Below are 1153433 nucleotides of genomic sequence, written 5' to 3' on the forward strand. Positions count from 1 at the left end.
TTTTCTAAAACTATTGAAATTTTATCATGTCTGTATAAATTGTTACAAATGTTTGTCTTGCTTACACGTCAGGACAGGAAATGGTAATACGTCTTGAGGAATAGTTCCATTAGGATACAAATGATGATGACTTATTCTGCGCTGCTAATAACCAACTTCATGTGCGTGTAAATTAATTAAGACAGTTGTGCTATGAGACATTTCGTTTCAAACATGTTTTAAGTAAAAAAAATCGATCTTAATGTCTCGATGCGTACACGTCGCTAAATATCACGCTGAGATGATGTCAACATAATATTGTTGTGATGACTTAAGGTTATATGCGTCTAAGTTGAATTATAGGGTTCCGTTTCGACATTTCGCTTAATATAAGATTCTGCATATTCCTCACTTAATGCGTATTTTCCATTTAAATTTTTTTTTTATATTTCTGTAACTTTTTTCTCTGCAAGCCTTCAAACAAGCATCTTGACGTCCATTTTGATGAACTGTAAATTCAAGTCAGTCAGACTGTTTTCATATGGGAAAATTAGACCCATCGTGAAAATCACAACAAAAGCCGATAATACGTTTGGCCAGGTAAATCGGCTGCCGAGACTGTTCGCTAGTTTTCGGCCTACTCCGTATTTCAGGCCGATGTCTAACCCTTCTTCGCCAATGTACCCTTACACTAATAGTTTTGATCGTATGGATTTAGGGATATTGTTAAGTTTAATTTACAGTGATTGCAAAGATAGATTAGAAAATAGAAATCTAAATGGCTGTTGGTGGTTTAATCAGAATACCATTTATAACGGTATTCGCAACAAATACATTATTATAAAACCAAACGATGACTTTCCAAAAGTAATTTCTTCTTTCTTACAATCAGATGGAAACTCGCTTTTATAATACTTTCTTTGATGTTCATGATTATGAAATAAAGATTTTAAGTAGTTTTTATGTAATCAAATAACTGCACATTTATTATTATGTCGTGAGCGGTGTCCAACTAGCTTAGAATTTTCTGCCAGCTCAAGATCGAAATTCAACTTCCTAACTTATCGAATTTTGATCCTAAGCTACACCTGAAGATTGAAAAACGTCAAATTTCAAAATAGCTTTTAATTTTGGGCCAGCTCAATGATCGAAATTTGTAATATTCCAAAAGCCAAATTTCGATCTCGTATTGAATGAACAGCCTGTTTCAAGATTGATATTGAAATGAAAAAGTCAAATATCGAGCAAGCAGTTAGTGTCGAGCCATCTCGAAAATCTTACTTCAAATTTTGAAAAGCTGAATTTCAGTATAATACTGAAACTGCAATCTGCTCAAAGTTCAAAGATTAAAAATCGTGCAAGATCGTATATATCGAAATTCAAGTTTTTATGCCCCCGGCATGTACTGATGTGGGAGGCATATAGTGATTGTCCTGTCCGTCCGTCCGTTCGTCCGTCCATCCATCAGTACAAGGTTAACCAAATTGGACCGTTTCGTCTAGCATCAATACCCCTTAATAGAATGACTTGATACTAATGCAGATGTAACCTGTGACCATTCCTCATCTTCAGACATCACCTGGCCTCAGTTTGACCTTGACCTTGAACTTGACCTCGTTTTGAACTTAGGTTGCTTTGTATCGACAAGGATGCCACCGGGGGCATCAAGCGTTTATTGAACACAGCTCCTTGTTAAAAATCGAAATAGATTATTCTCGGTATTATATTTCAAGCATGCTCGAATTTTCAAAGCAATCGAATTTGAAACTGGTATTAAATGTTAAACTATCTTTTAAACAGCCAGCTTCCGGGAAAACCCAGTACTGGTGTCATATGAGAAGTCATGGTCGTGACCCCTCTCACGGATGCTCGAACCCACGACCCCTGGGTTGAGCGACCGACACATTATTCACTGGACGACCGCTCCCCTCAAAATATTTGAATTTCGGTCATCCTGCTGGATCTAATTTCAATTTTGCCTCGAAATTCGACGAATTCTTTTTATTTTAATTTCGATTTCCTAGTCTGTGCGAAATTCAATGTAAGCGAAATTCAACATCATCCTTTCAAAATTTGAATTTTGATTTTCTACTTCTAACTTGCCCAAAATATGCCGCCTAAAATTTCAACGTTTCTTTTTTAAATTTTGAACTTCGATCCTCAAGCTGTTTAAAATTGACTATTGGCTGTAAACAAATCATATTATAGAGCGTCCACTAATTTATAAATCCGTACATGTGTGCTGTTTAGCGGGTGAGAAGATATCAGTCTTTACCGTTAAGGAGCTTAAATTTCGTAAGAATTGACGGAAACATACGAGAATGTTCGAGTCTTTCCGATAAGGAAAAAAAACCTATACTCATCTGCAAAATGCTTAAAAAAGACCATTTTCTTCTTCACCTAGAAAACTGAAATTAGTATGAAACAATAGCTAAATGAATATAGATTACTAAGTCGTTTGCAAAGGTCTTTAAGCACACATAAGAATTTATTTATTCTTTGTTAAACAGAAGAAATTTCAGCAAATTATCCATATTTTACTATATTTCTAATTGTAGATAGACAGACATGAAGTATACGCAAAAAAGACCATTTTCTTTTAAATTCATTTTTTAAAATAAAATATTCATAAGAAAGACAATGCATTGAATATTATCACATCGTTTGCAAAGCTAAAATACCTATAGTACTTTTTCCATGAATTTAAATAAAGTAAAGGGCTCCTTCTTTGCGCTATATAAAATATTTTCACTCGTGTGAAAAATCGATGGGTCTAATTTTCCCATATGTCATAAAACGTTCTTTTCCATCAACAAGTATTTGCTTCTTACTCATCATATTTCCATATAAAAATTCTTTAAAGTGGTGAAAAATAAAAAGTTGTGGAGATCATTTTAACGTTAAAGTCGATATTTACGTTAATGTGACGTCAGAGCAACAAATATGACGTTGAGTTTTGAATAAAAAGTTTCCTTTAATCTTGTCTCACCTTAAATTAATAAGTGCAAGATAATAGTAATTTTATATCAGATATAGGATCCGATCTGATTATACATGTAATGGGGAGTAACCGTCTGATATGTTGTAATTGTTGAGCGTCGATAAATATTTCTGGTAAAATCAAGCAAATCCTCATATCATTAAATTACGCTTGAACTGCGGTTAAAGTAACTATTTTCACGAATTTTAATCGACAACGGACCGCATACTAACTTTTTACAAAACGAAGCTATTTTATATTAAACATGCTTGCTGGAATTAGGCACTCTATGTGAATTCTGTTTAAAGGTATGGTAATCATGAAAGATTCAATGAAATACATATCATTTATATTTCTTTAAACGGTGGATAGAAGTTAACGAATCTTTGCCTTTAGAATCGCCATTGAAAACCATACATTATGGGGCCAACTGAAGTACATGAAGTACATGAACTTGTTTCATTACATACCCCCATACAAGCCACTACAGTTGTTAATGTGTCTCCTAATGTTTCGAATGTAGGATACAATGTCATAACTCTGAAAGGCGTATACAAGCATCGCTGGAGAATTTAATTTTGGCTTAAGAATTCTCGTTAGACGATTGTTTATACAGGACCATAATTTGTCAAGATAATTCTCTTTTTTTAGAAATCAGAGTTGAAATTACTAATAGTAATTTGAAAGATATTGGCCTTAGAAGTGCGTTTAGGACGGGCAGGCAGATGAAGCTGGCGATAGACGGCATGACGGTCATGTTGAGGAACAACGGGGAGCTGTGATAGTTGTATTGCAAATCAAACTTTATAAAGGTTGGTTCAATAGAGATATAATGAATTGATCCCAGTCAAAAGTCAATAGACGTTTTAGTAGATCACGATTGGTGTTTTAAGAGTTACAGAGAAAATAACTTTTTGCCAAGGAGAAAGTATCGAGTTAAAACAGCTTATGTAAATGTTTCACCGTGAACTTTGTCATAAATAAAACAATGCTAATTCAAATAATTTGCCTTATTACACTTTTGGAGAAATTAAATCAGATTGATTTGAAAGTGTTGAAGATATACTTTCAAGGGTAAGAATCGTAAAATTTTCAAGAATAAATGTAGGGGCCAAGGGATTTACTTCAAAACAGTTTAAAAGTTAGAATTCAGTGATCGTGGTGGAGATTATTTTTCGCAGTTTTACAGACTAGTAGTGTTTTGCCACCGACCGTTCCAAAGCGGTACCACATCGTATTTCTTCACTTGTTGTGAAGGTTAAAGGTTACTTATTCAAATACTGAATTCTTCTTTTGGTTTGGAGTACAACCACTTTAGACCCGATTTGCATGTATTTAGAGAATATTACTTTTTCTTACACCTACTTTCCATGATGATCTATCACAAATTGAAAAAAAGTAGAAAGAACATTTGAGGTGAATAGTGCCTAGTGAAACGCTAGTCAGTGACGGTCTACTACCTTAAAAGGACATATATTGGTTTTTGTGTGCACATAGACCCCCTGTTCAGATCTACAAAACTGGCCTTCTAGATCCGATTGTTTTCCTATAAAAGGGAGACTGAAACGGTGTGTTATTTTACAGCAAAATCACTGTTGTTACAATTATTACATCATGGAAAAGAAAACCACATGAAAGAAGCAAATATTTTGTGGATGTCACCAAGGATGCAGATGAAAATCCTTGATATTATGTTAGTATCATAATAATAGTATATCTCAAACAGTGATTTTCTCCATCATGAGAGCACAGCGGCAAATCACTGTTTGAAATATATCATGTTTTAATTAAAGCACTCGTTTTACAAGAAAATACACAAACATGGATAAAATTGGACCTATTTATTTTGGACTTCTTTAACTACATCACAGATGCATATGTTTTCCTCGTTGTGTAGGTTAAACATCACTTTCATATAAACTACAACCAATTTAGACCCGAATTACGTATCTTTAGAGAATATTACTGACCTTATTCCTCTTTATATTTACCTTGCTTATGTACTGTATTGTGTGTATACATTAACCCTTAGCCTGCTGGCGTCAAGTCATTCTGTCTTTACGACCAGTGCAGACCAAGATCAGCCTGCACATCCGTGCAATATGATCATGGTCAGCACTTTTCGCCATTCAGTCAGTATCGTTTTGGTAAGCACACCTTTCAACAGTTTATGGTATTATGGACAAGTTCATTACAGAAATTTAGCAGGGTAAGTGTTAATTGAGTACACAACCTTACATTCACTTCTACAGAAGACTGCATTCTTGGAACGTGCCTTATCCTTAAGATCTTTATCATTGTTTTGTTTTGACGAGCTTTACTTTGAATATTTTGATACTTTCAATGAATCAATCCTATTTAAAGGTCACTGTTATAACATTGAAAATTGTCAGAAAAAAATACGACATGGATTTTATTACCAGTTTGAATTTGACTATTTGATATCAATAGCAAGATAGTTTCCTGCTAATGTATAACTTTAACCATCCCAGCTCATTTAGACTTAAACGACCTCATGAATTGTAAAAACAAGACAAAAACGTATTTAACTAGCTGTAATTTGTAAGGCTATTTTGAAACATTCATTCTCCTTCGTTAATTTCATAATTGTGTTTGCACATGTGCGCCTTTTTTCTGACAAATAATGTTGGTACATATGGAACTATTTTCAACTGTCTTGAGTTCCATGCATCATTATTCTTACACTGAATCATTACGTGTACACGTCTGGATGAAAATAAACTTGAAACTAAAACACTCAAGACAAATTCGTGTGGAATATTTTATAAAATACTTTTGTCATTTTATTTCCAACCAAAACATATATGAAATATATTATAATAATGGTAATAAAGTGTACAAATTTATTTTGAAAAATTGAATTTTACTTTTACAGAAATTATCCATAGTATTCATCTTTCTTATTATTTTCGAGTCTTATCCATTTAAAGCTGATCAACATATGCGATCGTCATTCAAAAATCGTCTCTCACTCTGTCTTGTAAATGTCTTAGAAAATTAATCACGCCCACAAATTTTAATCATGCACACATTCACCTTCGCCCCGTTCCATCTTCTCCATCTTCATGGCACTGTTTACATAAGCATCCCCGGACATGCAAGCCCAGGTAGCGAATCTGAAAATATCAGTAAATACATTATATATTTTAATTTATAACTAATATATTTACAAGACAAAGCCTGTCCAGATCTGTGTTCTAAATTCATTGTTTTACACATTTAAATCAGTGTGCCGAATTATTCTAATTACAATACATCGTTAAAATTGTAAGTGTTTAACTAATTCAACTTTATATGTATGTAATTCAAACCAAATTATGTTTTGGTCATTACTTTACTTTATAACCTTTACATAGCCCGCGAAAGCCCCAGTATTCAAACCGTTTGTTCAGTAAAACTATAAGCATGGAACATTTCAAATCAGAACGTTCGGTAAATTACGAGAAAAAGAATATCCCGTTATAAGCAACCGGCTAATGGCAGACAACATGGCAGCGACACATTTTTCTTTTGAACATAAAATATATTTATTTATTATTAAATCCTATTTGCCGATTAGTGAATTCATAGTATTGATTAACATAGCAGAAAGAATTATCATTTCCACCCCTTTATTGCTCTAACTGTATAATTATACGTCAAGTGCTATAATAAAAATTGTGCCTTTCTAACCATAAATTATGCATAATATTTATTTAAACAGATGTATATCAAATTTAAAGCACTGGAATGGTGCTTTGGTTCGATGTTAATACACTACTCACCTTAGGAAGATCTCTGCGTACTTTTGCGGTTCGTCCATCATCATCTTAACCGTATAATCCATTTTTTCACTTTCGCCCATTTGTTCAACCTGTTTTCCTAGGCTTGTCATCATAGCATCGTCGGTCTTCTGCAAATCAAAACGTTTAGAGGCATTGGTTGATGGGTTATTGTTTTAGTTATAGTATAAGGAGTTAAATAGCTGAAGTTCCAATCTGGCTGCAGATCATTTTTCGCGAAAGTTGTTGCGCTCAAAGCGCCGTCAGGCCATCTAAACAAGGCTATTCTTTGTAGACAATGTTAAAACATAACTCGGTGGGGGAAATATTTTAATAACATTGTTTTCCGGTTAATGCGTGTTTGCTAGTCACATCCCGGTTTAATGAACAGTTTCAATATTTTACAAGTATCTGGCCAATTCAAGGGGAAGCTTCCTCATTTCAACTTGTAATTTGTTCTTATCATACCATGTAGGGCATACATTTTATACACGGTGAAGTAACATGCTATATCTCTCTTTCTTTTAAAAGGATATGTTTTTTTTTTATTTCCAGTTTCACAAATGCAGTGTATTTTTGATAAATATACTGAGGCATTTTTCTATCACTGGATCTCTGAAGTACTTAACTTTCCGATCTATAGTTATTAATCTTTAGAAAACTTTAAAATAATTGTAATATGTCAAAATATTCATTCTTTTCTAAACCATGATCAGATCAAGCCGATAACACTTGTTGCCAGAACTATTTGTTTAACAATAATTATCGAGTTTTGTTTTCGTTTTATTTCTGTTTGATATGTGCATTCTATGTTCTCAACGTGTCACATGTCTATATATACCGTAATTTATTACAGTCTCATCCATTTACAAACAACAGTAAAACAAATGCACTGAACGACATCGATATATGCAAATGATAATTATTTTAAAGAACTACAATTGAATTAACATACATTCATCTTATTGACAATATCTATTTCAGCTAAAAAATATTTGAAATGGAATGTTGCCCTTAACTAATGAAATACATTAAAAAGCTTTATCAAACAATATTAAGATAATAATAATATGTGATGTAGCTGTTTTTTTTTTTTTTTTTTTTTTTTTTCTTTTCTTTTTTTTTTCTTTGTGACAAAACATGAAAATATGTCTGAAAAACACGAAGCAGAAAGTGGGCATCCTTTTTTACAACATGGCAATGGTACATGTTTAAGCTAGGTAACCACTGATAAAAACTGATTGCATACATGTATACAATATTGGGTGAACTACGCAACTATGCAGGAACAATGAAACAACTTACTTGATACACTTCAGATCTATTTCTCCTGTAGGCCTCGTATGTGGCATTCACCATGTAACACATGTATTCCATAGCTTCTTTAAACTCATCTTCTTTCTCCTGCAAAATAGATTAAATAATCTAAGTCTAAATATCTTTAAAATGTCATTAGACATGTAATAAAAGAAATACTTACTGCAATACATACTCAGTTGTATGTAGTCGGTACAGAACAGCTGTCAAGGACATGTCTGAACAAAATTGATAAGTATTCCATATATTTATGAGAATCAGCATAGGCAAATTTGTCTTTTGCAACACAACCAATATTGAAATCAGCAAAAAAAACAAAAACAAAAAAAAACCAAAACACTGTACATATTCTCAGTTTGTGATCTGCAGAGCATCATTATGTTTGCTTTTAGTCAAATTAATAAAACAATAGAATTACAAAGGAAATGATAAATGATAAAATATAACAAGCTTTATTATTGCTAAAAGGAAAGTAAATTTGAAACAATAAAATGTAATTAATTTGACATTTTGCAAAATGTGATGTTAAAATAAAATGTTTACATACTTTTAATGTCATAATTTTTTGGTTAAGATATATTCTCTAAAGATCCTCACTTTGAAGAGCGTAAAATTGTTGTTGAGAATGGGATTTCTTAGCAATTTGGTTCGGTGTTGTTTATACCAGTCAACTACCGTCTAGATGTGTTTAACTGACAAATGAACAGAACATAATCGATTGTTTACTACAAAAGCCATAAGAATGGAAATAATATTCAACACATGAAACCCTGTTTTATTTCACAATCCAATAAGGTATGAATAAAACAAGGAGATCTTCCTGCCTTTACCTTGTGATCCATATACATCGCCATCATCTCTGCCATTTCCATCATCATCTTCTTTTTCATCAATTTTTCAGCACCTTCCATCTCCTCTTTGTTCATCTGATCACCTTGGTTACCATGCCCGCCTTTGTTTTGTCTGAAGAGGAAATAACGGTTCTACGTTTCTGTCTCTCATATAACAATTATGTTATGTATCAATAGAGCATTAAAATACACTGCTGTAGCTTAAATTACTTTTTAATGCTAAAACTCAGTAAAACTATTCTACATTACAATGTTTGACAATGTTTTTAAAGTTCAGAATCAAAATTTAAATAATATTATCTAGTTGGTTGATAATTAATATTTGAAACTGACAAAGAACAAGTTTGCATTTCAAACTCAGCCGTAACTTTAGTTGTAAAACAATGATTTAATTGAAAATCGTTTATTTTTTCCTTACAGAAGATTTTGTAGAAGAAGAAAAGCCATTCCGCCCATCATGCCTTGCTGACCGCCCATTCCACCCCTTTGTCCTCTACCGCCCATCATGCCTTGCTGGCCGCCCATTCCACCCATGTGTCCACTACCGCCCATCTGACCACCGTTCATGTTACCTCCCATGCCGCCCATGTTACCTCCCGTGTAACCGCCATTGTTACCTCCATGGTTGCCCATGAAATAACGGAGCTAAAACGATAATAAATATACTATGGTTTAAAAGATGCATGCAATGCGGTTATAACAACGTATAATTAGAAGAGGTATAAATGTATTTCACTGAAATGCATATAACAGTAACTTATGAAAAAATAACAAAAACGAATTCTCTGCCAACATATTGTAAATATCTTAGAGTTAACTGATTCAAGTAGGGTCTCTGTTATTTGTAATTTTCATACCAGTTGACTCATGCCATTGTTGTGCATGCCCATATTTCCCATCCAATTATTGCCCCCCACTCCCATGCCGCTACTAATCATGCCCTGTCCATACATCCCATGACCAAACTGGTTATTCATGCCGCCACCCATCATATTGTTGTTGCCATGGGCGCTCACAAAGGCCAACAGGCTCACGAGAACTGCAACAGTCAGCATTCTGGATCTGAATTATCTGAAGATAAATAAACATTTGGATCAAATCCCATTGTTGACTGATAAGTGATACTAGAACCAGGTTACATGCAAAACTTAACAAAAGATTGTAAAGTTAAAATGGAACATAACTTTATACAGATGCTAAATAGAGTTATGGAACCTGCGCAATACATGTCAGATCATTCCAATTAGTGGATACTGAGACACTTAGCTTACATACAAAAATTCCAAAACCAAATTTGGATGCGGACGCCGGCGCCGACAAATGGCTGACAGAAAAAATTCAAATCATCGGGCTAATAAGTATTTATAGCTATCGGATTCTTGGCGCTAAAGCATCGGTGGATAACAGCGAAGTAAGTGTGTGCTAATTTGTTATGATCCGACGAGTGTCAAGTAAATATCCTAAATGTATACACGTATACTAGACATAATTTTCAAGAGGCAAATAACTTTCCACGGGCCAAATGTATGCGCCGGGGATTCACCGAAACGATATCAAACAAACCCATACAAATAATCTTAAAATTTTTATCAACATTAATTGAAAATAATAACAAAAATTGGAACAGAGAGTAAGCGTGTTTTTAATGATTATTATTTAGAAATTATATACATAGTTTATCACGAAACCTAATGAAAGATTGTCCTTAAATCTGTTTCCAATGTCCCCGAATAGAAATGGTGGCACACCTATATACCAGAGGAAGGCACCTTCTAACATTGATCAATACTTTGGCTGATGATTTATTAAAAAGTTTAATGAACTCAATCATTTTCCGTGTATGCTGTGATCGTCCCGTTTGTAACGAGTCAGACAATGGAATCCATCGCCTTTGGCTCGCAGATTTTGCGTTTTCCGCGTTACCACAAATATCCACCCTTGCTGGTAAACCAAGATGATTTTTTTCTTTTTTATTGAACTTTTACTGTAGAGTGCGAGAAATCGCTACGATTTCGCATGACCACGTGATAAAAACGACGGATAAACAAAAGAAGTATTTTGACAATAAATTGTCACGTGTGTACATAGAAAAATTGTAATATAAAGTAATATAAAAATATACATAGTTTATCACGAAACCTAATGAAAGATTGTCCTTAAATGTGTTTCCAATGTCCCCGAATATAAATGGTGGCACACCTATATACCAGAGGAAGGAACCTTCTAACATTGATCACTGCTTTGGCTGATGATTTATTAAAAAGTTTAATGAACTCAATCATTTTCCGTGTATGCTGTGATCGTCCCGTTTGTAACGAGTCAGACAATGGAATCCATCGCCTTTGGCTCGCAGATTTTGCGTTTTCCGCGTTACCACAAATATCCACCCTTGCTGGTAAACCAAGATGATTTTTTTCTTTTTTATTGAACTTTTACTATAGAGTGCGAGAAATCGCTACGATTTCGCATGACCACGTGATAAAAACGACGGATAAAAAAAGAAGTATTTTGACAATAAATTGTCACGTGTGTACATAGAAAAATTGTAATATAAAGTAATATAAAAATAAAGAGGGTAGGACTGATTAATTTTTCCAAAGAAATGAGTAAATGGTACATTTTACAGCAAATATACTGCGCAAATAATCAAGTGACAAAAACTGGTTCACTTTTATTGACTACCCTAGGCAATAAGAATTTTAAGTTTTTTATTTTATTTAACGGAATTGCAAAAAAGGATAAGTATTTGGCCAATGGCGATTAATAATTGTGGTTATTCCTCGTGAATAACCATATTTATTTTAGCGAAATAATATTATATTACAGTCACTTCTTGTCACTTAATTGAGTTCAATTTAAAGGGAATTCCTATAGTTTTTTATGCGCATCTTTCTGCGCAGCCGACACTTTCTATGGAAATCTGAACTGAAGTCAACATTTGTTGAAACATGTTACAGACAATCTGAAATATGAGGAATTTTGAATGAAATAACATTTTTGATAAGTTATATCAGTAATCAAATGTTGATACTGGTTTATGTTGTATTGACAAGTATCATGCCTGACAGGTATCTAGCTGTTTTTTGTGGTTGTGTTTTCACATCGCATTTAGTACAAAGACAGTGTTGTTCATATAATGAAGATAATTGACTTTAGTACTGATAAGACAATATCACCTTTCAGATTATTTAGTATTCAATTATAGAAAGAATTAAGAATTTTTAAAACTTTTTTTAGAGTTTTAGCAAACATACATGTAATCAATTTGGCCAGGTTCGCGCAATTTCCGTCCGGACAGGTGTTGATTCTAGCGGTCTTAACATAAAATTTAGCCTGGTGACCCATACATTTTTAGCCATTTTTATGCTCACAATACAATTATCTATAACACAAGAAGAAAAAGAAAAAATTCTATGAAAGAGTTTTTTCAAAATTAAAAAAATATTCTTCACTATGGATATTTTCATTGAAAAAAGTTCACTAAAAGTAAATATGAAACAATATTTTTTTTCATTTGTACCATTATTGTAAGGATAGAGTATTACAATATGACTATGATATCAAATAAGTATATAATGAAATCTGTAAAAGAAAAAACGTATTGTGCTGCCTGGATGTATATTTTGGTTGGTATCTATAAAAAAGCAGAAATTAAGAAAATGTTGAAAAATCGCTGGCAGTTTTCAGCAACAGTGGGTGTGTTCAAAACAATTTTTCACAAAAACAAGCCTGGTGACCTATTGTTTTTATATGTTCATTGTTTTCAGCACAAATTTTCCTATCATATATGTGAATTTAAAAAAATTCTATGAAAGAAAAAAAACTATAGGAATTCTCTTTAAACTGACGACTCCACATGAAAGGTCGGGTATTCTCGGTGCTAACGGAAAGTGCCGATGTTTGTTTTTCATCACATGCACGCGGAATGACGTCACAGCTGTCTCTTTCCGCAAGGTCATAAATGGCCGAACAAGAAAAATAATGGCATATCAGTGTTCTACGACCGCCACTGGTCTTCCAACGAGGCTGTCCAGCTCTTCACTGACAGTGCAGGGGGGTTCGGTTTTGGTGCCTATTTTCAGGGTCATTGGTGTAGTGGCAGGTGGCCACAGGAATGGGAACAGGAAAACATTACAAGGGATATAACTGTGTTGGAGCTATTTCCCATCCTCGTCGCACTACATATTTGGGGCGATAAGTTAACCTGTAAAAAAATTGTTTTTAACTGTGACAACGCCGCAGTTGTCCAAATCCTAAATTCCTTTTTATCAAAACCTGAACGCGTTATGACCCTTGTACGATGTATTACAATGCGCTGCTTGAAGTATAACATGCTCATAAAAGCCTCTCATGTCCCTGGCGCAAAAAATGACATATGTGACTCATTGTCTCGTTTTCAGTGGGAACGATTCCGAACTCTGGCCCCAGAAGCGAATTCCGAACAGTGTCCAATGCCAAAAAAAAAAAACAAAGAGAAATATCAAACAGGGAATGCCACGCACCAAAAGCGCAGCCTCTTCAAAACGAACCCCCCAGCCAATCCATCTTTGGGAAGTATTCAGGCAAGAGTCGCACTTTTACTAAAAGAAAGCCTCGCAAAGAACACCATTAAAACATACCAAACCGCTATTTCAGTCTTTCAAAAATTCTGTAAGCAGTACTCTTTAAGTTGCCAACTGCCATACGAAACCAAGCACGTGGCCTTATTCATTTCATATTGTTTCGAGCTCGGGTGCACGCCAGCCACTACTAAGACCTACGTTTCTGGGGTAGACTTCTTTCACAAAGTCTTCGGTTTTCACGATCCAACTAACTCATTTATAGTTGGAAAGCTGTTGGAAGGATGTCGCAGGTCAAAGGCTAACCCTGATTCGAGATCACCTATTACTCTTGGAATTCTTAAAAAAAAATTGGCAAGCATTCCGTACGTCTGTAGTACTGAATATGAAAACGTATTATTCTATACCAGTTTTGTACTTATTTTGGTTTGTTTAGGGTAGGGGAATTAGTTTATTCTACGGAAAGCTACAAACATCGTCCTTTGCGCTTGAGTGACGTCAGTTTCAGAGATTGCTATAAATCGGTAATAATAAGTGTTCGCCAGTCTAAAACAAACCAGTCTGGTCCACCAAATATCTTAATAATTCCAGCTGAAAATGGAGGTTATTGTCCAGTCCGGGCTTTACTTCGGTACAGCAAATTTCGTCCCTCTGTCGAAGGTCAACTTTTGGTGCACCAGGACGGCAAGCCCCTTACTAGATATCAATTTACCACAGTCTTGAGTAAATGCATTAGGCACGCAGGCCTGTATAGCGGTCACTATACATCGCACTCATTTCGCATAGGCAGAGCAACTCAATTAGCTGTCGATGGTGTGAAAATGGCAACAATTCAGAAGCTGGGGCGTTGGAGGTCTTACGCATACAGATCTTACATAAGAATACAATAATAAGAACAGAGATGGCAGCGTCAATAACGACTGTAATGATAATGCCGTTGTTGTTGTTATTGATGATAATAATAATAATTGGGATAATGATTAGTAAGCCAGCAATCAAATAGTCGAATCAGATTTATGCAAATATCAAATTTTGGCCTAATTTAAAATAATAATTTAATAATAATAATAATAATAATTATTATAAAACCGGTCATACAATGATCTAACTGCAGCCGAAACGGTACCTCAGTAGGTCATGTAATCTTAAGCTTGATCAGTTTGCATATATGGGCTAAATCAGTACAATACTATTTTAATTCTAAATTTATATCGTCAACAGATATATGGATCCTGTCTGATTCGATTCTTTACTGGGCCGGCAAAAGAGCAAATGATATGGGCCAGCCGAACTTGTGCTTGCCAAACAATACATCTATCGGATGGTTTGGGGTCAGGGGCCTTAAATGGATAGACTTTCACAGGCAGCTGCAATGGAGAATGTTACAAAACACAAGCCCGAGGGTAATAGTTATTCATCTCGGTGGCTTACATCGATTAGTATTTGTAGCTTAATTCGAAAAGTGTCCGAAGGTATTCGGTATTTTTCCAGACATTTCCTAACGCTGTTATTGTTTGGCTAGATATTTTCCAAAGGATTTTATGGTCCGGTGCTGAATCTGTCAAACGTGTCGAGGTTAAACGGAAACGTATAAACTACATCGGTCTTAAACTCGTAAGTGAAAATAGTCGAGGAAGACACTTCACAATAGATATAGACCACAAAAACAGCGCTTTATTTAGGCCGGATGGCGTTCACCTTTCAGACACTGGTCTTGATTTAACTCTAGAGGCATTAAAAAGCTTTCTAATACAGTTTGTTCGCTAGAATTTGGCGGAAAAAGAAAAAAAATTATGATTTCTAGAATTTGGCGGAAAAAGAAATAAAAACCTATTTTCTTTCTTTTTTGTGGCGGAAATTCTAGCTTCACACGTGCTTGTATAAAAAGTAACCCTTACTTTCTTTTCATTTTGAATATACTTGTGTATAACGTATGCTAAAGCCCCCCCCCCCCCCCCCCCCCCCCCCCCCCCCCCCCCCCGTTATTACTGCACAGCAAAAATCGAAATTTTACTAGTTCATTGTGTTGCACATGGTATAAGCGCAGTTGTGCATGGTATAAGCACAGTATGGTGTAAGCGCAGTATGGTGTTGTGCATGGTATAAGCACAGTCTGGTGTTGCGCATGGTATAAGTGCAGTTGTGCATGGTATAAGCACATTATAGTGTTGCGCACGGTATAAGAGCATTTGTGCATGGTATAAGCACAGTATGGTGTTGCGCATGGTGTAAGCGCAGTAGGGTGTTGTGCATGGTATAAGCACAGTCTGGTGTTGCGCATGATATAAGCGCAGTTTGTGCATGGTATAAGCACAGTCTGGTGTTGCGCACGGTATAAGCGCAGTTGTGCATGGTATAAGCACAGTTTGGTGTTGCGCATTGTATAAGCGCTGTTGTACATGGTATAAGTTTAGTTTATTGCTCGCGCATGGTATCTAAGCAGGTTTAGGTGTAATAATTTGTATCACTGTAGCGTCCGATCTAAGGCGCCATTTAGTCACGCGGTAATTCGGGGGAGAGCTTTTATAAATTTAATTTTCCACGGTCTAGGCATTTAACGAGGAAGCACATTTGGAGCTAGAATTTTCCAAAGAAATTTTTGGCAGCATATTAGGTTTTTCACGTAGCGGCCACATTTCTCCACTCTATAGAAACTTTCAGCTGTTCAGGACAAGCGCAAGAACTTTGCTACTTTTTTTCAATGAATGAACTGTTTTTAGGACGTTGATCAGATCGAACTGTAGCCTATATGGTACCTCAGTGGATCTGACTTTATTAAGACGATCTAACAGCAGCCTTAATGGTACCTCGGTAGATCTATATAAAAGTTTAATTATTGATGAATGGACATTGGTATAATATATGAAGTGAACTTAACATAGTGTTGTTTATTCATTTATAGCAGAATATTTTTACAGTTGGTTCAAAAGCAAAGTAGCAACCAATTATCTGTGTGATTATAAAGTAACTTGTGATCCCGCTGTGTCCGTATTTCCGAGGTAGCATCAGCAATTTGTGATCGCCCTGTGTCCGTATCTCCGCTTTTAAAATCAAATGAGTCTTAAAATAATGCGTTTGATTACATAACGTCGTTGATTTGATAACTTCAAAGTGTGATTTTGAACTCGCACGACCTTTATGAAAGTACGTTTCACAATTATTCGGAGTTCCAGTTTCTTGAGCTTATATTGTTTACTTATTATCTTATTCATATTAAACTTTTATTTACAATTGTAAATTTGTACACTAGAAGTTCTTTTTAAGAATTCGTGACTGATTACCAACAATCTTTTAACAGTTTGTTGTCCCATATTTTAAACCAGTTTTATACTCGTACATTATTATATGCAAAGAACATTTAATAATGTTAACACAATAACAGATGTACCGCATTCAAGATATATTTTATTACAACTTTCCAACAGTAACATTTGGAGTCTCATGTACCCTAAAATAAATATTTTAAACGTATTGCGATGATTCATTTCCTACTACTTAAAAAAAAATATCTCCGAAAACCGTAAAACCTAATTATACTGGCTACATTATATGATGAAATGTAAAATACAATTTATTTTTGGGTAAATTCTTTTGCGAATTCATAAGAAAATAGATTGTTATATGTCATTGCATTGAAACATATTTGCAAGGACCATATGTCATTAATGATTAGTTACTCTTCGTGTTTGGCTCACTTGATTTCCCAATCAACAAATCTGCAATCACTTAATGAACGCCTTTTTAGCCGTATCTAAAATGTCTAAGCTAAAAGCGTTTTAAAAAGGACCGATCCGACCAACGGCAACTCAGATAACAGAGCAGTATACCGCCAGTTTATAGTAAAACATTTGTGTCAAAGACCGGAGCTTATTACAAAGTCCAGTTAGGTTAAATTTTAATAAATATTCAACACTGATATTTCAAAAGTTTTCTTTTTGTCAATAATAAAATTGATTTTATTAAATGACTGAGTGTTGTCACAGAACAAAGGGGAGAAATAAGAGTGAATAATAAAATATTTGTTCAAAATATTTCAACTTAAATAAATGCGGATAATACGTGGACTTCTTTTTATAAAGTTTCATATTTATGATATGACTTATTGTGATCTGTATTTCCATCTTTGTTATATTATTCTAGTTGGCAATATTATAAATTAAAATTGCCAGCTCTGCTTCATATATACCTGTAAATAACTTAACGAAATATCACAATTTTTAGGTATACAGTTAAATTCTTTCGATTTTGTATCTTATATATATTTTAAACAACAAATAATATTAGCAAAGCATAATCTAAACGTACATCTTAGTGTTACTCAGTTTAGTTCCGAACAAAAATTAATATAGATATATTCACATAAATAATAAGAATTTCTTTTAATCACCGTTTTTTAATGAGTCAGTTTAGAAGTGCATTTAATTTCATCTTTAAACATTATAACTGTAAACGTTTTAGAAACAAGAACAATGATCCATTATAAATAGCCACGGTCAAAACACGCGGCATTTCGAGACAAAACTCTTCAGCGATGTATGTATTGTCACGAACATACATTGATAAAGTAAAACAACACAACCAGAAATAATTCCATATCTCTTTCAGTATTTATGAAACATATTATAAAGTGTATCACGAAGTTATTCAGTTTATTTTCGAATTATTTTTATTATAATATCAAATATGTCTTACCTTTGCTCCTCGCAGGATAATTTAGAAGTGCCGCACTCTGTCTCAATTATTTCTTATATAGAGCAGACGTTGGTAACTGACAACGCCTTTCCGGGGCCAAAAAAAAACTTGTTCTTTGTGGTATCAAATATCGAATCATGAATATAAATATTTGATCTTTTAACGAAATCACGAAAGTTTAAAAAACAGTCCTATGCAAATATACGGAGTCCTGTTGTGTTCATATCCTCTCATCGCACATCGTCTTTTTATCAAATCCCGATTGTATGGTAGTAGTTAGTTAACTATTTTTTTTAGCTCGATTGTGATGAAAGCTTCAAGCTTATTGGAACCTCGAGTCCGCTTCCCGGAAAGGCCAGTACTGGTGTCATATGAGAGGTCATTGTCGTGACCCCAGTGGGGCTCGAACCCATGACTCCTGGATTAAGCGGCCGACACCTTATCCACTAGACCACTGTAGGGTAGTAGGATGGAAATGATAGGATAGTAGAATATAAATAGCAGGATGGCATGATATCAATAAAAGTATGAAATCAAGAATGAAAATCCTGCTTTTAGAATACTATGATGACAATATTGATGTCCTATCACCATCAACCTACTAACGCTAATCTACACTTCTACCACGCCTTCTTGTACCATTTGGGCCGAAAGTGTGCTTTGCGTGCGCGCATATTTCAAAATGTAAGTGCACGTATAAAAATATGCGTGCACCTATATATATTCAAAATTAACGCGTAAATAAATACGTGGACGTATAATTCTATGCGTGAACGAGTAATTCTGGATGCGTGCACCTTTATATTTACAAGTGCACGCATAAATGTATACGTGGACGTATAATTTTACGCATGCATGTGTCGCGAAATTGGTCCTTTCGCGCTTTAAGTGCATTTCGGTAAATTGTATCGGTATACAGTAGTCTATGTAAAAGTCAGAGGTATGTCCGTATGCAAGTGACGTCATACGGCCATATAAATACACACTGCGCATCCAGTTTGGGCAGATCGTAGAGAAACTGGAGAAATAATTTATAATAAATAAGTCATAATTATAACTGGGACTTTGGTAATAAATAATTTAGGTGAGGCACACTCATATTTGCAGCTTAGGCTCATCCTTGCTGGGTCTTCTTGATAGCTATATTATTTTATTGGTCCGGGTCGCAGTATAAGCTGATGGTTTAAGGTTATAGTGCTGAACCTTGGTAGGTCTGAGACAAGGTTTAAAACATAGTTTGAGACAAGGGTTAAAACAGTGGTTTAGGACAAAATTGTTAGGTGTTTGAGACATTTGGGTTGAATTAGTTTTAAGGTTTGGACCTAGGTGCATGGGTTGTGGAAAGGTCAGTCCCTCATCCTTGCAGCGTATGCTCATACTTGTAGGGTTTCCAATCCATATACTCATTCTAGGTCGAGTAGTTCGAGACAAGTTGTTGAAACGTACGATTTAAAACAGCTGGTTAAAGGTCAGAAATATAGGCTGTTTGATACCAGTAAGTGAACAATAAGGACCACGGATTGAGTTGATTATCTGCTTGATTTTAGTTGATTTATGTTTCAAACAATCATTTACAAATCATTGGTCAAACTAATCAGAAGCAAGACAGCTTAAGGAAAATTCTTTATACACGTTTTATATTAATCAAAAGCAGATAGCTCGAGAAAAATTATATATTTACAGTTTAATAATTAGTACGCTCGGTACACGTGACACATGCGTAATTCTGGATGCTCGTATATATACACGTGCACTCATATATGGACGTACACGCGTAAATTTATAGGTCCACGCGTACATTTATGCGCATGCGCACATATGTGTACGTGCACGTGTAAATTTATACGTGCACGCGTGATTACAAATCCTCGTAAATAAACACGCGCGCGTACACATAAGCATGCTTTTACATATTTACGCGTGCACGTAAAACACACAGGTAAACGTATATATTTACGCATATTTTTATACGTGCACGTACATTTTGAAATGCGCGTGCACGCAAAGCAGACTTTCAACCACACCTATCTTCATATACTCAACATCCTACCAGCCTATATCTTAGCATCCAAATAGCCTAGCGTCGCTGTTTGACAACTTGACATGTCAGGATTCCGTATTAAAATGATTCACTAACGCGTGATTTCTTTTTGAAATTACAGTCAGTCCCAAATTTTAGCATTGTCTTGCTTCACTATCTCTTTTTGATTTGGTATTTTATGAGGTAGAATGCTGTTTAAAGCTTTTTGAATAAATATAGAATTTTATACACAAACGTGCATGGTTCATAAAACATATGTCTTGCAAAGTATGATTCCATTCAAAATTGTTAAAACTCATAATGCTGATACAGGTTAATACTATTATCTTAAATTTCAGGTTGTGAAACCAGAAATGTTCGATGTCGGCTCCTTCTGTTCCTGCAAATGTATTTTCGGTCCCTCACGTTTTCTTTTTACATATTTTTTCAAACATTTTTGTTTTACATATCACGCATTCTGTGACCTTTGTGTCTGATAGGGACTCAACCTTAATTAACACTTTCATGTGACTTGGAAACATCGGGGGTAGATAAGAGTGAGGTTTGTTTCCGCATAGCCGGCTTAAACTGTCCATTGGTGTTTTGTCACTATCCAATCCAAGGCAGTGCCAAACTGTCACGGTTTCCTTATTTGTTTTATTCATGTTGTCTATTTGTTTTGCTTTGTCTATGCATTTTTGTGTAAAGGACAATCATTGACACGACCATGCATACACTACTGTAGGATTTCTTTTCTGTGAGTCTGTGTTATTGGAACGTGGCGGTTCATGCTGGTTGTATGTCCATGTTTTTTACAAGATAACAAAATCGCGAGATATCAAAAAGAACACAAACGAAAATGAAGTTATATTTGAATATGCCGACTTAATTATACACGTTCTTTGTTTCACAAAACTGAATGCAGAAAAAAAACCGTTGTCTTTAAATTGTAAAACAGTTTTACATTGTTTTTCTCACAATTTGGTATAAAAGATGATATTCAGTGAAGAAAAATTGTCTGTACATTGATTGTTCGTAAGTCAGTTACTAGTAATAAGTGAAAATCGTTAATTTTATCAGAGAAAATACCGCCTTTAGATATATCATTTTCAGTACAAAAGAAATGTACGTGAATGTTATTTTATGTCGATCAAGTTAGTCGGTTAGCAAGCAAAAATAACTATAAAGTTTGATACGGATGTCAATGAATTGCCATGGTGAAAATGTGGTGAACATTTGGTTAATTTCTAATGATAACTACCAATAACGTAGTACAATGTTTAAATTGTAAGTTTCTTAATATATGAAAAAAAAAAACGAGCCATCCTTTTGCGAGGCATAATTAAATGAATGCCATTAGCCAAGTAATCATTGTTTGAGCTGCTACCCTTCAGTGCGCAAAGGTTTTCATCTGATAAATGACATTACGGAGAGAGACCTTCCACTGAAGTACATGGTATTTCAAAATACTACATTTTTACATTGAGCTTGTGTTCCATTTATCGAGATTGCAGATATATCAAATGCTTAAATGTTAAAATTCAGGACTCAATGAATTAGGCGTTTTAAAAAGGTATTATAAATTTTAACACAAATATTGAAAATATTAACACGCGTGAAGGGCATTAGGTTAACGATTCGTTGCCTAAATTAAATGTTTCGTGACTCTTAGGTTTACTGTTATTCTACATTTCCTTATTGTTAATGTATTCTGTATCTTATAATTGTATATGTCATTATTTCGATAATCTTATTAATTGGCGTCTTATCATCCTAATTGTGCTGTTTCGTGTCCGCTTTTTCTTACCCGCATGAAGGATTTTCAAAGTATTTTGCACAGATGTTTCCGTTACGACTAAAATGTTGTTTGTTTGGGGGTTGTGAGTGGGCTAAACACCCCTACCCTAGATTTGCTTCTAATTTTGTTGCAAAAGTTCATAAGTTAACAAAAAGTGAGTTTTAAAAGGGAACGAATGTAGACGCACACTTAATTAGTCAATTCTACTATTCATGTTTTTCATTTATAAAGTATAACACAACCTATGTAGCCACTGATATTTTTGATGCCCTATCCAAATAAAATAAAATATAAATAAAATACAAATAGATCTACCTCCCATCCACTTGGAGAAGTTACCGGTTAAACAAACAATTACGTTAGGCCTATCAGTAGTCGAGTTCCAGTCATAGTCGTTCGGTTAACAAAGGTCAAATAGGGGGAACTTTGTGCTCGCTTCATTGCAGGATTCACAGAAAAATAGCAGAAATGTTTGTCATGATTAAACGACATGCAGAACACACACTTCTAGCATGTAATGATGATGATGATGATGATGATGATGATGAAGGAGGAGGAGGAGGATGTGGTGGTGGTGGTGGAGGATAATAAACAATCTTTATTCAACGAAGATACCTCATTAAAATATATAACACAAAGATACGAACGAGGCTTTCAAAGACATATGTCATGATTAACAGAATAAATATATTAGTATTTTTTACCAACGAGGCTTTCAAAAACTTCTTTCATGATTAACAGAACAATTATATCAGTATTTTTAACATTCAAAGGTGTTGTCACTGATCGTTACAAGTCTGTATCCCACTACTAGATTGTGATGACCTTAAAAATACAGGATGGCCAGACGTATTTATGTTTATTTACTGTATTACCGCTAAGAGGTTGAGGAGAAAGATGGAGACATTTTTAGCAAAATTAAAAAGCTATTAATACAAGTATAGAAATTGGTATAATAAGGGTTGCTTATAAGCTTGTGAAATAGTAGCTGGTGGTTTGAAAAGAAGATGGAAGGCTGAAAACAACTTGAATGATCTTTGCTCAAGGTAAAAAAGACTTACTACCCAAACAATCTGTGAAGTACAGAGCGCAACCAATTAGCAGTAGCAGACGCAGTTTGATTGTGTTTGTCCGCGAGAGGTAATGAAATATGTAACACCTCTCACGCCCCTTAATGGGCCAGTTATATTACTAGAAATAATGTCAGAACCTTACACTAATTCCAACATATTATTGACGAGTTATAACCTGTAGTTACTTATGCAATGCAAGAAAAAAGTCCTCAAACGAATTCAAGCCAAACTATGAAAAATAACATATTATTGACGAGTTATAACCTGTAGTTACTTATGCAATGCAAGAAAAAAGTCCTCAAACGAAATTCAAGCCAAACTATGAAAATTAAGTGGTACTTAAGGGCAGTTTCCTTTAGATTTTAATAATATAAACAAATTACTGACTTTGAGATACGCATGTTTGGTAATACTCCCCTTTTAACTTCAATACCGACAAGTTTGTAATATGTATGTTTAAATGTGGTTAGAAATTTTATGTTCTGAATTTTGACATCCTAACGCGGTAAAATACTAGACGTAGCCTACTACGTACTTGCTAGAAATCTTAAGATGTCTTTCTTTTCCTGATATTCAAAGCAAACATTTATACTAAAGTATACAAGTAACAGAACCATACAGCCTATGGTCCACAGTAACGGCCACATCAAAATTATAAGACGTTCATTCAGTAGCTAAAAATGTGCGGACTTCTTTTCTTTGTTTCATTTCCATACCTACCACTTATTCCACAACAATAAGTTTATGTTGGATATATAATTCAACCCCAAAAGTTAAAACGACCAGCCTACAAGCGGAATTCAATTATATTAAAGTTATTGTATTCCATGATCCCAAAGGACCAGACACTATAACAACACGGATTCCAAATTTAGCTGCAACTGGCCCAGTAGTTTTGGAAAAGTACAAAAAGGAAGCATCGCTGATGTAAAGATAGCAGACAAAATATAAATAAAAGATTGAAAAAAAATCAGTAAGCATAATTAACTTTTTAAAATTAACTTTTACCATATACATTTGTAGATTACAAAACATTATACATTAGATTAATAATCACAGAGATTTTTTAATACGCCTGGTGGACTGTCACTAATAGATAAACCAAGTCAACAATTGCGGTACTTAAGTGTCAGTAGTCCAACCGCTTAGCTCAGTAGGTAGAGCGTTGGTCTACGGATCGCGGGGTCGTGAGTTCGATCCTCGGACGGGGTGTATGTTCTCCGTGACTATTTGATAAACCACAGTGTGTCTGAAATCATTAGTCCTCCGCCTCTGATTCATGTGGGGAAGTTGGCAGTTACTTGCGGAGAACAGGTTTGTACTCGTACAGAATTCAGGAACTGCCCGCCGTAACACGACTGAAATACTTTTGAAATCAAAGTACTGAGAGGACTGATGGGCGCAATTCTTTGCAGTTTCAAGACTTGATGTAACCCATTCATGTCAGGGAAGTGCATGCAGGCATTATGTAATGCACTTGTGTGTGGCAAGAAATGGAGTGGTCACAACTTTAACAGTGCACAACAATAAAATTTATTAACTTTGTGTTCAATACACTTCTATATTTTGTCCAAAAGGTAAAGATAAAAAAATCTAGTCTTGTTCAACAGCAGTTGTTCATCGACAAACAAAAACCTTTCATTGCCAGGTTTGATAAAATGAAAAAGAAAAAGCTATACAATGTATTTCAATTTCTTCAATACTTCTGTTTGCACTCTTTGTCCTGACATCATGTGTTCTTGACAGTCTAACAGAAACAGGTAAACTTTGTAACACTTTATGAAAGTTTGGAAAGAACGTCAAAATATTCCAATATGTGAAAGTTTAAAGGAACAGGATTTCCTTGAACTGACATTGAAAAAATCTAGACTATGTTTTCTAATGTGTACAATACTTAAAAAAGTCAGAAATGTTTTTGTTACAAATAAGCATCATTTTAATAAGGAGTCGTCATTAGTTAAACACACAAACACCTGTAAAAAATATTTTTATAGATCTACCTTTTTTCCATTCCAACTATTGCTAAAATTTAGTACCTGTTTTCTTAAAAATATACATGATATATGATGATATTATTATTCATATTGTTTGTTATGTTTGTTGATCAAAATAACATTGTCTGTTTCAATTTTAGGTTATTTAATATACACCTGTATTTCAAACTATCAATATCATAATATAAGAAATACATTAAACACTATGAAAACCGTGATTCGTCATATCAATGAACTAACCGAACTGGCGTATACAGTTAGGTTCGAGTAAATTAGGATACGAAACGCCCGTGGAAAAAGAACAAGATTTCTGGTGATTCTGCCTTCGAATATCACCATCAGAAACCATTTGCAACCTCATATAGATGAAATACATTAACCTGGTAACATAAATGTACATCTGCAGTGATGATTACCAAGAAAATGAGGTCAAAATATAACGGGCAATGCTGCACTTTTCCAGAATAAGCGCGTTTCTTATTGGCCCTATAGTGAAGTCGGATTTCAGGAAAAAGTAAAAAAAAAAATCTCTCCTGATTTGCGGTGGCGTGGTGGTTGCTATTGAAATTACTGCATGCCCGCAAGATTCTGATGCCATAACTTTTGACAACATCTCCATGGATTCAAACCTTCCCTAGATGACATGTATATTCAGGATGCTCTCTCCAATTCACAGTACATATCCATATCGACGCACTCTTTGCGAAATCTGCTATATCGGCGGTTTCTTTGCGTCGGCACCGGCTATGTTTTGCTATAAACAGTGCCCAGGTTGGTATGGGGGCGATAAATCGAGCTGCCATCCATGATATAGGTAAGCTGCTTAAAAATAAGTAGAGCACGGAACATAAGATTGTCTTTTCTATGTTTTATAGTGTTTACTTTTTAATTATCAGCGATTTTGCTCGCAACTCGATGAAATTTGTTGATAGTGTACTGACATGGAACACTAGCCCGACTTTTTCCACAGTCTTTAACCAGTTTTTGCTTTGATATCATACATATCAAGCGCACTATTTGTATTCATTTATCAAAATTATTCCAAATAATAAAGATAAATAGGCCGAAATGTAGATGGAATTTTTCAAAACCACTTACTTTCGGTTTTGTCGTGGCACCGGCGGTCTCTCTGCATACCAGTTTTTTTTAATTATTTATTTATTATTATTATTTTTTTTTTTTTTTGATGCACAGGCAGGCTCTCTGCATTACGCACAGAGAGGCTCAATGCTAATGACTATCTGGAAACATTATAGCTTAATTAATTTGGTGTGTTTATCTGACTTTTTATAACTGCCAACGTGTTTATAGCAAAGAATGGCCGGTTCCGACGCAAGAAACCGCCGATAAAGCATATTTCGCAAAGAGTCCGCCGATATGGATATGCACCGTGCAGTTGTGTACTAAATTTTAGTAACTATTTGAAATTCAATTCATTTTTATGCAACGTCTGTGGACAAGAGATTTTGATTAACGATTTACAGCTGATTTCGAGATCAAAATATATAATTATACATAAAATACAATCACGAATAAGGACGGTCCGACCAAGTACATAAATATGCCTTTAAGCTTTAAAATGTTCTTAATAGTTGGTGTAAAACAGAAGTAATCTGTTCATAGCTGATTTTATGAATTCGAACAATGAGAGAAAAAATCTACTGACAATTATTAGGTTAGATAATAATTACAAAAAATCAAACTGTCAAATTAATCCCCACCCCCCATCTCCCGCCCCGAACCAAATAAGTCATAAATTCAAATTGACGAATAAGTAGGCCTAATGAATTTTTTCTACCTATTCTACTTCAAGTAAAACACTGTTTTTATCTTATTTTTTATTATCATTATCTTTTATATAGTATTAATTTTTACAAATAACATATCTCTTGAAATATTTTCTTAGACATGCGAAAAGAATTTCATTTCAGCACTGTATTTTCTGAAATAATATTTTAGAAATAATACCTGCACAGAAAAGATATTTTAACAGATTGCGAATCGGGATCTATAGGATGTTGCCGCATATTTATAGATTCGCCTACTGATAAACGGCACTAAAACTGATAAAGTTTCTCCATAATACACATCCACAACAGTGTTGAGGCACGGCGATGAAAAAATCAATAATCTATCGGCTTATCAGTGGCGTTGCAATTCCTTAGTTGCTATTTTCACGCAGAATCATGAACACATTTTTTTTAATGTATTGAAACTAGTTATTGGATTTCAGAATAGGTCACATGATCAAAACAGGTGCCGGTTTCAGAATCGATAACGTGATCAAATCAAGCGTCTTTATTATTCTTACGCTTAAGAAGATTTATTATAATTTATATTTATAATGCAGTTTAGTTTTCTTCACATACTGTTGTTAATATAAAATGTGTAGATCTATTTAATCATATCTGGATCAAAAATATAATTGCAAAATGCAATATGAAAGTTATGTTTGATAAATACTTTGGAACTTGTTTTCAGTGTGTTGTCAGGTTGGTCATAAGCTCGACAAGAAAATTGAAAGACGGTTTGTTAAATCTGAGGGCATTGCACCCAAAAACGGCGTTAAACCCAAAACAAACAAACAAACTTATGTGTTAGTACATCAAGAGTTGCCTCCCATGTACTGAAACACATTTGTTTAAAATTTTATAGAAAGTCCGTCTTGTTTATTTCAGCACAAAAAGCTTCACTGCATTTATACATTATAATGGGAAAATTAGGCCGATAACTAACAAGTGAATTGACGAAACTGATAGGTCTCCTTATACAATTTGCAGAATTGCTGCTCTTTTCTGTCCCCGATTGTCGTAGACCAACATTGGTTGGAGTACTCAAATCTGATTGTTGTAAACAGATTGTTTACACAGAAATCCTAGACCAAAAGAAGAAAGGTTAGGGTAGATTTCTCGGAAGCACAGAGTAACCCTTAAATCAATTTATATGACATTCCTAAACTTTGAAAAGTCCATGTTAAATGCATTTGTTTTGATTATTAACACGAATTACACCTGCTATGTACATTCTGCACTGTGCCATACTCAGTGAAATCTTTGTTTCTCACTATTTCGTAACGATGTTTTATATGAAGCATTGCCATCGAAAAACTATGTTAATGTTTCAAACACTATATATAAAATGAATTTATAAATGGAACAAAACACGTTTTAAACACGCAGTTTCGATAAAAATCATTGTAAAAATGTATAGACAAAGTTAAGATAATAGATAAAAAAGATAAAAACAAGCACAAACAGATACCATCGCCTTAAAATAGCTGTGTCGAAATGCATTCCAGAATCATACACTTCTCACCCAGTCTACTCCAAAGTTACACCTTATTCAAATCATCTTCCAATACTATGCTGGGCTCCGCTGGAACATACCAGCACAGGGATGAATGATGGAAAACTCACAGTGTAGCTAAAACAGGATAAAAACGAGCTGTCTTTGTCTATATGGTGCTTCCGAATCTGTGTTATTTTTGAGCCCGAAACAATTACCGTTACTGTTATATATGCCTAGACAACAGAAATTTTTTTATAAAGTAACGTCCACACTTGATCAAAATTATCACCTGTTTTAACACAATATGTGAAGGACGTTTGTGCAAGACGGGTGGTCTAGTGAAAAGTAAACTTACGTAATACATCTGAACAGATTTTGCTCTTAAATAAAATGGAACTGTTTTATATACCTCATTATTTTGGCTAAATGACGAAATAACCTGACTAGGTCCTTCCTAGTGTGCTTCAAAATAACACAGAAAGAATTGTTACAGACTTTACAATATTTCAATATATTTCCACATTGAAGGATTTTATATAATGTTTCAAAAATGGAAACTTTCAAAGGAAACTTTCGATAATTTTTAAAATTTTAAAAAGAACTACACTTGATCTTTTCGACAGGTAATAAAAACTATGGAGAGATCCCTTGGAAGCATAGAACGCAACCAAGCAACATAATAACAGACGAAGTTTTACTGACTCTGTTTATGAGCGGTAATGAAATGTACAACACCCCTCACGCCCCCTAGCACCGGCTTAAGCGGAATACTATCATAGTGAAAATGAATGTACTCCATGGTCCGAAAGGACCACAAAATGTAACAACACTGAGTCGAATAAAAGATGCTAAGTAGTTTCCCAGTTTTCTTACTGCTATAATACCATACCAAAACTATGTATTTCCGATAAAACAGATGTCAGTGATTTTGCATACTTTCAAAAAATAGGCAAATTGCCTAAAAAGTATCTATCCTGTCAAGTCAATGACATAAACTATCATGTAATCATAAAACAGTACCAATACATCATTGGTTATTCAAATAATATTCGGCCTAGACAGTTTTCTTGGAAAGGACTTTTAAATATCAGATAAGGAAGCTAATCATACAGTTTATGACCACAAAAGATATAGACTACTAAAGAGAATAAAATGTGTTAACCCATCATCAATGTAAGACCTAGGCTTACAGCAAAGGCTGATCTCCTAGACTCAAATATTGTACTGCATTTTATACACTAATCCCTACTTGATGGAACGTTGACACGGACTTTTTTCAGGTAGATGACCCTGCAGCAAAACTTTTGATGTAGGGTTCATTCCTAGCTGTAAGCATGGTGGTTGAGAAATTTGATTCCGTTCAGTGGCCTATATCTGTTTTGTAGTCCCAAGTTCTATCATTAGCTTTTGTTTTATCTGTTTAAAGATTTTTAAAGGAAAACTGTGCATAGGTTTATACAGAAGCTTCTTGCATAGGCGTAGGAGCAGGGGGGGGGGGGGGGGGGCAGCGGGGGCCAGGCCCCCCCCCCCCCAAAGCTAGGAGAGGGGGGGCCAAAGTATAGTTTGGCCCCCTCAATATTTTGGAAAAGAGATATAAATTGCAGTCTAATATAACATTTACTTAGCATCATATAATTCTTTTCAACCTGATTTCTGATTTGCATTTGGCCTTCCCTTGTATTCTGACTTGTCTCTTTCCGTAGTGTCAGTACTGAAATCTGTACGCGCCAAGCCAAGAATTGTTTACATTTTATAAAGATAATATATCATTGAGCGCAATCACTACAGTTCCGGTTTGAGCGTCTGCAAAATCAATAACTATTAAGCCTGTTTACGCATGTAAACGTTATTTTTTTGTTTTTCGTTGTCCATTTAAGGGAAATGATATTTCCACAACTTTATACCACAATTAGACAAATGCAGTGCTAATTGATTGTATGTCCAGGGCTTCAACAGAAGAATGTAAAAAAAATGACACACTTAATTAGAACAATACATAATATGACTGATTAAGACAGTTCAGTGCCTAGTCGTATTTGTATCATCAGAATAACTCAATGATTGCTAAAACATAAATGTTTGAGGGGTCTATGGCCCAATTAATCCCTATACAAGGCTTTGAGGCTTTGTCACGAATAACGCACCGAGGAGGATACCTTGCCGCTACCCCCCCCCCCACACAACCCCCGGTCGAAAAGGTTTGCCCCCCCCCCCCCCCCCCCAAAGTTAAACTCGCTCCTACGCCCATGTCTTTATAAATATAAAACAAACGGTACAAACCTTCGAAGAGTTAAAAGAATAAAATTTCGCAAAGCATTAGATTCCATAAATACAAATACAAATACATGGCATTTATATAGTGCAAAAATTATAAAATATTCTATTGCGCTTTACAATTACATAACACACACTCAAAACATGAACTGGATTTCAAGAACCACCTTCAAGACTAACTGAGATTTTTACAGCCTGACCAAGAACCTCATATCCTCATTACTCATCGTCATAGAACCCGATTAATGGCAAATGAAGAAGATGAAAATCGTTTATTCGTTTGTTTTCGTGTTGATTTTAAGTCTATAAAATGTGCTTAAGTGATTAGAAACATTATAATCTGTCACTGGTTGTAGAAGTGGGAATTTTAATGTATCTACAATCAGTGTTATTTACTCTAGAATTTGTAAAGTAGTGTATGCAAGAAAAGCCGCATAGCCTCAGTTCCGCACAAACAACTGTCCTCGGACTGGATATTCCCATCTGCATCTTCAACTAGTGACTGATTATTATTATCCAATATAACGTATTGTCATAGAAACTGATGAAATTGGTAAAACCCTAAATAGAAAAGAAGTAAGCTAACGGGGAAAGAGATAGGATGAAAACAGAAAATAGTTTATTCTTTTGTTTTTATTTTCATTCGAGCTTATGTGTTTTGAAAAGCCGGGGGAAATGAACATCAGTCAAAGGGAATTAATCCATGCATTGGCAGTACTTTTGGTGACAAAAGTTATATATGCCAAACCGAGAACAATGAGTGCTTATACAATATAGACGTAGAAGTAGAAAGTTACAGAAGTTGGTATGTATCAGAAATCATTGAAACGTGTAGACACATATAAACATCAGTTATATAGTAATTTTGCTTCAAATCCCTGGGTAAAGCATAGCGTAAAAAACAACAAACACACCTGTGAAATAGCCCTGATTTGGGTTGCTGTGATATTTATAAAAAATAATAGGTAAGGGTAGATTTCTTACAAATGCATCGAAGCCGCCTTTAAAGAATTAAATGTCCACATGCGATTCATAAAAACAGAGACGAATTGAAGAATATCATAAGCTTGTTTAGGAATTACCTGGGGATCGCGGACGAGTTTTAACCAAAGGTTGCATTAGCAAAGAAACAATAGACCTTTTTCCAGTTTTTCAGACCGAATTTGGTAATCCGGCTAAGATTTCAATTTGTGATTTTTGGGGTCGGTTTCGGTTTACTCGCTAGACAAATTTTAAATGTCTGAAACAGAGAAAACAAAACTAGTTTTTTTATAAGTATTGTTACTATCATTATTAAATTGTTGTCGCCGTGGTGATGGTGGTGGTCGTTGTTCTTATTATCATTATGCCAGTCTTTACAGCCTGCTTATAAATGCGTCGCAAAAAATGTAAATAAATAGATATCGGTCAAATAGTTGTGATTCAGACATAAATAGTATTTTACAATTTATAAATCGCATTGGAGAAGGAAATGCAATACCAGAAAGTATGTACATTTGTATAAATAACAAGAAACCATTGAACAACATCAGAAAATAACAACCTCAACATAGTTAACCAGAGACAAATCTATTATATAACAAGGCAGTCTGAAAGACAGCTAAATCCCTCGCCACTGCTATGGATAGTGAAAGGGTAAACCTTTGACCTTCAGCTGTGACCTTGACCTTAAACTGACATGACTGACTCATGAATTCTGCACAATGTCTTGATGAGGTGATCATTTGACCCAAGTTTCATGATAATCCTTCAAGGGGTTTAGGAGATACAGAGCTCAAACCTTTGACCTTGAGTTGTGACCTTGACCTTGAGTAGACATGGCTGACTCATGAGTTCTTGATGAGGTGATCATTTGACCCAAGTTTGATGTAAATCCTTCAAGGGGTTTAGGAGATACAGAGTGGACACAAAATGGAAGGCTCAAACCTTTGATCCTAGGTTGTGACCTTGACCTTGAGCCGGCATGGCTGACTCATAAGTTCTGCAAATCGTTTTGATGAGGTAATCATTTGACCCAAGTTTTATAAAATTCCTTCAAGGGGTTTAGGAGCTATAGAGCGGACACGAAATGGAAGGCTCAAACCTTTGACCTTGAGTTGTGACCTTGACCTTGAGCCGACATGGCTGACTCATAAGTTCTGCAAATCGTCTTGATGAAGTGATCATTTGACCCGCGTTTCATATGAATCCTTCAAGGGAATTAGGGCATACAGAGCAGACACAAAATGGAAGACTCAAACATCTGACCCTCAGTTGTGACCTTGACCTTGAACCGGCATAGCTGACTCATAAGTTCTGCACATCGCCTTGATGAGGTGATCATTTGATCCAAGTTTGATGAAAATCCTTCAAGGGGTGTAGGAGATATAGAGCGGACACAAAATGGAAGGCTCAAACATTTCACCCTAAGTTCAGACCTTGACCTTGAGCCGGTATGGCTGACTCATGGGTTCTGCAGATCGTCTTAATGAGGTAATCATTTGACCCAAGTTTTATTAAATTCCTTCAAGGGGTTTAGGAGATATAGAGCGGACACAAAATGGAAGGCTCAAACCTTTGACCTTGAGTTGTGACCTTGACCTTGAAACGACAAGGCTGATTCATGGGTTTTGCACATTGTCTTGATGAGGTGATCATTTGACCCAAGTTTCATGAAAATCCTTCAAGGGGTTTAGGAGATATGGAGTGGACACGAAAGTGTTACGGACAGACGGGAGGACGGACGTTCTAACGAAACGGTATTTATGTGACACCCCCATTGTTCTCTTTATTGTTCTAACAGTCACATAAAAAGAAAAAAGGTCACATAAACAGAACGGAATGAATGACATCAAAGAGAAAGTACCGTTATGCAGTCACTTAACCATCATTTCGCGGGCACGGAATGACGGACGGAGACCATTCCCATAGCCCCCCCCCCCCCCCCCTCCACCATTTGTGGCGTGAGATTAAAAATAGGGTACAAACAGATACAATAATGTATTTTTAAAAAGAAAAATATTGTTAAACACAAAGAGAACACGATAAACAAACAAACACACAACACAACACATGACGAAAATATAAAAGGTTAAAAGGGAACCCACCCTGGAAGTGTCAGTAGCTCAGCCCGTCCGCTTTGCTCAGTAGGGAGAGTGTTGGTCTATGGATCGCGGGGTCGTGAGGTGACGATTTGATAAAAGACATTGTGTCTTCAATCATTCGTCCTCCACCTCTGTTTCATGTGGGGAAGTTGGCAGTTACTTGCGGAAAACAGGTTTGTACTGGTACAGAACCGAGGAACACTGGTTAGCTTAACTGCCTGAAATACTGTTGAAAAAAAACGGCGTTAAACCCAAAACAAACAAATAAATGTTTTGTCAGAAGTTAAAAGCTAAGAACAACAAGAAAATATTTCAAATCCACTTACCCTGTCTATAATGTAGCATTTAAGAGGAAAGAGTCATAGAGTCTCCATCACACTATCAAATAGGAAAGCGTAAATGTTTACTTTAAAAGTGTGTGTGTGTGTGTGTGTGTGTGTGTGTGTGTATGTGTGTGTGTGTGTGTGTGTGTATGTGTTCGGGTTTAACGTCTTTTTCAACAATTTTTCAGTCATATAAACGACGGTGTCTACTTGTAGCAGTGAGCACAATGCCCATCTTCATAGTGCTGCCTCACTGGAATATCACGCCGTAGACACGTGGCATGATACCCCACCCAGTCACATTATACTGACACCGGGCTGACCAGTCCTAGCACTATCCCCTTAATGCTGAGCGCCAAGCGAGGAAGCTGCTAGTACCATTTTTTACGTCTTTGTTTTGACGCGGCCGGGGATCGAACCCACGACCTCCTGCACTCTAATTACTTTAAAAGGGTCAGTCACGAGCCATGTAGCTTTAAGATGACGACACTGACATAGCCACTGATTAACAATCACATGTCACACGATTAACTTCATTAAGACACTACAAACACTATTCACTTTGTGAGCTTGCAGATGTCTCATCAGAAAAAGGGGGAAAGGAAGATTTATGGAGAAATCACATGAGAGTAGATATATATCTAATGGTTGGAATATCGATTTAAAAAATATGGTCTTCCTTACGATATTAGTTTGTTAATGCCAATTATAATTTGGTCGCAAAGCATGTTCCACCGTTAGACAAGCAGCGTAGTAGGGTAGAGTATAATGGTGCACTTATACTTCCTTGCTATTGAGCTAGCTTTTATAGCAACGTGGTAGAGAGTGTCAGATGTGAGAGGTCCCGAGTTCGGTTCCCGGCGGGACTGAAGTATTTTCAGTCTGTTACATTTTGGCAGGCGTGGAATCTGTAGCTTCTTACTTTGCTGAGGTTAAAATATACTTGAGTGAAATGTTGTCTGTATAAACTGTGAAGTGATTGTTTGTCAGATAGCCGGGATTTTTCTCTGTTCTGATCTCGACAAGCTGCAACTGGTGGACACACTGACTTTCTTCTGGTTGTTTTGAGTTTGATCAAGTACGGCACCTAATGCAACTGTCGATGCATCCTCCATGTGCAGTTCAAAAGATTTCTGGATGTCCGGATATGCTAAGATATGTGGTGTGGTAAGTCGTAATTTATGCTTCTGAAATGATGTCTCTTATTCATTTGTTCATGCTACCATTTCCACTCTTTCGCATACTGTTTGCTTTTATTATTATTTTTACTTGCTGTTTGTGGTCGTAAGTTTGATAGTGTTTTTTCTTTTTCTTTTTCTTTTTCTTTGTCTTTGAAACGTATCTTATAGCTTCTGTTTTACCCACAGAATGCAAGATATGAACGTAAAGAATCTGCATGGTCATGATCTGCATCTGGATGGTCTTGGTCAGTTAATCACCTTCTCTATTTTGTCTGGATCTGTTCCAACACCGTTCTTGCTGTCCACATGTCCTAAAAATTTCACTTTTCCTTTCATAAAGAAACACTTGTCTGGATACAATACAAAACTGCATTTTTATAATCAAGTCCGTACGATGTTAAATCTTTCTAGATGTTCTTCAAAGTTTTTGCTATTTAAATATCATCAGATCATCTAAGTAAATAATACAAATTTTCATATTTAGATCCCCGAAACACTCTTCCATCAGACGTTGGTATGTAGCAGGCGGGTTGCTGAGGCCCAAAGGTATTTTCGTAAAAGATTCTAAGGAACCTACTGTGAATGAAGGCTGTTCTTTCCTAATAAGATTCTGCAACCTCAACTTGATAATTGCCACTTTTCAAATCTATTGTTGTAAACCAGGTGTCGTGAGTTCGATCCTCACTGGGAGCACCAAAATGTAACAGACTGAAAATACTTCGGCCTTGGTCGGGAATCGAACCATGGACCTCTTACACCTAAAGACGTCGCTATAAAAGCTAACTCAATAGCAGGGAAGTATAAGTGCACGCTTATAAAGTATAAGTGCTCGCTTATGCTCTACCCTATCACATACATCCCATTTAGAATTCGTCCTCCAATTCATGGAGTTTGAATCTCTGTGGGATGTTCCAAGGTGTCCATTCATATCTACTTGTAAGTTTTTTTACGTTGATTGCCAATTGTAACAGACTGAAAATACTTCAGCCCTGGCCGGGAATCGAAACAATGATCTCTCACACCTGAGGCACCTGAGGCTGACACTCTACAATGTCGCTATAAAAGTTAGCTCAACAGCAATAAAGTATAAAAGCACTCTTATACTCTACCTTAGTACAGTTATTCCTCTCTTCAGTGTGCTATAACCTTTCTTTCACAACTTTGTGGTTTAGTGAAAAAATTTCAGAGATGACTCATCCTATGTTATGTGTTAGTATATAATTCAAGATTTCTAGAGCATTTTTCGTTTGTTTTTTTTTACCAATCATCAGGGTTAGGGTTTGCATTATTAGTGACATTTGCTGATCTAAGTGTTGTGAGTTGTGATTTTGGGTAAGCTGCGTGTTGGAATGTGGCTTCCCTCTTGGATACGTATGCATTTTTTTCTAATTGACATGCCAGAGCATAATCAGCATGTGGTCCCAACAGGTTGACTAAATTTGTGTTAATTTTACCTAAGCTATAGTCTGCCCACGAAACCGTTTTGCCATCAGCATAACTGTAAATTTCACATGATTTTACATGTGAAATGTCATTAAGTAGTTATTGAAAAGATTGGGACCTAGAATAGTGCCTTGAGGTACCCCTTTCACTATTTCCTAAAACTGACTTTTAACATGTTCAACTTTTTATACATTTTCCCATTTTTAAACCTTTTTAAAAGATGAAGAGCACTATCTGATGCACTAAAAGTTTTAAGTTTTAGAAGAAGAAGATCATGTAGCAAAAACTCGAAAGCTTTTGAAAGATCCATCAGTATAGTACATATTTATGATCATATTGGGCCTGTTTCCATTCCTCAATGACTTTTAGAATAATAACCTTGCCTAAAAGCTGATAAATAAATATCAAAATGTTTATTAAAAAGGTTTACTAACTGTGCGTTCATGGCTCTTTCAAATATTTTAGATATCATGCTCACTGGTCTATGGTTATTTTGTCAAGTGTGCTGTTCTTTTTGGTAATGGTGTAACTTTAGTTTTTATTAAGTTGTCTGAAAAAAAAACTGTTGTTCAGAATGATCAATATTCAGAATGATCTATTGATTCAAGCTGTTATAATGGTCGACAATAGAATGTTTTGCTAATTTGACAAGTTTAGATGAGAGTCCATTATGGCCAGATGCATTTTAGTACAGGGATTATCATTTTTTTTACAAACAAACTTTTCATTTACATCTGTGAAGTTTAAGTCAAGAGTGGAATTTTTGTTTTGGAGTAAACTGCTTATATCAGGGTGTATATTATCTAAGGCAACAGATTCGTCTCCAATATATTTAGCTACATTTACAAAATGATCATTGAAAACCTCGCTTACCTTTTGTTGATTATTGATTAATATTCCGGCTTCAGATAAAATCGTATCTTTTTGGCTTTATGGAATATAAATAGATAGTTAATGAAATAAGCATTGTTAATTGTAACAGCACGGTATGTGTAACTGGTCAGGAAAATATATTTTCTCAACTAAACAAAGGTTGCCAGTACAGTGGACGCAACTTGACCTCGATGGTTGACCTTTGTATTATAATAAATAATTAGGCACAACCTATTATTGAAAAGGAGGTACGTAAAACGCTTCATCAATTAAAAATATCAGTGGTATAAGCGCTTGAATTCAAGTACTTGTTTTTGTTAAGTTAAGGCGACCCTAAGCACCCCTTATTTATATAATGAAACAATCGATATGAATAATCAGCCTAAGGCCAACCATCGCGGTCAAGTTGCGACTACTATAAGTGTAAGTTATGTCTACTTTTAGTCACATGTTTACACGGTGCTCTTAATACGGTACCATACGGTACGCTACGAGGACTAGACATAAGCCTTAGTTCCGGAAAATTGGAACTCTGGGAAAATATATTCGCCATTTTGATGGAGGGAATTGGAAATTAAAAATATTGCAGTTTTAACGGTTTTGCAAGTACATTTTAATATGTCAGTAGTTAAAAAATAATCTGAACTGATCTGCATGATAATTACATCAGATAAAATGATGTTTTGAACTTGCTTTGTCAAAACGTTTGAGGAAAAGTGGAGAAGAAAATGTGACCTTTTTTAGCACCGCGTTTTTCTAACGATCTGAACAATAACATGCCTTTATTTACTTTATGTAAATCAATGTTAAGACGAGTTAAATTCTGTTTTACTGAAGTCAAAGTGATATATTCTGACATTTTTTGCTTGTAATATGCATTTCACAAGATGACTGAGTGGTAATACTGTAAAGAACGGTGTCAATATATCCAGGAAATTTTATCACATTTGTTCATGTGGTTACAATTTCTGAAGATGGAGGAAGACATTTTGTAGCATACATTGTGACTTGCAAGCACTTGTTGCTTCGCAAAAAAGTGATAATAAAAAAAACTCTTCATTCCTGAACAATAAACAACAGAACATTAGCTTTGTTGCGGTGCTATCATTTTCTTGCTCAGGATCTGTTGAAATTTGTCATTTGTGCTCAGACGAAAATTGAGTGCCTTAAACTATACTGTTAATATTTATTTTATCTACTTAAAATCATTAAATATAACAGCAGGACATATTTAGATATAAATATCATTTTAAATCATTTTGACACGGACAACAGAAACAACAAGTCAACTGACTGGTCTACAACCAATCTTTGTTGGGTGAGTGTAAAGACCAATTCAAATTTTTTATTCATGTGAAGTGAGACGGTGTATATAAATTTATTATGTTTTCATTACGGCAATTGAAAGCATGAGGACTGTTTTAGATATGCTTAATAAACACGTTATTATGATTTCCTTTTTAGGTTTTTCATAAATTATTCTTATCTAGAGCTGTTTTGTACATGTTTATCAGAAAATATCTTGAACTAATGTTTACTCGTTATATTGTATCCGACGTAAAATAAAGCTTCTTGTATTGCCAAATGTCAAGGCTTTGAGAAGGTAATAAGGTAGTCCAACTAATTGTATGCAAGTCACTATATTGTGATTATTTTTGCACAGGTCAATATCTCTCCTCCACATAGAAATTAGGAAGGACTTTTCTGTGGTGAACCTTCAGCTACGGTACTATGCGGCAATTTTTAATTCGCATTTTAACAATAAAAAAAAAATTTTTAGATGATAGCATCATGTCCCATAACTCTGACATGCATTTTTGGACTTAGAAAATCCTGGTTAAAATTTTGCATGCAACTTTCTATCTCCAAAACTAATGCTGCTACTGGATAGATATTTTAAAATTTGGGGTAATATTACTGCTTCTTGGACAACAATTTGAATTGTCAAGCATTGGCTGTCTTACGGACAGCTCTTGTTTTTTTTAAGTTTCTTACTATAGCTTTGAAACTTCATACATTTTTTGTCAACAATTAAGATAAGTAAGAATGCGAAGAACCATAACTCTTCCTACATACTGTCCACCACTGTAAATAGGAGTAGAAATCAGCTCTAGGCAAGAGGAACTTTTTTCATACATGTACCTGTCAAGTTTCCAGAATACAAAAGAGTGAGATTTGTGCGAGACATCAGGGATATAAATTAACACTCAGACCCTATTAGCCAACTGGGCTCATTACAGGCAAATTCTAGTGGCCCAGCCTAAAAGTTAGGGGCCCAGCTATTATTAGCGGGAAAATATACTAACAGCAGTTTAGATTGACATACTTAATAATAAGTCTTGTAATTTGCTTTCTGCCAAAATACATCAATTTCTTAGATATAATTACAGAACACTCGTCAAACTCGCACTGAAAAGGAAAGTTGTAATCAACCAGTGCATGACATGTTCTAAATATAGGACACAGCCTCTCAAACACAGACGCACTTAAAGTTTGAATGATTTTTGCAGCACTAGAGGATTTGGGTTGTTTATGGGCATTTTGATAGAGGCTGCATGCTTATAGACATCTGAATTCTAGTATTTTGTTACATTGTCGAGTTACAGGTCACTCGCAATTACGAAATTATTACTTGTACAAAAAGTACAAACCATGTTGCGGTCGGTGTTCTATGCAGCCGCAGTCTGTTAACAGCCCATTTTTCATTAAAAGTTCTCATTGGCCTTTGGTCTTTAAATAATCCTGATATTTCCTTTTGTCGCCGCGACCGGCCGTTCTAAGCTCTTTAACAACCTTCAATAAACCTCTACTTTCTAGTGCTGTATTTCTATGGGCGCAGCCATTGTTAGTGATGGAGTAAATGATCCGCGTATTCCGATTGGTCGTAGTATATATCGGTAATTTTGATTGGTCGATTTAAGCGACGTAGTGCATATTAATAAGACAGTCTCTGAAAAACACAGAATATTGAATAGGAGAATCCAAAGCCATTCGCCGGCTGGGCGACTATTTTGGAAAACTGACTCGACCAGCTTGAAATCTGGTCGCAGTGGGCGACTGGGCGAGTGTTAATTAATATCCCTGGTCATGAGTGGGAGTGGGTGCGGGAGTGGGTGTTTAGGGGATTCCCCCAAAGAAATTTTTTTTTTAAATATACATGAAAATATGTATTCTGGTGCTTTCTGAGGCCATTAATATGAATTTCAGGTCCACCCTAAGGGCCTTTTATGCCTTGCTTTAACACATTTATGGAAGACACATGATTTTTTTGTTTAATTTTATTTCATGATAGATCTACAAGAAAATTTAGTTTTCTAAAAAAACAAATAAAAAAAATAATGTGATTTTGTCAGTGAAACTGTTTAGAGTTTTTATTACAGCTGTGATATAAAATGTATCTATGAACCTAAATGTTTAATACAAAAACGTCTCAACGTCTCACTGATCTACATATTCTGCTTTTGATTTGAAATGTACTTTCGGCTTGAACCTGCACCGGAAAAACAGTTGTGCATACAACTTATTTCCTACATAGCTTGCAGAAAGCAAAACTAGGTCTATTGTCTGCTTTTCTAAGCCAAGGAAATTCCAGTTCCCACGCGTTGTTAAATTTTGACGAATAGTTCTTCTTTTTTCTGGCATCTTCATGTTTTTTGTGTCGGTCAAGGTCAAGTGGGCGAATGGTTCTAATACTTTTCTGACAATGCAACATCCACGAATAGCATAAATAGTAACCAGTCAGTCAATATCGATGATTTATGTAATTCGCTCGTAGTCATACAGAAATTAACGCATTAATTTGATTGGTACAATCTCTTTTGGGAAGCTTCAGTTAAAGCAAAAACTGGCCAGAACCAGTTTTGGCAGGTCCGTTACGTAATCAGTACATTGAAAATGACATCTGACGTGTTTTCTGTTTATTGTTGTCTCATCCTGTCTTAAAATAACGATGCCAGATGGCAAATTAGAGAAAATAAGTGGTCCACAAATTATTTGGTCTGATTTTTTTAGAAAGCTTGAGAAAATGCTCCAAATTCGTTTAGTCGTGATCAAACCTTGAATTCATGAGAATCACGATTCAAGCGTCAGACTTGACAGGTATGCTTTTTTTAAAAAAATATATACAGATTGGATGGAGCCTTGCAGAAGCAGATCTAAAAGATCTAAAACAGAAGTTAGTTTCTTGTTAGTAAGACTACAATCTTGTCTGTTTCAGTGCCACATTACGATTGCATTAGCTAGACACATGAAAGTCCAAAGAAAGATTCTGCTTATACCATATTAATGGACTGAAGATAGATCCTATCTGTAAAAATTGAATTGCAATAAAAGTACAGATTGAAGCAGGAAGGTTTAAAAAAATATGTGGAGCTCAGAGAATTTGTTTGAATTCTGATAAATAATATTTTCTCACATGACAGTTATTTTGCTTTGCAGCAGCCTTGCTATGGCTATGGTTTAGGATGGCCACAAACAACGCTCCTAAGCATGACTTTGCTCCGGCTTGGCTGAAGATTCCAAATTCAGAGAATTCTGTAAGTGAATTTCTGTTTATAAAGATCTATATTCTGTTATTAAAGGTCAGGACACAAAAATTAACTATAAAGATCTATCCTCTGTTTAGGTCAGCACAAAAAAATTTAAGGCTGATTACAATAAAGATCTTTTACTATGCCCCCGAAGGGAGGCATATAGTTTTTGAACCGTCTGTCGGTGTGTCCGCAATTTTCGTTTCCGTTCCATATCTTTGTCATCAATGGATGGATTTTCAAATAACTTGGCATGAATGTGTACCACAGTAAGACGACGTGTCGCGCGAAAGACCCAGGTCCGTAGCTCAAAGGTCAAGGCCACACTTAGGCGTTAAAGGTCATTTTTCATGATGTGCATTCGTGTCCGGTCTACATCTTTGTCATTGAAGGATGGATTTTCAAATAACTTGGCATGAATGTGTACCACAGTAAGACGACGTGTCGCGCGAAAGACCCAGGTCCGTAGCTCAAAGGTCAAGGTCACACTTAGACGTTAAAGGTCATTTTTCATGATGTGCATTCGTGTCCGGTCCATATCTTTGTCATCCATGGATGGATTTTCAAATAACTTGGCATGAATGTGTACCACAGTAAGATGACGTGTCGCACGCAAGACCCAGGTCCGTAGCTGAAAGGTCAAGGTCACACTTAGACGTTAAAGGTCATATTTCATGATAGTGCATTGATGGACATGTCCAGTCCATATCTTTGTCATTCATGCATGGATTTTAAAATTATTGGGCATGAATGTGTACCACAGTAAGACGACGTGTCGCGCGCAAGAAACAGGTTCGTAGGTCAAAGGTCCTAAACTCTAACATCGGCCATAACTGTTCATTCAAAGTGCCATTGGGGGCATGTGTCATCCTATGGAGACAGCTCTTGTTGGCAAAAGAATTGACCCCTGCAAGTAAAAGTTGACTATTTGACTAATGAACATTTTAAAATCATGTCATAGTTTGGCATTTGAATCTTTTTATGCCCCCGAAGGGAGGCATATAGTTTTTGAACCGTCTGTCGGTCTGTCAGTCTGTCCGCAATTTTCGTGTCAGGTCCATATCTTTGTCATCGATGGATGGATTTTCAAATAACTTGGCATGAATGTGTACCACAGTAAGACGACGTGTCGCGCGAAAGACCCAGGTCCGTAGCTCAAAGATCAAAGTCACACTTAGACGTTAAAGGTCATTTTTCATGATAGTTGGGCGTGTCCGGTCCATATCTTTGTCATCCATGGATGGATTTTCAAATAACTTGGCATGAATGTGTACCACAGTAAGACAACGTGTCGCGTGCAAGACCCAGGTCCGTAGCTCAAAGGTCAAGGTCACACTTAGACGTTAAAGGTCATTTTTCATGATAGTGCATTCGTGTCCGGTCCATATCTTTGTCATCCATGGATGGATTTTCAAATAACTTGGCATAAATGTGTACCACAGTAAGACGACGTGTCGTGCGCAAGACCCAGGTCCGTAGCTCAAAGGTCAAGGTCACACTTAGGGCCTGGTGCACAGTAAAGTGCCCAATTCAGCAAAAAATCATGTACATAGCTCCATCTTCCAAAAAATACATGGTAGAACTATGAAATAAAGTTTATAAGTAAGGTATGATACAGATGTAGATGTGGAGATGAACATTTATCATGAAAATTTAGAAATCAATTTGTGCACCAAGTTTAAGTAGGCAAAAATTAGCCATTTTTGCATGTAACAGGTTAGCATCAAAAATTTCATCATTTTTGTAAGCTGTCTCACAGAAATTCTGTTCTTTTTTACATCTTCACTATTAAATTTTATGAACGAAAAATATCTTAACTTTCATTTGATATATAACATCATGTACTTCTGTAATTCTTGTTCTGAGAATCATGGTTTGAACCAAAGTTGTATGGATGTAACGCCCTAGAAATCTGAAAAAGCTACACTTAAAAAAGTGTAGAGAAAAGTAGTATCTTTTGGTGCTAGAACATGTGAGATAGCCTTGAAAAGTTTGAATAATATGTAAGTTGAAAAAGTCAAAGTATCATTTCTGTAAATCAAGTCTATATATAAATATGGCCGAATATCTCATCAAAAGTGAGTTTGTGACTAGAAATCCGTAATGTCCGTCCCCCTACCATAAACTTCATTAAGTGTTATAAAACTAGAAATTTGCAGCATATTTTTATTACATATGATGACATGAGTAACATTTCCAAAAATTGTTGAAATCCATCAAGCAGTTTTTAGCTCACCTGTCACAAAGTGACAAGGTGAGCTTTTGTGATCGCGCGGTGTCCGTCGTCCGTCGTCCGTCCGTGCGTCCGTGCGTCCGTGCGTCCGTAAACTTTTGCTTGTGACCACTCTAGAGGTCACATTTTTCATGGGATCTTTATGAAAGTTGGTCAGAATGTTCATCTTGATGATATCTAGGTCAAGTTCGAAACTGGGTCACGTGCCATCAAAAACTAGGTCAGTAGGTCTAAAAATAGAAAAACATTGTGACCTCTCTAGAGGCCATATATTTCACAAGATCTTCATGAAAATTGGTCAGAATGTTCACCTTGATGATATCTAGGTCAAGTTCGAAACTGGGTCACGTGGGGTCAAAAACTAGGTCAGTAGATCTAAAAATAGAAAAACCTTGTGACCTCTCTAGAGGCCATATTTTTCATGAGATCTTCATGAATGTTGGTCAGAATGTTTATCTTGATGATATCTAGGTCAAGTTCGAAACTGGGTCACGTAGGGTCAAAAACTAGGTCATTAGGTCTAAAAATAGAAAAACCTTGTGACCTCTCTAGAGGCCATATTTCTCAATGCATCTTCATGAAATTGGTCAGAATGTTCATCTTGATGATATCTAGGTCAAGTTCGAAACTGGGTCACGTGGGGTTAAAAACTAGGTCAGTAGATCTAAAAATAGAAAAACCTTGTGACCTCTCTAGAGGCCATATTTTTCATGAGATCTTCATTAATATTGGTCAGAATGTTCACCTTGATGATATCTAGGTCAAGTTCGAAACTGGGTCACGTGGGGTCAAAAACTAGGTCACTAGGTCTAAAAATAGAAAAACCTTGTGACCTCTCTAGAGGCCAAATATTTCACAAGATCTTCATGAAAATTGGTCAGAATGTTCATCTTGATGATATCTAGGTCAAGTTCGAAACTGGGTCACGTAGGGTCAAAAACTAGGTCATTAGGTCTAAAAATAGAAAAACCTTGTGACCTCTCTAGAGGCCATATTTCTCAATGCATCTTCATGAAAGTTGGTCAGAATGTTCATCTTGATTATATCTAGGTGAAGTTCGAAACTGGGTCACGTGGGGTTAAAAACTAGGTCAGTAGATCTAAAAATAGAAAAACCTTGTGACCTCTCTAGAGGCCATATTTTTCATGAGATCTTCATGAATATTGGTCAGAATGTTCATCTTGATGATATCTAAGTCAGATACAAAACTGGGTCACGTGGGGTCAAAAACTAGGTCAGTAGGTCTAAAAATAGAAAAAACCTTGTGACCTCTCTAGAGGCCGTATTTCTCAATGGATCTTCATGAAAATTAGTGAGAATGTTCACCTTGATGATATCTAGGTCAGGTTCGTAACTGGGTCATGTGCGGTCAAAAACTAGGTCAGTAGGTCGAAAAATAGAAAAACCTTGTGACCTCTCTAGAGGCCATATTTTTCACGAGATCTTCATGAAAATTGGTGAGAATGTTCACCTTGATGATATCTAGGTCAAGTTTAAAAGTGGGTCACGTGCCTTCAAAAACTAGGTCATTAGGTCAAATAATAGAAAAACCTTGTGACCTCTCTAGAGGCCATGTTTTTCAATGGATCTTCATGAAAATTGGTCAGAATTTTTTATCTTGATGATATCTAGGTCACATGTGCTCAAAAACTAGGTCACTATGTCAAATAATAGAAATAAGGATGTCATACTCAGTTGAACACTGGGTCATGTGGAGATAGGTGAGCGATTCAGGACCATCATGGTCCTCTTGTTTAGATATTGACAAAAGTGTAAAAGTTATCTGTAATGTCCGTCCCCGTAATGTCCGTCCCCACTTATCATTGATTTTGAATGTTGTATATATATTATTATTTTCTATCAAATTCAATTCCTTTTCTTTCTGTTTTACCAATAAGAACTGAAATTTGAAGAAAATGCATTGAAAATCAGTAATATACATTATTTTGTGACATTTTTTCTTAAAAACACAGTGTGTGTAAAAAAAATGTCAAAATTTGTTGAAATCTTCAGCAAAATGAATCAGTTTCATACATGAATTTTACTTTCATACAAAGAATTCATGCAAAAACATGAAAAAAGACTAATGAGTATATATATATATAAAGTAAAACTTTGCCAAACATTATCTATAAGCATATTTAAAGTGTTGGGGGACGGACATTACATTTTTGGACTAAAACTACATGTTGAAAAAAGTAAGTAGAGTTTCAGTCCTCAGTCTTCTTGAAATTTATAGTCTTGTAATTTATAGGTTTTAACATCATATCCAAAAAACTCTGCCCCTCTTTTGTCCCTAATTAAAATAAACTTTTTGAAATGCTACCATAAACACTTGATCCCCCTCCCCTAGTGCCCTTATGTATATTTCTTATCTTTTATATTTTCTCTTACATTTTCATCTACAAAATAAAGGGTCATAAGATGCATCAAAATCATTCCTTAATTAAAACAACATAACTAATTAGTGACCTATTGAAATGGCAACAACATGCCATAAAACACAGGTGGCCACAGAAGATCACAAATCACACTTTCTCAACAGGGTGCCAATATACAAGGGACCATAAAACCCCTAAACTGGATCTTAATTGATCATTATGGAATCTTTACCTAAAACAACACTCTTTGATGTAAGTGTTATAATCCTGTGCATTGTATAAAATTAAAACCCCTAGTAAGGATATATTTTGCCTTTTTTGCCAAAGACTTCCCCCTTTAAAAAAAAAAAAAAAAAGGCATATAATTAAACAGTGACAAAATAAAAGACTGGTACAAGTATACAAAAAATGACAATGTGTTGAAGTGTTATATTTTTTCAATCATAGACAGAACATTATTATGTTATCATTATTTCTTTCTGTGCCATTAACACAGCACTGACAGAAAGCTAAACTGATACAGTAATATTATGGTCTTCTACATACTGGAAGTTGTTAGATATGGATTAGTTTTATGTCAATGCTTGTACCGCATGTTTTTTTTCTTTGAAACAGAACAGTACTTGTATATATTACATATTATGCAGTGAAGAATTGATTGTAAAGCTGATTTTGACAAATACTGTTAATACTAGTAGAATACTTTTTGAAAATTAGTAAAATACTTAGTAAATACTTCAATCTCGCTAGCTTTTTTAACTGCTATTTAAATGAATGTTTGAAATGTATTTCTTTTTGACATTTAGTAAAACCATTTACTATATTTATGGACATATTACCTATTGAAATGACACAAATGTTTGCTTAGTTAAGAAATTTAAATTTCAGAGTAATTTATGTTTCAAAGTAGTTACAAAAGCTGAACCAGTCATTTTATGTAATGTCCGTCCCCCATTTCCGGTACTATTTATTTATGATATTTTCTGCTTAAATGTAATATAAATAAGAGTATTAATGTTTCTACTTTGTTGTTTGTATTAATTACTTGCTTTAAAGGTGTTTTCCTGCTGTAAATGTTCCATTTTCCAAATTTTATATTAAAGTGAATTTTACGATTAACAGAAAATGATCGTAATTTCAAAGAAATTAGCTATATTTTTTTACAAAATGGAAAAGCAAAGAGTAAAGGCTTATAAATTCTTGATCTGTGACCTCAAACTATTAGAAAATACACATAAAAGAAGTGGTTTTGCATAAAACATTTACAGCAGGAATCTAATTAGAATGAAGGTGTAATGTCCGTCCCCAACCCGACATGGCAACTTGAATCCACTTTTTTGAAAAAAAGTCCCAAAAAGTTGTCTATTTGGGTACTGATCCTTGCGCACAACATGTTGAAGTGTAGAAAAAAGGTATTTTTCAGGGCAAAGTAAAAACTTTATTTTTTGACTTAGATGCTAACCCAATTGGGCACTTTACTGTGCACCAGGCCTTAGACGTTAAAGGTCATATTTCAACATAGTGCATTGATGGGCGTGTCCGGTCCATATCTTTGTCATTCATGCTTGGATTTTAAAAATATTGGGCATGGATGTGTACCACAGTAAGACGACGTGTCGCGCGCAAGACCCAGGTCCGTAGGTCAAAGGTCCTAAACTCTAACATTGGCCATAACTATTCATTCAAAGTGCCATCGGGGGCATGTGTCATCCTATGGAGACAGCTCTTGTTTCTGTACAGAGATCTGTGAAGTAAATCAACTAAGAAGTAAAAGCAGTGTTTTCCCTGACGCACAAATCCTGCGTCATAGTCACATTTTTTTTAGAAATGTCCCGTACAAATAAATTCTGTGCATCACAGTGGACGCAATTTCTTGCAAAACTAAATCTAAAAAGGTTAGAGACCACCAATTGTTTTCCCATAGACTTACATTGTAACATTATGGCGTGTACGGCCTTCCATGTATATCTTATTACAAGTTTTTCAAGAACTATCTTAGTTCTACCAAAATATCGGATGAAAAACATATGAATAGTGATACTTTATTTAAGTAATTTTCGTGTGAATGAGATGACCCCCTGTTTACATCATTGACATGGCGGGAGAACTTCGTTTGATAAAACTTTTTTTCAATACACATAAAATGTAGCAAATTTGTCAAAATGTATAATAAAATACTGTAAATGCAGTGAAAATATATCAATTTTGAAAAAATAATCACTTCCTCAGTGTGCGACATTAACGGTAGCCCGATCGCCAATGGCTACGAAAAATCGACTCGGGCGACAGAAAATTGGCAGACCGTAGCCCGTTGGGCTATGGAAAATTCTGAGGGATAACTTTACCAAAAAGATCATTGCAAACGTGGGACCAAAATAGTTTCTTTGAAGCTTCAAACTTCGCTCAAATCCAATCTCAAAGCGAATTCAAGTCGCCCGAATTTTTTTTTGGATGCGCACCCTCTAATCTTTTGACAATTTGCACCATGTCATAATGTGCGTTGAATACACATATGCACTCGCTGATAGCATAATTTAAGCTCCGCCTACTTCAGGTACTTGTGAGATTTTCGCGAGAAGTTTAAAAGCAAATCAAATTATCGGTTTCACCAGAGGCAATTGTAATAGGCCAATCAGCGCCGCTGTTACGTCTTTGACACTTAGCATTTAATTGTCAACACGTGTGAGTCCTTTTCTAAAGAAATTATCAATTGCATATGCGATTTATTGGAATTATAGACACAATTATTTGGTATCCATGGTAAAAGAACGACATGTAAAGTATTAACTTTGTAAAACTAACTTTGATGGATGAATTGATTTGAATACCGGTATGTATTTCTAGGTTTGACACAGTTTACTTTCAGTTTTATTCAATGAGAAACTGTTCACACAAGTGGTGACTCTGTATTAAAATGTGTATGGTAAAATGATGTAACTAAGAAAATGAATGGTCATTGAATCAATCCACAGCGTCGAGGTAGAAATATAAAAATTAATGGAGTCTTCCAACTTCTCCCTAAAGTCTCCCACTTCTCCTTAGATCAGTTTGAGGGATAATTGACTTCTCCCAAAAAATAATGGGCCTAGCGAGACCCCTGGTCAGTCTACTGCCAAGCTATTTCTTGTCTACAAAGCTGTTTAGATCTCTTTTCATGACTCTGTGTCTTTGACTTTCTGCACAAGTTTGTGAACACTGTTTCAGATTTTGAAATCAATTCTGAAAAACTCGTACATATTTCTGAAATATATCAGTATTCACCAACCTACAGTAGTATATTGAAAGAAATTAATTATTACAAGAATGAAAGTCTTGTTCATTCTTGAGCGAAAAATTGATGGGGCTACGGAAAATTCTGTCGGGCTACAAAAAATTGGAAGTCCGTAGCCCCATTGGCTACGGTGTTAAAAAGTTAATGTCGCACACTGCTTCCTGGGTTTGTTTACATGACTGACCAATCAGAACGCACAGACGTTACCTTATTCCCAGGTATACACTTATCTCATTCCCAGTAAGTTCCCTGTACTTTTTTGAATTGGTGGTCTCTGACCAAAAGACCAATTTTGTTTACAAAGAGCGATTTTCCGAAAATGTACTTTCAGTTTCATAATCATATGCAGACTGGCTCAACGATTTTCTAAATTTGCGTCTATTCACATTTCACAAATTTAATAACCAGTCTGATACTTTGACTAATTAACACTTTGTAAGTGTAACGGTTGTTATCGCTGCTCACTACTAGTACCAGTAGTACCAGTCTTGATCACGTGGCCAAAAGAAACCAAATAACATAAAAATAAGTACTTCAGCATCATCCGCGTAGATCTATAATTGGTATTACTTTTGTTATGCCCCCGAAGGGAGGCATATTAGTTTTCAACTGTTCGTTAGTTCGTCACAATGTTAACTTTTTGCATTAAGGCACTTTACTCGCGAACCACTGCACCCAGGACCTTCAGACTTCACATGCTGATAGTACTTACTGAGTACACGACCCCTACTGACTTTGGGGTCACCAGGTCAAAGGTCAAGGTCACAGGGGCCGATGTTAACTTTTTGCATGAAGGCACTTTACTTGCGAACCACTGCACCCAGGACCTTCAAACTTCACGTGCAGATAGTACTTATTGAGTACACGACCCCTACTTACTTTGGGGTCAAAGGTCAAGGTCACAGGGGCTAATGTTAACTTTTTGCATGAAGGCACTTGTGAACCACTGCACCCAGGACCTTCAAACTTCACATCCTAGTAGTACATATTGAGTACACAACCCCTATTGACTTTGGGGTCACCGGGTCAAAGGTCAAGGTGCTGCGGGGGCATTTGTCACATTAGTGACAGCTCTTGTTAACATTTTGTTTTCTGCTAGAAATGTTAATTATGTCTCCCCCAGGAGACATATTGTTTTTGCCCTGTCCGTCCGTCCGTACGTCACACTTCATTTCCGAGCATTAACTGGAGAACCATTTGACCTAGAACCTTCAAACTTCATAGGGTTATAGGGCTGCTGGAGTATACGACCCCTATTGTTTTTGGGGTCACTCCGTCAAAGGTCAAGGTCACAGGGGCCCGAACATTGAAAACCATTTCCGATCAATAACTAGAGAACCACTTGACGCAGAATGTTGAAACTTCATAGGATGATTGGTCATAAAGACTAGATGACCCCTATTGATTTTGGGGTCACTCCATCAAAGGTCAAGGTCACAGGGGCCTGAACATGGAAAACCATTTCCGATCAATAACTAAATAACCACTTGACCCAGAATGTTGAAACTTCATAGGATGATTGTACATGCAAAGTAGATGACCCCTATCGATTTTGGGGTCACTCCATTAAAGGTCAAGGTCACAGGGGCCCGAACATTGAAAACCATTTCCAGTCAGTAACTTGAGAACAACTTGACCCAGAATGTTGAAACTTCATAGGATGATTGGTCATGAAGAGTAGATGATCCCTATTGATTTTGGGGTCACTCTGTCAAAGGTCAAGGTCACAGGGGCCTGAACATGGAAAACCATTTCCGATCAATAACTAGAGAACCACTTAACCCAGAATGTTGAAAATTCATAGGATGATTGGTCATGAAGAGTAGATGACCCCTATTGATTTTGGGGTCACTCCATCAAAGGTCAAGGTCACAGGGGCCTGAACATGGAAAACCATTTCCGATCAATAACTAGAGAACCACTTGACCCAGAATGTTGAAACTTCATAGGATGATTGTACATGCAAAGTAGATGACCCCTATCGATTTTGGGGTCACTCCATTAAAGGTCAAGGTCACAGGGGCCTGAACATTGAAAACCATTTCCGGTCAGTAACTTGAGAACCACTTGACCCAGAATGTTGAAACTTCATAGGATGATTAGTCATGCAGAGTAGATGACCCCTAACGATTTTGGGGTCACTCTGTGAAAGGTCAAGGTCACAGGAGCTTGAACATTGAAAACCATTTCCGGTCAGTAGCTTGAGAACCACTTGACACAGAATGATGAAACTTCATAGGATGATTGGTCATGCAGAGTAGATGACCCCTAACGATTTTAGGGTCACTCTGTTAAAGGTCAAGGCCACAGGGGCCTGAACATGGAAAACCATTTCCAATCAATAACTTGAGAACCTCTCGACCCAGAATGTTGAAACTTCATAGGATGATTGGTCATAAAGAGTAAATGACCCCTATTGTTTTTGGGGTCACTCCGTTAAAGGTCAAGGTCACAAGAGCCTGAACATTGATAACCAGTTCCGATCAATAACTTGAGAACCACTTGACCCAGAATGTTGAAACTTCATAGGATGATTGAACATGCAGAGTAGAATGACCCCTATTGAATTTGGGGTCAGTCTATTAAAGGTCAAGGTCACAGTGGCCTGTTCATGTAAAATCATTTTTTGGAAATAACTTGAGAACCACTTGACCTACAATGTTGAAACTTAATAGGATGATTGGACATGCAGGGTAGATGACCCCTATTTATTTTGAGGTCACTTGATCGAAGGTCAAGGTCACAGAAGCCTGAACAGTGACTTGAGAACCACTAGGCCAAGAATGTTGAAATTTAGCGGGATGATTGGACATGCCAAGTAGATGATCCCTATTGCAGCCAACCATCAGTGTCTCTTTGACTTTCGCTCCTGACCCCTATTGCATGGGTGAAAGTTTTCCGGAATACTCCGGAAGTTCCGGATTTTCCATCTCGGCCGGGATCGTTTTTCCAAATCGTCTAAATCCGGGTCGAAATTCGGGGGGGAGGGGGGAGGGGGTGTTGGTATTGTGTCATCAATCAACAAAGCTTGAAAAATCAGTCGATCGGCGACAAACACAATCGACTCTGTTTATCACATTTGCCGTTTGCAGCGCATCTCGCATATTGTCAATATGTAACGACAATTTTGATTGGCCCGCATAGGCGCTGTACTTCAATGAAAACAACTGTTACGTTTTTCATAAATTTTACATGCGCCGAAAAGTTCCCGCGCGTCAGAATTTGCACGGACTTTTGTCTGCAGCATGCATTTCTCGATTTCTTGCATGCAATTTTATCTTCAAACACCACGGACATGTAGCTGCCTCGTATATTGCGAGTTATGTCTTATACGAGTATTGGTGGGTTAAAGTCTGGATAGGGACGAGTGGACCTCTCTGTATGCTCATCCGATCGGACGCGTGGATTTTACCTCGTAACTTTACCAAATGCAGAAATTACATCCCTAAAACTAACCTGGATTGACTGGAATTTACCCGCGAATCGTAAAGATATCAAAACGTCATACCAGTAATTTTCCATTCCACGAACACGTGCGACCTATCGTAATAATAATATCTAATTTAGGCTAGATCGCCGTTACTTTTGTTTATCGACACGTACACAAAAAACGCGCGTAGTGCATTCATTTTTTAATATAATCGCTTCAAATTTTCAAACACCGCTTGAGAAGTAATACAGTTTGAATTCTATAACGATTTTAATAAGATATCGACAGAAATGTAGGCAAAAGTCTATAAAAACGATCGAATTTTCATACATTTATTTGTAAAATTTCAAACAGCGCGATCTTAAATATTTATTTATTTCTAAAAGTAAATAAATACTACATTCTATGGTCATAAAATTCAGACTTTTGACAAGAAAGTACAAAAAACATAAATAAAAAATCTTAAATAATAAAAAAAGCGGCAGCTATTTCAATACAGGGTAAAACAATTTTTGGCAAACAGATTTCTGTGTAATGCGGCAGAATAGGTTACGTGACCTCGTGAACGTAAATAGAAATATGGTTTTAAAATAAAGCAGTATGATGTCGCTGTGGTTTTAAATAAGTTTGATAAGTAAATGAATATTTGTAGATGTATTTTTGACACGACACTATGTGAGATATTCTTCTCAAACAATAATGTAAAAAAAAATAGGGCAAATAGGTCACTTATCGTTTGACACATTTACCTGTCAGTTTATACGGGATATTGCACATTCGCTTTTAAAAAAATTAAAGAAGATACTTTTTTTACTGTTTTAAAGAACCGAGGCGGTACGATCAGACATTGATGTGTCACATGGCGCGAAAACATGACGTAATGCCATGACAATCTCGGGCAACTTTGATCTCCACTTCAGATGCCATGATACCGACACACTTCTTTTAGTTCTTTAAGGGGGTTTTAACTGATGACGAAAACAAGGCCAGTACTTATTTTATCAACAGAATATTTACCGATAATTGTTAATGTTTTTTCCGCTTTGAACAGGGTGGGTTGATGATAATTATTTTTCGGATTTTCGAATCCAAAGCAATCTAGATCAGATAGGATACAAGAAAAATAATTAACAGCTGCATACTGATAAAAGGAAGCAAGATTCCTGTTTGTTTTATATTTAATGTTCGTCCCGGCAGTGCAGGACCGAATGTCCGGCCATTTTTGGCAACTTCCGTGATGTCTGGATTTTATTATACACACCTTGTAAAGAGTTCCAATTATAAAACAAGCGTCAACCACGAAAAGTCACTGTAATAAAAAAATATTGCAGTGATGATTACTCGATCCCGTTACGTACCGAAATTTACTTCAACTGTTTGTTTTAAAACATCATTTCAGACGACCGTTTATATAACTATTCGCTCACGTTTTTCATGACTTTCACGTGCGCCTAAAAGTTGCCGCGTCAAAGTTTGCACGGACTTGCACACGCATGTCTTGATTTCTACGGTTTGCACGCTTTTTATCTCCAAAGTATCGATCTTTCCACAGGAACAGAGGAAGATCAAGATTTCTTTCGGGGATTAACACGCCGTAATTAGGGCTGCACAGGATAGTGCCTGAAAAATAATGTTTTTAACCGCCAGCGTACAATACTTAGGACTTAGAAAGCAAACATGGTAACAAATGGAGATGGGCTTGGCTATCTGAATGTGACACTGATGGTGATCGATGGGGTCTTTGGCTACGAAAACCGGATATTGCAGGGTCTGCATTTTGTGAATGTTTTGCCAGAACATTAAAATATGGTGTCATGAAAAAACAAAAATGTTGCTAGAATTTTCAGGTAGTTTCAGTCTGAATCTTACAAAAATATGTTGAGGGTATATTGTTGAAACAAGTCCTTGACTTAGAAAAGTTACTGTTAACTGAAAATCATGCATTTTGTGCAATATAATAAGTAAATTTTTGGCACACATATAAGGGTAGAATAGGGCTGTTCTAAGCGTTCAAAATCACTAATTCTCAGAAGCTTCCGGGGGCTTCGCCCCCTGGCCCCCCTACCAGGGCTTTGCCCTGGACCCACCGGGGGCCCTAGCGGCCCCCAACCCCCCAGCAAATTGTTCAGGATTTTCAATATTCCATACTTTCACCCTTGCTATTGACTTCTTGCCTATAGGACTTTGCATTGGGGGAGACATGCGCTTTTTTACAAAAGCATTTTCTAGTTGAAGTTTTATTTTTATAACAACACCAAAGCAGGGCCCACGCTAGACTGGCTCCCGTCCCTATGTTTGTTCTTATTTACGTATATCAGTTTTCTTCATTAAGAGGGAAGTAACTCCAGAAGGTTGTTTCTACATTGACTTTTTTTATTGCCCCTGGCTCCGAACATAGGTTATATGTATGGTTCAGCCATCAGATAAAACTGCTATTTTAGAGGTTTAAAAGTTTCTTATAAAATGTTTCCAATATTAATATAAAAGATAACCATGCAGCCAGGGAGCCAGGCTAGGCCCACGCTGTCGTTCACCACCGCTGGCGAAAATGGATTTTTCTACATAATGTTTGAAAATTCTAAATTGTAACCTTTTTAGAATTTTTGACAATATTAGCAGCATTGCGTTTGAGTTAGATCACCTGTTTGTCTGTGAGTTAACATTTAATTAGAAAACTTGTGTTTCTGCTATAACACTGGTCAAACCTAAAGCACATGTATAAATAAAAAGTCAAACATCAGCTGTTTTTACCCTCATTTTATTCAGTGACAAAGACAAGGAGACAGTCACTAGTATAAGTAAAACAAAGTTTTATTCAAAATACTATATTACTAAAACTATACCTGTATGACCCCCAAAATTTGAAAATGACCCCCAGAAGTGAAAAACGGGGGGGGGGGGGGGGGGGGGGGGGGGGGGTCACAATGACCCTCGTTTTCAGAAGCCAAGAGAAAACACTGTAAGAGGTCCTGTTTGTAGATTTAAAAGGCAAACGGATTTAAGAATCTTTATTGTAATTTGACCTAAAACTGTCATGCTCTGGTTTATTACTGAATCTTGCTTGTTTATGTAAGTTACAAAAACTTGCCTTTTATACTTAAGTACATGTACAAAATATCCCAAATTGGCACAGGTACTGGACCTAGGATGGGAAATATGTTAAGGAAAAAAAAAACTGTTTCATCCATGAAAAAAAGTTGTTATAACTTATATTCTATGATCTTCTTTAATTAGATATTGAGTGAAAGAAAGGCTTTTTTAATAATTTTATATCCATTTAGATCTCATAAAATATATGTTGCAAAATTTGTAGAAAGACAAACCACATGTCAGTTTAATGCACACAATAATATCTTTTGAGGCAAATGTAATGTTGACAAAATAGTGAACAATTAAGCATCTGGTGTAATCTGTACTCTGCAAAATTCCATCTTTGATACTTATACTAATTTTTGTATTTTTCAGAAGCCACCCGGCAATAAACAAGGTGAGACAAGCACAGATGATAGATTCAATCGTAGCTCTTATAGGGAAGATACTACTATATCACACAAAGGCCCATATGAATCTAGTAGGCTGTATCGGCAGTATTCATTAGAACATAATACTGATGGAAGTAAGGGCTGTGCAGCAATACTCCCGAATAGCTGCCTGGCTATTCCTACCTGTAATCACCTGGAACTGATATGTATATTCTGGTGTAGTCGTGCTGTAGTCTCATGCTGTTTGATATTGTTTGGTCTCCCTAAGTCTTCACGCTTGTGGCTCATCAGAACTCGCAATAATCACTCCAGTTCAATTCTTTTCCGATTCTTTTCCTTTAAAAGCTGGAATTATTTGAGGAGCTATTTTAACTTGAAAAGATTACAGAATGAAAATTTGAAGTTTCTTAGTTTCTCAGTCAGCTTGACATTAGTATTAGATATATTCTAAACTGATTTCTTCCCTATGTGCTGCGATTGCCATTACTATTAGTTTTGTAGACATTTCTTATATTTCATATATCTTCCAAAAGCAAAAATACATGTTTTCAGTTAGTAATTTATCTACATGTACTTCATTGTTGTACTTTTGTTGTTCTGAATTTACTATTCAAAAAGGAAAAGAAGTTTGTTAAATTCATTAGAAAATACTTACTAAATATAAATGCTGCACTGCACGATCACAGCTTTTGCTATACCAGAAGTTTCTACTTTGTAGTTAACTTCCGGCTTATATCCTCTGCAGATACACAAACTTATTTAATACCAATTTTACAATGCATATAACATCTATGTAATAATAAAGATGGTGCTGTTTTTGCGGCAGTGTTAGCCATGTCTAGCAGTTATGCAGTTTAATATGCATTTTTTGTTTGCATTTCTTGTGAACATGATGGCGTATTTATGCATTCACAACTACACGTGGTGTATTCTAGAATAGATAAACACTTGAATATCAGTAGCAGTATAAAGAGCAGTAAATCAAAGGAATACCAATGTTTAACTGATTCTTTTGATTTTTAGCTGGACTATTCGAAGACTAAGTAGAGCTATCCTACTCACCATGGCGTCGGCGTCACACCTTGGTAAAGTTTTTCGTACCAGTCCACATTTTGACAAAGTCTTTTAAGATAAAGCTTTGAAACTTTCAACGCTTGTTTACCATCACAATGTCCAGTTTTAGGCAAGAGTACATAACTCCATCAAGGATTTTGGCTAAATTATGGCCCCTTTTGACTTACAAACCTTGGTTATGTTTTTCCTACCAGTTCATATTTTGTGTAAAGTATTTGACATATGGCTTTGAAACTTTCATCACTTGTTTATTATAACAGTCTCTATTTGCAGGCAAGAGTACATAACACTGTCAGTTATTTTGGCGGAATTATGGCTCTTCCTGGACTTGGATACAAGTCTACGTTTTGTCAAAATTATTTGACATGTCGCTTTGAAACTTTGAACACTTGTTTATCATCATGATTTCCATCTGTAGGCAAGAGTACGTAACTCTGTCAACTATTTAGCTAAATAATGGCCCGTTTTACGACTTGGAAATCTGTTTAATATTTCATACCAGTCCATATTTTGCCTAACCTGTTCGTCATATGGCTTTGATACTTTGACCACTTGTTTACCATCATAGTATACATATGTAGGCAAGACTAGCTTGACTATTCGAAGATCCTGGTTAAAGTTTTGCATGCAAGTACATATGGCTATTACTTAAAGGCATATAGATTTGAAACTTATTTTTTCTTTTTCTAGATCAATTACCAACCTCACTGGGTCCAGTCCCATTACTCTGACATGTGTTTTCGGCAAATTATGCCCCCTTTTGGACTTAGAAAATTCTGGTTAAAGTTTTGTGTCTGCAAAACAAATGCAGATCTTAAACTGAAACTTCACATGTGTTTTGGGGTTATAAAACTAGATGATTGCATCAAGTCTCATAACTCTGACTTGTATTTAGGGCAAATTATGCCCCCTTTTGTACTAAGAAAACTTCTGGTCGAAGTTTTGGCTGAAACTCTATTGATATTCTAACATTAGATTAATATTCCTGCTTCTGTGACAACGATTCAAATAGTCGAGCACTGGCTGTCTAACGGACAGCTCTTGTTTGACATAGAAATTAGGTACGTTTCGCATACCATTCTATATTTTGTTAAAACTGTTTGATACATGAACACTTACCATCATGGTCACACAGCCATATAGTGTAAGAGTTATTCAGATCCACAGAACGAAACAAGTCTATCTGTATATAGAAATAGAAGCAGATTGAGCAGTTTTGCTCTAAGCCCTTGAAATACAGGTAGATTGTGCGTCTTACCTACTTTTTTGTCTTTTGTCTGAAAATCTCTGGTAATATTTTACCCCATACTTCCATCAATTATTTGAATAGTCGAGCACGCTGTCAACAGGCAGCTCTTGTTTTTGTCATATTATTTTCTTCATTACACCCCCACCAAACATGATTTGGGGGGGCTATATAGGAGTCAGTTTTGTCGCGTCACGTCCCGAAATCCATACCTCAGTTATTACTAAATGGATTTGATTCAGACTTCAGATGCCCCCGTTTACTTAGTATTTAAGGTTAATTTTGATGCATTTTCACTATATCTCTGTTATTACAAAATGGATTTGATTCAAACTTAAAATAGATGTTCCATCTTATTACCTACATCACGTGACACAAGGTGCATAACTCTGACACCAACTTTTCATGAATTATGCCCCCGTTTACTTAGTATTTAAGGTTAATTTTGATGCATTTACACTATATCTCAGTTATTACAAAATGGATTTGATTCAAACTTAAAATAGATGTTCCACCTTATCACCCACATCATGTGACACAAGGTGCATAACTCTGACACTAACTTTTCATGAATTATGGCCCGTTTACTTAGTATTTAAGGTTAATTTTGATGCATTTTCGCTATATCTCAGTTTTTACAAGATGCATTTGTTTCAAACTTGAAGTAGTTGTTCTACATCATCACCCACATCATATGACACAAGGTGCATAACTCTTGCACCAATATTTCCTGAATTATGCCCCCTTTTTGCTTAGAATTATACTTATATAGTGTTTTGATACACTTTATCTGTACCTCTCTTATTATTTGATATTTTCTAACACAGACTCCAGCTGTTGTGCAATATTCATTCACCATTGGAGTCATTAAACACTCCAGTGACAGTTCTTGACAGATTTAAATGTTTCTGGTACACAGGTGTAACATCATAAAATACAGGTAAAGTTTGACTTTGGCTACAAACCACCAATTTTATATATAGTTATGGCCCCTTTTCAACTTAAAATTTGTCAAACTCACAGTTGCCGGACAGTAACTCACAAATGGCTTGACAGATTTAGATAAATTTTGGTACACATGTGTAGTGTTATTTCTAGGGCTGAAAAAGGGCAGGATGCTACTAAAAAGGGGCAGGGGGCATCTGTACCGCGATTCGGAAAGAAGGGCATTTTCTAACATGTTGTTTGAAAGGGCTTTAGAACAATTACACCTGATTATGGTGTTGCTTCCCTTGCATTTGAGTAAAGATTTCAATCAAATACAATATTATACAGGTCATTTCTTTAATCAGTTGAATAATTTCATATCTTTTGCAAGATTAGCATTCATATAATATAATCTAGCAATTCTAACTGTGATGAAATTAGCTGTATCAATTTTGTCTTCAATATTTCAGTGAAAAGTATTCAGAATGTACTGCAAAACATCAACAGAATTATTTACATATAGTACACATAATAACAATCAAATATGTTATCATTTAACTTAACTGACTAACTTATTTGACTTGCAAATGTTTCTATTACTTTGTTTTGAAAAAGTACATGTATACAAACAGCGCTGTGATACTAAAGTGAAAACCTTAATTCAGCTAGTTCTTTAAAGTATTTAAATGTACTGCAAAACATCAAAAGAATAATTTACATATAGTACACATTATGATACAGATACAAACAAATATGTTATCATTTAACTTAACAATGTTTCTATTATCTCCCTTTAGTGACTTATTTTGAAAAATCATACAAAAACCACTGTGATACTGTGAAAACTACCAAATAATGTTGACAATATTGAGAGTAGTTTCTGGTAAAAACAGTCAATTGTCAAAACCCTTCAATTTAATAAAATTTAAAGATAGAGTGGTAAGCTAAATGTGCAAAGCTTAGAATATTCATACAAATTCACAAGCTCATAAAGTGAAAACAGTTAAATTGTCACACATTTTATCAGTATTCAAGGACAGACACAGTCATATCATGTAATTCAGCTAGTTTTCAGCAGTCTTTAACTTAAATATTAATTCTATGGGGCTTCTGCTTATGCCACAATCTGACTGTTCTTTCAATGTCAAGGTATTTGTCACCTTTGTGAACTAGCAACAGTTTGTTTGTTGTTTCAACCTTCAAACGATTCCTTATATCAGTCACTGTTCTATTCACATCTGAAAAAACCCGTTCAACTTCAGCAGTGCTGAGTGGAAGGACAGCTGCAGCTGCACATATTTTTTCAATGAAAGGGAAGATGTCACCAGCAGTGTTTTTCAAACTGCTAATTGTCTTTACTAAAGAGGAGGGACAGTCAATGTTACCATTATCAATGTCTCTGACCACATTTTTCAGCTGGTCCCACTCTAGAAGGCGCTGATCTATATCTAATCCAAAGTGATGGGCCAGTATTTCAATTTCATCATTACCAGCAAAGCATTCTGTGTTCTGCATAGTGAAGACAGCCATGCTGTCAATGATATCAATGTTCTCTAGACGCATTTCAATGTTATCAATGAGATTGTCAATGAATTTATGCTCAGCTTGTTTATCATGGTTCATTTGTTCTTCAGTCGGGGTGATGTTAAAGTCGGTCATAAGTTTCTCTGCCTTCTTCAAGCTGATTCCATCTGAAGTTTGAAGTTTTCTTAATGTACTGACGGCAGCATCCATTCGTGGTTTGATGACGGATAGGTCAACACTGTTCTTTTCAAATGTTAACGCTAACTGTGTGACAGGTCTGAGTGCATCACACAGGAAGTGAATAATATGCACAGTTTGGTAACACTTTAACTTCTTACTCAGTCCACTAGCAGATGGCCCAGAACCTATCCTTACACGATAATTTCCGGATTGTTCACAGTTTTCTAAATCCATCAGCACTGCTGGATATGTGTCCCTGAGCGAGGTTACTGCGTCAAGATGGGACAGCCATCTGGTGTGTGCCACTTGTTTGATGCATTTAGTGTCACTTTCATCTAGAATTTTCTGAAGTTTTTCCAGTGATCGTGTCCGGTTACCTGAAGATTTGTAGTACTTATACACACCAGATAGCACTTCGTCAGTGTCTCTAAATTCTTTGATGGATTCAAAGCTGTTCTTGGCTGCAAGCGCAAGTCTGTGATTGTGACAGTGTACAGTTATAAGGTCCGGTTTAATTTCCTTCAAATGGGTTGACACACCAGATTGTTTCCCGACCATTGTGTTGCATCCATCACTACCAAAGCCTACAAATGATTCAAACTTCAGATCTTCCTCAACAAGCACCTTGGTTTCACTGAAAATTGTCTCTGCCTTTCCATCATCAACCTGAACATCTTTAATAAAGTCCACATTCACATTACCTGTTTCAGAATCTACATATTTTACACAAAAGGCCAGATGTTTCCTGTTGGCAATGTCTGTTGCTTCATCTGTCATAACTGAGTATGCTGGACTAGATGTGACGCGCTTTCTTAATGTTTCCTCAATATCCTGTGACATAGCAGAAAGAAGTTCATCAGCGGTGGTCTGACTTGTATACTTCGCATTCTTGCTGTGAGACAGATTAGCAAGAACTGGGCTTTTTAGTTCCTCCACTGCAAACTTAATAAAGTCCTCATAAACTGTTGTGTATGGAATATTGTGTTTTACAAGAAAATGAACCACTTTTGTAGCACAAACTACGGCTTCAAATTCTTTTTCATTCAATGGAGTCCTATCACTGAAAGACTGTTCAATACTTAACTGACTCTCGGTCTCTAGTTTCACTGCTGACTGATGCTGGTCCGAGTTTTCATGTGTTGTAACTTTATCAAGCCTGAGACTGCGACAGCCTATTTGTGACCAAACCTCACTACCGTTGAGCCCCTTTGTTTTGTGTTTCTGGCACAGACGACAGTACATTACTTCATACGACCCATTGCTATCCGATTCGTGTTTGTTGTATAACCAAGGTCTGGTCAATGTCCATGCAGATTCAAAGCCAATCTTGTGTTTAGCTTTCAGCGTTTTCCGTTGTTTTGGTGTTGAAGTTGTTGATACTGGTGGCTGGCATTCTTCTTGACGCACAGGAGCTGGATCGAATACAGCCTCGGTAGCCTGAGTTGTCTCATCACTGAAATAATACAATTAAAACCCTGTAGTACCAAAAAAAAAAAAAAAAAAATTCCATAATAGATATCCTATGGACAACTTTAACTAAAATGATTTATCTTTAGATATTTACTTCAAATGTATAAAATCCTCATCAAATGTATCGAACTTTATTAGATTTGCTCATGAAGTTTGTATTATTTTTAACATAATGCATAGCACTGTCAATACACATAAAACTTATGTTTAGTACAAAAATAAACAATATGAAGTAATTGTGCATGTTTTTAAATATGAAATTTAGATTTAATATAGCCTACCTTTATAGAATAGAATGCATTTGAACGAATCTATTGAATGCATCTGCAAACAATAAAGTAATTTCCCTAAAAATGTTTGATCTGGTCGGTCAGTGCCTTTAATATTAAAGAATAATCTATTTATTTACCTTGCTCTAGCTCCGAAGAACGATGTCATACAATGATTATTTTTTTGCAATTTTAGCCCACTCTTTCTCTAACTGAACCAATTTTCTTTTTACAGAAGGCATGTTCACTTAAACTATGACACGGCAGTATTTTGATTCTAATCAATATTTAATTTTGCGTATTTATCACCGATCAAAGTCCTTTTATTTGTATTAATTTATACAATTAGTCGTAATCCCTTGATCCCAATTACAACTTTCAATTAAATCTCCGTACATCATTATAACGCTGACATAATTTAATCATTACACAACATGTGACCTGTAGTGTGTTCACCCTCCGTGACGTAATTATTGCCTATGTATACAACAGGCTGCTGAATCGATACGACACGCGCTTAGGTGATTATGCAAATTTGAGGCTAATGAGAAGTAACGGGGCGGAGCATAGGACCGATTTTAGGGCACTTTGACGTCAGTTGAAAAGGGCAGTAAAGGGGCGGAACATAGGACCGATTTTAGGGCAGCGTGGCGGCAGTTAAAAAGGGCGGGGCGGGGCGCCCTGCTGCGTCGCTCTAGAAATAACACTACATGTGTAACATCATAAAATACAGGTCATGTTCGATTTAAATTGCACCTTCTTGTGGCCATGTCTTTCTTATGGTTGCCATTCTTCTGTGATAAGACCGTATTGTGGGGGTATTCATCACTCCTGTGACAGTTCTAGTTAATTTTAAAGTAATATTTTTATGCCCCCGGGCATTTAGGGATTGATCTGTCTGTCTGTTTGTCCTTATGAACCAAATTGCTATAGATGACCTTGGACCTTGTATGACATTCACCTTCAAACTTAAAACCTTAAAAAACATATTTTGGTCCTACAGCCAGAAAAATGACCCAAGTTTAGTTTATACTTGCACTCATTAAACCTTGTGGCAAGACCTACGAATGGACCTAATATAAATGACCTTGACCTTCATATGACAATCACCTTCAAATGTAAAACCTAAAAAAAGACAGCATTTTTAGCTCACCTGTCACAAAGTGACAAGGTGAGCTTTTGTGATCACGCGGTGTCCGTCTTCCGTCCATAAACTTTTGCTTGTGACCACTCTATGTAAAATAATAGAAAAAACGACGTCATACTCAAAACTGGGTCATGTGGGAAGAGGTGAGCAATTCAGGACCATCATGGTCCTCTTGTTTGTTAATATACAGATTTTAGTGTTTCGCCTACAGCCCACATTAATGACCTGAGCTTGTTCATACAGTCAACAATCCTTGTGACAAGACCTACAAACTGACTTATATATAGATGACCTTGAACCTCATGACATTCAAACTTGAAACCTTTAAAAAAACAAATTTAGTTAATACTCGCACTCATTAAACCTTGTGGCAAAACTGACCAAGTATAGATGACATTGACCTTCCTTTGACCATTGTCTTCAAACTTAAAACCTCAAAAACAACATTTAACTCGATTGTACCATTTCGCCTACAGTCCACATTAATGACCCGATTTAGTTCATGCTCACACTCAAAAAATCCTTGTGGCAAGACCTAAAAACTGACATATATATATAAATGACCTTAATCCTCATAATTATGACATTCACATTCAAACTTTAAACGTTGATAAACAGTTTTTATGATCTTACAACCCACATAAATGACACAAGTTAGACGGGGGGAAAATGTGCCCAGTGGAAACCCTGTTAGTTCTTACGCGCACTCGTCAAACCTTTTGGCAAGACCTACAAACTGATTCATACATGGATGTCCTTAACCTTCATATGATCTTCACCGTAAGCTTAAAACCTCAGATAACAACATCTTTGGTCATGCATATTTGCATTTTGAAAACTCAGTTCCTTGTTAATGTAAATACCTGCTGTTAAGTATGCATTTTGCTAGCATTCATTCAGACTTAATTGAATTTAGGTAACTGGCAATATGATTTATTTTTTGTTTGCATCATTTTCTTTTTTGAAGTGTCTGCAGTGAACATAAGAATGTAGATATTCTTTGGTTTAGTAAACTTGCATCTGTATTTTTAATAAAACTACAGCTGTGACTTAAGGATTTTGTTGAAAAATTCCAGACTGGAAAGAAAAGACAGACTCCTGCAACTGATAGGATGTGATGAATGTAGGTGTGACTTATCAGAATAATGTTTCCAAGTAACATCTTTTACAAGTATTAACAAACTTTTCAGTATTTTTCTTTTGTAAGGATACAGTTGCTTAATGAACCTCAAGTTTTTCAAAGTAACACTGATTGTATTCTAGGCAAACGATTTCCACCGGGTGCCAGCAACAAGTTCCGTCACCATTCAGTAGATGATGATTACTACGCATACACATATGGACCCTATGGTTATTACAATGGATATGGTTACCATGACAAATACGGAATGCACTACAGCTCTCAGCCATCATTGCTGAGGTCAGGTGGTCAACGAGACAGCAAGTATCAACATCCTCATGCTAGATATGGAGCAGGACAGGTAACAAATACTGCTTTGTAGTGGGCACTTACCTGTAAACATGGATGAAAATAGACCCCATTGCCTATTACAGACCTGTCAATTTTTCCAGTTTTAAACTGCTGTCATTTCTGTATAATAGTTTGTAAAAACAAAGTTCATGACTGTATTTACTGTTAAATTATGAAAGGATTTTTTTCCCTTTATTCATTCTGTTCATGTTTGAGAAAATAAATACTTGCGAAAGAAATTGAAAGTGTCATTATTGTTTAGTTTCACAAGTTGGCTATATATTACAATTTATCTACAATGTTCACCAATTTCTGTTTCCAAAATAGCAGACTTGTGAAAATATGAGTTTACAATATATAAAAATGTAAAATAATGTGTAGAAAACCAAATTTGGAGAGAGAAGATATTAAGAAAGATTTCGACTGAATTAGCCTTGAGGATTGTTTGCCAGTTAGTAGCTTTATATACTGAAAAGAAACTATGCTTATTATTTCAGAGTATGAATGTAGGCTATCCACCATATTATGACTTCATACCACCATACGACTACTACGGAAATGAGCCTTACTACAACAACTACCCTCCTGGCCGAGGGGGTGCAAAACGGAATTATTACGAGAAAGACGGACGCAGCAACTCTAAAGAAGGAAAAGATAAAGATGAGAAGAAAGATAAGGAGACAGAGAAAGAGAAACCATTTAATGATGATTTTGTAAGTAGAATGCATTAAAAGAATTTAATAGGTGCTGTTACAGGTGTCTGCAGTTTTCTACTGAAGTTGACAGCAGAATGTTTATTCACTTTTACCCAAACACAAAGCTGTTTTATCCCCAAATAACATGGCCCTGCCTCTTTAAAGTTTTGTAAAATAATTCCTGAAATTTGTGTTTTGAAGAAGTGATTGTTTATCCCCCGCCACAAGTGGTGGGGGGTTATAAGAATGGTCTCCGTCCATCCTTCCGTCTTTTCGTAACAGTTTGTGTTCGCTCTGTATCTCCTAAATCCCTTGAAGGATTTTCGTGAAACTTTGGTCAAATGATAACCTCATCAAGAGGATGTGCAGAACACGTGATTCAGTCATGTCTGCTCAAGGTTAAGGTCACAACTTAAGGTCAAAGGTTTGAACTCTGTATCTCCTAAACCCCTTGAAGGATTTTCATGATACTTAGGTCAAATGATCACCTCATCAAGACGATGTGCAGAACTCATGAGTCAGCCATGTTGGCTTAAGGCCAAGGTCACAACTCGAGGTCGAACGTTTGAGCCTTCCATTTTGTGTCCGCTCTGTATCTCCTAAACCCCTTGAAGAATTTTCGAATTCATTGAAGTTGACATACATAGACTAAAATATAATTAACAACATCAGTGCTTCCACCCAGTACCTTCAACTCTTTCACTTTCCATAACAGTGGTGGGGGATATAGCTGTCTTTCAGACTGCCTTGTTATTTAACTTATTATACGCCCAAAGGGACGCATTATGTTATGACGCTGGTGTTCGTCTGTCCGTCCAGTAGCAATTTCATGTTGGCTCTGTAACTCTTGAACCCCTTGAAGGATTTCAAAGAAACTTGACACAAGTGTTTACCACACCGAGATGACATGCAGAGCGCATGTTTTGGATGTCTCGCTTCAAGGTCAAGGTCACACTTAGGAGTCAAAGTTCATATATAAATTTGCTTTGTGTTTATTGCTCTGCATTGCAGTGCTCTTATTAGCTCGACTATTCAAAGAATAGTCTAGCTATTCTACTCACCGTGGCGTCGGCGTCGGCGTCACACCTTGGTTAAGTTTTTGCATGCAAGTACATACAGCCATCAATTAAAGGCATATAGCTTTGAAACTTATTTTTTCTTTTTCTAGGTCAATTACCAACCTCTCTGGGTCAAGTCCCATAACTCTGACATGTATTTTGAGCAAATTATGCCCCCTTTTGGACTTAGAAAATTTTAGTTAAAGTTTTACATGCGAGTTACTATCGCCAAAACTAATGCAGGTATTGATTTGAAACTTCACATGTGTCTTCGGGGTTATAAAACTAGTTGATAGCAGCAGGTCCCATAACTCTGACTTTCATTTTGGCCAAATTATGCCCCCTTTTGGACTTAGAAAATTCTGGTTAAAGTTTTGCGTGCAAGTACATACAGCTATTTCTAAAAGGCATATAGATTTGAAACTTATTTTTCCTTTTTCTAGATCAATTACCAACCTCACTGGGTCAAGACCCATAACTCTGACATGTATTTTGAGCAAATTATGCCCCCTTTTAGACTTAGAAAATTTTGGTTAAAGTTTTACATGCAAGTTATTATCTCCAAAACTAATGCAGATATTGATTTGAAACTTCACATGTGTCTTCGGGGTTATAAAACTAGTTGATAGCAGCAAGTCCCATAACTCTGACCTTCATTTTGGCCAAATTATGCCCCCTTTTGGACTAACAGTGACTGGGAAAGAAATTTTGTCATGGGAAAATGGCTCTTCATGCACAATAAATTATGTGACATTTAAAAAATTTATGTGACATTCAGAAATTCTATGGGACAATTGCGACTTGTAAACTAGGAACTGGCATTGTAGTATGTACACATTTCAGATTAAAGAAGCTCTCAGTAAAAAAAACAAATATAGTAACTAAAACTGTAACAGCTTCACAACTTGTCAATAAAGAAAATTATTGAAAACTGACAAAAAATGAAAGTCTAGAATAAAATACGATGTTAAAACATGTTTTTAAACACTGGAAGCACTCTGAATCTGCACACTGAATACATTCCTTTGTGTAAGATTTGCACTATTGAATAGTTTCATCCTTTTGCATTCAATACAATTTAGCCATGTGACACAGGGCTCATCAGCACTTAAAACATATGAGACATTTTTCATTTTTATGTGACTATGGCTCATGTCTCATGGGTTTCCCAGTCACTGGACTAAGAAAATTCTGGTTAAAGTTTTGCGTGCAAGTACATACAGCTATTTCTAAAAGGCATATAGATTTGAAACTTATATTTTCTTTTCCTAGATCAATTACTAACCTCACTGGGTCAAGTTCCATAACTCTGACATGTTTTTTGAGCAAATTATGCCCCCTTTTAGACTTAGAAAATTTTGGTTAAAGTTTTACATGCAAGTTATTATCTCCAAAACTAATGCAGATATTGATTTGAAACTTCACATGTGTCTTCGGGGTTATAAAACTAGTTGATAGCAGCAAGTCCCATAACTCTGACCTTCATTTTGGGCAAATTATGCCCCCTTTTGGACTTAGTAAATTCTGGTTAAAGTTTTGCGTGCAAGTACATACAGCTATTACTAAAAGGCATATAGATTTGAAACTTATTTTTTCTTTTTCTAGATCAATTACTAACCTCACTGGATCAAGTTCCATAACTCTGGCATGTATTTTGGGCAAATTATGCCCCCTTTTAGACTTTGAAAATTCTGGTTTAAGTTTTACATGCGAGTTTCTATCTCCAAAACTAATGCAGATATTGAATTGAAACTTCACATGTGCCTTAGGGGTTATAAAACTAGTTGATATCAGCAAGTCCCATAACTGATATGCATTTTGGTCAAATTATTCCCCCTTTTGAACTTAAAACTCTTTTGATACTTAACCTTGTTATGTAATATTTTCCTGCCTCTGGGACAATATTTCGAATAGTCGAGCTTGGCTGTCTTACGGACAGCTCTTGTTTTTGTTTGGCAGATCCCTCTTTTTGTTCACTTACAATAAAAAAAAATTGAATTACTTCCCTTTTATGTTACTATCAATAGCTTATTTTGAAACTTTTTTATTATTGGCCGTAGGGGAAAACCGAGACCACTTTTCTGTGGTACAACATGGATGATACCTCCAATTTTTAGGTGTATTTTGACATACCTTTACCTGGTAAGGATTTTTTTGTGGACTTAGAGTTTTTTTGGAATTTCTTCCCTTTGTTGTTCCTGTCCTTTGGGCTTCACACTCCAAGTTCTTTAAAGTTTGCTTCCATCCTCTGATGTAACCCTTCGGACGTATAATGCCCTGCTTGGCGGAGCTCTTGTTCTTATATTAAAGACAAGCTTTCAGAAGACAGCATTGCTTCATGAATCAAAGCTTCAGTCACTACAGAAAAGTTAAAATAATGAAAACATAGACATTTATATGAAAGGGGCAACAATTTTAGTCGTAGAACTTCCACACATGATGGTTAATGAGATAACAGATTACACCAAAAATATTGCTAAGTTGAAAAAGGAACATTGTGTAAAAGCGAAAAAAGAGTTGTGGAACCTCTGCATTGCATGTCAGATCATCGCAGTGAACAAGCGTATGATGTTTCAATCCATTCCCATTAATGGATACTGAAATACCAGCTTACATATGAAACTTGACTGAAAATTGCTAAGGTAAAAAAGGACTGTAGCTTTATAAAACTGCAGAAAAGAGTTGTTGAAGCTGTGCATTGCATGTCAGATCATCAAAGTGAGTTTCAATCCATCCCACACAACTTGACCAGGAATGGGCGAATGCAATGACTTAACTATTCTTCAAATAGTTGAGCTAAAAGTGGATGTGTATTGTTAAAGCTTTAATGGTAGGTAAGACAATAATTGAGCCATGCCATCGGAAAACCAACATAGCGGCTTTGCAACCGCGCAGTCTGGTCTGGATCCATGCTGTTCGCTTTCAAAGCCTATTGCTATTAGAGAAACTGTAAGCGAACAGCATGGATCCTGACCAGACTGTGCAGATGCGCAGGCTGGTCTGGATCCATTCTGGTCGCAAAGCCACTATGTTGGTTTTCCCACGGCACGGCTCATATGATCATCCTATAGTATTAATAGTTTAATTAGTGGGTGAGACAAATGTCATTCCATTTCAATGTGGAGACAATGTTTTCATTGTACGGAAATCTAAAATGTGGTTGGTCAGCTTATCAGAAGCTTTATCTGCATGCATAATAAAAATACAACAGTTCTTGAAAGATGCCAGATAATATGAAAGTGCTCTTCAGTTTACAGACACTCCTGAAGTATTAAAGTTACCTTCATAAAGTTTGTGGTAAATCCTTAAATCTTCTTGAAAATACTTTCCAGTAATATGACTGAAGTATAGTAAAGATCACAAAAAAAAATTTTTTAGAACCTTACTTATTCTTCTGCAGCCTATTATAGGTGAAGAAAAAGCATCATCAAACAGGCGCAGACAGTGAATGGAACTGATTGGGTAATTCTCTAATGATGTTGTGAAATCCTTTATGAAAATTGTCGAATTCTATACATACATTAGTGTTATCACATATTTGTTAGATATTTCTAGCTGTCTGATTTTTGAAAAAATCTGAAGTAATGTGCGTTGGTTAAAATTTTGTTAGGTCCACCTTTTCTCAAAACTGTAAAGCCTACAGCTTTGAACTTTGCACATTGGTTATCATCATTGTGACTATGTAGCCAAGAACCTATAACAAAAATCATTTTCAAAATTATGCCTTTTGTACTTAGAAAATCTGAAACTAAACTTTTCCTTAATATTTCTGCACTTGCCACATGATGGCAACCACAGTGGAAGTCTGATTTATAATTGCAACCTTAATTAATACATTGTTGCTTGAATTGTATGATAAAACTATTCAATTCTGTATTCAGCATCCAATGAAATCTGTAGGTGCTTCCTTTCAGAAATAGTGTTCAGAGGGACTGGTGTCTTTTTCACACAAAAACTTGAAATAAAGGTTTTGTGATTCTCAGGGACATTTGGAAAGTATTCAAAATTAACAAAATGTCACAGATGTTCTCTTGATGAAATGTATTGTCTTCTTAGTTTAAGTACAGTTAATTATTCTGGATAAATTATTTGCATTTCACATAATCCACAAGGGGTAATGTAAATCCAGGGATAGTCTAAAGATACTGTCATCTAAATGTAGAGATCCAATTCTATAAATCTTGTCCCAATAGGTAAGTTATTAATATTCAGTCCATGTTGTCAATTTTAGCATGATTTTCGGGAAAATAAAGAATGCATGGCCGCGTGCATCGCCGTTGGTTAATTTTTTAGTTCAATCTGAGTTTTGAAAAATACTAGATGAGTATTGTCATCACATTGATCGTAGTCAGCGTTGCTGGTTAAGTTATGTTCTGGTCAGCTTTTCGTTAAACTAAACAAAAGCTATGCTTTAAACTTGCAACTACTTGTTCACCATCATGCTGACTCTGTACAGCAAGAAAAACCATCTGCTTTTCAAGAAATGGCCCTTTTGACTTAGAAAATCATGATTCTGGTAGTTTGTGTTGGTAAACTTTCTCCTAAAATATCAGCTATTGCTTTGAAAACTTACAACACTTGTTCAATCAAAAGCTGACTCTGTACAGCAAGAAACATAACTCCAGCCTGCTTTTTGCAAGAATTATGGCCCCTTTTGGACTTAGAAAATATCAGATTTCTTGGTTGTTTTGCATTTCTCCTTAACTGTCAAAGCTATTGTTTTAAAACTTGGAGCAGTTATTCCCTATTAAAAGCTGACACTGCACAGCAAGTACCGTAACTCTTTTTTGCAAGAATTATGGTTCCTTTAGACTTAGAAAAGTCATGGTTATGACAATATTTCTGTTATACAGGGACAAAAAAATCAGATGAGCTTCTGCACCTGCAAGGCGGTGCTCTTGTTATAAAGTCAGATATCTCTGTTACTATCGAAGCTATTGACTTGAAACTTTAAATTGTTATTTACAATTAAAGTCTGCACCAGGTGAAACAATTCCCATAACTCTGATTGAATTTTGACAGAGTTATGCCCCTTTTTAACTAAGTATTTTTAGCTCACCTGAGTGCTCAAGGTGAGCTTTTGTGATCTGTCTGTCGTCCATCCGTCTTCAACAGTCTTGACTGTTAACACTCTAGAGGTCACAATTTTTGCCCAATCTTAATGAAACTTGGTCAGAATGTTACCCTCAATAAAATCTTGGACAATTCGATATTGGGTCATCTGGGGTAAAATACTAGGTCACCAGGTCAAATCAAAGGAAACGCTTGTTAACACTCTAGAGGTCACAATTTTGACCTAAATTTAATGAAACTTGGTCAGAATGTTACCCTCAATAAAATCTTGGACGAATTCGATATTGGGTCATCTGGGGTCAAAAACTAAGTCACCAGGTCAGATCAAAGGAAAAGCTTGTTAACACTCTAGAGGTCACAATTTTGACCCAATCTTAATGAAACTTAGAATGTTACCCTCAATAAAATCTTGGACAAGTTTGATATTGGGTCATCTGGGGTCAAAAACTAGGTCACCAGGTCGAATCAAAGGAAATGCTTGTTAACACTGTAGAGGCCACATTTGTGACTGTATCTTCCTGAAACTTGGTCAGAATATTAATCTTGGCGATCTTTAGGTCCAGTTTTAATCTCGGTCATGTAGGGTCAAAAATTAGGTCACCAGGTCAAATCAAAGGAAAAGTTAGTTAACACTAGAAGCCACATTTATGGCTGTATCTTAATGAAACTTGGTCAGAATGTTAATCTTGATGATCTATATGCCAAGTTCAAATCTGGTTCAGGTGGGATCAAAAATTAGGTCATCAGGTCAAATCAGAGGAAAAGCTAGTTAACACCCTAGAGCCACATTTTTGGCAATATCTCTATGAAACTTGGTCAGAATGTTAATCTTGATGATCTTTAGGTTAAGATCAAATCTGGGTCAAGTGGGGTCAAAAACTAGGTCACCAGGTCAAAAAATCTAAGGAAAATCTTGTTTACACTCTAGAGACTACATTTATGACTGAATCTTCATGAATCTTGGTCAGAAAGTTAACCTTGGTGATCTTTAGGTCAAGTTAGAATCTGGGTCATGTGGTATCAAAAACTAGGTCACCAGGTCAAATCAAATGAAAAGCTAGTTGGTACTCTAGAGACCATATTTATGACTGTATCTTATTGAAACTTGGTCAGAATATTAATCTTTAGATCTTTAGGTCAAGTTCCAATCTGGGTCAGGTGGGGTCAAAAACTAGGTCGCCAGGTCAGATCAAAGGAAAAGCTTGTTAACACTCTGGAGATACAATTTTGGCCCAATCTTAATGAAACTTGGTCAGAATTTTACCCTCAATAAAATCTTGGAAGAGTTTGATATTGGGTCATCTGAGATCAAAAACTAGGTCACCAGGTCAAATCAAGGGAAAAGCTTGTTAGCACTGTAGAGGCCACATTCATGGCAATATCTTTTTTGAAAATTAATCAGAATGTTTGTATTGATGACTTCTAGGTCAAGTTAGAATTTGGATCATGTGGGATCAAAAACTAGGTCACCAGGTCAAAAAATCAAAGTAAAAACTAGTTAACACTCTAGAGGTCACATTTATAACTGTATCTTCATGAATCTTGGTCAAAATGTTAACCTTGATTATCTTTAAGTCAAGTTTGAATCTGGGTTATGTGGGGTCAAAACTAGGTCACCAGTTCAAATCAAAGGAAAAGCTAGTTAACTCTCTAGAGGCCACATTGATTTTATGACCGTATCTTAATGAAACTTGGTCAGAATGTTAATCTTTAACGATCTAAAGGTCACCAGGTCAAAAAATCAAAGGAAAAACTAGTTAACACTCCAGAGGTCACATTTATGACTGTATCTTCATGAATCTTGGTCAAAATGTTAACCTTGATTATCTTTAAGTCAAGTTTAAATCTGGGTCAAGTGGGGTCAAAAACTAGGTCACCAGTTCAAATCAAAGGTAAAGCTTGTTAACAATCTAGAGGCCACATTTATGATTGTATCTTCATGAAACTTGTTCAGAATGTTAATCTTTATGATCTTAAGGTCAAGGTCGAATCAGGGCCATGTGTGGTCAAAACCTAGGTCACTATGTCAAATCAATGGAAAAGCTAGTTAACACTCTAAGAGGCCACATTTATGACCATATCTTAATGCAACTTGGTCAGAATGTTAATCTTGATGATCTGATCTTTAGGTCAATAGCTCTGGTGAGCGATACAGTGCCTTTAGGGCCTTCTTGTTTGGATAAAGTTTTTGATAAAGTCAAGTCTCTGTTAATATCAAAGCTTTTGACTTGAAACTTAAAATAGCTATTTACTATCAAAGTCTACACCAGGAGAATCCCCATAAGTCTGTTTGAATTTTGATAGAGTTATGCCCCTTTTTAACTTAGAATTTTTTGGTTAAAGTTTTATTTAATGTCCAAAAATACTGCTACTTTCAAGCTATTGGCTTGAAACTTAAAATAGTTATTTACTGACAAAGGCTACACCAGAAGAAACAATCCCCATAACTCTGATTATATATTTAATTGAGATAAGCCACTTTTACAAAGCTCTAATTCAGAGTCAAGCACTGAGAAAAACCGAGCGTGCTGTCTTAGGGACAGTTCTTGTTGTTAGGGTTGTGAGTAACACTTAATTGTTGGATTTTTTATACGTCAAGAGCGGGGGGTATTATGTGAACACCCATGGCAGGCGGTGTTCAAAAGCAAGTCCGCTCTCTTATTAGAACAGTTTTCAACCGATCTTCACCAAACTTGCTGACAATATTTTTGGGTATAATTTCTCGGCCAAGTTTGATAACCACCCATATCGCCCTAGGCACTCTTGGATTATGCCTTGAATTACTAAAAACCTGCGAATTTAGCCTTGTCCGCTCTCGAAGTCAGATAGTTTTCATCCGATCTTCACCAAACTTGGTGACAATGTTTTTAGGCATAATTCTCGGCCAAGTTCGATAACCACCCAAATCGCCCCAGGCACTCTTGGATTATGGCCCTTGAATTTATGTAACTGAATATTTAGACGGGTGTATTTTGTGACAGTCTGGCACTCTTGTTTAAAGACCTGCTCTAGTCCTACGTTTTAACCTTAAATTGTCACTGAAAAAGCATGAAAATCCTGACTATGAACAGTGACGCCTGTTAAAATAGAGTCAATTTTATATCAAATTTTATATAAAATACCTGTGGTTTTGCATGCTAAAGTGTGACACGTTGCCGTTAACTGTTACCTATTGTAATCATGGAATGCATACAGACAATAGAATTTGAATAGCCATGGAGCAGGGCTTTAATGTTTACGGCCAGTCTTTTGAGTACATAAATAGTTTTCAAAAAGTAAAAGGAAAGGTTATCATCTGTGACTTGCGTATTCATACAGCTTAGCACAAAAACTTACCATAACAACACCATGTATCAAATGCAAGACTTGGACCCCTAGCTCATAGGTCAAGGTAACAGAGGTCAAAGTCAAAAATATAATGTCATATTTATGCTCCCCAAAGGGGGAGCATATAGTTGCCGCTCACAGAAACTTCACATAATCATAGAGGCCATTGAGACAAAGTGCAGTGTCAAAGAAACAAATGCATTACCTAGTTTTTGATTTTCTCCCTTTATTATACAAAATAAGGCTTGTCCGGAGCATTACTTGGAAAATTATTAATGGCATTTCATTGAAACTTAACAAAATGATAGAGGTCATTGACTGGAAGTGCAGTGTCAAATAATCATAACACTACTTTACCAAGTTTTTTAACCAGCTGAGTTATTAGATTGGGGTAGATGTTGGTCGGGCGGGCGGGCGGGCGGCGGCGTCAAACTGGTGTTTCCGGTCAATAACTTTTGTTTTGGTAAAGATATTTGAATAAAACTTGGTATGTATGTAGCTTATATCAAGACAAAGGCTGGGATTAATTTTGGGGTTTCTGGGGTCAAGGTCACTGTTACTTAAAATAGAAAAAGGGTTTCCGGTCAATAACTTAACTTAGGAATGAGCTATCATGATGAAACTTAGTTTATAGAAAACTTATATAAAGTTGTAGCTTGGGATTGATTTTGGGGTTTCTGGGATCAAGATCAAGGTCATTGTTACTAAAAATAGGGTTAGGGTTAGGTTAGGGTTAGGGTTAGCATATCTTCTACATGCATGGAGGGATTTTGATGAATGTTGGCACAATTGTTCACTATCATGAGACGGAGTGTCATGCGCAAGAACCAGGTCCCTAGGTCCAAGGTCAAGGTCACACATAGAGGTCAAAGGATACAAGAATGAAAACTTTGTCCGGAGCATATCTTCTTCATGCATAGAGGGATTTTGATGTAACTTGGCACAATTATACACCATCATGAGACGAAGTGTCTTGCGCAGTTCCCTTCTTTAGAATTACTTCCCTTTGTTGTTACTATAAATAGCTTATATTGTAACTTTTTCATTACTAGACGTAGGGAAAAATCGAGACCACTTTTCTGTAGTACAACATGCATGTTACATCCAATTTTTAGGTGTATTTTGACCAATCTCTACCTGGTAAGGATTTCTGTGTGGACTTACAATTTTTTTTTTTTTTTTTTTTAAGATAAACTTCCCTTAGTTGTTACTATAAATAACTTATATTGTAACTTTTTTATAATTGACTGTAGGGAAAAACCAAGACCACTTTTCTGTGGTACAACATAGTTGTTACTTTCTAATTTTAGGTGTATTTTAAGGTATCTCTACCTGGTAAGGAGTTTTTTTGTGGACTTAGAAAAACAAAAGAATTACAATGATTACTAAACAACCACAAAATTAAAATTACATCTGCAAATACAGGTGCTAGAGTAAAGAAATTTGCTTTGATGGGCGTATATTGTGACATTCTCGCACTCTTGTTTATCTTATGAAAAGTGTTGAAAACCTGGTTTCATGGCATTGCCGCGTTTCTTGTTAAATTATCTCCCTTTATTTTACAAATAAGGCTTGTCCGGAGCATTACAGCACATGCATCGGGGAGCATCATTCATTTTACCGATTCCTTGTTCTTGTATGTTCTGTAAGTTTTATACGCATAGAAGGATAAAATAAAAAAATTAAAGATGAAATATTTAAGGTCATTTTTATGAGTTTCCCTTGTCTGTCCAAATTTGTGTTATACATTTCTAAAAGTATTTGGACCCAGAGTCATTTAACCTCACAGGATTGCAGGATTGTCATTCAGCATGTGAAGTTGTGCACCTGCTGTTTTAATTAGGATTTCACACAACCAAACCAGAGTTATGGTTCTTGCCTTCACAGTTTAGCCATTGCCTTCAAAAATATGCTTTAAATGGTCCTAAAAGTTTGTGTTGCATTTATCGCAGTAGGTATTTGACCTAGGATTATGAAACATAGGAATATTATTCAGCATGTGAAGTTGGCACCTGGGGTGATATTACTCTGCAGGACCAGAGTTGTGGCCTTTTACTTAGTCGAAAATATGCAAGAAAAGCCTATAAATTTGTATCACATTTCTCAAAAGTATTTGGCTTGAAGCCATGAAAGTTTACAGGAATGTTGTTCAGCAATTGAAATTGTGCACCTGTAGTTTTTTATTCGGAATTATTACTCCCTTCCACACACACCTCAAAAGAATTTTTTTACTCCAGATTTTATGCACCGCAAAATGTTTTGGGGGCACTTAGGTTTGCCCTTGTTCATTTGTATGTCCGTTTGTCTGTCCAAATTTTTATTGTGCATATCTCAAATAGTATTTGAACTAGAGTTATAAAACATCACAGGTTTGTCATTCAGCATGAGAAGTTGTGCTTCTGGTGTTTTAATTGTGATTTCACACAGCGAGACAGAGTTATGGCCCTTGATTTAGTCAAAATATGCATAAAATTACAGGAGTAGGGGCTCCAGTGTCATAATGGACACATCAAGTTTTTATCCTGTGTTTCTTAGTGATGTGTTGCAGTATCCATACTCATCTCCCCTCAGTGTTCCCCTGATAAGTTTTCTTAATCTTGAATTGCCGGTCAACAAGTAACACATGACCATACAGTGGCAATAAGTGGCAGTCGAACTTCTGTAGTGAAAGGGCTTCACTCATACAACACATACTAATGTGTCCTAACATCAGATGGTGCTGGCATCCATGTCATACGAACACATTTCTAGTTTAGACATTTTAAAACAGCTGGATATGACTTGATGATCCATTTATTGTTTTATGGTGATTTTTGTTCGCAGTCAGTCTGAACCAGATTCCTAGTAGTGTATTATACTTCAGGGATATAAATTAACACTCAGACCCTATTAGCCAACTGGGCTCCTTACAGGCAAATTCTAGGGGCCCAGCCTAAAAATTTGGGGCCCAGCTATTATTAGCGGAAAAATATACTAACAGCGGTTTAGATCGACATACTTAATAATAAGTCTTGTAATTTGCTTCCTGCCAAAATACATCAATTTCTTAAATATAATTACAGAACACTCATCAAACTCACACTGTAAAGGAAAGTTGTAATCAACCAGTGCATGACATGTTCTAAATATAGGACACAGCCTCTCAAACACAGATGCACTTAAAGTTTGAATGATTTTTGCAGCACTAGATGATTTGGGTTGTTTATGGGCATTTTGATAGAGGATGAACGCTTATGGACATCTGAATTCTAGTATTTTCTTACATTGTCGAGTTACAGGACTCGCAATTACGAAATTATTACTTGTACAAAATGTACAAACCATGTTGCGGTCGGTGTTCTATGCAGCCGCGGTCTGTTAACAGCCCATTTTTCATTAAAAGTCCTCATTGGCCTTTAGGTCTTTAAATAATCCTGATAATATTTCCTTTTGTCGCCGCGACCGGCCGTTCTAAGCTCTTTAACAACCTTCAATAAACCTCTACTTTCTAGTGCTGTATTTCTATGGGCGCAGCCATTGTTAGTGACGGAGTAAATGATCCGCGTATTCCGATTGGTCATAGTATATATTGGTAATTTTGATTGGTCGATTTAAGTGACGTAGTGCATATTAAGAAGACAGTCTCAGAAAAACCCAGAATATTGACATTAATAGGAGAATCCAAAGCCATTCGCCATCTGAGCGACTATTTTGGAAAACTGACTCGACCAGCTTCAAATCTGGTCGCACTGGGCGACTGGGCGAGTGTTAATTTATATCCCTGTACTTAAACAAATTATTGACGTTGAGTTTTACTGTACATAATCTTACCCATATAAATCAATAAGAGTTTGGCTTGGGTCTAACCAAACTATAGGTAAGCTTACACAGTCCATCTCTTTTAAACTAGTGTTGTAGTGTGTATTTATTATTTTGACTGTTAGCTTTCTTGCATGTTAATGTTCCAGTATTGGAAGCATTTAGTTGCTACATTGAATTGTTTCATGTCTAACTTTTAACTCTTGATTCCAATTTCATACATATAGATAACGTCAAAAAAAGTTTCAGTTTGAAGTGCCAGTAGGTAGGAATTAGGGGTGGGTGTTTTGGAGTAACACATAATACAATGAAGTTACTTTGAAATAGTTAAATTGAAATCTTTAGAGGAAATTGAAGTAAGTAAGAAATAATGGAGCAAAATGTTGATTGTTTTTCATAGCTTGTACAAAACTGTCTGAAATTGCTCTCTATTATCAAACAGTTAGGTCAGTTTTCTGGTCTGTTCCTGGTTTGTGGTGATAAAGCTGTGAAAAAATCACCTTAGATCCTAACGTTAATGCACTGTTTTAATATGGATTCATTTGTAAGAAGATTCTCATACACAGATCATTCATGTATATCATCGAAAAATTAGATAGAAAAAACAACAGTGCAGTGAAATGATAGGTGCATGTTCTTAGTATGGAAATATTACGAGTAGTTCCCCTGTATGACAGAAATATTAAGTCTGTGATATGCTCATAATAGTGTAAAAATAAGTTTTCACAACCTAATGACATTGGTATGAGTTGACATGTATGTATGTGTTTCTAGGACGTATTTTTACCAAAGATATACGAATGCTGTTGTTTGATGTATTTAGCTGTTCTTATTTTAATTAAATATACATCCATTAATGCATGATTTGTTCATTTAAAGACCAATATCCCTAGACGACCGGCCCGAATGAATGGCAGCTACCCAAGAGAAACGGGCACATACCCAGGTCTCAAAGCAAACACACCCACAAGTAGTTCTAGCAATACAGGAGGCTCAAAAGAGGTATACATATAAAGATTTAATATATATTATCATCTCAGTGAAGTATGGCTTCTGCTTACAGCAAATGCATGCCATCTGGTCAATTAAACATTTATTCTTGACAACTTCAGCCGAGTTTGCTCAATATTATATCTGGGATTCTGTTCCAGTCTTTGTTAATAAAGAGGTCAAATGTTTGAATTGAGGCTGTCAAACCTCACAAGTCTGTCATCTTTTCCTAATTAGCTCACTAGAAACAAGAGTTCAGAAAGTCTTTGGACGCTTTTGTTTGTAACCCTGTAGACTTTAGGATGTGGAATGTTAATACTGTAATGACCTTGTGTCAGCCACTTGAGATTTCATTTTTGTAGATTGCTTGCTTCTAGTCACTTCTAGTGTATTTTGTTTTGCAGGTTTTCATTTTGTAGTATGAAGAAATATTTAACACCATGTATGCTTGTTATATCTGCCTGGATGTTTTTAATATAATGTCATTTGATACATCCAATTGAAATGGATGTATAATATTATTGCAATCTCTTTGTCAGAAGTTCCCCCCCACGCAAACACACAAAGTTGGGAGGCACTTTTGAGTTGCCCTTGTCAACCCGTCCTTCCAAATTTGTGTTGTGCTTATCTCAAAATGTATTTGACCCAGAGTCATCAAACCTCACACGATTTTATTCAGTATGTGAAGTTGTGTATAAATTTGGATCTTACACTACAAGACCAGAGTAATGTCCCTTGAATTTTTCAAGAATCTGCAAAAAAAGTTAGTGTCCATAAGACACTTCTTGTCACTGTACATGGTTTCATGACTAGATGAAATATTTTTTAAGATATATGCAACTCAAATTTTGAAGCACTTTGTGTGTATTTCTTGCTAAGTTAAGGGCCACAACTCTGGTCTAGATGAGTGAAAGCACCAGGCACACAACTTCACATGCTGTATATCAAGAGCTGTCTGTAAGACAGCCAATGCTCAACTGTTCAAATTAGTGTCCCAGAAGCAGGAATATTACCCAAATTATAAAAATATCTATAGAGTTTCAGTCCAGTATCTGCATTAGTCTTGGAGACAGTAACTTGCGTGTAAAACTTCGACCAGAAGTTTTCAAGTTCAAATGGGGAAGTAATTTTGCAAAGACATGACAGAACTATGGGACTTGATGCAATAACCTAGTTTTATAAAGCCAAAGATACATATGAAGTTTCAATTTAACATTTGCACTAGTTTTTCAGATAGTAACTTGCATGCAAAACTTTAACCAGGATTTTCCAAGTCCAGAAGGGAGCATAATTTGCTGAAATACATGTCAGAGTTATGGGACTTGATCCAGTGAGGTTGGTTTCTGACCTAGAAAAAGAAAAAATAAGTTTCAAAGCTATATGCCTTTAAGTAATAGCTATATGTACTTGCATGCAAAACTTAACCAGGATTTTCTGTGTCCAAAAGGGGGCATAATTTTCAATGCAGTCTGGAACCCTACTTCCTAATCTGGCCTTCTTCAACCTCATTTTGCATGCATTGGCTTCATTGATAGTTATATACGATATGCATGTTATCTCAAGCCAAAAACATTGAACATAACAGCTTAGTGTTCTTATTATGACAGCTTTTTCTCCAATATGAAAACTTGTGTGTGTACAGACACAGAAAACTGATTGTTCTTATAGAATATCGACATATAAGAATATTTTGACTGATAGATATCTGTTTGTGTGCATAATTATATGTAATCTGTTTATTGCTTGCTATCGAGGCTGGTGTTATTAAAATTAATAGGATAATATTGTGAGAATGATACTGTTTACATTGTTGTTTTAACTAAAAGCATTATTAGTGGTACTGCAGACTGGGTTCCCATAATTTAAACTCTGTCATTGTCATGAAAGGGCAGCATTCATGGATAGATGTATACACAAGAGTTTCAGACTTGATATTGCTATATTTCAGGGTGCTCAGCCTTCTACACCTCCAATGGACATCCTAAACACCAGATTTGTTACTCAACCAAAAACACTGTCTGATAAGAAAAGCCATTTCCTGAAAGCCTTACGACAAGAAGATGAGAAGGTAAGTTTAAATTTCAAGCATGGCATCTGTTTTCAGAGTGATGAGGTTACTGACCAAGAATTACTTGCCACATAATAATGCAGGTTCAAAGCTTGTTCCTTCAAGTAAGGAAATTTTCATCCAGCCTTTGTCTTGAATTAATGTTGGAAAGCTGTTTAAAAACCTATCTTGTATTGATTGGATCTTGTATTGATGGGACTTAAAAAAAAAAAGATGGTTTGATCATTATTTAACTGATTGTTGTAATATACATATTAAGATCTATACAGTGTTTTAATAAAAAAAAATGGAAGTTCATTTTTAGCTCATTTGATTTTTTGAAAGAAAAAAATGAGTTACTGTCATCACTTGATTGGCGTCGGCGTTGCCTGATTAAGTTTTGTGTTTAGATCAGCTTTTCTCCTAAACTATCAAAGCTATTGCTTTAAAACTTGCAACACTTGTTCACCATCAACAGCTGACTCTGTACAGCAGGAAACATAACTCCATCCTGCTTTTTGCAAGAATTATGGCCCCTTTTGAACTTAGAAAATCAGATTTCTTGGTTAAGTTTCGTGTCTAGGTCAGCTTTACTGTCATCACTTGATTGGCGTCGGCGTTGCCTGATTAAGTTTTGTGTTTAGATCAGCTTTTCTCCTAAACTATCAAAGCTTATTGCTTTAAAACTTGCAACTCATGTTTACCACCAAAAGCTGACTCTGTACAGCAAGAAACATAACTCCAGCCTGCTTTTTGCAAGAAATATGGACCCTTTAGGACTTAGAAAATATCAGATTTCTTTGTTAAATTTTGCGTTTAAGTCAACTTTTCTCCTTAAAGGTCAAAGCTATTGCTTTAAAACTTGGAGCAGTTATTGGCCATTAAAAGCTGACTCTGCACAGCAAGTAACGTAACTCTACATTACTTTTTGCAAGAATTATGGCCCCTTTTGGACTTAGAAAAGCATGGGTGGGACAATATTTATATTATACAGAGACCAAAAAATCAGATGAGCATCTGCACCCACAAGGCAGTGCTCTTGTCTCATTGTTAATATAGAGTTAACTTTCACTATTGATTTAGGTGAGGATGTTGTCAGTTGTTTGTGGAGAACAGGTTAATACAGGTTAGGTTTACGGACTCCCATAATATTACAATATTTATTGAGGAATAAACCCAACAATACAAACTTACACATTTTTAGAATGGAAAGTGCCAAGGCTTTTCTGTGTAGTCGGCTATAATGGTCAATGTTAATGATTCGAAAAATGTTCTTACTTATTGATCAAAATTTAAATAAGCTTTATATTTTGTTTGAAGCTGCGACGGTCTGGAGAGTCGGAAGATCTCGTGAATGGAGTAGGCAGTCTAGGTTTACATGAAGATGACAGTCATCTATCCAGCTCGCTTGAAGCAGAACAAAGGTATCTACCATTCTAGAAACTGTTCCATCATTAACATCGGGTCATTGTTAAATCTTCTCATAATTTATGTATATCAGTCATGTCATTGACAGTATGACATCTGTAAAGTAGACCTGGAATTCATTTTAAGATCCATTTAACTGACCTAGTTTCTGATAAATTTTTCTTCAGTCACACAAATTTAGTCCTTGTATGGAAGGTACCAACCTGTACCTAAGAGAATGCAGCGAGGAGCAACTGGGAAATTCCACCTTCCATTAAAGTTTAAAAATGGCCGTATGATCGAAAACGTTATTGTGACTTCAAACAAAAAATATAATCCAACTTTTAAAGGTCTTTGAAGAAGAAAATTTACAAACAGTTCAGTTTGACTGGCACATATAGATCAGGTTCATCTGGTCTGGGTAGTTACAGTTCAGTATTATAACAACATCTTATTGCTGCATATTAAGGTAGTTCTGCTCGTTTGATAAACCGAAGTGATGGTGTAACATCATTTATCCGGAAAATGTAGATTAAAGCAAGGATTCGGGGTACGGAAATGAAAATCATTTTATGAATTAATGGCAACATGTGAGTAAATTTATTACAATGGCACTATTACAATATTTCTAAAGTCAAAATATGATATTAAAACATGACACAAAAATGTGTTTGACCATAAGTCCTTGGTCAAGTTCGATAACTAGCCAAATTAGCCCAGGCACTTCGGAATTATGGCCCTTGAACATAATTACCAACACTACCGATACAGCATTGTAGACCGGTTACTCCAACATGTGAATACCAGTAGGCCACAAACAGTATACAATAAAGACAGACTTACTATTCAGATGATTAGGCAGTTATGGAAGACATGTGCTTTTCTCAAAAGCACCTCTAGTTTACAACTGAGAAGTTTCATCAAAATCTACATTGTAGAAAAATTTCTATTCGCGAAAATGTTATGAAAGTTATGATTTTACCATAGACTCCCATTATGAAATATTGCATGAGGTTCACATTTTTCAGATCAGTCTAACACAAATCAAGCACAAGACCCTATCTTTTTTATTTGCTGAATTTTCTAGGTATGTTCTAGAGTTCTGAAAATTCCAGAGTTTAATCAAATTCTACATTGTAGAAAAAATTTCGCTCCAAACATGTAGAACTACCTTAAGAAAACATTCTGGTTATAAGAAATTTGATATTGAAATAAAGTACATGTAAAATTATTGTTGTTCAGTTGCACTGTAGACTGACAGAGAAATGTTGGATTTCAGGTTACTGCGAGAGATGGGTTGGAATGAGGCAGATGAGGAAGAGTATGAAATAACTGAAGATGATATGAAAGAGTTTCAGAACCTCACGAAACAAGTACAACAGCGAAATGGTCCTCTAAATGGTATGGCTAAAACCATACCAAAAACATGGAGCCCGAAACATATCCCTGTGTATCTACCAAACACACATGAACTAAACGATACACTCTCTTCCTCGGATTCAGACTCTGATGATGCTGACAATTAATCAGACGTTAAACAGCTGTAAAAGTATGCTGGTTTTATGTGTTAAAACACTAGTAGGATATGTAATCAGTGAATTGTGTGCTAAAATACGCCTACACTTATATTATCTAGAAAGCATTTTATAACCAGTGTGACAATTTGCTCATTGTTCTTGTGTGGTGGAGATTGTTCTTGTGTGGTGGAGATTGTTCTAGTGCGATATTCCTTGCTTTTTTTGTCCAGTCACATACATAGCTCAGTGAAAATCATGTGAACTGAATGTTGGTGCATTGTCCAATTACTTGTATCCTTAGTGTCATGTGACTTGGAACATTACCCAATCGGATGGCTTGATGAAGTCGTGATGTGAAAAAGTGGGATGAAACATGACACTAAATAACCACACTATAGATCTATGTGCTGCCATTATGCATGATGTGTTGAAGGTACTGTCATAGTTATCTCTAGGAATCATCTGTGTCTTACTTGTGAATATACAACAAGACAATATCCTGAGGAACGGAATAAATGTGTTCGATGAAGTCATCAGGAAGTATGTATAGAACCAATCATTTTAAAAACCATTTGAAGAAAAAAGTATTATTTTTTGAAAGATAAATGTTTATATTGTTTTATTGCAATGACTAGAGATGCTGGAAGTGAAAGTTCGCAATTAGTGTAATTGATTTTTTTTTTACTTTTCTGATTTTACTCCTTTTTTGCCCTTATTTAAAATGAAACTTATCCAACCTCAAGCAGATATAACTTTCATCATTATCTTACAAAGTCTAGTGATATAGTTTGGATTTGCTCTTTTAATTTTTTGGTTTTTCAATTTTTTTTTTTTTTTTTTTTTCTTGTCAACGAAAACATTGCTAAATGGCCAATTTTTAGCTCACCTGTCACATAGTGACAAGGTGAGCTTTTGTGATCACGCAGCGTCCGTCGTCCGTCCGTCCGTAAACTTTTGCTTGTGACCACTCTAGAGGTCACATTTTTTGTGGGATCTTTATGAAAGTTGGTCAGAATGTTCATCTTGATGATATCTAGGTCAAGTTCGAAACTGGGTCACGTGCCATCAAAAACTAGGTCAGTAGGTCTAAAAATAGAAAAACCTTGTGACCTCTCTAGAGGCCATATATTTCAAAAGATCTTCATGAAAATTGGTCAGAATGTTCACCTTGATGATAGCTAGGCCAAATCGAAACTGGGTCACGTGCCGACAAAAACTAGGTCAGTAGGTCTAAAAATAGAAAAACCTTGTGACCTCTCTAGAGGCCATATATTTCACAAGTTCTTCATGAAAATGGGTCAGAACGTTCATCTTGATGATATCTAGGTCAAGTTCGAAACTGGGTCACGTGCCTTCAAAAACTAGGTCAGTAGGTCAAATAATAGAAAAACCTTGTGACCTCTCTAAAGGCCATATTTTTTCATGGGATCTGTATGAAAGTTGGTCTGAATGTTCACCTTGATGATATCTAGGTCAAGTTTGAAACTGGGTCATGTGCGGTCAAAAATTAGGTCAGTAGGTCTAAAAATAGAAAAACCTTGTGACCTCCCTAGAGGCCATATATTTCATGAGATCTTCATGAAAATTGGTCAGAATGTTCACCTTGATGATATCTAGGTCAAGTTCGAAAGTGGGTCACGTGCCTTCAAAAACTAGGTCAGTAGGTCAAATAATAGAAAAACCTTGTGACCTCTCTTGAGGCCATATTTTTCATGGGATCTGTATGAAAGTTGGTCTGAATGTTCCTCTTGATGATATTTAGGTCAAGTTCGAAAGTGGGTCACCTGCCATTAAAAACTATGTCAGTAGGTCAAATAATAGAAAAACTTCGTGACCTCTCTAAAGGCCATATTTTTCATGGGATCTGTATGAAAATTGGTCTGAATGTTCATCTTGATGATATCTAGGTCAAGTTCGAAACAGGGTGATGTGTGGTCAAAAACTAGGTCAGTAGGTCTAAAAATAGAAAAACCTTGTGACCTCTCTAGAGGCCACACTTATGAATGGATCTCCATAAAAATTGGTCAGAATGTTCACCTTGATGATATCTAGGACAAGTTTGAAACTGGGTCATGTGCCTTAAAAAACTAGGTCAGTAGGTCAAATAATAAAAAAACCTTGTGACCTCTCTAGAGGCCATACTTTTCATGGGATCTGTATGAAAGTTGGTCTGAATGTTCATCTTGATGATATCTAGGTCAAGTTTGAAACTGGGTCAACATCGGTCAAAAACTAGGTCAGTAGGTCTAAAATTATTAAAATCTTTTGACCTCTCTAGAGGCCATATCTTTCAATGGATCTTCATGAAAATTGATCTGAATGTTCACCTTGATGATATCTAGGTCAGTTTCGAAACTGGGTCACGTGCGGTCAAAAACTAGGCCAGTAGGTATAAAAATAGAAAAACCTTGTGACCTCTCTAGGTGCCATATTTTTCATGAGATTTATGAAAATTAGTGAGAGTGTTCACCTTGATGATATCTAGGTAAAGTTCAAAACAGGGTCATGTACCTTCGAAAACTAGGTCAATAGGTCAAATAATAGAAAAACCTTGTGACCTCTCTAGAGACCATATTTTTCAATGGATCTTCATGAAAATTGGTCAGAATTTTTATCTTGATAATATCTAGGTCAAGTTCAAAACTGGGTCACATGAGCTCAAAAACTAGGTCACTATGTCAAATAATAGAAAAAACGACATCATACTCAAAACTGGGTCATGTGGGAAGAGGTGAGCGATTCAGGACCATCATGGTCCTCTTGTTTATTAATTACTGTTGCAATATTTATTAGATAATAATTGTTCATGTGTAAAAAGGGATTTTTCATGTACATAAAATAAATTTATTTTTTTAGATATTGTCATTGAAAAGACGAGTTGGACTTTTACAAACACATGCCATAAATCCCTGTTACTGTTTGTTCGAAAATTAAACAACTTGCTTTTAGTATTTTTTTGAAAGTCTAATGGAGAAGTTCTGTTAGAAGGTTTGTGCTATATAACTGTTTATTTGTAAGAAATGATCTGTAGTTTTCTTTAAGTATGGGCAGGTAGAGGTATATCTGTATATAAAATGTCTCTTCAAAACCATTGTGATCTTTGGTCCATGTGTGATAAACATTTCTATTACATTGTGTTATTTTGTGTATTTTTGTTCATTTACTTATACTCTTGACCAAAACAAGTATATTTTGTTTTGAAGCTGGCACTGCAATACAGTTGGTGAAAAAGTAACTTTTAGTACTAGCAACTGGTTAGATTTAGAGATGGGTTAATTGTGTAAAAGAAAGTTACCTATGTTTGTATAAGCTATAAAAATAAAAGTTTTCTTGTTTAACAATGGTTGTGTGAAGGGCTTGCATCAAGCCAAGAATTTACTAGTATAGCAGGTATAGAAGTAAAACTAAGTCACACTAGCATGTGCGTCCTCATTTATCCCCAGTTTGTGTTATGACGAATGTGAATTGTGCCACAATCTTTGTTTTCTCTTCGTTTCAGTCTGTAATAGCATCAACCGCGATCCTTTTTTTTTTATTCACATTTTTAGCAAAATTGTATTTTATTTGTCCTTGAGGAATATATATAAGTCTCCATGAATGTTAGTTTTGATATTTTACTGGAAATAGAAGTGAAACAAGGCATAATATTGTGTCTCATTAGCTTGTATCAACCACTAACATTTATCTGTATGATTTAGGTAAATTGGATGTTAACCCAAAATAGAATACAATTTCACAAAGTATATTTCTACCAGAAACTTGAGAAAACTTAAAATTATACTAATGAGTAATCATCTATAATAACAACTGTGTGATATGAGATGATTTTCTATTTCCTGGGGCTGTCATTCGAAATTTTGAATCTGTGTCAACTGACAAATATGGACAGTACGTAAATTTAATATATTTGTAAGGCAAGAACATACAAGTTATTGCAGGTAGAGGTAGATCGATCCAAGTTAATTTCAAGATGAGATAACCTTTTTTTTTGCCCACAAAATTAAAGAATTTGTGACAAAACAAAGCAAACATAGATGATTTACACTTTTCTTTTTAATTTTCAAAGGACATTATTTTATTGAAGTTATTCATCTCTGTTGTAACAGTGTTCCAAAATTCTGTACTGGTATATCATAGACGTTGCCATATTTTCAGTACATCAGTATGGCAGTGAACAGCAACAGCTGTACTATTTCCCTTCCCTCAGACATACATTTCTTAGCACTGCTGTTCCCCACTTTACTCCATCATAAATGAGTTTTGTAGCATTTCATTAATTTTTTTATAGGAAAAAGGCTTGTTAAAAACTTCTTTAAAGCATTTTATATTTCATTTCATTTGACTTTGTATTTATGCTTATTTGTTGCTAGTATTTGCATTAATTTTGATCTCATTTGATCTACAGTTGTCTAAATAAACTGGAAAACTGTTGAAATTGACTGTGTAAATATTACTGTATTAATTAATAACAAGTTTGAACTTTTATTTTGAAATTAGCTTAAACAGAGAAACAGAAAATAGGGTTATTTAAAACATTTCTATTAAATCCAAGACAAAAAATGCTGCATTCAACAGATTTTGGGTGTTTTTTTCTCCTTTCATTTTGCTAGCCATGGAGAAATGTAAATGAGAAATAATCTGTACATAGTTATCATGATTTTGTTTCAAGAGTCCTAAAATTATATGGTGATATACTATAACATTTGCAGAATTAAAGAAAGATATATGTACTGAAATTATCAATTTATCATTATGTAATACTAACAGTTGTAGAATCCTACCAATTAGCACAAAGAAAATATTTTTGTAGATGTCCGTCCAGGCAGTTGTGAGTAGATAAAGCTACGTTGATCAGTAGTTAATGAGAGAAATGCACTAACCTCCCATTTCAGTTACAGGTTATTGCAGCTTGTTCATCTTGAACATAACAATCAAATCAATTTACTATGCATAGGTCCTGTATATAGAATTCACATTCATGTTTATACATTTTCATGCTGATGCTTGTTGGATTTAGAGATATTATCACACAATGTGGTGACAGCCATGGCTCCATTTCCAGTCAGTATTTATAGATTGCCCTTGCCCTGTAAACAGTCCAATCTTTGAAATCTTTGTATTTCTGTTTTATTATTTAAATAAGTATTTAAGTTTGTGAATAAGTTTTCCAGGTATGAAATATATTGAGATAGGTCTTGCATTGTGAGCAACTAAGACTGTTGAAATCTATGAATGACACAATTATGGAGTAAGATTTGTGGTTTATGAAATATTTATGGTTTTTACATTTATTTAATATAAGGAATCCAGAGATGTTAAAATTATTTGCCATCTACAGTTGATATTCAGTGCTGATGTGTATGTTACAACTACAAGTTCATGATAATTGCCCGGTGTTCTATAGAAGCGTTGTATTTTCAATATATATGGGAGACAACTTTTTCATCCACTCTGTTTAATATAAAACACATTGTTTGTGTAGACTAAACAAAATGGCAACTGTGAAATATATATTTTTTAATGCAACTTAGTTAACACAACATAAAGACACATACATACTTATCATGTATATGAAAAAAGGACTATTGGTATGCTGCTCTTTACATATTAACTGGTCAAAACAACACACTGGCTGTTATTACTAGATAAAAAGTTTACTCACATATGAAAGTATACAGGTAGCCTTGACCTGTGATGGAAAAATTGAATATATATATTTCATTTACAGTTACATATATTGATAATACAGCTGACATGCACAATGACTTTCTCAACACAACTTTTGGAAACATTTCATTTTATTTTGTAATAAAGGTTGTTTATATATATTGAACACAGTTTAGACTTGTCTATTCCTCACACCACTTGTGCAATGAGTACATTACAGATATTCATCGTGTAACTACCACCCACTGATACATAAATATAGTTTTATTTGGCATTTTCAACATGTAGTTTATGTAATTAACATATATTTATAAATAGAAGTTACTGCTTGAGGAGTTATATTATTCGCATGTTTTTTGACACAGGTCCTTCATGGTTACATACATTATTGTAAAAAATAGAGGGGTTTCACTATCTGTTAAATTGAGCAAATTTTTAAATTATTTTCAATTGTGAATTTAACAGCATTGTTATATATTTGTAGTTTTTTTGGAAAAATAGAACATCTTTGCTTCATTTGTAATTGTTTCCTTTAAAAATTTGGAGCATAGAATATGTTTGACCCAGGGTAATTATACAACAGTGGGGCATATATTTACCTGAATAAGTCAGATTTTCCTATTAAATGAAAATTTTGGCATTGAAAGAAAAACATCACAAGATACCATTGACCTCTCAGTGGGGCCTCTAGGAAAATGTATGGTTTAAATTTGTGTCATTTAATTAAGGGAAAAAATTCAAATGATGTCACAGAATATGTGAAACAAACAATAGAAGACTGTTTGTATTGTTACTCAGTGATTTTTATCATGCCTATGTATGACAGGGATTCATATTTATTTGACATTGTTGTTTAAGGACCTGCACAGACCGTTTCCCTGCCCACCATTTACATTTTACACAGTACTTTGCTATGAATGCTCCCTATCTGTCATCTGCAATAAGGAATAACAAATATCATAAAATGCATATTCACTGATCAGTCTTGGCTCCTTCTAAAGTTTGTATTTACAAACTGATTAAAAACATAGGATACATCAATGGGGGGGGGGGGGGGGGAATGTTTTTGTAAAGTCATATGTCTAATAACATTCTTATAAATGATAAAATTGAAAACATTTTTGTTGATGAAATTTTTAAGGAGCAGCACATTTTATGATATTTGAAAAACATTTAGAAAAAATATTGACATCAGAGGTTCCATTATAACCTAACAGAATTTAAAAATGAGTATATTATAAATACTGATATAAATTAAGCTGTTTCAGATTCTTTTATTTATTTATTTTGATGCCTATTTTCATTTGTAATGCGAATAATGCAAGGACAATCCTAGTGCAACTTTTTGCTTGTTTCTCTGCAGCCGTTAATATTCATTTCATTTATATCATAAAACAAGTTTTAACAAAGCCTGTCTGTGTCACAGGTAACGAACTGTGCAGGTCTTGGAAATTCATATTGATACTCGCATCCAATCACTTGCTTCGTGGTCTTATTTAATAAAAAATGCCTGTCGAAAAATTGTATGAGTCATATTTTGTTTTTAGCTCGACTATTCATAGAATAGTGAGCTATTGCACTCGCCCATGCGTCCGCGTCCGCGTCCGCGTCCGCGTCCCGATTTTGGTTAAGGTTTTGTATGTAAGCTGGTATCTCAGTAACCACTTGTGGGAATGGATTGAAACTTCACACACTTATTGACTGTGACAAACTGACTTACATTGCACAGGTTCCATAACTCTATTTTGCTTTTTTACAAAATTATGCCCCTTTTTCGACTTAGAAATTTTTGGTTAAGGTTTTGTATGTAAGCTGGTAACTCAGTAACCACTTGTGGGAATGGATTGAAACTTCACACACTTATTCACTGTGATGAACTGATCTACATTGCACAGGTTCCATAACTCTATTTTGCTTTTTTACAAAATTATGCCCCTTTTTCGACTTAGAAATTTTTGGTTAAGGTTTTGTATGTAAGCTGGTATCTCAGTAGTTACTAATGGGAATGGATTGAAACTTCACATACTTGTTCACTATCATGATTTGACATGCACTAAGCAAGTCCCATAACTCTACTCTCTTTTTTTTCAAAATTATGCCCCTTTTTCGACTTAGCAGTTTTGGTTAAATTTTTGTATGTAATCTGATATCTCAGTATCCACTAATTGGAATGGATTGAAACTTCACACACTTGTTCACTGTCATGATCTAACATGCACTGTGAAGGTCCCATAACTCTACTTGGCATTTTTACAAAATTATGCCCCTTTGACTTAGCACTTTTTTGTTAAGTTTTTGTATGTAAGCTGGTATCTCAGTATCCACAAATTGGAAAGGATTGAAACTTCACACACTTGTTCACTGTCATGATATGACATGCAGTACAGAGGTTCAATACCTCTACTTTGCATTTTACAAAATTATGCCCTTTTTCAACTTGTATTCATTCAATTGACAAGGCTGTTGAATAGTCGAGCGTTGCTGTCCTCCGACAGCTCTTGTTATATATATAGTTTGCATACTTTGACCCTGCTTGGCACCGTATTGTCTCCAGCAAGGACGGCACCTCCTAGTCTCTAGTAAGGACTTCTTAAAAGTCCAAAGAGGCGAGTAATTTCTCTTCTTTTTTTTTCATGTTCAATTTTTGTTTGCTATTTGCATTGTGAAGAATTAAGCTTTCAACAACATTTAAGCAAAATGTATTTTTCCTTGTTTCTGCATTCAGGGCATTTAAAAACATCTGATTACTTCTCAGATAATTGGAAATTGGTTGGAAAGAATTATTGTTTTGATCTGTTTTACAGGGGGATACAGAGATTGCTGGAATTGATGCTATAATTTTATCATTTTACCAGGTTCATTAAAGAAACATGAAAAGATAATTCATCAAACAAAAGCTTACTTCAAAATGTTTTAAGATGTTACGCCATAGTGTGAAAAATATGTAACAATTTGTCGGATTTAAAAAATGACTCCGAAAAGTGAATTGACTGATTAAGTTATTGATAAAGATAATGTAAACCTGCTATTGTGAATAGAAGAAAAAACATGCACTTCAAACATTGCAGTTATATACAGACACAATAATAACAATGTTAAATCCCAAATGAAATAAAAAAATTCTGTGTGTAGAAAAAATCAAGGTTGAGATTTGTGCCATGTTCTGACATTAATTGTATAAGTCAGGTGAGCTCTATGTTTGTTAAATTTCTCAGTATAGTTGGAATTCTTTTTAAAAAAGCTCCGTAAATGTAGTTTAAATATTTATTTCTATCATTGACCATTACCTTAATCTACAACCATTTCATAGAAAAACATCGTAACAAAACCATAAAAGAAGATTCACATGTCAAGAAAATAATTATTCCAGTTACAGAAATGTAAGTTATAAATAGTAAGGAATTTACAGTTTTGGTAACTTGTATCTCCCGTTCATATTCTGGTGTTAGGTTTTGGTTTATACTTATTTTGTATCATTTTGCAGATACATACTGGTATTTCATTTATATGAAAACATATGCCATACAGGTGTTATTTTGTCATGTTTTGAATGATAATTATAATTGTTAATTACATTGTGAAACCACTAGACTAATGTTACAGAGTGCATCAGTATCAAGATGACCATTTGAAATGGTGAATTTATTATTACCTTGACATTAATCTCTAATTTTATGTACCTCCACAATACTTAAAAAGTAGCTTCTTCAGTTTGATAAAAAATCTATTGCAATATAAAGCCTTACTAAAATGTTAACATTTATAGATATACACATGTATGTATTGATATGTATATACAATAATATGGAAAATCAGGAAGCTGTAGTGGATACATGCCAGAGTTTAACATCACATTAATTACAGGAAACTAAAGCAGTCTTACTTATACTGAGCATGTATAGTGAAAACTCAGTAATATGGTTTTATTGACAACAACTGCCAGTATCATAGTGATGAAAAATATTCATACCAGTGAAAGTGATCTTACCTCAGTGTTTATATACAATACTTACAAAGAACATTGTAAAATGATTTTATCATAACAGTACAATCACTGTTATTCGAGTATAAAAGCAAACTATTGTGTTTCAGTTATACCCATGTTGATACGAAGATTAATTCAAAATAATAACACATTTTTGAAGTTGCTCACTTGATTTCTAGTAATGAAGAGTTCATGGTCTGGACAGGGAATTTTCTTCATACATTGTTGATAACTGAAATTTGTTAAATTGGTAAAAGCCACAAATGGTTCTTGATCAAGAATGTGTAGTCAGTATTAGTGAATTGCCGGGTAAAACCTTCCATACTTTATACCATCAATACCAAACCCTTAGAATCTTTTAAACTCTGCTTCTGTTATCAACAATGAGTCGTCTGCAAGTATTTGTACCCCCCGACAACAAAGTTGTAAGGGGGGGGTATACTGGTTTCAGGTTGTCTGTCTGTCTGTCTGTCCGTAGACGCAATCTTTTGCGCACCATCTCTCCTTATCCCCTTGACAGAATTTAATGAAACTTCACACAGGTGATCAGTACCAACAGTAGTTGTGCATGGGGCATGTTAGGTTCTTTTAGAAAAAAAATTTGCAGAGTTATGGGACTTTGTTTTTTTGTTACTATACTATATACATAGACACAATCTTGTGCGCACCATCTCTCCTCATCCCCTTGACACAATTTAATGAAACTTCACACAAGTGATCAGTACCAACATTAGTTGTGCATGGGGCATGTTAGGTTCTTTTAGAAAAAAAAATTGCAGAGTTATGGGACTTTGTTTTTTTGTTACTATACTGTATACTAGAACAATCTTGTGCGCACCATCTCTCCTCATCCCCTTGACACAATTTAATGAAACTTCACACAAGTGATCAGTACCAACAGTAGTTGTGCATGGGGCATGTTAGGTTCTTTTAGAAAAAAAATTTGCAGAGTTATGGGACTTTGTTTTTTTGTTACTATGCTATATACATAGACACAATCTTGTGCACACCATCTCTCCTCATCCCCTTGACACAATTTAATGAAACTTCACACAAGTGATCAGTAACAACAGTAGTTGTGCATGGGGCATGTTAGGTTCTTTCAGAAAAAAAATTTGCAGAGTTATGGGACTTTGTTTTTTTTTGTTACTATACTATATACATAGACACAATCTTGTGCGCACCATATCTCCTCATCCCCTTGACACAATTTAATGAAACTTCACACAAGTGATCAGTACCAACCCTAGTTGTGCATGGTGCATGTTACATTCTTTTAGATAAATATTCTGCATAGTTATGGGACTTTGTTTTTTGTTACTATACTGTATACATACATTCTATATACATACAGTCCACATAATTATGCAATCTTGGGTGCATCAAATTGCAATGTACTGTGTCAGTGCATGTGGGGGGTACATTCATCACCTTTAGTGATAGCTCTAGTTTCAACAGCGAAGAAAATTCTAAAGCATTGATTCAGTTTGGTTATATATGATAAATTTGTGGACAGCATTTTTATCGGTTAATGAAATGTTTAAATATTCAGATGCTTACCCTTTGATTGATACTGACTGCACTGAATGTTACCGGGAATAATCATGAATGCTCCCATTATGCAGATTATGAAAACATAGAATTGTTATTACATTTTAAGAAGTTGTATCTTCATATTTTGCAGAACAGATCTTTATTTCTTGAATGATAATAAAATGCATTTTGCAAGTATGACTTTTTTTGTCCTATATCAATTCCAGATTCACTTGACAGTTTATTGCCATGTAATCACTTTAGGAAAGAGGTGCTGTTACACAGTTTTCATTTGGATATGAAATGCATTGGGCATCCATTACACTGTAAAAGTCTACAGCTACTAACAGTAGTAAAGTGAATATTACTGGTTACATCTGTAAAATGATATTTAGTTTAACTAAATGGAACTTTTGGCCTACTGCATGATTCTCCTCTCCACCCCATCATGCTATTCAGTTGCTGTCCATCACGTGATGCTATTCAGTTGCCCTCTCCACTCCTTCATGCTGTTCAGTCATCCTCTCCACTCCATCATGCTATTCAGTTGCTCTCTCCACTCTGTGATGCTATTCAGTTGCTCTCCACCACATGATGCTATTCAGTTGCCCTCTCCACCCCATCATGCTATTCAGTCACCCTCTCCACTCCATCATGCTATTCAGTTGCTCTCCACCACATGATGCTATTCAGTTGCCCTCTCCACCCCATCATGCTATTCAGTCACCCTCTCCACTCCATCATGCTATTCAGTTGCTCTCCACCACATGATGCTATTCAGTCACCCTCTCCACTCCATCATGCTATTCAGTTGCCCTCTCCACTCCATCATGCTATTCAGTTGCTCTCCACCCCATCATGCTATTCATTTGCTCTCCACCACATGATGCTATTCAGTTGCTCTCCACCACATCATGCTATTCAGTCACCCTCTCCACTCCATCATGCTATTCAGTTGCTCTCCACCACATGATGCTATTCAGTTGCCCTCTCCACTCCATCATGCTATTCAGTTGCTCTCCACCCAATCATGCTATTCATTTGCTCTCCACCACATAATGCTATTCAGTTGCCCTCTCCACTCCATGATGCTATTCAGTTGCTCTCCACCCCATCATGCTATTCAGTTGCCCTCTCCACTCCATCATGCTATTCAGTTGCTCTCCACCACATGATGCTATTCAGTCACCCTCTCCACTCCATCATGCTATTCAGTTGCTCTCCACCACATGATGCTATTCAGTCACCCTCTCCACTCCATGATGCTATTCAGTTGCTCTCCACCAAATGATGCTATTCAGTTGCCCTCTCCATCCCATCATGCTATTCAGCCACCCTCTCCACTCCATCATGCTATTCAGTTGCCCTCTCCAACACATGATGCTATTCAGTTGCCCTCTCCACCACATGATGCTTTTCAGTTGCCGTCTCCACTCCATGATGCTATTCAGTTGCCCTCTCCACTCTGTGATACTATTCAGTTGCCCTTTCCACCACATGATGTTTTTCAGTTGTCCTCTCCACCATATGATGCTATTAAGTTGCTCTCTCCACCACATGATACTATTCAGTTGCCCATTCCACCACATGATGCTATTCAGTTGCCCTCTCCACCACATGATGCTTTTCAGTTGCCCTCTCCACCCCATGAAGCTTTTCAGTCGCCCTCTCCACCACATAATGCTTTTCAGTCGTCCTCTCCTCTCCATGGTGCTATTCAGTTGCCCTCTCCACCACATGATGCTATTCAGTTGCCCTCTCCACCACATGTTGCTATTCAGTTGCCCTCTCCACCACATAATGCTTTTCAGGCGCCCTCTCCACTCCATGATGGTTTTTGAGTCTGCTAAAGGCTGAAAGCCTTTTGACGAGTCCTTGCTATCGAACGATTCTCTAAATGGACCAAATAACACAGTGAAGGGATGTAGTTCCATTAGATTCTCAACTTCAACAGTTCACTGCTGATGCGTTAAGTTGTGTCAGTTCCCTTGCTATGACCAATATACGATGTAATCTGTCATATTTATGACTGTAATGTGCAATACTTGAATGTAACTCTTAAGCATAAATGTGCATTTTGAGAATTGCGCATTACAAAGCTTGGGTAACATCAGCGAAAGACAAAAATAGTTCCACAGGGCTCAGATAAGATGCGTATTAGCGAAATTACGTATAGAAATAATGCAATACGCATGTCTAATAATTTCTAAGCGTATAAAACGTTTATAAATTACAGAAAAACACAATGCTTTTTTAAAACAAAATCTGATCTTCTGGATGCGTTAGGTAACATAGCCGATCAGCCTTAATTCTCCCACATTGAACGTAAACACGCATTGTATGATTTCTATAAACTTCGCGTGGGTTGAATTTTGCAGTCAGTAAACGGATAAACTATCGGAAGAAGAAGCTCTTACTGGTTTGTTTAGTTACTACTGATATTAAAAATGATTTAAATTCTTATTTTTCGAGAATAAACAATCGGTGAAACATTAAATTGTCTTTTCTTGTAGTTTTTGAAATCGAAAGTAGTCGTCTATGTTTGGCTGCTTTCACGAAACGAAACAACTTTTTATGAAAAAATTAATAAGAGGTAATTTAACCGTAAACTTCATGTCAGATACTGCCAATTGCTGCTAAATGTCTTCGTATCATCACAATTTGTAAAATATATTGTTCAAACTGGAGAAAAGTATAATCGTATCCGGATATAATATTTTGGGTAAATATCGAGCTGCATTATGAAATTTTAAGAAAAAAACTAAAAACAAACTGAAACTGGTAGACTATACTGTCAGTACATCAATCAATAGCCGACTCAGGCCGTTCAGGCCTTTGATTAGCTCACCTGTCACGTGAGAAGGTGTCCGTCCATCCACAATTTCTTGTGAACAAGTTAGAGACCTCATTTTGCAATTGATTTTCATCAAACTTGCACACAACTTGTATTGGCATAATATCTCGGTTCCTTTCGAAAACTGGCCAGATCCTATCGTCCGTATCAGAGATATAACCCCTGAAAGTGCCAAAATCTGCTTTTTTGGCTTGTTAACATGGTAGAGACCACATTTTGCAATAGATTTTAATCAGAATTGCACACAACTTGTATTGGTATAATATCTCTGTTCCTTTCGAAAACTGGGTAGATCTCATAATGGGTTGTAGAGTTATGGCCCCTTAAAAGTAAAAAAAAATTGCAGCCATATAGAGACTTCATTTATGGTTTGATTTGATACAAACTTGCAAAATATCTTTAACAACAATAGATCTTGGATGCTAAGATGAATCCATCAGACCCAATCACAGGTTTTGGAGTTACGGCCCCTGATTGACCCCTGAAAGAGCCAAAATTTGTTAATTTTTACCTTGTGAACACGATAGAAGTGACATTTTACATTCAATTTTAGCCTCACTTACAGACAATTGAAGTCGAAATAAGATTTCAGTTCCTTCCAAAAACCGGCTAGATTCCATCATGGATTCTAGAGATACTGCTCCTGAAAGGGGCAAAATTTTCTATTCTGGCCCTTTCAGCCGTAAAGAGGTTTCATTAATGCTTTGATTTGATACAAACTCGCACAGAATGTTTATCTTGATGATCTCTGGACCAAGTTTGAAACTGTGTCATGTGGGGTAAAAAACTAGGTCAAATCAAAGGAAAAGCTGTTAACACTCTAGAGGCCACATTTATGAGCATATCTTCATGAAATCTGGTCAGAATGTTTATCTTGATGATTCCTAGGCCAAGTTCAAAACTGGGTCATCTAAGGTCAAAATCTAGGTCACCTGCTCAAATCAAAGGAAAAGCTTGTTAACACTCTTGAGGCCACATCTTCATGAAACTTGGTAAGAGTGTTTATCTTGATGATTCCTAGGTGAAGTTCGAAACTGGTTCATGTGGGGTCAAAAACTAGGTCACCACTCAAATCAAAGGAGAAGCTTGTTAAAACTGTAGAGGCCACATTTATGACCCTATTTTCTTGAAACTTGGTCAGAATGTTTATCTTGATGATTCCAAGGCCAAGTTTAGCAGGTGAGTGATACAGGGTCATCATGACCCTCTTGTCAGTTGCCCTCTCCACCACATGATGCTTTTCAGTCCCTCTCCACACCATGATGCTCTTCAGTCCCTCCCCACTCCTCGATGCTTTTCAGTCCCTCTCCATAATATGATACTCTTCAGTCATCCTGTCCTCTCTGATGCTCTTTAGTCACCCTCTACTCCTTGATTAGGTCACCCTCTCAACTCCGTGGTACTCTTCAGTCGCATTGTCCAGTCTGATGCTTTTCAGTCGCCTTCTCCACTCCATGTTATTCTTCAGTCATCCTCTTCGCACTATGTTCATCAATCTCCCTCTACCCTCTGTGATACATTCCAGTTGCCCTCTCCACTCTATGATGTTCTTCAGTTACACTCTCTACTCTTTGATGCCCTTCAGTCAACCTCACAACTCTGTTCTTCAGTCGCCATCTCCACTATTTGATGTTCTTCAGTCACCCTCTCCACTCTATGATGTTCTTTAATTGCCCTCTCCACTCTGTGATGCTCTTCAGACGCCTTTAACTCTCTGTGATGCTCCTCAGTCACCTGTTCTTCAGTCGCCCTCTCCTCTCTGTGATGTTCTTCAGTCATCCTCTTCACACTGATGTTCATCAATCTTCCTCTCCCCTCTGTGATACTCTTCAGTTGCCCTCTCTACTCTGTGTTCTTAAGTCATGTTCCTCAGTACCTCTCCACTCTATGATGCTCTTCAGTCACACTCTCCACTCTCTGATGCCCTTCAGTCAAGCTCACAACTCTGATGTTCTTCAGTCGCCCTCTCCACTCCACTCCTTGATGTTCTTCATTCTCCATCTCAACTCTAATTTTCTTCAGTCGTCCTCTCCACTCTTTGATGCTCACAACTCTGGCGTTCTTCAGTCACCCTCTCCACTCTTTGATGTTCTTTAATTGCCCTCTCCATTCTGTGATGCTCTTCAGTCGCCCTCAACTCTCGGTGATGCTCCTCAGTCACCCTGTCCACTCAATGATATTCTTCAGTTGCCCTCTACACGTTGTGATGCTCTTCAGTCACCCTGTCCTCTCTGTGATTATCTTTAGTTGCCCACTACTTTGTGATGCTCTTCAGTCGCCATGTCCCTGTGATGCTCTTCAGTCGCCCTCTCAACTTTGTGATGCTCTTCAGTCGCCCTTACCTCTCTTTGTGTTGGGTTTAACGCCGTTTTCAACAGTATTTCAGTTATGTAATGGCGGGCAGTTAACCTAACCAGTGTTCCTGGATTCTGTACCAGTACAAACATGTTCTCCGCAAGTAACTGCCAACTTCCCCACATGAATCAGAGGTGGAGGATGAATGATTTCAGACACAATGTCTTTTATCAAATCGTCACAGAGAACATCCGCCCCGCCCGGGGATCGAACTCACGACCACGCGATCCATAGATCTGCGCTTTCCCTATTGAGCTAAGCGGGCGGGTGCCCTGTCCTCTCTGTGATGCTCTTCAGTCGCCCTTTCCACTCTGTGATGCTCTTCAGTCACCCTGTCCTCTCTGTGATGCTTTTCAGTCGCCATTTCCACTCTTGTGATGCTCTTCAGTCGCCTTGTCCTTTCTGTGATGCTTTTCAGCCGCCCTTTCCACTCTGTGATGCTCTTCAGTCGCCTTGTCATCTCTGTAATGTTCTTCAGTCGCCCTGTCATCTCTGGGATGCTCTTCAGTCGCCCTGTCCACTCTGTGAAGTTCCTCAGTTGCCCTGACCTCTCTGCGATGTTCTACAGTCGCCCTTTCCACTTTGTGATGCTCTTCAGTCACCCTGTCCTCTCTGTGATGCTCTTCAGTCGCCCTTTCCACTCTGTGGTGCTCTTCAGTTACCCTGTCCTCTCCGTGATGCTCTTAAGTCGCCCCTTCCACTCTGTGATGCTCTTCAGTTGCCCTGTCCCCTCTGATGCTCTTCAGTCGCCCTGTCCTCCCTGTGATGTTCTTCAGTCACCCTGTCCTCTCTCTGATGCTCTTCAGTCGCCCTTTCCACTCTGTGATGCTCTTCAGTCGCCCTTTCCACTCTGTGATGTTCTTCAGTCACCCTGTCCTCTCTGTGATGTTCTTCAGTCACCCTGTCCTCTCTGTGATGCTCTTCAGTTGCCCTCTCTACTTTGTGATGCTCATCAGTCGCCATGTCCTCTCTGTGATGCTCTTCAGTCGCCCTTTCCACTCTGTGATGCTCTTCAGTCGCCCTGTCCTCTCTGTGATGTTCTTCAGTCACCCTGTCCTCTCTGTGATGCTCTTCAGTCGCCCCCTCTACTTTGTGATGCTCACCAGTCACCATGTCCTCTCTGTGATGCTCTTCAGTTGCCCTTTCCTCTCTGTGATGCTCTTCACTTGCCCTGTCCTCTCTGTGATGTTCTTCAGTCATCCTGTCCTCTCTGTGATGCTCTTCAGTCGCCCGCCCCACTCTGTGGTGCTCTTCAGTCGCCCTGTCCACTCTGTGTTGCTCTTCAGACGCTCTGTCCTCTCTGTGATGCTCTTCAGTTGCCCTTTCCACTCTGTGATGCTCTTCAGTTGCACTGTACTCTCTGTGATGCTCTTCAGTCGCCCACTCTACTTTCTGATGATCTTCAGTCGCCCTGTCCTCTCTGTGATGATCTTCAGTTACCTTCATCACTCTGCGATGCTCTTTATATCGCTCTCGCAACTTTGATGTTCTTCAGCCGCCCTCTCGTTGATGCCCTTCAGTTGCCCTCTCCACTCTGATGTTCTTCAGACGAATCACTCCAACTCCACTCCGTGATGCTCCTCAGTTGCTTTCTCCACTCTGTGATGTTTTTTCAGTCATTAGGGAAAATGTTATATGGTATTAACGGAAGCATACCTTTGGGTCTCTATGAACTCTGTTTTCAATACTACTTTGTTCAAACTTGGTCTTCTTCTAACAGATTTTTATGCCCCCCCCCCCCCACCCCTCCGAAGAAGGAAGGGTATATTGTTTTGCAGATGTCTGTTTGTCGGTCGGTATGTAGACCAATCGGTTTCCGCATGGTAACTTAAGAACGCTTGGGTCTAAGATCATAAAAGTTGATAGGGAGGTTGGTCATAACCAGCAGATGACCCTATTGATTTTGAGATCAGTAGGTCAAAGGTCAAGGTCAGGAACAGTTAAACAGTTTCAGGATGATAACTCAAGAATGCTTGGGCCTAGGATCATGAATATTGATAGGGAGGTTGGTCATGACCAGCAGATGGCCCCTATTGATTTTGAGACCAGTAGGTCAAAGGTCAAGGTCACAATGACCAAGAACAGTTAAACGGTTTCTGGAGGATAACTCAAGAATGCTTAGACCTAGGGTCACGAAACTTAATAAAGATATTGATCATGACCAGCAGACGAACCCTTTTGATTTTGAGGTCAGTAGGTCAAAGGTCAAGGTCACATTGACCCAGAACAGGTCTACGGTTTCTAGATGATAAATCAAGAATGCTTGGGCCTAGGATCATGAAAGTTGATAGGGAGGTTGGTCATGACCAGCAGATGACCCCTATTGATTTTGAGATCAGTAGGTCAAAGGTCAAGGTCACAGTGACCCGGAACAGTTAAACAGTTTCCAGACGATAACTTGAGAAAATTTGGGCCTAGGATCACAAAACCTGACAGGGAGGTTGATCATGACCAGCAGATGACCCTTATTGAATTTGAGATCAGTAGGTCAAAGGTCAAGGTCACAGTGATCCGGAACAGTTCAACCGTTTTTGGATGATAACTTGAGAACGCTTGGGCCTAGGATCACGAAACTTAATAGGGAGGTTGATCACGACCATCAGATGACCCCTATTGACTTTGAAGTCAATAGGTCAAAGGTTAAGGTCACATTGACCTAGAACAGTAGAACCTTTTTTGCCAAATATCTAGAGAATGCTTTGGTCTAAGATCACATCTGATACGGAGATCACTTATGACTGGTAAATGACCCATAATTATTGATTTAAGGTCGGTACGTCAGACAGCCAGTGCACATTGACCAAATAATTTCTGTTCCTTTTGCAGTTACTGATTATACCAAAGGAGGCATTTCGTGTTCTACTAACTCTTGTATTGGTAAGATACAATGACTGTGTTTAAATCGGGAATTAATAACTCTACATATTGTCTAATACAACTTGGGTATTTCACTGTTCAACTTCTTGAGGAAGTTGTTAACTCATTCCATTAATTTGTATTTCACTTAAATTCAAATTCATTGAACCTTATTTCAAGGGCCTGGTTAGCAAAAAGCAAACAGGAGATTTTGTTTTTCATTGTATTCTTTACTGTTTCTGCATAAATAAACGTAACACATGTGTATTTTCGTCTATTGGTACATCAATAACATCATGTAAAATATTCACTGAAATCCATACATTCCAATGTACAAAATGTATAAACTGAAAGCATTCTTGAAAAGATACAGGAGTACAACACACTTTCTATTTAACAAAAGATGTTACAATGCAGCTTATATTCCAAGTTTTGGTCCATTTTCTTTTGGCAACAACAATATAAAGCTATTTTATGAGCCAGTACATTTTAAATAGGACCAAGCCTCGCTCTTCTTTTGCAGTTAAAGCTAGTTTTCATCATTTGAACTCCCGCAAGTTTGGTAGTTTCTTTAAAATGGGGCTAATTTGTGGCTTGCATGCTTTAAAAATAACATGACCTTAAGAACGTATGTAAAAGTATGCGCACACAATGAAAGACTGGTGACTACAAACAGCATACGGTGAAGAAGCATAGTTTAATAACACAGATCTCATATTACTTTGTTAGTGCAAATACTGGAAAATAGAATGCAAAGACATTTCAATCAGATCCTTTCTAAACTCATGGAATGGTTTATTCAGACAGAACAATCGTTAAGGACAACAGATATCCTTATTTATCTCCAACAACCATGTACATGTAATGTTGTAAAAAATAAGTATATTATGAAAAATGCAAACCTACCAAAATTGATACTCGAGTCATACTATGTTTTCTAGTACTGACATGCACATTTCACCTTAACAATGTGTGCCCACTTTTTCACGTCCCAAACACTTGATGCATCTATCAGGCCAATCCCATTCAGCTTCCAGATAGGTACATTTCACAGTTCAAGTGTTTTAGTGGCAACTAGGAGCAAATTTCACATAATATTTTTGAAACTTCATGTGTCTATTGTTGCACAAAACCCTTTATGTCTCGTTTCCGTCTCTGACTTGAGCTTTGCAAAAACCTCCTGAATTTTGTCTGTAACATACTTCCTTACCTCTTCCTGTAGCAAGAGAATCACACAAAAGTCTTATTTCTTGCATAATTTTCAAAAGAAATAAGTAAAACTATTGGTTACCCATACAGATATAAAGTTCTTCAAATACTGCAAATTTCTTCAAAATGTTTACCTTGTTTTAACAAAATAAAGATATGAACGGTTCGTAGAAATGTAGGAACATGCCAAAATTCCTGAAAGTTTGGTTGATCACAGAACCAATTCATGTAATCTTTGAACCCATTTCAATCTCTATAACAAAAAGCATTCATTGATAACGGATTATAAAATATATGTTACTTTACTACCTCTGTCTTCTTTTGTTCTCGTAACTGTCTCAAATCTTCTTCGAAGTCAATAGGTTCGCCAAAAACAACTGTGATTTTCTGAAATATTACATGTTCACAATTAATAGATATATAACACACCAATATTCGCAAATATACTATGGATGTCCGGAGAATGTGGTTGTTCCACGTTTATCATAAACTTCAAACTTGCAAAGTACAAGTATATTAAGTAAGAATATCAAATAGAATTGAAACTTACATTTCCTACTCGAGGGTAGTAAGGTTTCTTTGTAGGAAACATGTTCTCCATACCCAGATGCCAGTAAGGTAATACAAGAGGCGATACCTTGCTATCTGCAATAAGTCGCCCTACACCTGGAATTAATTAGACAATATAAAAATAATTCACGCAGACCCCATTATATGGTGAAAACTTTTTCATATGAACTTAAAATCATGTTTGAAACAATAACTCCTTTTTGGTTTACAGAAAAATAGCTAACCAATAAAGACAATCAAAATGAGCAGATTTGATGCAAGGAAATATTCCCTGGTCGGACAAATATAGAATGCTTGTAAAGCACTTCGAGTGTAAAGGAAACAGTGAATTAATGTCTTTTTGACTGGCCTCCTTATTTTATTTACGAAAATCAAAGAATGCTAAACATTTGGTCTAAACTGATAAAGTTATGAACATAAAAATATTTTATCAAAAAAAAAAAAGGCAGACACTTTGTTTCGATTGCAAAGTAAAACAAAACTGAGGATTTTATTTATTTTCAAATATTTATTTGAACTGTATTTCCTCTAATCTGTAAAATAATATTACTAATTTTTCCAACCAGAACGAAAGAAATTTACACGCTTTACATCTAAAACACGAGAAACTTTAGAAATTAACCTATTTTAATTGGTATAAGCTAAAGATCAATCCAGCAGTGTGTAAACGACGTCAAAAACAGTCATTTCTGAAATTTCAAACTGTCATATCTTTTTCGACAGTTTCGAAAGGCCTGAGATAACTTATTTATAGGTCCATTTGCATCGTGTTCCGTTTGGACAAATCCTGAATTTATATTGAATCCATCCTAAACAGAACTGCACGATGGTATGATGATGGAAACACAATGGCGCGATGGCACGATGATGAAACAACGAAGGTGAGAACGTGATGGTACGATGATGAAAATGCGATGGCACGATGGTGTAATGTCCATGTAATATTGCGTTTTCATAATCGTACCATTGCGTTTTCACCATAGTACCATCGTGCCATCGCATTTTCACCATCGTACCATCACGTTCTCACCATCGTGCCATCGCGTTATGACCATCGTACCATCGCGTTTTACTATCGTACCATCGCGTTTTCACCACCTTACTATCGTTGTTTCATCATCGTGCCATTGCGCCATCGCGTTTTCATCATCGTACCATCGTCCATCGCTTTTAGGTCAGTAAAAAAGTCACAATTGTCCAAACGAAACACCGTATATTTGAGAATGCTTTTGTAAGATAATTTAGTAGTAAAAACTGCTGTTATACGAGATCAATTTTATGTAACAATAGGTTAACTTACCCCATTTAAGCCTCATAAAATCTTTGGTCGTGTTCACCTTTCCCTCCGGATATATGTGTACCCATTCGCCCTCGTCAAGCCTGCTAGCACAGAAGTCCATTCCGTGCTGATATACACCATCGCCTCGCACGACAGGAATCACTCGACCTAGCTGGAAGAACAATGAAGTTGGTTTTGTACGACAACAAACGTCCTTGGCCCCTGGTAACCAACGTATTGATGGCCGATTTCTCAGTTGTTTCCATGGCAACATATCTAAAATAAACGCAAATAAATCTGTTTATTTGTGTCAAGATTTACATGTGTATTTAAATCTTAACCTAGTCATTAAAAAATAGGTATCATTTTGTTTAAATATTTCGAAATGTGGAAAATTGTACTTACACGAGACAAGAAAATCGTCTATCATGCTGTAGTGGTTGCTCACAGTTATCAAAGGCTTACTTTGTGGTCGCTTGGCAACACATCTGTTAAAAGCTTCCTTGCGGTACACAGACGGTTTGTTAAGACCTGAAATTGAAGAAATGTCTCATATTGCAAGAGAATACTCTGATTTTAAAAAAATTCATAATACACCACTCGCAGCTAGTGAAAATCCAATCAGCTTATTTTTACGACTTACCAAAAATAACTTTACTGCAGACGGACACCAAAAGTAAGACTGCAGAACTCGAAAATCTCCATAATCTCGATTCTTTGAAAGGTGTTGGCGTCATCCATACATCCGACACTGTCATGACTACAGCAGGCGAACCTTTCAGCTGCAAAAGAAACCATATAAATACTAATGTAGCATAAACCTCTTGACCTCGTCTGGGAAGTAAAAAAAAATGTTCCAGGAAATATATTTATTCCTGCTAAATGTTTGTGAAGATGTAGAGTTAATGAGTAATAGGGTACTTGCCCCATGTACACTTTCCGGACTAAACGGTAGAAGTAGAATGTTTTGTCCAGTCCGAAAAGTTCTGTTAGAAGTGAAACCGTCTTAAGTAAAGAAAAAAAAATCTTCAGTATGCAGATACATTTGCTTAAAAGGATTGGGTGCTTCTCCGATTCGAAACGGTCAAAATAGTCTATCATTTGTCTATAGAAGATATGACGAAATCATGCTTTCTTCTCCAGATGAAATGCTTCAAAGACATGGGTCGTCGTCTTTCAAGTCATTTTGCGTTTCTTACCAAAACAAATCGGAAAACTATATATTGTCATTAGGTCTAAGCGAGGAATCATACATAGTCCGAGTTTCTATTCGTTGAAAAACGCGCGGGATACCAATGTGACGGCGCGTTAGTTTCTAATAAAATAAATGATAATTCTGTGAAAGCCTTAAACTTGTCTTTCTCATTAAGATATTCTTATTGATAAAAGTTTCTTGTGATGAAAACTTAGACAAGCATTTTTGTTTTTAGATATCTTACCTCGCGATATAAATCCTGTTTCCGTTTCAAATACATACATGGATACTCCGCACAATAAATGGTGACTGTGCAAGGTTAGCTCGAAGGCACAACGCGGTTACTTCCGTTTTCCTGTCATCATCATTACGTGAAAAAATTCAATTATTTTACATAATGCCGTGTTACAATATTCTTTATTTGATGTTTACGCTTAACCCATCTTGCAAACTCTGATGTTCAACTGCAGTCAAACTTTTCGTTAAAGCTTCATGTTAATATAAGAGTATTATCACTTCATATAAAATACAAATATGGCATTCAGAAATACCTAAATATCTGAAAACAGTACGAATTGAATTGTAAAATGATACACAATGTTGATTCATTAAAATGTCAAGTTAATTGTTAAAGCATCCAGTTTAAGTAATTTCAAAAGTAGACGATCGAGTCACCATTTTTTAACATTGTTGTGGTACTTTACATGCATATTTTCGGGAAAAAGGTATACGTTAATAAATAAGCCTATATTCAAAATGATTTCCAACTTGTTTTGGTAGCCTTGATTTTTACTGTAGAACTTACGTAGGAAATATACAACCCTCAGGTTCCATGAACACTCAATTAGGCCTAAATTGATCTCACAGTTTCTTCGCGTTTTTCCTCCTACTATTGTGTCTCCCTCTCTTAATCCATATTTTATGTACGAACGTCATGTAGTAAAAATATACCATAACTAAGCAAAACAACAACCAACTATCTGTTTCATGAAATTCAATCTTTAATACCATCAGATGACTTTTTGGTACCGACCATAAAAATATGAAAGTCGAACTAGCTTTTTTATTCATTTTTTCACTGTATAATAGAGTTTTTACTCTATTTCGCTTTAAACAGTAATGATTTACATCATTCTAAAAAGATCCTATCCGTCCAATGACGTCAACAGGAACTTTTCAAATTTTTAAGGGCCTCTATGACCGAGTGGTTAAGGTCGCCGACTTTACATCACTTACCCCTCGCCGATGTGGTTTCCAGCCTTACTAGGGGCGTTGAATTCTTCATGTAAGGAAGCCATCCAGCTGGCTTACGGATAGCCTAACTCATTTTGGCTTATCGGGATGACTTATTTAATGATCTGTTATTTTATAGTTGTCATCCCTCTGGAAAGAGACAGTCAAAAGTTATCAGTGACTTATTATCACGCTGTCCTGAAACGTCCTATTATTTGGACTAGCTTACGGAAGGTCGGTGGCCGCCCGTGATGAAATAATACACGGAGGGGTACCGGGAGTCTGCTGGAAAGTCGCCATATTACCTATGACTGTGTCTATTCGAGTAAATCAGTCCAGATAATCTGGAAAAAGGACAGGTTAAAATTGTGCAGCCTGGTTCGGGATCTGTAGTTGATAAGCATATTCAAATTGGCGACCTACTAGCAGCAACCATGTTATTTAAAGACATTCCATTCTGCGACTTTTTTTTCGTGAAGGCCATTCAAGACTACTAGTATACAGTACAGTATAGAAATTTTGGCGAGTTGTTATTAACTAAATAATTGTTTGATGTCTTGGTGTCTAAAACGAGCCCTCTTTCTTTCATAGGCGTAATTTTCTTTAGCCACTGTAAGCTCGTGCCTACATCAAAATGAATAATGTATAATTCACAAAAAACTATAGATCTAGATCTAATAAAAATTGAAAGTTTTGAGCTAATGGTACATGTTGAGTGGTGTTTAAAAGGCTAAGCGTCATAAATTTGCTTTCCTGGTTATGTTACTGATACACAAAAATTTGTCAAAATGATTTCAAATTTTAACAGACACTTGCTGTTAGCTGTTCGTAGTCCAAAATATTAGAGGTGTACATGTTCATTTTACCTTCAACATTCATTATTTTATTATTTTACATCATATTTTCAATTTGCATTATAACAATCTGACACAATCGATAGACGTCAAAATGTAATAAATATGTTAGATTATCAGATTACTGTATGTCAGGTCTTATAGGACTAGTTCGGTGCCAAGAAAGGGATGTTTCCAGGATACGGATTTGTACTTGTGATAATAGGATTTGACATTTATAATCTATTCATGATGATGTGTTGGACCATTCGACCACAGTGTTAAAGTCTTTATACGACTGTGTTTCGTCCAAATAGTAGTGACCGTTACATGCAGCCGGAGATCCTACTCCTAGACTAGTCATTTTTACAAAGTACAAAGGTTGTCAAAGCTATCGTACGAAACGATTTACATTGCGGCTGAAAAGTAGGTTGTTTCAAATACGTCTAAACGTTTTTAATTTAACGAATTTTATTCACTTTACATAACATGGAGACCTACCCTTCAAATGTTTATCCATAACCACGCATATCCGATATAATAGTGTATATATATCCTTGACATTAACCTTGCATTTGTCCTTAACCTTGAGTGAATCGGAGGCCCTGCTAGGGAGTTTTCCCCCAAAATACATTGGAATAATATAGTTGTGTCAGGACTTCGTCTAGAACAGTCCTCCTACATCGGAATTAGAAGCATCATCCCACCCCTATTCCACTGAGTCTACGTCGGAAGGTCCAAGCTGCGGCTACAGCTTTTGAAAATTGTTACATTCTAGAGTCACAGTTCGTAATAGTTATAGTATGTGTGAGAGTGTGTTACCAGGATATGTCAGAGCTAGGGGTACATCGAGGGTATTTTTCTCTGCACATATCGTCGAGGCCGGTAGGCCGGTAGGCCTCGACGATATGTGCAGAGAAAAATACCGAGATGTACACCTAGCTCTGGTATATCCTCGTAACACACGAGCATTACATATTATAACTGTTTTATCGCATAGTGCGGCAATTTTCCTTTGATCTTTGCAGTATGTTAAACATGGTAACACACATTAATACTACAAAATCTGTGCTGATATTTTACAAAACTGTTACGATATATATCAACACAGAAATCTCTATAGAGTTTCATTCGAAAAAAACTGTTGTGATATATTTCAGCACAGTAAAACTGTTCCGATATATATCGCAACACTTTTTCTCTATCGAGGTCCTATCGAGGGAGTATAATTTTTTCCTTTCAAAGAAAAGATGATTTTAGCTCCAATTTACAGCTCACAGAGAAAGAATTATCACAAACACCTACATTTATTAAGTAAAAGAATAAATAAACTAGAATATTTCAAAAACTCGATAGTTATCACCAAATTCAGAAATACGTAATAGTTATTGTATGTGTGAGAGTGTGTTACCAGGATATATCAGAGCTAGGGGTACATCGAGGGTATTTTTCTCTGCACATATCGTCGAGGCCGGTAGGCCGAGACAGATATGTGAAGAGAAAAATAACGAGATGTACCCCTAGCTCTGATATATCCTGGTAACACACGAGCACTACATATTATAACTGTTTTATCGCATAGTTTATCATTAAAATTTATATATCATTTTCATTTAAATTTGTTTATTATTATTTTTACTATTTTGATTCCCTTTCTGCGCCTCGCTGACTGTAACACTAAAACTTCTGTTTTAGAAAATGTGTTCCCCAGATAAAAGTACCCAACAAATTTCTGCATTGGTTTTAAATCTTTGCATTTCATTGGCCAGACATATTGTAAAACTTGTTGTTTTGTTTGTAAAAAAAAATCAAAGAAAAAGAAACATTTGAGAAATCTCAGAATTTCATATCATGTATTTCTGAATTTGGCAATAACTATCAAGTTTTTGAAATATTCTAGTTTATTTATTCTTTTACTTTATAAATGTAGGTGTTTGTGACAATTCTTTCTCTGTGAACTGCACATGTAAATTGGAGCTAAAATCATCTTTTCTTTGAAAGGAAAAACTTATACTCCCTTGATAGGGCCTCAATAGAGAAAAAGTGTTCCGATATATATCGGAACAGTTTTACTGTGCTGAATATATCGGAATACTTTTTTTCTTATGAAACTCCATAGAGATTTCCGTGTTGATATATATCGCAACAGTTTTGTAAGATATCAGCACAGTTTTGTAGTAATAATGTGTGTTACTATGTATAACATGCTGCAAAGATCAAAGGAAAATTGCCGCACTATGAGATAAATGAAATATATGAAATTCTGAGATTTCTCAAATGTTTCTTTTTCTTTTTTTTTCTTTTTTTACAAACAAAACAACAAGTTTTACAATATGTTTGGCCAATGAAATGCAAAGATTTAAAACCAATGCAAAAATCTGTTGGATACTTTTATCTGGGAAACACATTTTCTAAAACAGAAGTTTTAGTGTTTCAGTCAGCGAGGCGCAGAAAGGGAATCAAAGGAGTAAAAATAATAATAAACAAATTTAAATGAAAATAATATATAAATTTTAATGATAAAACTATGCGATAATTATAGGTTAGAACCATGGTAAAGGCCTACCACGCACCCTAGACAATTTTTCATAGGTATCGAATTGTTTGGCAGGACCATATGAGTGAAAATAACAAAAAAATGTTCCCATGAATATTTTTTAATTATATGTGATTTCATTGTTTCCATGGCAACTGTTCATTTTTGAAATGACAACAATTGCATTGAGCTTTTATTCACAGTATTTCCTTTCAAAGAACTAATTTGTATAGTCATGAATATTAATGAGAATGTTGCAAATTGACAAACCTTTGTTTAAAAAAAATATTTACTAAGATTTAAATCAATTTAGATTTATCAAACGGTTTTAATTTAGTCTTAAAAAATATTTTCCTAAGTATAGTATTTTGTTACCCCGAAGGTAGATAATTTACTCTACACTATGTATTTTTTAGCTAATTTACATAAAATGAACCAGTGCCACAACCAACATCTCAGGAAACTAAAATAAAATTATATAATTACATGTAATTGGTATCAATAAAATTATGATCATGTGAAATATATTGTATGAAAATATGGTGTAAACACTTCATTGGCGGAGGAACCAGTATCTAACATACTCTACGTGTGTTACTTTACCATTTCAATAAGCTTATTTTATTTTATTGTGTCAATTTTTGTTCATGTTCATGTAAATTTTGTACATGGGCGTAGGAGCGAGTTTAACTTTGGGGGGCCAAACCTTTTCGACCGGCGGTTTGTGGGGGGGGGGGGGGGGGGGGGGGGGGTTAGCGGCAAGGTATCCTCAGTGCATTATTCGTGACAAAGCCTCAAAGTCTTGTACAGGGATTAATTGGGCCATAGGCCCCTCAAACCTTTATGTTTTAGCAATCATTGAGTTATTCTGAAGATACACAGTCACATACGACTAGGCACTGAACTGTCATAATCAGTCATATTATGTATTGTTTCAATTAAGTGTGCCATTTTTTTACATTCTTCTGTTGAAGCCCTGGACATACAATCAATTAGCACTGCATTTGTCTAATTGTGGTGTAAAGTTGTGGAAATATCATTTCCCTTGAATGGACAATAAAAAAACAAAAAATACATAACGTTTACATGCGTAAACAGGCTTAATAGTTAGGCCTACATTGATTTTGCAGACGCTCAAACCGGAACTGTAGTGATTGCGCTCAATGATATATTATTTTTATAAAATGTAAACGATTCTTGGCGTGGCGCGTACAGATTTCAGTACTCACACTACGGAAAGAGACATTTTTAGTCAGAATACAAGGGAAGGCCAAATGCAAATCAGAAATCAGGTTGAAAAGAATTATATGATGCTAAGTAAATGTTATATTAGACTGCAATTTATATCTCTTTTCCAAAATATTCGGGGGGCCAAACTATACTTTGCCCCCCCCCCCCTCTCCTAGCTTTGGCGGGGGGGGTGGGGGCTGGCCCCCGCTGGCCCCCCTGCTCCTACGCCTATGTTGTACTCTTATAGAATAAAGAATATTTCTTTACTTGTCACTTAGTGAGATATTTTCCGTGACACAAATTTTAAAATGCATTACCATTACAGTCGGTTCTCTTATAAAAAGTATTGAAGCCTCAATTATCAGCAGTAGATTTTAAGAAGTTTTTTCTGTTAACTGGGACGAGCATCTGAAACCTACATTACAATTCTACGTTCTTGTGTCATTTTAAATTGATGTATGAATTCTTGCAGATGAAATATCAATAAAACACAATACTATCAATCTACAAAGTCATATGATCATAAAGCTCGCGTATGCAGTTATTTACTTTAGTACTCGACCTATTATAGCTATAATTCTCAGCCTTTAATACATTACATAATTATAATATACAACAATTGTAAAATACTTTGTAAAGCATTAAAATTCGTATTTAAAAAGATTTGTCTCGAGAAAGTCAAAATTTTCCAAGTCTGTGACTTTTTGGAGTTCTTCTAAATACTTTACAGAATACATCTTTAAAAAACTGACAACCACAAATTTGATTACCTGTTTATAATTTTCATTTACAATTACTAACACTTGAAAGTTCTTTCTACATTTCGAAACATTTTGACTAAATTTTGAGGTGTGTTCCTTACATACAAAACAATACATAAGGATATTACAGTGAAACTCTATATAACCCTAAACTGTTTGGCCCACTGGTTTCTCGCCACTAAAAAGAATCATGTATTACTTCCATAAAATCGAATTAGATCTACTAGAAATGCTTAGGTACAGTCCTGTGTGTGATTTCATCTATATTTGGCAGGTCATATAGCCAGAAAAGTTTCTTAATCTCAATGAACCAGCTATTACTTTTCATGGATTTAGCACACAGTTGTCTTCTAGCAATGGCTTTTTTAACTGACTGGTCATTTTGTAAACAAATGTTATTAAACAGAAGCAATGCTTTCTTATGCATTTGTGCTTTGACCGGAAAAAATCCTGACAGAATATAGACAGCTGAATCAGCAGTATTGGTTGGTATGGATAAAATGTGTTTCAGAAGACTCTTTTGATACTATTCCAACCGTTCCTTGCCCGGAAGTCTGTTTGGAAGTATCACCTCAAAACCATAGGTTAATACTGGAACAACATATAACTGTATCAGCTAGATGTAACATCGAGTAAAGGTCCATGCCACTATGACCGTGTAATCCAGACGGCATAAAACTGCACATTGTCCTACTAGCCTTTGAAATGTTTTTATCAACATTGTCACTACTGGTTGCACTAACTGTTGTTGACCTCTTGATCCCCAGATGCGTAGAAGACGTTACACTCTTAATCTCATTATCATAAACAGTGTAAGTTCCAGTTAAAAGATTGTTCAAGAACTCAGATTTACGGGGGTGTACCCTTAAGGCTTCAGTTTTCTTTGGTTGAAGAGTGTACCTTTCCATGTTTGAAAATTCTTCAGCTATGCTGATTAAAACTTGTGTATGAGCAGTTAAACTTGAATTTAAAGTGATGTCATCAGCGCATGCGCTTCAACTTCAACGACGTTCTCTCCAACGTCTCTGTGGACATCGACTGGAGAGGGTTAAAAACTGCACATGGCAGAGTGAGAAACGCATCTTCAACGTTCGTGTTGTTAAAACGACTTATGCCAAACGTACATCTCACAGTTCCAATGTATGATCCAATTTCTGTTGCTGCTAAAGTTTTCAACAAGGGGTTTACATAAACTTTATATAAATCTGCACTTAAGGAGGTAGGTTACCTTGTTACCAGGGTATATTCAAATTAGTTGAACCGCAGCAATTTTTTGTATTTCGTGTAATTTTATGTTTTAACTGCTACAATCTCAAGTCCGTTTATCTCTAATGTAGCTTTAAAACATCTCATTTCTAACGTAAGTGATATTTTCGTGTTATTTGCATTTATTTAAACAAATTTTACAGCTTCAAATACTTACAGCAGTACCCCTCGTGTGACAATATTATGGAAAAAATCGTTCTGCATGCTGCTATTATTCTGATGGATATTGTTGAAATGCAAATAAAAAGCCGAAGCTGTGTTCCTGATATAGACCAGTGTCAACGCTTTTGGATTTTACATTTAGATATATAGGTCATGGGCTTCGTTTCCATGGTAACATCAATTCAAGAAACCTCAATTTTATACTGAAATTTGAACAATTTTAAAGCTTAGTTTTAGTAAATAAGTAACAAATTATCAACGTCGGCGACTTTTCGCAAATGTTACAAACAAATAACACCATTAAACGTTGATAATATTCGAATGCAAGTAAAGAACCCCAAAACATTTTGTTCTTGACTCTTCATTGAACACTATCGATTGGTTAACAAAAGTTCATACGAAGTCGTCTGCTGCAACATGGTTGTCCGTTCTAAAGAAAAAAAACGTATTGAACCACAAAAAAAAACCTTTATACAAAACTGCAAGAACCTCTTGTTTACACAAAAGACAATACTTTCATGCTGAAAATGCATCTGAGGCTTTCTCTAGCCTTCTGTTTTTCAAAGTTTTCTTGGGGGAGATCCCCCAAACACCCACCTCCCACACTGTCCCCCTGCTCGACGCTTCCCGACTCGCAAGTGCCCTTTCTCGTTTGATTCCTGGCTATTCCCATTGCGGTATGTCCTTGGGCAAAGCACTTTCAGTCGACCCAGCTGTAAATGGATACCAGCAAATTGCTAGGGTAAAGTATAATTGTTTTTAAACTGTTCTTGAAATAGGGTCGCTAAAAAGCCAAGCCAAAAGCTTTACAGAGCTTATGTACATTGTATTGATTCACAAAAGGACGGTAAAAGAAATAAATTTGCATTTCGACAAGCGGCATGACGGGCCTCCGAGTAACGTCCCTTGTTTCCTCTTCATTTGTATACAACATGGCGGAGATACGAGTCTTTTCTCGTTTATTTTCTTGTTTTTGTTGTGTACTTTGTTTTATTTGCTTGACAAGAGGTAAAATTAATTTCCTTTCACTGTCCATTTGTAAACATGTTTGATATATAAAGAGTTTAATAATAAAAGTAGTTTATATGCTAAACAGTTTCAACCGTTTTTATGTTGGAAGTTTGTCCCCCAGTCAACTCGTCCCTGATTTGGTCATTTCGTCCCGGTCATTTCGTCCCCCTCGGCGATTTCGAATTGGTCATTTCGTCCCCCTTTTTTTAAACGTATTCTTGAAATAAATCAAAATATGATAAATTAACAGGTCTAGGAAAGTGGTATATTTACAGATTATCTTAGTCCTAAATATAAGACCTAACATAACTCATATCACTTTATAAGTGCATTTTAATTGATATTTTACATTTTTTACTTTCTATGTTATGTCGAAAAAGGCTTTGATAGTAAAATGTAAAATGTCAGAATATTGATTGTTAAACGTCAAATGACAACTTTTTCACGTCTAATTATTTGGACTAAGATTATCTGTATTTTTTGATGGGTAAATTTACAGAGTGTGTGTATGAAAACAGATGAAATTACATTTATTCAAAAAACCACAGCTTGAAATTGATTGGTTTATTTACAGTATGCATAAATCAACGTCATTTGTGAGTTTCAGCCATTTTTATTGACGGAGTTTTTGGCATTTTTAAAAAATCTAACATCAACAGAAATGACTGAAAGTTACAATTGACCTTTATTTATGTGTACTGGTTGGGAACATTTTCCAGACAGGACCAGTTTCCGGACACATGTAATATACGCTTTATTTCGTTGTTATTCAAGTAATTGTTTCATCTACATAATTTAGATATTTGTTCTTCATGTCTACAACAAATCACTATTTTATAAGGCTATAAAACGTTTGGGTTTTTGATGATAACTCACCTGCGTTCACAAAACAACTTTCTGACTTAACGGGGCATGAATATAGCATTGCACATGCGCAGTAGTTCACACAAGCCGAGGTATCAAGTGGGGAAGAAATACTCAGACTACATAATGATTGTCTGCTGATAACATGTTCTACTTTTAATTTCACGGTAAAAGTTACATAAGTGCAGGGCTGTAGATTTTTGCACTAATTTTATTCTATATCTATTGGAATCATCAGGAATTCTTATAAGACGAAATTCGAGTTTTTTATAGTCAACCTCGGATTGCTTTCGTAGCTGGTATTGAACGTCGGGTTATGTTTCATGTGCAATTTTGAAGAGATGAATGATTAAGAAATGTGTAGAAATAGTTAAATTACTTATTTTGATATCAAATTAACAACAAAACACCGTCAAAATATTTGTCCGGATACTGGTTTACCTGACGGAAAAAATAACTTATTTTAGTAACCCCATTTGAGGCCCCATGGAACCCATATTTTACGTCACAACGCGATTCTGATTACAACATCAGATGTGGAAGGAGCTGAAGTTTGTGCAGTGTGGGCTTCATTTATGTAAAATATTTTTTCAGGGAATAATGGAGCCGAAATAAGAAAATGTGTCCGGAAAATGGTTCCCAACCAGTACCATAAATAAATCAATTAATTTCAAGCTGCGATTTTGAGTCCAAATATGATTTTAGCAGTTTTCAAACATTTAATCTGTAAATTTATAGATCAAAAAATCTGTAAACTGTAAATATACCACTTTCCTAGACCTGATTAAGTCGGGGTTTTTTTTTTTCAAATAAGTATATATTTAATGCTAAAAATATGCATAAGTTTTCGTTTGTTGTAAGAACTTTTTTGCTTCAAAAATGATCGATTTTTGTAAGTCTGCTACAACATGATTGCTTTTTTAATGTTCGTAGCCTATTTGTTGCTGCTTATTTCCAAACTCTTGAATAAGATTAAACTTTTTTATTACAAATAATTTCCTCAATCCAATCAACTATTAACACATTTCTTTAGTCAATCAACAATTTCTCATGCAATTAAATACCATAAACACCTCCCAATCAGCCCAATCAATGACTTTTAATGTGATTAAATAACCTTTAACACCTTTCGTATATATAGGTATATATAGTCTATATACCAATAAAAGAAATTGTTCTTTGTTTCATATAAAATTCAGCTACTTCAGACCAATTGTGTTACAGTTTCTAGATTTTCACTACGTCGTAGACCTATTTTCCACAAGATATCCATACATTTGCGTCAAGAAAATAAAAAGAAAAAGGGGTGTTGAATAGTATGCAGTGAAATGCAAGTCAACTGAAGTCAGGTACCCTCATATTGCCGCATTTCAGAAAGCGGTCCGCAGAATAAACACCCTACTTTCGTTTTCAAGTAAACAACTCAAAAACATGCGAGTATTAGCATGAAATGTGTCCTATTTTATGTAAAATTCATTCCACGAGTGAAAAAATGCCCATTTGACCCCCGATTTACACGCAAATGCGCGAAAAATGGAAAAATTAGGATCTATTTATTAAGGACTTCTTTCGACTACACCACGGAAGCACATTTTGGACCGAATTACTGCATTATAACCTATAGGCTTATTAGTCCCCTACTGGTTGAAAACCAGTTTCGGGGACTATAGGAATGCGTTTTTCCCTTCTGTCATTTCGTCCTTCCGTCCGTCCACAATTTCGTGTCCGGTCCATAACTTTGTCATTCGTTAAGGGATTTTAATATTACTTGGCACAAATGTTCCCCATGATGAGACGACGTGTCATGCGCAAAACCCTGACCCCTAGCTCAAAGGTCAAGGTCACAATTGAAGGTCAAAGGTCAACAGGGCTTTTCTCCTGTCTGGTCCATAACTCTCCCATCCATGAAGGGATTTTAATATCACTTAGCACAAATGTTCCTCATAATAAGACAATGTGTCATGCACAACTTTCAGAACCCTAGCTTAAAGGTCAAGGTCACACTGAGCAATCAAATATTAACATGGCATGAACAGGGTCTGTTTCGTGTCCGGTCCATAACTCTGTCATTCATTAAGGGATTTTAATATCACTTGGCACAAATGTTTCCCATGATGAGACGACGTGTCATGCGCAAATCCCGGATCCCTTGCTCAAAGATCAAGGTCACAATTGGGGGTCAAATGTCAACAGGGCTTTTTTCCTGTCCGGTGCATAACTCTGCCATCCATGAAGGGATTTTGATATTATTTGGCACAAATGTTTCCCATGATAAGACAACATGTCATGCACAAAACCCGGACCCCTAGCTCAAAGGTCATGGTCACAATTGGAGGTCAAAGGTCAATTGGGTTTTTTTCCTGTCCGGTCCAGATCTATGTCGTCCACCAAGGGATTACAATATTGCTTGGCATAAATGTTCCCATTGATCAGACGACATGTCTTGCGTAACACCTAGAACCCTAGCTTAAAGGTCAAGGTCACACTTTGAGATCAAAGGTCAGTAGGATTTTTTTCCTGTCCAGTCTATAACTTTGTCATGCAAAACAGGATTTGAATATCAGTTGGCACAAATATTCCCCTTGAGGAGACAATGTGTTGTGCGCAAGACCCGAGCCCTTAGTTGCAAGGTCAAGGTCACACTTGGAAGTCAAAGGCCAAACGAGATTTTTTCCTGTCCGGTCTGTAACTCAACAATGCTTAAAGGGATATTAATAATACTTGGCACAAATATTCATCACCATAAGATGGAGTGTCATGCACAAGAACCTGGTCTCAAGATCTAAGGTCAAGGTCACACATAGAGGCCAAAGGTCAAATACAAGAATGACTTTGTTCGGAGCATTTCTTCTTCATGCATGGAGGGATTTTGATGTAACTTGGCAGAAATGTTCACCACGGTGAGGCACCCTTGTTTTTAAGCTCACCTGTCACAAAGTGACAAGGCGAGCTTTTGTGATCGCGCGGTGTCCGTCGTCAGTCCGTGCGTCCATGCGTAAACTTTTGCTTGTGACCACTCTAGAGGTCACATTTTTCATGGGATCTTTATGAAAGTTGGTCAGAATGTTCATCTTGATGATATCTAGGTCAAGTTCGAAACTGGGTCACTTGCCCTAAAAAACTAGGTCAGTAGGTCTAAAAATAGAAAAACCTTGTGACCTCTCTAGAGGCCATATATTTCACAAGATCTTCATGAAAATTGGTCAGAATGTTCATCTTGATGATATCTAGGTCAAGTTCGAAACTGGGTCAGGTGCCGTCAAAAACTAGGTCAGTAGGTCTAAAAATAGAAAAACCTTGTGACCTCTCTAGAGGCCATATATTTCACAAGATCTTCATGAAAATTGGTCAGAATGTTCACCTTGATGATATCTAGGTCAAGTTCGAAACTGGGTCACGTGCCGTCAAAAACTAGGTCAGTAGGTCTAAAAATAGGAAAACCTTGTAACCTCTCTAGAGGCCATATATTTCATAAGATCTTCATGAAAATTAGTCAGATCGTTCACCTTGATGATATCTAGGTCAGTCTAGAAAGTGGGTCACATGCCATCAAAAACTAGGTCAGTAGGTCAAATAATAGAAAAACCTTGTGACCTCTCTAGAGGCCATATTTTTCATGGGATCTGTATGAAAGTTGGTCTGAACGTTCATCTTGATGATATCTAGGTCAAGTTTGAAACTGGGTCACGTGTGGTCAAAAACTAGGTCATCAGGTCTAAAAATAGAAAAACCTTGTGACCTCTCTAGAGGCCATATATTTCATGAGATCTTCATGAAAATTGGTCAGAATGTTCACCTTGATGATATCTAGGTCAGTTTCGAAAATGGGTCACATGCCTTCAAAAACTAGGTCAGTAGGTCAAATAATGGAAAAACCTTGTGACCTCTCTAGAGGCCATATTTTTCATGGGATCTGTATGAAAGTTGGTCTGAATGTTCATCTTGATGATATCTAGGTCAAATTTGAAAGTGGGTCACGTGCCTTCGAAAACTAGGTCAGTAGGTCAAATAATAGAAAAACCTTGTGACCTCTCTAAAGGCCAAATTTTTCAATGGATCTGTATGAAAATTGGTCTGAATGTTCATCTTGATGATATCTAGGTGAAGTTCGAAACAGGGTCATGTGCGGTCAAAAACTAGGTCAGTGGGTCTAAAAATCGAAAAACCTTGTGACCTCTCTAGAGGCCATACTTGTGAATGGATCTCCATAAAAATTGGTCAGAATGTTCACCTTGATGATATCTAGGTCAAGTTCGAAACTGGGTCACATGCCATAAAAAACTAGGTCAGTAGGTCAAATAATAAAAAAAACTTGTGACCTCTCTTGAGGCCATACTTTTCATGGGATCTGTATGAAAGTTGGTCTGAATGTTCGTCTTGATGATATCTAGGTCAAGTTAGAAACTGGGTCAACTGCGGTCAAAAACTAGGTCAGTAGGTCTAAAATTATTAAAATCTTTTGACCTCTCTAGAGGCCATATTTTTCAATGGATCTTCATGAAAATTGATCTGAATGATCACATTGATGATATCTAGGTCAGTTTTGAAACTGGGTCACGTGCGGTCAAAAACTAGGCCAGTAGGTATAAAAATAGAAAAACCTTGTGACCTCTCTAGAGGCCATATTTTTCATGAGATCTTCATGAAAATTAGTGAGAATGTTCACCTTGATGATATCTAGGTAAAGTTCAAAACAGGGTCACATACTTTCGAAAACTAGGTCAATAGGTCAAATAATAGAAAAACCTTGTGACCTCTCTAGAGACCATATTTTTCAATGGATTTTCATGAAAATTGGTCAAAAATTTTATCTTGATAATATCTAGGTCAGGTTCAAAACTGGGTCACATGAGCTCAAAAACTAGGTCACTATGTCAAATAATAGAAAAAACGACGTCATACTCAAAACTGGGTCATGTGGGAAGAGGTGAGCGATTCAGGACCATCATGGTCCTCTTGTTAGAATTATGTCCCTTTGTTATTACTATAAATAGATCATTTTGTAACTTATTTATTACTGTTTGTAGGGAAAAATCGAGACCAGTTTTCTGTGGTACAACATGCATGTTACATCCAATTTTTAGGAGCATTTTGACCTATCTCTACCTGGTAAAGAGTTTCTTGTGTATATATATATATATTTTTTCCCCCTTTGTTGTTACTATAAATAACTTATGACACCTTTTTTGATAATCGGGCAAAAAAATGCCATATGAAAACAACAGTTACTGTAGGGTTTTATATATATAAATTTTAATCCAAGTGTTTTGTTATAACATATTGTATATATAGTACAATATCGTTTATACATCATTGACAGATATCAGTCCATTATGTTGTACTGCAGTAGAGGAAATTAGGTGCCTTCCAGTAGGGGACTTTGTATTGCATGGCAATACTTCATTCACTTGTTTTATCCAACCTTATTATCTAAGGTTAACCATTTCCAATATAACTCCTTCAAAACCCACAATGATTTTAAATACCAATTTTCAAAGTCAAAGATATGATAAAAAAGCAAAAACACCTCATATAATTAGGGGGACAAAATCACCAAAAGGGGGATGAATTGACCAAATTTTATCATGAGGGGGACGAAATGGCCAGTTTTAGGGGACAGAATGACCAAATCGGGGACAAGTTGACTGGGGGACGAGTTGACTTGATACCGAAGTGTCTAGCCATCCGGTTACCTCAGGGGATTTCCTAGCCATCCGGTAATTGATTTCTTAATAAATAAGTAATGATTTTTATATAGTTTTAACTGTACAGTACAGTAATACAAATATATTCTTTATTGTGCTTTTTGTCACATTGACGTTGGCGTCCAAACGGATGTGACATCATTTGTATTGTACGTTGTTATTTCTGACGAAGACATAAAAGTGAAACTAGTAAGAATGTGTTGTCTTGGTAATTTTAAATCCTTTTGGTTTTTGCAAATTTAAAAGATGTCAGTATGTCACATTTTCATTCTCAATGTTTGTCAAACATATGGTTGATTGCACCGTTTTAGGTATATTTTCCAAGATGCCATTCCTCCAGTCCCCCTCAAAATTTTGTGCCCCACAAAAACCAAAATCCTGGATCCACCACTGGAAAGATACATGTGTATTATTTCTTTGATTCAGATTGAATTGGAATTGCTTAATCAAAATTCTGTTCAACTTTATAACAGTAAAGAATTTATGTTCAGTTAAAACAGAACAACTAGAAAATCTTATTAATAACGCCAGGTTTATCTGCAGAAAAGTTTAACATAGTTACCCCTCTTATATCGTTAGCCACCATTTGCTTAGGTAAGAAGTAAGGAAGATATGAAAAATCAAGATAATTAATGTGAAATAAGAAAATATAAATGTCATGTCTGTTGTCGAGTTTTAATCTGTCCTAAATGCTCGACTGCTGTCCCTTACAGAAGCAAGCCTCTGTGGCGTACATGCTGCGTATTTGCTGTGTATATGCCGCGAACACAGTAGTACGCCAGAGGAGTACATTTTACATACACCGCATGCCACGTACATGCCGCATACTATTTCGACGAGTACACAGCATGTACGCAGGAGATCACTAGTACACTTCAAGTACGCAGCACAGACTCTGAAAATTTAAGGAGTAAACTGCATGTACGCAGGAGGGACTTGTACAAGAAAATAGTACACTGCATGTACACCGCAGATACTTTGAAATTTGTGCAGTACACTTCATATACGCGGGAAAGACTTGTACAATTTCTTTTGGCATTTATACTTAGTTTTTTTTTTTATAAGTTAAAGTCTGAAGTAAACTTCATATATGCGGGAGGGACTTGTTCATTTTCTTTTGGTGTTTATACTTTGAATTTTTTTAGGTAAAAGTCTGAAGTACACTTCATTTTGAATTAATCCTGGAGCTTTCTAACTTGGATAATTGAAAAGCCTTATTTGAACTTCGTTGCATTACATTTTGTAATACATGAAATAATTACCAAGATAATGCCTCAACAGCGCCCAAACGAGAAGAATTAATAGCTCTCACTGTTATTTGAATACTCTTAAGCAAAATACCATCCTATCATGTTTTATAAAGGCTTTAATGCTCATTATGTTAACTCATTAAGGCCTCACCAAATTAAAAAGTTGTTCATCGGATTTGCCGCTCGTATATTTTCAGAACATCCAAAATTTTTTGGTGCGCTACTTTTTACGGACGTAAAAGTGTATAAATGCTTATATAATTCCAGTCCTAGATTGTTCTCAGATGGATTTTAATCAAAATAAATACATACTACGCACACATCGTCTATAATAAATCATAACACTTATATTTAGTTGCATTAAAGTTGTTTCCCCTTGATGCAGTTACGCCATTTTCTTCAAATGTTTACCAAATTACATGCTACAAAAATTGATTTATTTCATTGAAAAGTGGATGAAGAAAAGCATACTAATTTATTTGATAACATCAATCTACATTATTTTGGTAAGGGTAAATACTTATTAATGCATGTCACTTATCTTTTTTCTGTTTTTTTCTGTCCAAATGATCAGCATTTGCATACAAAAGTTGGTGGGGTAAGGAATTTACATTATCACAGCAGTTTCGCCACAAGAGTACACAGCATGTATGCAGCAGGAGTACACAGCATGTACGTCGCAGGACTCGGGCCAGGAGTACACAGCATGTACGCCGCAGGGGTAGTACACCGCAGGCTCATTTGCATGTGAAAAGTGTATGTGCCGCGTACATGCTGCGTACTATGTAGTGCACAGCATGTATGCAGCAAGTAGTACGCGGCAGAGCTCATTTGCATGTCAAAAGTGTACTACAAACATACTATCGGTGTATGTGCGGTGTATATCCTGCGTACTATTTAAAGCCCTTGATTTCAGTACACATCATGTACGCATCATATACGCTGTATGTACACAGCAAGAGTACGCAGCAGGCCTTTTTCTTCTGTAAGGGGTGTTGCCCTGGTGAGTGGAGTGTAATTGTGTTCCTTGCAGTGGTTTTGTTGAAGTTGGATTGAGATAAAAATAAAAATATTGGCTTCAACACCACTGAGTCAAAAGATCTCAAACTGGTTGGAAATAAGATAACTAAACGAAAAAAAAATTTTTTTATTGTAAAAGTAAAGAATTGGTAACAGAAAGGTTTATGCTAGCTTTTGTGATTGAAACAGTTATTTTTTACTTATTTCTGGGGGGAAAAATAGATTCTTATTGTTATTCAAAATAATTGATCTGAAAACCCTTCTGATTGTTTTGATTGATCAGTTGTGAACTAAACTTGCAGTTCCTATCACTAGTGAATGGGGTCTAACTTTTAAACTTCAATGCTCTTGATTGCCCGTTTAGTTTGTGACACCTGGACCTGGATGTATGAATTGTACAAGTTTTTTTTTTCATTTTCCGCATGATATATAAGTTATGTAGAATTTGTTTTATTCTTTCAGCATATAATGCCTTACTACCAGAATTTCCAACTCATGTTTTCCAGAGACATATCAAGGTGTCTCGACATCAGCCATTCTGTGTGGTCTTCAGGAACGCAAGTAAGTTGCTTCAAATAAAATAAGAATTTAGACTCGTGCAACTGTATTGTAATTACCTGAGTAGATTTATAGATAGTGGCTATACCATTAATTAATTAAGAAATAATTTATAGCAAAACTGTGTTTTAACACTAATTTTACGTGATGGGTGCATATAGGTTGAGTGTAATAATTTCATGAGGGCATGGCCAGAGTGAAATTCTTTCGTACAATGTATAACAGCCAGAGTGTATAAATAGTGTTCAAACACGGTTTTGCTATAAATTATTTCGTTTCTTACATGTCTTTTATGAAAAAATTTAGATCAAATATGATGGAACTGTTCCTTCGCGCATATGTGGCACCATACGGTAGGTCATCATGCTCCTTTCTTTATACACGCATGGACCATATATGGTTGGGTAAGTGTTACACTGTTATATACACAGGAAAAAGTATGTTGGGAATACAGTGTATTTGTATTTTTCTCAGTTTATTATTTAAAACTAAATTATATGGTATTAAAGTGTTAAATTCACACAGAGCAGCTGATTTATCAAATGTTCATTTCATTTCTTTTGTTATGTCTGTGGAATAGTTCCATTAGAGCACAAATGATGTCGAATTACTCTGCACTGTGAATAACCAACTCAGTGTGTGTGTAAAATCAATCAAGACAGTTGTGCTATGTGACATTTCGTTTTAAACATGTTTTAAGTAAAATATTTGATCAAATTTGAAAGCGCTATTTCTTGATGCATATATGGCACTAAATATCATGTCGATGTGACGTCAACATGATATCTTTGTGATGATTTAAGCATTGCTAGTCATATTATAATAGATTAGTTAGTAATTTTTTTTTTGTACCAAGCCTATGAAATTATTCCTACCAGGGGTAAATGTGTCTGGTACTAAGGCGATGAAACAATGTTTACAGAGCAGACTCAGAATCTAACCTTACCATTTGTTAATATAAAAGACTGCACTTAGAAACAACCAGTAAACTGTTGGAGTTCCAGATTTCAGTTTTATATAAATATGTTACAAGAATCATTTATGTAATACTTTTTCAAATATAGTTTTTTTACATTTTTAACTAACTGAAGTTCATTTCTGTCTTGTAGTTTTGTTTTTAATGATATAATATGTTACAGGCACTGGTTCGAAGCTAGAGAAAGTTGCCTATAACCTCTGGTATATAAAACCTGCTGGGGAGAATTTTACAACATGGCAGTTTGGAGCCTTCAGTCCAGCCACAGTAATGCAGTTATACTCTTGATATGTATATTTACAAGCAAGCTTTGACTATTATGACCTTGTTATTCTATGTGCAAAAATTATGATAGATAAAGCCTTGTTATTTCAATTATAGTCAAACCTGTCTACAAGAATCATTCTAGGGAGAGACCAAAAGTAGTATTTGTTTCAAGGTTGTCTTTATTCTAAGGTGAAAATGTTTAAACAGAGATCAGATCATTGGTCACCAGAGTCAGATGGTCTCTGTTCACAGGTAGTGTTTAACATGTGTTTGACTGTACTTAACTAACAAATCCAAAGTTATCTATAATAACTGTGTAACCTGTAAATTATAATGATAGAACAAATGTTGCAGATGTAGATCTGTGTGAACATTTTGTGTATTATAATATGTGTTTAATTGATTTATTTGAAAGAAGCTGTTGGCTACAGTGAAAACAGGATAATTTGGAGCCGAGGGTTTTTTTGTTGATTGATAGCCTGCATGATCATATAGACTATTGATTGTCAACAAAATCAAATTACCAAGTTTGTTCTATACTACATGAACTTTTACAAAAACAAAAAATAGATGATTTCCAGATATGTACATATTGGCAGTTGATACTTAAGCCTTATATGATGAAACCAGAATTATTTTTATGAGACTAAGAAATATGTTTATTTGATTTAAAGGCTCGGATGCCACCAAACAATGTAGAACCAAGAAAGTTACCATCAATGCGATGTTACCTTGGAGAATCATCAAGTTATCAGTATGGTGGTAAAGTTAGAAAAACAGATCTCAGAAACTGGCTTACCAAGTTGGTATGTGACTTCTGTTCCTTGTTTGTCATTTAGACAAGTAGCAACTATAGGGTGACTCATACTGGAAGCATTAGCAGTGTTGTAAAAACATTACTGTAAATGATATGTTGAATATCAACTTTACTTGTACTTAAAAATACGTAACTCTAATATTGATTCCACTATTTTGTAAACATAAAAAGTAGAATAAACCTCACATTACAAGTATAAGATCGTCTTCTGAAAAGGTTTCTGCTACTTTCAGTCATCATTGTATGCGGAACAAAGTGCAGAGGTGACAGAAGAACGTATAAAGGAGGCCCAGAAAATGTACCAAGTACTTTTGTTGGCGTTCCCAGATGGTCCAAGACATCATGAAGTAGAAGATATGATCTATGGTGTATGCACTTTGTTTCCTCTTCAAAATACTTAGTTTATTTTAGCTCTTTTAATTAATGTAAAGAAATCTTGAAGCCTGCTTGATTCAATCTTGAATACACTTCCTAGAAAACTTTAGGATAGTTGCAGTGTTAAACCTATGACCTAGTTGACAGATCACCTTTTCCAGTTTACTGCAGAATGTAAAGTGTGTGTTTACTTGTTTTATCATTTTCATAAGAAAGGAAGTATGTTTTCTAGATGGCAAATGAAATGGATTCCTGTAAAGCAATGGCAGTACATCTGAACTCGGCCCAGGTTGGGTAAGTGTTACACTGTTATATACACAGGAAAAAGTATGTTGGGAATACAGTGTATTTGTATTTTTCTCAGTTTATTATTTAAAACTAAATTATATGGTATTAAAGAGTTAAATTCACACAGAGCAGCTGATTTATCAAATGTTCATTTCATTTCTTTTGTTATGTCTGTGGATTATTTATGCAAATGAAATAAATTTAAAATGTTGTACATACGTATTTCATACAGTGGTGTATTATAGTTGGATATGTGAATGCAGGAGAAAGTTTGATGGAGTAATTTAACTAGAGATGTATGTTTGCAGAATGACATCATTATGTATTAAAGAATTTATACATAGGTCATCATTTGCATTTTTACCCATGTATCTCATTGAAAAGAAATGTTAGCACCTAAAAGATTATTGCACCTTAACTTGTATGTAACATTTATATTTCAAGGTTACTGAGACAGAGGTTTGTTGTAAACAAGTATCCATCAGTGGTTGTGATACACAATAAAGGTAACAGTAACTCTTGTATTGTCATTACAATGAAGGTTTCCTAGCGACTAGCTACTGACATTCTATATATATATATATATGATACAATTTTAAATTTAATACCTTTGGTGCTCCTTGCACCCACTGGATAGGAGTTTGAAGGATATGTTATATAGGTACAGATAAAAATCAGACTAGACATTATTGTTCATATCTTACTCATAGGCAGATCTAAAATATCATGGATGTTATTCTGTTTTATGGATATATGTATATGTGTGAGTTATTTTCATGTCAATGTGCTACAGCTAGGATGTATCCTGATAAATGCTGTGGATTAAAATGTTACCATCTTCTGTTTCAATTCTTCTCATTTTTAGAGTCTTTCGTTTTTTTAAATTTTAACAAGATGTAACACTATTTCAGTGCACTCACATTATGTCTGATAGTGACTGTTATGACAAAGGTTTTTTTTTCTCCATTAAAGTTAGTCTGTTGTCAGTTGACTGAGTTGAATGACAAAACTAAAGCAGGAAAAAATCGCTAAATTTGTGATTTGTCTGTCTGTCTATGTTATATTGTTCACAGATTACTAAGTGCTTATTGAATGTGTATTTTGGCTTTTATAGCAAAAATTATAAGTTTTTTTATATCCAGTGTGTGCACTACATGGAACAGAGTAAAGCATTAATGATAAACAGTGTTTTTATCTAGCATATGTGAGGATTTTGGCCTATACCTAGGGAAGTTTTGTAATTTGGATGATGGATTGATGAAACAATTAGTTTTGAAGTAATGGTATTTTTTTTAAAATGTCATTATAGTAATTATTTGATTTTTATGAAAAATGAGCAGGTGTGTGGAATTTTAGACTCTGCACTAACAAATGCACAAAACAATTCAGATATATAATGGACAAAACATTAGGTATTTTGTCATTATATGTTGATATCTTGACAGATATGTGAGGTTATTAAAACAATTTCCTAGTTCATAATTACAAATACCACAATTTACATACCAGTTGTGTTTTTCAGTAAATGTCAAAATTACAAATTTACAATACCTTCTACAGATGAAATCCCATCTTAAAAGTTCATTTTGTTTACAAACAAATAATGGATTTAAGTGTACAATATAACGCTTGTTTGTCCTAAAGTGCATTCCATACAGCAGTAACATTTAAGAATTGTTTGTTCACTGTTACTTGATGCAATTTTTGGTCCAGAATGCAGTTGTGATAAAACACGAGTTTAAAGAAAAACAAATTTTTGTATTTAGAAAATTATATGAAAAAAATATAAGTCAAATTTAAGTAGTCCTTCGATATTTTTTCAACAAATTTATCGGTGTTGATAAAACAGTTTGCAATAAAAAGCAATTTTACCATTTTAAGTGTAACATAGATATTTCTAGAAATGATGGTGTGTCATATCCGCTGTCTAGAGAATTGCTTCCTGTATTTGTTGTTTACCTGTAAAATTTCAGAGGTAGTGAAGTAGTTCTTGTACAACTAGTACTGACTGTAATATGTATCAATACATCACTGCAAAAACTGCTTAAATGGAAGGAGTTAAAAACTGTTTGCACTGATGCAAAGATAATTTTTATTATCCCCCGCCGATGAAATCGGGAGGGGGGTATTGAAATGGCGTTGTCCGTCCGTCCGTCAGTCCGTCAGTCCGTCCGTCCGTCCGTCCGCAGCCATTTCTCAGTAACTACTTGGTAGAATTTCATGAAACTTGAAATAAACATGAACCAACATACTGCGATGATGCCCGTCAAGTTTTTTTTTTGATTGGTCAATTTCCCTCAGAGTTATTGCCCTTGATTTAATAAAAAATGTCCGTCTGCAGCTATTTCTCAGTAACTAACAGGTAGAATTTCATCAAATTTGAAGTAGACATGAACAAGATACTGTGCTGATGCCCGTCAAGTTTTTTTTTTGATAGGTCAATTTCCGTCAGAGTTATTGCCTTGATTTAATGAAAAATGTCCGTCTGCAGCCATTTCTCAGTAACTAGCAGGTAGAATTTCATCAAACTTGAAACAGACATGAACCAAGATACTGCGACGATGCCCTTCAAGGTTTTTTTCGATTGGTCAATTTTCCGTATAGTTATTGCCCTTTAATTGTTTAAAAATCCACAGATCTGTACATAACAAACCAACCAATTGGAAGAATTTCATTAAACTTCTTTCATTCTTTTCCATGAACATTTATTATAAACATGTGATGTTGTGTACCTACACCTGGTCACCACCTTACCTTGGTCCCCACCCCCCCCCCCCCCCCCCCCCCCCCCCCTCTTTTTTTTTTTTTTTTTTTTTTTTTTTTTCTTTTTTCATTTTCTATCAATATTTATAATCAACCTGTAAACCAACTGCCCCCCCCCCCCCCCCCCCCCCCCCCCCCCCAGCCCCACCCAAACAAACCATTCATTTTCTTTTAATTTGATTTTGACTAATGAAATTATTTGCTTCTTGGTAACATTCTTAACTTTTTGCTGGATATATTTTTTTGCCGTTCCTCAACTCTGACCCTTTCGGCGGGGGATTCCAATTCATCGAATTTGCTTGTTTCATTCAATTTACCAATGATTTTATACAAAAACACCATTTCAGAATGTTGACATTGTTCAAGCTTTATGTATCTATTGTTAAATCAATGAAAATTTCCACATTTTTCTCATCATCCAGTATGTGACTGTAATATTTCCATTAAATATCTGATGCATATAAATGTTGCAAATAAGTTGTTAAAGTTTGTTTTTTGAAAAGTTCACATTATTATATTTCAAAATTATTTTTAAAAATTTATAAAATTTAAGTAAAAGACAAAAACAAAATTGGAAATTGGTTTTGTATACAGAAGGACAACTGTACCACTAGAAATATGAAACAGAAGAGCATTTTTAATTATGTCTCCCCCAGGAGACATATTGTTTTTGCCCTGTCTGTCCGTCCTTCCGTCCATCCGTACGTCACACTTCATTTCCGAGCAATAACTGGAGAACCATTTTACCTAGAACCTTCAAACTTCATAGGGTTGTAGGGCTGCTGGAGTAGACGACCCCTATTGTTTTTGGGGTCACTCCGTCAAAGGTCAAGGTCACAGGGGCCTGAACATTGAAAACCATTTCCGATCAATAACTAGAGAACCACTTGACCCCGAATGTTGAAACTTCATAGGATGATTGGTCATGAAGAGTAGATGACCTCTATTGATTTTGGGGTCACTCCGTCAAAGGTCAAGGTCACAGGGGCCTGAACATGGAAAACCATTTCCAATCAATAACTAGAGAACCACTTGACCCAGAATGTTGAAACTTCATAGGATGATTGGTCATAAAGAGTAATTGACCCCTATTGATTTTGGGGTCACTCCATCAAAGGTCAAGGTCACAGGGGCCTGAACATGGAAAACCATTTCCGATCAATAACTAGAGAACCACTTGACCCAGAATGTTGAAACTTCATAGGAAGATTGTACATGCAAAGTAGATGACCCCTATCGATTTTGGGGTCACTCCATTAAAGGTCAAGGTCACAGGGGCCTGAACATTGAAAACCATTTCCGGTCAATAACTTCAGAACCACTTGACCCAGAATGTTGAAACTTAATAGGATGATTGGTCATGCAGAGTAGATGACCCCTAACGATTTTGAGGTCACTCTGTGAAAGGTCAAGGTCACAGGGGCCCGAACATTGAAAACCATTTCCGGTCAGTAACTTGAGAACCACTTGACCCAGAATGATGAAACTTCATAGGATGATTGGTCATGCAGAGTAGATGACCCCTAACCATTTTAGGGTCACTCTGTTAAAGGTCAAGGCCACAGGGGCCTGAACATAGAAAACCATTTCCAATCAATAACTTGAGAACCTCTCGACCCAGAATGTTGAAACTTCATAGGATGATTGTTCATGCAGAGTAAATGACCCCTATTGTTTTTGGGGCCACTCCGTTAAAGGTCAAGGTCACAGGGTCCTGAACAATGATAACCAGTTCTGATCAATAACTTGAGAACCACTTGACCCAGAATGTTGAAACTTCATAGGATGATCGAACATGCAGAGTAGATGACCCCTATTGACTTTGGGGTCAGTCTGTTAAAGGTCAAGGTCACAGTGGCCTGTTCATGTAAAATCATTTTTTGGAAATAACTTGAGAACCACTTGACCTACAATGTTGAAACTTAATAGGATGATTGGACGTGCAGAGTAGATGACCCCTATTTATTTTGAGGTCACTTGATCAAAGGTCAAGGTCACAGGAGCCTGAACAGTGACTTGAGAACCACTAGGCAAAGAGTGTTGAAATTTAGCGGGATGACTGGACATGCCAAGTAGATGATCCCTATTGCAGCCAACCATCAGTGTCTCTTTGATTTTTGCTCCTGACCCCTATTGACTTCTTGCCTATAGGACTTTGCATTGGGGGAGACATGCGCTTTTTTACAAAAGCATTTTCTAGTTCAATCTTAATTTTCATGTATTCTCCTTAACTGACTTAACCCTATCGAATAAAACACTTGTCTCTTATTAATATTCAATAAAGAAATTGTCAGTATAGTTTTGATATCTCTGTTGTTAGAAGAACAATAAAATTCATAGAAACTCATTTTAGTAAGATACTAAGCTTCTTTTAAAAAAAAAAGCAACGATTTCAAGATGTCATATCAGCATTTTTGCAAGCGTTAAATTTTACAAATTTTGTTATGTGACAGATATTACTCTTTCTCCCACATGACCATGTAAATAAAGGAAAGTTTATCAATTGCGGATATTGTTTATTTCTTGATTTTATAGCAAAAAAAAAAAACACGGGTTTCTAGCGTTATACAGTATTTCACATATAAATGACCTCATCAGTGACGCCACAACTAGAAACTCTAATAACGTTATTTTCACTTTGACGTTCAAACACTTGTTTATAGATTACAATGTATCTGTCAAAATATTTTATTAAATGTTTTAGAATTTTGAACATTGTTTAGGCATTTTTATGCAGAAAACCGAGAAATTTACAACATTCCTAATTTTAATCCGCATATTTTGATTTAGAAAATGAAAATGTGAAATAGCTTCCTTTTTGCACTAAGCGCTTTATATATCCTCAATATACACATAAGTCTAACAACTTGAACAAGTAAAACAGTTTTGAGATGACCCCTCAAGTTTGGTTTAAGTACAGTGTACATGTCGAGGGGTGAATGCGACAAAGTGCTAAGTGCATTTCATGAAATTTTACAGGAGAAGGAAAAAACATTCCAGTTGCTTCATAATTCTGACAGCTGTTGTAATATTTTTAAATCTGATTAAAAACAACTTTATTTTTTTAAACCTAATGGAATTTTTAAAGAAATGTCTGACAGAAAAGAAATTTTAATTAAAATGTCACTTAGAACTTTTTCGCACTCCAAATAGATACAAATTTGCAAAAAGGTAAGTGCGACAAAATTCTAAGTGATTTTATATTTTATTATTAAAGGGACATAAAATTATCTTTTTGTACCCAGTTTTTTGTAGTGGTTGAGATCATTGAATAAAATGAACCTTACTAAAACCATGTCACTTAAAACTTTTTCGCAGTCATTTTTGTTTACTATTATAAAACTTTGTGACTTCGAAAACAGTCTAAGTGACATTATAAGTAAGCCTTTACAATGTATAGGTCATCCAAAGTTTTTGCTTTTGAGCTTATTTTTCTTAAAAAGGAAATATTTTTCATGTATCTATTAAAACAACATGGTGTTTGATGGCTGGACACAAGAAGTGGGCCCTTTAATTTCTTTCACAGTAATCAAAAGTGTTCACTGTACAGAGCATAGCATAACGAATGAAACTGCTTTATCTGCTGATAATCATTTCAATAATACATGAAAATATTTATCACACTAAGAAACAACACATAATTGTTTTCCATTTTATTTATTTAAAGCTTTTAAACTTAGTAATCTCTCAGACTCACAATTACACTGAACAAAAATGGCTAGCCAATCACAATGTATCTTTATAAATTATATTCTTTGGCTTAGTTAGTGTATCAGTTTTAAGAGAATTATAAAAACTGTATTTCAGACATGATATTTTCCTCGGAGTTAAAAATTCATGCATTCTAATATGACTAGCAATGCATTATTCATCACAATGTTATTATGTTAACATCATGTCAACATGATATTTAGCACCATTTAGTGCTTTCAAATTTGATTCAGTATTTTACCTAATAGCATTTTTAAAATGAAATGTAACACTGCACAACTGTCTAGATTAATTTACGCACATACTAATCTGGTATATTCGCTTTACAGAATAATTTGCCATCATTTTCGCCCAAATTGAATTCTTCCGCAAGACGTATTACCATTTCCAGTCCTGGTGTGTATAAACAAAGTAGCGTGATGACACGCCATGCATACACTGTGTATGTAACACAAGGAAACAGTTCCATAATACTGATCTAAATTTTACAATGACATATTAGAAAGGAAATTTTCTATGGCAAAATTATTTATACAATCTGGCAGTAATATTCGTTCGAAATAATTTCACTCGAGCTGCGCCCTTGTGAAATTATTACACCTGATGTATAACCACCTATCATGCATAAATAATGTTAAAACACTGCTTTGGTGTAAATTATTTTTTAATTACTGTATCACTAGAATTAAATATTTCTAGAAATATTTACAAATTTTGGACAGCTGGTATTGTTCAGTATAATGCTTTGATTCAGTAAAACAGTTCTCTTTCAATAGCAAAATGTTTTTTTTTCTGTAAAAAAAACTGTTTACAATAAATAAAGTTGAAATCATCATGCATTTTCCTATTCTGTACTTAGATTAATGTTGAGTACAGAAAACAGTGTTTCAATTTATTTTTTGCCCAATGAAGCTTCAATACTTAAATTATTGAGAAATATACATACAAGTTGGAAAGCTTGTTTCAAGATCTAGCCTCTCAAAACAGTATAATTAAATAACTTAACCTGACTAAATAATCTATTATAAGAGTTAGTCTCAGTTACACTACACTGTATAGCGTTAACGGCCGTTTAACGTATAACAAAATTTCCAATCCGTTCGTGTCCATTCACATGCGTTTCTTTTCCGTTTCTCATGCGGCACCTGCACTCCTTGTTCTGCGAAATTCGTTCCATCCAGTGGAAGGTTTTGAGCATGTTCAAAATTTAGAACATACACCACCGGACAAAGTTGTCCGTTAGATGTACGGTAGCAATACGCTGATATGCGTTTTGTTCGTTACTCGTGCGTTCCCTATTCTGATCTTGACCGGTTCGCATCCGTTCTTGTCAGGTTTACATTCGTTCTTGTCCGGTGGACCTGATTCACGGCTGTACCACTGCCGAATGATGCAACGGATGTAACGTATGTTCAACGGACGTAAACTGACAAGAACGTTTTGTCAGTTTCTCATGCGTTGCGCTTTTGTTTTACACGGTACAAGTCTGTTATTAGTAAGGTGATATCCGTTAATTGAACATTGTTCGTCCTGTATATATGCGTAAATCTTGCGGTCATTGTGTGTTTTATGAGCCCAGAACACCGATATCGAGAGCATCGAGCAGCAGCGGGGAATGCCTTTCGTCACCGGATAACTTTCTGTCACAGTTTTTATATACATTTGGCGTCCGTTAACGCTATACGGTGTAGTGTGACTTACACATAAGGAGTTAATGTCAATCTACTTCACATTGCCATTTCTGTGCAGTGCAGGACATGCATACTAATAACATACATTACAAATCAGACTGTCATTGTGTAACATAGATTCCACTAGATGTTTCTTCAAGATATATTAATGATTTTGAGTTTTTATTTGGTTACAAATATGAAACAGTTTCCAGAGAAATGGCTTCATTTTCAGTGTGGAATTGTCAATCAAATTCCCTGTGGCATGCTGGCATTAATCAACAGTCACTTTAGGTGACACTGAACCTTTTCAAGATCATTAAACTTTGATTCCAAAGATTTCATTACATGTTCTATGAAATTCTCCAGATATCACTATAATTATACACGGCAGTTAACCAACAATAAGATAAGATACATGTGTTCCTAATAATTTTCTGAAAGCCATGGTCATGCAGTCATTTCAGTTTCATCATTATAGCAGTTACTGTAATGGCTGTGTTAAATGTCATTGAACACTACTGATGTAAAAGTTGTATTATACTGTACTGTTTGTAATCTAAAAACTCATAACACTATATGAGTAAATTTATGAATACTTAAAAAGTACACAGATTTTCCTAAAAAACCTATGTTTTTCTTATCCAGAACAGTAATCACCAGAAGCTCCGATATATGCATTCATTCACTGTTACTGGAGACATACAGAAAATGTGGTTAAGAAATTTCAAAAGACACCTGACAAGGTTTAAGTTAACTGTGAAATGACAAAAAGATGAGCAATCAATCTAAATTCCAGGCCAAGATGAACTTATTCGTATATTCTTGTGATTCAGTCATATACATTGAAAATGCTACAGTACAACTGTATATACTGTGATTCACATTAAACAAGAACTGTACAACTGTACAAACAGTCATAACTTGCCGATCGGTCACACATTAAACCGGAATCCACCTAAAAACCGGAATACACTTTCCATAACTGGAATACACCTGTATCTTTTTAATTAGAGGTATTTCTGAATTTTTTTTTATAATTCAATCATATATATCATAAATAATTAACATATGAAAGTAAAATAAAACACGTCCACTCAAAACGATAACCGTGCGGGAAATTATCATAACCGAAATACACCCGTATTTTATGAATAAATGGTACTTTTGTAGGGTTTATTGCAGAACTCATTTGTATATAATATAAATAATTAATTTACAAAAGGAAAATAAAATATGATGATTTGTCAGTTTCCGCATATTAGTTGTGTGCTAAATTACACAATTGTTCTTAGTATTCATATATTACTATGTAGTTAAGTACTTTTTGTTTTGTGTAATAGCAGCACATAAAACACATGACATGCTACTGAAATAAGAATACGGTCATTGTATTTGGCAGGCATCGTGGGATCAGATTCTCCCTTAGCTGTTGCAACCGAGTATACTGCTTGGATCAGGGGTAGTTAATTCCACTTGTACACCTGACCCAAGAGGCAAGATTTACAACACGTTAGTCAGAACTAGTGCAGTTGTACATATAGAAATACTTTTTTAGTTCAAATAAGTATATTTCACTAATGTATACTTTTCCCTGTCCTCATTTAGATCAAAAATCTTGAGACAAATGTTTGAAATAAAAAAAAATCAGACAATTTCATCTGAAGAACTTTAAATGCATTCTGTCACTTAGCACTTTTTCACAGTAAACAATACTTGGTTTACAGCCACATGTTTACTGTGAAAAGTACTAAGTGAAAAAAAGAAGAAGAAAAATCAACTGTTCGTCAAAAAAACAAAATAATCCTTTATACCAGATACTGATAATGATATCATACTTAAAGAAAAAACAACTAAATGGCACAATTATTGAAAAATATTTGTCACTTGGTACATATACTGGGTGCAAACTTGATATAGTTCGGTGCGAAAAAGCGCCAAGTGACGTAAGGCACTTAGCACTGTGTCGCATTCAAATGGTATATCATTTTCACTTAGCACTTTTTGACCATTTTGTTATAAATTCATTTAATGACTTGCTATAATCTTGATATTTTTACAGGACATGGGCAAGGTCACAAACACTTGATATATGAAAAAAAGTGATTTTTTCAAAAAATGTCACTTAGCACTGTGTCGCATTCACCCCTCGATGTACGTTTACATGTTCGTGTCCGTGATAAAGGACTATTAGACCTTTATAACGGACACGGACAATGTAATCGTACTATGTACTCTGATCAAAGTCTGGGGAATTTCTCAAAACACAAAAATTGAAACACGTAACCACAGGGATTCGTTTCATTTTTAAAAATATTAAGTTTTTCCCCAATTTTTCAAGGCACAACATATCTTTATTATTCTTGGCAATGTTATCTACTGCTGCGAATAAATCTTGTCTCAAAGGAGAACACAGAAGAAGACTTTATATCAACGTATACACTTGATGAAAAAATACCATGTTCAGTTTAATAAAACGTCACATACCTGTAACTTACTGTCTGCCATTTGATAAAATACCTTTTTTAATTTTGTAAATTCATGAGAATTATTTTGCCAGTCTATCAGCAAGCAGCGCAATTAAAACAAATTTCATCGTAGTGGCAGAAAATACATTCTGAACTAAAGTCATTGGACGGTAGCTGTTTCTTTGTATAGGTAAAACAATTCTGATCTCAGCTCAAATAGCCCATGGCTAGGTCTCTTCACTCAAATATGTATAGTTTATAGCAGCACATTATCCATTAATTTAGAAACAGCGACTTTGACCCAAACAGCTGTAATGCAATCGCAAGATGATTTCTTTATAACCATGTTATTTCTCAAGTTTGGTGACAAAATGTCATTCCAAACTTTAGTTATTGACCGAAAACCTTTGTTTCTATTTTCAGTAACAAACAAGTTGAAATTAGCTACCTGTAAACAAAGTTTCGTCGTAACATCTCTTTGTTAATAACAGTAATTGAGCTCAATCAATTTAAGCGAATAAATATGGCTATATTGTACTCACGCCGGCTTCGGTGTCGATGTTGCTCATAGCTCTCGGATCGAAGTTGGCCACCTTCTAAATTTTAAAATTTCTCTTTCGATAACCTCATATTTTGTAATAATGTTGGTTAAATGTTTAGGTCAACCTCCTCAATGCCTTCTTAAGTACAGTCCCTAGGGTAAACTTCTCATATGCTCCAACTCTTTATGCCTGTACAAGCGGCAATGGCTTCATCTCGTATCTAAAAAGTGTAAATTAACCTCCTCAATGCCTTCTTAACTACAGGTCCTATAATAAAAAAGAAAAGATTGATCTTGTTAAAGGGTAAACTTCTCATATGTTCAAAATCTTTATGCCTGTACAAGCGGCAATGGCTTCATCTCGTATCTAAAAAGTGTAAATTAACCTCCTCAATGCCTTCTTAACTACAGGTCCTATAATAAAAAAGAAAAGATTGATCTTGTTAAAGGGTAAACTTCTCATATGTTCAAACTCTTTATGCCTGTACAAGCGGCAATGGCTTCATCTCGTATCTAAAAAGTGTAAATTAACCTCCTCAATGCCTTCTTAACTACAGGTCCTATAATAAAAAAGAAAAGATTGATCTTGTTAAAGGGTAAACTTCTCATATGCTCCAACTCTTGATGCCTGTGCAAGTGGCAATGGCTTCATCTCGTATCTCAAAAGTGTGAGTAGGCAAGTAAGAACAAACAGTAAACCACATTATTTATTTTGTAATAAAGTAAGCTTCTTAAATAAATAGGTACTATTTTTGTGAAATACTAATGTTGTACAAACCGGAGCGGAATATATTGCAAAACTTAACTTTCGTTTTGAACAGACTCTGTATCACTACTCTCCAAAGTGATAACGTAAAACAGTAAATCTCTGAAAATCGATATTCATAAATGCAAGTTACAGTCATTTATGTTCTTCTGATATATTAGTATTCTCCCAAACACACCCAGACCCTTAAACCTCCCTTTTACACTCATACACCAACCGTCAGTTATTTTTGTAATCTCTGTTCATATTCCTTTCTTTTTCAATTCCTTGTGTATCTTTTAATTATTTTAGAACACCCCACCCTTTCCTAATCAATTACAAATACGTCAAAGATCAGGATTTTTTTTTGTAAGCATATACAGCATGCAAATTTGAAGGGTTACAATTTAAAATAAAATGCGCTCTAATTATGAATTTACAGATTCTCAATACACACCAAGTACAACAAGTTACCATGGTTCCTAAAACATGTTTGAGAAAAACCCCCAAATTTGACCGAAGTACAGAGTACATTTACATTTACATTTCCATGTCCGTATCCGTGATAAAGGTCTGTTAGGACACGTTTGAAGAAAAAAGAAAAAACCATACTGTATCCATTACACATGTATTAAAATAATCGTGTGTTTATAGCGGTATCGGTACAATAATCTATACATGGACAAACTAACATGGGATTACGTCACAACCGTGTTTTAATTGACATATAATCTGATGCACATCTGTATTTAGTGCCATATGCTATTTAAGTTTTAACAACCAGCAGACAACACAGAAATACACGCAGATTATTATTTCAAAGTGACAATTTTTAATAAAAGAAAAAGTTCCAATATTGTTGTTGCCTTATAAAATCCCTATATATATACTCATAGAAAGAAGTCCTATATGTAAAACATTTCCTATAATAATTATTTGCAAAAGAGTAGAATATTGGAATATCAGTAGTCAGTAGTTATTATACACTAGTCAGACGTAGGCCGTAGCATATTTACTAATACATCACCTGTTTACACTCTTTACCTGTCCTCTATTATTATGTAAATTAGTTACAGGTCTTTGGTGTACGCCGATTGGCTATTGATAATAGACAATCGCCATTACATCTGAGAACTGCTATATCTATGAATTATACATTCATATATATTATTGAATATTAAAGTCTGTTTATTTACAAATTACAGTGTTACATCATTAAACCGACAAGCCCCTTATAGAACCCATAATACCCCAAGCACTGAGAAAGCCAAACGGCGACACTTCATTTATAGTAACTCTGTTTAGTTCTTGATGGAAAGTTATAGCATCAAAGGCTGATAAGTTTTATATACGTGAAATTAGTTTAAACATATTTATTCCCAGCAATACATGTACAATTTAAACACATACATCATAGTTAGAAAGGATAAAAATGAAAGACTCCTTTGTGGACAAAATAATTTGTGCAAATACTTGAGCTCTTAGTTGTACCGGGATAATGAATATAGTCTAAAACAACAATTTAATTGAATATCATTGTAAAGACAATTGTGATGGATAATTTAGAATTCATGTGAATTCACAAGACAAAAAGTAGAAGAAAGGATAGAAAGAAGGACTAAGAAGATGTCTCGGTGAGCTGTCTTATAAAACTAAAGGAATCTCTTGCTATCAGATATGTAGATTAGTACATGTGATACTTTTATATACAAATCATGTGATCTGACAATAAGATAAAAAGTAGAAGAAAGGATAGGAAATTACAAATACGATATTGATCTACTTTGGTGATACAGGAAAATACAGGTAAAAGTTTTATTTATAGTCTTCAAGCGGAAAATACATTTTCTAGAAAACTTGTTTTGATACTGTAAATGCGTACAAAAATGTGATAAATTTCATCATATTCCTAATGAAATCTTATATATTTCAGAACAAAAATAGAAAACAAGCACTCAGTTTTGATTGTTTCATACCATATTTAAAATCAGGATAAAACTTGAAAAAGAAATTTAAAAAAAAAGCCAAAATAAACATAACATTAAATGGTCTTGTTTTGGGGTATGAGCTTGGGGTATGAGTATGAATTTGGTGCTGCAGGTTGTAAGAGGTGTTTGTTTTCGGCGTAGCTGTCTAAGGCAACTTTTGACCTACTTAAAGAACCAATAAAAGTTGTAAACTTACAATTCTTCAACCAATAAAAACAGCGGGACTGGACAGAAATGAATGCATGCCTACTTTAAATTGGTGAAATTAAAATACTGTTTTACAAAAAAAGTTTCGTTACATTTCAACGGAGTATTACATACTTGCAATAGATACTGCCTCTAATGACATTTGTTGGAGAAACACATAGGATTACTGTAGACAGGAGTTATTTATACACGTTATATTGGAGTTTTACATGAATGATGATTGGTTTTTAGTACGTGTACGAATCTTGGAACTCCAGATTTATGTAACTATTTATGTATAGTGTAGTTGACGGTCGTGGTGAGCTCGGCTATCTCCGTAAATTCTGTTATGTACTTGCGGATTGATTTCTACCGCTTGATTTAACTAATAGGTATCAGGATATAAGCCTCAAACGATCCAATATGTAAAATACTGGACTGTCTTTACTTAAAACACTGTTTTTATGACATGACCAATAAAGAAGTACGTATAAACAATTGACGTAAAATATTCATAAATTAATTCGGTTTTATTTACTTTATCGCATTTAATAACAGCAATCTGACTAAAGTACTTGATCTTCTAAACGAAGATCTGAGAATGACCCATTCACATTCGTCTTCTGTATATTTTGGATTTCCAATATTGCTATTTTTATTTTCGCAAATCTATCTTTATTTTAATCAATCAGACGACATGTTCGAATGTCAAAGAGTAAGAAAAATATGCAGTCAATCCAGGGCTCGAACCCGGGACCCCTCGCTTACAGAGCAAGTGGCCTACTGACTGAGCTAATTACACATTACGACATAAATAGTAAATATCAAAAATCAAGGCTAACTATAGATTTGCAAAATGTTGTAAGTTCAGCTCTGGTTGGCTAGCGAAAGGGTCGTCAGAACGAGGCTATCAGTAGCTCGTTCTCAGATCCTAAGCGTAGCGAAGTAGGAGATGTACTTTAGTCAGATTGTTAATAACAGTTAATGTTTGATTATAAAATACATATGATAAAGACTCATGCAAGGTTTCATCAATTTATATCAAATACTTTTTGAGCTAGGCGCGTCACGAACTTCGGACGGACGGACGAATGCAGGAGTGCACGGACAAGACAAACTCTATATGCCCCCACCACTCATGGGGGGTGGGGGGGGGGCACACTAACTGAATATAGTAATGTGAATAAATAGAACCACTTCAGTTCTATGTACAAGACCCGTACAGCTGTTTTGTAGTGTCAATGGGTACACTTGAAGTTGAACATTGGACTGGTTTCATACCGACTCTTATTTCTTCTGTTGCCTTCATGCTTCCGATCTGTACTATAATGTTATTAATCAAGCAATTTCATATTAGCCTTGTTATTTGTCCAAGGGTTGTCATTTGAACTGTAATAAAAACTGCTTTAAAAGTAATTTCCTTTTAGGGTGTAAGCAACGAGACACAAAAGTGTACACATATGTGTTAATCAAGATAATACAACCAGCCAAGCACAGAGTATACACCCCCATGCCTCGTTTAATTCTTATCCGAAATTGTTTGCAGTTTACAACTGACACTCTTGTTCGCCAGTCTATCCATCCATTTTTCAGCATGTGAATCGCTATTTATCATTGCACAAATAGTCCGTACTATCAAAATGTCTGTTAAACATAAGTCTCATCCTTTTAATTAATCCGAGTTTCGCATATTTTCTCATTATTTTCCCTGAAAATTGCCAGAATTTCTGGCAGAAAACACTGTTTGTACGCAATACCGAATAAGGGAAGGTATCGTTGTAATCTATAAAGACATACATCGACACTGAACGTTTGCTCAGTCATTACATGAACATTTTAGATGACTTTTTTGTGTCAAAAATGTTAAAAATATTGTAATCTATAACTCTGATGTAAAACAAAATGGCATCATTTAAAAATCTAACGAAAGAGACTTCTCCGTATCGGCCCTCTCTTTTGAACCAACCGAAATGCTTGGATTCGTATTGGCCCTGTTTTCTCGTATTGGCCCTGCTTTTATCATATTGGCTCAGTTATATTTTGTATTAGCTCCATCTGTTTTATATGATGTTCGCAGTTGGTCTAATACAGTGTTTAATATTGTAAAGTTGAATAATAATTTAATTTCTTCATCGTTTATATGCATAATTCCTCATATATTCACCTCTGCGAACTTTACCCTTTCGTTTTAGTTTTCTGGCTTCATATGAAAACTGTTCCTTCCTTCTGGTTAAATCAAGGTGAGCTGTTGTGACTTGTCATTTGTCCGGCGTCCGTCGTGGCGTCCGTCGTGTGTCGTCCGTCGTCAGTTCTGCGTCGTCCGTCAACATTTGCCTTGTGAACATTTGTGACCCAATCTTTATGAAACTTGGTCAGAATTTTAGTCTTGATGCTTTCTAGGTCAAGTTTGAAACTGGGTTATGTGGGGTGAAAAACTGGTTCAGTAGGTCAGATCAAAGGAAAAGCTTTTGAACACTCTAGAGAGCATTTTTGACTCAATCTTCATGAAACTTGGTATGAATGTTAGTCTTTATGATCTCTAGGTGAATTTTGAAACTGAGTTATGTGAGGTCAAAAACTAGGTCAGTAAGTCAGATGAAAGGAAAAAATTGTTAACACTCTAGAGACCACATTTATGACCCAATCTTTATGAAACTTGGTCAGAATGTTAGTCTTGATGATTTCTAGGTTAAATTTGAATCTGGGTTATGTTGGGTCAAAAACTAGGCCATTAGATCAGATCAAAGGACAAGCTTGCGAACATTCAGGAGACCACATTTGTGACCCAATCTTTATGAAACATGGTTAGAATTTTAGTCTTGATAATATCTAGGTCAAGTTTGAAACTGGTTTATGTGGGGTCAAAAGCTAGGTCAATAGATCAGATCAAAGGAATAGCTTGTGAACACTCTAGAGACCACATTTGTGACCCAATCTTTATGAAACTTGATCAAAATGTTAGTCTTGATGATTTCTAGGTCAAATTTGAAACTGGGTTATGGTGGGTCAAAAACTAGGTCAGTAGGTCAGATCAAATGAAAAGCTTGCGAACACTCTAGAGACCATATTTGTGAACCAATATTTATGAAATTTAGTCAGAATGTTTGTCTTGATGATTTCTAAGTCAAGTTCGAAACTGGGTCATGTGAGATCAAAAACTAGGTCACCTTGTCATATCAAAGGTAAAGCTTGTGAACACTTTAGAGGCCACAGTTGTAACTCAGTCTTTATGAAACTGGTTCAGAATGTTTGTCTTAATCATTTTTATGTCAAGTTTGAAACTGGGTCATGTGAAAAACTAGGTCACTAGGCCAGATCAAAAGAAAATCTTTTCAACACTCTAGAGACCACAATTTAAGTTTGAAACTCATGAGAATTAGTCACAATGTTTGTTTTGATAATCTATAGGTCAAATTCAAATCTGGGTCATGTGGGGTCAAAAACTAGGTCACCCGGACAAACCAAAGGAAAAGCTTAACACCCTAGAGGCCACAGTTGTAACCAAATCTTTATGAAATTTAGTCAGAACGTTTGTCTTGATGATCTTTAGGTCAAGTTCGACTCTCGGTCATGTTGGATCAAAAGCTAGGCCAGTTAGTAAGGCGAGATCAACTCTGGTGAGCGGTATATAGGGCCATCATGGCCTTCTTGTTAAATAAATCGTCTATTTACCACTTCACTTTTCCAATTTCCAAGTCTGTGTGCATTGGCTATGTCACTTGCTGATCATTCAATACCGGCTTCATTAGCATAACTCAAGAGTGTGCTCTCTTCGTCCTCATTCATATCTCCCGTGTCAGCTGGAACGCCAGAAATGTCCAGCATCATGTGTCGGCCATTTTGTTCCAGTTAATTGCCATTGTTGGCCGTTTTCACACAATAACTTAATGGATTAACTTTAAGCTCGACTATTTATAGAATAGTAGAGCTATTAGACTCGCCCATGCGTCGGCGTCGGCGTCCGCATCCCGATTTGGTTAAGGTTTTGTATGTAAGCTGGTATCTCAGTAACCACTTGTGGAAATGGATTGAAACTTCACACACCACTTGTTCACTGTGATAAACTGACTTACATTGCACAGGTTCCATAACTCTAATTTGCTTTTTTTACAAAATTATGCCCCTTTTTCAACTTAGAAATTTTTAGTTAAGGTTTTGTGTGTAAGCTGGTATCTCAGTAATCACTTGTAGGGATGGATTGAAACTTCACACACTTACGTACTGTGATAAACGAACATACACTGCACAGGTTCTATAATTCTATTTTGCTTTTTTACAAAAGTATGCCCCCTTTTTGACTTAAAATTTTTTGGTTAAGGTTTTGTATGTAGCTGATATCTCAGTACTCACTAATGGGAATGAATTAAAACTTCACACACTTGTTCACTGTCATGATCTGACATGCACAAAGCAGGTCCAATAACTCTACTTTGTGTTTTTTTTTGTGTTTTTTTTTTCAAAATTATGCTCCTTTTTCGACTTAGCAGTTTCTGTTTAAGTTTTTGTATGTAAGCTGGTATCTCAGTATTCACTAATAGGAAAGGATTGAAACTTCAAACACTTGTTCACTGTCATGATATGACATACAGTGCATAGGTTCAATAACTCTACTTCGCATTTTACAACATTACGCCCCTTTTCCAACTTAGCAGTTTTTGGTTAAATTCTTATATGTAAGCTGGTATCTCCGTACACACTAGTGGGAAAGGATTGAAACATCACACACTTGGTCACTGTTATGAGCTGATAAGCACTATGCAGGTTCCATAACCCTGTTTTGCATTTTTACTAAATTATGCCCCTTTTTTCGACTTTTGTAATCATTCAAATTGACAAGGCTGTTGAATAGTCGAGCGCTGCTGTCCTCCGGCAGCTCTTGTTTTTCTCGTAGTTGCGATACCTCTTCTTGTAATTCTTGTGTTCTGGCTTCTTCTATAAGCTCAACTGCAGCTTTAAGGTCATGTATTTGATCAGTTTTGAGCCTGGCCGCAACTTGTTCCAAATCTTGTTAAGAACACACTGTCAGAATAATTTGTATATCTGATATATTGATAACGTAACACATAAGCACAGATAGTGATTGACTCCCTTTTTTATGTTGCTATAGTTATTGTTGAATTGCTGTAATTAATAGAATTTGGGTCATTTGTGGCTGATTTGGGTTCATTATGTGAATGACTGGGTCCCAGCTTCGCACATTATGCCATATACAAAAATTAAAGGGAACCAGATATTTGATAGAGCAGGTACTCGTTGTAAGACACAATGTATAAATTTGGACCAATCAGAAACAAGTTCTAAAAATAGCACGTCTGCTGGGGTATAAATAGGTAGATGAATGATAGAGAGCTCATTCGGTATCCAGCGGTTGAAGAAGACACATCGAGGATTCAACTAATAATTTATCCCAGTACCTTGAGAAGGAGACTATTGCAGTCACCCTGTCAGGGCGGATAAATTATTAAAAAGAAGACTTTGGAAGTTCTTAGACTAAAGAAGAGTAGCAGAATTTCGATAAGGTTTCGAGCTATAGGGCCAGCGCATAAGAGTTTTACCTTAAAGGTAATTGAATGCTATAGACCATAGCATATATAGGCTGAGCATCGGGAAGCTGAGACAGAGACCCAGAGTTTGGTAATCTACTGAGATAGTAGGAGGGTTCCAGCTTATAGACGATTCAGCATTATTGGCGAAGTACAGCCAAGGCATCGGGGATAATACCTATATGGTAGTTGAATGCTACATATGATAGCATATAGACGCTGAGCATCCAGGAGTCAGGGCAATCTTATAGAGTTTGAGAGGACAGAGGCCGAACATCTATGCGATAGGACTCGTATGTTGTTGATTCAAAGACATTGTCTGACGGGAACTTCAACAAAAAGACCAGTCAAGTATAGAGTCTCCAGCCTATAGGGGTTTGAGTTAATTGAAAATTGTTAGTTTGAAACTTTTAGTGATTTGCCTGATCCCTGAAATTGTATAGCTCATAATAAGAAATCATTTACGAATCATTGGTACACGAATCATTTAGGCAAGGTAGCCAGAGGAAAATTCTGTATCTGAGATATTTGGTCTCACCAGCTTTACGTTTTAACAAAGGACATTCTACATCGTTTGTCAGCTAGTCTAAGACATAGTCACCTTAGCGATTGGACCCAAACCATTGTTCAAGATACTAAAGGCGTAGGCACTTCCCTGGGTCATATAACCAGTATCCTGACACACACACTGGTACCGTGAGTTTACTTTCGGTTTAAGATTCTGAGTCTGATATTTCAGTGGCGGGCGGTGTATAAAGTATATAATTACAAGCTTCGCTTTCTGACTCGAAGTTTGGTTGGGTTTAATGTCCCTTTTAGATTATACTATGGGAATGATTTGGTGAATATGCATATATCGACCATATACTAGTACATGTATTTATCCGTTTTACGGTCAGGGTGGGAATGGCGCGGATCAGTTGTCTATTTTGTATTTTTCCATTTACACCTACCCAACAAGAATCCGGTTGAAAAATAAGATTGTTACTGCACTTATCCCGAAACTTTCCGAACACCCCTCGTACAATGTATCAAATATTTTACAGTTAACAATCAAAAGGTTAACATCCATTTAGTGAAATAAGCTCGGATATTTGGATGCTTCATTGCATAAATGTGAGTGTAGCTTTATTTATATGTTAATTGTATGAAATATTGATACTGAATGTCTTTTCTTTCATAAAGTGACAGAAGTTTAGGGTTTTCCAACGTAAATACCGTTTTTTTTTTTTCTTCCTTTTTAACGTTGAATTTATCGCTATGTTACAACATCTACTTCAGTTAAAGAAGATTTTTATGGAATTTCAGCTGTGTGGTATTGATATATAGAGGATATTACATTAGTGTCTTTTCATATTGGATTTATTAAACGAGTTGAATAAAATAACAAAATGCGAGGCTTTGCCGGGCATTTTATCAATTTTAATCGACGCGTTTAATAAATTAAATGTGGAGAGTCACAAATGTAATTTTTTTTCACATGTAAGCTTTCTTTGTCGGGACATCAAACATTCTACTTTCTTTTCCTGTATAAATAAGTCAATTTGACCGACGTATCCTACTGCTTTATTACACTAGTGTATTATCAATTTTAAATAATAGGGGATACTTTTTGTTTGGAGTGAATATGGAATATATCTCACTGAGAAGTGAGAACATTTCAAATAATGTGAAAATTTTCTCACTTTAAGGTGAGTGAGATATTCTATATTCACGAAAAACAAACAAATTTTCTTTTTATTTTATGCTTAATTACGTTGAGATTATGCATTTTGCAACAAATTTTAATCTCAGCGCGGGAAACAGACGCGCATAAGCGGGCATGACGTCAGACATGTTGTGATGTTAGAAAGACGCACACGACATAAAGTTCAATTTTATTTTATTTTTTGCTGCATAACGTTATAAGTTCAATTTTATTTTATTTTTTGCTGCATAACGTTATGAAATACTCATTAAGTAAAATCATTTGAATCGAGAAATATACTATAAAGAACAAAGTGCGACTACAATTGTCATCCTGTTTAAATAAACAAATAATTTAAAATTTATACACAATGTACAAATAGATCTAGATCGGCATTTACGGTGAGTGATATGCAGTGAGTGATTACTGATAAAATACAGTATTTCATTAGTTAGCATAAAATAAATGGTTTTATTGAAATGTATACTGTTTGTAACTTTAATGATAGAGGATAATTCCTTTGAAAAACATATACAGTTTAGCTATAAACATAATTAGTATGATAAGAAAACTGCCGGATGCTGTTCACAAATGTTGATAAAACATGTAGAATATAAAATAATATCTTTAAGAAGATCATTTTGCAACCAAGCAAAACAATGAAAGACAGACTGTTCAATAGAGAGGTAATGGAAATGTGCAACACCCCTCACGCCCTCTATGACCGGCTTGAGCGAAATTCTATTATAATAAACTTGATTGTTCTCCATGATAACAAAAGGACAGGAAAATATAACAACATTGAATTCAAGGACGGGGAAACTTTAAATATAATAAATGTTTGCGTGAAATATGTGTTTAACGATAAAAATGAGCAAAACATACCAGATGTTAACAGACTAATACATACAGCTACTAATATTACATTATGTACATAGTAAACCCTATGTCGGCTAAATTACGATCATCACATTCAAGGGCAAATATTAACTTTGCAACTGACACACGGGGTTCCTTGGAAGAGTCATTGTGATAAACTCTTTATAAGTGTGTTTAATCTAGTTTAATTAATTTATCTACGATTTCTTTGTTTATTCTGTAATAAACCCGAACGAATATTTTTATCCTTTTGATGCCCCCATTAAGGGGTGACCCCGTTTTTTCCCGCCATAGGCAATTTAGGGGTTGAGGCGCACCCCTATTTGTCTTACAAATATAAGACATTTCTATCTTACATTCTCTGTTTTTATATATATCATAAGACCAATTTAGAAAACTCATTCGAAATTCATAGCTTATGTTTTTACTTTACGCAATGAAGCTTTTGAATAGAATGGTTTTCCGTGATGTATGACACAATTTTTATAATAATGTAAGTTTTAGATTTCACTGATAAAAGTGTAAAAGCGACATCATCCAGTTATGCCTGAATTTTCTGTCTACTGAAAAACAAACATTTACGAAAGAAGAACATGGAACAATATGAGCCGCGCCATGAGAAAACCAACATAGTGGCTTTGCGACCAGCATGGATCCAGACCAGCCCGCGCAGTCTGGTCAGGATCCATGCTGTTCGCTTTCAAACCTTATTGCAATTAGAGAAACCGTTAGCGAACAGCATGGATCCTGACCAGACTGCGCGGATGCGCAGGCTGGTCTGGATCCATGCTGGTCGCAAAGCCACTATGTTGGTTTTCTCATGGCGTGGCTCATATATTTATGGCATTATAGTTCCTAGTTCAAGTGCAATTGAGATTAACCTTGCTCAAATAAAAATAAATAAATAAATTATTTATCCACTTATAAAGTAATTCAGAAACAAGTAACAACAACAGTAATATAAGATTTGGCAATGGCATTGCTATTTCAAAAGTGTGTACATACCCCAGGTCGAAATTCAACTTTTTGAAAATTTGAATTTCGATCTTCGAGCTGGCTCGAAATTCAACCCTAGCTCGAAATTCAACTTTTTGAAAATTTGAATTTGAATGACTTTTTTTGGTGCTCACGAGTGAAATAAAATTGATATTTCACTGACACAAACAAATTCTCTTTTTATTTCATGTGTAAAACTCTACTTTTGTCGCGTAATTTATAAAATATCGAAAATCGCGCGAAAGATCAACAGAAAGCATAACGCAAATGACGTCATTTTAACGGCGTCATCGTCATTATGGTCCCCGGTATTCACAACACTCGGTATACAATTTGACTTCAATCGCGACGGAGGAACGGAACTAGTTCGGCAAAAACAGTGAAAATAAAAATGATAATCTACTGTTTCAAAACTGTGGATTATCACTTTTATTTCATTGAGAAAACTCTATAATTCACTGGAAAACATAAAATAAAGTAAGGTACGTCTTCAAAAACTGAAAACCATCCCTTCATTAAAATCAAGTCATCATAAAAGTTTGAAGCAAATAATGTTATAAATGTAATTCGATTACTTCCTTTAAAAACGCACGAAATAAAGTGTAAACTTGATACGTACAAGCATAAGGCTACATAAAATACCTTCCTGGTTTCTCTGTATACTTCAACTTAACTCCTGTCAACAAAAATAATTGTACATAAAATAACTTCAACTTTCGTAAAATTAATATTAAAATAAAGCATTCTCATTAATCGTCGGCATATTGATACCATGTTTAGAAATAAGAAAACTTATCACAGTGAAAAATACGTATTTTGAAATTTTTGTCGTATGAAAACAAAGATAAGGTGTCTCTACGCCTACAAATGCACAGAATGGCAGAATATAAGGATGAATTCCGCTGTTAGATATACTTAGTAAAGTTCCACGCAGTTTTACGTCAGCGTCAAACATAAGTTATTTCGTGCTAAGGTACGTGTCTGTGTTGATGCTCATGTTAACATTACATCTGTACTTCTGATATCCGATTACTTCCAAATACCCACTGGCACCAGATCAGAAAGAAAATTCCTCCGTACGTGTTATACCCTACCCCTAGGTATTCTATAAGAACCATGGTCATGAACGGGAAAATATACTAACCCGTTTCAATCGCGCATTTCATATCTAAAACACGCAGTGCGGTAAATGTTTACTATGGATATCAAGCAAGTGGTAATTTATCTTGCATTGTGTACCGGTCACATGTTTTCAATACATCTTATCTTAGAAAAACAACGCGTAGTTTATAGTTATTTCAACGTTACACAAAAAACTTGCTTGAACTTCCCTGGTGAAGTTCCGTTCTAGATTACAAAACCATTCTGATTAGCTGTTGTGAAAATGTATGTCAATCGTCATTTTACTACATGTGTTCGCTAAAATGTGAAAATGCAGCATAAATGTGCAAAATGAATAAAATAAACAGAACAGATGCAGACCAATGTACGATTTCAAATTAAAGATCATATACAAGATGAATTTCATTCATCATTTCGAGTTTTAGTGTAAAATTGTGATTTTATTTAATTCTGTTTTTGTTTGTTTACGTTTCGCCAAACATGTGCACACTGCCGTGACCTCTAGACCGGATGTTCATTAGGGAAGGTCAAGCAAGTTTTTTCAGTAACGTTGACGAAAGCATAAATATGTTGATAATCTCAGCAATATGGAATATTGAGACAATATGACTGGTGCAAGATGGAAGATAAATTATCGCTTGTTCAATATACTAGGTACCCATTCACCGAACTGCGCGTTTAAGTTGAGAAATTTACGATTGAAACGGGTTAGTGCACTTTCCCGTTCATGACCATGGTTCTTATAGAATACCTAGGGGTAGGGTATAACACGTACGGAGGCATTTTCTTTCTGATCTGGTGCCAGTGCAAATACCCACTGTTTGCGGTTAATATTTCCTTGTTATTGTCATTAAACACGATCATAATTGTATTCATACCGCCATTTCCGGGAGTAACTGTGACATTTTATATCAAGCACGATTTTAAGACCTGCTTGCAAAAATGATACAAGAACCATACCGTCAGCTTCGGTAGTTGATTGTAAATGCAGGTACCACAAATGCTTGTCTGTAATTCACGTATACGTTTTTCTGTAAACAGTAAATATAGCAAAGGTGAATTCTTCCCTCCTTGTAGCATAACTTGTTGAAAGGTAAACCAGTCTGAGTCAAATTGTCTCTATCGCGTCTTGTCATACTAGAATGCAACTGGCGGAAGACTAAAGATTTTGTGGGACCGATGTTATAGCTTGATGCCATACGCTATTAAACGCCTGTCTGGTGTCCAGAAAACAAACTGAAAGTTTACTGGAATATTCCTTATTGTATAGAATAGTTTCTTTTTACTATATAAAAGATATCATTAGGCACCCCAGTTGTTCTTGAAAGCCTCATTGTTGACTGTTTAATGTTGTAATAATAGTTGTTTTCGATCTGTCTAATAGAACCTATTTATACAATTTCAATACAATATGACGTTAGTGTAATGGCGCGGTATTAATGAGTCCGCGCTTCATATCAGTTGGTATTTATGCATTACGCAACATCCATGTAAACAATTTTGCCAGAGTGTTTAGACTAATTGAACCGCTGCCCTTTATATGTTTGTAGCAGACAGTATCAAAGCCTGGGGCTTTTCTAAGTGGACAAGATTTTAACACAGTGCTTAGCTCATCGGGAGTTATGGAAGTGCTCGAATCTGCACCGCAGGTGTCTCTGGAGTCTCGGTCAGTGTCTTCAGCATGTCGTTTCTAATTCTCATCATATTTATTATAGGACTGGTCAGCCCGGTGTAAGTATAATGTGACTGGGTGGGGTATCATGTGTCTACGGCGTGATATTCCAGTGAGGCAGCACTATAAAGTTAGGCATTGTGCTCACTGCAACAAGTAGACACCGTCGTTTATATGACTGAAACTTTGTTGAAAAAGACGTTAAACCCGAACACACACACATATTTATTATCCATCAGTGTATACAGATCTTTAAAATAACGACCTCTTTTTGTGTTATTACTTCCTGACCCCCCATAAACAACATCGTTGAATTTGAAAGACGAGTCTTGTCTACTATTTGAGCTCTCACGTCCTTTATTCAACATTTTCCAAAATAGCATGGAATCTACTTCTGCAGTTTGCTCAATTTCTTGGTTTAATCTGGAACAACTGGATACGGGGACTGGAATGCGGCATTTATCTTATCTTATGCTGTCGTCCAATCGAAGCGTATGCCGTAGGTTATTCTGTTATTACCCACACACTTACGCCTTACAGTTTAACTCGTCCTTTCAGTGAAAGTCTGGGGAAGCATTTGTTGAATTTTTTGTTGAAAACAAAAGTTCTGCCATGAAATTATTGCCTGCATATGTTTTTAAATGGAAAATATTTACATTAATGTTACATTTCGCCTTGTGAAAATGGCTAAATCTAGGTTTGTCTTACCCAGAGAGAAAGATGTCGTTTTTTGCATGATATTTGCCTTGTTGATTCAGAGTATTTAGAACAATAAAATTAGGACATATTTTGATGGAATTAGCAAGTCGAAGCTGTAAACTGTTGCCTGAAAATATTTGTTTATGATATTGCTTTGTTCTTCACCATTTAAATGCAAGTTAAACCTAGAGATTTTTTCTGCAGTTTTATCTAAAAGTTCAGAATACTAAATGTAAATTCGTTGTCGGCTTTTTTTTTTCTTAAAAAAAAATCATTGTTATTTTAACTTAAATAGATCGTATTTTTCACACATCGGATTTAAGATTAAATTAATTTTTGGAGTTTAAAAAATAATCTCGTTTGAGTCATTCTCTGAGTGCAAAAAGAATGTTTCTGTATGTAGAAATCTGACATTATAAACAATAATTATAATTATGGCTCTACAATATTAAGAAAAGTGTCAGCTTCCTGTTGACATTTTATTTATTCAAATCAAACAAAAAAATCGGTCCTTTGATAAAGGGTGCAATATTTATACAAGGAAGTGAGCTCGAGTTAATTCATAATAATTAAGCATATCACCACATGCCGTCGCATGCTGTTTTTCCTTCAGAATCCCTTTAGATCAATCTCTGTCTGATCATCTAATTATCGCCACTTAACATGTGACTGGTAAACCCTTTGAACAACAAGTGTTATAGCTCCATGATTAACATTAGGGAATATGCTAATTACACGCTAATCGATATATATATATAGTTTATTTACGTCTCATCCAATATACATGTTACAATTTTCACAATTGTCATAATAAAAAGTGAATGTATCTAACATGTTATTGGTCATTCAATAAATGAATTATAAGAGAAACAAAAACAGATTACATTCATATACTAATTACATTGCATAAAATTCAGATTACCTCCGCTAACCTTTATATTTAAAAAACTGCCATAAATTAAGTACTATTAAGAAACTGAAATTTGAAAACCGTGGCACTATATGCGCATTATAAAAAATGCCTTAAAAAAGCAGATATCATCCATGATCAGATCAAGGGTGAACTGGTTAGCAGTGGTAATCTGAACTACGATAAAAACTTTCACTTAAATATATCTGTAAAAGAGGTAGTTTACATCTTTATACACTAAAATTCATATGAACTTAAAAGAAGGGTAAGAATATACCATCTGAAACAACAAGTATACCAACATTGTAGTTGTATTTGTTCCTTAGAGTCATACCGTATGTAAATTTATTAAGGAATACATGTAATACAATTGAACAGTTTACTCCAAAGATACACAATGATGTATTAATCATTTGCTATTGAATCTTTCCAAGCTAAACAGAAGCTTGTGCGACGTAAGGGCCACCACCATCAACACAGTTGCCTCCCCTATACCACAAAGCCCCTATAATCAATTTCTGCTTAATTTAGACAGATCCAACACCATGATTATTGACAGTGATACAAACATTTTTTTCTATAATTTAATATATAGGAAGTAGCAGGATTTTGCAGCGGTCTTGGCCATATCGATAGTGGCGAAAACAAAATATCGATCGCTAACGACTGGTCGATATTTACAGGTATGGACGACAGCATAGTACAGATAAATGTGTTGATTTATACGGACTGTCTACTCCCCGTATTAGAGCTTCCTGGTTTAATGTTAACAAATATTACTAGCCTAGTGATAGAGCCTCCGCTTCGAGTGTGGGAGGTCGTGGGTTAGATCCCCGGCCGCGTCATACCAAAGACGTAAAAAATGGTACTAGCAGCTTCCTCGCTTGGCGCTCAGCATTAAGGGGATAGTGCTAGGACTGGTCAGCCCGGTGTCAGTATAATGTGACTGGGTGGGGTATCATGCCACGTATCTACGGCGTGATATTCCAGTGAGGCAGCACTATAAAGTTGGGCATTGTGGTCACTGCTACAAGTAGACACCGTCGTTTATATGCTGAAAAAATGTTGAAAAAGACGTTAAACCCGAACACACACACACACACACACGCACACACACACACACACAAAATATCTATGATATTGTCTAAATTCACGCTTTGATTCTTTTTATATCACATGGCACTGAGTGTTTATATCACGAGGTCTTCCGTTATTCAACGATATCTTTCTTTTGTCTGACATGCTGTTATGGAGTTCAGATAATGCAAAATTCATTCTATTACTGCATAAAATTATAGATTATATTGGTAAGATGTAATACAATTGAAAATGGAAGAACAACTTCAAACTGGTTTTTAATTTATTTCCAACTAGTTTCGGCTTTCAATGCCTTCATCAGGGGTATAATGTTTACAAGCAATAACGTTGATGACGTAACATGACGTCATAACAACGACGTCAAAACGTGTGCAACAGCATGGCGTAATTTAACATTCAAAAACATTATACATATTGGTAAAATGTACAATATCTATCATAGGGCTTACATTTTCATGGGTGATTTTAGCGCTAACCATATGCACAATTTCGGACATGTTTTGAGGGAGAAGTTATCATTGGACTTCTTTAATAACTGCTACCTTTTGCTAATAAATACATTAGATAGTTGTAGAGGTATTATGTCTTCATATGTTTCATATGAAAAAAAAAATGAGTTCACATGTCGTCACCTTAGCGCAAAAAGTGAATAAGTCCTTCTTTAAGTCAATGCAGTTATCCACTTCTTGCATTGAGGTGACGATGTTTTCCAACTGAAATGCACGATTGTTTAGTATTTTGTCAAATATTGGATGGCCATTGTTTCAATGTTTCAAGGCGATGCCATTTATTGTTAAAAGCTTTGATTTTAGTAATGTTAATTGAAAAAAGTTAGCGATAGACACATTGTTAATTTTCAAAACCTGTTTAAAGATGATTTCCAAGTAGTTTAAAACCAACATATGAGTAATGGGGATATAAATAAATAACTTATAATATCTCCTAGTAGTCACGTTGATAAATGCAGAAGAAAAATCGTTTCCTAAAAAACAATTCAAACAATATTTGAAACCAAACTGGAAGAGATACAAAATTATTTTGTTGAGGTGCAGCTTTTAACTGTACGCCAACAATTCTGTCATCATTAACTGTCAATGGTGTTATATAGCTGTCTAATTATCTGTTCCGTAACAACGCTACAACACTTTTTTCCTAGTTTTCTATAACCAGGAAAATTAAGGTCTGAGTTCGAAACAGCGTGATAATTGTATTCATTCTAGCATAAAACTGCTGTTATTGTCACTTTTCGGGGATGTTTTAACAGGAGAGAAAACGTGTGTTAATTCTCGCGCTCGCGTGCTGTTATAACACCTTTTTATATATGCGCGTTCCGTGGCAAAGCGTAAACGCCATTCGGCCCCAAAACGGATAATTCAAAACGAAATGACGTCAACGTAAAAAACAACTCAGACATTCCCGCGCATTTCGTGGAAATTTAATGACGTTGAGTGACATTCTAGCATAAAACTGCTGTTATTGTCACTTTTTGGGGGTGTTTTAACAGAAGAAAAACGTGTGTTAACAGAGAGATTCTCGCGCTCACGTGCTGTTATAACACCTTTTTATATATGCGCGTTCCGTGGCAAAGCGTAAACGTATTACGGTCACAAAACGGATAATTCAAAAAAAGAAAAATCCACAGCCGATTGCATATTTTTACTGCATTCGGTTATAATTAGAACGTTATCACAAAGTAAAACACTTTACTCAGCCCTTGTCGATTTTGAAAAATGCTTTGATAAATTAGAACGTTCTTATATGTAAAACTATACTTCGCAGACGACGCAGTTCCTTTTGTCCACACACCAGAAACTTTGCAATCCATGCTCAATGAGCTTTATCGATACAGTTCAAACTGAGGTATGAAAATCAAAACAATATAATAAAAAAAAAATTATTTGAACAAAGAGGCATTCTGCTTTTAACTTCAAATTAAATAATGATACATTAGAAAGTGTGACACAATTCAGATACTAAGGAGTTCTGTTACCCGAGAATGTACACTGGCATCGCACGCAAAAATATCTCGCGCAACATTTGCTTTATGTTCTTCATAATCTTTATACATGCACCTGTATTGTATTCAATCAGTTAGAATTAAAGGCTGAAGATAGATGTAAACTGTTTGATAGTCTTGTTGGTTCGGTACTAGACTATGGCGCAGACGTTTTTGGATATGACATAGCAAAACATGATAAAATGTATTGAATTAATCCATTGAAAATTTTTACGGAAAGTACTCAATGTTAGAAAATCTACAAATTTAGACGGTTTGTACGGAGAGGTTAGCAGACATCCAATGAAAATACAATGGAAAATCGTACTCCTTAAATACCGGCTGAAAATAATAAAACTTGACGAAAATAACTTACTACGGAAAAAACGTATACTATCCTTAATTATATAAAAATGACGCTAACGATGGAAATTCATACAGAAGAAAAATAGTCTTATCACATCAAATGTATGTAATAGAAAACGAGTTTCATTTTCTTTTTAGTATGTCCAAAATATTATGATTTACGAAAACAATATTTTAAACCATACTTCTGCAGATGGCCAACGTTTAAAAATGTGAAACACTAATGACACGCAGAATTTCAAAAGAATTAGACAATTTAGTATGTATATTTCACATTTCAAAATAGGGAGCAATCAGATATCTAAATGGCTTCGCTTTATTATTGTTTAACAGCTTTTTCTGTAGGATGTTAAATACTGTTACATGTTTTCACCTTTTTCACATGTTTGGTAATTGTATCTGTATATGTCTATTCATGCACTATGCAATTTTTTATGTTGTTATGTTACGTTACGTTATGTTATGTCACGTTAATTACGTTACGTACAGTACAGTACATCACGTCACCTCACGTCATGACCATGTCATGTCATGGTATGTTTTATACTTCATGCATGGGATGATTTACCGAGTGCATGATAATGTTAGTTTTCCCCTACTTGGATTCTGTGTTGTTAAATAATCTTTATAGGGAATCGATCAAACTGATTTATGTCGCGAATAAGATATACTATCGAATGAAATATGTGGTCTTCCAGCAGTGCATAGAGCGTCTGACTTCGGATTTTTTGGAAGAATACGCTTTTTCTTTTTGCGCGGTAAGCGTCCACATAACTTGTCCGAACCGCAACGTCTTGAACTTCAGTACAAATATGGACAGTATTGTTTTTTTATTCCAAAATCTACCTTTACATTGATACAAACGAATATTTCTGGGCAAGCTGATCCGGGACTGTAACTCTTCCCGATTAAGGCATTGCCTTATTTCATATTATTGTATGATTCCGTTAATCTTTACAAATATTTCAATTCCATCTTTATTACAGGTTTTCGAAATCGGTCAATGGCTTAAATTGTTTAGTTAAAATAAAATCTCATTAAACGTTGCACTGTCCGATATAGAATATAATGATTTGATGTATATAATACCCAAATATTCTAAACGATCACGTTGAGAAATTGTTAATCGCTGATTGGAGGAGAAAATGAACTTGAATAACATTTTAATCAATAAATTGCTCGTCAAAATCCGTTTTAGATACAAAAATCTAATTATTTTGTTTTCAGACCTGAACTTGTATTTCGTCACGTTTCTGACGATATCAAGTATGAATGCAAGAAAGGGCGTTATAAAATAGACATTTATTAAGCAGTTAATATCAGAATCTAATTATTTTGTTTTCAGATCAGTATCCGGTTTTTGCCATAATTCGAAAGAAAACAAATCGTCGTCTATGTAGTAACAGTATGGCGTTCAGGAAACATAATATGTTAAAATACCTAATGTTTGTTTTCGTTGGTGCATTATTTCTTGTAAAGTACAAGCCTTTATGGACACATGTCGAGCACCCTGATCTGGATGAGTATTCTTATTACGAAGATATAAAGAATCTTAAGTACCCAGTTAAAGTACAACCGAACTTAATTCGCATCGTAAATCCGTCAATTCCAAAGTTCCCTATTACCAGTTACGCTCCATACCTGATTGAGAACCCATACCTCTGCAGCTCCGTTTACAATTTGACAGTACTTGTAGTTGTGAATACTGCGGCAGATCACTTTGAACGCAGACAAACAATCCGAGAAACATGGACAAATAGCACATATTATTCTCATCTAGCCACAGTAAGGGTGCTGTTTCTACTTGGTAGAACTGAAAACCGTATTGTTCAATCTGGCATTCAAATGGAGTTTGAAGAACATAAAGATATTTTGCAAGGTGATTTCATAGATTCCTACTTCAATCTGACACATAAAGGTGTAATGGGCTTAAAATGGGTCACAGAAAGGTGTCGTAATGCAGAGATGGTTCTTAAAGTGGACGACGACATTCTTGTGAATATGTTTCTTTATTTGTATAAACTTAGACATGATAAAACTCTAGAAGCGGTGAATGTCTACTGTGATTACGAGTCTGAAGAAGTTATCAGAGATAAAACTAATAAATGGAATGCCGGTGAAGACCACTTTAAAGGGATAAAATGGTATCTAAAATTTTGCAAAGGCAAATTTGTGAGTATGACTAATGACATAATGCCGTCGTTATACCTGTCTGCTTCAAAAACACCATTTTTTCACCTTGACGATGTACTGCTTTTTGGATATGCGATGCACAAAATCCCTGGCCTGAGATATCAAGCACTTGCAGAAGAAGAAATGCAAGAAAATAGTTTAAAAGCAGAGCAGTGTTTAGAAATTCAACGAGAAAAGTGCAAGTATCTTCTCATTCACGCAAATAGTAAAAGTGACATGATAGATGTTTGGTCTTCGGTCAGGAATCATTACAGATCTATTAATTTATGATAAATAAGATTAAAACGAGCAGTAAAATGGACAAAATGGATATTTGGTTTGTAGTCATGAATCATTTATAAACTTTACATATTAAGAATGTCAATCAAGTGAGTGGTGAAGTGATCATGACAAATATTTGGTACTGAAATATTTTATGAAATGTATTTGTTTTCTTTTGAACTGGATTTTAAATCTCTTAATTAGTTCTACAAGTAGATGATAAAGTGTAACTGTTTCGAGATTTGTAACTTTTCTAAAATGGACTGGTCCATCATTCAATTTAGCCACTACCACTTATTATTCAAAGGGGCGTTCACTGAAAATATATTAACTGGATAGCGAACAGTGCAGACCACGGTTGTGCAGGCTGACCTTGGTCTGCACTGGTCGCAAAGGCAGGATCATTTGCCACCAGCAGGCTGAAGGTTAAATAAACGTTGCTATATTGTTTAACAGTATTACACGACTGTAGAACAATCTGTTTTTAATATTGTTGATGAACTAGAATTAAATTGTTAAGTGTCTATTTGTTATCTAATAAACATTAAATAGTTGATGAAATATATAGAGGCTATGTAAGATCGGAATATATATCACCTAGCGAACACCATATGCAATATTTTCACGAGTGGCACAGCCACAAATGAAAATGTGAATTATGGTATTCCGGGGTGAAATATGTTTTGATCTTGCAGAGAAACAAACATATTTTCTTTTTTTATTTTGTATTTTCAATGGTTTTAAACAAATCCATTTACGTGCGCAACGTCATAATGTCGTAACGTCATGATATATATGTAGAAAAACTGTCAAATAGTTCTATGACATTTTCTGGTTTCTTTTAGGTTTATTACGACAAAGGGTATTTTTTATGGTCCTGTAAGTATTTACGTACAGCTATATCTTTACTTTAGGGATAATACACGTTTTGTTTGTGTATTAACGTCTGCAGAAGCCCACGAGACCGAAGGTCGAGTCACAAACATATCCCATGGGCTTCTGGAGATGTTAATACACAAAACAAACGTGTATTGTCACTATTTTTGTATGAAAAACATGAAATGACGACTAAATTTATTGTTTCCATCAAAGAAGTATAAAATACACTGAATGGCAACTGGCTGTAATCTCGCGTGAGCTCGTGTCAGAGCGTGATTCGGCGTTATCTTACTAAAAACAAACATCGGCGAGCATGGAGTTACAATTTGTACCTTTAACACTACATTTAAAATACATGTTAGCTTCTAAAACAAAATTAGTTTAATGTGAAATGGTCTTAAGACACGAAGTACACGTTGTTTTTTTTGCCATCGAAAGAAGCGTGGTCATACGGTGATAATTATTTTACCGATGAATAATTGCTTTCGCATACAAAATGGTGCGTGGAGAAAGCGCCACTTCCGGTAAACGAGATCTCGTTTTTTTTGTCACGGGAGGTTGGCGAGATTTGCTCTATATGCCTTTCAAGTTGCCAATCTATTTATTTTTATAGCTCTTTGTTTCCATATGAGATGACTTTACTATTCGGTACAATATAATTACCATTCTGTTATTCTTGAAACATGTTTTAAATATCCATAACCGGGCCCCACAAATCAAGAACACTACTAAAAGCATGTATTTAATGTTTTTTATTTCTCGTTATAACAAACACGACACAACCAATAATTCGGTAAACAGGAATACTATTTCATGAATAAAGATTTTACATTCGGATTATTTTGGTTACAAACGTTTTCATCGTGTTGACATGCTTCTATTTATTTATTTTTGTTGGGTTTAACGTCGTACGATTTAATAATACCGTGATATTAATTAAGAACGTACTGACTTACTCTTCCAAAAATCGTTGATACGATTACTAAAGTAAACAATCTCATAAGTTACATGCGACCATTCAATACATTAACGATTATCGACGAACTATTTCCTAACGTCCGGTTCGAAGGAATGTAAAAAATAATCTCCGACCCTGACACAACATTTAACAAGGCAGTCTGAAAGACAGCTAAATCCCCCGCCACTGCTATGGATAGTGAAAGGGTAAACCTTTGATTTTAGCTGTGACCTTGACCTTGAACTAACATGGCTGACTCATGAATTCTGCACAACGTCTTGATGAAGTGATTATTTGACCCAAGTTTCATGAAAATCCTTCAAGGGGTTTAGGAGATACAGAGCTGAAACCTTTGACCTTCAGTTGTGACCTTGACCTTGAGTTGACATGGCTGACTAATGAGTTCTTGATGAGGTGATCATTTGACACAAGTTTGATGAAAATCCTTCAAGGGGTTTAGGAGATACAGAGTGAACACAAAATGGAAGGCTCAAACCTTCGACCCTTAGTTTTGACCTTGACCTTGAGCTGGCATGGTTGACTCATAATGTCTGCACATCGTTTTGATGAGATTATAATTTTACCCAAGTTTTATAAAATTCCTTCAAGGGGTTTAGAAGATATAGAGCGGACACGAAATGGAAGGCTCAAACCTTTGACCTTCAGTTGTGACCTTGACCTTGAGCCGACATGGCTGACTCATAAGTTCTGCACATCGCCTTGATGAGGTGATCGTTTGACCCAAGTTTGATGAAAATCCTTCAAGGAGTTTAGGAGATATAGAGCGGACACAAAATGGAAGGCTCAAACCTTTGACCCTAAGTTGTGACCTTGACCTTGAGCCGGCATGTCTGACTCATGGGTTCTGCACATCGTCTTGATGAGGTGATCGTTTGACCCAAGTTTCATGAAAATCCTTCAAGGAGTTAAGAAGATATAGAGCGGACACAAAATGGAAAGCTCAAAACCTTTGACCCTAAGTTGTGACCTTGACCTTGAGCTGGCATGGCTGAATCATGGGTTCTGCACATCGTCTTGATGAGGTGATCATTTGACCCAAGTTTTATAAAATTCATTCAAAGGGTTTATGAGATATAGAGCGGACACAAAATGGCAGGCTCAAACCTTTGACCTTGAGTTGTGACCTTGACCTTGAACTGACAAGGCTGACTCATGGGTTATGCACATCGTCTTGATGAGGTGATCATTTGACCCAAGTTTCATGAAAATCCTTCAAGGGGTTTAGGAGATATGGGCCGGACACGATTTTGTTACGGACGGAAAGACGGAAGGACGGACGGAAGGACGGACGGACGCAGACCATTCCTATAATCCCTCCGCCACGGCGGGGGATTAAAAAAAAGAAATCATGTGAATTGCCTTGTTTATACGGGAATACTCTAACATGGACTGAAAAGTACTTTTCATGCAAGAATGTTCAAGTATATTTTGCAAGGAATTTTCGATTATTTGTAATTCATATTCTTTCGCATTCAACAGTGAAAAAAAAGATATTTTCACTGTTTGAAACTGACTGAATGGCGAACAGTGCAAGTCTCATCAGTGCAGTCTGATCATGATCTGCACTGGTCGCAAAGGAAGAATCAATCGTATCCAGCATGATAAGGGGGAAATAAGTGAATTAAGCAGTTTTTACATACATTTACAGCCTCGTATATAAAATTGAGTATTCGTTTTATTTATGCGTCCATTAGGGTAGTCAACATCAAACAGTTTTGACAGGCTTCAATGCTCTACCATATTTTAGTATATCTTTAAAAAAATTTGCATTATATCGTAATTGTATTGTAGAAATAATAATGCGTTCACAATTTATTTTTCTCTTTGCATAGAAAATAGCACTAGTGTGCAAATTATTTAGACATGTTACAGGGACATACTAAGTTAATGCAGCTGTTCTGTCGGGTAATTACACTGGTTGGACAGATTATACTTTAAAACGTCGGTAAGAGCCGGGGGTTCTGATTATTTTGTGTTCATTATGTTTGTATGTTCTTTCTTTAACTTCCATAATCAGCATTTTTAGCATATAAAAAATATTGTTGATATGTCAACTTTAGTAATGGGTTATTCTTTGTATGTACATGATGCTGTTACAATTGTTTATTATAAGAATTAACAATTTGTATTATTTCTATGCTTGCCTTGCATGAAAATTCTTTACTGTATTTTATTCAAACTGTACTGTGTACACATATAACCTTGTCAATGATACTAGTAGAAATCCGCTTAATAGATTACTTGTTTTAAATATGCTTAAAATATTATTTTGTCTTCCATTTTAGCTGCTTTATCATTGTTAATCTCTGTTATATATATTTGTCGGAAAAATGGCTCATGATAAAATGTTAACTCGTTATATAGCATCCGACGTAAAATAAAACTTCTTGTATCTTTTCTCTTGTATCTAAACCCGGGTTGAGGTGTGAGGCAGTGGTGGGTCGGGTTGGCCTAAAATCGTGCCAGCAGTTAATAGGAGGTCCCTATGGTATCTTGAGTTTGGGTTGAGACCGGATGGCCGTTGTAGAGGGTGACGGTCTATGGAGGGCCAGCATAGTGGCTATTCCGGGAAAACTCTTGTTTGCTCGTGAGCGGGTCTCAAAATTGGTTTTAGGTCATTTTCGAAATTTTTCATTATTTTTTTAATTTGGGCGCCCCAGCTCCGCCCCAGACCTTGAGTTTTGGATCGGACCGGGTGGCCGTTGTAGAGAGGGTTGCCGCCCATCAGGCACGGGTGGCCGTCATTCCAGTAAAACTATTGTTTTGGAGAAAGCCTGGAATAAATACTGTTTGTGTTGGGGTTTTACGCCCGTTTTCGTGAACATTTTATTTTTTACAAGCACTAAACTCTTTTTCAACAGTAACTTACAACTGTCGTACTGAAAAGCTTCAATCACGTATAGAGTGACCGTACCTGACACCAAACCTATGATTGCTCGATTGACAGACGAACGCCCCAACCAGTATGTCATTCGGTCCGATATGATGGGTGGGGAAATTTTTTTACTGGATATTTAGACAAAAATGCATTTCCTTAGCTTTTTTGTTCCTTGGATCACTTGTATCTGGAGTTTCAAAACTGGAAGTGCATATATTTGTTACCCATGGTTTAAAATGTTCATTCAAGAAGGTGAAAGTTAACATTATGGGAAATGTTGAAATAATTTGTAACCCGACCCAATTGTTGTTGTTTCTTTGCGGTTTTTTTCTGTTCTTAGTTTATATGATATGCTTGTATCTTATTTATGTTAGGAGCAATCAAATATATTTAAAAGAAAAAAACTGAAGTAAGCAGTTAATTTTTTTGAAAACGCGGAAATTAATTGTTATCACTTCTCTCTCGTTTATTCATATATTTTTTATGTGTTTTATTTTATTTTTACTAAAGTTTTTATTTATTTATTTATTTATGATAGTGCTGTTTTAAAACAGATCCTAAGCGATCATGTTTCGGGGGACCCGGGTTCTAAATTTTTGCGTAAAAGTGTAGACACGGCACCGATCTTTCATAATTTATACTTCGGTTCATCATTGCGTTCATTCTAGCTTTGATGGAAAATAATATATCAGAAAAGATATTTAAAGTGGACTGTAGTTATATCTACTCCTTTTATGAACTACAAGTAAATATTTAATTGATTTAATTGTTTAAAAATGATGAAAACTGGATGCGAAATGAAATCTTTAGCACACAAGGTGTTTGCCGTCAACGCTTAGAACGCAAAGACGAGGTGTCGTCAAGCGTAATGTTTGACGTTCCATTAGATGCCGCTGTATTACGCCTTCTTGACCTTGATTTGACATTAATAAAACCTAATAAATTCCTTATTCAAGAAATGTTAATATAATATGGAAAACAGATGAAACTGCACTGAGTGAAATATCTAACTACTAGTATACAAATAAATGAGAAGGCAGTAACATCTACAGGAAACTGATAAACTGTTTTTAGTGACACAATTTCTGCTGGCAGTATTGCATGTAGGACACGGATATACCAAATACCTGATGCCAGTAACATCAAACTGGTATAACAGCATTTTGAAGCGCTCTAATTGCTGGTTGTAGTAGCAGTTAACTGCTAGTAGTATATGCAATTTTCTGCTGTAACTGTTGGCGATTAAATGCTATAAGCACTGGCAGTAGTACCATTTAACTGCTGTAACTAGCAGCATTTAACTGTCCCTACTGCAGCTACTGCTGCTGCTGTGTAGGACCACACTCGTAACAGATCGCATTTGTAACAGGTGTTACAAATGCGATCGCATATGTAACAGGTGTTACGAATGCGATCGCATATGTAACAGAAATCAAGCACATTTGTAACAATTTTTGAGACAAATGTGATCGATGCCGATTTTTGATGTGACATCTGATCACATTTGTCACATGTCATTTTCAATCGGAAAAATGAATAAAAAAGTGCATTTTTACATCTGAAACACATTTGTAACATGTTTTAGCTCACTTGTACGAAGTGACAAAGTAAACTGTTGTGATCATCTTTTGTACGTCGTCCGTCGTCCGACCGTCCGTCCGTTCACATTTTTCTTGTGAATACGATAGAGACAACATTTATTATTTGATTTTGACAAAACTTGCACAAACTTATATATACCTATGATATCTCGGTTCCTTTCAAAAACCAACCATATCACCTTATTCGTCTTAGAGCTATAGTCCCAGAGATGGCAATAATTACTGATTTTAGCCTTGTGAACGCGATAGAGACCATATTTGTTGTTTATTTTGACTAAACTTGCACACAACTTATATATCTATAAGATCTCGGTTCCTTTCAAAAACAACCGCATTGCATCATTTGACTTGGAAATACGGCCCCTGAATTGGCAAAACAATACTGTTTTTATCCTTGTCAACACGATGGAGACTACATTTGTTATTTAATTTTTATTAAACTTATGAACGATCTCACTTCCTTTAATAACGGCCATATCGCGCCATTCGTCTCGGAGTTATGGCTGAAATGGCAAAATTTGCTTATTTTAGTTTTGTGAAGACAATAGAGAGAGACCATATTTATTATTTCATTTTGACCAAACTTGTATAGAAGTTATATATCTATAACATCTCGGTTCCTTGCGAAAACCAGCTATATAGCACCATTTGTCCTGGAGTTATGGCCCTTAAAATGACAAATTTGCTGACTTTAGCATTGTAAACATGACAGAGATCACATTTGTTATTTGATTTTGACCAAACTTGCATTGAAATATTATATCATTAAAATCTTGCTTTTTTTCCTCGAAGAGTAGCCACATCACACTATTTGTCTTAGAGTTAGGGCCCCTGAAATGGCAAATATCGCAGATTTAATAACATGTATAATGTAGTATTACTCATGTGAGCGATAGTGGGTCATGACGACCCTCTTGTTGATTAGAGGGATATTTCCGGTCAGGTTAATATCTTGGTACAGGTTTGTTATCTGGCAATTAAACTTGGCAAGAATACAGTTATCATGACTGGTCTGTTCATAGTACCATGGTACTACATGTACATATCACTTATAAATTTCCCATATCGGTTTTGGTTTGTAAGATTTCATTTTTACTAAATGCATATGAATATGTATGATTAAAGGGGAAGATGCACACCACATGCAATCCCTGTTCAACTTTTATAATCGGTAAATCGCTGGTTGTATCGCTTCAGCAACAAATAAAATGCACTAAAATCAAGATCAAGGCATTCTCAGCTAACATAGAAGTCTTGTAAAAGCTTGTTTCCGTAGAACACCGGGTATATATACATTTATGTATACTTTAAAATAGTGACTAGCTTGACTATTCTTAGACTGCTCATGGCTATTGTTCTGATCCTGATGTCGTCGGCGTCCGCGGGTTCGCTGCAAGATAGGTTTTTCGTTTTCGTTTTGTTTATCTTTGTCAAGTCGCATTGCTTTAAACATAAAAAAAAACAAAAAAAACTTAAATGACGACAATTGATACATCAAATGAAATATGTCCCATTTAAAACCGTGACGTGAACTCTATTGGATTATATTTAATAAGAGAGTTTTCTTGCCAGGCCTGGTGTCTGCATTCGGGCCGGAATTTCCAGAGATATTGTGTTTCTCATCCACCCAGTTAAGACTTTACGTGTATCGGTGCGTTTTACCAGACCCGTAAACGAACGTACGAGTGTAAACTCGTTTATGAGCCAGGGTATAATTTTAATTGAAATTAATGGGAAGAACTAACCATCGGCTAGAGTGTCAAGGGACGAACGTTCGAGACCGGGTGAAAGCTACTCGTATCTGTTGCGATTTTCGCCTATCGGTGCTGTTTCAAGCTGGGAAGTTGTCTGTTACTAACAAAGATACTGTTGTACTGATTTTAATATTATTAACATTTTTATTATCATTATCATCATCATCATCTTCATAATCATCATCATCATCTTGGACTGGTCCGTTGTAGGATCAATGGTAAGATTATAACTGCCCTAAACTGTATTACCTAAATACTGTTGAAAACAGGCGCTCTGAATCCAACAAACAAACATAATATTCATCAAAACCATTCTACAGGGTGCCAAACTTTGAGACGTTTGCAATAATAAGTGTAATATGATCACTACAGATTGTCACTAAATGGTGGTTATTTGTACCAAAGTATTTGGAAATCTGACTAAAGCGAGTTATGATCTGGACACAAACGTATATATTACAACAAAATAACAAAACAAATCTTAGTTCAAAGCTGTGACCTTGATCTTGGATATAGCAAAATGGATCATGATCGCAACAAACCTTCTATCCATGCTGATCATTTGTACCAAATAATCTGAAATCTAATTATGCATGGGCAAGTTATACCAAGGACAAGAACCTATATATAACTGCACGAACGCACAAACTCCGCTATTTCACGGCGGGATTATAATAAAAGAAGGTCTATTACCTCTGAGGCGGGCTCAGTGGGGTGAGGGTAATAAAAAATAAAGTGTAATTTCTTAAAATCTCATAGACATTAGTCCGCAGCACAAGATCGGCCCCTAGACTTAAGGCTAACGACTCCGTCCATGACAAGTTATATATAATTTGTCCCACGACATAGCAACTTCCTGTTTGTCACCCAACTTGAAACAGCTCTGGATAACGAAAGATAGCTACACATGTTGACGCCACTGGGTTCGAACCAGTGACCTGAGCCTGTAGGTCTACATTTCAGCTAGTCAAGGTAACAGTAGAAGTAGCTGAAGTTGTAATCATATTACAGTGGTAGTGGCAGTGGATGCAGAAATGATAATAAGAATTGAGCCACGTCACGGGAAAATTGGCATTCGGACATTTTCGTGAATTTCCGGAAAGTCTATATTCAGGCTGACCTGTGCATTTAGCATCTGAATTAGGTCAGAAAATTCCATATTCAGGTAGAATAAGCCTTCTTTGAAATAACAGCGAACGGGTGTTCCCGTGATCAGACTGCGTGGATGTGCAGCTGATCTGGGCCTGATTTGGACCCACAATGGTTGCAAAGCCTCGAAGATTCCTGAAGGCCCATTTTCTCATGATGCGGCTCAAATAATTTATGACGTCGATGACGACGAACTTGTGATGGTGCTTATGGCAGTCATTTAATGATGTTGCGATGGCAACCGACTGATTGAACATTTGCAGTATAAAACTCAACATGATACATATGTGCTTCTCATGTCAACCCCCATGTTGGACAAACACATTCGTAACACATTTTACCTGTTACGAATGCGATCGCATACGTACGAAATCTGTTACAAATGTGATCTGTTACGAATGTGGTCCTACACTGCTGTACTGCCAGCCTCACGCCGATAACAAATTCTTGTGTATATTACAAAATGTTATTTCACGTAATTAACGTGAATCTTCAATGACAAAATAATTTGGTGTTAGCTTAAAGCCCGACGGAAGTCATACTCATACATTCTTGTATATTTTTTTTCCAGGGAAGAAGTATTATCATGTTTATGGTGTACAAATAATTATCTTAGGGCGCTTTTGTTTGCAAAAATCCGGTTTGGGTTTTAGGTTTCGGTTTGGATAATAATTAACGATAAACTAAAACCGGTTTCATGTAAAAGAAGTGCTTTAACAAACGGGCGGTTTGTATAAACAAAATGGCGGAGGTAGAAATGATTGGGGCTTTGCTCGAACTTTCAACTGCTTCAACTACTTCTGAAGATCATATTGCTACAATTGACCTAATTCTTTCGAGAGCGAAATCCAAAACATTTTTAATAAACAGTATAGCATCCGCTAGTAGCATGATGCGTGAACAGAAATTTAGAGTTATGGACTACGTAGATGTTGTTTTGCCATGCTACAGTATTGATGATTTCAAGGACAGGTTCCGCATAAGCAGAGAGACATTTGACAAACTAGTAATGTATATGAATCCGCATATGATCAGGATTTGCCCGCATCAGAAAATCAGCACTGAAAAAAAATTGCTCGTATTCATTAAGTATGTTGCGACACAGTTGTACTATCAAGCTATTGCGGATATGTTTGGTATTTGTGAAACTACTGTGCATAACATTGTGCATGACGTGTCGAAACTGATTTCATCTCATTTACTGAATACGTTAGTGAAATGGCCTTCAGGACGATCGCTTAAAAATATTGAAAATGGATTTAAGGAGATGCAAGGTTTTCCAGGTGTCATCGGAGCTATAGATGCAAGCCATATTCCAATAAGGACACCCATTGAATATCCAGAAAATTATTTCAATAGGAAAAGTTTTCCGTCGGTAATTTTACAAGCAGTATGCGACAACAATATGATGTTCACCGACGTCTACTGTGGATGGCCTGGCTCTGTGCATGATGCACGGGTGTTAAGAAATTCGTCCCTCTTCGAAAAAGCAGAAGTCAATGCTGACGATACATTTCCACATGACACACATCTCATTGGTGATGCTGCATATCCGATAGCATCGTGGTTGTTGGTGCCCTTTAAAGACCATGGGAACTTGAATAAAGCCCAAAAGGTATATAATTTTAAACACAGTTCGACACGAATGGTCATTGAACGCGCATTTGGGGCTTTAAAGGGACGTTTTCGGCGCTTGAAATATGTCGAGATATACGACCTTCAAACTTGCGTTCATATTATACTGAGCTGTTGTGCCATCCATCAGCTTTGTTTAGCAACTTTCGAGGACCTTCAGGAGTATATTGAGGAAGGAATGGCAGAGATGGAAGACGTTAATTGTTGGGAGGATATAACGCGTAAATCCAAAAGTGGACTTAACAAAAGAAATGCTATTGTAGACCTGTTTCAGTGAAAACTAAAATGTCAAAACAGGAGAGACCACGGTGATGTGAGAACATAAGCCACTTAATTAAAAAAACGAAAAAAACAAACAAACAAAAACAACAGAAAACATTTGGAAATGAAGAACTACCGGGGGTATATTGTTGTATTAAAATATAAACTTTCTTATTCTCCAGATTTTGGATTTTTTCCATTAATAATTTTAAAAGCACATGCACTGCATATGAACTCTTAAGTAGAATATAGTAGAGAAACCTCCATATGTGTAATGTATGTTTTATGAAAGCAAATTTTGGTTGTTTTGCATTTAAATGTGTTAAATTAACGATAATGCCGCATAAGTATTTCAAGTTGGTGCTTTAGAAATAAAGGAATCGACTAATAAAATAATACTTCTTTGCTTCAATCTTGTATGCAGTGATCTCTCTTACCTATAGGTAGAGATTTTTGTAGTTGAAGGGAAGCAACAGCATGCAGACTTTTCTTAAAAAGACTGCCCCAGTAAAAATAAGAAGTCAATTTGGAAATTTATTATTTCGTACTGGTAACAGGAACAGTTTTGTATATTGGGTTAAAAGCTATAATTTCCTTCGCCCTTTTTACTCACACATCTACTTCAGCTGGATGTTTACTTTAAAAATGCGCATAATTCCACTTGATCAAAGTGATCAGAAAGTCATTATCACCTTGACCTTTCACCTACGATCCATCAACCTGTATACAAGTATAGTCAGGACAAAAAGATAACCCCCTGGAAGCAAAGAATACAGAAACAATAAACATTGCAGTGCAGATTTTATTTCAATTTAATGGAAAGAAATTTCATATCTGCCAAACTGAATAGTATATGTAGCTATATGTTCTTGTTACCTGGCTTTGAACCTCTCAGTATTTCAGTTATCATGCTATTAAATACATCTTCTTGAAACATCTAACCATTTCACCTTCATCAGATCTTTCACTGGCAGGTTTAAAACATAACTATTTCACCAATATGGGACAGTGCAGAAATCAATGCACAAATAACCACCTTGTTCTTTTTTTTTTTAAGTATGGAATGAAAACAAGACAGTATAAGACTTTTTTCGTTTTTATTTGTAACTTGCAAAGCCTTTCTCTCATACAACTTAGGATTTCAAAGTCAGTGAGAAAATAAAACTAACGACTTGTAGCATTGAAAACTACCTTTGCTTGTATTCCTTTCAAAAGTCATCACAAACTTGGCAAAGTTTATCTATATGATGCAAATTGATATGTAATGTCATGTAAATGATATAAAAATAAAAGCACAAAATCATAAGTATAACTAAGAGGGCCATAATGGCCCCATGTACCCCACCTGTGTATCACTGCACTTAAGGAACAGAAAGATCAAAGGTCATAATCATGGTCATTCAAAAGAACCTTGGAAATAATTCTGCAGATGCTCAAAATGTCAATGCTTTAGCTTAAAGAAAAATTCATCCAATGTTCAAGTTGAAATGTACATGCAAAACGGTACACTAGTACAAAATCAGAATTTCATATAGATGTAGCTTTAACAAGGAAGTATGTCAGTACTGCTGGTTTAAGGCCAAAAGATTTTTACTGTTATTCCTGTACAAGTGTATGTATAGAAATGTTTGTCAATAAAGGAGTAATAAGTCTTGGACATATGGGTAAAATTTTGCCCATGATGACCAAGAACTTCTGGTGAAAATACATTTTGTATAAATATCATTTGGGTTGGAGAAGAAATAGAAACGCTACAGGGGTGAAAAGGGTGAATTATAGCAATTCTGTAATTCAAGGGCACACAACTCATGTAAACATGACATATAAATCCAATCTAGCCCATTATAAGCTTTGACCAAGATTTTCTGGTCAAATTCATTCTGTATACAGATTATTCAGATTCAAAACATAATCAAACTTGGCCGAGTTCTTGCGGCCATAAGCATTTTCTCCAAGTTTGAATACCATTGCTTCAGAAATGTGGATGCTGTAATGGTAAGAAACTAATTGTGAATGTACGACTGACATCTAACCACCCTAAAAGCTGACCATGGCCACTTTTTGGTCAGGTGAGTTAACAAGAGGGCCATGATGGCCCTATATCGCTGACCTGTTATCATTGCACTTGAGGACAAAAAGGTCTTCAGAAAAAATATCTAAGTCTATAGGACAGGAACAACAAAGAAAAGAAATTTAACCAAAAAGAAAAAAAAAATTCTTACAAGGTACAGATATGTCAAAATACACCTAAAAAATGGAGGTACCATCCATGTTGTACCACAGAAAAGTGGTCTTGATTTTTCCCTAGGCCAATAATAAAAAAGTTACTAAAATAAGCTATTTATAGTAACGTAAAAGGAAAGTAATTATAAAAAAAAATTATTATTAGTGAACAAAAGAAGGATCTGCCAAATAAATCTGTTGACATAAATGAAATTTCAGATCAGTATTTTCATTACTTACGAAGATATACCCATTTCAATTTAAAAAATAAATGGAGATAATTTATCATAAAATCAGTCCATAGTCAACTACTCTGATTGGCTCAGTCCAACTAATGACAATAATCAAATTTCAAATAAGTCCTATAAGTACTTACTGATATTAATCCATTTTGACTACAATCAGGGGAGGTAATCAGATATAAAATAACTCTGGAACCTACGAATGGATCTAATTTGTCATGGAATCCCAAGATTTATTGTTGTTGAAGATATTTTGGAAGTTTGTATGAAATAAAACCATAAATGAAGTCTCTATATGGCTGCAAAAACCAAAATAACCAATTTTGGACCTTTAAGGGGCCATAACTCTGGAACCCATGATGGAATCTCGCCAGTTTAAGAAGGGAACCAAGATCTTGTGGTGATACAAGTTGTGTGCAAGTTTGGTTAAAATCAGATCATAAATGAAATTGCTATTGTGCAGACAAGGTCAAAATAGCTAATTTTGGCCCTTTCAGGGGCCATAACTCGGGAACTCATTACGGGATCTGGCCAGTTCAAGAAAGGAAGCAACATCTTATGGTGATACAAGTTGTGTGCAAGTTTGGTTAAATTAAAATCATAAATGAAATTGCTATTGTGCAGACAAGGTCAAAATACCTAATTTTGGCCCTTTCAGGGGCCATAACTCTAGAACCCATAATGGGATCTGTCCAGTTCAAAAAAGGAACCGAGATCTTATGGTGATACAAGTTGTGTGCAAGTTTGGTTAAAATAAAATCATAAATGAAGCTGTTATTGTGCAGACAAGGTCAAAATAGCTAATTCTGGTCCTTTCAGGGGCCGTAACTCTGGAACTCATAATGGGATCTGGCCAGTTCAAGAAAGGAATCAAGATCTTATGGTGATACAAGTTGTGTGCCAGTTTGGTAAAAATCAAATCATAAATAAAGCTGCTATTGTGCAGACAAGGTCAAAATAGCTGATTTTGGCCCTTTCAGGGGCTATAACTCTGGGACCCATAATGGGATCTGACCAGTTCAAGAAAGGAACAAGATGTTATGGTGATACAAGTTGTGTGCCAGTTTGGTAAAAATGAAATCATCAATAAAGCTGCTATTGAGCAGACAAGGTCAAAATAGCTGATTTAACCATAACTCTGGAACCCATATTGGGATCTGGCCAGTTCAAGAAAGGAACCGAGATCTTATGGTGATACAAGTTGTGTGCAAGTTTGGTTAAAATCTAATCATAAATGAAGCTGCTATTGTGCAGACAAGGTTAAAATAGCTAGTTCTGGCCCTTTCAGGGGCCATAACTGTGGAACTCATAATGGGATCTGGCCAGTTCAAGAAAGGAACCGAGATCTTATGGTGACACAAGTTTTGTGCAAGTTTGATTAAATTCAAATCATAAATGAAACCACTATCGTGCAGACAAGAAATTGTTGACGGCAGGACGCACGGACTGATGACGGGTGATCACAAAAGCTCACCTTGTCACTATGTGACAGGTGAGCTAATAAAAGTAACAGTAGTTATCTGACTAGATATAGTGGCTAATACAGTAATACTTTTGTGAAACTAGACCTGGTTTTGAGAAAAGCGCATGTCTCCCACAACATCCTAATCATCTAAATAGTACTTCAGTATATTTATTGTTTACTCGCTACAATTGACATTTAAGAGTAAAAAGGCCGATTTTGGGTAATTCACCGCCAAAATTCCTAAGTGCCTCGATTGATTTGGCTAGTTAATGAAAATGACTGAAGAATTATGGTAAAAAATGTTTTGTTCAAGTTTGGTGAAGTTCGGATGAGAACTGTGGACAATATTTTTGGTAATTCATGGGCCATTATTCCAAAGTGTCTGGGCCGATCTGACTAGTTATCAAACTTAGCCAAGAAATAATTTATTTATTTATTTGGGTTTTACAGCGCACCAACACAGTATAGGTTATATGGCGCCAAACAGGATTTTGGTTCCACAGCTCATTTACATCGAAATAAAAACACAACGTATGGAATCAAAATTTGAGTACCTGCTTGAATCACAGAGTTACTGCAAAACCAAATGTTAAGATCCTATTAGTCGCCTCTTACAATCATGCAAGGGTAAGGCAGTGGTTCCAGTTCTTTTAATACACAGATCGACCCAGAACCACATGGGAATTATGGTCTAACATATTTTGTTCAACTTTCTTGAAAATTGGATTAGAAATGTTTGACTTGTTTCAAAATAATATCAGTATTCGTGTAAAAGTAAAAGGTTAGTGATCAGTTCATGTGAAAACTGGCACTATGATGCAAAAAAATTTGGTGAAGTTTTATTTAAATGAATGAAAAAGTTACAGAAATACTGAAGGACATGTCAATTTTATGAAATTTTCTATGTTAAAATGGGGAATAATTCTGTCGTATTAAAAAATATTTTAAGGTCATCGAGTTCTTTTAATGAAGATGAATACAAACAAAATTTCAACTGAGGATAAAAAAAAAAGAAGTTCAGTTCAATAAACGCTTGATGCCCCCGGTGGCAACCTTGTCAATACAAAGCAACCTAAGTCCAAAAGGAGGTAAAGTTCAAGGTGAAACTGAGGCCAGGTGATGTGTGAAGATGAGGAATGGTCACAGGTTACATCTGCATTAGTATCAAGTCATTCCAGTAAGGGGTATTGATGGTAGATGAAACGGTCCCATTTGCTTTGTCCATGGGATTTAGATGCCCCCACTACATGACAAAGGACATAAATTTTTTCCTAGGTCAGGAGCCAGAACTCCTACAATATTTAATGAATCTGACCGAGAAACCCCTAAGGTGCACAACTGCACATGCGGACAAACATTCCTGTAAACTGTGGTGACTGTAGGGCGACACAACATTTCAATGACCAATTGTTAACTAAGTCAGGGGCCATAAGTCCTACATAACTGAATGAATCTGAATGCAAAAGCCCAGGTGCACAACTGCACATGGTGACCAACATTCCTGTAAACTTTGGTGACTCTAGGTCAAATACTTCTGGAGCTACACACGACACAACATTAAAATTACCAATTTTTAACCAAGTCAGGGGCCATAACTCCTACATGACTGAATGAATCCGGACACGAAACCGCATGTGCATAACTGCACATGCTGACCAACATTCCTGTAAATTTTGGTGACTCTAGCTCAAATACTTTGGGAACTACGCGTGACACAACATTAGAATGACCAATTTTTTACTAAGTCTGGGGCCATAACTCCTACACGACTGAAAGAATTCGGACGCGAAACCCCAGGTGCACAACTACACATGCTGACCAACATTCCTGTAAGGTTTCGTGACTCTATGTCAAATAACTTTGGAGTTAGGCACGACACAACACGAAAATTAACAATTTTTACAAAGTCAGGGGCAATAACTCCTACAGTACTGAATGAATCTTGACGTGAAACTCCAGGTGCACAACTACACATGCTGAACAACAGTCCTGTAAAGTTTTATGACTCTATGTCATATACTTTTGGAGCTAGGCACGAAACAACATTCTCAGACGGACAAACGGACGGACAGGACAATCACTATATGCCTCCCGCATCAGTAGATGCCGAGGGCATAAAAACAGGTTCGAAGTCAAGAAATTAAGAAGTACCATAAGTAAAGAAATGAGGCGGTATTTTGCACAACATGTTGGTGCCAACAGATCTACTGACATGATGACTCCTTTATATGCTATTTCACTTCCATTGAAAAGTTAATAATCTATTTATCTATTTGGGTTTTACGGCTCATGAACACAATATAGGTTATATGGCACCAAAGAGGACTACAAATTTTGGTTCCACATCTCACTTACATCGAAATAAAAACATGAAGTATGGAATCAAAATTTGCGTACCTACTGGAATCACAGAGTTACTGCAAAACCAAGTGTTAAGACCCTATTAGTCGGCAGTTACTATCATTCAAGGGTAAGGCAGTGGTCCAATTCTTTTCATATACAGATTGTCCCAGAACCACATGGAGCGAAAAGTTATTAAAATGCAAAATGTGATGTTTCCTACAGAGTCACAATTTCATACACAAATGAACTGTCTGCCTGAAATACAAGACTTACAAACAAAGACTGTAAGATCATTGAACTAAAAGTATAACAAGTATATATGAATTTAAGATTAGTTTCCTGACTAAATTTCTTAACAGAACAAGAGCTGTCACTAATGGTGCCAAATAAAACAAGTGAATGAAGTATTGCCATGCAATACAAAGTCCGCTACTGGAAGGCACCTTATTGTTTCTACTGCAGTGTGACCTTGACCTTAAGACTTAGGGCCCGGGTTTTGCACATGACATGTTGTCTCATCCAGGGAAATATTTGTGCCAACAGATATTTAACAGATATTTAAATCCTGCATTGCATGACAAAGTTATAGACCGGACAGGAAAAAATTCTCAAAGTGTGACCTTGACCTTTAAGCCAGGGTTCTGGGTGTTGCGCATGACACATCATCTCATCATGGGGAACATTTGTGCCAAGTAATATTAAAATTCTTTCATGCAGAGTTATGGACAGGACAAGAAAAAAGCCCTGTTGACATTTGACCTCCAATTGTAACCTTCACTTTTGAGCTAGGGGTCTGGGTCTTGCACATGACACGGCGTCTCCTCATGGGGAACATTTGTGCCAAGTGATATTAAAATCCCTTAATGAATGACAGAGTTATGGACAAGACATGAAGCACACCCTGTTCATGCCATGCTTACATTATCTGTCTGCCAAGTGTGACCTTGACCTTTGAGCTATGGGTCTGAAAGGTGGGCATGACACATCGTGTTATTATGAGGTACATTTCTGCCAAGTAATATTAAAATCCCTTCATGGATATGGGAGTTGGGAGTGGACTGGAGAAAAGCCCTGTTGAAATTTGACCTCCAATTGTGACCTTGACCTTTGAGCTAGGGATCCGGGTCTTGCGCATGACATGTCGTCTCCTCATGGGGAACATTTGTGCCAAGTGATATCAAAGTCCCATAATGAATGACAGAATTACACACCGGACACGAAGCAGACCGTGTTCATGCCATACTAACATTTGAATGCTAAGTGTGACCTTGACCTTTGAGCTAGGGGTGGGCATGACACATCATCTTATTATGAGGTACATTTGTGCCAAGTAATATTAAAATCCCTTCTTGGATGGGAGAGTTATGGACCGGACAGGAGAAAAGCCCTGTTGACCTTTGACCTCCAATTTTGACCTTGACCTTTGAGGTAGGGTCAAGGTCTTGCGCACGACACATTGTCTCATCATGGGGAACATTTGTGCCAAGTAATATTAAAATCCCTTCATGTATGAGTTATGGACCGGACAAGAAATTGCGGACGGACGGAATGACGGAAAAGCGCATTTCCTATAGTCCCCGAAACTGGTTTTCAACCAGTAGGGGACTAACAAGTGTACAAAGCTATTCTATAATCCCACATTCAAGGAAGAAGTGACTGTCCAGACAAGGTCAATTATAGCCGTATTTGACCTTTAAACTCCAAGTGTTACCTTGACCTTTAAGATATTGACGCTGGTGTTACACGTAACACACCTTCTCATGGTGGTAAACAATTGTACAAAGTTATTTCATAATCCCACATTCAATGACAAAGTTACTGTCTAGACAAGGTCAATTATAGCCATATTTGACCTTTAAACTGTAAGTGTGTCTTCGCTCCCTTACGGACTCGACAAAAAACATTAGTTTCCTAACTACATGTCTTAACAAAAAACAAACAAACAAGGTGTTACTGCCTAGTGTGGCAATATCTAAACCTATTTAAATTGTCGATCAAAAAGACAATTTAATGACTCAACAATTTCAGGATTACAAATTTTGGTTCCACACCTCATTTACATCAAAATAACAAGAGCGCCGCCAAGCGGGGCAATATACGCCCGAAGGGTTACATCAGAGGATGGGAGCAAAACTGAAACAACTTGACCGTTGAAGCCCAAAGGACAGGAACAACAAAAAGAATAAATTCCAAACAAAATTCTAAGTCCACAAAAAAATTCTTACCAGGTAAAGTTATGTCAAAATACATCTTAAAATTGGACGTACCATCCATGTTGTACCACAGAAAAATGGTCTTGGGTTTTCCCTATGGCCAAGAATAAAGAAGTTTCAAAATAAGCTATTTATAGTAACAAAAATGGGAAGTAATACAAAAAAATATTTTAGACAACAAAAAAGGGATCAGCAAAATAAAAACAAGAGCACAGCAATGCAGAGCAATATACACAAAGCAAAGTCATATTTGACCTTTGACCCCCAAGAGTGACCTTCACCTTGAAGTGAGTCATCGAAAACATGCGCTCTGCAAGTTGCCTCAGTCTGGTGAACATTTGTGCCAAGTTTCTTTGAAATCCTTCCAGCAGTTCAAGTGTTACAGAGCGGACACGAAACACACTCATATGATCTTTAACCCCTGAAGTGTGACCTTGAACTTAAAGCTAGTCATCTGAAACAAGCGCTCTGCACATCGTCTCCGTGTGGTGAACATTCGTGTCAAGTTTCTTTGAAATCCTTCAAGGGGTTCAAAAGTTACAGAGCGGACACGAAACTGCTAACGGACCAACGGACGGATGTCCAACTGAAATAAAAGAGAGTGCTGTTTCTTTTGTTTAAATAGGTGGCCATGGCCCTTTAATGTATTGGTAACGAACAGACGGACACTGGCGTCATAACATAATACGTCCCTTTGGGCATATAAAAACATGAGGCACGGAATCAAAACTTGCATACCTGCTGGAGTGACAGAGTTACTGCAAAACCAAGTGTTAAGACCCTATTAGTCGCCTCTTACGATCATGCAAGGGTAAGGCAGTGGTTCCAATTCTTTTCATACACAGATCGTCCCAGAACCACATGGGGCAATGACTTAACAAATAGTAGAATATCAAAGCATGAATGAAACATTAGTTTCCTGACTAGATGTATTAACAAAACAAGAGGGTCATGATGACCCTGATTCGCTCACCCGAGTAATATGAGCCACATATTTCAAATGGCAAACTGATGCTAAAATATTAGAATGTAGGTCAGTAGGTCATATTCATGGTCAGTGAAAGTCAGTTTTAAGACAGATATGCAAAACTGTACATGTTATCCAAATTTCAAGGCTGTATCTTAAAAAAAACAGAAAGTAGGTGAAGGTCACAGTCAGGGGATCACTAATAACTTGGGGTCATCAGGTAATTATAATTAAACAGTCTTAGAAAGATGATCTGATAATTGTTGAAGTATTTATTCCTATATAAGTCATATAAAAAGTGACCCCCAGGGCTGGGTCTCTTTTCACTCCAGGTGAATAATTTCAACAATCTTGTTAAAAAAGATTTTTAAAGTTTTTCCTTCCACATAAACCAGAGTCTTAATGGAATTCAATTGTTTGAACAATTTTGAAAGGGGACTATCCAAGGATCATTCCTGTGAAGTTTGATGCAATTCTGTCCAAAAAATTTCTAGAACATTTTTCTAGAAAATGTCGACGGACAGACGACTGACAACGAGTGGTCACAAAAGCTTACTATAAGCCTTTGGCTCAGGTGAGCCAAACAGCAAGGTACTGGCAATATCAAAACATATTTAAATTCAGTATCAAAGGACAATTTAATGATTCAGCAAAGAATCAGAAATCATCATGACAAGTATGAATGAAACTAAAACGTGTCTGTAGGACACAGGTGTGCCTCCCCCCCTCCACCCACTGTAACATTTGTCACAAATAAGGGGAAATAATTCAAATGTTTGCAGTCTTAATGGGGTATAGCCTCAGCAAACATTTTATGAAAAGGATTCATTATTCAAAAGGCCATATACTTTTTCAGCTATGAGCATCACAAACAAAAAATCCACTATTTTGGCTATTTCAAGAGCTATAACTCTGTAATAAGCACTAAGCTTGTCACGAAGAATGCCAAGTGTGCAAGGTCACATAATGATAAAGACTCAAGCAAGGTTTCATGAATTTACACAAAATACTTTTTGACCTAGGCACATATATAGGTTAAAATGTGCATTTTTTACTATTTCAGGGGCCATAACTTTAAAAACAGGGAATGGAGCCAGCAAAACAACAAGAGGTGTGCAAGTTTATGTCATGATAAAGACTCATGCAAGTTATCATCCATTTATATTATACACTTTTTGAGGTAGGCACGTTACAAGGTGTGAATGTGCATTTTTGCCTATTTTCAGGGGCACTAACTCTGAAAATAAGGGGTGGAGGCAGACAAAACAAGAGCTGTCCATAAGACAGCCAAGCTCGACTATTCAAAATATTGTCACAGAAGCAGGAAATTATTACCCAAAATGTTAAATATCAAAAGAGTTTTAACTTCGAAAGGGGACATAATTTGACCAAAATGCATATCAGAGTTATGGGACTTGATGCTATCAACTAGTTTTATAACCCCGAAGAAACATGTTAAGTTTCAATTCAATATCTGCATTAGTTTTGGAGACAGTAACTTGCATGTAAAACTTTAACCAGAATTTTCTAAGTCCAAAAGTGGGCATAATTTGCTCAAAATACATGTTAAAGAGTTATGGAACTTGACCCAGTGAGGTTGGTAATTGACCTAGAAAAAGAATAAATAAGTTTCAAAGCTATATGCCTTTTGGTAATAGCTGTATGTACTTGCACACAAATCTTTCACCAGGATTTTCTAAGTCCAAAAGTGGGGAATATTTTGCCCAAAATACATGTCAGAGTTATGGAACTTGACCCAGTGAGGTTGGTAATTGACCTAGAAAAAGAATAAAAAAGTTTCAAAGCTATATGCCTTTTGGTAATAGCTGTATGTACTTGCACGCAAATCTTTAACCAGGATTTTCTAAGCCCAAAAGGGGGCATAATTTGGCAAAAATGAAGGTCAGAGTTATGGGACTTGGTGCTATCAACTGGTTTTATAACCCTGAAGACACATGTGAAGTTTCAATTCAATGTCTGCATTAGTTTTGGAGATAGTAACTTGCATGCAAAACTTTAACCCGAATTTTCTAAGTCCAAAAGGGGGCATAATTTGCTCAAAATACATGTTAGAGTTATGGAACTTGACCCAGTGAGGTTGGTAATTGACCTAAAAAAAGAATAAATAAGTTTCAAAGCTATATACCTTTAAATGATAGCTGTATGTACTTGCATGAAAAAACTTAACCAAGGTGTGACGCCGACGCCAGGGTGAGTAGAAAAGCTAGACTATTCTTCGAATAGTCGTGCTAAAATGAAGAGGTGCCAAACTTCATATCACAATAAAGACTCGTGCAAGGTTTAATCAATAAATATGTAATACTTTGTGAGTTAGGCGCGTCACAAGGTAAAAATGTGCATTTTTTACTATTTCTGGGGCCATAACTCTGGAAATAGGGGACAGAGCCAGATGTAAAATAGAAGGTGCAGAAGTTAATATCATGATAAAGACTCATCCAAGGTTTAATCAATTCATATGTAACACTTTTTGTGGTAGGCGCGTCACAAGTTGAAAATGAGCATTTTTTACTATTTCAGGGGCCATAACTCTAGTAATAGGGGCATTTTTTACCCAGATGAAAAATAGAAGGTGCCCAAGTTCATATCATGATTAAGACTGTTGCAAGGTTTCATGAATCTACACCAAATACGTTTTGAGGTAGGCGTGTCACAAGGTGTACAAGTTCACAATTGAGCCACACCATGAGAAAACCAACATAGTGGGTTTATGACCAGCATGGATCCAGACCAGCCTGCGCATCTGCACAGTCTGGTCAGGATCCATGCTGTTCGCTTTCAAAGCCTATTGCATTTAGAAAAACCGTTAGCGAACAGCATGGATCCTGCACAGATGCGCAGGCTGGTCTGGATCCATGCTGGCCGCAAACACACTATGTTGGTTTTCTAATGGCATGGCTCAAATTATCATGATAAAGACTCATGCAAGGTTCCATCAATTAATATTAAATACTTTTTCACTATTTCAGCGGCAATAACTCTGGAAATAGAAGGCGGAGCCAGATGAAAAATTTGAGATATACGTGCAAGTCCATATCATGAGTAAGACGCATGCAAGGTTTCATGAATGTATATATAAAAAATTTCTGAACTAGGCGTGTCATAAGGTGAAATTTTTTGACTATTTCAGGGGCCATAACTCTGGAAATATGGGGCGGAGCCAAACAAAAGATAGGAGGTGCACAAGTTCATGACACGATAAAGACTCATGCAAGGTGACAAACTTCGGACGGACAAGACCAAATCTATATGCCCCTAACACTCATTGGGGGGGGGGGGGGGGGGGGGGGGGGGGGGCAAGCACGAACATTAGTTTTTCTAGAAATCTCAACAAAAAGCAAACTTGGTGTTAAAGCCTAGACTGACAATATAGTCACACACATATTTAAATTGTCTATCTAACAGTGTGCCCAATCACGCGATAGCGCACGTCATTTTGACCTCGGAAGTGAAAGTGGAAAGGTAAACAAAAGTTTTAAATCAGGGCATAACTTTTTTACTTAATATATTGTGTTAATACCATGCACACAATGACAAACCTATTTGAAAGTGCTACCCCCAATACTACAATTTCCCCACCAAAACTTTCTCGTTTTAATGTACTCCTGTCCAATTGACTTGCACAATGAGCGCACAATGTCAAAAGTGGAATGGCGTAAAAACAAGGATTTGGTGGGGAAATCGAAGTACCGGGGGTAGTACTTTCAAATAGGTGTAGAATCATGTGCATGATATCAACACAATATATTGAATAAAAAACTTACGCTGCGGTTTATAATTTTTGTTTACTTTTCCACTTTCACTTTGAAGCTCAAAATGACGTAGAGCAATCACGTGATTGGACACACTGTCTAAAACTAAATTACAATTTTAAGACTGTCAGCAGGTATATTAGCTCCAACACAAAAATTATAACAAAAATGTTAAAAGTTAATTGTACTGAACATTTGACTGAAGTTATTAAGAAATTGTAAGATGCATGAGGCAGCTATTTCTTAACTGCCTTCACAAGCTGGGCAATTAGTTCTAATTTTTTATCCTCATTTTTCATTCTAGCTTCATGTTGCCTGTTTAGTGTCTCTAGTAACATTTCCTGTTCTCGAACCATGTCTGTTTTCATTTCCTTCAAGAATTCGACAATAACATCAGTCTTATTTTGCCTTTTCATTTTTTTGGCCTTTTTTATATTGTTACCCTCTTCTGAGCTTCCTTCAGTGTCTTCCACTGTACTACGCTCTGATGAATTTGATGAAGCATTGAAACTTTCACTACAGCCTGCAGTCCCAGTAAAGACTGGCTTTACATTCGGTCTGTATCCATATACTTCCTGTAATTCTTCAAAATATGGACAGTGCTTGGGTGCACTTCCACTTTTATTGTTGTGGTCAATTGTGTCCCTGAAATTTTTTGTCAGATTTTTCCATTTTTGTTCTGCTTTTTCTATTGTAACGTTAAATGTATCAGAACAGAGCTTAGCTGCAATAAGGGCCCACACATGTTTCTTTTTTATAGATGGTTTAGAAAACATTTGTTCATACTGAGCATGTAGGTCAATCAATTTCAGAACCTTTTCCTTTGGCCATTTGGTTTGAACTGTGCCTGAAAGCAACAAACACTTGATACAGTACATGCAGGTGTGAAAAAGTATAAATTGCCAATTTGAAAATTAAAGTCAATACAACTTTATAACAAGAGGGTCATGATGACCCTGGATCGCTCACCTGAGTCATATCAGGTACATGTTTCAAATGTCAAACTGATGCTAAAATATTAAGAAAGTAGATCAGTAGGTCACATTCACTGTCACTGAAAGTCAGTTTTAAGATTGGTGTGCAAAACTGCATATGTCATCCAAATTTTAAGGCTATATCTTAAACAACAGGGCCATGATGGCCCTATATTGCTCACCTGTTATCATTCCACTTAAGGACAAGAAGGTCAAAAAATCATAATCAACACCGACGAAAAGAACATTAAAAATAAATCTAAGTCCTCAGAAAAAATATCTAAGTCCAAAGGCCAGGAACAAGAAAGGGAAGAAATTTAAGCAAAAAGAAAAAATTCTTACAAGGTACAGATAATGAAATGCTCTAAAAAATTTTACCTCTTATTTATCCATCGTTCTTTCACTCGGGTTGTTTACTTTCGTTTTGCAGCTTTTGCTGGCGACAACACATGATGCTGGCTCTTGTCTTAGGTCTTATTCACAAGACAACAACCAGACATTAAGTCTTGTACCAGCATTTTGATCTATCCTTCACTTTTGAAGCCGTTTTCCATGACAGAACTTTGTCATAGTTTGTATGTGTATCCAGTTTTCACAACTTATGTCAGCAATTCCTTATTCCTTCATTATAATTTCTAGATGTTAAATTCCAATTTCATTTGGTGTAGCAACCTTTATAAAGTAATTCTGCCAAGTAAATCCATGTATCTTGATGTATAATAATGTAATTTTGACTTTTAATCTAGGACGGATTACACCAAACCGGAAGTGACTACTCAGTGTTACATGTGAAGTAGTGCAAAATGTAGATCCATGCTTTAGATGAAATCTGGTATAATGAGTGACATGAGGAGGTGACAGTTAAATATTTGGCTTATTTTTATTGCTTATTTTATTGACCAAGATACCAAGATCTACACCATTTTCATTGTGAATTTCCGGGAATAAGTTTTATTCTTTGTGAAAAATGTCTACCTATGCGTAATTGCTAAACGGCTGTTTTTATGGAGGCATTTTTAGCGGGTGATATTTCTCAGAACAGATTATTTTTCTTATATACCACATAACATGTCAATATTTTTCTATTTTTTATAAGATCACATGCCATACTAAATGACTATATATGGTTTTCATATCATTGAAATGCTTTAAAGTGCTAAAAATGAGGTCTGAATATTTTATTGTTAATATGAAATAAATAAGCATGATAAATACCGTGATTGTCTCAGTCCAACTAATAACAACAATGAAATTTCAAATAAGTCCTATAAGTACTTACTGATATAAATCCATTTTGATTACAATCAGGGGAGGTAATCAGATATAAAATAACTCTGGAACGTATGATTGGATCTGATTTGTCATGGAATCCAAGATTTCTTGTTGTTGAAGATATTTTGGAAGTTTGTATCTAATAAAACCATAAATGAAGTCTCTATATGGCTGCAAAAGCCAAAATAGCCAATTTTGGACCTTTAAGGGGCCATAACTCTGGAACCCATGAAAAAATCTGGCCAGTTCAAGAAAGGAACCGAGATCTTGTGGTGATACAAGTTGTGTGCCAGTTTGGTTAAAATCAAATCATAAATGAAGCTGCTATTGTGCAGACAAGGTCAAAATAGCTAATTTTGGCCCTTTCAGGGACCATAACTCTGGAACCCATAATGAGATCTGGCCAGTTCAAAAAAGGAACCAAGATCTTATGGTGATGCAAGTTAGAGTGCAACTTTGGTTAGAATAAAATCATAAATGAAACCTTTATCGTGCAGACAAGAAATTTTTTACGGACGGATGGACGACAGACAAAATGTGACCACAAAGGCTCACCTCATCACTAAGTAGGTCAAGGTCACAGTCAAATGACCCATACTTTTGGTCATCAGGTAATTATAATTAAACAGTGTACGAAATATGATCAGATAATTTTTGAAGTATTTTTTTCCTATATAACACATATAACAAGTGACCCCAGATGGGGCCTGTTTTCACCTCAGGGGCTTAATTTAAAAATATTGGTAGAGGAGCACTAGGCAATGCTACAAACCAAATATCAAAGGTCTAAGTGTTGTGGTTTCAGACAAGAAGATTTTTACATTTCTTTTCCTATATAAGTCTATGTAAAACTTGGGACCCCCAGAGATGGGCCATTTTGACTGTAGAGGGATAATTTGAAAAATCTTGGTAGAGGACCACTAGATGATGCTACATACCAAACATCAAAGCCCTAGGCCGTGTGGTTTTGTACAAGAATTTCAAAGTTTTCCCTATATAAGTCTATATAAACCATGTGACCCCCTGGGCGGGGCCATATTTGACCCTAGGGGGATAATTTGAACAACTTAGGTAGAGGACCACTAGATGATGCAACACACCAGATATGAAAGCCCTAGGCCCTGTGGTCTTGGACAGGAAGATTTTTAAAGTTTTTCCTTTCAGTTGCCATGGCAACCCGAGTTCTGCATGGAATTCAATTCTTTGAACAATTTTGAAACACCACCCAAGGATCATTCCTGCGAAGTTTGGTGTGATTCTGCCAAGTGGTTTTCAAGTAGATTTTTTACAAAATGTTGACGGACACAGGACGGACGATGGACATTGAGCGGTCAGAAAAGCTCACCATGAGCCTTTCGCTCTGGTGAGCTAAAAAGAGAAAGTGTAAAAAAATGTTAACAAATGCGGAGACGCGGAAAGACGCTGATGCCGGGTTGAGTAGGATAGCTCTCCTTATACTTTGTACAGTCGAGCTAAAAATGTGCAGCCCGATACAGGCATTGAACCTACGACCTTACAAGTCATTATTTCAGATGTTCTATCAACTGAGCTAATCAGACAATGAATATCATACACTAATCATATACATTTTATACACACTGCTGCAAGAGTAACAACCTTGTTGCACTGAAGTTACAAAGTACTTCTGGTAGAAGTATTTTTTATGTTACAAAATAAAATCTCTGAATATGCGACTTAGTAATACATGTACCATCTGACGATGAGGAAGACTGACAAATTGCACCATCACATTCCTGCAAATTCACCAAGCATGGATCCTGTACATTTGGCTGACAGATAGACTGGCCTGTGTTCTGCTTCACTGTCTCTAAGTTAGTCGGACTGATAGACTGGTCTTTATTCACCTTTACTGTCCTGAAGTTAGATTGACTGATAAACTGGCCTGTGTTCTCCTTTACTGTCTTTATGTTAGATTGACTGATAAACTGGCCTGTGTTCTCCTTTACTGTCTTAAAGTTAGATTGACTGATAAACTGGCCTGTGTTCTCCTTTACTGTCTTTATATTAGATTGACTGATAAACTGGCCTGTGTTCTCCTTTACTGTCTTTATGTTAGATTGACTGATAAACTGGCCTGTGTTCTCCTTTACTGTCTTTAAGTTAGATTGACAGATAAACTGGCCTGTGTTCTCCTTTACTGTCTTTAAGTTAGATTGACTGATAAACTGGCCTGTGTTCTCCTTTTCAGTCTTCATCTCAGTCTCTTCTCTGTAAAGAAAGAATACGTAAGACCATTGACATAAAAGAATAGAAGTGGCCATTGCGATTTGTGTACATCCAGTCTGGTTACTTTAAACTGTGTGCTAGACCATAAAACTTTCTACCAGTACATGTTTCAAAACTGATCCAATTATTATAATTAGAGCCTTTTAATTTTTCACTTTAGATGAATGCTGTTTCTGTGCATCACATTAATATATGATTTTCTACTTCAAAGTTTTGCAAGGATATTTCTGTGCGAGTTGAAGATTTTCCTGTTAAAATGTTACGTTCTCCATTTTTTTCACAGAATTTCTACCCAATATTGGGTAAGAAAAAACTTGGATATATGTTTTTTGTCCACTTATAATATTCTGACAATTTTAGGTGTTGCTTTTGCACTTGCGTATAAGACAAGTTGGAAATTAAAGATAAACAAGAGGGCCATAATGGCCTTATATCGCTCACTTGTTATCATTACACGAAAGGACAAGAATGCCAAAGTAGAAATTGCTTTTGTAAAAAAGCGCATGTCTCCCCCAATGCAAAGTCCTATAGGCAAGAAGTCAATAGGGGCCAGGAGCGAAAGTCGAAGAGACACTGATGGTTGGCTGCAATAGGGATCATCCCATTAAATTTCAACACTCTTGGCCTAGTGGTTCTCAAGTCACTGTTCAGGTTCCTATGACCTTCACCTTTGATCAAGTGACCTCAAAATAAATAGGGGTCATCTACTCTGCATGTCCAACCATCCTAATAAGTTTCAACATTCTAGGTCAAGTGGTTCTCAAGTTATTTTCCAGAAATGATTTTATATGACCAGGCCCTTGTGACCTTGACCTTTTATAGACTGCATGTTCAATTATCCTATGAAGTTTCAACATTCTGGGTCAAGTGGTTCTCAAGTCATTGGAAATTGTTTTCCATGTTCAGGCTCCTGAGACCTTGACCTCTAACAGAGTGACCCCAAAATCAATAGGGGTCATCTACTCTGCATGTTCAATCATCCTATGAAGTTTCAATATTCTGGATCAAGAGGTTCTCAAGTTATTGATCGGAAATGGTTATCAATGTTCAGGCCCCTGTCACCTTGACCTTTAATGGAGTGACCCCAAAAACAATAGGGGTCATCTACTCTGCATGAACAATCATCCTATGAAGTTTCAACATTCTGGGTCGAGAGGTTCTCAAGTTATTTATTGGAAATGGTTTTCCATGTTCAGGCCCCTGTGACCTTGACCTTTAACAGAGTCACCCCAAAATCATTAGGGGTCATCTACTCTGCATGACCAATCATCGTATTAAGTTTCAATATTCTGGGTCAAGTGGTTCTCAAGTTACTGACCGGAAATGGTTTTCAATGTTCAGGCTCCTGTGACTTTGACATTTAATGGAATGACCTCAAAATCGACAGGGGTCATCTACTTTGCATGTACAATCATCCTATGAAGTTTCAACATTCTGGGTGAAGTGGTACTCAAGTTACCGTGTGGAAATGGTTTTCAATGTTCAGGCCCCGGTGACCTTCACATTTAACGGAGTGACCCCAAAATCCATAGGGGCCATCTACTTTGCATGTATAATCATCCTATGAAGTTTCAACATTCTGGGTCAAGTGGTACTCAAGTTATTGATCGGAAATGGTTTTCATATGGGAAAATGAGCCCCTACCCAGGGAGGCCACTTTTTCAATTAATCCAAATTATTTGAAGGAATTTGGTAGAGGGTCACCCAAGAAATATTTGTGTAAAATTATTTTGAAAACGGACCAGCAGTTTCTGACAAAAAGATTTTCAAAGTTCTATATAAGCATATAGGGAAAATAAGCAGGCCATGTTTTTCGATGAATCAAAATTATTTGAAGGAATATAATAGTGGGTCACCCAGTGAATACTAGTCTTGTGTAAAATTGTTTTCAAATCAGTTTTCTATATAGCCGTATAGGGAAAACAAGCCCCACACCCCTTTCTTTCTGGGGCCATAACTATAGAACCCATGCTGCGATTTTCCTACTTCAAATTGGACATCTCATAGTTATACAAGTTCTGTGAAAGTTTGGTTCAATTCAAATCATAAATGAAACTGCTATTGAGCAGACAAGGCTGAAATAGCTATTTCTGGCCTTTTCTGGGGCTATAACTCTGAAACACATAATGGGATCTGTCAGGTTCAAAAAAGGAACCAAGACCTTAAGGTTATACAACTTATGTTCAAGTTTGATTATATTATTAAATTGTAAATGAAACTGCTATTGTACAGACAAGGTCAAAATAGCTAATTTTGGCCCTTTCAGGGGCCATAACTCTGGAATCAATAATGGTATCTGGCCATTAAAAAACGGGGGAACCGAGTTCTTATGGTGATACAAGATTTGTGCAAGTTTGGTTAAAATCTAATCATAAATGAAGCTGCTATTGTGCAGACAAGGTCAACATAGATAATTTTGGCCCTTTCAAGAGCCGTAACTCTGAAACCTATCATGGGATCTTGCCGCTTCAAGAAATGAATCAAGATCTTGCGGTGACACAAGTTTTGTGGAAGTTTGATTAAATTCAAATCCTAAATGAAGGTGCTATTGTGAAGACGAGGTCAAAATAGTTAATTCTGGCCCTATCAGGGGCCATAAGTCTGGAACCCATAATGGAAACTGGCCACTTCAAGAAAGGAACCAAGATTTTATGGTGACATAAGTTTTGTGCAAGTTTGATTAAATTCAAATCATAAATAAAGCTGCTAGTGTGCAGACAAGGTGAAAATAGCTAATTTTTGCCCTTTCAGGGGCCATACCTCTGGAACCCATGATGCGATCTGGCCAGTTCAAGAAAGGAACCAAGATCTTATGGTGATACAAGTTGTGTTGAAGTTTGGTTAAAATAAAATCATAGATGAAACCACTATCGTGCAGACAAGAAATTGTTAACGCACAGACTGACGACGGACGAAGTGTGATCACAAAAGCTCACCTTGTCACTATGTGACAGTTCCGCTAAAAAGTAAGCCTCAATAGGTTGTCTTGTAAGCGCAGACGGATGATAGACAATTTCAAGTGAACAGTACTGGGATGTGCATGCTGACCTGCATCTACATTGGTCATAATAGTAATTTAAGAACAAGTTTGAAGTTCTTGCATCATGAAAAAAATGCTCGTACATCCTTAATGCACAAATGTTCATTAACTGATAACAGCTGAATTAATGTCTAACCCACTGTTTGCTGAAGCCTAAAGTATACCTGATAGGTGGTAGTTTACAGGGTGCAGCTGTTCCTGACTCTATGTTGTTGCACTCCAAGTTGTTGTCTGAAAAGAAAAGACTTGTGTACCTCAAATTTCTACATCAAGTGGTTAATGTTTCATGCAAATACAGGTACTACTACATCAAAGAAATGGAACAAAATCATGTAAAGGCAAAACATTTACTAACAATAGGTGTTGGAGGGCAGCAACGCTAGACTATTTAACAGCCTTAACAACTGAATAAATACAAGTTGAACAAGCAAATTCGATGAATTGGTATCCCCCGCCGAAAGGGTTTGTGGAGAGGAATGGGAAAAAAATATATCCGGCAAAAAGTTAAGGATGTTAATAAGAAGCAAATAATTTCATTAGTCAAAATCAATTTTAACAGAAAACAAATGTTTAATTAAAGAGTACATAATAAATGTATGATACTTTGATCCTGACTAAAGAATTTATTTTGAATAGGATATGCTTACTGTAATAAGCTTAGCTTTTAACATTAAATGCAGTTAACTGAAATGTGAGGTTGAAGTTTAACTGGAACGAAATATTGTCTTTGAGTGGTTTGGCACCAGATGTTGCTGTTTAACATTTGAACTTAAAAGAATAAATGTCCTTAAGAGAACACAGGTAAGATATCTTGAACATGACTGAGGGCAAGATTTGTGCAGTCACAACTTAACAGGTTGAAGGTTTGAACATTGTAAAAAAAAATAAACAAGACCTGTCTCCATAGAATGACACATGCCCCCTATGGCACTTTGAATGAATAGTTATGGTCGATGTTAGAGTTTAGGACCTTTGACCTACGGTCCTCGGTCTTGCGAGCGACACGTCGTCTTACTGTGGTACACATTCATGCCCAATAATTTTATAATCCATGCATGAATGACAAAGATATGGACCGGACACGCCCATCAATGCACTATCATGAAATATGACCTTTAACGTCTAAGTGTGACCTTGACCTATGAGCTACGGACCTGGGCCTTCGCACGACACGTCGTCTTACTTTGGTACACATTCATGCCAAGTTACTTGAAAATCCATCCATGGATGACAAAGATATGGACCGGACACGAATGCACTATCCTGAAAAATTACCTTTAACGTCTAAGTGTGACCTTGACCTTTGAGCTACGGACTTGGCTCTTGCGCGTGACATGTCGTCTTACTGTGGTACACATTCATGCCAAGTTATTTGAAAATCCATCCATGGATGAGAAAGATATGGACCGGACACGAATGCACTATCATGAAAAATGACCTTTAACGTCAAGTGTGACCTTGACCTTTGAGCTACAGACTTGGCTCTTGCGCGCGACATGTCGTCTTACTGTGGTACACATTCATGCCAAATTATTTGAAAATCCATCCATGGATGACAAAGATATGGACCGGACACGAATGCACTATCATGAAAAATTACTTTTAACGTCTAATTGTGACCTTGACCTTTGAGCTTCGGACCTGACTCTTGCGCGCGACACATCGTCTTACTGTGGTACACATTCATGCCAAGTTATTTGAAAATCCATCCATGGATGACAAAGATACGGATCGGACACGAATGCACTATCATGAAAAATGACCTTGATCTTTGAGCTACGGACCTGGGTCTTGCATGTGACACATCGTCTTACTGTGGTACACATTCATGCCAAGTTATTTGAAAATCCATCCATGGATGACAAAGATATGGACCGGACACGAAAATTGCGGACAGACCGACAGACTGACAGACGGTTCAAAAACTATATGCCTCCCTTCAGGGGCATAAAAAGGAATGGAAATAGATATATGTATATAATATATAGATATATGGTAAAATTAAATTAATACAATTAAAGGGCAATAACTGTTACAAATAAATCCGAACGAAATTTTGTGTACACAACCACATAATGGTGATCTAAATTCTGTTTAAGTTTCATAGTTGTAGGTCAAATATATCAAAAGTTATGATGCAGAAATTGCCATATTTATAGTACCCTATATAGTAAACACTACAAACTTCTAAGGGCCATAACTGTGGTGTTACTTGGGCAATCTGACTGAAACTTGACGGGCCGCAAGAACTCATAGTAGTGAACACATGAAGTTTTAAATAAATATTCCCAACCATATCCTAGATATGGCTCCACACAGAGGGACGGACGGACAACGCCAAAACTATATCCCTCCGACTTTCATCGGGGGATAAAAAGGAGCATAATTTTGTAAAAATGCAAAACAGGGTTATGGAACCTGCAAAGTGTTTACCAGCTTATGACAGTGGACAACACTCACAAAGCTTTAACAAAAATGCCAAGTTGAAAAAGGGCCATGATATTGTAAAATGCAAAGTACAGTTGGGACTGCCTTAACGACCCCCTGAATTTAGCGACTCCCTGTCATATGCGACCCTATTTTATGCTCCGGACGCAATTTACTATTACAAGAGTCTGAATTAAGCAACCCCCTGCCTTACGCGACAAGCGACTGAAATTAGACTCTCGAATCGATTATTAGACTGTTTTAGACTTCGAGATGCTCCCTTGCAAGGTTTTACACAACAGAGTTACCGTTCGTTATCTCGCGTGAAGTTGTTTGAGGCGAGAACTTATTTGTTTACAAAAAATGGCCGATGAAAAACATAAAAAAGAACTTTTTTGACATTAGAACAGCGTGTTAAGGCACTTGAATTGCTCGATTGAGGAAAACCAGCGTATAATGTCGCTGAAGAATTCGAAGTCGGTGCATAAATTAACAGTGTTTCTAGTGAAACAAAAAGATGGCGGTATTTATTTTAACAGGAAAAGACGAAACGACGAAGTAAACACGGTTTAAAGATGCAGTCATTAAACGAATAAATGTCAATGAACCATTAATACACAAAGATATTTATATCATAAACCTGACCTATTCACCTGAAGATCATCAAGATTAACATTCTGACCAAGTTTCATTAACATATGGTCATAAATGTTGCCTCTAAAGTGTTAACAACCTTTTTCTTTTGATTTGACCCTGCGACCTAATTTTTGACCTGACATGACCCAGATTCGAAGTTGACCTAAGGATCATAAAGTTTAAAATTCTGACTAAGTTTCATGAAGATACAGTCATAAATATGACCTCTAGTGTTAACAAGCTTTTCCTTTGATTTGACCTAGTGACCAAGTTTTTGACCCCACCTGACCCAGATTTAAATCTGACCATTAGTTCATCAACATTAACATTTTGACCAAGTTTCATTAAGATATGGTCATTAATGAGGCCTCTACAGTGTAAACTAGCTTTTCCTTTGATTTGACCCAGTGACCTAGTTTTTGATCCTATATGACCTAGATTCAAACTGGACCTTCAGATCATCAAGATTAACATTCTGACCAAGATACAGTCATAAATGTGGCCTTTACAGTGTTAACAAGCTTTTCATTTGATTTGATCTGGTGACCTACTTTTTGACCCCAGATGACCCAATATCGAACTCGTTCAAGATTTTATCAAGGGTAACATTCTGACCAAATTTTATTGAGATTGGGCCAAAAATGTGACCTCTAGAGTGTTAACAAGCTGTTCCTTTTATGACCTTGACCTAGTTTCTGACCCCAGGTGAGCCAATATTGAACTCACCAAAGATTTTATTGAGGGTAACATTCTGACCAAGTTTCATTAAGATTGGGCCAAAATTGTGACCTCTAAAATGTTAACAGTCAAATTGTTGACGATGGACTGACAGACGGACAGACACAGGGCGATCACAAAAGCTCACCTTGCGCACTTCGTGCTCAGGTGAGCTAAAAATGCTAAAAATTCAAACTGAACATGATCTCAATATAAACTGATTGACATGTGTGAAGTTTTAATTATCACTAGTACTTACAGAGATATGAACTTTCACACAAAATTTGAAAACATGAATTTTTGAAGTACAAGAATGGGCATAATCTTTTTGAAAATGCGAGTCAGTTATCTAGCTCTGTGACCTTACTTAGTAACAGGTATTAACCCCAAAAACTAGTCGGTTTCAATCATTATCCCTAGTACTTTCAGATACGAAATTGCTTGCAACGTTCAATATGAATTTTCCTAAGTACAAAAAGGGCATAGGTAATCCAATGAAAGCTGTTAAATGTATTATTAATTTCAAGTTATTATGTTAAAGGTAACTGAAAAACACACATGATGATGAGATAAAATACTTTAAACATTTGCTGCACCTTCCAAACGTGAAGTAGTATGACTTTATAAAACTTGTCCAAGTTTATCAAAGCACAAAATAATTAAAACAGCAAATTACCTTTTATGCAGATCTTATCATCAAAGTTGTCCCAGTCAACAAGTGTATTTATGATCCATGGGTGGACCTCCATTATCACCTGCTTGCCCAGGTCATTCAGACTGTTCTGTATGCGTGGGTATAGCTGTTCGTCAAACTTTTTTGTAATGATTGGAATATCTGCAGGTTGTACATTTTTCTCCAGTTCATATGAGTACTTTAAATCCTGGGAAAGGTATGACTTCAGGATATCTCTAGACAAGTATTTGTGATAAGTCTGCGGTATCACTGTGCACAGGGGTCCAACAGCCATTATACTGAAAAATGCATATGTCAGACAGTATTATTATCAATGGTAAATTCACATATTTACTAAGAGACAGCACCCATGCTGTTTCTGTATTAAAAGACACTAACAGTAACTACAATGTGTCTGTAGGACACAGGGTGTGCCCCCACTGGTACATTAGTCACAAATAAAGGGCAATAATTCAAATGTTTGCAGTCTTAATGGGGTAAATCTTAATGGGGTATTATAGCCTCAAGAAACATTTTATGAAAAGGATTCATTATTATAGGCCATACACTTTTTGAACTATGACCATCACAAACAAAAAATTATTTTGTCTACATCAAGGGTAATAAGCGCTAAGATTCTCAAGAAAATGCCAAATTTGCAAGGTGACATCATGATAAAGACTCAAGCAAGGTTTAATAAATTTACATCAAATACTTTTTGAGCTAGGCACATTTATAATTAGGTGAAAATGTGCATTTTCTTACTTTTTCAGGGACCATAACTTTAAAAATAGGTCTGTACATCTGTATTAGTATCAATTCATTCTTGTAAGGGGTATTGATGCTAGACGGAACGGTCCCATTTTGTTAACCAAGAGATGGCCCATATAAAGCAACCTACGACCAAAATGAGGTCAAGGTCAAACTGAGGTCAGGTAATATCTGAAGATAAGGAATGGTCACATCTGCATTAGTATCAAGTCATTCTAGTAAGGGGTATTGATGCTAGACGAAACAGTCCCATTTGGTTAACCAAGAGATGGCCCATATAAAGCAACGCAAGTCCAAAATGAGGTCAAGGTCAAACTGAGATCAGGTGATGTCTGAAGATCAGTAATGGTCACACGTTACACCTGCATTAGTATCAAGTCATTCTAGTAAGGGGTATTGATGCTAGACGAAACGGTCCCATTTGGTTAACCAAGAGATGGCCCATATAAAGCAACCTAGGACCAAAATGAGGTCAAGGTCAAACTGAGGTCAGGTGATGTTTAAACATGAGGAACGGTCGCAGGTCACACCTGCATTAGTATCAAGTCATTCTAGTAAGGGTATTGATGCTAGACGAAACGGTCCAATTTGGTTAACCTTGTACGGACTGACGGACAAACGAACGAACGAACAAACAGGACAATCACTATATGCCTCCCGCATAAGTACATGCTGGGGGCAGAAAAATATAGGTGGTGTGCAAGTTCATATCATGATTAAGACTCATGCAAGGCAGGGCACTCGTTTAGCCATTTTTGGGGCCGAATATGGGTACCATTCCCCTCCTAAAATAATAAGTTTTTTCCCCCTTTCTCAGAAGAAAATTCTCTTCATGATAGGTTGTTTGACACTTGAGTTTTGTACACATAACAAGTATCTATGTTATTTTCTAAATATTTATTTCTGATTTTCATTATGAACCAATATTAGATTAAGCTTTATGACCAGATACACAAATTGGCGCATCATTGCGATATACAAATCTGTGCATCAGATACATAAAGCCAGTAAATCCTTATAATGTGAAGAATGTGAAACATCTGGCAATTGTGATATACGTGTACAATTTTGTGTATCAGATACATGAAACCAGGAAATCTGTGTATAAATGTAAAATATGCGCATTTTAAACATCACACAAATAAATCCTAACCAAATACCTGTTTCAGTACAGGTATCATTTGTTTTATACTATGCTTTCTTGCTTGCACATATAGATGCTTCACTTCCAGCCTCAGCATCAGGATGTTACGGCACAGACACATGGGGACTGGTCCCAGGTGAGTGTGTCAGGTCCAAATGTGGTCTCTTGTCTGTTTGGTATTTTAGCATGTCAGACATCTTGTATCATAATCTAACAACACTGCAGTTCATGAACTGTTTTTAAGTAATCACTTTCACCAAGGTCTAACACTAGTCACAGCTTCTTTTCCGTCTGAAGCCTAGTAGGGATAGCCAAATCCGAATCTCTATCATCTATGTATAGATCTAGATCTTACACATGATAACAACGTCCATGCCATAAGACACCGACCCTAGTCCAACAAATTTGGGGACCAAAACAGGTCTACGTTTCGGGATGATAATCAAGAAGTTGGGCCTGGACTTAAATTGTATGAGGTGGCCAGACCAGCATGACCCCTATGATTTGAGATCAATAGGTCAAAGGTCAAGTCACAGTGACCCGGGAACAGTTAAACGGTTTCCAGACGATAATTTGGAACTTTTGGGGGCCTAGGATCACACAACTTAAATAGGGAGGTTGATCATGACCACAGATGACCCTTTTTGATTTTGAGATCATTAGGTCAAAGGTCAAGGTCACAGTGATCCGGAACAGTTCAAACGTTTCCGGATGATAACTTGAGAACGCTTGGGCCTAGGATCACGAAACTTAATAGGGAGGTTGATCATGACCATCAGATGAACCCTATTAACTTTGAAGTCAATAGGCCCAAAGGGTTTAAAGGTCACATTGACCTAAACAGTAGAACCTTTTTTGCCAAATATTCAGAGAATGTTTTGGTCTAAGACACATCTGATACGGAGATCACTTATGACGGGGAAATGACCCATAATTATTGTTTTAAAGGGTTGGTACGCCCAAACATCCAGTCACATTGCCAAATAATTTCGGTTCCTGTGCAGTTACTGATTACCAAAGGGGGCTTTTTCGTGTTCTACTAACCCCTTGTATTGGTAAGATACAATGACTGTGTTTAAATCGGGAATTAATAACTCTACATATTGTCTAATAAAACTTGGTATTTCACTGTTCAACTTCCTGAGGAAGTTGTTAACCATTCCATTAATTTGTATTCACTTAAATTCAAATTCTTTGGGAACCTTATTTCAAGGGCCGGGTTTAGCAAAAAGCAAACAGGATTTTTTGGGTTTTTCATTGTATTCTTTACTGTTTTTTTGCTTAAATAAACGTAACACATGTATATTTTCGCTATTGGTACATCAATAACATCATGTAAAATATTCACTGAAATCCATACATTCCAATGTAAAAAATGTATAAACTAAAAGCATTCTTGAAAAATACAGGGGGGTACACACTTTCTATTTAACAAAAGATGTTACAATGCAGCTTATATTCCCAAAGTTTTTGTCCATTTCTTTTGGCAACAACAATATAAAGCTATTTTATGAGCCATTTACATTTTAAAATAGGCCCCAAGCCTCGCTCTTCTTTGCAGTTAAAGCTAGTTTTCATCATTGAACTCCCGCAAGTTTGGTAGTTTCTTTAAAAGGGGGCTAATTTGTGGCTTGCATGCTTAAAAATAACATGACCCAAAGAACGTATGTAAAAGTATGTGCACACAATGAAGACTGGTGACTACAACAGAAATACGGTGAAGAAGCATGGGTTTAATAACACAGATCTCAATTACTTTGTTAGTGCAAATACTGGAAAATAGAATCAAAGACATTTCAATCAGATCCTTCTAAACTCATGGAAGGTTTATTCAGACAGCACAATCGTTAAGGACAACAATATCCTTATATTATCTCCAACAACCATGTAAATGTTAATGTTGTAAAAATAAGTATATTATGAAAAATGCAAACCTACCAAATTGATACTCGAGTCATACTATGTTTTTTTGTACGACATGCACATTTCAACTAACAATGTGTACCCACTTTTTCACGTCCCAAACATTTGATGCATCTATCAGGCCAATCCCATTCAGCTTCCAATGGTACATTTCACAGTCAAGGGGTTTTAGTGGCAACTAGGAGCAAATTTCACTAATTTTTGAAACTTCATGTGTCTATTGTGCACAAAACCCTTTATGTCTCTTTTCCGTCTCTGACTTGAGCTTTGCAAAACCTCCTGAATTTTGTCTGAACATACTTCCTTACCTCTTCCTGTAGCAAGAGAATCACACAAAAGTCTTATTTCTTGCATAATTTTAAAAAAGAATAATAAAACTTTTGGGTTACCCATACAATAAAAATTTCTTCAAATACTGCAAATTTCTTCAAAATGTTTCCTTGTTTAAACAAAATAAAGATATGAACGGTTCGTAGAAATGTAGGAACATCCCAAAAATTTCCTGAAAGTTTGGTTGATCACAGAACCAATTCATGTAATCTTTGAACCCATTTCAATCTCTATAACAAAAAGCATTCATTGATAACGGATTATAAAATATATGTTACTTTACTACCCTCTGTCTTCTTTTGTTCTCGTAACTGTCTCAAATCTTCTTCGAAGTCAATAGGTTCGCCAAAAACAACTGGGATTTTCTGAAATATTACATGTTCACAATTAATAGATATATAACACACCAATATTCGCAAATATACATGGATGGTCCGGAGAATGTGGTTGTTCTTACGTTTTCATAAACTTAAACTTGAAAAGGGTACAAGTATATAAGAAAGAATACAAATAGAATTGAAACTTACTTTTTCCCCTACTCGAGGTAGTAAGGTTTCTTTGTAGGAAACATTTCTCCATACCTAGATCCAGTAAGGTAATACAACAGGCGATCCCTTGGCTATCTGCAATAATTTCGCCCTACACCTGGAATTAATTAGACAAATAAAAAAAATTCACGCAGACCCCATTAATGGTGAAAACTTTTCATAGAATTTAAATCATGTTGAAACAATAACTCCTTTTGGTTTTTCAGAAAAATAGTTATCCAATAAAGACAATCAAAATGAGCAGATTTGATGCAAGGAAATATTCCCTGGTCGGACAAATATAGAATGCTGTAAAGCACTTCGAGTGTAAAGGAAACAGAATTAATGCCTTTTTTGACCGGCCTCCTTATTTTTTTTACGAAAATCAAAGAATGCTAAACATTTGGTCTAAACTGATAAAGTTATGAACATTAAAATATTATCAAAAAAAAAAGGCAGACACTTTGTTCGATTGCAAAGTAAAACAAACTGAGGTTTTTAAATTTTTTTTTCAATATTTATTTGAACTGTATTTCCTCTAATCTGTAAAAAAATATTACAAAATTTCCAACTAGAACGAAAGAAATTTACACGCTTTACATCTAAAACACGAGAAACTTTAGAAATTTAACCATTTTAATTGGTAAAGCTAAAGATCAATCCAGCAGTGTGTAAACGACGTCAAAAAAAAGTCATTTCTGAATTTCAAACTGTCATATCTTTTTCGACGTTTCGAAAGGCCTGAGAAACTTATTTATAGGCCCATTTGCACCAGTTCCGTTTGGACAAATCCTGATTTTATATTGAATCCTCCTAAACAGAACGTACGATGGTATGATGAGGGAAACACAATGGCGCGATGGCACATGATGAAACAACGAAGGTGAGAACGTGATGGACATGATAAAATGCGATGGCACGATGGTGAAATGTCCATGTTTTATTGCGTTTTCATAATCGTACCATTGCGTTTTCACCATAGTACCATCGTGCCATCGCATTTTCACCATCGTACCATCACTTTTCTCACCATCGTGCCATCGCGTTATGACCATCGTACCATCGGTTTACTATCGTACCATCGCGTTTCACCACCTTACATCGTTGGTTCATCATCGTGCCATTGCGCAATCGCGTTTTCATCATCGTATCCATCGTCTATCGCTTTTTAGGTCAGTAAAAAAAGTCACAATTGTCCAAACGAACCCGTATATTTGGGAATGCTTTTGTAAGATAATTTAGTAGTAAAAACTGCTGTTATACGAGATCAATTTTATGTAACAATAGGTTAACTTACCCCATTTAAGCCTCATAAAATCTTTGGTCGTGTTCCACCTCCCTCCGGATATATGTGGTACCATTCGCCCTCGTCAAGCCTGCTAGCACAGAAGTCCATTCCGTGCTGATATACACCATCGCCCCGCACGACAGGAATCACTCGCCCCTAGCGGGAAGAACAATGAAGTTGGTTTTGTACGACAAAACGCCTTGGCCCCGGGTAACCAACGTATTGATGGCCGATTTCTCATTGTTCCATGGCAACATATCTAAAATAACGAAAATAAATCTGTTTAATTTGTGTCAAGATTTACATGTGTATTAAATCTTAACCTAGTCATTAAAAATTAGGTTATCATTTTGTTTAAATATTTCGAAATGGGAAAATTGTACTTACACGAGACAAGAAAATCGTCTATCATGCTGTAGTGGTTGCTCACGGGTTATCAAAGGCTTATTTTGTGGTCGCTTGGCAACACATCGGGTTAAAAGCTTCCTTGCGGTACACAGACGTTTGTTAAGACCTGAAATTGAAGAAATGTCCATATTGCAAGAGAATACTCTGATTTTAAAAAATTTCATAATCAAACCACTGCAGCTAGGAAAAAACCCCAAACAGCTTATTTTTAACGACTTACCAAAAAAACTTTACTGCAGACGGACAAAACCAAAAGTAAGACTGCAGAACTCGAAAATCTCCATAATCTCGATTTCTTTGAAAGGGTTGGCGGGCATCCCAAAATCCGACACTGTCATGACTACAGCAGGCGAACCTTTCAGCTGCAAAAGAAACCATATAAATACTAAAAGTAGCATAAACCTCATGACCTCGTCTGGGAAGTAAAAGAATGTTCCCAGGGAAATATATTTATTCCCGCTAAATGTTGTGAAGATGTAGAGTTAATGAGTAATAGGGGACTTGCCCCATGTACACTTTCCGGACTAAACGGTAGAAGTAGAATGTTTGTCCAGACCCCCAAAAGTTCTTTAGAAGTGAAAACCGTCTTAAGTAAAGAAAAAAAAATCTTCAGTATGCAGAAAACATTTGCTTAAAAGGATTGGGTGTTCTCCGATCGAAACGGTCAAAATAGTCTATCATTGTCTATAGAAATATGACGAAATCATGCTTTTTTCTCCAGATGAAATGCTTCAAAGACATGGGTCGTCGGCTTCAAGTCATTTTGGGGTTTCTTTCCAAAACAAATCGGAAAACTATTATTTTCATTAGGTCTAAGCGAGGAAACATACATAGTCCCCAGTTTCATTCGTTGAAAAACGCGCGGGGTACTAATGTAACGGCGCGTTAGTTTCTAATAAAATAAAAGATAATTCTGTGAAAGCCTTAAAATTGTCTTCTCATTAAGATATTCTTACGATAAAGTTTCTTGTGATGAAAACTAGACAAGCATTTTTGTTTTTAGATATCTTACCTCGCGATTTTAAATCCTGTTTCCGTTTCAAATACATACAGGATACTCCGCACAATAAATGGTGACTGTGCAAGGTTAGCTCGAAGGGACAACGCGGTTCTTCCGTTTTCCTGTCATCATCATTACGGAAAAAATTCAAATTTTTTTACATATATCCGTGTTACAAAAATCTTTTTTTGATGTTTACGCTTAACCCATCTTGCAAACTCGATGTTCAACTGCAGTCAAACTTTCGTTAAGCTTCATTAATATAAAGTATTATCACTTCATATAAAATACAAATATGGCATTCAGAAATACCTAATATCTGAAAACAGTACGAAATGAATTGTAAAATGATACACAATGTTGATTCATTAAAATGTCAAGTTAATTGTTTAAAGCATCCAGTTTAAGTAATTTCAAAAGTAGACGATCAAGTCACCATTTTTTAACTTGTTGTGGGGACTTTACATGCATATTTTTGGGAAAAAGGTATACGTTAATAAATAAGCCATATTCAAATGATTTCCAACTTGTTGGTAGCCTTGATTTTTACTGTAGAACTTTACGTAGGAATAAACACCCTCAGGTTCCATGAACACCAATTAGGCCTAAATTGATTTTCCCCAGTTTTTTTCGCGTTTTTCCTCCTACTATTGTGTCTCCCCCTCTTAATCCAAAATTTTTATGTACGAACGTCAGTAGTAAAATATACCATAACTAAGCAAAACAACAATCAAACTATCTTTTCATGAAATTTAATCTTTAATACCATCAATGACTTTTTGGTACCGACCATAAAAATATGAAAGTCGAGCTAGCTTTTTTATTCGTTTTTCACTGTATAATAGAGTTTTACTCTATTTCGCTTTAAAAAAGTAATGTTTACATCATTCTAAAAAGATTTCCCATCCGTCCAATGACGTCAACGGAACTTATCAATTTTTTAAGGGCCTCTATGACCGAGTGGTTAAGGTCGGGCCGACTTCAAATACTTTCCCCCTCGCCGGGTGGGGTTCCAGCCTTACTAGGGGCGTTGAATTTTTCATGTAAGGAAGCCAAACCAGCGGCTTACGGATAGCCTTACTCATCTGGCTTATCGGGATGACTTATTTAATGATCTGTTATTTTATAGTTGTCATCCCTCTGGAAAGCGACAGTCAAACGTTATCACGCTGTCCTGAAACGTCCTATTATTTGGACTAACTTACGGAAGATCGGTGGCCCCCCCGTGATGAAATAATGCGCGGGGGGTAGGCCCTACCTGGAGTCTGCTGGAAGTCGCTATATTACCATGATTGGTCTATTCGGTAAACCAGTCCACTTCCAGAGGCAAGATTTTCGGGAAATATACAGATAATCTGGATAAAGGACAAAGGGTTTAAAAATTGGGGCAGCCTGGGGTTTGGGATCTGTAGTTGATAAACTTTTATATTCAAATTGGGGACCTACTAGCAGCAACTATGTATTTAAAGACATTCCATTCTGCGACTTTTTTTTCGTGAAGGCCATTCAAGACTATACAGTACAGTATAGAAATTTTGGAGAGTTTTTATTAACTAAATAATTGCTTGATGTCTTGGTGTCTAAAACGAGCCCTCTTTCTTTCATAGGGGTAATTTTCTTTAGCCATTGTAAGCTCGTGCCTACACCAAAATGAAAAAAAAAACTATAGATCTAGATCTAATAAAAATTGAAAGTTTTGAGCTAATGGTACATGTTGAGTGGTGTTTAAAAGGTTAAGCGTCATAAATTTGCTTTCCTGGTTATGTTACTGATACACAAAAATTTTGTCAAATTGATTTCAAATTTTAACAGACACTTGGTGTTAGCTGTTCGTAGTCCAAAATTTGTACTTGTGAGAATAGGATTTGACATTTATAATCTATTCATGATGATGTGTTGGACCATTCGACCGCGGTGTTAAAGTCTTTATACGACTGTGTTTCGTCCAAATAGTAGTGACCGTTACATGCAGCCGGAGATCCTACTCCTAGACTATATCGTACGAAACGATTTACATTGCGGTTGAAAGGGAAGGTGTTTCAAATACGTTGACACGTTTTTAATTTACCGAATTTTATTCAGTTTATATAACATGGAGACCTACCCTTCAAATGTTTATCCATAACCACGCATATCCGATATAATAGTGCATATATATCCTTGACATTAACCTTGCATTTGTCCTTAACCTTGAGTGAATCGGAGGCCCTGCCAGGAGTTTTCCCCCAAAATACATTGGGGAAATATAGTTGTGTCAGGACTTCGTCTAGAACAGTCCTCCTACATCGGAATTAGAAGCATCATCCCACCCCTCTTCCACTGAGTCTACGTCGAAAGGTCCTAGCTGCGGCTACAGCTTTTGAAAATTGTTACATTTTAGAGTCACAGTTTTTATAGGTTAGAACCATGGTAAAGGCCTACCACGCACCCTAGGCAATTTTTCATAGGTATCGAATTGTTTGGCAGGACCATATGAGTGAAAATAACAAAAAATGTTCCGATAAATATTTTTTTAACTATATGTGATTTCATTGTTTCCATGGCAATTGTTCATTTTTGAAATGACAACAATATAGATAATAAGTCCATCATATCTTTGTCAGTTTTGGTGATAAAACGATAAAAATTGTACCAAAATGGAGCTAAGGCATTGAGCTTTTATTCACAGTATTTCCTTACAATGATCTAATTTGTATAGTCATGAATATTAATGAGAATGTTGCAAACTGACAAACCTTTGTTTAAAAATAACATTTACTAAGATTTAAATCAATTTAGATTTATCAAACGGTTTTAATTTAGTCTTAAGAACTATTTTCTTAAGTATAGTATTTTGTTACCCCGAAGGTAGATAATTTACTCTACACTATGTATGTTTAGCTAATTTACATAAAATGAACCAGTGCAACAACCAACATCTCAGGAAACTAAAATAAAATTATATAATTACATGTAATTGGTATCAATAAAATTATGAGTATGTGAAATATATTGTATGAAAATATGGTGTAAACACTTCATTGACGGAGGAGCCAGTATCTAACATACTCTACATGTGTTACTTTACCATTTCAATAAGCTTAATTATTTTATTTTATTGTGTCAATTTTTGTCGATGTTCATGTACATTTTGTACTCTTATAGAATAAAGTATATTTCTTTACTTGTCACTTAGTGAGATATTTTCCGTGACACAAATTTTAAAATGCATTTCCATTACAGTCGGTTCTCTTATAAAAAGTATTGAAGCCTCAATTATCAGCAGTAGATTTTAAGAATTTTTTTTCTATTAACTGGGAGATCATCTGAAACCTACATTACAATTCTACGTTTTTTGTGTCATTTTAAATTGATGTAACAATTCTTGTAGATGAAATATCAATAAAACACAATACTATCAATCTACGAAGTCATATGATCGTAAAGCTCGCGTATGCAGTTATTTACTTTAGTACTCGACCTATTATAGATATAATTCTCAGCCTTTAATACATTACATAATTATAATATACAACAATTGTAAAATACTTTGTAAAGCATTAAAATTCGTATTTAAAAAGATTTGTCTCGAGAAAGTCAAAATTTTCCAAGTCTGTGACTTTTTGGAGTTCTTCTAAATACTTTACAGAATATATCTTTAAAAAAACTGACAACCACAAATTTGATTACCTGTTTATAATTTTCATTTACAATTACTAACACTTGAAAGTTCTTTCTACATTTCGAAACATTTTGACTAAATTTTGAGGTGTGTTCCTTACATACAAAACAATACATAAGGATATTACAGTGAAACTCTATATAACCCTCAACTGTTTGGCCCACTGGTTTCTCGCCACTAAAAAGAATCATGTATTACTTCCATAAAATCGAATTAGATCTACTAGAAATGCTTAGGTACAGTCCTGTGTGTGATTTCATCTATATTTGGCAGGTCATATAGCCAGAAAAGTTTCTTAATCTCAATGTACCAGCTATTACTTTTCATGGATTTAGCACACAGTTGTCTTCTAGCAATGCCTTTTTTAACTGACTGGTCATTTTGTAAACAAATGTTATTAAACAGAAGCAATGCTTTCTTATGCATTTGTGCTTCGACCGGAAGAAATCCTGACAGAATATAGACAGCTGAATCAGCAGTATTGGTTGGTATGGATAAAATGTGTTTCAGAAGACTCTTTTGATACTATTCCAACCGTTCCTTGCCCGGAAGTCTGTTTGGAAGTATCACCTCAAAACCATAGGTTAATACTGGAACAACATATAACTGTATCAGCTAGATGTAACATCGAGTAAAGGTACATGCCACTATGACCGTGTAATCCAGACGGCATAAAACTGCACATTGTCCTACTAGCCTTTGAAATGTTTTTATCAACATTGTCACTACTGGTTGCACTAACTGTTGTTGACCTCTTGATCCCCAGATGCGTAGAAGACGTTACACTCTTAATCTCATTATCATAAACAGTGTAAGTTCCAGTTAAAAGATTGTTCAAGAACTCAGATTTACGGGGGTGTACACTTAAGGCTTCAGTTTTCTTTGGTTGAAGAGTGTACCTTTCCATGTTTTAAAATTCTTCAGCTATGCTGATTAAAACTTCTGTATGAGCAGTTAAACTTTAATTTAAAGTGATGTCATCAGCGCATGCGCTTCAACTTCAACGACGTTCTCTCCAACGTCTCTGTGGACATCGACTGGAGAGGGTTAAAAACTGCACATGGCAGAGTGCGAAACGCATCTTCAACGTTCGTGTTGTTAAAACGACTTATGCCAAACGTACATCTCACAGTTCCAATGTTTGATCCAATTTCTGTTGCTGCTAAAGTTTTCAACAAGGGGTTTACATAAACTTTATATAAATCTGCACTTAAGGAGGTAGGTTACCTTGTTACCAGGGTAAATTCAAATTAGTTGAACCGCAGCAATTTTTTGTATTTCGTGTAATTTTATGTTTTAACTGCTACAATCTCAAGTCCGTTTATCTCTAATGTAGCTTTAAAACATCTCATTTCTAACGTAAGTGATATTTTCGTGTTATTTGCATTTATTTAAACAAATTTTACAGCTTCAAATACTTACAGCAGTACCCCTCGTGTGACAATATTATGGAAAAAATCGTTCTGCATGCTGCTATTATTCTGATGGATATTGTTGAAATGCAAATAAAAAGCCGAAGCTGTGTTCCTGATATAGACCAGCGTCAACGCTTTTGAATTTTACATTTAGATATATAGGTCATGGGCTTTGTTTCCATGGTAACATCAATTTAATTCAAGAAACCTCAATTTTCTACTGAAATTTGAACAATTTTAAAGCTTAGTTTTAGTAAATAAGTAACAAATTATCAACGTCGGCGACTTTTCGCAAATGTTACAAACAAATAACATCATTAAACGTTGATAATATTCGAATGCATGTAAAGAACCCCAAAACATTTTGTTCTTGACTCTTCATTGAACACTATCGATTGGTTAACAAAAGTTCATACGAAGTCGTCTGCTGCAACATGGTTGTCCGTTCGAAAGAAAAAAAAACGTATTGAACCACAGAAAAAAAAACCTATATACAAAACTGCAAGAACCTCTTGTTTAACATCTGATGATACTTTTGGTCAATTTGAAATGAGATCGATTGTGCAAATACTTAATGGACACGTTATTATAATTTTGGCGGGAAAGAAGCACGTGCGTTTCATGACGGATATTGTGTTTGCGGAAGGGCTACTCCAGTCTCTTTTCAGGTCGATATAAATCAAAAGAGAATTTACAGCGGGAACTAATATTTCCTGTCCATTTCTGGTCATGAGAAGGATAACCTGTCTTTTTCATTCGATACACCTCTCCCGATTAAACTCGTAGGCACTGCCACCGAAAACGTTATGGATGCCGCCATTTTTATTCGATGTCGCGCAAAATTCATCAATTTATCGGATGTTAATATGAAAATAGCTAAGAATCTAACGTTTCACGACTTGAAATACAGACGGTAAACAAAAATCCTGAACTCTGAGCACTAAAATGAATTTATTGCTGATGCACTCTGTATTATATTTTGGCGGGAAAATAATACACGTGCGTTTCATGTCGTAAGTTTTCTGTTGTTGAATAATTCATTATTAAATGTGTGCATATTTTCCTCGTAACATATGCGAATAGATTTCAACATTTAAAGGCTTATGTAGATTACTTTCAGTAAAGTTTCAGAAATGTAGATTGTCTTTGCACACAGTATTTACGGAAGGAAAGTTTTAGATCGACGTCCGGAGATTGGGAGTATGACTTTTTTCGGTGAATCCTTTTAAACCACATTACCATGGATCTGTAGCCTAATAAGATATCACTCTCTCCCCGTACATTAAGTTCGTCTGTTAAAAAACCCAATGAACAAAATTAAATTATCAAAAAGAACTAAACCCTACGGAATTGAAATACGTTTTACACCACCACACATCCTACCCAGACTGAGGTCCACCTCTCCGACATAAAATGATAACAACAATTTAGAATTTTAGTCATTGTTGTAGAAGAGCAGAAAGATGTTTAATTGTATCATTTAAAATTTATCTTAATCGACAAGCGGCATGACGGGCCTCCGAGTAACGTCCCTTGTTTCCTCTTCATTTGTATACAACATGGCGGAGATACGAGTCTTTTCTCGTTTATTTTCTTGTTTTTGTTGTGTACTTTGTTTTATTTGCTTGACAAGAGGTAAAATTAATTTCCTTTCACTGTCCATTTGTAAACATGTTTGATATATAAAGAGTTTAATAATAAAAGTAGTTTACTGGTTCGAGTCGTAAATTCGGCCAGGTCGTAAATATTCGGCCACCCAGTTTAAAGCTTTTTTTTGAGCCAGATGCTTGAGAACGCATCTCTGTCATCACAAGCAACAAAGTCGGCAAAAAATAACAAGTTGAGGTGAGTAGAAAAAAAGTTGTCCTTCCCTAAAGTTGTGCACTGGCGCCAGATCAGAAAGAAAATGCCTCTGCACATGTTATATATCCTACCCCTAGGTATTCTATAAGAACCATGGTCGTGAACGGGAAAATATACTAACCCGTTTCAATCGCGCATTTCATACCTAAAACACGCAGTGGGGTAAATGTGTACTATGGATATCAAACAAGTGGTATTTTATGTTCCATTGTGTACCGGTCACATTTTCAATACATCTTATCTTAGAAAACAACGCGTAGTTTATAGTAATTTCAACATTACACAAAAAACTTGCTTGAACTTCCCTGGTGAAGTTCCGTTCTAGATTACAAAACCATTCTGATTGGCTGTTGTAAAAATGTATGTCAATCGTCATTTTACTACACGTGTTCGCTAAAATGTGAAAATGCAGCAAAATGTGCAAAATGAATAAAATATACAGAACAGATGCAGGCCAATGTACGATTTCAAATTAAATATCATATAAAAGATGAATTTCATTCATCATTTCGAGTTTTAGTGTAAAATTGTGATTTTTTTAAAATCTGTTTTTGTTTGTTTACGTTTCGCCAAACATGTGCGCACTGCCGTGACCTCTAGACCGGATGTTCATTAGGGAAGTTCAAGCAAGTTTTTTCTGTAACGTTGACGAAAGCATAAAATATGTTGATAATCTCAGTAATATGGAATATTGAGACAATATAACTGGTGCACGATGGAAGATAAATTATCGCTTGTTCAATATACTAGGTACCCATTCACCGAACTGCGCGTTTAAGTTGAGAAATGTACGATTGAAACGGGTTAGTGCACTTTTCCGTTCATGACCATGGTTCTTATAGAATACCTAGGGGTAGGGTATAACATGTACAGAGGCATTTTCTTTCTGATCTGGCGCCAGTGAAGTTGTGTACTCTAAATTGCAAATACTTTGTCTCGCGGGTTGCATAACGTCATCGCATGCGCTTGTTTATGCTGAGGCCCGGCAAGGATTAATTTAAATCTAAACTTTATAACTTGAAAAGAACATGCGCTAACTAGCATAAAACATGTTAAAACCAAGTAAATTTTATATACTGTCCCCCGCCCCCCACCCCAACGTCATTGTATTTCCATGTCTACGTTGTTTATTCACGTCTACGTCATTTCATTTTGAATTATCCGTTTTGGGGCCGTAATACGTTTATGCTTTGCCACGGAACGCGCATGTATAAAAAGGTGTTATAACAGCACGTGAGCGCGCGAATCTCTCTTTTAATACACGTTTACTCTCCTGTTAAAACACCCCCGAAAACTGACAAGAACTGCAGTTTTATGCTAGATTGTGTAACAAACAGAGACGTAAAAATTAAACTACGTTATGCTGGTGTGAGAAGGATGACAGGCGCTTTTTAAATCTGTGTTGGCAAATATTTCCCACGAGGTATGCTATTGAAAATTGATTGCAGTTTGTTGAAAAAGAAATGATATTGGCTGTAGCATCGATTTATTTCCAAGACAATCTTGAAACATAACCAGATTTATGTTTAAAAAGTGGCCGAATATTTACAACCTCTAGAAGGTAAAATATGGAGTCTAAACCTGTCCGTTATTTTAAGCGCGGTTTTATTGTTTCCCATACTCAAAACGGCCGTTAATGATAACAATGAATGTTGTTTGTATTAAAGCACATATGGTAGAAATTTTGTACAAATCAATTGTATAAAGAAAGAAATATTTATGAAAAACCGCAAAAAGTGGCCGAATTTACGACTCGAACCAGTATATGCTAAACAGTTTCAACCGTTTTTTTGTTGGAAGTTTGTCGTCCCCCAGTCAAATCGTCCCTGATTTGGTCATTTCGTCCCCCTCGGCGATTTCGAATTGGTCATTTCGTCCCCTTTTTTTTAAACGTATTCTTGAAATAAATCAAAATATGATAAATTAACAGGTCTAGGAAAGTGGTATATTTACAGATCTGTATGTTGAGCGCAAATAACCAATCTGCGCTATTTACCAAACGCGCAGCGCATATAACAAATTTTTGTACGTTGGTTATATGCGCAACGATTTACCAATCGTTGCGCAGGATAAATTTACCTGCCCGATTTACCAAATGCGCAGCGCAAATAACAAATGTAACTTTATATATCAGAAATTTGCATTTCGTGTTTGATAAATCATGCAGTTGGTCAATTTATTAATAAATATAGATGTCAAATGCTGAATATCTCGGTACTTAAATTAGGTGTCATAAATTTGTTTCTACATCAGTAAATTCACGGCAGTCGGTCACCAGGTTCCAATACCTCCAATCTTATACAAGATGCAATAAAACCCAAACATGCGTGAAGGTGTGATTTGCTCCAGCTTGCACACGTCGTCCCCTGGTATGTTTTAGGCTATTTTTATAATTTTCTACTTCACCCGAGCACACACTTAGCAAAATATCGTTTTTATTATATTGAAAATATCGTTTTTATTATATTGAAATATCTTGAAATTTCCCAAGAATATTCTTTCTACCAACGGGAGCATATCTCTCAACATGTCTAAGATAAAAGATGAAATAAAAAAGTCACAGGATTAAAAGAAAATTCTTACAGATCTTATCTATATTATTATTATTATTATTATTATTATTTTATAGTACAAAATCGATTGAATAAAGAGTAGGCCTTTGATTACAGACTAAAACTATAGAGTTTTTTTTTACAAATCTAAATGGATCTATAATGTTACACCTGTAACTTACGTGGGAGGTCGGTCCTGCGCTAATAGCAAAGTTTGAAATTACACTGTATTTCAGATATATTTCATTCATAAAACATACTATTTATGTAACTTTCAAATGAATACTGTAGAAAAATGAATAGAAAAAGAGTGATTTCTGTCATAACGAGAACGAAATATTACAATTTTTATCCGCGCAAGATGTGTGTCTGCGCTAATAATAAATCTGGAAATTACTCTGATAACTTGAATATCTTTTATAAATCATATTAACTTTTACTTTGATTTACGATTACAGACTAAAACTATAGGGTTTTTTTACAAATCAAAATGGATCTATAATGTTACACCTGTAACTTGCTTGGCAGGTCGGTACTGCGCTAATAGCAAAGTTTGAAATTACACTGTATTTCAGATATATTTCATTCATAAAACATACTATTTATGTAACTTTCAAATGAATACTGTAGAAAAATGAATAGAAAAAGAGTGATTTCTGTCATAACAAGAACGAAATATTACATTTTATCCGCGCAAGATGTGTGTCTGCGCTAATAATAAATCTGGAAATTACTCTGATAACTTGAATATCTTTTATAAATCATATTAACTTTTACTTTGATTTACGATTACAGACTAAAACTATAGGGTCTTTTTTACAAATCAAAATGGATCTATAATGTTACACCTGTAACTTGCGTGGCAGGTCGGTACTGCGCTAATAGCAAAGTTTGAAATTACACTGTATTTCAGATATATTTCATTCATAAAACATACTATTTATGTAACTTTCAAATGAATACTGTAGAAAAATGAATAGAATAAGAGTGATTTCTGTCATAACGGGAACGAAATATTACATTTTTTATCTGCGCAAGATGTGTGTCTGCGCTAATAATAAATCTGGAAATTACTCTGATAACTTGAATATCTTTTATTAATCATATTAACTTTTACTTTGATTTACGATTACAGACTAAAACTATCTATAGGGTTTTTTACAAATCAAAATGGATCTATAATGTTACACCTGTAACTTGCTTGGCAGGTCGATCCTGCGCTAATAGCAAAGTTTGAAATTACACTGTATTTCAGATATATTTCATTCATAAAACATACTGTTTTTGTAACTTTCAAATGAATACTGTAGAAAAATAAATGATAAAAGAGCGATTTCTGTCATAACGAGAACGAAAAATTACATTTTTTATCTGCGCAAGATGTGTGTCTACGCTAATAATAAATCTGGAAATTACTCTGATAACTTGAATATCTTTTATAAATCATATTAACTTTTACTTTGATTTACGATTACAGACTAAAACTATAGGGTTTTTTTACAAATCAAAATGGATCTATAATGTTACACCTGTAACTTGCGTGGCAGGTCGGTCCTGCGCTAATAGCAAAGTTTGAAATTACACTGTATTTCAGATATATTTCATTCATAAAACATACTATTTATGTAACTTTCAAATGAATACTGTAGAAAAATGAATAGAAAAAGAGTGATTTCTGTCATAACGAGAACGAAATATTACATTTTTTATCTGCGCAAGATGTGTGTCTGCGCTAATAATAAATCTGGAAATTACTCTGATAACTTGAATATCTTTTATTAATCATATTAACTTTTACTTTGATTTACGATTACAGACTAAAACTATAGGGTTTTTTACAAATCAAAATGGATCTATAATGTTACACCTGTTACTTGCGTGGCAGGTCGGTACTACGCTAATAGCAAAGTTTGAAATTACACTGTATTTCAGATATATTTCATTCATAAAACATACTATTTATGTAACTTTCAAATGAATACTGTAGAAAAATGAATAGAATAAGAGTGATTTCTGTCATAACGGGAACGAAATATTACATTTTTATCTGCGCAAGATGTGTGTCTGCGCTAATAATAAATCTGGAAATTACTCTGATAACTTGAATATCTTTTATAAATCATATTAGCTTTTACTTTGATTTACGATTACAGACTAAAACTATAGGGTTTTTTACAAATCAAAATGGATCTATAATGTTACACCTGTAACGTGCGGGGCAGGTCGGTCCTGCGCTAATAGCAAAGTTTGAAATTACACTGTATTTCAGACATATTTCATTCATAAAACATACTATTTATGTAACTTTCAAATGAATACTGTAGAAAAATGAATAGAAAAGTGATGTCTGTCATAACGAGAACGAAATATTACATTTTTTATCCGCGCAAGATGTGTGTCTGCGCTAATAACAAATCTGGAAATTACTCAGATAACCTGAATGTTTCTCATAAACTATGTTAACTTAAACTCTTGCGCAGATAACAAATGTAATATTTCGTTCTTGTTATGACGAAAATCCCTTTTCTTTCTAATTATTTTCTACTCTGAAATCATTTTTTAAGAAGTTACATATTTAAATGGTATCTTTTAGAATTGAAATATGTGTGAAATATCGACGTCATTTCAGGATTTGCTATTAGCGCAGGACCGACATCCCGAGCAGGATACAGATGTAACAAAATATTCATTTGGCAAAAGCTACAATTTCAGCCTGTAATCATAAAACAATGATAAAGTTAGCATGGTTTATGAAAGATATCATAGTTATCAGGATTATTTCCAGATTTTTTTATTAGCGCAGGGCAAACACATCTTGCACAGATAACAAATGTAATATTTCGTTCTCGTTATGACGGAAATCACGCTTCTTTCTATTTATTTTTTCTACTCCGAAAACATTTTTATGAAGTTACATAAATAGCATCTTTTAGAATTGAAATATGTTTGAAATATCAACGTCAGTTCAGAAATTGCTATTAGCGCAGGAACAACATCCCGCGCAGGCTACGGATGAAACATTATATTCAGATTTTCAAAAGCTACATTTTTAGATTGTAATCGAAAAACGAAGTAAAAGTTAAAATGGTTTATAAAAGATATTCAAGTTATTGGAGTAATTTTCAGACTTCTATTAGCGCAGGAGACACATCTTGCACACCTACAAAATGTAAAATTTCGTTCACATTTTGAGGAATTTTATTAGTTATTCATTCTATTTATCTCACTATAAAACATTAAACAATTATATAAGTATAGAAGATCTGTAAGTTCGTCTTTCAATTCTGCTTATTTTTGTTTTATTTTTAATCTTGGCCATGTCAAGAGATATGCTTACGTCGGTAAAAAGAATTGCGCTTTTTCAATATGATAAAAAGAAAAGCGATATGGTGAAATGTGGTAAGTGTGTGGCAATTCAGTCTGTTATGTAAGTCTCCTTTATGTTCTATATTCGGTATAAAATGACTGCGTGTGATCGAATGAAGTAAAATACTTTAGTTATAAAAAGAATAGAGAGGACGATGTGGCTATCCGAAGGAAATCACACCTTCACGCATGTTTGAGTTTTATTGCATATTGTATCATATTGCAGGTATTGAAACCAGGTGACCGACTCCCATGAATTTAATGATGTTGAAATAAATTTATGACACATTTTTAAAACCAAGATTTGCAATATCAGTCTGTAATTGTTAAACAATGTAAAAGTTAGCATGGTTAATGGCAGATATGCATATTATCAGAGTAATTTCCAGATTTTCTATTAGCGCAGGATTGGCATCCCGCACAGGCTACGGCGTTTAAAAGTTAAAAAAAGTATAAAAATAAATAAAAAAAATAATTGTGTTATTAAATATACTTGGGATATTTTGTATCATTTTAACGTTTTTTTAACACCTATGACAAATGACTCTTAATACCGTCGTCAACAGAAATTTATAGGCCATAAACTACCAGGGACGTGAGAATCTCATTGAAATTACCGCATAAATACGCTCATTTACTTTTAAAAATGTTTTTCTTTTTCTTTACAAATTCACACCTTTACGCGTGCCTGATCACCGTCAGTTTTACAATTTTATGTAGGCCTACAAGTCTAACACTCTAATGATATTCAATTTTATCGGGAGATATCATCCATATGTTAAAAGCGCAGACTCATTTACCAAACGCGCAAGACAGTTGCCCTGCGCATATAAGAAATATATAAGGTTGCCCGATTTACAAGTCGTTGCGCAGATAACAAATTGGTTATTTGCGCTGCGCGATTTACCAAATGCGCAGATTGGCTATACGCGCGTAACATGTATAATTTTTTGATGGGTAAATCACAGGAGTCTGAAATTCTATCAATAAGACCATAGAAGTCTATCTTTACAAGAAATACCCCCTATATATATAAAATAAACACCAGGAATGAAACGTCAAAAACCTAGGGTCTCCTGAAAATACAAACGGAACACAGGGTGATTGGAATTTAGCGAGCGTGGTGGAGAAATAACACTAAAATACACCTACCACTCTCGACAGTGTTCAAATCTGATACACTTTACAACAGTAATCCGACATTTTCTGAGGTTTTCTGAGATTTTCAGCTGTCGCCGAAGCCATTCGCTGACTTCACAACAATAACAACAATTACAGCGCCGGGATGAAAACAAGAAAGTAGCAATTCCCATACTGTCTTACCTTCAAATTACATAACAGACATTTTCATATTGATCTATTCATATAAAAAAGTCATTGTACACCAAGTATCAAATTTTACTACTGAAATTTAGATATTCCGTTGCATCGGAAAATGGATTCTCCCAAGAGTAGCCTCCCTTTACGGGTTTTCCCAGTCAAATTTTGTAAATTATCTTTTGATTGCAAAAGGAATCTAGGGGATATTATATACTGATATAAACAGATAAATATTCTAATACTTATTCGATGTACAAATTTTAAAGGATAAAATAAGTATTTTATTTTCATCCCGGCGCTGTAAATGTTGTTATTGTTGTGACGTCAGCGAATGGCTTCGGCGACAGCTGAAAATCTCAGAAAACCTCAGAAAATGTCGGATTACTCTTGTAAAGTGTATCAGATTTGAACAATGTCGAGTGTGGTATGTGTATTTAAGTGTTATTTCTTCACCACGCTCGCTAAATTCCAATCACCATGTGTTCTGTTCGTATTTTCAGGAGACCCTCGGTTTTTGACGTTTCATTCCTGGTGTTTATTTTATATATATAGGGGGTATTTCTTGTAAAGATAGAATTCTATGGTCTTATTGATAGAATTTCAGACTCCTATGGGTAAATTTACTGATTGTGTGTATGAAAACAGATGAAATTACATTTATTCCAAAAACCGCAGCTTGAAATTGATTGGTTTATTTACAGTATGCATAAATCAACGTCATTTGTGAGTTTCAGCCATTTTTATTGACTTTGAGTTTTTGGCATTTTTAAAAAAATCAAAGTCAACAGAAATGACTGAAAGTTACAATTGACCTTTATTTATGTGTACCATAAATAAATCAATTAATTTCAAGCTGCGATTTTGAGTCCAAATATGATTTTAGCAGTTTTCAAACATTTAATCTGTAAATTTATAGATCGAAAAATCTGTAAACTGTAAATATACCACTTTCCTAGACCTGATTAAGTCGTCTTTTTTTTTTTCAAATAAGTATATTTAATGCTAAAAATATGCATAAGTTTTCGTTTATTGTAAGAACTTTTTTGCTTCAAAAATGATTGATTTTTGTAAGTCTGCTACAACATGATTGCTTTTTTAATGTTCGTAGCCTATTTGTTGCTGCTTATTTCCAAACTCTTGAATAAGATTAAACTTTTTTATTACAAATAATTTCCTCAATCCAATCAACTATTAACACATTCCTTTAGTCAATCAACAATTTCTCATGCAATTAAATACCATAAACACCTTCCAATCAGCCCAGTCAATGACTTTTAATGTGATTAAATAACCTTTAACACCTTTCGTATTAAATAACCTTTAACACCTTTCATATATATAGGTATAGGCTATATACCAATAAAAGAAATTGTTCTTTATTTCATATAAAATTCAGCTACTTCAGACCAAATTTGTTACAGTTTCTAGATTTTCACTACGTCGTAGACCTATTTTCCACAAGATATCCAAACATTTGCTTCAAGAAAATGAAAAGAAAAAGGGGTGTTGAATAGTATGCAGTGAAATGAAAGTCAACTGAAGTCAGGTACCCTCATATTGCCGCATTTCAGAAAGCGGTCCACAGAATAAACACCCTACTTTCGTTTTCAAGTAAACAACTCGAAACATGCGAGTATTAGCATGAAACATGTCCTATTTTATGTAAAATTCATTCCACGATTGAAAAAATGCCCATTTGACCCCCGATTTACGTGCAAATGCGTAAAAAATGGAAAAATTAGGATCTATTTATTAGGGACTTCTTTCAACTACACCACGGAAGCACATTTTGGACCGAATTACTGCATTATAACCTATAAGAGATATCTTTTTATCAAATTTCATAACATTTTCATCTTTTTTTTCAAGAAAGATGTAATACCGAACATGTTAACAAGTTTCATTGTGAAAATTCGAGATTTTAGAGAAATATAGACATTTAAGTGAGGCCACCCCCTACCCATTTTCTGGGCTAAATTTAGGCTCTATGGTCGCTTCATTGTAAATTTTGGTAAAAGTTTCACCTGTATGCATTATTTTTCACTTTGATTCTGAAATATCATTCATTCCGTCATGAATATGACTCAAATGGATGCATTTTGTGCATTTTCACACATTCTAGAGACAAAATATTGGCCTTTCTATTGCAGAAATTGCTGCCGAAATAGGCGCATCTACTCAAAATATGGTCAAAAAACCAAAATTTTTCAAATTTAATGATTATTTTGCATTGGAAACATCATTTTATAACATAAACAATCGACTTATGACTATGAAGACTAATTGTGATGTGTTTCGAGAAAAGTCTTATTTCAGCTCTTATAGGCTATATACCAATAAAAGAAATTGTTCTTTGTTTCATATAAAATTCAGCTACTTCAGACCAATTTTGTTACAGTTTTTAGATTTTCACTACGTCGTAGACCTATTTTCCACAAGATATCCATACATTTGCTTCAAGAAAACGAAAAGAAAAAGGGGTGTTGAATAGTATGCAGTGAAATGCAAGTCAACTGAAGTCAGGTACCCTCATATTGCTGCATTTCAGAAAGCGGTCCGCAGAATAAGCACCCTACTTTCGTTTTCAAGTAAACAACTCGAAACATGCGAGTATTAGCATGAAACATGTCCTATTTTATGTAAAATTCATTCCACGATTGAAAAAATGCCCATTTGGCCCCCAGTTTACGCGCAAATGCGCGAAAAATGGAAAAATTAGGATCTATTTATTAGGGACTTCTTTCGACTACAGCACGGAAGCACATTTTGGACCGAATTACTGCATTATAACCTATAGGCTTATTAGTCCCCTACTGGTTGAAAACCAATTTCGGGGACTATAGGAATGCGCTTTTCCGTCCGTCCGTCATTCTGTCATTCCGTCCTTCCGTCCGTCCACAATTTCGTGTCCGGTCCATAACTTTGTCATTCGTTAAGGGATTTTAATATTACTTGGCACAAATGTTCCCCATGATGAGATGACGTGTCATGTGCAAAACCCGGACCCCTAGCTCAAAGGTCAAGGTCACAATTGAAGGTCAAAGGTCAACAGGGCTTTTTTCCTGTCCGGTCCATAACTCTCCCATCCTTGAAGGGATTTTAATATCACTTGGCACAAATGTTCCTCATAATAAGACGATGTGTCATGCACAACTTTCAGAACCCTAGCTCAAAGGTCAAGGTCACACTTAGCAATCAAATATTAACATGGCATGAACAGGGTCTGTTTCGTGTCCGGTCCATAACTCTGTCATTCATTAAGGGATTTTAATATTACTTGGCACAAATGTTTCCCATGATGAGACAACGTGTCATGCGCAAATCCCGGATCCCTTGCTCAAAGGTCAAGGTCACAATTGGGGGTCAAATGTCAACAGGGCTTTTTTCCTGTCCGGTCCATAACTCTGCCATCCATGAAGGGATTTTGATATTATTTGGTACAAATGTTTCCCATGATAAGACAACATGTCATGCACAAAACCTGGACCCCTAGCTCAAAGGTCATGGTCACAATTGGAGGTCAAAGGTCAATTGGGTTTTTTTCCTGTCCTGTCAAGATCTATGTCGTCCACCAAGGGATTACAATATTACTTGGCATAAATGTTCCCATTGATGAGACGACATGTCTTGCATAACACCAAGAACCCTAGCTCAAAGGTCAAGGTCACACTTTGAGATCAAAGGTCAGTAGGATTTTTTCCTGTCCAGTCTATAACTTTGTCATGCAAAACAGGATTTGAATATCAGTTGGCACAAATATTTCCCTTGATGAGACAATGTGTTGTGCGCAAGACCCGAGCCCTTAGTTGCAAGGTCAAGGTCACACTTGGAAGTCAAAGGCCAAAAGGGATTTTTTCCTGTCCGGTCTGTAACTCAACAATGCTTAAAGGGATTTTAATAATACTTGGCACAAATATTCATCACCATAAGATGGAGTGTCATGCACAAGAACCTGGTCCCAAGGTCTAAGGTCAAGGTCACACATAGAGGCCAAAGGTCAAATACAAGAATGACTTTGTTCGGAGCATTTCTTCTTCATGCATGGAGGGATTTTGATGTAACTTGGCAGAAATGTTCACCACGGTGAGGCACCCTTGTTTTTTAGAATTATGTCCCTTTGTTATTACTATAAATAGATTATATTGTAACTTATTTATTACTGTTTGTAGGGAAAAATCGAGACCAGTTTTCTTTGGAACAACATGCATGTTACATCCAATTTTTAGGAGTATTTTGACCTATCTCTACCTGGTAAAGAGTTTCTTGTGTATATATATATATTTTTTCCCCCTTTGTTGTTACTATATATAACTTATGACACCTTTTTTGATAATCGGGCAAAAAAAATGCCATATGAAAACAACAGTTACTGTAGGGTTTTATATATATAAATTTTAATCCAAGTGTTTTGTTATAACATATTGTATATATAGTACAATATCGTTTATACATCATTGACAGATATCAGTCCATTATGTTATACTGCAGTAGAGGAAATTAGGTGCCTTCCAGTAGGGGACTTTGTATTGCATGGCAATACTTCATTCACTTGTTTTATCCAACCTTATTATCTAAGGTTAACCATTTCCAATATAACTCCTTCAAAACCCACAATGATTTTAAATACCAATTTTCAAAGTCAAAGATATGATAAAAAAGCAAAAATACCTCATATAATTAGGGGACAAAATCACCAAAAGGGGGACGAATTGACCAAATTTTATTATGAGGGGGATGAAATGGCCAGTTTTAGGGGACAAATGACCAAATCGGGGACAAGTTGACTGGGGGACGAGTTGACTTGATACCGAAGTGTCTAGCCATCCGGTTACCTCAGGGGATTTCCTAGCCATCCGGTAATTGATTTCTTAATAAATAAGTAATGATTTTTATATAGTTTTAACTGTACAGTACAGTAATACAAATATATTCTTTATTGTGCTTTTTGTCACATTGACGTTGGCGTCCAAACGGATGTGACATCATTTGTATTGTACGTTGTTATTTCTGAAGAAGACATAAAAGTCGAAACTAGTAAGAATGTGTTGTCTTGGTAATTTTAAATCCTTTTGTTTTTTTTTAGCAAATTTAAAAGATGTCAGTATGTCACATTTTCATTCTCAGTGTTTGTCAAACATATGGTTGATTGCACCGTTTTAGGTATATTTTCCAAGATGCCATGCCTCCAGTCCCCCTCGAAATTTTGTGCCCGACAAAAACCAGAATCCTGGATCCACCACTGGAAAGATACATGTGTATTATTTCTTTGATTCAGATTGAATTGGAATTGCTTAATCAAAATTCTATTCAACTTTATAACAGTAAAGAATTTATTTTCAGTTAAAACAGAACAACTAGAAAATCTTATTAATAATGCCAGGTTTATCTGCAGAAAAGTTTAATATAGTTACCCCTCTTATATCGTTAGCCACCATTTGCTTGGGACAGAAGTAAGGAAGATATGAAAAATCAAGATAATTAATGTGAAATAAGAAAACTTAAATGTCATGTCTGTTGTCGAGTTTTAATCTGTCCTAAATGTTCGACTGCTGTGTTGCCCTGGTGAGTGGGGTGTAATTGTGTTCCTTGTAGTGGTTTTGTTGAATTTGGACTGAGATAAAAAAAAAAAAAATAGTGGCTTCAACACCACCCTTACAGAAGAAAAAGGCCTGCTGCGTACTCTTGCTGTGTACATACAGCGTATATGATGCGTACATGATGTGTACTGAAATCAAGGGCTTTAAATAGTACGCAGGATATACACCGCACATACACCAATAGTACGTTTGTAGTACACTTTTGACATGCAAATGAGCTCTGCTGCGTACATGCTGTGGACTACATAGTACACAGGATGTACGCTGGAGGAATTAAGTATGCGGGAAATAGTACGCAGCATGTACGCGGCACATACACTTTTCACATGCAGATAAGCCTGCGTTGTACTACCCCTGCGGCGTACATGCTGTGTACTCCCGGGCGTACATACTGTGTACTCCTGCGGCGTACATTCTGTGTACTCCTGTGGCGTACATGCTGTGTACTCCTGCTGCATACATGCTGTGTACTCTTGTGGCGAAACTGCTGCTGTGATAATGTAAATTCCTTACCCCACCAACTTTCGTATGCAAATGCTGATCATTTGGACAGAAAAAAAAACGAAAAAAGATAAGTGACATGCATCAATAAGTATTTACCCTTGCCAAAATAATGTAGATTGATGTTATCAAATAAATTAGTATGCTTTTCTTCATCCACTTTTCAATGAAATAAATCAATTTTTGTAGCATGTAATTTGGTAAACATTTGAAGAAAATGGCGTAACTGCATCAAGGGGAAACAACTTTAATGCAACTAAATATAAGTGTTATGATTTATTATAGACGATGTGTGCGTAGTATGTATTTATTTTGATTAAAATCCATCTGAGAACAATCTAGGACTGGAATTATATAAGCATTTATACACTTTTACGTCCGTAAAAAGTAGCGCACTAAAACATTTGATTTTTTCCAATGGGGCGAGCGCAGTTAGCCAAAAACGTTCTGAAAATATACGAGCGGCAAATCCGATGAACAACTTTTTAATTTGGTGAGGCCTTAATGAGTTAACATAATGAGCATTAAAGCCTTTATAAAACATGATAGAATGGTGTTTTGCTTAAGAGTATTCAAATAACAGTGAGAGCTTATTAATTCTTCTCATTCGGGCGCTGTTGAGGCATTATCTTGATAATTATTTCATGTATTACAAAATGTAATGCAACGAAGTTCAAATAAGGCTTTTCAATTATCCAAGTTAGAAAGCTGCAGGATTAATTCAAAATGAAAAAGAATATATTTTTACACTGCATGCAAGGTGCAGCTCAGAAATCACTAAGATGTAAGCTTCACAAATGAACATTGCAAATAGTTTGGCAAATTTTCATTGTTCAGAATACTGGTAATCTGAACTATTCATGCTTTTTAAGATAAAAGTTACTCGGAAACCCAAGTTTTTTGCTTCCAAAAAAAAAAAAGCCCAAATCCTTCCTGCATGAAGTGTACTTCGTTTTTTACCGAAAAAATTCAAAGTAAAAAACCCCAAAAAAGAAAATGAACAAGCCCCTCCCGCAAAAAGAATTTATTTCGACTTTAACAAAAAAAAAAAAAAAAAGGGAAAGCCAAAAAAATTGTACAAGTCTTTCCCGGTATATAAAAGGTACTGCACAAATTTCAAAGTATTGCGTGTACTGCAGTGTACATTTTTGTACAAGCCCCCCGCGACATGCATTTACTCCTTAAATTTTCAGAGTCTTCGCTCTTATAAAGTGTACAGGCCCCCCTCGTACATGTGGTACCGTCGAAAAGTAAGCGCTGACGGGGCAGCGGTGTAGTAAAATGACTCCCTGGGACTACGTGTTCGCGGCTATCACAGCAAAATACGCAGCAGTACCCACAGAGGCTGCTTCGTAGGGCATGATAAAAAGATCCCAACTGGTGGAATAAGAAACAAACAAAAATTTTTTTTTTTATTGAAAAGTAAAGAATTGGTAACAGAAAGGTTTATGTAGCTTTTGTGTTTGAAAACGATTTTTAGTCCCTGAGAATGCTCAGGTGAGTTTTTTGACGCTCGATGCCGGCGCCCCGGTTGTTCTGTTCCGTGTCTGTAAAACATTAGCTTTGTATCGATAGAGGTTTTTTTTCATTAATTTTAAGAATATGGTCAGAAGAAAAACCTTGATGAAACAGCCGAGTTCGAAAATGGGTTTCTGGGTAAAAAAATAGGTCCGGTAAAATAAAGAAAAACCTTGTTATGCGATAGAGCTGTTTTTTTCATTTACTTCATGAATATTGGTCAGAATGATAACTTTGAAAAAAACTAGGCCGAGTTCGAAAAGGGTCATCTGGGTCAAAACTGGGTCACTAGGTAAAATAAAAGAAAAATTTGTTGCGATAGAGGTGGTATTTTCAATAAATCTTATAAAATTTTGGTCAAATGAAAACCCTTTTGATAAAATCAACCCGATTTAAAAAAGGGTCATCTGGGGTCAAAAACTAGGTTTCAAAAGGGTCAAATCAAAAAAAAACCCTGTGTAGCGATAGAGGCTGTATTTTTAATTTTTTCATAAAATTTTGGGTCAAAGAAATTTGAAAAAAACGGGGCCGATTTCGAAAATGGGTCTCTCGGGTCAAAAAAACTAGGTCACTAGGCAAATCAAAAAAAACCTTGTGATGAAATAGGGCTGTATTTTTCAATTGACTTCATGAATTTTGTAGAATGATTCCCTTTGTAAAATCTAGGCCGATTTTCAAAAGGGTCTTTGGGGTCAAAAACTGGTATAGGCAAATCAAAGAAAAACTTGTGTAGCGATGAGGCTGTTTTTTTCAATTGATCTTCTAATTTTGGTCAGAAGATTGCGATAAAATTTAGCCCAAAGTTCAAAAAAGGGGTCTCTGGGTAAAAAAACAGGTCACTAGGTCAAATCAAAAAAAAACCTTGTGTTAAATGGGCTGTTTTTTCAATGATCTTCATGAAAATTTAGCCAAAATGATTCCCTTGATAAAATCTAGGTGTTTTCGAAAAGGGGTCTTGGGGTAAAAAACTGGTCTTAGGTAAAATCGAAAAAAAAAATTTTGTATGCAATAGGGATGTATTTTTCAATGTTTATGAAATTTAGTCAAGTGATTGCCTTGTGAAAACTGGTGGGTTTTTGAATATGGATTATCTGAGGTCAAAAAACTGGGGCACAGGTAAATTAAAGAAAATTTTGTGTATGCGAAGAGACTGTTTTTTTCAGTTGATTTTTTGAAATTTGGTCGGTTGTTTCCCTTAATGAAATCTAGGCGAATTTGAAATGGGCATCTGAGGTAAAAAAAAGGGGTTTTGGTAAAATCAAAGAAAAAACTTCTGATGTGATAGGGCTGTATTTTTTAGTTGATCTTCATGAATTTTGGTCAGAAGATTGCTTGATAAAATCTGGGAGTTTGAACGGGCTCTGGGCAAAAACTAGGCATTTTAAAGAAAATGTTTTTTTACGCAAAAACCCAAATTTTTTTGGTCCAATTTAATAAAAAGGGTCAAAATATTTGTTTCCATGAAATCAAGGTCAAACTTTTTTTACACTTTTAGGGAGGTTTCGGGTGAGCGCCCTAGGGCCATCTGGCCCTTTGTTTACTTTTTCTGGGGGGAAAGTAGATTTTTATTGTTTTTCAAAATAAAAATTGAAAACCCTTGATTTTTTTGATTGATCGTTTGAACAAAATTGCAGTTCCTATCACTAGTAAAGGGGGTCAATTTTAAAAACTTCAATCCCTTTTGATTGCCCGTTTGTTTGTGACCCGGGCCCGGAAAGTATAAATTGTAAAAGTTTTTTTTTTCAATTTCCGCTTGATAAAAAAAGTTATGTAAATTTGTTTTATCTTTCAGCATAAATCCTTACTCCCAAAATTTTCCCAACTCATTTTTTCCAGAACATTAAAGGGTGTTCGACATCACCATTCGTGGGGGTCTTTCAAAAAGCAAGTAAGTTGCTTCAAAAAAAATAGAATTTAGCTCGGCAATGTATTGTAATACCTGAGAGTTTTAAAGATATGGATACCTTTAAAAATTAAAAAAAATTTTATACAAAACGGTGTTTTAACATAATTTTACGGAGGGGCATATAGGTTGATGTAAAATTTTCATGGGGGCATGGCCAGAGTGAAATTTTTTCGACAATGAAACAGCCAGAGTGAAAAATAGTGTTCAAACCGGTTTTGATAAATTATTTCGTTTTAATATGTCTTTTAGAAAAAATTTAGATCAAAAGAGGGAAAATTTCCTTCGCGCAATGGGGCACCTAGGTAGGTAATCATGCTCCTTTTCTTATACAGCGGCCATAATTTGGGTAATTTTTCATGTTATATACACGGAAAAAAGTATTTTGGGAATACGGTATTTGTATTTTTCTCAGTTAAATTTAAAAATAAATTATATGGTTTAAAGGGTTTTTAAATTTCACACAGAGCATGATTTACAAATTTATTTCATTTTTTTTTTAGTTGGGGAAATTTAAAATTTAGAGCACAAATGATGTCGAATTATCTCACTGGAAATAAAAAACTCAGTGTGTGTGAAAATCAATCAAGACGTTGGCTATGTGACATTTCGTTTAAACATTTTTAAGTAAAATTTGATAAAATTTGAAAGGATTTTTTGATGCATATGGCACTAAATTCATGTCGATTGACGTAAAACATGATATCTTTTGATGTTTTAAGCATTGCTAGTCATATTAAATAGTTTATTTAGAAATTTTTTTTTTTGTACCAACCCCTATGAAATTATTCCCCCGGGGGGTAAATGTGTCTGGTACTAAGGGATGAAAAAATGTTTACAGAGCAGCCCAAAATCTAACCTTACCTTTTGTTAATATAAAAGATGCATTTAGAAACAACCGAAAAAATGTTGGAGTTCCAGTTTCAGTTTATATAAATAGGACAAGGTTCTTATGAAAATACTTTTTCAAAATAGTTTTTTACATTTTTAAACTAACTGAAGTTCATTTTGTTTGTGTTTTTTTTTAATGAAAAATTTGTTCGGCACGGTTTCAAAGAGGGGAAATTTTGCCTATAACCTTGGATAAAAAACCGCGGGGGAGAATTTTAAAACATGGCTTTTGGACCCTTTCAGTCCACCCACAGTAATGCATTTATACCTTAATATTTTTTTCAAGCAGCTTTGCATTAGCCCTTTGTTATTTATGTGCAAAAATTTTGGTAGATAAAGCCTTTATTTTAAATTTTAGTCAAACCTGTCACAAAAAACCTTTAGGAGAGACCAAAAGTTGTTTTTTTTCAAAGGTTTTTCTTTTTTCAAGGGGAAAATGTTTAAACAGGGGCCAGATCATTGGCACCAAGTCAGATGGTCCGTTCACAGGTATGTAACCTGTTTTACTGACTAAATACAAAACCAAATTTCTATAATAAGTGAACCTTAAATTAAATGATAGAAAAAATGTTTTCAGTGTAGATTGTGGAAAATTTTTGTGTATTTTAAATGTGTTTTTTTGATTTTGAAAGAAATGTTGGGGGTACAGGGAAAAAGGAAATTTTTTAGCCCAGGGTTTTTTTTTTGATTTATAGCCTCATAACCCTATAGATATGATTTTCAACAAAATCAAATTACCAAGTTTTTTTCATACTTCATGAACTTTTTCAAAAAACAAAAAATGATATTTCCAGATATGTACAAATTTGGGAGTTTATAATTAAGCCTTATTTGATGAAAAACCCGAATTATTTTTTTGAGACTAAGAAATATGTTTTTTGATTTAAAGGCCGGATGCCCCCAAAAAGTGAAAAAGAAAGTTTCCCTCAATGCGATGTTTCCTTTGGAAAAATCATCAAGTTATCGTAAGGTGGTAAAAATTTTGAAAAACAGATCTCGAAACTGGCTTACCAAGTTGGTATGTGACTTTTGTTCCGTTTTTCATTGAGGGAAGTAGCAACTATGGGTGACTCATACTGGAAGCATTAGAGTGTTGTAAAAAAAAATTACTGTAAATGATAGTTGAATATCAACTTTTCTTGAGTTAAAAATAGTAATCTAATATTGATTCCCCTATTTTTTAAACATAAAAAAGTAGAATAAACCTCCATTACAAATATAAGATGTTTCTGAAAAGGTTTCGAAATTTCAGTATCATTGTTGCGGAAAAAAAGTGGAGGGGACAAAAAAGAAGTTAAAGGAGGCCCCAAAAAGACCAAGTACTTTTTTTGGGTTCCCAAAGGTCCCAAAACTCATGAATAGAAGATATATCTAGGTGTAGCATTTTTTTCCTTTCAAAATACTTGTTTATTTTTGCTCTTTTTAATTTAAAGTAAAGAAAACTTGAAGCCGCTTGATTAATCTTTAATACACTTCCTAAAAAACTTTAGGATAGTTGCAGGTTTAACCTAGACCTAGGGAAATACCTTTTCCAGTTTCTCTGATGTAAAAATGTGGTTTACGTTTTATCATTTTCTTAAGAAAGGGGGTTGTTTTTTAGATGGAAATGAAATGGATTTTTAAAGCAATGCAGTACACTGAACTCGGCCCCGGTTTGGGGAAGTGTTACACTGTTTAAACACAGGAAAAGTATGTTGGAATACAGTGTATTTGATTTTTCTCAGTTTTTTTTTAAAAATAAATTATATGGTATTAAAAAGTTAAATTCACACAGAGCACGATTTATCAAAAAGTTCATTTCATTTCTTTTTTTATTTTTTGGATTATTTTCAAATGAAATAAATTTTAAAAAGTTTTTACAAGTATTTCTACATGGTGTATTTTTTGGAATTTGAATGCAGGAGAAAATTTAAGGAGTAATTTTAAAATAGAGATGTAGTTTGAGATGACCATTTTGTATTAAAGAATTTTTACAAGGCATTATTTGATTTTTCCCATGACTCATTTAAAAAAAATTTAGCACCTTAAAGATCTTCCCTTAATTGAGAACATTTATATTTCAAGGTTACTGAGACAGGGTTTTTGTAAACAAGTATCCATCATGGTTTTGATACACAATAAAGGTAACAGTAACCCTTTTATTGCTACAATGAAAGGTTTTTTGCATACTCTGACATCTATATTAAAAATATATATGAACAATTTTAAATTTAAACCTTTTGGGCCCCTTTCACCCCCTGGTGGAGTTTGAAGGATGGTTATATAGGACAGATAAAAAACAGATAGACATTATTTTTCATTCTTACCATAGGAGATTAAAATATCATGGAGTATTTGTTTATGGATATATGTATAGTGTGAGTTATTTTCATGAAGGCTAACTGGATGTTGTGATAAATGCGTGGATTACATCTTCGTTTCAATTTTCTCATTTTTAGAGTTTTGTTTTTTAAATTTTAACAAGAGTAACAATAGGCACCACATTATGTCTGAAGTGACTGTTTATGACAAAGGGTTTTTTTTTTTCCATTAAAATTGTTGTTGTCGTTGCTTTAGTTGACGAGGTTGAATGACAAAAATAAAGCAGGAAAAAATCGCTAAATTTTTTTTTGTTGCTGTTAGTTATATTGTTCCAGTTACTAAGTGCTTTTTGAATGTGTATTTTTGGGTTTTATAGCAAAAAAATTAAAGTTTTTTTATATCCCGTGTGTGCACTACATGGAACAGAGAAAGCTTAAAGATAAACAGTGTTTTTTCTAGCATAGTGAGGGTTTTTTGGGCCTATACCAGGGAATTTTTTAATTTTGGGTGATGGATGATGAAACAATTTGTTTTTAAGTAATGGATTTTTTTAAAAAGCTTAAGTAATTTTTTGATTTTTTTAAAAAAGGCAGGTTTTTGTGGAATTTTTTGACTCTGACTAACAAATGCACAAAAAAATTTCGATATAAATGGCAAAACATTAGGATTTTGAAATTTTTGTTGATATCTTGACAGATATGTGGGTTATTAAAAAAATTCCCGTTTATTTACAAATACCCCAAATTTTCTACAGTTTTGTTTTTTTTTAGAAATGTCAAAAATTTCAAATTTACAATACCTTTACAGATGAAAAACCCCTCTTAAAAATTCATTTTGTTTACAAACAAAATTTGATTTAAATGTACAAAATAACGCTTGTTTTGTCCAAAAAAGCATTCCATACAGCCATAAAATTTTAAAAATTGTTTGTTTTCCCGTTTCTTGATGCAATTTTTTGGGCCAGAATGAGTTGTGAAAAACCGAGTTAAAAAAAACAAAATTTTTTTATTTAGAAAATTTTAATGAAAAAAAAAAATCAAATTTTTGTAGTCCTTCGATATTTTTTCAACAAATTTTTCGGGTTGATAAAAAAGTTTCAATAAAAAGCAATTTTACCCTTTTTAAATGTAACATGATTTCAGAAAGTGGTGTGTCATATCCGGTCTAGAGAATTGCTTCCCGTATTTGTTGTTTACCTGTAAAATTTTAGGTAGTGAAGTAGTTTGACATAGATGACTGTAATTTATCAATAATCACGCAAAAATTTTAAAGGAAGGGGTTTTAAAAATGTTTCACTGATGCAAAGATAATTTTTATTTTATTCAATTTACCAATGATTTTAATACAAAAAACACCATTTCAGAATGTTGACATTGTTCACGCTTTATGTATCTATTGTTAAATCAATGAAAAATTTCACATTTTTCCATATCCCGTATGTGCTGTTAATATTTCCATTTAATATCTGAGGCATATATATGTTGCAAATAAGTTGTTAAAGTTTGTTTTTTGAAAAAGTTCACATTATAATATTTCAAACTTATTTTTAAAAAATTTATAAAAAATTTAAGTAAAAGACAAAAAAACAAAAATTGGAAATTGGTTTTGTATACAGAAGGACAACTGTACACTAGAAATATGAAACAGAAGAGCATTTTTAATTATGTCTCCCCCAGGAGACATTATTGTTTTTGCCCTGTCTGTCCGTCCTTCCGTCCATAGTACGTAACTTCATTTCCGAGCAATAACTGGGAGAACCATTTTACCTAGATCCTTCAAACTTCATAGGGTTGTAGGGCTGCTGGAGTAGAGACCCCTATTGTTTTTTGGGTCCACTCCGTCAAAGGTCAAGGTAACAGGGGCCTTGAATTGAAAACATTTTGAACAATAACTAGAAGAACCACTTGACCCCGAATGTTGAAACTTCATAGGATGATGGACATGAATGTGTAGATGACCTCTATTGATTTTGGGGGTCACGCCGTCAAGGTCAAGGTCACAGGGGCCTGAACATGGGAAAACCCATTTCCAATCAATAAATAGAGAACCACTTGGGACCACAGATTGTTGAACCTTCATAGGATGATTGGTCATAAGAGTAATTGACCCCTATTGATTTTTGGGTCATCCTTCCAAAGGTCAAGGTCACCACAGGGGCCTGAACATGGAAACCATTTCGAACAATAATAGAGAACCACTTGGACCCAGAATGTTGAAACTTCATAGGTGATTGTACATGCCAAAGTAGAACTGACCTATCGATTTTGGGTCACTCCATTAAAGGTCAAGGTCACAGGGGCCTGAACATTGAAACATTTTGGTCAATACTTCAGAAACCACTTGACCCAGAATGTTTGAAACTTAATAGGATGATTGGTCATGCAGAGATAGATGACCCTAACGATTTTGAGGTCACTCTGTGAAAAGGTCAAGGTCACAGGGGCCCGACAAACATGAAAACCATTACCGGTCAGTAACTTGAAGAACACTTGACCCAGAATGATGAACTTCATAGGATGATTGGTCATGCAGTGTAGATGGACCACCTACCATTTTAGGGTACGCTGTTAAAGTCAAGGCCACAGGGGCCTGGAACTTAGAAAACCAATTTCCATATCAATAACTGAAGAACTCTCGACCCAGAATTTGAAAAACTTTCATAGGATGATTGTTCATGCAAGAGTGATGACCCCTAATTGTTTTTTGGGGGCCACTCCCGTCGTTAAAGGTCCAAGGTCACAGGGCCTGAACAATGATAACCAGTTCTGATCAATAACTTGAGTACCACTTGACCAGAAATGTTTGAAACTTCATAGGATGATTGAACATGCAGAGTAGATGACCCTATTGACTTTGGGAGGGTCAGTCTGTTGTTAAAGCGTCAAAGGTCACAGATGGCCTGTTCATGTAAAATCATTTTTTGGAAATAACCTTGAGAACCACTGACCTACAAAGTTGAAATTATAGGATTGAGTGGACGTGCAGAGTTAGATGACCCCTATTTATTTTGAGGTTCACTTGATCAAAGGTCAAGGTCACAGGAGCCTGAACAGATGGATGAGAACCACTAGGCCAAGAGTGTTGAAATTTAGCGGGATGACTGGACATGCCAAGTAGATGATCCAATTGCAGCCAACCATCTGTGTCTCTTTGATTTTTGCTCCTGACCCTATTGACTTATTGCTATAGGACTTTGCATTGGGGGAGACATGCGCTTTTTTTCAAAGCATTTTCTAGTTCAATCTTAATTATCAATGTATTTCTTAATGGACTTCTTAACCAGTTTAGCAATATGATGAAAATATACAATACCAAGCATCCACCCTAGGTGTAAGAAATAACTTACCGGGGGGGGCGGGAGGGATTTTGGGGGGATTTTGGTCTAAATAAAGTGAATTTAAGAATGTTGCCCTTAATTATCGGGAATTAAAGTTTTTGTCTCATTTTTAAAGAAAATTACAGTAACAAATTGCTTGTATCATGGTACAGAGATATTATTTTATAGTTTCAGTTTATAGTCATAGATCAGTATCAACACATATTAATGTAATTTCACACACTTTATATTGACAGTTATCAATGGGACTGTGCAAGAAGATTTCCAGGTATTTTCTGGTCATGATGTGAAACCACATGTGATGAAAGTGTACTTGACAGCATATAGTGTCACTGCTCCCTTGCTAACTCTGGTAAGTTTGAAAGTGTACATGACAGCATATAGTGTCACTACTCCCTTGCTAACTCAGGTAAGTTTGAAAGTGTACATGACAGCATATAGTGTCACTACTCCCTTGCTAACTCCGGTAAGTTTGAAAGTGTACATGACAGCATATAGTGTCACTACTCCCTTGCTAACTCTGGTAAGTTTGAAAGTGTACATGACAGCATATAGTGTCACTACTCCCTTGCTAACTCTGGTATATTTGAAAGTGTACATGACAGCATATAGTGTCACTACTTCCTTGCTCACTCTGGTATATTTGAAAGTGTACATGACAGCATATAGTGTCACTTCTTCCTTGCTCACTCTGGTATATTTGAAAGTGTACATGATAGCAGACAGTTTCACTGCTCTCTTGCTTAGTCAGGTAAGTTTGAAAGTGAGAACAATTTGATATATAGCTATGTTAAGTAAAATAGTATATTTTTGGATGTTACAGTACAGGAAATAAAGTACATTTGTAAATTTTCATTGAAAGAAAACTAGCAGATCTACAAAATAAAAAGTAGCTTGAAATTTAGCACTCATTTCATGATGATTACATTGGGTCTGTAGGTATAACATAATTGAAACAAATGGCACTATCAGTCTTCTCTAGAACACTGCTTTCTTTCTACAGTTGCTTCTTTTTTCAGGTGGTGAATTTATTTTGTATTTACCTATGTAATTCAGGATACTTTTGAATATTTGCTCCATGGTAACAAGAGTGATACAGATTGGGAATTCCAACCATTGTTGGTATGCTTCTATTCTCACTGGGCAAGTGATGTGTTTGGTTACCTGTACGCCTACAACGTGACTGTTCAGCAGTACCAGCAGGACCTTGTCAAGCTGAAGTACGGACTTGTTGACCTAACAAAAGATACTTCAAAAATATGTAAGCCTTCTTCTTGTATTATAGAAACTTGAAGTACTTCCAGATTATTACTGAATACCAATATTTCTGTTCCTTACTACAGATCAACTTGTGCTTTTGGGAGGGTTTTTTTTATATTGAGAACTGTAATATCTTCAGCTACCCCCACTGGCACCCCACCCTGAGCTAATACGATATTTCACTTTGTCTTGCATTAACAACCAGAAACATACAACCATACAATGACCAAAAGTGGGGGCATTTAACTAATTTCTTGATAAATCCAATTTTCAATAATAGTTTTCTCATATATTTGTCAAAAGTTTGAAAATTAGTTAACATAGATGAAAGCATTATAAATTATCATTGTTTTCGAATACCTCTCTTTGTGGCTTAAACTGTATCTGTTCATGTGCTATATTGAAATTAAGAGATTTTTTAATTTTGAAATTATGCATAAGATGTGTTTGGACAGTTGCTGTATCAGTTTTTAACATAATAATAAAAGCCTTATAGATTGTGTTACTTTTGATAAAAGTTCCTGTACACCTTTCACAAACTTACTTACTAGTCGAATATTTACTAAGATCTTAGATGTTTTGAGTTGAAAGATAAAAACACACATTGAGGGAAATGATGCTTTTGAAAACCTCATTTAGTAAAAAGCAAGAAATTAAACGGAATTTACAAAGCACTTATCCAATGGTTATTTGTTATAGGTATGGATACCTTTATATGATTAAATGTAACACATATTGTATAAATATATTGTTAAATTACAGTAATAAGGAGACACATAAGATCTGGAGCCATGAAGCAGATACCATTTTTAGCTTTATTTTACAAAGGTAGGGGTATATATTGTAATTTTTTCTTGCATTTTTAAGTAAAGAAGATTAATGTATCAATTCTTGTTATGTATGAGAAATGCATATTTTCTTAGAACATCACAGCAAGTGATTACTTCGCTTTAAATGTTCACTGGAAATTCCAGTATGCTGATTTAATGGTAATTAAGGCAATCTTGTGATTCATAAGAATAATGGTTGATAGATATTTTGGAACTTCTCGTAATGGCTGTATGTAGAGAGAATTTCAGTCAAGCTTGTGTTGTTTTACCAATACTCAAATGTCTGGGAATTCATTGTTCCATATGAGCCACGCCATGAGAAAATCAGCATAGTGGGTATGCAACCAGCATGGATCCAGACCAGCCTGCGCATCCGCGCAGTCTGGTCAGGCTCCATACTGTGCGTTTTAATGCCTATTGGAAATTGGAGAAGAAACTATTAGCGAACAGCTTTGGATCCTGACCAGACTGCGCGGATGTTCGCATGTGGTTGGATTCCATGCTGCGTCGCATACCTTTGTTGGTTTTCTATGGCAGGCTCATATGCTATCATATGTTATACACGAACAACCTATATATAAACTCTGTTGATACGGTAACATTTGAAATTAATACACCAAGAAAGATTTGTGACATCATTTTAATTAGTCAGTTATGGCAAGGTTTAAGTGTTTTTATCTCGTGATTTTGAAAGATATATTTAAACTAAATGACAGCTAAATTATTTTGGCCAGTAATATGTCACAACAACCATAATTTCAAGGTCAGTAGTTTTCAGATTCAGGTGGGTCCTTGAAATCAACATATTTACATATTGGACGACCCTACCCCTGGGTGATGTATGAACCAATCAAAAATCTAGGTGAAGGTCTGGTGGAGCTTTTTGGTATTGAGGAGTACTCGGATCCATGGGGAACTTTACCATATGATCAGGTTTGACTTCTTAGTTACAACAAAGTTATTTATGTAACATCTTTATTTCATGTCTAGAAAATACCAGTTGTTTGGGAGGAATAACTTAAGTTTCTTTGTAAAACTGCAAAACCATGATGGTCTGAAATATTACTGGGATAATTATGCTTGGTTTATAAGAGTGTCATACGGGCACTGAGGCAGCTGCCTTTGTAGTTTTTGCACAGTATCTAATAAAAACTTGCTATTTCATTATTTTTTTGCTAAAATACACAAGACTGGGGCAGAAATATAATGTATAAAAAATAACCAAAGGTGATTATTTGAAGTTAATTATGTCAGTATTTAATGGGAAGATATATGAATGAATTTTAGAAAATAATGTTGACTCATTAACTTTAGTGTGTATATAAGTTCCATTTTCCTCCTTCCTCCCAAACAATCATACCTTGGTGGGTTTTTTTCAGGTCTTGTTATAGCACTGTATAAAATGATACAGTTGTCTATGTGGTTGTATTGATATAGGATGAACATTCAAGTATTTCTCTGTATTGGTTTTTGCAGTATTCAAGCATACAGGAAGGACCACATGGGAGGTTATGTACAGCTTGGGCTCACAATATGACAGATAACACACCAGTAATTAGAAAACCTGTTGTCAAAAAGAAAAGAATTATAAAGAAACCTGTAATAATAGTCAAACAAGCAGATCCAGTGAAGAAATCTGTGCATGATGTAGTAAGTCCGATTCCGTAGATTTTAACTGTTTTTGAACATTATTAGTCCCCTACTGGTTGAAAACCAGTTTCGGGGACTATAGGAATGCGCTTCTTTCCGTCATTCTGTCAATTCCATCCGTCTGCATTTCGTTGTCCCGGTCCATAACTTTTATCTGAACGGGATTTATTTTACTTGGCACAAAATGTTTTCCCCATGATGGGACGACATGTCATAGTGCAAAACCCGGACCTTACTTAAAGGTCAAGGGTCACAATTGGAGGGCAAAGGTCAAACAGGGCCTTTTTTCCTGTCGGCCATAACACTCCATCCTGAAGGATTTTAATATTACTTGAGCACAATTGTACCTCATATAAGACGATTGTGTCATGCAAATTTCAGACCCCTCGCTCAAAGGGCAAGGTCACACTTGGCAGTCAAATGTTAACTGGCATGAACAGGGTCTGTTTCGTGTCCGAAGTCCATAACTCTTTATCCATGAAGGGATGTTAATATTACCTTGGACACAAATGTTCCATGATGATGACGACATGTCATGTGGCAAGACCTGCACCCATAACTCAAGTTCAAGGTCACAATTGGAGGTCAATAGTTCAAAGGGCTTTTTTCTGTTGGTCTTTAACTCTCTCATTCATGAAGGGATTTTAATATCAATTGAACAAAATTGTATGTCACAATAAGGACGATTTTGTCCATGCACAACTTTTCAGGACCCTAGCTCATAGGTCAAGGTCACATTTAGTAGTCATAGTTACATGGCATGAACAGGGCTGTTTCATGCCGGTCATAACTCTGTCATTCATTAAGGGATTTCAATAATACTTGGCCACAGGTGTTCTCATGCTCGAAAGTGTCATGCGCAAAATCCGGGAAAAGCCCTTGCTCAAAGGTCAAGGTCATCTTAGAGGTCAAAGGTCTAATTCAAGAAGGACTTTGTCTGGAGCATTTCTTCCTTATGATGGGAGGGATTTTAATGTAACTTAGCACAAATGTTCACCACCATAAAGCAAAGTGATCTTGCGCCAGACCAGAACCAACTGTCGTTAGGTCTAAGGTCACTAAAGTCATATTAGAGGTCAAAGGCCAAATTCAAAGATGACTTTGTCCTGACGCAATTTCTTCTTCATGCATGGAGCGGAGATTTTGATGTACTTGGCACAATGTTCACCACCATGAGGATACTTTTTAGAAATTAGTGCGGCTTTGTTGTTACTATAATAGAATACATTGTAACTTTTTTTTACTGGCTGTAGGGGGAAAACTCAAGGACCAGTTTTCTGTGGTACAACATGCATGTTACATCCAATATTTAGGTGTTTTTGATCTATCTCTAACCTGGTAAAGATTTTATTGTGGACTTACATTTTATAGATTTTTTTTTTTTTTTTTTTTTTTTTAGGATTAATTTCACTTGTTGGTAATATAAATAACTTTTATGATAATTATTGTTTAAATCGGCACAAAAAACAATTCCAAATGAAAAACAACTGTACGTTTTTATATATGCAAATTTTAATCCAAGTGCTTTGTTATATTATATTGTAAATATAGAACAATATAGTTTATTACATCATGGCAAATACCATGTTCATTATGTTATACGCCGTAGAGAAAATTAGGTGCCTTCCAGTAAGGGACTTTGTATTGCATGGCAATACTTCATTCACTTGTTTCCATTATATTTATCAATTAGACATATGTTGTCCTAGACTCCTTTCCAAAATGTTTTCCACCAGTAAATGACAACTGTCTCACATGGAGTCAGAACTGGAGGAGGAATGACTTTAAACATGCTTGTTTTAGCTCACCAGAGCATGAAGTAGTCTGGGTGAGCTATTGTGGTCACTCACTGTCCACCATACCTCTGTCGTCCATCTGTCTAGACTTTTATTTAAATTTTAAACAACATCTGCTCAGAAACCTTTTGGTGGAAATCGATGAATCTTGGCCTTGATGTTCCTTTGGTGGTCTTGTCCCTAAATTGTTCAAATTGTTTGGCTTGGTTGCACATAGGGATTGCCAGAGGTAAAAATATAAAAACCTTCAAATGTCATTTCCAAAACTGGTTGTCCGATTTTGAAATGATTTCACACAAATGCTCCTTTGGTGACCCTCCACCAAGATTATACAAATTATTCTGATTGATCAAAAAATATGCTTGCCAAAGGACATGGTCACTTTCCTTATATGTATATGGTGGAAATCTTTCAAAAACAGCTGGCCCAATTTGAAATAATTTCACATTAATGATTCTTGGATGACTCTTTACCAAAGTTCAAATTATTAGCTCACCTGTCACAAAGTGACAAGGTGAGCTTTTGTGATCGCGCAGTGTCCGTCGTCCGTCGTCCGTCCGTGCGTCCGTGCGTCCGTAAACTTTTTGCTTGTGACCACTCTAGAGGTCACATTTTTCATGGGATCTTTATGAAAATTGGTCAGAATGTTCATCTTGATGATATCTAGGTCAAGTTCGAAACTGGGTCACGTGCGGTCAAAAACTAGGTCAGTAGGTCTAAAAATAGAAAAACCTTGTGACCACTCTAGAGGTCACATTTTTCATGTGATCTTCATGAAAATTGGTCAGAATGTTCATCTTGATGATATCTAGGTCAAGTTCGAAACTGGGTCACGTGCAGTCAAAAACTAGGTCAGTAGGTCTAAAAATAGAAAAACCTTGTGACCACTCTAGAGGTCACATTTTTCATGGGATCTTCATGAAAGTTGGTCAGAATGTTCATCTTGATGATATCTAGGTCAAGTTCGAAACTGGGTCACGTGCAGTCAAAAACTAGGTCAGTAGGTCTAAAAATAGAAAAACCTTGTGACCACTCTAGAGGTCACATTTTTCATGGGATCTTCATGAAAGTTGGTCAGAATGTTCATCTTGATGATATCTAGGTCAAGTTCGAAACTGGGTCACGTGCGTTCAAAAACTAGGTCAGTAGGTCTAAAAATAGAAAAACCTTGTGACCACTCTAGAGGTCACATTTTTCATGGGATCTTCATGAAAGTTGGTCAGATTGTTCATCTTGATGATATCTAGGTCAGGTTCGAAACTGGGTCACGTGTGGTCAAAAACTAGGTCAGTAGGTCTAAAAATAGAAAAACCTTGTGACCAACCTAGAGGTCACATTTTCATGGGATCTTCATGAAAGTTGGTCAGAATGTTCATCTTGATGATATCTAGGTCAAGTTCGAAACTGGGTCACGTGGAGTCAAAACTAGGTCAGTAGGTCTAAAAATAGAAAAAACCTTGTGACCACTCTAGAGGTCACATTTTTCATGGGATCTTCATGAAAGTTGGTCAGAATGTTCATCTTGATGATATCTAGGTCAAATTCGAAACTGGGTCACGTGCCTTCAGAAACTAGGTCAGTAGGTCTAAAAATACAAAAACCTTGTGACCACTCTAGAGGTCACATTTTTCATGGGATCTTCATGAAAGTTGGTCAGAATGTTCATCTTGATGATATCTAGGTCAAGTTCGAAACTGGGTCACGTGCGGTCAAAAACTAGGTCAGTAGGTCTAAAAATAGAAAAACCTTGTGACCACTCTAGAGGTCACATTTTTCATGGGATCTTCATGAAAAATGGTCAGAATGTTCATCTTGATGATATCTAGGTCAAGTTCGAAACTGGGTGACGTGCGGTCAAAAACTAGGTCAGTAGGTCTAAAAATAGAAAAACCTTGTGACCACTCTAGAGGTCACATTTTTCATGGGATCTTCATGAAAAATGGTCAGAATGTTCATCTTGAATATATCTAGGTCAAGTGCGAAACTGGGTTACGTGCCTTCAAAAACTAGGTCAGTAGGTCTAAAAATAGAAAAACCTTGTGACCACTCTAGAGGTCACATTTTTCTTGGGATCTTCATGAAAGTTGGTCAGAATGTTCATCTTGATGATTTCTAGGTCAAGTTCGAAACTGGGTCACGTGCGGTCAAAAACTAGGTCAGTAGGTCTAAAAATAGAAAAACCTTGTGACCACTCTAGAGGTCACATTTTTCATGGGATCTTTATGAAAGTTGGTCAGAATGTTCATCTTGATGATATCTAGGTCAAGTTCGAAACTGGGTCACGTGCCTTCAAAAACTAGGTCAGTAGGTCTAAAAATAGAAAAACCTTGTGACCACTCTAGAGGTCACATTTTTCATGGGATCTTCATGAAAGCTGGTCAAAAACGATGTCATACTCAAAACTGGGTCATGTGGGAAGAGGTGAGCGATTCAGGACCATCATGGTCCTCTTGTTTTTATTTGTCAAAAACCCTTTACTAAGATTGCTCAAATTATTCCATTTCGTCAAAAACCATTGCCGCCTTACTAGAAGCCTTATTTGTTTCCTACTCAGTATAATATTATAAGAACTTGAGTTTCCTCTAGGACTGAAATTTTACTTCACTGTTTTGAAGTTTTTCTGAATGTTGCAAAGTTGTGGTTTTAAGCTTACTTGTTAGCAGTATCTTATCAAGAAAGCATGTTTCTTTGTTTGAATTAATGTTTATTGATAAATACAGTTTGATACGGACACACTGGAGAGGAAGTTGTCTGTCTATGAGAATATTCCACTGTTAACACGTGATACATGGACAGATATAGTGGAGAAATCACATGCTCCTAGACATATCTTCTACAAATCTGGCAAGTGGGCGGGGGAAGTCACTAAAGTGTCTCTGGTTGGTATTTTTTAATTTCCACCCTTTCAACAGTTTAAAATGAAGACAATGATGATGATGATGATGTTGATGATGATTATCTAGATAACTGCAGTCTATCTTGCAGACCCTTTATTATTATTTCCATTTAAAAAAAATACCAGAATTTATTTCCTTTTTAAAGCAAGGGTATCAGGAGTCATAGAATTTCATTAGATGAGCCAGGTCATACAGTAAAGCTAAGTTGCTGAATATATGAGAAAATTAAATTTTTAAATAAGAATTGAGGAGACTTGTTCTGGGTAAGAGAACAAATTTGAGTAGATATTCTTTAAACTTCATGTTTTAATAACATGCTTCTGTCACTGATTTTCCTCCCTTACTCCATTGAAGTTAAGTAACTAAAACAACTGATGAAATGAAGACATTTTTAGCTCATCTGATTTTTTTGAAAAAAAATGATGAGTTATTGTCATCACTTGAGCGGTTGTCGGCGTCGGCGTCTGCGTCGGCGTTGCCTGGTTAAGTTTTATGTTTAGGTCAGCTTTTCTCCTAAACTATCAAAGCTATTGCTTTGAAACTTGGAAGACTTGTTCACCATCATAAGCTGACCCTGTATAGCAAGAAACATAACTCCATCTTGCTTTTTGCAAGATTTATGGCCCCTTTTGTACTTAGAAAATATCAGATTTCTTGGTTAAGTTTTATGTTTAGGTCAACTTTTCTCCTAAACTATCAAAGCTATTGCTTTGAAACTTGGAATACTTGTTCACCATCATAAGCAGACCCTGTACATCAAGAAACATAACTCCATCTTGCTTTTTGCAAGAATTATTGCCCCTTTTGGACTTAGAAAATCAGTTTTCTTGGTTAAGTTTTATGTTTAGGTCAGCTTTTATCCTAAACTATCAAAGCTATTGCTTTGAAACTTGCAACACTTGTTCACCATCATAAGCTGACCCTGTACAGCAAAAAACATAACTCCATCCTGCTTTTTGCAAGATTTATGGCCCCTTTTGGACTTAGAAAATATCAGATTTCTTGGTTAAGTTTTATGTTTAGGTCAACTTTTTCTCTTAAACTATCAAAGCTATTGCTTTGAAACTTGCAACACTTGTTCACCATCATAAGCTGACCCTGTACAGCAAGCAACATAACTCCAACCTGCTTTTTGCAATAATTATTGCCCCTTTTGGACTTAGAAAATCATTTTCTTGGTTGAGTATTATGTTTAAGGCAACTTTTCTCATAAACTATCAAAGCTATTGCTTTAAAACTTGCAACAGTTTTTCACAATCATAAGTGGACTCTGTACATCAAGAAACATAACTCTATCCTGCTTTTTGCAAGAATGATGGCCCTTTTTAGACTTAGAAAATCATGGGTAGGACAATATTTCTATTATACAAAAAAAATCAGATGAGCGTCAGCACCCGCAAGGCGGTGCTCTTGTTATACATTTATGATTTCCAGTTTCACATGTTTCACCAAATGTTGTATAACTGTAAACTTTATAAAACTGTTAGGTTGTATTTATAATGGCCGACTGTGGGAACTGTAGGAGAAACAATCAGACATTCAGAGATATTCAGCAGGCTGTTACACATATAGGTAGGGCATTGTCTTATTCTACAAAAAGCTTACTTAGTCTTTTTAATCATGTTTGTGAGGGCACTCCAACTTCTTGTGAAGTTGTTACGGGATTCCTTCCAAATTCATAAAAATAGATGATGTATCTTTACTATGAAATCATTGTATCCTCAGATACAAAGTATATGGGGGGTCTGTGTTGGAGTCAAGCATGTTTGTGGGTCCGTTTGTTAATTCTTCATGTCTGCTTTATATCTTTTTAAGTTTTGGGAAGATTTTCATAAAACTTATATAAAATATTAATGTCATCAAGACAACATGCAAGGGGACCTCTGTGGCCGAGTGGTTAAGGTCGCTGACTTCCAATCACTTGCCCCTAATCGATGTCAGTTCGAGCTTTACTCAGGGCGTTGAATTCTTCATGTGGGGAAGCCATCCAACTGGCTTATGGAAGGTCGGTGGTTCTACCCAGGTGCCCGCTCAGGATGAAATAATGCACAGAGGGGCACCTGGGGTCTTCCTCCACCATCAAAGCTGGAAAGTCACCATATGACCTATAATTGTGTCAGTGCAACATTAAACTTAACCAAAAAAAAGACAACATGCACCCAACCCAAGTCACTAGGTTGAAGGCCAAGGTCACACTTGGCAGTCAAAGGTCAAATAGCTTAACCTCTTGTCTACTGCATTATCTTCTTAACCATTTGTAAAATTATCATATAACTAGGGTCAAATGTTTACCTTATCCAGTGCAAAAAGCACAACCAAAATTACCAGGTCCAAGGTCAATTTCACTCTTAGAAGTCATACTTTGGGACTCTAAGTCCAAGTTCACGGTCACACTTTAAGTTCAAAGGTAAAATAGCTTACATATATGTCCTTTTACATGTCTTCTAAACCACTAGAATGAATTTGGTAAAGTTACAATAATTTGTTCAGGGTTCACAACCCAGGTCACTAGGTTCAAGATCAAGGTCACACTTGAAGGTCAAAGGTCACAGTAATAAAATTTTACTTCCTCTTTATCAAAGCAGCATATTTAATTTCATGGATTGACTCAAACAGGATATCTGTGAAAATTTGTGTCCCATGAATATTTCTGATTTTACAATATTTGTAATTAAGTTTTTCTTTCTTACATTGCCTTATAGAACCCTTTTTGTTAGGGAAAAACAAATTCTAGTTAATAGTTGTTATAAAATCAAACTTCAAACTCATATGAATGTGAAATGAAGCTCAGGAGTATTTTTTCCTGGTTTAATATGGTATAGTAAACAGAACAATTTTGCCTTCAGATGGTGGATCAATGTACTATGTGAACTGCACAGCAGAACCTCTTTTATGTCGCAGCCATAATGTCAGGGGCTTTCCAACTGTAGTGGCATATAGAGGTCTGGGTTGGATGGACACCACTAAATGTTTGACAAAAAATAGTCAGAAAATGTTCAAGAAATATGTACGCATGGATTATCATGGTGTCATAAGGGTAAGTACACAAGTTGTTTAATAAAAACTTAGACTTTTCATTAGTCAAATTTAACAAATACGATGCTTTTGGGTATATTTTTGTTGTTTAGAAATTAAAACTGTATTTACTGAAATTAAAATGAAGTCACTTGTCACTTAGAAAAAAAGGCAATAACTTCAAGAAGTACTTCAAATATTGCTATGTGTAAGGTCATTCTATGTGACATCTTGAATAAGATATTGAAACAATTTTAAATTTGACATTTTTTTACAATATACTAAATTCTTCTCGTGTAATATTTTTTGTTAAGAGTCAACATTCTCTGAAATTGTTTGTCTGTTTTACTGGAGACACATTGTAATCAATTCCGCTAGTATAAAAATAGATTTAAAGATGAATATTTTTGTTGTAAACAATGTTATGAATGGGGTTATTAATTATGAATATTTTGCCGGCGTTGAAGATGGGAAGAATAAATAGATTTCCCCTTTTCTGTCTGTGTACTGGACTCTCTCCATGTGTAAATTTATTTCCATGGTGTAAAAATCATGTGTATGAAAACTCTTCATGTGGCATTGGTTTTGTTGGAATTGCATTAGATGAATACCCATTTTGTGAAGATGTATATTCATAAAGACATTTTCAGTAATTCTTGATTTTTTTATATTTCTTGGGGCCACTTTCCAATTAATATGCAGCAAAAAGTTGACTGATTATGTTACTGTTACAGGCAGAGCCAGTGTTGGAGTGGTTTTCTAGAGTAGCAGACAACTCTGTGATAAACGTTCACAGTGATCACTTACCCACATCCTTCCTGGTATGTTGTAAGTTTATACTAATTTATTTTAGGTCAGTTGCAAAGCAAGTTCTACAACATTAATCACTCTTGACCCCTCATTTCTGATTGAATCCGTTGCCAAGAGGTATGTTGTAGTTATATACCATGGGTCATAATTATTATGGACTTTAATAGATAATGTGAAAATACATATCTTAGTAAATTATATGTATTGTAGCTATATTTCTAGATTAGTTCTTAGATTATATATAAAGCAGTTCATTCACACTTCCCTGGAAAAAGTAAAACCCATTCATACTTTATCAAAATGGCTTTTTATGACAGTGAATTTGATGAGAGTATTGAAAAATGAATGCTTTCCATTTTGTTTCCTCTGCACCACAGAAGTTTTGCAAGGATGCATGTTTCTCAAAATCTAGATGGCATAACGTTTTCATGCTTCATGCATGCCTTTTTCAATGTTAGATGACCTCACAGGACAAGCTACATGATTCTAGCCATAAATTATTCAAAATGATGTCTCATTTTAACTTAGAAATTTGGTTAAAGTTTTGCAATTAAGAATGTTTCTCAGAAATGCCAAATGCTTTCAAACTTCAGACATATATTCAGCATCATGAGGTGTACTCTGTCTGAGGTGACCACATGTGTCAGATTTTGTGACTCTAGCTTACAAATTATTCCCTTTTTTCACTTTCCTCAGGAACTGTTGCACTGCATGCTTTCAAATTCTTCAGAACCAGTTTCCATAGCGTAAATGAAGATAATTCAGGTTTAGTAGCCCAGCTGTGGACAAGAAGTTTTATAAGAAAAAGGACATGAAACATTTCCTACTTTCCTTTTCTAGAAAATTAGAACTTATTTTCTTACAGGACAAAGATGTATGGTTGATAGCCAGTGTGAGTCCTGCCACAGGAGATGAGACTTTCTGGAGTTACCCCTGCCTGAGACTGTTGTGTGAACGACTCTACAGCGTGCTTGACTGCTTCTCTATCAGTGTTGGTGCGTTGCCAGAAAATGCGGATGTTGTTGTGACAAAGGTAAAAAAGATGCCTTAACAAGTTAGTGAGTGTTGTAATAGAACCTATTATTACCAGAAATGTTTGTGATTGTTATTTCTCCAGATACAAAGTAAATTTGGGAGCTGTTTTGGAATCCATCTCCACATGTCCATCAGTCAGAAATCCTTTAATAGAGGCATATCTCTGAAACCATTAATTGTTTTTTCAAGTAACAACGCATAAATGTTCACCATCATAATGCAACCAGATATAAGCACTGGCAAGGTCAGGAGGTCACACGTGCGAGGACAGAGATTCATGTTCAATCCGTATCTTCTAAATTATTTGAATGATTTTCATCAAAGTAGCATCAGTTGTACACCTCCTTCAGACAACATTCAGAGTGCATGACCAAGGTCATTGGATCAAACTTCCTTCCCTGTCTCAAAGTGGCTTCTGTAACAGAAATATTTTGTAAATTGAACGTGTTCTTGTACCTATAAAAGTAGAGTAATAAAAGGATTCTAAGCACACTGTCTAGTTTCTAAATGTTGAGTAAACAGTACAAGGAATTTATGATAATCGTTTCTTCATTTTGAAATTTTAAATTAATGGCATATTCTGATAGTGATTTTAGAATTGAAGTATGGTTTTAACAATGATCATCAAAGTTACTGCAAAAGATTAAGTTAGGACTCAAATTGCATCTAACTTTCTTTTATGAAACAAGCCCAGTTTTTTAAGTGGCCGTCTCTATCAGCTGATTTTGGCATGCTGTCCTAAAGTATTTTTTAAGATTTGTACAGTGTAGTGTTATTACCTGTAGATGATTATTTCAGTTGACGCTGGAAAGACGAGACAATGTGAAGGCAGTTGTCATGGAACATGGAGTACCGTTACTGGACACCATGGAAAACCCTGAAAATGAGTTACTTCATAGGTTCCATAAACCTCACAGGTAATGTGACATTATAACATCCATAACATTTCCTTTGATACAGTAATTGCAGCACAGTTTTCAATAAAATATTTCCACCTTCTATGTTTGGTACATGTAATGCTTGATACATACACCACTAAATATGTTTCATGACATCTGGTCCTGCAAGTGCACTGTAATAGATATTGTCTTATAAAATATGTGTGTTTTGATTGCTTATATATAAATATATGTCTAAATGATTTAAACTAAGTAACTATGAATATAAGTAATGCAGCATGGTTTGGAAATTTTCATTTGAATATGCTACATATTTTGTGCATTTGAAGTAAGTGTTGAGGCTTGAGGCAAATTTAATCAGTCACAAGCAAAAATTTGTGACTGTTAGTTAATGCTTAAGTACACAGTTAGCAATTTATATCGTTGTTACCTCCCTTTATTCATTCAAGTCATATTTGACACCGGTTCACTTCAATGTTGACTGCCTGTGGTTAGTAGATGACATTTAATGCTTTGGGGTCAGTAGGTCATAGGTCAAGGTCACATTGACCTTACTGATGAATAAATGATGAATGTTTGGACCTGCAGTGATCAATTTTTAATCAGTTTTTAAAAAGGCATAGAAAAATGAAGATGATTTGAAAGAAAGTAATGATATTTGGTCCAATGACAATTCCAGGCCCCTTGTTCACAAAAGGTTTTCAGTCTCAGCTGATTTTGATAATGAAACTTTATTTGTCATTTATATGTAAATAGCATGTTTAAAACAAAAATTTAAGTTAATAACTATTTTCAAGTGGCTATTCAGTATTGATGATCAGTCTCAGTTAGAATTTAGCCTTGAAGTTTTAGTAAAATTGATATTAAAATTTCAAACTCAAACTCAGCTGAGACCGAAAAATGTTTTGTGAACATGGAGCCTGGTGCACATCAGTAGACAGCATTTTATCACAGTTTACACAACATGCAATTTCTTTTAAAACACTATTTTGGAAATAGCTGATAAAGTTATTGGGACTAAAATTTCAAAATGTGGTTTCAAGAAATCCTGACCTTGAAAAAGTAGACAAGTAATGAAAAGTACTGGAATTTTGACTTGGTTGCTCTGTACCAACCCTGTGATTATTGCCTGACCAAGGTCAATGAAGGTTTTTATCAATAGCTGAAGAATGCTTGAGTCTACAGCAATGTAGCTTTATAGCATTTTGGGGGTCATGAGAAAAGGTTATCATGAGGTACAGCAAACCTTCTACTTAAATATTACACTTCGCAGTTTCCTCTGACATGCTGTCTTGATAGGCATATATGTTTTACAAACAGCTTTTGTTTATTTCAGCTATACTATAAATGCGAGTCAGACATGTGAGGAAGATGTTGCGACGTGTACTGATGTTGTGACAGAGTTTATACTGGACCATAGCAGAATGCCAGTAACACCGCTCACTTCAGATATGTTCCATACATCTACAAGGTTAGTTCTTGATATAAATGTAGCGGTAATGTACAGTTAAATATATGCATGTTCGTGCAAATATTAAATAAAAAATCCACGATTACCTTACCAGAACATACCTAAACAAACAAACAAACCAGTTGAGAGCTGGGTATATTACTATTTTACATGTATTTGTTAAAATACATTGTATCTGTACTAAGTTGCTATCCGGAATTGGTTCTAAACTACATATAACTGCCCTAACTGTACATATGTGTACCTTCAGTTGATGTAATTTTAAAGATAAGCAGCTTAGAATTTGTTGGTTTGAAATTCACCAATGACAGTTGCTCCTGGCAGGACACTAAAATTGGCTTGTTTCCTGGAAGCAGACTTTGATAGGCTATAATAAGTTTTCATCATAATGCAGCTATAATGAATGAAAATGAAACTCCACTGAATTGCCACATCAGATTGATTGATTAATGTACCTAAAGTGTTATAGAATGTGTATATTTTCAGTGTGCTGAAGGAGGAGGGATTACCAATCCTTATTGCTATGGCCAATACAGATAATCTTACAGAATCTGCAACTTTCCTTAAGGTTAGCATTCATCTTTACATCTAACTTTTACGTATGTTAAGTTAAAAATATTCTCATTTAAAGGTGTAGTTATACTCCCACAAAACAAAGTTTCAGTGAGCTTGTCTGTCGCTCGGTCAGTCGCTCAGTCGGTCTGTCAGTCCATTGGTTTTCATGGTTACAATAACTCATGAAAGCTTGACAGATTTAAATAATTTTTGATACACATGTGTAACATCATAAAATACAGGTCAAGTTCGACTTTGAGGTCAGTAGGTCAAAGGTCAAGGTCACAGTGATCCGACACAGGTAAACGGTTTCCGGATGATAACTTGAAAATGCTTGGGCCTAAGATCATAAATTTTGGTACACAGGTGTAACATAATAAAATACAGGTTAAGTTCGACTTTGAGGTCAGTAGGTCAAGGGTCAAGGACACAATGACCTGGAACAGTTAAACAGTTTCCAGATGATAACTTGAGAACACATGGCCCTAGGATCATGAAAGTTGATAGGGAGGTTGGTTATGACCAGCAGATAACACCTATTGATTTGGAGGTCAATCGGTCAAAGGTCAAGGTCACAGTGACCCGGAACAGTTAAATCATTTCCGGACGATAACTTGAGAACGCATGGGCCTTGGATCACGAAACTTAATAGGGTGCTTGATCGTGACCAGCAGATGACCCCTATTGATTTTGAGGTTCGACTTTGACATTGGCTTACTTCTGTGATTTTGATGAAGCTTCTCACAGTTGTAAATTAATGTGTTGTCTACTGTTTGGTTAAATAAATTATATAGGTCTATATGCTTATTTTTAATCTTTGAGATATTTGCCTATGATTAAAGGGATCTGCTAATTTCAGTCTGATTTTATAACCTTTTGTTTTTCATGTGTCAGTTTTGGTGATCTGTTTCATCTTAAGAAAGATTTAACTGTTAGGGTTTTATTGAGTAACCTGTAGCTATTTCTATGTGGTTTTATTTACAATTTTGTAAGCTGGATCTGGGCATCTTTGTTTAATAGATAAATGATTTTACGTCATCACTTCCAGTTCTTGAAACATGCAGAACTACCTTCACTCCTCTTTCATAAGTTTAAAGGAAAATCACCAAGAAATGCGAATGAATTTGAACTGTAAATATGATTACACTGGTTATAAGATGATGTATATTTTCAGGACCTGACTTCTGTGGCCTATGATCTATATAATGATATTATAGTGATGACATTGGATGCAGAGAAATACCCAAAATGGGCCTCAAAGTTTGTACCTGCTCTGTACAGTCATACCAGAATGTGTAAGTATAATCAGTATGTTCCAGTCAATAACATTGAGACAGTTTCATTGATCTCTTGATTTCTTATGCAGCAAAAAATCTATGAGGCAGTTTAGGTGGAAGCATGTAGGATCATACTTCAGTAGCTATATAGCACGAAGTAATTGTTAGAATTTTTAGCTCACCTGTCACAAAGTGACAAGGTGAGCTTTTGTGATCGCGCGGTGTCCGTCGTCCGTGCGTCCGTGCGTGCGTCCGTAAACTTTTCCATGTGACATCTCTAGAGGTCACATTTTTCATGGGATCTTTATGAAAATGGGTCAGAATGTTCATCTTGGTAAATTCTAGGTCAAGTTCGAAACTGGGTCATGTGCCGTCAAAAACTAGGTCAGTAGGTCTAAAAATAGAAAAACCTTGTGACATCTCTAGAGGCCATAATTTTCAATGGATCTTCATGAAAATTGGTCAGAATGTTCACCTTGATGATATCTAGGTCAAGTTCGAAACTGGGTCACGTGCGGTCAAAAACTAGGTCATTAGGTCTAAAAATAGAAAAACCTTGTGACCTCTCTAGAGGCCATAATTTTCAATGGATCTTCATGAAAATTGGTCAGAATGTTCACCTTGATGATATCTAGGTCAAGTTTGAAACTGGGTCACGTGGGGTCAAAAACTAGGTCATTAGTTCTAAAAATAGAAAAACCTTGTGGCCTCTCTAGAGGCCATATTTCTCAATGGATCTTCATGAAAATTGGTCAGAATGTTCACCTTGATGATATCTAGGTCAAGTTCGAAACTGGGTCACGTGGGGTTAAAAACTAGGTCAGTAGATCTAAAAATAGAAAAACCTTGTGACCTCTCTAGAGGCCATATTTTTCATGAGATCTTCATGAATATTGGTCAGAATGTTCACCTTGATGATATCTAGGTCAAGTTTGAAACTGGGTCATGTAGGGTCAAAAACTAGGTCAGTAGGTCTAATAATAGAAAAACCTTGTGACCTCTCTAGAGGCCATATTTCTCAATGGATCTTCATGAAAATTGGTCAGAATGTTCACCTTGATGATATCTAGGTAAAGTTCGAAACTGGGTCACGTGCGGTCAAAAACTAGGTCAGTAGGTCTAAAAATAGAAAAACCTTGTGACCTCTCTAGAGGCCATATTTTTCAATGGATCTTCATGAAAATTAGTCAGAATGTTTACCTTGATGATATCTAAGTCAAGTTCGAAACTGGATCACATGGGGTTAAAAACTAGGTCAGTAGATCTAAAAATAGAAAAACCTTGTGACCTCTCTAGAGGCCATATTTTTCATGAGATCTTCATGAATATTGGTCAGAATGTTCACCTTGATGATATCTAGGTCAAGTTTGAAACTGGGTCAGGTGGGGTCAAAAACTAGGTCAGTAGGTCTAAAAATAGAAAAACATTGTGACCTCTCTAGAGGCCATATTTCTCAATGGATCTTCATGAAAATTGGTGAGAATGTTCAGCTTGATGATATCTAGGTCAGGTTCATAACTGGGTCACGTGCGGTCAAAAAATAGGTCAGTAGGTCGAAAAATAGAAAACCTTGTGACCTCTCTAGAGGCCATATTTTTCACGAGATCTTCATGAAAATTGGTGAGAATGTTGACCTTGATGATATCTAGGTCAAGTTTAAAAGTGGGTCACTTGCCTTCAAAAACTAGGTCATTAGGTCAAATAATAGAAAAACCTTGTGACCTCTCTAGAGGCCATATTTTTCAATGGATCTTCAAGAAAATTGGTCAGAATTTTTTATCTTGATGATATCTAGATCACATGTGCTCAAAAACTAGGTCACTATGTCAAATAATAGAAATAACGACGTCATACTCAGTTCAACACTGGGTCATGTGGGGATAGGTGAGCAATTCAGGACCATCATGGTCCTCTTGTTTATGATTCTAAGCAAGGGCTCGTGCTAATTGAACATTACATTGCTGTTATCACCTTCAACTTGAAAAGTTTCGTCTGTAACTCTAGATTTTCACCTTGGATTCTTCTGTCCAGGCCATTTCAGAAATATCAAAGCCATTGATCATAGGATTGTCAGCCATAGTTCTGTTAAGTATTTATTGTGCAGGTCACATAATACTGCAAAGCTGAAAGTCCAAACAATTTTATTACATGAAGCATAAATATTTAAATTCTGTATGACCAGTCATACCTGCTATTTTTAGTTACTGTTAAACATGCAGTTTCAGTATCATTTAACGTTATATTTCCACTTTGACCAGCTTGTCTGGCAACTTTTTGTAGCCTTTTGAAGCACCTGCAGTGTTATTATGATCAGTGTGATATCTAACAGTTCACAATATTGCAAGCATTTCTCCATTTTATGCATCACTTATCATAGTTTTATTTGAATTATGCATGTTCATTTCCTCAAATTTAGGTAATTAAAGAAGCCTGTGTATAAATCTAAACCTGTAGTTATACTTCTATATTTAGCATTTATTATAGACTTTGTAGCATTTAACATTTTGAGAATGCAAAAATTAATCATGACGTTGTTACATTTCTGTCTGATAGTCAAATGATAATTTTGAAACATATACTAACTACAGTAAAAATGCAAGATTTGATGGCAAGATCAAATTTAGATATGGTTACTTGGTTTAGTTGACAATCTGGAGGATAGGAATAAATTTACTTCAAGTCGACCAACCCACTCATTATACCTCTAAGGAGGTTATATAGGACTCACTTGGTCCAAACCCATCTGTCCATGTCCTATCCTATCCCATATATTGTACCAATAAAGTTCTCATTTTGAAATTTACATTGTTTTTGTATGATCATAAGACATGTTCACATACCAGGTCCCATAGCTCGGACTTTTGTTTTGATAAAATTATCTCCCTTTTTCTCTTGGAAAATTTCTCAAAATTGACATTTCCTGAAACTGTTCATGTTTTTGATCAAATTTCACACAAACATTTTAGATCATAACGTTAATTTACTCATCAAATTCCATAACCTTTGCTTTAATTTTGACAAAATAATTTACGTTTTTGACTTAAAAAAGGTGGCAAAATTGATGTTTTATTTGAACATCTCTGAAACCAATGAAGATACTGCAAGATAGTAAGTCAAAATTTCAAGTTAGTAAGTCGAAAATTTCGAGTTAAGTAAGTCGAAATTTCGAGTTAAGTAAGTCGAAATTTTAAGTTAGTATGTCGAAATTTCGAGTTAGTATCTCGAAATTTCAAGTTAAGTATCTCAAAATTTCGAGTTGATAAATAAAACGCACCTGGCACTAATGCTGTTTTGTAAGACTATACAATTTATGGTTAAGTTTTTTATGTAAGCCAGTATCCTAGTAACTGGCTGAAACTTCACACACTTTAATTCATATTATTATGAACAAAGTTCTGTTCTGTTCTATATTGTTACTTTCTAACGATAAGGCTTTTGAATAGTGAAGCATTGCTGTCCTCCAACAGCTCTTGTAATGATTTTATAATATTACAATCTGCACCTTGTTTATCGCATCCATTTCAAATGAACTTAAATTTTTACATCATCAACATCAAGTTCACATGGGCATATTGTTGGGATTTTCATGTCCAGCTTTTTATAGTTACGCCCCTCTTAGTATGACTGCATCTGTATTCCTACTGTTTCCATTCAATATATGTATATAAATAATAACTGGTATGCAAACTTTATTTAGGCCTCAAGGGAAGGTTTATGTAATTGCGCTGGTTGTCTAACTTACTGTCTGTTTGTTAGCAATTTTGTGTCCACCAGCCTATGTTCCTCAACTTGATATGCACATTGCTATGCAATGGATGACCTCAGTGGGTCAAAGGTTACTTCACAGTGACTGTTGGAAAAAAACAACATTTCTGCTCAATATATTCAGAATACTTTGACTTCAGGTCCTCAAGCTAGATAAGCTCATGAGCAGTGGATAACCCTTATTGATTATGAAGTCAGGGTCATAGTGATTGTTAGTACAAAAAATATTCCTGCTCAGTACCTTGAAAACTCTGTGACCTACAATCCTCTACTTGTCAGGCATATTGCCCAGCAACAGTGAATGGCCTCTGTTGATTTTGAGAAGTGTGTCAAAGGTCAAGGGCACATTGACTGTTAGTACAACACTGTTTCTGCTAAACATTTTGACAAAAGTCTTTACTACAATTCTCAAACTGCAGGCACATTGCTCATGTGCAGGCACATGGCCTGCGGGTACTCAGTGACCCATAATGATTTTGAGATTAGTAGATTGAAGGTCAAGGTTACAGTGATAGTTAATACAAAAAGAACAGTAACAGGGGACCCCTCTTAATTATGAGGTTTCATTGTCAAAGGTCTCTGTCCTACTTAATATTCAGTTAGATATATTATGTAATTAAGCTGGTTGTCTGTCCGTTTGCAAGTGATTTTCTGCTCATTTCCTCAGAATGCTTTGGCCTATGATCCACAAGCCTGATAGGCACATTGTTTTACATATGTTTTGCTGTGCTTTTGTTGTACGATATGGAAGTATTATGTTAAGCATTTTCGTTGTGAATATGTCATGTAATGTTGAAACCACTGTTGTTTGTATAAAAATATTGTATTACTGGACACATTTTGGTACCAGGTGATGTCAGTAAATATAGATACTACTGCAGAAGTTATTAATTTACAGTCTTTATAATTAGATAGTTTAAACCTTATTTAAACTCGTAAATTCCATTTAATATCTCTTAATCTTCCAGTCGAGACAGACTCATGATTTATATGGTTTCTGTTGTATGAATTTATTTTGAACAGCTTCATTACTAAACACAAAGATAAAGCGCTCTTCTAGAAATTGCATATTTCAAGCCAAAATGAAATGATAATTAGCAAGAAATTTAACTGCATACATTGTTTTTGGTAATTTTTATGATTTTTCCGTAGGCCAATATTTGTGAACGTTACAACTTTGGAATTTTTAACAGTCATAAATATTAAGATCAAAACATAGTTACATGCAATTTGCAGATTCAAACAAAACAAATAAAGTTATTTACTGTTTCGGCTGAAATAAAACTGACATAAGAAATTTGCAAGCATCAACAATTGAGTGCTTTGATATAAATATATCTGCTTGATGGAAAGTAATACTGTATTATCTTGAACTAATACATTGTTTGGTCATTTCTGGCGCTCTAATGTAACTATCTGAAATCCTGACCAAAGTGTGAGACACATATGATAACTTACCTTCGACTGCAAAAATTTGTTTAATCTCTTTGTAAAGTACACTGCTCGACTTTATAAAGATTTTCTGTGTCTTGACAACAAACCTCATAAAAAAGAATGTTTCAGTGTTTGTTAGCAACAAATGTTGTTGTAGTATTAATGTGCGCGACGGCTTGTCTGACGAGGTGAATTTTAACAATGTCTCCCCCGCACTTCAATAGATAGCGGCATGTAGTGACATCATATTAGGTCACAGAAGGTCGTACAAGCATCGTCTCCTACATGGTAATTGCTATATATGATTAAAAAACGAATGTAGATTTACTTTGGATAACAATTATTGTAACATGGTTGTATTTTACCGTAACCATGAAAATGTTGGGCAATGCAGAGTCATGCCACGTATGTGCAAGTTTCAACATGTTTCATGATTTAAGCAACAATGCTATCTTTCCCCCCTAATGATAGGTTATTGCAGTTTGTGATTATAAATGATCTGAGTAGATTTTGCAGCTATTTAAAACAAATATCAATGTATTGCGTAATGACGTACAATCATGTAATATGTTATTGGATAGATGCATGTTTCATTTGAAGATCTGCACACAGTCACGTCTTTAGTATCTCTGTTGTTGAGTTTTTTATGCCCCCAAAGGTGTGCATATTAAAATCCCATTGTCAGTCCATCCGTGTGTGCGTCCGTGTAAATTCTTATCCAAGCTGTAGCTCTGCCATCCATAAAGGAATTTTTAAATAACTTGGCATAAATGTTCACCATAATGAGACGATGTGTTTTGCATAAGACCCAGACCCCTAGCTCCAAGGTCAAGGTTACACTTAGAGGTCAAAGGGTGACAGGGTCTGTTTCATGCCCGATCCATAACTTTGCCATTAATGAAGGGATTTTGAAATTACTTGGCATAAATGTTCCCCATAATGAGAAAGTGTGTCATGCTTATGACCCGGGTCTCTCGGGTCAAGGTCAAGGTCACAAAATGATGTGTGATTTTTTTGCGCAGACAACTGTAGCATTCTTGGGCGTGCTTCGGGGGCATTTGTCACCAATAGTGACAGCTCTTGTTGTTGTCATAAGTTAGCAGTGTTATGACACCAGTGCTTGTTTGTTTCATGGGGTTTAATTAACCAGGTGATTGAGACAGTATTTCAGTTAAGTAACAGCTGTCAGTTAGCCTTACAAGCTTCCAAGAATCTGTACTTAAAAGTTAAATTAAGTAACATGTAAAGATATCTGTTTGTACTTTTTACCAGTCCTTTGTAGGTCTTATAGATATCACCTGACTGCCTGATTAATTAGAAGCTTAAAATGGCTTCAGTTACTCTCAGTTTCATGCTGAGTATGAAATTCTCTTTGAAGTGTCATGGTTTTGTTTTTGAGGAATCAGTGGTCGCAAAATACAAAAGTTACAGATATAACTGTATGTGTGAATGTACATGTAGAAGTATAGACAGTTTAATATGAGAGAAAGTAATTCTAGATAACTGTAAACTTACTTTTCTTGTACCAGCAGATAGGGAAATATAACTTTTGCATGTCCCTGTGTCCTAACAACCAAGGTTCTTGGAGGTATGAGAACATAGAGTACTCAACTTTTCTTGTGATTAAGAATATAATATAGATATTACATGTTGTTTTTGTATTATAACATCTGCAGAATCCCAAGGATTACACAGGAAATAAACATGCATTAATGCTATTCTAGCATAAAACATGTAAAAAAGCTGTGTAAAGAATATTACGTTGATAAGTAAAAAAAATGTTAATGTCAGATGCTTTTAATTTAGTGGTTATACAATTTAACTTGTGTGTATTTAAATAGATGCGACAGCAACAAGTTTAGCAGTTTGTCATCAAACGACAGAAATATTTGGTAAAGAAACAACATCTTTACCAACAATGTACCCACCCAATACACAGTACAGTACTGTCCCATTATACTGTTTACTTGAAATATTCTCCAAAAGTTGTCCCACTTTAAAAGAGAATGCCATTTGTAACAAAATAAAAGCAGAAATGTGTTGCTTTTGTCAAATTCAGTAAGAGTTTACCCAGGTATTTCTGGTTGACATTCATGTAAATGGTTTGTTGACTGCCCAAGCTGTAGATCAAGCTCTGTTTTAGAAGCCAACTGGTCACAATGTTTGAACTCATTTCATTATATTAAGTAGGTTTGTTTTGTCTTACAAATGGTTACATTGCTGCCACTTACAGCCAAGCTGCTTACATTTTTTGTTTTTTTTTTATTTTTAACTATATCTAACACACTTATATCATAGTAAGATTTTACTAAGGACCAGCCCCCCCCCCCCCCCCCCCCCCCCCCCCCCCCCACACACACACACACTTCCCAACCTTCCAGTTATAATCAAAGTTGATGGTTGGAAGAAACAGTTGAAAATTTTGGTCCGTATTAGTGAAATCAAAGCCTTGAGATGTCTGGTGGTTGCGGGTTTTGCTAAATTTATTCTCTGTTTAAATGCCAATCTATAAATATACATGTATGAGAAACAAATACAAATGTGCCTCATATCTAAGATGAACTTTGCCTGCCTGACCTTACATGAACTCATCTAAATTGCCAGCTGGAAGTCAGTGATGTAACATGGGCTGGAATACCTTATCATTGATAGATCTTGTATAATCTAAATGGTCAGTGTGAATTCATGGATAGAGGTTGAAGAAATGCTTGATCATTGATAATTCATCAGCCTTGTTTATGAATGGGACTACTTTGTGTTGCACATGAACATCCTTTGGGTGTGATCTGGAATCAAATAAGATGCTGTATGATTGTCAGAAATACACTTTAACTTTGGTAGCGGGATAAACCCGCAACCAAAAAGTAAGTTGCACTTCAGGTAGATCTTACCTCAAACTCATTAATTTCTATGAAACAGGCCCTGAGTGAAAATGTAAGATTTGTTTTTCTTTATAGATCAGTAATATTGTCAAGTTTAAAGGATAAAATGTAGAATCATTTGTAAACAATTGTTCACAGGTGCAAGCATTCAACCATTGTTATAATAAGGCCACACCAAATTGAAAAGTTGTTCATTGGATTTTTTTCTGAAAAATTTGAGGCGGCGAGCAAAAAAATAATTTAAATATTGTTTTTGTTTTTTGAGAAAATCAGGAGCGAGCTAGGAGCGAAGAAATATATTTGTCTTGATTTGGCTGTCGATTGACCAATAAAGACCTTAAAATAGAATGTACAGCCCTTTTACATTAAGAATAATTCACCAGGGATTGAGAAAATTTGACCTGCAGATGCACAACAAAGCGAACTCGTGAAAAAAAAGGTAATAACATTGGCATACAGTACAGTGTAATCAAATAATGTATGCTTTTGAAAATGCTGTTAGAAAATGTGTAATATACAACAATGCATTTATAAACCATAATCATGACATAGATATGCAACTTGAATATTTCCTGCTATGAAAATGTAGCATTTTTAGCTCGACTATTCGAAGAATAAGTAGAGCTATCCTACTCACCACGGCGTCGGCGTTGGCGTCGGCGTCGGCGTCACACCCTGGTTAAGTTTTTCGTACCAGTCCACATTTTGACAAAGTCTTTTGAGATAAAGCTTTGAAATTTTCAACATTTGTTTACCATCACCATGTCCAGTTATAGGCAAGAGTATATAACTCTGTCAAGCATTTTGACTGAATTATGGCCCCTTTTGACTTAGAAATCTTGGTTAAGTTTTTCGTACCAGTTCATATTTTGGCAAAGTCTTTTGAGATAAAGCTTTGAAACTTTCAACACTTGTTTACCATCACCATGTCCAGTTGTAGGCAAGAGTACATAACTCCATCAAGCATTTTGGTTGAATTATTGCCCCTTTTTTACTTAGAAATCTTGGTTAAGTTTTTCGTACCAGTCTACATTTTGACAAAGTCTTTTGAGATAAAGCTTTGAAACTTTCAACACTTGTTTACCATCACCATATCCAGTTGTAGGCAAGAGTACATAACTCCATCAATCATTTTGGCTGAATTATGGCCCCTTCTAACTTAGAAGTCTTGGTTAAGTTTTTCGTACCAGTTTATATTTTGTGTAACGTGTTTGACATATGGCTTTGAAACTTTTATATCTTGTTCAGTATTATAGTCTCTATCAATAGGCAAGAGTACATAACTCTGTCATCTTTTTTAGCTGAATTATGGCCCTTTTTGAACTTGGAAATTGGTTCTGTTTTCGTATATGTCCATGTTTTGTCAAGATTATTTGACATATGGCTTTTAAACTTTAAACACTTGTTTATCATTATGATTTCCATCTGCAGGCAAGAGTACATAACTCTTGACAACTATTTTGGCTGAATTATGGCCCTTTTTGGACTTTGACATTTTGGTCAAAATATTTTAACTGTGGCTTTGAAACTGTTAACACTAGTATATCAACATGATTTCCATCTGTAGGCAAGTGTACATAACTCTGTCAACTATTTTGACTGAATTATGACCCTTTTTGGACTTGGAAATTAGTTAAACTTTTCATACAAGTCTGTGTTTGCCTAACATATAACTTAATAACATATTTGCCATCATGGTCACACATTGCCACTTAGTGCAAGACTAATCGAAATCCACAAATACAGGAAAAAAATTTGTTTAATCCATTGTTTTCTTTTGTCTGAAAATCTATGGAAATATTTTGACCCCATTCTTCAATCAATTCTTCGAATAGTCGAGCGCGCTGTCATCCGACAGCTCTTGTTAGCTTGACTTTTCGGTCAAATATCTTTATAGCTTTTTCATTCAATTTTCAATGAAATAAATTTTAATTTTTGTAGCAATTCAATTTGGTAAACTTTTAAAGAAAATGGCATAACTGCATAAAGGGGAAATAACTTTAATGCAACTAAATATGAGTATTATGATATATTATAGTCCAAATAATAGGACGTTTTGGGACAGCGTAATAACTTTTGACTGTCGCTGTCTCTGTCTTAGAGGGAAGACAACTATAAAATATCAGATCATAAAATAAGTCATCCCAATAAGCCAAGTGAGTAAGGCTAGATATATTATAGATGATGTGTGCATAGTATGTATTTATTGTGATTAAAGTCCATTTTAGATTAATCTGGGACTGGAATTAAAAGCATTTGTACACTGTTACGTCTGTAAAAAGTAGCGCACCAACAAATTTTGGCTTGATTTTTTTTAATGGGGCGAGCGCAAGCCAAAAACAAAAAAAAAATTTTTTTTTTTGTGTTTCTGAAAACATATGAGCGGCAAATCCGATGAACAACTTTTTAATTTGGTGAGGCCTAAGCCTTGAGGCACCCTTTACTAATTAGTATAAAAAAAATGAATGTAGTAACCACTCGTAAAAATGACTTTAGCTATGGTTTTTGTTCACATCCATGTTGCAATAAAAACTGAACTGCTTTTGTTGAAATACTATTCATTGCCAAAATTGGGTGCAAGTTTGATGAGTACAGGTCATTTTTCAGCCAACTGGGGGGCATGGGCCCCCTCGGCCTGTATCCTGGCCTGGGGCAAGTTAGTTAAACGTTTTGTTGTCCATATCTTTTTTCATTATTAGGTATTAATTAGGTTTTACTGAGTCGAATTTCCATAAGTTAACACTTGAGATAAATCAATGTATCTAAGACTAGAAAATGAACAGACGAGGCCCATATCTTCAGAAGTATAGCTGTTTGTTAATTTGTTAAAACCCCTGTATGTTAAGGGAGCCATTTCTAGTGGGACAATTTGTGATGAAGACATGCAGTATCTGACATTGGCTGAACAAAAAAGAACAAATAATTAATCAAGGTTTTAATAATATCTAATACAAGCATTCTAATAATTGTGTTATTATGTCTCCTCCCACTGGGGGAGACATATTGTTTTTGCCATGTCCGTCTGTACGTACGTACGTTACACTACATTTCTGATCAATAACTGGAGAACCATTTGACCTAGAACTTTTAAACTTCATAGGGTGGTAGGGCTGCTGGAGTAGACGACCCCTATTGTTTTTGGGGTCACTCCATCAAAGGTCAAGGTCACAGGGGCCTGACCATTGAAAACCATTTCCGATCAATTACTTGAGAACCACTTGACCCAGAACGTTGGAACTTCATAGGATGATTGGTCATGCAGAGTAGATGACCCTATTGATTTTGGGTCAGTCTGTTAAAGGTCAAGGTCACAGGGGCCTGAACATTGAAAACCATTTCCGATCAATAACTTGAGAACCACTTGACCCAGAAAGTTGAAACTTCATAGTATGATTGGTCATGCAGAGTTGATGACCCCTATTGATTTTGGGGTCACTCTGTTGAAGGTCAAGGTCACAGGGGCCTGAACATTGAAAATCATTTCCGATCAATAACTTGAGAACCACTTGACCGAGACTGTTGAAACTTCATAGGATGATTGGTCATGCACATTAGATGGCCCCTATGGATTTTGGGGTCACTCTATTGAAGTTCAAGGTCACAGGGTCCTGAACATGGAAAACTGTTTCCGGTCAGTAACTTGAGAACCACTTGACCCAAAATGTTGAAACTTCATAGGATGATTGGTCATGCAGAGTAGATGACCACTATTGATTTTGTAGTCACTCTGTTGAAGGTCAAGGTCACAGGATCCTGAAGATGGAAAACTGTTTCCGATCAATAACTTGAGAACCACTTGACCCAGAATGTTAAAACTTCATAGGGTGATTGGACATGCAGAGTAAATGACCCCAATTGATTTTGGGGTCACTCTATTAAAGGTCAGGGTCACAGGGGCCTGAACATGGAAAACCGTTTCCGATCAATGACTTGAGAACCACTTTACCCAGAATGTTAAAACTTCATAGGATGATTGAACATGCAGAGTAGATGGCCCCTATCAATTTTGGGTCACTCTATTAAAGGTCAAGGTCACAGGGGCCTGGTCATGTAAAATCATTTCTGGACAGTAACTTGAGAACCACTTGACCCAGAATGTTGAAACTTCATAGGATGATTGGACATACAGAGTAGATGACCTCTATTGATGTTTGGGTCAGTCTGTTACAGTGAGCAGAAAATGGAAATCCATTTCTGGTCAATAATTTGAGAACCATTTGACCTAGAACCTTCAAACTTCATAGGGTGATAGGACTTACAGAGTAAATGCATGGCCCCTATTGTTTTTGGGGTCACTCCATCAAAGGTCAATGTCACAGAGGGCTGAACAAAGATAACTCTTTCCAATCAGTAACTTGAGAACCACTTGACCCAGAATGTTGAAACTTAATAGGATGATTGGAATTGCAGAGTAGATGATCCCTGTTGATTTTGGGGTCACTTGATCAAAGGTCAAGGTCACAGGAGCCTGAACAATAACTTGAGAACCACTAGGCCCAAAATGTTGAAACTTAGTGGGATGACTGGACATGCCAAGTAGATGATCCCTATTGCAGCCAACCATCTGTGTCTCTTTGACTTTCACTCCTGTCCCCTATTGACTTCTTGCCTATAAGACTATCAGGCTGTCTAGCGTCCCTAAAATTCCTACTTTTTCCTATTTTTTTTCAATTTGGCTAAAATTCCTATTTTTTTTTTTTAAATCAAAGGAAATTCCTAAAAAGGCCCTATTTTTTCACAAAGATTCCTAATTTTTTAACTTTTTTGCAATGATCAAAAAGAGAAAATGTTTTAAATGTTGTTTAAAAGTTCTTCTAATTCAGAAAAAACACATTTAGCACAGTTCAAAACAGTGGAAAGCTAGGAGACGTCTTTTCTGTAAATAAAGCACTATTTCTGAGTTACTTTTATGTCAATCACATAAAGGTAAGCACATTACATGGTCTTTAAAGTCCATATTTTGATGTGAAAATTCCTAAATTTAGCCCTAAAATTTCCTTAAAATTGTACCAAATTCCTAATTTTAGCCCTATTTTTTTGTACAAATTGCCCTAAAATTAGCCCTAATTTTTTGTTGGGGTATGCTAGACAGCCTGGACTATGCATTGGGGGAGACATGCGCTTTTTATACGCCCGTTTGAAAAACGGGACGTATTATGGGAACGCCCCTGGCGGGCGGGCGGGCGGCGTCCACAGACCTTGTCCGGAGCATATCTTCTACATGCATGAAGGGATTTTGATGAAACTTGGCACAGTTGTTCACCATCACGAGACGGAGTGTCATGCGCAAGAACCAGGTCCCTAGGTCTAAGGTGAAGGTCACACTTAGAGGTCAAAGGTCAAATTCAAGAATGACTTTGTCCGGAGCATATCTTCTTCATGCATAGAGGGATTTTGATGAAAGTTGGCACAATTGTTCATCATCATGAGAAGGAGTGTCATGCGCAAGAACCAGGTCCCTAGGTTAAGGTCAAGGTCACACTTAGAGGTCAAAGGATACAAGAATGAAAACTTTGTCCGGAGCATTTCTTCTTCATGCATAGAGGGATTTGATATAACTTGGCACAAATGTTCACCACCATGAGGCGGAGTGTCATGCGCAAGAACCAGGTCTCTAGGTCTAAGGTCAAGGTCACACTTAGAGGTCAAAGGATACAAGAATGAAACCTTGTCCGGAGCATTTCTTCTTCATGCATAGAGGGATTTTGATATACTTGGCACAAATGTATACCACCACGAGACGTAGTGTCATGCGCAAGAACCAGGTCCCTAGGTCTAAGGTCAAGGTCACACTTAGAGGCCAAAGGTCAGATACAAGAATGACTTTGTCCGAAGCATTTCTTCTTCATGCATGGAGGGATTTTGATGTAACTTGACACAATTATACACCATCATGAGACGAAGTGTCATGCGCAGTTCCCTTCTTTAGAATTACTTCCCTTTGTTTGTTACTATAAATAGCTTATATTGTAACTTTTTCATTACTAGTCGTAGGGACAAATCGAGACCACTTTTCTGTAGTACAACATGCATGCTACATCCAATTTTGAGGTGTATTTTGACCAGTCTCTACCTGGTAAAGATTTTTGTGTGAGGACTTACAATTTTATATTTTTTTTTTTTTTTTTTTTTTTTTTTTTATTTAAGATTTACTTCCCTTAGTGTTACTACTAAATAACTTATATTGTAACTTTTTATAATTGACCGTAGGGAAAAACCAAGACCACTTTTCTTGTGGTACAACATAGATGTTACTTCCAATTTTAGGTGTATTTTAAGGTATCTCTACCTGGTAAGGAGTTTTTTGTGGACTTAGAAAACAAAACAATTAGTTATTACTAAACAACCACAAAATTAAAATTCCATTTGCAAATACAGGTGCTAGAGTAAAGAAATTTGCTGTGACGGGCGTATATTGTGACATTCTTGCACTCTTGTTTACAAATGCATCTTCTAGTTAAAAATTTGATACAGTTAGATTTTTATGCCCTCAGTGAGGTTAAAACAAATGAAGTTGAACATTCTGTACTACTGCCCTGAAAGCATTAAGAGGGATACTTCTAGATGCCCACTGTGGAAGAGTGTTCCACAGCCTTATTCATTCTGTTAAAAGGAGTGTTTGTATGTAAGTTTTGGTGCCAGGTAGGACTGTGGCTATCTGGTGGAAGATTTTTTGAATTATCACAGCTGCTCTTGCTTGAAATCTTGGATTACAGGCTGTTGCACTATTTGTCCTATGAAAGTGACAGAGACATGCAGCATGGCAAGGTCACTGCTTGTTATAAAAATTCAGTTGTAAAAATATCTGTAGTGACATAGCTTGGTAAGGACACTGTCTGCAGTGACATGTAGCATTGCAGGGACACTGCTTGTCCTGAGAAAATCTACAGTGACATGTAGCATGGCTGGGACACTTTTTGTCCTGAGAAAATCTACAGTGAAATGTAGCATGGCAGGGACACTTTTTTGTCCTGAGAAAATCTACAGTTACATTTAGCATTGCAGGGACACTGCATGTCATGAGAAAATCTTCAGTGACATTTAGCATTGCAGGAACAATGTTTGTCCTGAGAAAATCTACAGTGGCATTTAGCATTGCAGGGACACTGTTTGTCCTGAGAAAATCTACAGTGACATGTAGCATTGCAGGGATACAGTTTGTCCTGACAAAGTCTACAGTGACATGTAGCATTGCAGGGACACTGCTTGTCCTGACAAAATCTACAATGACATGTAGCATGACAGGGACACTGCTTGTTCTGTGAAAATCTACAGGGACATGTTGCCTGACAGGGACACTGCTTTCTCTGTGAAAATCTACAGTGACATGTTGCCTGGCAGGGACACTGCTTGTTCTGTGAAAATCTACAGTGACATGTAGCCTGACAGGGACACTGCTTTCTCTGTGAAAATCTACAGTGACATGTTGCCTGGCAGGGACACTGCTTGTTCTGTGAAAATCTACAGTGACATGTAGCCTGGCAGGGACACTGCTTATTCTGTGAAAATCTACAGTGAAATGTAGCCTGGCAGGGACACTGCTTGTTCTGTGAAAATCTACAGTGACATGTAGCATGGCTGGGACACTTTTTGTCCTGAGAAAATCTACAGTGACATGTAGCATGGCAGGGACACTTTTTGTCCTGAGAAAATCTACAGTTACATGTAGCATTGCAGGGACACTGCATGTCCTGAGAAAATCTTCAGTGACATTTAGCATTGCAGGGACAATGTTTGTCCTGAGAAAATCTACAGTGACATTTAAGCATTGCAGGGACACTGTTTGTCCTGAGAAAATCTACAGTGACATTTAAGCATTGCAGGGATACAGTTTGTCCTGACAAAGTCTACAGTGACATGTAGCATTGCAGGGACACTGCTTGTCCTGACAAAATCTACAATGACATGTAGCATGACAGGGACACTGCTTGTTCTGTGAAAATCTACAGTGACATGTAGCATGGCAGGGACACTGCTTTCTCTGTGAAAATCTACAGTGACATGTTGCCTGGCAGGGACACTGCTTGTTCTGTGAAAATCTACAGTGACATGTAGCCTGGCAGGGACACTGCTTTCTCTGTGAATATCTACAGTGACTTGTAGCCTGGCAGGGACACTGCTTATTCTGTGAAAATCTACAGTGACATGTAGCCTGGCAGGGACACTGCTTACTCTGTGAAAATCTACAGTGACATGAGTATGCCAGGGACACTGCTTGTCCAGAGCAAATCTACAGTGACAAGTAGCATGACAGGGTCAGAGTTCTGCCGAGGATTTCAGCATGATGGGCCCATGGCCCATCTTCCTTGAAAACATGGGGCCATTCTGGAACTTTTTGGGCCATGCAAAAAGAATCAAATTTTACATTTGAAAAACTTTACCTTTGTTATAAAAAACTTTACCTTTCTTATGCTTTAAAAAGTATAAAGTTTTTTAAATGTAAAGTTATACACAAAGTACATGTCATTAATTCTCTTTTCCTTATAACTTAACCATGTATGCTCAACCAATAAGTTCTTCAAAGCTCCGTTTGCCAGACATTTTACTCTTACTTTTTTGCTTTACGCAAATTACTTGACTGGGTGGGGGTCGGATCAATCTGTGATTCTGAGGTTGTTGTTTAATGTTCAGCGATATCTGTAGTTAAATCGTCGCTTTTGTTCAATGTATCATTTTTATTTGTATCTTTCCCCAGTGTAACTAAAGTCTAGTTCATTTTCCTAGGGGCAGGAGGACTGAAAAATTCGTGCATAATTGCTTTTCCTTTCGGTGCGGTCGCCATTTTGATAAATCATGGTGCAATTATCACGACACATTATAATTTCAATCTGTCGCAGTGATCTCCCCTGGAGGTATGTCTATCTACCGTGCAAGACTGGCAAACTAGCAATCATTATCTGGTTTGAGTTTCAGATTTTGTGGTGCGCCAAAGGCCCACCGACGCGAAATTTGGTGCGCCATTCATATTTTTTTCACGCAAATGGCGCAAAAACGCAGCCTCAGCAGAACTCTGCAGGGTCACCACTAAGTCTTGTCCACTGCAAATCTACAGTGACATGTAGCATGGCAGGGACACTGCTTCTCCAGTGAAAATCTACAGTGACAGACATATGTCAGTGACACTGCTTGTTCTGTGAAAATCTACAGTGATATTTAACACGGCAAGAACACTGCTTGTCATGTGAAAATCTACAATGACATGTAGCATGGTTGGGACACTGCTTGACTTCTGAAAATCTACAGTGACATGTACCATCGCAGGGACACTGCTTCTCCTGTGAAAATCTACAGTGACATGCGAATTTCAGGGACACTGCTTGCCCTATGAAAATCTACAGTGACAAGAGTATGCCAGGGACAGTCCTTTGACCTGAAAAAATCTACAGTGACATTTAGCATGACAGACACACTGCTTGGCCTGTAAAAATCTACAGTGACATGTAACATGGCAGGGACACTGCTTGTCATGTGAAAATCTTAAGTGAATTTAGCGTTGTTGGGACACTGCTTGTCCTGTGAAAATCTACTGTGACACGTAGAATGGTTGGGACACTGCTTTTCCTGTGAAAATCTTAAGTGACATTTAGCATGGCAGGGACACTGCTTGTCCTGTGAAAATCTACAGTGTCCTTAGCATGTCAGGGACACTGCTTGTCCTGCGAAAAGCATGGCAGGGACACTGCTTGTCCTGCGAAAATATACAGTGACATAGCATGGCAGAGACACTACTTGTCCTGTGAAAATCTAAAGCAACATTTAGCATGGCAGGGACACTGCTTGTCCTGTGAAAATCTTAAGTGTTCTTTAGCATGGCAGGGACACTGCTTGTCCTGTGAAAACTAAAGCGATATTTAGCATGGCAGGGGCACTGCTTGTCCTGTGAAAATCTTAAGTGTCCTTTAGCATGGCAGGAACAATGCATGTCCTGCGAAAATATGCAATGACATTTAGCATGGCAGGGACACTGCTTGTCCTGTGAAAATCTACAGTGACATAGCATGACAGGGCCACTGCTTGTCCTGTGAAAACCTACAGTGACATGTAACCTGGCAGGGACACTGCTTGTCCTGTGAAAATCTACAGTGACATCTTGCAGATCTGTGCTGGATCACTTCTGCTTTGTTTTTTTGCTTTGTGTGAGGGTCTGTTTTCTTGCTGGCATATTCATTGTTGACAATTTAAAGAAAATTTAACAGATTACATATGTAAGATAGTAAGATAAAGGCCTTTCATCTAAGAATATATTTACATACATATAGTTTAACATCAAAAGAATATTGTGTGTGTTTAATGAAATCCGCTTTTAGAATGACATATTCATTTAACATTATAAAACAGTGAAGAAAATAACAAATGAAACATTCAGGACCTTACATCTGTAATTATTTGATATGCTAATGAAGTATTATAGAAAAATAGTATACTCTTATTAATTCATAAAATGAATACTTAGATAAAGTCAGTGGTGCAGAAGTTGCCAGTATTAACAAGTTATATGGATATGACCTTTATACCAGTAATTTTACTAAAAAGTCATCTCACATTAAACATTATGCTTTATGGTGAAAAATAATATTTAACATTGATATCCAGCTATACAGGATAACACAGCCATGGATCTAACAGTCCTGAAATTGTTTTCTTTGATTGTCTCATATTTCTAGATTTTTCCCATGCTTTGACGCATATATATTGGTAGCAGAGATTGTTCTCTTTCCAGCAATAGCTTTCTCAACATATTTTACGTTTTGAAATTATGTGCGTTTTTAACTTTTATAAAAAAAAATGTCTGTTTGTTGATCAAGTTCACCACAAAAAATATCAGGTTTTCCCTAGGGTATTAAATGATTTGATCTTTACATAATTATGTTTCCTTACAAACTGCTGCCTGTTGCAATAATTTTGCATGATTTTTTCATGCCAAAGAGGTAAAAAGTGCTTGGTTTGCATGAGTTATCATGTACATAGTCACCTAAGCCTACAACAAAGGTTTAGCAGAGTTGTCTCCATTTTTTCCAAATATTTTACCCAGTTTTTTTTTTTCAACTCGAATAACTCTTTTTCAGAAAATGATATTTTAAATTATTGTTAGGACTGTGTACTTTAATGTATTACACATGTATATCTAAAATTGATAGTGCTTAGTTGAAGTTTGCTAGAATCTTTACACTTGCAGTGTAAAAATTTGCTTGTGAAGCCAACTGAATTAACAACAGTAAATAACAGTTTGAATAAATTCAGTTTTAATATATCGACCATCAAAGTGACTGAACACTTTAATAGATACTTTAAAAAATTCGTCATAATTTTTAAATTATTTAGCACCAAGGATATAAAACTGTCAAAACTCAGTCAGAGTCAATTTCACATATGAAAGATGTCCATCGTTTTCATTATGAACTTTAATTTGGAAGATTTCAAGCATGGAGATATTTTCAGTGCATGGCTGAGCAACTGACTTTAATTCATAACTGAAATGTCAATGTGAAGGAATGGTGTAATCACACTGACAGTTCATTTATCCCCCCGCCAAAGGCGAAGGGATTATTAGAAATGCTCTCCGTCCGTGCGTGTATGTGTCCGTCCGTCCGCAACGATCTTTGTCCGGAGCATAACTCCAAAAGTACTGGACGGATTTTCTTCAAACTTCATACACTGATAGAACACATTGGGAGGAAGTGCATTGTGCAAGAACAATAACTCTACCTTGCCTATTTTTTGAGTTATTCCCCTTTATCTTATTTTCTTAAAAAAATTTCTCCGGAGCATAACTCCAAAAGTACAGGAGGGATTTTCTTCAAACTTATAACACTGATAGAACACATTGGAAGGAAGTGCAGTGTGCAAGAAAAATAACTCTACTTTGCCTAATCTTTGAGTTATTCCCCTTTATCTTATTTTCTTAAAAAATGTTGTCCGGAGCATAACTCCAGAAGTACTGGAGGGATTTTCTTCAAACTTAAAACACTGATAGAACACATTGGGAGGAAGTGCAGTGTGCAAGAAAAATAACTCTACCTTGCCTATTTTTTTAGTTATTCCCCTTTGTCTTATTTTCTTAAAAAATGTTGTCCGGAGCATAACTCCAAAAGTACTGGAGGGATTTTCTTCAAACTTCATACACTGATAGAACACATTGGGAGGAAGTGCATTGTGCAAGAACAATATTTCTACCTTGCCTATTTTTTGAGTTATTCCCCTTTGTCTTATTTTCTTAAAAAATGTTGTCCGGAGCATAACTCCAAAAGTACTGGAGGGATTTTCTTCAAACTTAAAACACTGATAGAACACATTGGGAGGAAGTGCATTGTGCAAGAACAATATTTCTACCTTGCCTATTTTTTGAGTTATTCCCCTTTATCTTATTTTCTTAAAAAATGTTGTCCGGAGCATAACTCTAAAAGTACTGGAGGGATTTTCTTTAAACTTCATACACTGATAGAAGACATTAAGAGGAAGTGCAATGTGCAAGAACAATAACTCTAACTTGCCTATTTTTTGAGTTATTCCCCTTTATCATATTTTCTTAAAAAAATTTGTCCGGAGCATATCTTTTTCATGCATGGAGGGAATTTGATATATCTTGGCACAAATGTTGACAACAACGAGGTGGAGTGTCATGCGCCAGAATCAGGTCCCTAGGTCTAAGGTCAAGGTCACACTTAGATGTCAAAGGATACAATAATGAAAACCTTGTCCGGAGCATTTCTTCTTCATGCACAAATGTTCACCACCACGAGACAGAGTGTCATGTGCAAGATCCAGGTCCCTAGGTCTAAGGTCAAGGTCACACTTAGAGGCCAAAGGTGAGATACAAGAATGACTTTGTCCGAAGCATTTCTTCTTCATGCATGGAGGGATTTTGATGTAACTTGGCACTATTATACACCATCATGAGATGAAGTGTCATGCGCAGTTCCCCTCTTTAGAATTACCTCCCTTTGTTGTTACATGTACTTTAAATAGCTTTTATTGTAACTTTTTCATTACTAGTAGTAGTGAAAAATTGAGACCACTTTTCTGTAGTACAACATGCATGCTACATCCAATTTTGAGGTGTATTTTGACGAATCTCTACCTGGTAAAGATTTTTGTGTGGACTTAATAATACCCTTAGTTGTTACTATTAATAACTTATATTGTAACTGTTTTTTAATTGACCGTAGGGAAAAAACAAGACCACTTTTCTGTGGTACACATGGATGTTATTTTCCAATTTTAGGTGTATTTTAAGATATCTCTACCTGGTAAGGAGTTTTTTTTGTGGACTTAGAAAAACAAAAGACTTACAATGATTACTAAACAACCACAAAATTAAAATTCCATTTGCAAATACAGCTGCTAGAGTAAAGAAATTTGCTGTGAGGGGCATATATTGTGACATTCTGGCACTCGTGTTCCCTGTTAGCTTTCCATTCCTTCTTTTTACAGTAGAAAAATAGAAAAACATCATAGCTATACTGTTCATGAAAATTAATAAAATTTAGCAGTAAACCACCTCACTGCTGACTTATTCTTTCTTCCACATCTTTAAAACCCCTGATGTGGACCACAACTAAATGGTTCTTTAAAGCTTTCCCCAGAATTAATACTTTCAGACACTAACTTGCCAGGAACTTTAGCCTTCAATTATAATATGCCTGGCCGGGGGATTGACCATGTCTAACATGGCTCTTGTTTGGTTTGAAGCACATTGTGTGCCAGGTAGAAGTTAAGATTTTAAACAATTTGTGTGATTGTTATGAAACTTTACAGAAACATAAAACATGGTCTGTAGGTCAAAGGTCAAGGTAACAAATTTAGCTCAAAGCTCAAATCTGTCCATCATATTTTGTGTCCGGAGCATAACTAAATTACCATTCAAGGTACTGACTTCAAACTTGGGATGTAGGTAGGTGGTGAGGAGACGATAATTATGCAGAGTGTATGAACCAGGGTGGTACGTCAAAGGTCAAGGTCACAGCAAGGTCAGATCTGCCCATCATATTTCATGTCCAGAGTATAACTTAAAAAATATTAAAGGTATTGGAATATAGGCAGGTGGTGATGAGAAGATGAGCAGAATGCAAGAATCTACATTGCACCCCCTCCCCCCCCCTCACACCACCATTAACCCTCAAAGCCCATATAGTTACATTGTGGTTCTGCAGTTTTTATGCTCCGTGAAGGGGGGGGGGGGAGCATATAGTTGCCACCTTGTGCATCTGTAAGTCTGCCCGTCACACTTCTTGTCTGGAGGATAATTCAAAAAGTATTGAAGATACCAAGTTGTAACTTCATACAATGATAGAGCTTATTGAGAGGAAATGCAGTGACAAGGAACCATAACTCTAGGTGATCCCATTTTTGAATTATCTCCCTTTTTTGAAAACCTTGTCCGGGGCATAACTCATATACTATAAAAGATATTGACTTCATACTTTACATATTGATAGAGGTCAGTGAGAGGGAGTGCAGTAACAAGGAACCGTAACTTTAGGTGGTCCCATTTTTGAATTATCTCCCTTTTTAGCTCACCTGAGCAATGCTCAGGTGAGTTTTTCTGATCGCTCAATGTCCGGCGTCCGGCGTCTGTCGTCCGTCGTCTGTCAACATTTAGCTTGTGTATGCGATAGAGGCTGTATTTTTCAATTAATCTTCATGAATATTGGTCAGAATGATAACCTTGATGAAATCTAGGTCGAGTTCGAAAATGGGTCATCTCGGGTCAAAAACTAGGTCACTAGGTCAAATCAAAGAAAAACCTTGTGTATGCGATAGAGGCTGTATTTTTCATTTAATCTTCATGAATATTGGTCAGAATGATAACCTTGATGAAATCTAAGCTGAGTTCGAAAATGGGTCATCTCGGGTCAAAAACTAGGTCACTAGGTCAAATCAAAGAAAAACCTTGTGTATGCGATAGAGGTGGTATTTTTCAATTAATCTTCATGAATATTGGTCAGAATGATAACCTTGATGAAATCTAGGCCGAGTTCGAAAATGGGTCATCTCGGGTCAAAAACTAGGTCACTAGGTCAAATCAAAGAAAAACTTGTGTATGCGATAGAGGCTGTATTTTTCAATTTTTCTTCATGAATATTAGTCAGAATGATAACCTTGATGAAATCTAGGCGAGTTCGAAAATGGGTCATCTGGGATCAAAAAACTAGGTCACTAGGTCAAATCAAAGAAAAACCTTGTGTATGCGATAGAGGCTGTATTTTTCAATTGATCTTCATGAATTTTGGTCAGAATGATTGCCTTGATGAAATCTAGGCCGAGTTCGAAAATGGGTCATCTCGGGTCAAAAACTAGGTCACTAGGTCAAATCAAAGAAAAACCTTGTGTATGCGATAGAGGTGGTATTTTTCAATTGATCTTCATGAATTTTGGTCAGAATGATTATTTTGATGAAATCTAGGCCGAGTTCGAAAATGGGTCATCTGGGTTCAAAAACTAGGTCACTAGGTCATATCACGTAAAAACCTTGTGTATGCGATAGAGGCTGTATTTTTCAATTGATCTTCATGAATTTTGGTCAGAATGATTGCCTTGATGAAATTAACCCCAAGTTCGAAAATGGGTCATCTGGGGTCAAAAACTAGGTCACTAGGTCAAATCAAAGAAAAACCTTGTGTATGCAATAGAGGCTGTATTTTTCAACTGATCTTCATGAAATTTAGCCAGAATGATTACCTTGATAAAATCTAGGCTGATTTCGAAAATGGGTCATCTGGGATCAAAAACTAGGTCAAATCGAAGAAAAACATTGTGTATGCAATAGAGGATGTATTTTTCAATTGATCTTCATGAAATTTGGTCAGAGTGATTGCCTTGATGAAAACTAGGTCGGTTTTGAATATGGGTTATCTGAGGTCAAAAACTAGGTCACTAGGTCAAATTAAAAAAAAATCTTGTGTATGCGATAGAGACTGTTTTTTTCAGTTGATATGAAATTTGGTCAGGTTGATTGCCTAAATGAAATCTAGGTCGAATTTGAATATGGGTCATCTGAGGTCAAAAACTAGGTCACTTGGTCAAATCAAAGAAAAAACTTCTGTATGTGATAGAGGCTGTATTTTTCAGTTGATCTTCATGAATTTTGGTCAGAATGATTGCCTTGATAAAATCTAGGTCGAGTTTGAACATGGGTCATCTAGGGTCAAAAACTAGGTCATATATAAGAAAATGCTTGTTTTATCGCAAGAGACCAATTTTTTGGTCCAATCTTAATGAAAATTGGTCAGAATATTTGTTTCCATGAAATCACTAGGTCAAACATGTTTTACACTGTTATGGAGTGTTTCTTAGGTGAGCGACCTAGGGCCATCTTGGCCCTCTTGTTTGGAAACCTTGTCTGAGGCATAACTCAAATACTATATAAGGTATTGACTTCATACTTTACATAATAATAGATGTCAGTGAGAGGGAGTGCAGTGACAAGGAACCGTAACGCTAGGTGGTCCCATCTCCCTTGTTTTGAAAACCTTGTCTGGGGCATTACTTGAATACTTTGTTAAGGTATTGACTTCATACTTTATATATTCATTGTGGTTGGTGAGAGGGAATGCAGTGACAAGGAACTTTAGCCCTAGATGGTCCCATTTTTGAATTACCTCCCCTTTTTAGCTCACCTGAGCAATGCTCAGGTGAGTTTTTCTGATCGCTCGATGTCCGGCGTCTGTCGTCCGTCGTCCGTCGTCTGTCGTCTGTCGTCCGTCGTCTGTCAACATTTAGCTTGTGTATGCGATAGAGACTGTTTTTTTCAATTGATCTTCATGAATTTTGGTCAGAATGATTGCCTTGATGAAATCTAGGCCGAGTTCGAAAATGGGTCATCTCGGGTCAAAAACTAGGTCACTAGGTCAAATCAAAGAAAAACCTTGTGTATGCGATAGAGGCTGTATTTTTCAATTGATCTTCATGAATTTTGGTCAGAATGATTTCCTTGATGAAATCTAGGCCGAGTTTGAAAATGGGTCATCTCGGGTCAAAAACTAGGTCACTAGGTCAAATCAAAGAAAAACCTTGTGTATGCGATAGAGGCGGTATTTTTCAATTGATCTTTATGAATTTTGGTCAGAATGATTACCTTGATGAAATCTAGGCCGAGTTCGAAAATGGGTCATCTGGGGTCAAAAACTAGGTCACTAGGTCATATCACGTAAAAACCTTGTGTATGCAATAGAGGCTGTATTTTTCAATTGATCTTCATGAATTTTGGTCAGAATGATTACCTTGATGAAATTTAGACCAAGTTCGAAAATGGGTCATCTGGGGTCAAAAACTAGGTCACTAGGTCAAATCAAAGAAAAACCTTGTGTATGCAATAGAGGCTGTATTTTTCAACTGATCTTCATGAAGTTTAGCCAGAATGATTACCTTGATAAAATCTAGGCCGAGTTCAAAAATGGGTTATCTGGGGTCAAAAACTAGGTCACTAGGTCAAATCGAAGAAAAACATTGTGTATGCAATAGAGGATGTATTTTTCAATTGATCTTCATGAAATTTGGTCAGAGTGATTGCCTTGATGAAATCTAGGTCGATTTTGAATATGGGTTATCTGAGGTCAAAAACTAGGTCACTAGGTCAAATCAAAGAAAAACCTTGTGTATGCGATAGAGGCTGTATTTTTCAATTGATCTTCATGAATTTTGGTCAGAATGATTTCCTTGATGAAATCTAGGCCGAGTTTGAAAATGGGTCATCTCGGGTCAAAAACTAGGTCACTAGGTCAAATCAAAGAAAAACCTTGTGTATGCAATAGAGGCGGTATTTTTCAATTGATCTTTATGAATTTTGGTCAGAATGATTATCTTGATGAAATCTAGGCCGAGATCGAAAATGGGTCATCTGGGATCAAAAACTAGGTCACTAGGTCATATCACGTAAAAACCTTGTGTATGCAATAGAGGCTGTATTTTTCAATTGATCTTCATGAATTTTGGTCAGAATGATTACCTTGATGAAATTTAGACCAAGTTCGAAAATGGGTCATCTGGGGTCAAAAACTAGGTCACTAGGTCAAATCAAAGAAAAACCTTGTGTATGCAATAGAGGCTGTATTTTTCAACTGATCTTCATGAAATTTAGCCAGAATGATTACCTTGATAAAATCTAGGCCGAGTTCAAAAATGGGTCATCTGGGGTCAAAAACTAGGTCACTAGGTCAAATCGAAGAAAAACATTGTGTATGCAATAGAGGATGTATTTTTCAATTGATCTTCATGAAATTTGGTCAGAGTGATTGCCTTGATGAAATCTAGGTCGATTTTGAATATGGGTTATCTGAGGTCAAAAACTAGGTCACTAGGTCAAATTAAAGAAAAATCTTGTGTATGCGATAGAGACTGTTTTTTTCAATTGATTTTTATGAAATTTGGTCAGGTTGATTGCCTTAATGAAATCTAGGTCGAATTTGAATATGGGTCATCTGAGGTCAAAAACTAGGTCCACTTGGTCAAATCAAAGAAAAAACTTCTGTATGTGATAGAGGCTGTATTTTTCAGTTGATCTTCATGAATTTTGGTCAGAATGATTGCCTTGATAAAATCTAGGTCGAGTTTGAACATGGGTCATCTAGGGTCAAAAACTAGGTCATATCTAAGAAAATGCTTGTTTTATCGCAAGAGACCAATTTTTTGGTCCAATTTTAATGAAAATTGGTCAGAATATTTGTTTCCATGAAATCACTAGGTCAAACGTGTTTTACACTGTTATGGAGTGTTTCTTAGGTGAGCGACCTAGGGCCATCTTGGCCCTCTTGTTTACACTTCTTGTCCAGAGGATAACTCAAAAAGTATTGAAGATACCAAGTTGTAATTTTGTACAATGATAGACCTCTTTGAGAGGGGGAGTAGTAGGCAAGAAACCGTAACTCTAGGTGGTACCATTTTTTAATTATCTCCCTTTTTTGAAAACCTTGTCATTGGGGCATAACTTACTTTGTAAGGTATTGACTTCATACTTTACATATTAAAAGAGGCCATTGAGAGGGAGTGCAGTGTTAGAGAACCACAATTCTTGCTGACCACATTTCTCTTTAACACAACCTCCGTGACTGAAAAGCCCCGTATGCGACAGCAATATCGGGGAGCATCTATTCATGTTACCGAACGCCTTGTTGTTACATAGTGGTTCAAAAGTGTTTCAAATCATTTCTCTTGTAACATAATCATTATGGTTCTTCAATGTGGCAAGTAAATTTTCTTGCGAAAAAAACTTTCAATAAAAATCAGAAATTTTTATGACAATTTCCGGGTCTTGGGATACATGTATAAAAGCAGTGCTCTTTAAGCAGGGGAGATAATTGTGGAAGACAAAACGGTTTTGCTACTTTCTTGCCAATAAATACAAAGAGATCATCTACAAGGCTGATTTGTAAGTTATCAGCATATAGACATAGGTTTTGATTATTTTCATAATTATGTGTAAAAAGTACTTAACATTTCTATTTTGCATATCCATAGAACCATGAACCATGCAAAAATGCCTTAAGTTGAAAATGAAGATTTTTCATGCTTTACATCAGATAAATAATGTAATTGATCTTGACAGGCGTGCTAAGGGGAGATAAGCTCAGACTCTAAATTTCAATGAAAAGCTTTTATTCTTCAACATTATATGCGATAAAAACATCATTTTGAGATTATTTAATGTAGTTGCTGCCATCATGCAGAGATCTACTCTGTAAATAAAGATTTTGTATGAACATGTCCAGGTTTTTAATATTTTTATGGACTTAGTGCATGTAACATTTTAGCGGACTGATTCACTGCTTGATCTGATCTGTACCCTCAAATGGGCATGGACTGATGTACAGAATAAATAAGCATAAAATATGTTGGTACATGTTGTTGCTAGCAGAAATTTTAATAATAGTAAAGTAGAAAGTTGCAAGATGGGTATCATTGTAAATAATTGTTAAATTGTAAAAATAATTCTAGGAAGTACAGAAAATGATGTGTCTCAAATTTAAAGTGAAGCATATTTGTGCAATGTGTTAAATGAGACTGATGCCTAGAAAATTCTAAAAAAGTGATTTTCATGCTGCACAATCCAATAGAACCCATCCCAGCACTGGAAGTATTATCAGATTTCACTGCAGTACACCCTTTGACATTATCCATACATTATAATTTCAAAAGTCTGGTTGTTAAGTAAAGTTTGACTGCAGTCTAAACACCAGTTTATTTTTGTACAAACACGGAGTGCAATCTCAGAAAAGCAGTTATCAGGTGCAGTTAAATACTTGCACAGCAATTAAAGTAAACCATTTAAGCTTTTTTTCCCCGCCTCAATTTGGACTAGATATTTCTGCCATAGTGATTTGCTGTAAAAAAAATGCTTATCATAGGCAGAAAATCCATTTAACCCAAAAAAACCCAGATTAGTGAATTATAAAAAGGACCTTGTATAACATTCTTTATGATATGCCTGTAATATTTCTTGTTTGTTTAAGAAGGGTAATATGTTAGCGTTTGAAGTAGCTAAGCAAACATGCGGGGGAGAAAGGACAATTTATTTTCTTGTCTCGATGTACTCATTCATTTTAAGCGGGATTATTTGATGTTTGCTTTGTTTTGTTTGTTTGTTGTCATGCAAAGATGATACCATACCTTGGAGGCCAGACATTGACACATTGACCTCATTTTTTCGGACTGCAAGTTTGTGTAAATGTTATTCTGCAGGTTAAGAAAGCACCAAGGGAAGGAATAACAAATAATTCTTTAATTGAAAGATTTAAGAGGATGAAAATTCTTCTTTCTCTCTTTTTAGCTCGACTATACGAAGTATAAGGAGAGCTATCCTACTCGCCCCGGCTTCGGCGTCTTTCCGCGTCCCCACCTTGGTTAAAGTTTTGATGCACTTTCTCTTTTTTCAACTTATCTCTGTAATTACTTGATGGATTTGATTCAAACTTGAAATACTTATTCCTCATCATCATCCACATCATCTGACATAAGGGACATAACTCTGGCACCAATATTTCATGAATTATCCCCCCTTTTCACTTAGATTTTCAGGTTAAAGTTTTGATGCACTTTCTCTGTTATTACTGAATGGATTTGATTCAAACTTAACCCTTACCCTGCTAAATTTCTATAATGAACTTGTCTGCTTGTTCAGTTTGGACAGTACCATTAACTGTTAAAAGGGGTGCTTACCAAAAAGATACTGACTGAATGGTGAACAGTGCAGACTATGATCAGACTGCACGGATGTGCAGGCTGATCTTGGTCTGCAGTGGTCGCAAAGGCAGAATCACTTGCCGCCAGCAGGCTAAGAGTTAAACTAGTTGTTCAACATCATCACCCACATCATATGACGCAAGGTGCATAACTCTGGCACCATTTTTTCATGAATTATTCCCCCTTTTTACTTAGAATTTCAGGTTAAAGTTTTGGTGCACTTTCACTCTACCTCTGTTATTACTGAATGGATTTGATTCAAACTTAAAATAGTTGTTCAGCATCATCACCCACATCATATGACACAAGATGCATAACTCTGGCACAATTTTTCACGAATTATTCCCCCTTTTTACTTAGAATTTCTGGTTAAGGTTTTATGCACTTTCACTCTATCTCTGTTATTACTGAATGGATCTGATTCAAACTTAAACAATTGTTCAACATATTACCCTTATCATATGACACAAGGTGCATAACTCTGGGACCAATTTTTCATGAATTATTTCCCCTTTTTACTGAGAATTTTAGATTAAGTTTTGATGCACTTTCACTCTGTCTCTGTTATTACTGAATGGATTTGATTCAAACTTAAAATAGTTGTTCAACATCATCACCCACACCATATGGTGCAAGGTGCATAACTCTGGCACCAATTTTTCATTAATTATTCCCCCTTTTTACTTAGAATTTTAGGTTGAAGTTTTGATGCACTTTCACTCTGTCTCTGTTATTACTGAATGGATTTGATTCAAACTTAAAATAGTTGTTCAACATCATCACCCACACTATATGACACAAGCTGCATAACTCTGGCACCAATATTTAATGAATTATGCCCCTTTTTGCTTAGGATATACTTATATAGTGTTTTGATACATTTTATCTTTACCTCTCTTATTACTTTAAGTTGATATTTTTGACATTACAGACTCAGGCTATTGTGCAATATCTTCTTCCACAATTGGAGTCATTAAACACTCCAGTGACAGCTCTAGTTTCCTCAGATGTGCCCAGTTTCACTATCCAGCATCGAAATAGTCGAGCGCGCTGTCTCCTGTGACAGCTCTTGTTGCTTGTTTACTGTCTGTTTTGTTTGATATGAGTGTAATCTTCAGTGTTCAGTTGTATTTCAATAAATCTTTAAAGTCAGTCATGTAATCAGTAGTCAGAGATGCTGTAAGTAACTTGCAACCTCTGCATATTAAATTTAGAGATGGAAAACAATAAAAAAAAAAATGAAACTAGTTTCAGTTATATTGTATGAATGTTATGTTGATGGAACTTGATACTTTTTTAATGTGGCACTTCATGTCAAGATTACTGGGTAGGCTCACAATCAATGTGAAAATAAGATGAAGAAAGAAGGAAAAAATTTAACTGTTTTCAGTGTTTGACAAGATCCTCACCAAACTTTATTTGCTCAAGTTTTCTCTGACTTTGTTTGCCGCTAGCTGATATAGACTTTACTGGTCACCAGTTCGCATAGAATTTGTTTGCCCTTAGATGGCTCTTACTTTGTTTGCCTCAAGTTGTTACTAATTTTGTTAATACCTGCTTGGAGTATTGATACTGACTTAGTTAACCCCCAGGCAATACAGACTTTGTTTGCCACATTTATTCCTATTTTTCTCCTATTTTTTGTAATGGCTGGCTGGAAAGCCTGCCTCTGTTGATACAGACTTTGTTTTGCCCCATCAATGATGATTTTTGTTGCCCCCTGTTGGTACAGACTTTGTTTTGTCCCATTGATGATGATTTTTGTTGCCCTCTGTTGATACAGACTTTGTTTTGCCCCATTGATGATGATTTTTGTTGCCCCCTATTGATATGAATTCTTTTTGCCCCTAGTTGATACTGACATTGTTTACCTAAGTTGACATTTTCTTTGATTGCCTCAACATCTTCTATATGAATATATTTTGTATACATTGTTTTAAGTCAGAAGTATGTTGTATGCTACCATTAGCCACAAAGATATATTTTATGACATCTATAGTATCATCAAGCCTCTTGAAACAAAAGTTTTAAAATTGTTAGTGTCATATCTAAAACTTCATTCTTTGATTTGATTAGGTAGAACATAATGTGGTAGTACGTATTGATATACTGATGCCCTTTAAAAAATGCATATAAATATTGACTTTAATTATTAGGACTTTGGACTAGTGCCATGGTTGTGTATATATATAGGTCCTTCTGTTATGGTGTCTGTTTGCTTTTATACATCTTCAATGTGGAAATGAATGAATTTCAATAATCCATGACATTTTTATTTCTATAGAAAGTGTACTTATTGCTTTTAGAGTTCTTTTTTGAGAAAATGGGACATGTTATATATTTTTTGCCCTTTACTGGCAGACAGATGGTTAGGCAAGGGATGGCTGAGTAGGTGCACAGATGGAATTGATATCAGCTCAATAAGTAGAGTATTTTTGTCTTGGAAAAAATACTTATACAGAATTGGTATCTCTATAAAATCTAGGTATAGTTTGTTAACGTCCCATTTCGGACTAGTGTCTCCAGAGTTATGGCCTTTGAATTATGAAAAAAATGATTTTTATTTTTATTTATGTTAACCATCCTTATACAGAAGATGTTTCACATAAAACTGATAACCAGCCATTTTTAGCTCATCTGATTTTTGGAAAAAAGAATGAGTTATTGTCATCACTTGATCGGTGTCTGCATCGGCGTCGGTGTTGGCGTTGCCTGGTTAAGTTTTGTGTTTAGGTCAGCTTTTCTATTAAACTATCAAAGCTATTGCTTTAAAACTTGCAACACTTCTTCACCATCAATAGCTGACTCTGTGCAGCAAGAAACATAATTCCATCCTGCTTTTTGCAAGAATTATGGCCCCTTTTGGACGTAGAAAATATCAGATTTCTTGGTTAAGTTTTGCATTTAGGTCAACTTTTCTCCTTAACGGTCAAAGCTATTGCTTTAAAACTTGGAGCAGTTATTCACCATTAAAAGCTGACTCTTCACAGCAAGTCCCGTAACTCTACATTACTTTTTGCAAGAATGATGGCCTCTTATGGACTTGGAAAATATTATACAAACAAAAATATTGGATGAGTTTCTTATACAGACAAAAAAATTGGATGAGTTTCTGTACCCGCAAGGCAGTGCTCTTGTTGAACTTAGTGTCTACATATTTAAATACTATATGTGATTGCAAATAAAGTAAAAAATTAAAAATTTATTTGCTGTAAGTGATGTATCATCTGACTCATGTTTCAGTGGGTCAGAAATTGCTTTTATCAAAGCAAGTGTCTGTTTGTAAAACAATGGAGGTTTTGGTTTGGAAACTTAGCTTTTCAAAAAACCATTTGGCTTCAATTGGGATATAGTATTGGCAAGGGTAGAGCATCATGCAATAGCTAACGGAGCACTCTGTGTTCATCAATCTAGTATGTCTGCTGAGTCCTTGATGTATTTATATGCTATCAGAATGTGTGGGGTAGCATTTAGACCTATCCATGTCTATTTCTATGAGTGTCTGTATACCTTGAAAGTCTATTAACAGAACTAGTTCAAACTTTCACAGAGAGGTGTCCACCTACACTATTAGAGTATGATGTAAAGCTGTACAATAATCCCAGAGTTATTGCCCTTGTCTGATTTGTAGAAGAATTGAATATACTGGTATATTATAAACTTATTTAAAGCCTCATATTGTGTTATTTCTGTATAAAAAGATGACTGAATATTCATGAATTATGACGAGCACCTTCTATATACAGAAGGCACATACAAGTATATTGTAAATGGATCTTTCTGCTATGGTAGAATCATTGAATATGTTGAAAGTAACATATTAAAAGCTTAATTAAAGTCATTCAAATGTCACATTATCATTGAGGGTATGATTTTGGTAGTTTTAAATGGAGTGTATGTTACCATAAAAATATGTTGCAAGAATTGAATCGTAAAAAGTGAATGGTAAGAAGTAAAGCTGGTTGTTGAGATTGATGTGAGATTTACCATGTGTTAAATGATCCGGTCAAAAGGACTTGATATGTTCATTCACACTTCAAAGAAGGTTTAGTACAGATCAGACAGAATGAAAAAATATTATGTAGCATTAATAAAACTTAGTCATGTTGTTTACAGTTTTGAAATTGCAAAATTAAGCATTAACTAGTTATTAACCTGCTTACCTTGGATTAATTAATCTTGTTGCTTTTTATCTAAAATATCAAACAGGTCCCCCACCCGCCCCAGAAGTTTTACTAACAGGTCATTGCACTTTATGAGCTGAATACTTTTAATGATAGTACAAACTTTCAACTTTCAGTTCATCACTACTGTTCAGTTTTGTTGTATGCCATACAGTATCATAAATGTCTGTCTGAAGCTACAATAGTGTTGTTATATTTTCTGGTCCTTTAAGATCATGGAGTCCACTCAATACCTATGTAAAAGAGTTGCGCTTAAGCCGGTGCTAGGGGACGTGAGAGGTTTTGCACTTTCCATAACCTCTTATGAACAGACTCATTCAAACCAAGTCTGCTATTATTTTGCTTGGTTGCATTTTACGCTTCCTTTTTCTTATAAATTTTATTTGAGCCGCGCCATGGGAAAACCAACATAGTGGCTTTGCGACTAGCATGGATCCAGACCAGCCTGCGCATCCGCGCAGTCTGGTCAGGATCCATACTTATCGCTAACAGTTTCTCCAATTCCAATAGGCTTTGAAAGCGAACAGCATGGATCCTGACCAGACTGCGCGGATGCGCAGGCTGGTCTGGATCCATGCTGGTCGCAAAGCCACTATGTTGGTTTTCCCATGGCACGGCTCATTAATTATTGAGCTCTTTTGAATTACACATGTGTGACCATAATGAACAACTCAGTGCTGTACTGTTTATTTGTTTGTTAGCCACTTTCCTGCACAAGCCATTAGGTTCCCATGCAGACATAATTTCCAGTCAAGATGTGCACCTTGGTAGAGGCACCTACCTTCCACAAGTCAGGTGGATAGTATCCTCACATAAAACAGTTATAAATCCCAAGTGGGGTTATGAACCCCATTGCTGTATTAACCTGTTCTTAAAAAAATAAGAAGACAAAAGTATAAATGAAATATTGTACTTTCATTTCTGTCAGTTCATATATTTTAATACATCAAATATTTATCTATTACAGTTGAATCAGATGAACTTGATCCTCTGTCACTGTTTGTATTTCCACGACTGGTCATTGTGAACAAGAATGACCATAAACACGCAGCCCTGTACCCACCAACAACAAGAAGGAGGAAGAAAAATGAAAAGTTCTCAGTGGAGACAATTCTGACGTTTGCACAATCTTACCTTCAGGAACCAGAGAGCTGGATTATTGAAACAGAACATTTTTAAAACTTAAAGTTTGCTTGATTTTATGCATTATATATTTAATGTTACTTCTATAATATAAATGTTTTTCTGGTTAAATAAAGCTGCTTGTTCACAGTTGGGTGAAAGCTTTCAAAATCTTGATTAACACTTGAGTTTGGTTTAAAATGTGTAAGCAGCCTTGAAAATGAGCAACAGAATTGAAAGCAGATATCTGTAAAAATATTTGTTAAAATGCTTGTCAAGTGATTTTGTTGTTTGCCTCATTCTGAGATATGTACGTTCCCTGGATACTTAGCTGGCTTGCGGAAGACTGGTGGTTCTACACAGGTCTGCCCATGCCAGAAATAGTGCTTTGAAGGGCACATTGGGCCATTTACCACCATGTAAAGCTGGGAAAAGTCATTATATTACCTAAAATTGTGTCAGTATGACATTAAACCCCACCTACAAAAAAAAGTTAACAGATTTTAGGAGGCTTTCACTTGTACTAGAAATATATGAACAGGTTGCTTTAAATAACAAATTGATAATTTCCTATTACAGTCTGTGTAATTGTTAGATTCAAATTTTGATCAAAACAAGCTCCAGTTGTTAGATTCAATTTTCAAAAAAATATTATTTACCAGCTCCCATTGATGCTGATTCCCAGTGTCACACATTGATTCTGTGATAATATAATGCATTGCTAGAAGATCTGTGATTTTGCTTACTGTTATTGTTGTGTCTGTCTGTGCCTTTGCACTGTCTTCTTGACAGTTTAATTCAAACTATAATGTATGACCGGCCAGGTGTATCTTGCTATGTTAGTGTTTCTTGTAGAAAAGACTTACATAGAATTTTTCATTTTAATTTTTGTGCTTAGCTTAAATTCTATTTGTATAAAAAATGCAATGTGTGACTTTTTTTTTCTTTACATCTGAAAATTAGCATAATCTTGAATGTATCCATTGAAGAAAGGAGAACGGTCATTACTCCGGTTTGCTGTCCTATTTCCCATAGTAAGTAAAGTAACCAGAAAGGTCATTACCTTTCACCAGGAGTATCTGTCTCAGTGAGTTATGCTACTTTCTCTGTATTCAGTCAGCATCTATAGAACATACTGGTTCCTTGCAAAATTATCACAACCAGAAACCAGGTTTTTATGCATCTGCACTGTTTGATACTGTATACATTTTGAAATTTTATAAGGCTTTTATATTAATCATTAATGATCAATCAGTGAAAACGTCCGGGAAAGCAAGATATGATGTTATACAAGTATGAACTGAATATTGTTGTCAAATCTTTTTCATCATTATTGTTTATCATATGTATTTTTTACGCAATTGTAAAACTTGTAATTATGATGAAAGGCGAATAGCAATAGAAGAATATAAGAGATTATAGATAAAATGCTATGCATTTACATAACGTTCATACTTTACTGCTGGTCAGTGACATCATATGCATTTAATACAATATTGAATATTTCTATTTATTTTCCATACATGTTGTACATGCAGTTAACATTATATTATTAGTCCCCTATTGGTTGAAAACCAGTTTCAGGGACTACAGGAATGCCCTTTTCCGTCCGTCCGTCATTCCGTCCTTCCATCCGTCTGCAATTTTGTGTCTGGTCCATAACTCTGTCATCCATGAAGGGATTTTAATATTACCTGGCACAAATGTACCTCATAAAAAAGACGATGTGTCATGCACAACTTTCAGACCCCTAGCTCAAAGGTCAAGGTCACACTTGGCAGTCAAATGTTAACATGGCATGAACAGGGTCTGTTTCCTGTCCGGTCCATAACTCTGTCATCCATGAAGGGATTTTAATATTACTTGGCACAAATGTTCCCCATGATGAGACAACCTTTAGACCTCTACCTCAAAGGTCAAGGTCACAATTGGCAGTCAGATGTTAACATGGCATGAACAGGGTCTGTTTCGTGTCCGGTCCATAACTCTGCCATCCATGAAGATATTTTAATATTACTGGGCACAAATGTTCCCCATGATGAGATGATATGTCATGCACAAAACCCTGACCCCTAGCTCAAAGGTCAAGGTCGCAATTGGAGGTCAAAGGTCAATAGGGTTTTTTTCCTGTCCGGTCCAGAACTCTGACATCCATCAAGTGATTTTAATATTACTTGGCATAAATGTTCCCCATGATGAAATGACATGTCTTGCGCAACACCCAGAACCCTAGCTTAAAGGTCAAGGTCACACTTGGAGATCAAAGGTTAATGGGACATTTTTCCTGTCCAGTGTATAACTTTGTCATGCAAAACAGTATTTAAATATTACTTGGCACAAATGTTCACCACTATGAGAGGGAGTGTCATGCACAAGAACCTTGTCCCTAGGTCGAAGGTCAAGGTCACACTCGGATGCCAAAGGTCAGATACAAGAATTACTTTGTCTGGAAAACTTCTTCTTCATGCATGGAGGGATTTTTATGTAACTTGACATAAATGTTCACTATCATGAGACAGATTGTTGTGTGCAAGAACCAGGTCCCTAGGTCTAAGGTCAAGGTCACGCTTAGAGGTCAAATGCCAAATTCAAGAATGACTTTGTCCGGAGCATTTCTTCTTTATGCATGGAGGGGTTTTGATGTAACTTGGCACAAGTGTTCACCACCATGAGGCACTCTTGCTTTTTAGAGTTATTTCCCTTTGTTTTACTATAAATAGCTTATATTGTAACTTACTTATTACAGGCCGTAGGGAAAACTCGAGACCAGTTTTCTGTAGTACAACATGCATGTTACATCCAGTTTTTAGGTGTATTTTGACCTATCTCTACCTGGTAAAGAGTTTTGTGTGGACTTATATGGATTTTTTTTTTTTTTTTTTTTTTTTTACTATAAATAACGTTACCTTTTTGATAATCGGCCAAATATGCTATATGAAAACAACTATAGGGTTTTATATATACAAATTTTAATCCAAGTCTTTTGTTTTTAGCATACTGTATATATAGTACAATATTGTTTATACATCATTGACAGATATCAGTTCATTATGTTATACTGCAGTAGAGAAAATTAGGTGCCTTCCAGTAGGGGACTTTGTATTGCATGGCAATACTTGATTCACTTGTTATCTGTAGTCATGTTTAATAAAAAGCCTGTTTAATGAAATTTTCTATATTTGATAAAGTAACGCTAGAACATTCCATCCCCAAAGTTTATTTTCTGTGGTCAGGCTTGTCGGATACTTGAGGAAACCTTGCTGGTCACTTTACATTAGCAGATGTGTCCACAGTATTCTTAATTCTGATGTTAACATCCACAATAGCCTTATTTCCAATATAAATTGTTTTCATTGTTTGAGTGATAGGGTGAACCGTTTTATTTCTGACAAGGCAATTTTTGCTGTGGTATGTTACCTGGTCAGAATAATGCTTTTATAAAAGCATGTTTTTGTTTTGTTCACCAAATGTTTAAGAAAAGTTCATGTTTACAGTTCCCTGTATGGAGACAAGCAATGTTCAGATTGCAAGATTGTATTAGTACAGTTAGTTTTTTGTGCCCTAGAATTAGCATTGACATTGTATATTTATCATGATTTTCTTCTTGTCTGTTGTAGTCATTTTCAATCAAAATATTTTGTTTTGTAGACAAGTCAGTTAAGCAAGTTCTATATGACAGTGGTATTAAAATATATCAAATATTGATGCCTGGTAAGGCCATGTAATTTTGGTATCATTTGAAAGTGTATTGTCTACTGAAAAAGAAAATATAAATTACAATGTCATGACAAAATATGTTACAGAATTTTTGAAAAAAATTTTACTTTTTTTGTTTTCAATGATACTTCAACAGAAATCCAGTTATTACAGTGTAATAATTACTGTTTCGCAGTCAAAGAATATGACTAGTGGTTCGTGCATATTATTTACTTATTTACTAATTCTTGTTCAGCAGACACACCTCTTTCAAATGATACCAAAACAATATGGGATCACCAGGCATTGAAATGTTACCTATTTGTGGATCGGATACCTTAATGTTTCTAACATTTCTATAATTGTTAAGTTTTAGTACAGTCCTTAAAATCAAATATCAAAGCATAACGAGCTAAGAGGAAGTCACCCATGAAATACTGAATGATTGGTAGGATAATGTGATATGCCTCATGAATAGCATTTATAGCCTGGGAACTTGTCTAAACACTCTAGGTTCTGTACACTGTATAGATCCAGTGATCAACATTGTTCTTTATCAGCTTGCATTTTGCATGGACCAATTTCAAGAAAGTTAAGTCATATCTAAGTAGAATACACTAAAAATTACTTCTGCTATGAACTTCTCTCAAGTTTGTTTATATGGTTTTCCTTCACTGCACATAGGGATTGTCATAGCTAAAATATAAAGTAACTAGTTACACAACTTCTTCTCATGAAACTAGAATTAATAGTATCAACATGCATCCTAATTTACACTTGCTTAACACATTTTTGCATAACAAATTCTTGAATAATTGCATTTCATGCATTAAAATGTCACATTGAAACAAATAAAAATTTTACAGATTTACCTTTTTGTACTTGTGGTGTACAGAAGCACTGTTTATAACTTGCAGATGGCAAAAGTTTCAAAAAAAATAAAAGATACACTCATTGTTCTACCATTTATGAATTATATTATCTACATGTAGTATCTTTCTGGTAGAATTAAATATAGTTGATTTTAGCTCACCTGAGCATGAAGTGCTATGGGTTAGCTATTATGATTGCTCACTATCCACCATCCGTCCATCCTTCCTCCATCTGTTAATACTTTTCTTTAGATTTTTGCATCTCTGAAACTAATGGTCAAAATTGCAACAAACTTAGAACCATCCTGGCAGGGACCTCTATCAAGTTTGTTCAGCTATTTCAGTTTGGCCCCTTTTAGGGGCTGCAAGAGCTGAAAATAGAAAACCCTTTAAATGGCTTCTTCTCATGAACTGCCAGATGAATCTTCACCATGCTTGGTCTGTACCATCATTGCAGAGTCTTCTCCCAATTTTTTTTAATTGGAGCACTTGGTTTCATTTAGGGGCCACACTAAAGCTTAAAATAGAAATACCTTTACACAACTTCTTCTCATGAACTGCCTGATGGATCTTCATTAAAATTGGTCTGTAGCATCGTTGTAAGGTCTGCTCCCAAATTTCTTCAAATGGGGGTACCTGGCCTCTTTTATGGGCTGCTATAAGTAGAAATACCTTGAAACTTTCTTTTCATGAATGGCTTGATGGATCCTTACAAAACTTGGTCTGTAGCATCATTATAAGGTCCTCATCCAAACTTGTTCAAATTGGGACAAGACCCCCTTTTAGGGACTAATAGAGCTTAATATAGAAATACCTTCAAACGACATCTTTTCGTGGACCAGTGCAGATAACCGTTATAAAGAGACCTTCCAAAACACGCTCAGCCTGTTCCATTGGTTTGTGTGTTGTTTTCCACACAATTTTGAGGAACTGAGAAGCATATAGTGTTTGAACTGTTTGTCATCTGTCACACTAATTTATGTTATCAACTTCTACTGCCTCTGGAACCTTGAGTATATTATGGTTCTCTTCCAAAGTTGAACACTCTCTTGCCTGCTTTTAAAGCTTTGAAACTCAGGTGAGTGATCTAGGCCATTATGGCTCTCTTGCTTTGAATATGATTATTTCCAATGCTAATGAATATTTCTTAAATACTGTGATAATTGTCTCCAACATTTCACCGTCCACGTTATATTTGTCTCTTCTTGACAATCCATATAGATGTTGTTTTTCTTTTTATGAAATAAACTTTATTTAACTATCCAGATTTTGTTATATTTTATTTTCAATAAGTAAAATTTTAATTTGTTTTTTATATTTCATTGCAATTTGCTGTGCTTTGAACAGTAAACTAATCATTGCTATCAAACAATTTACTGTGATAATATTATGTTGCAATAACTTGATGAACAGTCAAATATTTCTGCAAAGACCATCTTTTGAAAATAGTAGTCTTTGACAGGTGTTCTGTCAACACAGGTAAATTTACACTCTTTTATATTTAATCAGAAAGAGAAAGTAGTGACATTTATAAACATGTTTGACAGTATTGGCCTTTTCTGGAGGTGGTCTTTAATACTGGTTTGACTGTTGTTTTAGAAATGTAATATTTTTCAGTCCAATCTTGACCCTATACATGTAATGAATAACAGTGTTGTAAATTCATCAAAATCATCAGTGTTGCTGGATTTCAAGTTTAATTAAACTTGCCAGTCAATTAATAGGTGAGGTAGTAAGTGTTCATGTGCGCAGGACAAAATCCCCGCACTGAAACCTAACTCTCGTGCAATGCACTCCATCTAGACCCGTTTCAGATAAATGCAGCCCTTGCCTGATTACCTGACATTATTTTCCGGCAAGTGCTTTGCGTTTTTGTCGTTTTGTCATCAGTAGGGTTATATATTGGTACAATTTTGTCTTTTTTAGAAAATGAAAAGCTATCCGATTCACTTTCAAAGCTTAAATCCAGTTTGAATGGCTAGATAATGGTTTTGTAAAAGGTTTTAGAAAAGCGATTTTCTCTTTTCATCAAGGAATTTTCCTCTCAATCAACCTTGAATATAAAATATGAATGACAACGTCAGTTTTAGCACTTGAATTATAAATATTAGAAAAGATAAAATCGTCGCCGGTTCCTTTTTTATGCCAATCCCCAGTTGTTTTACGGTAAAAGAAGCGACTTTTATAAAACTGCGTCAATATAAGACTGATGCTCCTTGATGAGGACTTTCTGGAAGTATTAATCTTGAAAATCCATCTTGAAGAATATAATGAGAAGTAATCAAAAAGTGAGATGAAAAAATTGCGTCTTATCTTCATCTCTGGTAGACAACTTTTTTAGTCTAAATGTATTAAATTTATAGAAATGTGTAAATGAATAAACTATCAATAGCGGCTCTACAAAGATGCTGCTGATGTTTTGACATACGACAACTGCCCGCTCACGTGACACCAATGACAGTAATTGCGCGCGGCTCGAGAGGTATTACACCTTGCCTGACATATATCAAAGGTGGACATTCAAATGACCAAACTAATTTGTACTGATTATGTAGTTTGCCATTTAGCGGACGTTTTATTGCAACGGAAATTAATTTATTATTGTACATGATGATGAAAGTCTTCCGGACAAATTTTTGACGGACCTTTGTATAAGATCTGAACACCGACATTTTTTGTCGTTGCGTCCATGGGAAAATACGTTTCACTGACCTACCTTGAGTGTTTGATAAATAATTTTCTTTGCTTTGTTTCACAGATTTTGCTTCAGGCTGATAAAAATAGAATAACGAAAGGAAAATATATTTTATGTGCTAGCGGCTTTCTTTAAGGTTTTGACTGACGACACAGCGTCCTGGTCGAATTATTCAGAAAAAAGTCTAAAGAGAAACTAACGCATTCAAAGATATTTTTTTTGCAATTTCTTTAGCAGAGGTAAAAAGTAAGAGGTCTAAATTTCATACGACAAGTGAAATAAAATTACATAAATTCACCGTGACGTCCAGCATATGCTCGTGCCAATCATGCACGACGTTTATAGCCATAACAATTACATCCCGGGCCATTATAATTACAAACTGGACATGGAAACAGAAAACATTCGTTTTCTTCAAAATAGTATTACAGTTGACATAGAAAGCGACATATACTTACAATCTAATGCATTTTTCGTGCTACTTTAACTCTACGGCAGTTCCTAATGCGACTGTGATAATGTGTTTTTAAGACGGTAAAAGCTTATTTAAGGTTCATAATGTCATAAACGCCATATTTACCATGGTTACACCTTTTTCAGACTGAAGGACTCCTGACATTATTTCCTAGATAGATGTACAAAACATAAAATATGCAGTGCTAGAAAAAGATGCTGTCGGCGAAAATGTTTTACGAACATTTTAGATTTATATACATAGACAAATTAAGTTTAACCATAACAGTTTCTAAATATTTTCGCTTTGATTTCTCTTTTGATACCGCCTTAATTTTGGGTGAAAGCTTTTTATCACCATGTGCGTATAGTCTAAAACCGAACGATTTATTTTACAATAACAGCTTCTGAGCTTTACATTCGGAAATCTGCCTGTATTGTTGAGACACATGAACATTTTTTCTGTTGTTCCAGAAATATAGCATCTTTATTTTTTTCACATTGAATGGAATGCTTTTGTGTTCTCGGTATCTTTTTTCAATGTTCAAAAGAATCTGCGGTTGAATCAGACATTTTCGGCCATAAACTCTTAAAGTACATTAGACAATTACAACTGTACGTTCCAATCGGAACTTGCAAGTGTTACAATTATGAGTAAATATTTATAATGAAACAGGTCCTGGAAAATCTACTGTTGCAGAACATTTATTTACGTAATCATGATGCAGAGCTAGTGATCATCCAATGAAATTTTCTTGTAGACATTGCCAAAAATCGTGACAAAACCGCCAGTTATCTTGCCGAACAATCCTCTGGTGAAACCTTAAGCTCTGTATATTGTGAATAATTATTTCATCGTTTTACTCAAGCGCAAAATTTACATCTATTAAGATAAACAAATAAACAACTTTTGTTTTGAATTTTGTTCGTTTGAAGTGTCTATATAGCCTAAAGGTCCATAAACTGCGTCTTATAGTTGCATCTTAAGAATTGCAAAAACTATGTTGTTCATTTAATTTCTTTTGTGTGAATTAAAACATGTCGTATGACAGTTGCACCAGTTGAAATGCTCTGGGGTTAATAATTAAAACATTTGATGAAAAATGAGCCATTAGTGTCAGCCGCCAGTTATAGAAATAGATATATTGAAACATATATATCAATATGCCCCTTGCACGCGTGTCAGCGGTCGCCGACTGCACAGAAATAATAGGAAAAGGTATATTTATGGGGTTGTTCCTGTTTGGTAGATTTGCAACAAAATATTGCCCCAAAGATATTTAACCATTATCATATGCACTGTTCTCGTAGTTATATGCACATTATTTAAGTGTATTGTTGCGAGGATATGTGAGAGTCTGAATAGAAAAGTATACAGAAAGAGTATTTAGAATTAAGATTAGTAATTACAAATGTAATTCATTTTATGACTAATATTGGTTGTTTTTAGTACAGATTTTTTTATCGTTCGTGAAACTGCACTCATTCGAAAATTAAAATCTCAATAAAAATGACATATCAGGTATCAAAATGTTTAGTAATACATCGGTCCTGTGAGATGAAAATGATACTTTCCCGCAAAATAACTGCGAGAAGTTTGTCATTGATTTTTTTTTCAAATATTTTGAAGGAGGAATCGATGCTTTGAAATGCAGTACAAACTGCATTGATATATTGGTGTACATTGGTGTTGCAACATCTTACTTTTTGCTGCATTTCTTTCTCTTGTTTTTATTGTACATACCCTTACAGAAACTTTCGAGACATCTTTTATCACACAGTAGCAAAGTGCTTCGTCACAGATTACCAGCAAAAATTGTATTTTGAAACAGTACTTATATTACAATTTTCCTTTTAATAAACTTCTAACCTTTCTTTATTAATCAAAGTCGATAAATATTTTCTTTAGCGTCTCGGATATGTTATAGTAGATTTTAAATAGCGATAGTGTTTCCCAATATTTATTAACATATTTTCTATATCTGATACTCGCCTACAAAAAGAAATACTCGTTTACTATCATTATTAACGTAGTTTAATATAAAATATTGCCCAACATTAAAGGGACATGCTTCCAGGGGTACAAATTAATTTTATTTCTTAATAGTCAGCAACGTCTATTTAATATAAAACATGATGTATCAGTTTGATGTAAGATACAATGTTACGTGTATTATATAAATTACAAATAGTTTTCTTCTATATAATTCTTATTAATTTTTTACCTCATGACCATCATGGTGAAGTTTTTTCTGCATAGTTTTCAAATTACACGAATGTTTTAGTGACTGAAGATTGCCATTGTAGTTATATGTACAATTTTCTAATAAAAGGAAGCGCGATATTCAAATTTGGAGAGAGAAAAAAAGACAGAAAAGTTGTACGTAATGTGCCCATATGCGCCTAATATATAATGTACTTCAGTCTGTTAGTCAGATGATGCATTGAAAGCTCATTCCCGACTTATAACAATCCCAGGGAGTGTTTGCACCTTCTCATCAACCCTCCTCTACCTCTAGGGTACGCGGTCCCACAGCGCTCCTTTAAAAATACTACTTTCAATTCAGTGATAACTTTTAAATTCAGATGACAACTTATGAAAAGAACAGTTTTAAAATAGAATCGTTGTTTACAAAATATTATACGATCTGGAATAAAATATTTAGACCAAAGTTTAGCTGCATACAAAATTTCGTTGATATATTGAAACGTTACAAGCACTTTTGATATTAATTTGTTAATGTTCCACTATTAAGAAAGCAAACGGTAGAAATTCTACACAATGACACATGGAAAATACCGGCATTCTACACCGAATTCATTGTCATTTTGCCTGCTCTGTTCCAATAAAATGGAAGTGTTTTAAAATGGCTATTAAGTTGTCAGAAATCATTTCAGATTTTTTTGAATTTTGATCAAAGGGCGTTGGCTGCGATTACCATGATCGGTTCCATAATTTGTCATTAACGCATAACAGTTGACAGTTATAGAACTAAGAGTACCGGGATCAAATTGCCCCCGATTATCTGGGTTATAGGGTACTTTTATCTGACCGAGTAAATCTATTCCTATAAAAAAGATCTAAATATGCACTACAATTATAGTATCTTTTTTTAATTTTCAAGGACATGTTAAGTTATTGACGAAATAAATCTATAGATTGCTTACAACGTAGGCGTTGCATAGCGCAAGATGGTTCTACTTTTCAATAAGGGTTAACTAGCTACGGGGCGAAAAAAAAATTCTTTTCTTTTGTTGTTGTATCTGATATTGTCGCCGGGTGTACAAAACGGACTCTGGCGGCTCCTTCTGCAAGTATGGACTCCGTGCCGCCTTCCCGCGACAACGTTTCTAAAGCTCGACAGCATTCATAAAGGAAACAGATATATGTGGCGCGCAATGACGCTAATTTATACTAGACGCGACCGGACTAGACGTGTGCTTGACCATGCCGCGTTATTTAAAAACATAACGCATGTAGCAGAATCATCATTTCCCGGTTTATGCGTGGCGCCAAATATTATTTAACCTTACAATAGTATTGCCTTATTTACGAAAATAAACATGGATTTTTCTATTAGTCAACGTTTTACGTGACCAATATCACCGTAAGTACTTAAATCTGTACCGGTTATAAGTAAAATATAATTTAAAATAATAGCACAATAGGATTTCTACAGTATCTGTTTACCATCTAAATACTTAAGTAAGCGATTAAATTTGTCAATCTTCTATACGTTTAATGTTTATCTCAGAGTCCATAACAATACAAACACGGTCTAAAATATCATTTTAAATATCCGACAATTAATCATACTCTGATTATATATAATAACTTTGTAAATCATCGATAAAATTTGTTCATTCAAAAGTCGTATATCAAATTTGACAAATTGAATCATTATTGATTTCAGTCATATCAAAAGGGACCCTTTTTGTTGATAGTCATTACCCAACTTGCAATAGAAACTAGGTCAAATGATACATACACAAATTCCTTATAACTACAGTACATATTGTGTAATTCTGACAGTACATCGTAATCACAGGTTATCTTCCGGACATCCGGATTAATCTGGTGTAATACCAGAAAAAGTGCAATAACTGAGATAGCAATCGGTTCCCGGATTGTTACAAATAAAAAAGTATACTCAATCATGTGATATCATCTGTTATCAGTTGATACCTCCATTTGCACAGAGTATATCTGACAATGAGATGAAAACCGACATTAATAGATAGTTATAAAACAAGTTGACAATTTCTTTTAAAAAGCGCCTTAAACGAACCATTTTTCTGCCTTTAGTCAAAAATCATGTCAATGATTGTATACAATTTTGAGCAGTCGGGAGGAGATGTCTTTCGCAGAAAAATATATAATTATTGTTTCTATCTGGAAGTCATCACAATCTAAAACACGATTTGGTGGAATTTCTATGAAATACATTTTTGTACATCTTTTTGCTGGCTTAATTTTGATTCTACATGCAAATTTTTGTTTAGAATATTAGTATATTTTGCGGTAGACTTTACGGTTGATAATTAAATCAGCAGAAGGGCCATTATGTCCAAAGGTCTGTCACCAGGGTTTCACAGTTAAACAGGTATACAAGAGATATGATCTGCCTTTTGAAATAAGGCCGGCTGTTTCAAAGAATTTTGCATAGACCTATATAGTGAAAACAGTCCCACGCTCACTAAAACATCCCGACCGCGCATCCCATGCCATCCCCATTCCCTCTCTCCCCTTCCGCTATACATGTTTTTTTTTTTTTTTTTTTTTTTTTGTTATCAATAATCCAAACAATGATTATTCATGTGAAATAATTCCACGATCAGGCTAGCTGTTTAGGAGATGTTTTGAAGATTGCTCTTAAAGCCATTTTTGGCGATTTGGAATAAATCTAATAACTTGAACTTCATTTGTATAAAGTTATTTTAAAGTTGGTTCAGCGGTTTTGCTGGGAAAGTCTGAAGATTTGTCTAACTCTATCGGTTCCTATGTGCAGACGAGCGGGACAGTTTGAATATCATTATACATCTATGCCAAGATTCATCAACTACCGCCACTTGATAAATTGACCAACGGACGCTTCGCGTGACCACAATTTTAAGTTGTGCACTGGTAGTGAGGTATTTCCAAAATGGTTAGTAGAATGATCAATATACCAATTATCTTAAAAACAAATTTTCTTAACAGACGTCTCTAATTACAGTTCTCATATTTGAAATCGGAAATGATCCCCGATAAATGCAACCGTGCACCAGAACACGGACAAAATCAGTTACATCATACAAATTAGCAAAGTCATAACTTCAATACATTTTCATTGGAATAAAAACAACAGGAAATGTTTCATAAAACACAAGCCAATGATAATAAATATGTCTGTAGTTAGTAGAAAATTATTACATTAATTGGTCAGTGTGCACGCCTCATTAGTTTATAGCATCGGTCTAATAATAGATCTGTATATAAAGCCTACGGAAATATTTATGTTTTTCAGTTACTTAATTGATACATTGATGTTAGCATCCCAAGATCATTGTGGTATACATAAGAAACAAAGTTATCTTAATAAATTTTTGGAGAAATTGTGATAAAATCTACTCAATGACACATTTTGTTAACATTTTTTACCATTTACCATTTTTTATCATTATCTTTACTACATACATGGTATGTTAAATGGACCTAAAATTTTAAAAAAAAAGAGGGAATAAGACTCCTTTACAATAAGCGTGCGAAAAGCTGAAATAATGCAACGGAACTAAAATGATACTGTCTTAACCACACTTAAGAAACAATGTGGTTGTTATTAAAACTTATTTATTTATGTAACCTACTTAAGAACTGACGCTCTTTTTGCTGCTTCTTTTATCTTAAAAATACAAAGAATCAAATAGTATTTGTGTGACTGTGAGTAATCGTTACTCATAGCTGTGAGGCTGTTTGCTGAAACATTTACTTCATCTTACAGTCCAAACAATAGAAAAAAAGTGAAAAATCGCAAGCCGTCGGCAATATATTTCCACTGTTTACGCTATACGTGATAAAGGTAGTCAGTTAGGCGTTTGGTTACCACAAAGGGACCTCGTAAACTTCTTGAATGCGTAAATTATAACCCCAAATGTGATTGACTGCCCTATAAAATTTTAAAAACAATTTCATCAATTTGTTTTAAACAGCCCGAAAGTAACATAAATTTCAAATATACATTTTAATGCACAATGATAATAGATGGCACATCATTAAAATGTTTGACAGGTCCATGTGATCTCTGACAATAAACAATGAACACTTCTACAACTTTTCTGATGCTAGCATCTTGCCCCTGATAATCTCGTGCTATAAAGCATGCTAGAAATCCTGCGATACCAATAGGCCAATACGCCGCCTGGAAATAATTACGTGAAGGAGTATATTTGTTATAATAATCAACGACTCTATGAGAAGGCTCTAGAAAAAAATCGTGAAACGAGCAGGACCAACACCAACCTGCGTAGATAAAAACAACACAACCACTTTTAATTGGCATGTGATATGCACAATGACAAATACTTTGGCTTTCTTAAAAACAAGAAACATTTGTTTGTTGTTCTTTAAAAAGGATATGTGAGATATTTGGAATGTTTCAACAGCTGAGTGTTTTAGTTGTTGATGGTGGTGACACATACACCACATGGTTTGTGTATCTACATCAAGCGGGGGTGGTCGAATATAAAGTTTAGCAGCTCGAAGGCGGTCATGGTCACATAATTAATGATTTCTTTATTTGCAAACGTCAAGTGTATTGTTTTGATATATTGTCGGTCTTATGCATTTTTCATAACTATATTTGTTAAGTGGCTTACTCATACATGTGGTTAGGACACCAACTCGCTAAAACAGTTTTTTACTTTTTCCGGCAGTACTAATTCGCTAGTGCTTAATACTTTTCGATAATACTCTAAAGTCCCTTTGTTTTGCAAAATTATGTTTAATGTCGATTATTATCATCATGCACATGACAATATGTATTTCACAACCCATGTATGTACATATTCAATTCAAATAGTCTCATACTGATGATCAAATGCTCCTTCTTATGTGGATACTATACAATTACTGTTCCAATTATTTTGAAATTTTGTATCTGTGTCTCCTGGGTATACCAGCATAGTCATTGCATGCTGTATGGTGTACCTTAGTGTATACCAGTTTTCATCTTCTATGATCTTGAAATGGCTCGGTTAATATACTCAGTTCCAAAAGAAAGTGTACACTTTTTAAGTTTAAATATTTCAAAAAATTCCCCGACGTTTCTGTTTCATTTTTTCATACACTAACTCTCAGGTATAACTCAAAATCTAAAATGCACACCAATTTGTTTACGAACTGATTTAAATTTTGGTACCAAACATTATAAGTTTTCATGAAAATAACCGAGAAAAAATAACAGAAAACTAAGTGCACACTTTCTTTTGGAACTGAGTATACGAAGCTGGCTTTCCATTCCCTGTTCCCGTTTCCAAGCTAGACGTTTTCCAAATTTTAATATTGCGTTCAAGTGTCCTTATTGTGTTATGTAACAATGTTCGTCGTTACATTCCCTAATTCTAAATAAAATGCCCCTTGTTTACGAGTATAAGAAACATTATTTATATCATAAGTTTCCATTACAGTTTATGGATTTACAGTTCATGGATTTATGTTGAATGATCTGGTTTTGTTTGCTGCCAGGTATTCTACCGTTCCTGTTTATTTCTATTTATTGAGTCAAGACTGGAGCAAGGTCAGAGAACGGCAAAAGATTTGTTTTTCGAACACCTTTGTAAATGTTTCTGTCCTACCGTTATACATTATGTAATACTTAGTTTTCAAGTTATTTCATTGACGTTTTAAATGAATACTTTTAAAGTTTATAGTAGTCTGTTGTCTGTAAGTAACAAAAATATACTCACTCAATTTGTCAAGATAAAGCCTTAATAATGAATGTAAGTAATAAAAACTATTTCAATAGTATAATACCAAGTAATGTCTAGCGTAACATTAAATCCATCAATCAAAAATTTCATTCCCGCAGTCTTAAAAGGCAAAAATGTACACCTACAACAAATGTATGCGTTTCCTTAGTCTACAACCTCTACCATTTTTTCATTTGTAGGAGGGTAATAAATAAATATGATTGTCATTTACCGTATATTTTAGTTTTAATTTTTATAGATGTTCCCACAAAGCAATTGTTTTATATCCTGATGCATTATTAATTATACTTTAAAGTGTAGCAACAAGTACAGTAGGTTCGTGTTAATGTACATAGTAATATGATTAAGAGAAATTTAAAGCAATGGAACAATTTTGTTTTCATATAAAGAAGTAAGCCATTGATAACAACCTTACTTTCAAGTTTCTTTTTATTTTTCGTTCCTAGCTGTGAGATAAAGGTTTGGAAATTCAAGAATGTGTGTGTGCGTGTGTGTGCGTGTGTGTGTGGTGTGTGTGTGGGGGGGGGGGAGGGGTGGGGTGCGGGCGGGCGGGGAGGGCTACATACGTGTCAATATCTTTATAAGCTCTAAAATAATCGTTTTTTCATTTTATGCGATACTGAAGCACTTAATTTCATACTGTTGCAGTGGTGAAAAATTAATTTGCTGTCCGTCCAATTAAGTGCATGGCTCTCTGGCTGTGTTTGGGTGCTCTTTGCTTCCATGAGATATATCCTTACTTTTTTTTACTGTTACCATCATTATTATTGATACTATTTTTTAAAGAATCTTAATATAGCATTCAAAGATTGTCCTTATTTCCAGTGGCGTCACACAATTTAATTAAAACTGCACTAACGTACATTTGGCAACGGTATCAATACTATCGTGTTTATCCTTATTATATCGTGAGGAAATAATCGTTTAGTCAGATCAATTGGAATCAATCAGTCCGCAAAACCGCAATAGTTGTATTACGTATTTTAATTCTTAATACTTGTAATCGTTGAACTTAACATGACAGACATTTCCGAATTAGGATCGATGTATTGCCTATTCACCCGGACATAGTTCTGGACTTAAGAAGATGACAGATATTGTAACTGACACGCGTCAAAACAAAGGTGCATAGCCTTGCAAAAATACCCTAGTCGCTTGTAATGATAAATATAGTTTATTAATTGATAATAAATAATCTTCAATAAACTTATAGGATATGCTTGTTTATTCTCATTCTTGCATATACATTCATACAAACAGCAATATTTATACAATTAAAATGGCAAGACCATTCTAAGGACTATCAAAATAGTACTTACAACAATATTGCATAGTCTATCAGTGGATTTACGCTTTGTCTTCACTTCAGTGGAACCAAAGATTTTAGGTGACATGATATTCAATTTGCGTCATAAGTGCAATTATCTTTTGTACATATTATTCTAGATTTTACACTTTTGCAAAAAATAGGGTTACACCAGGTGCGAGTCCCAGTGAAATTTCCCATTTGACATTTGTTAATTCTCAAATTATTACAAACAAAAGAATTATACTTTGTATCATTTTCTTGTAATTCAACCTACTTTATCTCCAACATTCTATACCTTTGCCTAATTAACATTTACTTTAAGCATTTGTAGGGTCAGTAATTTGCAACAGTTAAAATATTTTGACGTTATCTATTTCATCTTTATGTATTACTCTTTTGTTATGTTTTTCCATTTTGATCATTTATTATAAACATATCAGTTACAACAGATTTGAAAAATTACTTATCAGTATATTTATTTCAAATTACTGTCATAAATTTTATTGTTTAAATGATCAATATATAGATAATACGTGTCTTGATTTTCTGGTTTAAATTACATACTTGTAATGAACATAATGTGTCCACTGTTATAATTATAAATTTAATTTGTTTCAAGCGTTTTGTCAGAGGTGAACGCAAGTGAATGATTTGGAATTGGTATCTCTTGGTTTGTCGCCTTGAGCTATTAAAAGCAGGTTCGAAAAAAAGTTATTTGATAGTTTTGTATTGTTAGAAATAATTATGCTCTTCAAGTTAAGACAATGTCAGGGTAAATCCCGAGATCTTGTCGCATTGTCTTACATGTTCAGGGGGAATTTTGAAGTTTGTAATTATGATTAATTTTATGTTTGTAAACAATACATGTAGAAACAGGTCGTAAAGCTGCTAATAGAGTTCATACAGTACATGAAGTTTCATATGGCAATTGTATATGGTCCGCCCGGCCAGGTAGGTCCGCCTGGTTAGGTAGTTTTGGGGACTCAATAAAGTTGTATAGGGTAGTTTGTGGAACTCGTAAGTTTGTGGAACTCGTACGAGTTGTATATGGTTCGCCCGGTCAGGTAGTTTTGGAGACTAAATACAAGTTGTATAGGGTAGTTTGTGGAACTCGTACAAGTTGTAATAGGTTCGCCCGGTCAGGTAGTTTTGGGGACTCAATGCAACTTGTAAAGGGTCTGCACGGTCAGGTAGTTTTGAGGACTCAATGCAACTTGTAAAGGGTCTGCCCGGTCAGTAGTTTTGGGGACTTAATGCAACTTGTAAAGGGTCTGCACGGTCAGGTAGTTTTGGGGACTCAATGCATTTTGTATAAGGACCGTCCGGTCAGGTAGTTTTGGGAACTCGTACAGGTTGTTTATAGTTCTCCCTGTCAGGTAGTTTTGGGAACTCGTACAGGTTGTATATGGTTCGCCCGGTCAGGTAGTTTTTGGGAACTCGTACAAGTTGTATGTGGTCCGCCCGGTCAGGTAGTTTTGGGAACTCGTACAAATTGTATATGGTCCGCCCGGTCAGGTAGTTTTGGGAACTCGTACAAGTTGTATATGGTCCGCCCGGTCAGGTAGTTTTGGGAACTCGTACAAGTTGTATATGGTCCGCCCGGTCAGGTAGTTTTGGGAACTCGTACAAGTTGTATATGGTCCGCCCGGTCAGGTAGTTTCGGGAACTCGTACAAGTTGTATATGGTCAGCCCGTAGGTAGTTTTGGGAACTCGTACAAATGTATAGGTCCGCCCGTCAGGTAGTTTGAAACTCGTACAAGTTGTATATGGTCCGCCGTCAGGTAGTTTTGGGAACTCTACAAGTTGTATATGTCCGCCCGTCAGTAGTTTTGGGAACTTGTACAAGTGTATATGGTCCGCCGTCAGGTAGTTTTGGGAACTCGTACAACTTGTATGGTCCCCCGGTCAGTAGTTTGGGAACTCGTACAAGTTGTATCTGGTCCGCCGGTCAGGTAGTTTTGGAACTCGTACAAGTGTATGTGCCACCCGTCAGGTAGTTTTGGATCGTACAAATTGTATATGGTCCGCCGGTCAGGTAGTTTTGGAACCGTACAAGTTGTATATGGTCGCCCGGTCGAAGATTGAAGACTCAATCAACTTAAAGGTCTGCACGGTTAGCGTCAAATTTGGACTCATGCAATTTATATAGGTCAGCGCGATTAGGTAGCTTTAGGGACTTGGTGCAAGTTGCATAGGTTAGTAAGGTTAAGGAACTTAATGCAAGTTATATAGAGTTAGATAGTTTTGAGAGCTCAATGCAAGTTGTATGTATAGGCCGGCCAGGTAGTTTTGGGAACGCAAAAGTGAATAAGAGGTCGTTCGTTTGATGTAAGCAAACACGGTCAGGAGAAAATCTTCCTCAGCCTGAGTCAGTTTCGTTGTACGGTTAACTGATCGCCATGTATACATTTATCTGTAAAACTGCTGAAAAGTACACTTACAAATATGACAAAAATCTAAAACATTATTGCTGAATTTGTTTGTACGGTTACTGTTTGTCCATCTTACATGTAAACATACGTGTAATCATCCTTCTAGTCACAAAGATGTACGTGTAAGGTCAATATTATGTTGCATGTCAACAAATACTTCGGAATACTTCATTAATTAATGATTAAATAAGACATGTCATACGAACAATTTAGACAGGCGATACCATCAACTGTCTGCCTGTTAATATAAGTAAAGACAAAAATTAAAAAAAAAACACGACAATTTTCATCGATAAGCTATTTATCAATAATATGTATTGAATATTAAGGCAGAATAAACCTAATACCAGTCATATATGCCATTGTCATATTTTAGCAAAAGTACAAAAAAGGATAATATTTACAAATGGAGTAAAATGTTCAATATTCTCAGTATACTGGTAGATAAATAGCTTAAAAATAACGAAATGGAACTTATTTTAACATATATAAAGTTATGTAGAATGGGAGTTGTATTCACCATCAAAAGTGTTGCTGATCATGCATAAGTACTAAAGATACTGCGAAATTACACGTAACCAGTGCCACTTACTAATCTACAAGCAGTAACATTGTCGTACTAATTCTATATTGATCATCTGATATAAACACGATGAGGATGGCTCTACGGTCAAACCAAAGTGTCATTCTATAAATCCTCGAACTAAAGCCAGCAGGATGAAGGTATCGATGTATTTGGCTTCTGTTCAATTTAGGTTCTGCAATTCTTTATTGCGCAAGACACTCGTCTAGCGGAATCGTTCCTATAATATTATTAATCAAATGATCTATATTTTTAAGCCCGTTTTGGCCGTAATTTTTCGCATTGACCCTGATTTGTTTTTATATTTTCTCTAATTTTCTGATATTGGGTCAGTTGGGTTTGGCATTGGCTCAGTCTCTTCCATATGGTATTTATATAATAGTGCGTTCAATAGTGTATAGTTGAAAAAATATACGGAGTACTGATGGGAAAAGCAGATATACTCTATTCCATGTTGCTTTCTAAATTGCAAATATTGTGCAACATTTTAAAATATGATGTATAGCTTAACAAGATTTACTGATACAGACCCGGTATACAAAATTAATTTTCATATCAGTTAAAATCGTTATAAATTTTCTTGGGTGGAGGATAATCAACTTCACATGGGGAAACGTTTGAAAATATAATCATTATTTTTATTGGAAATGTCTTGGGTGGACCACTATTAACAACAATATGAAAAAGTGCAGGTTTTAAACGCGTAGGTTCTATGTGATATAAAACGCAATACAAATGCAAAAATTGCTAAAGTTTATATCTGACGCATTTTTGATTCGGATCCAAAAATGTTTACAAAAGAAAGAGAAACAATGTAACAAATTTGGACATATCAGGACCAAAGATTTTGTCATGAATGATCATTTTACACTGATAGTTACGCTAGTCTTTGACACGCTTTTTATTGTTTGCAGTTCATTTGAAGCTAGCTAGTTTTACATTTTGCTTTCTGTCCTTCTTTGTTTTAGTTTCTTGTACTAAATTGAAAAGAAGAAAATTATAGGATCTTGTATCAGCATACTAAGCCAAATATCGGCATGTGATTTAATTCGAAACAAAAATTGCTTGTCATTATTCTTTAAAATAAATCTTGCTTTTAAGATAAGCTTATAGTTAGTTTCATATACTGTCTACATTCTATGCTATGTCGCGCACTGTCATTCTTTTGAGCCCTGAAATTAACCAAATTATTGTATACAATTAGTAGTTAGTAACAAAGTTCGCATAGTAACTTACACGAACACGTCGCAAATAACACGTGCTGACTGAAATTGAACCTTTGTCCCGTATTTTCTGGGTAGGTTTGAAAATAATCAGCCATTATTACACTTTTCTTATAGATGTATGTCAAGTTCAAGTTCAGTTACAGAAAGCACGTGTAGTGGTTACATGTGATAAAATAAATACCAAATTGTATCAAATATAGCATTTTATGGCGTGATGCTTAACACCTAGCTCTGTGAAAAGGTTAATAGTCTGACACATTAATCAGCGACCAAGGTATCAAAGCAGCGATATCCTCTTATATTACATGAAGATGAGAGGTAATTACAGTTAAACTGACGGAAATAAAAGGATTTGAATCGAATTGCGTAAAAGCTTCCAGTCTGAAATGAAGACTTTCGCATGTTTGTTACCTCACCTTGACATTGACCTTTTGCAATGTACACGCCTTACTGTGGCAATGGCATTCAGATACGGTTAAGGTCGTCCATATTACTTCACTAATGGCGTATTCTTTTTTCTTCTTCTATGTTCTGACATTGTACTGGAAATCTTGTAAAACTGCCATTGTGCAATTTTAAAGGAGAGAAGTCGGACCCACTCTTATGATGTTATCTGTTTTAATTCCATGATGGCCGTTTATTATCAATGTAAGTTGGCGTACAATTATTTGAACTGAGTATGCAAAGCAGAAACTTTAATAAAGTAGAAGGAACGAAAGAGCAGCAATATAAGGTAACGTATGGAGACAGTTTACGTAAAGTGCAGAGATCTTGTGGCGTCTTTCTGATCTACAAGTATTGAAGTTGGCTGATAAAAACCGTCATAACATTATGATTATATCCATTGACACTTACGGTATCATGGCAAATTAATATTGTATAAGTTGAGAGCTGTAGTGTCAGGATCATTTACTGACAAACGTGGGTATTAATTACAAAGCCCCGTTATCTTATATGCACAATGTTACATAGCTGGTATTTGAACAGAGCCAACGGTATCGGGCTTCACAACTGATATTTCGTAGCCTGGGAGCTAATGGATTTCAAAGCTAAAACAATTTGACCATAAAAACAGCTTGTGAAAAAAAGAAAGAAAAATCATCTCTCCAGCGGGCGTATAATACTGGTAAAAGAGCAACTAGCGCGTATATATTATAATCTGGCGTGCAATATGTGATATGCAGAAGATCAGAGTGTACAGTTAAAAGTCCTTACAAGCCTCCTAATATGAAATATAAATATCATTTATGACCGGTTAGTAACTGTACCTTATTGTGATTTTAGTAAAATTGGCTAGTTTGACTTTTTTATATTTGTTCATATGATAAAACATAAAAAGTGTAAGGTGGTTTGAACACATAAAGTATCTAACGTTTCATACTCTTTAAATTACATAAGTATGTTGGTAGTTGCATCAGTTGTTGGAACAATGGCGGTGTGGAAGCAGTGGCATTAGTTGCTGAAACAATGGCGGTGTGGAAGCAGTGGCATTAGTTGGTTGCTGAAACAATGGCGGTGTGGAAGCAGTGGCATCAGTTGCTGAAACAATGGCGGTGTGGAAGCACTGGCATCAGTTGCTGAAACAATGGACGTGAACAATGGCCAGTCGCTGAAATGCGGTGGAAGCATGGCATCAGTTGCTGAAACAATGGCGGTGTGGAAGCACTGGCATCAGTTGCTGAAACAATGGCGGCGTGGAAGCATTGGCATCAGTCGCTGGAACAATGGCGGCGTGGAAGCATTGGCATCAGTTGCTGTAGAGATTAAAAGAAATCACATTATACTAGCATTGGATCTTTGTTTTTATATGTTTAATAAACAGAATGCATCTCATAAATTCTATTTCTTTACTTTAAAATTAAATGTCAGAAATATAATGTTGTATAATACTACTTAGAGCAGTGTCGGTGGAATCAGTAGGGATTTATTTAAGCAGAACAGTCAACAAATCATGTTTACATTATTCATAGCTTTAAACCTGGTCATAGCGGTAATGTCAGATAAGGTTAAGTGGACAATATTGTAATTTATATTTAACTTTTGGTTACAATGTTAATAGCTTAACAGTTTAAAAGTTTATTTTATAGGTCAAGTTTAAAAATGGCAAATAGTCACCAAGTTAAACACTTTGGTATTCTAATTTTGTTCTAAAATAACGCATTTAGAACAAATTATAAGGTGCAAAGCGATTACCCGTCCTTAAATTGACTTATAGGGTTTAAACGAAATTTGACTCTACTTTCAAATAGAACATAATTGAGAATCGTTTATATCATTAGAGTTTATTGATACTGTACGAATTTTATTATGTGTTAAACGAAGGCAAATGAGCTAATCTTATAGAATACGCCAAACTTTGAAATCTATTAACTAAGTATTTTAAAGAAAGCTGAATAACATAAATAAACAGTATCTCTGATATTTTTGACAACTTACTTAAAGCTTTGAATATAGCCGTCTTAGTATCTTCTACAGACGATCCTAAGTCCTAACCCTAAACCAGTGAACGTTCGGGAAGGTCCTTTCACGTCTGAAACTTGTTATATGAATTGAAATGCACAGAGGCCCATATTGAAAACAAACAAACAGAAAATGACATGCGATCATTTTATTTTGTTTTAACTTGATTGTATATCTTATGAAACATTTTCATTTGCTTGACTTCCGAGTCCCAGTTTTATCCAAATATGGGGCAATAGGTGTCTTAGCATACATATCGTGATTTTAGAATCCTAAGGATTTATGAATGTAAGATATATTTAACCATTTTATCTTTATTTGAAGATTAATGTAACATCAAACGAGTGATCGTTATAAAGTAGGTCGCCATCAAGTATGCAAAGGAATGTCGTTATCATGACAATGTTTTTGTTTGACGTCATCAGACACGGTCACGTGGCCCAACTTTGGAACGCCAACTGCTAAACTAGGTTTCAGACGGTGATTTATCACATCAAAGGATTGAGTGATTGCATGAGAACACTATCAGGTGATTGCTACAGTAGTGTCACACAACGATCCCTTTTTGTCACCATTTCATTCGAACATGCAGAACTCAGTGTAATTTCGGCAGATTAGTTGAGAAAACAATGACCGTTCTAGGAGTTGTCTCCTGTATCCGACTACTCTGATCAGGTGATGCTTGGGTGTTACAATTTATCTACTGCAAAATACGCAGTTATTAATTTCTTTAGAGCCCCCGTTTCACAGTCATATTGGCCATTGTAAATGTACCAACTGGGTTAAGTAGGCTATAATTATAGCTTTCTCCGCATATACAAACAGACAAGGCTGTGTGACAAAACAGATACACAGACCCCAAAAGCCTGGACATTACACTTTCTAACTTTTGACGCTCCCAAATCTTGCCTCTCCTGTTCCTCCGAGTTCAAAAGAAAATTGCTTGTCATCACCCCATCATAACTGCAATGCATCTATAGCTGATTCATCGCTGATAACGATGTGGACAATAGTCATTACGAAAGTCATAACTTTTTGTAAGGTATCGAAAATGCAAAAACTGCTGACAACGTTCCCAAGCCTTGTTTGACATGACAGTCGTAAAATGTGCAGCACCAGGCAAATTCTACTTCAAACATTTCCTTTAAATTCTTGGTCCACTATTATCTTTTTGACAGTTGACTGTTTATTGCAACGCGCAATGGTAAACAGAAACGAGGCATACTGAAATTGTTTGCTCGTCAGTTTTATATCGCTTATATAAATCCTCTCAAGCAGATATTGTACGTATGAAAAAAAGCAAAAAGCTGCACCTCATTTACATATTAGCTAAATAAACTTGCATCAAGTGTTCCTGTTTGAACTTCACATAAAAAAGCATATTGTAATTCTAGTTACAAATAAACATTGAATTCACATGGATCAGATTGTAATTGTAATCGGTCTGTAATTACTTTTGCGGTACTAAAAGATAGGTCTAACTAAGAAAGGTGAGATGTAACAAGGAAAGACGCGTAAAATAGCACGTTCGCATGCATGTAAACAAATACAATATACAATGTAATGTATTTCAGGGTATAAATATACTAAATATTCATATTTTCAGTCTAGCTGGCACCCCTTGTCAACTGTAAAAAGTTTTAAAAATAAATATCTCGTATTTAATATAAGAAACATGCTTATAACGGACTAACTGGTTCCATATTCCGAAACTTGGACTTAAGAAATGCAAATATTTTATATGTCATTAAATACTTATTCTGATGACATTTTGCAGAACTATCTGTAGCGATAGGATGCACAATCTTGCAAAGTTTCGTCATAATTTGATTTAACAAGACGATCAAAGCCTTTTCAAGTCTAACTGTCAGACTTAAAACGTTGACGAGTATGGGTCCTGGTCTTTTTGAACCTTGGACAATCCAAGGCAAATAGTTTTCATGTTTGGCTAAGAAAATTAAAGCATAAAATTTCGATCATAGACTTTTTGAACTAGCACTTCTTGACTAAGAGATGTTTAAACAAAAGACGGGTGTTATCTTGCAAGAGAATGTTTATACAGATATTACATAAGCGAGTGTGCATTTATAAGTCCATTTTTAATATCACTTAGTGCAATTTAAAGTTTTAGAAAAGAAAATATGCAGTGCAAATAACATGATATGTATTTCCTTTCGTCTCCATGCACGTTCATTTTGTTTACAAATATTATTTTACACTAAAAAACTGCGCAAAGATACGCGTAACGTAACAGTTTACAAACAAATACAGGTATTTTGACAACGGTCCAAAACACACATCGTAAATTTACCTTTTAGGGTAAAAGCCACAAACATCCACCGACACTTTCGTACTTTACAACGACAAGATAGACGCTTGACTTGAATAAATTATCTGTAAGAGCGGGGGAGGTGGTTTTATATTGAATAGTATTAAAATAATTTTGAATGAAGTATTGATAAATTCTTGACCCTGGAAGCATTGATCATTTCAAATGAGGAATTTTAACATCAGCGGTTCACATCAACGGGGATTGTAACCAGAAATGAACAGAAAAGCGTGAATAAGAATGCAAAAGTGACGATATAGACATGTTTATGATAAATAATCCCTTCAAATTCTGGTAAAAATAGACATGAAGATCTTTTACGTCATATGAATTGCACATATTCAGAATTATTCATCCTTCCGGCGGTTCTACTTTTTCAAAATCATAGTGGCCATTGCACACATGAATGAATGAAATGATTGAAAAAGGAAGGTTTCTGTCTGCGTATTTTATTTCCTTAACAATCAATGTTAAAACAAACCTGTCTGTAACTTTTTAACATTTACATAATGTCAATGTACTTGTAGCACTTTAACGTAGCTTATCATTTGGTAGAAACTTATCACCTGAATGGAGAAAACATGTCCCTATACTCACAACAAAACAACATGGTTGTATTGATAATAATGCACATTATTATTATTATTATAACACCAGATTTATATAGCGCCCTTTTCATGATCAATTTCACGTTCAAAGGCACTTTACATAGTTCAAGTGCAGCCACACAGGGTGCATAATTCATCCTCTACTAGTACAGACACAGAGCGATCTGACCAGAGGGACAGAGCGAGACAAAGCCCCCACGGCAGAGAGATCAGAAATCAGATACAGGCTTGTCCGGCTAACTTAGCCTAGCTCGTTGCGAATAAACAGCCTGGTTCTTTAACGTGCCCAGTGTATAGCACTGATACACGCTACACATGCACTTTTTTCGTTTAAAATACTTAAACTCACACAAATCTCGTATGAACTTCACAATTGTGGCAATCAAATTCGCCCATACTGCCCAGCGTGCAATATTCATTGCTGTTGAACGCCATAGGCTGAAATTTTATAAACCTTATTAACGAGTTAGATATATCCGCGCTAAAACTTATAGACAGGGTTTGCAGAAAGTGGCGATTCCCTTACTTTAGCGAATGTAACGGTTAATTATGCCCAGGCCAGTGAGGCAACTTTATACTTCGCGCACAATATTGGCGTTATGTGACAGTACGCATTTTTCGTAGACATGCTTATGGTATAATCTGAGCATAAGTTAACGCATATGCACGTTTTATATATCAAAATGTTCAAAATTAAAACATTTAAAATGTTCAGAAAAAATATATATTTCTTTAGTTAAGTTGCAGCGAATGGCTCGATTTAACTATTCACTTTACTATAATACATAAAGACGCAGTTTCTCATTCTATGCAATTAGGACAATCTACGCCGTCACCGTGACGGTGATGGGCTTCCAGTCTGGGTGCAGCAACCGTTCCAGTTGATTTCCGCTACATCATGCATTACTGTTTACACTGTAACACTTAAGTAACATAGGAATGCTTTCAGAAGTTTTCAATGACGTTGGTTTTCTTTGATCTTTAGATAATTTATTCAAACTCTCGATTAAATTCACTTCATTGGCAAACAAAATACTATCACCATAGTTTCTTCTTTAACAAAATTGTGGGAAATTTTGTTTTAAACACTTTAAATGCGAACATTTGTCACGATCATTAAATATACAGGTAGTTTGTGCATCATCATTTCAGTTTTACCCGTACATGGTATTATGACGTCAAAGGAAGAGTTAGTTTTTTCACCTTCCGTACCCAACAATAAACAATGTCGGCTAAAAATAACAGGTATATAAAGGATATCGTTTGAAATCTGCATCCTCATTCACATATATGAAATCAGCGAGTATATTTATTCACTATCAATTTAATATAAATGATGTTTAATTTTGATAGAGGCTAATGATTACTTAATACTGCCCAGTTATAGGACGCTCTCTTTAGTTCAAATCCCGATTAGAACCGCCTCTTCAATGGAATACTGAAAATGACAGAATGTCCTGTAGATTTCAGATTATTCTTATCTATCTAGAAATTAAAAACTATAGTAAATAGTCGTTACGCGATTTTGTGACAAGCAGTACATTGCACCTTTTTTTATGTCCGGTTTAAGGACTTTAACCTACTGACCGTCGTCCAATATTGTGGTCACCCGAGCTGGGGATCGCACCTGGTAGTGGATGTTAGGAGTTGTACTGTGTAGGGCATGTAGTCGCATTAGGTAGAGGTTTTTCATGGGAAAATGCATTCAAGTCTCCAGACATGATAAGTCAAATATTAAACATGTATTATATCACGTAGTATTTTTAAATTCTGTTAGAAATACTAATACTGAAAAAGATAAAAACCAGGCTGGAGTTTGCCCTTGTGTCCTTTAGTGCTAAAATATCTGTAAAATAGCTTAATTCTTTATGAATATAGCATAGAAAACATGCATGTCTGCAGCTTTCATTGGAATTGGAAGTTATGTGTTCTGGATTGGAGTAAAAGGTATTTGTTTCTGAGTCAAAATACCATACTACATGTATTGTGAGACCTGACTACTAATCTCTTAGGATGCGAATTTATTTTTAAAGTAAAAATCTGCCAAATAAATTCATGTTAAGGAACCATCTATGTATATGGTGACCTTTAGCTTTATTTTCAGTCGTCTTATAGTTATATACAAAGTGCAAAAAAAATCCCCCAATATTAAGTGCATTTTAAAATATCATACTATTAAACATTATTTGTCTTTCTGCTAAAACAATACATCTATACAATAACCTTTTAAATGATACACTTAAATCTCGTTATATTACACAATGTACTTTCTGACTTCCATACAGCACAATGCGACTTATGTTCACCATACCATACAACGGTAGGTAAAGATTATGATGTGTTCACTTCAGCGTTCGTTTTACATCTATCCTACAAATTACAAGTAATCGCAGTATTTATAGGAGCTAAATTTAGAAAAGCGCGGGGAAAATTAACATGTTTCGCTGGGATAAACTTCTTTCGTTTTGTTTTGATACATAAACAACTGCAGACATAACAACAACGTGTAGGAACTACTTTCACCATTCATAGGTTCCTCATAATATCGTCCTATTTCAATCACTGTGGTGCTTGTTAACACTGGACATTAGGCCTACAGATAGTACAAGTAAACACAGAATCATTAATGGAATTAAAACGTGTTAATCTATCATGTATTTAATAATAAATTAACAATTAATTCCAGGTTTAATAAAACGTTGTTGTTTTTTTTTCGTTTGCAGAATCAGGTCCGAGTGTCAATGTGGCTGGGATACATGGTATGTGGGATTCGGTAGGAAGTCTAGTTCAGTATTTGACACAAAATGTAGAACATGGTAGGTATATAGGTCCGTGACGGTATGCTGTAAACGTCTCGCCATATTACTGAGGAGGTCAGAAGGTAAAATCTGCCAGCTTTATCAATATTTACCACATTGCGCCTGGTTGTGTACAATCAGTAAAAGAAAAATAGTATATATCTAAAACAGAATGGACTGAGGAAAAATAACAGAAGAATAAGCCTAACAACCGCTTATATTACTTCCCCTTTACCAATGGCGAAACTAATAAAACATGCACATACGTATGTTTAATAGTATTTTACCACTTAATTAACACTTAACTGTCAAACATCTATATCATTATGAAAGTACAACGGAAACAGATCATTGATTATTCAATTTTAATCAACTGATATGGTCAGGCCACAATTCGAGGAAGTATTGCATATATGATTGTCCGGGATCACACGGGAAACCTGAAAGTTAAACTAGGAAGCTATTTCTATTAGTTTATCAGTAGGAAATTATACTAAATTGAAATAAAAACTATTTGTAAAACTACTGTGGTATGTTTAGGACACGCACTTATTTTTTCTTTAAAATGTGATGTCCCCATTAGTTTATACATATTTTACTGCATGTCTTTACATACAAGTGCATATCATTCAAAACAATACGCAAACGGGCCTTTACAAGAGATTTGGCTAAACAGAAATTGACAAAAAAAAAACAAAAAAAAAAACTAACGGAAATCATAGGAGAGAAGTGAAGAAAGTAAAATATTAATAGTATATCAAATATTGTTGTATCATATGATGGTACTCGCAATGCCAAGATTTGATCGTCATTTTACACAGACACACTTACATGTTCTTAAAGTTTTATTCAAAATGCCTACTGTCCGTAATAAATTTTTGAACACTAAATATATTGGGTCAGTAGATCAGAGGTCAAGGTTACACTTACCTAGAGACTGAAAACGATTTTCGGTCAATACCTGGAGAATGCGTTGAACGTTAAACTTCTAGGATAAATGCATGTGGTCAGTTGATAACCTTTTTATTTTAAGGTTATGTAGCTCAAGTCAAGAACATAGTGAAATTGAAACGGAAAAATGTGTCCGTTTCATAGCCAAAAAAACGCCTGTACCTTCTTAAAATGATTTTCTGTGGTTAAGTGAAATTTGCTATGGTTTTTGGTACTAGTGTATCAAAGGTCAAGTTCACAGTAACTTTGACAGTGAAAAAGGTTTCCGATTTATTTAATACTAGCACACATTTGTGACTACACCTGCCAAATTTATCCGGAAAAACGCCTGTGATCAGCGGACAATCTGTTGTTTTGGAAGTCAGTAGGTCTGAGGTTATGAGTTATGGCCGCTAGACTTCATTGGGTGATTGCCGTTAGTACGTAGGTGACCTTATTAATTTGAAGGTCGGTGTGTAGTAGGTAAAGTTCCATGACCCTAAGTCTAAATTCGGTTTCCGGTCAATAACTGAGGAATGCTTTGGTATAAAGCCTTCATATTTAATACGATGATTGCCTGTGATCACAGACATTCTAAGAAGTTTGTCAGCGTTAGGTTTCATTGTCAAGGGCACTGTCACCTTGATCTTGAGTCTTATACTGACCATAAGTAATCATCATATAAAGTTTGAAAGTTGTAGGCCAAGGCGTTATCCAGTCATTGATCAGAAACCGTGTTCAGGCACGGGGTCACTGTGCTTCTGAACTTCCAACGGACAAAAGTCCTCGACAGATCATTGGCAAAAACATTATACAACTGTAGGCTCAAGTATTCTCTAATTATTGACCGGAAGCCAGAGTGACCGACCGGAATGTGCAAAACAATATAACGCCTTTTCTTGTGTATATGCGTGCGTGCGTGCGTGCGTGCGTGCTTGTTTTTTTTTGGCGCGGGTCATAATAAACGAATGATTACTAGGCAAACCAACAGATGGAAATGTTTTTGTTTATGTATTACGTTTAAGTATAATGGCTATGTTCTAGTTATAGGCTCTCCAGTTTTTCACTGGAAATAATTTATATGATTTATTTACAACACGTTTTCAAACTAATATTCCCTAATAAAACTATAGTACCTGCAAAAGTAACTACCACTTTAATTTTGTTTGAAAATTTAAAAAATTTTATTTAACAATGAAATAAGAAATGTGTCGTATAAAGTTTTCATGTATGTAAATTAAAGAACGAATGTTTGCAGGAAATAAACTGTTGTAGATTGATCAAAGAGTAGAGAAAAACATGAATGAATGTATAAATAAATAAATGAATAGTTAATCAAGATCGGTTTTTAATTCCAGAATGAGAGCAGTGACGCAACTGATACACGTTCGATTACTTTTCTTCCTATATGCAATAAACTTTCGAACTGAAAATTGAATTGTATCATTTATATAAAAAATACTCAGCAAGTTTGTTTTTGCCTACGCCAGAAAACAAATTTAATAATGATCCTATTGTTATATTGCATCATATGATATATACGGTAGTATGCCAAACATTTCCGGGTTCACACGAAAAATATTAACCAACATGGTTCGACTTTAAAGTTCCGCACTTGAAGTAATGTAAGAATGTACTCTTAGTACCTGAGCAATATTTCCATACGTACTGTGAAATATGTACTACGTTATAAAAATGAAATAAATTCATAGTTTGAGTACTTTTTTGAAATGATTAACAAACGAGTCGTCTCAACGACATGAATACTGCCGATGAAGTTTCTTTAAAATAAAATATGTCAAGAAATGCAAAAGGAACTATAGGCACACATATTTTTTCCTGTCACAGATTAACAAATGATCACTTTAAGGTACAGACACTGGTTCGAGCTTCATCTCCTCATTAGGCACAGACAGTAGGTTCGAGCTTCATTTCCTCATTAGGTATAGACAGTAGGTTTGAGCTTCATTTCCTCATTAGGTATAGACAGTAGGTTCGAGCTTCATTCATCATCTCCTCATTAGGTATAGCCAGTAGGCTCGAACTTCATTTCCTCATTAGGTATAGACAGTAGGTTCGAGCTTCATTCATCATCTCCTCATTAGGTATAGTCCAGTAGGCTCGAACTTCATTTCCTCATTAGGTATAGACAGTAGGTTCGAGCTTCATCTCCTCATTAGGTATAGACAGTAGGTTTGAGCTTCATCTCCTCATTAGGTATAGACAGTAGGCTCGAGCTTCATTTCCTCATTAGGTATAGACAGTAGGTTCGAGCTTCATCTCCTCATAAGGTATAGACAGTAGGTTCGAGCTTCATCTCCTCATTAGGCATAGACAGTAGGCTCCAGCTTTTATTTCCTCATTAGGTATAGATAGTAGGCTCGAGATTCTTTTCCTCATTAGGTTTAGACAGTAGGTTCGAGTTTCATTTCCTCATTAGGTATAGACAGTAGGTTTGAGCTTCATTTCCTCATTAGGTATAGACAGTAGGTTCGAGCTTCATTCATCATCTCCTCATTAGGTATAGCCAGTAGGCTCGAACTTCATTTCCTCATTAGATATAGACAGTAGGTTCGAGCTTCATTCATCATCTCCTCATTAGGTATAGTCCAGTAGGCTCGAACTTCATTTCCTCATTAGGTATAGACAGTAGGTTCGAGCTTCATCTCTCATAGGTATAGACAGTATGTATTCTGAGCTTCTTCCTCATTAGGTATAGACAGTAGGCTCGAGCTTCATTTCCTCATTAGGTATAGACAGTAGGTTCGAGCTTCATCTCCTCATAAGGTATAGACAGTAGGTTCGAGCTTCATCTCCTCATTAGGCATAGACAGTAGGCTCCAGCTTTTATTTCCTCATTAGGTATAGATAGTAGGCTCGAGATTCTTTTCCTCATTAGGTTTAGACAGTAGGTTCGAGTTTCATTTCCTCATTAGGTATAGACTGTAGGTTCGAGCTTCATTTCCGCATTAGTTACAGACAGTAGATTCGTCCTTCATTTCCTCATTAGGTATAGACAGTAGACTCAAGCTTCTTTTCCTCATTAGGTTTAGACAGTAGGTTCGAGCTTCATTTCCTCATTAGGTATAGACAGTAGGCTCCAGCTTATTTTCCTCATTAGGTATTGACAGTGGGCTCGAGCTTCTTTTCCTTAATAGGTATTGACAGTAGATTCGACCTTCGTTTCCTCATTAGGTATAGACAGTGGGTTCGACCTTCATTTCCTCATTAGGTATAGACAGTAGGTTCGAGCTTCATTTCCTCATTAGATATAGACAATAGGTTCGAGCTTAAGTTCCTCATTAGGTACAGACAGTAGATCCAGCTTCACTTCCTCATTATTACGTATAGACAGTAGGTGTGAGCTTCATTTCCTCATTATAGGAATAGACATTAGGTTCGAGCTTCATTTCCTCATTAGATATAGACAGTAGATTCTAGCGTCATTTCTTCATCAGGTACAGACAGTAGGTCGAACTTCACTTCCTCATTAGATATAGACAGTAGGTTCGAGCTTCATTTCCTCATTAGATATAGACAGTAGGTTCTAGCGTCATTTCCTCATCAGGTACAGGCAGTAGGTCGAGCTTCACTTCCTCATTAGGTATAGACAATTCATTAGGTATAGACAGTAGATTCGACCTTCATTTCCTCATTAGGTATAGACAGTAGGTTCGACCTTCATTTCCTCATTAGGTATAGACAGTAGGCTCCAGCTTCTTTTCCTCATTAGGTATAGACAGTAGGATCAAGCTTCATTTCCTCATTAGATATAGACAGTAGATTCGAGCGTCATTTCCTCATCATGTACAGACAGTAGACCCAGCTTCACTTCCTCATTATTACGTATAGACAGTAGGTGTGAGCTTCATTTCCTCATTATAGATATAGACAGTAGGTCGAGCTTCATTTCCTCATTAGATATAGACAGTAGGTTCGAGTGTCATTTCCTCATCAGGTACAGACATGTTCGAGCTTCACTTCCTCATTATTAGGTATAGACAGTAGGCGTGAGCTTCATTTCCTCATTAGATATAGACAGTAGGTTCGAGCTTCATTTCCTCATTAGGTATAGACAGTAGGTGTGAGCTTCACTTCCTCATAAGGTAAAGACAGTAGGTTCAAGCTTCATTTCCCCATTAGGTATAAACAGTAGGCTGGAGCTTCTTTTCCTCATTAGGTATAGACAGTAGGCTCGAGCTTCTTTTCCTTATAAGGTATTGACAGTAGATTCGACCTTCATTTCCTCATTAGGTATAGACAGTAGGTTCGACCTTCATTTCCTCATTAGGTATAGACAGTAGGCTTCAACTTCTTTTCCTCATTATGTATAGACAGTAGATTCGATCTTCTTTTCCTTATAAGGTATTGACAGTAGATTCGACCTTCATTTCCTCATTAGCTTTTGACAGTAGATTCGACCTTCATTTCCTCATTAGATATAGACAGTAGGTTCGAGCTTCATTTCCTCATTAGGTAAAGACAGTAGGTGTGAGCTTCATTTCCTCATTAGATATAGACAATAGGTTCGAGCGTCATTTCCTCATCAGGTACAGACAGTATGTTCGAGCTTCATTTCCTCATTAGGTAAAGACAGTAGGTGTGAGCTTCATTTCCTCATTAGGTACAGACAGTAGGTTCGAGCTTCCTCATCAGGTACAGACAGTATTTTCGAGCTTCACTTCCTCATTATTACGTATAGTCAGTAGGTGTGAGCTTCATTTCCTCATTAGGTATAGACAGTAGGTCGAGCTTTCTTTCCGCAATCACTAACAATAGGTTCGAGCTTCATTTCCTTATTGGGTACAGGTAGGAGGTCCGAGCTTCATTTCTTTATTTGCAGATCGCTTCATTTCTGGATTAGGGACAGGCAGGTTAGAAATTCACAGACAGTAAGTTTGAGCTTCATTTCATCATTAGGTACAGACAGTAGGTTCGAGCTTCATTACCTTATTAGGTACAGACAGTAGGTTCGAGCTTCATTTCCTCACTAGGTGCAAGACAGGAGGTTCGAGCTTCATTTCCTTTGAAGGCATAGACATCAAGTTCGAGCTTCATTTCCTTACTAGGTACAGGCAGTAGGTTCGGACCTTATTTTCTAATTAGGTAAAGACAGTAGGTTCGAGTTTCATTTCTTCATTAGGTACAGATAGTAGGTTCGGGCTTCATTTTCTTATTAGGTACAGACAGTAGGTTTGAGCTTCATTTCCTTATTAGGTACAGACAGTAGGTTCGAACTTCATTTCCCTATTAGGTACAGACAGTAGGTTCGAGTTTCATTTCTTCATGAGGTACAGACAGTAGGTTCGAGCTTCATTTTCTTATTAGGTACAGACAGTAGGTTCGAGCTTCATTTCCTTATCAGGTACAGACAGTAGGTTCGAGCTTCATTTCCCTATTAGGTACAGACAGTAGGTTCGAGTTTCATTTCTTCATTAGGTATAGATAGTAGGTTCGGGCTTCATTTTCTTATTAGGTACAGATTGTAGGTTCGAGCTTCATTTCCTTATTAGGCACAGACAGTAGGTTCGAGCTTCATTTTCCTATTAGGTACAGACAGTAGATTCGAGCTTCATTTCCCAGTTAGGTACAGACAGTAGGTACGAGCTTCATTTCCCCATTAGGTACAGACAGTAGGTACGAGCTTCATTTCCCTATTAGGTACAGACAGTAGGTGTATTTATTTATTTATTTATTTATTTATTTATTTATTTCATTAGAAGGCGCCTGCAGTGTCGTAGGATATATTATAATATAAGAATTTACGTTTTACATTAATCTTCTTTAGTCTTGATTTGGTCTACTAGTAAACAAGTTAACAAAACCTGATTACTATTAGCATAATTGTGTAAATAAATTTTTAATAATTTATATGAGTAAGTCAAGATTTATATCCCAGAGGGCACGACGAAGAAAAAGTATTGTGAATCATTTTATTCATATTCAGTGTACATTTGGAAACATGCAAAAATTTATCTTAATTGTCGTGCCGATTAACGAAGTGGCACAGTCGCACGCATTATCATTTAATGACATGAAATGTGTTTTATATTGTGGCAGGTCGTTTTGTTTCGATATGTTGAATAAAATATACACTGGAAGCAACAAACAAAGATAAACACATAGATTACATAATTTACGTGCAATGCATCCAAAGTTCTGTTCATATACATGCGTACATATATATATATATATATATATATATATATATATATATATATATATATATATATATATATATATATATATATATATATATATTAGAGGTGCAATATACTCTTTTTTTAATTGTACTGATAATGAATACCATATATATATTTATTACATATATATAATAATTTGCAACTTTTGTTCGAAAAAAAAATCACTCCAAAAAAAAGAGAATAAATGAAAATAATTAACACTTATTTTAAACGTTTTAATACTAGCTCTACCATTCATAGGAATTTAAATATCATAGACTATCCTTTTAACCTCAGTGATCATACAAATAAGAATTCAAAGGTGAAATTGAATTAAACTGTTATTAATTATTTCATCACGCATCTTTGTAGCACTGAATATTAACATTGATTTCATTAACAATGAGTCAAATGTATATTATGTATAAATACGATACCCGACAGGTCGGTATAAAATTGTGAAATGTTTAAATGCAGCACGATTTTGTTTCAAATTAGTAGGGTTATTTTCTATGTTTACTTGTATTTGTTTACATGATTACATGAGAAACTACAGTAAGTCATTTAACATGTGAAACAAATGAGTAATACTTCGTGAGATGAAATTCTTTCCCACTCACTTTAGCGGTTTGTTCGACACTGAATTACCTGTAGTAGATTTCGTCGTATATATACTCCGCTATTAATAGACGCGCCTCCTGATTGGCCAAACAGCGGAAAATGACATGTACATTTAGACTAGTTGCATTTCTGATATTTTGATATACATTACATACAAATCTCTTCAATATGTTTTAGAATTGCATTGAGAACAGACACATGTTTGATTTTCTCTGATTATATGAACTTATGCAAATTTACTGACAGTTAAGCTTATTGTTTATACAAGTCTTTGATATTCTGCGCCAATTATGTTGGATACACTAATTGGAAGCACTGGGAATTGCAGTGAAATGCATGATGTAAGTAATTCTTAGTATTTTTAAATGTTGACTTTACTTATGTAATTCTGTGGCAAATTTTATGTTAAGTTTATGTTTATATAATCTTGTTACACGAAACAGTTTTATTATAAAGAAAGTAGATTTTAGATCTTCAGTATGTAGTATGCATTTACGTGCAAGGAAAAAAATATTTATATTCTAAGACTGCAATGTTTAAAAAGTTAGTTTATTAAAGTTTGAAATATACAGTATGTCCATTGTAAATGATTCCGACAAATTGTGTGAGTACTCGTTGACATTCACATAACAATGATCTTTTATACAAAAAGTTGCCTTTGTTTTACATACATGAAAAAAGATGTTTAAAACTTGTCCCGATTGTTAATTAAAATTTATTACTACCAGACAATTTTGACAACTGACTTACGGTCAGTGATAACTGGTAAATTCATTTGCGTTGATCGGTTAAAACATAAACGTCGAAATTTGACAATCTCTAGCAAGCACGGTGATAAACGATGCGTCCCCCACTTTAGACCTAGATAATTAATTGTGATTTAGTTTTCTTATCTTAAGTTTGTTTGATCGTGATGGAGACCTAAGCATCTAGTCAAACAAAGGGATCACCGTGTCCGAAGTAAACTGAAATGTAAACACAAATTTGAGAGAGAACAAGTATCCGATTGCGCATTTACGCAAGTTGCGCGGAATCGAGTGCGCCAGAAACATTCCTACTACAGTGCTCTAAGTGAACGTTGTAAGCGAAACAACTCTGTATTTAATCAGTTTATATTATGTACCTTCAGGGTTGGCAAGAAGTGGAGAAATACCTGTATGGTGAACATCAGCAGTTTGAACAAGAGACGCAGAAGTTCGAGAGTGGAATATTGTCGAACTTGGACCAACTGAAAACTGGGTTTCCCGCAAGTCCAGTGTCACCTGCACATTCGCCATCCTCCCCAGGATCAAATTACGCGTGCAACAGTCCCGGCGGCTCACCGGCTCCAGTAAACAGCTGGTGTGTCAATCAGGAATTGTACGACGATTTGCTCGATTTGGACTTTATCTTGTCAAACACAATGGATACCAATAACTTATCACTTTACGCCGACGACAATAATGGTCTGAAAGTGAAGCAGGAACCGGTAGCAGACAACTCATTGCCAGACTTTAGTTCTAGTTTCTTAGACATACCTGACATTAAGCTGGAAAATTATAAGAGCTGTTCTAATTCCGTTTCAAATACATTTCCAGACGTTGAATCTAACAAAGTGGACTTTAGCCTTGTAGTACCAAAACAGGAATGTACACCAAATACAAGTGCATGTGCGAACTTTACTGCGACGCCTATGCGTCAAGAGTGCAATCCCCAACAAACCCAACCACAGATGCATTATAATATTAACATTCCTGGTCAGTTATCGCCACCGTCGTCGCCGGATCTCTACCCAGACAACAACCAAAAATGTTTGCCGACCATGCCTCAACTACAACAAATGAGAACAGCACCGCATCAGCATTCAGCTCTCCCGCCATACCCGCATCACATGACGCCACAGTTCCAGCAGTACCTCATGTCTCAACATCTTATGCCAAAACTTGGTCAACACGGTCATATGACGCAGTTACCACCACACATGATGACACCGCCATCATCGCCACAACAATTTGTTGATTTGCTCTTGCCACAAAGCATCATGGACCCGGCTATGGTCCAACCTAAGAAACGTGGACGCCGTACTTGGGGTCGCAAACGCCAGACGACCCACACATGTTCTCATCCGGGTTGTACAAAGACATACACCAAAAGCTCACACTTGAAAGCCCACCTACGCACCCACACAGGCGAGAAACCATACTGTTGTACGTGGAAGGGATGTGGCTGGAAGTTCGCACGGTCAGACGAACTTACACGTCACTACCGCAAACATACCGGTGATCGACCATTCCAGTGCCATCTGTGTGAGCGCGCGTTCTCTAGAAGTGACCATTTGTCTCTCCATATGAAGAGGCACATATGAACTGTATCCAGGAAGCGTCTACACGAATAAAGGCGCGCAGTGGAAGCAGATACGGGCTGAAAAAGTGCTCGAGAATATTTTGAAGAATCCAAAAGGACTGATGGTTTTATTTGGACGATTACACTCGCATATTTTGTGTAATTGATTTGAAACATGAAACTGTTACGTTTTCACCAATGTTAGTTTTTGGATAACCTTCAGAATAATTTTAGCTTAAGAGGTTATTTTGGTTGTTTGAGGAACTGACTGGCTCAGTTTTGTTAGTCGACACCAAACCTTTTGAGACTCGAGGAAGGTGCTGGTCGCCCCCAGAGGCTCAAATAGGGAGGTGTAGAGGTGTACATTTTGTTCCAGATACATTGTTAATGTATATTGAGACCAAAGTTGTTATAAGTTATTCGTCAACGGTCATGCGAATGTATGTTGTTCTATTGTTATATTTTTATATATAAAATCAAATTAAAATTTTATTGTTAAACTGCCGAGCCTAAACCAAACTTATGATTGTAGAAGATATTATAATATAAAAGATAATAAGATTTGATAGAAATATTTATATATATAAATGATATTATAAATTTCGACTGCACTAAAATTCGACTTATAGTGCTACAGAAACTATATAAGTGCTCTATATTTTTGTATCATACCTATATTTAACTTGATATTATATTTTATAGAAGTTGCTCGCTTTTGCAAAGTTAAGTGCTGTTCTCCAAATATTTCTGAACGAGAAAAAAAATGTTATGTGCAATTAAGTGTGTTCAAAGTAACATAGAAGTTAGCTGACCTGTTAAAAAAATCCTGATCAGTACGATCGAGATGGTAAACACGATTCACGTGTATTCTTTGTTTTTCATATAGCGTAGTTACACTCAGCAAATTATTTAACCAGGAAAATTGTAGTTTTTTTTAGCTTAACTTTCACCTTTCTTATACCGTCAAACGTTTATATTATTTTGTCTTTTCTTCCAAACTGGCTTTGGTTGCTGTATCCAGTTAAGATAAAATATCACATGAAATATTATTTTTGGAGTTTTGTGCTTGTGTTAGCTGTTTTCTGTTTACCATATAGTTTTGTGTTAATTTAATTATTCTATTTTTGTTAATCCTGTTTTGGTGCTTTCTTGCATACTTATTATTATTGAACTCCCCCTGCTGTACTAGTCAATTCGCTATTTTTGTAAAATTGTGCCATTTTCTCATTCTTACTAACCAGAATCAAACTTCCCAAAATATGACAAATTAAGTATGACAGACAGGTCTACTAAATTATAAGCTGGTGATAGAAATTGCATACTTTACCTGATAAATGGAGTTATTTTTAAAAAAATGATTGTACTAAAAATTTGTTCCTCCGGGGATATTGGCGGGGAATCTTCCGTGGGCAGGGGCGTAGAATTTTGTGAAGTTTGTTTCTGGTTCCCCACTTTGTATAAACCAGCGAGACTGGTCATTTTCATGATGATCATAAACCCGGCAAAAAACGGGGAAAATAAATTATTGAAACATAGCTTATTTCTTGCTTATTTATTTCATATGATTTCCAGTACTATACACATGAATGGAAAACTGAAAGTTGAAATTTCCCACATGGAAATAGCGCATGTCTCAGAAGAATATGTCTTACCTCGAAATTCCAATATTGGTTCTAAGTGGTTGTACCTTGAGGTGTTCAAAGTGGTTGGTTTGAACAACTGCGAAATACAGAATTTAAACTGACATTACAGCTACATGTCGTTAATCTGTTTGCCTGATGCACTAATTCATCCCGCCCCCATTTTTCAAGATCGCACTTACTTGTAAGTGAATTACGGCAAATATTTAAACTGTCTGCGGTATACACAAGTCTGTATACAATTATTTGAATTCGTGCTCGACAATGTTGCTAACCTATATAAGAAAGTGTCTCAACGATTCTCCGTTCCATCACTTTCTCCGAATACATTACATGCAGCTCAAAGCTGAATGAAACGGAATAGCCATTGCAACTTAATATTTTTCATCAATTTCCTTTGTTTCTATGATAATAGTTCACTATGGAACGCCAGAGTTGTCTTATGTTAGATGAATACGAAGTATCTTCTTTATTTATCAAGATCCTGTTATGGGTTGTTAATCACTGTGTGATCATGTTGACTTGCAATGTTACCGTGTCTAACATATGTACTATTTTGTCAGAATGACGTATTATTTTGTTAAATGACCGTCCTATTTTCTTGAAGCAACATGCTATCATGTCCAGTGAACATACTATCGTGTTGCTTTGAGAAAATAGTACGGTCGTTTGACAAAATAGTAAATACGTTAGATATGATAGCATTGCAAGTCAACATGATAACACAGTAATTAACAAACAAGAAAATAACAGATATTGTCAGAGAAGATACTACTCTAAATAAAGAAGATACCTCGTATTCATCTGACATAAGACAACTCCGGCGTTCCATAGTTTACCTCGTTCCTAACATTTTTGTTTACCGCTCGCTATACCTAATCCGTGCCTAGGTATTTTTTATCGTTCTCTATTCCCGATATATGCTTTGGTATTGTTTACCCCCCTCTCTACCTTATCTATGATGAGGTATTGTATGCGAATTTTGCTGGGGTATTGTTACCTGCTCTCTCTGCCCGATCATTGCTGGGATATCGTTACCCGATCTCTACCTTGTCTCTGCTCGGGTACTGTTTACCGCTCTCTACATGATCATTGCTGGGATATCGTTACCCGCTCCCTACCTGATCTATGCTCGGGTACTGTTTACCTCTCTCTACATGATCTTTGCTGGGATATCGTTACCCGCTCTCTACCTTGTCTATGCTCGGGTACTGTTTACTGCTCTCTACATGATCTTTGCTGGGATATCGTTACCCGCTCTCTACCTTGTCTATGCTCGGGTACTGTTTACTGCTCTCTACATGATCTTTGCTGGGATATCGTTACCCGCTCTCTACCTTGTCTATGCTCGGGTACTGTTTACTGCTCTCTACATGATCTTTGCTGGGATATCGTTACCCGCTCTCTACATTGTCTATGCTCGGGTACTGTTTACTGCTCTCTACATGATCTTTGCTGGGATATTGTTACCCGCTCCCTACCTGATCTATGCTCGGGTACTGTCTACCTCTCTCTGCATGATCTTTGCTGGGATATCGTTACCCGCTCTATACCTGATCTATGCTCGGGTACTGTCTACCTCTCTCTGCATGATCTTTGCTGGGATATCGTTACCCGCTCTATACCTGATCTATGCTCGGGTACTGTTTACCTCTCTCTGCATGATCTTTGCTGGGGTATTGTTACCCGCTCCCTACCTGATCTATGCTCGGGTACTGTTTACCGCTCTCTACATGATCTTTGCTGGGGTATCGTTACCCGCTCCCTACCTGATCTATGCTCGGGTACTGTTTACCTCCCTCTACATGATCTTTGCTGGGATATCGTTACCCGCTCTCTACCTTGTCTATGCTCGGGTACTGTTTACCGCTCTCTACATGATCTTTGCTGGGGTATCGTTACCCGCTCAATACCTGATCTATGCTCGGGTACTGTTTACCTCTCTCTGCATGATCTTTGCTGGGATATCGTTACCCGCTCCCTACCTGATCTATGCTCGGGTACTGTCTACCTCTCTCTGCATGATCTTTGCTGGGATATCGTTACCCGCTCTATACCTGATCTATGCTCGGGTACTGTTTACCTCTCTCTGCATGATCTTTGCTGGGGTATTGTTACCCGCTCTCTACCTGATCTATGCTCGGGTACTGTTACCGCTCTCTACATGATCTTTGCTGGGGTATCGTTACCCGCTCCCTACCTGATCTATGCTCGGGTACTGTTACCGCTCTCTACATGATCTTTGCTGGGATATCGTTACCCGCTCCCTACCTGATCTATGCTCGGGTACTGTTACCGCTCTCTACATGATCTTTGCTGGGGTATCGTTACCCGCTCCCTACCTGATCTATGCTCGGGTACTGTTACCGCTCTCTACATGATCTTTGCTGGGATATCGTTACCCGCTCTATACCTGATCTATGCTCGGGTACTGTTTACCTCTCTCTGCATGATCTTTGCTGGGGTATTGTTACCCGCTCTCTACCTGATCTATGCTCGGGTACTGTTACCTCCCTCTACATGATCTTTGCTGGGATATTGTTACCCGCTCTCTACCTTGTCTATGCTCGGGTACTGTTTACCGCTCTCTACATGATCTTTGCTGGGATATTGTTACCCGCTCTATACCTGATCTATGCTCGGGTACTGTCTACCTCTCTCTACATGATCTTTGCTGGGGTATCGTTACCCGCTCCCTACCTGATCTATGCTCGGGTACTGTTTACCGCTCTCTACATGATCTTTGCTTAGTTGTTGTTACCCGCTCTCTCATTAATAAGTCATACATTTATATACATGTAAGCACTTATGTTATACGTGTGATGTGATAACGTCACGCGTACTTAAAAACAAAATTGTACACGTGAAGGCATGACACGAACAAGCTACAGTGAAAATCAATTGTTTTTAATCAATTTGTACGGCAGGTAATGCAACAAAATAAGATTACTTATTTGACAGTCACAATTATGTCTTAAGTCCGCAATGAAACTTGATCGGATTTTAGGTCTTCTACCTTTGGCTTTTTTTTTTGTACATATACACAAAGAATATTGTTTCATTATGTCTGTCAAGCATTTCTAAATATTTTTAAATTATATAAGTGGAGAGTACGATCAGGGCGGGATGAGTGGCAACTTTTTTGCTTAGGACAGTTTATGTCCCGCATTCGAGTACGTTCGTGTGGTTAAATGAAAAGGTTAGGTGCATTGATTTCGGTGATATCCAAATACAATAAGGTGTCAAATTAAGAGTCTGCACAAGGCAGAATTTCGAATATGTTTTTCACGCGACTCTTTGTTGCTGGATATTAAATACAAATAATAAATGGAAATAAGATAGGTAGCGCAAGGGAAGTAACCTTTTGTTATTCAGGTATACAAAATAAATACAGTTGTTTACCCCTGTCACAACTTACAACTGGAACTGGTCGATTTTGTTAAGTATAAAATGTACTTTTGAAGTAGTAAAGCTTTTTTTGTAATTTATATTTTATTTCCAGAGAACTCCTTTTACATGTTCACATAATATAGCATGAATAGTTCAGTAAAGTATCAATAACATGATATGTTGAATTACAAACAGATAACTGAACATAATACATAGTGACAAAGTCAGTGAATAACATCAACAACAGTCGTGAAATTCTATTGCCAGCAAAATATCATCTAATATTATAGACTTTCCTACTTATAGACAGAACAAGATAACTGAAGGGAGATAAAAGCTGTTATTAATGATACATACTTTCTGACTGAGTTGTTTCCCTTTGTAGGGCTGTGTTAAAACCACGAAGAGAAAACAGATATAAAGCTAAGAGATTGATAACATAATTTGTTATTTTCATTCTTTAAAATTTTAAATCATCTTTATAATAATCATTTCTTATTCTTAATAACAATTTAGTCATGTCTTTTCTAATTTACCTATTCCATACTAAGACTATGTATTGAGAAAAAATATTTTGCCAGTGGTAAGGTTATAAAGTACACCGATTTTCATTTTCTTCAGTTTGTTTAGGACAATAGAAATATTCACTGAGTTAAAAAGAGAAAAAAAAGACAACAAAAGGTAACAGAATCTAGTTTGTAAGACAAGGTTGTCAGTTGATACTGTAATACTTTGAACACAATACAATAGGAGTACTCCAGGAAAAAAATAACAGGATAAGACAAAAAAATAGAAAGGGAAAGAAAATAGAAAGGCAAGGGTTTTAGCGCGTGAGTCTTCTATCTGTGTGACCGGGTGTTTATTTGGAGGGAGTGGGCAACCTATTTTTAACCTGATACAAGCAATATAGAAGCGCTTTAACTTTCAATATTATGATATAAGAGCATAAAAGGCAGAAAGAAAGAGCATTTATACAAATCTGGTATAATAGTAATCACAATAATTTCTTTTCAAAGAATTTCTAATCTATCAAAGGGGCGGAAATGTCTCCATTGACTTTCGAAATTTTGTAACTTAAAAGTTTTAACTGCATTATATTTATTTACTTTAAATAAGTATTTAATACACTTTTTCAGTCCTTCTAGGTTTGGCAAAGCATTTTTCATTTTACATGAATAAATATATGATTTACATGAAATAAGGACAGTGTTAAATACATCTGGAAACAGTCTGTTACCAAATAAAATATCAGTATTTGTCCAGTTTGCACCTAACGTAATTGATGAACACCTTATTTGAATCCAATTTCTAACATTTAACCAGAATGTGGTTATAAATGGACATTCGTAAAACAGATGTAAAATAGTTTCTGAAGCTCTATGACAAAAGGAGCATTGGTTATCATGTACAATACCCATTTTGAAACAAAGATGGTTAGTTCCTAAGATTCTGAGATTGATTCTGTACTGTAACCACTGTAGTTTTGGATCTGTTGTAACTTCAAAAGGTATACTATACATCTTTTGCCAATCAAAGTTAACAATATTTATCTCATTTATCCATTTTTGCTGAGATATCGGTTTGTGTTTCGTTACCACAAGTGAATCGTAATAAACCTACATCAACAAGAACAAGAACAAAGTTTATTTTGTAAATAAAGGCCTCCGGCCCATAATACAATATTACAATAAAACAAATATAATGATATGAGTTGTGCACAGAAATGTAACTATTCATTATCCTTTAGCTTCATAATAGCGTTAACATAAAAAGCAATGTATTTAATTCTATCATCATTTAAAGATTGCATGAGATTAATAAAATGAGGGAATTCATTTCCACCAGCATACCAGGAATATATAAAAATTTGTCTTTCTTGCCTATATTTGTAACATTTAAAAAATACGTGGAATTCATCTTCTATGCATTCAATATCAAAATTAATGAAACAGTATCTACATATTCGATCTTCTCTTGGAATTGCAAAACATCCCTGTTTTTGTTTAAGAATAATTTTAGACAAAAGAGGTTGTAATGGAATGTTTTCCTTCTTTGCCTTATGTGTAACATGCAAGGTTTGTAAATAAGCTCGGATTGCCACTACAATATTATTATATAAAAAGAAATTGTTTCCTTATATTTCATATATTTCTTGAAACAAATCAAGATGATAGCAGAGTTCCGTCTTTGCACATAAATTAAGTCATTTACTAAAAAGACACCTTTACAAATAAAATTTCTAAAACAGAAAGGGTTTCTGCCTGTATGATATTTATGACTATTAAAAGTGGGTTCTGAAAGAAAATCTTCCCAATTTGCTGGGGTCTTTACAGAAAGTAATTGGTGTATTCCTGAGAAAACATCTTTCCAAAATGGATTTTTAAAGCTTTTTTTTTGATGGAATAATGTCTTTTATTTCTTTGACAAATATAGACCCTTCTGAAATGAAAAAAAAAAAGACATTTTAAGCATACATTATATATCATGTACCAAAGTGTTTAGAACAAAAATGTCTTGGAATATTTTGATACAAACTCTACACAAATGTTGCAATCTATCAACGTTACAGCATCTCACAGAGTTACAAATTAAAATTCTCATTTGAAATGGTATAAACTGTGTAATCTGTGTTGTGAATCACTCAGTCAATATTTCTACGTCAATTAATCAGTAATCGTTGATTAACTATGACGAGAGCAGATGTATGAACAATGTCCAAAATTAGATAAAACATGTAACCGTTTCGACTTGGACAATGTAATAATTCAGATACTTAGTTATTCTTTAGCACAACGACCAAGTATGGTCATTTCTTTACAAATTTAGCCAGTAAGAACTAATTTTGCATGAACACCTTTAGTTCAGAGTGGGAACTTTACCAACCATTCTGTGAAATACATGTAACACTCAAGTTAGCATTTTTGGACATTCCAAGGACGTCAAAGCTCATCAGCTATCATAGATCACGTTATCGAAACCTTATTTATGATCCGAAGACTTCGCGATTAAATCTTGTGTACGTGCTTTTCCCCTTCACTCGCATACTTGCATAACAGATTGGAAGAACAGCAATTTCGCACGATGAATTATAGTATAGTGATACCAGTCTTCAAGTGATAAAAAATAGAAGCAACGTATGCTTAAATGTACACAACTTCTGTATTTAGAAGCAATTAAAACGTATTTTGATGCTCTTCGACATATACAAACAATTATATTTAGACGTTCTCTCACTTTCACTTTAAAGACACGGACTGTTGTAGGTTCTAGATAAAAGAGTTATTTAGCTATGAACTGAAATTAAGAAGCCTTTGTTATAGAAAAGCGGATCAACTGTCATATCACTATTTCACGCTCTAAACAGGTGTCTGCGACCGTTGGTTAGAGTTTGCGCCATATATTGACAGCTTTATAGAAAGCGTTATGATCTCACAGAGAAAGCAGTTGCAGAGAAAAACAAGAGCTGTCTCCATAGGATGACACATGTCCCCGATGGCACTTTGAATGAATAGTTATGGCCGATGTTAGAGTTTAGGACCTTTGACCTACGGACATGGGTCTTGCGCGCGACACGTCGTCTTACTGTGGTACACATTCATGCCCAATAATTTTAAAATCCATGTATGAATGACAAAGATATGGACCGGACACGCCCATCAATGCACTATCATGAAATATGACCTTTAACGTCTAAGTGTGACCTTGACCTTTGAGCTACGGAGCGTGCGACACGTCGTCTTACTGTGGTACACATTCATGCCAAGTTATTTGAAAATCCATCCATGGATGACAAAGATATGGACCGGACACGAATGCACTATCATGAAAAATGATCTTTAACGTCTAAGTGTGACCTTGACCTTTGAGCTACGGACCTGCGTCTTGAGCGCGATACGTCGTCTTACTGTGGTACACATTCATGCCAAGTTATTTGAAAATCCATCCATGGATGACAACGATATGGACCGGACACGAATGCACTATCATGAAAAATGACCTTTAACGTCTAAGTGTGACCTTGACCTTTGAGCTACGGACCTGGGTCTTGCGCGCGACACGTCGTCTTACTGTGGTACACATTCATGCCAAGTTATTTGAAAATCCATCCATGGATGACAAAGATATGGACCGGACACGAAAACTGCTGACAGACCGACAGACTATAGTTCAAAAACTATATGCCTCCCTTCGGGGGCATAAAAATATGATTTTTTGGTTAAAACTAGCGTTGCACTTCATTCACTAGTCTGGCTACAGACTAGATAATCTTTTATTTTTAGAAAAAATAATTCTGTAAAAAATTCTGACTTCAGTCCTATGGTTTGAAAAGACAAGGGACATAATTATACAAAATTTAAATAGCCTCAGGAGTTATCTCCTTTGAACAAAACATACGGTCTGAACACAGACTATTCATTCACCACTGACTATAAACATGTTTCCTTAAAAACTGTTGCCTGTAAAATACGTAAATGCTTCAAGTTACGTAAACATACGTATGAACATTGGCTTTGTAGACTTTTTATTGATTTGGAACCACAGAGTTTCTCTGGCATCAGTCGTTAATGACGTCAAAGCTTCGTTGACGAAGTGACGGCAAGTCCAGTTGCTCTCCAAGTAGTATTGTCGGCAAATATGTCTGTAGATGCGCGTTTAAGGCATAGTGGAGATTCATTGATAAATAAAACAAGAGGTCCAAATGGGCCTTAGTCGCTCACCTGAAGAGGACATTATCATCTAACCCTAAAAGGGGCCAAACACCCCAAACTGAACAAATTTATGAGAGGACCTAATATAGATGCCACAGACCAGGTTTGATGAAGATCCACTGAGTTCACGATAAGTAGTCATTAAAATGTATTTTCACTTTTAGCCCTAGCAACTCCTAAAAGGGGCCAACTGCCCCCATTTAAACAAATTTGTGAGAGGACCTTATAATGATCCTACAAACCAAGTCTAATGAAAATCCATTTAGCCATTCATCAGAAGAAGTTGTTTAAAGGTATTTCTAGTTTTAGCTCTAGCAGCCCCTAAAAGAGGCCAGGTGTCCCCAATTGAAACATTTTGATAAAGGGCCTTATAATAATGCTACAAATCAAGTTTGATGAAGATCCTTCAAACAGTTCATGAGAAGAAGTCTTTTGAAGGCATTTACATTTTTGTTCTAGTGGCCCCTAAAAGGGGGACCGGCTGCCCCCACTTGTACAAATTTGGGAGAGGATCTTGTAATGATGCTACAGACCAAGTTTTATGAAGATCCATCAAGCGGTTCATGAGGAGAAGTCTTTTAAAGTCATTTCCTTTTTCAGTTCTAGTGGCCCTGAAAGGGGCCAGGTGTCCCCAATTGAAAACAATTTGGTAAAGGTCATTGTAATAATGCTACAAATCAAGTTTGATGAAGATCCCTCAAGCGGTTAATGAGAAGAAGTCTTTTGAAGGCATTTACATTGTTGCTCTAGTGGCCCCTAAAAGGGGGACAGACTGCCCCCCCCCTCCCCATTTGAACAAATTGGGAGAGAACCTTATAATTATGCCACAAACCAACTTTGATGAAGACCCTTCTAGCGGTTCATGAGAAGAGGTCGTTCAAAGGTATTTCTAATTTTGGCTCAAGCGGCCCCTACAAGGGGCCAAGTGCCCCCATTTGAATAAAATTAGGAGAGAACCTTATAATGATGCTACAGATTAAATTTTATGAAGTTCCATTAAGTGGTTCATGAGAAGAAGTATTTTAAAGGCATTTAGATATTTAGTTCTAGTGGCCCCTAAAAGGGGCCAAGTGCCCCCATTTGAACAAATTTGGGAGAGAAGACCTTATAATGATGCTATATATCAAATTTAATGAAGATCAAGTAAGTGGTTTCTTTTTTTAGTTCTGGTGGCCCCTAACAGGGGCCAACTCCCTCCAGTTGAATAAAATTAGGAGAGGACTATATAATGATGCTACAGACCAACTTTGATGAAGATCCTTTTAGCGGATCATGAGAAGAAGTCGTTTAAAGGTACATGTATTTCTAATTTTTGGCTCTAGCGGCCCTAAAAGGGGCCAAGTGCCCCCATTTTAACAAACTTGAGAGAGGACCTTATAATAATGCTACAGACCAAGTTTTATAAGCATCCTTCAAGCAGTTCATGAGATGAAGTCGTTTAAAGGTATTTCTAATTTTGGTTCTAGTGGCCCCTAAAAGGGACCAAGTGCCCCCATTTGAACAAAATTGGGAGAGGACCTTATAATAATGCTACAGATCAAGTTTGATGAAAATCCTTCAAGCGGTTCACAGCGACAGTCAAAAGTTATCACGTTGTTCTGAAACGTCCTATTATTTAGACTAGACCTTATAATGATGCTACAGACCAAGTTTGATGAAGATCCATCAAGCTGTTCATAAGAAGTTTTTTAAAAATTTCTTTTCTATTTTTATCTCTAGCGGCCCCTTTTAAGGGGCCAAAGTGAACCTTTGAACAAACTTGATAGAGGGCCATGTCAGGATGCTTCTGACCAAGTTTGGTGTAATTCTGACCAGAAGTTTCATAGGAGAAGATGTTTAAGTGAAAATGTGGACGCCGGACGACGGACCATCCACCTATACTGATAGCTCACCCTGAACCTTCGGTTCAGATGAGCTAATAAAAATTCTAACACGATCCGATTCATTTTCCTATTAAACAAAGAAGGCAGAAAACAGTGAATTATTATACAACAAATCACTGTGGTCATGGCGTCAAACGGCATAGCGGCGCGCTGGAAAAGAAACCGATTAAAAACGGGCAAATATTTAATGAATGTCGTCAAGGATGTACTTAAAAATCCTTGATTACATGTTAGAATCGAAATAATATATCTCATTTAGTGATTTGCTCTTGAATAAATCATTGTTTGTCGTTCAGATGCGTATTATTATATCACTCGGGCTGCGCCCTCGTGATATAATTTCTTCGCATCTGAACTCCAAACAATGATTTATTCAACGACAAATCACTGGATGAGATATATTATTTCTTAAGCAGATGTCCAAGTGCAGTATGTTATTGGTTCTGAGTACAAAATCTTATGGTACACCAGAAGTTTTTTCAATGGCTGTTGAATTGTTACTAGTTTACTAATACATAAAATATTAATCCACGTGTAAACCGTGTTCTAAATGAGAGATGTGATCTGAAACATTTTTTTTTTGGTGGGGTGTGTGGGGGGTGGGGGGGGATTAGTGTGTTGTTTTCAGTGTAATGATTTTGCTTACATGCTTTTGTAGACCTTTTTAGAGGGCACCTTTAATGGAAATTGGTCGGTAGTAGTTTCTATCTCACGTTACATTTTGTGAAATGGGATTAATTAGCCTTCTTGGAAAGTGATGGGAACATAAGATAATTTTGAAATGCTTTGAATAAAAATGTAGGTTACTGGTTGCACTAATTTGTAAATTCTAGACAAGTGTGTTTCACGACTTTTCAAAAAAATGGATTGAACTTGTAAATTGAGAAATTCAGGCTTAGTTTGAATTTGTTGAAATTTTGAATTCAGTTGACAGGACTAGATGGCTTAGGTCTGCACTCCAAGATAAAGAAAGTAACAATTTGTGGGAACTTTACTATAACCTTTTAATTTTGTCTAAGTACCTGCTTTCATGAAACGAGTAATCATACACTTCACATGCATCCGCGTACTATTATCATGACGGCAACTTTTCACATTCATCTTCACTTACCCATGCAAATATAATAAACAGCATACTTTCATTATTTTACTCATTATTTTATCACATAGCTATAATCATGTTCATTATTTAATCATTTAAAAATTCAGACATTGATTCAAAATGCTTTCATTATTTTACTCATAATATTTCATCACATAGCTATATGTTCATTATTTAGGAATCATTTAAAAATTCCGACATTGATTCAAAAATAATCTTCGTATTGACTTTCTTTTATACTTTCATTACAAATTATTTCAGTACAAATTACCACGTGGAGAAATTATAATATACAAAATCTAATACATTAAAATATAACCATTGTAAATTTCACACGTTCTGAACAATACGGTAATTTGCTTGTCAAATCTATATCTTCATCTACTGTGTACTACCCAACAATCAATTCTGATTATAACTGGGAGGCGCTTGTCTGGGACAGACTGTTAAAAGATGAGCAAGCTTATTACACGGTGCAAAGTTAAAAAGAACTACAATTACTAAGATTAAAAACATATATATAAATTAGAAGGTTACAGTTGCCAGCCTCTAGAATGGCATTGCGTATGAGATTGTGGAATCAAGTAGTTCAGGTTCCTTGTAGGTGTGATGTGGTTATGGTCAACTGCAATAAGACTGTACTTTATTTTAAAAAATATGAGGGAATTTTTAATGCGGCGTTGTTAAAGGGATTGCCAGTTGAGATCTGTAAGCATTTGGGGAACACTGCTTGTTTGACCATAGTTGGCACATACGTATCGAGCTGCACATCATTGTACTAGTTCAATTTTGTACGTGAGGGATTTTTGCCAACGGTGCCATATAGAGGAACAGTATTCAAGCTGTGGGCGGACATATTTGTTGTAAGCTGTTTCTTTTACTTTTCTGTTGTTTGTTTTGACATTTCTTTTGATGAATCTAAGTGAGTTATTTGCTTTCGATGTGATATTATCAACGTGTTTTGATCAACTGAGATCTTTACTTAGTGTAACGCCCAAGTATTTAGCAGCTTCTGTAGTTTTTAGTGCTATATTATGGAGTGTATAACTAGATGTTCAAGTAATCTTCAAAACCTCACACTTATCCAGATTAAACTTCATTGAACAGTCCTTTTCTCAGGTTTCTAGGGATGGAAATCATTTTGTAGGGATTGAGAATCAAGAAACGATTTAACCGTCAGATAGACAATAGTGTCATCTGCAGAAAGTCGTGACTTACTTTTGATGGACACTGGGAGGTCATTTATGTAGGCTAGGAAGAGACAGTGGCCAATGACTGATTCTTATGGAACCCCAGAAAGAACAGGAATAAAATCTGGAAAGTAGATTAAGGAAGTTCATTTGAGGCGAAGCCATCCACAACTACTCTTTAGGAACGGTCCTTGAGAAATGACTGATCCACTGGGATGCTAATGGGTGTACTCCCAGGGAATCGAGCTTATGAATCAATTTATGGTGGTCAACCTTGTCAAAGGCTTTACTGAAGTCCATGACGATGACGTCAGCCTGTTGGCCATTCTCAAGATTGTCAAATACCTCTTGTGTGAAACTTATAAGTTGTGTTTCACAGCTATGCTTTGACCTGAAGCCATGTTGATACTTGATAAGGAGAACATTTCTGTCAATGTGAAACAGACATGACATTTGAGACAAGAATATGTTCCATTAACTTAGAGGCATGTTAGGGATATGAGCCTATAGCTACTACCCTTGGATTTTGGACCTTTCTTGTAAACTGGTGCAATGACTGCTCTCTTCCAAATAAATAAGATTGCCTCTTAAAGCTATTAAAACTTCTAAAACATTAAAATGTATCTGTAAATTTAACACGTTTCTAAAATATCTTATGGCAACATTATGCAATAATTAAGAAATAATGTATAGAAAAACAAACGTGTTTTATCGTTATTTACACATGAAAAGAGGTTATACGTCCGCGAAATAATTTCACAAGGGCATGGCAAAACTTATACGCGTACGTATTGTAACTTATGTGGTCACAGAAACACTGTCCTACTCATTTTGCGCATGGTAAAATAGATATTTAGAGAAATTCTTCGAAACATCAAAGCAAGTGGACCAGCCTAAATGTTCAGGATGAAGCTTTGATTGTGTAACAAGTTTGTATTTATTCACAAATAAATGATGTGTCCTTATTGTTACTGAAACTGGTCCTTCACCAAACATCCCCTTTTCTTTTTCTATGGCAGCGATACAGTTCTTTACGGGAATAGAAGTCTCTGAAAATCTGATATGCTAGAAAATGTCGAAAAAGGTTATAAAGTAGGTGGATTTCATACCCAATAAAGAATATCCGGATTTAGCGGTGTTCAGCCTAAACCGGGATTGAACAACAACATCCCTGAAGAAATGTAAACAATTTTCGCTTCAGTTTACGGTTTAAATTAAAAGAAATGAACTTGTAAATCATTTATAAGAAGTAGAATGCATTACATTTATTTGTAATTTATAAAGAAATTTATTGCGGCATGTTACTGCAACAATGCATTCTTACAAACATTCGGATGAAAAATATTCGGATAATGTCCGGGTCTTTGAACAAAATATAACTTTGGACAGTCCTCTAAATCACAGAAACTTTGTCGAAATGTTTGTCTCTATGAAGTCTTTATTAAGTGTATAGGTTAGACACCACCAATTGTTTTCCCATAGACTTACTGCTCATGAACAGACTCGATCAAACCGAGTCTGCAATTTTCACTGTTTGCCTTGTTTTCGGTGCTTCCGAGGGATCTACTTTTCAGATTTTATTTACTTCATAACAGCGGGTGTTAAGTGCTGAGTGGCGGCCGTAAAAAGTTGCCTTGACTTCATCTCAGTGTTGTTATATTTTCTGGTCCTTCGGGATCATTGATTTCAACTCATTTAGATTTGAAGATTGAGTACTGCTTAAGCCGGTGCTAGGGGGCGTGGGCAGTGTTGCATTTTCCATTACTGCTGATGAACAGACTCAATCAAACCGAGTCTGCAATTTTCACTGTTTGCCTTGTTTTCGGTGCTTCCGAGTGATCTACTTTTCAGATTCTATTTACATTGTAACATTATAGCGTGTACGGCCTTCCATACATTGAAACATGTATGCTGTGTTCTCGTAATTCCATGGCTCTTAATTGCCAAAATTGCGCATGTGCGTTTGATGTTAGGTATTGACATGTTGTTTTTTAACCAAAAGTAGCTGCAACCTTTCAATATAACCATGCTAAGTCGAAAAATCAACAAGATATGACAGAAAATGAAAAATCTCACCACATGTATGTTGACCTACATTTGTCTGGATCAGCTGACAGCTTCGCGTTGAATCCGTGGCTCTGATTGGCTAACTGATGGTCGCTATGGTGAAGGGTACCTTGACAAATTTCACTGCTCGGTATTTAGTTAGGGGACTGCTTAATGTGTTGCTACAATTTTGTCAAAATTGGTTTGCATGTTTGTATTTTAATAAAAGTTTTTGTATGCCACCCTCTTTTTCCTTAGCACTGAAAAGTTTTTTTTCACATTTCCGTATGTTTAAGTAAATAAGCTGTACTAACCTGTTTATTAAGCATTTTTGGATGCCCACAAATCTTTGTTTACTTTTCTGAGAAACTTGCATGAACTTCGGACATGCGTGGCAGCGGCACAATCATAATTTTGAGAGCCATGGAATGAACGACAAACCACGGAATATGAAGAATTAGGTATATCCAGTTTTCTCATATTCTCGGGGGCTTAAGGGTTGTTTTTATTCCCAGTAACAGATTAACCATTTCATAAACAGGTTTTGGGTGTTATTTTGAAGAAAATTCACTTGTCTTTCAGATGGAGCCATAAAATATTACAGAAATTATCACATTTAATTATTTTGTTACTGCATTTGATACCACCCTCACCCGCAGAAATGGACCAAGAGTTTCTCATATTCTCGTGGATTTAGATTTGACTTTTCATCACAAATAAGTTGTAGAATTTAAAACATTAAAATAACCATTGTGTAATAAAAAGACATATTCTGTAGTAAATACATCAAGAAATATGACATTTAATTGCATAATCAATAATTTATGGCAAATTTGCTAACACCACCAGAAAAAAATAAGGATTTTTTTTTAAAATTGAGTAAAATGCTGATAGTTTCATCAGTATGCGTTCAAATCACTTAAAATTTTCAGTGTGTCAGTTTTGTATCATTCCTGTCTAGAAAATAACAAAATTAACATTAAATTATTTGACAACTTTAGGCAAAATACGAGAATATGAGAAACCCTGAAAATACGAGAAACAGGGATGTATCTAATTACAAGTTTTTCAAGAACTATCTTAGTTCTACTAAAATATCGGACGAAAAACATATGAATAGTGATACTTTTGCCAAAATTTTCGTGTGAATGAGATGACCCCCTGTTTACATCATTGACATAGCGGAAGAAATTCGTTTGATAAAACTTTTTTTCAATACACATAAAACCTAGCAAATTTTGTCAAAATGTATAATAAATTCTGTAAATGCAGTGAAAAAATATTAGTTTTGAAAAAATAATCACTTCCTGGGTTTGTTTACATGACCGACCAATCAGAACGCACAGACGTTACCTTATTCCCAGGTATACACTTACCTCATTCCCAGCAAGTTCCCTGTACTTTTTTGAATTGGTGGTCTCTGACCTGTAACGATACCCGTGTTAAAATTCTAGGTCATATAATTTTGATTTTGAAAATTTGATAAAAGAAAGATAATTTTCTACATTTGAAATAAATTTGCACATTCTAGAAAGAGTTTTAATTACTCTTTCAATGATTTTCATTGCTTAAGCTAATTTGAGTCTTTCGATCGAAAGACATTTTGTCTCTCGAACGAGAGACAATGTTTAGATCGAGAGAATGTCTCTCAATCCAGGGGAAGTCTCCGACCTGTTTTCTCGTAGTGGCTAGGGGTCTGGTAACCGGATCTCTAGACCTGAAGTCTAGAAGTCCAAAAATTAATATACATGTACTGTATTACCAGTATGTAAAAGTTATGATTAGTTGTCATAAAGTTGCTGTTATTGCATTTTTAGCTCGACTATTCGAAGAATAAGTAGAGCTATCCTACTCACCACGGCGTCGGCGTCGGCGTCACACCCTGGTTAAGTTTTTCGTACCAGTCCACATTTTGACAAAGTCTTTTGAGATAAAGCTTTGAAACTTTCAACACTTGTTTACCAGCACCATGTCCAGTTATAGGCAAGAGTACATAACTCTGTCAAGCATTTTGACTGAATTATGGCCCCTTTTGACTTAGAAATCTTGGTTAAGTTTTTCGTACCAGTTCATATTTTGACAAAGTCTTTTGAGATAAAGCTTTGAAACTTTCAACATTTGTTTACCATCACCATGTCCAGTTGTAGGCAAGAGTACACAACTCCATCACGCATTTTGGCTGAATTATGGCCCCTTTTGACTTAGAAATCTTGGTTAAGTTTTTCGTACCAGTTTATATTTTGTGTAAAGTGTTTGACATATAGCTTTGAAACTTTTATAACTTGTTCAGTGTAATAGTCTCTATCAATAGGTAAGAGTACATAACTCTGTCATCTTCTTTGGCTGAATTATGGCCCTTTTTAGCTCATCTGATTTTTTGAAAAAAAATGATGAGTTATTGTCATCACTTGAGCGGTTGTCGGCGTCGGCGTCGGCGTCTGCGTCGGCGTTGCCTGGTTAAGTTTTATGTTTAGGTCAGCTTTTCTCCTAAACTATCAAAGCTATTGCTTTGAAACTTGGAATACTTGTTCACCATTATAAGCTGACCCTGTATAGCAAGAAACATAACTCCATCTTGCTTTTTGCAAGATTTATGGCCCCTTTTGGACTTAGAAAATATCAGATTTCTTGGTTAAGTTTTATGTTTAGGTCAACTTTTCTCCTAAACTATCAAAGCTATTGCTTTGAAACTTGGAATACTTGTTCACCATCATAAGCTGACCCTGTACATCAAGAAACATAACTCCATCTTGCTTTTTGCAAGATTTATTGCCCCTTTTGGCCTTAGAAAATCAGTTTTCTTGGTTAAGTTTTATGTTTAGGTCAGCTTTAATCCTAAACTATCAAAGCTATTGCTTTAAAACTTGCAACACTTGTTCACCATCATAAGTTGACCCTGTACAGCAAGAAACATAACTCCGTCCTGCTTTTTGCAAGATTTATGGCCCCTTTTGGACTTAGAAAATATCAGATTTCTTGGTTAAGTTTTATGTTTAGGTCAACTTTTTCTCTTAAACTATCAAAGATATTGCTTTGAAACTTGCAACACTTGTTCACCATCATAAGCTGACCCTGTACAGCAAGCAACATAACTCCATCCTGCTTTTTGCAATAATTATTGCCCCTTTTGGACTTAGAAAATCATTTTCTTGGTTGAGTATTATGTTTAAGTCAACTTTTCTCATAAACTATCAAAGCTATTGCTTTAAAACTTGCAACAGTTTTTCACCATCATAAGTGGACACTGTACATCAAGAAACATAACTCTATCCTGCTTTTTGCAAGAATGATGGCCCTTTTTAGACTTAGAAAATCATGGGTAGGACAATATTTCTATTACACAAAAAAAATCAGATGAGCGTCAGCACCCGCAAGGCGGTGCTCTTGTTGAACTTGGAAATTGGTTCTGTTTTGTATATGTCCATGTTTTGTCAAGACTATTTGACATATGGCTTTTAAACTTTTAAACACTTGTTTATCATTATGATTTCCATCTGTAGGCAAGAGTACATAACTCTGACAACTATTTTGGCTGAATTATGGCCCTTTTTGGACTTTGAAATTTGTTCAGTTTTTCTTACAAGTCAGCGTTTTGTCAAAACTATTTGAACTGTGGCTTTGAAACTTTTAACACTAGTTTATCAACATGATTTCCATCTGTAGGCAAGAGTACATAACTCTGTCAACTATTTTTACTGAATTATGGCCCTTTTTGGACTTAGAAATTAGTTACATTTTTCATACAAGTCCATATTTTGCCTGACATATAACTTAACACATTTGCCATCATGGTCACACATTGCCATTTAGTGCAAGACTAATCGAAATCCACAAATACAGGAACATTTTTTTGTTTAATCCATTTTTTTCTTTTGTCTGAAAATCTATGGAAATATTTTGACCCCATTCTCCAATCAATTCTTCGAATAGTCGAGCGCGCTGTCATCAGACAGCTCTTGTTTATAATATTTATACCCCTACAAACTCCGGGGTGGGGGCGAGTAGAGCAGGTGACACAGTTATCGACAGTTTAACCTAAATATAATTACAGAAGTACATTCTTTGTTTACTTGTAATATCTGCCCTTATATGTAAAGCGGTTTTTAGCTTGTCTGTCACATAGTGACAGGGTGAGCTTTTGTGATCACCCTTCGTCCGTCCGTCAATAATTTCTTGTAAACACGATAGAGACCACATTTTGCAATTGATTTTAATCAGACTTGTACATAACTTGTATAATATGGGCATAATATCTCAGTTCCTTAAGAAAACTGGGCAGATCCCATCATGTGTTCCAGAGTTATGGCCCCTTAAGTTAAAAGGCCAAAATTGGCTATTTTGGCTTGTGAACACAATAGAGACCACATTTTGTAATTGATTTTAATCAAACTTGAACACAACTTGTATTGACATAATATCTGTTCTTTTTGAAAACTGACCAGGTCCCATCATGGGTTCCAGAGTTACGGCCCTTAAAAGGGCCAAATTTTGCTATTTTGGCTTTTGCAGCCATATAGAGACTTCATTTATGGTTTTATTTCATACAAACTTGCAAAATATCTCAACAATAGATCTTGGATTCCATGATGAATCCATCAGATGCAATCATAGGTTACAAAGTTACAACTCCTGATTGACCCCTGAAAGAGCCAAAATTTATTAATTTTTACCTTTTAAATGTAACAGACTGAAAATACTTCAGACCTGACCGGGAATCGAACCTGGGACCTCTCACACCTAAGGCGGACACTACCACATCGCTATAAAAGCTAGCTCAATAGCAAGGAAGTATAAGTGCACCCTTATGCTCTACCCTACTACATACACCCCCTCCATTTTAGAATATGCCCTTGAATTCCATGAGTTGGAACCTCTGTGGGAAGCTCCAAGGTGTCCATTCATATCTACTCGTGAGTTATTTACGTTAGGCGCCAAATTTAACAGACTTAAAATACTTTAGGCAGAGCTCCAGATAAGCTTTTGGTGCAATTGGGTATTTACCCATCTCTTTTTGTCTGAATTGGGTATTGGAGATTTGAACTGGGTAAAAATAATATCATTACCCAGCCTTTTTAGAAGTAATGGGGTATTTGCTAAAACCGATTGGGTATTTCACCAATCTCGCACAAACAACTGAGTATTTTTTGCTTACAGTATACACGGTATATATCATTAGCCTGGATTGATTAACTGCATAAAAGTACATGTTTAATACAAAAATGTATTTAAAATTGTAATGAAAAGTGATTAATTAAAACAGTATTGTCTTGTTTTTACATGCCTGTGATCAATGTAAACACGTGTGTTTTCATTCATAGTACCAAAGATATTTTTTCTCTATTCTTTAATGTATTCTGAAATTCTTTTGTTCCATACTGTTGTTTTCTTTTTCACTTTGAATGAAGGTGGACATCAATTCGTTCACCGCAGTATGCATTCTCCCATAAGATGTCATCCAGTATCGGTGACACTACATCGTCACAAAGAGATAACAGTCAGTGTTGAACAGCAAAAATATCTGACTAATTTGTTTGTTTTTGCTGCAACAATGTTTTTTTTTGCCCTCTTTTACATTTATCAGTGTAAAGAAAATTGTTTACAAAGCATCCAAATAACACTGATCAACCGATTGAATGGTCCTGTGATTTTTCCGATATATTGCAACCTGTTTCTATTTCGGCCCTTTCAGCCATGTAGAGGTTTCATTTATACTTTGATTTGAAACAGACTTGCATAGAATGTTTGTCTTGATGCTCTCTAGGCCAAGTTCGAAACTGAGTCATGGGGGGTCAAAAACTAGGTCCCCAGGTTAAATGTTAACACTCCAGAGGCCACATTTATGAACATTATCTTCATGAAACTTGGTCAGAATGTTTATCTTGAGGATTCCTAGGCCAAGTTTGCAACTGCCTACTGCCAGACTTTCGCTTGTGGCGGTGAACAGTATTGAAATTCACCGAGATTTTGATTGACAAGGGGCAGGACTTCTGAACTCGATACGCATCAAAGAAAACTTCTCCATTTTCGTGGGTAGAAACCCGGAACCTCGGGTCTATCAACAGACAGGCTTTTCGTCTTGTTGTTTCATGTCGACGGAACCGGGAACGTTTGTTACTATGCGCGACGAGGTCGCATACAACTAAATTATCACTTTAATCAATAAAGATATGAGAACTTGAATTTCAGCCCATAAAAAAATTGCGGTCGGTGGTAAAAACTTACGGTCTGTCGGTTACAGGAAATAGACATTTTTTTTTTAGGCCTTAAATACTGATAAATATAGTTTATAACAAAACCAGTGATAGACCCTGCAATTGAAATTTAACCAGTGTAAATTTGATTTTGTGTTTTATTGAAAAAAAAATATTCTGAAGTTTCTCTGAATAAATACACCTGCTTAAAAAATTAATTGTGACTGATTATTTCACTGAAGACTAAATTTTCAACATACTACAATGAAATCTCACATGCACCAGCATAAAACATCTGGAGCAGTTTATCAAGTAGTATTATCTTTCACCAGCAGTGGTCAGCATTTAGTTATGGCCAATTCATGCTGAGAATATAACAGTACTTAGGAGATAGCAGAGAGCACAAAATTGTACTCTATTCTGGCAAAATTCCTAAGACTGAACTGGGTCATGTGGAATCAAAAACTAGGTCACCCGGTCAAATCAAATGAAAAACTTATTAACACCCTAGAGGCCACATTTATGACCCTATCTTCATGCAACTTGGTCAGAATGTTTATCTTGATGATTCCTAGGCCAAGTTTGCAACTTGGTCATGTGGGGTCAAAAATTATGTCACCTGCTCAAACCAAAGGAAAAGCTTGTTAACACTCTAGAGGCCATATTTATGACCCTATCTTTATGAAACTTGGTCAGAATGTTTATCTTGATGATTCCAAGTTTAACAGATGAGCGATATAGGGTCCTGACCCTCTTCAGTCTTGTTGATTGGACTTTCCAAAAGGTATTTCCCAGTTACTGTGATAATTATGTCCATGTTATGACAATAAAAAAATCAATCTTCTTTTTTGACATACAGTTATCGACAGCTATGTATGACCATTTGATTTTCTAGAAATTTGATGCAGTGTTTTATAAATAAATGTATTGACGTTCAACTTATCCTCATAAAACTATTTACTTAATCAAAAATTGTGCAGAGGACATGCTAGCTAGCCTCTCTTTTGAATCACATGGTTACAACGACAACATTATACAAATTAAAATTGGCCACTGGTTGTATAATTGTTATCGGATCGTTGAGGGTATTAAACAGAAATAATATCAGTGTAGAGTCTAAATGGTATTTTTCCATAAGTGAATTAGGTCACCCGTCTGGAAATGAAAAATTATCAAGCATGACGTTTTCATTTCCTTGAAAACTTGCAAAAGAAAATATAGCTTTCGTCCATTCAGATGAATTTGTCTATGTACCGATTTTACCATTAAGTCTACGTAACGGATCAGCATTTTTTTCTCCGTGGGTGTCAAGAATGATGGTGGTCTTGGTTGTGTTGGCTCTTCTGGTACCCGGCCTGCCAGTTTACCTGTAAAGTTGTGTGGGGCGCACCATACAGTTTTGCTGCCTTTGCTTTGGCCAAGCCATCACGCAATATTTCAATGGCAGCTCTCATTTTTGAGGGAGAATATTTCAGCCTCTTGTTATGTTGAGATGACATCTAAAATCACGGATAAAATGGTTTGTAAGCATTTAAATGCTACAGATTAACCATTTTCCTTTACTCAGTTTAAATAAGAAAAGACTTTAAGAGGTTGATGACTAAAATACCCACTTTGTAACATTTTCAAATATTATTAGGGACCATGTTGATAACTGTAGACATCACTGAAATTCGGAGACAGTTATCGGCACACCCCAGTATGACACCGGCAATGAATGCCTGTAATATTTAGTGGTATGCAACCTACAAATATACGTCATATGGTCAAATAAACATAAGTAACACACCAAAACTACAGGACAGCGGTGCTCTTACCGCATGACGTAAGCACTTCTATTTTTAGAAACAGCAACAAACAATGGCTGACGAAATTGTCTCTGGTCAGTCAAAAATATGGCACACAGCTTTCAAAAACAACGAAACAAACACATAAAATATATTTCTGATACATTGTGATATTGTACGGTTTCCATGGCGTTATTTCACTTAAAAATCAGTTAAGATCTACAGAACTGTCGATAACTGTAGACTGTCGATAATACATGCACCTGCTCTATATAGGAGTGAGCTTGTTGGTCAGTCTGTTGGTTTTCATGGTGTCCGGACAATAACTCATGAAATTTCTGGTAGTCACTATTATTTATCTACTCAATCAGTAAAATGAATTCAACAATTGATGAGCTATTGAACACAATCCATGTCTTAAAGAAAACATAAAGTTTATTATTTTAATTCATCAGTCCCGAGAAAAACAAGAATTTGATAAAAGCTTCCGATTACAGTGTACTGGTTGGGAACCATTTTCCGGACACATTTTCATATTTCGGCTCCATTATTCCCTAAAAAAATATTTGACATAAATGAAGCCCATACTGCACAAACTTCAGCTCCTTCCACATCCGATGCTGTAATCAGCATCGCGTTATGATGTAAAATGTGGGTTCCATAGGGCCTCAAATGGGGTCACTAAAATAAGTTATTTTTCCCGTCAGGTAAACCAGTATCCGGACAAATATTTTGACGGTGTTTTGTTGTTAATTTGATATCAAAATAAGTAATTAAACTATTTCTACACATTTCTTTATCATTCATCTCTTCAAAATTGCACATGAAACATAACCCGCCGTTCAATATCAGCTACGAACGCAAACCAAGGTTGACTATAAAAAGCTCTAATTTTGTCTTATACGAATTCTTGATAATTCCAATAGATATAGAATAAAATTAGTGCAAAAATCAACAGCCCTGCATCTTACGTAACTTTTAGCGTGAAATTAAAAGTAGAACATGTTATCAGCTGACAATCATTATGTAGTTTGCTTATTTCTTCCCCACTTGATACCTCGGTATGTGTGAACTACTGCGCATGCGCAATGCTATCTTCATGCCCCATTAAGACAGAAAGTTGTTTTGTAAACGCAGGTGAGTTATCAAAAATCCAAACATTATACAGCCTTATAAAATATTAGTTTGTTATAGACATGAAGAACAAACATCTAAATGATGTAGATGAAACAATTACATGAATAACAACGAAATAAAGCGGATATTACATGTGTCCGGAAACTGGTCCTGTCCGGAAATTGGTTCCCAACCAGTACAAATTGCAATTTATTATTTATCGTATTGCAATCATATTTTTCACAGGTCTAGAGAACTGCTTACTGGAACCCTAGCTGCTGCCTTTTTCATATTCCTGGGGGTTTTGCCTTAAAATTGTCAAATGATATAAAGTTTGTTTTTTTTCTAGGCAGCTATGAGAGAGAACTGACGCACTGAAAATTTCAAGTGTATGCATGCAAATGGATGAAAATATTTTCATTGTACTGAATTGTTATTGTTATTTCATCATCTATGGCATTTTACTGATGCCTATAAACTTCCTGTGCTATATGAACTAATGCCCGACATTCAAAAAAAATCTTATTGTTTTCTGGTTGGGTATGCAAAATTGCCATAAATTATTCGTTATGCTATTAAATGTCACATTTCTTGATGCATTTACTACAGAATATATCTCTTTTAGATACTTTATATTTGCATTGATTTTCTGTTAAAAAGATCAGCTATCAAAAGAATAGGTAGATATGATGAGTGTTTATATTGATGTTTGGACCAAAGTAAGTTTAATTATTTGGTGAAATGCAGTTGAGGGTTGCCATGTCCCTTAAGCTTTTGTTTTCATCTACAATTCAGAGATAATATTTTCATTACATCTTTACTGGAACATTACTATATAATTCATAAATGAGAAAACATCTCACATGTCCAATCATTTTTGATATTTCCATTTTAGTTTGGTGTGTCTTCTATGTGGATTATAGGCAATGAGGATGTTGTCTAGAATGAGAGGATTGTACCTTATACCATCAGGTAACTGCTCTTTTCTGATGACTGCATCTGGATTTTAGCTCTGCCAGTCTTGTACAATGTTTTCAGTAGTCTTATAGCAGGTATTTGGTGATATTACCTTCCAGAAATTTTCCAAAAATGAAAAAAAATTGTTGATTTTTGCTTGCCTGCTTGCGGAAAGCGAATACATAGTCATCCAAATGGCTGTTCCATGTATGTGCATTAGTTAGTGCATGCTTGTTCATTATTTTTTGTCCAGACAATAATTTTAACATGCGTGGAGCAATCTTGTTTGTATTTGGCATGAATGTTTACCTTAATGAGATGGAGTGTCATGTGCAAACCATAGGTTCCTATCTCAGAGGTCAAGTTCACACTTGGAGGTCAAATGTCATTTCTGATCTTGTCTGGACCATAACTTTGACATGCGTAAAGGAATCTTGTTTGTATATGTAGACATAGTACTGGAGATCAATCAACGACACAAATAATAATCATTCCCTGCATTAACCTGTACACCTGTATGACACCAGTTAATAGGAAGAATGAAGTAACTGTATGGTTAAAAACTTAGTGATAAGTCATTATGTCTCTCACACCAGTGTGGTGGGAGACATATTGAATTACTTCTGTCTATGCGTGTGTCTGTCTGTCACAAATCTTGTCCGCACTCTTTAAGTCGAACATTTTTCATCCGATCTTCACCAAACAAAATGGGTTTTCCAATAAGTCCTCGGCCAAGTTCGATAACTAGCAAAATCGGTCCAGGCACTTCAGGATTATGGCCCTTGAATTACAGAAAATACTGATGCCAATGATACAGGACTTGGTGCATGGTTGACTCAGATACAATGTACATAATGGAGAAGAAATGCCAAACTAGATGATTAGGCGGTTGTGGGAGAAATGCGCTTTTCTCAAAAGCTGCTCTAATTTCATTGTAATTTCAAATTTCATGGTAAATGCTTTCTTGTTATCCCCCGCCGATGAAATCGGGAGGGGGGTATTGAAATGGCGTTGTCAGTCCGTCCGTCCGTCCGTCCGTCCGTCCGCAGCCATTTCTCAGTAACTACTTGGTAGAATTTCATGAAACTTGAAATAAACATGAACCAACATACTGCGATGATGCCCGTCAAGTTTTTTTTTTGATTGGTCAATTTCCCTCAGAGTTATTGCCCTTGATTTAATAAAAAATGTCCGTCTGCAGCTATTTCTCAGTAACTAACAGGTAGAATTTCATCAAATTTGAAGTAGACATGAACCAAGATACTGTGCTGATGCCCGTCAAGTTTTTTTTTTGATAGGTCAATTTCCGTCAGAGTTATTGCCCTTGATTTAATGAAAAATGTCCGTCTGCAGCCATTTCTCAGTAACTAGCAGGTAGAATTTCATCAAACTTGAAACAGACATGAACCAAGATACTGCGACGATGCCCTTCAAGGTTTTTTTCGATTGGTCAATTTTCCATATAGTTATTGCCCTTTAATTGTTTAAAAATCCACAGATCTGTACATAACAAACCAACCAATTGGAAGAATTTCATTAAACTTCTTTCATTCTTTTCCATGAACATTTATTATAAACATGTGATGTTGTGTACCTACACCTGGTCACCACCTTACCTTGGTCCCCCCCCCCCCCCCCCATTTTTTTTTTTTTTTTTTCATTTTTCATTTTCTATCAGTATTTATAATCAACATGTAAACTGTTGTGTCCTCACCCCCCCAAGCCCCACCCAAACAAACCATTCATTTTCTTTTAATTTGGTTTTGACTAATGAAATTATTTGCTTCTTGGTAACATTCTTAACTTTTTGCTGGATATATTTTTTTGCCGTTCCTCAACTCTGACCCTTTCGGCGGGGGATTCCAATTCATCGAATTTGCTTGTTTTTATATAATAATGATGTGTGATATGGTAGAAATAACATTATATCTAAATTTCAGCTTAAGTAGCGGATCTGAATTTATTTTATTGGACTTACAACATTTTCCGATGTGACATTGTCATACAAAAATCATGTATTTGACATTTTTTTTTTGCATTGAGTTAAGTTCTATCTACAATAATCCAGTTATAATTGGGGATTAAATATTGATCAATGACTTGATAGGTAGGACTATCTGCAAGAGCAATCTTAGACAGCATGCATCAAAATGATCAAATTAAGACTTATGTATTATATTCCATCTTAAATGTTATATTTAAACAACCAAAGTTAATTTTTAGCTCGACTATACTAAGTATGGAGAGCTATCCTACTCAACCCAGTGTCGCCGTCCTCACCGTCCGCACCTTGGTTAAAGTTTTGATGCACTTTCTCTTCGTCTCTGTAATTACTTGATGGATTTGTTTCAAACTTAAGATAGTTATTCCTTACTCTCGCACTAATACTTCATGAATTATCCCACCTTTTTACTTAGAATTTCAGGTTAAAGTTTTGATGCACTTTCACTGTATCTCAGTTATTACTAAATGGATTTGATTTAAACTGAAAGTAGTTGTTCCACATCATCTCCCACATCATATGACACAAGGTCCATAACTCTGGTACCAATATTTCATGAATTACTCCCCCTTTTTACTTAGAATTTCAGGTTAAAGTTTTTATACACTTTCACTCTATCTCAGTTATTACTAAATGGATTTGATTCAAACTTAAAATATTTGTTCAACTTTATCAGCCACATCATATGACACAAGGTCCATAACTCTGGTACCTATATTTCATGAATTATGCCCCCTTTTACTTAGAATTTAAGGTTAATTTTGATGCATTTTCACTATATCTCAGTTATTATTGAATGGATTTTATTCATAGTGAAGTAATTGTTCCATATCATCACCTACATCATATGACAAAAGGTGCATCCCTCTTGCACCAATTACACTTATTTAATGTTTTGATACACTTTATCTTTATCTCTCTTATTACTTAATACTTTTGACAGAGACTTGAGCTATTGTCCAATATCTTCATCCACATTGGAGTCATTAAACACTCCAGTGACTGCTCCAGCTTCCTCAGATGTGCCTATTGTCACTATCCAGCATCAAAATAGTCGAGTGCGCTGTCTCCTGTGACAGCTCTTGTTTAATTGCTTTTCATGATTTAAAATTTTAGATACTATCTCTAGTATATGGCATGAATGTTAACCTACATGAGACAGAGTGTTGCAAACGCTAGGTACTTATCTCAAAGGCCAATGTCACACTAAGGGGTCAAAGGTCATTTTAGAGCTTGTCCAGGCCATAACTTTTGACAAGTATGGCGCAGTCTTTTATTATTTGTCATGAATATTCACCTTCATGAGACCGAGTGTCATGTGCAAACCCCAGATCCCTATCTCAAAGGTCAAGGTCACACTTATGGGTCAAAGGTCATTATAGAGCTTGTCCGTGCCACAGCTTTGACATGCATTGAACAATCTTACTTTTATTTGGCATAAATGTTTGCCTCAGTGAGACATGGTGTCTCGTTCAAACCCTAGGCCCCTACCTCAAAGGTCAGTGTCACACTTAGAAGTTAAAGGTGATATAAGATCTTAGGCCGTAAATTTGACATGCATTAATCAGTCTTTTATTTATTTGCTAGATCCCTTTTTTTGTGGACTTATAATTTTTCTTATAATTACTTCCCTTTGTTGTTACTACAAATAGCTTATTTTGTACCTTTTTAGCTCACCTGAGCACAAAGTGCTCAATGGTGAGCTTTTGTGATTGCCCTGTGTCCAGCGTCCGTCGTTGTCCGGCGTCAGTCGTCCGTCGTTGTCAACAATTTAACTGTTAACACTCTAGAGGTCACAATTTTAGCCCAATCTTAATGGAACTTGGTCAGAATGTTACCCTCAATAAAATCTTGGACGAGTTTGATATTGGGTCATCTGGGATCAAAAACTAGGTCACTAGGTCAAATCAAAGGAAAAACTTGTTAACACTCTGGAGTTCACAATTTTAGCCCAATCTAAATGAAACTTGGTCAGAATGTTACCCTCAACAAAATCTTGGACGAGTTAGATATTGGGTTATCTTGGATCAAAAACTAGGTCACTAGGTCAAATCAAAATAAAAGCTTGTTAACACTCTGGAGGTCACAATTTTGGCCCAATCTTAATGAAACTTGGTCAGAATGTTACCCTCAGTAAAACCTTGGATGAGTTAACTATTGCGTTATCTGGGATCAAAAACTAGGTCACAAGGTCAAATCAAATTAAAAGCTTGTTAACACTGTAGAGGCCACATTTATGACTGTATCTTCATGAAACTTAGTCAGAATGTTAATCTTGATGATCTCAAGGTACTTTTTGAATCTGGGTCATGTAGGGTCAAAAACTAGGTCACCAGGTCAAATCAAAGGCAAAGCTAGTTTACACTGTAGAGGCCACATTTATGACCGTATCTAAATGAAACTTGGTTAAAATGTTAATATTGATGATCTATAGGTCAAGTTCAAATCTGGGTCAGGTGGGGTCAAAAACTAGTTCACTAGGTCAAATCAAAGGAAAAGCTTGTTAACACTCTAGAGGCCACATTTATGACTGTATCTTCATGAAACTTAGTCAGAATGCTAAACTTGATGATCTTTAGGTCAAGTTTGAAACTGGGTCATGTCAGGTCAAAAACTAGGTCACCAGGTCAAATCATAGGAAAAGCTAGTTAACACTTTAGAGGCCACATTTATGACCGTATCTTAATGAAACTTGGTCAGAATGTTAATCTTGATGATCTATAGGTCAAATTCAAATCTGGGTTAGGTGGGGTCAAAAACTAGGTCACTAGGTCAAATCAAAGGAAAAGCTTGTTAACACTGTAGAGGCCACATTTATGACTGTATCTCCATGAAACTTGGTCAGGATGTTAAACTTTATGATCTTTAGGTCAAGTTCGAATCTGGGTCGTGTGGGTCAAAAACTAGGTCACGGGGTGAAATCAAAGGAAAAGCTAGTTAACACTTTAGAGGCCACATTTATGACCACTTTAGAGGCCACATTGATGACCATATCTTAATGAAACTTGGTCAGAATGTTAATCTTTATGATCTTTAGGTCAGTAGGTCAGGTGAGCGATACAGGGCCTTCATGGCCCTCTTGTTTATTATTAGCCGTATGGAAAAACTGAGACAACCTCACTGTGGTACAACATGGATGGTTTTTCAAATTTTAGGTGTAGTTTGACATATCTGTACCTGGTAAGGATTTTTATTTGGAATTTTTTTTTGTTCACTTATAATTTGTTTAGAATTACTTCCCTTTGTTTTTCCTATAAATAGCTTATATTGTAACTTTTTTATTTTTGGTCATTCAGAAAAACTTACACCACTTTTCTGTTGTACAACATGGATGATACATAAAATGTTTAGGTGTATTTTGACCTAATCTACCTGTTTAAGATTTTTTTTGTGGATGATCGTTTCCACTAAATAACTTTAGTTTGGGTCAAGATATTGAAATGAAACTTTGAGTCATTCAGGTGTTGTGTCAACAAATTTATAATGGGCTTGACATTTTTGCCCTTTGGGCTTCAGCATTCTAGTTCTTTCTACAAGACATATTTAGTCTTTATTATAGTCTCACCTGTGTACATACAATACAGGTACATAAAATAATTCACATATTTAAAACATGGGTGTCATTAATGTATACTACACTATGTCTACCACTGACATGTATATGTAATTACATCCTTAAAACCAAGATGTTGTTGCTAATTGTTAATTAAAAAACTAATAAAACTTAAGACCTAAAATTACATTAAGGTAGTTCCGCACATTTGGATCAAAATTATTTCTACAATGTAGAATTTGATTAACACGTTTTTCAAAACTTCAGAAATACCTAAAAAATTTAGAAATAAAAAAAAGGGGGAAAAGGTTTTTTGGGGGGGCCTGATTTTTTGCTAGACTGATTTAAAATAACCTCACGCAATATTTCATAAGGGGAGTCATGGAAAATCATAACTTTCATAACTTTTTCGCGAACAAAATTTTTTTCTACAATGAAATTTTTTGATAAAACTTCTCACAGTTGAAAATAAATACGGGCCTAAATTTTGATGAAAAAAAAATGTATGGGCCTGTGCTTTTTTTTGAATTTTGACCTGATTAAATTAACCTTACATTTCACCAAATTTTTAAACATTTTTTTGAATTATTTAACTTGTATGTTTTAATATCAATTTTATTTTACAAATATAGCAACAGTCCTTTGTAAAAAATTTACTCACAGTTGCAATTAATTCATAAAATGATTTTCATTCCGTACCCGAATCCAGTCTTTATTCTGCTTTTTCCCGGGAAAAAGGGCTTTTACCCATCACTTCGGGTTTATCAAACGGAAAACTACCTAAAGCTCAACAAAAACAGACTCCCCCTAAGACACACGCTCAACTTTTTCAATGCATGACCTAAATTAGAGCCTTGCCATTAATGGGGCTAACTCCTAAAACAATCAACAAAAAATTTTTTGCTTTCTACATTTTGAAAAAAACGCTAGAAATGGTTAAGTTTTTTGGGTATTCTATAAAACTGTTATTTAAAAACAAAAGGATTGCTTTGGGGTACATGGAGGGAAGTTTTTTTGATAATTTGGCATTATCTTTTGATTTTAAAATGGTTTTTTTTCCCTTTTTTAATTTTATTTCCCCCCCTTTAATATAAATTTCTGAAGATACAATTTCCAAAAAAAAGTAGGGTTTTTTTTTATGTCTTGTGTAATTACCAACAAACATTTCCCGAAAAGAAATTAACTGGGTTTTGTTCAAGTCAAGCCCACTGTACAACAAACAGACCCTTCAAAAGGGAAATTAAATTTTTAAAAAATTACTTTACCAGAGTAACCAAAAAAAGTAAAAAAAAAAAATTATACTGGGGGGATTCGGATTCTGCTCCGTTTGCCTCTGAGACAAATTTGTCCGTGCTATTTTTCAGCAATTTTGCCAATTTCCATCAAACATGTAATTACATCAGCCCAACCTACTTGTCATGTGGAAGAGGGTTTTATTTAAATTTTTTTTAGCTCACATGTCCAAAGTGACAGTGTCAGCTTTGTGAGGCGCAGCGTCCGTCGTCCCGTCCGTGCTGCGTCCGTGCGTGTTCTCCGGCGTAAACTTTTGCTTGGACCACTCTAGAGGTCACTTTTTCACTGGGTCTTTATGAAAGTTTTCAGAAAGTTCATCTTTTTGATATCTAGGCAAATTTTGAAACTGGGTCCCAAAGCGGTCAAAAAATTGGTCAGTAGGCTAAAAATAAAAAACCTTGGACCTCTCTGGGCCCTATTTTTTCAATGATCTTCAGAAAAAATTAGTCAGAAGACACCTTAATGAAACTAGGTCAATTTGAAACTGGGTCCTGCAATCAAAAACAGTCAGTGGTCAAATAAAAAAAAAACCTTTGACCTTCCTAAGGGCCCTATTTTCATGGATCTTCAAAAATTGGTCAGAATGTTTTCTTGATGAATCTAGGCCCCTGTTTTAAAGTGGGGCATGTGCGGGCAAAAAATAGGGCAGTAGGGCTAAAAATAGAAAAACCTTGTGACCTCCCTAGAGGCCATATTTTTCAATGGATCTTCATGAAAATTGGTCAGAATGTTTCTCTTGATGATATCTAGGCCATGTTTAAAAGTGGGTCACGTGCCATCAAAAACTAGGTCAGTAGGTCTAAAAATAGAAAAACCTTGTGACCTCCCTAGAGGCCATATTTTTAGCTCGACTATTCTACTCACCCTGGCGTCGGCGTCGGCGTCACACCTTGGTTAAGTTTTTGCATGCAAGTACATGCAGCCATCAATTAAAGGCATATAGCTATGAAACTTATTTTTTCTTTTTCTAGGTCAGTTACCAACCTCTCTGGGTCAAGTCCCATAACTCTGACATGTATTTTGAGCAAATTATGCCCCCTTTTGGACTTAGAAAATTTTGGTTAAAGTTTTACATGCAAGTTACTATCTCCAAAACTAATGCAGATATTGATTTGAAACTTCACATGTGTCTTCGGGGTTACAAAACTAGTTGATAGCAGCAAGTCCCATAACTCTGACTTTCATTTTGGCCAAATTATGCCCCCTTTTGGACTTAGAAAATTCTGGTTAAAGTTTTGCGTGCAAGTACATTTAGCTATTACTAAAAGGCATATAGATTTGAAACTTACTTTTTCTTTTTCTAGATCAATTACCAACCTCACTGGGTCAAGATCCATAACTCTGACATGTTTTTTGAGCAAATTATGCCCCCTTTTAGACTTAGAAAATTTTGGTTAAAGTTTTACATGCAAGTTATTATTTCCAAAACTAATGCAGATATTGATTTGAAACTTCACATGTGTCTTCGGGGTTATAAAACTAGTTGATAGCAGCAAGTCCCATAACTCTGACCTTCATTTTGGCCAAATTATGCCCCCTTTTGGACTTGGCAAATTCTGGTTAAAGTTTTGCGTGCAAGTACATACATTTGTACAGCTATTTCTAAAAGGCATATAGATTTGAAACTTATTTTTTCTTTTTCTAGATCAATTACTAACCTCACTGGATCAAGTCCCATAACTCTGGCATGTATTTTGGGCATATTATGCCCCCTTTTGGACTTTGAAAACTCTGGTTAAAGTTTTACATGCAAGTTTCTATCTCCAAAACTAATGCAGATATTGAATTGAAACTCACATGTGCCTTCGGGGTTATAAAACTAGTTGATAGCAGCAAGTCCCATAACTGATATGCATTTTGGTCAAATTATTCCCCCTTTTGAACTTAAAACTCTTTTGATATCTAACCTTTTTGGGTAATATTTTCCTGCTTCTGGGACAATATTTCGAATAGTCGAGCTTGGCTGTCTTACGGACAGCTCTTGTTAAATGGATATTCATGAAAATTAGTCAGAATGTTTATCTTGATGATATCTAGGTCAAGTTCGAAACTGGGTCACGTGCTTTCAAAAACTAGGTCAGTAGGTCTAAAAATAGAAAAACTTTATGACCTCTCTAGAGGCCATATTTTTCAATGGATCTTCATGAAAATTAGTCAGAATGTTCACCTTGATGATATCTAGGTCAAGTTCGAAACTGGATCACGTGTGGTCTAAAACTAAGTCATTAGGTCTAAAAATAGAAAAACCTTGTGACCTCTCTAGAGGCCATATTTTTCCATGGATCTTCATGAAAGTTGGTCTGAATGTTCTCTTTGATGATATCTAGGTCAGTTGCGAAAGTGGGTCACATGCGGTCAAAAACTAGGTCATTAGGTCTAAAAATAGAAAATCCTTGTGACCTATCTAGAGGCCTTATTTTTCAATGGATCTTCATGAAAATTAGTCAGCATGTTCACCTTGATTATATCTTGGTCAAGTTTGAAAGTGGATGACGTGTGGTCAAAACTAGGTCATTAGGTCTAAAAATAGAAAAACCTTGTGACCTCTCTAGAGGCCATACTTTTCATGAGATCTTCATGAAAATTGGTCAGAATGTTCACCTTGATGATATCTAGGTCAAGTTCGAAACTGGGTCACGTGCCTTTAAAAACTAGGTCCTTGGGCCAGTTAATAGAAAAACCTTGTGACCTCTCTAGAGGCCGTACTTTTCATGAGATCTTCATGAAAATTGGTGAGAATTTTCACCTTGATGGTATCTAGGTCAGGTTCGAAACTGGGTCAAGTGCCATCAAAAACTAAGTCATTAGGTCAGATAATAGAAAAACCTTGTGACCTCTCTAGAGGCCATATTTTTCAATGGATCTTCATGAAACTTGGTCAGAATTTTTATCTCGATATCTAGGTCAAGTTCAAAACTGGGTCACATGAGCTCAAATACTAGGCCACTATGTCAAATAATAGAAAAAAACGATGTCATACTCAGTTCAGAACTGGGTCATGTGGGGACAGGTGAGCGATTCAGGACCATCATGGTCCTCTTGTTCACTTAGTTAGTTTAGTTTATACTAATTTATTTTAGCTGGATTATGATGAAAGCTTTAAGCTTATTTGAACCACTCTCGAGTCCGATTCCTGGAAAACCCAGTATTGGTGTCATATGAGAAGTCATGGTCGTGACCCCATTGGGGCTCGAACCCACGACCACCGGGTTGAGCTTAGTTATGGCCCTTTATTAATTTTTTCTTTATATGTATATGGAAAATATTTGTCTGTGCTATTTCGAATGATTTTTCACATAGTTACTGTAAAATCATTAATATTCGTTGGGGACTAATTTTCTTAGATTTTGTGGTTGAGTCAATCCATGAAATTTAATCTCAATGAACAAGTAAAATTCCCTTTAATTTCATGTTCAAAAGTTGAAATCCACGAACTCATATCCCCACGAAATTGACGTTTTGACCAAAACCACGAAATTTCCTGACCACGAAATTAAAGGATTTTACAGTATGGTCCTTTATTAATTTTTTCTTCATATGTATGTGGAAAAGACTTGTCCACGCTATTTCTCAGTCAATGTATGCCAGACTTTTATCAAACCTTGTTGCTATTATCATCTGTAATAAGTGTAGTTGTGCATGTGTGAAGCACGTTCCATTTCAATGGTTTTTCACGAAGTTATGGCCCTTTATTTGTTTCAAGTATGAATAGAGTCGCATTGGAAAAAAAACCAATAACTTTCTAACATATTTCATAATATTATGCTGTTAAGTATAACTAGTTGATGACCCTTAGTGATTACATGGTCCCTTAACCTTGACCTACTGACCTACTTTCTTCTTTTTAGCTCACCTGAGCACAGAGTGCTCAATGGTGAGCTTTTGTGATCGCCCTGTGTCCGTCGCCGCTCGTCCGTCCATCAGTCGTCCGTCGTCAACAATTTGACTTTTAACACTCTAGAGGTCACAATTTTGGTCCAATCTTAATGAAACTTGACCAGAGTATTACCCTTAGCAAAATCTTTGAAAAGTTTGATATTGGGTCATCTGGGGTCAAAAACTAGGTCACCAGGTCAAATTAAAGGAAAAGCTTGTTAACACTCTAGAGGTCACAATTTTGGCTCAATTTTAATGATACTAGGTCAGAATGTTACCCTCAATAAAATCTTGGACAAGATCGATATCGGGTCATCTGGGGTCAGAAACTAGGTCACCAGGTCAATTCAAAGGAAAAGCTTGTTAACACTCTAGAGGTCACAATTTTGGCTCAATCTTAATGATACTTGGTCAGAATGTAACCCTCAATAAAATCTTGGACAAGATCGATATCAGGTCATCTGGGATCAGAAACTAGGTCACCAGGTCAAATCAAAGGAAAAGCTTGTTAACACTCTAGAGGTCACAATTTTGGCCGAATCTCAATGAAACTTGGTCAGAATGTTACCCTGTAGAGGCCACATTTATGACTGTATCTTCATGAAATTTGGTCAGAATGTTAATCTTGATGATCTCAAGGTCCAGTTTGAATCTGGGTCATGTAGGATCAAAAACTAGGTCACCAGGTCAAATCAAAGGAAAAGCTAGTTAACATTCTAGAGGCCACATTTATGGCCATATCTTAATGAAACTTGGTCAGAATGTTAATCTTGATGATTAATATGTCAAGTTCAAATCTGGATCAGAAGGGGTCAAAAACTAGGTCACTAGGTCAAATCCAAGGAAAAGCTTGTGAACACTCTAGAGGCCAAATTTATGACTGTATCTTTATGAAACTTAGTCAGAATGTTAATCTTGATGATCTTTAGGTCAAGTTTGAATCTGGGTCATGTTGGGTCATTCCTGTCGACTCATTCCTGTGAAGTTTGGTGTTATTCTGCCCAGTGGTTTTCAAGAAGAAGATTTTTTTAGAAAATGTTGACAGACGCATGCCGCACGACGGACATTGAGCGGTCACAAAAGCTCAAAATGAGCCTTTGGCTCATGTGAGCTAAAAAAAATCCACATAAAACCTTACCAGGTATAGATATGTCAAAATACACATAAAAATTTGAAGAACCATCCATGTTGTACCACAGAAAAGCTGTCTCGGTTTTTCCATACAGCTAATAATAAAAAAGTTACAAAATAAGCTATTTGTAGTAACAACGAAAGGAAGTAATTATAAGAAAAATTATAAGTCCACAAAAAGAAGGATCTAGCAAATAAATAAAAGACTGATCAATGCATGTCAAAGTTACAGCCTAAGATCTTATATCACCTTTAACTTCTAAGTGTGACATTGATCTTTGAGGTAGGGGCCTAAGGTTTGCACGTGATATTATGTCTCACTGAGGCAAGCATTTATGCCAAATAAAAGTAAGATTGTTCAATGCATGTCAAAGCTGTGGCACGGACAAGCTCTTTGACCTTTGACCCATAAGTGTGACCTTGACCTTTGAGATAGGGATCTAGGGTTTGCACATGACACTCTGTCTCATGGAGGTGAACATCCATGACAAATAATAAAAGACTGCTTCATACTTATCAAAGTTATGGCCTGGACAAGCTCTAAAATGACCTTTGACCCCTTAGTGTGACATTGGCCTTTGAGATAAGTACCTAGCATTTGCAACACTCTGTCTCATGTAGGTTAACATTCATGCCGTATACTAGAGATAGTATCTAAAATTTTAAATCATGAAAAGCAATTAAACAAGAGCTGTCACAGGAGACAGCGCACTCAACTATTTCGATGCTGGATAGTGACAATGGGCACATCTGAGGAAGCTGGAGCTGTCACTGGAGTGTTTAATGACTCCAATGTGGATGAAAATATTGGACAATAGCTCGAGTCTCTGTCAGAAGTATTAAGTAATAAGAGAGATAAAGATAAAGTGTATCAAAACATTAAATAAGTATAATTGGTGCAAGAGTGATGCACCTTTTGTCATATGATGTGGGTGATGATGTGGAGCAATTACTTAAACTATGAATAAAATCCATTCAATAATAACTGAGATGTAGTGAAAATGCATCAAAATTAACCTTAAATTCTAAGTAAAAGGGGGCATAATTCATGAAATACAGGTACCAGAGTTATGGACCTTGTGTCATATGATGTGGCTGATAAGGTTGAACAAATATTTTAAGTTTGAATCAAATCCATTTAGTAATAACTGAGATACAGTCAAAAACTTCATCAAAACTTTAACCTGAAATTCTAAGTAAAAAGGGGGGATAATTCATGAAGTATTAGTGTGAGAGTAATGGCCCTTGTGCCATATGAAGTGTGTGATGATAAGGAATAACTATTTCAAGTTTGAAACAAATCCATCAAGTAATTACAGAGACGAAGAGAAAGTGCATCAAAACTTTAACCAAGGTGCGGATGCGGAAGGACGCCGACACCGGGTTGAGTAGGATAGCTCTCCATTCTTCGTATAGTCGAGCTAAAAATTAACTTTGGTTGTTTAAATATAACATTTAAGATGGAATATAATACATAAGTCTTAATTTGATCATTTTGATGCATGCTGTCTAAGATTTTCTTAAACTTTTTATTTAATTTCCATGTATCCCCTCTTGCAGGTAGTCCTACCTGTCAAGTCATTGATCAATATTTAATCCCCAATTATAACTGGATTATTGTAGATAGAATTTAACTTAATGCAAAACAAGAGCACCGCCTTGCGGGTGCTGACGCTCATCTGATTTTTTTTGTATAATAGAAAAATTGTCCTACCCATGATTTTCTAAGTCCAAAAAGGGTATCAAAACTTTAACCTGAAATTCTAAGTAAAAAGGTGGAGTAAGTCATGAAATATTGGTACCAGAGTTATGGACCTTGTGTCATATGATGTGGGAGATGATGTGGAAGAACTACTTTCAGTTTGAATCAAATCCATTTAGTAATAACTGAGATAGAGTGAAAGTGCATCAAAACTTTAACTGGAAATTCTAAGTAAAAAGGGGGGAACCGCTTGTGGATGCAAAGACATAGTTGTCCAAATAGCTGTTTGGTGTATGTGCGTCCGTCCATCTGTATTTGTTTGTCTGAACCATAACTTTGACATGCATGGGGCAATCTTGTTTATATTTGGCATGAATGTTAACCTCAGTGAGACAGAGTGTCATGCGCAAACCCCAGGTTCCTATCTCAAAGGTCAAGGTCACAGTTGGAGGTCAAAGGTCATGTCAGATCTTATCCGTCCCATAACTTTGACATGCATTGAGGAATCTAGTATATATTTTGCATGAATGTTTAACTCACTGAGACTGACTCTACCTCAAAGGTCACAGTCACAGTTGTGGGTCAAAGGGCGGGATCAACATGTTGCCCGTGGGCGTCTAGTTTATATGCTGTGATATATCATAAGGTTTGATTTAGACTGCACTATTTGCTGCTAGAGTTACATCTGCTATATTGTTTTTGCAGGTACTTGTTCATACAATACTTAGTTGGTAATTTGTCTTATTTCAGTTTCCAAGCTGAATGGTCTGACTGGTTCTCTGTACAGAAATGGACTTTATAATGGATATCAGCATCTACACAGTATGAGCAGGACAGGCTCTGGTGACCACACAGTCAGATGTACTATTCCCAAAGAAATAAAACCATTGAACTGTTATAAACATGTCAGATTTTACAGCGATGATAGGAAGCAAACTGCCTTATCTGTGATCAAAGATTTGAAGCATTTAAAATCTTCCCCATTTCCTGCCCTTGTTATTGGTGGTTCAGGTCTGATTCCATTCATTGCAGCACCTTTGTACATGGGTATGACGGGAAGTTTTATAGCTAGTTTAGCTTACAGTCAAGTCGCTTATGGTGCTGTAATTTTATCATTTGTTGGTGCAGTGCGTTGGGGAATGGCACTATCAGAAGATGGAATTGTACGGCCAAACTGGGTTAATCTTGGGTACAGCGTGACTCCTTCCTTAATTGCTTGGGTGGCGTTGATGATGCCAACAACTTTAGCGCTATCAACACTGATCCTCGGTCTTGGTGGTGCTGCCTATATGGATATCATGTTGTATGGATATCCATCATGGTTTAAAGCAATGAGGTTCCTACTCACATTGACAGCAATTCTATCTCTGTGGACAACTTTAGTTTTTAAATATATTCTGTCTGATACAGCAAAAAAACGAAGAGCTGAGGCAAAGAAGGTAGAAAAATACAAACAGACAAAAGATGACATAGAGAAGGCAGTGACTCAAGCAGTGTCAGAAATAGATCCAGTAGCTGATCTTGTTTTGAGTGAAAGTAAACAGGCAGACTCAAAACCACATACTACAACAAATAAAACGATGGGTAAAACTGGACAAGTAAACCCAGAAATAGCAGTGATGCAGGCAGTTTCAGAAATAGACCCAGTAGCAGATCTGGTTTTGGTTGGAAATAAAGAGGTAGATCTAAGTCAGAAAGCTGATGCAGTTACAGGTAAAGACATTAAAGGAGAAACTGGGAACTCAGAGAGAGCAGTAATGCAAGCTGTCTCAGAGGTAGATCCTGTAGCTGATCTTATTCTGGTTGGAAGTAAAGAGCCAGGTCCAAAACCTTAAACTGATGAAAGTAATGGGAAAAAAATTACATAATCAAATAAAACAGAATATATCTGAAGAACAAACAGCAGAAAGCTATACAAAATTGGATCCAGGAAGATAAGATATATCTACTACGCCTACTACTATTAAGTTGTTGATAAGGTTATAATGTCTGCTGAGTTTTAGGACATGTTTCAAACTAAGAATTGGGACTTACTTATTTCCACAGCTTAACTGGCGTGGTAGATTTATCTTCTCACTAATCTTATTTATAAAACTAATAATTATTGGAAACAGTTAGTACCAGACTGCTACAGTGACATCATATAATAATGATATCATTAAGTATAAAGGGTTGATATTTCTAAACATTAAGGCTACCTGACACTGTGCCCATTAATTTTAAAGAGCAATTGCATAAGATGAAAATGATGCATTCAGACTTTAAAGAAATAGTGAAATTAAGAAATCTGTGACCAGTGTGAGACAAGTGATGTGAGATAGGATTATCTCCAGTATTTTATTCAGAATAGTCTTCTCATAGATGAGAAAAACAAAATGATCTTTTTGTCTTATATAGAAAAAAATATAGTATTCTTTAACTGGTAACAGCAGATGTTTTGTACACAATCATTTAAGTAAGAAATTATAACATTTATACCCCATTTTTGAAGGGAGGGGTACATTGTTTTGCACATGTTAAGTTGATCTGTGTCTGTAGACCTTTTGGTTTCTATTCAACAGCTTGAGAATGTTCAGACCTACTGTAGTCAAATTATAAAGAATTATTGCCTTGTGGTCAGTAGCGGACCCTGTTGGTTTGGGGATCAGTAGGTTAAAGGCTAAGTCATAATAACGTTTAAATTGAAAAAGGTTTCAGTTTAATAAGTAAAGCATGCTTTGTCCTGTTGTCATCAGACTTTGTAGAATAACTGTATGTTGTCAGTAGATGTCCCTATTGTTTTGAAGGTCAGTAGGTCAAAGGTCAAGCGCCCAGTGATCTTAAAACTTCAAACTGTTTCTGATCAATATCTAGAGCACTTTTGGGCTAATGGACATCAAATATCTTAGGATTATTGCCTGTGGTCAGTATATGACCCCTGTTGTTTTGGGCAACAGTACTTTGAAGGTCAAAGTCAAAATGATCTTGAGATTGAAAGCAGTTTCTGATCAATTACTGGAGAATCCTTTGGCATTTGGCCTTCATACATAATAGGATGATTGCCTGTAGCGAGTAGGTAACCACGGTTGTTTTTGAGGTCATTTGGTTGAAAGAAAAGGTCACTGCATTCTTTACACTGAAATTTACGTGCACAGTAACATCTTGGACAGGCCGTCGTGGAGCATGTTTGTTTTGCAAACTGTTGTTAATTTGAAACTTGAAAAGATGACAGTTTTTCATCTCTCCTTTTTAAGAAGGATAGTTAAACTTGATGTTGAAAGCAAAGGCGTGAAAAACAGCACAATTTTGACATGACTGGATTACGATGCTGATAACAAAATTTCGTTATTGACACAACTGTATTTCAAAATAGATTTCATAATTGAAAAAAAAATTGTTGAAGTTCAGATCATGTAATACTTTCTTGTTATTAAGTGACAGCAAAATGGTAAAATAATACAGACATACCATAACTTATTAACATTTATAAGTTATGGATTATTTATGCATTGCGCCCCATATGGTTCTGGGACGATCTGTGTATGAAAAGAATTGGAACCACTGCCTTACCCTTGCATGATCGTAAGAGGCGACTAATAGGGTCTTAACACTTGGTTTTGCTGTAACTCTGTGATTCCAGCAAGTATGCAAATTTTGATTCCATACCTCATGTTTTTATTTCGATGTAAATGAGATGTGAAACCAAAATTTGTAGTCCTGTTTGGCGCTATATAACCTATACTGTGTTGGTGCGCCGCAAAACCCAAATAAATAAATAAATAAATATTTATGCATTGCTGAAATTCTGTTTATTGATCTGCTTTTTTTCTGTAGAATGTTATATATAGTAATTATATATATGTATTATGTAAAGAATTTGTTTTTTAAAATAAAGATGTTGAAAAATATATTCACTGTGATACCCTAAGGGATGTTTGTGTAGACTTGTTCTAGAAGTATTTCTGCTTGTGTGGATAATTGGTGTCACGCTGTTTCTTCCTTAGCAGCCATTGAAAATAGAGACTGATTCAGTTCAATAGTTTGCATGCAGCTCGTTTTTTATACCCATGTCAATATATACTGCTTGTGTTGACTGGTTTTCAGGATGTCACTGAATTTTTTTGAAAGTTGGTTTTTACATATATAGTGCTGTCTTTTATGACTTAAATGTTGTAGGTCACCTGATAGTTTACGCAAGTTGAAGTTATTTACAAACATTTTGATGTTGTTTGTCATGTTATATGCTCACATATTAGATATGTATGAAATGTATTATTCCTTAGTACAAATAAACGTAAAATTTTGGATGAATTTAGCCTGGAATATTTTCAGTAATGTGAGAGGCTGTTAGCCTAGCATTTTGGACAAGATTATCAACTACTGTAGCAAAACAGTGAATAACTGTCAACTATGTATATAGGCAAAATTTCAATTACTGAATTTACATTTGTGTATTTTGATAAGGGAAATTGTTATTGATACAATAATGGCAGACTGAAAAAAGTCACACAGAACTTCTGTTTTCAGACAAAATTCCATTCATTTTGCATCCAGAGCTATATATGATACAGATTATGGGTTGATTTCTAATCATGGTCAGTTTTGATACAGATTGTGGGTTGATTTCTAATCATGGTCAGTTTTGATACAGATTGTGGGTTGATTTCTAATCATGGTCAGTTTTGATACAGATTGTGGGTTGATTTCTAATCACGGTCAGTTTTGATACAGATTGTGGGTTGATTTCTAATCATGGTCTGTTTTGATACCCTGCTTTGCATGTGAAAATGAAGGATTTTAGTTGGCTTATGGAAAGTCAGTTGTTCTATCATGTATTAAATAATGTACAAATTGGCACCTGGGGATCTTCCTGTCATTAAAACTGGAAAATTATAATGACTATGTGTAGTTTTGACTTAAAATCCGCCCCATGTGGTTCTGGGACAATCTGTGTATGAAAAGAATTGGAACCACTGCCTTACCCTTGCATGATCGTAAGAGGCGACTAATAGGGTCTTAACACCTGGTTTTGCAGTAACTCTGTGATTCCAGCAGGTATGCAAATTTTGATTCCATACCTCATGTTTTTATTTCGATGTAAATGAGATGCGGAACCAAAATTTGTAGTCCTGTTTGGCGCCATATAACCTATACTGTGTTGGTGCGCCTTAAACCCAAATAAACATAAAAAAATAAATAAACATGACTTAAAATCCAACATTATACACAAAATTCTAACACGACCCAGCAAATAACCTACATACATGTATCTCGGGTTATTTTGCAATAAACCACTTGCATGCAATGATGTTATCTGATCCAGGTGCGTAGCACGGTCGTAAAAAGTAGTTACCATTTTTTCTAACACTGTTGTACTAGTATGTTGTGTTAGAATCGAAATAACAAGTTTCCAAGTGTGATTTATCGTAGAATAACCCAAGTTTTTTGTTCTTATGCGAAATTATATGACTCGGGCCTACAGCCTTCATGATATATTCTTATGCCTAAGAACTCAAATCTTGGGTTATTCTATGATAAACCACGTTTGGGAACTTATTATTTCTTAATTAAATTGATCATTTTTTGGACAGAATATGCTTTCTGTGTATCAGTAATTGTCTTCTGCAGTAAAGCTATAATTATTGCCTAGCTCGAATTATATGAAAATTATGTTACATTCTAACACGACCAGCAAATAACCTACATACATGTAGAGCAAAATCTATCTCGGGTTATTCTGCAATAAACCACTCGCGTGCAATGACGTCATCTGATCAAGGTGTGTAGCACGGTCGTAAAAGTAGTTACCTTATTTTTCTAACACTTTTGATACTATTATATAGTGTTAAAATGGAAATAATAAGTTCCCAAGTGCGATTTATCGTAGAATAACCCGAGTTTTTCGTCCTTATGCGAAACAATATATCACTCAGGCCGTAACGGCCTTCGTGATATATTCTTACGCATAAGAACGAAGAACTCGGGTTATTCTACAATAAACCACGTTTGGGAACTTATTATTTCTTAATTATATATTAATACAAGTGTATGGCAAGACCTTACTCTTTTAAGTATAAAGAATAATCCATTCTTAGCATTGTAAAACTGACTCTTGCCCATTTTAAAATATTTTGAAATATCACAGATATAATTTCAATGGTTTTAGCTATTGGATAACAAGAGTGCCAGACTGTCACAGCTCATTACTTTTGAACTGACTGGTTCTCAGTTTAGACTAATTCAAGGGCAATAACTCCAGAGCAATAAAGACTGTTTGGCTGGTTGTCAGATATGCTCTTATACATTTTGAAAAGGGTTGTAACTCTAGAGCCACTGGAACGATCAAGATGGTCAAGAACTATCATGATGGTTATTGAACTTGGCCTTCTTATTGTATCCATTAACATTTGTGACACTTTTTGGTGAACATTAGGTAGAAACTACTCATGTCAGAGAGCAGACACTGTCACAATTTTGAGTAATTCAACAAGGGCCATAGGTCCTGAAACAGTTCAGCTGGTTATCCGACTTGGCCAGAGCATTATGCCCGTAAACATTGTGACCAAGTTTGGTGGAGAGTAGACAACTTTTGTGGTTGCTGCCACAGATGTTCCCATATAGTCCACTTTTCATGACATATAAAAAGGATAATGCATATATTGTATTCTTGCAGGGGTTTAAGACACACTGACCAAATGTAGGTCAAAAATCTCTTAATGATGGATGAAAACCCCAGGTGCCCTTGTGGTAGTATTTCAGGCAAGGCTAGGCACCTTCCACATACCAGCTCATCAAGGGTAGGCACCTGTGTAGAACCACTTTCCACATACCAGCTGGTCAAGGGTCGGCACCTGGTAGAATCATTTTCCACAACAGCACATCAAGGGTTGGGACCTGGGGAGGACCACCTTCCCCATACCAGCTGGTCAAGGGTAGGCATCTTGGCAGAATCACAACTTGGGTCACCAGGTCCGAGGTCAAGGTCAGACTGAGAAGTAAAAGACTGTTTGTGCTCAATATCTTCTAAACTGTTGTGAAAATTTTCATAAAACTAGCATTAATTGTTTACAATATCAGGACAACATGTAGAGCACATGTCACAGCAGTCCAACTTGACTAACGGGTGAAAGATCAAATAGCTCAAAATATCTTGATAACCACTGGAAAGATTTTGATTAAAACTGACATCACTTGCTAACATCATCAAAACAAGAGCTGTCGGAGGACAGCAACGCTCGACTATTCAACAGCCTTGTCAATTGAATGAATACAAAAGTTGAAAAAAGGGCATAATTTTGTAAAATGCAAAGTAGAGGTATTGAACCTCTGTACTGCATGTCATATCATGACAGTGAACAAGTGTGTGAAGTTTCAATCCATTCCAATTAGTGGATACTGAGATATCAGATTACATACAAAAATTTAACCAAAATCTGCTAAGTCGAAAAAGGGGCATAATTTTGAGAAAAAAAAGAGCAGAGTTATGGGACTTGCTTAGTGCATGTCAGATCATGACAGTGAACAAGTATGTGAAGTTTCAATCCATTCCCATTAGTAAGTACTGAGATACCAGCTTACATACAAAAGCTTAACCAAAAATTTCTAAGTCGAAAAAGGGGCATAATTTTGTAAAAAAGCAAAATAGAGTTATGGAACCTGTGCAATGTAGGTCAGTTCATCACAGTGAATAAGTGTGTGAAGTTTCAATCCATTCCCACAAGTGGTTACTGAGATACCAGCTTACATACAAAACCTTAACCAAAAATTTCTAAGTCGAAAAAGGGGCATAATTTTGTAAAAAAGCAAAATAGAGTTATGGAACCTGTGCAGTGTAAGTCAGTTTGTCACAGTGAATAAGTGTGTGAAGTTTCAATCCATTCCCACAAGTGGTTACTGAGATACCAGCTTACATACAAAACTTAACCAAAATCGGGACGCGGACGCCGACGCATGGGCGAGTGCAATAGCTCTACTATTCTATGAATAGTCGAGCTAATGACATGAAGAGTGCACAACCAAGATCCAAGGTCAAGGTCACACTGAAAGGTTGAATTTCATTATCACAATATTTTACTTTCCTGTATCAAAGCAGCGTCTGAGAGTATTAATCACATTTTGTGACGGCTCTAGTTCACCCTTGCACAAAGTATCAAAGCTACAGCTTGTAATATTTAAGAAAATTAGACCTTAACTAAGCATTTAACCAAGATTTACATTTTTTTAAGCTAAAAATGATAAGCAAGTGAACAAAGTTTTAAAGCTACAGCTTTTAAGTATTCAAGACAAATGGGCCTTAGAAAATTATTAACCAAGAAATCCCTCCCTATTTTCTAATTACAAATGGGTCATAATTATCACAAATGCAGGTAAGAGTTATTGTTCTTTACCGAAGTTCCTAATGATGTTTAGGCTAGTGCAAGGATACAAAGTTTCAAAGCTTAGTTTTCAACAAAACGTGAAACTGAACAAAAATCTTAATCAATGCCAATGCAGAGGATCAAGTGAAGACAATACCTCATAAGTTTTTTTAATCAGACAAGCTAACAAGAGGGTCATGATGGCCCTGTATCGCTCACCTGAGTACCATTGCTCAGAATGATCTGATCAAGTTTTGACATAGAGCACATAGGCATACACATTAAATATCATCAGGATAAACAGCTTCTTGTAACAGTCCCTTTTGACCTAGTCAGGGCCATTTTTCCATACCAAGTTTGAGGGTCCTAGGCTCAAATGCTGCATTTTTGTACTAACATGACTATTCCTTACCCTGGAAGACTTTTAAAAATAACATTTAAAACCAATCTCATTAGATGCTGCTGATATATATTCGTTTATATAAAATAAAGGGAAGCAATCTGTCATAAATTCTGTCAAAAGTTATCTATCCTGATTGTCCGAGTCCATCTGATGGCACAAATGACATTTCAAATCAGTATCTTCATTGGTTTCTGAGATACACCCATTTTAAATTGAAATAAAGGGAGGTAATTTGACATAAATTCAGTCCATAATTTTCTACCCTGATTGTCTCAGTCCAACTAATGACAATAATGAAATTTCAAATAAGTCCTACAAGTACTTACTGATAAAAATCCATTTTGATTACAATCAGGGGAGGTAATCAGATATAAAAATAACTCTGGAACCTACGACTGGATCTGACAGATTCGTCATGGAATCCAAGATTTATTGTTGAAGATATTTTGGCAGTTTGTATCAAATCAAACCATAAATAAAGTCTCTATATGGCTGCAAAACCCAAAATATCAAATTTTGGACCTTTAAAGGGCCATAACTCTGGAAAACATGATGGAATCTGGCCAGTTCAAGAAAGGAACCAAGATCTTGTGGTGATACAAGTTGTGTGCAAGTTTGGTTAAAATCAAATCATAAATGAAGCTACTATTATGCAGACAAGGTCAAAATAGCTAATTTTGGCCCTTTCAGGGGCCATAACTCTAGAACCCATAATGAGATCTGGCCAATTCAAGAAAGGAACCGAGATCTTATGATGACACAAGTTTTGTGCAAGTTTAATTAAATTCAAATCATAAATGAAGCTGCTATTGTGCAGACAAGGTCAAAATAACTAATTCTGGCCCTTTCAGGGGCCATCACTCTGGAACCCTTAATGGAATCTGATCAGTTCAAGAAAGGAACCAAGATCTTATGGTGATACAAGTTGTGTGCAAGTTTGGTAAAAATCAAATGATAAATAAAGCTGCTATTGTGCAGACAAGGTCAAAATAGCTAATTTTGGCCCTTTTAGGGGCCATAACTCTGGAATCCATAATGGGATCTGGCCAGTTCAAGAAAGGAACCAAGATCTTATGGTGATACAAGTTGTGTGCAAGTTTGGTAAAAATCAAATAATAAATCAACCTGCTATTGTGCAGACAAGATCAAAATAGCTAATTTCAGGGGCCAAAACTCTGGAATCCATAATGGGATCTGGCCAGTTCAAGAAAGGAACCAAGATCTTATGGTGAAACAAGTTGTGTGCAAGTTTGGTTAAAAGAAAATCATAAATGAAACCTCTATCGTGCAGACAAGAAATTGTTGATGGACGCACAGATGACGGACGAAGGGTGATAACAAAAGCTCACCTTGTCACTATGTGATAGGTGAGCAAATAAAACATTACATGTTTATTTCTTCAGTGTTAAATTATTTAGCTTAATAATATACGAATTTATTTTAGTTTGATTGTGAAGCAAATTCTACAACATATTAATCACTCCGAACACCTCATTCCTGATGGAATCCATCGCCATGAGGGTACGAGAGAACCTTTTGATGCTGAATGCCAAACGAGAGCTACTGGTACCATTTTTCACGTTGGTATGACGTGGTTATGGATTAAACCCATGACCCCCTCACTTGAAGCGAACGCTCTACCACTAGGCTACCAAGGCGGTTAAATTATTTGGTAACTGTACCAGTTGGAGTGTTACAAATAACTGGGCATAGACAAGGCTTTCTAGTCTAAATCAACATCTGTACTTTATAAAATGTGTACCAAATTTACTAGAAATTACCTGTAAATTATCTTGATTAAAAAACCCTGACAAAAAAACTAAATGGTCAGACAAAAAAGTAGCTATATGCTTTTAACAGCACAAAAATAGTGTTATATCAAATACAGGGACAATGAAAGTCTAGGTATTTTTATTTCTTTACTTTAATATATAAATACAAGCAACATCAAATACCAGTAATGAAAAAAAAATACTCTGTATAAAAGAAAAATATCACAGCTTTATAATTAAAAAACAAAAAGTAACACAAAAAATATCTATTCAATATCACTAAATCTTGTGTAGAACATTTAACATGAAAACATTCCTTGTCACAATTACACAAAACTGAACGATGACTGCTAAAACAGAATGACATATTCTACAAAGACCTCACCAAATAAAAAAATACACTATGTAAAAACTAATTGGTTTAACTTTCAGAAATTACACTTGTTGCAAATCTCTCTAGAGTGTTTGCTAAAATTTGTCTAGTACATAACTATTATTTTACTATAAATACTAAAACCTCTTCAGAAGCATCATTTACATCTAAATTCTGTTTAAATTTCGATGTTCTGAATTCCATCAACTCTCACATAAAATATTTATAAAATCATAAACAAACACATACCTGTTCCTATACCCAAACAAATACCCATACTTGTACACACACCAGTACCTGTACTCATACATTTACCAAGTACACATACACACATCAGTTGAATCTCATACCACTACGCATACTCATACATGTACCCAAACCAGTACACAGACCAGTGTACCTGTACTCCTTTATCATACCAGTACTGACTTTAAAAGTGCCTCACCTATACATCTGGGAAGATTTTCTTTATGCATATATTTATGAACAAGGAATCGGTAAAACCGAATGATGCTCCCCGATGCATGTGCTTGTCCCAATATGGGAAATAATGTATTAGAAACAAAAATAAATAGTGATAATAAAAAAAAAAAATTGAATAAAGGGAGATAATTCAAAAACTAGTTTAGGTAGAGTTATGGTTCTTTCTTTGACACTGCACTTCCCGTCAATGGCCTCTATCGTTTTGTAAAGTTTCAATGAAATGCCATTAATACTTCTCAAGTAATGCTCCGACAAGCCTTATTTTGTATAATAAAGGGAGATAATTCAAAAACTAGGTAAAGTAGAGTTATGATTCTTTGACACTATACTTTGTCTCAATGGCCTCTATGATTATGTGAAGTTTCAATGAAATGCCGTCAATACTTTTCAAGTTATACTCCAGACAAGCCTTCTTTGTATAATAAAGGGAGATAATTCAAAAACTAGGTAAGGTAGAGTTATGATTCTTTGACACTGCACTTTGTTGAAGTTTCAATCAAATGCCATTAATACTTTTCAAGTTATACTCCAGACAAAAGTGTGACAGACGGATGGACAGACAAAGCTGCAACTATATGTTCGCCCTTTGGGGAGCATAAAAATGCATAATAAATAAGAGTATAAAGGTGGTAATTTGTCTGTTCTAAACGAAGCATGACTTCCCTAAATGAACCTATTATTCGGGTAGTTTTATTTGGCATACATGTGATACGTCCCAGATTGTCCTGAAAATTACATACTCGTCCCGGTGTCCTGGAGAGTCTTAAAATGTCCCGGAAAAATAAAAATACTGGAAAAAATAAAAATAATCCCCCCAAAAACTTGTTTTTGTCTGTAAGTTGTTAAATTTTACACAGTAAACAGTCCTCGGTGTCATATTGTTTATTTCTAATCAGTTTCACGCCCTCGAGAGGGACACGTGTTGATTAAGCCAGCTTTGATCACGCGACGATCTTTTGATGACACTGATTAAGTTACAGTCAGTTATTATAATGACCCTGATTAAGAACTGACAGGATTATGCAATCAATAACTGTTTTATGATAGTTAAATTAGGAACAATAGTCGTAATTCTCTTTGTTTTTAGCACTTTGGAGGTAAAGCTACATGTAGCCTTTATGGAAGAGATTATTGAAAACGGTCAATTAAACGATAATTATTTTAAAAGGTTGTAATTATTTAAGATCTAGATCGATTGTCACACATATTCTGAATTAAAATGTTGAATGCCTTTGCCGAACCGACCCATGAAAATTGACCCGACTCCAAATATTTTATATTGTCGATTTTATCTACAAGATTATTTTATTCCTTTAAGGATTCAGTTTAATTATCAGATAAATGTTTAAGCTTTAGAAAGATACCAAATAAGCTAGAATCTAAATAACGATGACCAGGTTGATTCTTCGTATATAGTAAGTCTCCTAATTCTGTTCACCTTGGGAACGCAATAAATTCAAGTGCCGAACTATAGATGTATACCCGTATACATATATTTACCTCCCTTAGAAAGCTAGACGACATTTGCCGCAAATTAAATACAAGCCAGTGAACAATGTCTGTCTCGGGGAAACTACATGTATATTGCGATATTTTTGCATGAAACAGACGAATACCAATGTCACAGTGTATGTCCCGGACAAAAGGTAAAAATCCCGGAAATTTTAACTCAGAATCCCGGAAACGTACTGAAAACTTATGGCATGTATGTATTTGGATACATAGATATGGTTGACTTTCCAGAAGGAAACTGAAAGAAAATGTACCTTTTTCAAATCAGTAAGCATGCTTACACATTTTACCGGTACAAGGCTGAATTTCTATGCCATACTATCTTACACTACAAAAGAAAGACCTTTAACTTTCTGTACCTGCTAGGGTCAAATAAAAACAGCAATCATCCACTACACCAACATCACTAACTTCAACCAAACTATTAAATGTAAAATCAAAATATTTCTTACAACTTTTACAGTACATTTTAGTAACACTTAGTGTTCATAATTTTTTCAGGAATAAATAAGCATGTAAAGTTTGATACTGCGTAAACATTCTATTTTCTGTATCAATTAATGTGTCTTATTTCAACACATGAACAGTTTTGGTAAACACTAGCTGCTACAGCAGTCAGAAAAACTAAATATATGCCATATCCAGTCTTGGACTGAAACATCATTTACTCAAAATGCGGAGAAATGTGTAAATACGTACTTGATGACAGTATTTCAATTTAAATTGTATATTTCATATCCTATTAATTTTCACAGTGGGTAAGGGTGGGCAAGAGAATGGGAGAGAGACAGGTGTTGAGGTATGTTAAAATGAGCAGGGTTGGGGTAAAACATAACATAAACTCTTAACAGTATGCATTTTACATGTGCACAATAAAGCCACAAAGTCTGATGAAACTTTAAGTCTGATGAAACTATCACCAGAAGACTAGCCAGTACTACTGTAATACAGCCAACTTTGTACAGTTTTAGAAAATAAAAAATGCAATATAAGAAAAGGCAATACATGTGTTAAGATAAAAACGTTGTTTCTTTAACATTTAACCTGCTGCCGGCAAGTGGTAATGCCTTTGTGACCAGAGTAGACCAAGATCAGCATACATATCCTTGCAGGCTGATCATGGTCTGCACTAATCGCTATTCAGTCTGTAAATTTTCAGTGAACACACCTTCGAATAATAAATGGCATTTCCCAAATTGTATGATGGACCATTTTATTTTAGAAATTTAGCAGGGTAAAGGTTAAAACAATACCATCTTAAAGTTTCACCATTTTGTATACAAGTTTTCTTATCTATCTTATGCCATTATTCTAGTAAAATAAAATACAAATGTTAAGTGATCAAACTTAATGCAATTCTATGTTTTACTGACATCAAAGATAACTTGAAGCCTTACAATAAAGAAATAAAAGAAAATTCTCTAAAGCATAGTCAAAATAATATTTTTCTAACCAAGATTTATAGTCTAAATAAAATGTTAATGTTGAATACTTATGCTTTTAAATTATGTTTAATGATAATCTTGTTATCAATGGGCATTTGGTGAAATATTCAATATTGGGTCCTAGATTAAGACAAGAAAGGTAACTGTTTTATACAAAACCAATGTAAGTGTTCAGCAACATTTAGGGAAGTTAAACACAAAGCAAGATGGCTGCTTATATAGCTGCCTTTTGTACCATGAAACTCACTGATGTTTGTCTCTATATATTAATGCACATCCACTTTAAAATAAATTATCCCATTGATCTCCCCTTCTTGTTTAGTCATTTGACTACAATGCCTTTCTTTGTGTTTTTTACAAATAGTCTTACTTATTCAGAATTGCACATAATGCATCTTAAATCATGTATCAACATTATAGTCTTTGGAATGTGTTATCTGTGTAGTAATATGTGTCTCTGGCTCCGTGTTAAGTTTATCCTGCTCTGTAGTATGTGTACCTGTCTCCTCATCCTCGTAAATACAGACCATGTTTACAGGTCCATGCGCACTCACAGTACTCATGGTTTTTGGGCTTGGAGGAAGTCTAAAAAAAAAAGAGGAAACAACTTTGATGTATGTTCTTTTAACTGTAGAGGTATGACAGACTATACATGTGAAATTATGAATTTAATGTCTGTTAAAATTGTTAGATACCAGATCAAGAAAGCATTTCAATTGCAAGCATTAATTTCTAAGCTACAAATATGAGTCTTTGTTTCAGTGAAGTTTAAATTTCAAAAGAATTTTCAAGTCAGCTAATAGTACTACACATTAAATATTATTTGAACAATGCTGAAAATCACTTTAAGAATTAAAGCACAACTAGAGGGAATTAGAAGTTGTCTAAATTTGAAGCAATGTTGCAAATTAATGTAAAATGAAGTTGATTGGTATAGAAAGTGCATACCAGACACCAATGCTACTCAGCCAGTCCCCAAGCAACCAGGTTCCCCTAGCAACCAGGATGTTTTCCATAGCAACCAACACAAATTATTGAGGCAAGGTAGAGCTAAGAGCACATCTGGGAGGTTATTGAAGCAAACTTTTCAAACTGATAGAATTTGATACAAAGAGAGTAGAAACAGATATAAAGCAAGGACATAACAAGTAACCGACATATTAAAATAGATATGACAGATCCCATTAGCACTTGGTAATGGAATAGATAAGCGGGAAACCAAGAATAAAAATTAAAAATTCAAATGATATAAAATGAAAAGCATGAATGCATCACTCCTTTAAAAATGATTTTTTTTTTCAGTATTTTTGATTTATCAAATGCAAATAATGTCAGGAAAAGTCACAACAGGTGTAATGTAATACTGTTTAAAGTTGATTCACAAGTTACATAAGACAGACAAAGTTACACAAATTACTGGAAATACTATTATAGAAGGCACAAACAGTAAATTTTGAAGTGTATCATTCAATGAAAGACTTCCCTAGTCCTTAGATTTTTATTGATTGTCACCTTCAAAATCTCTGTTTGGGCTTTAATGCATCCAGATAAGCATAATTCATATATTACATACAAAATTCAAATCCTTAACATTTGCATATCAACATATCGACATTAACATTAAATTGATAAGATTCAACACTGAACATTTTCTTAAACATGAAATTTACAAATTGTCTTTATATTTGTTACGCACATAAAATCCATCTGCAAATTCTATACAACATAATGTTAGTTTATTAAAAAGCCATTAGCCATAACAGAGGTAGGTTCAGGCTGCATATAAAATTTGATTTAAATTAGAGGTGCTTTTGAGAAAAGCGCATGTCTCCCACAACTGCCTAGTCATCTGAATAGTAAGTCTGTCTTTGTATACTGTTTGTGGCCTACTGGTATTCACATGTTGGAGTAACCGGTCGTTAGTGTTAGTTTATGTTCAAGGGCCATAATTCCGAAGTGCCTGGGCCGATTTGGCTAGTTATTGAACTTGGCCGAGGACTTATTGGCAAACACATTTTGTTCAAGTTTGCTGAAGATCGGATGAGAAATGTGCAGGCAAGCTTTGTGACAGACACAGACACAGAAGGAGTAAATCAATCCCAAACCACTATGTGGTGGGAGACATAACAGCTTGAATGCAATAAGTTTCTTTTTTATTTTCAAAACAAAATCGGTTTATCTATGGGTGAGCACAAAACTTTGTTACCGTATAACTCCGTATTAACACCCCCCCCCCCCCCCCCCCCCCCACGTTTTTTTGGGGAAAATAAAAAAATCTTACCTTCAAAAATTGGTCCTAGATCTAACACAATAATATCCAGATAATAACAATTCCATAACAATACAAATGAATTTCAAAAAAAAAAAACACACTTTATTATCACAAACTTTTAAACACGTCAACAGGCATGGCACAAATGAATCTACTGTGTGTATTAAATTACTGAATATATGCCAGGCTATAAACGCTACAGTATTGATCGAATTTAACTTGGATGATGTCACTCAGCGCGCGACTTTACACAGATTCCCAGTACGATTACGTATCGGGTTATGTCAGTGCATGAATTGGGATGAATAGGGGGGCGTTTATACGAGTTACTGACATTGTTCGGATCAAATTTTTCGTAAAATGCATAGCCCCCGGGGGCGTTTAAACGGGGTTATACGGTATATTTCAAATGAGCACTCTAGATAATAAAGAATACCGAAACTTTCGTTCCATTCTAAGATTGAAAAGATTGGCCCATTTCTGTGTTCTATCATTTGCTAGTTGATCATCCCTTAAAGTATAAATGAACACACTTCATCAATGCACATTTTCACCCTTCAGTAGCTTTAAGACAACTAACAGTATGAAAATTCTGACAACATCAATATGTTCAAATAATTTCATGAGAACTTCTGAGCCTGTTTATTCCAAGCAAAGCAGCATTCTTCAATCTCCTGACTTAAAGTTTTATGTGCAATGATTAACACCGCCAGTCACTTGCTTTATCTGATGAAAATGTTTAATTTTCTTTCATGAACATCAAAAAAGCATTCAGTCTCTACTTAAATCTTTTAAGGTTTTTACCATTTCTACACATATAGACAAAAATAATTCCTACACACAGACATACACCATTACACAAACATAGTTTATCTGTTATAATACTGTTAAACATACATGATCAAATCAGGCAATCACAAGAAAAAATATCTCTGAATTATTCCTGGCCAAATGCAGCTAGATGTTCCCACATACAGTTCTGGGTAAAACTATTTTACATAAACATTATTTTGTGTCAGTTTTATAAACTGAAGTCAAAATTACATAAAAGTATAATTAACATTGCATTGGTCATATAAAAGTATATGTCAGTCAATTCCAATGTTTGATATATTATAACAGAGATTTTTTTAGTTTGACTATATTCTGTGCATGAACATTTTAAAAATGCTGCGGCACATACATTAATTATTTGTAGAATATCTGGTTACACTGGTTAGTTTTGCAAATGATCTTGAAAGTCATGAACTGCTCACTTTAGCTTAAATGCATTTTTTCCTACTATTTGACAGATATATTTCATGTTAATTTCATGCGTTTCTGAATGACATTTTATCATGACTGTTACTATAGAGATACCAGCTTGTTATTGTCTGAAATGACAATAAAATAAACATGACTATCACAGTTGAGAAAAGCTCTGCCTTTATTGTAGATGAGGCTAGCTCTACCTATACACCATATCTTGTGCCGGTTGCTCGTGCGTTCCGTAAGAACCAAGTCGCCGGGGGAGCCCCAGTTGATGGTACAAAGGGTGGTATTCACTCAGATCCATCATGTCTGGTAGCTGTGTTGGGTCATGTGACCAGCGTGGTGAGCCAACACGACTTCCTGTAAAGGGAGATCATTACACAGTGCAAACACACGAAAGTGATAAATAAGAATCAGTCAAAGGTCAACGTTAAGGCTGATGTTACCGTTGATGTTAAGGCTGATGTACAGGCTCGTGTGATAAGAAGGTTACCTTATTTCAACTGCAGTTTAAATTACACAACTTATTCATTTACCCATTACATGTATCTCATGCTGCCAAACTAAGAAATCAAGCAGTTTAATATGGTATGACTGTATACTGGCATTTTCAGGTAACAACATTTAACAGGATTTTGGAACCAGAAAACAGTTTTTTTTGTTTGAAATGGTAGTTTTTGTAAAAAGGAAATAAAACTTTAATCTATTTATAAAACTTATGTATCATGCTCGTTAAAGATAATTATAGACTATAATACATTATTGCATGATTCCTTTGCCATGTACACAGTATGTATTGGCTGCAGGCTGAAATAGGGTTTTCTAAACTAATCCTGTTTTGATCTTTTCCATATTGCCATATAGCAAATAAGATTTTTGTATTTCGATTTTTTTAAAAAGTTGAGACAAAACTGCTGGTCATGTTTAAATTCATTTCTGATCATTTAATAGACTGGTCCTCAAATCTGGACAAATAAGTATTTAACATGTGTAACAATGTCAGTATGTTAATATAATTATAATTATTAACTTTATAAACAGTGAATATATTCAATGCACTGGTATTCAGTCAGTTATAAAAATGGTTAGCTTAAGGCAGAGGGAAAATTCAGTGAAATGACACTTCAAAGGAAATTTAAAATGCATCTGTGCAATGTATAATATACAGTTCCCATACCCTGTTCCACACTAAAATGCAATCAAACAATGTGCAGGTAAATACCAAATATTCTAATAAATTTCAAATTCATATTCTACTTGTTCCGATATATCAAAAATGCAGTATTGCACTGAAAATAACAAAGTTATATTCTGCACTCACAGAAAAAAGACACAGTGTATAATATGCTACTAGTATATCATATATATATATCTGTAAAAAAAATACTGAAATATGAACAGGCAGTAAAAAATTTTGATATTGTGTTATTTGGAAATCCAGTCCCTTAATATGCGTATGCCCATTAATATTCATGACCTGGTTCTATTAACATTTCAAGCAAAATAAAAGGCGAGCCTTACAGATTCTCCATCAGGAACATTCCACTGCAAACTACTGATTATGTTATTTATTATTCATTCTAAACATTATATTATGCTTTTTCAGAAATAAATCTTATATGAAATCCAAACATGGGTATAAACAGGAATGACATCATGACATCTTAAAGGCATACTAAATGGAAGTGTTCATATTTTTGAAAATCTGTAACATTACATAAAGTCTTTTTGGGGGTAAAATACGGAGGTATAAATGTCGTGTATAAGTCATTGAGACAGTAGCTTGATCTGGGATGTTCTATTGTGCTCTTGTATACTTTTACTGACTGGATTACTCACCTTGGGTAATCCAGGCCTGGCAAAATCCACTCTGGCTATATACATGTACTACATCCCAGATTAAGCTACTGTTACAATAACCGTATTGTATCTAATAACTTTATGTTTCAATGATGGCCTCATGTTAAGGAAGACCCTTTAAATTTACTAAAGAGAAAAATCCCATGCAGTGTGCATTTTTTTCCAGCTTCCTTGGAATTATACAATGTAATATTTTAGGTAATCTTTTACTTATCTCTAGAATAAATGGAAGGAAAAAATATTTTTGTTCTCAGTGAATTCAGCATAAACATTTACCTTGCATCATAGCCTCGTGTGCAAGTGATGATGGAGTGACTGGGAGGGATCTTCTTGTCTGCCTGCAATTTTTTATAATTTTATTATTATTATTATGTTCATGTAAATATATATATATTTTGATCATTTGCAGAACCATTAAAAAGTTGCTTCAGTTTAGCTTTACTTTCACCATGGCCAGGAGCTGTCCTTAAATGGCATAGGATATAATATTGACTGTATGGGAAGTTGTCAGGCTTTAAAGATTAACTGACATTGAAGTTCAACTAGAAAGTTAATATTCCTAGCTTCAATGTTCACCTGTTTAGTGTCCTTGCAGCCACAGCAGATCTTGGTCTCTTCATACTGTCTGGCAGGCCTTCCTTCCATCCTGGAACATGACCTGACCTTGGCCTCTTCTGTATAGATTCCCAGTAAAGGTCACGGCCTCCGCCGAGCCAATCATTTGCCTTCTTTACAGAAAAGGAGGAGGTAGGGCGGGATTTCTGGTCAGGTGATGTTGGTCGCTGTGGAGGAGGTGTACCCTGTCTTGCTGTTAGAAATAAAGATTCTCTTTCAATTAACCCAGATACAATTGATACTGTAATGTTATAATAATACATCAGTATAATTTCATTGATTTATCATTTCTCAGTAATTTAACTAAATTTATATTAAACAATGACATGGTAATACTTCACTTCTTTATAACTTATTCTGATAACATTAAGCTGACTTTCTGTTCGTTTGAATAATAAAAAGAATTACATTTATATAATGTTTGTGTGTGGATAAAATGCTTATACATTTGCTGCAGTACAAGGCAGTATACTTTTAGTTACATGTCTACTGTATAACAAATACTGAAACTACTAAGTAATAATATGAAACAATGCCTATCTGCATGTTATTGCTAGTACATAGTATAGTCTACCAGTATATGTTCCAGTTATATAGATCTACTGATAATAAGCAGAAGAGTAAGTATCTCAAATTTCTTTCAGTGATAAGTATGTCCCATTTACAGTTCCAATGAGCATGTCACATAAATCCCAGGTCAATGATGTATGTTTTGAAAATTTCTTGTAAGTAATGGTATATTAAGAGCTATTAGCTTTCAGCTGCTGATGTGCATTATTAACTCAGGAACTTAAATAGAATGGATTCAAAACAATGTATCTGGATGAATGACCAAAAAAGGTGAGATTTCATCAGATTTTGATATACTGGTAGTAATGGCAGTCACGACTTGGAAAATGTTTGAATTTGGTGACATTAATCTGCTAAAATTTTCTTAATAAATTCCACAATCATTCAGAGATGAGAATTTTCTAAATAAAATTATTCAATAAATCTTACTCTATTTATTTCATGCAGCATGATTCACTTTCATTGTTTGATAAAGCAAATGAGAAATTGGTCCAAAAATGCAAAAAGAAAAACCAAATTGAAATCATGCAACATTTAACAAAGCACAAAGAATTTAATGTTGATGATCACAGAATGAACTTCTACTTTTATAATACCTGTAAAATATTTTTTTCTAAGCTGGTGACAGATGACTTAAAAATTTTCTGCAAAAGCACTACATGTATTTAGCCTTAAAGAAAGGCGGCTGTCACGTTTGTACCCTCTTAAATTTGCAAAGGTTTATGATTAGCTATGACATGACAGTCACTGTTATTTACTGGTAAATCTGTAGAATCCAAGCTATTATATTTAGGTTCTTGGCACAATATACATGGCACTGAGCAGATATTAAAGTATCTTTTATTCAAAAATTTTTTTCTGGGGTGTTTGCAGCAGATCATTCACATTGCAAGTTTATAATATTATTCATAAAAATCTGCATGAAAAGTAAAATTTCAACAGAGTGTATTTTTGTGTTTGATTTTTACTTTTCTGTTAAATTGTCTTTACAGAAAATATTTAAAACAAGAGCTGTCTCCATAGGATGACACATGCCCCCGATGGCACTTTAAATGAATAGTTATGGCCGATGTTAGAGTTTAGGACCTCTGACCTACGGAGCTGGGTCTTGCGCACGACACGTCGTCTTACTGTGTCACACATTCATGTGTAGTTATTTTAAAATCCATGCATGAATGACAATGATATGGACCGGACACGTCCATCAATGCACTATCATGAAAAATGACCTTTAATGTCTAAGTGTGATCTTGACCTTTGAGCTACGGACCTGGGTCTTGGGTGCGACACGTCGTCCTACTGTGGTACACATTCATGCCAAGTTATTTGAAAATCCATCCATCGATGACAAAGATATGGACCGGACACGCCCATCAATGCACTATCCTTTATTGTCTAAGTGTGACCTTGACCTTTGAGCTACGGACCTGGGTCTTGCGTGCGACACGTCGTCCTACTGTGGTACACATTCATGCCAAGTTATTTGAAAATCCATCCATCGATGACAAAGATATGGACCGGACACGCCCATCAATGCACTATCCTTTATTGTCTAAGTGTGACCTTGACCTTTGAGCTACGAACCTGGGTCTTGCGCGCGACACGTCGTCTTACTGTGGTACACATTCATGCCAAGTTATTTGAAAATCCATCATTCGATGACAAAGATATGGTCCGGACATGCCCATTAATGCACTAATCTTTAACGTCTAAGTGTGACCTTGACCTTTGAGCTATGGACCTGGGTTTTGCGCGTGACACGTCGTCTTACTGTGGTACACATTTATGCCAAGTTATTTGAAAATCCATCCATCGATGACAAAGATATGGACCGGACACGCCCATCAATGCACTATCCTTTAATGTCTAAGTGTGACCTTGACCTTTGAGCTACGGACCTGGGTCTTGCACGCGACACGTCCTCTTACTGTGGTACACATTCATGCCAAGTTATTTGAAAATCCATCCATCGCTGACAAAGATATGGACCGGACACGAAAATTGCGGACAGACCGACAGACGGTACGGACAGGCGGTTCAAAAACTATATGCCTCCCTTCGGGGGCATAAAAAAAAATCAATCATACTGGAATGGTGTTACATGGTGCTTTTTTTTTTTTAAATATTTGAAGACAATTTTTTCTTCTGAAGTTTTGATTTAAATCTTGATGACTAACAAACCTAGCTAACATATTATGCCCATAAATATTGTGAGCAAGTTTGGTGAACTTTGAATAAGAATTGTTTAAATCAGAGAGCAAACACTGTCCATTTTTGCAATTTTGAATAATTCATGGGCAGCAACTCCAGAGAGATTTAGAGGGTCAAGCTGGTTACTGAACTTGGGTCAAGATATTATGAACATAAACATTGTGAATAGTCCCGACAATATGGGCACATCCACTTTATGCTTTATGCTGATTATATATACCAAGTTTCATATTTGGGTGAAAACAGTAGGAGTTGAGTGTGGTAGACAGGCAGATGGACACACTGACAAATAGTTCAAACACTGTATGTCTCCCTGGTCTGTAACACCAGGGCATAAAATTGTTTTACTTTCAAAATGGCTAGTAGGTATAAAACACACATCTAAAAATATTTAAGTGCTGCTACTTCTGACAGGAGAACACCATGTTTTGAATACTAGGTGGTAACAACAGATTAACAGCAGTAAAACTTCAAGTGGTAACAGCAAATTACAAATGGTAAAACTTAAGGCTTTTCAACTGTATGTTACTGGTAAACTGCTGTTACCACCCTGTATTCAGAACACCTAAAACTGTATCACCATTGTCTACTATTACCATAGAGTTGTAATAACAGTAAAATACTGGGTGGTAATAGCCAATAAACAACTCTAAAATTTCAGGGTTTGAATACTATGTGGTATTAACAAATAAGTCTGTTCTTCAGATGTTTTGAATATTGGGTCTAGTGAATATTAGGTGGTAACAGCAGATAATAGTTGCAAAATTTCAGGTTTTTGAAAACTAGCTGTTTTTAACAAATAACTGTATTCTTCAGATGTTCTGAATTTTGAGAGGTAATGTAGTAACAGCAGGTAATAGTCGCAAAACTTCAGGTTTTTGAACAATGGGTAGAAACAGCAGATAACAGTGGTAAAACTTTCAGATGTTTTGCATAGTGAGTGGTAACAACAGCTGACAAAGGTAAACATTTATGTTTTAAACTAGGGGTGGTAACACTATACGATGACAAACTCCAAGCATTTTGAATAACTATTGTTTTAGAAACGTACACAGTACGCAAGGGCTTCAGAAATTGCCAGTTTCTCAGTTTTAGACCTATTTGTTACTTTTAAGACCAAATTGTAGACCAAAAAGAAAGTTTTGTGTCAAACAAAAAACAAGAGAGAGTAGATGGCAAAACTTCAATTTGCACTCTCAAAACACAACAACCTGCCAGTAACAAACTGTTGAGCATACCTTCAAATCAAATCTCCAATAAACATGTTAACCATCAAATTATCACCCTTGTAATCTGTCAGTAATTAATATGTGCTCTTACTGTGTTGGAGTGGTATTAATGTTTTATTTACTTGTCACCTGGACTGACTGCACTATGCAATGGCAATTTGTGAATATGAGCCGTGCCATGAGAAAACCAACATAGTGGGTTTGCGATTCTGCCCTTACCAGTATTTTTTGGAAAACAATGAAATTTTAACGAAATGATAATCAGACTGATCTTTGTCACTGTATGATTTTAAAGTGACTAATAAATCATTTTTAATGCTTGACATATTCATTTCTTTACTCTTTCATGTTACAAAGTAGTACTATGTATACATTTGGTGGGTAGGGAAGCAGACTGATTTCCGAAGCCCAACTGATACATAATGCACTATGTAAACATTTTTTATCTTTACATTACTAGTCAGTACATGTGTACTAAAAGATAAAAAAGAGAGCCCTGATAGCTCTGAGTTGCTCATCTGACCTTGACCCTTTGACCTTCTTTTGTCCAAGTTAAGTGACCAACTAGCATTGAGCTCTTGAGAAGGAGTTGTTATTTAAAGGTTTTGATTTTCTATTTTTAGCTCTTGTAGCCCCTAAACAGATTTCATTTGTACAAACTTGATATAGGTCCATACAAATATGTGTCTATCCAAGTTTAAACAACATCAATCATTTCTACTTTTAGCTACTGTGACACTTAGCGAAAGTTGTGCAAAGGTCTTTTTCTGGTTTTAGCTCTGACAATCACCTTGTGGAGTAGGCAGAACCATTTGAACAAACTTAAAAAATCCTGACCAAATACAGAAAATATCCATAAAGTGATCTGAGAAAACAAGGCTTTTTTAAAGGATTTTCTATTTCTAGCTCTGGTGGCCCCTAACTGCAGTAAAGAGAAACCATTGAACAAATTTTATAGAACCCATTCAAGAATGCTTCTGGTCAAGTTCTGTGAACATCTATCAACCCATTCATAAGAATTTGTTTTAAGGTTTTTTCTATATTTGCAGTAAAGTAAAATAGATTGAACATCCAGAAAGGTCCATCAAAGGATGCTAATGTAACTTTGGTAAAGATCCATCAAGTACGTAATGAGTAGAAGGTGTCTTATGTATTTTCAGTTTCGGTGAAACTGTGGTCCAACCATTTGAATAAAGTTGAGAGAGGTTCATGAAAGAATGTTAAACCAAGTATGTTTTAATTTTGACCAGTAGTTTCAGAAGGAGAAGATGCTTAGGTAGAAACTTTAGATTAAAGATGATGGGACACCTGAGGCTGGCTGATGGGGGCTGGATGATGGATACCAGATTATCGACCTATATACTAACAGCTCATCATAAACCCATGGTTCGGATGGGCTAAAAAGTTACTGTAGGTAAAACACACTGTTGGGTGGTGGGGAATGGGTTGTAAAGGCGGAATGTTTAGATCAACATAGAATTATACATTAAAGCAAATAATAAATATCAACACAGGATTGAATAACACAGTCAGGATTTATATTACAATATAGATCAGTGATGGAGATAAGTTCTCCTCCATCCTGACTCCAGGAGCTCCCTTCATACACTGATTCCATTGATGTGCATGTCCCAATATCTCTCGTCTCGGGATACTGCACTATAAACTCTAAAATAGGTAGGTCTGGCAATGAATGTATCAGTTAATGTAATCCCATCCATTATTACAATTTTCTATTTCACTATGAACTGTTATAATAACTTAAGAAAAGAAAAACTGGTGTTGTTTGTAGTTGAAGAAGACAGCTTTTGTTAACAAAAAAAATAAAGATTTAAAATGTTTTCAGTTGTAAATTAAACAATTTTCCATCACAATATATAATGAAAAATATTTACTAGAGCTGTTTGCTATTTTTGAGAAATTTCTAACCTGTTTGTAGAGCAGCAAATTTTATGCTGATCTGTGAATTAATTTTTTACATGTCATAATTTTTATAAGTATAACATAATCTTTAGAATGCTGCTTCATCTCCAAATATTACAGTCAAAGAAATCTAAGGTCTATATAAAACCTGTATAAATTGCACAAAAAATTCACACAAAATAAAACTAGTTTTATTTAACTTCTAACATGCAAAATTGCAGAAGCAAAAAAAAAGTAAAAAAAAAAAAGAAGAATAAAACAAAATCCAAATAAAATATATAAAGATTTTCATGCTTTGATGGCTGGCAACAGAGCTAATGATTTAAGATCTATATTTTTCAAAACATGCATACCCAGTATTTCCATTCATTTTTTCTTGTCATCATTTACACAAGAAAATTACTTTAAAACTTATAAATATCTGGAAATATCTATACATACAAGTGAGGAAACGGCAAATCAGAAAAATTAAAACAAAATAGTCCATAATTTATATCAAATAATCATGCTATTTGTCTTATTATATGATTTAATAATATGTACTAGTGTTATCAACTGAAAACTGAAATTATTATTTTTCAAAAAGTGCACAATTTAAATATAAGAATAAAACAAGAAACATGGAAATTCCACGAAAACCAGGTTTTCAAACTTTACATCACGCCAACAGTTTCTAAAAAAGGGTCATATTCTATTATACATATCTGACTGCATCCAATCATGCCATTCAGAAGTACAGATATAAGAAAAGTAGATGTGTCATTGCCATATGTAATTTATGATTCTTTGATAAAAGCTACCTAAACCTGACAATGGTGTATGCAAATAAACCATTTTTCTACTCTTAGAAACAGTGACTGCAAAATTCAATCCAAAGCCAGTTCTTAATATAAACTTGCTATACATCAAGTTTGGCAACAGTCAGTCAATCCTAACTAAAGGTATAAAATGGAAACCTGCTTTTTGATGATCCAAGTGAAAATAAATCTCTTTTTTACTTTAACCTATGACCTTGAAGTTGACCCAATGGCATTACAATGACATTTTTATAAAAAAAAAAAAATTATATGCTGAGGGATTTGAACCGTGTCCCATCTGCTTCACAGCACAAAATATCTCATCAGTCCCAACACTCTACACCACTGTGCCACACAGGAACTTTCAAACTCAGCAGACTAATTAAGTTATCTCGTACCAAACTAGAGGTACTGAACGGAATTCATTTTCAGAGACTTTGACTCTGACCCAAATGACCCCAAATACTTTCCCAACTTTTGTGTTTGATAAAACCTATTTACACACCAAGTTTACTGACAATAGGTGTACCCAATCTAAAGATATTGGGTGGAAGCCATTTTTCTATTTTTAGTAACAGTGACCCCAAATATCATCCAAAGCTAAGTCTTCAGATAAACTTGCTGCACACCAAGTTTGGTGACAGTAAGTAAGTCCAAACTAAAATTATAAACCGGAAACCACCTTTTTGATGACCAAATTAAAACAAGAGGACCATGATGGTCCTGAATCGCTCACCTATCCCCACATGACCCAGTGTTGAACTGAGTATGACATCGTTATTTCTATTATTTGACAAAGTGACCTACTTTTTGAGCACATGTGACCTAGATATCATCAAGATAAAAAATTCTGACCAATTTTCATGAAGATCCATTAAAAAATATGACCTCTAGAGAGGTCACAAGGTTTTTCTATTATTTGACCTAATGACCTAGTTTTAGAAAGCACGTGACCCACTTTTAAACTTGACCTAGATATCATCAAGATGAACATTCTCACCAATTTTCATGAAGATCTCATGAAAAATATGGCCTCTAGAGAGGTCACAAAGTTTTTCTATTTTTCAACCTACTGACCTAGTTTTTGATCGCACATGACCCAGTTACGAACACGACCTAAATATCACCAAGCTGAACATTCTCTACAATTTTCATGAAGATCCATTGAGAAATATGGCCTCTAGAGACATCACAAAGTTTTTCTATTTTTAGACCTACTGTTCTAGTTTTTGACCGCACGTGACCAAGTTTCGAACTTGATCTAGATATCATCAAGATGAACATTCTGACCAATTTTCATGAAGATCTCTTGAAAAATATGGCCTCTAGAGAGGTCACAAGGTTTTTCTATTTTTAGACCGACTGACCTAGTTTTTGACCCCACGTGACCCAGTTTCGAACCTGACCTAGATATCATCAAGCTGAACATCCTGACCAATTTTCATGAAGATCTCATGAAAAAAATATGGCCTCTAGAGAGGTCACAAGGTTTTTCTATTTTTAGATCTACTGACCTAGTTTTTGACTCAACGTGACACAGTTTCAAACTTGACCTAGATATCATCAAGATGAACATTCTGACCAATTTTCATGAAGATTCATTGAGAAATATGGCATCTAGAGAGGTCACAAGGTTTTTCTATTTTTAGATCTACTGACCTAGTTTTTGACCCCACGTGACCCAGTTTCGAACTTGACCTAGATATCATCAAGGTGAACATTCTGACCAATTTTCATGAAGATCTCATGAAAAATATGGCCTCTAGAGAGGTCACAAGGTTTTTCTATTTTTAGACCTACTGACCTAGTTTTTGACCGCACGTGACCCAGTTTCGAACCTGACCTAGATATTATCAAGGTGAACATTCTGACCAATTTTCATGAAGATCCATTGAAAAATATGACCTCTAGAGAGGTCACAAGGTTTTTCTATTTTTAGACCGACTGGCCTAGTTTTTGACCCCACGTGACCCAGTTTCGAACTTGACCTAGATATCATCAAGCTGAACATTCTGACCAATTTTCATGAAGATCCATTGAAAAATATGACCTCTAGAGAGGTCACAAGGTTTTTCTTTTTTTAGACCGACTGACCTAGTTTTTGACCCCACGTGACCCAGTTTCCAACTTGACCTAGATATCATCAAGGTGAACATTCTGACCAATTTTCATGAAGATCTCATGAAAATATGGCCTCTAGAGAGGTCACAAGGTTTTTCTATTTTTAGATCTACTGACCTAGTTTTTGACCCCACGTGACCCAGTTTCAAACTTGACCTAGATATCATCAAGATGAACATTCAGACCAATTTTCATGAAGATTCATTGAGAAATATGGCCTCTAGAGAGGTCACAAGGTTTTTCTATTTTTAGACCTACTGACCTACTTTTTGACCCCACGTGACCCAGTTTCGAACTTGACCTAGATATCATCAAGGTGAACATTCTGACCAATTTTCATGAAGATCTCATGAAAAATATGGCCTCTAGAGAGGTCACAAGGTTTTTCTATTTTTAGACCTACTGACCTAGTTTTTGACCGCACATGACCCAGTTTCGAACTTGACCTAGATATCATCAAGATGAACATTCTGACCAACTTTCATAAAGATCCCATGAAAAATGTGACCTCTAGAGTGGTCACAAGCAAAAGTTTACGCACGCACGGACAACGGACGCCACGCGATCACAAAAGCTCACCTTGTCACTTTGTGACAGATGAGCTAAAAACAAGAGCTGTCTGAGGTCAGCAACGCTTGACTATTCGAGAGTCTTGTCAACTGAATGAATATTAAAGTCGAAAAAGGGGCATAATTTTGTAAAATTGCAAAACAGAGTTATGGAGCCTGTACAATGCATATCAGCTCATGACAATGGACAACTGTGTGAAGTTTCAATCCATTTCCATAAGTGGGTACTGAGATACAGCTTACATACAAAACTTAACCAAAAAACTGTTAAGTCAAAAAAAGGGGCATACTTTTGAAAAAAAGCAAAGTAGAGTTATGGAACCTGTATACTGCATGTCAGATCATGACAGTGAACAAGTGTGTGAAGTTTCAATCCATTCCCATTAGTGGCTACTGAGATACAACCTTACATACAAAAACTTAACCAACAAGAGCTGTCTCCATAGGATGACACATGCCCCCAATGGCACTTTGAATGAATAGTTATGGCCGATGTTAGAGTTTAGGACCTCTGACCTACGGAGCTGGGACTTGCGCGCGACAAGTCATCTTACTATGTCACACATTCATGTGTAGTTATTTTAAAATCCATGCATGAATGACAAAGATATGGACCGGACACGCCCATCAATGCACTATCATGAAAAATGACCTTTAACCTCTAAGTGTGCCCTTGACCTTTGAGCTACGGACCTGGGTCTTGCGCGCGACACGTCGTCTTACTGTGTTACACATTCATGCCAAGTAATTTGAAAATCCATCCATCGATGACAAAGATATGGACCGGACACGCCCATCAGTCGAAAAAGGGGCATAATTTTGTAAATATGCAAAATAGAGTTATGGAACCTGTGCACTGCATGTCAGATCATCACAGTAAACAAGTGTGTGAAGTTTCAATCCATTCCCATAAGTGGGTACTGACATACCAGCTTACATATAAAACCTTAACCAAAAATTTCTGTCAAAAAAGGGGCATAATTTTGTAAAAAAGCAAAATAGAGTTATGAAACCTGTGCTATGTAATTCAGTTTATCAAAGTGAATAAGTGTGTGAAGTTTCAATCCATTCCCACAAGTGGTTACTGAGATACCAGCTTACATACAAAAACTTAACCAAATCGGGATGCGGACGCAGACACCGACGTATGGGTGAGTCCAATAGCTCTACCTATTCTTTGAATAGTCAAACTGAAAATCTAGTTTTAGTAACTGTGACCTTGACCTTGACCAAATGGCATTAAAATGACCTTTTTTATCACACAAAAAAAAAAAAAACAAAAAAAAAAAAAACTGGATCTCAGTGGGGTTTGAACCAATGCCCTTCCGTTTCACAGCACAAAAAGCTTATGCCCAATGCTCTAGACCACTGTGCCACTGTGAATTTTTCTAAGTATGAAGATTAATAAAGTTATGCTGACATTGAAACTGACTCCACTGACCCCATATATAATCCCAAACTCTGTCTCTATGCAAGCTACCTATATACCAAGTTTCATTTGAATTGGTCTATCCTAGCTCAAGTTATTGAGTGAAACCAAAAGTTGATGCTGCCCACCAGCCCAATGACATTCGCCAATCTAATAACCAGTTTTCTTGAAAACCTGGTTAAAACTAGAGTTGTCACAGGAGTGACGAATTATACCCCCACAATATGGCCATGTCACAGAACTAAGCCAATGTCAAAGCCGAAGTTGCTTGACCTTTGACCTACTGACCACAAAATCAAAAGAGGTCATCTGCTAGTCATGATCAACCTCCCTATGAAGTTTCATGATCCTCCGCCCAAGCGTTCTCAAGTTATTGTCAGTAAAAGGTTTAAATGACCTTCGACCTTTGGAACTTAAAATTAATACGGGTCATCTGCTTGACATGACCAACCTCCAGATTAAGTTTCCTGATCCTAGTCCCAAGCATTCTCAAGTTATTGTCCGAAAACTGTTTAAATGTTTCGGGTCACTGTGACCTTGACCTGTGACCTACTGACCTCAAAATCATTAGGGGTCATCTGCTAGTCATAACCAACCTCCCTATCAATTTTCATGATCCTAGGCCCAAGCATTCTCAAGTTATCATCTGGAAACCGTTTAACTGTTCAAAGTCACTGTGACCTTGACCTTTGACCTACTGACCTCAAAGTAGAACTTGACCTGTATTTCATGATGTTACATCGGTGTACCAAAATTTATGATCCTAGGCCCAAGCGTTCTCAAGTTATCATCCAGAAACCATTTAACTGTTCCGAGTCTCTGTGACCTTGACCTTTGACTTACAGACTCAAAGTCGAACTTGAACTGCATTTTATGATGTTACACCTGTGTACCAAATTTATGATCATAGGCCCAAGCGTTCTAAAGATATCATCCGCAAACCATTTAACTGTTCCGAGTCACTGTGACCTTGACCTTTGACCTACAGACCTCAAAGTCGTATCTGACATGCATTTCATGATGTTACACCTGTGAACCAAAATTTGTGATCCTAGGCCCAAGCGTTCTCAAGTTATCATCCGGAAACCGTTCAACTGTTCAGGGTCACTGTGACCTTGACCTTTGACCTACTGACCCCAAATTCGAACTTGACCCCTGTATTTTCTGATGTTACACCTGTGTACCAAAAATTATTTAAATTGGTCAAGCCTTTCTTGAGTTATCATCCGGAAACCATGCAAAACCAACGGACCGACAGACCGCCAAGCTCACTCCTACATACTCCCCCAAACTTCGTTTTGTGGGGGTATAAATATTCCTACTGCTGTGCAAAATCTAGTTTATCAAAGAAAACTTAAAATATTCGTAAGAATTTGTGGGTAAAAATATTTAACTTTGGTGTATACCGATAATTATAATAAAAGAGTAAGAAAGAAGAACTACAAACTACATTACGTGTTTGAGGATTAGAAGCAGAAGTAAAAGCAGACTGTCTCCAAGCTTCTGTACGTTGCTGCTGGTACGATGTGTTAAACACATCACTACTCGTGTTCTTACGTGGATGTTCAACGATGTAGCGATATGCATCCATGGCACTAAATGGGCGGTTCCTAGACTGAACACTCAATTTCCTGAAAGCAGATTTATAGACTGTGTTGCTAGGATCCAATAGTACTGTAAAAACACTGAATTAACAAAACCATAAAAAATTTCTTCATAACTAAATGACAATTTTCCTTACAAAAGTGGTGAAGAATTAATGGTTTTTGGTATGAATGTGCATATAGGTAAATCATCACATAGAATACAGGCCTGACCAAAGGCTCAAACATAAATAACAAAAAGGAAACAAGATAAATCAAGAGCTCCGCCAAGTAGGGCAATATCCGGCCAAAGAGTTATATAAGAGGAGGACGGAACCAAAGTAGAAAGAAAAAGCAAAATTTAAAGATTTTTTTTGTAGGAGGTCTGAAGGGGTGTGGGGGTGGGGGTGGGGGGTGGGAGGTGAAGCAGGGTGTGAATGAGGTGGTGACAGGATACTGAAGGGCAAGAAACTAAATGATTTTTTTGGTGGGGTTGTCGGCTTGTAATGATTCAAGTCAATACCTTAGTTGTTTTTAAGTTACGCTCTGAACACAAAATATGATGGGTAGATTTGACCTTTCTGTAACCTTGACCTTTGATCTAACACCCTGGTTCATGCATTCTGAACATCGTCTCATCACCATCTACTAGGCATAGGAAATAGAGATCAATATAATTGCACCTTTTCTAATCCTACCAGGTGTTCTGTATTACAAAAGTGCTTCTATTGTGACATTTTGATACAAGCAAAACTGTATTATCTTCACTATTATTTACTTACTGGTACTTCATTTTATTATTGGCTTGTTAAAAGTTTATTTTTTACCATATGTAAGTTGACAGAATCATAGGAACCATGTTTTGAGGGGTAAATCAAACACAAAAGAATAAATCCTAAATGTTTTTGTTGTGCAAAAAAGTATGATATTGTGTATAAAACAGTTTTCATTTTCCACTCAATTGTGTAATTGCAAGGGAAGTAAACTAATAGATATCTCTGATTATAAGTATTAGCCCAAGGCAAGAGTTGTCATTCTTTGTGGATCACAACTTTAAATTAAAAATTAAAACTTCTGTTATTGATATTAACAAAACTATCATAAACTTCACATTTGTAAAATCATTTTTGGTTATTTCAAGGACTTGGAAATTAATTTCTAGACCTTATTTAATGTATTACTACCATTAAACATTTTAGGGTCTATCTCTACATCTACCATCTACCTACATCACAAGTTCGAAGGCAATACTTTGAATGGTTCATAAGTTATGCTGCAGACACTAAAGATGACAGACAGATTTGACCTTTGAGCTTGATTTGTGACCTTGCCTTAAACCTTGAGACCACGTTCATGTTCTCTGCACATTGTCTCATCTTTACCTAACACACCAAGTTTGAAGTCAATTCCTTGCATGGTTATTTAGCTATGCTCCGGACAAAAAATATGATGGACAGTTTTGACCTTTTAGCTCTATTTGTGAACTTGACCTTTGACCTACAGTGTTGTTTCAAGCGTTCTGCACATCATCTCATCACCATCTACCTATATCCCAAGTTTAAAGTCAATACCTTAATTGGTTATAAGTTATGCTCTGGACATGAACTATGACAGATGGATGGTTATCACATAATATGTCCCATTTTTCCAAAACTGGCATATAACAAGAGCTGTCACAGGAGACAGCGCGCTCGACTATTTCGATGCTGGATAGTGAAACTGGGCACATCTGAGGAAACTAGAGCTGTCACTGGAGTGTTTAATGACTCCAATTGTGGATGAAGATATTGCACAATAGCATGAGTCTATGTCAAAAATGTCAACTTAAAGTAATAAGAGAGGTTAAAAGATAAAATGTATCAAAACACTATATAAGTATATCCTAAGCAAAAAGGGGCATAATTCATTAAATATTGGTGCCAGATTTATGCACCATGTGTCATATGGTGTGGGTGATGATGTTGAACAACTATTTTAAGTTTGAATCAAATCCATTCAGTAATAACAGAGACAGAGTGAAAGTGCATCAAAACTTTAACCTAAAATTCTAAGTAAAAAGGGGAAATAATTCATGAAAAATTGGTCCAAGAGTTATGCATCTTGTGTCATATGATAAGGGTAATGATGCTGAACAACTGTTAAAGTTTGAAACAGATCCATTCAGTAATAACAGAGATAGAGTGAAAGTGCATAAAACTTTAACCTGAAATTCTAAGTAAAAAGGGGAATAATTCATGAAAAATTGCGCCAGAGTTATGCATCTTGTGTCATATGATGTGGGTGATGATGCTGAGCAACTATTTTAAGTCTGAATCAAATCCATTCAGTAATAACAGAGGTAGAGTAAAGTGCACCAAAACTTTAACCTGTAATTCTAAGTAAAAAGGGGGAATAATTCATGAAAAAATGGTCCAAGAGTTATGCATCTTGTGTCATATGATAAGGGTAATGATGCTGAACAACTGTTAAAGTTTGAAACAGATCCATTCAGTAATAACAGAGAGAGAGTGAAAGTGCATAAAACTTTAACCTGAAATTCTAAGTAAAAAGGGGAATAATTCATGAAAAATTGTGCCAGAGTTATGCATCTTGTGTCATATGATGTGGGTGATGATGCTGAGCAACTATTTTAAGTCTGAATCAAATCCATTCAGTAATAACAGAGGTAGAGTAAAGTGCACCAAAACTTTAACCTGTAATTCTAAGTAAAAAGAGGGAATAATTCATGAAAAAATGGTGCCAGAGTTATGCACCTTGTGTCATATGATGTGGGTGATGATGCTGAACAACTATTTTAAGTCTGAATCAAATCCATTCAGTAATAACAGAGGTAGAGTGAAAGTGCATCAAAACTTTAACATGAAAATCTAAGTGAAAAGGGGGATAATTCATGAAATATTGGTGCCAGAGTTATGGCCCTTATGTCAGATGATGTGGATGATGATGAGGAATAAGTATTTCAAGTTTGAATCAAATCCATCAAGTAATTACAGAGATAAGTTGAAAAAAGAGAAAGTGTAAAAAAACTTTAACCAAGGTGGGGACGCGGAAAGACGCTGACGCCGGGTCGAGTAGGATAGCTCTCATTATACTTCGTATAGTCGAGCTAAAAATGAAAGAGGATATCAAACCTTAAAGAACCACTTCACTTTATATTACTATACAGGTAGCTTTAAGATATCAATTTTTAAAACTGTGTGACCCTGACCTTGGAGTTAGGGGTATGGATGTTGCATGTGACATGTGGTCTTATGGCCAAGTTATTTCAAAATCTGCCAGTGCACAACAACGATAATGGCTTGACAAAATTTTGTGTACAGACATGCAATGCACATCTTTGACCTTTAAGTGTGACCTTGACCTTTGTGCTAGGATTGTGGATACTGCACAGGACATGTTGTCTTTTTCTGATGGATATTTGAGCCAAGTTACTTCAAAAACCTACAACGCACAACAAGTTATCAGTTAGACAAAATTTTATAGCAAACACGGACGCACACACTGATTAGCGTAACATTATAATACCCACATTTTATTGGCTGTGACATGGACATTTCATTTAACAAGAGCACCGCCTTGCGGGTGCTGACGCTCATCTGATTTTTTTTGTGTAATAGAAATATTGTCCTACCCATGATTTTCTAAGTCTAAAAAGGGCCATCATTCTTGCAAAAAGCAGGATAGAGTTATGTTTCTTGATGTACAGTGTCCACTTACGATGGTGAAAAACTGTTGCAAGTTTTAAAGCAATAGCTTTGATAGTTTATGAGAAAAGTTGACTTAAACATAATACTCAACCAAGAAAATGATTTTTAAGTCCAAAAGGGGCAATAATTATTGCAAAAATCAGGATGGAGTTACGCTGCTTGCTGTACAGGGTCAGCTTATGATGGTGAACAAGTGTTGCAAGTTTCAAAGCAATAGCTTTGATAGTTTAAGAGAAAAAGTTGACCTTAACATAAAACTTAACCAAGAAATCTGATATTTTCTAAGTCCAAAAGGGGCCATAAATCTTGCAAAAAGCAGGATGGAGTTATGTTTCTTGCTGTACAGGGTCAACTTATGATGGTGAACAAGTGTTGCAAGTTTTAAAGCAATAGCTTTGATAGTTTAGGATAAAAGCTGACCTAAACATAAAACTTAACCAAGAAAACTGATTTTCTAAGTCCAAAAGGGGCAATAAATCTTGCAAAAAGCAAGATGGAGTTATGTTTCTTGCTGTACAGGGTCAGCTTATGATGGTGAACAAGTATTCCAAGTTTCAAAGCAATAGCTTTGACAGTTTGGGAGAAAAGTTGACCTAAACATAAAACTTAACCAAGAAATCTGATATTTTCTAAGTACAAAAGGGGCCATAAATCTTGCAAAAAGCAAGATGGAGTTATGTTTCTTGCTATACAGGGTCAGCTTATGATGGTGAACAAGTATTCCAAGTTTCAAAGCAATAGCTTTGATAGTTTAAGCTGACCTAAACATAAAACTTAACCAGGCAACGCCGACGCCGACGCCGACGCCGACGCCGACAACCGCTCAAGTGATGACAATAACTCATCATTTTTTTTCAAAAAATCAGATGAGCTAAAAATGACTTATATAAAAATAATTAACAAACATGATTATGCACTATGGTATTTGAAAAACTTACCGGAGTTGGATGTCAATCCACTGAGGATTGTCTCCCCTTTTGATATTTGAATATTTCAGACTCATTTCAGACAACTCAATGAAGCAAACTAACACATTATAATTGAACTAAATCCTTAAATTATCTTTTCTTTTTACTCTATTCATTCCCATCACAGACTTTGTGACAAATAAAAAAGCTATTATATAATGTTGGCATAAACACTTTTATCAAATATATGAGACTGGTAAACATCAAAAACAAATGGTATAATAAATATAACTGTTACAGCATAATGGTGACACCCATTCAATAAAACTAGAGTTCTGTAAACATCTTAAATTGCTTAATCAAACACACCTTTCTGATCCCAGTGTTACCTTTGAACAGGTCAAATACCGTATGAGTTATGGTGCTTTATGAATATTACATGAATGATTTGTGTAGAATCTGAATAATTCGAGTCTACATGTTATTGAGAACATTGTAGAACTTTACACTTGATTACAAATGAAATAATTCATTTTGCATGACAAAAACTTCATCAACATTATGGTTCAGATGGTGAGTAAATATTCTGGTAAAAAACATTGTAAAAAGTTTTTACTGAGGGCAACTAGGTATTATTGTCAGGCTGACTTGAGAAGGTAAGCTTAAACAATGTACATATAGAGGCCTACAATTACGAGAGGAACTGGCGGTGTGTAACATAGTATTTCACTCAGAACAATAGCTCTCACATAAAGAACTGAAAGGTATCAAAGTTATCTACCCTGTTTTAAGAGGGGCTCTTGTTGGTATAAATGGTTGTCTCCCTTTAATCACAGGTGCTCTTCCTTTTCTGGCACTTTTGTCGTCTTCTTCCATTATCTCAACCTGCAAAACATGCTACATAATTAGTTACCAATTCATTGTTTACATTAAATACAGTAAGTTCTTGCTGTTTTAGAAGTTCTTCAGCCTTTTAACCTTCATTCTGGCAAACAGCTAGTGATCACCCTGATCAAAGTATGTGTGGCCTACCATATACCATCAATAAAGACACTTGTATTTTAAACTCTGGATCTTCTAAAATATTAGATTAAACTCTTGAAGGTTTTGAATATTTAATTAAACACTGAAGCTTTTACCATGAGTGTTCATAAAGATCTTACAAATCATTAAAACCATGATCTATCATAAGGTAAGCTATTTCACACAATGGTAGCTCATCTTTTCACAACTCAATTAAAAGTACTTCAGATATAACTTATTTATTCTAGTTCAGTTGTTATTAAAGTTTTAAGTCTATTATATAAACCATTCTCAAGTTCTCCCCTCGGAAAAAGAAGTACTGATGAATATGAAGAAATATAGTTGTGACTCAAACAAGGCACAAACTTCTAATTGAAATCCACAAAAATTTGACCCAATAAATATTTTTAGATTATTTCACAGTATTAGAAAGGTACTTTAAATAACAACTAAAGTAACTGTTAACTGTCAACATCACCGGTACCTGAGGAATGTTTATTTTCAAGCTAGAGTTAGTTTTTCTTGCAGTTGTCTCCCCTGATTTTCTACCAGTGTCTGGTGGAACATTTGGTGCACTTGCCGGTCTTCCTGTTCGACATGTTGCCAAACCCTGAAGTTCTGGTTCTTCGTCTGAATGTACTAAACTATCAGCCACTGTTCGAGATGTGTCAGGCCTCTCATTTTCCTTGTTTGCCTCAATACTGAAAACATATATAACATTACATAATACTAGCAAGATTTCAAATACAGCCAGGACTTTTAAGAGTTCAAATGGCAAACTCTTTTAAAATCCTGAACTGAAATTTAACAGTTAGACTTACAAATTACACTTGTCACCTGTCCTTTAATTCCTTTTGTCGTTCACGACTACACTGTCAGACCAGTAGGATAATTAAAAATTTTAATGTTTAAAAGAAACAAGCCCCATAAATTGACTAAATCTTTAACAGGAACAAAGGCTACAGTCTAGATGATTTGTGTATTTTGTTCCCTACCAAGTATGAATGTTACCTGTTTGACAAGTTTTAACAAAAGCTGTCCGTAAGACAGCACGCTCGTCTTTTCTCAGTGCTTGACTCTAAATTAGAGCTTTGTCAGTAAAACTTTATGAAACTTTAACCAAAAAATTCTAATTTAAAATGGGGCATAACTCTGTCAAAATTCAAACCAGAGTTATGGTGATTGTTTCTCCTGGTGTAGACTTTGATAGTAAATAACTATTTTAAGTTTCAAGTCAATAGCTTTGATGGTAACAGAGATATTTGACTTTATCAGCAACTTTAACCAACTGCGACACTGACGCCATGTTTCCGTGAGCAGTGCAAAATCAATTTTCTCTTCTCTGAGAATCTGCCCAAGAAGATCGCCTTTATTTACAAGGGATCTGCAGTTTAATGTTAAGCATATGACTTTTTCATTCTTGTATTTAATAACAATGTATGATCTTGTTTAATTTGAATTAAATTTTTCATATGAACACCAGCATTGCTTTTTGCCCTTGGGCGACCCGCTCCTTTACCTCTGTATTTTAACAGATTAAATTCTTTCAATAATGATAATGTCTCTCCATTTGGTATTGTATATCTTCTGGGTACACGGCTATAATCCAGTAATTGTTCTCTACTGTATTGTAATTTCATTGTGTTTAGATTATCATTAACTCCAGGTGAGATTTTGTTCACCAAATCCGATGAAATCCGCATTAATAGGTGTTCACTCATCATTGCTGTAGGTAAAATGCACATGTATAAAATGTCACAATATATACAATTTTACCAAGTCTAAAATTCTCAAAAAGCACAAAATGAATCCAAGAAATAAACACAAAAACACAATCCTAGCTATCTTCTGCACACAACTGCAAAAATTCAATATTCTACATAAAGCAGAAACACTTGAAAACAGTCAAAACTTAGGAGCTCAAAAATATGCAGCCTACACCTGGCGCAATACCGTAACGATGAGGCGAGTGCAATAGCTCTACTTTTTCTTCAAAAAGTCTAGCTAAAAACTGAATTGTGATAACTTAGTTACCATCTGGATATAGAATACATTGGGATGATTAAAGTGTGTGTGGATGTTGGTCTTCACACATACTTCAAAAAGCCCAATGTAGATGGTAACTACATAACCACAATTTATTCCTAATATATATAGATTTGTTTTCTTCTTCTTTTTTCCACAAGAATTTATTTGCTTCATTGTTAATTTTTTTGTCAAGCCCACTTGCAGAAGCGAAGACATAGTCGTCCAAATGGCTGTTTGGTGTATGTGTGTCTGTGCGTCCGTCCGGATTTGTTTGTCCGGACCATAACTTTGACATGCATGGAGCAATCTTGTTTATATTTGGCATGAATGTTAACTTCAGTGAGATGTAGTGTCATACACAAACCCCAGATTCCTATCTCAAAGGTCAAGGTCACAGTTGGAGGTTAAAGGTCATGTCAGATCTTGTCCGGCCCAAAACTTTGACATGCATTGAGGAATCTTGTTTATATTAGGCATGAATGTTTAACTCAATGAGACAGAGTTTCAAGTGCAAACGCTATCTCAAAGGTCAAGGTCACAGTTAGGGGTCAAGGGCGGGCACAACATTTTGCCGTGGGCATCTTGTTATGAAATAGATCTCTAAAATGTCTAAATTGTCAATTAACAGCAGTTGTTAGAATAGTAAAGGTTCTTAACATCACATCACTATGCATGCTTCTATGGGCAACTTTGGGGATAAAATGCATGTTTTTCTCATGACAACATGTAAACAATCGAAGCCAATCGAATGTTATGACCTCTGGAATGCTCTGCCATAGGGGTCACACAATTCATTGAGGATTGATATGCATCAGCTGTGTATAGCTTCATCTAAGGAGAGGCATGTGGATTGTAAATATTCATTGAGACAATGTCAAATTCAGTAACACTGGTGGAAAAACAAACAAACAATTCTACCTTTCCTGTTGTTTCTGGTTGTCCTCCACTACTGCATCTGCTCCCTCAATTTTGGCACTATTTTCTTGTTTTTCCTTTTCAGCAGTCCCAGTGGTACATTCATGACCAGAATCCTGGTAATACAAAAAAATGCTACTTTTTAAGGTAATGATTTGTCTGTTTACCCTTTTCTCTGGACTTTTTCCTTCATATCTGAAAATTAAGATTTTACAGTACATGAAACCACATACTGCTGGCATCAGAAGCTGCCAAATTTCTAAAATCGACTGGCCCATCTTTCAATATGGGCAGTATCACTTATCATTAAAAGGGTTGTTCACTGAAAATTTACTGACTGAATAGCAAACAGTGCATGGATGTTCAGGCTGATCTTGGTCTGCACTGGTTGCAAAGGCAGAATGACTTGCCACCAGCAGATTAAAGGTTAAACCACTTCTGTGCCACTTATTTTATTTATTCCTACATGGCAAGGACTGTCAGGCAACCTGTTGGTAAAGGAAAAACTGCACTGGTACTGCCATTACATAGGTTACATACCATACCATTGTTTTAGTAATTAACTTAAAAAGATTGACATTAGAGTTTCATCTCAAAATGTAACCTTGTCATTGGTCTCTCCATAACTCATCTCAAAACTTAGCTTTATAACCTGAGGCCTAGAAGAGCCAATGAACATGACCAAATCTTCAAATATTAGAATTTATTCAGTTACAATGTAAATTAATATATATGTGTAATTTAATCAATAATAGGTTACAGTTTTAATCATTCAAAATGTGCTAATTTTAATCTGTTTAAATTATTATTATCCTAATCACCTAAAGTTACCGGTGATAATCTGGTCAAGTAAGGATATGCTGGTCTAGCCGCAGATTAAAGGCCAAACCTAATGCTCAGTTCCAATGTAAAGGCCTTTAAAGACCAAAGTGTAAGAATAGAAAGAAGAGGACTAAAGTTTAATATTTAACATCAACAATGCTCATTAACACCATTGTAAGTGTCTTTTTTATCACTTTAATTTCAAGTCACAAAATTTAAGATTCAAACAACTTATAAATGTCTGCTGTTTACACTCTTTACATAATGTTTTAATTAATTAATGAAATAATGTAATATATATATATACTTCAGTAAAATTTAAATTGTTATAATGCAGCCATTCATGAATTAATCATCGTAGTTGGCAACTCATTTTCTTTAACCAGTAAATACAACACCTTTATAAAGAAAATAAATTGGTTTTTAAAATGTACATAATTTCTTTGAAGAATTAAACATAATTGTTAGCTATTCCTATGGCAAACTGTACACAAATTATAAAACCATTTAATGTAAATAGAATTGAGAGTGAAAATCATTTAGAGTGTTTTATATTTGTACAATTTAAGCGCCTACTAAGTTCGGCCGGGGACAAGTTAAACACCTGAGCTATATGGAGATATTCAATGCCCTATAATTATATTGGTACAGTCAATATTATCTGTTAGTTGTTAAATATTTGTCGCCGATCAACTTATGCAAATCACTTGCATTAATTTATTCAACAGCTTATAAAATTTATAACTTCTTATTATAAACTTTCTCAGTAAGTGATAAAAAGTTTTCTAACAGGACACAATAACATACTCCTACCTATATATCATACTTGGGTAAAACTATTAGGTGTGCGAAAAAAACATTTTTCATTTATTGAACAGTGATACAGTGACAGGTATGTAAAATAATTTGAAGTTTTTGTGATAAAGTGGACGTAAGTGACACGATATGATTCTTCGTTGTTTGGGTGAGTATCTCAGGTATCAAGTTGATTACACTTGCTGGATAAACAAAAGTCAATCTTATATCTTATTAATAACATATTGATTTTGAAAGACATATCAACTCCTGTCTTCTGGGCAACGTAACATCGCGTTGTACAAGTATGTTGTATGCGATAAAAATTTTGTTTTATCATATTTTAATGTAATATACAAATCACCCTGGAGGGCAAAAAACATACCCAGCAATCTAGGTATTGGTGAAATGGGATTATCTTTAGACTTCGGGAAATTAAATTAAAAGTCAGGACAATGACATAGTTCCTTTGATAAAATCTCTCAAATTGGATATTTACTGTTTAATAGGCAATTACTTCTATCTACAAATGGAGGTAAGATTTGCAATAACTCTTAAATTATTTTCTGTTATATTTTTTCTTGATTTCATTCAAATTTTTAGCAATTTAGTCACTACGCTTTTCTGGTGTTCAGTGTTTCATTTGTACTGAATTTCAACATATAGATTAGAAACATTTTTCAATTCTTCTTACTAATATTTTTTTGTTTCTGTAACTGATTTTTTTAAAGACCTCAAAGAATAGCTGTAAGTTTCTGTAATTGTTCTAACAGAAGTTTAAACATGTAGCTTGTCTTGTCTGTATTGTAATTCATCATACCAAGCTTTAAAAACAAGAAGCTACATTCAATAAACGCTTGATGTCCACGGTGGCATCCTTGTCGATACAAAGGAACCTAAGTCCAAACTGAGGTCAAGGTCAAACTGAGGTCAGGTGATGTTTGAAGATGAGGAATGGCCACAGGTTACATCTGCATTAGTATCAAGTCATTCTAGTAAGGGGTATTGATGCTAGATGAAACGGTCCCATTTAGTTAACCTCGTACGGACAGAGGAATGGATGGACGAACGGACAGACGAACGGACAGGACAATCACTATATGCCTCCCGCATCAGTAGATGCCGGAGGCATAAAAATCTGACATTTCTGTTATTGTAATTCTTCTAACAGAGGTTTAAAGAACAGTCTGACATTTCTTTAATTCTACAAACATAAACTAAAGAACTGACAGTTTACAGTAACTGTAAATCTACTAACAGAAGTCAAATAATAGTCTGTAACTGTAATTCTGCTGACAGAAGTTAAATAATAGTCTGTAACTGTAATTCTGCTGATAGAAGTTAAATAACAGACTGTAACTGTAATTCTGCTGACAGAAGTTAAAGAACTGTCTGACAGTTTAATGTAATTGTAATTCTACTACTAAAAGAAGTTAAAGAACAGTCTGTAATTGTAATTCTACTAAAAGAAATTAAAGAAGAGTCTGACATTTCTGTAATTTTACAAATACAAACAGAAGTTAAAGAACAGTCTGACAGTTTAATATAATTGTAATTCTACTAACAGAAGTTAAAGAATGGTCTATTATTGTAATTCTGCTAAAAGAAATTACAGATCAGCCTGTAACTGTAAATTGACTAAAAGAAGTTAAAAAAGGGTCTGACATTTCGTTAAGGAGAACGTTAGACATTTCTGTACAAATCAGTAACTTGCCCAGTGAAGTTGAAAAAGTAATCTAACAGTTTGTAAATTTAAGGGCTGGCAGACATTTCAGTAATTGTAAATATACTCACTAAATTTCTAAAATGGACTGGTCCATCATTCAATCTAGGCAATACCATTTGTTATTCGAAGGGGTGTTCACTGAAAATCTACTGACTGAATAGCGAACAGGGCCATAGACTCCGAAATGCCTGGGCTGATGTGGCTAGTTATCGAACTTGGCAGAGGACTTATGGTCAAGCACATTTTGTTCAAGTTTGGTGAAGATCGGATGAGAAATGTTCAACTTATAGAGTGCGGACAACAGTAAAAAGGCCGATTTTCCGTAATTCAAGGGCCATAACTCTGAAGTGCCTGGGTCGATTTGGCTAGTTATCGAAAGTGGCAGAGGACTTATGGTCAATTTTATTTTATTTAAGTTTGGTGAAGATCGGATGAGAAATGTTCGACTTAGAGTGCGGACAAGATCTGTGACAGTCAGACAGACAGACACACACACAGACAGGAGTAAATCAATATGTCTCCCACACCACTGTGTGGTGGGAGACATAATTCAGCATGTTTACAATTGCATAAAAAGAAATAATATCAATACAATGATTACAGGTAAATCCTCTCACATTATTCTACCAATTAAGCTAATTGATTAAGCAAGAATCAATATAAAATGGATGTAAACCACAGTCTATGACTAAAAAACACCCACTAATTTCTCTATAAATTTGATACAGCCGAAGTTCAAACTGAAAAATTTCGTTATTGCCAACTTGGTGACACAACATTTATTATTAAAGGAAAATGACTACAGAAATAAAATGAGTTCACAAAAACCTAAGTCTTGATACAGTAAGTTCAAAGCGTCATAGTTACCACTAAGTTCTTGGGATTTTAAATAAAAACAGTTTCAGAAGTTCGTTATTTCATGACAGACTTTTCATGACAAATTATTCTATTGTGTGTGGAAAGGCAAGTGCATTATGTACAGTACATTAGTTTGAAACAGAAAAGCTGGAATTAAGCTTGACTTATCATATAACAACCTAAACTGTATCTTCTAGTTATACCAATAAAAAACGTAAAATTTCATAATAATCAGATCATTCAGCACAGTAGACAGAACACAAGGATATGAACCGAGTGTTTGAGAGTCTGATCCTCAGATGATGTGAATATTCTTCGTAGACAACATAAGTCAACTGTCCTTCAACTTTGCTGGGAATCAGTTTTTTATTATAAGACTGAAAAGTGTTACCTAAAGAACAGTTTTTCATTTATATTAGTATATCATTACCTTTTCAAAATATCAGAGAGAAATATCTACAGGTATACAAACTCTTCACATTTTTCAAATATAAGAGCTTGTAACTTGGCTTAGTTATTATTTAAAACGCAGCTTTAAAAGAAAACAAGAGCTGTCAGTGGACAGCGCGCACGACTATTCTCAGTGCTTGATAGTATAATATAAGCAATGAGTAAAACTTTAACATTACAATAAGCATATTCTAAGTCGAAAAGGGGCCATAATTAAGTCAAAATGCTTGATAGAGTTGCCTCCTTCTTTTTACAGACTGGAGTCATGATGGTAAACAAGTATGCAAAATATGAAAGCAGTATCTCAATGGACTTTGAAAATATTTGGGGTGGTACGCAAACTTTAACATTTATTATAAGTAGAAAAGGGGCCATAATTCAGTCAAAATGCTTGATAGAGTTGCCTACTCCTTTTTACAGACTGGGGTCATGATGGTAAACAAGTATGCAAAATATGAAAGCAATATCTCAATGGACTTTGAAAATATTTAGGGTGGTACACAAACTTTAACATTTATTCTAAGTCAAAAAGGGGCCATAATTCAGTCAAAATGCTTGACAGAGTTGCCTCCTCCTTTTTACAGACTGGGGTCATGATGGTAAACAAGTATGCAAAATATGAAAGCAATATCTCAATGGACTTTGAAAATATTTGGGGTGGTACGCAAACTTTAACATTTGTGTGACGTAACGCTCACGCCGACGCCGGGGCGAGTAGGATAGCTCCCCTATTCTTCGAATAGTCGAGCTAAAAAAACAAACTCCTAAAACATTTAGGAAGCAAATCAAGGCTTTGCTTTACCAATTTTCAATAAACAGATGCAGTAAAATCACCTGACAACCTGACAAAATAAACTGAAAGTGAAAAGTAAGGAAATCTATATTTGAACATTAAGTGTATTAAATATTCAATTATCTGACTATCTCTTCTTTCATAAAACCTAGATCAGTCTGTATCAATTTTCAGTAAATTGGCCTGCTTTCAATGGTCAGGGTAGATATGTTCAATATTTTATGTAAATCATTGAAAGTATCAAAGGCATGAAATGATTCTGCTGAGCCGATCACATCCATTGAACCTAAAATTGTAGTTTGAAATTATCGACTAGGTTTCTTATGATATTGTAAACTTAAATACATCCATTAGCGATAAAGCTTTGGAGTTGTCACTTACACATTTTTATCTAAATGGCTTTTTATGAAACTTTTCAGAAGCTTTCAATGGCTTATATATGGAAGTTCTCTCAGTATATACATAGACAATATGCATGCACTGAGTTCAATACAAATATCAAAAGGTGCACATTTAGGAAAAGTTTCTTGATCTGTTAAACAGCTATTAGAGTATTTCAATAATTTAAAATGTTTTCTTTTGCTTCTTTAATTTTTTAAAATCTCTTCTTGTCACTTAACCATAAATAAAGAAAGGGAGTTAAATCAAAATGTCCAAAATGTCACTTGCAAGAAATGATTATTTTGAAATTAAAGGTAAGGCCTCGGCAGTTTTGTAATGCACTTTAAAGGCAAGATATTTTCATTACATTTAACACAAACTCTTTTTTTTCCACAATTTTCAAGTTTCATGAGTTAAAAGCTCTAGTTCATGGCAGGAATGGCAGGAGTTAAGACATCGCGGAAGGAGTTAAAAGATCATGGAAGGAGTTAACAGATCACAGTAGGTGTTAAGAGATCAAGGCAGGAGTTAATAAATAATGGCAAGAGTTAATAGACCACGGTAGGAGTTAAAAATCATGACAGGAGTTAAGAGATCATGGTATGAGTTAACAGATCATGGTAGGAACTAAAAGGTCATGGTAGGAGTTAAGAGATCATGGCAGGAGTTAATAAATCATGACAGGATTTAAAAGATTATGGTAGGAGATCATGGTAGGAGTTAAGAGATCATGGTACGAGTTAAGAAATCATGGTAGGAATTAAGTCATGGTAGGAGTTAAGAGATCACGGTATGAGTTAAGCGATCATGGTACGAGTTAAGAGATCATGGTGGGAGTAAAGAGATCATGGTAGGAATTAAAAGCCATGGTTGGAGTTAAGAGATCATGGTATGAGTTAGGAGATCATGGCAGGAGTTAAGAGATCATGGTAGGAATTAAAAGTCATGGTGGGAGTTAAGAGATCATGGCAGGAATTAAAAGATCAAGGCAGGAGGAGTTTAAAGATCATGGTAGGAGTTAAGAATAATGGTAGGAGTTAAGGGATCATAGGAGTTAGGAGATCCTGCTAAGAGTTAAGAGGTCAAGGTAGGAGTTTAGGGACCGTGAAATTAGTTAAAAGATCATGGCAGGAGTTAACAGATTATGACACTATGTTCATTTAACTGATCACCTTTAATTTGTTTATATGTAATATTTTGTCTTCACGTTTTAGGTAACAGAGCTGCCTCACATTCATGACCCCGAGATGCGGGGTTACAGGTTGCTAGAAAAAGAGGCAGAGGATGTTGTCCGCTGTGTAAAATATGAAAGAGAGGAAGATGTGGTGCGTATATTACTGAAGAATGATCGTGATTCGAGAGAAATCTGTACAATAATTGTACAAGATGGCAGTACAGCTCTACATGCCATGGCACAACAATCAAGGCCACAAATTCTGCAGGTATTCATTCACATTTAATTTTTATTTTTTGCAACCATATATATATATATATATTATTATGTAAGTTATCATATTAAAATATGTAACTTCTCATATTAAAAATCCATCTTACAAAATGGTTTGTGGAGGTTTAAAGTCTCTTAAATATGCACATATTTCATACCTTCTGGGAAAATTTTACTTGGGAAAAAGACTGTAGTACACAATACAAAGAGATAGACTTTCAATCATGACTCTGCAAAGAAAGCTTTGAAAAATTAAACCAGATAATTCTTATAAAAAGGACAGCTCATGCACATATTATTTAATAAAAAAAATACAAATATGAATTATTGAAGCAAAATATTACTGAATTAAGTACCACTTGGCTGTTTGACTCTGTGTAAGTTCCTTTAACATTTAGGTTATACAATAGGGCTGACTCCCTAACTGCATGGTAATACAGTAAAATGGGCTTATTTTGCCCAAGCTTTATTTCATGATTTAGTATATAGCAGTCTTAGACCCTTCTGTTAATATTTTGTGACTTGTAACTATGTTTCTGGATATAATGCTAGTTAATATTCCTGCTTGTTGAATTTGCTAGACACACTGGTCATACATACTTAATAACCCCCAAAAAACTTGAATATCATCAACAATGCCTACATAAAAAATTCAATGAAAGAAGGAAAGTTTATGATCTGCAAAAGGCAATTTTGAACTGGGCCTTGCAACAAAAAACAATTATTTCCTGTATGACTTCATTGTGGTTTTAATTTACGATGTTCAATATCTAGGAATCAATAAAACGCTGTTTGTGCAGGGCCTTTAAGTTTTAAGTATTCTAGCTGATATGCAATCATAAACATATCACATTCAAGTACACTTAAAGCAGACGCAAATATTGCTGAAATGACAATGAATATAAAGTTACTTGTTTGACAAATACAAATTATTCTCCGACTTAATGGAATCCTTTCATCTTTTCTTTTTAATTATATATAACATGTTTGCATAAAATACAAATTCTGTATACCAGACACCACAAAAGTGGAATATACAATGCTGTCAGAAAATGGCTGATGTCAGAAAAATAGATACCACTTACAAGGTGTTGGATATTGTTCAGAAGTGATCTCCATGTTGAGATTAAGTAATAATGTTTCTGTATACTGCATCATGTCTTATAACATAATTTTATTTGGGTTTGAAACAAAAATAAAAGATTTAAAAAAAAATGTATTCCTCCATTGCAAATTACTATCAACTTTTCCTAAAATAATGCTTGTTTCACCATGGAGGCAAGCACTGGTTCTTCCCAGGAAGTATCACCAGTTAAAGAACCAGACTGTCTTTTCACAAAGAGCTAGGCTAAGTTAGCTGGACAGTCCTGTATCTAAAAGATTTCTCTCTCTCTCTGTTATGGAGGCTTTCTCTCACTCTGCCACTCTGGTCAGGTTGCTCTGTGTCTTAACTAGCAAAGGATGAATTGGCACCCTGAGTGACTGCCTTTGTATGTAAAGCACCTTTGAACTTGTAATCAGGCAAAGGGCGCTATATAAATCTAGTATATGATATACATCAACGTCTAATTTTCATTAGCTTAAAACTGAGGTATTCTTATCAATATATCAATGTATATATGTTTTCAATATATTACAGTTATTGCTTGACCTTGGAGTTAACATTAATGCCAGAAATAATGAAGGCAAGACTGCATTGCAAACAGCCCTACTCTACAACAATTTACTTGCTGCTCGCATGCTCATAGACAGTGGAGCAGATATCAACGAGACCCTTTCTAAACGTACGGGAATGTCTTTATTACATAAACTTGTAATGAGAGACAATCTTCAGGGGACACAACTCTTAGTGGAAAGAGGTGCATTAGTGAATACCCGTGATTCAGCAGGAAGAACGCCCCTGCATTTGACTTTGTTAAGAAATAGCTCCAAGATGACACAGTATTTGATTGAGAAAGGCGGAGAAGTAAATGCAATAGATGGAAATGGAGACAGCTTATTACATGTATCTTTACAATACAAAAATACAGACATAACTAAGCTGCTTATTCAGAAGGGAGCAGACGTGACATTGAAAAATAAACAAGGCCTTACCCCCTTACACCTGGCAGTTGACGGTCCATTTGTAGACATTACACGAGTAATTCTCAAAAAGAGTACAACTAACGTGAACACAAAAGAAAAACTAATGGGAAGAACACCACTGCATTTAGCGTGTGCACTGAACTGCACACAAATTGCACGAATGCTTACAGATCATGGTGCAGATGTGAACTTGTCTACAACTTTTCGTAAATCCCCGCTACATATAACAGCAAAACATGGGGCAACAGAAACTGCCCAATTGCTCATCAAACAGCATGCCAATGTTAACATGCTTACTACTGGCAATAAAACACCTCTACATGAGGCAATTGAGTATAGAAGTTACAATATTGGAACTCTTTTAGTTCAAGCTGGGACAAATATTAACTTTCGAGATCTTCATGGATTAACTCCTCTACACTATGCTGTAAATGCTCAAGCGCTTAGTTTTGTGACATATTTACTGCATCATGGTGCAATGATAAATGCACGAGACAATAAACAAAAGACAGCGTTACACCATGCTGCACAACTCGACAGCCATGATATATGTATGTTTCTGCTTAAAGCTGGAATTGATCGTGACTCTCCCGATGAAGACAACAAGCTGGCAGATTTCTACGCAACTACTCCTCAACTTAAAACTATTCTCAAAGAAGGACACGAACCAAAGAAAACTGACAAGAAAAAAACTCTGTCAAGACATTAGAAAAGATAATGGTCATTGTATTTGGGGAAAAAAACATCAGAAAACTTCTATCATGAAAATGATAACTGCAATTATATATCATTTCCAAATTTTATATTTCAACATTAAAAACTAGAACAAGGACATTAAAATATTGAACTTGAAAGTTTAAATTGATAGATGAAGATAACCTTTGTTTTCTGTGATAAAACTATTTCTTTTATTGTTTTATTTTCTTATATAGCACTCTTGGTTTTTATTATTATTACATTGTTACACAGTTATGTTTGTTTGCTAATCCTTTCAATAGGAATGTACAATTCTATAAATTAACAAGAGGGTCATGATGACCCTGGATCGCTCACCTGAGAAGTATGAGCTACATGTTTCAAATGTCAAACTGATGATTTTTAGAAATTTTTCGGAAGATTTTCCGATGTACAATCAAGTAACCCCTGAGGCTGGGCCAATTTTACCCCGGGGGTCATGATTTGAACAAAGTTTGTTGAAGTCTACTAGGCAATGTTACATATCAAATATCTAAGATCTAGGCCTTCTGGTTATTTTTAGCAAATTTATGAAGTTTTCCCTATGTACAATCAAGTAACCCCTGGGGCTGGGTCAATTTGACCCTGGCGGGTCAAGATTTGAATAAATTTTGTAGAGGTCCACTAGGCAATGCTACATGTCAAATATCTAAGCTCTAGGCCTTCTGGTTTATTTTTAGAAAATTTTGAAGATTTTTCTATGTACAATCAAGTAACCCCATGAGGCGGGGTCAATTTGACCTGGGGGGTCATGATTTGAACATATTTTGTAGAAGTCTATTAGGCAATGCTACATGTCAAATATCTAAGATCTAGGCCTTCTGGTTTATTTTTAAAAATATTTTGAAGATTTTCCTATGTAAAATCAAGTGACCCCTGGGGCGGGGTCAATTTTGACCTCAGGGGCCATGATTTGAACAAATTTTGTAGAGGTCCACTAGGCAATGCTACATGTCAAATATCTAAGCTCTAGGCCTTCTGGTTTATTTTTAGAAACTTTTTGTAGATTTTCCTATGTAAAATCAAGTGACCCCTGGGGCGGGGTCAATTTTGACCCCGGGAGTCATGATTTGAACAAATTTTGTAGAGCTCTAGGCCTTCTGGTTTATTTTTAGAAAATTCTGAAGATTTTTTATGTACAATCAAGTAACCCCATGGGGCGGGGTCAATTTGACCCCGGGAGTCATGATTTGAATAAGTTTTGTATAGAAATCTTTTGAAGATTTTCCTGTGTAAAATCAAGTGACCCCTGGGACAGGGTAAATTTTGACCCCGGGGGTCAGGTTTGAACAAATTTTGTAGAGATCCACTAGGCAATGCTACAGGTCAAACATCTAAGCTCTAGGCCTTCTGGTTTATTTTTTACAAAATTTTGAAGATTTTCCTATACAAATCTATGTAAAATCAAGTGACCCCTGGAGCCGGGTCAATTCTGACCCCGGGGTCATGATTTGAACAACTTTAGTAGAGGTCCACTAGGCAATGCTACATGTCAAATATCTAAGCTCTAGGGTTTCTGGTTTTTGAGAAGAAGATTTTTAAAGATTTTCCTATGTAAAATCAAGTGACACCTTGGGCGGTGTCATGATTTGAACAAATTTGGTAGAGGTCCACTAGGCAATGCTTCACACCAAATATCTAAGCTCTAGGCTTCTGGTTTTTGAGAAGAAGATTTTTAAAGTTTTTCCTTTCGGTTGCCATGTCAACCAGAGTTCTGCATGGAATTCAATTCTTTGAACAATTTTTGTAGAGCTTCACCCAAGGAACATTCCTGTGAAGTTTGGATGAAATTGGCCTAGCGGTTTATGAGGAGATGTTGTTTAAAGTAAAACTTTACGGACGGACGGTGGATGCCGGACGGTGAGTGATCCTAATAGCTCACCCTGAGCCTTTGGCTCTGGTGAGCTAAAAAGGAAAAACAACCTTTTGCCTATTTGCCTCGCATGCCTGAAGAATGGAATAGCTTTTAGGAGATACTGTAATAATTTGGTAACAAGAGGACCATGATGGTCCTGAATCGCTCACCTCTTCCCACATGACCCAGTTTTGAGTATGACATCGTTTTTTCTATTATTTGACATAGTGACCTAGTTTTTGAGATCATGTGACCCAGTTTTGAACTTGACTTAGATATTATCAAGATAAAAATTCTGACCAATTTTCATGAAGATCCATTGAAAAATATGGTCTCTAGAGAGGTCAAAAGGTTTTTCTATTATTTGACCTATTGAACTAGTTTTCGAAGGTATGTGACCCTGATTTGAACTTGACCTAAATATCATCAAGGTGAACATTCTCACTAATTTTCATGAAGATCTAATGAAAAATATGGCCTCTAGAGAGATCACAAGGTTTTTTTATTATTTGATCTACTGGCCTAGTTTTTGACCGCACGTGACCCAGTTTCAAACTGACCTAGATATCATCAAGGTGAACATTCAGATCAATTTTCATGAAGATCCATTGAAAAAAAATGGCCTCTAGAGAGGTCAAAAGATTTTAATAATTCTAGACCTACTGACCTAGTTTTTGACCGCAGTTGACCCAGTTTCAAACTTGACCTAGATATCATCAAGGTGAACATTCAGACCAACTTTCATACAGATCCCATGAAAAGTATGGCCTCTTGAGAGGTCACAAGGTTTTTTTATTATTTGATCTACTGACCTAGTTTTTTAAGCCATGTGACCCAGTTTCAAACTTGACCTAGATATCATCAAGGTGAACGCTCTGACCAATTTTTATGGAGATCCATACACAAGTATGGCCTCTAGAGAGGTCACAAGGTTTTTCTATTTTTAGACCTACTGACCTAGATTTTGATGGCACGTGACCCACTTTCAAACCTGACCTAGATATCATCAAGGTGAACGTTCTGACCAATTTTCATGAAGATCTCATGAAATATATGGCCTCTAGAGAGGTCACAAGGTTTTTCTATTTTTAGACCTACTGACCTAGTTTTTGACCGCACGTGACCCAGTTTCAAACTTGATCTAGATATCATCAAGATGAACATTCAGACCAACTTTCATATAGATCCCATGAAAAATATGGCCTCTAGAGAGGTCACAAGGTTTTTCTATTATTTGACCTACTGACCTAGTTTTTGATGGCATGTGACCAAGTTTCAAACTTGACCTAAATATCATCAAGGTGAACACTCTGACCAATTTTCATGAAGATCTTGTTAAATATATGGCCTCTAGAGAGGTCACAAGGTTTTTCTATTTTTAGACCTACTGACCTAGTTTTTGACGGCACGTGACCCAGTTTCGAACTTAACCTAGATATCATCAAGGTGAACATTCAGACAAATTTTCATGAAGATCTTGTGAAATATATGGCCTCTAGAGAGGTCACAAGGTTTTTCTATTTTTAGACCTACTGACCTAGTTTTGATGGCACGTGGCCCAGTTTCAAACTTGACCTAGATATCATCAAGGTGAACATTCTGATCAATTTTCATGAAGATCTTGTGAAATATATGGCCTCTAGAGAGGTCACAAGGTTTTTCTATTTTTAGACCTACTGACCTAGTTTTTGAAGGCACGTGACCCAGTTTCGAACTTGACCTAGATATCATCAAGATGAACATTCTGACCAACTTTCATAAAGATCCCATGAAAAATGTGACCTCTAGAGATGTCACAAGGAAAAGTTTACACACGCACGGACGACGGACGCTGCGCGATCACAAAAGCTCACCTTGTCACTTCGTGACAGGTGAGCTAAAAAACTGCTTCTGTTCCATAGTAAACAAGAGTTTGAACACAAAAATTACTTTTGTTAGAATTTTCACTAAAAATGCTAAAAACACAAATATATAAGTCAATCAAGATGACCAAGTCTGAGATTTTATTGAGGCAAACGTTCATAGTACCACTTTCAGAATGCTTGCAGTAAAACTGTTAATGACATAGAATGCAAGGCAACTGATGCCTGACGGGGATGATGTGCTAATGTGCTTTGGTGAGCTAAATGTTACTGTCAGATATGCCTTTGGGTGAGATTTAACAGTCTGACTACAATATCATATTTCTTGCAAAGGGTGTGGAAATCCTGACATTTTTCACTTGACCACAGATAAGTGAGACTTTTTACAGATTTTGTTAAAAATAACATAATTTAGTGTATTACAGTAACTGTGACAAAAAATTAATTGTTAACACTTTTGCTTGTATACAAGGCTGAAGACGGTGCTGGGGGACATTCAACAGATAGAATAGAATACAATGCCCAAAACACAGTACATGTATGTACAAAGCCATGTGAATTCAGAAAATCAATACTCTTGAAACTTTCTTACTGGTTTTGAATCATTCTCACGATCTATTGGTTCTGTTAATTTTTGTTTCTGCCTGACTATTGACTCCCCATTTTCCCTTTGGCTCAATTCTGTCAGCCTTTGGAATTTTTATAACAAATTTGTCCAAAATTTTGTCAAAACTATTTACCTTTCCAGTTTCTATTCGCTGAGTTACCGTGAGAAAAATCATGCGAGACTGAGAACAAGAGCAAATGAGAATGCGGAAAGTGATGCTAAATTTAGATGCAAGAGTATGTTTTTTTTAAAAAACTACAGCAATCGAGAGGCCCTCGGCGGGTAAAAATGGGTTTCATAAGTTAAATTATTTACATCACTTTGTACTTGAAAATGTTTTCTTGTCCGCAGACAAATATTCAATGAACAAATACATTTGTCCGTTGGCAAAAAGTCCAGAGTCAGACAAGTCGGACATAGGAATTCCACACACACATGTCTTGAGTACCACTTTTCAGCTAACACCTTGTGTATGCATCATATCACATCAATGTAAAAAGTAGTTAGTTGCTTTATGTTAATTTAAATGTAGGGATGAATTGAAAAAAGCTATTTATACAACTTTTTGTCAAAGACTTATTTTTATACAATAATTAGTTCAATGTGTATATCAAGGGGCTTACAAGTTGTCTAAGGGCTCTGAGAGAAAGAAGAGAATACCATTTGTACTGACCTGGGTTTTAGCTTCTTCACTGCCTGGTTCCTGTGCCATAGATGCTGCGAGTGCACAATGTAAACAGTCAGCTGACTCTTCCCCATGGACATCATGATCTACATCCTGTCAAAATTAACCTAAATGTTACAATCTTGAAAACATATCTTTATACTTTCTAAAACATAGACAATATCAAATCTTAGATATGACACCTATCTGTTATTTATACTTACGTTAACAGACTCTTGATCTTGGCAATATGACATTACCTTTGTCATCCTTACATTTATCACCAATGCTTTACAGGCTCTTATTCTTAACTTCAACAAATCCTTTGTCATCCATAATTCACAAGCCTTACATGTAACTCAAACCTTCCTTATCCAACAAGCCTTATGTACTATGTGATATAACATTTGTAATCAACACAGCTACTATCCATGCTTTACAGTCTTATTCTTGCTGTATCACATACCTAGGGCTCAACCTAGGGGGAAACTTGATTGAAACAGTTGCTTTTGATCTCTGAACTTTGCTCAAATTTAATATAACAAGAGCTGTCGGAGGACAGCAATGCTCGACTATTCAACAGCCTTGTCAATTGAAAGAATACAAAAGTTGAAAAAGGGGCATAATTTTGTAAAATGCAAAGTAGAGGTATTGAACCTCTGTACTGCATGTCATATCATGACAGTGAACAAGAGTGTGAAGTTTCAATCCTTTCCAATTTGTGGATACTGAGATACCAGCTTACATACAAAAACTTAACCAAAAACTGCTAAGTCGAAAAAGGGGCATAATTTTGTAAAAATGCAAAGTAGAGTTATAGGACCTTCACAGTGCATGTAAGATCATGACAGTGAACAAGTGTGTGAAGTTTCAATCCATTCCAATTAGTGGATACTGAGATATCAGATTACATACAAAAATTTAACCAAAAACTGCTAAGTTGAAAAAGGGGCATAATTTTGAAGAAAAAAAAAGAGTAGAGTTATGGAACTTGCTTAGTGCATGTCAGATCATGACAGTGAACAAGTATGTGAAGTTTCAATCCATTCCAATTAGTGGATACTGAGATATCAGATTACATACAAAATTTAACCAAAAACTGCTAAGTCGAAAAAGGGGCATAATTTTGAAGAAGAAAAAAGAGAGTAGAGTTATGGAACTTGCTTAGTGAATGTCAGATCATGACAGTGAACAAGTATGTGAAGTTTCAATCCATTCCTATAAGTAACTACTGAGATACCAGCTTACATACAAAACCTTAACCAAAAATTTCTAAGTAGAAAAAGGGGTATAATTTTGTAAAAAAGCAAAATAGGGTTATGGAACCTGTGCAATGTAGGTCAGTTTATCACAGTGAATAAGTGTGTGAAGTTTCAATCCATTCCCACAAGTGGTTACTGAGATACACTCGAAACCCGTTATAACGCTACTCGATATACCGCGGTATTCGTTATAACGCGGTAGGTTCTTGGCTCCGGAATTTTCTTGGGTTAAAAAAAAAAAAATTTTTTTTTTTTTTTACCCCAGAAAATTCCGAGTCCGCGGATGTTTTTGATCATAACCAGCGTTAAAACTACATGTACCTGTACATTGTACTTTTACACCTTTGCCATGACAACTGTGTCAAAAATCAATAATTGTTTGCTGGCTTACTTGTTTGCGTATCGGCTTTGTTAAAAGTTTGAATACATGAAGACATGTGACAATTAGGCAATCAGTACCGTGTCAAAAATAGATTGTTTGCATAACAAGCGTGTAAAATTGGTCAGTCAACTATCAAACCGATTAAGTTTGCACCAATTAAGCGGATGACATGAACACTTGAGTGAATAAAAAATCGAACAACATGCCCAGTTTTGTAATAAAATGCAGCCGTTCACCATTCTCAGTTCATCGGAATTTGCGAAGATTCGACACTTTGAAAGCCATATTGAGAATGTTCTCCCTTTTTAATATCGTATATATACGACGGCGATTTAACAATTTTCTATCTTATTTATCGATTTTCTTCATGTATTCAAAATTAAATTTTTTAAGACTGTCCATGGTTTATTCTCTTTTAGTTACATAAACCCCAAGTGCAATTGCATTGCGTATGTAATTCTCATGACCGCGCAGTCCTCACACAGCGTTATACATGTTTACTTCCGGGATAAACAATTCTAACTTTCTTTTAGAATCACGACAAAATGAGAAGATGACATAGCGTTATAATTCTTTTAATGTATTTTTCAGTAGCATTTAAGGTAAATAAATGTCCCGTTTATACGATTCTTATTTCTTATTAACATAAAACAGCGTCCAAAATACATTACCGGTGGGTGGGGTATTGCATTTACCGCTGATACGATCAACCCGCGTTATAAATTTAACCCCGCTAGATCCGCGGGTCTCGAACCTTGGACCCCGATGATAGCGTTATAACGGGGTCCCAGTGTACCAGCTTACATACAAAACCTTAACCAAAAATTTCTAAGTCGAAAAAGGAGCATAATTTTGTAAAAAAGCAAAATAGAGTTATGGAACCTGTGCAATGTAAGTCAGTTTATCACAGTGAATAAGTGTGTGAAGTTTCAATCCATTCCCACAAGTGGTTACTGAGATACCAGCTTACATACAAAACCTTAACCAAATCGGGACGCGGGCGCGGACGCAGACGACGACGCATGGGCGAGTCCAACAGCTCTACTATTCTATGAATAGTCGAGCTAAAAAGGAAATCCAAGGTTCCCATAATAGTTTATCCATACTGATAACTGTTGACAATTTGCAAGTGTGTTAATATAATCTGAACAAATACCTCTTGCATTCTGATGGCATAATCTAAGTCTACTTCCATTTATTAGAGATTTATGTCAAAACTGTAAAAATGAATCAAACTATCTAATACATCCAAGGCATGGTAGACTAGGTTAAGTTTCTTACATAGAGCTTTAAGTTTTTCCTGATGTGTGAATGTAAAAAGTAAGCTTTGTAAACAAATTGTTGATTAATCTGACAATGCTACAGAAATATTTTGCCTCCACACTTTTGGAAAGCTTCAGGAAAGACAAATAAGCATTTTAAAAATTCTAATGTAATACTAACCAATTGCAGACTGATTTTTGTTACTCATTCTATATGAATGTATATACACTTCTAATTTCCAAAATTTACTTTTCATTTTTACTCAAAGGTGATACAGCCAGATTTTGCAAACATAGCTTTAGATCAAAACCATAATGCACTGAATATGATGTAACTAAGAAAATGAATGGTCACATCAGTAATTTTTATCAGAAATAAGCAAATTTTAGCCTTTTTATCAATCTGTCACTGTCTTCAAATTCACAAGCTTGTGTGGAATTGTAACTGTTCACTGAAAAGAATCCCAACTTTTTCCAGAAATCTCTCCATTTCTTCTTAAATCAGCATAAGGCTCAAAAAGTTTGACATAGCTTGAACCCCGATACCCTTCTTGATTGACACATCTTTTACTCGAGCATTAAAAATTCTGTTCCATGGAGTACAACATACCCTTTGTGATTAACACATCAGTTAGTCATGCTTTTAAGACTCAGATCCTTGAACGTGACTGTAATCCATGTATCTGTGATGCCTTACAAACTTGGGCCCTTGAAGTGTGACATCACCTCATTCCATTTTTTTTTATACCACAACCCTTACAGTACCTCCACCATTTTGATAAAGCTTGATGGAAACAGTTACCTTAGATTTTTCTGGACTGCTGTTGGGTGTATTTCTTGGACTGTGGGGACTATGAGAGGACCTTGATCTCTCTACAGGACCTGCAGACTGTATCCGTCTTGTGGTTAGGTCTAATTTCAGATCAAGCTTCTCCTTGAGTAGAGATGTCATGGGACGAGGGGTAAATTCAACTGGCTGGAACTAATGGAAACATGTCCGTTAATTATTTTAACAAAATGAGTATGGGAATGAATTTAGATTTTATAAAGAAAAATGTACATTTCCCTGATCAAAAATATCTTTAAAATATTAAAAGTTCCTACAACCAACACAGGAGTCCTACAGAATGATGTATAACTTATACCTAGTTCTTACTCCTGAAAAATACTTTTATTGACTTGGTGGACCAAACAGTATATAAAAACTGTAACATAATTTGGTTTTAGTATATTAACTTGGTTTATAACCTTGTTTTTCAGGGAATTAGTGGAATATTAGTGATATAAATCTGGTATTTTCACAGAGAAAGTAATAATTACTGTTGCTGATGAATTTGCTGAAATTTAGTTAAACATGAAATAAAAAGAAGACATATTTTTTTCCAGTGTAAGATCATACTGTCTATCGTTCGTGAACATGAACAACATATCTTACATTTTCATTTGTGGCTATGATACTTGTGAAAATATTGTATCTGGTGTTCATTTGGTTAAAGATATTTTGATCTTACACAGAAACATAGAAATATCCTCTATATTCTACATAAATGATAAATGCACTGCATAAAATACTTTCAATGACTAGTAAGTCAATACTTCATACAAAAGTATGTATACACTAACTGCTGTTTTTTTGGTGGTGTATTCGTCTGCCATGGGGTTCAGTCCCCCAGGTGAGAAAATCAGTGGGGTAGAAGTATCTCTCCCCGGAGTCGTCAAGGGATAATTCGTGTGACCATGTAATGTCTCTTCCGGTGAATTTGGCCGCAACACCTGATCAGCGGCTAGATTGGCACGTCTGTTTAGTTCCTTGCGTAGATCTTCTATAGTGTGTATTGTAAACCTGAAGTCAAGTTTATGTGACAAGGTAAGGAAACAAAGAAAACACAACATGTAAAGGCCCTTAACCTAGCAACAAAATATTCACTAAGATTTTTTACTACAAACAAAATTAAGCAGAAGATACTTAATCTAATTTATATATGAATCAACTTGGTTTCCATTTAAATGGAAGCGACATAACAGTCTAATATTGAAGTGAATGTTCTTTAGACGCGGCTACAAAACCTGAAAGTTTCACCAATATAACACCAAAAACCCTCTATCCTTCGCCCTGAAAATCATAAGAACTACAGTATGTATGGATAATCAGTCCACATTTTATTACTTATAACAATTATCTATAAATGAAGAACAGAATTCTGTTAATTTATAACCAGATTTAAGAAATCAAAAACAGCATAATTATGAAACAGAATAGGCTACTTTGCTATAGCTACGAGATGACTAGAGTGATGGAACCAGTACTAGGTGTATTTTTATGTTGAATGTTTCTCTACAAGGAAATTAAATCAATGCCGACTTTTATTTTGGTGCTTTTATTCATAACCCACCTGCCTTGAATCATCAAAACATTGGTAGAAAATAACTTATTCTTATTATTTTTGGGAAAAATTTGATAAATTTGATTCCATTTAAGTATATAGAACAAGAAACTACTTTTGAAAAAGTTCATGGTCCACCTCACCCACCTTCATTTGAATGGACATGGTAACTGATATGTAATATCTGAGTTTGTTTGGTCAAATCAATCTATCAATGACAAACACTGGACATGAAATATAGATGGATTCAATAAAGGGAGATAATTCAAACAGGGGTAAAATTTATGCAAATTTACAAGACTTACACCAAAAGCACATGAATTACTATAATTACAACACATTCAGAGTGATTATAACACAATATTATTAAGTATAAAATCCTATAATACCTGAAGGAAAACCCAAATATCTGCTAAAAACAAAGATAGGATAATAAGATAATTCAGATATAACTGGAAACCAAAAATAATACTTGAGAAAACAGGTGAACCCAACTACTGTCTCGAACATATGTTACCATTTGCATCTAAATATAAAATGTCGAGGTTCCATGAGGGGCAGGACTGATGAAAACAGCAGCCCCTTAGTGACAGGTTGGATTATGGGATAGCGCCTCCGAATGCTGCAAACATATACATATCAATACACTCTATAAACAAGTACAATACATACATGCAATAAACAAATGATAGGTAGGCTCTGTTTTAACATGCTTTGTACTTCTGCACTAGACATTGCTTTAAAAAATCATGCAAATTTTCACTTAAATGGAAAGGTGAATTGATAGATCTGCAAATATCCAGGCACATTAGCACAACAAGGTTTGTTGAAGGCCAGACAAATTCAAATTCCACTGGGTAAAAAAAAATACAGAGCAAATAAAAATGATCCCTAATTGATCTTAGATCTCACAGTGTGACCTTTACCATGAACTGACAGGACTAGAGGTTGTCTCATTATGATTAACATTTGTAACATGTAACCAAAAAATCCCTAAAGTGGGTAAAATGGTACAATGCAGACACCATATTGTGGCAGATGGACAGAAAGACAACCAACCTCACCAACAGTCTCCTTAAAAAATGGGGGGTGGGGGGAGAGATCATAATTTTTAACTGGATTGTGCATGTTACATGTATAAGCAAGATTGGCACATTTTTTGTTTGTTTTTTTTTTAAAGAAAATTTCTTCTTGACCCATTGTTTAAATTTTAACTGTAGCACATGGTCAAACAGCTTTAATTTAAATCTGATAGCAAGACCTTTTATCAATATACATGTACAACTAACAAAAACTGCTGTTTCAAAAACACTTTTAATTTCAGTTGTAATTGTAATTCAATGAGGGATATAAATTATTCTTCTTCTACATATAGTATTATATAACTGAAATATCACTGGATAATCCTGGTGTAAAACAAGTTTTTATTTAAATATATAGTATAAACATGCATTACACAAGACTGTGAAAAGGAAGTGAATTCTGTAAATAATTAAGTGAATTTGTGATAATTGTTTAAGAAATATACTTAGTAATTCTACATAGGTTCCTATAGAGAGAGTCTGAAAAGATGCAGTATAGCTTTGTTAAATAATACAGAAAATAAAGAAAAATATGTAATTAGAATTGAAGAAGAACACTTAAAAGCATGACATGTCCAAGTTCAAGGTTACTCATTAAAACTAATTGCAAGAGCACTGCTTGCAGATGCCAATGCTCATCTGACAGGGGTCTGAAATAAGGCAAAATGCAAAATAAGAGTTATGGTTCTTGGCCTTTTTACTAGTCTAACCCAGTGATGATAAACACATGTATAAAGTTTCAATGCTTCAGTTCTTAAAGTAGTAAAAACAAGATGTGTGTTCATAGGACACAGCTGCTCACTGCCCAACCCCTCTTTCTGTCACCATATATGGCTTTATGACTCTTAGGTCAAATATTTTTTAAGGTAAATGCAATATCTTTAAGCAGTTTTTGTGTATTTTTAAATAAGTCAAGGACCATAACTCTGGTCTTGCTGAAATGTGTTTGTGTACAACTTCACATCCTATAATGTTTCATAATTTTATGTCGAACACTTTGAAATACATGCAACATAAACTTTTAGGCCCTTTTACGCATAAGTTTTGACTATGTCAAGGGCCAGAACTCTGGCATGACTATGTGAAATTCCAATTAAAATACCAGATGCACAACTTCACATGCTGAATGAATATTCAGTAAAGTTTGATGACTCTGAGTCAAAAAACTTTTTGAGATATTCACAACACAAATAGGACAGATGGCCATGAGTCCCCACCCAAACCCAATTTTTTTCTTTTTTGGTGGGGGGGGGGGGGGGGGGGGGGCATAAAAAGTTGACATAAACCAAAAAAAAAACAAAAAACCCCGAGATATTTTTAGCAAATGAACAAGATCTTTACACACAACCCACCTGTCCTATACATATTTTACCGTTCTGTTTCATAGAATTGGATACTTAAAATATTCTGAAAGAGTTGCCCCCCTTTAAAAATGAATGTCATTTGTAAAGAAATAAAAGTAAACAATTGTCAAAAATGATGTTTAACCTAGTTATGTAAAGTTTAGGCACTAAGACATTGTTGCAAATGCATCAAAATGAAGACATGTAACAGCTTTTTAAAAATGGTGAGCTTTTAAAGGCATTGAACTGTCCAGAAGTGTGGCCCCTTCATGCAGTCCCTTTCCGGAATTCAATACATATATGAGTACACTGACAATGGTTTTGTAAAGTAATATAAATGCTTTATATGCTGTATAATTTTCATGTAAAACAATTCTTTCTTTCTATGATTTGGTGATGTTTGAATTTTTTTCTCCGAAACATGGACCTAAGTCTTAAAGCATTGAAGAATTGTGGACTTAACATTGTAAGAACTGTCAATTTTCTTAGTACAAAGAGGACAATAACTCTGACAATACAAATGTGAGTCAAAGCAATCGCTTTAAAGAAAACAAGAGGACCATGATGGTCCTGAATCGCTCACCTCTTCCCACATGACCCAGTTTTGAGTATGACGTTGTTTTTTCTCACAAGGTTTTCTATTATTTGACCTACTGACCTAGTTTTTGAAGGCACGTGACCCACTTTTGAACGTGACCTAGATATCATCAAGATGAACATTCTGACCAATTTTCATGAAGATCTCATGAAATATATGGCCTCTAGAGAGGTCACAAGGTTTTTCTATTTTTAGACCTATTGACCTAGTTTTTGACCGCACATGACCCTGTTTCAAAAATGACCTAGATATCATCAAGATGAACATTCAGACCAATTTTCATACAGATCCCATGAAAATGGCCTTTAGAGAGGTCACAAGGTTTTTCTATTATTTGACCTACTGACCTAGTTTTTGATGGCACGTGATCCACTTTAGAACTTGATCTAGATATCATCAAGATGAACATTCAGACCAACTTTCATACAGATCACAAGAAAAATATGGCCTCTAGAGAGGTCACAAGGTTTTTCTATTATTTGACCTACTGACCTAGTTTTTGACCGCACGTGACCCAGTTTCGAACTTGACCTAGATATCATCAAGATGAACATTCAGACTAGCTTTCATACAGATCCCATGAAAAATATGGCCTTTAGAGAGGTCACAAGGTTTTTCTATTATTTGACCTAGTGACCTAGTTTTTGATGGCACGTGACCCAGTTTCAAACTTGACCTAGATATCATCAAGCTGAACGTTCCGACCAATTTTCATGAAGATCTTGTGAAATATATGGCCTCTAGAGAGGTCACAAGGTTTCTCTATTTTTAGACCTACTGACCTAGTTTTTGACGGCACGTGACCCAGTTTCAAAGCTGACCTAGATATCATCAAGGTGAACATTCTGACCAATTTTCATGAAGATCTTGTGAAATATACGGCCTCTAGAGAGGTCACAAAGTTTTTCTATTTTTAGACCTACTGACCTAGTTTTTGAAGGCACGTGACCCAGTTTCAAACTTGACCTAGATATCATCAAGTGAACATTCGACCAACTTTCATAAAGATCCCATGAAAAATGGACCTCTAGAGTGGTCACAAGCATATTTACGACGCATGACGCAGTTGGACGGACGACGTGAACTGACTACGATCACAAAAGTCACCTTGTCACATTTGTGACAGGTGAGCTAAAATAAGGCCATATTAACACAGGTAATCCTCCCACGGCATATTATAACTGAAGCCTAAGTTCCTGCAATTAGTGTCTGAAAAGTATAATTTTGGAAACTTTGAAGAACCATTAATAGTTGTGGTCCGCACAGGGTTTTAAAATGTGGAAGAAAGAATAAGTCTTGTGGTGAGCGTGGTTTACTGCTAAATTTTATTAATTTCATGACAGTATAGCTAGAGTTTTTCTATATGCACTGAAAAGAAGGAATGGAAAGCAACAGGAACAAGAGTGCCAGAATGTCACAATACATGTCTGTCACAGCAAATTCTTTACTCTACGGCTGTATTTGCAAATGGAAATTTAATTTATGTGGTTGTTAGTAATCATTGTAAGTCATTTTTGTTTTTCTAAGTCCACAAAATAGCTCCTTACCAGTAGAGATACCTTAAAATACACTAAAATTGGAAAGTAACATCTAAAATAAAAATGGCCTAGAGAGGTACAAGGTTTCATTTTGACTTGACCTGTTGGCGGACCCAGTTTCACTAACCTAGATTATCAAGTGAGTTCGTAATTGAAGATTGTGAATAAGCTCTAGAGGCACAAGGTTTTCTATTTTTAGACTACGACCTAGTTTTTGAGGCATACCGTTTCAAAGTTGACTAGTATCTAAGGGAATTCGCATTTCTGAAGATTGTGAAATATAGCTCTAGAAGGTCACAGGTTTTTATTTTTAGACTACGACTAGTTTGAAGGCCGTGACCAGTTATGACTAATATCATAAGTTGACATTGCACTCTTAAGATCCATGAAAATGTGACCTTAGATGGTCACAAGCAAAGTTTTGGCGCGGCCGCATGGAGGAGACGACACGCGTCAAAAGCTCTGTCTTGTGAGTGAGACAAGGCCAATTCAATGGCTAATCCCCCGGGCTTTATAGAGGCTAAAGTTCCTGGCAAGTTAGTGTCTGAAAGTAATTTGGAAGCTTTGAGACTTGTGTGTCCATGGGGTTAAAGATGTGGAAGAAAGAAAAGTCAGTGGTGAGGGTACTGCTAAATTTATTAATTTTCATGAAGTGTATGTGTTTTTTATTGGTACTGTAAAAGAGGAATGGAGTAACGGAACAGTGCAAATAAATAAGCTGTCACAGCAAATTTCTTTATCTAGCTGCTTTGAAAAAATGGAAGTGAAGCAAAGGAACAGAGGCCAGAAGTAAAATGTGTCAAGCAATTCCTCAAATTGGGCGTTTTGCAATGGATGTTGTACCACAGAAAAGTGGTCTTGTTTTTTACCTATGGTCAATTATAAAAATGTTACAATGTAAGTTATTTATAGTAACAACTAAGGGAAGTTAATTTAAAAAAAAAAAAAAAAAAAAAAAAATTGTAAGTCCACACAAAAATCTTTACCAGGTAGAGATTGGTCAAAATACACCTCAAAATTGGATGTAGCGTGCATGTTGTACTACAGAAAAGTGGTCTCGATTTTTCCCTACGACTGGTAATGAAAAAGTTACAATAAAAGCTATCTAAAGTAACAACAAAGGGAAGTAATTCTAAAAAAGGGAACTGCGCATGACACTCTGTCTCATGATGGTGTATAATTGTGCCAAGTTACATCAAAATCCCTCCATGCATGAAAAAGAAATGCTTCGGACAAAGTCATTCTTGTATCTGACCTTTGGCCTCTAAGTGTGACCTTGACCTTAGACCTAGGGACCTGGATCTTGCGCATGACACTCCGTCTCGTGGTGGTGAACATTTGTGCCAAGTTATATCAAAATCCCTCTATGCATGATGAAGAAATGCTCCGGACAAGGTTTTCATTCTTGTATCCCTTGACCTCTAAGTGTGACCTTGACCTTAGACCTAGTTCTTGCACATGACACTGCGCCTCGTGGTGGTGAACATTTATGCCAAGATATATCAAAATCCCTCCATGCATGAAGAAGATATGCTGCGGACAAATTTTTTTAAGAAAATATGATAAAGGGGAATAACTCAAAAAATAAGCAAGGTAGAGTTATTGTTCTTGCACATTGCACATCCTTGCAATGTGTTCTATCAGTGTATGAAGTTTGAAGGAATCCCTCCAGTACTTCTGGAGTTATGCTCCGGACAAAGATCGTTGCGGACGGACGGACGCACACACGCACGGAGAGCATTTCTAATATCCCCTTCGCCTTTGGCGGGGGGATAAAAAAAAAAAAAAAAAAATTGCAAGTCCACACAAAAATCTTTATCAGGTAGAGATTGGTCAAAATACACCTCAAAATTGGATATAGCATGCATGTTGTACTAGAGAAAAGTGGTCTCGGGTTTTCCCTACGACTAATAATGAAAAAGTTACAATAAAAGCTATTTAAAATAAACAAAGGGAAGTAATTCTAAAGAAGGGAACTGCGCATGACACTTCGTCTCATGATGGTGTATAATTGTGCCAAGTTACATCAAAATCCCTCCATGCATGAAAAAGAAATGCTTCGGATAAAGTCATTCTTGTATCTGACCTTTAGCCTCTAAGTGTGACCTTGACCTTTGACCTGGATCTTGCGCATGACACTCCGTCTCGTGGTGGTGAACATTTGTGCCAAGTTATATCAAAATCCCTCTATGCATGAAGAAAGGCTCCGGACAAGGTTTTCATTCTTGTATCCTTTGACCTCTAAGTGTGACCTTGACCTTAGACCTAGGGAACTGGATCTTGCGCATGACACTCTGCCTTGAGGTGGTAAACATTTGTGCAAAGATATATCAAAATCTCTCCATGCATGAAGAAGATATGCTCCGGACAAATTTATTTAAGAAAATATGATAAAGGGGAATAACTCAAAAAATAGGCAAGGTAGAGTTATTGTTCTTGCACACTGCACTTCCTCCCAATGTGTTCTATCAGTGTATGAAGTCTGAAGAAAATCCCTCCAGTACTTTTGGGGTTATGCTCCGGACAAAATGTTTTAAGAAAATATGATAAAGGGGAATGACTCAAAAAATAGGCAAGGTAGAGTTATTGTTCTTGCACACTGCACTTCCTCCCAATGTGTTCTATCAGTGTATGAAGTTTGAAGAAAATCCCTCCAGTACTTTTGGAGTTATGTTCCGGACAAAATTTTTTAAGAAAATATGATAAAGGGGAATAACTCAAAAAATAGCCAAGGTAGAGTTATTGTTCTTGTACACTGCACTTCCTCCTAATGTGTTCTATCAGTGTATGAAGTTTGAAGAAAATCCCTCCAGTACTTTTGGAGTTATGCTCCAGACAAAATTTTTTAAGAAAATATGATAAAGGGGAATAACTCAAAAAATAAGCAAGGTAGAGTTATTGTTCTTGCACAATGCACTTCCCCCCAATGTGTTCTATCAGTGTATGAAGTTTGAAGAAAATCCCTCCAGTACTTTTGGAGTTATGCTACGGACAAAGATCGTTGCGGACGGACGGACGGACGGAGAGCATTTCTAATATCCCCTTCGCCTTTGGCGGGGGGATAAACAAGGCAGTCTGAAAGACAGCTATATCCCCCCGCCTGTTATGGATAGTGAAAGGGTTTATGGTATTGGGTGGAACCATTAAACAATCAAGTTGTGACCTTGACCTTAAGCTGGCAAGAGTAAATTTTGAATTATGCACATTGTCTTGATAAGGGGAATATTACAGCCAAGTCCTATCAAAATCCTTCAAGGGGTTTAGGAGATACACAGCGGACACAAAATGGAAAGCTCAAACCTTTGACCTTGAGTTGTGACCTTGACCTTGAGCTGACATGGCTGACTCATGGGTTCTGCACATCATCTTGATGAGGTGATCATTTGATCCAAGTTTCAAGAAAATCCTACAAGGGGTTTAGGAGATACAGAGCGGACATGAATAGTTATGGACGGACGGACAGACGGACGGAGACCATTCCTATAACCCCCCATCACTCGTGGCAGGGGATTAATTAAGACCTAAACAAATATCTTAACCAAAGCCTATGTCCAAAATACAATACCTCCTTGACTTTTCGTAAAGCTAAAGTCACTTTTAACACCATTTTCTCTTTTACTCTATTTAGTAAGATGTGGTGTTGTTATTGATTAATTAATGACAAGGATTAATTTGACTGAAAAATGAATAAGGGTAGCATTGGATGAAGAAAATTTAAGAATAAGTAAATGGAAGGGAGATAACTACAGTAAAATGTGAGGTTAGTTTTAGGAGTTGTTTACCTTGAAGCAACATTACTGTATGCTAGAAATTCCTGAAGCATGCTGTAAACATTGAAAGCTCTTATACTATACACTGTAACAGCCCACTGGCAGTAAAACTTGAGGAGGAGCTTGGAGTATGTCTATTTATCAACTACTTATCTCTACAGTGACACACACCCTGACAATGCTTTATCCACTACATGGTTCCCACATAGTACCAGAAAAATCCTACATTTATTTTTGAATAAGTTGTAACTGCAAATTTAATCCATCGTGTTTTAAAATACAAGAGCCCCAAATGGGCCTAAGTCCCTCATCTTAGGAGAACATTTTCTGTTCCTAGCTCTCGTACCTCCTGCCTGCAATCAAGTAGAAACATCTGAGTAATTTTTTTCTTTTCTTTGTAAATGAAAATTTTAGATGTCTTCTGTTGTAACGAACATTTTCCATTTTTTTTTTTTCTTTTTTATTTTTGTTTAATACTAATTAACAAGACCTATCCTCCCTATCTCCTCCTCAATATCTTAAGCATTCTAGAAATATATAAATATTATGTCTCAGTATGAAACCATTGTGTTCTCTGCTTATTTTACACACAGTCACTGTAATTTTGCAACAACATAATACACATTGATCATAGATTTATATCTGGAAAGACATAAAACAACAACATTACAAGAAAACCATGGTGGCCCTAGATTGCTCACCAGAGTTTCAAAGCTGAACTAGGTAACAGCTTCAGTATTCAACCAAAATTAATTTGAAAACTGGCCTGCAGATTCAGAAGAGAAGATTTCAAACTTTTCTAGAGACTTACAGGAAAAACTAGCCCCATTCCCACTATACATGCTTTTCTGAAAAATCAAGTCAACTTCAACAGTTTTAGCACAGGGTCATGGTACTCACCCAAGGAACACATCCATGATTTTTTTTTCAAAATCAGACCAGTCTTTAGGAAGTGATGGCATTTAAAGATTTGTCTATTTCTTGCTCAGGCAGCCATGTTTTCTTACAAATCAGAACAATTGGAATAACTTGAACACTCTTGGCACAATTTGTTTGAAATTATTTTAAAATTTGGAAAGCAGTGTCTGACAATTTTCTTATAAAGTTTCCACTATATATATAGGAATAAGTGACTATGTCCTAGCAGCCATATTATTTTGGCAATTCAGATTAATCTAAAATATTTTGGCAGCGGCTGAGGGTCACCTAACACACATTTGTGTGAAGTTATTTCGAAAATCTTCTTGTCAGAAATTGCTTTTTTTTTTGTTTCCACTAAATTTAGGGAAAAGTGACATTGCCCTCAAGTGGCTATGATTTTGAATAACCAGAAAACTTCAAACAATCTTTGTATGACAACAGAATATTTATAAAATTATTTCAAAATCCAGTCAGTAGTTAAGGAGATATTTTTTGAAGTTTTTTCTATTTTTAACTTTGGCAGCCACATTTTTTTTTAAGAATCAGAATAATTTTAACAATGTTTGAACAGTCACCCAAGAAACATTTGTTTTAATTAATTTAAAAACTAGAGCTGCTTTTGAGAAAAGTGCATGTCTCCAACAACTGCCTAATCATCTGAATAGTAGTATATGAGTCAACCATGCACCAAGACCTCAACTGCCTTATCAGACTTTGAGTGCTTTGATTATAAAAAAAAAACAAGTTTCAAGGGCCATAATTCCGAAGTGCCTGGGCCAATTTGGCTAGTTATCGAACTTGGCCGAGGACTTATTGGCAAACACATTTTGTTCAAGTCTGGTGAAGATCAGATGAGAAATGTTCGACTTAGAGTGCGGACAAGATTTCTGACAGACAGACATACAGACAGACACATAGACAGGAGTAAATCAATATGTCTCCCACACCACTGTGTGGTGGGAGACATAATTAGGCCAGCTTTGCGACAAATACAATTAGTTCAAACAATATTAGAAAAGTGACACCAAAGGAACATTTCTGTTGTTTTTTTTTCAAATCTAGCCAAAAGACAAGATTTTTTAAAGTTCCCAATACACACAGGGAAAAGTGACCATGCCCTCTAGTATATCAATATTTTTTGACAAATTAGAATAATTTGAACAACCAAAGAATATTTCTACATGTATTTTGAATTCTGGCCAATGGTTTCTGACAAGATTTTTTTAAGTTCCCACTATAAATATACGTGAAACAAATGTGGTCATGACCTCTGGGGGGGTCAATGTTTTTTTGTTTTTTTTTAATAAATCAGAATCTGAAAAACTTGGCTGACGGTCATACAAGGAAAATATCTGAAAAATCATTTCAAAATCGGGGCAGCTGAATGCATGGTCACCTAAGAAACATTTCTATTAAGTTATTCCGAAATCTAGTCAATGGTTTCAGACAAGAATATTTTAAAAGTTTTTCCTTTCAGTTGCCATAACAACCAGCATTTATGGACTTTTTTAAACAAAATTAGAAGAGGACCAACTAAACCATTAATTTCAAGTTTCATCAACTCTGTCTGATGGTTTAAGAGGGTATAACTTCTGAAGAAAATGTAGATGCGGACAGACAAAGGAAGTGGACGGTGAGTGATCACAATAGCTAACCTTGAGCACACTGTGCTCTGGTGAGCTATACACAGTGCTCTGTGGTAACTTTTTTCCAAGTGCTTTATAATAAAGGTATACAATGGAACAGTTATAATTCCTGACGATACAAAAAATAAACTATGCTTTTCAAACTGGAGGAAATACACTAAAGAGTTTAAAGCATAGGTATAAAAATGATAAAATTCTGAATATATTATCAAGCAAAACCACATTCTAAATACTCATGTCAATTTTCCAAATCTTATAAATGAAAAGATTATACAGAAAAAAACATTGGCAGGGGAAATATTACAATCAGCAAAAATCCTATATAAAGCAGGAATCACACTGCAACTTACTTGTCCCCTATAGATCCTCGGGGTTTCCAAAAGTTCAGTTCTAGATCAAAGTCAAACTGATCCATGTTCACATATGTGTAATGATCTTCACTTTCACGTAGTTTACTCTCCATGGCACCATTAGCAACTAAAATACACAACATGTAAAATCATATATGTATAATGGAAACTATTCTCTGTGACACAATCAGCACTTACAGTAAAACAAATATATCAAATGTGTAATGCTACCTCACAGAATTTATTTCCTACTATATCGTTAGCAATCAAAAAATGTAAAAGCTATCCTCAGTGAGCAATATAGACCAGGATTGTAATGGATGCATAGCAATAGCAATATTACTTTTTTCACTTTCAAACACTTTACATAACTTTTTTCTATCAGTATTTTCTTTCACTGGCCTTTATCTGACAGACTTACATACTGGACTTTCTCTGATACTTTTAGATGCTGGACTTTCTCTGGCACACTTAGATACAGGACTTTATCTAACATACTTACAAACAGGACTTTCTTTAATACACCATGTCAATGGACTGTCTCTAACACTTAAGACACTGGACTTTCTACGTTCTTGTGTTTCGTTTCGACAAGATCAGTGTTTGTTATATGGATTCAAGATAAAATTGTCTTAAACGTTGTCGTTTTTGACATACGCACTGTGATAATTATTTAAATTAGTTGAATAAGCATTTGACAATAGTATCATGTAAACATGGTGTGCTACGTAACACCAGTTGCTAGTTAAGCTATTATGCCGTTTCTGTAATTCAGTAAATCTTCACTAGACAATGTAATACGTAATTGTATGTATAGTGATTTAGTACCATACAACCTTCTCCGTTTAAATGTTTTGTATATCAATGTATTATTTGTCTCGCCATTACATGTATATTGATTGTAATCCTCATGGGCCTTTTGGCCTAATGGAATATTTGAAATAAACTTATCAAACTTATCTATGGCACAGTAAGACACCAGACTTCAACACTTTTAGATGCTGACTTTCTCTGGAACACATACAGCACTGGATTCCCTCTAGCACATATCTAGACAATGGACTTTCTCTGACCCTCAGGCACAGGAATTTTTCTGAAACATCTGAACACTGGATTTTCCCTTTCCCTGTCACACTTAGACTCTGGACTTCTTTTAGCACTTTTATAACTGGAAAGCACACTTACACAATGGGCCCATATTCATCAGTGTTCAGTCTGAAACTCAAGACTTAAGAACAGAAAATATTCAATCCTCCAGGGCTTTCTCTGCACTTAGAGGCATTGGACATTCTCTGATACAATTCTACACTGGACTTTCCTTGACATACTCACACACTTGTCTTTCTAAAACCCTTAAAGAAACTGGACTTTTTCTGGCATACTTACATACTGAAATTTCGCTGATATTTAAGAGGTTGGACTTTCTCTGGCACACTTAAGATATTGGACTTTTTCTGACACATGTAGACATCAGACTTTCTTTGGCACAATTAGACACTGGCGTTTCTCAAGCACCCATAAATATTGGCATTGCTCTTGCACACTTTGGACACTAGGTTTTTTCTGACACATTTAAACTTAACATTTTGGGCATTCCTAGTACTCTCGGGTATATCACCCAACTTCAATGTAATGATGGGTAAGAGACAATACAGACCACTGAAGTGTGTGATGGATTATACCAGTTTCTCCTACGAATGTTCCACAATGGATATGTAGTTAACTGGTCATGATCTTGGCAAGAAATTTGTATATATATATATATATATATATATATATATATATATATATATATATATATATATATTTATTTTTTTTTTTTTTTTTTTTTTTTTTTTTTTTAAATTTTTTGGCTGACAAAAGTATTCCAAAACAGTGACTTGAAAAGTATTTTTACTGGAATTATAAGGATTAATTTCTATATTTTCTGAGATTCAAGTATTCAAGCTACATTCAATTTGCTAGCACAGTTCAGGAATTTGCAAATCATATTCTGTCATTCAGTTTACACTAACTCAGAAAAAGAACAATTTCATTTCTTTTTGTGTCTAAATTTGAGACTTGGTACATCAATGAAGATGGACCCAACACCTATTTGAAGAAGCTGGTACCTGGCACTGAATCCATAGCAACATGAGCAACAAATGGCTGTGGTAACCCTATCACTTTACCAAGCGTCTGAAATAAATCACAATTATCTCAATAAAATGTTAGTGCTCCAATTTCAAATTGGATTTGAATTTCAAATGTTTCTCCAATGGTTGCATTAAGATAAGGCAATGAAGTGCAGTTTACAATTCAATTTCTCTTATATGAATGAGTGTGTATAAGTAAAAACATGCATTTTAAGCTGTTTTCTTGGCATGTTAAAGGTAACATAAATTACACATAAATTGTATGTATGATAGTTAAAATGTACAAAAAGATACATTTCTTGATAATTTTACAAGATTCAGAATGTACTTTAATACTTTTTTTCAGTTAAGAGATATGCAATGTTTTTACCTGTGGTCCAAGAAGTAAAAAGTCACCAAGACCTGAAGGAAAAGGGAAAAACTTTGCAAGAATTTCATAACAAATCACACAGAACTGACAGTGTTGGTGCAGGTCAATATATAAATTTGTAAACTATGAAAAATATTGTATTGCATAAAAAGTTGTTAATCCAGATTTTTTTTAAAACCTTAAATAATACATACAACTTCATTTTTAAGATTTTCTATAAATGAACAGGCATAAACAATCACTCTTCTTTCAGATAACTGGGCTATTATTGGTATTTTCAAATACCCTGAAATATAAGTTAAAGTTTCTTACCATATTAAGTTTCAGACTTAAAAATCAACAACTTCTATAAGAAATGCTTATTACAGAAGACTTTAAAGTTAGTTGGCAAAATTTTTCTGTACTGAAGAAATGTTTCGTGTAATTCTGCACTTAAGAATGACACGTTACATACGTGGGAAGTGTTTCCTGTTTTTCTCAGCCTGTCTTCTTGCACTGAGTACTGTTGGTGGGTCCAGATTTGGACTTGTTATACCTTTAGCATGGAAGTCGGCTGCATCTACTGGTGACCTTGCACTCTTCATTGGTATGGATTTGGTTGCCTAGAAAATAGATCTACATACATCACCTTCATGTAAAGGACCATCTATTTAACATATTAAGATACAACAGTCTCCATTCTATAAAACATTAATATTAATATTCATTATCGTGGATGAAAATGGAAACATTGCAATGCATAATGATCATTAAAGTTGAAAGCCCTTTTCCAAAAAACAGTCTTTCCAAATGATGGTTCTTTTTTGTGTGATATCTCACATACACACCAAAAGCTCACTGACTGCTTCAATAGCCTAGTGTGGGAGGTCAAAGTGTTTGCTCACTGGCCATGTCATACAAAGATGTGAAAATTGGTGTGTGTGTTTTTTTATTTCACATACGCGTTGTTTTGGCTATCTCACATACACACAACTAATGTTCAATGTTTTTTTTAGATATCTCACTTTTACACCAGTACTACATGGTTTTGTTACTTCTGTTTCATTAAAAATAAAATGTCAATGTGTAAAAGCAAACCTATAATAGAATATGCTTTTTACAGTTTGTGAGCACAGTGCTTGACCATCTTGACTTGTTTTCAAGGATGCAGCATGATTTTTTGTAGATCCTACTTTTATAATGTTTTTCAGTTATAGTGTGATATATTAACCACTTCTTTAAACCTCAGTATCTAACTTCTTCTCCCCACTCCCAATAAACACTGGTATAACATACAGTAATGACTTGGTCCTCTGCAGAAAGTGTTTGTCTTTTATTTGTCAGATTTAATGACTGCTCCTGCACCTTCTGAAGTAAAAAATCTGACAGTTCCTCATACAGTTTCTTCACATCTCCCTGCAAAATAAACACCATATATTATGACCACTAAATATAGCATATTTATTGTAACAAACTAATTTATAATACTGCCAAAATAGGTGTTATGGCCACGTGAATGTATAGTAGTTGGTTAACAATATCCATTTTGTAATTACAAAATTTGAAGGTCATATTAGTTGAATAATGCATACATAAAATTAACCTTTAATTCTAAGTAAAACGGGGCATAATTCATGAAAAATTGGTGCCAGAGTTATGGACCTTGTGTCATATGATGTGGGTGATAAGGTGGAACAACTATTTTAAGTTTGAATCAAATCCATTCAGTAATAACTGAGTAGAGTGAAAGTGCACAAAGCTTTAACCTGAAATTGTAGTAAAAAGGGGGGGTAATTCATGAAATGCTGCAATGGTGGCCCAAGAGTGTATGGAACATATTTAGTTTGAAATCTCATATAGATTGAGTCATGGTGTGATGATGTTGAACAACTATTTTACAGTTTTGACTCAATACCAGTATTAACGCTCATAACTATGAGATATGTATTAAAAGAAGTGCACCAAAAGACTTACCTGGAATTCTTAAGTTAAGGTAAAGCGGGGTGTTTTAATTATTTGAACAATTAACTGGTGCAAGACTTCATGCACCATGGTGTACTATCATGTGGAGTTCATTATCGGGATGAGATTGCCAAAACTATTTATATATAGTACCCCCCCCCTAATGCCAATACACATGATGACCATTGTAAGTAATAATGTGTCAAGGGGTGAAGAGTGCCACAAGTTTACTATAATTTAAGTAAAAAAGAGGATAATTTCATGAAACTATGGGCAAATTTATTTTTAAAAAGTGGCTGATATGCCCTGCACAACTATGTTTGGTTTGAATAAATCCATTTGTAATAATGGGATAGAGAAAGTGACCAAAGCTTTACTAATTTATATAGTAAAAAGGGAAAATCATGAAATAACTCGGGCAAATTTTTTTTAATAGAATAACGTGTATGGAACAACTATTTAAGTTGAAGTAACTCAGTATCACTAAGTGTGAAAGTGATCAAAATTTCAAGTCAATGGGATAAGGAGAGATGGTAGCCCCAATTGTGTCTACGGACAGACAACCTGAAACCAGTATACCCCCCCTTACAACTTTGTTGTCGGGGGGTACAAAAAGAAAGTGCATCAAAACTTTAACCAAAGTGCTGATGTGGAAGGACGCAGACGCCAGGTCGAGTAGGATAGCTCTCCATTCTTCGTATAGTCGAGCTAAAAATGCAGTAATCAAGTGTATGAAGTTTCATTGCAATCCCTTTTAAAATACGGAAACGTTTTGCTCCACAAACATTCTGCATCAGAGTGACCTACCACATTACCAATCAGTTAAACAACCTACTGTAAAAAGACTGCTATAAATTTGAATAAACTTATTTTGTGGAGGTAAAGCGATCCAGTTTTAGCGAGAGCTTCAGCAAAGAAAATATTTAAACAGAACCGAACATAACTTTATTTCAGTAACTTATACATATACGTTATCTCATTACATACATACTATTTTATATACAATAATTCCACGGTAAACATAAGCAGTCTATCACTGATATCACTTCAACATTACACTTTTACTATAACTTTATAGAAATTATAAATAGTAGACCTACCCCAGAGCTTTCAATAGTTTGTGACAAACTGCTGACTTTTTCTTTAATCATATGGTCACCTGTTGCAGTGACTACTAGATTCACGACACCTACAACATAAAATTATTTTACTGACAAATATCTGTTACTGTATAATAACAGTACTGATTATATGTCAAAGAATTACAAACTTCATTAAATCTTAGCACATCTTACACTTACTGCCAAGTGCTGAAGACAAAAGAAAACTTTTCCTCTATTATCAATCATCCTAATTGTGCAATTTTGACCTAGACTTACACTACAACAGATACTCAGTATAAAACCCCATATCTTCTATATTACAGACACTTATATAAATATTGTTAAATATGGGTGCTAATATTGGTATATAAGATATATACCACTTATTTTTATGAATTATTGGAATACTGCTGTGAATTATATCTGGTATTTTCACAGTGTAATATAGTTTTCACAGGTGAAAAACTATAAATGGGTAAAATTTAGTAAAAGCATAAAATGAAAAGAAAGTCTATGTAATTTATATGCAAGATCAAAATATTTTTCAATCCTAACCATGTCATATTACATATTCACTTATGGTTACGCCTCTCGTGAAAACATTGTATCTGGTGTTCTGTTGGTGAAACAATTACATAATTCAATCTAACACTGAAACAAGCCAAAATCCTCTACATATTGTATAAGGATCACTGCTTCCTTTACCTTCAGGTTGTAGTTTTAGTTACTTTTTCTTCAATTTCAGAAGTTTACTTTTCTACTGTTCCTGAGGAGGGGGAAATCATTGTAATTGCAAAATACATGTAAAGAGAAACAAGGACAACTATTTAACATGATCATGGACACTATCACGAAGTTTTCTTACATATGACCAACTTGTAGTCAAATAAGTTGCTTAACGAAAACTAGAAGAAAGAAGACAGAGATATATACAGAGTTCATGAATGTAATTGTGTGCAATATTTTTTACAATAGGAGTGCTAAGACATAAACATATGTGTGCCGATGTTAACAACAGTTCTACACTATATATGTGTGTTTTAGATATGAGGCATTTGTAACAAAGAGCAACAAGCAGTGCTGAAGACGAAAGATGAAATGTGAGTGATACTGTGACAACATGGTATACAAAGAAATAGAAAGAATTAAAGTCACTACAATATATATCAACTGTAGCTATTTTTGCAGGGATATTAAGCTGAAATCTACATAACAACATGATCTGATAACAACATGATCTGATAATGTAAGTACAATGTACCAATTTACACATGCACATACTAACAGTTGGCAAAACAAGCTCGTAGAATTCTGGACTACACTAAGAGGCTGTACCTCTATATGTATTTGAAGGGACAATGACTGAACTCTGGTAAAATTATCTCAGACTTGTCTGTCAATTCTTAATCTCAGGGCTACAATGTTAAACACTGGGTTTGGAGGATAAGAATGCAACTTTGTTATTGATTCAGAAAAAAACCCAAGTTGATGTTAAAGTCTCCAGCTTCACCTGTATAACCTACATAACTGACAACTCAAAGCTAGAACTGTTGGGGTAGCTATGTGGGCTTAGCTATACTATTACTAAAAACTACGGGGAACAAACTAGAGGTATGACTTATATGGTAAATAATATTAATGAAAACTATGGGAAAAAAAACAGAAATCTGACATATGGTAAATGATATCAATGAAGAACAAGGTGACAACAGGAAGGTGAAACATTGCAAACCAAAAAGACTACATAATTACAGAGGTGAAAGCTGGAATTTATTAGCTTTGAGGACAAATGAAAGTAACGATACATAGGTATATCTATAGGGAACTAACTCCTTACCAGATGCACCAGGCATATCTATAAACCAGGCAAATGTTAAAACAAGCTACACATGTACTGTTATGAAATACATATTTAAATTTCTGCTTATTATATATATAAATGAAACAAAAATCTAGTCTTATCTATAACTGTTTAAATATCATTTCAAGCAAATATACTGCTAGAAATAGGAATACATATTATGTATATACATGCAATAAATTACAAAGTGGGCTAGTTTACATCTTGTACCAGTAAAGGTGGTTATATTCAAGGCACATACAATGGGTGGGTTCACATGACTGTCCGAGAGATTATAAAGAACAAGATGGCAAAGCTGACCCTAATCACTCACCATGTACAGACAGACAATTTTTTCTTCAAATTATGAAATTATACTGCAGTTATGTATATTAATGCTGTACGATTTTGTTGACAATTTTATATGCTCTAAAACTAAGGATAAAACTTATTGCTCATTTTTTCCTTCCTTGAGAGTAAACTACCACAACTACAAATTCATTTTAGATACTACTGTCATGTATATATTTATATTATTTATTATATATTATACCAGATTTATATAGCGCAACTGTACACAAATCCTGCGACATTTCACAAACAAAATGTTAAACTGCAAAATGGACACAATGCCATGAAAAAGGGCCAAAGTAGTCTGCCTAGCAACTAGATTATCATTTTCTTTTCACTATTTCACTAATCAAAACCAGTAAACAAAGGATTCTGTAAAACTGAGATTACACCTTTATGCTGTTAACGTTCACGAGAATTCTAGCAAACAGATGATTGGTATCCATATTTCTTTGAAAATTAAATGGACAAATTTACCAGTTTTGGAAACCCTTGTATCAGCCTCTCTGTTGCTCAATCACAAAGCATCAAAACTATTACTGCATTAAACTGCTACTTTGTGGCTCTCAGGTTTAAATTCCAGTCTTGTTTTTTTTTTCACTATGTAATTATTTTGTTGTTGTTTTTATTAAGTTTAACACAGCTACCTAAAAGTATTTCAAGTACACAGAGTTGTCAGATAACATGCTTGACCACTGTTTTATGTAATTGTCAACTGTTTTAATCTAACTAAGACTCAGTTCTACAAATATATGCTTTAATTGTTTAAAAAAGAATTAAAAAAATAGAATTAGATAATATAATAATAATAACAGAAGTCTATTGTAGATCTATCAGTCCATTGCAGATCTAAGTCAGAAATACAGCCAGTGAGTAGCAATATATTAATTTTTATATTGTCCTTAGTTTATCTGAATCAGTCCTTGCCTGCTGCAGAGCTCAAACATTAGATGAACAAGTTTGAGGAAGGTTAATGCAATGATGCTATTGACCAGGTTTGGTGAAGATAATGGTTTATGAGAAGAAATTGTTTAGCTCTGGAGACCTTTCTGTGCTGAGGAGAATTTAAAGACATTACAGATCAAGTTTGCTTTACATGTATCAAGAGGCTTCTCAAGATGATGTTTAAATTTATTTTTAGCTCTGGCATCCCCCATATGGCATGGAGCAGAACCATTAGGACAGATCTAACACAGGTTAATGCCAGGAAGCCATAGACCAATCAGAATATCCATCTGGGGCTCATGAGAGGAAGTTGTTCAAAGTAAAATGTTCATGAAAGATGCAAGATGGCAGAGGACCTTCCTGTATTCATAACAAATTCGGAGTATCATCTTGTGGAAACAAAAATGATCAGTTTCGTTTCTGAAGATATAGTGTAACATACACTGCGATATCAGTCTCAGTTATTTTTATAAAATTCAAACTTCAAACGCATCCATGCTTTTCTTTTCAAGGGTCATTATATAAAACAAAACAAAAAAAAACTCCAAAATATGAATGGAAAAACAAAGATCTTACCAACATCCTTGTCAATGTATTCAAAGAATGCTGGCACTATACACAGTAGCTGCACTATCTCTGATGCCAGCAAACACTTGTAATCTCTGTACCTAGAAATAAAACACATGTTTTCCTAACCAGACACCACGATACTAAACTTTCTGTATGTGTTTTTAAAATGTCATATATAGCCAATCTATGTATGTCTTTTTTACAAAAGGAGCACTACTATGTTTAGTTTAAAATGAGTTACAGCTCTTAAACAGTCAAGGAAAAGAGAAGCATGGTTCTTGGAATAAAACTCTCAAACCAAGAACTACAGTTACAAGCTACTTGTGAAAAAATGACTATGGTATCTTATAAAGACATTAAAGGTGATTTTCCCAAAGGAAGTACATGTATTTTTTTCAAGACAGCTTCACAGCTGAGATGAATAACTCAGTGCAAAATGAGTTAAAAGTCCTCATACTTACAACTCTGTCATTTTTAATTTTGGCGCTGTGTTTCTACCAAATATAGAGTTGGAAAGTTTTGATAGCTCTGCTACTGTGTAGAACAAACACAAATATAGTTTGTCATATAATCCACCATCCTGAAATAAAACAAAAGCAGTCAGTGTGAAAAGAGTTACAGAAGGTTCTTGTTTTAAGGCTATGGACCTGTAGTGACAATTGGTTCTTTTCGTTTGTTTATGTTTTTTCCATATGCCACTTCTGCACTCTACGTCTATAAAAAAAATTCTGTTATGGCCGAAGGTTGACAAAAACACTTATGGAGGATATGTTATATAACACAGAGAAATTGCGGACCACTACCTTAATGTTATCTGTGTTGCTTGAATCATTAGCTTCACAGCAAACTTGTTATGCTCAGATAATACTATTCTTTGGCCAATTGGTAACTTGCAATACATAATTATATGGATATGAATAAAAGTATCATTGTAATGCTGTCCTTGCTGCAGGTTACTATCTCTTCATTTATACAACAAATCTTTAATTTATAACATTAGTCTTTCTACCCTCTGTCAGATAATAAATATCCCTTGGGTACTTGTGAGTCAAAATATGGAGTAAATTCATACAACTGTGATTCATGTTGGAAATCAGTGAATGACAAATATGTAGATTTTTATATCACCGATATTATGGAAAACTTTAACTGAAATTGCAGCTTTTGCTGTTGCATTCTATCAAGACAATCACAACTGCAATTTACTGTGTTTAATTGATTGTTATATCTTTGATACAATCATGCAACACAATAACTCATACAATCCTTCCCAGGTTTCCTTACCTCTTTTGAATCTTTATCAATTTTGACAGCACCCAGTAATATACACACAATATGACATCGGATATCTTTTGGCAGTAAAAACAGATCCATAGAATATACTTTCCTGAAAAAAAATAAAATGGTCACTTTCTTAAACATTGAGGGATACATAAATTGGGAAATGATACATTTCCTGTAAAGAACCTCAGCCTTTATTATACTGATCATGCATGCCAAAGTTATCACTTCTTATTGAAATATGAAGTTTGAACAAGCAGGGCCTCCGCTGCCATTCGCCAATGTAGCCAAATGCTACAAATTCAAAGAACTGGCTACAGATTTTGAAAGTGGCTACAAGAATTTTATTAAAATGTGGCCAAATTCAGCTTCAATTTGGCAGTTTCTCTCAACTAGAATGTGTCTGTAGGACACAGGGTGTGCCCCCACTGGTACATTTGTCACAAATAAGGGGCAATCATTCAAATGTTTGTAGTCTTAAGGGGTTATAACCTCAACAAACATTTTATGAAAAGGATTCATTATTCTAGGCCATATACTTTTTGAGCTATGAGCATCATAAACAAAAAATCCACTATTTTGGCTATTTCAAGGGCCATAACTCTGTAATAAGTGCTAAGATTCCCAAGAAGAATGCCAAGTGTGCAAGGTCACATCATGATAAAGACTCAAGCAAGGTTTCATGAATTTACATCAAATACTTTTTGAGCTAGGCACATTATTAGGTGAAAATGTGCATTTTTGACTATTTCAGGGGCCATAACTCTGAAAATATGGGGCGGAGCAGTCAAAAAATAGGAGGTGTGCAAGTTCATAACATGATAAAGACTTGTGCAAGGTTTAGTCAATTTATATGAAATACTTCTTGAGTTAGGCACGTCACAAGGTGAAAATGTGCATTTTTGACTATTTCAGGGGCCATAACTCTGGAAATAGAAAGCGGACCCAGATGAAAAATAGAAGGTGCACAAGTTCATATCATGATAAAAACTCATGCAAGGTTTAATCAATTTGCATTAAATACTTTTTGAGCTAGGTGCGTCACAAGGTGAAAATGTGTAATTTTGACTATTTCAGGGGCCATAACTCTGGAAATAGGGGGCAGAGCCAGATGAAAAATAGGAGGTGCGCAAGTTCATATCATGATTAAGACTCATGCAAGATTTCATGAATCTATATCGAATACTTTTTGAGCTAGGTGTGTCACAAAATGAAAATGTGCATTTTTGACTACTTTAGAGGCCATAACTCTAGAAACAGGGGGTGGAGCCAGACGAAAATAGAAGGTGTAAAAGTTCATATCATGATAAAGACTCATGCAAGGTTTCATTAATTTATATCAAATACCTTTTGAGCTAGGCGCGTCACGAACTTTGGACGACGGACGCACGGACACGACCAAATCTATATGCCCCCACCACTCATGATGGGGCACAAAAAGTGGCTACAACTTTCTGAGGCCCAGTGGAGGCCCTGACATGAGCACCGCTATGCGGAGCAATATACGCCCAAAGGTATGACCTTTGACACCTGTGACCTTGAATTTAAAGCAAGCCATCCAAAACATGCGCTCTGCACGTCCTCTCGATGTGGTGAACATTTGTGCCATTTGTCCACTATCACCAAGACTCCTAACGTAGTTCAAGCAATTTTTTCACCATCTGCTGTATATATAAGTCACTTACCCTATTTTGCTAAGTTTGGCAACTTCGAGGGTTTCTTTTACAAGATGCGTAGGCATAACAAATTCAAGTGTGGCCTACAAAACACAAGGATCCAATAAGCTAGTATATACATTAAAACAAAATACATATAAAGAGTCCTATCTAAACACAATAACATTTAAATAGCAAAATATTTGTAATTCTATTGCTGAGATGTTATGCATATATGAATAAAGGACATTGTAGGATGTTCATTGCGATGCAACTATTCTTTTTTCAGTAAATTGGAGCAAATTTATATACAATATGTTATAATAAAACACTTGGATTAAAATTTGCATATACAAAAACCTACAGTTGTTGATTGGTTCGTAACATCTATAAATATAAACAAGAGTGCTAGAATGTCACAATATACGCCCGTCATAGCAAATTTCTTTACACTAGCACCTGTATTTTCATATGGAATTTTTTTGGCCAATTATAAAAAAGTTAATATAAGTTATTTATAGTAACAACAAAGGGAAGTTAATCCTAAAAAAAAAAAAAAAATTCTACATAATATAAGTCCACATAAGTCCACAAAAAACTCTCTGCCAGGTTGAGATAGGTCGAAAAAACACCTAAAATTGGATGTAACGTGCATGTTGTACCACAGAAAAGTGGTCTCGATTTTTCCCTACAGTCAGTAATAAAAAAGTTACAACATAAGTTATTTATAGTGACAACAAAGGGAAGTTATTCTAAAAACAATGGTGCCTCATGGTGGTAAACATTAAATTTTGTGCCAAGTTACATCAAAATCCCTCCATGCATGAAGAAATGCTCCGGACAATCATTCTTAAATTTGACCTTTGACCTCTAAGTGCGACCTTGACCTTAGACCTAGGGACTTGGTTCTTGCGCATGACAATCAAATGGTGAACATTTGTGCTAAGTAATATTAAAATCCCTTTAAGAATTGTTGAGTTACAGACTGGATAGGAAAAAAGCCCTTTTGGCCTTTGACGGCTGGATGGAAAAGCGCATTCCTATTGTTCCCAAAACTGGTTTTTAACCAGTAGGGGACTAATAAACTATTAGGCAACAACACATACATATATTGTCAGACTTGCCATATAATATCAGATGGTTGGCATACATTGCAAGACTGCTGCTACATGTTGTCAAGACTTCTGTCAAATATTGGTAGACTGCTTCAATATATTATTAGACTGTGGTCATATCTTGCCTGTTTGTTAATGAGGCTATCGTAAAAGAATGAGCTGAGTCAACATACCACAAGGAGTAGGAGTAACATGTTACATCGTTCTCTGTCCCCGTACCGAGCATCCAGGATATCTTCTATAAATGTCTTCCTGTATTTTAATACTGAAAACTCCCTGAAATTAGTATAAAAAAAAGATAACTGACTAAATGTGTCAAGTTTAACAACCAGTTTTATAATATTTTCTTTTACTGCCTACCTATACATTTTCTGATAAACTAGATGCCCACGGGCAACATGTCGAGTCTGCCAGCTGTTAAAAAGGACTAACATTTATGATACTATTAAAAGAACTGATTGTAACAAACTTTTCTGCTAAGTTATTTAAGAACATCTCCATCCATGGCTAAGTTACAGCCCAAACAAGAGAAACTGCATCAACTTTTGACCTTTGTCCCCTGAGTGTGACCTTGACCTTTTCAACTACTTACGACAGACAGACTATCTCATTGAGGCAAACGATTGTGCCAAGTTTTTTAAGAAATCCTCAATCCATGGCTGGGTTACAGCCCTGAAAAGGAAAACTGCACCAAATTTCGACCTTTGACCTCTAAGTATGATCTGACCTTTGAGGTAGGGGTATGGGAGTTGCACAGGACACTGTGTCTCATTGAGGCAAACATTTATGCCAAATAAAAATAAGATTACTTTATGCATGGCAAAGTTACAGCCCGGACACACTCTAAAATGACCTTTGACCCTTAAGTGTAACCTTGACCTTTGAGATAGGAGTCCGAGGTTTGCGCAAGACACTCTGTCTCATAGAGGTGAACATTTACGCCAAAGAAAAAAAGATTGCTTTATACTTATCAAAGTTATGGCCTGGACAAGCTCTAAAATGACATTTAACCCCTGTGACCTTGACCTTTGAGATAGAAACCTGGGGTTTGCACATGACACTCCATCTCATTGAGTTAAATAACCATGCCAAATATAAACAAGATTCCTCAATGCATGTCAAAGTTATGGGCCGGACAAGATCTGACATGACCTTTGACCTCCAACTGTGACCTTGACCTTTGAGATAGGAACCTGGGGTTTGCGCAAGACACTCCGTCTCACTGAGGTTAACATGGTCCAGACAAACAAATCCGGATGGACGCACGCACGCAATACACCAAACAGCCATTTGGACAACTATGTCTTCGCTTCCGCAAGTGGGCTCGACAAAAAAACAGGCTTCAGCAAACAAGTTGACGTAACACCTTGTTTCATCACTAACTCTGTGTTTTCTTAGCCCTTCAGTCACTTTGACTTACTACTTTCTTGTATTACTTTTCTTTTCCAGGATTTAAGAAAGAAGGATGAAAAAAGTTGTCAATGAAATAGAGAATAATAGGTTAGTGCCGTAGATGAGAAAGTTTATCTGGCGAGGCAGAGGAGGTTATCGGGTGAGCCGAAGGCGAACCTGATAACGTCCGGAGCCGAGCCAGATAAACTTTCTCCATCTTAGGCACGAACCTATTATTCTATTTATCTTGTCATTACTTCATTTTCCGATATTTGGCAATTTATTTTACAACAAGAGTTGTCACTAATGGTGACAAATGCCCCCGCAGCGCCTTGACCTTTGACCTAGTGACCTTGACATTTGACCCCAAAGTCAGTAGGGGTCGTGTACTCAATAAGTACTATCAGCATGCGAAGTTTGAAGGTCCTGGGTGCAGTGGTTCGCGAGTAAAGTGCCTTCATGCAAAAAGTTAATATTGGCCCCTGTGACCTTGACCTTTGACCTGGTGACCCCAAAGTCAGTAGGGGTTGTGTACTCAATAAGTACTATCAGCATGGGAAGTTTGAAGGTCCTGGGTGCAGTGGTTCGCGAGTAAAGTGCCTTCATGCAAAAAGTTAACGTTGGCCCCTGTGACCTTGACCTTTGACCTGGTGATCCCCAAAGACAGTAGGGGTCGTGTACTCAATAAGTACTATCAGCACGCGAAGTTTGAAGGTCCTGAGTGCAGTGGTTTGCGAGTAAAGTGCCTTCATGCAAAAAGTTAACATTGGCCCCTGTGACCTTGACCTTTGACCTGGTGACCCCAAAGTCAGTGGGGGTCATGTACTCAATAAGTACTAACAGCACGGGAAGTTTGAAGGTCCTGGGTGCAGTGGTTCGCGAGTAAAGTGCCTTCATGCAAAAAGTTAACGTTGGCCCCTGTGACCTTGACCTTTGACCTGGTGACCCCAAAGTCAGTAGGGGTCATGTACTCAATACATCAGCATCTCCCGCGCGGGAGGGTCAAAATCCCGATTTTTTCACCTTGCCTCCCGTCTCCCGATAAAAACCATAATTCTCCCGCTTTTCAAAAAAAAAAAAAAAAAATCGGTAAATTATAACTGATAATTACCGAGGAGTGCCAAACATGTTTACACAGTAAATCAAAGTGTCACCGACTGTTGTGTATTATACATGTTTGACACACATGTACCTGGTGGAAAGAGTTGTTTTTCACAGGTGATAACATGATTAATTGTTTTGATAAGGGATTAGACAAGCAGGGCCTTTTCCACCTGTCTCACGTGGCCGAATATCAACCCATATGCTTCATTATTTACCAATTTGAAGCAAACAAATCCCAGTCATAAGAAATCATTCCCAGCTGAAATGAATTTCTGATTATTCAAAGAAAAGTTTTGTTCGGTAATAAAATCACATAAATAATAGTTGGGAAAACCAACCCGTTACTATTTTTAGAACATGAACGTTATTTCCCCTTATGCAGTTACGCCATTTTCTTCCAATGTTTACCAAATTAATTTGCTCACAAAATCGGGCTTATTTCATTGAAAATTGGATGAAAACACACACTAATTTATATGATAACATCAATCTACATTAGTTTGGTAAGGGTAAATACATTTTGATGCATTTGTGTTTTCTGTTTTTCATGTCAAAATCATTAATGATCAGTATTTTATTACGAAAGTAGGTGGGGTAAGGAATTTACATAATTTATGACTCGGAGTATGAGTTGTGTTCAGACCAATTTAGAGCATCGTTGTTTTTTCATTCCTCGAGTAGAATAATGTTAATGCATGTTCACCACCATTTCAGACCTAAATTGAGACTTTATTTCAAAAAATTTAATCTGTTAATTCTAGAACAAGAGGGAGCTTCTGTAAGATGGCATGCTTGACTTTTCTCAATGATGGACTCTGAATTAAAGCTTTGCCAGTAAAAGGGGCAGTTAAAGCTTTGCCAGTAAAAGGGGCATAATAGTCAACAGCTTTGAATGTAACAGAGATATTGGACATTATATAAAACTTTAACCAAAAAATGTAAGTTAAAAAGTGGCATTTATAACTCTGTCAAAATTCAAATCAAGAGTTATGAGGATTGTTTCTTCTGGTCTCATGCGTAATTGTGTGGCCAAAATGTTGGATTTTGTCTCTAAGTTTTGTGTCCGCGCGTTTAATTTATGTCGATAAAAAACCTCCAGTTTTGAGACCCCAACTCCAGCTGAAAAATGGCAAACCTCCAGTTTTGGGATTCTGAACTTATCACATGTATGCTATCAGCAGGTGAAGTTTGAAGGTCCTGGATGCAGTGGTTCGCGGGTAAAGTGCCTTCATGCAAAAAGTTAACGCTGTGACGAACGAACAAAAGGACGGACAGTTGAAAACTAATATGCCACCCTTCGGGGGCATAAAAAAATAAGTGTGTGAAAACCGTTTTAATGATGTTATATTCGTAATGACGTCACTTATATAATGACATAATCACCGACACAGTAATGTGGTTACAATTAAAAAATCGCGATAACTTCTTCGTTTATGAATAAAAACTCATTATTTGACCACTCATTTTCTTAGTTCGGACATTTCCAACACAATGATGATGGTTTCGTTGCAAAATTTCTTATGACAACAATATCGATCATAAGGTCACATGATCAACTGACCGTATATCACTGGTCACATGATCAACTGACGGTATATCAAGAAAGATATACGGCATCCTGATATCGGGTCGAAAATACTGCAAGTGACAGGATAAATCCACTAACAAGGTCAGTACTGATTCAGAAAACACCAAGTAGATGATGGTACAAGGCAGGGGCAGGTAATAAAAGGCAAGGTATGCTTGTTAGATGATCTTGGCATATATATCTCATCTTGTTGGTTGTTTTACTTATTTACTGTATCATCCTTGTTATTGGGTATCTGGTGTAACAAAAAAGTATAACAATCAACATTTTGTAATACAGAAACCGAGATCAACACATTAGTACATGTCTCTTTTTACCGGAGGGTGATTTGTTAACCAATATATATTTGTTAACCAATATATGTTTCTTGCCTTTCAGTCAGTGTTCACATTTCAAAGTAAGTAATTGCAAGCATGTTACAGGACAAAAATTCCTTTCAACACAAAGAATGAAAAAAAATATAAACCCACATAGAAAACCTGATTTATTACAGGTTTTTTTCAGTGAATTATCGAAATATTTGAGTGAAATATATTTAGTATTTTCAAACTGAAAAATATCAAATACATTTTTTCACTGGTAAGAAATTATAAAATGGGTAAATTTAAGCAAAACATGAAATAAAAAGAAAATTTGTTTGTTTTACATGTAAGAACAAAATATAGTTCACTCATAAACATATCTCGGGTTCACATGTGAAAGATATTTCCATCTTGCACTGAAACAAACAAATATAACCTCTATATAGATAGCATAATTATGTCACAGTTAAATGCAATATTTCTAACGCTTATATTTGTTAACTAAATGCTTATGTTTCGTTTCGATAAGCTTTTAAAACTTAACAAATGCGCAGATTTTATGAATCGTGTGATGCAATTATTATTCCTCACATATGTATACCTGTTTCTGTTACTACTATATGTAGATATAATATACATATGCGTTTGCATCTCATTTATAATTAGAACTGATATTCAATATTCATCTTAATATGCAATTGTGATTTGTACATTGAAGTTATATTGTACCTATAGTTTTGTAATTATGCTTTGTAAATTGAAATGTTATATTATAATATGTATTCTTCAATCTTTGGAGGCAATAAAGATATCTATCTCTTTCATAAAACGTGAAGCCATAAGTGATAATGTAAAATATGGTGTTTATTTATGAAAGATATTCTGATCTTATGCTGAAAATAGACACTGTTCTGTTTATTTCATATTTTGTCTAAGTTTAACCTGTTCTGTAGTTTCTTACCAGTGAAAAATATCAAACATTTTTCACTGGTAAGAAACTAAAAAACATGTAGAATTTTGTCAAACATGAAAAACATATTTGATATTTTTCACTGCGAAAATACCAGATATATTTCACCCTGATATTTCAATGATTCACTGAAAAATAAGTAATGAAAAATACTAAGTACAGGAAATACTACAGAGAAAACCAAAGAGAAATACATCTGTATGAAGCCTTTTCAAGCATACCATAATTTACACACTGAACATTCTTATCAAAGAGCACAAGACCTGCATTAAAGCAAGATAATGTTCAATAATAAGTATCAAAGTTACCTTTTTGTATATTTCTTTTCCAATATGAGATCACTTTGAGCATTGTAAGAGAGGTATTTCAGACGTCTCCGATCCAATTCTGAAAATATACCACAAATATACATCAGAAATGTAATACAATGGCAAGAATGATCTACCCATTATGTTATTTTCAAACAATCAAAGAAGAAAACATTCATGTGAAATTCATTTTTGCAAAACTACTCTATATCCAAAATCTCTGCGAGGTAAAGATGCCATTGAAAGATATAGATCAAAAATCAAGTTCAGGAAAACAAAGAGGCAAGTGCCAACCATACAACCCATAGATACAGTCTGAACAATGCGTTTCTACTGACCGTTCAATAAACAATAAATTTACTTATAAGACCACATCTTTTAAGAGACCACTTTTTTTGTTCCCTTTTGTGTTGTTAAAGAACAAATTATATTGTATTAAGAGATCAATTTTGGCTGTTCCCTTAGGGGTCTCTTAACCCAAGCTGTGCTGTACTGTAAAATAATGACATCGGTTCTCATGTTTCCACGAAGCAAAACTAAGGAGTGGTACAAGACAGCCTAAAATTCTTTTCCCAATCAGGCTTAATTAAATTAGAATAAACTTAACTTCTTGAAGTATCTGGGTATCAAGTTAATCAGACATTGTCAAGTTTATCAAAAAGCAACTTTCATTATTTCAAACAAGATAAAATAATCCCAGAAAATCCTGTAGTAAGGTTCATCATCTTACAGACTTGTTTCTGTTCATTTCAAAAACATAACAAACTAGAGCTAACACTGAAGGTGATGAATGTACCCCCCAGCATGCACTGACACAGTACATTGCAATCTGATGCACACAAGATTGCATAATTATGTGGACTGTATGTATATAGACTTTATGTATATAGTATAGTAACAAAAAAAAAAACGAAGTCCCATAACTCTGTAGAATATTTTTCTGAAAGAACCTAACATGCACCATGCACAACTAGGGTTGGCACTGATCACTTGTGTGAAGTTTCATTAAACTGTGTGCAAGGGTTCAGGAGATTAGATGCGCACAAGATTGCAAATACAGACTCTATGTTTATAGTATAGTAACAAAAACAAAGTCTGATAACTCTACAATTTCTTTTCTGAAAGAACCTAACATGCCCCATGCACAATAAGGGTTGGTACTGATCACATGTGTGAAGTTTCATTAAATTGTGTCAAGGCGAAGAAGAGAGTTGGTGCGCACAAGATTGCATATGCAGACTGTATGTACATAGTATATGAACAAGAAACAAAGTCCCATAACCCTGCAGAATTTTTTTCTGAAAGAACCTAACATGCACCATGCACAACTAGGGTTGGCACTGATCACTTGTGTGATGTTTCATTCAACTGTGTGCATGGGTTCAGGAGATTAGGTGCGCACAAGACTGCATATACAGACTCTATGTATATAGTATAGTAACAAAAAAAAAAGTCCCATAACTCTACAATATTTTTTCTGAAAGAAGGTTGGAACTGATCACTTGTGTGAAGTTTCATTAAACTGTGTCAAGAGGATGAGGAGAGTTGGTGCACACAAGATTGTGTTTACAGATGGATGGACAGACAGACAGACAGACAGACAGACAGACAAACTTGAAACCATATACCGCCCCCCACCTTATAACTTTGTTGTGTGGTGGGAGGTGGAGACAACTAGTAAAAATATTAAAAGGCAGACTGAAATAAACTTGTGACAAATAGTTATTGTTACACTGTCGCTGTAGAAACATTTACTTACCAACATTGCATGGTCCATTTGCCGGAAATCTAATCATTAAATGTGTTGCCTGGAAACAGAAACAGAAACTGTATATACAGTAGTACATACAACACTTTTATTTGCTGTTCATGGTTTCACACAAAAGTAAAAGTGAAAATATATCAAACAATTATTTGCCTTACCACTTTATGAATTTTCATTTCCTACAATCATTGAACAAAGTAAGAAAGTATATAAACGTATACAATTTTGGTAATGTCCCTTGAATCTCTAAACAGATAAAAGAAACCTGATCATACAGCTTATAATTACAGAAAGATTTAGGTCATTGAAGGGAATATAATGCATTAACCATTATCAACTTTTGAGAAAGGTTTACAGCTAGGGGTGACCCTCTAGTTTACATAGTAATCAATGATTTGGCATTAATCCATGCTTTTCCTGTTATACAGGAAATGATTCAAGATTTAATAAGTGACGATTTTCAGTCTCTAGGTCACTGAGACCGTGTTGACCTACTAACCCCTTGAAAAACTGGGTTATCAACTGTGACCTTAAACTTTGACCTACTGACCTAAAACAGGAGAGCCAAGATGGCCCTAGGTCGCTCACCTGTGAAACATATCATAACAGTGTAAACATGTTTGACCTAGTGATTTCATGGAAACAAATATTCTGGCCAATTTTCATTAAGATTGGACCAAAAATGTGGTCTCTTGAGTTTAAAAAAGTATTTTCTTAGAAATGACCTAGTGACCTAGTTTCTGATCCTAGATGACCCGTATTCGAACTTGACCTAGATTTTATCAAGGCAATCATTCTGACCAAATTTCACGAAGATCAATTGAAAAATACAGTCGCATACACAAGGTTTTTCTTTGATTTGACCTAGTAACCTAGTTTTTGATTCCAGATGACCCATTTTCAAACTTAGCCTAGATTTCATCAAGGTAATCGTTCTGACCAAAATTCATGAAGATCAATTGAAAAATACAGCCTCTATTGCATACACAAGGTTTTTCTTTGATTTGACCTAGTGACCTAGTTTTTTACCCCAGATGGCCAATTTTCGAACTTGGCCTAGATTTCATCAAGGTAATCATTCTGACCAAAATTCATGAAGATCAGTTGAACAAGAGCTGTCTCCATAGGATGACATATGCCCCAGATGGCACTTTGAATGAGTAGTTATGGCCGATGTTAGAGTTTAGGACCTTTGACCTACGGAGCTGGGTCTTGTGCGCGACACGTCCTCTTACTGTGTCACACATTCATGCGTAGTTATTTTAAAATCCATGCATGGACCGGACACGCCCATCAATGCACTATCATGAAAAATGACCTTTAAGGTCTAAGTGTGACCTTGACCTTTGAGCTACGGACCTGGGTCCTGCGCGCGACACGTCGTCTTACTGTGGTACACATTCATGCCAAGTTATTTGAAAATCTATCCATCGATGACAAAGATATGGACTGGACATGCCCATCAATGCACTATCCTTTAATGTCTAAGTGTGACCTTGACCTTTGAGCTACGGACCTGGGCCTTGCGCGCGACACGTCGTCTTACTGTGGTACACATTCATGCCAAGTTATTTGAAAATCCATCCATCGATGACAAAGATATGGACCGGACACGCCCATCAATGCACTATCCTTTAATGTCTAAGTGTGACCTTGACCTTTGAGCTACGGACCTGGGTCTTGCGCGCGACACGTCGTCTTACTGTGGTACACATTCATGCCAAGTTATTTGAAAATCCATCCATCAATGACAAAGATATGGACCGGACATGAAAATTGCGGACAGACTGACAGACCGACAGACTGACAGACGGTTCAAAAACTATATGCCTCCCTTCGGGGGCATAAAAATACAGCCTCTATCGCATACACAAGCTAAATGTTGGCAGACGACAGACAGACACCGGACATCGAGCAATCACAAAATATAGCAAATTTTGGCCCTTTAAGGGGCCACAACTCTGGAACCCATGATGGGATCTGGCCAGTTTTCGAAAGGAATTGAGACATTATGCCAATACAAGTTGTGTGCAAGTTTGATTAAAACTGATTGCAAAAAGTGGCCTCTATCATGTTCACAAGAAATTGTGAATGGACGACGGACAAAATGCGATCACAAAAGCTCACCCTGTCACTACGTGACAGGTGAGCTAATAAAAGGAAAAATTAAAAACAACTGTCTGAGTTTTAATCTGCAAATATTTATAAAAATCCTCTTGTGTAGTTTTTTAATATACACATGATGGAATTGTCAGGAGTATAATTGTGTTCTGAAGAATAGGCATTTTAGTTGTTTGTTACCTTAAATAATATTCATCTACTTTAAAAATCATGCACATTCTTAAGTACACCTAAGGAAATATTGCTTCAAAATCAATGTATATATGAGAATACCTTTTCTCCATAGACACCATTTACTTCTATTTTCTTCAGATTGGAAGGCACAAACCATTCCTTCGATAATTTCCGTCTCTATAACAGTAAAATTATTGGACATATATATCAGATTTGAAGATGGCAAAATAATACACTGCAAAGAAATTTGACTGAAACAAACATAACAATGCATTATAAAGGCTGAAATAAAAAAACAATTTTAATTCATTTAATTAACAATTGTCTTACAGAGTTAACTATTTCCTTTATCAGTAACTTAATTGGTGGGTGCTTCATACAGAGTTAACCATTTCCTTTAACAATAACTTGATTGATGGGTACCTTATATAGAGTTAATCATTTCCTTTAACAATAACTTTATTGGTGGGTACCTTATACAGAGTTAATCATTTCCTTTAACAGTAACTTGATTGGTGGGTACCTTATACAGAGTTAACCATTTCCTTTAACAATAACTTGATTGATGGGTACCTTATACAGAGTTAACCATTTCCTTTAACAGTAATTTGATTGGATGGTACCTTAAACAGAGTTACCCATTTCCTTTAACAATAACTTGATCGGTGGGTACCTTATACAGAGTTAACTATTTCCTTTATCAGTAACTTAATTGGTGGGTGCTTCATACAAAGTTAACCATTTCCTTTAACAATAACTTGATTGATGGGTACCTTATACAGAGTTAATCATTTCCTTTAACAGTAACTTGATTTGTGGGTACCTTATATAGATTTAATCATTTCCTTTAACAGTAACATGATTAATGGGTACCTTATACAGAGTTAATCATTTCCTTTAACAATAACTTGATTTGTGGGTACCTTATACAGAGTTAATCATTTCCTTTAACAGTAACTTGATTGGTAGGCACCTTATACAGTGTTAACCATTTCGTTTAACAATAACTTGATTGATGGGCACCTTATACAGAGTTTATCATTTCCTTTAACAGTTACTTGATCGATGGGTACCTTATACAGAGTTAACAATTTCCTTTAACAATACCTTGATTGGTGGGTACCTTATACAGAGTTAACCATTTCTTTTAACAGTAACTTGATTGGATAGTACATTACACAGAGTTAACCATTTCCTTTAACAGTTACTTGATTGATGGGTACATTACACAGAGTTAACCATTTCCTTTAACAATAACTTGATCGGTAGGTACCTTACACAGAGTTAACCATTTCTTTAACAATAACTTGATCTGTGGGTACCTTATACAGAGTCAACCATTTCCTTTAACAGTAATTTGATTGGATGGTACCTTATACAGAGTTACCCATTTCCTTTAACAGTAACTTGATCAGTGGGTACCTTATACAGAGTTACATTCTATTTAACATAACTTGATTGGATACATACAAGTTAACCATTTCCTTAACATTACTGTGATGATGGTACTTACACAGAGTTAACCATTTCCTTTAACAATAACTTGATCGGTAGGTACCTTACACAGAGATAACCATTTCTTTAACAATAACTTGATTGATGGGTACCTTATACAGAGTTAACCATTTCCTTTAACAGTAATTTGATTGGATGGTACCTTAAACAGAGTTACCCATTTCCTTTAACAGTAACTTGATCAGTGGGTACCTTATACAGAGTTAACTATTTCCTTTATCAGTAACTTAATTGGTGGATGCTTCATACAGAGTTAACCATTTCCTTTAACAATAATTGATGATGGGTACCTTATACAGAGTTACATTCCTTTAACAGTACTGATTGTGGTACTTAAAATTTATCATTTCTTTAACATAACTGATTAATGGGTACCTTATACAGAGTTAATCAATTTCCTTTAACAATAACTTGATTTTTGGGTACCTTATACAGAGTTAATCATTTCCTTTAACATAACTTATTGGTAGGTACCTTATACAGTAACCATTTCGTTTAACAATAACTTGATTGATGGGCACCTTATACAGAGTTTAATCCATTTCCTATAACAGTTACTTGATCGATGGGTACCTTATACAGAGTTAACAATTTCCTTTAACAATACCTTGATTGGTGGGTACCTTATACAGAGTTAACCATTTCTTTTAACAGTAACTTGATGGATAGTACATTACACAGAGTTAACCATTTCCTTTAACAGTTACTTGATTCATGGGTACATTACACAGAGTTAACCATTTCTTTAACAATAACTTGATCGGTTAAGGTACCTTACACAGAGTTACCATTTCTTTAACATAACTTGATCTGTGGGTACCTATACAGAGTCAATCCATTTCCTTTAACAGTAATTGATTGGTGGTACCTTATACAGAGTTACATTTCCTTTAACAGTAACTTGATCATGGGTTCCTTATACAGAGTTACCATTTCCTTTAACAGTAACTTGATCTGGGTGTACTTATACACAGGTTAACCATTTCCTTTAACATACTTGATTGGTGGTACTTACACAGAGTTAACCATTTCCTATAACATAACTTGATGGTAGGTACTACAAGAGATAACCATTTCTTTAACAATTACTGATTGTGGTACCTTATACAGATCAAACCATTCTTAACAGTAATTGAATTTGTACCTTCAAAAAGTTACCATTCCTTTAACAATAATTGATGTGTGGTACCTATCAGGATATAACATACTTTATCATAAACTTAATTGGTGTGCTTATACAATTTACCATTTCCTTAACAAATAACTGATTATGGTACCTATACTAGTATAGATTTCTGTTAAAGAACTTTATGTAGCACTATACAGATTTCACTTTAACACTCTTACCGTAACATAATAATGGTAACTATAAACAGTTAATCTGTTCCATAACATAACTTCATTGGTGGACCTATACGAGTTAATAATTTCCTTTAACACGTTGACTTGATTGGAGGCACCTTATACAGTGTTAACCATTTCGTTTTAAAATACTTGATGATGGCACCTTATACAGAGTATATCATTTCATAACAGTTACTTGATCATGGTACCTTGAACAGAGTAACGACTGTCTTTAACAATACCTTGATTGTGGTACCTTATACAAGATTTTAAATCCATTCTTCTTACAGAACTTGATTGGTAGTACATTCACGATTAATCATTTCCTTAACAGTTACTTGATTGAATGAGTACTTACACGGTAACCATATTTCTTTAACATAACTTGATCGTAGTACCTTACACAGAGTTAAACATCCTTACAATAAACTTGTCTAGTGTACCTTATCTGAGTCAACCATTTCCTACGAAGTTGATTGATGGTACCATTATACCCAAATTACCTATCCTTAACATACTTGATCAGTGGGTACTTATACAGAGTTAACTATTTCCTTTCATAATTTACAGGTGGATGCTTCTTACAGAGTTAAACCAATTCCTTTAACAATAATTGATTGATGGTACCATATATACAGATTTAATCATTCCTTTAACAACTAAATTGATTGGTGGGTACTTATAAGAGTTAATCATTTCCTTTAACAGTAACTTGATTGGTGGGTACCTTATACAGAGTTAACCATTTTCCTTAACAGTTACTTGATTGATGGGTACCTTATACAGAGTTAACTATTTCCTTTATCAGTAACTTAATTGGTGGGTGCTTCATACAGAGTTAACCATTTCCTTTAACAATAACTTGATCGGTGGGTACCTTATACAGAGTCAACCATTTCCTTTAACAATAACTTGATCGGTGGGTACCTTATACAGAGATAACAATTTCCTTTAACAATAACTTGATTGATGGGTACCTTATACAGAGTTAATCATTTCCTTTAACAATAACTTTATTGGTGGGTACCTTATACAGAGTCAACCATTTCCTTTAACAATAACTTGATCGGTGGGTACCTTATACAGAATTAACCATTTCCTATAACAATATCTTGATCAATGGGTACCTTATACAGAGTTAACAATTTCCTTTAACAATAACTTGATTGGTGGGTACCTTATACAGAGTTAACCATTTCTTTTAACAGTAACTTGACTGGATGGTACCTTACACAGAGTTAACCATTTCCTTTAACAGTTACTTGATTGATGGGTACATTACACAGAGTTAACCATTTCTTTTAACAGTAACTTGATTGGTTGCAAAGTACCTTATACAGAGGTAACCATTTCCTTTAACAGTAATTATATTGGTTGGTATCTCATACTGAGGTAATCATTTTCTTTAACAGCAACTTCATTGGTGGGTACCTCATACAGAGTTAACTATTTCCTTTAACAGTAGCTTGACTGATGGGTACCTTATACATAGGTTACCATTTCCTTTAACAGTAACTTGACTGATGGGTATCTTATACACAGTTAACCACTTCCTTTAACAATAGTTTGATTGGTAGGTACTTCATGCAGAGCTAATCATTTCCTATAACACTAACTTGATTGGCAAGTGGCTCATACTGAGTTAACTATTTCATTTAACAACTTACTGATGTTTGCCTTGTACAGAAAACTTCTAAGATGGCTCAATCAATTTACTCACAAAATAGAAAAGTTTTTTACTTTATATTTGTATGTCAGCATGAACCTATCGAATTTGCTTTTGAATATTAAGCATACTGTTAAAAAAAAGTTTTACAGTTATTTCATTTGTCTCCTTTGCCCCTACAAAAAAAGAAAACTTTTGGTAAAACTTACTATAGGATGTTCTGTTAATGCTGAGTCAGCAAAGAAATGCTTCACTTGTAACCTCTCTGCCGCTGTAAACATAAAAATATGTCACACAAGTATAAAACAGCTTGCAACTGTTCACATAAACAAGAGCTGTCTCCATAGGATGACACATGCCCCCGATGGCACTTTAAATGAATAGTTATGGCCGATGTTAGAGTTTAGGACCTTTGACTTACGGAGCTGGGTCTTGCGCGCGACACGTCCTCTTACTGTGTCACACATTTATGCGTAGTTATTTTAAAATCCATGCATGAATGACAAAGATATGGACCGGACACGCCCATCAATGCACTATCATGAAGAAAGACCTTTAACATCTAAGTGTGACCTTGACCTTTGAGCTACGGACCTGGGTCTTGCGCGCGACACGTCGTCTTACTGTGGTACACATTCATGCCAAGTTATTTGAAAATCCATCCATCGATGACAAAGATATGGACCGGACACGCCCATCAATGCACTATCCCTTAATGTCTAAGTGTGACCTTTACTTCTGAGATACGGACCTGGGTCTTGCGCGCAACACGTCATCTTACTGTGGTACACATTCATGCCAAGTTATTTGAAAATCCATCCATCGATGACAAAGATATGGACCGGACACACCCATCTATGCAATAACCTTTAATGTCTAAGTGTGACCTTGACCTTTGAGCTACGGACCTGGGTCTTGCGCGCGACACGTCGTCTTACTGTGGTACACATTCATGCCAAGTTATTTGAAAATCCATCCATCGATGACAAAGATATGGACTGGACACGAAAAATGCAGACAGACCGACAGACCGACAGACAGACGGTTCAAAAACTATATGCCTCCCTTCGGGGGCATAAAAATTTCACCAGGTTATAACACAACTTTCAGCTGTATTGAAACACAAAAAATATGCCACCATGACATAATGCAGCATTTAGCTGTAATCATCAAAGTATACTAGGATATATTTACAGTGCCAATAAAACTGACACTAAGACATACAAATTCCAATAAAAGAGGGCTCTTAAAGGTTTAAAGTTATTTCACTTGAACACAAACAATTGTTTTTAAGAAATTGTTTTTCTTGAATGGAAGATGATCACAGTTTCAAAACTGTAATGAAACAATTTCTGTTGTTTTCTTTGTTCTGTAGTTTTATCACGTTTGACGTCATGGGAGTAGAATAAAGCCATTACATAACTTTGGCATTGCACTAATGTAATAAAGCTTTGACTTTGATGTTGTTTTTTTAGTATAGGAGACGTTGGGCAAGTTGACTTGTTTATAAGTGTTAAAGTAGATCTTTTGATGTTTCAGCAGGAAAAGCTAACGTGATAAGAAGAATATTACATTTGTGACTTTTCGCATTGAATTCATTAAACCTGATGAATAAAATTGATAAAATGCTCGGCAGAGCCTCACATTTTTTTTTATTCAACTCAATCAATAAATTCAGTATGAAAATTCTTCCTGAACAACTAGTGCGACTTTTTTAGTCAGTCTCAGACATACAAATTTCTTCTACAGAACAGGTTTTAAGTGAGGCACCTATATATATGTACTAAAGTCTGTTCCACCTATTACGTTTACCTCGTTTCTGAATTATCAGTATCGATAAAATCGTCCAAAAAACATATTTATATACCATACATCAATATCTCTAGACCTTTTTTTCATTTTTTCAATAAAGTGTATTTTAAAGATATAATCTTGGATTTTTCTTTTTTCCCCATAGGCCGTAATGCTATATGACGTTACGTCGACTTTCCAATATGGCGGCGCCCGTAGCGCAATAAACTAGGGGTTAACTCAAAATTTAAATGCCCGAGTTAATATTTGAAAATACTGTGTTTGTTATCGTATTACGCTAATTCTTGGGGAATTCATGTCAGGCCACCTCAACATGAATAAATAAATAAATAAATAAATAAGAAAATAGAAAGAAACAAACACAAAAATCAATGGCATTCTAAAAACAAATGTGCGTGCGAGCGTCTCGATATTTTAATAACACATGGGTATTCTTCTTATATTATGTTTTCTGTTGTTAGACCGGAAAATTATAATATAACTTGACTTCTGTGGATGTGACCTAGATAGATATTACCTCCCAGGAGTATTTTTATGGATTTAATTAATAAAAGTGGAAACTAAACTTCGCAGTCCGTAAGGATATCCCCTTTCAATCACGTCACATTAATCTGAACGGACAGGACAAGGAAAAAAATGTTTTAAACATAAAATGGTTAGATGTCTACTACTCGAAATATTTGCGTTGAAATACGTTCATAGTTACAAAAACTATCTTGACCGTTTAGAAATAGAAATATTGGGTTTTCCTAAATAATTTTGTTAACATTTCTGTATTTTTAGTTATATTTAGGACCCAGATCTAAAGAAATATCAGTTTATGTAAATGTTCCACTGAAAGGCCAAATTTTTATATTGGACCAGTGACGGAAAACATACAGAAAAGTAATAACGTAAACAATTTTTTTCTTTAAGACTCCATATTTATGTTGCATGTAAACTCCTTTAGTCACCACTGTGGATAAAAAAATGTAGAACGGACAATGGCCTCTTTTTCAAAGGTAACAATTTAACGTTTTACTGACAGGGTGTAAAATTCCACTCGCCCGCTCGCATTGGCGAGTTAAAGTCTGAGTAGGACGAGTGGACCTCGCTGTATACTCGACCGATCGGGCGAGTGGTTTTTTATGTCCTTACTTTACCAAAATTCAGAAATTACAACTCCAAAACCTCAACAAACTTTGAGATGGTTCAGTCGCTACCTGGATTGACTGGAATTTACCCATGAATCGTAAAGATATCAAAACGTCATGCCGGTAATTTTCCATTCCACAAGCACGTGCGACCTGTCGTATTAAATATCTAATTTACATCGACACGTACACAAAAACCGTGCGTAGTGCATTCATTTTTTAACATTTTCGCTTCAAGTTTTCAACACCTCTTGAGAAATAATACTATTTGAATTCTATAATGATTTTAATAAGATATCGACAGAAATGTAGGCAAAATTCTATAAAAACGGTCGAATTTTCATATAATCATTTGTAAAAATTCAAACAGCGCGATCTTAGTTACTTATTTCTTTCGAAAAGTAAATAAATGATGAATACTCTGGGCATAAAATTCAGACTTTTGACCAGAAAGAACAAAAAACAGAATAAAAAAATCTTAAATAAAGAAAAAGCGGCAGCAATTACAATACATATAGAGTAAAACGATTTTTGGCAAACAGATTTCTGTTAGTGCGGCAGAATAGGTTACGTGACCTCATGAACGTAAATAGAAATGCGATTTTAATAATAAAGCAATGTGATGTCATTGCGGTTTTTATTAAGTTTTAAATGAATCTTTGTACATGTATTTTTTTACCAACAATTTAAAAGTTTTTTTTTGTCAAACAATAATGTAAATTCCTTGAGGGCAAATAGGTCACAGAGGTAGGATATCCGCTATAGTAACTATCGTTTGAGACATTTACCTTTTATACGGGATATAGCACATTCGCTTTTGATAACAAATTAAAGAAGAAAGTTTTTATTGATTTCTATTTCTTAGCAATTTTAAAGGTGGTTAATCAGATTTTGGTCAACTTTCAGATTTTTTAAAAACTTTACCAACTGATAATTTACACTTATTTGTGTTTATCAAGTTCTTAATACACATCAGATTTTCACTGGAAGAATTTTTAAACTATGATTTTCCTATCCTGGTTGCCCAACCAACATACATTGCCTAAGGAATGTTATGAATATAAGCACTACTGTATTAGAGTTGTAAAAGATTTGCATTGACAAGAACATATCTTGCCAAATTCATTAGAAATGCAAGTTTATAAAATTATTATTACCTCCCTTTGTCTATCTCGGTTGCGCAACCCAGATAGATTTGAAATAAATCAATTCCAAAGATACACTTTGTTTCAAAACTTGCCTTTTGTTTCAGATAGTTGTAATATTCCAATATATATCAAATGCAAATGTAAAACTAGAAATTATATTGAAATTAAAAGAAATAATCCACGTTTTAAACACTTTTGTATTAAAGGGAGATAATTACAAAATTTCTTAAGAAGTAATAAATCATACATTTCCAATAGGTATCTAACTTTATGTAATGGGTCTTTTCGTTCCTTAAATAAATCTCTAACAGAATATATAAATACTGAAAAATGTCAGAAAATGTTCCTCAAAATTAATGTGATTGACTACCTTTAAGAACCGATGCGGTACGATCAAACAGTGATGTGTCACATGGCGCGAAAAAACATGACGTAATGCCATGACAATCTCGAGCAAAAATACCGCTTTGATCTCCACTTCAGATGTCAAGATACTGACACACTTCTTTTAGCTCTTTGAGGGGGTGTAAATTGATCATGAAAACAAGGTCAATTACTTAGTTTATCAACTGAATAATTACCGATAATCTTTAACGTTTTTTTCATCTCTTTCAACACGGGTGGATGGACGATGGTTATTGTGTCCACATTTTTTAGACACTTTTCAAAATAAATATTTTTCGGGAAATAATACTATTGTACATAATACTCCTTTCATAAAGTGACAGTATTAAAGTGTCAATTATTAGGGCGAGTGGCTGTTCACTAAGGGAGAGTAGATATTACTGGCTATTAGTCCTGCAGGGCGAGTGGTTTGAAAATTTTTTTTACACCCCTGAATTTAGTCTAAATTCTTATATAAATGCTCTCTCAAATGGGCTTTTTCTGTTAATTCTAGGAAAAAAAAAACTCTTGTTTTAATTAAAAGTGCGGGAAACGACGTGGAGGTAAGATGGAGGGGGGAGGGGGGGCAAAATACATGCTGTACACCGGGTGTCCTTCAGGTCCCGCTGATCCTACGCCTATGTTACACTTTTTGCTTATCATTTTGATCATTCTATCATATTTTCTTCGATCGCGCGCCTCGTCACGTGCCAAATGTTACACGTGTGAGCACCGACCGAAAAGAAAAGAATTATCAATCTGTCTCCGTGGACCTTATTAACAAGACTTTGTGCCAGAGACAATAATTAATCTGTGCTCGTTAAATCCAGAAAAAAAATCTGAAGTTACGTAACACTTGCGACGATTGCGCTCATACCTTTGTGGTATTTAAAAGCATACTCCAGACTGCAAATTCAACAGGAATATAGGATATATAAAAATAATGATTAGAAACAAAAAGAAAATACCAAACCTTTGTTAAACAAGAGCTGTCCGTAAGACAGCCAAGCTCGACTATTCGAAATATTGTCACAGAAGCAGGAAATTATTACCCAAAATGTTAAATATCAAAAGAGTTTTAAGTTCAAAAGGGGACATAATTTGACCAAAATACATATCAGAGTTATGGGACTTGATGTTATCAACTAGTTTTATAACCCCGAAGAAACATGTTAAGTTTCAATTCAATATCTGCATTAGTTTTGGCGATAGTAACTTGCATGTTAAACTTTAACCAGAATTTTCTAAGTCCAAAAGGGGGCATAATTTGCTCAAAATACATGTTAAGAGTTATGGAACTTGATCCAGTGAGGTTGGTAATTGACCTTGAAAAAGAATAAATAAGTTTCAAAGCTATATGCCTTTTGGTAATAGCTGTATGTACTTGCACGCAAAACTTTAACCAGGATTTTCTAAGTCCAAAAGGGGGCATAATTTGCCCAAAATACATGTCAGAGTTATGGGACTTGGTGCTATCAACTAGTTTTTATAACCCCGAAGACACATGTGAAGTTTCAATTTAATATCTGTAGTAGTTTTGGAGATAGTTACTTGCATGTAAAACTTTAACCAGAATTTTCTAAGTCCAAAAGGGGGTATAATTTGCCCCAAATACGTGTCAGAGTTATGGAACTTGACCCAGTGAGGTAGGTAATTGACCTAGAAAAAGAAAAAATAAGTTTCAAATCTATATGCCTTTTAGTAATAGCTGTATGTACTTGCACGCAAAACTTTAACCAGAATTTTCTAAGTCCAAAAGGGGGCATAATTTGGCCAAAATACATGTCAGAGTTATGGGGCTTGACCCAGTGAGGTAGGTAATTGATCTAGAAAAAGAAAAATAAGTTTCAAATCTATATGCCTTTTAGTAATAGCTGTATGTACTTGCACGCAAAACTTTAACCAGAATTTTCTAAGTCCAAAAGGGGGCATAATTTGGCCAAAATGAAGGTCAGAGTTATGAGACTTGGGGTGCTATCAACTAGTTTTATAACCCCGAAGACACATGTGAAGTTTCAATTCAATATCTGCATTAGTTTTGGAGATAGTAACTTGCATGTAAAACTTTAACCAGAATTTTCTAAGTCCAAAAGGGGGCATAATTTGCTCAAAATACATGTCAGAGTTAAGGGACTTGACCCAGTGAGGTAGGTAATTGATCTAGAAAAAGAAAAAATAAGTTTCAAATCTATATGCCTTTTAGTAATAGCTGTATGTACTTGCACGCAAAACTTTAACCAGAATTTTCTAAGTCCAAAAGGGGGCATAATTTGGCCAAAATGAAGGTCAGAGTTATAGGACTTGGTGCTATCAACTAGTTTTATAACCCCGAAGACCATGTGAAGTTCAATTCATATCTGCATTAGTTTTGGAGATAGTAACCTTGCATGTAAAACTTTAACCAAAATTTTCTAAGTCCAAAAGGGGCATAATTTGCTCAAAATACATGTCAGAGTTATGGACTTGACCCAGAGAGGTGGTAATTGACCTAGAAAAAGAATAAATAAGTTTCAAAGCTATATGCCTTTAAATGATAGCTGTATGTACTTGCATGCAAAAACTTAACCAAGGTGTGACGCCGACGCCGACGCCGACGCCAGGGTGAGTAGAATAGCTAGACTATTCTTCGAATAGTCGAGCTAAAAACCCTGATTGGAGTAATGTAAGACTAAAGCAAAACTTTAACGGAAAGAAAACAAGTTTCAGCTCGCATTAGCATTAATTATTCATGAATGATTTGAAAATAGTTTGTAAATGTTTAAATCTGTTTCTGGACATCGTAGCTCTGATGGACAATAAAAGTTGATAAATGATAGTTCGGGGATATTTTTTTATAATTGAAATCGGGGGTTATGAAAAAACAATATTTTACGTTCTATGACTGCTCTCTGGACATTTTACCAGTTATTTAAGTCAAATGTAAATCTGGCATAATAAAGATAATAATAATAATTTAATAAAAACAGAGAATGGGTTCACGATCCGATTTCGCTTTAAAAAAGGAGATGCTTCCATATAAACAGCAACATTATAAAAAAAAATAAAACAGATAGGTTGACGAAATGATAAAAAATTTTAATCATAGTTTAAATAGATCTATAAATTTCAAAAAGTAAAATATGATTATAGCATGACACACGTCAAGATTTCTATCTTCTATCGGACTGATGTACACCTATGTAAATTTTCCCTTGTGCGCCTCATATAAATCTGCATAGTGCCAGAAATACTACGTCATTTATCTCATACGTCACAAGTTTCTTTCAAAGAAAAAGAAGCATACACACTGGGACTCGATAGGGTGAATATTGTGTTCATTGTGAAAGAAATTGGATATGTGGCGGACTGTAAATACTTCCTTAAGGATGCTTAAAATACAGGTTATCTTTGAACCATGCGTTTGGAATGATCTTAAATTGAACAAGTCATCGTTTCAAGGGCATGGTGCGATTGATGCCTGAATTTCATCGATGTGTAAAAGAGCTTGTTTGTTTACAACTGATTCATTGAGGATTGGATAGAGCTATTGAAGACTTGGAAGAATTTTGGAGTGTTTACAACTTTGATAGGTTAAAAGTGAGTCAATTTACATTTTTTCTAAATCTAAATAACATGTTTTTAAACACAAAATTTTTTTTCACCCATGCATTCACTTGTAGTGAATTGTGAACGAAATGAGTTTTGAGTCGCTCCCGATAAAATTCACGTGAATTTTCCCGCAATACTTCATATTAGAGAGCAAACTCCAATGGCGACAAGAAATTACAATGGGAGACTGCCGTTGAAAATATAAATTTGTCATTTATTTGGATATTTGGCAAAGCATAAAAAAATCGTTAAATTTCTCGAGGGTGACTTTTTTTTAGTTTATCAAACCATGTTTACTTTGCCGGTAAGTGTCGTAGTTTTGTCATATGACTCCAAAGTTGGGGTAAACCTTTGGAATGGAACAGTCTATAGCTTAACTGGTTATTGTATACAATGTACAAGTTACTTACAGGTTATTATTCTACCATCTAACATCCATACATTTGGTAAACAGTCTATCACATGAATGCGATCTGAAAGCATTAAAAACATATTGCAAAGTTAAATCATCTTATTTATCATTATACTGGTGGAAGTTTTTAAAATGAAATGTAAATATAAAACAATTAATACGAGATGGAGGCTGTGGGTTCAAATCTGTCTTAAAATGCAGAGCTATCTCAAAATAAATCACCAGTTCTGTCCGGGCAGCTACACACAGTGTGATTTGCATTAGCATGAAGCTTAATCTACATCATGCTAATTTAACTAGTATAACTAAACTCAAGCAATTCAGAAATTTCTGTAAATATGTACATTGCAAGAAAAATAAAATAGCATTTCAAGGTTGAAATATTCTTGCAAATGAATGGTTTTCATCTAATATTTTGATATAAATATTAAAATATAACATATGATAACAAGAGCTGTCACTAATGGTGACAAATGCCCCCGCAGCGCTTTGACCTTTGACCTGGTGACCTTGACCTTTGACCTGGTGACCCCAAAGTCAATAGGGGTCGTGTACTCAATAAGTACTATCAGCATGTGAAGTTTGAAGGTCCTGGGTGCAGTGGTTCGCGAGTAAAGTGCCTTCATGCAAAAAGTTAACATTGGCCCCTGTGACCTTAACCTTTGACCTGGTGACCCCAAAGTCAGTAGGGGTCGTGTACTCAATAAGTACTATCAGCATGCGAAGTTTGAAGGTCCTGGGTGCAGTGGTTCGCGAGTAAAGAGCCTTCATGCAAAAAGTTAACATTGGCCCCTGTGACCTTGACCTTTGACCCCAAAGTCAGTAGGGGTCGTGTACTCAATAAGTACTATCAGCATGTGAAGTTTAAAGGTCCTGAGTGCAGTGGTTCACCAGTAAAGTGCCTTGATGCAAAAAGTTTACATTGGCCCCGTGACCTTGACCTTTGACCTGGTGACCCCAAAGTCAATAAGGGTCGTGTACTCAATAAGTACTATCAGCATGTGAAGTTTGAAGGTCCTGGGTGCAGTGGTTCGCGAGTAAAGTGCCTTCATGCAAGAAGTTAACATTGGTGTGACGAACTAACGGACATTAGTGTGACGAACGGACGGACAGTTGAAAACTAATATGCCTCCCTTCGGGGGCATAAAAACTGACATACAGTATGGATCTTTCTCAATTTGTTTGTTTCCATGGAGACTAAGTTCCAGGATGTGAAGATGACGCAGCTTGCCAATCTGATGCCATGTGAGGTCATTGTTAGCAAGGTTCAAAGTTCCCAGAGCAATAAACTTTGACAAGCAATCCAAATCTTTAATCTGAAATAAAAAAAGTTTTTTTGTTTTTTTTTGTGAGCAGAGACTTTGCATAACCATACTGGGCTTGTATCAGTAACATACCTAGCAGGGTGAATGGATGTGCCTTACTTGGTTGATACCTGGTGGTAGTTAAAATATTCCATATGCAATAAAACATGTTTCTGCACCTTCTTTCAGAAATATTATCAATATATACCCATCACTGATACAATAAATGAATACGCGTGTAAATTAGCCATTTTTGTACAACATAGGATTTGTGGCTCTGACTAAAAAAACTTATTTCCAATATTTTTATCCATACCTGATCAATCTTGTACTTAATCTTTATCAACAAGTGAAAGTCTGTTTTGTGTTGATAAGATATACCTGTTTTATTAATTAAATCTTTCTTAAGTAATATAAAGGACATAACTTAATATACACCTAGAAACTGATGTTCTGTTTGCTTTAAAACAGAATTCAAAAGTGAAACAAACATGACTGAAGAGTTTTCAAGGTTCTATTTAAATAACAAGCTTGTGTCTTCAGCTGAGATTCTAATTAAACTTGTACTTTATTTTTAAATGAAAGGTGGTGAATACGAGCAGAATTTCTGGCATTTTAATAGGGCTTTAAAAATCTGGTCAATTCTGGGTTTTATTTATATAGTATTAGGTCATGCAAGTGAAAGTGGAACACATAATACAATAACTTTACACACCCTTAAAGTGGAGTGGGGAATACCGAGAGAATCCCTGCCAGAATTCATAAGTGGTATATATGACCAAATTAAAGCTTTATTTGAAACAAAAAATGAAGCTAATGAAAAACAGTAAGGCCATCAGGGCCCTCGATCACTCACCTGGGTTTCACAGATTGCTGAAACAGTTTTGGTGATGGGTCGTGGATGGAATACATATGTGAAATTATTCAGCATTTTCTGACAATAATATCTTTAAAGTTTCCACAATATGTTTATAGGAAATGCTATATATATATATATATGAAAAAGTGACTACCCACTCTTGTGGCCATGTTTTCAACAAACTGGAATAATTTGAACAAACTTGGTATAGAGACATCGAAAGAACATTTCTGTGGAATTATTTCAACTAGATTTCATAGCGACAAATATTTTCAACATGTTTTATGTAAATCAGGTAGATCATTTACTATGTTTTTCAACAATCTACCTTGTGACCTAGTTTTTACCAAGTGACCTAGTTACAAATTTATCCTTGATTTTAAAAAAAACACCAGAGATGCTTTTAAGAAAAGCGCATGTCTCCCACAACTGGCCCTATGAAAAATGTCTAGTTTCTCTAGATGGTTTAGACGAGTGGATGCAATTAGATGGTCTAGACGAGTGGATCCAATCAGTAATTCAAGGGCCATAATTCAAAAGTGCCTGGGTGGATTTGGCTAGTTATCGAACTTGCCTGAGGTCTTATGGTCAAACACATTTTGTTCAAGTTTGGTGAAGATCAGATGAGAAATGTTCGACTTAGAGAGCGGACTTGAGTATAAAGGCTGATTTTTTTGGTAATTCAAGGGCCGTAACTCCAAAATGCTTGGACCGATTTGGCTAGTTATCAAACTTGGCCAAGGTCTCATGGTCAAACACATTTTGTTCAAGTTTGGTGAATATCGGATGAGAAATGTTTGACTTAAGAGTGCGGACAAGAGTAAAAAGGCCGATTTTTTCGGTAATTCAAGGGCCGTAATTCCAAAATGCCTAGACCGATTTGGCTAGTTATCAAACTTGGCTGAGGTCTCATGGTCAAACACATTTTGTTGAAGTTTGGTGAAGATCGGATGAGAAATGTTCGACTTAGAGCACGGACAAGAGTAAAAAGGCCGATTTTCAATAATTCAAGCGCCATAACTCCAATATGCCTAGACCGATTTGGCTAGATATCGAACTTGGCCGACGTCTTATGGTCAAACACATTTTGTTTAAGTTTGGTGAAAATCGGATGAGAAATGTTCGACTTAAGAGTGCGGACAAGCTTTGTGACACACAGACACACACACAGACTGGAGTAAATCAATATGTCTTCCACACCACTGTGTGGTGGGAGACATAATTCTGACCAAGTCTCATAAAGTTCAAGTAGAAAATGTGGCCTCTACAGAGTTACACATGGTCTTCCTAATACAGTTTCAGACTTGACCTCATTTTCATTGAGACAAACATTCTAACACTTTTGAGCTTGCCTAGTTATCATAGAGACAAACACTCTGACACAGATATATAATGATCAAATAGAAAATGCGGCCTCCAGAGTGTTCACAAGGTTTTTCTATGGTTTAACCTAGTGGTCTAGTTTTTGATATGTAACCCAATTTTGAACTGAGTCAAGATTTCATAGGGACAAATATTCTGACAAGGATTTATTAAAATCAAGTATAAAATGTGGAATCTAGAGTGTAATATGTTTTTTTCTAGAATTTGACCTAGTGACCTAGTTTTTGACCTCATGTGATCCTCTTTTAAATCTGACATAGACTTTACATTTACAAAGTTTTAAGAAAATCAAGTAGAATATGTGGCCTCTAGAGTGTTAACATGTTTTTTTCTATAATTTGACCTAGTGACCTAGTTTCAGACCCCAGTTTTAGAAATATCCTAAATTTCATCTGAATAAGTTACATGTAGACTTGACCAGTATTGTGAACTAGTGTTATCAGTAAAATTGTTGATGACACACAACTAACAGTGTGAGCTCACCTTGACTTGAACATGAGCTAAAATCAACCCAAAAAGTTACCAATGGAGCTGCAAATAACAATGGTACTAATGCAGATTCTACATCTCTTTCATAAAAACTGAGTTAAATCAATTATAAAAGACCAAAAGGGCCATAACTTAGATACCATTCAAAGACATGTGCAACCAGATCTGCTTAAGACTGAAAAATTGTTGAAAAAGACGTTAAACCGAACACACACACACAGATCTGCTTAAGTAAACAAGTTTAATCAAAATGTCTGACAAATAGCAAAAAAGACAACATATTTTAACATCAAAAATTGTTTTATTTTCAAAAGGAAATAAATTCATGCAAAATTATTTAACACAGTTGTAAAAAGAATTATTTTTTTATTTGTCATTTGAATATTTGACGGGCAATGTGTCTTATTCATTGGGACTTACATATCTGATAAACTGCATTATAATACAGCTTTACAGATTAAATCTAAATGTGCTACTTTAATAACAGAATTACTCTAGTTTGTTCAATACCTGCCATAACAAGACAAAATATAGTATTTTCCTTTTGATTTACAAAACCAAAACAAGTCAAAATATGTAAGAAAATATTGTGTTATATTTTTACTGTCATTGAATCTATTGATACAAGATAATTAGATAATTTAAAGTTCTCAACTATGATTAGTTTCTTTCTCTTCTTGATTTCTGTGGGTGGGTGGGGCTGGGCAATATATGTTAAGATTCTCTTGTTTTCTTTTTTTTAAGTATGCAATGTCAAAGTGCATGCATGTGAATGACAACTTAACAATTATCAAATGCAACTGACTTGACATTATCCTAAAATAGCACTGGTAAAATTTCCAGATGTAATACAAACTGTTGATACTTGTAATCTAGCTTGCCTGAATAGCACAGTCAAGAAAACACACCACAATTCTGATCCTTGAGCAAGTTAAATAGTGTCTGTAATAACTTAACAACAACAAATTAAACAACGTTGTTGTAATAACAACAGAAAACAACATTAATTAACATGCAGCAGTTGTCATTTGCAAGGAACAGACAAGCTCTTGAATGGAATACAGGCATATAGGATATGTTAACTAACTGCCACTGCTTTATTGAAGTACAGCTGAAACGAGTAAGAGCTTGACCATAATTAGTTCAGTTGGTACAGCAGCACAAGACAGACAGTTTAACGGTCACAAGTTGGATACTAAAGCAGCAAGGCAGTATTTTCCTTGACAATCTGCCTGTCGACAGACAATATGTTAAACTAGCTCCTATTAAAAACAGTAATAAGCTAAACCCCATATATATAAAACATAGAAAAATAATGTTAAAATAAAAATACATAAAAAAAAATAACTGCTAAACAAAGAAATATACTTTTGTGGGTAAAAAGATTTTTTCTTGGGATTATTTAAATCAATGTTGTAGTTTTACTTGAAACAATAAAGAAGCTTTCTATTATATCTTCGAAAGTATACATATAACAAGATAATCAGTGTTAAACATAATCCACGCACTTAAACAAACACTTTCAAGCCAATAACTATCCTTACGTTAACCTTATTTTCTTAAGTAAATATAATAAGCATGCTTGCCTAAAAACACTGTTTGTCTTTGTCGACTATTCAAACAGGATTTGTGTGACAGAAATTGGCAGAACACTTCGGCTTAACATTTATATCTTAAACAAGGAAAATGATTGGCATTAAGGAATTGCAGTTTAATCTTTTAATAATAAACATGCTTTCAATTCATACATATTATAAAGAAAATCTGTTTAATTCTTTTATTTCATTTTTGATTTCAAAACTGATAAAACAGTTCCAGACAACTTCATTTTCGCTCGACTTTTAAGGCATTGACCTCCAGATTTGGCTAAAAAATAATCTTTCTTTCAAATTGAAGTTTGGTCATATTATGAACATTAGAATATGATTTTTTGTTTCTAAATATTTTAAAAATTCCAAATCAAGAAAAAAAGATGACCGCGTCGGGAATCAAACCCCAAACCGCCGCGGCAAAAGACATTTTCCCGTCGTCATAACCAATAGCGCAATAGCTGAAGTAGTGAATAATGACTTCAAAATATAGATATTTATAATCGAGACAGTTTACCTGGAGTAAAAGCGTGATAAACGCTTTTCGATTTTCATCGTAAAAAGTAGTAAAAACACCAAATTCTCATGTGTTTCCGTAACATAAAGTTTGTCAGTAAATAAGTTTTAAAGCCTTCTTAAGAAATATAGCATTTATTTCAAGATATCTTAAAAAAAATTATTTTTTTGTTGTTGTCGAACGAGCTGGTAGCCAGTCGCTTTAATAGGCTCACTTTTAGAAAGGCCAAAACAGATGTGTACTAGAAATTATTGTGAGCCATGAAGTATTTAGAGTTTTAAAAACCTCTTACAACTTCAAATGTGTGCTTGTTTAAACACACTGGATGATACAGAGTTCACTTTCTACTTACAATTATTAGCATATCAAAATCCAGTGTTGTCAAATTCAAAAATTTCACACTAAGTGCGTCTTAAGTTTTTCCAATGTTGTAATAATGTGGACATGTATATGTTTGTGACTTTGCCCCTGAATTACCAGGAAATATCATGTGAAATAGTGTAAGATAAGCTTGACAGAGGATGATAATACAGGACATCAAGGCTTCCTCTTTCATTCTCCATTGTCACACAAGTGATACATTTGACATAAAACAGCTCAGAATTAAACTTAAATAGCAAACATATATTTTATAGTAAACATCAGCTTTTTCTTGCGACAGACTGGAAGATTGACAACAAATATTTACCTGGTTGTTGCTGAGATCTAGCTTCCAGAGATTTCTGTTCAGTTCAAGATTTGACACTTCCACAATAGAGTTTCCCCTCAGATTTAATGCCTGTAACTTTGGGCAGCAGTTGAGCCTTTCTAATGACACTGGAATAATATAAATTGTATCTTCATGAAGTGGCTACAATCATAAAGTTCATCATTTAATTGACATTTTTAGATGACAGCGAATTGGAGCTTTGCCAGTAAAAACTTTATAAAACTTTAACCAAAAAATTCTATGTTAAAAAGGGGCATAACTCTGTAAAAATGGGGATTGTTTCTCCTGGTGTAGACTTTGATAGTAAATAATATTTTAAGTTTCAAGTCAAAAGCTTTGATAGTAATAGAGATATTTGACTTTATCAACAACTTTAACCAAAAAATTCTATATTAACAGGAGGGCCAAGATGGCCCTAGGTCGCTCACCTAAGAAACACACCATAACAGTGTAAAACATGTTTGACCTAGTGATTTCATGGAAACAAATATTCTGACCAATTTTCATTAAGACTGGACCAAAAAATTGGTCTCTTGTGATAAAACAAGCATTTTCTTAGATATGACCTAGTTTTTGACCCTAGATGACCCATGTTCAAATTCGACCTAGATTTTATCAAGGCAATCATTCTGACCAAAATTCATGAAGATCAATTGAAAAATACAGCCTCTATCACATACACAAGTTTTTTCTTTGATTTGACCAAGTGACCTAGTTTTTGACCTCAGATGACCCATATTCAAATTCGACTAGATTTCATTAAGGCAATCATCCTGACCAAATTTCATAAAAATCAATTGAAAAAAACAGTCTCTATCGCATACACAATGTTTTTCTTTAATTTGACCTAGTTTTTGAACTCAGATAACCCATATTCAAACTCGACCTAGATTTCATCAAGGCAATCACTCTGACCAAATTTCATGAAGATCAATTGAAAACTACATCCTCTATTGCATACACAATGTCTTTCTTCGATTTGACCTAGTGACCTAGTTTTTGACCCCAGATGACCCATTTTCGAACACGGCCTAGATTTTATCAAGGTAATCATTCTGGCTAAATTTCATGAAGATCAGTTGAAAAATACAGCCTCTATCGCATACACAAGGTTTTTCCTTAATTTGACCCAGTGACCTAGTTTTTGACCCCAGATGACCCATTTTCGAACTCGGCCTAGATTTTATCAAGGTAATCATTCTGACCAAAATTCATGAAGATCAATTGAAAAATACCGCCTCTATCGCATACACAAGGTTTTTCTTTGATTTAACCTAGTGACCTAGTTTTTGACCGGAGATGACCCATTTTCGAACTCGGCCTAGATTTCATCAAGGCAATCATTCTGACCAATATTCATGAAGTTCAATTGAAAAATACAGCCTCTATTGCATACAGAAGGTTTTTCTTTGATTTGACCTAGTGACCTAGTTTTTAACCCGAGATGATCCATTTTCGAGCTCGGCCTAGATTTCATCAAGGTTATCATTCTGACCAATATTCATGAAGAATAATTGAAAAATACAGCCTCTATCGCATACACAAGGTTTTTATTTGATTTGACCTAGTGACCTAGTTTTTGACCCAAGATGATCCATTTTCGAACTCGGCCTAGATTTCATCAAGGCAATCATTCTGACCAATATTCATGAAGATCAATTGAAAAATACCGCCTCTATCGCATACACAAGGTTTTTCTTTGATTTGACCTAGTGACCTAGTTTTTGACCCGAGATAACCCATTTTCGAACTCGGCCTAGATTTCATCAAGGCAATCATTCTGACCAATATTCATGAAGATCAACTGAAAAATACAGCCTCTATTGCATACACAAGGTTTTTCTTTGATTTGACCTAGTGACCTAGTTTTTAACCCGAGATGACCCATTTTCAAACTCGGCCTAGATTTCATCAAGGTTATCATTCTGACCAATATTCATGAAGAATAATTGAACAAGAGCTGTCTCCATAGGATGACACATGCCCCCGATGGCACTTTGAATGAATAGTTATGGCCGATGTTAGAGTTTAGGACCTTTGACCTATGGAGCTGGGTCTTGCGTGCGACACATCGTCTTACTGCGTCACACATTCATGCATAGTTATTTTAAAATCCATGCATGAATGACAAAGATATGGACCGGACATGCCCATCAATGCACTATTATGAAAAATGATCTTTAACGTCTAAGTGTGTCCTTGACCTTTGAGCTACGGACCTGGGTCTTGCGTGTGACACGTCGTCTTATTGTGGTACACATTCATGCCAAGTTATTTGAAAATCCATCCATGGTTGACAAAGATATGGACCGGACACGCCCATCAATGCACTATCCTTTAACCTCTAAGTGTGACCTTGACCTTTGAGCTATGGACCTGGGTCTTGCGCACTGCACATCGTCTTACTGTGGTACACATTCATGCCAAGTTATTTGAAAATCCATCCATCGATGACAAAGATATGGACCGGACACGCCCATCAATGCACTATCCTTTAACCTCTAAGTGTGACCTTGACCTTTGAGCTACGGACCTGGGTCTTGCGCACTGCACGTCATCTTACTGTGGTACACATTCATGCCAAGTTATTTGAAAATCCATCCATCGATGACAAAGATATGGACCGGACACGCCCATCAATGCACTATCCTTTAACGTCTAAGTGTGACCTTGACCTTTGAGCTACGGACCTGGGTCTTGCGCACTGCACCTCGTCTTACTGTGGTACACATTCATGCCAAGTTATTTGAAAATCCATCCATCGATGACAAAGATATGGACCGGACACGCCCATCAATGCACTATCCTTTAACGTCTAAGTGTGACCTTGACCTTTGAGCTACGGACCTGGGTCTTGCGCACTGCACGTCGTCTTACTGTGGTACACATTCATGCCAAGTTATTTGAAAATCCATCCATTGATGACAAAGATATGGACCGGACACGAAAATTGCGGACAGACCGACAGACTGACAGACCGACAGACGGTTCAAAAACTATATGCCTCCCTTCGGGGGCATAAAAATACAGCCTCTATTGCATACACAAGGTTTTTCTTTGATTTGACCTAGTGACCTAGTTTTTGACCCGAGATGACCCATTTTCGAACTCGGCCTAGATTTCATCAAGGTTATCATTCTGACCAATATTCATGAAGATTATTTGAAAAATACAGCCTCTATCGCATACACAAGGTTTTTCTTTGATTTGACCTAGTGACCTAGTTTTTGACCCGAGATGACCCATTTTCGAACTCGGCCTAGATTTCATCAAGGTTATCATTCTGACAAATATTCATGAAGATTAATTGAAAAATACAGCCTCTATCGCATACACAAGCTAAATGTTGACAGATGACAGATGCCAGATGACAGACGCCGGATGCCGGACATCGAGCGATCAGAAAAACTCACCTGAGCATTGTTCAGGTGAGCTAAAAAGGGGTATAACTCTGTCAAAATTCAAATCAGAGTTATGGGAATTGTTTCTCCTGATAGTAACAGAGATATCTGACTTAATCAAAAACTTTAACCAAGGCCGAACGCAATGCTGATGCGAGTGAAATAGCTCTACTTTTTCTTCAAAAAGTTGCACTAAAAATCAGGCTTCAACATAACATATGCAGCTGATAAAACAAACTTGGCAAACCCCTATCTCCCAACCCCTCATGATGACTGGGTTATTTTCAGTCTTTAGTATGCTATAACCTTTAAAAGCAAGAGCTGTCCATAAGACAGCCAGTGCTCGACTATTCGAATTGTTGTCCCAGAAGCAGGAATACTACCCTAAATGTTAAAATATCTATAGAGTTTCAATCCAGTATCTGCATTAGTTTTGGGATAGTAACTTGCATGCAAAACTTTAACCAGAAGTTTTCAGTTCGAAAGGGGACATGATACTGGCCAAAAGTCAGATTTATGGGACATGATGCAATCAACTACAGTTGACATCGTACTAAATTTGCAACCACCTCTATTAAGCGATTTTTGTATTAAACAACCAGTCAAAATCCCTCCCAGACGTTTTCAGTATATAAATTCATTCCATTAAACAACTTTTTTATTAAACAACTAGCGACCAAATTAATGTAGTCCCGACATGTAAAATATTCGACAAAAGTATCTATTAAGCCACCGGGTACCAAAATTCTACTGGGCATTTCTTCATCTGTGTAATTAGCGAGTACGTTTTGCACGTGACTGAATGCAATTAATCTTTGTATCAAACGAATTGACAAACAATCTAGCCATAAATTTCACGGTTTGTGGACTTGGAAAAGTGTTCAAGATGTTAAAACAGATTTTGAAACCATACATGTATGTTCATAATAAATACAGTTACATTAACAGTTAAAAATAACTTTCCTTTTCATCTGACTGAAATTCATTAAGAGACCATTCCATTAAGAGACAATTCCATTAAGAGACCACTTCTTAGCAGTCCCTTGGGTGGTCTCTTAATACTATGTTGACTGTAGTTTTATAACCCTGAAGACACAGTGAAGTTTCAATTCAATACCTGCATTAGTTTTAGAGATAATAACTTGCATGCAATACTTTTAACCAGGATTTTCTAAGTCCAAAAGGGGGCATAATTTGGCCAAAATACATGTCAGAGTTATGGGACATGACCCAGTGAGGTTGGTAATTGACCTAGCAAAAGAAACTAGAGCTATCACTAAAGGTGATGAATGTACACCCCGCATGCACTGACACAGTACATTGCAATTTGACGCACACAAGATTGCATAATTATGTGGACTGTATGTATATAGACTTTATGTATACAGTATAGTAACAAAAAACAAAGTCCCATAACTATGCAGAATATTTATCTGAAAGAATGTAACATGCACCATGCACAACTAGGGTTGGTACTGATCACTTGTGTGAAGTTTCATTAATTGTGTGCAAGGGTTTGGTAGATTAGGCACGCACAAGACTGCATATGCAGACTGTATGTACAAAGTATGTTAACAAGAAACAAAGTCCCATAACTCTGCAATTTTTGTCGCTGAAAGAACCTAACATGCCCCATGCACAACTACTGTTGTTACTGATCACTTGTGTGAAGTTTCAGTAAATTGTGTCAAGGGGATGAGGAGAGATGGTGCGCACAAGATTGTGTCTATGTATATAGTATAGTAACAAAAAAACAAAGTCCCATAACTCTGCAAATTTTTTTTCTGAAAGAACCTAACATGTCCCATGCACAACTACTGTTGTTACTGATCACTTGTGTGAAGTTTCATTAAATTGTGTCAAGGGGATGAGGAGAGATGGTGCGCACAAGATTGTGTCTATGTATATAGTATAGTAACAAAAAAAACAAAGTCCCATAACTCTGCAAATTTTTTTTCTAAAAGAACCTAACACGCCCCATGCACAACTACTGTTGGTACTGATCACTTGTGTGAAGTTTCATTAAATTGTGTCAAGGGGATGAGGAGAGATGGTGCACACAAGATTGTGTCTATGTATATAGTATAGTAACAAAAAAACAAATTCCCATAACTCTGCAAATATTTTTTTTAAAAGAACCTAACATGCCCCATGCACAACTACTGTTGGTACTGATCACTTGTGTGAAGTTTCATTAAATTCTGTCAAGGGGATAAGGAGAGATGGTGCGCACAAGATTGCGTCTACAGACAGACAGACAGACAACCTGAAACCAGTATACCCCCACTTACAACTTTGTTGTCGGGGGGTACAAAAATAAGTTTCAAAGCTATATACCTTTAAGTGATAGCCATATGTACTTGCATGCAAAAGTTTAACCAAGGTGTGACGTCGACGCCAACGCCGACGCCAACGCCAAGGTGCGTAGAATAGCTAGACTATTCTTTGAATAGTCGAGTTAACAATAAAAGTCATCTATTGATAGCATTGACCACAGATATCATCTATACAATAGCTCGCAGAACACGCGCCCCTTGATGCATTCAGTAACTGCACAAGGAACAGAAATGATTTGGTCACTGTACACAAAAGTTCTATTTTTCTGGGTAAATGTGACCTTGACCTTTGGCCTACTGATCTTAAAATAAACAGAGGTTATCTGCTGGTCATGATCAACCTCCCTATTAAGTTTCGTGATCCAAGGCCCAAGTGTTCTCAAGTTATTGTCCGGAAATGGTTTAACTGTTCCGGGTCACTGTGACCTTGACTTTTGGCCTACTGACCTCAAAATTAATAAGGGTCATCTGCTAGTCATGACCAACCTCCATATCAACTTTCAAATGATCCTAGGCCCAAGCATTCTTGAGTTATCATTCATAAACCGTTTAACTGTTCCGGGTCACTGTGACCTGACCTAGTGTTATTTCTAGAGCGACGCAGCGGGGCGCCCCGCCCTTCCCTTTTTATTTGCCGCCACGCTGCCCTTATAATGTGCCCTCCTGCCTTTGATCTTCTGCTAAATCCGCCCTTTATCCTGTAGACATGCCTCGCTGATTTTTTTATCAGCAAAATACGTCACGGCGAGTGCACACAGGTAACGAGAATCAATGAGGTGTTATGATTAATTGATAAAGTATTGATTATGTGTACTGTCAAAAAAGCGCCAATTAATAAATTATCAGTAAGCGGCCAGCTGATTACGGAGCACTTGAAAAGTGCCCTGTAAAATTTCTTCATGCAAGCTTTAAATTAAACCATTGTTTAGTATAATTAGAATATATCTTTGCAGTCTAATCCTACCTTCATTTTTACTAGAAAATCCACAAATTTTAATGAATTTCTAAAGCAAAAATAAGTTAAAGATATCTGTTCACAATTCTAATTACACCCGATGTCGTATGAAAACAACAACAACAACATGCAAATTTTCAATTATTCCTTCAAAAAAGCTGAATATCACTGTTATTTTTTATGATAAGTATCATCATAATTTGAGGAATTATCTCTGGTTTACCTTAGTGAGTCAAGTAAACTGAACAAAAACCACTTTCACATGTCATTACGAAAGTGTACCAGTATCCGGATAGTACATTTTGGATACATTTTTTACAAACTTTTATAGCACTTTTCTGTTAATGAAATATTGATGAAAGACCTAATTAATATGACATAAATTTTTATACATATTAGTTTACAATGTGACCTGAAACTGACCTTTTTATTACGTTGTAACATGATCTTGGCTTCAAGCTTATTAGACACATATAACATATAAAAACCCTCCACTATATCATAATTATCCATATGAATAAGTTGACATCCTTGGTAACATTTTTTTGAGAAAAAAGCTTCAATGAATAGTTTGACAAAAAATATAAAGTAATGTCAAACCCTTTATAAACTCTGTTTCTGGTTTTGGGAACATATCTTGTACCACTTTATTCTGTGATTTAAAGGTATGTGCACAAAAATCATAAGTGTAATAAATACATAACTATAAACATCTAGAAATGTAACTACTGCAGCGGTAACTTTCTAGTTTAAAACGGCACTATGCCCCTTTTTGGCAGCACCCTGCCCCTTTTAGACAGCACCCTGCCCTTTTTAGCTCTAGAAATAACACTATGACCTTCAACCTACTGAGCTCAACATCAATGGGGGTCATCTGCTGATCATGATCAACCTACCTATCAAGTTTCGTTATCCTAGGCCTGAGCATTCTCAAGTTATTGTCGGGAAACCATTTCACTGTTCCGGGCCACTGTAACCTTGACCTTTGACCTACTGACCTCAAAATCAATAGAGGTCATCTGTTGGTCATGAACAACCTCCCCATCAATTTTCATGATCCTAGGGCCAAGTGTTCTTGAGTTATCATTCAGAAACCGTTTAACTGTTTTCAGGGTCACTGTGACCTTGACCTTTGACCTACTGACCTTAAAATCAATAGGGGTCATCTGCTGGTCATGACCAACCTCTCTCTTAACTTTCATGATCCTAGGCCAAAGCATTCTAATCACCCGGAAACCATTTAACTGTTCCGTGTCACTGCGACCTTGACCTTTGAACTATTGTTCTCAAAATCAATAGGGGTCATCTGCTGGTCATGGTCAATCTTCCTGTCAATTTTCATGATCCTAGGCTTAGCGTTCTTGAGTTATCATCCGAAAACTGTTTAAATGTTCTGGGTCACTGTGACCTTGACCTTTGACCTACTATTCTCAAAATCAATCAGGGTCATCTGCTGGTTATGATCAATCTCCCCATCAACTTTCATGATCCTAGGCCCAAGCTTTCTTGAGTATCATCCGGAAACAGATTGGTCCACATACCAACCGAAAGACCGACTGACCGACCAACATCTGCAAAATAATATACCCCTCCTTCTTCGAAGGGGGGCATAAAAAGATTGGGTGCTGCAGGCCCACTATTCTCCAACTGTTGATCAGAACTGTTTTTAGTCTTGCTTGGAAACTGTTCAGTTTCAAATCATTTTGACCTTTGATCTTTTGCTCCAAAATCATATCAGGCGATCTCATCATTAAATAGAAATAGGCAATCAGGATATGAAGTTTGACAGTCTATGGCCCAAGTGCTCTTGACTCACAGGCCCCATGTTCACAGAACATTTTTCGGCTTCAGCTGAGTTTGAGTTTGAAATTTTAACATCAATTTTATTAAGGTTAAATTCTAACTGAGACTGACCATCAATACTGAATAGCCACTTGAAAATAGTTATTAACTAAAATTTAGTTTTAAACACGCTATTTAGATATAAAATGACAAATAAAGTTTCATTATCAAACTCAGCTGGGGCTGAAAATATTTTGTGAACACAAGGCCAGATCAGAAACCAGCTTCAGTCTTGAGGTCACTCTATGATCTTGACCTTGATGTACTTAACCTTAAAACAATATTCTAAAGGCAATTATGCTACGAAAGTTGACAGTCATACACTCAATCGTTATTCTCAATAAGAATATCAATGTGACCTTACCCTTTGACATTAGAAGACTAAAATAAATAATGCGCATTTATTGACAAAATGGTCTACTGTGGGACCAACAGACTGACTGGTTCACTGACATGAATAAAACAATATACCCAAGGACATAATAAAATCGGTTCTGCCATCTGTCCGTTTCACTACCAGGGCTTGTTTTCCTCATAAATACAGAGTTACCCTATGTAAAAGCAAAAACGTATGCTTTTTCCCAATTCCTGAATGATTGTCAATTTTTAGGTTTTTATACTGTTTGGCAATAGTTTTGTTACTACGTAAGCTTTCATATATATATATTTAACTAAAAAAATACAAAACATTTATTGTAAAACAATTATTCAAATGCCATTCTACATTTCCAAATATTATTCAACAAGATTTTCCGTAAGTTTCAATTTTTTAGAAAACAATATATGAAGATGTTTTCACAATTATACCAGTGTTGGTGGCATTCCCAAAATGAAAAAAATGCATTGCCTGGGCTGAGTGCGAAACTATTGTAACTGTATATAAATAATGAACAAAATACAATAGTTTCGCGCTCAGCCCTCGAAATTTATTGATTTTATTTAATTTGGTGTCTTTTGATTATTCTAAAATTTTACACAATTTTTATTCAACTCCCAAGGTTAACCTTATTCCAAACTGAAAAGGCCTAAATATTGCATCACAAAGCATATTTATTCCTATATTTAGTTATAATTCATACTTAAAAGGTCATCTGAATACTTCACTCAAGAGAAAGTCAAAAAGTTACAGTACTTTACAAATTCAACTTATACTCAAGGTGTATAATGATAAGTCGTATTATTATAATCATATTTTAGTGCAAATGGTGAAAGAATAAAATGAAATGATCTTTTTTGGCATGCAAAGCTGTTAAATAAATAAAATCTCCAGGTTTCATTATGTTTCATTGGAAGATTCATAATATTAAAAGAAATGGACAGAAAAATTAAGTAGTTCTGAATATTATCATTACAGAAACATTATTTACACTCCGCCCAACTGCATAACTTGATTTCAAAAGTCCTTTCTTCTGTATATAAATATATATGGTGTATGGAATTGCTTATTTAAATAAAGAGATGAATATAACAGAGGACAAATGTATCCCTTAAACAGTCATTGGTCCTGTTACATAACTTTGTCTCTTTTTATTTTTTATATAACTTTTTTCGGAGTAAGCAGTGTCCGTCCTATGTTCGCAAGACTGGTAGAAAGTACTATAACTTACTATAGAACATTAAAATTAATGTTTCAAACAATTGGAATTTACTTTCGTTACTTAAAGACATACAGATCTTTCATTAAATTGAAGCATTTATCACATGACAATTTTGTGTCTTAAAATATACAACATTTAGCATTAAGTTTATGACATTATGGAAGGCCAGTGTGCAAGGTTAATTGCCAAATGCTAAACACCTAATACTGATTGTTGAAATTGCAAAATGAGCAAAAATAAATGCCAAACGCCTACTGCTAATTTATGCTAATTCAAATACAGAGATGAACATATTAGTGGATGAAGTCATTCGCCTTTGTTATATAACTTTGTCTGTTAAAAAGATTATTTTCTAAGCATTTTCGAGCATTTTTGGTCCTATAACCCCATGACTGGTAGAACATTTATTGCTTCAAATCAGACTGGTAGGACGTTTTATGTTTTCAAATAATATAATCAGACTAGATTTAGATCACTTATAACAACAAGAGCTGTCGGAGGACAGCAACGCTCGACTATTCAACAGCCTTGTCGACTGAATGAATACGAAAGTCGAAAAAGGGGCATAATTTAAAAAAAGCAAAATAGGGTTATGGAACCTGCATAGTGCTTATCAGCTCATGACAGTGGACAAGTGTGTGAAGTTTCAATCCATTCCCATTAGAGGGTACTGAGATACCAGCCTACATAGAAGAATTTAACCCAAAACTCCTAAGTTTAAAAAGGTGCATAATTTTGTTAAATGCAAAGTTGAGTTATTGACCCTTTGCACTGCATGTCATATCATGACAGTGAACAAGTGTGTGAAGTTTCAATCCTTTCCCATTAGTGGATACTGAGATACCAGCTTACATACAAAACCTTAACCAAAAAATTCTAAGTCGAAAAAGGGGCATAATTTTGTAAAAAAGCAAAATAGAGTTATGGAACCTGCTTTGTGCATGTCAGATCATGACAGTGAACAAGTGTGTGAAGTTTCAATCCATTCCAATTAGTGAGTACTGAGATACCAGCTTACATACAAAACCTTAACCAAAAAAATTCTAAGTCGAAAAAGGGGCATAATTTTGTAAAAAAGCAAAATAGAGTTATGGACCTGTGCAATGTACGTCAGTTTATCACAGTGAATAAGTGTGTGAAGTTTCAATCCATTCCCACAAGTGGTTACTGAGATACCAGCTTACATACAAAACCTTAACCAAAAATTTCTAAGTCGAAAAAGGGGCATAATTTTGTAAAAAAGCAAAATAGAGTTATGGGACCTGTGCAGTGTAAGTCAGTTTATCACAGTGAATAAGTGTGTGAAGTTTCAATCCATTCCCACAAGTGGTTACTGAGATACCAGCTTACATACAAAACCTTAACCAAAAATTTCTAAGTCGAAAAAGGGGCATAATTTTGTAAAAAAGCAGAATAGAATTATGGGACCTGTGCAATGTAAGTCAGTTTATCACAGTGAATAAGTGTGTGAAGTTTCAATCCATTCCCACATGTGGTTGCTGAGATACCAGCTTACATACAAAACTTAACCAAATCGGGACGCGGACGCGGACGCGGACGCGGACGCCGACGCCGACGCGGACGCCGACGCATGGGCGAGTCCAATAGCTCTACTATTCTATGAATAGTCGAGCTAAAAATCACTTAAAAAGATTCTAAGTCAGCAATTATAAATCACTTGATCCCTCAAAAACTATACATAATAGCTATGTGTCCTTAATTTCACTTCCTTTATTATCAATATCCTACTGTTTTGCACAAAAACATCTGCATTTGTCTAACGTCCTGATTATGGTTGATAACTTACCTAATCCTAAATTTGACAGGTCCAGATATTCAACTGTCTGCAGTGGGCCAGCAGCCTTTGACCGCAACAACTGAAAGAGATGAAATTATATATTCAGATTATATATTCAATTACTTATTCACATTATATATTCAGATTATATATTCAATTATATATTCAGATTATATATTCAGATTATTTATTCAATTATTTATTCACATTATATATTCAGATTATATATTCAATTATATATTCACATTATATATTCAATTATATATTCAGATTATATATTCAATTATATATTCAGATTATATATTTAATTATATATTCACATTATATATTCAATTATATATTCAGATTATATATTCAATTATATATTCAGATTATATATTTAATTATATATTCACATTATATATTCAATTATATATTCACATTATATATTCAATTATATATTCACATTATATATTCAGATTTAGATTTTCATAATCTGTCAAATGATATACCTGAACAGAAAACATATAGAAGTACATGGTATCACCTTAATTGAACGGACTAACCCACACATTCTAGGTAAAAAATAATTTCTCTCAAAAATCTAAACAAAGTGAGTACTCTGAAAGTGACAAGTGATACAATTGTATTGACAAAGATTTTTGCAAGATATTCTTGTAAGTAACAAAAAATGCTGTGCCAAAGGTAGTAATAACCATTGCTATGCTTTTGAAATAATGAAGAAAATTTACATTCCTCTTGTATTTTTACCAATATCGAACTTTTATTTTCACCTATTTTATTATTTTTCAGTGTCATATATACATTATGCCAAACTTGGTGGAAATGAACATGTTGAAAAATTTCACCCAAACTGTGGGCAAGTAGCATTTATTAAAGCAAAAGGTCAGACTGTGGATTTGATTTAATAAACTGACAGACTTCTGGCATGATTTCCGGCTCATTTCATCTAAGAGATCCATAACAACATGTAAACATCTATGAAGCTTTATTTACTGATTATTACCGAGGTTTACCCACAATATGGAAATTCTGAAGTCATTTCTCTTGTTGAACTACAATTAGATGGGTAAACTCTACAGATTTAATCATGGTGAGGATGCATACACCGTATATTGCCATTTTGTGGTAAGGTATTTTCCTAAAAAAGTGATTGACTTTTGTCAACAAGGTAAATAACAAGAGCTGTCGGATGACAGCGCGCTCGACTATTCGAAGAATTGATTGAAGAATGGGGTCAAAATATTACCACAGATATTCAGACAAAAGAAAAAAAAAGATTAGACAAACAATGTTCCTGTATTTGTGGATTTCGATAAGTCTTGCACTAAATGGCAATGTGTGAACCAATTTCAAAGTCCAAAAAGGGCCATAATTCAGCCAAAATAGTTGTCAGAGTTATGTACTCTTGCCTACAGATTGAAATCATGATGATAAACAAGTGTTCAAAGTTTAAAAGCAATATGTCAAATAGTTTTGACAAAACGTGGACTTGTATGAAAACAGAACAAATTTCCAAGTCCAAAAAGGGCCATATTTCAGCCAAAATAGATGACAGGGTTATGTACTCTTTCCTACAGATAGGGACTATTATACTGAACAAGTGATAAAAGTTTCAAAGCCATATGTTACACACTTTACACAAAATATTAACTGGTACGAAAAACTTAACCATGATTTCTAAGTCAAAAGGGGCCATAATTCAGCCAAAATCCTTGATGGAGTTATGTACTCTTGCCTATAACTGGACATGGTGATGGTAAACAGGTGTTGAAAGTTTCAAAGCTTTATCTCTAAAGACTTTGTCAAAATATGAACTGGTACGAAAAACTTAACCATGATTTCTAAGTCAAAAGGGGCCATAATTCAGCCAAAATCCTTGATGGAGTTATGTGCTCTTGCCTATAACTGGTCATGGTGATGGTAAACAATTTTAAGTGTTGAAAGTTTCAAAGCTTTATCTCAAAAGACTTTGTCAAAATGTGGACTGGTACGAAAAACTAAACCAAGGTGTGACGCCGACGCCGTGGTAATGCTGCGTTTACACTTAGCCACGATGTCCACGATTTGAGAGAAGCATGGTGAGCGTGGCTGCTCGTGGGATCGAATCGTGGTGATCTTGAGGGAACTTGGTGGAATCGTGATGATCGTAAGGATCGTGACAAATTTTTTGACATTCAAAAATTTTGCCACGATTATCCCGATTTGTCTTGAATCTTGAGAGAGCGTGATAGAACGTGGAAATCGTTGTAGAGCGTAATGCAGCTTAACAGATCTTAACGTAGCGCATCAGACCTTGATGCTCCATCGTATGGGCATCTTGGTGAACTTTGAAACAACACGATTCTAAGTTCCGCTAGATCTGGAGGCATCCTTACATAGTTGAAGTTGGAACCAACATCTTCGCCTGAGTTCTGTGTTGAAAAGTTGAGGGTATTGTCCCAACTGGTGCCTTCGGTTTCCATTTAACCATGGTCTCATCCAGCAGGTCTTAGGCCTTCTACTTCTTCTTCTGCTTCCTCTCTCTTCTATCCTGCCCTGTTCCGACCCTTGTTGCTGCTGCCGACGAGTAACTACTATAGGCATACACGAAAATTGTAAATTCAGCATTTTGTTCAGCTCTTTGATGCATAACTCGTTCCTCTTTGTAATCTCTGGAGATAATGAGAGGATGACCCGTGCTTCCTATTTATACGCCAATCGTGCTCAGAATGTGTCAATCTTGATCAAACAGTGGCCATAAATCGTAGGAGAGCTTAAAAGAACTTGACAACGTGAGGGATCTAAACAGAACGTGACAAGACGTGACAGCATATCGTGGTAACCGTAAGACAACTTGAGAGAACGTGATGAAAATCGTGGCAGATCTCGACCAGAATCGTGTTGGGTTCGTAATAAAACGCTGCAGGTAGTAACAAAACGTAGTGAGAGCGTAAGAAAGCGCAGGAAAGCGTAGTAATACAAAATTCGTACAATAAATCGTGGAGCTCCGAGCTTTTCTTTAAATTGTGGACATCGTGGCTAAGTGTAAACGCAGCATTAGTAGGATAGCTCTACTTGAATAGTCGAGCTAAAAATCTAATTTACTACTCTATTTTACTACTATAGCAAAAAGGAGATTTTATTTTTAGAAACCAGCTACTGTGTATATGCTCTCATAAGTGTAAAATGAGTCAATCTTATGAAAAAACGCTAAAATTTGTGATACAGTAAAAAGGCAACTTTATCAATTCGTAAATGCAGGCCGGGGACACATTTCTCCCGATATTGTCACTTATTGTCTTGTGATAAAAATTCTGAATTGTACGATTAATTCAGTTACATACAAAGAAAACATGTGCAAAATTTCAGCTTTGTAAATGTTCAAATGATGGAGAAATCGGTCATAAATGAGCACCGATGGTGTGCTGTGTATTGCAAATATATGTACTGTGTATTGACCTGTATCACATTTTACTGTACAGTGTAATGTTGACATTATCACCGAGTTTTATAGAATAAATCTTACAAAATATACATTATCATTTCCTTTTCAAAGTACAAAACAGTAATTTCTTTTGTCGTGAAGATATGTGATGTTTTTACATTGATTTTTAGAATGTTTACTCTAAGCTATGCTCTAAATCAGAACTCACAGTCACAATAGTGCAACAGCGGACAATAATTTTTGTTATGCTTATCAGTTGTTAAAATGTATATTCTATTCTTACGCTATGTGATGTTGAGCACTGTTTAAGTTGATACTACATGAATTATCTCAAAAACAGTTAAATGTATCTTTTTAAATTTGGCATTGGTATGTCACTAAAGTCTTACTCTCAATATCTTGCAGAAAGCCTGGCCCTACTAATTAATACTATATTGTGATTTTTTTCGTTGCAGATTCAACTTGTTTATGTGTGTTTTTAGCTCGATGAACGAGTTTAAGGCCATTGTATGTCATTTTGTTGTTTGTTTGCCAAGGAAAGTTTCCTTTAAATGATATAGATTTTTGAATTTCTTGACGTCACAAGATGTTTTCCATCGACAACTTGGTTAATATGAGTTATAATGACACCTGTGATACGTCACGATAGAAATAAACTGTAATTTATAGGACTGTACATTGTACATCTTCTAGAAAACAGATACAGAGCTCACATTTGTTTTTTGTTTTCTGTTCGTTCTTTTCTTCTAATAAGATTTTTTTTTCATTCATTGTAAATAATCATTTTCTGTAAATAAATTTGTAAATATTGTTATGTGTGTTAAGTTGTTCCGATAGTTGCTGTCCCCGTTTCGTCCATCCTGTCACAAGGGAGCCATCCAGAACATGTGCTTTGCACGTCGTTTCTTTGAAATCCTTCAAGGGGTTCAAGAGTTACAGAGCGGACACAAAATTGCTAACGGACAGATGGACAGACAGAATGACGGACGGATGGAAAAGCGCATTCCTATAGTCCCTGAAACTGGTTTTCAACCAGTAGGGGACTAATAAGTTTCAAAGCTATATGCTTTTAAATGACAGCTATATGTACTTGCATGCAAAACTTGAACCAAGGTGTGACACTGATGGCAACGCCAATGCTAGGGTGCATACAATAGCTCAGACATTTCTTCAAATAGTCGAACTAAAAACTCAGGACTGAGAAAACATTATATTTCCCTTTATCCTCCAGTTCATCGTTGAAAGTTTAGTTAATTCAATTCTATTTCCATTTTTAAAACAACTGTAATCGCAACAACTGCTTATTGGGAAAATAAAAAGGTTCAAGGTGCAAATTAATGGCTTTTAAAGGTTTTTCAGAAAAATAAAGGGTTTTAGAAGTCTTCCACAAAATTAAAGGTTTTAAAGGCCAACATCCCCCCCCCCCACCTCTGGGAGGCCTGTGTTGTTGTATCTATTTAAGCTAGCTTAAATAAAATATATATATTTTACATTTTCAAAAAATCTTTCATATTATCATTAATTAGTCACCGGTAGGAACCGGCGACTATATTTGATACGCTTTAGGATTTTGCCACTGGTATAGAGAAGTTATTAAAATGTTACAATGAAAAAATGATATTGTAAATAAAAGAAATATAAGGCAGTTATTGAAATGCTATTTTGAGATTTCCAGCGAGCAATGAATGGCTGAGTCATCTGTGTCTACGTCAATCTGCGTATATTTAGAATATACTACTGCATCTACATGAGCGCATGTAAGACAAGGGAAGTAACACAGTCTAAGGGCAAAATTTGTGACTGTCTCTTGTCTGTAGGAATAAGGTCAGTAATTCGGTCGGAAATGTGAATCCGTGGTGTAGTCGAAAGAAGTCCATAGTAAATATATCCTAATTTTCCCATTTCTGGCGCAAATTCGTGTAGAACGAGTGCTTTATTTACACTTTTGCACTGCTAGAATACATTCTGCATGAAATGAGACGGTTTTCATGTTTATACACCCGACATGGCAAGTTTTGCAGATCGAAACCGAAAGTAGGGGTTTATTCACACAAAAGCAAAGATGCACCATTTTTGGGTAGCAGACCACAACTGACTGCATTTCACTAGAAACTATTCAACCCCTATTTTCTTTTCATTTCTGTCATTAATTTATGATAGAACTTTCATGAAAAATAGGTGTAAGAAAAAGTGATGTTCTATAAAGATACATAAAGACGACCTGAAGTTTCAGAACGAGGCTCAGCGTGGGTTTTGTAAAAAAAAAAAAAAAAAAAAAAAAAAGATTAAGATGGTAAGACAGTAATGGTTTTCATCAAGGACGCGACGTTTTTCAGCCTTTCAACGGCATGCAATGCACCGCAATAGCAGTTATAGCTTTATTAGCCTTTTTTCCAATCCAGTCAACAGCTCTCCGGCAACATGATGCTCTGCATCAAAATTTTACTTGTAATTTACTGCATTGAACTATGTGTGCGTTGTGATAAACTGCTAAAAAATGTGCCCATCTATAATTCAGGACAACACAGCTAAAACAAAATCCTGCCTAGATCGAACCCTTTAACTGAAGTTGCTGACCAACTTTTTCTTCTCTATTTCAATTAAATTAACCTAGCCCTTGAATAAAGCAACTCAAAATACAACAGACTTTTGGGTCTCTATCAAAGCTACATAGACCCTATTTGTTTGCAATTCCTCAATTTTCACTAAATAAATGAGCAAAATTCATTATTCTATTTAGTAACAATGACCTTGACCAATGCTAACCTAACTGCAAGCTAAAATTGGTCTCAGTGCATGCTCCCTATTAATCAAGTTTGGTCTACTTTAGTTTTAGTATGTGACCCTGACCTTGACCCAAGCAAACCAAAACTATAGTTATTGAGTAGAAACCATTTTTCCAATTTCAGTAACAGTGACCTTGACTTCTGTGACTGGAACACCTACCTCAGTATCCAAGAAACTGACTATAGGATTTTCAGCTGAAATCCTCCACACATCCAATTAAAGCCAGTAATTTAACTAAATTCCTGTTATTTTGTGACTTTCATTTTCCCATTGGATGTTTTCTAACAAACATACACACACAATGGTTATTATTTCTTCTTAATAAAATTTTATGGAATCAAGGGTGACTTATAATGCTACATTCTCATATAAAGCTTAAGTATTATCAAGAGCTGTTTGTAAGACAGCACACTCCACTACAGCGATTTGACAGTAAAATGAACTTATGTCTCAATAAGAGACCTCTACTTTAAAAGGAAGATGTATACACCAAGATATAAAAAGATCCTACTACTCAGAGGGGTTAAAGGTCAAGTATGGAAGGGGTACTGACATTCTTTATTTTAATGGAATTAAATGATATCAGAAACAAGAAATATCTTTAAAAATGATGGTCGGCGAATTGTAATAAGGAAAGAAGTTTATGAATTTTTCATCTAACATTCATCTTTCATCTAACATTTTTCAAATTGCAAAACTAAACACCGCACTTTAACAATTTAAATGGTTCTCTTTTAATTTTTCGCAAAGGTTTCGTAGGGTTGCAATTTTGTTTCGTTTATCCTTAGACGAATAATTACAGCAGTAGTTTGATGAAGATTCATGAAGCGGTTCATGAGAAGAGGTCATTAAACGTGTTTATATTTTTAGCTAAATTGGTCCCTATCCCCATTTGTAACAAAATAGCAGGAGACCTTACGATATTGTTACACATCGAGTTTGATAAAAATCCATTACATTTTAGTGGTTAATGTGAAGAAAGGCATATCTACGTTTAGCTATAGTGGTCCCTAATAGGGCCCAAGTTCCTATATAAATAAATTTGGAAGAGGACCTTATAATGATGCTCCAGACCAAGTATGACAAAGATCCACCAAGCTATTCATGAGACGCTGTATAAAGGCATTTCCAGTTTTAGCTGTAGCAGCCCCTAAAAGGGGTCAAATGTCCCAGCTGAACAAAGTTGGCTGCGGGCCTAATAAAGATGCTACAAATCAAGTTTGATTAGAATACATGAGAAAAAATCAATTAAAGGATTTTTTTATTTATTATTCTTATTTATTTCTAAAATAGGCCAACTGATCCCTCTTTAACAAATGCATATTTGCTATTAATGAATCTTTGGACAATGACGTCACACCTATAAAAAAGTGAAGGTCAAGCAAAACATACAATTGTAATTATTTCAATATTTCTGTTTATAAGCAAAGTCTGACCGCTGTCATATCACATAGATAAACTGTATGCAGCGTACCTTCATTTCAGAGTAATGAGATTCAGTTATTATATAGCATATATATAATAAAACAGATATCAACTGAGTTCAATATTTGCACACCATACTAAAGAAAAATATTCATATATAATAAATCAGGTAAATAATTTATAACAAATATATCAAAGCAAACAAGTACTCATTTTAATATGCAATCTGAATAAGTCACAAAAGCAAGAAACCTTTTCACATACAGACGACAATTGTAACAAGGAAAATCTTTTAAAAAGCACTTCTCTACATAAAAGACTCTTATCACACCCTTATTCATGTGATACGCAGACCGTATTCAGTTCTTTCTTTAATATGATATATGTTGGTATTTGAACAGGTTTTTATCATATTTATTAAACTTACTTATCATTTTGAGATATATCAATATTCTTGCTAAATATACTCAGCCAAAGTTAGCTTTAAAACTGTGAACAGCATCGTTTAGGATAAATGCTTTGTCTACATTTCACTCAGCGTAGCACAATCAACAGAGTGAAAGAAATTGACACTCTCGTCCAGTCAGGCAGAGTGCTGCATAAATCTTCCATTTTGATAAATTATCTATAATGCGTTATCAAGTTGTTTGATTTGCAAACTGAAGTCACGTGGCAGTCCAAGAAACTACATGCACATAAAGTAAAAAGATTAAATTGCTAAACTCAAATTATATTTCTATTTATTTTTTATTTATTTTTATTTTATTAATTTATTTTATTTATTATTATAGCAGATGATGATGATAAAGATACATTTTAAGTTTCAAGTCATTATCTTATACTGTACTAAAGTTATTCCCAGAAAGCGAAGACTGCCAAAAACCTTTAAGTATGAAAAGGGCATAATTCTGTCAAAAATATGGTTATGGGGATTGTAACCACACATCAGATGATGATTATAAAGAAATACTTTTAATTTCAAGTCGTTATCTTTTAAAGTACCAAAGATATGTCTATAAACGAAGCTTTCGAAAAAATTTAACATGAACGTAATTCCAAGTGTAACTACTTGGTGACCTTGACCTTGGGTATAATGGGCCCTCATACTTTGTTTTTGTGCTGGACAATGTTTATGTGAAGTTACAGTAAGATATAAGCGATAGTAACAAAGATATGACAGAAAAACAAAGGTTGCCAAAAAACTTTAACCTTAAAAATAACCTAAGTATAACACCTTGGTGACCTTGACCTAGGGTATAATGGACCCAGCAACTGCACATACTTTGTTTGCATGCTGAACAATGTTAATGTGAAGATATAAGCAATAGTAACAAAGAAAAACAAAGGTTGCCGAAAAACTTTAACCAAGAAAGAACACTCCGACGCTGGGGCAAGTAGAACAGCACCCCTATTCTCCGAATAGTGGAGCTAAAGATATATGCTTCAATATATATATTTATTCATTTTGTTGGGTTAACGTTGCACAATTTATAGTCATATGGTGACTTTCCAGCTTTGATGGTGGAGGAGGACCCCAGGTGCCCCTCCTTGCAATATTTCATCATGAGCGGGCACCTAGGTAGAACCACTGACCTTCCATAGGCCAACTGGATGGATTCCTCACATGAAGAATTCAATGCCCAGAGTGAGACTCAAACCAACATTGATGTGGGGCAAGTGATTTGAAGTCAGCGACTTTAACCACTTGCCCATGGAAACCCCTATAAGCTTCAAACTTGAGTTATTCAGAGTTATGTAAAGTAAGCATTTTCAAAGCCATTTCAATGTATATGTTGAAGTTCATCCACCTAGGTTTTCAGGGAATCAATCTAATATCTTGAACCCTAGCTTTCTGTTGACCAAATTTGATTTTAAAACATTCTTTCATGGACTATTCCCATTTTTTTGTATGTTTGTCTCCACTTGAGTGCATTCAAGGACCAAAATGTATTTCGACCATTTTGGGTATCAGTATGGACAAAATGTATTTCGACAATTTTGGGTATCTTTAAGATGGAAAAAAATAATTTCTGAAACTTCTGGAGACATCTCATTCACCAACAATGCCTACTTAACAAACAATACTCAAATCTAACCTCAGGAAACTGTGGAATACCTCAACATCTATCCCTCTTCTATTTCATTACTATTGTGTTTAATTAAATTTCCATGATCTATAGTGTGTTTTTATTCCTCATTATCCATTTATTGTTTCATTCTTGTACAGTTAGGAGTGAAATTTGACATTGAGCTTTTACTGTGTTTGATAACACTTTGAAGTATATGCCTGGAACCACACTGGAAAAGACATGTAAGTTGTTTTAGCAATGTTAACACTGAAAATTTGTTATTTAGAAAAGATAAATTTTTGATCAAACAGAGTATATACATGTGTAACACTCAAAATGTACAATCTACTCCAAATGTACTGACCTCAAGGGAACTGTATTTTACAAAAGGGAATGTTAATTTAGGGGCTAAATTAACAAAACGAGGGCCAAGATAGCACCTGAGTGATATTTGTGTCAGTGGAATATATCATATGACAAACATATAGAGGTTTCTAACTTGATCATCTGAGTACCCTGTTGACACTGATGAAATTTCAAATCAGTCTTGTCAGAAGTTACTGAGAAATATCAATTCAAATGAAAATAAAGGGAGATTATTTGTCAAAAAATTACTCCAGAGTTGTCTACCCTGATTGTCTGGGTCCACTTGATCACATAAATGAAACTTGGAACCAATCATGCAAGTAGTTACCAAAATATGTCCATTTTAATTAAGGACAAAGGGAGGGAATTTGAAATAAATCAGTCCAGAGTTATCTACCGTGTTAATCTGGGACCACCTGAAGACATATACTTGAACTTTAAAATCAATCACATACACATGATTAGGACTGGTGAAGAAAGAAAAATGCAAAACAACGTGAAATATAGTAATTTTTGTAAATCAAGGGCACATAACTCTGGTCCTACTAAACTGATTTAGCTCTTGGAACTCATCCAAGATCTTTTAATCATACACATTTTGTGTAAATATTATTTGGATTGGTGAAAAAATGAAGTTGCTTGAGTGTAAACAAGGGAAAATATAGCAATTTATGTAAAATCAAGGGTGAATAACTCTAGTCCTAATAGTCAGATTTCGCTCATAATCGAACTCATCTGAGATCTTGCTCATACACATTCTATATAAATATGATTTGGATTGCTGAAGGAATGAAGGTGTTACAATGTAAACAAGGTAAAATACAGGGATTTTTGCAAAATCAAGGGCCTATAACTCTGGTCCTTCTTGTCTGATTTTGTTAAAAAATTATCTTATGGCAAAACATATTCTATGTAAATATGTTTTGGACTGGTGAAGAAATGAAGGTGCTAGAGTGTAAACAACATAAAATATAGTAATTTTTGTAAATCAAGGGCACATAACGCTGGTCCTACCACCCCGATTTTGCTCATAATCAAACTCATCAAAGATCTTGAGGTCATACAAATTCTGTGTAAATATGATTAGGATTGGTGAAGAAATGAAGATGCTAGAGAGTAAACAAGGTGAAATACAGCACATTTTGTCAATCAAGGGCACATAACTCTTGTCCTACCGGCCCGATTTTGCCAATATCGAATAACCTAACTCTTCCAAGATCTTCAAGTCATACACATTCTATATAAATATGATTAGGACTGGTTAAGAAATGAAGATGCTAGAGTGTAAACAAAGTGAAATATAGCAAATCTGTCAATATCAAGGGCAAATATTATAACTCTGGACATATTGATCCAATCTAGCCAATAATCAAACTCATCCGAGGTCTTGTGACCAAGTTTAATTAAGATTGCTTCAAAATTGTGGATGCTAGTGTGTAAGCAAACTAAATGTGAACGTACAACAGACGGATGGACGACAGACATTCATCTATCCTAATAGCTCACCATGAGCTTTCGGCTCAGGTGTAATGAGCCTACGAGCTTGTTTCCTGGTGTTTAATAAACTTGCATTCATTTTAACAATTTTTATCAAAACAATGCTGAAATTTGCATCTTTTGACAAGAAATTTATTTTCTGTAAATGGGGGTTGAGGTATAGGAGAGTAGCATTTATGCAAGGTTACAGTGCACTGGTGTGTGTGTGTGTGTGTTCGGGTTTAACGTCTTTTTCAACAATGTTTCAGTCATATAAACGACGGTGTCTACTTGTAGCAGTGAGCACAATGCCCAACTTTATAGTGCTGCCTCACTGGAATATCACGCCGTAGACACGTGGCATGATACCCCACCCAGTCACATTATACTGACATCGGGCTGACCAGTCCTAGCACTATCCCCTTAATGCTGAGCGCCAAGCGAGGAAGCTGCTAGTACCATTTTTTACGTCTTTGGTATGACGCGGCCGGGGATCGAACCCACGACCTCTCATACTCGAAGCGGACGCTCTACCACTAGGCTACCGAGGCGGTTACAGTGCATTGAAATGTCCAGGTTATAAAAAAGAAACATGTCCAGCATAATAATGAAAACAAGGTAGTCTGAAAAACAGTTATATCCCCCACCACTGTTATGGAAAGTGAAAGGGTTGATGGTATTGGGTGGAACCATTAAACATTCGAGTTGTGACCTTGACCTTAAGCTGGCAGGGGTGAATTTTGAATTCTGTACATTGTCTTGATAAAGGGAATATTACAGCCAAGTCATATTAAAATAGGAGATACAGAGCAGACATAAAATGGAAGGCTCAAACCTTTGACCTTGAGCCAACATGGATGACTCATGAGTTCTGCACATCGTCTTGATGAGGTGATCAACTGACCAAAGTTTCATGAAAATCCTTCAAGGGGTTTAGGAGATACAGAGCGGACACAAAATGGAAGGCTCAAACATTTGACTCAGAGTTGTGACCTTGACCTTGAGCCGACAAGGCTGACTCATGAGTTCTGCACAGTGTCTTGATGAGGTGATCATTTGACCCAAGTCTCATGAAAATCCTTCAAGGGGTTTAGTAGATACAGAGCAGACACAAAATGGAAGGCTCAAACCTTTGACCTTGACCTGTGACCTTGAACTTAAGCCGACATGGCTAACTCACAAGTTCTGCACATTGTCTTGATGAGGTGATCATTTGACCCAAGTTTCATGAACTTCCTTTAAGGGGCTTAGGAGATAAAGAGCAGACACAAAACTGATGGCTCAAACCTTTGACCTTGAGTTGTGACCTTGACCTTGAGCCAACATGGCTGACTCATGAGTTCTGCACATTGTCTTGATGAGGTTATCATTTGACCCAAGTTTCATGATTATCCTTCAAGGAGTTTAGGAGATACAAAGTTTACACGAAATGGAAGGCTCAAACCTATGACATCGAGTTATGACCTTGAGCCAACATGGCTGATTCATGGGTACTGCACACCATCTTGATGAGGTGATCATTTGACCCAAGTTTCATGAAAATCCTTCAAGGTGTTTAGGAGATACAGAGCGGACACGAAATGTTAAGGACGGATGAACAGACACCGGGGGGAATAACATAATACGTCCCTTTGGGCGTATAGAAACATTAGCCTAAGGCTAATAGCCTTACTGTAAATCATGCATATTGGTCCTTTTCTTACCTATATAAAGAAACATTGCTGATTCTGTACATGAAACTTCTTAGATCCATTCTGGATTATGATAACATTGTGTGGTGCCCAACACTTAAAATGGATATTAAAATAATTGAAAATGTTTATCAGAATTGCGCAACCTTTGTTATGAACTAAGATTAAAAGAACTGAAATTGTCTTGTCTAGTCTCGTTAGACCTTAGAAATTTCAAAACAGTTGGTTGTCCATGTTATGTTGAGGGCAATACCGTGCTACATTACCTTACGTGCTGGGAAGCCAAAGAAAACTCCCTGCGAGTCCAAACATATTTTATGCTTGCACCCCCCGTTTTCATAGAAAACCCCTAGAATTTGAAATTGGTCAGTCACAGGGGGTGCAAAAACCCTCAGAGAAAAAATGTTCTGGGAACACTGTTTATATTCATCGGCGAATTATGAATATTTTAAAGAAGCATTTAAATTGAAAGTTGTTGATTACATTGTGTATTTGGTGACAACATCATGTAAACAATTTCAACAAGCAAATTCGATGAATTGGTATCCCCTGCCGAATGGGTTTGTGTTGAGGAATGGCAAAGAAATATATCCAGCAAAAAATTTAAGGATGTTACTAAGAAGCAAATACTTTCATTACATTTGAACTTAAAAGAACAGCACAATCAAGTAAGAAATCTGGAACATGGGTTGTGACAGGGGCAGGGCTCACGCTGTCAGTTGCCATTAATGCCATTTGCGATTATTTTATTTAAGCGGTGAATATTTTTTATTTTTGCGACAGGAACTGGCGATTATTTTATTTAACAGCTGCATAAATTATTATGCCAACCACAGCCAGCTAGTGTAGAAAATCAATAAAGTGGACTGCTTATTACCTCGTGTATTCCAAACATGTGTCAACTATGTCAATAACATTGCCTAAGGCGGTAGGATGCGGACGACAATTAAACCAATTATAACTGGTGTAACCGACAACAAGTTCACCGTCGGCCTACGAGAGACAACAACCTCCTGGGCCTTGTATTGACAAACAACCCATCCAACATGAAATCTTCCACATCCATTCCCGGGCTTCACAGACCATGCCATGGTTGTCACAGACACTGAATCCTACCACACTACATCTGCCAGAAACTACGTAAATTCTATCAATTTTCCAAGGCAAACTGGGAACAAATCAACACCAATATGGAAAAACTTTCAAATGATATCACCAACTACCCAGAAAATGACAGTGAATCAATGTGCATACCTGTCAAGTCTGATGCTTGGATTGTGATTCTCACGAATTCAAGGCTTGATCACGACTTAAAGAATTTGGAGCATTTTCTCACGCTTTCTAAAAAAATCAGACAAAAAAATTTGGGGACTACTTATTTTCTCTAATTTGCCATCTGGCATCATTATTTTAAGACAGGATGAGACAACAATAAACAGAAAACACATGTCATTTTCAATGTACTGATTACGTAACAGAACTGACGATACTGGTTCTGGCCAGTTTTTGCTTTAACTGAAGCTTCCCAAGAGAGATTGTACCAATCAAATTGATGCGTTAAATTTCCGTATGACTATGAGCCAATTACGTAAATCACCGATATTGACTGACTGGTTTCTATTTATGCTTTTCGTGGATGCTTCATTGTCGGAAAAGTATTAAAATCATTCGCACACTTGACCTTGACCGACATGAAGGCACCAGAAAAAAAGAATTATTCGTCAAAATATAACAACGCGTGGGAACTGGAATTTCCTTGGCTTAGAACAGCAAACAATGGACCTAGTTTTGCTTTTTGCAAGCTATGTAGGAAGTAAGTTGTATGCACAACCGTTTTTCCGGTGCAGGTTCAAACCGAAAGTACATTTCAAATCGAAAGTAGAATATGTAGATCAGTGAGACATTTGTTTATATTAAACATTTACTAGGTTCATAGATATCACGGCTGTAATAACAAGAGCACCGCCTTGCGGGTGCTGACGCTCATCTGATTTTTTTTGTGTAATAGAAATATTGTCCTACCCATGATTTTCTAAGTCTAAAAAGGGCCATCATTCTTGCAAAAAGCAGGATAGAGTTATGTTTCTTGATGTACAGTGTCCACTTATGATTGTGAAAAACTGTTGCAAGTTTTAAAGCAATAGCTTTGATAGTTTATGAGAAAAGTTGACTTAAACATAATACTCAACCAAGAAAATGATTTTCTAAGTCCAAAAGGGGCAATAATTATTGCAAAAAGCAGGACGGAGTTATGTTGCTTGCTGTACAGGGTCAGCTTATGATGGTGAACAAGTGTTGCAAGTTACAAAGCAATAGCTTTGATAGTTTAAGAGAAAAAGTTGACCTAAACATAAAACTTAACCAAGAAATCTGATATTTTCTAAGTCCAAAAGGGGCCATAAATCTTGCAAAAAGCAGGACGGAGTTATGTTTCTTGCTGTACAGGGTCAACTTATGATGGTGAACAAGTGTTGCAAGTTTTAAAGCAATAGCTTTGATACTTTAGGATAAAAGCTGACCTAAACATAAAACTTAACCAAGAAAACTGATTTTCGAAGTCCAAAAGGGGCAATAAATCTTGCAAAAAGCAAGATGGAGTTATGTTTCTTGATGTACAGGGTCTGCTTATGATGGTGAACAAGTATTCCAAGTTTCAAAGCAATAGCTTTGATAGTTTAGGAGAAAAGTTGACCTAAACATAAAACTTAACCAAGAAATCTGATATTTTCTAAGTACAAAAGGGGCCATAAATCTTGCAAAAAGCAAGATGGAGTTATGTTTCTTGCTATACAGGGTCAGCTTATGATGGTGAACAAGTATTTCAAGTTTCAAAGCAATAGCTTTGATAGTTTAGGAGAAAAGCTGACCTAAACATAAAACTTAACCAGGCAACGCCGACGCAGACGCCGACGCCGACAACCGCTCAAGTGATGACAATAACTCATCATTTTTTTTCAAAAAATCAGATGAGCTAAAAACTCAAAACAGTTTTACTGACAAAATCAGTTATAAAATTTGCATTATTAATTTTATTTGTTTTTTTTTAGGAAAAATAAATTTTCTTGTAGATCTATCATGAAATAAAATTAAACAAAAAAATCACGTGTTTTCCATTAGACTGTGTTAAAGCAAGGCAAACAAGAGCTGTCTCCATAGGATGACACATGCCCCCGATGGCATTTTGAATGAATAGTTATGGCTGATGTTAGAGTTTAGGACCTTTGACCTACGGACCTGGGTCTTGCGCGCGACACGTCGTCTTACTGTGGTACACATTCATGCCCAATAATTTTAAAATCCATGCATGAATGACAAAGATATGGACCGGACACACCCATCAATGCACTATCATGAAATATGACCTTTAACGTCTAAGTGTGACCTTGACCTTTGAGCTACAGACCTGGGTCTTGCATGCGACACGTCGTCTTACTGTGGTACACATTCATGCCAAGTTATTTGAAAATCCATCAATGGATGACAAAGATATGGACCGGACATGAATGCACTATCATGAAAAATGACCTTTAACGTCTAAGTGTGACCTTGACCTTTGAGCTACGGACCTGGGTCTTTCGCGCGACACGTCGTCTTACTGTGGTACACATTCATGCCAAGTTATTTGAAAATCTATCCATCGATGACAAAGATATGGACCGGACACGAATGCACATCATGAAAAATGACCTTTAACGTCTAAGTGTGACCTTGACCTTTGAGCTACGGACCTGGGTCTTTCGCGCGACAAGTCGTCTTACTGTGGTACACATTCATGCCAAGTTATTTGAAAATCCATTCATCGATGACAAAGATATGGACCGGACACGAAAATTGCGGACACACCGACAGACCGTTCAAAAACTATATGCCTCCCTTCGGGGGCATAAAAAGAGTGGACCTGAAATTCATATTAATGGTCTCAGAAAGCACCAGAATGCATATTTTCATATATACTTTAAAAAAAATTCTTAGGGGTGGGGGGAAATCTCACCCTCCCGCACCCACCCCCATTTGCCGCGTCGCGTCGCTTTGCGACTTGCACAAATCTCACTCTTTCGTATTTTGGAGACTTGACAGGTATGAATGTGGAACATATTCAAGAACAAGATAACTGACTCGTTAAACACCAACGTACCATCCAAGTCATGCAAGAAAAGGAAATCACTACCATGGTTCTGTAGGGAACTTAGACACAGAGTGGAAAGGAAATCACGCCTGTACAACCATGCCAAAATGACAGGAAATTAGTCACATTTCAAAACCTACCAACATGAATGCAAAAGGGCTTTCAAGAGAGCAGAGATCCAATATGTAAACAACACCATCCAGAAAGGCCTAGAAGACAACAACCACAAACCTTTTTGGCAATATATCAAGTCCAGAAGACAAGACAGTGTAGGTGTGCAACTCCTAAAGTCCAAGGGACAGCTGTTCAGCAACAGCAAGGACAAGGCCCAGATACTGGTTGACCAGTTTAAATCCGTGTTCACTAAACACAATGACTCAAGACCAGACACTGCCAAGCGTGTCACCACACCATTAACACCTCTAATAGTTACCAATAAAGGAGTAGAAAAACTTTTAGCTGCAATCAACCCCAACAAGTCCCGTGGACCAGACAACATCCGAAATATCCTGCTTAAAACCTGCCACAAACAACTAGCACCTGGACTACGCCGTATCTTTCAGTCTTCAATCAATACTGGTAAACTTCCATCAGATTGGCCCAGCGCGAATGTCACCCCTGTATTCAAGAAAGGCGACTCACACTTGGCTGAAAACTACCGCCCAGTGTCCCTAACAAGTGTCCCATGTAAATTACTGGAACACATCATCTGCAACCACCTCATGAAGCACCTTGAGAGAAATAACATCTTGACGTTGTTAAACCATGGTTTTAGATCAGGCTACTCATGCGAGTCACAAACTCCTGACTACTGTACATGACCTCTTACAGCATAATGACAATGGATCACAGGTCGACATCGTCATCCTCGACTTTTCTAAAGCCTTTGACACCATGCCACATGAAAGCCTACTTCACAAGATGGAACTATATGGCATCAAAGGAAACATCAACAACTGGCTCAGAGACTTTTTAACCAACAGAACCATGACAGTCGTAGTAGATGGTAAGTCATCTCAACCAGTCACCGTTGACTTAGGGGTACCACAAGGCACAGTTCTTGGCTCTCTGGCCTTCTTATGTCATATCAATGACCTACCAAACTGTGTGAACTGTGAAGTCAACCGTCCGGCTGTTTGCAGATGACTGCCTGCTCTATCGCACGATCAAGACTATCAATGATCACATCCAACTACAAGAGGACTTGAAGGCCTTGGAAAGATGGGCATCATTATGGGGCATGCAGTTTAATGCCAACAAATGTTATGTCATGCCAATTAACGGCAAGTCAAACCACTTTTATCAACTTAATAACCACCTATACCTATTACAAGAAGTCGAAGACAATCCATACCTAGGTGTTACTTCCAAAAACAAACTCAAGTTTAGCCAACATATTACAAAGATTACCAGTAAAGCAAACTCAACCCTAGGATTTATCAAACACAACTTGAAGCACTGCCCATCATCATACAGAAAAACGGCATACCTATCCTTGATCAGATCGACCCTGGAGTACAGCTCCATTGTATGGGACCCATACCTCCAGAAAGACATCAACAAGCTAGAGAAGTGCAGCCAGATTCATCACAGGGAACTACAAGACCCGTGAGTCAGGATGTGTCACTAAGATGCTCAGTGATCTGGACCAACAGCCACTGCAAACCCGGAGAAAGAATGCAAGACTGGTGCTGGTGGTTGAGTGGCTGGTGCCAGCTATGCCATGTAATGCCTATCTGACCCCCATTCGTGGTAACAGACTGATGGGTAGAGAACACCAATTGTTTTCCCATAGACTTCCATTATAACATTATGGCATGTACGGCCTTCCATAAATCGAAACATGTATATCCAATCACATTTTTTTCAAGAACTGTCTCAGTTCCACCAAAATATCGGACGAAAAACATATGAATAGTGATACTTTATTTAAGTAATTTTCGTGTGAATGAGATGACCCCCTGTTTACATCGTTGTCATGGCGGGAGAAATTCATTTGATCAAACTTTTTTTCAATACACATAAAATGTAGCAAATTTTGTCAAAATGTAGAATTAAATACTGTAAATGCAGTAAAAATATTCCATTTTGAAAAAAATAATCACTTCTTGGGTTTGTTTACATGACTGACCAATCAGAACGCACAGATGCTACCTTATTCCCAGGTATACACTTACCTCATTCCCAGTAAGTTCCCTGTACTTTTTTGAATTGGTGGTCTCTGATCTGATAAGACCAAAACATTTCAAAGATAGTGTTAGTGATAATATTATTTACAGACAGGCAGTAAACCACTACTAATCATAACTTTTACCAGCAATTACCTTATACACTCGTATTACTGGTATTACAGTTCATAATACTAATAGTACATGTATATTGATTACAGGACCTCTAGACTCCGGGTCTAGAGGTTTGGCTATTAACTATTTACTCAAACAGTAAAATAAATTCAACAATTCATGAGCACAATCCATGTCTTAAATACTAAAGAAACAAGAGCTGTCACAGGAGACAGCGCGCTCGACTATTTCGAAGTGAACCTGGGCACATCTGAGGAAACTGAAGCAGACACTGGAGTCTTTAATGACCCCAATGGCTGATGAAGATATTGCACAATAGCTTGAGTCTGAGTCAAAAATATCAAGTAATAAGAGAGGTAAAGAAAGATAAAGTGTATCAAAACACTATATTTATAAGTAGAATTCTATTAAGCAAAAAGGGGGTATTATTCATAAAATATTGGTGCAAGAGTTATGCACCTTGTGCCATATTATGTGGGTGATGATGTGGAACAACTACTTCTAGTGTGAATCAAATCCATTTCCAAATAACTGAGATATAGTGAAAATGCATCAAAATTAACCTTAAATTCTAAGTAAAAGGGACATAATTCATGAAAAAATGGTGCCAGAGTTATGCACCTTGTGTCATATGATGTGGATGATAAGGTGGAACAACTATTTTAAGTTTGAATCAAATCCATTCAGTAATAACTGAGATAGAGTGAAAGTGTACAAAAATTTTAACCCGAAATTCTAAGTAAAAGTGGGGGGGGGGTGTAAATCATGAAATATTGGTGCAAGTTATGGCCCTTGTTTCATATGATGTGAGTGATGATGTTGAACAATATTTTAAGTTTGAATCAAATCCATTTAGTAACAACTGAGATATAGTGAAAGTGCATCAAAATTTTAACCTGAAACTAAGTAAAATGGGGGATAATTCATTAAATATTGGTACCAAATTTATGGGCCTTTTGTCATACGATGTGGAACAACTACTTTCAGTTTGAATCAAATCCATTTAGGAATAAATGAGATAGAGTGAAAGTGCATCAAAACTTTAACCTGAAATTCTAAGTAAAAAGGGGGGATAATTCATAAAATATTGGTGTGAGAGTTATGGCCCTTGTGCTGTATGATGTGGGTGATGATAAGGAACAACTATTTCAAGTTTGAAGCAAATCCATCAAGTAATTACAGAGATAAGGAGAAAAAAGAGAAAGTGTGAAAAAAACTTTAACAAGTTGGGGACGCGGAAAGACGCAGCCGCCGGGGTGAGAAGGATAGCTCTCCATATACTTCGTATAGCTGAGCTAAAAAGGAAGTGTCTAGGTTCTAGTTGTCCGGTTACTGGACGGCTAGCAAATCCTCAGGGGATTTTCTAGCCGTCCGGTAATTGATTTCTTAATGAATAAGTTATGATTTAATATAATTTTACCTGTTGTTTACTTAAGATATCAATACTTATCTGTAAACAAAATTTTGTGTGAATACATACCAAAGTATGTTTTAACTCGTCTCGAATAGATTACTGCATTTTCAGCCGATAATCATAAAACGAAAGTTTTGCCGAAATCAATAATGGCGAAATAGTAGACTCTTCCAAGCGTTTATACTACATTCATCCCCTCTAAAACCATCAGGTCCAGTTATTCTGTCCCTTGGATTACGCAAGAAATTAAAAGGCTTATGCGTAAGCGTGACAGTCTGTATATTAAAATGAAGAAAAATAAGAATCAAGGTCATAAAATTTCTACCCAGTTTCATAAGTTAAAAGGTCAAATAAAAAAGAAAATCAAAATAGCCCATGAGAACTATATCCAAAATGTACTAGGTTTGGATGACACAGACTGTGAAAAGGGTCATAACTCTACATATTCCACTAAGAAGCTATATAGTCTACTTAAGGCGTCTAAACAGGATGCACAGGGTATCCCCCCTTTAAATGATAACACAACAGGAGCAACTTTAGACCAAAGTACAGATAAATTCACTCTACTTAATAAACAGTTCCAATCGGTATTTACTAAAGTGTCTCCCTTTTCATTCCCTCAAACCTCAGAGAGTAAATACCCAAATATGACTGATATAACGATAACTGTAAATGGCGTCAAAAAGCTCCTGTGTAATTTAAACCCCCATAAGGCTGCAGGTCCTGATAATATCAAACCACTTGTCTTAAATAAACTGCATCCTGAATTAGCGCCACTGATACAACTCCTTTTCCAAAAATCCCTTGACACTGGAACTTTACCGAAGGACTGGACGACGGCGAACGTGACTCCACTGTACAAGAAAGGACTGAAAAGTGACCCTGCCAACTACAGACCTATCTCACTAACATGCATTCTATGTAAATCACTGGAACACATCATAGCGTCAAATCTCTCAATCCACTTTAACAAGAATGACATCTTGTATGATCTGCAACATGAATTCAGAGAAAAAAGGTCATGTGAAACACAATTAATAAAACTAATTGATGACCTAGCACAAAATTTAAGTCGAGGTAAACAAACAGATCTCATTTTACTTGATTTCAGTAAAGCATTTGACAAGGTCAGTCACCTAAAGTTACTTTATAAACTACAAGAGTGCGGCGTTAACAAACAGGTTATCACATGGATAAGGTCCTTCCTGATTGGCAGAACGCAGTCAGTACTCGTGGACGGAATGAAATCCGATGAAGTACCTGTCACATCAGGTGTCCCTCAAGGCTCAGTCCTTGGCCCGCTCTTATTCCTATTATACATAAATGATCTACCTCAGTCCTTACAATCACAAGTCAGGTTATCTGCAGATGACACGGCAGTTTACCTCACAATCTCTAAAGAACAAGACTGCGTCACACTACAGCAGGACCTCCAGAAACTAGAAACTTGGGAGCACGTCTGGGAGATGGAGTTCAATCCCAGCAAATGTCAGGTCATGAACATAACAAAAAACAGAAAGAAATTTACACATAACTACATTTTACACGGTCAAATCCTGGAAGTGGTCTCCAGTGCAAAGTATCTAGGGGTAGATATAGCAAATGATCTCTCCTGGAACACACATGTAGATAGAATCACAAACAATGCAAACAAATCACTGGGTTTTCTACGCAGAAACCTCCCGGTCAAAAACCAAAATATTAAAGAAACCTCCTACAAGACTCTAGTTAGGCCACAACTAGAGTATGCCTCTACGGTATGGTCACCACACACACAAAGAAACGTACATAAAATAGAAATGGTGCAAAGAAGAGCTGCCAGGTGGGTAAAGGGTCAATATTCATATTATGATAGTGTAACAAACATGTTAAATGACCTCAGTTGGCAGACACTCGAGGACAGACGGATAATTGCTAGACTTTTCATGTTTTACAAAATCGTTCATGGTTACGTAGCTATTCCAGTCCCTCCGTGTCTAGTACAGCCATTGAGACGAACACGTCATATGCACGAACACTCCCTTAGGCAGATCCATACAAACATTAATGTTTTTAAGTTCTCTTTCTTTCCATACACCGTTACCCTATGGAATCAGCTGCCACCCCTGATCGTTAATCAGCCTGATCCTGAACATTTCAGACATGCTGTTAACGCATCCCACTACTATTAAGTGACTACACCCTGTTTTATCCTGATTTTACTCTTGTTAATACAGTTTTATCTTGCACTATCTTCCTTTTGACATCTTACTGTCATTCTTTTAACTTTATTCTGGCACAGACGCGCACCTGCTAGTTATACCCGAAAAGGGCGTCAAGCAGTATACATACATACATACATACATAGTGCTAAGACAAGTCAGTGGAACAGACTAAACAAATAGAAGGAGATGATTATGCCATTTTTGTCTTGTTATTAGAGAGCATTTTATTACATACATGCCACCAACTGGGGAGATACCACCCAATACAACGATCATAGGCATCAAGGAGGCGCTCTCATCATGGCCCAACATTTTTAAAAAATAAATGAAATTACAGTCAAAATATTAAAATGAAATATTTTGTAAATAACTTTTCCAAAGTTTGAAAATGAATTACTGTAGGTAAAAATCGCCATTATTGATTTCGGCAAACATCTGTTTACGGCTGAAAAGTACTAATCGATCAACACGACTGAAAATATATTTTGGTATGTATTCATACAAATTTTTGTTTGCAAATAAGTATTGATATATTAAGTAAATAACAGGTAAAATTATATCACATCATTTATTATTCATTAAGAAATCAATTACCGGATGGCTAGAAAATCCCTTGTGGTTTATTATTTTAATTCATCAGTCCCGAGAAAACAATAAAATATCAAAATTAATTATTTGTTTAATTTGCAGTCGTATTTTCCGGGATTAAAGAATTATAAATACTTCTGTTTCCTGTGACTTACCACGTATTTAAAACACCGAGAAAAATACGAAAACAAATTTTCGAAATCATCTCCCATATTTAAAGATAAAATATAGTCTCCCAGCTCTTTATGAATACCTTTCTCAGTATTCATATTGATCACCAGACCCCTAGACTGCCCTGTAAGTGTTGTCTTGAGGTACAAAAACCATAAGTGTACCTATAATGGACTAATTAAATATCATTTTCCACTGAATAGTCGTTTGTAACAGTTTTTACAATACAACAGAGCAACAATTTAATATAATTGAAAGATTTTATCAAACAGACAGCTTGAATGGATGCAATCAAGAAATCTGCAAAATATATTCATTTCTTAGAAAGGGAATTATTTATGACAAATTAATTATTGATATTTCTGTACAAATTTATCATATATGCTTCTATATTCGAAGACATATATTTTATAATCAATAGAATAGAATCAATATATTTAGATATTTCTATTCACTTGATGGTATAAAGAAAACTGCCTGAAATAATTTACTCATACTGGTACTGATGATAAACCCAAACAGAAAATGAGGTTTTTTACCTGTAACTTTTTTATTTCTGCAAATTGTAATCAATGGTCGGTATCAAAATAAAGCTTAACCTTTGCTGAAAACTTTACATAATTCAAATTTATATTTAGTCAGCAAACTCACACAAAGTGAGGTATGTAAAATGGGGAATGTATGAACGTTGACTGATGATAAATTCGAACACTTTTGTCATTTACAAAATTTTCTTGGTATTATTACTGCCAATTTCAGAATAGCTCGCCGTTTCAGTGTTTGCGTCATACACTTGTAGTCACTGACTGATATCGATTTTCTTATCGTGAGTGGCTAATTTTGTAACCGTTATTTACATTAACTCCGCCCAAGTCGCGAGTCAAGTTATGTGGGTTTTTCCCATTAATTTGTCTTAACAACACATAAATTGTCAGTCATACAATGTATTTATGGTTTTTAAAACTTGATGATATCACAGTTTAAGCCGTATCTCAGAATCAGTTTCAAATCAAACATTTTTTTACAATCTGTGACTGATTACAATTACGTAAAACTGTCCCGATTAGTGGCGCATTATCTAAAAGTACTTAATTTTTCTGTCACCGATGATAACAATCATTAATCCATTATAGCCTCACTACAAAATGCAAATTAAGTCAGCGCATAAAGTTTATACATGTAAAATTACACATGTGTTTTTACCACTTGGTCAGAGATCTAAGTTTACAATAGTAAATCATAGCCTGATTGGCATCACTTTTCATGTCAAAAAAGTAAAATATTTAATTTAAACATAAACTCCCTGTTTATATAAGTTACTCAAGCTATAAAGGCAATAAACAGTTCTGTGAGTTTGAGATTCTACCAAATATTGACTTGAATTAACTGAAATATAGCCGTGGTACATGGGAAGAACCTCTGCAAGAAACGTCCAAATTTCTGAGATAAAGAGATATGATCGGTAGCAAGGCTCGAACCCATGCCCTCCCCACCCACCCAATTGACCAAATCAGAGATTACAGTGATTTCAAGTTAGCGACTAACCACTTGACTACAGGGATAGTCACATGATGGATGGATACTACAATTCCTAGTTTAGAAATCACACGGGCACATTATTGCAATAAAGCAGAAGTCAGCATTGACTTAGGGCGACGAGTTAGACTAACAGCTTATTTTTACATCTATTTTTTCCGTTTGACTAAAATGTTCATGACATCACATACTACATGGTTTCTGTATGCAGTAATAATTTGACGGATTTCTATGAAAAATGTATAATTTTTGATACGGAAGACTTTTCCAACGAAATTTCAATCGATGACAATCCTTTGTTTTAATATTTTACACATCACGCGTATATATACAGAACTTAAGTGTCTCAAAAGTAAGAGAAAATATTGGTAAAAGTATTTTATCTTTAATTTCATTTAAAATTGTGATAGTAGAATTTGAATTGTAAAAGGCGATCTTGCATAGACTTTATTCACCATTAAATTGCCTGTCACAAATACTAGAATTTAATGACCGTACCATTTGACAATATGCAGTTAATCAGAGTCACATGTGCTTTTGAAAGTTTAAAATCATAACTATAGTTTTCCTATCATATCCTGTCCAACTTCGACAATTCTGGGCGTCGAACTTTGAAAAATCAAAATACATGTAGCATTTAGACACCAGACCCAGATAGACGCATAATTATACTAGTAGTGACCTCATCACATTGTATTTTACCGACATTCGGATTACATCTCATCATATGTAGCTTTTTACCATGTAAGAAAGGAAATACGTATTAGTTAAAAACATAATTGAGCCGCACCATGAGAAAACCAAAATAGTGCGTTTGCGACCAGCATGAATCCAGATCAACCTGCGCATCGGTGCACTCTGCTCATGATTCTTACTGTTCGCTAATAGTTACTCTTATTGCAATTGGCGTTGAAAGCGAACAGCATAGATCCTGACCAGACTACAGACGCACTATGTTGGTTTTCTCATGTCGCGGCTCATATTTTTTGTATAAGTAAATGTTTCCGTTGTCATTTAAACAATGAGATTTAATAATGATAGGTTCTTCATGATAATTAATTTGACGGATTGTATATATTTCAATATAAATTAACGGATATCTAAGCTAGTGAAATGTAAATATTTATTACTACGTCGTGTGTTTCTGGGAGTGACTGATGAGCCCCATTAGGCTAGGTTTCGTAATTGTATATTCAAACAGTCTTTTGATTTGCTGGGCCTTTTTTTGTGTTTTCATCGTTCTCAACAACATGTATTAAAAAAGAACATATTATATTATTCCAAAATACCTTGCACAAATATGAACTTCCACTTTAACATGACACTGTTATCTTACGTTCAAATTAATTAGATATTGAAAATTTATCATCTAAACTAACATTATGAGACTTTGAGAAACACTCAAGGGTCCCAAGGACCTCCCTCAACAGTCACTCACTCTTGCGAGTTGGCTCGACTGTCACTCACCTTTATGAATACAAATGGAATCTTTCCTACCGTTAGGCAATTTATTTGAGTGTACTCAATGAGTGGTGTTGGAGTATTGTATGTATTCTTGATAAGCCCAGGGGTGTTGAAAGATATCAGTCATAAAATTACCTTGGGTCTATATTGCAACCTGTATTTTGAAAGTAAACGGTGTCGATTGTAAAGAGGTCAACTGCTACATTATCAAAGTTTATTAATAGTCATTTTTACAAATGATTGAAGTGATCGTTTACAAGAACTAGGAAAACAAATGAGGAATTGTTTATGTTGGACTATATAAGGAGAGTTGTCATTCTACAATTTCGATACTTGAACTGTGCTTATCATTATATAATACATTTGGAATGAACATTGAAAATGTTGACACATGATTAGATTGAAAGACACATAGATCTAGTTTTTAACAGACTGAAAACATTTTACACATAACTTTGTTTTTTAACGATATAGTGACACTGCTACAGGTATAATTGTAAAGAAATACTGTTAAAGTATAATACACAATACGAGACTGTACCTACTCAATACATCACAGTGTTTGTTGTTACTTCTCCGAATGATTTGGTTTGAAAGAATCAAACTAAGAAATAATAAGTTTTGTTGTATTTCGTTTAGAGTATATCAGTGTCAATCCTCAGATAGATCAAATCTTTAATCTAAATAATTTTATGTGTATATGCTGCGGACGTGTCATGCATATGTATGTACGCATTATGCAGGATTATCTTGAAATAAATTCCCGCAATATTTTACTTTTGTACCTAACCCTTTACATCGTTTCTTTTTGTACATTTTAAACCACTGCGATCGATAGAAATACACTTTTGGGTGGAGCAAACTACACGCGTGATCCGCTCACTGATAACTAGAGTGACAACTACGTCATTTACTACATGCGTTTGATGTAAACACCCGTTCGGCGAGCTATTCTGAAATTGGCAGTATATTGAAACTTTCCCCAAAAAGCTGCAACAGTCATTCCTGATCAAGTAATGAAAAGTTACCAAATGTCAGGCCTTCATGTTTCGACAGTGAGCATGCGCAAAAAAAAACCCTCTTCCCCAGTAATTTTGGATAAATATTTTTTATACAAATAAATGTAAGTCATTTATTTATACAGAATATTTACCAATTTTGTTTTTGTTTACACCAGTTGGATTTGTAAGTGAAAACTATTAGTTGGTGTGTTCAATTTTATAAATAACCGATTGCAATTGAATATTTTCTAAGGTGGTCGACTTTATCATCTGTCCGGGTTTATCATCAGTAACAGTATCTTTTTTATTTTATACCATTTATTCCTTAGTGGTCCTTAGTGCTCACTTAGGGGTCCTTTGTGCCTTCTTAGTGGTCCTTAGTGGTTTATTGCAGGACCGGTCCTATAACTTCACAAACTTATCGGAAAGAACACCTACTGTGGAAGGTGTGAAAAAGCCGTATAAGGTCTACTTTTCCGGTAGAATACTATTTTTGTATTAATAATTTATATTCAACTATACTAACCTGTTGTGTTATTCTCATTTTATCCAAATATTCGTGCTTCCCATTTTTTGTGAGAGAATATGGAACCTCACAACACTCGTTGTAAACAATATAAATGCGCACTTAGTAAATAGTTCCAAGAAGTACAACCAGAAATTATTATTGGCAGGCAATCATTAATCTAATTTAAGTAAGTTTTATTATGAAAAAAAGTATTTGAAAGAATAAATTGAAAAAGACTGCCACGATATTACTTTTCTAAGTCAGTGTATGAATTTCTGGTGGTTAGGATGCTGGTACCAAACCATGCTGGTTTCTTGCATTAAATACCAGAAATTAAATACCTGAAAGAAACAGAAGGAAACAGAAGGAATGTTAATGTTGGCAGAACTTGTGGCCCGACCTTATTGCTATAATTTCAGTGATTTCTTACAATTAAACGTGTGCTGTAATTACATAAATAATTGACCTATCATGGGACAATCACATAAACAGGTCAACCAAGAAAGCTAACTAAACCCTAGGGTTCTTACGAAGAAACATTAAGGTCAAATCCCAACCCATTAGGACCATTGCTTACCAGACTCTAGTCCGACCCCAGCTCGAATATGCCTCCGAGGTATGGTCGCCCCACACCCAAACTCAAATTGACCAAATTGAAAGCGTCCAAAGGAGAGCCGCCCGTTGGATCAAGACTGACTACGGCCGTACTTCCAGTGTAAAAGATATGCTACACTCCCTAAACCTTCGTGGACTGGATTTAAGGCGTATAGATTCTAGGTTATCACTCTTCTGTATGATTCATCATGATCTGGTTGCTATCCCAATCGTAGATTACCTGACCCCAATGACACGATGTGTCCGCTATGGCCATTCCTTAAGTTATAGGTTAATTACTGCAACCAGCGACTATTACAAGTTTTCTTATTTTCCGAGAACAGTGTACCATTGGAACAAACTTTCCCCCAGTGTCGCCCACCTCCCTACCCTAGAGCATTTCAGTACTGCAGTTTGCAGCCTTGAACATGCCTCACCCTAGTTATCCTGCAAACTCAAGTTTTAACCTTTTTATATCACCAAAGTTATTTTTAGTTTCTTCCACGCTAAATTTTTATCACTATATTCTTTCTCTTTTTGATTTTGACGCGCAAAAACGTCTACGTTCCCGCAAGAGGTTTGACGTCAACGGAAGATAGATAGATAAATACATGTATTATATGCATTAAAATATGTTTAAACTTTAGATGCACTAAAGTCCGCCGTGATCTGCCATGGGTTATTCCTGTCATTATTAGGCAAATTAGGAAACGGGACCGTCTGTTCTTCAAAATAAAAAGGTCTAATTCCAACTCCGAAAACCTGGTCAAAGAAAATAATCATTTAAAGGGTAAAATACAAAAAGATATTAGGAATAGCTACTGGCAGTATTTGGACACCATAATCTTTACTGCTGACTCTAAACCTGGCCAAAAAAATACTCGTTTGTTAAATCAAATAGAACGGAAAATCATGGTGTTGCTCTCCTCAAAAGTGAAGGTCAAACATTTGTAGATCCGATAGCTAAAGCCAATATACTCAATCTGCAATCTGAGTCAGTTTTCTCTCGGCCTCAGCCCCTTAGCCTCGCCCAGTCATGCAAACAATTGCTGACTCCTGCAAATCAGCCATGCCCAAGGTCAACATATCCCAGGACGGGATGGAAAACCTCCTTAAAAACCTAGATCCAAGCAAAGCCTCCGGCCCAGATGAACTGTCACTTAGGTTATTAAAAGAATTACACATAGAAATAGCCCCTGTCCTTAATCTCCCTCAATACTGGTATTGTCCCCAACGACTGGAAACATGCAGTCATTGCCCCTGCATATAAAAAAAGGCCCAAAGTGTAAACCCTCTAATTATCGCCCCATATCCCTGAAATATATCGCCTAAAAGTTAATGGAACACATCCTGGTCTCCAACATTATGTCCCTCTATGATCAGTTTATATAATTAGCCCTTATCAACATAGTTTCAAGTCAAATTACAGCTGTGAAACCCAGCTAATAAGGTTCTCCCAAGAAGTCAGTGACAACTTAAAACTAGGTCATCAAACAGATATCATAGTCATGGATTTCAGCAAAGCTTTCGATAAGGTAGATCAAAATAAACTAGTCCATAAGTTACAAAAAATAGGTGTCATCCCACAGGTCACTTTTTGGGTCAAGTCCTTCCTTCAGGGTCGCACCCAGCAGGTTGTCGTTGAAGGTCACAATTCAGACAATCTCACCTTCCTCTCTGGTGTCTCTCAAGGCTCGGTCCTTGGACATTGCCTTTTCCTTTCCTACATAAATGATCTGCCTGAAAGTGTTAAGGGCAAAGTGAGGCTGTTCGCAGATGATACTATAGTCTATGTTACGGTCAAATAACACAGTGATGCCCAAGCTCTACAGGAAGACCTTTTAAGCCTCGAAACCTGGTAGTCTGATTGGTCCGTGGAATTCAATCGAGACAAGTGTGAAGTCCTCAGAATCAGTCGCAAAGGAACCCTGTAATCTTCCCTTATAAGCTGCTTGACATCGAGTTAAATCGGCTGTTTCTGCCAAATATCTAAGTGTAACCATCAGCAAAGACCTATCAAGGACCAATCATATCCACAACATAACATCCAAAGCAAAAATTCTCTAAGATTCCTCAAACGAAATGTCAAAACCCCAAATAAAAGAGTCAAAGAGGTTGCATATAAAACTTATGTTAGACCCCCGTTAGAGTACTGTTCCACCATATGGCATCCATGGCAAAAATACATAACCCTCAAAATAGTGTCAGGATACGAATTATATGACCCAGGGAAGTGCCTACGCCTTAAGTATCTTGCACAATGTTTTTGGGTCCAATCGCTAAGGTGACTATGTCTTAGACTAGCTGACAAACGATGTAGAATGTCCTTTGTTAAAACGTAGAGCTGGTGAGACCAAATATCTCATATATAGAATTTTCCTCTGGCTACCTTGCCTAAATGATTTGTGTACCAATGATTCGTAAATGATTTCTACTAGGAGCTTAATAATTTCAGGGACCAGGCAAATCACTAAATGTTTCAAACCAACAATCTTCAATTAATAATAAAAAACACAAACTCGTATAGGCTGGAGACCTTATACTTGACTGGTCTTTTTGTTGAAGTTCCCGTCAGATCTTTGAATCAACAACATACGAGTCCTATCGCATAGATGCTCGGCCTCTGTCCTCTTAATTGAAGTTTATAACTCTATAAGAATGCCCTGACTCCTGGAATGCTCAGCGCCTATATGCTATCATATGTAGCATTCAACTACCATATAGGTATATCCCCGATGCCTTGGCTGTACTTCGCCAATAACGCTGAACCGCCTATAAGCTGGAACTCTCCTACTCTCAGTAGATTACCAAACTCTGGGTCTCTGTCTCAACTTTTCGATGCTCAGCCTATATTTGCTATATTCTATAGCATTCAACTACCATAAAGGTAAAACTCCTATGCGCTGGCCCTATAGCTCGAAACCTTGTTGAAATTCTGCAACTCTTCTTTAGTCTATGAACTTCAAACGTCTTCTTTTTAATAATTTATCCGCCCTGACAGGGTAGTTGCAATAACCTCCTCCTCAAGGTACTGGGATAAATTATTAGTTGAATCCTCGACGTGTCTTCTTCGATCGCTGGATACCGAATGAATTCTGTCATCTATCTATCTATTTATACCCTAGCAGACGTGCTATTTATAGAACTTGTTTCTGATTGGTCCCAATCTAAGAAGAGTTTAACAACGAGTACTTGCTCTATCAAATTTCTGGTTCCCTTTAACTTTTGTATATGGCATAATGTGTGATGCTGGGATCCAGTTATCCATATAATGAACCCAAATCAGTCACAAATGACCCAAGTTCTATTATTTACAGTAATTCAACAATAATTATAGCAATGATAGCATGGAAAGGGAGTCAAGCACTATCTGTGCTTAATGTGTTACGTTATCAATATATCAAATATACAAATTATTCTGACATAGAGCAAGTTAAAAGATCTGCAGTAAGATATGTTTATAATGATTACAGTTACACCAGTAGTGTTTCCAAATGTTAAATGAACTAAACTGGCAAACCATAGAACAACGCCGTAAGATCAGCGTAGTTACAATGTTGTATAAGATCCAACAACACCTTGTTTTTGTGGACCATACTCACCTTAGAAGAACTAGAAACCTGAATATGAACCTGAATTTGATACCGTATTCAAAGACACACTATCATGCAAACTCCTTTTTCCCCAGAAGTATACGTCTGTGGAACAGCCTCCCTGTGTCTTTGCACGCTAGTCCCAGCTTAAAGATATTTGCTCGGCAGCTGCCACTCTTCTATCAGTTCTAATTTCAACTTTCTGTTTTTACTTTTAACCTGGCCTGTAAAATAGTTCTTTTGCTTTATCTTTGTGATGCACATAATTTTGTGCTTTTTTACTATTTCAATAGCTATCTCTGAAAAAGAAATCAGTCTTGCAAAAGAAACATCTACAAAGTACCTTGGAGTCAATATCCAGTCCAAATTGTATTGGAATGACCGCATCAATAGAATATCAGTTTTAATAAGGTAAATAACATGCTAGGCTAGACCTTTATAAGATTCACCACAATCTAATTGACATCGAAGCATCAGACTTATCAGAGAGGCAAATGACACCAAGCATCCCTTGCAGGACAGACGGTAAAGCTCATCTACTGAGCAATTCAAGAACACTTTCTTTCTAAGAGCCACCCCAGTGTGGAATACCTTACCAGCTACTTTCACTGAGGCTCCCTCGTTGACATCATTGAAGTGGGAGTTGTACATAAAATAAATCCATCCATATCCACTACCGTCCATGAACAGACTCAATCAAACTGCGCCTGCAACATTTTACGTTTTTGTTGTGTTCCCACTTTTTCTATTCTATATTAGGCACATTTTTATTTAATGTATTCATCAATGCTATTTTTTTCATTGATAAGTGTACACTTAATAATTACGCTGACAACAACACACGATCTTTTAGCACTCCGAGCTTAGACCGGCTGATTCAAGTCCTGCAAGTCGAAAGTAAAATCCTTATTGACTGGTATTCTTTCAATGGTATCATGGCTAGTCTAGCAAGTGATGGCAGCTGTAAGCGGAACTGACAAGCACAACACACGCTGAAAGGGTGCTAATCAGGTCATTTCAAATCTGATTTGAGAGATATTCTGATTTTTTTAAAGATATTTTTTAACTATGGCACCTTTGTCCCATATTCCTGGTCACCTTGTAACTAATTCTTCTTTTAAGCAGTTTCAAACCAAATTTGGTAGGATTAACACGTTCCTCATAGATTTTATGCTGTAAATCGTCATTTTTATTTGTAGCCTATTTACTTTTTGTTGACCTACACTTGTTATATAGTCAGTTAAAAAGGCTCTTCAGAGCTTGCCCCATGTGGTTCTGGGACGATCTATGTATGAAAAGAATTGGAACCACTGCCTTACCCTTGCATGATCGTAAGAGGCAATAATAGGGTCTTAACACTTTGTTTTGCTATAACTCTGTGATTCCAGCAGGTATGCAAATTTTGATTCCATTCCTCATGTTTTTATTTCGATGTAAATGAGATGTGAAACCAAAATTTGTAGTCCTGTTTGGCGCCATATAACCTATACTGTGTTGTGTTATCTTAAATTTTTCAAGGGGTTCAAGAGTTACAGAGCGGACACGAAATTGCTAATGGATGGACGGACGGACACCGGCGTCATAACATAATACGTCCATTTGGGCTTATAAAAAGCATACAAGACCAATATGTGAGACCCCTTTTGGAATACAGCAGCACAGTATGGCACCCTTGGCAATTTTTTTTAACAAATGATATAGAAAGGGGCAAAGAGCTGCAGCTAGACATGTCATGAATGACTACCGATAGTTTTTAAATCCTACCAGGACTGAACTGTTTTGATATCTGTCTTCTGGCCTGTTTCGTCGGGCCCTTAAGGGTGTTTCTCTTGTTGCTCTGTCTTCTGAAAAGGCATTGAGTACATACGTTTTTGGTTCTAAAGGTTTGCTTTTTATATATTTGTACACGAGCATTTTGTGTTTTACATGCCATGCCTTTTTGTTTCCATTACGTGTGTTAGAGATTCACCTGGAGGGGATTACTTTTATTTACACTGCCCCGTGTCTTTGGAACATGGTGGGGTTTGTTCGTTTTGTCTTCATGTGTTGGCTTTGTGTGTGCGCGCGTGTATGTGTGTATGTGTGTGTGTGTTTGTGTGTTTGTGGTGTGCATGTCTGCCTGCTGTGGGTTTCGTTTTGGGGAGGCTGCGTTTTTGGTACGTGGCATTCCCTGTTTGATATTTGTCTTTGTTTTTTCACTTGTACCAGAGTAGTGTCACAGCAATGCTTACATCACTAAACTGGCCAACTTTAGAACAAAGAAGAATACATGCTGAACAAGATCTCTAACGGCCTTATCACAGTAGACCACAACCAACTAACACTATCCAGAAACAATAACTTCTTTATGCCATTCTCATGAAGACAGTTTCACAAACACTCTTTGTTCCCTCGCACAATCAGATATTGGAATGAAATAGGTTATAACACACTAAATAGTTGTTGTTCTTTATTCTATTTAAAACTGACCTAATTCCAATGACCGCAGCACACATCAGGACCCATTTTAAATTTCTGTAACCTACATTTTCTTGAAGAATATTGTCAGTACTAACTAAAAATCAAAAGAAAAGTGGGGGTCATGTTTGATGCAAGAAAAATAATTTTAGTCAAACACACAAACTGCAAAATCAGCTAAAAAATGAGACCCCAAATTATACTGGTGGTGTATGATCTACGTTTTCATGAAAAATTTTGTAATGTTATTTTTTCATTATGAAAATGCTACCTACATGTCAAGCATAGACCTGTCATGCGATTTTAGCAAAAAAAATGCAAAGAAAATAAGGAAAATAGCTCTACAGAGCAAAAAAACTGAGGACTATTTGTATCCGCCATTATGCGATTACCATTTTTTTCGCGCCATTTTTATTTTTAGTGTCTGTATGCCTAAAGAACAACAACTATTTAGTGTATTATAACCTTTAACCGAGAAGTCCAAAAACTGGCATCTGCTACCTTCACGTTATTTAATTATTCACAAATACAATTTATTACACTGTCACCGTATATAAATGGTGAGATTCAACTTCCTTTATTAATGTTTTGTTAAATTTGAGGAGATCTCCCCGGTGTAAGTGATTCTAGAATACTTCTTTTCAAATTCAGAAAACGATGATGTTTCTTCAAATAATGACAATAAAGGAAATCCTGACAACCGGGTATAGTTCCAGAAATTGAAAATGATACCCGGACGATCACTGATCAATTTGAAAAAGGAAGTGTCCAGGGTTGCTAAAAAATTGAGCTTCAGAGCTGTTTATATGCTGTTACGATCTCTGAGCTGAGACAAACCACGTATTTTAATCTGATTCTATCCAGCAGTCCTTCACAATATAATTTTAATATGAAATTATGTCCTGCCTCTCCGATGGGAAAACCTAGTCATACGGATTCTTTCTGCATAAATCGTGTTCGTTCTGATATTTTCAGTAAGCCTGACAGTTTTTTGCTCCTGTTATGACAATTAGGAACAAAGGCAAATGTTTTAAAACAGGGCGTTGTTATATAGCTCCATTAGTCCAAATAAATTATAGAGTGATAACAATATAAAATAGGCAGTGGCTACGATTACGGTACCATAATCCTAGCCTCCTTTTCTAGGATTACGGAAGTTCCGTATTCCTAGACACACCTATGAGGATAGGCTAGGATTACCGAAGTATTTAAGAGGCATTAAATATATGTTAAGACATGCATGTTGATGTTTATCGACATAAAATAGCGCGGAAACGCAAAACATACAGTACGACCAAAGTGAAAAGTTCCAGTGGACACCTATCACCGCGATATCAAACCAGCGTGTTCAAAGAAATTTGACCACCCAGCTGAGTGATTTCACCGCAAATCGCGGTGAACAGCGTGTCCGGACACGGTGCTCGCCGAACACGCTGTTTCGCGGTGAAATTGGGGCGAATTGATCCATTCCCACTTACAAGCGCCTAAGAGCGCCTCTATCTATTACCGCATGGAAGCGCATAAGAGCGCCACTATCGATCTCAGCATAGAAGCGCCGATAAGCGCCATTATCCATCTCCACATGCAAGCGGCATAGAGCGTGTTCATTTTTGACATCGATTTGTTTATATTTCTGAACAAATGATCCGTACGAATAACGGTACACATTGTGCATTCACATGTTATCTCCAATTTCCGGAAGTAAAAAATACCTGTTTCTATTTAAAGTTAGGCCTTAAATGACATCCAGTCGCAGGACCCATAAGTCACATGCGCTGGTATTTCCCAAAATCATTGGTCAATATAAATGTTTTATCGAGCGCCCTCTGAAAAATATAGTTCGAAATTGTGCATTGATATGAAGGCCAATGTCCCGGATGACGTGACATAACAGGTAATTTGAATATTAGGCCCACGATTCAGCCGATTTGATAACCCATAAAGTACGCGGTCAGGTGCTCGGCCTTGAAGTAGTCCGTTTATGTATCTAAACAAAATGGCTGCATCACGTAACATAACAATCGAAGAATTTGTAAACTGTCAAACAGATTCAGTTAAATATGAATTTAAATTTGATTTTGATGCCTTTTCGTCGAAGTCCAACATTAGTGTTGCCTCAAGTCTGTGTGATTTTAACTTTAACGTCCCTGACTCGGATCTTGAGACCGTTCTGCTTTTGATGAATGGACGAGGAGAATCACCCCCATAACGACACGTACTTACAAAAAATAAGGCAGACGATGATTTTTTTTTAGCATTGGCAATACAGTTGAAATGTTTTATCACGTAAAAAGTTCAGTGCACTAGCATTTTCTAAATAGCTGTTGAAACCACATTAATTTGTCATTAAATATTTTTATAAATTACACATATTGTAGGATATGATTTATTTATATAGGTATACAATTATTTAATTTGTAAGTTAATATTTTATGCCAAAAAAATCAATTTAAATTAGTTTTTCTTGGTAAATTTTGTGTTTCTGTAACTTTTCCCTATCATTTTGAAAAAACTATACCAGGTAGAAAAAGAATAAAAATAAAATTTTATAATTATTTTGTAAACATAATTTTATTAGCATTAAATGTCATATATGTATATAGCCTCATATAAAACGAAAACCTGTGTATCGATAATGCTTACAGAAATCATTTTGTGTTCATTATATAATTCATATATGTACTCACTACTGACAAAAATTGTTTATTATTCATTCTGTATTATTTTCGGCAAGATTAAGATATTTGCATATTCATAATATTTGCATATTCGTTGTAACATATGTGATCTTTTTCGTAAAATTTTGTCTGTGTAACAGCAACAAAACATGAAATAGAATGTACTGTTCAGTTTTAACAACTGCACGTGTATTTGTCACGTTATGTGTGTGATTATTACATGAAGATTTATAGAATATGTCTGTCTTGTCTGTATCTTGTAATTGTTGGTATCGTTTGTATCTATGCACTTGTTATGAATAAGAAATAAAAAATAAAATGGAAGCATAATATGAGAATGCAACATAGCAAAATAATTTTTTCTTTCTAGTGTAAATCATTCTTGGTTTTATTTGTTTGAATTTTTGTGCTTCCTAATAAATGATATATTCCGTTAAACTTCGTAAAGAAAAAAATGAATTAATAAAAGATAAAGAAGCCCGATTCCCTTCTCTGGTGTTGTGCTGTATTTTCACTCTTGTTGAAAGTTTCTACCCGTAAGTATAGATAACAACTACTTTACTCTTTCATTATTTATTATAATCCATATGGAAATGATACATATTTATTAGTGGCTTTAAAACACCCTGTAGTGAACGGTCCAGTACGATGGCCAAAAATCTTGTCTTATATGATTATCACTACTCGTGTAGTTCAAGCTGGACTGTCTAGCTGAACGTGCCTCACGTATGACTAGCTTTATGACCATGCGGGGCTGTACTAGCCACTACCGCGTCTTGCTCCGAAACTTCACTTCTGCTTTTTCTATTTTTTATGTACTAGTAGTTTGTGTGTACCTGAAATATAAAATAATAATTACTTCATTACTTTTGATTTATCCCTTATTTTATTGTAAACTTCACGATAATAAATTATTGCAAAATGAAAATAAACGAGACTACATGTACAAGTGAAAATGAAATTGATGTAAATATCGAACAACTTGCATGACTTGAAGTTAAATGCAACTGTTTTAAACTGCATTTAATAGAAAGAAGTTTTACTCGGAAACTGTCTAAATACTCTTTATTGATAATGAACATATAGGCCGCATTGAACAGGCATCGGCAATTATCTAATTAGCACTTGTTAACCAACATGAACTTATTAATCATAAGTAACTTTCCAAATAATTTCTCAACATGTGAAAATGGGCGAACATGCTAAACGAAAGAAAGAATAAGACAGTTTAATTGCAATGGAGGTGAGAAAAACATTAATGCCAACGTGTATTATTAGTAGTAATTGTTAGCGGACGTTTTAACAATTTTACATAAAACTATAAACATAAACAAAGGAAACAAAACAGTTTATAATTACATATCTTTTAAGCTTAGTGTTTACCTGAAAACAGAAAACAGTATTGTTAAAACAAAATATAAGAGCAAAAAATATTTTTCTACAATGAAAAACGGGTTTAACTGAGACGATCTGAACACGGAGAATCACCGCAATTGCACACCGCGACACACCGTGTCGGCCGATCGATAGGCAGCAAATAAATGGACTCGGTGTTTGTTTCGATCTGCTAGGGTGTTCGGGACACTGCAAACGGACAGAGTCAATTGCTTTTTGTCGCAGAGGTCGCGCAAAAAAATGACTTTTCATCTTGGTCGTACTGTAGAGACAAAATCCAAAATTTTATGTTATTTTCTATTCTACTTTTAACCTCAAAAACCTAAAAGGATAAAATATATTGTATTTTAACAACTTTTAACAAGTAGCACATTAATTTTCAAGTTTTACTGGTAGACATTCAAATGAATTACTAAATCAAGGTATCCCCTAGTGAAATTTAGAGAATTTATTTTTCAAGATTTTCTTTCTAGGTAGCTGATTCTTAATAGACCTTGCAAAAATAGAATAAACTTTTGTTTACACTCCACTTACCTAGAAGGTTTTCACTACAATTACAACTGTATTGTCCAAAAAGTAGTGTGTGTATGATCGGGTGAAAAAATCGGGTCGCGAAAATATATGACAATTGATTTTAATGGTATAAAAACTGTCAACAAGGTTTTGGTACTTTATTCAATGAATGTTGATGTATAAATGTGTTTTGGGAGGTTTTTACATACAAAACATACCATTTCCTGGCAGAATCATGCATTTTATTTTTACCGAGGTACAGACAACATTCATGTTCTAAAAATAGTAATGGGTTGGTTTTTCTAGCAATTATTTATGTGATTTTATTACCAAAGAAAACTTTTCTTTGAATAATCAAACATTCATTTCAGCTGGGAATTATTATGTGTTATGACTGGGAGCGTTTTGCTACAAATTGGTAAAAAATGGAGCCTAATTGGCATTGAGAATAGGCGGATATTCGGTCCTGTGAGACAGGTGGATAAAGCCCTGCTTGTCTAATCCCATATTAAAACAAACAATAAATCATGTTATCAAAATTCACCTGTGAAAAACAACTCTTTCCTCCAGCTACATGTGTGTCAAACATGTATAATACACAACAGTCGGTGACGCTTTGATTTACTGTGTAAACACGTTTGGCAGTCCTCGGTAATTATCAACCCAGTCATAATAATAGTGCCGCGAAGAAAAAGTCTAAAAATTGATATTTTTTGAAAAGTGGGAGAGTTATGGTTCAGGTCGGGAGACGGGAGGCAAGGTGAAAAAATGAAATGAATGTAGATCTAATTATTTCTAAAAATTTGTCAAGAATAGACTGATGATGGAAAATGAGTTAAAGATTATAGTGATATTTGGGGACCGTGCTCAGAATGTAGTCCCAAAAATGCACCAGAGGCCAACATTTACATGCTAATATTTAAAACTGTCAAGGATATCCCCTTCAGTACATACACTGCCTACACTGTGCGCTATGCCTCAATGATCATGCCTTTGCTGTCAATTTATTTCTCTAATACAAATTTCTGAATCCGGGAATGCAAAGTTTAATTTCATTTCATGTGTTACCAATAGTTTTAAAAAAAAAAGAAGAAGCAATTTACACATTAAGCCTGCGTAACGTCACGCTCATCCTCATGGCATCAGCGCATTTGGATAATGTCAGTGCAACATCAAGTCAGACGTAACAGTATTCATGCTTAATAGCAAACTTAGATTTTATTTTTAAAACTCATCTTTTTTAAGAGAAAATGGACATCACTATTAATAGGAAACTAGTATGAAATTAGCCCGCCCGCTTAGCTCAGTAGGGAGAGCATTGGTCTATGGATCGCGGGGTCACAAGTTCGATCCCCGGGCGGGGCGTATGTTCTCCGTGACGATTTGATAAAAGACATTTTGTCTGAAATCATTCGTCCTCCACCTCTGATAATTCATGTGGGGAAGTTGGCAGTTACTTGCGGAGAACAGGTTTGTACTGGTACAGAATCCAGGAAGACTGGTTAGGTTAACTGCCCGCCGTAACATGACTGAAATACTGTTGTAAAATGGCGTTAAACCCAAAAAACAAACAAACAGACTAGTATGACATTAGGTGCTATATCTAAATGGCAGATATCTCTTGATAAATCAACAGTGCCCCATAAAAATTTAAGAAGTGGTGTTATTCAGGGCTCCAGATAATTTATTTGTCCAATGAGTATTTACTCATCATATTTTTTGTGAAAGAGTAAAATTGTAAAATCTGAAATTGACAAGGAGTAATTTTACCCTTGAAAATTTATACTGAATGTGGAAAAAAACAACAACCAGAAATAAGTTTTATAACATATTTATTGGGTACATAGCACCCATGAATTTGTTTGTAGTTCAGTTTCAATTCAATATTCAAGTTTTTGCTTCTTTTTTCCCCTTGGTTTGCTTTGGCTTCATTCACCAAAACATATGAAAGTTCAATATTCAATATAGATCTACCTTTAGTTATATTTTTTTGATCATTATGCCCTCCTTCGAAGGAGGGGTATATTGTTTTGCAGATGGTCGGTCGGTCGGTCGGTCGGTTGGTATGTAGACCAATCCGTTTCCGGATGATAACTCAAGAACTCTTGGGCCTAGGATCATGAAATTTGATAGGGAGGTTGGTCATCACCAGCAGATGATCCCTATTGATTTTGAGGTCAGTATGTCAAAGGTCAAGGTCACATTGACCCTGAACAGTAAAATGGTTTCTGGATGATAACTGAAGAACGCTTGGGCCTAGGATCATGAAAGTTCATAGGGAGGTTGGTCATCACCAGCAGATGACCCCTAATGATTTTGGGGTCAGTTTGTCAAAGGTCAAGGTCACAGTGGCCCTAAACAGTAAAATGGTTTCCGGATGATAACTCAAGAACGCTTGGGCCCTGGGATCATGAAAGTTGATAGGGAGGTTGGTCATCACCAGCAGATGACCCCTATTGATTTTGAGGTCAGTATGTCAAAGGTCAAGGTCACAGTGACCCTGAACAGTAAAACGGTTTCCGGATGATAACTCAAGAACTCTTGGGCTTAGGATCATGAAAGTTTATAGGGAGGTTGGTCATGACCAGCAGATGACCCCTATTGATTTTGAGGTCAGTATGTCAAAGGTCAAGGTCACAGTGACCCTGAACAGTACAACGGTTTCCGGATGTTAACTCAAGAACGCTTGGGCCTAGGATCATGCAATTTGATAGGGAGGTTGGTCATGACCAGCAGATGACCCCTATTGATTTTAAGTTCAGTTTGTCAAAGGTCAAGGTCACAGTGGCCCTGAACAGTAAAACAATTTCCGGATGATAACTCAAGAATGCTTGGGCCAAGGATCATGAATGTTAATATGGAGGTTGGTCATGACCAGCAGATGACCCCTATTGATTTTTAGGTCAGTATGTCGAAGGTCAAGGTCACAGTGACCAGGAACAGGAAAATGGTTTCTGGGCAATAACTCAAGAACGCTTAGGCTTATTGTCAAGAAAATTGAAATGAGGTTGGTCATGACCAGTAGATGAATGACTCCTATTAATTTTGAGGTCATTAGGTCAAAGGTCAAGGTCACATTTGTCAGGAACAGTTAAATGGTTTCTGATCTTCTTGTCCAAAACCACAGGGCCTAGGGCTTTGATATTTGGTATGTAGCAAAATCTAGTGGTCCTCTAGCAAGATTGTTCAGATTATTTCCCTGGGGTTGAATATGGCCCCACCCTGGGGGTCACATGGTTTATATAGAGTTTTATAGGAAAAAAACTTTGAAAAACCTCTTGTCCAAAACCACAGGTACTAGGGCTTTGATATTTTGTGTATGACATCATCTAGTGGTCCTCTACTAAGATTGTCCAAATTATTCCTCTAGGGTCAGATATGGCCCCACCCTGGGGGTCACATGGTTCATATAGACTTATATAGGGAAAAACTTAGAATCTTTATGTCTATAACCTACATCATTCAAATTTGGACCACATGTATTGTTTTAAGTGACAAGATGAACTTTGACATGAGTTGACCTTGATCTTGACCTGTGACCTACTTTCACATTTCTGTAGCTACAGCCTTCAAATTTGGACCACATGCATAGGTTTGTGTACCGAAACAAACTTTGACCTTGTTATTGACCTAGTGACCTACTTTCACATTTTTGAAGGTACAGGCTTCAAATTTGGACCATATGCATAGTTTTGTGTTCCGAAATAAAATTTGACCTTGATTTTGACCTAGTGACCTACTTTCACATTTCTCAAGCTACAGCCTTCAAATTTGGCTCACATGCATAGCTTTGTGTACCAAAATGAACTTTGATCTTGAAATTGACCTAGTGACCTACTTTCACATTTCTGAAGCTACAGGCTTCAAATTTGGACTGCTTGCATATTTTTGTGTTCTGAATTGAAATTTGACATTGATTTATACCTAGTATCTACTTTCACATTTCTCAAGCTACAGCCTCCAAGTTTGAAGCACATGCATAGTTCTATCTACCGAAATGAACTTTGAACTTGAAATTGATCTAGTGACCTACTTTCACATTTCTCAAGCCACAGCTTTTAAATTTGGATCACATGCACAGTGTTTTGTACCGAAATAAAATTTGACCTTGATTCTGATCTTGAGCTAGTCTTGAAATTTGGAACATTAAAAAATGGCTCAGTGGTCGGTGCCAAGATCACTCTGTGATCTCTTGTTAGGTTAATAGGTTAAAGGTTAAGGTCAGATTGGACCAGAACAGTACAACTTTTGTTTACAGTGAGCATATAATTTCTGTTCCTTGTGCAATTACTGAATGCATCAAGGGGGGCATTTCGTGTTCGATGAGCTCTTGTTTTTGTTGGTTTAAAGAATTCATAGTCTTTGTTCACTTTTCCATTCTTAAAAAAAGACATTTTTGTTGTTTACGCCGCAGTGGAAGTTGATATTTTAAATCGACGCCGCTTTAAAATACACTACCGTGCCGTCAATATTAATTCCCAACTATTTGATTTACGCACGCATTGAGTGTATAATAAAGTTTAACCTAGGTCTACCTGGTACCATTCAATGCATGTGTATGTTCAGTGTTGGAGAATGCCTACCGTGCTCTGTTACATGAAGCATCCAGATGAATCAGATTTTGTTTCCGCTAGTAAAAAGTAAATTATTGCATGCGTTTCTGTAATTTCATATACGTTTTTATACACTTAAAAATTATCAGACATGCGTATATGCATTATTTCAAAGCATAATTTACGCTAATACGCATCTTATCTGGAGCCCTGTTATCGTAATGGCAATATCTGGTATTACTGATTCTTTTTATGAAGTTTAATGTTCTAGTAAGTTATTAACACAATTATTTGCATTAATGATAATCCATAATTTCTGAATACAATATCAGTTTATGACCTTAGACTGCATTAAAAATTAATAATCAACAAGTGAAAATTTGGCAAATTTATATTCTTGCCTACCTAGCCGGGAAAGTCCGAGCACGAGCCAGGGATAGATATTCCTGTCTTTCCCTAGTGAAAAACCTTGTCTAAAATAGCATGCACTCCGGTGATGTCACATAGTACTGGCACTATTATGACGTCATAAACTATACAAATATAGTTTATAACTATACAGGAAATACCCAAAACTATTCTTCATCACAATCTATTTTGAACCCTGGCAGAACACTGGTTAATTATACACATTAATGATTTCTGTTCCAATATTTGCAAAATTCATGATAAATGATAATAATAAAAAAATAACTGGTCAAAAAAAAAGAAGAAAAAAGAAGCATCTGGCGGGGATCGAACTCCGGACCTCGTGCATGTGAGGCATATACGCTCATCACTCAACCACGGGGAACTGTGACGTAATGAAGACAAACTTACGTATATAAATAAATTTTGTTACGGCAGCGTTACAAGATTCGTTTCACATTAACATTTATGTGATTACTGGTTTTTCTACATAAAAAAATTAACTGGCGATGATTTTGTTATTTAAACACTATATAGTATTGTACATTATTATTCAATATTGAAATAAATTAATCATCCGTAAACTCATTAGGTAGACTATGAAGAAACCCGAATAACACCGATTCCATTAATACCACGAATTTTCAACTCGTTAGAATAAGAAAAAAGAAAGAAGGTAATGCGGCGCAGGTAGCTCTGCTTTTGATTGTAACAGTAGGCCTAAGTACACTGGGACCCCGTTATAACGCTGTCGTCGGGGTCCAAGGTTCGAGACCAGCGGATATAGCGGGGGTTAATGTATAACGCGGGTTGATCATATCAGCGGTATATGCAATATCCCACCCACCGGTAATGTATTAGACGTATTTTGGACGCTGTTTTATGTTAATAAGAGATAAGAATCGTATAAATAGGACATTTATTTACCTTAAATGCTACTGAAAAATACATTAAAAGAATTATAACGCTTTGTCATCTCATTTTGTCGTGATTCTAAAAGAAAGTTGGAATTGTGTATCCCGGAAGTAAACATATATAACGCTGTGTGAGGAGTGCGCGGTCGTGAGAATTACATATGCAATGCAGTTGCACTGGGGGTTTATGTAACTAAAAGAGAAAAAACGCGGACAGTCTTAAAAAACTTAATTTTGAATACATGAAGAAAATCGATAAATAAGATAGAAAATTGTTAAATCACCGTCGTTAATATACGATATTAAAAAAGGGAGAACATTCTCGGTATGGCTTTCAGCGCGTCGAATCTTCGTTAATTCCAATGAACTGAGTGTGATGATTACGAAAAAACGGCTGCATTTTATTACAAAACTGGGCCTGTTGTTCGATTTTTTATTCACTCAAGTGATCATGTCATCCGCTTAATTGGTGCCAACTTAAACGGTTTGATAGTTGACTTACCAATGTTACACGCTTGTTATGCAAACAATCTAATTTTGACATGGTACTCAGGGATATAAACTAGCTATTTTTACTTAGGGGCCCAGACTGTAATAAAAGAAATTAACATTAGGTATATGGGCATTTTCTCCAACAATTTAGGGGCCCAGCCCAAAATATAGGGGCCATGGGCTACTGGGCCCCTGCTAATTTATATCCCTGGTACTGATTGCCTAATTGTTAAATGTCTACATGTATTCAAACTTTAACAAAGGCAATACCCAAACAAGTAAGCTAGCAGACAATTATTGATTTTTGTCACAGTTGTCATGGCAAAGGTGTTAAAGTACAAAGTATACAGGTGCATGTAGTTTTAAAGCTGGTTATGATCAAATTAAATAACATCCGCGGATTCGTTTTTTTTTTTGTTTTGTTTTTTTACCCCCGAAAATTCTGGAGCCAAGAGCCTACCGCGTTATAATGAATACCGCGGTATATCGAGTAGCGTTATAACGGGTTTCGAGTGTAGTTTTATTTTATCGAATGTAGTCTTGAAAATTATTTACTGTGAACTTCACGGCAGCAGTTCCATGAATCATGGGTAGAAAACAACAACAACAAAACAGTGATGGTATAGCAAATATTCCCATGTCATACGGTATATAGGTTTCCTTTGAAATATACACATATACATTATTTATAGACGGAAAATTTTTCCGTATAAAAACACCTAAGTGTAGTGTAATCGCACAACCAAAGCATGTTAAGTTTGACTATTTTTTGTCAAATTAAATGCCACAGACTCTCCTTTTACTTGAATATATTTTCTATACATTTCACTTTTTGGAAGTGTCTACCCATCCGGTAACCGGACGCCTAGCCTGCGTTCTAGCCGTCTGGTAACCAGGCGCCCAGGCTGTCCTGTAGCGGTTTCTAGCCATGTGATAATCAGTTTATTTATGAATTTAGTATTTTTAAATGAAAGTATTTTATTATAATTTACATAATTATCACTTGAGCAATATTTGTGTTAAAAATGCTGTTCTTACAGTTGTGAAGTTACCTGTTGCTGTTTAAAAAAAAATTGTTCTTGTTGTGCTGTACTTGTGCCGAGACGAACATTGACAACAGAAGTTTCAAAGAAGATGGTAATGATGAAATGTTACTTTACAGGATATGTGGTCAAAATAATTTGACGGTCAGATTGTTTTATATTTGTAACAGGCAATCTAACCATCATAACTATGAAGGACCAAAATAATGGAGGATAATTTAACACAGTGTAGTTAAAATGCTGAAATCAATTTAAAACTGTAAAAAGTCTTTACACGAATATTGTCTGCAGCCCGGACTTGAAGCCCTCAATGGTTGTGGCTGCAACAGTTTGAGCTGGGAGTGTGTTCCATAGTCGACTGATACTTGGAAATTTCAGTTTGTTGTTAACACAGTATATCTTGTATAGGCAGTTTAAAAAAGCAGATCAGTTAGAAATCCTTTTAAGGTATTAATTAAAAAGAGTTCATATTTTATGTAAGGTTTTTTGCACTTAATTGAATTTCAGGTGCTGGTAAGCATAGATAGATACTCTGCAGTATAAAGTTCTGTCCATTTGAGTTTTGTTGCCATAGACTGCACTAATCCATGAGAATGCTTCATTGACTATTATGACACTTGTATGATCCATGAACTACATGGCATCTGTATAATGCATTTGTATGGTCCATTTACTTTATGACACTTACGGCTCATGGACTGTATCATGACACTTGTATGGTCCATAGATTGTATGGCACTTGTATGATCCATGTACTATATGACATTAATTTTGGATGTTTTTATAGTGAGACAAAAATTGTCCCGACCAGAAACTAATGTATCTTGATCTCTTTGAAACCATCTGTTAGATGTGCAATAAACCATTGCTTTCAAGGGATTTTTTTCAAGAGGATTTTGAGTCAGTCATACCGGCTCAAGGTCAAGGTCACAACTCTGAAGGTCAAAGGTTTTAGCCTTCCATTTCGTGTCTGCCCTGTATCTCCTAAACCCCTTCAAGGAATTTTATAAAACTTGGGTCAAATGATCACCTTATCAAAACAATGTGCAGAACTTACGAGTCAGCCAGGCTGGCTCAAGGTCAAGGTCACAGCTTAGGGTCAAAGGTTTGAGCCTTCCATTTTGTGTCCACTCTGTATCTCCTAAACCCCTTGAAGGATTTTCATTAAACTTGGGTCAAATGATCGCCTCATCAAGAGCTCATGAGTTGGCCATGTCAACTCAAGGTCAAGGTCACAACTCAAGGTCAAAGGTTTTAGCTCTGTATCTCCTAAACCCCTTGAAGGATTTTCATGAAACTTGGGTCAAATGATCACCTCATCAAGACGTTGTGCAGCATTCATGAGTCAGCCATATCAGTTCAAGGTCAAGGTCACAGCTAAGGGTCAAAGGTTTACCCTTTCACTATCCATAACAGTGGAGTGGGATTTAGCTGTCTTTCAGGCTGCCGTGTTACTATTGTCAAAGAAGCAATTCCTAGTGTCTGTTTGTGGTATCTAGGAGGGAAGTCAGGTTTTACAGATAAAAACCTCTACTGAAATTTGTTTCGCTCATTTATACGGAAGTACACATGTTTTACTTTTCCCCCGGACAGTCGGACAAGCGTTAATTTTGAGCCCTGAAATCTGAGGGAAAAAGTAAAAATTATCTCAACTTGAATTTCTTATAACTATATGACTTGTTTGTTTTCAGATTGGTACAGTTAGTTTCAGAAAATTATCTTAAAAATGGTGAGATCAGTGGAATCCAAGATGGCAGATGTGCATGTGTATGAGGCGAGGTACCGCTACAACCCTGTGGATCATGGTGATGATAGTAATACATACATGCTGGTTGAGCAAGGCGATATACTTGAGGTGCTTGGCAGAGATTTAATGGGAATGCAGGCAGAAAACCCACAGGAATGGTTGAAAGGGTACAATGTTTCAAGAAATCTACAGGGTCTCTTCCCAGGTCCTTATATGAAGTATCTAGGGGTGAAAGGTCATGACGGAGAGGTTATGGACCCACCACCAGAGTTGCCACCTATCCCACCAAAAAGCAGATCAACTTCCTCACAACCACCTTTACATGAACGACCAGAGGAGTCCAACAACATAGGATCAGGTCAGTTTTTGTTGTTGTCTAAATTGGTCCCAGTTTGTTTAGAGGCCAGTATCAGCAGGTATCCTTGCCATACGTCCATTTTGAAACAATCAATTGGATGCCAGGAATTTTGAGACTGGTTTCCAAACTCAAAAGTGACTGTCAAAATCTGAATATTATGTAAAAATGTATTCACGCAAAAAACTTTTTCTTAATGAAAAAGGTCACTTTTGGTAAAACCACTTTCCATTGGCGCACTACCCTGTTAATGTTCAGATGTGATAAAAGTTTCTGTTATTCATAACGCATTTTTCTTGCATGATTGCATGAAATATTGATTTATAAACCTTTTTATCTAACACAAATATGTTTTGCATAAAAGAGTTTTTCTAAATTCATCCGAAAAGTACAACTGAACCATTTTTAAAAGTTCTAAGATACATTTTATGCATGTAAGAAGGTCTGGCAGTTTGACAATGTCAGTGTTTATTGTGTAACATTAAATTGTTGAAATGCTTTTCTGAAAAGATTGATTTCTTTCATTTCCATTAAATGCTTGAAATTACTTTTCTCACTCACTAAGATTACTGGAATCAGATACTGTAAAAGGTTATCCAAGAACATCAATCCACTCTGCTTTCTTTAATTGGTTTATAATGAGTTTTTTCCCTTGGACTAATAACAAATTCATTGTGTCTGTTCATAAATATAAAACATGTTTATAAACAGTATAAGTGAGCACATTATCATTCTTACAATGATCTGTCAGTAAATAGAATGCTAATATTTTCTTGATAAGTGATTAGTTCACTCATATTGAAAAATAAACATGTATTTGTCTGCTCTATTTCCATGTTTTCCTGAATGAATAGTATGGGTGTTTTTTGCCCTTTATTTGTTTTTAAAAGACATTTTTTGTCAAGCCCACTTGTGGAAGCAAAGACAGTTGTCCAAATGGCTGTTTGGTGTACGTGCATCCATTTGAGCGTCGTCTATCCGGATTTGTTTGTCCAGACCATAACTTTGACATGCATGGAGCAATCTTGTTTATAACTGGCGTGAATGTTAACCTCAGTTAAATGAATGTTACGGAGTGTCGTGCGCAAACCCCAGGTTCCTATCTCAAAGGTCATAGTCACAGTTGGAGGTCAAAGGTCATGTCATATCTTGTCCGGCCCATAACTTTGACATGCATTGAGGAATCTTGTCTATATTTGGCATGAATGTTAACCTCAGTGAGATGGAGTGCTGTGCACAAACCCCAAGTTCCTATCTCAAAGGTCAAAGTCACAGTGGGAGGTCAAAGGTCATGGTAGATCTTGTCCGGCCCATTTTGACATGCATTGAGGAATCTTGTTTATATTTGGCATGAATGTTTATTTAAATGAGACAGACTCTATTTCAAAGGTCAAGGTCACACAGTTAGGGGTCAAAGGGCAGGCTAGACATGTTGCTCATGGGCATCTAGTTTAAATTCTGTGATCAAACTTCTTCTGATTTGGTCCTATAGATACTATCAGAATATGAAAACAACATTCTGTTATGTAAGAGTTGCTTCCCCTAGACTGTGTAGCGATACCAGGCACTTGAGATGAAAATGTTCCTTTAGAGTGTGAGAACAATACTGTTGTAACTCCTATTAGATAAAGAAGAACTTACAACAGTATTGCATTCAGCCCTCTTAAATTAAGGCGAGGTATTATGGAAACATGATTAGTGTTATAATACAGCTGTATAATCAATTATATAGAGTTTTTACCAAACTCTGAATCCGGTTAATTACTCATTACTAGAATTTGTTTACTTGAGGAAGGCAGTTATTTAGGAATTACCATTTCAAACTGAAGCCAAAGTATTGCAACTTGCCTTTGAAAATTTACATATTTAATTCCAAAATAAAATTTGATATTAACAGAAGTAGAAGTTTTTATATGTATTTTTACGTGTATACTACTGTGATGAATCAAAATTACTGATTTTCAAAGAACAATAGAATAAGTGCATTAAAGCTGATCAGATAATTTTATTAAAATGTCAACAAGCAGCAAGTCTAGTGTTCCAGGTTTTTCTGTTAATCTATTGGTTGAGTATAGTGGAGTTTTGAACTGCTGTTCAGGAAGATGAAACCAAAGTACAGGAAGTGTCTGAAATAATGAAAAGTAGCAGGTCAACAAGAACTAGAGGAGGCTCTTGGAAAATGCCATTGTTTTCCAATATAGATTATTAAATTGACTGATAGAATTTTTAGTTTAGCCTTGAGACTTAACAGTCAAGTAGGATCATTTTGTATCATTAAAATAGCCTAATCAATTGTAAGAGAAGTACATGCTGAGTATTGAACTATTCTCTGACTGTGGCATGAGATAAAACAGGGACTGGTCTCAAATCTGCATGTGTTGTAAACTTAACAATGGTGTCATAAAAGTTGCAATTTCAGCTACTGCCCTTGTAGAAAAAAAAATTATAGTTGGAAGAAAGACAGTAGAAATGGGAAAAACAAATTTATTGATTTACAAAATTAATGTTTGATTGTCATTGTAATGTTAAGTGCTTCTGTTACTGGAATTGTGCTGTATTGTTTGAATAAACTAAACAAACAAGTGATGTAGGGTATTGCCTTGATTGCCGTTAGATTTAAACATTATTGTTTAATCCTGCAGATGATTTTCATTTAGTTAGTAACACAGGAGAACAAAGGCATGTTTATGTCTATTTGTTTGAAGACCTGTCAGTTTTGCCACAAATGTAGGTAGAAATAGATGTAAAGCCTGCCTACCACCAGTAGACAGACAGCTGTAGACCTACCTGTCCATGTTTTAGTCTATGCCACACCCAGCGTGTAAGTCATCAAGCCAGATTAGGAAAATGACCTGACGTCACTAGTGACCTTAATACAGGGAAACAGTCTTTTCTTGCATTACTCCATAAAAGGTCGATTTCTTCACCATAATGTGTCAACAGCCTGTGGCAGTGTTTTAGCAATGTGGTAGACTAGTGTTAAGACTTTAGACATGTTCGAATTAGCAAATAATTCATTTTTTAAAATTTATTAAAATTGTGCATTAAAACACCAAATGATATTGATCCAAAAAATGTTAATGACTAAATTCCGATTGATAAAGTGATGATTTTGTTGAATTGCTTAGTTTCTTTTTAAAATTTTTGATTGTACGAGTTTTTCAGTTTAGTATAAAAAGTTCAGAGCTGTCCCATTTTCAAGGTGTTTTCCTATGTGTGTCAGCAGTATGTTACATTGTTTTTAAACAATACATAATTTATGCAAAATTTCGAAGGACAGACAAAGACTTAGAAGATTAGCAAGCCTGATAGGCAAGTTACAGTGACCCCCAAAAACTGCAAATTACATGTGATAGATCATCAAATTTCATTTTAATGACTTCCAAGATAGGAAGATATATCCTTGGAAGGCTGGTGTGATTAAGGACATTTTACAACTTAAAGCTGTATGCAAGAGGATGAATATATCATAAACATAAAAAAATTGAAAAGAGAATTATCTTTAAAAAGAAATTAGTAACATAATTATAGGTTGAAAATTGAATGACATGTTTATAATTTACACATGGATGGTAGGCTGTATCTATAAGAGTAGAATTTCTTGTATTTATGCTTGTTTTGTTATATAAATGCTTTCTAGAACTCTCCAGATTAAAGCTCAACCATAAAGGAATAGATAGAGCTATTCCAGTCACCCTATTGTCTTTGTTCTTATCCACATCCTATTGTCTGTGTCTTTGACCACACTGGCATGGTGACAAGGGTCAAGGCTTATTTCTGGGCGTAACTGTTTTGTTTTTCTGCTGAATTGTATTTACAATTTCTGTCTATAGCTAAAATTTCATACTTTTGGGTAGAAGTGTTTGAAGAGCTAAACAAATGTGCAAGCTTGCCTTGTACATATATGAAATACGCACATAAAACATTGAGTATGCCCCTATTATGTTGGGTGTCAGTTAGGTCAAAGTCAAGGTCATTGTGATTAGGGACAGAAAATGGTACAGGCCATCATTGTGGAGCATTTGTGTTTTAAAAGCAGGTCTTGTTAAGCAAATATTCATATTAAAGTATGATATACATTGTACAGCTTAAATCATTTTTTATTTTGCATAAAATGAAACACAGTAGATAGCATGTCTCCAAATTTAGACTACATACATGTTTTAATATTAAAGTACTACCTAGTTTTGCTTTTACTTTATATTTACCTGAAAAGTTGATCTGGAGTTATGCCCCATTAGAATGTTAAGATAATAATGATAAGAACTTACTTGCATGTTCTTAGGTCCTCCTTTTACTGACTTAATATTGGAGGTTAATGTTAGCAACAGGAAATTGTTAATTATTTTCTTACTAATATCCCCCACTTTAGCAAATTTAGGACTGTTGTATCATAGCTGTCAAGGCTGTACAAAGGTCATGAGTGTGATTAGGGTTTGAAGGGGTGGTTGCCCCTCGTATGGGGTCAGGGGGGGTGAAAAGCCGGAGAAGCCCTTACATGGAAAATTGAGTTTTTTCAACACAAAACAGACCTACCTACCAATGTTTTTGCCCTTTTCTTTAAAGGCGATACCGAAGACGAAGAACCTGGTTTTGAATCGTCTCCCTCCTTGTTTACTTTTTGTGACGTTTATTCATGCAGTAGAAATTACACATTGCAATGGTTGCACCAGTGAATGTAAAAGCTGTATCATATGGTATGAAACTGTATGAAACACTGTGTCAGTGTTGCCGGGCAAGTTCGATTCAATGATTTTCTACGATAAAAATTTTGATTGTTTTAATTTTTAAAATGCGTGTGACTTGGAATAGTAGGCATGTGAGCATGATTTCTAAGGGCCGAAATGCGTGTGAGATGCGCAATGCATGTGTCTTGACAGGTATGTTGTATAGAGAGCAACTTCTCTGTTCAGAGTTCCTTCAATCCCTTAGGTTACTGATGATGCCAAGTGTGTTTCTTATTGTATAGTACTACATGTCAGGTTAGTACTTTGAAAGATACAGCTAACATAAAATTTAAGTAGGAAAGTTTAGAATGCAATATCCAGTCTGATGTTTCACACTGAAAGGTACAGCTAACATAAAACTTAAGTAGGAAAGTTTAGAATGCAATACCCAGTCTGATGTTTCACACTGAAAGATACAGCTAACATAAAACTTAAGTAGGAAAGTTTAGAATGCAATACCCAGTCTGATGTTTCACACTGAAAGATACAGCTAACATAAAACTTAAGTAGGAAAGTTTAGAATGCAATACCCATCTGGTGTTTCACACTGAAAGATACAGCTGACATAAAACTTAAGTAGGAAAGTTTCACACTGGTCAGTTGAACTTGTATCACCAATGGAAGTGTTCCTTGACCATGTGCCTATACCATGGACCAATTGTCCTGCTGGTTGACATGTTCCTGACTTATCCATGATCCTTTTCTTATCAGCAACTGTGTCCTGGTGTTTATCAAGTGTTCAAAAGTTTTATCTGTCATTTACCTTAAATCCAAGGTGTTTGACCAGCTTGATTGTCTTTTTTTGCTTATGTGACAAATTTTATCAGCTTATTTTCAGTGTTTCAAAAGTTTTCATTTAACCTTAGATGTTTGAACTCTCTAAGGCCTTGTGGTTTCTTGCTTAATTCTATGTTTAGACAAGATGAAAGCTTGTTTGTAGAAGATGGGTCAGTGACCACTGGTTTGTATGAAGAGAAAATCTGATTTAGAGAGTTATTGGAGGTTTTTAACCTTTACCTTAAACATTATGAATTAGTGATGTCATGCTGATTGGATCTGGAACCATCCTGCCAAAACTTGTACCATTTACTTGCATTATGAGGGTCCCAGAAAATCGCGAATTTTTTTATTATTTCGAAAATAAGCGACACATTAAATAATTATTTCAACTGGTGTTATTTCAATGTATACTTGATAGGACTCTAGAGTTTAAAATTAAAAATCTGTCATATTATTTGTGTATTTTTTTTTAAAATAATAGACGGCAGTCAGTGCTAGTCGGTGCACGCTTACTTTTCCTCCTACAAAAAGAAGTGGCTTCCATTTAATTTCATGTAACTTTCCCGATATACATCTCACAGGATTAAAATTTTTATCGTAACTAATGGCAATGCGTGGCGCGTAATTATTTTGCATTTCAAGTCTTTGACGTCACTTATGTTAAAAAAGTGATATAATTTTGAAATTAACGGTAGCACGCACTTCCAGAAATGACGAAATCAGATAAGTTTGTGGCGCAGAAAGTATTAAAAGTATTATGTTGCCCTGTCTTTGAATCACTCGCCCAACCTTCCTTAAAACGTTTACGCCACGTAAAGACAAGTGTCCTGCTAACATTTGCCTGATCTCCAGAATTTTTCACTTCCCATTTTGTTTGTGAAAAAGTCATATCTGGACATACACAATATATTATTAATACTTTCTGCGCTGCAAACTTATTTGACGTCACAGTTTCTGAAAGTGCGTTGGACCGTTACTTTCAAAGTTACATCACCATTTTAAAGCAAGTGATGTCAAAGACTTGAAACAAAACATAATTACGCATTACACGTTGCCATTAACGACGATATAAATTTTAATCCTATGAGATGTATATCGGGTAAGTTACATGAGTTTAGATGGAAGCCGCTCCTTTTTGTAGGAGGAAAACTGAGCATGCACCAACTAGCACTGACTGCCGTCCATCATTTAAAGAATACTCAAATAATATGAGAGGTATTTAATTTTAAACTCTATAGTCATGTCGAGTATACATTGAAATATCATCAGTTAAAATAATTATTTGATGCGTCGCTTATTTTTGAAATGATAAACAAAAAATCGCGATTTTCTTGGACAACCCTCGTATATTGTACTGACATAGGCCACTGGTCTTTTTGGTTTTTACATTGATGTTGCATTCTTTGTTGATTGTCTTGTCACTATTTTGTAACAGTCTTAGGAAACTCTTGAATTAATGTACAATATCAACCAGTGATATGTTTAATTTTTTTTTTGCGTTTGCATTTTGTCTTGTATGTCTTGTGACATTTTCAGTCATTTTAGCTCACCCTGGTTGGTCTTTGTTCATACACCGTCTATCTACTATCTGTCCATTGCTCCAAATAACATTTCCTCTGAAACTAATAACGCTTTACCAAATTAACTTGATGCATCCTTATTTTTATAGCAATCAAAAATTTAAAAATCTTGTAAGAGGTCATATGGATTAAAATTTGGTACGTTTTAACAGAAATGATACTTAGTGCCGGACCAAAATGGCTGCCTGATCTGTCAAAAAAAATGTCACTTTGGCCAGATTCTCATATATAGCTCCCCAGAAAACAATGATAAGAATAGAGTTTACAGAAATCATCTCTAGTTAACGCTCTGTTATAATAGCTAAATGATAGTCAAATCATAGAAAAACACTCCATATTTTATCTGCAACCAACCAGGTTAGAATGTTGTTTTTAGCTCACCTGTCACAAAGTGACAAGGTGAGCTTTTGTGATCGCGCAGTGTCCGTCGTCCGTCGTCCGTCCGTCCGTCCGTAAACTTTTTGCTTGTGACCACTCTAGAGGTCACATTTTTCATGGGATCTTTATGAAAATTGGTCAGAATGTTCATCTTGATGATATCTAGGTCAAGTTCGAAACTGGGTCATGTGCGGTCAAAAACTAGGTCAGTAGGTCTAAAAATAGAAAAACCTTGTGACCACTCTAGAGGTCACATTTTTCATGGGATCTTTATGAAAGTTGGTCAGAATGTTTATCTTGATGATATCTAGGTCAAGTTCGAAACTGGGTCACGTGCCTTCAAAAACTAGGTCAGTAGGTCTAAAAATAGAAAAACCTTGTGACCACTCTAGAGGTCACATTTTTCATGGGATCTTTATGAAAGTTGGTCAGAATGTTTATCTTGATGATATCTAGGTCAAGTTCGAAACTGGGTCACGTGCGGTCAAAAACTAGGTCAGTAGGTCTAAAAATAGAAAAACCTTGTGACCTCTCTAGAGGTCACATTTTTCATGGGATCTTCATGAAAGTTGGTCAGAATGTTCATCTTGATGATATCTAGGTCAAGTTCGAAACTGGGTCACGTGCGGTCAAAAACTAGGTCAGTAGGTCTAAAAATAGAAAAACCTTGTGACCACTCTAGAGGTCACATTTTTCATGGGATCTTCATGAAAGTTGGTCAGAATGTTCATCTTGATGATATTTAGGTCAAGTTCGAAACTGGGTCACGTGCAGTCAAAAACTAGGTCAGTAGGTCTAAAAATAGAAAAACCTTGTGACCACTCTAGAGGTCACATTTTTCATGGGATCTTTATGAAAGTTGGTCAGAATATCTTGATGATATCTAGGTCAAGTTCGAAACTGGGTCACGTGCGGTCAAAAACTAGGTCAGTAGGTCTAAAAATAGAAAAACCTTGTTACCGCTCTAGAGGTCACATTTTTCATGGGATCTTCATGAAAGTTGGTCAGAATGTTCATCTTGATGATATCTAGGTCAAGTTCGAAACTGGGTCACATGCAGTCAAAAACTAGGTCAGTAGGTCTAAAAATAGAAAAACCTTGTGACCGCTCTAGAGGTCACATTTTTCATGGGATCTTTATGAAAGTTGGTCAGAATGTTCATCTTGATGATATCTAGGTCAAGTTCGAAACTGGGTCACGTGCCTTCAAAAACTAGGTCAGTGGGTCTAAAAATAGAAAAACCTTGTGACCACTCTAGAGGTCACATTTTTCATGGGATCTTCATGAAAGTTGGTCAGAATGTTCATCTTGATGATATCTAGGTCAAGTTCGAAACTGGGTCACGTGCCTTCAAAAACTAGGTCAGTAGGTCTAAAAATAGAAAAACCTTGTGACCACTCTAGAGGTCACATTTTTCATGGGATCTTCATGAAAGTTGGTCAGAATGTTCATCTTGATGATATCTAGGTCAAGTTCGAAACTGGGTTACGTGCGGTCAAAAACTAGGTCAGTAGGTCTAAAAATAGAAAAACCTTGTGACCACTCTAGAGGTCACATTTTTCATGGGATCTTTATGAAAGTTGGTCAGAATGTTCATCTTGATGATATCTAGGTCAAGTTCGAAACTGGGTCACGTGCCTTCAAAAACTAGGTCAGTAGGTCTAAAAATAGAAAAACCTTGTGACCTCTCTAGAGGCCATATATTTCAAAAGATCTTCATGAAAATTGGTCAGAACGTTCACCTTGATGATATCTAGGTCAAGTTCGAAACTCGGTCACGTGCCATCAAAAACTAGGTCAGTAGGTCAAATAATAGAAAAACCTTGTGACCTCTCTAAAGGCCATATTTTTCATGGGATCTGTATGAAAGTTGGTCTGAATGTTCATCTTGATGATATCTAGGTCAAGTTCGAAACTGGGTCATGTGCTGTCAAAAACTAGGTCAGTAGGTCTAAAAATAGAAAAAAAAACGATGTCATACTTAAAACTGGGTCATGTGGGAAGAGGTGAGCGATTCAGGACCATCATGGTCCTCTTGTTTCTGCAATGATGAAATATAGGTCTAGTTTAAAAATGTGTCATTTTTGGGGGGTAAAATCTAAGGTAAACTAGGTAAAGTTGTGGAAAACCTTGATATCAGCTGCAGGATAGAAGTAGTTCAAGTTTTTCTGTAGCATTCTTGCAAGTAGCTCTCTCAGTTTGTTTTCTTTTTGGTGTAGAGCCATTTTTCAACAGTATTTCAGTTATATAATGATGGTCACTTAATCTAACAATATTTCAGTACTAAACTGTTCTCTACAAGTAACTTTCATCTTCTCCACATGAATCAGAGGTGGAGAACAAATTATTTCTGACACAGTGTCTTCTATAAGATCGCCACGGAAAACATATGCCTTCTCCGTGGATTGAACTCACAACCCCATGATCAGTAGATCTGCATTGTCCTAATGAGGTTATTAAGCCCTCGGGTTCTAAATTTAGTTACCAGAACTTAAATTAGATAAACATTTAATCAACTTATTCTTATGAACCACAGGATGGATGTTCACCAAACTTAAAGTTCTCTCAAATGGTTCTGCTTAGCTGCTCTTAAATGCTGACATTTTTTAGCAGTATGCCCTGCATTATAGTAATCTTAGTTCAGTTGGTCTTCTTACCATCTTACTTTATTTAACAAAAATCAAAGAAGCTTATTAATAGATACATATTGCATATCGACATTGCTTATAATTATAAATATAATGTAAATATTTGGAAATGAGCTTGGCCTAGATTAGGGTGGATAATGTTAATCCATAAATATTTACATGATGTCCTACTTTAACTGCCTGTGTTTTAGTGGATTATGACAGTCTGTAGTATGTCATGGCTTTCTCAGTATGTAGCAGCTTGTGTTGGTTTGTAAACTGTGGTTTAAAGAAAGAGGGGTGGTTGTAGAAATATTTTAAATACCACTTGTCCTTCATTTAGAGGGATAGTTCAAAATACCCATTGTGCTGCAACTATATAGAATGATTCCAAACACCCATTTTCCTTCACTTAGAGGGATGGCACCTTTAGAATGATTCCAGAACCCATTCTTCATTAAAAAGATTGTAACTATAGAATGATTTTAAACACCCCTAGTCTATAACTTAGAAGGATTGCAAATATAGAATGATTCCAACACCCATTGTCCTTCACTTATAGGGATTGCAACTATTGAATGATTCCAACACCCACTGTCCTTCACTTATAGTGATGGCACCTTTAGAATGATTCCAAAGCCCCTTCTTCATTAAAACAGTTGCAACTGTAGAATGATTTTAAACACCCACTGTTCTTCTCTTATAGGGATTGCAACTATAGAATGATTCCAACACCCATTGTCCTTTACTTATAGTGATGGCACCTTTAGAATGATTCCAAAGCCCCTTCTTCATTAAAACAATTGCAACTGTAGAATGATTTTAAACACCCACTGTGGGATTGCAACTATATATAGAATGATTCCAATACCCATTGTCCTTTACTTAGCGAGGTGGCAACTATAGAATGATTCCAAACAGCGTTGTCCTTCACTTAAAGGGATTGCAACTATTATATGATTCCAATACCCATTGTCCTTTACTTAGAGAGGTGGCAACTATAGAATGATTCCAAACAGCTTTGTCCTTCACTGAAAGGGATTGCAACTATTGAATGATTCCAATACCCATTGTCCTTTACTTGAGGGATTGCAACTATTGAATGATTCCAACACCCATTGTCCTTTACTTGAGGGATTGAAACTATGGAATGATTCCAACACTCATTGTCCTGTTTTTAGAGAGTTAGAAACTATAGAATGATTCCAAACACCCTTTGTCCTTCACTTAGAGGGATTGCAACTATTGAATGATTCAAACACCAGGACACTAGACAACTTTTGGGGACAGGTACCCATACCCTGAGGAAGGGGAATTTATTGTCGTTTTAAGACAAAAAGGGGAAGTTTTTTAAGCCATATATATGTTACTACTTTTCACATTTATTAATACTGTTTTCAATCATTTCTAACTAATATAACTATTTTGCAGCAGTAACCTTCCTTAGAGGCACTATAATATAACTTGAAAGAGAGTTTATATCTAGTTGTGTCAAACAACCTATTATCAGGAGAATTTTCTTCTGAGAAAGGAGATAAAAACATATTATTTCATGAGGGAAATGGGGCCCATATTCGGCCCCAAAAATGGCCAAATGAGTGCCCTGAACACCCATTGTCCTTTACTTGGAGGGATGGCAACTGTAGAATTATTCAAACACCCATTGTCCTTTACTTAGAGGGATGGCAATGATAGAATGATTCCAGACATTCTTTGTCCTTCACTTATAGGGATGTCAACTATAGATTATTCAAACACCCTTTGTCCATCACTTAGAGGGGAGGGATTCCAACTATAAAATGATTCAAACATCCATTGTCCTTCACTTAGAGGGATGGCAACGATAGAATGATTCCAAACACCCTTTGTCCTTTACTTATAGGGATGGCAACTATAGATTATTCAAACACCCTTTGTCCATCACTTAGAGGGATTGCAACTATAAAATGATTCAAACACCCATTGTCCTTTACTTAAAGGGATGGCAACGATAGAATGATTCCAAACACCCTTTGTCCTTTACTTATAGGGATGGCAACTATAGATTATTCAAACACCCTTTGTCCTTTACTTAGAGGGATGGCAACTGTAGAATGATTCCAAACACCCTTTGTCTTTTACTTATAGGGATGGCAACTATAGATTATTCAAACACCCTTTGTCCATCCCTTAGAGGAATTGCAACTATAAAATGTTCCAACACCCATTGTCCTTCACATAGAGGGATGGCAACTGTAGAATGATTCCAAACACCCTTTGTCCTTTACTTATAGGGATTGCAACTATAGATTATTCAAACACTCTATGTCCATCACTTAGAGGAACTGCAACTATAAAATGATTCAAAATCCATTGTCCTTCACTTAGAGGGATGGCAACTGTAGACTGATTCCAAACGCCCCTTGTCCTTTACTTAGAGGGATTGCAACTATAGAATGATTCCAACACCTATTGTCCTTCACTTAGAGGGATGACAGCTATAGAATGATTTCAATACCAATTGTCCTTTACTTAGAGGAATGGCAACTATAGAATGATTCCAACACCCATTGTCCTTCACAGAGGGATTACAACTGTATAATGATTCCAACACACATTGTTCTTCACTTACAGGGATGGCACCTTAAGAAGATTCCAAACACCCATTTTCCTTCACTTAGAGGAATGTCCCCTTTAGAATGATTCCAAAGTTCCATTTTCATTAAAAAGATTGCAAATATAGAATGATTTTAAACACCCTAGTCAATAATTCAAAGGGATTGCAACTATAGAATGATTCCAAACACCCCTTGTCCATCACCTAGAGGGATGGCAACTATAGAATGATTCAAAACACACTTTGTCCTTCACTAGGAATGATTTCTAACACTCCTTTCCCATCACTGAGAGGGATGAGAACTATAGAATGGTCTCAAACACCAGTAGCCAATCACTTAGAGGGATGAGAACTATAGAATGGTTTCAGACACCAGTTGACAATCACTTAGAGGGATGAGAACTGTAGAATGGTCTCAGAAACCAGTAGCCAATCACTTAGAGGGATGAGAACTATAGAATGGTCTCAGACACCAGTAGCCAATCACTTTGAGGGATGAGACCTATAGAATGGTCTCAAGACACCAGTTGCCAATCACTTAGAGGAATGAGAACTATAGAATGGTCTCAGACACCAGTTGCCAATCACTTAGAGGGATGAGAACTATAGAATGGTCTAAGACACCAGTTGCCAATCACTTAGAGGGATGAAAACTATACTGGTCTCAGACACCAGCTGCCAGTCACTTACAGGGATGAGAACTGTAGAATGGTCTCAGACACCAGTTAGTTGCCAATCATTTAGAGGGATGAGAACTATAGAATGGTCTCAAACACCAGTTGCCAATCACTTAGAGGGATGAAAACTAGTCTCAGACACCAGTTGCCAATCACTTAGAGGGATGAGAACTATTAAAATGGTCTCAAACACCAGTTGCCAATCACTTAGAGGGATAAGAACTATAGAATTGTCTCTAACACCAGTTGCCAATCACTTAGAGAGATGAGAACTGTAGAATTGTCTCAAACACCAGTTGCCAATCTTTTAGAGGGATGAGAACTATAGAATGGTCTCAAACACCAGTTGCCAATCACTTAGAGGGATGAGAACTATAGAATGGTCTCAAACACCAGTTGCCAATCACTTAGAGGGATGAGAACTATAGAATGGTCTCAAACATCAGTTGCCTGATCGCATAGAGGGATGAGAACTATAGAAAGGTCTCAAACACCAGTTGTCAATCATTAAGAGAGGTGGCAACAATCACTTATTGTCTTGTCAAATTCTCCTTGGAAGTGTCTCAAAAAGTTGGTCACTAGGTTGATACCAATAAAAACTCATCATACAGCTTGTAGTCTTATCTTGTGATCATTAACAATAGAGAAAAAAAGAGAAATATTTCACAATTTACTTTATGTAATTGACAGTTTTCAGCACAAATAGAAGCGATAAGCAAAGCTATATTGCACTTTAATTGATATTTTTCAATATTTAAATAGAAACTAGGCCAGTGTGTTTTATTAACACACTGACATACTTTTCAATCTATTATTTGGCAATTGATCTTGAAGTACAAGAGCTGGTATGTAAATATTTGATTTGGAGCTTAGTTGATAAATTATCCACTGATTACATGAAAGATAGGAATGCTTATATAGCTTTCCCCTTCGGCTTCAAATAGAAAACTTTGTCCGTTATTGTGTTTGAAAGAAAACATATTGAACACCTGGTTACATGCTGTAGGATGCACAATACTACATCTGTTAAATATCAACAATTCTAAAGTAGATTTACTTAAGTTGATATTTTATATAATGAAAAAAATGTAATGAAAAAAGTGTCGCAAGTTTCCTTCTAATTTATATCCAGTTTTGGTGTGTAACTAACCATGTAGTATAGAGTTACTACTAAAGTTCAATTTTTACAGTGATAGTCGATCATAATGATCAGTTGGAGTTATAAGGGTTAATTTTGTAGTATAAAATACCTCAGTCTCTACTGAGGATAGAACCCCAGACCTCGTGATCTGTAGGTGGACACTAACTGCTTTGCTAAAGGGTTAACCCAACAGCAAGGCTGTTGGAAGTGGCCTTTATATCTACAACCACTACAATTTCCTTGTGCAAATTAACCCAAAAGAAATATTTAACACTACATGGAAATTTGGGGCTACTGAACATCTAAGCTATGGACTGGCAAAGTCTCAAACAATATTGTTGTCCACAGACAAGTAACTATTACTTGACCATACTGAAGTTTACTTGTGCAAACTTGCACTGTTGGTATTTATGTAATAAAAGAAATAAAAAAATGTACTGCTTTTCTAATTGCTTTTATAAACAGCTTTTGTATATTCTTCTTTATGCCAAAATATCAAACTAATGAAATTCAGCAGACTACTTGATCTGTACATGGAGCTCTGAATTCAGCAGACTACTAGATCTATACATGGAGCTCTGAATTCAGCAGACTACTAGATCTATACATGGAACTCTGAATTCAGCAGACTACTAGATCTATACATGGAGCTCTGAATTCAGCAAGACTACTAGACCTATATATGGAGCTCTGAATTCGGCAGGCTACTAGATCTATACATGGAGCTCTGAATTCAGCAGGCTACTAGATCTATACATGGAGCACTGAATTCAGCAGGCTACTAGGTCTATACATGGAGCTCTGAATTCAGCAGGCTACTAGATCTATACATGGAGCTCTGAATTCAGCAGACTACTAGATCTATATATACATGGAGCTATGGATTCAGCAATACTACTAGATCTATACATGGAGCTATGAATTCAGCAAGACTACTAGATCTATACATGGAGCTCTGAATTCAGCAGGCTGCTAGATCTATACATGGAGCACTGAATTCAGCAAGACTACTAGACCTATATATGGAGCTCTGAATTCAGCAGGCTACTAGATCTATACATGGAGCTCTGAATTCAGCAGACTACTAGATCTATACATGGAGCTCTGAATTCAGCAAGACCACTAGCTCTGAATTCGGCAGACTACTTGATCTATACATGGAGCGCTGAATTCAGCAAGACTACTAGATCTATACATGGAGCTCTGAATTCAGCAGGCTACTAGATCTATACATGGAGCGCTGAATTCAGCAGGCTACTAGATCTATACATGGAGCTCTGAATTCAGCAGACTACTAGATTTATACATGGAGCTCTGAATTCAGCAAGACCACTAGCTTTGAATTCGGCAGGCTACTAGATCTATACATGGAGCTAGATCTATACATGGAGCTCTGAAATGGTAGGCTACTAGACCTATACATGGAGCTCTGAATTTGGCAGACTACTAGATCTATATATGGAGCTCTGAAATCAGCAAGACTACTAGGTCTATACATGGAGCTCTGAATTCGGCTATCCCTATCCGGCTTCAATCAGTCAGCAGCATGTCAATAAATGCGATTAATTGTTTAGACAGAATAGAAGCTATGACTGCTGTGAGCAAAGTTTCAAACAGAAACAGTATATTAAACAGAATTATGGTAGTGTCTCACTCAGTCGTTGATCGAATGATCTCTAGCTAGTGCCATTTTAGTTGACATGAGCACAGAGTGCTCAGCCTGTTAGCTATTGTGCTCAATCACTGTCCGTTGTTGGATTGTTTGACCATTGTTGGGACGTAATTAAAAATACTCATTTTGACGCTTTTCTCATTGTGAAGTTATCTCTTCTAGAAAATAGTTGTGTCCGCCCGCTTGGCTCAATAGGGAAAGCACAGATCTGTGGATAGCAGGTTTGTCAGTTTGATCCTGGGGCGAGGTGTATAAAGACATCATGTCTGAAATCATTCATCCTCTACCGCCATTTATTCGGGGAAGTTGTCAGTTATTTTCAGAGAACAAGTTAGTACTGAACAGAATCCAGGAAAACTGGTTAGGTTAACTGCCAGCTATTACATAGCTAAAATACTGTTGAAAAACTGCTCTAAATGCAAAAGCAAAGGAAAGAAAACGGCTGTGGTGTGCAATTCATTTTGAAATATTACTTGGGTATATTTATAAGTTAAAATGAAGCTGTATTAGGAGTCATGTAACAATATATAAATATTTTGCTTTATTTTATCACGTACTGTATGTATCATATAAATAGTAATAACACATATTTCATCTTGTTACACACCGCACCATAGTCAGTTATACAATTGTACTGGACACAGGGTTAAAACATATATATGCAAAATGCTGCAGTTTTTTCTTTAGCCTGGCATGATATCTTTGTAATGGTTACTTTTTGGTGTAGTCGTCTATAGTGTTGATATATGGTGTGAATGATTTTGCATACTCATAGCTTCTTCCCTGTCAGCCTTGTGTTATTGGAGTTATTGCCCCTGATTTGGTTAAAATGATCATTCTTACTGCTGACATCTTAAATTGGCCTAGTAAAATTATGAGCTTTAGTGGATATTTTTTGCCCCTGTGAATGTTTAAAGTACAGTTCATGAATTTAAATTGTTACTTGCAGAGAACAGGTTTGTGCTGGTACAGAATCCAGAAACAAACAGTTGAATGTGTAAAGCAATATTTTATGAACTGTGCCAAATGGCTGCAACGTTCAAGAACAGTTCATATAATGATAAATCATGCCACTTTATAGCATTCTTACTGTAGTGGTTGTGATTTTATATGTGTATATGTAAAGGTACATGTAATAACAATAACGGTCTGCAAAAACTATCATATAACATTAATCAAATCACTGGCTACAGGTACATTAAGACAACTAAAAGGACCTGGTGTGAATTTGCTTTTATGGGTACAATTGAATGTGAACCGCCCGCTTACCTCAATAGGGACAGAACGATCTACGGATCACGGTGTCATGAGTGCGTTCCTCGGTCAGGCTGTAACGATTTGATAAAAACATTGAAACTAATGAAATAAAGAAGCAAATTTTGCCGGTACGTATACTGGTAAAAGTATGAAACTGCTACCTCTCTTTTGTCTTAAAAAATTTTCTGAATTATTAAGATATCCAGGTACAATATTGCCCATTTAGAATTATGTCTCTCCCAGGAGACATATTGTTTTTGCCCTGTCCGTCCGTCCGTCCGTCCTTCCGTCCGTCCGTCTGTCCGTACGTACGTCACACTTCATTTCCGAGCAATAACTGGAGAACCATTTGACCTAGAACCTTCAAACTTCATAGGGTTGTAGGGCTGCTGGAGTAGACGACCCCTATTGTTTTTGGGGTCACTCCATCAAAGGTCAAGGTTACAGGGGCCTGAACATTGAAAACCATTTCCGATCAATAACTAGAGAACCACTTGACCCAGAATGTTGAAACTTCATAGGATGATTGGTCATGAAGAGTAGATGACCCCTATTGATTTTGGGGTCACTCCGTCAAAGGTCAAGGTCACATGGGCCTGAACATTGAAAACCATTTCCGATCAATAACTAGAGAACCACTTGACCCAGAATGTTGAAACTTCATAGGATGATTGGTCATGAAGAGTAGATGACCCCTATTGATTTTGGGGTCACTTCATCAAAGGTCAAGGTCACAGGGGCCTGAACATTGAAAACCATTTGCAATCAATAACTAGAGAACCACCTGACCCAGAATGTTGAAATATGATAGGATGATTGGTCATAAAGAGTAGATGACCCTTATTGATTATGGGATCACTCTGTCAAAGGTCAAGGTCACAGGGGCCTGAATATTGAAAACCATTTCTGATCAGTAACTAGAGAACCACTTGACTCAGTATGTTGAAACTTCATAGGATGATTGTACATGCAAAGTAGATGACCCCTATCGATTTTGGGGTCACTCCATTAAAGGTCAAGGTCACAGGGGCCCGAACATTGAAAACCATTTCCGGTCAGTAACTTGAGAACCACTTGACCCAGGATGTTGAAACTAAATAGGATGATTGGTCATATAGAGTAGATGACCCCTAACGATTTTGGGGTCACTCTGTGAAAGGTCAAGGTCACAGGGGCCCGCACATTGAAAACCATTTCCGGTCAGTAACTTGAGAACCATTTGACCCAGAATGATGAAACTTCGTAGGATGATTGGTCATGCAGAGTAGATGAACCCTAACGATTTTAGGGTCACTCTGTGAAAGGTCAAGGCCACAGGGGCCTGAACATGGAAAACCATTTCCAATCAATAACTTGAGAACCTCTCGACCCAGAATGTTGAAACTTGATAGGATGATTGTTCATGCAGAGTAAATGACCCTTATTGTTTTTGGGGTCACTCCGTTAAAGGTCAAGGTCACAGGGGCCTGAACATTGATAACCAGTTCCGATCAATAACTTGAGAACCACTTGACCCAGAATGTTGAAACTTCATAGGATGATTGAACATGCAGAGTAGATGACCCCTATTGATTTTGGGGTCAGTCTATTAAAGGTCAAGGTCACAGTGGCCTGTTCATGTAGAATCATTTTTTGGAAATAACTTGAGAACCACTTGACCTACAATGTTGAAACTTAACAGGATGATTGGACATGCAGAGTACATGACCCCTATTTATTTTGAGGTCACTTGATCAAAGGTCAGGGTCACAGGAGCCTGAACAGTGACTTGAGAACCACTAGGCCACGAGTGTTGAAATTTAGCGGGATGACTGGACATGCCAAGTAGATGATCCCTATTGCAGCCAACATTCAGTGTCTCTGACTTTCGCTCCTGACCCCTATTGACTTCTTGCCTATAGGACTTTGCATTGGGGGAGACATGCGCTTTTTTACAAAAGCATTTTCTAGTTTTTTCAGTTGAGCCTCTGTACTTTATTGTATTAATTGTGTTTCATATTTCAATAAAAAAATGAATAGTAGGAAAATAAATATTAGTTTAAACTTTTCCTATTTATTATTCAGACTGATTGCAATATTAACTATTCAAATAAAATGTTCTATTTCAAGACGCTTGAAAGCAAATAAATGTATTTGATCACAGGGTGAAAAACTTTTTTTTTCTATAAATAGTAATGTTATTTATGAATATAATGAGTTTTAAAATAAATTTCCCAATTCAATAACTTATTTCAGTGATATATTATTTGAACAAGTAGCAACTTTTTTTGATTATGAATTTTTAGGTTGGTTATTTTAAATATAAAATTGTTAGCTTAAGTTAGAAATTATTCAACATAAAAGCGGAACAGTTAACATATTTAATTAAGCTGAAAAGTCTTAGCTCACCTGAGTGCTCAGGGTGAGCTATTGTGATCACTCACTGACTGTCCATCCACACTTTTCTTCAAATGACTGTGTGGTAGAAATTTATGAAACTTGGCCTTGATGTCCCTGTGGAGGTTTTTTAAAAATTGCTCAAATGGTTCTGCTTGGTTGCACGTTGGAGCTAAAAAATAGAAACATCTTCAAATGGCATCTCCAAAAACCCCAAGACAGATTTTGAAATAATTTCATACATAATGGTCCTTCTGTGACTCTACCAAGATTGTTTAAATTATTCCCATTTGTCAAAAAACAATCAATTTGGACAGTACCATTAATGGTTAAAAGGGGTGCATACCAAAAAGATACTGACTGAATGGCAAACAGTGCAGGCATGATCAGATTGCATGGATGTGCAGGCTGATCATGATCTGCACTGGTCGCAAAGGCAGAATCAGTTGGCCAAGCTTTGAAATAATTTTGCACAAATGTTCCTTTAGTTGTCTCTTTTCTCAATATGTATACAGTGGAAACTTTAAAAATCTTTTTGTCAGAAACTGTTGGCCAGATTTTAAAATGATTTTACACAAATGTTTCTTGGGTTACTTGGGTTACCCTTTACTCAGATTGACAAACTTATTCCATATCGTCAAAAAACATGGCTACCAGGGGTGTGATCACTTCCCTGTATGTATGTAGATATTCTTTATTGTCTCTTAGTATCCTATGTCATAATTCCCTCAGCCTCTTAACACAATCTCCCCTACACACACCCCCGAACACACACACACACGTACACATTACCCGTCTGTATTTATTTAGTAGAAACTTTTAAAACATTCTTGGCATCAAACACTGGCACTATTTAAGAACTAATTTATAGCAAAACCGTGTTTTAACACTATTTATACACCATGGGTGGTTATATGTTGGGCGTAATAATTTCACGAGGGTGCAGTTATTTCATACGACGTATAACAGCATTATTTCATACGACGTATAACAGCCAGAGTGTATAAATATGGTTTTGGTATAAATTATTTCGATTCTAGTAATATTGTCTTTTATTGTAAAATTTAGATCAAATATGATAGAACTGTTTATTGGCGCATGTATGGCACCAAATGGTAGGTCATTGCACTCCTTTGTTTATTAACACACCAGGACTGGAAATGGTAATACATCTTGTGGAATAGTTCCATTAGGGAGCAAATGATGGCAAATTATTCTGCACATCGAATAACCAACTCAGTGTGTGTGTGTGAAGTAATCAAGACAGTTGTGCTATATCCTTAGGACGGCTGGCACATTTTTATGCACACCAGGCAAACGTAGGTTATTGACAACACAGAAAATGACCTTCAACTTTTTCCGGAAGTAGAGAAAATGAAAGTAAACATGCCTAACTTGAAAACGAAAGTCCGTTTGCATTGGTGTATAGTCAGGGGTCACGCGCAGGGATCACCCCGTCTAAATGTATTCGTGTGGTTTTTGAGTCGGCAAAAGGTTGAAAGCCTTTTGAAAGACAAAAATAGTTCCACAGGGCTCCAGATAAGATGCGTATTAGCGTAAATTACGTATAGAAATAATGCAAATACGCATGTCTAATAATTTCTAAGCGTATAAAAATGTATATAAAATTACAGAAACGCACACAATGCTTTTTTAAAAACAAAATCTGAATCGTCTGGATGCGTTACGTAACAATGCCGATCAGCCTTAATTCTCCCACATTGAATGTAAACACGCATCGTATGATTTCTATAAACTTTGCGTGGGTTGAATTTTGCAGTCAGTAAACGGATAAATTATCGGAAGAAGAAGCTCTTACTGGTTTGTTTAGTTACTACTGATATTAAAAATGATTTTAATTCTTATTTTTCGAGAAATAAACAAATCCGCGAAACATTAAATTGTATTTTCATGTAGTTTTTGAAATCGAAAGTAGATTGTCTATGTTTGGCTGGTTTCACGAAACGAAACAACTTTTTTATGAAAAGATTTAAATAAGAGGTAATTTAACCGTAAACTTCAATGTCAGATACTGCCAATTGCTGCTAAATGTCTTCGTATCATCACAATTTGTAAAATATATTGTTGAAAACTGGAGAAAAGTGTAATCGTATCCGGATATAAAATTTTGGGTAAATATCGAGCTTTGTTATGAAATTTTAAGAAAAAAACTAAAAACAAACTGAAACTGGTAGACTATACTGTCAGTACATCAATCATTAGCCGACTCAGGCCCTTCAGGCCTTTGATCTTTTTTAGCTCACCTGTCACAAAGTGACAAGGTGAGCTTTTGTGATCGCGCGGCGTCTGTTGTTCGTCATCTGTGCATCCGTAAACTTTTGCTTGTGACCGCTCTAGAGGTCACATTTTTCATGGGATCTTTATGAAAGTTGGTCAGAATGTTCATCTAGATGATATCTAGGTCAATTTTGAAACTGGGTCATGTGCGTTTCAAAACTAGGTCAGTAGGTCTAAAAATAGAAAATCCTTGTGACCTCCCTAGAGGCCAAATTTTTCAATAAATCTTCATGAAAATTGGTCAGAATGTTCACCTTGATGATATCTAGGTCATGTTCAAAACTGTGTTACATGCGGTCAAAAACTAGGTCAGTAGGTCTAAAAATAGAGAAACCTTGTGACCTTTCTAGAGGCCATACTTTTCAATGCATCTTCATGAAAATTGGCCAGAATGTTCACCTTGACCATATCTAGTGCAGTTTGGAAACTGGGTCACGTGCCTTCAAAAACTAGGTCATTAGGTCAAATAATTGAAAAACCTTGTGACCTCTCTAGAGGCAATATTTATCATGGGATCAGTATGAAAGTTGGTCTGAATCTTCATCTTGATGGTATCTAAATCAAGTTCGAAACGTGGTCAACTGCAGTCAAAAACTAGGTTAGTAGGTCTAAAAATAGAAAAACCTTGTGACCTCCCTAGAGGCCATATTTTTCAATGGATCTTCATGAAAATTGGTCATAATGTTCACCTTGATGATATCTAGGTCAAGTTCGAAACTGGGTCAAAAAAACCTTAAGACCTCTCTAGAGGCAATATTTTTCATGTGATCTGTATGAAAGTTGGTCTGAATATTCATCTTGATGATATCTAGGTCAAGTTTGAAACTGGGTCAACTGCGGTCAAAAACTAGGTTAGTAGGTCTACGTCGTCCGTGTGTCCGTGAGTAAACTTTTGCTTGTGAGCACTCTTGTTTAAGATCCAGCCTTGAAATTTGGATGACATGTACAGTTCTGCACACCAATCTTAAACTGTCTTTCAGTGACCATAAATGTGACTTACTGATCTACTTTCTAATATTTTAGCATCAGTTTGCCATTTGAAACATGTGGTTCAATATACTCAGGTGAGCGATTCAGGGTCATCATGACCCTCTTGTTTATTTCTTATTTTGCTAATGGGGAGTCAATTTTCAGCACTTTCTAATGATTTGAAAATACCCGGGCTTTTAAGCATGACATGTCAGCTTTTCATCTACAAAAAAGTATTTGAACTTGGAATAAACACAAATCCCAAAGGGGTCCATGACAGAGCAAGGGTATATGGAGATTTTTGGAACTTAGTCAAAAGGTCCTTTTTGATGTTGTCTGAAAGTGTCATTATATGGCTCGGGTGTAAGATATTTCCATATTTGAAAGCTGCAGACCTAGACATTTCAGAAATATTTTCAAAATGAATTTCGTATAATAAATGTTGATTCTAGGGAAGCGTGAAAGGGCCATCAGATGCTTATACGTTTTATTATGTTACGGCTGCGGAAAGGATATGACATTTCATTTTAAACATGTTTTTTTATATGCCCGATGGGGCGTATTATGTTATGACGCTGGTGTCCTTCTGTTCGTCCGTTAGCAATTTCATGTCCGCTCTGTAACTCTTGAACACGTTGAAGGATTTTGAAATGTTCAACACATCAAGACGATATGCAGAGCGCATGATCTGGAGGGCTTGCTTCAAGGTCAAGGTCAAACTTAGGGGTCAAAGGTCATATGACCATGTTTCGTGTCCGCACTGTAACTCTGGAACTGCTTGAAGGATTTTAAAGAAACTTGGCACAAATGTTCTCCACATTGAGATGACATGCAGAGCACATGTTTCGGATGGATCGCTTCAAGGTTAAGGTCACCCATAGGGGTCAAAGGTCATACCTTCGGGCGTATATTGCTTCACATTGCGGTGCTCTTGCAGGGCTCGCACAGACCTGGAAATATCATGGAAAATCACTCTGTCATGGAAATATCATGGAATTTCGAAAGGATAGATTTTATCATGGAAATATCGTGGAAATCCCAAACAGATCATGGAAAATCTAGAAATTGGGCCAAATTTTTTTAATTTTCTGGTTCTCAGGAGCGCCGAACCGATTTTTTCGATTTTGAAATAAAAATAAGAGTGATTTTCGCTAATTTTATTTTTATTTTCTCCGCTGATAGTCCGGAGTGAATACAAGCGATAATAAAATTGTTAACGGCCATTTGTTCGTCTGAGCCCTGCCGTTTAAGCGCCGCCCTTCTGCCCAAATAGCCGCCCTTTTTTCTTTCTTCAGCGCCCTTTTGCCCTTTCAGCACTGCCCCTTTGAATTACCCGCCAAACATTTGTCAAAATAGGAGACGTCCTGAAAAAACTGTCACTCGATATGCAGATATGACACTCGGCGACTTCACACAGGAGCTGTGTATTTGCCCGAGGCATGTATGCTGAGTTACGGTAATCAAAACGATTAAGAGACGATGCCAGACCGACTGAAGCGCAAAAACAACAGTTAGAGAGGTCTGCAGACTGGAAAACAGAATAAAAAGGGAGAGAAAATATAATTTAAAACACAGTCTGCTGTTTATTAAATGGCCAGTAATTATCGGCAATTAGGGTGAACCTCATGTCAGTTTTGTTGTTCACAGTTTGATCTCGGTTGGAGATAATACTTGATCTTTAATTAGTATCATAATATCTATGATTTTTTATATTTCTTTCATCAAATTAATATTAAATTTATATGAAATTAGAATTTTTAAAGAAAAAGAAAACACTTGATCTTTTACGGTATGTAACGGCAATCTTAGATTTTAGCGTAGACAGTTAGCGCTGAGAGTAGTTTCCCTTTACTGAAATGGCGAAAATTTGAAATCTGAAACTCATTTTGAAGTTGGAAATTCGTCTAGATCTATACCCGTGAATACTACGCACTCACGACTCAGGGGTGGTCCCGAGGGTCATAAATCTGCGGATTTTACACGAATATCAATGGTATGTTCAGTAATATGATGAATGTATAATGACATTTGAATTAGAATAAAAAAACAAAACAACAACAAAAAGCATTATTCCTGTTTATTTAATAAATACATAGATCTACTGTTTGATTGCATTCATTATTTTTGTCTTGCAAGTTTTCTTGATTAGAAATATCACAAAATGTTAAATTCTGCATAAAGATTGTATTGCACATTGTATCGTGGTGAATCTATTTAATATTAAGTTATATGCAATAATTTGCCTTAATGTCATGTAAAAGCGATACTTTACCGTATCTTTGAAAATCATGGAAATATCATGGAAATTGAGTAACAGAATTCTGTATGAACCCTGTCTTGTTAAGTAAGATATTTGATCAAATTTGAAAGCGCTATTTCTAGATGGGTACTTTTTGCTAAATATCACGTTGACGTGACGTGAACATTATATCAAGAAAACTTGCAAGACAAAAATAATGAATGCAATATTAACTTGGGTTTATTAGCTCGACTATTCATAGAATAGTAGAGCTATTGGACTCGCCCATGCATCGGCGTCCGCGTCTGCGTCTGCGTCCGCTTCCCGATTTGGTTAAGTTTTTGTATGTAAGCTGGTATCTCAGCAACCACTTGTGGGAATGGATTAAAACTTCTCACACTTATTCACTGTGATAAACTGACCTGCATTGCACAGGTTCCATAACTCTATTATGCTTTTTTTTTACAAAATTATGCCCCTTTTTCGACTTAGAAATATTTGGTTAAGGTTTTGTATGTAAGCTGGTATCTCAGTAACCACTTGTGGGAATGGATTGAAACTTCACACACTTATTTACTGTGATAAACTGACTTACATTGCACAGGTTCCATAACTCTATTTTGTTTTTTTACAAAATTATGCCCCTTTTTCGACTTAGAATTTTTTTGTTAAGGTTTTGTATGTAAGCAGGTATCTCAGTACTCACTAATTGGAATGGATTGAAACTTCACACACTTGTTCACTGTCATGATCTGACATGTTCAAAGCAGGTCCCATAACTTTATTTACTTTTTTTCAAAATTATGCCCCTTTTTCAACATAGAAATTTTTGGTTAAGTTTTTGTATGTGAGCTGGTATCTCAGTACCCACTAATGGGAAAGGATTGAAATTTCACACACTTGTTCACTGTCATGATTTGACTTGCAATGCAAAGGGTCAATAACTCAACTTTGCATTTTACAAAATTATGCCCCTTTTTTAACTTAGGAGTTTTTGGTTAAATTCCTATATGTAAGCTGGTATCTCAGTACCCACTAATGGGAATGGATTGAAACTTCACACACTTGTCCACTGTCATGAGCTGATAAGCACTATGCAGGTTCCATAACCCTATTTTGCTTTTTTACTAAATTATGTCCCTTTTTCAACTTTCGTATTCATTCGATCGACAAGGCTGTTGAATAGTCGAGTGTTGCTGTCCTCTGACAGCTCTTGTTTTTAGTCCCCTACTGGTTGAAAACCAGTTTCGGGGACTATAGGAATGCGCTTTTCCGTCATTCCGTCATTCTGTCATTCCGTCATTCTGTCATTCCGTCCGTCCGCAATTTCGTGTCCGGTCCATAACTCTTTTATCCATGAAGGGATTTTAATATTACTTGGCACAAATGTTCCCCATGATGAGACGACGTGTCATGCGCAAAACCTGGACCCCTAGCTTAAAGGTCAAGGTCACAATTGGAGGTCAAAGGTCAACAAGGCTTTTTTCCTGTCCGGTCCATAACTCTCCCATCCATAAAGGGATTTTAATATCACATGGCACAATTGTACCTCATAATAAGATGATGTGTCATGCACAACTTTCAGACCCCTAGCTCAAAGGTCAAGGTCACACTTAGCAGTCAAATGTTAACATGGCATGAACAGGGTCTGTTTCGTGTCCGGTCCATAACTCTTTCATCCATGAAAGGATTTTAATATTACTTGGCAAAAATGTTCCCCATGATGAGGCGATGTGTCATGCGCAAAACCTGCACCCCTAGCTCAAAGGTCAAGGTCACAATTTGAGGTCAAAGGTCAACAGGGCTTTTTTCCTGTCCGGTCCATAACTCTCCCATCTATGAAGGGATTTTAATATCAGTTGGCATAATTGTACCTCATAATAAGACGATGTGTCATGCACAACTTTCAGACCCCTAGCTCAAAGGTCAAGGTCACACTTAGCAGTCAAATGTTAACTAGGCATGAACAGGGTCTGTTTCCTGTCCGGTCTATAACTCTGTCATCCATGAAGGGATTTTGATATTACTTGGCACAAATGTTCCCTATTATGAGGCAACATGTCATACGCAAAACCCGGACCCCTAGCTCAAAGGTCAAGGTAACAATTGGAGGCCAAAGGTCAATAGGGTTTTTTTCCTGTCCGGTCCAGAACTTTGTCATCCATCAAAGGATTACAATATTACTTGGCATAAATGTTCCCCATGAGACGACGTGTCATGCGTAACACCCAGAACCCTAGCTTAAAGGTCAAGGTCACACTTTGAGATCAAAGGTCAATAAGATTTTTTTCCTGTCCAGTCTATAACTTTGTCATGCAAAACAGGATTTAAATATCAGTTGGCACAAACATTTCCCTGGATGAGACAACATGTTGTGCGCAATGCCCCGGCTCTAGGTCTAAGGTCAAGGTCATACTTAGAGGTCAAAGGTCAAATTCAAGAATGACTTTGTCTGGAGCATTTCTTCTTTATGCATTGAGGGATTGTAATGTAACTTGGCACAAATGTTCACCACCATGAGACGAATTGTCGCACGCCAGAACCAGGTCTCTAGGTCTAAGGTCAAGGTCATACTTAGAGGTTAAAGGTCAAATTCAAGAATGAGTTTGTCCGGAGCATTTCTTCTTCATGCATGGAGGGATTTTGATGTAACTTGGTAGAAATGTTCACCACTATGAGGCACACTTTCTTTAGAATTATGTCCCTTTGTTGTTACTATAAATAGATTATATTGTAGCTTTTTTAGTACTGGCCGTAGGGAAAAATTGAGACCACTTTTCTGTGGTACAACATGCACAGTACATCCAAATATTAGGTGTATTTTGATCTATCTCTACCTGGTAAAGAGTTTCTTGTGGACTTAAATTTTATAGATTTTTTTTTTTTTTTTTTTTAGGGTTTATTTCACTTTGTTGTTACTATAAATAACTTTTATGATAATTTTTTGTATAATCGACCAAAAAAAAATCCAAATGAAAACAACTGTACGTTTTTATATATGCAAATTTTAATCCAAGTGCTTTGTTATATTATATTGTATATATAGTACAATATTGTTTATACATCATTGACAGATATCAGTTCATTATGTTTTACTGCAGTAGAGAAAATTAGGTGTCTTCCAGTAGGGGACTTTGTATTGCATGGCAATACTTCATTCACTTGTTTTAACTGGTTTGCGTCCACGCAATTCTATGTGGTGTAAAACTTGAATTATGTAAAGGTCAAGTGGGTTCTGTAATATAGCATTAAAACTACCTCGGGAGGTGGTTTTAATACTATATTAAAAAGTAATACTACATTATTTTACAAGTGTGAACGCAAATGTGAGTTATAACTGGTTTTACAATCCCAAATCCACAGATTTTGCCTTTTGGCGGAAGAATGCCATGTGTTTCTCTTTTGTATCAAACAGTTGATGCTATGGCTGGCAAAAGTCTATACTAATAATTATATTAAATTTGGGCAGATTTAATTTTTCTGAAATTACAGAAATTCTTTGTATATATTGTGTTGTAATGTGTCCTTTTTAGTTGAAAATTGTATCATTTGGCCTATCCTGGTTGAAATATATTGCCTTACATACTAAATGATGAAACTTGAGATAAAAGTTGCAATTTATTTAACAGCACAGTTTTGCCTACTTTTAATTTTAGTGTGACATGCAAAAATACTTCACTCAGTCAACTTGTTTGCTCTCTATTTAGAAAGAATTACTTTAAAGAGAATTTCAGTTTGCATTTTGTTTGATTTCATCCTAGTTTGAACTGTTCTTGAATTGTTCAAGAATACAAGTTCATGAATTGTGCATAAATAGCTGTAATGTTTAAGAACAATTCATGAATCTTCCCAGTAAGAACAGTGAATTAACATTTTCCAGAACGGTTCATGAATCTTCCCACTAAAAACAGTGAATTAACATTTTCCAGAATGGTTCATGAATCTTGCCACCAAGAACGTGAATTAACATTTTCCAGAATGGTTCATGAATCTTCCCACCAAGAACAGTGAATTAACATTTTCCAAAACGGTTAATGAATCTTCCCACCAAGAACAGTGAATTAACATTTTCCAGAATGGTTCATGAATCTGTTAAGAGGCTGTTCTTGCACTGGTCATGAACAGTTCAAGAATACCCAAGAACTTCTCTTGAACATTGTTGTCAAAGGTTTTGTTTACACATACACATTTTCAAGAAAGCAGCACAGATTGCAGTTCAAAGTTTTCCATAAAGTCATATAGGGAAGACTAGCCAGGCTCCCTGGATGCCACGTTTTTTTGTGTGTTTTTTTTTTCAAATCATTCTGCGTCATTTAAAAACATTGTCACCGGGGGGCAGGGCTAATTAAGTTTCCCTATATGGCTACATGGACAGTTTTGAAAGTCTTCACTTCTACAGCTGCTTCCTTGATTTCAAAATCATTTTACTGGGGTCACTCTGTTAAAGGTCAAGGTCACAATGTCATGGGCCTGATCATGGAAAACCATTTCCAATCAATAACTTGAGAACCACTGGACCCAGAATGTTGCAACTAAATCATAGGGTGATTGGACATGCAGATTAGGCGACCCCTGTTGATTTTGGGGTCACTTTTTTAAGGTCAAGGTCACAGGGACCAGAACATAGAAATCCATTTCCGATCAGTAACTTGAGAACCATTTGACCTAGAACCTTCAAACTTCATAGGGTGATAGGATTAGGTGACCCCAATTGTTTTTAGGGTCTTTCAATCAGAGGTCAAGGTCACAGGGGCCAGAACATGGAAACCCTTTCCAGTTCATAACTTGAGAACCACTAGGCCCAGAATGTTTACACTTAGTTTGATGATTGGACATGCCAAGTAGATGATCCCTATTGCAGCCAACCATCAATGTCTCTTTGACTTTCATTCCTGTCCCCAATTCACTTCTTGCCTATTATTACTATGCCTTTGGGGAGACATGCACATTTCTACCAAAGCATCTTCTAGTCTTTTGATGACAGTCATCTAAATTCATTCAAATCATTGGGTACCTGTACATTGTTAAAAACACAGTTGACAGTTTTGAGAACTTTAAAAATATTCCTCTGAAATCGCTGAACTGCCTTTAAAATAATTTAACAGCATTGTTCCTTGTTTCCAGCAGTGAATGTCACATGACCAGTCTAGGGCCATTATACCAGACTGAATGAAATTTTACCAGATACGTCAGAAAGTCAGACACATTTCATGAACTCTGTGTTTGGTTAGTCTCTTGGTTTGTACAAACCATGAATTTTGTCAAAAATGATGGAGTCTTTTAAAGAATGCACTATGCTGCTTTGTAAGAATAAAATCAGATGCTAATTTTGATTATCCAGTGGATACATTCACAGACTTAATACTAACTTTCAGTTTTACCAGCAGTACTGCTGGTGAGCAAGTTAAAGAACTAATGAAACAAACTCAAGAGCTTGTCAAGGCGTTTGCTGTTCATGAACTGTTCATACTGTTTAAGAACTATTTATGAACTCATAAAGTTACCTGCATTTCACAGGGGATATGGTTAGTCAGCTTTGTATCTTATAGTTGTTACAATGTTTGTTTTGGCAACACCCAACCTAGGTGTATGAATGTTTAAACTTCTGGTTCAGTCACTGCAGCCATTGTTAAATTATTTAACATTATGCAATTCCATATTGCTTTACTTTCATAAGTGTCTTAACAACACATTGCTCTAGAAGTACAGTGTATAAATTGTTATTAGGTCTGCAGTAATAGTAAGATAACCAACACCGCTAGAAAATGCACATTTTCTGCCCTTTAGCAGTGTACATATCTGCAATTCTTTGTTTCTATGTTTCACTTGCCTCAAAATGTGATACAGGGTATCAGTGTTAAGGTAGAAACATGATGTTACACTTTAAGGTAAATACATAGTATTCCGTTTTAATGTAGAAACATGGTGTCAGACTTTCAGGTAGCAACATGGTGTTACTCTTATAAAGTAGAAACATGGTATCAGACTCCAAGGTAGCAATGTGTTATCACACTTTAAGGTATAAACATAGAATCATACTTAAAGGTAGCAGCATGGTATCACACTTAAAGGTAGAAACATTGTGTCACACTTAAAAGTTGAAACAAAGTATCACACTTAAAGGTAGAAACAGTATCACACTTAAAGGTAGAAACCTAGTGTCACACTTAAAGGTAGCTACATGGTATCACACTTAGAGGTAGAAACATAAACATAGTGTCACACTTAAAGGCACAAAGGTAGAAACAGTATCACACTTAAAGGTAACAACATGATATCACACTTAAAGGTAGAAACAGTATCACACTTAAAGGTAGAAACCTTGTGTCACACTTAAAGATAGCAACATGGTATCACACTTAAAGGTAGAAACGTAGTATTGCACTGAAAGGTAAGAAACAAGATATCACACATCATTCTTCCCAAATGGCTATTATTTTACGAAAAATATCGGAAAAAATAAGAAAATGTTGAGAGAAATTGGCGATTATTTTATACTGAAGCTGCAAAAAAATATCAAAAATTTGTTGTACCTAGTGTAAAATATGTGTTTGTTTATCGACAAAGATGTGTGAGATCCAATTTAGGAAGCGCATGCCTCTAGGTGATTATCTAAGGCTGGTTGACATAACGCAAGAAAACAGTGTTGAGTAATCTCGTTAATCGACTGCCCGTGTCATCGCTATTGATCGATAATCCAGTCTACCAGGTGTCCGACCCAGAGCATTGATTTTGCACACTGTAATTATTATTTTCTCTGATCACTTTAATCGCCATCAGTTACGATAATAAACAACCCTGTCAAATTTTGATATTTCATGTAATCAATTTTGGCATAATTTAAAATGAAAATGGTCGGGAGAAATTGACGAATCTGTTCAATTGCAACCAAATAAAACGGAAGCTGGTAGCACATGTCGAACCATTAATATTGTATTTTCCATATCCAGCAAGTAGTAGCTAGGTTATTTCAATATAAATATTTGCAAAACTTGCAAATTTGCATCTGCTACTAGCAAAAATCGGGAAAAATCATACCCAAAACTGCAGGGTATTTCGGATGACACAAATTCGGATAAGTCAGTACACAGTGTCAGAAAAGGTAGAAAGCATCAATAATTTGATTAAATTACTTTTACTTTAAATGTTCTTTCATGAAATGAGCTGCAGATTCAGGTTTAAACGATAGACTGTGTTTGACACTGTAAGGACCATATAGATCAATATTATTTCCTCACAAAACAAAAACTTAATTAATGCACGAAAAAAAAATCACAGTGCATATTTTCTTTTTAAACTCAACTTCAAAGGAAATAAAGTAGAAATAATTAAATAACGATTCTCACATTGATTTCTTATTGATTTATTTACTTAAGCTACCTTTGTTTGTGCATGATATGATGACATGGTCACTGAGTCTGATGTCAGTATTAATTTTAGAACTATGATTAAAATAGTGTTGAAAATCTAACTTTTTTATGAGCAAGCTTTGGCTATTATTTTAGTTGGCTGTTATTTCAATTTGGCCAGGGCTAACACTGACACTTTAAGGTAGAAACATGATCACACTTTAAGGTAGAAACTTTTAAGTTTGGCATTGTACTTTAAATGATAGTAATTGTAACCAAACTTGCATCATTATTCATGGCTATAAGCCTGTGAAATATGTCACTAAGCCATGAAAATCACCTAAACAATTACTTTTTAGGGTACAAAAACAATTCAGATAAATTGGCTTTATGCTAATGAAAGAGATAATTTATGCTGGTCTGGATTTATACTTGGGAGTTTTTCTACATTTAGGCCAAGGAAAGAAAATTTACTGCTTACTGAAGTTATTACTAAATTATTGTTTGTATACCACTAATTTTTGTGGATTTTTAACTCACTTAAGAGTATGAAGCGCTCGGATTGAGCTACTGTGATCACTTACTGTCCATACATCTGTCATACATCTCCAGTTGTCTGTCCACACTTCTTCCGGCGACATCGCCTCTGAAACCATATGGTTGAAGTTCATGAAATTTGGCCTGGTATTTCTTGGATGATCTTCTACCAAAGTTTATATTCAAATATTTTATTTCATGCAGAACTCTGTTTGCCATGGCAAGGGAAAAGAAAAACATGAAATTCTCAGGTTTTAAAATAATTTGACAAAGAGGTTCTTTGGTTGACTGTCAACACAATTTTCTTTTAGATTATTGCGATACTTTTCTCTATATGAAAATAGAGAGAAATTTATAAATCGTCTTGGCCAAACTATTGAATATTAGGCATGTAACATTCTGTAGTGGTCCTTCAACAAAATTTTTCAAATCATGCCCCAAGGGTCAGAATTTCACTTGTTTGGTTACCGGACAATAACTCGTGAAAGGCTTGACAGATTTAAACCACCATTTTTAGCTCATCTGATTTTTTTAAAATTGTCATCACTTGATCGGCGTCAGCATAATATGAGTTGGCAATGGCATTGCCTGGTTAAGTTTTATGTTTAGGTCAGCTTTTCTCCTAAACTATCAAAGCTATTGCTTTAAAACTTTCAACCCTTGTTCACCATCAATAGCTGACTTTGTACAGCAAGAAACATAACTCCATCCTGCTTTTTGCAAGAATTATGGCCCCTTTTGGACTTAGAAAATCAGATTTCTTGGTTAAGTTTTATGTTTAGGTCAGCTTTTCACCTAACCTATCAAAGCTATTGCTTTAAAACTTGCAACACTTGTTCACCATCAAAAGCTGACTCTGTACAGCAAGAAACATAACCCCATCCTGCTTTTTGCCAGAATTATGGCCCCTTTTGGACTTAGAAAATTTTAGATTTTTTGGTTAAGTTTTGCGTTTAGGTCAACTTTTCTCCTTAACTGTCAAAGCTATTGCTTTAAAACTTGGAGCAGTTATCCGCCAATAAAAGCTGACTCTGCACAGCACGTACCGTATCTCTACATTGCTTTTTGCAAGAATTATGGCCCCTTTTGGACTTTGAAAATCATGGGTAGGACAATATTTCTATTATACAGAGACAAAAAAATCAGATGAGCGTCTGCACCCGCAAGGTGGTGCTCTTATTTGATGTAGTTATGGCCCCTTTCCAACTTAAAATTTGCCAAACTCATTGTTTCAGGACAATAACTCATGAAAGGCTTGACAGATTTAAATAATTTTTGGTACACAGGTGTAACATCAATAAATACTGGTCAAGTTCAACTTTGGCTACAAACCACCAATTTTTATGCCCCCGAAGGGAGGCATATATTTTTTGAACCGTCCGTCTGTCGGTCTGTCAGTCTGTCGGTCTGTCAGTCTGTCCGCAATTTTCGTGTCCGGTCCATATCTTTGTCATCGATGGATGGATTTTCAAATAACTTGGCATGAATGTGTACCACAGTAAGACGACGTGTCGCGCGCAAGACCCAGGTCCGTAGCTCAAAGGTCAAGGTCACACTTAGACATTAAAGGATAGTGCATTGATGGGCGTGTCCGGTCCATATCTTTGTCATCGATGGATGGATATTCAATTAACCTGGCATGAATGTGTACCACAGTAAGACGACGTGTCGCGTGCAAGACCCAGGTCCGTAGCTCAAAGGTCAAGGTCACACTTAGACATTAAAGGATAGTGCATTGATGGGCGTGTCCGGTCCATATCTTTGTCATCGATGGATGGATATTCAATTAACCTGGCATGAATGTGTACCACAGTAAGACGACGTGTCGTGCGCAAGACCCAGGTCCGTAGCTCAAAGGTCAAGGTCACACTTAGACTTTAAAGGATAGTGCATTGATGGGCGTGTCCGGTCCATATCTTTGTCCTCCATGGATAGATTTTCAAATAACTTGGCATGAATGTGTACCACAGTAAGACGACGTGTCGCGCGCAAGACCCAGGTCCGTAGCTCAAAGGTCAAGGTCACACTTAGACGTTAAAGGTCATTTTTCATGATAGTGCATTGATGGGCGTGTCCGGTCCATATCTTTGTCATTCATGCATGGATTTTAAAATAACTACGCATGAATGTGTGACACAGTAAGACGACGTGTTGCGCGCAAGACCCAGCTCCGTAGGTCAAAGGTCATAAACTCTGACATCGGCCATAACTATTCATTCAAAGTGCCATCGGGGGCATAGTTTCTGGACAATAACTCATGAAAGGGTTTTGACAGATTTAAATAATTTTTGATACACAGGTGTAACATCATCAATAGAGGACAAGTTTGACTTTGGCTATAAACCACATTTTTAGCTCACCTGAGCACGAAGTGCTCAAAGGTGAGCTTTTATGATCGCCCTGTGTCCGTCGTCCGTCAGTCGTCCGTCGTCGTCAACAATTTGACTGTTAACACTCTAGAGGTCACAGTTTTGGCCCAATCCTAATGAAACTTAGTCAGAATGTTACTCTCAATAAAATCTTGGACTAGTTCGATATTGGGTCATCTGGGGTAGAAAACTAGGTCACCAGGTCAAATCGAAGGAAAATCTTGTTAACACTTTAGAGATCACAATTTTGGCCCAACCTTAATGAAACTTGGTCAGAATGTTACCCTCAATATCAATGTCAAAATTTTCCCCACCCTTGGGGTTAGACTTTTTTTTAGCTAGGAAAAGCTTGAAATTTTGTTTCTCAAAAATGGTTATGCTATGAGCTTTTAAGCTCACCTGTCACAAAGTGACAAGGTGAGCTTTTGTGATCGCGCAGCGTCCGTCGTTCGTCCGTCCGTCCGTGCGTAAACTTTTGCTTGTGACCACTCTAGAGGTCGCATTTTTCATGGGGTCTTTATGAAAATTGGTCTGAGTGTTCATCTTGATGATATCTAGGTCAAGTTTGAAACTGGGTCACGTGCGGTCAAAAACTAGGTCAATAGGTCTAAAAATAGAAAAACCTTGTGACCTCTAGAGGCCATACTTTTAAATGGATCTTCATGAGTATTGGTCAGAATGTTCACCTTGATGATATCTAGTTCAAGTTTGGAACTGGGTCACGTGCCATTGATAACTAGGTCAGTAGGTCAAATAATAAAAAAACCTTGTGACCTCAGGGCTTTTTCAGTGTGTCCCACGGGGCCGAAATTCGGCCCCATTCCCAATGGCAAATATGCATATTTTTTCCCAATAGCTGTTCAAAAATTCCCAATCAAACCAAAAAAAAAAAAAAAAAAAAAAAAAATTTTTTTTTTTTTTTTTTTTAAAAGACCTATTTTGTTGCAAATTATAGTGGTGCAACCATTGTATTGTAGATTTTATTGAATTTGCAGCTTGAATTTGAATATAAAGCAGTTTTCTTTTATGAATATTAGCAGTAGAAATCACAGAAATATACGTAAAGAAATAAAAAAGACTGATTTTCATGGAAATACTTTCCTAATTTGGATGTTTAACCGATACATATATTTCACAATATGGCAGTATTCGCGAGTCGAAAATTCCCAAAAAGCACAGGGGCCTTTTTCCCAAAATGGCTAGAAAAAGCCCTGGACCTCTCTAGAGGCCATATTTTTCATGGGATCTGTATGAAAGTTGGTCTGAATGTTCATCTTGATGATATCTAGGTCAAGTTTGAAACTTTGTCAACTGCGTTCAAAAACTAGGTAAGTAGGTCTAAAAATAGAAAAACCTTGAGACCTCTGTAGAGGCCATACTTTTGAATGGATCTTCATAAAAATTGGTCAGAATGTTCACCTTGATGATATCTAGGTCAAGTTTGAAACTGTGTCACGTGCCATCAATAACTAGGTCAGTAGGTCAAATAATTAAAAAACCTTGTGACCTCTCTAGAGGCCATATTTTTCACAAGATCTTCATGAAAATTGGTCAGAATGTTCACCTTGATGATATCTAGGTCAAGTTCGAAACTGGGTTACGTGCTTTTAAAAACTAGGTCAGTAGGTCAAATAATAGAAAAACCTTGTTACCTCTCTAGAGGCCATATTTTTCATGGGATCTGTATGAAAGTTGGTCTGAATGTTCATCTTAATCATATCTAGGTCAGGTTCAAAACTGGGTCAACTGCGATCAAAAACTAGGTCAGTAGGTCTTAAAATAGAAAAACATTGTGACCTCTCTAGAGGCCATACTTTTGAATGGATCTTCATGAAAATTGGTCAGAATGTTCACCTTGATGATATCTAGGTCAATTTCAAAACTGGGTTACGTGCCATCAATAACTAGGTCAGTAACTCAAATAACAAAAAACCTTGTGACCTCTCTAGAGGCCATATTTTTCAATGGATCTTCATGAAAATTGGTCAGAATTTTTATCTTGATGGTATCTAGGTCAGGTTCAAAACTGGGTCACATGAGCTCAAAAACTAGGTCACTATGTCAAATAATAGAAAAAACGACGTCGTACTCAGTTCAAAACTGGGTCATGTGGGGACAGGTGAGCGATTCAGGACCATCATGGTCCTCTTGTTTTTAGTCTATAACTGTGTAGTGACAGGAAATGGGGGCCAGTGTCATGTGGACATGCATCTAGTTGTATTATCAGATGTATCAAGACTGCACCTTGCATTGAAAACAGCACTTTATTGGCTGTCAGATATCACTGATATTATATATTAAGGGTATGAACGTGGGAAAATATCCAAAATATCTCATTGCAGCTGCACAATTTCATTACTATGCAGAAAAATAGTGCATTCTCTTTTGATAAATTATCTTGGCAAAATACTGCACAATGCATTATGGGTACTTTCATGCAGTCTGGAATAAATTATGCAGGCACCTTACTAAAAACTGCTGTATTATCAACTTGCAACCTAGTTTTATTTATTTATGTTGAAAATTATCCACCCACCCTGTGGATGATCTTAAAGATTAACTGTCATTATTTAATGTATGTATGACAGGCTTCTGCCCTTTCATATAACTTTATTATTAGCTCACCAGAGCACGAAGTGCTCAAGGTGAGCTATTGTGACTGGTCATTGTCTGGTGTGCGTCAGCATTTTCCTTGTTAACACTCTAGAGGCCACAGTTATGATCCAATCTTTATGAAACTTGGTCAGAATATTTGTCTTGATGATCTCTAGGTCAAATTCGAAACTGGGTCATGTGGGTTTAAAAACTAGGTCAGTAAGCCAGATCAAAGGAAAATCTTATTAACACTAGAGGCCACATTTATGACCATATCTTCTTGAAACATTGTCAGAATGTTTATCTTGATGACCTTTAGGCCAAGTTTGAATCTGGATCATGTGGGGTCAAAAACTAGGTCACCCAGTCAAATCAAAGTAAAAGCTTGTTAACACTCTAGATGCCACATTTATGACCTATCTTCATGAAACCTAGTCAGAATGTTTATCTTGATGATCTTTAGGCCAAAATCGAATCTGGGTCATGTGGGGTCAAAAATTAGGTCACTAGGCCGGATCAAAGAAAATCTTGTTAACACTCTAGAGACCATATTTTAAGTTTGAAACTCATGAGAATTGGTTAGAATATTTGTCTAGATGACCTCTAGTTCAGTTTCGAAACTGGGTCATGTGGGATCAAAAACTTGGTCACCCGGTCAAATTAAAGGAAAAGCTCGTTAACACTCTAAAGGCTACATTTATGGCCATATCTTCATGAAACTTGGTCAGGATGTTTATCTTGATGATCTTTTGAATGTGGGTGATGTGGGGTCACAAACTAGGTCACTAGGCCAGATCAAAGGAAAATCTTGTTAACACTCTAGAGACCACATTTTAGTTTGAAACTCATGAGAATTGGTCAGAATGTTTGTCTTGATGAAATCTAGGTAAAGTTCCAATATGGGTCATCTGGGGTCAAAAACTAGGTCACCCGGTCAAATCAAAGAAAAACTGTGTGTGCAATAGAGGCTGCATTTTTCAATGGATATTTGTGAAATTTTATCAGAGTGATCTTCTTGATGAAATCTAGGTCAGGTTCGATTATGGGTCATCTGGGGTCAAAAACTAGGTCATCTGTTCAAATCAAAGATAAACATTGTGTATGCAATAGGGGCTGCATTTTTCACTGGATGTGCATGAAACTTGGTCAGAATGTTTATCTCATGTATTGAAACATGGAGAGTAACTTTAAAGCGATCTCTGCTCGTATATTTATTTATTTATTATGCCCCCTTCGAAGAAGGAGGGGTATTTTGTTTTGTAGATGTCGGTTGGTCTGTCTGTCGGTCTGTCGGCCAGTCGGTCGGTCTGTATGTAGACCAATCGGTTTCCGGATGATAACTCAAGAACGCTTGGGCCTAGAATCATGAAAGTTGATAGGAAGGTTGGTCATCACCTGCAGATGACCCCTATTTATTTTGAGATCTGTATGTCAAAGGTCAAGGTCACAGTGACCCTGAACAGTTAAACGGTTTCCAGATGGTAACTAAAGAAGGCTTGGGCCTAGGATCATGAAAGTTGATAGGGAGGTTGTTCATGACCAGCAGATGACCCCTATTGATTTTGAGGTCAGTATATCAAAGTTCAAGGTCACAGTGACCCAGAACAGTTAAACGGTTTTAGGATGATAACTCAAGATTGCTTGGGCCTAGGATTGTGACAGTTGATAGGGAGGTTGGTCATAACCAGCAGATGACCCCTATTGATTTTGAGATCAGTAGGTCAAAGGTCAAGGTCACAGTGACCAGGAACAGTAAAACAGTTTCCAGGCAATAACTTGAGAAGGCTTGGGCCTAGGATCAGGAAAATTGATTGGGAGATTGATCATGACCAGCAGATGACCCCTATTGATTTTTTAGGTCATTTGGTCAAAGTTCAAGGTCAGATTAGCCAGGAACAGTTAAAACGGTTTCTGGACGATAACTTGAGAACGCTTGGGCCAAAGATCATGAAAGATGATAGTGAGGTTCATCATGACCAGGAGATGACCCCTGTTGATTTTGAGGTCAATAGGTCAAAGGTCAATGTCACATGGAACCAGAACAGTAGAACTTTTGTTTACAGTGAGCAAATAATTTATGTTCCTTGTGCAATTACTGAAATGCATCAAGGGTGGCATTTTGTGTTCGACAAGCTCTTGTTTTGTTGGGTTTAGCGTCGCACCGACACAATTATAGGTCATATGGCGACTTTCCAGCTTTGATGGTGGAGGAAGACCCCAAGTGCCCCTCCGTGCATTATTTCATCACGAGCGGGCATCTGGGTAGAACCACCGACCTTCCGTAAGCCAGCTGGATGGCTTCCTCACATGAAGAACTGCTTGTATATTATAAGTGCCCTCACTCACAATGTTGAATTGAAAGCAGTAGTTTCAGAAAGCACCAATTGTCCTCTTCAGGTATGGGTAGCTATACTAATTGATAGAGCAACCTTCTGCTGGTCAATGAGATAGCTTCCTCTCAAAGAATTCGGGATCTGAAGTGGGGTTGTGGTAAACCCAGAGCAGTGAGGAGCAAGTTACAAATTCAAAGCAGTCTGTTACCTTGATCACCTAACCACAGAGACCCATGAAATCAGTGAGCAAATATTTGTACATTTAAGTGTTTAACATGTCAGTTGAAGAAAGTAGGGTATCACTGCAGTTTTATCATAAACTTGTCACATATATAGTGCTACTTGATTGCCAGAAAACAAAAAAATAAATAAAATCTTAAAACAATAAAAATACAAAAACGGGACATTTTCAGATGAAACATTGCTGCTGTTGAACAGATAATAATGTTTGTCCTCTAATTACAGGCACATTAAAAAGACCTTTTTCAGATATGCTAGCTTTGGTGTATTTGAAGTGTTATAGTCTTACTTCCATGTACCCACTCTCTTTGTGTATGTCCAAACTAACAAATTATCTCTCTGGTAGAATACTCTCAGAGGTTAAAATACAATAAACCACCAAGCTGCAGCGGCCAGTTGGATAGGCGCCAGCCAAACAGTTTGGAGGTCGATTGTTAGAGTTTTGTTGAAGCAAAAATTGCTTGGCGCGATACCTACGGCGTGACATCATAGACCACGTGATTGTGCACTGTGTGAAAGGCAGGTCTTGTTACTGAACAGGCTTGTTGGTGAGCCCCCAACTGAGTTAAATAATGGTTACGGATTACCTACCTGCTTGGTATAGTGGTAGGAAGTAATGCTGTTCAATGACTCTAGGCGTCTGATAAGCCAAACATGGCTGGCCCTTTCATTATAGATGACACTATGATAAACAAACACTTTACTTGAACAGTAGACAGGTATTGTTGAAAAACAGTAAGAACCCTAGTCTGGCTCCTGGCTTGATAGGTTCTTGAATATTTTTCTTATTTTCTATTAAATATTTTGAGTGTCTAAACAAATGCTATCTTCAAAATGGTCCTTTACATCAACTGTAAGATAAAAGTAACTAAGAAATGTACTTGGAAAGAAGTCTGTGTGCTTTTGATGGTGTTTTTTGACGGATAGTTGAATTTGTTTTACGACAGAGCGGGAGACATTGTTCTTTATCATAGGCTAGAAAATCTACATACTGTCACCTCTTACAGCATTAAACAGTAAATTATGTCTCGGCTTGAACTGTCTGATTGACAAATTAGTGTGCATCTACTTTCAATTCTTGTCACAATCAAAGGTAAAAACATGAGAGCATTTAAAGTGTTGCCATTGGGCACATCATTATGAAACTTAATGGCAGACAATAAATCTTGTTTAATTAACTGTGTGAGGTCCTCAGTGTGAAGAAAATTGCACAAAATGCACTATTACAAACTTTTATCATTCATGTATTAATGCATGTGTATGAATAATGAAGGAACATGTCTGCCATATAATTTTGTGTTTTCTTCCTTAACAAAATAACATTTAAAAGAGGAGTCCACTTGCAAGGGAGAGGCGTTGATATTTGTATGTTTTCAGCTTACCAATTCCATAAGCCCATTTAGGCACTGAGCACAGTAGCCTTCAGTTTAATAATATAATTTATCAGAAAATAATATGTCGTTTAGAGCTAGCCTGGCTTAATTTTAATAGGAAGAGCAAAGGTCTATATTGGATCGCGAGGTGGAGTTTGATCCCTGGATGAAGCTATGTTCATCGTGATTAATTGAGATAAGTTCTTCATCAATCTTGGTTTGTAACATGATAATTTTAAGGTTCTCTATAAGATCCCTTAATATTATTATGATGGAGCATGATTATATTGGCTTACTGACATATCTTGTTGAGGCTAACAAAGTACTATATTGTGTAGAATCTACCATAAGAAAAACTAGCTGCTTTTTAGATATACACAGAGAAATGTTTACATGAAATACAATCAATTATAATTATGATACTTAAAGTATTAATCATTAGAAAAAATATAGCAGTTGAGAAGTTACTATTGAATATGAGTGAACTTGACAAGTACCAAGAAAATATACTGACAGATCAATTGTAAAAATGTTAGGTATATAATGTTCATTCATATTGATTATAAGATTATAAGTAATAAACATGTTTATCTGGTGATATGCCAAGGTTTCCAAAATGATTTACATTAACCGTGTTTAAATTCAAATAGTTGTAAATGATTCATTATTGCCTTGACATAGTGGTGGCTTGTAAATGATTCTTTATTGCCTTGACATAGTGGTGGCATTACAAACACATTTGTCCTCATTTCTGAGAATATGAATGAAATCATGTAAATAAAAGAACCACCTTTCTGATTTCAACAACAATGTATGCTGGTGTCTCAGTAACCACTTTTTAGAATAGATTGAAACTTCACACACTTAATCACTGTGATAAACTGACTTACACTGCACAGGTTCCATCACTCTGTTTTGCTTTTTTACAGAATTATGCCCCTTTTTCAACTAAACAATTTCAGGTGAAGTTTTTACATGTAAGCTGGAATCTCAGTACCCACTGATGGGAATGGATTGAAACTGCCACATTTGTTCGCTATGATGAACTGACATGCACTGCACAGGTTCCATAACTCAACTTTGTATTTTACAAAGTTATGTCCCTTTTTAGCTTGACTATTCGAAGAATAGGGGAGCTATCTTACTCGTCCCGGCTTAGGCGTGAGCGTGAGCGTCACAAAAGTGTTAAAGTTTGCGTACCACCCCAAGTCCGTTGAGATATTGCTTTTATATTTTGCATACTTGTTTACCATCATGACTCCAGTCTGTAAAGAGGAGCAGACAACTCTATGAAGCATTTTGATTGAATTATGGCCCCTTTTCGACTTAGAATAAATGTTAAAGTTTGCATACCACACCAAATATTTTCAAAGTCCATTGAGATATTGCTTTGATATTTTGCATACTTGTTTACATCATGACCCCAGTCTGTAAAAAGGAGGAGGCAACTCTATCGGGCATTTTGACTGAATTATGGCCCCTTTTCGACTTAGAATAAATGTTAAAGTTTGCGTACCACCCCAAATATTTTCAAAGTCCATTGAGATATTGCTTTGATATTTTGCATACTTGTTTTCCATAAAGACTGTAGTCTGTAAACAGGAGCAGACAACTCTATCAAGTATTGACTGAATTATGACCCCTTTTCGACTTAGAATAAATGTTAAAGTTTGCGTACCACCCCAAATATTTTCAAAGTCCATTGACATGGTTCGCACAGGCCATGAAAAGTCTTTGAATTTGATGCCTACTCCTTAAAAACTACTTGAATTTTGTAACAGTCAGAAACTACTTGAAAACTACTTGAATTTAGGAAAAAACATACAAATGATGGCAAATAGTCCTTAAATTTGTCGGGTGCGAAGTGAAAACGGACAAACATTATAAACGGACTAAAATAAACTAAAACATGACGGAAAAAAAACAACCGTTACCGCCATTAGGGCCTGCCATGGATTTGGCGATAGTACAGTACGGTACAGTACTTTACGGGTTTTAGGCTGTTTCAAGTAATTTTGACACTGTGTAATTTATCCCCGATGCATTGAAGGTCATTTCTGGTTATTTCATGTCTCAGCAACAGTGACATTGCACCCATTTTAGTCCTTGAAAATGGAGGAAAACTACTTGAAAACTCCTTGAAAACTACTTGAATTTTTTTTGGGAAGGTCTGTATGAACCATGATTGAGATATTGCTTTGATATTTTGCATACTTGTTTACATCATGACCCCAGTCTGTAAAAAGGAGGAGGCAACTCTATCAAGCATTTTGACTGAATTATGGCCCCTTTTCGACTTAGAATAAATGTTAAAGTTTGCGTACCACCCCAAATATTTTCAAAGTCCATTGAGATATTGCTTTGATATTTTGCATACTTGTTTACCATCATGACCCCAGTCTGTAAAAAGGCGGAGGCAAATCTATCAAGCATTTTGACTGAATTATGGCCCCTTTTCGACTTAGAATATGCTTATTGTAATGTTAAAGTTTTACTCATAGCTTATATTATACTATCAAACACTGAGAATAGTCGAGCGCGCTGTCAACTGACAGCTCTTGTTCGACTAAGCAGTTTTTAGCTCAACTATACGAAGTATGGAGAGTTATCCTACTTGACCCGGTGTCGGCGTCAGCGTCCTTCTGCGTCCACACTTTGGTTAAAGTTTTGATGCACTTTCTCTTTATCTTTGTTATTACATGATGGATTTGCTTCAGACTTATAATAGTTGTTCCTCATCATCATCCACATCATACTACACAAGGATCATAATTCTGGCACCAATACTTCATGAATTATCCCCCTTTTGTACTTAAAATTTCAAGTTAAAGTTTTGATGCGCTTTCACTTTTTCTCTGTTATTACCAAATGGATTTGATTCAAACTTAGAATAATTGTACTACATCATCATCCACATCATATGATACAAGGGCCATAACTCTGCCACCAATATTTCATGAATTATGCCCCCCATTTTACTTAGAATTTCAGGTTAATTGTGGGGCAGTTTCACTATATCTTTGTCATTGCTTAATGAATTTGATTAAAACTTAAATTAGTTTTTCCTAAAATGTTTTATGAGTTATATCCCATTTTTACTTAAAATTAGTTTAATTTTGATGCTTTTTATATCTCTGCTGTTACTAAATAGATGTAATCACACTTAAAATGGTTGTTCCACGTCATCACTCACATCATACAACCCAAGTTTGATAACAGTACGTTCTGAGTTATGCCCTCTTTTTACTAATAGAATTTCTGGTTCAAGTTGCGATGCACTTTTGCTCAATTTGCTGTATCTCCAGTATTACTAAATAGATTTTAAAACTTAAAATAGTTGTTCCGAATTATTAGCCGCATGATACAAGACACTTGTTAGGTCGTTTTTGGGGCCAAATATGGGCCCCATTCCCCTCATAAAATAATATGTTCTTTCCCCCTTTCTCAGAAATTCCCCTGATAAACAACTAGATATGAACTCTCTTTCAAGTTATATTGTAGTGCCTCTTTGGAAGGTTACTGCTGCAATATAGTTACATTAGTTAGAAATGATTGAAAACAGTATTACTAAGTGTGAAAAGTAGTTACATATATATGGCCAAAAGCTTCCCCTTTTTGTCTTCAAACTACGAAAAATTCCCCTTCTTGAGGGTATGTGTACCTGCCCCCAAAAGTTGTCTAGTGCCCTGTGATATGACACATGGTGCATTACTTTTGCAGCAGTTTATTAAAATTCCATGAATTATGTTCCTTTTATACTTACTTAATTTTTTGAGACTTATTGTCCAATATCTTCATCCACATTTGAGTCATTAAACACTCCAGTGACAGCTCCAGCTTCCTCGGATGTACCAAATTTCACTATCCAGCATAGAAATAGTCAAGCGCGCTGCTCATGTTGGTTAAGTTTTTGTATGTAAGCTGGTATCTTAGTATCCACTCATGGAATGGATTGAAACTTCACACACTTATTCACTGTGATGAGTTGACATGCATTGTACAGGTTCCATAACCGTATTTTGCATTTTTAGCTCACCTGTCACAAAGTGACAAGGTGAGCTTTTGTGATCGCGCGGTGTCCGTCGTCCGTCGTCCGTCCGTGCGTCCGTGCGTCCGTAAACTTTTACTTGTGACCACTCTAGAGGTCACATTTTTCATGGGATCTTTATGAAAGTTGGTCAGAATGTTCATCTTGATGATATCTAGGTCAAGTTCGAAACTGGGTCACGTGCCGTCAAAAACTAGGTCAGTAGGTCTAAAAATAGAAAAACCTTGTGACCTCTCTAGAGGCCATATATTTCAAAAGATCTTCATGAAAATTGGTCAGAATGTTCACCTTGATGATATCTAGGTCAAGTTCGAAACTGGGTCACATGGGGTCAAAAACTAGGTCAGTAGGTCTAAAAATAGAAAAACCTTGTGACCTCTCTAGAGGCCATATTTTTCATGAGATCTTCATGAATATTGGTCAGAATGTTTATCTTGATGATATCTAGGTCAAGTTCGAAGCTGGGTCACGTAGGGTCAAAAACTAGGTCATTAGGTCTAAAAATAGAAAAACCTTGTGACCTCTCTAGAGACCATATTTCTCAATGGATCTTCATGAAAATTGGTCAGAATGTTCATCTTGATGATATCTAGGTGAAGTTCGAAACTGGGTCACGTGGGGTTAAAAACTAGGTCAGTAGATCTAAAAATAGAAAAACCTTGTGACCTCTCTATAGGCCATATTTTTCATGAGATCTTCATGAATATTGGTCAGAATGTTCACCTTGATGATATCTAGGTCAAGTTCGAAACTGGGTCATGTGGGGTCAAAAACTAGGTCAGTAGATCTTCAAATAGAAAAACCTTGTGACCACTCTAGAGGCCATATTTCTCAATGGATTTTCATGAAAATTGGTCAGAATGTTCACCTTGATGATATCTAGGTCAAGTTCGAAACCGGGTCATGTTCAGTCAAAAACTAGGTCAGTAGGTCTAAAAATAGGAAAACCTTGTGACCTCTCTAGAGGCGATTTTTTTCAATGGATCTTCATGAAAATTGGTCAGAATGTTTACCTTGAAGATATCTAGGTCAAGTTTGAAACTGGGTCACGTGGGGTTAAAAACTAGGTCAGTAGATCTAAAAATAGAAAAACCTTGTGACCTCTCTAGAGGCCATATTTTTCATGAGATCTTCATGAATATTGGTCAGAATGTTCATCTTGATGATATCTAAGTCAAATTCGAAACTGGGTCACGTGGGGTCAAAAACTAGGTCAGTAGGTCTAAAAATAGAAAAAACCTTGTGACCTCTCTAGAGGCCATATTTCTCAATGGATCTTCATGAAAATTGGTGAGAATATTCAGCTTGATGATATCTAGGTCAGGTTCGTAACTGGGTCATGTGCGGTCAAAAACTTGGTCAGTAGGTCGAAAAATAGAAAAACCTTGTGACCTCTTTAGAGGCCATATTTTTCACGAGATCATGATGAAATTGGTGAGAATGTTCACCTTGATGATATCTAGGTCAAGTTTAAAAGTGGGTCACGTGCCTTCAAAAACTAGGTCATTAGGTCAAATAATAGAAAAACCTTGAGGCCATATTTTTCAGTGGAAATTCATGAAAATTGGTAAGAATTTTTTATCTTGATGATATCTAGGTCACATGTGCTCAAAAACTAGGTCACTATGTCAAATAATAGAAATAACGACGTCATACTCAGTTGAACACTGGGTCATTTGGGGATAGGTGAGCGATTCAGGACCATCATGGTCCTCTTGTTACAAAATTATGCCCCTTTTTTGACTTTACATTTATTGAATTGACAAGACTATTGAATATTGGAGCGTTGCTGGCCTCCGACAGCTCTTGTCCTATCAAGCATTTTGAGAGGGCATGTGTCATACAATATTGACGTCATTCTTGTTTCTTTATCTGTTAATTCAACTGCAATTCTATCAGCACATTTTTCGCTTTTTCATACAGGAGGTAATCATTATCAGAAGAAAAAAAATAAAAAGAACGGTTTGGATGATAATCTATCAACTAATTTAAAATGGCCTAATGTACTTCAATGTTCCTGCTCTACATTATGTTATTGACTTAGGAAAACCACATCAAAGGAGGTGTAATATGTGTCAGTAGAACAGACTATGTCAGCAGCCAGGCTGATCAATACAGCTGATATGATTCACTCATCTCTTCACCAAGGAAGAATGGATTTTTATTGTAACATGTATCTTCAATTAAGCTCCCTACCAACCCCCCACCCAACAAGCCTGTTAAGGGAATACCCCATCATTCCTTTTTAACAGAAAAATCATCGGCCTTTTGAATCATATCCATAGAACTAGTTTTTGCTAAGATTTCATTTTTTTTATTAAGATAAATGTTGATTATTTTCGATGTATATGTACCTGTGATGCTTTGGTGGAAGGTATATGGTATCTAGAGTTTCCTATGTATTTAAGCAGGAAGATAAATTGCCAGTGACTTTTTTTGTGTTGTGTCTATTTCCTTGTTAGTAACCTTGAGTTTTTATCCCTAGAGGCAGAGGGATTGTCCGTCCGTCTGGCTTTCCGTCAATCTGCGTGTCTGTCCATCTAAATTGAACATGCTTATAATTCAATAAGTATTTTAGCTCCAGTCTCTAACCTCACATTATAATTATTAGCACATGGACTTTACTAAGTGTTAGTATTACCCCTCTTGACCAAGTAAAAGCAGAGTTTTCTCCCTTGAATTGGGAAATAATAGGGATTTTTTGACTGTGTTGGTCTTTACAAAATTAATGTAGATCACTATAGAGTGGTGGTGCCATCGCATTATTCACCAGGATCACTACAGTTTTCAGAGTTATTGCCCTTTAATTGTTTTATAATTCATAAATTCCCACATAACAAAGTAGTCCATTGATGGATATTTATAAACAAATGTAGATCACTATTGGGTAGTGATGCATGCACATCTTACATCAGGATCTCTTCATTTACTGGGGAGTTATTGCCCTTTAATTGTTCAATATTCCATAAATTCTCACGTATCAAAGTAATTCATTGACGGATATTTGTGAAATTTAATACAAATATAGATCACTATAGGGTGGTGGTGCATGCACATCTTTCATCAGGATCTTTTCAGTTACTGGAGAGTTATTGCCCCTTAATTGTTCTAAAATTAATGAATTCCCACAAAACATTGTAACCCATTAATGGATCTTCATGAAACTTTATACAGATATAGATCACTATAGGGCAGAGTTTTTCCCATGATTTGTCAAAAATAGGAACCAACAAACCATTGCACAGTTTTATTTATACATAACTTAAGTATATCAGGAAATTAAATATCTTTCAATATATAGTTCCCTCATTTACAAAAAACAACCAGTTTGGTGGCAGATATAAATTCACTGAAATTGCTTGTTCATCTTGGAACTCTCGACATATAACATTGTGCAGAGGAAATTGTGTTATAGAGTGTGATGATGCCATTGTTTACTTGCTTGTGCAGTCATTACATACCATTAACAACACGAATGCCATTGGATATATTAAAACAATAAAGTAATAAGTAAGTGTATGGTATACTTTCAGATGACTATGCAGTATTTGATGGCCCACCTTTGTCGCAGATAACTCCAGCACAAACAGCAAAACCAATCAAATCTTCACCAGAAGGTAAGTGTCATTGGTCTGTTTTTATTGTCCGATAGATAGGAAGGGTATAGTGTGTCATAGATTCCAGGTACTGAGTAAAATATATTCTAGGTACTGAGTACCATAGATTCCAGGTACTGGGTGTCATAGATTCCAGGCACTGAGTACCATAGATTCCAGGCACTGACCAGGTACTGATTATCATAGATTCCAGGTACTGAGTGTCATAGATTCCAGTATATGCCAGGTACTGAGTAACATATATTCTAGGTACTGAGTACCAAAGATTCCAGGTACTGAGTGTCATAGATTCCAGGTACTTAGTAACATATATTCTTGGAACTGAGTACCATAGATTGCAGGTACCGAGTGTCATAAATTCCAGGCACTGAGTGTCATAGATTCTAGTATCATAGATTTCAGGTACTAAGGAGTATCATAGATTCCAGGTACTGAGTGCCGTAGGTTCCAGGCACTGAGTGTCATAGATGCCAGGTACTGAGTGTCATAGATTCCAAGTACTGAGTGCTGTAGTTTCCAGGTACTGAGTGTCATAGATGCCATGTACTGAGTGTCATAGATTCCAGGTACTGAATGTTCCAGGTACTGAGTGTCATACAGAGCTCCAGATAAGCTTTTGGTGCAATTGGGTATTTACCCATCACTTTTTGTCTGAATTGGGTATTGGAAATTTGAATTGGGTAAAAATAATATCATTTCCCAGCCTTTTCAAAAGTAATTGGGTATTTGCTAAAACCAATTGGGTATTTTACCAATCTCGCACTAACAAATGAGTATTTTTTGCTTACAGTATACATGGTATATATCATTAAACAGGACTGTCTAAGTATTTAAATGGTGCTCTTCATTGTTTAATACAAAATGTATTTAAAATTGTAATGAATGTTTCATACTGTTGTTTTCTTTTTCACTTTTAATGCAGTCAGAGATCAGTTCATCCACAATATCCCGAACAATTACCGCAATATGCATTCTCCTCAATATGCATTCTCAAAAGATGTCATCCAGTATTGGTGACACTAAATCATCACAAACAAATAACTGTCATTGTTGAACAGCAAAATATCCCACTAATTTGTTTGTTTGTGCTGCAACAGTGTTTTTTCTGCAACCTCTTTTACATTTTATCGGCGTAAAGAAATTGTTTACAAAGCATCCAAATAACACAGATCAGCCGACTGAATGGTCCTGTAATTTTCTCGATAAATTGCGACCTGTTCTGTGGTAACGTATAACCAGTCAGTCAAATCTAGTGTTAAAATCTCGTACCCGTTCTAGTTATAAGGAAAATGTGATACGCAAGCGATTTTTTACGAATTGGGTATTAGGAATTTTACTTGCGTTTCAGTACGCACATTGTATGAATTCAATTGGGTTTTCTGCAATTTCAATTGTGTAAATACGCAAAAACGCACCTTATCTGGAGCTCTGGTCATAGATTCCAGGTACTGAGTGTCATAGATGCCAGGTACTGAGTGTCATAGATTCCAGGCGCTGATGTCATAGATTCCAGGCACTGAGTACCAAAGATTCAAGGTACTGATTATCATAGATTCAAGGTACTGAGTGTCATAGATGCCATGTACTGAGTGTTATAGATTCCAGGTACTGAGTGTTCCAGGTACTGAGTGTCACAGATTCCAGGTATCGTAGATTCCAAGTACTGATTGTCATAGATGCCAGGTACTGAGTGTCATAGATTCCAGGCACTGAGTGTCATAGATTCCAGGCACTGAGTACCATAGATTCCAGGCACTGAGTACCATAGATTCCAGATACTGATTATCATAGATTCCAGGTACTGAGTGTCATAGATTCCATGTACTGAGTGTCATAGATGCCAGGTTCTGAGTGTCATAGATTCCAGGCACTGAGTATCATAGATTCCAGGCACTGAGTACTATATATTCCAGGTACTGACCAGGTACTGATTATATTAGATTCCAGGTACTGAGTGTCACAGATGCCAAGTACTGAGTAACATATATTCTAAGTACTGAGTACCAAAGATTCCAGGTATTGAATGTCATAGATTCCAGGTACTGAGTGTCATAGATTTCAGGTACTGAGTGTCATAGATTCCAGGTACTGAGTGTCATAGATGAAACCATGAACAGTGAAAGGCAATGAGGGGAACCTTCACTTTGGAAGCTCTGTATGATTAGTTAATATAGCAATTATTACAGAAATATTGTATAACCTTCAGAATTTAACTCTCAGTACGCAGACACTTAGGGATGTTTTAAAAAGCCTACAGTCTTATATATATACATTAAATTATATAATATGATAGAGCCTTGCTGAGTTAAATTGTCCAGAGTTGGAATGGCTGTAAATGAAATGATACATGCCTTTGCAAATATAATTGGTGATAAGTGGTATATTTATAGCAAAGAAGTGTTGCTTAGAATTTATCAATGTATCTCTGGTTTTTTGAAGTTATAACATAATAAAGCTAAATATTACTGAAATAGAAAAATATGCTTTTGAAAAGGTATGATTTAACTGCTTTCTATAAACAGTAGTTTACTGTAACAGTTACAGTAAACTACTCTTTATAGAAAGCAGTTAAATCATACTTGGTTGCATCCCAATTTTAGTTTTCTTTGCAGCGGTTAAGGGTAGAACCACAGGTGTGAGACAAAATTTTTCTCCTATATCATGTTATATAATATTATATTTTACTGTTATATGATATATGAGAAAATTTGATTGAGAACCTGCTGGTCCATCCATACAATACTGTGAAATAATTTAATTTCATCTGCCTTTAATTTTGTGGTTTCTGCCAAAGTGGCTATTTTGTTTGGATGTAAATTCTTCATTTTATACTTTTGGAAATAAAATTAAATAAAGTTATCATTTTATGCTTACATGTAAACCTGCAAATATCATATAGCGCTGCTATGGAAACTGGATATGCCATCTTCCCTGTGTGGGATTAGCAAGTGATAATGCACAAATTAACATCCCTGTTAGCTCATGTTTACAACCCTTATTTACAAAAATAGTCAAACTGTAAGACAATCAATAAGGAAAGTCAGCGCCAATTAAACAAAAGCAGTCAGAGGACAGCAATGCTTGACTATTCAACAGCTTTGCCAGTTGAATAAATATGAGTTGAAAAAAAGGGGCATAATTTTGTAAAAATGTAAAACAGAGTTATGGATCCTTTACAATGCATGTCACCACAGCAGACAAGTGTGTGAAGTTTCAGTCTATTCCCATTAGTGGGTACTGAGGTACCAGCTTGCATACAAAAACTTAACCAAAAATTGGTAAGACGAAAGTATTATATGACTAAATGTGAAGTTGCAAAAATGATATTGTGACAAGTTGTCTGTTCAGTATATATAATCTACCAATGAAACTCTAATTATCTTGTCTTGCCCTTAGTAAAAATGAATAATGTTCAAAAAGAAAAGTGAAATATGACATTTTGTAGCAATTCAAATGTGCTTTCCTGATCTGGGATACAATACCTAGTTATGTCCTTAAAGTAAGAAATAAAGCATCTGTATTAATAAAAAAAAACGGCCAAAAAAACAACAACACCAGTTCAACAATTTTTTAATGGATTTTAATTTTTCATCCACTATTCAGCCTGTGCATCCCAATAATTTTTCAGACCAAGGAAATCCATGCCACTGAGCTCTCTCCATGTAATAATGATTCCACAGTATAACATCATGTTTTCAACAAAACATACTGCATTTTTTTTGTCATTCAAGTCTAGAATCCTATGTGGGGTGCCCATTCCTAGATCAGCATTTCTGATTTAAATGACAGTTCCTATCATCTTGGGAGATATTGGTTGCCAGAGTTCTGCTAAGCAACAAAACATCAGTGCACTTGGATACCTCCCTCCATTTTCAGTTGAGTTCAGGTGGTACATTCATGTTTTACTGAAAGTAGGAGCCTTGAAGCCAAGAACTAATTGAAAGAAGGAGACTTCCCAATTTTGTATAATTACTTTTGATTGGTAATGGGCAGAAAATATGGCATTTTGAAGTAAGTCTTCAGTCTGTCAGATAATTTACTTAAAATCTCAGGTACAACTTCTGTACAAAAATAACAAGGTTCCATTTATATGTAGGGTAAAATATATTCCAGCATTATATTCCAGTTAGTTTGGGATGGAGGATACTAACAAAACTATTTGAGAACCCAAGGAGATCACTCTCAGGTTGAAGTAACCAAGGAACCACATTGTTAGAATAGGTACTGAAATACCATGCTGTTGTAAGAGACAGCAAAAATTCTTATACTAAAAGGGACAGAAAAAATGTATGTCTAAAAGGCTGGTAGACTTTATTTCAAATGTGAAATGGGCTAATATTAGCTCACTTTTGCCAAAGTTTCAATGTTTTTTGTGTGATACCACTGTGTTTGTGGCCTGTTTTTATGCCCCCGGCATCTACTGATGCGGGAGGCATGTAGTGATCGTCCTGTCCGTTCGTTTGTTCGTCCGTCCGTATGAGGTTAACCAAATGGGACCTTTTCATCTAGCATCAATACCCCTTACTAGAATGACCTGATTCTAATGCAGATGTAACCTATAACCATTCCTCATCTTCAGACATCACCTGACCTCAGTTTGACCTTGACCTTGACCTCATTTTTGACTTAGGTTGCTTGATATGGGCCATCTCTTGGTTAACCAAATGGGACCATTTCGTCTAGCATCAATAGGAGAGATCGTGTTTGTATACAAATTCTATTTTTAGAACTGATAAGACAGTGATCGGGTGGGCAGAAGCCGACCGTCCATGTTTTTTGTAAACAGTGATGTTTTTCTAACGGTCTAAACTTTCTTAAAACACAAATTACATAAATAATTTTATGATCAATGGAAAGGTTATAAAACAAGCAATTTATTGATTACTTTTAATTGTTATTTCGAAATAAAATGGATTAATTATGAACGCTTAACTTAGACTGTTTTTCTAAAGGTTGTGAAAATCACTACGCCGCTTTTAAAATTATATGTCATTTAAAACGGTTATTCATTGAAAAAAGATATTTGGAAACAAAAATATGAAGATTGTTAGTATTTCAAATCTTTTTGAATTTTGAAAATCCATAAATGAGCAAAAAAGTTATTAAAAATTAAAAATTCTGATTCAATACGCAAACGGTGTTAAAATCATTTGTTTTGCCAACCACCAGATAAACAGATGTTAACGCGTGACGTCACGGCGATCTCTCCTATACCGCTTACAAGAATGAATTGATACTAATACAGATGTAACCTGTGACCATTCCGCATCTTCAAACATCACCTGACCTCAGTTTGACCTTGACCTTGACCTCATTGTGGACTTAGGTTGCTTTATATGGGCCATCTCTTGGTTAACCAAATGGGATCGTTTCGTCTAGCATTAATACCACTTACAGGAATGAATTGATACTTATAAAGATGTATTTGTTTGTTTTGGGTTTAACGCGGTTTTTCAAAAGTATTTCAGTCATGTAACGGCGGTAATACAGATGTAACCTGTGACCATTCCTCATGTTCAAACATCACCTGACCTCAGTTTGACCTTGACCTCATTTTGGACTTGGGTTGCTTTGTATCAACAAGGATGCCACCGGGGGCATCAAGCGTTTATTGAACGCAGCTCCTTGTTTGTCATTGGTCATTAACATTTTTATTATTATTACTCTAAAGATCACAATTTTGTCCCAGTCTAAATGAAACTTAGTCAGAATGTTTGCCTTTGAAAAGTTTTGGATTAATAATTTAAAACTGGGTCATGTAGGTTCAGAAACAAGGCCACTAGGTCAAATTATATAAAAAAAAAGCAACATTTTTATCAAAATTTTAAAAACTAACTTCAATGAAATTCAGTCTAGCATTGTATCTGCAAGCACCAGCACACATATCAGACTTCAAATTTTCAAGAAGCTGAATTTAGAGCTGAGATTGAATTACAAGCCAGTTCAGAGATTTCAAAAGGTCTATCATCATGCTGACGATGGCCCAAGATACATAATAGCTCGAAATAGAAATATGAATTTCGATCTTTCAGCTGACTCTAATTTCAATTCCTGCTCCATATTCAGTATTTTTCTGTCGGTCCGAGTTGTTTTTCTTTTTGTTTGAATTTAAATCTTGGAGTTTGCTTGAAATTCAATGTCAGCTTGATATCTCATCCTTTTGAAAATGTTTATCTTTTACCTGTTTAAAAATTTTATACTGCTTTGAAATTCAGCTTTTTCGAAAGTTTAAATTTCAGTCTTCTAACAGGCTCGAAATTTCTTTAATTTGGGCTCAAATTTATCAATGAAGATTTGAGTTTCTATCTTCCATCTAGCTCCAGATTTTAACCAAACTCAAAATTCTGCCTTCTTGAATCTAAAATCAGCTAGTGACTAAATTGAATCAAATTAGGGAGTTTTTGCTAATTTCCATGGTGGGTTACTAAGTATAAGGAAATGCTTATATTCCTTCTCAATTAACATACTGTATTATGTAGGACATTGACTGGTGTACTAAAACTGGCCAGTGTCATTATTGTTATTATAATTAGTTCAGTAAAACATACAGTTGTTAGATTAGGCTTGAGGATGATAATTATGTTGTTACATGGCCAATCAGCACTGTTTCACTTTTTCTTCAAATTTTTGTAAACTAATAGCATTTTTGGCATTACTTCATCCATTCTAGTTTTATTACCTGGCACTTGTTATTCACACTATGAGTTAACTTCATATGCTTTACACATTTTTACATCATGCTTTACATCATTTCTCTTTTTGATAGATATCATGAAAGCTATTAAAGAAGTCCAGAGACAGAGTGAAACATTGGCAGTAGACAACAAAGATCTTAATGTTCATTAGTTTTAGACTTTACTAACTAAGGGATAGAGGGGTTTGAGAGACAGGCACTTACCTGAGTACAATTTCCAGCTCGATGGACTGTGGGTTTTAGTTGAAAAACACTTACCAGAGCACATTTTCACATCATGAGACAGTTGGTTGTAGGAGTCAAGCATGTGCATGAGTATAATTTCCAACTTTAAGGCCAGTCAGGTTTATGGACAAGCACGCACTAGAGTACAGTTTCTAACTAGAAGGATAATAGGGTGTTGGGGGACATGCACTTGTCGGAGTACAGTTCTTAACTGAAGGGACTGATAGGTGGGAATATCGGAGTACAGTTTGAACTGTAGGGATATTGGGGTGTGGGGACCAAGCACTTGCCGGAGTACAGTTTGAACTGTAGGGATATTGGGGTGTGGGGAACAAGTACAGTTTGAACTGTAGGGATATTGGGGTGTGGGGAACAAGTACAGTTTGAACTGTAGGGATATTGGGGTGTGGGAATGCCGGAGTACAGTTTGAACTGTAGGGATATTGGGGTGTGGGAATGTCGGAGTACAGTTTGAACTGTAGGGATATTGGGGTGTGGGAATGCCAGAGTACAGTTTGAACTGTAGGGATATTGGGGTGTGGGGAACATGCACAATTTGTGCCAAGACCTAAAGCTAAAACCCATTTTGCATCAATTTCATGGCCTTTATTATTTCATATAGTAATAAAGGTAATGAAGACTATTCTCAGTGCACCATAACATTCACCTAGGATGAGTAAGGGATTTTTAAGACAAGTAAATGCCACATTTATCTAACCATAACTACTTATGAATCTGACTTATTTATAATTGATTGGACAGAGGTTGTCATATAAAGTTGCATTTTATGTCATCTTAGTGCAGATTTTGTAATGTACAATTTTTATGACTAAGGTTTGCTATAATGTCTGTTAGTAGTAAGATATTGTTGGTCAGATTATGTATATTTTGCTATAGTACAGGGAGGACATTATCGTTTTCAAAAACAGGTAAAAAAAAAATTGACCCTACGCTTTAGGTTAAAGTATTCTTCTAGTTGACTTACAAGAATGCTTCAGATACATACAACAGGGCCTGCCAGTAAAGTTGTTTGGTATAAATTTTCTCTTGTCCATCCATACTTTACCTGCTGCAGATATCAGGAGGTAGAAGTAGAGAACTATTTTCATCAAGTTAACAGCGTGAGCTGCTCAATGGATCTCCAAATTATTCATACAGTTCATCCAGAGCATCTAATGTAGAGGTATAAAATGAACTGCTCAGTGAGTCTCCAGGTTTATCAATAGATTGTTTATACTGGTCCTTCTGGACATCTTAATGTAGAGGTATAAACTGAACTGCTCAGTGAGTCTCCAGGTTTATCAATAGATTGTTTATACTGGTCTTTCTGGACATCTTAATGTAGATGCATAAACTGAACTGGTCAGTGAGTCTACAGATTTATCAATAGAATGTTTATACTGGTCCTTCTGGACATCTTAATGTAGAGGTATAAACTGAACTGCTCCGTGAGTCTCCAGATTTATCAATAGATTGTTTATACTGGTCTTTCTGGACATCTTAATGTAGAGGTATAAACTGAACTGCTCAGTGAGTCTCCAGATTTATCAATAGATTGTTCATACTGGTCTTTCTGGGCATCTTAATGTAGAGGCATAAACTGAACTGCTCAGTGAGTCTCCAGATTTATCGATAGAATGTTCATACTGGTCTTTCTGGGCATCAAATGTAGAGGTATAAATTGAACTGTTCAGTGATCTTCAAATCATTCAATAGCTTGTTGTTACCGGTCTGTAGATGCATAAAGTGAACTGATCAGTGAGTCTCCAGGTTTATCATTAGATTGTTCATACTGGTCTTTCTAGACATCTTCATGTAGATGTATCAACTGAACTGCTCAGTGAGTCTCCAGATTTATCAATAGATTGTTCATACTGGTCTTCCAGCGCATTTAATGTAGATGCATAAACTGAACCACTTAATGAGTCTCCAGATATATCAATAGATTGTTCATACTGGTTCCAGACGAATGGATTATAAACTGAATGCCCAGGATTCCAATTATCATAGATTGTCATACTGGTCTTCGGAATCTTAAATGATAACTGAACTGTCATTGATCTCCAGGTATCAATAATTGTATAGCTTTGCTCTAATGTGAGGTATAATTGAATGTTCACTGATCTTTCGATCATTCAATAGATTGTTACTATCGGTCTTTCTGGGCATATTAATGTAGATGTATAATCTGAACTGCTCAGTGAGTCTCGAGATTTATCATAGATTGTTCATACTTGTCCTTTCTGGACATCTTAATGTAGATGCATAAACTGAACTGCTCAATGAGTCTCCAGATTTATCAATAGATTGTTCATACTGGTCTTTCTGGACATCTTAATATAGATGCATAAACTGAACTGCTCATTGAGTCTCCAGAATTATCAATAGATTGTTTATACTGGTCTTTATGGACATCTTAATGCAGAGGTATAAAATGAATGGCTCAGGGAGAGTCCAAATTATTCAATAGATTGTTCATACTGGTCTTTCTGGACATCTAATGTAGATGTATAAACTGAACTGCTCAGTGAGTCTCCAGATTTATCATTTGATTGTTCATACTGGTCTTTCTGGGCATCTTAATGCAGAGATATAAAATAAATGGCTCAGTGAGGGTCCAAATTATTCAATAGATTGTTCATACTGGTCTTTCAGGGCATCTACTGTAGATATATAAACTGAACTACTCAGTGAGTCTCCAGATTTATCAATAGATTGTTCATACTGGTCTTCCAGGGCATCTTAATGTAGAGGTGTAATCTGAACCACTTAATAAGTTCCAGATTTATCAATAGATTGTTATGACCCCCTTCAAAGAAGGAGGGGTATATTGTTTTGCAGATGTCGGTCAGTCTGTCCGTCGGTCGGATGGTCTGTATGTAGACCAATCCATTTCCGGATGATAACTTAAGAACGCTTTGGCCTAGAATCATGAAAATTAATAGGGAGGTTGGTCATCACCAGCAGATGACCCCTATTGATTTTGAGATCTGTATGTCAAAGGTCAAGGTCACAGTGACCCTGATTAGTAAAACGGTTTCCAGATGATAACTCAAGAACGCTTGGGCCTAGGATCATGAAAGTTGATAGGGAGGTTGGTCATCACCAGCAGATGACCCTATTGATTTTGAGGTTAGTATGTCAAAGGTCAAGGTCACAGTGACCCTGAACAGTAAAATGGTTTCCGGATAATAACTCACGAATGCTTGGGCCTAGGATCATGAATGTTGATAGGGAGGTTGGTCATGACCAACAGATGACCCCTATTGATTTAGAGTTCAGTATATCAAAGGTCAAGGTCACATTTGCCAGGAACAGTTAAACGGTTTCTGATCTTCTTGTCCAAAACCACAGGGCCTAGGGCTTTGATATTTAGTATGTAGCAAAATCTAGTGGTCCTCTACCAAGATTGTTCAGATTATTTCCCCGGGGTCAAATATGGCCCCACCCCGGGGGTCACATGGTTTATATAGACTTACATAGGAAATAACTTTGAAAAACGTCTTGTCCAAAACTGCAGGTCCTAGGGCTTTGATATTTTGAATATGACATCATCTAGTGGGCCTCTGCTAAGATTGTGACCCCGCCCTGAAGGTCACATGGTTTACATAGACTTATATAGGGAAAAACTTTGAAAATCTTCTTGTCCAAACCACAAAGACTAGGGTTTTGATATTTGTAATGTATCATCATCTAGTGGTTCTCTACCAAGTTTGTTCAAATTATCCTTCTAGGGTCAAATATGTCCCCACCCCGGGGGTCACGTGGTTCATATAGACTTAAATAGGGAAAAACTTAAGTCTTCATGTCTATAACCTACATCATTCAAATTTGTACCACATGTATTGTTTTAAGTGGCAAGTTGAAGCTTGACATGAGTTGACCTTGATCTTGACCTAGTGACCTACTTTCACATTTCTGTAGCTACAGCCTTCAAATTTGGACCACATGCTTAGGTGTGTGTACCGAAACACTTTGACCTTTTTATTGACCTAGTGACTACTTTCACATTTTTGAAGATACAGGCTTCAAATTTGGACCAAATGCATAGTTTTGTGTTTTGAAATAAAATTTGACCTTGATTTTGACCTAGTGACCTACTTTCACATTTTTCAAGCTACAGCCTTCAAATTTAGACCACATGCATAGCTTTGTGTACCGAAATGGGACTTTGATCTTCAGATTGACCTAGTGACCTACTTTGACATTTCTGAAGCTACAGGCTTCAAATTTGGACTGCATGCATATTTTTGTGTTCTGAATTGAAATTTGACATTGATTTTTACCTAGTATCTACTTTCACATTCCTCAAGCTACAGCCTCCAAATTTGAAGCACATGCATAGTTCTGTCTACCGAAATGAACTTTGACCTTGAAATTGATCTAGTGACCTACTTTCACATTTCTCAAGCCACAGCTTTCAAATTTGGACCACATGCACAGTGTTTTGTACCGAAATGAAATTTAACCTTGATTCTGATCTTGAGCTAGTCTTGAAATTTGGAACATTAAAAAATGGCTCAGTGGTCGGTGCCAAGATCACTCTGTGATCTCTTGTTAGGTTAATAGGTTAAAGGTCAAGGTCAGATTGGACCAGAACAGTTGAACTTTTGTTTACAGTGAGCTTATAATTTCTGTTCCTTGTGCAATTACTGAATGCATCAAGGGAGGCATTTTGTGTTCGACGAGCTCTTGTTCATACTGGTCTTTCTGGGCATCTTAATGCAGAGCTATAAAATGAATGGCTCAGTGACAGTCCAAATTATTCGATAGATTGTACATACTGGTCTTCCAGGGCATATTAATGTAGAGGTATAAACTGAACCACTTATTGAGTTTCCAGATTTATCAATAAATTGTTCATACTGGTTTTCCAGGGCATCTAATGTAGATATATTAACTGAACTGCTCAGTAAGTCTCCAGATTTATCAATAGATTGTTCATACTGGTCTTTCTGGACATCTTAATGTAGAGGTATAAAATGAACTGGTCATTTAGTCTCCAGGTTTATCAATAGATTGTTCATACTGGTCTTTCTGGATATCTTAATGTAGATGCATAAACTGAACTGCTCATTGAGTCTCCAGGTTTAGCAATAGATTGTTCATACTTGTCTTTCTGGGGATCTAATGTAGAGGTATAAATTGAACTGTTAAGTGAATTTCAGATCATTCAGTAGAGTGTTACTATAGATCTTCTTGGGCATCTTAATGTAGATGTATAAACTGAACTGCTCAGTGAGTCTCCAGATTTATCATAGATTGTTCATATTTGTCCTTTCTGGACATCTTAATATAGATGAATAAACTGAACTGCTCATTGAGTCTCCAGATTTATCAATAGATTGTTCATATTGGTCTTGCAATCCATCTGTGGGTCGGTCCATCAATCTGTCTCACACTTCATTTCCGATCAATAACTGGAGAGCTATTTGACATAGAACCTGCAAAGTTTACAGGGTGATAGGGCTATTGTGTAGATGACCCCTTTTGTTTTTCGGGTCACTTCATCAAAGGTCAAGGTCACATGGGCCTGAACATGAAAAACCATTTCCAATCAAAACACTTGACCCAGAATGTAGAAACTTCATAGAATGATTGGACATTCAGAGTAGATGACCCCTATTGATTTTTGGGTGACTTGATTAAAGGTCAAGGTCACAGGGACCAGATGGAGAACCACTTGACCCAGAATGTTGAAACTTCATAGGATGAGTGGACATACCAAGTAGATGATCCCTATTCAGTCATTAAAATAGAAAAAGTGGAAACTCCACAGGCCATTAAGCCAATCATCAGTGTCTCTTTGACTTTGGCTCCTGTCCCCTATTGACTTCTTGCCTATTGCTACTAAGCTTTGGGGGAGACATGCTTTTCTACAAAAACATATTCTAGTTATTTAATAGATTGTTCAGATTGGTCTTCCATGGCATTCTAATGTAGACGTAGAAAGTAAATCATTGTGGATCTCCAAATTTGTCAATAGATTCCCCACAAAGTTCACTTGGTCTAGTTATTCAGACCAAACCACTTTAGTATGTAAAGGTTTTTTTAGATTTCTTATGAACAGCCTGATAGATCTTCTGCCAGTATCCTATAATGGAACTCCCTCATCATATAAATCACTCTTATTATACGCCTGAAGGGATGTATTATGTTATACCCTCTGTGTCTGCCCGTCCGTTAGCAATTTCGTGTCCGCTCTGTAACTCTTGAACCCCTTGAAGGATTTCGAAGAAACTTGACACAAATGTTTACCTCATTGAGACGACATGCAGAGTGCATGTTCTGGATGGCACGCTTCAAAGTCAAGGTCACACTTGGGGGTCAAATGTCATATGACTTTGTTTCGTCTCTTGAACTGCTTGAAGGATTTCAACGAAACTTGGCACAAAAGTTCACCACATCAAGACAACTTGCAGAGCGCATGTTTCGGATGGATTCAAGGTCAAGGTCACACTTAGGGGTCAAAGGTCATATGACTTTATTTTGTGTGTATATTGCTCTGCATTGCGGTGCTCTTGTTTTTATTTGGCAGATCCCTTTTTTAGCCCACCATCATCAGATGGTGGGCTATTCAAATCACTCTGCGTCCGTGGTCCGACGTCCGTCCTTCCGTCCTTTCGTCCTTCCGTTAACAATTTCTCGTTATCGCATCTCCTCAGAAACTACCAGGGGGATTTTGACCAAACTTTGTCAGAATGATGTATTGGTACCCTAGTTGTGTCCCCCTGAAAATCAGACTGGTTCAACAATTCTTTAGTGAGTTATGGCCCTTTGTTTATTTCTATAATTTACATAGATTTATATGGGAAAAACTTGAAAATCTTCTTGTCCAAAACCACAGAGCCTAGAGCTTTGATATTTGGTATGAAACATCATCTAGTGGTCCTCTACCAAAATGATTCAAATTATTTCCCTGGGGTCTAATATGGCCCCGCCCCGGGGGTCACATGGTTTATATAGACTTATATAGGGAAAAACTTTGAAAAACCTCTTATTCAAAAACACAGGGCCTAGGGCTTTGATATTTTGTATGCGACATTATCTAGTGGTCTTCTACTAAGATTGTTCAAATTATTCCCTAGGGTCAAATATGGCCCCGCCCCGGGGGTCACATTGTTAACATAGACTTATATAGGGAAAAACTTTGAAAATCTTCTTGTCCAAACCACAAAGCCTAGGGCTTTGGCATTTGTAATGTAGCATCATCTAGTGGTTCTCTACCAAGTTTGTTCAAATCATCCCCTAGGGTCAATTATGGCCCCGCCCTGGGGGTCACATGGTTCATATAGACTTATATAGGGAAAAGCTTTTAAAATCTTCTTGTCAATAACCTACAACATTCAAGTTTGGACCACCTGTATGGTTTTGAGTGGCAAGATGAACCTTGACACGAGTTGACCTTGATTTTGACCTAGTGACCTACTTTCACATTTCTGTAGCTACAGCCTTCAAATTTGGACCACATGCATAGTTTTGTGCACTGAAAAAAACTTTGACCTTGATATTGACCTAGTGACCTACTTTCACATTTTTGAAGGTACAGGCTTCAAATTTGGACCACATGCATAGTTCTGTGTTCCGAAATAAAATTTGACCTTGATTTTGACCTAGTGACCTACTTTCACATTTCTCGAGCTACAGCCTTCAAATTTGGACCACATGCATAGTTTTGTGTTCCGAAATGAAATTTGACCTTCATTTTGACCTAGTGACCTACTTTCACATTTCTCAAGCTACAGCCTTCAAATTTGGACCACATGCATAATTTTGTGTACCGAAACAAACTTTGACCTTTACATTGACCTAGTGACCTACTTTCACATTATTGAAGATACAGGCTTCAAATTTGGACCACATGCATAGTTCTGTGTTCCAAACTAAAATTTGACCTTGATTTTGACCTAGTTACCTACTTTCACATTTCTCGAGCTACAGCCATCAAATTTGGACCTCTTGCATAGTTTTGTGTACCGAAATGAACTTTGACCTTAAGATTGACCTAGTGACCTACTTTCACATTTCTGTAGGTACAGGCTTCAAATTTAGACGTACATGCATAGGATTGTGTACCGAAGCAAACTTTGACCTTGACATTGACCTAGTGACCTACTTTCACATTTTTGAATATACAGGCTTTAAATTTGGACCACATGTATAGATTTGTATTCTGAAGTGTAATTTGACCTTGGTTTTGACCTAGTGACCTATTTTCACATTTCTAAAGCTACAGCCTTCAAATTTGGACCACTTGCATAGTTTTGTGTACCAAAATAAACTTTGACCTTAAGATTGACCTAGTGACCTACTTTCAAATTTATCAAATTACAGCCTTCAAACTTGATGCACATGCATAGTTTTGTGTACAAAGAACTTTGTCCTTGAAATTGATATAGTGACCTACTTTCACATTTCTCAAGCTACAGGTTTCGAATTTTGACCACATGCACAGTGTTTTGTACGGAAATGAAGTTTGACCTTGAGCTAGTCAATAAGTCTTAAAATTTTGGAATTCTCAAAAATGGCACATTGGTGGGCGCCAAGATCACTCTGTGATCTCTTGTTGTTCACTTACAATATTTTTTTTTAATTACTTCCCTTTTTATTTACTATAAATAGCTTATTTTGTAACTTTTTTATTATTGGCCGTAGGGAAAAACCGAGACCACTTTCCTGTGGTTTATCATGGATGGCACCTCCAATGTTTTGGTGTATTTTGACATATCTGTACCTGGTAAGGATTTTTTCTGTGCACTTGGAATTTTTTTTTAATTTCTTCCCTTTGTTGTTCCTGTCCTTTGGGCTTCAACAGTCAAGTTCTTTAAATTTTGCTCCCATCCTCTGATATAACCCTTTGGTCACACTAAGGGGTCAAAGGTCATATCTTTGGGGGTATATTGCTCCCCATTGCTGTGCTCTTGTTAGATCTCTCTTGATGGATCTTTTTCAATAGTTCTTTTGGAAGCACCACAAGTGTTTCTTTATTTATCTTAATGTAAAGTGTGATGATTGAGACCTCATTTTTCTGTAAATAGTTTCACCCACAAAATAGCAGGATAAAAGATATCATTACTGTAAATTTGAAAACATCTGCTACTTGTTTAATCAATCTTTTTAAAATGTTTCCTAAAGGTTACATTATAAGCAATGTATTTCACAAGCTTATTATACTGCAATAGTGTCCAGCCACCTGAGCTGATTTTTTTCCCATATAAATAAAATAATAAATACCTCTCTATTGCAATGAATTGATTTCAGTACCCTTTTTTTTGAAAAAAAAATATAGCCACCCTTTTGCAATATTTTTGTTGACTTCCTTTTGTCCTTCTTGTGTTTAGAAACAGTTTACAGAAGATTTTATGTTATTTAATGCACATTGTTTTGTTAAATGACTGAATGTTTATAAGTGCAGTGTGACAAACAGTAATACTACATATTATTATTCAACTTTACAATATTACACACTGTATTAGATCAATTGCAAACATTTTCATTTTTTTTTCATGTAGTTCATGTAGAGTAGAAGCCCGGAACATCATTAGATGTTAAGCGTTGACGCTCCTTAGGCCCATTTGTATTTGTTTTCCCAATTTGGTAACATCATATGAAACAGACAGAGCTAATACAAAACATAACTGAGCCAATATGAGAAAAACAGGGCCAATACGAAAAAACAGGGCCAATACGGAATTCAAGCATTTTGATTGGTTCAAAAGAGAGGGCCAATACGGAGAAGCCACTTCCGTTTGATTTTTAAATGACGCCATTTTGTTTTACATCAGAGTTATAGATTACATTTTTTTTTTCACATTTTAATAAAAAAAAGTCATCCAACATGTTTGAATTTAATAACCAAGTATGACTGAGCGGGATGTACGTCTTCGGAGATTACAACGGTACTTTCGCTTATTCGGTATTGTGTAAAATGCAAGTGTTTCCTGTCAGAAATTCTAGCAGTTGTCAAGGAAAATAATAAGAAAATATGGAAACTCAGATTAATTAAAAGGATGAGACTTATCTTTAACAGACATTTTGATAGTGTGGACTATTTGTGCAATGATAAATAGCGATTCAAGTGCTGGAAAGTGGATGAATAAATTGGCGAACAAGAGTGTCAGTTGTGAACTGCAAACAATTTCGGATAAGAATTAAACGAGGCATGGGACTATATAATATGTGCTTGATTGGTTGTATTATCTTGATCAACACATATGTGTATAATTTTGTGTCTCGTTGCTTGCAGCCTAAAAGGAAACGACTTTTAAAGCAGTTTTTATCACAGTTCAAATGGTATGGTACTCGCTAAAGAAAATAAATAGGAATTCCAAAAAATAAGGTATGTTCTAGTTACTCTTGATTTTGTCGCATTAAAAGTATCTTTCAAAATTATTCTCAAGTACCTACATACAACTCATTCTGTTTTACTGGCGAAAATGATCATGATTTCGAAAATACGTCTAAACTGTAAACAACTTGTCAAAGACTGACACGATTTTTCACCTGAACGTGCATAGCTGTCATAAGGTAACTCACAGAGTTCTTATACTGTTACCGCCAACAGTTGAAAGTTGAATAATAATATTATCATTAATCAAGCGATTTCATATTGGCCTAGTTATTTGTCCTCGGGCAGTCGTATTGGCCCTCGGCCTACGGCCTCGGGCCAATACGACTACCCTTGGACAAATAACAAGGCCAATATGAAATTGCTTGATTAATAACATTATATTATAAAGGGAGTGAAGAAGATAATGGGATAAAAATCAATCGAACTTAATGACATTGTTTAACTGGAATATAGTTGTCAGTATTTATGAGCATGCATTAAAACCTAACTAATAAGTCTCTTGTTCGTTCATCTGATTTTTTGAAAAAAAAAATGATGAGTTATTGCCATCACTTGATTGGTGTCGGCGTCGGCGTCTGCGTCGGCATTGCCTGGTTAAGTTTTATGTTTAGGTCACCTTTTCTCCTAAACTATCAAAGCTATTGCTTTGAAACTTGGAACACTTGTTCACCATCATAAGCTGACCCTGAACAGCAAGAAACATAACTCCATCCTGCTTTTTGCAAGATTTATGGCCCCTTTTAGACTTAGAAAATATCAGATTTCTTGGTTAAGTTTTATGTTTAGGTCAACTTTTCTCCTAAACTATCAAAGCTATTGCTTTAAAACTTGCAACACTTGTTCACCATCATAAGCTGACCCTGTACAGCAAGAAACATAACTCCATCCTGCTTTTTGCAAGAAATATTGCCCCTTTTGAACTTAGGAAATATCAGATTTCTTGGTTAAATTTTATGTTTAGGTCAACTTTTTCTCTTAAACTATCAAAGCTATTGCTTTGATACTTGCAACACTTGTTCACCATCATAAGCTGACCCTGTACAGCAAGAAACATAACTCCATCCTGCTTTTTGCAATAATTATTGCCCCTTTTGGACTTAGAAAATCAGTTTTCTTGGTTGAGTATTATGTTTAAGTCAGCTTTTCTCCTAAACTATCAAAGCTATTGCTTTAAAACTTGCAACAGTTTTTCACCATCATAAGCGGACGCTGTACATCAAGAAACATAACTCTGCTTTTTGCAAGAATGATGGCCCTTTTTAGACTTAGAAAATCATGGGTAGGACAATATTTCTATTATACAAAAAAATCAGATGAGCGTCAGCACCCGCAAGGCGGTGCTCTTGTTAATAATGAAGCGGCTTCATTATTGAATTGATAACCATATCATTGGCCTCTTTTTCAACAGTAAAGTACATCTTCACCAACTGTTTATTAAATTGCCCACAACTGTATTATAATTGAGTCCACTGATGGTGTTTGGAGTTGTAACAGACCATGTATTGGTTGTGGTTATGTCATGTAGCCTCCCCCATTTCAATGTTTTACATGGTATGACAGAGGAGGTCAGCATGTTTTGTCTGATTACACACTAAGTCTTGCACTTTTAAAAGCACTTGTAGGTATTGACGCACATGTTGACACAGTTACATTTGTTACATGATGGAGTAATTACTGCACTTAAGATACATTTAAAATGACGTCAGAAAAGACTTTTTACCGCTTTAAAGGGGAAAAAAACAAGGTGTTTAATATGCTTTAATCTTTTAAACAGTGGAGAGATTAATTTTCCTTAGATATATGTATTCATGATTGTGTAAAAAAATTTACTTGTGTATGATAAAGGCTTTCTGAATTTTTATGCCCCTGGCATCTACTGATGCGGGAGGCATATATTGATTGTCCTGTCTGTCCTTCAGTTCGTCCGTCTGTATGAGGTTAACCAAATGGGACCGTTTCGTCTAGCATTAATACCCCTTACTAGAATGACTTGATACTAATGCAGATGTAACCTGTGACCATTCCTCATCTTCAAACATCACCTGACCTCAGTTTCACCTTGACCATGACCTCGTTTTGGACTTGGGTTGCTTTGTATTGACCATCTCTTGGTTAACCAAATGGGACCGTTTCGTCTAGCGTCAATGCCCCTTACTGGAATGACTTGATACTAATGCAGATGTAACCTGTGACCATTCCTCATCTTCAAACATCACCTGACCTCAGTTTCACCTTGACCTTGACCTCGTTTTGGACTTGGGTTGCTTTGTATGGACCATCTCTTGGTTAACCAAATAGGACCGTTTCGTCTATCATCAATACCCCTTACTAGAATGACTTGATACTAATGCAGATGTAACCTGTGACCATTCCTCATCTTCAAACATCACCTGACCTCAGTTTGACCTTGAACTTGACCTCTTTTTGGACTTGGGTTGCTTTGTATTGACAAGGATGCCACTGGGGGCATCAAGCATTTATTGAACGCAGCTTCTTGTTTTTATCTCATATGAAGGTGAGCTTATATGTAATCATTAATTTGTATCCATTCTTTCTGTCCATCAACATCTGCTTTAAACAACTCCTGAACTTCTCATACAAATTCATGGAATTAGGAAGAAAACAACCTTTAATTGTAGCGATTTGGCTTAAGAGTTAGGTCCCTGTTTCGGAGAAGAAAGTTCGAACATCACTAAATCATAGAAAGTAAGAATGGTTTTACATGAAAATTAAACAGCATATAAAACATTTATATTATTCTACAAAACCACTGTCAATTCACTCACATATTTATTGAATTTTGGAAAGGGACTGCATGAAGGGGCCACACTTTTGGACTGTTCAACACCTTTAAAAACACCATTTTTAAAAAAGCTGTTACATGTCTTCGTTTTGATGTATTTGCAACAATGTACGAGTGCTTAAACTTTACTCACTAGGTTAAACATCTATTTTGACAATTGTTTACTTTTCTTTCTTTACAAATGGCATTCTTTTTTAAAGGGGGACAACTCTTTTAGAATATTTTAAGTATCCAATTCTACAGGACAGAACGGTAAAAATATATTGGACAGAATGGTTTGTTTATAAAGATGTTGTTTGTTTACTAAAAATTTCTGTGGTTTTGTGATATACTGCTTACTACTGAACTGTTCAATGGATTCAACTGAATTTGGCCAGAAATGTTGGCATGGCAAGGGGATGGTGTTGCCTTTGAGGTGTAGTAGATAGACTTCTTCCCAAGAAAATACTGTGGACGGGGTTCAGAATCTAAATTGTCTGTAAATATTTACCTGGCAATCATGTATATTCCGTATGTTTTCATAAATTAATTTTCGGAGTCCGGACCTAAATAACGATATAACTGTTGAAAAACCAATACAGCAACTATACATTTCTTAACATCATCATGTTGCATGTGCAGATATAACTTTGCAGACAAAACATTCAGCAACCAATCACAGGGTTGTGGGTTCGAGTTCTCTATCTGACCATATTTTTTTTCTTTTCTGTTTCATTTGTAAACTTAATAGTTGGGAAGATTGTCACATTTATCATGATTCATTGTTCATTTATTAAAATACTCTACTTTAAAACATTCTTCTAGGTAAATATCAATAAACAGTTATACAAAATGTCAACTAAAATCTGCAAGTCCTGGACAAGTGTTTGATCATTCAACGGACAATTCAAGGAACTGGCATCTCTAAAAATGATATGTATCGTAAATAAAGTAAGAACAAAAGTAATATTGACACAATTACATTGCATTGAATTTAAAAAAGATGGTCTGAACTGAATTCGAACCCATTGTAATGTGTGTAGAAGGGGGAGAGCTTACCACTACACCACAGTTTCATTGGTTAACTGTATCGGTTATTTTAATTAATGTAGATATTTTCAGGATACAAATATCCAGTAAAAGAATGAAATCACCTGAAAATATTGGCGAGTCAGTTCTTACAGACAATGCTGAGAAAATGAGGGGCAAGATGATGTAAAAACATAGCATTTGAATAAATTGACAGAAGCAATCTATATATAGCGGAAAACAATTAAATCTTGCAGAGAAAGTGAAACATTTATATATAGGAACACTTAATGACCTTTGTGGCTGGTATAAAGCTACAGTTACTGGTGTTAAAGCTCTAGTTTCAGTGCAGTGTTAAGTCACTAGGCTAAGTTATTACAATGACCCATTGACCGATGATTGAACCAAGAGATGTTCGATCAATCTACTAAGAATGATTTTTGCCATATTTAGACAAAATGGTTTAATGATGATAAAGCCTGAGTGAAGCTTGCAAGGGAGTTTAATGTTACATTAATAGAGATTTTATGCTATTACAATGCCCCCCTTCTTCGAAGGGGGGTATATTGTTTTGCAGATGTCGATCGGTCGGTCTGTATGTAGACCAATCAGTTCCCGGATGATAACTCAAGAACGCTTGAGCCTAGGATCATGAAAGTTGATAGGGAGGTTGGTCATCACCAGCAGATGACCCCTATTGATTTTGAGATCAGTACGTCAAAGGTCAAGGTCACAGTGACCCAGAACAGTTAAACTGTTTCTGGATGATTACTCAAGAAAGCTTTAGCCTAGGATCATGAAAGTTGATAGGGAGATTGTTCATGACAGCAGATGACCCCTATTGATTTTGAGGTCAGATGGTCAAAGGTCAAGGTCACAGTGACCCGGAACTGTTAAACAGTTTCCGGAAGATAACTCAAGAACACTTGGGTCTAGGATCAGGAAAATTGATAGGAGGCTGTTCATCACCAGCAGATGACCCTTATTAATTTTGAGATCATTAGGTCAGAGTTCAAGGTCACATTGGCCAGGAACAGTTAAACAGTTTCCGGATGATAACTCAAGGACGCTTAGGCCAAGGATCATGAAAGTTTATAGAGAGGTTAATCATGACCAGCAGATGACCCCTATTGATTTTGAGGTCAGTAGGTCAAAGGTCAAGGTTACAGTGACCCGGAACAGTTAAACTGTTTCCAGATGATTACTTGAGAATGCTTGGACCTAGGATCACGAAACTTGATAGGGAGGTTGGTCATGACCAGCAGATGACCCCTGTTGATTTTGAGGTCAATAGGTCAAAGGTCAAGGTCACATTGAACCAGAACATTAGAATTTTGTTTACAGTGAGCAAATATTTTCTGTTCCTTGTGCAATTACTGAATGCATCAAGGGGGGCATTTCATGTTCTACAAGCTCTTGTTTCATTTTATCTTTTTTTAGTTGGATAATTATATTTCATGTAAAATAAACTTTTTCTGCATGGTTTCAACAAGACTTAATGTAAAAAATATTGATATTTGAAAGAATTATGCAGACTTAGTTAATTTGGTAGGATTTCAGTCATTCAGCTGTCAAGAATTATCAACATAATTTCAACAACATTTTTGGAAATACACCAAATTTAGTATGTAAATACATGTACAGGTCCACTCAACTGCATGCACAAAAGATGGCCTGATGGTATAAAAGCAATACGATGCATGGACCTAATTTTACTTCACATATTAGACCTCATTAAATCAATGTTGTGCTTTTCTACATTTTTAGCTCGACTATACGAAGTATAAGGAGAGGTATCCTACTCGACCCGACTTCTTTCTGCGTCCCATTTGGTTAAAGTTTTTTACACTTTCTCTTTTTTCTACTTATCTCTGTAATAACTTGATGGATATGATTCAAACTTAAAATAGTTATTCCTCATCATCACCCACATCATCTGACATAAGGGTCATAACTCTTGCACCAATATTTCATGATTTATCCCACCTTTTCACTTAGATTTTAAGGTTAAAGTTTTGATGCACTCTCACTCTATCTCTTTAATAACTGAATGGATTTGATTCAAACTTAAAATAATTGTTCAGCATCATCACCCACATCATATGACGCAGGTGCATAACTCTGGCACAATTTTTTCATGATTTATTCCACCTTTTTACTTAGAATTTCAGGTTTAAGTTTTGATGCACTTGCAGTCTATTTCTGTTATTACTGAATGGATTTGATTCAAACTTAAAATAGTTGTTCAGCATCATCACCCACATCATACGACACAAGGTGCATAACTCTTGCATAAATTTTTATGAATTATTCCCCTTTTTAGCTTGACTATTCGAAGAATAGTCTAGCTATTCTACTCACCCTGGCGTTGGCGTCGACGTAGGTGTCGGCGTCGATGTCAACGTCACACCTTGGTTAAGTTTTTGCATGCAAGTACATACAGCTATCATTTAAAGGCATATAGCATTGAAACTTATTGTTTCTTTTTCGAGGTCAATTACCAACCTAACAGGGTCAAGTTCCATAACTATGACATGTATTTTGAGCAAATTATGTCCCCTTTTGGACTTAGAAAATTTTGGTTAAAGTTTTACATGCAAGTTACTGTCTCCAAAACTAATGCAGATATTGAATTGAAACTTCACATGTGTCTTTGGGGTTATAAAACTAGTTGATAACACCAAGTCCCATAACTCTGACCTTCATTTTGGTCAAATTATGCCCCCTTTTGGACTTAAAAAATTATGGTTAAAGTTTTGCGTGCAAGTACATACAGCTATTACTAAAAGGCATATAGATTTGAAACTTATTTTTTCTTTTTCAAGATCAGTTATCAACCTCACTGGGTCAAGTTCCATAACTCTGACATCTATTTTTGGTAAATTATGCCCGCTTTTGGACTTAAAAAATTCTGGTTAAAGTTTTACATGCAAGTTACTATCTCCAAAACTAATGCATATATTGAATTGAAACTTCACATGTGTCTTTGGGGTTATAAAACTAGTTGATAACACCAAGTCCCATAACTCTGACCTTCATTTTGGCTAAATTATGCTCCCTTTTGGACTTAAAAAATTATGGTTAAAGTTTTGCGTGCAAGTACATACAGCTATTACTAAAAGGCATATAGATTTTAAACTTATTTTTTCTTTTTCTAGGTCAATTACCAACCTCACTGGGTCAAGTTCTATAACTCTGACATGTATTTTGAGTAAATTATGCCCCCTTTTGGACTTAAAAAATTCTGGTTAAAGTTTTACTTGCAAGTTTCTATCTCCAAAACTAATGCATATATTGAATTGAAACTTCACATGTGTCTTTGGGGTTATAAAACTAGTTGATAACACCAAGTCCCATAACTCTGACCTTCATTTTGGCTAAATTATGCTCCCTTTTGGACTTAAAAAATTATGGTTAAAGTTTTGCGTGCAAGTACATACAGCTATTACTAAAAGGCATATAGATTTTAAACTTATTTTTTCTTTTTCTAGGTCAATTACCAACCTCACTGGGTCAAGTTCTATAACTCTGACATGTATTTTGAGTAAATTATGCCCCCTTTTGGACTTAAAAAATTCTGGTTAAAGTTTTACTTGCAAGTTACTATCTCCAAAACTAATGCAGATATTGAATTGAAACTTCACATGTGCCTTCGGGGTTATAAAACTAGTTGATGGCAGCAAGTCCCATAACTCTGATTTGCATTTTGGTCAAATTATGTCCCCCTTTGATCTTAAAACTCTTTTGATATTTAACCTTTTTTGGTAATATTTTTCTGCTTCTGGGACAATATTTCGAATAGTCAAGCTTGGCTGTCTTACGGACAGCTCTTGTTGCTTAGAATTTCAGTTTAAAGTTTTGATGCACTTTCACTCTATCTCTGTTATTATGAAATGCATTTGATTCAAACTTGAAGTAGTTGTTCCACCTTATCACTCACATCATATGACACAAGATGCATAACTGTGCACTAATATTTAATGAATTATGCCCCCTTTTTGCTTAGAATATACTTATATAGTGTTTTGATACACTTTATCTTTACCTCTGTTATTACTTAATATTTTTGACACAGACTGGGGCTGCTGTGCAATATCTTCATCCACCATTGGAGTCATTAAACATTCCACTGACAGCTCCAGTTTCCTCAGATGTGCCCAGTTTCACTATCCAGCATCGAAATAGTCGAGCGCGCTGTCTCCTGTGACAGCTCTTGTTATTGATATCTACCTGTACTGAATTACTTAGGTCAAGTTTTATGGCTCACTCTGCTTTGCAATACTTTTTAGCTCGACTATACGAAGTATAAGGAGAGCTATCCTACTCGCCCTGGCATCGGTGTCGGCGTCGGCGTCTTTCCGCGTCCCCACCTTGGTTAAAGTTTTGGTGCACTTTCTCTTTTTTCAACTTATCTCTGTAATTACATGATGGATTTAATTCAAACTTGAAATACTTATTCCTCATCATCATCCACATCATCTGACATAAGGGCCATAACTCTGGCACCAATATTTCATGAATTATCCCCCCTTTTCACTTAGATTTTCAGGTTAAAGTTTTGATGCACTTTCACTCTATCTCTGTTATTACTGAATGGATTTGATTCAAACTTAAAATAGTTGTTCAACATCATCACCCACATCATATGACACAAGGTGCATAACTCTGGCACCATTTTTTCATGAATTATTCCCCCTTTTTACTTAGAATTTCAGGTTAAAGTTTTGGTGCACTTTCACTCTACCTCTCTTATTACTGAATGGATTTGATTCAAACTTAAAATAATTGTTCAGCATCATCACCCACGTCATATGATACAAGATGCATAACTCTGGCACCATTTTTTCATGAATTATTCCCCCTTTTTACTTAGAATTTCAGGTTAAAATTTTGGTGCACTTTCACTCTACCTCTGTTATTACTGAATGGATTTGATTCAAACTTAAAATAGTTGTACAGCATCATCACCCACATCATATGACACAAGATGCCTAACTCTGGCACAATTTTTCATGAATTATTCTCCTTTTTACTTAGAATTTCAGGTTAAAGTTTTGGTGCACTTTCACTCTATCTCTGTTATTACTAAATGGATCTGATTCAAACTTAAACAATTGTTCAACATCATTACCCTTATCATATGATGCAAGGTGCATAACTCTGGCACCAATCTGTTATTAATTATTCCCCCTTTTTACTTAGAATTTTAGGTTAAAGTTTTGATGCACTTTCACTCTGTCTTTGTTATTACTGGATGGATTTGATTCAAACTTAAAACAGTTGTTCAACATCATCACCCACACTATATGACACAAGCTGCATAGCTCTGGCACCAGAATTTAATGAATTATGCCCCTTTTTGCTTAGGATATACTTATATAGTGTTTTGGTACATTTTATCTTTACCTCTCTTATTACTTTAAGTTGATATTTTTGACATAGACTCAGGCTATTGTGCAATATCTTCATCCACAATTGGAGTCATTAAACACTCCAGTGATAGCTCTAGTTTCCTCAGATATGCCCAGTTTCACTATCCAGCATCGAAATAGTCGAGCACGCTGTCTCCTGTGACAGCTCTTGTTTTGTTATGACAGTGATTATTGATAATTAACATGTAAAATGTTGTTGCTGATATGACTCGGGCATTAATTTTTAGCAAAGTCAAATGATATCAGATGTGACTTCTTTCCTTACTATCTGAAGCTCAAGTTTGAATACTTAAAACACAAACAGAAATGTTTACTAGCTCGTTCTGATGATTGAGAGTCAACAGATTTTATGGTCTATTAATTGGGGAAAATACAAACAAACAATTTTTGTGCTAGGCCTAAGTAGAACAAAACTCAGGATGTTTGTTGAGACTATGAAAAGAAATACAAATATTTCCTCTATATTTTGTACTTCTTGCCAATTTTATACAAATATCACTATGTCATCAGATTCTTGTTTTTTTCTTTAAGATCAGTTTTCATATTAAACTTTTGCCCTTAATTTGATATTCCAAATCTTACTTACCGTAACACTGCAAAATAGCTCCACTGTGCTCAGTTACAAAAGATTTGACTGTTTGTTTTGGGTTTTACGCTGTTTTTAGCCCACCATCATCAGATGGTGGGCTATTCAAATCACTCTGCGTCCGTGGTCTGTCGTCCTTCCGTCCGTCCGTCCGTCATTCCGTCCTTCCATTAACAATTTCTCGTTATCCCATCTCCTTAGAAACTACCAGGGGGATTTTGACCAAACTTTGTCAGAATGATGTATTGGTACCCTAGTTGTGTCCCTCTGAAAATCAGACTGGTTCAACAATTTTTGAATGAGTTATGGCCCTTTGTTTATTTCTATAATTTAGATAGATTTATATAGGGAAAAACTTTGAAAATCTTCTTGTCCAAAACCACAGAGCCTAGGGCTTTGATATTTGATATGAAGCATCATCTAGTGGTCTTCTACTAAGATTGTTCAAATTATCCCCCTAGGGTCAAATATGGCCCCGCCCTGGGGGTCACATGGTCAAATATGGCACCGCCCGGGGGTCACATGGTTTACATAGACTTATATTGGGAAAAAACTTTGAAAATCTTTTGGTCCAAACCACAAAGCCTAGGGCTTTCAGGGTTAGACACTAACTTATTTGAACAAGGTTCCCAAAGGAATCTCTACTTTTTAAATCTGGGGGTCCTCCTCAGGCTTTGGGATCCCTCATAATATGATATATAAAAACAATCACAACAGGTATCTTATGAGAAGTTACGGTCGTACTCTAGTGGGATTCGAACCCGCAACCTCTGTATTGAGTGGCTGACACCTTAACTACTACAGAAGAATGTATCCAAACTGATATCAATTTACATGTTTGCCAATGTCAAGACAAGGTCTCGACTTTGGAGACACTTGTATCTTATAGATATAATCATTGTCAAGTCTATTGTGACAACCACTAAAAATTATAATATCCAAAAAAAAAAAAATTCTTGAAATTCTTGACTTCTCTTCATATATTTTAAAATATAAAATCTTAATATTACCTGGCATTTATATTTCCGATGATGCAAAATTTATTGTAGTTTCTCTTTGAGGTTTGAAGATATAAAGTGTTAAAGTAAGGGAATTATATTTTTAGGCATAAAATTCTGTTTTTGATTACTTTCACATTGAAATTCATATACAATTTCATTTTGATGTTTGAAAGCTTGATTTATAGTTGATAGACTTCTCTTCTGAATCGGAATCGGTAAGTATTTATATAAAAAAAACAACCATCAAACTGAATAACACTACACAAATAACGGATCGTAAAATTTCTGAAAGTGCAAAAAGATCGCCGAGATAGAGACTCGTAACCGACTACAGTATTCTTGTGCTAAAAATTAAAATATTTTTAGATAATATTACGTAATATTTTGATGATCAAACGTCGGTACATCACGGGTGACTTCCGCTGCAATTAACTCTTAGGGTGTCATAAAATATTTGGAAGCCGCGGTCCTTCTGTTTTGATTAACACTTCCCGTTATGTAAGGCCATAAATTCCAAGCCATCGTGAACACAAATTGTTGTTCAGGGAAAATCTGCATGTATCACGCGTGACTTTCATGACCTAACACTTTTAAAAATACTTAGGTTGTTATTTTTAGAACGAGGAAAGTCCCGCGGCGCGAAACGGCCAGCTCAGTAATTTTCCATGACGTACTGGTAGCGTCGTGCACTTGTAGGAAAAAACCCCAGTGACGGTGTCTTTCTTTGCAAAGTACTCGATATATTTAAATAGTAACCACATGATCTTGTACGTAAATAATGATTACGAAATGCCATATTTTGAGTTAGTAAACATCCGGAATTTGTTTCTTTAGGAAAAGAACGATAAAGCGATTGATTATGAGACACGGGATAAAAACGATTCTGTTCAAATGGCCGTTAATCGGTATTATACGTTTCTATCGGGTTGATAGATACGGTGATAAACGTATCGATGTGGGAAAGGGTTAAAATATTTTTCAAACAGGTTTTATCTTTTACTTTTTAGATATCATTGACAAAAAATAGGTATCCAGCCGGAATCCCAGCTTTTAGAAGTTGGTGTTCCTCCTCAAAATTTGGGATCCTTGGGCCCCCGGGACACCGTTAGTGTCGAACCCTGGCTTTGGCATTTGTAATGTAGCATCATCTAGTTGTTTTCTACCAAGTTTGTTCAAATTATCCCCCTAGGGTCAAATACGGCCCCGCCCTGGGGGTCACATGGTTCATATAGACTTGTATGGGGAAAAGCTTTTAAAATCTTCCTGTCAATAACCTACAACATTCAGATTTGGACCACATGTATGGTTTTGAGTGGCAAGATGAACCTTGAAATGAGTTGACCTTGATTTTGACCTAGTGACCTACTTTCACATTTATGTAGCTACAGCCTTCAAATTTAAACCACATGCATAGGATTGTGTACCGAAACAAACTTTGACCTTGACATTGACCTAGTGACCCACTTTCACATTTTAGAAGGTACAGGCTTTAAATTTGGACCACATGCATAGGTTTGTGTTCTGAAGTTTAATTTGACCTTGATTTTGGCCTAGTGACCTACTTTCACATTTCTCAAGCTACAGCCTTCAAATTTGGACCACTTGCATAGTTTTGTGTACCAAAATAAACTTTAAGATTGACCTAGTGACCTACTTTCAAATTTCTCAAGCTACAGCCTACAAACTTGATGCACATGCATAGTTTTGTGTACAAAGAACTTTGTCCTTGAAATTGATCTAGTGACCTACTTTCACATTTCTCAAGCTACAGCTTTCGAATTTGGACCACATGCACAGTGTTGTGTACGGAAATGAAATTTGACCTTGAGCTAGTCATTAAGTCTTGAAATTTGGAACACTCAAAAATGGCACATTGGTGGGCGCCAAGATCACTCTGTGATCTCTTGTTCAACAGTATTTCAGTAATATAACAGCGGGCAATTAGACTAACCATTGTTCCTGGATTCTCTGTTCTCCGCAAGTTACACTGGAGTTACAAAAGATGAAATGTTTGAGGACGTTATTTAGGCTATTAAAATGAAACAAGTTACTTTATCTAATTTAAACTGAAGCAAAATGTCTCCTGGCAGAATAAAAAATTGGGAAGTTATTTATGTTTAGATTTGATGTAAGTTTAAGTACCAACAAAATGTCATGCAAAGAATGTTACAGTTACATTAATTGATCACACATTATTAGTATAGTATAACCATTAACAGTGACTTAGGTGATCCTCTAGTTGTCTTGCCCACTTTTAGTGGAAGCAGATTAAGATCCAAATTCCAAAGGTGGAGGCGGTGGCGGCAACAATTGGGAATAACTAAAAAAACATTTCATATATTTCTTTTAGACCTTGTAGGATGTTTTAGAAACTAGTTTTACATCCATCCCCATGGTGAGTCCTGGCCCCCTAGTGACCTTGATCTTGAAGAAAGTAGCATTTTTTTTAGATATTTTTGAGGCCTTTGAAAAGAATGAAAATTTCTTAAAAATCATTACATAATTATATTGCTTTGAACCTTGTAGGATGGTTCAAAAACTCATTTGACACCCCTATGGTGATTCCTAAATCTCTGGAAGATGGTTTTTAATTTCATGAGTCAAAGCTCCTGTGGACGAGACACTACAGGTGGTGGCCTTGTGTTAAACATGTCAGCCAGTGGGCAGTATGGAACAAGAGTAAATCAACAAGTTAACACTTACCTGATTGTGTCTTGGGGGCAGTGTCAAACAAGGACTTAGAGCAGTGTCGAACAAGCATAAACAAACAAGTAAACACAGTGGCCTAACTGTATCTTGGGGTGGTGTTTAAGAAGTGTAAACAAACAAGTAAACACTAGCTTAACTGCATCTTGGGGCAGTGTTGAACAAGCATAAACAAATAAGTAAACACTAGCTTAACTGCATCTTGGGGCAGTGTTAAACAAGCATAAACAAACAAGTAAACACTGGCCTAACTACCTCTTAATACAGTGCTGAACAAGCCTAAACCAACAAGTAAACACTGGCCTAACAATGTCTTGGGGCAGTGTTGAGCAAGCATAAAAGAAGCAAGTAATCACTAGTCTAAATGTCTTTGGGGCAGTGTCCCTCAAGGGTAAATCAGCAAGCAAACACTGGTCTTATTGCATCTTTGGACAATGTCAAACAAGCATAAACAACAAATAAACACTAGCTTGACTGCATCTTGGGGCAGTGTCAAACAAGCATAAATAAACAAATGAACAGTGGCCTGACTGCATCTTGGGGCAGTGTCAAACAAGCATAAATAACATGTAAACACTAGCTTTGCTGCGTCTTGGGACAGTGTCTGACAAGCATAAATGAACAGTGGCCTGACTGCATCTTGGGGCAGTGTCAAACAAGCATAAACTACAAGTAAACACTAGCTTGGCTGCATCTTGGGACAGTGCCAAACAAACATAAACAAACAAGTGAACAGTGGCCTGACTGCATCTTGGGACAGTGTCAAACAAACATAAACAACAAGTAAACACAAGGTTGGCTGTATCTTGGGACAGTGTCAAACAAGCATAAACAAACAAGTGAACAGTGGCCTGACTGCATCTTGGGACAGTGTCAAATGAGCATAAACAAACACTAGCTTTGCTGCATCTTGGGGCAGTGCCAAACAAGCATAAACAAATAAGTAAACGGTGGCCTGACTGCATCCTGGGGCTGTGCCCCTCAAGTGCAAATCAACAAGCAAACACTGCTCTGACTGCATCCTTGGTCTGTGTTAGTCTGACTGCATCTTGTTAGGCTGTGTCAGACAATTGCAAAGTAACATTTAGCAACCACTAGTCACTGTGGCTTAATGCAGTGTCAGACAAGCGTGAACAAACAGTTAACCGACACACACACTTTTACTGCTACACAATTCTTAGATGAATAAAAGGAAAAGGATATATAACATATGACATAGAAAATTTGCAACTCAGTACTGACCTGATTATCAACATTTAGGTTTTTATGCTAGCTTTTCTTAGTCAATTATGTATGACATACCTAATTTGGTAACAGCTTGGAAAAAAAGAACACTATTTCCTTTGATTTTTGCACCACAGACATAGCTTTTGCCTGATGTTGACACGCAGCAGGAGACTACATTATTACAGGGGATTTAGTATAGTCCTAATATTCTTTTCCAGACAACTCGCCAACCTGATTCTGGAAAGCTTTCATGTTACCTGCTCAGGTGAGGGATTCAGGTCAATATGGCCAGACTTTGGTCAGTTAGAAAATTTTTGTGTTTTAATAAAGCACTTAATTGTCTGTTTGGTATAATGAGGTGAATATTGTGTAGTTTTTACTGGAAAATGCAGAAATGCTGGTCAGTTTATACATCTGTGGATTAAGTTGTAGACATCTTCAAGTTCTTTAGTCTTTTGATGGCAGGTTATAAAGTGACTTAATTCAAGTTATTCTATAAATAGTTAAATCCAAGTGGTTACAAAGGGTACATCCCATATCCTAAGCTTATAATTTATGTCTTGTCAAATGTACCTCTATGTAGCTTGAATAACTTCATTGCTGCTGTAACCAAGTTGATTTCCATAGATTTTTGTAATTTCAAAATAATGAAACAAAGGGCATCAGGTACTCTTTGTTAGTGTAAATCATGTTTGGGCGTGCAACAAGGGGAATATCCCTGTCCTTTATTGTTTTATTAATTACAGGTGGTTAGGTTTAGATATTATCTTAATGATTTGCTATTATTCAGGAAAAAATGACAATTGCTCTGCTTCTTTAAATCTATTGTTACCTTTGTATTGTATAGCAAACATTATGATTTTGCGGCTCATCCAACAAATTCAACTCTCTATTTATGTGGAGTTCATTCAGTGTATTATTACAGTAACCCACTTAAAATTTCAGTCATCCGGATAGAATAATGTTTTGTGCTTACGACTACAGGGAATTAAGAACAGCTTTTAAGAGATTATACCCCTAATTTGAAGTTATTTAAATCTGATGATGTTCGCAACATATTGCTGTCCAAGTAACTGGTTATATGCCTGCAGCAAAAGCCTTTCCTGCACAAAATTTTGTTTATTTCTGTACCTTCTCCAAACAAATGTGTTGGAGAGGACCAGTGGAGTCAACCTGTAACTTAGATGAAAAAAACTTCTAGTGTGAACTTTAAGGATTCCAGAGAACTTTATACACATGGTCACTATCATCATCACAGTGTAGATATGTGTGACATAATTATTTTTTTCTGAGTTGATCATGGAATTGCAGTGCTCTGCTCTTGTGTAAATACACTGTTATTGGAACAGTTTTAACTTAATTATGATGAAACTGCATACATTGTCATTAAAAATCTTTTTGAAATGTAGATTTGTGTGAATTTATTTATCAGTATCAGTCCAAGCAATGCAGGGTTATGTGCCCTTGGATTGAGATAAAATGCTCACTTGCATTTACAAAGTTTGATGCACTTTCAGTCTCTCGCTGGTATTAATACAAAATGGATTTCATTCAAACTTAGCATGAAAATAGTTGTCATATATCATTACCAGCATCACATGATTCAAGGTTCATAACTCATGCTCAAATATTTCGTGCATCCTATTTACTTTGAATTTTAGTGCTCTTTTACTCTGTCTCAATTATTGATTTGATTTAAATGTAAAATAGTTGTTCCACATCATTTTCTATATCATATGACCCAAAGTGCATAAGTCTGGCAGAAATATTGCATGAAATAAGTCCCTTTTATAATAATAAGTTCTCTTTGATGCACTTTTACTCTATCTCTGTTATTACTAAATAGAATTTACTCTCAGATAGATTTAGTTTCTTCAAATAAGCCTTATTTCACTGTCAAGCTTCACAATAGTCATGTGCACATGTCTTTATTGTTGTTCCTATCTGTTATAAAAGACATGATTTTATACTGTGTAGACTTGATCATTCAACAATGAAATTTCCGATTAAATTTGATAATCTATGTTGCAGAATATGATCAGAGTTTCAATGGCAATAAATAAGTGGATAATGGTTAAGAACATGAAAATGCACATTCCATGAACAACTGAATTAAATTGGGTAATAGCCTTCCCTGTTGGTAAATTGGGACATTTAGGCTGGTGGCATGTTTTGTCTAAAGTTTGATAAATGTTTGCTTTGCATGAAAACTAGAATGTAGGACTGCCATTGACTAATTTGTTGCAAATGTTTGACTGCAATTTATTACTATCCTTTTTAACCTCTTCAGTATTTCAAGCCAGACTGTCAGACAAATAATTTCTTCTGTGCATTCATGATTCAGGTTTTCATTTCTGATAGAAATTTTTTTTTAAGTTGAAGGTTCTGGTAACAAAACTTTATACAAAATGTTTTGGTTGACTGGGCATAAATGAGACTGTAGAGCTAAAATAGACTGAACATGAAAAATGAAAATATAGAAGACAACTCAGTTTGATGGAGCATTATCAGAGCTGTAGAAGAGAGCTAAAATAGACTGTACATAAACAGAGATGTAGAAAACAGATCATATTGACTAAGCATAAGCACAGAGAGATATAGAAGAGAGCTCAATTTGATTAAGCATTGATATAGAGAGATATAGAAGAGAGCTCAGTTTGACTAAACATTGATATAGAGAGATGTAGAAGAGAGCTCAGTTTGATGCAAGCTCAATTTGACTAAGCATTGATATAGAGAGATGTAGAAGAGAGCTAAATTTGATGAAGCATTGATATAGAGAGATGTAGAAGAGAGCTAAATTTGACGAAGCATTGCTGTAGAGAGATGTAGAAGAGAGCTCAGTTTGACGAAGCATTGCTATAGAGAGATGTAGAAGAGAGCTCAGTTTGACGGAGCATTAATATAGAGAGATGTAGAAGAGAGCTCAATTTGATGCAAGCTCAATTTGACTAAGCATTGATATAGAGAGATGTAGAAGAGAGCTAAATTTGTTGCAAGCTCAATTTGACTAAGCATTGATATAGAGAGATGTAGAAGAGGGCTAAATTTGACGAAGCATTGCTATAGAGAGATGTAGAAGAGAGCGAAATTTGATGAAGCATTGCTATAGAGAGATGTAGAAGAGAGCTCAGTTTGAGGGAGCATTAATATAGAGAGATGTAGAAGAGAGCTCAATTTGATGCAAGCTCAATTTGACTAAGCATTGATATAGAGAGATGTAGAAGAGAGCTCAATTTGTTGCAAGCTCAATTTGACTAAGCATTGATATAGAGAGATGTAGAAGAGAGCTAAATTTGACGAAGTATTGATACAGAGAGATGTAGAAGAGAGCTCAATTTGGCGAAGCATTGCTATAGAGTGATGTAGAAGAGAGCTCAATTTGATGCAAGCTCAATTTGACTAAGCATTGATATAGAGAGATGTAGAAGAGAGCTCAATTTGGCGAAGCATTGATTTAGAAAGATGTAGAAGAGAGCTCAGTTTGATGAAGCATTGATATAGAGAGATGTAGAAGAGAGCTCAATTTGATGGAGCATTGCTATAGAGAGATGTAGAAGAGAGCTAAATTTGACGAAGCATTAATACAGAGAGATGTAGAAGAGAGCACAATTTGATGCAAGCTCAGTTTGACTAAGCATTGATATAGAGAGATGTAGAAGAGAGCTGAATTTGACGAAGCATTGATATAGAGAGATGTAGAAGAGAGCTAAATTTGACGAAGCATTGATATAGAGAGATGTAGAAGAGAGCTAAATTTGACGAAGCATTGATATAGAGAGATGTAGAAGAGAGCTAAATTTGACTAAGCATTGCTATAGAGAGATGTAGAAGAGAGCTCAATTTGACGAAGCATTGATATAGAGAGATGTAGAAGAGAGCTAAATTTGACGAAGCATTAATACAGAGAGATGTAGAAGAGAGCACAATTTGATGCAAGCTCAGTTTGACTAAGCATTGATATAGAGAGATGTAGAAGAGAGCTGAATTTGATGAAGCATTGATATAGAGAGATGTAGAAGAGAGCTCAATTTGATTAAGCATTGATATAGAGAGATATAGAAGAGAGCTCAATTTGACTAAGCATTGATATAGAGAGATGTAGAAGAGAGCTCAGTTTGATGCAAGCTCAATTTGACTAAGCATTGATATAGAGAGATGTAGAAGAGAGCTAAATTTGATGAAGCATTGATATAGAGAGATGTAGAAGAGAGCTAAATTTGACGAAGCATTGCTATAGAGAGATGTAGAAGAGAGCTCAATTTGACGAAGCATTGCTATAGAGAGATGTAGAAGAGAGCTCAGTTTGACGGAGCATTAATATAGAGAGATGTAGAAGAGAGCTCAATTTGATGCAAGCTCAATTTGACTAAGCATTGATATAGAGAGATGTAGAAGAGAGCTAAATTTGTTGCAAGCTCAATTTGACTAAGCATTGATATAGAGAGATGTAGAAGAGGGCTAAATTTGACGAAGCATTGCTATAGAGAGATGTAGAAGAGAGCTCAATTTGACGAAGCATTGCTATAGAGAGATGTAGAAGAGAGCTCAGTTTGAGGGAGCATTAATATAGAGAGATGTAGAAGAGAGCTCAATTTGATGCAAGCTCAATTTGACTAAGCATTGATATAGAGAGATGTAGAAGAGAGCTCAATTTGTTGCAAGCTCAATTTGACTAAGCATTGATATAGAGAGATGTAGAAGAGAGCTAAATTTGACGAAGTATTGATACAGAGAGATGTAGAAGAGAGCTCAATTTGGTGAAGCATTGCTATAGAGTGATGTAGAAGAGAGCTCAATTTGATGCAAGCTCAATTTGACTAAGCATTGATACAGAGAGATGTAGAAGAGAGCTCAATTTGGCGAAGCATTGATTTAGAAAGATGTAGAAGAGAGCTCAGTTTGATGAAGCATTGATATAGAGAGATGTAGAAGAGAGCTCAATTTGACGGAGCATTGCTATAGAGAGATGTAGAAGAGAGCTCAATTTGACGAAGCATTGATATAGAGAGATGTAGAAGAGAGCTAAATTTGACGAAGCATTAATACAGAGAGATGTAGAAGAGAGCACAATTTGATGCAAGCTCAGTTTGGCTAAGCATTGATATAGAGAGATGTAGAAGAGAGCTGAATTTGACTAAGGATTGATATAGTGAGATGTGGAAGAGAGCTAAATTTGACGAAGCATTGATATAGAGAGATGTAGAAGAGAGCTAAATTTGACTAAGCATTGCTATAGAGAGATGTAGAAGAGAGCTCAATTTGACGAAGCATTGATATAGAGAGATGTAGAAGAGAGCTAAATTTGACGAAGCATTAATACAGAGAGATGTAGAAGAGAGCACAATTTGATGCAAGCTCAGTTTGACTAAGCATTGATATAGAGAGATGTAGAAGAGAGCTGAATTTGATGAAGCATTGATATAGAGAGATGTAGAAGAGAGCTCAATTTGATTAAGCATTGATATAGAGAGATATAGAAGAGAGCTCAATTTGACGAAGCATTGATATAGAGAGATGTAGAAGAGAGCTAAATTTGACGAAGCATTAATACAGAGAGATGTAGAAGAGAGCACAATTTGATGCAAGCTCAGTTTGACTAAGCATTGATATAGAGAGATGTAGAAGAGAGCTGAATTTGATGAAGCATTGATATAGAGAGATGTAGAAGAGAGCTCAATTTGATTAAGCATTGATATAGAGAGATATAGAAGAGAGCTCAATTTGACTAAGCATTGATATAGAGAGATGTAGAAGAGAGCTCAGTTTGATGCAAGCTCAATTTGACTAAGCATTGATATAGAGAGATGTAGAAGAGAGCTAAATTTGATGAAGCATTGATATAGAGAGATGTAGAAGAGAGCTCAATTTGACGAAGCATTGCTATAGAGAGATGTAGAAGAGAGCTCAATTTGACGAAGCATTGCTATAGAGAGATGTAGAAGAGAGCTCAGTTTGACGGAGCATTAATATAGAAAGATGTAGAAGAGAGCTCAATTTGATGCAAGCTCAATTTGACTAAGCATTGATATAGAGAGATGTAGAAGAGAGCTAAATTTGTTGCAAGCTCAATTTGACTAAGCATTGATATAGAGAGATGTAGAAGAGGGCTAAATTTGACGAAGCATTGCTATAGAGAGATGTAGAAGAGAGCTCAATTTGACGAAGCATTGCTATAGAGAGATGTAGAAGAGAGCTCAGTTTGAGGGAGCATTAATATAGAGAGATGTGGAAGAGAGCTCAATTTGATGCAAGCTCAATTTGACTAAGCATTGATATAGAGAGATGTAGAAGAGAGCTCAATTTGTTGCAAGCTCAATTTGACAAAGCATTGATATAGAGAGATGTAGAAGAGAGCTAAATTTGACGAAGTATTGATACAGAGAGATGTAGAAGAGAGCTCAATTTGGCGAAGCATTGCTATAGAGTGATGTAGAAGAGAGCTCAATTTGATGCAAGCTCAATTTGACTAAGCATTGATATAGAGAGATGTAGAAGAGAGCTCAATTTGGCGAAGCATTGATATAGAAAGATGTAGAAGAGAGCTCAGTTTGATGAAGCATTGATATAGAGAGATGTAGAAGAGAGCTCAATTTGACGGAGCATTGCTATAGAGAGATGTAGAAGAGAGCTCAATTTGACGAAGCATTGATATAGAGAGATGTAGAAGAGAGCTAAATTTGACGAAGCATTAATACAGAGAGATGTAGAAGAGAGCACAGTTTGATGCAAGCTCAGTTTGACTAAGCATTGATATAGAGAGATGTAGAAGAGAGCTGAATTTGACGAAGCATTGATATAGAGAGATGTAGAAGAGAGCTAAATTTGACGAAGCATTGATATAGAGAGATGTAGAAGAGAGCTAAATTTGACGAAGCATTGATATAGAGAGATGTAGAAGAGAGCTAAATTTGACTAAGCATTGCTATAGAGAGATGTAGAAGAGAGCTCAATTTGACGAAGCATTGATATAGAGAGATGTAGAAGAGAGCTATATTTGACGAAGCATTAATACAAAGAGATGTAGAAGAGAGCACAATTTGATGCAAGCTCAGTTTGACTAAGCATTGATATAGAGAGATGTAGATGCTTTGATATAGAGAGATGTAGAAGAGAGCTAAATTTGATGAAGCATTGATATAGACAGATGTAGAAGAGAGCTAAATTTGACTAAGCATTGCTATAGAGAGATGTAGAAGAGAGCTCAATTTTAGGAAGCATTGATATAGAGAGATGTAGAAGAGAGCTAAATTTGACGAAGCATTAATACAGAGAGATGTAGAAGAGAGCACAATTTGATGCAAGCTCAATTTGACTAAGCATTGATGTAGAGAGATGTAGATGAGAGCTAAATTTGACAAAGCATTGATATAGAGAGATGTAGATTAGAGCTCAATTTGACGAAGCATTGATATAGAGAGATGTAGAAGAGAGCTCAATTTGACGAAGCAATTTGATATAGAGAGGTGTAGAAGAGAGCTCAGTTTGACGAAGCATTGATATAGAGAGATGTAGAAGAGTGCTCAGTTTGACAAAGCATATTGATATAGAGAGATATAGAAGAGAGCTCAATTTGACGAAGCATTGATATAGAGAGATGTAGAAGAGAGCTAAATTTGATGAAGCATTGCTATAGAGAGATGTAGAAGAGAGCTGAGTTTGACTAAGCATTGATATAGAGAGATAAAGAAGAGACCTCAATTTCACTAAGCATTGATATAGAGAGATATAGAAGAGAGCTCAATTTTGACAAAGCATTGATGTAGGGAGATATAGAAGAGAGCTCAATTGTACTGAGCATATTAAAGCAGATAAAGATGTAGAAGGATGAAATTGACTATGCATAAACAGAGATAGACATGCAGAACAGAAATAAAATTAACTGAGCATAACCTAGAGCAAGGGAGAGGGAGACATGTAAAATAAAGCTAAAATCCCCTGTCAAATGTTTATTCATACTTGACTAAGCATAAACAGAGAAAGAGAGAGATGTAAAATGGAGCTATAATATCGACTGAGCATGCAAACACAGAGAGAACCTGCATGTAGAATATAGCTAAAATTGACAGATTGTAAACAGAGAAACATGTAGAAGACAACTGAAATTGATGGATCATAAACAGAGATAGACCTGTAGAAGATAGTTATAATTAACTGAGCATACACAGAGGGAGACATGTAAAAGAGAGTCAAAATTGACTGAGCATAAACTTTGACAGACATGACTAGAAGAGAGCAAAACTGGACTTAGTATAAACAGAGGGAGATATGTAGAAGAGTCGCAGTAAAAATGGAGTATAAACAAAGGGAGACATGCAGAAGAGTGCTAAAATTGACTGAGCATAAATAGGGAGAGACATGTAGGATAGAGCTAAAATAACTGAGCATTGACAGAGAAAGATATGCATCAAGCTTATTAACAGTGAGACATGTATAAAAGATCAAATAAACAGGGGGAGACAATGAAGAATAGAGCTAAAATTGAGCATAAACAGAGGGAGACATGTAGAAGACTGAGCTAATATAACTGAGCATAAATAAGAGGGAGAGATGTAGAAAGGAGCAAAAATTGATTTAGGAGATGTAGAAGACAGATCTCACTTTTTACAAAGTTTCCAGCAAAGCATTAAAACAATTTCTCTATGAAAATCTTCAAACTGATAAAAGCTGATATGTTTCCAGCAACATTTATTTGGCAACTGTCTAATGTCAGTTAAGTGATTCTGCCAAGACATTATATATTTCTTATTTGACTGTCTGTCTCTGGCTCATTTAAGTGAGTGTATTAAGGTCAGTGAAATATTCCAATTTCCCAAATATCTAGTATTACAGATTCATTTTTTCTTGCAGAAAGTAAGGTAACTTGCAGACAGAGCATCAAATATTTGCATATACTGAGAAAAAACATTTTTCTCATGTTTTCAAAATATTGCCTGAAAGAGTGATAGATTGTTCAAAGTTTCTTTCAGAAGTTCTAAATATGTCTCTTGTTACCTTTTTCTAGTCATGATTTAACATGTGAGACTATATTGTTTGAGTATCTCATATCCAGTATCTAGCTGTAATTTAAACATTGTTTCCTGTGTCTAGCTGTATCTTACATCTGACAGTATCTGGTTTCCTGAGTCTAGCTGTAATTAACTTGTGAGTATCTGGTCTCCTGTGCTTAGTTACAGCATAACTTCTGAGAGTATCATGTTTCTTATGTCTAGTCATAAACTAACATCTGAGCATCTGAGAGTATCTCATTTCATGTATCTAGCCATAGTGTTACACCTGAGAGTATCTCGTTTCCTGTATCTAGCCGTAGTGTTACACCTGAGAGAATATCGTTTCCTGTATCTAGCCGTAGTGTTACACCTGAGAGTATCTCGTTTCCTGTATCTAGCCGTAGTGTTACATCTGAGAGTATATTGTTTCCTGTATCTAGCTGTAGTGTTACACCTGAGAGTATACCGTTTCCTGTATCCAGCCGTAGTGTTACATCTGAGAGTATCTCGTTTCCTGTATCTAGCCGTAGAGTTACACCAGTCCTGAGAGTATCTCATTTCCTGTATCTAGCCGTAGTGTTACACCTGAGAGTATCTCGTTTCCAGGAACAGTGTGTAATCTAACTCGTGGGAGTATCATGTTTCCTGTGTCTAGCCAGTATGTGACATTGAGAGTATCTTGTTTCCTGTATCTAGCCATAATGTTACACCTGAGAGTATCTTGCTTGTTTCTTGTACTAATGAATGCTATACCTGAGAGTATCATGTTTCCTGCAACTAGCCATAATATCTAGCCATTATGTTACATTGAGAGTATCTTTTTCCTGTATCTAGCCATAATGTTACACCTGCGAGTATCTTGTTTGTTGTACCAGTGAATGTTATACCTGAGAGTATCGTGTTTCCTTCAACTAGCCATAATGTTACACCTGAGATTATCATGTTTCTTGTACCAACGTGTAATTTAACTCGTGGGATTATTATGTTTCCTGTGTCTAGCCATTATGTTACATTGAGAGTATCTTGTTTCCTGTATCTAGCCATAATGTTACACCTGAGAGTATCTTGCTGGTTTCTTGTACTAATGAATGCTATACCTGAGAGTATCATGTTTCCTGCAACTAGTCATAATGTTACACCTGAGAGTATCCTGTTTCTTGTACCAGTGTGTAATGTTACACCTGAGAGTATCTAAGATGTTTCTTGTACCAGTGTGTAATGTTACACCTGAGAGTATCTTGTTTCTTGTACCAGTGTGTAATGTTATACCTTAGAGTATCTTGTTTCCTGCATCTAGCTGCTAAATTATCTGAGAGCATCTCAGTTCATGTGTCTGGCTGAATGCTAATTACACCTGAAATTATTTTGTTTCATGTGTCTAGCCTTATCACAGCAACTGAGAATATCTTGATTCATAATGTCTAGCTGTAAAATATCATCTGAGAGTATATTGTTTCACATGTCTAGCCCAAATTTATTACACCTGGAGTATCTGTATCATGGGTCTAGCCATAATAACCTGAGAGTACCAGTTTCCTGAGTGTAGCCATGTTGTAGCATCCTAGTATATCTGCTTCCTATATCTAGCCTTATCATATCCACTGAGAGTATCTTGATTATGTCTAGCTGTAAATAATGTCTGAGAGTATCCTGTTTCCTGTGCCTAGCCAAAATTTGTTACACATGAGAGTTTCCTGTGCCTAGCCATAATTTGTTACACATGAGAGTATCCTGTTTACTGTGCCTAGCCATAATTTGTTACACATGAGAGTATCCTGTTTACTGTGCCTAGCCATAATTTGTTACACATGAGAGTGTCCTGTTTTCTGTGCCTAGCTATAATTTGTTACACATGAGAGTGTCCTGTTTACTGTGCCTAGTGATAATTTGTTACACATGAGTGTCCTGTTTCCTGTGCCAAGCCATAATTTGTTACAAATGAGAGTATCCTGTTTACTGTGCCTAGCCATAATTTGTTACACATGAGAGTCTCCTGTTTCCTCTGCCTAGCCATAATTTGTTAAACATGAGTGTATTCTGTTTCCTGTGCCTGCCATAATTTGTTACACGTGAGAGTATTCTGTGTCCTGTTCCTAGCGATAATTTGTTACACGTGAGAGTATCCTGTTTCCTGTGCCTGCCATAATTTGTTACATGTGAAAGTATCCTGTTTCCTGTGTCCAGGTAGTTGTAATGTTACAGAACATTATGTACTCAACCTCTACAGTTTCCATCCAATTGAAAATAAATTTGATATACATCAACAACATGAAGTGGACATTTTTCTCATAGAGTTATGGCCCTTTTTCGACTTTAAAATATTACACCTACATCAGAACATTTTGTTCTCCACTCCTCCTGCAGTAATGAAACATCAGAAGGACATGCACATTTCGTCTGGAGTTTTATTTTATTAGTTATATCTATTGTTTTGATCTTAATAATATTATTCTACCAGGCATTTTTAGGTGTATGTGTATTGTACATTCTTGTTTTGGAAAATTTAAAATAGGTAAGCTGCAAGGTATTTTCTACAAGATTACATAGAAAGCTTGGACCTTTGTAAGCGTAGGTTACTAACCGAGTATGAGGTGTTCATGAATTGAAAATACCCGCGCTCGAGGTGTTACAGCACGAGCGCGGGTATTTTCAATTCATGAACACAGATCTAAGATCTAAGGGTAAGTAACTGACTTACACGTCATTTTAATTTGTTAGTTTTTATTATTTTATTTATTTATAAGTCTTTCATTCTCCCAGTCAGAAAAAAATGATTATGGGAATTACTTTAACTTCAGTAGTTAAATTGAAATATGTAAAATGGTATTAAAAAAGTTTATGAAAGTTCTGCTAATTTGTCAAAGTAAATGCATTTTTGTTAGCCGATTATTTGTTGGGATGTTTTCTTTGTTTCATTTTACAGAAAAACAAAGAACGCACCAGTATGGTCTCTGTAACATCAGCATTTCATATTTTGAATAGTAATAATTTTCTCATTCTCGTGGAGTGATATTTAACAATTTTTTTTGTTCTGTTTTTTTTTTTAATGCACAGCTCCACAATCTAGTTGCATGTATCGAGGGCTTAGAGCGAAACTGGTCTATTTTTCATGATAAACTTTATTTCGGACTCTGCGGACTCTGCATTTATGGTTTCGTTGTGGTCGTGGTTGTCATCGTCATCATCATCATCATCATCATCTAACAATAATAATTAAAAAGATTATCTTCATCTTCTACCCTTCCCTGTTAAGTACTGAATCGTGAATATATCTTGTAGATGAAAACATGACGATCGTAATTCAAAGGTCAAAATATACACTAATTAAAAAATAATCAGTATACATTTGTAAATGTGCAGGTATTGTCTATTGTCCGTACGTATTGACCTGGCACTCATTAGTCTTTGCCAGTATTGTCGGGTTTTCTATTATTTTAAGAAATATTTATATCCTAAAATAACCAATATAAATAACCAATTGCATGGTGGCATAGTGGTAGCTGTCTGACTGCCACGCACGATACCACGAGTTCAAAATCACCTCAGACCATTTTTTTAGAATCAATGTAATATTGTTATCGATGTTACTTTTACAACATATGCGTAACATATACTAGCGGAAAAAAGAAACTGCATGTGTAAAATGTTCATGTATCGCTCAATTTCATAAATTAAAGCTTGAAACTTTACACAGGTAAGCTGTGTATCCCTCTCGGTCATTTACACTGGTCAGTGCATGAGTTGCACAGGTAGTTTGTCTGTCAGGCCAATGTCTTCGTTTTCACGTTTTTTTTGCGATTTCTTATATACCGCCTAAGTTAAAGCAATTATTATACCCATGCACAGTTTTTTTTTCCGCTAGTATATTTTACGAAATCTGATTGTTTTCTCTTGTAGATCTACTATTCATTTTCAGGAAACGCTGGTGAGAAATACTTTGTCTTTTTATCTAACTAAGATACTTTTAAATATGTTTTATTCAACATTTTCCATAACATTTATAGACCATAAGGTTTATTCAGATAAGTATGGCAATGTAACAATTTCTGCAGATAAAATTTTGGGAAAAATGGTCCGTGCGCAGGAGTTGAACAAAAAATACAGTTTGGCAGCGCACGGCTATTTGCACATGTTACATTGTGAAAATTATAAAGAAATATAATACACAATATTTATACCGCTATTTAACTTCAGACACCGAGAATTAATATACGAAAAATATTTGGAATATTCTTAATCAGTGTTAATTGTCAGGTCAGTACTTACGAACAAGAACATGGTATCAAATAAACATTACAGTTTGAATTCATCTAACTATCTTTTCACGTGCTCAGGTATGGTATGATACCTGTGCACGAGCGCAGGTATGGTATGATACCTGTGCACGTGCGCAGGTATGGTATGTAGGTATTCATTTTGGTTATTAACCCCCGCAGAGAACAATAGAACAGTTGTGTAAGTTTATGATAAAATCAGGTAGCCTGTTATATAAGATTAAGAACCTGTAATTTAGGTAAGGTGTAATTTGAGAGAGCATAGTTTTTTATTACAGTGAAAGGGATATTTATCTATTCAAGTTTAATCAAGTTTGACACAATGGGGTCATTGACACCTGCCCCCTTATCTGAGTACAAATGACCTCCTTTCTCAGCTGCTTTGTATTCTGTAATAATGTTACACTAAATATTTCTAGGTGACACAATTTTAGGCTATTGATGTCCTATTGACTGAATTTTTTACATCAAGGAGTGATGTCCCCATTAAGGTGACCTATAATACATGTAACAATACTACTGGGATTGCTTCTGTTACCTTTCATACACACAATAAAAGCTCAACAAAGGGTTACCTGTAGCCTTACATAATTATTTAACTTTTATACTGGTAACTAATGTTTTGGTTAACAAAGTTTTGATGTTAAGAATAATTATAAACATTAAATTTCATGCATTTAGTTCTCAACTTAGTGCATGATCAATTTATGACAGAAATGGCAAATCTTATGACAGTTTAATGTTACCTTCTTTATTGTATGTTGCTGTGAATGCCCCCTAAACATATATTTTTAGAATCACTTGATGTTTAAATTTCAGATGGCAATACCCCGACAGTAATGTTATTGTGTATATCTCTGGTCCTCGAGGTGGTAATACCTCAGTAAGGTTGCAATACCTGACAGCAAGGGTGCAATACCTGACAGCAGGGTTGCAATACCTGACAGCAAGGTTGCAATACCTGAAAGCAAGGTTGCAATACTTGACAGCAAGGGTGCAATACCTGACAGCAAGGTTGCAATACTTGACAGCAAGGGTGCAATACCTGGCAGCAAGGGTGCAATACCTGACAGCAAGGGTGCAATACCTGACAGCAGTATTATTATAATTTTATATATTTCAGGTCCTGCAGGTGTTTAATTAAGTACCTGACAGCAATCAGCAATATTATTATGTGTTTTTTAGGTCTGGCAGATGGCAATACCTGATATGTTATTGTGTATATTTATGGCCCCCACCTCCCAGATTCAGAGAAAAGTGACTGATCCATACATTGTTTTGTTCATTGTCTGTCTAATGTCCACCTGTCAGTAAGTAGGTAGACCATTTTTGTTTCTGATCTGTAACAGTAGACAGCTTTCACCTACAGCCTATACTTAATAGGATGATTGCTTGTGCCTGTGGTCATTAGATGACCCTTATTGGTTAGGGGGTCAATATGTCAAAGGTCAAGGTCACAGTAATTGTGCATATTTCAGGCAATATCTGACAGCAATATTACTGTGTATATTTCAGGTCCCCCAGGAGTGCCACACAGACTGATAGACTGCTTCTTTCTTAGACCGGTCGTATGCTTCAACTGTAAGTATGTCTTTAGTTTTGCCAGAACTGTTAAGTCAGAAGAGTCCCTTTATATCTAGAAGTATTAGTCAGACCTATATAGAAACTCTTAACACCGAAAGTTAAGTTACAATATATGTAGTAAAACAGAAAGAAATGCTATTTTTTGCATGTAAGCATGGTTCTCAGGAACTACAGTACAATCGCGATCCTAAGAAAAGCCAAGGGACTGGTCGTTTTTTTCCCGTAATATCGCATTTTCGTTCGAGCGTAGCATAGGAAATTTCGCTATACAGAACCTTAATATCTACACGTCGTAACCCGTGATATCTAAACATCTGATTTTCGTATTGGAGTGCATGTATACCAATTTTATATGTACATCTGTGTTTACTACAAATCTTATTCGAATCTGAACTCAGAAAGTACCTGGAATGTAAAACGGGTTGTCATTTTTTCTTCACTTTTTATTCACTGTACATAAAACATATATAGGGTACATTGTTGCATGAGAACAAAAAATTGCAATTGCATGTCCGATACCCCTCGGCTACCCTTTACTGAATTGTTCGGAATAATAAAACGACAATATACAGACGATCAGTACTTAAATATTTTTTTTTATTTTCTTTATGCAGTGATTGTTTGAGACGTATAGATATCGAAGCAAGTGTGACTGGTATGCCATCCGATCTGATAGTTATAGGAGAAAAAATTAACCACTAGCTTGTGTCATGGTGTACACCGTATATGTTTCGAATTTAATTACTAAGTTTTAAACACTAATTACTGTTTACGCCCAGATAAATGATAGTGATACTTTCCACTCTAAAGCGTTTGCACATCATTATGGAAGGTGTGAAAACTTAGACGATGCAGGTATTCGTAAAATCGCAACTTAAATAAGTTGAAAACATGCTTTAAGGGCATAATAATATATTCGTAGGAGTGCATTTTTCGTAAAATTGCATTTTCGTAAAACCGCGACTTTGTAACATAAGAAATAAAAAGGAAAGCAGCCAGGACCACAACACCTTTTCGTAGTATACCGGTATTTCGTTAAATTGCGATTCGTAGCATCGCGAATGCACTGTACTTAACCAAATGTTTCCAGTTCTCAACACATCTTTGGCATCAAGAGATGCCCACACATGGCAAGTTTCATAACTTACATTTTGGCAAAATTATGGTCTTTTACAACTTTAAGAATTTTGTATGTATAAGCTAATATTTGGTGGAAGGGCTTCAAATAGTGGAGCGCGGAGTCATTAGACAGGTCTTGTTTCATAATAAAGTAATGTAAGTACAATTTTCATGACTTTAATTCCTTTGCAAAGTTCAGTGAATTACAGTGCAATACATAAACTGTGTGTAATTTAGATCTAGAAATAAATCAGGTCATTCCAAAGATAGAAAGCTTTTAACCATTCATTTAATAGTTCCATCATTGAGGCAGTTTTCTGTAAAAATGACAACAATAAAACACATGGCAATATTTTCTCAAATCTGTAACAATGTAAGGAAATAACAGGTAATTGCCATTATTTTTGTTCATGTAATTTGTCAGAATTACATCTAAATTCAATTTGATAAATGAATAATTTTGTTTTGATATAAAATTTGTAATATAAAACTTTATAATAGTGAAGAAGCAAACAATTGTAGCATTATAGGTATCACACAGTATTAAGGCATTTTGAAATGTAAACAAACAAAAATATAACACAAGATTGAAGTCGTACCCGCCTGCTTAGCTCAATAGGGAGAGCGCAGATCTACGGATCTCTGGGTCGTGAGTTCGATCCTCGGGCAGGTTGTATGTTCTCCGTGACAATTTGTTAGAAGACATTGTGTCTGAAATCTTTTGTCCTCCACCTCTGATTCATGTAGGGAAGTTGGCAGTTACTTGTGCAGAACAGGTTTGTACTGGTGCAGAATCCAGGAACACGGGTTAGGTTGACTGCCCGCCGTTACATAACTGAAATACTGTTGAAAGAGGGCTTAAAACCCAAAACAAACAAACAAGATTGAAGTCCATACACAATGTTCCTGATACAAACACAAATGCATGCTGGCCAAGAGGAAACACTCCCTTTTGGACTTTTTTGTTGTGAGTTCAGTTATTATTTTTTTAGCTCACCCAAGCACAAAGTGCTCGGGGTGAGCTGTTGTGATTGCTCACCGTCCGGCATCCATGTGGCGTCCGTCCACACTTTCCTTCAAACAACATCTCCTCTGAAAGCATCTGAAATGTTCCTTGGGTGGTCCTCTTTCAAATTGTTCAAATGGTTCCGCTTGGTTGCACATACTGGCCGCCAGAGCTAAAAATAGAAAAATCTTCTAACGATATCTCTTCTTGAACTGCTGGTCCAATTTCAAAATAATTTCACACAAATGGTCCTTATGTAATTCTCTGTCAAGATTGTTCAAATTATTGTGATTCGTCAAAAAACATGTCCGCCAGAGGGCGTGGTTACTTTTCCCTATAGGCATATAGTGGAAACTTTAAAAATCTTCTTGTATGAAACTGCTGGCCTGATTTTGCAATATAATTTCACACAAATGGTCCTGGTATCACCCTATGCCAAGATTGTTCAAATTATTCCAATTCCTAAAAAAACATGGCCGCCAGAGGGCATGGTTTATTTTTCCTATATGTATATAGTGGAAACTTTAAAAATCTTCCTGTATGAAATTGAAATAATTTCACAGAAATGGTCCTTTGGTGACTCTCTACCAAGATTGTTCAAATTATTTTGATTCATCAAAAAAACATGGCCACGAGGGGGTGTGGCCATTTTTTCCCTATATGTATAGTATTGGAAACTTATAAAATATTATTGTCAGAAACAGCAGGTCCAACTTCAAAATAATTTTACACAAATGTTTTTTGGGTGACCCTTTACAAAGATGGTACAATTATTCTGTTTCATTGAAAAGCATTGCCACTAGGTGGTGTGGTCACTTTACCCCGTATTAATGTAGTGGAAACTTTAAAAAATCTTCATGTTGATATATTGGCAAATCACATCATTCCCCCCAATGTCTTACCCCACCTCTACCCCTGTACCTACCTCCCCTACTCTCACCTCAACACATAAACTTTTAAATGTTCAAGCAAGCAACTGCAGTCAGGTGAGTGATATAGGGGCATCATGGCCCTGGTGTTTTATTTTTCAAACTTATTTAAGTTCTTATTTTTAAACTGCCACGAAGATAATTTAACTCCAAATTTTTCACTTACTGAAATTTGTCATTTTTAACAGAAAATGTACATTTTGCCTTTATATTGTGCTTTATTATGTTTGGTTTATTTTAAAGCACAACAGGTAAGTTTTATAAACTTAATGATGATCTTATACTTAGTTGAATTAACATTTCAGTACTGATTCAGGTACTGCCAAATATTTTATAAAAATGTAAGTACAAAATATTGAATTTGAAATGAAAGAAAAACAAGCTTATTCAGAGTATGTAGAAGGAGGTTTTTTTTTAGGGATGCAAGATTCAAACTGTCACAGGTGATCACACTTCCTTATTGCTAAAAATAGAAATGCCATACTTTTCTGGGTTCTTGTTGATAGTAATATTATCTATTTATCAGGTTAAAGTTTTTCATTGAACTACAGATATAATAGTGTCTGAAGATTATCACTGATAACCACATAATAATTATGAGCTTGATAAATTATTGAGTGCAGACACAATTATACATGAGGAGGCAAGTGATTCAATAAGTCGGCAACCTTAAACACAAGCTGTGGAGGCCCTACCAACGTACAACTCACTCATGTTGAGAAGTTAACTCACCCATGTTAAGAAGTGGTCACCAGTTACCTCATTCATGTTGAGAAATGGTCAGTTATTGTACTATTTTATTGAACTGTCAAATGTATATTAATTACATGGGCAGTGCACATAATATTTTAATCTTCCGTTCATATTCGGTACATTCCGTATAGTATACGGAAAGTAATCAGCAATTAAAATGGTTTATATTGAAAACGATAGCTCAGTGGTCATCGTAAATAGCTTGAAACCTGGAGATCTTAAGATCGAAACCGTTCAGTCTTTTTTTTTTCTTCACAAATTTCAAGAAACACTTTGTACATGTACTTTTTTATGCAATGTTTTCTTCATTGTAACCTCATTCATGTTGAGAAGTGATTAGTTATCTTATTTATGTTAAGAAGTGGTCACCAGTTACCTCACTCATGTTGGGAAGTGGTTAATTACCCCACTCCTGTTGAGAAGTGGTTAATTACCTCACTCCTGTTGGGAAATTGAGAAGTGTTTAGTTACTTCTTTCATGTTGGGAACTGGACACCAGTGACCTCATTCATGGTTACCTGCAGCAGAAAACAAGTTTGAACAGACTAATTGAGTGTCATATATAAATAATTTATAGGGTTGGATATCGTTATGGACGAAGCGGTCCGATACCAATACCGATACCAACGAAATGATACGGTATTTTTAACGATACCGATACCATGCTTTGTAGTACATTACATAAGCAATGATTTGGTTAGTATTATATACACCTATGTAAGTAGATATACATGAAAATTTGCTGTGATAAATAAACATTTCAAGTCTGTTAATGGAATGTTGTATTAGATTATGAAAGAGTAAAAAATAAACATATCTTACCGGCTAGTTTTCCAAAATGAAAATCTAGAATAGATACCTCTATGCAATTTAACTCTATGAATACACCCATTGTAGTAATGCTTTTAAAGCTCAGCACTGTCTAGAACTGGTAAACTGAACGCTTACTAGCGTTCAAATTACCCCTCTTACAAGTCGGACTCATTTTCAATCATGGTAATCTTCAACTAGGAAAATGACTACTAATGTTTTTAAAGTGCAACACTTTTGCAACACATTTTTAATTGAACAATAACCTTCAAAACACATGAAACAACCAACATTCCAACTATAACATATTTCTAATGGTTCGTGAAAACCAATTTAAATGTAATATTATTTGTTTACGTAGGTTACAGCTTAGTCTCGTAACTTTTTATTTACATAATTTATTTTTTTCATTGATATTTAAAGAATACAGTCAACATCGTACTTGCGACCACCTCTATTAAGCGATTTTTGTATTAAACAACCGGTCAAAATCCGTCCCGAACGTTTTCAGTACATAAATTCATTCCATTAAACGACTTTTTTATTAAACGACTAGCGACCACATTAATGTAGTCCCGACAGGTAAAATATTCGAAAAAAGTATCTATTAAGCGACCAGGTACCAAAATTCTACCGGGCATTTCTTCATCTGTGTAATTAGTGAGTACGTTTTGCACGTGACTGAATGCAATTAACCTTTGTATCAGTCAAACTTACAAACAATCTAGCCATAATTTTCGCGGTTTGTGTACTTTGAAAAGTGTTCACGATGTAAAAACAGATTTTTGACCCATACATGTATGTTCATAATTAATACTGTTACATTAACAGTTAAAGATAACTTTTCTTTTCATCTGACTGAAATTCATTAAGAGACCATTCCATTAAGAGACCACTTCTTAGCAGTCCCTTGGGTGGTCTCTTAATACAATGTCGACTGTACTACAAAGAAAAATAGTGTCGTGTATTTTGAAATTAAGTACTGGTTTACGTTGTTTAAAACGACGGGAAAAGAAGTATTTCAGGTAATTTTTAGCATACGAAGCTATTCTGCATGCGGTTAGCTCTCCATGTTAATTCAAGGGAGGTTACTCGGAGCGGCATCACAGTAAACAACAATGACGATCACGTTATTATGATATTTGCGTTACTATATGCTTTATTGTGCCACAAATTTTGTAAGAATTTTGTTTTTACTTTTATGGAAATACCAAAATAGGAACCGGTTCTTTTACGAAACGGTATATACCGGTACTTTTCGAAGTGATTATTCGGTATTGTACTGATACCGGGAACCGGTATCCAACCCTATAAATAAAACATTAAAGAAAATAGAAAACAGTGTAACATTTATATATATATACCACCAGTTTTTATTTGCAGAGGATTATATCACTGTTATATCACTGTTGTACTCTGCAAAATAACTGTATGAGAGAAAACAAAAAAAAAATACTGCTGTGATGCTGTGAATTTTCCCCGAGAAGAATGTAGTGCTTTTTTGTGTTAGTCACCACTGCAAGAAGTACATTGTATTGTGGAACATTGGCACCATTACTCACACCAAGTTTTCTCATAGGTTGAATCATCAGTCTTGAGGATAATAGTATTACGCAATTACAACACCACCCAATGTGTTTTTAGCTCACCTGTCACAAAGTGACAAGGTGAGCTTTTGTGATCGTGCAGTGTCCGTCGTCCGTCCGTACGTCCATCCGTGTGTAAACTTTTGCTTGTGACCACTCTAGAGGTCACATTTTTTTATGAAGATTGGTCAGAATGTTCACCTTGGTGATATCTAGGTCAAGTTTGAAACTGGGTAATGTGCGGTCAAAAACTGGGTCAATAGGTCTAAAAATAGAAAAACCTTGTTACCTCTCTAGAGGCCATATATTTCACAAGATCTTCATGAAAATTGGTCAGAATGTTCACCTTGCTGATATCTAGGCAAGTTCGAAACTGGGTCACGTGCCTTCAAAAACTAGGTCAGTAGGTCAAATAATAGAAAAACCTTGTGACCTCTCTAAAGGCCATATTTTTCAAGGGATCTGTATGAAAGTTGGTTTGAATGTTCATCTTGATGATATCTAGGTCAGGTTTGAAACTGGGTCAACTGCGGTCAAAAACTAGGTCAGTAGGTATAAAATTAGAAAAATCTTTTGACCTCTCTAGAGGCCATATTTTTCAATGGATCTTCATGAAAATTGGTCTGAATGTTCACCTTGATGATATCTAGGTCAGTTTCGAAACTGGGTCATGTGCGATCAAAAACTAGGCCAGTAGGTATAAAAATAGAAAAACCTTGTGACCTCTCTAGAGGCCATATTTTACATGAGATCTTCATGAAAATTAGTGAGAGTGTTCACCTTGATATCTAGGTCAAGTTCAAAACAGGGTCACATACCTTCGAAAACTAGGTCAATAGGTCAAATAATAGAAAAACCTTGCGACCTCTCTAGAGGCCATATTTTTCAATGGATCTTCATGAAAATTGGTCAGAATTTTTATCTTGATGATATCTAGGTCAAGTTCAGAAGTAGGTCACATGAGCTCAAAAACTAGGTCACTATGTCAAATAATAGAAAAAACGACGTCATACTCAAAACTGGGTCATGTGGGAACAGGTGAACGATTCAGGACCATCATGGTCCTCTTGTTGTTAGTGTATACATAGAACGGCTACTAGGTTTAAGCTGCTCTCCACTGAGCTGGACATGTCAGAATATTATAGTTATGTAAGAGGCATGCACTTTAATACCTTGGATGTAAGAGACCAATAGTTGGAATTACCTTGGATGTAAGAGGCCTGCACATGAATATCACACATGTAAGGCACCTGTTCTTGGATATCTCACATGTAAGAGACCTGTACATGGATATCTCACATGTAAGAGACCTGTTCTTGGATATCTCACATGTAAGAGACCTGTAGTCATGGATATATCACATGTAAGAGACCTGTACATGGATATCTCACATGTAAGAGACCTGTACATGGATATCTCACATGTAAGAGACCTGTAGTCATGGATATATCACATGTAAGAGACCTGTAGTCATGGATATATCACATGTAAGCGACCTGTAGTCATAGATACAATGACTAACATGACTGTAAAGAGTAAACAAAAACAATTACCGTAGATACCCATGTATAATGCGCACCCGTGTATAATGCGCACCCCCCGATTTTGACCCAAAATCCTGGGGAAAAAACATTTTTGGTCAATTTTGAGGTGGATGGAAAACGAAAGTAGAGTTTACATCGACATCGGTAATAAATTTTATCTCCGCGGCGGAGAGCAGCATCGGTCTCGCGGTACTATCGATTTTTGTTTTCTCGAAAATAAAACCAGTAAAATATTGTTATATTTGTTGTTTTACCTTTTTAATTAACTATTTTGAATAAATAAAACAGCAGCTGATTCAATATTTCGGAATGGTATCTTTCAAAATGACATGAGCTTCTCAATTCAAACCAATAACAAAAGGTGTGATAGTCTTTTTGTCACGATCAAATAGCCAGTAATTACCGGCAATTAACGTGTCACCTTGTGTCAATTATGTTGTTCACAGTTTGATCTCGGTTAAAGATAATTCTCGATCTTTAATTAGTATCATAATTTTTGTGATTTATTAACACTTCTTTCATCAAAATACTTTTAAATTTATATGAAATTAATTTTGTTTGAAAGAAAAATAAACCATTCGATCTTTTACGGAACATACCGGCAATCTTAGATTTTAGTGGTGACAGTAAGCGCGGGGAGTAGTTTCCCTTTACCAAAATGGCGAACATCGGTAACAAGCTTGTTTTGAAGTTGGAAAAATGTCTATACCTGTGTATTATGCGCACCCACGATTCGGGGGTGGTCCTGGGGGTCAAAAAACTGCGCATTATACATGGGTATCTGCGGTAGATATTATAGGTGTGTGTGTGTGTGTTCGGGTTTAACGTCTTTTTCAACAATTTTTCAGTCATATAAACGACGGTGTCTACTTGTAGCAGTGAGCACAATGCCCAACTTTATAGTTCTGCCTCACTGGAATATCACGCCGTAGACACGTGGCATGATACCCCACCCAGTCACATTATACTGACACCGGGCTGACCATTCCTAGCACTATCCCCTTAATGCTGAGCGCCAAGCGAGGAAGCTGCTAGTACCATTTTTTACGTCTTTGGTATGACGCGGCCGGGGATCGAACCCACGACCTCCCGCACTCGAAGCGGACAGATATTATAGGTATAAAGGTAGTAATTTGCCAGATATGCCTCCTGATGTAGTCCATTTCAATATATAGTGCTATTTGCCCCACCTAGTAAAGGCCATTTTCATGCCAGATATACTTTATTGATGCTTGATTGTAAAGAGGACTGTCTGCAGATTATTTTAAGCTATGTTACATGCTTAAAAAGTTGTGTCAAAGCTGTTGGGTATGATGAAAGTGAAAGTAGGTATTTTCTGATGTCTACCTACACAGTGTTAGCGTTAGTGTTTTCATCACGTGTCTCAGTCATGTGACCACAGTTTTGTTGCATTATGGTCAACCCTGTATTTGTTTTGTATTTTTTGAATGCCGAAAGACAGACCTTTATGACAAGGATAGTCTTGCAAGATGTGAAAGGCTAGAAATGCTGATAAAAACATGTTATAAATTGTTATTTTTGCATAGAAAATAGTACCTTTTAGTAGATGAAAAATGAACAGGTGCATAAAAACATATATCACATGTAAGCGGCCTGTAGTCATGGATATATCACATGTAAGCGACATGTATATGGATATATCACATGTAAGCGACCTGTATATGGATATCTTACATGTAAGAGACCTGTAGATGAATATCTTACATGTAAGAGGCCTGTACATGGATATCTCACATGTAAGAGGCCTGTACATGGATATCTTACATGTAAGAGACCTGTACATGAATATCTTACATGTAAGATGCCTGTACATGGATATCTCACATGCAAGAGGCCTGTACATGGATATCACACATGTAAGAGGCCTGTACATAGATATTTCACATGTAAGAGGCCAATACATGACTATCTTACATGTAAGAGGCCTGTACATGGATATCTCACATGTAATAGGCCTGTACATGGATATCTTACATGTAACAGGTAATTCATGGATATCGCACATGCAAGAGGCCTGTACAGGGATATCACACATGTAAGAGGCCTGTACATGAATATTTCAGATGTAACAGGCCAGTACATAAAAGGATTACATGTAAGAGGCCAGTACATGAATATCTTACATGTAAGAGGCCTGTACATGGATATCTCACATGTGCCTGTATATGGATATCTCACATATAACAGGCCTTTGCATGGATATCTCACATGTAAGTGGCCAGTACATGGATATCTTACATGTAAGAGGCCTGGACATAAATATCTCACATGTAACAGGCCTTTGCATGGATATCTCACATGTAAGTGGCCAGTACACGGATATCTTACATGTAAGAGGCCTGGACATAAATATCTCCACATGTAACAGGCCTTTGCATAAATATCTCACATGTAAGTGGCCAGTACAAGGATATCTTACATGTAAGAGGCCTGGACATAAATATCTCACATGTAAGAGGCCTGTACGTGGATATCTCACATGTAACAGGCCTTTAATGGGTTATCTCGCCTTTAAGAGACCTGTATATGAATATCTTACATGTAAGAGGCATGTATTTAGATATCTTGGATGTAAGAGGCCTTTACATGGATGTCTCCTATGTAAGAGGCATATACTTGGATACCTTGGATGTAAAAGGCCCTTATATGTAAGAGACCTGTACATGGATATCTCACATGTAAGAGGCCTGTACATGGATTTCATACATGTAAGAGACATGTATTTAGATACCTTGGGAGTAAGAGATACGTGAATGAAGGATTTTCAGCCTCATTGTCACACAATAGCATATTTATTTTAGTTACAGTATCAGATATCCTGGTTATCATAGCGCAGATATGTCTGTCACATTTAAACAGGTACAACACATATAATATCACATACCTTTGTTACCTCATTGCACATAGATCTCAGACACATTGATAAAAATGTTTGTCTGCCTTTATATCTTGAGTACGGATGTACCTTTTCTCAACAAACTTGCTATGTAGATAGCTTCTATGGAGACAAAGTTTTGGATTTTATTTGGGTATCGTGTATGTCAAGGTCAATGTCATTTCTACTAAAATTAGAAAATGGTTTTCACCCGATATCTTTAGTTTGCATAGACCTATTTTCACTAAACTTGTGTAGATACCTTTTATTGAGACAAAGACTGGGATTGTTAGCTCACCTGAGCACAAAGTGTTCAGGGTGAGGTATTGTGATCGCTCACCATCCGTCTGTCCGTCCGTCCGTTGTACATCCGTCCGTCGTTCGTCCACACTTTCCTATAAACAACATCTCCTCCTAAACCAACTGGCCAATTGTGATGAAACTTTACAGGGATGTTCCTTGGATGGTCTTCTTGTTCAAAGAATTGAATTCCATGCAGAACTCTGGTTGCCATGGCAACCGAAAAGAAAAACTTTAAAATTCTTCTTCTCAAAAACCAGGAGCCCTAGAGCTTAGATATTTGGTGTGAAGCATTGCCTAGTGCACCTCTACCAACTTGTTCAAATCATGACCCCAAGGTCAAAATTGACCCCGCCCCAGGGGTCACTTGATTTTACATAGAAAAATCTTTAAAAATCTTCTTCTCGAAAACCAGAAGCCCTAGACCTTAGATATTTGACATGTAGCATTGCCTAGTGGACATCTACTAAAGTTGTTCAAATCATGACCCCGGGGTCAATTTTGACCACGCCCCAGGGGTCACTTGATTTTACATATGAAAATCTTCAAAAAATTTCTAAAAATAAACCAGAAGGCCTAGAGCTTAGATATTTCACATGTAGCATTGCCTAGTGGACCTCTACAAAATTTGTTCAAATCATGACCCTAGGGGTCAAAATTGACCCCGCTCCAGGGGTCCCTTGATTTTACATAGGAAAATCTTAAAAAATCTTCTTCTCAAAAAGCAGAAGCCCTAGAGCTTAGATATTTGACATGTAGCATTGCCTAATGGATTTCTACTAAAGTTGTTCAAATCATGACCCCGGGCTCAAAATTGACCCCGCCCTGGGGGTCACTTGATTTTACATATGAAAATTTTCAAAAATTTTCTTAAAATAAACCAGAAGGCCTAGAGCTTAAATATTTCACATGTAGCATTGCCTAATGGACCTCTACAACATTTATTCAAATCATGACCACCCCCCGGGTCAAAATTGACCCCGCCCCAGGGGTCATTTGATTTTACATAGGAAAATCTTCAAACATTTTCTAAAAAAAAACTAAAAGGTCTAGGTCTTAGATATTTGACATGTAGCATTGCCTAGTAGACTTCTACAAAATTTCTTCAAATCATGACTCCCGGGGTCAAATTGACCCCGCCCCATGGGGTTACTTGATTGTACATAGAAAAAATCTTCAAAATTTTCTAAAAATAATCCAGAAGGCCTAGAGCTTAGATATTTGACATGTAACATTGCTAGTGGACCTCTACAAAATTTGTTCAAATCTTGACCCCCCCAGAGTCAGATTGACCCAGCCCCAGGGGTTACTTGATTGTACATAGGGAAATCTTCATAAATTTGCTTAAAATAAACCAGAAGGCCTAGATCTTAGATATTCGATATGTAACATTGCCTATTAGACCTACAAACTTTGTTCATATCATGACCCCTGGGGTAAAATTGGCCCCGCCCCAGGGGTTACTTGATTGTACATCGGAAAATTTTCCAAAAAATTTCTAAAAATCATCAGTTTGACATTTGAAACATGTAGCTCATATTACTCTGGTGAGCGATTCAGGGTCATTATGACCCTCTTGTTTTTTGGTTACCCAGGTTAAGGTCACAAAAATAATTATAAAAACAGTTTTCACTAAAACATTGAAATCTTGGTTTTCATGACATTGCTACATTTCTTGTTATGTTTATAAACTAATTTGCATACTCATGAATATTAATTAAAATCCTACAAAATGACAAAATTGTGTAAAAAAAATAATAGTTTCTGAGTTTTAAACCAGAGTTAATGTATCGGACATCATTTTTTGTTTAGCCCGCTTGGGGAAGTGAAGACATATTTGTCCAAATGGCTGTTTGGTGTGTGTGTGTGCGTGCGTCGGGATATGTTGGTCCAGACCATAACTTTGACATGCATGGAGCAATCTTGTTTATATTTGGCCTGAATGTTAACCTCAGTGAGACGGAGTGTCATGCATAAACCTAAGGTTCCTATCTCAAAGATCAAGGTCACAGATGGAGGTCAAAAGTCATGTCAGATCTTGTCCGGCCCATAACTTAAAAATGCATTGAGGAATCTTGTTTAACTTCGACATGCATGGAGCAATCTTGTTTATATTTGGCATGAATGTTAACCTCAGTGAGACGGAATGTCTTGCGCAAACCTCAGGTTCCTATCTCAAAGGTCAAGGTCACAGTTGGAGGTCAATGGTCATGTCAGATCTTGTCCGGCTTATAACTTTGACATGCATTGAGGAATCTTGTTTATATTTGGCATGAATGTTTAACTCAGTGAGACAGACTCTCTCTCAAAGGTCAAGGTCAGAGTTATGGGTCAAAGGGCGGGCTTGACATGTTGCCCATGGGCATCTAGTTATACCCCCACCAAACATGTTTGAGGGGGGTATATAGGAGTCAGTTTTGTTGCGTCGCGTCGTGTCGCGTCCCGTCCGGTCCGTCCCGAAATCTATTATCTCAGTTATTACCAAATGGATTTGATTCAAACTTAAAATACATGTTCCACCTTATCACCCACATCATGTGACACAAGTTGCCTAACTCTAACACCAAGTTTTCATGAATTATGTCCCCTTTTACTTAGAATTTAAGGTTAATTTTGTTGTATGTTCACTATATCTCAGTTATTACTAAATGGATTTGATTGAAACTTAAAATAGGTGTTCCACCTCATCACCCACATCATGTGACACAAGGTGCATAACTCTGACACCAATTTTTTATGAATTATGCCCCTTTTTACTTAGAATTTAAGTTTGATTTTGATGTATTTTCACTATATCTCAGTTACTACCGAATGGATTTGATTCAAACTTAAAATAGATGTTCCACCTCATCACCCACATCATGTGCCCACATCATGTGACGCAAGGTGCATAACTCTGACACCAAGTTTTCATGAATTATGTCCCCTTTTACTTAGAATTTAAGGTTAATTTTGTTGTATTTTCACTATATCTCAGTTATTACTAAATGGATTTGATTCAAACTTAAAATAGTTGTTCCACCTCATCACCCAGATCATGTGACATAAGGTGCTTTACTCTGACATAAATTTTTTATGAATTATGTCCCCTTTTACTTTAAATTTAAGGTTGATTTTGAAGTTTTTTCACTATATCTCAGTTAATATGAAAAAGGCAAAGCCTCTGAGCGAGCGTAGCTTAAACGGCAAAGAAACTATTCACTGCTTAAAACAATTCCGAGAACCTATTCACTTGAAAAGAAACAAAAATTTAGTGTCATTATACCTGTAACAGCGAATATCATACGTTGCAAAATTTATGGAAAGCCGGTGTCACGGTAACGTCATTACCTGTTTGTGGCGTTCTTATTGCTTTATGCATTTTTATGATATTCTATCCCATTTTCTTGCCAATGCTTGATCTTTTAAAAGAAAATCATATTTTTTTCTACCAACTGGAAATCTTTCTTGCATTATTTTTGAGTGATGGATAATATTCAGCAATCAAATGAAGTTCTGTATTCACTGCCAACAAAGCATTTCCTGTGAGCACCTGTCGTCTAGAAAACACGCACTTTGTAAAATAAAAGCAAAATTGAAATTATTTCCATAACATAACTTTTTTTTAAAAATAAAGACACCTAATGAACATAAAGATTGTAACTCAAATATAAAATTAAAAAAAAAACCAAACAATTTTCCCGACTTTGACGGAAGTAGAACAAAATGGCGGCACCCAAAATGGCGGCGCCCAGACGAGAGAAAAATTTTTCAGCTACATCACTTTGCCCCATTCGGCACACCTTTGTTATATTCGCCTACACATTGCCGTAAGGCGAGCTACGCGCTCGCAATTGCGCTTTGCGCAATTGCTCGCGAGCTATGCTCGCTATTACAAAATGGATTTGATTCAAACTTAAAATAGTTGTTCCACCTCATCACCCACATCATGTGACACAAGGTGCATAACTCTGACACCAATTTTTCGTGAATTATGTCCCCTTTTTACTTAGAATTTAAGGTTAATTTTTATTTATTTTCACTATATCTCAGTTACTACTGAATGGATTTGATTCAGACTTAAAATAGATGTTCCACCTCATCACCCACATCATGTGACACAAGGTGCATAACTCTGACACCAATTTTTCTTGAATTGTGTCCCCTTTTACCTAGAATTTAAGGTTAATTTAGATGTATTTTAACTATATCTCATTCTGATTGGCTTAGTGTCAAAGGGAAGTAACCTTTTTTTAACTTTTGTACTGTGTTTCTTCCCCTTAAATTCCAGGAATTAGTCTATTTTTAGAAATCCTATTTTTAGATTTTCAATATTTTAGGTATTTTTCTAACTTTTTTATTAGCTCACCTGTCACATAGTGACAAGGTGAGCTTTTGTGATCACCCGTCGTCAGTGCGTCTGTGCGTGCGACAACAATTTCTTGTCTGCACGATAGTGGTTTCATTTCTGATTTTATTTTAACCAAACTTGCACACAACTTGTATCACCATAAGATCTTTGTTCCTTTTTTGAACCGGCCAGATCCCATTATGGTTTCCAGAGTTATGGCCCCTGAAAGGGCCAAAATTAGCTGTTTTGACCTTTTCTGCACAATAGCAGCTTTATTTATAATTTGATTTTTACCAAACTTGCACACAACTTGTATCACCATAAGATCTTGATTCCTTTCTTGAACCGGCCAGATTCCATTATGGGTTCCAGAGTTATGGCCCCTGAAAGTGCCAGAGTTAGCTATTTTGACCTTGTCTGCACAACAGCAGCTTCATTTATGATTTGATTTTTAGCTCGACTATTAGACTATTCTACTCACCCTGGCGTCGGCGTCGGCGTCGGCGTCGGCGTCACACCTTGGTTAAGTTTTTGCATGCAAGTACATACAGCTATCATTTAAAGGCATATAGCTTTGAAACTTATTTATTCTTTTTCTAGGTCAATTACCAACCTCACTGGGTCAAGTTCCATAACTCTAACATGTATTTTGAGCAAATTATGCCCCCTTTTGGACTTAGAAAATTCTGGTTAAAGTTTTACATGCAAGTTACTATCTCCAAAACTAATGCAGATATTGAATTGAAACTTCACATGTGTCTTCGGGTTATAAAACTAGTTGATAGCACCAAGTCCCATAACTCTGACCTTCATTTTGGCCAAATTATGCCCCCTTTTGTACTTAGAAAATTTTGGTTAAAGTTTTGCGTGCAAGTACATACAGCTATTACTAAAAGGCATATAGATTTGAAACTTATTTTTTCTTTTTCTAGATCAATTACCTACCTCACTGGGTCAAGTCCCATAACTCTGACATGTATTTTGGCCAAATTATGCCCCCTTTTGGACTTAGAAAATTCTGGTTAAAGTTTTGCGTGCAAGTACATACAGCTATTACTAAAAGGCATATTGATTTGAAACTTATTTTTTCTTTTTCTAGATCAATTACCTACCTCACTGGGCCAAGTCCCATAACTCTGACATGTATTTTGAGCAAATTATGCCCCCTTTTGGACTTAGAAAATCCTGGTTAAAGTTTTACATGCAAGTTACTATCTCCAAAACTAATGCAGATATTAAATTGAAACTTCACATGTGTCTTCGGGGTTATAAAACTAGTTGATAGAATCAAGTCCCATAACTCTGACATGTATTTTGGGCAAATTATGCCCCCTTTTGGACTTAGAAAATCCTGGTTAAAGTTTTGCGTGCAAGTACATACAGCTATTACCAAAAGGCATATAGCTTTGAAACTTATTTATTCTTTTTCTAGGTCAGTTACCAACCTCACTGGGTCAAGTTCCATAACTCTTAACATGTATTTTGAGCAAATTATGCTCCCTTTTGGACTTAGAAAATTCTGGTTAAAGTTTTACATGCAAGTTACTATCTCCAAAACTAATGCAGATATGGAATTGAAACTTAACATGTTTCTTCGGGGTTATTAAACTAGTTGATAGCATCAAGTCCCATAACTCTGATGTGCATTTTGGTCAAATTATATCCCGTTTCGAACTTAAAACTCTTTTGATATTTAACATTTTGGGTAATAATTTCCTGCTTCTGTGACAATATTTCGAATAGTCGAGCTTGGCTGTCTTACGGACAGCTCTTGTTACCAAACTTGCACACAACTTGTATAACCATCAGATCTCGGTTCCTTTCTTGAACTGGCCAGATTCCTTTATGGGTTCCAGAGTTACGGCCCTTGAAAGAGCCAGAATTAGCTATTTTGACCTTGTCTGCACAATAGCAGCTTCATTTATGATTTGAATTTAATCAGACTTGCACAAAACTTGTGTCGCCATAAGATCTCGCTTCCTTTCTTGAACTGGCCAGATCCCATAATGGGTTCCAGAGTTATGGCCCCTGAAAGGGCCAAAATTAGCTATTTTGACCTTGTCTGCACAATAGCAGCTTCATTTATGATTTGATTTTAACCAAACTTGCACACAACTTGTATCACCACAAGCTATTGGTTCTTTTCTTGAACCGGCCAAATCCCATCATGGGTTCTGTAGTTATGGCCCCTGATAGGGGGGTTGGGCTTGTTTTCCCTATACGGCTATATAGAAAACTTTGAAAATCTTCTTCTCGAAAGCTACTGGTCTGTTTTCAAAATAATTTTACACAAATGTGCCTTGGATGACCTACCAAATTCCTTAAGATAATTTTGATTCTTCGAAAAACATGGCGGCCTGCAGGAGACACTCATTATCCCTATATGGCCATATATAGAAAACTTTATTAAATTAAATCTTCTTGTATGAAACTTCTGGCCTGATTTGAGAATAATTTTATTTAAAGTTACTTTAAGAAAATTTCAACTATATTTTCTCATAATTCTTTTGATTGATCTTTATTATGAATTTTTGACCTTGAAGTCTTGTCCTTAAGTGCAATGATAACAGGTGAGCGATATAGGGCCATCATGGCCCTCTTGTTATAAGTCCTATGTAAAAAGTAAATACATTTTTCTGTGGTAACATGGGTCGGTAAGACACTTTTTTATATTCACTTTTAGTGTATCTCTATTATTAGAGATTTTTTATATTTACTAGTATTACTTATATGTGGAAGCCCAGGATGAAGTACTCCAAAGACTAAGTATTTTTAAGATTTCTTATGGTTGCCATTCTACTGTGACCAGACCGTATGGTGGGGGTATGAGTCACTCCTGTGACAGTTCTAGTTTAATCCAGTCTTTAACTTTGAAAATCTTCTCCTGAAACCTCTGACCCAATTTTGAAATAATTTTAACAACAAAGTTCCTTCTGTGATCCTCTATCAAATTCTTAAGTTGTAATAATATTATTTCTAAATACACAGCCACCAGTTTGGCGGGGCTAGTTTTCCCTGTATTTCTATGTAGAAAACTTAAACAAAAATTTTGTCTATGAAACCCCAGGCCTGATTTCAAAGTAATTTCATAACAGAATATTGATTTAGTTCTCTCTGTCAGTCTGTTTGTAAGTTTGTCCATGCAACCTCTAAAGCAATTTAAGGGATTTACACCAAACTTCACAAAAGTGATCATTGCCAAGGCTTGCTGTGTATGTCTTTGACATGTTTCTGTTCATTGATTTTCAATAGAGTTATGACCCTTGATTCATCAAATTTTATGATGTTTTGGTCTTTCCTCTTGTATTATTTAGCAGATTTCAGCCAAACCTTGCAGGAGTAATCAGACTGTCAAAGCAATTGTGCCAATTGTCTGCATTTTCTGGTTATTTTCAATGGAGATACGGCCCTTGATTCATCGATGTTTATCTTTTCCATGCACCTGCTCCAACACCACCAGGAGGTATTATACAAAGCTTCATAAAAGTGATCAGTGCCTTGATTTGTCAAATTGTATGATGTCAGTGCTAGCTTCTTCTATATCAATGGTTGGAATTCCACCAAATTTGACAGAAGTGATCATTGTCAAGCCTTGTTGTGTATAACTCTGGTACCAATATTTAATGAATTATCACCCCTTTTACACAGAATTTCAGGTTAAAGTTTTGATGCACTTTCACTATATCTCAGTTATTACTAGATGGATTTGATTCAGACTTAAAATAGTTGTTCAGCATCATCACTCATATCATTTGACATAAGGGCCATAACTCTTGCACCAATATTTCATGAATTATCCCCCTTTTTACTTAGAATTTCAGGTTAAAGTTTTGATACACTTTCACTCTATCTTAGATATTACTAAATGGATTTGATTCAAACTTAAAATAGTTGTTTCACATTTTCACCCACATCATATGATACAAGGTGCATATCTCTGGCACCATTTTTCATGAATTATGCCCCTTTTACTTAGAATTTAAGGTTAATTTTGATGCATCTTTACTATATCTCAGGTATTAGGATATGGATTTGATTCAAACTTGAAGTAGTTGTTCCACATCATCACCCACATCATATGACACTAGGTGCATAACTCTTGCACCAATATTTTATGAATTATGCCCCCTTTTTACTTAGAATTATACTTGTATAGTGTTTTGATACACTTTATCTTTACCTAACTTATTACTTAATATTTTTGACACAGTCTCAAGTTTTTCTGCAATATCTTCATCTGCCATTGGAGTCATTAAACACTCCAGTGACAGGTCTGGTTTCCTCAGATGTGCCTAGTTTCACTATCTAGCATCCTGTGATAGGTCTTGTTTGAGAGGGGACGTGGGGCCGAATTTCGGCCTTAAAAATGGCCAAAAAAACACACTGAAAGGACAAAATCTCACTTTTATAAGACTATACTTACCTCATTTGGTACGTATTTTGATTTAATTAAAAAGTAAAATATTTATTTATATATTTGTGTTTGACGTTGCTCAGCGGTTGTTCTGCGCATGTCATAAAGTCATTATCGTCTGAGCACACACAAAAATATGCAAATTATTGCATGTCCGCTTGCATTTAGTGTATAATAATTGTATAATATACTGACTAAAGGTTAGGATAAGGATTACCATAGTTACAAAATATATACATTAAAAATTCTAGTCATTCCAGTCACTCGAATCCAGTGTATAGGCACAGGCACTCCAGATTTGTTTTAGTCACAGTTTTTTTTAGGCCTTTCCCAAATCTCGGGGAGGGGTGGGGGGTGCGGGGTACATACTATGTTTGGTCTGGTTGTCTGTCCACGACACATCACAAAGTTGTGTCTGCACCATATCATATTAGCCCTTGTATTGTTACAAATGTCAACTGCAGAATGCAATATCTGGTCAGTATATCAGTATGTCTGCACTAACTAGAGACAATAAACATACCCCCACAGTCTCAGACACTATTATTGAATGGGGTGGTTAAAATCATAGTCATATGATGATACTGGCTTACAGTACAGAGTGCGTCTTTCATTTGTTACAGAAGTTCTTCTGTATTTTCCATTGAATTACTGAATCACATAGAACACTTGACATTTCAGAAATGTCTGAGTGAGCCTTAAATGGAAGTGTGATAGTGTAATGTAGGGCAGTAGATCAGTATGTTACTGTGTGCAGACTGGTATTGACAGATTGTTCTGGGAAGTTTCCACCAGAAATCAATATCCCTCCTTAGCAATGTTCCTCATGTTGATGCAAATGTATAGCAGTGTCCACATTGAAAATTGTAAAGAAACTGAATAAACTTAGGCACATTGTTTTCCGAAATTGTGCCATACATAATACCACATATCTATATTTTGTATTTTTTGATAAAGATAGGAAGTTATTTATAATCTTACAGTCCAAGCAACTGAATATTGATATTAAACTTCTGTTCTACAATTGTGACAAAAGTCAAGCTGACCTTGTCGTTATGGAATGTCATATAAAGTAACATCTGCTACCTGTTAATGTAAATACTTTGTCATGCGAAATTTATAAAAACAGTTCAAGAAATATCCCGGAATTGTGCAAGAACTAAGTTCACAAACTGTTCCTGACATGCTCACAAAATGTTCAAGAACATTTCAAGCACACTTTAACCCTTAGCCTGCTGGTGGCAAGTGATTCAGCCTTTGCGACCAATGCAGACAAAGATCAGCCTGCACATCCGTGCAGTCTGATCATGGTCTGCACTGTTCGCTATTCAGTCAGTAAATTTTTAGTAAACACCCCTTCAAATGATAAATGGTACTGCCCAAATTGAATGATGGACCAGTCCATTTAAGAAATTTAGCAGGGTAAGGGTTAAGAAATGTTAAAGTTCCATAAGGCTTTAAATTTTATGTTGAAAACAGATGAAACATCATATTATTCTATCCAAATAAATGTTGTGCATAATTTTATGGTTAGAAAGGCGCTACTTTCAATACTGCGTAAGTCAAAGGGAGTAACAAAAAACAATAGATTTATTAGAACTAATTTCTACTTTGCTCATCTGTATTCAAAGCTGTAACAAAATATCTTTGGGAAAACAATTATAGTAAATAGGATTTAAACACGAAATTAACATATTTTATGTTCATAATGGAAAAATGTCAGCCACATTTTAAACAATGGTATTATGAGCCTTTAAATGAGATGAATTTTAAGATGATCTCAGTTATTGAACTGTCCATAAACGTTCCTGAATTCATCTCAATTAACATTTCTTAAATTGCACTGAACATTTTTATAGCAGTTCAGGGGCAATTCTTCATGAATCATATTAAAATTTACCTAGTTTGTTTATATACAGTACCTGATACAAGATTTGAAAATGATACAAGATTGTTATGCAAAAGGACATTCACTTTGATTTGCAGAAGGACAATTCATGAACTATTCCAGAATTGTTCAAGGACTCGTGTGAATATCCCACAATTTAATGCATCTTGAAAATCGCTCTGCTTCCTGCAAAAATTTAGGCATGTCTGAAAATTGTTTACTAGATTTAATAGCTGAATTGGCTATATTGTAGTCTCAAAACCTGTACAAATGGGCTTTGTGTTCTGTAAATCAGTAACAGGTGTTAAACATGTAACATATACTATGGAAAACCGGTAGAATAAGAGAAATTTATTTGTTGTGAGGAGGTTGTTGCTTTGTGGAGGTTAGTTTTCAGTGAATCTGTCTGGTTGGAAAGAAAATATCTGTTTGCATAAGGAGGTAATTGTTCTGTAAGACATACAAGTTGTAATGATATCTAGCCTATTTTCTAGAATATTCCCATTCTGAAGCTTGGACTACATTTAACACACCGGTGGTGACATTATGTATAAAATTACCCAGTTTATGGACTCTCTGATAAGTGACTAGATTCCATTTATAGAAATTTATCGATAGCTATAGCTGTCCTACTGGCATAATACTCGCAGAATTGTCGCATATGTCTGGAGAGCATTCATTAAAGACATTATACAACCTATGTCTTCTGTGAGAAAACATGGAGAGTTCGCTTTGAGCTAGAACATATTATTTCAGACACATTAAGAGCTCAGTCAACCATGCCACAAGCTTCACTTATTTTATTGTAAGGGCAGTAAGGGGGCAAGACAGACACGGCATGAGCTTAGGTCATGGAGGGCATTTACCAGGCATGCCACAATCTCAGTACTTGTCTTACCATGAGTGTTGTGTAACTCATGCTGTCCTGTAGATTGGCACGTCAACATGATAACATGTATATTAACATGACACATGGTGTACATTTCACAGTGTACCACAAGCTCAGTAGTAATCATGAGCTTTTTATGCTCCCGAAGGGAGGCATATAGTTTTTGAACCGTCTGTCTGTCGGTCTGTCGGTCTGTCAGTCTGTCGGTCTGTCCGCATTTTTCGTGTCCGGTCCATATCTTTGTCATCGATGGATGGATTTTCAAATAACTTGGCATGAATGTGTACCACAGTAAGATGACGTGTCGGGCGCAAGACCCAGGTCCGTAGCTCAAAGGTCAAGGTCACACTTAGACATTAAAGGTTATTGCATTGATGGGCGTGTCCGGTCCATATCTTTGTCATCGATGGATGGATTTTCAAATAACTTGGCATGAATGTGTACCACAGTAAGACGACGTGTCGCGCGCAAGACCCAGGTCCTTACCTCAAAGGTCAAGGTCACACTTAGACATTAAGGGATAGTGCATTGATGGGCGTGTCCGGTCCATATCTTTGTCATCGATGGATGGATTTTCAAATAACTTGGCATGAATGTGTACCACAGTAAGACGACGTGTCATGCGCAAGACCCAGGTCCGTAGCTCAAAGGTCAAGGTCACACTTAGATGTTAAAGGTCTTTTTTCATGATAGCGCATTGATGGGCGTGTCCGGTCCATATCTTTGTCATTCATGCATGGATTTTAAAATAACTACGCATAAATGTGTGACACAGTAAGACGACGTGTCGCGCGCAAGACCCAGCTCCGTAGGTCAAAGGTCCTAAACTCGAACATCGGCCATAACTATTCATTTAAAGTCCCATCGGGGGCATGTGTCATCCTATGGAGACAGCTCTTGTTTAATTCATGGAGGGCACTTTCTGGACAGACACAAGCTCGGTAACAATCTCACCATGAATTTGTTCATCAGTCTGGAGAAGTAGTACATACAACAGATATAACTTGTGGAGGGCGTTTTCAGGCATGTTGCCACAAGCTTAGTAAGGTTTGCTTAGCTCATGGATGACATTTCCCAGGCACAATCGTCAGCAGGCATGGTAAATGTTCTGGATACTGAGACTGTTAGATGTAGAGTGAATATAGAAGATGAAAAGATTTATGAGAATGAAAACATAATAATTATGTGAACTTTTAGTACCAAGTTGACAAGTAAATGCATGCCACAAGAACAAAAGATGATGTAACCTATATTTCAAACATTTCTTTTTACAATTTATGGATGCTCATTAACAGTTACTGTAATTAAGTTACTTAATCAGTCTTCCACTATCTGATGGTTGTTCATGAGGGGCAATTAAATATTGAGATGAACAAATAAGAACATTACTTTAATCACTTGTTAGAGGTTGTTCTTGTTCACAAATGGGATAAAAATTTGAAATTTAGAAAATTCAGTATCTTCCTTTTCACACATTCTGATAAAAAATGTATCAGTCAGACGTCATAGGTCAATAAATATACATCAGATTAACCAGTTTCTTAGGAACTACAGGACAAATTTCAGTCAACATCAATGGGATATTGTCATTTCCTTTGTCCTCTAGAGGGACGGTGTAATTCCCTTTATGTTTTGTACTATAATAGTGTAGGTCACTGACAGGATTCCATCATCATTAATCCCCCGCCGTAGCGGAGGGATTATAGGAATGGTCTGCGTCCGTCTTTCCGTCCGTAACACTTTCGTGTCCGCTCCATATCTCCTAAACCCCTTGAAGGATTTTTATCAAACTTGGGTCAAATGATCACCTCATCAAGACAATGTGCAGAACCCATGAGTCAGCCTTGTCGGTTCAAGGTCAAGGTCACAACTCAAGGTCAAAGGTTTGAGCCTGCCATTTTGTGTCCGCTCTCTATCTCCTGAACCCCTTGATGGAATTTTATAAAACTTGGGTCAAATGATCACCTCATCAAGACGATGTGCAGAACCCATGAGTCAGTCATGCTGGCTTAAGGTCAAGGTCACAACTTAGGGTCAAAGATTTGAGCCTTCCATTTTGTGTCCACTCTATATCTCCTAAACCCCTTGAAGGATTTTCATCAAACTTGGGTCAAATGATCACCTCATCAAGGCAATATGCAGAACTGATGAGTCAGCCATGTCGGCTCAAGGTCAAGGTCACAACTGAAGGTCAAAGGTTTAAGCCTTCCATTTTGTGTCCGCTCTATATCTCCTAAACCCCTTGAAGGAATTTTATAAAACTTGGGTCAAACGATCACCTCATCAAGACGTTGTGCAGAATTCATGAGTTAGCCATGTCAGTTTAAGGTCAAGGTCACAGCTAAAATCAAAGGTTTACCCTTTCACTATCCATAGCAGTGGCGGGGGATTTAGCTGTCTTTCAGACTGCCTTGTTGACATTATGTCCAGCATCATCATTTTACATAGAAATCTGTGACAAATTAACACCAAACTCATCTCAACCCCTCCTAAGAGGTAATAAAAACCTTTCAACAACTTCTGCTTATGAACCTGTTGGTGTATTTTGCCAAACTTTGTCTGTAGCATCCTTGTACAGAACTCTTTCATGTCTTTACAGTCTGTCAACTATTTGTGCTAGTAACAGGCCTGTTTTAAAAAGTCCATGTTCAAACTTCAATAATAAAATAATAAAACGGAAAGAAGTTAATGCGAAATACAAATATCTGGTAAGTGCAGTTAACTTACAACCGAAATCTATTGTCAGGCCACATGTTACTGGAGCAAGCATCCGATATTCTTTTGTTTTTATGCTGCAGATGAATAAATTATCATGCATTAGTGCAATTGTGTGACATTATCCACAGGGCAAAGTAGTGCATGCATGCGCTTATAGTGAAAAACTTGTGTATATTTGATACACACAGAAATACTGTGTTCTTTAATAGACTGATTGTGGTGTGGCAGTTGAGTAGAACTTATCTCCCTTTAATTTCATTTTCAGAGAATTTAACTCTTTCACTGAGTTACTGCTCCAACTTTATATGAAGAGACAAAAATGTGTCACTGGCAGACCACTTAATATTCAGTCTTGACAATGGCCCCAGGGAATATTCAGGCAGTCTTGAATAAGTATTTTAGCCAGACAAGTCTGGTCAAGTCAAAATCCTTTATTTCGCTCATTTCCTGTATGCATGAATCAATGACTTCATAATTTAACATGTTTAAAGCTCATAATAACGGTTAGGTGTATATTTGAAATTTTGAAATTTGAACATCCCCATACATGCCATATTTTCAGACGGTCAATAAGGGAGATTTGCCTCAACACGGCTTTTTTAAGGGAGATTTGGGTAAAAATAAGGGAGACTTTTATTCGCTCATTTTTTATGCGCTAAATAGCCGTTTTCATTAAAAAATCATCAAGTTTTCTACATTGAATTGATGAATGGAGCCAACAGTTGTGTACAGAATGCATGATTATTACTTATAGCACTTTACTTATCCAAGGAAATTCAGAATTCCATGAAAGATTGAAACAGGAACTTTCATTTTGCTTTATGTTTTGATGCTTCTGCACCTGGAGAGTGATCTTTTTGACATGTTTAAGCATACAATTCTCAAAAGATTGCGGAGATATCGTGTCAAAACAGTCTTTTAAGGGCAGTCATTTCTGAAAAGCAGAAATGAAGTTAAAACAAAAAAGAATGCCATTCTTTTGCTGGATTGTCCATATTTAGATTAAAACTACATGTATTTAAACTGGGAATTCTTCTCCCATTAATTATTGCAACGTGACAATATCACAAAGGAATGGCAGTCAATTCTTTGGGCAGTATGAATTGCAATTCATTTCATAAAATTCACTTATCCGAATTCATGTTTGTCCAAAATTCTGTGTAGTCTGACATTTACTCGCCAATTTTTGTTAAATCCTGGTTGATTTTTTGCATGTTTTGCAAGTATTTAAATTGAGAAGCATAAACTCGGTGTTAACACTAACCTGTCTCATCCTCTGATGGCTCGATAAATATAAAAATAGGTCAGCGAAAACGAAAGTACACTTTGGCAGGTGGCGGTAAAATGACGTAATTTTAAGACTGGTTTACATATTGTTTTGAAAACTACAGGTCAGTGACTTTGATGTTACTGAATCAGTCTAAAATCTCGCATACAATTGCCTACGGGTAAGATTAAATGGTTAATTGTTTGCAGATGGTGACAGTAGGTGGTAAGATAATTAATGCCTCAGGCATGTATCGCTCGATAAACAAGCTAGGGATTATAGACAACTATCAAAATTATGTTTGAAGAGTATTTCCGGGCCACTCGATATTGAATTTCAAGTATTTTCTAAAAGTCTACATTGGGTCCGAGATACGATTTTTCGACAGAGGACTTTTTTTCAGAATTTATAGTTTTACGGGAGGTTTTCATGTCCCGGGGAGAGACGGGGAGATATACTGAAAATACGGGAGAAAAAATCTCCCGGCGGGAGATATGGCATGTATGCATCCCCAAATTATAGAAAAAAGAGTTGATTTACATGAAAATTGAACTGTATAATTTATAAAACATTTGTATTAGTCTTAACACAATTGTCAATTTACTTACATTTACTTGAATTCAGGAGTAAGGATCACATGAAGGGGCCTGAGTACACTTGTTGATAGTTCAGTGCCTTTAGAAACTCAACACTTTCAGAGAACTTTACATATCTTTGTTCTGATACATTTACAATACAGTCGGACTTGCCCTTGCGACCACCTGAGTTAAGTGACTTCCTGACCTAAGCGACCACTTTAAATTCCTCCCTTGCGATTTTAACAGTAATGTACCCGAGACAAGCGACCTCCCAAAAAACGCGACCAGCAACCATTTATTTTACTTCCCATTCATTAAATTTACCTGTTATCAAGCAACCAACTTGAAAATGAAATAGACAAAAAATGACATCAACTTCTCAATTCAAACCGATAACAACAGGTGTGATCATCCTTTGTTACGATCTGTTAAACTTCATAGATCAAATGGCCAGTAATTATCGGCAATTAGCGTGACACCTCATGCCAGTTTTGTTGTTCACAATTTGATATCAGTTAAAGATAATAGTCGATCTTTTATTAGTATTATATTATTTACGATTTTTGATATTTCTTTCCTCAAAATACATAACTTATAAAATTAATTTTGTTTAAGGAAAAATAAACTACTATTACCTAATAGTGGTCCTGTGTCTTATACAGATCATACAAACGTAATGGCAATCGTAGTTTTTAGCCTAGACAATTAATGTGGAGAGTAGTTTCCCTTTACCAGAATGGTGAAAATCGTAAACAAACTTGTGTTGAAGCTGGAAAATCATCTGTACCTGTGTATGATACGCACTCATGATTCAGGGGTGGTCCCAGGGGTACAGGGGTAAAAAAAAACTGCGCATTATACACTAGTGTCTACGGTACCTTTTTTATGCCCCCGAAAGGAGGCATATTAGTTTTCAACTGTCTGTCTGTTCGTTGGTTCGTTAGTCACAACGTTAACTTTTTGCATGAAGGCACTTTACTCACCAACGACTGCACCCAGGACCTTCAAACTTCACATGCTGATAGTACTTATTGAGTACATGACCCCTACTGACTTTGGGATCACCACGTCAAAGGACAAGGTCACAGGGGCCAACGTTAACTTTTTGCATGAAGGCACTTTACTCATGAACCACTGCACCCAGGACCTTCAAACTTCACATGCTGATAGTACTTATTGAGTACACTACCCCAACTGACTTTGGGGTCACCACGTCAAAGGTCAAGTTCACAGGGGCCAACATTAACTTTTTGCATGAAGGCACTTTACTCGGGAACCACTGCACCCAGGACCTTAACTTCACATGCTGATAGTACTTATTGAGTACACGAACCCTATTGACTTTGGGGTCACCAGGTCAAAGGTCAAGGTCACCAGGTCAAAGGTCAAGGCGCTGTGGGGGCATTTGTCACCATTAGTGACAGCTCTTGTTTAATACATGCATGTACTTGATAAACTTCATAGTAGTAGCAGTTGTTTCTTCATGACAGCTTCTTTACCAAAATACATGCTCAGAAGTCTATCCTGAGTTAAGAGACCACAATCTCAGCTTCCCCTGTGCGGTCGCTTAGGGCAGGTTTGACTGTAATATCCTAGTGCTGAAATTTCATACATCATTTTCAGCATTTTTGAAAATTGTTTATTTGTATTTCTTTACAAATGGCATTCTATTTTAATGAGGGACAACTTTTTGAGAGTATTGCCTGTAGTCAGTAGATGACCCATACTGTTATAGGGGTCATAAGGTCACAGTGTCACCTTGAGACTGAAAACCCAGTCGAAATTGATTGTTTATTATCATGGTAATTCATGGTTTACCATGGTAGTTCATGGTCATGGGACAATGGTTTACCATGGCTGTGGTAATTGGCACCACAGTCATAAAAACATGGTATCAGACCATGATAAAAAAACATGGTCGACCATGGTTGTGGACCACAGTCATCCATGGTCGACCAAGGTCCACGACCATGGTCGACCAGGTTGATTATTGACTACCGAAAACTGTATAAATATGAATTTGATAGGGTCGTGAAAATACATGACAATTGCAGTCTATATCTATTTTTGAAAGTCAGTCATTTATTTGTCATAAAATTGCTAAGATGACAACAAATTATAGTCAGACTATGAAAGTTTACCTTTGAATCTGTCTATAAATGCAGGTAAAACTATTCTATAACTTAGGAAAACTTTTGGAGCCAAAATGCAGTCAGGCATCTTTGGTGCATTGTTAAACTTGAAAAGTGTGAAAATTACTAAATGGTCAACAGTGGTTGAAAAAAGTTGACCATGGTAGACCGTGGTCAAACTGTTGATCGTCTTTTCTGACCATGGTTGACCACGGCCAATCTTATCTCACCATGGTCGACCGTGCTCCTGACCATGTTTTCACCATGGTATTTGATGGGTGACCACGTTAAAACATGGTCAACTATCAAAAACCGTGGTGACCATGGTCATCATATCACTAGGAACAGTTTCTTCTCAATAATTAAAGGCCTGCCCACTTTGCTCAGTAGGGAGAGTGCAGATCTACGGATCACAGGTTGTGAGTTCAAGCCCTGGGCGAGGCACATGTTCTCCATGACAATTTGTTAAAAGACATTGTGTCTGAAATTATTCGTCCTCCACCTCTGATTCATGTGGGGAAGTTGGCAGTTACTTGCAGAGAACAGGTTTGTACTGGTACAGAATACAGGAACACTGGTTAGGTTAACTGTCAGCCATTACCTAACTGAAATACTGTTGAAAATTGGCGTTAAACCCAAAACAAACAAACAAACAATAATTAAAGAACTCTTCGGCCTTTACTCTTAAATCTTCATAGATGAAAATCTCTGGTCAGCGGATGTCCCCTTTTGTTTTAGCGGTCAGTGGTCACAGTGTCCAGGTGACTGAAAATTGTTTCCACTAAGCAACTAAAGAAGGCTGTGGCCTACAGTTGTCAAAAATTCATAGAATGATTGCCTTTGGTCAGTAGATGGCCCTTGTAATTTTGTGGGTCAGTTATAGTATGTAGGTCAAAGTTTAAGCGACATATGGATCTTTGACTGAAAATGCTTTCCACACAATAACTAAACGACCTACTGTTTTTAAACATCATTGGATGATTACTTGTGATCAGTCGATCAGACCCCTATTGTTTTTTGGGGGTCAATGTCAAAGCCACAGTGACCTGTACACTGAAAACAGTTTCTGCTGAACTAAGCTGTTGGTTTCCAGTATTTAGTACATGATCGGTGTTGTTTCTGAAGTTGTTTAATCAAAGTTCAAGTTCACAACATACAAAATTACATACCAGGAGGTGAATGTAAAATAGGTCTAACTGCATATAATTAAAAAAACACAAAGCTGTTTTTATATTCACCCCTTGATACCCACTTAATTGCCTAAGACCGGCCATCATAGGGGACAAATGTGTTTTGCAAACAGTGTTTTCTTACTGTGTCTATTATAAAATAAGTAAAGTTAAAAAAAAGAGTGGAAATTCAATATGGTATTTTGTGATAATCCTAACATAGTATACATAGGTCATGTATGTCAATAAAATATGAGAAATCAGTGGGGTTTTTTCCAGGCCAATTTTGGGCCAAGTCCCAGTGAAAAAAAATATGTTTTTTCCCAATTTTCAGTCTAATTAAAATTCCCAATTGAAAGTTGGAAAAAAATGCCTCAAAATTTTCACTACATGACACGAAAACTGGGGTCAGAAATCCATTACGCTGATGTTGATATTACGGTATGGTATTGGTTTTGTAAACAGTAAATTGTAATTACTTCCCCTTTATCTGTGTCATTGAAAGGCATGACTGATGATGTAAGGGTCTGTTGATCATAAAATTGTAATTGTTTATACTAAGAAAATTAATAAAAATGCCGCTAAAAGTATATGCCAAAGATTGTTTTGTTCAGTCAGATAGGCCTTTTTACTACAGATTTGTCAACTGCTCAAATTACAACACCTACAATGGCTAAGTCTGTAGTCAAAGTGAAACTGAAGGTATAGGTCCATGCTTCGGAGAAAAAAAGTTCTAACGTCATCAAATCATAGAAAGAAAGCATTGTTTTACATGAAAATATAACAGCTTATAAAACATTTATATTATTGTACAAAACTATTGTCAATTTATTCATATATGTATTGAATTCCGGAAAGGGACTACTTGAAGGGGCCACACTTCTGGACAGTCCAGCGCCTGTAAAAACTCACCATTTTTAAAAAGCTGTTACATGTCCTCGTTTTGATGCATTTGCAACATCGTGCGAGTGTTTAAACTTTACATAACAAGGTAAAACATCGTTTTGACAATTGTTTACATTTATTTCTTTACAAATGGCATTCTTATTTAAAGGGGGACAACTCATTTAGAATATTTTAGGTATCCAACTCCGTGGGACAGAATAGTAAATCATGTATTGGACAGATAAGTTGTGTGTCAAGATGCTGTTCATTCACTAAAAAAATCTGTTGTTTTGTGATATACTGCTAAACCTGAAAGTAAAAATGGAGTGAGCGACTGGAATCTGCACAACAGATTCATGCAGCTAATGATGTAATGATAATGAAACACAAGGCACAGTTATATGCATGTCTATTGTGAATGTCTGTGTATTGCAATTTGATGTTTTCAATGAGAAAAATTGATAACTGTAAAAATTACTATGTTTTACCATTAAACTTGCTTAAAAAGTATGATCAGTTCATTAATCCGTTTTCCTCAATTGTAAAGGTTCTGGCCCCATTCCCAAAAAAATGGGGAAAAAAACCACTGGAAACATGGTTATCGTAATAATTAGAAGGACACTTAGCCTGTTTGCACCTATTGTCGCGGTACTAAGGGAATAAATGAATAACGGAAAGAAAAAGCAATATTATGTTGCTATTATTTCCTGTTAACTTCGTAAACCTTTTCTTTTCCACTATTATTTCATGCAGAAAATCATTTTTCTAGTCCTTGTTTACTTTTAAACCAGTCATGTTTCCGGTGCATGTGACCTTCACTTTTGCCAAGGGAGTTAATTCTAATTTCGCGGTACGGCATCCGACTTGATACAGCGCTTCCTGTGAAAGTGTAAAATGTATAGGAACCCTAAATTTTCAAAATAAATTTCTTGAGTAAGACATTAACAATTATTGCAATGTAAAATTAACACATTGGAAGGCTAATTCCGTCAAATAGTTGGACAACACACACTTCGTTACCAACTCAACTGAGTCAAATGATCGACGAGGGCATTTAAAAATAATTGACCTACGTTTACAAAAATAGGGTGTGAAACGTAATCAGCTTCCAAAGTAGGTCAAATTTGTTTACTGTAGAGAGTGCTGCACATTGCTGTTATCGCAAAAATCAAATACCGCGAGACCAGATGTAACGCGAAAATAGCAGCAAATGGTATAAGTCTCATTACTGTAGCTGGTTTAGGAGAAATAAGCGTTATCAGAAAATCAATGGAACAAAGTATGTTATACATGTTGAACTGACTGAAAAAAATATTAAATTGTCCAAGTGAAAAAAATCCCTCATTAAAGAAACATTACATGCAGTATGGTGACTGTTAACTCTAATTAACATTGTCCAGGGATGTGGTAGAGATTTTATGCATTATTTTTCTGTATCATATTTGCAAAAGATGAGTTTCCCTGTGCCAAGTCATAAATCATCAAAGAGTTTGAGGTCATCTACAGGTCACTGGGTACTCATATTTCTTTATTACAATGAATGGTTGAAAGAAACAGCTTTAAAAATGTGCTTTTAAGATTATAAATCCCTATGATTTGCTTGAATGAAAGGCCAAGGGAATAAATTTATGTAAATGTAGCTTTTAATGACCTCATAAAATGTCAAACTTTTACATGCATTTCAGGGTATAAAAATCAGGAAATTTATGAAATTTCAATTCTGATTTTGCAATTAATATCCACTGAATAAATCAAGTACATTTTTGTGAAAGCACTTTGTCACTTTGGTAATTTGCTTAGATTTTTATGCCCCCACTTTGCGGGGTGCATATAGATTTGCCCTTGTCCGTCCGTCCGTCCGAGCACACGATTGGTACCTTAGATGTAGGACAATAGAAATCCTTTGTATTCATTCCGTAACCACTTAATTCTTTTGTTCCTTAAGTGGTCATTCCATTGTTTCAAACAATGGAATGACCACCTAATACATGAATGGTATGGGCGTCCGTCCGTCCGTCCTTCCAAGAATGTTGTGTCGCGCCTAGTTCCAAAAGTGTTTGACGTAGAGTCACAAAACTTTACAGGAATGTTGGTCAGCATGTGTAGTAATGCACCTGGGTTTCGCATCCGGATTCATTCAGTCGTGTAGGAGTTATGGCCCTTGACTTTGTAAAAATTGGTCATTTTAGTGTTGTGTCGCGCCTAGCTCCAAAAGTATTTGACATAGAGTCACAAAACTTTACAGGAATGTTGGTCAGCTTGTGTAGTTGTGCACATGGGGTTTTGCGTCTGGATTCATTCAGTCGTGTAGAAGTTAGGGCTTAGTAAAAAATTGGTCATTTTAATGTTGTGTCTCGCGTAGCTCCAAAAGTATTTGACCTAGAGTCACCAAAGTTTACAGGAATGTTGGTCAGCATGTGCAATTGTGCACCTGGGGTTTCGCGTCTGGATTCATTCAGTCATGTAGGAGTTATGGCCCCTGACCTAGGAAAAAAATTTGTGTCCTTTGTCATGTAGTGGGGGCATCTTTGTCCCATGGACACATTTCTAGTTTTTTTAAATAGCAACATATTGTTTTCCCAAAGTTGATGTGTGTCCTTTGTCATGTAGTGGGGGCATCTGTGTCCCATGGACACATTTCTAGTTTTTACTATTTTATATAGATGGAATATTATGTAGTTCATCACTCAGCATCCATCTTCCATAGTCCTGCATCCTTCAACATTTTTGCTTCAACATTCGTCTTCTGGTCATAATTACACCAAACTTCATCAGCAGCATCCTCTTGTAGACCTTTGTCAATATTGTCCAAATGATTGCTATGAATAAGAAAAACTTTTAACAAAATCTTCTTCTGAACCACTTGATGTATTTGAGTTATAATTTGGTGTAAATGTTTGTATTAATGTAGCTGTTTCCCTGATTATGTTGTTAACAGTTTCGAGGGCTCAGAGCGAAACTATGCTAAGTGCATATAGAAATAGAAGCAGATAGACTAGTTTTGCATTGAGCCCTCACCTTGTGTTATCAGTTATTATGCCCCGCCATAAAATGGGGGGGGGGGGGGGGGGGAGCATATAGTGTTGCCCATGTCCGTGTGTGTGTTTGATTGTGTATTCAGAAAAGGGTGGTGTTCGTGTCCGGGCCATAACTTTGACATGCATGGTCCGATTTCAGAATAGTATGACATGAATGATCAGCATGGATTGACGATGTGTCTGGTGCAAAAACCATTTCACTAGCTCAAAGGTCAAGGTCACAGTCCTTGGTTGAACTTAGCCAATTTTCACTACATATATACTGATAATGTGGTCTTCGTGTCTGGTCCATAACTTTGACATGCATGGTCTGATTTCAGAATAATTTGACACAAATGATAAGCATGGATAGACGATGTGTCGTGCGCAAAAACCATTTCACTAGCTCAAAGGTCAAGGTCACAGTCCTTGGTTGAACTTTAAGCCAATTTTCACTACATATACAGATTACTAAATTTTCTCGTTTTCCTACAATATTTTTTAGCCCACCATCATCAGATGGTGGGCTATTCAAATCACTCTGCGTCCGTGGTCCGTCGTCCTTCCGTCCGTCCGTCCGTCATTCCGTCCGTCCGTCCTTCCGTTAACAATTTCTCGTTATCGCATGTCCTCAGAAACTACCAGGGGGATTTTGACCAAACTTTGTCAGAATGATGTATTGGTACCCTAGTTATGTCCCCCTGAAAATCAGACTGGTTCAACAATTTTTGAATGAGTTATGGCCCTTTGTTTATTTCTATAATTTACATAGATTTATATAGGGAAAAACTTTGAAAATCTTCTTGTCCAAAACCACAGAGCCTAGGGCTTTAATATTTGATATGAAGCATCATCTAGTGGTCCTCTACCAAGATGATTCAAATTATTTCCCTGGGGTCTAATATGGCCCCGCCCCGGGGGTCACATGGTTTATATAGACTTGTATAGGGAAAAACTTTGAAAAACCTCTTGTTCAAAACCACAGGGCCTAGGGCTTTGATATTTTGTATGTGACATCATCTAGTGGTCTTCTACTAAGATTGTTCAAATTATCCCCCTAGGGTCAAATATGGCACCGCCCCGGGGGTCACATGGTTTACATAGACTTATATAGGGAAAAAACTTTGAAAATCTTCTTGTCAATAACCTACAACATTCAGATTTGGACCACATGTATGGTTTTGAGTGGCAAGATGAACCTTGACATGAGTTGACCTTGATTTTGACCTAGTGACCTACTTCCACATTTATGTAGCTACAGCCTTCAAATTTGGACCACATGCATAGTTTTGTGCACTGAAAAATTTTTTGACCATGACATTGACATAGTGACCTACTTTCACATTTTTGAAGGTACAGGCTTCAAATTTGGACCACATGCATAGTTTTGTGTTCTGAAATGAAATTTGACCTTTACATTGACCTGGTGACCTACTTTCACATTTCTCAAGCTACAGCCTTCAAATTTGGACCACGTGCATAGTTTTGTGTACCGAAACAAACTTTGACCTTTACATTGACCTAGTGACCTACTTTCACATTTTTGAAGGTACAGGCTTCAAATTTGGACCACATGCATAGTTCTGTGTTCCGAAATAAAATTTGACCTTGTTTTTGACCTGGTGACCTACTTTCACATTTCTGTAGCTACAGGCTTCAAATTTAGACCACATGCATAGGATTGTGTACCGAAGCAAACTTTGACCTTGACATTGACCTAGTGACCTACTTTCACATTTTAGAAGGTACAGGCTTTAAATTTGGACCACGTGCATAGGTTTGTGTTCTGAAGTGTAATTTGACCTTGATTTTGGCCTAGTTACCTACTTTCACATTTCTCAAGCTACAGCCTTCAAATTTGGACCACTTGCATAGTTTTGTGTACCGAAATAAACTTTGACCTTAAGATTGACCTAGTGACCTACTTTCAAATTTTTCAAACTACAGCCTTCAAACTTGATGCACATGCATAGTTTTGTGTACAAAGAACTTTGTCCTTGAAATTGATCTAGTGACCTACTTTCACATTTCTCAAGCTACAGCTTTCGAATTTGGACCACATGCACAGTGTTGTGTATGGAAATGAAATTTGACCTTGAGCTAGTCATTAAGTCTTGAAATTTGGAACACTCAAAAATGGCACATTGGTGGGCGCCAAGATCACTCTGTGATCTCTTGTTTTGTAAATAAATAGGGCCAAGGGTTCTTCTTTTAGTTTGTGAGCAGTAACATGCCTGTGACCTTTCTCATGTTGCGGGGGCATCCGTGTCTGTGACACATTAATAGTTACCCAAGATTTGGTTGAAATGATAATTTTTTAGCTTGACTGTTACAGTGAAAGCTATTTTATGCCCTTTTTGGATTTAGACAGCTTGGTTAAAGTTTTCCAGCATTATCTCAGTAATGCTACGTACTATAGATATTGGACTGAAACTTCACACAACACATCCTTCTCTCCCCCGGGAGCGTCCATTCATTACCAAGTTAGAAAATTGTTGTGTCAAAATTAATTCAAATAATGGCTCTTTATTTGGTTGAAGTTTTACATGCAAATTGTTATTGCCATATTAATGAAATTTTAATTTGTTATAAATTGTAATAAAATAACTCCGTTACATAAGCCTTGCTAAGTTGTGGTCCTTGTATGACTATGGAATTGTCTAATAGTCAAGTTCTTGTATGTTGCAAAACACACATTTCTATATCCCATATTTGTATAAACATTTATGAATAAAATCTTGGATGGGACAGACAATTCTCACGAAAGATCTCTATAAGTCTAACTATTTGTTTCATTTAGCATGATAGGCCGAAATGAGATTTAAATTACCTCCCTTTTCTTCTTATATTATCCTAGGTTTTTAATCCTGTAATTTAAGAAAGTGAAAACTTTTATTGCATTGATTATAGACAATAGATTAATATTATAATATTATGTTTTTTTCGCAAAACATTTTTGTCAGTAGCATTCTCATGGTAATTTATTCAATGCTTCCTTTAACCGCAGTAGGGGACTTTATTGCCTGGCAGTTCTATAACTGTCACTTCTTCTGAATTATTTTTTTTCTGCACCTGGATATAAAAGACATAAACAATTCATACTGTATCTATTTGTGTTACAATCTTTTAGTTCCTCTTCACAGATTATTCCTCCATAGATATTTTATTGATTGTGTCTCTAAGGAGACCTGGTTCATATAGCATACATGTAGATCAGTGGGTTATGCTCTGTTATGGTAGTCATGGTCAATTTACACAACATTATCTCACATACACCTATTGTGACCTTTTAGTGACCTCACAAGTCAGGTCACCCAGAGGTTATAGGGTCAGCATAAAAAATATATATCTCTTCCATGGTATGTACACTAGTTAACTTAAAAGCATACAATTAATACTTGATTTTCTAAGGGGCACTCTTCAGGGGTACGAATTATTGTACGAAAGGAATCAGGGGGAGGGGGCAGGGAACCATTTTTCAATTACATCAGATGTGCATAATATGAAAAGCTTATTTATGAAAGTAATCAGAGATTGCAACATTGCATTGTCTTACATTAAGTGGTTTTGAAGCAAAACTGATAGAATTAAATCAGTACCAGCGCTTTTAATAAGTCTTCAAATAAACTGGTATAAAATGATATAGTAATATTACCATAAAAAATACTAGCAGTCCTGCAAAGATGGTCAGTTTAAATCCTTGGTCATCAGAAATCTATATTAAAGATAGTGAAATAGAAATATTATTTTGAAAATCCACCATGAACAAATTTACTCGGAGCACTGAAAATGTTAAAATGTTTGTGGAAAATGCAACTTTGTAACTTTACCAATGGTCAGTATGGATTTGTAATTACAAATAAGTCAGGGAATGCAATAAAGTTAAGATTGTAAATGTCTGTACACATATTCCACCTCAACCTTCACAAATAATGAGTAACAGATATATACCTTACATAGGTTGTTACACACACAAAGTGAGACTGGAGTTTTAACTGGACCTTAAATTAGTACAATATAGTATTTTGGTTATAATTGTTTTAGTTTAAGTTAGTAAACTATAGTCTATTATGTATTTTTGTTTTGAATGATTAAACAGTTAAGGTAAAAAGAGACGTAGATCAAGAGTTTAATCAAAACATAGCATGTCATGGTAACTGGGGGAGGTGGGAGTAGGGGTGACTGTTTGAGAGCAGAATTTGACCACTACCCATACTCTCCACAGTTTCTTTTTTAGGTTCAGCAGCATCAGATTGGAAATGCAGGAAGCAGTGGAGTATTAGACTAGTGGAGTAAAAGTTTTAGCTAAATAAATGGAGCACAGAGGGATAACTTTCTTTGTAACAAAAAATACAGAAAGACTAAGTAATCTTTTTTTCAAACAATCAGGGAGGGTTATTGTGTCAAAATACGACATTAATAATAAACTTCAAAGATTTTTGATTGACACGTGGCATATATTTTAATAGATAAAAGGGTTAGCTAAGGTGAAAAGGCCACTGAACAAGATAAAACATCTCTCATGTTATTTTTTTTGATGATTGATTCCTTCAGGTTTTTCATAAAAAATCACAAAATTAGGAAATATTAGACAATATTGCCAACCACTTGTCTGACTTTCCTTTGTTCCAGTAAGGTCTGGCTAAGGTTATAGGTCATGGACAGGATATTCTTTATACTTATATTTCTTTCTCTTTGGTTCCTTAGAAACCATGTAACATACTAAACTTTAAACCTTTACCATTTGGCATTTACATGAACCTTGATTCTTTTTTGAAGATTCCATTTTATACAATAGGCAGAACCAATGTTTTTTTGAACTGGCACTGTTAACAATGTGTCAATTAGTAGCTTGGTAATCAATGTAATTGGAGCTTTTTTTATTGTTAATATTCCTTTTTATCTCCTTTGGGTTTTATTATTTGCTTATACCAGCTGTCAGATTTAGTTCATGTTATATTTTATTAATGGAGGTCAAATACAGTACAGCTCCCAACAGGGGTCATATTGCTAACTGTAGTTCTTAAAAGCCATTATTTTTACATTATTGCAGCACAATGGGCCATTGGGGATTCATTTGTTTGAAAATAATCTTGTTTATGGTGAATAAAGTTAAATGTATTGTGAAATATGATTTTGAAATGTTTCTTGTCAGAAATTTTACAACCTTTAGAAGAAAAAAAGTAAAGTTACAAATGAAAATACAGTCAAACCTGTGTGTAAAGACCACAGCTGTGAGAACCTTGAAGTGGTGGTCATTTACAGGTGGTCCTTAGGGCTCACAATATCAAACTTCTGTTCACTGGAGTTGCCACTAAACACACTGTTTTTGCTTGTGCTTGCACCATTGAAGATGTACTATGGTTAAACTGTTGGTGTACTACTTCTTAGCTCACCAGAGCACAAAGTGCTCAAGGTGAGCTATTGTGACCGGTCATTGTCTGGCTTGTGTCGTGCGTCGTCCGTCAACATTTGCCTTGTGAACACTCTAGAGGCCACATTTGTGACCCAATCTTTATGAAACTTGGTCAGAATATTTGTCTTGATGATCTCTAGGTCAAGTCTGAAACTGGGTCATGTTGGGTCAAAAACTAGGTCAGTAGGCCAGATCAAAGGAAAAGCTTGTGAGCACTCTAGAGGCCACATTTGTGACCCAATCTTTATGAAACTTGGTCAGAATGTTTGTCTTGTTGATCTCTAGGTCAAGTTCGAAACTGGGTCATGTGGGTTCATAAACTAGGTCAGTAGGCCATATCAAAGGAAAAGCTTGTGAACACTCTAGAGACCATATTTGTGACCCAATCTTTATGAAACTTGGTCAGAATGTTTGTCTTGATGATCTCTAGGCCAGGTTCGAAACTCTGTCATGTGGGGTCAAAAACTAGGTCAGTAGGCCAGATCAAAGGAAAAGCTTGTGAACAGTCTAGTGGCCACATTTGTGACCCAATCTTTATGAAACTTGGTCAGAATGTTTGTCTTGATGATCTCTAGGTCAAGTTCGAAACTGGGTCATGTTGGGTCAAAATCTAGGTTAGTAGCTCAGATCAAAGGAAAAGCTTGTGAACACTCTAGAGGCCACATTTGTGACCCAATCTTTATGAAACTTGGTCAGAATGTTTGTCTTGATGATCTCTAGGTCAAGTTCGAAACTGGGTCATGTTGGGTCAAAATCTAGGTTAGTAGCTCAGATCAAAGGAAAAGCTTGTGAACACTCTAGAGGCCACATTTGTGACCCAATCTTTATGAAACTTGGTCAGAATGTTTGGCTTGATGATTTCTAGGTCAAGTTCGAATCTGGGTCATGTGGGTTCAAAAACTAGGTCACCTGGTCAAATCAAAAGAAAAGCTTGTGGATACTTTAGAGGCCACAGTTGTGACTCAATCTTTCTGAAACTGGGTCAGAATGTTTGTCTTAATGATTTCTAGGTCAAGTTTGAAACTGGGTCATGTGTGATCAAAAAAAAGGTCACTTGGCCAGATCAAAGGGAAATCTTGTCAACACTCTAGAGACCACAATTCAAGTTTGAAACTCATTAGAATTAGTCAGAATGTTTGTCTTGATTATCTATAGGTCAAGTTCAAATCTGGGTCATGTGAGGTCAAAAACTAGGTCACCCGTTCAAATCAAAGGAAAAGCTTGTGAACACTCTAGAGGCCACAGTTGTGACCCAATCTTTATGAAACTTGATCAGAATGTTTGTCTTGATGATCTCTAGGTCAAGTTCGAAACTGGGCCATGTTGGGTCAAAAGCTAGGTCAGTAGGCCAGATCAAAGGAAAAGCTTGTGAATACTCCAGAGGTCACAGTTGTGACCCAATATTTATGAAACTTTGTCAGAATGTTTGCCTTGATGATCTCTAGGTCAGTTTTGAAACTGGGTCATGCGGGATCAAAAAGTAGGTCAGTAGGCCAGATCAAAGGAAAAGCTTGTGAACACTATAGGCCACAGTTGTGACCAATCTTTATGAAACTTGGTCAGAATGTTTGTCTTGATGATCTCTTTAGGTCAAGTTTAAATCTGGGTCATTTAGGGTCAAAAACTAGGTCGCCCAGTCAAATCAAAGGCAAAGTTTGTGAACACTCTAAAGGCTACAGTTGTGACTCAATCTTTATGAAACTTGGTCAGAATGTTTGTCTTGATGATCTCTAGGTTAAGTTCGAAACTGGCTCATGTGGGTTAAAAAACTAGGTCAGTAGGCCAGATCAACTCTGGTGAGCGATATATAGGGCCATCATGGCCCTCTTGTTATGGATGTTACAGTGTTCAAATGATCATAATTACAACCCCAATCAACTTTCATTTCGGTAAAAAACATACTACTTTAAATATATTTCAATTGTCATACATGTTTGTAGTTGGATATAATTACTTCCCCTTACATAGTTACGTCATTTTCTTAGGTTTTGCCCATCATTGAAACTTGCAAATCAATTTGATAACATTAATCAGGCACGGATCCAGAAATATTTGACTGAGGGGGCACCAGTCTTGAACAGAGAGTGCAGGCAGGTTTTCGAAGTGGTGGGGGGGAGGGCTCTGTCCAAGTTAGGGGGGTCAGGGGGGCGTCTCCCTAGACAATTTTGAAATACAGGTATGAAATGGTGGTGTCTGGTGCGTTTCTGGGTCTAAATTTTGAGAAAATGTTATTCCTTTGCCAAAATAGTAGGGTGCATCTTTGATGAGTATAGGTCACTTCTCAGCGAACTGGGTGGTGGGGGGTGGCCCGAGCCCCCTCGGTCCGGCCCTGGATTGGGCCTGTTTATCTACATTATATTGTTAAAAGTTAAGTTTTTCTATTTTATATTTTTAAAGGAATCTTAGGCATTTTAGACATTTTTTTCCAGAAATTCCATGCTGTATTTTTATAAAGGTATTTCTAGTTTGCCAGTAGGTCGATACTAAGATTTTGAGAAGTGAAACTATGATTATTTTTCATCAGTATAGAGGTTAGTGACAGGACTAACTTGCCTCTCTAGTTATGTAGATTTTGTCACAATTTCACACATACCATATCAAAAAAGTTCAATATAACAAGGTCATTCCATAACAAAAGAGTTTCTGTTTTTGTCTGCCTTTGTATTAACCAATTAATTCAAGGACATTTGTTATTCTCTCAGACATTCAGAGTTCAAAACAGTTCCAAGAGATAACAATAATGTGTTTTATCTTTCTGTCAAGATAATAAGTACTGTGAAATATTCAAGACCTCTTTCTCTTCCTTCCTTCCATCATTTATTTACTGAGAGTTCATTCAGGGGTGACTGTATTCCAGTCTTTCAGTAAATGATAGGTCTTGTCCAATATCTGTAGGCAATAATTGATTATTTCTTGTGGCCAAAGAATGACACTGTACAAAAGGCTAAGTGAACTTTATGGTTGGGTTTTGATAGGCAATAGCTAAGTATAATAGGGGGATTTTCCAAACTTTTACTGTTATTCACTAAAAATCATAATTTTGGCCAAACCATAATGAAACTTGGTCAGAATGTTTGCCTCAGTAAAACCTCGCAGACAAGCTGGATATTGGGTCATCTGCTGAGTAAGAAACTTGGTGACTACCCAAACCAAAATGGCAAGCTTAATTAAGCTTGTATTAAGGTCGCAGAAAGATTGCAGTTGCAATCTTACAAACTTTACGGTAAACTTGTTTCAGCGTGCAGCAAGATTGCGATTGGAACCATCGCAACCATTATTTAAGCTTGCGCAAACTAATTTGCACGCTTCCTGCAATCTATTTAAAATCTTGCAAGCTTGTAAGGTTGCGCATGCTTGCGATTGGAACCCTAGCGATCTTAATTGCAACCTTGCAAGTTTGCACAATCATAATAAGATTGCAAGCTTACGCACGCTTATATGGGTACTTGTGAGTCTCTTGCAACCTTGTTATGATGGCGCAAGCTTGCAACATACAGTATCTTCCTCAACCTTATTTAGGTTTGTGAGACAGTTTAAATAACATGAGTCTATAAATTTAATTATATATGTACTTCCTTTGATTCGACAAACTGCCCAGTTTATAAAACGTACGCACTTTCATGAAACAATATTTATAGTGACCAGTAGATAAGACTTAAAAATCAGGGACAATATTTTTTAAAACAACCTATTTTGACATAAAAAATTTAATATTTGGCTAAATATATTACCTCCCTTTTATATGTATCAGTGAACTAAAGGAGTGGTAAAAAGATTACAGTATCGCAAGCTAGTTGCAATCTTAAATAGTATTAAGATCGCAGGATGCCTGCTGAAAGCCTATCCGCAAACTTAATTTTTATGTGAGCCTCTGCAAGCATTATATATTACATAGATTGCAGTATATAAGCTTGCACAAGCTTATGGCAAACTTCTCACAAGCTTGCTACATGCTTGTATTTTGGTTTGGGTAGGTCACATTTTTAGGAAATAACCTGTACAGAGATTACCCTGTATTTGTCATTATGTGAGGGCCAACAAATTTGAAATCCCATTTCTTGAGTAATCTTCATGAAACTTGCAAGATCTCGGTTATGTTTGAAAATGGGCAAAATTGCTTTAGTAACACCAGAATTATGGCCATGACTCACATTTAATATCAAGAATTCAGCTCTACTTCCATATTTCTAAAGTAGTGATCATGAAACCCTTTACCCAGAAAATTTATATCTTGTGTGTACATGGTCTCAGACAAGTTTGATAATGGTAAGTTTGCTCCAGTAACACAAGAGTATACTGAGTCCTTGAGTCTGGTGTCATTGTAAGTACCTGAGGTTAATTGTTCTGTGGTTAAACCTGCAACCTCCTTGACTTTGTTTTTCATACTATTGACCTAAAATTTACACCCTTTAAATCAATAGAGTTAAAATGATTAAAATATCTGTAACTATTATGTAAAAATACATTTTAGACCACAATAAAGGTTTCATTTTATTTCGCATAACTCTTCCCGAGTCTACAAGAAAAAAATGGCACTTTTAAGTAAATTATAAATTCATGAATTTTAATATCAGTTTAGTGAATCCATAGTTATTTGCAATAAATTTACAACTCTTTGAATGAAAATGACTTAAATTTTATTCATATTATCTCAAAATACTTGTGCATTTAAATATTTATTGAATTTCTGTACAGGTTGATGTTTAGTTTCTATTGATCAGTGAATCAGGGCCCTAAAATTAGACCTTGATGAGATATTTATAGATGCAACCCAATGAGCAAAAACTCGGTTAATGCATTCAGGAAACTGTATAGCAGTGTGCTACATTTTAGATCATTGGCTTAGGTTTGTACTTTTGCAGGGAAAAGCGGACAAAAATCATGAACAATCTACTGTAGAGGCGCAGTTAGCAGAGGAGTTGATTTTTACATAAATACAGATATTGTTAAATTTTTATGCCCCGCCCCCCCACCCGAAGGGAGGCATATTAGTTTTCAACTGTCCGTCCATGCGTCACGTTAAACTTTTTGCATGAAGGCACTTTACTCTTCAACCACTGCACTCAGGACCTTCAAACTTCACATGCTGATAGTACTTACTGAGTACACGACCCGTACTGACTTTTGGGTCAAAGGTCAAGGTCACAGGGGCCAATGTTAACTTTTTGCATGAAGGGACTTTATTCACGAACCACTGCACCCAGGACCTTCAAACTTCACATGCTGATAGTACTTATTGAATACACAACCTTTTCTGACTTTGGGGTCACCAGGTCAAAGGTCAAGGTCACAGGGGCCAATGTTAACTTTTCGCATGAAGGCACTTTACTCGTGAACCACTGCACCCAGGACCATCAAACTTCACATGCTGATAGTACTTATTGAGTACACGATTCCTACTCACTTTGGGGTCACCAGGTCAAAGGTCAAGGTCACAGGGGCCAATGTAAACTTTTTGCATGAAGGCACTTTACTCGCAAACCACTGCACCCAGGACCTTCAAACTTCACATGCTGATAGTACTTATTGACTACACGACCCTTATTGACTTTTGGGTCACCAGGTCAAAGGTCAAGGTCACCAGGTCAAAGGTCAAGGCACTGCAGGGGCATTTGTCACCATTAGTGACAACTCTTGTTTAGAGCTGATTGCATTTGTGTTCAACTGCAAAATATTTTTAAATGAGATTTCATAACCATGGTATATCCTAAGAAAACTGATAGTTTTATTCAAGTTCAATACATGTACACTTTTTTGCAGAGAACGCCCAATATATAGTAATTAATTAAATTAATAAACATTTGCTGAACATCACAGTTCATCTCTGATTTAGGTTGTGCAAGTTTTTTGTACATAAAATTGCCCATGTTCCTTCCATCTGTCTGTTAGAATTTGTGTCATGCATATCTCAAAAAATATTTGACCCAGAGTCTCACACCTCTCAGAATTGTTATTCAGCTCAGGAAGTTGTGTACCTGATGTTTTAATTGGGGTCTTACACGGCCAGACCAGAGTTCTGGCCTAGACTTAATAGTCAAAAATATGCATAACAAAGGTCTAAGTTTGTGTCGCATGTATCTCAGTAAGTATTTGACCTAGGAAACATTACAGGAATATTGTTCAGCATGTGAAGTTGTTCTACATGGGATTTCACTCAGCCAGGCCAGAGTTTTGGTCGTTCATTTAGTGAAAAATACAATAAAGTGTTTAAAAGTTTGTGTTGCAGTAACTAACAGAAAAATTTTGATTTTTTACATTTCACAGCCCCATGTGGTTCTGGGACCATCTATGTATGAAAAGAATTGGAACCACTGTCTTAATTACCCTTGCATGATCGTAAGAGGCAACTAACAGGGTCTTAACACTTGGTTTTGCTGTAACTCTGTGACTCCAGCAGGTATACAAATTATGATTCCATACCTTGAGTTTTTATTTTGATGTAAATGAGATGTGAAACCAAAATTTGTAGTCTTGTTTGGTGCCATATAACCTATACTGTGTTGGTGCGCCTTAAAACCCGAATCAAAATCAGAATCAAATTACATTTCATATAGGCCCTGGTCTGTCACGTCATGACTCAAAGTCCAAGTCTGTCTGAAGTTAGAATTGCTCAACAAAGACAGTGTACACTACTTTTCTTTGTGTTTGGGAGGTAATGAAAAATAATTGGCACACAACTAGAGAGAATTATGAATTATGGACATGTCTGTGCATTAGGTGGCTAAAGGTCATGAACAGGTCACCCAATTTATGGTACAATTAGTGGCCATTTTAATAATTGAGATAATTACCTAATATAATTTCTTTTATGTTGGACCCTAATCACATACAATGTCTTTTAAATCATTCTGTCCCTACACCCACTCACAGGCACACACACTTTCCCATTTTGATAAAAGTGGACACATAATTTACAGTAAAATATTCAGAGTATTTAAGTTATTAATTAATAAAAATCTATGAAAGGTAAAGTAAATTAAATGTTTAATTCTAAAAATAAAAAAAATGAACTCAATATTTTGAACAAGTTCTACCAGATAAAGGAAATCTAATTAAGCTACTGCAGTTCAAGGGCACATACCTCTCTGCAGCTGACATGTTAATGGTCCAGATAGACTGGACAAAGGGCTATACAGCCCTTGACAGATGGGATTTCATGACTGCCCTAGGTCAAAGCAGTGTGGCAGGGCCATATGATTATGGTCTTGCTCAAGGTCGTCTTTATCAATACACAAAGGCTCTGAATCTAATTGCATTGATTTCTATCAAACTAACACTTTGTGCACAAGCAGTTTAACGCAAACTGCTGTTCTGTTTTTGAACCTTTCAGTTACATATTCAAGCAGTTTAACGCAAACTGCTGTTCTGTTTTTGAACCTTTCAGTTACATATTTTCACCAAGATCTATTTCTCAGTGTTGACAAAAATGACCAGGGCATGGAAGCATAAATGAATACAAAGAAATCCATATTGTTAAGGATACTCCCTCAGTTGTGGTGAATTTTTTCAGCGTGTTCATTTCCAAGTTTGACCTTTGTATATTAGACACTGAAAAATGATACAGTGAGTGAAAATAAATGATAGATATTGCTAAAAATGCAAGAATAATATTGCAATGAGTTACTCCTTTCTGCGCAATATTTTAGAAATTACTTCGGGTATCTTGCTAAAATTATGTGTCAGTAAGTTTAACAACTGGTCACTTCCTTTTTGTGTCTTTTTTTTCCAAATTTGTGTTTTGCATATTTCAAAAATATTTGACTTAGAGTCTTGAAAAATTTATCTCCCAGAGGAAAGATATTACACCTTTATCAATTGACAAACTGACCTTGAAGCCATTCCGCTTAAGGTACAGGCAACCTTTGAACTTAGTTGTAATGGACAGCTTGACCATTGTGACCAACTAACCGACTTTTGTGGCAGGTTTAAGGTATAAACTAAAATATGGAGTGGAGTTTTGGAGTAGAGTGAAGTGGGAGTCTTGGAGCAGAAATCTTGGAGTGGTAGTTTGGAGCAAAAAACAATTTACTTTTGTATTCAAACATATCTTGGAAAGAAATGATAAATCATATGAACTAGAATTAAAATGCAAGTTGAATGATTTCAACAACTATGTGTCAGACAGAGGAAAATGAACAAATTTGCTACTCTATGGACTCAGAAGACTGGAAGGAGAGATGGTGGAGCATTTTCCAAGTGTTTTACTGACTAAGTTCATGTTCCTCATTTTCAAGATAGCAAATCCCTATGAGAGATAAATCAGATGGCACATAAATGTAACATGTCAGCAATTCACCTGATTTTGTCAACACAGGACAGCTGTAAGGGCAAATTATAATAGCTTTGATATTCAGTATTAGAGTGATATACATCACCATACTTCTTATGTATCTTTAATCATGTGTACATATTTTTGTGGGTTTTTTTTTATAGCAATACAGTACAATGAGTGTTATAAGATAAATTCTCTGTTTTTCCCGAAAAAATAAATCCATAGGAAAAAATTATTTCTGTGTTTAAAAATTCAGTAACTTTCACTAACTTTCACTAACTTTCACCCGCACTAACCACTCCAAGACTCCACTCCATGATCAACTCCATCCTGATACTGCACTCTGCCACTCCACTCCAGGTTTTAGTATATGCACTGAATAGTGATGATGATGGGGTCTAGCAAGATTTATTATGGAGATATATTGAATTGAAGGAATTTCTTTACTTTTATGAGTGTGATAATTATAAATATTGAAGACAGCAGTGTGATGGTCAATGATTAGATCATAGAGAGATAGATGGTCATGTTGTTATTGAATAAAACTTTTAGAGATGTTGTATAAGTTTGATGCTGTATAATGTTAGCCCTAAACTGAGAGATGGTCAGCTACATTTTATATACTTGCCTTTAACAATTTCTAGGTTACTGAGAGATGGTCTGATCTCCATGTTCTAAAAGGTTAGCCCTTAGCAATTTCTCAGTTAATGAAAGAGTCATCTACATGTTGTATAAGGTTAGCCTGAAACAATCCTTGATTGTATATGGTTAGCCCTAAACAATTCCTATGATACTGAAATATGTTCACTTTCATATTATATAAGGCTAGCCTTAAACATTTCCTACATTATCTGCATGTTATGTAAGGGTAGGCTTAACAGTCCCTTGGTTACTGAGAGAAGCTCATCTACAGCTTGTGTAACTCTTCCTAGGTTACTGAGATATGCTCATCTACACATTATATAAGGTTAGCCTTATACAGTTCCTAGATTACTGAGATATGGTCTTCTACACATTGTATAAGGTTAGCCTTAAACAGTTCCTAGGTTACTGAGATATGGTCTTCTACACATTGTATAAGTTTAGCCTTAAACAGTTCCTAGGTTACTGAGATATGGTCTTCTACACATTGCATAAGTTTAGCCTTAAACAGTTCCTAGGTTACTGAGATATGGTCTTCTACACATTGTATAAGTTTAGCCTTAAACAGTTCCTAGGTTACTGAGATATGGTCTTCTACACATTGTATACGTTTAGCCTTAAACAGTTCCTAGGTTACTGAGATATGGTCTTCTACACATTGTATAAGGTTAGCCTTAAACAGTTCCTAGGTTACTGAGATATGGTCTTCTACACATTGTATAAGTTTAGCCTTAAACAGTTCCTAGGTTACTGAGAGATGACGATTTATATGTTGTATAAGGTAAGCTTTAAGCAATTCCCAGGTTGCTGAGAGATGCTTATCTACACATTATGTAAGTTTAGCCTTATACAGTTCCTAGATTACTGAGATATGGTCTTCTACACATTGTATAAGGTTAGCCTTAAACATTTCCTAGGTTACTGAGAGATGGCGATTTATATGTTGTATAAGGTAAGCTTTAAGCAATTCCCAGGTTGCTGAGAGATGCTTATCTACACATTATATAAGTTTAGCCTTATACAGTTCCTAGATTACTGAGATATGGTCTTCTACACATTGTATAAGGTTAGCCTTAAACATTTCCTAGGTTACTGAGAGATGGCGATTTATATGTTGTATAAGGTAAGCTTTAAGCAATTCCTAGGTTACTGAGAGATGCTCATCTACACATTATATAAGTTTAGCCTTATACAGTTCCTAGATTACTGAAATATGGTCTTCTACACATTGTATAAGGTTAGCCTTAAACATTTCCTAGGTTACTGAGAGATGGCGATTTATATGTTGTATAAGGTAAGCTTTAAGCAATTCCCAGGTTGCTGAGAGATGCTTATCTATACATTGTGTAAGACTAGCCTCATACAATTCCTTGGTCATCTACATGTTGTATAAAGCTAGCCTGAAACAATTCCTAGGTAACTGAGAGATGGCCATCTATACATAATGTATGAGATTAGCCTTATGCAATTCCTAGGTTACTGAGAGATGATCATAACAATTCCTAGATTACCAAGAGATGGTCATCTTCATGTTAGATTCCTAGGTTATTGAGAGATGGCCATCTACATGTTGGATAAGGCAAACATTTACAAATTCTTAGGTTACCAAGAAATGGTTATTATCATGTTGGATAAGGTTAACCCTTGACAGTTCCTAGGTTACCGATAGATGGTCATCTACACATTGTATAAGGTTAACATTAAACAATTCCTAGGATACTGAGATATTGTAATCTATATGTTGTATAAGTTACTGAGAGCTGGCCTCTACACATTGTATGAGTTTAGCCTTATACAATTCCTAGGTTACTGACAGCTGTCCATTGGTTCTGGGACGATCTGTGTATGAAAAGAATTGGAACCACAGCCTTACCCTTGCATGATCGTAAGAGGCGACTAATAGGGTCTTAACACTTGGTTTTGCTGTAACTCTGTGATTCCAGCAGGTATGCAGATTTTGATTCCATACCTCATGTTTTTATGAGCTTAGCCTTATACGATTCCTAGGTTACTGAGAGCTGGTCATATACACATTGTATGAGCTTAGCCTTATACAAGTCCTAGGTTTCTGAGAGCTGGCCATCTACACATTGTATGAGCTTAGCCTCATACAATTCCTAGGTTACTGAGAGCTGGCCATCTATACATTGTATGAGCTTAGCCTTATACAATTCCTACTGGTTACTGAGAGCTGACCATCGTCACATTGTATGAGCTTAGCCTTATACAATTTCTAGGTTACTGAGAGATGATCAAGTTCATGTTGTATAACTTTTCCTTGATAACCAAGAGATGGTCATCTTCATGTTAGATAGGTCTAGCCATGAACAAGGTTAATGAGAGGTGGATATCTGCATGTTGGATAAGGTAATACCTTACCAGTTCTTGGGTTACCAAGAGATGGTTATTGTCATGTTGGATAATGTTTACCCTTACCAATTCTTAGGTTACCAAGAGATGGTTATTGTCATATGTTGGATAAGGTTAACCCTTACCAATTCTTAGGTTACCAAGAGATGGTTATTGTCATATCTTGGATAAGGTTATTGACCCTTACCAATTCTTAGGTTACCAAGAGATGGTTATTATCATGTTAGATAAGGTTAATCCTTAACAATTCCTAGGTTACCATGAGAAGATCATTTACATGTTGGATAAGGCCAGCCTTAAACAATCTCTAGGTTACTGAGAAAACGGCCATGTGTTGCATGTTGTACAAAGGCTAACCCTGCCCCTGGGAAATGAAACGTTACTGTTCATAAACAGTGCATGCATAGTTCATGAACACTTCATGAATTGTTTGTGAAGATAAAATGGCACAATTTCTTGAAACATTCTTAAATACCGTGTTCATGAACAGTGCATGAAAAGTGAAAGATGACTTCAAGAACTAATGTACATGAACAGCTCATGAACTATTCACTTCATGAATAGTTCTTGATATTTGATTCTTCATTAGTTCATGAACTACTTGTCATGAGTAGTGCATGAAAGATTAAAGAAAATAACATCATGATTGTTCCTTTAACCTTTTATCATGGACAATTCAAGAACTTTATGTGATTCTTTAGTAGTACATGAACTGTTCATGAACACTTTTTAAGGACAGTTCATGTCCAAAAATTCATGAACACAAATCAAGAACTGTTGAAGGTTAGTTCATGAACAGTTCTTTAATGGTTTGAAGTGTTCATGATTTCAAGAACTGCATTTCGCAGGGGTTATAATATCTCTTAGTTACTGTAGAATTATCACATAGCTGTTTGCAGAAGACAAAGGGTTTTTTGGTGACATGGACCATTGGTGTCAGTTCCCATTAGAGCTTCTGCAGATGTTAAGTTAAAGCTATTCTTGCTAAAAAATCATCTCACAAACACAAAAAAAATATTGTTTATAGATGACTACTTTGCAGAATTTATTTACTATATATTCTAGTTGTCAAAATGTTTTATTACAATATCTGTAAAGACAATATCTGTAAAGGGGACAAATCAGTGATACAACAATTCTCTTTATTACATACATTAAACTTTACAATATTTTTACATATCATTTTAAAATTTAGGTATCAGAGACACAATTTCACAATTAAATTTTTGAACTTTCATTTGACTTTAAAATTCTCAGTAGTTGTAGAAGACCCATTATATATTGTATAATTAAATAGACAGAAATAGTATGTATAGCAAGAACAACCAGCATTATAATTCCTCAGTGTGATATTTTGTATTCTTGTTTCTAGAAAAAACAGCACCTGCTCTGAAATATAAAATTTCAAAGTTCAGCCATATCTCGCCCACTCAGGTGCATTAATTTAATGTAATAAATGATGAGATTGTCCTTGCACAAAGAACATCTTAAAATCAAACACATTTTAAATGGCACTTGTCTAGTTTAAAGGTGCAGGAAACATCATTTTAATTTCAGCATATGAATTGAAAATGTCAATTTTTCTTTCATGAAGATGATTTAAAGTGGCAAAGTCTCTAGACTTCCGTCACAGTTCTTTTTAAAATTTGGAAAACACTATCATGTCTTAGTAATCGTTTAAAAGTATGAAAAGTAGTCCAAGAACACTGGTTAGGTTAACTGCCCGCCGTTATATAACTAAAAAATTATTGAAAAACTGCGTTAAACCCAAAACAAACTAACACTTTTCATGCAAAACAACTTTTTTTTCTATGATTTGGTTTTGTTTGATTTTTCTTTCAGAACGTGCACTGGACAATATTAACCTGTTAAGTATATTTTCTCCTATGAAAGTTGAGAAAAGATTCTGATGCAAAATAATGGAAATTAATAGGTCAGTATTAAGGATAGGGTTTTTTTTTTTTTATAAAATAAACTTGTAACATATGGTGCACTTAATGAGTGATAGTGTATTTTCTAATTAATATAACAGATGCTCATAATACATTACACTGTTAAACATATTCTTAGAACAGTACAATTGATTACAGGGTCAATGAATACAATATGTTAAAAGGCACTGACCTCCAGATTTGGCTAAAAATAATCTTTCTTTCAAATTGAAATTTGGTCATATCATGAACATTAGAATATGTTTTTGTTTTTAAAATATTTTAAAAGTTCCAAATCAAGAAAAAAAGATGACCGCGTCGGGAATCGAATCCCGGACTGCCGCAGCAATAAAGACATTTTCCCCTCGTCATAACCACCCTGTTGAGCTGTAGTTCATGAACTGATGAGCATTCATGAACTGTTCACGAACTGTTCATGAACATTCCTGAACCATTCGTGAACAATGCGATGAATGTTCCTCAAAAAGTTTGTGAACTGTTCACGAACCAAAAGTTCATGAATTGTTCATTAAACTATTCCTGAAAAAGTTCACCAACTGTCTGTGAACCTAAAGTTCAAGAATTATTCATGAACTGGTTCTTCAAAAATTTCACCTTTGATGCATGATTTTAAGTTCACGAATTATAAGTTCAGTAATCAAACAAGTGACTTCATTCAGAACTCCAGTGCAGTATTTGATTTTATTTCAATTATGCTGATGGTTCATGAACCTGAAGTTCATACACTGTTCATGAACTTCAAATTAATGAATTGATCAATCAAGTCTGAAATTCATAAAATTCATAAAACAGGATCCGTTTACTTGTAAAAGCTTCTAGTATTTACAGTTGAAGGCTAATACCAGAGTTATTGATAGCATACATATGACTAGGAATGTTACTGCATGTATTTTGTATTTTATGTTGTCTGCAATTTGTACAAAATTTTGATTAAACATTGGGGACAGCTAACAGAAGTTTCATCATTATTTGGCAATTTAGAAAATGTCACTGGCAAAGAATAATGGTGTACACTGATAAATGGTTGGTGAATTTATTGATGTCTTTCATTTCATACCAGAAATCCTTGAAATATTCTTGAACTTGTTTAAAGGTGGATAATCAGATTTAGGCCATGTAACGGATTTGTTCGAAACTTTAGCATCTGATCATTTACATTCATTTATGTTCACTTAACGCTTAATACAAATTAGATTTTCACTGGAGGTATTTTTAAAATTTCATTTTCCTATCCTGGTTGCCCAACCAAGATAGAGTTATTTTATCATAAGTATAAATTTGATAAACATACTTTGCCTAAGGAAATGTATAAATATTAGACATATTGTAATATATTTGTAAAATATTTGCATTAAAAATTATGTATTTAGATGGAATTCATAAGAAACGCAAGTTTGAAAAATTATTATTACCTCCCTTTGCCTATCTTGGTTGCGCAACCAAGATAGATTGGAAATAAATGGATTCAGAAGCTACACACAGCTTTTAAACTTGCATTTTGGTTCAGATTGTTCAATAGTTGATATGTCTATCAAATGCAAATGTAAAACTAGACATTGTATCGAAATAAAAAGAAATACCCAGCTTTTTATATACTTTCATATTAAAGGGGAGTAATTACAAAATTTTATAAAAATAATAAAATATACATTTCAGATAGGAATCTAACTCTATGTAATCGGTTGTTTTTTGTTCCTTAAATAATTCTCTACCAGAATATACAAAAAGTAAAAAATGTCATTAAATGTTGTTTAAATGTGATTGACCACCTTTAAGAATGAATCAAGATTTTTTCATGAATGTCAATATACCTATAGAATTCAAGAAAAATTCTTGAAAAAAAATGATGAACATTTTATGAGCAGTTTCAGAATAATAAATTATTAAAACGTTCTTGATGTGTTTTTAAGAAAAAGTCATCTAAGATTCAATAAAAGTACTAAAAATTCAAAACCTTTTTCTAGTTCAGTACCAGTTCTTGAACAGGAGTTTCTGAACTGTTCACTCATTAAACATAAAACTTAGGTTTTCCTTTTACAATAAATGAATAAGTTCATGAACTGTTCATGAATGTTCATGAACATTAAATTTATGTCACATGATCAGTTTCCATTATTTTGTTGCATGCTGGGAAATTTTTTGCACATGTGATTCAGCAATTTTTTAGAAGTTTGTGCAGCAAATGAGAAGGAAATATTTATCATACTACAGTAAGGAATGGTTTAAAAGGAACATGAGTATACTGAATATTAAATAAGTAATTATGGTGTTGTCATAAATTGTTCATTTTAAAAATATAAAATCCTTTTAAAATGTCACATGTTTTCACGACCCTGAAACAAAGCTAGTATCTAATCTGAATGTCAGTCTTGAGATTAAAGTAAATTAGACCGTCTAGCAACTGAATTTTGGATAAAATTTCACTTGGGATTTTGTTGTTTTTTCCGCTTTTTAGCTCACCTGTCACAAAGTGACAAGGTGAGCTTTTGTGATCGCGCGGTGTCCGTCGTCCGTCGTCCGTCCGTGCGTCAGTGCGTCCGTGCGTCCGTGCGTCCGTAAACTTTTGCTTGTGACCACTCTAGAGGTCACATTTTTCATGGGATCTTTATGAAAATTGGTCAGAATGTTCATCTTGATGATATCTAGGTCAAGTTCGAAATTGGGTCACATGCCGTCAAAAACTAGGTCAGTAGGTCTAAAAATAGAAAAACCTTGTGACCTCTCTAGAGGCCATATATTTCACAAGATCTTCATGAAAATTGTTCAGAATGTTCACCTTGATGATATCTAGGTCAAGTTCGAAACTGGGTCACGTGGGGTCAAAAACTAGGTCAGTAGGTCTAAAAATAGAAAAACCTTGTGACCTCTCTAGAGGCCATATTTTTCATGAGATCTTTATGAATATTAGTCAAAATGCTTATCTTGATGATATCTAGGTCAAGTTCGAAACTGGGTCACGTAGGGTCAAAAACTAGGTCATTAGGTCTAAAAATAGAAAAACCTTGTGACCTCTCTAGAGGCCATATTTCTCAATGCATCTTCATGAAAATTGGTCAGAATGTTCATCTTGATGATATCTAGGTCAAGTTCGAAACTGGGTCACGTGGGGTTAAAAACTAGGTCAGTAGATCTAAAAATAGAAAAACCTTGTGACCTCTCTAGAGGCCATATTTTTCATGAGATCTTCATGAATATTGGTCAGAATGTTCACCTTGATGATATCTAGGTCAAGTTCGAAACTGGGTCATGTGGGGTCAAAAACTAGGTCAGTAGATCTAAAAATAGAAAAACCTTGTGACCTCTCTAGTGGCCATATTTCTCAATGGATCTTCATGAAAATTGGTCAGAATATTCACCTTGATGATATCTAGGTCGAGTTCGAAACTGGGTCATGTGCGGTCAAAAACTAGGTCAGTAGGTCTAAAAATAGGAAAACCTTGTGACCTCTCTAGAGGCGATATTTTTCAATGGATCTTCATGAAAATTGGTCAGAATGTTTACCTTGAAGATATCTAGGTCAGGTTCGAAACTGGGTCACGTGGGGTTAAAAACTAGGTCAGTAGATCTAAAAATAGAAAAACCTTTTGACCTCTCTAGAGGCCATATTTTTCATGAGATCTTCATGAATATTGGTCAGAATGTTCATCTTGATGATATCTAAGTCAGATTCAAAACTGGGTCACGTGGGTCAAAACTAGGTCAGTAGGTCTAAAGATAGGAAAAACCTTGTGACCTCTCTAGAGGCCATATTTCTCAATGGATCTTCATGAAAATTGGTGAGAATGTTCAGCTTGATGATATCTAGGCCAGGTTCGTAACTGGGTCATGTGCAGTCAAAAACTAGGTCAGTAGGTCGAAAAATAGAAAAACCTTGTGACCTCTCTAGAGGCCATATTTTTCACGAGATCTTCATGAAAATTGGTGAGAATGTTCACCTTGATGATATCTAGGTCAAGTTTAAAAGTGGGTCACGTGCCTTCAAAATCTAGGTCATTAGGTCAAATAATAGAAAAGCCTTGTGACCTCTCTAGAGGCCATGTTTTTCAACGGATCTTCATGAAAATTGGTCAGAATTTTTTATCTTGATGATATCTAGGTTACATGTGCTCAAAAACTAGGTCACTATGTCAAATAATAGAAATAACGATGTCATACTCAGTTGAACACTGGGTCATGTGGAGATAGGTGAGCGATTCAGGACCATCATGGTCCTCTTGTTTATATTTTGGAATTTAAAGACCTTTTTCAGTGTCGTATGAGGGCATAATAATTTTTAAATGCAAAATGGACACAATCGGATGTCCTTGGGATTTAATCACAGGTTTAAACAGTGCAAAGTGTTCTCAAGTCACTGACCGAGAAAGCCTGCTTTCCTCAGACAGGCTTTATCAGGCAGTTGCTATAGTAACGTCACTATTGTCAAAATCACTGTTTCTAATTCAGCTGGGTTCATCAACTTTCCATTCATCTTGTTACTTTCAGTTCATGAACCCCTGGTTCATGAACTGTGGTTCATCAACTTGATGAATAGTTGATTCCGCAAAAAGTCCCATTTGTAGTTGATGAACTGTTCACGAATAGTTCACGAATAGTTCAAGAATTATTCATGAACTGTTCATCAAGTTCGCGAATTTATGGTTCATCAAATTATAACCTATCAATTCATGAACTTTGATGAACACATCCAGTTCATGAATTTGATGAACCACATCCAGTTCATGAATTTGATGAACCAGTCCAGTTCATGAACTTGATGAACCACACCCAGTTCATGAATTTTTGATGCCGTAAAAAGTCCCATTTGTAGTTCACAAACTTTCGCGAACTATTCATGAACTGGTCATGAACAAAAATCTAGAATAGTTCAAGAATTATTCATGAACTGTTCATGAATTTCTCAACAGGACGAATAACGCTATAGCGGAATTAGTTAATTATTACTTCAAAATACAGATATTTATAATCAAGACAGTTTACCTGGAGTAAAAGTGTTATATGAACGCTTTTTGATTTTTATCGTAAAAAGTAGTAAAAACAGCAAATTCTCATGTGTTTCCATATGTTCAAACATATTATTGTTTGTCAGTAATTAAGTTTTAAAGCCTTCTTAAGAAATATAGCATTTATTTCTAGATATCTAAACAAATACATTTTTTTTTTGTCACCCTTACGAAATAGCTTTCTGACATTATGCTGGCAACCCACTGACAGAACTGATAACACACTAATTTTGCATGACAATACTGACAGTAAGCTGGCAACAATATGGAATAACACTGACTACAAAAAATTGGATTCTGGTAATACAATGGTGCTATTTCCAGTGTGATGTCAGCAACTGCTTATAGAATGGAAAGCCTCTAGAAACAAAATGGCAATAATATAGAGATCTGGTAATACACTGACACTAGTGTCAGTGTGTTGCCAGCAACTGACTACAGAATGGACATACACTGGAAATAAGAAGGAAATACTGGTTATACATGTGCACTATTGTCAGTGTATTACCAGCATTTGTTTATAGAATGAACATGCACTCGAAACACAATGGCAAGAAATCATTGAAAACTGTTAGCCAGGATTGTAATTTTCACAATGTGTTATTTTCACAGAGCATTATGTTTTGGCGCAAAAATTGTAGGTCTTTCTTTTTTGTTGTTCATAATTATTTGTAGCTGCAGTATGTATTTTTTCTCATTGAAATGCTGTAGAAAGGAATGATAGTAGTGGGTGCTTTTTGATCTGTATTTTGATAGTAGCTGTCAATAGTTTTGTGAAGACACAGTTTTCATCAATTTTCACGATCTTGATATCACATTATAAATAAATAGGTACTGTAACTCACATTTTTTAGGTTATTTCATTACTTTTGAAAACACTACTGACATGAAAAGACAAGGCCCCCTAAACTTGAAATCTGGAACCTTATTATGTAAAATTTCTGCTTCTAAAAGATACGTACAGCAATAAAAGGAATCATAGAATCGGAATGAGCTAATGGCAAGACACTGGCAACATACGACAGCTGATAATAAACGACCAATACACTAGCAATAGGAGGGAATTCAGACAAACCAGTGTCAAGTCAGTGTATTCAAGATTGATGTCAGATTTACCTTTCTGGTATCAAACTGACAAAAACTGGTATCTAGTTTCTGATATAAAACTGACAAAAACAGGGTAACAGACTGACAATATCTTGGTTACTACCATTGTATTGTCAGTGTATTACCATATGACATTTAAACTATTACCAGAATTGTTCAGTTATTGCCAGACATCTGACATCACACTGGAAATACAATGACATTGTACTGGTTTGTCCAAAATCCCTCCTATTGCTAGTGTATTGGTTGTTTATTATCAGCTGTTCTGTGTTGTCGGTATATTACAATACTTACTTCAGTTAAATGCCAGTTTTGCAGTCTGTCTATTGTCATATGTGTCTTAAATTGCGTTAATAAAGTGTACTGAAATTAAAAATATTTCATTCATGCATGGTTTAAGAGTGTGTTTTTTTAGTTAGTTGTCAGTTTAATGCCAGATTATTGTATGCTGTTACCAGATCTGGTATTACACTGATTATAAACTCAGTAAACACTCTGATAACTGGTGAGAACAGAATAACAAGCTGGCAGTCAGCTGGAAAAACTGAAAACACACTGGGAATACAATAGTAAAACACTGACAAAAAATGGATTTACACTGACAATGTACACAATTTTGGTAAGGGCAAGTGAAACGATCTGGAGGCCAGTCCCTTTAAAGCGACTTGCTTACATTTTGATGATTTGAAAAATAAATTGTTGATGGTAGTGAGGTTTGGTCAGTTTTTCCTAGGTTATTTGGTGTTTGCAGAAAAAGCTTTGAGTGCTGTTAGCTAGCTTTCTTAACATTTATATAAAGTTTTTTATAGAAAACTTAAAAAATAGTTTCTTCACAAGCTCATAGTCAAATTTGGTCTTCCAAGGTATTACACCTTCTTCAGAAATAGGTAAATTTTCACTGTAAAGGCTTAAATTTAAAGCAGTTTGTTTTAAGGTACTTTTTGCCATGAAATGGTTGTGTAATTTATTGGTAGGTTTTCTACATGGTATTTTAGTTAATATATAGGCATTGAAACAGATTTTTATGTTGGCTCCAAGATGTTTTAAAGTATATAGTGGGGCCTTCTACCTGATTACACACAGTGAATAAATCTCTTTACAAAATATACACTTGTCCTTTAAATGGCTTGCACTTTAGTATATGATCGCTTTTCAAAGGACTCAGTATTTCATTTTAGGTAATGATATTTCAAACCGCTGAAGAAATGTCCTACTTCTTGATTGTCCTACTGAGACCATTTTTTTTCAAAATATAACTTTTAATTAAGCTTTGGGAATTTCATCTGGATGAATTTACAGTGTGTACTACTCATTAAAACCTAGGCACATTTACCACATACTGTTTTGGTAAAAAAAATACCAGATACAATAGGAGTAATAAGATTATTCCTGCAGATAGAAAAATATACCTCCATGTACATATGAGAAATTCACCTACAGGTACTTTCCTGATTTGTAGGTGCATGTATTATTTTATTACTCCTAATTGTATCTGTGATCTGATGACCCCAAGGATATGCCATACAGATAGCTGAGCTAAATGTGCTTACAGTAAGATTTGCAAAAACTTCTTTTGAAATAAGTAACCCAAGCCCCAGAATATATTGTCTATTCTAGCATACCAGATGCAGCATCATGTTATTTTACGTAACAGAGCAACTATTGTTAGCCATACCCCAACCACTGACTGTTACCCAGTACCATCTAATCTGAACTTTCCTTAAAGAACATACCCCATCTACCAACTGTCATCTAGCATAGTCTGCCATTACCACAGCAAACTTATTGACCCTGCCTGTGTTGTACATGGAGCTACATGAGCGATTTTTCAAAGTACAAATATGTGAGCAGTGTACAGGTATCAGTTTTGAAAAGGTGAGGAAACTTAGTGTAAAATAGAAGAAAGTCAGTTCAGTACAGGTAGAGATAATACTTCGTTTTATTGTGATAGAGACATACTGATTCTCACTTAAGCAGTCACTATGGCTCCATTACCAAGTAAACCAGTACAGTTTTTGCAAGGAAGTTAATAGTACATCATGAAATCCTGATTACTGAGATATAAAAAGCTTTGATTTCTTGGGTGCATGTAGCCTATATAACCAGGGCAACACTGCTTCAAACATAAGTGCACTTGGAAACCCATGTATAATAAAGAGGTCCAGGATAGAAGACACTAATGACAGAATAAAGATAGCTAGTGCCTGTTTACATTTTCATTGGTAACCCTGTTTGCAGATAATGCAGTTATCATGAAAATAACACAAACTGTTGCTGTATAGTAACTTGTCAAATAGACTACACCAGAAAGTAGAGTATAGGTAATCAAAGCGCTGAAAGCACAGTAAGGTTGAAACCTTTCTATATGCTGTTAACAGATCATAATCTGAAGAAATACATGTTGTTCTCACCAGGTAAGAAGTGCGTATGTAGCCTTCAATGTCACAGGAGTTGGTATTAAACGCATGAAGGTAGTTATTTGCCGGATATGCTTCCATGGTCTACTCGAATGTAGTCCATATCAATATATAGTGCAATTTTCCCGCCTAGTAAAGGCCATTTTCATGCAAATATAAGATTTATTGATGCTTGATTGTAAAGAGGAATGTCTGCTTATGATTTCAAGCTATGTTATATGCTTCAAAAAGTGAGTCGAAGCTGTTTGGTAAAATGAAAGTGAAAGTAGGTATTTCCTGATGTCTGCCTATGCAATATTAGCCTTTTCATCACGTGTATCAGTCACGTGACCATGGTTTGATTGCATTATGGTCAACCCCATAAGTAGTCATGTGCTTCTCTTCCATACAAAGAACTGCTAGGTTTAACATGTAATAATGTTGTAAAATATCTCCCCGATATCGATCTTGAATCTGAGCAGACGACATGAAGATTATATTTCAATCAAAACAATAGAGGGTAGGTCAATGTCTGTGCACTCTGAACAATGAGAACAATGGAGGGTAGGTCACGCACCCTAGACAGTGGCAGAAATGATGGACTCGCTTAGTTATGACTTAATCAGTAGCAGACAATGTTTTCCAAACCATGTTTATTTTATAATTTTATTCAACAGTAACTACAAAATATAGTGTACATAAATGTGCTCCCAAACTGCGCTCATCATTTAAGAAAGATAATCAAACAAAAGGGCCATTATGGTCCCACTGCTCATCAGACACTTTTCTTAAGTATTCAGATCTCCAACAGTTCAAGTCCAAGATTATGTTTGCTATGTGTCAAGTTTTTTTCTACAATTGTAAATTGAAGCATATTTCCAAGAATGGCTTGTGGTGATAAATCAGTAAATCAAAAGGATTATCGAGCGTAAACCAGAAGAATTTGAAAATAATATCGTAGAATCAGTCGACTTCAGGCAATGCACATTGTACAGTACCAGAATGCACTTATTGCAGCCACAACACCCAGAAAAGTTCAACTCCAAGAATTCAACACCTCAAAATTTCAACTCCAAGTTCATTCTCCAAGTAATTAGATCTCAAAAAGTTCAACTCCAAGACTATAAACTTGCCACTTGCCTTTAAACTCCGCTACTTTGTTAAAACAGTTTCTACAAATGACTGACCCTGCTAAAACAACAGTAGAAGTCAGTGGGGTCCACCAAACTAGAAACTAGATCTATCTACCCCAAAATCCTCAGCTGTTTCGACTTCCACACAGTTTTCAGATAAAAAGAACTGTGCACATGAAAATCTTGTTACCACATGATTGTAAATCTAAATATGTAATCTTTTGCCAATTAAGGAACATGGATTTCTTCTCTTTCCTTTTCAGAAGATATATGTTCTTTTATAGCTGCAAGTCACGAAGTAAAGCGCTGGCAGGGCACATGAATGTAGGTGCACATCACGCAAATGCCCCCTTGTGATATTCTACGTAACTGTTTTTATTCTATTTGTCTTAAATGAAATCAAACAGTTTCATTAATTGGGGACACAATTGTATGTAGGCCATCGAGAAACTTCACATCATGCAAACTTCCCCATGTGATATTCTACATAACTAAAACTCGTTATGGACTGCTTTGATTCTGTTTTGCTTAACAATCTATTCTTAAAGACTCTATAGTTTTCACTAAGGCTCTATAGTTTACACCCTGTTTTATTAACATTTCGACCTTTATCAAAATAACAAAGTTTGAGTTAATTTCTACATCATGGCGTTCTTTCAATTCAACAACAAATACATGCATAAAATCTAACAATTGTCATTCGTGACATGGATCAGGTGTTAAGGGGACACCCTGGGAACCCAAAAAACGTAGTTATATATATATATATAACTAGGTCATGGCGTGATCTATCATGGACGTTCTATATTTAGAATGGAGGTGACCTACATGTACCTAAGTCGGTTAAGGTGACGGTAAATGTCACGGTCACTGACTTTGGCACATGCACATGAAATAAGGGGGTTGCAGCTCTTACTTATGCTACTGACCGTAGAACAAGATTCAGAGAAAAGTTTTTATCAATAACAAATATCTGCCAGTTAGCCTGAAAAATGGATAAAAGCCCTGCCTTCAGTGAAAACTGTCAGTATGATATTCTTGCAAGCTCCAGGTCTCAACCACTTCGCAGTTTCATCCTAAAAATGTGCGTTTCATGTGGCATTTAATGGCTTTCTTTCCATGATCAATTCTAAGTATGTGTGTTCTAGTAGTTCTACAGTACCTAAGAGTTTAACCAATTGAAACCTATAGTCTGTACTATTCTGTCATGCACCAGTTGCCGCAAGTGGTTTCAGCTTCTGTTTATGGGCCTGCAGAATAGAATTGTTTCCATGGTCTGGTTATGGGCCTGCAGAATAGAATTGTTTCAATGGTCTGGTTATGGGCCTGCAGGACAATATAGTTTCCAATATAGTTACAATTGAGCCTGCAGATCAGAATAGTTTCCATGGTCTCACTATGTTATGTGCCTGCAGTACTTAGATCTATATAATTACTTCGATGGTCTGGTTATAAATAGGCCTGCAGAACAGATTATAGTTTCCATAGTGTGGTTATGAACCTGCAGGACAGAATAGTTTCCAAAATCTGTTTCAGCACTGTTCATCGATGTGTTAGAAGCTCTAGGTACAACATAGCATTTTGTTGAAAACAATATAATTGGCACATTGTTTCATAGTTGCTATATTTTTTGTGTTCTGATCTTCATATCGGATGATAATTCTAGTGAAAACACATCCAAGCATCATTACATTTGATCCTGACTTGGTCTAATAATTAATCTAAGAAATCAAATTATGCCTATAGTTTTTGGCTTCATATATCTACACAAGATATCTGTCTGTAAGTGGGTTAATGACTGTTAAAAGCAATTGGTTGAGAGAATTACTGCTGTTAGTGTGTACTTTTATTTGGTAGTTTTACTGCAAGTTTCATAACAACTGTGTTATACAAAAAATGATTTAAACATTACTCAAAGGACCTGTTTACATATTATATATTCCTTTGTACTAATGATAAATTGATTCAAGACACACAAGTCCTTTCCAAGAAAAATAGTACATAGTTTTGTTAATATCAAAATTATTTTGCATTGATCTTGCTGGAACTAAAAGACTATGGAAGTTGATGTTCGGTGCCCCACTGATTAGATAAGCAAATACATTGGACCTCTTGCGTGAAGTTTCATGATCCACTGCTGCATCACTCTACCCCTTCTCTTGTACACTGGAGTGGCATTTCCAGTGATTTTACCCGTGTTTGCAAAACCCATCTGGCACTCCCCATGCCAGATGACCCTCTTGCTGTTAAAATACAGCTAACATGTACTGATTATATACTGTTTATGTAAAATTTGATAATACTCAAATGCATTGTTATATAACTAATAGTTGCTCTTTTTCCTTGATTCACCCGCCCGCTTAGCTCAGTAGGTAATAGCGTTGGTCTACGGATCGCGGGGTCGTGAGTTCGATCCTCGGGCGGGGCATATGTTCTCCGTGACTATTTGATAAATGACATTGTGTCTAAAATCATCAGTCCTCCACCTCTGATTCATGTGGGGAAGTTGGCAGTTACTTGCGGAGAACAGGTTTGTACTGGTACAGAATCCAGGAACACTGGTTAGGTTAACTGCCCGCCGTTACATGACTGAAATACTGTTGAAAAACGGCGTTAAACCCAAAACAAACAAACAAATTTTCCTTGATTCAAAAAGAGGTTATTTTACAGAAAAAAAACGTGACTAATTTTCAAATGATAAAACTAAACCAGACCTTTGTTGTTGTAAGGTTTTGAAACATCTTGATGTCATCTCTGTATATGGAAGGTAACTTCCTGCACTTTGTTTTAAATACATTACTATGAGAAGAAGTGCTGCAAAGAAAGAATTTTGTTTTACTTAACTTACTGTATAACTTTTGAATAAATAATCTGTGAGTGGTTGTAGATGCAGATTGGAATATCTGGCTCTCAGGTAACCTTGTATTCCCACTTGTTCACCATCTACAACCCTCCCAAGTAACAGATTGTTATCTAACTGAATACATGACATTTGTGTCTTAAATTATATTCACATGTCTTGTAACTGTTTTTAAATCTTTTCCAGTAATGGCTTGCTTTGCTTGATAAATACGGTATGTGGTACAAAAATGAATTTATGTTAAACATAGCAGTGAAGGGCAATTTATCTGAAGTCAGCGGCCTGCTGGAAATCCCTCACCTGGACTGTTGGACACACTAAGTGTGAGATGTTGCCCTTGTTCATAGTTGATGAGATCAGTACTGTATGCAACAATTACAGGAAGCAGGTTATTACCCTTGTTCAGTGTTGATGAAATCAGTACTGGTATTACCCTTATCACTGTTGATGAAATCAGTACTGTATGCAACAAGTACAGGGAGCAAGTTATTAACCATGTTCAATGTTGATGTAATCTGTACTGGTATTACCCTTGTTCAGTGTTGATGAAATCTGTACTGTATGCAACAAGTACAGGAAGCAGGTTATTACCCATGTTCACAGTTGATGTAATCAGTACTGGTATTACCCTTGTTCACTGTTGATGAAATCAGTACTGTATGCAACAAGTACAGGGGGCAGGTTATTACCCTTGTTCAGTGTTGATGAAATCAGTACTGGTATTACCCTTGTCAGTGTTGATGAAATCAGTACTGTATGCAACAAGTACAGGGAGCAGGTTATTACCCTTGTTCAGTGTTGATGAAATCAGTACTGGTATTACCCTTGTTCAATGTTGATGAAATCAGTACTGGTGTTACCCTTGCTCAGTGTTGATGAAATCAGTAATGGTATTACCCTTATCACTGTTGATGAAATCAATATTGTATGCAACAAGAACAGGGAGCAGGTTATTACCCTCATTCACAGTTGATGCAATCAGTACTGGTATTACCCTTGTTCACTGTTGATGAAATCAGTACTGGTATTACCCTTGTTCACTGTTGATGTAATCAGTACTGGTATTACCCTTGTTCAGTGTTGATGAAATCAGTAGTGGATGCAACAAGTACAGGGAGCAGGTTATTACCCTTGTTCACAGTTGATGTAATCAGTACTGGTATTACCCTTGTTAAGTGTTGATGAAATCAGTAGTGGATGCAACAAGTACAGGGAGCAGGTTATTACCCTTGTTCACAGTTGATGTAATCAGTACTGGTATTACCCTTGTTCAATGTTGGTGAAATCTGTACTGGTATTACCCTTCTTCAGTGTTGATGAAATCAGTACTGGATGCAACAAGTACAGGGAGCAGGTTATTACCCTTGTTCAGTGTTGATGAAAACAGTACTGGTATTACCCTTATCACTGTTGATGAAATCAGTACTGTATGCAGCAAGTACAGAGAGCAAGTTATTACCCTTGTTCAATGTTGGTGAAATCTGTACTGGATGCAACAAGTACAGGGAGCAGGTTATTACCCTTGTTCAGTGTTGATGAAAACAGTACTGGTATTACCCTTATCACTGTTGATGAAATCAGTACTGTTTGCAGCAAGTACAGGGAGCAAGTTATTACCCTTGTTCAATGTTGGTGAAATCTGTACTGGTATTACCCTTGTTCAGTGTTGATGAAATCAGTACTGGATGCAACAAGTACAGGGAGCAGGTTATTACCCTTGTTCACTGTTGATGAAAACAGTACTGGTATTACCCTTTTTCAGTGTTGATGAAATCAGTACTGGCATTACCCTTGTTCAGTGTTGATGAAAACAGTACTGGTATTACCCTTGTTCAGTGTTGATGAAATCAGTACTGGATGCAACAAGTACAGGGAGCAGGTTATTACCCTTGTTCACTGTTGATGAAATCAGTACTGGATGCAACAAGTACAGGGAGCAGGTTATTACCCTTGTTCAGTGTTGATGAAATCAGTACTGGTATTACCCTTATCACTGTTGATGAAATCAGTACTGTATGCAGCAAGTACAAGGAGCAAGTTATTAACCATGTTCAATGTTGGTGAAATCTGTACTGGTATTACCCTTGTTCAGTGTTGATGAAATCTGTTCTGTATACAACAAGTACAGGGAGCAAGTTATTACCCTTGTTCAATGTTGGTGAAATCTGTACTGGTATTACCCTTGTTCAGTGTTGATGAAATCTGTTCTGTATGCAACAAGTACAGGGAGCAAGTTATTACCCTTGTTCAATGTTGATGAAATCAGTACTGGTTTTAACCTTGCTCAGTGTTGATGAAATCAGTAATGGTATTACCCTTATCACTGTTGATGAAATCAGTATTGTATGCAACAAGAACAGGGAGCAGGTTATTACCCTCATTCACAGTTGATGCAATCAGCACTGGTATTACCCTTGTTCATTGTTGATGAAATCAGTACTGGATGCAACAAGTACAGGGAGCAGGTTATTACCCTTGTTCACTGTTTATGAAATCAGTACTGGTATTACCCTTGTTCACTGTTGATGTAATCAGTACTGTATGCAACAAGTACAGGGAGCAGGTTATTACCCTCATTCACAGTTGATGCAATCAGTACTGGTATTACCCTTGTTCACTGTTGATGAAATCAGTACTGTATGCAACAAGTACAGGGAGCTAGTTATTACCCTTGTTCACAGTTGATGCAATCAGTACTGGTATTACCCTTGTTCACTGTTGATGTAATCAGTACTGTATGCAACAAGTACAGGGAGCAAGTTATTACCCTTGTTCAGTGTTTATATAATCAGTACTGTATGCAACAAGTACAGGGAGCTAGTTATTACCCTCATTCACAGTTGATGCAATCAGTACTGTATGCAACAAGTACAGGGAGCTAGTTATTATGTCTCCCCCAGGAGACATATTGTTTTTGCCCCGTCCGTCCGTCCGTACGTAACACTTCATTTCCGAGCAATAACTGGAGAACCATTTGACCTAGAACCTTCAAACTTCATAGGGTTGTAGGGCTGCTGGAGTAGACGACCCCTATTGTTTTTGGGGTCACTCCTTCAAAGGTCAAGGTCACAGGGGCCTGAACATTGAAAACCATTTCCGATCAATAACTAGAGAACCACTTGACCCAGAATGTTGATACTTCATAGGATGATTGGCCATGAAGAGTAGATGACCCCTATTGATTTTGGGGTCACTCCGTCAAAGGTCAAGGTCACAGGGGCCTGAACATTGGAAACCATTTCCAATCAATAACTAGAGAACCACTTGACCCAGAATGTTGAAACTTCATAGGATGATTGGTCATGAAGAGTAGATGACCCCTATTGATTTTGGGGTCACTCCGTCAAAGGTCAAGGTCACAGGGGCCTGAACATTGAAAACCATTTCCGATCAATAACTAGAGAACCACTTGACCCAGAATGTTGAAACTTCATAGGATGATTGTACATGCAAAGTAGATGACCCCTATCGATTTTGGGGTCACTCCATGAAAGGTCAAGGTCACAGGGGCCTGAACATTGAAAACCATTTCCGGTCAGTAACTTGAGAACCACTTGACCCAGAATGTTGAAACTTAATAGGATGATTTGTCATGCAGAGTAGATGACCCCTAACGATTTTGGGGTCACTCTGTGAAAGGTCAAGGTCACAGGGGCCTGAACATGGAAAACCATTTCCAATCAATAACTTGAGAACCTCTCGACCAAGAATGTTGAAACTTCATAGGATGAATGTTTATGCAGAGTAAATGACCCCTATTGTTTTTGGGGTCACTCCGTTAAAGGTCAGGGTCACAGAGGCCTGAACATTGATAACCAGTTCCGATCAATAACTTGAGAACCACTTCACCCAGAATGTTGAACTTCATAGGATGATTGAACATGCAGAGTAGATGACCCCTATTTATTTTGAGGTCACTTGATCAAAGGTCAAGGTCACAGGAGCCTGAACAGTGACTTGTGAACCACTAGGTCAAGAGTGTTGAAATTTAGCGGGTTGACTGGACATGCCAAGTAGATGATCCCTATTGTAGCCAACCATCAGTGTCTCTTTGACTTTCGCCTCTGACCCCTATTGACTTCTTGCCTATAGGACTTTGCATTGGGGGAGACATGCGCTTTTTAGCTCACCTGTCACAAAGTGACAAGGTGAGCTTTTGTGATCGCGCGGTGTCCGTCGTCCGTCGTCCGTCCGTCCGTCCGTCCGTGCGTCCGTAAACTTTTGCTTGTGACCACTCTAGAGGTCACATTTTTCATGGGATCTTTATGAAAGTTAGTCAGAATGTTCATCTTGATGATATCTAGGTCAAGTTCGAAACTGGGTCACGTGCCTTCAAAAACTAGGTCAGTAGGTCTAAAAATAGAAAAACCTTGTGACCTCTCTAGAGGCCATATATTTCACAAGATCTTCATGAAAATTGGTCAGAATGTTCACCTTGATGATGTCTAGGTCAAGTTCGAAACTGGGTCACGTGCTATCAAAAACTAGGTCAGTAGGTCTAAAAATAGAAAAACCTTGTGACCTTTCTAGAGGCCATATATTTCACAAGATCTTCATGAAAATTGGTCAGAACGTTTATATTGATGATATCTAGGTCAAGTTCGAAACTGGGTCACGTGCCATCAAAAACTAGGTCAGTAGGTCAAATAATAGATAAACCTTGTGACCTCTCTAAAGGCCACATTTTTCATGGGATCTGTATGAAAGTTGGTCTGAATGTTCATCTTGATGATATCTAGGTCTAGTTCGAAACTGGGTCACGTGCGGTCAAAAACTAGGTCAGTAGGTCTAAAAATAGAAAAACCTTGTGACCTCTCTAGAGGCCATATATTTCATGAGATCTTCATGAAAATTGGTCAGAACTTTCACCTTGATGATATCTAGGTCAGGTTCGAAAGTGGGTCACGTGCCCTCAAAAACTAGGTCAGTAGGTCAAATAATAGAAAAACCTTGTGACCTCTCTAGAGCCCATATTTTTAATGGGATCTGTATGAAAGTTGGTCTGAATGTTCATCTTGATGATATCTAGGTCAGTTTTGAAAGTGGGTCACGTGCCATCAAAAACTAGGTCAGTAGGTCAAATAATAGAAAAACCTTGTGACCTCTCTAAAGGCCATATTTTTCATGAGATCTGTATGAAAGTTGGTCTGAATGTTCATCTTGATGATATCTAGGTCAAGTTCGAAACAGGGTCATGTGCGGTCAAAAACTAGGTCAGTAGGTCTAAAAATAGAAAAACCTTGTGACCTCTCTAGAGGCCATACTTGTGAATGGATCTCCATAAAAATTGGCCAGAATGTTCACCTTGATGATATCTAGGTCAAGTTTGAAACTGGGTCACGTGCCTTAAAAAACTAGGTCAGTAGGTCAAATAATAAAAAAACCTTGTGACCTCTCTAGAGGCCATACTTTTCATGGGATCTGTATGAAAGTTGGTCTGAATGTTCATCTTGATGATATCTAGGTCAAGTTTGAAACTGGGTCAACTGCGGTCAAGAACTAGGTCAGTAGGTCTAAAATTAGAAAAATCTTTTGACCTCTCTAGAGGCCATATTTTTCAATGGATCTTCATGAAAATTGATCTGAATGTTCATCTTGATGATATCTAGGTCAGTTTCGAAACTGGGTCACATGCGGTCAAAAACTAGGCCAGTAGGTATAAAAATAGAAAAACCTTTTGACCTCTCTAGAGGCCATATTTTTCATGAGATCTTCATGAAAATTAGTGAGAATGTTCACCTTGATGATATCTAGTTAAAATTCAAAACAGGGTCACGTACCTTTGAAAACTAGGTCAATAGGTCAAATAATAGAAAAACCTTGTGACCTGTCTGGAGACCATATTTTTCAATGGATCTTCTTGAAAATTGGTCAGAATTTTTATCTTGATAATATCTAGGTCAAGTTCAAAACTGGGTCACATGAGCTCAAAAACTAGGTCACTATGTCAAATAATAGAAAAAACGACTTCATACTCAAAACTGGGTCATGTGGGAAGAGGTGAGCGATTCAGGACCATCATGGTCCTCTTGTTTACAAAAGCATTTTCTAGTAACTCTTGTTCACAGTTGATGCAATCAGTACTGGTATTACCCTTGTTCACTGTTGATGTAATCAGTACTGTATGCAACAAGTACAGGGAGCTAGTTATTACCCTCGTTCACAGTTGATGAAATCAATACTGGTATTACCCTTGTTCAGTGTCGATGAAATCAGTACTGTATGCAACAAGTATAGGGAGCTAGTTATTACCCTCATTCACAGTTGATGAAATCAGTACTGGTATTACCATTGTTCAGTGTCGATGAAATCAGTACTGTATGCAAGAAGTTAAGGGAGCAAGTTATTACCCTTGTTCAGGGTTGATGTAATCAGTACTGTATGCAACAAGTACAGGGAGCTAGTTATTACCCTTGTTCACTGTTTATGAAATCAGTACTGGTATTACCCTTGTTCACTGTTGATGTAATCAGTACTGTATGCAACAAGTACAGGAGCTAGTTATTACCCTTGTTCACAGTTGATGCAATCAGTACTGGTATTACCCTTATCACTGTTGATGTAATCAGTACTGTATGCAACAAGTACAGGGAGCAGGTTATTACCCTTATTCACAGTTGATGCAATCTGTACTGTATGCAACAAGTACAGGGAGCTAGTTATTACCCTTGTTCACAGTTGATGCAATCAGTACTGGTATTACCCTTGTTCACTGTTGATGTAATCAGTACTGTATGCAACAAGTACAGGGAGCTAGTTATTACCCTTGTTCACAGTTGATGCCAGCAGTACTGGTATTACCCTTGTTAACTGTTGATGTAATCAGTAGTGTATGCAACAAGTACAGGGAGCAGGTCATTACCCTCATTCACAGTTGATGAAATCAGTACTGGTATTACCCTTTTTCAGTGTCAATGAAATCAGTACTGTATGCAACAAGTATAGGGAGCTAGTTATTACCCTTCTTCACAGTTGATGAAATCAGTACTGGTATTACCATTGTTCAGTGTCGATGAAATCAGTACTGTATGCAACAAGTTAAGGGAGCAAGTTATTACCCTTGTTCAGTGTTGATGAAATCAGTTCTGTATGCAACAAGTACAGGGAGCAAGTTATTACCCTTGTTCACAGTTGATGAAATCAGTACTGGGATTACTCTTGTTCAGTATTGATGAAATCAGTACAGGTATTACCCTTGTTCAGTGTTGATGAAATCAGTACTGTATACAACAAGTACAGGGAGCTAGTTATTACCCTTGTCCATAGTTGATGAAATCAGTACTGGGATTACTCTCGTTCAGTATTGATGATATCTGTACTGGTATTACCCTTGATCAGTGTTGATGAAATCAGTACTGTATGCAACAAGTACAGGGAACAGGTTATTACCCTTGTTCAGTGTTGATGAAATCAGTACTGGAATTACCCTTGTTCAGTGTTGATGAAATCAGACTGTATGCAACAAGTACAATGAGCTAGTTATTACCCTTGTTCACAGTTGATGTTATCAGTACTGGTATTACCCTTATCAGTGTTGATGAAATCAGACTGTATGCAACAAGTACAGGGAGCAAGTTATTACCCTTGTTCAGTGTTGATGAAATCAGTACTGGTATTACCCTTGCTCAGTGTTGATGAAATCTGTACTGGTATTATCCTTGTTCAGTGTTGATGAAATCAGTATTGGTATTTACCCTTGTTCAGTGTTGATGAAATCAGTACTGGTATTACCCTTGTTCAGTGTCGATGAAATCAGTACTGTATGCAACAAGTATAGGGAGCTAGTTATTACCCTTCTTCACAGTTGATGAAATCAGTACTGGTATTACCCTTGTTCAGTGTTGATGAAACCTGTACTGGTATTATCCTTGTTCAGTGTTGATGAAGTCAGTACTGGTATTACCCTTGTTCAGTGTTGATGAAATCAGTACTGGTATTACCCTTGTTCAGTGTTGATGAAATCAATACTGTATGCAACAAGTACAGGCAGCAAGTTATTACTCATGTTCACAGTTGATGAAATCACGTTTCCTTCAAGTTTTGAAAAGATGTAACGTTATTGAAGCAGTAGCTTAAGTTTTATATAATTGTGGTTTTATATATATATATAGTTATTTAGTGGTTATTCTGATGAATTGATTGCCTAGAGTATGTAATGTATTTTATTTATTTTTTTGTCTGTATGGTTTAAGAGTGTAGTGTTTTAGCCACAAGTTTGGAATGTGAATGGTTCATAAATCTGTAGGCCTGATATGAAAGTTTTTCACTCTTATGTTGGTCATACAGAACTAGATAACTTTTTATACCCCCCGACAACAAAGTTGTAAGGTGTGGTATACTGGTTTCAGGTTGTCTGTCTGTCTGATTGTCCATTCGTCCATCCGTTTGTCCGTCCGTAGACACAATCTAGTGTGCACCAACTCTCCTCATCCCCTTGACACAATTTAATGAAACTTCACACAAATGTTCAGTAACAACTGTAGTTGTGCATGGTGCATGTTAGGTTCTTTCAGACAAAAAAATTGCAAAGTTACGGGACTTTGATTTTTGTTACTATACTATATACATACAGTCTGCACGTACCAACTCTCCTCATCCCCTTGACACAATTTAATGAAACTTCACAGAAGTGATCAGTAACAACAGTAGTTGTGCATGATGCATGTTAGGTTCTTTCAGAAAAAAAAAATTGCAGAGTTATGGGACTTTGTTTTTAGCTCACCTGTCACAAAGTGACAAGGTGAGCTATTGTGACCGCTTGATGTCCGTCGTCCGTCAACAATTTCTAAAAAAATTGTCTTCTTGAAAACCACTGGGTAGAATTACACCAAACTTCACAGGAATGATCTTTAGGTAGCCCCCTTTCCAAATTGTTCAAAGAATTGAATTCCATGCAGAACTCTGGTTGCCATGGCAACCAAAAGGAAAAACTTTAAAAATCTTCTTCTCAAAAACCAGAAGCTCCAGAGCTTAGATATTTGGTATGAAGCATTGCCTAGTGGACCTCTACCAAGTTTGTTCAAATCATGACCCCTGGGTCAAAATTGACCCTGCCCCAGGGGTCACTTGATTTTACATAGGAAAATCTTAGAAAATCTTCTTCTCAAAAAACCAGAAGCCTAGAGCTTAGATATTTGACATGTAGCATTGCCTAGTGGACCTCTACTAAAGTTGTTCAAATCATGACCCCGGGGTCAAAATTGACCCCGCCCCAGGGGTCACTTGATTTAGTTTAGTTTATACTAATTTATATAGCTCGATTGTGATGAAAGCTTCAAGCTTATTGTAACCACTCTCGAGTCCGCTTCCTGGAAAAACCAGTACTGGTGTCATATGAGAAGTCATGGTCGTGACCCCAGTGGGGCTCGAACCCACGATCCCTGGATTGAGCGGCCGACACCTTATCCACTAGACCACCGCTCCCCTTTAAACTTTTAACTAAAACTTGATTTAAGATAGAAAAATCTTCAAAAAAATTTCAAAAATAAACCAGAAGGCCTGGAGCTTAGATATTTGACATGTAGCATTGCCTAGTGTACCTCTACAAAATTTGTTCAAATTATGACCCCTGGGGTCAAAATTGTCCCCGCCCCAGGGGACACCTGATTTTACATAGGAAAATCTTCAAAAAATTTCTAAAAATAAACCAGAAGGCCTAGAACTTAGATATTTGACATGTAGCATTGCCTCATGAACCTCTACAAAATTTGTTCAAATCATGACCCCAGGGGTCAAAATTGACCCAGCCCTAGGGGTCACTTGATTTTACATAGGAAAATCTTCAAAAATTTTCTAAAAATAAACCAGAAGGCCTAGAGCTTAGATATTTGACATGTAGCATTGCCTAGTGGACCTCTACAAAATTTGTTCAAATCATGACCCCGGGGGTCAAAATTGACCACGCCCCAGGGGTCACTTGATTTTACATAGGAAAATCTTAAAAAATCTTCTTCTCAAAAACCAGAAGCCCATTAGAGCTTAGATATTTGACATGTAGCATTGCCTAGTGGACCTCTACTAAAATTGTTCAAATCATGACCCCAGGGTCAAAATTGACCCCGCCCCAGGGGTCACTTGATTTTACATAGGAAAATCTTCAAAAAAATTCTAGAAATAAACCAGAAGGCCTAGAGCTTAGATATTTGACATGTAGCATTGCCTAGTGGACCTCTACAAAATTTGTTCAAATCATGACCCTCTGGGTCAAAATTGACCCCGCCCCAGGGGTCACTTGATTTTACATAGGAATATCTAGAAAAAATTTCTAAAAATAAACCAGAAGGCCTAGATCTGAGATATTTGACTTGTAGCATTTCCTAATAGACTTCTACAAAATTTATTCAAATCATGACCCCCAGGATCAAATTGACCCTGCCCCATGGGGTTACTTGATTGTAGATAGAAAAATCTTCAAAATTTTCTAAAAATAAACCAGAAGGCCTAGATCTTAGATATTTGACATGTAGCATTGCGTAGTGGACCTCTACAAAATATGTTCAAATCTTGATCCCCAGGGTAAAATTGGCCCGCCCCAGGGGTTACTTGATTGTACATCGGAAAATCTTCCAAAAAATTTCTAAAAATCATCAGTTTGACATTTGAAACATGTAGCTCATATTACTCGGGTGAGCGATCCAGGGTCATCTTGACCCTCTTGTTTGTTACTATACTATATACATAGACACAATCTTGTGCGCACCAACTCTCCAGAGTTACGGGACTTCGATTTTTGTTACTATACTATATACATACAGTCTGCACGTACCAACTCTCCTCATCCCCTTGACACAATTTAATGAAACTTCACACAAGTGATCAGTAACTACAGTAGTTGTGCATGATGCACTTTAGGTTCTTTCAGAGAAAAAATTTGCAGAGTTACGGGACTTTGATTTTTGTTACTTTACTATATACATACAGTCTGCATATGCAGCCTTGTGCACACATAATCTGCTGAACCCATGCACACAATTTAATGAAACTTAACACAAGTGATCAGTAGTAACCCTAGTTGTGCATGGTGCATGTTAGGTTCTTTCAGAAAAAAATTCTGCACAGCTATGGGACTTTGTTTTTTGTTAATATACTATATACATACAGTCTGCATATGCAATCTTGTGCGCGCCTAATCTCCCGAACCCTTGCACACAATTTAATGAAACTTCACACAAGTGATGAGTACTAACCCTACTTGTGCATGGTGCATGTTACGTTCTTTTAGATAAATATTCTGTAGAGTTATGGGACTTTGTTTTTTGTTACTATACTATATACATAGAGTCTTTATACTTACAGTCTACATAATTATGCAGTCTTGTGTGCGTCAGATTGCAATGTACTGTGTTAGTGCGTGTGGGGCGGGGGTGGGGGGGGACATTCATCACCTTCAGTGATAGCCTGATAGGTCTAGTTTTTTGCAGTTTGTTCCATTGTTGAATTCAATTCTTCTTGCTTCTAGTTGTTTTAGTTTGATAACCTAAATTCTTCTTACAATGTGGGGGTGTTAACAAAAGATTTGTTCTGATTGCTCTGTTTTTCATACCTGCTCTAATTTATAGGCATAATGTTTCAGTGAACACAGGTGATGCAGCAGGTATGAACAAGCATATTGTGTAGATTTGTCATGTTAAAAGTTTGAGGGTTAAATTTTTTCAGCTATATTTAGACACTATCCACATCTGTCCTGGAGTTGTCACCTAAATTGATAACATTTTCACAATGTGGGTTAGTGGAACATGTGAAAATATGGGTTACACTCCCAGTGTTTTATTTAGCTCACCTGAGCCTTTACACTCCCAGTGTTTTATTTAGCTCACCTGAGCCAAAGGCTCAGGGTGAGCTATTGTGATCACTCACCGTCCGTCGTCCATCCATCCGTCCACACTTTCCTTTAAACAACATCTCCTCCTAAACCACCAGTTCAATTTTAATGAAACTTCACAGGAATGATCCTTGGATGGCCCCCTTTCAAAATTGTTCGAAGAATTGAATTCCACACAGAACTCTGGTTGCCATGGCAACGGAAAGGAAAACTTTAAAAATCTTCTTGTCCAAAACCACAGGGCCTAGGGCTTTGATATTTGGTATGTAGCATCATATAGTGGTCCTCTATGAAGATTGTTAAAATTATCCTCCTAGGGTCAAATATCGCCCCGCCCCGGGCCGGTCACATGGTTTATATAGACTTATATAGGAAAAAACTTTAAAAATCTTTTTGTCTGAAACCACAATACCTATAGGCCTTTGATATTTGGTATGTAGCATTGCCTTATGGTCCTCTACTAAGATTGTTCAAATTATGCCCCTAGGGTGAAAAGAGGCCCCGCCCCAGGGGTACCAAGTTTTACATAGACTTATATAGAAAAAACTTTAAAAATCTTTTTGTCTGAAACTGCAAGGCCTAGGCTTTTGATATTTGGTATGTAGCATTGCCTAGTGGTCCTTTACCAAGATTATTCAAATTATGCCCCTGAGGTGAAAAGGAGCCCCACCCAGGGGGTCCCAAGTTTTACATAGACTTATATAGGAAAAAAACTTTAAAAATCTTCTTGCGTGAAACTGCAAGGCTTAGGCTATTTGGTATGTTGCATTGCCTAGTGGTCCTCTACCATAATTGTTCAAATTATGCCCCAGGGGCCCAAAGCTTTACATAGACTTATATAGGGAAAAGAAATAAAATTTGTCTTGTCTGAAAGTTCAAGGCTTAAGCCTTTGATATTTGGTATGTAGCATTACCTAGTGGTTCTCTAACAAGATTGTTCAAATTATGCCCCTGGGGTGAAAAGAGACCCCACCCCGGGTGTCACTTGTATATGAGTTATATAGGAAAAAATACTCCAAAAATTATCTGATTATATTTCCAAGGTGAGCTTTTGTGATCGCCGTGTCCGTTTTTTTTTTTGCCTAAACTTAATATAACTTGGTCAGAATGTTACCCTAATAAAAATCTTGGATGAGTTCGATATTGGGTCATCTGGGGTCAAAAACTAGGTCACCAGGTCAAATCAAAGGAAAAGCTTGTTAACACTCTGGAGGTCACAATTTTGGCCCAATCTTAATGAAACTTGGTCAGAATGTTACCCTCAATAAAATCTTGGACGAGTTCGATATTGGGTCATCTGGGGTCAAAAACTAGGTCACCAGGTCAAACCAAAGGAAAAGCTTGTTAACACTCTAGAGGTCACAATTTTGGCCGAATCTTTATGAAACTTAGTCAGAATGTTACCCTCAATAAAATTTTGGATGAGTTCGATATTGGGTCATCTGGGGTCAAAAACTAGGCCACCAGGTCAAATCAAAGGAAAAGCTTGTTAACACTGTAGAAGCCACATTTATGACAGTATCTTCATGAAACTTGGTCAGAATGTTAACCTTGATGATCTTTAGGTCCAGTTTGAATGTGGGTCATGTAGGGTTAAAAACTAGGTCACCAGGTCAAATCAAAGGAAAAGCTAGTTAACACTGTAGAGGTCACATTTATGACCATATCTTCATGAAACTTGGTCAGAATGTTAATCTTGATGATCTTTAGGTCAAGATCAAATCTGGGTCAGGTGGGATCAAAAACTAGGTCACTTGGTCAAATCAAAGGAAAAGCTTGTTTACACTCTAGAGGCCACATTTATGACTTTATTTTCATGAAACTTAGTACTTTAGAGGCCATATGTTTGACTGAATCTTTATGAAACTTGGTCAGAATGTTCATCTTGATGATCTTTAGGCCAGCTTTAAATCTGGGTCAGATGGGATCAAAACCTAGGTCACCAGGTCAAATCAGAGGAAAAGCTAGTTAACACTGTGTAAGCCACATTTATGACCATATCTTAATGAAACTTTGTCAGAATGTTAATGTTGATAATCTTTAGGTCAAGTTTGAATCTGGGTCATGTGGGGTCAAAAACTAGGTCATTAGGTCAAATCAAAGGAAAAGCTAGTTAACACCCTAGAGGCCACATTTATGACCATATCTTAATGAAACTTGGTGATCTTTAGGTCAATAGGTCAGGTGAGCAATACAGGGCCTTCATGGCCCTCTTGTTTTTAGATTTAATCTGTTACTGTGATAAGCACAAATTTTAGTCTGCATTGAATATGAATGATTTTACAGTATGAATGTAGTTGATATTGTTTTTCACAAGCAAATAGTTCACATTATAATCCTCTTGACATATTTACATGACAATTACTGCCCCTTAATAATGTGGAATCTACATTTTTCAAAAAAACTTCCATAAACATAAATCATGGCGACTTGTATTATATAGACAGTACATTGTGTCCCCCATTAGTGTCTTTTTGAGCGGCAGCTTCCAGATAATTTTCAGCCAAGATCTTGTAGCATTTAGAACTCTTCCTATTTTCTTGCAAGGTACAGTGCTGTCAAATGCTTTGTTTAAGGGTTTTCGATGAGGAGCACCTGCCCAGAACAGTATTTTGTTTACATATTTTTATTAAATGTGTATTGAGATCTAAAACAACCACCATTTTATGCTAGGCTTATTAAAAAATAAACATGGTAGTGTGCATGGACAGTTTTTAAATTGAATCATATGCTCAAAAGCCATGTTTCTTGTTCTTCAATTGGATATATATCACTATAACTAGAGTTTTTATTATTTGAATGTCCATGGAAATATCTGATATTTATATATAAACACTATGTATCAGCTTGGTCATTTCTTTGTTTACCTGTCATGCTTTCCCTCTATTTAAAATTAATGTGTCTTCCAATTTAATGAAATATTGCAAAGCACTAATTGCTACAAGTCTATATTATATAATATTATATTGTTAAAAACAATTTCTCTGACGTCATTTCACAACTGATTGAATTTACTTGCTAATTTTAAAAATATCAAAATGCAATTACTGGGAGTTGAAAAACCTGTTAGTACAATAGAAAAATTATACCTTTTTAAACATGATCATGCAGTAACATGTTTTAATTGTTATGTCCATGAGAAAATGACTCATCTCTTAGATTTATTTAAAAAGTCATTAAAAAATATTGAATGCTTGATGTCTTTCCGCCAGATGATTGAAATTGACATATTATAACTTGAATCCATAAAAGTTGACTGATACTGTATAATGAATATGCAGCACATTTCCTTTTTAAATGTATGACTGCATAGAATAGACAGGTCAACGGTATGAAGACAGATAGCGAAAAATGTAATTAATGTGCACCTATATATAGCATAATTCTTGATCAGCTTGCACGCTTTTCATTTTATGTAGGTCAGCTATGATGTATTTAATTAACGCGGCCGTCATTGCTAAATATTAATTAATTTGGAGCATGTAAGCTGTGTCATTTGGCATAAATGTGTTAATATGTCATATCAGTTATTTTTGTTATATTAAAACTATGTATAATAGTATTTCTGCATAAGATGCAATGATGTAGCCTCTTCTCTTCTAGAATCGATCCATTTTTATTCAAAACAGAGCTATAATTATGTGTGCATAACTAATGCATCCTGTAAAAAAGTTGATTACATAGAGCAAGAATCTTTTTTTTCTTGTCATTAATAAAAGCTTCTAATTACCTCCCTTTAAGATGAATATGTGTAAAAGTTATTTCGGTAGAATTTGCTATATCACATTACCATTTGATAATCAGCAATCTTTTATAACCAATGCTGTTCTTTGCCGCTTTAGAATTTATTTAAAATAAAGGTTTTTACGGACGGACGTAGAATAATGCCCAAGCTCAGTATTTTGCATAGTGTATAACTGACTCGGTGTTTAAATATAATAAAGCATGGTTCCGCTATATGTTATTTCAATTCTTATAAAAATTATGTCTTTTGTTTAAGATAAATGGATGAAATATTAGGAAGGACTATTTCATCAAGCATGTATAGCACTAAACTATAAAGAGCTTGTGTCTCCTGGCATGATTTAGGAGTGCTGTAGACATCTGATGAGTTATAATCTTTGCACCTAATAATTGATTCAAAATGTGTGAATTAATTGTAACACAGTTAAGCAGATTCGCACCTCCTATTTGGCACAAAACAATATGTGAAGTCAGTCTATATTGCCATGTTTTAATTAAAAAGAAAACATGATTTTTCATATAAGAATTATTTGTAATCTATGTACAACCGAGACAGACAAAAGGGAGATAATTATAATATTAAAAAACTTAAACATCCTTTTTGAATTATGGATATGTAAACACTTTTCAGTGCAAATCTTAACAGATGTTATAGAATTGTGCTTATATTTATTGTTTCCAAATGCAGCCTATGTCTAAATATTATAATTGAAAGGGATCAGCCACAAAGTCCATTACCTGAACCAGATGCAACTGACCACTTTTGAAGAGGCAAACTTCCAGAATGGTGGTGAATTTTTTGATTGGTAAAAACATTTGCTACGCTCCACTTACGAGAAGAGGAGGTTCGATAATACATTTTTAGCGTGCTCAAAGGTGAGCTTTTGTGATCACCCTGTGTCCGTCGTCCGTCGTCAAGAATTTGACTGTTAACACTAGAGGTCACAATTTTGGCCCAATCTTAATGAAACTTTGTCAGAATGTTACCCTTAATAAAATCTTGGACGAGTTTAATATTGGGTCATCTGGGGTCAAAAACTAGGTCACCAGGTCAAATCAAAGGAAAAGCTTGTTAACACTCCAGAGGTCACATTTTCGGCTTAATCTTAATGAAACTTGGTCAGAATGTTACCCTTAATAAAATCTTGGATGAGTTCTGGGGTCAAAAACTAGGTCACCAGATCAAATCAAAGGAAAAGCTTGTTAACACTCTAGAGGTCACATTTTTGGTCCAATCTTAATGAATCTTGGTCAGAATGTTATCCTTAATAAAATCTTGGACGAGTTTGATATTGGGTCATCTGGGGTCAAAAAGTAGGTCACTAGGTCAAATCAAAAGAAAAGCTTGTTAACACTCTAGATGTCACAATTTTGACCCAATCTTACTGAAGCTTGGTCAGAGTGTTACCTTTAATAATTATTAAAAAGTATTACTCAATGAAGTCTTGGATAATTTCGATATTGGGTCATCTGATGTCAAAAACGAGGTCACTAGGGCAAGTCAAAGGAAAAGCTTGTTAACACTTTAGAGGCCACATTTATGACCATATCTTAATGAATGTTAATCTTGATGATCTTTAGGTCAGTAGGTCAGGTTAGCAATACAGGGCCTTCATGGCCCTCTTGTTTTGCTTTAGTCAGTTGTTTTGCCCATTTGTTCGGCCATTGGAAGCCATTTGGCTTCTGGTCAATAAGTAGAGAATGCGTTGGCCACCAATCTTCGAAAACAAGGTCACAGTGACCCGAGACTAAAAATGGTTTTCACACAGTAAGGAAAAAAGCACAAAATTACAGCCCTCAAACTTCATAGGATGTATGCCTGTAGTCTGTAGATGACCCTTGCTAAGGTCAAAGGTCAAGATCACAGTGACCTCTGGATTGAAAATGATTCCTGTTTGATTACTTCAGGATTTGTGAAAATAAGTTTTGTGATAATGTTGTAATTTCTTATAATTGCCAGTAGGGAATGATACCACAGAACTCTATTGTATAATGATTTATAAAATATTTGTTAATGAATTCTTCTTTTATATATTTTCAGGTAATGATTTTATCTGGGGAACAGGCAAGGTTGGAAAGAAATGTGAAGGTATGCATTAGTACATGATTTATCACCCATTAGATTCTAGCTCTTTCATTGGTTAAAGTGTGGTCATGTGTTGATCTCCTGTATTTCTGTGGAGGGTCAGTAGATTTGCATGTTGATTAGGCTCTAAATAAGTGGTCTTAGAAACAAATCAATTATAGGGTTTGTTGGTGAGCCTCAACTGAAAAATGTTGGGTAAGGATGATAAATATGGGGACTGGGCTATTACCTGGCCCTCCATTTATCATTCTGACCCCACATATTTTGGTGTAGCATCACTGACAAACCAAATTATTAATAATTACTAACTTTGAAAAGGAACATCCAAATGAAGTTATACTATAACACAAGCTGTATTACTCCCCTCCACTTCTTTGTTTGGTGAACTTTTCATTTTATCACTGTTTTCTTTGTACCAATTTGATTAACTTAAAACTTGAAATAGCTGTTCCTCGTCAGTACCCAAAACATATGGGACAAGGTCCATTACTCTTAGTACAAATACTTCATGAATTATGCCCTTTTTAGTCCTATACTGGTTCACCGGAGGGAACTATAGGAATGCCCTCCATCTGTTTGTCCGTCCGTCCACAAATCTGGATCCTGCAATTACTTGAAAAGTATTCAAGCTAGGTTCATAAAACTTGGTATGTATATAGAGGGCAATATGTAGATAATACACGTACATGACTTCTGCTCGTAGCACAAGGTCACTGTTAAAGGTCAAGTTAAAATTGTTTCTGCTTCATAACTTTTATATGCATTGATGGATTATCTTAGTGGTACACACAAATGTTCCCCATGATGAGACAATGTGTGAACACATGATCTATACTTGTTGGTTAAAGAACGCTATTTAAGGTCAAGTGAAAATTTGTTTCTCATAACTTTTAATTGCATTGAAGGATTTTTTTATTACTACACAGAAATGTTCCCCATGATAAGACTGTCGCAAACATGAGTCATGGTTATCGGTCAAAGGTCATTATTGAAGGTCAAGTAAAAATTTGTTTCTGCTCCATAACTTTTATATGCATTGATGGATTATCTTAATACTGCACACAAATGTTCCCTATGATGCTTACCTGTGCTCACAAGAGGCTTCTGATCACTGTTGTCTATACCTAAATGCTTATCTTACCTGTGCTCACAAGAGGCTTCTGATCACTGTTGTCTATACCTAAATGCTAGCCTTACCTGTGCTCACAAGACGCTTCTGATCACTGTTGTCTATACCTGAATGCTTGCTTTACCTGTGCTCACAAGAGGCTTCTGATCACTGTTGCTTATACCTGAATGCTTGCCTGTGCTTACAAGAGGCTTCTTGTCACTGTTGTCTATACCTAAATGCTTGTCTTACCTGTGCTCACAAGAGGCTTCTGATCACTGTTGTCTATACCTAAATGCTTGCCTTACCTGTGCTCACAAGAGGCTACTGATCACTGTTGCCTATACCTGAATGCTTGCCTGTGCTCACAAGAGGCTTCTGATCACTGTTGCCTATACCTAAATGCTTGCCTTACCTGTGCTCACAAGAGGCCACTGATCACTGTTGCCTATACCTGAATGCTTGCCTGTGCTCACAAGAGGCTTCTTGTCACTGTTGTCTATACCTAGATACTTGCCTAACTCACAAGATGCTTCTGGTCACTGTTGTCTATACCTAGATGCTTGCCTATACTCACAAGATGCTTCTGGTCACTGTTGTTTATACATAGATGCTTGCCTAACTCACAAGATGCTTCTGGTCACTGTTGTTCATACCTAGATGCTTGCCTAACTCACAAGAGGCTTCTGATCACTGTTGTCTATACTTAAATGCTTGCCTTACCTGTGCTCACAAGAGGCTACTGATCACTGTTTCCTATACCTGAATGCTTGCCTATGCTCACATGAGGCTTCTTGTCACTGTTGTCTATACATAAATGCTTGCCTGTGCTCACAAGGTTCACCTGGTCACTGTTGTCTATACATAAATGCTTGCCTGTGCTCACAAGGTTCACCTGGTCACTGTTGTCTATACATAGATGCTTGCCTGTGCTCACAAGGTTCACCTGGTCACTGTTGTCTATACCTAGATGCTTGCCTGTGCTCACAAGATGCTTCTGGTCACTGTTGTCTATACCTAGATGCTTGCCTGTGCTCACAAGATGCTTCTGGTCACTGTTGTCTATACCTAGATGCTTGCCTGTGCTCACAAGATGCTTCTGGTCACTGTTGTCTATACCTAGATGCTTGCCTATACTCGCAAGATGCTTCTGGTCACTGTTGTCTATACCTAGATGCTTGCCTATACTCGCAAGATGCTTCTGGTCACTGTTGTCTATACTCAGATGCTTACCGATACTCGCAAGATGCTTCTGGTCACTGTTGTCTATACTCAGATGCTTGCCTAACTCACAAGATGTTTCTGGTCACTGTTGTCTATACTTAGATGCTTGCCTAACTCACAGGATGCTTCTGGTCACTGTTGTCTATACCTAGATGCTTGCCTTACTCACAAGATGTTTCTGGTCACCGTTGTCTATACCTAGATGCTTGCCTATACTCACAAGATGTTTCTGGTCACCGTTGTCTATACCTAGATGCTTGCCTATACTCACAAGATGCTTCTGGTCACCGTGGTCTATACCTAGATGCTTGCCTATGCTCACAAGATGCTTCTGGTCACCGTGGTCTATACCTAGATGCTTGCCTTTACTCACAAGATGCTTCTGGTCACTGTGGTCTATACCTAGATGCTTGCCTATACTCACAAGATGCTTCTGGTCACTGTGGTCTATACCTAGATGCTTGCCTATACTCACAAGATGCTTCTGGTCACTGTGGTCTATACCTAGATGCTTGCCTATACTCACAAGATGCTTCTGGTCACTGTTGTCTATACCTAGATGCTTGCCTATACTCACAAGATGTTTCTGGTCACTGTTGTCTATACATAGATGCTTGCCTAACTCACAAGATGCTTCTGGTCACTGTTGTTTATACCTAGATGCTTACTTAACTCACAAGATGCTTCTGGTCACTGTTTTCTATACCTAGATGCTTGCCTATACTCACAGGATGCTTCTGATTACTACCTAGATGCTTGCCTATACTCACAAGATGCTTCTGGTCACTGTTGTCTATATCTAGATGCTTGCCTATACCCACAAGATGTTTCTGGTCACTGTTGTCTATACCTAGATGCTTGCCTATACTCACAAGATGCTTCTGGTCACTGTTGTTTATACCTAGATGCTTGCCTATACTCACAAGATGCTTCTGGTTACTGTTGTCTATACCTAGATGCTTGCCTTACTCACAAAATGTTTCTGGTCACTGTTGTCTATACCTAGATGCTTGCCTAACTCACAAGATGCTTCTGGTCAATGTTGGCTATACCTAGATGCTTGCCTAAACTCACAAGATGCTTCTGGTCGCTGTTGTTTATACCTAGATGCTTGCCTGTGTTCACAAGGGTCACCTGGTCACTGTTGTCAAGATGCTTGCCTATGTTCACTAGGGAAACCTTTCTATCGTAGTCTCTAACCATGTGCTTGTCTTTGCTCCTAAGGAGCACCTGATCACCGTAGTCTCTTCCCAAGTGCTTGCCTGTGCTCACAAGGGTGATCTGGTCACCGTTGTCTATACCTAAATGCTTGCCTATGTTCACTAGGGAAACCTTTCCATCGTAGTCTCTAACAAGGTGCTTGTCTTTGCTCATAAGGGGCACCTGATCACCGTAGTCTCTTCCCAAGTGTGTGCCTGTGCTTACAAGGGTCACCTGGTCACCATAGTCTATACCTAGATACTTGCTTGAGCTCACAAGAAGCTTGTGGTCACTGTTATCTATACGTAGATGCTTGTCTTTGCTCACAAGGGATACCTAGTCACCTTAGTCTCTTCCCAAGTGCTTGCCTGTGCTCACAAGAGGCACCTGATGGTCTTCCTTAAAGGAATACAGTAAACCTCACTTATAAGGAACTCGGATATAAGGAACACTCGGTTTTTAGCTCACCTGAGCAATGCTCAGGTGAGTTTTTCTGATCGCTCGATGTCCGGCGTCTGGCGTCTGTCTGTCGTCCGTCAACATTTAGCTTGTGTATGCGATAGAGGCTGTATTTTTCAACTGATCTTCATGAATTTTGGTCAGAATGATTATCTTGATGAAATCTAGGCGGAGTTCGAAAATGGGTCATCTGGGGTCAAAAACTAGGTCACTAGGTCAAATCAAGGAAAAACCTTGTGTATGTGATAGAGGCTGTATTTTTCAATTGATCTTCATGAAATTTTGTCAGAATGATTACCTTGGTGAAATCTAGGCCAAGTTCGAAAATGGATCACCCAGGGTCAAAAACTAGGTCACTAGGTCAAATCAAGGCAAAACCTTGTGTATGCGATAGAGGCTGTATTTTTCATTTTATCTTCATGAATTTTGGTCAGAAGGATTACCTTGATGAAATCTAGGCTGAGTTCGAAAATTGGTTATCTGGGGTTAAAAGTAGGTCTCTAGGTCAAATAAAAGAAAACCCTTGTGTATGGGATAGAGGCTCTATCTTTCAACTGATCTTCATGAAATTTTGTCAGAATGATAACCTTGATGAAATCTAGGCCAGTTTTGAAAATGGGTCATCTGGGGTCAAAAACTAGGTCACTAGGTCAAATCAAAGAAAACCCTTGTGTGTGCGATAGAGGCTGTATTTTTTAATTGATCTGCATGAATTTTGGTCAGAATGATTGCTTTGATAAAATCTAGGTCAAGTTTGAATATGGGTCATTGGGGATCAAAAACTAGGCCACTAGGTCAAATCAAAGAAAAAAGTTTTGTATGCGATAGAGGCTGTATTTTTTAATTGAGGTTGATTAAATTTAGTCAGAATGATTGCCTTCATCAAATCTAGGTCAAATTCCAATATAGGTCATCTTAGCTCAAAAACTAGGTCACTAGGTCAAATTGAAGAAAATGCTTGTTTACACTTAAGGGACCACATTTTTGGTCCAGTCTTAATGAAAATTGGTCAGAATATTTGTTTCCATGAAATCACTATGTCAAATCACTATGAGGCCCATATGTAAGATTGGTTTCCAAATATGTTTGCCTCGTAAAATAAAGTCGTTATTATTATTATTATTATTATTATTATTATTAAACATGTTTACACTGTTATGGTATGTTTATGAGGTGAGCGACGTAGGGCCATCTTGGCCCTCTTGTTAGAAACAGTTTTCAATTTCCCGATCTAATTCCTTCTTCATTCATTGTAAAAATCCTCGGTTATAGGGAACTCAGTTATAAGGAACACTCAGTTATAAGGAACACCTTTTCCAGTCCCAAAGTTCGAAATTCAATGGAAAACCCCTCGGTTATAGGGAACAGACATAAAGAATAAAAAATTTTAAAAACGGAAAATAAATAAACAGGAGAATCGCTGATGACATCAGAGTACGTCACATGTGCATAAACACAAATTATTTCATTTCTATGATCTTTAGTTTGTTTATTCACGGATGCAATCAAAAGAAAATATATAATATCATCATTATCATTTACTAAATACTAGACGATTGTGTATTATGCTTCAGTCTTTAAAATATACTCGTAGATACCCTATAGAAAATTTTCTCTGGATTTCCAGTGGAATGCCACTGGTCTTTCAGCTGAATTCCACTGGATACCATTGGTATCCAGTGGAAAAGCCACTGGATTCCAGTGGAATACCACTGGAATCCAGCAGTAAAATTGTCCGGTATTTCACTGGAAACCATTGGAAAGCCACTGGTTTTACCACTGGTATCGAGTGGAAAAGCCACTGGTTTCCAGTAAAATACCATTGAAATCCAGCGGTGAAATTGTCTTGTGTAGTTTGTAGAACATCACATTGTTTCTACCAGTAAGTGTCCATACTCAGAGTGGCAACTGGGTTCTTCAGGTAATTATAATTAAACAGTCCAGGAAATAAGATCAGAAAATTTCTGAAGTTTTTTTCCTATAAAACTAATAAAACAAATGACCCCCAGGCTGGGGCATCTTTTCATCCCAGGTGCATAATTTGACCAATCTTGTAAGAGAATCACTAGGCAATGCTAAATACCAAGTATCAAAGGCCAAGGCCTTGAACTTTCAGACATGAAGATTTTTAAAAAAAATCCTATATATAAGTCCCCCCCCCCCCTTGGGTAATAATTTGAACAATCTTGGCAGAGGACCATAAGGCAGTATTGCGTATCAAAGATCTAAGTGTTGTGGTTTCAGGCAAGAAGATTTTTAAAGTCTTTTTTCATTTACAAGTCTATGCAAAACTTGGGACCCTGGGGTTGGGCCGCTTTTCACCCCAGGGACATAATTTGAACAATCTTGGAAGATGACCACCAGGCAATGCTACATACCAAATATCAAAGGCTTGAGACAAGAAGTTTTTTTTCAAGTTTTTTGCCTATATAAATCTATAATGTAAAACTAATGGAACCCCCAGGGTGGAGCCTCTTTTCACTCCAGGGGCATAATTTGAACAATCTTGGTAATGAACCACTAGATAGTGTTGCATACCAGACATGAAAGCCCTAGGCCCTGTGGTTTTTGACAAGAAGATTTGAAATTTTTCACTATATACAAAAGTCTGCATAATCCATGTGACTCCTAGGGCGGGTCATGTTTGACCCTCAGGGAATAATTTGAATAATCTTGGTAGTGGTCCACTAGATGATGCTACATAACAAATGTCAAAGTCTTCCTTCTATTGGTTTTCACCACCTTTAATAGCATCTTATCTCACATTTGTCTTCTTTTTTACTTCTACATTTCCCCACCCGCTTGTTTACATTCATGTTTTCTAAATTTTCAGCATGTTTGAAATGCTTTAAACATTTATTTACTGTGCAGCTATCTATTTTACATCATTCTGCAATTTTTCTTCCACTACAACCATGTTCATGAAATGATAATACGGTATTTTTCACAAATCTTCTACTCATGTCACTTTTGCAGACGAAATATGTAAACACCAGTTATTTCCCTTTTAAGATCTTCAGTGCTACTATGAATTGTTACCCTGAAAAATGATCCTACCCTTAATTGGATTTTAATTGGAAGAAATTTGCAGTCCCCTATAAATTGATAACTTGGTGGTCTTTTTGAGGACATTAATTTGGCATATGAGTGTACATTATTACTAAGGAAGGCTTTAGTTCTAAATAATGATGTTTATATTATAACATTTATTGTATCAGATGATTCAATAAATATAATCTGGTGACAGCCCTTACAGAAGAAAAAGGCCGCTGCGTACTCTTGCTGTGTACATACAGCGTATATGATGCGTACATGATGTGTACTGAAATCAAGGGCTTTAAATAGTACGCAGGATATACACCGCACATACACCGATAGTACGTTTGTAGTACACTTTTGACATGCAAATGAGCTCTGCCGCGTACTACTTGCTGCGTACATGCTGTGGACTACATAGTACACAGGATGTACGCTGGAGGAATTTAGTATGCGGGAAATAGTACGCAGCATGTACGCGGCACATACACTTTTCACATGCAAATGAGCCTGCAGTGTACTACCCCTGTGGCGTACATGCTGTGTACTCCTGTGGCGAACATGCTGTGTACTCCTGCGGCGTACATGCTGTGTACTCCTGGCCCGAGTCCTGCGGCGTACATGCTGTGTACTCCTGCTGCATACATGCTGTGTACTCTTGTGGCGAAACTGCTGTGATAATGTAAATTCCTTACCCCACCAACTTTTGTATGCAAATGCTGATCATTTGGACAGAAAAAAACAGAAAAAAGATAAGTGACATGCATCAATAAGTATTTACCCTTACCAGAATAATGTAGATTGATGTTATCAAATAAATTAGTATGCTTTTCTTCATCCACTTTTCAATGAAATAAATCAATTTTTGTAGCATGTAATTTGGTAAACATTTGAAGAAAATGGCGTAACTGCATCAAGGGGAAACAACTTTAATGCAACTAAATATAAGTGTTATGATTTATTATAGAAGATGTGTGCGTAGTATGTATTTATTTTGATTAAAACCCATCTGAGAACAATCTAGGACTGGAATTATAAAAGCATTTATACACTTTTACGTCCGTAAAAAGTAGCGCACCAAAAAATTTTCAAATAACAGTGAGAGCTATTAATTCTTCTCATTCGGGCGCTGTTGAGGGATTATCTTGGTAATTATTTCATGTATTACAAAATGTAATGCAACAAAGTTCAAATAAGGCTTTTCAATTATCCAAGTTAGAAAGCTCCAGGATTAATTCAAAATGAAAAAGAATATATTTTTACACTGCATGCAAGGTGCAGCTCAGAAATATGTAAGCTTCACAAATGAACATTGCAAATAGTAAATGGCAAATTTTCATTGTTCAGAATACCGGTAATCTGAACTATTCTATGCTATTAAGATAAAAGTTACTCGGAAATCAAGTTCTTGCTTCCAAAAAAAAAACAAAAACGTACAAATCCTTCCTGCAAGAAGTGTACTTCAGACTTTTACCTAAACAAATTCAAAGTATAAACACCAAAAGAAAATGAACAAATCCCTAAAGCGTATATGAAGTTTACTTCAGACTTTAACTTATAAAAAAAAAACTGAGTATAAATGCCAAAAGAAATTGTACAAGTCTTTCCCGCGTATATGAAGTGTACTGCACAAATTTTAAAGTATCTGCGGTGTACATGCAGTGTACTATTTTCTTGTACAAGTCCCTCCTGCATACATGCAGTATACTCCTTAAATTTTCAGAGTCTGTGCTGCGTACTTGAAGTGTACTAGTGACCTCCTGCGTACATGCTGTGTACTCGTCGAAATAGTACGCGGCATGTATGCGGCATACGGTGTATGTAAAATGTACTCCTCTGGCGTACTACTGTGTTCGCGGCATATACACAGCAAATACGCAGCATGTACGCCACAAAGGCTTGCTTCTGTAAGGGAGGCTATATATCTGAGATTTTACTAACCCAGAGATAAAAATAGGTATAATGTGAACAAGTTTCAAGATAACATTTGAAAAAATAATCTAAGTAGGATTATTTTACATTACAGAGAAATTTCATAGGAATGCCACTGGTCAGTTGAAATCCGGTGGTATTGGTTCCAGAGAAACTCAATGCCAGTGGACTCCACTGGAATTCCAGTGGACTCCGCTGGAACTCCACTGTCAGTGGAATGCCAGTGCTGATACCACTGGAATTCCAGTGGAATAACTATAAACTCATGCATCCTGTGGAATTCCACTGGAAACCAATGGAAACCGCTGGTATTCCACTGACTTTTTTCTATAGGGTAGCACACTTGTGTTATTTAGTTTATATTCCTACATTTGTAATTGTAACTGCCATAACCAAATAATACAACACGCTTAATTCTGCGTATTTAGATGCATACTTTATGAAAAATGGACGTTAGAAAATCCCAAACGCGATTCCCCGGGACGCATATTTTTTTCCATACGCGTGCTTGCTCAATACACAATGGAAAACAGTTGCGCCTGTCAATCAAAAGGCAGAGTTTACGATGACTCGTTGTGCTCCTGACCAATCGGAGATGCACGTTTTCCAATAGATGCATGGTCTATTAAGGTAGAATTGTGTGTTTATGTAATCTAATCAACATAAGACAAACCACAAATAATTTGGTTTTTAACAGGCGGCGTACTTAGGAGTTTTGAATTTGCCACTAATCGTGATAATTGGATTAAAAATTAATGATGATTGAAATTAGAATGTTGCAGGACAGTCACAGGACTTGATTGTGTTGTTTTTCATACCCGTGCCCAAATTAATTAAACAATAATTGGTTCACATCGTTTTCAAATGGGTGTGTAACGAAATATATTCTCTTGGCTAGTATGTTTTGTCATTTTAAGTGTAGAATTTCATTGTGCAAGATAAATATAAAAAATGGACAGAACGCTACTTTCTCACATAAAGATTCATGGTCGGCTCGGAGTGTGAACACATAGTCCTTTTCAAACGTCAGTCAAATAGATATACAGTCTAACCTGTCTTAAGCAGCCAGCCAAGGGAAGCAGACAATTTGGCCGCTTAAGCCAGGTGACCGCTAATCGGAGGTGCAGCCAGTATATGTATTTTTCAGACTTCTGACCAGTCTTTAGCCTTTAGGCCCATTTCTTTTTGGGTTTTCTATTATTATTTTACCAGGATACAATGACGTGCATTTGCCTTCGCAATACGAATGTTATTCTTAGCAATCTAAAACTTCGGCGTGTTTTTTTTTACTACAAAAATTGTTACAGACAATTTTCCAACTTCAAAACAAGTTTGTTTAGAATTTTCGCCATTTTGGTAAGGGAAGCTACTCTCGGCGTTTATTGTCTACGCTAAATCTAAGATTGCCGTTACGTTCCGTAAAAGATAGAGTGGTTTATATTTTTTTCAAACACAATTAATTTCGTATAAATTTAATAGTATTTTTATGACAAAAGTATAAAAAATCACAAATATTATGCTACTTATTAGTTATCGAGTATTATCTTTAACCGAGGTCAAACTGTGAACAACAAATTTGACACGAGGTGACACGTTAATTGCCGATAATTACTGGCCATTTGATCATAACAAAAGGGGATTACACCTTTGGTTATCAGTTTTAATTGAGAAGCTCATGTCATTTTGTCGTTCTTGTAGTGAAGTCATGCGAAACTTAGCAACCACGTGCTTCTCAAAATCGGGTATCTTCGGCGATTATTGCCTAAAAATAAGTGGTTTTGGAAGAAAAATGGCCGCTGATAGGAGTCAAATACGGCGGTCGGGAGGCAATTTCGGTGGCCGCTGGCCGCGGACGGCAGGTGGCCGCTGAATAAAGTGATAAAATAGAGGAAAATCCGTCGGGGGCGTCATAAAATGGCCGCTGAACGGAGGTGACCGCTGATCGGAGGTGACCGTTAGTACAGGTTAGACTGTAGACATAAAAATTATGTTTGTTATACAAACCTCGGTTAAAGGAACTAGTTCGCTATACGGATATAAGGAACCTCGGTTATAAGGAACAATTTTTAGAGGTCCCAAGCTGTTCCTTATAAGCGAGGTTTACTGTAACAAGCTTTTTGTTCATTAGGTGTATAGAACACATTTTTTCACAATATAAAAATCATGTTTCCACAAAATAACCAGGCCTTGATCCCTTCACAAATTAGGTGTGATAGGGGAAAGCTGAAAAGTTGCCATAGATTGTGTTGATGTGACCTTAAAGTCAGAACACAACAGAAAATCAGTTGCTGGAATTTTGAGACTTATTTTCAAGCTCAGGCTTTATGACATGGGACACTCGGTTCAAGGTGAGCTGTTATGATCACATTGTCTCTGTGTTTACCACTCTAGAAGTAAAATGTTTGGCCATATTTAATGAAGCTGTCAGAATGCCTAGGACAAGTTTGTTGTTTTGTCATCTGGGATAAAAAAAACTAGATCACTAGGTCATATCTTAACAATTGCTTGCCATATTTTCAATTTGTTCTGTATGAAACTTTGTCTTGCTAAAATCTTGTTTGAGACTAAGTCATTTGGAGTAAAAACCAAAGTCATTGTGCAGTTGTTTAGCACTCCAAAGGCCATATTCTGTCTGTTCCTGATTTTTAGCTCACCTGTCTTTTGTGATGGCCCTTCGTCCGTCCGACCGTCATACGTCTATCCACAATTTCTTTTTAACACGATAGAGACCACATTCTGCAATCGATTTTAATCAAACTTGCATACAGCTTGTATTGGCATAATATCTCGGTTCCTTTCGAAAACTGGCCAGATCAAATCATGGTTTCCAGAGTTACGGCCCCTTACAGGGCCAAAATTTGTTATTTTGGCTTGTGAACACAAACTTGCAAACTATCTTTAACAACAATAGATCCTGGATTCCATAATGAATCCGTCAGATCCAATCATAGGTTCCAGAGTTACGGCCCCTGATTGACCCCTGAAAGAGTCAAAATTTGTTAATTTTTACCTTGTCAGCACGATAGAAGTGACATTTTACATTTGATTTTAACCACACTTGCACACAACTTTAGGCACAATAAGATCTCTGTTCCTTTCGAAAACCGGCTAGATTCCTTCATGGGATGTAGATTTATTGTCCCTGAAAGGGTCAAAATTTTCTATATGGCCCTATCAGCCATATAGATGTTTCATTTATGCTTTTGATATGATACAAACAAAGAATGTTTATCTCGATGATCCCTAGGCCATGTTAGAGACTGGGTCATGTGGGATAAAAAAAACTAGGTCAAAATTTGTTAATTTTTACCTTGTCAGCACGATAGAAGTGACATTTTACATTCGATTTTAACCACACTTGCACACAACTTTAGTCACAATAAGATCTTTGTTCCTTTCGAAAACCGGCTAGATTCCTTCATGGGATGTAGATTTATTGTCCCTGAAAGGGTCAATATTTTCTATATGGCCCTATCAGCCATATAGATGTTTCATTTATGCTTTTGATATGATACAAACAAAGAATGTTTATCTCGATGATCCCTAGGCCAAGTTAGAGACTGGGTCATGTGGGATAAAAAAACTAGGTCACCAGTCAAAGGAAAAGCTTGTTAACACTGTAGAGGCCACATTTATGACCCTATCTTCATGAAACTTGGTTTAGAATGTTTATCTTGAGATTTCCAAGCCCGGGTTTAACAGGTGAGCTATATAGGGTAATCAAGACCGTCTTGTCATATAACTTGGTCAGAGTGTTTGTGTCTCTTGAATGAAGGGCAAATTTGAAACTGGATCATTTTGGGGAAAAACTAGCTCACTGGGTCAAGTCAGAAAAACTCTGTTCACTCTGTTAAGGCCATATTTTTTACTTGAGCTACATGAAACCTAGTCAGATTGCATTTTTGTCTTTATATTTTCTAAGTTGTTCATTAATTTGGCATTTCGTCAGGTGACCAATACAGGCCGTTATGACACTCTCGTTTTCTTCTAAAATGAGTTTCTGTCAAGAAAATTGTATAAATTAATGCAAGCAGGTGTTCAAGTTTTACCTACTAATCTTGTTACTATGTCAAGTTGATGTATGCATATTAAAGCACCAGATCTGAGGAAAATGACTGTATGTTGTCATGTTTTTGGTTTTGATTAACAGGTTGCATGCTGTTGCATGAAATTTAGACAGCAGGTCATAAGTAATATTTTTTGTTACTTCATGCTTTATAGAAAACTATCTGTACCAGAATTTGGCCATGTACTTTAATGTTTTCATGAGGTTTTGCAATTACATTTTAATATTTTCAGATGATATAATAATTGTAATGTCTTGGCAGAAAGCCATATCAAGTTTGTTCCAGTTTGTTCCCAGAATTGATAATTATGTCTTGGTGAAACTTGGGTTTCAGAGGCACCTATGTTATAGTTTATGTGGATTGTACATAATAATTGGAGCCCATCTTGATAACTCTGACATCTTGTTCCTAACAGGAAAACAGTACATGATGATCACTGTCATAACCTATAGTTAAGACCTTACCTGGGTAGAGTTTGGTCTATGGTAGTTGGAAAAGAAATAAGATCATACACAGTTTTGAGCCATCATTGCTCTGTATCCTGAGGTTAATGTACAGAAGTTGTAATGTATCCTGAGTTTATTGTATAAAAGTTGTAATATATCCTGAGGTTATTGTATAGAAGTTGTACCGTATCCTGAGATTATTATCCCCTGCCAAAGGCAGCGAGGGTTATAGTTTTGGCATTGTCTGTCTTTCCGTATCTAGGAAGTGGTTGGGAATATTTAAATAAAACTTCATGTACATATTCACCACTAAAGGTTTATATGGCCTGTCAAGTTTCAGTGAGATTGCCCAAGTAACACCAGAGTTATGGCCCTTAGAAGTTTCTAGTGTTAACTATATGGGGTGCTATAAATATGGCAATTTCTGCTTCATAACTTGTTATATGATGACCTACAACTATGAAACTTAAATTGAATTTAGATCACCATAATGCAGTAGTGCACACACAATTTCATCAGGATCTCTTTAATAACTTCAGAGTTATTGCTCTTTAATTGTTTAAAAATCCACATATTTGTACATAACAAACTAACCTATTGGTAGAATTTCATTAAACTTCTTTCATTTTTTTCCCATGAATATTTATTGTGAAGTTGTGTACCCACACGAGGACACCCCCACTGCCTTGGTCACCCCCCTCCCCCCCCCCCCCCCCCCCCCCCCCCCCAACAAAAAATAAAAAAAATTATTCATTCCTTATTTTAAAAGTTTTCAACGTTCTATGAATATTTATCAACTTGTAAAGTTGTACCCTTCCCCCACCAAGTCACCCCCACCACCCCAATCCACTCCCCAACAATTTCTTTTTTCATTCCTTTTTGTTTGATTTTTTTAAACCTTCCATGAATATTTAGCAGCATGTGAAGTTGTAACCACATGCACCCACCCACCCCTCAGCCCGGCCACCACCAACGTTGTAGATTTCTTACATGATTGGGCTCTCTTTAAAGGACATCTGTTCTTTTAAGTTCAAATGTACACGTTAAACAGCGACATTTGGTGCCAAAATACTGGAATACAATATTTCGTTATAGTTACACTTCAAGCTCACATTTCAAATAACTCCATATAATTCTAAAAGCTAATCTTATTACAGTAAACATATTCCATTCAAAATGATTTCTTAGTCAGTATCAGAATGTAACATACATTTTTTTTGTACGCTTAAAACATTTGTTTTCTGTTAAATTGATCTTAACTAATGAAATTATTTGCTTCTTAGTAACATTCTTAACTTTCTGCCGGATATATTTCTTTGCCATTCCTCACCACAAATCCATTCGGCAGGGGATACCAATTCATCGAATTTGCTTGCTATTGTACTGAGGTTGCACTGTATCCTGAGGTTATTGTACTGAGGTTGCACTGTATCCTGAGGTTATTGTACTGAGGCTGCACTGTATCCTGAGGTTATTGTACTGAGGCTGCACTGTATCCTGAGGTTATTGTACTGAGGTTGCACTGTATCCTGAGGTTATTGTACTGAGGTTGCACTGTATACTGAGATTATTAGTCCCCTACTGCTTGAAAACCAGTTTCGGGTACTATTGGAATGCGCTTTTCCGTCATTCCGTCATTCTGTCCGTCCGCAATTTCGTGTCCAGTCCATAACTCTGTCATCCATGAAGGGATTTTAATATTACTTGGCACAAATGTTCCCCATGATGAGACGACGTGTCATGCGCAAAACCCGGACCCCTAGCTCCAAGGTCAAAGTTACAGTTGGAGGTCAAAGGTCAACAGGGCTTTTTTCCTGTCCGGTCCATAACTCTCCCATCCATGAAGGGATTTTAATATTACTTGGCACAAGTGTTCCCCATGATGAGACGACATGTCATGGGCAAAACCCGGACCCCTAGCTCTAAGGTCAAGGTCACAATTGGAGGTCAAAGGTCAGCAGGGCTTTTTTCCTGTCCGGTCCATAACTCTGCCGTCCATGAAGGGATTTTAATATTACTTGGCACAAATATACCTCATAATAAGACAATGTGTCATGCACAACTTTCAGACCCCTAACTCAAAGGTCAAGGTCACACTTAGCAGTCAAATGTTAACATAGCATGAACAGGGTCTGTTTCGTGTCCGGTCCATAACTCTGACATTCAATAAGGGATTTTAGTATTACTTGGCACAAATGTTCCCCATGATGAGACGACGTTTTATGCGCAAATCCCGGACCCTTAGCTCAAAGGTCAAGGTCACAATTGGGAGGTCAAAGGTCAATAAGGGTTTTTTCCTGTCTGATCCAGAACTCTGTCATCCATCAAGGGATTACAATATTGCTTGGCATAAATGTTCCCCATGATGAGATGATGTGTCATGCGCAACACCCAGTACACTAGCTTAAAGGTCAAGGTCACACTTTGAGATCAAAGGTCAGTAGGATTTTTTTCCTGTCCAGTTTTTAACTTTGTCATGCAAAACTGGATTTAGATATCAGTTGGCACAAATATTTTCCTGGATGAGACAACATGTTATGCGCAAAACCCAAGCCCAGGGTCTAATGTCAAGGTCACACTTGAGACCAAAGGTCAGACACAAGAATGACTTTGTCTGGAGCATTTCTTCTTCATGCATGGAGGGATTTTGATGTAACTTGGCACAAATGTTCACCACCACGAGATGGAGTGTCCTGCGCAAGATTTAAGATTAATTTTCTTTTGTTGGTACTATAAATAACTTATATGATAACTTTTTTATAATCGGCAAAAACATTTCAATATGAAAATGACTGTGGGTTTTTATATATGCACATTTTAATCCAAGTGTGTTGTTATAACATATTGTATATATAGTACAATATTGTTTATACATCATTGACCAGGGCTCCGGAAATTTTGATAACTCAATCGGTCCGAAACGAAAATCCTGACATCGGCGCTACCCACCAACGCATTCCCAATATACATATTTGTAAAACTGTGATAGGGTAAGAAATAGCATGTCATGCATTAAAACTGAGTTACCAGTCACCGCGCGTTACCATACAATGAGACAGTTTCGGTGTTTAGTGTGATCGTTACTCTTGTTTAATTTCGATGTTTTCCGATGATAATACGATGGCATTTACACCGTGTGCGTAAACTAGTCTAAAAGCCAACGCACGTGACTTCGATACCATATACACGGCAGATACTTTGATGTTTCCTCATTCTTTGACGGAATTCTATAACATACAATGCGTCAAAGTGAGTTACACGACACATATTCCTGCTAAACAGCCTCAGTATTTAAAGAATACTTGCCAGGGACGAAATGTGTACGTTATTTGAGCTGAGACGAATTTTCCCGCATGTATAGTACCAAACGTCACGCGGTTGGCAGGATATTTCATTTCACTTACTTGTACTTCAATAAGCAACTACAATTTTATAAAGTTATATGTTCTTCTGATGTAAACAAAATTCATTTGAACATTTTTTTAAAGACCGATTTGATAAACAGGCCACTCCGTTGTTGCAAAGACGATTTTCTGCATTGTTTCAAACTGGAGCCCCAACAAATGAATCATGTATTTTTTTCAAATCAAGTAATATAAAAATTCTTTTTATCGGTTTTTCCGTGTGATGTCTCATTAAATCTAAGACTAATGTACAATTATAGCTCTTTGATTAAATGCAGCGACCATTTGTTTGTTACCGTGATCAAACATAGCCTTTTGAAATAAACCATCCGTCGGATTCTAAATAAAAGAAGTGGGTCCCCGTCGAAATGATTTGGATCCAGTCAGAAACGTTAGGAAACCAGTCAAAAATGTTTAATACACCGCAGTCGGCTGTCTGCAAACATTAAAGGATGTGCCGCGCGAGCACTGATTGCGTCACGCGCTAATTACGGACCGATTATCAAAGTGACAATCAGACCGATTGACACGTTTATTGATTATCTGAAGGTGCGACCAACAATTTCCTACTTGGCAGGTGATCGTGTATTGAGATATCAGACCGAAATTTATACTTTTCTCCATTTTCACGGGACCGATTTTTTTCGTTTTTTCACTTCACGAATCGGTCTGAAAAGTCAAAAATCGGTCCAAAACCGACAAACCGGCAAATTTCCGAAGCCCTGTCATTGACAGATATCAGTACATTATGTTATATACTGCAGTAGAGAAAATTAGGTGCCTTCCAATTGTATGGCAATACTTCATTCACTTGTTGTATTGAGGTTGTACTGTATCCTGAGATTACTGTACTGAGGTTGTATTGTATCCTGAGGTTATTAATCCCTCGCCACAAGTGGTGGGGGGTTTTAAGAATGGTCTCCGTCCGTCCATCCTTCTGTCCTTCCGTTACATTTTGTGTCCGCTCTGTATCTCCTAAACCCCTTGAAGGATGTTCATGAAACTTGGGTCAAATGATCACCTCATCAAGACGATATGCAGAACCCATGAGTCAGCCATGTCGGTTCAAGGTCAAGGTCACAGCTCAAGGTCAAAGGTTTGAACTTTTCATTTCGTGTCTGCTTTGTATCTCTTAGACCACTTGAAGGATAATCATGAAACTTGAATCAAATGATCACCTCATCAAGACGATGTGCAGAACTCATGAGTCAGCCATGTTGGCTCAAGGTCAAGGTCACAACTCAAGGTCAAAGATTTGAGCCTACCATTTCTTGTCCGCTCTGTATCTCTTAAACCTCTTGAAGGATAATTATGAAACTTGGATTAAATGGTCACCTCATCAAGATGATATGCAGAACTCTTGAGTCAGCCATGTCAGCTTAAGGTCAAGGTCACAACTTAAAGTCAAAGGTTTGAGCCTTCCATTTTGTGTCCGCTCTGTATCTCCTAAACCCCTTGAAGGATTTTCATCAAACTTGGGTCAAATGATCACCTCATCAAGATGATATGCAGAATTGATGATTCAGCCATGCCGGCTCAAGGTCAAGGTCACAACTTAGAGTCAAAGGTTTGAGCCTTCCATTTTGTGTCCATTCTGTATCTCCTAAAGCCCTTGAAGGATTTACATTAAACTTGGGTCAAATGATCACCTCATCAAGAACTCATGAGTCAGCCATGTCAACTCAAGGTCAAGGTCACAACTCAAGGTCAAAGGTTTGAGCTCTGTGTCTCCTAAACCCCTTTTAGGATTTTTTTATGAAACTTGGGTCAAACGATCACCTCATCTAGACGATGTGCAGAATTCATGGGTCAGCCATGTCAGTTCAAGGTCAAGGTCACAGCTCCTTTCACTATCCATACCAGTGGCGGGGGATTTAGCTGTCTTTAAGACTGCCTTGTTATACTGAGGATGCACTGTATCCTAAGGTTATTGTACTGAGGTTGCACTGTATCCTGAGGTTATTGTATTGAGGTTGTTCTGTATCCTGAGATTATTGTACTGAGGTTGCACTGTATCCGGAGATTATTGTATTGACACTGTACTGTATCCTGAGGTTATTGTACAGAGGTTGCACTGTATCCTAAGGTTATATTGTATCCTGAGATTATTGTACTGAGGTTGTATTGTGTCCTGAGGCTGCCCTGTATCCTGAGATTATTGTACTGAGGTTGTACTGTATCCTGAGGTTATTGTACTGAGGTTGCACTGTATCCTGAGGTTATTGTATAGAGGCTGCACTGTATCCTGAGATTATTGCACTGAGGTTGCACTGTATCAAGAGGTTATTGTATTGAGGTTGTACTGTATCCTGAGATTATTTATCCCCCCGCCAAAGGCGAAGGGGATATTAGAAATGCTCTCCGTCCGACCGTCCGTCCGTCCGCAACGATCTTTGTCCGGAGCTTAATCCCAAAAGTACTGGAGGGATTTTCTTCAAACTTCATACACTGATAGAACACATTGGGAGGAAGTGCAGTGTGAGAGAACAATAATCTACCTTGCCTATTTTTTGAGTTATTTCCCTTTATCATATTTTCTTAAAAAATTTTGTCCGGAGCATATCTTCTTCATGCATGGAGGGATTTTTATATGTCTTGGCACAAATGTTCACCACCACGAGGCGGAGTGTCGTGCGCAAGGACCAGGTCCCTAGGTCTAAGGTCAAGGTCACACTTAGAGGTCAAAGGATACAAGAATGAAAACCTTATCCGGAGCATTTCTTCTTCATGCATAGAGGGATTTTGATATAACTTGGCACAAATGTTCACCACCACGAGACGGAGTGTCCTGCGCAAGATCCAGGTCCCTAGGTCTAAGGTCAAGGTCACACTTAGAGGCCAAAGGTCAGATACAAGAATGACTTTGTCCGAAGCATTTCTTCTTCACGCATGGAGGGATTTTGATGTAACTTGGCACAATTATACACCATCATGAGATGAAGTGTCATGCGCAGTTCCCTTCTTTAGAATTACTTCCCTTTGTTATTACTTTAAATAGCTTTTATTGTAACTTTTTCATTACTAGTCGTAGGGAAAAATCGAGACCACTTTTCTGTAGTACAACATGCATGCTACATCCAATTTTGAGGTGTATTTTGACCAATCTCTACCTGGTAAAGATTTTTGTGTGGACTTACAATTTTTTTTTTTTTTAGATTAACTTCCCTTAGTTGTTACTATAAATAACTTATATTGTAACTTTTATAATTGACCGTAGGGAAAAAACAAGACCACTTTTCTGTGGTACAACATAGATGTTACTTTCCAATTTTAGGTGTATTTTAAGGTATTTCTACCTGTTAAGGAGTTTTTTTTTGTGGACTTAGAAAAACAAAAGACTTACAATGATTACTAAACCGCCACAAAATTAAAATTCCATTTGCAAATACAGCTGCTAGAGTAAAGAAATTTGCTGTGACGGGCATATATTGTGACATTCTGGCACTCCTGTTCCCTGTTAGCTTTCCTTCCTTCTTTTTACAGTAGCCATATAGAAAAACATCATAGCTATACTGTTCATGAAAATTAATAAAATTTAGCAGTAAACCACCTCACCACTGACTTATTCTTTCTTCCACATCTTTAAAACCCCTGATGCGGACCACAGCTAAATGGTTCTTCAAAGCTTTCCTCAAAATTAATACTTTCAGACACTAACTTGCCAGGAACTTTAGCCTTCAATTATAATATGCCCAGCGGGGGGATTAGCCATGTTTAACATGGCTCTTGTTGTATTGAGGTTGTACTGTATCCTGAGTTTATTGTACTAAGGTTGTATTGTATCCTGAGGGTATTTTACTGAGGCTGCCCTGTATCCTGAGGTTATTTTATAGAGGCTGCCCCGTATCCTGAGGTTATTGTACTGAGGCTGCCCTGTATCCTGAGGTTATTTTACTGAGGCTGCCCTGTATCCTGAGATTATTGTACTGAGGTTGTACTGTATCCTGAGATTATTGTCTTGAGGTTGCACTGTATCCTGAGGTTATTGTATTGAGGTTTTACTGTATCCTGAGATTATTGTACTGAGGTTGTGCTGTGTCCTGAGGTTATTAGTCCCCTACTGGTTGAAAACCAGTTTCGGGGACTATAGGAATGCACTTTTCCGTCATTCCGTCCGTCTGTCTGTCCGTCCATCCGTCCGTCCGTCCGCAATTTCGTGTCCGGTCCATAACTCTGTCATCCATGAAGGGATTTTAATATTACTTGGCACAAATGTTCCCCATGATGAGACGACGTGTCATGCGCAAAACCCGGACCCCTAGCTCAAAGGTCAAGGTCACAATTGGAGGTCAAAGGTCAACAAGGCTTTTTTCCTGTCCGGTCAATAACTCTCCCATCCATGAAGGGATTTTAATATTACTTGGCACAAATGTTCCCCATGATGAGAGGATGTGTCGTGGGCAAATCCTGGACCCCTAGCTCAAAGGTCAAGGTCACAATTGGAGGTCAAAGGTCAACAGGGCTTTTTTCCTGTCCGGTCCATAACTCTCCCATCCATGAAGAGATTTTAATATTACTTGGCACAAATGTTGCCCATGAGGAGACGACGTGTCATGCGCAAAACCTGGACCCCTAGCTTAAAGGTCAAGGTCACAATTGGAGGTCAAAGGTCAACAAGGCTTTTTTCCTGTCCGGTCCATAACTCTCCCATCTATGAAGGGATTTTAATATTACTTGGCACAAATGTACCTCATAATAAGACGATGTGTCATGCACAACTTTCAGACCCCTAGTTCAAAGGTCAAGGTCACACTTAGCAGTCAAATGTTAACATAGCATGAACAGGGTCTGTTTTGTGTCCGGTCCATAACTCTGACATTCATTAAGGGATTTTAATATCACTTAGCACAAGTGTTCCCCATGATGAGACGACGTGTCATGCGCAAATCCCGGACCCCTAGCTCAAAGGTCAAGGTCACAATTGGGGGTCAAAGGTCAACAGAGTTTTTTTCCTGTCCCGTCCATAACTCTGCCATCCATGAAGGGATTTTAATATTACTTGGCACAAATGTTCCCCATGATGAGACAACATGTCATGCGCAAAGTGCAGACCCTTAGCTCAAAGGTCAAGGTCACAATTGGAGGTCAAAGGTCAATAAGGTGTTTTCCCTGTCCGATCCAGAACTCTGTCATCCATCAAGGGATTACAATATTACTTGGCATAAATGTTTCCCATGGTGAGATGACGTGTCATGCGCAACACCCAGTACCCTAGCTTAAAGGTCAAGGTCACACTTTGAGATCAAAGGTCAAGAGGATTTTTTTCCTGTCCGGTCTATAACTTTGTCATGCAAAGCAGGATTTAGATATCAGTTGGCACAAATATTCCCCAGGATGAGACAACATGTCATGCTCAAGAACCAGGTCCCTAGGTCTAAGGTCAAGATCATATTTAGAGGTCAAAGGTCAAATTAAAGAATGACTTTGTAAGGAACATTTCTTCTTCATGCATGGAGGGATTTTGATGTAACTTGGACCAAATGTTCACCACCATGAGGCACCCTTGTTTTTAGAATTACGTCCCTTTGTTGTTACTATAAATAGATTTTATTGTAACTTTTTTATTACTGGCGGTAGAGAAAAATCGAGACAACTTTTCTGTGGTACAGCATGCATGTTACATCCAATTTTTAGGTGTATTTTGACCTATCTCTACCTGGTAAAGAGTTTCTTGTGGACTTATATTTAAAGATTAATTTCCCTTTGTTGTTACTATAAATAACTTACATGATAACATTTTTATATTCAGCCAAAAAAATTCAATATGAAAACAACTGTGGGTTTTTATATATGCACATTTTAATCCAAGTGTGTTGTTATCACATATTGTATATGTAGTACAATATTGTTTATACATCATTGACAGATATCAGTTCATTATGTTACACTGCAGTAGAGAAAATTAGGTGCCTTCCAGTAGGGGACTTTGTATTGCATGGCAATACTTCATTCACTTGTTGTATTGAGGTTGCACTGTATCCTGAGGTTATTGTATTGAGGTTGTACTGTATCCTGAGATTATTGTACTGAGGTTGTACTGTATCCTGAGGTTATTGTATTGAGGTTGTACTGTATCCTGAGATTATTGTACTGAGGTTGTACTGTATCATGAGGTTATTGTATTAGGTTGTACTTACTGAGGTTGTACTGTATCATGAGGTTATTGTATTGAGGTTGTACTGTATCCTGAGGTTATTGTATTGAGGTTGTACTGTATTTGGTTTCTTATATAAGATAGCTTTGAAATTGTGCTACTGATAAATGACATTAAAAGTACAATGTAATGTAGTGTGGAAATAACATCATAAAATTATACCCTTGAGGTATTCTATATTTACTTAGTTCCCCAACCATATAAGCTGTATTTTAATAAAATTCTTACTGTATGTCATATCCTGTCTTGGCTGTGGATTTTTTTCAGGTTGAAGGTAAAATTACAGCTTTCACTTACAACCTGAAAAGCAGCATGAAGAAAAAGCACCAATAGTGTACTTTTCCAAAGAACTTTGTGTGTTCTATTTATTTATTGTATAAAAGTTCAATTCCACTGAAACACTTTGTAGAAAGCTTGATATCATAATCAATTTAATGGATGTGAATTATGCATGATAACTTTGTGGCCAGGTGGTTAAAGGTCACTGACCATGAATAGCCTAATTTTTCATGTAAGAAGACTTGCTGAAAGTCAGTTGTTCTGCCCATTAACCAAGGGCAACTTGGATTTTTCTCCACCATTATAATAAGTACTACCATGTTTTTGACCATGGTCAACCCAAGTCGACCATGGTTAGATGCGGGATAAATTAACAAAACTGTGTTTAACTTGGATAACACCATAGTTGGACATGGTTACCTGTGGTTTAAACATTATTAACCATGGCAGATTAGGTTCAGTTTTTGCAAAGGGGACGTTATTGACATTTGAACACTAGCACCTCACAGCTGAGAGTTTAAGCCCCACCATTGTACAGGATATAATCTTAGCTGTCAGCCGCAATTAAAACCCACTGAGACAAAAACAGGGTTTGATAGTTCACCATTTACATACCATTTAAATTAGACAATATTTTAAGCTCTGTTCAAATTTTAATACTTTAATGTGACAGTCATGATGAAAATCTCCTAATTTGTCTTAATCAGTGGCAGTCAAGTGGCAGAAATGCCTTATGGCTTAGTTCAGTTTAAAGCTGTTGAAAAAAAGATTATTCCTATATTTAGAAGAAGCAGCATTAAAAATAGAACAGAAATCTTGTTTTTTCCAGTTCATTTAAAATTTTAAGTTGAACTTATTTGAACTGTGTTAATTAGAAAGATTGAATGTTAAAATTCACAATATTAAGGTCTTGGGGGGACATGCAGTATTGCAGTTTTTCTCATCTCTTCAATTAGGGATGCCTGCTTAGTAACAGCTTTGTGAGCAAATTGTCACATATTTCAAGACAATTTCTGTGTTACTTAATGTAACATTGAAAGCAATAGTAGGTTAGCATTTCACAGATTTGAACTCTTTACCCAATCCCAGAGTGCACTTTACCTAAATATGGTCCATGAAAATAGCCATTTGAGCAAAAATACTGAGAATGTTTAGTAGTCATTATTTTGTCTTCGACACATTGTATTTTTAGTAAAATCTGTCACGTAACATTTATTTAAGACATTTGCTTCTACCCCTCCCCTCCCTAAATAAAAATGGTGTAAATACAGCACATTTGCCCTCTAACCACCCAGTCGAAATTGCCGGTTTATCACCATGGTAATTCATGGTTTACCATGGTAGTTCATGGTCATGGGACAATGGTTTACCATGATTGACCATGGCTGTGGTAATTGGCACCACAGTCATAAAACATGGTATCAGACCATGGTTTAAAAAAAAAACATGGTCAACCATGATTTTTAGCTCACCTGTCACATAGTGACAAGGTGAGCTTTTGTGATCACGCAGCGTCCGTCGTCCGTCGTCCGTCCGTCCGTGCGTTAGTCCGTCCGTCCGTAAACTTTTGCTTGTGACCACTCTAGAGGTCACATTTTTTGTGGGATCTTTATGAAAATTGGTCAGAATGTTTATCTTGATGATATCTAGGTCAAGTTCGAAACTGGGTTACGTGCCCTCAAAAACTAGGTCAGTAGGTCTAAAAATAGAAAAACCTTGTGACCTCTCTAGAGGCCATATATTTCACAAGATCTTCATGAAAATTGGTCAGAATGTTCAGCTTGATGATATATAGGTCAAGTTTGAAACTGGGTCACGTGCCTTCAAAAACTAGGTCAGTAGGTCTAAAAATAGAAAAACCTTGTGACCTCTCTAGAGGCTATATATTTTACAAGTTCTTCATGAAAATTGGTCAGAACGTTCACCTTGATCATATCTAGGTCAAGTTCGAAACTGGGTCACGTGCCATCAAAAACTAGGTCAGTAGGTCAAATAATAGAAAAACCTTGTGACCTCTTTAAAGGCCATATTTTTCATGGGATCTGTATGAAAGTTAGTCTGAATGTTCATCTTAATGATATCTAGGTCAAGTTTGAAACTGGGTCACGTGTCATCAAAAACTAGGTCAGTAGGTCAAATAATAGAAAAACCTTGTGACCTCTCTAAAGGCCATATTTTTCATGGGATCTGTATGACAGTTGGTCTAAATGTTCATCTTTATGATATCTAGGTCAAGTTCGAAACTGGGTCACGTGTCATCAAAAACTAGGTCAGTAGGTCTAAAAATAGAAAAACCTTGTGACCACTCTAGAGGCCATATATTTCATGAGATCTTCATAAAAAATTGGTCAGAATGTTCACCTTGATGATATCTAGGTCAAGTTCGAAAGTGGGTCACGTGCCATCAATAACTAGGTCAATAGGTCAAATAATAAAAAACCGTGTGACCTCTCTAGAGGCCATATTTTTCATGGGATCTGTATGAAAGTGGTCTGAAAGTTCATCTTGATGATATCTAGGTCAAGTTCGAAACTGGGTCACGTGCCGACGAAAACTAGGTCAGTAGGTCAAATAATAGAAAAACCTTGTGGCCTGTCTAAAGGCATATTTTTCATGGGATCTGTATGAAAATTGGTCTGAATGTTCATCTTGATGATAACTAGGTCAGGTTTCAAAACAGGGTCATGTGCGGTCAAAAACTAGTCAGTAGTCTCAAAATAGAAAAACCTTGTGTACCTCTCTAGAGCCATACTTGTGAATGGATCTCCATAAAAATTGGTCAGAAGTGTTCACCTTGATGATAACTAGGTCCAAGTTGAAACTGGGTATGTGCCTTTAAAAATAGGTCAGTAGGTCAAATAATAAAAAAAACCTTGTGACATCTCTAGAGGCCATACTTTTCATGGGATCTGTATGAAAATTGGTCTGAATGTTCACTTGATGATATCTAGGTCAAGTTTGAAACTGGGTCAAACTGCGTCACAAATAGTCAGTGTCTAAAATTATAGAAAAACCTTGTTACCTCTCTAAAGGCCAATTTTTCAATGGATCTCATGAAAATTGATCTTGAATGTTCACCTTGATGTAATCTAGGTCATTTTCGAAACTGGGTCACGTGCGTTCAAAAACTAGCCATAGGTTAAAAATAGAAAAACCTTGTGACCTCCTAGAGGCATTTTTTCATGAGATCTTCATGAAATTTAGTGAGAATGTTCACCTTGATGATATCTAGGTAAAGTTCAAAAGCAGATACACATATCTTCGAAAACTAGGTCAATGTCAAATAATAGAAAAACCATTGTGACCTCTCTAAGACCATATTTTTTCAATGGATCTTCATGAAAATTGGTCAGAATTTTTATCTTGATAATATCTAAGTCAAGTTCAAAACTGGGTCACATGAGCTCAAAAACTAGGTCACTATGTCAAATAATAGAAAAAACGACGTCATACTCAAAACTGGGTCATGTGGGAAGAGGTGAGCGATTCAGGACCATCATGGTCCTCTTTTTTTTTTTTACCATGGTCCCCAGGCAAAATGAAGGTCATATGACCATGAACTACCACTGCCATTTAACAAAATGTGGTTGACCATGGTCAAAACGTAGTTTCCAAGGTAGACCATGATCAAACTGTTCATCATCTTTTTCTGACCATGGTCGACCATAGCCAGTCTTATCTCACCATGGTTGTCCATGGCCGACCTTGCTCCTGGCCATGTTTTCACCATGGTATTTGATGGTTGACCACATTTAAACATGGTCAACCATCAAAAACCGTGGTGACCATGGTCATCATTTCTTCTGGGGTCTTAAATATGATATAATTACAGGGTATTTGCCCCCAGTATTTCTGAAAGAGACATTTGCCCCCCCCTCCCGTAATATTTTGTTCCCTAATGAATTTTTCACAGTAAAGAATGAAACAAACTGGTGAATTGTAATTATCTTCCATGTTGTTAGCTCACCTGAGCCAAAGGCTCATGGTGAGCTTTTGTGACCGCTCAATGTCCGTTGTGTGTCATCCGTCCGTCAACATTTTCTAAAAAAATCTTCTTCTTGAAAATCACTAGGCAGAATTACACCAAACTTCACAGGAATGATCCTTGGGTGGCCCTCTTTCAAAATTATTCAAAGAATTGAATTCCATGCAGAACTCTGGTTGCCATGGCAACCGAAAGGAAAAACTTTAAAAATCTTCTTCACAAAAACCAGAAGCCTAGAGCTTAGATATTTGGTGTGAAGCATTGTCTAGCGGACCTCTACCAAATTTGTTCAAATCATGACCCTGGGGTCAAAATTGACCCTGCCCCAGGGGTCACTTGATTTTACATAGGAAGATCTTCAAAAATTTTCTAAAAACAAACTAGAAGGCCTAGAGCTTATATATTTCACATGTAGCAATGCCTAGTGGACCTCTACTGAATTTGTTAAAATCATGACCCCTGGGGTCAAAATTGACCCTGCCCTAGGGGTCACTTGATTTTACATAGGAAAATCTTAAAAAATCTTCTTCTCAAAAACCAGAAGCCCTAAAGCTTAGATATTTGACATGTAGCATTGCCTAATGGACCTCTACTAAATTTGTTCAAATCATGACCCCAGAGCCAAAATTGACCCTGCCCTAGGGGTCACTTGATTTTACACAGGAAAATCTTCTAAAAATTTCTAAAAATAAACAAGAAGGCCTAGAGCTTAGATATTTCACATGTAGCATTGCCTAGTGGACCTCTACAAAATTTGTTAAAATCATGACCCCTGGGATCAAAATTGACCCTGCCCTAGGGGTCACTTGATTTTACATAGGAAAATCTTAAAAAATCTTCTTCTCAAAAACCAGAAGCCCTAGAGCTTAGATATTTGACATGTAGCATTGCCTAATGGACCTCTACTAAATTTGTTCAAATCATGACCCCAGAGCCAAAATTGACCCTGCCCTAGGGGTCACTTGATTTTACACAGGAAAATCTTCAAAAATTTTCTAAAAGTAAACAAGAAGGCCTAGATTTCACATGTAGCATTGCCTAGTGGACCTCTACAACATTTGTTCAAATCATGACCCCCGCCCCAGGGGTCAATTGATTTTACATAGGAAAATCTTCAAACATTTTCTAAAAATAAACCAGAAGGCCTAGTTCTTAGATATTTGACATGTAGCATTGCCTAGTAGACTTCTACAAATTTTGTTCAAATCATGACCCACGGGGTCAAATTGACCCCGCCCCATGGGGTTACTTGATTGTACATAGAAAAATCTTCAAAATTTTCTAAAAAAAAAACCAGAAGGCCTAGAGCTTAGATATTTGACATGTAGTATTGCCTAGTAGACTTCTACAAATTTTGTTCAAATCATGACCCCCGGGGTCAAATTGACCCCGCCCCATGGGGTTACTTGATTGTACATAGAAAAATTTTCAAAATTTTCTAAAAATAAACCAGAAGGCCTAGAGCTGAGATATTTGACATGTAGCATTGCCTAGTAGACCTCTACAAAAAACTTTCAAATCTTGACCCCTCAGGGTCAAATTGACCCAGCCCCAAGGGTTACTTGATTGTACATAGGGAAATCTTCATAAATTTGCTAAAAATAAACCAGAAGGCCTAGATCTTAGATATTTGATATGTAACATTGCCTTGTAGACTTCTACAAACTTTGTTCAAATCATGACCCCACATGGTAAAATTGGCCCTACCCCAGGGGTTACTTGATTGTACATCGGAAAATCTTCCAAAAAATTTCTAAAAATCACCAGTTTGACATTTGAAACATTACTCAGGTGAGCGATCCAGGGTCATCATGACCCTCTTGTTTTGCTATTGTTTCAGCATGCGGTGCTTGTTGCCATGATTGTTGTGTGGAAACTGCAAAAAGCACCTGTCACAGAATAAGGACAGAAGACAATGTAACATCAGACAGAAGTATTGTAAGTATATCTTAATGCAATACGCATTTTACCAGTCTAGTCTGGATTGATTAACTTAGTTTACATTCCTTACTGATGTGGGTTTGAGCAGAACATGGGCTGAGTTTTTCTGGACTCTTCCCAACAGGCCTTAAAAGATTGACGGGAATTACCATTTCGTTTAATGACATTATAATACCCCCAGGGACAAAGTTTACGGGGGCTATATTGGAGTCATACATGTCCGTCTGTCTGTTGGTTTGTCTGTCCATATTTGTGTCTACACCAATTCTTCTTAAATGCCGGGAAGATTTTCATAAAACTAGCAACAATTTCTAACCTCATCAAGATGATGTGCAGAGTACTCAACTCAGGTCACTTGGTCCAAGGTTAAGGTCACACATGGAAGTCAAAAGTCAGTAGCTTAACCTTGTGTCCATCCATATTTTCTAAACCGCTTGAAAGATTTTCATAAAACTAGCTTTGAATATTTTCCTCATCAAGACAATGTGCAGAGCAACACAACGGAGGTCACTGGGTCCGTGTCAAGATCAAAGATCAGTTAACTCAAACTGTTTGTGTTCACTCAATATCTTCTTATCCACTGGAAGGATTTTCAAAAACTCACTTCCGTGTAATATGTGAAACTGGTAATCTGTCTTTAGCTGTGTTTTATGCAAGAATAAATACATTTAAACTAAGGTCACACTTGAAGGTCAAAGGTCATGAGCACAACATTTTACTTCCCTGTATCAAAGTGGCATTTAGGGATGTTAATCACCTTTAGTGATAGCTCTAGTTATTATTTAAAAAAAAAAAGAGATAATTAATTGCAGAATGACAGCTATTTTTTCTTCAACATAAGTTACGAAGAAATAGAATTAGGTCTACCTAATGACTGCTTTTTTCAGATTTCTGTAGATTTTTGTTTTGCTGGCATAAGTCACTGGATTCTGTTTATTCTGGGATAAATGTTGCAGATTGGTTTTATGCCACTTATTTTGAAGAGTACATCATGGCTGAAAATATCAAAGCAAAGCAGAAATTTTCCAGGGTCTTACTATATATGAACATCAGATATAGATGCTAATAGTTTCTGTTTGTGGATGTTACATCTGAACACTGTATTGATGAATGAAACATTTGCCCAAAATTATCCTTGCTGAAGTAATCTAAATGCTTGGTAGATTTTGTCCTCTTTCTGCTGTTATACTATTGGAAAGTGCACAGACATCCCTCTAAGTAAATTGCAAAGTAAACTGAAACGCAAAAAGGTATCCTGACAGTGTGCTATAAGAAATTGCATAGAAATTTTCGTACATATATAACATACATATTCATCAGTCAAGGATGTGCCAGTGTCAGTTAAAGAAATAAAAGGAAATTTTACCATAAATTTCCTTATTGTATAATATAGTTCACCTTCTAATCTAAATAAAGTATATCTTTTTATGATTTTTATACCCCAGTTTTGGAAGAACAGACGTATTATATTAAGGTCTGTCTGTCAGAGCAGAATTAGAATTTATTTCAAACTTGGCATATAGGTAGGTGGCAATGAGACCATGTGTAGAGTACATGAACCAGGTTATCGTATCAAGTTGATCACCACTGCCAGTATTACCTTCCCTGGCTTTGAATCACTTGCCACTCACCCTTGTTGGTTCAAAACCTTGCTTAGTGGATAGAATTCTTTCATGAAGGTTGCTGGTTTTTCCCAGGTGCTTTCCATGCATAAAGGTGCACATGGTTTATTCTCCACCATAAAAAGCTTGGTGGTAGTCATATTATCAATAATTGTGTCACTGTAATGTTAAAGCCCAAAAACACCTCCCTGTTACTGACATAAAACAATATTTTATTTAGTTAAATTGATCTTCAGTTTGATTTATGGCACTGCACTGCAATAAACTGCTAATAACATTCAATATTGTATGTGCAGTATTACCTTTGTGAAAATTTTGATTACTAAAATGCTGGCAGTCCTGGTATACAATTCAGTTAGTACACTAAATTTAAAGTTCAAATGAATATGTTAAATGTTTTACCAAGTTATTTAGGGTCGAATTGTTTTATAAGGAGGGTAGTTGAGTACAAGTTCCTTAGCCTGGCATAGTCGCACAAATACAGAATTTGGATCTTGTTCACAATCTCTGATAGTTTCAAAATAGACCTATTGTTCTAATTATTTTACTAAAGTAATATCAAAGAAGAATTATGGGAACTTTTAATTAAAAATACCATATCTGATTAAGCTTTATCAAGATAGGTTTTATAAAAACTACTTTGCAGTGTTGTGGTTAGAAGTAATTCAATTAGTGGATCTTTTTATTGTTCATTTTATGTCAGTCTATTGACTGTTCTATCTATAAATAGACAGACCTTTGATATATAGCTATTATTTATTATAGCTTTTATCTAAACAGTCTTTTTGTGCCCCACCCCCATGAGTGGTGGGGGCATACAGATTTGCTTTTGTCCATTCTTCCATCCATGCGTCCGTCTGAAGTTCGTGACACGCCTAGCTCAAAAAGTATTTGATATAAATTAATGAAACCTTGCATGAGTCTTTATCATGATATGAACTTGCACACCTTCTATTTTTCGTCTGGCTCCGCCCCCTATTTTCAGAATTATGGCCCCTGAAATAGTCAAAAATGCACATTTTCACCTTGTGACATGCCTAACTCCAAAAGTATTATATATTGGTTCATGAAACCTTGCATGAGTCTTAATCATGATATGAACTTGCGCACCTCCTATTTTTCATCTGGTTCCGCTCCCTATTTCTAGAGTTATGGCCCCTGAAATAGTCAAAAATGCACATTTTCACCTTGTGACATGCCTAGCTCCAAAAGTATTTGATATAGATTCATGAAACCTTGCATGAGTGTTAATCATGATATGAACTTGCGCATCTCCTATTTTTCATCTGGGTCTGCTCCCTATTTCTAGAGTCATGGCCCCTGAAATAGTCAAAAATGCACATTTTCACCTTGTGACACGCCTAGCTCAAAAAGTATTTGATATAAATTGATGAAACCTTGCATGAATCTTTATCATGATATGAACTTATGCACCTCGTATTTTTCATCTGGGTCCGCCCTTATTTCTAGAGTTATGGCCCCTGAAATAGTAAAAAAATGCACATTTTCACCTAATTATGTGCCTCACTCAAAAAGTATTTAATGTAAATTCATGAAACCTTGCTTGGGTCTTTATCATAATGTGACCCTGCACACTTGGCATTCTTCTTGAGAATTTTAGCATTTATTACAGAGTTATGGCCCTTGAAATAGCCAAAATAGTGGATTTTTTGTTTGTGATGCTCATAGCTCAAAAAGTATATGGTATAGAATAATGAATCCATTTCATAATTTTATTTTTGAGGCTATACCCCATTAAGACTGCAAACATTTGAATGATTTCCCCTTATTTGTGACAAATGTACCAGTGGGGGCACACCCTGTGTCCTACAGACACATTCTAGTTTAAAGATAATTGTGTAGATCCCAATTGGGTGACTGAGAGAACATCCCTACATCAGTAGCACTGCATGGATGGCAAAAGATTTCAGGTGTTTTTCCTGGTACCAGTTAGTCCTGAAGAATAAACTGCTTTCATGGGGATTGAACTCACAACCTCAGGATTTCAGCAAATTTTATCATAAAAAGTTTGTTTGTGGAAGCTTACATTGACTGTTCAAATATATCTTTGTGTACTCATAAAGACAGATATAGGAACTAAAAGTTTGATAAAAGCTTTAACCAAAAAAAAATGCAAATCATTTCTAGATTGTTCCTTAGTAGTTTATTTGGGCTGAATCTATTTTAAGTTTATCAAAGTATCTCTATAATACCATCTTTTGTATTGACTAAATAATTACAATACATTTAAATAACAGAGTCACAATAGGACTTTTCACACACAGCATAATTTGATACATTTAAATATTGGTGACCGAAATTTATTGTATTATTACTTGTTGTCAGTACAAATTGTCTTATTGCAGTGCCCCATTGCATTGTCATGTGCGGTTTAAATATGAATATTCAGTTTATAAAAGAATGTTTTTTTCGTGATTTTTTTTTCCATTCAAGTGTGATATGGCCATTATTAGTCCCCTACTGGTTGAAAACCAGTTTCGGGGACTATAGGAATGCACTTTTCCGTCATTCCGTCCGTCCGTCCGTCTGTCCGTCCGTCCGTCCGTCCGCAATTTCGTGTCCGGTCCATAACTCTGTCATCCATGAAGGGATTTTAATATTACTTGGCACAAATGTTCCCCATGATGAGACGACGTGTCGTGCGCAAAACCCGGACCCCTAGCTCAAAGGTCAAGGTCACAATTGGAGGTCAAAGGTCAACAGGGCTTTTTTCCTGTCCGGTCCATAACTCTCCCATCCATGAAGAGATTTTAATATTACTTGGCACAAATGTTCCCCATGATGAGAGGATGTGTCATGCGCAAATCCCGGACCCCTAGCTCAAAGGTCAAGGTCACAATTGGAGGTCAAAGGTCAACAGGGCTTTTTTCCTGTCCGGTCCGTAACTCTGCCATCCATGAAGAGATTTTAATATTACTTGGCACAAATGTTCCCCATGAGGAGACGACGTGTCATGCGCAAAACCTGGACCCCTAGCTTAAAGGTCAAGGTCACAATTGGAGGTCAAAGGTCAACAAGGCTTTTTTCCTGTCCGGTCCATAACTCTCCCATCTATGAAGGGATTTTAATATTACTTGGCACAAATGTACCTCATAATAAGACGATGTGTCATGCACAACTTTCAGACCCCTAGTTCAAAGGTCAAGGTCACACTTAGCAGTCAAATGTTAACATAGCATGAACAGGGTCTGTTTCGTATCCGGTCCATAACTCTGACATTCATTAAGGGATTTTAATATCACTTAGCACAAGTGTTCCCCATGATGAGATGACGTGTCATGCGCAAATCCCGGACACCTAGCTCAAAGGTCAAGGTCACAATTGGGGGTCAAAGGTCAACAGAGTTTTTTTCCTGTCCCGTCCATAACTCTGCCATCCATGAAGGGATTTTAATATTACTTGGCACAAATATTCCCCATGATGAGACAACATGTCATGCGCAAAGTGCAGACCCTTAGCTCAAAGGTCAAGGTCACAGTTGGAGGTCAAAGGTCAATAAGGTGTTTTCCCTGTCCGATCCAGAACTCTGTCATCCATTAAGGGATTACAATATTACTTGGCATAAATGTTTCCCATGGTGAGATGATGTGTCATGCGCAACACCCAGTACCCTAGCTTAAAGGTCAAGGTCACACTTTGAGATAAAGGTCAAGAGGAATTTTTTCCTGTCCGGTCTATAACTTTGTCATGCAAAGCAGGATTTAGATATCAGTTGGCACAAATATTCCCCAGGATGAGACAACATGTCATGCGCAAGAACCAGGTCCCTAGGTCTAAGGTCAAGATCATATTTAGAGGTCAAAGGTCAAATTAAAGAATGACTTTGTAAGGAACATTTCTTCTTCATGCATGGAGGGGTTTTGATGTAACTTGGACCAAATGTTCACCACCATGAGGCACCCTTGTTTTTAGAATTACGTCCCTTTGTTGTTACTATAAATAGATTTTATTGTAACTTTTTTATTACTGGGGGTAGAGAAAAATCGAGACCACTCTTCTGTGGTACAGCATGCATGTTACATCCAATTTTAGGTGTATTTTGACCTATCTCTACCTGGTAAAGAGTTTCTTGTGGACTTATATTATATAGATTTTTTTTTTTTTTAAAGATTAATTTCCCTTTGTTGTTACTATAAATAACTTACATGATAACATTTTTATAATCAGCCAAAAAAATTCATATGAAAACAACTGTGGGTTTTTATATATGCACATTTTAATCCAAGTGTGTTGTTATCACATATTGTATACAGGGCTTCGGAAATCTGCTGGTTTGTGGGTTTTGGACCGATTTTTGACTTTTCAGACCGATTCATGAAGTGAAAAAACGAAAAAAATCGGTCCCGTAAAAATGGAGAAAAGTATAAATTTCGGTCTAATATCTCAATACACGATCACCTGCCCAGTAGGAAATTGTTGGTCGCACCTTCAGATAATCAATAAACGTGTCAATCGGTCTGATTGTCACTTTGATAATCGGTCCGTAATTAGCGCGTGACGCAATCAGTGCTCGCGCGGCACATCCTTTAATGTTTGCAGACAGCCGACTGCGGTGTATTAAACATTTTTGACTGGTTTCCTAATGTTTCTGACTGGATCCAAATCATTTCGACGGGGATCCACTTCTTTTATTTAGAATCCGACGGACGGTTTATTTCAAAAGGCTATGTTTGATCATGGTAACAAACAAATGGTCGCTGCATTTAATCAAAGAGCTATGATTGTACATTATAGGTCTTTGATTTAATGAGACATCACACGGAAAACTGATAAAAATAATTTTTCTAATTAATTGATTTGAAAAAATTACATGATTCATTTGTTGGGGCTCCAGTTGAAACAAATGCAGAAAATCGTCTTTGCAACCCGACTGTACAAAAATTAAAAAAATTGAGGGGCAACCACGAATGATAAAGAAAACCGGAGTGGCACTGTTTATCAAATCGGTCTTTTAAAAAACGTTTCAAAATTTCATTTTGTTTACATCAGAAGAGAACATATAACTTTATAAAATGTAGTTGCTTATCGAAGTACAACGTAAGTGAAATGAAATATCCGTGGCCAACCCGCATGACGTTTTGGTACTATACATGCGGGAAATTCAATCTCAGCGTTCAAATAACGTACACATTCGGTCCGCGGCAGAGTATTCTTTAAATACTGAGGCTGTTTAGCAGAGAATATGTGTTGTGTAACTCACTTTGACGCATTGTATTTTATAGAATTCCGTCAAAGAATGAGGAAATATCACAAAGTATCTGCCGTGTATCTGCTGTGTATATGGTATTGAAGTCACGTGCATTGGCTTTTAGACTAGTTACGCACACGGTGTCAATGCCTCGTATTATCTCGGAAAAACATCGAAATTTAAACAAAGTAACGATCACACATAACAATGAATAACAGTAACTGTCTTCATTGTATGGTAATGCGCGGTGACTGGTAACTCAGTTTTAATGCATGACATGCTTATTTCTTTACCCTATCACGTTTTACAAAATATGTAATATTGGGAATGCGGTGGGTGGGGTAGCGCCGATGTCAGGATTTTCGTTTCGGACCGATTGAGTTATCAAAATTTCCGGAGCCCTGATTGTATATGTAGTACAATATTGTTTATACATCATTGACAGATATCAGTTCATTATGTTATACTGCAGTAGAGAAAATTAGGTGCCTTCCAGTAGGGGACTTTGTATTGCATGGCAATACTTCATTCACTTGTTAATTGCTAGATTGTCATCCAAATTTTTCTTAAATTGGGGAAGGGGGAAAGATTTTTATTTATATTTTTATACCATAATTTATAAACGAATGTTATTTGTGTTATCATGGCAAACCAAATTCAAAAGCGCCCATGAAAATATAGAGATGCATAGATAAAAGGCCTGTGATGAAACCAAAATTACATAATTAAGTTATTTTTTCAGTAAAATCATTTAAAACCCTTTCTAAATACTCAAATGTATGATGTTTATTCATGGATAAACAAATTTTAATCTGTTAAATGGTTAATTGTTCACAAGATGTAACAGTTATCTGGTTTTAAAAATAACTGAATATTGACATCTACAAGGACAGAAAGGATATAGGGCAATCATCTTGTTTAGTAAATGGCATAAAACTCTTACGTAACAACTTAATCAAATAAATAATTAAATTTGGTCAGAAGTACTATTAGCACAAGTGCTCTGGGTGAGCTATTATGATCGTTCACTGTCCGGTGTCTGCCCGTCATCCGTCAGGCCAAACTTTCCTTTAAAACAACATCACCTCTGAAACCATTTGATGGAAGTTGATGAAACTTGGCCTAGATGTTCCTTTGGTGGTTCTCTTCCAAAATTGTTCAAATGATTCTGCTTGGTTGTACATAGAGGCCGCCAGGTCTAAAAATAGAAAAGTCTTGAAACAACATCTCCTCTTAAATCACTGGTCCAAGTTTGAAATAACTTAACACAAATGGTGCTTGTGTGATCCTTTACCAAATTTGTTCAAGTGATTCCGTTTTGTCAAAAAACATGGCTGCCAGGGGACGTGGTCACTTATCCCTGTATGTATATAATGGAAACATTAAAAATCTTCTTGTATGAAAATGCTGGCCCGATTTGAAAATAATTTCATGTAAATGGTCCTTGCGTGTCTCTTTACCTTGAAGATTGTTCAAATTATTTTGATTTGTCAAAAAAACATGGCCGCCAGGGGACATGGCCATTTATCCCTATATATATGTAGCGGAAAATATTCTTGTCAGAAACAGCAGGTCCAATTTTAAAATAATTATACACAAATGTTTCTTGGGTGACCCTTTACGAAGATTGTGTTATTCTGTTTCATCAAAAAGCATTGCCACTAGGAGGTATGGTCACTTTACCCCTTATTTATGTAGTGGATACTTTAAAAAATCTTAATGTTTGATATTGTCATATCACATCATTCCCCAAATGTCTAAAAATACCACACCTCTACCCCCTCCCCCAACCCCACCTCAACGCACACATGCACAGTACCTGCCTGTATATATTTAGTAGAAACTTTCAACTGTTCAAGCAAGCAACTTACCTCAGGTGAGCGATATAGGGCCATCATGGCCGTCTTGTTATAAGTTGTCAAAATCTGAATATTTCTAGGTTTGTTACAAATTACAAATTAGCTCAGAGGTAGCATATACTGTTTATTTTGTACAGATATTTTTGCCCTGCGGGTTTTGAAACTCAGAGAGGGTAGTTAATTTTCCTCTTTATTTTTGCATCAAAAATATTTAGAATCCTTCATTTTCTCTATGATACATCAACAGAGAAATGAATGAAGCCGATACTGCAGATGAGAAAAGTTTAGTATCTTACCAAAGATGATATTAGTTAACCCTTAGCCTGCTAAATTTCCTAAATGGACTGGTCCATCATTCAATTTGGGCAATACCATTTATTATTTGAAGGGGTGTTCACTGAAAATTTACTGACTGAATAGCGAACAGTGCAGACCATGATTAGACTGCACGAAAAAACAAACAAAAAAGAACAAAAAACGAACGGAATGTTACATGAATATTCAACATGTAACATTGGATGTGCAGGCTGATCTTGGTCTGCACTGGTCGCAAAGGCTGAAATATTCGCCGCCAGCAGACTAAAGGTTAAATACATGAACTAAACATATAAATAGAAAGTGAATAATGAACATTTGTTATATAAAGACATAGTAATTATATGCAAATACAAATCATCAAAGAATGAAAATAAATATAAGTGAACAGAATTGAAAACAGATAGGAAAAACTTTTAATTAATTTGAAAAAAAAATCCTCATGAGGATATGTACTCCTACAAAATGATTTGAAGATTTGCTGTTGGTATTATTCATTTTACTCAAGTGAGCTGTATTTTGCCAGATACAGTTAAATTCAAACAAGTACTGTTACTTACTTGTCAAGTACTGTACAAGCAATATGAATTGTTATTTTATCAATTATCATGAAATGGACGCATCCTCGCGTTATCATGTTATCATCGGGGATAAGTACTTTCTAGATATTTTGGTAATCTATATCTTATAAGTCCTTTATTCAAGTATGTAATCAGTTGAATGATTTCCAGCATCAACTCACTTGTTCATACCAGATAGTAATTCCCTATCAGGAAATAAGGGATTGTTAATTAAGAGCAAATTGTAAGTTGTTGAATTGCATCCGGGACTGATTGACAGGCGTCAGTTTGGCACAGGGATATGACCTTGATATTTGGATTGAAGAGTGGTTACTAAGAACTCTTGCAGAAAAAGGAAACCCCTTAATGAAAAAACCCAAACAAATCTACATTACAGTTGACTGCGGTCAAACTGACACATGGCTTTCATTGCCTTTAAAGTTTAGTAGGATTGAACAGTGTTATTAAAGGTCAGTAACTGCTTAGTAGCTCTTTTGTTTATGTCCCTATAGATATTTTCAAAGAAAAGAAGTCACGTAAATGGGCTGTGTCTGTTTGTCCATTGAACACACGTAGGGCCATGTCCATAACTCTGCCATGACAGGGATTTGAAAATAACTTGGCACAGTTGTTTCCCATAATGACACAAAGAGTAGTAAGCAAAGCCCAGTTCCCTATCTTGAAGTTCAAGGTGACACCTAGAGATCAAATACTCATTTTTTAGCTCACCTTAACCAAAGGTTCTTCTTCTAATGGACTTCTCGATGGATCGTCACCAAACTTGGTCTGTAGCATCCTTGTAAGGTCCCCTCACAAATGTCATAAATGGTTCCAAATGACTGATTTTAGGCGGCTGATATCCCAACTTAGTGTTCAGTGCTGGGTGATTTACTTAAATTTATACTGTTACCAGCAGTATCAGCCTAGACTGGATGATGGGGAGGTAAATATGACGCCTGCAAATTGGGCTCGGCTGAAATAAGTTGTTCAATCAATTCCAGGTGGGGACTTTCGTCGACTACCCACGTCAAACAAGAAACTTTTTTTCCTCTTATGAACCACTGGATTGATCGTCACCAGACTTGGTCTGTAGAATCCTTAAAAATACTGTCAGTTTTATTCAAATGGTTCTACTTGATTAATTCTAGGGATCACAACAGCTAAAAAAAATATTAACCTTTAATCAACTCTCATGATTCAAACCACTCGTCACTCAAACTTGGTCTGTAGCATCCTTGTAACTTCCTCTCTCAATTTTATTTTAATGGTTTCATTTCACTGATTTTAGAGGCCATTAAAACTAAAAATAGGAAAACTTTAAACCACTTCTCACCAACAGCTTGCTGGACCATCCTAGTAAAGTCTTGTTTTAATTTTACATAAATGGTTCCTTTTGATTGACTTAAGGGGCTGTCAAAGCTTAAAATAGAAAAAAAAACTTTGTACAACTTCTTCTAATGAACTGCTTGATGAATCATCTGTGACCAAACTTGGTCTGACTGGCATCTTACCTCATTTTGGTTAAATAGTTCAGTGGTCACAGGAGCTAAAATAGAAAAAGCTTTGTACAACTTCATGGTTCACCAGATTTGTTCTGTATCCTCTTTCATATATCAATATTTTAAAAAGTATTTCACCTAGATTTATCAAACCTCACAGGCCTGTTATTTTAAGCATGTGAAGTTGTGTACCCAATTTTACGCAGCCAGACCAGAGGTATGGCCTTCAACTTTGTAAAAAAAATATGCATACAGTGACAGGAGTTGGGGCACCTGAGTATCCTATAGACACACATCTAGTTTTAAATAGGTCCACTTGACTGATTTTATAGTCTGCTAGAGCTGAAAAAAGCAAAACGTTTAAACAACTTCTCATGAAATGCTTAATGTATCACCACCTAATTAGGTCTGTGGCATCCGTGGAGGACCCTCTTTCAGATTTGTTCAAATGGTTCAGCTTGACTGATTTTAGGGGGCCAGTCAGAGCTGAAGATAGAACAACATTTAAACAACTCATAATTAACTGCTTTATGGATCATCACCAAACTTGTTCAGTAGCATCCTTTAAGGTCCTCTCAGATTTGTTCAAATGATTCCACTTGTCTGATTTTAAGGGCCACCAGAGCTAGAAATAGAAAAGAGCTTTAAATGACTTCTCTTGAATTGCCTGATGGATCATTACCAAACTTGGTCAGTAGCAACATTGTAAGATCATCTCTGAGATTTGTTCAAATGGTTCTGCTTTAAAGATTTTAGGGGCAACGTGAGCTAAAAATAGAGAGAAAAAAACTTTGTACAACTTGGTCTGTAGCATCCTTGTAAGGTCCTATCAAAATATTGTTTTAATGGTTCCACTTGACTGACTTTAGGAGCTGCCAGAGAAAAACTTGTAAAAGACTTCTCATCTTGCCATGCTTGATGGATCATCACCAAATTTAACCTGAAGTATTATATGTGTGAGGTTTTCAAATTGTTCAAAGTAATTGATTGTTGGGGCAGCCAGAGCTAAAAATATAAGAAAAAAAAAACATAAAACAAGTTCTCAAGAACCACTTGAAGGATCATCTTTAAACTTGGTGTGTAGAATCCGCATTAGTTCTTAATTCTCGTGGTTATATTCAAGTGATTCTGGTTGACTGATTTTAGGGACTGCAAGAGATGAAAATGGAAAACCCTTAAAACAACTTCTTCTCAGAAATTGTTAAATTGATGTTCATCAAACTTGATCAGAAGCAAGGTCTAAAGGTCACAGTTCTCTTCAGGTGAGCAGATAAGGCCCATCTGGGCCTTTTGTTTTCACATTAAGCTTACTTGATTATAATATATATTTGCAGCCACTGGAAGACTGGTCAATGCAGAATGTTATAGACTGGATGGCTGCCCTCAACCTGTATAGATATGCAGAATTGTTCCGTGATAAGGGTATCACAGGAAGGCATCTCACACAAATGGATGAAAAGATGCTTATGGTGAGTCTTTCTCATTGTACATACCTAATCCTGCAACTGCTTAAGGGGTCAAGGTTCTTGTTATTCACATTACTGGTGAAGTATAACCTCTTTTAATGGCATCTGTCTGTTAATGAGACCTCTCTCTTAATGCGGTCTCTCTGTTAATGAGACCTCTCTCTTAATGCGGTCTCTCTGTTAATGATACATCTCTGTTAATGTAGTCTCTCTGTAAATGTTACCTCTCTGTTAATGTAGTCTCTCTGTAAATGTTACCTCTCTGTTAATGTAGTCTCTCTGTAAATGTTACCTCTCTGTTAATGTAGTCTCTCTGTAAATGTTACCTCTCTGTTAATGTAGTCTCTCTGTAAATGTTACCTCTCTGTTAATGTCACTTCTCTGTTAATGTTGTCTGTCTGTTAATGATACCTCTCTATTCATGTAGTCTCTCTGTAAATGTTACCTCTTTGTTAATGTCCCTTCTCTGTTAATGCCGTCTCTCTGTAAATGATACCTCTTTGTTAATGTCCCTTCTCTGTTAATGCCGTCTCTCTGTAAATGATACCTCTCTGTTAATGTAGTCTCTCTGTAAATGATACCTGTCTGTTAATGCCTTCTCTGTTAATGTAGTCTCTCTGTAAATGATACCTCTCTGTTAATGCCGCCTCTCTGTAAATGATACCTCTCTGTTAATGTCCCTTCTCTGTAAATGATACCTCTCTGTAAATGCCGTCTCTTTGTTAATGTAGTCTCTCTGTTAATGTCCCTTCTATGTTAATGCCGCCTCTCTGTTAATGATACATCTCTGTTAATGTTGTTTCTCTGTAAATGATAACTCTCTGTTAATGCCTTCTCTCTGTTAATGTAGTCTCTCTGTAAATGATACCTCTCTGTTAATGTCCCTTCTCTGTTAATGCCACCTCTCTGTTAATGATACATCTTTGTTAATGTTCTCTCTCTGTAAATGATACCTCTCTGCTAATGGCATCTCTCTATTAATGACACCTCTCTGTAAATGACATTTCTCTGTTAATAGCACCTCTCTATTGATGATTAATGATACTTTTCTGTTAATGATTCCTCTCTGTTAATGGCACTTGTCTGTAATGGCTTCTCTCTGTTAATGTCACCTGTCTGTAAATGATACCTCTCTGTTATTGACATCTCTCTGTTTATAGCACCTGTATTAATGGCACATCTCTGTTAATGATACTTCTCTGTGTATGGCACTTCTCTGTTAATGACACATCTGTTAATGGCACCTAAAACAAATTTAGAGCATTATTTTGTATACCACTCTCATTTTTGAATTCACTGAGTTATTATTTTTTTCACCACTTGTTGTTGAAGTTGACTGTGTTGAATTACTATTGTGCAAACCATATGTTGTTGAAGTTGACTGTGTTCAGTTATTATTTTGTAAATCACTTGTTGTAGTTGACTGTGTCAAGTTATTTAGTAAACCACTTGTTGTTGAAGTTGACTGTGTTGAGTTATTAATGTGCAAACCAATTGTTGTTGAAGTTGTCTGTGTACAGTTACTATTTTGTAAATCGCTTATTGTAATTGACTGTGTCAAGTTATTTTGTAAACAACTTGTTGTTGAAGTTGACTGTGTTGAGTTATTATTGTGCAAACCAATTGTTGTTGAAGTTGACTGTGTCCAGATACTATTTTGTAAACCACTTGTTGTTGAAGATGACTGTGTTGAGTTAGTATTGTGCAAACCAGTTGTTATTGAAGTTGACTGTGTTCAGTTATTATTTTGTAGATCATTGGTTGAAGTTGACTGTGTCAGGTTATTTTGTAAACCACTTGTTGTTGAAGTTGACTGTGTTGAGTTATTATTGTGCAAACCAATTGTTGTTGAAGTTGACAGCCTCGGTTTATGTTCACCACTTGTTGTTGAAGTTGACTGTGTTGAGTTATTATTGTGCAAACCAGTTGTTGCTGAAGTTGAAGTAGATGTGTCCAGTTATTATTATGCAAACCAATTGTTGTTGAAGTTTACAGTCTCAGTTTATGTTCACCACTTGTTGTTGAAATTGACTGTGTTGAGTTATTATTGTGCAAACCAATTGTTGTTGAAGTTGACTGTGTCCAGTTATTATTTTGTTAATCACTTATAGTTGACTGTGTCAGGTTATTTTGTAAACCACTTGTTGTTGAAGTTAACTTTGTCCAGTTATTATTTTGTAAACCATTTGTTGCAGTTGACTGTGTCAAGTTATTTTGTAAACCACTTGTTGTTGAAGTTGACTGTGTCCAGTTATTATTGAGTCGGCTAAACGCTGAAAGCGTTTGACGAGTTCTTGCTATCGCCCGATTTCTCATTCTCATTAAATGGCCCCACAACACAGCAAAGTGATGTAGTTCCATTAAATTGTCTATAATTTCAAAGAGTTCATTGATCGGATGAAATTCAGTTATGTCAGTCCCATTTGCTATGACCAATATATGATATAATCTGTCAAATTTATGACTTGTAATTGTGCAATACTCGAATAAAGCCACGTATTTTCTTCCGCGGTAACTCATTTAGCATAAACACGCATAACGATTCTGCGGGATTTGGTAATACATTTGCGCATATGATTAAGATGACTAATTTTATGCCCTTTTGTCACAAAATAGCAAATATGATGTTCACAAATTCAAATAAAAACTGCATATTAACTTATTAGCCAAATTATCCAGTTGTTACCCTATCCGTTTCAAAAAATAATCTTTAAAATCATTGCGCAAATAAATTTATTGCGCTGTGCATTTTATGAATTGCGCAGGCTTACAAAGCTTCAAAGAGTTTACCACATTGATGAAATTAAATTATGACAGCTTCATTTTAAATGACCTGAATAAGATATGTGCAGTACGTTAATTCTTCCGCAAGACTTTGCGGATGAATCCTAATTACATTTTTGTCACTTGTCGGCGGACACGCGTGACCTGTTTAATAAAACGCTTCTACGACTTTGCGTGGGTTGAATTTTGCAGTCAGTAAATGGATAAATTATTGGGAGAAGAAGCTCTTACTGGTTTGTTTAATTACTGCTGATTTTAAAAATGATTTTATTTCTTATTTTTCAAGAAATAAACAAATCGGCGAAACATTAAATTGTATTTTCTTGTAGTTTTGAAATCGGAAGTAGATCGTCTATGTTTGACTGCTTTGACGAAACGAAACAACTTTTTTTTATGAAATGATTTAAATAAGAGGTAATTTCACTGTAAACTTCAATGTCAGATACTGCCAATTGGTGCTAAACTGTCTTCGTATCATCACAATTTGTAAAAACATATTGTTGAAACTGGAGATTTAGAAAAGTGTAATCGTATCTGGATATAATATTTTGGGTAAGTATCGAGCTGTGTTATGAAATTTTAACATTCAAGTAACAGACATGATAGATATTCTTGTAACAGAAATGATTCTAGAATTTATTTTTATAACACATACATAGAATCTATATCAGACTCATATTCTAGTCCTGAGGCATGATCTGAAAGTAAAAATATGAAGTGACAGTCATTCATACATGGATATTGTAATACTATAAAGAACCTAGTTAATATTTAGAAATTGAAACACAAAATTTTCAGTTAGAAATCGCACCAAAGGCTGTATAAAGGGTCTACATACTCAAAAATTTCTTGTGGTGATACCCCAAACCCTACTTGCAGGAGGGGGTATCCTTCCACACCCTCCCCCATATTACCACTTTACAGTTTGATACATTTGGCCTTTCACCACCTGCCACAATGCCCATTTCAAAATCTGACTGCAATTCAAAGCAGGAAGGACCACCCCTCCCCACACCTCCCTGCTACCGACCACATAAAAATGGCTCCAACATTTTTCGTCCCAGTCTGGGCCTGTCTGTCTACATGAATCAAAATGGATAGTTGTAAGTGCATGGACTTGGGGATTACTGACATGGTTTTGAAGGGGTTAACAGGTCTGAAATAGAATAAATGATGGTTTTAACTAAAAAAGAACTGCATTTATTAATATAGGTTATCTTTTCCGAAATAGGTAGCTAGTCTGAGTAACTTCGCTTAGTTTCGAATGCGCAATTTTCCTGTCAGTGTAAACATTCGTGACACTATATATTGACTCTCAGCAACATTTACATATCTCTAAACGCAAAAGTAAGTATACTTTAAATTCACATCACTTATAATATGATTGAACAATACCTAATATATGACACGGTTATCGCCAGGCCCACTATCTGTAAAATATCTGAACAGTTCTTTCGTCCATCCGTTACAAATTGTATGTGGCAATCTGCGCTGTAACATTTTAATATATAAATTGTCATATTCAAATTTTATCATGTGCGAATATATACCAGCTGATAATTGCCTCTTTTGGCAATGCCGGAGGCAAATATTTAGTGGAAAAATATATATAGTCATGGGCAGTATCTTAGTGTCAGCTGTCAAATTGTAGTTTGTACTTTTCAACATTTTTATTTCTGCGAACCACTCTTCAATTTTAGAGAAATATATTGGGTTTAAATACTTCTATAATGTCAATCAAAGTTTTACACGTTAGGCATCGATTGAATGTTCATTTCATTTATTGTAACAAAATCTCTGTTTAGTTGGGGGAAAAAACTAAAAACAAACTGAAACTGGTAGACTATACTACCAGTACATCAATCATTAGCCGACTCTCAGGCCCTTCAGGCCTTTGATTTTTAAACCACTTTTGTAGATGACTGTGTCAAGTTATTTTGTAAACCACTTTGGTTGAAGTTGACTGTTTTGAGTTGTTATTTTGTACACCAGTTGTTATTTAAGTTGACTATGTCAAGTTGTTATTTTGTACACCTCTTGTTGTTGAAATTGTTGTTGAAAAAGACTGTGTAAAATTACTATTTTATACATTACTTGTTGTTAAAGTTGACTGTGTCAAGTTATTATTTTGTGCACCACTTGAATATGTTGGAGAGACAAAGCATATTTCCTCCTGGCTGACCTACAATGCTTATACTTATTCATATTTATTTTATTAGCCCACCATCATCAGATGGTGGGCTATTAAAATCACTCTGCGTCCGTGGTCCGTCCGTCCGTCATTCCGTCCGTCCGTCAGTCCGTCCGTCCGTCCGTTAACAATTTCTCGTTATCGCATCTCCTCAGAAACTACTAGGGGGATTTTGACCAAACTTTGTCAGAATGATGTATTGGTACCCTAGTTGTGTCCCTCGGAAAATCAGACTGGTTCAACAATTTATGAGTGAGTTATGGCCCTTTGTTTATTTCTATAATTTACATAGATTTATATAGGGAAAAACTTTGAAAACCTTCTTGTCCAAAACCACAGAGCCTAGGGCTTTGATATTTGGTATGAAGCATTATCTAGTGGTTCTCTACCAAGATGATTCAAATTATTTCTCTGGGGTCAAATATGGCCCCGCCCTGGGGGTCACATGGTTTATATAGACTTATATAGGGAAAAACTTTGAAAAACCTCTTGTCCAAAACCACAGGGCCTAGGGCTTTGATATTTTGTATGTGACATCATCTAGTGGTCTTCAACTAAGATCGTTCAAATTATACCCCTAGGGTCAAATATGGCCCCACCCTGGGGGTCATATGGTTTACATAGACTTATATAGGGAAAAACTTTGAAAATCTTCTTGTCCAAACCACAAAGCCTAGGGCTTTGATACTTGTAATGTAGCATCATCTAGTGGTTCTCTACCAAGTTTGTTCAAATTATCCCCCTAGGGTCAAATATGGCCCCGCCCCGTGGGTCACATGGTTCATATAGACTTATATAGGGAAAAGCTTTTAAAATCTTCTTGTCAATAACTACAACATTCAAATTTGGACCACATGCATAGTTTTGTGCACTTGAAAAAACTTTGACCTTGATTTTGACCTAGTGACCTACTTTCACATTTTTGAAGGTACAGGTATCAAATTTGGACCATATGCATAGTTCCGTGTTTCAAAATGAAATTTGACATTGATTTTGACCTAGTGACCTACTTTCACATTTTTGAAGGTACAGTCTTCAAATTTGGACCACATGCATAGTTTTGTGTTCCGAAATTAAATTTGACCTTGATTTTGACCCAGTGACCTACTTTCTCATTTCTCAAGCTACAGCCTTCAAATTTGGACCACATGCATGGTTTTATGTACCGAAACAAACTTTGACCTTTACATTGACCTAGTGACCTACTTTCACATTTTTGAAGGTACAAGCTTCAAATTTGGACCACATGCATAGTTCTGTATTCTGAAATAAAACTTGACCTTGATTTTGACCTAGTGACCTACTTTCACATTTCTCAAGCTACAGCCTTCAAATTTGGACCACATGCATATTTTTGTTACGGAAATGAACTTTGACCTTAAGATTGACCTAGTGACCTACTTTCACATTTCTGTAGCTACAGGCCTCAAATTTAGACCACTTGCATAGGATTGTGTACCGAAACAAACTTTGACCTTGACATTGACCTAGTGACCTACTTTCACATTTTTGAAGGTACAGGCTTCAGATTTGGACCACATGCATAGATTTGTGTTCTGAAGTGAAATTTGACCCTTGATTTTGACCTAGTGACCTACTTACACATTTCTCAAGCTAAGCCTTCAAATTCGGACCACTTGCATAGTTTTGTGTACTGAATTAAACTTTGACCTTAAGATTGATCTAGTGACCTACTTTTACATTTCTCGAGCTACAGCTTTCGAATTTGGACCACATGCACAGTGTTGTATACGGAAATGAAATTTGACCTTGAGCTAGTCAGTAAGTCTTGAAATTTGGAACACTCAAAACTGGCACTTGGTGGGCGCCAAGATCACTCTGTGATCTCTTGTATTTAGAGAAAATAATGAAAAGTCCCTGAAAACCAAATAGAAATGTTTGTTTGATTGGTCTGTATGAACCCTGTTAAATTCCATATGGAGTAGAGAAATTTCCCAGAATTATTAATGTTCTAACTGGGTCTTCTGGGAGGAAGAAACTAGGTCAGTGGATCTACTCATAAGCAGTATTTTCTACATGATGTACAATAACATTACTTTAAAATGGAACTGTTAATGTGTTGGTGGATATTTGAAATTTGAATATCACCAAATCATATAAAATAAGAGTTCTTTAAAATGAAAATTGAACAGCTTATAAGACATGATATTTTACAAAACGATTGCCAATTTACTGCTATATGCATTGAATTCCAGAGAAGGACTGCATGAAAGGGCCACACTTCTGGACAGTTCAGTACCTTTAAAAACTCACCATTTTTAAAGAACTGTTACACTTAGTTTTGATTTGATGCTTTTGCAATATTATACCAGGGCTAAAATTTCACATAACAAGGTTTAACGTTATTTTCAGCAGTTCTGAAAGTTGCCTATTTTTGTGTCTTTACAGATGGCATTCTTTATTAAAGGGGGACAACTTTTTGGGAATATTTTATGTATGGAAAAGTATGGGACAATATGGTTAAACATGTAATGGTTAAACATGTAAATGCCTTTAGATTCTTAGTAAAGCAGTTGTTTCTTTACCAACAATTGTAAGAAGTTCATTTTACCATTATCATTCTCTTTGTCATGGATGAATCAAAGTTATTATCTTCATTTCTCTACAATAGTTATTTCCCTTACAGCTTGAACATTATTGCAAATACATTAAAATGCACACACTTTACAGTTCTACAGGACCATATGCAAGCTTTATCCTTGAATTATTACACTCAGACTTTTTCGCTTGTTCTGTCCAACTAATCTTTTAGATGTAAGGTAAAATGTCAGTTCTAGTATCATTCCTCCCCCGCCCCCACCCCCAACACACACACACACATATTAAATGACTTGTACACAACTGTTGTTGACTTTATTTGATCCCTTATTTTGAATAATCAGCTTGCCTGTTAGCGTACCGTTATATTTGTGCCATTTTAAAGAAATCAAATAGTAAATGGCACCTGGTCAGAATGTTTGTCTTTACAAAATCTTGGTTGAGGTTGAAACTTAGGTATCTGGGAGGATAAACTAAGTCACTTTTAACATGTCACAGAAAACCTTTCTTGAAACATTTTCTATCAGGATACTTGAAACTTGGGGGCCTCCGTGGCCGAGTGGTTAAGGTCGCTGACTTCAAATCACTTGCCCCTCATCGATGTGGGTTCGAGCCTCACTCGGGGCGTTGAATTCTTCATGTGAGGAAGCCATCCAGCTGGCTTACGGAAGGTCGGTGGTTCTACCCAGGTACCCGCTCGTGATGAAATAATGCACGGAGGGGCACCTGGGGTCTTCCTCCACCATCAAAGCTGGAAAGTCGCCGTATGACCTATCATGTGTCGGTGCGACGTTAAATCCAACAAAAACAAAAAAAACTTGAAACTTGGTCAGAATAATTGTCTAAATGATATCCAGGTAAGTTTTGAAGCTGGATCATCTGGAAGATTCCATATTTGCTACCTGATCTACATGTACCCTAATTGGAACGTTAGTCTTAATGAAATCTAGGTCAAGACCTGGGTAATCTTAGGCTAAAAACAAGTTCACTGGGTCAAATCATATAAATACCTTGTTAACATGAAAAGTCACATTTTTAGCTCGACTATTCAATATCCTACTCACCACGGCGTCGGCGTCACACCTTGGTTAAGTTTTTTGTACCAGTCCACATTTTGACAAAACCTTTTGAGATAAAGCTTTGAAACTTTCAACACTCGTGTACAATCTCCTTGTCCAGTTTTAGGCAAGAGTACATAACTCAATCAAGGAATTTGGCTGAATTATAGCCCCTTTTAACTTACAAATCTTGGTTAAGTTTTTCGTACATATTACAGTTGATATTTTGTGTAAACTGTTTGACATATGGCTTTGAAACTTTTATCACTTGTTTAACAATCTCTTTCTGTAGGCAAGAGTACATAACTCTCGTCAACTATTTTGACTGAATTATGGCCCTTTTTGGACTTGGAAATTGGTACAATTTCCATACAAGTCCACATTTTGTCAAAACTATTTGACCTGTGGTTTTGAAACTTTTAACACTTGCTTATCATCATGATTTCCATCTGTAGGCAAGGGTACATAACTCTATCAACTATTTTGGCTGAATTATGGCCGTCTTTAGACATGGATATTGGCTCAGTTTTCGTACAAGTCAGCGTTTTGTCAAAGCTATTTGACATATGTCTTTGAAACTTTGAACACTTGTTTATCGTCATGATCTCCATCTGCAGGCAAGAGTACATAACTCAACTGTTCTGGCTGAATTATGGCCCTTGTTGAACTTAAAATCAGTTAAAGTTTTCATACCAGTCCATATTTTGCCTGATCTGTTTATCATATGGCTTTGAAACTTTGACCACTTGTTTACTATCATAGTCTACATACTATGTAGGCAAGACTACATAACTAGGACAAGGACTTTAGCTCAGTTATGGCCCTTTTTATGCCCCCAGCATCTACTGATGCGGGAGGCATATAGTGATTGTCCAGTCCATTCGTCCGTCCGTCCATTCGTACGAGGTTAACCAAATGGGACCGTTTCGTCTAGCATCAATACCCCTTACTAGAATGACTTGATACTAATACAGATGTAAACTGTGACCATTCCTCATCTTCAAAAATCACCTGACCTCAGTTTGACCTTGACCTCGTTTTGGACTTAGGTGCAAAATCTATCAACAAGGATGCCACTGGGGGCATCAAGCGTTTATTGAACGCAGCTCCTTGTTTGACATAGAAATTAGTTAAGTTTTGCATACTATTCTATATTTTGTCTACACTGTTTGATATATGACTTTGAAACTTTGAACATTTGCTTACCATCATGGTCACACATTGCCCTATAGTGCAAGACTTATTCAGATCTGCAAATACAGGTACATTGTTTGTCTTATCTATTTTTCTTCTTTTGTCTGAAAATCTCTGGTAATATTTTGACCCCATACTTCCATCATTTTTTCGAATAGTCGAGCGCGCTGTCATCTTTTGATTTATATGAAACTTTGTTGTTGTTTATTTTCATGAAATATTGGTCAAGCTTGAAATTTCAGTATCTGGGATTAACAGGTCCCTTGTTTTAAGAAACCATTGAAGAGGCCACATTTTCCACCTGATCAACAATGAACCCTGACTTGAAAAAATCGAGATAAAGTTTGAAACATTCTGCATTATTTAAGTCATTACAGAATGATGCTTGCAAATAAGGATTCATAAGGTTCTGTTTTGGGGGTTTGAGTTTAGAGTCACACTGACAATTTATGTGATGTTGTGACATTTTCAACTTCCTGATTGCAGAGCAAGATCCCAGATACCCTTATGAGCAGTTGATTCAGGCATAGGTTGGCACATAGTTAGAACCATTGACATTTCTTAAGCCAGCTGGATACATGGAAGAATTCCACATTGAACCTACATCAGGAGGGGCAAGTGATTCCAAGTCGATGACCTTTACCATTCAGCCACACTGACCACTTTCATGTTTTCTGTCCAAAACATTGTTTAATTGGTATCCTTAGGACGGCCAGCATATTTTTATACAATCTCGCCAGGCATACGTATGTTTTTGACAACACAGAAAATGACGTCAGATGACCTTCAGCTTTTACCGGAAGTAAAGAAGATGAAAGTACACAGGCTAACCTTGAAAACAAAAGTCACATTTGCATTGGTCAATAGCCAGGGTTTACGCGCAGGGGTCACCCCCTAAATGTTTGGGCATGGACTTGGGTTTTTTTTGCTAATGAGGAATCAATTTTCAGCACTTTCAAACCATTTGAAAATACTTGGGCTTGAGCAGGACATGTCAGCTTTTCATCTATGAAAAAATATTTGCACTCGGAATAAACACAAATCCCACAGGAGATTTTTAGAACTTGGTCAAATTGTTCAAAAGGTCCTTTTTAATGTTGTCTAAAAGTGTCAGATATTTCCATGTTTGAGAGCTGCAGACCTAGACATTTCAGAAATATTTTCAAAATGAATTTCATGTAATATAAGTTGATTCTACGGAAGCGTGAAAGGGCCATCAGATGCTAATATGTTTTATTACCTTACGTTAAGGATATTCAAATAAATGAGGTTACTTCAGTTGTAAAAATGAAATTATTTCTTTCAAGAGATGCAAAATGTGTGGAAAGTTTGTTTTATATTTGAATGACCTTTAAAACATGAGTAACACTGGGAAACTATTTTGTTCATTCAAAGAATAGATTACAAACAAGCGTACTTTAGGCCTGTTTCTCTACTGAATTTGTCACATTTAAACTAAAAAGCATCTGGTAACATATTAGCAATTATCTTGAGATATGCTATTTATAGGAATTGTTGACACCATAGTCACATGAGCTTCGGAGAGACCCAGTACTCCAATGATCTGTATCATATAGTACAGATATTGGAAGATCATGCCTACACTGGCTGATTCTCCCCAGATAAAATCTTATCCTTTCTAAAAGCATCTGACTGACATTTTGAATTAGTTTGTACTTTACTAGCACAGTCTTGATCTAATTGGTTGAAATGCTTAGATCACCTTGGGTAATATGTCACATTTTATGGTGGTTCAAATATTGAATATTTCAGTACTTTATTTAATAATAATGCTGTCTGATAAAAGCAATAAACTTTATAGGTGGTCATTTATTTATACAAATGCTTGAAATAGATGTGTCTTCCATTTTGTTAAGCAAAAAGAGACATTTAATCTGTTTTAGTGTCAAGAGTGAGTGAACTGACATTCACAACTGCTCAGGATCAGAGTGAATTAACTGACATTCACTACTGCTCAGGGTCGGAGTGAGTGAACTGACATTCACTACTGCTCAGGATCGGAGTGAGTGAACTGACATTCACTACTGCTCAGGATAGGAGTGAGTGAACCAACATTCACTACTGCTCAGGATCAGAGTGAGTGAACTGACATTCACTACTGCTGTCCCTTACCTGAGAGTACTGTAATCAAGTTTGCATCTACGTCATGGGCAATCAGTTATTCTGCAGGTCTGGCATTATGTCTGTATGTGGGTCAGCTGTCTAACAATTTATCTATATCTTAATTGGTTAATTGGCAACAGGAATAGTTTTGTTAGCTATTATAGTCCACTGTTATTTCATCTTTACTTTGCTTATCAATTTGAGTGGTCTGACATTACAGCTGTATCAGAGTCATCAGCTTGAGTGAACAGTCATTACATCTGTAACTAAGTCAGCAGCTTGAATGAACTTACGTTTTATCTGTATCTGAGTCAACTGTCTTGAGAGTCTGTATCTGACTTAGCAGTTTGACTGGATGTATCTGACTCGGCAGTTTGAGTGGAATGATATTACATTCTGTATTTGACTCAGCAGCTTGGGTGGACTGACATTACATCTATATTTGACCTCAGCAGTTTGAGTGGACTAATATTTTATCTGTATCTGAGTATGCAGTTTGAGTGGAATGACATTACATCTGTATCTAACTCGGCAGTTTGAGTGGACAGACATTACAGCTGTATCTGACTCGGCAGCTTCACTTGACTGACATTACATCTGTTTCTGACTCGGCAGCTTCAGTGGACTGGCATTACATCTGTTTCTAAATCTGAAGCTTCAGTGGACTGACATTACATCTGTTTCTGACTCGGCAGCTTTAGTGGATTAACATTACATCTGTTTCTGACTAGGCAGCTTCACTTGACTGACATTACATCTGTTTCTGACTCGGCAGCTTCAGTGGACTGACATTACATCTGTTTCTGAATCTGAAGCTTCAGTGGACTGACATTACATCTGTTTCTGACTTGGCAGCTTTAGTGGATTGACATTACATCTGTTTCTGACTAGGCAGCTTCAGTGGACTGACATTTCATCTATATCTGATTCAGCAGTTAGAGCGGACTGAAATTACATCTGTATCTGATTCCACAACTTAAGTGGACTGACATTACATCTGTATCTGACTCGACATTACATCAGTATTCTGTATCAGACTCAGCAGTTTGAGTGGACTGACATTACATCTGTATCTAACATGGCAGTTTTAGTGGACTGACATTACATCTGTATCTGACTCAGCAGTTTTAGTGGGCTGACATTACATCTGTATCTGACTCAGCAGTTTTAGTGGACTGACATTACATCTGTGTCTGATCTGGCAGTTTTAGTGGACTGACATTACATCTGTATCTGACTCAGCAGTTTTAGTGGAGTGACATTACATCTGTATCTGACCCAGCAGTTTTAGTGGACTGACATTACATCTGTATCTGACCCAGCAGTTTTAGTGGACTGACATTACATCTGTGTCTGATCTGGCAGTTTTAGTGGACTGACATTACATCTGTATCTGACATTACATCTGTATCTGACTCTGCAGTTTTAGTGGACTGACATTACATCTGTATATGACCTGGCAGTTTTAGTGGACTGACATCACATCTGTATCTGACTAAGCAGTTAGGTGGGATTTGAGCAATAAATTTGGATTGGCATTACATCTGTACCTGGGTTAGCAATGAGGGTTGACTGACATCCACTGTTACTTGTGTTAGAAGACATACTGGGATGAAATTTTACTTGTGTTTGGGTCAGCAGATAGTTTTTCAATCTTTTATTGGATCCTATTTCAGCTTAAGGTCAAACTTTCCCTGCACTAATAATATTTAAGTTTAAAATAATTAGGTTTAAGGTATTTGCACTTTGTTTTAATAGCTTGTACAATATGGGTAAAATTTTATGGTAAAGAGAATTGGCAAACTAAAGACATTGAAATGTATAAAAGCTTAGTAAAGTAGAATTGGCAAAAAGTATTTTTAGCTGGCAGGTATTTGGCTGTATGTCAGATACCTGGCGTCCAAAAAATGGGTTTGTCTTCAGTTTTAGCAAATACTGTCTGTCTAAGGTGGTGCCATATGTATTTCCATTAATTTTGATGTACATGAAATCGAAAAATTTGAACTGATTTTTTTTTTCTTTTTTTTTTTTTTTTAATACATTGTCAAAGTTTGCCAGGGTTTGATTGTAAAAGAAAACATCCAATGTAAATCTGATTTTCTTACCCTGGCAGAAAAATTTAAAAAATATATTCCCTGGCAGAAAAATAAAAAAAATGTGAACATAAAGTTTTTTTTAACATTTTTGTGTAAAAAACATTTTGCCAGTGGTATAAATTGATAAAATTAGATTTATGCAAAATATATGTGACTGAGTGTAGTAAGTGTTTGAAAATCCAATATTTTAAATGAAATAAATCATCTGAGGCAATTTTGAAGTTGTTAATAAAATTATTATTCATAGTTTTTTAGGAATATTTATAGGGTGATACCATTACAACATCAATATTACAGCATCATTCTTCAACTGTCCCAAGCCACCAGCTTACCCCACCCCCACTGTCAAATTGGCAAATATCGAGTGTTTTGTTTTGTTTTTAATAAATTCACAGACTCTTGGCATGCCTCTTCCACATGAAAACTTGATGATTTCTGCTAAATCTAATTCAAACAGGTGCTCTTAATTTTCTATTTTTAGAGATATAGGTTAACATGAATGCCTTACCAAAGAAAAGAATATTAAGTTAATAATCAATAATCATTGTTACAAATAGGACAATCTGTGGTTTATCTGGCCATGATTTAGAGGCATGAAACTCTCTCAAAACCAGGCCTGTCTTGTTTTCAGCTCAGTAATGCCCAATAACACAAAGGCAGCTTATATATTAATCAAGCCTTTAAGACTATTCTACTGATACATTAACCTTTACCCTGCTAAATTTCTATAATGGACTGGTTTATCATTCAGTTTGGGCAATACCATTTATTATTAGAAGGGGTGTTCACTTAAAATTTACTGACTGAATAGCGAACAGTGCAGACCATGATTAGCCTGCACAGATGTGCAGGCTATAATCTTGGTCCGCACTGGTTGCAAAGGCAGAATAACTCGCCGCCAGCAGGCTAAAGGTTAAAGACCCACCACAATCTAGTGACCTACCTTTTTCACCCACAAAAACTTCATGAAATTCATTCTTATAATACAGGTAATATACAGCTATACCACAAGTTTTCAGGTGGACAATTTAGGCCCTTCTTGAATAAATGTGTTTTCACAACTTCATCTGCAATCTCTTTTCAGCATAGTTTTATCAATCTACCAGGAGCATTTGAAAAGTAGTGGCAGCATTCCAGTATTTTCACCATTTGCACATGCACACACAAGTGTGGCATATCAATGGAAAGAGTATTGATTTTCCTGTCCAGCTGACCGGAAATGGCATTAAAATCACCTGTAAACACATTTAATTAGCAGTTGAAATACATGTAGTATATCATACTGGCTGAAAAAATGGCTGAATCTAGCTACAATTTTCACGAAGAGCAGGGAGTGTATTATAAAATACGTGGACTGCTTGGCATCGCCACAACAGAAATTAAAGCTGACTTGGACAAAGTGTACGGGGACAGTGCACTGCCATACCGTACTATTGCCCGATGGGTATCTCTCTTTAAAGAGGGGAAAACCAGCACCAAAGATGAGAGGCCCGTCCTGGGCGCCCTCTGACGGCTGAGACATTGATGCTGTGAAAGTAATAATCGAGAAAGTTGCAAGATGCACAGTGGAGCAGATAGGGGAAATGTCGGGCCGTAATTTGTCAGCATTTTTTCTGATTTTAAAAGAAAGGCTAAACCTGCGTAAGGTTTGTGCACGCTGGATAACACATTTATTGACCCCTGAGTAAAAGAGGGAGAGGGTAGAAAAAGCTTCTGCACTGCTCGTCAAATATAAAAACAAGGAATCTAAGCGTATCAAAGAAATTGTTACAGGTGATGAGACGTGGCTGTACTTTTTTGAGCCTGACAATAAAGAAAATAATAAAATGAGGGTAGGTGAAAATAACGAGAGGCCCGTTACTGCTCAGCGGAGCAGAAGCGTCAGGTGAGTTATGTATGCCCAATTCTTTGACTCCGATGGAATTGTGACTCCTGTCCCTGTCCCTGAACACTGTAGTGCTACTGGTACATTTTACAAAGAAAATGTCCTCTGCTGTTCTCGACTACTACACAGCAAAGCGCCCAAAGATGGGCGCTAGAATCAAGCTGGTACATGACAACGCCCCGGCCCATTGTTCAGCCGTAGTTCAGGAATACCTCAAGGAGAATTATATTGAGGTTTTACCACATCCACCGTATAGCCCTGATCTCTCCCCTTGTGACTTTTGGTTGAATCCGTAATTAAATTGTGCTGAAGGGGGCACCGTTTTGAAATGCGCAGCGCAGTTGGAATAACTCTATACATGTGTATAAACAGTATGCCTAAAGAGCGCTTCTGGGTGGCTTTTGCGCTGGAAAAGTGTGTAGTGAGTCAGGTGGAGAGAGTACTTTGAAGGTCTCACATAGTCATTTCTTGGAAAATGACTGAGGTATGGATAGCCCGCCACTGTTGCCACTACTTTTCAAACGTCCCTCGTAGATTAATAACTATCTGACATGTGATTGAAATATTTAACTAAATACACTTATTTATGTATATATTGCTACATTAATTCAATGAAATGTAAAGACATTAAACACATTGTCTTGGCCTAATATTTTTCACTGTCAGTTTGAAACTAAATTCTTGTACATCTCATTTTAATTCATGCAAATCATGTATAATTACCATCATGGAAATACAAAAGAATACAGTTATTTTGCATTGCCTCTTTAATTCTGTATAATTGGTGGGGGAGGGTTTATGTTCTGATATTTTAACTGTTATATGGCATAAACTCCAATATTCACCTTATAAACCACCCCACTTTTCCAGGGCAAATTTTACCACAAATATGTTGATGAAGACTTGCTTTTGTGTGACCACTAAATTTGCACTAATAAAACCATACATTCACTAGTTGATTTATAAATGTATAATATGAAATACTAAATTGCTTGTGGGTCAAAGGTCATATGAGTTTGTTTCATGTCCGCCTGTAACTCTTGAGTTTGTTTCATGTCCCCTCTGTAACTCTTGAACTGCTTGAAGGATTTCAAAGAAACTTGGCACAAATGTACACCACATCGAGACGACGTGCAGAGCGCATGTTACGGATGGCTTGCTTCAAGGTCAAGGTCTTTCTTAGGGGTCAAAGGTCATATGACTTTGTTTCGTGTGTATATTGCTCTGCATTGCAGTGTTCTTGTTTTTATTTGGCAGATGGCAGATCCCTACAATATATTTTTTTTTAATTACTTCCCTTTTATGTTACTATAAATAGCTTATTTTGTAACTTTTTAGCTGACCTGTCACAAAGTGACAAGGTGAGCTTTTGTGATCGTGTGGTGTCCGTCGTCCGTCCGTCCGTCCGTAAACTTTTTGCTTGTGACCACTCTAGAGGTCACATTTTTCATGGGATCTTTATGAAAGTTGGTCAGAATGTTCATCTTGATGATATCTAGGTCAAGTTCGAAACTGGGTCACCTTCCGTCAAAAACTAGGTCAGTAGGTCTAAAAATAGAAAAACCTTGTGACCTCTCTAGAGGCCATATATTTCACAAGATCTTCATGAAAATTGGTCGGAATGTTCACCTTGATGATATTTAGGTCAAGTTCGCAACTGGGTCACGTGCCATCAAAAACTAGGTCAGTAGGTCTAAAAATAGAAAAACCTTGTGACCTCTCTAGAGGCCATATATTTCATAAGATCTTCATGAAAATTGGTCAGAACGTTCACCTTGATGATATATAGGTCAAGTTCAAAAGTGGGTCACGTGCCATCAAAAACTAGGTCAGTAGGTCAAATAATAGAAAAACCTTGTGACCTCTCTAAAGGCCATATTTTCCATGGGAACTGTATGAAAGTTGGTCTGAATGTTCATCTTGATGATATCTAGGTAAAGTTCGAAACTGGGTCACGTATGGTCAAAAACTAGGTCAGTAGGTCTAAAAATAGAAAAACCTTCTTCATGAAAATTGGTCAGAATGTTCACCTTGATGATATCTAGGTCAGGTTTGAAAGTGGGTCACGTGCCATCAAAAACTAGGTCAGTAGGTCAAATAATAGAAAAACCTTGTGACCTCTCTAGAGGCCATATTTTGCATGGGATCTGTATGAAAGTTGGTCTGAATGTTCATCTTGATGATATCTAGGTCAAGTTTGAAAGTGGGTCATGTGCCTTCAAAAAGTAGGTCAGTAGGTCAAATAATGAAAAAACGTTGTGACCTCTCTAGAGGCCATATTTTTCATGAGATCTTCATGAAAATTAGTGAGAATGTTCACCTTGATGATATCTAGATCAAGTTCAAAACAGGGTCAGATACCTTCGAAAACTAGGTCCATAGGTCAAATAATAGAAAAACCGTGTGACCTCTCTAGAGACCATATTTTTCAATGGATCTTCATGAAAATTGGTCAGAATTTTTATCTTGATAATATCTAGGTCAAGTTCAAAACTGGGTCACATGAACTGAAAAACTAGGTCACTATGTCAAATAATAGAAAAAATGACATCATACTCAAAACTGGGTCATGTGGGAAGAGGTGAGCGATTCAGGACCATCATGGTCCTCTTGTTTATTATTGACCGTAGGGAAAAACCAAAACCACTTTTCTGTGGTTCAACACGGATGGTACCTCCAATTTATAGGTGTATTCTGACATATCTGTAGCTGGTAAGTATTTTTTTGTGGACTTAGAATTTCTTTTTTTAAGTTCTTCTCTTTGATGTTCCAGTCCTTTAGGCTTCAACAGTCAAGTTCTTTGAATTTTGCTCCCATCCTCTGATATAACCCTTCGGGTGTATATTGCCCAACTTGGCGGAGCTCTTGCTCTTCATATGTATGGAAACAATTTTCTTCATACGTATATGGAAAAAATTTGTCCGCGCTATTTCTCAGTCATTGTATGCCAGACTTTTATCAAACCTTTTTAGCTGATCTGATTTTTTGAAAAAAAATGATGAGTTATTGTCATCACTTGAGCGGTTGTCGGCGTCGGCGTCGGCATCGGCGTCGGCGTCTGCGTCGGTTTTGCCTGGTTAAGTTTTATATTTAGGTCAGCTTTTCTCCTAAACTATCAAAGCTATTGCTTTGAAACTTGGAATACTTGTTCACCATCATAAGCTGACCCTGTATAGCAAGAAACGTAACTCCATCTTGCTTTTTGCAAGATTTATGGCCCCTTTTGTACTTAGAAAATATCAGATTTCTTGGTTAAGTTTTATGTTTAGGTCAACTTTTCTCCTAAACTATCAAAGCTTTTGCTTTGAAACTTGGAATACTTGTTCACCATCATAAGCAGACCCTGTACATCAAGAAACATAACTCCATCTTGCTTTTTGCAAGAATTATTGCCCCTTTTGGACTTAGAAAATCAGTTTTCTTGGTTAAGTTTTATGTTTAGGTCAGCTTTTATCCTAAACTATCAAAGCTATTCCTTTAAAACTTGCAACACTTGTTCACCATCATAAGCTGACCCTGTACAGCAAGAAACATAACTCCATCCTGCTTTTTGCAAGATTTATGGCCCCTTTTGGACTTAGAAAATATCAGATTTCTTGGTTAAGTTTTATGTTTAGGTCATTTTTTAGCTCATCTGATTTTTTGAAAAAAAATGATGAGTTATTGTCATCACTTGAGCGGTTGTCGGCGTCGGCGTCTGCGTCGGCGTTGCCTGGTTAAGTTTTATGTTTAGGTCAGCTTTTCTCCTAAACTATCAAAGCTATTGCTTTGAAACTTGGAAGACTTGTTCACCATCATAAGCTGACCCTGTATAGCAAGAAACATAACTCCATCTTGCTTTTTGCAAGATTTATGGCCCCTTTTGTACTTAGAAAATATCAGATTTCTTGGTTAAGTTTTATGTTTAGGTCAACTTTTCTCCTAAACTATCAAAGCTATTGCTTTGAAACTTGGAATACTTGTTCACCATCATAAGCAGACCCTGTACATCAAGAAACATAACTCCATCTTGCTTTTTGCAAGAATTATTGCCCCTTTTGGACTTAGAAAATCAGTTTTCTTGGTTAAGTTTTATGTTTAGGTCAGCTTTTATCCTAAACTATCAAAGCTATAGGAGTGATCGTGTTTGTAAACAAATCCATTGTATTTTCTATTTTTAGAACTGATAAGACAAAGACCGGGTGGGCCGACGCCGAGCGTCCATGTTTTTTGTAAACAGTGATGTTTTTCTAACGGCTTAAACTTTCTTAAAACACAAATAATATCAATAATTTTTTGATCAATGGAAAGTCTATAAAACAAGCAATTTATTGATTACTTTTGATTATAAATTCGAAATTAAATGGATTAATTATGAACGCTTAACTTACAGTGTTTTTCCAAAATGTTTGGAGGATCGCTACGCCGCTATTAAAATCTTATGTCATTTAAAACGGATTTTCATTTTAAAAAGATATTTAAATGGGAAAATATGAAAATCCTAAGCATTTCAAAACTTTTTTAATTTTTAAAATCCATAAATGAGCGAAAAAGTTATTAAAAATTAAAAATTAAGATCCCATACACAAACGGTGTAAAAACATTTGTTTTACCCACTACCAGATAAACAGGTAGTTATGCGTGACGTCATGGCGATCTCTCCTATTGCTTTAAAACTTGCAACACTTGTTCACCATCATAAGCTGACCCTGTACAGCAAGAAACATAACTCCATCCTGCTTTTTGCAAGATTTATGGCCCCTTTTGGACTTAAAAAATATCAGATTTCTTGGTTAAGTTTTATGTTTAGGTCAACTTTTTCTCTTAAACTATCAAAGCTATTGCTTTGAAACTTGCAACACTTGTTCACCATCATAAGCTGACCCTGTACAGCAAGCAACATAACTCCATCCTGCTTTTTGCAATAATTATTGCCCCTTTTGGACTTAGAAAATCATTTTCTTGGTTGAGTATTATGTTTAAGGCAACTTTTCTCATAAACTATCAAAGCTATTGCTTTAAAACTTGCAACAGTTTTTCACAATCATAAGTGGACACTGTACATCAAGAAACATAACTCTATCCTGCTTTTTGCAAGAATGATGGCCTTTTTAGCTCACCTGAGCAATGCTCAGGTGAGTTTTTCTGATCGCTCGATGTCCGGCGTCCGTCGTCCGTCGTCTGTCGTCTGTCGTCTGTCGTCCGTCGTCTGTCAACATTTAGCTTGTGTATGCGATAGAGGCTGTATTTTTCAATTAATCTTCATGAATATTGGTCAGAATGATAACCTTGATGAAATCTAGGCCGAGTTCGAAAATGGGTCATCTCGGGTCAAAAACTAGGTCACTAGGTCAAATCAAAGAAAAACCTTGTGTATGCGATAGAGACTGTATTTTTCATTTAATCTTCATGAATATTGGTCAGAATGATAACTTTGATGAAATCTAGGTCGAGTTCGAAAATGGGTCATCTCGGGTCAAAAACTAGGTCACTAGGTCAAATCAAAGAAAAACCTTGTGTATGCGATAGAGGTGGATTTTTCAATTAATCTTCATGAATATTGGTCAGAATGATAACCTTGATGAAATCTAAGCCGAGTTCGAAAATGGGTCATCTCGGGTCAAAAACTAGGTCACTAGGTCAAATCAAAGAAAAACCTTGTGTATGCGATAGAGGCTGTATTTTTCAATTCTTCTTCATGAATATTGGTCAGAATGATAACCTTGATGAAATCTAGGCCGAGTTCAAAAATGGGTCATTTCGGGTCAAAAACTAGGTCACTAGGTCAAATCAAAGAAAAACCTTGTGTATGCGATAGAGGCTGTATTTTTCAATTGATCTTCATGAATTTTGGTCAGAATGATTGCCTTGATGAAATCTAGGCCGAGTTCGAAATGGGTCATCTCGGGTCAAAAACTAGGTCACTAGGTCAAATCAAAGAAAAACCTTGTGTATGCGATAGAGGCGGTATTTTTCAATTGATCTTCATGAATTTTAGTCAGAATGATAACCTTGAAGAAATCTAGGCCAAGTTCGAAAATGGGTCATCTGGGGTCAAAAACTAGGTCACTAGGTCATATCACGTTAAAACCTTCTGTATGCGATAGAGGCTGTATTTTTCAATTGATCTTCATGAATTTTGGTCAGAATGATTGCCTTGATGAAATCTAGGCCGAGTTCGAAAATGGGTCATCTGGGGTCAAAAACTAGGTCACTAGGTCAAATCAAAGAAAAACCTTGTGTATGCAATAGAGGCTGTATTTTTCAACTGATCTTCATGAAATTTAGCCAGAATGATTACCTTGATAAAATCTAGGCTGATTTCGAAAATGGGTCATCTGGGGTCAAAAACTAGGTCACTAGGTCAAATCGAAGAAAAACATTGTGTATGCAATAGAGGATGTATTTTTCAATTGATCTTCATGAAATTTGGTCAGAGTGATTGCCTTGATGAAAACTAGGTCGGTTTTGAATATGGGTTATCTGAGGTCAAAAACTAGGTCACTAGGTCAAATTAAAGAAAAATCTTGTGTATGCGATAGAGACTGTTTTTTTCAGTTGATATTTATGAAATTTGGTCAGGTTGATTGCCTTAATGAAATCTAGGTCGAATTTGAATATGGGTCATCTGAGGTCAAAAACTAGGTCACTTGGTCAAATCAAAGGAAAAACTTCTGTATGTGATAGAGGCTGTATTTTTCAGTTGATCTTCATGAATTTTGGTCAGAATGATTGCCTTGATAAAATCTAGGTCGAGTTTGAACATGGGTCATCTAGGGTCAAAAACTAGGTCATATCTAAGAAAATGCTTGTTTTATCGCAAGAGACCAATTTTTTGGTCCAATCTTAATGAAAATTGGTCAGAATATTTGTTTCCATGAAATCACTAGGTCAAACATGTTTTACACTGTTATGGAGTGTTTCTTAGGTGAGCGACCTAGGGCCATCTTGGCCCTCTTGTTTAGACTTAGAAAATCATGGGTAGGACAATATTTCTATTATACAAAAAAAATCAGATGAGCGTCAGCACCCGCAAGGCGGTGCTCTTGTTTCTCTTAAACTATCAAAGCTATTGCTTTAAAACTTGCAACTCTTGTTCACCATCATAAGCTGACCCTGTACAGCAAGCAACATAACTCCATCCTGCTTTTTGCAATAATTATTGCCCCTTTTGGACTTAGAAAAATCATTTTCTTGGTTGAATATTATGTTTAAGTCAACTTTTCTCATAAACTATCAAAGCTATTGCTTTAAAACTTGCAACAGTTTTTCACCATCATATTAAAGTGGACACTGTACATCAAGAAACATAACTCTATCCTGCTTTTTGCAAGAGTGATGGCCCTTTTTAGACTTAGAAAATCATGGGTAGGACAATATTTCTATTATACAAAAAAAATCAGATGAGTGTCAGCACCCGCAAAGCGGTGCTCTTGTTGTACTCCCCCCCCCCCCACCCCCATGAGTGGTGGGGGCATATAGAATAGATTTGGTCTTGTCCGTGCGTGCGTGCGTCCGAAGTTCGTGACACCCCTGCCTAACTCAAAAAGTATTTGATATAAATTGATGAAACCTTGCATGAGTCTTAATCATGATATGAACTTGCGCACCTCCTATTTTTCGTCTGGCTCTGCCCCCTATTTCCAGAGTTATGGCCCCTGAAATAGTCTAAAATGCACATTTTCACCTTGTGACACGCCTAGCTCAAACAGTATTTGATATAGATTCATGAAACCTTGCATGAGTCTTAATCATGATATGAACTTGCCCACCTCCTATTTTTCATCTGGGTCCGCCCCCTATTTCCAGAGTTATGGCCCCTGAAATTGCCAAAAATGCACATTTTCACCTTGTGACGCGCCTAGCTCAAAAAGTATTTAATATAAATTTATTAAACCTTGCATAAATGTTTATCATGATATGAACTTGCGTACCTCCTATTTTACATCTAGGTCCACCCCCTATTTTTAGCTCACCTGAGCACAAAGTGCTCAAGGTGAGTTTTTATGATCGCCCTGTGTCCGTCATCCGTCGTCAGTCATCCGTCGTCAACAATTTGACTGTTAATACTCTAGAGGACACAATTTTGGCCTAATCTTAATGAAACATGGTCAGAATGTTACTCTCATAAAAATCTTGAATGAGTTCGATATTGGGTCATCTGGGGTCAAAAACTAGGTCACCAGGTCAAATCAAAGGAAAAGCTTGTTAACACTCTAGAGGTCACAATTTTGGCCCAATCTTAATCAAACTTGGTCAGAATGTTACCCTCAATAAAATCTTGGATGAGTTTGATATTGGGTCAGAAACTAGGTCACCAGGTCAAATCAAAGGAAAAGCTTGTTTACACTCTAGAGGTCACAATTTTGGCCCAATCATAATGAAACTTGGTCAGAATGTTACCCTTCATAAAATCTTGGATGAGTTCGATATTGGGTCATCTGGGGTCAAAAACTAGGTCACTAGGTCAAATCAAAGGAAAACTTGTTAACACTGTAGAGGCCACATTTTTGACCATATCTTAATGAAACTTGGTCAGAATGTTAACCTTGATGATTTATAGGTCGTGTTCAAATCTGGGTCAGGTGGGGTCAAAAACTAGGTCACCGGGTTAAATCAAAAGAAAAGCTTGTTAACACTCTGGAGGCCACATTTATGACTGTATCTTTATGAAACTTAGTCAGAATGTTAATCTTGATGACCTTTAGGTCAAGATCGAATCTTGATAATGTTGGGTCAAAAACTAGGTCACTGGGTCAAATCAAAGGAAAAGCTTGTTAACACTGTAGAGGCCTACATTTATGACTGTATCTTCATGAAACTTGGTCAGAATGTTAATATTGATGATCTCTAAGTCCAATTTGAATCTGGGTCATGTAGGGTCAAAAACTAGGTCACCAGGTCAAATCAAAGGAAAAGCTAGTTAACACTCTAGAGGCCACTTTTATGACCATATCTTAATGAAACTTGGTCAGAATGTTAATCTTGATGATCTATAGGTCAAGTTCAAATCTGGGTCATGTGGGGTCAAAAACTAGGTCACCAGGTCAAATCAAAGGAAAAGCTTGTTAACACTCTAGAGGCCACATTTATGACTGTATCTTCATGAAACTTAGTCAGAATGTTAATCTTGATGATCTTTAGGTCAAGTTCGAATCTGGGTCATGTGGGGTCAAAAACTAGGTCACCAGGTCAAATCAAAGGAAAAGTTAGTTAACACTTAAGAGGCCACATTTATGACCATATCTTAATGAAACTATCTGGATGTTCTGTTGGTCAGTAGGTCAGGTGAGCGATATAGGGCCTTCATGGCTCTCTTGTTAGAGTTATGGCCCCTAAAATAGTCAAAAATGCACATTTTCACCTTGTGACACGACTAACTCAAAATGCATTACATATAAATTGATTAAACCTTGCATGAGTCTTTATCATGATATGAACTTGTGCACCTCCTATTTTTTGTCTGCCTCCGCCCAATATTTTCAGAGTTATGACCCCTGAAATAGTCAAAAATGCATTTTCACCTTGTGACACACCTAGCTCAAAAAGTATATAATATAAATGGATGAAAACTTGCATGAGTCTTTATCATGATATAAACATGCACAACCTCTTAATTTTTGGCTGGCTACACCCCCTATTTTTAAAGTTACGGCCCCTGAGATAGTCAAAAATGTACATTTTCACCTTATTATGTGCCTTGCTCAAAAGTATTTGATGTAAATTCATGAAACCTTGCTAGAGTCTTTATCATGATGTGACCTTGCACACTTGGCATTCTTCTTGAGAATCTTAGCACTTATTACAGAGTTATGGCCCTTGAAATAGCCAAAATAAAGGATTTTTTGTATGTGATGCTCATAGCTCAAAAAGTATATGGCCCAGAATAATGAATCCTTTTCATAAAATGTTTGTTGAGGCTATACCTCCTTAAGACTGCAAACAGTTGAATTATTGCCCCTTATTTGTTACAAATGTACCAGTGGGGGGCACACCCTGTGTCCTACAGACACATTCTAGTTATTATTATCATGGGTACCAAGTGTAGTTTTGCATGTGTGAAGCACGTTCCATTTGAATGATTTTTCATGAAGTTTTTTTGTGCATCTTTGTACATTTTCTTCCTGTTCAATATACAAATGCAATGTATCATATTTTCAATTCCCCGGTGTTCCTCTGACAATAAGCTGCTGTCTGGGGGTATTCATCACCATTAGTGATTATAGGTCTTGTTTTATTACAGTTTAATGTATTACATATATATAATTCAAACAGTACTGTATGTAAGGAGAACAAAGATTATAATGTAAAAAAAGAGAAAGATCTGAGAAAATCATAAACAATGAAAAAATAAACACTTTAATACTCAAAAAGGTGATTTGTCGAGATTCAAACCCACAGAAATGAGAGGCAGACATTCACTCTGAATTACTACTTATGCCGCAGACTTAATTGTGTTGCTTCTTAAATTGATTCGGATATCTTTTAATGTTTGGTAAACAAAAATGACTAGTACATTAATAAACTTGTACATGCTTATAAATTTATTAAATAAGCGTGCAAATAATATACAGTAACTACCTAAGTTCAACAAAAACAAGTTCAGTTTCTAATTTTGGACTTACATCAGTCACAGAAAGAACATAGTCACAAGATGTTTATTATTAATGTGAAAATAGGTCAGAGTATTGTTCCAAGATGCTGATGCAACCACATCATCATGTGGTCATTCTATTCTCTGATGCTGATGCCACCACAATTGGCTTCATTTCTGTATATAATTTATTAGGTTTCTTTTAAATTAGCTTTCTGGACAATTTTCTATCTGGTTCCGTAAGTATCAAAAGTTATTTATAGCGCCGTCACTGCTATTCAAATGAGGGGCCTCATTGGCCGAGTGGTTAAGGTCCCTGACTTAAGATCACTTCCGTCTAACCAGTGTGGGTTTAGAACTTTTGCTAGGATTTTGGAATTCTTTCATGTGAGGACAACATTCAGCTGTCATGCCAAAGGTCAGTGGATCTACCCACCTTTGCTGATTAATAATACCTGTAAACTCTCATGCCTGAATTAATACCCAGAGGGTTATCTGGGGTTTTCCTCCAACATCAAAAGCTGGAATGTTGCCTTAAGATATGTAAACGTGATGTTTAAACCACTGCATAACAGTGCAACATGTAGTGCTTCCTATTTGTGACAAAATGTCCTTGGAAATGTAACCTGGTTTCTTGCCATGTGTGCCAGCTTACAAGACAGACCTACAAACATCACAAATGATAAAAGTTGCTTATATGTATCAATAATCTTAGCACCTTGAAAACTTATGTGAATAAAAGGAGTTCTTGTTGTGGTCATCATTACTGTATGTATTAATGCCCTCCCTCATGTAAATGCCTCCTCCAATTATTTATTTTCACATGATGTAATTTCACATGATATGCAATTGTATCATTATATGGCTATGAATGTACTCTATGCAAATGTTATGCCAAATAAAGATTATGTTATGTTACATATTTAAGAAAAAAAGAAGTTAATTTAGACCATAAATGAATAACCAGTACTAGGTTGAAGTTCATTTATATAAGTTGGGTGTTTGATGTAAAAAAATGGAGTATATTGGTATTGGTTCAACAAATGTTATTTGCATGGGGATGAACATAATGTTCTGTTCTTTTCTGTATGTTTTCACCATGACTTTGACTTGATTTTAGCTTCTGATTAGTCAGGAAGATTTTATGTAAGAAAACCTTATTGAGAAAAGTGTTACAAAGATATGGAAAGGTATTAAAACTTTGTTTTGATATCCAAGGTTACATCTTAAATTTTAAAGTGCTTCAATTTTATCTTTAATTTATCTATGCAAACAGTTACATCTTTACTGATAAAATGATGTCTCAATTGTAGGACATTGTCTGTGTATATATGTTTACCATAATGTGTATCCTTCACATTAACAGGTCAAATCAAAGGAAAAGCTTGTTAACACTCTAGAGGTCACAATTTTGGCCCAATCTTAATGAAACTTAGTCAGCATGTTACCCTCAATAAAATCTTGGATAAGTTTGATATTGGGTCATCTGTGGTCAAAAACTAGGTCACCAGGTCAAATCAAAGGAAAAGCTTGTTAACACTCTAGAGGCCACATTTATGACTGTACTTCATGAAACTTTGTCAGAATGTTAATCATGATGATCTCAAAGTCCAGTTTGAATCTGGGTTATGTAGGGTCAAAAACTAGGTCACCAGGTCAAATCAAAGGAAAATCTAGTTAACACTGTAGAGGCCACAATTATGACCATATCTTAATGAAACTTGGTCAGAATGTTAATCTTGATGATCTTTAGGTCAAGTTCAAATCTGGGTCATGTGGGGTCAAAAACTAGGTCACCAGGTCAAATCAAAGGAAAAGCTTGTTAACACTCTTAGAGGCCACATTTATGACTGTATCTTCATGAAACTTAATCATAATGTTAATCTTGATGATCTTTAGGTCAAGTTCGAATCTGGGACATGTGGGGTCAAAAACTAGGTCACCGGGTCAAATCAGAGGAAAAGCTAGTTAACACTTTAGAGGCCACATTTATGACCATATCTTAATGAAACTTAGTCAGAATGTTAATCTTGATGATCTCTAAGTCAGTAGGTCAGGTCAGCAATACAGGGCCTTCATGGCCCTCTTGTTTAAATATTTAACTCTAAACTCTCTGTTTTATCTCGATCGAATCTCATTTTTAACTCCAAACTCACCTTTTTCAACTCGAAACTGTGTGTATAATACGGTTCTGTACCGCTTTAACCACTGACATCCTCAGCCAGGAACCGCCCGTCGTCAAGTGTTTTGACCCTTTAATCCCAGGACACTGTAGGCGGCGGCTCCACAAGGACTGCTGGGAAGCCTCTTGACCCAATTTCAACAGGGAAGAGCCATGTCTTCCAACCTCGCTCTTTGCACTGCTCTTGGAGCTCTGTGTACTTGGCCCGCTTACGCTCATAAGCCTCTTCACAGCGAGTTTCCCAAGGAACTGTCAGCTCTATCATCGCCAGGCGTTTGTCTTTCCTGGACCAGATAACAATGTCTGGTCTCAAGTTGGTCTGTACGATGTCAGGGAAGATCAGTTTTCTTCTGAGGTCAACTGCCATTTCCCACTTGTCTGATTCATCAAGGAGGGATGTTGTTGCTGCTTTCTTCTTTGGTGCAGTCTGACCTTCCTTGACAAATTGTATTATCTGTGGGCTTTGCTTTTCCCTCTTCTTGGTTCTCTCACGTTCCAAGGTGTCTGCGAGTTCTCCAAGTACGCAGTCATGTCTCCACTTGTATCTGCCTTGGGTTAACGATGTGGAGCAGGCTGAAAGCACATGCTCCATGGTTCCTACCTTGTTGCACAATGGACAAATAGGGTTGTCTTGTAGTCCCCATCGATGTAATTTAATAAGTTGGAAGGTGATGGTAGCAGGTCATAAACAGATCTTAGCAAGAAGCTAAGTCTGACTGGTTCGTAGCGCCAGATTTCTGCCCATGTCAGTTTTCTATCTTTGTGCTGGAGTCTACTTTCGGCTTGGCTAACTGCCTGGCTTGCAGACCATTTCCGTCCAGTCCGAGTTTCAATTCCAGCTTTTCGGACTAAGTCATCCTTTGACTCTTTAAGAGTGACCACCAGTCTTGTCTTTGCAACCTTGAACTCCTCCACCAATGATGAGACTCACTTTTTTAACTAGAAAAAAAGAAATCCTCTGTAGTGAAAATTGATAATTCACTTCAGTGTAAGATAACTACCTGGCACAGCTATATAGGGTGCCATCAAAGCTATTGCAAATGGCATAATATTATGTTTGGATTTTATTTCAATAAAGAAACTTTGCTTGGAAAGAAATTGTAGTGTTTATCCAGAGAAAGTCTTAGTTTATAGAGACACTGATGATTGTATTAGTTTATACATGTTTTTATTATCCTGTCAGAAGTCAATATTGAGCTCATAAACAGCCAAGTGAAATCATGTGTGGGTGTTATAAACCTTTAAACAGTTATAAGCCTTTATAAATAAATCATCATTGTGCATTAAAGCAGGTCTGTAGGTCAGGAGTTGTGTAACAGTTTGCTAGACCAGGAGGCAATTACTGAATACCCTGGGGTATTTTATGTTGCAAGTATATAGAGGGAAATCTCTGTTAGCCATCAATTTATATGTCTGGCAAATGTGTAGATCTCATTAACTTCATAATTATCTAATATTTCTTCTTTTATGAACCCTGTAGCCCTACTTTATTTTTATCTGGATATTCTTTACTACTTATATTATTGCAGGACATGTATTCATAAGAATTTCGAGACATCTCTTTCGAAAAACTTAAATTAGTGATATTAATTCCATTACCTTGCTGATAAAGGCTTGAAAAAATGTTTTTATTTCAATTTACACTGTTTTGCTTGCAAAGTAAATTGAGCAATCAATACCAAGTTTTCAGAAAGTTTGTGTCCATGTGCCTGCAACAGATGAAAGAAAGTAAGAAAAGACAGTGTTTGATCTAAACCTCTCTCCCTAAGTAGCTTTGGAAGATCAAGTTCATCTTTCACATTAAAATTTCGAATTGATACATCAAATTTTTCTTTCACATAAAAACGAAATCATGTAAGAAGTTGCTGACATGAACACTATTTACATTCACTACATGCTAATTAATGAGGACATAAATTACATGTAAGTAGGTTAAATGCTCATGTATCTTGTCATTGTGACCTCTTTATATAGTTAACATCTCTCTATGAAAGCCAAAGCAGACCATGCAGTCATGTAAATCAGTGTTTTATGTCAACCTTCAACCTTTAAGATACAACAATAGACAGTAATATATATATAGCCCTTAGTGTGAACCACACCTTCACACTTTTGTTGTACATGTAGGCCAATATATACATGTAGGTGGTCATTATGTATCTACATATCATTATACATGTAAAACAGCTGCTGATATTTATTGATGATAATTACCTCACTACCCCCTCCCACTATTGTGGTCAGTGATGTGCATTTTGTGATTATTATGCACAACATAATAATTACATTAATTAACCTGCAACAATTAAACTAGGACTGTATCAGTGATATGTTTATAATACTGTATATCCCATGTAGTATAATTTTCTATCTGACCAAGCTTGTCAACACCGAGACTCCACATTTCCACTCAAAAACAAAAAAAGGCTGAAGATTCCAGCCTCTGTCTACACCTAGACTATGCAACATTTTTTATCAAGCAGAGATTTTGCACCAGCTTTCAACCTGAGTAGCTGATCAGTGTGCATAATGTCCTAACTGTATTCTATTTTTCTTATAAGATAAAATATGTTGATAATTTTCTGATCTATGTCATTTGTATCTGAAGGTAAGTATCAATAATATAAATATGACATGTGGGACTTCAGTAACATGGGGAGGAACTGTGAACACGAGACTCGGTTGTGGAGGATATCATTTTACAGATTTAGGATGCTACTGTTACAGTATTCCTGGATAACGTTACAGCATTCGGAGGATAAAAATCACTGTCGGTGTTTTGTTTGCCAAAAAAATTGTAAATATTTATCTCTTTTTTTGCAAAAGTAAAAATTGTTTCTCTAGATCAATGGTATGTACGTCTGCTGAGACATGGTTTAACACGTGAAACACAGTATATTGATGTCTATCAAGCGTTTAATGACAAAATCCGGAATTTTGATGGAAAATTATCTAAAAGAAGTTGATTAAAATATGTTTCAACCATATTTTATGCTCATTTGCATCGATAAAGACCCTCTTTAGGCATGCAGTTATAATAGGAGGTAGAAAATCAATGTGGGTCTAATTTTACGTGGTTTTATAGAATGTTACAGTTGTGGGGTGCTGCTTTTGAATGTGTTACAGATTTAGGATGATACTTTTTGGAATACATTTTGACAATATACAATACCAGGATAGCAAATAAAATTTAGATATCATGAATTATGCGGGATTTTTTGTAAGATGTAACAAATATATTATACCAAGTGCATTTTTTCTAATTTCGAAATTCTAAATCTGATTCAACAGCTATATATAATAAAATGATATATAAACATTTTTAATGGAAAGCTAGTGTTCTATATCTAATGTATATGATACCATAATCACCAATTCGCATTGAATCGTCGTTTGCACTTTAATAAGCTTTCATAAATAGTACCTGTTTATGCTACATGTATTAAGCTAGCAAACGATGTGTCCTAGCTTCAGAAGAGTTTGGCAATGCGTGTCTTTATCAACGATTTCAATTACTAATAAGCTTGAAAGAAAATATCCTCTCAGAATCGGTAATAGTGAACTTAAGAAATTAATTGGCTTTTCTCACGACAACTCGCACATGTGCAATAAAACTTCATTTCAAATAACAAAAGATTCTTTTTTGTTAAACATGTATACGTGTTTACTGTTGCAATAACCATCGAATCATAGTCTGCTTTGCAGGCACGTAGCTGCCTACAAGCAGATATGCATCTGCGCAATGAAGATTTGGCAAGCATGCACAATCAAATAGGCTAATCTGAAGCATTGAATCTGTTTGGTCACAGTTAGGAGCCTAAATCATTTAACAGAGGATTTTATATGCAATACATAGCTAAAATGGATATTGTTTCAGGATTTTCATCTAAAGGTATATGCGTCTTTGTCTTTGTGTGTATGACGGTGGCAAGGGCTTTTCAAAACTGTGTGCCATTAGAAGGCAGGTCTCAGGACTGTAGGTATTGCGTAAATGCGAGCACGAGCACATTAAATTCGGGTTGTTCAAAAATTAGGAGTTTTCTTATAAACATAGTAACTCACTCTCTTTTTAGATTTGAACGAAAGTAATTAATCTATGTGAATATAAATAAATACACACTTAAAACATTTTTCGATTTCGCTCCGCGATATCTTTGGTGATTTATTTAGAGGTTATGGAAAAACATTTAACAACCGATGTATTTAGAGATTGTTCAAACGATCGGTCAATTTGCATGGAAAAGGGATGGGAGATTTGCTCTGCATAACTTGTATCATCAACTGTTCATCATATGTAATTCTTGACATATCACAACCGACATCTTCTCCCGTTAGGTGGACTTTCCTGTGTTTTTAAACGTCGTTACAGCAACGCCACTCTAATACATATCTGACTGCCTCAAATGACAAAATAAATGTTGTTTAGCAGTATTTACATCTAACAACAGAATCCTGAAGAAGGAAAAAGTATCATCCTAAATCTGTAACACATTCAAAAGCAGCATCCCACAACTGTAACATATCCGGCTAAACTGCAACATTCTATAAAACCACGAAATATTAGATCAACAGTAATTTTTCTACCTCGTTTTATAAGTCCATGCCTGAAGAGGGTTTTAATCAATGCAAATTAGCATGAAATACGGTGGGAATATCTTTTAATCAATTTCTTTTAGATATTTTTATTTCAAAATTTCATTTTTTTTCATAAAACGCTTGATTGACATCAATAAACTGCGTTTCGCAGGTTAAGCCATGTCTCAACAGACGTGCATATCACTGATCTAGAAACACAATTTTTATTTTTTGGAAAAAAGAGATAAATCTTTACCACATCTTTGGCAAACAAAATACCGACAGCTATTATTATCCTCCGAATGCTGTAATGTTATCCAGGAATACTGTAACAGAAGCATCCTAAATCTGTAACATGATATCCTCCACAACCGAGTCTCGTGTAACAGTTCCTCCCTTCCCCCCCCCCGTGAGTAAGAGCTTAAATCTCTACATACAAAATATGAAGTATCCCCTTAATGAACACACATGCAATGCTGTGGGTGGAGGTGGGGGTTGGGCGGAGGGAGTATTGCATTTTGCAGAAGGGGAGCATTAAATATTTTTGACCTCTAAGAATTTGTTTAGGGTTAATACAGTATGTTAGTTCTACAATTTTTTCTTAAAATTTGTGCCAGCTTTTTTTTTGTAAATGCTTTAATTGCTACAACATGTGTTTTTGAAGGCTTGTACAGTGAGTGTAGCTGTATGAAGCACATGGTATAAAACTAATGAGAAGTTTCAAATAAGATTTGGCATTAGGCGAGGTGAGGTAGGTCTGGTTCTGATGGTATTCATAGGCTGATGTTGCTATTTCTGGCTGTTACCAGACAGAACAGCAAAATGTTTTTGTCTGTAAGTCTACTACACTTAGCAGGTGGCAAAATTCTGATAAAGGTAGGAATATTTTCTACATTTTCCTGTTAGAACAGCTGCAAGTGAAGGGTTGAGTGGGTCACAATGATTCTATTTTTGTCACATTTTATTTTTGATGGTCAGTTTCTGGAAAAAGAAACTGTGGGGTGAACAGAAATCAGCATTAAGTTGTTCTTTAAGTAGATTGTGACAGTTTTTCATATGCCTCTTTGAATATGCTAATTCAATGTATTTATTTAATGGAAACAACTTTGAATACACGGCCAACATGTTTGTATCTAGCATCAGTAAGAAAAAGTGCAAAATGTATAAGAGTAGTATAAGTAATCTAAAACTGATAGGAACATATCAACTACATAAGGTGAAAATAATGCAAAATGTAGTTAAAATGAAAATCATGGCATTATATGACCTTAATAATTTGTAAGGTAAAAAGATGAAATCAAAGCAACATAAGATAAAAAGTAGTTAATAAATGATGATAAAAGCAACATACCGTAGATACCCATGTATAATGCGCAGTTTTTTGACCCTCGGGACCACCCCCGAATCGTGGGTGCGCATAATACACAGGTATAGACAATTTTCCAACTTCAAAACAAGTTTGTTACCGATGTTCGCCATTTTGGTAAAGGGAAACTACTCCCCGCGCTTACTGTCTCCGCTAAAATCTAAGATTGCCGTTACGTTCCGTAAAAGATCGAATTGTTTATTTTTCTTTCAAACAAAATTAATTTCATATAAATTTAAAAGTATTTTGACGAAAGAAATGTTTACAAATCACAAAAATTATAATACTAATTAAAGATCGAGAATTATCTTTAACCGAGATCAAACTGTGAACAACATAATTGACACGAGGTGACACGTTAATTGCCGGTAAGTACTGGCTTTATGATTGTGACAAAAAGACTATCACACCTTTTGTTATCAGTTTGAATTGAGAAGCTCATGTCATTTTGAAAGATACCATTCCGAAATATTGAATCAGCAGCTATTTATTTATTCAAAATAGTGAATTAAAAAAGGTAAAACAACAAATATAACAATAATTTACTGGTTTTATTTTCGAGAAAACAAAAATCGATAGTACCGTGAACCCGATGCTGCTCTCCGCCGCGGAGATAAAATTTATTACCGGTGTCGATGTAAACCCTACTTTCGTTTTCCATCCACCTCAAAATTGACCAAAATTTTTTTTTTTTTTTTTTTTTTTTTTTTTTTCCCAGGATTTTGGACTAAGATCGGGGGTGCGCATTATACACGGGTATCTACGGTAAGGTGAATATAAAACCGTACTGTAGTGTTACAACATTAGAAACTGAACATTATTTTTTAACAGTAAGCAGCCCTTTGTCTTTTAAAATGGATTGATCTTAGTGTACTTAATTGTTATAATAAGCCTTAATCGTGTAACAAGTTGTGGAAAAATGTCAAAGTCTTACAATAGACCTGGACAAGACTGACGTCAATTCAGGCTTCAGTGATCTCAGTTAATATGTAATTAATGTGGAGTCATGGATTACTTGCTGACTTATGGGCTGTCTGTTCAAGCCTTCAATAAAGCCTTAACCTTAATCTTTATGGTACTATATTTAGAACCAGTTGAGTTTTAAGTGTCTTTTTGGCTTGTGCGTGCTTTAACTGGCCTATTTTTAGAGCTCCAAGAGTTTTTTTAGGCATTTTTAAAAAGAGGAATATTTGTTGCCAGTATTGCAAAATGATGTGTAGATTACACAGTTGTTTCTCTTTCATATTCTTGTTAGTAAAAATTATACATTGAGGATATTTGTTTGTGCTGTTATTATAACTTGGTGATGACCCTTAGCGATTACATGGTCCCTTGACCTACTGACCTACTTTCTTGTTTTTCAAGATATTGCCATACAATTTGGACCATTTATACAGTTTTGAACACACATCTCAAAACTGAGTTTCAGTGACCTTGATTTTGGCTTACTGACCTATACTTTCTTCTTTTTAAGGTAAGCAATGAAATTTTGAGATCTTGCACAGTTTTGCACAACATTTTTTTGTGCATGATCTTTGTGTACAATTTTCTTCCTGTACAATATACAAATGCAATGTATCATATTTTCAATAACCCTGTTCCTCTGACAATAAGCTGCTGTCTTGTGGTATTCATCACATTTAGTGATAGGTCTTGTTTCTTTTACAGATAGACTGTATGATAATTTCTGTGAGGGATAGACTGTATGATAATTTCTGTAAGAGATAAGACTGTATGATAATTTTTGTACAATATTTTCTTCTAGGGATAGACTGTATGATAATTTCTGTAAGGGATAAATAATTGTATTATTATTTCTGTAAGGAATAGACTGTATGATAATTTCTGTGAGAGATGGACTGTATGATAATTTCTGTAAGGGACAGACTGTATGATGTTTTCTGTAAGGGATAGACTGTATGATAATTTCTATATGATAATTTCTGTGAGAGATAGACTGTATGATAATTTTTAGCTCGACTATTCGAAGAATAAGTAGAGCTATCCTACTCACCACGGCGTCGGCGTCACACCTTGGTTAAGTTTTTCGTACCAGTCCACATTTTGACAAAGTCTTTTGAGATAAAGCTTTGAAACTTTCAACACTTGTTTACCATCATCATGACCAGTTATAGGCAAGAGTACATAACTCCATCAGGGATTTTGGCTGAATTATGGTCCCTTTTGACTTAGAAATCATGGTTAAGTTTTTCGTACCAGTTCATATTTTGACAATGTCTTTTGAGATAAAGCTTTGAAACTTTCAACACTTGTTTACCATCATCATGACCAGTTATAGGCAAGAGTACATAACTCCATCAGGGATTTTGGCTGAATTATGGCCCCTTTCGACTTAGAAATCTTGGTTAAGTTTTTCGTACCAGTTTATATTTTTTGTAAAGTGTTTGACATATGGCTTTAAAACTTTTATCACCTGTTTAGTATAATAGTCTCTATCTGTAGGAAAGAGAAAATAACTCTGTCATCTATTTTGGCTGAATTATGGCCCTTTTTGGACTTTGAAATTAGTTCTGTTTTCATACAAGTCCATGTTTTGTCAAAACTATTTGACATATGGCTTTTAAACTTTGAACACTTGTTTATCATTATGATTTCCATCTGTAGGCAAGAGTACATAACTATTTTGACTGAATTATGGCCCTTTTTGAACTTTGAAATTGGCTCATATATTGCAACATTGTTTGTCTAATCTATTTATTTCTTTTGTCTGAATATCCATGGAAATATTTTGACCCCATTCTTCAATCAATTCTTCGAATAGTCGAGCGCGCTGTCATCAGACAGCTCTTGTTGTAAGGGATAGACTGTATGATAATTTCAGACTGTATGATAATTTTTATACAATAATTATGTCTCCCCTGTTTTTGCCCTATCCGTCCGTCCGTACGTCACACTTAATTTCCGAGCAATAACTGGAAAACCATTTGACTTAAAACCTTCAAACTTCATAGGTTGGTAGGGCTTATGGAGGAGACGACCCCTATTGTTTTTGGGGTCACACTGTCAAAGGTCAAGTTCACAGGGGCCTGAACATGGAAAACCATTTCCGATCAATAACTCGAAAATGACTTGACCCAGAATGTTGAAACTTAATAGGATGATTGGTCATGCAGAGTAGATGACCCCTATCGATTTTGGGGTCACTCTGTTAAAGGTCAAGGTCACAGGGGCCTGAACATCAAAAACCATTTCCAATCAATAACTCGAGAACCTCTCAACCCAGAATGTTGAAACTTCATAGGATGATTGTTCCTACAGAGTAAATGACCCCTACTTGTTTTTAGGGTCACTCCAGTAAAGGTCAAGGTCACAGGGGCCTGAACATTGATATACATTTCCGATCAATAACTTGAGAACCTCTTGACCCAGAATGTTGAAACTTCATAGGATAATTGAACATGCAGAGTAGATGACCCCTATCGATTTTGGGGTCACCCTGTTAAAGGTCAAGGTCACAGGAGCCTGAACATGGAAAACAATTTCTGATCTATAACTTGAGAACCACTTGACCCAGAATGTTGAAACTTCATAGGATGATTGAACATGCAGAGTAGATTACCCCTATTGATTTTTGGGTCAGTGTATTAAAGGTCAAGGTCACAGGGGCCTGGTCATGTAAAATCATTTCCGGAAAATAATTTGACCCACTTGACCTAGAATTTTGAAACTTAATAGGATGATTGGACATGCAGAGTAGATGACCCCTATTTATTCTGGGTCACTTGATCAAAGGTCAAGGTCACAGGAGCCTGAACAGTGACTTGAGAACCACTAGGCCAAGAGTGTTGAAACTTAGCGGGATGTCTGGACATGCCAAGTAGATGATCCCTATTGCAGCCAGCCAACCATCAGTGTCTCTTTGACTCTTGACCCCTATTGACTTCCTGCCTATAGGACTTTGCATTGGGGGAGACATGCGCTTTTTAGCTCACCTGAGCAATGCTCAGGTGAGTTTTTCTGATCGCTCGATGTCCGTCGTCCGTCGTCTGTCGTCTGTCGTCCGTCGTCTGTCAACATTTAGCTTGTGTATGCGATAGAGGCTGTATTTTTCAATTAATCTTCATGAATATTGGTCAGAATGATAACCTTGATGAAATCTAGGCCGAGTTCGAAAATGGGTCATCTCGGGTCAAAAACTAGGTCACTAGGTCAAATCAAAGAAAAACCTTGTGTATGCGATAGAGGCTGTATTTTTCAATTCTTCCTCATGAATATTGGTCAGAATGATAACCTTGATGAAATCTAGGCCGAGTTCGAAAATGGGTCATCTCAGGTCAAAAACTAGGTCACTAGGTCAAATCAAAGAAAAACCTTGTGTATGCGATAGAGGCTGTATTTTTCGATTGATCTTCATGAATTTTGGTCAGAATGATTGCCTTGATGAAATCTAGGCCGAGTTCCAAAATGGGTCATCTCAGGTCAAAATCTAGGTCACTAGGTCAAATCAAAGAAAAACCTTGTGTATGCGATAGAGGCGGTATTTTTCAATTGATCTCCATGAATTTTGGTCAGAATGATTACCTTGATGAAATCTAGGCCGAGTTGGAAAATGGGTCATCTGGGGTCAAAAACTAGGTCACTAGGTCATATCACGTAAAAACCTTGTGTATGTGATAGAGGCTGTATTTTTCAATTGATCTTTATGAATTTTGGTCAGAATGATTGCCTTGATGAAATTTAGACCAAGTTCGAAAATGGGTCATCTGGGGTCAAAAACTAGGTCACTAGGTCAAATCAAAGAAAAACCTTGTGTATGCAATAGAGGCTGTATTTTTCAACTGATCTTCATGAAATTTAGCCAGAATGATTATCTTGATAAAATCTAGGCTGATTTCGAAAATGGGTCATCTGGGGTCAAAAACTTAGTCACTAGCTCAAATCGAAGAAAAACATTGTGTATGCAATAGAGGCTGTATTTTTCAATTAATCTTCATGAATATTGGTCAGAATGATAACCTTGATGAAATCTAGGCCGAGTTCGAAAATGGGTCATCTCAGGTCAAAAACTAGGTCACTAGGTCAAATAAAAGAAAAACCTTGTGTATGCGATAGAGGCTGTATTTTTCAATTGATCTTCATGAATATTGGTCAGAATGATAGCCTTGATGAAATCTAAGACGAGTTCGAAAATGGGTCATCTCGGGTCAAAAACTAGGTCACTAGGTCAAATCAAAGAAAAACCTTGTGTATGCGATAGAGGCTGTATTTTTCAATTGATCTTCATGAATTTTGGTCAGAATGATTACCTTGATGAAATCTAGGCCGAGTTCGAAAATGGGTCATCTCAGGTCAAAAACTAGGTCACTAGGTCAAATCAAAGAAAAACCTTGTGTATGCGATAGAGGCTGTATTTTTCAATTGATCTTCATGAATTTTGGTCAGAATGATTGCCTTGATGAAATCTAGGCCGAGTTCCAAAATGGGTCATCTCGGGTCAAAAACTAGGTCACTAGGTCAAATCAAAGAAAAACCTTGTGTATGCGATAGAGGCGGTATTTTTCAGTTGATCTCCGTGAATTTTGGTCAGAATGATTACCTTGATGAAATCTAGGCCGAGTTCGAAAATGGGTCATCTGGGGTCAAAAACTAGGTCACTAGGTCATATCACGTAAAAACCTTGTGTATGTGATAGAGGCTGTATTTTTCAATTGATCTTTATGAATTTTGGTCAGAATGATTGCCTTGATGAAATTTAGACCAAGTTCGAAAATGGGTCATCTGGGGTCAAAAACTAGGTCACTAGGTCAAATCAAAGAAAAACCTTGTGTATGCAATAGAGGCTGTATTTTTCAACTGATCTTCATGAAATTTAGCCAGAATGATTACCTTGATAAAATCTAGGCTGATTTCGAAAATGGGTCATCTGGGGTCAAAAACTTAGTCACTAGCTCAAATCGAAGAAAAACATTGTGTATGCAATAGAGGATGTATTTTTCAATTGATCTTCATGAAATTTGGTCAGAGTGATTGCCTTGATGAAAACTAGGTCGGTTTTGAATATGGGTTATCTGAGGTCAAAAACTAGGTCACTAGGTCAAATTAAAGAAAAATCTTGTGTATGCGATAGAGACTGTTTTTTTCAGTTGATATTTATGAAATTTGGTCAGGTTGATTGCCTTAATGAAATCTAGGTCGAATTTGAATATGGGTCATCTGAGGTCAAAAACTAGGTCACTTGGTCAAATCAAAGAAAAAACTTGTGTATGTGATAGAGGCTGTATTTTTCAGTTGATCTTCATGAATTTTGGTCAGAATGATTGCCTTGATAAAATCTAGGTCGAGTTTGAACATGGGTCATCTAGGGTCAAAAACTAGGTCATATCTAAGAAAATGCTTGTTTTATCGCAAGAGACCAATTTTTTGGTCCAATCTTAATGAAAATTGGTCAGAATATTTGTTTCCATGAAATCACTAGGTCAAACATGTTTTACACTGTTATGGAGTGTTTCTTAGGTGAGCGACCTAGGGCCATCTTGGCCCTCTTGTTTACAAAAGCAATTTCTAGTTTCTTCTAGGGATAGACTGTATGATAATTTCTGTGAGGGATAGACTGCATAATAATTTCAGACTGTATGATAATTTTGGTTCAATAATTTCTTTGAGGGATAGACTGTATGATCATTTCTGTGAGGGAATTAGACTGTATGTTAATTATGTCCCCCACTGGGGGAGACATATTGTTTTTGCCCTGTCTGTCCGTCCTTCCGTCCGTCACACTTCATTTCCGATCAATAGAGAACATTTTGCCCTATGGTGGCAGGGCTTATAAAGTAGATCACCCCTATTGTTTTTGGGGCCACTACATCAAAGGTCAATGTCACAGGGACCTGAACATGGAAAACCATTTCCGATCAATAACTTGAGAACCACTTGACCCAGAATGTTGAAACTTCATAGGATGATTGGTCATGCAGAGTATATGTCCCTATTGATTTTGGGGTCACTCTGTTAAAGGTCAAGGTCACAGGGCCTGAACATGGAAAACCATATCCAATCAATAACTTGAGAACCACTTGACCCAGAATGTTGAAACTTCATAGGATGATTGATCATGCAGAATAGATGACCCCTATTGATTTTGGGGTCACTCTGTTAAAGGTCAAGGTCACAGGGGCCCGAACATGGAAAACCATTTCCAATCAATTACTTGAGAACTACTTGACCCTTGATGTTGAAATTTCATAGGATGATTGATCACGCAGAGTAGATGACCCCTATTGATTTTTGGGTCTCTCTGTTAAAGGTCAAGGTCACCGGGGCCTGAACATGGAAAACCAGTTCCCATCAATAACTTGAGTACTACTTGACCCAGAAGTTGAAACTTCATAGGATGATTGGACATGCAGAGGAGATGAATCCTATCAATTTTGGGGTCACTCCATCAAAGGTCAAGGTCACAGGTTCCCGAACATGGAAAACCATTTCCGATCAGTAACTTGAAAACCACCTGACCCAGAATGTTGAAACGTCATAGGATGACCGGTCATACAGAGTAAATGACCCCTATTGATTTTGGGGTCACTCTGTTAAAAGTCAAGTTCACAGGGGCCTGAACATGGAAAACCATTTCCGATCAAAAACTTGAGAACTGCTTGACCCAGAATGTTGAAACTTCATAGGATGATTGGACATGCAGAGCAGATGACTCTTATTGATTTTGGGGTCACTCTGTTAAAGGTCAGGGTCACAGGGGCACAAACATGGAAAACCATTTCTGGTCAGTAACTTGAGAACCACCTGACCTAGAATGTTAAAATTAAATAGGATGACCGGACATGCAGAGTAGATGACCCCTATTGATTTTGGGGTCACTCTTTAAAGGTCAAGGTCACAGGGGCACAAACATTGAAAACCATTTCCAGTCAGTAACTTGAGAACCACCTGACCTAGAATGTTAAAATTAAATAGGATGATTGGACATGCAGAGTAGATGACCCCTATTGATTTTGGGGTCACTCTATTAAAGGTCAAGGTCGCAGCGGACAGAACATGGAAATCCATTTCCTATCAATAACTTGAGAACCATTTGACCTAGAATCTTCAAACTTCATAGGGTGATAGGACTTACAGAGTAAATGATCTGTAATATTTTTGGGGTCACTCCATGAAAGGTCAAGGTCACAGGGGGCTGAACATCGAAAACGCTTTCCAATCAGTAACTTGAGAACCACTTGACCAAGAATGTTGAAACTTAATAGGATGACCCCTACTGATTTTGGGGTAACTCAGTTAAAGGTCAAGGTCACAGGGGCTGAACATAGAAAACGGTTTCCCATTCATAACTTGAGAACCATTAGGCCCAGAATGTGGAAACTTAGTGGGATGATTGGACATGCCAAGTAGATGATCCCTATTGTAGCCAACCATCTGTGTCTCTTTGACTTCCGCTCCTGTTCCCTGTTGACTTCTTGCTTATACGACTGTGCATTGGGGGAGACATGCGCTTTTCTACAAGAACATCTTCTAGTTTCTTCTAGCTGTGGACTGTTTAATAATACAGTTTTGACCCTCCTTTAAGCAGTGACCTAGTCTGGCTAGCGACTAGATAATCTTTTTTTTAGGAAAAATAATTCTGTTATATATTCTGACTTCATCAGTCTTGGCTCTGATTATCTAGCGTGTGTTTTGAGAAGAAAAGAGACATAATTATACAGAATTTGAATAGCCTCAAGAGTTATCTCCTGTGATCAAAACACAGGGTCTGAACACAGACTAGTTCTAGTAGTAGTGACCCTATAATGACATTGGTGGCATACAAAGTCATATAGCTCCTGTAAGCTTTAGTTTTCAGCCTAGGAATGTCTAAAGAATATACAAGAATACACAACACCACTGAAATGGCTGGTTATCATTATGGGTCCATTTCTCACAAAGTGTTAAAAATATACCCCAAAACAGGTATAAAGGTGCAGCCTGATAGGCAATACCACAATTAGAACAGTGGAAAAAAAGGCGTTTTGTACACAGTTGAACAATGTAACAAAGACAGAAACAGTTCTTCTGTTATAAAGGGTTTAACTTAGGTAAGTGACAGAATAATACTGATGTCATTTCTACTGTTTTCTAGGTTTACTTGCTTGCACAAAATGCAGTAACATACATATGGTATAACTAGTTGTTAAATAACTATAAAATATATGTATGCCCTTTATTTGCAGTAAATTACCTCATCTTTTGAAGTGGTTGTTACTTATGAATATAAATATTTCAAGGTGCTGTCTATAAATATCTTTACAAATTACATATATGTGTGTGACACTTTCAAGAAAAGAACCATCGAAGCTTGAGCTAGTATAATGTAAAAATTGAAAACCACAAATTTCAGCTGATTTTATTGATGTTTCAAAGGGAAATGTTTGTATAGGTTTTAGATATGAGAGATTGTAACATGCCCATCACTTTTTTATACCCCTTACTAGAATGACTTGATACTAATGCAGATGTAACCTGTGACCATTCCTCATCTTCAGACATCACCTGACCTCAGTTTGACCTTGACCTTGACCTCATTTTGGAATTAAGTTGCTTTATATGGGCCATCTTTTGGTTAACCAAATGGGACCGTTTCGTCTAGCATCAATACCGCTTACAAGAATGAATTGATACTAATACAGATGTAACCTGTGACCATTCCTCATCTTCAAACATCACCTGACCTCAGTTTGACCTTGACCTCATTTTGACCTTGACCTCATTTTGGACTTAGGTTGCTTTATATGGGCCATCTCTTGGTTAACCAAATGGGACTGTTTCGTCTAGCATTAATAGTGCTTACAAGAACCACTTGACACAAAACCTTCAAACTTGATAGCATTATTGGGCTTATGAAGTAGATGATTATTACTATTTTGGGGGTCAATAAGTCAAAGGTCAAGGTCACAGGGACTTGAACATACAAAACTATTTCTACATGTTAACTTGAGAATCACTTGACCCAGAACCTTCAAACTTGATAGCATGATTTGGCTTAATGAAGTAGAGCTTATATCATATTTGTTAAAAATTTGTGCTAACAACTCTATATATAATCATATGAAATTCATTAGAAATACAAAATTGTTATTACCTCCCTTTGCCAGTCTTGGTTGTGCAACCAAGATAGATTGGAAATAAAGCACTCAAAATAAAACAATTGCCTTTTGATGAAGATTGTTGTGATATCCTGATATCTGTTAAATGCAAACACATAGTTAGAAGTAAGAAATACACAGCTTCATTTTAAAGGATGATAATTACAAAATTTCATAAAAGTCAATAAAACATAATTATATTAATTTTGCAATAGGGATCTAACACTATGTTTTGGGTCAGTTTGTTCCTGAAATAAATTGAACTAAATATACTAAAGCGAAAAATGCCTTGAAATGTTATCAGATCTTATGGAAAGAAATTGTTTTAAATTTATTTTTCCGAGTGCTTCACTTAATGAAATACCACGATGTACTTCAGAAATGCATATTTTACAATTTGAGAAGTGCAACCAAATTGACCTTTTTGTAAGACAGCTTGCACGTCTAAAAGATACATTAACCCCCATTAGCTGACCAGTTCAATACATGGACATATTAGACCCTGTTGTCGACCTTTGTACAATGTGAAATAATAAGTTCTTTAAATATTTACTCTTTGTCATATATGTAAGTAATCCTTGGTCAAATATTGGTTACACCAGTCAAGTCCAGTTTTTGGACATTTTAAATTCTATATAATTATGTCAAACTATATATACATGTCCAGGTCACCTTGGATTAATCAAAGATTTGCATTAGATTCAAAGATATACATGCATTAGCAAGAGTATGCTAGTACATGCTATAATGTTATTGAATGGCTTGCCGGTGAATAGTCAAAACTATTGCCTCGGGTTGGAGCCATTCAGTAAGTGTTTTATTGCATGACATTAGAATATTTTTTCACAGTTCATTTCTTTCACTTTAGTCCTGCAAAATTTAGTCTTGAACTTAAATAAACTGGCCAATAGGTATGAAACTGCAGTTTATATATGGAGTCAGGTAATAATTCCTGTTATTATACCTCACATAAATGACCAATGCAAATTTCCCATTAGTTTAACTTAAATAATATATCATATTCCCCAGTGATTTTATATCACATGCGCAAAATCGTTATTTTCAATTTCTGTGCAGGTGATATGATCCATAATTACATATCACATGCGCAACAGTGTTATTTTATTTTTCTGCGCATGTGATATTATTGCTTCATATCACCCGTTGAGAGATTGATACTTTCGCATTGATTATTTTCTTTTTTATGCTACGTGCAAAATATTTCGAAAACAATTTTTCATCAGATATTGAATCGAAACTACAACAATAACTTTGGAAATGATCTAACTAAGAAAATGAGTACTCACACTTATATGTTTCATTTAGAAAAAAGAAAGTTATCGCCGTTTTTCGAATGCTACTGTTTGACTCAATGTTGAAATATTAGAATAAATATAGGGGTCAGCGATATGTAAACGTCTCAACTAAATCTATCAAAAAAGTCTTATTACAGCAAAGTCGCCACAAATTATGAGTGCTAACAAGTAAAGACTCTTTAATTCTGTCTTCATTATTTGGTTAGTAATTACTTTTTAATGTTAAATAAACTACTATGTTGATTTTCCAGTAAATGCTTTGACCCTTATAAGCTTTCGGTATAATAAAATAAATATTGCATTCCTGAGAGGGTGATATGAAAAATGTTCACCCCTCGAAATATGAATATAGACCTTGGCTGGCGCCTCAGTCAATATTCATATATCTCGCGGTGAACATTTTTCATATCACCCTCTCAGAAATGCAATATTTATATAATATATAAGACAGAAAAATTTGAACTATAATTGACATTTGAAAGATGCAGTATTATATATGAAGAATTTCATTATTGATGGTTGATTTAAAAAAATAAAAGTTAAATATTGTATATGCATGAACATTGGATTCCTTGTACAACCGTTTGATCAGAGACCACCAGTTCAAAAAAGTTCAGGGAACTTACTGGGAATTAGGTAATGTTTGTCCATTCTGATTGGTATTAAATTTCTGGAGAAATTATTCTGCATGAGCATGTGTATTTGATATTTTGGCAGAAGTTATTTTACAGTATTGATATTATATATTTTAGGATCTTGGAATAAAAGATGATTTTCACCAGAAAGCCATCTTGGTATGTGTGGATGAACTGTGTGGCAGAAATCCTGATGAGGTATCATTTAATTTTTACTTGAGGACTTCTAACTAAAAGTATATTACATGAATATTACATTCTAATAAAAATGATATAGAAAATGACCACCCTAAGAAATACAAAATAGTGAGCTTTTAGGATTAATGAATGTCCATTGTCCACAATTTCTTTAAGGAACATCTCCTCCTAAACCACAAAGCTGATTTCAACCAAACTTCATGGGAATGTCCCTTGGATGGTCCCCTTTCAGGTTTGTTCTAATCTAACGTCATCAATGCATAATTCTGGTTGCCATGGCAATCGAAGGAATAAATTTAAAAGTCTTCTTAGAAACTGCTGACCCTATTGAGAAATAATTTCACAGAAATGTTCCTTATTTCCTTCCTGACATTCTAACAAATTCTTTCAAATCATTCTGTTTCATTTAAAATCATGGCCATGAGGTGGCATATTGACTCTGTGGAAAACTTGGAAATCGTCTCAGAAACTCCTTGCCCAACTTCAGAATTACTCATACTCCTGCTGACCTGTTCCTTAACTGACTGCTGTACCATATTTCCTCTATTAAAAACATGGCCGCCAGGGGGCAGGGCTAGTTTTCACTATATAGCTATATGGGTGACTTTGGTGACCCACTACCGAATTCCTTTAAATCGTTCTGTTTCCTGTAAGAACATGGCATGCCAAGATGCAAGGTTAGTTTTCCCCATATGGCTATAATGTATAACTGTAAAAATCTTCTCCTCTGAAATTGCTGGCGTGATTGTAAAATAATTTTACACGTAATTATATTTCTTAGGTTGCCCTCTTCCAGATTCCTTCAAGCTCCAACCCACATTACCCCCATTGTCACTTCACAGCTGGCCCCCACAATTTTGCTGTTTACTTTTAGTTTCTTACGTTTCTTGATATTGTATCTTAGTATTATTAAAATACCATCATCAGCATTATTCCCCTCACTGCTCCCTCCTCCTTCCCTCCCCCAACTCCCCCACACAAATTTTTGTGTGTGTATTATGTGTCATCATTCACCTCCTTCCCCCTGGCCTACCCTCATACAAACACATTGTCATTTGCAAGTTGTACTTATTATGCCCCCGAAGGGAGGCATATTAGTTTTCAACTATCCGTCCATTACTTCACTCATTCGTTAGTTCGTCACGTTAACTTTTTGCATGAAGGCACTTTACTCGCGAACCACTGCACCCAGGACCTTCAGACTTCACATGCTGATATTACTTATTGAGTACATGACCCCTATTGACTTTGGGGTCACCAGGTCAAAGGTCAAGGCGCTGCAGGGGCATTTGTCACCATTAGTGACAGTTCTTGTTTTTATGCCCCCGAAGGGAGGCATATAGTTTTTGAACCGTCTGTCAGTCTGTCGGTCTGTCCGCAATTTTCGTGTCCGGTCCATATCTTTGTCATCGATGGATTGATTTTCAAATAACTTGGCATGAATGTGTACCACAGTAAGACGACGTGTCGCGCGAAAGACCCAGGTCCGTAGCTCAAAGGTCAAGGTCACACTTAGACTTTAAAGGTCATTTTTCATGATAGTTGGGCGTGTCCGGTCCATATCTTTGTCATCCATGGATGGATTTTCAAATAACTTGGCATGAATGTGTACCACAGTAAGACGACGTGTCGCGTGCAAGACCCAGGTCCGTAGCTCAAAGGTCAAGGTCACACTTAGACGTTAAAGGTCATTTTTCATGATAGTGCATTCGTGTCCGGTCCATATCTTTGTCATCCATGGATGGATTTTCAAATAACTTGGCATAAATGTGTACCACAGTAAGACGATGTGTCGTGCGCAAGACCCAGGTCCGTAGCTCAAAGGTCAAGGTCACACTTAGACGTTAAAGGTCATATTTCAACATAGTGCATTGATGGGCGTGTCCGGTCCATATCTTTGTCATTCATGCTTGGATTTTAAAAATATTGGGCATGGATGTGTACCACAGTAAGACAACGTGTCGCGCGCAAGACCCAGGTCCGTAGGTCAAAGGTCCTAAACTCTAACATTGGCCATAACTATTCATTCAGAGTGCCATCGGGGGCATGTGTCATCCTATGGAGACAGCTCTTGTTATTATTATTATTATACCAGATTTATATAGCGCCCTTTTCATGATGAACACGTTCAAAGGCGCTTTACATATAGCAATCACAGCCACACAGGGCACGGAATTTATCCTGTACTAGTACAGACACAGAGCGATCTGACTAGAGCGACAGAGTGATAAAGCCCCCAGAACAGATAGAGAGAAATCATTTTTAGCTTGACTGTACAAAATATATGGAGAGCTATCCTACTCACCCCGGCGTCGGCGTCCTCCGCGTCCCCGCCTTTTTAGCTCTCCTGAGCACAAAGTGCTCAGAGGTGAGCTTTAGTGATCGCTCTGTGTCCGGCGTTGTCCGTCGTCAGTCGTCCATCCGGCGTCAACAATTAATGAAACTTGGTCAGAATGTTACCCTCAATAAAATCTTGGACGAGTTTGATATTGGGTCATCTGGGGTCGAAAACTAGGTCACCAGGTCAAATCAAAGGAAAAGCTTGTTAACACTGTAGAGGCCAGATTTATTACATTATCTTCATGAAACTTGGTCAGAATGTTAATCTTGATGATCTCAAGGTCCAGTTTGAATCTGGGTCATGTTGGGTCAAAAACTAGGTCACCAGGTCAGATCAGAGGAAAATCTAGTTTACACTGTAGAGGCCACATTTATGACTGTATCATCATGAAACTTGGTGAGAATGTTAATCTTGATGATCTATAAGTCAAGTTTAAATCTGGGTCAGGTGGGTTCAAAAACTAGGTCACTAGGTCAAATCAAAGGAAAAGCTTGTTAACACTGTAGAGGCCACATTGATGACTGTATCTTCACGAAACTTAGTCAGAATGTTAATCTTGGTGATCTTTGGGTCAAGTTCGAATCTGGGTCATGTCTTATCAAAAACTAGGTCACTGGGTCAAATCAAAGGAAAAGCTAGTTAACACTTTAGAGGCCACATTTTTGACCATATCTTAATGAAACTTGGTCAGAATGTTAATCTTGATAATCTTTAGGTCAGTAGGTCAGGTGAGCGATACAGGACCTTTATGGCCCTCTTGTTTTACACTTTCTCTTTTTTCTCCTTATCTCTGTAATTACTTGATGGATTCGCTTTAAGCTTAAAATAGTTATTCCTCATCATCACCCACATCATATGGCACAAGGACCATAACTCTCACACCAATATTTCATGAATTATCCCCGCTTTTTACTTAGAATTTCAGGTTAAAGTTTTAATGCATTTCACTCTATCTCCCTTATTCCTAAATGGATTTGATTCAAATTGAAAGTAGTTGTTCCACATCATCTCCCACATCATATGACACAAGGCCCATAACTCTGGTACCAATATTTCATGAATTATGCCCCATTTTTACTTAGAATTTCATGTTAAAGTTTTGATACACTTTCACTCTATCTCAGTTATTACTAAATGGATTTGATTCAAACTTGAAATATTGTTCCACCTTATCACCCACATCATATGATCCAGGTGCATAACTCTGGTACCAATTTTTCATGAATTATGCCCTCTTTTACTTAGATTTTAAGGTTAATTCTAATGCATTTTCACTATATCTCAGTTATTACGAAATAGATTTGATTCAAACTTAAAGTAGTTTTCTACATAACCGCCCACATCATATGACACAAGGTGCATAACTCTTCCTCCAATATTTTATGAATTATGCCCCCTTTTTGCTTAGAATTATAGTTATATAATGTTTTGATACACTTTATCTTTACCTCTCTTATTACTTAATATTCTTTACACAGACTCAAGCTATTGTGCAATATCTTCAGCCACCACTGGAGTCATTAAACACTCAACTCCAGTTTCCTCAGATGTGCCCAGTTTCACTATCCAGCATTGAAATAGTCAAGGGGGCTGTCTCCTGTGACAGCTTTTGTTTAGATACAGGCCTGTCCGGCTAACTTACCATAGCTCTTTGCGAATTGACAATCTGGTTCTTTAACGTGCCCGGTGTATAGCACCGATACCCATGAAGCCGTCTTTCCTAGAAAGAACCAGTACAGGCTTCTTAGTTAGGTGGGAGACACTCGAGAGCATCTCAGAAATTTCCAGTGCCTGGACTGGAATTCAAACCCTGGACCTGACAGTCCCCTGGATTGACAGTCAAGCGTGTTACCACTAGACCACAGGCCCACTTTTTTATTAGCTCACCTGAGCACAAAGTGCTCAAAGGTGAGCTTTTGTGATCGCCCAGTGTCCGTCGTCCGTCGTCGTCCGTCATCAACAATTTGACTGTTAACACTCTAGAGGTCACATTTTTGACCCAATCTTTATGAAACTTGGTCAGAATGTTACCCGCAATAAAATCTTGAACGAGTTCGATATTGGGTCATCTGGGGTCAAAAACTAGGTCACCAGGTCAAATCAAAGGAAAAACTTGTTAACACTCTAGAGGTCACAATTTTGGCCCAGTCTTGATGAAACTTGGTCAGAATGTTACCCTCAATAAAATCTTGGACGGGTTAATTATTAGGTCATCTGGGTCAAAAACTAGGTCACCAGGTCAAATCAAAGGAAAAGCTTGTTAACACTCTAGAGGTCACAATTTTGGCCCAGTCTTAATGAAACTTAGTCAAAATGTTACACTAAATAAAATCTTGGGACGAGTTCGATATTGGGTCATCTGGGATCAAAAACTAGGTCCAGGTCAAATCAAAGGAAAAGCTTGTTAACACTGTAGAGGTCGCATTTATGACTGTATCTTCATGAAACTTGGTCAGAATGTTAATATTGATGATGTTAAGATCCAGCTTAAATCTGGGTCATGTAGGATCAAAAACTAGGTCACTAGGTCAAATCAAAGGAAAAGCTAGTTTACACTGTAGAGGCCACATTTATGACCATATCTTAATGAATCTTGGTCAAAATGTTAATCTTGATGATCTATAGCTCAAGTTCAAATCTGGATTAGGTGGGGTCAGAAACTAAGTCACAAGGTCAAATCAAAGGAAAAGCTTGTTACCTCTCTAGAGGCCAGATTTATGACTGTATCTTCATGAAACTTAGTCAGAATGTTAAACTTGAAGATCTTTAGGACGTGTACGAATCTGGGTCATGTTGGGTCAAAAACTATGTCACCGGGTCAAATCAAAGGAAAAGCTAGTTAACACTTTAGAGGCCACATTTATGATCATATCTTAATGAAACTTGGTCAGAATGTTAATCTTGATGATCTTTAGGTCAAGTTTAAATCTGGGTCAGGTGGGGTCAAAAACTAGGTCACTAGGTCAAATCAAACGAAAAGCTTGTTAACACTCTAGAGGCCACATTTATGTCTGTATCTTCATGAAACTTAGTCAGAATGTTAAACTTGATGATCTTTAGGTCAAGTTCGAATGTGGGTCAGGTCAAAAACTAGGTCACGGTGTCAAATCAAAGGAATAGCTAGTTAACACTTTAGAGGCCACATTTATGACCATATCTTAATGAAACTTGGTCAGAATGTTAATCTTGATGATTTTTAGGTCAATAGGTCAGGTGAGCGATACAGGGCCTTCATGGCCCTCTTGTTTAGTGGAAACTTTAAAAATCTTCTTGTCAGAAAACAATGGCCTTATGTTATTTCAAAGTAATTCCACAGATGTCATTCTTGCATGACCCTCTACTAAAACTTTTTAAGCCAGCTGTAAAACTCAGGTGAGCAATCATGACCGTCTTGTTGTATGTAACATATGCTTGAGTAATATATAAAATTGAACAGAAACTGATCAATAAGCCAAATGTACTTGTACCCTATAAAAGAGTGTTTTATGGTTCACTATAGCTGTATCTTGTTATCTGTATGAGTTAGGCCAATATCAGGTCAGTAACTATGTACTTCATAAAAGTGCATACTGTGAAATCATTTAATTTCGTGGGCATGAAATTTCATGGTTTTGGTCAAAACGGCAATTTCGTGGGGATATGAATTTGTGGATTTCAACTTTTGAACATAAAATGAATGGGAATTTTACTTGTTCATTGGGATTAAATTTCGTGGATTGGCTTAACCACGAAATCCACAAAAATTAGTCCGCCACGAATATTAATGATTTCACTGTAGTATGAAAACTTTGGTCTGTATGTAAAAAATGATTGTGAAGAAGAAGCTGAATAGTGTGGTAAAGAAAAGGGTGGTAGTTGAAGAGTCAGATGAAAAATAAAGTGGTAGTTGAAATGGGGATGAAAAAGACGGGGGTAAATGAAGAGGAGGTAGTTGAATAGCAGGTTGAAGAAGAGAGTGGTAGTTGAAGATTAGGAAGAAGAGGGGGGTAGTTAGCAGTTAAAATAATAATCAATACTTCAGCAAAGGTGATGCCACTGTAAATACTGTAGCCACTGACCCAGTTTGCATGGTTGTTTAGTGTCCAGCACATATTCAAAATCTTTTAAATTTCAATTAAATGAAATCTGATTCCTTTTAGCTCTACTGTAAGAAGTGTATGAGTTATCCTACTTGACACTTTGTCAACATCCACACCTATGTAAAGTTTTGATGTGCTTTCTTTTATCTCTGTTATTATTTGATGGGTTTGCTTTGATTCCTCATTGTCACCGACATTATAGGACACACGGTCAATAACATGGCTATAGAAACAAGCACCACAAAAAAAGTTAAAATCTACCCATGCTGGTTGATATGTCAATCTAGTGATAGCTCAAGTTTCCTCAGATATGCCCTATTTACTACTCAGCACCAAATTAGTCCAGCAAAATGTCTCCTCTGACAGCTCTTGTTCTTTAATATTGTGTCAAAGGGATTTAAAATTGGTTGCAATCATTTCATGCATGATAGACAATCTATTGTGTGACCACAGATGGATAAAATTTGACCCACATCTATAAAATGACAAAACCAGCAAAAATTTTCATCTGATAAAATGTGGACTGAAAGATATATTATCTGTTGTCTGAGGTCAGGGTCTATTAAACATTGTCAAGTTTTATGTCTGTACTGCTGCCTCAGTAACCCAGTTGTAGAGCACCTGCTTTGAGTGTGAGAGGTTTGGGTATTCATACCATAGACCTGAAAATTGTACTACAAGCTTCATCACTTGACGCTCAGCATTAGAGGATAGTTCTAGAACAAGTCAGCCCGTTGTCAGTAAATTGGGACAGAGTGGGTACCAATTGTCACATGTCTTTGGCGAGGCAGCACTATAAAGTTGGGCATTGTTCACACTGCTACAAGACCTTCATCTGTATGACTGAAGTTTTACCGAAACACACATACACACATAAGGTATCATCAAAGTTTGTGTTGCATATATCTTAAAAAATATTTGACCTAGAGTCATGAAACGATGTAGGAAGGTTATTCAGCATGTGAATTTGTGCTCTCTGCAAGACCAGAGTTACGGCCCTTGACTTAGTGAAAAATGTGCATTTAGAGCATAAAAGCTTGTGTCACATGTATTTCAAAAAGTCATAAAACGTTAGAGAATTGTTATAGCATTTGTTTTTTACCTGGTGTTCTATTTGGGATTTTACTCAGGCAGACCAGAGTTATGGTCCTTGACTTAAAAAATATACACATGAAGTGCTTAAACATGTAAAAGTTTATGTTGCAGTTACTTAAAAAATATTTCACCTAAACCAATGTAGAGTGACAGAAAGGGTAGCAGTCTGTCCTAGGCACAAACATCTAGTATTGTTTAATTTAGTAAACTTCCACAGTTGTACACCATGTGAAAGTTGTGAATTTTACTTTGCAAATTTGTTTTACAAATTACTGACAACTTTCACACTAAATCAGATATGGAGGCTGCAAACTTCGCATAGTAATTCAAAATTTGAATGGAGACACTTCAAGGAAATATTTTATTGACTTTTAAAATGTAATTTATCCATAATTGAATTATAAAAGGATCATAATAATAAGCCACTGGGCATGACTTGAAATCCTATAAATGTATAATTTGTTGTGTGCCAACGGGAATAGCACAAGCAAGCTGAAAAATTTATAATTAATGTTTTTTGCCTTAAGCTTTATTAAAATTAACTGGGTTGCATTTAGGAGTAATATTATGTGCTGTGTTACATAATGTGGTGTAGATTTATAGAAATTAGGTCATCATTTATGTGATCACAAAGGCAGATGCAGATTTTGCAGTTTTTCAGCTCGTTTGAGCTGTATGGTGAGGTTTTAATCTCATTGAATGCCCTTTTCCATGGTCAACACATAAACTTAAAACCACCAACCCACTAACAACACCAAACTTGACAGGCTCATTGTTTGCATGTTCCTCCATCAGATTCCTTCAAATCTCAGTCATTCATGCAGAATTCTGGTTGCCATAAACTTCAAAAAATTTAAAAGTGTTGGCCAGATTCTAAGACTACCAGATTCTTTCAAGTTAACTTGATTTTTGTAAAATCATGTCCACCAGGATTACTTTTCTCTACAGCTCCATGGCTATATGGAAAACTCCGCATATTTCCTGAAAGAGCTGGCCCAAATTTTACATAATTTCACTAAAATGTTCCTTGGACGACACTACCAAATTTTTAAAATCAATCTTGATTTGTTAATAAACATGGCCACAAAGGGGCCAGACAGGATTTGCTTCTATTGCTGTAGTGTCAACTTATAACAGTGCATCAAAGTTTTAACCTGAAATTCTTAAGACAAAAAGGAGTGCATAATTCATGAAATATTAGTGTGAGAGAACAAACTATGAAGTAAAAGAACATCATAAATTTATCCAAGGTGCGGATGTCGAGGCCTACACAGATGCAGATGCTAGGGCAAGTAAGATAACTCTACATTTATTTTGTCTAGTCGAGCCAAAAATCTTCTCTTTAGAAACTGCTGGCATCATTTTGAAATTTGAAATGTGTGGCTGTCTGCCAAGATAAATGTGGCCGTCAGAGTTAAAAATAGAAAACTTTAATATCTTCTTTAACCTCTGGTCCATTTTTAGCTCGACTATTCAAAGAATAGTCAAGCTATTCTACTCACCCTGGCGTCAGCGTTGGTGTCGGCGTCGGCGTCAGCCCTTTGTTAAGTTTTTGCATGCATTACATACAGCTATCATTCCATGGCATAGATCTATAGCTTTGAAACTTATTTTTAGCTTCAAAGAATAGTCTAGCTATTCTACTCACCCTGGCGTTGGCGTCGGTGTCACACTTTGGTTAAGTTTTTGCATACAAGTACATACAGCTGTCATTTAAAGGCATATAGCTTTGAAACTTATTTTTTCTTTTTCTAGGTTAATTACCAAACTCACTGGGTCAAGTTCCATAACTCTGACATGTATTTTGAGCAAATTATACCCCCTTTTGGACTTAGAAAATTTTGGTTAAAGTTTTACATGCAAGTTACTATCTCCAAAACTAATGCAAATATTGAATGGAAACTTCACATGTGTCTTCAGGGTTATAAAACTAGTTGAAAGCAGCAAGTCCCATAACTCTGATATTCATTTTGGCCAAATTATGCCCCTTTTTGGACTTGGAAAATTCTGGTTAAAGTTTTGCGTGCAAGTACATACAGCTAGTACTAAAAGGCATATAGATATGAAACTTATTTTTCTTTTTCTAGGTCAATTACCAACCTCACTGGGTCAAGTTCCATAACTCTGACATGTATTTTGAGCAAACTATGTCCCCTTTTGAACTTAGAAAATTTTGGTTAAAGTTTTACGTGCAAGTTACTATCTCCAAAACTAATGCAAATATTGAATGGAAACTTCACGTGTGTCTTCAGGTTATAAAACTAGTTGATAGCAGAAAGTCCCATAACTCTGATATTCATTTTGGCCAAATTATGCCCCTTTTTGGACTTCTGTTAAAAAATATTGAATGGAAACTTCATGTGTGTCTTCGGGGTAATAAAACTAGTTGATAGCAGAAAGTCCTATAACTCTGATATTCATTTTGGCCAAATTATGCCCCTTTTTGGAATTCTAGTTAAAGCTTTGCGTGCAAGTACATACAGCTAGTACTAAAAGGCATATAGATTTGAAACTTATTTTTAGCTCACGTGAGCACAAAGTGCTCAAATGTGAGCATTAGTGATCGCCCTGTGTCCGTCGTCGTCGTCGTCCGTCTGTCGTCAGTCGTCAACAATTTGACTGTTAACACTCTAGAGGACACAATTTTGGCCCAAACTTAATGAAACTTGGTCAAAATGTTACCCTCAATAAAGTCTTGGACGAGTTCGATATTGGGTCATCCGGGGTCAAAAACTAGGTCACAAGGTAAAATCAAAGGAAAAGCATATTAACACGGTAGAGGCCAGATTTATGACTATATCTTCATGAAACTTGGTCAGAATGATAATCTTGATGACCTCAAGGTCCAGTTTGAATGTCACCAGATCAAATCAGAGGAAAAGCTAGTTTACACTGTAGAGGCCACATTTATGACAATACCTTAATGAAACTTGGTCAGAATGTTAATCTTGATGATCTATAAGTCAAGTTCAGATCAGGGTCAGGTGGGGTCAAAAACTAGGTCACTAGGTCAAATCAAAGGAAAAGCTTGTTAACACTCTAGAGGCCACCTTTATGACTGTATCTTCACAAAACTTAGTCAGAATGTTAGTCTTGGTGATCTTTAGGTCAAGTTCGAATCTGGGTCATGTCTGATCAAAAACTAGGTCACTAGGTCAAATTGAAGGAAAAGCTATTTAACACTTTAGAGGCCACATTTATGACCATATCTTAATGAAACTTGGTCAGAATGTTAATCTTGATGGTCTTTAGGTCAGTAGGTCAGGTGAGCGATACAGGGCCTTCATGACCCTCTTGTTTCTTTTTCTAGGTTAATTACCAACCTCACTGGGTCAAGTCCCATAACTCTGACATGTATTTTGAGCAAATTATGCCCCCTTTTGGACTTAGAAAATTCTGGTTAAGTTTTACATGCAAGTTACTATCTCCAAAACTAATACAGTCATTGAATTGAAACTTCACATGTGCCTTTGGGGTTATAAAACTAGTTGATAGCAGCAAGTCCCATAACTCTGATATGCATTTTGGTCAAATCATGTCCCCTCTTGAACTTAAAACTCTTTTGATATTTAACCTTTTTGGGTAATATTTTCCTGCTTCTGGGACAGTATTACGAATAGTCGAGCTTGGCTGTCTTACGGACAGCTCTTGTTAAAATGTGTCTTGAGGGACGCTCCGCAAATTTTATTCAATTTTTTATTATTCGTCAAAAAGTATGGCTGCCAGGGAGCTGGCAGGTTTTCCCTATATAGCTATAGTGAAAACTTTGAGAAAACTTCTTGTGAGAAACTGCTGGTTTATTTTAGAATATTTTCACACAAATGCTCTTTTGTTGACCCAGAAAGTGTACCAGATTATGTGGGGTCATTCTGCATTAATTGTTAAAAAAACATCGCCAGAACTAGGTAGTACCATGATTTCATATGAATTTCATTGAGATGTGTTTTTTGGGGCCCTCTTCCAAAAGTGATCATACTATTGAAATAATTATGTTTCTTGAGGTACCCTCCTTGAAAATTGTTTAAATTATTTTGGTTTGTCAGAAAACAAAATGGCAGCCAGAGCTAGATAAAGAAAAAATCCCCCAACACTGTTCTCTCTAAAACTACTGGTCTGACTAAAATGATTTCACAGAAAATTTCTTTCAATGACCATATTCCAAGTTTGTTCAACTTTTTCTGGTTCGTCTAAACATAGCTTCCAATAGGCTTTATCTTGTATATAAATGTTTGAAAAATTTCATAAATCTACTCTGTATTATTAAAGATATTGTCAATTTTTTTGATATTGTTAATATTGAGGAGGGCATTTCACTTAATTTACTTAGTGGAAAAAATCTTATCAGAAACTGCTGGCTCAGCACACTATGGTATTGTGCTTGTATGACTACCAAAACTGTTCAAGCAAGTTGTGAAACTCAGGTGAGAGATCTAGGGCCATCATGACCCTCTTGCTTGAGAAGGAAGGTCACAATGAGGGAGGGGCCTGTCTGAGAGGAGCTGGCAGAGAAGTCGTGTTCTATTGTTAAAACAACTGAAGAGTACACTTCATCAAAGAAGTATAAAAATGTTATAGGTAAAATAAGTCATAAAAATGATTCCATATACTTTTGATAATTAAAAAATGTTAGAGCTCTCATCACCCATATAAGCAGTTTCATGTTAAGAAGAACCAGCTATATGTTTTGGACATCAGGGGCTACAAAACAAACTAAAGTTTGGAGGAGTGTAGGTTGGGTCTTGTCTATATATTTATTTATTTATAAGATAATTATGTTTTCAGTACAAAACTAAGGTACAAACATGTATCTGAAATGTTGAACCGATGGAACTGCAAATTAGTTTAAAACACACTTTTAAAAAAAAAGAAAAAGATTTCTTAATATATTAAAAATTACACTTCTGCACTATCTATAATAATTCAATGGTTGATTTGAAAGTAATCAATGTGTTTTAAACTTTGAAAATAAGCGGGTGTTTGTTTTTTATTCCTAAGTCAGCCAGATTTTTATTCATGCAATTAAAACAGTCAAGAGTTCAGCTTTGTTCACAATGGGCAATAATATAAGTGTTGTTTCTACATAAGCATGGAAGTGCCCAAAGTATTATCTAAGGGAAGCCTGAAAGTGTCAAAAATAATTTGTCCAAAATTTAAAGGGTTACTCAGGTATTTTTTCAAGATATTGATCTGATTTATAAGGTCTATTTTACTAAATTAAGTAATTAATGAAACAGAAAAAGCTGTTTTAAATTATCAAATTAAATCTTACTGTGGTTGCCGCTATATAATTATATGTGAAGTCATGAAAACATTTGAGAAATCTTTCAGTCAAGAATCTGCCAGGCAACCAACAAACTCTTATTATCTTACCTTGTTACTGGTAAAAATTTATAGCAGTTTTTAAGTGTATGTTAACCCAACCTGGCAAACATAGCATGGTCAGGTTAGTTGCACACGTGCCACAATGTCAGAGTTAAAGAAAACATACATCTATTTTAACTAAAGTATGTCACAAGAATGTGAGAAATACCACCTCTGCAGTGACTTAAAGGATTTTAATGTTTCGTCCTCAATTTTACCTGCATTACAAATTTCCCTTAAGGATATAACAAGCATATAAAAAAATCAATTGTCAAACACAGAAATAATGTTTTTCATCTATTGTGATACCATGGTAACCATTCTTGACCATGTTCTGTAGAAATGTGTTCACATCACCAGATCTTTTTTTTTTTTTTTACCAATATATTGCTGCACTTAGCGGTCATTTTTTCTGTAGAACTGACAGAAGTATATATTGGGTAACTTGCAGCATCACTTTTTATAAGTAAAATAAAAAGGTGGCACATATTATTATATTCGGTTTTGTTTGAGCGTGGTGTGCTTAACTTTGGCCCGGCTTTGTTTTATTTGTAACATATCCCTTTAATTAACAGACAATGGGCACCTTCCTATTGACAGAGTCAAGAAATTTGTAATCTACTTTCAACTTTTTTCCTAAAATATTTGGCAATCTATTGGTTTTTTTATGAAGTGATTTTGGTCCTCTGTCTGAAATTGGGTGACTGACATTTTCCTTCCTTAATTCTATATAAGGCATTCAGGTTGTTGCTGTGACATATTGTGACATTAAATCAGGTAATACCAACATCATTGATGCCATGCATCACTGGGAATCTTTTAACAGGCACTGAACCCTAAAATGTTCCACTTGAAGATGTAATTAAACTAGATTAAGGCAAGGGAAAAAGGTAGTCCTAAAGGGCGGTGTAAAAACAAAATAGAAATGAATTGATTTTATACTTTCTGAATGAAGAAACTTACAGCCAATTTTCAGAACAGAAAAAAAAAATATTCTTTTCTGTGCCAACTTTATTACAAAGTGTAATATTGGCGGAAATGCCTCCATATTCAGCAAACAACTTCCGCTAAATAATTAATTGCCAATAAAAGTGTGCATTTCCTGGGTCTTAAGTTTCTCTTGAAGATTTTGTTGAAGAATGGCATCATATTAGTCACATAGATTTTTATATTATGCACCAGTAAAATTTTGTCATTCACTGAACTGAAGTGTTTCTTTTTGATAATGTCTCTGTTAGTGCCAATAAGTTCATACCTTGGTAGACCACATACCAACTAGTTTATGACTTTAATAAAAGTGGTATAGTTAATGTGTGTGAGAAAAAAAAATGTATTTGTTTCACTCAAATGAGCTATGTGGATGTAGATTAAAACTGTTTGAGTACTTTGATGTTTAGATTCATTAGGCTAATCATTTAGGAAAGGAAAAGCACATGCTGCATGTTATAATCAGACCCAGGGTTCAAGACATTCAGGTCAGGCAAACTCCCTACTGTCAGATGACCAGCCAGCTGTCTCAAGTGTTTGTTTTCTCTTCCATTGAACAGGATCAAACACAAGCTGTCTGTTTACATTTCCAAAATTGATTTTTATTTTCGTTTCCAGTACCAGTATGCTCTTATGTTCTCTAGTATTGAACCAGTCTGCTCTGTAAATTGTCTACTGTCAGGCTGCAGACAACTTTTATCATCCAGTATTGACATGCCATGACCGGCACATTCTTCACACTTGATGTGCCATGTCAAGCTCCAGTCTTAGTTATTCGGTAACAATATGCCTTGTCATTTGCACCGGTGTGTCACCTCCCTATAATGCCCCAGTCTTGGTGTGCTATGTCAAGAACAGTCCTCACTCTTGATGTGCCATATCTGACAGCAGTCTTTACTCTTGATGTATCATATCAGACACCAGTCTTCATTTTAATTTTCAAGTCTTGATGTGCAATGTCAGGCACCTGATTCATCATTCTTGATGTTCCATCTCAGGCACCAATAAACACCTTCATTCTTTAGTCTTGATATGACATGTCAGGCACTAGTCTGTATATGCTGCCTCATCTTAAATGCTCCACTCCAGGTGTGCCATGTCAGGTACCAGTCTTCAGTCTTAATTTGTCATGTCGGGTACAAGTCTTAAGACTTAATTTGTCATGTCAGGTACCAGTCTTCAGTATTGATGTGCCAGGTCAGGTACCAGTCTTCAGTCTTGATTTGTCATGTCAGGTACCAGTCTTCACTTTAATTTCTTAATCTTTGTGTGCCATGTCAGGCACAAGTCTCTATTCTTGATATGTCCTGTCAAGCACCTGTCTTTGTCAAGCACCTGTCTTTGCTCTTGATGTGTCATGTCAGGCACCAGCCTTCACTATAATTTTCCAGTCTTGATGTGCAATATCAGGCACCAGTCTCCACTCTTGATGTGTCATGCCAAGCACAAGTCCTTCTTTAATTTTCCAGTCTTCATGTGCAATGTCAGGCAACAGTCTCCACTCTTGATGTGTCATGCCAGGCACTAGTCTCTTCTTTAAATTTCCAGTCTTAATGTGCAATGTCAGGCATCAGTCTCTATTCTTGATGTGTCATGCCAGGCACTAGTCTGTTCTTCAATTTTCCAGTCTTGATGTGCAATGTCAGACACCAGTCTGCACTCTTGATGTGTCATGCCAGGCACTAGTCTCTTCTTTAATTTTCCAGTCTTGATGTGCAATGTCAAGCACCAGTCTCCATGTTTGATTTTTCATGTCAGGCAACAGTCTCTACTCGAGCTGTGTCATGTCTGGCACCAGTCACTTTAATTTTGCAGTCTTGATGTACCCTGGCAGGCACCAGTCTTTGGTCTTTATGTGTCGTGTCAAGCACCAGTCTTCACTTTGATTTTCTTGTCTTGATTTGCCATGTCAGGCACCAGTCTTCTCTTTAAAAATTTATCAAGCTATACGAAAGTGTTATAAATGTATTTTAATTATTCAGCTCTATGTTGTGCAGTTCTATGCATCAGATTTTTGCTATGATCAGTTTTCAAAGAAATTGCTCTATGGTATCTGTCAAACCTCATTAATATGCACCTTTGATTTTTTTCATTATGTAGGCAATGTAGCAAACAAATACAGAAAAGCCCATGTTAAATTTTGAACCGACTTTTGACAATTTATACTTCCTTTAACAGCCAAACCGCACGTATTTTGCAATACACAAATCAAATATAGAAACACACTTTAATTTTGTACAGGTAGGATTAATTATCTTCTTTGAAACAGACTATAATCTGTCAAATCTCTTTGGAGCCTCACGTCAAGTTGTCGGACCGTTTCTGGGTCAAACGTTCATTACCTGGCGTATATGCTAGTGGGTTAAACTAGTTGGGAGCTTGCCAATATTCGTTTCTCTCTCTCTCTCTACATGTTATCGCTTCACTGACTTTACACAGTTAACTTCGATATAGCGGTCAGAGGCAAGTAAACCACCGCAGTATAAAGACGTGCGGCTCTTTTGATAAACACATTGCCGGCTTTGAAACTAGTTTTCTGTTTTAACAAACTTGTGGTGGAAAATACAGGAGAATTTATTTTTTTTGAAAAGAATTAACGATTGGATGTGATGGAATTATAAAATCTTGTAGGAAGAGGAGACATCGTGCGAGTTTTAGTGTGCCAGTTCTGTGTGATTCAGGATTTAGATCCTTGGATTTTAGACGTTGTGTTACAGTAAAAACAATTGAATGACATCTGTAGATCTTCCATCAAATAAACTTAAAGACCGTATTTTAAGATACTGTGGATCTGAATTAAGTTCAGATCTAGCGATATGTCAAAATATGCTCTGCGAGAAGCCTGAGTGTTCTTGTTGCGCGGAGTTCTATACTGGATACCAGTCTGCAGCTTTTTCTTTCTATCCTGAACAGGCACCCTACAACACTGGGCTCCCACCCCCAGGGCAGTTTATGTCAGACATGGAAGGTGAGATATTTTATTTTGTCATAAATATACCCAACATGATTTAATATATTATTACACTTTCCGCATTCTGAATTACTAGTTTGGAAGCTTCAGGAGCATTATTTTGATCTCATTAAAAAAATACAAATATGTTGAATATAGTCTAGTCTATTTGTGATTAGGTTCAAAGACATATCTTGTTAAACCATCGTAAAAGTATACATTTGCATAAACCTCTTTGAAATTCATGTTACACCTTTGTTCTCTTATTACAACAATACAATTAGAGTGTTTTAAAGTAATATGTTAATTTCTGCTATTTGACAAAACTTTGATTTTCATAGAAATAAAAAAAAAAGCTATCAACTGTAAGTCTGTGGATGGTTTGGGAGGAAAAAGAGCTTTTTAAATACAGAACTTAACAGTTTTAGGAGCATAGTTTTGTAAATTAGACTGTAACTTCATGCTCATGTTTTTGTGCAGCGTATATTGTATGTTAGCGCATACAACTGCAGTGCTCTTTCTTATAACTAAACACACACACATTTTAAGATTTTAGTGATTTGATATCTGATGGTGTTCCTTGTTTAGTGAACACAAAGTCTTGTTCACTAAGGCTTATTAAGGAATAACGAAGGATGTGTTAAGTTAAATTACAGAATAGCTTTAATTTTAATAGTTATTAATTAGGCCTCAAACAGATGTGTTCACTAAACAGAGACACTAGGTATCAGTCTAATTATCACTGTAGTGGAAGAACACTAGATGAATATATTTTAATGACCTTCATCTCTTGCGTAGCTAAAATAGCGATCAACAAATTTAAATACAAGGAGTGTAAAAAATTACCTGTGCTTGCCCTGTAATAGGCCAAAATGAAATTTGATCATGAAAAATGTTTTTGAACGAACGGATTAAAGAAAAAAGAATTTCTTGAATAATGTAAAAGCAGCGTTTAAAGCAAGATTTGAACAAATACACAATAGACATGACAGTATGCACAAGTCATATCCATAATGCAAAGTTATTATTCACAATGGGGTCAGTGTCCAGCGGATTATAGTCTTTCTGAATTTATTTTTTAAAACTGATCTTGTTAACACAAGAAAAAACTGGAAAAGTAAACTTAAAATTGGAAAAAGACTCCTTTTAATTACTCTTGGTAAGTTTAAGGAACAAGTTTCTCCTAAAAAAATTCAGAATTCTGTCTGGTTTTCTATTTAGACACAAAATATATCTTCTTAATACACACTCACAAAAACATTTTAGATCAGTTAGAAATAATCAGTAGTGATTTTGTTTTGTTTTTAAATTCAACAAAACCCACAGAATAATTTATCTTGAAACAATCTTAGTCTTCGGTTTCTTTTCCGGCAGACAAATGTTAATGCCTGTTATAACAGATTGACTTGTTTTGAAACTTTATGTAATTGTACATCAGGCAGAAGAATGCAAATCTTGATAAAACATTTAAATAGCACAGGTAAAGTTATGGAGTGTTGCCACGCAGGTCATTACATTTTCTTTGGTAAATTTGTCGTGTTACGCCGCAAGGCTTTTATGATGTACATTTGGGTTAATGAAAGCGATTGACTTTGATAAAGGGCAAAGTATGTTTCTTTAATATCACTGGATTGGCCCATTTTTTAATATCATTAGTGTCTAACCATTTTTTTTCATTAAGTCAACATGAATGTTGTTAATTTGTAAATATAAAATTTAATGTAATGGTAGTACAGAAGCTTCGAAGGTTTGTGCATTAGTATTTTCAGCTCAATTCCAGTGTCCAAAAAGTATGATTTCTCCCATTTTGGCAAAACATGAAAACAGTATTAAAAGCATACTGTAGCTTCTGACAGTACTTGTTAAATTAATACCATTGTTATATTGCAAAATTTACAAAGTAAATTGACATCTTCACTAAATATTTAACATATATATTTCAGTTGTTTGTACATATATGTATTACTTCCATTTTCAGCAGCAAGTAGCTGCGGTGGAGCGGCTTCAGAGAATCACAGATTTGCGGAGTACAATTTTTCTTCTCTGCAAAGATGTCACCTGTGCGACAAATTTCTATATGGCTTGATGAGACAAGGTGTTCAGTGCCGAGGTAAGTTAATTCTTCTCTCAAAATTCAAAAAACCCTTCCCCATAATGCATGGAGAAGTGGTGGAATTTGTGGATACCAGTTTAAATGTTTTCTGCGCAGTTTTAAAAATATCACAAGTCTTTATACTAGGTCAAGCTGACATAGATATAAAGCATAGTTGAAAGTTGGAAATATTAGGAGTGTTTCACAGCATTTCATATGTTTCTTTTGACAAGTTGTTATTTTGTAATGACAATTTTTTTTCCGAGAAGATCTTCCTCCATTTTTTTTTAATCATGACTATGTCCCTATATAGCTCATCTAGTTCTTGCTATTTGACATAATGATACATAAATATTCTATTCTAAGGCTTCATTAATCTCATTCTGAAGCCTGAGATATAGAATCAGTTTTCAACCTGGTTAATATATCTGGATTCAGTATTCTGATATTTGCTGTGTTAAAAAAAAACATAGTTGGCAAATAAAGGGTATTTTTCATTTGACTTTAAAACAGTCTTTGCTACACTTGTCTCTGTATAAAATTCTGCCCAGTCAGGATAGTAAAAATGTAACACATGATACACATCTCAATTTGAAAGTTTTTTTCTGTTGTTTGAATTTGTGGTGGTATTTAATTAAAGGTAAATGTTTTGTTTTTCAGAATGTGGGATTTGCAGTCACCGCTACTGCTCTTCGACAAAAGGGTCAGAGTGCAGTACGCCAAAACTGGAACGTCATCGAAGACCAAGTTTCACACAAAGTAAGTCATAGAATGTACCCTAGTTTGATCACGGACATTAACTAAAATGTTATCTTTATATGTAGGACACATTAACAAAAGAAAAAGAGGTAAATGTCAGCTGTTTCTGTTTGTTAAGTTGAAAGAATAACTATCTGTAGGGACAAAAGTTACTGAATTGACATTTCGTTAAAGGGTTGTGAAATGAATTGATAATGGTGTTGGTTAACTTTAAATTGAAATGTCGTCTCTGGGAGAATTGTAAGAAATCTTTGACATGAAAATGATTTCTTTTGTATTACTCTATCGTAAGAAAAAGTCCCCCACTAAGCTAGAAGATATGTGGAAGGTCAGATCTAGTAAAAGTAAAAAGTCTTTTTAGAGTTTTATCCTTTCTTTCTTCAACAGTCAATTGTTTTAAGGCAGTTAAGCAAAACAGAATTCCTTGAACTTAAAATGGCGCTTTGCTGCCATGCAGAAGGTGCATGAACAAAAATGCACTCGTATTTTGCTACTCAACTTGCAGGTCAATACCTAATTACTAGTCAGTAACCTGAGCCTTTCTTTCTTTTGAACAGCTTGTAAAGAATACTGACACTGCAGATTGTTAAAGCGTTAAAGTGGTGTAGATATGATATTTGACTATGCTCCAACACATTATGATAATGGCTGTAGATAGCTGAAACCTGTTCTATTTGTGTAACACAGCTCCGTCTTTGTTATATGTGGGTCATGTATTCAGATACAGGTTACTGGGTCACCAGACTGTCACTTAGGCAAAGGGAAACAACTCTTAAAGCCTGTTCTATACTGTAAGAGTGCTAGAGTAACCAAAACTGTGTTACATGCTGTTGGGCATGTTTGATCTGAAAATAGCTCGATCAGATCTTATTTATTTTTTATTGATTTGTTGCATAACCTAGACAGGAATCTTTGATGTCAGTGTAGAAATTTATTTCTCTGCTGTTTCATAATAGAAAGCAATGCTGTTACATTTACAGATTCTGTGTTTGGAGCGGATTTGACAGATGAGATGAGTAGATCACATGGGGAAGCTCCAACAGTTGTTATGAAATGTGTAGAAGAGATTGAGAAGGCATGTAGTGATCATGGTAAGTTACGCACGCAGTTCTTACCCAGTTTGAAGCCACAATATCCATGATGAACAGGCCCTGTTTCAAGTCAAATCCATTGGTCCACAAGTGCACATTGTTACATTAGCCTGTCATATATACATACTTGTAACCAAGAAAAACTATTCCAGTTTAGGCTTAAATGATTTACAGGACTTAAAATTTTGAACAAAATTAATTTTCCCTTTTGGTATTGAGATGGGTTGTTTTTTTTTCTCTGGTTTTCAAAGATTGTTCTGATTTTAAAATGAGATGCAGTATTAATGAAAGTGCACCATTGTATTCATACGCTATATCCTTTCAGAATCTGAAGCCCTAAGTGTGTACAGAATATCAGCAAAGACAGAAGAGATAAATGAAATTAAAGCTGCGTTCAACAAAGGTAATATTAGAATTATTTCAAATCGCAATGACGCTAGTTATGATTTGCAGGAGTGGCATGCCCTGTATGTCAATATATCTATTTTTGATATATAAATTACTCTCAAACAATGGTATTCATACGTAAATTAATTCCAAATGAGAAAGCTTTAAATGCTATTGATCTTGGAAGTAATTTCCATGATGCAAATTAATCTGTTTCAGGCAGGTAAACCATTGCTATATTTAGAAAGATTCAAGCATTTTAAGAACGGAAAGTTCAGATCAGTAGTTTCAGGTGTCAGTGTGGAAATTAAAGTGTCTATCCTTCTATCAGTTGTTTTTGTCGTTGGTCTGTATAAACAAAGTGTGTCATTGTTTACATGCATGGCATTGACTTTTTCAATTTAATTGCCCGAGTCATTGTACCAGAAGAACTTAGTATAAAAAAATCAAACTTCTTATCTTGAAGAGTGTTGGAAGTTTGATACGCTATATTGTTATCTGGAAGTCAGTATATTCTAACAGTTTTCAGGAATAACCACAGCACAGCTAATGTAAATATAGATGAGAAAAATGGCAAAACTATATTCCTTGACCTATAAATAACGCAACATGCAGCGCTAAAACATTGCCAGAATGAGGTGAACAATCCGCATGTATTAAAAAAAAGTTGTCTGAAATTGCACCAGATTTCTCTGAAGTAGCTTTAAAGCTAGGAAGTTTAAGAGTGCAGCATATCGTGATTGCAATGTAGCTGGCTGGCACTCCTGCACATTTACAACCTACGTTTTCCCTACATTACTCTTTTTTTTCTGAAATAAAATCCACTGACGGAAACATAATAAACTTCTCTCTAGAAGAGAAAAACTTTCCTGAATCTCAAATTGTTTACTAGATAACTAGGAGTCTGAAATATTTCAGAGTTCTTTATATTTTTTTGCTTCTTTATAAGTATATACATTAATTTAAATTGTTATGTTCTTGCAAAATTAGAGTTGCAGTTTTAATGAGGATGAAAATATTACAGTCATGTTGCTCAGTTTTTTTCATGCAGCATTCCATTTCATAGTTAAAAGTATGTGTAAGAATAAAGATAAGTTTGGTAAGAGAATGTATGTATTATGTTTATATTGTTTGTGTTACAGTGAGCGACATTAACCAGCTCAACTTGGACAATTTCAATGTGCACTGCGTAGCAGGTGCCCTGAAAAAATACCTTCGTGAACTACCAAACCCAGTCATACCGGTAGAAATGTATAGCTACTTCATAGATGCAGCAAGTAAGTCTCTCCCTACACTTTATTTATCACTGTTGGCTTACCAGATTGCGAATTTTCTTTTCACTGTTTATGGCATTGTCTCTGTTCCCCAAATCCCTGTTAAAGCATTTATCTAATGAATAAATAGTCATAGCACCTTGTATACAGGAGGATTTCATCTTTTATCAACTTCTTACTGAAAAATGTATACAGCTTCATTGAGCCACTAAAATTTTGGAGGTATCCAGATAGAATGCGATACAGAGAATGTCAATTTAAAATCAACTAATTGTCTTTTGTATTGGAATTCGGATGTACAATATATATTTGTTAATTTAGTAGGAGCAATGGAAGGAATATATTTAGTTGAGCTCATATTTTAAAAACAAGTATGGGTAGAGGTTAGCAAATGTATGGCATGTTGAAAAAATAGGAGTGGTTTGCCTGAATGATAAATTACAAAATAATATTAGGCGGATTTATCATTCTTGACAGTTTCATCACATTATTTTTTCTCAAAAAGTAAACCACGGTATCAACTGCAGTGTAAAAGTTATTGTTCCGGCTTAGACTATAATGTGGAGACACTGGTATCTTACTTCTTCTGTGGTTAACCAAAGTGGAACATTTTATTTCTGTTCCTAGTTGTGCTTGTCAGCTAATGGTTCACTCATTATGTATTGTAATGAGATTGGTTTTATATTTTAACTTTGAAGTATATTGATATTTGATCTTTCTAGCCCTTTTCTATGAAATTTGGTTTTTATGTCTTGTTGACATAACATGCATTCATATTATTTTGGCATTTATACAGACAGTAACAGTATAACGATAAACAGCATATTAACTTAATTTTTTTGTACTTTTATACGTCTGAAATGTCAGTCTTTGTCCCTGTAGAATAGTGAAATATGTCACTCAGATTTGATATGTAACAGTAACATAAATGTACTTTTGTCAGATTTCCAAAAAAAAATCCTGGCTTCAAGTCTCTGATAGTTGTTACAAAGTACTGTCTTGAAGTAATTGAGCTCCCTCAGATATTAAGTTCTTGAATAAGAAATAGTTTTTTAGCAGCCAATTGAAAGATTAAGTGTGTCATTGATTTAAGTGTGTTAGTTTGTCATATAGAATGCACTTTCATTTTCCTGTGAACTAGATAGTTCTGTTTTACAGAAGGTTTTGTTTTAAGAGTTAAAGAGACGTGTTAAACACCACTGGTATTTTTCTTTTGCAGAAAATATAACTGAGAATGCTGAATTGGTAAAGAGGCTACTGGAATTGGTTGAACAGATGCCGCCATCCCACAAGTCAACATTACGCTACCTCATGGGTCATTTCATACGTCTTTGGCGTATACAACATGATTCTGGGATGGAAGACGGACTGGATAAACTCTCTCATGTCTTTTGCCACATCTTGTTGAGACCGCCCTGGGAGAAAATTATGTAAGGAATAGATTTATATTCAGATGCTCTTTTACTATATGAACTTTAAAAATGGCCTTGAATACATTTTGTTAATACATTTTATATAGGTAAAAATCAAATCAAATGGTGAAGCTTGAAACTCACAGCTAAACCCACGTAATTTGAAAGTCTTGAGTGAAAGCTGAAACACAAGATCTTAACATTGATATATTGACCAGCCAATGAAGGTAACACTTTTTTTAAAAGATATATATATATATATATATGAAAATAATTCTTTGCTGAAAGTAAGTTTTTCTCTTTTCCCACAGAGAAATAGTTGAAAACACCAAATTACATATAGACATTTTTGAGGAATTATTACGTAATGGAAGCTGGGGTGAATCTACGCCTCCTTCACCTCCACCTATACCACCCCGCCCAAAGATCCAAGAGGATTTGCACCCCTCATCGATAAAACACAACGCTATGTCTCCACAAGATCAACTTAAAGAAGCGGAGTGGTACTGGGGCACAATATCTCGAGAGGAAGTTAACGAACTTTTACGAGATAAGCCTGATGGGACTTTCCTTGTACGTGATGCATCAACGCCTGGTGATTACACATTAACGCTTAGAAAAGGTGGAGCTAACAAACTTATTAAAATATTTCAAAGGGATGGAAAATACGGATTTGTGGAGCCTTTGACAAGTGACTCTGTTGTGGATTTAATTCAATATTACAAGCAATATTCATTAGCAATATATAATCGGACACTAGATATAAAATTATTGTACCCTGTGTGCCATAGTCGAGCAGTGGTGAGTTTCATTTACATCATATCTTATTTAAAATTATTTTGAATTTTAGTAATCTTTGTTTTATAATGACAAATTAATTCTGCCTTGATTTTCCTCCAAACAGTAATTCAATTTCATGCCATTTTAACTGATTCTAGAGGCTTTTTTGTGTCAGAATGCTGTAATCAGTAAACAAATATTCTAAATATGTTTCAGTGAATACAATTTGTTTAAATCTTGCATGTTGGTTGCATTTTGCATTTACTTATTTATTACAGAAAAACATTTCTGTTTCATGACATTCTTACCAGCATAGGTTCGTTGTTTTTCAGGATAATGCGCCATCAGATGATATACAGCAGGAAAAGTCTCGTCTGCGGCAGATCAACAAAGACTTCCAGACGAAGGAACTTGAGTATGACTCCCTGTATGACGAACACTCCAAAACGCAGCTGGATCTGCAGTTAAAACATCAGGCTCTCGATGCTTTCAAGGAAACAATTGCCGTGTTTGAAGAGCAGATGGAACTCCATAAACGTTTCCATGGAGAGGCCGCTCCACACGAGATTCAGAGGTATGCAGTTACACTTAGTATGTTCATACAAGATAATTTCGTCGATTATAAAATCCTAATTAATAAAGTTGTTGTGCAACAGTAATAAAAAATCAGTGGAGTTCTTAATTAAAATAGCAATGCTCGGTTACTTCCCATGTGATCTTCCTGCTAAATAAGGTTTTTTTAACGACTAGTCTACAATCAAAAGTTTTTGAGGTTTTAGTGCAGATGTTACATGTAAAGATTTCACAATACTCATTCAGAGGTTTGTGATCTTCCTCCACTGTGTTTTGTTGTAAAGAATTTAAGATATTCACTGCAGAGAATAAAGAACAAATAGACAAAATGTTGGAGAATAGTGTGGAAAAATTCTCAGTTACTCAAAGTTGTTAAGAAATACAAAATAAAGTCTTGTGGTGAACGAAGTTACAGCAAAATTTGCCTCTATTTTCATTTTGTAATATATATTTTACAATTCTGTCTTCAGACTGCATGAGAACTTTGAGTTGCTAAAGGGACGTCTGATGAGTATAATGGAAAATAAGAGCCAGCTAGAAGTGGATATAAAACGGAAAACTCAGCATAATAGGGCACTCATCAGTGAAATGAACAGCCTTAAACCAGAAATTAAACGTCTTAGTCGACAAAGAGATCAACTTAAAAAGTAAGTTTCAAAAAATACCTGATAAGCATTTGATTGAATGACTTACAAGAACTAGCCAAAAGTAACATAGTGTTGTTAGATAGTGATGTGGAAAATTTAATTGAAAGATGAACAAGAACATGTCACTTTGTATAGGTATCTACTCTCTGAACCCGATTATTATGTTGTTTTTCACAGGTTAGGTAATACTGAAAACTTGAAAAATCTTATACAACAGTGAAGTTATGGAGACATGACATTTTCCAAGTACCTGATTGTGACTAATACAGGCTTAAGTAACATATGCCCTGTCTAAATGTGTCTCCTTACAAATTGTATTGCCAGTATCAATAGTAACTATTACTTTAAATTGCATACTATTGATCTCTGCAAAGTTTGATTGACAATGACCTATGCAGCTTTTCCGTAACACCTGTGCATAATGATGTCTAGACAGACTTCAACACATTATAAAACATATTTCTTTCCTTTCCGCAATGAAGTATGCAATCTAGTTATGTTTAATATTGCATAACATGTATATTCAGCAGTTGTGAGGAAGAGAAGAAAAACTGAGAAAGAGTTTTGCCTCAAATGCATAAAACTGCCTAAACAATTTCAAGAAAATTTGGGCTGAAGCAATTCTCCGGAAAATGAGATTTTTCATGTATAATATTGTAATATTTCAGGTGGTTGTTAGATAAGAAAGTACCTGCGGCTGAGCTGGACAGTATCTTAGAGGAAAAGGACACCGAAGGTGTCTCCACATTTGACGTTACGGTATCAATGATGTTGCCCCACAACAATAAGGAGACATGGTATATTGACTGTGACAGACAGGACGCAGAGAAAATGCTTGGTGATAAACCTGATGGTACTTTCCTTATCAGACCGAAACAGGAGGAGGGTGATGTCTATGTACTGTCAATCTCGTAAGTTGGCCCTATTTTGTTCATTTGTACTCATCTTGCTGTAAAATATCACAGAATTTTAGCTAAAACTGTAAAATCCAGTATTTGTATAACAGTTTATTTAAATTGATTAAATCACTTCTGTTTTTTGTTGTTGTTTTTTTTATATTCTATATGTAGGAGCTTCCGTTAAAAGTATAAGGCTATAAATTAATTAAATAAATAAAGAATGTATTTACATGGATTTATCTTTATAAATGTACAATGTTATCCTACCATGTAAATTTGCGAGATGGCATGAAACAGAATTACATGTTTTTGCTAATACAGAATTGTTACGCTTATTTCAGATGCAAAGGGAGTATTGGTCATTGTAAAATTCTTCACAAAAAGACTGGTTACGGATTTGCTGACCCATTTTTTAAACATCCATCGCTGATGCATTTAGTTCTTCATTACCAACAAGAATCTTTAAAGGACCATAATCCAACATTAGATATTCGGTTACTGTACCCGGTGAGAGCAACTCATGACTCACTTTATAGTCGTGAACCTGTGTATTTACATATGAACCAAAACTGTTAGACGCAGCGACTGATGGATAGGAATTTATTCAATTCAATACACATCAAATATTGCATAGATTTTGATAGGTTCTAGTGCCAAAATAGTTTGGTGAGTGTAAGGGGAAAGCACACAAAAAGATATTGTGATTTATTGTTGATGGACCATTGTGCCAGTAAATTGTGATAAAATCACACCATTTTGTAGAATAACTCTTCATAGTGGAGGTTTGGAAAAGTCTTTACCTCACAGGAGGAGAGTACAGCAACTAAGGGAAGTTACTCCATGTTGAACATGAGAGATGTACCTTTTTCATTGCTGATGCAGAGAGTTCCACATTATGTTCATAGAATTTATATCACCTTTGATAACTATCAAATGTGATGAATTGTTCATCAGAAGTTACATGCATGTTGTAAACTCTTGCTTGAAGAATTTTGGGGATATTTGTATGGAAGATGACTTTCATATCATTTTTAGAAAATCAAGTTTTTCTTAAAATCATGTAAATTTTGTATAATTACTATTTATTTTTAAGTGGCTGATAAAGTAATTTGGTGTTCTAGGAAATCATGCATTAATTTTTAAAACGTGCATGGTCTGTATTTATTATTCACAGCAGGAAATTTTCTCATCAGATTGTGGTGAAATCAAATACCTGGAATTGATTGATGCATATTAGTAGTGACTTTTAAGTTTGTTTTTGTAAAGAAACCAATTTTGGACATTGTTTCAAGGTTGTTTACACCATGAAGGTATATCTGTTTAGTCTCAAGGTGTTATATATCATAAGATGATCAGTATATTTACAAATACTGACATCAGGAAAGTTTGGTGCAAACTACCTCGTATGTTTCCGCTGCTGATACTGGTGTTGTCCTATGTAGTGATAGTTCCAACTTAAATGGGGTCTCCGTATGTACATCAGTTTTTTTATTCAAAATTTAAAAAGAACTTCTGTTGATAAATCATTTGTAAATATAGAGTATAAAGAAAGGTATTGGCAGAATTTATTAACAACAACAACAACAAAAAACTTGCGTGATCTGTTAAATATGTGCAAATGTTAACAATTACTTTAGTCTGTAAAAATTCAATGCCTGATTAGTGATATATAGAATCTAGGCCTGTGACTTTTCATGACTTGGTCTGATCTGTTTTGACTGCCAGAATTTCCGTATACCACCCTAGGGAAGGATTATTTCCGATTTGATCTTTCACAAAAACCCAGACCTGAGAATATCAACACAAATAATATTGGTTTAACATTTTGAATATGTATGTTTTCTGTACTGCTGGAGGGATGCCCCTTTAAGAAAAGGTGATTTTTTTTTCTGGGGAAAAAACAGGTGCTAGTATTGTTCATCCTGTTATCCCCCTTTGAGAACAGACCATTTACAAAATTTAATGGAGGGATGAAAATGTGCAGTACTCGGCCAGAATGTGTTTTGTAAGTTGTAAATTTAACTTTCATCCTGTGTATTTGAACTGAAATGCAAAAAAACTCTTTGTTTGCATAATTTCCAGTTTGGTTGCCATGGTAGTTAGTTAAATATACCAAAAATATCTATGTATAACACTTAATAGGGTTAGCAATGTACATGTGAACAGTCTTTGTTTAATGCAAGTGTACCGAGCAGCATCTCATTCTGTGTGTTTTATTTTATATTGTTATTTATATTCTGTTAAACAGAACAAAATAATGGTAGACAATGTTTATGACATGGTGCAATTTCTGAAACCGGAAGCCGCTGGCTTAGGCATATCTGTTGTAAAAAAAAAAGAGGGCCTAGTATATGTGTACTAACAATTGTGAAATCTATGAGCGCCTCAGAAATGAATGAGCATTGTTTGTTTAGTAGAAAATTCTATTGCATTTGTTTCATCTGATGAAACCAGTATACTTGGCACACAGTGTCTCGTATTTGTGTTAAAAGTCCCATAGACCCTCACTTAACTTGATAACAAGGAGAGAAATACTGCTAATGAAAGTAAAATGTGCTATTAAAGGTTGTTGTGCTAAAAGTATTCAAATACTGGAAGAATTTTTATGCTTTCCTACTGATGTGATGACAGAAGTCAATTTCGCTACTTGCCATGTGCTAATTAATTACCCATCAGATACTACATATAACCATACATGAACAAGAATGGAGACATTCTGAATTAATGGCTGTAAGTTTTATATGAAACAAATGGGAACTCTTCAATCCCCACACAACTTGATTGACAGTACATGTCACTGACATGCTTGATAATATATTGTTTCCTTTTTAATGGAGTTAAATGTGCCCTTTAGTTTCTTTACTTTTCCATTTCATTTTCGGTGACCATTGTGATCTTTTCAGTGGTATGATTGATAAACATTATATTATATCTAAAAATCTTTTCATTTGTGTAATTTTCTTTATTATTCAGCAATATAAGTTTCTCAAAACTTGTGTAGGATTTTTTGGGCATTACTTTTATACCATATATTAAACTTTTTCTTAAGTTAACTCTGTGTGTAAGAATATATGCAATATTAATTCCTCAGATCAGCTAAAAAGTACTTTATATATTGGATTTATGGCACTAGTACCAGGACCAGCATATAGTTGACGTTTTTCATGTTATATTTGTAGTGCATTGAAGTTAGTAAATTGACCAGTTAAGGATACTTGTTGTTGTATTTTGGTTGTTCTATTCTTAGATCAATGAATTAATTATTGGTGCATGTTAATCAGTATTGTCTCTTTAATTCGCTAATTTACTCGAAAAGCTGAAGTGTTGTAATGCTAATGATTTTATTTTTCCAAACAGTGCAATTCTACATAAAATTTATGATGTAATTATACTGTGAACTTTTGAACATGCAATTAGTTGAATTTAATTTATATTACAAATTGGTTACCTTTAAATAGATGCCCATCATTTACACACCAGTCTTACTCGAGTTCATGTCTATTGTTATTAATGAGATGTGAAACCAAAATTTGTAGTCCTGTTTGGCGCCATATAACCTATACTGTGTTGGTGCGCCATAAAACCCAAATAAATAAATATGATTTTTTTACTGTTTTTTTTTTCTGTATTATAACGATAACTTACAGGTGATTTATTAAAATTGTTAACAAAGCCAGAATAATGTGATTTTAGAGTAAAAAATGACAGTGAGCATGTGTTTTACTGTGGTTCTTACTGTATCTTACTGCATGATAACACTTTGTTTGTTGCATACAAAAAGTGCTGATAATAAAGAAGTGGTGATAATAAATGTACTCATGTTTTAGATAAATTGGTATGTTAGGAATGAATAAATGTGTAGAAAAGTTTGAAAAAGTTATCTGGATATTGACTGCCATTTGCTTATGTTATTTTCGATTTTTTTCAGTGTAATTTTAAACGTAACTGGCCATGAAAGGTTTCAACTAACTGAGAAAGAGTGCTGATAATTTGGATACTTTAAATATATGATTCAGCTAATTTGTAGTTTTCTATTAAAACAGACTGTCATAGCATACATGAAACAGTCAGTAGTTGAAAAGCATTGAAAGAGACAATACCAAGATACTTTTTTAGATTCTCAAGGTGTAAATGTGTGTAAATATACAAAACAATTGTGTATATATTGACTGTACACAAATGGCATATATAACACAGTAGCATTAGAACATATGTGGCTTACAAACATTGTTTATTGTGCATATAGATTGTAAATTATGTTTCTCTCATCATCATTGTTACTTTTGAACTTGTCTATTGATTGAAAATTTTATAGGAAAAAATAAAAAAATACATCGAAATTAATAGCCGTGTTTGTTGTTATTGTAGGAATACCCAGCTTCTATTAAATCTTATTGTTGTATGGGTAAATTCAGTACCTGACTTGCAATAAATCTCACTGTTCTGTGGTGTTCCAGGTAAATTCACATACCAGACTTGCATTAGATCTCACTGTTCTGTGGTGTTCACTTACCAGACTACTAAATCTTGCCGTTCTGCGGTGTTCGTGTACCAGACTTGCATTAAATCTTGCTGTTCGGCGGTGTTCACATACCAGACTTGCATTAAATCTTGCTGTTCTATGGTTTTCACTTACCAGACTTTACTAAATCTTGCTGTTCTGCGGTGTTCACTTACCAGACTTGCATTAAATCTTGCTGTTCTATGGTTTTCACTTACCAGACTACTAAATCTTGCTGTTCTGCGGTGTTCACTTACCAGACTTGCATTAAATCTTGCTGTTCTGCAGTGTTCACGTACCAGACTTGCATTAAATCTTGCTGTTCTGCAGTGTTCTCTTACCAGACTTGCATTAGATCTTGCTGTTCTGCAGACTTGCATTAAATCTTGCTGTTCTAAGGTGCTCACGTACCAGACTTGCATTAAATCTTGCTGTTCTGCGGTGTTCACGTACCAGACTTGCATTAAATCTTGCTGTTCTGTGGACTTGCATTTAAATCTTGCTGTTCTATGGTGTTCACATACCAGACTTTCATTAAATCTTGCTGTTCTGCGGATTTGCATTAAATCTGACTGTTCTATGGTGTTCACGTACCAGACTTGCATTAAATCTTGCTGTTCTGCAGTGTTCACGTACCAGACTTGCATTAAATCTTGCTGTTCTGCAGTGTTCACGTACCAGACTTGCATTAAATCTTGCTGTTCTGTGGTGTTCACTTACCAGACTTGCATTAAATCTTGCTGTTCTGCGGTGTTCACGTACCAGACTTGCATTAAATCTTGCTGTTCTGCAGTGTTCACTTACCAGACTTGCATTAAATCTTGCTGTTCTGCAGTGTTCACTTACCAGACTTGCATTAAATCTTGCTGTTCTGCAGTGTTCACGTACCAGACTTGCATTAAATCTTGCTGTTCTATGGTGTTCACTTACCAGACTTGCATTAAATCTTGCTGTTCTGCGGTGTTCACTTACCAGACTTGCATTAAACCTCACTGTTAATACTATTGGGTGTAAATTCAGTATCCCAATTGCGGTAAATCTCTGTTTTATGGCGTTGCAGGTAAATTCAGTACCTAAATAACTGCCATTAAATTTCACTGTTTTATGGTGTTTTGGATAAATACAGTATCCAATTTACATTAAATCTCACAGTTTTTATGATCTCAATGTTTTATGATTCTGGGTAAATTCTCAGCACTATTCAAATTGATAAGCATTTCTATAAACCTGGAAAAGGTTTTGTGCTGTTTAAGTAAGTGACTCTTGGTTAGTGAGTTTCCTTGAAGTTTTGTTGTTGCAAAACAATCGGCTACTGTGCAAAAAGTTGTCAGCTGCATAATTTCTCCCAGACATATGCAGAAACAATGGTTTGTTTTATAAGCTTTTGACAAAAACAGCAGTTATATCTAGAAGCAGAAGTTAAGTAGGCTAAAGTCAGGGGCTGTAACTGTGATCTGGCTGAGTGAAATCCTCCCACCCCCACCCCACCATCACATGCTGAATAGTATTCCTACCTGGCTTCATGACTAAATCTGATTCTTTTTGAGAAACAAGCAGCACAAAAAATTTAGGCCCTTTATAACCTTGCAACTTTGAATATTACACATGTACAGTATCTGAATGTTTGTCAATGCACTGCACATGTTGATAGTGGACTGAGAAAGTAAATTTGAGACTGATTTTTTATGCCCTCTGATAAAGTTAGAGTACTGTATATCATGTTAGAGTACTGTATATCATGTTGCAAAATGGAAGCAAATTTGAAATTAAAGCATTCATTTGAGCCGTGCCATGAGAAAACCAACATAGTGGGTTTGCGACCAGCATGGATCCAGACCAGCCTGCGCATCCGCGCAGTCTGGTCAGGATCCATGCTGTTCGCTTTCAAAGCCTATTGTAATTAGAGAAACCGTTAGCGAACAGCATGGATCCTGACCAGACTGCGCGGATGCGCAGGCTGGTCTGGATCCATGCTGGTCGCAAACCCACTATGTTGGTTTTCCCATGGTGCGGCTCATTTTATAATTATCAAAATGTGCTTATAGTGACCTAACAGGGAAATATCTCTCAATTCATTATCAAACAGATAAGGAAGTTTCAGGAAATGGAGGATCATTGTGATGTTATTTTGAAAACTGAAAACAAACACTTGTTTTGGGGTTTGTACTTTTGTTCCCATTTAGTTTTGACAGATTGGAGCTATGCCATGCTTGATTCTTGCGGCTATGAAACGAGTACGTATGATTTCATTGTCAGCAACTCGTATAATAAAAATATTTTTGCTGAGCCTCGGATTGGGTAGTTTTGTCAAAAAAATAATCATGTGAAGTGCTGAACATGCATTTTAAGATATCGAAATGACATTAAGCTTGTTATGTCCTGTATTTGGCAATATGTTTCTTGTATGTAAATATCAGAACTATACCCATAGACAGTTATGAGGCAGTGTCTTCATTTTGTATGTAAATTTAAATGTAATTTACATATGAAATGAGAGATGATCGTCGGCAAGTAAATGTTTAAAGGAAACATTTGTAGCGTGATTATATCTTCGTGATAAGTGTTAAAGAGAAAGAAAAGGATATATTGTGACAAGATGGAGAATTTAAACAGAGACGAATGTCACCACATATCATGAGTTGTATATCATAAACTTTAACTAAATTTTACTGCACATCGCACAAATTATACAATTTAAATCTACTTTATCAGATCAAAAAGGGACAAGCTGGTTGATTTTTGTGTCCCCCAATTATTTTTTGGGAGGGGTGGGCACTACTTGGATTTTCCTGTCCGCTTGTCAGTCTGTCAGTCCAAATTTTATACATGCATTTCTCAAAAAGTATTAAAACTAGAGTCATCAAATATCACAGAAGTGGTATTCAGCATGTGAAGTTGTGCACCTGGGAATTTACCGTTTTTCTTATATTTTCATTAGGTTGAGATGTAGTGTAGCTCTGCACTGACCAACTCTGGTATTAACTTTCTCTGGTGTGTAATTTAAAAAAAAGTTTCATTAGTACCATATAAATGTCGTACATTTAATATGTATATTTTTTATTACTCTTTAATACAATAAAATATTTCATTACTATGCCCCCACATTTATTTGGGGAGCATATGGCGTTGCTGCTGTTGGTATGGCCGTACTTTCGTCGCACGTACACCCCGGATGCGCAGGCTGGTCTGGATTCATGCTGGTCGCAAACCCACTATGTTGGTTTTCTCATGGCACGGCTCATGTTTTGTTAAAAATATCCTATAACATGACATGTCAAGAATTATTTTCTACATTTTTGAAGAGAATTCACCAAATTTTTGTCTGTTTTGTGTGTTCTTTTACCCAGCACGCTAACAACATAATTGTGACATGCAAACAGTGCATGTGTTGCATTAGTCTGGCTACCTACTAGATAATCTTTTTAAATTTTGTTAATAATTTCTCTTATATACTGTGAAATCACTAATATTCGCGGGGGACTAATTTTCGTGGTTAAGTCAATCCATGAGATTTAATCCCAATGAACGAGTAAAATTCTCATTCAGTTTATGTTCAGAAGTTAAAATCCACGAATTCAAATTCCCACAAAATTGCCGTTTTGACCAAAACCACGAAATTTCATGCCCTCGAAATTAAATGATTTTACAGTATTCTGACCAATCTTTCTTGACTCTGATTATCTAACAGTGGACTTGTCCTAAATGAGAAAATAAAGTGGAATTAAGAAAGGGGATCATAATCTGTATGACAAGAAAATGTTTTGGCCCTAACTTGGATACAGTATGATCTGTAAATATTCTTTTGTTGTTATTTACATACTGGTCTGGCACCAGAAGGCCGCTCTACTAACCCTTCTATAAATATAACAAAATTTGCATCATTGACATTCTCTCAGAAGTATATTTAGCACCAATAAAATAAACACCATGAACATCATGATATTGCAAAATGTCAGTGAAATAGACTTTCCCTCCAGAATTGTAAACATCAATTGAGTCCCGTGTTACACATATATCATCAGTTCTTTAGACCAGTACACTCCTACACTTTTGATTACAATTTTAAGTCAGTAAGTTTGCAGTGATCTGAAGATTTCACTTCTGAAAGATGTCACTGTTTATATGTCCCATATTATTTCTCGGTCAACATTCAGATGACTTTAGGCTTTATGTCATTCCACTTATGCATCATGCAGAGATGCTAAAAGCTAATTTGCAGCTACCCTTTCTCAAAGTGGAGGACAAAACTTCCTTTCAAAAGTGGCAACCAAGAGAAAGAAGAACTAGAGATTGTTTTCACAAAAAATTGTAAGTCTCCTACCACATACCACGCAGAAATTGTAAATGCCACAAATCAAAGGCTGTTACTTTGTTGAAAATCAGTGAACCAGAACATGCCAATGCTATGTATAACTAGGCTTGGCACTGATGTTACTCCTGTAAGGTTTGGTGGAAATCTGCCCAATGATGTAAGAGAAGTTGCCAATATATTTTAGAATTTGATAATTAAAGGGCCATAACTCCCCTGAAATTCAATGAAGCAGAAAATGCTGATGAGATGCATAATTAGACTTGGCACTGATCATTCCTGTAAGGTTTGGTGGAAATCCGCCCTATTATTTTAAAGAAGTGGCTAAAACATAAATTTGACAAATCAAGGTCCATAACTCTGATGAGAAACACCAAACCGGAACATGCCCTTGATATTTACCACTAGGCTTGGCAGTGATCATTTTGGTGTCATTTCTCCTGGTTGTATTGGAGAAGAAGCCCACACAAGGTAAAATACATCAAATCAAGGGCTGTAACTCCACTGAAAATCACTGAACCAAAACATGCTAACATTATGCAGAATAAGACTTGGAATTGATCATTCCTGTAAGGTTTGGTGGAAATCTGCCCTATAATATAAGAGTTGCCAAAGTGGCCAAAACATCAAAAAATTTGATGAATCGATGGCCATAACTCTGGTGAGAATCATTAGCTGGAAAATGCCAACAACATGCACAATGTGGCTTGTCACTGATCAGTCCTGTAAGGTTTGGAGGAAATCCACCTAATAATATACAATTTGATTGATCAAGGGCCATAACTCTGGTGAAAATCATTAAACTGGAAAATGCCGACAACATGCACAATGTGGCTTGGCACTGATCAGTCCTGTAAGGTTTGGAGGAAATCAACCTAATAATATACAATTTGATTAATCAAGGGCCATAACTCTGGTGAAAATCATCAAACTGGAAAATGCCAACAACATGCACAATGTTGCTTGGCACTGATCAGTCCTGTAAGGTTTGGAGGAAATTCACCTAATAATATACAATTTGATCAATCAAGGGCCATAACTCTGGTGAAAATCATCAAACTGAAAAATGCCGGCAACATGCACAATGTGGCTTCCCACTGATCAGTCCTGTAAGGTTTGGAGGAAATCAACCTAATAACATACAATTTGATTAGGGCCATAACTCTGGTGAAAATCATCAAACTAGAAAATGCCGACAACATGCACAATGTGGCTTGGCACTGATCAGTCCTGTAAGGTTTGAAGGAAATCCACCTAATGATATACAATTTGATTAATCAAGGGCCATAACTCTGCTGAGAATGAAAATGCTGATGATATGCACAACTAGGCTTGCTTAGCAATGATCACTGTTGTGAAGTTTGATGTTAATCCATCCCACACCAGCGGTGTTAGAGGAGTTGCATGAACAAACTTTGTGACATACAGACAGATGGACAGCACATAATTAGTTTGTGTCCCCTATTACATGTGCAAGAAAATGGTAAAAAGAGAAGACGTAGCTAAACTGATATTCTCTCATACTAGTGGTTCACACAGAAGCAACAGAAAGAACAAGGTAAAAAGAGAAGATACATAGCTCTATACTGATATTCTCTCATAACAGAGGTTCACACAGAAGCAACAGAAAGAGCAAGGTAAAAAGAGAAGACGTAGTTCAATACTGATATTCTCTCATAACAGAGGTTCACACAGAAGCAACAGAAAGAACAAGGTAAAAAGAGAAGATACATAGCTCTATACTGATATTCTCTCATAACAGAGGTTCACACAGAAGCAACAGAAAGAACAAGGTAAAAAGAGAAGAGGTAGCTCTATACTAATATTCTCTCATAACAGAGGTTCACACAGAAGCAACAGAAAGAACAAGGTAAAAAGAGAAGACGTAGTTCTATACTGATATTCTCTCATAACAGAGGTTCACACAGAAGCAACAGAAAGAACAAGGTAAAAAGAGAAGAGGTAGCTCTATACTAATATTCTCTCATAACAGAGGTTCACACAGAAGCAACAGAAAGAACAAGGTAAAAAGAGAAGACGTAGCACTATACTGATATTCTCTCATAACAGAGGTTCACACAGAAGCAACAGAAAGAACAAGGTAAAAAGAGAAGACGTAGTTCTATACTGATATTCTCTCATAACAGAGGTTCACACAGAAGCAACAGAAAGAACAAGGTAAAAAGAGAAGACGTAGCTCTATACTGATATTCTCTCATAACAGAGGTTCACACAGAAGCAACAGAAAGAACAAGGTAAAAAGAGAAGACGTAGCTCTAAACTGATATTCTCTCATAAAAGTTCACACAGAAGCAACAGAAAGAACGAGGTAAAAAGAGAAGAGGTAGCTCTAAACTGATATTCTCTCATAAAAGTTCACACAGAAGCAACAGAAAGAACAAGGTAAAAAGAGAAGAGGTAGCTCTATACTGATATTCTCTCATAACAGAGGTTCACACAGAAGCAACAGAAAGAACAAGGTAAAAAGAGAAGATGTAGCTCTATACTGATATTCTCTCATAACAGAGGTTCACACAGAAGCAACAGAAAGAACAAGGTAAAAAGAGAAGATGTAGCTCTAAACTGATATTCTCTCATAACAGAGGTTCACACAGAAGCAACAGAAAGAACAAGGTAAAAAGAGAAGATGTAGCTCTATACTGATATTCTCTCATAACAGAGGTTCACACAGAAGCAACAGAAAGAACAAGGTAAAAAGAGAAGATTAGCTCTGAACTGATATTCTCTCATAACAGAGGTTCACACAGAATCAACAGAAAGAACAAGGTAAAAAGAGAAGATGTAGCTCTATACTGATATTCTCTCATAACAGAGGTTCACACAGAAGCAACAGAAAGTACAAAGTAAAAAGAGAAGATGTAGCTCTATACTGATATTCTCTCATAACAGAGGTTCACACAGAAGCAACAGAAAGAACAAGGTAAAAAGAGAAGATGTAGCTCTAAACTGATATTCTCTCATAACAGAGGTTCACACAGAAGCAACAGAAAGAACAAGGTAAAAAGAGAAGATGTAGCTCTAACCTGATATTCTCTCATAACAGAGGTTCACACAGAATCAACAGAAAGAGCAAGGTAAAAAGAGAAGATGTAGCTCTAAACTGATATTCTCTCATAACAGAGGTTCACACAGAAGCAGCAGAAAGAGCAAGGTAAACAGAGAAGACGTAGCCCTAAACAGATATTCTTCCATAACAGAGGTACACACAGAAGCAACAGAAAGAACAAGGTAAAAAGAGAAAAGGTAGCTCTATACTGATACTCTTCCATAACAGAGGTTCACACAGAAGCATTGTAACAGAAAGAACAAGGTAAAAAGAGAAGATGTAGCTCTATACTGATATTCTCTCATAACAGAGGTTCACACAGAAGCAACAGAAAGAACAAGGTAAAAAGAGAAGACGTACCTCTATACTGATATTCTCTCATAACAGAGGTGTGAAGCATTGTAACAGAAAGAACAAGGTAAAAAGAGAAGATGTAGCTCTAAACTGATATTCTCTATAATAAATGTTCACACAGAAGCAACAGAAAGAACAAGGTAAAAAGAGAAGACGTACCTCTATACTGATATTCTCTTATAACAGAGGTGTGAAGCATTGTAACAGAAAGAACAAGGTAAAAAGAGCAGATGTAGCTCTATACTGATATTCTCTCATAACAGTAGTTCACACAGATGCAACAGAAAGAACAAGGTAAAAAGAGAAGACATAGCTCTAAACTGATATTCTCTCTTAACAGAGGTTCACACAGAAGCATTGTAACAGAAAGAACAAGGTAAAAAGAGAAGATGTAACTCTAAACTGATATTCTCTCATAACAGAGGTTCACACAGAATCAACAGAAAGAACAAGGTAAAAAGAGAAGAGGTAGCTCTATACTGATATTCTCTCATAACAGAGGTTCACACAGAAGCAACAGAAAGAACAAGGTAAAAAGAGAAGATGTAGCTCTATACTGATATTCTCTCATAACAGAGGTTCACACAGAAGCAACAGAAAGAACAAGGTAAAAAGAGAAGACGTAGCTCTATACTGATATTCTCTCATAACAGAGGTTCACACAGAAGCAACAGAAAGAACAATGTAAAAAGAGAAGATGTAGCTCTAAACTGATATTCTCTCATAACAGAGGTTCACACAGAAGCAACAGAAAGAACAAGGTAAAAAGAGAAGATGTAGCTCTAAACTGATATTCTCTCATAACAGAGGTTCACACAGAAGCAACAGAAAGAACAATGTAAAAAGAGAAGATGAAGCTCTATACTGATATTCTCTCATAACAGAGGTTCACACAGAAGCAACAGAAAGAACAAGGTAAAAAGAGAAGATGTAGCTCTTAACTGATATTCTCTCATAACAGAGGTTTGCACAGAATCAACAGAAAGAGCAAGGTAAAAAGAGAAGATGTAGCTCTATACTGATATTCTCTCATAACAGAGGTTCACACAGAATCAACAGAAAGAACAAGGTAAAAAGTGAAGATGTAGCTCTATACTGATATTCTCTCATAACAGAGGTTCACACAGAAGCAACAGAAAGAACAAGGTAAAAAGAGAAGACGTAGCTCTAAACTGATATTCTCTCATAACAGAGGTTCACACAGAAGCAACAGAAAGAACAAGGTAAAAAGAGAAGACGTAGCTCTATACTGATATTCTCTCATAACAGAGGTTCACACAGAAGCAACAGAAAGAACAAGGTAAAAAGAGAAGACGTAGCTCTAAACTGATATTCTCTCTTAACAGAGGTTCACACACAGAAAGCAATAGTCTAACATCCAAAGAGTACCAAGGAAAAAAGTAAGAGAAGACGTAGCTCTAAACTGATATTCTTTCATAACAGAGGTTCACACAGAAGCAACAGAAAGAACAAGGTAAAAAGAGAAGACGTAGCTCTAAACTGATATTCTTCATAACAGAGGTTCACACAGAAGCAATAGAAAGAACAAGGTAAAAAGAGAAGACGTAGCACTATACTGATATTCTCTCATAACAGAGGTTCACACAGAAGCATTGTAACAGAAAGAACAAGGTAAAAAGAGAAGATGTAGCTCTAAACTGATATTCTCTCATAACAGAGATTCACACAGAAGCAAAGAAAGAACAAGGTAAAAAGAGAAGAGTAGCCTAATACTGATATTCTCTCATAACAGAGGTTCACACAGAAGCAACAGAAAGAACAAGGTAAAAAGAGAAGAGTAGCACTATACTGATATTCTCTCATAACAGAGATTCACACAGAAGCAAAGAAAGAACAAGGTAAAAAGAGAAGACGTAGCACTATACTGATATTCTCTCATAACAGAGATTCACACAGAAGCAACAGAAAGAACAAGGTAAAAAGAGAAGATGTAGCTCTATACTGATATTCTCTCATAACAGAGGTTCACACAGAAGCAATAGAAAGAACAAGGTAAAAAGAGAAGACGTAGCACTATACTGATATTCTCTCATAACAGAGATTCACACAGAAGCAACAGAAAGAACAAGGTAAAAAGAGAAGATGTAGCTCTATACTGATATTCTCTCATAACAGAGGTTCACACAGAAGCAACAGAAAGAACAAGGTAAAAAGAGAAGACGTAGCTCTAACCTGATATTCTCTCATAATAAAGGTTGAACAAAAGCAACAGAAATTACAAAGTAAAAAAAAGAAGATGCAGCTCAAAATTTAAATGTCAATGTTCTAATGGTGTTAATTTCTTTCTGTGCTCTTAAGTTAGAATTAAGTTGTGTAATGTTCTCTGTAGTTGCAATAAATAAATAAATAAATAAATAACAAAGAAAAGAAGATTTAAAAAGGACCTGAGCCTATTGTTGGTTGATAAGTTTTGACACAGCACATGATTGAATGTGTGCTATTCAGGTAATGCAGTCATCATTGTTTGCTTCATAAAAACAAAAGGAAAATGCAAGCCTTCAGGGGAAATTATTAATATATAAAAGTCGGTGAAGCAGAAGGGACATTCTAGTGGTGAATCTCCCTCAGATGATATATGACAGACATGTCGGGTCATTATCCATATAAGTGGCGTAGGAGTTGTCCTCTTTTTCCTTATTTACTCATACAATGTACAAAATATGCAGTCGTAATTCTGTCTGTTTTATTGTTCGATATTATTGGCCTCATTGGGTGTGTTGACATTTATAATTTTAGTACATTCATACATGCTAATTAGTCTTTTTTTTTTTTTATAAGAACATGGATTTGACTTAACAATTAAGCCTTACCTATTTTCAGCTGGGTTAGTATCATCAGTGACCACTCACTGGGTCTAAGACCCACAACAACATTGACCACATATCCACTTAGTGGTAGGTATTGCACACAAACTATGATTAAGCATAGTTTGTGTGCAATACCTACGACTGAGTGGAACCATATTTGACCATGGTTAATTAAAGTCTAACCAAGGTAAGATGTCAGAGATAAATTAACCAAACAAATGTAAAAATGGTCACATCATGGATATTGGTAACCATGGTTTAAACATAGTTAATCTTGGATGGTCAAGTTCACTTTCTTCAGGGGTTAAGTCAAAAAGCCAACACTGACGGCACATCAGCTCAGTTGCTCAATGCCTAACATTTGGAAGGACTGCTTGTCTTTTGTTTGTTTTTTGTTGTGTTTAACATGACAACGACACAATTATAGGTATTATGGTGACTTTCCAGCTTTTAATGGTGGAGGAAGACCCCAGGTGCCCCACCGGGCATTATTTCATTACGGGCTGGGAAGAACCGACGACTTTCCATAAGCCAGCTTGATGGCTTCTTCACATGAAGAATTCAACACCCCAAGTGAGGCTCAAACCCACACAGGTGAGGGGCAAATGATTTGAAGTCAGCAACCTTAACCACTTGGCTACAGAGGCCCCCAGGACTGCTAGTCAGAAGGCCGGCTGGTCCAAAAATCAACAATTAAATTGAAAGAATCAACATTTAAATTGAAAGAATCCATTATAGTAAGAGGAATAGTTCATAAGATACTAACTAAACAGATTTTTCCTTTTACTTTCTTGTTTAATTTTCTATGTCCAACTTTTCATCTGAATTTACATTAGTAAATTGTATTTTTTTTTATTGTGAGATGTTAAATTATGTATGTCCCAAACCTTAACTTATTTTCAAAAACACTTCTAAACTTCCTAAAGATTCCAAAACTCTCAAACTAAAATCTTAATGACAATCCAGCCTCTGCAACACATGCCACACCCTTGTAATTTAAGCTTCACTTACATGTCAATCCAAATATTATTACCTGTCAATCATAATCAATAAATACCTTTCAATGTGCCCATAACTGGAATAGGTTTGGATCAAAGACACACATTATCTGTTAATTTCTCGTAAAGTATATCAGCAGGATATAGACTTTTCCCTGGATTTCTTGTCACAAAAAATTCCAGCTTTTCATGGTGGATGAAGACCGTCTAACCCTTACCCTGCTAAATTTCTATAATGAGCTCGTCCATTTTCAAATCTGAACAGTACCATTAATTGTTAAAAGGGCTGCTTACCAAAAAGATACTGGCTGAATAGTGAACAGTGCAGATCATGATCAGACTGCATGGATGTGCAGGCTGATCATGATCTACACTGCGCAAAGGAAGAATCAGTCGTGTCCAGCATGGTAAGGGTAAGAGCATTATTTCAAACACAGATTAGCACCTGGTTAGAACTATCAGCCAGAAACCAGTTGGATGGCTTCCTCACATGAAAGAGTCCAAGGACTGTACATACTTGGAATTCTTTACCGGCAACAGTAGCCGAGGCTCCTGACTTGGTACACTTCAAGCAGGAGCTTACCAAGATTACCATCTAGTTGCAGCTATCCGCCCAGACTGTTTTAAGAACCTAGGATGGTCAGAGCTGTACCGGTTGGGTGAATTCCCATTAGGCGCTATGCTAGCCAGGTTGGTCTGTCACCTGGAACCTGGAACCGATGCAGTCTTGGGACTATCTCTTATATTCTCTTACTTTGAACTTGCTTATTTCTGCCTATACTGCTTATCTTAATTGCTTTTCACTTTTTCTTGCCACTAGCCGAAACATAATGGTCAAACCGATGACAGAGTTTCGTAGGATGTACTTCCCAAGAGAGGTTCCAAAGCCAGCAGAGGTGAGGGATAAGTTATTTGAAATCAGCAATCTTAACCAACAGTTCATGCTGTACTACAACATATGCATAAAAGCATGCTAATTTCCCTCAGACTAAAGCTTAGAACACCAGTCAGACCTTACCATAAAACATCTGGTATATGTGTTACATCATGACCATACAATCATCTTCAAACTGAATCAAATATGCAATATTAAACATGTTTAAAAGTAATTGAAAATGTCATTAAAATAATATCAAATTTTAATAACTTTGTCACAGTACTGTTTGTAGATATGTATCAACTATTGTTTAACCAACCAATTGGTTTGGGATTTAGGACACTTGCTAACCCGTTCATCTTCTAAAGAAGTAACTGTCAACATTGCTAACCAGTTCAGCATCTCCAGAAGTAACTTCCACCATTGCTTACCAATTTACCATCTCCAGAAGTAGCTGTCATCATTATTAAACAGTTCACTATCTCGGGAAGTAACTGTCACCATTGTTTACCAGTTCACCATCTGAAGAAGTAGCTATCACCATTATTGAACAGTTCACCATCTCCAGAAATAACTGTCTCCATTGCTAAGCAGTTCACCATCTCCAGAAGTATTTGTCACCATTGTTAACCAGTTCACCATCTCCGTAAGTAATTGTCACCATCATTAAACAGTTTACCATCTCCAAAAGTAAATGTCACCATTGCTAACCAGTTCACTGTCTCCAGAAGTAATATCACCATTGCTAACCAGTTCACCATCACCAGAAGTAACTGTCACCATTGCTAACCAGTTCACCATCCCCAGAAGTAACTGTCACCATTGCTAACCAGTTCACCATACCAGATGTAACTGTCACCATTGCTAACCAGTTCACCATCATCAGAAGTAACTGTCACCATTGCTAACCAGTTCACCATCACCAGAAGTAACTGTTACCATTGCTAACCAGTTCACCATCCCCAGAAGTAACTGTCACCATTGCTAACCAGTTCACAATCACCAGATGTAACTGTCACCATTGCTAACCAGTTCACCATCACCAGAAGTAACTGTCACCATTGCTAACCAGTTCACCATCTCCAGAAGTAACTGTCACCATTGCTAACCAGTTCACCATCTCCAGAAGTAACTGTCACCATTGCTAACCAGTTTATCATCTCCAGAAGTAACTGTCACTATTGCTAACCAGTTTATCATCTCCCATTGCGGTGTGTCCTTGGGCAAGGCACTTTATCATGATTGCCTCAGTCGACCCAGCTGTAAATGGGTACCAGCAAATTGCTGGGGGTAAGGTATAATTGATTTTAACTGTTCTTAATATAGGGTCGTTAAAAAGCTCTACAGAGCTTATGTTAATTGTTTCACAAAGCGACGGTAAATAAAATTTACCTTTACCTTTACCATTGAACAGTTTACCATCTCATGAAGTAACTGACACCATTGCTAAGCAGAGCACCATCTCAAAAAGTAACAGTCACCATTGTTTACTAGTTCACCCTTCCAGAAGTAATTGTCACCATTGCTATTCAGTTCACTATCTTAAGAAGTAACTTTCATCATTGCTAACTAGTTCACATTCTGCAGAAGTAACTGTTTCTGATTAGCTCACTTCTCCCCAAATAAATATCACCATTGCTAACCAATTCACCATCCTCAGAGGTAATTGCAACCATTGTTCACTAGTAGTGATTGTTGCTGTGTATTTCACATTCTCAAGAAGTGACTGTCACCATTACCAATATTATCTGTTTGCATTGATTTTATACTTTGGACAGACAACCAAAATAAGTAATGACTTTACTCATTTGCTGTGATCAGGGGAAGGATTCGAACACCGTCACATTTTTTAAATTTTGTTATTTTGTTAAATATATCAACCTGTACAGCCAGTGGATAAAAAAAAACTGTTAAGTTGTTGTCACTGTTCAAAGATTCACTAAAGACTGTTTATATATACCGTAATTAGTTGAAAATGCCATTTTCCTCATTTTTTTGTGAAATTAGATTGTAATTAGCTGTTTTATACTACCTGCTTTTTATTTAAACAGCCATACTATATGTATGGGAGAATACATACAACCTCAAAAGATGTATTGTCTTGCTCGGGGCGTTCATGTAAATTTGACCCTAACATGGCCGTAGGATAAAATAATGATCCAACATTAGACCACACACAGGTAAATACGTAATTATAAATGGTTATACATTCAGATACATACTAATGTGATTTTTATCATCATCTGTTATAACATTGCTGTATTAAAATTCTGTAACAATTTTTTTTTTTTTTTCTAATGATGAAAATCCAGAGAGATGTAATCAAATTGAAGCCAAATAAAGTAGGCTTTAATGGCAAGCTAGACCTTTTTTCAGATTTTTTTTACGAACAAGAAAAAGGTAGCAGAAAGTTACTTCAGGGATTAAAACTTCTAGGATGGGCAACATTAGTGAGCCTGTTTCACAAAACTTTCTAAATTCACTTTGAAGTAAAGATTTTTCAACAGACTATACATAATCTTAAAGCATTGCCCTAAGTTCAAAATTCTGACCTTAATCATTTTCATGTGGCTTTTCCTGTTGTAATTTTGTCCTTGTTTTTTATAAATAAATTCTAAGCAAGCCCATGATAATTGCTAGCAGCAACCACTTTTTATTTTGTGTGTTAGTAGATTGTATATTCTTGCATACCAGACGTGGATTTTTACCAGTGCTAAAAATCTCATGCTGTAAATGAAGTATTACGAATTACATAATTATATGTAAAAGATTTATGTAGTAATTTATATTATTTCAAAAAAACAGAATAAAAATCCAATACTTTGACAGTTCCTCTTTGTTCCTGATAGTATATTTCTCGATTCAAAAAACGTTATTTTATCAAAAATTCATAACGTTACGCTGCAACTGCTAAAACAAAACCGGAACTAAACATTGCTATTTGCCTTTGAAACGTCATGACGTCTTCCCTGTTTACGGACATTGGTTTCTTGCGCTTTGTTTAAAAATGCTGCTATAAGAAATAGTTCTAAAAAGAAAGCTGTTTGATTGATTTTATTATTATTGTTATTTCTTGCATATGGTATGCTAGAAAAAGATTCTATCGCTGGTAGTAAGTGCAGATAAGAATATCAGGCTCTCGGGTAACTGTTTATGAGGTAAATCAGGCAGAGCCCCATTACAGCCTAAACAGAGGCCGGAAATTCCCATCTGCACCTACAACCAGTGAAAGAATTTTATAATAATAGTAAATATATATACATGTATACAATATTCAAACATCAGTTCCTGGCCTTCCTTAAAGAAACGCCTCCAGCTTTTTGTAATATAGTTTGAAATTAAAAGAGTAAGAACAGTTCTAGGAATAGAAGCTAACTACTCCGTAAATAATGCTATAAAACTTTTATATAAGATATATGGAATTTAGCTATACTTTAAATCAAACTCCTAAAATAGCACTGTTTGGTGACATATTGTAGAGTTTCTCTGGTTTGATATTGTTAAGGACATCTTGTTTGATATTGTAGGGTATGTCCGGTCTGATATTGTTGTGTACATCTGGTTTTCTGGTTTGATATTGTAGAGTAAATCTGGTTTGATTTAACAAAGTACATCTAGTTTGACATTGTAGTGTACATCTGGTTTCCTGGTTTGATACTGTGAAGACTAGTAAATCTGGTTTGATAATGTAAAGTACATATTATGGTTTGATATTGTAGGGTACACCTGGTTTTCTGGTTTTTCATGTGACACATCAAAAAGCTTAGAACTAAGTGATGCTGAAATTTGCGGTCTCTAATACAAAGGATAACATATACCCAATCAAAATATCTGTATTATCAATAACAAAAAAACAATGACACTTGATGTTGTAAAAACTGGATACCGAAAAAAACAAAAGCGTAAGTCGGACTAAAGTGGGTGTATGTAAATTAAATATTTTAAATGAATTTAAAATTAACCTACTGTGGTGTACATCTGGTTTTCTGATTTGGTTTTGCAGAGCACATCTGGTTTGATATTGTAAAGTATCACTGGATTGATAATTTAATGTGCATCTGGTTTGATATTGTAGTACTGCAAAGCACATCTGGTTTGGTATTGTAAAGTATCACTGGATTGATAATGTAATGTGCATCTGGTTTGATATTGTAGTGTACATCTGGTTAGATATTGTAGGGAATGTCTAGTCTGATATTGTTTTCTGGTTTCATATTGTAAAGTACATCTGGTTTGATATTGAAGTGTACATCTGGTTTTATATCGTAAAGTACATCTTGTTTGATAGTGTAGTGTACATCTGGTTTTATATTATAGTGTACACTGGTTTGATATTGTAAAGTACATCTTGTTTGATATTGTAGTGTACATCTGGTTTGATATTTTAGTGTACACTGGTTATATAGTGTAAAGTACATCTTGTTTGATATTGTAGTGTACATCTGGTTTGATATTTTAGTGTTCACTGGTTATATAGTGTAAAGTACATCTTGTTTGATATTGTAGTGTACACTGGTTTGATACTGTGAAGTACATCTGGTTTGATATTGTAAAGTACATCTTGTTTGATATTGTAGTGTACACTGGTTTGATACTGTAAAGTACATCTGGTTTGATATTGTAGTGTACATCTGGTTTGATATTGTAGTGTACACTGGTTTGATATTGTAAAGTACATCTGGTTTGATATTGTAGTGTAAACTGGTTTGATATTGTAGTGTACACTGGTTTGATATTGTAGTGTACATCTGGTTTGATATTGTAGTGTACACTGATTTGATATTGTAGTGTACACTGGTTTGATATTGTAGTGTAAACTGGTTTGATATTGTAGTGTACACTGGTTTGATATTGTAAAATACATCTTGTTTGATATTGTAGTGTAAACTGGTTTGATATTGTAGTGTACACTGGTTTGATATTGTAGTGTACATCTGGTTTGATATTGTAGTGTACACTGGTTTGATATTGTAGTGTACACTGGTTTGATATTGTATTGTACACTGGTTTGATATTGTAAAATACATCTTGTTTGATATTGTAGTGTACACTGGTTTGATATTGTAGTGTACACTGGTTTGATATTGTAGTGTACACTGGTTTGATATTGTAGTGTACATCTGGTTTGATATTGTAGTGTACACTGGTTTGATATTGTAAAGTACATCTGGTTTGATATTGTAGTGTAAACTGGTTTGATATTGTAGTGTACACTGGTTTGATATTGTAGTGTACATCTGGTTTGATATTGTAGTGTACACTGATTTGATATTGTAGTGTACACTGTTTGATATTGTAGTGTACACTGGTTTGATATTGTATTGTACACTGGTTTGATATTGTAAAATACATCTTGTTTGATATTGTAGTGTACACTGGTTTGATATTGTAGTGTACACTGGTTTGATATTGTAGTGTACACTGGTTTGATATTGTAGTGTACACTGGTTTGATATTGTAAAGTACATCTTGTTTGATATTGTAGTGTACATCTGGTTTGATATTGTAGTGTACACTGGTTTGAAATTGTAAAGTACATCTGGTTTGATATTGTAGCGTACATCTGGTTTGATATTGTAGTGTACACTGGTTTGATATTGTAGTGTACACTGGTTTGATATTGTAGTGTACACTGGTTTGATATTGTAAAGTACATATTGTTTGATATTGTAGTGTACATCTTGTTTGATATTGTAGTGTACATCTGGTTTGATATTGTAGTGTACACTGGTTTGAAATTGTAAAGTACATCTTGTTTGATATTGTAGCGTACATCTGGTTTGATATTGTAGTGTACACTGGTTTGATATTGTAGTGTACACTGGTTTGATATTGTAAAGTACATATTGTTTGATATTGTAGTGTACATCTGGTTTGATATTGTAGTGTACACTGGTTTGATATTGTAGTGTACACTGGTTTGATATTGTAGTGTACACTGGTTTGATATTGTAAAGTACATCTTGTTTGATATTGTAGTGTACACTGGTTTGATATTGTAGTGTACACTGGTTTGATATTGTAAAGTACATCTTGTTTGATATTGTAGTGTACACTTGTTTGATATTGTAGTGTACACTGGTTTGATATTGTAGTGTACACTGGTTTGATATTGTAAAGTACATCTTGTTTGATATTGTAGTGTACATCTGGTTTGATATTGTAGTGTACACTGGTTTGAAATTGTAAAGTACATCTTGTTTGATAGTGTAGTGTACATCTGGTTTGATATTGTAGTGTACACTGGTTTGATATTGTAAAGTAAATCTTGTTTGATATTGTAGTGTACACTGGTTTGATATTGTAAAGTACATCTGGTTTGATATTGTAGTGTACATCTGGTTTGATATTGTAGTGTACACTGGTTATATAGTGTAAAGTACATCTTGTTTGATATTGTAGTGTACATCTGGTTTGATATTGTAGTGTACATCTGGTTTGATATTGTAGTGTATACTGGTTTGATATTGTAAAGTAAATCTTGTTTGATATTGTTGAATAACATCTGGTTAGATACATTTGTATTGCAAAACACAACTGGTTTTATATTGAAGGGTAAATCTGGTTTGACATAGTAGTGCATCTGGTTTGATATTTCAAGTAACATCTAATTTTATTTGTATGGTACATCTGTATTTAAATTGTACTGTACATCTGGTTTGATATTACAGTAAACCTCACTTATAAGGAACTCGGATATAAGGAACACTCGGTTATAAGGAACAGTTTTCAATTCCCCGATCTAATTCCTTCTTTATTCAATGTAAAAGTCCTCTGTTATAGGGAACTCGGTTATAAGGAACACTCGGTTATAAGGAACACTTTTTCTAGTCCCAAAGTGCGGAATTCAATTGAAAACCCCTCGGTTATAGCGAACAGACATAAAGAATAAAAATTATTGAAAACTGGAAATAAACAAGATGACGTCAGAGTAACGTCGGTACTTTCATGTGCTTTTATGCACATGAATAAACACATATTATTTCATTTCTATGATCTTTAATTTGTTATTTCACGGATATGATAAAAAGAAAATAAATAATATCATCATTTACTTATAGTTTATCATACATTTACTCGAGATTATGTTTGAGAGCTACATGTATTAGATATTTCATGTTAACAATAATGAACGAAAATCAGTCGCGGACAGGGTCATGTCATACAATCCTAAATAAATGTGTTAATAACGCGTGATTAACAATGGCAAACAGTCCAGTTTACCAAATTTTCAATTGTAAAAATTATAGCAGGTGCTAAAATGGACACTAGCAAAACTATAGGTATAATTTACACTTTAGTCCGTATGTATGGCGCCGTTGTCTAGTCGTAATGCACTGTATGTCATAAACACCCTACTTTTAAATTTTAATTTGTAGTCTAATTTAACATTTTTGTATTAATTATTTGAACATTTATTTTATATTAGTATTGATGCCTATTCACATAACATGCTGTCGAGCAAGGTAGGGGCTGCAACATATTATATAATCATAATGTAGTGCTCTCTAAAAAAGAAGATAGAAATAGCCGACAAAAATAAACACAAATCACGTCATTCTTACCGACGTACATTTTGGCTTAGTTTAGGTTTAAACGCCGTGTTTCAACATTATTTCAGTCATATACACGCAGTCAGTTTACCTTACCATCTCTCTAGGAAAGGACCGGTACTAGACTCACAACTTTCTCACATAAAGATTCACGGTCGACCCAGAGCCTTTTTCAAACGTCAGTCAAATAGTGTTCGCTATACAAATTGTGTTCGTAATACAAACCTCGGTTAAAAGGAATTAGTTCGCTATACGGATATAAGGAACCTCGGTTATAAGGAACAATTTTTAGAGGTCCCAAGCTGTTCCTTATAAGCGAGGTTTACTGTATTCTAAATGTACATCTTGTTTTATTTGGGACTGACATTGTAGTGTACATCTGGCTTGATACTGTATGGTATATCTTGTTTTATATTGTTTAATATTGTAAAGTACATCTTATTATATATTGTACGGTATGTATGTTTTGATAACAATGTTTTATATCTTAATTTGTCTTTCATTCCGATTGTTTTAATTGTTCCATTGCCGCATACTTTGAAGTAATAAATCTTTGAGACAATAAAATCATCATTTTAAATAACAAGCTTTATTCTGTTGCATCACAATGCACACTTTATATGAAATACAAGTACCTGTGTAATGATGTGTGATATGTAAACATACATGGCTTTTTCCATGTGTCATTCCTCTGGGAGATTCCCGCTTTGGTAGGGAAACAAATTTGGACTGTAAAAATATGGTCATCTTTCCTGGCAAAGAAAGATTCATGCTTTAAGATGACATGAAAATTTGAATATTCTCAAACACTCGTAATTTAAGGTACAAGAGAGCCATTATGGCCCTATACTTGAATGCTCACCTGAATTTCAGAGCTTAAACAGACTATAGAGTGTGCAAAGTTGGAGAGAGCCAGGAATAACATAGACAGTTCAAACACTACATTGTTCTTCAGTTTTTAAAATTGGCTGCAAAAAACACAGATAATTGGAGAATGCTAATGGGATTTTAGAAGGTCTCTTTAAAATGGTTTTATTCTTATCTCTAGTGGCCCCTAAGAAGGGCTAAGTGCCCTGATTTGCATAAAATTGAGAGAAGACTTTATAATGATGCTACAGATCATGTTTTATGAAGATCCATCAAGATGTTTATGAGAAGAAATTGCTGAAAGCTCTTTCTGTTTTCTTCTCTCTATAGCAACCCCTGAAAGGGGCCATACATCCCCATTTGAACAAATTTGGAAGTGGAACTTCATGTAATACAATGATGCTACAGACCAAGTCTGATGAAGATCCATCTAGCAGTTCATGAGAAAAGGTCCTTCAAAGGTATTTCTATTTAAGCTCAAGTGGTTCCTACAAGGGGCCATGTATATCCACTTAAACAAGAGGACCTTACAGTGATGCTACAGATCAAGTTTTGTGAAGATCCATCTTGTGGTTCAAGAGAAGAAGTCATTCAAAGGTATTTTATTTCTAGCTCTAGTGGCCCCTAATAGGGGCCAAGCTCCCCCACCCTCCACTTTAACAAGTTAGGTAGAGAACCTTATAAAGATAATACAGATCAAGTCTGATGACGATCCATCAAGCAGTTCATGAGAAGAAGTCATATTATGGGAAAGGACCTTATAATGATGCTAAATAGAGCAATCTAACGGTTCATGAGAAGAAGTCCTTTTAAGGTATTTCTGTTTTCAACTCTAGCAGCCCCTGAAAGTGGCCATGTGCCCAGATTTGAAAATAATTCAGAGAGGATCTTGTAATGATGCTAAAGATCAAGTCTTATGGAGATCCATCATGTGGTTCATGGGAAAAAGTTATTTCTATTTTTAGTTCTAGTGGCCACTAAAGAAAGGCCAAGTGCCCCAATTCAAACAAACTTGAGAGAGGACCTTATATTGATGCTACAGACCAAGTTTGATGAAGATCCTTCTAGCAGTTCATGAGAAGTAGTCATTTAAAGGCTTTAAAAGCTCTGGCTGCCCCTAGAAGAGACCAAGCTGAAATATTTGAACAAACTTGATAGAGAACTATGGCAGGATTCTACTGACCAACTCTGGTGCAATTCTGACCAGTAGTTTCAGAGATGTCTTCTTAAAAAAAGTGTAGACGGATGGATAACAAATATTGAGCGATCACAATAGCACACCCTGTGGACTTGGTGCTCTAATTAGCTTAAAATGAGCATCTTACAAAGATAAATAACAAAGCAAAACTTGAGGGCTATTATGGCCCTAAAGATACACTCCTGACCTTGACCTTTTGACCTTATGTCATGACATACTGTATCACTAAATGTAACAATTTTCTTTAGTGTTCAAAACGTTCATCCTTAAATGTGATAGGACCCTTAAAAGAAAGAGGAAGTCAAGTGTGTGTGCATGTGTGTTTATACTTGTTTACACTCCTCATTGAGAGACCATATGACTGGGCATAAATTTATGTCACTGGTTTAATGCATTTTTGTGATATGGAGCCTATTTACACCAGATAGCTAGGAAGTTACTACTCAATGTTACATTGTAAAATAGTTCAAAATGTAGTTCCATTTTGCTGATGAAATATGATATATTAATGATTCACATCCATGCTCACATGCATAAAAAAAGTCATGCACACTCATGCACATACACACACACACACAATGCATTGAAATGTTACAGAATGCAGCAGCTTGACACACAAACACATGCTGACAATGTTCTCAGCAAAAGTCACCAGTCTAACATAGTGTTTCAGCTTACAGTCTCTGTCTAACACAGTGTTCTCAGCTAAAGACCCCGTCTAACATAGTGTTTCAGTAGACAGTCTCTGTCTAACACAGTGTTCTCAGCAAAAGACCCCATCTAACATAGTGTTTCAGTAGACAGTCTCTGTCTAACACAGTGTTCTCCGCAAAGAACCCCATCTTACATGGTGTTTCAGCAGAGTCTTTGTCTAACACAGTGTTCTCAGTAAAAGACCCCGTCTAACATAGTGTTTCAGTAGACAGTCTCTGTCTAACAAGTGTTCTCAGCAAAAGACCCCGTCTAACATAGTGTTTCAGTAGACAGTCTCTGTCTAACACAGTGTTCTCAGCAAAGAACCCCATCTAACATGGTGTTTCAGCAGAGTCTTTGTCTAACACAGTGTTCTCAGCTAAAGACCCCGTCTAACATAGTGTTTCAGCAGAGTCTTTGTCTAACACAGTGTTTTCAGCAAAAGACCCCATCTAACATAGTGTTTCAGTAGACAGTCTCTGTCTAACACAGTGTTCTCAGCAAAGAACCCCATCTAACATGGTGTTTCAGCAGAGTCTTTGTCTAACACAGTGTTCTCAGTAAAAGCCCCCGTCTAACATAGTGTTTCAGTAGACAGTCTCTGTCTAACACAGTGTTCTCAGCAAAAGACCCCGTCTAACATAGTGTTTCAGTAGACAGTCTCTGTCTAACACAGTGTTCTCAGCAAAGAACCCCATCTAACATGGTGTTTCAGCAGAGTCTTTGTCTAACACAGTGTTCTCAGCAAAAGACCCCGTCTAACATAGTGTTTCAGTAGACAGTCTCTGTCTAACACAGTGTTCTCAGCAAAAGACCCCGTCTAACAAAGTGTCTCTGTCTACCACAGTGTTCTTAGCAAAAGACCCAGTCTAACATAGTGTTTCAGCATTCAGTCTCTGTCTAACACAGTGTTCTCAGCAAAAGACCCAGTCTAACATAGTGTTACAGCAGAGTCTCTGTCTAATACAGTGTTCTCAGCAAAAGACCCTGTCTAACAAAGTGTCTCTGTCTAACACAGTGTTCTTAGCAAAAGACCCAGTCTAACATAGTGTTTCAGCAGACAGTCTCTGTCTAACACAGTGTTCTCAGCAAAAGACCCAGTCTAACATAGCGTTTCAGCAGAGTCTCTGTCTAACACAGTGTTCTCAGCTAAAGACCTAGTCTAACATAGCATTTCAGCAGAGTCTCTGTCTAACACAGTGTTCTCAGCAAAAAACCCAGTCTAACATAGTGTTTCAGCAGACAGTCTCTGTCTAACACAGTGTTCTAAGCAAAATACCCTGTCTAACATAGTGTTTCAGCAGAGTCTTTGTCTATCACAGTGTTCTCAGCAAAAAACCCAGTCTAACATAGTGTTTCAGCAGACAGTCTCTGTCTAACACAGTGTTCTCAGCAAAATACCCTGTCTAACATAGCATTTCAGCAGAGTCTCTGTCTAACACAGTGTTCTCAGCAAAAAACCCAGTCTAACATAGCGTTTCAGTAGACAGTCTCTGTCTAACACAGTGTTCTAAGCAAAATACCCTGTCTAACATAGTGTTTCAGCATAGTCTCTGTCTAACTCAGTGTTCTCAGCAAAAGACCCAGTCTAACATAGCGTTTCAGCAGAGTCTTTGTCTATCACAGTGTTCTCAGCAAAAGACCCAGTCTAACATAGTGTTTCAGCAGAGTCTCTGTCTAACACAGTGTTCTCAGCAAAAGCCCCCTTCTAACATTGTGTTTCAGTAGACAGTCTCTGTCTAACACAGTGTTCTCAACAAAAAACCCAGTCTAACATAGCTTTTCAGTAGAGTCTCTGTGTAACACAGTGTTATCAGCAAAAGACCCATCTAACATAGCATTTCAGTAGACAATCTCTGTCTAACACAATGTTCTCAGTAGATGGCCTCTGTCTAACACAGTGTTCTCAGCAAAATACCAGTCTAACATAGTGTTCTCAGCAAAAGACCCAGTCTTAACATAGTGTCTCTGTCTAACACAATGTTCTCAGTAAAAGACCCAGTCTAACATAGTTTTTCAGCAAAGTCTCTGTCTAACACAGTGTTCTCAGCAAAAGACCCATCTAACATAGCATTTCAGTAGACAATCTCTGTCTAACACAGTGTTCTCAGTAGATGGCCTCTGTCTAACACAGTGTTCTCAGCAGATGGCCTCTGTCTAATGCAGTGTTCTTAGTGGACTGTTTCTGTCTAACAACGGCTCATAGCAGATGGTGTTGGGGAGGGGCGGGATCACACCAAGGCAACAAACATAACAATAATTATTGAACGGACAGAAGCAAGTTTGTAATACACAAGGGCATGCTACTCCTGCTTTAGAACAGCCAGTATAATTATGCTGATTTCTATGATTATAATGATTCACCATGACATATTATGTAGGCTATTCATGAATAACATAATATATGTACTGAATGAATAATTTTTAGCTCGACTATTCGAAGAATAAGGGAGCTATCCTACTTGTCCCGGCATCAGCGTGAGCGTCACACAAATGTTAAAGTTTGCGTACCACTCCAAATATTTTCAAATTCCATTGAGATATTGCTTTCATATTTTGCATACTTGTTTACCATCATGACCCCAGTCTGTAAAAGGAGGAGGCAACTCTATCAAACATTTTGACTGAATTATGTCCCCTTTTCGACTTAGAATATGCTTATTTTAAGGTTAAAGTTTTACTCATTGCTTATATTATACTATCAAGCACTGAGAATAGTCGAGCGCGCTGTCCACTGACAGCTCTTGATTTTATTATTTTTCACAGTTAAATAGCTGGAGTTCCTGTAATACATCTTGCAACAAAAATTTTAAAGTGACACATAGATATTCCTAGATTAATATATGACTGTGAAATTTATTCATGAAATTCAGTCACTTGAATATTTGAATGTAATGATGCATTACTAAATAAATAGACTTCTGTAATACTATGTTCAATGCTATAGGTTACCATTCATTATATTTAAATGCAGTCTTATTTTTTATACATACATTACATACCTCTTCCTTTGTTAGACACAGGTCTATATTTTTCTGAAAGACCCCTGTTAACAAAAGAATTCATATGCAGAGGTCTAGCCGTTCTGACTCAGACCTGAGCTTGTGAAAAATGTGATGAAAATTTTTGGTGTTTGTATGGTGACTGATTTCTGCCATTTCAACCCGCAACCCTGCTGAGTGAAAACATGAAAATTAACAAGTTAAAATGGCGGGGTCCCAGGGCGAAAACTCGCTATTTAGCGGAGGCACAGGGCAAAAACACGATAATTAGTGGAGTCGCAGTGCAAAAAGTCGAGATTTATTAACTGAAAAGTCGGGGGCGTTAGGCCAAAACTTGACGTTTAACTAGCGCTAATTATCGTGTTTTCGACCAGCGCCACCTTCATTTTAACATCTTAAATCTAGTGTTTCCGCTAGGCGACGTCGCAACACGCAACACTTAAAAAACGAAAACACTGCAATTAACGAGGTCGCTTGACGAAAAGGCGAAATATATATTTGAAATAATGGCGGGGGTGCGGGGCAATAAATCACTTACTGTCGGCGTTGCGATGTGAAAAGTCGAGATTTAGTAACTGAAAAGTCGGGGGCGTTAGGCCAAAACTTGACGTTTAACTAGCGCTAATTATCGTGTTTTCGACCAGCGCCACCTTCATTTTAACATCTTAAATCTAGTGTTTCCGCTAGGCGACGTCGCAACACACAACACTTAAAAAATGAAAACACTGCAATTAACGAGGTTGCTTGGCGAAAAGGCGAAATATATATTTGAAATAATGGCGGGGGTGCGGGGCAATAAATCACTAACTGTCGGCATTGCGATGCGAAAAGTCGAGATCTAGTAACTGAAATGTTGGAGACGCAGGGCGAAAACACACTGATTTGTGTTCTCAAAGCATCGAGTTTTCGTGCCGCGACCCTGCCATTACAGTTACTAAGTCTCGAGTTTTCGCCCCGCGACCCCACTAAATATTGTGTTTTTGCTCTGTGCCCCTGCTAAATAGCAAGTTTTTGACCCGTGACCCCCACCCTTTTAACTTGTTTATTCTCGTGTTTTCACTCGGCGGATCACAAGGCGAAAATGCGAAATGGCAGAAATCACCCACCATAGTTTTGTAACCAAAACCTAGAGCTGCTTTTGAGAAAAGCGCATGTCTCCCACATCTGCCTAATCATCTGAATAATAGTATACGAGTCAACCATGCACCAAGATCTCAACTGCCTTATCAGACATTGAGTGCTTTGATTATCAAAAACAAGTTTCAAGGGCCATAATTCCGAAGTGCCTGGGCCGATTTGGCCAGTTATTGAACTAGGCTGAGGACTTATTGGCAAACACATTTTGTTCAAGTTTGGTGAAGATCGGATGAAAAATGTTCGACTTACAATGCGGACAAGATTTGTGACAGACACACAGACAGACACACACACAGACAGGAGTAAATCAATATGTCTCCCACACCACTGTGTATTTTTTTACATATTGCTTACCGATATGGAATTACTTTCTTGTAGGCAGGCGATTATTATCCTGCATAAAGTTAAACCTTTCAAGTAATATTTGATGGGTAACATACGTTCTCGGCCTTACATGTAAACTACATGTACTAGCACTTCCTACACCTATTTAAAGTACAACAGCAATTATCACGCCATACCTTCTCTGAATAAATGTAATTTCCTAAAAGTGGTCAACATTAATTCCTTACCTGTATTTTGTGTAAGGAAATATTTCTGTCTTCACGTTCATTATACAGATCTAATGCCTGCGATAAACTTTCGTCTAACCGCTGGCATTTTGAATAGGAATGACGGTATGTAAGTCGGGTATCAACCTCATACGTCAGCCTTTCTCTGTTGGAAAGACCTATGCATGAGTTTCCCGAAACCCCTCGAGCGCTTCACGCTGTCGGTCTTCAAGAGAAGCCTGTGTGCAGGTTTTTCCTACAGAGAAAGACCTCGTACTCGGTCGATATCCTATACATAATAAGGTATTATCCTTAGCTTATTACTATAAGAAAATCTGTGGAACGTTTTCCATGAAAAATCTCTGCCATATTAAGTCAGAGAAATTGCAGATAATTCAAACATCGAGATTTAAGAAAAAAGAGAAATGCAGAAAAAAATCGGACAGTGTCTTTTCTATGCCAAGGTCTGCAAGTGCAGATTTTTCTGAGGATTTGAATATCTCTGCAAAGGTCTGTACACAGAAATTCGAGAGAAAAAGGCAGATAATTATAATTGTAACTGTGGAAAAAATTGTCAATTTCTTTTCCATGCAATTTCTTTTCCATAGGTGCAGAGTTTTTTTAAGTATTCGGACATCTCCGCAAAGGCATGTGTGGAGAAATACTGAGAACATCTTGAGTAATACTCCAATACCATTTTTTTATCCTTGTACATCAAAGTCAAAAATCTTCATATGGTCAGGTAACCACTGATTTATTTACTAGGAAAAGAAAAAATCCTCTGTATTGAATTTTGAAAAGCTAATCAGACATCAACATGGATTTGTTTTTCTCAATTTCCTTCTAGTTCCAGTTAACCATTCTGTATGATTGTGTGTTCATAGCACACTGGTGCCCACACCTACTGTCACAGCATGCTAATATTTTACTTGCTGATAATACAAGACAAATAAACTTTCAAATAACCAGAGGTGAAGATGCCAGTTTGAGCTGAAGAAGTGAAGTAAAAACACAACAAAACACCACCAGAAACAAGTTTTTTTATGAAGGGATGGTTTGGTGGATGAGGAGAAAGTGGAAGTTGGGAAGAGGCGAGCGAGTGGTGGGTGTGGGGTTGGGTAGAGTGGGGGTGGGGGAAAATCCAAAGGAAAACCCCAGGTGCACAACCTCATGTGCTGAACTACATTCAGATAAAGTTTCATGACCACATCAAATACTTTTTGTGATACTAGTACATGCAAAACAACTAAGACAAGGGCTATAAGTCTGATCTTACTAAGTAAAATCCTAAACAATATCCTAGGTGCAAAACTTCACATGGTAAATAAACAATCCCATTACATTTAATGAGTATAGGTCAATCTTTTTAGATATATACAACACAAATTTGGATGGATGGATAGAGGGAAGGACGGGCAGATGTATGGACTAAGGCAAATGTAATTGCCTCCCCAAAACATTGTTTTCACAAAAAATAATATCTAAACATACTAACATTTAGTTACATCTCTAAACATTGTATGCATGACTGAGAACAAGAGCTGTCTGTCCACAGCGTGCTTGACTATTCAAAGAATTGATGTAAGTATGGGGTCAAAATATTACTACAGAGTTTCAGACAAAAGAAGAAAAATAGATCAGACAAACAAAGTACCTGTATTTGTGGAACTGGATAAGTATTGCACTATATGGCAATGTGTGACCATGATGGTAAGCAAGTGTTCAAAGTTTCAAAGCCACATACAAAACAGTTTAGACAAAATATGGAATGATATGCGAAACTTTACAAATTTCTATGTAAAAAAAGGGCCATAACTGTGCCAAAGTCCTTGCCCTAGTTCTGTATGTAGACTTTGATGGTTAACAAGTGATCAAAGTTTCAAAGCCATATGCCAAAAAAGGTTAGACAAAATATGGACTGGTATGAAAAAGTTAACTGATTTCCAAGTCCAAAAGGGCCATAATTCAGCCAAAATAGTTGACAGAGTTAGGTACTCTGGCCTACAGATGGAGATCGTGACAGGAAACAAGTGTTCAAAGTTTCAAAGCCACATGTCAAACAGTTTTGACAAAACATGGACTTGTACGAAAACTGAACCAATTCCAAGTCCAAAAAGGGCCATAATTCAGCCAAAATAGTTGACAGAGTTATGTACTGTATAATGAATAAGCGATAAAAGTTTCAAAGTCATATGTCAAACAGTTTCCACAAAATATGAACTGGTAAGAAAAACTTAACCAAGATTTTAACTTAAAAGGGGCCATAAATCAGACAAAATCCTTGATAGAGATATGTACTCTTGCTTAAAACTGTACATGATGATAATACATAAGTGTTGAAAGTTTCAAAGCTTTATCTCAAAAGGTTTTCTCAAAATGCGGACTGGTACGAAAAACTTAAACAAAGTGTGACACTGACACCGACGCGGTGGTGAGTAGGATAGCTCTACTTATTCTTTGAATAGACAAGCTAATAAAACCATATATGCATGTTTTAATCATGGGCAAATATCTCAAAAACAAGCACCTGGACCTATACATTTTATTTCACCATATCATAGGCCATATGTTTATTTGCAACTGTGAGAAGTTTCATTAAAATCTACATTGTAGAAAAAATTCTATTCATGAAAATGTTATGAAAATTGTGATTTTCCCATAGACTTCCATTATGAAAACTTGAGTGGTCCTATTTTTTCAAATCAGTCTAGCAAACAATCCAGCACACGACCCTATCTTTTTGTTTGCTGGATTTTCTTAGTATATTCCGAGGTTTTGAAAAATCAGGATTTTGTCAAACCCTACATTGTAGAAAAAAAATTGATCCAAGCATGCAGAACTACCTTAAATTACATGTACATGCAATTAGGTGTCTATATCAAGAGCAGGCATAATGCTTGACTGTGTTCAGACTTGGTATATACATGTATATTCTTAATTTGCAAGTTGTAATGATTTGATAAGGTCAAAATTAGTTGTAAACTACATGTGACTATTGTCAAGTAGTGTCTTTTCATTACAATAGAATGAAAAACAAGAGCACCGCCTGTGGGTGCCATCGCTCGTCTGCAAGTGCTTTACAATTTAAAAGAAAAGAGTTTTAGTTCAGATTTTCAAAGAGGGCCATAATTCTGACAAAATGCGTATCAGAGTTATGGTTCATAGCCTACATAGTCCCCTTATGATGATAAACAAGTGTGCAAAGTTTAAAAACTGTAGCATTTCTATTTTTTTGAGAAAGGGTAGACCTAAACAAATATTTTAACCAACCCCGATGCAGACGATCAAGTTACGACAATACCTCGTAGATTTTTTTTAAAAATCAGAAAGCAGTTAATAAGTAAAAAGTCCATATGTTCACATATTCTAAACTGACCCATTCTCATATATTTCGAATTACTAAGAAGTTCAAAATATTCTGTATCAACCTGGTACATGTCATCAAATGGAATTAAAGACAAATTCTAACTTTAATCATAATTTTAGAAGGAATTACTTGATTTCACCTCAAGCATTTTTATACTTTTGCATGTGTTTTTGATAAATTAGCTGAACTAAAAGATAATGTTCTTGAAAAGTAAGGAAACTTCATCACACTACCTACACCTCCAGGTCCAAGCACCCCGCTTTATCATATTCTGGGATTAGAACAATCGTACATATTTTCATCATCAGTTGTCGCATGCTATACTAAATGGTCTTCATCAAACAAAGTTGAAATATTTAGAATATATTCATTAGTACTGTTAATGGTCATAACATTGCATTGCTACTAATCAAACACTGGTATAGTAAGATATTACTAATTAAACACTGGTAAAGTAAGTTATAACTAATCACATGCTTGTATAGTAAGTTATTACTAATCACACACTGGTATAGTAAGTTTTAACTAATCAAACAATGGTAAGTAAGTTATTACTAATCAAACACTGGTATAGTTAGCTATTACTAATCAAACAATGGTAGAGTAAAGTATTTCTAATCAAACACTGGCATATAAATTATTACTAATAAGACATTGGTATAGTAAGTTATTACTAATCAAACACTGGTATAATAAGCTATAACTAACGAAATATTGGTATAGCAAGTTATTACAAATCAAAAACTGGTAAAGTATCAAACTGGTATATTAAGTTATTACTAATAAAACACTGGTATAGTAAGTTATTACAAACCAAACACTGGTATAGTAAGTAATTACTAATCACACACTTACATAGTTTTAAACTAAATGTATTATCTGTTTCCTTAACCATGATCTGTATATTATTTTATACCTGTGTCTAGCTCTGTGTTCTGATTCAGGGCTAAATGAATGTATACTATTAGTGGAAAAGAAAGGTAATGTTTACCTGGAAAAGTTCTGAGAAGTGAAATGGCAATTTAGTCAGAATATATTAAATTCAAATTACATTTTTCATTTCTTTCGTGTCTTCAATCTAGTTTGTTTATTTACTACAGATTGTTTGATGTAAATAATCAGTACATTATGTAACAGTTTAATGACATTACATCTTTATATGTATATAATGCCTACAGCCAAAATAATTAGATTTATTTATAGTACATAATATTAGTATACTATGTGAACACTCTCATGTTTTTGCATGTATACAAAACAAGAATTTGTTGAATAAAACTTAAAAACTTAAGTTATAATTATGTATAATTGTTTAGACCAAGGACATATTTCTTGGAACCAATTATTACTGTGATATAAACATCAGGAGACATGCCCCTTTATAACTAGAACTGATAAGGAATGTTATGTACAACGCCATTGAATATATCATTGTATAAAAATAGGCGTTTAATCAAATTATTCAGTTTGTTTCAGTTGACCAATATTCCTGAGATCAGGGCCTGTGGTATGCCATCTGCACAATTAATCCTAAAACCTCTATTTTTAACTGACAAATTTAGCCTACATGAAATTGTATATTCTTAGAGAACCTAGGTTTGTAAGTTAAGTTATAGGTTCCATTGTAATTTAACACATTTAAAAAGGAAGTAGGTAGTGAAATTAAACAAATATTCTAAAAAGTCTGTAAAAAAAAATTAAAAAATCATAACTAACTAAATTCTACACAGATTATATCAGTTGTCGGAACTATACACAGAATTCAGTAACACAATATTATTTATAGTGTACACAAATACAGATATGGAATTTTGATGAATACAGGACCTGAACCCTGTTATGTGTCATAATTCAGTCTGATAAAACTAAAGCAGAATGTGAAAAGTAACAGTGTTTCATTAGGGCAATCCTTGTTTTGCCCCTTCAACCTGTGACTTAGTAAAAGACTGATGTGAAAACAAGATGCTATTGCATAATAATACAGTGCTAAACACTTCAACAAGGTGCCATATCAAATTCTGTGTTCACAGTTCTGAGAAAAATTGGGTCTGAATTTGCACAATAACATTTCTTTAATGTAGATCTGGTTATATTCGTAGTGGTTTTACTTTCAATAATAACTGCAAACAGTGCAAAACTTGATAAAATACTCCAATCTATTAATTACTACAGAACCAGAGTAGGGGCTTCCAAGTTTTGTTTTTTATATCTCATTCCCGTGTCATAGTATTCCAATTTAATTATCCTACAGCATGGTGTCTCAAGATTTTAAATTATCTCATTTCATTGACACAGTGTCTCAAGTTTGTTAATTATCTCATTACCATGACAGTGTCTCATGTCTATTTATTATCTCATTACTACAACATAGTGTCTCAAGTCATTTTAATATCTCATTCCCATGAGTCTAATTATTATCTCATTCCCACGACATAATGTCTCAAGTGTATTAACTATTTCATTCCCATGACAAAGTGTCTCGAGTCTATTCATTATCTCATTCCCACGACATAGTGTCTTAAGTTGTAACCACAATTTAGTTTCTCAAGTCTATAATTATATCATTCCCATGACATATTGTCTCAAGGCTATTAATTATCTCATTCCCAGGACATAGTGCCAGAAATGTATTTATTATCTCATTCCAACAACATAATGTCTCCTTCCCATGACAGAGTGTCTCAAGCTTATATATCATCTCTTTCCCATACAAAGAGTCTCCAGTTTATTTATTACCTCTTCCCCATACTTAGTGTCTCAACTTTATATATTATCTCATTCCCATATAGTGTCTCAAGTTTATTATCACTTTCCCATTCATAGTGCCTCAAGTTTATCTATGATCTCATACCCATACAGTGTCTCAAGTTTATTATCTCATTCCCATACAGAGCATCTAAAGTTTATTAATTATCTCATTTCCATACAGTGCCTCAAGTTTATTTATTATCTCGTTCTATGATACAGCTTCCCATTTTCATTATTTTCTATCTTCTTCCCACAAAAATGTTGTTAGTTTATTTTTTGTATCTCATTATCACAACATATATAATGCTTTGTTTGGCCACCCCATCACCTCCAATTCATAAACTATTGAATACTGTTTGACTTATGTACACAATGCAAAATATTTCAGTGAAATAAAATTACAGTATAGATATTGTTACAAATAGTTTTGTATTTTATTAGCATTCAAAAATTTGAGCAACCAAATTTATGTAATGACTTCATTTTACTCCCACATGTATTTAGCACATAAGGGAGAAAACTTTGAAAGCCTTTGCTAAAATAAAAGAATACATTTATGTCCCTTAGACAAAAAGAGGCATTAGCAAATGTGTGTGAATGAATGTGAATATCATAGATCTTACATCAACATTTTATAACTCATCTCACATTGTTCCAGGAGTGATTTCGAGAAATGATGTCTATATACACAATAATGCTAATGAAAGCAAGGACCTTTAGGGTACCTGAACCTAACTCAACATATGTCTGCTTCTTACCAAGTATGACAATGGTGGTGATGATGATGATGATGATGATTTGAGTTTGCATTTTTGTTTGAGGTGATAGCAATATTTATTACAATAAGTTTGCTTACCTTTTGAAACCTGCAATGATTTTAATATATTATATATGTGAGAAAAAAAAAATACATTTTTCAATTCTTTTATTAAAGTAGATTGAAACAATTTTTCCTGCTTGAGTGAAGAAAGCACACATGTGGATGAAAGATATTCCTGGTACTAGGTGGAAATATAATTTTTTTTGGTGGTAATACCAGAAGGTTAATTTAATTCCAGCCAGTGGTTGCTGAGGAATACTACAGACAAGAAATGGTACTATAGTTGGGCAATAACTCAATAACAAGAGGGCCATGAAGGCCCTGTATCGCTCACCTGACCTACTGACCTGAAGATCATCAAGATAGTTTCATTATGATATGGTCTAAAGTGTTAACCAACTTTTCCTTTGATCTGACCTGGTGACCTAGTTTTTGACTCCATATGACTCAGATTCGAACTTGACCTAAAGATCATCAAGATTAACATTCTGACTAAGTTTCATGAAGATACAGTCATAACTCTTGTGTGTTAACAAGCTTTTCCTTTGATTTGACCCAGTGACCTAGTTTTTGACCCCACATGACCCAGACTCGAACTTGATCTAAATATCATCAAAGACAATAAAACGTAAAAGTGGAACACACGACCAACACCGGTTGAATTTGACTAAATTTAATAGTTCCTACGTTTCGACCTTACAAAGGTCTTCTTCAGGGAATATATAAAGATCATCAAGATTAACATTCTGACTAAGTTTCATGAAGATAAAGTCATAAATGTGGCCTCTAGAGTGCTAACAAGCTTTTCTTTTGATTTGACCCAGTGACCTAGTTTTTGACCCTACCTGACCCAGATTTGAAAGTGACCTATAGATCATCAAAATTAACATTCTGACCAAGTTTCATTAGGATATGGTCATAAATGTGGCCTCTATAGTGTTAACTAGCTTTTCCTTTGATTTAACCTGGTGACCTAGTTTTTGACCCTACATGACCCAGATTCAAACTGAACTTTAAGATCATCATGAGTAACATTCTGACCAAGTTTCATGAAGATACAGTCATAAATGTGGCCTCTACAGTGTTAACAAGCTTTTCTTTTGATTTGACCTGTTGACCTAGTTTTTGATCCCAAATGACCCCAATATCAAACTTGTCCAAGATTTTATTGAGGGTAACATTCTGACCAAGTTTCATGAAGATACAATCATAAATGTGGCCTCTACAGTGTTAACAAGCTTTTCTTTTGATTTGACCTGTTGACCTAGTTTTTGATCCCAAATGACCCAATATCAAACTCGTCCAAGATTTTATTGAGGGCAACATTCTGACCAAGTTTCATTAAGATTGAGTCAAAATTGTGACCTCTAGAGTGTTAACAAGCTTTTCCTTTGATTTGACCCAGTAACCCAGATTTGACCCCAGAAGACCCAATATCAAACTCATCCAAGATTTTATTGAGGGTAACATTCTGACCAAGTTTCATTAAGATTGAGTCAAAATTGTGACCTCTAGAGTGTTAACAAGCTTTTCCTTTGATTTGACATAGTAACCCAGATTTGATCCCAGATGACCCAATATCAAACTCATCCAAGATTTTATAAAGGGTAACATTCTGACCAAGTTTCATTAAGATTAGGCCAAAATTGTGACCTCCAGAATGTTAACAAGCTTTTCCTTTGATTTGACCTGGTGACCTAGTTTTTGACCCCAGATGACACAATATCGAACTCGTCCAAGATTTTTAAGAGGGTAACATTCTGACCAAGTTTCATTAAGATTAGGCCAAAATTGTAACCTCTAGAGTGTTAACAGTCAAATTGTTGACGACGGACGACTGACGACAAAGGACACAGGCCGATCACAAAAGCTCACCTTGAGCACTTCGTGCTCAGGTGAGCTAAAAAATCTTCCAGCCAGAACACAAAGATAGCATGCGCATCTCCTCTTGATAGTTAATCCTATGAATATTGGCAAAATTCTAACTAGTAGTTGCCGAAAAATACTCTGGACAAGAATGTACTATAGTATACTAAAGTTGGATAATCAAACGGCAATTACTCGGTGAAAAATCATCTGACTGGAATACGAAGATAATATGTGCATCTCTTCTTGATAGTGAAGCTTCCTATGATAAATTCCAGCCAGTGGTTGCTATGAAATACTCCTAACAAGAATTGCTGGGTGGATGGATGGATGGACTGATGAAGCGGCGACTATATGCTTCCCCTTTGGGAAGCATAAAAATTATATAAGAATGAATAAAATAGAAAAAAAAACAATACCTGTTCAGTACTTTTTATATTCATTTATTTATTTATCCCTCATCTTCATAATTTTTGTTTATACTTAGTGTAATACAACAAACAAAAATAAGATATTTTACAAATCAATACTGCTTATTTTCAACACAAAAAATATGTATGATGCTGTTTTGTTCACATACAGCTCAAAGTTTATGCTAAAAATAAACTATTACTCTACATGTACTGTTAACATCTTTTCAAACACCTTTTTGCTGTTAAAAAAAACCAAAAACAATAAAAATTGTCACAAAAATATATCTGAACACAAATATTTAGAAATGTTCCCTGGCAACAGATTCACTATTATTGCACAAAATCATGTAAATATCCATGGGAATTTGTTCAACAGTACAAGATTATCAAACCAAATCCTTAAGTTTTGAGAATCTGTTTCAAAAACAGGACAAGAGTACAAGAGCCTATTTAACATAGGTAATGGGCGTTCTAAGGTAATAGGTATTCTAAATAGCTAAATTAAGTAGATTCATTTTTAACAAGTCCCAGGATCTCTTTCACACAAAAAAAGTATTTTTTTGGAAAATTTTCCAAAAGATAACTTGTGCTGATGGCTATATTAATCATGAATGACAGACACCAGAGTAGCTATACCAAATATCAACTATGTCTACACCAGTGTGAAAACCCCCATATTTGTCTGAATTAGCTCATAAAACAAACAGACAAATATCATCTACTAAGTCTCAATTTACAAGTATCTTTCAATAACATCTCGTCAAAAGAGTCCTGGGTTGATTTGCAGAAATCATAAACAATTCTTTGGTAACAAGCACAATACAGGAAACCATAACAATTAAAGCAAATTATATCTAATAGTTTTGGTGGGTTCTTTCATTAAAACAACAAAAAGAACAACTAAATTGTTTAAGAAAAAAACAACCTGTGTCAATACAGTTTGTACAAACAATGACTGAGGATGCTGATGTAAAATTCAGCATCTGAAATTAATGCTAACATGATGTCCGCTGTTATGTTAATTGCATAAGTCTATATTCAAAATAAACATGGTATGTCATATAAGCATTAAATTTTTAAAATGATAGAAGTCAAAATCCTGTTTAATGCATCATTAATGCATTAGAATTAATCATTGCATAAACTAAAGATTGAATAAATAATCTTCAACATCATTAAAAAGGAGACGTAAAATAGATTTCAAAACTAAAGGTATATAAGATTTTTAGAAAGGTCTAGTCAAGGGAAATAACTATTTATTTCAACTACAGCAAGCAAGTTAAGATTATATTCCTATATCTTACCTTTGGTCACATAAACAGCTACATGTATATATTAATTACAATCATATTTTTACCCACTGGCGCCAGATCAGAAAGAAAATGCCTCTGTACATGTTATACCCTACCCCTAGGTATTCTATAAGAACCATGGTCATGAACGGAAAAGTGCACTAACCCGTTTCAATCGCACATTTCTCAACTTAAACACGCAGTTCGGTGAATGGGTACCTAGTATATTGAACAAGCGATAATTTATCTTCCATCGTGCACCAGTCACATTGTCTCAATATCCCATATTGCTGAGATTATGAACATATTTTATGCTTTCGTCAACGTTACTGAAAAAACTTGCTTGACCTTCCCTAATGAACATCCGGTCTAGAGGTCACGGCAGTATGCACATGTTTGGCGAAACGTAAACAAACAAAAACAGAATTTAAAAAAATCACAATTTTACACTAAAACTCGAAATGATGAATGAAATTCATCTTGTATATGATCTTTAATTTGAAATCCTACATTGGTCTGCATCTGTTCTGTTTATTTTTTTCATTTTGCACATTTATGCTGCATTTTCACATTTTAGCGAACACGTGTAGTACAATGACGATTGACATACATTTTCACAACAGCCAATCAGAATGGTTTCGTAATCTAGAACGGAACTTCACCAGGGAAGTTCAAGCAAGTTTTTTGTGTAACGTTGAAATAACTATAAATTACGCGTTGTTTTTCTAAGATAAGATGTATTTAAAAAAAAATGTGACCGGTACACAATGGAAGATAAATTACCACTTGTTTGATATCCATAGTATACATTTACCGCACTGCGTGTTTTAGGTATGAAATGCGCGATTGAAACGGGTTAGTATATTTTCCCGTTCACGACCATGGTTCTTATAGAATAACTAGGGGTAGGGTATAACATGTACAGAGGCATTTTCTTTCTGATCTGGCGCCAGTGTTTTTACCTGCTTTCTACATATACAAACACATATTATGTGATATGCAGCATAATAAATGCCGCCTGAAATCTAAATTGTCAAGCTGGAATGATTTCCTATTCATATCAAAAATACATTAACCCATCTTATGAAACAACCATGTAAAGGAAAACAGGTAACAAATTAGTTGTTTATAACAAATACATCAAGTAACCTCCCTTTCATACTACAATAAATTTGAGTAAATCACTTAAAACCATACATTTTATAATTCATCTTTATGCTTTACATACATGCATTTCATACACATTTACCCTTAAATGCACAAACAGTTGCATGAAAACAGGTAAGCTCTGGTTTAATTCTTTCTCTGGGAACATTGTGCTTAGCCGGCTGTGTTGCTATCATGAATTATGACCATTACCAATTACGATATAAATTGAAATTTTCTAAATATAATATGTATAGGAAAAGTACAATTATTCTTTAAATTGCATTTAATGCAAAAATACATTAACCTTTCTTGTTAACAATCATTTATAAGAAAAACAGACAACAAATTAGTTGAATAATACATCGAGTAGCCTCCCTTTCATACAACATTTATAATAAATATGAGTAAATCATAGATTATTGCTAGTTTTAAAAACATCTATTTTACAATTCATCTTTATGCTTTACAAAATGTAAATGTCTGCCATAATCTGTTGCTTGGCTACCAACAAATTCTTCATGAGCATCAACAATTTCATCCTCAGTAAGTCTTCCATCACCATTAGTGTCTGCTTGTTTCATTAGATGATCTGCCTCATCTTCAGCCTCCTCTCGATTGTCCGTTAGAACCCAAGGTCGGATCTCATCAAAATTGAGCAGATTGTCTTTGTTTGTATCGTATTCGATGAATCTCTCCTTCTCAACTATCTCCCATTCTTTATCATGACTGCCTAAAATCAAATATGAGGTGTTTGTTAATTAAAGGGTCACCCCTATGAAAAGGCCAGTCAAGTTGCTTTAAGTTTCCTTTGTTATTCTACAGTGATGAAGTAAATTGCAAATTGTACAACTTCTGTTTCTTATACTATAAAATCATTATTATTCATGAACGACTTGTTTTCTTGGGCTTTAAAGGTTGCATTGGTCTACAAAATTAATCCAATTTATTTAACCCATTAAATTTCCAATTCATTTGACCCATATAATGTGTATACAATCTAAAAGAAGATCCTTTAGAAGCACAGATTGCAACTAAGCAAAATAATAGCAGACTTGGTTTGACTGAGTCTGTTCATGAAAGGTAATGTAAAGTGCAACACCACTCATGCCCCTAGCACCGGCTTGAGCAGAACTCTGATATTGAATGGACTCCATGATCACAAAGGGGACCAGAAAATATAACAACACTGAAATCAACACATTTGTGTGCGCATGAAATAGCTCATATGGCTGAAACCAAAACTGAATGATTTTTGCAGGTATGATATAAAAACATTTATTATTCTTTTAACTTACTATCTCCAAGAAATTCTTCCAGAGACAAGAATCCATCTGTGTTTTTATCATGATCATTCATCACTCTCTGTAACTCTATATTGTGCATATGTTCATAATTGTAAGGATGATAGAAAGCAACAAACTCGTCTTTCTCCAGGTAACCGTCCTTGTTCACATCAGCAGCCTCAAACTTTCTCTGTTCTTCATCTACTCCCTGAAATTAATATGTCAAAAGTAAAGTGTCACTGTACTGTGCATCAATTTTGGTCACAATTCAAACAAGATCTATCACTATCTATCATTATCTAAAACTCTCACTTTAAAGTGACTGGTATCTCCTGATTAAAAATCGGAAGCGGGACCATGCCCATTATAAAATGACCAGATGAAATTAAATAGCTTCAAAAAAAAAACACATTTTAAAGGAGGGATATTTGGGGCGGGTGATGGGGGAAGAGCGGAGGTACTGAAGTCCTGCTCACCACTACTTTGTCAGCCCCAGAAAAAAATATTTCACATTTCGTTTTAAACAAGCTATTTATTAAAATATTTGATCAAATCTGAAAGCACTACTTGTTGATACGTACATGGCGCTAAATATCGCGTCAATGTGACATCAACATAATATCGTGGCGATTTAAGCAATGCTAGTCATATTAGAATACACATTATTGCACTTTGCTTCAGCCAGAGATAAAATGTACCAACACTTGATGAAGCAACAGAACATCTCAGACATTGTCTTCAAGAAAATTTTAATTTTTGGTGTGATAGTGCACATACCACTAAGAATTGTAAAACATCTTCCCTATCTGTCTTCCTCATTTCCTTGATCTCATCCTCTGTATAGCTGAAATGTGTGCTTAGGTATTCAGTCCAGGATATCTTCCCATCATGGTCCTCATCTTTATCGTCGAACTCTTCCAGGGCCTCTTCTTCATCTAACAACCTGACAAACACCAGAACAGATAAACTCAAAGTCAGCACAATATGGGAGCAAGTACTACTGAACTATGCCAAAGTAGCCAATTCAATTTTAGAGTAATAATCCATGAACACAGAAGAAAAACTAACTTTTTTTACCGGATATTCATAGTTGAAGCAAATTCAAAGTCTTGATATAATCCTCTTTTAACTGCACAACAGAGATTTAGACCACATTTGACCAGATATAATAAATCCATTTTCTTTTTTTTTCAAAGAGATCCTTATGTATAAATATTTTGCAGTATCCTAAGTACTACAAAATTAAAAGGCATGCAAGTAAAGTTACTAAGACTGTCTTTCAGTAAATAGCGGGTGAAAGACAAATGCTTTGGTAACTGTTTATGTGGGAAACCTACTTGAATGACATGACTATCCAGTCTGTAAGTTCCTCTTTACTAACAAACATATCATGGTTCTTGTCCATCTTTTTCACCAGTAAACTTAGTTTCTGCTTGGCCTCCTCTGGTGGTAGATCATCAAATTCCTTCTCTAACTTGTAGGAGCCTGACATATAAGTAGTGTAGAAATAAAAAACCTTGGAATTTCCAAATTTCAAAGTTATCAAGGCAGAGGCCTATTATTTAATTTTGGCAGCACGGAATTATGTGACATTCAGAAGTCAATCTGTAAAAGTATTTTCTAAATATAACACTGCATGTAAAGTTCTGATAACAAATAGACATACATATTTAATATTTGTATTGATATTTGTTTCTATATATGTACACCAGTAATTCAATATTTATACTAATCAAACAAGGCTTAACATCCCCAAGAAAGCATTAATGAGAATATGAAACATTGTAAAATACATTAAGAGCCAGAAACAATGAAAATTTGACAGTGATGAAAATTTAGATTTATTATTCTTTTTCTTGAAATTGGAATAATAAAATGTTAAGATTACAAGCAGTTTGTGTTTTAAACCTTTTCTTTCATAAAACAAGAGGGTCATGATGACCCTGAATTGCTCACCTGAATAATATGAGCTACATAGACAAGTGTAAGAGATCAGGTAAGAAAGTCAAATATAAGTAAGCATCGAAATCTTTTCCCAGTTGTGTGAACATGTTTCAAATGTCAAACTGATGCTAAAATATTAAGAATGTAGGTCAGTAGGTCACATTCATGGTCACTGAAAGTCAGTTTTAAGATCAGTGTGCAAAACTGTATGTGTCATCCAAATTTCAAGGCTGTATCTTAAAAAAAACCCAAGTAGGTCAGTAAGTCAAGGTCACAGTCAAGTGACCCCTAATTACTTGGGGTCATCAGATAATTATAATTAAACAGTCTAGGAAATATGATCAGATAATTTTTGGAGTATTTTTTCCTATATAACTCATACAAGTGACCCCCAGGATGGGGCCTCTTTTCACCCAAGGGGCATAACTTGAAAAGTCTTGTTAGAGAACCACTAGGCAATGCTACATACCAAATATCGAAGGCCTAGGCCTTGAACTTTCTGACAAGAAGATTTTTAAAGTTTTTTTCCTATATTAAGTCCTTGTTAAACTTGGGACCCCCTTGGTGGGGCCTCTTTTCACCTCAGGGGCATAATTTCGATAATCTTTGTAGAGGATCACTAGGTAATGCAACATACCAAATATCAAAAGCCTAGGCCTTGCAGTTTCAGTCAAGAAGATATTTAAAGTATTTTTCATATATAAGTCTATGTAAAACTTGGGACACTCTTTTCACCCCAGGGTAATAATTTGAACATTCTTGGTAGAGGATCATGAGACAATGCTACATACCAAATATCAAAGGCCTAGGTCTTGTGGTTTCAGACAAGAAGATTTTTAAATTTTTTTTTCCTATACAAATCTATGTAAAACTTGGGACCCCCGGGGCGGTACCTCTTTTCACCCCAGGGGCATAATTTGAACAATTTTCATAGAGGACAATTAGATGATGTCACATGCCAAAATATTGAGGCTCTACACCTTGCTGTTTTGGACAAGAAGATTTTTTTTAATTTTTCCTTTCGGTTGCCGTGGCAACCACAGTTCTGTGTGGAATTCAATTCTTTGAACAAATTTGGAAGGGGGCCACCCAAGGATCATTCCTGTGAAGTTTGGTGTAAATCTAGAAACTGTTGACGTACGGACGGACGATGGACATCAAGTGGTCACAAAAGCTCATGTGAGCTAGAAATTACTATAAAATCTGTTGTTGACCCTTACATATACCTTTCCTATTTACAAAATTAATGTCAAAATCTGTCAACATTGAAAGTCATACAAATATGGTCGCGACTTGAAAACAACTGATGGAATTCAACAGAACTATTTACTGTAAAAGTTTATAAATTATCAACTGGCAATAAATCTCTTCAATGTCTTACCTAGGATGGCTTCATGATCAAAGTGGACGTTGTGATGTCCATCAACATCATGCTCCTGTTTCCCATGTTTAGGTGAGCCGGCTCCATGCTTAACATCTTCTTTCGATGCCTTGGTAACCCCACCAGATACCAACACAAACAATGCTAAAAACACTGTAGCGGACCACATTAGTTCTCTGAAATATTTCGGTAATTTTTTTGTAAAAATGATTTTTGTTTTATTTATCCAATCATCATTCTTTTCGACAAAATTCCAGTCTTGTCACAGCAGAATATAAACCAAAGTTGCTTGGAAGTGTCTGAAGTTGTTTTCTTCATGTAACTGATAATCAACAAATGATAGATAATAAACCAATGCTGCACAGAATGTCTGCTCTGCTATAATGTAAAGTGCATACTCTATAAATAATTAGTCTGATCCCCACCTTAGTGATGTAAACCAAATTTTCAAAAATACTAAACAATACACTGTAAATGGTATGAATCTGAATTCCCCCTCCCCTTTTCCCAGTTTCAGTCTTGTAACACGGTTAGTTTACCAAATCATTAACTGGATTCTGTTCACTAAAACATCATCAATATAAGTATGGTTGAAATCAAAGACAAACTACGGCAATTATTGAACAGACACTGTCTATTTTCACAACTCCAAGGACCATTGCTCTGGAGATACTAGTCTGAACTGACTGGTTATCAATCCTAACCTAGATAATGTTTAGTTTTATTCACAGAAGAAAATGTTTAAGTTATTGTGAGGGCACTGATTTCATCATCCCTCATGTATAGTATGAGTATAAAAAAAACTCAATGCAGTAGATAGAATACATAAGACTTTGCAAACTAGAAAATATGATGGTCACAGTTAGGGCTGATATCTTACAGCAGGAATTTAGCTGTACTGTATATTATACAGCCGACATTGTATTAAGAGACCACCCAAGGGACTGCTAAGGAGTGGTCTCTTAATGGAATGGTCTCTTAATGAAGGACCTCGGACATTTTCCTATTCAGATTGCCTATCCGATTAAGGAAAACGTGACATAGGGATAGACTTCTGAAATTGCATAGTTACGATAGTTGAAGACCATTTCTTGATAAATGCGACTTCATTTTACAAGTTTATGAACAAAAAAGAAGACTTTGTAGACATTTCTCATTCCCTTTTCTATTAAAATATGAACATAAATCATTTTTGTGTTTTAAACATCTTTCCCACCAGTGACGCAACAAAATAGTTCACATGCCTTTGTAAATAATTATTATATACGTATGCTGCAAAAATGGCACTTGGTCACAGGTGGGAAAGTGTTTAAAATTGAAAAAAACTACATACAGGGTGTCAGCAAATAAATTTTTACATAAATATTTGACACTTATTGCATGTGTTTTCTAAACCTTACATATATACAGCTTTATTCATTTTTGTAAATATTTCAAGCACAGAAAACACTAAACTGAATAAATAGGGGACATAGAAAGTGAAGCTAGAAAGCAGACAGATCCTTATAAGTATATCTTATGAATTTTTCAATCAGATTTGTTACGGTACCTCTTGACAGTCTAAAGTCCGTGGATTGAGTGTCATCAGGATTGAGACAACTGCGTCTGTCGTAAGTCAAGAACCAAGCAAGTGGCTTCGACATATTACATATGTGTCTTCAACGTAAACATGACAAAGAAATACAGACGAACTTCTATGGGAACAGTGCCACTTAGGTGCATTTTTTTACCTTTTGTAGGACACAGTTGAAGCGAACCTAGAATGCATTTTAAGAGCAACATTTGCTTTTATTCGATCCAGCATCCTTTACCCTAACAGAACTACACCAGACACCATCTCATTAACTAACCTAATTGCTTCCAGAACTTACACTGACATCCATAGAACTAATACTGACTCGCCCATAGCTAACACTGACACCGCCAGAATTAACATCAATTCGCTCACACGTCTGAAACTTATTTCGAAGCCAACCGAAATACTAGTAAGGACCTCAAAGAACTAACACAGACACCCCAAGAATATCTATATAAATGTTGATACTAGCTAGTGAAGTTCCACTGATATAAAATGCTAAAAGTAAGGCATCCCTGAACCCGCAGTGGAATAGGCAGTCTCCTGCACCCCTCCCTTTCAACTGAAAAAGGCCAACTACGCCAATGTATGGCCAGCTACACCACTGCAATGCAGCATGTATTCAATAATAATCCTCCACATAATGCCTGGTCAGTATTGTACATGTGTATACAGCATAGCAATAGATGTATGGAAAACAAACAATAGGATATGATCAATGCATCAGTGTTATCATGGGCACTCGGGTGGAAATAACTGAAGTACAGTTTGGGACCAAATGTTTTGTTCCACTTATATTTTTTCCGTTTAGTTTTTTTTCAAAAATGTCAATAAAACTGATACTCTGCATGGTATCAGTTTATTTATTGTGTTAAAATATTTCATAGTAGACATACCTTAAATACCAATGCTTATTCTAACTAAAAATACACATTTTAAATTTTTTAAAAATATGACCCTTAGTTACAAACTGTTCGAATTTCAAGAAAACGAATATAAAATAAAACTATTTTTTGTGACAATTTGATAGGAATATAACTTATTTATCAGTATTTGAAGCTGTTATATAAAACTATCAGCTACTGAAGTCAAGAAATAGCATTGAATTTAGGGCAAAATCCCTAGCATAATGTCCGATGTCCTTTCAGTCAGATGAAAAGGAAAGTTATTTTTATCTGTTAATGTAACTGCATTTATTATGAACATACATGTATGGTTTCAAAATCTGTTTTAATATCGTGAACACTTTTCCAAGTCCACAAACCGTGAAAATTATGGCTAGATTGTTTGTCAGTTTGACTGATGCAAAGGTAAATTGCATTCAGTCACGTGCTAAACGTACTCGCTAATTACACAGATGAAGAAATGCCAGGTAGAATTTTGGTACCCGGTCGCTTAATAGATACTTTTGTTGAATATTTTACCTGTCGGGACTACATTAATGTGGTCGCTGGTCGTTTAATAGAAAAGTCGTTTAATGGAATGAATTTATATACTGAAAACGTTCGGGAGGGATTTTGACTGGTCGTGTAATATAAAAGTCGCTTAATAGAGGTGGTCGCAAGTACGATGTCGACTGTACCCATTAAATATTGACTCAAGTAATATTTCTGCATACTTTTCATATCTTTCAAAAGTTATGATAATCATATGTTAATCTGGAGGCAAGTCCCAGCAAATAAATTGTAGAGTTTGATACATTTATTTTTGCTATTTCTTTATCAATTTTCAGTCGATATAAATTTTCAACAGCAGATCACAGGAAGTAGTATCAGACCTAGGACAGCAAAAAATTGTCAAAGAAAAAATATCACTAAAAGTCTTGATTTCATCCAAAATAACCTAATAATGAAAAATATTCTTTAGATCTAAAAATGTTTTTTTTTTATTCAACCAAGCTTATATTAAAGTAAAGTGTGTTTGACCTTTATCCAACTCAGCCCCGACCATCTGTAACTTTTATATTAACCTGACAGTTCCATATCTCATAGAGTATAGTAATTACTGTGCTTAATTCTAAATTCTAATATGCTTGTCTCTGTTAAAACACTCTTACGCTAGAATGACGTCACATTATCGTGCGATGACGTCAAAGTTTTTGTTGCGACCAAGAAAGAGCGTTTCTATGTTTTATCTAGTGTTTGAGATTAAGGGCATATTAGAATCGAAATAATTTAATTAGCACAAGCGTGCTTTAACACTGTTTATACACTCGGGTGGTAATACGTCGTTCAAATAATTTCACGAGGGCTTTGCCCCCGTGAAATTATTAAACCCAACATATAACCACTCATCATGCATAAATAGTGTTAAAGCACTCTTTTGCTATAAATTATTTCTTAAATCATTACCACCTAATGACTTGACCATTAGCTTTGGAAATAAAATTTTACAAAATAAAATTAATATGTGTAACCACTTCATTTATACAGAATATACAATAGTGCAGTAGAAAATTATTCCGAAAGTACTCTGAGGTAAGACAACTTTTAAGTGCTAGCAAGAAACCTCTAAATAAACAATAAAACTGTGGCTATAACAGTTGATAAACTTTGAAACTTGAATAAAGCTTGATTATGAAATGTAAAAATATAAAATTAGCATTTCTCAGCACTCAAAAGAAATATTTCCAACGTCTGTGATCAGTGAGAAGGCTTAGACTTATTAAAAGAGGCATAGTTAGTCCTTGATCATTTTTTAAGACAAATATTATTTTCAATTTTGCTGTTTTATAGAAAGACCAACAAAATATCTCTGAAAAATGATGCAGACATACTTGTGGCATAGAAAGGTAAGGCCATATAGCCACTTCAGTTTTTGCTGGCTAAGGCAGCCTTGGAACCCTTGCTAGCTATTTGTCCAGCTTAACTGTACACTTGGGTAAAACTAGGCAACTGTACAGCTTTCTGGCTTGAATTTTTAAACAACACACATGTGGGTCCAGAGAGTCTAAGTCAAATGTTCTAAGCACCCAGCTGCAAAGATCTCTGTCTAAACTCTTATAAAATAAATCATGAACTGAAAAGCAATTATACTTGTCTACCAATGCTAAAAAGATGGGTAGGTAAAAAGCAAACAAAATTAATCTCAATTTTGGCCCAATACTTTTTCATTTTTGATTTACTTTCTTACTTTGCCATATTTTTTTTCTATCATACATCTGATTTTATAATTGTCTGAGGGCTTATGTTCTTGACCGATAAATTTTTTTTTCCTTTCAAGAAAAAATATTTCTAATACACACTTATACACTGAGTGACACTTCTGCTGCAACATGTAACTTAATCCCCTACTTGAAAACACTTATGCAAATGAGCAAACAGCTGTAGCGGTTATAATAATTTCTGTATTATATTAACCAATCATTGTAAAGCACGTCTTACAATATGTGGCCTCTCATATAATATTAATTTTGACTAATTATTTCTTTATCTGATAGACTGTTACACAAATTGGTTTTTCATATTTTACTAATATTTTATGTGAAATATTTATTGACAACTTGCCCTTAGGTGAAAACCTAACATACAGAAGAAGGCAAAATTAATAATTAATTTATTTAAACTGACTACCCTGCTTAAATTGCCAGTTTCTTACTTTGGTCATTGGGTTTAACTTCTGCATAGATAATGTTTAACAATAACATCAGACACAAACATAAAATTTACAAATACAGTTTTAGTCCATGTTAACATAGCATCATTTCAACTGTAGAATTTGTATTTAATTTTTCAAGAAATATCATTAGAAGTGTATCTGAGATGTAAAAAACAAAGGTGTTAGGAGGAAAATGGAAAGGCACTGCAGTATCAAAGAATCCCAAGCATAGAAAATTCTACTTCTGTGTACTGATAGCACTCACTATCAGTCATATCATATTAAACCCACTGGCTTGTAAGAAACCAGGTGAGTTATCCTTGCATGCCGGACCTTTAATATGGTATCTGTCCATACACAGAAAAAACAACAACACAAAATTACTTGTTCAACTCGGCGGACATGTTCACAATCAAGATGAGATTACAAGAATTTCAAAAATAAAATAAACATGTTAAGTGTCATGATTTTTTTATTCTGTTTTACTAAATTAATTAAATGGAAACAGGCAGAGGCTGTTATGTCAAACTTAACCATGCTGCAGTACTTGCTATATGGCTTTAATATGTGAAGTTGCTGACATATGACAAAATTGTCTGATCAAAAATATGACCACCAAACTCTATTATTTTACCTAATAAGTACATGTAGCACCCACAAAGAAACATGGAATGAGACATTTTATAGAAATTTTTATGTGCTATAACACATATCTATCTTTTAAACTAAGTTAGTAAATGTAACAAATGTCGATTCTACAATGATTAAAGGAGTTAAGTTTACTTGTTTATCCCTTTACATGATTTTTTAATTATAAAACAATTTGTTGCTTACGGTGTATAACTGTTGAAATTGACAAATTTAATTAATATCTGTAACAAATTTTGTTTCCTAGAAGAAATTCCTGTATTTTCTACAATCCAAGTCCGACTAACAGAAGAAAGGGCTTATTAATGATTATGTAGGATGTACTTACATGGTTCTTTTTTCCTGACCCTGTTATCAATACTTGCTCATATTTTCAAATAAAAACAAGTTTAGTACAAAGATACATTTAAATACTTCATTACTACCAAAATAAATTTTAGAAGATTTAGAAAATAAGATGCAGAAAATAACATGCATTTTCCAATTACAAAAAAAAAAAAATGATGCAAAAAATTCCAGATCTATGGGTACTATACTTGTGTAAACAAATATTAGATTAGAACATTGATCAGAGGATAAAATGCATTAAAGTCTATAATTAATAAATTACATCAAAGTATTAACAGCTCAAAAAGTAAATGTGTTGACTATTAAAACATAAACTAAAGGAATGTGACTATAAGTCAAAGAGCTATAAATATAAATAGATCGGCAACTTGAAAGGCATATAGAGCAAATTTCGCCAACATCCCGTGACAACTGAATGAGATCTCGTTTACCGGAAGTGACGCGTTCTCCACACGCCATTTTGTATGCGAAAGCAATTATTCATCGGTAAATTAATTATCACCGTATGACCACGCTTCTTTTGATGGTAAGAAATGTGTACTCTGTGTCTAAAGACTATTTCACATTAAACTAATGTTGTTTTAGAAGCTAACATGTATTTTAAATGTAGTTTTAAAGGTACAAATTGTAACTCCATGCTTGCCAATGTTTGTTTTTACTAAGATAACGCCGACTCACACTCTGACACGAGATCACGTGAGATTACAGCCAGTTGCCATTCTGTGTATGTTATACTTCTTTGTATAAGTGCATAAAGTGGAAGAATGGTTAACCACTTACATTTTCTATTTGACAATAGATTTAGTTAATGAATTTACAAAACAATCTTGCTCTGTCAGACTTACTTTTACTTAAAGTTAAAACATGAATATTATCCTTTGAATCATAACCTTAAACAAATAATATTAGTGTTGTATGCTTAATTACTTAAAACAAGTTTTCGCTTTAAATAGGTAGTTACTATTATTTATATTATTTATACAATTTTTAATACTTTTATTAAATTTATAATATACTTTTAAATTATAGTAACATCAGCAATAAATATTTGTGTCAAAATTTTTTTTATAATTTCAAATTTGAGCAAAATTACTTTCAAATTTATTAGTGTCAATTGAAAAATAAAACAAACATACCTTCGCATGACTCTTGTATTTGATAAGTTAAAAGATCAATTAACTTATACAATATTAATCACTATATATTACTTCATTAACTACACGTGTCAACAATACAATGAGTTAGCCTCAGGGTTCAAAGTTTTGTTTCATATCATAATTTTATCAATAGACAATACGCAACGTCGGCTGCTAAATCCAGACGTTTCATGGGAAAGTCTTCGGTTTATTTTTCGAGAACTAGATAATGGTAATAGAAATATAAAATTTATATAAAGGTTATCATCTTCAATATACCTCAAGATTGCTAAAATTTCTAAAAAAGGCAACGAAAACAATAGGCTATTTCTGTGGGGAGTAATTTTACTAGTTCACCGGCGAAAATCACAGTTAAAGAAACGCTTGTAGGCTGTACAGTAGTAAATAAATTTGCTCATTGATCAGGTCGGATATCCGGGCACTTCAGCGTATCGCGTTGCGTAGCAACAAGCGGAGGTGACAGCAAACGCTAAATTGTAATTGAAAAGCGTTTAATGTTTCACTAGTGCTGGTTGTTTTTCTTTGCTTAAAGTAAAATTTTGGGCAATATTAATAAGTCAGTGAATTTATAATGTAGTTTGATGTTCCAGAAATCACTCCCGAGAAAGAAATCTTTCTTTTTTGGGTTTAAGACGTGATATTTATCATTGATCCGTGTAAGCTGCAAGGTCTCATATTTGTGACGGACTGGATGAAAATTATAATTTAAAAAATCGGAGGTCTTTTAAAAATAAATAAAACAGAAAATCTAGCTCATCTAATTAGGTTTCTCCATTCGTTTCACTTTTCTCGTTCTATTTTGTAGCCTACCATTAAAATAGTTCTGAAAGCCAGGTAGCTTATACCAAAGAGCTATAAAAATAAATAGATTGGCAACTTGAAAGGCATATAGAGCAAATCTCGCCAACCTCCCGTGACAAAAAAACGAGATCTCGTTACCGGAAGTGGCGCTTTCTAAAGCAATTATTCATCGGTAAAATAATTATCACCGTATGACCACGCTTCTTTCGATGGCAAAAAAAACCCCCTGTACTTCGTGTCTTAAGACCATTTCTCATTAAACTAATTTTGTTTTAGAAGCTAACATGTATTTTAAATGTAGTTTTAAAGGTACAAATTGTAACTCCATGCTCGCCGATGTTTGTTTTTAGTAAGATAACGCCGAATCACGCTCTGACACGAGCTCACGCGAGATTATAGCCAGTTGCCATTCTGTGTATTTTATACTTCTTTGCTTATACTGTGGTGTCAAAAGCGATTCAGTCACGCCAAATTTAATTAAATCAACACCTCTTACCTAAATTCTGATTCGTATGAGATTTAATGAGAGGTGTCATAATTTAAAGCTTATATAGTACATTATGCGTAAATGAAGAGAAGGGATTTTTCTCCCTCGAAACGTATCAGGATCACAATAGAAGATCTTTAACTGCAAAGGGGTTTTTCGTTTTTGTCGTGTTGAGCGATCTGTGAAGTTTCCACTTTTTTTCTATTTTATATGATACAATTGTTTTAAATGTAATATGACATTTAGAACTACTGTGTTACACGTGGAGATAAAATGATATATATAATAACTGCATGCTAGTTTCTTTTCTACGAAAAGCCAGGACGTATCAATAAAATGATGAGTTCCGTTTACGAAAATACTGATAAATACTGATCTCTGTTTTGTATTAAATTGTCAATTATTTAAAACTGTGAACGATAATTTGCACGCTTTGTCTAGAATAATTTTAGTCATATCTTGTAGCTTTCAATATCCATATTTTTTTTGTTAATTGTTAGACTATCACAATTGACTGCTTCCACATACCACAAAATTAAAGCATTCATTCCAGTCATAAGTCATAAATCACTATGGAAACCAATCAGTATGTGGTATATTAAAATAAATCAGTTTTGACCACCACTAATTAATAGATTGATTTCCTGTTTGTTTTATCCCTCTGATATACCCCTTCGGGGCCTTATGGCAATTTCCTGTCTTATCCGTTTGATATATGCCTTCAGGGTCTTATGATATTTGGAAGATGCACATTATTGTTATTTGGGTGTCAGTTGACAAAGGGATTAATAGAGCTACTACATAAAAATAACCCTTAATCAATACACATGCCCGAGCATATAGTTCATTGGAAATTTTAAAATCAATTCATCAAACCAATTTTTGGCTGGGGGACATTTCTTAAAAAAAAAAATAAAGAAAAAAATAAAGAAAAAAACAACAACAACAAAAAATGACTGCAATAAGATAATATATAGAATAAAGTATAAGTTTTGAACTTTATTTAAATGACTTTCATACTTAATTATAGCATTTTAAACTCAATAAAATATATCACACAAAGTACATTTCAGAAAATGGCAACTATATAATTATTTCAGAGCATTAAAACATTTCGAAAATCAGCTTATTTTAAAAAACATAAAAAAAAATCAGAAAATTAATTTACTTATTTATTTGATCTGTTCTTTCTTGAGAAAACAAAACAAAAAATCTTTTTCAAGACACTTGAAAGATTCTCTGAAAGATGAAAGAAAGAACTGCTTCGATTTTACGCAAAGAAGTTGAATAAAAAATGTTATGTTCTGAGATATTTAGTTTATTTTAATATGTATATACGCAAACTGGGAAAATGTTGAATAAGCTTGGGAACTTGTGTTAATTATAACTGATCCGTAGCGCCGAAGAGCTGACAATACATAATCTCTCACTTTTTCCCAGATCGTTTTAAAATGCCACAAAATCAATTATCACAAAAAACCCTACATTTTTTTAAAAATATATAGATTGTACCATAGCGTAAGGACTGCAGATAATAAAAAAATGAATCTTGATCTGTTTTATTTAAAAATAAAGACATTACAACCCACACCGCTAGTTAATTCGCTACGAATTGCGAGGTCCTGCTTTCACCTCCAAGGTAATTTGCATAATCGATTGCTCCGGATGTGACGTCATGCCGACCTGATTCTATATAAAATTAACTATCTTCTGGAGATGTTATCAATAAGATAATAAACAAATACTACAAATGTTCGACTATAATATACTTACGATTTTTGTACAGTTTATAGCAATTTATTTATTTATTTATTGACATTTAAGATCAGTAGCATAAAACACAACACATGGCAATAAATATAAATATCACAGCATATAAAAACAATTTCTTTACATAGTTATAAAAACAAATCTATATTTAAGACTAGGGTAAGATGCATACTTTTAATAAAACAGAAAATTCTAAGCCAAGGTGTTATACTTTAGAGAAAGCTAAAGATCTATGGATAACCCATTAAGATAAAAGCTTATTTCCAATGGGGTCCATGCTAATCTAATAAAAGATACAGTGTAAGAAAAGAAAAATAATATAAGAAATACCCAGATTTTGGTACAACACGGGACTACTAAAAGTATGCATAACATATTACAAAAAATTTATCACAATTAATACATTTTTTTGTTGTCAACTTATCACATTTGTGTTTAACTTATTTATCACAGATACACTTATCAATGCTTATCACATATAGAATCAGTAATATACAAAGTCACTTTTACTTTATGAACTTTGCTTATCCAAAAGAAATTTCTTAATTAACCACTTGAAAGTTTTAATATTTTTAACATTTTTTTATGTTTTCAGGAAGAAAATTCCATTCCTTACATCCAGTATAACAAAATGTCTGTTTACTAGTGTTATTATTAATACTAGGTAACATAAAATTCTTCTGGGTGGATCTGGAACTTTTAACAAAATTATCACTCAATTATGATGGACAAGTGCCATAAAACATGCTATGCGTATGATTGAGTCGTAGTTGCTTCACTCTATTTCCTACATTTAACATATTTAGATGCACATAATCTTGCCAAGTAACAGAATCCAGAGGAGAGTAACCCTTTATGAACCTAATAATTATGTTTTGCATTAGCTGTAATTTGTGTTTTAAACGTTTATTCAGACCTTCATACCAGGACGAACAAGAATAATCAAAATGACATTGTAAAAGTGCAGAACATAAAAGTTTCCTTGTGTTAAAATCCAGACATCTATTTTGTCTATATAAGAACTTAAGTTTTCCGTTGACTTTAGTTATGATATTGTTTACAATTGAGTCACCTGATAAAAAATTGTCTATTGATAAACCAAGGTATTTTACCTGACTAGAACTATTTATACTATGACCATTGTAATTTACGTATTTATGTTGATTTCTTTCCCAGCATGCCGCTATGCAGTCTAACGCTCTGACATAATAATTATGACTCAGAAAAATGAACCTTCTTCGTTTCATAGGAAAACAAACTGGGTCTTATTTCTGTATTTGTTTGTTTTGTCCTTGTGTGTTTATTTTGTGTGTGTATGTGTGTGTGTGAGGCTGCATTTTTGGAACGTGACTTTCCCTGTTGGATACTCTTCCTTGTTTTTTTTGGAGGCATTTTCTTTCTGGTCTGGTGCCAGTGGTAAGAACAATGTTGCCTTTCTCTTCAACTCGTATTACGTAGCTTTACTGGTAGCGACAGCGAGAAAACTTCTTTATTGCCACGGCGGCCCGGGTTTTATTCCCGACGTGGTCCCGATGCTGTAATTATACCTTAGATTGACCCTATTTTTATGTCTTGTTTCAGTTTGGAGAGGCTGCGTTTTTAGAAAGTGGCTTCCCCTGATGAATATTCATCCTTGTTTTTTTTTTTTACTTTATATGATCTGGTATTTTGTCACTAATTTTTTAATGTAAGAACCCTTCTCAGCGGGGAGTGATTTTATTTACACCGTCTTGTCTAACTTGTTGAAAATAGGGTAAGTGCGAGGTTGGCATGCCCTTAACACGTTTAAACTCCCAGTTTCCTTTTTATAGGTTACTGACTGTTCCAAGGCGGTGCACCGCTTCGTGAAACTTTTTTCAATCTGCATCATATGTAGCAGATATTGTTAACATGTATATTAAAATTCTCTAAATGCACTAAAAATGCCAAATTTCGAAAATAAAAATCACTTCTGAGGTTTGTTTACATTGCTGACCAATTAAAATGAATTAAACTTTACCTTATTCCCATGTATATGATTACCTTATCCCCAGTAAGTTCCCTGTAGGTTAGAAGGTACTAAATGCCTTCGCTACTATTTTCTATGTAAAAATAACGATATACAACATGTTTATCTGCATTTGCATTCTTTCACTTTTTGTGAGACTACCATTGTCTTGAAGATCTGTCTGTAGGCAATTAAAACACAAAGAATATTGGGTACGGGAATAAGATACATAATGAATACACTAATAGTGTGTAGGTAGACATCAGGAAGTATTTACTTTTACTTTCATTTTACTTAGCAGCTGCGGCATTAACTTGGATGGATATAACGTAGCTTAAAATCATCCGCAGACATTTCTCTTTACAATCAATCATCAATGAAGTTTATATCTTACATGAACATGGCCATTACTAGGCGGAAAAAATGGCACTATATACTGATATAGATTACTTTCGAGTGAACTAAGGAGACATATCCGGCAAGTTACTACCTTCATACCTATACGAAATATAAAAAAAATTCAAAATCATTCCATAGCAATCAAATATTGTTCATAAGTCAACTGTCAACAACTTCGACCACTGTCGAAGTTATACCCTGTAAAGTAGATCACTCATACATGCAACTTGGAAGCATATCACATATAAAATCATTTGCACATATTCCTTTGTGCAAGCAAGCATCAATAAAGCTTATATCCGGCTTATCTGGCGAATTACTACATTCTTACCTGTTCTTTGTAAATTGGTGGTCTCTTACCTATAAAAGTCTAGTTAACGTAGGCGAGGTACCCGGGATCGGAGTATTTGATTAGGCGTAAAGCTGCGTGTGATGACTTTTATCAATTTTAATTTTTTCAGTGCTGCTAAAGTTTCGACAAGAAATGCACGTTCAAGATGACATAATGATTACACAAAATGTATGGTGTTTTACCAGGCGATGATTAAACCTGTGCTCGGGACCCGGGATCATATGAGTGTATACATAAACATTTATTTCATAATGTACATTTATGCATGACAAATTGACAAATATACATATAATTAGAAATGGACTGGAACGGTAGAATCAGATATAATAGTTAATTTCCTTGCAGATAAATTACATACGGTGATGGCAAGCATTGAATAAGCGATTATAAATATGTTACATGAATGAAACGGTTTTAGGCATCCCAATCTACTCAGCCCACTAAAAAAAAAACATTGTAACGTGCAAAACCTAACACCCTAAGTAACCTTAATGTCCTGTAATATGTACATGACCTTGTTGTGCAACAGGAAATAGAATTAGTAAGGTTGAAAATAACAGAAAAACTTGGTAGTTTTTGGAACAATATACAGCCAATAATTACATGTGGTAACTAATATGAAGATCATCAAATAAATAGATAATGTTAATATGGCTAATATACAGCAACTTTAGAGACATCAATTCAGTTCATTGTTATAATGAACATACCAAAACATACTTATATAAATGACCTGAAGATATCAATGATTTTGAATCATCAAAATCCTTGAAGGCCCTTTTTCCTTTTTTGGATACAGTTCGTCTATTGCGTTATGACATTTTTATTATATGAAAGGACTCGTGAACTGATAAATATATTCTTTTTGTTCCGTTTTGTACTTCTTTTTTTACAACAACAACACACATATCGTCGTGTCATTATTACGATGCTCTAACTCCATTTTGGTAATTTGTGCGAAATTTGGGGTCTTATTTTCTGTGATAAAAATGGAAAAATATCTAGATTTTTGGCTAGACATTGCTTTGGTAACAACTTCAGGTGCCCCATTTTCATGATATCTACCGGTATCTCGATTTTTTGGAAAATTAAACTTTTCATTTGGAGATTTTTTCCAAATTCCAGCATTTCAAACGTTCAGTATTACATTGCTTTTGAATATAGGACATTTTAAGATGACAAATGATAGCTATGTTTGTTCAGTATTATGATGCAACAGGACTATGTAAGAGAGAAAACTAAGTGGATAATGTTACAGTAATTTTCAAGAATATTGCAAAAGATTGTGACGCGATCTTCACTGAAATGTAACATTTCTTATTATAACACTGCTCTATCTCCACTATAATTTAACATTTTTTAGAATTACATTGGTCTATGTCCATGTAACAATGGACATAAGACATTGTAATACTAAGTTCAACTTCAATTTTAGGAAACAAAGAAGGAATTCCATGCTATAATGTCAAGTAAAAATGTCAGATCAATGAATGGAATAGAGCTGGAGATAGGACTTGAAATCCCGAATCCAACGGTATTTCGTACTCAATTTTCATAAAAAAAGGAGTTAGAGCATCGTAATAATGACACGACGATATATAAACCACTTAAAGATATCCACACTTTTAATTTTTCTTTATTTTTGTCTATTTCATTGGTAATTTGAAACATTCAGGCTTAATTAATCCCCCGCCACGAGTGGTTGGGGTTATAGGAATGGTCTCCGTCCGTCCTTCCGTCTTCCGTCCTTCTGTCCTTCCCTAACATTTTGTATCTGCTCTGTATCTCCTAAACCCCTTGAAGGATTTTCATGAATTTTGGGTCAAATGATCACCTCATCAAGACGGTGTGCAGAACCCATGAGTCAGCCATGTCGGCTCAAGGTCAAGGTCACAACTCAAAGTCAAATGTTTGAGCCTTCCATTTCGTGTCCGCTCTGTATCTCCTAAACCCCTTGAAGGATAATCATGAAACTTGGGTCAAATGATCACCTCATCAAGACACCTCATCAAGACAATGTGCAGAACCCATGAGTCAGCCATGTTGGCTCAAGGTCAAGGTCACAACTCAAGGTAAAAGATTTGAGCCTTCCATTTCGTGTCCGCTCTGTATCTCCTAAACCCCTTGAAGGTTAATCATGAAACTTGGGTCAAATGATGACCTCATCAAGACGATGTGCAGAACCCATGAATCAGCCATATCGGCTCAAGGTCAAGGTCACAACTCAAGGTCAAAGATTTGAGTCTTCCATTTCATGTCCCGCTATCTCCTAAACCCCTTGAAGTATAATCATGAAACTTTGGTCAGATTATCACCTCATCAACATGATGTGCAGAACCCATGAGTCTGCCATGTTGGCTTGAGGTCAAGGTTACAACTTAAGGTCAAAGGTTTGAGCCACTAGCCATATTAGCGGCTGGGGATATAGCTGTCTTTCAGACTGCCTTGTTATATATACATTTTGTATTGTATTAAGGGTCTGTATATCGGAATTCTTTACTTAGTCATTCAAAAATTTGCAGAATCATCAAAATCATTTCGAACAGTGATTATCTTAAACAAAAGGACTTAATCAGATAAAAGTGATTTATTTAATAGCTTGGGCGCACTTCTGGTCCTCTTAAGGGACTTGTTGAATAACATTTGTTCGAACAACTTCTAGAATACAATATGTGTGATTTGACTGACACTTCACAGGAATGGGTAGCTGCATGCCAAATTTACATATGTTATGTATTTTACGGTTGAATTATTTTAACTAACTGGTCTTTTCATTTTTATAGATACAGATTATGAAGAGGTTTTTTGTCAAAATTTCGTTTCAAAATTCTAGTCAATAGTTCAGTGATAGTTTGGAGTGATTGGTGTAAAGCCTTGTTGAGCATACTGTTGGCACGTCCCGCTGAAAGTATTGATTGCGGATTTATTACCTTTGAATTCCGTTCATAACGTTTTAACTGATTTATGATCCTTTGATTTTTAATCACAAGTTCAAAATTTATTTTTATCAAATAAATTAATTTTAATAGTATTCAGAATATGTTTCCATGAAGTAAGTTAACATTAACTTCCCCGTTTTTTCCCGAAAAATACTTTCTTATCAAAGATTTCCTAAAACAAATATTCAGCCACGTTTATATTGTTTTTATTAAAACATCTCCCAAGAATTAATGAATCCCCTATAGTTTTGACAGGCACGTTAATGTATTAGATATTGTCGAGAAAAAATATAAATAAATGATATTTTGTTTAGTTTTGCCTACTTTAAACACATAATATTAGTCACTGAAAATGGAATATGAACGAGTTCTACCAGTCATATCCACCAGGCGTACAAGTTTTGATAGCATTAGCTATTAATTTCCGATCAGTCTATATTCGGTATGCACAATTTATAGGTGTAACTTATCACTGTTTTATTGCACTACTTAATTAAAATAGTTTATTCGTATCATTTCTGCATTTTCTATGAAAATACAACTACAGTCTTCTGAAAGTTGTCATAAATGCAGCATATGATCAAAATTAAATTGACTACTGACCATTTCAGTCAGATTAATCAGACCCTACAACCTGGTCCATGTTTTTGTTTGCAAAAAGAAAATGAAATATAGATAACTGTTTCTAAACCAAAGTCGGGCTTTCTTTTTAATTTCAAATGTTACAATATAAGCAAAAACAATCAATGAAATAGAATGTTCTGAGACACGCAATGTTTAGAACAGTAACAGTGACGATTTGATAGAAAACATAACATAAAAACATTCGTACTCCACCTCTTATTCATTTGGAGAGTTTGGAAAGTACTCGCTGAGAACAGGTAAGTCGTGTACTGGTACATAGTCTAGGAACACCGGTTACGTCAAATGCTCGCCGTTACAAAACTGAAATACTGTTAAAAACTGTTACAAACAAATAAATGAATAAATGTATTTTGTAAAGCTCCCTACATAGCCCGCATTCCATTTCACAGTCAGACTTCACTTAAACCGACGATGTCTAGTACTGGTTATTTTCAGGAAAGACAGCTTCGCGTGTTATACACCAGGCACGTTAAAGAACCAGTCTGTCTATTCGCAAAGAGCTAAACTAAGTTAGTCGGACATGCGTGTATCTAAAATGACTTCTCTCTCTCTCTTTTCTGGGGGCTTTCTCTCGCTTTGTCCCTCTGGCCAGACCGCTCTGTGTATGTACTAGTAAAGATAAATTTGGCGCCCTGAGTGGCTGCCTTTGCGCTATGTAAAACGACTTTGAACATGTTAATCATGAAAAGGGTGCTATACAACTCTGGTATAATATATGATATAATATATCAATTTCCAGGCACTAAAGAATCAGAAGACACTACTCCAGCTGCAGAGTGGTAACTGGCTTAATTAATACCAAAATAAAAAAGGAATTAAAACACATATTGAACCAGAACTTGCCACCTACTTCATAGAAGACTGACTCTGTATGAAATTTTCAGAGAAAAGATGAAGCAGGAGTTATTGCTTAATATTGGTATCAGTGAATTTAGTCGATCTCCTAGCGTAATTATCACTTTCACGTCATTTCAGTCTTTGGGCGGACCGTCAAGGGAGGTAACTAGAGTCACAGTTTGAGACTACAGAGACTTCAGCGCTGAACATTAGCTTGCCGATACAACAGATGATCCCCACAAAGAAAACCGGAAAAACTTGTAAATGGTCATAGCGAACTTCAATGAAACATCTAACAGATTTCCGTAAGTTTTTGTTTTTTTTTAAATACACACAACCAAACATTTCACATACAAGTGTACATAATAGAGGTCCGATGTTTTATTAAAATGTGGCATTGGATTGGTTGAAAAAAGTGTAGAGAAACCCATAATAGTAAATGGGGGCGTAAGCTGATTTGATAAAAAGGTAATGTTTACAATCATAAAATGTGTGTCAAAATCAAGCAATACAATGTTTTCGGTGAAATTTGGAATATTTTACAAGTGTCTGTTTGAATACATGACTTTTCAATTCTCACTAGAATAGTAGGTGTCAGGTTTTGCCATTATGCCATTCAACAGAGGGAGTAGTTGTGCTTGAAGAGAAATTGTAAAAAATTGGATCAGTGAAGCCAGTAAGAGATTACTAGTACTTTTTTGGTGTCTGACATTCTGACATTTTAGGTTGTTAAAAGAAACACATTTTAATTTTCATCTCTCAATTTTAGGGTATGTGACAGGGTCATTTCTTATAATGGAAAAAAAATAAGGATAAATAAATATCCAACATGGAAAGCCACATTCCAAAAACATAGCCATCCCAAACCACAACGCGCTACGTGGACGTGCACACGACCAACACACACATAAAGCAAACACACAAGGACAATGACGAATAAATAAAGGAACACATTGGTAGACAGATCTTTATTTTCCTCCAATATTGAAGATTTGAACATATGTACAAACAGAGAAAATATATACATTGCATACAACTTAATAGACATAAATCAGTGAAAATACAGAATAACATTAGATGAAAAAAATATAGACAAAAAAGAAAGAAAAATAAACAATGAAAGATGGCTGCCCATTCATATTCAGCTTAATTAATTAGCATGAATCCAAAATCGTCTAGTAGCGAAACCGAAAAAAAAAAAGCTAGAAAGTTTAGCCTTTGTCATCAATTAACACTAACTTTTAATGCATGAAGGAAAGTGCAGATGGGCAAAACTCTTTATAGATGGCGTCTATTAGCTATATTTGACTAATTCCAAAACGAAAGATAACTAGCAAAACTGTACCTACAAAAAAGTTAAAATGTATTCTTTTGACTGCAATTAAATTCTAAAAAAAGAAATATTTCTTAAAGTGTAAGCTAAGCTGAACAATATTTTAAACCGAAAATTCAAATATTAAACTTGACAAAATAGAATATTGCCAACAGTACAAATAAGAGCACGGGTTTCTCTTCTTCATCACCTTGGAATGGTCAGTAGCACAAATATTAAATATTTTGCTAAATTTTACTATCGCAATTCTGATTTAGTTTTAAAATTCAGTAGTAATTTAAAGACACTTCTGCGAGAAGGTATTTCTAAACACGTTTTTTTATGGGGATGTGGTTTACAAATTTCGTAAGATCTAGGGTCATGGTAATTTTCCAAATGTATTTGGTAAAATTATAAAACGTTTTATTAAAAGAGGTTACGACCCAACTGTTTTGAGACATACCGCATGTTTAATGTTCAACCCGTTTACAGTTGGACACTACGCTTCCCTCTTTGATTGTGTCTGACGGAAGAGGGGGAGGACTCTATGATAAGCAGTTTTTAAATCCTACCAGGACTGAACTGTTTTGATATCTGTCTTCTGGCCTGTTTCGTCGGGCCCTTAAGGGTGTTTCTCTTATTGCTCTGTCTTCTGAAAAGGCATTGAGTACATACGTTTTTGGTTCTTTAGGTTTGCTTTTTATATATTTATACACGAGCATTTTTGTGTTTTACATGCTATGCCTTTTTGTTTCCATTACGTGTGTTAGAGATTCACCTGGAGGGGATTACATTTATTTACACCGTCCCGTGTGTTTGGAACATGGTGGGGGTAAGAGTGAGGTTGGGTGCACACCATAAACCGGTTTAAGCTCCCCAGTGGTGTTTTTGCCACTGACCGTTCCAAGGCAGTGCCCCACTGTATTCCTTTGTTTGTTCGTTTTGTCCTCATGTGTAGGCTTTGTGTGTGTGTGTGTGTGCGCACGCGCGTGCGTCCGTGTGTGTTTGTGGTGTGCACGTTTGCATGCTGTGGGTTTCATTTTGGGGAGGCTGCGTTTTTGGTGCGTGGCATTCCCTGTTTGATACTTGTCTTTGTTTTTTATAGTGAACCAAACGTTAATCTTAACCTCACCATGTTCCAAAGTCACGGGACAGTGCAGATAAAAGTTACGCCCGCCAGGTGAATCTCTAACACATGGAATGGCAACAGAAGGCATGTTATGTAAAACACAAAAATGCTATTGTAAATTTATATAAAAAGCAATCCATAAGAAAAAAAAAGAAAAAGATGAAAAATAAACAACGCATGTGCTCAATGCCTTTGCAAGAAGACAGAGGAACAAGGGATACCCCCTTTAGGGACCAACGAAACAGGCCATAGTCGTCACAGTTCCACATATTATAACTCTTAACAATGCAACTAGTAAAAATGCTTTATCGAAATTGCAAGCGGGAAATGTAGCAAAAGTATTTTGAAGCTCATAGAAAAATCAATAGTAGTGCCTGACCTAGAGAAGAAAACGTACGGTATAGACCGGAGTGACAACACGGCCATTAGTTGGCATTCCCGAAACGAAACGAACATGTTTTTCGAAAACTTCAAAATATACCTTGAAAGCGTTATGTTTGACTGGCAGTTTTATTAATACTGTTTATAAACTTGCTATGTTTACTTTGATCTTCTTTTAACATTGACAGGTAGCTGTTCTCATGTTTTGACCAGTAGAGTAAACTTAGACATATTCGGACAAACATATTTGGATATCTGCTACAGCTGATTAACAGGTCGGAGGTGAAAGCAAACACCAAATTGTAATCAGAAAGCGCAGCATGTTACACTAGTGTTTGTCCTTTTTGTTCGGGTAAAGGATGATTTTTGGTAGGGTGAAGATTCCAATGATTTGTAATGTATGTTCCAGTGAATCTTGGACGTTTCGACCCCAAGACATTTCGACCCCAAGACATTTCAACCCCAAAATTTAATTTTCTTGGACAATTCGACCCCAAAGACATTTCGACCCCTCAGAAATAATTGTATGTTTTCATTTTATTTTTCTTCCGTTTTGCATATTTCACAAAATATGAATACATAGATCTATATAAATATTCTATTTTTAAATAAATCATACACAAAATACATGTCAGTGAATAAACCGCGCTGACCGGAAAGGACCGGCCGTATGTTTATTATTGGAACTAATTGAATTATTTCTTCATGTTTAATTTGATAATTTAAGAAGAAAATATATTATGAAAAATCAGTTTTTAAAAGAATTATATCATGTTTATATATGAATATAAAAACGTTTGCTGCATTTATTTTACTGCATTTATTGCCAAAGCACAATTAATGTCCTTTGAATATATGCGGCGTAACAAACACGTGCCTCTGATTAGTCCTGATAGATTTTGATTGGATTATCACACCTATTGATTACATCAATTAATCAGTATATTTGTAAGCACACACAAGTGACATGTGACAAATAATGTCTAACAAGGTAAGTGCAGTTGAATATGATAAGCTTTTATTTAATTTAAAAGCTAACAAAATTATGGCGATTGTGGTTCATCCACGAGTGTGCAAATTTCTCGTGCGCTCAACAAATTTTCAGCTTCGTATAAAAATGCTTTGCGCATTTTATTTTCCTTTTGTAAATTAATTATTTATTTGAGATATGATTGAATTCTATCATAAACCCTAAAAATACGATTTATTAAAGAAACACCTGTGTACATACAAAATTTTAGGACATGGAAATTCCGAATGCACAAATTTCCAGTGCGCACGCCGATTTTAATCAGGTACAAGACGTAACGCGCAAAAGTGTTTTAATTTCCTTTTGAAAAATAATAATTTATGATATATATGTTTGAATTCTGTCATAAATCACTTCAAAAATACAATTTGTTGAAGAAATACGGGTGTATAGTGTATTTCGGTTATGGCAATTTCCCGCGTGGTCGCCGAATTTCAATGTCTTATAAAATCGTTTAGCGTTAAGAAATTTTATTTATCCTTCTTAAACTTATTATTTATATTATACACGAATGATTTCTGCAATAAACCTTACAAAAAATACCATTTATTAATAAAATAAGGGTGTATTTTGGTAATGGAAATTTCCCGCGCTGTCGCCGAATTTCAGTCTCGTATAAAGTCATTTTGCGTGAACTTATTTTATTTTCCTTTCGTATTTTATTCATTTATGATATATACGAAATTCGTATTTTATTCATTTATGATATATATGATTGAATTATTTAAAAAAAACTTCAAAAATACCTTTAACTTACAAAAAAACAGGTGTATTCCGGTTATGGAAAATGTATTCCGGTGTATCCCGGTTTTTAGGTGGATTCCGGTTTGTTAAAATCATACTTTTAAAATCATACTTTAAATCACGTGTATTTGCTAAAATATTTAATATAGAAAAAAGTAATACGGCTGCTACATTTTCCTTACAGATATGAAATATGATAATAAATTTTTCCCCGTTTTTAACAGAACAGTACTCACATATTCTTATATTTTGCAGTAACGGGGATTTCGTGTTTGATATTTTACAACTGGAAGGAATGTCGTTCATAGAAAAGAAAAGAGCAGTTTGTAAATAACAAAAATCATATTCTGTATTCTGTAAAGCAAATACTGTGCAAAAAATGCGAAAATAAGCAATATGTTGTTTAATTTCCTATTGTTTTCTTTACATTTTCGCCCAAAATAAAGATAATGTTGACACATGTTTCTAAATATCCGATGTCACCACAATCGCTTAATTGATTGTTAATTGCAATGCGCACTGCAGATAAATATACACGTGCTGACTATATCAACAAACAATTAATCAAGGTGTGATAATCCAATCAAAAGATCACGTTTTTCTGATTATGATTTTAAATATCAATATAATGAAGATGGTGACATCTTAAACTTCTTTGAGTTAGATTATAATTATTTATATTTGGTTGAATCCCATAAAAATGAAATGCAATTATATCTTTCACCAAAAAAAAAAAAAAAAAAAAATCTTTCACCCCCACAAAAACGTAAATAAATAAAAAAAAATAAAATAAATAAATATATAAAGAGGTATTGAAGGTTTGACTTTATTAAAGTTATTTTCATAATTAAAATCAGCGAAATCGGTCCATGTATCAACAAATAAGTTGTTAGTTCAATATTTTTAATCCTTTTAGCACTCCAGTAAGTGATAAAGCTGTCATCAGTTGTAAAAGATGTTGACTGAATAAATAAACAATTACTGATTATTACAGAGAATAAATTGGTACATTATGAAAAGCATTTACAGTACAAACAACAAATTATGAAAATAATATTTCTGTAATAACACATAATGGTCATTAAACATCAATAATTGTTTTTCGGTGATCCTAGTATTCACTAAAGTATCTAGATTATTCAGTAATGAATAAATGAGAAATAGCAATTGTAATCAATTAGTAGACTAGATAAACCATTTATCTTGTATTTGTTTATTTGAACATTTAATAACAACAGAACCCCTTGATAGGAGACTTAAAAAATGTAATCAGGTGCAATTAATATTTCTATGATTTAATTCATACGGCTCTTAAGAGTTTTATATGTCCATGCTATGTACAGTTAATAAGCTCACACCTTGCCTAATATCTATACTTAATTCTGTCCAGACCATTATTAATATGCAGCTGCTGTGGATTCATGATTTGACCCAACAACTTTACTAATAAATATTATCAAATATTAATAATGCATAATATCAGATTAATCAAAAATAATATTTATAGTCATAATTTTGTGACAAATTTATTGATTTGTTGTATATCTATACATATATATCATTCAATGACAACAATATTACACATAGACATAAATTAGCCTTTTCCTATATTCGAAATAACTTCCTGTTCTAAACAGTTTGTTCGAAAATATACCATTTGAATTAATTCAGTACAATGTAATTCAAGATGGACATACAAAACTGTCTTCAGAGCCGTAGATATAGCCACCTGCGTGATATTTTACTATTCTTAAGGGAGAGCCGTAGGAATAGCCTGTGAGGCTATTCTTACGGGACTGTAGGAATAGCCACTTCCTAATTACAAACAGTTGTCCCATGACAACATCTATGCTTATCTCAAAACTGGTACAGCATGTCTCCCTGCCAGTGATGGTCAAGCCTGATCTTGAAACTATGGACATCCTTGGCATCAACTACTTCTTGAGGTAACAGATTCCACATGTCGATCACTCTGCATGAAAACTAATTTTGACAAAAAGTTGTTCTGCAACGGAGCTTTTCAAGTTTTAAGTTATGTCCTCTTGTAGATGATGAATAACAGAAAAATTTCTCAAGCGCGCAGTCATCTATACCTTTAACAATTTTGAAAGTCTGGATAGCATCACCACGAATTCTATGATGAGCAAGCGTTGGTAAATTCAATTCCCTAATTCGTTCTTTAGATTCCAGACCTGATAAATATAGCCAAAGATTGTCTGTACAAATAGATCTGTACATGCAGCACAGTATCTGCAAAGTATGTTCACATTTGTGACGGGCTCGAAGAAAATTAATCATTCAATAAATCAGAGCTCCTTTAAACATATTTTCTCAGTCCGCGTTCTGTTCTGTAGCCTGGCATTATAAAAATATTTCTAAATGCCAGGCAGGTTAATTTATGTTGTGGTGTCAAATTTAATCAGCACCAAATTTATTTAAATCATCACCTTTAATTTATATTCAGTTCAAACCGAAGGAGCATGTGTAAACTTGTTTTAATGTTACTGAGGATGATTAAAAAAAGATTGCAAAATGTAAAGACTGTGGCACTGTGGTTAGTGCCAAAATTGAGAGACTGAAAGCTCACAGACTGAAACGTTGCAGTGTGTTAGTTTTAGATCAGCCTTAGACCACTCCAAAGGGTAGCCAAAAAACTTCTAGATATGCTCACATCTTCTCGCGTCAATTGAAAGGGTGTTTTTGGTATTATTCAGACAAAACTCTGAAACAGACTTGGGATCGAAAAAACAGCAAAACTGGTTTTGTTTTGTAATAAATTATTTTAAGCAGTGAATGATAATTTTCATGCAATGTTGATGTAATCATTGATTCCTTTTTGACAGAAAAACCAAACAGTAAGCATTTTTTCGAGAATACCAAGGTCTGTGTGTGTGTGTGCATGTGTGTGTTCGGGTTTAACGTCTTTCTCAACAATTTTTCAGTCATATAAACGACGGTGTCTACTTGTAGCAGTGAGCACAATGCCCAACTTTATAGTGCTGCCTCACTGGAATATCACGCCATAGACACGTGGCATGATACCCCACCCAGTCACATTATACTGACACCGGGCTGACCAGTCCTAGCACTATCCTCTTAATGCTGAGCACCAAGCGAGGAAGCTACTAGTACCATTTTTTAGCTTGACTATTCATAGAATAGTAGAGCTATTGGACTCGCCCATGCGTCGGCGTCCGCGTCCGCGTCTTCGTCCGCGTCCCGATTTGGTTAAGTTTTTGTATGTCAGCAACCACTTGTGGGAATGGATTGAAACTTCACACACTTATTCACTGTGATAAACTGACCTACATTGCACAGGTTCCATAACTCTATTATGCTTTTTTACAAAATTATGCCCCGTTTTCGACTTAGAAATTTTTGGTTAAGGTTTTGTATGTAAGCTGGTATCTCAGTAACCACTTGTGGGAATGGATTGAAACTTCACAAACTTATTTACTGTGATAAACTGACTTACATTGCTCAGGTTCCATAACTCTGTTTTGCTTTTTTACAAAATTATGCCCCTTTTTCGACTTAGAATTTTTTGGTTAAGGTTTTGTATGTAAGCTGGTATCTCAGTACTCACTAATTGGAATGGATTGAAACTTCACACACTTGTTCACTGTCATGATCTGACATGCACAAAAAATAGGTCCCATAACTTTATTTTGCTTTTTTTCAAAATTATGCCCCTTTTTCAACATAGAAATTTTTGGTTAAGTTTTTGTATGTAAGCTGGTATCTCAGTATCCACTAATAGGAAAGGATTGAAATTGCACACACTTGTTCACTGTCATGATATGACATGCAGTGCAAAGGGTCAATAACTCAACTTCGCATTTTACAAAATTATGCCCCTTTTTTCAACTTAGGAGTTTTTGGTTAAATTCCTATTATGTAAGCTGGTATCTTAGTACCCACTAATGGGAATGGATTGAAACTTCACACACTTGTCCACTGTCCTGAGTTGATAAGCACTATGCCAGTTCAATAACCCTATTTTGCTTTTTTACTAAATTATGTCCCTTTTTCGACTCGTATTCATTCAGTGGACAAGGCTGTTGAATAGTCGAGCGTTGCTGTCCTCCGACAGCTCTTGTTTTGCTTTGGTATGACGCGGCCGGGGATTGAACCCACGACCTCCCGCACTCAAAGCAGACGCTCTACCACTAGGCTACCGAGGCGATGTACTTATAAGCAATATATAAGTCTTTTGCTTGAACATAGTAAGAGACTGGTTCTAAATGATAACAGCACAAATTCATATAAATGTTTTGTTGAAAGCATTTTTGAACGGTTTACTTATGACAGTGCCACTATACTTGAGTACAACTTTCTGTCTTACAAAACCTATTACATTCATAATTAGGTTCTTGATCTATGATCATTAAAGTAATTCTCATTATATTTCTCAATATTTCTACTTTCTATATGTCCAAAGGGACGAATTATGTTATGACGCCAGTGTCTGTCTGTCTGTCCGTTAGCAATTTTGTGTCCGCTTTTAACTCTTGAACACCTTGAAGGATTTTGAAGGAACTTGACACAATGTTCCTTACATCGAGACCACGTGCAGAGCGCATTTTTGGATGGCTCGCTTCAAGGTCAAGGTCACACTTAGGGGTCAAAGGTCATATGACTTTGTTTTGTGGTCGCTCTGTAACTCTTGAACTGATTGAAGGATTTTAAAGAAACTTGGCACAAATATTCACCACACCGAGACGACATGCAGAGCATGTTTTGGATGGCTTGCTTCAAGGTCTAGGTCACACTTAGGGGTCAAAGTCAATACCTTCGGACGTATATTGCTCTGCATTTCGGTGCTCTTGTTGTAAAATGTTAAGCTTTCACATTACACTGCTTTTGCAATTATATAAAATTCATTCATTAGAGTTACCTAAATCATAAGTCACTTGAATCACTGTGGAAAAAGACAATTAGTATGTGATATATTAATTAAAATCAGTTCTGACCACTGCGGACCAGTTCCTAATGCCCATCAGTAATTAAGAGATTAGTTGCTAGGAGCAACCTTCAGTAGGTGTTGCAAATAAATATTATGTGTATATTTTTGAATGTATGAAAGACATTGCCACATTATTCTAGTATATCCCGTTTGTGGAGGAGGCCAAGAATCAGATTTTGTTATTTTCTGAACTTGCTTAAATGTACCTGTATACATGTACTCATTTCACAGATGAATAGAACACCTGACATGCAGTAGGCAGTGATCAACATTCTTGTACAAGTTCACAGAGAAAGAAGTGATCTGGAATATAATTTCCAACAAAGAAATGAGTGAGAAAACTGCACAGAAAACACCAGGCCCTAAAGGGGTTGGGACACTAACAGTTGAACAAATACAGGAAGACAGAATAACACAGGTATATTTTGATTAATTAATGGCTTTTACAAAGTACTTTTGTATCAGAAAATAATCAGATAATTTATATATTATAATTCCAGAAATAATATTTTGTAACATGAGAACTGAGAGATAGAAAAATGAGAAAAAAATTGCAATATATATTTATGTGATCTACCATATGTGTTTCATGGGAGACACTGCTTTTTTGCCTTCACCCACTGTCTGTTCAGCCCATCCCTCCGTCCGTCTGTCTGCACTTCATAAAAAAAAATCTAGCTGGATTTCAGTGAAACTTCATCACTTTTGTTCAAATCATGCTCCTGGGATCAAAGTTAGCTCCACCCAAGGGACACTCCTTTTATATAGGCTTATAAAGGAAAAACTTAAAAATTCTTGTCAAAATCCACAAGTATTTAGATATTTGTTGTATGTAGCATTTACTAGTGGTCCTTCACCAAATTTGTTCAAAATCGTTTCCCAGTGATCAAAATTGCCCCTTCCCAAGGGTTCACTACTTTTACATAGACTTAGATAGTAAAAACTTTAGAAAATCTTCTTGTCTAAACCTCAAGGCTGAAAGCTTAGATATTTGGGATGTAGCTCTATGTAGTGGCCCTTTACCAAGTTTGTTCAAATCATGCCTCTGGGATCACTTGTTTGTAAAGGTCTTCTTGTCTAAAACCTCGAGCCCTGGAGCCTAGATGTTTTGCTTGTAGCATTGTGAAAAATCCTGTACCAGATTTGTTCAAATCTTGCCCCAGGGGTCAAAATTGGCCTTGCTTTACCTAGACTTGCATAGATCATATTATAATTGGTCGCATACATGTAATTGTGTTTTATATGTATATTTTATTGTATATGTATTGCGAATGAGACTAATAAAACATTGAATTGAATTGAATTGAATTGATAGGAAAAACTATAAAAATCTTCTTATCTAAAAACTCAAATATTTGTCATATATCGTTGTGTAGATGGCCTCTACCAGGAAATCATGTACCCATTCAAGTTGGGTGAGGGATATAGGGTCATGATTGCCCTCTTGCTTTCTTCAAGACCCCCCCAAAAATATTATTGAGTTTTAGTCTTAAATTTTTTTTTATGTGTATTAGTCAATAGCAAACATCCCAGATTAACTGCTGTGATTTACCAGTTTATATTTGCAGTTCTCTCTTAATTCGAATTCACACTAGTAGGTTATCATTGTTAGGTTATCACAGTTTTATACTGTACATATATATTTTCAGTTGGCTGCAGAACTCTGGTCCCCGGCTGCATTAAAGAGAAATGTGCAATTTAAACCAGAGGTAAGGAAAATTTGAATTTTGAATATCCAGAAACGCAGTGAATGAAATATGTTTTTCTTCACTGTATGGTTAATCATTAACCAATTATTTTTATTAAGAAAGTTAAGTATTATTGTTAGGACGAAATTGCGGAAATAGTCAGAATTGTTTAAATGAAAGTTGCATTTAAAGTGTTTAAACGGTAACTTATTTTATCTTAACAGGTAGTTGAAGAGATATATAACAAAGAGCTTGTGTCCACCAACTTTGCAACAAAACGTGTTATGATGCTAGAATTCAGGTAATACATTTATAAATACTTACTATACTTTTTAAATAAATTTAAATGAAGTTTGTTATTTTTTTTCATAGAAAATGATTTTCTTTCAGTCTGTCTTTATGTCACAAGAACCATGTTTCTAACTTGTTAGGCATAATTGATTTAAAAAGTTACCCATGTTTGTAGATATACATTGAAGATAGGAATGTCGAAAGTGGCCAAAATTCCAAGAAGTATTACATTTTGTTCATTTGAAAAAAGATCCCTTTTGTGGATATATTTTTAGGAGGCACCCATCCCAGTAGACATTTGTAGCTTTTCTTGGTTTGTACTGGTACATAGACATCTCACTAACTAACATTAACTCTTGCTTTATTGTCTTGTTTTCAGTCAGTATTTAGAGAATTACCTTTGGCCAAACTTTGATCCCGATAAGGTATGTATTAAATGTATCATATCAATTCAGTCAAAAGATTGAACACCTTGACACTTCAAAACATTCTGATGTTCTGGGAAAGATGAATTTGTTTGTTTGTAAGCTTATTTATAGTTGCCATCAGAAACCTATATAGACGACTCCTTCAGGAGACAGTAATTTTAGTTGGAGGATAGTGCATGATACCAAAAATGCTCCAATTCTAGCTCAAAAATTTCAGCTCTAGAGATGTTTATATGCTGTCACGGATCTCTGAGCTGAAACAAATCCCATATTGAAACCTAACCAGAAGTTGTGCCAGAAGTCTGTCATGCTATAGTTTCCTCAAATGAAAATGCCATTGACTCACATTTTATTTTAAAATATTTCTTATCCATTTTTCTTTTGATCTGACATAAAATAAATCATGTAACAAATTCTGAACACAAATCATACACACAAGTTTCAAGTGGGTATCATTGCCTGCAATATTTTGGCCGCCTCTGTAGTTGTGACCTTATCAGGGTACTCTTCATTTTGGAAACAATAGGCCCTATAAAGTCGTTATTTATTGATCTTTTCTGTGAATTAAAACCTATTAAGGTATCTTTTTCATGAACTTTGTTGAAAATGATTATATTTATAATTCAATAAAATTCAAAAATATACAAAATGTTGATATTGATTTTCAAAAATAACCATGTGCTATTAACTTTGCATGACGCCATCAGTCCCTCATGAGAGTCGTGCAAGATGTTGCGGTTCGACACTGGTTAGGTAACCTAATGGTGTTACGCCATAACTTAATGGACATGACCATCAGAAAATAAAAATAGTGTCAGTTAAGTTATGGTAGCCAGAACTACTCAAATTCTTGAAACTTCCCATTTTCTGTTGCATGCCAAGTGTAAAGTGCCATACACTGGACTGTTTTCCCAGTGTTAGTAGTTTCAATTGGAGGAATCTGGGCTTGAACTCATGACCTCTGGTTATGCAATCATCAAGTGTTACCACTGTACCACAGCATCATTCTGCGCTTGAAAGATAAAGTGCATGCCAGTAGTTTACATACCTAATTGAGTGTTTCCTTCATGTGCACACTTTGACAAGAGATGTGAAAAATTAGCTCAAACTATACATGAAGTAGTATTTTTAAGGTTTTCATGTTTATTTCCATAAGTTTGTTCTGTACAGTTTAATGTATATTTATTGTACAATGTAAAATTTTATTTTTCAGTCTAGCCAAAGTCATGTGTTGTCTATAATCTTAATTATCAATGAAAAGTTTAGAGAGAGAGTACCACCATGGAGTGTAAGTATATTCTGCTCATTGTCACAAAACATGTTTTTACATACTCCTTTGGTATATCTCATTTCAAGATGAAATTGTTTTTTCTTTCTTTTGTTGGGTTTAGAGTCACATTGTGACTTTTACTGCTTTTGATGATGAAGGAAGACTCAATCTTTTTGTGTTAAACTGCTTGCCCGATTTTAGAATAAAATACAAATGGTCCTTGTGTGACCCTCTAACAGAATTGTTAAAATTATTTTGATTCATAAACTGCTTGCCCGATTTTAGAATAATTTTATACAAATGGTCCTTGTGTGACCCTCTACCAAGATTGTTAAAATTATTTTGATTCGTCAAAAAAAAACATGGCTGCCAGAGGGCGTGGTCACTTTTCCCTATATGTATATAGTGGAAACTTTAAAAATCTTCTTGTTTGAAACTGCAAGCCTGATTTTAAAATAATTTTACACAAATGGTTCTTGTGTGACCCTCTACCAAGATTGTTCGAATTATTCCGATTCTTCAAATAACATGGCTGCCAGGAGGCGTGGTCACTTTTCTTCTCTGAATCAATAATAGCTAGAGCCTTGATATTTGGCGTGTGATATCAGATTTGTAATGTCTACAATAATTGTGCAAGTATTGCCCTAGGTTCAAAAGTGTGTGTGACATGTATATAATATAGGCTAACATAGAAGAAACCTAACTCTGTACTTATACAAACACACTTGAAGCCTTGTACTCAGGTGAGCGCTTTAGGGTCAGTGACCCTCTCGTATTTATTTTGGAATTTTGACTTACAGCAATAGAATTTCTACTATAGATATTCAGTAAACTTTTAACACTTTTCTTGTTTACACTATTTCAGTGTTTCAAGAAGAAATCAGAGCATTTTGCAGCATTTTTCCACCATATACTGGAAATGACACTGTCAGATGTTAGGTCACTAAAGGAACAGTCATACCTCATCATATTCCTCATACATTGCTTCAGAAGTCTTGTAAGTACATCTTCTAATATAGTTCACTGTCAGTTATAAGTTCATTAAATGAACAGTCTGTACAGCAAACAGAGCTGTGTTCTGTCTTTGTTTATATGTTGATAGCCTGCTTATGCATTACAACTAGCATATAAGGGCTATTTGCCCTCTTTGTATGTTGATAGCCCCTTTTGTTACAACCTTAGACTGTCATTTTGAGTGTTGTACATTGCTTGAGAAGCTGTTTAAATATTGGACAGTATTGTTTTACTAGCTGCCATATTGATGGTGTTTATTTCTTGTAGGAGATGGACCTGATACGAGAACAAGTACAGAGACTTGTGTCACTTCCTATCTGGACATGCCTTATACCTGTAAGTATCTCAGCACTATACCTTATAACAGTAAATATGCCAATACCATACCTTATAACTGTAAATATGCCAATACCATACCTTCTAACTGTAAATATGCCAGCACCATACCTTATAACTGTAAATATGCCGGTACCATACCTTATAACTGTAAATATGCCAGTACCATACCGTATAACTGTAAATATGCCAGTACCATACCTTATAACTGTAAATATGCCAGTACCATACCTTATAACTGTAAATATGCCTGTACCATACCTTATAACTGTAAATATGCCAGTACCATACCTTATAACTGTAAATATGCCTGTACCATACCTTATAACTGTAAATATGCCAGTACCATACCTTATAACTGTAAATATGCCAGTACCATACCTTATAACTGTAAATATGCCTGTACCAATAACCATACCTTATAACTGTAAATGTGCCTGTACCATACCTTATAACTGTAAATGTGCCTGTACCATACCTTATAACTGTAAATGTGCCAGTACCATACCTTATAACTGTAAATGTGCCACTACCATACCTTATAACTGTAAATATGCCAGTACCATACCTTATAACTGTAAATATGCCAGTACAATACCTTATAACTGTAAATATGCCACTACCATACCTTATACCTGTAAGCAGTTTGTTTATACAATTTGTGCAGCGACCTCAATGTTTTTGTTGCAACCAAGAAAGAGCGCTACTATATTTAGATTAAGGGTGTTTTAGAATCGAAATAATTTATAGCAAAACCGAGTTTTTTAACACTACTTGTATACTCGGGCGGTATTACATCGTACAAATAATTTCACTCAGGCTGCGCCCTCGTGAAATTATTACGCCTGATGTATAACCGCCCATCGTGCATAAATAGTGTTAAAACATTCATTTGCTATAAATTATTTCTTAAATGAATCCCATTACAGTTTTGTTGAGATAACCTTAAATGTAAGTATTCTGCTGCAGGAGCTTTCTTATATACACATGTATATACATTGTGTTTATTTTAACCATTCAGTTTCAGAAGTAAAAAAGGGTACGTTTGTATTTGTATATGGTTTTCGGTATGGAATTGTTTAGCCCGTATTCATAATGTATGATTGTTGCACTATCTATTTCTCTGTCTGTTTCTTTTTGTTTGGGCCATTGCTTGCTTAGAATGTGCATTTTATATTTCATGACTTTGATCCCTTTATGAAATATGATTACAGTTGTCTTTATGCAGGATATTTTTTTTCTTTTTGACATATATTTGTTTTGTAACAGGGTAGAAGAGAAGAACTGTTTAAGGCCAATCCAAAGTACAGGAAGTTTTACAACTTCATCAAGAGAAGTGACAGCAAGTTATCCACAGAACAGAAGAAGAAGGTGGAATTTGAGAGAACTTTCTTAAACAGTCTGATACACAAATATATCACTGTGCTGAACACTGTACCTGAGAAAGGTTGGTATAATACACAAATATATCACTGTGCTGAACACTGTACCTGAGAAAGGTTACACAAATAGATCACTGTGCTGAACACTGTACCTGAGAAAGGTTGGTATAATACACAAATATATCACTGTGCTGAACACTGTACCTGAGAAAGGTTGGTATAATACACAAATAGATCACTGTGCTGAACACTGTACCTGAGAAAGGTTGGTATAATACACAAATATATCACTGTGCTGAACACTGTACCTGAGAAAGGTTACACAAATATATATCACTGTGCTGAACACTGTACCTGAGAAAGGTTGGTATAATACACAAATATATCACTGTGCTGAACACTGTACCTGAGAAAGGTTGGTATAATACACAAATATATCACTGTGCTGAACACTGTACCTGAGAAAGGTTGGTATAATACACAAATATATCACTGTGCTGAACACTGTACCTGAGAAAGGTTACACAAATAGATCACTGTGCTGAACACTGTACCTGAGAAAGGTTGGTATAATACACAAATATATCACTGTGCTGAACACTGTACCTGAGAAAGGTTGGTATAATACACAAATATATCACTGTGCTGAACACTACCTGAGAAAGGTTGGTATAATACACAAATATATCACTGTGCTGAACACTGTATCTGAGAAAGGTTGGTATAATACACAAATATATCACTGTGCTGAACACTGTACCTGAGAAAGGTTGGTATAATACACAAATATATCACTGTGCTTTACATTATAAGCAGCAATTACTAAAGTGAAATACAGCTGGTTCATGTATAGAAGTTACCAGTTACTTTCAGACAGATTGGTACAGGTCAGAAACCTAACAAATCTGACAAGTTCCATAACAATCTAGTTAGTTCATTTCTTCATCCTTAATATATTGACATTGAATGGGTATGCCTATAAGATCTTGTGCAACTTTTATTATCGGCAAGATCAGACAAGTAGGTCTAGACCTTATTTATAACAATGAAGGGGTGACAGCGGTTAACCGAGTACTTGCTCGGTGTTCCGAGTATAGATTACGCAATTTAGTAACCGAGTACTCGAAAAAAAAGAAAAGAAACAAAGACTAGAAACACGTCAATTTTAACGCAGCCATTTAAATGACACCAAAGTGTCTCCCTGTCATCTTTCCGATCATTTACCCAGATTATACAAACACGAAGGTGTGAATTGATACACAATGGTCAGTAATGACCCCTGACAGGTTACACGTGTTTGCAAAATCATGATCGCTGTAAATTGTATTTATGCCGCTTATTGCAGTACCACTTATATTATAAACAATTAGAATATCACACCACACCTTTGTGCAGACGTTAAAATTAGCGGTACATCATGAAAAACATATCCTTTTTTAACTTAAAAAGTAAACCTGTCCATTTTATGCCGACTTTGCAGTTTGCTCCAGAAGTTCGGCTTAGCGTTTTATTAGTCGCCGATATATAAAATAATTATGATATTAAATGAACTGTTAAAATTTACTCAATTTTCGAATGTCTTTATAACCGAAAGAAACACTATGGTACATTCTCATTCTTACTGTTACTGTTCTGATAGAACACTAAGTTAGCCACTTTGTTCTGTAATCAATCTATCGGAAACCACTTTTAAGGAGTAACCGAGTACCTGATCGAAAAATCAGCAAGTACTCGAGTACCAAAATAGGTACTTGTTGCCATCCCTATAAAAAAGGTATCATATTTCACAAATGTTCACTCAAGCTACTTCATTAACACTCAAGCAACTTCATTCCTTCACCAGTTCGACCCATATTTAGACAGAATGTGCATTATCTGTAAGTCTTAAAACATTTGTCGGGTTAAATTATGGATCAGGTAAAATAGATTGGTTACATTATGGGCAAGACACATTATCATCCAGATAAAAGATAGGCTGAATATATTTTAGGCTAGATAAGATAGTTTCAGTATGGGATCAATAGGGCAGATTGGTTGCATTTTGGGCCCGACAAGACATCTCTGTTTATATTAAGGTCCAGATGACACAGACTGGTTATTCTATGGGCCAGATAAGACAGATTAATTATATTTTGGGCCATACAGTGCAGATTAATTACATTACAGGCAAGACAAGACAGATAGGTTAAATTATGGAGCAGATAAGACAGATTATTTACGGCATTGGCCAGATAAGACACGTTGATTACATTATGGTCTGGATAAGACAGACTGGTTACATTATGGTCTAGATAAGAGAGACTGGTTTTATTAAGAACCAGATAAGACAGACTGGTTACATTACAGGTCATATAGTATAGATGGGTTACTTTATTGACCAGACAAGACAGTTTTTAGCTTGTCTGATTTTTGAAAAAAAAATCTACGAGGTATTGTCGTCACTTGGTTAAAATTTTTGTTTAGGTCCACCTTTTCTCAAACACTGTAAGAGCTACAGCTTTAAAACTTTGCACACTTGTTTACCATCATAGAGGACTATGTAGGCCAAGAATCATAACTCTAACCTGCATTTTGTCAGAATTATGGCCCTTTTTGTACTTTGAAAATCTGAACTATAGCTCTTCCTACATATTGTCAAGCACTTGCAGACGAGCAATGGCACCCATAGGTGGTGCTCTTGTTTACATATTGGGTCAGATAAGACAGACTGGTTACATTGTGGTCCAGATAGCAAAGATTTAGTCAGGGTCACTTACCCTTGATTTTGCAAACAATCGCTCTGTTCCTGTCTTCCTCAGTATTATATATCGTAATGTTGTTATATTTTGAATGAGCAATATAAGACCACAATGGCCCTTTTGTTATTAACCACTAGAGTTCTTAACCAGTTCCTAACATTCTTAGCACATTTATTGAAAATGATTTTCCGGAAATATGTAGCTCCTAAAATATGATACATTATATCTTAATTAATATGTATTTTATTTTTACAGGCAAAGTTGGTGAGGAGAAGATAATGTATTGTGAAAGATTTGTTGAGTTCCTAATTGACATTGAGGCACAGTTACCAACTCGACGATTCTTCAATGCTCTCATGGATGACAGCCATGTTCTCAGTATCTCACTGCTGTCAAATCTTACAAATCGGGAGGATGGAAAACTGTTTTCTGAGGTACAGTATGAGCTTTAAACGGGCCTACAGTCTTCCAGTCTTACAAAGACTGTTTTGTTAGGTTTTTTTAGCTCGACTATTCGAAGAATAAGTAGAGCTATCCTACTCACCACGGCGTCGGCGTCGGCGTCACACCCTGGTTAAGTTTTTCGTACCAGTCCACATTTTGACAAAGTCTTTTGAGATAAAGCTTTGAAACTTTCAACACTTGTTTACCATCACCATGTCCAGTTATAGGCAAGAGTACATAACTCTGTCAAGCATTTTGACTGAATTATGGCCCCTTTTGACTTAGAAATCTTGGTTAAGTTTTTCGTACCAGTTCATATTTTGACAAAGTTTTTTGAGAAAAAGCTTTGAAACTTTCAACACTTGTTTACCATCACCATGTCCAGTTGTAGGCAAGAGTACATAACTCCATCAAGAATTTTGGTTGAATTATGGCCCCTTTTTGACTTAGAAATCTTGGTTAAGTTTTTCATACCAGTCCACATTTTGACAAAGTCTTTTGAGATAAAGCTTTGAAACTTTCAACACTTGTTTACCATCACAATGTCCAGTTGTAGGCAAGAGTACATAACTCCATCAAGCATTTTGACTGAATTATGGCCCCTTTTGTCTTAGAACTCTTGGTTAAGTTTTTTGTACCAGTTTATATTTTGTGTAAAGTGTTTGACATATGGCTTTGAAACTTTTATATCTTGTTCAGTATAATAGTCTCTATCAATAGGCAAGAGTACGTAACTCTCTCGTCTTTTTTGGCTGAATTATGGCCCTTTTTGAACTTGGAAATTGGTTTTGTTTTATATATGTCCATGTTTTGTCAAGACTATTTGACATTTTGGCTTTTAAACTTTAAACACTTGTTTATCATTATGATTTCCATCTGTAGGCAAGAGTACATAACTCTGACAACTATTTTGACTGAATTATGGCCCTTTTTGGACTTTGAAATTTGTTCAGTTTTTTTTAACAAGTCAGCGTTTTGTCAAAACTATTTGAACTGTGGCTTTGAAACTTTTAACACTAGTTTATCAACATGATTTCCATCTCTAGGCAAGAGTACATAACTCTGTCAACTATTTTGACTGAATTATGGCCCTTTTTGGACTTGGACTTAGTTAAATTTTTCATATAAGTCCATGTTTTGCCAGACATATAACTTAACATATTTGCCATCATGGTCACACATTGCCAGTTAATGCAAGACTAATCGAAATCCACAAATATAGGAACATTTTTTGTTTAATCCATTTTTTTGTTTAGTCTGAAAAACTATGGAAATATTTTGACCCCATTCTTCAATCAATTCTTCGAATAGTCGAGCGCGCTGTCATCCGACAGCTCTTGTTTTATATATGCCCGAAAGGACATATTATGTAATACCCCTGGTGTCCGTCCATCTGTCCGTCCATCCCAGGGCCCACGCTGTCGTTCGCCACTCGAGCCATTTGGCGAATCTGCGATGAAAGTGGCGAAGAAAAATCGCTAGTGGCGAAATTGAAAAAATGTTCGTAATTTGGACCGCCATTTTGTTTCAGACGTTCTAAATCGTAACCTCCGAGAAATTATGTTAAAAAACAGTTGACTGGTTCCGATAATTTTACCTTATAAAATTAACTTATTTCGGGATAGTACTACCCAGTCTGCGTTTGTACATATAACAATGTGTAATAAACATCTTGACACGCGAGAAGATGCAATTTGCAATCAATTAGCAACTGATTATCGGGTTAAAATAATCTTTTTGTTTTGTTGTCATTACGGCAGATTAAATGATTGATGCCTTTAATTTCCATGGATCAAATAATTAATAAATAAATCGGCAAAATAATGAATGGTTTGATGAATTTTTTAACATTTTCGCCACCGTCAGACAGTATCTTAGTCACAGGCACGGGTCCAGTGTATTTTTTGTTTAATATAAAAATCCTTTTTTTTTTCACACAAATATACTTTTTATATGTTAGTCAAATGAAAAAAAAAATGATGACAAAAAATCCGGTCACAATATCATACACGACACTGTGACCGGATTTTTGTCATCATTTTTTTTTTCATTTGACTAACATACAGAAAGCATATTTGTGTGAAAAAAGGTTGTTTTTTTATATTAATCAAAAAAAAAAAAAATACACTGGACCCGTGTCTGTGATCTTAGTAAGTAATTAGTAAAGGTGTTTGCCAAGTTTTTTGAATGTCTTTTAAAGTTAGGAATGGATTTTAAATGTAATCCTGTATCAGGGTAGATTTCTCGGAAGCACAGAGCACCAAAAACACAGCCCCCAGGCCATGCATTTACATAGTAGGCCCACAACAAAAAGAAGCTGTAATGGAAAAATATTTCAGACAGGTTGCTTCAAACATCCAAAAACATTTTAAAATACAAAACTTGCTTTAGAGGTATACCCACTTTCATTCAAAAGTCCCCCTATATAGCTAGAGTATCACCATTTGCTTATGGGAAGTAACAAAAATTTTCAATGCGCCGCGGGAAGGGAAACCTCTCCAGCACCCTCCCTACCGTTCCCGAGAAAAAGGTGGCTCCAACTTTTTTCAGCCCAGTGTGGGCCCTGCATCCATTAGTAATGTGTCCTCTCTGTAACTCTTGAACCTCTTGAAGGATTTCAAAGAAACATGACACAAATGTTCACCACATAGGGACAACGTGGAGAGCGCATGTTCTAGATGGCTCGCTTCAAGGTTAAGGTCACACTTAGGGGTCAAAGGTCATATGAGTGTGTTTCGTGTCTGCTCTGTTACTCTTGAACCCCTTAAAGGATTTCAAAGAAACTTGACACAAATGTTCACCACATCGAGACAACATGCAGAGCGCATGTTCTGGATGGCTCGCCGCAAGGTCAAGGTCACTATTTAGGGGTAAATAGTCATTTGAGTGTGTTTTGTGTCTGCTCTTAAACTCTTGAACTGCTTGAAGGATTGTAAAGAAACTTGGCACAAATGTTCACCACATCGAGACGACGTGTAGAGTGCATGTTCTGGATGTCTCGCTTCAAGGTCAAGGTCACACTTAGGGGTCAAAGGTCATCGCTCTGTAACTCTTGAACCCCTTGAAGGATTTCAAAGACACTTGACACAAATATTCACCACATCAAGATGATGTATAGAGCGCATGTTCTGGATGGCTAGCTACAAGGTCAAGGTCAGTGGTCAGAGGTCATACCTTCGGGCGTATATTGCTCTGCATTGCGGTGCTCTTGTTTCAGTTTAAGTCATCAGGTGATTTTGTAGCCTTACTAGTGGAAGAGGACTCCCGGTGCCCTTGATGGCATTATTTCTGGCATTGGCGGGTAACTGAATAGAACCGCTGACTTTTATTTCCATAGATAAGTAAGATTTGTCAAATACAGTGTTATAGTTTTTCTTGAAATATTTTATGAAAGAGGTTTATCAGAAAATAAATATTCTGATGCTTAAATGGGAGACTCTGTTTATAAATAGAAATTGATGTGTGCTCTTAAAAATGCCTTTTCACTGATTCTGTTATACACATTTTGTGAATTTCTAAAGTTGCATCAATTTCACTGGTTTCTTGTACTTTTCAGTTACTGGATATGCTAAAAGTATATGCAGAATTTGAGATAGATGAGGGCACAGGAGAGGCCCTTAACTTACACAACAGAATAGATTTGCATTACAATAGGGTCCTTGCTCTTCAGGTTTGTTCTTCTTAACATTTTCAATAGCCAAATAAACTTAACTTACAATGAAAAAAATGACCCGCAAACAGCTTGTATTAATAAAATTATATTGGAAAATGTTAGAAATTACATTATTGTTGAAAATATCTACTATTTATGTTTTTAACCAAGTTTTTCAATGTTGAAAACCTGTTTATAAGATTGGTGATGTCATTAGGTGAGTTACGGATGGACGGAAGGTGTCAAATTTTTCTTTTCTATTCAATGCCTTTGGCTTTTGGTTGAGGTATTGAAATGAAATGTAGCTTACAGTAAGACTAATGTGGGAATCGCATAGTGGGCCAGTGGAACCATGGTCAAGGTCATTGTAACTAATGTTTAAAAAATATTTCCGCTTAATAATTTAAGTTTGGGTTGATGAATTGAAATTTAACCTATTTAAGCCTATATGGAGCTTATAAAACAAACAAAGTTGGGATTGCATAATGGGTCATTGGGGTCAAGTTCAGGGTCAGCATTACTTAATTACCTTGTGTAATTTGAAAATTTCACTCTGGTGCAGTTTTCTAAGGCATTGGTCTATTGTACCTTTTCTAATGTAAGAATTTCATAGGGCTTGGGAAGGATGGGTTGTGGTTCAAATCCCAGACTGGGATTTAAGTTTTTTTCTTCAGTTGCAATTGAACTTGGTATGTAGGTAGTTTAATAGGACAGAATGGGTTGGGGGATTGTTTTTGTAGCTGCTAGGGTCAAGGTCAGTGTAGGTCAAGGCCAATGTTGCATGCAGTATTGTACTCTGTTTATCATTGTATTGGTCCTGCATAATATTTATATTTTAAACTGCTTTCATCAACTTTCATTTGAGTTATAGAATGGCTAAAATGTTAGAAAAAACTAGAATTTTCACATCTTTTGTTTTAATCATGTAATATAATATCTCTTATCATATATCTTGTGGAATTTTTAGAAGTAGTCGCGGGGTAGAGCTTCTGATTGCAGTTCAAGGGGTCACAGATTTGAATCATGGCAAGACCAGAGGTTGATTTCAATTTCCACTATCTCTAGCTTGTAGGACAAGACTTAGCACTAGTTAGAAGTCCAGAAAGGACATTCTCTGTAACAGTGTAAAGTAAATATACATATATTTGAACAATTATATTTCCAGAAAGTTGCCTTTAAACATTTCCCAGACTTACATCAGTTTGCTATAGCCAATGTGGCGAGTGTAGACAGCAGGAAGTCCTTGTTGAAGTACTTTAATCCTCTCAGGTAATCATAGCTTTATATGGTATTTTAATGCTGGTCTGATTTTAGAACAGGGCACAAGCATTGCTATTCTTTCCATTGAACACAAAAATGAACTGAAGGTCAAGACATAGTTGCAGGTTTTGAGAATTTAGTTTGCTGAAAACTATCCAAAAACTTCTAACCTGTACACAAGAATTCCAGATACAGCTTGGAATCAAAGTAACAAATCTGTATGATGAAAATTTATGGAGAGGTTTGAATTACACATTTGAAATAACTTCTTGGTGCACAGTAGTTCATAGAATGTTTCCTCAGCAAACAATACCATGGTTTATTTTACCCCAACTTTACCTCAAAATAGAAATGAACAACAGAATTATAATTGGCTGTTTTTGTGTGAAATTATTTATCACCATGATCAGTTTATGGAACACCAAGACTTCTTCTAAGTAAAGTGCAAGTAAAATGTCTTTATACACAAATGACAACTTACTTTGGTTATCATGATTGTCAGTGAGATTCCACTGTATTTTATTGTGAGAGTTTCAAATCTGTTTATTTTATAGGTTTTTACATCAATGAATAGTTTAGTTTCATTTGGGATAGATTTTCAAGTTGAAAAAATTCAGATTCCAGAAAATGATACCTAAATTCATTCATCTCATTCACAGTACGAGTGACATACACAGGATATTGGGTCATCTCAACATGTTGCCTATGTTAGAAGAAGGCCAGGACTCGACACAAGACAGAGAGTTCCTTCTAGAACTCTTGGTATGTATCTCAACATGTTATCTATGTGAGAGGAAGGTCAGGACTCACCACAAGACAGGTATTTCCTTCTAGAACTCTTGGTATGTATCTCAACATGCTATCTATGTGAGAGGAAGGTCAGGACTCAACACAAGACAGGTATTTTCTTCTAGAACTCTTGGTATGTATCTCAACATGTTATCTATGTGAGAGGAAGGTCTGGACTCCACACAAGACAGGTATTTTCTAGAACTCTCGGTATGTATCTCAACATGGTATCTATGTTAGAGGAAGGTCAGGGCTCAACACAAGACAGGTATTTCCTTCTTAAATTCTTGGTATGTATCTTAACATGTTACCTATGTGAGAGGAAGGTCAGGACTCAACACAAGACAGGTATTTCCTTCTAGAACTATTAGTATGTATCTCAACATGGTATCTGTGTTAGAGGAAGGTCTGGACTCCACACAAGACAGGTATTTTCTTCTAGAACTCTTGGTATGTATCTCAACATGTTATCTATGTGAGAGGAAGGTCAGGACTCACCACAAGACAGGTATTTCCTTCTAGAACTCTTGGTTTGTATCTCAACATGTTATCTATGTTAGAGGAAGGTCAGGACTCACCACAAGACAGGTGTTTCCTTCTAGAACTCCTTAGTATGTATCTCAATATGGTTTTCTATGTGAGAGGAAGGTCAGGGCTCAACACAAGACAGGTATTTCCTTCTAGAACTCCTTAGTATGTATCTCAACATGCTGTCTATGTGAGAGGAAGGTCAGGGCTCAACACAAGACAGGTATTTCCTTCTAGAACTCTTGGTATGTACCTCAACATGTTATCTATGTTAGAAGAAGGTCAGGACTCAACACAAGACAGGTATTTCCTTCTAGAACTCTTGGTATGTATCTCAACATGTTATCTATGTGAGAGGAAGGTCAGGACTCACCACAAGACAGGTATTTCCTTCTAGAACTCTTGGTATGTATCTCAACATGTTATCTATGTGAGAGGAAGGTCAGGACTTACCACAAGACAGGTATTTTCTTCTAGAACTCTTGGTATGTATCTCAACATGTTATCTATGTTAGAGGAAGGTCAGGACTCACCACAAGACAGGTGTTTCCTTCTTGAACTCCTTAGTATGTATCTCAACATGGTATCTATGTGAGAGGAAGGTCAGGGCTCAACACAAGACAGATATTTCCTTCTAGAACTCTTGGTATGTACCTCAACATGTTATCTATGTTAGAGGAAGGTCAGGACTCAACACAAGACAGGTATTTCCTTCTAGAACTCTTGGTATGTACCTCAACCTGTTATCTATGTGAGAGGAAGGCCAGGGCTCACCACAAGACAGGTATTTCCTTCTAGAACTCTGGTATGTATCTCAACATGGTATCTATGTGAGAGGAAGGCCAGGGCCCACCGCAAGACAGGTATTTCCTTCTAGAACTCTTGGTATGTACCTCAACATGTTATCTATGTTAGAGGAAGGTCAGGACTCAACACAAGACAGGTATTTCCTTCTAGAACTCTTGGTATGTATCTCAACATGTTATCTATGTGAGAGGAAGGTCAGGACTCACCACAAGACAGGTATTTCCTAGAACTCTTGGTATGTATCTCAACATGGTATCTATGTGAGAGGAAGGTCAGGGCTCAACACAAGACAGGTGTTTCCTTCTAGAACTCCTTAATATGTATTTCAGCATGGTATCAATGTGAGAGGAAGGTCCGGACTCCACACAAGACAGGTATTTTCTTCTAGAACTCTTGGTATGTATCTCATCTTGTTATCTATGTGAGAGGAAGGTCAGGACTCACCACAAGACAGGTATTTCCTAGAACTCTGGGTATGTATCTCAACATGTTATCTATGTGAGAGGAAGGTCTGGACTCCACACAAGACAGGTATTTTCTTCTAGAACTCTTGGTTTGTATCTCAACATGTTATCTATGTGAGAGGAAGGTCAGGACTCACCACTAGACAGGTATTTCCTTCTAGAACTCTTCGTATGTATCTCAACATGTTATCTATGTTAGAGGAAGGTCAGGACTCAACACAAGACAGGTATTTCCTTCTAGAACTCTTAAGTATGTATCTCAACATGTTACCTATGTGAGAGGAAGGTCAGGACTCACCACAAGACAGGTATTTCCTTCTAGAACTCTAGGTATGTATCTCAACATGTTATCTATGTGAGAGGAAGGTCAGGACTCACCACAAGACAGGTATTTTCTTCTAGAACTCTTGGTATGTATCTCAACATGTTATCTATGTGAGAGGAAGGTCAGGACTCACCACAAGACAGGTATTTTCTTCTAGAACTCTTGGTATGTATCTCAACATGTTATCTATGTGAGAGGAAGGTCAGGACTCACCACAAGACAGGTATTTTCTTCTAGAACTCTTGGTATGTATCTCAACATGTTATCTATGTGAGAGGAAGGTCTGGACTCACCACAAGACAGGTGTTTCCTTCTAGAACTCCTTAGTATGTATCTCAACATGGTATCTATGTGAGAGGAAGGTCTGGACTCACACAAGACAGGTTTTTTCTTCTAGAACTCTTGGTATGTATCTCAACATGTTATCTATGTTAGAGGAAGGTCAGGACTCACCAGAAGACAGGTGTTTCCTTCTAGAACTCCTTAGTATGTATCTCAACATGCTGTCTATGTGAGAGGAAGATCAGGACTCACCACAAGACAGGTATTTTCTTCTAGAACTCTTGGTATGTATCTCAACATGTTATCTATGTGAGAGGAAGGTCAGGACTCACCACAGGACAGGTGTTTCCTTCTAGAACTCTTGGTATGTATCTCAACATGCTATCTATGTGAGAGGAAGGTCTGGACTCACACAAGACAGGTATTTTCTTCTAGAACTCTTGGTATGTATCTCAACATGCTATCTATGTTAGAGGAAGGTCAGGACTCACCACAAGACAGGTGTTTCCTTCTAGAACTCCTTAGTATGTATCTCAACATGGTATCTATGTGAGAGGAAGGTCAGGGCTCAACAGAAGACAGGTATTTCCTTCTAGAACTCTTGGTATGTACCTCAACATGTTATCTATATTAGAGGAAGGCCAGGACTCAACACAAGACAGGTATTTCCTTCTAGAACTCTTGGTATATATCTGAACATGCTATCGATGTAGGGCTCAACACAAGACAGGTATTTCCTTCTAGAACTCTTGGTATGTACCTCAACATGGTATCTATGTGAGAGGAAGGTCAGGGCTCAACACAAGACAGGTATTTCCTTCTAGAACTCTTGGTATGTACCTCAACATGTTATCTATGTTAGAGGAAGGTCAGGAATCAACACAAGACAGGTATTTCCTTCTAGAACTCTTGGTATGTATCATAACATTCTATCTATGTAGGGCTCAACACAAGACAGGTATTTCCTTCTAGAACTCTTGGTATGTACCTCAACATGTTGGAAGGTCAGGACTCAACACAAGACAGGTATTTCCTTCTAGAACTCTTGGTATGTACCTCAACATGTTATCTATATTAGAGGAAGGCCAGGACTCGACACAAGACAGGTATTTCCTTCTAGAATTCTTGGTATGTTTCTCAACCTGTTATCTATGTGAGAGGAAGGCCAGGGCTCACCACAAGACAGGTATTTCCTTCTAGAACTCTGGTATGTATCTCAACATGGTATCTATGTGAGAGGAAGGCCAGGGCCCACCGCAAGACAGGTATTTCCTTTTAGAACTCTTGGTATGTACCTCAACATGTTATCTATGTAAGAGGAAGGTCAGGACTCAACACAAGACAGGTATTTCCTTCTAGAACTTTTGGTATGTATCTCAACATGGTATCTATGTGAGAGGAAGGCCAGGGCCCACCACAAGACAGGTATTTCCTTCTAGAACTCTTGGTATGTAGCTCAACATGTTATCTATGTGAGAGGAAGGCCAGGGCTCACCACAAGACAGGTATTTCCTTCTAGAACCCTTGGTATGTATCTCAACATGGTATCTATGTGAGAGGAAGGCCAGGGCCCACCACAAGACAGGTATTTCCTTCTAGAACTCTTGGTATGTAGCTCAACATGTAATCTATATGAGAGGAAGGTCAGGGCTCACCACTAGACAGGTATTTCCTTCTAGAACTCTTGGTATGTTTCTTAACATGTTATCTATGTTAAAGGAAGGTCAGGGCCCACCACATGACAGGGAGTTCCTTCTAGAACTCTTGGTATGTTTCTCAACATGTTATCTATGTGAGAGGAAGGCCAGGGCCCACCACAAGACAGGTATTTCCTTCTAGAACTCTTGGTATGTATCTCAACATGGTATCTATGTGAGAGGAAGGCCAGGGCCCACCACAAGACAGGTATTTCCTTCTAGAACTCTTGATATGTATCTCAACCTGTTACCTATGTTAGAGGAAGGTCAGGGCCCACAACATGACAGGGAGTTCCTTCTAGAACTCTTGGTTTATATCTCAGTATGTTATGTATGTTAATGTAAGATCATGATTCAACACTAGTCAAGTATTTCCTTCAAGAAAACATAATATGTACATTTCAGCTTCTTGTTACTATGACAATCTTTATGTCTGCATATATGATAAAAAATACAGTAAATTTCAGTAACATCCCTATTTTTGCTTAAAGATTCATTAAATTCAGTTGTTTCTTTTAGATTTCTTTTGTTATATTTTGGAGAACCAATTTCTAAGCTTTGATAAGCAGTATGATAAATGATTCTGCTCTTTCCCTTGTGAGTTTGAGCGATCCCTGTTTTACTATGTATAGCTTAACTTTACTTGTTGGCTTGTATATTTAGGTAAGCCACCATGAGAGAAAGAAATCACAGCTGGAACAGATTAATGAGATGCCCCTGTACCCTACAGAAGATATCATCTGGGATGAAAATATAGTGCCAACAGAGTACTATAATGGTGAAGGTAGGCTTTCAGATACTGTTGGTCAGGTTAGCTCAGAAGGTAGAGCAGAAGACTGAATCTGGAGGTGGAAGGATTGAGTTTAATGTTGTCTTTGACAGTTTGACAGAAGACAATGTGTTTGAAGTTATTAGTCCTCCATTTGCTGATACATGTGGTGAAGTTGAACGGTGCTTACAGAGAACTGACAACTGTTTAGATAATTGCAGTACTGTTGAAAAATAACATTCTAACATGACTTGATTTGATTTCCAGTTAAACAAAGAAGGAAATCAAGCTCTGTATATTCTGCTATAAACAACGACTAATGCGCGGACCGGTAAGAGAGCATTATGACGTCAATTATAATGTCAAATTGCGGCATGACATTACTCCTAGGGTAAATGAAGTCCAGCATAATATTTGTTAAAATATGTCAATGAGCATGTCAGAATGAAAACAGTCAAGGCCTTCTTGTGATTTATTGTCTAATTTACCATGGTTCTTCGTTCAGATACTTCAATATTTAACCACCCAGGCTAATGCCCTCGTGGTTCAATTCCTACGCATCTGAACTCTGAACCGCGGTAAATTAGATGATAAACCACTCAGAGGCCATGATTATTTGTTAAGTAAACACATACCTGTCTATTTGACAAAACAGTGTACTGATAAAAGGGAAGTTGTAGTGCTTTTGATAAGATATTTAACATTCAACACGAAGGTTGTGGCATGGAATGCTGCTAGTGGTTACAACTGTTAGTTATGAGGTGTCAGTGCAATATAGAAATTTTGGAGTACCTCATACTGCAAATACAGAAAACTGATACAAAGTAGAAAAACAGGTTACATCTGCAGGCAGTTAAGAGTGTTTCATTTAAGTTAATTTCATAATCTAAGAAATTCGTACAAAGGCTTGGATGGATTTGTCATTATAAATGTTAATGTATGCTTCTTATCTGACAGGGACACTTGCGTTGCCTAAGATCAACCTGCAGTTCCTGACATTACACGACTACTTGCTGAGAAACTTCAATCTATTCAGACTAGAATCTACATGTAAGTTAATCATCGAAAATATTTTGATTACATTAAAAGGAAATGCAGAATGAGATTTAAAACTTTACCGAGAAGTAAAGTTTTTGCTATGCAACACAGTGACTTTCTTTTGATGTACATTCCACTTCAATGAAAAAAAATCCATGCTTTCCAGAAAAGATGGTTAATTTATGTGAAAAACAAAAAAAACATGCAATGAATATAAACAGAGTTATATATATTTAAGATCAAACTATCTTTCATTGGTGTATACTGTAAAATCATTTAATTTTGTGGGCATGAAATTTCATGGTTTTGATCAAAATGGCAATTTCGTGGGACATGAATTCGTGGATTTCAACTTTTGAACATAAAATGAATGGGAATTTTACTTGTTTGTTGGGATTAAATTTCGTGCATTGACTCAACCATGAAATCCACGAAAATTAGTCCCCCACGAATAATAATTATTTCACAGTATCAGATATTACACTTTCTTCTGGTATTCTCTTGATGAAAGATATTTTGATCATAAACTGAATGGTGAAATGTATACATGGGTGAAGTTTTCCACAAAAAATGACATATCACTTTTGATTTGTTCACTATCATTTGTCTTCAGAATATTTTATTCTTTGATATTCCAGGGCCTATTTTTATTTCTTTATTATTTGGCTGGGAAATAGATTGTTCTGTATAACTTGTTTTATGAACTTAAGATATTCATAAAGATTAAAATTTTGCTGGTACACAATTATATAAAGTTTACTACTCTTTATATATTTTCTTTAAACTTCACTTTAGATATCTTTTGTAAATTTTATATACTTGAAGACAGATCTTCCAAAAAGCAAACTAAAGATTTTAGTTAGAAACTGAAAATTGTGTATTAATTCTTTTTCTTGAAGATGAGATTCGACAGGACATTGAAGATGCCATAACTCACATGAAACCATGGAAGGCAGAGGATGGGTCCACTTATTTTGGGGGATGGGCAAGAATGGCACAACCAATTGCAGGATTTAATGTGGTAGAGGCAAGTGAAAAATAAATTTTTTAGTTGGACAGATTTTCAAAAGCCTTTTATACATTTTAACATACCTATTTCTGAGTTGGTTTTATATTCTTTTCTTAAAAATTATGTATACATTTTATATGGTTCATTCTGTTTGTAACAAAAATAAAGCTAAAACAGAAATTGCAGAGAATAGAATATTTCCGGTCACTGTCTGTTATGATGTAGTTAACTTTAAGGTTTCAAAAATATTCTATTAAAAATATCTGTTTCCTGTTAAGTAATGCGGTTAAAATACTATCATTAGACAGTATGGAAGGTTCAAATTTTATTTGACATTTGGGTGATAGGACACTCATGGTAAATAAAAAAGATTGCAGACAAGCAGTACTTAAAAAAGTGATATGTGCACAGCTGAAATTGCATTGAAGTTTATGGCACTGTTTCCATGGAAACATACTGCACACTGTTTCCCCAGATAACTGAGATATAGCATAAATTTTTCATTGAAATGATTTGATGTGTTTCAGGTTGCAAAGCCCCGTGTAGGAGAGAGTCACCCTGCCCAGGTTAGGGCTGACATTACAGTGACCCTCAGTGTTGTACAGAGCATCAAAAATGAATGGGAAGGTAACACAAATGTTCACTTATTATTGTTACTGTAAAGTAGACTGCAGCAACAGACTAATTTGAATTTTTCAAGAATTTGTGTTGTGCACAGAGAGATAATTTGAAGCCTTTGTTCTCAAAATTGTGGGGTTGAGGGAGTTAGACTGGATAATGTGCATCTAAAAAACTCTTGTGTTTTACAACCCCAGGGTAGGCTAAACTGGTTCCATCTTTCAGAGTGTGTAGATGTATAGAAAATAATTTTGAATGAGCCATACTTCTCACTGTTTGTTAATAAAATCTTGTGTGGATACACTGGATAGACAGTTATTTGTAGAAGAGAACCCTGGTTATACTTTTTACTATTTGATAGTTGTACTGGCTTCATATATATTTGCTGTGAACATTACCTAATTTAAGTTTACCCAGAAGGACAGTGGGTTTCCAGTGGCGGGTTGAAGTTACTGCTTTTAATTCATGTTTAAATAAATTTACTGTCAGCATGGTTCAAAGAAAACACACTTATGAAATATAAGTAAACATTGGCAACACTTTGTACTTTAATGAAGTTGAACTGTTGTCTGTAGAGTGAATACACTGCATAATCACTGTTGTTGGCTTGTTTCTTGAAAAAACCTTTTTATCTTGTTTATATAACATACATTAGCATTGAGTATACTTAATATTTTCAGGGTTGCGGAAACATGATGTAGCATTTTTAATATCGATACGTCCTCCTCATGATATTGGTTTCAAATATGACATAAAGTCACCCTTCATACCCCAGGTGGGCCTGATGTATGTCCGAGGCTGTGAAATAGAGGGGATGCTTGATGCAGAGGGAAAGGTCATTGAAGAAGGTTAGTGTGTCAGTAGTGCTTTCTTACTTAAATTTCAGTTAATTCTAATAGTAAGTACAATGTAGTCCATTAATAGTTTATAACACAATGCCATGTGACTTCAGGACATGATCATATCTTAACAGGACTTTGCATAAAGAACTTCTAACAATCAGTGAAAGTCCCTATATAATATAGTGTTATTTCTATAACAGGTCCAGAACCAAAACCAGAATTAAGTGGTGATACAAGAACATTCCGTGTTTGGTTGGATCCTAACCAGTATCAGCATGACATGGTAGCAACAGAAGATGGTGCCGAGGTTGGTAATTTTCTGTTACCATAGTTACAACATATATACTGTTCTTACATTTCATATTTAGTTGAAGAAATTACAGCAGTTATTGTATTTGCAAGTAAGGTACGTTGAGTTGCAGTAACTTTTCCTTTGTTATCAAAACTTGAATAAGTTCCTTCAGTTTTATTAGCTCACCTGTCACATAGTGACAAGGTGAGCTTTTGTGATCACCCTTCATCCGTCGTCAGTCCGTCCGTGCGTCAACAATTCCTTGTCTGCACGATAGTGGTTTCATTTATGATTTTATTTTAACCAAACTTCCACACAACTTGTATCACCATAAGATCACGGTTCCTTTCTTGAACTGGCCAGATCCCATTATGGGTTCCAGAGTTATGGCCCATGAAAGGGCCAAAATTAGCTATTTTGACCTTGTCTGCACAATAGCAGCTTTATTTATGATTTGATTTTTACCAAACTGGCACACAACTTGTATCACCATGAGATCTTGGTTCCTTTCTTGAACTGGCGAGATTCCATTATGGGTTCCAGAGTTTTGGCCCCTGAAAGGGCCAAAATTAGCTATTTTGACCTTGTCTGCACAATAGCAGCTTCATTTGTGATTTTATTTTAACCAAACTTGCACACAACTTGTATCACCATAAGATCTTGGTTCCTTTCTTGAACTGGCAAGATTCCATTATGGGTTCCAGAGTGATGGCCCCTGAAAGGGCCAAAATTAGCTATTTTGACCTTGTCTGCACAATAGCAGCTTCATTTATGATTTGAATTTAATCAAACTTGCACAAAACTTGTGTCACATAAGATCTTGGTTTCTTTCTTGAACTGGCCAGATCCCCTAATGGGTTCCAGAGTTATGGCCCTCGAAAGGGCCAAAATTAGCTATTTTGACCTTGTCTGCACAATAGCAGCTTCATTTATGATTTGATTTTAACCAAACTTGCACACAACTTGTATCACCACGAGATCTTGCTTCGTTTCTTCAACTGGCTAGATTCCATCATGGGTTCCAGAGTTATGGCCCCTTAAAGGTCCAAAATTGGCTATTTTGGCTTTTGCAGCCATATAGAGACTTCATTTATGGTTTTATTTGATACAAACTTCCAAAATATCTTCAACAACAATACATCTTGGATTCCATGACAAATCAGATCCAGTTGTAGGTTCCAGAGTTATTTTATGTCTGATTACCTCCCCTGATTGTAATTAAAATGGATTTATATCAGTAAGTACTTACAGGACTTATTTGAAATTTCATTATTGTTATTAGTTGGACTGAGACAATCAGGGTAGATAACGGACTGATTTTATGGCAAATTACCTCCCTTTATTTCAAATTAGAATGGGTATATCTCCATAACTAATGAAGATACTGATCTGAAATTTCATTTATGTCAACAGATTTATTTGGCAGATCCTTCTTAACTTTTTAGCTCACCTGTCACATAGTGACAAGGTGAGCTTTTGTGATCACCCTTCGTCCGTCGTCAGTCCGTGCGTCCATCTGTCAACAACTTCTTGTCTGCACGATAGTGGTTTCATTTATGTTTTTATTTTAACCAGACTTGCACACAACTTGAATCACCATAAGATCTCGGTTCCTTTCTTGAACTGGCCAGATCCCATTATGGGTTCCAGAGTTATGGCCCATGAAAGGGCCAAAATTAGCTATTTTGACCTTGTCTGCACAATAGCAGCTTCATTTATGATTTGATTTTTACCAAACTGGCACACAACTTGTATCACCATAAGATCTTGGTTCCTTTCTTGAACTGGCCAGATTCCATTATGGGTTCTAGAGTTATGGCCCCTGAAAGGGCCAGAATTAGCTATTTTGACCTTGTCTGCACAATAGCAGCTTCATTTATGATTTGATTTTAACCAAACTTGCACACAACTTGTATCACTATAAGATCTTGGTTCCTTTCTTGAACTGGCGAGATTCCATCATGGGTTCCAGAGTTTTGGCCCCTGAAAGGGCCAAAATTAGCTATTTTGACCTTGTCTGCACAATAGCAGCTTCATTTATGATTTGAGTTTAATCAAACTTGCACAAAACTTGTGTCACCATAAGATCTCAGTTCCTTTGTTGAACCAGCCAGATCCCATAATGGGTTTCAGAGTTATGGCCCCTGAAAGGGCCAAACTTAGCTATTTTGACCTTGTCTGCACAATAGCAGCTTCATTTATGATTTGATTTTAATCAAACTTGCACACAACTTGTATCTCTACAAGATCTTGGTTCCTTTGTTGAAGTGGCCAGATTCCATCATGGGTTCCAGAGTTATGGCCCCCTAAAGGTCCAAAATTGGCTATTTTGGCTTTTGCAGCCATATAGAGACTTCATTTATGGTTTTATTTGATACAAACTTCCAAAATATCTTCAACAACAATAAATCTTGGATTCCATGACAAATCAGATCCAATCGTAGGTTCCAGAGTTATTTTATATCTGATTACCTCCCCTGATTGTTATCAAAATGGATTTATATCAGTAAGTACTTATTTGAAATTTCATTATTATCATTAGTTGGACTGAGCCAATCAGGGTAGATAACTATGGACTGATTTTATGTCAAATGACCTCCCTTTATTTCAAATTAAAATGGGTATATCTCCATAACTAACGAAAATACTGATCTGAAATTTCATTTATGTCAACAGATTTATTTGGCAGATCCTTCTTTTGTTCACTTACAATAATTTTCTTCTTAATTACTTCCCTTTTACGTTACTATAAATAGCTTATTTTTAGTAACTTTTTTATTATTGGCCGTAGGAAAAAACTGAGACCACTTTTCTGTGGTACAACATGGATGGTACCTCCAGTTTTTTGGTGTATTTTGACATATCTGTACCTTTTAAGATTTTCTTTTCTTTTTGGTTAAATTTCTTCCCTTTGTTGTTCCTGTCCTGTGGACTTAGATATTTTTTCTGAGGACCTTCTTGTCCTCAAGTGCAATGATAACAGGTGAGCGATATAAGGCCATCATGGCCCTCTTGTTTATTATTGGCTGTAGGGAAAAACCGAGACCACTTTTCTGTGGTACAACATGAATGGTACCTCCAGTCTTTAGTTGTATCTTGACATATCTATACCTTGTAAGAATTTTTTTTTCTTTTTGGTTAAATTTCTTCCCTTTGTTGTTCCTGTCCTTTGGGCTTTGGTATCTTTTCTGAGGACCTTCTTGTCCTCAAGTACAATGATAACAGGTGAGCGATATAGGACCATCATGGCCCTGTTGTTTTTGTCAATTTTATTTCTAGATATGATAGCAATATTTGTGCTTTTAAAATTTGCTGTGTGCTTGTTATACTTTTGGAGATAATTCTGTTTAATGTTTAATAGTCCTAACTTTTTTTTTAATAAACTAATTTATCTTTTAGCAGCAAAAAATAAAACGTTTTTGAAAATTGTCTTATCTACATTTATATTTCTTTTAAAAAAAAACCAACAGAGTTCATTCAGTAGCCTTTAGAAGCACATTTATTTTGAAAAGAGAGAGTATGTTGGTGTCTATGGAGAGTTATTAAGGATTATGTTTAGTACTATATCCAAATAAGATTGAACCATGCTTAGTCAGAGATGTTTACAATACCAACAACTATACAGAAAGTGGCATTGCTTGTTGTCTCAATATTTAAATTGTAACATTTTATACAGGATGTCTACGAATCTTTCAACATTATCATGAGAAGAAAACCTAAAGAGAACAATTTCAAGGCAGTGCTGGAGACAATCCGTGATCTGATGAATACAGACTGTGTTGTACCAGACTGGCTACATGATTTAATTCTAGGATATGGTTCTCCTGATGCAGCTCACTACAAACAGTAAGTCAGTCTGTGGTAGGTTAGACTGGTAACCTAATTAATTCTAGGATATGGTAGACCTGATGCAGCTCACTGCAAACAGTAAGTCAGTCTGTGGTAGGTTAGACTGGTAACCTAATTAATTCTAGGATATGGTCAGAGACCACCAATTCAAAAAAGTACAGGGAACTTACTGGGAATGAGGTAAGTGTATACCTGGGAATAAGGTAGCATCTGTGCGTTCTGATTGGTCAGTCATGTAAACAAACCCAAGAAGTGATTATTTTTTTCAAAATGGAATATTTTTACTGCATTTACAGTATTTCATTATACATTTTGACAAAATTTGCTACATTTTATGTGTATTGAAAAAAAGTTTCATCAAATGAATTTCTCCCGCCATGACAACGATGTAAACAGGGGGTCATCTCATTCACACGAAAATTACTTAAATAAAGTATCACTATTCATATGTTTTTCGTGCGATATTTTGGTGGAACCAAGATAGTTCTTGAAAAAAATGTGGTTGGATATACATGTTTCGATATATGGAAGGCCGTACACGCCATAATGTTATAATGGAAGTCTATGGGAAAACAATTGGTGTTCTCTACCCTATATTTAGAGCTAAAACGTGACTTTTGTCGAAAGCGATCACAGGTAATGTTAATGGTCACAGATCTGTTGCAGATGATGTAAAAAGACGTTTTCGTACAGAAGTAAGCGTGAATTTTGAATATTTTTTAAATTTTGGCCTCTTTGACAGGTGTGCCCATTTTTATCTGAGATTTTGGACCAGAAAGGCTCATTTTTATGTCTGTAATGTCGGAGAATGATCAAAATTGGTAGACTTTATTTCTATTTCTTACGGAATGAATCATATTTCAGCTTCCAAACAAAATCCTATGCCAGTAACTTAAATTTTCGCGAAAAAATGCAATAAAATAACGAAAGTGTCTGAATCTTGGCCTGTAAATCGACAGGGGGTGACCTTAGTAAACTGTCTATATCTTTCTTAAAACTGAACATTTCTTGATGAAACTTTGTGAAACAATTGGTATTGGATTGTACTTAACAATAAAACTGTAAAATGGGAAAAAGTGAAACGAAACATTCATCTATAGGTCAGAGACCACCAATTCAAAAAAGTACAGGGAACTTACTGGGAATGAGGTAAGTGTATACCTGGGAATAAGGTAGCATCTGTGCGTTCTGATTGGTCAGTCATGTAAACAAACCCAAGAAGTGATTATTTTTTTCAAAATGGAATATTTTTACTGCATTTACAGTATTTCATTATACATTTTGACAAAATTTGCTACATTTTATGTGTATTGAAAAAAAGTTTCATCAAATGAATTTCTCCCGCCATGACAACGATGTAAACAGGGGGTCATCTCATTCACATGAAAATTACTTAAATAAAGTATCACTATTCATATGTTTTTCGTGCGATATTTTGGTGGAACTAAGATAGTTCTTGAAAAAAATGTGGTTGGATATACATGTTTCAATATATGGAAGGCTGTACACGCCATAATGTTATAATGGAAGTCTATGGGAAAACAATTGGTGTTCTCTACCCATATGGTAGACCTGATGCAGCTCACTACAAACAATAAGTCAGTCTGTGGTAGGTTAGACTGGTAACCTAATTAATTCTAGGATATGGTATACCTGATGCAGGTGATGCTAAACCAGGATTACATTACATGCAAATGGTCATACATGCTTTTCCTATATCTTGTTGAACAAAACAGGTTACCTGTTCTATAAAAGTACCCTTGAGAATATAATACTATCATACCTTTTTATGACCTTTAACCCCAGTAACCACCTTGAACCTGGCAAAGGTCATCACTGGTTAAAAGAGTGCCAATATTTCTATATTATACTGACTGTTTTCAGTGTTCAGGGAATAGGTCCAAAATACCTTTATGATAATAGAAAACAAATTTTAAGTTTTAGTTCAAGTTGTAAATATTTTGTCTCTGACTGTTTCTGAAATAAATGGCTGTGCTCTTGGCATTGTATGTCCAATCAAATTTCAGTATTACCTTTACTCCTAACAACCCTATACTTTTTTGTACCCTTAACTTTTTTGTAAGTAAATCATTGGACAGCAGATCAGTACAACACTAAGTCAGTGTGATTTTTATACAGATTGCTTGTAGGATATGATAGTCTTGAGACAGCTCACTGACTTAAAAATTCTTTGTTGATGATGGGGGAACAGTGTAAACAAAATGTTGTGTACTGGTAAATATGAAAGGCATAGAAAGAGCAAGTGGTAAAGAGATTATCATCCCAGTTGTCAAAAATTTTATATGATCTGAAAATATCAGTCAAGATAAGCTGATTAATTGTTGATCAGCTGTACTGTATTTTGAATGTTTGCCATTGTCTTTTTCAGAATGGAGAATAGGATTCCCAGCTTAGACTGGAATGATACATTTTTGTCAATAGAACATCTGTTTGCTAGTTTCCCTGGTTATGAGATAGAACTAGCATCAGAAAATGTGCAGGCACAATCTCCATTTAGGTAAGTTGTTTCCTCTTTAACTTGACTTACAAGGTAATGAAGGGCTATTGTACTGGCCCTGTGTCTTACCTAAAGGGGTTTACATAAAAGACTGTAATTATTCAAAATATATATGAATTGATGATATGATAAGTATAATATAATCTCGCATTTAGCAACAAATTTGTAAACTTGCATACTTAAGTTTGTCAGCAGTGGCAGTGAATCTTGACATTACAGACTAAGATTGTTATAAACCAGTGAAATATCATGTTGGGAGATAGTAATATGTTCCTTATAACCGAGTTTTTGCTATGTTTGAGTTTGTTACACCCGTATGTTTTTCATATTAAATATATAGGGGAAAATCGGGCCAGAAAAATAATTTCCTTATAACCGAGTTTGCTATAAGTGAGTTTTACTGTATGTATGTTGTGGAAACTTTAAAAGTCTTCTTGTTGACACTTAGTATCCATTGTCATCATTCCCCCAATTTCTTACCCTACTTCACCTCCACCCCAACACACACGCATACCCAAACACAGACACACAATACACACCTTTATTTTATGTTTTTCGGTGGTTTATCGAAATATAACGGTGAATTATATCCTGATAAACTCACTGGCCACTCAGTGAAAATTATCAAATCTGATACCCGGATTAACGTCAAAAAGTTTACCGAGCGTACTGAAAGCCGGAAACAATATGACGATGACGTCGTTAAAATGACGTCATCTTTGCGATGCTTCCCGATAAAATTTCCCGCAAATTTCGACATTTTATTGAAATAAACACAACAAAAGTAGAGTTTTAGACATAAAATAAACAGAAAAATTGTTGGTATCGATGTAATATCACGGTAATTTCACTCGTGAACACCAAAAGTTGTTATTTTCACTCGTGGCTGCGCCACTCGTGAAAATATCACTTTTGATGCCCACTCGGTGAAATTATAACGTGATATTACACCGAAACCAACAATTATCCTCTATGTATTTATTTAGTAGAAACTTTTAAACTTTTGAACACATTTAACATACATCCAGTATATGGTTGGAGGTAGGTTTCACATTGGCATTGGTTTATTTCAAAATTAGAAGCAACAAATCAGAGCAAGAGTTTTAGTCTGGTTTTCAAACATGTGTTGAAGAAGTTGTTTATTAATTGATATTCCAGATTATCATTTGTTGAGGAGGAGACAGAGAGCAACAAGAGAAAGGAAGGAGAGGACGCCCCCACCCCAGTACAGAAAATCATTGTTCAACCTCATGTCATACAAAACAGGGGACCCTACTCCTACAGTCAGCCTAAAAAGTATGGACAATATCTTAACCTCTTCTTATACAGTTTTCTGAAAAGAAAATGAAGTTTGATAGTATGTCTGACAAAGAAAGCTTTGAAGCAGTAGTGTATGTCTGACAAGGAAAGTTGTGAAGAGATAGTATATGTGACAAAGAAAGTTGTGAAGAGATGCTATGTCTGACAAAGAAAGTCGTTAAGAGATAGTATGTCTGATATAGAAAGTTGTGAAGAGATAGTATGTCTGATATAGAAAGTTGTGAAGAGATAGTATGTCTGATATAGAAAGTTGTGAAGGGATAGTATGTCTGATATAGAAAGTTGTGAAGAGATAGTATGTCTGATATAGAAAGTTGTGAAGAGATAGTATGTCTGATATAGAAAGTTGTGAAGAGATAGTATGTCTGATATAGAAAGTTGTGAAGAGATAGTATGTCTGATATAGAAAGTTGTTAAGAGATAGTATGTCTGATATAGAAAGTTGTGAAGAGATAGTATGTCTGATATAGAAAGTTGTGAAGAGATAGTATGTCTGATATAGAAAGTTGTGAAGAGATAGTATGTCTGACAAAGAAAGTTGTGAAGAGATAGTATGTCTGATATAGAAAGTTGTGAAGAGATAGTATGTCTGATATAGAAAGTTGTGAAGAGATAGTATGTCTGATATAGAAAGTTGTGAAGAGATAGTATGTCTGATATAGAAAGTTGTGAAGAGATAGTATGTCTTACAAAGAAAGTTGTGGAAGATACTATGTCAGACATGGAAAGTTGTGAAGAGATAGTTTGTCTGTCATGGAAAGTTGTGAAGAGATATTGTGTCTGATACTTATCTAGAGTAGGTAGAGCAGAAATGGATGAGTCTGTGCCATTGGCATGATTGTCATAAAATGATAATTGCATGTAGTTAGGAAGATGTCTTGGAATTAAAGTGTTACTGAAGGCATAACATCAACTTATGATGTAATGTAATAGAAAAATATTCAGTAAACATGTACTAAGTAAAACTTTGCTTTAGAGAGAAGTATAACATGTTTAACCAACTGTTGTAGGAACAGTATAAGATTCACGCCTACCCAGATTGAAGCCATTAGGTCCGGTATGCAGCCTGGTTTGACCATGGTGGTAGGGCCACCTGGTACAGGTAAAACTGATGTTGCTGTACAGATCATATCTAACATCTACCATAACTTCCCGGACCAGAGAACACTCATTGTCACACACTCTAATCAGGTATGGTTATACAATGTTCTTTGACTGCACGGGCATGAAATTTTGTGATTCTTTGTCAACGTGGCCATTCCCTGGTGATAATAAATTGTGGAGTTCAGCTTATTTCTTTGTAAAGATTTATTTCAAGGAATGGCACAGCCACAAGTACATAAAAGAATTAGTCCCTCAGGAAAATTAGTTATTTTAGAGTGTGACTTGATAGAAATGTATGACATACACCACTGTAAGTTAAAGCCAAATGAAATGCTTTTTGATTGTTGTTATTCTATAGACATTGTATCGCAGTTAGTATGATGTAAGTGGAAACTACCTAAAAATCAATAGTTCTAGCTTTACTGTCACTGAGTCTTGTTGTTTGAATTATATTTTTATCTTGTGTGTTCTCTAGGCTCTCAATCAATTGTTTGAGAAGATTATGGCTCTTGATATTGCTGAGCGCCATTTGTTACGTCTGGGTCACGGTGAGGAGGCCCTGGAGACAGAAAAGGATTTCAGCCGTTACGGACGTGTTAACTACGTACTGGCTCAGAGACTTGAACTTCTTCAAGAGGTTGCTAGGTTACAGGAGAGTTTGAAGGTACCGGGTGATGTGTCATACACATGTGAGACTGCAGGCTACTTCTATATCTATCAGGTGCTGGCAAGATGGGAAGAATTTCAGAGTAAAATTAGGAAACTCAAGGTACACATGTATTAAGATATACATAAAATTTAGTAGCTAATGTTTAGATACATTGCACTGTATTTACTTTTCCTTGGTTTATATTGTGTTAAAGCGTGGTAAACTGAGATACCAAAATCTGCTTTTATTACCACTTAAGAAGAAGAAGAGGTATTTGTTTAGTTACTGTCAGTTGTATGGTCCATTGCCTGATCAACTGGTTTGTGATAATAACTTAAAAACAACTGGGCATTTGACCTTTGAACTTTATATGGTGATTGCCCGAGGTCATTTGATGACCCCGGTTATGTTTTTTTTTTTGGGTCAGTGCATCAAAGGTCTAATTGATGTTGAGAGTAAGTACAGTATGCAGTCAGTAAACAAAGAAGTTTTGGGTGCATGGCAATTTAGTTAGGACAGTTGGTTGTTGCCACTATTTGGCAATTATTTGACCCGTATTATTTTGGGGGTGATTTTGTCAAATGTCAAGGTCACAGTAACTTTGAGACTAGAGACAGTTCATGATCAATGATAGGAGAAAATTTGGCTGCCAAACTTTATGAAACGATTTTCTTGTAATCAGTAGATGACCCCTGTTGTTTTTTAGCTCACCTGTCACAAAGTGACTAGGTGAGCTTTTGTGATCGCGCGCGTCCGTCGTCCGTGCGTGCGTAAACTTTTGCTTGTGACCACTCTAGAGGTCACATTTTTCATGGGATCTTTATGAAAGTTGGTCAGAATGTTCATTTTGATGATATCTAGGTCAGGTTCGAAACTGGGTCACGTGCAGTCCAAAACTAGGTCAGTAGGTCTAAAAATAGAGAAACCTTGTGACCTCCCTAGAGGCCATATTTTTCAACGGATCTTTATGAAAATTGGTCAGAATGTTCAGCTTGATGGTATCTGGATCAAGTTCGAAAGTGGGTCACGTGCGGTCAAAAACTAGGTCAGTAGGTCTAAAAATAGAAAAACCTTGTGACCTCTCTAGAGGCCATACTTTTCAATGGATCTTCATGAAAATTGGTCAGAATGTTCACCTTGATGATATCTAATTCAAGTTTAAAACTGGGTCACGTCCCATCAAAAACTAGCTCATTAGGTCAAATAATAGAAAACATCAGATTTATTTCTTTATTTCATTCTAATATATCAGTATTAAATGTACTAAAAAAAACATGAAATAAAAAGCAATCAGTTAAATATGAGTAAACTAATGGTTCAACCCAAAACAGTGGATTTAATGTTTGCTGCGTATTTCATTACCAGGAAAAGACAACTGAAAAGATTAAAGAGTTGTTTCCCTTCACTGAATTCTTCAAGAATGCTCCTCAACCTCTGTTTAAAGGCAGAAATTACGCTGAAGATATGGATATAGCTGAAGGTTGCTTTCGACACATCAAGAAAATGTTCACACAATTAGAGGTAAAATAATAAAAGAAAAGATTTTGATTTTTATCATAATACAACATGGTTTCAAAAGAAGCTGCTTTTCCGTCTTTTATTTTCTGTCTATAATTTAGGAATATATTATGTAGAAGTTTCTTGCCAGCAAGATTTCAAAATGGTGTACAGACTAGCTGGATGTTGTACATTTAAGAAGTATTACTGTCACAAACAAGTCATGTACATCAGGCATCTGGTTTGCTTAAAACGAGCTCTTTATCTCAACCTTACTGAATGTAGGAAAGCAAGTACGAAGTGTTAACTAAAAAATTTTACTGTTTATTAGGAAAAAGTCTTGCATTGATATCTTAGTTAGAAAATGATGTTTTTGTTTACAAAAAAACAGGAATATAGAGCTTTTGAGTTACTGCGTAGTGGATCTGACAGAGCGGACTACTTGTTGATCAAGGAGGCAAAGATAATTGCTATGACATGTACACATGCTGCACTGAAAAGACGAGATCTGGTCACGGTCGGCTTTAAGGTATTGATATTTGTTAGATCCAAACTAATGTTTAGAGATTTTGCAGTACAGGTCTGCCTCCAGTGCTTAAATGTTTTGTTCAGTGAAATTGACCAAGAGAAGAAATTAAGTTTCAAAACTTCTTGATAAGTACAATGTATTCTGAAGCTATGCTTATTGAGCTAAGCTGTGTGAACAATATCTTATACTTTGCATTTATATTTTGTGGTAATCTCATAGTGTTTAAAGCTTGAATTGATTGGAAAGTTATGCAGGTATTATAATGCATGTGTAACAATGTATTTCAGTTTGACAACATAATGATGGAAGAAGCTGCTCAGATCTTGGAGATTGAGACTTTCATACCTTTACTTCTACAGGTAAGTCTTAGATTGAGACATTCATACCTCTACTTCTACAGGTAAATGCCCAGTTAGATTGAGACATTAATAACTCTACTTCCTTTTAGATTGAGACAGTCATGCCTCAACTTCTACAGGTAACTACTTGATTGAGACAGTCATACCTCAACTTCTACAGGTAACTACTAGATTGAGACAGTCATACCTCTACTTCTATAGGGAACTGTCTTGTTAGATTGAGACATTCGTACTGCTACTTCAACAGGTAACTGTCCAGTTAGATTGAGACAGTCATACCTCTACTTCTATAGGGAACTGTCTTGTTAGATTGAGACATTCATACTGCTACTTCAACAGGTAACTGTCCTGTTAGATTGAGACAGTCATACCTCTAGTTCTACAGGTAACTACTAGATTGAGACAGTCATACCTCTACTTCTATAGGGAACTGTCTTGTTAGATTGAGACATTCATACCTCTACTTCTACAGGTAACTGTTAAATTGAGACATGCATACCTCTAGAGGCCTCCCTGGCTGAGTTGTTAAGATCTCTGACTTCAAATCACTTGCCCCTCACCGATGTGGGTTCAAGCCTCACTTGGGGCATGGAATTCTTCATGAGAGGAAGCCATCCAGCTGGCTTACGGAAGGTCGGTGGTTCTACCAAGGTGCCCGCCTGTGATGAAATAATGCACGGAGGGGCACCTGGGGTCTTCCTCCACCATCAAAGCTGGAAAGTCACTATATGACCTCAATTGTGTAAGTGCGATGTTAAACCAAACCAAACAATCTTCTTCTACAGGTAACTGTTAGACTGAGATATAAATACCTCTACTTGTACAAGTAACTGACCTGTTAGATTGAGATATTAATACCTCAGCTACAGTACAAGGGCTATTCTAAAAACAAGAGGGCCATGGTGGCCCTATATTGCTCACCTGTTATCATTGCACTTGAGGACAAGAAGGTCCTTAGAAAAAAGTATCTTAAGTCCAAAGGACAGTAACAACAAAGGGAAGAAATTTAACTAAAAAGAAAAAAAAATTCTTACGAGGTACAGATATGTCAAAATACACCTAAAATTGGAGGTACCATCCATGTTGTACCACAGAAAAGTGGTCTCAGTTTTTCCCTACGGCCAATAATAAAAAAGTTACTAAAAATAAGCTATTTATAGTAATGTAAAAGGGAAGTAATTAAAAAAAAAATTATTGTAAGTGAACAAAAGAAGGATCTGCCAAATAAATCTGTTGACATAAATGAAATTTCAGATCAGTATCTTCATTAGTTACGTAGATATACCCATTTTAATTTGAAATAAAGGGAGGTAATTTGACATAAAATCAGTCCATAGTTATCTACCCTGATTGGCTCAGTCCAACTAATGACAATAATAAAATTTCAAATAAGTCTTATAAGTATTTACTGATATAAATCCATTTTGATTACAATTAGGGGAGGTAATCAGATATAAAAAAACTCTGAACCTACGCTTGGATCTGATTTGTCGTGGAATCCAAGAATTATTGTTGTTGAAGTTATTTTGGAAGTTTGTATCAAATAAAACCATAAATGAAGTCTCTATATGGCTGCAAAAGCCAAAATAGCCAATTTTGGACCTTTAAGGGGCCGTAACTCTGGAACCCATGAAGAAATCTGGGCAGTTCAAGAAAGGAGCCAAGATCTTGTGGTGATACAAGTTATGTGCAAGTTTGGTTAAAATCGAATCATAAATGAAGCTGTTATTTTGCAGACAAGGTCAAAATAGCTAATTCTGGCCCTTTCAGGGGCCATAACTCTGGATCCCATAATGGAATCTGGCCAGTTCAACAAAGGAACCAAGATCTTATGGTGATACAAGTTGTTTGCAAGTTTGGTTAAAATAAAATCATAAATGAAGCTGCTATTGTGCAGACAAGGTCAAAATAGCTAATTCTGGTCCTTTCAGGGGCCATAACTCTGGAACCCATAAGGGAATCTGGCCAGTTCAAGAAAGGAACCGAGATCTTATGGTGATACAAGTTGTGTGCAAGTAAATAAAATCATAAGTGAAACCACTATTGTGCAGACAAGAAATTGTTGACGCACGGACGGACTGACGATGGACGAAGGGTGATCACAAAAGCTCACCTTGTCACTATGTGACAGTTGAGCTAATAATGACAATCACGCACTTCCATAGAAGTTTGACACGCAGAAACTCATGTTTTACATTGATGATACATGAATGACTCCTTTATAAACCTGCAAAGTTTTATTGAAAACTATTATACCATTTTAGAGATATTTAGTTTTGTATTAGATGAAGTCTTATAACTAAGCAAAATATATGTATCGATGAAAAGCGAACAAAAATCTGAAATTAGAGCAAACATTAAAGTATGTTGTTCTTTAGAAATACCTACAAGGCAGATACTCGGTGAACTGCATACTTTATAGTCTGCAGTATCAGAAAATACTATTTACTGCTGGGTACGTAAATTTAAAAATGGTCAGGCAGTCCTTAAAGACAGAGCTCGTCCTGGCAGGCCCAAAACACCGAAGACGTCAAGGAACATTGCTGCTGTAAGATGTCTGATTGGTAAGACGCCAAGTACACGATAGCGTCTTTTCTTGACATGTCAACCCTCGGCGATATATGACCATTTTGTGTCGATTCGAACATGTGAGCATCTCAAGAAGCACTTGGGCTTAAGAAAGGTTTATGTCTGATTGGTGCCTCACATGTTCACTGAGGAGCAAAAGGCAAATACAGTCAAATGTGCTAAAGAAATGCTAAAATGGTTTTCAAATTTATATGATTTCACAATGTCACTGCTCCTAACTGGATATACTTTATGAATCATAGTGTGAAAACTATGGGAAACCTTGTTACGAAAAAGGCCGATCAATCATTGTAAGTCTTACATGACATTAACTTAACATATCATTTACTTACTCATTCATGAGGTTTATAAACGAGTAAATAGCTATTGGAAAATTAATTTTGCTTGCAGAATCCTGAGTTTAATAACAATCGTTTAAAGCGTTGGATAATGATAGGAGATCATCACCAACTTCCACCAGTCATCAAGAACATGGCATTCCAGAAATTCTCAAATATGGAACAATCTCTCTTCACCAGACTAGTCCGCCTAGGAGTGCCAACTGTAGATTTAGATGCTCAGGGCAGAGCAAGATCAAGGTATAGTTACTTATAATAGAAAAATGTAAGAGGGATAAATAAGATTAAAAACTTAAGATTATGAAAAAACTTTACAAACATACAAAGCATACACAGTACAGTCAATTAGCGGTTTTGGGTATAAATGGGAGAACCTGAGATATATGCTACAAGATGGAATGGAGGCAGGCTTTTCTATAAGTGAATACTTGCTTCACATCAAGATCACTTTTTAAGGATTATATAAAGACAGTAGAAAGAAATTGTCTGACCAATGGTACTTTTGTACGTTGTGACTTAACAACAGTTTAGTCAAGCTTCTGATTGTTACAGTCTGTAAAATACAGTCTTACAGTCTTAGTCAATTAAGATATACTATGCAGGTTTAACTGAAAATAAGCTAACAGTTATAATTAAGCAATAATAATACTCTAGAAAATGATCAAAAATAAAACAAGACAAACTTCTTCCTTCCAATGTCTGCTTGTGCTCAGAATATCCACATGAAATATATCAACAGCTCTAAACACACATTTGTTCCGACTTATTCGATAGACTTAGCCAACTCGTACAAACCCTCACTAGTATACATTGTACCAGTGAATGCTGCATATTTAAACTAATATATATATATATATATTAGTCTAGAAATACATTTACAGTACTTAAGGTAGTAAAAAGAGGACAAGAAGTCAGTCTGTCAGATATTTTTAAATGTAACACAGGTCATATGATGATCTACCTGTTTGTATTTTAGTATTGCTGGCCTTTACAACTGGAGATATAAGAAGCTAGGAAATCTTCCTCATGCTATTACTAACCCGGAGTATCGTCTGGCCAATGCTGCATTCGCCTATGACTATCAACTCATCAATGTGGAAAACTTCAATGGTGTTGGGGAATCAGAACCCAACCCATATTTCTATCAGGTAATGTATAGAGGTTGTAAATTAGGCCAGTATTCTCTGTGGTGGTTTGACCTATTCACCTAAAGTCATTCATCTTTCACCACTGCTACATGTAAGTAAGTTGTTTGTTACTTTTGGAGAACAGGTAGGTATTGGTACAAGATGTTACCAGACTGCAAATAAATAATTATGTCTTCCTATTTCACTGGAGACATATTGTTTTTGCCTTTACCGTCTGTCTATCAGCATTTCTCAAAAACACTTTGCGATTTCAATGAAAGTTCACTTTGAATATCCTCAGCATGTCCCACCAAATTATATTTTGCAGAGTTATTGCCCCTGCATAGGAATAAAGCCTAGTTGTATATATTGTTACCTGCCCGGATTACATTTTATGGAGTTATGACCCTGTAAAGGTCAATTTTAATCAGATTTGTCTAGGCTAGTTCTCCCATTCTGTTAGTCACTGGTGGGATTTCAGAGGAATGATCAACAAGCCTGTTTATGCATATATTACATTTGAATGATTTTTCAATGAATTAAGGGCTTTGGTTAAAGGTCGTTTTTTACTAAAATTTGTCTTGACTACGTTTATGTTCTATTCCGGTACTATAGTTGGGAATTGAATGAAACTTGATAGGAATGACCAAGAATAAGCCTAGTTACACATGTACTATTAGTTTTACGGTTAAATGTTTTTTTCACCAAGTTATGGCCGTTTGATTTTTAGCTCAGCTGATTTTTGAAAAAAAATCTACGAGGTATTGTCATCACTTGATCGTCGGTGTCGGCATTGGTATTGGTTAAGATTTGCATTTTGTAAGAATTATGGCCCTTTTGTACTTAGAAAATTTGAGGTTCTTGGTTTAAATTTTTGTTTAGGTCCACCTTTTCTCAAAAACTATAAGAGCTATACCTGCATTTTGTCAGAATTATGGACCTTTTGGTACTAAGAAAATTTAAATTTAAATTTAAATTTTTGTTTAGGTCCCACCTTTTCTCAAAAACTATGAGAGCTACAGCTTTGAAGCTTTGCACACTTGTTAATCGCCATTAGGGGCCAAGAACCATAACTCTAACCTGCATTTTGTCAGAATTATGACCCTTTTTATGCCCCCGAAGGTGGGCATATTAAAATAGCAGTTTGTCCATCCATGCATGCGTCCTTGTAAATTCTTGTCTGGGCTGTAACTCTGCCATCCATAAAAGGATTTTGAAATAACTTGGCATAAATGTTCACCATAATGAGATGATGTGTCATGCGCAAGACCCAGACCCCTAGCTCCAAGGTCAATGTCACACTGAGAGGTCAAAGGTTAACAGGGTCTGTTTTGTGTCCGGTCCATAACTGCCATTCATAAAGGGATTTTGAAATAACATGGCATAATTGTTTATCATAATGAGACAACGTGTCATGCAAGGTCAAGGTCACTCTTAGAAGTCAAAGGTTAACAGGGTTTGTTTTGTGTCCAGTCTATAACTTTGCTGTTGATGAAGGGATCTTGAAATTACTTGGCATAAATGTTCTCCATAATGAGACTACGTGTCATGCGCAAGATCCAGACCCCTAGCTCTAAGGTGAAGGTCACACTTAGAGGTTAAAGGTTAACATGGTCTGTTTCTTGTCCAGTCCATAACTCTGCCATTGATGAAGGGATTTTAAAATTACTTGGCAAAAATGTTCCCTATATTAAAATGACATGTCATGCGCAAGACCAAGACCCCTAGCTCCAAGGTCAAGGTCACACTTAGAAGTCAAAGGTGTTTCTTGTCTGGTCCGTAATTCTGCCATTTATCAAAGGACTTGAAAATAATTTGACACAAATGTTAACCATATTGAAAAGGTATGTCACGCTTATGACTGGGTCTCTTGGGGCAAGGTCAAGGTCACGAAACGATGCGTGATTTTTTTTTTTGTGCAGACAACTGTAGTATTCTTGGGCACGCTTCGGGGGCATTTGTCACCAATAGTGACAGCTCTTGTTGTATTTAGAAAATCTGAACTATAACTCTTTTTGTCGAGCCCGCTTGCGGATGCGAAGACATAATTGTCCAAATGGCTGTTCTGTGTATATGCATGCGTGTGTCCGTCTGGACTTGTTTTTCTGGACCATAACTTTGACATGCATGGAGCAGTCTTGTTTTTATTTGGCATGAATGTTAACTTCAGTGAGACGGAGTGTCATGCGCAAACCCCAGGTTCCTATCTCAAAGGTCAAGGTCACAGTTGGAGGTCAAAGGTTATGTCAGATCTTGTCCGGCCCAAACTTTGTTGACATGCATTGAGGAATCTTGTTTATATTTGGCATGAATGTTAACCTCAGTGAGACAGAGTGTCAGGCATAAACCCCAGGATCCTGTCTCAAAGGTCAAGGTCACAGTTGGAGGTCAAAGATCATATCAGATCTTATCCATCCCATAACTTTGACATGCATTGAGGAACTCAATGAGACTGACTCTATCTCAAAGGTCACAGTTATGGGTCAAAGTGCGGGCTCGACATGTTGCCCATGGGCATCTAGTCGTACATATTGTCCAGGACTTCTTGCAGACAAGTGATGGCACTGGCAGACGGTGCTCTTGTTATACATAAAGTGTACCTAGCCCCATTTATATTTTACCATACAAGTTTCTCTGTATATTAAGTTAATATTTACTTCCATGATATATTTCCTAAAAAATCCTGTATTATCAAGACTAAATGTATGGAGAGACAATAGTTTTTCTTTTCCAAACAACACCCATCCAGTTAAAATACTGTCCAAAAAAATGTATGATCTCGTGCATAGAGAACTTTATTACCTTCTTTGGTAATATGCCTGTTCCCTGATGTATAAATTTAATATATTCTAGTCTGTGTGTTTATATTTTTATATTTAATGTGAAGTATCAGTTTTTATGTAAGATTTAACATCATTTAGTAAATAAACCTTATACCCAAAAATCTAGTGAGTTTAACTCCTAATTCATTATACACATCAGTGTTAGTATATACTTTAAGCTTAGACCCATGAAGTTGACAAACTATTAATAGGGCAGGGGTGTCTTGTGCTCACATTTCTAGTTCTACTTTATATTTTTGTAGAATCTTGGAGAAGCAGAGTATGTGGTAGCAACATTTATGTACATGAGGTTGATGGGATATCCTGCTGAGAAAATCTCTATACTTACAACATACAATGGGCAGAAACATCTCATCAGGGACGTTATCAACCAGAGATGCTCGAAAAACCCGTTCATTGGCAGACCATACACTGTATATATCTTCCTTATCATCTAAGTTTCCTTTTTGGAACAAACAGTTTAAGTAATAATAATGTTCAGCATATATTTTCTGTTGATTGTTTCGTTACTTATAAGAATATATGACATTATCTTAGTTACATTCATTTTTTTGTGTATTACTTTTAAAAGTTATTAAGGATCTGATATTGTTAAGTAAAATAATGTGTGGATATTTTGTGTAGGTGACCACAGTAGACAGGTATCAGGGACAACAGAATGACTATATCTTGCTATCCCTGGTCAGGACAAGGACTGTAGGACATCTCAGGTAAATTGTCTTACACTGAATTTGAGGAAATATTAATAGTGATTGAATTATTATGAATTGTAATGTGATACAGTCAAACAACGAAAATAAATCAAATCTGTTTTGTGTGAATCAAAATAATAAGTGAAAACTAAAATTGTCAGTTACTGAGTAAGTGTAGTTATCTCAATATTACACAAAATAAATATAGTACAACACAAATTGAAGACGATGATAAGTAGTAAGATACACTCTAAACAGGCGTGCTGTTTGCCTAATGAATATTTAGGTATAGATCTGTACTAGATTCATTATGAGTAAAGGGTTCTTCACCCAGTGATCTTACAGATGTCATAACAAGTCCTTGATGCTGTGCACTGTTACCTTCCATTCATTCTTTGAAATGTTAATATTTCAGAGATGTGAGGAGATTGGTAGTGGCCATGTCGAGAGCCAGGCTTGGACTGTATGTGTTTGCAAGGGTTTCCCTATTCAGTAACTGTTTTGAACTCACTCCAGCTTTTAACAGGGTAAGTGGTGTGTCATACTATTCGAAGAATAGTCTGAGCTGTTAGCCTCAACCTAGCTCTCCTACTCACCCCGGTGTCGGCATCGGTGTCTTTCAGTGTCCCCACCTTGATTAAAGTTTTTATGCACTTTCTCCTTTTTCTCCTTTTCTCTGTAATTACTAGATGGATTTGCTTTAAACTTAAAATGGTTATTCCTCATCATCACCCACATCATCTGGCATAAGGGCCATAACTCTTAACACCAATATTTCATGAATTATCCCCCCTTTTTACTTAGAATTTCAGGTTAAAGTTTTGGTGCACTTTCACCCTATCTCGGTTATTACTATATGGATTTGATTCAAATTTAAAATAGTTGTTCCACATGCCGCCTTTTTATGCCCCCGAAGGGAGGTATATTAGTTTTCAACTGTCCGTCCGTTTGTTCGTCACAGTGTTAACTTTTTGCATGAAGGCATTTTACTCGCGAACCACTGCACCCAGGACCTTCAAACTTCACATGCTGATAGTACTTATTGAATACATGACCCCTACTGACTTTGGGGTCACCAGGTCAAAGGTCAAGGTCACACGGTCAAAGTTCAAGGCGCTGTGGGGGCATTCGTCGCCATTAGTGACAGCTCTTGTTACTTAGAATTTCAGGTTAAAGTTTTGGTGCACATTCACTTTATCTGTGTTATTACTTAATAAATTTGATTCAGACTTAAAATAGTTCTTCCACATTGTCGTCATCATATGACACAAGGTCCATAATTCTGGTACAAATATTTAGTGACTTGTGTCCCTTTTTATGCCCCCCTTCGAAGAAGGAGGGGTATATTGTTTTGCAGATGTCGGTCGGTCGGTCGGTCGGTCAGACTGGAGACCAATCCGTTTCCGGATGATAACTCAAGAACGCTTGGGCCTAGGATCATGAAAATTGATAGGGAGGTTGGTCATCATCAGCAGATGACCCCTATTGATTTTGAGGTCTGTATGTCAAAGGTCAAGGTCACAGTGACCCTGAATAGTAAAACGGTTTCCGGATGATAACTCAAGAACACTTTTGCCTAGGATCATGAAAGTTGATGGGGAGGTTGGTCATGACCAGCAGATGACCCGTATTGATTTTGAGGTCAGTATGTCAAAGGTCAAGGTCACAGTGACCAGGAACAGTAAAATGGTTTCCGGGCAATAAATTAAGAACGCTTGGGCCTAGTGTCAGGAAAATCGATAGTTAGGTTGGCCATGACCAGCAGATGACCCCTATTGATTTTGAGGTCATTAGGTCAAAGGTCAATGTCAGATTGGCCAGGAACAGAACGGTTTCTGATCTTTTTGTCCAAAACCATAGGGCCTAGGGCTTTGATATTTGGTAAGTAGCAAAATCTAGTGGTCCACTACCAACATTGTTCAGATTATTTCCCTGGGGTCAAATATGGCCCCACCCCGGGGGTCACATGGTTTATACATGTATAGACTTATATAGGAAAATTTTTTGAAAAACCTCCTGTCTATAACCACAGGGCCTAGGGCTTTGATATTTTGTATATGACATCATCTAGTAGTCCTCTACTAAGGTTGTTAAAATTATTCCCCTAGGGTTCCGCCCTGGGGGTCACATGGTTTACATAGACTTATATAGAGAAAAACTTTGAAAATCTTCTTGTCCAAACCACAAAGTCTATGGCTTATATATTTTGTAATGTAGCATCATCTAGTGGTTCTCAACCAAGTTTGTTCAAATTATCCTTCTATGGTCAAATATGGCCCCGTCCCAGGGGCCACATGGTTCATATAGACTTATATAGGGAAAACTTCGAATCTTCATGTCCATAACTTACATCATTCAAATTTGGATCACATGTATAGTTTTGAGTGGCAAGATGAACCTTGACATGAGTTGACCTTGATCTTAACCTAGTGACCCACTTTCACATTTCTGTAGCTATAGCCTTCAAATTTGGACCACATGCATAGGTTTGTGTGCTGAAACAAACTTTGACCTTGTTATTGACCTAGTGACCTACTTTCACATTTTTGAAGGTACAGGCTTCAAATTTGGACCACATGCATAGGTTTTTGTTCCAAAATAATATTTGACCTTGATTTTGACCTAGTGACTTACTTTTACATTTCTCAAGCTACAGCCTTCAAATTTGAACCACGAGCATAGTTTTTGTGTACTGAAATGAACTTTGATCTTGAGATTGACCTAGTGACCTACTTTCACATTTCTGAAGGTACAGGCTTCAAATTTGGACCACTTGCATAGTTTTGCGTTCTGAAATAAAATTTGACCTTGATTTTGACCTAGTGACCTACTATAACATTTCTCAAGCTGCAGCCTTCAAATTTGAACCACATGCATACTTTTGTGTACCGAAATGAACTTTGATCTTGAAATTGACCTAGTGACCGACTTTCACATTTCTGAAGCTATAGGCTTCAAATTTGGACCGCATGCATATTTTTGTGTTCTGAATTGAAATTTGACATTGATTTTTACCTATTACCTACTTTCACATTTCTCAAGCGACAGCCTCCAAATTTGAAGCACATGCATAGTTCTGTCTACTGAAATGAACTTTGACCTTGAAATTGATCTAGTGACCTACTTTCACATTTCTCAAGCTACAGCTTTCAAATTTGGACCACATACACATTGTTTTGTACCGAAATGGAATTTGACCTTGATTTTGACCTTGAGCTAGTTTTGAAATTTGGAACATTCAAAAATGGCTCAGTGGATGGCGCCAAGATCACTCTGTAATCTCTTGTTAGGTTAATAGGTTAAAGGTCAAGGTCAGATTAAACCAGAATGGTAGAACTTTTGTTTACAATGAGCATATAATTTATGTTCCTTGTGCAATTACTAAATGCATCAAAGGGGGCATTTCGTGTTCGACGAGCTCTTGTTTACTTAGAATTTCAGTTTAACTTTGATGCATTTTCACTATATTTCTGTTGTTACTAAATGGATTTATTCAAACTTAAAACGGTGGTTCCACATGGTCACCAACATCATATGACACAATGTTCTTGATGCTGGCACCAAAATGCTATGACTTATACCCCTTTTTACTAGAATTTCAGATTCAAGTTATGATGCACTCCTGTTCTGTCTCACTTATTTGATTAAAACTTCAAATAGTTGCTCCACATTATTAGCCAGATGATATTACACAATGTCCTGGTGCATTACTTTTGCAGAAATTTCCATGAATTATGTCCTTTTATACTTATTTAATGATTTGATACACTTCTCTCTCCCTGTTAGACACAGACTGTTACATTTGACACAGACTTAAGCTTTTGTCCAGTATCTTCATCCACATTGGAGTAATTAAACACTTCAGTGACAGCTCCAGCTTCCTCACATGTGCCCAGTTTCACTATCCAGCATCGAAATAGTCGAGCACGCTGTCTCCTGTGACAGCTCTTGTTTCTTTTTCTAGGTCTATTACCAACCTTACTGGGTCAAGTCCCATAACTCAGACATGTACTTTGGGCAAATTATGCCCCCATTTGGACTTACAAAGTCTTGGATAAGTTTTGCATGAAAATTACTATCTCCAATACTAATGAAGATACCGAATTGAAACTTCACATGCATGTTTAGGGTTATAACAGGGATCATCCTAGATCAAAATTTTAGGGAGAAGTGACTTCCGCAGAATTTAGGGAGAAGTTGAGGAATTTAAGGAGAAGAATTGGCATAGCATGCAGTTTCCTGCCTATATATATCCACTTTCTATGGGTCTAGCTGTAACTTATAAACAGTAATTATTTAAGGAAATTGATTTTTGCATTATCATTTTCATTAATTTCTAAAGAAAGTATAAACTTAGCTATGAAAAAGTCGCCTTTAAATTTTTATCCAAAATTTACATGTCCGAAACTCGTAATTTAACAGGTGCACAATCAAAACGCCTTGAAAATTTTCATTCATATTTCGATTCTCGTGCCTTTATAATGCCTGATTTTTGCATCAACTTGTCCAGATTTATACATTTAATTCATCTATTTTTTTTTTTTTTCGAAAATAACACCAAACTCGTAGGTAATGGCAATCTTTTTACAATATTTGTACGGCAGTTCTGACGTCCGCGAAATCATCTTTTATCCGCAGTACCCGAGCAATTCATTTACAGAAATTGACCATAATAATTTTAATTGAAATAAATTTTGAAGTAATCTTTAATAAAATGAAATAATAGTATACAATTGTTGCATAAGATCATGCTCTCGTTAAGTTTATCGGCTTTTTACATGCCGATTGAAAATTTTCAAAATGGCGGCGGCTTACAATATTATTGATTGACACTGTGGGATATTAACGCTACAATTGGCTGAAGTTTGACAGGCGAGTAGGCGGGGTTGACTATAGATTTATCGATAATTTAATGTAGAATATGCATAAAGTTTTACTTTAAGTAAACAGATAATCACTCGCTGAAAAACTCGGCGATTCGGACTTCGCCCGGAGGCGATAATTAGGCGAAGTGGCCGACTTTAAAATGACGATATCGCTCAAATCGCCTTATAGGATGATCCCTGTATAAAACTAGGTGATAGCATCAAGTCCCACAAGTCTGACATTTATTTTGGCCATATTATTTCCCTTTTGGACTTAGAAAATCCTGGTAAAAATTTTGCATGGAAGTTCTAAGATTTAAAAATAATTTGAATACTAGTAGTGGGACAGCTCTTGTTTTATATTTCTGATCCAGAGGTTTCAGAGATTTTCAAAAAGCTGTATTTATGCTCAGTTAGAGAACAATAATTACAGAGGCAGTCATGTAAAGACAGGTTTGAAGAAATTGCTCTGAAATGAAATAATTTGACAGAAGACAGTATGTCTGAAGGCATTCTTCCTCAGCTTGTGATCTCTGCAAGGAAGTTGACAGGTCACTTGTTGAGATAGGACAGTACTTATACAGAACACAGAAGTCCTGGTTATATTAATTACTGGCACGCGAGTAGTCCCCGGACAGAAATTGCATATATTTCGTCCTCCAAAGCTTAAACAATATCAAGAATAAAAACGATTAACATATATACATACCTGAGCACCGGTATTACCAGTTTAGGGTTTTTCCTGTGAAATGACATCACATTCGCGGGGAATTAGCGAGGCCCGAAAAGGGGTCTGTAGAATTTTAACATGCTCGATAGTAATGCCCGGACACCATTTTTAGCTCATCTGATTTTTTGAAAAAAAATGATGAGTTATTGTCATCACTTGAGCGGTTGTCGGCGTCGGCGTTGCCTGGTTAAGTTTTATGTTTAGGTCAGCTTTTCTCCTAAACTATTAAAGCTATAGCTTTGAAACTTGGAATACTTGTTCACCATCATAAGCTGACCCTGTATAGCAAGAAACATAACTCCATCTTGCTTTTTGCAAGATTTATGGCCCCTTTTGTGCTTAGAAAATATCAGATTTCTTGGTTAAGTTTTATGTTTAGGTCAACTTTTCTCCTAAACTATCAAAGCTATTGCTTTGAAACTTGGAATACTTGTTCACCATCATAAGCAGACCCTGTACATCAAGAAACATAACTTCATCTTGCTTTTTGCAAGATTTATTGCCTCTTTTGGACTTAGAAAATCAGTTTTCTTGGTTAAGTTTTATGTTTAGGTCAGCTTTTATCCTAAACTATCAAAGCTATTGCTTTAAAACTTGCAACACTTGTTTACCATCATAAGTTGACCCTGTACAGCAAGAAACATAACTCCATCCTGCTTTTTGCAAGATTTATGGCCCCTTTTGGACTTAGAAAATACCAGATTTCTTGGTTAAGTTTTATGTTTAGGTCAACTTTTTCTCTTAAACTATCAAAGCTATTGCTTTGAAACTTGCAACACTTGTTCACCATCATAAGCTGACCCTGTACAGCAAGCAACATAACTCCATCCTGCTTTTTGCAATAATTATTGCCCCTTTTGGACTTAGAAAATCATTTTCTTGGTTGAGTATTATGTTTAAGTCAACTTTTCTCATAAACTATCAAAGCTATTGCTTTAAAACTTGCAACAGTTTTTCACCATCATAAGTGGACACTAAACATCAAGAAACATAACTCTATCCTGCTTTTTGCAAGAATGATGGCCCTTTTTAGACTTAGAAAATCATGGGTAGGACAATATTTCTATTACACAAAAAAAATCAGATGAGCGTCAGCACCCGCAAGGTGGTGCTCTTGTTTCATGAATATATTTATCGGGAACTGCCCATATGAGCTGGAATTATGAAATAGACAAATGATATTTTATATATATAACTGTAAAAAGATCACAAGTTTGCGTCAAATTTATTTGTCCCAGCCACACGGAAAATTGCGATAACAGAAAATAGAATAATTATGTTTAAGTCACAGATATCTGGACAATGTAGTGCTATAAAACCTCTTTAAATTATGAAATATTTTGGCAAATTAGTATTGTTGTCACAAAGAAAATAAGTTTTCTTGTTGAAAGTGTATGTATCGTCTGCAAGTCGTGAAGTAAAGACATGTAGCCTTAATTTTAAAACCCTCCAGACGGGCCTCTCTTGTGCATGCGCAATAAAAATGGAAGCCCCGCCAGTGAAAATGTAAACAAGTAACCACGCGGTAGGATTTCAACGATTATTATACTCATATGATTACCTGTGAAAAAATGAACATGATAAACTTCTCAAACAAGCGTCTGTATGATTAGGTACAAAAATATGTAGACGAATCCCGAAAATAGAGCGTTGCGGGAGCGTGTCCGGGGACTACTGCTGTCCGGGGACTACTCGCATGCCAGTAATGGTCATTATAAATTTAATTCTGAAATGATGTTGAAATACTGGATTAAATCAAGATCAATACAAATGATCAGATCATAAATGAATACAATTTTATATACCAAATGTACTTGACAAATGAGGTAGATTTAAAGGTGTTACTGTTTAACAAGTAAACTCTGTGCTTGTTATATCACGGTACAATTAGACATTGTATGTTGTTTTTAATATTTATTCTTTTATTCTTTTATTTAATGAACTATTTTTGACTGGTTGACTTGAAGTAAAGTAAACATTGAGTGCTTTCACATGTAATACAAAATCTTAAATTGCAGGAATTTTAATGAGAAGTATTTTTCTATTTTACTTACAGTTATGCTCAAGACCAACAGAGTTACATATAGATCCTCAGGAAAATTTCCCAACACCTAGAAAGGTAACTTTCTTTGATATGGGTTATCTGAGCACTGTTGATTCATTTATACATTGATCTTGTCATTTTTAGCTCACCTGTCACATAGTGACAAGGTGAGCTTTTGTGATCACCCTTCGTCCGTCGTCCGTCGTCAGTCCGTGCGTCCGTCCATGTGTCCGTCAACAATTTCGTGTCTGCATGATAGTGGTTTCATTTATGATTTTATTTTAACCAAACTTGCACACAACTTGTATCACCATAAGATCTCGGTTCCTTTCTTGAACTGGCCAGATCCCATTATAGGTTCCAGAGTTATGCCCCCTGAAAGGGCCAAAATTAGCTATTTTGACCTTGTCTGCACAATAGCAGCTTTATTTATAACTTGATTTTTACCAAACTGGCACACAACTTGTGTCACCATAAGATCTTGGTTCCTTTCTTGAACTGGCCAGATTCCAATATGGGTTCCAGAGTTATGGCCCCTGAAAGGGCCAGAATTAGCTATTTTGGCCTTGTCTGCACAATAGCAGCTTCATTTATGATTTTATTTTAACCAGACTTGCACACAACTTGTATCACTATAAGATCTTGGTTCCTTTCTTGAACTGACGAAATTCCATTATGGGTTCCAGAGTTATGGTCCCTGAAAGGGCCAGAATTAGCTATTTTGACCTTGTCTGCACAATAGCAGCTTCATTTATGATTTTATTTTAACCAAACTTGCACACAACTTGTATCACTATGAGATCTTGGTTCCTTTCTTGAACTGGCGAGATTCCATTTTGGGTTCCAGAGTGATGGCCCCTGAAAGGCCCGGAATTAGCTATTTTGACCTTGTCTGCACAATAGCAGCTTCATTTATGATTTGAATTTAATCAAACTTGCACAAAACTTGTGTCACCGTTAGGTTTTGGTTCTTTTGTCGAACCGGCCAGATCCCATAATGGGTTCCAGAGTTATGGCCCCTGATAGGGCCAAAATTGGCTATTTTGACCTTGTCTGCACAATAGCAGCTTCATTTATGATTTGATTTTAACCAAACTTGCACACAACTTGTATCACCACAAGATCTTGCTTCCTTTCTTGAACTGGCCAGATTCAATCATGGGTTCCAGAGTTATGGCCCCTTAAAGGTCCAAAATTGGCTATTTTGGTTTTTGCAGCCATATAGAGACTTCATTTATGGTTTGATTTAATACAAACTTGCAAAATATCTTCAGCAACAATAAATCTTGAATTCCATGACAAATCAGATCCAATCGTAGGTTCCAGAGTTATTTTGTATCTGATTACCTCCCCTGATTGTAATCAAAATGGATTTATATCAGTTAGTACTTATAGGACTTATTTGAAATTACATTATTGTCATTAGTTGGACTGAGCCAATCAGGGTAGATAACTATGGACTGATTTTATGTCAAATTACCTCCCTTTATTTCAAATTAAAATGGGTATATCTCTGTAACTAATGAAGATACTGATCGGAAATTTCATTCATGTCAACAGATTTATTTGGCAGATCCTTCTTTTGTTCACTTACAATAATGTTTTTTTTTTATTACTTCCCTTTTACGTTACTATAAATAGCTTATTTTTAGTAACTTTTTTATTATTGGCCGTAGGGAAAAACCGAGATCACTTTTCTGTGGTACAATATGGATGGTACCTCCAATTTTTAGGTGTATTTTGACATATCTGTACCTTGTAAGAACTTTTTTTTCGGTTAAATTTCTTCCCTTTGTTGTTACTGTCCTTTGGACTTAGATATTTTTTCTGAAGACCTTCTTGTCCTCAAGTGCAATGATAACAGGTGAGCGATATAGGGTCATCATGGCCCTCTTGTTACTTTTTTTTTTTTAAATGTTTTAATTTTGGGGAACTTTATTTGCAAATTTGCTCTGATTTGCCCATTTGATTTATTTGCAAAATGTTGATTGTGAAAACAGAAACCAGAAATGCATTGAAAGAACTACCAATATGTATTTGCACTGATACAACCTTGTCAAGTCCAATATTTTGGGGAAACTTAACTGAAAAAAGATGGAACTTGCTAATTTTAGAGAGAAAAAAAGTTTTCATGAAAAGTTAGTGTTTTACAGTACATTACATTCAAATTCCAGATTGACGAGCCACCTCTACATCCACCAATGGTTATCAGTGATATGCCACACATGGCTCAGTTTGTATTTGATCTCTACAACCAGAAGATTGATTCACTAATGAGGATGAGAAATCTACCTTCAGTAAGACATTCTTTATCTCTTAAAGTGATTTGTCATATTTTTAGCTCACCATGAGCATGAAATGGTGAGCTATTGTGACCATGCTGTGTCTATATGGATGGGTCCGTCCATCTGTCATCAGCAACAGTTTCTTTAAACAACATCTACTCCAAAACTACTGAATGGATTTTGATGAAACTTTACACATGAGCATGAAATGGTGAGCTATTGTGACCATGCTGTGTCTGTTATGCGTGGGTCCGTCCATCTGTCATCAGCAACAATTTCTTTAAACAACATCTACTCCAAAACTACTGAATGGATTTTGATGAAACTTTACACAAATGATCTCTTGGTGGCCCTCTTTCACGTCGTTCAAATGATTCCGGTTCATAGAAATTTTAATATTGGTCACTGTGGTTAAAAATAGGTTTTCAGTTATCAGACTAAAAAAATCTTTTCTGAAGTGATAATATTTCTGAAGAGTTAATAGCTAGAGCCTTGATATCAGAGTTTGACTCTATTGTAATTGTTCAAATTTTTGCCTTAGGGTCATAAATGGTGATGCCCCTGTGTATAAGATGTATATACTATATGCTTATATATTAGAAACTGAAAATCTTCCTCTCTGAATCCATAATAGCTAAAGCCTTGATTTGTATCATTACGTTATACAAACACACTTGAAGTCTTTTACACAGGTGAGTGCTTTAGGGTCATTGACTGTCTTGTTTAAAATGATAGTTTCTGTTTTTCAGTTTATTGTAAAATTTTACTTCTTTGTGGATTTGAGTCTTGCTTGAGAGTTGTATACTCGGGTTCACATCCATATCTTAAATAGTGTCCAAAGGGTATCCTAGTGTCTGCCTCCATCATTAAAGTTGAAATATGGCCTAAATTGCATTGGGGTGACAGAAAACAAACAAACAGTTTATTTTATTTATAAGACGTTTGTTTATCCTTGAGAAATCCTTGTAAAAATATTACAATATGACCTGTTGTACCAGAAAATTCAGATACCAATGTCCATCAGTATATCCCAGGTATAAACAAGGCCTTTGATATATATTTGATATTGATTTGTTATATGAGATGAGTTCAGTTGATAAGTTTAACACTGTTTAGATAAAGAATTTATTGTATTGTAATAATTTAATCTTATCCATTAATGATATATATTGAATATTTTCAGGCAGAGAGGTTATCGGAACCACCAAGGGCAAGGAAAGAAAAAAGCTGAAATCTTCTCAGACATCAAAACTGGATGTGAAAACAACAGATTGACTCTTCTCAGTGCAGGAATAAACTGGATGTGCTTACAATACACACACGCACACAAACTATTATCTGATGAACTGGATTCCTTTACTATAGACAAGATTTTTTAAGTGATGACAGTAAATATTACAGTCACAGAAAGATAGTGCTAAATATGAACTGTGAGACAGTCGTATATAGGTTGCAGCATCTTCGAATAAATTCATTTCATTTTTACCTGTACTATTCAAAGAATAGGTAGAGCTATTGGACTCACCCATGCATCAGCGTCAGCGTCCCACTTTGGTTGAGTTTTTGTATGTAAGCTGGTATCTCAGTAATCACTTCTGGGAATGGATTGAAACTTCACACACTTATTCACTGTGATAAACTGACTTACATTGCACAGGTTCCATAACTCTATTTTGCTTTTTTACAACATTTTGGCCTTTTTTTGGACTTAGGAATTTTTGGTTAAGGATTTATATGTAAGCTGGTATCTCAGTACCCACCAATGGGAATGGGTTGAAACTTCACACACTTGTTCACTGTGATGATCTGACATGCATTGCACAGGTTTCATAACTCTACTTTGCATTTTTACAAAATTATGCCCCTTTTTCAACTTAGCAGTTTTTGGTTAAGTTTTTGTATGTAAGCTGGTATCTCAGTACCCACTGTTTTGTGTCCTTATTGACGAACAGAGAACCAAACACGTAAAGTACTACTGATCTCTTTTATTTCTGTAGACTTGTTAATCATGTAAGATGGTAAAAAGCTTAAAATATGAACAAACCTCCATTTCATGCAGATCTAATAACTTCTATATTTTATGCCATAAAATTAAACATACATCTCAAAATATGCCAAAGAAATACTAAAATTGCCATACAGTTGCTTTAAGTTTAGATAATGAAAGGTAATGAGTTACGAAAAACTGGGTACGAGCTGCCCTGAGAACGAATCGTAAAAGTTAAACTGAAACAACAGGCTTGTATGTAAGGATTAAACCAACCAAATATAATGTACATTATCTATATCATGAAAGACACAAAAAATTGACTAGAACTTACACCATGGGGCTTATAAAGACTAGACTTTCTTAATTTGTTTGAGTATTTGCAAATGGCGACCTTTTATCGCGGTATTGCGAACTTTCTCCTTAAAGAAGAGTACTCAAAGCTCATTTCTTTTAAATGAACCGAAAGCACGAACAGACACAAGAAGACTTTCATTAATGGCTGTACGCACTAACAGCACACCCACTATTGGGAATGGATGGAAACTTCACACACTTGTTCACTGTGATCTGATATGCATTGCACAGGTTCTATAACTCTGTTTTGCTTTTTTTACAAAATTATGCCCCTTTTTCGACTTAGAAATTTTTGGTTAAGTTTTTGCATGTAATGGAAATGGATTGAAACTTCACACAGTTGTCCATTGTCACGAGCTGATATGCATTGTGCAGGTTCCATAACCCTGTTTTGCAATTTTACAAAATTATGCCCCTTTTTGGACTTTAATATTCATTCAGTTGACAAGGCTGTTGAATAGTCGAGCGTTGCTGTCCTCCAACAGCTCTCGTTTTGTACATAAAGTTCTGAATAATAAAGAGAACTAAATTTAGTATAGACTTGTAGTATGTTGTGTGTGTGTGTTCGTAATTAACGTCTTTTTCAACAATTTTTCAGTCATATAAACGACGGTGTCTACTTGTAGCAGAGAGCACAATGCCCAACTTTATAGTGCTGCCTCACTGGAATATCACGCCATAAACACGTGATATGACACCCTACCCAGTCACATTATACTGACACAAGGCTGACCAGTCCTATTACTTTCCTCTTAATACTGAGCGTCAAGCAAGGAAGCCACTAGTACCATTTTTATACGCCCGAAGAGACATATTATGTTATACCCCAGGTGTCCGTCTGTCCATTAGCAATTTCGTGTCCGCTACGTAACTCTTGAACCCCTTTAAGGATTTCAAAGAAACTTGACACAAATGTTCACTACAGCGAGACGAAGTGCAGAGCGCATGTTTTAGATGTCTCGCTTCAAGGTCAAGGTCACACTTGGGTGTCAAAGGTCATATCAGTTTGTTTCATGTCTGCTCTGTAACTCTTGAACTGCTTGAAGGATTTCAAAGAAACTTGGCAATTTCACCACACCGAGACGACGTGCAGAGCGCATGTTTTGGATGACTCGCTTCAAGGTCAAGGTCACACTTAGGGGTCAAAAGTCATATATGACTTTGCTTTGTGTATATTGCAGTGCTCTTGTTTTTATTTGGCAGATCCCTTTTTTGTTCACTTACAATAAAAAATTTTTGAATTAATTCCCTTTTATTTTACTATAAATAGCTTATTTTGAAACTTTTTATTATTGGCCGTAGGGAAAAACTGAGACCACTTTTCTGTGGTACAACATGTATGGTACCTCCAATTTTTAGGTATATTTTGACACACCTGTACCTGGTAAGGATTTTTTTGTGGATTTAGATTTTTTTTTGGAATTTCTTCCCTTTGTTGTTCCTGTCCTTTGGACTTCAACAGTCAAGTTCTTTAAATTTTGCTCCCATCCTCTGATGTAACCCTTTGGGCATATATTGCCCTGCTTGGCAGAGCTCTAGTTTATGTCTGGTATGATGCAGCCAGGGATCAAACCCACGACCTCCCTCACTCGAAGCGGACGCTCTACTAGGCTGCCGAGATGGTTGTAGTATGTTGTACATAGAGTGAACAAAGTTTTGAATAAATTACTAGAATAGTTTAAAATTTACAGTGGATTAACTACTATAAGAGAATCTTGCCACCAGTCTATCAGTTTTAATCTTCAACAAGAGTGCCAGAATGTCACATTATACATCCGTCGCAGCAAATTACTTTACACTACCACCTGTATTTGCACATGGAATTTAAATTCTGTGGTTGTGTTGTAATTCTTGAAGAAATGACCGATTTGGAAATAAATTACTGTTATATGATTCAAACTTCGGCAATTTTCAATAATTCAAGAGTTGCAACTGTAAAGTAACTACTTACCGAACTTGACGTAGATGTTATAGTAAAATATGTTCTGTTTAAGTTTGGTAAACCGCAAGCCAGAACAATGACGTATCCAATTCTAACAACCAGGATAAAAAGTTAAAAGAATAAGCTATTTATAGTAGCAACAAAAGGAAGTAAGTCCACGAAAAATCTTTTTTTTTTTCCTAAGAGCACAAAAATATCCTTACCAGGTAGAGATACATCAAAATACATGTAAACCTAAAAATTGGAAGTAACATCAATGTTGTACCACAGTTAAGTGGTCTCAGAGTTTTTTCCTACAGCCAATAACAAAAAAAGTTACAATATAAGCTATTTATAGTAACAAGAAAAGGAAGTAATTCTAAAAAATGTAATTTCTGCATCGAAGAAAAATTACTCTAGTTATCCGACAGACACAGTTAATTTTGGCAGTTTTGATCAATTCAAAGGCCATAACTGTAGAGATACTGGTCATTCTAACTGCCTGGTTATTGAACTTGACCTAGATTTTATAGAGATACACATTCTATATAAGTTATGTTTAGTTTTGGTACAAAATACTCTAGTTATTGAGCGGACGTTTTGACCAATTCAAGGGCCATAACTCTCCAGATACTGGTCCGAACTGGCTGGCTACTGAACTTGGCCTAGATTTTAAAGAGATACACACTTTATATACATTTGGTCTGCATTTTATGTGAATACCATGAAATTAAAAGTAATCAATGTCGGTCATCAGCACAAATGAAATATAAAAGTTTAATTTCCTCTTCCCCACTGGATACCTTGACAAAATAAAACTTTTGGGCATGTGCAATGCTATCTCCATGCCCTACTGCAACTGAAGTCGTTTTGTAAACACAAGTACGGTATCATTTTAAAACTACTTACAAGTCTTGTGAAACAGTGCTCTTTTAAAGACAAGAACAAACATCTAAAACGCTTATGGATGTTATTACGTATGTCTGGAAACTAGTCCTGTCTAGATACTGGTACTCAACCAGTATACACATCCACTTTATAGATCTCCCATGACAAAAAGTTGCACAGAATATAACTGGTCATAATGAATTACATGAATCTTGTTCAGTAATTGTGCAACGCAAGGGCTGTGATGTAACATTACAAAGTTTGATGTTCCTACAGCCACTGTCTAAATGTTCTTGTTTAAGGACTTTTTTACATTAACAAGAGAGCCGGCCAAGATGGCCCTAGGTCGCTCACCTCAGTAACACACCATAAAGGTGTAAACAAGTTTGACCTAGCGATTTCATGGAGACAGTCTGACCAATTTTCATTCAGATTGGACCTGAAATGTGGCCTCGAGTGTAAACAAGGATTTTCTTTGATTTGACCTGGTGATCTAGTTTTTTACCCCACATAATCCAGATTCAAACTTGATGAAGAGGTCATCAAGACAAACATTCTGACCAACTCTCATGAGTATAAAACTTAAACTGTGGACTCTCAGAGTGTTAACAACATTTCTTTCGATCTGGCCTACTGACTTAGTTTTTGACCCCACGTGACCCAGTTTCGAACTTGACCTAGAAATCATCAAGACGAACATTCTGACCAAATTTCATAAAGAGTGGTCACAACTGTGGCCTCTAGAGTGTTAACAAGGCAAATGTTGATGGACAATGCAGAATGACCAGTCACAGTAGCTCACCTTGAGTACTTTGTGCTCAGGTGAGCTAAAAATGTGTCCTTTAAAGCTTAGATGACAAGTTATAAATAAAAGACAAGATGTGCTGTTAGGTAATTCTCATCGAGTTTAAAAATAATTGGATGTATTTAAAGAGCATGTGTTAGAGGCTTATGCTCTGTGGACTTCATACTAAAATAGAAACAACAAAATCTGGGTTAATACTGTCCCATAATGTGGTTCATCTTGACCAATCTTAGTTATATCATCAAGATACAGGTGGTCCAAATGAACCAGTATCTAAGATATGGGTTTAACATTATGGAGTTGGACACCTGTTATAAAACAAACATTGAAAAGATTTTGAAATTTAGTTTCCTAGTGTAACTGAATCATATCATTAAACAATACAATAACATAGAGGGTTAGGTTACACATAAAGATCTAGTACAGTATGCACCAAATATGAATAAAATCCCAAATGAACACAAAAAAGCTATAAAATATAAAACAACCAATAGAAAAGTTAAATTCTATGCATTTCTCAATCCAAGTGATTCAAATGAAATGTACGACTTAAATGCTAGACAGAAGGCAGAGCGAGGAAAAGTTATAACTTACTGCAAGTATGGCCTCCAACACCATTCAGTATCCCCATTTATCGCTCTAGCATTCTTCCCACAGTCCTTCATATGCAGATGGAATTTTGGAATAAGACTGCAGAACAGACTGATTGTCTGTATTTAACCTTTTTTATAGACACCACAGGTAACCAGTATGGGAGACAACTCCTCCAGGAGTATTAGTAATTTTAGTGGGAGGACAGTGCAAGATACAAAAGACGCTCAAATGCCAACAATTCCCTGGTTCTTTAGCAACTCAGGTGTTAAGCATCCATACATGGGACTCTTACGCCGATGTTAAGTTATATTAGTTGCAGGAGTGGGGGATCAAAGTCACAAGCCCTGGTATCATAGTCAGTCAGTGTGACTACTGCATCTATTCTTTGAAAATTGAAGTTCTCTGTCTTTAATATATAATACACATATATAATGCCTCATGTGAATAAGAAGCCCTTGTTTATATATACACCATATTAAAAGGTTTTTTTTTATGAATAAGGGTTTTATTTCAAATACCATGGGATAAAAATAAAAACCTTATTCATGGTAAAAAAAACGTTGTTTGCATCAAGAACAGCCGACAACAACATTACTGTTTCCATTCAGATGAAATTTAGTCTTATTTTCGAAATAAATAAAAAAAACTACCATTACAATAACAGCAAAGATATGGAAGTGTAGCTGTAAGAATTGCCTACAACTTGCAGTTCGTAATGAATGAGAAGACATTTTTTTTGTACATATTATCCCCTCTAGAATAAAAAAACATGAAAAATTGAAAGTCATTGCAATGCTTACAAAGAAAACATTCTGCATGTCCTTTTTTTTCAATATTTATACAATCATGTTTCCACTTCTGTTATATGTCTGTAGAGAAAATGATTTTTTAAACTAGAAATGTGTCACAGACACGGATGCCCCCGCAACATGAGAAAGGTCACAGGCATGTTCCTGCTCACAAACTAAAAGAAGGACCCTTGGCCCTATTTTCTGTGGTTGTGTAGTAATTATTGTAATTCTTTTGTTAAAATTCTAAGTCCACAAAAAAAACTCCTTACCAGGTAAAGATACCTTTAAATACACCTAAAATTTGAAAGTAACATCTATGTTGTATCACAGAAAAGTGGTCTTGGTTTTTCCCTACAGTCTACAATATAAATTATTTATAGTAACAACTAAGGGAAGTTAATCTTAAAAAAAAAAAAAAAAAAAAAAAAAAAAAAAAAAAAAAAAAAAAAAAAAAATTCTAAGTCCACACAAAAATCCTTACCAGGTAGAGATAGGTCAAAATACATCTCATAATTGGATGTAACATGCATGTTTTACTAAGAAAAGTGGTCTTGATTTTTCCCTATGACCAGTAATAAAAAAGTTACAATATAAGCTATTTATATTAACAACAAAGGGAAGTAATTCTAAACTAGGGACCTGGTTCTTGCGCATGACATTCTGTCTCATGATGGTGTACAAATGAGCCAAGTTGCATCAAATCCCTCCATGCATGAAGAGGAAATGCTCGGGACAATGTCATTTTGTATGTGACCTTTGGCCTCTAAGTGTGACCTTGACCTTAGACCTAGGGACCTGGTTTTCTGCATGACACATCATCTATCCATGCTTATCATGTGTGAAATTATTCTGAAATTGGATCATGCATGTCAAAGTTATGGCCCGGACATAAACACCACCTTTTCCCGAACACACAAACGGACAGGGGTAACACTATATGCACCCCCCCCACTTTTTAAGGTGGGGGCATTAAAAAAGTATAAAGTCAAGTATAATGTCTAACTTTAAGTGCTCAAGATGCTGAACATTTTCACAATATCTAGAAAAAGAAATGCTTTAATTCAGTAGATAATCACTTGGGTACATCATGTTATAGACATTATAATACTGTTCTAATGCCACAGACTTGTGTATCTGATCCATTCAAGGAAGTAATTTATTCTATGTGATCACAGTGGGTTCTTTTCTCCCAGTTATTTCACGCAACTGAGAAATCGTCAAGGCTATCTCAATCAATGGCTTCAAAACATCCTGAAATATAAGCAATTTAAATGATTTTTTTTCTCACCTCAACAGCTAAAATACTTGAGACTTAGGAATAACACAAATTCTGTTTTATTGAGAAAAAAACAACAACAACAATAGTATTGCTGGAGTGCTATGAGAAGGTGAGGTTGTGACCCCAGCAAGACTCGATCAACAACCTACGTGTCGACAGTACTGCTGGAGTGCTATGAGAAGGTGAGGTTGTGACCCAAGAAAGACTCGATCAACAACCTCCATGTCGACAGTATTGCTGGAGTGTTATGAGAAGGTGAGGTTGTGACCCCAGAAAGACTATCAACAACCGACATGTCGACAGTATTGCTGGAGTGCTATGAGAAGGTGAGGTTGTGACCCCAGAAAGACTCGATCAACAACCTCCGTGTAGACAGTATTGCTGGAGTGCTATGAGAAGGTGAGGTTGTGACCCCAGAAAGACTCTATCAACAACCTCCGTGTCGACAGTTTTGCTGGAGTGCTATGAGAAGGTGAGGTTGTGACCCAAGAAAGACTCGATCAACAACCTCCGTGTCGACAGTATTGCTGGAGTGCTATGAGAAGGTGAGGTTGTGACCCCAGAAAGACTATCAACAACCGACGTGTCGACAGTATTGCTGGAGTGCTATGAGAAGGTGAGGTTGTGACCCCAACAAGACTCAACCAACAACCTTGGTGTCGACAGTTTCCTTGTGATTCATTCAAACTGGAGAAAAATCTGTAAAATAATACATGGCTTACTAAAGTGAGACTTTCAGGGTACAGCAGCAGCAGGACTAAAAATTGGGTCAGAACATGAACCTCTCCATTATTCAATTTTGACTGTAGTATCTGTTTCACTGAATAACCTTGAATTGTGCTTTTAAGTAATTTCAGAAAATACACAGTATAAAGCAAACATTTTTGTTTTAAGCTACAAGCAAAAGCCAAACAATCAGATCATTGTGCAGTGTGTCTGAGCCATGATACCTTAAGAAAACAAAACTGGATATTAGTTTTTAGCATACCATTTTGTAAGGAAATTATTTAACTTCAAATCATATTGGAATTCTAAAGTAGTTCATTTGACACAGGTTGATTTTATGATAAATTTTAGTACTGAATATTACCAGCAGAAATCAATATTTAATCTTTTTTCTGATCCCACATGCATATGGTACAGACAAGTGGTTTCTAAACAATGTATACTTTTGCTTTTAAGTGTTAAATATTTACCTGAGGACTTAAACTAAATTTCTGTTCATCAGATTCATAACCCTCAATGTACATCCTGATTGTAGCTCCGCTACTTCCTGTTCCACTCAGACGGAAAATAATTCGAGAATCATCACTGAATATTATTCTAATGCCCTGAAATTAATGAAATTCAAATAATTAGATCTTTCTGGTACAACAGAAACATCTTTATGTCACATTAAAAGTGAGATCTTTTAGATAAACAGAGGCACTCTGCATCTGCGCCCCCCCCCCCCCCCCCCCCCCCCCCCACACACACACTTACCACAATGACAACATATTTCTGTGGAGTGTCTGTAATAAACCAAAGAAAGCTATTGTTGCTACACATTACAAGTTCCATATAACAATCAAATTATAGAAAGTTTTTCTCTAGAACTGAAACATTTTGCCGAGGACCCAATGATCAGTATCTCCTATCCAATTCAATCATATAGGACTTGTATCAGAGAATCCTGCACACTCACTGATTGCATTTAATTTTATGTACTACATAACAAAATATTTGAACAATGTAAGTTAGCTGAAGAAATATCAATCTGTAAATATGAAAAGAGAATCTGACTCACCTGCTTTGAGCTAACACTAGCATCAACTGGATCAGTGTACGAGAAATTGTCTATCTTGGCTATTTTGTATGTTTTTTCTCCAGACGAGAGCAACTGACCAATATTGGAGCTATCTGAGATATAATTGTTTAAATTAGCCATCATTTTATTGGCTGGATCTGTTTCACAATTTTCATAGTCATATCTGCAAAAGAAAATTATACTTAACATTCTATCACTGTAATTTTATATTTTTTATTATTATTTTATCTTGTGCAAGGACATACTAGACAGAGATTTGGCAATGGTCCAAGAAGATATTTATTTATAGTACCTGTTGTTACTATTTTTAGTAACACACATGATTTTCTAGTTCCAGCTTTTCTACACCTTTGTTGTAAATGTTCCTGCAATTTTATCCTTTGTGGAACAAACTACAGTCGACATTGTATTAAGAGACCACCCAAGGACCTGCTAAGAAGTGGAAGTGGTCTCTTAATGAATTTCAGTCAGATGAAAAAAGAAAGTTATTTTTAACTGTTAATGTAACTCTATTTATTATGAACATACATGTATGGTTTAAAAATCTGTTTTAACATTGTGAACAATTTTCCAAGTCCACAAACCATGAAAATTATGGATAGATTGTTTGTCCGTTTGACTGATTCAAAGGTTAATTGCATTCAGTCACGTGCAAAACGTACTCGCTCATTACACAGATGAAGAAATTCCAGGTAGAATTTTGGTACCCGGGCGCTTAATAGTTACTTTTGTCGAATATTTTACCTGTCGGGACTACATTAATGTGGTCGCTAGTCGTTTAATAAAGAAGTTGTTTAATGGAATGAATTTATATACTGAAAACGTTTGGGAGGGATTTTGACTGGTCGTTTAATACAAAAATCGCTTAATAGAGGTGGTCGCAAGTACGATGTCGACTGTAGTCAATATATTAAATTAAGTTTAGCATATACCAGATTTGACGTGTGGTTCCTCCCTTACTTCACTATGTAAGGACATATATTATCAGACCTTGTTTTCAACTCTATATTTTAATGATTGATACAAGTCTATGTACTAACCTTGTGTAAAAGTTTCTACCATACAGTTTCCAGTGTTCTCTAATAACCTCTTCTACACTTTGTTGTTTCCTGGCCAGTACTGACAACCAGGCTAAAACAGCCCACAAACCGTCCTTCTCCCTGAAATATGTACAAAATATATCAACTGTCTAAGGTTGATGACGCATTTTTGTACTTCAAAAAATTAACCACTCTTCCAAATTTGTTGTGTTCAAAGTTTTACCAAAAATACTCAATCTCCCAGTAGCATAACAATAGACAGCAACAATCCATTTTTGAAAACACCCATTTTAGCTATGTAATCTCTAGCTCAGATTCAAAATTTATCAGGAACCTAACAAGGAATGAAAAGTTCAAATCACTCTCCAATAATATCTCTGGGTTTAAAGCCCTGCTTGGAATAAAATATTTTTCATGTGAAAGCTGGCTTGCAGATGGCCAGAGCTTCTACCCAGGATTCTGCCCACTTATGAAATAACACACTCTTGGGCACTTATAGTATTATCTAACATTATGGCTTGAATGTCACCATATAACTTACTTGTGTTGGTGTGACTTTAAACCCAAATAAGGTAACATCTTTAGTTATTTGTCAAAATATGCACATACAATAAATCTGTTCATATGATGGTATTTCAAGGTTTCCTCAAAACTGTGAACAAGTTTCTTTAATGTATGCATAAAAAGGTAATTAGAAAACTAGAAACTAGAAAGATAAAAACATTCACTGTATATTACCTGATGTGATCAGAGCCTGTACCAAAACTCTCCTCTCCACAGAGGGACAGACGTCCTGAATCCATCAGATTACCAAAGAACTTCCATCCTGTAGGTACCTCAAAACATTCCTTCCCTTTCTTATTGGCTACTCTACAAAAAACAAATTATTAACTTGTTAGAACAATCAATTTCCTCTACATAAATAAGCCACTTTCAATAAAACATGAGCTGTCAGGACAGCAACACTTCACAAAATGTTAAATGGATTAATACAACAGCACAGACAAGTAAAAAACAAAAAGGGGGCAACAATTTTGATTAAACGTTTATGATGCTAAATGAGAAACCAGCTTACATTAAAGGAAAGTGTGGACGGACGGACGGATGCCGGACAGTGAGCAGTCACAATAGCTCACCCTGAAAGCTAAAAACTAAATAAAACAAGGGGGTCATTGACCCTAAAGCGCTCACCTGTGTACAAGGCTTCAAGTACAGAGTTAGGTTTCTTCTATGTTAGCCTATATTATATACATGTCACACACACTATTGAACCTAGGGCAATAATTTGGACAATTACAGTAGACATTACAAGTCTGATATCACACCCAAATATTAAGGCTCTAGCTATTATTGATTCAGAGAAGAAGATTTTCAAAGTTTCTCATATAAAAGCCTATAGTAAGTACATGTCAGACACAGGAGTGTGGCCATTTTCTTTTTTTACCTTAGGGCAATAATTTGGACAAGTATGGTATAAATAAAGGGAAAAGTGACCATGCCTCCTGGCAGCCATGTTTTTTAACGAATCAGAATAATTTGAACAAACTTGGTAGAGGGTCACACAAGAACCATTTGTGTAAAATTATTTTAAAATTAGGCCAGTAGTGATGCTGACATTGAAGAAAGACTGAATGAAACTAGAGCTGCTTTTGAGAAAAGCGCATATCTCCCACAATTGCCTAATCACCTGAATAGTAGTATACGAGTCAACCATGCACCAAGACCTCAACTGCCATATCAGACTTTCAGCGCTTTGATTATCAAAAACAAGTTTCAAGGGCCATAATTCCAAAGTGCCTGGGCTGATTTGACTAGTTATCGAAACTGGCTGAGGACTTATTGGCAAACACATTTTGTTCAAGTTTGGTGAAGATCGGATGAGAAATGTTTGATTTTAGAGTGCGGACAAGATTTGTGACAGACACATCGACAGGAGTAAATCAATATGTCTCCCACACCACTGTGTGGTTGGAGACATAATAACTCTGACTACGCTAATAAATCAAGTATGGAAAGCATACAGCCAATACAGAACAAGGACCCTATTAACTTTGAGACAGGGTATGTTCTATGATTATGAATGCTCACGACTCGGTAGTATAGAAAGTCAGCATAAAGAGTAACAACATTTGCTGATATATTATCAATGGAAAACTAATCAATCCTTACTCAAGCTGTCACAACAACAACTTAATGCTGGATTTAGTTGCATTGTACACAAAACATATGACTTAAGGTATATCATTATTTCTCTGTCTACTCCTAATGTTAGAACTTTTGCTGCATCTTTTTTTTCCCTCCGACAGACAAGCACTGGGCAGCAAACTGAAAGTCTCCTCAAGTGACACTTATATTAATTTTCATCACTATTCTTTTTCAATATCAAAACATGCACCATGCAACTTTAAACTGTTCACATTAATGATGGTGTACCTGTCTACAGCACCACTAGTGGGCATACTCCTTGCATAACCTTTCACCCCTGTCTTCTGGAAATATGGTATACACTCCAGGTTATCTGCCAGGACAGCTAGGGAATCTGATGGAGTGACAAAAAATGCGTTCTGCCCAAGGATCATGTTTCTGTCCTAAAAAAACAAGCAAAATACTGTCTGTGAAATACTATCAACAGAAATCATACAACTAGTTGTTATGCAATAAATGGTTAATTTTCTATTATGAGAAAGAAAGACACAGATAAAAGATAGGAATATCTACATCTATGAAAACAGATTACTGTGAAATCATTTAATTTTGTTGGCATTTAATTTTGTGGTTTTGACCAAAACAGCTCTTTCGTGGGGATGTAAATTCGTGGATTTTCAATTTAAAAAAAATAAAATTGTTTCATAATTTCCACAGGAATCGATCTAGTATATCATTTTGTTCTTACATGTGAAACCTACGTGTCAAACAGGGCTACCATGGTTACCGAATTTGCAATCTATGCCGCGGGAGATTAGTGAATGATCATGTGCCAATTAACGACTGCGTTATCTGTATTTATATGACCCCTAATTTGCAAAACCTAATGAAACTGTGAAATATTCAGTAAGTTGGCGCCAATTAAAAAGTTTCAAAACTGTAGCACCTAGGATATAGTCTTGCACAATTAGCATTCATAATCGAAACAAATATAAAGTTCATAACATTGATCATTTGATCATGTTTCAAACAAGAACTAGTTTAGAATCATAAAAAAAAAAGTTCCGTACATGGCTGTTGTTTTATTAAGAAGTACTAGTATAACCACAGTAAACAGATTCCTCGCATAAACTATTATAAACTGGTTGCTAGACTTTCATCCAAATGTTTTTTGTTCAAAATTAATGCACGTTTGCATCTAAAATTACAAGCTGTTGAACTTATACATGTGTTATTTCCTGCCGAGAAACGTGTAATGTCAATTGGGTAATAATGCATCGGATGCAAATCTAGCAATTTATTTATAATATTTAATAGTCCCAAAATAGCAGTAGTTTACTACATGTCAGTAAATATAAACATTGCAGAGCGGGGCCGAAAAAAAATCAAATAACAGCTGCAGCATAGTGCGGTTGGCACGTGACGCTAGGTCAGACTTCTATTTTTAGTATCTACTTTTATTTTGACGATCATGTTGTAAACAAACCACAGGTAAATGTCTGAATGAAATAGTCGGTTTTGTTCCGACGCAGAACTATGTTTATCGTTGATGGAGCCTCCATAAACTACACAAAAGCTTCAGGTCAGTACTGCCGCATGCACACAACTATGGACCAGATCGGACGTCTATGGTGTCTTTTTTGGCGACATCTAGTACAATTCACATTATCGTGGGCATAATTTGTTTGTTGGGACTTAATTTAGTTGTTGAGCTGAAGCACAAAATCCACTAAAATTAATCCCCCACGAAAAATAATTATTCATTCAGAGGATCAGTCAAGAAAACTTCGTGTATGTTTTGGACATCACTTGTAAAAAGACTACACTTCAGAAAATATCTGCATACATTTGTATAGTAAAAATTATCCCAAGCAATTTCTTCTTACAGACTATGTTGTAATAATGCAGGTAAAGAACAAAGTAGGCAAACTCAATAAAGTAAAGTGTGTAACTACAACAAAGCAAAGTCTTGGAATAATAAGCAACACCCTATTAGTTTCTGATGTTCTCTTGTGTGTATGTATATATACATACCCCATCTCCATCAAAAGCAGCTCCAAATCCATGTTGACCTTTCTTAAGTTCCTCCACAAGGTCAGCTGCATAGGTCAGGTTGGGGTCAGGGTGAAGGCCACCAAAATCTTCTAGAGGTTCACAGTTCACACAATTACTAGCTGGAGTCCCAAGTTCTTCTTGAAATATTTTCTTTACATACGGGCCCATTACTGCAAATTTCATCATAACAAACTCAGCTCTGTTATTCTCTTCAGCAGCAAAATTCTTTCAAGTTAAAGCTTGTATGTCTGAATGGTTTAACATTATTTTTCAACAGTATTTGAGGTATTTAATGGTGGTCAGTACCTAACCAGTATTCTTAACTGACCACCTCCCCACAAGAATCAGATGTTGATAACCAGTGACCAGACACACGTCTTCATTCAGTCAAATCATCCCAGAAAACCTATACAGTGACCTCTATATACATCTTGTGTTCTACTTACAAACTGGGCTGCTATGCAATTAAGATCATAAAAGATCTGTAAATCATTTACAGGTGTGTCTTACTTGCATGGGTAGCGCTTTCTAAGCAGCATTCTTAAATCATTGCAAAAAAATGCATGTATGAAAGTCACCCATTCTTCATATGCATAAATACTTTACCCTCAGCCTTTGAAGAAACTGACCCATAAAAATATCTACTGAATTTTTAATTTTACCTCCATGCATGGCATTGATGAGTACATTTAGAGGTTGTTTGCCACCAAGTCCCTGCAGTAAACCTTTGATTGCATCAAAGTCAAATATCTCCTTCATGTAGGCCACATAGTCAGACACTGAATCTATCACCTGCTCAAAGGAAATCATCAATCGTAAGCCCACATCAAATGATCTGTTAGTTTCCTTACAGAACATCACTTTTTCATACATATGTATGATTATTTAAAAACACCAGCCACACATAAACTATAATAAGAAAAAAAACAATGGTTTAAAATTAAAACATTTACGAAAATATGAAGAAAACATAAATCTTTTGTATTGAAGACCTTAAAGAAAACTTCTGCCCAATTCACAAACCTCAACAATAAACGTGTGTCCATCAACTTGGAATTCTTGTTTTCCTAGTTTTGAGATGTCTACGGTAAGATCTGGACAGATTTTATAGGACGAGATTTTCTTTGTCATATCATAAATGGCATTGGTGACAGCTTCTGGGGCTGGACCTGTAAATAAATGTAGTGTTTAGCGATAAATTGTCAACATGTTGACATGGTAATACAGTTGAACTGTACACATGTCTTTCAAGTAGTGGAAGATGCTGAACACTAGTTTTCATGAAACACATGCAGCTCTAATCAGTGCACCTTGGTTACCTGACTGACATCTTATTTCTCACAATGTAGCAACTTTGAGTGTTTTCCAAGGTGTCAATACTTAATTTACTCTTTATAAAACTTTATTTCAAAATAAATAAATATTGATTATATAGCAGTGGCTTGCAGAAAATTTCAACATCTGCATGAGGTGGCAAAAGCTGGTAAGTCAAAGCTTAAAACATGTCTTGAGGGCTGCTTTAACCCTTACCCTGCTAAATTTCTATAATGAACTTGTCCATCTTCCAAAAAGATACTGGCTGAATAGCGAACAGTACAGATCATGACCAGACTGCACAGATATGCATGCTGATCATGATCTACACTGGTCGCAAAGGCAGAATCAATCGTGTCCAGCATGGTAAGGGTAAAAATCATATTCTAGCATAAAACTGCTATTTTTGGGGTGTTTTAACAGGAAAATAAACCTGTATTAACAGAGACTCTTGCACTCATGCACTATTACATATGTGCATTTTGAGGGAAAGCTATATGTATTACGGTCAGATAATTAAAGAAGAAATGACGTTAAAGGTGGATAATCAGATTTTGGCCATGTAACGGATTTGTTCGAAACTTAAGCATCTGATCATTTGCACTCATTTATGTTTACTTAACACTTAATACAAATCAGATTTTCACTGGAGGTATTTTTAAAATTTCATTTTCCTATCCTGGTTGCCCAACCAAGATAGAGTTATTTTATCACAAGTATAAATTTGATAAACATACTTTGCCTAAGGAAATGTATAAATATTAGACATATTGTAATATATTTGTAAAATATTTGCATTAAAAATTATGTATTTAGATGGAATTCATTAGAAACGCAAGTTTGAAAAATTATTATTACCTCCCTTTGCCTATCTTGGTTTTGCAACCATGATAGATTGGAAATAAATGAATTCAGAAGCTACACACAGCTTTTAAACTTGCATTTTGGTTCAGATTGTTCAACAGTTGATATGTTTATCAAATGCAAATGTAAAACTAGACACTGTATCTGTCAGAATAATTTGTATATTTAATATATTGATAACGTAACACATAAGCACAGATAGTGCTTGACTCCATTTTCATGCTATCATTGCTATAATTATTGTTGAATTGCTGTTAATAATAGAATATGGGTCATTTATAGTTGATTTGGGTTCATTATGTGGATAGCTGGGTCCCAGCTTCGCACATTATATCATATACAAAGGTTAAAGGGAACCAGATATTTGATAGAGCAAGTACTCGTTGTAGAACGTTATGTTTAAATTTGGACCAATCAGAAACAAGTTCTAAAAATAGCACGTCTGCTGGGGTATAAATAGGTAGATGAATGATAGAGAGCTCATTCAGTATCCAGCGGTTGAAGAAGACACATCGAGGATTCAACTAATAATTTATCCCAGTACCTTGAGAAGGAGACTATTGCAGTTACCCTGTCAGGGCGGATAAATTATTAAAAACAATACTTTGGAAGTTCTTAGACTAAAGAAGAGTAGCAGAATTTCGATAAGGTTTCGAGCTATAGGGCCAGCGCATAGGAGTTTAACCTTAAAGGTAATTGAATGCTATAGACGATAGCATATATAGGCTGAGCATCGGGAAGCTGAGACAGAGACCCAGAGTTTGGTAATCTACTGAGATAGTAGGAGAGTTCCAGCTTATAGAAGGTTCAGCATTATTGGCGAAGTACAGCCAAGGCATCGGGGATAATACCTATATGGTAGTTGAATGCTACATATGATAGCATATAGACGCTGAGCATCCAGGAGTCAGGGCAATCTTATAGAGTTTGAGAGGACAGAGGCCGAGCATCTATGCGATAGGACTCGTATGTTGTTGATTCAAAGACATTGTCTGACAGGAACTTCAACAAAAAGACCAGTCAAGTATAGAGCCTCCAGCCTATAGGAGTTTGAGCTAATCATTTTTGATTGAAGATTGATAGTTTGAAACATTTAGTGATTTGCCTGATCCCTGAAATTGTCTAGCTCATAATAGAAATCATTTAAGAATCATTGGTACACGAATCATTTAGGCAAGGTAGCCAGAGGAAAATTCTATATATGAGATATTTGGTCTCACCAGCTCTACGTTTTAACAAAGGACATTCTACATCGTTTGTCAGCTAGTCTAAGACATAGTCACCTTAGCGATTGGACCCAAACCATTGTTCAAGATACTAAAGGCGTAGGCAATTCCCTGGGTCATATAACCAGTATCCTGACAGTATCGAAATAACAAGAGCTGTCGGAGGACAGCAACGCTCGACTATTCAACAGCCTTGTCAATTGAATGAATACAAAAGTTGAAAAAAGGGCATAATTTTGTAAAATGCAAAGTAGAGGTATTGAACCTCTGTACTGCATGTCATATCATGACAGTGAACAAGTGTGTGAAGTTTCAATCCATTCCAATTAGTGGATACTGAGATATCAGATCACATACAAAAATTTAACCAAAAACTGCTAAGTCGAAAAAGGGGCATAATTTTGAGAAAAAAAAAGAGCAGAGTTATGGGACTTGCTTAGGGCATGTCAGATCATGACAGTGAACAAGTATGTGAAGTTTCAATCCATTCCCATTAGTAAGTACTGAGATACCAGCTTACATACAAAAGCTTAACCAAAAATTTCTAAGTCGAAAAAGGGGCATAATTTTGTAAAAAAGCAAAATAGAGTTATGGAACCTGTGCAATGTAGGTCAGTTCATCACAGTGAATAAGTGTGTGAAGTTTCAATCCATTCCCACAAGTGGTTACTGAGATACCAGCTTACATACAAAACCTTAACCAAAAATTTCTAAGTCGAAAAAGGGGCATAATTTTGTAAAAAAGCAAAATAGAGTTATGGAACCTGTGCAGTAAAAGTCAGTTTGTCACAGTGAATAAGTGTGTGAAGTTTCAATCCATTCCCACAAGTGGTTACTGAGATACCAGCTTACATACAAAACTTAACCAAAATCGGGACGCGGACGCCGACGCCGACGCATGGGCGAGTGCAATAGCTCTACTATTCTATAAATAGTCGAGCTAAAAAGAAATACCCAGCTTTTTATATACTTTCATATTAAAGGGGAGTAATTACAAAATTTTATAAAAATAATAAAATATACATTTCAAATAGGAATCTAACTCTATGTAATCGGTCTTTTTGTTCCTTAAATAATTCTCTACCAGAATATACAAAAAGTAAAAAATGTCATTAAATGTTGTTTAAATGTGATTGACCACCTTTAAAGTGACGAAACAACACTTACATTCCTACTCATTTCAAAGAAATTTAATGAAGTTGAAGGACAATTTAGTCATTTTTTTTTCTACATATGTTGTTTATGCATGACTGTGTTATAACATCAGAATCCCATGGTAGGCTTAGGCACCATCCAATCCTGTTATGACACGATAAAACATACTTTAACATATTAAGCTGCTTTCCTGATGATATATATTGCAAATAATTAGTTAAATACCTCCATTTGCAATATTGTACTTGATACCAAAATCAGCATCCGGACCACCAGGGTTATGACTCGCAGTGAGAATAATGGCACCATCAGTCTTATATTTCCTTATTACACATGACACAGCAGGCGTGGACATTAATCCATTGTGTGCAACTAGTAACTTGGATACCTGCAAATGTAGTGATAGTACCTAAAATTTTATATTATGAAAAACAATTTAAAAACTAGAAAATGCTTTTGTAAAAAAGCGCATGTCTCCCCCAATGCAAAGTCCTATAGGCAAGAAGTCAATAGGGGTCAGGAGCGAAAGTCAAAGAGACACTGATGGTTGGCTGCAATAGGGATTATCTACTTGGCATGTCCAGTCATCCCACCAAAATTTCAACACTCTTGGCCTAGTGGTTCTCAAGTCACTGTTCAGGCTCCTGTGACCTTGACCTTTGATCAAGTGACCTCAAAATAAATAGGGGTCATCTACTCTGCATGTCCAATCGTCCTATTAAGTTTCAACATTGTAGGTCAAGTGGTTCTCAAGTTATTTCCAAAAAATGATTTTACATGAACCGGCCACTGTGACCTTGACCTTTAATAGACTGACCCCAAAATCAATAGGGGTCATCTACTCTGCATGTTCAATCATCCTATGAAGTTTCAACATTCTGGGTCAAGTGGTTCTCAAGTTATTGATCGGAACTGGTTATCAATGTTCAGGCCCCTGTGACCTTGACCTTTAACGGAGTGACCCCAAAAACAATAGGGGTCATTTACTCTGCATGAACAATCATCCTATGAAGTTTCAACATTCTGGGTCGAGAGGTTTTCAAGTTATTGATTGGAAATTGTTTTCCATGTTCAGGCCCCTGTGGCCTTGACCTTTAACAGAGTGACCCTAAAATCGTTAGGGGTCATCTACTCTGCATGACCAATCATCCTATGAAGTTTCATCATTCTGGGTCAAGTGGTTCTCAAGTTACTGACCTGAAATGGTTTTCAATGTTCAGGCCCCTGTGGCCTTGACCTTTCACAGAGTGACCCCAAAATCGTTAGGGGTCATCTACTCTGCATGACCAATCATCCTATTAAGTTTCAACATTCTGGGTCAAGTGGTTCTCAAGTTATTGACCGGAAATGGTTTTCAATGGTCAGGCCCCTGTGACCTTGACCTTTAATGGAGTGACCCCAAAATCGATAGCGGTCATCTACTTTGCATGTACAATCATCCTATGAAGTTTCAACATTCTAGGTCAAGTGGTTCTCTAGTTATTGATCGGAAATGGTTTTCCATGTTCAGGCCCCTGTGACCTTGACCTTTGATGGAGTGACCCCAAAATCAATAGGGGTCATCTACTCTTTATGATCAATCATCCTATGAAGTTTCAACATTCTGGGTAAAGTGGATTCTCTAGCTATTGATCGGAAATGGTTTTCAATGTTCAGGCCCCTGTGACCTTGACCTTTGACGTAGTGACCCCAAAATCAATAGGGGTCATCTACTCTTCATGACAAATCATCTTATGAAGTTTAAACATTCTGGGTCAAGTGGTTCTCTAGTTATTGATCGCAAATGGTTTTCAATGTTCAGGCCCCTGTGACCTTGACCTTTGACGGAGTGACCCCAAAAACAATAGGGGTCGTCTACTCCAGCAGCCCTACAGCCCTATGAAGTTTGAAGGTTCTAGGTCAAATAGTTCTCCAGTTATTGCTCGGAAATGAAGTGTGACGTACGGACGGACGGAAGGACGGACGGACGGATGGACAGGGCAAAAACAATATGTCTCCTGGGGGAGACATAATAATGCTGGTTGCTGATATGTAACATTTAAGACTGAATGTAATGTAATACTTAAGTCTTGATTTGAACATTTTGAGGCATATTATTTAAGATATTCTGAAACTTCTGATTTAATTTCCATGTAGCTGCTCTTGCAGATGGTCCTACCTATCAAGTCATTGATAAATATTCAATCCCTAATTATACCTGGACTATTGCGGGAAGAACTTATCTCAATGCAAAAAAGTTGTCAAATACACGATTATTGTGTGACGTTAGAAAATGTTTTAAGTATAATTAAGTAAATTCAGCTCCACTATTTTAGCTGAAATTTAGACATAATGTTATTTGTACCATATCACATATCATATATAAAAACAAGAAAAAATTCTTCAGTATTTACCATGAAAATTGACATTACAATGAAATGACTTATCACTAAGTTTTTAACAATACATTTACTGAACTGTGTCATGCAGGTGTACCGGTAAATGCAGGATAGGATTAATATTTCTGTCATTGATTGATCTCTAGTACTATGTCTAGCAAATGTATCAAATCATGCTACACTGACATGTGACACATCAGGTGTGGACATTGTCCAATTTGTGTCATTTAGAGATGGTACCTAAGGCCACATATTCAACGACAACAACAACAAATCAAGTGCAAAACTGAAGCGCACATTGCTTATCTCACTCTAGCAATATTTTAACATAGCACCGTTCAGTAAATACGGGAACTTTTGACAGTGAAACCGGCTTCGATATTTTGATGGATTAGCTAAAGAAAGGTGACTGTCATTTCTTTTAAACTATTAAACACAACCATTTTATTTATACTAATGACCGTCTACATTATATTAATAGAAGTTTCTGTAACGGCAAATTCAGCAAGGTAAATGCGAATCCGCACGCCTCGGTCAATATGCAAATTAGGTACATTTGTAAACACAAGGTGCGTGTCATAAAAAGTGAAATAACTCCTTTCAGCACAGGTTTTGGTGTGACCATCAGATAGAATATACATTTTTATATCGCTCTGTTTTTAACTCATACATGTTGAGGCCTTGATTATTCTTGGCAAACGAATTTTGTAAAATGTTGAGGGATTCGGTGTCATAAAATTTTTATAGTCTATTTATATTTTTTCTCACGAATAATGTTTTCTTTCCTATGATCATACCAGACCTGTAAATTATCGACAGTAATGAATAAAAATAATTGTCTTTGAATTATTTCGTTCGAAAATGAAAGATAATGCTCAACCTTTTTGGTTTGAAGGATTATTAATAGATCTTGAAGAAAACTATATTTTTGGGAAACACATCTGAATCTATGCTTTCTTTGTTCACAAAACTAAATAGTCCTAGGAGAGTAATCTGTCACTGGCTTCTCTTTTCCAAGAAGGACCATTTTTTCGGATTAAATATTGCCTTTCAGCATGAAAAATGAAGTATGAAAGTTAAACCATTATATAATTGAGGTATTCCGGTATTAAGTTTTCAACAGAAAATAATATCAGATGCAATTTGAATTTTTAGGTACCATCTTTAACTCATGTTCTGGAAATGTTAACTTTTTGCATGAAGGCACTTTACCTGCGAACCACTGCACGCAAGACCTTCAAAAACTTTAACTAAAAATTCTAAGTTAACAAGGGGCATAATTCTGTCAAAATTCAAACCAGAGTTATTGGAATTGTGTCTCCTGGTGTAGATTTTGATAGTAAATAACTATTTTGAGTTTCAAGTCAAAAGCTTTAACAGTAACAGAGATATTTGACTTTATCAAAAATTTTAACAAAATTTCTAAGTTAAAAAGGGGCATAATTCTGTCAAAATTCAATTCAGTGTTACGGGGATTGTTTCTCCTGGTGTAGACTTTGATAGTAAATAAGTATTTTAAGTTTCAAGTCAATAGCTTTGATAGTAACAGAGATATTTGACTTTATCAAAAACTTTAACCAAAAATTCTAAGTTAAAAAGGGGCATAATTCTGTCAAAATTCAAACCAGAGTTATGGGGATTGTTTCTTCTGGTGTAGACTTTGATAGTAAATAACTATTTTAAGCTTCAAGTCAATAGCTTTGATAGTAACAGAGATATTTGACTTTATCAAAAACTTTAACCAACGCCAACACCGGGGCGAGTGCAGTAGCTCTACATTTTCTTCGAAAAGTCGAGCTAACAAGAGGACCATGATGGTCCTGAATCCCTCACCTGTCCCCACATGACCCAGTTTTGAACTGAGTATGACACTGTTTTTTCTATTATTTGACATAGTGTCCTATTTTTTGAGCTCATGTGACCCTGTTTTGAACCTGACATAGATATCATCAAGATAAAAATTCTGACCAATTTTCATAAAGATCCATTGAAAAATATGGCTTCTAGAGGGGTCACAAGGTTTTTTATTATTTAACCTACTGACCTAGTAATTGATGGCATGTGACCCAGTTTCAAATTTGACATAGATATCATCAAGGTGAACATTCTGACCAATTTTCATGAAGATCCATTCAAAAGTATGGCCTCTAGAGAGGTCACAAGGTTTTTCTATTTTTAGATCTACTGACCTAGTTTTTGACCGCAGTTGACCCGACCTAGATATCATCAAGATGAACATTCAGACCAACTTTCATACAGATCCCATGAAAAATATGGCCTCTAGAGAGGTCACAAGGTTTTTTATTATTTGACCCACTGACCTAGTTATTGATGGCACATGACCCAGTTTCAATTTTGACCTAGATATAATCAAGGTGAACATTCTGACCAATTTTCATGAAGATCCATTCGAAAGTATGGCCTCTAGAGAGGTCACAAGGTTTTTCTATTTTTAGACATACTGACCTAGTTTTTGACCACAGTTGACCAAGTTTGAACTTGATCTAGATATCACCAAGATGAACATTCAGACCAACTTTCATACAGATCCCATGAGAAATACCGCCTCTAGAGAGGTTACAAGGTTTTTTTATTATTCGACTTACTGACCTAGTTATTGAAGGCATGTGACCCAGTTTCAAACTTGCCCTAGATATCATTAAGGTGAACATGCTGACCAATTTTCATGAAGATCCATTCAAAAGTATGGCCTCTAGAGAGGTCACAAGGTTTTTCTATTTTTAGACAGACTGACCTAGTTTTTGATCGCAGTTGACCCAGTCTCGAACTCGACCTAGATATCATCAAGATAAACATTCAGACCAACTTTCATACAGATCCCATGAAAAATATGGCCTCTAGAGAGGTCACAAGGTTTTTTTATTATTTGACCTACTGACCTAGTTATTGATGGAAAGTGACCCAATTTTGAACATGATCTAGATATCATCAAGGTGAACATTCTGACCAGTTTTTATGAAGATCCATTCACAAATATGGCCTCTAGAGAGGTCACAAGGTTTTTCTATTTTTAGACCTACTGACCTAGTTTTTGACCGCAAGTAACCCAGTTTCAAACTTGACCTAGATATCATCAAGATGAACATTCAGACCAACTTTCATACAGATCCCATGAAAAATATGGCCTCTAGAGAGGTCACAAGGTTTTTCTATTATTTGATCTACTGACGTAGTTTCAAACTTGACCTAGATATCATCAAGGTGAACATTCTGACCAATTTTCATGAAGATCCATTGAAAAATATGGCCTATAGAGAGGTCACAAGGTTTTTCTATTTTTAGACCAACTGACCTAGTTTTTGACCGCACGTGACCCAGTTTCGAACTTGACCTAGATACCATCAAGGTGAACATTCTGACCAATTTTCATAAAGACCCCATGAAATATGTGACCTCTAGAGTCGTCACAAGCAAAAGTTTACAGACGGACTAACGGACGGACGACGGACGCTGCGCGATCACAAAAGCTCACCTTGTCACTTTGTGACAGGTGAGCTAACAAGAGCTGTCACTGGAGCCAGCGCGCTCAACTATTTCGATGCTGGATAGTGAAACTGGGAACACCTGAGGAAGCTGGAGCTGTCACTGGAGTGTTTAATGACTCCAATATTGGACAGTAACTTAAGTCTGTGTCAAAAGTATTAAGTAATAACAGAGATAACAAGAGCTGTCACTAATGGTGACAAATGCCCCCGCAGCGCCTTGACCTTTGACCTGGTGACCTTGACCTTTGACCTGGTGAGCCCAAAGACAATAGTGATCGTGTACTCAATAAGTACTATCAGCATGTGAAGTTTGAAGGTCCTGCGTGCATTGGTTCGCAAGTAAAGTGCCTTCATGCAAAATGTTAACATTGGCCCCTGTGACCTTGACCTTTGACCTCGTGATCCCAAAGTCAGTAAGGGTCATGTACTCAATAAGTACTATCAGCATGTGAAGTTTGAAGGTCCTGGGTGCAGTGGTTCGCGAGTAAAGTGCCTTCTTGCAAAAAGTTAACATTGGCCTCTGTGACCTTGTCCTTTGACCTGGTGACCCCAAAGTCAGTAGGGGTCGTGTACTCAATAAGTACTATCAGCACGTGAAGTTTGAAGGTCTTGCGTGCAGTGGTTCGCAGGTAAAGTGCCTTCATGCAAAAAGTTAACATTGGCCCCTGTGACCTTGACCTTTGACCCCAAAGTCAGTAAGGGTCGTGTACTCAATAAGTACTATCAGCATGTTAAGTTTGAAGGTCCTGGGTGCAGTGGTTTGCGAGTAAAGTGCCTTCATGCAAAAAGTTAACATTGGCCACTGTGACCTTGACCTTTGACCTGGTGACCCCAATGTCAGTACGGGTTGTGAACACAATAAGTACTATCAGCATGTTAAGTTTGAAGGTCCTGGGTGCAGTCGTTCGCGAGTAAAGTGCCTTCATGCAAAAGTTAAGGTTGGCCTTCATGCAAAAAGTTAACGTTGTGACGAACGATCGGACGGACAGTTGAAAACTAATATGCCTCCCTTCGGGGACATAAAAATAAAGTGTATCAAAACATTAAATAAGTATAAAAGGGACATATTTCATGGAAACTTTCTGCAAGAGTAATGCACCATGTGTCATATCATGTGAGTAATAATGTGAAATAACTATTTTAAGTTTGAATCAAATCTATTTTGTAGTTTTGAAGTAACTGAGATAGAGCAAAAGTGCATCACAACTTGACACTGAAATTCTAAGTGAAAAGAAGGCATAACTCTTAACATACTGGTGCCAGCATTGTGGACCTTGTGTCATATGGTGTAAGTGATGATGTGGAACAACCATTTTAAGTTTGAATCAATTCCACTGAGTAACAACAGAGATCTGGTGAAAAAGCATCAAAATTAAACTTAAATTCTAAGCAAAAAGGGGACATAATTCAAGAAATATTGGCGCAAGAGCTATGGCCCTTGTGTCATATGATGTGTGTGTTGATGTGGAAGAACTATTTTAAGTTTGAATCGAGTTAGAGCGAAAGTACATCAAAACTTTAACCAGAAAATTAAATTAAAAAGGGGGATAATTCATAAAATATTGGTGCCAGAGTTATCGCCCTTGTGTCAAATGATGTGGGTGGTGATGTTGAACAACTATTTTAAGTTTGAATCAAATCCATTTAGTAATAACTGAGATAGAGTGGACATGCACAAAAACTTTAACCTGAAAATAAAGTAAAAGAGGGGATAATTCATGAAATATTGGTGCAAGGGTTATGGCCCTTGTGTCATATGATGTGAGTGATGATGTGGAACAACTTTTTTAAGTTTGAAGCAAATCCTTTCTGTTATAAGAAAGATATATTAGTGAAAATGCATCAAAATTAACCTTAAATTCTAAGTAATAAGGGGGCATAATTCATAAAATGTTGGTGCCAGAGTTACGAACCTTATGTTATATGATGTGGGTGATGATGTGGAACAATTTATTTTAAGTTTGAATCCATTTAATAGTATCTGAATTAGAGTGAAAGTGCATCAAAACTTTAAACTGAAATTCTTAGTAAAAAAGGGGGATAATTTATGAAATATTGGTTTGAGAGTTATGTCCCTTGTGCCATTTGATGTGGGTAATGAGGAATAATTATTTTAAGTTTGAATCAAATCCGTCAAGTAATTACAGAGATAAAGAGAAAGTGCATCAAAACTTTAACCAAAGTGCAGATGCAGAAAGCTGCTGATGCCAGTTTATGTAGGATTACTCTGTATAGTCAACCTAACATTCTAACATGACTCGGTTTGATTTCCAGTTAAACAAAGAAGGAAATCAAGCACTGTATATTCTGCGATAAACAACGGTTGACGCGCGGACTGGTAAGAGAGCATTATGACGTCAATTTGCCGCATGACGTCCGATACATTACTCCTCGCATAAATGAAGTCCAGTATAATATTTATTAAAATATATCAATGAGCATGTCAGAATGAAAACAATCAAGGCCTTTTTGTTATTTATCATCTAATTAACCACGGCTCATCGTTCAGATGCTTCAGTATTAAACCACTCGGGCTAACGCCCTCGTGGTTCAATCCCTATGCATCTGAACTCTGAACCGTGGTAAATCAGACGATAAACAACTTGAAGGCCTTGATTATTTGTTAAATAATTACACGTACAGTTGAGGTATAAATACTCATAATCAATGTTTATCATCACTGAGGAGTTACTGTTTACAAAATACCAATATGAAACAATGCTCCAGACAGTAATTTACATGATTCATATTAAATGATTTTATTAAGGCTTCCATCAGGGCTTTATAGTTGCTAACCCAACTAAAACAATAGATGTTTTGATTAAAAAGATTATAAAAGAAATATTTCACATTGAAAGCATCCCATAAAATAATGAAATACATCTGTACATAATTAAAAACTTCATTCAATGTTTATGTTTATGTCTGATGTAACAAATCAAGTCTGTCATATAATGCTTGCTTAGAGTCCTGAGGGAAAGATAGTATCAGCTGTTTATAGCCCTGAAGTAAATACAACTTAATTAATAAATGGACATTAACAAAATATTAATTAAAACCTGAAAGTTCTCAGTTCAATATCTAACAGAAGTAAGTTAATGACAATTCTTATCTAATAGATGATCTATTGTTACCAATTTAATTTACAGCAAAGGTGATTAAAAATTAGTATCTTTGCTGCCTATTTACAGTAAGGGTGAACACAAATTAGCATCTTTGCTGCCTATTTACAGTATGGGTGAACACAAATTAGCATCTTTGCTGCCTATTTACAGTAAGGGTGAACACAAATTAGCATCTTTGCTGCCTAAGTATTTATAGTAAGTGTAAACAAAAATTAATATCATCTTATCATTTATATAAACATAATTTAACTCACTGTACCCCCAAACGGAAGTCGCCAAAGACAAGGCGTTCAAAAATCAAAACATAATTTTTTGCTGTCGCGGATGGCTTGGATTTTCTTTGTTTATTTCGTTAATATCACAAAGTAAGTGTATTTTTAATTTATGTATTGTCTAAGAGCTACTGTTTACGTACATACCAAACACACCTGATAAAACTCATTATATACTTAATTTCAAGTCAAATCACGTGTTGGTACCCGTTTGAAAAAACAGGACGTATTATGGGAACGCCCCTGGCGGGCGGGATGGCGGGCGGGCGGCGTTCACAGACTTTGTCCGGAGCATATCTTCTACATGCATGAAGGGATTTTGATGAAACTTGGCACAGTTGTTCACCATCATGAGACGGAGTGTCATGCGCAAAAACCAGGTCCCTAGGTCTAAGGTCAAGGTCACACTTAGAGGTCAAAGGTCAAATTCAAGAATGACTTTGTCCGGAGCATATCTTCTTCATGCATGGAGGGATTTTGATGAAAGTTGGCACAATTGTTCATCATCATGAGACAGAGTGTCATGCGCAAGAACCAGGTCCCTAGGTCTAAGGTCAAGGTCACACTTAGAGGTCAAAGGATACAAGAAAGAAAACTTTGTCCGGAGCATATCTTCTTCATGCATGGAGGGATTTTGATATAACTTGGCATAAATGTTCACCACCACGAGGCGGAGTGTCATGCGCAAGAACTAGGTCCCTAGGTCTAAGGTCAAGGTCACACTTAGAGGTCAACGGATACAAGAATGAAAACCTTGTCCGGAGCATTTCTTCTTCATGCTTAGAGGGATTTTGATATAACTTTGCACAAATGTTCACCACCACGAGGCGGAGTGTCATGCGCAAGAACCAGGTCCCTAGGTCAAAGGTCAAGGTCACACTTAGAGGCCAAAGGTCAGATACAAGAATGACTTTGTCCGAAGCATTTCTTCTTCATGCATGGAGGGATTTTGATGTAACTTGGCACAATTATACACCATCATGAGAGGAAGTGTCATGCGCAGTTCCCTTCTTTAGAATTACTTCCCTTTGTTGTTACTATAAATAGCTTATATTGTAACTTTTTCATTACTAGTCGTAGGGAAAAATCGAGACCACTTTTCTGTAGTACAACATGCTTGCTACATCCAATTATGAGGTGTATTTTGACCAGTCTCTACCTGGTAAAGATTATTGTGTTTTTTTTTTTTTTTTTTTTTTAAGATTATCTTCCCTTAGTTGTTACTATAAATAACTTATATTGTAACTTTTTTATAATTGACCGTAGGGAAAAAACAAGACCACTTTTCTGTGGTACAACATAGATGTTACTTTCAAATTTTAGGTGTATTTTAATGTATCTCTACCTGGTAAGGAGTTTTTTTGTGGACTTAGAAAAACAAATGACTTACAATGATTACTAAACAACCACAAAATTAAAATTCCATTTGCAAATACAGGTGCTAGAGTAAAGAAATTTGCTGTGACGGGCGTATATTGTGACATTCTTGCACTCTTGTTCAAATATATTAACAGTCTTGTAAAAAATATTTCAAGATATATCACGGTTGGAACAAAATTTTATGCCCTTTTACAGGAAGATTTTTACCTTAACAGTAATTAACCCACCACAAGTCAACAGTGAGTTATTATTACTGATTTACGCATACATACACCAATAACGTATGTATTGATACATACATTACCGATCACTGTGCTATGGGTACCACGGGTATGCTGTTTCCATTCATTTTGTATTCAAAAAAATGTCAAACATCTATCTTTATGATAAAAATGCTATATGACATACGACCAATTCTGTAAACAAAACCTTTTTAACAAGAAATTGATATTAAAGCATATATTATCAGAATTTAAAAACAGAATTTGCATGATATGTTTTGAACAAAAATTGTGATAAAAACAAAAATTTTCAGCAAATTAAAACGCCCGAGCGTTTTATCTTGGAACCTTGACTTCAAAAAATAAAAGAAGCTCATGTTGTATAAAATGGACTGTCAGTAAGATATCAAGTATGAAAGGATACATACGTTACCATACCTAACATATGTATCAATAGTTTGTACAGTGTTTATGGCGTACTCAATATGTATAACAACATAAATATAATTGAAACAAAAAATATAATTGTCATATAATCACAAATAGGTTTTACTTTAAGGAATATCAAATTAGCTTCCTATATAAACCGAACATTACCAGCGGAGCCCGTTGAAAATTTTCAGAAAAAGAAAACACGTCTTCAAGGACAAATGTGCGACTTTACATGTGTGAAATCTGCATCTTATGACGTAGACGATACAAACTGATGACACTGTCAATTAAAACTGACACACAATTTTTTGTTTATGTTATTTTAAATAAGACTGGTAACGTTTGTATCGATCATGTATCATTTTGCCATTTCTTATGCCATTTAAATTAAGAAGGACCTATACTTCATAATAGATTTATTGAAAATGCATGCACTGTTTTGGCGTGAAAATAAAACTACTCTTAGCTCAACATGAATTGCTGTGATTTTCAATGTCTTAGAATAAAGGTAACGTTTGTATCATAGAAAGTGGAATCTTTACATAAAGAAAGTTTAAATGAAAAATATATCACTGTTAATTATATCTTGTATCAAATGTTATAACATGTAGTTGAAACAAAACTAGAAATAACCTTTAAAGACACAAAACCGCTATTCTTTTTATGTCAAGCTCACCTTTATGTTTTAGCAAATCACATGTCATTCATAAATATAATTTACGACGGCAGAGACGACATCGTTTGGGCCAGTGAAAAGTAATGTCTAAACAGTCACTGATGTGAAAAAAATCACGTTTCATTCCCAACTTATTTGTCCTTACGTTTCTAGGAAATTGATCACTTACCACAAATTTTAGCATGGATATGTAGATAAGATACATCTACACCCCGCTATATTCCCCGATTTTTGAAAAAATGCTTCATGCAGTAACAAAATGACAAAAATGACTCACCGATCTCACTTGTTTTGTAAACATTGACGGAGTACCTGCGGTACAGGAAGCGAAGTGCCTTCAATCCTCGTTGGCACAGGCGGTACCGCAGGCACTGTTTAGTACCCGTGCAATTGTGTTTTGTGTATTGTCATTGACTTCTCACCTTAATGTTAACACAAATGGATTGGTATAAAGGGATTATGAAAATATTATAGTGGGTATAGCTTATCTGAGGAATAAAATATATTGGTCTGAATCATATTTCCCAGTATTGCCCGGGAATTACCAGTATTTCCCGGGAAATCCCTGTATTTCCCGCCGTCCTGGTAAATATGAGTATTTCCCGCTTTAGTGCCAACCCTGACTAAACAAGACACTATTCCACTAACCTCGTTAGTAAATGTCTACTTGTGGATTTTGACAAGTAAATACACTGAAGCTGAAGTTGAAGTGTGGAACCAGATAAGCTATGCCCCATAGCGGATTAACTGAAAGTGTTGTTCCCAGCGGTTATCATATGACATGGGACAGAGGTCTGTAGGGCTATTCCTATTTTCACTGAATTAAAGTTCATCGGACGCGTGGAATGTTTGAAAACTGCAGGAAAGGTAGCAGATTAAGTATTTACAAAAGAATTTGTATATGTTGAAACAATTTTGTACAATTTTAATTTTCTGAAAACTGGTTCGGTTTAGAAATCTACCAAAGTAGTGTAACAGTCTCAGGAAAAATGTGCAGCCTTGACCGGGACTTGAACCTCGGACCTTCGTGCCGTCGCTCTACAAATTGAGCTACTGAGGCCACCCGATACGAGAACCGATACACACTTTCCCTCTTATTGTGAGACATAATTGGCACTCCTAGCAAATGTCTGCTGCAGACTGTCAACCAAATTCAGATGCACATCCTAGCCAAACTGCTTCGCCCCGCATGGGTTCCAAGGGTGAAACAATAGGGCTTTTTCAGCCTGTCTCACAGGACCCATATTCGGCCCCATACCCAATTCCAAATAGCATGGGCTCCAAGGGTGAAACATTAGGGCTTTTTCAGCCTGTCTGACGGGGCCGATATTCGGTACCAAATGCCAAATAGCGACCATTTTTCCCAATGTCAAGAAAAAAATTCCCAATTGGTTTGATTTGTAAATACATTTTTTACACAATTTTGACTATTTACCGCATAAAATATTTCCAATTTGGGCTGGGGCCTTTTTCCCAAAAATACCTGAAAAAGGCTTTAACGGCTTGAGTAGGTTTTTGCACTATTTTTTATCACATTGTCAATGTCCTCCTGGGTGGATTGAGTAGCTTGGGAGGCTTGATAATCTTTCACTTTACTAACCCCCACCCATGGCCATTATAGTCCAACAGGACTGCTTGCCATTATCAAAGATGATGATGATGATGATGATGAAAAGCCCTGAACCTCCAAATGTAACAGTCTCAGGAAAAATGTGCAGCCTCGACCGGGACTCAAACCTCTGACCTTCGGCTTACCGTACCAATTGAGCTACCAAGGCCACCTGATACAAGAACCGCTACAGTAAACTCTACTCTGTATCGTGTATAAATGAAAAAATCTTTCACAAAAACAAGTATCTCACCCCATTTGCAGCACAGATCTGTATAATTTTCAATGTTGCCTCTTTGCCAAAATACCTGCCATCTCCTCCAACAGCCAATGTGCTACCTGTCAATTTGTCTCCCAGTGCAGCTGTCAGAGTGCACTGCACAAAATTTTCGGTGTAATTTTCTTCTTTGTAAACTTTTACAGCTTTTCTCAAACCACTCGTACCAGGTTTCTGTCCATCAAATGTTTTTGTTTGGACAATTTTACTTGTCAAAGCCATTTTGACTCAACTTGACAATTAAATTTAGTGTTGTAAAAAGCGTCTGCAAATGGCCTTGACCTTCCCTAACGAAGGACGTGAAATTTGTCAAACCGTGAGATCCTTCAGACATCCGGTTCCAGCTGTTTTTAGGCTGAACACCACTAAATTTAAATGAAACCAAAGATTTTTAAGTAAACCAAAGATTCAAATTCGAAACAAAGATTTTAAATGAAACCAAAGATTTTTTGAAGGAGCCCAAAGATTCAAATTCAAAAGAAATATTTTTATGAAATGAAAGTTTTGAAGGAACCCAAAGATTCAAATTCAAAAGAAATATTTTTAATGAAATGAAAGAGTTTTGAAGGAACCCAAAGATTCAAATTCAAAAGAAATATTTTTAATGAAATGAAAGAGTTTTGAAGGAACCCAAAGATTCAAATTCAAAAGAAATATTTTAAATGAAATGTAAGAGGTTTGAAGTAACCAAAAGATTCAAATTCTCAAAAAAAAAAAAAAAAGATTGAAATGAAATTAAGGATTTTTGAAGGTACCCAAAGATACATAGACAAAAGAAAATTTTTAATGAAATTGAATAGTTTAAAGTAATTCAACGATTCAAATACAAAAGAAGGACATTTAATGAAACCAAAGATTTTCAAGTAACACAAAGATTCGAATTCAAAAGGATTTTTAATGAAATCAAAGGTCGCTTTTGTTTGCAAAAATCCGGTTTGGGTTTTAGGTTTTGTTTTGGATAAAAAATAATGATAAACTTAAACTGGTTTCTGTTAAAATGAGTTCTTGAACAAACAGGTGGTTTGTATGAACAAAATGGCGAATCTAGAAAAAACTGGTGATTAAATCTATTCTAAATGGAGATAAATCACAGATTTTGTATCTTAGAGCCAAACATATTAAATAACATGTACTACTATTACTACTCCTCATGTGCCGACACTATTTAACATGTGTATATAAAGCAAGGCTAATTATGGCATAGACAGTTGAGTCACTGCTGCACTAAACAACATAAGCCATTAGACCAGTTGAGTGAATACAAATGTTTGTTTTTGTTAAGTTTAATGTCAGACTGACAGAATTATAGGTCATATATCAACTTTTAATGCATTATTTAAGGCATGGGCGGGCAGCTAGGTTAAGCCACTGTCCTTTAAGCCAGCTGGATTACTTAAAAATCCACACATGAAAGAATTATACACCCTGAGCAAAGTTTCGAACATACAGCAGTGAAGGACAAATAATTTAAAATCAACTACGCTAACCATCCGGCCACAAAGACTAAGACTGAGATGTAATCATTTAACTGTATCCACTATCCAGCTGAAAATTAGAGATAAAGTGTTTTGTAACAGGGATAACTCCTAAATTGAAGTCATTGCTGTTTCCTTGTTTTAGATACACTCAGCAATGTTTGACAATTGTGATGTAGTTAATGTGCAAAAATAGATGATGTTATACTACTCAAGGTTCAAGCAAAGCACATTATACTCTGACTCTGGTGCTGGACTGATTTAAGTTACCAGTTGTATTTTATGCCAGCGAGTGTATCTTACCTCACAAAAACTTGTTTAAACAAATATTAATTAAGATTCTTCAAAAAATGGCTGACATATTTAATCTCTGACATTTTTTTCTGATGACACACTGTACATCCAAAATCTGGCAACAATGAGTTGGATGGCATCCAATGATACCCACCCCTGGCTTGATCAGATAATACTTAATACTTTGAACTTTTATGTCACTGTATTAAGGGGGACCAGAAACCATGGATATACATTATTAAACATAATTGAAACTTATATATATAATTATATGTATTTTGGTGAATTGAAATTTCTCTACTCTACACGCAGCCACAGGAAAACACTGCAGCAATTACAAGGCAGAGGCTGAAGCACTCATGAAGGCCGTCTCAATGATTGAAAACTTGGCAGAAGAAAGCTCCTCAGTCGTCTTTCTCACAGATGCACTGTCTGTCATGGCAGCTCTGATCGACAATAAAGCTCCGCAGCTAGCCAGGAGAATGCAGAGCCTGAGTATAACCTGCAAAGTAGCACTTCAGTGGATTCCATCCCATTGTGGACTTGCAGACAATGAAGAGGCAGACAAACTGGCTAAGCTAGGAGCTTAGTCAGAACAAGCAACAGTTATAAGGAGAAAGTCACCAACATCAAGGCACTAACGACACAATGCATTATCAATTGAAACAAACTTGTGCAAACTTGTTTCCGAAGTTAGCATTGTAATAAATTGTACATTTGACAAGGATCAGCTCTTTTTACAGACTTAATAGTCATTTTATTTTTGTTGTTGATAACTGCTTTTTCTATATTGAAATGGCTCACGAATTTATGGAATTCAATTTTTGAAGATAAAAACGATTGTATTTATCGGCTTGTTAGAAATTAATAACACAATTATGAAATCCATGAAAATTAGTCCCCCACAAGTATTTATGACTTTGCAGTGTTTTTCGGCCATTTTTCTGCATAAGTTAAGAGGTCCTATTTTCAATTAATATATTGTCATGGATAAAAAAACATGAAAATTTAGTTGGAAAATGAAATGTTCATTGACATGAATAATTGTATGCATGAAAATAAAAAAAAAAAAAACTCATTTTGCTCTTAAAATTTAAAACTGCATCTTTTAGTCAGGCTAGAGAACTGCTTTGCGTATGTATTTATATACTAATGATGTTTATGTGCGTATAAAGTTATGTCAATGTGCATAGGGCTTCTTGCTAGGACTTGAACCTAGAATTCTTACAAAAGTAAGTGTGTTTCTTTACACTACAAGAAGTGATCCCTTGCTTAGCAACAGAGACATTTATTTAAATACAAAATATTGCATATGTATGTTATCCTTCAGAAACAGATACATTTACTATAAATTGAAACTTTATTCTATAACAGTAATTGGAGGTCGAATAATCTTGGAACGAAATGAATGGAATATTTCGATGGTTACAGAAACTGATGAAAACGATGTATGCCAATCAAAGAGAATGTTTTTAGAAGTAATTATTGACAAATGAATTCGGCTGAGCATAAAGATTACCACGGGTTTTCACCAGAAATGAACCAATTCTTAATTTTTTTCTTTACCCGTTTCCATTTTGGTCCACACGGTCCGCCATTTTTTCGCGAACTGCAATAAATGTCGGATACAACAAACCGAACAAACCGCCTCCGGGGGCAGTTTGGTCGGTTTGACAAACCGGTTAGCGGTTTTTGAAAACAAATGACACAAACCTTTTCGAGATCAAAATTAGTTTTACAAAACAAATCGAAAGTTTGGCAAACCGGTTTAAAACCGAACTGAGTTTGTTACAAACAAAAGCGCCCAAAGACTTTTGAAGAAACCCAAAGTCTCATGGACAAAAGAAAGACTTTTAATGGATTTTAAATTTAAAAGGAACCCAGTGATTAGAAATTAAAAGAAATATTTCTAATTAAACTAAATATTTAACAGGCTCCCAAAGATTCATAACCAAAAATCTTAATGAAACCAGACTCTAAAGTTAGCCAAAGATTTAAATTTAGAAGAAAGATTTTTTTTGATAAAACCAAAGATTTTAATAGAACCCAAAGATTCGCACTTAGGGCGCTTTTGTTTGTAACAAACTCAGTTCGGTTTCAAACCGGTTTGCCAAACTTTCGATTTGTTTTGTAAAACTGGTTTTGATCTTGAAATGGTTTGTGTCATTTGTTTTCAAAAACCGCTAACCGGTTTGTCAAACCGACCAAACTGCCGCCGGAGGCGGTTTGTTCGGTTTGTTGTATCCGAAATTTATTGCAGTTCGGGAAAAAAGACGGACCGTGTGGACCAAAATGGAAACGGGTAAAGAAAAAAATTAAGAATTGGTTCATTTATGGTGAAAACCCGTGGTAATCTTTATGCTCAGCCGAATTCATTTGTCAATAATTACTTCTAAAAACATTCTCTTTGATTGGCATACATCGTTTTCATCAGTTTCTCTAACCATCGAAATATTCCATTCATTTCGTTCCAAGATTATCCGACCTCCAACAGTCCAAAATCCAATTGCTGTTATAGAATAAAGTTTTAATTTATAGTAAATGTGTCTGTTTCTGAAGGATAACATACATATGCAATATTTTGTATTTTTAAAAATAAATGTCTCTGTTGCTAAGCAAGGGATCACTTCTTGTAGTGTAAAGAAACACACTTACTTTTGTAAGAATTCTAGGTTCAAGTCCTAGCAAGAAGCTCTATGCACATTGACATAACTTTATATGCACATAAATATCATTAGTATATAAATACATATGCAAAGCAGTTCTCTAGCCTGACTAAAAGATGCAGTTTTAAATTTTAAGAGCAAAATGAGTTTTTTTTTATTTTCATGCATACAACTATTCATATCAATGAACATTTCATTTTCCAACTAAATTTTCATTTTTTTTTATCCCTGACAAGATATTAATTGAAAATAAATTGACTGACAGCTCTAGGACCTGTTAACTTATGCAGAAAAATGGCCGAAAAACACTGCAAAGTATAAATACTTGTGGGGGACTAATTTTCATGGATTTCATAGTTGTGTAATTAATTTCTAACAAGCCCATAAATACCATCGTTTTTATCTTCAAAAGTTGAATTCCATAAATTCGTGTCCCCATGAAATAGCCATTTCAATATAGACAAAGCAGTTATGAACAACAAAAATAAAATGACTTATAAATTAAGTCTGTAAAAAGAGCTGATCCTTGTTGTCAAATGTACAATTTATTACAATCCTAAATTCGGAAACAAGTTTGCACAAGTTTGTTTCAATTGATAATGCATTGTCTCATTAGTGCCTTGATGATGGCGACTTTCCCCTTGTAACTCACAGGTTCTGTTGGTTGTTCTGACTGAGCTCCTAGCTTAGCCAGTTTGTCTGCCTCTTCATGGCCTGCAAGTCCGCAATGGGATGGAATCCACTGAAGTGCTACTTTGCAGGTTATACTCATGCTCTGCATTCTCCTGGCTAGCTGCGGAGCTTTCTTGTTGATCTGAGCTTCCATGACAGACAGTGCATCTGTAAGAAAGACGACTGAGGAGCTTTCTTCTGCCGAGTCTTCAATCATTGAGACGGCCTTCATGAGTGCTTCAGTCTCTGCCTTGTAATTGCTGCAGTTTTTCCTGTGGCTGCGTGTAGTGTAGAGAAATTTCAATTCACCGAAATACATATGATTATATACATAAGTATCAATTATGTTTAATAATGTATATCCATGGTTTCTGGTTCCCCTTAAAACAGAGTATTAAGTATTATCTGATCAAGTCAGGGGTGTCATTGGATGCCATCCAACTCATTGTTGCCAGATTTTGGATGTACAGTGTGTCATCAGAAAAAAATGTCAGAGATTAAATATGTCAACCATTTTTTGAAGAGTCTTAATTAATATTTATTTAAACAAGTTTTTGTGAGGTAAGATGCACTCGCTGGCCTAAAATACAACTGGTTACTTAAATCAGTCCAGCACCACAGTCAGAGTATATGTGATTTGCTTGAACCTTGAGTAGTATAACATCATCTATTTTTGCACATTAACTACATCACAACTGTCAAACTTTGCTGAGTGTGTCTAAAACAAGGAAGCAGCAATGATTTCGATTTAGGAGTTATCCCTGTTACAAAACACTTAATCTCTAATTTTCATCAAATTGAAATAAAAAAAGTCTGCTGGATAGTGGATACAGTTAAATGTTTACATCTCAGTCTTAGTCTTTGTGACCGGATGGTTAGGGTAGTTGATTTTAAATTATTTGTCCTTCACTGCTGTGTGTTCGAAACCTTGCTCAGGGTGTAGAATTCTTTCATGTGTGGATTTTTAAGTAATCCAGCTGGCTTAAAGGACAGTGGCTTAACTTAGCTGCCCGCCCATGCCTTAAATAATGCATTGAAAGTTGATATATGACCTATTATTCTGTCAGTCTGACATTAAACTTAACAAAAACAAACATTTGTATTCACTCAATTGGTCTAATGGCTTATGTTGTTGAGTGCAAAAGGCAGTGACTCAACTGTCTATGCCATAATTAGCCTTGCTATATACACATGTTAAATAGTGTCGGCACATGAGGAGTAGTAATAGTAGTACATGTTATTTAATATGTTTGGCTCTTAGATACAAAATCTGTCATTTATCTCCATTTAGAATAAATTTAATCACCAGTTTTTCTAGATTCGTCATTTTGTTCATACAAACCGCCTGTTTGTTCAAGAACTCATTTTAACAGAAACCAGTTTAAGTTTATCATTATGTTTTATCCAAACCAAAACCTAAAACCCAAACCGGATTTTTGCAAACAAAAGCGCCCTTAGAAGACCTTAAAGTGAGACAAAGATTTAAATCTCGAGGAATGACTGTTCATGAAAAGAAAAAATTAATGGACCTTAAAGATTTTAATGGGAGTCAAAGATTTATAATAAATAGAAAGATTTTGTAATTAAACTAAAGCTTTTAATGGAACCCAAATATTCACATTAAGAAGAAAGACTCAATAAAATCACACTTTAAAATGACCCAAAGATTCATACTTAGAAGACAGACCTTTAATGAAAACAAAGACTGATGGTAGTTTTATGGAAAGAATGAAAAGAAAAATTGATCTTCAATATTTTATTCATACTATGACATAACACAACATATGGTACTTTACTTCTCTCACAAAAATGAGTACAAGTACATATAAGCAAAGTCGTTGAATAGATATACCCAATAGGAATACCCAGCCAAAGTATGCACTGTATCAAAGTAACTAAATCGCAATTACTGATCAAATCATAAAAAAGCTGCTGCACATGTTGTACCTAACAATATGTTGTTGTAAATTTGTTCTAAGTATGATGAAGTTCTGGCATTAGCTTCTTCATAATGTACTAAATGTAGGCATCTGTTTGTTTGTTTTGTTGGGTTTAACGTCGCACCGACACAATTATAGGTCATATGGCATTGTTGGTATCTGTTGATTATGAAACAATTAAAGGGCAATAACTCAAAGGTTACTGACGAGATCCTGTGTGCACAACTGCGTTATTCTGTCGTATATTTACTTCAAGTATAATGAAATTCTGTATTCTGGCTTCCTGGTTATATAGCAATTTTGGGATTCTAAAAAGATTCAAGGGTAATAACTCTGAGATTACTGATTATTTTATAAGTAGGAATCTGTTGATTTTAAAGCAATTAAAGGGCAATAACTTAGCAGTTACTAAAGAGATCCCAACAGATGATGATTGTGCACCACTGCATTTTTCTATTGTATATTTGAGTACAATGAAATTCATTTAACTAGCAACTTTGTTATGTTGAAATTTAAGGACTTTAAAACAATTCATTGGGAATGACTCTCAGGCTACTGAAGAGATCCTGATGAAAATTGCACATGCACCATCAAACTATGTTTATTTAACTTTTTCTATCTGTTGCCTTCTTCGCTATGTAGGTATTCATATACAAGTAATGGTTCCTTGCTCAAGGTGTGAGAGTGATGCTGACGTCTGGGCAAGTACAATAGTGCTCTTTTCTTTGAATAGTTGAGCTAACAAAAGCTGCCACAGGAGACAGCGGGCTCGACTATTCTGGTGCTTGATAGTGAAATTGGGCATTACTGAGGAAGCTGGAGCTATCACTGGAGTGTTTAATATCTCAAATGTGTATGACTATATAGGACAACAGTGAAGTCAAATGTATTTAGTAATATTAGAAATAGGCTGAAAGTGTATGAAGCATTAACTATAACAAGAGCTGTCCGTAAGACAGCTTGCTCGACTTTTCTCAGTGCTTGACTCTGAATTAGAGCTTTGTCAGAAAAAAAATAGTCAAAATTCAAATCAGTTATGTGGATTGTTTCCCCTGGTGTAGACTTTGACAGAAAATAACTTTTATAAGTTTCAAGTCAAAAGCTTTGATAGCAACAGAGATATTTGACTTTATCAAAAACTTTAACCAAATAATTCTAAGTTAAAAAGGGGCATAACTCTTTCAAAATTCAAACCAGTGTTATGGGGAATGTTTCCCCTCGTGTAGACTTTGATAGTTAATAACTATTATAAGTTTCAAGTCAAAAGCTTTGATAGTAACAGAGATATTTCACTTTATCAAAGACTTTAACCAAAACATTTCCAGTTAAAAAGAGGCATAACTCTGTCAAAATTCAAACAGAGTTATGGTGATTGTTTCTCCTGGTGTAGACTTTGACAGTAAATAACTATTTTAAGTTTCAAGTCAAAAGCTTTGATAGTAACAGAGATATTTGACTCTATCAAAAACTTTAACCAACGGCGACTAAAACATTTCCAGTTAAAAAGGGGCATAACTTTGTCAAAATTCAAACAGAGTTATGGTGATTGTTTCTCCTGGTGTAGACTTTGATAGTAAATAACTATTTTAAGTTTCAAGTCAAAAGCTTTGATAGTAACAGAGATATTTGACTCTATCAAAAACTTTAACCAACGGCGACTAAAACATTTCCAGTTAAAAAGGGGCATAACTTTGTCAAAATTCAAACAGAGTTATGGTGATTGTTTCTCCTGGTGTAGACTTTGATAGTAAATAACTATTTTAAGTTTCAAGTCAAAAGCTTTGATAGAAACAGAGATAGTTCACTTTATCAAAGACTTTAACCAAATAATTCTAAGTTAAAAAGGGGCATAACTCTGACAAAATTCAAATCAGAGTTATGGGGAATTGTTTCCCCTGGTATAGACTTTGATAGTTAATAACTATTATAAGTTTCAAGTCAAAAGTTTTGTTAGTAACAGAGATATTTGACTTTATCAAAAACTTTAACCAAAACATTTCCAGTTAAAAAGAGGCATAACTCTGTCAACATTCAAACAGAGTTATGGGGATTACTTCTTCTGGTGTAGACTTTGATAGTAAATAACTATTTTAAGTTTCAAGTCAAAAGCTTTGATAGTAACAGAGATATTTGACTTTATCTATTTGACTAAAAAGAATAAAAGGGACCTAATTAATTGTATTGGAGCCTCCGTGGCTGAGTGGTTAAGGTCACTGACTTCAGATCACTTGCCCCTCATCAATGTAGGTTCGAGCGTCACTGAGGGTGTTGAATTCTTCATATGAGGAAGCCACCTAGCTGGCTTACAGAAGGTCAGTTGTTCTACCTAGGTGCCTGCCTGTGATGAAACAAGAAATATCGGTAAAACCGATGGATGCTCCCAGAAATGTGCATATTAAAAGAACAAAAGTGGAATTTACTGACTGGGCACATACAGTTTACTGATGTTGAATGATCAAAGGAGAGTGAATTTTTGTTTCAGATTTTAAAGCTTCATATCGGCCTTGGTATGTCATTAAGAAGACAAGAGCTGTCACAGGAGACAGCGCGCTCAACTATTTTGATGTTGGATAGTGAAATTGGGCATATCGGAGGATGATCGAGCTGTCACTGGAGTGTATAATGACTCCATGTAGAGAAGATATTGGACTTAATATTGTTAATATTGTTGATATTGGCTTAAGTCTGTTTCAACAGCATTAGGTTACAACAGAGATAAATATAAAGTGTACCAAAACATATAAATAAGTAGAAAATGGACATAATTCATGGAAAATTTCTGCAAGAGTAATGCATCATGTGTCATATCATGTTACTAATAATATGGAATAACTATTTTAAGTTTGAATCAAATCTATTTAGTAATAACTGAGATACACCAAAAGTGCATCACAACTTGAACCTGAAATTCTAAGTGAAAAGAGGGCATAACCGATAACATACTGGTACCAGCACTAAGGACCTTGTGTCATATGGTATAATGTGGAACAACTATTTTAAGTTTGAACCAAATCCATTTAGTAACAACAGAGATATAGTGAAAAAGCATCAAAATTAAACTGAAATTCTAACCAAAAAGAGGGCATAATTCATAAAATTTTGGTGTCAGAGTTATGGCCCTTGTGTTATATGATGTGAGTGATGATGTGGAACAATTAATTTAAGTTTGAAACAAATCCATTTACTAATGATACAGCTAGAGTGAAAGACTTGAATTATACTTCTTATTAAACATTTTACTGCTTGTTCTCTCTTCCATAGATATTTTTTGTTTTCTGAAAATGTTCCTGAAATGTTTTTTAATAGAATAAGGTTATAAAATTCCTTGACTAACGCCTTCATTTTCACGCTACGGTATTCTGAAAATTGGGAAGTTTAAGCATAATTAAAACGTTACGTCTTTTTCCCGCGTTTTTCAACCAAGTTCACATTGTCTGTTTCAAAGATTTATTTGCAGTCTTTATTTTATGGCTTGTTGCATTATTAAATAATTTTAAGTCAATTTCAACTGTTTCACAATTTCCCCCGGTATCCAGAAATGTTAGTTTGAGCCCGACTAGCTATAGCGCTCCATGAAGTGGGAAAATCATAAATTTCTTACGGACAGTGCCTTCAGGTTAGAAATTATAAAGACAGGTTGCAGACCGCTGTGATATAATCGGAATGTTGGTGAGAAACGGCGTAAACCCAAAACAATGGTTATCAAATGCGTAAAAGTTTGGAAATGGCACCGATCTTTTATATTTTATACTACAGTTCATTCATATCACCCAGTTTTGTTTAAAGCTAATGTTGAAAATGACAGCGATTTAGCGGCTATATCGGATCCAGCTATAATATTCACGTTATTCAAATTTGAAAAAAAAACAACAAAAAAAAAAAAAAAAAACACATACTGATAAAAACGGTGGAAGTTTTTATCTGAGTGTTAAATATGAATACGGCCAAATGCTGACAAAATCCTAGCCATGTTTTTCAGTGTGGGGGAACACGTGACCTGAAATGATACGCAACACAGATAAAATGCGGCCACAGAGCCAAATTTCACGGAAAATGCGAGGTTAGTGACATTTATTCTTATCCAATTTCTATCAGACATAGCGCAGGCTAACAGCACAAAAATCTCTTTCGGACGGTATATCTCCCAACTTCATAGCTTTGCTAGTTTCTTAGATTACCCCGAGGTTTTGAACAAGTCGAGAACTTTTCCGAAATAAAATGTTACGTTGTTTTACACGTATAGTTAATAATTTATCAAAAATAAAGATTTAAAGAAGGAATTGTTCAAGCCTTTGCCGATGTATGTTTACTTTATGCCAAAACACATGTCATGTATCAATATTTTGACGTTATGTCTTCAAATAGAAAGATATTCATGAAAATGATGAAATGGTGCCTCACACGTAAATATTTTCGGACTAAAGAAGATGATGCTTAACACGACTGCTTTTTCAAGAATTCAATTTATATGAATTTATATTCAATGCTGCTTGTGTATTTTACAGAAACGTTGCCCAAAGCGTACAAACTGTCTGAAACACAGGACGCCACGTGCCATTTGTGTAGGAGTAGTTCTAGTTCAAAATCAAACGGTACATATCAAAACAAAGTAAGCTGAAAGTTATACCTGTTCAACTGGATGCTTATATTGAGTCATGTCAAGTGTATGCAGTATATACCGACAAATCTGTTTTAGGACAAGTTTCAATACTTATTATAACACTAATGTATACAACTAAAGCAATTATGATAATTATTATTATCTATACCGCTATAATCATCATCTTCCACTTGTTCTTTTACAAAATCATCATCATAATAAAGATAATAATCATTATCTCAATACAAAAGAAATGTTATTTCTGGCTTACATTTCTATGACTCTTGTTTTCATTTAGGACACTCGCATCTAATTCTGAAGGATATTAGATACTTCACGGCCAAAGCAGTAAAGAAGATCCAAGATTCAACAGGAAATCTGTCCAAAAAGAGACTAAGTGTAAGGCTGAAAAAAAGGCATGAAAAAGGAAAACAAAATGCTACTAACATGAAGCAAGGGACTGTAATAATTTGTAGTCTTGTGTTTTGGAAACGACAATTTGATTCATTACTAACTTGCAATATCTTACTTTTAGTGTGTATCGGTCTCACTTTACCTAACAGTAAAGACATCATTTATCTCCTTCTCAACCGAATTAGATTTATGTTTATATGACGAAATAGAACATAAGTCATGTCACTTTCAATGCTTAATTAAGTACATGAGGATGTGACTTATGGATTCAGTGTTGCTCTTTTTTCTAGTCCTTTCAATATCTCCGTAATAGAATTCCGCTTAAACTGGTGCTGGGAGAGGGAGGGGGCGCGAGGAGTGTTGCACACCTCTCATGAACAAATTCAGTCCAACCGAGTCTGCTACTATTTTACTTGGTTACATTCAATGCTTCCAGAGATCTTCTTACAGATTTTATCAACTATCTTAACAGCAATCTTGAAGTGCCATGCGGCGGGCGTAAAAGTCTCCTCGTATTTGAAGTGTGTTGTTCATGGAGTCCATTCAATATCTTTGTAATAGAATTTCACTTAGGTCGGTGCTAGGGGCGTAAGGGGTTTTGCGCAGTAGCCACTTCCCATTACTTCTCATGAACAGATTCAAACAAACCGAGTCAGCTATTATTTTGCTTCCAGAGAAAGATCTCCATACAGATTTTATTTTTTTTTAATTTGGCTGGACATATGATATGGTTTTCAAGCCTGAAAAGGGGCCCGGGGATTATGATCCAGAAGCATGGATTTTTTTTACCGTTTTACTCCGTTAATTGACGTCATTTACTAAAGTTTATACGTTTTTCTCTGTATTGTCCCAAGTCCTAAAAAGTAACAGTAGTCGCACACATTTTCAGTTAAATATGCTTGTTTTTGTGCTCTGAATGATCAGTATGCCAATTCTGGAATCACAACTACGTCGAAGTTCACGTCGGCGTAAATCCGTATGCAGTGTAAAGTTCTTTTTTGTATTTACCGACTAAAATTTTTCTTTCATCGTTATTGGCGCTGTACCTAAAATATTCAAACAATTTGTTTGCATCATAATTTTTGTTAAAAACTTATACGTCTGATTTCAAGGCATGGAGAAACATCGGCAAATGAATAAACCGCTTACCGATATGCTAAAAATGCTACAAAATTATTTGATCAATAAATTGACACAATGTTATTTTTTATGCTTTATCATACAGATCACTACAATGTGACTACTCTATTACAATTCTTTGCCAGATGCAAGAAAACTTACCTGTGTCGTGTTGTGATAGCTTTACAACAAAAGGTGTATCCACATCCATTGTATGGTGCCTTTCTACTGTGTCTTCTTTCCTGACTTGGTGTAAATTTAGTTTCCCACATTCCAGTCAAAGGTCGTCTATGCTAAAATATAAATTGCAAAACAACTATCGTTGGGATTAAGGATCTCAAACAAACATTTATATAACAGAAAAGTGCAAATCACCACCTAAATTTCAGTGAATGTCGTGCACTGCCACCGCTGAATAGCTCGTGCATATGTTTTTTGCACGTTAAAATCTTTTTTTAAAAAAAGACAAATATCAAACAGGGAATGCCAAGCACCAAAAACGCAGCCTCCCCAAAACGAAACCCACAACACGCAAAAGTGCACACCACAAACACACACACACACACGCGCGCGCGCACACACACAAAGCCAACACATGAGGACAAAACGGACAAACAAAGGAACACAGCGGGGCACCGCCTTGGAACGGTCAGTGGCAAAAACACCACTGGGGAGCTTAAACCGGTTTATGGTGCGCACCCAACCTCACTCTTACCCCCACCATGTTCCAAAGACATGGGACAGTGTAAATAAAAGTAATCCCCTCCCGGTGAATCTCTAACACACGTAATGGAAACAAAAAGGCATGGCATGTAAAACACAAAAATGCTCGTGTATAAATATATAAAAAGCAAACCTTAAGAACCAACTAGAATGTGTCTGTAGGACACAGGGTGTGCCCCCCACTGGTACATTTGTCACAAATAAGGGGCAATAATTCAAATGTTTGCAGTCTTAATGGGGTAAAGCCTCAACAAACATTTTATGCAAAGGATTCATTACTTTTGAGCTATGAGCATCACAAACAAAAAATCCACTATTTTGGCTATTTCAAGGGCCTTAACTCTGTAATAAGAGCTAAGATTCTCAAGAAGAATGCCAAGTGTGCAAGGTCACATCACGATAAAGACTCCAGCAAGGTTTCCTGAATTTACATCTAATACTTTTTGAGCTGGGCACATAATTAGGTGAAAAAGTGCATTTTTTTACTATTTCAGGGGCCATAACTATAAAAAAGGGGGTGGAGCCAGCCAAAAAATTAGAGGTGTGGAAGTTTATATCATGATAAAGACTTATGCAAGTTTTCAACCATTTATATTAAATTCTTTTTGAGCTAGGTGTGTCACAAGGTGAAAATGTACATTTTTGACTATTTCAGGGGCCATAACTCTAAAAATGGGGGGTGGACCCAAATAAAAAATAGGAGGTGCGCAAGTTCATATCATGATTAAGCCTCATGCAAGGTTTCATGAATCTATATCAAATACTTTTTGAGCTAGGCATGTCACAAGGTGAAAATGTGCATTTTTGACTATTTCAGGGGTCATAACTCTGAAAGTAGGGGGCGGAGCCAGATGAAAAATAGGAGGTGCGCAAGTTCATATCATGATTAAGACTCATGCAAGGTTTCATGAAACTATATCAAATATTTTTTGAGCTAGGCATGTCACAAGGTGAAAATGTGCATTTTTGACTATTTCAGGGGCCATAACTCTGAAAATAGTTGGTGGAGCCAGATGAAAAATAGGAGGTGCACAAGTTCATATCATGATTAAGACTCATGCAAGGTTTCATGAATCTATATCATATACTTTTTGAGCTAGGCGTGTCACAATGTAAAAATGTGAATTTTTGACTATTTCAGGGGCCATAACTCTGAAAATAGGGGGTGGAGCCAGATGAAAAATAGGAGGTGCGCAAGTTCATATCATGATTAAGACTCATGCAAGGTTTCATGAATCTATATCAAATATTTTTTGAGCTAGGCATGTCACAAGGTGAAAATGTGCATTTTTGACTATTTCAGGGGCCATAACTCTTAAAATAGGGGGCGGAGCCAGATGAAAAATAGGAGGTGCGCAAGTTCATATCATGATTAAGACTCATGCAAGGTTTCATGAATCCATATCAAATATTTTTTGAGCTAGGCATGTCACAAGGTGAAAATGTGAATTTTTGACTATTTCTGGGGCCATAACTCTGAAAATAGGGGGTGGAGCCAGATGAAAAATAGGAGGTGCGCAAGTTCATATCATGATTAAGACTCATGCAAGGTTTCATGAATCTATATCAAATACTTTTTGAGCTAGGCGTGTCACAAGGTAAAATGTGCATTTTTGACTATTTCAGGGGCCATAACTCTGAAAAATAGGGGGAGGAGCCAGACGAAAAATAGAAGGTGCGCAAGTTCATATCATGATAAAGACTCATGCAAGGTTTCATCAATTTATATCATATATTTTTCGAGCTAGGCGCGTCACGAACTTCGGACGGACGGATGGACGGACGGACGGACGCACGGACAGACGGACGGACGCACGGATGCACGGACAAGACCAAATCTATATGCCCCCACCACTCATGGGGGGCACAAAAACGTAAGTACTCAATGCCTTCTTTTCAGAAGACAGAGCAACAAGAGAAACACCCTTAAGGGCCCGACGAAACAGGCCAGAAGACAGATATCAAAACAGTTCAGTCCTGGTAGGATTTAAAAACTGCTTATCATAGAGTCCTCCCCCTCTTCCGTCAGACACAGTCAAAGAGGGAAACATAGTGTCCAACTGTAAACGGGTTGAACACTAAACATGCGGTATGTCTCAAAACAGTTGGGTCGTAACCTCTTTTAATAAAACGTTTTATAATTTTACCAAATACATTTGGAAAATTACCATGACCCAAGATCTTACGAAGTCTGTTAACCACATCCCAATAAAAAACGGGTTTAGAAATACCTTCTCGCAGAAGTGTCTTTAAATTACTATTGAATTTTAAAACTAAATCAGAATTGCGATAATAAAATTTAGCAAAATATTTACGCCATTTGTAATAACGGTAGCCTTGCTGAAGAAGTTTACTTGTAATATATTGGTTACGTTCATTGAAATGCTTGACATGACTACACGCTCTGGCAAACCGAATTAATTGAGAAATATATACCCCATAAGATGTAGCCTGAGGTACATCTCCATCCAAATGGGAAAAATTTACAATACTAAAATTAAAATCATCCCTCTTGTCATAAATTTTGGTATGTATAATATTGTCATAAATAGAGAGATGTAAATCTAAAAATGAAGCATCAGTATCCGAATTGTTAGTTTTAATTAACTGAAGCTCCCTAGGATAAATAGTACCCACCAACTGACCAAAAAGCGGATTATCCATATTAAGAATATCATCCAGATAGCGTGATGTATTATTAAGGTAGTTCTGCACGTTTGATAAACCGGAAGTGGTGGCGTAAGGTCATTTATCCGGAAAACGTAGAATAAAGCCTTGATTCGGCGTACGGAAATGAAAATCATTTTATGAATTTATGACAACCTGTGATAAATTTATTAAATGGCACTGTTATTATATTTTTAAAGTCAAGATATGATATGAAAACATATGACACGTTAAATAATTCAAAATAATGTCTAAAAATAGCGAGAAGTATCTAGTTCACTTTAATCATGATCAAATATCTCAAAAATAAGCACATGGACCTATATATTTTATTTCACCACATTATAGGCCATATGTTTATTTACAATTGTGAGAAGTTTCATCAAAATCTACATTGTAGAAAAAAAATTATTCGCGAGAATGTTTTGAAAGTTATGATTTTCCCATAGACTCCCATTATGAAAAAATGCGTGATGTCCAAATTTTTAAAATCAGTCTAGCAAAAAAATCAAGCACACGACCCTATCGTTTTTATTTGCTGATTTTTCGAGGTATATTCTGAAGTTTTGAATAATCATAGTTTAATCAAATTCTACATTGTAGAAAACAATTCGATCCAAACGTGCAGAACTACCTTAAATGCAGTTATAATATCTGTCTGCGTATCTGGAGAAAGGCTCAACATAAAGTCTCTTTCATAACAATATAAAAACAAATCTGCGACAAGAGTGCACAATTTGTTCCCATGGGAATACCAATTACTTGTCTAAAAACTGCATTCCCAAACCTGATGTAAATGTTGTTCAATAAAAAGGAAAGGGCTTTACAAACTTCGTCACAGGTCCACATTGTATAATGTTTAATAATATTGCTAGTAAAAAAAAGCTTTATCAAAATTGCAAGCGAGAAATGTAGCATTCTCTCTGGCAAAAGTCTTTTGAATTAGGGCAGTTAGTTTGTCATTTATTAAGTTATGTGGTAAAGTGGTATACAAAGTAGAAAAATCGTATGTACTGACTGTAGATACCTTGTAATTATTAATTTTAAACTTATCCAGGATTTCGCCAGAATTTTTAATCGACCAAAGTAAGTGTTTACCAGAGTTTTCGTATACTTTATCGCAGTATCTTTCCACGTGGGCTTTCACAGCAGTTAGACATGATGTTAATAGTTTTGAAATATTTGTAGTGGGACAAGAGCTTGAATAAGCGATGAAGCGAGCTTTATATGGTTGTTTATGCAATTTAGGAATCCAGTACATGGTTGATAGTTTAATTTGTTGATCGTCTATACGAACTTTTAAATTAGAAACTTCAGTTATGTGATCAGTGACCAAATTATTTTCAACTGAAGGACTCAATGTATAAGTTTTAGTGCTATTTAGTTCGTTTTGTAAAACATTAATATAATGTAGGCGTCAAATGATGATAATAATGTTGGCCGCCTTGTCTGCTGGAACTAAGACATACTTAGAATGAAATTCTTGGATCTCCTTTTTCAAATGTCTTAAAGTAAACTTGGGTTTTGGTGGAAGTAGGTGTTCATTTGTTTGATAAAATTTTATTCGAGAATCAACAATGTTAAAAATATTTCGTTTCCAAGACGTTAATGCATTGGGATCAGCATTCTCACGACGACACTATTTAACACAAAAAGTTTCGATGGATTCCGCAATCTGACCACGACAAGCATCAAAATCAATAACTGAAGAAATTCTATATTTAGGTCCTTTAAAGAATAAATTACGAATGCGTTTGTCTTTAATAATATCAAAATTACCAGTGATGACATGACCGGCATCTGAATAGCAAAATTTTGAGTTTTTACATTCGCAGCAAGAAGGGGTATTTGTTTGAACATCTAAGTCGGAAACAATTTTATTGTAATTGAATATAAAATTTCTTACAGGTGTTTTATATTTATAACAGATAATAGGAACTTCGGAGTTTCTGAAATATTTAGGCACAGAATCAATGACACGTTTATCACGAAATATACTCACGGGGAAGGAACTGTTACACGAGACTCGGTTGTGGAGGATATCATGTTACAGATTAAGGATGCTTCTGTTACAGTATTCCTGGATAACGTTACAGCATTCGGAGGATAATAATAGCTGTCGGTATTTTGTTTGCCAAAGATGTGGTAAAGATTTATCTCTTTTTTCCAAAAATAAAAATTGTGTTTCTAGATCAGTGATATGCACGTCTGTTGAGACATGGCTTAACCTGCGAAACGCAGTATATTGATGTCAATCAAGCGTTTTATGAAAAAAAAATGAAATTTTGATAGAAAAATATCTAAAAGAAATTGATTAAAAGATATTCCGACCGTATTTCATGTTAATTTGCATTGATTAAAACCGTCTTCAGGCATGGACTTATAAAACGAGGTAGAAAAATTACTGTTGATCTTATATTTCGTGGTTTTATAGAATGTTGCAGTTTAGCCGGATATGTTACAGTTGTGGGGTGCTGCTTTTGAATGTGTTACAGATTTAGGATGATACTTTTTCCTTCTTCAGGATTCTGTTGTTAGATGTAAATACTGCTAAACAACATTTATTTTGTCATTTGAGGCAGTCAGATATGTATTAGAGTGGCGTTGCTGTAACGACGTTTAAAAACACAGGAAAGTCCACCTAACGGGAGAAGATGTCGGTTGTGATATGTCAAGAATCACATATGATGAACAGTTGATGATTCAAGTTATGCAGAGCAAATCTCCCATCCCTTTTCCATGCAAATTGACCGATCATTTGAACAATCTCTAAATACATCGGTTGTTAAATGTTTTTCCATAACCTCTAAATAAATCACCAAAGATATCGCGGAGCGAAATCGAAAAATGTTTTAAGTGTGTATTTATTTATATTCACATAGATTAATTACTTTCGTTCAAATCTAAAAAGAGAGTGAGTTACCATGTTTATAAGGTAACTCCTAATTTTTGAACAACCCGAATTTAATGTGCTCGTGCTCGCGTTTACACAATGCCTACAGTCCTGAGACCTGCCTTCTAATGGCGCACAGTCCTGAAAAGCCCTTGCCACCGTCATACACACAAAGACAAAGACGCATATACCTTTAGATGAAAATCCTGAAACAATATCCATTTTAGCTATGAATTGCTTATAAAATCCTCTGTTAAATGATTTAAGCTCCTAACTGTGACCAAACAGATTCAATGCTTCAGATTAGCCTATTTGATTGTGCATGCTTGCCAAATCTTCATTGCGCAGATGCATATCTGCTTGTAGGCAGCTACGCGCCTGCAAGCAGACTATGATTCGATGGTTGTTCCAACAGTAAACACGTATACATGTTTAACAACAAAGAATCTTTTGTTATTTGAAATGAAGTTTTATTGCACATGTGCGAGTTGTCGTGAGAAAAGCCAATTAATTTCTTAAGTTCACTATTACCGATTCCGAGAGGATATTTTCTTTCAAGCTTATTAGTAATGAAATCGTTGATAAAGACACGCATTGCAAAACTCTTCTGAAGCTAGGACACATCGTTTGCTAGCTTAATACATGTAGCATAAACAGGTACTATTTATGAAAGCTTATTAAAGTGCAAACGACGATTCAATGCGAATTGGTGATTATGGTATCATATACATTAGATATAGAACACTAGCTTTCCATTGAAAATGTTTATATATCATTTTATTATATATAGCTGTTGAATCAGATTTAGAATTTCGAAATTAGAAAAAATGCACTTGGTATAATATATTTGTTACATCTTACAAAAAATCCCGCATAATTCATGATATCTAAATTTTATTTGCTATCCTGGTATTGTATATTGTCAAAATGTATTCCAAAAAGTATCATCATAAATCTGTAACACATCCAGAAGAAGCACCCCACAACTGTAACATTCTATAAAACCACGGGAAATTAGACCCACGTTGATTTTTCTACCTCGTATTATAACTGCATGCTTAAAGAGGGTCTTTACCGATGCAAATGAGCATAAAATATGGTTGAAACATATTTTAATCAACTTCTTTTAGATAATTTTCTATCAACTTTCCGGATTTTGTCATTAAACGCTTGATAGACATCAATATACTGTGTTTCACGTGTTAAACCATGTCTCAGCAGACGTACATACCATTGATCTAGAGAAACAATTTTTACTTTTGCAAAAAAGAGATAAATATTTACTATTTTTTTGGCAAACAAAACACCGACAGTGATTTTTATCCTCCGAATGCTGTAACGTTATCCAGGAATACTGTAACAGTAGCATCCTAAATCTGTAACATGATATCCTCCACAACCGAGTCTCGTGTAACAGTTCCTCCCCCGTGCACTGGGTACATCGATGAAGTCAATACCTTTATTCATGAAATAAATTTTAAGAAAATGTCTCTCATGGTCAGATTGGGTGTCAATATGTGGACGGAGAACGTGTTGTGTGTAACTTTGAATAAGATATGATACAGTGTAAAACGGATCTGTCTGAATAACATACTGGTCCGCTTCCTCGTCTAGCTTTTTAAGAGACTGAACAGATAAAGATGTGAGACGTGAAAGCATTGAATGTCTACCAGAGTTTGAAAGAATTAAATCGAGGCCTGCAACAGATATATTGACTTTATCTAGATGATATTCTTAATATGGATAATCCGTTTTTTGGTCAATTAGTGGGTACTATTTATCCTAGGGAGCTTCAGTTAATTAAAACTAACAATTCGGATACTGATGCTTCATTTTTAGATTTACATCTCTCTATTTATGACAATTTTATACATACCAAAATTTATGACAAGAGGGATGATTTTAATTTTAGTATTGTAAATTTTCCCCATTTGGATGGGGATGTACCTCAGGCTACATCTTATGGGGTATATATTTCTCAATTAATTCGGTTTGCCAGAGCGTGTAGTCATGTCAAGCATTTCAATGAACGTAACCAATATATTACAGGTAAACTTCTTCAGCAAGGCTACCGTTATTACAAATTGCGTAAATATTTTGCTAAATTTTATTATCGTAATTCTGATTTAGTTTTAAAATTCAATAGTAATTTAAAGACACTTCTGCGAGAAGGTATTTCTAAACCCGTTTTTTCTGGGGATGTGGTTTACAAACTTCGTAAGATCTTGGGTCACGGTAATTTTCCAAATGTATTTGGAAAGATTATCAAACGTTTTATTAAAAGAGGTTATGACCCAACTGTTTTGAGACATACCGCATGTTTAGTGTTCAACCCGTTTACAGTTGGACACTACGCTTCCCTCTTTTATTGCGTCTGACGGAAGAGGGGGAGGACTCTATGATAAGCAGTTTTTAAATCCTACCAGGACTGAACTGTTTTGATATTTGTCTTCTGGCCTGTTTCGTCGGGCCCTTAAGGGTGTTTCTCTTGTTGCTCTGTCTTCTGAAAAGGCATTGAGTACATACGTTTTTGGTTCTTAAGGTTTGTTTTTTATATATTTATACACGAACATTTTTGTGTTTTACATGCCATGCCTTTTTGTTTCCATTACGTGTGTAAGAGATTCACCTGGAGGGGATTACTTTTATTTACACTGTCCCATGTCTTTGGAACATGGTGGGGGTAAGAGTGAGGTTAGGTGCACCATAAACCGGTTTAAGCTCCCCAGTGGTGTTTTTGCCACTGGCCGTTCCAAGGCGGTACCCCACCGTGTTCCTTTGTTTGTTCGTTTCGTCTTATGTGTTGCCTTTGTGTGCGTGTGTGTTGTTCGTTTTGTCCTTATGTGTTGGCTTTGTGTGTGTGTGTGTGTGTGTGTGTGTGTGGTGCACGCGTCTGCGTGCTGGGGGTTTCGTTTTGAGGAGGTTACGTTTTCGGTGCGTGGCATTCCCTGTTAGATATTTTTCTTTGGTTTTTTTTAGATTTGCGCTTAACATTACCATTGCGTCTAATTCCATGAGACCTAGATTTACGTTTCCTAATATTTAAAATAGAAAAGATATCGATATCAGGGTTTTTAGAGATATTACCTTCCTGATAAATATTATCATTTAAGCCCAACGGAAACGGTGACTGTAAATTTTTAATCCATTTGAATTCTGCTACATGTCTGGCTTCAATTTTAAAACTAGATGTGTTAAGTCGTAGCGGTCGAAATTTAAATTTATAAAATGAATGCAATTATAGCTTAAACACATTCAGTACTTTATAACAAAGGAATAAAATTTATAGACACTGGTCAGACTTGAGAACTGTTTCATTCACATGTCACCAAACTCTCCTTGACCGAATTGTCATTTCTAACAAAGAAATGATGTTCCTAAATACTGCGCACTAGTTTCGCGTTTGTGTAGACATTGAAGACTGGGAATTACCAATCGAACTTTTCGAAATAATAATTGTAGTTAAAAGCAACAAAATATATCAAACCAATAAAAAAACGTTCGTGTTAAGCATCACCATCTTCAATTAGTCAAAATAATTCGACGTTCAGATTGTTTTATATTTGTGACGGGCATATTGTCCATATGAAAAAAATATCTCAATATTTCCTAGGATCGCGTCAAATTAGTTGGACTACATCTTCAATCAGAAAATATTTACGTGCAACGCATCATTTTCTCATTTTCATTAATTATTTCTCTTATTTTGTGACGTAGTATCAAATTATTGACAAACAATGTGCATTTTGGCAAACAATAAACAAACAATAGCAACAACTTGATCAATATCACCTAGAATTTTTTCTTTTTGATAAATGATTAATTATACGTGAAAGGCATTTTACAAAATTTACGATTTTATTTGGGAAAAGTTCTCGACTCACTCAAAACCTCGAGGTAATCTTAGAAACTAGCAAACCTGCAATTTAGGGTAATATACCGTTGGAAAGAGATTGTTTGTGCTGCTTAGCCTGTGCTATGTCTTATAAAAAACGATTGCGTATAAATGTCACTTACCTCGCAGTTTCCATCAGATTTGGCCCCGATTTTATCAGTGTTGCGCATCGTTTTAGGTCACGTGTTCCCCCACACTGATTACCAAACATTTTAAAATATTTGCCTGTGTACAAGCTAGAGCAAAACCGTCAGGCTTAGTATACTGGGTATACCAATTACCGTGAGTCTTATACATGTATTCAGTGGACTCTATTTATAACAAAATGATTTAATGAAAGGATAAATTTTATTCTGTTTGAACATAATTTATATTTTAGCTTATGACTTTTGGCAAAAAAAAATCGTCTAAACACCAGGTAAAAGATCCACTATTGTCATTCAAAGAACAGAGGTGGGGAATTTTAGCATTTTCTGGCATATACCGTGAATTTCAACATTCAATCTAAAGAAGTTGTTAAATTGATCTAAGACAAAGAAAGCATTTCTATATTACAATGGGCCAAACTAAATATGAAACAGATATGGCAGAAATAAGTAACTTCAATGAAAATTTGCAGAGAAAATTTGCAAAGATTATATATAACGACCAGTCAGACTTACTTAGCTAAATTCCATAAGACACTCCAATTTTCAAAAATAGTTTTGCTAAAAATCTAAGCACATTGAGCATGAATAATGAGAGAAAAAATGTAAAGCAAGTTTCATGTTAAGTGTCAAAACAGTACATTCGCGGTAATATGTATATTCCGGTAATTGGTATATAGTATACTGTCAAAACTGAAAATATCAAAATGAAAATTTATGCAGAAAGAAGAAAGAATTCGTATGAACAGGTTTTTCCGTTAGATAGGCAGAGCCTTATTTCATATTATGTATAAACGCGTGGAAGAGCCTAACTCGACGTCATTGTGTATTTTCATACTGACGCACGGACGGAAATTAGTGACGTCACGCTCTATGTATAGAACCCGACGTAAGATACCAAATACCCAAATGATTCCCGCTATATTACTACTCAGATGTAGTTAACTTCAGCATTATTTTTATGCGCATGTTAGTCAAAGAATTAAAATTACAAGTTAAAGCGCCAGAAAAAATGTCTGCCGAGTCCGTTATTTGCGACCCGGAAATGTTCACCCCGGAAGTAGTGTTCTGCCTACTCGACCTTTCACCGAAATTGTCAGGGAAAAACGCACAATGAAAATTTGACAAAAACGGCAAATATGAGCCTAAGTGTGAACAGTGTGGAGGATGACCAGAGCCCTCTTTTGTCGTCTTTCAATCCAGATGAAAGTTCAAGGTATGACTTTAATTTTAGACGAATTAATGCACTGTTTGCAGAGAAGCGTTATAGTAGTCGGCTGTTGAATATTCGGATGAAACGAATGTATTTTGGTATTTGTAATTATGATGCGTTGTCATTTAGAGCAGTTACTTTGCCATGAAATGTTTAATTTTTCTTAGCACATGATTACATTTTGAATTTCAAGATCAACATTTTTACAGTTTTGTGGGATAATGATGGCAGGGCTGTTAGGATGGGAAATCGTAACCAGGATCGAGTTTGGAATCCTATGTCTGACTTGTCCGACTCAGGACTTTTTGCCGGCAGACAAAAGTATTTTTTATTCCGTTTGTGGGCGGAAAAGCATAAATTTTTAGGTATGATTTGAGCAAAGGGAAGAATAATTTAGTAACGCTATTGCTTCAAGTTTATGGAGGTTATAACTTAATTATAAAATAATTTGAATTGTACCAAATCCATGTTTTACCTACCGAGAGCCTCTAGATTGCTGCAGTGCATGTGCACCTAAATTTAGTATTTTTTCCTGTGTTCTGATTGGCCCTTGGTCTCGGTCTCCATTGATTTTGCACATGGTAACTTGACAAATAGAAACCAGAAATGTAAACACTGTAATATTATGGTTGCTTTTTACTACCTGTAGATCATTGCGGGAAATAAATGATTACTGAAGTTTCATGCAGGTTTTAATGTTGAAAGTCTGGACCAGTGAATTTTGACTGTACACCAGGATTTTTAATTGGGATTTCCACACATCTGATAAAAACTAAAAATCATACCAAAATTCATAATTTTGACATGTTTGAAATATTGCTGAATGATACCAATTTCACCTGGGTGAAGGTTACATTTTTACATGGACTTTAACTCAGGCGTCCTTATAATATAGTCCTAAATATTAGACCTGACATATAATTCATATCACCTTATACATTCATTTCCATTGATATTTTACATTTTTAAATTATTTTATTTTCCATGTTATGTCAGGTCATCGAAAAAAGCTATGATAGTAAAAATGTAAAATGTCAGATAATTGAATGTTAGACATGTATAAATTGACAAAACAGCAGTTTGCTAGACCCCAACAAAAATAGCTGTATAAAGAACAGTTGAAATTCGGAAATAAACAAGGTAGATATTTTACCTGAAATTTTCCAAATTTTTTAACTGTTAGATCCTTTTCATTTAATATTTTAAAGATTCATGAATGGGAAAAGTTAGTTCAAGCATTTATTACTAGAGAAGGATATTTCTGTATCTCAAAATCGGTTTTCAGACTGACTGCTGTATTTATTAAAAAGAAAATTCAGTTGCCATTTTGAGAATACATAAAGTATTGCAATGTGTGGACAAGATTGTTTCTAATTATGGTGTACGAAACTGCCTAAAAGTTGTAAGACAAATCTCAGATGCAGAGTGGACAAGATTTACCAGTGATTCAAAATTCCTTTGAAAGATTGTGCAAATCTAATAAAAGTTTGATGTCTTATATAATTACTTCAATCGATGAAATTTGCTCTGCTTATCTGATGGAAAATGCTCTTTTCATTTCTTTTGGTGGACATTGGCATTTTTCTTGATAACTACTGAAAATGCTAATGTAAGAATTCCTATGTGTATATTTTTAAACCATGTGTACAAACTTTAAATCTTCTTCAGAATAATTGTTTCATCCCAGTATATGCAAATATCTTTCGAGACAATCTTGAAACATGAAGCCCTTGTATTTTCACATCTTCCGCAATTATACTCTGTCGAGGCAATCACTGCTCATGCTCCTAAATACAGCACAGTCTTGACAAACTTGTTACTTTTTTATTGTAAATGAAAATACTTTGACATCTTTTTCCTGGTTCGCGGACAACTTGGGCTATATGATTGTCAGGTTAAAACTTCCAAGCTGGACATAGAAATTCATAATTAAATGTTTCACCTGTCATACACTGACCATTTTTGATAATTTTACATTGTCGTAAATAACTGACAAAGTCACAGGTCGCAAAAGATCTTATATTATTTGTTTCCAGTTTAATACTGTATATTAAACCTTCCTTTGAGCAGTATTTTAACTTGTAAAGAGAGACAAATGTAATCCCAATGAAGACTATTCAGAATGTTAATACACAGTAAGAATAATTCATACAAAAAATATATGACCAAATATTCGGAATTATTGGTGAGTTATATCATAATAATATTGTGTTGTGCATTCATGAGTTCCTCTGCCTGTATATTTTCTACCTCTGGCAGCTGTAATCTTTAAACAATTCCACGGATTCCATTGAAATGTATGAGCAAAAATAGCATTTTACATCTAGAAAAGTATTTTAACAGTCTGAAGTAAGTAAATTTTGTAAGCTTGTCAATGCAGCAATCATCAGTCATCTAATATATTTTTCACACCTTGTGATGCAAACACACTGGCGGATGTAATTATCGGCCAGTGATAGAAATTCGGGGGTTAACTGAAAGTGATAGACGTTCGGGGGTTAATTGAAAGTGCTGCTTTGTCACTTGAATGCAGTTTGGGTAATGTTCTGCAGCTGATCGGAACTTATAAAAAAAATATATTCTGATCAGTGGGCCAATAAAAAAATTCGGATCGCGGTGTTTTTTGCGGGTCGGTCAGAAGACAGGAAACAAACTTAATTTTAATTTTGGCCTGAACTCCAGTGTATCACAGGTTTTGGTTGAGTGTCTGAGTTATTTGCTCAGAACCATGTTATATTCATATTTTGATGGAATACGGAAATATATTATTATGAAAATGGAAAGGAGGAATTAATACATTTAATTTATTAGAACTATCGGAATTAATTAAAACTAATCAACTAAGAACACTGAGACAGGAGCAGTCTGCAACAACACATAATGTTTTCATGAGCTTATCCATATTGATTCATTGAGTATTACAAGTTGTTATAATTGATAGTGATTGCTATTGCCTTGTAAATTCTTTGTTTCGATATTGCATAAAGTTATCAGCTGTCTTTCGCAGAACTCAACTGAATTCAGGAAAAGTGTATAGTCAAGAAAAAAAAAAAGAAAAATGGGAGAGTAAGTAAAGTTATTGATGAGCTGTGAAAAGGGATGTATAGAGCAATGGGTACAAATACAAACCTGGTGAAGCTGTACATCCTTTTAACATAATGTTATATCATGTGCTTATCATTGTTGTGTTCATAATTAGTAGACCATGTTATGGTGCAAGCTCATACTTTATTCACACTATTAATATGTACTGAGTTAATGACAACTCTCTAGTACACTTGAACAATTTTGGAAGGAAACTTGTTAATATCAAGTTGAAGAGAAAATTCTAGATGGAATGAAAATTTCAAATTTGAAGTCATTCTTAGCTATTTCAGTATTTGTACTGCTTTGATGCAAAAGGGATGAAGGAAAAGAGAGTCATATAAACAGTATTGTGCAACTGTTAACATAATAGTATAATTTAATTTATCACTGCTTGATCTTTCTATTAAAAACTATGAAAACATGTTGTTTTTAACTCGACTTCTCAAAGAAAAAGTAGAGGTATTGCACTTGCCCCGGCATTGCTGTCGCCGATGGTTAAAGTTTTTGATAAAGTCAAATATCTCTGTTACTGTCTAACTATCTCCCATTATGTCAAACTCCTCACGGGAACGTAGACATTTGGCGCTAACCACACAGAATATTAAAAGACTGAACTGTTAAAAGATAGTTAAAAGCACGGAAAAATAGCTTGGTTAAAAGTAAAAGTTTAAAAGCAACTATCAGGCAGTTTAAGGTGAGACCATGATCCTTACAGCAAATGGCTGCATTGAACTGCTCAGGGGTTGGGAGGTGGACATCAGCAGGAGGGAGATAATTCCAGTGATACACTGTTCTGGGGAAGAAAGAATACTTTAAGTAATCTGTAGTTGCCGTGAATATCTTGTAACTGAGGGAATGGAAGTGATGTGTTGGGCGGGTGAAGGGAACTAAGAAGCCTTCATTGGGGATGGCATATAATTCATGGTGGACTTTGTACATAAGGGAAAGTCTACTACCAGTATGTCTGAGATCAAGGTGACGAAGTTTGAGGGATTGTAACATGTCTGTGACACTGGAGGTTTGACGGTAGTCAGCCTTAATCCAGCGAACTGCCTGTTTCTGGACAGCCTCTATCTGGTCAATGAGGGTTTGGGTATAGGGTGACCACACTTCAAAGCCATATTCCAGCTCAAAGCTATTGATTTGAAACTTAAAATAGCTATTTAATATCAAAGTCTACACCAGGAGAAACAATCCCCATAACTCTGATTTAAATTTTGACAAAGTTATGTCCCTTTTTAACTTAGAATTTTTTGGTTAAAGTTTTATAAAGTTTTTACTGGCAAAGCTCTAATTCAGAGTTATGCACTGAGAAAAGTTGAACGTGCTGTCTTACGGACAGCTCTGTTTCAGATACATTTCTGAAACTCTGAAGAAAATTGTTACAAATGTATTATTTCTCTATATCTTCTCTTGTCCATTTTAGTTCTAATAGTTGTGTGACTTTGAATTTTAAGGCACTTCAACAAACAAAATATAATAAGGCTTATTAGCACTTTCTAAAACATGATTATATTTCAACTTATTCAAATTTAATGCTACATGATAGTTCTGTCAATAAAAACAGACAATATGAAAATTATGACAGATTATTATAAATATTACATTATGTGTGTCTTTGGTCAGGCACCTATCATCGGACTTAGACATCACTGAATAGCAGAATCATTATAATTTGGTATTCAGGACTTCTCCTTTCCTTCAGCTAAGTATGTTTTTTGCAATATGTCAAATTTATCTGAAACATAGTCAAGTTGCATACAGTTAGAATGAAATTTATTTGTCCTTGGCAGAATTTTGAAATAATGAGTTTCGACTTTAACATTGCATTACAGAACACAGTCTTATCACTGTAATGTACCTGAACCAAAATTTACCTACCCAGTGCCTCAAATAAAAACTTAAGAAATCAGATTGATATATTTGACTGTTTGCAGAGGACCATCACCAAGACCATTATTAGAGAGACGTGTGTCGGATGGACGACTGAGACAGCCTGTGAATTACCAGTCACTTAGTGGAAGCAGCAGTTATGGTAGCCATGACAACGAAACATCAGCAGTCATCAGTAGATACAAGTATTATACTAAACTGGCACCTCATAGTGAAAGTAATTTTGTAAGTTTGGCTCTACATTACATTTGTTATGAATATGAAGTTTAAGATATACCCAGTGTATAATAAGATCTTTTCATACTTTACCATGTTGTTTTTTGACTTAAAAATGTAACATTGTCTATCGGAACTTTCTGACTGTTTTAAAAATTTATACAGACTGAAAGTGTATAAAAATAGTCAGGTAAATGAAGCAAATTGCAAGTATTTGACAGTTCTTGACATCTAATGTTAATGCTATGCCAAATCATGTTGTACCTTGAATTTTCACATGTCATTAATTTAATATTGCATACATCAGTTAAATGAAGACAAATGCAACAGTTTCTGTTTGACTGTCTTGTTTTCATTTCAGACTATGCCAGATCATGTTGTTCCAGGTGTTTTCATCATAACAGAGATAACACAGATACAGGGGTCACAGTCAAGCCTCGTTACTATGTATGTAAATTTTACTTGTTGTTTTATACCACAAAATGTAGATCTGTGAACACAGGTAGTGCTCATCTCAAATGTACAAACTGAACAGTACACGCATTCTACCAAGGTGGCATAATGCTGTTTAATCTTATTCTCTAAAACACTCAAGAGATTATATTTAGAAAGTATGTACATTTTATAAACCTAGGTCTTTTAAATCTCTAAAATGTATGGCAGACTGCTTTTCAAAAACCCCTCCCTCTAATTCTGTAGTTTAATAGCCAAATTCAAAGCAGAGGAATACCTGTTACTTGTTTCTTTATATGTATCTGTATTTTGACAAATTATATTGTCCCAGAAGTTCAGTACTTCTTTAGAAATTAAGCTGCCAGTAGAAATAGCTTCTGTGGATTAGATGTTTTGATCACCTATGTTTAAATTATGTTGGCGAGACACAGATAAACTGACTTTATGTATGGAAATACTGTTGAAAGACCTATCATGCAAAGACATTTTACATTCCTAGTCTTCACATAGAATTTTAGGTTTGAATTCACAGAAAGTAAATATTTTGTTTCAGATTTTCACTGTGGAACACCATGATGGGAACTTCTTTACTTAGCATGCCATGGGCCATAAATCAGGTATGGAACTTAAACACTTCACCAATGGTTCTGCAAAGAAATCAGAAGTATAATTATAACTTTGGTTATAGATACATGAAGTTCTTACTTCAAGACATTTCAAGAAGTGTCATGCGGTTTAAGCTACCTGAGCAGGGAGTTCTCATGATGAGCTTTTAGAAATAATGGATGTCCATCATCTTTCTATCCATTATCCACAATTAAACATGTAAGAACACCAAACCAGTTTTATTCAAACTTCATAGGAATGTTCCTTGAGTGGTTCTCTTGAAGATATCTTCAGATCTAGGTCATTTGTGGTACTTCTTGTGTTCATGGCAACTGAAAGGAAATTTTGGCGTGCCACTGATTTACTGTGCACAGTTGCAAGTGTGTGTTTGTGGAGCATTGCTGCACTGATATAAATAGTTGTTGGTCACCTTCTTAAGTTCTTAATCGATCGAAGATAAACTGGATTTTTAAGGCAAATCTTTCAGTTTTCTTTGTTTTTTTTATGAATAAGTACTCAAATTGAATCATCTCGACGTTTTCAAAGTGGGAAAGTGGGGGCAGCAGCCCCATTTTATGAAAATATAATGCATGTCAAGGGCGTAGGAAGGAGTTGGACGTCAAGAACACAACAAAGGGGATGGGTACAGACAGCCCCCACTCATTGTACCCCCCCCCACCCCCCAACAAAAAAGTTGTAAGTGGGGGTATACTGGTTTCAGGTTGTCTGTCTGTCTGTCTGTCCGTCTGTCTGTCCATAGACACAGTCTTCTGCTTACCATTTCTCCTCATCCCCTTGACACAATTTAATGAAACTTCACACAAGTGATCAGTAACAACAGTAGTTGTGCATGGGGCGTGTTAGGTTCTTTCAGAAAAAAAAAATTGCAGAGTTACGGGACTTTGTTTTTTTGTTACTCTACTACATGTATATACATAGACACAATCTTGTGCGCACCATCTCTCCTCATCCCCTTGACAAAATTTAATGAAACAAGTGATCAATAACAACAGTAGTTGTGCATGGGGCATGTTAGGTTCTTTCAACAACAAAAATTGCAGAGTTATGGGACTTTGTTTCTTGTTAACATACTATGTACATACAGTCTGCATATGCAATCTTGTGCGCGCCTAATCTTCCGAACCCTTGCACACAACTTAATGAGACTTCACACAAGTGATCAGTACCAACTCTAGTTGTGCATGGTGCATGTTATGTCCTTTTAGATAAATATTCTGCATAGTTATGGGACTTTGTTTTTTGTTACTATACTGTATACATACAGTCTATATACATACAGTCTACATAATTATGCAATCTTGTGTGTGTCAAATTGCAATGTACTGTGTCAGTGCATGCGAGGGGTACATTCATCACCTTTAGTGATAGCTCTAGTTATTTAATGTTTAGCTTGACTATTCAAAGAACAGATAAAGCTATTGGACTCACCCATGCGTTGGTTAAGTTTTTGTATGTAAGCTGGTAACTCAATACCCACCTATGGGAATGGATGTAGTAAGCTGGTATCTCAATACCCACCTATGGAAATGGATGGTAACTTCACACACTTGTTTACTGTGATGATCTGACATGCATTGTACAGGTTCCAGAACTATTTTTTCTACAAAATTATGCCCTCTTTTTGACTCTTGACGGTTTTTGTTTTAATATGTAAGGAAAATGGAGCTCTCTGGTGTACTTTGTGCAAATATTTTACCTTAAATATAAGTCTATGAGCAACAGTTATCAAAAACAAAAAACTGATTTAGACTACAGATGCAATCTGACTAAAGTACATCTCCTATTACGCTACGCATAGGATCTGACAACGAGCTATTGATGGCCTCGTTCTGACAACCCTTCCGCTAGCCAATCAAAAGCTACCTTACAGCATTCTGTAAGCTTTATAAAGCCTTGAGTTTCGATATCAACAAGTTTTATGTCGAAAGATTTCAGATAGCCGGTTAGCTCAGTCGGTAGGGCACTTGCGCTGTAAACGAGAGGTCCCAGGTTCGAGCCCTGGATTAATTAAAACTTTTTCTTACTCTTTGACATTCGAACAAGTTGTCTGATTGGTTCAAACAAAAATAGATTTGCGAAAATAAAAATAGCAATATTGGAAATCCAAAATATACAGAAGACGAATGTGAATGTGTCGTTTTCAGATCTTCGTTTAGAAGATCAAGTACTTCAGTCAGATTGACTACAGATGTTGCAATTTTTCATTGTTCCATACTTGATGTGGTGATTTTTCTTTGTTTTTGTATTTGATATGTATAATTTCCGTGCTCCATGAGTTCCAAGATTTCTGTGCTTTGTCAATCCCCAAATGTACATGTTTTTAAAATATGTTTTGCTTTGCATTTTCTGTTTAGTTGCTTTTAATAATTTATGCATTACTCTTAACAGTGAATTTTCAAGAAATATATATAGTTATGCAATACCCATATGAATTTGATGGTTGGACTTTACATTTATCTTGTCATAGTGGATCTGAGGGTGAATTTTGATACATCAGTTGTATAACTTGCAAAGTTAATATAGTAAATAAAGTATGATCATTTTATTATTAATCCCCCGCCACAAGTGGTGGGGGGTTATAGGAATGGTCTCTGTCCATCCTTCCGTCCGTCCTTCTGTCATTCCGTCCTTCCGTCCGTCCGTCTGTAACACTATCGTGTCTGCTCCATATCTCCTAAACCCCTTGAAGGATTTTTATGAAACTTGGGTCAAATGATCACCTCATCAAGACGATGTGCAGAACCCATGAGTCAGCCTTGTCAGCTCAAGGTCAAGGTCACAACTCAAGGTCAAAGGTTTGAGCATTCCATTTTATGTCCGCTCTATATCTCCTAAACCCTGTGAAGGAATTTTATAAAACTTGGGTCAAATGATCACCTCATCAAGACGATGTGCAGAACCCATGAATCAGCCATGCCGGCTCAAGGTCAAGGTCAAAACTCAAGGTCAAAGGTTTTAGCCTTTCATTTCGTGTCCGCTCTATATCTCCTAAACACCTTGAAGGAATTTTATAAAACTTTGGTCAAATGATCACCTCATCAAAATGATTTGCAGAACTTATGAGTCAGCCATGCCGGCTCAAGGTCAAGGTCACAACTTCGGGTGAAAGGTTTGAGCCTTCCATTTTGTGTCCACTCTGTATCTTCTAAACCCCTGGAAGGATTTTCATCAAACTTGGGTCAAATGATCACCGCATCAAGAACTCATGAGTCAGCCATGTCAACTCAAGGTCAAGGTCACAACTCAAGGTCAAAGGTTTGAGCTCTGTATCTTCTCAATCCCTTGAAGGATTTTCATGAATCTTGGGTCAAATGATCACCTCATCAAGACATTGTGCAGAATTCATGAGTCAGCCATGTCAGTTCAAGGTCAAGTCACAGCTAAAGGTCAAAGGTTTACACTTTCACTATCCATAGCATTGGCGGGGGATTTAGCTGTCTTTCAGACTGCCTTGTTTGTTAAGCATTTTAAATTTTTCATTATTTTTTTCTTTATAAACTTAATAGTACAGAATAAAACAAAAACTGCAAGGCATACATCTGTTTGTTTTCTCGTCTGTTAATAGTGATGTGTTCTGTTTGTGTCTTACACACCCTGGCGTCGGCATCACACCTTGGTTAAAGTTTTGCTAGCAAGTATCTATAGCTATTATTTAAAGGCATATAGCTTTGAATAGGGTTTTTATTGAGCCCGCTTGCGGAAGTGAAGACATAGTCGTCCAAATGGCTGTTCGGTGTATGTGTGTGCTTGTGTCCGTCCGTCCGGACCATAACTTTGACATGCATCGAGCAATCTTGTTTATATTTGGCATGAATGTTAACCTCAGTGAGAGGGAGTGTCATGCACAAACCCCAAGTTCCTATATAAAAGGTCAAGGTCACAACAGAGGTCAAATGTCAAATTCAATAATGACTTTGTCCAGAGCATTTCTTCTTCATGCATGGAAGGATTTTGATGTAACTTGGCACAATTGTTCACCATCATGAGACGGAGTGTCCTGCGCTAGAACCAGGTCCCTAGGTCTAAGGTCAAGGTCACAGAGGTCAAAGGTCAGATACAAGAATGACTTTGTCCGGAGCTTTCTTTTTCATGCATAGAGGGATATTGATGTAACTTGGCACAATTGTTCACCATCATGAGACGGAGTGTCATGCACAAGAACCTAGAATTACTTCCCTTTGTTGTAACTATAAATAGCTTATATTGTAACTTTTTTATTACTGGTCATAGGGAAAAATCAAAACCACTTTTCTGTAGTACAACATGCATGTTACATCCAATTTTGAGGAGTATTTTGACCTATCTCTACTGGTAAGGATTTTTGTGTGGACTTAGAATTTCTTTTTTAATATTTACTTCCCTCTGTTACTATAAATTACCTATATTGTAACTTTTTGCAATCCTTCTTTTTATTTGGCATAAATGTTTGCCTCATTGAGACAGAGTGTTGTTTGCAACGCCAAGTTCATTTGACAGCTGGTGGGCTTGACATGTAGCTCGTGGGCATCTAGTTTTCTATGTCAATAACGAACCTCACATGATCAAGTCCTATAACTTACCTGCATTTTGGCTAAATTATGCCCCCTTTTAGACTTAAAAAATCCTGGTTAAAGTTTTGCATGCAAGTTGCTATCTCCAAAACTAACACAGATATTGATTTGAAACTTCACATGTGTCTTAGGGGTTATAAAGCTAGATGATAGCATTAAGTCCCATAAATTTGACATTTATTTTGGCCAAATTATGTCCTCTTTTGGACTGGTTAAGGTTTTGCTTTCAAGTTACTATCACAAAAACTAATGCAAATATTGAATTGAAACTTCATATGTTTCTTTTAGTTGATGAAACTAGGACATTGTATCAAGTCCGATAACTCTGACATGTATTTTGCAAAATTATGTCCCCTTTGAAGTTACTATCTCCAAAGCTAATGCAGATACTGGATTGAAACTCTATAGATATTCTAACATTGAGGGTAATATTTCTGCTTCTGTGACAACAACTCGATTAGTCAAGCTTTAGCTGCCTTTTAGCATACCTGTAATATGTACATTGCCACACTTTCACATAGTCAAAAGAGAGAGTGAAAGATGTTAAATAATAACTGATTATATTGAACAAAGTCAGGTTTTAATTAACATAATCTTCAAGTTTACCTGTTCACCACCTTTGTGATTTAGAACTGAGACATTGTTTCTTTGATATTGTAAGCTGAAATGTTGCATTTGTCTTTCAAAGTCTGAGCCACAAATCCATGACCCAACTTACTGCAACTGGCCCAAATATCAGGGCTGCAAGTGTGACCCCCATCTCCTACACTACTGTGCTCAGAACAAATTTTACTTACATTACCTTGACATATTTATTAAATTGGTTATTTTTATTTGATATATGTTTGTTTGTCGAAAAAGTTGTCAACAAAAGCGCTTGAAGTGTGACATTTTGTTTGTGCTTCTTTAACCCTTACCATGCTAAATTTCTATAATGGACTGGTCCATCTTCCAATATGGACAGTATCATTTATCATTTGAAGGGGTGTTTACTAAAAATTTACTGACTGAATAGCGAACAGTGCAGACCATGATCAGACTGCACGGATGTGCAGGCTGATCTTGGTCTACACTGGTCGCAAAGGCAGAATCACTTGCCGCCAGCAGGCTAAGGGTTAAAACTGAAGGCACGGGATGCACTAACATTTATATAAAAAAGCTTTTGGAAAGCTTTCTATCATCCCTTGACATTCTCACTTGACTTTACTCAAATGAATTGGAAAGTAGAAAGCCTTTTTGCATGAACAGAAAATATTAAAGACATAAATAAGACATAGCAAAAAACTTTCTGTCTTTACGTTGCCTTATTTTATATCATTATAGCTCACATGAGCACTGATTTAGTTGATAAAATTTCTCGATTATTGAGATACTAAGCTTTTTCCAAATTTTATATTACATGCACTATGTCATATATTATTCAACATTAATGATATGATCAGTTTAAGAATGTTAATTTATTGAAGAGTTAATATGCAACTGTAGTTATTTCAGTGTATTGCCATAAAGTTGCAGTTTTGCAGGGAAATAAGTACAAAATATGACTGATTGTGTCATTGAAATCTATGGTTGGGTGATTTAAGGATGTAGTATATTTTGTCAGCAGGGTAGATTCAAATTAAAACTGTAGCAATTTATTGTATTTCATATAATTTAATGTTTTATCTGCTACTATCTCAGGTTCATTTATCTCTTATGATTCAAGTACAGGTTTTATCCAGGTTTGAAGTACATGGCCCCTCCAAAGGTATTTTATATTGAAAGAAGAAGGAAAATATATGGGTATTTAACACTTTAAGTGTATTTTGGTTTCACTGTTATCTGGGGGTCACACATTAAACCGGAATCCACCTAAAAACCGGAATACACCGGAATACACTTTCTATAACCGGAATACACCTGTATTTTTTTAATTAAATGTATTTTTGAAGGTTTTTTGATATAATTCAATCATATATATCATAAATAATCAACATACCAAAGGAAAATACATTATGTTCACACAAAACGATTTTATAAGAGATTGAAATTCGGCGACCGCGTGGGAAATTACCATAACCGAAATACACCCGTATTTCTTCAACAAATGCTATTTTTGAAGTGGTTTATGACTGAATTCAAAAATATATATCATAAATAATTAATTTTCAAAATGAAATTAAAATACTTTTGCGCATTACGTTTTGTACATGATTGAAAATCGGCGAAGGCACTGGAAATTTGCGTATTCGTAAATGAATTTCCATGCCCTAAAATTCTCTAATGTACACCCGTATTTCTTAAATAAATCGTATTTTAGGGTTTATGATAGAAATCAATCACAAATTATCTAAAATAAATAATTAATTTACAAAAATATACATGTACAAAGATGCATTTAAATCCGCAACGACATCGTATTGCTTTATTTAAAACCACATTTCTATTTACGTTCACGAGGTCACGTACACTAACAGAAATCTGTTTGCCAAAAATCGTTTTAATCCATTTATTTAGATTGCTGTCGCTTTTTCATTATTTAAGATTTTATTATTCTGTTCTTTGTATTTTCTGGTCAAAAGTCTGAATTTTATGGCCATAGTATGTATCATTTATTTACTTTTAGAAAGAAATAAGTAATTAAGATCGCGCTGTTTGAGGTTTTACAAATAATTATGTGAAAATTCGATGGTTTTTATAGAATTTTCCCTACATTACTGTCGATATCTTATTAAAATCGTTATAGAATTCAAACTGTATTACTTCTTAAGCGGTGTTGAAAACTTGAAGCGATAATATTAAAAAATGAATACACTACACACGTTTTTTTTTTTTTTTTTTTTTTTTTTTTTTGTACGTGTTGATTAACAAAAGTAACGTTGAGCGATGTCAATTAGATAATTATTACGATAGGTCGCACGTGCTCGTGGAATGGAAAATTACCGGCATGATGTTTTGTATCTTTACGATTCCCGGGTAAATTCCAGTCAATCCAAATAATAAGTTTGTTGACGTTTTTCACGATGTAATTTCTGAATTTTGGTAAAGTTACGACGTAAAAACACTTTTCCTAAATTTCCAGAGTGGACTGGAATTAATAAAACTGATTTTAACAAAATAAGGAATTCTGTAAATGAAACACTGAAAAAGTATTTAAAGGAAGACTATGTTGATACAGGAAAACGACTACGATACTCGAGACATTATGATCGAGACTTAGTGCATCCTGGAGAGAAGGAAGGAGGAATCAAAATGTTTAAATCTACAATATATCGCTGTTTTAGCAAAACATTAAATTAGTATTGATATGTTAAAGTACATGAAAAATAAAAAAATATACTGAATGTACCTGTTTTTCTTCAATTTTTCAATTTGCAATTATAACGACAAGTATGAAATTAAACAAAAGCTTATCATATTTAACTGCACTTACCTTGTCAGACATTATTTGTCACATGTCGCATATGTGTGCTTACAAATATACTGATTAATTGATATAATCAATAGGTGTGATAATCCAATCAAACTCTATCAGGACTAATCAGAGGCACGTGTTTGTTACGCTGCATATATTCAAAGGATCTTAATTGTGCTTTGGAAATAAGCGCAGTAAACGTTTTTATATTTATATATTAAATATAATATAATTCTTTTGAAAACTGATTTTTCGTAATTTATTTTCTTCTTAAATTATCAAATTAAACATGAAGAAATAATTCAATTAGTTCTAATAATAAACACACGGCTGGTTCTTTCCGATCAGCGCGGTTTATGCACTGACATGTGTTTTGTGTATAATTCATTTAAAAATTGAATATTGATATTTTTTTCTCAATTAATTTTCTTTTTTATTTGTTAAACGAAATGCGAAATATGAAGAAATAATTAAATAATTTCCAATTATAAACATGTGACATGCCCTTTCCAATCATGTTAAAAATAAAATATTAAAACATTGTTATGTCCTTTCCGATCAGCGCGGTTTATGCCACTCGTATTTTGTCTATAATTCATTTAAAAATCAAAAATTGCTATTTTATCATTCATAGTTTATTTTCTTTTTTATTTGTTAAATGAAATATGAAGAAACAATTAAATAAGTTTCAATAATAAGCATGTGACATGCCCTTTCCGATCATGTTAAGCCCTTTCCGATCCGCGCGGTTTATGTTGGGACCCGTATTTTGTTTATGATTCATTTAAAATCGAATATTGATATTTTTTGTCTTAAATTATTTTCTTATTATTTGAAGAAACAATTAAATAAATTTTGATAATCAACATTCCGGTATCTGGTCATAGCGACGTAAGCGTAAAACATTTCCGTAAGATCGTAAAGTTATAATCTCGTATACAGAATTAACTTTTAATAAACTTCTGTCAAATATTTATTCATATTTAATCTGATTGAACATGGTTCTACAACTTACAAAAAATGATAAAAAGTGTTTATTTAAGCGAATACTATTTAGTTTTTAAAAAAGGACGAGTGCATTTATGTTATGGAAACTTCCCGTGCACTCGCCAAATCCAAATCTTGTATAAAATCGTTTTGCGTTAAAGTATTTTATTTTCCTTTTGTAAACTTATTATTTATATTATACACGAATGATTTCTGCAATAAACCCTACAAAAATACCATTTATTAATAAAATACGGGTGTATTTCGGTTATGGAAATTTCCCGCGCGGTCGCCGAACTTCATTCTCGTATAAAATCATTTTGCGTAAACGTATTTTATTTTCCTTTCGTATGTTAATTATTTATGATATATATGATTGAATTATATCAAAACCCTTCAAAAATACCTTTAACTTAAAAAATACAGGTGTATTCCGGTTATGGAAAGTGTATTCCGGTGTATTCCGGTTTTTAGGTGGATTCCGCTTTAATGTGTGACCGTTATCTAGAGAAGTCTGTGTAAATTATAATTTTATTTGTATGCGCATTAGTTTTCTAATACAAGCTTAAAATGTATATGTCTCCTGACACATGTTTCTATTATATAATGCATTTTCTCTCATTTTTGAACAACTGTTTATGATAACAGGTTTTTCGACAGCTTCAGTGCCATTCTCTTTATGACCAAAATCGAAAATGATTGTACTGTAATTTTATTAACATTATATCAAACTCTTTACATATTATCCTATTTATCTTAACATTTAAAGTAGCCATGGCAACTAAGTTATTTAAAATATCTTATATCTTGCATTTTATTAATCCCCCATCACGAGTGGTGGACGGTTATAGGAATGGTCTCCATCCGTCCTTCTGTCTTCTGTCCTTCCGTCCGTGTCCGCTCTGTATCTCCTAAACCCCTTGAAGGATAATCATGAAACTTGGGTCAAATGATCACCTAATCAAGACGATGTGCAGAACGCATGAGTCAGCCATGTCCGCTCAAGGTCAAGGTCACAGCCACAACTCAAGGTCAAAGGTTTGAGCCTTCCATTTCGTGTCCGCTCTGTTTCACCTAAACACCTTGAAGGATAATCATGAAACATGGGTCAGATGATCACCTCATCAAGACGATGTGCAGAACTCATGTGTCAGCTCATGGTCGAGGTCACAACTCGAGGTTAGAAGTTTGAGCCTTCCAATTTTGTGTCTGCTATATATCTCCTAAACCCATTGAAGGATTTTCATTAAACTTGGGTCAAATGATCACCTCATCAAGACAATGTGCAGAACATATGAGTCAGCCATGTTGGTTAAAGGTCAAGATCACAATCAAGGTCAAATGTTTGAGCCTTCCATTTTGTGTCCGCTCTGTATCTCCTTAACCCCTTGAAGGATTTTCTTGAAACTTGAGTCAAATGATCACCTCATCAAGACAATGTGCAGAACTCATGAGTCAGCCATGTCAGCTCAAGGTCAAGGTCACAACTCAGGGTCAAATGTTTGAGCCTTCCATTTTATGTCTGCTCTGTATCTCCTAAACCTCTTGAAGGAATTTCAAGAAACTGGTCAAATGATCACCTTATCAAGATGATATTCAGAATTCATGAGTCAGCCTTGTCAGCTCAAGGTCAAGGTCACAACTCTGGGTCAAATGTTTGAGCCTTCCATTTTGTGTCCGCACTGTATCTCCTAAACCCCTTGAAGGAATTTCATGAAATTTTGGTCAAATGTGCAGAACTCACGGGTCAGCCATTTCTGTCTAAGGTCAAGGTCACAACTCAGGGTCAAATGTTTGAGCCTTCAATTTTGTGTCCGTTCTGTATCTCCTAAACCCCTTGAAGGATTTTCATGAAACTTGAGTTAATTGATCACCTCATCAAAACGATGTGCAGAACTCATGAGTCAGCCATGTTGGCTCAAGGTCAAGGTCACAACTCAAGGTCAAAGGTTTGAGCCTTCCATTTATGTCTGCTCTGTATCTCCTAAACCCCTTGAAGGATTTACGTATGACTTGGCTCTAATACTCCCCTTATCAAGACAATGTGCAAAATTCACCCCTGCCAGCTTAAGGTCAAGGTCACAACTCGATTGTTTAATGGTTCCACCCAATACCATGTCTTTCAGACTGCCTTGTAGTAATTTCTTCGAAATGTATTAAATAAATTTATCTTTCTTGTTAAATTTATCTTTCTTGTTCAATGTAGCTTCAGAACATCTTATTTCTAAAGTAAGTAATATGTTTGTTTTATTTGCATTTATTTAACCAAAATCAAAGCTTAAAATACTTCCAGCTGTTGTCCTCATCTGACTTTTTATGCTCTCATGGATAGTGTTGATATACAGATAATAAGCTGTGTTCTTTTGAACTTTACATTTACATATATAGGTCACAAGGGTCGTTTCAATGATAACATTAATTTTAAATTGTCTACTGAAATCTGAACAATTTTAGAGCATAGTTTTAATATATAATTACCAAATTATCAATGGAAATGAAAAAATAGATATTAGAAACCTGACTAAGTTTTATTATCCCCCCCACCTTTGAAAAAGGAGGGGTATGGTGTTTTGCAGATGTTGGTTGGTCGGTCTGTCTGTCGGTTGGTATGTCAGTCGGTATTTAGGCCAATCGGTTTCTGGATGATAGCTCAAGAACGCTTGGGCCTAGGATCATGAAAATTGAAAGGGAGGTTGGTCATGACCAGCAGATGGCCCCTGTTGATTTGAGGCCAGAAGGTTAAGGGTCAAGGTCACAGTGACCCGGAACAGTTAAACAGTTTCCAGATGATAACTCAAGAACGCTTGGGCCTAGGATCATGAAATTTGTAAGGGACGTTGGTCATGACCAGCAAATAAGCCCTATTGATTTTGAGGTCAGTAGGTCAAAGGTCAAGGTCACAATGACACGGAACAGTTTAACTGTTTCCGGAAAATAACTTCAGAATGCTTTGGCCTAGGACCATGAAACTTAATAGGGAGGTTGATCATGACCAGCAGATGACTCCTATTGATTTTGAGGTCAGAAGGTCAAGGTCACAGTGACCCAGAACAATTAAACCATTTCCGGACAATTACTTGAGAATGCTTGGGCCTAGGGAAACGAACTTAATAGGGAGGTTGATCATGACCAGCAGATGACCCCTATTGGTTTTGAGGTAAGTAGGTCAAAGGTCAAGGTCACAGTGGCCTGGAACAGTTATACCGTTTCCAGATGATTACTTGTGAACGCTTGGGCCTAGGATCATGAAACTTGATAGGGTGGTTGATCATGACCAGCAGATGACCCCTGTTGATTTTGAGGTCAGTAGGTCAAAGGTCAAGGTAACAATGACCTGAAAATTTCTGCTCCTTTTGCTGTTACTGAATGCATCAAGTTGTGGGGGAGAGGAGGGGAGCATTTCGTGTTCTATGAGCTTTTGTTTGAAAATTGCCTTAGTAAGTAACCTATCACCCAATAACATCAGTTTCCAGCATCCATTTTCTTATATTCCACATGACATTTTAATATATGTACATAAAAACAGCAAAATATTGATAATTATTTAAAGGGAAATACTAACAAAAGATATTTTTTGACAAATAATGCCTATTTAAAAATAGCTCAAATGAAGAATACTGCTCAGAATTATGTACTTAGCAGTTCTGCGTGGTAACTGACATGTAACATCATGATGTCAAGGGCGTCATTTTAATGCAACAAGGTTTTTTAGCATTTCTGAAAATGATATAAAGTTTTGTAAAAGATTTCAGTTTTATTAGATTGAAATCTGAACAGATCAGCAGATAGTGGTATCTGCTTTTTGCAGATAATTACTTCATAGAATGCGAAGAATTTGATTAAGTTTTAGCATAAATGCACCAACAGAAACTTAATTTACGCTAGGAAAGTCCAAGTAGAAATGGTGCAAGGTCTGTATTTAGTTTTGTCTGACTAAAAGCCCTGAAGAGTTTGAATTATTTATATGTGTTTTATTGTTGCTGGAATTTTGCCAATTTTGAGCTTTTGTTATCCTTGTATACATCTCCTGTGACCTGTATTTTGAATTAAGGATGACATTTCCATAAGAAAGTTCTCACCATTATTCTAGGACTTTCATATTCAGTGAACTTCTGCCAGAATGAACCACAACACACACAGTTTGTCTTGTTATTTTTGCCATTGCAGCGGCTTTGTGTTTGTTGTGTGGGACTGTGGTTATATTTGATGTGCATAATGATTTACAGGATTGTAGATTTACGTTTTATTTATGCCCCTATTGCTGAATAGCCAGGGGACATAATAAGAAAGTTATACATCTATTAATTGGTATGCCTGTCATTCCATCCAGCCATCACACTTTCTTGCTTACTTAACTGCTCCTACAGTTTCCAGTCATTCAAATAAAACTTGGTATGCATCATCAAAAAGAAGTGGACATACACATATTAACAGGATGTTCATGTTTGAATATTTTTTCCTGAGTTACGCTTCTTTTTTAGACTAACAGTATAGTATTTATTCTTGTGTTCTCAACTCCTACAGTTTCCTTTTAATTCAAAGGAAACTTTGTATATTTCATGACCATCAAGTGAATATGTGCATGTTTTCAGAACTTTCCTGCCAGATTGTTAATATTTGGGTTATGCCTCTTTTTTTCAACTTAGCAATATTACTACTTTATCTATACCATCTGCAGTTTTCATCAGTATCAAATTAAGAATCGGTTATTTATTCATTATTTAGGCATTATTAATCCATTAAACATCAGATCAGAGACAGATTAATGAATTTTTTTCAGAAAAATAAATATTATACAATTACGTTTAGTTTGTCATAAACATTGTTGTAAATCCTTATGTTAGCTTCCAGATGGGCAGTGTAAAGGTATACTACCTCCTTAATTGGAGATTCTAGTGTAGACCTTGATGAAACCACTCTAGAGATAGAAATATTGCTGGACTTCTAGCTCACCTGAGAACCGAGCTTTTATATTTATTGAATATCGGTCATCTGTCTGTCATTTTTAGCTCATCTGATTTTTTGAAAAAAAATGATGAGTTATTGTCATCACTTGAGCGGTTGTCGGCGTCGGCGTCGGCGTCGGCGTCGGCGTCTGCGTCGGCGTTGCCTGGTTAAGTTTTATGTTTAGGTCAGCTTTTCTCCTAAACTATCAAAGCTATTGCTTTGAAACTTGGAATACTTGTTCACCATCATAAGCTGACCCTGTATAGCAAGAAACATAACTCCATCTTGCTTTTTGCAAGATTTATGGCCCCTTTTGTACTTAGAAAATATCAGATTTCTTGGTTAAGTTTTATGTTTAGGTCAATTTTTCTCCTAAACTATCAAAGCTATTGCTTTGAAACTTGGAATACTTGTTCACCATCATAAGCAGACCCTGTACATCAAGAAACATAACTCCATCTTGCTTTTTGCAAGAATTATTGCCCCTTTTGGACTTAGAAAATCAGTTTTCTTGGTTAAGTTTTATGTTTAGGTCAGCTTTTATCCTAAACTATCAAAGCTATTGCTTTAAAACTTGCAACACTTTTTCACCATCATAGGCTGACCCTGTACAGCAAGAAACATAACTCCATCCTGCTTTTTGCAAGATTTATGGCCCCTTTTGGACTTAGAAAATATCAGATTTCTTGGTTAAGTTTTATGTTTAGGTAAACTTTTTCTCTTAAACTATCAAAGCTATTGCTTTGAAACTTGCAACACTTGTTCACCATCATAAGCTGACCCTGTACAGCAAGCAACATAACTCCATCCTGCTTTTTGCAATAATTATTGCCCCTTTTGGACTTAGAAAAATCATTTTCTTGGTTGAATATTATGTTTAAGTCAACTTTTCTCATAAACTATCAAAGCTATTGCTTTAAAACTTGCAACAGTTTTTCACCATCATAAGTGGACACTGTACATCAAGAAACATAACTCTATCCTGCTTTTTGCAAGAATGATGGCCCTTTTTAGACTTAGAAAATCATGGGTAGGACAATATTTCTATTATACAAAAAAAATCAGATGAGCGTCAGCACCCGCAAGGCGGTGCTCTTGTTAGCTCATCTGATTTTTTGAAAAAAAATGATGAGTTATTGTCATCACTTGAGCGGTTGTCGGCGTCGGCGTCGGCGTCGGCGTTGCCTGGTTAAGTTTTATGTTTAGGTCAGCTTTTCTCCTAAACTATCAAAGCTATTGCTTTGAAACTTGGAATACTTGTTCACCATCATAAGCTGACCCTGTATAGCAAGAAACATAACTCCATCTTGCTTTTTGCAAGATTTATGGCCCCTTTTGTACTTAGAAAATATCAGATTTCTTGGTTAAGTTTTATGTTTAGGTCAACTTTTCTCCCAAACTGTCAAAGCTATTGCTTTGAAACTTGGAATACTTGTTCACCATCATAAGCTGACCCTGTACAGCAAGAAACATAACTCCATCTTGCTTTTTGCAAGATTTATTGCCCCTTTTGGACTTAGAAAATCAGTTTTCTTTATGTTTAGGTCAGCTTTTATCCTAAACTATCAAAGCTATTGCTTTAAAACTTGCAACACTTGTTCACCATCATAAGTTGACCCTGTACAGCAAGAAACATAACTCCATCCTGCTTTTTGCAAGATTTATGACCCCTTTTGGACTTAGAAAATATCAGATTTCTTGGTTAAGTTTTATGTTTAGGTCAACTTTTTCTCTTAAACTATCAAAGCTATTGCTTTGAAACTTGCAACACTTGTTCACCATCATAAGCTGACCCTGTACAGCAAGCAGCGTAACTCCATCCTGATTTTTGCAATAATTATTGCCCCTTTTGGACTTAGAAAATCATTTTCTTGGTTGAGTATTATGTTTAAGTCAACTTTTCTCATAAACTATCAAAGCTATTGCTTTAAAACTTGCAACAGTTTTTCACCATCATAAGTGGACACTGTACATCAAGAAACATAACTCTATCCTGCTTTTTGCAAGAATGATGGCCCTTTTTAGACTTAGAAAATCATGGGTAGGACAATATTTCTATTACACAAAAAAAATCAGATGAGCGTCAGCACCCGCAAGGCGGTGCTCTTGTTCCGTCTGTCATCCACATCTCCTAAAATCACACAGGCAATTTTGACCAAACTTTCCAGGAATACTCCCTCAAAGATTTTCTCAGCAGAAACTGTTGGCCAAATTTCAAAACAATTTCACAATAATGTTCCTTTGACATACTTGTATCAAAGTCTTTTCAAGCTGTGTTGACTTATTTAAAGAACATTTCAGTCTGTGAAAAATAATTAGTATGATTTGTTATAAAGATATGTCTTTCATGAGGGGCCTCCGTGGCAGAGTGGTTAGAGTCATTGACTTCAAACCATTTGCCACTCATCGATGTGGGTTCGAAACCTCATTTGGGGCGTAGAATTCTTCATGTGAGGAAGCCATCCAGCTGGCTTACGGAAGGTCGGTGGTTCTACCTAGGTGCCCGCTCGTGATGAAATTGTGCAAGGAGGGGCACCTGGGGTCTTCCTCCACCATTAAAGCTGGAAAGTTGCCATATGACGTAAAATTGTGTTGGTACGACAATAAACCCAACAAAATAAAAAATAAAACGTCTTTCATGGGTCTGGGCTAGTTTTCTCTATATGGCTTTATTGAAAACTTGAAAAATATCCTAGTCTGGAACCACTGGCAAATTTGTGAATAATGTCAGGCGCATGCTTCTTTGGTGAATCTCTGCTAAGGTTTTTCAGATTATTTTAATTCTTCAAAAAATATGGCTTGCAAAATTAACAACAGAATATCTTAAGATATCCTCATGTTGTAAGCTACTGGTCCAGTCTGAAATAATTTGGCAATAGTGTTCTTTGATGACCTTGTACCCAGGTGAAATTTTGTTCAAATTATTCTGGTATGTCAAAACTATGGCCACTTGAAAGTAAAGTCACATTTTGCACAGTTTATTTATTGTGAGGAATAGCTTGCTCAATTTCAAAATAATTTCACATATTTTCTTGCATATCCCTCCACCAAAATTGATAAAGACAACTATGTAACTTAGTTGAGTACTCTACAACCAAAATGCGTTTTTTTTTCAGGCTGGTTTTACATGTGGTATAATACTCCTGTTGGCTTCGGCTGCGTTGATGCTCTATACAAGCTACAGAATACTACATGCTGTTAAATGCACAAGTAAGTTAACAAAGCAATGAATATTCTGAAATAAGTCATTTAAAGTCTTCATAATTTTTTTTTTTTTTTAGCTTAACAAGAAGTGCTCATTTCAATTGATGTCCATGAACTGTCCATCATTTCACTCAAATTTTCTCAAGCATTGAAGTCAGTTTTTACCAAACTTCACAGGAATGTTCCTTTGGTAGTCCCTTTTCATATTCTTATAAATCAATGTCAGCGCATAATGCAGAATTTTGGTTGACATGGCAGCTGAAAGGAAAACCTTTAAAGACCCCCTTAGAAACCACTGGCCAGATTTAAAATAATTTCACAAATGTTTCTTGGGTAACTGCTAACAGATTCCTTGAGATCATTTTGCTATGTGTAAAGCATAGCAATCAGGGGCAGAGTTGTTCTTCCTTATATAGCTGTAGTGGAAACTTTCAGAAACTTCATATCTGATTTCAAAATGAGCCTCTAACAAATTCCTTCAGGTCATTTTGCCTCAAAAATAAATGGCCAACAGGGTTTCTTTTATAATATGGTTATAGATGAAATATTTTCTTTTGTGACATTCTACCAAAGTCCTTCACATCCTTATGCTTTGTTAGCTCACCTGAGCACAAAGTGCTCAGGGTGAGGTATTGTGATTGCTCACTGTCTGGCCTCCGTCTGTTGTATGTCCGTCCGTCCATCATCCGTCTGTCGTCCGTCCGTCGTCTGTCCACACTTTCCTTTAAACAACATCTCCTCCTAAACCAACAGGCCAATTTTGATGAAACTTCACAGGGATGTTCCTTGGATGGTGTTCTTTCAAAATTGTTCAAAGAATTGAATTCCATACAGAATTCTGGTTGCCATGGCAACCAAAAGGAAAAACTTTGAAAATTTTCTTGTCCAAAACCGCAAGGCGTAGAGCCTCTGTATTTGGCCTGTAACATCATCTAATGGTTCTCTATGAAGATTGTTCAAATTATGCCCCTGAGGTGAAAAGAGGCCCCGCCCCGGGGGTCCCAAAATTTATATAGACATATAGGAAAAAAACTTTAAAAATTTTCTTGTCTGAAACCACAAGACCTACTCCCAAGTTTTACATAGTCTTATATAGGAAATTTTTTTTAAAATCTTCTTGTCTGAAACTGCACGGCCTAGGCTTTTGATATTTGGTATGTTGCATTGCCTAGTGGTCCTCTACCAAGATTATTCAAATTATGCCCCTAAGTTGAAAAGAGGTCCCACCCGGGGTGTCCCAAGTTTTACATAGACTTATATAGGAAAATTTTTTATAAATCTTCTTGTCTGAAATCACAAGACCTAGGCCTTTGATATTTGGTATGTAGCATTGCCTTGTGGTCCTCTACCAAGATTGTTCAAATTATGCCCCTGGGGTGAAAAGAGGCCCTGCCCTAGGGGTCCCAAGTTTTACATAGACGTATATAGGAATTTTTTGATAAGTTTAAAATGTTAAATTGTCTATAAATAAAAAAATATAAATTGATAAATGAAGTTTGTCATATTTGAGTCAAAAAGGTCTGCAATGTTTAAAATTTTGCTTGCCATAGAAATGATATCCTGTTGGTTATGAACAGTCACCCTCTGGATTATCACTGAGCACAGTTATTATTAGCAATAACACAGATCTGATTAAATATTGCATATGTTCTCTTTCACTCAGGTGAGCGATATAGGGCCATCATGGCCCTCTTGTTAAAACTCGTGGCCACCAGCCAGATTGAGAGGTTTTCATTATTTAGCTAAAGTTTGAACTTTGAGAAACTTGTTGTCAGAAACTGCTGGTGTGATTTCAACATAATTTTACAGAAATGTTCCTTAGGTGACCCTCTACCAAATCTGATCGGATCATCCCACTTTCTAAATGCATGGGTCACTGTTCCCTGTATGCATATAGTGAGAACTGTAAAGATATTTTTGTCAGAAACAATTCCTGGAATCATGATTTTAGAATTATTTCACACAAGTTAATCTTGGGTGACCCTATACCAAGAATGTTCAGATCATTCCATTTCAATTACAAGATCTAAGAATAGACAACTCTTCAAACAGCATTTCCTTGTAGACCACTGGTGGGATTTTGAAGGAATTTCTTTGAAATATTCCTAAGGTGACTTTCTGCCAAGAATATTCAGATTATTTGAAATTGTCTGACATAACTGTGAAAAAGTGACTACCAGAGTTACAAACAGAAAAATCTGCCAATGCTGCTTTCTTTATGTAGCAGTTTTGCAAAAAGTTGTAACATTTTCAGGGCCATTCCCAGAAAAAAATGCAGACTACAGTCATGTTATTTAAAAGTACTATGGTTTTGTGATAAATTGGAATTACAACTGATACAAGAAAAAAAAAAGAAATGTAAAAGACACATTTGTCGATGGCTTTCCTCTGAATCTGCAAGCCAGTTTTCAAATTAAGTAAGATTAAATTTTATGTGGATAAATCTCTTCCAAAGTTATAACCTTTAAGAGCTGTGGAATTCTGGACCATTATAGACCTCTTGTTTCAAAGTTGTGTGTAGTTTCAAATTGCACAGTCATAAGGTTTTCTTATTGCTGATAATAGTAAACTTGATCTGTGATGTACAAAAGGAATTTGTACTTGTTATAAAATGTATATATAAAATTTCTCTGACTTTACAGGCTGACTGCAGCAAGAAGCAACCAACTGCCAATAAAATAATAAAATATTTTATAAAATATTTCAGAGAGTACCAATGAAGTGATTGAATTTTCTGATGTATGCAAAGAGTATTTGGGTCGCTGGGCAGAGGTTATAGCATTTGTTTCATCGCTTCTGACACTGCTTGGAGGGATGATAGTGTACTGGATACTTCTGTCAAACTTTTTATATAATGTTGTAACCTTCATATATCGTAAGTGGGATGATTATTTACAGCAGTTTTAATTACAAAGGTAGTACAACAGACCTTTACTTATATTTAAATTCTATGTTTTATTTTGTGCAACCCAACACTGTAAGTAATTACTCCCTCACCACGCTCCCTTGCCAACTTCTTTCAAAAGTTTGGGAGAAAGAATGTTTTTTTTATTACACATTCAGTGTAATGGCCCCATTAATCCAATGGATTTAGTTTAATCCAGTAACGGTATGTAGTTATTATGACACCTCCCGCCACCCCACTGGGGGAGACACATTGTTTTTGCCCTGTCCTTTGGTCCGGCCGGCACAATTTCAGATCAATAACCGGAGAACCATTTGACTTCGAACCTTCAAACTTTATAGGGTGACAGAGCTTATGGAGTAGACGACTCCTATTGCTTTTGGGGTCACTCCATCAAAGGTCAAGGTCACAGGGGCCTGAACATGGAAAACCATTTCCGATCAATAACTTGAGAACCACTTGACCCAGAATGTTGAAACTTCATAGGATGATTGGACATGCAGAGTAGATGACCTAATGAGTTTTGGGTTACTCTGTTAAAGGTCAAGGTCACAGGGGCCTGAACATGAAAAACCATTTCCGGTCATTAACTTGAGAACCATTTGACCTAGAACTTCAGACTTCATAGAGTGATAGGACTTACGAGGTAGATGACCCCTATTGTTTTTGGGGTCACTCCATCAAAGGTCAGGGTCACAGGGGCCTACCGTCCATCACACTTCATTTTTGATCAATAACTGGAGAACCATTTGACCTAGACACTTCAAACTTCATACTTAGCTAGGGCTTACAGAGTAGATGATCCCTATTATTTTGGGGGTTACTAGATCAAAGGTCAAGGTCACAGGGGCTCTGAACATGGAAAACCATATTTGATCAGTGACTTGAGAACCACTTGACCTAGAATGTTGAAACTTAATAGGATGAATTTGGTCATATAGAGTAAATGACCCCTATTGATTTTTGGGTCATTTGATCAAAGGTCAAGGTCACAGAGACCAGAACATGGAAAACAGTTTCCGGTCAATAACTTGAGAATCATATGAACTAGAACCTTCAAACTTCATACGATGATAGGACTTACAGAGTAGATGACCTTTAACATTTTTGGGGTCACTTGAGCTAAGGTCAAGGTCACAGGTGCCTGAACATGGAAAAACCTTTCCAATCAAATACTTGAGAACCACTTAACCCAGAATGTTGAAACTTCATAGGATGATTGGACATGTGGAGTAGATGACCCCTATTGATTTTTGGGTCATTCGATCATAGGTCAAGGTCACAGTGACCTGAACATGGAAAACGGTTTTCGATCAATAATTTGAGAAGCACCTGACCCAGAATGTTGAAACTTCATAGGATGATTGGACATGCAAGGTAGATGATCCCTATTGCAGCCAACTATCAGGGTCTCTTTGACTTTCACTCCTGTACTCTATTGACTTCTTGCCTATTAAGACTGTGCACTTGGGGAGACATGCGCTTTTCTACAAAAGCATCTTCTAGTTATAGGTATAAATTTAAACATAATGTAACTTTTATCTTGGGCATCTGCTACAATTTTCAATGTTTTGATTTTAATAAAAAAAAAAAAACTCAGTCCCTATCCTACCTAAGTTTTTCGGAAGCATTGCCCTAAATTCAGATTTTTTTTTGGTTTTGGCATAAGTAGAGAAAAAGGAATAAATTAGTTTTTAGCTCACCTGTCACAAAGTGACAAGGTGAGCTATTGTGACTGCTTGATGTCCGTCGTCAGTCCTCCGTCGTGCGTCAACAATTTCTAAAAAAATCTTCTTCTTGAAAACCACTGGGCAGGATTACACCAAACTTCACAGGAATGATCCTTGGGTGGCTCCTTTCAAAATTGTTCAAAGAATTGAATTCCATGCAGAACTCTGGTTGCCATGGCAACCGAAAGGAAAAACTTTAAAAATCTTCTTGTCCAAAACCACAGGGCATGGGGCTTTGATATCTGGTGTGTAACATCATCTAGTGGTCCTCTACCAAAATTGTTCAAATTATCCCCCGAGGGTCAAATATGGCCCCGCTCCGGGGGTTACATGGTTTATATAGACTTATATAGGGAAAACTTTGAAATCTTCTTGTACAAAACCACATGGCCTAGGGCTTTAATATTTGGTATGTAGCATCATCTAGTGGTCCTCTACCAAGATTGTTCAAATTATCCCCCTTAGATCAAATATGGCCCCCACCCCAAGAGTCCCAAGTTTTACATAGACTTATATAGGAAAATTTCTAAAAAAATCTTCTTCTTGAAAACCACTGGGCAAAATTACACCAAACTTCACAGGAATGATCCTTGGGTGGCCCCATTTCAAAATTGTTCAAAGAATTGAATTCCATGCAGAACTCTGATTGCCATGGCAGCCGAAAGGAAAAACTTTAAAAATCTTCTTGTCCAAAACAACAGGGCCTAGGACTTTGATAGCTAATGTGGCATCATCTAGTGGTCCTCTACCAAAATTGTTCAAATTATCCCCCTAGGGTCAAATATGGCCCCGCCTCGGGGGTCCCAAGTTTTACATAGACTTATATAGGAAAAAAAGTTTAAAAACCTTCTTGTCTGAAACCACAACACTTAGACCTTTGATATTTAATTTGTTGCATTGTCTTATGGTCCTCAACCAAAATTGTTCAAATTGAACCCCTTGGGTGAAAAGAGGCCCTGCTCTGGGGGTCCCAAATTTTATATAGACTTATATAGGAAAAAGCTTTAAAAATCATCTTGTCTGAAACCATATGACCTAGGCTTTTGATATTTGGTATGGTGCATTGTCTAGTAGTCCTCTACCAAAATTGTTCAAATTATGCCTCTGGGGTTAAAAGAGGCCCCGCCCTGGGGTCACTTAGTTATTATGTGAGTTATATAGGAAAAATACTTAAAAAATCATCTGATCCTATTTCCAAGACTGTTTAATTATAATTACCTGATGACCCCAAGTAATATGATGTCACTTGACTGTGACCTTGACCTACTGACCTACTTTCTTGTTTTTTAATATACAGCCTTGAAATTTTGATGACATACACAGTTTTGCACACAAATCATAAAATTGAATTTCATTGACCACGAATGTGACCTACTGACATTCTTAATATTTTATCATCAGTTTGACATTTGAAACATGTAGCTCATATTACTCAGGTGAGCGATCCAGGGTCATCATGACCCTCTTGTTCATTCTTTTGGTAGAAGTCACCATTTGACTTAGATTGTGCCTGAGTGACTGTAACAAAATATGTTTTCTTTGAAACCTCAATATTTAGTAGAGATTGGGAAGAAGTTAGCAATTACATAAGTTCTCATGGAACCAAGGTTATAAAAGTAATTTTTGAAACCAGTCTCTGAACTCAGAAGATCTTTGATTGCTGGTAAGATGGCAAGCCTGTATCATGAGACTGTTCTTCAAATCAGTGTGTGCTGTATAACCCTTGTCTGCCTATTTGTATACACTTCTTTCTAGGTGGTCTGACTTGTTACACAGATTTGTTGAAGTATTGTTCTTAATATTGCATGGTTTATAGTCTCCAGGGTGATTAGAGTAGAAGTATATAGTTTAAATCTACTACAGGTATATCAGCATTTAATCCTCTGCTAAGAAAATCATTGAATGTATTTCAGATCATGCACAGGGTGACGAGGTCTCCACAAAAGGAAGCTCAGGTGAGTTAGATATCAACTCAGTTCCTCCAGAAGTTCTACAAAGCATTTGTTTCTCCCAGCTAAATCAGTGGTTTTATCACCAAAAACTAATATTAACCCTTTACCACACAGAACAGAAGCTAAAGTAACCTCTTTTACATAACACTGATAAGTGATAATCAATAATCAATAATTGGTATATGGCTGATAAGCGTGACTGTCTTATCTGAACAGAGGTGTTGGCATTATTTTGCAATTACACATACTCATGTTAAAAATGCCATTATTTTCTGAAAGTTTGACATTATTTTTGTTGATATAAAGTTTATAGCAATTTAAATTCTCTTTCCGATGATACAAAATTTATTGTAGTTTCTCTTTGAGTTTTGAAGATATAAAGTGTTAAAGTAAGGGAATTATATTTTTAGGCATAAAATTCTGTTTTGGATTACTTTCACATTGAAATTCATATACAATTTCATTTTGATGTTTGAAAGTTTGATTTATAGTTAATAGACTTATCTTCCGAATCGGAATCGGTAAGTATTTATATAAAAAAAAACAACCATCAAACTGAATAACACGACACAAATAACGGATCGTAAAATTTCTGAAAGTGCAAAAAGAACGCTGAGATCAAGATTCGTAACCGACTACAGTATTCTTGTGCTAAAACTTAAAATATTTTTTAGATAATATTACGTAATATTTTGATGATCAAACGTCGGTACATCACGGGTGACTTCCGCTGCAATTAACTCTTGGGGTGTCATAAAATATTTGGAAGCCGCGATCCTTCTGTTTTGATTAACACTTCCCGTTATGTAAGGCCATAAATTCTAAGCCATCGTAAACACACACTGTTGTTTAGGGGAAATTTGCATGTATCACGTGTGACCTTCACGACCTAACACATTTAAAAATACTTAGATGTTAAATGGTTGTTATTTTTAGAACGTGGAAAGTCCCGCGAACCGGCCAGTTGCAAGCAGTTTTCTCAGTAATTTTTCATGACGTAGCGTCGTGCACATGTAGGAAAAAACCCCGGTGTCTTTCTTTGCAAAGTACTCAATATATTTAAATAGTAACCACATGATCTTGTACGTAAATTATGGTGACGAAATCCCATATTTTGAGTTAGTAAACATCCGGAATTTGTTTCTTTAGGAAAAGAACGAAAATAAAGCGATTGATTATGAGACACGGGATAAAACGATTCTGTTCAAATGGTCGTTAATCGGTATTATACGTTTCTATCGGGTAACCGATAGACACGGGTCAATACGTTTCTGTTTGGTAATCGATAGATACGGTGATAAACGTATCGATGTGGGAAAGGGTTAAGGAAAATTGCAGCTTTGATAGAGCTGTCTTATTTAGTGACAGAATAATTATTACTATACCACATTTATATAGCACTTTTTTTATGTTCAGATGTGCTTTACAGAATACTAGTATATTGCAAAAAATCAATTACAAATTCAATGCAATGAAAAAAAATGCCTATCTACATTAACAAAGCATGAATATAAAACATAAATAAAACCAAACAAGACAAACATATATACAATTAAAAATAATAAGTGACAGAAACAAAATCTAAACTTTTGAAAGGTTGAATGAATTGAATTCACTGTTGGTACACAGGTATATAATGATAATAATAAGGCCTAACTAAACTAAAGGAACCAGCGTGGGAGCCATCTGGTCTAGTCGTGTAATGGCTGCCAGGTATTTGAACACTAATTTTTCACTTGGCATGGCAACAGAGATCTAAATTGAGGCTAGTTTTTGTTTAAATTTCATTGTGGATGTATTGTTGACATTTTGGTAGGAAAAATGGGAGAGCAGGTTGTATTTGGTGAAGTCAAGCTCCATTTTAGTATGAGTAGTACTTGCAGGTCACAGCAGTGTGATTTTGATGTCAGTTTACAGTAAGTAAATGTGACCAGAGAAATCTTTCTTAGCAGATACATGACCCCTACTTTTCTCTTCATTTTATATCAGTTTTATCATAACTCTTTAAAATGAGGTAAGGATTTGTTCTCTGAAATGGGTCTAGCTATGTTTGGTAGCTCTTTGAAACAGGTCAGTTTTATATAGAATATATAGGGGAAACTATTTAGGCTATTGTGACCTATAAGAAAATGTGGGCAAAAAATGAGATTTGTCCAGATATTGATATAAATGAACTAGTTTGGTCAGATTTTGGTAAAAAATGAGCATTTCATTGAAATTTTGCTGCAAAAATTGGTAAAAACCCAAAAAATCACATTTTCACTGTCTTGGGGGTATTTTTTTTAAAAAATGCAAATTTGCTCTCTAAATTATGCCCATCTATACCTTTCAGAGGGGACATTTGGTATATTTCAAAGTGTTAATGTGTAATTTGCTTGCAAATTATGGTGAAAATTTATGAAATAGGGCAAAAACCAGCTCTGGCTACAAGAACTGGTTAAAAATTATGTCGCGACATCAGTTTTGAAGGAAAACTGGCGCAGGGACACGCGTTACTGAAAATGCCATAAAACCTGGAAAACTGATTTAATCAAGCAGAAACTTGGTATTTTTCATGCAGATGTGTTACTGGTACGATACAAATGAAATTGAGACTATTACAGAAAAACAGTTTTTCTTATAGGCCTAACTAAACTAAAGGAACCAGCGTGGGAGCCATCTGGTCTAGTCGTGTAATGGCTGCCAGGTATTTGAACACTAATTTTTCACTTGGCATGGCAACAGAGATCTAAATTGAGGCTAGTTTTTGTTTAAATTTCATTGTGCATGTATTGTTGACATTTTGGTAGGAAAAATGGGAGAGCAGGTTGTATTTGGTGAAGTCAAGCTCCATTTTAGTATGAGTAGTACTTGCAGGTCACAGCAGTGTGATTTTGATGTCAGTTTACAGTAAGTAAATGTGACCAGAGAAATCTTTCTTAGAAGATACATGACCCCTACTTTTCTCTTCATTTTATATCAGTTTTATCATAACTCTTTAAAATGAGGTAAGGATTTGTTCTCTGAAATGGGTCTAGCTATGTTTGGTAGCTCTTTGAAACAGGTCAGTTTTATATAGAATATATAGGGGAAACTATTTAGGCTATTGTGACCATAACAGTCCACCAATATTTTGTGGTGTTACTTTCCTTTTATGACTAAATTTTGCCATTCCTGAAATCTTGAATTTATTATGCCCATTACAGATTAATTCTGCTAAAGGGTTGATAAGTACATTGCAGACTGCTGTTACTACAAAACCATGGATATTTGTAATACAAATGGAGTGGAAGTACTTGTATAATATATTCCATGGTTATAATAAATTTTATACCAGTAGGAGATCTAAAACTTTTTAAAAAAAAATTCTAATTTTTACATCATATGTTGGACAGTGGGATATACAGTCAAACTCGCTTTATACGAACTCTTCGGGTCCTGGGCAATACGCTCGTATCAAACGAAATTCGTATTAACGAATGTATGACTCCCGGATAATTTGCCCGAGCAAGTTGGGCAGTATCACCGGTATCGCCGGTGAATAGCTTCCGATAAATAAAAATACAGTAGTGAACAGTGTTCATTAGTAGTTTTAATTGATCAAGTGAGTGTATTCAGTTAACAGTGAAACAAGTCAACAAAATTCATACTTAAAGACGTAAAAATGTATGAAAAATAAATTTTAATGTACAAATGTATTTAATCATCAACTGTTTATAGCACTTATATAGATACACAGGAAACGTACAATGAAATTATATTTTTATGGACAGGTGTACAAATGACAGTGATTATCGCTCAATTGCTAAAGACATTATTACTTGAACTCGATTGTGATGAATAAAATAACTGCATGCATAGTGTTAATCTCTTTATTATGTATTTATCGATTACAGGTGATAATCACTTTGATTAAATATCAGCACTGTACGGATTCAAACTGTTAAAAGATCAAGCGAAGCAAAAATATGGCCGCCGACATCTAAAAATAGTTTGTATCAAAAAATGGAAACTTGTAACATTTTAGCTCATTGGGACTTCCAAAATGTGTTCGTATCTCCCGAAAATTCGTATGAAGCGAGTTCGCTATTACCGAAATAATTTTACAAAGAAATAGAAGGACTCAGCCGGGGAATCCGGGTTTTGTTCGTTATTGCCGAAAATTCGTATCAAGCGAGTTCGTATTAAGTGGACTCGACTGTACATCAATTGGTTCTCATGCTGATAGAGTGAAATATTTTCAGATCCTATTTGTCCCTCAAAATCTCCACATGCCAATCATAGCCACACTTCACCGAACATTTCCATGACAACCAGTGACCATTCCCATGATGCAACATTCTCAAGATGGTGGGATGAGCAGAAGACTGTACCCATAATGCTTGTAGTGGTTGTACTTCCTCTCATTAACTTCAAATCACCAACATTCTTTACAAAGTTCAATGCCCTAGGTAAGAAAATTCATTTATTATTTAAAACCACATTTAGGTGAAATTTTGAATGCAGTCATAGAATAACATGTAAATTGTTTAAAGCATATTTGAATGAATCTACTGAAATATTTTGTTTACATGTATATACAAAATGTACATATACATACATATAGTCACTAAATGGAATTTATTTTGAATAACTGCAGAAAACCCATTAACATTGCATTTTTATCCCTAATCATGGTCAATTGTGAAGAATGGTAGATAATTTTTAAACATTAAAGCCAGTGTGGTCTGTTTAATTTAATAACCTGTTTTGTAAAACATTGCTCTATGTACTGAAAGAATGCTCTACTTCTGTGTTACACATAACATTCACATTTCATAGAATGAAAATGAAATGAGTTAAACATTTGAAATCGTACATATTTATGATATACTTAAAAAAACTGCATAAATTGATGTTTTGTATGCCATTTCAGGTACTATATCAGTAACATATTTAGTTTGTTTTGCCATGAAAAATGCGATTAGTTGGGGAATTCATCTTGATTTCCATGACAGTACTAGTCCAGTATATGTACATGGTAAGTTTAATACATAAATAATGTTTTCATATCAATGAAATATGTAGATTGGTTTGAATCAGACCTGAGAAAATACTGGTAACAGGGGGTCACATACAGTAGAAATACAACTAAGTCTTGAAGATATTATTTGATATTTCTATTAACTTTCTAGCTTATCTGAGCACAAAGTGCACATTGTGAGTTTTTAGGACTGTTGTATGTCTGTCATCTATCTGGCCTCAATTTATCGAAAGTTGATGACTGTAATTGAGAGACGATCAACAGTAGCAGGGTAGGTAATGCACTCGGTACAGTTACAGATCTGTACTTTCTGAAATTTCAAGTTCAAAATTGTTTATACCTTTGCAATTTGCATAAATAAAAGTTGATTATCGATTTATTGTCAGTATTCATCATCAGCGATTTGTTCATTTTTCACTCGCTATAACAAGTTCTTTAACATCTTCATTAATGATTGTTTAAGGTCAAAGGGTCAAGGTCGGGTGAGCGTCTTAAGGCCATTATGACCCTGCTGTATTTATTCTGTTAATTATAGAATATGGATTGCAAGAAAAAAAAATGTCATTGGATATTGTTTCAGATAGGAATTTTGGGCCCTTTAGTAACTGTTATGGGGATAATTCGACAGGGCCTTGTTGCCATCTAAACAGTTACCCAAAGGTCAGATATTCCATTCTGCAACGATAACCAGGAAAAGATTCTTTTAAATTTGCTATATTGGTGCTAAGTCTGCAGCATTATTTGTATTTCTACTCATAGAATACAAGAATACATTCCCTGCCTTTACTGGGGTTGCCGTCTTTGGTTATTTTTGTCAAAATAGTGTTGTAGCCATTACACGAACCCAAAAATACCCACAACGTCGTGTAAGTACAAACAAACACACATAGCTCCACTCTCTCAGAGTTGTAATTTCTGAACTCACATTTGTCTCTGTTAGTATCATTGAAGTAGTTTGTGTTATGTAATAGTTGTCAGACATTTCACAGTTTAATGCAAAGGATTGTAAAAGCTGATACTTATTCAGCCACATTTTAAGCTCACATGAAAATTGTTCATGGTGAGCTGGTAGTGTGGGTGGATGGTCTGGTATCTGTAATCCATTGTCCACAATTTACACAAACATCGTTTCTGAAACTCTTTAACAGAATTCTACCATTCTGGCAAGATCTCTTATTTTATCCAAATGGTTCAGCTTGACCCCTTATAGAGGCTGCTGGAGTTAAAAAATAGAAATTACTTTAACAACGTTTTTTCAGCCGCTTGATGGATCTTTATCAAACTTGGTCTGTAGCATTTTTATAAAGTCCTCTATAACATTTCTTCATATGGGGGCACTAGAGCTAAAAAAGAAATTCTTTATTAGGAGAACTGCTAGGCAGATCTTTGTTTAGCATGGTAGTAGCAACCTTGTAAGGCCAACTCTCAGGTTCATTGAAATTTGACTTGATTTTCTAAACACAACACATTTGCTACCATTTATGATGTAACATGATATACATACATGTATATTCAAGGCCAGATAATAAATATATCGTGTGAGCAACTTACAGCCATTGTGGCCTTTTCTTTAAAATGTTAATTTTTTGTCAAAATTCTTTATCAAAATTGGGTTTGGATATTGACAGTGGTGAATGTTTCTGAGAAAGTCAACTCTGTATGGGAGATTGATAAAGTCCTTGCATTAGACCTCATATATCACAAGTGCTTAGGTAAGGCAGTGCAAATTGCAGATCTTACGCATTAAAGTTTCCCTTTGTTAGCTAGGATTAAAAACTCCTCAAACAAAATATTGTTTGCTCATTTTAACATGGGATGAAATTCATTCTCTAGTTAGCTCAACTATTCGAAGAATAGTGTAGCTATTCTACTCACCCAAGCATCGGCGTCGGCGTTGGCGTCACACCTTGGTTAAGTTTTTGCATGCAAGAACATACAGCCATCAATTAAAGGCATATAGCTTTGAAACTTATTTTTTCTTTTTCTAGGTCAATTACCAACCTCTCTGGGTCAAGTCCCATAACTCTGACATGTATTTTGAGCAAATTATGCCCCCTTTTGGACTTAGAAAATTTTGGTTAAAGTTTTACATGCAAGTTACTATCTCCAAAACTAGTGCAGATATTGAATTGAAACTTCACATGTGTCTTCGGGGTTATAAAACTAGTTGATAGCAGTAAGTCCCATAACTCTGACTTTCATTTTGACCAAATTATGCTCCCCTTTTGGACTTAGAAAATTCTGGTTAAAGTTTTGCATGCAAGTACATACAGCTATTTCTAAAAGGCATATAGATTTGAAACTTATTATACCCCCACCAAACATGTTTGAGGGGGGTATATAGGAGTCAGTTTTGTCGCGTCCCGTCGCGTCCCGTCCCGTGGCATCCCGAAATCTATTATCTCAGTAATTACCAAATGGATTTGATTCAAACTTAAAATACATGTTCCACCTTATCACCCACATCATGTGACACAAGGTGCATAACTCTTGACACCAAGTTTTCATGAATTATGTCCCCTTTTACTTAGAATTTAAGATTAATTTTGTTGTATTTTCACTATATCTCAGTTATTACTAAATGGATTTGATTCAAACTTAAAATAGATGTTCCACCTCATCACCCACATCATGTGACGTAAGGTGCATAACTCTGACACCATTTTTTTATGAATTATGCCCCTTTTTACTTAGAATTTAAGGTTGATTTTGATGTATTTTCACTTTATCTCAGTTACTACTGAATGGATTTGATTCAAACTTAAAATAGATGTTCCACCTCATCACCCACATCATGTGCCCACATGTGACACAAGGTGCATAACTCTGACACCAAGTTTTCATGAATTATGTCCCCTTTTACTTAGAATTTAAGGTTAATTTTGTTGTATTTTCACTATATCTCAGTTATTACTAAATGGATTTGATTCAAACTTAAAACAGTTGTTCCACCTCATCACCCAGATGATGTGCATAAGGTGCTTAACTCTGACATAAATTTTTTATGAATTATGTCCCCTTTTACTTTAAATTTAAGGTTGATTTTGATGTATTTTCACTATATCTCAATTATTACAAACTGGATTTGATTCAACTTAAAATAGATGTTCCACCTCATCACCCACATCATTGACACAAGGTGCATAACTCTGACACCAATTTTTCATGAATTATGCCCCTTTTTACTTAGAATTTAAGGTTAATTTTGATGTATTTTCACTATATCTCAATTACTACTGAATAGGATTTGATTCAGACTTAAAATAGATGTTCCACTCATCACCCACATCATGTGACACAAGGTGCATAACTCTGACACTATATTTTCTTGAATTGTGTCCCCTTTTACCTAGAATTTAAGGTTAATTTTGATGTATTTTCACTATATCTCATTCTGATTGGCTTAGAGCCAAAGGGAAGTAACCTTTTTTTAACCTTTGTACTGAGTTTCTTCCCCTTAAATTCCAGGAATTAGTCTATTTTTAGAAATCCTATTTTTAGATTTTCAATATTTTAGGTATTTTTCTAACTTTTTTATTATAAGTCCTATGTAAAAAGTAAAAACATTTTTACGTGATAACATGGGTCGGTAAGACGCTTTTTTGTATTCATTTTTAGTGTATCTCTAATATTAGAGATTTAAAATATTTACTAGTATTACTATACTAGTAAAATACTAGTATTACTTATATGTGGAAGCCCAGGATGAAGTACTCCAAAGTATTTTTAAGATTCCTTATGGTTGCCATTCTTCTGTGACAAGACCGTATGGTGGGGGTATGAGTCACTCCTGTGACAGTTCTAGTTTTTTCTTTTTCTAGATCAATTACCAACCTCACTGGGTCAAGACCAATAACTCTGACATGTATTTTGAGCAAATTATGCCCCCTTTTAGACTTAGAAAATTTTGGTTAAAGTTTTACATGCAAGTTACTATCTCCAAAACTAATGCAGATATTGATTTGAAACTTCACATGTGTCTTCGGGGCTATAAATCTAGTTGATAGCAGCAAGTCCCATAACACTGACCTTCATTTTGGCCAAATTATGCCCCCTTTTGGACTTAGAAAATTCTGGTTAAAGTTTTGCGTGCAAGTACATACAGCCATCAATTAAAGGCATATAGCTTTGAAACTTATTTATTCTTTTTCTAGATCAATTACCAACCTCACTGGGTCAAGTCCCATAACTCTGACATGTTTTTTGAGCAAATTATGCCCCCTTTTAGACTTCGAAAATTTTGGTTAAAGTTTTACATGCAAGTTACTATCTCCAAAACTAATGCAAATATTGATTTGAAACTTCACATGTGTCTTCGGGGTTATAAAACTAGTTGATAGCAGCAAGTCCCATATCTCTGACCTTCATTTTGGCCAAATTATGTCCCATTTTTGACTAAGCAAATTCTTGTTAAAGTTTTGCGTGCAAGTACATACAGCTATTACTAAAAGGCATATAGATTTGAAACTTATTTTTTCTTTTTCTAGATCAATTACTAACCTCACTGGATCAAGTCCCATAACTCTGGCATGTATTTTGGGCAAATTATGCCCCCTTTTGGACTTTGAAAATTCTGGTTAAAGTTTTACATGCAAGTTTCTATCTCCAAAACTAATGCAGATATTGAATTGAAACTTCACATGTGCCTTCGGGGTTATAAAACTAGTTGATAGCAGCAAGTCCCATAACTGATATGCATTTTGGTCAAATTATTCCCCCTTTTGAACTTAAAGCTCTTTTGATATTTAACCTTTTTGGGTAATATTTTCCTGCTTCTGGGACAATATTTCGAATAGTCGAGCTTGGCTGTCTTATGGACAGCTCTTGTTTTTCAGTAGCAGGCACATCAGCTTATCAATTTTAAACTGAAATATTATTAAAAGTTTTTATTACTCAGTAAAATACAAATTACTTACTTTGAAATATGATATTATGTTTAAATGAATTGAGGGGGTATTTTCTCTGCCTATGCAAAAGTAAAAACATTTGTTTTGTTCCACTTGTTGTGGGTGTTAAATATTTTGTGAAATTATTTCTCTAAAGCACTGCATGTTAAAAGAGATCTAGTAAAAATTTCATTGTACAAATTCCAAAATGATTTAATTTTATGAGATAGAAAAGGTTGAGTACTTCCTATCATGAAAGATGTTTCATATTTCAGTGTAAATTTGATGGTTGTATTTTTAGCTCACCTGTCACAAAGTGACTAGGTGAGCTTTTGTGATCGCACGGCGTCTGTGCGTCCGTAAACTTTTGCTTGTGACCACTCTAGAGGTCACATTTTTCATGGGATCTTTATTGAAGTTGTCAGAATGTTCATCTTGATGATATCTAGGTCAAGTTCGAAATTGGGTCAAGTGCTGTCCAAAACTAGGTCAGTAGGTCTAAAAATAGAAAAACCTTGTGACCTCTCTAGAGGCCATACTTTTCAATGGATCTTCATGAAAGATGGTCGGAATGTTCATATTGATGATATCTAGATCAAGTTCGAAAGTGGGTCACGTGCCATTAAAAACTAGGTCAGTAGGTCAGATAATAAATAAAACCATGTGACCTCTCTAGAGGCCATATTTTTCATGGGATCTGTATGAAAGTTGGTCTGAATGTTCATCTTGATGATATCTAGGTCAAGTTCGAAACTGGGTCATGTGTGGTCAAAAACTAGGTCAGTAGGTCAAATAAAAAAAAAACCTTGTGACCTCTCTAGAGGCCATATTTTTCATGGGATCTGTATGAAAGTTGGTCTGAATGTTCATCTTGATGATATCTAAATCAGGTTCAAAACTGGGTCACATGCGGTCCAAAACTAGGTCAGTAGGTCTAAAAATAGAAAAACATTGTGACCTCTCTAGAGGCCATACTATTCAATGGATCTTCATGAAAGTTAGTCAGAATGTTCACCTTGATGATGTCTAGGTCAAGTTCGAAACTGGGTCACGTGCCTTTAAAAACTAGGTCAGTAGGTCAAATAATAAAAAAACCTTATGACCTCTCTAGAGGCCATATTTTTCATGGGATCTGTATGAAAGTTGGTCTGAATGTTCATCCTGATGATATCTAGGTCAAGTTCGAAACTGGGTCAACTGCATTCCAAAACTAGGCCAGTAGGTCTAAAAATAGAAAAACCTTTTGACCTCTCTAGAGACCATATTTTTCAATGGATCTTCATGAAAATTGGTCAGAATTTTTATCTTGATGATATCTAGGTCAAGTTCAAAACTGGGTCACATGAGCTCAAAAACTAGGTCACTATGTCAAATAATAGAAAAAAATGATGTCATACTCAGTTCAAATCTGGGTCATGTGGAGACAGGGGAACGATTCGGGGCCATCATGGTCCTCTTGTTCATTTCAAGTCACAGGCTTTTGGCTGCATGCTGATTTATAAATTTTGTAGTGCATATTTTTTCAACAAATATAAAAAGCTGCTTCTAAGATCTGCCCTAGGTATTACTGAATGTATTTTAGCTCACCTGAACCAAAGGGTCATGATAAGCTATTAGTATAGATTGATGGTCCGGAATCCATTTTTGGGCATCTGGTGTCCACAATTTACATAATGTTTATAATTACACTAAACTTGGTCTGTAGTATCCTAGCAAGGTCCTCTCTCAAATTTGTGCAAGTAGGTCTGCTTCAATTGTTTAAGGGGGCCACCAGTTCTAAAAATAAAAAACCTTAATGACTTCTCACAAACTGCTTGATAGATCTGCATCGAACTTGGTCTGTAGCATCCTTGTAAGATTTTTTGCAAGTGTGTTCAGAAAAGTAAGGCTTGACTAATTTTAGAGACTGCCAGATATAAATGGAGAAACTTTTAAATGAATTCTTCTCATGAACTGCTCAATAGATCTTAATCAAACTTGGTCTATAGCATCCTTGTAAGATCCTCTCTCTAATTTGTTCAAATGGTTCCACATAAATGATTTTAGGGGCTGCCATACCATTCATAATTCAATGTGTCATACATAATAGTCAAGGCTAAAATAGTTTCGAGTGAGTGACTTAGGCCCACTTGTAAATTGAAGAGTGTGTTTACGTATTTTATCTGAGAAAAATAATTAAAATGTACATTTAGTTAATTTGTGCATGAAATTGGATTCGTTAGCAAATACCTTGATTTATTTGTGAATTGAATTGCCCAAAGCATCAAATCATAATATAGATATCACTTTAACTTATATTCTTAAGTTTCAAATTGTCTTGGCTCAAATTAAAATGGTCTTAAATTCTGATGAGGTTTCATATCAGTTTGATTTAGACAAAATTTGTTTGTGATAAATTGTATGTGAATATTTAAAATTTTATCCATCAGAATATCCTCTTTCCTGGCAAAATCTTTAGCTGAGACAATTTCTCAATTTGAGAATTTTAGTAAAAGTGGGGCCAGTATAAGAATTTCATGTTTCATGTGTTACCAATATAAAAATACAGTTTTAATCGCCAGTCTTGTTTACAATGTATATTCTACAGAATACAAGAATTCATTTCCGGCCTTAACTGGAGTTGCGGCATTAGCATTTTTTGTTCAAAATTGTGTTTTGTCAATCACAAGAGCTCAAAAATACCGCCAGTATATTGTAAGTACTCAGAAACATAGATTATTGTCTGTGTTTCAGTCAACAATTACCCACTTGCAACACTTGTTGTTCACCCAGTTTCCTGTGTCGTAAAATGAAAAACTGTAGCATTAATAAATGATTAAATGGCGAGTTTGTCTGTTAATAGTTCCCTCCACAGCTGTACTGTTTGATTCATATTTCGGTACTTCCATTCAATGTCTACACTATTCACAATTTTCAGAATGAAAACAAAGTGGTATGTCAGCTCATCAGAATTGATTTTCGTAGATTATTGTATTTGTTTCATACTTTTATCTGCCATGTAATGTAGAAAACTGCATTATCTCCATCTTATTTATACAGTAAGTTCAGTAGGAATGCTTTTCTAATAAAGATTATGTTTTGTTTTAGGACAGTGTCCTTTATTGGTTGCCATTCCACTTGCATCATCAACAATTTTAGTTATTTTTTTGCATATTATGATGAAACTGTATCAGAATTTTTGTTTTTGTAAAAGTCACTGGCAGGTCTGAAACAGGATCAAGTCAAAAGTCACATGATGGGAAAACCTTGCACATGCAGTAGTAACCATATTTTCTACCTGATAGATATGAAACTTGGTTAGAACGTTTGCCTTTATGAAAGCTAGGTCTATGCTGAAAATGGAATGTCAGTGTCAAAAGCTAGGTCATTAGGTCAAATTGTATACAAATCTTATCAGCACTCAAAGAGGCAACTCTTTTTTTCTGATCAAATGTAACTTGGTTAGAATGATCAAATCTTAGTCAGATTTTAAGTGAAAAGCTAGATCACTCATTAACACACTAGAGAAACGTGTTCTACTTAATCCACATGAAACCTTATCAAAATTAGTATACTGAATGTATATTATAATATATAATTACAATATATTGAGAATGAGACTGGTTAAATTAGGGTAAAAAACTATTGTCACTTTGTATTTAAGAAATAATTTATAACAAACCAGTGTTTTAACACTATTAATACATGATGGGCAGTTATGCGTCGGACGTAATAATTTCACGAGGGTGCAGGTATTGTTTCACTATCTAGACTAATTTTCAAACGGGAGCATTTAAAATCAGCTAGGTCAGTCGGTCAATTTATAGAATAACCTTGTTAACACTCTAAGGACATATTTTCTATCTGCTCTTGTAGATTTCTATACAAAGCAATGTGACAATGATTATCTTTTTGATATCAATGTCGTCTGAGGTCAAAACGAGATCAGTGAATCAATTTATAGGAAAACATTGTCAATACTGCAAGGTCAAGTTTGAAACAAGGTCATCTTGGGTCAAAACTAGGTCACTAAGTCACTTTATAGGAAAACATTGTTAACACTGTGAAGCCTACATTCCTAAGCAGTATACTGTATACTATGCATGACGTTTTGTCAGAATCAGTTTGAAAGTGGGTCATCTGGAGAAAAAAGTTAGTCATATGAGACATACATGGCTTTCTTTTGTTTACATTTGTGCATTGGACAATTTTTCTTTGTCTTTCATGAAATTTAAAGCGTAACTTGAAAAAATGTCTATCAATAAAGTGTTTCTTTTCCCCAAAAAATTATATGAAATCATAAGAATATAGATAATATGAATCTGGTACCTGTTACAGCTTTATCCCTTTTACCACTTACTGCACCTTATCCCTGTCTTCAATATTTCATACATGCTGTATCAATTAAACAATTGTAAACAGGTATAATATAACTAATGTAATTTGATTACATGTATTAAGAAAACATAGAAAATTAATAAAATGCAATTATAAGCTTACATTACTTTTTAATCCCTGCCACGAGTGGTAGGGTTATAGGAATGGTCTCCGTCTGTCCTTCCATCTTGCATCCTTCTGTAACATTTTGTGTCCGCTCTTTATCTCCTAAACCCCTTGAAGGATTTTCATGAAACTTGGGTCAAATGATCACCTCATCAAGACGATATGCAAAACACATGAGTCAGCCATGTCAGCTCAAGGTCAAGGTCGCAACTCAAGGTCAAAGGTTTGAGCCTTCTATTTTGTGTTTGTTCTGTATCTCCTAAACCCCTTGAAGGATTTTCGTGAAACTTGGGTCAAATGATCACCTCATCAAGACGATGTGCAGAACTCGTGTATCAGCTGTGTCGACTCAAGGTCAAGGTCACAACTCAAGGTCAAACCCTTGAAGGATTTTCATGAAACTTGGGTCAAATGATCACCTCATCAAGACGATGTGCAGAACTCATGAGTCAGCCATGTTGGTTCAAGGTCAAGGTCACAACTCAAAGTCAAAGGTTTGAGCCTTCCAGTTTGTGTCTGCTCTGTATCTCCTAAACCCCTTGAAGTATTTTCAAATTCATTGATTTCCTCAAACATGGACTACAAAATCAATGCTTCCACCCAATACCATCAACCCTTTCACTATCAATAACAGCGGCGGGGGATATAGCTGTCTTTCAGACAGCCTTGTTGTCCTTTGTTCGGTAATATTGCAATTAAAATTTATCCATTTTATCCTTCCTACCTTCCTGCTATTATACTATGCACAGTACAGTATTTTACTTTCAGAATTCAAAAGCACATTCCCAATAATCACTGGTATATCAGCACTTGCATACTTTGTACACAACTGTGTGTCAGCTATAACACGTTTACAGAGACACCCAGAAAATACAGTAAGTATTATAAGTGTTTATCTTGTTAATATTGATGAAACCCATTTTAAGGTTTGTCTTTTCATGTGTGTATTGATAAAACTTGACAAGATGTGCTTACATGTGAGGTTTGATTTTGACATGTGGTGAATCTCTTTGTTGATTACCAATTCCTATGCCATAAATGTATTTCAAAGTAAATTATCTTGACCAGAGAACCATATTAGGAAATTCTGATATGTAAAGTAGTGGTTTTAAATAATCTTATTATTTAATGTGGGAGTGAAATCAAGTGGATTAATTTCTTATAAGTTGAATAACTTGTTTAAAAGTTAACGTTACCAACTTATTAGCTCACCTGTCACAAAGTGACAAGGTGAGCTTTTGAGATCGCGCAGCGTCCGTCGTCCGTGCTTGCATCCGTGCGTAAACTTTTGCTTGTGACCACTCTGAGGACACATTTTTCATGGGATCTTTATGAAGATTGGTCAGAATGTTTACCTTGATGATATCTAGGTCAAGTTCGAAACTGGGTCAGTAAAACCTTGTGACCTTTCTAGAGGCCATACTTGTGAATGGATCTTCATAAAAATTAGTCAGAATGTTAACCTTGATGATATCTAGGTCAAGTAAGAAACTGGGTCACGTGCGGTCAAAATCTAGGTCAGTAGGTCTAAAAATAGAAAAACCTTGTGACCTTTCTAGAGGCCATACTTTTGAATGGATCTTCATAAAAATTGGTCAGAATGTTAACCTTGATGATATCTAGGTCAAGTTCAAAATTGGGTCACGTGTCATCAATAACTAAGTCAGTAGGTCTAATAATAAAAAAACCTTGTGACCTCTCTAGAGGCCATACTTTTCATGGGATCTGTATGAAAGTTAGTGTGAATGTTCATCTTGATGATATCTAGGTCAAGTTCGAAACTGGGTCAACTGCGGTCAAAAACTAGGTCAGTAGGTCTAAAAATAGAAAAACCATGTGACCTCTCTAGAGGCCATACTTTTGAATGGATCTTCATGAAAATTGGTCAGAATGTTCACCTTGATGATATCTAGGTCAAATTCGAAACTGGGTCACGTGCCATCAATAACTAGGTCAGTAGGTGAAATAATAGAAAAACCTTGTGACCGCTCTAGGGGCCATATTTTTTAATGGATCTTCATGAAAATTGGTCAGAATTTTTATCTTGATGATATCTAGATCAGGTTCAAAGCTGGGTCACATGAGCTCAAAAACTAGGTCACTATGTCAAATAATAGAAAAAACGACGTCATACTCAGTTCAAAACTGGGTCATGTGGGGACAGGTGAGCGATTCAGGACCATCATGGTTCTCTTGTTTTTTATACTAACTGATCTTTGGAAAAAAGCATGTTTGTAATGCATGTCAAATTTTTTATTTATTCAGTTTCATCAACCAACTGGAAAAGACTTCAAAGTATAGATTTAAAATTTTTATTTTCATTTGTCATGAAATAAGGTAGCTTTTCAAGTGTAAAAGTTATTTTGAAAATCTAGTTTGAACGAATGGAAAAGTGAGACACATTTGAAAGCTGGCCCATCACCTTTATATGGTATTAGATGTAAGTATTAAGAAAATGACACACTTAATGGCTCTCTCCTCTATTGAACCCGCCCGCTTAGCTCAGTAGGTAGAGCATCGGTCTACGGATCGCGGGGTCACGAGTTCGATCCTCGGGCGGGGCGTGTGTTCTCCGTGACTATTTGATAAATGACATTGTGTCTGAAATCATTAGTCCTCCACCTCTGATTCATGTGGGGAAGTTGGCAGTTACTTGCAGAGAATAGGTTTGTACTGGTACAGAATCCAGGAATACTGGTTAGGTTAACTGCCCGCCGTTACATAACTGAAATACTGTTGAAAAACGGCGTTAAACCCAAAACAAACAAACTTTCCTCTATTGACAAATTCCATCAAATTATGTGAACTATGGAAGTCATATTGCTACTAGATCTAGTCCATTAAACATTATGAAAATCATGTTAAATTTGGTTTATATGGATGCTACCCAACAGACAGCTTCCGGTTGTTTAGATCAGTACCAGATCACTGAAGCTTATTAATTGTGTAAGAAAAAACAAAACAATCTGTATCAATAAGGAGTAAATGGTTTCACACTTGCAAACATAGCAGATGCGTTTTAAAAACAAAATTAATAAAATGTTATGCCTCCAGAAAAACTATTTGACTGCAATGTCCGTTAAAATACCAAGAAAAGAATTTTCTACATCTATAATTTGTGGAATCTCAACTCCTGTGAAATCATTAAATTTCGTGGATATAAAATTTTGTGGTTTCGTCCAAAAGAGATAGTGGCAAGATCTTGTTGATTTCAAATTATAAAAGACAGTATTTTAAATATTTGTTGGCATTTAATGTTATGAAATGACACAGCCATGAAATCTTCAAAAATTAGTCCCCTACAAATAATGATTTCACAGAATTTTACAGTTGGCTCGTCATTACAGAGACCAGTATATAGATTCATTGTCGTAATCAGAGGCTAATGCTACACTCATGATTATGATAATGGAAGGAATGTAGGTCACAATGAACAGTGTGTAAAATGAAATTTTGTCAATTGTCTCGCTTACATCTTGCCATGTTAACCTGTCGCTGTCATCTTCTTCAGTGTCAGTAAAAGCTTGCTTTATTTCACCATTTGGATTCTGGTTATTTTGAAGTGAATGTGGCGGTTGTTCATTTACACTGTCCGAGTCTTTGCTGTCATATTGATTTTCATCTATATTGTTTCTACAGCAATGTGAAAACTTTACAAGGAATTTGAACAGTGAAGATTTAGGAACATCCTTCTCTCTGCTGTAAATTTTCAAGTTAAAGATGACCATTACTGCAGCCAGCATACTGACCACTACTGCAAAGTGTACATAGACACACATTATTGGAATTGGATCTGATCTCTTCGGTAGTTCATCTGTGACTACAGTTAGATACACAGCTAATGATAACATGATTGTTACGGAGTAACCAATGCGACTACCATGTGGTAATAGAAAAACAAAACAGTTTAAAGCTCCGATTCCATTGAGGGAAGAATGATTGTCAGAAGATAAAATGTAGGCTGTCTTTCAAAAATTATACGTGATTGAGGGAACAAGTGTAGTCCCAATTCTGTATTCAGTAGATTCTGTATTCAGATACCATTCACCATTTTGGACATAGTATTGAGTGCCAATTTGGATATTACTGGCGACAATCCGTAATCTTATCTACTGCATAATCAAAAGAATAGAAAGTTATGTAACAAGCATGTTTGTCAAAAGGTCAGTATTTCATGTTGAATGTACAAGAAGTCTCATATACATCACCAGGGGTAAACAGTGCCGATCCATTGGAGTTGTATTTTATACGAATCCATGAGCCCTGTAGTGGTTGAAATGTCATTGACTGAGCAATACAGATTGTTGGTGTCCAAACATCACTGCTTTAATTGAGTATATTTTCAATTCCGGAATGCTGAGATGGTGTCCATGTAATAAGTTCATCAGTCCATTCAGCATTAAGAACCAGTGCAGTGGAGATGGAGCCTCGTACAGGATCCACATCTGGTTGACTGTATAAAGTGAATTATACAGTAACATTGAGTATATCACTCTGATTGTTGAGGGGTATTACATCAGTATTGTAAGAGGAGAGCAAGGAAGATACAAGACCTGTAGCATTCTGATATGACTGGCTGTCCACACCCCTTCCTCCAATAGTAATACACATCATGAAAGGTATTACTACCTGGTCGATATTCCCCATTTTTGCAATATTTATTCCTTTTTTTTTATAAAGATCCTTTTGATATTGATTGACAGAATTTTCCTGATTGCAGTTCAGATACCTGACATACACATGCAGCTAATTAATGAAAATTGTCCATGTCCTGTTGTTCTCCTTAAGTTTCTTTGACTTCTTGTTGGCCTCTTCCTAAACATATCACTTAGACATTCTGGCCAGTTCACACAGTGTCAAGTAGATATTTTCAGTATGTCTAATTTAGTAGAAAATTAAATATTTTAGAACTCAAGAAATGTATTCTCAAATGGGTCATCAGCTAAACTGGTAAAACAATATTTTGTTAAAAGCTTCTAGACTGAACTCAATTCTTTCTCTTTTAGAACGTTTACCTGTAGGATTACATGTACTTTAATTTTAGTTGTAATAATCTTTTTAGGAAATGTACCAGTTTGGTCAAATGGGTTATCTTTCTTATTGTTAAAACTGTATTCTGTTGAAAGCTCAACTCTCTTATGATTATCATAAGTTCCTAGTAGATTACAAAGGCTTATATCTTAGTTGTATTCTTTTAAACTCAAATTGACCAAAGATACAAGATTAGTCGTTAATGTAGGTGTATGCGGTCAGGCAGCCAGTTCGTCCACTCAGGGCTTTTTAGTAAAACTAAACCAAAGGTTCAGGGTAAGCTATTAGTATAGGTTGATGTGATGAGTTGAATTCAGAATTTATCAACTCTACTCCCAACCTGACCCCCCCCCCCCCCCCCCCCCCCCCTCCCCTCACCTCACCCACCACCACCAAAAAAATGAATTAATATATTTTGCTCCACTTTGCACAGCTCTTGTTTGCCTGGACTTCAGGAAACTTTCTTGTCCATCTTTAATCTAAACACAATTTTTATTATACAGTGAGTTATAATATTCAAGCATCAAATAGTCATGGTCAGGTGAATGACAATCATAGCCATCTTGTTAAGATTTTGCAGTCTCCATAACATATGCTGTAAAGGGTCGAGGAATGTCCCAAAGCTGCACTTACAGCAAACAAATAACATTGTTCAGAGCTTATTTTTCACAAGTAATTAAAAAGTGAAATTGCTTAGTCATTTAATCTCTTATGAAATGTACAAAATAATATTATAATATATCTTTAAGAACTAGACCATCTGTATTATAGCTTATTGTTGTATCTTAATTTACTTAGAGGATGACTAATGAAGACCTATCTTAGAATTATATTTAAGGTTGCTAGGGTACAGGTCAAATATTTAAATGTTGAAAATCTGTTTTTGTGGCATTGCTGCATTTCTTGTTCTCGTACTTTCGTTACATTCATTTGCAAAAATCACTATAAGACTTGTAGCAGTTATGTATGTTTAATATGTGTTGTTGAATCAGCAAAATTTCAATACTTAATTATGATCCTATTCAGAAGTATGTTTTCCATATAATTTAAGGTTGACCAGCTAATATACACTGCGACAGTATTCTATAACTTTAATTATAATGTGGACTGTACTCCTCAATCACACCATTTGCCAATCATATTAGTTTTCATTGAATATGCCTGTAGCCTTTCTCTGACAGTTCACTGTGAAAATCTTTTAGATGAATATCTGATTAGTAGATATATAGGAATAATGAGGAAAACCTTCCATGTGAAACTGTAGAAAATATATAAGACAACAAAATGTTGATGTCATGATAAAACTGACTCATTTGTCAGAATTTGAGAAGCAAGGTTACTGGACATATTAAGCCTCTTTTACAATTCACTGGCAAATTGTCAATACATAAAATGAATGCTGTCTGTTTAACATTGTATTGTGTTGTTTGAGAATGACTGTCTTTACTGAAGAGGATTTTTATCAACAATCCATTGTATAAAGATCTGTGTTAGTAGCTCGATTTTACCAAATTTATAACATCAAAAGACAAACTAGGTTCACTTTTTTCCAAAAATGGCCTAAAATTTTAAAGTCTCTTAATGGATTGAATTCCAAGTTTTGTTGCATTAAGAATTATTGTTTTATCAAACTGCATGCAACATATTGTATTTCATACCTTATTCAAGAAAATATCTGACATAAATGAAAACACTTTAAATGATACAGGTATGGGGAAACTTCTAGTTTTTAATTTGACTTTTTAAACATATCTGAGATTTTTGATATGGGCACAGCTAATGGCAGCAACCAAAAGAAATGAACATAAATTCTGTGAAGAAAGCAGGACCTGTGGTCAGAATATTTGTGTTACATGTTCTTTCAAAAAGAGAAAAAATCCTTTAAACAACTTCTTCTTGTGAACCATGTTGTGAATTGTCAACTCTTCATGAACCAGCTGGTGAATTTTCAACTTCTCATGATCTGGCTGATGAATTTTCAACTTCTTACGAACCAGCTGATAAATTGTCAGCTTCTTGATGCAGCTGATGAATTGTCAACTCATGAACCAGCTGATGAATTGTCAGCTTCTTCATGATCCAGCTGATGAAATGTCAACTTCTCATGAACCAGCTGATGAATTTTCAACTTCTTATGAACTAGCTGATGAATTTTCAACTTCTCATGAACCAGCTGATGAATTGTCAACTTCTCATGAACTAGCTGATGAATTTTCAACTTATTTTGAACCAGCTGGTGAATTGTCAACTTCTCATGAACCAGCTGATGAATTGTCAACTTCTCATGATACAGCTGATGAATTGTCAACTCATAAACCAGCTGATGAATTTTCAACTTCTTATGAACCAGCTGATGAATTTTCTACTTCTTATGAACCAGCTGATGAATTCTCAACTTCTCATAAGCAGTTGATAGAACTTCTGAAGAAATTTGAACAAATTTGTTGCATTTAACCCTTACCATGCTAAATTTCTATAATGAACTTGTCCATTTTTCAATTTGCACAGTAGCAATTGTGTTAAAGGTTTACGAAGCTACGACTGATCGGCGACCATGTGTCTGTCGTCCTGCTCGTGTGTCCGTGCTGTCAAATTTACTGTGTATGCAAGAGGCTCAATCATTCCAGCATTAAGTTATCATAAATTGGTCATGAATATATTGATAAAAGTCAGGCCGAAGATTCGAGCAATGGTGTCTATCTATCAAGTTGCTCAAAGAATATAAAGGGCACTATCACTCAACCGAACACCGTCTTTATGCGTAACGGTTAGTTTTTTCATTTTAACTTATCGAATGTTACGATCAGAATGATAACTTGAAAATTAGGCCGAGTCTCATAAGGTATCTCGCAAAAATAACTCTGGCACCAAATTTTAATGAATACCTCTCACTTAGATTATCAGGTTAGAGGTTTTATTTTCAATTAATCTCTGTTATTTCTGAATGATTTGATTGCAAATTATAGTTTAAACATCATCATCTCTTCAAAACTACAAGGTCAATAATAGAACACCATTGTGTTCATGAATTATTCTTTTACAATTTCTTTAGTAAGTTTGTGCACTTCAATCGTACCTTGATTATTACTGAATCGATTGGGTCAACTGTAAAACTAGGTATAGGTCAAATCATACCACAAATGACACATTGCTACTTGGCACAGATTTCTGTAATTATTCATTTTCTTAGAATTATTGGTGATGTTGCCTTTGCACTCTACCCGAGTTCGAAATGGAGTCATATAGGTCAGTCAAACCACATCATATCAACAAATGAAAACCTGGTGTATGCATGATTAACGCGCTATTTTTCACTTGAATTTCATGAAATTTTTGCATTTCATGTCTTGTTATTACCCTTGATCTGAAATCTAAGCCGAGTTCAAACATAGCTCTCTGGTCAAAAACTAGGTCATGGTTCAATATCCGTTAATTAAACCTTTGTGTTATGAGCATAGACCGTTTTTATTCAATTGATTTCAATGAAAATATTGGTCAGAATGATTAACATCTTAATGAAACTTGACCAAATTCGAAAATGCCCCTTTGCTGGTCAAACAATATGGATACATATCATAATTCATACTAAGTATACTTTTTGCATAGATAGGCTTGGAATTTTCAACTGGTCTTCAACATTTGACAGACTTGTTACCTTGTATAAATCTATGCCGATCGAAAACAGTGGTTCAACTGGTTAAAAATAGGTAATAGTGTAAAAGAAAAGAAAAAACATTGGTTGATGCACAGAGACTATTTTTCAATTGATCTATGAATTTGGTCAATAGCAATTCACTTGCATGTTATATTAGATATTAATGAATTCAAGGTTATACTTAGTTCCAAAAAACTTAGGCACAACTATGAATTAAGACAATCTTTGTATGCCGGCATAGAGGGCAATGTTTTTTTCCATTTTGTTTTTGTAAGAAATATTTTGGTCAGCGTTGAATTGCCTTAATGAATACATCTAGGTGTAATTTGAATATGTCATTATTCAAAACTAGTCAGTTTGGTCAACAAGAAAAACTTGACTGTATTGTGATAGGCTGTTTTTTCAGTGATCTCACATAATTTTTTGAACTAATTCGTTGTTAAAATCAATCATTTGAAAAATCAGGGTCATTTATGAAGACAGCAAACTGGATAACTTATGAAAATTGCTTTTTTTTATTCAAGAGACCAATTTTTGGTCCAATCTTAATGAAAATTGGTCAGAATATTTGTTCCATGAAATCACTAGGTCAAACATGTTTTACACTGTTATGGGGTGTTTCTTAGGTGAGCGACCTAGGGCCATCTTGGCCCTCTTGTTCAATTTGGACAGTACCATTAAGTGTTAAAAGGGGTGCTTACCAGAAAGATACAGACTGAATGGCGACCATTGTAGATCTTGATCAGCCTGCACGGATGTGCAGGCTGATCAAGATCTACACTGGTTGCAAAGGGAGAATCAATCATGTCCAGCATGATAAGGGTTAATAATACAAGTGAGTCATGACATATATTTAAGGTCAAAAGGTCATGGTCAGATGAGTGTCTTTGAGGCTGTGGTGACCCTCTGAATTCTGACTCATATTTTTAGCTCGACTATATGAAGTATAAGGAGAGCTATCCTACTCGACCCGGCGTCGGCGTCTTTTCGCGTCTCCACCTTGGTTAAAGTTTTTTTACACTTTCTCTTTTTTCAACTTATCTCTGTAATTACATGATGGATTTGATTCAAACTTGAAATACTTATTCCTCATCATCATCCACTTTATCTGACATAAGGGCCATAACTCTGGCACCAATATTTCATGAATTATCCCTCCTTTTCACTTAGATTTTCAGGTTAAAGTTTTGATGCACTTTCACTTTATCTCTGTTATTACTGAATGGATTTGATTCAAACTTAAAATAGTTGTTAAACATCATCACTCACTTCATATGACACAAGGTGCATAACTCTGGCACCATTTATTTCATGAATTATTCCCCCTTTTTACTTAGAATTTCAGGTTAAAGTTTTGGTGCACTTTCACTCTACCTCTGTTATTACTGAATGGATTTGGTTCAAACTTAAAATAGTTGTTCAGCATCATCACCCACATCATATGACACAAGATGCATAACTCTGGCACAATTTTTCTTGAATTATTCCCCTTTTTACTTAGAATTTCAGGTTAAAGTTTTGGTGCACTTTCACTCTACCTCTGTTATTACTGAATGGATTTGATTCAAACTTAAAATAGTTGTTCAGCATCAACACCCACATCATATCACACAAGATGCGTAACTCTGGCACAATTTTTCATGAATTATACCCCTTTCACTCTGTCTCTGTTATTACTGAATGGATCTGATTCAAACTTAAACAACTGTTCAACATCAATACCCTTATCATATTGCATAACTTTGCGACCAATTTTTCGTTAATTATTCCCCCTTTTTACTTAGAATTTTAGGTTAAAGTTTTGATGCACTTTCACTCTGTCTCTGTTATTACTGAATGGATTTGATTCAAACTTAAAATAGTTGTTCAACATCATCACCCACACCATATGACTCAAGGTGCATAACTCTGGCACCAATATTTAATGAATTATGCCCCTTTTTGCTTAGGATATACTTATATAGTGTTTTGATACATTTTATCTTTACCTCTCTTATTACTTTAAGTTGATATTTTTGACATAGACTCAGGCTATTGTGCAATATCTTCATCCACAATTGGAGTCATTAAACACTCCAGTGACAGCTCTAGTTTCCTCAGATGTGCTCAGTTTCACTATCCAGCATCGAAATAGTCGAGCGTGCTGTCTCCTGTGACAGCTGTTGTTAAAAAAGATGTTAACTGTAAAAAAGAAATAATGTGAAAAGCAACATTTAAACAGGCATTGAATGGCTTACCAGACTATTTGCTTTTGATCTGAAGGATTTTGACTCAACTAGCAATCCATTCAATACATTGTCATGTTTTATTACATGATATTAGAAATGAAATTCAAAGTTCTTACTTTATTCCAACAAATACACTTAAGGGCACAAACTATGGACCAGCTGTAGTCAGATTTTTATGCCCCCAGCATCTACTGATGTGGGAGGCATATTGTGATTGTCCTGTCCGTCCCTTCTTTCGTTCGTCTGTCCGTACGAGGTTAACCAAATGGGACTGTTTTGTCTAGCATAAATACCCCTTACTAGAATGACTTGATACTAATGCAGATGTAACCTGTGACCATTCCTCATTTTCAGACATCACCTGACCTCAGTTTGACCTTGACCTTGAACTTGACCTTGTTTTGGACTTAGGTTGCTTTGTATCGACAAGGCTGCCACCGGGGGCATCAAGTGTTTTTTGAACGCAGCTTCTTGTTTAAAACAATCATTCTGAAAAAATACTAGGGACGTTCATTTATGAAGAACAGCAAACGGGGCATAACATTTTTTATTCTTTTTTTTTTTTTTTTTTTTAAATAAATATATTTTTGTGTAATTTACTCAATGAATATAGTGAAAATTGTGTGTGGGTGGGGAATAAATTTACTATACAGTAATATATTTTGACAATTTTCAGGTTCGGGATTTGATTATAGCCTATGCGCTGGTAGCTTTGACCTATATCTATATGGGTGTGATTGTGTATATCTCATTTGGTCTGGATAAAAACTGCTTAGAAGATGTAAGTTAAGATTTTTTGTATTTCTTCACTGAATGAGTTGCATCCTGGTCATCTAAGAATGTTAGGTTAGCTTAAAATACTCCAGCTTGAATTGAAAAAAGGAATCAACTAACAACAGCAGTTCTCCTCAGAAATGCCAATTTAACACCTGTTGATTTATATCATCATGGACTTCTATTCTTGCAGATGACCTCACATGTGAAAATAATGGGTCTTTAGTTTCAGTTTCGGGTTTAAGTGGGTGCCTCAGAAAGGCCTAATGCTTTTAGCTAGGCCAGAATAATGCTTCACACATATCTGTGATATCATGAGATGAGGTCACAGGAGAAGATACTGGAACTTTTGTTTTGTCAAAATTATGTCACTTTTCAACTTAAAATGTTTCACTCAAGTTTTGTCTGTAACCAGGTTTCTCAAAAACTACCATACCAGATACTTTCAGAACGTAACACATGTCTTTGGTAGCACAAGGTGACCACAGAAGATAAGCTACATAATTCTAGCTTGTATTTTTGTCAAAATTATGCCCATTTCGAACACAGAAATTTTGTGGAAGCATTGTTTGTAAGCAGGTTTCTCAGTTTCTCAGAAAGTACTCAACTGACTGCTTTAAACTTGTCAAAAGTCTTCTGCATCATGAGATGATCTCACAGAGCAGGTTTCATAACTCTGGCTTACATACTTCTTTTGCATAACGAGATGACCTTATATGGCAAATTTCATAACCCTGACTTTTATTTGACAAAATTATGCCCTTTTTCAATTATTAATTATATTGAAAGTTTGGTATGTAAGCAGGTCTCTAGGGAACAATTATTATAATGAATGCTTTCAAACTCGTCATAAGTGTTCAGCACAGGTTTCCTATCAACAACTTAAGTTTTCAAATCTTGCACCTTTTTTAAATAAGAATTTTTTTTATAAAGCTTTTGCCTGTAATTTAGTTTCATGTGGAAGGGTCTCAAATAATTGAGCCCTCTGTCATTAGACAGCACTTACCAGATCATATAATAGGGTTGGTCTACAGATGTTGTCATTATGATGTTAATTTTCAATAAAATTTATTAAAATATAGTAATAGTATCGTGTTCTGTGTGAAATTTGAAATATTTTGGTTTACATATAAAGTTTATAAAGGCAATTTCATCCATAGTCTGCATAGAATTTTTGTTCAGTGTAATTATGTATTGGTAGTCAAACTTAACAAAGTTGCTGTATTTTAGTAAGTCATGAAAGTAGCTTTGAGTTTCTTGCCTGCACACGTAGACTTTGATTATTCTTAACACCTTCTTATTTATTTTAAACAACATATTGGTGAATGATGGATCATTCTTACCAATGGTAACTTTCATTTTTAATAGCGTTAATTATAATAGTTGATAATTTTGTATCATTTTATTCGCTCACCTGTCACATAGTGACAAGGTGAGCTTTTGTGATCACGCAGCGTCCGTCGTCCATCCGTGCGTGCATCCGTCCGTAAACTTTTGCTTGTGACCACTCTAGAGGTCATATTTTTTGTGGGATCTTTATGAAAGTTGGTCAGAATGTTCATCTTGATGATATCTAGGTCAAGTTCGAAACTGGGTCACGTGTCATCAAAAACTAGGTCAGTAGGTCTAAAAATAGAAAAACCTTGTGACCTCTCTAGAGGCCATATATTTCACAAGATCTTCATGAAAACTGGTCAGAATGTTCACCTTGATGATATTTAGGTCAAGTTTGAAACTTGGTCACGTGCCATCAAAAACTAGGTCAGTAGGTCTAAAAATAGAAAAACCTTGTGACCTCTCTAGAGGCCATATATTTCACAAGATCTTCATGAAAGTTGGTCAGAACATTCACCTTGATGATATCTAGGTCAAGTTCGAAACTGGGTCACGTGCCGTCAAAATCTAGGTCAGTAGGTCAAATAATAGAAAAATCTTGTGACCTCGCTAGAGGCCATATTTTTCATGGGATCTTTATGAAAGTTGGTCTGAATGTTCATCTTGATAATATCTAGGTCAAGTTTGAAACTGGGTCACGTGCAATCAAAAACTAGGTCAGTAGTTCTAAAAATAGAAAAACCTTGTGACCTCTCTAGAGGCCATATTTCATGAGATCTTCATGAAAATTGGTCAGAATGTTCATCTTGATGATATCTAGGTCAAGTTAGAAAGTGGGTCATGTGCCTTCAAAAACTAGGTCAGTAGTTCAAATAATAGAAAAACCTTGTGACCTCTCTAGAGGCCATATTTTTCATGGGATCTGTATGAAAGTTGGTCTGAATGTTCATCTTGATGATATCTAGGTCAAGTTCGAAACAGGGTCATGTACGGTCAAAAAACTAGGTCAGTAGGTCTAAAAATAGAAAAACCTTGTGACCTCTCTAGAGGCCATACTTATGAATGGATCTCCATAAAATTTGGTCAGAATGTTCATCTTGATGATATCTAGGTCAAGTTCAAAAGTGGGTCACGTGCCTTCAAAAAGTAGGTCAGTAGGTCAAATAATGAAAAAACGTTGTGACCTCCCTAGAGGCCATATTTTTCATGGGATCTGTATGAAAATTGGTCTGAATGTTTATCTTGATGATATATAGGTCAGATTTGAAACTGGGTAAACTGGGATCAAAAACTAGGCCAGTAGGTCTTGAAATGGAAAAACCTTGTGACCTCTCTAGAGGCCATACCCTTGAATGGATCTTCATGAAAATTGTTCAGAATGTTCACCTTGATGATATCTAGGTCAAGTTTGAAACTGGGTCACATGCCTTAAAAAACTAGGTCAGTAGGTCAAATAATAAAAAAACCTTGTTACCTCTCTAGAGGCCATATTTTTCATGGGATCTGTATGAAAGTTGGTCTGAATGTTCATCTTGATAATATCTAGGTCAAGTTTGAAACTGGGTCACGTGCAGTCAAAAACTAGGTCAGTAGTTCTAAAAATAGAAAAACCTTGTGACCTCTCTAGAGGCCATATATTTCATGAGATCTTCATGAAAATTGGTCAGAATGTTCATCTTGATGATATCTAGGTCAAGTTAGAAAGTGGGTCACGTGCCTTCAAAAACTAGGTCAGTAGTTCAGATAATAGAAAAACCTTGTGACCTCTCTAGAGGCCATATTTTTCATGGGATCTGTATGAAAGTTGGTCTGAATGTTCATCTTGATGATATCTAGGTCAAGTTCGAAACAGGGTCATGTACGGTCAAAAACTAGGTCAGTAGGTCTAAAAATAGAAAAACCTTGTGACCTCTCTAGAGGCCTTACTTGTGAATGGATCTCCATAAAATTTGGTCAGAATGTTCATCTTGATGATATCTAGGTCAAGTTCGAAAGTGGGTCACGTGCCTTCAAAAAGAAGGTCAGTAGGTCAAATAATGAAAAAACGTTGTGACCTCCCTAGAGGCCATATCGTTCATAGGATCTGTATGAAAATTGGTCTGAATGTTTATCTTGATGATATATAGGTCAGATTTGAAACTGGGTAAACTGCGATCAAAAACTAGGCCAGTAGGTCTTGAAATGGAAAAACCTTGTGACCTCTCTAGAGGCCATACCCTTGAATGGATCTTCATGAAAATTGTTCAGAATGTTCACCTTGATGATATCTAGGTCAAGTTTGAAACTGGGTCACATGCCTTAAAAAACTAGGTCAGTAGGTCAAATAATAAAAAAACCTTGTTACCTCTCTAGAGGCCATACTTTTTATTGGATCTGTATGAAAGTTGGTCTGAATGTTCATCTTGATGATATCTAGGTCAAGTTTGAAATTGGGTCAACTGCGGTCAAAAGCTAGGTCAGTAGGTCTAAAATTATTAAAATCTTTTGACCTCTCTAGAGGCCATATTTTTCAATGGATCTTCATGAAAATTGATCTGAATGTTCACCTTGATGATATCTAATTCAGTTTTGAAACTGGGTCATGTGCGGTCAAAAACTAGGCCAGTAGGTATAAAGATAGAAAAACCTTGTGACCTCTCTAGAGGCCATATTTTTCATGAGATCTTCATGAAAATTAGTGAGAATGTTCACCTTGATGATAGGTAAAGTTCAAAACAGGGTCACGTACCTTCGAAAACTAGGTCAATAGATCAAATAATATAAAAACCTTGTGACCTCTCTAGAGACCATATTTTTCAACGGATCTTCATGAAAATTGGTCAGAATTTTTATCTTGATAATATCTAGGTCAAGTTCAAAACTGGGTCACATGAGCTCAAAAACTAGGTCACTATGTCAAATAATAGAAAAAATGACGTCATTCTCAAAACTGGGTCATGTGGGAAGAGGTGAGCGATTCAGGACCATCATGGTCCTCTTGTCTTAGTTTTGACAACATAAAAGACTGTTATTATTTCACTTGATTTCAGAATTTTCTCAATAATTTGAAGGACACAAATGTGATGGCGTTTGTTGCAAGAATTGGTCTGTTTTTCCAGATGTTATGTGTGTTTCCATTACTTGTCTTCATATTCCGTTTGCAGTTCATGAATTCTTTATTTGGCTCAATTTGGCCTAGGTAAGATTTTTGTTCAAACTATATTGTCAGTTCGTGAAAAAAAGTAGTCAAATGTGATATTCTATGGTATTTCTCCAATTAAGGGCAAAATGTTGACCTGGAAATATTCTAGTTGAACTATTTCATTACAAATTGGTATGATATAATGGAAAACCTAATATCATTGTCTCTTGAAATAATGCAGCCTTGTCATTGGTCAATTTCACATGGTGCTCAGAAACAACCAGTCAAATGCTGGAGTCTCCAAGCTCTGTGTTCTTACCTGGGACACTGTAGTTATATTTAAAGCGGATGCAGTAGCCCTGTGGTAACACTGACTATGAAACCAGGTGTAATGAGATCGGTACCCTGCTCCTCAATCCAAAGTAACTAACATTGGGATAAGAGCTCATGTAGGGGTGCTTTACACCTGACATGCTGAAGAACCAGGGAAGCTGCTGGAATTGGAGCCTCTTCTGTATCTTGTACTATCTTCCCACTATAATTACTAACAATCTTCTGGAGGACTTATCAAATATTGGTTACTGGTGGCGACTAAAAGTAAGCTTGAATACAAACAATTTTTATGCTCCCTGAAGGGGAAGCATATAGTCGCCGCTTTGTCTGTCTGTCTGTCCCGCATTTCTTGTCTGGAGAGTTTCTCAGCAACCACTGGTTAGAATTTAGTGAAACTTCATAGGAAGCTTCACCATCAAGAGGAGATGCGCATATGGTCCTTGTGTTCGGGTTGCTTAATTTTTCACAGAGTTATTGCCATTTAATTATTCAACAGTAGTATACTATAGTACAATTATTGTCCGGAGTATTTCTCAGCAACCACTGGTTGGAATTTAGCCATGCTTCATAGGAAGCTGTAATATTCAGAGGAGATTCACATAATATCTTCGAGTTTCAGTTAGATGATTTTTCACTGATTTGCTTTTTGATTATTCAGTATTAGTAAACTATAGCCCCATCATATTCGGGAGTATTTCTCAGCAGCCACTGCCTGAAATTCAGCAAAAGTTCTTAGGTCTCTTCACTCTCAAGAGGAGATGCGCATATTTTCTTCATTATCTGTTGGAACAAATTTTCAATGAGATATTGCCCTTTGGTCATTCAACATCAGTGAACTGTATGTGCCCAGACAGTAAATGCAACTTTTGTTCTTTTAATATGCAAATTTTGGGGAGCATCCATCAGTTTTACCAATATTTCATGTTCACGTAGTGCCAATGTTCTCCTACTAAGTATTAAATGGACATTCAGCACTATGAACTTGAGGCGATGTCTTGTGTAAAGTGCTGTGTAGAAAAAGAGTTATTAAGTTTTGATACTAGTTATACTGTTTCTCTCAGTCTAGTCAAGAGAGAATGAGACCACTTTCAGAATATTTCCCTTTCAAATTTCAGTTTAACCCATGTGTTAGTGCTGAACCTTGTACTTATTGGTGTGTGTATCATATTTGCTGTATTTCTTCCTCACATTGGAAAAATAATAGGGTAAGATATACCTTTTCTTACTATGTGACATGTGAAGTAAGATTCAGTTTCTTACTGACATATGGAAAATAACTGGATAAGTTAGATATCCCATCTCAGGCCTCGTAACAAGTAATATTGTTTTGCAGATGTCGGTCGGTCGGTTTTTAGACCAATCCTTTCCGGATGATAATTCAAGAATGCTTGGGCCTAGGATCATGAATGACGATAGGAAGGTTGGTCATAACCAGCAGATGACCCTGATTGATTTGAGATTAGTAGGTCAAAGGTCAAGGTCACAGTGACCCAGAACAGTTAAACGGTTTCCAGATGATAACTCAAGAATGCTTGGGCCTAAGATCATGAAAGTTGAAAGGGAGGTTGGTCATGAGCAGCAGATGACCCCTATTGATTTTGAGGTCAGTAGGTCAAAGGTCAAGGTCACAGTGACCAGGAACAGTTGAACCATTTCCAGATGATAACTTAAGAACGCTTGGACCTAGGATCACGAAACCTGATAGGGAAGTTAATCATGATCAGCAAAGGACCCCTATTGATTTTGAGGTCAGTAGGTCAAAGGTCAGGGTCACAGTGACCCGGACCCGGAACAGTTAAACAGTTTCCTGATGATATCTCAAGAAGGCTTGGGCCTAGGATCATGAAAATTGATAGGGAAGTTGGTCATGGCCAGCAGATAACCCTATTGATTTTGAGGTCAGTAGGTCAAAGGTGAAGGTCAGAGTGACCCGGAACAGTTCAAGGACGTAGGGACGATTTGAGCATTGGGGCGGCGGAGGGGGTGGGTTTGGGAGGGGGTCTGGGTGGCCCTGGGAAAATTTTGCATATAGCTAGAGTAAATGGTGCAATCTGGCGACTTCTTGGACTGCTCAGTATCTGTTGAACATACTCGTTTTTTTTTTTCGAGTTTTCATCCCTATTTACAGTTTACATGTTTAAACACTGTAATGGCGGTACGATGTTAGATAGGACAATGTCTTGCCAGGGTAAAACCAGTAATGTCTAAGTAGGGGATCGAGCACAAGACCCTGACTTAAAGGGGTAATCCAATCCTTATGGCATTTTAGTCATTAAATCGCATTATAAAGGTAAAACGCAGTTCACTGTTTTCTTTGAACCATTAAGGGTTGAATGAACGGAGTTCAGGGTTCTTTTTACCAAATGATCGATTTGGAAATGCAAAATTGCGAGGCTGATTGGCCTTTTATATTTTTATGTAGAAGCTTGAATATTTGTTAATTTAACTAGATCTGTAAAATCTGAGGAGTTTTCTACATTTTATGCGTTGAATTTAATCATTATGATTGGTGCCTTTGATTTTCAAACAATATGTTTAAGTGTCAAAAATATTTAATTTAATATATTTTATGTAAAGACATCTAAAGATCCCGATTTGCGTTTGTGTTTTACTCAAGATACTTTCCTTTGTCGGCAGAATTTGAGACACAACATTAAGTGCAATTTTGGCAGTAAGCAATTAAATATGATTAACTTTCATTAATTAAATTAATGTATTGCCTATAATCCGAGTCTGCGGGGCGTGAAAATACAGCGACCTAGGTCGTTGCAGATGTACAATACCTTGTCACCAAAGTGATCTAGCAATCGATATGACAAGATTCTGTGTACATATCAGTCGCCGATGCACTTCATGATAAATGGAAGACCGCTGTATTTCTTTTCAATTATATTTTCTAGCCTTTTCAAAAATTTACGAGTTCGGCATATCGCCGCTCCTCGAAAAATTGGGGCGGCAGGTGCCGCCCCTGCCGCCCCAGCTCCTACGCCCTTGCAGTTAAACGGCTTCCTGATGATATCTCAAGAAGGCTTGGGCCTAGGATCATGAAAATTAATAGGAAGGTTGGTCATGGCCAGCAGATAACCCCAGTTGATTTTGAGGTCAGTAGGCCAAAGGTCACAGTTTCCCGGAACAGTTAAACCATTTCCGGACAATAACTTGAGATGGCCTAGGATCACAAAACTAAATAGGGAGGTTTATCATGACCAGTAGACGACCCCTATTGATTTTCAGGTCAAAGGTCAAGGTCATATTGACCCAGAACAGTAGAACTTTTGTGTACAGTGACCAAATAATTTCTGTTCCTTGTACAATTACTGAATGCATCAAGGGGAGCATTTCATGTTCTACAAGCTCTTGTTACTACATAAGATATATCCATCATTGATGTTGCAACAAGTGTATCTGTGGAGTTACAAGGGCAGTATCAGACTGCCAAGTAAATCATAAGTAACATTTGTGTTCTGCAGAAAGACATTGTCAGACTTATTTTCTAGTATTTAAGTTTCTGTGCTAGTTTTAACCTCAGGATAAAGTACATGAACACTAACTGCATGAAATTGAAGTATCTTACGTAATATAAACCTAGTGCAATTTTAAACATTGTAATTGTTTGTTTAGGTTTGTTGGTGCCTTCTGTGGATTCTCCTATGCTATTGCTCTCCCTTGCCTGGTGTACATGAAGATACGATATGAAAAGGGAACTTTGACTCTACCAATCATCATCTTCCACTCAATTCTCATAGTGATTGGACTTGCTAACTTTATAGGTCAATTCTTGTTGCTGGGATGAGAATTGGCCATGGGTCTGGGTTGAGGATATTAAACAGTGTTAACAATATTTCCACATTTGTGTATCAACAGAATATGTACACACCAAATGACTGAATGGTGCTTACTGATAAATAATTCTGCATGTAAGGATTTCAGATACACACCAAATAAAATGGTTAATTATTTGGATAATGTGTTCATGTATTTGAGTGCATTATACTTTCAGGTATTACACAGTTATATGGCAGTTGAATTTTTTGTGTAATATATTATCTTACAGTTCATTGTACCCCCGCACAACGAAGTTGCAAGGGGGGTATATGGTTTCAGGTTGTCTGTCTGTCCGTCTGTCTGTCTGTAGACACAATTTTGTGCGTACCAACTCTCCTCATCCCCTTGACACAATTTAATGAAACTTCACATAAGTGATCAGTACCAACCCTAGTTGTGCATGGGGCATGTTAGGTTCTTTCAGAAAAAAAATTGCAGAGTTATGGGACTTTGTTTTTATACCCCCACAAAACGAAGTTTGGGGGGGTATATAGGAGTGAGCTTGGCGGTCGGTTGGTTTTTGTGGTTTCCGGATGATAACTCATGAAAGGCTTGACTGATTTGAATAATATTTGGTACACAGGTGTAACATCAGAAAATACAGATCAGGTTCGAATTTGGGGTCAATAGGTCAAAGGTCAAGGCCACAGTGACCCTGAACAGTTAAACGGTTTCCAGATGATAACTTGAGAATGCTTGGGCCTGTGATCATATATTATGCTACACAGGGCTCCGGAAATTTTGAGAACTCAATCGGTCCGAAACGAACATCCTGACATCGGCGCCACCCCACCCACCCCATTCCCAATATTACATATTTTGTAAAACGTGATAGAGTAAAGAAATAAGCATGTCATGCATTAAAACTGAGTTACCGGTCAATGCGAGTTACCATACAATGAAGACAGTTATTCAGTGTTATGTGTGATCGTTACATTGTTTAAATTTCGATGTTTTTCCAAGAAAATACTTGCAAGGATAAAATTACCGAGGCATACACTGTGTACCTAACTAGTCTAAAAGCCAACGCACGTGGCTTCGGTACCGTATACACGGCAGATAATTTGTGATGTTCCCTCATTCTTTGACGGAATTTTATAAAATACAATGCGTCAAAGCGAATAACACGACACAGTTTTTTTTAAGAATACTCTACCACGGACCGTACATGTACGTGATGTGAACGCTGAGATCGAATTTCCCGCATGTTTAGTACCAAAAGGTCACACGGGTTGGCCACGGATATTTCATTTCACTGGCGTTGTACTTCAGTAAGCAACTAAATTTTATTAAGTTATATGTTCTCTTCCGTTATGTAAACAACATTTCATTTTGAAAAGTTTTTTTTAAAAGACCGATTTGATAAACAGCAGCACTCCGGTTTTCTTTATCTTTCGTGTTTATTTTTATTTATTTATATTTTTTTTATTTTGTACAGTCGGGTTGCAAAGACGATTTTCTGCACTTGTTTCAACTGGAGCCCCAACAAATGTATCATGTAATTTTTACAAATCAAGTAATTATAAAAATTATTTATATCGGTTTCCCATGTGATGTCTCATTAAATGCAGTGACCATTTGTTTTTTACCCGAGATCAAACATAGCCTTTTGAACTAAACCATCCCTCGGATTCTAAATAAAAGAAGTGGATCTCCGTCGAAAAGATTTGGATCCAGTCAGAAACATTTGGAAACCAGTCAAAAATGTTAAATACATTGCAGTTGAGGCTGTCTGCAAACATTAAAGGATGTGCCGCGCGAGCACTGATTGCTTCACATGCTAATTACGGACCTATTATCAAGGTGACAATCAGACTGTTTGACACGTTTATTGATTATCTGTGGGTGCGACTAACAATTTCCTGTTTGGCAGGTGATCGTGTATTGAGATTTCAGACCGAAATTTATACTTTTCTCCATTTTTATGGGACCGATTTTTTTCATTTTTTCACCACAAATCGGTCTGAAAAGTCAAAAATCGGTCCAAAACCGAGAAACCGGCAAATTTCCGAAGCCATGATGCTACACAGTTGTAACATCATGAAATACAAGTCAAGTTCGACTTTGGGGTCTGTAGGTCAAAGGTCAAGGTCACAGTGACTCAGAACAGTTAAATGGTTTCCGGATGATGACTTCAGAACACTTGGGCCCAGGATCATATTTTTTGGTACACAGATGTAACATTATGAAATACAGGTCAAGTTCGACTTTGAGGTCTGTAGGTCAAAGGTCAAGGTCACAGTGACTCGGAACAGTTAAACAGTTTCCAGATGATAACTTGAGAACGCTTTGGTCTAGGATCTTATATTTTTGTACACAGGTGTAACATGATTAAATATAGGTCATGTTCGACTTTGAGGTTAGTAGGTCAAAGGTCAAGGTCAAATAACATGAAACAATTAAACGGTTTCCGGATGATAACTTGAGAACGTTTGGGCCTAGGATCATGAAGATTGATAGCGAGGTTGGTTATGACCAGCAGATGACCCCTAATGATTTTGAGGTCAGCAGGGCACAGGTCAAGGTCACAGTGACCCAGAACACTTTAACGGTTTTTGGACAACAACTTCACAACGCTTGGAATTAGGATCACGAAATTTAATAAGGAGGTTGGTCATGACCAGCAGATGACCCATAATTATTTTGGGTTCCAAATATCAAAGGTCATTTAAACCTTTTCCGTATAATAACTTGAGAACGCTTGGGCCGAGGATCATGAAACTTTATAGGGAGGTTGATCATGACCAGCAGATGACCTCTATTGATTTTGAGGTCAGTAGGTCAAAGGTCAAGCAAGTTCAGCTTTGACATTGGCTGAGTTTTGTGACAAGGCCATATTGTGGGGGTATAATTCTTCACTCCTGTGACAACTCTAGTTGTTACTATACTATATACATAGAGTCTGCATATGCAATCTTTTGCGCACCTAATCTCCCAAACTCTTGCACACAATTTAATGAAACTTCACACGTGATCAGTACCAACCCTAGTTGTGCATGGTGCATGTTACGTTGTTTTAGATAAATATTCTGCAGAGTTATGGGACTTTGTGTTTTGTTACTATGCTATATACATAGAGTCTGTATATGCAATCTTGTGCGCACCCAATCTCCGGAACAATTGCACACAATTTAATAAAACTTCACACAAGTGATCAGTACCAACCTTACTTGTGCATGGTGCATATTAGGTTCTTTCAGAAAAATATTCTGCAGAATTATGGGACTTTGTTCTTGTTACTATACTATATACATAAAGTCTATATATCTACATAAAGTCTATATACATACAGTCCACATAATTATCCAATCTTGCATGCGTCAAATTGCAATGTACTGTATCAGTGCATGTGGAGGGTACATTCATCACCTTCAGTGATAGCTCTAGTTTAAACATGGTTGAGCATATGTATAACAGTGTTGTATACTAGACCTAGTCTCCACAATCTGCTACAAGCACAAGTAGTGTTATCCCGGAAACAGTTATCACTGTAGCCTCATTCGAACACAACCTAATTAATCCCCCATAGGAATGGTCTCCGTCCGTTCGTCCGTAACATTTTGTGTCTGCTGTGTATCTTCTAAACCCCCTTGAAGGATTTTCATGAAACTTGAGTCAAATGATCATCTCATCAAGATGATGTGCAGAACTCATGAGTCAGCCATGTCGACTCAAGGTCAAGGTCACAACTCAAGGTAAAAGTTTGAGCCTTCCATTTTGTGTCCGCTCTGTATCTCCTAAACCCCTTGAAGGATTTTCATGAAACTTGGGTCAAATGATCACCTCATCAAGACAATGTGCAGAACTCATGAGTCAGTCATGTTGGCTCAAGGTCAAGGTCACAACTCGAGGTCAAAGGTTTGAGTCTTCCATTTTGTGTCCGCTCTGTATCTCCTAAACCGCTTGAAGGATTTTCATGAAACTGGTCAAATGATCTCCTCATCAAGATGATGTGCAGAACTCATGTGTCAGCCATGTTAGCTCAAGGTCAAGGTCACAACTCAAGGTCAAAGGTTTGAGCCCGCTCGGTATCTCCTAAACCCCTTGAAGGATTTTCAAATTCATTGATGTTGTCATACATGGACTAAAAAATATACTTAACAATGTCAATGCTTCAACCCAATACCATCAACCCTTTCACTATCCATAACAGCGGCGGGGGATATAGCTGTCTTTCAGTCTGCCTTGTTTGTTTTAGTATTAATACTAACATGACCAGATTTCATTTTCTGTTAAACAAAGAATATTGAGACTTTGATGTCCTCTTGAAATGAATACCACACAAAACTGGCAAATATTTCATGCATGTCGGTCATCAAGGATGTGGATAGAAATCCTTTTATACTATGTTAGTAAAATAATGTATCTCAAACTGATTTTCTCCTGAATAAAATCATTGTCGTTCAGATGCATATAATTATATCACTTTGGCTGCACTTTCATAATACAATTTCATTGCATCTGTATGAAAAAAACCTGTATTTGAGATATATTATTTCTTAAAGAAGACTAAAATTGAGATGTTTTTATGTGATAAAAATATTGTTTGCATTTCACAGCGTCTACCATTGTTGTACGTAGAAAATGAATATGACACAAAATGGGCAAATATTTTATGCATGTTATTAAGTATAAAAAATACTTATACTTGATCTTGTGTTAGAATTACAAAAGTATATTTCAAAACATTAATTTTTTTCTTAAAAAAAGGTCTTTGTTTGTCCTTCATATGTCTCCTCATGTTATAATTCCTTTGTATCTTAACTCCAAACAATGAGTTTATTCAACGGTAAAATCATTGTTCGGAATATTTTGTTTTTTAAATTAAAGAAGTTCTTTGGCATAAGTGACATGGCTAGTTTATTTGCTATTTAACCTATATTTAATGATTTACAATTATAGCTGTGTTTTCGTAAAGTTAAATTGGTATTATTGTCCTGCAATAAGCCTTGTTCTTGAATTGCAGTATCTCCAGTGCAGTTACCAACCTATTAACATAGCACAAACTCTTTTAACAACACAAATACAGCTACTTCTATAAAATCTTAAAAGGGAGGGGGATATTTTCTGTCAATCAGATGTCTGATAGATTCATATGAACAAAAGAAAATATTTCAATGTTTAAACTGTTGTGAAAACATAACATTTTTCAATACTCACGCTTTTTACTTGCATTATTCTAATGATTTATATGCTTATACCTATAATGTGCAAATTTTACATTTTTACTAAGTCACACAATATATCTTTGTTTTTTACTTTATTTGTTGCTTATTCTTATATGATTTTGTGTTTTGTCTCAGAATCACCCAAGGTGAGTTAATATTACTAATATTTTGATTGACTGTTCACTTTGCGTTCGCCTGAGCCAAAGTCTTTTACAACAAAATTAACCAACTTATACTACTTTAATATAACCATATTAATAAGTTACTGTCAAGATAAGATCCGTTTTGAAATTGATATTGGGACTACTACAACCATAGTAGCGTTTAATGGCATAGTTTCATGTAATTTTATAAATATTAGCAAAATGAGCTTTGCTGCATGAGAAGATTTTGTATTGTAGGGTCAGCTTACAGGACGAGAATGTAACAGTCAGAATTGAGAATGACTGCTAGGTAATTGTGTACTAAAAAGGATTGAGGAACAATACTGCAAATTTTCTCTATTTATATGATGGTGATAATCGAGCCATTATGGCCATCTTGTTTACTTTTATGACTATTGTTGAAAATATTGTCACTGCTTTTATAGCCTTTTATTATTTGTGATATATCTGTTATTTATGTTAGTGGTATTGTAACTAAGGTTGAAATTACTGATTCTAATGAGCTGATTAACTCGGTACTGGTCCATGTTTACATCAGATATACACAATTAAAATATATTATGCAACTAAGTTAATCCTTTCAAAAGGACAATTATACAGTCAAACTTTGCTCACTCTTACTAGACCGGACTGGCAAAATTTATCTGAGTTATAAAGAGTTCGAGCCATAGAACAATATGTGTTATATAGGGATTTTGCCAAGACCGGACAATGAGTTCAAGTGGAGGAAGGTGTTCTAATTATCTGAGTTTAAGCAAACAAAGTTTGTTTCAAATTTTGATAATATCAATAGTTCCTTTAGCATACACTGGCATCACCAGGCATACAGTGAAACACTGCTCACTTGAGCATGAATGAGATATGATGCAAGGACTTTCATTCTATTGTCAATGTTTAGATGTCTCAAAGCCTTGGATTCCCTTGCAACCTTGACCAGTCAGTGTTTTACTGTAGTTTACTGATCTGCCGTGTTAAATCCTAAAGTTGGAACATATTTGAGCCGTGCCATGAGAAAACCAACATAGTGGGTATGCGACCAGCATGGATCCAGACCAGCCTGCGCATCCGCGCAGTCTGGTCAGGATCCATGCTGTTCGCTTTTAAAGCCTATTGGAATTGGAGAAACTGTTAGCGAACAGCATGGAGCCTGACCAGACTGCGCGGATGCGCAGGCTGGTCTGGATCCATGCTGGTCGCAAAGCCACTAAGTTGGTTTTCTCATGGCACGGCTCATTTTATGTTAATTCCACTTAATGTAAGTCATCTGCTATCTTTGTTTTGCTACATGTCACTTGTTGGGAAATTAATATCTACAATACTAGACTGTCAAACAGACCACCATTGTGCACACGACCACCATTCCACCTGTGAAACATGGTTGAAATATGATTGTGTATTCAGCAGAATCATTTTTTACAGGCATTATATGTATCATGTGGTTATAATTTTTTCAGTTATTATTGAAAACTAATTGTCATTAAATGTCAGATGCAGGGAATGTGTTCAGTTGTTCCATTTTTAGCTCGACTATTCCAAGAATAGGGGAGCTATCCTACTCGCCCCGGCGTCAGTGTGAGCGTCACACAAATGTTAAAGTTTGCGTACAACCCCAAATATTTTCAAAGTCCATTGAGGTATTGCTTTCCTATTTTGCATACTTGTTTACAATCATGACCCCAGTCTGTAAAAAGGAGGAGGCAACTCTATCAAGCATTTTGACTGAATTATGGCCCCTTTTCGACTTAGAATAAATGTTAAGTTTGCGTACCACCCCAAATATTTTCAAAGTCCATTGAGGTATTGCTTTCATATTTTGCATACTTGTTTACAATCATGACCCCAGTCTGTAAAAAGGAGAAGGCAACTCTATCAAGCATTTTGACTGAATTATGGCCCCTTTTCGACTTAGAATAAATGTACATTTAAGTTTGCGTACCACCCCAAATATTTTCAAAGTCCATTGAGATATTGCTTTGATATTTTGCATACTTGTTTACAATCATGACCCCAGTCTGTAAAAAGGAGGAGGTAACTCTATCAAGCATTTTGACTGAATTATGGCCCCTTTTCGACTTGGAATAAATGTTAAAGTTTGCGTACCACCCCAAATATTTTCGAAGTCAATTGAAATATTGCTTTCATATTTTGCATACTTGTTTATCATCATGACCCCAGTCTGTAAAAAGGAGGAGGCAACTCTGTCAAGCATTTTGACTGAATTATGGCTCCTTTTCGACTTAGAATATGCTTACTGTAATGTTAAAGTTTTACTCATTGCTTATATTATACTATCAAGCAACAAGAATAGTCAAGCGCACTGTCCACTGACAGCTCTTGTTTGCTCACTTTAGCACCAAGTGCTCAAGGTGAGCTATTGTGACTGGTCATTGTCCGGCGTCTGGCGTCATCCATCATCCGTCAACATTTGCCTTTTGATTATTTACCAGATTTTTATAGCGCTCTTTTCATCTATAAAATAAACCTTCAAAAGCACAAATCCAGATTGATCCAATCTTTATGAAACTTGGTGAAAATGTTTGTCTTGATTACCTCTAAGTCAAGTTTGAATCTGGGTTATGTAGGGTCAAAAACTAGGTCACTAGGCCAGATCAGAGGAAAATCTTGTTAACACTCTCCAGACCACATTTTAAGTTTGAAACCATGAGAATTTGTTAGAACGTTTGTTTTCTTGACCTCTAGGTCAGGTTTGAATCTTGGTCCGGTGGGGTCAAAAACAAGGTAATTCGATCAAATCAAAGGAAAAGCTTGTTAACACTCTAGAGGCCACATTTATGACCCTATCTTCATGAAACTTGGTCAGAATGTTTATCTTGATGATCCCTAGGGCAAGTTCGAATGTGGGTCAAAAACTAGTTCACCTGCTCAAATCAAAGGAAAAGCTTGTTTATGACCCTGTCTTCATGAAACATGGTCAGAATGTTTATCTTGATGATCCTAGGTCAAGTTTAACATGTGAGCGATATAGGGTCATCATGATCCTCTTGTTTCATAAAATTTTATATAAGACAGGAGAGTGCAAACTTCATCAATACAGGGGCTTCTGTGTTATTTGGCTTTTTTTTATAAACATTTTACAAAGTTGAAAACCTGGTTATTAGACTGGCAATGTTGTTTGGAGGATGGATTGATAGACGTCATCAAGTTTGGTTTCCATTCAATAACTACAGATTGGCTTGAGGTATTAAACTTGGCCTGTAAGTAGCTTATTGTAACTGGGAGTGAATTTGGGGTCAGCGGAATCAAGGTCAAGGTTATTGTTACTATAAACAGAAAAAAAACTGTTTTACTCAATAACCTGGCATATAAGAGGCTTATAGAGAAACCAAAGTATGTATTGCATATGGGTTCAGGTTTTGGGTCAGGTTCAAGGTCAGTATAACTTCTTTAATGTACATACTTTAAACATTCCACTGTATCAGTAATATTGGAGTGTGATGGACGAATAGTGTTTCTAATCCCAGTCCTTGCTTAACATGTTTTTTTATTTTTTACGTAATAAAAAAGAACCATTTAGATACCATTAGGTCAGGGTCAAGGTCACAGTTACTAAAAATAGATTTTCAGTTTTTATACGCCTGTCTCTGAAAGAGCGGGGTGTATTATGTGAACACCCATGTCGGGCGGGCGGTCGGGTCCAAAAGCATGTCCGCAAACAGTTTTCATCCGATCTTAGCCAAACTTGCTGACAATGTTTGTGGGCATATCTAGGCCAAGTTCGATAACCACCCAAAATCGCCTCAGGCACTCTTGGATTATGGCCCTTGAATTACTCGAAAAACTGCGAATTTAGCCTTGTCTGCTCTCTTGTCGAACAGTTTTCATCCAATCTTCACCAAACTTGCTGACTATGTTTGTGGGCATAGTATCTCGGCCAAGTTCGATACCCACCCAAATCGCCCCAGGCATTCTTGGATTGTGGCCCTTTAATTACTTGAAAACTGCAAATTTAGCCTTGTCCGCCCTCGAAGTCGAAACAGTTTTCATCTGATCTTCACCAAACTTGGTGGCGATGTTAGTGGCCAGGTTTGATTACCACCCAAATTGCCCCAGGCACTCTTGGATTATGGCCCTTAAATTACACAAAATCTGTGAAATTAGCCTTGTCCATTCAAACAGTTTTGATCCGATTGTCAATTTCATCCCACATGGAACCTCACAAATACCTTGATTTCTTCTTACTCTTTTTTTGGGGTTAACAAGGTATACAACATCAACATTATTACCTTTATGATACGTAACTGAATATTTAGACAGTCTGGCACTCTTGTTTTTTGCTTGAATTATCAAAAAGGTGGTTTCCGGTTTATAACTTTAGTTCCAAATGACATACTCTCACTTATTTTAGTGTACAGCAAGCTTACTATAAAGAACTAGCTTTTGATTGTATTTGACTTTCCACCCAGTACAGTCCATGTATGATAACTTCGGAGTGACGTCACATTTGTTTATGTTTTCTGGACTTATAGAACTAACAAAATAGGTAAAGCAGCTTACATAAACGATAATATTAGGTATATTTTATTGCAACATGTCTGTCAGTCCCGGTAGCTCAATGGTTAAGCATTAGTCTTTGAAATATTGAATATTGCGGGCCATAGGTTCGAATCAAGGAGAATGTTGTTTGGATTTTTTTTTTTTTTTTTGCTTTCTCTTTCAGGGTAACCATCATAATCATTCATTTCTCCTGGAATATATTTTTATTTATTTACATAGAAATATTACTGAATTAATTTCTGTTCAAAGGGGACTAAGCATCAGCTTTGTGTAAACACATTGTATTATGAATGCATAGTCACGAAAACACTCGGAAATTTCATGCAGGTTAAATTCCTCTCTGGTATATTGCCAGTATTAGTGTAGTCAAGATGTCCGAGGAGTCCACGTATATTTTGCAAAGAGAAACACTGTTCAGTATAAGGATGATGCTTAATGCCTACTATAAAATATTCTGAAGGTTATTTCAAGCATCATCATTTTTTTCATATTTTAGTTCGTTATTGTATACCGTAGTGCTGTATTACTGCATTTTGAATATTTTCAATTGTCTTTGAAAAAAAAATGTAATTAAAACATAGATAAAAAGCAAGAATTTAAAAAGTATAAATCACAGTGGGATTCGAACCAACGCGACAGTGGAAATATGAAAGGATCGCACATGTAAGGCTAACGCTCTACGACGATACTAATCTTCTACTTCAAAGTAAGCGTTTCAGTTAGTAGTATAATATAAAAGTGTTTACTTAGACAAGAGCTGTCCGTAAGACAGCCAAGCTCGACTATTCAAAATATTGTCTCAGAAGCAGGAAAATATTACCCACAAAGGTTAAATATCAAAAGAGTTTTAAGTTCAAAAGGGGGAATAATTTGACCAAAATGCATATCAGTTATGATTTTAGACTTGCTGCTATCAACTAGTTTTATAACCCGGAAGGCACATGTGAAGTTTCAATTCAATATCTGCATTAGTTTTGGAGATAGAAACTTGCATGCAAAACTTTAACCAGAATTTTCAAAGTCCAAAAGGGGGCATAATTTGCCCAAAATACATGCCAGAGTTATGGGACTTGACCCAGTGAGGTTGGTAATTGATCTAGAAAAAGAAGAAATAAGTTTCAAATCTATATGCCTTTTAGTAATAGCTGTATGTACTTGCACGCAAAACTTCAACCAGAATTTGCAAAGTCCAAAAAGGGACATAATTTGGCCAAAATGAAGGTCAGAGTTATGGGACTTGCTGCTATCAACTAGTTTTATAACCCCGAAGACACGTGAAGTTTCAAATCAATATCTGCATTAGTTTTGGAGATAATAACTTGCATGTAAAACTTTAACCAAAATTTTCTAAGTCTAAAAGGGGGCATAATTTGCTCAAAAAACATGTCAGAGTTATGGGACTTGACCCAGTGAGGTTGATAATTGATCTAGAAAAAGAAAAAATAAGTTTCAAATCTATATGCCTTTTAGAAATAGCTGTATGTACTTGCACGCAAAACTTTAACCAGAATTTTCTAAGTCCAAAAGGGGGCATAATTTGGCCAAAATGAAGGTCAGAGTTAGGGGACTTGCTGCTATCAACTAGATTTATAACCCTGAACCCACATGTGAAGTTTCACATCAATACCTGCATTAGTTTTTGAGATAGTAACTTGCATGTAAAACTTTAACCAAAATTTTCTAAGTCCAAAAGGGGGCATAATTTGCTCAAAATACATGTCAGAGTTATTGGACTTGACCCAGAGAGGTTGGTAATTGACCTAGAAAAAGAAAAAATAAGTTTCAAAGCTATATGCCTTTAATTGATGGCTGTATGTACTTGCATGCAAAAACTTAACCAAGGTGTGACGCCGACGCCAGGGTGAGTAGAATAGCTAGACTATTCTTGGAATAGTCGAGCTAATAAATGATACTTATCGATTACCCTCCTGACTTAAACTCGACCAAATAGTCACTCCGAAATTATCAGACACGGACTGTCGCTCTATTACAATGGAACTTTGTATGTAGGTAGCTTAATAAGGAGAGAAAGGTTAGGAAATTTTTGGGTTTTTTTGGCTACTAGGGTCAAGGTCACTGTTCCTAAAAATAGAAAAGGTTTAAAAAAACAACATGATTTTCAGGAGATTTCCACGTCTCTTTTTTTAAAAAATAAATCTTGTTACAAATAATTATTGATTTTTTTGTCAATTTTATTTTTTCTGTCGTCAAAGATTATGAAATTAATTTTAAACAACAAAAATCATGGCCACCTTTTGTGAAAGACATTGTGATAAGAGTCACCTGTGAGCATTGTCTTTTCATTTCAGTTTTAAAAAGTAACCCTGTAATAGTACATTTTTTTTTCTTTTCAAAAGGAGACCCTCCTGGAATTATGAACAAGTCGACATTGATTAAGTTTTTAAGAGATTATCACTTCATTTGTTATATTGCAATATCAGGTATACATTAAACATCATGTGTGTAAATGAAAGTATTTAAGCTGTTCACACCAAACATGAAAGAGTAGGTTTAAATATCGAGGTAATTGGTTTATGTGTAGGTCTAAGTTTAAGAGATATCAAATTTCTGTGATAAAGGATAGATAAAGAAAGGTTGAATGTTATTTCAGATGTTTATTCATATAATAAAAGCTGTTTTTGACATGTTGTATTTTTCTCTTTTTTTTGCTTCCATCTCTCAGCACACTGTCATGCCCAGAGAAATGAAAAATTTTAAGTTATATGAAAATACAATTTTATACATATGCATAACAATCAACAACAGTTTATCTTCATAAATAACACAGATATTTCAACCAGATCTACTATTTACATAAGCACAAATGTACAGAATTTACTATATCACAGAATTACATGTAATGGACGGAAACAGATCTTATGCAGTGACATTTTGCCATAAAAAAAAATCAGATACATATTCATTGCTGTTTTCTATTTTTAATATTCCATTTAATGTCTGCTAAGGTAAAAGTACTCTGCATCTAGATGAAACATCACATATAAATTATTTGCAGTTCTTAGTCACGGTCATTCTTGTCCATCAAAATGAAGTAAGTTCCTCCAAAATACACGAGTAATGGCTGTATAAATGCAGACTACGTTTCTGGTAGTGGATCGTCTTCTTTAAGTATTCCTAGTTCGCGCAGGAAGTTAGTCTCCACTTCAACATATGCCTGATATTCCATTTTCTGACGATACTCAATCTCTTCATCTGTCAGGATAACATTCGGTGCAATCTAAAATGGGATAAAGTTAACACAATATTCAAATTTCTTCGTAGATTTTCAAAACTGACGTATTAATACCTGCTTTAGAGTATCAAAATCAGAATGAATTAAGACAAGTGCTATACTGAAGATACCTGACAGTTGCTTTAAAGCGACTGGCCTCCAGATCGTTCGACAACAACATTTTTTTTTTAGGTATCTTTAAATAAATGCTGTATTTCTTAAGAAGGCTATAAAACTTAATTACTGACAAACTTTATGTTCTGGAAACATATGAGAATTTGCTGTTTTTAGCCCACCATCTGATGATGGTGGGCTATTCAAATCACTCTGCCTCCGTGGTCCGTCCGTCCGTCAACAATTTCTCGTTATCGCATCTCCTCAGAAACTACTGGGGGGATTTTGACCAAACTTTGTCAGAATGATGTATTGGTGCCCTAGTTGTGTCACCCTGAAAATCAGACTGGTTCAACAATTTTTGAGTGAGTTATGGCCCTTTGTTTATTTTTATAATTTACATAGATTTATATAGGGAAAATTTTTGAAAATATTCTTGTCCAAAACCACAGAGCCTAGGGCTTTAATATTTGGAATGAAGCATCATCTAGTGGTCCTCTACCAAGATGATTCAAATTATGTCACATGGTTTATATAGACGTATAGGGAAAAACTTGAAAAACCTCTTGTTCAAAACCACAGGACCTAGGGCTTTGATATTTTGTATGTGATATCATCTAGTGGTCTTCTACTAAGGTTGTTAAAATTATCCCCCTAGGGTCAAATATGGCCCCACCCTGGGGGTCACATGGTTTACATAGACTTATATAGGGAAAAACTTTGAAAATCTTCTTGTCCAAACCACAAAGCCTAGGGCTTCGATATTTGTAATGTAGCATCATCTAGTGGTTCTCTACCAAGTTTGTTCAAATTATCCCCCTAGGGTCAAATATGGCCCCGCCCCAGGGGTCACATGGTTTATATAGACTTGTATTGGGAAAAGCTTTTAAAATCTTCTTGTCAATAACCTACAACATTCAAATTTGGACCACATGTATAGTTTTGAGTGGCAAGATGAACATTGACATGAGTTGACCTTGATTTTGACCTAGTGACCTACTTTCACATTTCCGTAGCTACAGCCTTAAAATTTGGACCACATGCATAGTTTTGTGCACCGGAAAAAACTTTGACCTTGACATTGACCTAGTGACCTATTTCACATTTTTAAAAGTACAGGCTTCAAATTTGGACCACATGCATAGTTTTGTGTTTCGAAATGAAATTTGACCTTGATTTTGACCTAGTGACCTACTTTCACATTTCTCAGGCTACAGCCTTCAAACTTGACCACATGCATAGTTTTGTTTACCATAAAAAACTTCGACCTTGACATTGACCTAGTGACCTACTTTCACGTTTCTCAAGCTATAGCCTTCCAATTTGGACCACATGCATAGTTTTGTGTACCGAAAAGAACTTTGACCTTGACATTGACCTAGTGACCTACTTTCACATTTTTGAAGGTTCTGGCCTCAAATTTGGACCACATGCATAGTTTTATGTTTTGAAATGAAATTTGACCTTGATTGTGACCTAGTGACCTACTTTCACATTTCTCAAGCTACAGCCTTCAAATCTGGACCACATGCATAGTTTTGTGTTCCGGAATGAAATTTGACCTTGGTTTTGACCTAGTGACCTACTTTCACATTTCTAAAGCTACAACCTTCAAATTTGGACCACATGCATAGTTTTGTTTACTGAAAAAAAACTTTGACCTTGACATTGACCTGCTTTCACATTTCTCAAGCTGCAGCCTTCAAATTTGGACCACATGCATAGTTTTGTGTACCGAAAGAAACTTTGACCTTGACACTGACCTAGTGATCTACTTTCACATTTTTGAAGGTACAGGCTTCAAATTTGGGCCACATGCATAGTTTTGTGTTCCGAAATGAAATTTGACCTTGTTTTTGACCTAGTGACCTACTTTCACATTTCTCAGGCTACAGCCTTCAAATTTGGACCACATGCATAATTTTGTGTACCGAAATGAACTTTGATCTTGAGATTGACCTAGTGACCTACTTTCACATTTCTCAAGCTACAGCCTTCAAATTTGGACCACATGCATATTTTTGTGTTCTGAATTGAAATTTGACATTGATTTTTATCTAGTACCTACTTTCACATTTCTCAAGCTGCAACGTCCAAATTTGAAGCACATGCATAGTTTTGTATACTGAAATGAACTTTGACCTTGAAATTGATCTTGTGACCTACTTTCACATTTCTCAAGCTACAGCTTTCAAATTTAGACCACATGCATGGACCACATGCACAGTGATGTGTACTGAAATGAAATTTGACCTTGATTTTGACCTTGAGCTAGTCTTGAAATTTGGAACAATCAAAAATGGCTCAATGGTGGGCACCAAGATCACTCTGTGATCTCTTGTTACTATTTTTTACGATGAAAATCGAAAAGCGTTTGTCACGCTTTTACTCCAGGTAAAGTGTCTCGATTATAAATATCTATATTTTGAAGTCATTATTCACTACTTCAGCTATAGCGCTATTGGTTATGACGACGGGAAAATGTCTTTATTGCCATGGCGGTCTGGGGTTTGACTCTCGACGCGGTCATCTTTTTTTCTTGATTTGGAATTTTTAAAATATTTTAGAAACAAAAATTAATATTCTAATGTTCATAATATGACCAAACTTCCATTTTAAAAAAATTCAAATTGAAGTTTGGTCATATTATGAACATTAGAATATTAATTTTTGTTTCTAAAATATTTTAAAAATTCCAAATCAAGAAATAAAGATTATTTTTTAGCCAAATCTGGAGGGGAGTGCCTTTAATAGATAAACAATATTGCTGAATATCTATGAAAAGCATTACCAATCTCACTATCTTGTTGAAATATCTATAAGCCAACATCAGCTAGAATCTCAGCTTGCAGAAACCTTTCAAACAAGTTTTTTCTTTATTCTTCAATTTCATTTTGAGTTTTTATCTTGTGGTATAATACTTACACCAGCTTTTCTTTTAGCCTCGGCCTCCAGTTCACGCTTTTCTGTTTCTCTGAAGTCCCATCTTTGTACAACAAATGATCGCCTCTTTACCTCCCGTTCTATATAGTTTGCTACTCCAGTAAGCTGAAAGACGAACAGTAGAAGGTTAAAAAGACAATGTATTAATTTCAAACTTTCTATTATTGTGTGGAGCTTGCTTAACAAGGAGCTGACAATATGTTTATAGTTGAACCCATTTCTATGGAATACGGGTAGGGACATGCCAGTTGCCATTTGCTAGTTGCCAGTTCACAGGACCTTTGTAATGCGATTCCGCGATTGAAGCAGAACTTGTAAGAGGATGCAATAAGAGTCCTGCAATTTTTAGACTGTGATTTAAAGTAACCACGCGTCGTGACAATTGCAAACAGACGGTGTACATATAAACTTTACCCCAGTTCACAACAAGCAAGTTGCTACTTGCCAGTTGCCACTTGCTAATTGCTAGTTGCTACTTGCTATATGCTAGTACACAGGTCCTTTGTATTAATAATTGTGATTCCGCAATTGAAGCAGAACTTGTCCCGCATTTTTTACATGGTCACCTAGACAGTGATTTAAAATAACCAAGCATTGTGACAAAATTTAATGCAAACAGATGGTGTACATATACCAGGGTTCCCACACGTTTTCCTCTATGAAATTTAAGGACTTTTCCAGGACCTTGTTGCGATTTTCAAGGATCTCTGTACGACATATCGGGTTGTACGTTCCCGTCAATTTTTCTAGATTCAGTGTAAAAATATAAGAACAAGAGGGCCATAATGGCCCGATATTGCTTAAAAATTTCTACTTAATAAATACAGGCTCTGCAAATTTTCTTTTTTTCTTTTTTTTACATTTTGTTTCCTTACTGTCCTCAAGTTTTGTTTCTCAAGGAAACTATGAATCATTTACTTGTCTAGCATGTTGTGAAGAATTAATCAACTCCTTCATAATAACTACACCTCTGGTGCCACCTACATTATCTATATAATTTTTGATACACTGCAATTAAATTATTTTCAGTCAAGTTGATGTTTGATCACTGAATTCAAGCGTGTCACTAATCACGATTTTCACAATTGTTCTCGAAAAATAATCGGAATTTCACAAGGCTTCTTAAAAATCGACACAAAAATGACCGAAAGCCTAAAATTACTGTTTAAAAATTCAAGCATAGCTACCTATATAGGCCCATCAACCACAAAAACATCGGTATTTTCGAAAAAGGAAATTGAATTGACATCCATGTCCACCATTTTGAATCAGGAATTACTTCTCTTAGCAAAATTGGATAATTCCCGGTATTTTCCCGTACTTTTAACGTTTTCTCGCCAAATTCCCAGTATTTTCACGGCCAGGAGTCAATTTTTGAAATTCACGGACTTTTCCCGTTTTCCCAGCAGCGTGGGAACCCTGATATACACTTTACCCAATTCGCAAGTAGCAACTGGCGTGTCTCTACCCGCATTCCATACATTTCTGATGATATTAGAAACTGTGTTTCAACACAGATTTTTTTTTTTTTGGTTGGATTTAACGTCGCACCGACACATGATAGGTCATATGGCGACTTTCCAGCTTTGATGGTGGAGGAAGACCCCAGGTGCCCCTATGTGCATTATTTCATCACGAGCAGGCACCTGGGTAGAACCACCGACCTTCCGTAAGCCAGCTGGATGGCTTCCCCACATGAAAAATTCAATGCCCCGAGTGAGGCTCGAACCCCCATCGATGAGGGGCAAGTGATTTGAAGTCAGCGACCTTAACCACTCGGCCACGGAGGCCCCTAACAACACAGATTTAGAATGAACAGATAATGTACACATATAAAGTTAGAGACACTAACCTCATTAGGTGTAGACAGTCTCAGACTCCATGGTATCTCAAGGATATGTAGTGTTCCTGCATTATCACCTACAGCTAGTAAATGCTGCTTATCTGAAACATACATCACATTCACATCTCACTGTCAAACTAGTGAACGAAAACACATACATAAAAATTATTTGATTTCATTTTAAGTAAAATTGTAGAAACACTCATGTAAGATCATCCTTCATTTGATGACATACAAAAGTGTGCACAACACACTTCTAGTGTACAATGAAAGGATCAACATGCCTGAACATTTCCAGTGAACTTAAACTATGCTATATGTGCTGCAGGCTTCATGCATTCGTTGAAATCATTATAAAGTTATTACTAATATTATTTTAGAAAATCCATACTGTAAAATCATTTAATTTCGTGGGCATAAAATTTCGTGGTTTTGGTCAAAACGGCAGTTTCGTGGGGATATAAATTCGTGGATTTCAACTTTTGAACATAAAATGAATGGGTATTTTACTTGTTCATTGGGATTAAATTTCGTGGATTGACTCAACCACGAAATCCACGAAAATTAGTCCCCAACGAATATTGATGATTTCACAGTATATGTTTCAAATTCTTCACTATAAAATACAATTTCAATATGTTTGAAAGTCAACTTACGGGAAACAGCAAATGGATAAATGGATGTGATTGCAACAGGTGACACACTCTGGGTGATTGAAGGTTCATGTGTCTTGTCTAACAAGTCCCATACATCCACACTACCATCCACCTTAGAGATGTAGAACACACCAGGACGGGACGGAGACCAGTGACCAGCTGTCAGTCGTACAGGATTAGGTGCTGATTGCAATATAGGTCCAGACTGAAAATTATATATTCAATAACTTAAACAGCTAGCATATGACTTATGATTATTTCAAACAAGTGAAAAGGGGGAAGGATTTTAGGGAACTGTTAAAATATCACAAAATGTTAATTGTGGATTAAGGCTGGGTTTAGAAATAATGCAAGTAATTTTTGTGCTAGCAGGTGAATGATATCACATGGTGTATGTAATACTAGCTTAATTTTGTGCCCCTTTAAATAAATATATATGCAAAGAGACTAGTTTTACACTGAGCCCTTGTTATTAACTACACTGAAGAGTAAATTAGAACCTGAATACTTATATCATTGACAAGCTTTTAATCAATTGGTAAAAGCATTATAAAAGGTTTATAGAGGATGTTATAATTCACCATTATGTCCTGTTTGAATACTATTTATGCCTATCATAACCTGTAATAGCGGCACCATGATACAAAACATCAATAAAGACTTATTTTAGCACTGCATACAAATACTTGAACTGCTGAAAATGGATAAATCCAGACTTAATATAGTGAAATTTGTAGTGAAAAATATCAATGAAATATTGTATTATATTAAAACAGGGTTAAGGGAAATAAACCACATTGACATTTCAATAATTTTGGTCAAAAATGCACAACCATTCTCACTGAATACTGCTTAACAATTTTTTGCTTTATCATTATACAATACAACCACTGTCTCAACTACTAAGGTGAGTAAAATTTTCCACATACCAACTGGCATCAAACATTTAATTTCTGAAATTTGGTGGTTTAAGCATTTTGCCTATTATAAAAATGGATTCTGCTAGAATTACGAGACATGCCCACAGCTGAACGATTTAATATTTATGTAAAAATTTGCATTCTTAAATCTGGATGTAAATTTCCAATGCAGGATACTGGCAAATATTCTTTGTATACAAATGTATATATTCAGTGCTTAATATTATACAATAAATAAATCAAAACAAAAATTCTATATTTAAATATATCACAAAAACATGCATTGTGCTGTCAAATATCTCAAACAGCATATTTAAAGTTTGTACCAATTTTACACTTTCAAATCAACGAACAAATTCTTTGTTATAAGTCAAAGCACAAAAAAATCAATGTTTCACCTTGAAAAACAGGCGTAAATACAAAAAGATCTTCAAAACATGGATATACTAAAGATCTGTAGAACGGATTTTAACACTGAAGAGGCTTTGCTTGATTCTTTGATTAAGGAAAAAATGATAAAACTGTTCTTATTATAGTGTTCATTCTATAAACACTGAAACAATGTCAACTGTACTAGCTAATGAAAAATAAAATCTTCTATTACATTAATTAATAACTCAGTAAATAAAAATCTGAAAACATGAAAAGCATGGTGTTATCTGCAATATTTTTCTACTTGATTAAAACAAACATTTTTCAATCCACAAATACACGGGTACATGAATACCTTCATTGCCTCATTTTCCATAGGATCTATCAATTTGGCCTATGAAAATGAAGTAAGGTTTATAACTATATCTTTCACAATTTATAGCGTGTTATAATAATATAAAGAAATGGTGTTCCTTCAGTAGTCTGATTGACAACTTTTCTGTCATAGTTTTATAAAATGCATAGATTATCTCTGTACCGTAATACTAAAGCAAATACTACACAAACCACTGCCTTAGAAGTTCTACGAATATGAATCTATTAAAGTACATGTAGTTCTAGCTTAGAGTATCTGAATAATTTCCATGGACTCCGCTCTGTATAGGCAAACAAAGAATTACAGCAACATGAGTAAAATAATAGTTATACAAGGTTTCTTAACTGTTGCTCTTGTCCACCTACACATAAAAGCAGCTTTTTTCTAGCCTATAAACTGTTTACATCAGCATACAAATCCACATCAAACAAACCGACCATAAAATAAATCAAACACATTACACTGGTATACTTTAGTTTCAGTGCCAATAAATGAAGTAAAATATTCACATTCATTCTGTAAAACACACAGCTGTTAAGACAACCCTACACAATCTAAACCTGTTTTTACAACAATAGCCCAATGCTTCATTCTCAAAATAACTGGTTAAAGATTCTCTCTTTCTAAAATCTATGGCATATCTAAAAGAAGTTCTTAAGTTTACACTAAAGTTAGAGCTGTCATGACCGAAAATTTTATACCAAATGTCAAATGATAGATATCCACACTGATATATCAATCTATCAGATGAAAAATATCTGCACTGATATATCAAGACCACTGTACTGATCAGACATAATATAAAGAAGTAAAGTTATATACCAATGATCTCTTTGTTTTAAAATTTCAACAGAAATATTTTTCACTTATCAACGCTAGTTTGGTTTCATTAATATTGTTATTTTGCTTACTGTATCAATATTCAAGACTTGTGTATTGATACATCACTGACTGGATCATCTCATCAATACTTCGACACCTAAATTGACAATAACAGCCCTAACTTATCAATAGAAAATTGAAACAAGCCACAGTGGCCCTTAAAGTCGCTCACCTGACCTTGAAGTCATTTCAAGGTATTTCTATTTTCAGCTCTAGTGGCCGCTAGAAGGGACCAAGTATGTTTAAGTAAAAATGCTGATGACAGATAATGAACAAATGATGCTGGACTATCCACCTATACTTATAGCTAACCCTGAACCCTAGGTTCAGGTGAGCTAAGAAACTTTATAGAAGATCATAAAGAACTAAATTTTACATTTATCAGAAGGGAACACTGCTTTACCAAATTATACTTCTTTCATTTTCAAGACACAATATTGTTGTTTTCTAGAATTTTTCAGTCTTTAGTATTAAAGAATAAAGTATTCGTAAAATCTTGAGTTGAAATAATTGAATGAATTATTATATTTGTAATGATTTGAGAATCTTTAACTGACTGTGCAGTTGACACTTACCATCTCTGCTGCATTAGGATTATTCTTGTCTATCTGTATATATGACACCAAACAATCGTAAAATATAATATGCTGTACAGTAACATCTAAAATAACATAATTCTATCTCCTTAAAGTAGAGCTCTGCCAGAATTTTATGACCATACCGGCATATTCTTGCTGAGACAATCTCCTTTCTTGAGAAAATCTAGGAATAATAATTCTATGAGTCTACAGAGACTGTAAAATGGGTAAGATCTAAAACCCACTATATATATACTGTATAATAGTAAAAACTACATAAAAACTGAAAGCGTCGTGATAAATTCAAGCCTGAGAAGCCAGTGTCTTTAATGCTTCAAAAGCTTGTGTTAGCATTATTCAGGCAGTATTAGTGCACTATTATTTACATTATTAAAGTAGTTCTCAAGTCAATAGCTAGTTATAGAACTTAGACCATAATTTTTCTACACAGGCATATACACATCCTAATTATTACATATGAATTTACGTCTTTAACATCAGTAGGAATATATAAGGCTAAATTAAAGATGCTTTCCCGATTAACGTTGTAATTATCATTTAGAATTGTGTATAATATGAGTACTGCAAGTAACAAGAGCTGTCCATAAGACAGCCAATGCTCGACTATTCGAAATATTGTCCCAGAAGCAGGAAAATATTACCCAAAATGTTAGAATATCAAAAGAGTTTTAAGTTCAAAAGGGGACATAATTTGACCAAAATGCATATCAGGGTTATGGGACTTGATGCTATCAACTAGTTGTATAACCCCGAAGGCACATATGAAGTTTCAACTTAATATCTGCATTTGTTCTGCAGATAGTAACTTGCACGCAAAACTTCAACGAGAATTTTCAAAGTCCAAAAGGGGGGCATAATTTGCTCAAAATACATGTCAGAGTTATGGGAATTGATCCAGTGAGGTTGGTAATCGATCTAGAAAACGAAACAAGAGGGCCAAGATGGCCCTAGGTCGCTCACCTGAGAAACATACCATAACAGTGTAAACATGTTTGACCTAGTGATTTCATGGAAACAAATATTCTGACCAATTTTCATTAAGATTGGACCAAAAATGTGGTCTCTTAAGTGTAAACAAGCATTCTTAGTGGCCTAGTTTTTGAGCCAAGATGACCTACATTCGGATTTGACCTAGATTTGATCAAGACACTCATTCTGACTAAATTTCATCAACATCAACTGAAAAATACAGCCTCTATCGCATACATAATATTTTTCTTTGATTTGTCCTAGCGACCTAGTTTTTGACCCCGAATGACCCATATTCAAACTTGACCTTAATTTCATCAAGGCTATCATTCTGACCAAATTTCATGAAGATCAATTTAGAAATACAGTTTTTATTGCATACACAAGGTTTTTCTTTGATTTGACCTAGTGACCTAGTTTTTGACCACAGATGACCCATATTCTAGCTTAACCTAGATTTCGTCAAGGCAATCATTCTGACTAAATTTTATGAATATCCAGTGTAAAATGCAGCCCCTATTGCGTACCCAAGGTTTTTCTTTAATTTGACCGGGTGACCTAGTTTTTGATCCTAAATGCCCATATTCAAACTCCACCTATATTTCATACAGACAAACATTCTGATTGAATTTCATGAAGATCAGATGTAAAATGCAGCCCCTATCGCATACACAAGGTTTTTCTTTGATTAAACATAGTGACCTAGTTTTTGACCCCGGATGACCCATATTCAACTTGACCTATATTTCATCAAGGTAATCAGTCTGACCAAAATTCATGAAGATCAATTGAAAAATACAGCCTCTATCGTATACACAAGGTTTCTCTTTGATTTGACCTAGTGACCTAGTTTTTGATCCCAGATGACCTATTTTCAAACTTGGCCTAGATTTTATCAAGGTTATCATTCTGACCAAATTTCATTAAGATCAGTTGAAAAATACAGCCTCTATCCCATACACAAAGTTTTTCTTTGATTTGACCTAGTGACCTAGTTTTTGACCCAGGATGACCCATTTTCGAACTTGATTTCATCAGGGTAATCATTTTGACCAAAATTCATGAAGATCAATTGAAAAATACAGCCTCTATCACATACACAAGGTTTTTCCTTGATTTGACCTAGTGACCTAGTTTTTGACCTCAGATGACCCATTTTCAAGCTCGGCCTAGATTTCATCAAGGTATTCATTCTGACCAAAGTTCATGAAGATCAGTTGAAAAATACAGCCTCTATCGCATACACAAGCTAAATGTTGACGGACAGACGACAAACGGACGCCGGACATTGAGCGATCAGAAAAACTCACCTGCTCAGGTGTGCTAAAAATAAGTTTCAAATCTATATGTCTTTAAGTAATAGCTGTATGTACTTGCACGCAAAACTTTAACCAGAATTTTCTAAATCCAAAGGGGGCATAATTTGGCCAAAATGCAGGTCAGAGTTATGGGACTTGATGCTATCAACTAGTTTTATAACCCCGTAGACACAAGTAAAGTTTCAATTCAATATCTGCATTAGTTTTGGAGATAATAACTTGCATGTAAAACTTAAACCTGAACTTATTAAGTCCAAACGGGGGCATAATTTGCCCAAAATACATGTCAGAGTTATGGGACTTGACCCAGTGAGGTTGGTAATTGATCTAGAAAAAGAAAAAATAAGTTTCAAATCTATATGCCTTTTAGTAATAGCTGTATGTACTTGCTTACAAAACTTTAACCAGGATTTTCTAAGTCCAAAAGGGGGCATAAATTTGGCCAAAATGCAGGTCAGAGTTATGGGACTTGATGCTATCAACTAGTTTTATAACCCCATAGACATATGTGAAGTTTCAATTCAATATCTACATTAGTTTTGGAGATAGTAATTTGCATGTAAAACTTTAACCAGGATTTTCTAAGTCCAAAAGTGGGCATAATTTGCTCAAAATACATGTCAGAGTTATGGAACTTGACCCAGTGAGGTTGGTAATTGACCTAGAAAAGGAAAAAAATAAGTTTCAAAGCTATATGTCTTTAAATGATAGCTGTATGTAGTTGCATGCAAAACTTTAACCAAGGTGTGATGCCGGTGGCGACGCCAGGGTGAGTAGAATAGCTAGACTATTCTTTGAATAGTCGAGCTAAAAATGCTAAAGATGTTCTGGTTGATCTTTTTTATCATGCAGTTATAATTAAGTGAGTAAATTTCTTAATTTTTATCAAACAGGATCAGCTTTTACATAATCATTTTTAAATTTGTAAACCTGAAGCAAAACTCAAGAGTAAGTGACACGGGGTATAAATATGCTGTATTCTGCACACACAGACATGCTGTCTTCTGCACACACAGACATGGGGTATAAGCATGCTGTATTCTGCACACACAGACATGGGGTATACGTATGCTGTATTCTGCACACACAGACATGGGGTATAAGTATGCTGTCTTCTGCACACACAGACATGGGGTATAAGCATGCTGTATTCTGCACACACAGACATGGGGTATAAGTATGCTGTATTCTGCACACACAGACATGGGGTATACGTATGCTGTATTCTGCACACACAGACATGGGGTATAAGCATGCTGTATTCTGCACACACAGACATGGGGTATAAGCATGCTGTATTCTGCACACACAGACATGGGGTATACGTATGCTGTATTCTGCACACACAGACAATGGGGTATACGTATGCTGTATTCTGCACACACAGACATGGGGTATAAGCATGCTGTATTCTGCACACACAGACATGGGTATAGTATGCTGTATTCTGCACACACAGACATGGGGTATAAGCATGCTGTATTCTGCACACACAGACATGGGGTATAAGCATGCTGTATTCTGCACACACAGACATGGGGTATAAGCATGCTGTATTCTGCACACACAGACATGGGGTATACGTATGCTGTATTCTGCACACACAGACATGGGGTATACGTATGCTGTATTCTGCACACACAGACATGGGGTATACGTATGCTGTATTCTGCACACACAGACATGGGGTATAAGCATGCTGTATTCTGCACACACAGACATGGGGTATACGTATGCTGTATTCTGCACACACAGACAATGGGGTATACGTATGCTGTATTCTGCACACACAGACATGGGGTATAAGCATGCTGTATTCTGCACACACAGACATGGGGTATACGTATGCTGTATTCTGCACACACAGACATGGGGTATAAGCATGCTGTATTCTGCACACACAGACATGGGGTATACGTATGCTGTATTCTGCACACACAGACATGGGGTATAAGCATGCTGTATTCTGCACACACAGACATGGGGTATACGTATGCTGTATTCTGCACACACAGACATGGGGTATACGTATGCTGTATTCTGCACACACAGACATGGGGTATAAGCATGCTGTATTCTGCACACACAGACATGGGGTATATGTATGCTGTATTCTGCACACACAGACATGGGGTATACATATGCTGTATTCTGCACACACAGACATGGGGTATACGTATGCTGTATTCTGCACACACAGACATGGGGTATACGTATGCTGTATTCTGCACACACAGACATGGGGTATAAGTATGCTGTATTCTGCACACACAGACAGGTAGACATACCTAGAGACAGAATACAACCAAAACATACTTTCAGAATTTCACTGACATTGTACTGCATGGTTATAGCAAACGCTACAACTTGAGACAATTTTAAGAACTGTTTATAATGCTGACTCATTAAAAAGAAGGAGTCCCTTAAATCACTTTCTCTTATGAAAATGTTACTCTACAAAAAGACATCAATATTTAACCAAAAAATCTGATATATTTAATGTCAGTATACAAAGATTCAAAATAAGAAAAAATAAGTACAAAACTTTCTTGGTTGAAATTCATGAACATTTTGGTACACATATAATTATGTTGCTAAAAACAGAATCCTCATTTTCAAGATGTGATGTTGATTAAATCATAAACTGGAGAAGTAGATGTCCTTACAATGAATGTTAGTTAACACCAGTGATATACTGAAGCAACCAATGCTATATCATGCAAGGCATACAGAATGGATAAGGGATCACACAGGGTTCAGCTACTGTGGTCAAATTCAAAACATATACATGTGATTTATCTAAAGATTATATACAGAAAGTTTTGAAATGAAACTGAATCAAGAAATGGATAGTAAAAAAGATTTCAAACTCTTAAGTGAAGGCCAATTTTTAAATCACAGACAGAATCATTTGTCAATGATTTTCAAAGAAAAAAAAACAGGGACAGAGTTTTTGAAATAGTCGTACATATCTGAGAATACATTTGAAAGCGAGAGAACTATATGGCAATCACATTCCCGCTAATAAATATAGTACCGGTGCGTTCTGTTGCTAAAAATAAGACACAAACATAATACTGATTAATTCATCTATACCTACACAATATTTCAATAACTGAATTGTGTAATGAGTTTTAAGAGTTGATGCATGTACCACAGACCAAGATGAACATCATAACCTTAATGATTAAATGTTTTTTCCTTTCTTTTCAAGTTCTGATTTGAATTTTAAAAAAAGTATTGTAGAAGTATCTGACCAAGTAAGGTAAAAACCTGTCAAGCCTCTCACGAGAAGAATTGTTAGATAAAACTGATTTAGTTGAAGAAACTTTACAGTTGATAACCTATAATTTAGCTGTTTCTTCCTTTCTGTAAGCAGACATGTACCTTTTTCAATTATTGGTGCGACGTAATATGTACACATCTATTTGAAATCTGCACAAACAGATGAACAATTTGAAGAATATATGAAAACTAGATTCAAGCAGGTTTTAATTACTTGGATCTAGAGATAAGCTCCTAAATCCTACATGGAAATCAAATGAAAAACACCTTGTAATGAGAATAAAAAGAATGACCAGAAACCCTCTTGAGTAAAAAAATATCATCTAAAAATAGTCCTACTGTTTCACATTATAGTTCTTCCCTGAATAAGAGCAGGTTAATAACTATATATCAAAATTTATTCATTTGATTAAAATGTTAAGTATGTACACTATGAAAAGGTTTATCTGTTTTAACAATTAATTACAAGAAATGAAACTGCAGATCTAGTATTAATAACTTACAATTAATCCTTCCTTCCAGATTGTAAAATTCCAACCACCCACACACAGAACAACATCCTTGAAAAACGGTGACCTCTGAACTGTTGATACTGGACCATCATGCACCGTGTGGTAAAAGTCAGGCTTCGGAGCTAAAAGAAAGAACAGACAATGCTTTCAAGTGGGTTTATATAATATCACAAAAAGGAAGCTTGTACTTCACCAAATGTGAATTAAAGAAATAGAAACAATTTTTCTAGATTCATTGAGATTGAGGGAGTATTTAGTATGAAATCAGCACTTATGTAGTCAGTATGATATTAAGAAAAACTTTTTACTAGAATGAGCATCAAAGAAACAGGACATGAATGATTCTATTATGACAAGAAAAGACATATCATTTTAGTATGCAGGAATATATAAATGACTACAGTGACCTTTGAAAACTTTAACCAAACTTATTAATTTCAATAACGAGAAAATGAGTATCAAATTAATGCAAAATATTGTCTGCATATTCTCTAAAACAAACATTATTCACTTGTGCCTGACATTAATTCAGTAAGATATTTGAGTGTTGTATATTTTGAAATCGAGAAAGGAATTGCTATGTCACAATGAAACTGTCATTTACAACTGTTCGTTATTTCTGATAGTCACAAAACAGCTAATATTGTACTACAGACTTCAAATTTTGTATATGAATGAGCTTAATATTGTATAATTAAATTTGAAATTTTCATGAGGCATCAAACTTTATTATTTTTAAAAGTATTTTTTCTCGTTTTTTTAATTCATTATTAAAGTCTCATCAATTTTCCATCACTCCACATGTAAGATGTAGATTTCAACATAGATGTATGTCTCAAAGCATAAACATACTTTGTATTTTTCCAGTGTCCTGATCTTTCTGAGGCATCCAGTCTACATAAACAATCTCTCCATCCTAAAATAGACATATCAAAACATCATTAATAATGACAGCATAAATTCTAGTGTGACAGTTTATTTATGGTCAAACAGAATATTAGCATAAATAGGTATTGGAGGATACTGTAAGATACAAAGATGTTCAAATTCTAGAAGCTTTCTCTGGGTTTTAAATGGGATTTATATGGAACTTGGATTCCAAGTCACATCTTCCACAGTTTTGGGAGCAGGTGATTTAACTTATGATATCTGGTGTCATAGTTTGGTAGTTTACCACTACTCCCTTCTATACTTCTGTCAAGTATCAACCAATATGTATAACTTTTTTACCTATGACAAGATTTTTCATTGCTGCAATTAACAGTTTGATCATGATTTCATTGCAAGGTAAAAAACACTGATTGTCAACATATAATTCTGTATATACACAGGCATTACATTAAAATGTCATGACGTGACTTTCAATATCCTGTTACATTCCAATTAGAAGCCTTCTATGCCAACACAAGTCCTAAATATACTGCTACAGCCTTGGCATTCACTTATTTTTCTTACAAAAGGATGTTTAGTACAGTTTACCTCTGAGCCAACATAGAAGTGGGTTTTGACACTTTGTAAGGTCCTCTTTTCCTTGCCAGATCCTGGTTTCCCAGTCTGGTAATAGCCACCAGTAACACTTGCTTCCTTATCTGGTACCCCACCTTCTGTTGCTTTTGATACTACAACAAGAAGATAAGTACTGTATATCTAAGTTACATAACATAAATCTCTGATGAGACACTCAACATTTACTTGTAACCAGTCCACCAAAATGTAAAACACAAAAAAATCTGACTAGAATTTTCAAGGATTTTTTTTAGTTAGCATATATCTACAATAAAGCAAGTAATGTACGGTGATAGAAAATCTCTAAAAAAGACATCGTTTGAATAAAATAAATTCAAGATTTACTAAAAATTACAGCATGATAGTTTTTATGTACTTACAAGCTCCCCTTTCACCCTGTGACTCTGCTATCGAGAATTTGGTTGGAGCATGATCACCTCCCGGCTCAGACTTGTGCAAATGTACCTAAAATCATAAATATATAAACACATACATGCATAAACCACAAATCCAGCCTGTATAGTGTCAGACACCAAGCATTAGAGAAACACATTTAGACTTCTTATCATGCCCAGCATGTTTAATTTCACACACTTTTATTCGTAAATTTTGTTTAAGAAATAATATATCTCATTTTGTGATTTGTCGATGAATGAAATCATTGCTTGGAGTTCAGATGTGAAGGAATTTTATCACGAGGGCACAGCCCGAGTGATATAATAATACGCATCTGAAGGACAAACAATGATTTTATTGAAGAGCAAATCACTAACTGAGGTATACTATTTTGATTCTAACACATTACCAAGAATTATCAAGTACTTCCTTGACAACATCCATCAGATATTTGCCTGTTTTCTGTTGATTTCTTTTCCTGCGCATCACTATGCCATTTGACGCTATGACATAATAATTGTGACGTCAGAAAAATGTATTGTTGCATAACACACAATTTTCAGCCTTCTTTATTTAATAGGAAAACAAATTGGGTGGTGTTAGAAAGTCATTTAATCTCTAATTTCTGTAAGAAACATACTTTTACTACAAGCATCAGCATCTTTTCATTCTAGCTATTAAGGGACTGAAGAAACAGATAGATTCTTTTGTTATTTTGTTATTACTGTTGTAATTAATGTTTCATCACGTTTTTCATATGGTTAAAATCATCAAGGTAAAAGACGAGAACATTTCTGGTGTTTTTTTCAACAGTTACTTTAGTAAGTCATTTACAGCTTTCAGCTATTTTCAAGTCAAGTTAAAATCTGATCATTTTGATTGAGATTAATATATTAACCTTTAGCATGCTAGATAAATTGTCGTCTGCTGGAAATGTCGTCTGCTAAAATTGTAAAGTTCATTCAATTTGCTCCAAAATTGGAAGAAATATTGTCAGAGTAGCAAACAGCTTGGAACCTGATCAGACGCCGATTTAATCGGCGTCTGATCTGGTTCCAAGCTGTTTGCAAAGGCTGTTAAATTCGCCTGCAGCAGGCTAAGGGTTAAAATAACTAAATATTGTCACATTTGTAATTACCCTTAGCATAGGTTTCCAAGTGAGATCTAAATGTTTAAATGTATCTGGAACTCCCATAGGGTTCTTTGGTCCTTGTTTTTCCTTTGTTCCCTGTTGTTGTTGTTGAGGCCCCTTTGGTGGTCTTGTATCCCAAACAAGGACACAACTGTAACAAGATGAAATACATGGTCAGCCTATTGTAAAATATATCTCATGCACAAACATTATAATAAATCCATGCATTATCAAACAATATTTTATGGTACTGTATGATGTAAGAATATATCAATATAAAATTACAGAATTATGATTTTCATTTTATAATTACTTCAAACATATGCACACACATTTATCCCTATCAATATTAAAGTTTATTTATATATTCTCTATACTTAAAACACGTGAGACAGTGAAGTCTATACATACTTATCAGTAGCACATGTGAATATCTGACAACACTGAAAGCTCTTGTTTTCTTGTGGAACTCCCATCCTGTTTATCTGAAAATGTATCACATCATTGTAACATTATACTTGTGCTAATTACTCAGTTTTCTTTTGTCATTTCAAATATTTTAAAGTTATATCTGTTTCAGAAAAAAGCAACAGCCTCAAGTTTGAATTACACATAAGACTTTTCAAGTAAGTGTATGTCATGTATTATACACACATCCATTATTTTGTATACTCATATTAAGACTGTATGTTATTATTTGTTGAAAAACAATTACCTTCATGTCAGTTATACCTTTAAATTCATAACAAAGTTTGTAGTAAAATACTACCAGTAAGCAATGGATTAATAGAACATAAAATTTACTACACATACCAGAACAGAGTCAATCTTGAACAAAGTTAACTTGAAACAACTGAATGATAATTGTCAATGATAATATACCTCCATATGATCAGGGAGCCATTGTAGATCTGTGATTGGTTGGTGATGGCTGTTCTCTATACTAGATACAGCACAGTAACGTACAATAGGTGTCTTCAGTGCATTAGGATCCTCAAATCCAGGCTGAAATATCCAGACAAACATATATACAAACAATATAACATGTAATAAATAAGTAAAATTATTTAAAATAGCGTTTTCAATGCTGCAATTCAAAAATTTGACTCAAGCATGTAAATAGATATCAGACATAAGAAAATAAAGTTAAATCTTTGGGACTGAATATATATATCAAATGATTGTTTTCTTAAAATATTTATAAAATGTAAGTTACTAGGCTACTAGCAAAACTTTTTGATTGACATAACAGCCTACCAAAGCTTAAGTAGAAATGATTTATGAGGAATAAAGCTGTACACAAGTTCCAAGCACCAGTTCCAATTACTGAGTTCTTCATTTTAATCAAAAGACTTACATATTCCACATCCATTTCCCCTACTTCATGGGACCACCTCAACAATCAAATACTCTACTCAAGGGCAAAAACATCTCCTGCATTATTCTTACCAGTACTGTTGCTTTTTTATTCCTGTTGCCACCTCTAGGTTGTTTAAGCCTGTCAGCGTGTGCAGATATATCCCACAATACAAGCTGTCCATTCTGACAGCCTCCAGCTATAATATTTGGATCAGATGGTGAAAACTGGAAACTATAGATGTCATCTGGTGCTTCCAGTAACAACTGTAAAATAAATATCAACATACTATAATGGGCAGAAAAAAATAAATGTAAGCTTATTCAAATTTTACTGAAGACAATTTATGATTTAATTGTAAAGTTTAAATGAAGGCACACTAACAGTAGCAAACAGATTGTTACTAAAGCCGAGATTTCAACATGCATACATGTAAAAATGAGAAATCCCTGTACTCAGTAATAGTTGTGAAGTAAAACTAACAGAAACATTGGCTCCATGCAAATGCACTCCAAGTTTCTGACTGCATAAGATTTTGCAAATGTTTTTATAAATGTGCAAGTCTAATGGCACATGGAATTTCAACATTCTGAGTTCTGACATCTCAAATGATTACTAAAATAATATACAAGAAATGCAGCAACACCATAAAACAAGGACTCAACATTTGACCTTGACCCAAGAGCCCCATGGTGCATTCTCAACAAGGTTCCCATATAAGTTTTTTACGCACAAAGTTCCATCAGAATATGTCACTAAAAACTTAAGTTATTGGCCTGACTCTTTAATGACAATGACCTTGACCCCAGCATTTGCCTACATAATATCAGTGTGTTACCTGTGGGTGTATAGGATCTGTAAAACTCCATATTAATATCAAAGATGGAGTCATGATCACTTTAGCAGCATTATCTATTCTCTCATCAAAGCTCAGTTTCTCCGCAATGGCGACAGCTACAACACCCTTTATTGTTGGATGCCATTGAATACATGTTATCTTTTTCTCTTTACTAAACTGCAAGTCTGTGAAAGACTGGTACTCCTAGAAAGTAATTAAAAAAATAGTAATTTAAAAACTGATCACAAGCAGATAAAAAGAGTTGAATACAGGTTTTACAACATGCAAGACCATTACAGGGTGTGGGGAAATAATTTTAACTAAAGTTCTGGCCAATTTCCAAGTTTTGGGTAACAACTAACTGCAATGCCTGGAACAACTTCTTGTACAGATTTAAAAATACAGCATTTCTATGGGACTGAAAGTTCAGTGCAGTTATAAAACAATCTACTAATACCAAATTACTGATTACCTTTCTAAACAGAGCAATACCTCTTTTAAGCACTTACATACTATTACCATGGTAACACTTACTTTCAAATGATTGTCAGCTTTGCTACCAAAAGTGTCGTCTGCATTGCCAAGATGTAACCAGTCTATGAAAAACACGTCCATAATCTCATTCTGCTGTAGTGCCAACTCAAACCTATAACATGGGCAGTAATTGTGAATGGCAAAACAATATGCAATTCAACCTGGATTTAAAGAACAACCATGAAATCAGTAATCTGAATTGTTACACAATATAAGAAACAAGGTATTGCAATCATACATAAAGCTGATAATTTCAAATTTCAAATCCATCAAAATTATTGCTTAGAACATTGGGTGATACAGTATAGTAGAGTGAGTTTATACAAACAAATTCCAACCATAATGCACCAGACCAATCACAGCAAAGCGTCTAACAGTGCAGACAGCATGCATTTTCACAACAAATCTGTTAACACAAAAAAGTTAGTTTCAATGCTGCTTTATAAACACCCCTGAACTGCACTACACATTGATCTTGGTTCAACATTTGTATAAATACTCAAACCTGAGTGATCATGTCTCATAAATCAGCAGTGAAAATTTTGTCTTTTTGATGGATTGGGACCAGAGATGCTATATATTCTCTCTCTTAAAGTTAACTGGATCTCAAGGATTCAATGAATTTATAGAGATAGTGGACATACAGACAAGTAATTAAATTCATAACAGTTAGCTTTCCCATATGCAAGACCCAAAGGATACAAGTTCACATTTTGAAGTATTATAAGTAAAGATCACAACCACATATATATCCAATAAAATTTTTGTATGCAAAGGTAGATTTTTTATACAGTTCTATTTCTTTGAGAACAAAATCACAAAGATATAACAGGACACTAAAAAGTTATAACTGAGAGTAGTATGAACAGAATAAGTACTAACTTAACTAGAGCTGTCACAGGAGTGACGAATTATACCCAAACAATACGGCCATGTCACAGAAGTAAGCCAATGTCAAAGCCGAACCTCAAAATCGTTAGGGGTCACCTGCTGGTCATGATCAACCTCCCTATTAAGTTTCGTGATCCTAGGCCCAAGCATTCTCAAGTTATCGTCTGGAAATGGTTTAATTGTTCCAGGTCACTGTGACCTTGACCTTTGACCTACTGAACTCAAAATGAATAGGGGTCATCTGCTGGTCATGACCAACCTCCCTATCAACTTTCATGATCCTAGGCCCAAGCATTCTCAAGTTATCATCCAGAAATCATTTAACTGTTCCAGGTCATTGTGACCTTGAGCCTTGACCTACTGACCTCAAAGTCGAACTCGACCTGTATTTTATGATGTTACACCTGTATACCAAAATTTATGATCCTAGGCCCAAGCATTCTCAAGTTTTCATTCAAAACTGTTTAACTCTTCCGGGTCATTGTGACCCTGACCTTTGACCTACTAATTTTTTTATCTAAATCTGTGAAGCCTTTCAAGAGTTATTGTTCGGAAACAATGAAAACCAACTGACCGACCGACTGACAAGCTCACTCCTAAATAACCCCCCAAACTTAGTTTTGTGGGGGTATAACAAATGCTTAGCACATAAAGATAAAAAAGTATGTATCATAAAATATTTCCACTGACTGTTGAAAAATATTGAACAGTATTCAATACTTTTTTAAGTTTTGTTTTTGGTATCTTCAGCATTTCTCATTCCTTATGGTCCATTATGGAAACTTGAGTTTCTCTCATGAAAAACTATACTAGGAGAAAAGATTTCAATATTATTTACCTTGGACCAACACTTTCAACAAAGTTGACAGTTTCTTTCTTGTTGAGTATATCTTCCTGTTCTTTCTGAGAGAATTCCCGTGGATAGTACTGTGTGTTTGCATTCCTCGGATACTTCCATTCTGTTTGAGTACCAGAGTCTTGGAACCATGGGATTGCCTAAAACATTCATGCTCAGAATCAAATTTTATATAATTTAATGGTAATGGTGTAAGAAAGATACATCTTGACTTCACTAGAAGCTCCCTTCACAAATACTCATAACATTAAAGGCAATATACACTGACTTCACTAAAGCTCCCTCAATTGATTTCCACAAAACTAAGGGCAATATATCTTGAGTTCACTAGAACCTCTCTTAACCTATTCTCACAACTACATTGATGGCAGTGTATACCGTCTCCATTCAAGCTCTCTCAACCAATACCCACAGCAATAAGGGCAATACATCCTGACTTCACTAGAAGCTCCCTTACTTTTTTTGATGGGTTTAACATCACATCAACACAATTACAGTTCACGAGGCACTTATCCAGCTATTTAAGGTGAAGGAAGACTCCAAGTGTCCCTCCAAGCATTATTTCAGTCCAAAGCAAGGTTTGAACCCACATCTGTTACTGGCAAGTGATTTGAAGTCAGTGACATAAACCATTCAGCAACAGAGGCCTCTAGAGGCTCCCTCAACCAACACACCCAGAAGTGAGGGCAATATATTTTCACTTTACAAGAAGCTCCCTCAAACAATACCCCCAGGTGTGAGGGCAATATATTTTGACTTCACCAAAAGCTCCCCTAACCAGGACTCAAAGCATTGATTGCAAAATATCTTAACTTCACAAGGAGCTTCCCTAACCAATACTCAAAGCATTCTGGGTAAATACATCCTGATTTCACAAGAAGCTCCCTTAACCAATACTCTATGATGAAATGTACCTGTGTTCCTTTGTCAAGTTCAATCTTCTTTAGATCATATGTTTTATCCTTGTATGATGTACACTCAATGTAACCATCTTTAGCATCACCAACATTTCTGTCTTTGAATTCACATGGTGCACCAAAAAGCCGACGCTTCCTTCTCACAGAAACTTTCAACTGTAAAGCACAACATCTATTACTAGTAATAGATATAGTTTAAGAAAAAACATACATGTAGTTCAGGTTTGCAGTTTTGCTAGACTTGTAGACTAAATTCTAGGAAATTCTATACGTAGCATACTGCTCTAGCTTTGAAACACACGAGCATGAATCCTGGTGACCTGACTACCATAAACAACATATACCATACATGTGATGTCTTAAGCAAACATATGATGATTTCCTTTACACATGTACCATTAATACCTCAAAATACCAAGGTGTTTTAATGGCTAAATAATATCTGTCATATCTGTGTTACCGGTACTACAAATTATCACTTGGAACTGTAACTTTTGTTAGCTTTAAAGACATCTTATAAATAAATGCAGGCACCGGAATACTGTTTACAATTATCTAAATGCAAACATTGCATACTACTGGTGTATCAAAAGCTCTTATATATATAATGGAAAAGTGAAATGCCTTCAAACAGAAACTTTATTCAGTGTTTTCAATGAAACATGCCTTTTAAAATCTTGAAAAACTGAATGGAAATTCAAAATATTGAAATGAAAGTAAAAACTTGAAAATGACAGTATAAGTGAACAACTGTATAAACAATGAGAAAGCTTTAGAAATGTACTATAAATAAAAGAAATGATTTTTTTTGACAAACAATTTAATCGGCATTTATGTCGGTGCAAAGGTGATGCAAAGTTTTCTGTCAATCACATCAAAGAAATTCAACTCAATTAACTGAAATGAGTGAAATAACAACATGTATATAAAAATATATTTCATGCATAGGAGTGAAAAGATAAAAACACAGTATCTTTCATGCTTTACTCAAAAGGAAGTTCAATACAAGTGTAAAATTCCCTAATACTATAAACTTTCTGTGAAATGATTTCTATTCTCTTAAGTTAGCAAAATTCTTGAGGACAATATATTTGCAAACTTAAAACCAATCAACGGACAAATGCAAAATACTGCTATAAAAATATTTCTAGGTTTACAATAACTGGCACATAATAAGGTATATGTACATATTAAATGTTTACAATTCTATGTTTTGCAGTTTATTTCTACAAATCTCCACCAATTTTGATCAAAATTTTCATAAATGAGATGTTATAATGAGCACCTACAGACAGGTAGATGAACAAATATATGAACAACTGTCTCTATTGTTCAGCCTGATCTCAAGGCGGCCATATAAATGGAGAAACAGTGGTGTTCTGTGTCTACAAGTGTCAAACTATCTGTCAAGGTAGCATGCAAAATGTTCCTGTGATAGGATAACTGGGGCTATTGAAGAAACAACATCAATTTACAACATATATATTGAGGTTTTTTGTTGTTCAAGCACAGCTTTTACCTGACACTCTCCAATAGCCAACTGAAACAAGGTATCAATCAGTATCCTGTACTTTTCTCACATGTTTACAATTCCCTATATCTACACATTACATATCTTTTAAAGTTAAAGGAAGAGTTTAGACACTATTTTATATTTTTTTAATGCTGATGATAAAAATGTTATGTCTTATAAAACATTCAGTATAAGTTTAAACAAATCTCACTTTTTCTCATAATATACACCAAACATTTACAAGTAATTTTCCAAAATCTTATCATTGTATTTCAATTTCAATCATGCTTTAACAATGTTTACAACTTTTGACAATTTGTTCCTAATTAACTAATAATAATATGAATACTCTTGGTAGATGGTCGTCCAAAGAACATTTCTGTGAAATGATTTCAAAATTTGAAAAACATTTGAGGAGGGAGATGTTGTGAAGATTATTTCATTTAAGCCCTGGTGACCATAATTTTAGATGAATAAGAATCTGACACACAGTCTCTGACAACAAGTTTTTTAAGTTCCAACTTAATACATACATATGTCCGGAAACTGGCATATATGTTTTTTGTCTAATCAGAATCATATGAAAATCTTGGTGGTGGTTAACCAAAAAAAAAAAAAAAAACCCTTTAAATCATTTCAAAATTAAGCCAGCAGTTTCTGACAAGAAGATATCTAAATTTCCTACTATCTGCATACAGGCAAAATTTCCATGTCCCCTAGCAGCCATCTTTTGACAAATCAGAAAAGTCTGAATAATCTTGTTAGCGGATTTTCAAAGGAACACTTCTGCGAAATTATTTTAAATCAAAAAGGCAGCTTCTGACAGATCTTTTCAGTTACCATTATATATGTATAATGAAATGTGACCATGCCTCTGGCAGCCATATTTTTTGCTGAACTAGATGTATCTGAATTATCATGGCAGATAGTTGCCCAAGGATCATTTGATTGAAATAATTTTAAAATCAGACAGGCAGTTTCTGGCCAAAAATAAAATTAACACATCCACTATACAAATATTGGGAAAAGTTACCACAACAATCCCTAATGGCCATCGTCTAACAACTTTGGAAGAAGACCCTAAAAGGAACATTCCTGTGGAGATTGGTTGACATTGACAGATAGGTAAGGAGATGTCATTTGATGATAACTGTGGATAGACAGCGAGTGTTCACAACAGCTCCCCATAAGAACTTTGTGCTCTTGTAGGCTAAAAACCCTTCAAAATCAGAATGTGTACTGGGTGTAAATATTTCCTAGCCTGTCATGCTGAATGCAATAACTTTGAATAAGGATATTATAGTGTAACCTCTGTGGTTTACAATTCTGAAGGGAAATGCCTTTTTACTGAGGTAGGTGTTTTCTTTCAAATAAAACCAGATTCTAAGTACATTAACCTCCCAGATCCACAACCTCTGTATCACAAACAGGTTTCTGTTTTCCTACAGCATTTACTCAACATATGTACTCTGCATGTACTTACCCGTCTCCTCATTTCAGCCACTGACTCTTCTTTGATATCCTTCTCACTGCCCAGAGAGATCCACTCCTTTGACTCTGGGGGTACATACTTGTACACAGTGGTATCTTCTTCCTCCTGGGCCCCTTCTTCACCACCTTCTCCTTCCTGACCTGGGGGCTAACAGAATACAGCAGAAAATATTCATACTCAAAACTCAATATTCTTATTTTACAAAGTTATTTTAATGTTTTCAGAAAACCAGAATTAAACTCTATTGTACTCACTGCAGACAATCAAATACAGAACAAAATATTTATTTCTTATCTTTAACCAAATAAACTGAAATACTGACAGATTCAATCAGTTGCAATAACACAAATCCTGCTTAAAAAAGGAATAAATCAACATACAGGAGAATCATGACAAACCCATCCAAGCAGTGATATGGCATAGAAAACGTTATGATTTTTACAATCAAAGAATGGCACATTTAAAGTTAGGATAAACTGAAAGTTGTGTGAGTATGCTTTAATACTATTCAGTCACATTTCATAATAAGCCTCCACTTTGTTCTTTTATTCTGTGATAATTTGTTTACAATACACAAACGTTCCCCCAGCATGAAAAAGTCTGCTTTGTTTAAAATCCTAACATCTGTGATAGACAACAAATGTAAATTGGTGCATCATAACAATCAATCACAATATACAAACATACCATTGCCTCCATAAAATCCTGTTTAAACAAAGAACTTCTTAAAGTCTATTTTCTGTAGAGGCAGCACGCATTATTGCAGTCCTATTCAATATTATATTACCTAATTCAACCACTCTTGGGAGCTGGGAAACTGGGAAAGTCTTTCCATTTGAATACCCAGCACAATGCTAAATCATGTTTTTTACCAACAATTCATCTGAATTTAAATTAAATAAAAACAACTGAAAGTGGCACAGTTACGTGTATGTTAATGCTATTCATTAACAGTAATTCGAGTCTCACAAAACACTAGTACTAGTAGTAAACTATTTCATCTTCCTATAAGATATGTTGTATAGTCCGAAATAGACTGATCAGTTATATATATATATATATATAACAATATATATTGGTAGAACATACATTGAGCAGTAATTCCTTTGCTTCCTCTGTTAGGGCGATGCAGAAATTCTGACCATACTTGAAATCATAGTCATACACTAGCAGCAGCTCTGTACCTGGGTAATTCTGAAAACACAACATTTCATTTTTTAACAATTAAATCAAACTGATTAATTATTTAACTTTTGGGGAAAAACATTGCCTAAACTTAACTTTTTATTAAAACTGTGTGCATGAAATCTTAAAAAAGTTTATGTAATTTATATAATCATCTGTAATTATTTCCCTCGTTCATAACGCATTACATACTTAATCAACCAAATTTATATTACAGGTATCAGCCTGAATGCTTATTAAATCTAAATATTATCAAATGTAGTAATGTATCTTGTAGACTGAGTATTTTGCTTTGGCATTATTTCTTAATTTTATGGCAAGCGGCCGTATCTGCATTGCTAATACTTTGTGCAGTGTCTTGTTATGTCTACTGATTAATATTCACTAGTGTTTTAAATTCTTGAGTTGCATGGTTTGCAAATGAAATATGTAAAAATAGAACCTTCATAAATATATCGTATCTATTGTACCTTAGTTATTATTATGAGAGAATTGATCATTTTAAGCTTTGTTTTAGAAGAAGTCACTTACAATGATTTTATCTTTAAAAGGATGGAAGTCACAGATGGCAGCTCTGTTATGTAAGTCCTCCAGAATCTCTTCCTTTGTTACTATTTTGAAGGGGTTGTCTTTTGTAACATCCTCATCACACACACAGTGATATATGGCCTGGGTCTTAGATGCTAAAAATATTGGCACCACATTTTCTGGGGGACCTGTAGGAGAAATGTAAAGCACAGTGCAAAAACACATTTAGCAGACTAAACATAAAACTAAAATTTCAAGCTCCTTTACTGGAGCTGACAACATTTTATCTGTTAAATATAAAAGCAAAAGTAAAAACCATTAAAAATGGCAACTTAGAAATTTTATGAAAACTGTCACCATTGTAAGATTCTTCCACATTATATTTCCAACTTTATCTGTAAGTACAGAAAGGTGAACACTATCACAACGTGGATTCCTTGATAAAAAGGCAATAGTTGTTTACTACTGACCTGTATTTTCCTCCTCAGGTGGGGCAGGTGTTTCAGCTTTGGAATCCTCCTTTTTCTTTCCTGTAAATAATTGTTTTTAATAAATTGACATTTTTCTGCCAAAGAATGAGGATTTTCTGATGAGGATCAACAAAAAGGCAAATAAATAGATGACTAACATGTACAATTCCTGAAAAGTAACTGTTTTTAATAACATATGAAACAATGATAAAGACGAATAACATTTTACGACTAAAAATAGATTACTTCTAGGACTTGAATAAGTACTGTGTAATTAATGAATCTTGTGAGAGCAACAAAGAGCAGTTTTCTGCCCAGTTCTCAATTTGCTGATAAAAAATGACTAAATGCAACTGCCTCAGGAAATACTGTACATTATACCTTTCTGTGGAGTGCCTCTTCCTAATTTAGGTGCAGGACTCTTTGGTGTAATAGTTCCAGATTTAGGACTGGATGGCTTCCTTGCACTGCCTTTAGCACTGCCTTTAGAGCTACCCTTTGCTGAACCAGGCGGTGTTTTCTTCGGAGACTTTGTGCTGTCCTAATGTATTTTAGAAAACAATATTACTCCAGTCTAGATTAAGAATAAACAATATCATTTCCTTTACTTAAAGAATGTTATAAGAAGCAGCTGATAAGAATTAAACTGTAATGTCACAAAATAGTCTATTACATAATAAATCTGTTTAGCATATTGGATGACCTTGGGGTCAATATTTAAAACTATTTGCCAGAGGTCTTTTCTCAAGTTTACTTAAGCCCTGCAATCATGTGTAGAACCATAGACTTGTTAATAGCAGGGCTAGCGCTGGGTTGAAAAAAGTTTGAGCCAAATATTTACGCCGTAGATCGAAGAGGCTCGCACGCCCATTTGCGTGTCCAAGACAGGGCTTTGGTGGGGTTCACAGGGGGCTGTGCCCCCAGAAGCTTTTGGGCTTTAAGTTATTTCAAATGCTTAGATTGCAACAGAAAACATCATTATCCACAAATGTTGAAACATACTAAATGCTTCATAACTGAATGGTCTGTCCTTGTGTTACGAATAATAAGCAAAACAGTGCATCAAGAATAAATTTATTTTTAACCAGGGGCCTCCGTGGCCGAGTGGTTAAGGTCGCTGACTTCAAATCACTTGCCCCTCATCGATGTGGGTTCGAGCCTCACTCGGGGCGTTGAATTCTTCTTGTGAGGAAGCCATCCAGCTGGCTTACGGAAGGTCGGTGGTTCTACCCAGGTGCCCGCTCGTGATGAAATAGTGCACGGAGGGGCACCTGGGGTCTTCCTCCACCATTAAAGCTGGAAAGGCGCCATACGACCTATCATGTGTCGGTGCGACGTTAAATCCAAAAAAAAAATTTTGACCATAGTTTATATCATTTCTCAATAAAGTAACTGTATATAGGCTTGCATGCCCATTTGCGTATCCGCTATCCACAACAGGGCTTTGGTAGGGTTCACAGGGGGCTTTGCCCCCTAATACTTTCATAAATGGGCTATTTTGGGGTATTTCAAATGCTTAGATTGCAGCAGAAAACACCATTATCCACAAAATTAATGTTGAAACATATTAAATGCTTCATAACTGAATGGTCTGTCCTTGTGTAATAATAAGCAAAACAGTGCATCAAGGATGGATTTATTTTAAACCATAATTTATATCATTTTTCAATGAATTAACAGTATATTATATACATGGAGCTACTGGGACAACTCTTAAGCAATGTTTTAATTTATCAGTTCTGTTCTGAAATAAATCACAATAACTTTCAAGTAATCCACAAGCCACCAAGGAAAGTCTATTTTCCGGGATCGGGACATTTGCGCGCCCCCCGTGCTTATTTCTTTATTTCTGAAACGGACATTTGTCCCCCAATAGTTCTGTCCCCAAGTAATCTTTTGGGATCTTGATACATGACATTCGTCATATTTTAGGGGACAGTGGCTTTCTATTTTCCATTTTTTAGCTGGATTTAGAGTCATAGTTTCACTTTTCACAGTTTTGCTTTCTTTGGAGGTAAACTACCTGATTCAGAACTAAGTTTCTCTGCCATAATGACAAGCAAGAAATTAATTTAAAAACATTTTAATATATACTTATTGCCATCAATAATGAATTACTCATTCAAATAATTTTATTTAATCAATCTTTTTTGAACAATAAAGATCAAATTTTAATCTTGTCTTTTGATGAGATAATAACAGAAGGACCAATATTTTATTCAATCAAGGAACTTCAATCATGGCATGATTGTACCACAAACAAACACCTTTGATCCATGTGTATTCATTAATCAGTGCCAATGTAGCTAAACAAACTGTGAGAGATGCTTTTAATTACCCCTGAGGGCACAGGTTTATTGTCACTTGATGGTGTTAATAATGGACCATGGACTCTGCCTCTTGTTTATTGCACGTTTGTCACAGTCTGTCTTGGCACTCTTTGGTCCAAAAATAACATTTTATAAAATTGACTGATTTTAATTCTTAAAGTAGGTTATTTTAGAGTTTGAGCCATTTCTGAATTGTCTTGAGCCAAAATTAGCATTTTAAGCATTTTGCTCAAAATGCCCATTCCAGCGCTAGCCCTGAATAGCACTAATTAAGGACCAGTGATTTAAACAAGGAGTCATGTAATAATATAGAATACTTAAATAAATGACAGCTCATAAAAATGGTAGCCTCTTGTTTAATACACAATGTTGTGATGATACGAAAGTAACGAAACTTCACAAAATTTTATGCGCAATGTATAAACATGATTGGTTGAGGAAACAACTGGCAATAATATTAAATTTATTGATCAGTCTAAATGCTTTTGCAAGCATCAGTCACTGAGTCCTTCAAAATTTGCAACTCATCAGTATTACAATGTATCATTGTGAAAACAATGTATATAAAGTATGATTATATTCTAAATATGACCATACCCTCTCCTTCTCTTCCTTTTGGTCCTTTTCTTTCCCAGAAATTTCTTTTGCCTCAGAGTCTGACATTTTTGTCTGAAAAAGAGTAAAATATATTATATGCCATTGCTGGATCCTGAACATAATCAGCTGTGCAATACCTAGCAGTATGCACAAATAATGGTAATTACTTATTCTTAGACTGGTCCATAGACTGCTGAAAACTGCTAACATATGGTACATCAAAAGTATGAAAAAGCAAAACTGTAGTACAACTTAAATTTTCATACTTATTAAAGAAGTGGACACATTGGTCAATAGGAATAAGATGCTTTCCTATGAAGAAAAAGGACCTATGTTCAATTTCTGACTACTCCTATTGCAATGTGCCCTTGGGCAAGGCACTTTATCATGATTGCCTTAAAGTCGACCCAACTGTAAATGGGCACTGATGAATTGCATGGGGAAAAGTATAATAGGTTTTCACTGTTCTTAAAATTTGGTCCCTAAAAAGCTCTACAGAGTTTATGATCATTATTTCATGAATTGATGGTAAATAAAATTAACCTTTATCTTAAAGGCAAAGAAAATCTCCTATATAAGTGACCCCCCCCCCCCCCCCCAAATACCAGACTTTTTAATCCCCAATATACAAGATCCTGTCTGGTCCAGTCTGATAAGGGTCCATAAAACCCCTGTAGACTTGACATGTAGCCTAATTATTGTCAGAGAATCATAAATTTTATTGCCTACAGGTAAATTGGTTATTTCCTGTGTTTTGCATTTTATTAATTGAAATGCTGTTGTTTTTTTAGTCTTTTTTCAGCATGTACACAAAATTATTTTAATTGACAAGATACTAATTTTGATTACTCATTCATGTTGAGTAATGCCCTGGCCAATTAAATTATAACTCTTATAGCAAAGCATTTCTCACTATAAAATAATTATTCAAAACTTAATAAGAGAAATTACAAGTTTGTTTATTCACTGATTATGATCTTTTTATCAAAAGTAACAAAATAAAAATGAAAAAAAAAAAGATAATTGCTGGATTTTATTAGAAATTAAAGAAGCGTTCAGTTGCATTTTTAATAGATAAAGAAGGTATATAGACAGAAGGATGTTATATATTAAAAATGCTTAATTCCTCTTGTGTTGTCTAAATAATGTTAACTTTCTTTTATGTATAATAAAATCCGGCAATAAAGATATATCATTGCTCAAAATACACAATAATTTATTACTTCTAAAAGCTATGTGCCTGAATGCATTTTTTATATTTTTGATAATAAAAAACAGCAATAATGAGATGTAATTGTTAAAAAACTTACTTTGTTAAAAATATGATAAAACACTGTTGTATCTTATCACTTTGTTTATTTAGCCCTGATTCAATCAAGCTTTCTAAACTTGTTATAAAGGTGAGAACTGATTTGCTATAAAGGTGAGAAATATCGCAATTTATTTACTGCACAGTAGCTATACAGTAGCTTATTATGATAAACAGAAGCAAGTCTACCAATGGTCCCGACTTGTGTATTGGCCCTTATCGCCAATACGCAGACCTTATCATCTCCATAGGCCACATACCAGGCATACCAGAATCAGTGTCTTTAACAACATTTATAATTGTATTTACTGTAAGTTTCAATCCTTTCCCATTAATGGATACTGAAATACCAGCCTACATACAAAAACTTAACAAAAAACTGCTAAGTCGAAAAAGGGGCATAATTTTGTAAAAATGCAAAGTAGAGTTATGGGACCTTCACAGTGCATGTTAGATCATGACAGTGAACAAGTGTTTGAAGTTTCAATCCATTCCAATTAGTGGATACTGAGTTATCAGATTACATACAAAAATTTAACCAAAAACTGCTAAGTCGAAAAAAGGGGCATAATTTTGAAAAAAAGTAGAGTTATGGGATGTGCTTAGTGCATGTCAGATCATGACAGTGAATAAGTATGTGAAGTTTCAATCCATTCCCATTAGTAAGTACTGAGATACCAGCTTACATACAAAACCTTAACCAAAAATTTCTAAGTCGAAAAAGGGGCTTTATTTTGTAAAAAAGCAAAATAGAGTCATGGAACCGGTGCAATGTAAGTCAGTTTATCACAGTGAATAAGTGTGTGAAGTTTCAATCCATTCCCACAAGTGGTTACTGAGATACCAGCTTACATACAAAACCTTAACAAATCGGGATGCGGACGCAGATGCCAACGCATGGGCAAGTCCAATAGCTCTATTATTCTATGAATAGTCGAGCTAATGATATTAGTAGATCACATAATAAACAGAAAAATGTTTATGTTTATTTTTATCAGAAAAATCGGATCTATGCATTGAACCTACTATCAATTTCTAGCCTGAGGCATTAACTGAACCTACTTTGTACCTATTAGTTTCTAGGTCGAGGCATCAACTGAACCTACTGTCACTCAGTTTGTAGCCTCATCCATATGTATGACTATTGACCATATCGACATTATTGATAAATCCCGTTTTCCGGTATTTCTGTACATCGGGTCAGGGGGGTCGGTGAGATTAACCGATATAAAGATCGTGTACAATATTAGCGAATATTTTTGCCAGAAGATAAGAATTTATGAAAGATCTTACTTTCTCACAATGGAAATACTATTCTACGACTTCGGCAACATTTTTTTTGGCAAAAATAATCTGTTTATCTTGAAAAATGCAAATAATTTCACACCTTCGGTATCGAGCCACGGAAGCGGCAGTGTAGAATAAAGATAAAATTTCAAAAATAAAGTAAACTTTGAGGATATTTTTGCTATATCTTAATTACAATAATGTTTAATGATAATCTGCAATACTTTTTTTATTCATTTTCTTTGTTTAAAACTTTAAAAAAAGGATAATATAAACACTACCGCCATGTAGCGTAATGGCCGATACCCCCCTCACCGTGAAAACGGGAATGGGCGTTTATTAGCGGTTAATACCGAAAAACGGGATTTTATCCATAATGTCGATATCGAGAATATATGAGTCTGTCAAATATCATGTTGCCATTGTAGAATTTCACAAAGAGAAAATACCTCAATCCCTTCCAAGGATTGAACTCCTGAACAAATGATCTGTAGGCGGACATTCTAAATACACCACTAAATGGTTAACCCAACAGCAAGTGTGTTGAAAGCAGCCTGCAAACCTACGAATTTGACAACCCCTTCTTCTTCTTCCAGTTAGGTACATAAATGCTCTCTGGCGTATCGTTGTACCGTGTTATTTACATAGGTGAAACAAGAACGTCCTGTGCTAGTTAAAAACACTATTTTACAGTGCTGTTAAAAATGGTACGGTCATCTATCGGAGCTGGACTGCCTGCAACCTGGACCTGAAGATGTCTAGGGAAATACCTGCAGTAAATGATCAACTTCATGTGGCTTAAGGAAAATTTTCTGGCATAATTCTTGCATTGTCATTTCACTGCCACCATAGGCAAATTGACATGTCCAGAAGATTACTGAACTTTGAGATGCAAATATGCTGGTTGCCCTCAAACAGGTGCCCGTGTAATATAAAACAGTGGGTGGGGTATAGATTTTATACATTTTTGCGTGCAAACACCGATATGAAAAGCGTATGTTACAAAATATCATCGAATTCATTTATTAAAATAATTGTTTAAAACTTTATACATATGACCATACCTCTCTTTTCGAGCTTAAGACTAAATATTTTCATAAACTAAGTTTGCGTCGTTAGTGCGCCGCCATATTTGAAATACCCGGATGTTGTTGAATTGGGTTGTCAGTAGAAACAGGAATTAAGATTTTGACTTTTAAGTAGAGATATTTGAAATTAACTATGTTCCGAACTTTGATGTTAATTGCATTACATAACAATTAAAAATGTGTGATTTTTCACGAAGAACAAAAATTGTTAATAACAAAGTGGTGACAATTATTAACCTGAAGAATGCAACAAGGGGGTATAGCTCAGTGGTAGAGCATTCGACTGCAGATCGAGAGGTCCCCGGTTCGAACCCGGGTGCCCCCTTCTAAGCTTTTTTTTTTCTCCGCTCTTTTTTTTTTTTTTGGGGGAATTAAAGCATGAATTAAAGATGCGCCACAAAATAATTGTATGCTTTTGTATTTCCATGATAGTAATTATACATGATTTGCATGAAAAATATGAGATAATTATATGGTACAAGAATTTAGCTTAAAAAAATCAGTGTATTAGTTAAATTTCAATCACATTTTGCTTCTACAGTGTAAGATAATTATTCATCTATATTCTTAAAACTATGAAAAGAAATGGACTGAATTATGTTTGCAGATGAAGTTGTGAAATCACATTTATTCAGGAAGGGCCTAAATTGTCCACCTGAAAACTTGCAGTATAGCTGCATGTATATTACCTGTATTATAAGAATGATTTTCAAGAAGTTTTTTATTTATATTTAGACCCGGTCGGTAATTTACATATGGGTCATTTTACAACGTTGAAAATTTACCTCCTGGGCCATTTCAACGTTACACCACCTATCGGAAATCATTGTGTTAGATTTTTGATAACAGTTCCCCGTCCAACATAAAGATGATCTTGCCTACCTACCTCGGCGAAGTTGTCAGTTTGAGCCCGGGCTCGGCCTTGTGAAATTATTTTTAAGAAGCTATCCAGCAAGCCTGTGATAGTTTCTGGTTCTTTTCAGTGTGTTTCTCTACTACAAACAGACGATCGACGTTTCATTTAAATTTAGCTAACCGTTAAAAAATGACCCCATTACTGATCAAAATTTAACGACTGATCAGGTCTCAACGACATTTTGATCACAATTTAATGTTGAAATGTTGGCGGGGTCAATGCTCAACGTTGAAAAATGACCTAGGGTCAATTCTCAATGTTGAAAAATTACCCATGGGGTCAATTTTCAACAGGGTCAAAATTTAATGTTACACCGGCATCTTAATGTACTATACATGTTGCATCTTCTCCAAAGTAAATACTCGCCGATAGCTTTATGCCAGTCCAGCTGTACATAGAGACACTTTTACTCCGGGCCAAGTCAGTCCTGCCTGCCCTGCATGTGTACAAACTTTTAACCAAATTGCGAGTATGCTCTTGTAAAGTGAGGCAATTACTTGAGTTTATGATGATGATGATGATGTTTTCTCTCAAAATGGCAGTAATTAATGTATTGAAAACCCAATATACAATCATGGCTGCTAATTGTGCAAATCCTTTTTTCTTTAAATTATCCTGTTTTTTAAAAAGAAAATCACAAATCGGGCTTCGCAGTCCGACCTGTATATAAACAAAGACTTATCCTAAAAAATATGTCTTTGATTAGCGTAAGGACAAGTGAGATACGATGATAATTCTGCAGACTAAAATAGGCCTACTGATCAAAATATTTTTCAAGGATATCTGGATGTTGTGTATAAATGTTTTATTCTTGCTTTCCTTCCCATTCCGAAGGAAATATAGCAAACTAGAGTTGTCACAGGAATGACGAATTATACCCCCACAACATGGCCTTGTCACAGAACTAAGCCAATGTCAAAGCTGAACTTGCTTGACCTTTGACCTACTGACCACAAAATCAATAGAGGTCATCTGCTAGTCATGATCAACCTCCCTATGAAGTTTCATGATCCTCCGCCCAAGCGTTCTCAAGTTATTGTCCGTAAAAGGTTTAAATGACCTTTGGAACTCAAAATCAATATGGGTCATCTGCTTGACATGACCAACCTCCAGATTAAGTTTCCTGATCCTAGTCCCAAGCATTCTCAAGTTATTGTCTGAAAACTGTTTAAATGTTCCGGGTCACTGTGACCTTGACCTGTGACCTACCGACCTCAAAATCATTAAGGGTCATCTGCTAGTCATAACCAACCTCCCTATCAATTTTCATGATCCTAGGCCCAAGCAGACTCAAGTTATCATCCGGAAACCGTTTAACTGTTCCAAGTCACTGTGACCTTGACCTTAGACCTACTGACCTCAAAGTAGAACTTGACCTGTATTACATGATGTTACACCTGTGTACCAAAATTTATGATCCTAGGCCCAAGCGTTCTTTAGTTATCATCCGAAAACCATTTTAACTGTTCAGAGTCACTGTGACCTTGACCTTTGACCTACAGACCTCAAAGTCGAACTTGACCTGTATTTCATGATGTTACACCTGTGTACCAAAATTTATTATCCTAGGCCCAAGCGTTCTCAAGTTATCATCCGGAAACCATTTAACTGTTCCAAGTCCCAGTGACCTTGACCTTTGACCTACAGACCTCAAAGTTGAACTTGACCTGCATTTCATGATGTTACACCTGTGTACCAAAATTTATGACCCTAGGCCCAAGCGTTCTCAAGTTATCATCCGGAAACCGCTTAACTGTTCAGGGTCACTGTGACCTTGACCTTTGACCTACTGACCCCAAATTCGAACTTGACCTGTATTTTCTGATGTTACACCTGTGTACCAAAACTTATTTAAATTGGTCAAGCCTTTCTTGAGTTATCATCCGGAAACCATGCAAAACCAATGGACCGACCGACCAACCGACCGCCAAGCTCACTCCTATATACCCCTCCAAACTTCGTTTTGTGGGGGTATAATAAATCACCATTTTATACAGAAACCTACTTAAAATCATGTTTTCCTTGCGTAAAGGGAAACTACATTACTGGAATGATCGAGTTTTGTAGTGATCACAGCATTTGACTGTCGAATCATGATAGCAGCATGCTTTTCGTTCAAACTAAACTGGCAGATGCTATGGAGTTTGCCCATATAAATTTTGGTAAACAGGGGTTTTGTCATATTCAAAAGTATGTACATTGTACACTGCAGAGAATAATTACAGAAAACGAATAAAGTGAGTATTTTTTTAGACTAAATCAGTGTGTACTGGAGGTGAACAACTCTTACGTGTATCTTGATCTTCGTCTGGATAAATTGATTGTAGATCTTTACCATTATATTATTGATTCATGCAGACAGCAGAAACAATTTAATGTCGGTAAATGTAAATAAGTCTGACTTCTACTGCTTATTATATCTACTATATTATATTTGATTGTTTACTAAATATCAGAACAACAAGAGCTGTCGGTAAGACAGTGCACTCCACTATTTGGCGATTTGACAGTAAAATGAATATATGTCTCAGTAAGAGACCTCTACTTTAAAAGGAAGATATACCAAGGGGCATAATCCGGTCAAGAACACAAATAAGAGTTATTGGGATTGTTACCACACATCCAGATGATGATGGTAAAAATATATTTTGAGTTTCAAGTCATAACCTTATATAGTATCAAAGTTATGTCCAGAAAACGAAGATTGTCAAAAAATTTAAGTATGAAAGGGGCATAATTTGGTCAAAAATACAAATCAGAGTTATGGGGATTGTTACCACTCGTGCAAATGATGATGATAAAGATACATTTCAAGTTTCAAGTCTTTATCTTATATTGTACTAAAGTTATAACCAGAAAGCGAATGAATGAATGAGTTGGGTTTTACGGCGATAGATCTAATCACAAGGGTTTGGCTCATGCCTAGGTCCAGGCCAGGTAGGGCCTGGATCTAGGCATGAGCGGAACCCCTATGGCTCTAATTACAGACAAACCAGTGTTAAAGACAACCTCTGAACAGTGACCACCTGGCTCTAGAGACCACATGTTTTGTTTCCCATTTTTAACATTTACAGTGTATTTTAACCCGTGAATAAAGACCACCTCTCAATAAAGACCACATTTTGGCTTTCCCAAGGGTGGTCTTTATAGACAGGTTAGGCTGTACTTAAATTCTTTACTTCACAGCTGTGCACACACAATTTCCTTTGGATTTATTTTGTAACAGTTATTGCCATTTAATTGTATAATCCACATATTTGTACATAACAAACTTACCATTTGGTAGAATTTCATTAAATTTCTTCATTCTTTTCCATGAACATTTATTATAAACATGTGAAGTTGTGTACCCGCACCTGGTCGTCCCCTTATCTTGGTCACACCCCCCCCCCCTCCCTACCCCCCACCACCCCCCACAAAAAAAAAGAAAAGAAAAAGAAAAAAAAGTCATTCCTTTTTTAGATTGTTTTCAAACAATCTTCATATACATGTCCACCACTATGGGGTTATGGGGCCCATCAAGTTTAAGTCAGATTGCCCAAGTAACACCAGAGTTATGGCCCTTAGATGTTTCTATGGTTAACTATATATCTGATTTTGGCCATGATAAAGTGAGCACCTCTGTTGCATGAAGGTCAATTTTTTTATACTCCTTGTTATCACAAAATGCTATTTATATTTAGTTGCATCAGCACCTCTTCAAGTTTTAGTGAAAGGGTTTGAATTTCTTATGCCTAGTGTAAAAGTTATGACTTGTTAAATATATATACACACATGTAGGGGCCTACGGACTATACAAGGGTAAGCATAACATGTATTGAAGAAGTACTTAAAAGGTTAATATATCTCTGATTTCTATTAAAATGTATAAAAGTACTTATCAGCAACTTATACAAGTTGGTTTTATAAAAAAATTCATTTCTAGCTTACAAATATTTTTCAAAAACTGGAGGAGGTATCAAAACAGAAATGAACTTGATGACTGACATTAGCATTGCAGTGAAAATGTGTGTTGAAATTGGTTTAATTCAATACTCAGACTTTTGAGAAATTTACAGCTTGTTAAATCTGAAGTTTCAGTTTATATCTGGTTCTGATGTTGCAAGACAAGTCTCTGATAGTGCATTATATAGGGCCTACGGACTATACAAGTACATGTCATTGTACCCTGAAGAGAGCACAAACTAATTTTATTTCAGAAGTAAAAGCACTTTATGGTTTGCTAATAATTGAGCAATCTGACTAAAGTACTTGATCTTCTAAACGAAGATCTGAGAACGACCCATTCACATTCGTCTTCTGTATATTTTGGATTTCCAGTATTGCTATTTTTATTTTATCCAATCAGACGACTTGTTCGAATGTCAAAGAGTAAGAAAAATGTGCAGTCATTCCAGGGCTCGAACCCGGGACCCCTCACTTACAAAGCAAGTGGCCTACCAACTGAGCTAACCAGCTATCTGATACATTATGACATAAAAATTGTAAATATCAAAAGTCAAGGCTACAGGTAGATTTGCAGGATGTTGTAAGTTAGGCTCTGATTGGCTAGCGAAAGGGTCGTCAGAACGAGGCAATGAATAGGTCGTTCTCAGATCCTATGCGTAGCGTAATAGGATATGTACTTTAGTCAGATTGATAATTGAGTAACTTTTAATTTGCACTTATTTAGTAAAACACACTGAGATCACTTGGAAACCTTTAAACCAACTTTATTACCTTTTAACACAAACTTTTCAGTTTAGAAACAGTAACATTCACTGAAATTGCATAATGACAGTGCTAAAATGGTACAATCTTTTGTAAATAACAAGTTTTATTAATAAACAACTCCAAACTTTATAATAGAACTTATATGTGCCATCAAGGAAATTTTTTTTTTTCCAAAATGTAAACAGGCTGTATAGCTGTATATTACCTGTATTATAAGAATGATTTTCATGAAGTATTTGTGGGTGAAAAAGGTAGGTCACTAGGTTGTGGTGGGTCTTTAAAAAATCTCTAATGATTATTCCACCATGAGGGGTTTGACATTAAGAGAAGATTCGGAATGTTGATTTGTCTTTGCCTTTGGTCAGTTTTGTTTTCAATTGAAACTACAGTAAGATTGGTTAGATCAAAATCTAATGTGTTTTATACACTTGTAAAATCTGATCATGCCCCTTTTTACACACTCATTTTGAAAAGAATGGACATATCATAGGATAACCAGCCAGTTCGGAACATTATCTTCAGAGTCTGGCCATTAGATTGGTCAAGACTGACAACATAGAGTGTGCTCGATAACTAGAATATTTATATCAGAACTAAACTTGACTTATGCAGAAGATGTATAACTACAAAATTTTGGTCAGGTTCAAAAGCCAGCTAATTCGTACGAGTATCTTTAGAGTTATGGCCCTTGAATCGGTCAAAATTGCAAAGTCATTTTCTGCTCAATAACTAAACTTAACTTTTTGTGGAGCCCATTTATGGAATGTTAAATTACATAAGACAGAGTGAAGAGCATAAACCCCAGGTCCCAGTCTCAAAGGTCAAGGTCACTCTTAGGGGTCAGATGTCATTTTAGAGCTTGTCCATGCCATAACTTAGACATGCATATTTTGGCAATCCTTTTTAGCTCGACTATTCGAAGAATAGTCTAGCTATTCTACTCACCCTGGCATCGGTGTCGGCGTCGGCGTCACACCTTGGTTAAGTTTTTGCATGCAAGTACATACAGCTATCATTTAAAGGCATATAGCTTTGAAACTTATTTATTCTTTTTCTAGGTCAATTACCAACCTCACTGGGTCAAGTTCCATAACTCTAACATGTATTTTGAGCAAATTATGCCCCCTTTTGGACTTAGAAAATTCTTGTTAAAGTTTTACATGCAAGTTACTATCTCCAAAACTAATGCAGATGTTGAATTGAAACTTCACATGTGTCTTCGGAGTTATAAAACTAGTTGATAGCACCAAGTCCCATAACTCTGACCTTCATTTTGGCCAAATTATGCCCCCTTTTGGACTTAGAAAATTCTGGTTCAAGTTTTGCGTGCAAGTACATACAGCTATTACTAAAAGGCATATAGATTTGAAACTTATTTTTTCTTTTTCTAGATCAATTACCTACCTCACTGGGTCAAGTTCCATAACTCTGACATGTATTTTGTCCAAATTATGCCCCCTTTTGGACTTAGAAAATTCTGGTTAAAGTTTTGCGTGCAAGTACATATAGCTTTTACTAAAAGGCATATAGATTTGAAACTTATTTTTTCTTTTTCTAGATCAATTATCTACCTCACTGGGTCAAGTCCCATAACTCTGACATGTATTTTGGGCAAATTATGCCCCCTTTTGGACTTGCAAAATCCTGGTTAAAGTTTTACATGCATATAGCTATCTCCAAAACTACTACAGATATTAAATTGAAACTTCACATGTGTCTTCAGGGTTATAAAACTAGTTGATAGCACCAAGTCCCATAACTCTGACATGTATTTTGGGCAAATTATGCCCCCTTTTGGACTTAGAAAATCCTGGTTAAAGTTTTGCGTGCAAGTACATACAGCTATTACCAAAAGGCATATAGCTTTGAAACTCATTTATTCTTTTTCTAGGTCAATTACCAACCTCACTGGGTCAAGTTCCATAACTCTTAACATCTATTTTGAGCAAATTATGCCCCCTTTTGGACTTAGAAAATTCTGGTTAAAGTTTTACATGTAAGTTACTATCCCCAAAACTAATGCAGATATTGAATTGAAACTTAACATGTTTCTTTGGGGTTATAAAACTAGTTGATAACATCAAGTCCCATAACTCTGATATGTATTTTGGTCAAATTATGTCCCCTTTCGAAAAAACAGACAAAACACGAGCGCAACAGCTTAAATACATGTTGGGCTAGCAATTTCGTGCCATACCTTTGCAAAGAAAACGAGGGTAAAAACTGCCGTCAGTAAGTAAACTGTTTAATAGAGGACTATCAGGGATCATTATGATACGATGTTTCCTAGCGACTTATATATTTTCTTTAAAAAAACGTTTTGGAATGGGCTAGTGCCCTCACAAATATATGAAAGAAATTCCTGTGTCTATGGATGACGATGGTATGTTACTGATACAAAGGCACTACGTCGGCGCCGGATAATGAAATGGGTACATGTGATTTATAAACATGCGAATCACAAGGATTCTGTACAGTTGTTTTACTACATTGTATTTGTATGGGCAAAGAAAAATTCGACTCGTTTTAGGGAAAGGTAATCTCCATACAGAGAATTTGTTCTCAGTTCAAGCACGTTTTCGTTTCAGCTTCGTTTTCATTCTGGAACTCTCGTTAGCATTCTATTTCTTTTCCCTGTTCACTTTTGGTGCGTATGCAAAACTGCAATTACAAGTATATGAAATTATTGTTCGAAAATGTCTATATAAATTTGTCTACCAGTGGCACTCTGGCGTAGTGGTAAGCTCTCCAGCTTTTACGCACGTCAGCATGGGTTCGAATTCTGCTCAGACCATCAATATTAATTCTATGTAATGTAATTGTATCCATATTACCTGTATCTTTTTTTCGTGTACAGGTGGCAGTTTCTTGAAATGTCCGTTTATTGAATAAAACACTTGTCCTATATATTCGCGAAAATTTTACTTTTGAAATTTCGTAGAATGGGTTTGCGGAACTATTATGCACGAGCAAAGAAGTATAAAATATTTTTATAGCATTTTGGCATGAAGAAGAATATTAATGTTGAGTAGTAGAGTAGTTTTTCATGAAATTGAACGAAAATCATGATATTAATGCGTGACAATATTCCCATCGTGAAATACGAAATGTTATAGTAACACAGAGGACTTCTTCTTACAACAACGAGATGGATCTGCGCATGCGATATCAATTAATAAATTAAATGATTATCGTTATTTAATTCATTCACTGAAAATTAATTACGGAAACACACGGAATATTCATGAGTTCTAGGCCAGTGCATTAAAACGCCACGTGCCACTTGGATACATGGCGGGAAAAATGGAAGAATTAATCGGTCTCTGCGGATTTTATCGACATCTACGCGTTTGCGAGATACAGTAAATAATCGGTGGCACGATTACATAACGTCGGGACATCTTGATTGACATCATTCTTTCGGTGATCAACGACGGTCTCATTGCTATTTAAAGCATGATCCAGACTGCAAATTCAACGAGAAGATACATGACAAAAAGAATAGATCATTACTTATATTTCAGTTGTAGTTTCTGGTATTTTTTTAATCAATGAAGCATATCTTTTTCGCGATACAATAGGGTTATTATAACAGTAGCTTTTTCTGAGTCATGGCATTGTTTACCAGCTATTTTGGTATGTTTTTCCGACGTAACTGAGAAAAGTGCTTAGATTTGCTGGAAAACAAATAGCAACGAGTATTCCATAATGTTCAGAGTACATCTCGCACTGTACGCGTCTCTGACAATAATTTCTAAATTACTGAAAAGGACAATTTTCTTACCAAAACCGCTCCATTTGATCCGAGATCCGGTTTTTTCAAGGTAACGATTGGACTTGGTGAATACTGCATAGTGTAGTCTTAGTCTGTGTTCAGACCGTAGTCTATGCATAGTATTACGTGCTTAGAAAAAAGACTGACCTCAACTCAAGTAGTGTCACACCCTTTAAGGTGTACTTGGCCAATTTCCACCTACATCACATAATATTACATCTGCTAGGGCAAAATTTTGTTCTGCTTCTATATAGCAAAATAAACACTCTGTGGAGCAGGAGGCGAGTACGTGGAAAAATACGACTTTGGAGACGTAAGTTGATTTTACTGATGTTATCACGGAGCAAAAGTATCTTCTAAGCTTCCACCTGCATGAAAACAAAATGAAAAGGTTCCGCAGTTTTCACAATATAATCGCTACAGTTTGAGTACTGCTGTACAGATGCAGCAAATATAAATCGTTTATTGCGATTTTTTTTTAAAAAGATTTGTTATGTTTCGAGCATAGTTTTTACAAATATATTCAATTTTTATCCGTAAAAACAGTAGAAGAAAAAAAAAACAATTTTTCAAAATCGATTTCTACTCTTAAAAATAAGATTTCATCAAAATATAAAGCACCTATATTTTACGTATAACACTGAACTGAGGCACCTCCGTTATTTTCAAAAACTTTAATGTAATATTTAGCAACTATATTTTTTTTTCAGTGCCAATGCTCGGAAGTGACTTTCATCGCTACTTGAGCTCCATAAGCCAAAACGAAGAAGATCATCGACAAAAATATAGTCCGTACATTTGAATATTAGTAAATGATTTCTTTTATGGGTACTTTGTGTTGAACTGATTGTGCCGAAGGAACCGGTATTGTTAAACCTTGTGAAAAATGACGTTTTAAAGTTACGTAAAAACTCTTGACGAGGAGAATGTGATTGCAAGGAAGGACAACTCTGCGTGGACATTGCGCGATATACGTTGTGGAAGGCAAAGGACGACAATATAATTTAAATGTCACGCAACAGGATTACGTAAACAATTTCTGTAAATGGGATGTTTCAGACGAGGCAGCCATTGCTTTACTGTAATATGTACCAAATACGCTTGTGTTCAAGCGAGAGATTTGGCCGGGAAATGTATCTTGTAAATTATGTTAAGCATTCATACACTATATGAACCCAGTATACATATAACAAACAGGCTGCGTCACCAATGGTTGAGTTTGAAAAATAGCCTATTTTGCTATATGAGAAGTTTACATTTATTTTAAGGCAGTGGCCAGGATTAGGCCTACGGTAACAATTCTAGGCTTACCGAAGTTCCGTATCTCTAGATAACCATATTAGGACAGGCTAGGATTACGAAAGTATTTATGAGACATGGAATGTATACGTAAATATATACATTTATGTTGTTGTAAACTTACTTATTTTACCTAAAATTGCGAGTTACAGGTCTGCCGTTGATTTCGTAATTATCTGCCCGCCATTTTAGATTAAACTAATTGCAGTGTCATACTCGAATCAATAAAGTTCAAAAGATGGTTAATAAATTTTCCTTAAAGACATTTGAATTCATTTTAAGCATGTCTTAACGTAAATTTCATGCTCAGAAACACTTCCGTACTCTTAGCCTATCCTCATAGGTTTATCTAGCGGTATGGAACTTCCGTTCTCCTGGAATCGGAAACTAAGATTACGGTACCGTAATCCTAGCCACTGCCTTATGCAAAACAACTGTTTAATAACTTGTATGTACTTAGATCGGGGAGAACATTTTAGCCCGAAAAAGGATTATTAAGTTAATCAATTCGATCATGAAAGTTTGTATAATAGGGCCTATAGGCCACCTGGCCTGCAAGGATAGGATTTGGGAGGTATTGCTCACATAGAAAAAGGTGTCCCATAGTCCAAAATAGACTGGCCCTTTCAATAGGTCGACACTATAAATAAACAAAGCTTTATACAAAGATTAAAAACTGGCACGCGCATGTTCTGACAATTAGACCTTTATGCCGAATAGTAAAAGAAAGATTTTTTCAGCCAGAAACAGACACCCCTCACAAATAGTTTAATGCTTCCTAAGCTCTAGGACGAAACATTTGTGACATAATATATGCCTTTATACAAAACATATAGTTGATTTAATAAAAACTAAATATTGCAAGAAGTTTGCATTTGCGAAAAGTTATTTTCGCTATTTTTAAGTGTAAACAGAAATCTAATATTAAACTTCATATAATTAAACATCCAAACAATACCGAAATACCAGGATTCGTATGTTAAATGCATTTTCAACCCGCATGTCACCTTCCTCTGCTATGACATGAAACTGAAAAAACACATTTTACTTAATACATCGGATACAAAATTTGGCAAAATACTGTGTCGATTACATTTTTACATCTTTGATTTGTTCCGTAAAATCATCCAAGTTATGACATTAAGAAGCATCTAAGAATAAAGGGATGATAAATAAGGTCACTACACTTCCAACTTACCTTGTTTATCAAAGACTTATAGGAAAAGTTAGGTGCTTGTACGCACCAGT

The 1153433-nt window shown here is 35.8% G+C and overlaps 19 protein-coding genes, 1 long non-coding RNA gene and 1 other non-coding gene across 44 annotated transcripts; 13 read left to right on the forward strand and 8 right to left on the reverse strand.

The window, feature by feature from the left end:
* Nucleotides 1-5727: 5727 nt before the first annotated feature.
* LOC123525212 (keratin, type I cytoskeletal 9-like) lies at nucleotides 5728-18278 on the reverse strand. The gene is made up of 7 exons (XM_045304077.2): nucleotides 18161-18278; nucleotides 9767-9980; nucleotides 9328-9554; nucleotides 8889-9021; nucleotides 8047-8145; nucleotides 6745-6872; nucleotides 5728-6096 (listed from the first exon to the last, which is right to left on the reverse strand). Exons 2-7 carry the CDS (start codon nucleotides 9962-9964, stop codon nucleotides 5997-5999), a joined length of 885 nt encoding a protein of 294 aa, XP_045160012.2. The 5' UTR covers nucleotides 9965-9980; nucleotides 18161-18278; the 3' UTR covers nucleotides 5728-5996.
* A 19761-nt stretch (nucleotides 18279-38039) lies between these two features.
* LOC123525210 (vasculin-like) lies at nucleotides 38040-93249 on the forward strand. The gene is made up of 9 exons (XM_053539640.1): nucleotides 38040-38828; nucleotides 41948-42045; nucleotides 56820-57021; nucleotides 65937-66154; nucleotides 66642-66868; nucleotides 80965-81097; nucleotides 83034-83153; nucleotides 84453-84556; nucleotides 85819-93249. Exons 2-9 carry the CDS (start codon nucleotides 41974-41976, stop codon nucleotides 86063-86065), a joined length of 1323 nt encoding a protein of 440 aa, XP_053395615.1. The 5' UTR covers nucleotides 38040-38828; nucleotides 41948-41973; the 3' UTR covers nucleotides 86066-93249.
* A 5254-nt stretch (nucleotides 93250-98503) lies between these two features.
* LOC128555866 (uncharacterized) lies at nucleotides 98504-99082 on the forward strand. Its single transcript, XM_053539641.1, has one exon. It carries the CDS (start codon nucleotides 98504-98506, stop codon nucleotides 99080-99082), a length of 579 nt encoding a protein of 192 aa, XP_053395616.1.
* Nucleotides 99083-103164: 4082 nt separating this feature from the next.
* LOC123525860 (histidine-rich glycoprotein-like) lies at nucleotides 103165-103896 on the reverse strand. Its single transcript, XM_045305018.2, has one exon. It carries the CDS (start codon nucleotides 103894-103896, stop codon nucleotides 103165-103167), a length of 732 nt encoding a protein of 243 aa, XP_045160953.2.
* A 1619-nt stretch (nucleotides 103897-105515) lies between these two features.
* LOC123525209 (tafazzin-like) lies at nucleotides 105516-112217 on the reverse strand. Of its 2 annotated transcripts, none has more exons than XM_053538075.1 (7): nucleotides 112127-112217; nucleotides 109008-109146; nucleotides 108770-108895; nucleotides 108386-108640; nucleotides 107066-107181; nucleotides 106825-106902; nucleotides 105516-106522 (listed from the first exon to the last, which is right to left on the reverse strand). In XM_053538075.1, exons 2-7 carry the CDS (start codon nucleotides 109120-109122, stop codon nucleotides 106415-106417), a joined length of 798 nt encoding a protein of 265 aa, XP_053394050.1. In that variant the 5' UTR covers nucleotides 109123-109146; nucleotides 112127-112217; the 3' UTR covers nucleotides 105516-106414. The 2 variants fall into 2 exon arrangements, with proteins under 2 accessions (XP_053394050.1, XP_045160005.2); XM_045304070.2 differs by lacking the exon at nucleotides 112127-112217 and adding an exon at nucleotides 109804-109854.
* A 6284-nt stretch (nucleotides 112218-118501) lies between these two features.
* On the forward strand, nucleotides 118502-296055 carry LOC123525859 (uncharacterized). Its single transcript, XM_053538077.1, has 22 exons — nucleotides 118502-118588; nucleotides 127893-127991; nucleotides 129128-129231; nucleotides 129906-130037; nucleotides 130282-130416; nucleotides 130656-130717; nucleotides 131156-131217; nucleotides 238403-238518; nucleotides 239223-239427; nucleotides 240189-240254; nucleotides 241035-241189; nucleotides 241733-241906; nucleotides 246423-246581; nucleotides 248087-248171; nucleotides 249446-249636; nucleotides 250349-250435; nucleotides 251290-251457; nucleotides 252258-252376; nucleotides 253695-253829; nucleotides 254316-254397; nucleotides 255559-255679; nucleotides 290068-296055. The coding sequence occupies exons 1-22, from the start codon at nucleotides 118513-118515 to the stop codon at nucleotides 290277-290279; spliced, it is 2745 nt and encodes a 914-aa protein (XP_053394052.1). The 5' UTR covers nucleotides 118502-118512; the 3' UTR covers nucleotides 290280-296055.
* LOC123527781 (beta-1,3-galactosyltransferase 1-like) lies at nucleotides 144021-164729 on the forward strand. Of its 2 annotated transcripts, none has more exons than XM_045307446.2 (2): nucleotides 144021-144415; nucleotides 163097-164729. In XM_045307446.2, exon 2 carries the CDS (start codon nucleotides 163159-163161, stop codon nucleotides 164212-164214), a length of 1056 nt encoding a protein of 351 aa, XP_045163381.1. In that variant the 5' UTR covers nucleotides 144021-144415; nucleotides 163097-163158; the 3' UTR covers nucleotides 164215-164729. The 2 variants fall into 2 exon arrangements, with proteins under 2 accessions (XP_045163381.1, XP_045163380.1); XM_045307445.2 differs by lacking the exon at nucleotides 144021-144415 and adding an exon at nucleotides 151328-151442.
* Nucleotides 174063-175617, forward strand: LOC128555534 (putative nuclease HARBI1). The gene has a single exon (XM_053538079.1). It carries the CDS (start codon nucleotides 174188-174190, stop codon nucleotides 175355-175357), a length of 1170 nt encoding a protein of 389 aa, XP_053394054.1. The 5' UTR covers nucleotides 174063-174187; the 3' UTR covers nucleotides 175358-175617.
* On the reverse strand, nucleotides 188105-201906 carry LOC123539896 (uncharacterized). Its single transcript, XM_053538078.1, has 4 exons — nucleotides 200554-201906; nucleotides 196262-196328; nucleotides 192522-193039; nucleotides 188105-189411 (listed from the first exon to the last, which is right to left on the reverse strand). The coding sequence occupies exons 1-4, from the start codon at nucleotides 200843-200845 to the stop codon at nucleotides 188801-188803; spliced, it is 1488 nt and encodes a 495-aa protein (XP_053394053.1). The 5' UTR covers nucleotides 200846-201906; the 3' UTR covers nucleotides 188105-188800.
* Nucleotides 296056-327527: 31472 nt separating the features above from the next.
* LOC123525207 (Krueppel-like factor 4) lies at nucleotides 327528-331242 on the forward strand. Its single transcript, XM_045304069.2, has 2 exons — nucleotides 327528-327726; nucleotides 328515-331242. The coding sequence occupies exons 1-2, from the start codon at nucleotides 327676-327678 to the stop codon at nucleotides 329727-329729; spliced, it is 1266 nt and encodes a 421-aa protein (XP_045160004.1). The 5' UTR covers nucleotides 327528-327675; the 3' UTR covers nucleotides 329730-331242.
* Nucleotides 331243-344746: 13504 nt separating this feature from the next.
* On the forward strand, nucleotides 344747-373558 carry LOC123525206 (uncharacterized). Of its 2 annotated transcripts, none has more exons than XM_053538082.1 (3): nucleotides 344747-344802; nucleotides 355657-355733; nucleotides 370026-373558. In XM_053538082.1, the coding sequence occupies exons 2-3, from the start codon at nucleotides 355688-355690 to the stop codon at nucleotides 371108-371110; spliced, it is 1131 nt and encodes a 376-aa protein (XP_053394057.1). In that variant the 5' UTR covers nucleotides 344747-344802; nucleotides 355657-355687; the 3' UTR covers nucleotides 371111-373558. The 2 variants fall into 2 exon arrangements, with proteins under 2 accessions (XP_053394057.1, XP_053394055.1); XM_053538080.1 differs by lacking the exon at nucleotides 344747-344802 and adding an exon at nucleotides 346110-346128.
* Nucleotides 373559-379920: 6362 nt separating this feature from the next.
* On the reverse strand, nucleotides 379921-525868 carry LOC123525858 (uncharacterized). 8 transcript variants are annotated; one of them, XM_053538086.1, is made up of 35 exons: nucleotides 525615-525868; nucleotides 497050-497119; nucleotides 485090-485217; nucleotides 479420-479576; nucleotides 478259-478321; nucleotides 469993-470054; nucleotides 465358-465435; nucleotides 462958-463006; nucleotides 461199-461277; nucleotides 455708-455810; nucleotides 454450-454523; nucleotides 452768-452870; nucleotides 451945-452063; nucleotides 451490-451581; nucleotides 449615-449632; nucleotides 447775-447863; nucleotides 446009-446128; nucleotides 445188-445335; nucleotides 444734-444765; nucleotides 444340-444406; nucleotides 442229-442355; nucleotides 439324-439365; nucleotides 431498-431602; nucleotides 430220-430439; nucleotides 429399-429578; nucleotides 425700-425804; nucleotides 410614-410726; nucleotides 408152-408368; nucleotides 407426-407529; nucleotides 402004-402077; nucleotides 389559-389790; nucleotides 389259-389320; nucleotides 387323-387482; nucleotides 386308-386382; nucleotides 379921-384184 (listed from the first exon to the last, which is right to left on the reverse strand). In XM_053538086.1, exons 1-35 carry the CDS (start codon nucleotides 525630-525632, stop codon nucleotides 384001-384003), a joined length of 3669 nt encoding a protein of 1222 aa, XP_053394061.1. In that variant the 5' UTR covers nucleotides 525633-525868; the 3' UTR covers nucleotides 379921-384000. The 8 variants fall into 8 exon arrangements, with proteins under 8 accessions (XP_053394061.1, XP_053394058.1, XP_053394059.1 ...); XM_053538083.1 differs by having other exon boundaries at nucleotides 401902-402077; XM_053538084.1 differs by lacking the exon at nucleotides 449615-449632 and having other exon boundaries at nucleotides 401902-402077.
* LOC123525205 (putative ankyrin repeat protein RF_0381) lies at nucleotides 412096-420939 on the forward strand. Of its 5 annotated transcripts, none has more exons than XM_045304065.2 (3): nucleotides 412096-412198; nucleotides 417650-417877; nucleotides 419522-420939. In XM_045304065.2, the coding sequence occupies exons 2-3, from the start codon at nucleotides 417683-417685 to the stop codon at nucleotides 420674-420676; spliced, it is 1350 nt and encodes a 449-aa protein (XP_045160000.2). In that variant the 5' UTR covers nucleotides 412096-412198; nucleotides 417650-417682; the 3' UTR covers nucleotides 420677-420939. The 5 variants fall into 5 exon arrangements, with proteins under 5 accessions (XP_045160000.2, XP_045159999.2, XP_045159998.2 ...); XM_045304064.2 differs by having other exon boundaries at nucleotides 412187-412324; XM_045304063.2 differs by lacking the exon at nucleotides 412096-412198 and adding an exon at nucleotides 412266-412396.
* A 6907-nt stretch (nucleotides 525869-532775) lies between the features above and the next one.
* LOC123525204 (phosphatidylinositol 3-kinase regulatory subunit alpha-like) lies at nucleotides 532776-845689 on the forward strand. Of its 2 annotated transcripts, none has more exons than XM_053538091.1 (20): nucleotides 532776-532856; nucleotides 545928-546341; nucleotides 596033-596116; nucleotides 642929-642994; nucleotides 725982-726029; nucleotides 755161-755258; nucleotides 767660-767794; nucleotides 814538-814618; nucleotides 831395-831449; nucleotides 833410-833541; nucleotides 834184-834282; nucleotides 835263-835373; nucleotides 835699-835776; nucleotides 836903-837037; nucleotides 838254-838464; nucleotides 838758-839247; nucleotides 839559-839800; nucleotides 840270-840446; nucleotides 841115-841357; nucleotides 841687-845689. In XM_053538091.1, the coding sequence occupies exons 2-20, from the start codon at nucleotides 545963-545965 to the stop codon at nucleotides 841919-841921; spliced, it is 3099 nt and encodes a 1032-aa protein (XP_053394066.1). In that variant the 5' UTR covers nucleotides 532776-532856; nucleotides 545928-545962; the 3' UTR covers nucleotides 841922-845689. The 2 variants fall into 2 exon arrangements, with proteins under 2 accessions (XP_053394066.1, XP_045159995.2); XM_045304060.2 differs by having other exon boundaries at nucleotides 833413-833541.
* Nucleotides 698148-700100, forward strand: LOC128555535 (uncharacterized). Its single transcript, XR_008370132.1, has 2 exons — nucleotides 698148-698709; nucleotides 699578-700100. It is a non-coding gene; the product is annotated as an uncharacterized LOC128555535 (long non-coding RNA).
* A 39294-nt stretch (nucleotides 845690-884983) lies between the features above and the next one.
* LOC123525203 (calumenin-B-like) lies at nucleotides 884984-897257 on the reverse strand. Of its 2 annotated transcripts, none has more exons than XM_045304059.2 (6): nucleotides 897128-897257; nucleotides 889544-889719; nucleotides 887556-887703; nucleotides 886996-887161; nucleotides 886231-886426; nucleotides 884984-885665 (listed from the first exon to the last, which is right to left on the reverse strand). In XM_045304059.2, the coding sequence occupies exons 2-6, from the start codon at nucleotides 889710-889712 to the stop codon at nucleotides 885379-885381; spliced, it is 966 nt and encodes a 321-aa protein (XP_045159994.1). In that variant the 5' UTR covers nucleotides 889713-889719; nucleotides 897128-897257; the 3' UTR covers nucleotides 884984-885378. The 2 variants fall into 2 exon arrangements, with proteins under 2 accessions (XP_045159994.1, XP_045159992.1); XM_045304057.2 differs by lacking the exon at nucleotides 897128-897257 and adding an exon at nucleotides 896849-897053.
* Nucleotides 897258-907257: 10000 nt separating this feature from the next.
* LOC123525856 (RNA helicase aquarius-like) lies at nucleotides 907258-972826 on the forward strand. Of its 3 annotated transcripts, none has more exons than XM_053538094.1 (35): nucleotides 907258-907391; nucleotides 916880-917066; nucleotides 918298-918357; nucleotides 918561-918637; nucleotides 919007-919052; nucleotides 920269-920343; nucleotides 921191-921322; nucleotides 921607-921675; nucleotides 922945-923122; nucleotides 926051-926229; nucleotides 929796-929909; nucleotides 931057-931160; nucleotides 931811-931913; nucleotides 936707-936827; nucleotides 937770-937862; nucleotides 938750-938877; nucleotides 939387-939486; nucleotides 940158-940325; nucleotides 940520-940626; nucleotides 944288-944457; nucleotides 946850-946978; nucleotides 948137-948274; nucleotides 949309-949489; nucleotides 949878-950171; nucleotides 951417-951572; nucleotides 951940-952077; nucleotides 952365-952436; nucleotides 955416-955603; nucleotides 956340-956511; nucleotides 959576-959746; nucleotides 959958-960043; nucleotides 960441-960552; nucleotides 967677-967739; nucleotides 969839-969961; nucleotides 971133-972826. In XM_053538094.1, the coding sequence occupies exons 2-35, from the start codon at nucleotides 916977-916979 to the stop codon at nucleotides 971178-971180; spliced, it is 4185 nt and encodes a 1394-aa protein (XP_053394069.1). In that variant the 5' UTR covers nucleotides 907258-907391; nucleotides 916880-916976; the 3' UTR covers nucleotides 971181-972826. The 3 variants fall into 3 exon arrangements, with proteins under 3 accessions (XP_053394069.1, XP_053394068.1, XP_053394067.1); XM_053538093.1 differs by lacking the exon at nucleotides 907258-907391 and adding an exon at nucleotides 909950-910277; XM_053538092.1 differs by lacking the exon at nucleotides 907258-907391 and adding an exon at nucleotides 909950-910260.
* A 4272-nt stretch (nucleotides 972827-977098) lies between these two features.
* Nucleotides 977099-1004398, reverse strand: LOC123525202 (phosphoglucomutase-1-like). The gene is made up of 11 exons (XM_045304056.2): nucleotides 1004030-1004398; nucleotides 990403-990565; nucleotides 986642-986787; nucleotides 986281-986410; nucleotides 985598-985788; nucleotides 983852-984006; nucleotides 982157-982288; nucleotides 981419-981538; nucleotides 980358-980541; nucleotides 979768-979902; nucleotides 977099-978543 (listed from the first exon to the last, which is right to left on the reverse strand). Exons 1-11 carry the CDS (start codon nucleotides 1004273-1004275, stop codon nucleotides 978454-978456), a joined length of 1692 nt encoding a protein of 563 aa, XP_045159991.2. The 5' UTR covers nucleotides 1004276-1004398; the 3' UTR covers nucleotides 977099-978453.
* Nucleotides 1004399-1028608: 24210 nt separating this feature from the next.
* LOC123525200 (sodium-coupled neutral amino acid transporter 9-like) lies at nucleotides 1028609-1105879 on the forward strand. 3 transcript variants are annotated; one of them, XM_045304053.2, is made up of 14 exons: nucleotides 1028610-1028773; nucleotides 1033795-1033975; nucleotides 1034328-1034413; nucleotides 1034973-1035036; nucleotides 1052041-1052134; nucleotides 1054836-1055003; nucleotides 1058677-1058718; nucleotides 1062939-1063145; nucleotides 1063610-1063714; nucleotides 1073854-1073960; nucleotides 1084676-1084780; nucleotides 1089138-1089286; nucleotides 1090678-1090767; nucleotides 1093184-1105879. In XM_045304053.2, exons 1-14 carry the CDS (start codon nucleotides 1028697-1028699, stop codon nucleotides 1093353-1093355), a joined length of 1647 nt encoding a protein of 548 aa, XP_045159988.2. In that variant the 5' UTR covers nucleotides 1028610-1028696; the 3' UTR covers nucleotides 1093356-1105879. The 3 variants fall into 3 exon arrangements, with proteins under 3 accessions (XP_045159990.2, XP_045159988.2, XP_045159989.2); XM_045304054.2 differs by lacking the exon at nucleotides 1028610-1028773 and adding an exon at nucleotides 1031125-1033566; XM_045304055.2 differs by lacking the exons at nucleotides 1062939-1063145; nucleotides 1063610-1063714 and having other exon boundaries at nucleotides 1028609-1028773.
* Nucleotides 1105835-1141554, reverse strand: LOC123525199 (dynein axonemal intermediate chain 3-like). Of its 4 annotated transcripts, XM_045304049.2 has the most exons (25): nucleotides 1141459-1141554; nucleotides 1137799-1137870; nucleotides 1135253-1135412; nucleotides 1134872-1134931; nucleotides 1134405-1134589; nucleotides 1133778-1133882; nucleotides 1132680-1132835; nucleotides 1129681-1129839; nucleotides 1128749-1128906; nucleotides 1127020-1127131; nucleotides 1126486-1126689; nucleotides 1125740-1125913; nucleotides 1125173-1125295; nucleotides 1124702-1124775; nucleotides 1124297-1124441; nucleotides 1123143-1123227; nucleotides 1122736-1122875; nucleotides 1122109-1122172; nucleotides 1121248-1121378; nucleotides 1115148-1115180; nucleotides 1113670-1113708; nucleotides 1112023-1112227; nucleotides 1111376-1111467; nucleotides 1109506-1109628; nucleotides 1105835-1106472 (listed from the first exon to the last, which is right to left on the reverse strand). In XM_045304049.2, the coding sequence occupies exons 2-25, from the start codon at nucleotides 1137862-1137864 to the stop codon at nucleotides 1106332-1106334; spliced, it is 2934 nt and encodes a 977-aa protein (XP_045159984.2). In that variant the 5' UTR covers nucleotides 1137865-1137870; nucleotides 1141459-1141554; the 3' UTR covers nucleotides 1105835-1106331. The 4 variants fall into 4 exon arrangements, with proteins under 4 accessions (XP_045159984.2, XP_045159985.2, XP_045159986.2 ...); XM_045304050.2 differs by lacking the exon at nucleotides 1113670-1113708; XM_045304051.2 differs by lacking the exons at nucleotides 1113670-1113708; nucleotides 1115148-1115180 and adding an exon at nucleotides 1120497-1120511 and having other exon boundaries at nucleotides 1141459-1141553.
* A 181-nt stretch (nucleotides 1141555-1141735) lies between these two features.
* On the forward strand, nucleotides 1141736-1141807 carry Trnac-gca (transfer RNA cysteine (anticodon GCA)). The gene has a single exon. It is a non-coding gene; the product is annotated as a tRNA-Cys (tRNA).
* Nucleotides 1141808-1153433: the final 11626 nt, after the last annotated feature.

Source organism: Mercenaria mercenaria, chromosome 3 (assembly GCF_021730395.1).
Source record: "Mercenaria mercenaria strain notata chromosome 3, MADL_Memer_1, whole genome shotgun sequence".
Classification (NCBI taxonomy): Eukaryota; Metazoa; Mollusca; class Bivalvia; order Venerida; family Veneridae; genus Mercenaria; species Mercenaria mercenaria.

Coding starts and splice junctions, on each gene's coding strand:
- LOC123525212 (XM_045304077.2), bottom strand. CDS start 9,964: ATGCTGACTGTTGCAGTTCTCGTGAGCCTGTTGGCCTTTGTGAGCGCC. Junction 9,022..9,327: donor CTTCTTCTACAAAATCTTCT/GTAAGGAAAAAA, acceptor TTTCCTCTTCAG/ACAAAACAAAGGCGGGCATG. Junction 8,146..8,888: donor CGATGTATATGGATCACAAG/GTAAAGGCAGGA, acceptor TCTATTTTGCAG/GAGAAAGAAGATGAGTTTAA.
- LOC123525210 (XM_053539640.1), top strand. CDS start 41,974: ATGGCCACAAACAACGCTCCTAAGCATGACTTTGCTCCGGCTTGGCTG. Junction 81,098..83,033: donor ATACAGGAGGCTCAAAAGAG/GTATACATATAA, acceptor GCTATATTTCAG/GGTGCTCAGCCTTCTACACC. Junction 84,557..85,818: donor TCGCTTGAAGCAGAACAAAG/GTATCTACCATT, acceptor GTTGGATTTCAG/GTTACTGCGAGAGATGGGTT.
- LOC128555866 (XM_053539641.1), top strand. CDS start 98,504: ATGCTATTCAGTTGCTCTCCACCAAATGATGCTATTCAGTTGCCCTCT.
- LOC123525860 (XM_045305018.2), bottom strand. CDS start 103,896: ATGAAGGTAACTGAAGATCATCACAGAGAGGACAGGGCGACTGAAGAT.
- LOC123525209 (XM_045304070.2), bottom strand. CDS start 109,839: ATGTATTTGAAACGGAAACAGGATTTATATCGCGAG. Junction 109,147..109,803: donor AACAGGATTTATATCGCGAG/GTAAGATATCTA, acceptor TTTCTTTTGCAG/CTGAAAGGTTCGCCTGCTGT. Junction 107,182..108,385: donor TTTTATGAGGCTTAAATGGG/GTAAGTTAACCT, acceptor AATTAATTCCAG/GTGTAGGGCGACTTATTGCA.
- LOC123525859 (XM_053538077.1), top strand. CDS start 118,513: ATGGCGGAGATACGAGTCTTTTCTCGTTTATTTTCTTGTTTTTGTTGT. Junction 249,637..250,348: donor ATTATCATGGTGTCATAAGG/GTAAGTACACAA, acceptor TTACTGTTACAG/GCAGAGCCAGTGTTGGAGTG. Junction 254,398..255,558: donor AATCTGCAACTTTCCTTAAG/GTTAGCATTCAT, acceptor GTATATTTTCAG/GACCTGACTTCTGTGGCCTA.
- LOC123527781 (XM_045307446.2), top strand. CDS start 163,159: ATGGCGTTCAGGAAACATAATATGTTAAAATACCTAATGTTTGTTTTC.
- LOC128555534 (XM_053538079.1), top strand. CDS start 174,188: ATGGCGGAGGTAGAAATGATTGGGGCTTTGCTCGAACTTTCAACTGCT.
- LOC123539896 (XM_053538078.1), bottom strand. CDS start 200,845: ATGGCTGTTGGACCCCTGTGCACAGTGATACCGCAGACTTATCACAAA. Junction 193,040..196,261: donor TGTAAACTACCACCTATCAG/GTATACTTTAGG, acceptor CTTTCTTTACAG/AGAAGAGACTGAGATGAAGA. Junction 189,412..192,521: donor GTCTTCCTCATCGTCAGATG/GTACATGTATTA, acceptor TGTTGCTTTCAG/GCACAGTTCAAACCAAATGG.
- LOC123525207 (XM_045304069.2), top strand. CDS start 327,676: ATGTTGGATACACTAATTGGAAGCACTGGGAATTGCAGTGAAATGCAT. Junction 327,727..328,514: donor ATTGCAGTGAAATGCATGAT/GTAAGTAATTCT, acceptor ATGTACCTTCAG/GGTTGGCAAGAAGTGGAGAA.
- LOC123525206 (XM_053538082.1), top strand. CDS start 355,688: ATGAGGATGTTGTCTAGAATGAGAGGATTGTACCTTATACCATCAG. Junction 355,734..370,025: donor ATTGTACCTTATACCATCAG/GTAACTGCTCTT, acceptor GTCTTATTTCAG/TTTCCAAGCTGAATGGTCTG.
- LOC123525205 (XM_045304061.2), top strand. CDS start 416,729: ATGATTATTTTGAAATTAAAG. Junction 416,750..417,649: donor TGATTATTTTGAAATTAAAG/GTAAGGCCTCGG, acceptor TTCACGTTTTAG/GTAACAGAGCTGCCTCACAT. Junction 417,878..419,521: donor CAAGGCCACAAATTCTGCAG/GTATTCATTCAC, acceptor AATATATTACAG/TTATTGCTTGACCTTGGAGT.
- LOC123525858 (XM_053538083.1), bottom strand. Junction 446,129..447,774: donor AAACTATTGAAAGCTCTGGG/GTAGGTCTACTA, acceptor TTTATTTTGCAG/GGAGATGTGAAGAAACTGTA. Junction 430,440..431,497: donor TTTATATTTAGATGCAAATG/GTAACATATGTT, acceptor ACTTGACTTCAG/GTTTACAATACACACTATAG.
- LOC123525204 (XM_053538091.1), top strand. CDS start 545,963: ATGGTGAGATCAGTGGAATCCAAGATGGCAGATGTGCATGTGTATGAG. Junction 835,374..835,698: donor GAAGGCATGTAGTGATCATG/GTAAGTTACGCA, acceptor ATATCCTTTCAG/AATCTGAAGCCCTAAGTGTG. Junction 838,465..838,757: donor CCGCCCTGGGAGAAAATTAT/GTAAGGAATAGA, acceptor CTTTTCCCACAG/AGAAATAGTTGAAAACACCA.
- LOC123525203 (XM_045304057.2), bottom strand. Junction 887,704..889,543: donor TGATCATGAAGCCATCCTAG/GTAAGACATTGA, acceptor CTTATATGTCAG/GCTCCTACAAGTTAGAGAAG. Junction 885,666..886,230: donor GGAAGAATTTCTTGGAGATA/GTAAGTTAAAAG, acceptor ATTTGATTTTAG/GCAGTCATGATAAAGAATGG.
- LOC123525856 (XM_053538094.1), top strand. CDS start 916,977: ATGAGTGAGAAAACTGCACAGAAAACACCAGGCCCTAAAGGGGTTGGG. Junction 929,910..931,056: donor ATAGGGTCCTTGCTCTTCAG/GTTTGTTCTTCT, acceptor TTATATTTCCAG/AAAGTTGCCTTTAAACATTT. Junction 960,553..967,676: donor TCACTCCAGCTTTTAACAGG/GTAAGTGGTGTG, acceptor TTTTACTTACAG/TTATGCTCAAGACCAACAGA.
- LOC123525202 (XM_045304056.2), bottom strand. CDS start 1,004,275: ATGGCTTTGACAAGTAAAATTGTCCAAACAAAAACATTTGATGGACAG. Junction 986,788..990,402: donor GTACAATATTGCAAATGGAG/GTATTTAACTAA, acceptor ATTTATTTACAG/GTCCAGCCCCAGAAGCTGTC. Junction 980,542..981,418: donor GGTAGAAACTTTTACACAAG/GTTAGTACATAG, acceptor TTTCTTTTGCAG/ATATGACTATGAAAATTGTG.
- LOC123525200 (XM_045304053.2), top strand. CDS start 1,028,697: ATGAGCCTAAGTGTGAACAGTGTGGAGGATGACCAGAGCCCTCTTTTG. Junction 1,035,037..1,052,040: donor TGCCATGGGCCATAAATCAG/GTATGGAACTTA, acceptor TTTTTTTTTCAG/GCTGGTTTTACATGTGGTAT. Junction 1,090,768..1,093,183: donor CACATTGGAAAAATAATAGG/GTAAGATATACC, acceptor TTGTTTGTTTAG/GTTTGTTGGTGCCTTCTGTG.
- LOC123525199 (XM_045304049.2), bottom strand. CDS start 1,137,864: ATGTCAGACTCTGAGGCAAAAGAAATTTCTGGGAAAGAAAAGGACCAA. Junction 1,135,413..1,137,798: donor AAAAGGAAGAGAAGGAGAGG/GTATGGTCATAT, acceptor AAAATACATTAG/GACAGCACAAAGTCTCCGAA. Junction 1,113,709..1,115,147: donor ATCCTAATGCAGCAGAGATG/GTAAGTGTCAAC, acceptor TCATTTTCATAG/GCCAAATTGATAGATCCTAT.